The sequence below is a fragment of the Mustela erminea genome, chromosome 5, assembly GCF_009829155.1.
Source record: "Mustela erminea isolate mMusErm1 chromosome 5, mMusErm1.Pri, whole genome shotgun sequence".
NCBI lineage: Eukaryota > Metazoa > Chordata > Mammalia > Carnivora > Mustelidae > Mustela > Mustela erminea.
Genome location: NC_045618.1, coordinates 114,366,047 through 115,511,535, shown reverse-complemented (window position 1 = coordinate 115,511,535; position 1,145,489 = coordinate 114,366,047). Strand labels below are relative to the sequence as shown.

The 1,145,489-nt window shown below is 44.1% G+C and overlaps 4 protein-coding genes, 5 long non-coding RNA genes and 1 pseudogene across 22 annotated transcripts; 8 read left to right on the top strand and 2 right to left on the bottom strand.

Annotated features, from left to right (window-relative positions):
- Positions 1-55,439: 55,439 nt before the first annotated feature.
- ACTN1 (actinin alpha 1) lies at positions 55,440-151,861 on the top strand. 4 transcript variants are annotated; one of them, XM_032344588.1, is made up of 22 exons: positions 55,440-55,944; positions 107,841-107,955; positions 111,966-112,085; positions 119,823-119,909; positions 121,778-121,865; positions 122,360-122,438; positions 125,838-125,919; positions 127,185-127,270; positions 134,623-134,715; positions 136,032-136,262; positions 138,017-138,164; positions 141,299-141,449; positions 141,905-142,013; positions 142,517-142,657; positions 143,734-143,916; positions 144,214-144,348; positions 145,561-145,740; positions 146,375-146,521; positions 147,499-147,579; positions 148,048-148,113; positions 149,332-149,490; positions 150,957-151,861. In XM_032344588.1, exons 1-22 carry the CDS (start codon positions 55,840-55,842, stop codon positions 151,113-151,115), a joined length of 2,745 nt encoding a protein of 914 aa, XP_032200479.1. In that variant the 5' UTR covers positions 55,440-55,839; the 3' UTR covers positions 151,116-151,861. The 4 variants fall into 4 exon arrangements, with proteins under 4 accessions (XP_032200479.1, XP_032200482.1, XP_032200481.1 ...); XM_032344589.1 differs by lacking the exon at positions 55,440-55,944 and adding an exon at positions 89,847-89,945; XM_032344591.1 differs by lacking the exon at positions 147,499-147,579.
- Positions 151,862-181,841: 29,980 nt separating this feature from the next.
- LOC116591571 lies at positions 181,842-195,943 on the bottom strand. Of its 2 annotated transcripts, XR_004286057.1 has the most exons (3): positions 194,493-195,943; positions 193,406-194,160; positions 181,842-185,922 (listed from the first exon to the last, which is right to left on the bottom strand). It is a non-coding gene; the product is annotated as an uncharacterized LOC116591571 (long non-coding RNA). The 2 variants fall into 2 exon arrangements; XR_004286056.1 differs by having other exon boundaries at positions 193,406-195,943.
- A 66-nt stretch (positions 195,944-196,009) lies between these two features.
- Positions 196,010-201,188, top strand: ZFP36L1 (ZFP36 ring finger protein like 1). Of its 3 annotated transcripts, XM_032344582.1 has the most exons (4): positions 196,010-196,110; positions 196,614-196,876; positions 197,886-197,977; positions 199,329-201,188. In XM_032344582.1, exons 1-4 carry the CDS (start codon positions 196,025-196,027, stop codon positions 200,286-200,288), a joined length of 1,401 nt encoding a protein of 466 aa, XP_032200473.1. In that variant the 5' UTR covers positions 196,010-196,024; the 3' UTR covers positions 200,289-201,188. The 3 variants fall into 3 exon arrangements, with proteins under 3 accessions (XP_032200473.1, XP_032200474.1, XP_032200475.1); XM_032344583.1 differs by lacking the exons at positions 196,010-196,110; positions 197,886-197,977 and having other exon boundaries at positions 196,664-196,876; XM_032344584.1 differs by lacking the exons at positions 196,010-196,110; positions 196,614-196,876; positions 197,886-197,977 and adding an exon at positions 197,985-198,818.
- Positions 201,189-233,775: 32,587 nt separating this feature from the next.
- LOC116591569 lies at positions 233,776-270,390 on the top strand. The gene is made up of 4 exons (XR_004286055.1): positions 233,776-233,901; positions 253,074-253,211; positions 267,136-267,247; positions 270,024-270,390. It is a non-coding gene; the product is annotated as an uncharacterized LOC116591569 (long non-coding RNA).
- Positions 270,391-340,960: 70,570 nt separating this feature from the next.
- On the top strand, positions 340,961-346,604 carry LOC116591567. Its single transcript, XR_004286054.1, has 2 exons — positions 340,961-345,073; positions 346,451-346,604. It is a non-coding gene; the product is annotated as an uncharacterized LOC116591567 (long non-coding RNA).
- Positions 346,605-370,762: 24,158 nt separating this feature from the next.
- Positions 370,763-376,365, top strand: LOC116591566. The gene is made up of 3 exons (XR_004286053.1): positions 370,763-372,497; positions 373,526-373,621; positions 374,373-376,365. It is a non-coding gene; the product is annotated as an uncharacterized LOC116591566 (long non-coding RNA).
- A 10,510-nt stretch (positions 376,366-386,875) lies between these two features.
- Positions 386,876-1,065,427, bottom strand: RAD51B (RAD51 paralog B). 6 transcript variants are annotated; one of them, XM_032344579.1, is made up of 11 exons: positions 1,065,344-1,065,427; positions 1,062,032-1,062,163; positions 1,059,889-1,060,002; positions 1,052,279-1,052,395; positions 1,031,694-1,031,830; positions 1,021,748-1,021,867; positions 1,020,302-1,020,485; positions 654,700-654,796; positions 549,473-549,576; positions 506,530-506,608; positions 386,876-387,127 (listed from the first exon to the last, which is right to left on the bottom strand). In XM_032344579.1, exons 2-11 carry the CDS (start codon positions 1,062,113-1,062,115, stop codon positions 387,045-387,047), a joined length of 1,119 nt encoding a protein of 372 aa, XP_032200470.1. In that variant the 5' UTR covers positions 1,062,116-1,062,163; positions 1,065,344-1,065,427; the 3' UTR covers positions 386,876-387,044. The 6 variants fall into 6 exon arrangements, with proteins under 6 accessions (XP_032200470.1, XP_032200472.1, XP_032200469.1 ...); XM_032344581.1 differs by lacking the exon at positions 386,876-387,127 and adding an exon at positions 401,549-401,628; XM_032344578.1 differs by lacking the exon at positions 386,876-387,127 and adding an exon at positions 459,431-459,809.
- Positions 675,698-699,351, top strand: LOC116591565. The gene is made up of 3 exons (XR_004286052.1): positions 675,698-675,787; positions 683,146-683,355; positions 697,559-699,351. It is a non-coding gene; the product is annotated as an uncharacterized LOC116591565 (long non-coding RNA).
- LOC116592078 lies at positions 923,493-923,578 on the top strand (annotated as a pseudogene).
- A 1,746-nt stretch (positions 1,065,428-1,067,173) lies between the features above and the next one.
- Positions 1,067,174-1,132,179, top strand: ZFYVE26 (zinc finger FYVE-type containing 26). Of its 3 annotated transcripts, none has more exons than XM_032344573.1 (42): positions 1,067,174-1,067,251; positions 1,067,741-1,068,017; positions 1,069,465-1,069,543; positions 1,073,785-1,073,874; positions 1,075,472-1,075,982; positions 1,076,369-1,076,499; positions 1,077,092-1,077,256; positions 1,077,402-1,077,490; positions 1,078,411-1,078,574; positions 1,083,044-1,083,247; positions 1,085,392-1,086,003; positions 1,086,222-1,086,308; positions 1,087,148-1,087,216; positions 1,087,926-1,088,077; positions 1,091,016-1,091,217; positions 1,092,152-1,092,415; positions 1,094,576-1,094,695; positions 1,094,787-1,094,951; positions 1,095,475-1,095,693; positions 1,096,726-1,096,828; positions 1,097,684-1,098,429; positions 1,100,301-1,100,497; positions 1,101,408-1,101,512; positions 1,103,126-1,103,248; positions 1,103,652-1,103,828; positions 1,105,833-1,106,079; positions 1,106,813-1,106,908; positions 1,109,287-1,109,450; positions 1,110,490-1,110,626; positions 1,112,503-1,112,534; positions 1,113,181-1,113,317; positions 1,114,427-1,114,647; positions 1,117,871-1,118,018; positions 1,118,276-1,118,485; positions 1,119,181-1,119,399; positions 1,123,121-1,123,318; positions 1,124,022-1,124,221; positions 1,125,223-1,125,364; positions 1,125,656-1,125,715; positions 1,126,895-1,127,077; positions 1,127,660-1,127,704; positions 1,130,134-1,130,337. In XM_032344573.1, exons 2-42 carry the CDS (start codon positions 1,067,824-1,067,826, stop codon positions 1,130,335-1,130,337), a joined length of 7,611 nt encoding a protein of 2,536 aa, XP_032200464.1. In that variant the 5' UTR covers positions 1,067,174-1,067,251; positions 1,067,741-1,067,823. The 3 variants fall into 3 exon arrangements, with proteins under 3 accessions (XP_032200464.1, XP_032200466.1, XP_032200465.1); XM_032344575.1 differs by lacking the exon at positions 1,130,134-1,130,337 and adding an exon at positions 1,127,831-1,128,835; XM_032344574.1 differs by lacking the exon at positions 1,067,174-1,067,251 and having other exon boundaries at positions 1,067,824-1,068,017; positions 1,130,134-1,132,179.
- Positions 1,132,180-1,145,489: the final 13,310 nt, after the last annotated feature.

The following is a 1,145,489-nucleotide window of genomic DNA, read 5'->3' as shown; positions in this document are numbered from 1 at the left end:
GCACATTTATCATAAAAACATTAAATGAAAGATACACATGACGTATAGGAGAACTGTCTCCCGTGGGGGAAGGAAGATGCATGAATAAACCAAGAGAAGAGAGGGCCACACAAAAATGTGTAGATTAATGTTCATAGCAGAATTATGCATAATACCCAGAAAGTGGAAACAACCCAGATGTCCATGAGCTGGTGAGTGGATGCATGTAGGTGGTCTATCCATGTAAGCGGTATTACTTGGCCATAAACAGAAATGAAGTAGGGACACATGCTACAACACAGATGCCCTTTGCAAACATCATGCTGGATGAAAGAAGCTGGTCATGTGGAGCCCCCACATGTTGTATGGTTCCATTTATATGAAATTTCTAGAATGGACAAATCTGGAGAAACAAAGTACGTTAAGGTTACCTAGGGCTGTGGATGATGAAAATGTGTTAGACTGTAGTGACGGTACAGCTCAGTAAATACACTAAAAATCATGGTACACTTTAAATGGGTGAATTTCACGGTATGTGAATTTTATCTCAATGACGATACTACCTTTTCATTTTTTTTTTAAGATTTCATTTTTAAGTAATCTTTCCACCCACCATGGGGCCCGAACTTACAACCCTGAGACTGAGAGTTGCACACTCCACTAACTGAGCCGGCCAGGGACGCCTCAATAAAGATATTTAAAAAGAATAACAGGGTGCCTGGGTGGATCAGTCAGTGAAACTTCCGATTCCTGATTTCAGCTCAGGCCACGATCTCAGGGTTGTGAGATCAAGCCCCATGTTGGGCTCCACACTCAGCTCGGAGTCTGCTTAGCAGTCTCTCTCTCTCTCTCTCTCTGCCCTTCTCCCAGCTTGACCACATGCTCTTTCCCTCTAAAATAAATAAATAAAATCTTAAAAAAAAAAAAAAAAGGAAAGAAAGAAAGAAAAAGAAAAACAAGAACAAGATGGAGAGTATGCTCATGTGGTTTCCCGTGGGTCCTTCCTCTTTGTGCTTCTGGTTTCGTACTGGAATTGGGTGAGCTTCACCTACCTTAACCCTGCCCATGGGCCACTGCCCTCAAATGGTGCACACTTGCCTCTGGCCTTCCGGCTTGGAAACCCAGCACTGGCCTGCAGCGCCCTGGAACGGACTCGGAGCTGATTCCAGAGCAGGACTGACTGGCTCCACACAGCTCCCTTCCTCCAGCCCCTGATGTGGCTCACAGCCAGACTGCAGCCGAGGGTTTTCTCACAATGGAAGTTAGAAAGGACATATTCAGGGCCTATGCGTTCTGTTAACCAACCATAAGTTTATCCTTAGTCGACAGTGTGACACTGAGAAGCCATGTTTTTCCTTCCTGGCTTTGCCAGCATTAGTCGTGAGACTTTTTCATTTTTTGAAAGTTGTTTTTTTTTTTTTTTATTTTTTATAAACATATGTTTTTATCCCCAGGGGTACAGGTCTGTGAAACACCAGGTTTACACACTTCATAGCACTCAGCAAAGCACATACCCTCCCCAATGTCCTTAATCCCACCCCCTTCTGTTTTTTTTTTTAATAAGTAATCTCTATACCCAATATGGAACTTGAAACTACAACCCTGAGATCAAGACTCGTACACTTCACCGACTGAACCAGCCAGGTGCCCCAGTTGTGTGACTCTAAAGTGCTACTTTTGTAAGTCTCAGTTTGTCTCAAGTTTGTACATTCCGTTTGTGGCCAATCTGAGACCACATATTAGTGGTGTTGCCTAGAGTTGGCTGCTTTTGAATCAATAATGGAATAGAGGCCTTAATGGGTAATAAAACCCCATCACCCCATCACTAGGGAGCTTCAAGCCGAGGCTAGATGGCATTCTGGCTATAAAAGGAATGACCACACTGATCTCCAAGAGAGGACGGAAAGCTCTGTTACAGACATTGCATGAGAACAGCGTGGAGACGAGACAGCTAATTCCAGGGTGGGATGGTGGAGATGGGGCCCTGCACCAGGAACAGGTTCACCCTGTCTACTTTCTTAGATTTGCAGCTTCCTGAGAGAGGCTCTGTCTCCCCTTTGCCTCCCCCTCCTCCCTGCCCAATTCCCAGGCCGAGGGGAACAAGCCAGGGCTGGTAATTGTGTTAGCTCAGTTTCCTCCCTAACCCTGCCCTCCTCATAATCTGATTTCCAAGGGACCAGGGAAAGCAGGGCCCAGGCTCAGGAAGAAATGTGTTCCCTCGTGTCCACTGGGCCTGCTAATTTGATAGGACTATTTGCTGAGCTTCCACAGAACCCCCATTAGGAACAAATTTCATCTGGTTTCCACAGCCCTCACCCTGAAGAGCTCCCTGGGTCTCAACTCAGAAGGAAATTCAGCTTCCAATTCAATTTTTGCATGAGGAAATGAAGTCTCTGTTATAATAACAGCAACCAGAGATTGAGCACCTACTGTGAGTCCGCCCCAGCTTTGTGATCATGGTATCTCCCCTGCCAGGTAAGTATTCCGCCCCAGCTTTGTATCTGATGTCTCCCTAGGTGGGCTGTCATCCCCCCCCACCCCGTGAGTTCACAGGTGCTGCAAGCTAGGTCCTTTGGCTGATGATTCCGTTTGTTATGGGATCCTCCCTTCAAATGAATGGATTTGCCCTTGTGTCTGGGGTCTTTGGCCAGCCCCAGTGGGATCCTCAGAGTAGCCGTATTTCTGGGCCAGGATGGCTGCTCACACGTGAAGCAGGCTCTCAGCCAGTCCCCTCTCCTTCCCAAGGCTTCCTGGTGTCTGAGAGGAGCCAACAGCCTCTCAGAACGCCTATCCGAGCTCATCTTCACCGTGACAAACGCCGACAGCTTCAAGCCCCATTTTGAAGCTCAGCCCGCCAGGCGTCCTGGCCAGTGTGCACGAGCATGGAAAGAAAGACACTGGCCGGTGTGCACAAGCATGGAAAGAAAGACACCGGCTACTGGAGAGAAGCACCTTTGCAACCTGTTAGCCGTGGGACCTTGGAGAAATTTCCTAAACTCTAAGCTAGGTCTTCCTCATCTGGGAAATGGCAAAAGTAGAGTAGAGCAGTTGTGAGAAATATGGGAAAAAGGAATGTGCAGCGTAGTCTCCAGTTTCACTGTGTGGGACGAGAACTATGAATCAGCCCCGCTCAAGTGTGTTCCCAGAGCCTGAACCACCTGTATGCTCCGGCATCCGGCCCTCCACTTTGACTTCCTCCCCAGGAATCCCTGGGGACTCACAGGGTTAGGGGGAAGGGAGGGGGCTTGTCAGATTGCTCATAACATGGAAACTGGGGTCTCTTGCTTGTTTTTCGAGGGTCTCTGTCCCCAAGGAGACCATGACACAGACAGATGACAAATAAGGGAATAAATATATAAAGTCCCATGCTGTGACACAAGCTGTGTTCCAGTAGACATCAGGGAGGCTCATGGGTCCCCAGCTAGGGTGCTGGTGTCCTTGCCACCCAGGGAAGTGACAAGTGACTTTCCTTGCCCCGTGCTACCCAGACAATAGGCTCTTGCCCCCTAGGCTGTCAACCGGCTACTAGCATCAGTCTGGGTGCACAGAAGTACAGCAGGCATTACCCCCAGCCCAAAGAAGCCCCTTCCCACAGGCTGTTACTGAGGGGCACACGTGGGCTCAACCCCCAGCTTCTGCTCCCATCACCAGTGTGTGTGCAGATTTCGGGCAGCCTTGGGAGACACTAATTCCCCTCTCAGAGAGGTCCATGCCTGGCTGTCCCCAGCTTGTTTTCCTGCCTTTTTCAAATTTATTCAAATGTCACCTCTCCCTGACCACCTAATGTAAATCAGGCAGCCCCAAGCATGACCCCCATTCCACTCTCCTTCCTGTCCTGCCTGCCCATCTCCCTAGCCAAAACTAACGAGCGACCTTAGCAAGGTCATAGGATACAAAGTCAATATAAAAAACTTGTATTTCTAGGATTCATTTGAGTTAACTTTTGCATATGATGTGGGGTAATGGGTGAGGTTAGCTCTTTTCATATGGATATAAAGTTGTTCAAGCACCATTTGTTGAAAATGTTATTGTTTCTCCAGTAAATAACCTGTGCTTTTGTAAGAACGTTGGCTGACTATAGATGTTTTGGTCTGTTTCTGAGCTCTATAATATTCTGTTGATCTATATGTCTACCATTATATTAATACCACAGTCTTGATTATGTAGCTTTGCATGAAGTTATTTTTTAAAAGATTTTATTTAGGGGTGCCTTGGTGTCTCAGTGGGTTAAGCCACTGCCTTCGGCTCGGGTCATGGTCTCAGGGTCGTGGAATCGAGTCCTGCATCGGCCTCTCTGCTCAGAGGGGAGCCTGCTTCCCCCTCTGTCTCTGCCTGTCTCTGCCTACTTGTGATGTCTGTCAAATAAATAAATAAACAAAAAATCTAAAAAAAAATATTTTAAAAAAAGATTTTATTTATTTGAGATAGAGAAAGAAAGCGTAAGCACACAAGTGAGGGGAGTGGTAGAGGGAGAAGGAGATGCAGACTCCCCACTGAGGAGGGAACTGGACCCTGAGATCATGACCTGAGCCAAAAGCACACGCTTAACCGACTCAGCCACCTGTAATAAGTCTTGAAATCAGATATCATAAGTCCTCTAAATTTCTTCTTTCATAACATTGTTTTGAATATTCTACATACTTTTAATTTCCACATACATTTTAGAGTCACCCTCTCAATTTCTCCGAACAAACAAAGCCAACTGGCATTTTTATTGGAATTGTTTTGAACCAATAGCTTAGTTTGAGAAGAATTGGTATCTTTTTTTTTTTTTTAAGATTTTATTTATTTATTTGACAGAGAGAGATCACAAGTAGGCAGAGAGGCAGGCAGAGAGAGGGGGAAGCAGGCTCCCTGCTGAGCAGAGAGCCCGATGCGGAGCTCGATCCCAGGACCCTGAGATCATGACCTGAGCTGAGGGCAGAGGCTTTAACCCACTGAGCCACCCAGGCGCCCTGAGAATTGATATCTTAACAATATTGAGACTATCAATCCATAAACATGGTGTATCTCTTCCTTTAACTGGGTGTTCATAAAATTTTCAAGGTAAGGGACACCTGGATGTCTCAGCCAAGACAGTTGAGCATCCGACTCTTGGTTTCAGCTCAGCTTGTGATCTCATGGGTCATGGGGTCATGCCCCTGGTTGAGCCCGGCATCCTGGGCTCCACTCTCAGCAGGGTGTCTACTTAAAGATTCTCTCCCTCTGCCCCTCCCCCCACTCGCTCTCTTTCTCTCTCTCTCTCTCAAATAAATAAATCTTCAAAAAATTTAAAAAGTAAAAATTTTCAGCTAACATAATACTTAATGCTGAAAGAATGAATGCTCTTCTCCAAAGATTGGGTAAAGGGTAAAGGGCAAAAATGTCTGATTCACCACTTCTTTTCCACATTTTACTGGAGATGCTGGGGCTCAGTCTCACAGCCATGAGATCATGACCATGAGACCATGACCTGAGCCGAAACCAAAAGTCAGGCGCTTAACCGACTGAGCCACCCAGGCACCCCTAGCTAAAGTTTTTTGTTTTTGTTTTGTTTTAAAGATTTTATTTATTTGTCCGAGAGAGTGAGCACAAGCAGTGGGGAGAGGCAGGGAGGGGGAAAAGGAGGCTCCCCAGTGAGCAAGGAGAAAGGGGCTTGATTCCAGGATCCTGGGATCATGACCTGAGCTGAAGGCAGACACTTAACCTACTGAGCCATCTGGGCCTCCCAAAGTTTTTTAAAAGATGTTCTTTTCAAGGGACCTGGGTGGCCCAGTTGGTTAAGCATCTGACACTTATTCTCAGCTCAGGTCTTAATCTCAGGATTGTGAGTTCAAGCCCTGTATTGGGCTCCACACTGTGGCACCTACCCAAAGGAAGAAAAAAATAAGATGTCCTTATCAAGTTAGGAAGTTCCCTTCTATTACTTGTTTACTGAATGGCTTTTGAATTTTGTCAAAATTTTTATGACTCTAATCAGATGATCATGCAGGCTTTTAAAAAAATTGTTATAGTATGGGGAATTACATTGATTAATTTTTTAATAGTAAATATTTTATTTGTGGGATAAACCTGATTTGGACATGCCTCATTTCCCTTTCTATCTACTGTTAGATTTGATTTGCTAAAATTTTGTTAAGGGTCTTTGTACTTTAGAGATTCATTTCTTCTTAATCTTCTAATCAAATCTTTTGTTTGACCTGGATATCAGGATAGTGTTGGCCTTGAGATATGAACTGGGAAGTGGCCCTTTTTCTTCCATTCTCTGAAGGAGTTTGTGTAGCATTGATCTTATTTCTTCCTTAAATGTTAGGTAGGATTTGCTATTAAAGCCATCTGGACCTGGAGTTTCCTTTGTGGGAAGATTTTTTTTTTTTAAATCAATTTACTTTAAAATAATTTTTATATTGTGATAAATTCCATGTAACATGAAATTCACCATTTTAACTATCATGAAGTATATAATTTGGTGGAATTTCCTACCTTCACAACATTGTGCAACCATCATCATTATCTAATTCTAGAACTTTTTTATTTTCCTAAAAAGAAACCTCATACCTCCCGATTTCCTCTTTCCCCCATTCTCTGTTTAACCACTTCTTCTTTCTGTTTATATGTACTAGCCTATTCTGGATTCTTTATAGAAATGAAATAATATAATACATGGCTTTTTGTGTCTGGTTTCTTTTACGTTGCATAATATTTTCAAGATCCATCCATGGATACCATGTATCAGTACTTCATTCATTTTTATTGCTGGATGATACTCCATTGCATGGATATACCACATTTTGTTTATCCATGTATCAGGATGGACTCGAGTTGTTTCCTGGTTTTGGCTATTACAAATAGTGCCTCTATGAACACTCATGTACAAGTTCATGGGAACATGTATTTTCAATTCTCTTGGGTAGGAGTGGAATTAGTAACTTCTTAACTTCTTGAGGAACTGCCAGACTGTTTTTCAAAATGGCCGGGCCATTTTATACTCCTGATAGCAATATATGAGGTGTCCGAATTCTCCATGTCCTTGTCAACACTTATTATTTTCTATTTTCTTATTATAGTCATACTAGTGCATGTGAAGTTGTATCTCGTTGTGGTTTGGATTTGCATTTCCTTAATGATTAATGACTTAGCCATATTTATATCTTCTTTAGAGAAATGTCTGTTCAAATCTTTTGTCCATTTTTAAATTGGGTTGTTTGTCTTTTTTATTGTTGAGTTGTTTTTTTATGTATTCTAGATATTAGACCTTTATCAGATACATGATTTGCAAATATCACATTCTGTGGGTTGTGATTTCACATTTTTGATAGTGTCCTTTGATGCATAATAATTTAATTTTTTCCTTTTGGTTGCTTGCGTTTTTAGTATCATAATTAAGAAACTACTGAATAGGGGTACCTGGGTGGCTTAGTTGGTTGAGCCTCTGGCTCTTGATTTCAGCTGAGCTCATGATCTCAGGGGCATGGAATCAAGCCCTGTATCAGGCTTCTTGCTCAACAGGGAGTCTGCTTGGGCTTCTCACTCTCCCTCTGCCCCTCCTCCTGCTTGTTCTTTCTCTCAAAATAAATAAATCTTAAAAAAAAAAACTTAACAAAAAAAGAAACTACAACATAATCTAAGATCACAAGCATTTATATCTAAGAGTTTTATCGTTTTACCTATTACATTTTAATCCTTGGTCTAGTTTGAGTTAACTTTTTAATATAGGGTGACATAAGAATTCCATATCATTATTTTGAATGTGAATATCCAGTTATCTCTGCACCATTTGTTATAAAGAGTATTTCTCCCCCATTGAGTGGTTTTGACAACCTTATAGAAAATGAACTGATCATAGAGGTATAAGTTTATTTTTGGATGGTCAGCTCTATTCCATTGATAGACATGTTTATCCTTTGTCCATACCACATTGCTTTAATTATGATAGTTTTGTAGTGAGTTCTGGAATCACGAAATGTTTGTCTTCCAACTTTGTTCTTCCTTTTTCTTTTCTTTCTGGCTTTTTTTTTTTTTTTTTTAAGATTTATTTGCTTGACAGAGAGAGACACAGTGAGAGAGGGAACACAAGCAGGGGAAGTGGGAGAGGGAGAAGCAGGTTTCCCGCCAAGCAGGGAGCCCCAATGCAAGTCTCGATCCCAGGACCCTGGGATCATGACCTGAGCTGAATGCAGATGCTTAATGACTGAGCCACTCAGGCGCCCCTCTTTTTTTTTTCTTTTTAAGACTTATTCATTTGAGAGAGAGAGAGAGAGACAAGACAGAGGGCAGGGGGATGGGTAGAGGGGAAGCAGATTCCCCATTGAGCCACCCAGGCAGACCCTGTTCTTCCTTTTCAAAATCATTTTGGTTATTTCAGTTCCTTGCATTTCCATATGAATTTTAGGATCAGTTTGTTCATTTCTGCAAAAGGGGCCAATAGAATTTTGACAAGGGTTTTACTGAACCTGTAGATCAGTTTGAGGAGTATTGCTAGCTTAACAATATTGACTCTTTCAATCGATGAACATGGAGTAGATTTCAATTTTGTTTAGGTCTTGTTTAATTTTTTCAACATTGTTTTGTGTGTGTTTGTGTGTTTAAGATATTATTTATTTATTTGACAGAAAGAGACACAGCCAGAGAGGGAACACAAGCAAAGAAAGTGGGAAAGGGAAGAAGCAGGCTTCCCGGAACAGGGAGCCATATGCGGGGCTGGATCCCAGGACCCTGAGATCATGAACTGACCTGAAGGCAGATGCTTAATGACTAAGCCACTGGGCACCCCAGTTTTGTGGTTTTCAATATGTAAGTCTCGTACTTCAGCAGGAATGATTGATTGATTGATTGATAAGTTTTTTAAAAAGATTTTATTTATTTATTTGACAGAGAGAGAGCATAGCAGGAGGAGTGGCAGGCAGAGGGAGAAGCAGGCTCCCTGCCAAGCGTGGAGCATGATCTGGGGCTTGATTCCAGGATCCTGGGTTCATGACCTGAGCCAAAGACAAATGCTTAACCAACTGACCACCCAGGCTCCCCTCCTATAGAAATAATTTATGTCTCCTTTCTTTTTTCTGGATCAGGCTATCTAGATGTTTAAGAATTTTATTCATCTTTTCAAAGATCCAGCTTTTGATTTCATCAATTTTCTCTATTGTTTGTTTCATTAATCTGCTTTTTCATTTTCTATTTCATTAATCTCCACATTATCATTGTTTCCTGCTTTTGGGCTAATTTAATTTGCTCTTCCTTTTTTAGTTTCTTAAGGTACAAACTTAGTTTATTGATTTGAGATCCTATAATTTTTTTAATATAAGTGTTTGATGCTATGAGTACTTGTAACTTTTTTTCAGTTTTATTGAGATACAATTGACATATCCAGATCTTTTTTTTCAAGTAAGCTCTATACCCAACGTGGGTCTCAATCTCATGACTTTGAGATCAAGAGTCACATGTACTACTGAGTCAGCCGGGCTCCCCACTATGAGTTTTATTTTAAGCATTGCATTGACTGTGTCCCACAAATTCTGATATGTTATATTTTCACTCAATTCACAGTATGTCCTATGTTCCTTGGATTTTTTGTGGTTTGGGGTATTTTTGACTCTATGTTTCTTTAAAAGTGTTCTTTAAATTTCCAAATATTTGAAAAATTAACCAGAAATCTTTCTCATTGGTATTTAGTTGAAGTCTTTTGTGATCAGAGAATATACTCTGATTCACTTCAATCACTTTACATTTATTTGACTGTTTTATGGCCCAGAATATGTCTGTTTTGTTGACTGTTTCTCACGTGCACTATAAAGGAACTTAAGTAATACTGTCCTTAAGTGTATATTATAAGTATCAATTAGATCAAGTTGTTCTATATTCTTATTTTTTATTTATTCTATTACTGGGAAAAGTATTGAAATCTCTAACTATAATTTTGGATTTTCCAATTTCTCCCTTTTTCTTTTGATATGTTGTAAAGCTCTTTTATTAGGTTTATATACATTTAGGATTATTATGTCTTCTTGATGAATTGATCCTTTATCATTTGAAAGGTCCCTCTTTATCCCTGGTAATATTTGTTATTCTGAAGTGTACTCTGTCTAATATTAAAATAATTGCTAAAAAAAAAAAAATAAAAAAAAATAATTGCTTCGGGGCATCTGATTGCCTCAGTAAAGCATGCAACTCTTTTTTTTTTTTTTTTTTAGGTTTTATTTATTTATTTGACAGACAGAGATCACAAATAGGCAGAGAGGCAGGCAAAGAGAGAGAGGGAAGCAGGCTCCCTGCTGAGCAGAAAGCCTGATGCAGGACTCGATCTCTCGACCCTGCGATCATGACATGAGCCGAAGGCAGAGGCTTTAACCCACTAAGCCACCCAGGCGCCCCGCAACTCTTGATCTTGGAGGGTCATGAGTTCAAGCCCCACGCTGGGTGTAGAGCTTTTTTTTTTTTTTTAGCTTATTTTTTTTAAATGCTTCAGTGTTCATTTTTTTTTTAAGATTTATTTATTTGTTATTTATTTATTTGACAGACAGAGATCACAAGTAGGCAGACAGGCAGGCAGAGAGAGAGGGGAGGAAGCAGGTTCCATGCTGGGCAGAGAGCCCGATGTGGGGCTCGATCCCAGGATCCTGGGATCATGACCTGAGCTGAAGGCAGAGGCTTTAACCCACTGAGCCACCCAGGTGCCCTGTTCATTCTTTTTTAAGTTTTATTTATTTAATTATTTATTTGAGAGGGAGAGAGGGGGTGAGGAGAGGCAGCAGGAGAGAGAGAGAATCTTAAGCAGGTTCCATGCCCAGCACAGAACTCGACGTGGGGCTCAGTCTCTCTACCCTAAGATCATGACCTGAGCCAAAACCAACAGTCAGATGCTTAACTGCCTGAGCCACTCAGGAACCCCAAGTTTTATTTTAATTTAACAGCTTTATTGAGATATAATTGACATGTAATATATTGCACATATTTAGAATATATAATTTGGTTATAAATTTTGATATATGCATACACCCATGAAACCATCTTCACAATCTGGCTCTCTTTTGATTAGTGTTTGTGTGGTATGTCGTTTCCCATTGTTTCACTTCTAATGTATCTGTATCTTAATGTTTAAAGTGGACTTCTGGGTACCTGGCTTGCTCAGTTAGAAGAGCACACAACTTTTGATCTCAGGGTTGTAAGTTTGAGCCCCACATTGGGTGTAGAGATTACTAAAAATAAATAAACAAATAAAATAGAGAAAAAATAAAGTAGATTTCCTTCTCTTTTTCAATAAAATGACAATCTCTGCCTTTCAATTGGAATATTTAGACTATTTTACTTTATGTAAATATCAATATACTTGGGGTTAAATGTATCATCTTACTATATGTCTTCTACTTTTCTTTTTCTTTTTTGAAGTAGTTTCCATGCCCAGCTTGGAGCCCAGTGCAGGGCTTGAACTCAAGATACTGAGACCAAGACCTGAGCTGAGATCAAGAGTCAGACACTTAACCTACTGAGCCACCCAGATGCCACTTCTTTTTATATTTTTTAAAAGATTTTATTTTTAGTTAATCTCTACCCCAGTGTGGGGGTCAAATTTATAAACCGGAGATCAAGATTTTCATGCTCTACCAACTGAATGAGCCAAGCACCCCTGTTTTCTACTTTGTTCATTTTCCTGCTTTCTTTCTGATTGAGTATCTTTATGAATCAATAGTATCTTAACCATTATCTCCATAACTCTATGTTTTTGCTTCATCTTGGGAATTCTCACAGCTCTTAGCTTATCCACATGGTAGAAGTAAAAGAAAAAAAAATCCAATAAGTTGATTACAGTGTATAAATGAGTTTTTGACGAGGTATTGATGACTGATGATATGTTGATGTTGACCTGTCCGGATGACATATTTTCATTTGAGTCATAGTTTCACCCCTTCGGAAGTGAAACACCTACTGAAGTGATCAGTAGGGAAAGTTTTCTGATCCAATAAGCCAAGTTCTTTGGGCTTATTCAACAAGTACATAGCCACTTAACCATGGGTTATGAGAGGTGACAGGACCTTCCTCTCCTGGTTGTCATGAAGATTAAATGAGATAATGCATTAATCCCACATACAGTGATTGAGCACACACTAGAGAGCACTCACTGCTCTTGATAACTAAGGTACATCAAAGAACAACACAGACAAAAATCTCCATCTTCGTAGAGCTTATATGATAGTAAAGGAGGACTTAGAATAAACACACAATCTACGGTGTGTTTCATGATACTCTGTGCTACATTAAAAATAAAAATTAAATTAAATTAAATTAAATTAAAATAAAGCAAGATTTTGAATGTTGGGAAGTTTAATTTCAACCAGAGTGGAAGGCCTCACTGAGAAGATGATGCTTTGGTAAAAATTAAGGAGGTGAGGGAGTGAGTCATACAGGTCTCCGGAGTAAGAGGGCTCCAGCCAGAGGGAACAGCAAGTGTGAAGACCCTGGGGCAGGAGTACTGCTGGTGTTTGGGGAGTAAGGAGGCCCATATGGTTGTTGTTGGGTGAGGGAGGCATAGTGGGAAATGAGGTCGGATTGTTCAGGGTCTTGCAGTCTGTAGGAAGGGTTTTGGCCTTTGCTCTGAGTGAGAGGAAGCCACTAGGGCATTTTGTGCAAAGGAATGACATGATCTGCTTGACGGCTTAGCAGAATCTCCTGTGTAGGCTGCTGCATGGAAAATAAGCAAAGGGGGCAAGGTCTGAAATAGGCAGACCAGCTGGGAGGCTGTGGCAGTAATCCCAGCCAAAGGAGCGTATCAAGTACAAGAGTGAAGTGAATGGCCCAGCAGGTGCCTAAGGCAGGGACTCAGTCAGATTTGGTTGGTTTCCAGGAGCAGAAACACATTCACTCTGTCACAAGTGAAAACAGTCAGGTCCAGGGGCATCTGGTTGGTTCATTCAGTGGAGTCTGCAACTCTTGGTCTTTGGGCTATGGGTTCAAGTCCCAGGTTAGGTGTGGAGATTACTTAAATAAAAAAATCTTGTAAAAAAATGGGGGTGCCTGGGTGGCTCAGGCAGTTAAGCATTGGGCTTTGGATTTCAGCTCAGGTTGTGATCTCAGGGTTGTGAGATCAAGCCCTGGTTCAGGATCTGCACTCAGCATGGAACCTGCTTCAGATTCTCTCCCTCGGGGTGCCTGGGTGGTTTAGTTGGTTGAGGGCCCGATTCTTGGTTTCAGTTCAGGTCATAAGTGATCTTGGAGTTGTGGGATCGAGCTCCCCACTCAGCAGAGTCTGCTTCCCTTTTCCCTCTCCTTCTGCCCCACCCCCTGCTCAGGCGTGCTCTCTCTCAAATAAGTAAATCTTAAAAAAAAAAAAAAGATTCTCTCCCTCTACCTCTTCCACGCCCAACCCCCACTTGTGAGCAAGGATTCCTTCTCTCTCTCTTAAAAAAAAAAAAAAAAAAGGAGAAGTGGGGAAAGGGAGGGTCAAGTCCAGAGGGTGGTTAACAGGACAGAAGGGAATCTGCTAATGAGTTGGTGAACTGCACCCCCCACCATGGGTGTCAGAAGTGACCAGCTAATGAGTTGGTGAACTGCACCCCCTACCATGGGTGTCAGTGGTCAGTTGTCTCTCACCTGCTCTCTCTCTTTCTTTGCTTGATCAGGACGGGGCTGAAGAGGAGCTGTCCTTCTCTCATGTCCAAGGATGTCCCCTCCCCTTTCAACTGGCCCGACTTCCCATTATTGATTACAGTAAAGCAGCTCCTGACAGGTGCAAGTCTCAGCCTCTCACAGAGTCCTCTTTCCAGTTCTATTACTTTAGATTTTTTTTTTTTTTTTTTGACAGACAGAGATCACAAGTAGGCAGAGAGGCAGGCAGAGAGAGAGGAGGAAGCAGGCTCCCTGCTAAGCAGAGAGCCTGATGCAGGGCTCTATCCCAGGGCTCTGGGACCATGACCTGAGCCAAAGGCAGAGGCTTTAACCCACTGAGCCACCGAGGCGCCCCTCCAGTTCTAATTATTAATAATGATAATAATGTTTTTATGTCCATGTTTCCTAGTTTTTAAAACTGGAAAATAACATATTCTAGAAGGGCAGAAAGCATTATGGTTAAGATGTGGGTTCAGGAACCCAACGTTTGGAGTTGGAATCCTAGTTCCACCACTTCTTAGCTCTGTGACCTTGGGAAAATTATGTGACCTCATTTATAAAAGCCATTTCATGTCTGTGCTTGAATTGTTAGTCCCTGCAAAGTATAAAACTCAGAAGGCACAGGGGCGCCTGGGTGGCTCAGTGGGTTGAGCCTCTGCCTTCAGCTCGAGTTGTGATCTCAGGGTCCTGAGATCGAGCCCTGCATCGGGCTCCCTGCTCAGCAGGGAGGCTGCTTCCCTCTCTCTCTCTCTCTCTGCCTGCCTCTCTGCCTACTTGTGATCTCTCTCTGTCAAATAAATAAATAAAATCTTAAAAAAAAAAAAAAAAACTCAAGGCACAAAAGGATATACAGTAACCACAGGTTTCCTCCCACCCTTGCCTCCTGAATCATCGGTCTCCACAATGGAGTTGACTAACCACAGTGATCAGTTTCTTAACCTTCTGGAGCCTCAATTTCCTTTTCTGTGAAAGGGGAACAGTGACACTCGCCAGCCTCCCACCCAGAGCTTTTACAGAGATCAAATGAAATAATACGTGCAGAAGAGCTTCACTGGCAGCTGCCAAGTCTACACCAGTGGAAGGAGCCAGTGACTCCTGAACTCGAGACTGGTTGCAGCAGGTCCTACCTTTCAATAGCCAGAGTCCATCAGACTGTCCTCATGGATCCCAAGTCTAGACTTTGTTGAGATAAAACAAACTGACTCATGGAGTCTCTCATAATTTTTGAATTGTCAAAATCCTACCTGTTTTTCAAATCCCAGCTCAGGTATGCCCTGTTCTGAGAGGTTTTCCCTAGTTCCTTATGCCGACCTCTCACCCCAATTCAGATGTGCTTGCTATCTCTTTGGGACCCACACAATCTCCTTCCAGATCTTTCTCTCCTTTGAGAGGCATTTCCCTTGTTTGCTGACATATTGCTAGGCAGCCCTGTGTGGTGGGTAAGCAAAGCTTGGATCCTGGCGTCACTTCCCGTGGGCTGTGTGACCTCCCTCCACACCTCAGTCCCTTCATCCATGGATTTTGGTTAATAACCACCTCTAAGGCAACACTTCTCAGATGTTTTGGTCTCATGACCCAGGAAGAATTTTTATTTATGCAGGTTATAGCTGAATACTTATTTATCAAAAAATTTACACTCTTGGGGTGCTTGGGTGGCTCAGTGGGTTGGATCCTCTCCCTTTGGCTCAGGTCATGATCCCAGAGTCCTGGGATTGAGCCCCATATCAGGCTCTCTGCTCAGTGGGGAGCCTGCTTCCTCCTCTCTCTCTGCCTGCCTCTCTGCCTACTTGTGATCTCTGTCTGTCAAATAAATAAATAAAATCTTTTTAAAAAATTTACACTTATTTATAGCTATATTTTTGTTTATCCATATGTATCATGTTAAAAATTAAAACTGAGAAATTAAAACACATTTATTTATTCCTTTAAAAAGAACAATAGCCAACCCATTGCACGTTAACAATGTTATTTTTAGTTTTAAAAGTTATTTGTGCTTTCCAAAACAAAAATACTTAGGAGAAGAATGATGTTCTTTTACATTTTTGCAAGTCTTTTCAATGGAAGATAGCCAGATTCTCATTATTTATTCTATATTCGATCTGTTGAGATATGTACTTCTGGTCGAAGTATACGAAGACAATCCAGCCTCATGGAGATATACAGTTGGAAAAGACAGGAGTACTTAGCGTGGTCTTTTTCAAATTATTGTGAATATTCTTTTCGACATTATACCAAAAATCAGCAAGTGGGAATTTCCTAAAGATCAACTGTGATGCGTAACCTGAATCTATCCAAAAATCTTCTCATAGTCTGTCCCATTGAAATCCCTGTCTGTCTTGAGCTTCAAGTGTATCTTGAACCCACGCAGGATCTTGCAATGTCACGCATTTGTCATTTGGAAAATATTGTTTTATTGACTCTGCAAATCTTCTAAACCATTAGATAACATTTGTTATCAACATTAAAAAAAAAAAAACCCATATGGCTAATACCACCAATTTCATCAGAAAAGTCTGTAAGCATCAGGAGGCTGTCAAGTTCACGGTGTCAGATACAAGTTTCCCCAAATTTGCTGTTCTCTTTGAAGCAGCAGGCTCGTTTTGTTTATTTTTGAAGAAATGCCTGCCAAATACCCAAATATGAATATGTGATTGTCTGTCAGGCTGTCTTTCAAGTCAGAATGATGCTCCATGAAAACGGTGGCTGACTTAGGTCCCAACCCAAAAATACAAGTACTTTTCCTCGAGACAGCTACTGTACTGTAGAGGGCAATCGTTGTGTTTTCTGTGTACTTCTCATTCTGTCGCACAGAATAGTCAAAAGATAGGCACTCAGGGGGAGATTTAATAAGACAATAATTCTTACTGCCTCGTCAAGGACATTCCTTGGTGAAACTGGAATCCGCAGATGTGTGGTGGCGAAGAAGGTCTCGGCCCTTAGTAGAGTTGGGTGCCACTGCCTTGACTCCTCCTCCCACATCAGCGTCCTGAGCCCATGATGGCTTTGTACGATTGGTGTTGATGTCCACACAGCGAAGAAGACGGATAACATCTTAGTAGTATCATGCAAATAGTTCTAACCTTGAGGGACCCTTGCAAGGGTCTTGGGAATCCCCAGAGGCCAGCAGACTATACTTTGAGAACTGCCGCTCTAGAGTTGTTGTAAGAATCAGACAGGATGATGTATGCAAAGCAGTTGCCATGGTGCCTGGCACATTCTAAGTGCTTCCTAAATGCAAGTGATTCTATTTATTATTCAGCATGATTTCACATATTTTATTCCACAATGACCTCTCTGTCCCACCCTATCTAGCCCAGTCTGCCCGTGTAGTAGGAGTTCACTGGATAGTATTCATCTAGGAGCTTCTCAAGGACATGTATCTGTAGCCCAGAGGTTTGCCTAGTGTCCAGCTTATTTAAATGAATAAATTAGTGAGTCAAGGTCTATCTATATGCCAATTTCCCATGCTGAGTGTTTGCAATAGACTGACTTTTCAGCCAATCACTGTGCTAATAAGGTCAAGCTGAGGGCGCCTGGGTGGCTCAGTGGGTTGAGCCACTGCCTTTGGCTCAGGTCATGATCCCAGGGTCCTGGGATCGAGCCCGGTACCGGGCTCTCTGCTCAGTGGGAAGCCTGCTTCCCTCTCTCTCTCTCTCTCTCTCTCTCTGCCTGCCTCTCTGTCTATTTTGATCTCTCTCTATCAAATAAATAAATAAAATCTTAAAAAAAAAAAAAAGGTCAAGTTGAGGAGCCGCGGAGAGGGTTAGGCAGCAAAGTAGGGGAGGGGAGCCCACTGAGAGTAAAATGTGGAGGCAAGGCAGGGAAAATCTTCGACTCGTGTAAAGATTATAAACAGTCTTCCCACAGGCCAGGCTTGCCCACTGATGCCTGCACAGTGCTTTACATTTTAAATAGCTCCCAAGAAGAGTGATAAGGGAGTATAAACCAGGAATTTGCAAAAGAGGAATCTGAAGGCTAAAAACCATCTGAAGAGATGTTCAAACTCATGAGTAATCAGAGAAATGCAAATGAGAGGAACAACGAGATCTCCTTTTACACCTTATCCACGGGCAACAGGACAGCTAGTGATGCCTGGCTTCGGTGTGGAGGTGGGTAAAGAGGGACTCCCATGAACTTCTGCTGAGCAGGTGAGCTGCTGTTCTGAAGCTTAACCGGACAGCAGCTAGTCGAATGAGGCCCAGGCTCCCTAGGACACGCTCCGGGTGAGTATCCTAAATGGATTCTCCAGCCAGTGCCTAAGTTGGTAGAAGGCTGCCGGAAACCGTTCCGTGGAGCAGTGTTTATGGGTGGCAGAGAACCAGAGGTATCTATCTGAGGGTCCATCGCGATGGGGTGAAGAGGCAAAGTGTGGTGCATGTCCATCATGGGTTACTGTGTCAGTTGGGTCCCCGCAGGACCCAGATGCAGGCTTGAAAGGGGTGAGTGAGGATAGTTTAGGAAAAGACTGGTTATAAGGTATGGGCATGGCTCAGGGAGACCAACAAGGAATGGTAGAGCCCGAGATCTAACAAGAGGGACGAGTGGCGAGAACAACTGAAATCCACCAGAACTGTCGCTCAAGGGTGGGCCACCTGGCAGAGGCTGCGGCCTTAGGGAGAGGGACTCAGCTAAGGGCTCAGTAAGGAGGGAGGGACACACCCCGACACCTCTCTTCTCTCTCCCTGCCCTCTGATCTCCTGATTGTGTCCCTGACTGGCCACACCCCCTGGGAGTTCGGAGGGCAAGGGAACCCAGGGCATGGAGCAGGAAGGAGACAGGTGGAGAGGAAAGCTCAAGGGGCAAATGCAGACTACTGATCAGAAGAGTGATGCTCTCCGTGCGAATAATGAACTAGATGTGCACGGAGCAACAGGGATGGGTCTGAAAATCTAGGGCTGAGAGTAAAGACTAAGAAGCAGAATGAGATCCACAACACAATGCCATGTATGTCATTTTAAAAATGCATACAAGCTGGGGCGCCTGGCTGGCGCAGTTGGTAGAGCCATGTGACCCTCGATTTTAGGGTCCTGAGTTCGAGCCCTGCACTGGGCACAGAGATTACTTTAAAACATGCATATATATATATATATAAAATTATAATCATATATATATAACTATATGTATCATATGTTAATAGAATTACATATAATGGCATAAAATACCTGGGAATAATTTTTTTTTAAGATTTCATTTATTTATTTGACAGAGATCACAAGTAGGCAGAGAGGCAGGCAGAGAGAGAGGGGGAAGCAGGCTCCCCGCAGAGCAGAGAGCCTGATGCTGGGCTCGATCCCAGGACCCTGGGATCACAACCTGCACCGAAGGCAGAGGCTTTAACCCACTGAGCCACCCAGGCACCCCCTGGGAATAATTTGAATGGAAGATGTGTAAGCGCTGTACGCTGGAAATGAGAGCACATTCCTGAAGGAGACTGAGAAGGAAACAAGCAGAACGATAGGCCCTGTTCACGGATCGAAAGAATCAGTATTGTGAAGACATCAGGGTTCCTCAAATTCAATGCAATAGATTTAATGCGATTCTAAGCAAATTCTAAAACTTATATAAAAATGCAAAGAACCGGGGTGCTCGGTGGCTCAGCTGGTTAAGCGGCTGCCTTCTGCTCAGGTTGTAATCTCTGGGTCCTGGAATCACGCCTGCTCAGTGGGGAGCCTGCCTCTCCCTCCGCCTCTCCCACTGCTTGTGCTGTGCTCTCTCTGTGTCTCAAATAAATAAATAAAATATTTTTTTAAAAATGCAAAAGACTAATAATAGCCAAAATAATCTTTAAAAAGAAGAAAAAAAAATGTAGAACTCCACACTACCTGATTTGAAGACTTGTAATAAGACTGTGATGATCAAGATGATCAAGACAGTGTGGTCGTAGGACAGGCGAGCCTGGAAGCAGATCCATGCAAAATATAGTTCATTGATTTTGAGAAAGACATCAAGGCAGTTCAGTGAGTAAAAGAAAGTTACATCAACAAAGCGTGCTGGAACAACAAGTTACTCATATAGAAAAAAATGAACCTTGACCCATCTCCTACCATACACAAAAGTTAGTTGGAAGGGAGTTGGGGGAAATTGGAGGGGCAGACGAACCATGAGAGACTGTGGACTCTGAGAAACAAACTGAGGGTTTTGGAGGGGCAGGAGGTGGGAGGTTGGGTGAGCCTGGTGGTGGGTATTATGGGGGGCATGCATTGCATGGAGCACTGGGTGCATAAACAATGAATTCTGGATCACTGAAAAGAAATTAAAAAAATAAATATAATTTAAAAAAAAAACCAAAAACTTGGGACGCCTGGGTGGCTCAGTTGGTTAAGCAGCTGCCTTCAGCTCAGGTCATGATCCCAGCGTCCTGGGATCGAGTCCCACATCGGGCTCCTTGCTCGGCGGGGAGCCTACTTCTCCCTCTGCCTCTGCCTGCCATTCTGTCTGCCTGTGCTTGCTCTCTCCCCTCTCTCTCTCTGATAAATAAATAAAATCTTTAAAAAAAACAAAAACAAAAACAAAACAAAACAAAAAAACCAAAAACTTATATTAAAAAAAAAGAAACAAAGAAAAGTTAGTTTTACGTTTAGGCTTTTACCTAAACGTAAAAGCCAAAACTCTAAAGCTTCTGTATGAAAACATAGGAGACCCTCTTCATAAACTTGGAATAGACAAATTATTTTTTAGATGGAACACAGAAAGCAGTAAACCTAAACGAAAGAAATCAATACGTTTCCCTTCCTTTCTAGAGGAGTCCCTGAGTCTCCCTCCATGGCTGGCATGCTTCCTCTGCAGCTTGAGGTCTTAACACTCCCCCACATGTCCCATGCAAAGGCCCCAGCCCTCCACTCCCCCTGCTACTGTGTTTCCCCAAACCGAGGACCTTCTGGGATCATTCATATAACTTTGCCACAATTTACTCAACTTTTTACTTTATATATATATTTTTAAAGATATTTATTTATTTATTTATTTATTTGACAGACCGAGATCACAAGTAGTCAGAGAGGCAGGCAGAGAGAGAGAGGAGGAAGCAGGCTCCCTGCTGAGCAGAGGGCCCGATTTGGGGCTGGATCCCAGGACCCTGGGATCATGACTGGAGCCAAAGGCAAAGGCTTTAACCCTCTGAGCCACCCAGGCGCCTCTCAACTTTTTACTTTAAAGCAACTCACTCCCTTTCACTTAAATCTTGCTCTACCTTCTTTAGCTGTGTCATTTTTTTTTTTAAGATTTAATTTATTTATTTCACGGGGGGCGGTTAACAAGTAGGCAGGCAGAGAGAAGGGGGTAGCAGGCTCCCCGATGAACAGAGAGCCCGATTCGAGACTCGATCCCAGGACTCTGAGATCATGACCTGAGCCGAAGGCAGAGGCTTAACCCACTGAGCCACCCAGGCGCCCCTCTTAGCTGTGTCTTAAACAATCACTGCTGTGAAGTCCCTGGTTTGATAGGCTGGTCATTTTTCTCTATTACATATTAAAATAAATCATTAACTATTAAGGATTTCTGAAAACGTGTGAATAACCTAAAATTATTTTATGTACTGCACTTTTTACATGTTCTTGGGAATGTGTGTATAAGGGTATGTGAGCATGTATGTGTGTGTCTGCAGGTGTGTGTGAGTACGTGTGCATATGTGAGCATCTCTATGTGAGTGTGTGTAAGTGTGAGGGTGTGGGAGGTGAGTGTAGGTGTGTGGGCTGTATATGTGTGTGAGTGTGCATGAATATGCAAGTGTGCATCTGATCGATCTGCTGTGTTCCTGAGTGTGCCTGGAGGTGTAGCGTCTGGGAGTGTGAGGTGGGCTGGGCCTGGAGGAAGACGAGACAATCCACATAATGACGAGTTCTGGAGGGGGGGTGACCACCTCTCCCCCACCCCCCAGCAACGAACCCCACTCACCAGGAACTATACAGGGCAGAGAAAAGGCGTGTGGCCAGCGCCCCTTCAGTCACTTCCCTGCCTGGTATCCACAGGCCCTCCGAGGAGTAGGGAAGTCTGTCCTTGGCCAAGGGAGCACCTGGTTACAGCCAGCATCCTGGTAACGATCACCAGGGACTAAGAGTACTTCTGGGAACAGCAGGAGCCAGCAGGCGGGGGCAGATCCTTGTTGCTATATTTATAGGTCTGCATTTAGCACAGGACCTTGAGACGGGACTGAGCTCCCAAGGTTTCAATATGATCAACCCCCTGGCAATCTTGTGTAAGGGATATTTTTCAGGAGTTCAGAGAGGTTAGGTAAATTGCCTAAGGTCACACAGCTAGGATATTCAGAACCAGAGCAGGACCCAAGTCTTCTGGCTCTAAGGTCAATGGTTTTTCTCTGACAGCACAGGCTGCAGGGGACCCCCAAAAGCCCTGTGCAGCCACTCCCTGGATGTGAGAAACCAGGCAAGAATGCCAAATGTCACCTGATTTCACTCTGGTTGTTATCAAATGGGTCAGCCTCCGTGGTCTTGGCTAAGTAGTTCTTTTGAGCATTCCCAACCGAGTACCGAAAACCCACGCAGGGTGTGGCACTCCACACAGCTCCCAGCACACCAGGGAAGTGAGCAAACAGAACTAATGTAGCTTGAGGGGCTAGGGCACGTCCTGGCTGAAGGTGAGGGTCTCCAGGGAAGGGTAGGGGCCCCCAGAGCGCTGGGGACACTTAAGGTGGGGGTGGGGGGGCGGTGGAGATCAGGACTGGGACTAATTACCAAGCAGAATGGAAGCACTTAAACAATTCTGGCACATTCTGGCTGTGTGTCAGCCTTATGCAAAGATGTTTGTACTTTCACTCTTCTCGGAGGTGGAAGATGAGGCAATTGCTCTGTCCTTCCCTTCTTCTGTCCTCCACTCCCTAGCATCGTGGACTGAGCCCTTGATAGAGAATCCCTTTTTCTGAGACTTCAGCCTTTCCTCTTAAGGCCTTCAATTGATTGGATGAGACCCACCCACCTTGTCGAGGGCTGTCTGCTCTACTTAAAATCTACTGGTTGTAAATGTTAATCATATCTAAAAAAAATACTGTCACAGCAACGGTTAGGCTAGCATTTTACCAAATAGCTGGGTACCGCAGCCTAGTCAAGTGGACATGTAAAATTAATCATCACATTTTCCTTGACCTCTAGGGAAGATGAGCACGCCCTTTCCTCCGTACTCCATACCTACATGCTATTCTTGAACTTGGTACCTCTCCCTCATAGAAACACCACACTATCTAATACTATCTGTTTAGCTTTGCTGTTCTACAGATTTTCCACCCTGTGTCCAAGGTGCAAATTTGTGCTATTTATTTTCTCGGGACTCTGGGTATTTATTCTCTGATGATTGAGGTTTTTTCTTCACTTTTGATCAATTTCCCAGCCATTTTTTTCTTCAAATATTGCCCCTTCTCCATTCACTCTTCATTCTCCTGGATGTGCTGGCTAAGGTGTGCTAGAGCTTGTCATTTCTTTCTCTATATCTCTTGGCCATGGTTGCTCCCATATTTTTCTTCTCTTCACTTTCTCACTGTGTACTAGCAGAGTGATTTTTTTCCCAGAGTTATAACCCAACTTGCTAAGTGTCTTATTCTGCTGTTCAACCTATTAATTTTAATCATTTATTTATTTATAAAGATTTTATCTATTTATCCAACAGAGATTACAAGTAGGCAGAGAGGCAGGTAGAGAGAGGGGGGGAAGGAGGCTCCCCACTGAGCAGAGAGCCCGATGCAGGGATCAATCTCAGGACCCAGAGACCCTGACCTGAGCCAAAGGCAGAAGCTTAAACTACTGAGCCACCCAGATGCCCTAATCAATAATTTATTAAGACTGTATTTTTTCATTTCTAGAACTTCTTTTTGGCTTTTCTTCCATCACTTTTTTTGTATTATCCTTTCTCTATTATTATTTCTTTTCTTTTTTTTTTTTTAATGATTTTATTCTTAAGTAATCTCTATGTCCAGTGTGACACTCAAACCCACAAACCTGAGATCAAGAGTTGCAAGCACTACTGACTAAGCCAGCCAGGCATCCCTTCTTTTAAAAAACTCTTTATAATCACTCAAAATGTTTATTTTGTTTTTAGATTTGTCTATTAGTTCTATTTCTGAGAGGGTGAATTCTTCTGCCTTTTTTCTCGTGTTTTGTTTTGTATTTACTGATTTTCTGTCTCTCTCTTTTCTTCTTTTCTTCTTCTTCTTCTTCTTCTTCTTCTTCTTCTTCTTCTTCTTCTTTTTTACTGATTTCTCTTATTGATAGTTTCTTTCCCTACATGGTTTGTAATTTTGATTGGGAACTCATCTTCACTGGGAGTTGTTTTTGTTAATGGGATATTGTGAGCCCTACATTGTGAAAATGTTCTTACAGAGTACTTTGGGGCTTGCTTCTTTCAGGGTATTAAGTTCTGGGCTAATTTGTATGTTAACTTTTGGTGCAAGAGTCCTGGGGCCAGGGATGGAGTGGGAGGAGTCCACCTCTCTTCCATGGGGGTCAGGCCCAGAACTTCCACCTTTCACAGCAACTTTTCTCTCATCCAAGCCTAGGATGCTGAAAAAGTGTTGTTGCTCCTTATGCAGGCCAGGTTGGTAGAATATTCCCAGCCTCCTTTTTCCCTGACTAGGGCTCTTTTTTAAGGTTCCAAGCCTTAAAAGGATAAGTTCAGGGAGATGAATTCCAGCTCTCCTGCCTCAAACAGCCTAGGGCTATCTCCAGTCTTTGAAAGGAACTTAGAACTCCAGGCTCCAGGCCTGAGAGCCTTTGCCTAGTCAAAACCCCATGAATCTTAGGCGGAGTTCCCATTCCTTACCCTGGATTTGAGTTTGTGCATTATCTCTGGAATCTGAGGATTTTCTTTTCTTTCTTTTGAGCTCAGCTGTGTTGTCTCATGTTCTACGCAGCATATGGTAGCAAGGGAAAAGAAAACTGAAATAGGTCAATCTGACATGTTGCCAAAAGGATTCTGACACATTGATCTATGTATTGTCCAAGTAATATTAGTCTCCCCCACTAGACCCGCCGTAAAGTTGGTGAGGCAGGGACTGTGTTGGCTTTCACTCCCCAAAACAGCTGAGCATATGGGGAGAGCTCAATAAATATTTTTGTAAATGATGGAATGAAGAAACTCTCTCTGGGGAGATTAGCATCTAATTCATAGGATTGCTGGGAGAACTTAGCAAGAGAGGGTATGTCAGATGCTTGGTATCTGGTAGGAGCACAGAGATGGCATCTATTATAATAATCATGTCTCTTAAGGCAGAGGCTCGACCATGGTGGTTTCCCTATAATTCAGCTCCTAACCCTCAGCTCAGACATTAGTTCTGGCCTAGTGGGGCAGACAGGTTTTGTGGGTCCAGCCTCCTGATCCTTCCTCAGAGGACAAAAATCAGCCCTTCCTGCCAGAACAGCATCTTAGTTTTAACCTGAGCGCCAATGCCTGGATATGAATTGGGGAGACTCATATCACCACCACATTTTGATTGATCCTGTCCTATCTAGGGATCCCTGACTGTGCCATTACCAATGACCCCTCCTGTGGCCAGGATTTTTCTCTAGAAATCTTCATTTTTTTTTTTTAAGATTTTACTTATTTATATGACAGACAGAGATCACAAGCAGGCAGAGAGGCAGGCAGAGAGAGAGGAGGAAGCAGGCTCCCTGCTGAGCAGAGAGCTGGATGCTTCCAGGACCCTGGGATCATGACCTGAGCTGAAGGCAGAGGCTTTAACCCACTGAACCACCCAGGCACCCTAGAAATCTTCATTTTTGAGAGGTTTGTGGAGGAAAAATGAATGTAATAGGTAATCATTGATCTATTTTTGCATCTTAATTAATCAAAGGCATTTAACTGCCAGGGCTTCCAATCAGTAAGAGGTGAGATAATTTTAGCCCAAAGCAAGGAAACAACATTTCAATCAGGCTGTGCAGCTTTTTTTTTTTGGGTGAATGCATGGGGCACCGTCCTTCTCCATTCCTAACCCAGAGATTTGAAGACTCCAAATGAGAAAGTCCTGTCCTGCGGGGACCCCCTAGTAATAGCAATGCCTCACACATCAGACCTAAGGAAGACACAAAGAACCTTCTAAGATGGGACCCAGGGGCAACCTTAGAAGCATTAAAATAATCCCAATAGTTGGCAACAGTGTGAGGCGAGAGTGGGACTGACAAACGGCACATTTGGACTCATGCAGTCTCAGGAGGAAGATTTTTTTTTTTTATTATTTCTTTTTAAAGATTTTATTTATTTATTTGACAGACAGAGATCACAAGTAGGCAGAGAGGCAGGCAGAGAGAGAGGAGGAAGCAGGCTCCCCACCGAGCAGAGAGCCCGATGTGGGGCTTGATCCAGGACCCTGGGATCACAACCTGAGCCGAAGGCAGAGGCTTTAATCCTCTGAGCCACCCAGGCGCCCCTCAGGAGGAAGATTTAAATGTATGTGTGGGGAGAGGGTGGGTAACATCTTCTTGAGCGTGTCGGAAGGTGTACTCAATCGATGAGGTTATGAGCTATGGACTATTAATAATAATACATATTAAATTCCTATTACATATCAGGCACCCTATTTAACTTGATGTAATTCCTCAAAACCCACCTGTGAGGTTGGCACTGCCCCCCCCTTTTTAAAGATTTTATTTATTTATTTGACAGAGAGACATAGCTAGAGAGGGAACACAAGCAGGGGTAGTGGGAGAGGGAGAAGCAGGCTTCCTGATGAGCAGGGAGCCCAGTTCCAGGGAGCCTTGATTCTAGGACCCTGGGATTATGACCTGAGCTGAAGGCAGACGCTTAACAACTGAGCCACTCAGGAGCCCCGATACTGCCCGCCATTTTAGAAATGAGGAAGCTGAGTCAGAGAAGCCTTAAGGAACTTGCCCAAGGTCATGTGGCTAGTAGGTCAAGAGCCACTTGTCTGACCCCCAAACCAGCCTCCAGCCACTGGAGACCTGGCTCTCCTGTGCATGAGAAATGAGCATCGAGTACTGGGTCTCCGTTTTGGCTGCCGGTTGGACTCTCTTGGGGAGCTTTAAGATATATTGATGCCTGGGTCCTACAGCTATGGATTTTTCTTTAATGGAGCATGGGGACTTTTAAAGGTTCCCCAGCGGGAGGTGGTTCTAACATGCAGCCAAGGCTGAGTGCCCTTGACTTTGCGGATACGGTGCCTACCACCTGACCACCCCCAGGATTAAGAAACAGGGCAGAGAAGCCCCGGCCAAGCTCAAAATCCAAGGTTGGTAACGAGCTGGCAGGGAGCCAAACTGGGAACTTGACACCAGTAATGATAGCATGATGTCAATAACAGCAACAGACAATACTTTGATCCTGATGTATTGAGCTGTACAGGTGCTCTAGCCACGCTCACAACAAGGTGAGGAGGTAGGTACAACAATAAATTTCTCCAGTTTGTAGCTGAGGATGCTGAGGCACAGACAGCTTAAGTGCAAGGTCACTCAGCTAGGCTGGGTTGGGCTGCTGACCTCTGGCTTCTCTACATCGCCTCTCTAGCTGAAGGCCACTCTCAGCTTTGCAGACCCTGCACCCCCACCCCACCCCTGGCCCAGAAGTCTTGTGCCAAGGACAGCCCTCTGGTGCCTGATTGGCTGGGGGCCTGCTCTGCCCAGGAGAGGTGGGGTGGGGAAGGGGGAATCCTGTCCCCCCACCCCTAATGGGTCTCCCAGTCTGGTAGGGGAGTAAGGGCAGAATCCCTAGGGTCTTAGAGCAGACAGAGCGAGCCAGGATGTTGCATGTTGAGGGCACTTGGACACAGAGGACTTGAGGGGGTTGGGGCTGCTCCCAACTCCCCAGCTGATGGAGGGATCCTAACCCCAAGACGGCAAGCATCCAAGATTCCTCTAACCCTCAGGTTAAACGTCAGAGTCTGGCTCCCTGGGCTCTCTTTATGGCCCCCACAAAGCATCTAGACAGAGACAGAACAGTAGTTAAGACACTTGTTGTACAGGGCCAGACCTTCAACGCTGTGGACACTGCTTCCGCTCCCATAACAGGTCCTCCCCGCAGGTTTGGGGTGGGGGTTGGGGCAGGAAACCATCTGAGCCAGTCTGGCACTGCTAGGAGCCCCTCGCCCACAGCCATTTCCTCCCCCTACCCTGCACTTCATCACCAGAGCCCGGCGAGGCTGTCCAGCCGCTTCCCGAGCTCTGACTGTTCATGGTGAATGGAAACTCTGAGAGGACCATGTCTCCCTGCATTTCCCCAGCAGCCAACAAGGGCCTGGCACAAGGCTTCTTCAGAAACGCTCGCCAGGCAGAATTGTTCTCGGCTGGCGGTGCGGCCCGGTGACTCAGCCCATCCGGAGAGATGCCCTTGGACCTGGGCCTCCAGGCCAGTCAACCCCTGTTAGCCAGCCTGGAGTCAGTGGTTCCCCAGCCCAGGCACCCGGGGAAGGGGGGGTGGTGTCCACGGGGGGCGCCGTGGGGGTGGGAGCCAAGGGCATTCAGGTCCCAAGGCCCAGGGTGCCCCAGACCGTCGAAATCAAGGTCTCGTGGCAGAGGCCCAGGCAGACGTGTGGCTTACACAGTCCCTTCTGGTGTCACCCAAGGGTCTTTGTGTGACAAGACAGGAGTGTTAGCTTACAATACAGCCTCCGGGCGTAGGCCCCAAACCAGATGAATCTATGCCTCTGACCCATCCCTGAGGGATTCCTTTTTTCTTATTTTTTTATGATTTTATTTGCACAGTAAGGTGTAGGAATTTCTGAAGGACGCCAGGGTGAGGAAGAAGCAGGCCTGGCCCCCAGGGCTACCTGGTGGAGGTGGGGGGAGACCCTGGGGGCATGAGGACGCAAGTCTGTGGAGGGGGGCTGGGTGGGGGCTTCTTGCAGGAGGCAGAGCCACATTCCTCTCATTCCCTAAGAATGAATTTCTGGAGCACCTGAGGGGCTCAGCCGCTTGAGTCTAACTCTTGAGCTCAGCTCAGATCTAGATCTCAGGGCTGTGAATTCAAGCACCCTGTTCGGTCCAATGAAGGGTGTGGAACCTACTTTAAAAAAAAAAAAAAGGTTTTTGTTTTTTGTTTTTTGTTTTTTTTTAAAATTTGTTTGAGAAAGCACGCAAGAGAGAGCTAGAGAGAGTGTGGTCAGGGAGGAGAGGGAGAAGCAGACTCCCCACTGAGCAGGGAGCCTGAGGGGGACTCCAATCCTAGGACCCAGGGATCTTGACCTGAGCTGAAGGCAGATGGTTAACTGACGGAGCCACCCAGGCATCCCAAAACAATGAATTTCTAAGAGTAGAATTTCAAGGATGGTAAACAAAGAGGCAGGAGGAGCTTTCACTTACTCCTCCATCCATCCATCCATCCATCCATTCATTTCTTTGCTTCCTCTAATGCGCTCCTGGGGCTAGTCGGCTTGCCCTAGCACAGCCTCCAAGATAGGCTTCTCTAACCTCCCAGCCTGGCTGAAGAGACCCATAGAGAACTCACACCAACCCCCAGGGAAGCTGCATGCCAGACAGAAAAGGCGTGTTGGAGGGCGGGGTGACTTTGAGTCCCAGGAGAGCTCCGAGAACCCCTGCTCCTAGCCCACAGATCTGACCCAGCTGTTCCTGGGCCTGTGGAGCCCCAGGACCAGGAATGAAAGAGATCAGGATCTAAATGGCCCCCAGGGCTGGCTGAGGGATCCCTGGGAGGCTGACCCCAGGGGGCAGCAGCTGTGGCTCCAGTGACCACGGGACCACCCCGGGAACGGACTCTGGCTTCTATTCCAGAAGCGGCTCTGGGGCAGACTTGTGGTCTTTTAGGTGCATTAGCCTGAGCCGAGGCCCCTTTCTCATAGCATGTGTCCAGGCAACACAGGCTCACGCATTCAGTCAACACTTGCTATGAGCCAGGCACCTTGCTTGGTTCTGCAAGTCAGCCCTGAATGACGCCAACAAGGCCGGGCTCCGGTGGAGACGGAGGGGAACAGACACCAAACTGCAAACACGTCAGCACAGAACCTAATCAGGTCAGTGGTATCAGGAAGAAAGATGAAGCGAGATAAGGGGAGAGGGAGTGGTTGGGGTGGAAAGGTGAGCTCTTTTGGCTCCTGGGCGGGGGAAGCCTTGGAAGGCAGTGAGCAGAGGCCTGAGGCAAAGGAATGGAGCCCGCAGATTGGAGGGAAGGGGGGAGGAACCCGTAGGTATGGAGGCTCTGCTCCCAGAAGGAGCTTGAGGCATGACAAGGAGGTCAGCACGGCTACCGTGCAGGGAAGGAGAGTGTGGTGGCAAATGGGGGTGCAGAGGTAGGCAGGGCTGCATCTCTGCGACCCACGGGGCCCCACTTTTTCTGTGTGTCGTGACGGGAGGCCACAGGTTGGCTTGGGAGGAGCGAGGAGCGAGGGATTTGAAAGCTGCCGACTCTCGGGGAAGTTGAGACAGGAGGATTCGATGCTGGGATGGAGGCAGGTGTGAGGAAAACGGAGGAGGCAAGGCAGGATCCTAGGTTTGCCTCCTGAGTTTCCAAGTCCCCAGTGCCGGCGAGGGGAAGTTAAGAATTCTGCTGGGGACCCATGACGCTTGAGGTGTCCAACTGTGGAGACTCTGGCTTGTGGCTGGGGATGGGAGGCTGTGAGGCTGGATCTGGGGTGGGGTCGGGGCTGGCTTCCAGGTGGGGCTGACAGGTGGAGCTGACAGCTCCGGGAGAGATGGGACCCCTGGAGAAACTGAGAAGGGAGAAGCAGCCAAGTGAGCACCGAGCCCCAGGCCTCTACCACGGAGGTCCGCCAGAGGAGGCGGAACCAGCCCAGGAGACCTGACAAGAGGAGCTGGACAAGAAAGATGAAACCAGAGGGCAAGGCGAGGTGACCAAGTGAAGGCACACCGGCAGGAAAGGGGCCGGCTGACCTGCACCCAGACTGCTCACGGGTGAGAACACTTAGACCGGCTTGCTGGAGGCCGCGGGTGACGTGGACAAGAGAGCCTCAGCGGGGTGATGGGGACTGAGGCCTCGGAAGAGCGGGTGCAGGCATGCGTGGGACAGCGGGACACCCAGGGAAGACAAATGCCCCTGAAGGGCGTTTGCTGCGCATGGGAACAGGGAAATGGAGCCAGAGATTAGCCAGTGGGACCTGCAGGGTGAAGAAGGCCGCGGCCCCGATGACCATGGTGAGAGCTTTCAGAGCTGCAGGAGTAGACGCGGACTGTCAGTCGGGAGCCGGCATGTGGTCCCGGAGACTGGAAGGAAAGACATAAGGAAGGAGAAATATGCAGGCAGCTCTGAAGGGGATGGAGGGCCTCTGCCAAGGCTAAAAAGGCTCTGACTTTTAGCAAACAAGGGGAAAGATGCTTAAGTAGCCAAGAGCAGAGCTGAGATGGAGACGGGTGGAGGAGGGCCCCAAGATAAAGGGGGAGCTCTAGTTAGAGCCCTTTTGCCCCAGGCTCCATAGGCCTGGGTGGGTCCTAAGAGCTGGCCAGGCTGGGATCCCGCACGGGATGGGACATCAGCAAACAGCCAGCCTCACAGCCCAGGATTTTCTTACTACTAGATGAGGCATTGGCTTAAGAAGCCATCGGCTCTGCTTGGGGGCCTGGTGACACAAAGGGGCTAATAGACCTCTGTGTCTATTAGCAAGAAGGGAGACCTCTGTGTCTACAGCAAGAAGGGAGAGGCCCTTCTTGCTGTCTCCCCATTCCCAGAGGGCTTCCTCCACCCACACTAGTGAAATAATGAGGATGGATTTTTACCTCTAGAACCTGGATGAACCAGTTAGGATGCCTTAAACCAATGTAACAGTGATGTTCTCAACTCAAAGTATGGTCCCTGAACCCACAGCTTCGACATTAACTGGGGTCTTCCTAAAAATATAGAAGCTCAGACCTACCGAATCAGTCTTAGTTTAATGAATTCCCAGGTGATTTGTAAGCACATAAATACTGGCTTATGCAGCTGGGTCTCAAATTAGCTGTACGTTGGAATCACCAGATTTTTAAAAATATTGGTGCCTGAGTACCACCCCACCTTCCGCAGACCTCCCAGAAATGCTGATTTTACTGGTAGGGGCTGTGGCTTGGGCATCAGGAATCTTAAAAGCTTCCCAGGTGATTCCAACATGCTAACTTAACCACAAACTCTGAAAACCACTAACTGGAACTGTAAAGAAATTTATTTTAGGAGTTAGATCCCAGGGTTCCTCCAGGGTGGGTTCAGCAACCCCCCTGATGTAAATGAGGACAAACCATTATTAGAGAGCTTTTTGATCCTTAGGCTGGCCACCTCATGGTTGCAAAATGGCTGCCATAGCTCCTGGAATCGTTCACCCACGTGACAGGGGTCAAAAGTTGGGAATGAGGTGCAGGGCCCATATGATGAGTTTGGTTTTGGGCTTCTCTCCTCTTGTCAAGCAGGGAAAAAACATTCTTAGATCCTTGTATAGATGTCCCCTTGGTTCTCATCGGCAAAGACAGGTCACGCTTAGCTGCTGGGGAGACTGGGAAAGTGAATTTTGGGGTTTTTCACTGTCCGTAGCAGGAAGCAGAAAATGGAGAAGAGGGCTGGAAAGGCTCCCGGGTTTGCCAGAAAAGGCACATCTGAAATACAAAGGCACAGGTGGCAAGCTTAATGCTTAACACATGAAATAACCGAGTCATTAGTTAACCCCCTCCCCACCCCTAAGCAAGAAGCCACTCCCTGACTCCCCCAAATGGGAATGTTCTCAGAGGCTTCTGGAGACCCCGCCCACTTGGCCCAGTTTATGTTTTGGTGGAAACTCTTAATATTTCCATTGTCTGACTTGAGAGTGTTGAAATTATTCATCTTAATTAAGTGTTGCCTAGGTGTTATTTTGACAGAGACTCTCACCCATTGAATTTTCTTTACCTCTTCTTTGTTTTAGAAGCCAAGAAAGAAAACGTGTTAGTGGGAGGGCAACTTTCCTGCCTGCAGCATCTGTATCTGAAAGATTGCTGGAAGAAATGACAGTCAGGTTGGCCCCAGGCTGGCCTGCCTTCCCACTCAGCTAGTCTTTTAGAGTCTTGAAAGGCAGTGAGAACTCTTTCTTTGCAGAAGTAGCTGCCAGGGTTCCAAGGTAAGTCAAATAACATCCCTCACCTAAGTAGACCAGGGGCTGGTTTCACGAGGGGATCTTTATCCTCTGGACTAAAATGTGCATTCCTAATGTGTACCGGGAGGTTTTTGTGAGGAGAGGGAGCAAACAAGTCTAGACAGGTGACCATGAGCAGCCTCTCAGGGTGGCATTTGACCTGAGACTTTTTTTTTTTTTTTTTTTTTTTAGCTGAGACTTGAATGGACATCCAACCATAAGCCAGTCTGGGTAAACAGAGTCCCAGAGGAAACCACAGGGGAAAAGACTCGTGTGGGAATGAATTTGGCCATTTCTAGGAAAGATGGAAGCCTGGGAGGTCTGTAGTGACAGGACCAAAGGTATAGATATTTTTTTAAAAGATTTTATTTATTTATTTATTTGAGAGAAAGAAAGACAAAGAGCAGGGAGAGGGGCAGAGGGAGACAGAGAGAAGGAATCTTTTTTTTTTTAACTTTTTTAAATTTTTTAATAAACATATAATATATTTTTATCCCCAGGGGGCAGAGAGGAAATCTTAAGCAGATTGCACACATGCCCAGCACAGAGTCCCACGCAGGGCTTGGTCTCATGACCAAGGGGATGCTCAACAGACTGAACTATCTTTGGCTTCCTGTTACAGATGTTTTTAAAATGACTTTTGATACACACACATATGTGTATATGGCTGGCTTGTTTTCCAGAATGAACATATAGAGCTCACGGGTCCAGGTGCTAACAGTTGTTATTCCTGGGGTGTGGGATGTAGAGGTTGACATGATGAGAAAGGGGGCTTTAAAGTTTCCATCTTCTGCATGATTTGAATTTTGGCTAAATATTTTGGTATATATCATTTGTAAAACTTAAAGTGACCTAATGTTTTAAAACATTGGTCATAAGCAAGGTGGTAGATAGAGTGTTTTATTATTCTAAATATTATATATGTGTTATATAAATTCTGTTATTAGTATGAAATATTTCGTACCAAAAACTTGATTTTTATAAAGTGTATTAATTTATACACCACCAGGTAGTTCTGAATATGAAAGTTTCCCTACATACACACAAAGATTGATGATTATTCCTTTTTAATAGTTTTGCTTCTTTATTCAGGTTTAGGCTCTGATTCGCTCTAAGCCACTTTATACTCTTGTAGGTTTCAGTATTTTGTCAAATGGGAAGAAAGATCTGACTAACCTCTCAATTCCCTAATAGAATTGTTCAGGAAATTAAATAAAATGGTAAATGAAAGGCACTCTGTAGATTTTATTTTTAAAAAATATTTATTTATTCATTCATTCATTCATTCAAGGGGGAAGGAGCAGAGGGAGAGGGAAAGAGAGAGAATCTTCTTTGCTTTTTAAGATTTTATTTGAGAGAGAGCATGTGCGTGTGTGCACGCGCATGAAGAGGGGAGGGGCAGAGGGACAAGCAGACTCCCGGTTGAGCAAGGAGCCCAACGCAGGGTTTGATCCCAGGATCCTGAGATCATGACCTGAGACAAAAGCAAGAGTCAGATGCCCAATGACCAAACCATCCAGGCACCTCTATGCAGACTTTTAAGCACAGTAGAATAGAATGGAGGAGGAACGAGAATTAGGAAGGAATTTTCGCTGGGAATGAACTCCCCCTTTAATCACATCTCACCAAAGCCAGCGGCTTCTCAGTGCAGCCTTCCTGGACTCTCCCATTCACCCTGATCTCTCCATTCTCTTAATTCTGTCTGGAATGTTCTTGGCTACACAATGTGACACTTCAGTGGTTTTGTATGCGTTGACAATGACTTCCCCCAGAGAAGGGCCCCACGAAGGCACCAAGTCCTGATGGTGGGATCTGAGGCATTAGGGAGGAGGTAGAGAGGAGATGATTTAAGGGGAAAAGGTGATTTTTTTTTTTTTAAAATATTTTATTTATTTATTTGACAGAGATCTCAAGTAGGCAGAGAGGCAGGCAGAGAGAGAGGAGGAGGAAGCAGGCTCCCTGCTGAGCAGAGAGCCCAACACGGAGCTCCATTCCAGCATCCTGGGATCATGACCTGAGCTGAAGGCAGAGGCTTTAACCCACTGAGCCACCCAGGCTCCCCGAAAAGGTGATCTTTTCCAGAGACTTTTACGTGTTGGGAAGAGCTTCAGATTAGGCTGTGGAAGAACTGAGTTCTAGTCTGAGTATTTCAGGGACGAGCTCTGAGCATGTCAAGTCTTTTCACCTCCCTCGTTTCGGTTTTCTTGAGCTGTGGGGCACTTTACGTTTTCGTTCTGCCATTTACTACCTGTGAGTCATGAAACTCCATGTGCTCTAGGGTCCCCACTCTCTGGGCCTCCTCCTCTCCCAGGAGTGTCAAGATGCAGCTCGCTGGCGGCTGGGTGGGGCCATGGGACTAGATCATTTCCAGGCAGAGTGAACCCCGTGGGCCTGGTTCTCCAGGCTCCCTCCTGCCCTGCCCCGGTGATTGTGGAAGGAGTCCTGGCGTGGACACGGTGTGCAGAAGGGTCAAGGCCACTGAGATCACTGAGTCACTGCACGGAGAGCTGCTATGAAATTGGGAAATGGACTTGAGCTACATAAAACCACTGAGATTCCCGGGACCGTCTGTTACCTCGGCGCAGCCTAGACTGGCCTCATGAACATACAGACTGAGCCTCAGTTTCCCCTCCTCTGGAGTAATGACACTCGGTTTACATGGTTGCGGTGAAGACTGAATGAGAGAGAGAGAATGGGTGTCAGATGTGGTGCTCAGTGTCGGCTCACGGAAAGAGCTCACTACGTGTTTGCTCCTTTCCCTCCCTTAGCAAGATGCTCATTCTTGGCAAAGGCAGGGAGACTACCTGACCGGCCCTTCCTGTGGACCCCTGGGGCGTGACAATGAGGTCAGTAGCTCCCCAGGGAAGGAGGCACATAATCTTATTAAGCAGCAGTTCTTCTGAGTTCCGTCTGTCCACACTTCTGGTGCCTTCCATGTACATCCCGGGCAGGAGTTTGGGGCTGTTGAGCAACTGGGACTGAGGGCTTCTGCCGTCCACCTTCCACTTGAAACAAGCCTTGGCAGCTGCACCTTCTCCCTTCCTTGGCCCCTAGCTGCCTCTGTCCTGTGGGAGGGGACCGTGGGAGTGGGGGAGGGGAGGGAGCCCTCCGCATTTACTGTGAACGGTCCCCTTGGCGCCATGAAACAGGGAAGAAAGATTTGGGACTATGGGCATCCAGTAGTAGGGCCCTCGCGCCTCACTTCATCTATGCCTTGACTCTAGTCACAACAACAAAAGATAAATAAATAAATAAATAAATAAAGTGAAAACAGACCTCTGAGCTGCAAGTGCGTTGTTTTTTTTTTTTTTAAAGAGGAAAGTTTAATGAAATGGTGGTGCATGGAACAGAACATGAGCCTGAGAGTTCAATGGAGAGAACCCCCCACCCCCCCACCCCCCGGGGAAAGCACCCTTCCCTTGTGAATGATGGCAGGGTCTGTGGGAGGCACAGCTCTGTGTGGGGATTCCTGCAACCAGGCCCATACATACATTCAGGTGCCTCAAGACAGCAGTTTCCTGAATCCCACCCACAGGAGGGGACAAGAGAGGTTAAAGTGTTCTCAGGAATTTGAATTAGTTCGATGGCAGAATTTTCCAGAGCCAGTGACTCAGGACCCCTTCCCCACTGAAATCCCCCAGCCCGACAGGTCTAGTTATGGAGGAGAGGATGGGGGCAACTTGGAAATGCTTTTAGACGAAACTTTAAAGACTCCAAAGAAAGTCAAGTCCATTTTCAAAAAGTCTGGGCCTGGCTGTGGGAGGCCCTGGTCCTACTTCAGCTGCTCTCTGAACCCACAGGGTCTGTGGCCGACAAGTAAGGAGCCATCCCAGAGAGTTTAGAAAGATGGATTCCATCTTATGAGAAACAGATGACTCCTTGCTCTGAAATGGCGAGCGCCTCCAGGAATCCATCCATGTCCCTTCCTTGTTCCAAAGCAAACACTTGCCTTGGCTTCTGTTCTCACGCCCAGACGTGCTCTGTGGGAGTGGAGCTCCTGAGCCAAGGACCTGGGACTTGAATTTGAATGGAATTCAACCAGCCTATCCATAAGCTGTGACCACAGAAGGGACTGCCTTCATAACGAACCTTCCAGACTTAAACATCCACCGAAGTGTCATCCCCTACGACACAGTCACCTCAGTGAGCCACACATTTGTATCCCAGGTGATTATAATAGCAAGGGATCAGCATTTTTGGAGCCTTTACCAAGTGTTAGGCTCTGTGCTAGAAACTTCTGGGTATTTCTCATTGGACCCTCATAGTCCCATTACCAGATGAAAAAAACTGGCGTTTAGCGAGATCAAGCCATGGGACCTTTGTGGATGATAAGACTGGGAGTCAAACGCTGGCCCACAGCTCTCCACTCCAAGGTCAGAATGACCTTGAGAACTTCGAATGACTGCTGTCCTTCCAGATCCTCACTGCTGATGTGAGGGTTCACCTTCACTCAGGTTCATACCCGGGAATCAGGAACTTTCACATTCCTTCACTATGTCGTTGAAATCTCCCCCCTGGGAGGCATGTGGACAATCATCCCAGCCCCCAGCCATCTTCAGGACAAGCCAGGGATGCTCAGAGAGGGTAAGGAACTTGCAGGAAGTGGCAGTTCAATAACTCTCGGGAATGGACTTGATTTTTTTTTCTTTTTTAAACAGCCGAAAGCTATTTGGAGCCAAGTCTAGTAATCTAGGTAATACATCCAACTTGGCAAAATTAGGCATGTTCAGTATAAATTTACACAAGACTGATCATCTTGTGGGGTTCATAGTCTGGTCATGAAGGCGATTCCAGAAGAGGCGTTTCAGGAATGGTTAGATATTTCTTTCTGGTCTGAACCAAAATCTGCCTCCTTGTGATTTGCTCCCAGGGCTCTAGTTTGAATCCTGGAGCCACAGACTCGGCTTCATCACCACCATTCTCCACACCACACTCTGTCCTAACAAGCTCGGTTATCTAGGTTAGAAGCAGCAGATGGAAAAGATGAACATGCACATTACGTCTCTAACCTACAATGTCCAGAGAGTCAGCTTTTTCCAACAGCTGGATGGATAAAAGTATCGTTGCTTTTTTCAAGTTTATCAAGTGACTTTAACATAGGGTTGAGAACCACTGTGTTAAGAAGAAAGGACAATTTAAACCCGGAGCAGCTCAGTAACTCCTAGCCCAAGGCGGCCCAGGAACCATGCCCCAGAGCTGGGCTTCAAGTCACCCACCAACTGCCCCTAGCTTCCTCTGGACACGCCCACCCTCCTTGACCCACAAGAGTTCCCTGTGCTTGGGGTCCCAGTAGGGACGGCGAGGGAGAAACAGTCTGCAACGTGCTTATCAGCCCCAGCAATGCTGGATCCCTTGTTTGGAAGGCCTCCGTGTGGGATGTGCTGTCTGGATTGCTGGAATGCAGAAGACAGGCAGTGCTCAAGTGCTCCTGGGTTCTGACTCTGCTCAGCCCCCACATGAGGGTATAGCCCTAGTGACACGGTCGGGGTCCAGAACCAGGAGAGGCCTGTGTTTGCAGACATTCTCTTATCACACGGGATGGTTAGAGGTTGATTCCTCTGGAACTATGAAGTAAGCTCTGTTGTAATAGGGTAAGAAATTCACATTTCCAGTGAGATCTCACCTCCCAGGGATGAAGGCAGGCAGGCACCCCTCGCCACTTCCTCTAGAATTCTGAAGGCCAAAGGAAGCTCCTGTCACTACCTTTCTTCTGATAAGATTTTGAGTCCTTCTCTAATTTAATTTAACCTAGCCTTACAGGGATTAATTGTTGCATCAGTGCCCATAACCTTCAGTTTGGGACATGAGGAAGGGCTGACCTCCTGGCCCTGGACCTGAGCCTGATAGGAATAAAGGGCCTAAAGGAACCAAGGCACGGATGGGTGGGGGTTGCCTCCCCCAAGGCTCCTCTGGGAGCCTGCCCACCCGCCAGGCCTGGCCTCCATGGCCCCTCCCTCTGTAGCCCCTCTATTTCAGCCTCCCCAGTGGTCTTTTTTTCTTAAGCCCAAAGTCTCCCAGGATGTTCTGGTCCCAGCTCTCTGTCAGCTCTCTGCAGCTGAAATGGCCTTTTGGCCATTTCCCTTCCCTGGCTCTCTCTACTCCCTTCCCTCAAGTCAAGGACAACGACAGGAGGGAATTTCAGGCCAAGAGCAAGACACAATTGTAGCAGTTAATCAAATGCCAGCCATCTGTTTACATGACTACAAATGAACTGCTTCCATGGACACAGTGATTTTACGTGCTGTGCCATCCAGATGACCTTGTGTGATAGTTAATGTTATGTGTTTACTTGACTGAACCACTCATGCCCAGATGTTTGGTCAGATATTATGCTGGGTGGTTCTGGAGGAGATTAACATTGAAATCAGTAGATGGAGTGAAGCAGATTGCTCTCCTTAATGTGGGTGGGCCTCAACCAATCAGTTGAAGGTCAGCCTAGAACAAAAAGACTGACTCTGACCTAAGTAAGGAAGAATTCATCCTGTCTGATGGCCTTTGAACTGGTTTGTCAGCCTTCTTCCTGCCTTTGGACTTGGGCTGAACCGAAATACTGGCTTTTTCTGGGTCCTGAGCCTGTGGACCTGAGCACTGGGACTGCAGTATCTGCTCCCCTGCTTCTCAGACATTCAGACTCGACCAGAACTAACCATTTGGCTCTCCCGAGTCTCCAGCTTACCAGCTTATCCTGGGGATGCTGGGACTTGCCCGCCTCTGCTATCAGGTTAGACAATTCCTTATAATAAGTCTCTCTCTCCATATATATCCTATTGGTTCTGTTTCTCCAGTCTTCCCGACCTTGCCTCACAGATATTGCTAATATTCCCATTTTACAGATGGAGAAAAGGGCCGCCCTCCCCAACCCCCACACTCAGGTGTACGCTGCCCTGCCCTCTCCAGCAGCACCAGCTGGATCCCGCTTACTCCAGCTCTGCTCCCCTCCTTCCTTCCTTCGGATCTGCGCCTGCGCATCTGGCGCACCTTGTGTCTGTGGATGCCCCGCCTCCATCCCTCTGCCCACCTGGGCCCGGATGTGCCTGGATCTAGGCTCTGCGATTCTTCCCTGCTTCTTTCAAAGCCAAGTCGATATTCCTGGGGGAGTTAAAACACACTTGCTGGCCTTCATTGGTGCAGTCACTTCCTTTTTTAAACAGTTGGAAATATTTCAGGACCCACATGATTCCATTTGGTTGTCAAGCCACAGCATTGTTTTGGAGAGCAGGCTTGTATTTCCTGGAGACTGTGCCTAATCTCCATGCCTTTCCCCACCTCTTTACACATTCCTTTCTCACTCCAGACAGTCTCCTCCTTCCTGAAGGTTTATTTCCAAAACAACTCAGGGAAAGGTGTTCGGCCATACATTTTGACCCACTGTGTTTTTCCAAAATCTAGGCAGTAGATGAGCTACTTCTTGGCCATAGGTTGGGTAATTTTTGTGCTAGAGCAAATGTATTCTTTTTGATGGTAGAAAGAAAGGAAAGAAAGGAAGAAAAAAGGAGAGGAAAGAAACCAATAGCAACACCCAACAGCCAAATTGATGTGCACATTATGGTAACAATTCTGCAAGAACAGCTTGTATTCGCAGACAACTTAGCCTCTGGCCAGCCAGGAACAGGGGTCACCGACAACCAGCAAGCCATATACCAACCATAAGATTGTATTTGCCCAGGTACTTTCCCTATCTCTAGTCAAAAACACTTCAGCACATCAATTCTTCTTCCTTCTGAACATCCAGGGAAACAGGTCGGTGAAGGGGATGGCTCGGGCTGGCGGACGGAGGTGGGAGAAGATCGGTGAGGTGAGGCCTGGACAGTGTTCTCTGTGAGGCTTCTGCTCAAGGCTGGAACCCGGAAGCGGGGTCATAAACTATGCCACAGTGAAGTTAGGGAAGGTGGAGGAAGGCTTTCCAGAAGGCAGGAGCATGAAAGAGGGTTTGAAGAAAAGGCTTGTGGAGGACCTGCCAAGAGAGCCCTGAAATAATGTTCCCAGAACCCTCCAGCCCTCTGGTTAAAGGACCATTAACCACGAATTATCGTCCAGGCTATTCTTTCTGTCGGCAATCACAGCCATGACAATGGATGCTGCAAAGGTCAACCCCAGAGCTCCCGTTGCCTAATCCATTTAGTGAGGGCTGGAGGCGGAAATGAGCTGATGAAGTTTGTTGTTGATCCAGACACGTTTCAGCTGGCCAGCTGCAAGGTCTGTGAGAAACTCCAGATGGAGTTAATCTCTGCGTCCCGGGCAAGGAGGGTGGCTAAAATGGACCCTGAGCCCATTCAAGGTAAGGCACAAGGAGTGAAAGCTCATCTCCGCTTCTTCCGTGAGGACTCCGGGTGGGGTCCTGATGGGAAGTGGGCACTTGCCCAGTCGGGGGAGAGGCCCACCTGGGGTAGCAGAGCACGCAACTTGCCTGCTGTAGAAGGACCCCGGGCTCCGGCTTCCTGAGCAGCTGCTAGAGCCACAGGAGTCTGGGCTGCCCCTTTTATCTGGAGTCATCTCAAATCCCACCTGGCGTTGCAAAAACCCACCCAAGGTCACCGAGTTAGATAGAGGACGAGCCAGGCCCAGAGCTGAAGTATTTCCACTCCACCTGCCTGTAGCTACCCCGCCCCACCAGAGGCAAATAAACAGCAACCTTGAAGCCTCCAGCTGGAGGTGGTGGGGGATGGGGAGCATGGCGCCATCCCCATCCCCGTCCCACTCGCTCCAGTCAGGCTTTCCAGCAAATACATATTGAGCCCCTGCTGCTTCTTATGCACGGTTCCATGTGGGGGATGAGGACACGGAGGTCGGAGTCAGACCTTGGTCATTTAATTCTTCTGAGCCTTGATTTCCTCATCTGGAAAATGGGCAACATTCATCATTGGGCCTCACACATACAGGAAGGGCTCCAATAAAGGAGGCTACATAAGATGAGGGCCTGGCCCCCAAGAAGTACTTGGTCTCTCAGGGGAGACAGATTCGTTAATAATTGTTCGCAGTATACATGACCACAGTGTTTGGGAGCCGAGGAAGGACTCACTAGCCAACGCGGGCTCTGCCACTTACCCGAGGGACGACTGCCACAAGTTCCTCAACCTCTTGAGAGGGCCTGGATCTGCTTGCTTGCGCATGGGGATGATATAAATAGCACGTATATTCAGGGTCATGGATTTGCGATTTGGACCTCATAAATACGAAGGACCCGATGCTCAGGAGGCATCAGTAAAGTAGTATCAATTCTGAGGTGAAATCAGAGAATCTTTACAGGAGAGGTGACATTTGAACTGGCTTTTGAGCCGAGCTTTACAGGGAGAAGTTGGGCAGAATGGCACGGACCAGGGCATGAAGATGTGGAAATACGGCGTATTCAGAGAAGAGCGAGCAGCGTGACAAGTCTGAAGCAGGGAGCTTGTGGGAGAGCAGGGACAAGGGCTCTGGGAACAAGCCCTGGTGGCCTTGTGCCCCATAGAGAAAACTGACCTTTTGGGCAATGAGGGCGATTGGAGGTTTTTGAGCTTAGGTAGGACAGGGTCAAACTGGCCTTTTTAAGATGTACTTTGTTAGCCCTTCACTGGCTGCTGGTTTTTTGTTTTGCCAAGAGCCATGTTATAACAGCAATAATACAATAGTGATAAACTCCTGAGTAACTGTCAGCACGCTGTTGGTTGCCAGTGAAGGAAAACCGAAATCAGAGTAGGAGCGCTGGTTTTCAGATATGTCCACAAGTTCTTTGATCTTCCTTCTTCCTTTGAGAAGGATGTCCCTCCCCTTGAGGCTTAACGTCACAACTCACTTCTAGTCACAACTCACTTCTAACCGGCAGAGTAAACGGACGTCACCACCTGCACTTGAGAGACCGACTCAAAAGGTACTCCTCATTGCTCCCTTGGACATCTAGGGATGGGGGTGTCAACTGCCATGCTGTGAGGACACTCAGTCAGCCTCTGGAGAGCCCACGGGACAAGGAGCAGAGGGCTCCCACCACTGGCCACACCGGTAGCCCCTGGGAAAGCATATCCTTCAGGCCTGGCCCAGTCAGGCCTTCAGAGTCCTTGGTAATACCCAGACTGAACTCCTTGGAGGGACTCTGAGCCAGAACTGCTCAGCTAAGAGCACCTCCAAATCCCTGACCTATGGGAAGTATGGGATGGGAGATGTCAGTTACCGCATCTTGCCGTAGTTCGTTGGTTTGTGCGGCGTCAGGTAACCCACCAGCGTATGCAACCCAACAGAACAGGCAATTAATCGGCGCACATGAACTGAGAAATTCTGAAGTAGGTACGACTTGATGCACGGGATCAAAATATGTCTCCAGGATGTAGTTTCTTTTAGCCCTTAGATCTGGCTTCCTCTGCATCGGCTTTTTTTCAGGTTCTCCAGTGTTGGCTCCTGAGAGCTCCAGGCGCCGGGTCATCCTTGGGGTTAAGATCTCCAGGGGAAAAGTCTGTGTGTCTCTGTCCCAAGGGTGTGTCTTTCATTCTGATTGGGTCCCATGCTCATTCTAAACCAATTATTGTGCTCTGATTGGCCAGGCCCAGTCATTTGCCATCATTAGGGGTGGGGCCACCCTACCAGCAGGATGGGGCCTGGGGCAAGGGAGGTGCCTCCCTAGAGGAAAATCAGGGTTGAGTTGCCTGGAGGGGAAATGGTTGCTGGGCAGTGAAACAATGGGTATCTATTATACCCACGTTTGCATTGTACTTGTGTGGGCGAGTGTGTGTGTGTGTGTGTGTGTGTGTGTGTGTGTGTGTGTGTGTGTGTGTGTCTGCTCTGTGTTACTCCACAATAGACACCTGATCTCCTGGTTGTTCCTCACATACTTTACCTTCATCCATCTCCTTTAGGTCTTAAATGTTACTCAGTGAAATTTCCCCCGAATACACCATTTTATTTTACTTTATTTTATTATTTTTTTTAGAGGATTTTATTTATTTGACAGGGAGAGACACAGCCAGAGAGGGAATACAAGCAGGAGGAGCAGGGGAGGCAGAAGCAGGCTCCCCGCAGAGCAGGGAGCCCAATGCAGGGCTCGATCCCAGGATCCTGGGATCATGGCCTGAGCTGAAGGCAGATGCTTAATGACTGAGTCATCGAGCCACCCTGAACATGCCACTTTAAAAATGTCACCTCCCTCTACTTCTCCACTGAGATATTGTGACTTTTTTAAGTTTTTTTTTTTTAAGTAATCTTTATACCCAAAGTGGGGCTTGAACTCATGACCCTGAGGTCAAGCATTACATGCTTTTCTGACAGAGCCTGCCAGGTACCCTGATACTGTGATTTATAATAAGAAATATATATTTGGTCTTTGTGTCCATTTCTGGCACAAAGTTCCTAAAACCCTTCAATTTCCTGTGTGATAAGACCAACAAAGTTGCTCTTATTGAATTCCTTTCAATAACACCTGGGTTTATGTAAATGAGGTGATTTTTGGAAAGCACTGAGTGGTGCTGGTTGTGGGGGAGGGGGAGAGGGGGGAAGTAGAGGGAGTGGGAGTAGCCAACCATGTGCTGGAAGGGATAGACCCTTCAGTCTCATCCCCTGACCTTCAGGTAGAGGAGAAGGATCGGAGGTTAGATCAATTGCCAGTGGGCAATGATTTAATCAGTCATGCCTATGTAATGAATCCCCCATAAAACCCCAAAAAAGGATGGGGTTTGGAAAGTCTCTGGGTTGGTGAACATGTGGAGAACCCAGGAGAATGACTCCCTGTCCCCATAGGCATCACTTCCTTCTGGCTGCTTCTGAACAATATCCTTTTATAATAAACCAATCATCAAGTAAGTAAAACGTGTCTGAATTATCTGAACCACTTTGGCAAATTAATCGAACCCATGGAGGGGGCTGTGGGAACCTGGAATCTAGAGCCATTCAGTCCAAAATCGAGGTGACATCCTGGACTTGGGATTAGCATCTGAAATCTTGCAGGTGTGGGAACTTAACCAGTGGGGCCCGATGCTGGCACCAGGTAGGATCGTAAAGGAGTTGAGTTGTTGGACACCTGCTGGTGTCAGGGAATTGCTTGGTGATATCGAAAACCCCACTTATCAGATCCCCATAAGCTGTTCCCTTCCCTGATTGTCTTTTTTTCTTCATACTATCATATTGTTTTCTTCATTTATCTTATTATCAGTCTCCCCTGCTGGAATGTCAGCTCCACAGGGCAGGGATTTTTGTCCATTTTGGTCACTGCTATACCCTGTGTGCCTAGAACATAGTAGGTACTCAATAAATAATGATAGGATGAATGAATGAATGTTCACAGTCATCCTGTGAAGTAGGTAGAATCAAGGTGATTCTCCTTCCCTCTCTTTCTCTCTCTCTTTTTTTAAAGACTTATTTATTTATTTGAGACAGAGAGAGGTTGTGCGTGGCGGGGAGCTGCTACACAGAAGGAAAGAATCTGGAGCAGACTCCCTGGTGAGGTGGAGCCCGAGGTGGGGAGCCATCCATCCAGCCTGGAGATCATGGCCTGAGCTGCAGTCAAGAATCAGACACCTAGGGGCACCTGGGTGGCTCAGTGGGTTAAAGCTTCTGCCTTCGGCTCAGGTCATGATCTCAGGGTCCTAGGATCGAGCTCCGCATCGGACTCTCTGCTTGGTGGGGAGCTTGCTTCCCCCTCTCTCTCTGCCTATTGCTCTGCCTAGTTATGATCTCTGTCAAATAAATAAATAAAATCTTAAAAAAAAAAAAAAAGAATCACACACCTAACCAACTGAGCCACCCGGGTGCCCTGGTGATACTTCTTTTATAGATAAGGATATTGAAACTTTTTTTTTTAAAGATTTTATTTATTTATTTGACAGAGATCACACGCAGGCAGAGGCAGGCTGAGAGAGAGAGGAGGAAGGAAGCAAGCTCCCGGCTGAGCAGAGAGCCCGATGTGGGGCTTGATCCCAGAACCCCGGCCAAAGGCAGAGGCTTTAACCTACTGAGCCACCCAGGCGCCCCCATTGAAACTGTTTTTAGAGTAAAAGAAATTTTTTCCAGGCACCTGTGTGGCTTAGTAGGTTAAGCATCTGCCTTCAGCTCGGGTCTGGGATCGAGCCCTGCATGAGCAGAGATCCTGCTTCCCCCTCTCCCTCTGCTGCTCCCCCTGCTTGTGCTCTGTCTCTCTCTGTCAAATAAATAAAATCTTACATTTTTTTTTCTTTCTAAGTAAATTCTACCCCCCAACGTGGGCTCCAAACTCATGACCCTGAGATCAAGAGCAGCACACTCTGCCGACCAAGGCTGAAAGGCACCCCAAAATTTAAAAAAATTTTCACTGAAACATAGTTTACATATAACCTCATATTAGCTTCAGGTATCTGACATAGCAACTAGACAATTCCCTCCGTTACTGTGTACTCACCATGATAAGTGGAGCTACCATCTGTCACCACACAAAGTTATGACAATATTATTGACTCTATTCCCTACACTGGACTTTTCATCCCTGTGATTTATTTATTTTATAACTGAATGAGTGCACCTCTTCTTCCTCCCCTCCCCCTATCTTGCCCATCCCCCACCCCAGGATACTGAAACTTGAGAGAAGGATCCTGTTGGCAAAAAGATGAAAAAGAACTTAAAAAAAACCCCAAACGCCAAATTCCTTTAATTGTTGCGTGCTAATGAGAACGCGGCAGAGGGGAACTTAACGCATTACAGTGTGTTCCCACCAAGTGAAGGTTAAATGGTGCTCTGATGAGTGGTGGTTCTGATGGAGAACGGAGCGGGAGAACTGAGTCATTGCCCGGCACCTGCTGGATCGCAGTCAGCGCTGGGAGCCCCCAGCTTCCTTTCAGCAAGTAGCAACAGTCACCTTCAAATTAACCTGGCTACTTTGAGTCTTAACTGGCTTAATGGTTTCAGGTGAACAGGGATTTGTAAGCTTGTTTTGATTTTACTTGTAACCTAAAACCTCAAGAAGTTTGTACGGAGGTTCGTCAACATTTGAGAAACATTAAAACAAAAATTAAGTAACTTTGTGAGAATTTGTATCCTTTCTAGAGGGCCGTGCTTATGTTCAAGACTGAGAGAAGCCGGGTTTCAGAAGACTCAGTCCTTCTTGTCATGGGTGGCAGAGAGAAGGAGCCTGAGAAAGATGTTCTTGGGACAGGGCTCAGGGCTTAAGGACCACCAAGCTCTTACTGTGCAGGGCACTAAACCGACCGAGGGAGCACAGGTCCTCAGATCCCAAGGATCTTTCTTTGATGTTATCCTGCCAGCCAGATAAGGATACCTGTCCTCCAGAAGATACTCTTTTTTCTTTTAAATGGTTTTATTTACGTCATCTCTACCCACAACATGGGACTCAAACTCATGACCCCAAGATCAATAGTCGCATGCCCCTGACTGAGCCAGCCAGGTGCCGCCCCCCCCTCCCCCCACCGGGGAGACATTCTTTCACTTCTAGGAAGTGCTCTGGGCAGGCCTCCAGGATTGAGTTTCTGAAGACCAGTGGGATTCAGCTGCTAAGAGGGGGAAGCTGAGGTTAATCGAGTTCCCCTGCAGCAACTCACTCCCCAGCCCCACAGCTGGCCCACCAGGTCCTAAAATGGGGCAGGGGAGTGTCTACTCAGCAGGAGTTTCCCAGCCCTTGACGTGGGGGTTTTGCTCTGGTATTTGCGGGGAAGTTAGAGCTCACTAGGGGAGAGCGCATGGCCCTCCCTGGAGGAGTAAGGTTTGGCAGCCACTGGGCATGACTATCTCTGCACACCGGGGTAGGGATATATGCAAAAAGATGAAAAAGAGGGCAGCAGAGAGGCCAGATGTTCCATCCCCTGACACCCAAGGCCGGAGAACTGGGAGGAACATGGAAACTAAAAAAACTTCTGCCTGCTCTGGGCCAGTCCTTCACCAGAAGCCCTGCAAGAGGGAAACTGACTGTGTTCTCTCCTCCCCTGAGCAGCCTGTGGTGGGAGGGGCAGGAACTGGCCTATAGGCAACCTTTCAGAGATGGCGAAGGCAGAGGCCTGGTGAGGCCTGGGAGCTGAGGGCTGAGGCACATGAGCATGATGGCCACGTCCGTGTCTCCAGCACTGGCTTCCCTGGTGGTCAGAAGACCTAGGAAATGCTTACATGGACTATGTCAAAGGACTGGCCTTCCAGGGCCTCTCACAGCTTGATGAGGGAAACTGAGGCACAGAGCTAGAATGTGCCTAATGCCATTTTTCATTCAGCAAAACTTGAGCTGGACCACCTAGAGTGTTCTAGGCCCTGTGTTAAGCTGTGTGGGAGAAAGAAAAGGGATGAGACCAGACAGGGACAGTAGGAAAGAAAATGTGGACAAAGAACACAAGAAAGCAGAGAAAGTTACCTCAGTCATAGATGGTGTCTAAGGGAGGTCAGGAGAAAATGTGTTCATGAATTAGATCGCTGCTGGGACTGGCAACAAAACTAAGGTCTCTGACCAACTGAGCTAGATCAGTGATCTTCCTTCCCTCCTTTTAGCCTTCTGCAGATACTGCTGTGCCCTTAGCTCTCTTAGGAAGAGCCAAGAAGGACCCTATTACCATTAGTGGGGTAGGGATAGAGATTCAGGACACAATGAAGGAAACACCCAGATCTTTGGGCTGGGAGGTCCACGGTACTTTTAATTTCTAGAATCTTGCAGATCCTACTTTTTCTGTGTTTCCCCATGGGGACTTACATGGCCAGTGACACAGAGTGGGGGAAGAAAAAGGAACTTCTGGCATCTAAGTGGTCTGCTGCCTTCCAGACACAGGGCTGGCCCTCTACATTCTTGATGTCACCTCATGGGGCAGTCCAATTCGTTTCTATTCTCTTGGCCTGTGCCTGTCTGTGAGTATATGTTAGATGATAAATGCTAGGGGAAGAAGTCCATTATTCGGGCCCAGCTAGACCAGAAGGTTTGGGAGGAATAGGGCTCTTTTGTGTGTCTCCTAGCATGCTGCCTAGCACTGAGTGGGTGCCCAGTAAGTACTTCCAGAACTCATAGACAAGAGAATTCCTCCTTCGTTCTAAGGATACTGGGTCATCTACTCCAGAGCAAGCTTCTTTCAATAGCAAAGCACCTATGGCTTTCTGGATGTCTCATTACCCCAGACTGAGGCAGGGACAGCTGCCTGCAGGGCTGGTGGTGAGTGAGGCTAGTCTCAGAGCCTGCTGCTGGCAAGTCAGGAGACCTCCCTTCCTTGAGCAGCTCCGGAGAGGCCTGCGGGGGGCCTGAAGGAGCATGTTGTCTTCCCCACCTTGACTTGAGCAAACTTCTTGGGCCTCCGTTTCTGCCCCCTGACCTGTAGATTGGCAAGAGCTCTGCCCACAGCCTGGTTCCTTTGTGGTTGCCTCCAGAGAAATGCAGAGGATAAATGGAAAAGGGGCAACAGAGGCTGAGCCTCTGGAGAGAAAACGGTCAGGACTGCTTCAAAGATGAATCCTTCCATTTTCTCTCATGACCTTACCTCACTCCATTTTGGCTGTGCCCACATGACCCCAAGGATTTTTTTTTTTTTTTTAAGATTTTATTTATTTATTTGTCAGAGAGAGAGTGAGTGAGAGCGAGCACAGGCAGACAGAGTGGAAGGCAGAGTCAGAGGGAGAAGCAGGCTCCCTGCGGAGCAAGGAGCCTGATGTGGGACTCGATCCCAGCACGCTGGGATCATTACCTGAGCCGAAGGCAGCTGCTTAACCAACTGAGCCACCCAGGCGTCCCAGATTTTGTTTTGTTTTTAAGGGGCTGTTTTCTTCTCAACTTTTAACTGAAAAGTCGTATGAAGTGGACATGCTCGAGCTTCCCACCAAAACAAGCCCAGACAAACAGTTCCAGTGAGGGCTCAAACAACCTCCAAGACCATCATTCACGCCATACTTATTAAGCACCAACTGCCTGTTCTAAGAGGGACATGACCATCTGGCATCTTTATCTGGTGTGGTGCTGGGCATAGAGCAATCACTTGCTAAATATTGAATGAATTAAACTTGGGGAAACCGATATATGCCTGCCGTTGTCCCTTATCTCAAGTCCCAACATGGGGCTTGAACTCAACAGCCTGAGATCAAGACCTGAGGTGAGATCAGAAGTTGTGTGCTTAACTGACTGAGCCATCCAGACGCTGCTCAAGCAGCTAACAATCAGTTGCTATTGGGGCGCCTGGATGGCTCAGTGGGTTAAGCCTCTGCCTTCGGCTCAGGTCATGATCTCAGGGTCCTGGGATGGAGCCTGGGATGGAGGCTGGGATCAAGCCCCGCATAGGGCTCTGCTCAGTAGGGAGTCTGCTTCCCCTCTTCCCCGCACCCACCCCCCACCCTCCACCTCTCTGCCTACTTGTGATCTCTCTCTGTCTGTCAAATAAATGAATAAATACAATCTTTTTTAAAATTGTCAAATATTAAAAAAAAAAGAAAAAAGAAAAAAGAACCAGTTGCCATTAAAATGAATAGCCACAGGAATGGAAGTTAAAAGGTTGACAAGCCTATAGACGATTAAACCCCTAAAAAGAGCCCACTCCTCACCCACTGTAATGGCTGAAATTTTTAAAAAAATTGGTAATACCTGGTAGGAGGATGAGGAGCAAATGGATTTCTCACCCCTGCTGCTGGAGAGCCAATTTTTACCACCCATTTGAAAAAGTGTTTGGCAATATCTACTAAAAGGAGACATAGACCCATCCTATGACCCAATAATTCCATGCCTAGGTACATACCCAAGAGAAACGAATGCATACGTTCACCAAAATGCATGTAAAAATGTTCATGGCAGGGGCACCTGGGTGGCTCAGTCAGTTAAGCATCTGACTCCTGATCTCTACTCAGGTCTTGATCTCAGGGTTGTGAGTTCAAGCCCCAAGTTGGGCTCCATGTTGAGCCTACTTAAACAAAAAACAAAAACAAAAAACAAAACAGTGTTCAAGGCAGCTTTATTCATAGTCGCTCCAAACTGGAAAAAAGGCAAAACCCATCAATAACAAAGTGAATAAATTACTTCGGATATACTTACACAGCGGAATACTACACAGCAAAACCAGAAAAACAGAAACAAATTAACTACTGATGCAAGCCCCCGGATAAAGAACTCTCATAGATATGAAATCGAGTGAAAAATCCAGAAACCAAAGTGTACAGATTGTATGACCCCATTTATATGAAGTTTAGAAACAAGTACGTACAATTATTGGCAGCAGGAAGTCAGAATAATGGTTTCCTATGTTGATTGCAAGTAGTATAGGTTGGGAGGAGGCACGAGAAACCTGAGGTGCTGAAAATGTTTTATCTTAATGTGGGTGGTAGTTTCATGGGGGTAAACCCAGGAGAAATTTCACTGAGCTGTATGCGGAAGATTACACCCTTGGAGAATGTGTTCTACCCCATTTTTTTTTTTTTAAAGATTTTATTTATTTGTCAGAGACAGAGGGAGAGAGAGCAAGCGAGCACAGGCAGACAGAGAGGCAGGCAGAGGCAGAGGGAGAAGCAGGCTCCCTGCCCATCAAGGAGCCCGATGTGGGACTCGATCCCAGGACCCTGCCCTGGGATCATGACCTCAGCCGAAGGCAGCTGTTTAACCAACTGAGCCACCCAGGCGTCCCTGTTCTACCCCATTTTTAAAAAAGATTTTATTTTTTAAAGGCATCTCTATGCCCAGTATAGGGCTCGAAATCACAACCCCTAGATCAAGAATCACATGCTCAACCGACTGAGCCAGTTAAGTGCACCTGTATGTTATACTCCAATTGAAAAAAAAAGAATGGGGGCGCCTGGGTGGTTCAGTGGGTTGAGGCCTCTGCCTTCGGCTTGGGTCGTGATCCCTGGGTCTTGGGATCAAGCCCCGCATCGGGCTTTCTGCTTGGCCTGCTTTCTCCTCTCTCTCTGCCTGCCTCTCTGCCTACTTGTGATCTCTCTCTGTCAAATAAATAAATCTTAAAAAAAAAAAAAAGAATGGATATTATAAATATGCATATACCTTAGTATCCCTAAAAAATTAACATTTTAATAATTCTGTTCTCTCTATAGAACGCGCTATTGTATGGGACTAGTATCACCAGTGTGAAGGCCACTAGTGAGTCCTGGAAGGAAAGACTGGTCAATCCATCACCTTCGGTCCGTCCCTCGGGGCCTCCTCCCTATAGAGAAGACTAAGATCATCAAGTATTGCTTCACTCACTCCCTGACCCTCTTCCCATTCACTGATGGACACCCATGCTCATCCTTGGAACCCTTCCCCCCTCTCAGAGCACCAAGGCCTTTCCTCTTTTTTTTTTTTTTTTTGATTTTGTTTTTAAATAATCTGTCCACCCAACATGGGGCTTGAACTCACAACCCTGAGATCAAGAGTCGCATGCTCTGCTGACTAAGCCACCCCTTTCCTCTTATTGGTCCACCCTTCAGCCTGTGTTCTTGAATCGCCATGGTCCTGTCTCCTCAAGAACTATTCTGTCTCTCACTTTTCTCTTGCTTGCATTTTCAATTTTTTCCTCTCAACTGAATCTTTCCTTTTACACCACAAACAGCTCAAGTTTCTCCTACTAAAAAAAAAAAAAAATTTGCTCTTTTGGACCCCACCAGGAATGCCCTATATATATATATTTTTCCCTTCTATCCCTTCTATATCCTTTCTTCGCTGCCTAGTGTCTCTTAAATTCACAGCTTTGGCCACACTACTAAAATTCCACAGGCAAAGGACACTACTGAATTTTCAATGATCACATGCAAAGAATGCTGTCAGGCCTTATTTTCCTGATACCTCTGATGCTGCTGATTCTCCTCACTTTGAAACTTGATACCTTCGAATTTCATGACACCATGCTGTCCTGCTCTCTGTGTTCCTGCTGACCCCTTCCTCTCCCCCCTCCTTTCTGTCTCCTGGGGGATCTTGTTCTTTAGGGGCCCTTCCAAGTGCTGCTTTTCCCAGCTCCACCCTTGGTCCCCTCCCCAGCCCCACTTAGGCATACTTCATGGGTGGTCTCATGGTTGTCAATACTGTATGTAGACCGTTCACTCCCAGATCTGTTTACTCTGAGTTCAGGGCCCTGTGGCCGACTGATTGCTGGACAACCGAGTCTCAAGGTTCTCAGAGCACTTCAAGTTCAATGTGTTCAAACTCAATCCAGGCTTCTACTCCCCAGTCTGAAATTCTTTATCTCAGTTGGTTGTACTCTGCCACCATTCGCCAGATCATCCCAGCTAAAAACGGGCAGTGAAGGCAGGGGTTCTTGTCTCTAATACTGTTGATATCTTGGGCTGAATCATTCTTTGTTGTGGGGAGACTGTCCTGTCCCACTCATAGATGTTCAGCGGCATCCCTGGCCTCTATCCGCTGTATGCCAGTAGTGACCCACCAATTGTGACAACTAAGAAATGTCTCCAGACACTGCCAAATATTCCCTGGCAGGGAGGGTGTCAAGCTATCCCAGGGCTGAGAAACACTGGGTCCAAAGCACGGGTTAAGGAGTCAGTTATTCGTGTGTAACCTTGCATGAGTTAGCTACCTGCCTGAGCCTTAGCTGTTTTTCTCTGTAAGGTGGAGGTAGTTCTCTTCTCATAGGTAGGGCTTATGTAGATCATACAGGAAGTGCATGGTCTGTCCCCAGTGGGGCACTGGGTGAGAAGAGCAAAAACTCCTCTCTGTCCTCACACTGAAACTCTGAGTCCTCTCGGTTTTATATTCTGAGTGTTTCTACCCACTCTTCTCTGTTTGCAATTGACTGAATGTTCCTGTCCTGCCAACGTTGCTATGTTGCAAAGCCTAACCCCCAGAGTGATGCTGTTAGGAGGGTGAATAGGGCATGAGGGCAGAGTCCCGCCACACGAGGACACAGAAGATGCCTTCTGGCAACCAGGCCACGGGCTCTCACCAGCACCGAATCTAACCTTGGACCTCCCCACCTCCGGAACAGTGAGAAGTAAGTGTTCTTGTTGAAGCCACCCGATCTACAGTATTCTGTGACAGTGGCCCAAATGGACCAAGACACCGTTCCTACCTGGCTGACTGCAGCTGCTCTGCACCTGGCTCTCAGCTTCTGTCCAGGCTTGTTCCCCCTGAGATCTGCACTTCCCATCCTGCCCTGGGCCCTATGGGCTGGCAGCTGCCCACCTCCGTGGCCCTACCTCTTGCCCCTCCTGGCCTTGAATTTCTAGTCTAGCCACGCTGAAATGTTAGGCATTCCTTTTATACCCGTTTCCTGCCCCCGTGTACTCAGACTGATCCTTCTGCCTGGAAGAGCCTCCCACACTTGCATCTTGCCGACTACTTGCTTTGAAGGCCCACTTGGATTTCACCTGCTCCAAAAAGTTACACCCGGAGCCTTCTTTCCCCGGCTGGGCTCAGTGGTCGGAGCTTTCCCCTGTCTGAGCTGCTGTCTCCTTGTGCTGTATTTTTGTTTCTGCGTCTTGTCTCTGCTGGGTTGCATGGGGAAGGCATTGTGTCTTTTCATCTCTGTATACATAACATCTAGCACATTCCTGGACATGCAGATGGGGCTCAGCGAGTATTTATTGAGTGAGCGAACGGCTACAGCACCATATTACCCTCTATGTTAGGTTTAGAGCCATAGTTTAGAAATGGGTATAAAATACTCCATGAATCTACTCTCTCTGGCTCCAAGGCAGGGCTTCCCCAGCCAGGGGCTGTGGCAGGCAGGGCACTGACCGGTAACACTTGCATAAATGTGAGGTTGACTAATGTCGTGGGGAGCCACACCAGATATCTGCTTACAACAGCATCTGCCAGCGGTTCTGAGAGACAGAGGCACAGTCTTCAGCTTTTTCGTCTGTGGCCTTTCGAAGTATCCTAATCCATGGTCCTTTCTGGAGATTCACTCTTCTCTTTAATCCTTCACTGGCCTCTGGATGGAAAAGCTGGAGTATCTCCGGTTGGCTCAGCCAGTCCTCGGGGCAGAAATATAAAAGCACTACTGTGTGCATGATCTATCAGGTATCCCCCAGAGGAGCCCACCAGGAGGTCGAGCCTGCCTCTTCTCAGTATCTGTCACAGCTCGACTCTCCTGACTAGGCCCAGGGAAGGAAGCCCAGGCAGGCACCAAGAAGTTAGAGGTGTTTGGCCAATCTTACCCTCCTTCTTCCTCCAATAACAATTAAGGCTTTGTCTGTCAGGCCTGAGGTTACAGGCTTGGCCTTGGAGTCCTGAAAACGTGCTAAAATCCCCTTTCCAACCCAACCCTTTGAGCCTCAGTTTGCCCATCTGTCAGGGGGTGTGTGCTGGGGGCGGGGCGTGTAGTAGGTAGACCACTCAGGGCCCTCCCTTCCAGTTTTCAGGGTGCTGCGGGCCTAAGAGGGTAGATCTTGCTTGCCCGCCAGCGGGGACCAGCAGGAGATCCCGGGAAGCTGGGCGATGTAGGCGCCACCGGGAAGCCCTTAGGCAGAGCGGTCCTTAGGGCCGGAGGTCGGGCCAGAAAGGACCCTGTAGCGAGGCGGGAAAGTTCTGCGGCCTCCGAACGCCGTTCGCGGGTCAGACCCCGGTCTCTCGGAGCGCAGGGGTCGGCTAGGTCGCGACGGGCGGGGCCGGGCGGGGGCGGGAGGGACGGAGTCAGGAAATTCCCAGGAAATTCCTTTCCATTCAGGCATTCCCTGCCCCCTTTCCTTGGGTGCTGACTTCTCCGGACCCTAGGCAGGACAAATGAAATACTTTCCGGGTTTGCTCGCGTCCCTTCTCCAGCCTCTGGCCGCCTGGGGCTTGGCGCGCGTGGAGGGGGGGGCAAATTCAGGCCGGCTCGCCCGAGTTCGCCGCCTTCCCGCGGACGCGGAGCGGGTCCAGTCCCCGGTGGCGACTGGAGCTCCGGGACGCGCAGCCGCTCGGTCTCACGCTCGGGGAAGCGTCCCCCGGCTTCGGTCCCGTTCGGCTTAAACTGGTGTCACATGAGCGGCGGAGGAGTGGGAACCCGGGGAGTGGGCGGGGGCGTGCGCGCCGGGAGGGGGCCCGCCCAGCCACCTATATGCGCGGCGGCCCGGCTGACGGATGCCAGGAATTCCCAATGAAAGGCGATGGGGGGAAGTTTGGGCAACTCGGCCTGGCCAATGGAGAACCTCGGGAGGGCTCTGCCCCTTTCCCCCGCCTCCGCCCGCCTCGGCTCCCGCAGCGCTAGTGTGTCCGCCTCGCTCACTGTGCGTGGAGATTAGGTCCCAAGGAGGCAGTCCGCGAGCTCCAGCCTCAGCCGCCGCCGCCGCTTCCTCTGGCAGCAGCTATCGCGAGCAGCGCCGCGGCGGAACCGGGCGCAGGGGAGCGAGCCCGGCCCCGCCAGCCCAGCCCAGCCCAGCCCAGCCCGACTCCCTCCCCACGCCGGGGCAGGAGCAGCAGCAGCCGCCGCGGGGAGAGAAGGTGGAGGAAGAAATCCAGCTCGTAGCACGCGCGCACCATCATGGACCATTATGATTCCCAGCAAACCAACGACTACATGCAGCCCGAAGAGGACTGGGATCGGGACCTGCTCCTGGACCCGGCCTGGGAGAAGCAGCAGAGAAAGGTCAGCAGCCTCCCCAGCCCGCCGCAACCCCCCGGCTCAACCAGCTCCACCCGCCGCGCTCCCGGCTCCCGGCTCCGAACGGGCTCCAGGCTCGCACAAGCGGGGGCGGGGGATGCGCGGCCGCTGCGAGGTGGGGTGTTGGGTTACAGGCGCGGGCGGAAGGGGGAGAGCCCCTTTCCCAGAGCCCGCGAACGCAGAGTCCGAGCGCGGGGAGGTGGGGCCGCCGGCGGGCAGGTCGCCTTGGGGTTCGCGATTCAGGCCACCCGGCTGCAGCTGCACGGTCCCCGCGTGGGCAGGGGGTGGGAGGCGGTGCTTGGGAGTCTGGGGCTGAGCCGCTGGCTGCTTGCTCCGGATCGATTTTCCCCCTTCCCTTCCCCGCCCCCTGGCCGCCTCTCCATATGGCGTGCGGTGGCAGCGCGCTTCCTGGGCCGCCCTGGGCTGGGTACCTGCGGGGGGCGAGGATCGCGGGACTCTGCACCTTCCAAGCCTAGCCCGCAGGCCGGGTGGAAAGCGGGCGCCCCGGGGATTGGCAGCCACCTTTGGGTCTGCCTGGAGGTGTGGACCTGCTGGAATGGGGCCGGAGCCGAGAAAACTAGGAGGCAGAAGCCGGTTCCCCAGCTAGCGCTGTGGGGGCGGGGTCAGGACGGCAAACCGTTTTATTGCTTAACTCAGCTGCGGGCCGACACGGGTTTGCGTTTGCGTCCTGCCCCTCCGACACCGCTTATTCCTGGGAGAAGGCGAATTTGGGCAACTTGATCAGAGTTGACAGGCTCCAGGACAAGAGGTTGTTTACTGGGATATTTGGGGTCAGTCATTGGGGAATCCCTGCTTAGCCACCATCTCCAGGCATCCCAGATGAGGTGTGCTGGGTGCGCACGCCGTCACAGGGGCTGGCTCGGAGCTGGCGATGGGACCCGGGCACAGTGGCCGGTGGCAGGAAGAGGTCCGAAACCCCTCTTGTGGAGCGGGAGGGGAGGGCGCCCCAACCCTGCCTCTGCTTCCTGCCTGTGCTGTGAGCTCTTGCCCCAGGCGGCCACGTACCCTGAACACCCTCCTCCCCCTCTCCCTCGCCGCCCCCCCCCCCCCCCCCCCCCGTCCGCTCCCATCCGGTCCCTCCTCGTTTCATCTCCCCCCTCCACCCCCCGCTGATCTGGGAATGGGGGGGGACAGGATGGCGCGTCCCTTTGGATAGTGCGGTTAGGGCTGGGCTTGAGGGAGAACGCTCATGTCCAAAAATGGTAACATTCATTCCCTTTTTTAAACTTAAAAGGGGGGGAGTTTAGGGAGCCGACTGAAGTTTTTTTTTTTCCAGCCAAAGGCATCCTGTATTAGCTCACTCAGGAATCCTAAGCCCTGAATCGGGGCCCTTTTACTCACTTCATCAGACAAGCAGAGGTAATTTAAAACACACGCACAAAGGGCTTCCTCAAAGACTGCGACCTGAGACCCAGGCGTGGGCTTCTGCTGGCCCGGCCCTATAGGGCAACCGCAGAAGGTCTCTGGGTTGGAGCTGACTTACTTGCACTGTGACAGTTGCTTAAACATCCTCCCCCTCTTCCTGTTGCCCCCACCCTCTCAGGGTCTTGGAGGGGGGGTGGATCTGGGGGAGAGGCTGTGACAGCCCCCCACTCACCAGGCTTATTTCTTGGCACAGTTGGGCTGTTGGTGGAGCTGTGAATGGAGTGGGTAATTTGGAGATTCTCATGGGGGCAAGGGTAGGGGCTTTTTAAAATTTCAGGATGAGGCCTTCTTGAGACTAGATTTTAAGTTGGATAGGGGGAGGTGGGATTAGGGCGGTGGATGTCTTGGGATCTTCCATGGGGAGTAGAGGAAACATCCCTGTTTACGGAACACCTACTATATGCCTCGTTGTGGCACAAGTGACAGGACTGTGGAATGAAGTTCCTGGGAGGGCAGAAACTCTTGTCTGCCCAGTGTTGGTCACTGGACCCGTGTATAGTATTGTGTATTATCAAATGAGTGTATTAAATATAATTGGGGAGAAAAATTATATTGTCTCTGTCTCTTTCTCTGTATATACATATATAGACTCATGAAACTCTGACGTGGGTGCTGATGGGTGTGTCTCGGGCCTCTGCGTAGCCAGGTGGAACAGGGTCCTCTGAGAAATTTGGCGATCTAGGGGGTAAACTTGGTGGTTGAAGAGCTGACATTGGTAGATGGTAGCCTGACACACCTGAGGCTGAGGAAATGCACAGAGAGGGTAGTAAGCAGTCCAGAGTCCTAACTGGTGCATGGGGGGAGGGAGCTGGAATGCAGCCATCTTAGGGGCAGGAAGCTTCCCCTCACTTGTCCCTGGGTAGTGAGGAAGGCAAGAAAGTTGAGCTTGGTGTCTAGAGTCTGTGAAGATCTCTGGACCAAGGGAAGCCAACATGTGCTTTGGCAGGCTTGATGGAGGGAGTGGGGGTGTGGGATAGGCTCTGGGCCTGACTTTGAAAATCCAAGGGTTTTTTTCCCCCCTCCGTGAATTCTGTAATCTTGATGTGGGCCTCATTTTCTTGTCTGAAAATTTCACCTAGTTCTCGGTGGGGTGGTGGGGATATAAGGAAGTGGTATTACATGGGAGATCAGACCTAAAGTAACTTGTTGCTTTTTTTTTTTTTTTTTAAGATGTGTTTATTTATTTGAGGGAGAGAATGCCCAAGTGAGAGGGGCAGAGGGCTAGGGTGAGAGCGTGCTCTCAAGCAGACTGAGCTGAGCACTGTGCCTGGGCTCGATCTCATGACCCTGAGATCACGACCTGAGCCAGAACCAAGAGTTGGATGCTTCACCAACTGTGCCACCCCAGGCGCCCCAACCTGGGTGTTTCGACAGCCTCCCTGCTGAGCGTGGGAGGTGAGGGATGAGGGGGATCAGAGCAGACTAGTGGACAGAGGAGGCCGGCTATTCTGGATGGAGGCAGGAGGATGAGAGCGAGCGGGTGGGTGGGAGGCCACAGTGTGGTGGGATACGAAGGCTTCTGGGTGGGAGGCAGAAGGCTCTGCTTTTGGCTGTGGTGCAGTTACAACAGTTGGAGAGACTTCGGGCATAGTTTCTCTGAGCTACTATTCAGCAAATATTTTGGGAGCACCTACCCTGGCAGGCAGTCCCCATTCCAAGTGCTGGGGCTTTTCAGCCCGAGCAAAAGCTCGAAAGCTCCCGACAGGTGCTTCCGATCTGTTTCCTCCTCCGTAAATGGGCCGCATTCCTGTCCCGTCCTGCCCCGCCAAGGCCTCGGGGGCTCTGACAGGCCTCTGATGGAATGATGCGGCAGGAAGTACTTCCCTGGTGACTGGGGAGGCCTAGGCAGAGGCAGGTAGAAGTCTGTGCATCGGTGGGCTGTGGCTTGGCCCGGCTTCAAAGAATGCTTCTGTGCAGAGTTCACGGAGCTGGCCTCCCTGACTCTAGACACAAAATGCATGGCTTAGGGAGTAGGCTGGCCTTCCTCATCTTCCTGACCTTCAAGGCTGAGCTCTGAAGCTGCCTTTTTGAAGGGAGCAGGTCTGAACGCCCCATCTTTGCCAGGTGATGATAGCCCCGGTTTCTTGGCTCATGTGTGTCTTGCACACACCCTCCTATGTGTGTCTGCCGGATACCAGGCCAGCTGGAGACAGCATGGACTCTGAGTAGCACCCTGGCTCTCCACTTGACAGACTTGTGACCTTGGGCGAGTTACTTAACCGCTCAGCCTCCAGTTCCTTATGTATAAAAAGGAGCTAATATCCCCACCTGCTGGGTTGACAAAGATTTGTAAAATGGCAGTTTCCAGCTGTTAAGTTTTATTCGCTCTGCTCTCTTGTCTTTTGAATCCTGGAGGCTCAGGTTTAATGGATATTCCCACAGGTGCCAGTCCTGGGTTTTTTAAAAATTTATTTATTTATTTTATTTTTACATGCAGCTTAGTCAATGTTTGTTGAACTAATGGTGTTGAAATAGGCGTTCACTTGGCAGGTGAATGAAGGCCCACGTCCCGAGTCTGCACCCATTCTGCACCCACATCGTGCCTGGTCTCAGGAAGATGGGCCCCTTGTTTACACTCCCTGCTGGCCTGCAGGACCATTGTACGAGCTGGCCAAGGCCACTGGTCCAGGGGGAGGCCTGCTATGGAGGGGTTTACAGGACATCCGTTTGCCTTGAAGATTAGGGCTGCAAAAACCAGAGTGATGCCCAGTAGAAGTAAAATGTGCAGGAGGAGGGGCGCCTGGGTGGCTCAGTGGGTTAAAGCCTCTGCCTTCGGCTCTGGTCATGATCCCAGGGTCCTGGGATTGAGCCCCGAATCGGGCTCTCTGCTCGGCAGGGAGCCTGCTTCCTCCTCTCGGCAGGGAGCCTCCTTCTCTCCTCTCTCTGCCTTCCTCTCTGCCTACTTGTGATCTCTGTCAAATAAATAAATAAAATCTTAAAAAAAAAAATGTGCAGGAGGAGAGAACTGACTCAATTCAGTCCTCCTGCCCCTCACTGTTCTGCATTCCTGCCTACCTCAGTCGGTGCCTGTGGCCATGGCCGCACGACCCAGCTTCTTGTGTTCTTTGCTGGTCCCTGGTGCCTAATACAGGGCAAGGTGTCGGGAAACATAGTACCAGGCAGGGCTCCCAACTCCGGGATGGGAGGTAGGGCCAGAGATGGGATACTTTACATTCCAGACAAGCAGCCCCATCTTGGGGCTATATCCTGGCTCCAGCCTCTGCAGATAGACGTGCTCTGGGCACTCTGGGTTCACATCTTGGCCCCCCTCCATGGACTTCCTGTGTGACCTTCAGTGAGTCACCTGCCTGCTCTGTGCCTGATGATGCCAGTAGGGAAATGAGGAAATTAATCATTCCTGCCCGATAAGAGTTGAGTGGAGGTTTAAACCAAGTAAGGTGTGTAGGGAATTTAGCATAGCACGTAACAGTGAGTGCTCAGTAAATACATGTTAACTCTTGAGGAGCCAGAGTTTCTGTGGCCTTTCCCACATATTCTTGGAGATAAGGTGTAGCATATAAACCCATCTTAGAAGCAGCCGACTCCTATGGGGCTTGGAGTATGCAAAGCTGTGTCTTTGTTGACCTTGGGCCTTGAAGTGGACTCTGGCTCATTCTGTGTCACTGGACCTTTCTGGTTGCTCTGTCCCTTCACTGTCGAGTGGTATAGAATCTTTGCCTACCCTTGACTTACCTTTTGGGTATCCAGGATGGAGAGATGAATGTGAAGCTCCTGAAAGCTCTGTCAGTTTGTTACAGGACAGGTAAAATGATCCCAAAGCATGAAGTCCTCCGGATACGGCTTGGAGTGTCTTCAGGCCCCACGGTCAAGTAGCTGAGGGCATTCTTGAGGCCCTGCCCACACCTCCGGGCAACCTGCCAGCCATGCTTTGCTCTAGGACTGGTTACAGCCGCTTTCCCTCCCAAACCTGTCTCTTGTGGGTGCTCTGAGAACACGTGCCCCATGGTTTGCCAGTGATCGCCAAAACCCGAAAGAACACTGGACGGGGGCGTGGAGCCTTGGGGCTGCACAGCTGGCTGTGGCTGTCACCTAGGCTTCCCTAGGACGGATGCGAGAAGGCCCGGAGCTCACTGAGAACCACATTGCCCAGTTTTGAGGAGTGATGAGATCCTGGGGGGCTGTTGGTCACTGGAGTCGGGCTTGTAGGAGTGATAGGCCCCCAGGCACCAATTTCCTGAAGCTGACTTCTTGAGGGGGCGCTGCCAAGGCTATGCTCCCTGCAGTGGGGGTGCGGGTGGGGGAGGCCTGGACCCATGGGCCCTTCCTTGCAGGCAATTCTAGGTGTGAGGAGGTCAAACCAAATGGGCATCCTGTAGTTTGCTGGTGGTGGTTGGGATTTGGGCCTCTCCTCTCCTCTAGGAAGGCCCAGAGCTGGGCACCTGGCCAGTGGCTCCAAACTATAAGCCTGGCTTGAGGACTTGTCCCAAGAAGCCTGGTGCCTTCTGTGCTTCTAAAACAGCCTGAGCCTGAGCCCTGAGATCTGCTGCTGTGTGTCTCTAGAGAAGAGCCAGGGGTCTCTCTGCCCCGCTACCTTCTAGTCCCTTCTTAGTGTAAGAACATCAGCGAATTCCCCTGGCGGAATCCGTCAGCAGCGAGCATTGGCTGAATCCGGGTTATGTGTCCTGCGCTCCACCCGCCTGGGGTCGTGCACATCCTGGTTTAGGTGGAGAGGGAAGCAGAAGGCTAGAACCTCACACCAGGCAGCGCCCCAGAGGGCCAGAGGTGTGGTGTTGGCTTGCTGTGGGGCAGGAGCCAGCCCTGCTCCCTGTCTGCGCTGGTGCAGAAGGGGAAGAGCTGGGGCCATTGAGCTGCTTCCTGAAGGACTGGCAGCGTTGGAAGATTCTGCTGGGAAGCCCCACCCCCCTTTTCTTGGCAGTTGGGCTGTGTGTGTGTGTGTGTGTGTGTGTGTGTGTGTGTGTGTGTGTAAACGAGGGCCGGCAGGAGGGAGCCAGGAGAAGTGTGGAAGGACAGACCAGAGGGCAGGCGTGTCTCAGCTGCTTCAGCTCACCGGCCAGCACCTGCTCCCATTGTTCTCCCTCCTCGTTCTTACTCCCGACCTGACCTCTCACCTTTCTGAGAGACCAGGCTCTTGGTACCACTCACCTGTGCAAGCATCATGGGGACCGTTCCAGACAGTTCACCTGACCTGAGCTGCCTCCACATGTAACGCACCGAGGCTTTTCCTACGATGCGGGTGTGCAGCCAAAGGCCTGTGGTCTCAGGGCGCCTTCCCCCCAGCCTTGTTTTAATCCCTACTGAGTACGCTCAGTGGGCACACATCTCTGCCGGGGCCTAGGGACCTGGTCTCGGTTACTCACCAACGACACTGGAGAGGCTTCAGATCCCACTGGCTGGTTTGGACAGATTAGTCCGTGGAGAGGTCATGGCCAAGAGGCTGTAGGCGGAGGAGAACCCTTAGCCTGGTTCCTAAGTCCTGGCCACACTGGGTCAGCCCACTCAGACTCCTGATTCAGCCCCAGGGGGGTCTCACTGCTGAGGTACCAGTGTCCTGCTAAGCACTAATTGCCCAGACCTGGTCCTGCTGGAGGCAAGAGGCCTTGGGAGTGGTGGGGGCAGGAGACCCAGAAAATCGGTGCTCAGAGCCAGCCTGGAAGCCCACCTCCTCTTTTTTTTTTTTTAATAGATTTTTAAGTAATCTCTATACCCAGCATGGGGCTTGAACTCACAACCCCAAGATCAAGAGTCTCATGTTCCACTAACTGAACCAGCGAGGCATCCCCCCACCCCACCTCATCAGGATTTCTCACTGGGTCCCAGGCTAGGTAGGCATCAAGTCCAAACTCCCAGAAATCTTCCTTCTCAGTGGGTAGGGGGTAAATTTTTACAGAGAGGCCTGGTCAGGTGCTTTCGTTGCTGCTTTGTCTGCCCTAACCCCTGCTCCCATGTCCTGCCTGGGATTATCTGGCAGGTTCTCAGCACATTAGGCACCTCAAGAGTCTGGTAGAGTGATGCATCGGCCCCAAAGCCACGTGGGTGACCATGATGACCCCAACATACCCCGCCCCCCAACGTGTGCCCCATTCAGCCCTCCCAGACAAATAAGCAAAAACAGTGGCAGTCCCCAACAGCCTGGGCACAGTCCTCTTCCCAGACCAGAGCTGGGAGTAGAACTGTACTTAAAAAAAAAAAAAAAACCAACCAGCTTTTTTCTTATCATATTTATAGTGGCTCCCCCCACCTGAGTACAGGCCAAGGATCAGGCTCTGTGTTGGGGACCCTGTGTTGAATTAGCACATCTGGTCCCATGAGGCGGGCACTTTATCCCCATGTTACAGATGAGAGAGCTGGCTCAGAGCAGCAGCGTAATTTTCCAAGATCACACAGCCGGTCAGAGGAGGGTCTGGAACCCAGGTTGGACAGTGTGGCTCCCCTGTTTGCCTCCTCACCACTTGGCTGCTTATCAAAGAAATGCTTGTGTTATCTGGGAACATCTGACCAGAGACAGACAGAGATGAAAACATTCTGGAATTAGATAGTGGTGATGGTGGTACAACCTTGTGCATACATGAAAAACCATATACTAAATATACTAAAACTTGCTCAAAATATGTATACACTAAATGTATGTAAATACAGTCTAAATATATATAAATATACTATATAAGCAGAACTTCTAGAACCCGCTCAGATGGGTGACTTGTATGGTATGATTGTGTCTTCATTTAAAAAGCCTGAGAACATGCTAAGTGATACAGAGGAGAAAGTGACAATTGCCTTCTTCCCACCTCCGGAGCTCAGCGGCCTCTCAGGAGTTTCTGGTGCTCTCTGTCTCCTGGCCCCTCTTCCTCCTTTGTGTCTACTTGTTCTCTATTGCTCACTGTTTACTCTGAGGTCAGAGATCCAGGTTCATGGGGACTGAGTGGGAGAGCCACAGAAGAGGAAAATAATCAAGAGGGGCATCTTTCATAAAAAGCTTGATGTGACCCTGTGCTTGGAAACTGCTTAAGAATAGATCACACATAAGCACAGGCAAGTAGAAGGCTGGGGTGGGGAGGGAGGGGTTGGCTCTCCTCATTTCCCCAAGGCCAAGTCCCACCACACCTGCTCTTCTAAACCCTGCTGGCTGGGAGTGCTTCCCACCTTCTGCCATCCCCAGGGTTAATGGGGTGGGGTGGGGTAGGAGTGTCCACGGGGGGCAGCTTTCCCCAGGGCCGGAGTCCTGGGAAGCGGGGGCCAGGGTCCTCCCCCAGGAGGCAGCTGCACGCTCTCAGGGTTGCTTAGCAATAGTGGGAAGAGGTGACTTAGCCCACTACAGAGGCGGGAAGAGAATCAAAAGCAGCCGGGGATGGAAATCGGGAGTAAATGCAGAGGATGCTGTTACCCTGGAAACTGCCTGCTTGGTCCTTGGCTGTAGCTGGCTACTTTGGGGCTGGGGTCTGCTCTTCATTGAGAGGCTGTGGGGTCCTCTCCAGGCCTGCAGGGTGGGGGACACAGAGAAACGCCTCTTGCATGTGGCTTGCATGTTAGACATGTTCTCTCCGTTTAGCATCCACGGCAGCCTTGGAAGGGAGACGTGGGATGATCACTCCTGACAGATGAAAATCCCAAGCCGGGAGAGAGAAAGTAACATGCTCGCCAGCTGCAGAGTGAGAAGGGCCTGGGAAGGAAGGTGCTGATGCCCTTGGTCTTTATTTTTTTTAAAAAATATTTTATTTATTTATGTGACAGACAGAGAGCACAAGTAGGCAGAGAGGCAGGCAGAGAGAGGAGGAAGCAGGCTCCCTGCCAAGCAGAGAGCCTGATGCGGGGCTTGATCCCAGGACCCTGGGATCATGACCTAAGCTGAAGGCAGAGGCTTAACCCACTGAGCCACCCAGGCGCCCTGCCCTTGGTCTTTAAGGGGGAACCTTTTGGTTTAAAGTATTTCCCAAGCCCGAGACCTGGGAGGTTATGTAAACAGTGTCTACCTCCTGGGGAGGGAAGAGAAGATGGGAAAGGGAAGGCTGGAAAGGAGCATTTTCTGCTTCATATGAGCCCACCAGTATTTATTAAGAATATCTTGGTTCTCCAGAAGGGTAAAATGACTGATTGTTACACTATTTGAGGGTTGTATGGTTTGAATTACCTCAATCTGTCAACCCTTGGAGGAAGGTACTGTTATTTTCCTTGTTGCAGACAGGGAAACTGAGGCTCAGAGAGGTTCAGTATCTTTTCCAAGCTCAACCAGCCAGTAAGCCAGGTTATGAATGAGCCCAGGCAGATCGACCTTGGAACTCAATTCTTAACCATAAGTACCGACAAGTACCTTTTGGTATTCTGTAGTTTATGTTTTGAGAGATAAGGCTTGTGTAAATGAGATCGTAAGGAACAGCTAAAGATCGTTTATAATCAAGCACTCATTATAGGATTCATGGTTGGGGCTTTTTTTTTTTTTTTTTTAAAGATTTATTTATTTGAGAGACACAGAGAGAGCGAGCACAGGAGTGGGAGGAGCTGAGAGAGAGGCAGGGAGAGTATCAAGCCGACTCCCCAGTGAGTGTGGAGCCAGACGTGGGGCTTGATTTCATGACCCTGACATCATGACCTGAGCTGAAACCAAGTCAGATGCTTAACTGACTGAGCCACCAGGTGCCCCAGGATTTGTGGGTTTTTTAAAAATTTTTTTAAAGATTTTATTTATTTATGACAGAGAGATTACAAGTAAGCAGAGAAGCAGGTGTAGAGGGTGGGGGCGGGGTGGGGGAAGCAGGTACCCCACTGAGCAGAGAGCTGGATATGGGGCTCGATCCCAGGACCCTGAGATCATGACTGGAGCTGAAGGCACAGACTTAACCCACTAAGCCACCAGGTGCCTCCCTTTTTTTTTTTTTTTTAAAGATTTCATTTATTTATTTGAGACAGAAATCACAAGTAGACAGAGAGGGAGGCAGAGAGAGAGGGGAAGCAGGCTCCCCACTGAGCAGAGAGCCCGATGCGGGGCTCGATCCCATGACCCTCGGATCATGACCTGAGCTGAAGGCAGAGGCTTTAACCCACTGAGCCACCCAGGCGCCCCCCTTTTTTTGTTTTTAAAGTAAACTCTGTCCCCAGTAGGTGGTTCGAATTCATGACCCTGAGAGTTGCACGCTCTACTCACTGAACCAGCCAGGTGCCCCGTGATTCATGATTTTTAACATTTGAGCTTTCACACGTGGTTTTCTCTTCATTAATCATGATGAGCAAACTTGTGAGGTCTTACTCCCTTTCTATACAGAGGGCAAGTAAGGTTCAGAAAGGTTAAATGACTGCCAGGGTCTCTCTTTCAGCTTGAACATGGGCTGAGTTGGTTTTGAATCCAAGTCTTTGACTGAAGGGTGTGAGAGGCTAAGTCAGGTGAGCAGGGCCGACCCGAAGTTATTTTTCTTGATTGAAAAGGTAGGAGAGCATTCTTTTTTTTTTTTCTTTTAAAGATTTTATTTATTTATTTGATAGAGATCACAAGTAGGCAGAGAGGCAGGCAGAGAGAGAGGGGGAAGCAGGATCCCCGCTGAGCAGAGAGCCCAATGTGGGGCTCTATCCCAGGACCCTGAGATTATGACCTGAGCTGAAGGCAGAGGCTTAACCCACTGAGCCACCCAGGTGCCCTAGGAGAGCATTCTGATTCTATTTCTCCACGATTCTGAGTAGAAGGAGTAACTAACAGGAGTAGACTGAGGTCCCCTGAGCCTGAAGGGCCCCCTCTGTCCCCGGTGGCCTCTGTAGAGCTGACCCTGGCTTTTGGGAACTGGCTTCCCTGCTTCAGGACTCAACCCTGTCCCTCCTCTGTTGCTGTGCTTCCCTGAGCCTCACCTGCTCGGTTGTCTTTCCCTTTGTTTGGTCACCAGGGGAACGGGCTTTGAACCAGGGAGCCTAGGCTCACTGTTTATTTTGATTTTAAATGGAACCCAAAGCTGGAGGTTCTTGTTTAAACTGTGAGATTGCTAAGAAAGCTGGGGAGGGAAAGTTAGGGTGCTCAGGCTGGAGTGAGTTCAGGCTTTTCAGTGCTGCAGGCCAGGGCAGGGGACAACCCTGGGGGGCGGGGAGGACAGTGCCCTTCGTGACCTCCACTTTCAGCTCAGGGTGTAAATCAGAGGCCCCAAGTGGTTCAGTGGGTGGTGGAAAAGCGGCCAGGGGGCGTGGGGGAGGGAACCAGTGACAAGCTGTCTCCTCTCTGCCTTGGTTTACCTGTTGCATGCTGGTTGGTACCAGGGGCCCGGTCAGAGCGCAGACACAGGCCAGGGCAGGGCCCACACGGGAGCATTTTTATGGGCCCGAAGATTTATTTTTTTAAAAGCCATCTGTAAAGCTGATTAGAAACGGGCGGGAACAGAATGGAAGGTGCTGAGCTCTATTTTCAAGACCTCTGTAGGTGAAACACCAGGAGGGGTGGGTACATCAGGGTGGGTGGCCTCCTTCGTGCAGGCCTCCGAATGGAACTTGGCTTTCCGTCTTGGAGGGCAAGCCGTGAGCCCTGCGTGTGGGTGGGGGCTTGGTGTCGTCGGATTCTGTCTTCTCTCCTTGTGTTCGATGTGGGACTCTCCACCGTCACAGCTTCGGGTTTGAGGAGGGAGAGAAGTGAGGCTTTCACTTCTTCTCAGTCCCAACGCCAGGAAAACAGGATCCCCACCACCCCCCAGTCTGTGGTCTGCAGTGGGAAGAGGGCACGAGGCCTCCATGTCTGTCTTGGGTGTGCAGGCCGTGCACACGTGTGAATGCAGGTACATGTGTGTGTCTCTCTGGCTCTCAGAAGCCCCTGTGTTGATTTTGGCCGCTGTCTTGACTTTGGCAGAGGAGTGCCTCCCACAGACATCCTCCTGGTCATATATAATGGCAATTTCCAGTGGAGTTCCTGATATTTCGGAAAGGCCTTTCTTTCCAGGAACCTGAAGTACTTTTCCAGACTTGGCTCTGGGAGCCGGGAGATGGAGGCGGCGGCTCTTGAGTCCTGCTTTCCCGGAGCAGGGGAAGCGGGGCCAGACCCCTGGTTTCCTGCCCTTCATCCTGGATCCTGGCTGGGACTGTTTGGAGGCATCTTTGCAGGCATGAAACCCCAAGGCCTTCTTTTAATTTCGACGTTTCCCCAAACTTGAGTCTCTGTGAAAGCTATTGTTTTTGCTTCAGTTAAACAGTACTTAATTTAGAGGTTCATTGTACATAACTAAAAATTAAAAAAAAAAAAATAAGGAATGCTGCACTGGGGTGTCCGTCCACTGGGCCTGTGTGGGCTGCTGCCACAAGCAGGAAGGCTGCAGTGGGGCACAGGGGTGCCAGGCTTGGGGACCTGTCCCTGATTCCCCTTCTGTGCGAGCTGCTGGTTCAGGAGGCCCAGGCCCAGGGAATTGGTCTGGGAACGTGGAGCCAAGCATTACCCCGCCCCGCGTGCACCAGCCCAGTAGGGAGCTGTGGGCCAGGCATGGTCAAGTGTTTCCCAGATAGTAATTCATTTAGTCTTTTTAAAAAGATTTTATTTATTTATTTTTTTACTTACTTATTTATCTATCTGATCAGGGAGCCCAGTTCAGGGCTTCATCCCAGCACCCTGGGATCGTAACCCAAGCCAAAGGTAGACGCTTCACTTATTTGCCAGGCACCCCTCATTGATTTAGAGCGCCCTTATGAGATGACTTAGCTGGAGGTAAAGAAATTTAGAAAGGCCTTGAAAGGCCCAGACAGTTCCAGCTGGTATTTCTAGGTTTTTCTAGGCCGGTGTGCAAAGACCACCTGTGTTACTGGTAGAGGTGAGGTGCTGGGGTGCCCGTCTCCCGTGCTGTTCCCATCCTCCCTGGAAGTACCGCGGTCTGGTGCTCTGTGCTTTCTGTCCTCAGGGTGTGTTGTGTTGTGCAGTCCCTGCCTGTGTAGTCGTCTGTATTTTAAGTGGTGGCACAGCCAACGGCACCGTGTGTGCATGCTGTCCTTTCTGCTCATGCCTTTCCTGTGCCCTGGAGCTGTTGAGATTGGCCTGGCCCGCTACCCTACCCCGTTTCATGGGGGAGACCACGGTGGAGGCCTGGAGGGGCTGAAGGACCCGAGGGACTTGGCCTGGTGGCACGGGGGCTTCCAGTTGGAGGCAAGACCAGAAGCTGGGTTTCCTGCCTCTGCAGGTTGCTCTCGGTATTACACCTGCTGCTCTGCCCCCTGCCCCCCGCCCCCCCCTTCCCGGGTTCAAAGACTCCTGGTATTTGAGGAGGAAGGGCAACTGCGCGCTAGCCTCAGTTTCCTCTTTCCTTTCCTCCCACATGTGTTTGGGCACCCGGCTCCCATTTCCTGGGGGCCATCTGCACCCTTGCCCGCCACCCTCCTTTCCCGGGGCCTCCAAGAGTCAGCTTCTTAGGGACTCGCTGCTTTGCCAGTTTTTCTCCTCCCAGAGTAGCAGTTGTGGTTTTTATGGCTTCTTGATGAAGCAGATGCGCAGTGACAGAAAGCTACTGTGGATCTGGGAGTGCTTCTAAATGAGTTTGCATTTTATGTCTCACACTGGCATCTTGCAGCATTGGGAAGTTAGTTGTCCTCTGCATGTAAGGTTTGGGAAGAGGCCGAGGTGGGGAGCCACATCTGAGCCCTTCTTGGCCGGGCCCCAGGGGTGGCCAGTGGGATTCCAGTTATGTCTCCGTGCCCCTGGCCTGGTTTCCTGGCTCTGGCCTTTTCTTCTCGCTGGCTCTTGGCCCCTCAGCACTTGCCTCGCCCACTTAGCGCCTGGGCAGAGGATGGGCGGGGCGGGGGGGCGGAGCTGGAAGGGACAGGCGTGTTGGCAGCCCTCATCACCCTCGCTTTGGGCATTGTTGTGAAACGCTTGGCTCTGAGGACATTTGGAGAATTCTCGGGAGATCACTGATCTATGAATGACTTGGGGCTCCTTGGATGATTGGACATGGGCCTGGGGGGAAGTCTCAGGAACCCCCCCCCCCCAGGGGGTTTGTCATCTGGGCCTCCTGGAGGCTATGCCTCTGTGATCTAGACAGACTCACGTCACCTCATCCCAGAGCCTGGAAGTGTGGAAGGGTGGCTCCAGAATCACCCAGGAGGCTTGGTAAGATGCAGATGCTGGATGCCATTGTCAGGGTTTGTGTTTTTCTGGGACGGAGCCTGAGAATTTGCATTTTTAACAAGCGAGCAGGCACCTCAAATTTACTAGCAAAGGAGCTAGACACAGGCAGGGGTGAAGAATGGGGCTACTTTTGCAGTCTGCTGTGGAGGTCCTGACAAAGATAGTGACTTTGCTGATACCACCTAGTGCCTCCTCCCCCTCTCCCTAAAATAAGGAGAAGCTGCATTCTTTCTCGATTTGGGTGGCCCAGGCCTGGGGAGGGAGATTCGCTCCTGCACCGTGAGCGGGGTAACTCCTCGGGAGACCCCTGCTGGCACAGGGTAGGTGCTCAGCAAGTATTAGATGTGCTGAGTGGTCACAGTGGGTGCCTTGGGAGGGGGTGTGGCAGGGTGGCAAAAGCCCAGGTCACCAAGGGGCACAGCAGTAGGGGCTGAATCTAGGGCCCAGAGCAGAGCCCTCCTGGCTCCCCAGTATCAGAGGTATGTGGCCTGGAGTCTGGAGAAGGCCAGAGGCCAGGGAAGCATCAGCTGGAGGTGGGGTCTGAGACTAGGATGACTTCAGGCCCTGCTACGCTGCTCTGCACCCCCTCTCAGGGTGTCTGAATGCTGGTCGGCCTGGAATCTGTGCACTCCACCCCCCCGCCCCCCCAGCTCCCTCTTAGGCAGTCCAGCTGTGTGTTTTCCTCCTGTGGCCAGTGGCCAACTTCGGATTCCTCTGCTGAGGTCCTGGCCATGCTGACACATCCCTCTGCTCCCTGCCCTGGTCGCATTTGGCTAGGTCCCCTACTTCAGAAAATCTTAGGGAGTTTCTGGTTTTCTTGTATGGGTTTGGGGGCCTCCAAGGAAGTAAAACCTCCTTCCAGCCCCAGCCCTCAGGGTTCTCTCTCAGGCAGAGGATGTCAGCAGCCTGCTGTCCTTGGCCACAGCAGCCTGGGGGAGGGGGGCGGTAGAACCCGACAGAAGCTTCAGAGCCTCCCGTTCACCAGCATGTGGAGTCCAGCAGGACCTTGGTCCACCTGCCTCCCTTTCTGTGGGGACCCTGGTGGGTGGCGTTTAGGAAAGGAGCAGGTGTGGAAAAGCCATTCTTTTTGGACTGTCGGTTCGGAGAGCTTGGGAGTGCCATGGAGGACCCTGTTCTATGGCCTGGGAACACGGAGAACAGGCGTGCAGGACATACCGGGCCCTGTGTGGTGCTGGACAAGCCACGCGGGAGCCTCACCTGCAACATGAGGGGGCTGGGTTAGAGCACGGTGGGAGGGCCGTGTTGTAGATGGCTTACCTGTGTCATCACATGGAGGAGGTCTGGGCAATGCCAGCATTCCATGTTTCTGCCCTCTTGATGGGGGTTGGTAGAGCCAAGCACTTCTAGAGGTGATCTTGAGGTTGATTCCTGGGCTTCCCAGCCTGGCCCTGAACTGAACTATTCTGCCAACACACAGAGACTCTTATCTTCAGAAGTCTACCGTGTCCTCAGCTTTCAGGAATTTGTTCCCACCCTCTAGGCAGGGTGTGGGTGGGGCCAGGTGAATGAGTTTCCCTTATGGATCCAGTGGTGCTCTGTGTTTTGGGCCCTGCCTGTACTCTTACTCTGGAAATGCCTGCTTGGGTGTGGCCATGTGGGTAGCCTGATGCCTGTGGAGGGGAGGGAGCCTTATTTGGGATTGGTGAAGGGTCCCTTAGCTCAGCTTTCTGGCCTGGGTGCTCCAGGTGCGGTCTGGGGGTGGGAGAGCATCTCTGCCCACTGCAAGGTAGACCTTTCATAATCTGTCTTTTGTGTAGGCTTAGCTGCGTCACGGGACTGGTGCGAGGTGGGAGAAACTCCAGCCTGCACCAGGGAGCAAGGATTTCAGCCTGGAATCCGCCCAAGGGGTGTCAATAGGCGGCCTTGTCCTTCACTTTGTTTACTTCCAGAACCCAGCTCTAGCCCTTCTTTCCCTTGCAGCAGTGGGAAGAAATCGAACCATAGAATGCCAGAGGGGACTGTACTGTCACCTGGTTTCGCCCCCCTCCTCCCCCACCGATGAAGAGACTGAGGTCCATAGTGGTAATCTGACTTACGCAAGGAAGCACTGCCCTGGGTTCATTCCTCATGGGGCTGGTTTTGGTTAAGGACTGTTTATTCAAGCCCCTGTACAGCGTCTTCTGAGGTCATGCTTGTGGGTGGGCTGGAGAACACCTGCAGACAGGCGGGCAGGCAGCCCCAGCTGCTGTTTCCGAAGGCAGAGGGATGGAGCTGTTGCAGTTCTGGTTAGCGTGTGGGTGGTTGAGTTCAGGTGGGTTTCACACATGACGGCAGCTGTGCTCTGCCAGGTTGGAGGTGGTGAAGGACAGGTGAGTCGTTTGTATGACTGTCCTTATACTCAGATGTTCCTGGGACTGCCTCCTGAGATTGCCGTTGAGGAAGGGAGGGAGGAATGAGCCGAAGGGTCAGGGCTGGCGGCGTGGATGGGACTAGTGGTCATGGTCCTGATATTTACAGCTCACATGCCTGCATACCCAGCCCTGTGGCATCACCCAGTGATGAGCTTTAAACCACAAACCCTCAGAACCACACTGTGGAGTAAAGGTACTCTTCCATTTTCATCTCCACTTACACAAGAACTTGAGCTTTAGTGAGATGGAATAATTGTCCCAGCCCACACAGCTCTTGCGTGGTGTTCTAGCCTTAGAACCAGGGCTGCCTGGCGGGAGCCCACAGTCCTCACCACTGCCCTGACTGGGGACTGAGAGCCCCTCATGAGGGACAGACTGGGTCTCCACCCTCCTTGGGCCCCAGATACACACACACTCCTTCACTTACTGCAGAACCTCGGGTTGCCCATGGCTGCTGCATGATGCTGGACAAGCCAACCCTGCACCTCACCTTACAATGTGGGGGACTTAGTGATAGGATGGGGGGTGCTCTGCTGTCAGCGCTGCTGGACACACCCGGGCCCCGCACTGTGTCAGGCAGTGGACATGGGGCCAGCTCAGGGCTAGTTGTGGGCTTCTCTTGGCCTCTTCCCTTCTTCCCCATGTCTTTTCTCTTCCCCTTTTGCTCCATGTGGCACCCCAGGCACTGGCCATCCCCAACACTGGTCTTGGGAATGAGGTTCTACTGGGCCTTGCCTCTGGGGAGAGGCTGAAGTCCCTGCCTTCCTGGGAGCCCAGGGGTGCTGGCTGTGCCTCTCCTGGCTGCCCTGGCACCTCAAGATTTTGGCCATGTCTGGTTGGGCTGACCCCGTGTCTGTGGAGGTGCCCCAGGTTCTCCCTTCCGGCCCAGTTCTGGTGGTTGTAGGCCCTGCGTTTCACATCACGCTCTTGCTTTATCCCCACAACAAGGTACAAGGCATCAAGGCTATTTACAGGTGAGGGGATCAAAACCCCGAGAAGTCAAATGTGCTGGAGACTCAGATTTGCACCTGAGAGTCAACAGGTCTGTGGGGGCTGAATTGCTCATGCCCCCCAAGGCCCAGAGGGAACAGAAATTGTGGCAGCTGGCTCCAAAAGTCAAAAGCCCAAACTGGCAAGGAAACAGTGCTTAGCCTGGCTGCAGCATCCTGGGTCTGGGCAGGCTGGGGAGAAGGAGGCGCTGGCCGGATGGGAAGCTTTACAGGTTCGCGGGCAACATTTACCCATTAGGCTGTGCTGAGGCATCACTCAAGATAGCTCAGGCAGGCCAGGGTGTTGGTGCAAGGACAGCCAGAGCCAGTCTGGGCCTGTCTGGAATCTAGCCTTGCCTCTGGGATTTTGTTCTTTGCCTTTCAAGCTCCATCATCACCGGGGCCTGTTTCTAGGCCAGAGGGGCCTGGTGGGTAACACTCATGCAGGAGTCATTGGAAGTGACTCTTCCAATGCCGAGTGCGAGGCGCCGGGCTTGGCTTTTTACCACGAAGCACCGGGACAAGGGCTTTCCATGCGCTGACCCATAAAATCGCATACCACCACTTCGAGGTGGGCATTAGTATCCCCATTTTACAGATGGGAAAATCGAGGCCCAGAGAAGTTTAGTAATTCACCCTGAGTCCTGCAGCTGGTAGTAGGTGGCAGAACAAGGATTTGAGTCCAAGGGTTTCCACTCAATAGGACCGTGATTCCCTTGAAGTCGGGGACCTCCGTGTGGAATTTTTTTCAATCTCCCAAGCTGGCCTAGCCCCTGATAGTCAGAGGGCTTTAGAAAGGTTGTAATGATAGAATGAAGGGCGTTTGGGTCCTGCTCTTTGAGGGAAAGCTGTCTTTGTTTGGCAGGTATCCTGGCCTGGCTGCCCGTGGGCTTGGGAGATCGGCAGCAGCCCTGCGGCCCACCCTTGGTGTCCCACAGCCATGTACTAAATGGGGGGGGCTGTCCCATTTAGTAAGGAGGCAGGGCTGAGGAGACAAGCCCAGGAGACACGGCACCCAAAAGCCCCTCCTTAGCTCTTCTGCCCTTTGGGGAGATCAGAATTGTCTTCACGTTGCACGTGCCATCAGGTGTTGAATTTTCCAGGAGGGATAAGATAGCAAATAATTTAGGATTTTTTTTTTAAAGATTTTATTTATTTATTTGACAGAGATCACAGGTAGGCAGAGAGGCAGGCACAGAGAGAGGGGGAAACAGGTTCCCTGCTGAGCAGAGAGCCCGATGCGGGGCTCGATCCCAGCACCCTGAGATCATGACCTGAGCCAAAGGCAGAGGCTTAACCCACTGAGTCACCCAGGCGCCCAATAATTTAGAATTTAATCCAGTTTTCAACTCATGGCCAGGGGAGAGGGGGTTGTTTCCTATTTCTCACTTTATCTACAATGCCTGGCAAGTGGTAGGGCACTTAGGGAATGTTAGTTGCATGAATAAGTTAAAAACAAAAAACTTACACTATGGAAGATTCAGATACAGGAGTAGAGGATGGAATAATGAATCCCACTGTACCTATGACCCAGCAGCGAAACTGCCCTGTTACATTTAGCCCTCTGGGCTAGTTTGCTGGGAGATGCGCGTGCTTGCGTGTCGCGCGAACGGCTCTACTCCCGTGTACAAAGGACAAACAGAGGTGAGGTGACCTTACAGCCCTAATGCAAACTCAGCCTCGTGTCACCTCCATTCCGGGCACGGACAGGGCCGTGCTCTGGGCTTGAACTACTTGGTAACTGGCCACATGTCCCGGCTGCAGCCCCAGGGTGGGAAGAAAGTCTCCGAAGGATGAGTTCAGCCAGATATTTGAGGTGGTGAGACATACTGTAGGGCTGAAGGCCTTGTAGCCAATGATCATCTGCACACTCATTTAGTCATTTCACACTGTGGGTCATTTCATTTTTTAAAGGGACGTTTTTAAATCCGAGAAAGAGTATGGAGAATAGTACAGCGAAAACCGATGTGCTGACCACCTAGATTTCACAGGTGTCAAGCACCTGCTCTTTCCAGGTCAGGGTCAGGTACTTGAGAGGCCAGGGGGCGGCAGACCTGTTAACTGGCTCTTCCTTGTCACAGTAAAAGATGTCACATGCAGTTTAGTGAAGGGAGCCTGGGGAAGGTCTCAACCCACCCTGGAGGAGACAGGTAGGAGTTATAAAGTGAGCTAAAAATCAAATCTGGGGAATGTCCGGGTGAGTCAGGCCGGGGGGGTGGTGCAAAGGGCGGGGACGTGAACCAGGCAAAGAGTGTGACCAAAGGCATGAGCGATGAGTACCAGTCTCTGGCCAGGGTGGGGCAGGGAATGAGCGAGAAGGAGTGGGCTGGGAGCAGCCGGAGAGAAAGAAGCCTGGGGGTGGGTGGCAGCGTACCCGGTGAGTCAGCAGAGGGGCGAGTGCGGCCATATTAGGGGGCAGCCGAGGGCTCTGGGCTTGTCCTGAGTCCTGCTCGGCTGTCTGAACTGGACACTGCATGTTGAGAGAGTTGGAGAGCCATGCGGTCTGGTGGGGAGGATGGGAGCCGCCGTGTCAGGAGTTGTGGAAGGATCCTGGCTGGGTAGAGAAGGCTCCAGGCCATGTAGCAAGGCCCAGGGGAGAGAAGTACTCTACTGGTGGGAGTTGTGTGGGGGAGATGGAGTCTAGCTCGAATTTGTCAGACTTTCCAGAGAAGGAATGAACTGCGGGGTCATGAGTTTTCTGGTCTCGGGTGTGTTTGGGTAGACTTGTTGAAGCCCGTGGGGGGTGGGGTGGGGGGAGGAGGGCCCTGCCTTGCCCGGCCCCCAAGGCCCCAGCTCACTCTGGTCTCAGGTTTGAGGCTAGGGAGGGTGGGGTGGGTGACCCCTGGCACAGGTGGAGGAGGTGCTGGCTGGTTGCCATGGGAACCATCTCGGCTGTGGGTTTCTAGTTCTGAGGATGCCCTGGAAGGGAATGAGCTCACTCCACCTGCGAGGTGGTGAGTCAGCCTCCTACTTGCTCTCCAGGGCGAGGCTGTGCCTCAGACCACCAGTACTTCTCTGCCTGATGTGGGCCGTCGTCTCTGGAGTAGAACTGGACACAGTAGAGGTGCGGGTCCCCGGAGCCGCCAGGGAGCTCTGGCTTCTGCTTGCCTCCTTCCTTCACCCACATGGGCTTCTGTTTCCATTCGAGAAGATAAACAACTTCGGGGGGGTGAAAAATGACCATTTAATCTTTTTGCCCAAACACACAATTCATAGTTTCAGAAACCTGTTTTTGTTTTCACCCCCCATACATGCATTATTTTTGATAGTGGTAATCATAGTATATATACAGTTTAGTTCTGCTTTTTTATCTCTCCACATGGGATTTTATCAAAGATTTTTTTTTCCCATACATAGCTGCACAGCCTTTGTGTTCCTTCCCTGGAGAAAATGAGATCCAAGTATAGAGTTTGCTTCATGAATTTTTTTTATTTGTACCTTTTTTTTTTTTGCCTGTCTCCAGAAAGTGTTTGAGAAGAGCACATTAGAAGACTCTTGTATAACAAAGTTTTAAAGTTGCAAGATCTGAGTTTTGTCAGGGTGAGGAGGAGGTAGTTGAGAAAACTGTGTTATAAGAGGTTAGTTTTTGTAAGTTTGCCTTGACCCTAGTTTGGAGCTTCCTGGTAGCCAGAGCAAAAGGGGAAATTTGAATTATCATACGTTTGTTTCTTTTTTTTTTTTTTTAAAGATTTTATTTATTTATTTGACAGAGAGAAACCACAAGTAGATGGAGAGGCAGGCAGAGAGAGAGAGAGGGAAGCAGGCTCCCTGCCGAGCAGAGAGCCCGATGCGGGACTCGATCCCAGGACCCCGAGATCATGACCTGAGCCGAAGGCAGTGGCTTAACCCACTGAGCCACCCAGGCGCCCCATACGTTTGTTTCTAATAAAAGGAAGTATATCAGTTCATGAGAGAGAGACTTTTTTCTAAGTACTGAATACCAGGAACTTTTTCCATTTTAGGAGAGTGGTACGCCGGCCCATGCTGTCAGTAGTAGTTTCATGGAACACAGAGATCTTTTTTGCATAGTGGTTCTTCTCTTTTTTCTTTTCTTTCTTTCTTTAAAGATTATTTATTTATTTATTTGACAGACAGAGATCACAAGTAGGCAGAGAGGCAGGCAGAGAGAGAGGAAGGGAAGCAGGCTCCCGCTGAGCAGAGAGCCTGATGCGGGCCTCGATCCCAGGACCCTGGGATCATGACCTGAGCCGAAGGCAGAGGCTTTAACCCACTGAGCCACCCAAGCGCCCTTTCTTTTTTCTTTTTTTTAAAGATTTTTATTTTTAAGTAATGTCCACACCCAACTTACAACCCTGAGATCAAGAGTCACCTGCCCCACCTGAGCCAGCCAGGTACCCCTGCATATTGGTTCTTAAGTCACACCCCAGGAGACATGATGTTAAGTCACAGTTAGATGAAGGCATTTCTGTGAAAAGACAATAATGAAATGTCATCCTCTGCCTCTAGAGGTTCAGCCTAGGTGAGGCCTTTACAGATGCTTCTTATGGGAGACCCTCACTTGAGGCCGGTTGTCCGGGCCTGGAGAGCCTTCCGTGTGGACTCCTGGCGCTGTATTTGTTCGAGGTTTTCCAAGAGCTTTACAGAGACGAGAACTATTTGCTTTAGGTATGAGGCATGTGAGGACCAAAACTGCTCTTTTGCTAGGAAAACGAGAGAGTGTGGCCCATCTCTCTTTTCAGAAGGAAGGCGGTAGAGGTCAAGGATGTCCTCTAGAAGCTCTTTCGGATTTGCTCCTTGTCTCAGCCAGGCATTTCTGGCCCAGGCTCCTTGCTGCAGAGCAGGGATGAGGCCCTGCGGGGGGGAAATTGGCTTGCCTGTTGAGGCTGTGCCTGGCGTGGCACCTTTACCAGCTGCTTCTCACCGAGGTGACAGTTTTCTCCTCTTCCTTCTCCCAGTGGTGGACATTTCCATGCTTTCCAGTTTTTGGCTATCGTAGTTAATGCCTCTGTAAATACTCTTCATGTGGACACTTCCCTGCATTTTAGGTGAATATTTGGGATCGGAGTTAATTGGAGATGACCATTTTACATATTCATCAGTCGCCTTTGTAAGATGGATTGACTTAATATGCCACCAGCAATATACAACCTATTTTTTGTTTTTGTTTTTTTTTTAGCTAATTAAAAAGGAAAGTAATGCTTATTGTGGAAAATACAGCCAAGTATAAGGAAGAGAAGAGAGATGACCTGGAATTCTACCATGCTGAAGAGTATGGAGGTGTTGGTTTTGGGCACTGCTGGAGTGAACCTGCTGCCCCTTGTCAGGCCGGGGTCGGAGCTGGGACAGTCTCCTCTGAATGGCCGTCCTAGGTGTCTCCTACCTGGCAGGGGCGCCCGATTTTCCCCTGACCCAAAATATCTTAGCCACTAGCCTGCCTGGGTGTGGGCTTACATTTCTAACCTGAAGGCCTTGCTCACATTCTCATCTAATGTTAAATGTGTGGAAGGTGACTCGGAAAACTGTCAGGACTTAAATATTTGGGAGGAAGATGTGAAATATTATCCCCCAGTGACAACTTAGCAGATTCTTCAGGAACACCCCCCCCCCCCCCCCCCCCCCCGCCCCAAGCATGCCAGGGTGAGATCTCAGGGCCAGGGGCACAAGCTGAAGGAGCTTTCAGGGAGAAGTGGAATCCGTGTCTTGGAAGTTTTTGCCCAGACCTGGCTGCTGACCACAGTCTCCAAGTTCCCTGTCTCTCTGTGAGGCTTGTCAGAAGGACCAGGGTGTTTGGTAACATTGGAGGGAAGTGGGTTAAGTTGTAGAAGAGAACTAAAGCTGCCGCCTCTCACTTCTCCCCGTTCACTTCCCTGGCCTGGGCGCCACTCTCGTGTACCCCTATCTGTGGGAGGGAGCCTGGGGGCTGGAGGGCCGGCTTCCTGAGCTGGCCGGGCCCCTGCTGAACTTTTGGCTGGGCCGCTAGGTCTGGGCTGAGGGTGGCCGCACCCCCAACCTGTGGTTTTCCTTCTGTCCCTGGGCAGCTCTGCTCTCACCTGCGCGGTTACGTATCTGACAGAATTTCCCAGATGCTGGGATGGGAAGAGGAAGTTGGACTGTTCATGAAATGACTTGACCTGCGGAGGCCTCAGTCCCTGGGAGCTCTGAGAGCCCGCTGAAGATTTCCTAGGTGGCCTCAAATGCCCACATGGGTGCTGCATTTAGAGCACTCATGCACCAGTGACACCCCTGGATGTTTGCATCATTTTCGAGACGTGAGAGGCGAGGCACAGAAGCTTCCTTTCTCCTGCAGCTCTGGCCCTCCCTGTGGTTCAGCCTCACTGAGCCCTGGATATGTGGAGTTGGGTGTGCTTTGGTCGGGCACCGCATCTGGAGGTCCATGGGTGTTTCTTGGGGGAGGAAGAGGGTGGCCCTAGAGTTCCCCAAGCCTCTGTGCCCACCTGTGGGTGTATCAGAGGTGCACCTAGGGGTGCTAATGCTGAGTGTCCCTAACATTGAGTGTCCTACGACCAGCCCATCTGACATATTGCCCAGCTTTCCGGTGTCCAAGGGCTGTGGATGACCAGACGTTTAGAGCCGTGGGATTCGCCAGAGGGAGTCTTGGCATTGGAACATTTCCTCTGGGGCACTGAAGGGGGAAGCCACTGGAATGTCCCAGCTGCTGTTCGGGTTGTCCGGGTAAAGAGCTTCCTGTCAGGGCCTCATGCTGCCCCAGCTTGCGGCCATGTGCATGGGCCGGGATTGATTTGTTCTGTCTGGCTTGGAGACACGCTACCCTCTTCGCCTCTCCCCACCCAGAAAACCGCAAGGAACTGTCAAGGCTGGTCCAATTAAGACTCCTGGTAATTGGGAAGGAGAGAAGGACTCCTGAGGAAGCCAGCCCGTTTGTGCTTTGCTCTGAGGAGTGAGGCAGAGGACAATGACAGGCCTCCTGCCTACATTTGATTGATTGAGGACCCACTCCAGGTGACCACAATTTCCCTGTAGGTCTAATGGTTCCAGTGGGCATGTCCGCTCTCTGCCACCCCCCGGGGAGAGTTTCACTCCGAGGCCATATTTACTAAAAGGGGAGGGGGTCCCTGGCCCACATAAGGTTCATGTATGAACTGTTGCCTCCTGAGCCTTGCCCAGACCTGCCAAACCAAATGCTCCGGGCTCAGAGCCCAGGAATCTGCATTTCTAGCAAGCACCCTACTTAATTTTTGGATGACACTAGAGACTTCTGTGAAGGATTCCCTGGAGAATCTTGTTGCTTCAGTCTGAATGTAGAAGAATTCCCAGAATGTGAACCAAGTGTCTCTTCTGGGTTCTAAACCCACATCAGTTAGTGGGAAAGTAAGGAAAGGAAGGAAAATCTGTTCTTGCTTTCCTGGCTGTATATTGTTTGGGGCCAGTTGGCTGTCTGCAAGGCTGTTTTATTTTATGTTTAAATTTAATTCAGTTTTTTTTTTTTTAAAGATTTTATTTATTTATTTGACAGACAGAGATCACAAGTCGGCAGAGAGGCAGGCAGAGAGAGAGGAGGAAGCAGGCTCCCTGTGGAGCAGAGAGCCCGATGCGGGGCTCCATCCCAGGACCCTGGGATCATGACCTGAGCCGAAGGCAGAGACTTCAACCCACTGAGCCACCCAGGCACCCCAGTTTTTGTTTTAAGTAGGCTCCATGCCCATTGTGGGGCTTGAACTTATAACCCTGAGATTTAAGAGTTGGCTTGCTCTCCTGACTGAGCCAGCAGGTGCTCCTGCAAGGTGGCTTTAAAGCAGCATTGCAGGGGGCACCTGGGTGGCTCAGTTAGGCACCTGCCTTTGGCTCGGGCTGTGATCCTGGGGTCCTGGGATTGAGCCCCGAGGCAGGCTGCCTCCTCAGTGGGGAGCCTGCTTCTCCCTCTCCTCCTTCTCCTGCTTGTGCATCCCCCTTGCCCCACCTCCCCGGTCAAATAAATAAATAAATAAAACCTTTAAAAAAGAAAAAAGGAATCCTTCAGTGCTCATGGTAGAGGCCATGCTTTTCTCACCCTGGGGTTTTTGAGGGGCCCCCTCTGCCAGGTGACCCTCCCTGCTCCCCCAGCACAAACATCTGTGTCCTCCAGTGACCGTCCAGCTCTGTTGTTTGGTTTCCTGTGGAGAGAGGGCTTTTCAAGTTCTGCATCCTGCCTCGCCCTGCACCCTGCCCTGTCCCACCTTCATGACCTCTGACCCTCTAGTGTCTACGGAGCCAGATGCTGACTGTTGTCTGGCTTATAGCCTTCAGGCAGACGGCGTGACGGTGGGGGTTTGGGTTGGCTCTGGACTGTGGGCGCCTCCTCGTTGTCACGCTCCTGGGTCTGTCCAGCCTGGGCGGCTGCCAGTAGCAGTGTGTTTTGTTGGCACAGACTCAGACTGGCCCCTGGAGGTGGCCCCAGGCAACGGGAAGCCTACAAGGCCTGTGAGACTCCCGTTTACCAGGGTAGTTCGACATCCCCGGGCATCATTTTGGGGGCTCTAGGTCAAGGAGCCCTTGGCTGCCTGTCTCTCTTGGGAGTTTCTCAGGGGGGATGTGGAACTGCGGGGCCCACCGTGTGGAAGGCGATCAGGGATCTCAGATGTGGGGGAGATTGAGTTTGGTAGAGCAGGCCTCAGGGGAGCCCTGACTTGCTCGTGACATCAGAATGGACTAGGGTTAGCAGGGTTAGTATGGAGGAGGAGCAAAGGCATAAGTTAAAGGACCCGTGGCGCCCTTAATTCTGAAGGCCCAGAGATAATGAAATCTTCCAGGCAATACAGTTAACTGAGAAACAGTTTCGCCAAGAAGAAGCGTCCAGTCGGGCAGGGTTCTAGTTGATTCAACAAGTGGGTCCCCGGCTTTCTGAGGGTGCTCGGGATTGGTGTGGCCCGTGGGTCAGTGTCTTGGCTCACTGAGGTGGTGAAAGCTGTGCCAGTGCTCACACCCTTCGGCCAGGTGGTTCTACACCCCCAGCCTCCAGGATTTTGTCTGAAGACAGCTGTCCGGCTGAAATAGAAATGCCTAAGGATATTCTCTGTGCTATCTGGGGAAAAAAGCTCCCAAGCTTCCATGTCTAGGGAACATTAGGGGAGGAATTTCACAAACCTTCTGCTACCTGATAGTGTCGGAACATTTCTTCAGCCTTTGAAACGACATTTATAAAGATCATACAGAAATGAAATACTCAGTGGTCTGCTGATTATTACAGAACACTATACGGTATGTGCCTTGTAATCCATTGCAGCCGTCAAAACTGGTGTAAACAAAAATAAGAAGCAAAATGAAAATGTCTCTTTTGAGGTTGTAGGATGAAATACCTTTTTTTTTTTTTTTTTAATATTTTGTTTATTTGAGAGAGCAAAGACAAGCAGGGGGAGCAGCAGGCAGAGGGAGAGGGAGAAGCAGACTCCGCACTGAGCAAGGAGCCCAACTGGGGCCTTGATCCCAGGACCCTGGGGCCATGACCTGAGCTGAAGGCAGCGGCTTAATCCACTGAGCCACCCAGGTGCCCAGGGATGAAATACTTTTCAAGAAAAAATAGTATTTCAGTTTTATAGCAAGTTAGGTAATTTCTTTTTCTTTTCTTTTCTTTCTTTTTTTTTTTTTTAATTTATTTGACAGATCACAAATAGGCAGAGGAGGCAGGCGGGGGGAGGGGGGAGCAGGCCCCCTGCTGAGCAGAGTGCCCCATGCCGGGCTCAATCCCAGGACCCTGGGCCAAAGGCAGAGGCTTTAACCCACTGAGCCATCCAGGCGCCCCAAGTCAGGTAATTTCTACCTGAAGCACCATCCCTCTCCAAATATTTTTTTGAGGTCACCGGCCCTTTGCTTGAGTAATGGCGGCTCCGTGAGATTTTACCTTGTGTACTGAGCATGCTCAGTGTATGCCGCGTTCTGTGTGGAGTGCACAGAAGGTATACAGAGTGGTTCCCTGGAGCTGAAGGGCAGGACATGTGTCGCCTGGTTGGGGAGATGGGCCTGCTGATTAGTGCTTGGTGCTGAGGCATGGCCCTGGCCCTGATAGGGGGCCTGGGGAGGTGGGCGGAGGATAGGTGGATGGTCTGGGCCTTCAGCTGGGGTGGGAAGGACCTGTAGGACCAGGAGAGCTTTCCAGACAGAGGAGCAACCAGTCTGGCAGCCCAGGGGAGTCCAGTTCTCTTGAGGTGGGCTCTGCCTGGGTCCTCGCAGCCTTGGCGTGAGAGCAGAGAGAAAGAAGACGCCTGTTACTCATCTGTAGAGACTGTCAGCTCTAGGCCTAGAAATGGACTCTTCTAGGAATCTCCAGAGTCCTCGAGGGACAGGTGCTCCCTAGGAGCCGGCCGCCCTGACTTTGCAAGCCCTTTCCGCACTTTCCAGGGGCAAATCCCAGGCGCAGGAACCACCTCTGATAGACTGCCCTTTGGTCCCTCCTGGGCTGGTGGTAGAGGAGCGGCCTTTCTTCTCCAGGGACCTTTGCTTTTAAATCTGTCCCTGGCCTGCCTGGGTGCCAGGCGCTCCTGGGGGGCCGCCCCATCCACACTTACCATTTGGGGACTTTGACATTTTGTTTAAGCAGGGATGTGATTGAGAGCGTGTGAGAGTGAGAACCGGAGGTGCTGGCTCTTTAAGGCTCGGCCTTCAAGTGAGTTTGGCAGAGGAGACACCAAATGTTTAATTTTAGGGCCAGGAGGGGGTGGGGGAAAGTCCCTACCACATCTGGTTTGTGTTAAGCCCTTCCCTTCAGAAAAGGGCTGTGTTTATGGTTCAGATCCGGCAGAGATGGGGCGGGAGGGGCGCCCCTTTCCCCTACTAGGCACTGGGGCACCGAGAATGCACAAAGCTTCCTCCTGGTCCTGTGACCCCATCCCGAGCTGAAAGGTTTCGACTTTGAGAACTCTCCGACATCCATTTTATCCCTGAAGTTCCAGCAGATGTTCGCCTTCAGACGGCCTCTAGCAGCTGGGATCGCAGGGCTGAGCTCTGTCCCTGGTGCCCCAGAACTCCCCGGAGTTGGCCTGCTGTCAGCTCGGCCTGTCTGGAGTTTGCGGGTCCCGGATGGTCAGGGGTCAGCGGTGCTGCTGGGATCCCGGCATCCCAGGAGCGTTCCAGGCTGTCAACTGGAGGGTCCTGCAGACGCCAGCCTCAGATCCCTTTTGACAGATCAGGAAACTGAGGCCCAGAGGGCTGAAGAAGCTAGTCCAAGGTCACACAGAAAATCAGCGGCAGACGTGGGATTCAAACCACACTTTCCTGACTCTCAGCTGACTTGGTGCTCTTTTCGAGGCCCCGTATGGCTTCTCCTTCTGCCTGCTGTTTGTATTACTTTTGCAGGTCCTGCTTGCTCTGAGGGCTGGCATGGGGACAGGGGGTGGGGTGGAGACATCCGGGAGGCTGTGAGTGCCTCGAGGCTGGGCAGCTCACTGGTTTCCCAGCTCCGGCACGGCCCCTGGCACAGGGCGAGAGCTTAGAAAACATGAAGTGAATGAGTGGCGTGGTCTGAGGGTGGGGGTTTTAGTGCTCCTGTTAGAAGCATTGCTTCCTGGGGTGGGGGTGGGGGGCAGGGGGGTACCGGGCATGGGTCCCTGTCTCGAGGCTCTCCTTGTTCCAAGGCCATGTCTTGTCTTCTCCAGCCCTTTCCCAGTTCTGGAATATCAGCCAGCGGGTACGGAAGCCCTTGGTTTCAGAGCCAAAAGGAGCTGCAGCCGTCCTCCTGTGTGCTCGTGGAGGGAATGGAGGGTGGAGAGAGGAAAGGCCCGCCTGTCCTTTGCGCCTTCTCCACCCTGTGTCTTCCTCCATCAGATGAACGTTTTCTCCGTCTCCCTTTTCCTGTGTCCCTGAAGTGGAGGTGGAGGATGGGCGGTGGTTTCCCCAGAGCCCTCCTGTGCAGGGACTGGGCTAAGTCATTCCCTCGTGGCTTCCTAGAAGGGGAACTGGGGCAGACTGGCTCATTTCCTCCCAGAGCTGGAGTCATCTTGGAGTCTGAGCCCAGGGAGGGGCACCCTAGCAGTCCTCGGGCTCTGGCCCTGGGGGCACAGCTCTGCGGCTGTTTTCATAAAGGGTGGGAGGCCCTGGGCATGATCGCTGGCCCCAACCCGAAAGTCCACTTTTCCTGCCTTCAGGGTGGGGCTGTGTTTCTTGGGCAGGCTGGCGCTGGTGGCAAGGGGACAGTCAGGCGATGGCATTGCCCCATTGTGTGGAGTGGGCAGCTCCTTGGTCATGATTTGAATCGTGTCGGGTTGTTAAGTCTTTTTTTTTTTTTTTTTTTTTTTAAAGATTTTATTTATTCATTTGACACAGAGAGATCACAAGTAGGCAGAGAGGCAGGCAGAGAGAGAGAGAGGAGGAAGCAGGCTCCCCGCGGAGCAGAGAACCCGATGCGGGACTCGATCCCAGGACCCTGAGATCATGACCTGAGCTGAAGGCAGCAGCTTAACCCACTGAGCCACCCAGGCGCCCCAAGTCTTTATGTCTGTTTTATTACGAGAGTATAACTTGCTCGTGGTAAAAAAAAAAAAAAAAAAATTCCCCGCAGGTAATATGGTTATTTTTTCTGTGCCACACATAAGGTTTTGTGTTTAATCTTCATCTCTCTGTGTTTTTATATACATAGAAAGTTTATGGTAAAGTATACATAAGATTATCACTTATTATTTTTTAAAAAGCTTTTATTTAGTTAGAGAGAGAGAGATCGCGAGTTGAGGGAGGGGTAGAGGGAGAAGCAAGCTCCCCACTGAGGAAGGAGCCCGACACAAGGCTCGATCCCAGGACCCTGAGATCATGACCTGAGCCAAAGGCAGATGCTTAACCAATTGGCCCACCAATTGGTGCCCCCCATTTTACCATTTTTAAGTGTGCTGTTCAGTGACAGTAAGTGCATTCACTTACTGTGAATGTGTCGTGTGACTAGACCGCCATCCAGGCTCCAGAACACTTGTCATCTGGCAAAACTGAAACTGTCCCCATTAAACACGAACTCCCCATGGCCTGCTCCTCCCGGTCCAGGACAGCCACCCTTCCATCTTCCCTGTGAATTTGACTGCTTTAGGTACCGGGTTGAAGGGCAGTCGTGCACCCTTTGTCCTTTCGGATCTGGCTTACGCGCTTCGCCTCCTGTCCTCCGGGTTCATCTGTGTGGTGGCCTGTGTCAGCACGGCCTTCCTCTTCCTGGCTGACCGGTACTCCCTGGCATGCGTACACCACATGCCGCTGACCCATTCATCTTTCGGCGGACACTCAGATCGCTTCCACCCTTTGGCTGTGGTGTGTGATGCTGCTGTGAACACGGGTTCACAAATATATTTGTATATTCACAAATATACAAATATTTGTTTGAGTCCTTGCTTTCAGTTCTTTTCTGTATCTACCCGGAAGTGCTGTTGCTACATTTTATGGATTGGCTGTTTATTTTGTTTTTTGTATTTTTTTATTATTTTTTTTTTGTATTGACTGTTTATGCTTTTTGGCCACTTTGAGCCCCCACGGCAGGGTTGGTAGGTTAGCGGAGGGCTCTGGACACCTGCCCTTTTTCCTCATTCCTCAGGGCCAGGTCCCTGGTCCATTGGCCTTGCCCCAGTAGCTGCCCGCAGAGGTGGGCAGGCTGGCCAGCTGGGTCACCACGGGGGTACTGTGGCTACTGCTGGTTGTAGCACAGAAGACTGGAGAAGTCTGGGGCGACTGAGCTAATGAGAAGCTCTGGCATCTTCTGCTGAAGAAGGGCCCCTTTTTGGCCCTGGTCCCAGCCTTGCTCCTGCTACAGATCCTGGGAGGGGGACTGCAGCGTCCTGGCCACTCTGGAAAGGAGTGGGGACCCAGAACCTGCGGGCCCCACTCTCCCCGACCCCTTGTCCTGAGCTGATTCTGTGCCAGAGGCTCTCCTGGAGGGTAATTGTGAGATAGATTTTTGACCCGTTACAGAGACTAATATAAAATTTCCTAGCTTCCTTTGGAGAGCAGTTCTCTTTGTTTATTTTTTTTTTAAAGATTTTATTTATTTATTTGACAGAGAGAAACACAGTGAGAAAGGGAACACAAGCAGGAGGAGTGGCAGAGGGAGAAAGAAGCAGGCTTCCCGCTGAGCAGAGAGCCTGATGTGGGGCTCGATCCCAGGACCCTGGGATCATGAGCAGCGCCGAAGGCAGACACTTAACGACTGAGCCACCCAGGAGCCCCTGTCTGTTTCTTGATAACAGAGCAGGAACTCCTCTCCACATCTGCTGCCCCTGCGGCGGACCACTGGTTCAAGCTTGGCCCTCAAATATGGCTCCATCCCAGAGCCGCATGTGGAGTAAACCGGTTTCTGCCTGCTGGCTGGTGTAGACCTCCACCACTAGCCAGGACCCTGGCTCCCTGCAGGGATCTGTGCATCATTCCTTCTTGGGTGCCCCACTTGGCAATGTGTGTAGTGATCTGTCTGCCCCATGTTGGCTCCCTGAGGCTCAGCAAGGGAGGCAGAGGCAGCAGGGGAAGGAACTGTGGAACTGGGTGCTAGGGAACTCCTGGGTTTCGGTTGAGGGCTTGGTCTTTGCCAGCTGGGGTGCTTAACCCTCTGGAGCCTCAGTTTTTCCACTTCTGAAATGGGGGGTCAAAATCTGACTTACAAGGCAGTGGTGAAGAGTCCACGTGATGACCGGTACATAGTGCTTGCTTGGTAAGCAGGTGTCACTGGATGTCAGCTGTGGGCATTGCTGTGTCCTCTTAAGTGGGAGAGGAGCCACCAGCCAGCAGGCCTGGGTCAGGACCCAGTGCAGGAAGGCAAGGTCTGGGGACTACCTGGTGCTTTCCTCTGTTGCCCTGAGCCCCCTGGGAGAGTCTGGATGAGCAGAGGAGGGTGGATCTCCCCCCCACCCCCCAATCACTGTCATGGGGGCAGCTGCATCTTGCTTAGCAGGGATTATGTGTTTTGGAAGAAGAAAAGGGCCGGGGTACCTTGGGCTTCATTCCAATGCCACGTGTTCTTAGATCCCGGCACCCTCTCCTCCCAGACCCTCTTACTCTCTCTAAGCTGGGTCACTGTATGACTGTTTCTTAGGTGGGTCCCCCCTACCTTCCTAGATTGCAGGCTCCAGGACCCCTGTCCTCCTTGTATTTGGGGACTCTAGCAGTCTCCCTCTCCAGGGAGTGGATGCCCCTTTCTCCTGCAGGATAGGATGCTTGGATCCCATCCAGGCTCGGGGGAGGGAGCAGGGGTAGTCCTGCTTGCTGCTGTCTTCTTTTTGTCCTACCCTGCGGGAAAGTCCGTCTTTCAAAGGCTGCAGTGTGCTGAGAGGAGCCCAGCTTTGTGTTGGCAGTTCTGGGGTGAAGGGAAGCTCTGCCATCTTCTTCCTGTGTCCTGCAGTCTGTCCTGCAGGGTCACTGCCAGGATTAACTGAGAGGAGGGACATCGGCCACCCTGGTGTGTGTCCAGGACCTGATGGGCTGCCTAAGCGTGGGCTCCCTGCACACTTGCTATGTGTGCACAGACCCAGGGAGCGCTTTCAGCAAACCCTTCTTTTCCTTCTCTGCACGGGGGAGGTGGTGCAGACTTCCTCTGCGTTTCTAGAGCCTAGAGTTACCCCGGCTTGCTCGATGACAGGATTCACTGGAAGTACTTGTTACTTGTTAAAATGCTGATTCGTGGGTCCCACCCCAGAACTCCTGAACCAGAACGGCGGTTCTTGGGGTGGGATCTGCATCTTCAGCATGTTTTATAATGAGGCCGGTTTTGGAAACTCTTCACATTTGCTACTCTCGGATTCCTGTCCCAGCGGCTGTTATCGTTTGATTTCACGAGAGCCCACTGAGACAGCTGTGAGGCAGGTATGGCCCCCCATAACCTCAAAGACTTTTAAAGATTTTATTTATTTATTTGACAGAGAGAGATCACAAGCAGGCAGAGAGGCAGGCAGAGAGAGGAGGAAGCAGGCTCCCTGCTGAGCAGAGAGCCCAATGCGGGACTCGATCCCAGGACTCCGAGATCATGACCTGAGCCGAAGGCAGCGGCTTAACCCACTGAGCCACCCAGGCGCCACCTCTCAAAGACTTCCTTAGTGAGGAGACCGTGAGGCTCCTGGGACAGACTCAGGCCCCGTGTTCCCTTGTCGTGGAAGCGGAATTAGAACTCGGACCTCGCAGTGCCGTGTGTGCCCATTGTGCCCGCCAGCGTTCTACTGAAGCATGGAAAAGGTGGGGGATGGAGAGAGGTGGGGTGACAGGAAGGAGGTGAGTTTCGTGGCTGTGGTGGTAGCAGGGGGGGGACAGCGGTGACCTGCTGCTGCCGCCCCTTGAGGGAGGCCCTTGCAGACCAGCTACAGTGAGTGGGTGGCAGGGCTGTGGGGCAGGTGGAGCTTCCCCAGGTGTGCCTTCTGAAAGTCGGGCCCCAGCCGAGCATGGGGAGCCGTGGGCTTTGTTCCAGGGCCACTGAGGATCCACAGATGGAAGGAGGGTAGGGAGGCAGGAGGGCCGGGTGAACAGGGCCTGAAACTATTTCAGGGCCTTTGATGGAATCCTGGAAGTCCTGTGGATAGCTAGTGTCTACTTCTCCTGTCCTTCCCCTGTTCTCCTGTTATGATTAGGTCTGGGAAGCCCTCTAGAAGTACAGGCAGGGCGAACCCCCCAGCTCAGACGGTGGAGGGCAGAGTGTGTGGGAAGTGAGGAATGGCCCTTCCAGGGGCAGGAGTCTGCTGCCTCCCCTCCTTCCTTATTCCCAAGGTTGGCTTGGTCCATGGAAGGAAAACCTTTTTAGGTTCTTTGTGTGCCCCCCCCCCCCCCCCATTTCAGTTTCCCTACAAGAAGCTCTTAATGATTTCAGCCTGCTTGTCTCTGGGTTTTGGTGGAAAGTCTCGGAGAGGAGGGTGGGACTCACTGGACTTGTCCATTAGGCTCTTTGCTCTAAGGCTCAGCTTGTCTGTCCCTTCTGTGCAGTAGGATTGCCTTTCCCTAGGATAGCTTCCCTGGGGAGCTTCAGGTGTTCCTGTGCGGCCTCCACACCTGGAGGGTGATCTGCCTGGGTTGGCGGGACATGGGCCAGTGGGCAGTGAGGGGGGACAAGCCTCATGCTGGGCTTGTGCACATCACCTGCTGCTGGGCGCTTGGGAGAGTCAGGAGAGAGGAGGTCCAGGCTGACCGAGCCTGTGCTTAGAAGCATGGGCTCTGCAGCCTGAATTCTGGCTCCCCCATGTGCTGTTTGAGGTGACCTTGAGTGACTTTGTGAGCTCTGTGTGTGCTGTCTCATCTGTAAAATGGGATTGATGATAGTATGTACCTCATAAGGGAGATTGGGAGGATTAATGGTGCCGATGCTGACCGAGTACTTGACAGTGGGCTTGGGAGGGTATCCTGGTCTCTCAGATCCTTTCCCTATTGACTTTCACACTGGATTGTCAGTCTGAGAGCTGCCGAGACCCTCCTTGGTAGTCATGGTGAGCTGCTGGAGGTGTCTGGGTAGGCAGGGGAATTGGTGGAAAGCCGGGTTTCGGTGGATGGCACCTTCATCCATTCATTCCTTCATTTCTTGGCTCAGGTAGGAAATCTGATGGTGACCTATGATCCCTCCCTGACCCCCAGGTGTACTTGCGCCCACCCACTTATCTGTCTTCACCACCATCACCCTGGTCTAAGCCACTTTTCTCTCTCGCCCGGGCCTTTGTGTGGTCCCCTGGCCGTTCTCTGCTGACGTTTCTGTCCACGTCTGATCTGTGCTTCGCACCAAAATTAGGAGTCTCTTTCCAAGATGCAGGTGTAATTGTGGGTCAGCCAGTACCTGATTCCAGCACCCACCTCATCCTCACCCCTCGACCCTCCGCTGAAGTCAGACGTCTTCAGGCGCTTCTGTTGTTCTTAGGAGAAACCATCCTAACCTCCCGCAAAACCTCAAGTCCTGGTGGCTGGCTGACCTCAGCCTCCGCCCCCTGCCTTCCTCCTGCACCATCTCCAGTGGTTTGAGCAAGTGGGTCCTTGTGCCTGAGCACTGGGATCCTTCGCCCCGTCTGCCTAACCACGCCCAGCCCCACACACCTGCATAGGGTGACCCTGTGGCTTGGTTTGCACCTGTTACCCTGATGTAATTATTATTTTTTTAAATTTAAATTTAATTAGTTAACATACAGTGTCTTATTAGTTGCAGAGGCAGAGATCAGTGATTCATCAGTTACATACCATACCAGTACTCATTACGACATCGTGTGCCCTCCTTAATGCCCATTATCCGTTACCCCATTCCCTCAGCCCCACCCCTCCAGCAGCCCGAAGTTTGTTTCCTGTGATTAAGAGTCTCTTACGGTTTGTCACCCTCTTTAATTTTGTCTTGTTTTGTTTTTCCCTCCCTTCCTCTACACTCCTCTGCCCTGTTACTTCAGTTCCACATATGAGTGAGATCATACGATAATTGTGTTTCTCTGGCTTATATCGCTTAGTGTAATACTCTTCAGTACTACCCGTGTCACTGCAAGTGGCAAGATTTCTTTTTGATGGCCGAGTAATATTTCATTGTGTATATGTGTGTGTGTGTGTGTATGTGTGTGTATATATATGTGTGTGTGTGTATATATATATAGATATTATACTTTCTTTATCTGTTCATCAATTGATATCCCCGATGTAATTATTAACAGCATCTCCTTTTATTTTGAAGTGCCCCGGTTTGGATGATAAATTACCTGGTTCCCTTTCACATTCACAGTCTTTTCATCTAATTAAAATTCCTCAGCTTTAAAAATTCATTAAAATTCATTAAAAATGCCCGTTAAATGGCCCACTCTTGGTTTCGGCTCAGGTCATGATCTCAGGCTCAGGTCATGGTCTCCGGGTGTTGAGGTCCAACCCCGTGCTGGGTTCCACGCTCAGGGCCGAGTCACCTTGAGAGTCTCTCCCTCTCCCTCTGCCCCTCCCACTTGCACTCTCTGGCTCTCTAAAATAAATAAGTAAATCTTAAAAAGAAGAATATCCACTGACTTCCTCAAGGCAGCAGTTCACATGGGTGTGAATGCACACTCCTGCACACACATGACCAGGTTAGGGCCCTTTTTTAGCCCCAGATATTCTGGAACTTTCCCCATATGCATTTAATCTCAGCTTGCAAATATACAGTCATTTATATGAGTGATTAACATTTGTCATCCCTAGCAGACTGAAGGCTCCTTGATTTAGGAGCCCAGTGTGTGACCCCAGGGCCCATGTGAATCTGGCTTCCAGCTCCCGGCTCCCAGGCGGGGGATCCTGGAGCCTGGGCGAGTCAGGGCATCTGCAGTGGACTGCTGTGGGGGAGGCTGCTGACATCAGGCCAGTCCAAGCCTAAACAAGCCAGTTGCCCACACTCTGGCATACACACCCCTGACTTGGCTGCCCCTTTAATTATTCCTGATCTCTGTCAATGGGCTTTGTGTTCAGAAAGCCAAAAGAGACCAGAGTTCAAACCCTCTCTCCACCTCCCTAAAGTTGAGACTTGAAGAAAAACCTGCCTGGCCCATTCTGCATCCCCAGGGAGCCACCAGGTCCAGGACCTTCTCTCATGGCTGGATGTGAGCGCTGGAGATGACTCTTAGCCCTGTGTCCTAGGCTGACCTTTAGCTACCCTCCTTGATCCAGGCCCAGGGATGGCCTGAGGACAGCTGCACAGGTGCTCGTGTGGCTCTAGACAGGTGCAGGACTGATGCAGGATGGTGGGTGAAGCTGGGTGGTTGGGGCAGGTGGTGCTGGCTGATTCCTCCTTTATTTCCCAGGCTACGTGAAAATAGAAGGCTTTCTGGGGCTGAGGCTTTGGTGTCCTATGGACCCTGGTTTAGATTTCAGTTCTGTCTCTCACTAGCTGGGTGCCTGGGAAGGTTGTGAGCACCTCTGACCCTTGGTTTCCTCCTCTAGCACAGGATTGTTGAGCAGGTTTGCTGAAGTGTTGGGTGCCTCACAAAGTGGTAAGGATAGCCAACCTCTCTGATCTCATTCCCTCTCTGACCCCCTCCTGGAGGCCAGAGGTCCCCATTGCCTTTAGTGCCCCTTTTGTTGGGGGGCTTGACACTCTGTTTTTCTTTGGACTGGGGGGAGGCTATGTTGCCCTCTGGCTGCCCCTGCTCTCTGCACAGTTTCTGAGGCTAAGCCCAGCGTTGGGGGACAGAGTGCCTGTGGCTCTTCCTGCTTTGGGGGAGGCTGCAATCACACGCCCCCACAGACAGATGCCCCATGTCCTGCCCGGTCCCAGCAGAGTTGGAGGGTCCTGGCCAGACCCACCTGCAACTACACTTCTCCCCCTCCCCACCTGCCCCGCCTAAAATGTGGACGTTTCTGCAGACATATTCCTGTTCTTCAGCCTCCTGCTTCCTGCTGCTGATCCGTTTGCTGCCCTGTCCCTTGAGCTGGGCCGGCCACGTGGCCAGCAGACCCGCCATGCTGGCTGCCAATGCGCCGTACCCCCGTACTCCTGTCTGGTGCGGGCAGTGGTGGCATCAGTCTGGGCCTGGCTGTGCTCTTCCTTGGCTTACAGGTTGTCTTTGGGGCCTTACTGGGGGATTTGGGGGTTTCTGTGTTGCTTTATAATGTGCTGATCTGTGTTTGGGTTTTGAGAGAAGAAACTTTATTTTCCGGGACCTCAGGTGAGGAGAACTGACCTAACTAGGCCCTCAGCTCACAGCCCACTGTCACTGCAGGTCTGTGTCCGGCCACTCTACCCACTGTCTTCCTTACAGTGGACCTGCGAATTGTTCCCAACCGCACCCCTTCCAACACAGCTGATGGGAAGATGAATTTTCTCCCTTGGACCCGGTGATCACCGCAGGAGGAGGTCTCTGGGAGGGCGACTTCCAGCCCAGAGCATTGCTGGGGGGCCGAGCAGGTGTGCCCACCGTCGTTCCCGACCTAGTGCTGGGTTGCTCTCCAGCAGGGCGTACGAGTCCCCGTTTCCCTGGACCCCAACAACATCCTAATTGTTGACCAGTCTCTTAGGTGTAAAGGGACAATTGTGTGACTCAGGAGGTACTCTGTGTGCCCCGCCTCTCGTTCCCTTTCTCCATTCAGGGCTCCAGGAACCAGAAACTTCCTGTTAGGCATGGGGTAATTGCTGTCCCAGAGGAGACTGACGGAGATCTTCTGCAGAAAGCCCCGTTCCCTGGGGGAGTGGCAGTGAGTCTGCTGTTGCTCAGGAAGTTTGCGCCCTACCTGCCAACCCGCTTGTGCTGCTCCCACACTGCCCTTGGACTCTGAGTTGGCACCGCCACCCCTGCTTTCTGCTTGGGGCATCTCTGGGTTCCCCGGAGCTTGGAGCTTTCCCCTGGGAGGCCACATTTCTACCTGTATTTGGTGGGAGGTCACGTGGACTGGGTGGCAGTCCCCTCCAGAGTGCGGTGGGAGCGTCGCGGCGTTGGTGTTGGTGCCGAGGGCCCATCGGTCATGTGTCCTTGGCTGGGTCAAGGAGGCCAGGACCGGAGGTGTTGGGCCATGGGGCCCGCCACAGCGTGCTGACCCAGATTCAGGGACACACGCGCACCGAGGGGACCTCCCGCACTCCCGCGTGGTGCCCGCTGACTGTTTCGCACACAGTGCACATCCTCTTGCAGGCCTGTTTCTGCGGAGTGTGGTCTCCTAGATGGAGGCTTCGAGAGGCAAAGTCAAAGGTCACACCTCAGCAACACAGGGAATTCCAGCTATGGGCAAGTCAGCCAGACCACAGAGCCCCATATTTTATGAATATGAGGCTGGGCCAAATCCTTGTCATCCGGGGAAGCTTTCTGTGGAACCGAGTGGCCCATAGCTGTGAGCGTCAGTGCCAGAAAAACCAAATGACCTCACTTTTGGGTGGCTTTTCCTTCTTTGGAGAAGGAATGTGTGGGCTACTCCTGTGAGCTCCAGCCTCCTGAGGCCTGTATGCCAGCGGACCTGCGGGCCAGGACTGGACTCCAGATGTGGGGGAGGCGTCCCAGGCGAGGCCCGCTCTGGGTCCACGGTGGGGAGCAGGCCGTCGTCACACTGGTCTCTAGAACGAAGTGTTGCTCTGCGGCAGGGGTGGCCAGGAGCAGATGCTGTGGGCTCTGAGCTGCCCCATAGAGTAGCTAGCTGTTCCTTGGGAAGACATCAAGAAGGCCAGTGGTACCTCCTGTACCTCATGATTCAGGCCTGGCCCCACCAAAGATGAGACCCGTCCCTGTCACCTTAGAAACCCCCTTCTAGCTTGCTCTCGGGCCACAGTCAGTAGCTGGCTGGTTCAGTCCATACCCTCACGCCTGGATGCCTGGACAAGGGGAGGGTCCAGGGCATGCCTTTGTGGCTGGTTTCTTGCCAGTGGGACTGACGGGTAAACAACAACAACAACACCTCAGTAAAAGGCTTAGTGGGGTCCTGGAACAGTTTAGTCTACTTTTGTCTTTTTTTTATAACAGCTTTTTTGAGATACAACTTACATACAGTTCACCCATGTCAAGGGTATGGCTGGAAGGCAGCGTACTCACAGCTGTGCAACCCTCCTCACCGTCAGCTTGAGAATATTTTTTTTTCCTGTCAGATTTTATTTATTTATTTGATAGAGTTGGAGGGAGGAGAGCACAAGCAGGGGGAGTGGCAGGTAGAGAGAGAGAGAGGGAGAAGCAGGCTCCCACCTGAGCAGGGAGCCCCAGGTGGGACTCGATCCCAGGACCCAGGAATAATGACCCAAGCTGAAGGAAGATGCTTAATGACTGAGCCACCCAGGCTCCCCTGAAGACATTTTCATCACCTCAGAAAGAAAGCCTGTGCCCCTTCGCTTCACCCCGCTTTCTCCTCTGCTCCCAGTCCTAAGCAACTAGGACTCTCTTTGTGTCTCTGTAGATAGCTTTTCGGTTTTTAACATCCAGCGAGCCCTCAGTCTGCGTCTGGTCGTGGGCTAAGCCCTTTGCATTCGCTCGCGCAACCCTCCCGCCCAACCACCGTGTGGAGCAGATGCTCATATTTGTCTTTGTCTTCTTGATGTGACAACTGAGGCCCGGCGGATCGGGATCACAAAGGCCACCGGGATGGGGATCTTTGGCTGACGGTGGCCGACGGCTGCATCGCCACTCTTTGGTCTCTGGCTGTGGAAGTGGAGATGGCGGAGGTCGCTGACCTTCGTGGGCCAGGAGGTCAGGGGATGGCCTTGGCTTCCTCACAGGGATCACAGGGCCACCAGTCTTTTAAAACCGTTTCCCATTCTCTCAGAAGCTGGCAAGTTCCACCTACACAGGAGGGAAGGTGCTGAGCTGTCCAGGCTCCCCTCTGCTTTCTGAGGGCCTTTTCAGGGAGGCAGTGCGAGCTCTCCCCAACCCGGGTGTGTTCATCAGGTCGGAGGGCTTGCCGGGGTGAGCCAGTCAGGCCCCTGCTCCTTTGTCTCCCAACCTGGGCTGTAGGTGGACATAAACGAGGGAATGGACAGGCCCTTGCTCCCCTGGCTGGCAGGCTGGTTTCGAGGTTTCCTCACCAGTCGGGGGGAAAAAAACAACCACAGGAAAAACAACCACAGAACGGCTTTCTTTCCAGCCTGTAGAGCTCTGTGAATGATTAACCTTGATTAAACAGAAGGGGTTGGGAAGTGAAAGCAGGATGACCCCAGATGTGTATGGGTTCCTGCTCTGTTGTGTTTGCTTCCTTTGGCCTCATTTTGACAGCAACCTGCAAAGTAGGAATAGTATGTGTCCCCATTTGTCAGATGAAGTGATGGAAGCCTAGACAGGTTAATTCAGGTCCCGCAGCCAGTGAGGAACGGAGGCGGGCTGGATTGAGATTTTTTTTTCTTAAGATTTTATTTATTGAATTGACAGACGGAAATCACAAGTAGGCAGAGAGGCAGGCAGAGAGAGAGGAGGATGCAGGCTCCCCGCTGAGCAGAGAACCCTATGTGGGGTTTGATCTTACAACCCTGGGATCACAACCTGAGCTGAAGGCAGAGGCTTTAACCCACTGAGCCACCCTGGCACCCCTGGATTGAGATTTTTTGAGTCTGCTGTCGACATAGCGCCAGGCCATCTTTGATTAAGTACATAAGATCTAATTTGGTCCTTTCTGATGCCATGCCGTGTAGGTCTTGTGGTTTTGTTTGTTTGTTTGGTTTTTGTCAGAAAGAGAACATAAGTTGGGGGGGTGGGGGTGGCAGGGGCGATGGCAGGCAGAGCAGGCCAAGGAAGAAGCAGACTCCCCGCTGAGCAGGGAGCCTGAGATGCAGGACTGATCCCAGGACTCTGGGATCATGACCTGAGCTGAAGGCAGACGGTTGACCTACTGAGCCACCCAGGCATCCTGCTGTGTCTTATTATCCCCATTTTATAGGTAGGCATCCTGAGGCTGAGACCAAGAATCCTGCCCAGAGAGAACTGGTGAAAGGTGTAGACTAGGACCGCAGCCCCAGCTCTGCCCGGTTCTGCAGTCCAGCTCCCTGGGGCGCCCCAGCCACCTGCACCCTGAGTCTCTAGGATGCCAGCATTCATGTGGCCTGGGGGCAAGCTGTGCAAGAGGTACCCTTTCCAAACAGAGGAAGCTGCCTGGTGGTTCTCAACTTTGTCAGCAACCGCTCCCAGCTTGGGGGAAAGTACACAGATCTGGGTGGAGATGTTCTTGAGGACTCTGCTTTTCATCTCCGAGTGAGCCAGCTGACAACTTGCTTTGAAAGGCTGGCAGCGTGCCCTTGATAAGTGAACCAGATACTCCTGTTTATGTTATGAGAGCAGTGGGCATCTGAGATCACTTCTGGGCAGCTCTTGGCCTACACACACCACCCAGTGCCCACACCCTGGCTGGCCTGGCCACGGGTGGGGACCAGAGGGTCTGCAGGGTGGCCGGTGGGAGAGAGAAGGCACCCTGGCAGTGCCCGCGGATGCTGCAGAGAACTCGACCCTGTGCACGTGCTGGCCCAGCCCCCTTGAGGGTCCCGGGCCCGATGCCCACCCACTGTGCCAAACTGGCAGCTGTGGTGGAGCACCCGCGGGGAGGCGGGGCTGCAGAACTGGTTTTGACTCTGGGAGCCTAGACCACGTCCCTGGTTGCTCTGCTCCCGGGATAGAGGGGATGCACTGAGAATGAGCAGCCACATACCACCTTTAAGAGGCTGAGAAACTAGACTGGGGTTTTCTGGAGCCTCTTGGCTAGGGAGTGCTGCCTTTCCTCTCACCCCATGATTAGCAGTTTACCAGCTATTGGGGTGGATGTGTGTGTCATTGCTGGCTTATCCTCCTGTCCCTGCCCCCGATTATGACTTTCCCTGGAATATTCTACATGGATAAGGCACTTTAAAGTTTTTCAGAACCCTTTCTCTGTGTGGTATCTTATTTGATTCTCTTCCTAATTCTTTTAAGTAGATGGGACAGTTTTTTTCCTTTTGATTACTTTTTTTCTTTGGAAACATCTCCCCACGCCCTGATAATACATGAGCACGCATCCCCCCCCCCCAGAATTCCCAGAGCAATGGGAAGTTCCCTGTTTCCCATCCCAGAGGTCTAACTTAGATAAATGCGTATGTTTGCAGACAGACTTTTCTTACATTTGCATAGCTCTTTTTTTTTTTTTTTTTTTTAAATAGGTAATGACTGTATCCAGTATAAAATTCAAAAGAAACAGAAGGGTATTCTGTAAAAAACAAAATGTCCTTCCGTCCCTGTCAGGAGGCCCCAGCTCCCCTCTCTTCCAGGAACATTCCAACATACAGCTTCTCGAGACTGAAACACTGATCATACTTGGAGTTCATGGAGATGAAACTGTCCCTAATGGAATTTATTGGCCTCTTTTGATAAGGAGCAGAGCCTACCAATCGGAATCAGCCCTACAAGGAACAGAAGATTGCCCCTGGTGCTCTTTGTGGTTGTGCCTTTTTTTTTTTTTTTTGATTGTATAGTTGCCACAGCATTCCATTGGTTTTTGGTGTACAGTAGTGATTCTGGATAATTCTATACCTTATGCTATGCTCACCCCAATTGTAGCTCTCATCTGTGCTTCCGTCTTTGAATTAGGCACGTTATGATGGGAAAAGTTGCTGGATTCCAGCCTGCCAGGTGTGAGGGACTTGTTTGGGGTTCCATAGCTGGAAGGGGTCGAGGTCAGTTATCTGGGATCACATGCGCGCACCAGGTCCTCTGAACAATGGCTCCCCTGGAGTGATCCCAGAGGAGTGGGAGGGTGTGCCTGGGAGAGGTGTGGGCCGCACATGAGCCCAAGGCCTGGATGGATGGGCGGCAGGATGAGACGGCGCTGCTGTCTCCCCACCATGGCCAGGCCATCTTATTGGGCTGCAGGTGGGTTATCTTGTTTCCTCTGTCGTGCGACCAATAGAAAAGGCACCTTTGTCAACAGAGGCTTCTCTGGTGAGGTCAGCCAAGAGTGGACGGCCTGGATTGTGTTCTGAGGCAAGTAAACATCCAAAAGGAAAGTGCTAGCAGGGAGAAGAGCGAGGGAAGCAGAGAATGTCGGGCATTCTCTTCCTGAAGCCCTGGCGTCTTCATGTGTGGATGGGTTTTGTTTCAGGTGCTTTTCACGTTCCTGGGATCACTCACTTAGCTTTGACCCTGCTGCTGTACATACGGTTCTGTATCCTGCTTTTTTGTTAATTGTATCTAAGGGTTCTTTCCATAATAATACATAGTTTCAGAACCTCTCATTTTGGCCATGTAATGTTCCATTAAGTGGATGAATCATAATTTACGTTACTGATACTTTATTAGTATAATTGGAGCCATTTCTAATTTTTTCCTCTCAAGTAATGCTGACAAGAACATTTTCTTACTCGTGGCCTTAATTTAGCAGTGTTTGCCCAGAATAGCGCCTAAGCATTGGGCTAGGGCTTGCGTGCACTTCAGTTCCCCTTGGTGGGAAGCTTTCCTCAGGAGACGAAGGGCGTCATCCCGCCCACCGTGACGTCATCCCGCCCGCTGTGACGTCATCCCCGCCTGCTGTGACATCTTGCGGGGCCTTGTCTCGGTACCCACCCTGCCATGGGAATGAACAGAAACTTACTTTTGCCAAGGTAACAAGTGACAGTCGATACCCTTTGTTTCAGTTCACCAAGTATGGCAGCATGAGTGGTACCTTTCACTGTCCTCCCTGGTGACAGGTATCAGTCCTCTATCCAGCCCAAGTGAGGGGAGCCACCGCCTCCCTGACAGGAAGTCCTGTCAGCTTTTGCTGCCAGATCCCTAGGCGGCTGGCACCCCTGCTGTGGTGGCTGCAGGGGTGCCAATGCACACACCATTGCATGCTTAGTACTTGCCGTCAATCCTGTACGTCAACTTGTACGATCCTGTTCCTGTGTGTGCTTTTTTTGTTAGGAGATTTAGGAAGATTTCATGTTCTCCCATTAAGGGGCTAGAGACCCTAGGAGTCTTTTTAAATTTTTTTTTAATATTTTGTTTCTAAGTAATCTCTGTAGGCAACGTAGGGCTCCAACTCAGAACCCCTAGATCAGGAGTCACTTGCTCTGCCAACGGAGCGAGCCAGGCGCCCCAGTCCCGTTTTCCTCACACTTGCCCCTTCTCCTCATTTATTTAACCTCTTTGAGGCTTCGTTTCCTCATCCGTAAAATGAGGACGATAAGAGCACCTGCTTCAGAGTGGTGTCGCGAAGATGTCAGAGTTAAAGAGGGTGAAATACTCAGAAGAGGGTCTAGTCCACAGATGTGCTTAGTAGAGTTAGCTGCTAATATTGTTATTTAGGGCATGTGTTTGTCTCCTCTGGGCTCTCAAGGGATGGTGACCTTTGGTTGTCACCACTTGAAATGGGGAAATGTTAGTGGTATCTCACGGGAGGGCCCAGGGGAGCTCCTGGACATCTGTGATTCACAGGACAGGCCCCCCGACCCCTGACAAGAAACCAGCCCCAAGTACCAATAGTACAGAGGTTGAGAAGCTTTGCCCACACGTTTAAGTGTGACTCTTGGTAACTGAGCTCTTTGAACATATCTCTAAGAGATATGGTCTCTCAGAGAATCAGCATCATGCCGAGGGGTGTATGGATCTCTCTCCAGCACCCTCACCAAGCATATGCTGTTGGCAGGTAGCACACTGGACATTTGGTCTGTTCTCACACTGAGCTCTAGCCTTCCCGGCACTGTCCTCCATCCTAATACTAGTAGCCACTATTCTTTGAACCTAACGCATGGGAGATCGTGCTCAGCGGTTGCCGTGTATTTGCTGCATCCATCCCCTCACCATCCTTGGAGGTGGGTTCTGTTCTTACACCTAGTTTACAGATGGGCAAGCCAGTGAAGTCACTGGCCCACAATCGCTCAGGGGCAGAGCTAGGACTGGGCCTGGTCAGTCTTGCTCTCAAATCTATATTCCTTACTTTGCCTCCTGACTTGTCCAGCAGACTTATTTGCTCATCCACGGGAAGGTCTTTCAAATCTTTGAAGTGAGCTGCTGAGTCCCCTCTTCTGTCCTCTGGTCAGACAGCCCCAGTTCTCAGAGTTCCCCGCAAAGACATGTTTCTGATCTGTTCGCCATCCAGAACGCTTTCCCATGTCTTGGTGACCGCCTGCCTCTTCCTGGCTCTGCTCCCGTCACCTCTCTACCACGCTGCCCCCAGACAGGCTGCCCCTCCCACACCAGCTCTCCTGATGGGCCGTCAGCTCAGACTCTGTGCCACAGCTGACCCGAGTCACCCAGATTCCATCTGGTTGCTGGTGTCATTTCACAGTGACCCATTTTCAACGATACTTCTCGTAAGATTCAGCCCACCGTACCTGCAGCCTGAAATCGGCAGTGTCCTGGTGGAACGGAAAGTGTGTGGCACGGGGAGTCAGGAGGCTGGCTTGCAACCATACCCGACTTGGTGGCCTGCGAAGAGCTACTTGCCTTCTCTGGTCACGTGTCCTCCGTTGTAAAGGGAGGCTTTGACGTGGGTGCTGTTAGCATCGCTTCTGGCTCTAACGTTCTTCAGCAAAATGCGTTGGGCAGCAAGAACTTGTAATAATGGTAGTTCTGATTATTGTGGTAGCAGTGAGAATAGGTAACTATCAGGCAGCCACTCTGTCCCAGGCTCTTCTCGGTGATTTAAATGCCTCATCTTACGGAATCCCCTGGCCCCATGTGTTTTTACCCTCTTCTTATTATCCCCGCTCTACAGGTGAGCACCTTGAGCAAAGCCACACTGAGTCGCTTGCCCACCATTACCACGTGACCCAGAAGTGGTAGGACCCGGCTTTGCGTGATCTTCTTTAAAGTGAATCCTTCCAGACTCCCAAATGCTTGCTGTCCAGAGTGATCCTCTAGTCAAGTGCCCTGACTTTCCGTGTTTTAGCATCTCACGTTTGACCACTCCTTCTCCCACTAAGATGAAGGCTCTGAACGCTGCTTGACTTTAAAGGTTCAGCCTCTGACCCGTGCTTATGGGGTGATCCTCTGTACCCCAGAACCAAGCTGAATATAATAATACAGATACTCTTTCGGAATCTTAAGGTATGGACAATAATGATGATGCTAGTGACTATTTCTTATGCATTTACTGTATTTCAGATGTATATTAATACTATGTTATCATTAGCATAAATTAGCAATATTAAGGTTAATATTCTCTTTTTTCTAAGTTTTTATTGTCTACTTTTATATCTTATTTCATTTTCATCACACTTCTGCTGACTAGATGCTATTGTCTATTCCCATTTTACAGATTTGAAAACAGAGGCTCAAGGAGATCCGTGTGACTCAAGTCACATTCTGGTGTCTCTGAGCTGGGAGTGGGGGACAGCACGTTCTCAAAAGCCACTTGTTTTCTCTGCACATTTTAGGGGAAATACTTACTTGTTAAAGACGTAATGGAAAAGTATTAGAGGATTTTCTGTGACAGCAGGACTTTGAGGCCCGTAGAGAAAGAAGGTAGACAAAGGTGCTTCCCCATGGCTAGCTCCATGGAACTCAGCCTGGGCTCAAGCACCCTCCTTCTTCTCCCCTGTCTCCCCTGTCAGGACGTGTCCATCTGTCCCCCCACCCCCAACTTGGGGCCTGGCCAGGCCTATTGGCAGCCCTGACTTTCAGCCATTAGATAGGGTTAGATATGCAGATTGGAGGTGGGTAGACAAGGTCTGAGAGAGGTTGAACCCAGGTTCTGGTTCTCTGCCAGCCCCTCCCTGTCTCCCAGCACCCTCCGAGGCTGCAGCTGGAGGAGGGTAAAATGGGAAAGGAATGAGCCCTTCCAGCATGGGGCCCCAAGCACATTTCCTGAGATCTCCCAGCACCCCTGAGCCCATTTCTGCTGCAGAGTGCATCCACCAAAGGCCCATCGGCAGCTTCGCTTCTTTTTTTTTTTAAGGTTTTATTTATTTACTTGAGCAAGAGCAAGGAAGCATCCACAAGCAAAGGGAGGGGCAGAAGGAGAGGGAGAAGCAGACTCCCCGCTGAGCAGGGAGCCTGATCCCAGGACCCTAGGATCATGATCTCAGCGGAAGGCAGACGCTTAACTAAGCCACCCAGGTGTCCCCCATCAGCAGCTTCTGTCTCTTTAGACTGATCTGAAGAAGGACCCAATGATGGGGCTTTTGGAGCAATAGGAAGGTCCGATAGGGTGAGGCAAGGTTGGGACTAAGGCCATAAGACAGCCCCCTACCCTTCATTTGAGTGAGGCTGGACCTTACTGGGACTCCTCACCACACTGGGATGCATGGGCTGGAGGCGCTGGGCCCTGGGTCTCTGACTATGGGCATCGCTTGTAGCTGTTGGCTTTTCATCCTTTTTGGAGCTTTGGGGCACTGCCAAGGAGCAGGTGCAGGTGTCGTCCTCTGTGATAATGTTGGAGGGTGAACGTAAAGACCAAGGTCTGTTCGCACATCTTCACCAGCAAGTGGGACATCTCCGTCCTTTGTTCATCTGGTGGAAATGACTGGAACTCTGTGTTTTGAATTTAGTTTAATAAGTCCTTCACTAAGGAGCTCCTGGAGGGCTGCCCTGGCCAGGGAACCATGACTTTTCAGTCCAGACACAACAGCGGGGTTGTACGCTGGAGGCGAGCACATGGCTGTGTGGTGCCCACATTGTCCTCCCCACTCCTTTGCCCCATTGGTTTCTTCTTTGGTGAGGATCCACAGAGCCGCTGTCCAAGTCATGGGCCTCCTGCACCCCACACCACAATGTTAGTCCTTTCCCAGAGCACAGCAGAGTTCTCAGACACACGGGGTGTCATATTGGGAGCTCAGGGCTGCACTTTGGGGTGGTACCCAGACAGAGTTTGGTGGCTGAGGGCAGGGAGGAGACTGCAGGCTGGGGGCACAGAGCAGGTGAGTCCACAGGGAGGGCAGCTGCTTTATCTCCTCCTCCTTATCACCGATGCACGCTTTCAAAGTGACAGGCAATGTACAAGTGTTTTCTAGTTAACCCTCCTGACTTCATAAATCGCCATCACTGTCTGGCTTTTACTGGTCAGGGAACTGAAGTTGAGGGAGGGTAATCTCCGAGTCACACAGCTGGAAAAGAGTTGAACCAGATGTGGTGCACCCCGACATGCCTGGTCTCAGCCAGCAAGTGACCTCCACCCCTTCCGTCCCGTGGCCTGAGCTGCGTGAGAGGTGCTGCTTATTGGTGGAACTTCCTTCAGGCGCCCCTTCAAGGCAGTCACCTGTGGGGCCCGGGATGGGAGACTGAGGGTCTCCCAGTGGCGCGCAGCTCCAGAGGCCTCAGAACCAGGGCTTTGTGTGGGAGCCGTGAGCAAACACAGGTGCATTTCTGTCTCCCTGGCTTCCCCAGGAAATGGGGTCGGCTGCTTTCAACAGCATTTTCCTCTTGCAAAAGCAGTATTATTTTTTTTTTTTTTTCAAAACCAGCCTCTTCTTCCTCTCATCCCCAACTCCGCTCCACAGCTGAGCGATAAACAGATCTCATGGCCCCCAGCTGTGGCCAGTGTGGGTGATTCCCACCAGGACCTTGGCCACATTGGACCCGAAATTGTCCCCTGCGGGGGGGCGGGGGGGGCACTTCCCTTGGAGTCTGTAGGAAACCCCGGGCAGAGGCTGAGTGTGGGCCTGGAAGGGAGGTGAGAGCAAGGCGTGGTGGAAATTCCAGATGGTGGTAGATGAGAAGAAGCTGCCCTCCCCCCGCATACCGATCGTGGTGACACCCGGGGCGGGGAGTATGTGGACAGGTCACAGCTGGGAGAGGATATGGAACCACAGGATAAATTCTCTTCAAGATGAGAAAGTTCCCTAATATGTTTTACAACAAAAAAATTTTAACAAAATGAAAAAGGCTAAGTACCCCCTAGTCTCCTGCCAGTTCGCTGCGCCAACACTAGGGGCAGGGCACCCAATAAACAGACCTCCTCTGAGTGGTCTTATGCTTCTGGAGGGTGGAGGGTCCCTGAGGGCACTGTTTGGCCCAATAGCCCGATGCCCGGATACCTCCCGGCATCATCCACAGGTGCATCTGGGTCTTTTAGAACCATCCCCCCATCCCCCCAGCTTTGCAAGGCTCCTTCACCATGCTCCTTCACCCAGCTGTCCAGTTTTTACATTGTCTGGAATGTCCGCTGCACAGGGGTTTTTTGCTGAGCAGGGGTTTTTGCTCTTTTGGTCACTGCTGTGTCCCTGACCCTGTGCTCTGGAACTCTAGGCAGAGCACTGAGGCCACACTCTCTCCGACAAGTGGCCAGGCAGTGACCGTGCACTGGGATAGGGGCAATCATGGCGTGGGTACAGGGTGCTTTGGTCTCTATGCCCCCAAACCAGGTGTGGCGGTGGGCTGTCAGGAAGGCTTCCGGGAGGAGGTGATCGCTGAGCCTGATCTTGGAAGATGAGTGTGAGCTAGCCAAGCGTGGCATGGAGGACATTCCAGCCTGAGGATCAGAATCTATCTCTGCTCATCCTCATCTGTGTGTCAGTCTTCCCAAAGCTTCTGGATAGCACCCGCAAGCCTCTTCTCCATCGTGGGAGCCGACTGGCAGAGTGGAGTAGCGTTTTAGGGAGATCGAAGTCGCCTCGTGAGGCGTGATTTAAAGACGAGGCTTGGACTTTGGGGTGTTGTCGCGCTGCCTCCTCCTCCCCACCTGCGTGGACTGACACCGTCCCTCCTTCTTGCTCACTGGCTCTGCAGCTCTTGCTCAGAAACCCGAGCAGCCGTTCTTTTCTGCTCACGATCACTGGGGTGCCATTCCTCTCTTCGGCCTGTTCCTTGCCACTTCCCTTTGTTCCCCCCCAGGGCAAGAGGAAGTGGTGGGGGAAGGGGGTCATGAGTCTGGTGACCTTTCTGAGGAGGAGGGGTGGTTCTGGTGTGCCTGCTACTGGTTGAGTAACACACCGCTCACCATTGCAGTTTTGCAGGGCGGGTGGGAGGGTTGCTGACTGGCGCTGCTGGGGGCGGCGGGGGGCTGGACATGGGCCCTTGAGACCCTGTGTTGTTGAAGATGCCGTTTGGTGCATAGAATTCTGGAGTTGCCAAGAAGTAGATTGCATCTGAAGCTGGAGAGCTCTTCTTTCTGGGGAGAGACCCTGCCCCAGTTCTAGGCGGGCTTGGGAAATGGAAGCACCTGCTTCTGTCTGTTCCTGGGGTCAGCCTGTTCCTTGTGTGAGCCACGAGGTGGCGCTGTCTTTGCGGGACTGCTTGGCTCCTCCCGGGCTGCTTCAGTGTTGCTGCTCTCCCCTGCCCCCTGCCCCCGCCGCAACCCCTGCCCGCAGACTGGAAAATCATAATATAGATGGGCTTTCATTTAGTCTCCTCAGAGTCCCTTCTGGAATTCTTCCTCACACCTTTGCAGCTGGAAGTGCCTGACACCCTGACGCCAGCCAGACAGACACATACGTACATGGGCGCATTGGGGTCCTCCCCTTTCTCTCCTTGTCCTGATACCGCCTGTGAACTGTGAACTCAACAAGACTCACTAATTCTTTCCTAAGCCAGCTGCCAAGTGGACAAAGATTTATTCAACTCATTTGCCCTGGTAATTAATTAAGGCTCACTCTGCCTCCCCTGGGGTATTCTGCCTTGTAACTATGAGGATGGAAACTAAGCCTAAGAACCTAAGAGGTCAGTTGCCAGCCCTTCTAACGGCGCATGGAGAGGCCGCAAAGGAGGGTCCGTCCCAGGGTTGCCCGCCCATATCATCCACACAGCGCCCGGAGAGGGCGTGGTCGGCGGGGCCTGGGACCAAGCAAGGCCCCTATGAAGGCCTCAGGGACTCTGGGATGTGTGGGGAGCCTGACCACTTGCTCGTCTTCCCTTTGCCTAGACGTTCACGGCATGGTGCAACTCCCACCTCCGCAAGGCGGGGACGCAGATCGAGAACATCGAGGAGGACTTCCGGGACGGACTAAAGCTCATGCTGCTGCTGGAGGTCATCTCAGGTGAGGGGGGCCACCCCGGCCGAGGGTGAGGTGCTTGCCTGCTGGGTTCAGCCCCGGGGGTGGGGGTGGGGGTGGGGAATGCTGCCTTGACACGTTAGCGTCTACTCTGCCTTTGCTTGTGATGAGCCCTGGGTCTCTTGGAAGAAGCTGGGGGCGCCATGTGTGAATTCAGACTAGGAGACTGGGTTTGGTCCTGGCTCTGCTGCCAACCATCCACGTGTCCTTGGACAAGTCACTGTCTTTCTGCCTCAGCACCCTCATTGGCAAAAAGAAAGAAGGTCCACCATGGCTGACCGTCTCCAAACTTGGCTCTACTAGTACCTCTCCACCTCTATCCAGATGATCCCACTCCCTTATCTGGCCCCCAGTGAAGAATTTGGATGTCCAGAAATCTGGAGAGACAAACTCCCCCTGAATGTAGTCCTCTGCCTTCTTAGGAATACCTTTCCTCCACCATGCCTTCGAGGTTGGTGGTTCCAACATTCACGCCTTGGTTTATACCCTGGGTAATCTTAGCTACTCTCTTCACTTTACTTTCTACTTCAATTATCAGTGATGCTCAGACCTGGTTTCAGTCCAGCCTTTTCCCTCAGGCCCCATCTCCACCCAGATGTCCCTCCAGCATCCCCTCAGTGTGCCCAAGACTATGCAGACTACCCTTGGCCCCGACAGACCTCTTTCCTCCTATATTCTCTGTCTTCTTCTCCCAAACCTAATGTAGAGCTCTGAGACAATGCTTCCTTTGCTTTGCTTTCCAACTTGGCATTCAAGTTCCATTCCTTCTATTTCCTTCTTCTGTTAGCCTTTTTAACCTCTGCTATGTGGTATCAGTGTGGGCCTTGCCAGCTCTCACCTAGATGATCCGCAGAGGCCTTGGACCCCTCCCAGCTTCTTCCCCACCGCAGTCCATCCTCTGCATGGCAGCCCAAGGGGCCGGCTCAGGCCCAAATAAGGTCTCGCTGTCTCTTGCTCAGAGCCCTTCAGTGCCTTCCCAGGGCTCGAAGCCTACAGCCCACATTCCTTCACGTAGCTTGCAGGATCCTTTGTGAACTGGCACCTGTTCATTTTCAGCTAACTTCCCAAAAAGGTATCAGACCTCAGACCCTCTGTCACCCCAAGAGACACGCAGTCCTCACCAGGGACGGGCTCTCTGCCCTCTGTGCCTCTGCACCAGCTCCAGCCAACTCGTTCCCCGGAACTTTTAAATATCCTCCTGCAGGTGAAATTTGTGTGTGGGTGAATGAAGACGGGAAGGGGGGATTGTGTGTGTGCGGTACAACCCACGAAACAGAAAATTGAGTGTTTTGAACATTTTCAATTTCCTGGACTATTTTGTACAGTCCCTTTGTTGTGCAGACACACCAGCATCCATCTGCGACTTCTCCGTCACCCCGCATGGAGACCCCAAGCCCATCAAACACCAGCCCCCCCGCTCCCTTCTCCCTCTGCCCCGGCAGTCACCCTTGTCTTAGTTTCCGTGAGTGTGACTGTTCTCGGCACCTCGTATTAGTGGAATTAGTGGAATGACAATATATGTCTTTCTGTGGCGTATTTCATTATAATGTCTTCCAGGTTCGTCCATGTCTCCCGCTCTCCTTCCTTTTTGAGGCTAACATTGCGCTGTACATACACACCGCGTTCTGTGTACCCATTCATCTTCTGGTGCACACTGGAACTGCTTCTTCCTTTTGGCTCTTGCGACTAGCGCTGCTGTGAACTCGGGTGTACGGATATCTGTTTGAGCCCCTGCTTTCCGTTCTCTGGGGTAAATACCCAGAAATGGAATTGCTGGATCATATGGTAATTCTAGGTTTAATTTTTTAGGATCCACCATACTGTTCTCCTCCAACTGCCTTTCTGAGTGTTCTCCCCTGCCTCCTCTTCTAACATTTCTTAGTTTACACAAACCTGGTGGTGGTCTTTTTCATTCTTCCCGGCTCAGCTCAGGGTTTTCCTCCAGGAAGGCTTTCCCCGGATGAGTGGCTGTCCTCAGGAGTGACAGGAGCTCTGGGCTCCCGTCACACCCCATTAATTCCTCTTGTCATTCCTGTCATGTCCGTTTGCCCACGGTATGATCATTTTTGGCCCATTTGTGCTTTTTCGCATCCCACTCTCAGCTGCTTGGGGCAGGGATGGTCTCATCTCTGTGTCCCAAGGGCTCAGAACGGTGCTTGGCATGTGTGTGATGGCCGGCAAATATTGGAGTGACCGGATGCCCGGCTTTTCAGCAGGACTAGCTGCATATTCCCCACCGAACAGGCGGGCCTGTGCCCAAGGGGACCTGTGCATGTCCGTGAACTGGGGTTCTCTCTTTCCTTGGGGTGGGGGACATTGAGTCACTGAGACATTGCATTTTCTTCCTTGAGCATCGCGAGGGGAGTAGGAGGACAGAAGGAAGGGGCTGGTGCCCCCAGTGGTCCTCTGAGGAGTGTCCCCAGACCACCCCCCCCCCCCCCCGCCAGAATCTGCAGGAGAGCTTATCCACATGCAAAGTCCTAGGCACACCCCAGACCTCCTAATTTCCAAAATTAGGAGGCAGGGGAAGGGGGCTGGGCATTGGAATTGCGAGAACTGCCGGCCTCGCTGCCTTCACTGTCCCGATGGAGAAGTCCTGTTCCAGCCAGGGTACACAGCTGGGGGGCTGGCTGGGGAGCCCAGGCTTGGCAGGACCTAAGGGCTAGGGCTTCAGCAGGAGAGCTTCAGGGCGGGAGGCGGGATGGAGTGCTGCCTCATCCGTCCAATGGGAGGGTGTCCCCGGGGCATTTCGTCTGCCCAGGGGGATTGATGGGGTACCTCGCTTTGGAGGCTGAGCAGGGGCCACAGCCTTGGGAGAGCTGCAAGTGGAAGGTCTTAATTTAATCATTAAACCCCAGCTGTGCTTCCTTGGGAGCTGCCAGGCCTAATCACATCTGTGGCAGGAAGTCTGTTCTCCAGAAGCTGGGGTGGAGGGGGCCTGGGAGGCCCCCTGGAGAAGCGCTGCTACCACATTGTGGCTGTCCAGCTCCTTGAGCTCTCTTGGCCAGGCTGCTAATGTCCTGGGTGTGGCGGGGGGGCGGATTGTGGCTGGGTCGGGCTGGAGACCATGGCAGGTGCAGTGGTCCTGAGTTTTGGGCTCTGGGACAGTACTCAAGCCTCCTGGGATCCCTGGCCTTTTAGAGACTCTAAAGCTATGTGTCCTTCCCTGGTATGGGCATGCATGTTGCACATTTTAATTTTGAGTTTTAGTTTTAAGAGGTCCCTGAATGCCTCTGTTCTGAGCTGAAAGTGCTCTTAATGGGGTCTTTGGAGAACCAGCTCTTTGCCTGCAGCTTCTGACCCTGGAACCTGTGTTGGAGGAGGGGGTGGACTGAGGGTGGGGAGTTGGCTTGGAGCTGAGCCAAGGATGCCCACAGGAGGCAGTGGTTCTCGAGCGAGCGAGGAACACCGTGGGAAGCTTTCTTTGAACACTAGGGGACTTTTTCAGAATATTCTAAAGTGCCCACACATCTTCCCAGACCAAGCAGTATAGAGTAGAAGGGGTTCGGGGCCTTTGCATGTGCTGTTCTTCTGCTTTGATCATCACTGGCTGCTGTCGCAGCGCAGCTGCCCTCCCACTCAGAGGCCTTTCCTGACTATTCCACAACTCCTTCATGCCCTACCTGTCCTCCTCTGCATCCTCTTTTTAGGCATTTATCCTTGTTGGTGTTTGTTTGTTTACACGTATTTGTGTATTTCTCTGTTGAAGCTCTGTCTCCTCCTGGTCCAGAAGTGTGCAAAGGCAGGGAATTGTTCTGTTCACCCCTGTATTCCTAGCACCTGCCAGGTCCCAGACATAGCGGCTTAATACAGATCAGTTGGGTGGGGGCAAGCACTGAGGTCTGAGAAGTGGCAGGAAAGAGGCAGGGTCGACTGCCTGTCACTCCCTGCGAGGGGGCCCCTCGCTGCTCCTGGGCGAGAGTGTCACGAGAGCAGCCATGCTCCCAGGAAGCAGCACTCGACCCTCCCTGCCCTCTCTCTTGATCTGCATGCAGGGGAGCGCTTGGCCAAGCCGGAGAGAGGCAAGATGAGAGTGCACAAGATCTCCAATGTCAACAAGGCCCTGGATTTCATAGCCAGCAAGGGGGTCAAGCTCGTGTCCATTGGAGCCGAAGGTGAGTGAGGCCCGCCGTCTGGCTGCTTGGCAGTGCCTAATTTTCTGCTCCCTGTTCTCTTGGCCTTTTCTGCCCTGACTCCTGGGTTCCCATGCTGCTGGGTGCATTGGGAAGTGGGGGGCAGCCAGCACCTCCATCTGGTCAACCTGCGGATTCTTCATGTAACAGCTGCATTTTCCATCCAATCTCGGCACCCCCCCCACATCGGCTCTGCCCCCTGGAAAACCAAGGGCCTGCTCCCTGGTCCTGACCTAGATCCCTCCCACCCCCAGCCGAATCCTGGTGCCTTGAGATCCTGTGAGAGTGGAGTGCCACCTCCCTCACCCACGGGCCTGCCTGCACTCTGCTGCCTGAGGCAGAGAACTCTGTTGCCTGGAGAGTGTCAGACATGCGCTGGGTGGAGGTCTTCCCAGGGGTCTGTGGGGAAGACTGCTGTCCAGAAGCCTTCAGGAACATTTCCTAATAGCATTTCTCTGCAGATTAGGTTCTTGACTCTTTCCTTTCACTTGAAAACAGTTTTTTTTTAAAGCTCAGTATACATTGTTATTCGTTCTTAATGGTTTAAACGAGGCAGTGCAGTTTGTTTCGGTGTGCACTGTGGTGTTCTGGAAGGATTTGGGGAGGGTGGAGGAGAACGGAACACCGTAGCCAGGCCGTGTCAGCACTGCGCCCCGTGGATTCATCCAGGACTCCTTGGGCACCTGCTGTGCGGCACCAGAAATCTAAAGCTGGGAAGCATTTCCATCCGTTCACTCACCATTTCACATGCGCGCGTGGCTGTGAATGCCGGAGCACTCACGCCCTGGCGGGTTCTGGGCGGGAGACGATCTCACTGATCCCTCACATGGATGGCCTCCCTGATGGCTCTCGTCGTTACCCTCATTGGATGAGAAGAAACCAGATGCCTAACGAGATGAGGTAACTTACTGAAGGTCCCAGTGTCTATAAGTGGCAAAGCCAGAGTTGAGACCAGGTCTTTGTCGGAGAAATCACCCCCCCATCTCCCCCACCCCCCTCTTGAAGAGGGTGGGGGACTCGCTCCAGTAAACGAGATGAGCACATCTCTTCTCTGGTGGGAGGAGTCTAAAGCTCTCCCCGCCCCCACCTTCCTTTCTAGAAATGGAGGGATTTTATATTGCTACATCAAAGGCAAATTTTAGTGCAGTATCGGCAAACCACAGTCCGCGGTCTCAGATCCGGCCGACACGGGTTTTTGTACATGCTGGAACCCAGCCACACCTGTCTGTTTACATTTCTCTTTGTCTGCTCTCCTGCTACTGTTGGCAGAAAAGTTGTGACAGAGACTGTATGGCCTACAGAGCTGAAAATATTTCCTATCAGGCTTTTGCAGAAAATTTCGCCAAGCCCAGGCTTTCTGGGGACTCAGGCTCACGTTTGAGCGGTCGTGGGTGCCACCAAGTGTGTCCCAGCACACCCTCGGCTGTGAAATAAAGTCCGTGTCTTCTGCGTCTGTGTGGCGCGCACAGCAGGTGCTCAGGAGATGTTTGAAGGACTCACACCTAGCGGGGTACTTGTTTTGTGAGTGGAAACGTAGTCTCTGCTTCTTGAAAGAGTAGTTTGCTCTATTAGGGAAGATTAAAGAGTTGGCAGAAAAAGTTTCCATGAAGCAGGGCTGGGAAACCAGAAGACGGCGCTGGGGTGGTCTGGTGTAAGCTTACATGTCCCCTGAGGCAGGGCACTAAAGGATGTGTAACGGAGAGCTGGGGTGATGGTAGGGATGGGTGGGGATTGTGGAGAACTGGGGAAAGCAGGTCCTTCCTTCTAGGCGGGGCACCTGCCAGGCAGGTCTGATTGATTGTTGCTGTGGGGGCAGGGAATATAGGTCCATCATGGCAAGAGCTTTCCCTCTTTTTTCGAAAGAAGCCAGAAATCCAGATTTTTAGAAAGAAAAACAGCTACCTAACAGGTTTTTTTTGTTTGTTTCTGTTTTTGTTTTTTTAAACTCTGAGCAATATTTCTACGCTTTAAAAAAATAAAAAATTAAAATTTAAAATTAAAAAGAACCCACTGAGGTCCGAAGGGGAGCAGGAAAGGGGAAGATGGGAGAGAAGAGCACTTGCTCCCAGCTCTTTGGCTAGACAGGATGCTTTGGCTGGGCTCTCCCTTTCTGCCCGGGAGCAGGCCTGTCGGGTGGGTGTCGTCAGCCACATTGTGTAATCCCGGCAGCTGAGGCTGAGAAGAGTTGCCCGGGTGGAAGCCGGTGGTGTGGCTGAGCACAGGCTGTGGGTAGATTCCTTCCGTGGGGCAGAGCCAGATTGAACCCGGGAGTTCGGGCTCCAGAGCTGAGATCTGAACCTCTTCCCATCGCTGCAGACACGGCGTGTGGGGGCCGAGGGCAGGACTTTACTATGTGCTTGTCCTCAGCTACGGAGGGCTGGGTCCGCTTGGCTGTGCCTGTTCCAGCAGAGGGCGAGGAGCAAAGACAGACCCAGGCATAAACTCTATCCGGTGCCTTTGACCTTCCAGGAAGTCAACCAAGCTGGCTACTATTTCTGATTTGTTTCACATGGGCCTCGCTTCTCTGAAGATTTTGAAAGGCTCCTTTAAAATGAGATAATCCTGACCTCCTCACTGCCCTCGGGATTCCTTGCTGTAGGCCGAGACTTCTACGTTGAAATCACCTCTCCTGTTTCAGACTGAGCTCTAAGATCATGTGCTGGGATGCCTGCCCTGCCGTGCCAGGAAACTGGATGAGGCCACAAATGGGGTTTGTTTATTATAATGAGATGCGGTTTATTGCTGTAGACTAACATAAAACGCAGTGGAGCAGATCCCCGGAGTGAGCACTCATGGGGGTCTGGGTGGGAGAGATGTTGCTGGGTACGCTGAGGGGCATCCTGGGCTGACGGGGGCAGGCCTGGCGTGGGCGAGACCCCAGACCTTTAAAGGATTATCATAGGGTGCAGGACTAGACTCTGGTGAGCCCCTGATGGTCGAACCCAGGCCCAGGTGGCCCTCTGGGAATGGAATGGGTGCTCTGGAGGGGCCTGTGGTCCCAGTCCCCGAAGGTGTTTGCACAGAGGCCGAAAGTAAGGGATTTCCTTATATCCAGGTGGGATTAGAATAGATCCTTGATTTAGAATACACTTGAGGGCGCCTGGGTGGCTCAGTGGGTTAAAGCCTCTGCCTTTGGCTCAGGTCATGATCCCAGGGTCCTGGGATCGAGGCCCGCATCAGGCTCTCTGCTCAGTGGGGAGCCTGCTTCCCTTCCTCTCTCTCTGCCTGCCTCTCTGCCTGCTTGTGATCTCTGTCTGTCAAATAAATAAATTAAAAAAAAATCTTTATAAAAAAAAAGTTTAGAATACACTTGATTTAGAATGTCTAGACTTCATGGACTTGAGACTTGACTTAGGTGAGTGGTTGGTATTTAACCCTGTGAAAGGACCAGAAGGATTTTTTATCTGAAGATCTTCGGGCGGGGAAGGCCTGATGGCTTTGGGTGCCAGGAGCCTGGGCGTGGTCTTGATGATGGGTCACCTGTACTGGGGGTGAAGCATGGGTCTGGGAGCCTGTGACCCCCGGCGGTCTAGTTTCTGTCATGCGGAATGTCTTCATTTTACCATCTGAGTCATGCACGGGGTGACTGCCTCCATAGGGTGGGCCAGGGGGTCAGTGCAGGGTGTGAATGCGTCATGGCAGGCTGTAGACCAGGAACGGCAGAAACATGGCTCCCCTTCTTCCTGTACCCATAGTAGACAGTTTAGTCTGTCATTGTGTTTTGTCCCCATGGCCCAGTGTGGCCTTGGGACCCTCCTTTGAGACCCAGCATTCCTGGCAGTCCCCTGACATAAGGCTTCTGGTGAGATGGGCATCCGTGATCCAGACCCACAGATGCCTGGGAAAAGGATTTGTTCTGGGGACCCTCGGGGTTGGGGGGTGGGCAGGGGCTACGCTCTGGGGGTGGGATAGGGGGGCAGCAGGCCCTGAGGCTGGGGTGCCGTAGGGGATGTCAACCCACTCTTTTTGCCTGTACTTGGCTCTCCTGTGTCCTGCAGGATCTGGTATGAGTGAGACCTCAGTGAGCAGAAATCCCTGGGGGTTTCTAGGGAAGGGAGGGAGGAATAAGTAGGCAAAAAAGAAGCCCCTCTTGTCTCCCTTAGTGCTGGGAGGGCACCGCACTCAAGGCCACAGGAGGCCTAGGTGTTTGGCCTTCACAGGTCAGGTATGGGGGGAGCCATGGGATGGGATAGAGGCAGGGGGCCAGTGCTGCAGCCTCTGCCCTCGGAAAGGTCAAGACCTCGCCACCTGAGCCTCTTCTAGATGTTAAAAAAATAATCCCCTGTGTTGGAAATACTGTCCATGAAATTTCACACTTGCTTTTTCCACTTTCCATATTGTAAAGATTTCTCCAGGTCATTAAAAACTCGTGAAGGCAATTCTTAGTGGCTGTGTTGATGGTTGAGCACAGCGGCGCTCTGTTCCAGACCTGGGTCCTGCTTTGGAGGAGCCCGAGTGCGGTTATGATCTCCCAGCCACGGGCCTGAGTGACCTCTGCCCGTTCACCCGCACGTGGGTTGTGCCCTCCAGTGCTCCCTCATTCATTCATTCATTCATTCATTCATTCATTCTTTCATTCAATAGATGTTGATGGGGGCTTTCTCTGTGCCTGGCACTCCCTCTGCTGGGCTCTAAGCAGTGATGCAGAATGGAAAAATTGTTCCCCTCATGGAGCTTATGGTCTGGAAGGGGAGAGAGAGAAAATAGACACACACACACACACACACACACACACACACACACACACACACACAGAGATACACACACACACACACACACACACACACCAGGTGGAGAAGATTCCAGCAGGAAGTGCAGGTGGGAGGTTTCCAGGAGAAGGTGAAGCGGAGATGGAGGGAGGTGAGGGACAAGTCTCGTGGATATCTGGGGAGGAGAGAGCTGTGGGGAGGCCACGTGACGGGAGAGTTGGGAGGGGTTTGTCAGGGCCCCACTGGTCATGGGCGTGGACTCTGAGGCAGGTGGGAAACCGCGGAGGTCCTGAGCAAATGGGTGATGGGCAGGGAGGGCATTTACTCCATCACACCTTGTACTGCGTGTATTTCTGCTTTCCAACTTCGGGCCACAAGAAATGACCCTACAACAGGCCCTGTCATACAGCAGCCTTACGCAGCGTGTCCGACCATCGGCTAGGCATAGATTTCTAGAGGGAGAGTTCACTGTCCGGAAGTCGAAAAACTTCAGGGTGCTTGATCCTGTTGCCAAATTATTTTCCAGAAAGTGTGTTTTTGTTTTTGTTTTTAAAGATTTATTTATTTGAGGGGCGCCTGGATGGCTCAGTGGGTTAAAGCCTCTGCCTTTGGCTCGGGTCAGGATCCCGGGGTCCTGGGATTGAGCCCTGTGTCAGGCTCTCTGCTCAGCAGGGAGCCTGCTTCCCCCTCTCTCTCTCTGCCTGCCTCTCTGCCTACTTGTGATCTCTGTCTGTCAAATAAATAAATAAAATCTTCAAAAAAAAAGATTATATTTATTTGAGAGAGCGAGCGAGTGAACACTGGAGCATGTGTGGGCGGGAGGGGCAGAGGGAGAGAGAATCTAGAGCAGACTCTGTGCTGAACATGGAGCCTGACACGGGGCTCGATCTCACAACGCAGAGATCACCACCTGAGCTGAAACCACAAGTCGAATGCTAAACTGCGTGTGCCACCCGGGCACCCCAGAAAGTGTTTTTTCACACCAGTTTACACTTGTATCCACAGTGTGGTCGGTAGCCTTTGTTTACCATCAACCCACGTGAAGGTGTGTGTTCCTTGTTTTTTCAAGTGGCTAATTTAATAGCTAGGAAAATGTTAACATCTTTTTTTTTTAAATTTTTATTTATTTATTTGTCAGAGACAGAAGGAGAGAGAGCGAGCCAGCACAGGCAGACAGAGAGGCAGGCAGAGGCAGAGGGAGAAGCAGGCTCCCTGCCCATCAAGGAGCCCGATGTGGGACTTGATCCCAGGACCCAGGGATCATGACCTGAGCCGAAGGCAGCCGCTTAACCACCTGAGCCACCCAGGTGTCCCAAAATGTTATCTTCTTTAATTACAAGAGAGATTGAACATATGTATAAATTGGTTATATTTTGTGTTTTGTGAAATATTTATTCAAGTCTTTCGCTTATTGTGAATTTAGACCTTTTTCCTTATCAATTTATATCAACCCTTTAAACGTTACGAAACCTTTGGAAATCACAAGTGAAAAGGCGTTTTTGAAAAAAAATCTGCGGGCGCCTGGGTGGCTCAGTTTTTAAGCATCTGCCTTTGGCTCAGGTCATGATCTCAGGATCTTGGGATCGAGTCCCGCATTGGGCTCCCCTGCCCGGCAGGGAGTCTGCTTCTCCCTCTCCCACTCCCCCTGCTTATGTTCCTTTTCTTGCTGTTTCTCTGTCAAATAAATAACAAATAAATAATCTTAAACAAACAAACACAAGAACCAAGTGTCGAAGGACTGATTCTTCACTGAGTAACCTTCACCGCGTCTCCCAGCGTGCTCTGCACGGTGCCGGCTGGCTGTTCTACTGCTTAAGGAAGGTGGTTGTGTGCTGCTCAGTTCTCCATCTCTCACCCAGGCAGTCTGACTCTGGTCTGTGGCCCACTGGTGTCTGCGGCTCTGGGAGGGCTGTGTGAGGCCCTCGTGAGCAGGAAGAGTCACAGGCTGTCCACTGCCCGACATGGGCCCTCTTCCTCCTCGGCACCCCGATGGGGGCTCAGCAGAGTTGCCCACCCCCCGACCCGGGTATCGCCGGCAATGCTCTGCCCCTTGCTGAGCCTACAGCAGCGCGCGGTTTTGCCCTCCCTTTTGAGGAAGATGATAAGATCTTAGAATGTAATTTCCTTAGTGGAATTCACTCTTGCTTAAAGGGTCTGCGGGGAAGACCCTAGTGGATGTGGGCTCGGGATATTGGGAGTCCCTGGAACTTAGCCATTCTCCCAGTTTTGTTAGGGTTTTCCTACAGTGAGTTTTTCAGGTTGGAAAAAATAAGATATTTCTTGGATGCCAGATGGTTAGCTGAGTACCTTGCCATGGGGCTGGGTTATTGTCTCCTGGTTTGGAAACAGGTGAGGGTAAGGAGTCTACATTTGATTGGCATCAGTTCAGCTCCCAAGACTATTAAGTGGCTCCATGTCTTAGGCTCCTTAAAGAGAGTTGGTTTTTTTTTTTTTTTTTTTCTCTTTTCTGTTTATATTCCCTGCCTCCGGGCCTGGTAAAGGAAAAAAAATTACTTCATAGAATTTACAGCATTTTTTAAAAGCCTCAAAGTGTTGCTTAGACTGAATTTTTAATGGATTATCTCTTAATTGTGAAGTTTGTTGTTTGATTTTTTAAAAATAACATTAGTGCCCAAGTAATGGCATGGGGTTGATTCCTTTTGATCGATTCCTCTCAGTTATGCCTGCACTTTTGGGTGTGGATGGTTCACAGAGTTGCCAGAACATTTGTGACGATTTAGAAACCTGTCCCTCTTCTCTGTCCGTCTCTCTTGCCTTCTGTGATGCACCCACCGGAATAGATCACACCTATCTCGTGTCCCGGTCACCCCCAAGGAGGCTTCTCTCCTGGCACCTGTGATAACCTGATGGTACTTTGAAAAACAACTTCCTTTCCCTAGAGGTGGAGCTGTGTGGTCTTTGATTTCCTACATGGTTCATGCAGTGATGTGGGCACTCTGGGAGTGTTAATCCTGCCCCAGCTAATAGTGTCCCGATGCTGTTTCTGTAGAAATCGTGGATGGGAACGTGAAAATGACCCTGGGCATGATCTGGACCATTATCCTCCGCTTTGCCATCCAGGACATCTCTGTGGAAGGTGGGTCTCCTGCTTTGCTTTGTTAGTCCCCAAGCCCCCTCTTCTCCCCGACCCTCACCATCACGTCTTCCGCCCTGAGCTCAGCTTGGGGAACCCCTGACCCCCTTCAGTGGGGGCCTAATCATGGGCTGCCTCCTGGGTTTCTTGCCCATTGGTGGCATCTAGTTTCTGTAGAGAAACTAGAACTGTTCAGGTGCTGGTTTCCACTGGCGCATTGGCCCCAGGGAATCCCACTCACTTGGGGACTCCGCAAGGGTGCATGGGGGAAGTATTGGCTCTTGGGTTGTTAAATCCAAAAGGGCAGAGAAATAGCTTAGCAGCCGGGAGGCCATATAGCAGGGCTCCTGGTGTACCCGAGGTCCTCCACTTTGCTCCCATAGCTCCCTCTTGTGGCCACTTCACAGATCTTTAAGAGGCCGCTCTAGGTTGGGGCTGCCATCTCGTTAAACTTGGGGTCCCACACTCTGGCATTTTTTGAGCTTTATATCTGATGTGTGTACATTTATTTTGTAATAAATTATATTGAGATATTGTTATTTGTATCATGAAACACACATACCAAAACAAATTTTAAACAGGTGAGCTGGAGATAATATTTTTAAAGTATTTTTTATTCATGGGACACCTGGCTGGCTCAGTTGGTGGAGTGTGCTGACTCGTGATCTTGGGGTTGTGAGTTCAAGCTCCACACTGGGTGCAGAGATTCCTAAAAAAAAAAAATAAATAAACACATAAACTTTACAAAATATGTTTTTATTCATTTTCATGGCCCAGGAATCGTAGATTTTTATTCAAAGTAATTCTTTTGATGGAAAGAATGTAGAATAAATTGCTTTGTTATGGAAATTTTTGTTTGACATGTGATGCTACAACCATGGGAAGGCCTACGTTTAGGGCTGAAGTAGTTGAAAAGGTGTCCACAGTAGTCACTTCGAACATGGATCTTGTTAGTGATGGTAGCTATAAATCCATTTTCAAATTGCCTTCTTGATGAGCTCAGTTTGATTCTTTGGGGACTGATTCCTTCTCAGCTCTGGTTAAGTTGTCGTTACTTCAGTCTTGTAAAATAGCTGATGAGCTTGAGCTGAGGAGAAGCATTAGCTTTGCTGATTTTTTTTTATTGTTTGTTTGTGCTTGAAATACTATCTTTGCAGAAATCCTTTCATGTCATTTAAAAGTCCATTTTGTGAATTGAAAGGAAATGAGATCACCCATGAACCCTCTCCTCCGGGTACCATTTCTGCAATTCATGGATGCGAGCGCAAGGGGACAGTGTGGTTTGCCGTCTGTGCTCGGAACTCCTGGGGTCCCCTCAGACACCCACCTGCTTTACCTTACAGACACGGGTCTGCTTCACACAGCAGTGATGTCCATCCATGCATTACATATAAGGAAACTTCTTAGATAATTCTAACACTTCTGCCCCACACACGGCTCTGTGCACTCTGCATGGCCGGAATACCCCTCCCCAGAGATCCTGGGACTTTTCGTAGACGGATCAGACATAGACCTGACATAGATTGCTGATTTACTTTGTAATGCTCCATGTCTTTGAATTAAAGGAAATAATGGGGGAGATATTCTGAAAGCTTGGAAGGCCATTATATCAGTATTTAAATGTGTTATGTGGCTAGCTTGTAAAAGCTGCCACACTTGCTTCTCTGTTTCTCAAATAACTTGTCAAACTTCGTTGAGGAAACAGACTTAGTGGCCTAGTAGCCCCAGGGTTGGAATCTAGGGGTCTTTGTATGGACCCCTCGTGAACGAGCATGGACCCTGTGAGCATGGTGGGGTTCCCATGAGCCAACACCCCTGCCTGTGCTGAGCCAGCCCACTGACCTCTGCTCCCGTTGTCCCCCTCCTCACAGAGACTTCTGCAAAAGAAGGGCTGCTCTTGTGGTGTCAGAGAAAGACAGCCCCCTACAAGAACGTCAACATCCAGAACTTCCACATAAGGTCAGTGGCTGGAGGCTGATAGGTTCTTGCAGAACCTGGACTGTTCCCCACCAAGACTCCTCGGTTCCCTTTGGCTGGGGGTAGTCTCGACTCTGGAACAGAGCAGAGGTCTCTGGGGAAGAAGTTACTTTCTGCGGGGCGGGGGGTGAGGGGTGCCACATACCCTCCAATGCCACCTTCCCTCCCTAAGGAGAGTGTCCAGAAAGTTCTGTGGTGGTGGGGGGCAGGGGAACAACAGAAACCTGGGTAAAGAGTAGAGTTGGATGCAGTAGGTGTCTTAGCTTCCCAGGCCCCCCAGAATCTTGACCCCAGGGCCCGGGATTGTGGCAGGAAGAAATATTCCTTCCCATCCTGTTTTAAGTCACTCCTGCTCCGAAGCACTGTGTGTTCATCTCTGGAAAAAAGGTGGGCCCCTCCAGTCCTGGTTTAGAGCTTTCCCCTTGGGTGGTGCCTGGCCTCACTCACCAGCCTGCCCCGCCTTCTCCCTTGGGCAGCTGGAAGGATGGCCTTGGCTTCTGTGCCTTGATCCACCGACACCGACCTGAGCTGATTGACTACGGGAAGCTGCGGAAGGTACGTGAGCCTATCTGACTTCTGCTGGGTCCCTCCTGGGTACTGGCGGGGGGTGGAAGGGCAGGACCGGGGCCCTCTTCTGAGAGCCCATGGCCATGGTCAGGGGTGTCACTCCCCTTAGACTGGCCCCAGAGACAATCTGTAGAAGTAAGAGGAAAGCCTCTTCCCTGTGAGGGCCACTTGCGTGTCCCACGTGCACGGCACCGTGCCCTTGCTGACCTGAACAGCCCATAGCGTATGGGAACCACCGTAGGGTGTTGTTGGGGTCATGGGATCCTCACTGCCATTTTCCCCTTCTATTTTCCGGGGTTTATAAAGTGCATGTAGTTGCTTCCGTAATTGAAGCTGTTGTATGTTAGAGGCGTTTGTTCCTATCCAGGGCCAGGACTTGCTGGGCAGCCCTTGCACGTTCCCTCCAGACTCACTGCTGCAGTTTGGCTGGGGGATTTCCTTTAGCTGCTGCTCAGTTTCACTTACGCTCTTGGCTTGAAGCTGCGGGGGTTTTTCTGAACCTGTGCATGGGTTGAGAGGCAGACTGGGAGGTGGAAGCTGTTCTTAATCTTGAGGTGGTTATGGGGTCTGGGCTGGCCTAGACCTTGGAGAAGTCTGTCCGGGACCACTCTGAACTCACTCACCAGCTTTCCTCTGAGCCCATTCCGGTGCCCAGAGGCTGCCCGTGGAGCCCTCCCCCGACCCCCAGCTGATGATCGGGAGCTCAGGTTGGAATGGTGTCAGTCCCTATGTGACTCTCTTGACAAGACAGCTTCTAGGAATGCCTGTTCTCCACTTGATCTTGACGCTTGGAGAACGCAGTGTTCAATGAAGACCCCCACCTGGCTTGTGGCCTCAGAGGCCAGGCTTGATGTCGCCACTGTGGGAGCTGCCCTGACAACTCCATGATGGTGTCAGGGCCTCCATTTCCAGGGTGTGGCGGAGGAAAGGGGTAGACTCCCGTTTCCTCTGGTCGCTCGAAGCCAGGCCAAAGTCTGAGGCTGGGCCCCGGGCCCACTTCTTCTTCTTTTTTTTTTTTTTCTTTTTTTAAAATGGTTTTATTTATTTAGTAAAGAGTGAGTGACAGAGAAAGAGCAAGCGAGCGAGCACACAAGCAGTGGGGAGGGGCAGAGGGAGAAGCAGACTCCCGGCTGAGCAGGGAGCGTGATGTGGGGCTCGATCCCAAGAACCTAGGAACATGACCTGAGCCAAAGGCAGACACTTAACCAACTGAGCCACCAAGGTGCCCCTTGCCCACGGCCTGGCCCTGCACATGTTTTTGGTCAGTGGTCCAGCTCTTCCCAAGCCACCATCTTAGTGGGTGGAAGGGTCCCTGTGCTCTAGCTCAGCTGCTTTGCGAGGAAGAAAATCAGATTGAGAATCCCCTGACTTACCTGAAAGCTATGTGGCCGAATCAGACAGAGCTGAGGTGGGAAACCCTAGAGGTGATGATTTTTTTTTTTCAAAGGCATCATCACATACCCCCTAACTGTTTGTCTGATGCACCTCGGTCATAGGCATGCATGTGTCTGTCTGTGTGTCTGTGTGCTGAGGGGACAGCCAGTTAGTTAATCCCTAGCTGTTTGTCACCCTGTATAAAGTGGGGCCCTGCTGATAGTGGCTGTCTGGTCCCTTCCCCCATGCCACAGACTACAGGGTCTTAGCCTTCCAGGAGGTGAGAATCTAGGGCTCTTTGTCTGCTGCCTGGTCAGCTGCCCACGCCCATGTGTCTTGTCTTTTCACTGTTTCACTGTGTCTGTCTCTCCTCTTTTTAATTCAGTAGCATTATTAAAATCCAGCCCAGATACTAGCACAGACCTGGTCATACTGAACCGCGGATGCTTTCCAGAAAGTACAGGTTACTGGAGCCAAGCGGTGTTTGGATGCCGGAGAGCTCTGGGACGCTGGCTGGGAAGCTCTTCCTTCCCATTGTGGTGTTAGCTGGGCATGGGACCCTGGCTGTTTGTGGAAATTGAGCATGGCCAGCAGGTGTAGCCTGGTCCCGAGGGCTGCTAAATGTCCTGGATGGAAGTGATTTCCACAGCTTGGCATTGTTTATGTTTTTGTTTTTGTTTTTTTAATCATTCTGGAAGCTATCAGAAACTTTCCCAGGAGGACGCTACCTACTCTTAGTTTGAGCAGTTTCTTCCTGAAAGCATCCGGGTGAATGTATTTATTTCTTTGCAGCTTTGTGATTCTCGTCTTAGCACATGGGGACACTGAGTCCTGGGCTGACAAAACCAGGCTGCTGTAGGTTAGTCTGGGGAACCCAGAAATAGCGTGGGAGGACCAGCAAGGAAATCCCATCACTGTGTGGTGGTTTTATTCCACCTCCCCCCCGCCCGTTAAAAAATTCTTTTAATTATGGTAAACTTACATAACATAAAATGGAATGTATATAGAAACACAAAGCATAGGTGATCTAAACACTTGAGCCGTGCTGAGGTGTTCAGGGCGGGGGCGGGAACGCCCCCTGTGCTCTTGGTCCTGCACAGCTGAGACCCTGCACCCGTGAAACCGTCACGCCCCACTCCCTGTTGCCCTCGGCCCCCGGCAGCCACTGTCCTACTTTGTGACTCTGAACTTGACTGCTGTGAATGCCTCGTGTGAGTGAGTCATACAGTATTTGTGTCTGGCTTCTTTCCCTGAGCAAATGTTTTCAAGTCTGACCCAGGTGGTAGCAGGTGTGACTCCCCTTCCTTCGGAAGGCGGGGACCCATCCATTATAGGGACACCGCCTTGGTTTGCCTGCTCATGTGGCAGCTGGCAGTTGTGTCAATTTTGCCTCGCGGCTTTTGAAAATGATGCTGCCTTGGATATAGGCGGATCGATAGCGATTTGAGTCCCTGCTTTCAGTTCTTGGGGCGGTACCCCCAGAAGTGGGGTTGCGAGTCCTGTGGCGGTCCGAGTCCCCCCACACTGTGTGCCCAGGGGCTCTGCTTTCTCAGTCCCCAATTCGCTTTCTGGAGATGGTAGCACACGTCAGGATAGTCACATTGTGGCTGTTTGAAGGAGCCGCCAAATTTCATGGAAAGGGAGCAGCTCGAGGTCTCCTTGAGCTGCTTGAATAGCAGAGGGGAGGCCGAGGCTGGGCTGCTGAGCGGCATAGCCGAAACCAGAAGTCTGGAGGAGCGGCGCCCAGGTCAGTGATCTGCTTTCGGCGTGTGCTTTTTAGCTGTTTTTTTCTCGGGCTGCAGGCCAATACGCTTCACCTTCTTTCTCTGACAAACTGAGGAGGAAAAATGGCCCTTTAACCACCCACCCAGTAAGCTCTAGAGGGAAGCCAGCCTTGTGCACACCAAGAGCTGGGCCCTGGGGATCAAGGCCAGAGACATCCTGTCTGCACCCCCATCTTTGATCACCCAGACTTCTTGCCACCCCCATGCCTTCATCTTCTTCTTCCTCTAGGATGACCCACTCACAAATCTGAACACAGCCTTTGATGTGGCAGAGAAGTACCTGGACATCCCCAAGATGTTGGATGCTGAAGGTAAAAGGTGTTTCCTTCTGTGCCTTGGCTCTTCCCTCACCGGCCTATAGTGGCCAAGACGGGTGGGGCCCGAGGTGGGAGGGGGGGAGGCCTGGTTCTGCGACCTCATCTGGGGACCCCGGTGGGGATGTGGTGGGACCTGCCTGTGAGGGATTCCTCATTCCCTAGTGGTTTGAAGGGGAGGCTACCTGATCGGCATCTGCTGCCTGAGGATGGTTCTCTGTCTTGGAGCTGGGGTAGTGGGTGCTGGGGTGGAGCAGTGTTCCTCGTTGTAGGGGAGGGAAAAACTCTTTCCCCTACCTCCTTAGGGGCTCCGGGTGGGATCCTGTAAATTAGACTGGCAAAAGACAGATTAACGAGAGAAAAGTAAACAGAAGTGCATTCACAGAGAGCTCTCAGTGATGAGTACTTGGCAGGGGTGGTTAGAGATTTGGGGTCTAAAGCCACACCTGACTTGTAGAGGAAAGGGAGGGGGACAGTCAGCATTTATGGAAAAGCAAGTGACTTTTTAGAAAGCTGCCTGGGCCCTTAGGAGTCTAGGAGGGAGAGGTGATCGTTGGTGACATTATCTGGGACCATTTTCAAATCAGTAAAAACCAGGAAGAACAGTGTATGAACTTCCGTATACCCCTCCTCCCGAAGACACAATTAGATTTTGCCACTTTTCCCGCCTTTGATTTTTCTTAGTTGAAATATTTTAAACCCCAGACATCACAGCATTTCACCACTACATACTTGAGAATACATGCCTTAAAAATAATGGATCTCTTTCTCTGCAGCCATAAAGCAGATTTCATGCCTAGGAAGTTGTGTGACTATAATTCCTTGATGTATCTCTTGCCCAATTCAAAATCAGATTTCCCTGATTATTTTTCTCGAGAGTTGGTTTGTTTTAATCAGGATCCAAATAAGGTCTGCATGTGGCATTTAGTAGTTCTCTGTCTTCTGTCTTTTCCTGTCTGTAGCACACCCCCCACCCCCCCGCCCTGTTCCTTTTTATTCCTGTCATTGAACTTGTTGCAGAAGCAGGGCTGGCTGCTCACGGAATGGTCCTTATTCTGGGTTTGTTGTTTGCTTCCTTGGGACACTGTTTCTCTGCTCCCTCTCCTCCCGTAAGTGGAGGCTGGTGCCAGAAGTGGGTAGGGTTCAGGCTCAGCATTTGGGCATAGAAGACTGAGAGGTTCTGTAAGCTTCTTTCCACGTCACATCACGAAGAGCGTCATGTGTTCGCCAGCTGGCTTTTAACTCCAGATTTTTCTTGCCAGACATCGTCGGAACCGCCCGCCCAGATGAGAAAGCCATCATGACTTACGTGTCCAGCTTCTACCATGCCTTCTCTGGAGCCCAGAAGGTACCCGGGGCCCCCTGCTCCTTCCTCACACAGCACACCTCATGCCAGGCTCCAAACCATGCGCCCCCGCCCTGCCTGCCTCTCCCTGGCAGGGGGTCCTAGAGGGTCTGTCTCTGGTAGAGTTAGCTCGTGGGGCCAGCGTGGCGTGCTGTCCTTGCTCGGCGCCTCCTACCCTGCATCTCTGCTCCTTCTCTCATCTTCCTCTGCTGTCTCTGAGAAGACTGGGCTAGAGCTTGCCTTCTGGGGCCCAGAGGGCTGGCTTGAGCAGGAAGAGCTGCATGTGTGAAATCAGGCTGGGGGTTCTGGATGCCTGGAAGGCGCAGTGGGCAGCAGCCCCTCTGTGCCCACCTTTGTTGAAGCTACAGGCTTTCATGGAGCTATGGGGCGTCCCCTGGGGAGGTATCTCCTGTCCCCACTGACTTATTTTACAACGGTGTCACGAAGCCCCCACCTTTCTCCCATTCACGGGCATGATTTAGCAAATCTATCCACAGCTTTTTTGGACCCTGGTGCCTTTTATATCCTCCTGTATCCTGCCTGGGACCTGCATGTGGGGTCACTCTGCACTCTGTATTCACAGACATAAGCACAAACCCTTGGAGTGGGGTAGGGGAGGAAGGAGGAGGTGGGCAGCCGTGAGCCCCTTCAAATGTCCTGGCTCAGTTTTGCTCAGGGAGACCTGAGTTTAAAGTCCAGTTGTGCATATTCTGCACTGCACAAGGGCACCACAACTAAAGAGCACCATTCATGCCACAGACATTGAAGATTTGAATATTTTCGTTACCAGGCTTAGCTCAGGCAGCAGAGTCCCCTCTCCTAGACCCCTCTCACGGGCCGGACCCTGGAAACACAACATGCAGGTCGACACAACTGCAGACCACAGGCTGGGCCTTCATGGTTTCAGGCCGTGGACCTGTCCCATCACGTGGATGTGCTCAGGCCAATTTCCCACCCTCCGCATGGGGTCCGAGTGACCTGTCTCCATATGCATGATGGGGGTGCTCCCCCCACCTCTGCCCAGCCTCCCCCTCTGCTCTCTTCCCCCCTTCCCTGTCTCAGCCTGTGCTCTGCCCCGCACCCCCCGCCCCTCTCCTCCCACCATCTCATTTCTCCTCTTTCTGCCCCCTCCCTCATTTGCCGTCTCTGCAACCGTTCTGTGTTCTCTCTGTCCACCACGGCTGTTTGGGTTTATTCTGTGCTGCTGCCGCTCCCCTTTCTCCTCTCAACCTCTTCTCCTTCTCTGTGCAGATGTGTAGGCACGCTAAGGCCGGATGGGAAGGCCAGGTGACCTATTGTTTCATGTCACTGCCACGCCTTCTTGGGTGCGCAGAAGGTGAGCTCTCCCTCGGCCTCGCCCGCTCTCCCTGCCGCCCTTCACCCACCTCTTCCGTCCTCCGGGGATGTTCCAGCAGCGGTCAGATGCGGCCGTGGCCCCTGCAGTGACAGGAGGGGCTGGAGAAGGCCCCTTTGCCTCTTGTGCTCTCCTGAACCTTGGCCAGGACACCTGAAGGTGCCGGGGAGCCCCAGCCTCTGGCTGGCCCGCGTGTCTCTGTCCGCACATGCTGGGCTTAGTGGAGGCCCTAGATGGGAAAGGAGCTTGTGATCTCTGCTCCTTCCCTGGACCCCAAGTCGAGGGCCCTTATCCCAGGTGGTGGAGCTCCGGGCTGTGCTTCCTGACTACTCCCTGAAACATTGAGGAACCCCTTCGTTTTCTCTCCTTCCCACTTAAGCAGGACCATCCTCTCAAGTTACCCAGCAGACAGGGCAGGGAGAAATCTGCCCTGCCTTCCCCCGTAGACGTGGTGCAGCTGCACGCGCCACAAGGGAGGCATGGGTGCCCCATAGACCGTGGGGATTTGAATACTTGTTATTGAAGTAATCCTGCAGATGGCAGGAAAAATAGGCTCTAACATACCAGTATGATAGTTTTCCACTGGAAGTGCCTTGGGAAGAGGCACCTTTAAGCCATTCCTCAGAGGCACCGTATGGGCGAGCTGCAGCCCTGTTCCCTGGCTGGGTGGGCACCCGGAACCCTCCTTGCCTTCCTTCCGGCCTCGCCTTCTTGGCACGGAGACAGGAAAGCTATCCTGCTTGGAGGCTTCCTCACAGGTGTCCTGGCCCTCCCAGGATCCCCAGCCCTTTCCAGCCTCTTTTCTGGTCAGCCTCTTGCTTCCGATTTCTCTCGTCCTACCACCGCTGCTGCTCTGTTGCCAACTTCTTCTGGCCCCTCTGACCCCCCACCTTTCAGCCAGGCTGTGAGCAGCATCTGTCTACTTGTTCCACGCGCCCCCCACCCCCGCCCCGCCCTGCCCCCGCCCTGCCCCCGCCCTGATACCCACAGAGGGCCCACTTGCCTACATCCATAGCTAGAGGGCGCTCTGCTGCGGGGTTTCCCTCCTTCTTGCTCGTCCCTCTCTGCGGCTCCTCCGAGGGTTCTGTCCTGGGCTTCATGCCTGCTGACACTGGCCTTCCCTGTGTCCTGGCTGATGATGATGCTCGGATGGGAGTGCGTGCGTGCGAGAACGTGTGTGTGTGTGTGTGTGTACGTGCGTGTGCATGTAGCAGCCTGCTTCCCCCCCGCCCCCACCCCGATCTCATGCCACCTCCCCCATGCCCTCCTCCCTCCCTCTCATCCTTGTTGCAACCATTTCACGCTCCTTTTGTCCACATTCAAGGACAAGGTCACCAGTGTGGGGCGGGGAGTGGGGCAAGGGTGGTGGTGTGCCTCTCAAGGCTGGGGTCGAGAGCCTCTCCCACAGTCAACCCTAAACACTTCCAAGGATTCAGGCACCTGCTTAGAGCCAAGCGGGCCAGGGGAGGGGAAACTTCGCCCTCTCCTACGGAAGAAAGAGGGCTCTTCCAGACCCACACACTCTTCTTGTCTTGACCATTTCCATATCTCGTGCCGGTCCAGGGACAGATCCTGAAACCCATGCCAGTACCCTCTGTCCCCTCCACTGTGTTTCTCTTGTCAAGCCTTGGAGGGTGGAACTAGAAAGGCAGCAGAGTGCCTCATGTGCAGGCTTGTGTCTACACGTGTGTGCATGCACGCGTGTCTAGTGGTCCTCCTGCCCATACAGGTATGTGGCGTGCAAGTACACGTCTACTAGAAATGGGCAATTCTAGGTAGATATTGGAAATTTTTTGATGAAAAAGATCACAGATGACATTTTGGTCCTCCTTGTCGGACGAGGACCAACTTCTGTTTGACGTGATGGTTTGGGTTCTGATTCTTTCTCAGTTTTCTTTTCCTCTCCTCTTCCCCCGTGTCAATTTAGAAGCAACAGAAAGCAACAGCTTCTGTTTATGTAGTTGGTGCTTTAAAGTTCATGGTCTGTTGGGAACGACCGTAAGAAATAGCGATCTACGGCCCAGGCTGGCTCTGCTGTAGGTATTTCTGGGCACTTTGAGGAGTAGATGGTGATGTTTGTATCTGTCTGGCCCTTCGGTTGCTTTTTTTCATGTTGTGAATCTCCTGCGGTAAAGAAACACCATTCCTGCCTTCAAGGGATACATGGTTCCTCTGGGGGAAGCCCTGACACCCAGAAGCCAGCGATGGGTGGCTGTGGTGCAGTCAGTGCCCACTTTGCTGCAGACCTGAGCAGGGGAGAGGCAGGCCGGGGGGGCTGCAGGGCTGCATAACGCGGACGCTTTCTTGAACAGGAGGCCCTTGAGCTTGGGGGTCTTCGGGGTTGGGTAGGGGTCCTCAAGTGAAGATGTGGCAAGGGTGGGGAGGGCAGTCCCAGTATGGGAGACAGTGCAGCCTGCGAGGGGAGGGTGAGCTCGCCCTGCTGGCCAGGTCTCTCCCACTGCCTGGAGCGAGGCCCCCAGGGGAAGCCAGAGATGGCAGCCGGGGAGCGTGCTGAGCCCCTTTGCCTGTGGGCCCTGCTGGTGGGGACACCGGGGTTGGGTGCTGGTTTAGATACAGGGAAGAGCTGAGCTGTGGGAGGAAGGAAATGGGCAATTCTAGGTAGATATGGGAAATTTTTGAAGAAAAAGATCACAGACGACATTTTGGTGGCATTCACGTGAATCCCTGTGGATTGTGGGTGGCAGAGCCATTGTGCGTCATTTGGCCACATTTGGATGACAGACGAGACGCCACCTGAATTCACTACCTGGACCAGCGAATTTGATGTTACTTTGTAGGGCAGCAGTCTGGCCTGGGAGAGCTGCATTTCACGTGGGATAGCTAAGTTGTTAAGTACTCCAAGAGTAATAGTCCCTCACTTAAAAATAAATAAATAAATAAAACACTCATAGGAAACTAAACAGATTGTTCTGCATTAAGCTATATAATATACAACTTAAAGTAAGTCATGAAAAAATAAACCAAGGGAGGGTAAATGCAAATTTCTAGAAGACTTCCTTTGGCATTGACAAGTAGTCCTTTTGCCTAATGTTATAAAATACTTTCTCAGCCCGGTAAAGATATCTGTGCTTATGTCCCTTATCTCTTGCAAATTCTGTTAACATCAGAGAGGCCTGGGTCGTCTGGTTTCTCCTCTCCGTTCCAAAGCAGCCCATCTCCTCCTGCTGGGAGAGCCCAGGAGAGCCTGAGGCCAGCACTCCTCAGGGTGGTAAGCCCCTGATGGGGCTTTGGTTTCTCTTTCTCTCAGTCAATGAATGTTTCCTCCCCTAGAACAAATCTTTCCTCTGAGGTGTCTTTATGACTTGGTGGTCCTCAGTACCTCTCTCCCGAATCCCCCATAGTGACGAAGTTCTTGTAGCCACGGGAGAAATCTTTTCTAGAAAACTAGAAAGTGGGACAACTGAGGTAGGCCTTGGTCCCACCCTCAAGGACCTCACCTGCCTTCACCACAGCGAGTGCGTCTCTCAGGTCTGCCTTCCCTGCGTGGCCTCTGTGGCCTCCTGGGCTGGGGGGTGGTGGATGACTGGATCCTTTTAAGGGACCAGTGTGGTAGCAAGTGTCACCTTGTAGGCTTCTACAGGGGGAGTTATGCAGTGAGTGGAAGAAACGGGCCAGCGAACTTTCTACCTGTCGTCTTTTTTTTTTTCTCCTTAAAATCAAGTCTGGATTCCAGGAGCCTGCTTCTTTCCTAGAGGGAACCGTGGGAGCTGGGAGGAGTTGGCAGATGGGCTGTTGCCATTTCTAAACTCTTGCTCTGTGACGCCTGTGCTTTCTTTCCGAAGGCACATTTCCTGGTTATAATGATCGCTTTTCTCAGTCTCCTCAGGTAAAGCCACCTGGGTGTGAGCAGGCTGAGTTGCAGGCTTGGGAAAGAGGTGGGACTCTCTGAAAAATCCCCAGGTGGCCCACTGGGGAACTGGCTCCCCAGACTTTATCCAAAAGGACCCTCTATTGACCCTGGAGCAGGCAGGCTCCGAAGGAAGGGCAGGCCTCCCAGGGGAGGCTCCCCAGGATCTGTCTCCTATCATGCCATGAACACAGGCCTCATTCAGTCTGTTGGTTTGACAAAGCAGCACACAGGTCAAAGCTTAGGACCACTGAACTCAGAATTTCAAGATGAATCAGGAAGGTAATGAGGCCAGGGAGGGCTTTATCCAGGAAACATGGCAGTGGTAGCTGCTGCCTGCCTGTGGTGCGTGGCCGTCTCTGGTTCTTACCTACCTTGTCAGCACGCTGGACTGACTTACCTGTGTTACTGTGGAGACCACTGCCCCGCCCACCTGGAGGTCTCCCTCCCCAGCCTTCAAGGGAAGTGGCCCTGGTGACTTCAGGTGGATTGCTATCCCCAGCCCTCCTCATGGGACACATCAGCCTGTTTCCTATGACCTTGCTCTTTCTAGGACCCCCGCAATGAAGGAATTTCCTTCCTCGTCACCTTTTGGAATTCTCTGTGGTTACCTGTTTGTTCTTAAGAGGAAGGATGATCCCTCAGGGGTTCCACGTGAGAAGGGGCCACGGCATCTCCAGGGCAGAGTTAGGCTGGAGGGCAGAGGGGTGAGGGTCTAAGAATGTGACTCCCTGCCTTGGTGTCTTGAGACCTGGGATTCAAAGCACCCATCCCGTCTTGGGGGCCTGTGGCCATTCCCACAATTGAACCTGGGGGAGGTCTCCTTGCTCCAACACCTTATCTTGGCGAGTGCAGTCTCTTGACTTGGAGTTCGAAAGGACCTTTATGCTGACCTGCTTACACACACACACACACACACAAGCACGCACGCACACGCATCCCAGCAGCCTCTCGTAGTCACATTCAGTGGGATATGTCCTATTTGAAAAGTTCTGCAAAGAAAAAACACTTGGATCTTAAATATTTCTTTCCGGTTGAAAGCACCTTCATTCTCTGGAAGTTCTTCCTTATGCCTAGCCTCCATTTATCTTGCTGCAATAAAAGCTCATTCTGTGTTATTCATCAGCTGGTTGTGAGGTCCCATCTTTCTGTCCCTTATGCTCTTGCCATCTGCAGGGTCACTGTTCTCTAGGGCCCCAGAATGCATATCTGTTTTTTCATTGGTATTATCTTCTCCTGTCCCTAGGCTTTCTATCCCAGGACCCCAAAAAGGCTCTGCGTTCCCCTTCCCTTGGAGGCGGGTCATGATGCGAAAAGATGAGTTTAAAAATCACCAGAGCAACTGGTAACTTAGGGCCATCTGGCCCTTGCTGGTGTTGGGTCCACAGCACCCTTCATAGACTAAGAAGGCAGTGTCCCCTGGAGTTTCTGGGCTTTTGCCTCTGATTTCCAGTCAGTCCTCTCTCATTCCTCTTGTCACCAGGACCCAAAGGCTAGCAGAAGCCCAGCTCTCACTCAGCGCAAGACCTGTGCTTAGCTTTCCTGCAGGCGCCTGCCTGGCCATTCTTCCCATGCTGGGTTGATCCTTAAGTCTTATCCTTTGTGCTGTAGAGGGTCTCTGAGTCTTCTCTGATATTCTTAGGGCTTTGAGCCAGGAGCAGATTCAATAGAGCGATCTCGAGAGGCCCTGTTGCCTCTCAGTCAGCACCTTATTCCAGACTCCCAGCTGTGAATTTCTGCATCTCCCGAGATCCTGACCGATCTAGCCTGAGAGCCTGAGTTTTGGGAATCCTCCACTTGGGATTCTAGGCTGTGTGTGCTTTTTCTCATCTCTTTACCTGAGTGGAACGTTTTGATTGTATCGGCCATTACTATGTTAGTGTCTTCCCAACATGCAATGGTTGGCCTCAAACTCAGGTCTTTCTCCAGGGATCCCCAGTTCAGCTACGAAGATCTTTCTCTGGGCTCCCTTGACTGTGGGACCCAGCATGGGCTGGTAGAGAGGCTGGCAAGGAGGATGTGGATTCAGAGCCTTGAGAGCTGCCTTCCTGCCACGTGGAGCTGCTGGGGTGGGAGCTCCTGCTACCCTGGGCTGACCGTGCGTATCCCCCCTACCCCCTCTCTTGTTGCCAGGCGGAGACAGCAGCCAATCGAATCTGCAAGGTGTTGGCCGTCAACCAGGAGAATGAGCAGCTCATGGAAGACTATGAGAAGTTGGCCAGCGATGTGGGTACCTCATGGCTTCTCCTGGCCTTGCTCAAGCAAGGCTCTGCTACCCCACCCTGGGGGAAAGAGGGAACCCCCAGAACGTGTCCCCCTCAAACCCGTCCCTGGGGCACAGTCTGAGGCTTGGTCCCAGCACAGCAGATCCAGGGAAGCTTGGGCTCCTCTCCCCTTCTCCCAGGAGGCAGAGGCGGGGTCGGGCTGCAGGCTCCAGAGAGCCGAGTCCCCGGCCTTTTCTCTCAGCGACAAACAGTGAGCCTGGCAAACTCTGCACCTCTCTGGGTCTTGGTTTTTTTCACTTGTCAGGTGAGAGCTAAGCCAAGAGATCTCTTTCTAGTCTGGTATACTGTTGTGCTTTGAGTGGCTTGGCCTAGAAAAGGAGGATGCCTGGTTCAGGGAGGGTGTGAACTGGAGAGGGGCCAGGGCTGGCTCCAGCTAGCTTAGCAGCTGGGCCTACTCAGGGGACAGGAGGAGACAGTGCTGGGTCTGCTGTTCTGCCATTGACTGTATGTGGGTGAAGGCTCCACTTGCCTCTTCCTTAAAAGAACTGAGCCTTCTGAACCCAACCTCTTGGGGGATCTGCCGTCCAGCGTAGTAGGTACCCAGGTGCCGGGCTTCCTCTCTGCTCTGCCGTGCCGGCTTGCTCACCTTGGCAGGTTATGTGACCTCATGGTGCCTCAGTCACCCCACTGCAACCTGGGGGAGGATCACAGCACCTAACCCCATGGGGTTAGGTGATTATACCAAGGAGTTCGTTTAGGGGATAGGCTGACCCCTTCTGGCGCTCATTCTATTTCCTGTGACCGCCAACACTCCCTCCCCAACACCTTCTCCACCATCATCACCTCATCCAGGCCGTCATTCCCTGCCTCTGTCCCAGAAGCCAGCCCCTTCCTTTTTGAGTCAGAGATCCTCATTCTAGAATTCTAGGTGGCCAGGTGACAAGGGCCTTGGGAAACAACGGGGCACCCCCTCCCTGGTCCGGCTGAGGACACGGAGGCCCGACCAGGTGGGAGAGCTGGAGCCTGAGCTCAGGTCTCCTCCTAGTCAAGCTGACCTCCCAGCAGGTCTGGCAGAGCAGGGGCTGGAGTCAGCCTCTTCCCCAGGCAAACAGGAGGCTGGTGGCCAGACTGGGGGGGGGGGGAGTGGCCTGGGACCAGGCCTCGTGGCCGGGGAGTGGGAGTCGGGACAGAGTGTACCGTCAGGAGGGCACACTCCCCCCGGCCCTCCCCGTGTGGGAAGGACCAAAAGGCCACGAGGAGGAGAGGGAAGCAGTCCCTCCGCCGGCTCCCAGCATCCTTACCGCTTCCGCCCTCCAGCTGCTGGAGTGGATCCGCCGCACGATCCCCTGGCTGGAGAACCGGGCGCCAGAGAACACCATGCAGGCCATGCAGCAGAAGCTGGAGGACTTCCGGGACTACCGGCGCCTGCACAAGCCGCCCAAGGTGCAGGAGAAGTGCCAGCTGGAGATCAACTTCAACACGCTGCAGACCAAGCTGCGCCTCAGCAACCGGCCCGCCTTCATGCCCTCCGAGGGCAGGATGGTCTCGGTGAGTGCAGGGGAGCCCGGGGCCCCCCGACGGACCGCCAGCTGCTCCCCCACTTGCCCCTCCCCCTCAGCCCCCTCCTCGCCACTATTCCAGGCCAAACTCGCCCTCCCAGCACCATCTTCTCCCCCACCCCTCAAAAAAACATCTTTGCAAGCAAAATGCCTCTTTACATATTGAGCCAAACAGGGCTCCATCCGTAGCAGTCAGGATAATTTTTTTACTGCTGTGGAATCTTTTCAAACACTTTATTTTACTCCATTTTTTTTTTAAAGGTTTTATTTATTTATTTGTCAGAGAGACCAAGACTGTGAACACAAGCAGGGGGAGCAGCTGGCAGACGGAGAAGCAGGCTCCCTGCTGAGCAAGGAGCCTGATGCGGGATTTGATCCGAGGACCCTGGGATCATGACCTGAGCTGAAGGCAGGCAGTTAACTGACTGAGCCACCCGAAGTGTATTACCATACAAAAAATGTAATGGCTTTTTTTGGGGGGGGGTGGGGTAGGCTATTTCAAAGATAACAAACAGGCAAAAAACAGAAAATAGAAATTACTCATAATCTCAGTTGTCAATATCAACTTTAAGAAAATGTTTTTTAGGGGCACCTGGGTGGCTCAGTCAGTTGCGCATCGAGCTCTCGATCTCAGCTCAGATCTGGATCTCAGGGTCGTGAGTTCAAGCTGGGCATGGAGCCTACTTACGAAAAAAATGTTCTTTGGAAAAAATTCTTTATGTAAATATAATTTTTAAGAAAGTCCTAAAGCATGTTTATTTCATAAGCCTCTTAAAAAAAAAAAAAACTAAAATTATATCATGAATGGTTTTCCAAGTTGTTAAATTCTCTTCCTGTAGGTTACTTAGGTTATTTCTGCTTCCTGCTTATCCTGTTCTCAGACTTGGGAAGGAACATTATGAGCCAGGGAAACAAGCAAAAAAATTTTAAAAGTTCACCAGGATAAGCTTTTGCCCTTTAAAATGACAAGTCCTGAGACAGTGTGGGGATATAAAGCAGGAAGGGCAGGGGATGGGGAAAGCAGGCAAATTGGAAGGAGGCAGGATCCCCGGGGACCCTGGAGGAGAGGAAAGAGTCTCCAATTGCAGTCTTTTTCCAGATTCCAGGCTGAAATAGCAGCTTTTAGATGGCTAGAGCCCCTGCTAACTGGAGGGTGCTGTGTGTGAGTTAGAAGGGCCCCCCTGCCCCCGGGTGGGTGCAGCCTGTTCCTGGGCCCCCAGATGGCATCCAGGCCGGTTCTGCCCCTGTCTGCCCAGCGGGGACCCTGTGCTCATTGTAGGAGCGACCCTGCAGGTTTGAAGGGCTGTGGGTTTGGGCTCAGCAGCTGTCCCTATGCTCAGATGCTTGGCCAGCTCAGCCAGACCAAGGTCCCTGCAGGCTCCAGGTGACTGCCCAGAGCTCATGACACATCCAGAGATGTGGGCATCCTGGGAGGCTCCTATTCCTGCTTCCCTCACTCAGTTGTGGCTCCTTTCCCTGGCTCGCCCTACATCCTGTGATTGTCAGCGTCCTGGGCCTCAGAGGGCCTCGGACTTTTTCCCCACAGGGCTGCACGCCAAAGCCCTATAGCTGGGTGGCCTATATGGACTTGGGCCTAATGTCCTGCCCGGGAGGCCTGGTGCCCCAGAGCCTGGGAAACACCGGTGGGGGGGGGGGGCGCTGGGGGGGCCTGGCTGATGTGGGGAAGGGGCTGGGGTTCTCGGGGGCCAGCAGGGCCTGACCTTGTGCCTCCCATCCCTACAGGACATCAACAATGCCTGGGGCTGCCTAGAGCAGGCGGAGAAGGGCTATGAGGAGTGGCTGCTGAATGAGATCCGGAGGCTGGAGCGGCTCGACCACCTGGCAGAGAAGTTCCGGCAGAAGGCCTCCATCCACGAGGCCTGGACGGACGGTAACGCCAGCCCAGCCTCCTGCCTCCCCAGGGGATGCCAGCTTCCATGCTCCACCGGCCAGACCACCAGCCCCAGCTCCTTTCTGTCTTGCTGCTTGTTTTGCTTTGCTTTGTCTCTTACTGGTTGCTCTTCCTTAGACAAACTCACTGGCCTTTTGGGTGACTCTGCTTCCTCGTCTGTAGAGTGGGGATAATCACAGTGCCAACTTGGTAGGTTTAGGGGAACAGAATGAATGAGCACCTCAGAAGCACCGAGAAGGATTCCTTGCCTAGGACGAGGCTATGTATGTGTGACTCATTGTTGGTTTTGGTCACCGCGATGATGTCTTCTCCCCTGAGGCTGTTAGCTTGGGTTCTCATCATGACTCTGCCACCTAGAAGCAGAGTAAGTTTGGACCAGCAACTTAGCCTCCAGGTCTTGTTCCCTCATCTGTGACATGCAGGGGACCAAGCGCCCTCCCCTGTGTCAGCATCCAGGGCTGCTGGAACCAAGGGCCAGACACTGCCTGGCTTCACACGGCAGAAACGTGCTCCCTCCCAGGTCAGGAGGAGTCCGAAGCAGAAGGGTCAGCAGGGCTGGTTCCTTCTGGAGGCTCTAAGGATGAGGCTGTCTGTGTTGCTTCCTGGCATCTGGTGCTCGATGGTTGTCCTTGGTGTTATTGGCTTTGTTCAGTCACTGCACCATCCCCCATGGCTGCTTCTGTGTTTCTCCTTTTTCTAATAAAGCCTCCAGTCATTGGATTTAGGGCCCTCCCTAGTCTCCTATGACCTCATCTTAACTAATTGCATCTACAAAGACCCTTTTTTCAAATAAGGTCAGATTCTGAAGTTCTGGCTTGACCTGAGTTTCGGGGAACACTATTCAACTCGGTATGCGTTCCCCTAGGGTTGCTGTAGCGGTAAGCATCGTAAGGACATTTTATGCTTAGCTGAGTGCCTGGCAGGTAGAGCACACTCCGTAAATGGTAGCCCTGGGGATTCTTCCTCCACTGCATGCCCTGTTGCTGTTTTCTGGCCTCCAGTGGTAGTGACCTAGAGCCCTTGCCATTTTAACAGAGGTGAAACTTGGAGGCACTTGGGGCCACACTTGGTGTCTCCCTGTTGGCAGCTGAAGTTAACTCCAAAGAAAGAAGAGTCATACCTAGAGTAGACTTTTCCTAGAACTGGGGGCCAGGGCTGGAGAGGGACCCACACTGCCCATCTCCTAGGGTCCAGCCATTTCAGCTGGAACCTCTGGCGTAGCCTCTGTTGGCTAGTGAGGTAGGTTGCAGTGTCTCCATGCTCCCCCATCAGATCTCAGGCTGGAGACGGTGAGGGATGGGCTATACCCTGTGGCGTGGTAGGGGATGGGCACGTGCTTGAGTTGGCCTGAGGGGACCTGGGTTAGCTCCATGTTGCAAGTACACAGTGGTGCAAGCTTGCTATCTGCAAACCCCCCGCCCCTCCACTGCCAGGTGCACCTGGTGCAGAGTGGAAGTAGAAATCACACCAACTCACGTGTGTCAGTCACAGCTTCCCTAGGGCCCGGGCACAGCTCACAGAAAGGTACAGAGCAGGGGCTGGCCCCGTCAGCTGGTCCATTACCAGCAGGGACATGAGAATGGCTGGTGTGAGGGCAGCAAAAGCGGGCACAACCTCTGGGCAAAGCAGTCTCGCTGGGCACGTCCACACCTGGCTGTGGTGCCGCCTGCTGACCCAGGAGTTCTTGAACCTGTCTGAAGCATGAACCCTGAACGCGGGGAAATCACACGTCTAGGGAGATTTGCCGGGAGACCCTCTCTGATAGCACAAGCTGAGGGGTCTGGACGCCCCACAGTAGGGGGACAGGTGGTCACACCAGTGGTGACTCAGCCACCAGAGGGGACACATGTGAAAACTGAAGCCAGGGTAGAGACTCTGAGGATGGGCTGCTGAATGTTTGAAAGCACAGCTTCCATCTCCCTGAGGGTTGTGACACGGCATCCGTATAAGGAAAGATGGAAAAAGAGTAGATACGTAGGCTCATCGTTAATTTTTTTTCCCTGGTAAACTTAACATATTATTATTCTGACTTAAAGAATAAGAAGTAGCAGGTCATCTATCTGGCTCAGTCGGAAAAGCATGTGACTCTTGATCTTGGGGTCGTTAAGTTTGAGCCTCACCTTGCGTGTAGAGATGAGTTAAAAATAAAATCCCTTTTTTTTTTTTTTAAGATTTTATGTTATTTATGACAAAGACAGTGAGAGAGGGAACACAAGCAGGGGGAGCTGGAGAGGGAGAAGCAGGCTCCCTGATGAGCAGGGAGCCCGATGGGGGGCTCAATTCGGGATGCCAAGATCATGACCAAAGCCAGAGACAGACGCTTAATGACTAAGCAGCCCAGGTGCCCCTAAAAATAAAATCTTTAAAAAAAGAAAAAAAGGTAGAGGGGAGGAAAGAAAGGCCACTTTGGGCACGGTCTTCCAGCCTCCACAGCCCGGCCTTCATCTGCTGAGACTGGCTGAGCTTCCCTGACGGGCCCAGATGTGCAGGGTGGGGGCGTGCAGGCCGGGCTGGGTCCCCTGTGCTGGACCAGAAACTTCATGAGACAGCTGGCAGATGTTGCGTAGCAGTAGTCCTGGGGGCTTCATTTCTCATCCTGTTTCCTCCTGGGAAGCAGAAATCCCAGATGTGCCAGCCCGCCCTGTTCCTAAAGAGAGAGCAGCGCCCCTGACAGTCACAGAAGGTTCTGGCCACTGTTGGATTCTGGGTAGAGTGCTGTGGACATGCGGACCACAGCCAGATAATCAAGGGGAGGGGTCCCTGCAGGGCTGCTGGGGGCCTGCAACAGTAGCTGGAGAAAGATGGGGCGCTTGGCTGGTTCTTTCCCGGCTGTACCACGGGGCATAGCCCAGCGTAGCCTTTGGACGTAACAACTCCTCGTGGCCCCATACACGTCCCATGGAAAGTAACACCTTCCCCGACCCGGACTTGTGGCAGATGTTCAGCTGTGTCTTGCTTTCTCAAACTGCCGATGGTTGATCGCTGTATGGTGGGCATCTGGGGACATGCCCTGGAAGTGGGGCTTTTGGAGCCCTGACGGGTGGATGGGCAGGTCCAAGAAGATGGGGCCTCTGGCTTCTGCTCAGCCTTGTATCCCTTTCCCCCGAATGCAGGCAAAGAGGCTATGCTACGGCAGAAGGATTACGAGACCGCCACCCTCTCGGAGATCAAGGCCCTGCTCAAGAAGCACGAGGCCTTTGAGAGTGATCTGGCTGCGCACCAGGACCGCGTGGAGCAGATCGCCGCCATTGCGCAGGAGCTCAAGTAGGCGCGGCCGGGCGAGGGCTGGGGCTGCAGTGGGAAGGGCACGTAGCTGTGCAAAACGAGGAGGGTGGGTACAGCGAGCTCCCGGGCGGGAAGGGCACCCATACAGAAGGCAGTGAGTGTTGCCTCAGGCGGAGCATGAGCCCGTGACCCTGCTGCTGAGGGCATCCGGTCCTTCCCTGTAGTTAGTGCTGGACCAGAGCTATTGCTCGACCTCAGGGGCTCAAGACCACCTCCAGTGAGCTATGGCAGGGGCCCCTGGAGACAACTGGACTTCATTTGTCTCCTGGCCGGTCTTCTGAAAGCCAAGGAGTTGGGAGGTCTTGGGGTCCCTTGAGGTCTTGGGGAGCACGCCTGGCTTCCCTGTACCACTCGCGTGCCCAGCGCTGGGGAGAGGGGAGCAGACCGTGGAGGAAACCCAGGTCATCAGACTCTTACTGTCTCTCCCCTTCCAGCGAGCTAGACTATTACGACTCGCCCAGTGTCAACGCCCGGTGCCAGAAGATCTGTGACCAGTGGGACAACCTGGGAGCCCTAACCCAGAAGCGGAGGGAAGCTCTGGAGGTGTGGCCCCTGAGGGAGACGGGGGCCGGCCCCTAGCAGATCTGGGAGCCTCTTGCTGCTTTGTGATTCCCTTTGCCTTGGGCCAGAAGGCCCCACTGGTTCCCTGGATCCACTGTGGCCTATGTGTTGAAGGTTCACTCTGGCGCTGGTTTGGGCTTTGCCTTGATGGAGATGCGTCCTTTGTGGCCTCCCTGTCTCATGCACTTCACAGCCCAACCCCAGCCATTTGAGCACTTTCCTATTCTGCAGATCAGACTGAGGGTTGGGCTGGGTGAATCCAGTGTGGGAGGGTCTGTAGACCCCACATTAAGAACCAGTGTCCCAGAGAAAGCCTATTCTTTCTGCCTGCCTTAGTCTGGTCTTCCACACCTAGACCCCTTGGGGCAGGACAGCAGGATCTTGGAGGCTTGGGATGGGGGTCGGGGGGCAGAGAGTGGTATTTCTGGATAGGACTCTGCTGAATACCTCCCTGTCTACCCCTTCCTGTCAATTATCACTCCCAGCGGACAGAGAAGCTGCTGGAAACCATTGACCAACTGTACTTGGAGTATGCCAAGCGGGCCGCACCCTTCAACAACTGGATGGAGGGGGCCATGGAGGATCTGCAGGACACCTTCATCGTGCACACCATCGAGGAGATCCAGGTGTGCTGCAGACTCCTCACCCCTGAAGGCTGGCTCCCCCAGGCCCCTGTGCAAACCTCACCCCTTCAGGACTGCTCTTTGGGGCAGCCAAGGATTTTCTTCATTTGAACAAATTGCATTTTATGTATTTTGATTAGGCAGCCTATACAGATGGTATAAAATCTAGAAAATAAAGATGATAGGCCATAAATTCTCCCTCCTACCCTAGAGCCCTCCCCAGAGTGAAGCAGTAGGCCCACGCTATCTCTGCCTATGCAAGCAAAAATATTTATTTATTAAGATTTTATTTATTTATTTGACAGAGATTGCAAGTAGGCAGAGAGGCAGGCGGGGAGGAGGAGGGAGGCAGGCTCCCTGCTGAACAGAGAACCTGATATGGGGCTCGATCCCAGGACCCTGAGATCATGACCTGAGCCGAAGGCAGAAGCTTTAACCCACTGAGCCACCCAGACACCCCAAAATATTAATGTGTTCTTCCCCATATCCCCCCCCTTTTTTTTTTTTAAATTTTTTTATTTTTTATAAACATGTATTTTTATCCCCAGGAGTACAGGTCTGTGAATCAGCACTCACCAAAGCATTCCCCATACCCCTTTTAACACAAAAAGCCATTCTTACTATATACTGTATTTTGAACCCTTATTTTTAACTTAATATTTTGGAGCTCATCGCATAGCAGTAAATAGCTCCCCCATTCTTTTATACAGCTGCAGGGATTGGATTTAAGAGATTTTGCAAAGGAAGCCTGGGTTACGGAAGGTCACCTGGGGGAGCAGACCTTGTCTTTGACCTGACAGTGGGTGGTGTACACTCTAGGGGTGGTCGCTCCTGATTTCACCAGTCCTGAGGACAAAGCTCTTGTTAGATGGCTCTGCCTTCACCTCCTCGTGGCCAGCCCCGCCCACCTGGTTCTCAGCCATGAGCATCCTTGGTTGATGCCTCTGCGTCTCCCTGCTGGTGTGGAGCCAGGCTTTCAGTGGCCCTCCTGCCCCCACCCCCTACTGTGGGACCCGTAGGGCTCCCTTAGTTCATCTTGCCCACACGAGGCACCGTCATTCTACTTCTCTTCCACCCAGGGACTGACCACAGCCCATGAGCAGTTCAAGGCCACCCTCCCTGATGCTGACAAGGAGCGCCTGGCCATCCTGGGTATCCACAACGAGGTGTCCAAGATCGTCCAGACCTACCACGTCAACATGGCGGGCACCAACCCCTACACAACCATCACTCCTCAGGAGATCAATGGCAAATGGGACCACGTGAGTGGAAGGGCTGGGTGGGGCATTGGCTGGGCTGCAGAAGGTTTTATAAGGGCAGGGATTTTGTCCCCTTTTTTGGTTGACTTTTATTGATGTTCATGGATTTTATTTTTTTTCATTATCACACGGTAAGCACTCAGTCTGTCCAGTTAATGAACGATGGAGTTTCTGGAACTGGTCACTCCTGTTCTGTTACTGCCTCACTCCTTCCTTTCATGCCTCCTCCATTTCCTCATTCTGAAGTATGGGACACGCGGCTGGCCCGTTACCCACGTCCTGTGACTGTCCCCACCCCAGGTGCGGCAGTTGGTGCCACGGAGGGACCAGGCCCTGACGGAGGAGCATGCCCGCCAGCAGCACAATGAGAGGCTACGTAAGCAGTTCGCAGCCCAGGCCAATGTCATCGGGCCCTGGATTCAGACCAAGATGGAGGTGGGTCCCCTCACGGGAGGCAGGGATGGCTCCCCTCACGGGAGGCTTCTGCCCCTTCCCAGCACTGTCCCAGCCAGTCAGGCTGCCCTCTCTCCTCCTAGGCAGGATCCCGGGAGGAATGCTGGTCCCAAGCCCACGATGGGTCTGTGGCCCTACAGTGGGTATGGAGCCTGTCAGGGAAGGCCAATGGGTTGATCCCGATCTCTGGTTTGGGCGCAAAGACCCACCCAGGGCTGCCACTAAAGAGCCACACGAGAAAGTGCCACAGATGTATCGTTGCTGAATCGCTGATATATCGTTGACTTATTTGGCTGACCAGGTGTCCCTTCCTCCTGAGCAGAGAGCTTTGTCAAAGAGAAGGATCTTTACAGAGAGAGAACTGGGCCTTGGGCAAGTGTGGAGGTTTTTTGCTGAATTATTGGGCCAGATCCTGGGGTACTGTATGTAGATCAGGAAAGGGGCCCTGTTTGGGTTAGAGCATAGTGTTCCCTTGAGCTCCTTGACGGCAGAGACCATGTCAAGCTCATGGTTGTCTCTTCCTGCACCCCAGCCCCACCTGCTTAACCATGCATTGTGCATAGTAGCTGCTCAGGAAATACTTGCTGGGTCGAATTGAGTGCACAGAAAAGGCTTTTACAAACAAGTTTTGTTTCCATAGATGACGTACAGACAGAAAGGGGGCTGAGGCCCGGCCCGTGGGGCAGGTAGGATTGAGGCAGGCGGAGGCAGGCAGCCTAGGAGCAGAACAGCAGGTGCATGGCCACTGAGGAGACACGTCAAGGGCTCTGAGGCTGTGGGGAAGCTGGCTCTGTGGGCAGAGAGAGTCCCTGAGGTGGGTGATCGTTGGAAACACAGCTTGGGCGGGGAGTTTGAATGGCAAGCAGAGGAGTGAGCATTTAGGTTAGGAACTGACCTAGCCACCCCCTTCTGAGCCTGAGAGGCACCCGAGAGACGGGAGGTATGTCATCTAGTGATAGTGCTTTTCATACCCCTTTACGATGCTGTTTCCATACCAAAGTGTGTCCCTGCTGACTGGATCTTGTTCTTGCTGGACTGATTATCACTGATGGGTTCCCTGATACTGGGGTGGTAGGCGAGGGGAGGCACTAAGGAGAATCATGTGAGGGGCTGACCAATGACCTGGGTGCCCCAGTCCCTACCCCAGGGACAAGAGTGGGGCAGTCTGACAAGGGCTTCCTTCCCGGTGAGCAGGAGATCGGGCGGATCTCCATTGAGATGCACGGGACTCTGGAGGACCAGCTCAGCCACCTGCGACAGTATGAGAAGAGCATTGTCAACTACAAACCCAAGATCGACCAGCTGGAGGGTGACCACCAGCTCATCCAGGAGGCGCTCATCTTCGACAACAAGCACACCAACTACACTATGGAGGTGAGTGGCACTGGTCTTGCTTCTCCAGGGGACTCCCAGGCTGGGGCAGGGGTGCAGTTACCCATCTTCCAGGGAAAGTGCTCACAGTAGGAGGACAAGCTCTCACTTGGGAGTGAGGGCATACTCGCCACTGCTCTCCTCTGGAGCTCTGGGTCTTCGGGCCCTTCTGAATTTCCCAGGGAGCTTGTCGAGAATGCAGACTTCAAGCCTTCGGCTCTAGGATTTGATTCCCTAGGTCTGGGCAAGGGCAGAGGAGTCTGTGTTTTGAACAGGCCCCTGTTATTCAGCTGCAGGTGATCTCCAGACACTGGCTTAGACACCCGCTTTCCAAGCAGTGACTGGTTTGGACCATGAAGGAAAGTGTGTGTGGCTATGGAATGGGATATGCAGGGCCCTCCGTCCTGACCTGACTCAGGCCACCAGTTCTGGTCTCTGCTGCCTCAGGTGGAGGCCACTGCCCTGCTGTGCTTCCCCTTCCATCATCTGGATCCTCTGTCCCAGTGATACTATAAATCTGGCTGGAAGTCTGGATTTGGTGGCTTGGGCCATTTCCACGGTTGGGGGGAGGAGTCGCCGGGAGCAGCCAAGGCCCAGGCCTGGGGCCCCTTCACTGACAGGCCCCTCATCCCCCCAGCACATCCGTGTGGGCTGGGAGCAGCTCCTCACCACCATCGCCAGGACCATCAACGAGGTGGAGAATCAGATCCTCACCCGAGATGCCAAGGGCATCAGCCAGGAGCAGATGAATGAGTTCCGGGCCTCCTTCAACCACTTTGACCGGGTGAGAGCCCCACTGCCCACACTTAGAGCAGTTCCCAGCCCCTGCCCCAGGGCCCTGGAAGGCAGTGTGCCCAGGACGTGGGCAGCCATGCTGGGCCAGTTCCTGGGCAAGGGAGGGAGAGGAGGAGGGAAGCAGGAAGGCAGCTTGCCTTGACTCTGGACCGCACAGCTGGTCTCAGAAAGCCTGTCCTGGTGTGGCTGTGAACTTCCGCACTTTTCTGGACCAAGAGCTCATATAGTGAGTGGAGAGAGGATCACTGGCCCCCGACACTTGTTCTCCTGCCACGAGGAGTCAGTCCTTGGGAGCGAGGCTACCCTAGCCTCAGGGGCTGGCCTGCTGTCCCCTCTCTGTGGGGACTGTAGCTTGCCTCTGCCTCAGGACAGAGGAGCAGAGGCCCCCTCCCCTATTTCACTCCCCAGCAGCCTTTGGGGGACTCTGGGGGCATCAGCATTGTTTGTCCTGGGTTCTCATCCCAGCTCTGGGACAGGCTGAGCTGTACGTGGGCCATCCCTCCCAGTGCCCTGGGGCTTCTGGGTAGCCAGACGGCTGGGAGCTTGGGGTTCGGTGCTGCCCACCACCCCTGCCTGCTTCCCTGTCCTCCAGCCTCCTGGGTGGGTGAAGCCCTCTTGGAAAGCGGCATCAGGGCCTTGGGGCTGGGGTGGGCTGGGCCCTTCTGGGGGAGCTTCTCACCCTCCTGGCTCACCATGGTCCCCTCTGGCCTGCTTCCCGGAGCCGGGCTGCGTGTGCCAGGGAGAGGGCACCCACTGGGCCTCGTCCGTGTGTCTAACTGTGTGCACTTTTTATTTCCCCTCCTCCCCTGCCCCTTCCACCCTCCACCCTCTCCCTCCGCATGCCTTTGTCCCCATGTCTCCCCACACGCACCACCCTCCCCCCTGGGGCATGGCCCACCCCCTCCCCTCACGGCCTCCACCTCCCTGGCACCGCATGGCTCGCTGCCTGGCGCACGGCGGCCCCAGGATCACTCCGGCACGCTGGGTCCCGAGGAGTTCAAAGCCTGCCTCATCAGCTTGGGTTATGATATTGGCAACGACCCCCAGGTACTCGCCTCCTGCATGGAGCACACTCAGGGGTGGCATCCGGGGCGAGAAATAACGTGTTTCTCCTTTCTCTTTTCTCTCTCTGTCTGGATCTCCCTGTCTCCCCTTTCCTGTGGGCCTCGGGGGCTCGTCCTCTCCTGCTGTCCCTGCCTGGCCCGTGTCGGGCTCCTCTTCCAATTGCTCCGACCCCTGACCTCTGCCCTCGGTCGTCTTTTGTGGGAACCTGCCCGGGGCCCATCTTCCTCTCTCCTCGTCACTCTCCATCCTGTGGACGGACTGTTGCCTCTCCCTGTTCTCTCTCCTCCCCATGGATTATCTCCTCCTGTGTTCCTTTTCCCTTCCTAACGCCCCAATCATACATGTTGACCTCCCCTTCTGGCCGTCTGTGCCCTGTCTTTCTGGCCCTGGGCCGGCCTTTCCTCCTCCTGCCTCTGACCCTCCTGTGTCTTGGTGCCACTGGCCCCACAGAAGAAGACAGGCATGATGGACACGGATGATTTCCGCGCCTGCCTTATCTCCATGGGTTACAACATGGTAATGTAAACCCCACCCTCTGTTCTGACGAGGGCCCGCTGTCTGGCCAGGAAAGCCGAGGCCTGGCGAGGGCAGGCTGGAAGCCCTCAGGCTAGGGGCTGCCCTCCCTGGAGGGGCCTCATGATTCTGGTCCATGGGGAAGATGGAGCCCTGCAGGCTGGGCCCAGCCTCGTGGACTCCGTGTGTCCCAGAGGTCTGGCCCTCTCACCTCGGTCTCTGTGCTGGTGTATTTTTTTGGTACTTCCTGTGGTGGTGGGCTTTTCTTCTCCCATGGTGGCTGGTGGGGCTGGCCCCCAAGGCTAGCAAGAAGGACTGGAGGTTTGGACTTCTGGGTAGGGTTTGGCTCGACTTCCTCTTTCAGGAAGCACAGAGATTTCTGCGGCTGCCCTGGGGGTGGCTGCAGCCACGCCCACCACCCCTTGGCCTTTACGGCCTCCTGCATGGTATAACCTCACACTCGGGGGCCTGAGCTGGGCCGCGAGGCAGGTGCCAGGCCTCAGTGCAAAGGGCAGAGCTTGTGGGCTGCCCCAGGCCAGGGCACAGGCTTAGGACGCAGGGAACCCAGGAGTAAACCCCAGCTCTGTCATCACCAGCTTGGGGAGCGGGGTGAGGTGAGGGGACCCCTATGGGACTGCGGCCAGGGTTCACCAAAGGAACTTTGTGAGTGTGGCTCCTGGGTCTGACACACAGGAAGTACAGTGTGGTGGGGGGGGCCGCAGGTTGTGGAGCCAGACCATCCCATGTTGAAATCCCAGCTCTGTTACCTGCTGGCTGTGTGACTCTGAGCAAGTCACCAAGCCTGTCTGGGCCTCTGGTTGCTCATCTGGAAACCTCATGGAAGTAATAAGGACCTGCACCATACAATGGCGCGGGGGGTGGGGGGTGAGAAAAGAGGTGAAAGGCATCCAGCCGTCAGAAGAGTGCGGTTCGCGGTACATGTGGCGACCGGCAGCCGTTACAGCTGTCGTCAGCATTGTCATCATGTGCTCCGATGGGAGCCTGGGGGGTGTGGGAAGCCTGAATGGAGTCTTCGCTCTTGGGTCTGATGTCCCTGTGATGCCCTTAGGACAGCCCCCAGGGGCCGCTGTGTTCCGCCCCCCCACCCCCCCCAGCAGCCTCAGGCAGCTCTGAGCCCCCAGGGGCGTAAGTCCGTATGAGACATTCCCGGCAGCCTGCGGCTGAGAGGCTGACAGGCCTGGGGTTGGTTCTTCTCTCTAGGGAGAGGCAGAATTTGCCCGTATCATGAGCATCGTGGATCCCAACCGCCTGGGTGTAGTGACGTTCCAGGCCTTCATTGACTTTATGTCTCGGGAGACGGCCGACACAGACACAGCAGACCAGGTCATGGCCTCCTTCAAGATCCTGGCTGGGGACAAGGTGGGTCTCCGGTGGCGTGGGTGCTGTCTGTGCAGGGTGCCCCAATCTGGAGGTAGGGGAGTCACTTGCACCCTGCGTCCCCTTCTTCCACTGGGCTTCCCCCTGCTGCCCATCTCCCCCCCATTTCTGTAATGTTTTGGGATCAGCTAAGGTGTTCGGGCACAGCGTGAGTCTAAGGGGGTCTCTTTCCGGGGAGCGGGACCCCTTCACAGTCGGGTGGGAGTGGTGAGTTGTGGAGGCGGGTAGAGTGGGGTGAGGACGTGACCGGGTGATGGAAGGGTCATCTGAGAACTCAGACTTCACCCTGCTATTGCGCTGCATGCCGGCGCGGACCACCATCAGGGGGTGGGAGGGAAGCGTGTGTCTGATTGGTCTACCCTGAGCAGCAGTCAGTTTGGGTTTCCCAATTTCCCAAGTTCCCTGCAGTGCCCTGCCTGGCAGTGGAACAGTGGGAGTGCCAGCAGAAACTGGCAAAGCGGGGATGTCTGGAGGTCAGATTTCCTTTCTGTAAAATTCATAGGATAGGCCTTCTGCCATCCTTCCTTCAGACTGAAAAGATGGAGTTATAAAAAGCCAAAGCCAGTGGGGAGCATCATTTCTGAAATGTCTCAGTCTATAAAAGAGAAAGATTGAGCCAAGAGAAGTTCCTGAAGGTCAGTTCCTAAAGTTTAAGGACACCCTCTTAGAGTCCTGGCACCTGGAGTTGGAATGATCCTTGGAAACCATCTCCTTCAAGTGACTCTGGGTCTCTCAAGTCCAGAAACGGGCCTGGGTTCCTGGCTTTTGGAGTGACCTAGGGGTGACCCCATTCTCCTCAAAGCTGGTTCGTAGGGGGCTTTGGCAGAGGTAGGGCAAGGTGCTGGGGGCCCACCTCGTGGGGCCAAGCCTCCGAGTGAGCTGTTCTGGAGGCTAAACTCCCCAGAGAACCAACTTCCCAGTAGACCTGTCACAGGTGCGCAGAGACCTGGGTTGGGGACCAGGGAGGCGCGGGCAGGCCTGCATCTTGCAAACCTGGTGGAGGTAGCTGTCCCCCCGTGGCGATGTCCCGCTTGGATGCTCACTGTATTTGTGGAAATTCGTCATCTTCAGAGTGCTTGCTTGAGTGGGTGTGCCTCCCTTGTGTTACCAGAGTCCCTACGGGTGGCTCCGGCCTGTGATTGCTGCAGACCAGAGTGATACCTGAAATTACAGGTGCAGTTAGCATTTGCATTAGCTTGGAAACAGGCCAGACTGCTACAGAGATGGCAAACAGGAGATTGAAAATGAACATGTATTTTGTATATGCACACGTGTGTATGTATGCACGTGTATGCATTATAAACACACGCGTTATATATGTATACGGGATACACCTGTGGATCTGTACGTGTGCGCACGTCTCTGTATCCAGAAGCGGGAGTAGGGGACGGGGCGGGGTGCTGTCGCCCATAGTGACATCCGGGTCCCCCTGCCGGCTCTCTCCCCAGAACTACATCACGGTGGACGAGCTGCGCCGAGAGCTGCCGCCCGACCAGGCCGAGTACTGCATCGCGCGGATGGCCCCCTACACCGGCCCCGATGCCGTGCCAGGTGCTTTGGACTACATGTCCTTCTCCACGGCGCTCTACGGCGAGAGCGACCTCTAACCCGCCCGCCCAGGCCAGCGCCCTTGCCTTGCCCGCTGTGCGCCCCTGCCCTGCGCCCCCGCTGCCCCCTCTCCCGCCCGGGTGTGGTCTCTGTGCTCTGCCTTGAACCAGGAGAGCTGGGACCCACGTGGCATCGAGCCTCCCTGCCCGCAAAGTGACAGTTTACAAAATTATTTTCTGCAAAAAAGAAAAAAAAAAGTTACGTTAAAAAAAGTAAAAAAACAAAAAACCAAAAAACCACATATTTTATTATAGAAAAAGTATTTTTTTCTCCACCAGACTTAAATGGAAAAGAGGAAAAATTAACTGTTTGCACCGAAATGTTTTGTTTTATTGTGACATAGGACAATAACCAAGCACAACGTTCTATTCTATACTTTTTATCAATTTTTTTTTCTCTCTGTATCATCTGCTGTATTCATTTCTCCAATCTCATGTCCACCTTGCTGTAGGAGTGGAGGGGTGGGGGTAGGGGGATATCTTGTCAAAAGGCACATTGGTGCATGTGTGTTTGCTAGCTCACTTGTCCATGAAAATATTTTATGATATTAAAAAAAATCTTTTGAAATGGCTGTTTTTTAAGGAAGAGAATTTCTGTGTCTTGTCTTCTCGTTTTTAAGCCCAGAGGTGTGGTTAACACACTTTTTTCCTTTAGTTTTAATATTGCTGATTAAAAATGAAGAAGATTGGAGAGTGTGGACGATTTTGATACAACTTGTCACCGTATTAAAGCAACAGCGCTACCATGACCTCTCTTGGCCTGTTCCTTGCTTACTGTTTTCCAGGAGGGTGTGTGGGGTCAAGGATGATGGGGTCCACCACTACCCAAACTTAATAGGTTTTTGACCCTGGCACATTCCATCCTCCTATATTTCGCTATGTTTATTTAATTTTTTAAAAAAAGTGGTTTCCTCAGAAGCCTCTTAAATGAGTTGAAGATAAGGTCATGGATGTGTAAGGAAGGGACTCTGTAATGATAAGTCCTACCTTTGTTTTCTGTGGCATCAGCTCTGTGATACCTGTGTGCCCCTCCCTATTTTTTCCTATAAGGGAACACACTGAACTGTCTTTTTCTTTTTTTTTTTTTAAAGATTTTATTTATTTATTTGACAGGCAGAGATTACAGGTAGGCAGAGAGAGAGAGAGGAGGAAGCAGGCTCCCCACTGAGCAGAGAGCCCGACGTGGGATCCTGACCCGAGCCGAAGGCAGAGGCTTTAACCCACTGAGCCACCCAGGTGCCCCAACACTGAACTGTCTTAAGAGTCCTCGTGTTTTTCGCTATTCAGAATGTCATCCAGTCAGGGCGCCTGGGTGGCTCAGTCGGTTAAGTGTCTGCCTTTGGCTCGGGTCATGATTCTAGGGTTCTGGGATCAAGCCCCATCTCTGGCTCCCTTGCTCAGCAGGGAGTCTGCTTTTGTGCCCCCCCTCTGCCCCTCCCCAACTTGCACTCATTCTCTCTCTCAAATAAATAAATAAAATCTTAAAAAAAAAAATGCCCTGCAAACAGCAGCCTCCCAGCATCACCTGGGAGCTTGCTGGAAATGCAGTCTTGGGCCTCACCCCAGACTTTCAGAATCTGCATTTTAACAAGCTCCCCAGGACATCTGTGTGCCCCCCTCTAGCTTCTCCAGTTTTTCCTCCTTACCTGTATCTCCTCCCTGAGGCTGTTTCTTATTTACAGGACAGGGAGAGAAGACTATCGGTGGTAATACCAGTGCAATAGACTGCCATTTCCAAAGTGGGGAGACTGTACTGTAGTTCCTTCAGCCATTAAGTGGCAATAACAGTGCTATTGGAAAGCCAGTGCATATCCATAGAGCTCCTAGAATCTTAGAACATTCTAGAATACTCACTGCCCGGGGAAAGAGGCAAGCAGACTGTTTAGAAGGAAGGACATGGGGTAGAGGTTGGCATTTGCTTTGGGGACATTCCTGTCGGATTAACCACTAGCTGGTTAAAAGTCCGGTAAATGCTCACTGTTGGTCTGCCGTGGGTGCAGCCCCATGGGGGAAGAACATGGAACAAGGCCAGAACCTGGCCTCAGAGGCTCAAAGTCCTTTTAAAGAGGCTAATACACAAGATTCCCTGTCTTATTAGCTGTTTACTTGCAAGTCTAACTGAGAGCACAGTGGTAGAGGAGTAGAGGAGGGGGAAATTGTTCCAACCCGGAGGTTTCCTAAACCCAAGGTACAAGCACTTGACTATACCACAGTTTCTAGAGGTACGATCAATCGGCCTTTTCACCACTCAGGTTAGAAAAGAATTGTGTAAGTGTCATTTGGACGAAAGTATGCTTTTACTGAGTTAGTCCACATCCTTTAAAGAAATGCCCTTACTTGATATTCCCAAATATTCAAGTGTGCTTATGTGTGTGCAGATGGCTGTAATTACTTAAAATTTTCAGTCTGTTAAAGAGGTAAACATTCTAAAATCCATTTCTGAAGCTGTTTAGGTCATCACACTCATCTTATATGGATAATGTCATTTTTTTCTATAAGAATAAAAACACTCTTGCTTCTAATCATTCACACATATAACAATTAACCACTCCCCAAACAACCCCGTTTAACTCTCCCAAAATAATTAAGTTCCTGTAAATATTTTAAACATACTTACAGATTTTAATAATTATTCCCGGTACCTCGGGCTCCCCACTGAGACAAATTTAAATTGAGGCCACAAATTCTTGCTCAGCACAAAGCAACTGAAATACTATAAATGGAAATCGAGTCCTCTGGGGCAGCTCAAAGCTGTTTACTGACAGTTCCCTTCTACCTCTAAAATGAAAATCACATCTAATCTCAATTTCACATTCCAGGTAAAAACCCCAAAGTGAATATATGCCAGATTCTCTTAGGACTTCAAGCTCCTTAAATTAATCCACAGGTTTTCATGAGTATAAAACCTCTGAATCTTCATGCCAAGAGTTGGATCTATTTCATCCTTCTATTTCTTTCTACCTAGGAGATCTCAAGTTCCCCTGGCGTTCGTTGCTGGGTTTTCGGGTTACAGGTTGAGAATTGTGACATGTGTCACATGGGGAGTCTGAAGCAGGACACAAGATGAGGCGTTCACCCACTTCCGGGTTTTCCCCAAGGCCCTGGGGATCTCAGGGCATCGATTCTAGAGTCGGGTGTTGTTTGCTGGGTCACCAGGGCCCCTGAGCCCAGGCCCCTCCTCGGGTACTTCTTCTGCAGCCTGTCGCCTTACTCCCTTGATGGTCTTTTGTGTCTCACTGTTGGCCACTTTTCATCATAAACCATTCCAGCTTACTCTGAATGATTGGGTGCATGGAATTTCCTACCCCGACGAAGGTTGATCCTGTGTCGGGGGGATGAACACATTGCATCTTTCCTGCCGAGGTAGGGCATGGATTTCTTCTGTGTTTTTATCTGCCTCTGCCGCATACCTTCGGAGGGATTTTGTTGACAGCCTGATAAAGGCCAGTCTGTAAATACAGCTGCTCTTTCTCTGGCCTGTCAAGCCTTCCATAAAATCCTGCGAACATTCCAAATCCCAGGCCTGTCTCAGGAATCTGCTGTGTCCTGTCACTGGGCCAACTCAGAACAGTCCCCTGGATACAAGACTGATGCCCGAAGGGTACAGTCAGTAGAGTGAACGAGTTACCAGAACTGAGAACAAATAAGGTTTCCTTAGGTTGTAAGGAGCTTAGAGGCTTTGTGGGTTCTTTGGCCTGTGCCAAAGGGTAGGGCTGCTGGGCATGGATGGTGTTGAAAGGTGGGGTGGGGCATGCCTTTGGGTCACCTCCCCTATACCCAGCCCTAGACAGGTCTGCCTTCCTGTCACCAAGGGAAGAAATACAACCTCTTTCGACATCAGTGCCTTTCAGAGGAGACACATGGGCTCGGGTGGGCCCTGCTACTTCCAGCTGGGCGCATAACCTCCCCACATGTGGCTCAGTCATTAAGCATCTGCCTTTGGCTCAGGTCTTGGTCCCAGGGTTCTGGGACTGAGCTGCATCGGGCTCCCTGCTCAGCAGAGAGCCTGTTTCTCCTTCTTCCCCTGCTTACTGCTCCCCCTTTTGGTGTTCCCTCTCGCTGTTTTTTTCTCTCTGTCAAAGAAATAAAATCTTTAACCACCCCCCCACCATGTGGTGTCAACAATGCTGTTTTCTGTTTGAGTTGGCCGGTGGTAGGCATTTAATTGGTGACAGTAAGTATTAACACAGTTTTTTTTTTTTTTTTTAATTATCTCTGCTTTGTTAAGCTATTTTAAATATTCTTAAGGCACAAAGGCCTGGCCCTAGAAAAATCCTAGTAAGGGGAGTCCTCATCCAGTCTTAGAGCTCCGCGGTGGGCTGAATCGTGGCCCTGGTCCCTGGAGCCTGTGATGACATCTTTTGCATGGCAGATGGGACTTTGCAGAGGCAATTAAGGGTCTGGAGATGGGGAGATTATGCTAGATGGTCTGGGTGGGCCTTCAGAAAGAGTAGGCCAGAGTGTCAAAGTCAGAGAAGGAGAAATGATGGAGGCAGAGGCTGGAACGCTGTTGGGCCATAAGCCGAGGCATGTGGACGGCCTGTAGGAGTTAGAACCGGCAGGGGAATGGATTCTCACCTAGAACCTCCTGAGAAATGCAGCCCTGCTACTGACCTTGGCTTTCTGAACTCCAAAACCATGGGCATAAGGCATACCCTGTTCGAGGGCACTTCGCAGATAATGTGTTGCTTACAGGTTGAAGCTTTTTGGCCACCCTGAGCTAAGTCTTGGTGCCATTTTTCCAACATTTGCTCATTATATGTCTCTGTGTCAATAAAGCATTTTAAAATTAAGGCATGTGCGTCGTTTTTTTTGGACATAATGTTATCACACACATACTAGGCCATGGTATAGTGCAAACACCACTTTTTTTGTGCAGTGGGGGACCAGACATTTCAGCTGGCTGGCTTTATTGTGATGTTTGCTCTGTTGTGGTCCGGATCTAGAATGGAACCTGGGGGAGCTCCGAGCTAGACACAGATAATAAATCTGTGTTGTTTTAAGTCACTATGTGTGTGGTAGTTTGTTACAGCAGCAGTAGGAAACTAATTCATGCTCTGTTATCCAGGTCTCTGGGAAGCCTGACTGCCTCCCTGATGTCAGTGGCCTGGGTTAGACGCTTGAGGCTCTGGAGAAACCACTCCAGGCTCAAAGGCCCGAGTTGGCGATGTTGGTGCTTGGGGGCTGGCCACAGCCTTTGGACTAGACCCCCTAACCCTAAACACAGTAGCCCACAGAGGAGGGAGATGGAAGCTACACCCAAAAGGGCCAGAATGGCTGGGCCTAGCAGGAGGTGGGGGAGCTGGATGGTGGCACGGGGCTGAGGGCTGCAAGCAGGACACAGTCTGGACACTAAGTTGTTGGAGAAGATCAGGAGTTGAGGTTTTTGTTTCGTTTTCAGTCGTCTCGGATCAGATCTAATGGAGCTGTCCCCTTGTCCTTCCCAGAATTTTCTGGGAGCCCTCTCAGGCTCTACTCACGGCAAAAATTCTTTTTAGTTCCAAATTTGGGCCCAGTGGGGAAAGCAGCATTTCAGGAAGAGAGGAAGGAGCCATTACAAGGTAAGAGCATGGGGAGTGCCACGGGAGGGGTGAGAGATTTCCAGGGAAGCTTAAATGGACCTCCATGGCGGGCGAACGGTGGGATGAAGGACCAGAATGTGGAATGTTAGTGTGGAATGTGGGGGTCACGGAGTCCAACCTTGCCATTTGACAGAGGAGAAGATTACAGCCAGAGAGCAATGCCTTGCTTGAGGTCACAGAGGTAGGTTGAGGCAGAGCTGCGGGAGTACCCGGATAAAGTCCCCCAGAGGTACGGAACATGGTGGCTTCAGCTAGGGCAATGGGATTTGCTCTCTGGTTTCAGCCTGGCCTGTGTGCTCCCCGGGAGTGGAGGGTGCAGCCCCACTCAGGCCACCTGGACTTGGACTGGGTGTGACAGGACTCTTCCTTGCCAGCGACACACAGCCTCTGCCTCCCCACAAAACTCTCATAAGGAGTGGGCTCTCCAGAGGTGGATGCTGGCCAGCCAACAAACAGGACATGCTCCACGAAAGTGGGAAGGAATGGATTCCCGGCCCTGATGAGGGGCTGCGGCTGGAGGCCAGGGGAATTGGGGCTGGGACGATGGGTGGCCAGCATCCGAGTCAGAGGCAGCTGCTGTCACTGTCCTACTCGTACCCAGTCCACTTTCACCTCGAGCTCTTGCATCTCTATGCCTGGGGACTTTGCTCCCAGAGCCATCAAGCGCCACACTGGCTGAGGACGAGGACAAGGCGGGCTACCAGAAAGAAGCTTCCAGGAAGAAGGCGTACCAACTCCCTCCCCCTCAGATGGCATTATTCCGAGTCTCGGGTTTTGCAGTTTCACAGTGTTATCCCAACAGGAGTCAGTCTAGCTGCCCACTGAGCTTACAGCACAAACAGCCACCGAGAGACTGCTGTGGGGCTAAGCCAAATGAACACACAGCCCATTCTCAGGGACATGTCTGAGAGCAACGTGACCTGAGAGCTTGACCCTTGAGATGCACTCCAAGGGAGTCTCACACTCAGTCCAAACACTCCTAGAACACTGGGACCTGCTGGTTGGAGAACCTATCCCTGCTGCCAGGTTGAGAAGGAAACATCAAGTGTGCAGGGAGGGAGCTGTCTCCTTTCTCTAGGCTGCACCCCGCGTGTTCCTCACGTGAATCTGGTGGCTGGAGGCTGGGGTTGGGGGTGGATAGGGAGCCTGCTGTGGGCTTGCAGAGAAGAGGGGAAATCTGGTGTCAGGATGGTGGGCACTCAGAAAACTGTCCCTGGGCACTTGCCGGAGACCCCAGGTTTAGGAGCAAAATTCCCATTTTATAATTCAAGACAATGGGAAAACAGTTGTTTCTGCAAAACTTTTCTTTATAGGTTATATTTAGGGCACATCTGTCCACTAAGCGCTGCCTGGAGGAGGGTGGGCATTCGGTAAAACAACGTACCCAGAGTCCAGTAAGCCCCCATTAGGGCCTCCACCTTCCCTCTGCACACTACTACCTGAAAATGCCATTTGGGAAAGCGGGTCTTAACATGAGCTGGGTCGATGTTGCCCTCCAGTGGCCAAGTGTGTCCTTACAGCGCATGGCAGGTGGAGAGCAGCAGGGAGGAAAACCAAAGCGCTCACGGGGACATCCTCTCCTGCTTCCATTAGCTCAGCTACCAACTACGGGTCTCGACTGGGTGATTTCTGGGATGGGGAGGGCCCTTGATTTGTGCCACAGAAGGATGGCAGAAGCAATGGTGCACATTTAGCAGGGGAAAAACAATGGCTAACATTTCTTGAGCCCTTAACTTTGCTCAGGCCCAAGTCTTAAGTCATTTACATGCATTTAATCTTCACACAGATTATTATTATCCCTTTAAAAACCAGGACATCGGGGCACCTGGGTGGCTCCATCGGTTGAGCGTCTGCCTTCAGCTCAGGTCATGATCTCAGGGTCCTGGGATTGAGCCCCGCATCGGGCTCCCTGCTCAGCGGGGAGACTGCTTCTCCCTCTCCCTCTGTTCCACCTCCGTGCTTGTGCTCTCTCTCTCTCTCTCCATGTCAAATAAATAAATAAATAAATAAACAGATAAATAAATAAATAAATATGTAAGAAAATAAAGATAAAAACCAGGAAACCAAGTCACAGAAATCTTAGGTTAGTGCAGAACTGGGATATCAGTGCAGGTCCCTCTGATCCCCGAAGTAGATGCGGGGTTTCATTCAACCTGCTAGTGGTTCTTAGACTCTGCTGTGTTCAAGAATTGTTTGGGAAGTTTGTCAAAGATGCAGAGTCCGGGGCTCCCTCTCTTGAGAATATGATTGAGTAGGGCCTGAGAGGGGCAAAGACAACTGGGAATCTGTCCTTAGAATGTTCTGGGTAGAATTCAGTAAGTAAGCCAAGAAGGTTCATGGGGCGCATTTTGGGAAGCACCAAAGGAAAATCCCATCATTGCCAGGAGGATGATTTTGTCTGGACACAAGAAAGAACTTTTTTTTTCCCCCCTAAGATTTTATTTATTTATTTGAGAGAGAGAGAATGAGCGGGGGTGGGGGGCGGCGCTGGGTTGGCAGAAGGAAAGGGAGAAGTAGACTCCTCACTGAGCAAAGAGCCCAATGAGCGGCTTGATCCCAGGACCCTGAGATCATAACCTGAGCTTAAGGAAGATGCTTAAGTGACTGAGCCACCCAGGCGCCCCAAGAAGAAATTTCTAGTCCTATACGCAGATTGAATTCACGTCTGCTTGCCAAGCATTTTGATCGGTGCTCTTATGGACACAGTCTCAGTCCCCCTCCTTGGTAACTCTGGGAGCTCAGTGTCCCCAGTGTGCCGATGACGATGCCTCTGAGAGAGCGACCCCTCCCTTCCCGGCTTTCTTCTACTCGAGGTTCCTTTCGTTCAGCATCCCACTCTGGGTTTGCAGTGGGTCTCCCATGATGCCCTCCGAAATAGGCCACTTCCGCACAGGGATTATTTTGAACTGAAGGTGACTGAGAAGCAGATACAAGAAAGGCTCCCTGTCCTCCTATTGGCCAGAAAGCAGGACCCGCAATTGGGAAAGGGTCCCCTTCTCCCCTCCCTACTGGAAAAGACGGAAGTTGGTCACTAGAGAGAACTCTCTGCCCACAGCGGCCCCAGAGGAGACTACATAACAAATCTTGCTAAAAACTAGCCCCTCCTTACCATTCATTTCCGCATTTGCCTTCCCACAATTTGCTGCCCTAGAAACTCAAAGTCTTTTTTTCTTTGTCTTATTGCTTCCCTAAAAATGTATTGTTCTGTCGAGGTGCTGTTTAAGCTCAAGTTCTAACCACCTTTTTTTTTTTTTTTAAGTTAATACAATTCTTTTTTAAAGATTTATTTAAATCAAGAGAGAAAGAGAGCACAAGCAGGGGGAGCAGCAGAGGGAGAGGCAGAAGCAGGCTCCTCGCTGAGCAGGGACCCCCCCCCCCCCCCCCCCCCCCCGCCACCATGTGGCACTCCATCCCAGGACCCTGGGGTCACGACCTGAGCTGAAGGCAGACGCTTAACCCACTGAGCCACCCAGGCGCCCTCTAACCACCCTTCTAAGTTACCCAGCTCAGCGCTTCTGGCGTATGTGCGAGGAACGTGTTAATAAACTTCTATTTTTCTCTTGTTGATCTTTTTTTCATTCAAACTCCAACCTTTGTCATTTACTTCCTTTGGTACTTCAAAGTGAAGGATAACTTGGTATATTAAAAAGTATATGAAGATTAAAAATTATCTCAATTATCTACCTTTCAAAGCAGTAAGTGAATTCCCTCTGTTTTGAGGTTTTCCTCTAAAGTATAATGATCATTATTTCAGATTTATGATTTTTACAGAGAAATATGGCTTGAATCAATAATCATCCATCTGACTGATGGAAGATCTAGCATTTAAAATAGATGGGGGGGCACCTGGGTGGCTCAGTGGGTTAAGCTTCTGCCTTTGGCTCAGGTCATGATCTCAGGGTCCTAGGATCGAGCCCCACATCGGGCTCTCTGCTCAGAAGGGAGCCTGCTTCCTCCTCTCTCTCTCTCTCTGCCTGCCTCTCTGCTGACTTGTGATCTCTCTCTCTGTCAAATAAATAAATAAATAAAATCTTTAAAAAAATAAAATAAAATAAAATAGACAGGGGTGCTTGGGAGGCTGAAGTCGGTTAACTGTCTGATATCAGCTTAGGTCTTGATCTCAGGGGCGTGAGCTCAAGCCCTGTGTTGGACTCCACACTGGGCATAGAGCCCGCTTAGATAAATAGATAGATAGATAGATAGATAGCTTAGAATGGACGAATAACCTGAGTCATTCCAGAAGACCTATCACTTGTTAACCTTGCTTTTTCAAATTCGTGAAGTATTTGTTCATTTTTTTTTTTTTTTTTTTGAGACTCAGAGTCCAAATACCTATGGAAACAAAACTCAGAGGAAAATTTTTGTTCTAACATTACGTTTGCTATTATAGAAATGCTTCTATAGAAAGTGGAAAATACTTCTGAAATGGGTCTTTTGTTAGTCTAATTTACAGTGCCCCAGTCAATGAACCTGAGATGGGTAGAGGAAAAAAAGGTTTCCTTTCCTTCCCCGGACACCCCCGTGGAAATTAAGCACCTTGAGGTTGCTGGGGACATTTGCATTGTCTGGCAAGGGGCCCAGAGTTAAGTGTAGGTAGTTGTATTGTTGAGCGGAAATGCCCCAGCTGCCGGGAGCAGGCGTGAGGAGGCTTTGCCAGGCCTATGGAGCAGCCGTCCCAGGTGTCGAGGGGTTGAGGGTTGGGCACCAATCCTGGGATCTGGGGGAGTGGGTGGGAGATGTGAGCTGCAACGGGCCATTTGGGAGCCAAGTCCCAGTCATGCTGTTCATGGGAGGCCACAGAGCGCTATCAGAGCGGGACACGCTGCCTGCAAGGGACAGGTCCTGTGCAGGAAGCTGAGGATCCAGAGCAGCCGGCTGGGAGGAGGGAAGCTAGCTGGCTCGCAACTGGGCGTCCCAGCCCTGCGGCTCCTCGTGGTCATCTTCCAAATAACCCACTTGTTCTTAAATCCCTGACCGAGGGTCTGTTTTAGGGAATACTCAAACCAAGCCGGTGCCCCTCCACCCGGGGTCCAGAGCCCCTGGCATGCTGCTGCTTTGTTGACAAGCTAAACCCCGTGGAATATCCAGCAAATAGGAAAAACTCTGGTTTGCAGAGTTTGCTGATTTCTGGGATGTGAGTGCTCCCACCGGGGCTGACTTCCATCCACCAAGTTGATGTCCTGCCCACGAGGTAGAGAGGAGGGGCCTGGGCTCTGCACAGCCCTGTTTCTGGAACACCCGCTGCACGCAGGTGTGTGTGTGTCTGCTCCTCCTCCAGGTGCCTCTGCGGTGGCCTGTCATCTCAGCCCTCAGCAGTGTCCACTCCAACCTGGGTATGAATATTTGTCGAGCTGATGAGAGTAGCAAAGTCACAGTGGTAGGAGAGTTGAGGTCGGCGAAGAAGGTCATGTCTGGGCAGAGGGGAAGGGACCCATGGGCTTGGGAGAGCCACGAGCTGCCTGGAGGTAGTCTTTTGGCTGAGACCTGAGTCCCCGAGCATAAATTTCAAATCCACCAGGCCTGTTAGGGAGAAACTGAACACCCAGCGGTCAGCAAGAATAAAGCCCAATGGAGGGTGGGTAAGGGGCATGTGGCGGAATGTCAAGCCTTTGGGAAGCAGGCCGCTGCAGCCTAGAAGAGGAGAAAGGAGAAGTGTCCCTCAGTCTCTGGAGGACAGCGACCCTGGTTTTATCTGCTACCCCACTGGCCCTCCTTAAGCCCCCAGGCTGGAAGCGAGGCAGGCCCGTCAGTGGCCCCACCAGCTAATTTTGAACCTGGGAGACCCAACTTGGCCATCCTGCTCGTCAGTTCCAGTCTAACAAGAGAAATTGCAATTTGTGTCTTTCCCCAAACTGCCACCTTTGGAAGCTTCTGCAGCCTCTTTCCCCAGGGCCTTCTGGGAGCAAGATGGGTCAGTAAAGACCCAGTGGGCTGGGAAGGCAACAGGGAACCCACAATGAGAGTCTAGGAGGACGGGAGGTAGAGATAGGCCAGAGAGGTCAAGTTCGTTGAACAGCTGCAGCACCAGGTGAGCTAGGAGGCATGAACCAGGCCTTCTAGAAGCTTCTGAGCTTGAAGCTGAATATTAAGGATTCAAATAGAGCAGATGAGAATGATCTACTTATCCTGGAGAATTAGCCAGAGCCTGAGGACAGAAATGACAAACTGGCTTTGATCTTGTCCCCCCTTTATCTAGAAGGCATGAGACTTGGACAACCTACGGGGGAGCATAGGGGCAAGCAAACCTGGGTTTGAATCACTCCTGCTTTGGCTGTTTACTAGCTTGGTGACCCGGGGAAGGCTATTTACCTTGGGTCTCATTCCTCATCTGCGAGCTCAGGCTCCCGGGGTTGTGTAATCATGAATGCTAGCTGACCGACGTGGTGCCAGCAATAATTAGTGTACAATAAATAATACTGGATTTCGTCGACTCTAACCCGTCGTCAATTTTTTATTTCTCAGTTTATGGAGATATTGTTGAATATTTTAAGAGGCATATTTTGGGGGAGAATGCTTTTACCACATGTACTTTTTTTTTTTTTTAAGGTTTTATTTATTTATTTGACAGAGAGAGAGATCACAAGTAGGCAGAGAGGCAGACAGAGAGAGAGGGGGAAGCAAACTACCTGCTGAGCAGAGAGCCCGATGCGACCCTGCGATTATGACCTGAGCTGAAGGCAGAGGCTTTAACCCACTGAGCCACCCAGGCACCCCTTACCATGTGTATCTTGTACACTTTATCTCACCATTTTATTTGTCAGTTCTACCTCATTTAAAAAATAAAATCATCTTTATTTTATGCTCTTGTAAGAAAGAAAACCAAGTGGCCATGTTAACTGATCTGCCGTCAATCGTAAGACCATCCAGATTTCAGAGATAATAAAATGTGAAAATAAGCGCATCTTAGCACTGATGACATGCTGTAGTTTTTCTTTTTTCTTCTCATTTGTGGTTTTTATGCTTCTGGACGTTTCTGCCTCTGGAATATTGTAGAATGTTATAACCCCTCCCTGAGCACCCAGCCCCTGGCTGGGCTGAAGACGTGGTTTCTGAACCTCTTGCCCTCTCTTTCCCTTGCATAGGCTGCTGCCCTCCCACTGCTGGTGCTTGGGGCCTGGGGTATGTGTGTCCTTTCAGTTTCAAGGGAAAGGAAGTCAGGGTCTACAGTGGCTCAGACTATGTCCTGGACTTTCTGTCCTCCAGGGGCTATGAATGTGGGCCCACATGGGTCTCCTATCTTTTGGGAGGCTGACAGGCCTCTCTGATTTCTCCTAGCTAAGGCACACAGAAGTTTAGGACACAGTGAAACATGCACATGCTCCCTTGGTCTGTAGCACTCCAGGGACTGGCTTCTGAGGCTGGTGCCACGCAGGCCCTTGTCCCTTCAGTTCTCTGTCCTATCAAATGTTTTCTTTTAATGCCCAACTCAATGACTTGACTTTCCTTTTGCCACACTTTTAAGGTAAGGCTGATGGCAATGAAGCAAAAATTTGTTTCCAAAAATTTTTTGTTGTTGTTTTGAGATATCTTGGTTAAATCGTTTGTAGTTTTGTCTTATTCTTTTGTATGAAAGTTAAATCTGCACACCAAAACCTACTGACCCATTCACAGAGCTCCTCCTCAGTGACCTCTGAAACCCTAACCCTGAACTCAGTTTACTCTGGGTAGTTGGACACCGAGTAAAGCGGTTTTCTTTGGAAAATGCTTAATAGATTTTTTTTTTTTTAATTTAAGAGAGTGAGTTTTGGGATTAGATCCCACACTTCCTGGTATGTTGCTGTTATTAATGAGGCTACAGAGGGAAACTCCTGAACATTATCTTTGTACCCATGAATGTGGATGTGTCTGTAAGGTTCATTACCAAGAATGGGATTGCTGTATTGAAGAGTATGTGCTTTTATAATCCAATAGGCTGAAAATTACCTCTCATTTGTGTTCCCACCTTAATGTTTAAGAAATCCATTTGTTTGAAGATGAGCTTAAGATTGGATGCCTGGGCGGTTCAGTCAGTTAAGTGTCCTGGGATCAAGACTCAAATGGGGGCCTCTTGCTTAGCGGGGAAGCTGCTTCTCCCTCTGCCTGCTGCTCCCTCTGCTTGTGTTCTCTCTCTCTGACAAAGAAATAAAATCTCAAAATAAACAAACAAACAAACAAACAAATAAATAAATAACCTTAAAGGCCATCTAATAGGTTAAAAGCTGCATAACTAATTTGATAAGCAAAGTGGTAGGGATCATCATCAGTTAGATGTCAGCATATTTGTATGTCTGTGAATGCAAAAACATAATCTCTTCATTGCCAAAGGTTTATAAATTGTGTGCCTGGGACTTTTTAAAAACACTGCTTTACCGAGGTCTGATCGGTAATTAGAAAGCTGTGGATATTTAATGTATACAAGTTGATGCGCTTGTGTCTGGCACTGTTTAAATATCTCCATCCCTGGAAATCACACAATTAACATATACAATTAACATAATAAATTAGACATCACAGTTGTGACGGGACTTTTAAAACGAGGGAAATCAAGTCCGGCTGGGAGAACCTTGCCGCGATCCTGCTTTAGGCCAGCAGGTGGCGCCTGTGCTCCCCAGGGGCCACCCTGCTGTGAAACTGGACTTAATATAGTAACCTGATGTTGCCCTGAACGTATAATTTTCAAACCTCCTATCCCACCACAAGGAAAACCTCGGAGGATTTTCTTCTGGGAAGAGCAATTAGCTTAACCTCTTAGGAGGAGAAATTGCATCCCTGAGCTTGACTGGGAAAGTAAAATATCCTCCCTAAGCGGTCTTAGGGGGTGGAGAGAAACCACCAAAGGCCTTTGGGAGGGAGGGGGTGCTGGAGAGGGCTGGCAACTGCAGGACCAGGGTTAGGGCTTGGGGTGGGAAGTGCCTCGGATCTGAGGACATCAGTCCCCAACCTGTCAGCCTCTGGGTTTTGGTGGGAAGGTGGTAGAGATACTGAGGAGCAGCAAGATTACTTGGGGTGGGGAAGGGGCCTCCCACCTGAGCCCAGCTCAGGCCTATGGGGACCAGGCCAGCACAGGAGACCTCCCTCCCCGCTCCGCTCCCATCTGTAGTGGTCAGATGTCACAGGGAAGCAGCTGTGGCACAGTGGGTCTGGTCCTGTGCTCACAGAGCCTGCAGTTTGGGGTGGGAGCAGAGCAGCCTTTGGTGGGGTCTTCTCCCAGTCAGGGGACCCCGATCAGTTGCCTGAGTCTCTGGACACCCTGAGATTGGAGAGAAGACTGGAGGGAGTGATCTGAACCAGAGAGAATGGCCTAGAAAGGCCCGGACAACTGGAGGAGAGCCAGCTACAACCAACCAATCATTGGGGGAGAGTGGGGAGCTTGGAAGAGGGGGTGGGTGTTGGGGGGTGGGCCACTTGTCACTAGGGCTGTCAGTAATTAGAACCAAAGGAAGCATCCAGAGGGCCAAGACTGTGAGACTTTGGGCAAATACTTAGCCTCTCTATACCTCAGTTTCCTCATCTGTAATATGGGAACAATATTAGGATCAACCTCATAGGGCGATTAAAAGGGTTAAACACAAAATAATGCTTGTAAAGCATGTTACACTGTCCCTAACGCCTAATAAGGTCTCAGATGGTTGTCGTTGCTATCATTTCCCATCATCATCACTATGAGTTATCATCTGCTGGGAGGGGAAGGATGGGAAAAGCCAGGAAACCGATAGGCATAGAGAGGACAAGTCATGGGGCGGGGGTAAGGCAGAGCAAACTGGAAAGTGAGGGAACAGTGGGCAAAGTGAGCGAAGGCCAAGAGGTGAAGTGTCAAATGACAAAGGTAAACAATTTAGTAATGTGTTTGGTGTCTTTTATTTGAGGGAAAACAGCCCATGGATGGGGGAGTACAGAGCCTCACAAACGTGAGGCAGGCTTTCTGACGGACGTGGGGCAATTGGTTTTCATGGAAACACCGTGTGACTGGCTATGAGTCGGGGGATTCCCTTAAAATCAGGCGGGCCCTATTTCCCAGGGTGAGGTCAGCCAGCCACCCCTGACTTGGAGGATTGTGATTGGTGCGTGAGGATTCCTGACAGTGACGCACTTCCGGTGCAGTGCCGCCTGACGGAGGTTTAGACTGGTGACATGGGCCCAGGCCCCGGGGTGGGGAGCGGGGCCCGCGGCCATTTTGTGGGTCCCGATATATGAATTACCTTTGTCCAAAGGGAATAGTCTGAAGTCCTCGCTCCTCTCCGAGCAGCCTGAGGACCGGCCGCGGCAGCGTCTGGAGCTCGTTAGAAAGACACACTCTTGGGCCCCAGCCCAGGCCTTCTGACTCAGAGTGTTCTGTTTATCAGGCCGCGCAGATGGTTGGTTTGCGTGTGGGCATCTGCGAAGCGTCCTCTGGGCCACGACTCCTGGGGGAAACCAGTTTGGTGGGGCAGAGAGAAGACGGGAGAGGCAGGTTGGGACCAATCAGTGCACTTGCCCCTGAACACGTCCACATGCACGTTGTTAATTAGGACTCAGTATTTGTTTACAGCCCGCCCCCCCCGCCCCACTTTGAGGTAAAACTTACACACCAGGAAATGTGTGCATTAACGGCCGCAGGTGCATCTGCGGACCAAACCAGGCTCCAGTCAAGATGTATGACCAGCAACCGGCAAGTTCCCCCAGGCCTCTTCCCAATCAGTCCCTGGCGTTCTGCTTGCTTTCCCACCAGAGGTTATTTTGCCAGTTTTAGGACCCCAAGTAAGTCGAACCCCACGGTAGGTTTTGTTGGCAACACTTCTTTCACTCGTCGTCATGTTTCTGACACATCCGTGGTCCGTGGCATCGCGTGTATCTGTGATCGGTCCCTTTTCCCGGTGCCGCTGTGTTGTCTCGGCACGCCGGCGTCTGTTTGCCCACCAGGTTGTTTCGCATTTGGGGTTCTTAGGAGGAAGGCTGCCAGGAACATTCCTGTACCAGTCTTTTCTTGAACATATGTCTTCATTTCTCTTGGGTAAATACCTAGGAGGTGGAATTGCTAGGTTATAGAGGAGGGGAAGGTTTAGTTTTAAAAGAAACCTCTAGACCTTTTCCAGAGTGGTTGTACCATTTTATGCTTTTACCAACAATGTATGAATGTTCCCTCAACATTCTCACGAGCATTTGGTTTTGTCGTGCTTTTATTATTTTTTTTCTTTTTTTAAAAGATTTTATTTATTTATTTGAGAGAGAGAGAATGTGAGAGGGAGCAGAATAGTGGGGAGGGCAGAGGGAGAGGGAGAAGCAGGCTTCCTGGGATCATGACCTGAGGGGAAGGCAGATGCTTAACCAACTGAGCCATCCAGGAGCCCCCAGTCTTTTCATTTTTTGCCATTTTGATGAGTGTGGAAGGGTATCTTACTGTGGTTTTACTTTGTGCTTCCTAATGATGACTAATAATGATGATTATCTTCTTTTATATGCTTATTGGTCATTTGCATATCTTCTTTTGAAATCTTTTGTTTAAATCTTTTGCCTCTTTAAAAGTGGGGTTATTTGTCTTTTCAGGACAGAGTACTAGGAGTTATTTCTATGTCCTGGATACTAGTCCCTTGTCAGATATGTTTTGCAAATATTTTCTGTGAGCGGATCCTTACAGGAATCTCAGCTATTGGGTTTGGCCCCAGGCTGGGCTTGTGTGGGTGTGGGGCTGGAAGTGGAGTGGACCGCTTTGGGGTTGCTCATTGTATGTGGCCACGGACCCCTCCCTCACAGGGCTGGTGCGAATAGGGAACAGAGAGAACACAGGTGAAAGTCCTTTGTAAAGCATAGCAAGATAAGCGAAGGTTTATCATTGACCCTTTAACCATGACAGGAGGAAGGACCATTTCTCTGCCTTTTCGCCCAAAGTGCAGTGTCTCTTGGGAGCAGGAGAGAAAAAGCTACTCCTTGGCAGGAAATGGCCTCTCTGGTTAAGATCTGAGTGGTTATAGTGGAACGCCTAAAACAGTACAAGTTTGGTATCACATGTGGGCTCAAATCCACATTCTGCCAGATACTATCTGTGTGCTCTTGTGCAAGTCCTCATTTCATCCGGACACTAGAAATAACACCTACCTCGGCCAGGTCGTCGTGAGGATTCAAACAGCTTTTACTGTTGGTGGTATGATTATTTGCAGAATCATATGCTAAGAGGGCAGCAGACACTTGCGCGGTCCTCACAGTGACCCCTTGGTGTGAGTCGTATCACTTTCTGGTTTGGTTTGAGGCAGTTGCTGGTTGCTTAGAAGATGCTCCTGGAGCCACACTGTCGGAGGCTGCCTTGAAGGGGTGCTTCCTGGAGCCCTGTCTGGGGAGCGTGGCTCTGTGTGCCTGTGCCACAGAGGAGCCACCAGAGGGCGCTCGCCGCCTCCTCGGGGCCTGTGCCGAGACTGGGAAGTCCCCGGCCCTGCTACCCACGGCTGTCCTGCTCCGTGTCCAGACTGTTCTCTGTGGAATTTTCGAGGGTGGAGTGTAGTCTCCAGAATGTTCCCGTTTGGGGATAGGGGACTAAGTAGCCCAAGGGACCCTGCCTAGGAAGGCCAGGGAGGGCAGTGTTGGCCTCTGTTCCCCTTGAAAGTTTTCCTTGGGACAGGAGTTCATGCAGGGCCCGAGGGCACAGGGGAGGGAGCCAAGCTGTTGAGCAGCTTTCTGGGTGCCCTCCCCCCACCCTTCACACCCTGTCACCTCTCTGGACCGTGTGTCACATATCCCCCCCGCACACACCATTGGGGGTAGGGATAACAACTCATGGCGGGGCAGGGCTGTGCCTGACCGGGCATGACTCTGGGTCTCCTCTTGGCTTCCTCTGTCTCAAAGCTGAGGAGTATTTGGCACTTTTTCTCCAGAGATCCTTGGGCTCCCACCTGGCCCTTGCTTACTTCAGTCTCCCCCAGAGAGTTGGCTGGGGGTGGCAGTGGGGAGTCCCTCTGTGCACCCTTAAATGCATAGAATAGCCCTTGACTCGGTCCGGTTACTTAACCTTTGTGCTTCAAGGAAGGTGTTGGGGGGTGAGTTCATGGACCCCCGGATGCCCCTCCCTCTAGCTCTAAGATACCCAGCCCCACATCAGAGCAACAGCCTCATCCGCACCCCCTTTCTGGCACATTATCCCTGTTCCTGGCACCATCTAGGCTGTCCCCCCAAGTCCAGAGACCAAGTGGGGCTTACCCCAGAAAGAGGGGCCCTTGGCTCTCCTTGGCTATGGCAGTGAGCCCTTGCTAAGCCTGTTCGACGCCAGCTCAAACCCACCCCTTTAGGCAAACAGGTTGGGGCACTGACCCCAGAGGCCAGGGGCCAGTGGCCAGCAGTGCTGTCCTGGCCAGGCCTACCTGCCTGTACAGGGCAGCGGTGAGGCCTCTTGGCCTCCCACCCCCACTTCCACCTCAGGCAGGGCCAATGGATCTCTTGCTTCGCTTTCCCTCCCAGCAGGGGTGGGCAGGTCGATGCCTCCTGTCCCAGAGTTCTCTTAAGCAATCCAGTTCTCAATGGCCCGTCGATGATTGACCAGGCCAGCCTGTGACTTGGTCATCGAGTGTTCATGTGTCTGGCAGGCAGAACCCCTTGTTCTGGAGACATGCTGTCTAGGGAAGGAGACCTGGGGGGAATTCATGGTGAGCCAGCACGTAATGGGCCACCCAGTTTCTCAGAAGCTACATTCCTTTCTCTCTCCCAGAGGCCATGTGACAGAGCCACAACTGCTTTTCCCTCCAGCTGAGCCATTAACCACCCAACCACTGGTTTACTTATCCGCTTGTGCATGGCTCCCCTCTCCCAACCACTGGCCCCCTTACTCAGCCACCTATCCACTTGCTCACTAACGGGGGGCTGTGGGACGTGTGGGCCCGCTTTTCTACTCACTCTCCCGTCTCCTTGCTTGTGCACTCCCTGCCTCAGCCAGGGACTGTCTGTCTGAACACTTCAGGTGCCGGTCCAGGGCTGGGAAGAGCCAGCAAGGAAGTGCTGAGTAGTAAAGGGCAGAGCCCCCAGGGGTCAGAGGGATCAGATGGGAATCCTGATAGTAGGGTTTCCTGGCCACATGACTATGGGCACATTCTCAAATTTATGAGTACGAGTCTCCTCATCTGTGAAACAGAGACCCCACGCACCTTCATTCTCTTAGGGTGGGTGTGAAGATTGGCTTCAGAATTAATTAAAGTGCTTTCACCAGAGGCCAGGAGCTGTGGTTACTGGGCCTCTCAGTGGCCATGTCCTGGTCGCGGGGACCGCACTTGGCCCATTTCCCTGTGGCTACCCCATCTCATCCCTGCCTCTTAGCCGGGCTGTGTTCCTTGGGCAGGTGGCCCCCACACCCAGCCCTGAAATGGAAGGCGGTAATCACTGCCTTCCCACGCACCCTTCCCTCTGCCTTCTTGCCCACGGGGCACTCTGGGGTTGTATCAGGTCAGCCAACACACCTGGGACATCCAGCTTGCTGCTTCCCTTTTTGCAAACAAGTTCTCCATGATAGCTGTGGGGGCAGGGGGGACAGGCCTCGAGCATCAGGCACCTTGAAGGGTCATTTTCCCTTCTGTCTGAGGTCCATGCCTGGCCAGGACCCGGATAGCTCCCACCCGGTTCCCCTCCTGAGGCCCATGTGGACTGTTCCCTTCAGCCGTTCTGGGGGCTCCTCGAGGGCAGAGGATGCTTCCGGGCTGCAGAAGAATGGGCTGAGCTGGAAGGGTCAGCTGGGGTGGGAGAGGGGAGAGGGCCGGCTGAAGGGGCGCTCTGCGGGTGTCTTCACCACCTCCCCTAGATAGCCTGGCCGGGGTTCTGCACAGCACGTGGGGGGAATGTGGCTTGCTAGCCTCTGCTGGCGGAAAGCTGCAGAACTGCGGGCTGTGGACTTCGGAGTAGGAAAGACAAGAATGCAAATCCTCTCCTGGCCGGTGACACTGAGTAAATCACTGGTAAAAATCTCAGTCGTTCAAGAAATGCCTGCCAGGGGCGCCGGGGTGGCTCAGTTGGTGAAGTGTCCGACTCTTGATTTCAGCCCAGGTCATGATCTTAGGGTTGTGAGATCGAGCCCTGAGGGGGGCTCCTCACTGGGTGTGGAATCTGCTTAAGAATCTCTTTCTCCCTCTGCCCCTCCCCCAGCTCCCTCTCTTGAGTCAGGGGTAGAAAGACAAAGAAATGTCTGTGTTGTGCTGAGCAGAGAATGAGCCTGGCACCCAGGAGGTGCTCTGGCATCAGGGGACGCTGCTGTGAGCACTGGCAACGTTCCAGCCTGGGTGGCCGTGGGCTGTTCGACTCAGCCCAGCGCCCTGACAGCTGCCTCTTGGAGCCTAAGTTGTCCTGTTAGGCCTCGGAGGGATCCTACCCTCTCCTCCGCCAGTCCGCAGGGGCACCTCTAGGGAAGAAGCCTCCTGTATTCTGGATGGGGGTGTCGGGGGGGGGTTGGTGAAGGAGCTGAAGCCCTCCGGCCTATGTTTTCAGACTGATTTACTGAATGGACCAGTCTTGGGCTCAGCTGCGGGACCCACCCAAGCAGATGTGCCCCCACACTTCAGCTGCAGCTGCCCGTGGGGTTGGGGCCCCACCTCTGGACTCCCTGGCCGTGAAGTCAATGTTAGTTTGATTAATTCACTCAATTTTTAGAAAGACTTTATTTATTTAATTAGATTGGGGGAGGGGCAGAGGGAGAGGGAGCTTCTCAAGCAGACTCCGTGCTGAGCATAGAACCCCATGTGGGGGTGGATCCCACGACCGTGAGATCATGACCTGAGCCAAAATCGAGACTCAGTACGCTTCACTGACTGAACCACTCAGGCGTCCCTAGTTCACTCAGTTCTAAGCTTCTAAAGGACAGGGACCTGTGTTTCCTTGTTGCTTAGTCCAGCGACTGACTCAGGCTGAATGAGTGAAATGAATGGCCGTTAGGCAGGCTCAAGATCAGAACGGGGTAAAGGGGCAGTGAATACCATGTCTTGCCTGGGCCCTGCAGGGGCAAGGTGGGCTCCCCAGGTGGGTGTCCCAGAGTCCTGGGCACTGCCCACCCTGGGCCTTCTGCCTATGCTGAGCTGGGAAGCCTGGCATGTGTGAGTGAGGTTAGGGGTTTCCTATGCCCTGTTCTTGCATCCTAACACCCATTTCCTACTTGGGGTTGGCACCCTCTTCAGGACAGGAGTGCTGTGAAGGTGGGGACTGCATGGCACCTGACATACAATAGGCGCCTAATAAACACTTGCCCAGTGAGGCATCTGCTCACTCACTGGACCGACCTGGCAGCTCAGCCCCGGGGACCGCTGGGGCCAACACTCAGGACCTGGCCTGCCCAGCAGGCTAGCCCCAGGGCTGAGGCACCACCCAGCCTCATACCCAGTTGAGAGGGAGGGCTTGAAACCTGGGAGGTCGGCCAGGAGCTGGAATTTCCCTGGAGGAGGTGGCCTCTTTAGCTACCTCTGGTCAGGCCCGGAGCAGGGTGACTGGGAGGCCACCTTGCCCCACGGGGGAGCCAGTGCTAAGAGGCCAGGTGACAGCTGGGGGAGAAAGTGTTTGTCCGCAGCGGCAGCCCACCGCTAGAGCAGCGCTGTCAGGATAGGGCCCTCCAGGGAGCAGGCATGCTCACTTGTCCCGTTTCCACCACGGGGCTCAGGCTGGGATCACATCCTGCTTGGCCACGGACTGGCTGTGACCTCTGGGTGTTGCTTGTTTGCCCCGAGTCTGTGTCCTCATCTGTGAAATGGAGGTGCTTCCATGCAATGGAGCATTATTCAGCCATAAAAAGAAATGGAATACCAAGCCGTGCCCAGATGTGGAGGAACCTTGAAAACGTGCTAAGTGAAAGAAGGCAGATGCGAAAGGTCTGGCTATAGGAAATATCAGAACAGGCAATCCAGACAGACAGAAAGCAGACTGGTGATTTCCAGGGGCGGGTGGGGAGGGGGCATTGGGGAGCAATGGCTTCATGGATGTGAGTCTCTTTTTGGGGTGAAAATGTTTCACAACTGGACAGACATTGGTGGGGTTGCACAATGTTGTGCGTGTGCTAAGTGCCACTGAATTGTTCACTTTAAAAAGGTTCCTTTTCTGTCATGTAAATGTCGCCTCAATAACAATGATGGTGATGGCGTTGCTACTGACCTCACTAGTTGGTTGGGAGCCTCCGGGGAGACAGAGCCTGTGAGGTGCCGGCTGGATGGATGAAAAAAATAGATGCATCTTCCACCCCCACCCCTACCCCCACCCCCCACCAGCAGCTGTGCCAGTTCCCTTCCTGGCTCTGCCCTAAACTCTGGGGTCCAACACAGAGGCCAAGGTGGGGATGAGGGCATAGACCGGCAGATCCCCGCAGCCAGGGGACAAGGGGACTTCGCTGGCTGCTTGGCCAGTTGTGGACCCTGGCTCCAGCTTCCAGTTTGCCAAGGAGCTTTGGGTTGACCCTCCAGTCCCGGCCCATTTCGTAATCTGCACATGCCTGCCTCTGCCTGCCTAAGAGAGTGTACATGACCCCTGCATGCGACACGTCACCCGCGTCACAGCTCTGTGTCCCAACTCCCATCTTCTTCACGGTGCACAACACTACCGGGCAATGTGTCGGGATTCTCTTGGTTCGTGTGTTTATTAAGTGTCTTTCACACAGAAAGCAAGTTCCCAGGCGCCTTGGCCGCTCAATGGGTTAAGCACCCGCCTTCGGCTCAGGTCATGATCCTGGGGTCCTGCTCAGTGGGGCGTCTGCTTCTCCCTCTCCCTTGGCCCCTCCCCCTACTCCTGCTCTCACTCTCTTTCTGAAATAAATAACTTTTTTTTTTTTTTTTTTAAAAGGCAAGTCCCACAGGAGGAGATACTTGATCTGTTTTGTCCATAACTATTTCCAGTACCCATTGCCTGGCACACAGTAGGTGCTGGATATATGTTGACTGAACAAATACACGAGTCCTCCTCTCTACACAGTGGCTGCCTGTCCTGAGTGCTGTCAGCAAACAGCCGTGTGGTCCGGGCTGTCATTATGCCCACGTGGCCGATGAGGGAGCTGAGGCTCTGGGACCCAGGATGGCCACCACGGGGCTGGGATTTCTACCCCGAAGCCTGGCATCAGAATCCTCACCGTGACCCACCCTCCCCTGGGCTGTCTCCTGCCCACAGAGCTCCTGGTCTAGAAGGCAGCCTCGGGCCCAGAGCATCCAGCCTCCCTTGGCCAACCGGCACCTCCCACTCCAGGACCTGGGCGGCCCCACACTTACAGCCCTGGAGCCTTTTTCTCAGGCTCACAACTGCCTCAGCCCAGCTACCTTCCCTGAGAACCTCTGTCATAAAGAAGGCGAGGCCGATCTGGCCTGTCTCTCCACCCCTAGGCCTTCCTCACCCAAGGGAACCTCAGTTATAAATACGGGGTCACGCCTTGCGCTAGTATTCAGCACCTTTCATCTGGGGAGCTCCTGACTGTGGGGAGCCTAATTAGCTGCTCTCTGGGAAGAGTGAGTAAGAGCTGACGTCCCGGCGGGGGCATTGGCTCACTAGGGCTGGGGCTGGCCCTCCCCGGGGAAAAGTGGGCGCACCACCACATGTGTCACTTACCCCTCTGTGTTTCTCTTTGCCGCAGGACCTCTTTGTAAGGGCCCCCTCTCTCTAGCTGAAAACGAAGGCTGCCATTTCCTGAGTGTTTACCATGTTCCAGGGGCTGGCTGAGCCCCTTCCTCAACGGAATGTAGCCACATGCTCCAAGCATGGCGACACGAGGGCCGCAGGACTCCCATTATCAAACCTTCCTCCTTGTGTCACGGTGGCTGGTGCTTCATGCAGGACGTCATGGAATTGTCCAGAAGCCCTTATTAACACAGTGCTTCGCGTGGAATAAACACTTGGCAAATGGCAGCAGGTACTATTCATCTTCAGAACAATCCTATGAGGCAGGTACTGTATGACCTTCATTTCCCAGAAGAGGAAGCCAAGGCCCAGAGAGGTTAAGCCACTGGCTGGAGATCACACAGTGAGCTGGGAGCAGAGCTAGTACTTGAACCAAATTGGTTTGAGGCTAAAGCTGCATGTAGCTTTTCAGGTGCTCCTTCCTCCCTGCCCTCGAAGCTATTACACCAGGGACCTTCCTTGCATCTTTGTAGGGTCACTGAGTAGAGGCGTCTACTCATCCATCCTCCCACAGTGTGCTGGCAGGCAGGGCTTACAACAAGACGTCTGGGGGCTTGCCTCCTGCGGCTCCTCCCCACCCCATTTTTCATATGAGAAAACCGGGGAGAGCAGACTGTGCGGGGGGACAGGCCTGATGGGAAGATGCCACGTCCTCACAGCAGGAGCAGTGAAGAGGCGTGTAGGAGGGCTGCAGGTTATCCCTCCTGCTCCCTTTAGCCTGTTGACAGCAAGTAAAAAGTGTCCTCACAACCGAATGCCGGGCTTCCATTCTGTGGGACCCAGCGTGGCCTCCAAACAAGGAGCTGCCTAAGGGACATGTGGGTGGGATGGGGGTTCATGCTTCAGGCTAGGGACTGAGACTGGGGGTGGGGGATGCCCGGCAAGGTACTTGGAGCAGCAGGACGGTCCAGGGCAGGCCTCCTCCCTCTTGCGGCGTGGCTGACACATCACCAGAGGGGCTTTAGTTCAGACCCACAGTGGGCACTGAAAAATGCTCATTGGAGCAATGGCTGTGTGCTGGACTCACAGTAGGGAGATGAATGTACAGGGCGGGTAGATGAATGTACAGAGGGGTAGATGATACACCATGCCTTCTCCCCATTGCTGGGTGAACCTGGATCCATAGCTGTCCTTTAGGCCTTGGGAAGGGGCCGAAGCAAATCTGGTTCAGGCAGCAACAAGTCGGTGGGCCACAGGCCATTTACTGAGTGTTTCAGCTGCCGTTATCGAGTGTTTATTCCACACGAAGCACTATGCTAATAAGGGCTGAGGTTCCCACAAGTGGGACACCATTCTTGGGTGCTGAGGGGGTGACTAAACACTCACTATCCACCTCCTCTCCTCTGAGCGTTGACTATTCTGAAGAGGCAGAGGGACGGGGCTGTGACCCTCTGCCTGCCCCCCCGGCTCTGCCCCTCCAGTTTCTGCCCCTCCCTTGGCTTCCACAGCTTCTCCGCGCTCTACCTGCCGCCTCGCCCTCCTGTCCTCCCCAGGCTTCTCCCCTCCTCCTTCTGGCCTCAGCTCAAGGGTGTCTTCAGAGAGGCCTTCTCCAACAGCCCATCCCAAACTGAAAGGAGTTTCCCATGTACGTATATGCTCTTCGAGCACCTTAGTCTTTCCCGTCACAGGAACTCAAAAAAGTTTTGAATGGAATCATCTTTATTTGTGAGATTATTTGTCTAAAACGAGTCCATCTCTTCTGTTACAGAAAGCCCCACAAGGCTGCAAACCTGGTCATGGTTGCTTCTTGTCCTTAGTGCCTGCCAGTGCATGATATATTCAAGGGGCGCCGCCAGAATCCCCAGGATAGGATGAACAAACTGAGCCCCTTGTTCGGTAAATGTGGTCCCAGGACCAGTACTGGCAGCAGCCCTCCAACTCTTGTCAGAAATGCAAATTCTCTGCCCTTGAGTGTGTGGCGCAGCAATGGCGGGCTTGAACCAACTGCCCGGAGCATCCCAGTGCGTGGTGAAGTCTGAGAACCACTGGTTAGTCCAGCCCAGGAAGGAAGTCCCCTGCTCTTCCATTGGCGTGCACGTGGCAGGCGGCGGCAGCGGGACCGCCTGTGAGCGGACCGGGGCCACGTGTTCAAAGGCCGCCGAGGGGCAGCCCTTGGAGGAGGAGGCGGGCGGCGGGTGGACGCGGGCCCCGCGCGTCGTTCGGCGGGCTGGCCACTGGAGGGCAGTGCGGCCACGTTCACGGCGCCCCCGCGAAGGCTGCCGATGGGAGCGGGAGCGGCCCTCGGAGCCCAGCCCGGGACCAGCTGGGGCGGCTTCAACCCGGAGCCGGGGAAAGGCGACAGGGGAGCCAGCGGCCTCATTCCCCCTGCCCCCGCCCCGTGTCCTTTCGAGCGAGGGGCGCAGCCGCGCGCCCCCCGACCCCTGTCTCCCCGACGGCCCTCCCTGCCTCGCCGTCCAAGGCTGGCCCGGTGGCCAGTCTGGCTCGCCTTGGAGCTGGAAGGTTCGGCGGGACTGCAGGACGTGCAGGGGAGGAGATACCGTCAGGCCGCCTGGGGCACCGCGCCAGAGAGGGCGGCGGGACCTTGACAGCCTCCCCAAGGCAAAGGGCAGCCTCCCGCGTGACCCCTTCGAAGTGCAAAACAAGTCGGCCATCTTGGCGGCCGCTTAACCCCCTCGTGGCCCGGGGCGGTGGTGGTGGCTCGGCCCCGGGTGGGGGGCGGTGTTCAGGGGTTCGGGGCTGGGCAGGGCGGGGGAGGGGGGTACCGGGGGGCCCAGAGGCCCGCGTGCCAGGGGAAGGGGAAGGGAGACCCTGGCAGCTTCCCCAGGGGTGTTTGGAGTCCCATCCGTTAGCTAGAAGGAAAACCTGAGCTTTTGGAAGTGAACCGGGTTTGTTGCCGGGCACCCCCTTTCTTGCCCCGTGCTCCAAGAGCATAGAGTCAGAGGCTGTAAAGTGGCTCCTCCTGGGCATCGGGCCTTGGTCCGGAGTCAGGATCTGAGACGAGTGTGTATCCAAGTGTGGTATCTTGTTTCTCACAGCATGAAGTGCCACTCCTTCCCAGGCCACACCGGTGTCCAAGCCAAGGGTCAAGGACTGGCAGCCAAGGGCTGCGTCTGAGTGGCAGTTTCCTCTCAGTCCTCTTCACCATGAGGACTTTCAGTGCCATACTGAATGCCACTTGAGGAGCCACAGGCCCGACAGGCCACACCACGCCTGTTGTAGTCTGTCTGACCTGGTCACATATCCATACTGTCTCTCTGTCATTTGGTACTTTCCAGCTTCTAGAATATTCTTATTGCCAGTCCTTCAAGGTCCAGCTTAAATATCACCTCCAGCAGTAAGCCTTCCTCAGTTTCCTTCCCTTTGTTGCCAGCAGACTCTGTCTCTCCCCTCCTCTGCTCACCTATGGTACCACTAGCCTTTGTTAACAGGACTCTCCTGTTTTCCTCCGTGTCTTCCCCCACTGACTCGTGGGCACCCGTGAGGGGAGGGACCATGATATGGTGGTCTTTATTTTCCCATTGGCACCTCACACATGTAGGTCATTCAGGAAAGGGTTGTTGAAAGAGAGTCATGAAATTATCAAATGGGTTTTAGTGTTGGAAACAAAATTCCCAAACATTCTGAACCTTGGGCAAAGGGACAACATATAATGGTGTTTTCTTAAGCCCTATAATGGAATCCTTTTGTATTTCTAATTGCTTTAAGTTATTTTTAGTAGAAACGTCAGGGCGCCATAAGAATGAACGCCATGGGTCCGAGCTTGACCAAGAAGACTAATCACTGAGTCCTGGGATGCTGCTCCCTCTGTGTGGCCTTGGGGTGGGAGCCTGTGATGAGGGATGCCAGTCTGCAGATCAGAGCCTAGGGACCAGCCAAAGAAGGTCTAAGCTGGACTTGAGGTCGTGATTTCAGGCTGAGATCTCCAGAGGAGGCAGAAAAGAAAGTGCCTGGAGAGTCTTGGAGGAGGCTGGAGTCAAAGGAAGAATCCTTTTTCCTTTTAGAAAGAATAAACCAAAGTGCTTCATGAAGGGCTCCAGAAAACTCCTTTCATGCCTCACCCACAGATGATTTGCTGAACGCTCATTAAGGGGAAAACAAAGAGGTGGTTTTGTTTATTTATTTAAGAGGAAAAATGAATGAGCTGTGACAAAACAATTTGAAACCAGGCCCCTCTGAGACCTGGGCTTTCACTTCCTTGATGGGAAGTAAAACAGAGAATCGAATCCCCCTCCAAATAAAAGTGAAGTTAATAATCAGACAGCTCGAGCCCTGGCCACATCCTGTGTCAGCTCCCTCCCTCCCTTGGCTCACTGTTGATAGCAGAGCACCCTCCCGAAGCCCCGAGTTGGTTTAACTCTTTCCTTCCCATCCCAGGGAAGCCCAACCCTCTGGTGCAGGTCTGGCCTTGGCAAGGCTGGCTCTCCCCAGGCCTGTCCATGGGGGCCTGTCCCCCACAGGGCAGCCAGCCTGCCTCTTGGGCTCTGGCTGATCAGTTTAACAATCCCTGCCTCGAGGTGACTGATGTCTTCTGCTTGTCCAGCACGGAAGCCCAAGTGGCCGCAGGAGGGCCGCACCCCCAGGCCGCACCCCCAGGCCGCATTCCTTTCTTCTCTACCCTTCCAGCAGAAGGCTAGGTATCATGTCTACTCCAGCCTCAGGGTCTCTGCTCCCTGCAGCCTCCAGAGTCTGGTGGTCTCCAAGAGGTGCATTCTGATGGAATGAAGCACAGACACTGAGGGCTTCTGACTGGCGTTGAGAACAGTACTCTGTGCATGTCCCGAGCTGCTTTTTATGAAGACTTCAGGCTTTCTTCAAATACCTTCCCACCTCGTAGCACAGTTTTTCTTCCAGGGGACGTGGGGTTGTTAGTAGTACCTCCCCAGCGGGCTGAGGAAGAACCCTCGCTAATATTTACTGAGGATGGTTTCTGTCTGGCCATCATTGTAAGCCCCAGTTCTGCCCTAGAGACCCACTTGTTATCCACATTTCACAGAGAAGACCGAGGCCCGGAGGGCTAAGCACGGTGTCCATTGTTACAGCGCTGGTAAGAAGTGGAGCTGGGATTCCAACTAAGGCATCGTGGCTCCGAAGCCCGTGCTCTCAGCCCTGGCCCTCGAGGTCTCCCAATGGAGATTGCTCTCTTCTCTGGAGCGGGGGCACCCTCAGAGAGCTTAGAATAATCCCGTAAATGCATTTCAAAATTCCCAAAGCCCAACGACCTTTTGAGAGCGTTCAAATTTTGTGTGGAGATGCCTCCCTCTGTTCTGTTCCTTCCTAGGGGAGAAGGGGCAAAGGACATGCAGCCGGTGGACGCCCAGGGGCGTGAAGGAGAGGCGAGGGCGTGGAGCAGGCTGAGATGGGACAAACACTTCCATCGCTTGGCAAGAGGCATAGAGCAAGAATCTAAACACTTGGGGTGTCTGTTTCTGAACCACAGGACTGCCTTCTGCTGTGTCCATGTGCGCCACCGGGCTCTCCTGGGATCCAAGCCTTCGGATGCCATGGCTACTTAGATTTGTTCTTGGGAAGGGGTCAGTGGGTCACTCCCCTTGCCCAGCCATTTAGCACCTCATCCCTGTCCCTCTTCACGTGGGAGTGTGTGTTCTGCTGCCCCCTGGGGTCTGGAGGCCTTCATGACCCCTTGCCTATAACTCAGCTGGAGAAGGCTCCAGAAGCTCCCTGTAGGGGAGTGCTGCTAAGCACAGGGCCTGCTGTCCATCTGTGCACCCTGAACTCCTTGCCCCTGTCTTTGGGAATGAGAGGATCTGTTGAACATCTGCTTTCTTAGGATGCAGTTTGCCATTCGAAGCCCCGGCCCTACTGGAGAGTGCCCTATTCCTCATTTTTCAACTCATTCTTCAACTAGAGAGAAAGTGGGGGCTCCATCCCAAGTGGCCTGTTCTTCCCAGAGCAGGGCGGCCCTTCTGGAGAGGGAGAGGACAGCAGTGGCTTTTGCAACACCCAGGAAGATTCCTGGCCCAAAGAGGTCTCAGAGTATGTGTGCCTTTACTTTGATCTAATTTTGATGTTTACATGAGGCTGCTGCCGTTCACACAGAACACCTAGGATGGGGTGCCTCCACTGTGGCCCCGAGAGGCTAAGGGCTGATGTTTGCCGACAGCCCCTCAACTCAGACGCATCCTTTATCAGCGCTCACTTGTGCTAAGACACTTCATGTACCTTAATCTCATTTAGCCTCACATTCTAGGAAACGGAGCATGTGTGGTAGTACCCATTTTCCATTTGAGGTTAGAGAGGTTGCCCACTCTGCTATAATCTCTCTCTGCTGGAAAAAATAATTCACTTTACTTCAAAATACACTGGAACCAACTTAAGGATCATTTTCACTGAGTTTAAAAGCAGTGCCAAATGAACACCAGTCTCTTCTACTGTTTCTCCCCAGCCTGCGAGGCCCCGGGGGACAGGATGGCAGGCACTCTTGGTTCTCATGTGTGTGGGGGGAGGAGGGTTTGGGGCACTGTCCTGCCCCCTGGGTGGTGGTCTTCCCGCCTCTTCTCCAGCTCTCCCCACTCCTGGCAGGTGTCCCACAGCCTCGTCTCCTGTCCAAGAGCACATGTCCTCAGGAAGTAAATATCATGTTATAAGAACAATAAGACGCAAATCCCCGAGTTAAAAACATTTCAGCTTTTATGAACTTCAGACATTTAATTGTGGAAAATTTCAAACATATACAGGAGGAGACAGAGAAGTACAATGAAGCCCCACATACTCATCCCCAACGTGACTGACTCTTGGCCAAGCTCGTCCACGGACACCACCAACTGCCTCCCCACCTCCCACATCACACTGAAGCAAATCCTGTGTCACAGGCATACCATCTCATCTGCAGCATTTCTTCATGTATCTCTAAAAAAGGGGGGGAGCTTGTTAAATTTAGCCACCCTGTCTTTATTTCACCTAAAAATTAACAATACCCCTTAAATGTTAACAAGATTAAGTGAGTGTTCCCATTTCTGGAACATTTTTGAACTCTTTGCTTTTCTACTTTAAGAAAGAAAATTGGCCCTGAAATGAGAATTTCTCAGCATTTGGTCATATCCTTACACTCCAGCTCCTAAAAGGACAGATCTCTGAACTTGGATGGAAATGCCCGGTTAGGAAGTTTCTGAGGCTCGTGATCCCCGCGTAAGCTTGCTCCCCCTGCCACCCTTGGCCTGGCCGGGGCTGTGCACGTAGTGGGTGCCAGGTAACTACGTGCTGGGGCTCACGGAAGGATGAACACATGCAAGGGTGGGGATGCAGCCGAGTTGAGCTAATGCGGGAGGACTGGAGCGCAGCCCCCTGCGTTCTCCCACCCACGCTGTGAGTGGCTGTCCTTGGCTCTCTGCACAGTGCTCCACCCGCCAGCTGCCTGGGCCTCCTCTGGGACCCTCTCCTCTCTTGCTCAGGATACTTGACTGTGTTCCAGTGACTCCGTGGAACCCCACTTTGTGGGGCCTCCGGCCTTCTTCCTTGGTCTTGCCAATTTGCTGCTGAACATACAGCAACAGTTGACTAGGGGTGCTTGTGGGGAGGGGGAGCTGGTCACATGGGCCAAGCGCCTTGCTCGTCTGTCCTCATGGCCACAGCCCCAGGAGATGGGGGTTGCTGTCACTGCCATTTCCTAGCGGAGGAGACCACAGGAGACAGGTAAGTCCCTTGCTTGCCTAGGCAGTGACAGTGCTGGAATTTGACTGCGGTCAACCTTGAAACATGGGCTACTCTTCGTTGTTTCCCAAGTGTTAAGACTGGTTTGGCAAACTGCTTAGTTGTGTGGCCCAGGACCAGGCGCTTACCCTTTTGAGGGCAGATCTCAACAGGTTGGGACCTTCAACCACCGTGTACCTTTCCCTGCTATGTTCACATCTGCCAGAGATAGAGCCTGACTTCTTACTATACACACCCTTCTCAGGAGATTAGCTCAGTTGAATGGAATAAATTTTAAGTCATTCAGCCTCTAGTTTCCTGGTTTGTCTTTTTTCACGGTTAAATAATAGTTTGAGTCATAGATTGTTTGACTGTGGCAGGTTGGAGGATGAAGAGGGATGAGAAGAAATCGGGTGAGTTTCCAAGGCTATAACCAAGATGTGATCCCTGCTCTATGTGTGGCCACATCCCTCAGTTTTTGATAGAAGAAAAATGTGACTTTTGGAATGTAGAGAAACCGGGGTCAAGTACTTAAGAATTCTTGGGGAGAAGAACCTGAGTGGGCATAGTTTCCTTTGGCCCAGTCAATCAGAGCTCGGCCAGCGTGGTTTCCCCTTGGCTGAATTTTGGGGGAATCAGTTTTAGGAGGCCTGGTGAGCTTGGGGCTCTGTCCACCAGCAGCCCTCCCCATCCACGGCAGACGGCCTGGACATGCCAATGCTGGGCGCTGTACCAAACTCGCGTTTTTACTTCCTTTATTTCTTGATTTTGCCTTGGTTTGCTTCAGTTCACTCCCTGAGGCCTGTGGCCCTAGGGAAATGGACGCGGGGGCAGAGGTAGGTGGGATAAAGGGAAATGAACGGCCTAGGCAGACACAGAGGAGAGACACTGGCTGACTCACAGAGAGAAAGAGGGGCAAGAGAAGGCTGAAAGGCCCAGCAGACAAAGGGAGAGGAACCAGCGTCTTCTGCAAGAGTTCCTGGGATTTATAAGGGGACTATAAGGCACTGAAGGTGAACTTCAAGAAACTAAGCTGTTTGCCACCCTAGCAATGAGAAAACTGTAGCTATCTTTAGGTCCTGTTGGGAATGCCTGGAAACAATTTTAAATCATCTAAGTTGTTTCTAAAAGTTGCATTTGCTGGGACTCCTCTGGCTCTGCACAGAGGCCGGCAAGCCTGCTTCCAGGCACCCCTGCTGTGTCTGAGGGCTGGGTTAGCCCTGGTCCACAGAGAGGTGTCTGGGAAAAGCCCTCCCTAGGAGAGGAAAAGCTCGTGGCACAGCCGCATCACACCCAGTGCTTCTCCGTCACCAGGCTCCTCCTGCTCGGATCCCCCAGAGGGCCCTGCAGAGGGCACCACGATGGAAGCCACCAGACTCGAGCGCGACCTGGAGTGGATTTTGGCCTCACCCTGGGAAGAAGAGCTCTCCCCCTGAAAAAGACCAATGGTGGGGGTGAGCTGGGGAATTGTAGGACAAACAAGAGCCTGCAAGAAAGCTTGCTTTTCTGGGACTGTCCTCTGCTCAGTGTTAGAAGTGTCTGACGTCATAAAATGCACGAAGACTCAGAGCGTTTACCCAGTGCAGTTGGTTGGGGGTCGAAGCAGTTTTAAACTCATTGCTGCCTCTCTTTCCCTCCTGGGTCTCTATTTTATTTTATTTTATTATTATTTATTTTTCTGGTGTTGTTTGCGTTCCCATTCTTCTCTTTTCAGAATATTTATAACTGCCTCCTCTTCTTTTTCCTTCTCAAGTTCCTTCTCCACCCGACTCTGCCTTCTTAGCGTAATTTTTCTTTTTTCTTTTGGCCTCCTTGTTTTACATCTGGATTCCTGGATGGTTTATTTTGTCTGTTTCCCGAGTTCCCCTCCTCTCCTCTTTCTTGTCGCTCTTTCCCCCTTTTCTTTCAGCATCCATGCGTTCCCCTCAAGCTTTCCTTTGGGCCACACAGGTTTAGGCTTTATTCTTGCTCATTTCTTTCAGCCGAGCTGGCAAGAAGGAGGCCACAGCCGGCAGGCAGAGCCACGGCGGCAGAAGATGACCTGAGCATCAGAAGATTCTCCCGCAGCCCTGGTGTCCCTGGGAGAGGAGCCCCCTTCTGGAGGCGGGGCGGGGCTGGGGACAGGGTTCCTCTCCCCGCTGCGAGGGTTCACATGGGCTGCCAGGCTGGAGCTGAAGGTTGGGGCAGATGGTGTTTCCTCCACGGTGTGTGGGCCTGGGCCCCATTGCTCAGGGAGGCCGTGGAATCCGCCCCTCTTGGAGTGGACAGGTGGGGGATTCACCGGGATTCCCCCTAAAGGTGGGCGCTCTGGGGAGGTGCATGGGGAATGCATTTCTAGCAAAGCTCTGTGCTGTGGGTGGGAGGACTTGCAGTATGGGGGGCTGCCTCTTGTGGGAGTCTGGGTGTCCTTTGAGAGTTGCTCTCTGGCTGAAGACCCCCTCCCAACACCCCCAACCCAGCCCAGCCAGGGGGCGTTTTCAGGTTTCCAGGAGAATGGAAGTAGTGGCTGTTCATCTCAAGGTGTCTTAAAGGTGGCTGGTCACTGAGGAGCAACACAGACCCCACCTGTGGGAGGCCCTAAGGCTCAGCCTCAAACTGATAGAAGCAGGTGGCACTTCTCGAAGGGTGTGGTGGCGGAGAAACTCTAGAAGTCGCAGCCGCGCCCCTCCCATGTGGAGTGACAGAGAGGCGCGTCCTTGCTCTGCTCCCCAGCTGTCTGAGGCAGAGCGACTGGAGTCCATCTGGCCGTCCACCACCCTCCCCACCCCCGACCCATGCTTGCCTCCCACCCCGGGCTCTCGGTGCCACTGGGGCCGGGCTGAGCTCTGGGGTGGGCCTGGCTGAGAAGCGACTTTGTCGATGCATACCTGGGATGCTGGGGCCCCAGAGCCCCCACTGGATGTCCATCCGGCTGCACCGTCCTCTCCTGGGCCCCATGGGGATGGTGGCCACGTGCTGCTCCGCGAGTGCCATCGAGGTCTCCCTTGCCTTCTCTACCCCTGGCTCTCCTGCCTGGTCGCCTCCGTGCCTCATCATCCTTATCAATGTCCAACGTTCTGCTACTTTAGACAAATATCACTGATTATATATAGAAGCTGGAGAAAGAGCTTTGCTTATTTTATAGTTTGCTTCTGTTTGCTAAGCCTTCAGCCCTAGAGTCCAACTCTTGGGGTCCAGCATCCTCTCAGACTCCTAGAACCAGAAGGTCCAGGAGCCCACAAGTCCTCACGCCTGGGCCCTGTGGCCCCACTTTGTCTCTGGTTGAAGGCAGAGCCTTCCTCACTGCAGAGAGGCTTATCCTAGTCCGGAGGGATGTCCAGGGGACTTAAGGGAAGGATGGGGAACTTGCTTCTAAGTTTTCCTCTCAACTCTGGCAGGAAGGCCGGGGGCAAAGACCGGACTCGTGGATGTAGGAATTGGGGAGGGGGGCGCTGGGAGGGGAGCTAGGGGCCTAGCAGCCTCTTGCCCTTCCCACCTGAACCCGAAGAGCAGGCCCCCACACCCTGCGGTCTCAGTGCCCCTCGTTCCCGCCACCTCCCTCTGCCTTCCCTCTTCCCACATACCACGTTGTATAAATATTTAAACCCCCAGGCTGGCAGGAATCTTTCTCTAGCCGCTTCCACGGTCTCTGCGAGAGCTTGTTCTCTCCCTGAACAGCTGCAGCAGATCTGGTTGCCTTTGGTCAGACGAGGGCAGGCCCTGGTTTGGGGGCCCGTGGCCCCCGCAGGGTGGAGGGTTTAGTTGGCAGGAGAAATTCAGCTTGGAAGAAGTCACGGGTTGTGGCAGAGATCCATCCTCTCTCCGGCTGCCTATGTGCCGACCCTCCAAGAGTTGTCAGCTCCCTGCTCTGGCTGTGGGGTGGGTCCTGCTTCTCGAGGAACAACTCCCCAGGGTGGGGTTGGTCCCTTTCCGGGCTGGGCTTTGCAGGAGAGGCTGGAGGATAATTCCAAAGCAAAGGGGCTGGGGCTAGGACAAAAGAGAAACTTAGTTTACTTGTGAGCACTTCACAGCTTCTAAGCATGCCTGCTTCCTTTATTCTCCTGAAGCAGCCACCCTAGTGGGGAGCAAGAATTCGCTGGAGAATCTTCCTGTCAGGCCTCTCTGGGCCTCCGCCCACCAGTCCCCGTTCAGTCCTTCTATCCCGGGGGCTGAGGAGTGGAGAGGACGATGCTCCTTTTCCCGTCTTCCCTGGTGACCCGAGAAGCAGGAGTTTGCCCAGGAACAAGACTGGCATTTGCTGGGTTCTCAGGGGCCGAGCACTGTGTGAGGTACTTCGCCATATTCTCATGTAATTATTGGAGTCATAAGCCCAGCAGATTTTTTAGCTTCCTTGTGTGTCTCCTCTTTCTGTCCTCAGAGAGCACCAAGTTCCCAGACACAGGGGCTCTGTCTTTCTCTGGTCCTTTCGGGTTTAGTGGGTACCTCTGAGAGCCAGCCGGTGGACACAGAGCTCACACCCCCTTCCTGTGCCTCAGTTTCTTCCACAGAGAGGCGATTAACCTGTGTTCTATAAAGCATTCCAAATTCAGCACAAGAGCAGGTTTTTAGGAAGCCACATGGTGGTTTCCTTTAAACCCCTTTCCTACATATGGGGGTGTGTGTGACATGAGAGACGGTTCCGGTATTAGGCACAGAGAAGTGTGTGTTTGGTGCTTGGGAGAGGCTGAGGAGAAGGAAGACAGGATTAAAAAGGCCTAGATTTCATATCCAAAAAACCCCCAAATTCAAGCAGTAGAGCCACTGATGATAGGGGTATGGGATGCTCATGGGGCAAGGGACAAAGGCACCCACACTTTGTGCTAGAAGGCAAGCAGCCAGGTTCAATCTCTCACTCTCTCGGGGGGCTCAGACCCCTTCCAGTAGTGGGACAAGAGCAGAGGTCAAAGGTGCCTGGATGAGACTGCTTGGTGTTCAGTGGGTAGAGAGGCCCCCTTAGGGGGGCTGGGTGTGGCCTGCTGGGGAAGACACCAGGAGGAAGGTAGGAGCACACAGCTCAGAAGTCATGCAGCTGCAAGATATTCCTGCTTGCTGCCTGCTTCCCCACCCCCCAAAGGTGAAACAAAACCCAAATAAAAGCCTGACCCGGCAGATATTAATACTCCAGAGCCAGGGCTGGTGTGCAAGCAGCCATCCCCCCCACACCCGCCTTCCCCCTTGTGTTTCTATAAGCGGCTGAAATAAATTTAGCGAAACAACCCCACCCGTCTGAGGGCCCAAGATTTCAGAGCAGTGTGACTCTTTACCCTGAAAGCCCCTGTTTTTCAGAGCTGAGAGCTTTTTGCTTAAATTCCCTTTGGGGATGGAATGCTCTCAATCTGGAATAAGCATGGTCCTGCAATCACCTAGTTCTCATCGATGACCAGGACTTCCCCACACTAGGACTTGCTAAAATGCCAATCTGCACATGGGCTGCAGCTTCAAGTGGTCAAGGCGATGGGGCTGAGACCTCGTTGGATCCACTGGGGCATTTATTATAAGATTATTCTTCATGATGTCTGAATGTTCAGCCAGGTCCCTCTGCTGTCTGTCATAAGGGCAGCGGTTATGGCTGGCTAAGTGATTAAGTAGAGAATCACTTCCAGAGAGCCTACTGTGTGTTTGGTCCTGTTCTAGGCACTGCGGGGTGAGTTGAGAACAGAGAGACTGCTCTCTCAAGGAGCATAATCCTCGTGGGAAGGGAGATGTCCGAAAGGTAAGTAACTATTAAAAAAATAAAAACACCTGCAACTAAGGTTGCACTTAATAGTCAAAGACTGAATGCTTTCCCGTAAGATTGGGATCTGATGAGGGTATCCACTCCCATTATGCCCATCCAATATTATACCGTAAGTTCTGGATGGGGCAATAAGGCAAGAAAAAGAAATGGAATGGATGTGATTGGAGAGGAAGAAATTAAGCTGTTCCTACTTGTGGATAACATAATTGTCTATATTAAAAAAAAGAAACAAACACATAGGGGCACCTGGATGGCTCAGTCGGTTGGGTGTCCGACTCTTGATTTCTGCTCAGTCATGACCTTAAAGCTCTGCGTGGGGTGTGGAGACTGCTTAAGGCTCTCTCTATCCCTCTCCCTCTGCCCCCAGCCAATGTGCATGCTCTTGCTCTCTCTCGCTCTCTCTCTCACAAAACAAACACACACATAAAAAGCAAAACTCAAGGTATCTACAAAAAAAAAAAAAAAAAAAAAAACCACAAAACAACCTTACAACTGAACTGACTTTTCTAAGATCAAAGGATACAGGCCAATACACACAAAACTGTCTTCCTGTAAGCTAGTAATGAAGAATTAGAAACTGAAATTAAGAGAAATATTATAATAGTTTCTCCAAAGGGGGAAATACTAGGTATAAATCTAACTAAACATGTATAGGACTTATATGTTAAAAACTACAGAACACCAATTAAAGAAATCAAAGAGTGCAATAAATAGACATACCATGTATGAGGATTAGAAGACTCTACACAGAAAAGACATCATTTTTTCCTGAATTGATCTATAGATTTAACGCAATTCTGGTAAAATTCCCAGCATGAGTTTTTTTTGTAGATATAGACAAACCAATTCTGAAACTTATATGAAAAGGCATGCAATTAGAATAGGTAAGACAATTTTGAAAAATGCAAATCAACTGGGAGGAATTACATCACCTGATTTTAGGACTTACCATAAAGCTACAATAACCAAGACAGTGTAACACTGGCAAAAGAATGAACACACAGATCAATGGAACAGAATCAAGAGGCCCATATAACCATGGAAAATTGATCTTTGGACAGGCACAAACAATTCAATGGAGAAATGATAGTCTCTTTCATCAATGGTGTTGGGATTGGACATGCAAAGGCAAAAAAAAATGAATCTCAACCTAAATTTCCCATCGTTTATAAAAATGAACTCCAAATAGATCATAGATCTAATATCTAAGTATAAAACATAAAACTATTAAACTTCAGAAGAAGACAGACTCTTAATGATACAGGATCAGGCAATGAGTCTTGGACAGGCCACTAAAAGCATCATCCACAAAAGATAAAACTGAAAAACTAAACTTCATTGAAATGAAAAACTTCTGTTCTCTGAAAGATATTTTTCTCAGAGAATGAAAAAATAAGGTATAGAATGAAGAACATATTTGTAAATTACCTATCCCACAAAGCAATTGGTGTCAGAATATATAAAGAACTCTCAAAACTCAACAATAAGAAAATAAATGACCCAGTTAGAAAATGGACAAATGGATTTGAACAGATACTTTACCAAAGAGGACATACAGATGGCAAATAAACACAGGAAAAGATATTTAACACCTTTAGTCAGGAATGAAATGCAAATTAATACCACTACGCACCTATTGGAATGACTGACACTTAGAAGTGTTGGTGAGGATGCAAAGCAATTGGAAACTGTCATGTCTTGCTGTTGGAGATGCTGTTGGAGTTGGCAATTGTTTATAAACTTCCACATACACTTACCATTTGGCTCAGCAGTCCCACTCCTACTTATTTACCCTAGAGAAATAGGCACTGTGTTCACACAAAACTCTATACACAAATGTTTCCTGCAGCTCTATTCATAATGGCCCCAAACTGGAAATAATCCAGTGTTCTTCGACAGGTGAATGGATAAACAATGGTGTACCCACACAGTGAAACAGTATTCTTCAATAAAATGGAATGAACTCCTGATACATGTGACAACATGGATAAATTTGGAAGGCATCATGTTGGGTGAAATCGAACATACTATGCAATTATACTTACATGGCATTCTGGAAGAGATTAAATGACAGTATAGGGAACAGATCAATAGCTGGGGACTAAAGGATGGGGAAGGGCATGGCTACAAGGGGATAGCATGAGGGAGGTTTTTGGGGATGATAGAGCTGTTCTATTTCCTATCACGGTGGTGTTTTCATGAATCTATTGATGCTATAAGTCTGTACACCAAATATAGGTCAATTTTTCTGAATATTAAATTAAAAAGTAAAAAAAATATGTTATAGGAATGATTATATACTCATAAACTGATACAACTACTCTGAAGGAAATGAACATGGCAATGAGGACATAAGAGAGAAGATACCTTGCCTTGTTGGGGGGAGGCAGATGCCAAGAATGGTTGAGGAAGTGATGATTGAGCTGGATTCTAAAGGATGATTTAGAACTTACTTGGGCCTAAGGAAGGTCAATTCAGATAGAAGAAATAGCAAGTGTCAAGGCCCTGGGGCAGAAGGAAGTATCTTTCATTTTCATCTGAAACTGACCAGAACATGGGGAGTGCCCTGAGGGGTGGGAGAGGCAGTGATGGGGAGGGAGTGGTATGAAAGCCCAGGCTGGAACCACAAGAAGGTCAGATTCTGCTAGACTGAGGGTATAGTTTTATTTTAAAAGGATGGGCAGCCAAGGGTTTTAGCAAAGTGTAACACAAGAACAGATCTAGGTTTTGAAGAAGATCACCAGGGTGCCGTAAGGAGAGGGTTGGAGGGAGAGCAGGGATAGAGCCTAACTAAGTACACAGGAATCTTGGCGTTGAAAAGAACCTCTAAGACTAGCCTTCCCAGTTTGGGTACTATTCACATTTTGGACCAGATACATTTTGTTGGGGGGCTACCGTGTGGATGTTTAGCAGTATATCTGAACTTTACCTTCTAGATGCCTTCCTTCCCCCAACAGTGACAACCAAAAATGTTTCCAGACACTGCCAAATGTTTACTGGGGTGGGTGAAATCATTCCTGGTTGGGAACTACTGTTCTAAAATAAACAAATCCAGTGTTTCTGGCTTCATAATAGAATCATCGGAGGAGCTTCGAAGATACAGATGCTGGGCCTCACCCCACAACAACTTAGTGGAATCTTCGGAGCTGGGGTGCGATGGGGTGGGACAGGGCTTCTGTATAGTTTTAAAAGCTCCCCAGGTAATTCTGCTCAGAGTGATGTTTGAACATCACCTGTCCAGTCCAACGTCCTCCATGTACAGAGAGTAGGGAAGCCCAGAGTAGAGAATAACCTACTGAATGAAGAAAAGGAGCTCCAGAATCTGAGAGTCCTGACTCCTAGATCAGTACTCATTCCATTAGACTCTGTCACCTCTAAACGGCTGCACAGAACATTCCCTGGATGAGCTGCAGAAGCCCAGCCTCCCTGAATGACCAACTCTGGCCTTTGGAGCCTCCCAGTGCTAAGGCTGCCATGTCTGCTTGCGGCGGAGCCCAAGCCCTCCCTTTCTGCCACTGCTGGAACCTCTGCGATCCTTCTTCTACTCTCACTGCCAAATGTCAATAGCAAGGTTCAGTAACGACTGAAAAATGTATTGTGTACCTACTTAGGATCTACTTCTGAGGCCCAGGTAATAGAGCTGCCCTCATCCTCAAGGAGTTTCTAGTCCAGTGGGAATAAATAGATTAATTCCCATAAAATGCAGCTGAAGTCTGAAGTGGCAACACTGGGAGAGAGAGTCACTTTGCCTGCTCAAGGAGCTGCCTGAAGTCCCAGCAGAAGGAACCTCTTGAGCAAAGCCCCAGGGAGGGCTATGCAGCAACCACCAGCAACTGCCCCAGTTGGGAGGACTCGAGGGCAAGGGGCTGTCTGAGCTAAGCCCTGGCTGGGAGGGTGTAGCCTTCGCCACCATCCCAGAGGCTAAGGGACCTGCTCTTGGTTGTGCAACTGGTGACTGGCCAGCATAGTTGGGCTTCCCATCAAAGTTTAGGTGGCTCAGAACTCATGGGCTTGCTTGTGTCCCCAGGCAGGCCCAGGCAAGAGAGCAGGAGGTGAAGCAGTGGTCAAAGGTGTTAGCTGACCATTTCATGGATGTTTATAAGGAAGAATCCTTTTGCAAAGGAAATACTCTCCCAAATGGGTTTTGTGGTGTAGTGAGGCCCCAAGAATGGTTTAGTTTACATACAATGGCTAGGCATAGAAAAAGGGTTTTGGTAGGCCTGAAACTAAGCACTTTATCTGCCAATTTTAGGCAGTATTATTATTCGTATTCTAGAGATGAGAAAACAGAGGATTTGGTCACGGTCTTGAAAAGTCACACAGCTAGAAAATGACAGAGCCAAGATTTGGATCCAGATGGCCCAACTTCAAAGTCTCGGACCACTGATTCTCAAACCTTAACGCCTGAGTCACTAGCAGGAAATCACTAAAAATGCAGATTCCTGACCCCACCCCAGAGCATCTGATTCACTGGGCCCCGGGGCCAAGCCAAGGAATATGCATTCCACAGGTACTACAGGTGAACTCTAAACAGGTAACTCTCAGGCCACACTTGGCCATACTCCCTCTCTCTCTAATCCAGAGACCTTGCAACTGTCCCAGGGTCTCAGGCAGCAGAAGCTGGGGGTGGGGTGGGGCGTGGAGGGCACCCAATCCGATGAATCTGGGGCTTTGTACAAGTGACCTGAAGCCGAAGGGCTCTAGGATGGCAGGTTCTGTGTTGCAACCAGAGCCAGGAGGGGATCCCAGGGAGCGGTGCCTTGAAGGGCAGTGGTGACAGTGACCAAGGCCTGGCCTGCTAGGAGCCCGGTACCCCACTCTCTCACCTGCTGTGGGGAGGGCCCACGGTCCAGACTGGCCCATGAATACGTCCGTCGCGCTTCCCTCATTCCGAGGACTTTCACTTTTCTCCTTGAACGAAACCTAACACCTCCAAGCCAAAAGTACCTGGCTAGGCCTTCCTCGCGAGGATATCGGCTGCGAGGGAGCCAGGAGGGCCCGGAAGTCGGGCCTGAAACGGAGGACCCGGGCGACCGCCTCCCGGTCGGAAGCGGCAGTGCAGGTGAAGGGGCAGCCTCTCCAGACCCGGCGCGAGTTAGGAACCCGAGCGCCTACTGCCTCGCAAAGGAGGCGGGGAGGGCGGCGCACGGCTCTCGCAGGGCTTCCTGCCGCGGTCGGGGCTGGCGGCCATCCTCGCTGCCTTCGGGCACCTGCACAGCACGTCCGGCCGGGGCGGGCCGACTCCGGTCCCCAGACTCCCAGCCCACTTCGGCCCGGCTGGACGCGGCTCCCCGGCCCGCCGGGTCAGCGAAGGGTTAAGGAGGCTCGCTCCCTCCCCGCGGCTCCCTCACCCTTGGAAAGTCCCCGAAATGACGTTTCAACCCGACAATTAAAAAAGAGTTTAATTATAGAGACAGGCTCTGGGAGCTGGAACAAACTCGGTGGGTCGGCGGGGCCGGTAAACAACTCCGGAGCGAGCGGGCCAGGCCGCCGCCCCGCCTAGCCCGCGCCACGGGAGCGGGGGAGGGGATCGGCGGCCGGGAGTTGGAAAAGCGGAGGAAATTCGAGGAATCGGCGATCTCTTTGGGGGTGGGGTGGGGGTGGGGGGAGAAAAAGAAAAAAAAAAAAGAATAAAGACTTTTTCGCTAGCTTGCGGCGCCGGGCAACGTGACGATACTTCTGGCTGGCCCTGCAGCCGCAGGGGGACAGCGGGTGCGGGCCGGGCCTGGGGCCGGGAAGGCGGCCCCACCCGCTCCGGGGCCCCCTTCTCCCTCGCTTCTCCACCCCTCCTCCGTTCCCCCCAGCAGAGCTTCGCGAACCCTCCAGAGTTAAAGACCAATGGGCCTTTTTTGGAGGTGGGAGGGGGAGGGAGATAAAAAGACGAAATAGCTTCACATCAGGACGCAGACTAACCTTGTGGTTTTAACGCGCAGCCTGCTCTGTCCTGAAATCTGGAACTCATTACCTCATCACCAAGAAACTGCTCGACGCCCCCCCCTCCCCGACTTGGAGGGGGAGCATGGGGAAAGGAGCGAGCAAACACTCCTTTAAGAAAGAAACTTACACTTGAATGATTTAAATTAAGGTGGATGGAAGTTATTTCCCTTTCTGGCGCTTGCCAGATTTCAAGAAAAGCTGAAAAATGGGAACGGGGCGTGGTGGTGGTGGGGGGGGGGGGAAGCAACAGGAGGCTGGACAGCAGCAGAAGGCAAGGCGAGGGGCAGCATCCAGGTCAAAAATGGGGGCCGTCATCAGTTTAAGTCAGAGGGGCATATAACAGCAGACCGGGCTAGGATCGCGTAGATTCGTGGCTGCAGCAGTTGTTGTGTGTTTCTGAAAGATGAAAAACAACCGGTTCCTTTCGTTGTGATTTGGAAGGTTTCCCTGGGTCCGCTCGGAGGTTGACGAATACATCAGAAATGTAATAAAAATGCGTGTGTGGGTGGGTGGGTGGGTGGTGGTGGTGAGAGCGCGACTCGAGCGCTCTGCTCCGCCCGCCCTGTCCTTTCCAAAGAAACGTGCTCATAATGGGGTGACCTAATTACATCGCAATGGAACCCGCTCTTAGCCACTCAGCGCTCGGGGTTTCATAACAGACCCGGCGGCCTCGAGTGCTGGGAAGAAACGTGCGAGGGCTGAGGAGGCGGCCGGCACGCGGGGAAATAGGAAAGAAACATAGCCCCGCGATTTCCGCCTGGGTCTTCGCTCCAGCACCGGGGCGGGGGCCGTGGGCGACACTTTAACTTTGTATTTGGGTGGATGGAGAGGCATGCGAACCTAACAGTAAATATATAACAGTCTTAAAAGGAGTAATCCATTGGGGAGGGGGCTTTCGGTTTCGAGGATCTGCTACTACCGTCCTCCCCCCACCCCGCCAAAACAGCGCAGCGTGACAAGCCATATGTTCCGTTCCCGTGGGGGCGGGGGAGAAGCAACAAGAAGTTAAAAGTGTCGCCTCCCCCATTTCTTTACCTTCATTCTTGCCAAAGTAACTTTTTTTCATCATTGTTCAAGTGTCTAGGGGTGTGTGTGTGCCCCCTAGTTCAGAGCGCGCGTGGAAATTGGTGCGTTAATGATTTTTTTTTTTAATTGGGCGGGAGGAGGGCGGACTGGAAAGGGCATTCACGAGGGCTCGGGTTTTCTTTATGAAAAACTTTTAAGGTTGGGTGCGTGAAATAAATCCCACTCCCAGGCCTGTTAAACAAACAACCAATCCTCCCGGGCTTTTCTGCGGCTCCCCCTCCCGCGGTCCTGCTGCAAAGCGCAGGAGAGTGTAGACGCGTGCGGCGCGCGAAATCTTGCTGCGCTCCCCGCGCGGGGCCGGATCCTCCCCGGGGAAAAAGTCTCCCTAGTTTCCCCCACCACTCTACCTCCGCCCCGTCCAGCTGAGGACCAAAAAACCACCACCACCACCAACAACAACACCCCGAAACCCCTAGACCTGAATGCTTTCTGCGTCCCAAACTCCCGATCTCCTGGCCCTGCCCGGTTGGGGAAGACAGCCGAATGAAGACGAGAACTCGGGAAACAAGTAAGTTATGGGGGGCACTTGGAGAAGTTTCGGGGGAGATCTGCTCAAGATGGAAACCGCAGCCCGGGCTCTAAGGACGGCCTTCTGCTCCCGCTTGCAAAAAGAGAAAGTCGAGCCCGCCTTCCTGCCCGACAAAAAAAACAACACAACAACAAGAACCCCGAAGAGGGTGGAATGAGTGATGTCACAGAGCCGCGCTCGCAGCCTGACAAAGGGGGGGCGCGCCCCTCCCCCTCGCGCAGCGCGGCCCCAGAGAGGGGCGCCCCAAGCGCCGGGTAGCCGAGCGAGCGGACTCGAAACTTTTCCTCTTTAAGAAAAAAAAGTTGTGTGCGACTCCCAGTCGGTTTTTTTTTTTTTTTCCCTTCGGCTTCTTTCCTCGTTTCCCCTCCCCCTTCTTCCTTTTGAAAGTTTTTTTTTTTTTTTTCCCCGAGTTTGACCGCATGGCTGATTCAACTTCAGTGTCAATCAACTTTTTTTTCCCTCCTCTTCCTCATTTAAATAAGTTTAAAGCTCCTCCTCCCCCGGCCCACCAAATCTGTACTTTATAAATTGGGCTTCGCGCGCCGCGGCGGGGAGAGTCAGAAAGGCGAGGGGCGCCGGGAGCAGGCGTGTGGGACTCCAGACCGGAGAGCCGGAGGCTGCGCCTTCCCCGCACCGAGACCTTCGCGACACACCAGATCCCGTCCCTGCCCCCGTGCGAGCGCCCAGGATGACCACCACCCTCATGTCCGCCACCATCTTCGACTTGAGCGAAGTTTTATGCAAGGTAGAGTGGGGCGGAGGATTTGCTTCTCAAAGTTTTCTTTTTTCTTTTTTGCTTAAAGAAAGAACCCCTAAAAGTTCAGGTCTTGGTAGGCAGGGAAGAGAGGAGGGGAGGCGCGATGGGTCTTTTTTCTGCCTCGTCCCCCCCCCCCGCGCCCCAGTTTAAAGGAATTTGGCTCGCCTCTTTCCACCCTGAGTTTCATCAGGTCTTCCCGGCGACTGCATAGGAATTTGGAGACCAGAGATTTGGGGGGCGAAGTTGGAGTGGCGGGGTTGCCCGGGGGGCGCGGGGCGTTGGCGGACTGGGGCAGTTTTGGTGGTTCTGTCGTCCCTAATGGGCTGCTTAAACCGGGTTTCGCTGATCTGCTCGGTTCGCGCTCCGGGTCTCGCCGCCGCCGGAAGGGGGTTCGAGTCTCTCCAGCCACACTGTCAAGCCTGTGGGGTCAGCAGGGGCGCCCTTTGGGGGAAGTTGAGTCTCGGGAGGACGTTTTGCTGGGAGATTTCTCCCTCTGATGTGGAAGGGCTGGGAATGTGCGAGGAAAAGGCCAAGAGTTGTGATTCAAAAGGATGTTGCAAAACGGGTTTGCAGTGGGGCTTCAGTTTGCCCCAGCGCAGTCAGGCTTCCTTCTGTGATAGCCTTTGGGGTGCTGAAAACTATGGGGTGAAAATGGGACTGGGGTTGACCCGCTTACCTGTTTTCCAAGGGAGTGGGGGAACTCGACAACAAAATGCCGGCCTGATGTGCTCAAGGGGCTCTGTGAGGAAGGATTTAATGGGGCCTCCTTAAGTGGTATAGCTTGCCAGCCGGTGTGGGGGAAAAAAAAATAGCAGGTTTTAAACACTAAATGTCCCAGGAGTGCGGTTTAAGTGTATATAGCAAAAGCCTATGGATGTTAAATTAATTTTGCCCCCTCTCCCCAATTTGGAAGCAGGGAGCTGCTAGGCTACTTTTAATTGCTAAAGTGTTTTGCCTTCTTTTAAACACGTCGGGTCATGTCGCTCTCTTTTCTCAGCTTGCTTCTCCAGTCGGCCCAGCTGCCAGGGCCCCAGGGCTGCAGGGCTGGGGTGCAGGGACGCCGAGGAGCTGAAGAGCAACATCAAAAAAGTTTGAATTTCAGCTTCCTTCCCTCCTTGCGCTTTCCCAGACTCCAGTTGCCCTGGCGGCTCCCTGAGCTTTCCAGCACTTCCTTCTTTTCCCGGCTTTCTCGCTCTTTGATCTATTTCTTTTTTTTTCTCGCCCTCTGCAACCCCCCCCCCCCCCCGCAGGACTTTTTAAATGAACCTTATTGTTGGGAACCGGCTCTCAACTTGGTTCCTGTAATCCGCTCCGTGGGGTGGTTGCTGTTACAGATTCCCGATCCCCTGCAGCTGATCCTAAGGGACCAACTTTAGAATTTGTACAATGACACCCACATGGGCTGGGAGCCAACTCCCAGATCCCCGGCTTGCACCCTTTCCAAATCTTCGGTACAGATTGGGCAGGTGACCAGGGGCCCATTGGAACAGAAACCTGTTTGTGGTGGCACTGCTTCCCCCCCCCAAATCCACTATTGACTAGGAGGCGGGTGGGGGATGTGGTGCCTTCCTTTTCCTTCCCACCTGCAGCTTTGCGTTAAAGATTAAACACTGGCGCTCTTATCCACGCCTGCCTTTGCAGCCAGAAGACTAACTGCAAAGGCATCTTCCCAGTGGAGGGGGTAGGGTGGGGTGAGCTGAGAATGGTGGGGAGATCATTGTAGAAGACACCCCTTCCCAAGCATGGGGCAGTGAATTTTGTTTTAGGAAACCCATCGTTCTCCTGGCGGGGACCCCCACCCTGACCTAGGATTTTTCCTGCCCGCTTCCACTCCCCCTCCTCTCAGCAAGATAAAGCAAAGGCAGTCTGGAAACCTGTTGCCAAAGGAAGGGAACACTTCTGAAGAAGGAAGTTGAGAGTCTTAGACCAGGTCGTGTGTGTGTGTGTGTGTGTGTGTGGTGTGTAGTGTCTAGTGTCAGTGAAGGAGGGATTGATTAAAAGGGAGGTACTCCTGGTGTCCTGAGGTTTACCTGTTAGGGGGAAGGGGAGTCTAGAGAAGTCTGAGTTGTGTGAGATATTTTGAGCTGAGGAATCTATTGGGGAGGTAAAGAAGTTAGATTTTGTGGATCAGCGTGGTACCTTTGGGGACAGGATACGGAGGCACGTTCCAGGGGTGTGCAGGGAGTAGGGTGCGTGTGTAACAATTTCATAGTGGTGGCGATTTTGTGGTTTCTTCTGTATGGGGCCAAAGTAAAGGTAGGTGGCTGGTCTGTGGGAGGAAGAGTGGGAGGGGCTTGCTAGGACAGAGTTAGCATGGTTCCTTAGAGACACTAGGGGCATTTCTGCTAGTGGAGGGGGATGCCCTTAGTGGTCCCTTTCTCAGCCCTGGTGGATGGCCTTTGTCACTGACCACACTCTCTCTCCCCTCTCTTCCCTCCAGGGTAACAAGATGCTCAACTACAGTACTCCCAGTGCAGGGGGCTGCTTGCTGGACAGGAAGGCGGTGGGCACCCCTGCCGGCGGGGGCTTCCCCCGGAGGCACTCGGTCACTCTGCCCAGCTCCAAGTTCCACCAGAACCAGCTCCTCAGCAGTCTCAAGGGCGAGCCAGCCCCAGCTCTGAGCTCTCGGGACAGCCGTTTCCGAGACCGCTCTTTCTCAGAAGGGGGCGAGCGGCTGCTGCCCACCCAGAAGCAGCCGGGGAGCGGCCAGGTCAACTCCAGCCGCTACAAGACGGAGCTGTGCCGTCCCTTCGAGGAGAACGGTGCCTGTAAGTACGGGGACAAGTGCCAGTTCGCTCATGGCATCCACGAGCTCCGAAGTCTGACCCGTCACCCCAAGTACAAGACGGAGCTGTGCCGCACCTTCCACACCATCGGCTTTTGCCCATATGGGCCCCGCTGCCACTTCATCCACAACGCCGAGGAGCGCCGCGCCCTGGCCGGGGCCCGGGACCTCTCCGCTGACCGTCCCCGCCTCCAGCATAGCTTTAGCTTTGCTGGGTTTCCTAGTGCCGCTGCCACCGCCGCTGCCACGGGGCTGCTGGACAGCCCCACGTCCATCACCCCACCCCCCATCCTGAGCGCCGATGACCTCCTGGGCTCACCCACCCTGCCAGATGGCACCAATAACCCCTTTGCTTTCTCCAGCCAGGAGCTGGCAAGCCTCTTTGCCCCTAGCATGGGGCTGCCTGGGGGTGGCTCCCCAACCACCTTCCTCTTCCGGCCCATGTCCGAGTCCCCTCACATGTTTGACTCTCCCCCCAGCCCTCAGGATTCTCTCTCGGACCAGGAGGGCTATCAGAGCAGCTCCAGCAGCAGCCACAGTGGCTCTGATTCCCCCACCTTGGACAACTCAAGACGCCTGCCCATTTTCAGCAGACTTTCCATCTCAGATGACTAAACCAGGGTAGGGAGGGACCCCCTGCCTACTCGACCCCGCCCATCCTTCTTCCCCTCACCTCCCTACCCATCTGATTCCCTACAACCCCTGCATTAACAAGGTTAAGCTCAACCCCTTCCCCCAGAACCTTGGAATGCCCCCTCCCCCACCCCTAACCCTCCCCCCTAACATAAGGACAAGTCAATTTGTCAGTAGCTTCCTCTGGCTTGAAACCCCCCTCTCCTCGATTTTATAGCCCACTTACCACGCATAACAGACAAGTCCCATATTTGTCAGTAGATGCCTTTTCCCCCCTCGGCTTAAGCCTTAAGTGCCAAATCACAAAAGAAAAAGCAGTAACAGTTTACAGAAGCAATTTAGTGCCTTGTAATCTAACTTTGTCACTGTGACTACATTACCTCTTCAGCGCCAGAGGGCACCCGTGGGCCTCCCGGAGCCTCTGCCCATGGGGAGGGGGAGGGGACCCAGAACCAGCAGCTCCCTCCACTGGCGGCCCAACTGCACCTTCCCTTACTTCAGCCTCCCACACACTTCCTCCTCCCTCTCCCCATGACCCCCACACCCCTTTCGGGAGAGTTGTTGCCAGACTCGGGTTTTTGGGGAAACCTATCTTGACATTCAAAACCTTTTTCTTCCCGACCTGAACCTCTGTTGACTAATCTTGCCTGGGTTCGTGTAGGTCTACAGGAAGGAAGACTGAAAAAGTGGATGAAGATTGTGATATAAGTGGGACTTTGTGATTTAATTTTTTTCTTTTTTATTTTCTTTTTTTTTTTTTTTAAGTGGGGAGGATGGGGAAGCTAGATGGACTATGAGAGACTTGATTTTGGTGCTAAAGTTCCCCAGTTCATATGTGACATCTTTAAACAAAAAAAATAACAAAAAAATGAGAGAAAAGCTAAAAAAACATGTAAGGGGTGAGCAGTTAATGGTATTCATTCCACATACAATATCTGTGTAAAACGATTTCCTGTAGAAGTAGCTTTAATGGTTTTTGCTCTAGAATACCGTAGGTCTATCCTTAGAGCACTCACGCCATGCTTTTTTCCCTGGGTTTTAAACTTCATATAACTTTCAGAAATTGGAGAGCAAAAATTTTGCTTGTCACTGCACATCAATATAAAAAAGCTTATTTAACTTATCAAAACGTATTTATTGCCAAAACTATGCTTTTTTTTTGTTAATTTTGTTCATATTTATCGGGATGACAAATCCATAGAATATATTCTTTTATGTTAAATTATGATCTTCATATTAATCTTAAAATTTTGTGACGTGTCTTTTTCCTTTTTTTTCCACAGTTTTAATATATTATTCTTCAACGACATTTTTTTGTAACTTTACACTTTTTTTGGTTATTTTATTTTAAAAAAATGAAAAATTAATTTAAAAAAATGCAAAAAACTGTTGGATTATTTATTTTAGAAATTTCCCCCCTTTGTGTTGGACTGCAAATTGAGTTTCTTCTTCTTTAGGCCTTTTCACAGCTAGGACTGAGAATGTATGTCAAAGTTCTGTGACAGTACAGAAGGAAAACAACTTTTAGGTATGGCTTCTAAAAGGGAAAAAAAAAAAAAAAAGAAACCCTTTGACTTCCACGTGCCCATCTCAAGACATTCCGACTGCAGATTTGAGGTTCTGGATTCCAGGTTTGGAGTTTCCAAGGTTAATGCAAACAGAACTGGCACACACATTAAGATGAATGTAATTATTATTCCTCTTGCTGGTCACTACCGTCGCTTTCTATTTCTTTCTTTGTGTGAATTTATTTAAAAGAAAAAAAAACTTTTTGTAACGACTATTTGCAGTTTAAAAATCAATAAACCCCGTTTTTTTTCAAGAAACACGAATGGTGAAGCTGGTTTTACTCTGTCTGTAGGTTTGTCCTATGTATGGGATGCAGGTGCTCCGGAGGAGGAGGGCCCCTGGTTGCTTTTTTTCTTCCTCCTCAGCACTCAACCTATGCCTGTTGATGCGGGGAGTTTCAGCAGAGAGGGGATGGGATGGAAATTTATTGCAAAGGAGCCCAGATTTCTCTGTTAGCCTCCTGGTGTATTGGTTCTTGACAGGGACCAGCCTTGGTGGGTTGCTTTGGAGGGCCTCAGAAAAGCTTGAGGCCCACGCTGTGGTCTTCATTCCTTGGGTGGTGCCTGGAGTGCCAAAATGGTGCAGGGGGAACCTAGCACATGGGACTCCAGCCAGTTTGTGTTTGAGTTCTTTTGAGTCCTCTAGGCTCACTTCCACCACATGAAATTGACCTGAAACTCAAGGCTCTCAACACCTATGGGGGTGGGGGGGGGTGGGGGGGGTGGGGGGGCGGGCATGAGGAAGTACTGTGGGCTTGGAGAGGAGCATGTGAGATGGTCGGGGGCCCAAAGCAGAGGCCTGGGGATGGTGGTTCTCCCAGGAGCTGACATGCAATTCTGTATTTGGAGGGGGAAGTGGCTGTTAAACCCATCAATCATAACAGGAAGTCTTCAGGAGTTCCCACCACCTGAGTCTTGCTATACCCCTGATGCTGTACAGAATAGGTGGCTTGTCATCTTGGGGAGAGCAAGGGCTCCTTGGCTAGAAGCACTGCAGCCAAGGCCAGAGGACCACTTTGAAGCGGATGTTTTGCCTGCCAGCTGGGCTGGATCCTAACAAAGACCCTGAGTCTGGTTCTTAAGAGCAGTTCTTTTTGGAGAGGCAGGGATGGATTTTGCTTTTGGAGGCAGCCTTTGGTTCCTTGCACTCAGTAAGTGGTGGGGTTGGGGCAAAGTAAGTGGAATTTCCACTTTGATCCCACCAGGCCTCTCCCAAAGGCAGTTGGGTCTGTTGCAGACATTGGCTGGGCTGTCCTTGAGGCTTGGGATGACCTAACCTACCCTGTCCACTTTTGCTTTCCTGGTGAGCAGGCTCCTGCTGCGGAGCAGATGCATGAGGGAGAAAAAAGGTCAGTTACCTTTCCTAGGGCCCGGGATGCTGGTGGAGGTAGGGGGAAAGCAGCCCTCCTTGGGACTAGAGTGAATCTAGGCTGCTTGTCCCTCAAGGAGGGAATGAGGGGTGTGTGTGTGTGTGTGTGTGTGTGTGTGTGTGTTGGGTGGTGATTTAATTGTTTACCTTGAACTCATTCCAGGGAAGCATAGATGAGCCTATGGCAGACATATTTCTATTTCTTCAGCTCATGATGACACTGGTTGGGTTTCCGGGGGCAAAGAATACCCACCAACCTCCCCAGAATGGCTTCTGTTGGAGTCGGTCCCTTGAGTGATACCAGTGGTAGAAGCATTGACTCCTGGAGAGTAAGGATTGCCTGTACAGGAAAGGGGAGGCTCCCAGGGCCTTGGGAAGCTCCCCATTCCCAAGCCTTGACCCTTTACCCCACCTAAGCGTCTCTGTGGGAAACACACAGTCTGGGATTGCAGCTGCTCAGGCCTATACATGGTTATCACCACAATGTTGGATTTTTTTTGCCATCTAGGTCTTTAAGGGAGAGGAGGAGATAGGGTCAAATCTATGTGGGAAAGGAACTATCAGGAACACTTTGGGCCCTTTCTTCCAGGCTGTTAGAAGATGGAGGGGCCTTGGCAACAAGTCTGTGCTGTAGGCTGGTGGGGGTCCAGGAAGGTGTGAGCCCAAAGCTGGCATGAGACCTCCATCCCTGAGCTCCTCCACAGCGGGGAGGACCGGAGCCAGGTAGGGGTGGCTGGAGGTAAGGCCTTTGCCAAGGGAAGTGGAGCAGGAAAGGCCAGTCTGCCTTTGTCAGCAAAGTTCTTTGAGCACAAGGACTACCTCCCCACCTACCGTCCCCAACTTTGGGGCATTTCTTGTTTGGGGGCCCACATCAGGGCAGGGCCTCCATGGCTGTTGACCTGGCAACCCATGGTCTGATGCTTGGGTACAGGTCTTCCCTTGGAGCAGCAAAAGGCTGCTGAGCAATGACTTACTTCTCTGGGCCAGGAAGCCTCATTTTCAGGGGGGAGGTTGGGGGGTAAACGCAGCTCATCAGCATTCTGGTGAGAGGAGGGCCTTTGAGAGAGCAGGGAGCAGACATGAGAGAGGTTTTACAGCTCATTGGATCATGAAGCCCTGGTTGCCAAGGGGGCAGAGAGAGTCATGGCAGGAGGAAGTTTCCATGGCATGGAGGACCAGAGGAGATGGAGACCTTTAACCTGGGTTTGAATCCAACCTCCCTTGGTGTCAGCTGTGCCTCGGGCGGGTGACTCAACCTTGGATTTCTCATCTGTGCCTCAGAAGTGACTGATGATCAAGTGAACAGGGACAAGTCAGCAGGATCAAGTAGCAGGGACAGCTCTTCATAAATGTCAGGTAGTCTGAGAATTTCATGTGTGTGAGCTCACTAGGTGCTCACAGGACCCCATGGAGGAGGCGCGTCTCTCATTTTCCATATGGAGAAATTGGGGTGCAGAGAAGTTCACCAGTTGGTCACACAACTCGCAGCGTTGGGATCTGAACACAGGCAGGCCAGCTCCCTGCTTGCCTTTCACTATGTCACCGCCCGCCGTTCTGAGTACGTTTGGCACAGTCCCTGGCACATAGTAACTGCAAATCGACCAGTGTCAATTCCCATCTCCCCGGGCCCCTGGAGACTCTGTAGGGGCACAAGAAGCATCCAGTCAGATTAGATGACTCTGCGCACACCCCTTCGGTGTCATGATCTCATGTCGCACGCGGCCTGGGATTGGCATGTTTGGAGGACAATGCCTGGGAGGAGGGGCAGGCCACCCCCTTGGACTTTCCCCTTCTCTGCCTGCCATGGGGTGGCTTCTGTTAATGATCAACAGAGCAAAGGGTGCCCCAGGGCCACCTGGGGAGTTGGCCCTGTGCCCTTCTTCCCCTGGGATCTCACTCCCCTGCACGTAGCCGACCATTTAATCACGTCTGGCTGGACTGCCTGAAACAGCACCTGAATTCAGAAGGGGAGGGGGCAGGGGAGACTACCCAGGCTCCTCACCTCCCTGGCTGCCTTGCGGATGGGCCTTCTCAGGCCAGTTTCTGGTCTGCTGGGCACAAGCAGGGACCCCGAGAGTTGGGAAACAGGACAAAACCTTGGCCTTTTCTTGAGGTCAAGGCAGCACTAGAAGTCCCTGCATTGACCCATGTTTTGGTGGGTAAAGCTTGAATTACAGAAAACCTTCTGGCCTAAGGGCCTACAATGCTTTTGGAGGAGTCACAAAGGGTGACATCTGAGTTACTGTCGTGGGAATCTAGTCTCTGAGCAGCCAGGGCAGGGCTGTCCCCATGCCAGGCCAGGTTCCCTCCTGCCCGTGACAGCCAGCTGCTGGTCAGGGGATGAGGATGCTTCCACCACATTTAGCCTGTTTGCAGTTATTCTGACATGTTGGCGAGGGCCAGGTCTCAAGGGACAGAGCTAGGAGTGACAACCGTACCTGCACCATCAGCTCGAGGCACAGTGAAAATAAATATTGGCAATGGCCAAATCTGAGGCAATTTTCTCACCACCTGGGGCCAGTCATGTAGCTGCCCCCTGACTCCCACTTATACCTCAGGGAGAAGGAGCTCATGACCACATGGGACCGAGTTCAAGTCTACCAACCCCTGTGCTGTAGGGGGACGGGAGGCTCTGCTGCCCACCCCCTCTGTGAGGAGCTGGTTTTGGTGTCAGAGGGCCATGGGTTCAAATCCCTGCTCAGAGTCAACCTCACTCTGTGACCTCTGGTTAAAAACAGAGCAAGCAGCTTAGAGACCCAGCTTCCTCATTTGCAAGATGGGATGAGGACAATGAGATGATGGTAATAACATCCAGTTCAACAGGTGAGCTGCGGTGTAGTCACACAACAGAATACTTTATAGCCGCATAAAAAACAAACCACTCATAAACACAGCAACAAACATGAATGACAAAAACATAAAGTTAAGTTGGGGGGCACCTGGGTAGCTCAGTCAGTTAAGCATCCAACTCTGGGTTTAGGCTCAGGTCACCATCTCAAGGTCTTGGGATCAAGCCCTGTGTCTTAATTGCTTGTCCCCCTCCCTCTGCTTGCGCGCTCTCTCTCTCTCCCCCTCAAAAATAATTAAAGAAAATTTCTTATTAAAAAAAATGTAAAAATCCCATAAGGGTAAGAGAAAGAAGTTAGTCCAAAAGAGGGCATGTGGTGTAAACCCATTTATATGAAGTCATAAGCAGGTGACAGTGATCGACAATGGCGGAGATTCCATTAGAAGGTAGACCGCATGCACACCGGAGTTCAAGGAGCTGTGTGCTGAAGATTGAAGATCTACACACTTCACTGTGTATATGTCACACGTAAATGTAAATACCTATAGCATTGCTGTAAGTGTTCCTACAGATTCAGGAAAAGTGAAATTCACCAAAAAAATGAAAAAAAAAAAAAGAAATGAAATGAACACCTGGCCCATTACAGGCACTCAGTCTGTCACGGCTGGGTTTTGTAATAGCCCCAACCTGAGGACATTAGTCTGGTTCCTGTTTCCTTTTCATAGAAGGAGGGAATGGGTTTTGGAGCAGTTGAGCAACTTGCCTGCGTGAAGTGGGATTTGGACTCGGACACATGGGCTGTTAAGCCCACACACCTGCCTGCTACCCCGGACGCCCCTCAGGGCACAGGTATCCCTTCCTGAGAAAAGCTCGATACACAGTCATCCAGACGCAAGCACGTGAATGAGTAAATTTAAAAAGTTTAATTAGTAAATATAATCATCGGCATTTAAGAATGAGTTTCTCACACCGCATATTCAAAATTAATCTCCTGTGGCTAGCTGGTACCTCCCACACTTTGTGTGAGGAGGAGGGAGGCCAAGTTGGAGCCTGGCTGAGCTCTGTCAGAGGGGCTGGAGAGAGAAGAGCATGGCTGGGCAGGCCGGCCTCCCTGTCCTGGGATTCACCCAGTGGCCTGCTTGTCCAGGCCCATCTCTCCCTAAGGCTGATGGGGGCTGTGAGGCCTCTGAGGGGCCTGCCTGGCCCAGCCGGTCTTCCCTGGCCCTCAGGCTCAAGGGTGCCTGGAAGCCTCACGTGGCCATCAGGGCACCACCTTTGACCTCAGTTCCATTCCACTCTTTGGGGACTTGGTTCCAGTATTAAGGCTTTGGGAGAATGTTCTTGGGTCCTGCTTGAGGGACCTACCCAGCTCGGCCAACAGATCTGTCCCCCTGAACCTCTGGCGGCAGGTTCTCCAAGGGCAGGTTCTCGGTGCTCTGGGAAGGGCCCAAGGCGTGGTGGGCTCAGGCAGCTGGACAGAATGTCAGAAGTTCACTCAGGGTGGTCCAGGTGAGCGCCTCCTTAAAGCTGACACTCCTGGCACCTCACTTGCCTTCCTCTCATCGTAGCCCTGTCCGGCAAGGCCTGAATGTGGAGCCCTGCTCAGGCACATACAAATTGTGTGACCTTGGGCAAGTCACAACCTCTCTGGGACTCATTTTCCTCCTCTAAGCATGGGTCTGGAGACACCCTGCCCACTTTATAGGGCTGTGCTGAGGATCAGATGCGGTGAAGAGGAAGGAGTTTTACGGATGCAAGCCCCTGCACAAAGGCGGCATTGAGAGTGTGGCAGTAGCTTGTGGCCCTCTGGAGGGACAAAGCCCCTCCTCCACATGTGTTTTCGTGTCATAACTGGGTGCACCTTACAGATGGGGCCCACTTTCCAGAGGTTCTGCCTTGAATTCATGTGCGGTATATCTGTTGTAAGTGATTCTTCAAAATGTACACAATAAACATAAGAACACTGCTCAGGATTTGTGGAGACGTACTATGCACCCCAAGTGCTGGTTTCGGCCCTCCCTCACATGGTCTCACTTGACAGTATATATCAGCAAGCACCATTATTAGACCCATTTTCCAGATGGGGAAAGCCGGGCTCAGGAAGATGTCAGCATTCCGTACGTGACTGAGCTGCAACTGGCCTCTACCCCACCACACAAGCTCTCAGCCTCCACACTCCAATGCAGAGATAGACATTAGATATTAGATCTGGGTTCTAATATTCACTCTCCCCTGGGGACCCACAGGCATGGAAGATAATGTCTCCCCTCAGCCTGTCCTTTCTTGAGACGTTGCCCATCTCATGTGGTTACTCTCTCCACAGCCCAGGGAGTCAGGGTGGGGAGCTGAGAGTGGGCTTATTTTCTGCCTCTTTTATAAATGGGGTAACTGAGGTACAATATAGAGGCGGGGAGTGCCCTGGGATCACCCTCAGGTGAAGCAGCTGTCTTGAAAACCAAGTGCCCATGTCGGCAGTGGTGCAGCCTGATGGTGGCGGGGGTGGGGGGTGGCTATTTCACCGCTCAGAGAGGGGGGGTGTCGTCCTGCCTAATGAGTGATGGGGGAATCCTGGCTCCTCCTGGAGCCTCCTCAGGGCTAAGGTGATGACTCTAAGCGGCCTCACTGTCCACCTGAACGTGGGACCTGGGGGTGGGACCTGGGACCTGCCTAGAAGGCAGTGGCTGGTTGCTGGAGTTCCGTTCCATCCTCTGGTGCTTTCTCTTCTGAGAGCTGGTGCCTGTAATCATTTAGTCACAATCCAGCATTCCCCATCCACCCAAGAAAGTCATTTATTCCTGCTAATGCAGGGCTCAGATGGGGAAAACGGTAGGTTCTTGAGCTGCAGCCAGTCCCTGCAGCCGGTGAGGGCAAGGGAAGGAAGCCCTGCTCACCAGCGCCCGCGCCCTCCCGGCAGATTGGGGTGGGGGCCAGGAGGGCAGGGCTCAGGGCTCTTCACGGATTGGCTCCAAAAGGCCTTGTTTCCGCAGGCCGCTTTCTTCCTGTGTTCCTGACCATTTTACCGCCCAGCCTGGAGTGCCCTGAGGCACTGTGGGCAGCCAGGCAGTTGGTTTGGACTCAAGCAAAAGCCAAAATATTTTTGGTTTCTGTGTTGTCCTTGCCTCTGCTTCTTTTCCTTCTCTCCTGCAGCTTTGGGTTTGGTCTAGAGCTGGAGCCGAGTCTCCCTGCACGGTGGATGGGTGGACGGCCCCTCGTGAACTGAATGATGCACATCAAAGCCGAATAGGGGGCCTGGCCTCTCCGGTGCCTCATCAGATGTTCATGAGGATTCCTGGACTGCAGGTCCTTATGCGGAGGGGGTTAGGGAGTTGGGTTTTCTCTTCTTAAACTCAATGTTAAAAATCACCAGAGGATTGGAAGTCCACGCCAGCATGAAAGCGGACCTGGGATTGTGTATTAGTACCACTGCCCAATTGTGCCACGCCCGGCTGGGGGGCTGGAGGGGACAAGTCCCACCCTGGCCATCATTTGCTGATGAACCTGAGTGGCCACTTCTTATTTCCAGCCTTTCATTGCCTTGTCTTTGAAATAAGGGAGTTGGACCATTTGAGTTCTTAGTTTTGTGATTCCGTGAATATCTTAGAAAGCAAAATGCACAGAGCCAAACTTCCTTCGCCATGCCAAGTGATGGGACAATGGAGCCAGCACTGTCGGCCCTTGACCCTCAAAAGCCCCAGAGAGAGTTCTAGACAGAAGGGAGTTGCTGTGGCGTGTGAATGATGTCAGGTGACTCACGTGGACGGGTCTGGCACTCTAGAAGTTGATTGTCTGAACCTCCTTTGAAGTGGTGGTTTGAAGCACTTTTATGAACTGGAGGTTGAATGAGAACATGTAAGTCATCTCCTTGGTATGTTGTATTTTCCCAAACACACCATTTAAAATAAAAACATTGCAACAACTGTCTTATTTTAGGATTCTGCTTTACATTTGAACACGCTGCTGCACATCGTTAGCCGACCAGTTTCCGCCACACTCGGAGAACGAGTGGCTCCTCCCAGGGAGGTAGATTTCAGCTCATTTCAGGAAAGAGCTTTTTAACAAGCCCAGCTGGCCTTTCAAGGTAGGGAATTTCCCAACATTGGTAATGTTCAAACCAACGCTAGGGGCTTACCGGTCTCTCTCCCAGGTTCTCCATGTGCTCCCGCCCACCAGTCAGGGGATGGCAGAGTGATTCCCTGACTCCCTCCCCAAAGTGGCCCCCTCCTCCTTACCCTTTTGCACCATTCTGGTTTACTTTTTAGTACTTATCAGTCTCTGAAAGTGTCACGCTCATCCATTATTTTTTTTTTCTAGGTCACCGTCTTGCCAAACTCCAAGGTCAGAAGCCGGCAGCCGGACCCTTGTTCCCTGTTCTGTCCCCAGTACTCCTTCTCTTGGTACTTAGCAGATGCCCAGCATTCTAGAGTCTGAGGCTCTGAGCCCCTCATCCTCCAGGATTAGGCCCCTCAGGAGTGTGGTTGCAGATGCTGGAAGGAGCTGAGGGAGAGTAGAGCGAGCCCTGGGGATCAGGCAGGCAGAGACGCTCTTGCTCGCCATATTCTTGGGGATGTCACCCAACCATTTTGGGTCTTGGTGGCTTCATCTGTAAAAGGAGAGGGCTGGATTCAGTTGTCTCAAGGCTCTTTCCAGCCGGACCACCTTGTGATTTGTGTGTTTGTACTCACTCCTCTGTTCTCAAACTGTTTGTTCAACTTCCTTTTATTGGGGGTTCTAGGACTATTAAAACAGGAGGAAAAAAAACCCAACCCCAACTAAGTAGCCTTGAAAAGTGAAGGGTAAACACAAGTGAAAATGGATTATTTTATTCCACAGGACAAATTACAAGGACTGCAGGTAGTCCCCAAGGTAACTATTAAATTAAATAATCCCCAGGTTAAATATAGATAGTCCAATCCGGTCACAGATTAACGACTGAGGAAGTTTTCCCTTGATACACTTTAGCCACCTAACAATGCACTCAGCTTCAACACACCTAATAATCTCTGATTTGAAATGTACTTTATAAAGAGGTTTGTACATTCTTCCTTCTCTTTGGTCTCTCTAGGAGATGGTGAGTACACTTGGATGATTCCATTTTACTGGTGAGAAAATTAAAAATAAGCTTTTAAAAATTTTATTTATTTATTTGAGAGAGAGAGACAGAGAGAGATAGCGAAAGAGCATAAGCAGGGAGGAGAGGGAGAAGCAGGCTCCTTGCTGAGCAGGAAGCCCCACACAGGGCTTGATCCCAGGACCCTGAGATCATGACCTGAGCTGAAGACAGACACTTCATCAACTGAGCCACCCAGGCACCCCCAAAATAAGATACTCTTCATGACACCATGAAAGCAGCCCCCTGAGGCTATTTCTGGCTGCTAGCATGTGCTGACAAGCAAGACCGGAGATGGCTAATTTTTTGTTGGTAGATAAATTTGGGTCTGGCCTCTGTATATTCCTCTTTCTTCCCTACATAGTCCTCTTTCTTTGTGTTTCTGGCAGAGCTTTCTTCTGTATCCTGAAGTGTTAGCCCACATGCTACCCACAACAGCCACAAATTCAGAATTACATCTGTGCCAAATTTGTCAACACACAGATAGGTACTGGGTATTAACACAGTGTGAAAGGTGCTCAGGTGCTCTAATGGTTCGAAAAGACAGAAAGTGTGATCTTTGTTCATAAAGAGTTTGCATTTCATTTGGCTCGTGCTACTCTGCAGACTGGGTGGGACATTGAGTGCCAACGAGTCAGAGGAGGGAGAGGCTGGCAAGGACCAGTGTCTGTCTGCACCACACTGGCCTGGCTCTAGGAGTCCTGGAGGGACCCTACAACTTCTCCAAGCCATCCATCTCAAGGAACTGAGTGTGAATGGTGTCCCCTGGAACGATGCCTCATCATGGCCCTGTATGATGAGCAGCTCACACTGCAGAGACATAGTCAAAGGATGGAGAGCTCTCGAGGTCCCTGTCCACGGTTCGAGTCAGCCCTTGGGCCAGGAAAATGTACTGTGCCTTATACAATATTTCTAAATATTTTGAGCCCACATTTAAAAATCAAGAGATTTAAAAAAAATAATGACCCAGTTTTCCAGCATCTCTTGAAACCTTGGTGTTTCGATTGACATGTCGGTCACAGATCTAAGTAGTGTCCTTTAAGACAGGGCCTGTGCTGTCTGGCTTGTCCCTGTCCCCACCCCTCCCCATAAATCCCCAGGACCTCCTACATCTTTTTCTCCAATGGTACAGAAATATTTTTCTGCACTCACATCTCTATTAAGAATAAGAAAAATAAAAGCCCAAGAGGGCTGTGTGGTAAAAAAAAAAAAAAAAAAAAAAGGAATAAGGAAAAGCCCAGTTCTTCATAGAAATGAAGAAACGTGCAAATGGCAGTGCTGTTGGAGGAATTTAGCCCACCGGGCTCACTCTTGTATGTTCCTGCTGGGCCCTGTGCCAGCGGCATTTGTGGGAACCACAGCAGATTGTGTAACAGAAGGTACCGCCTTGAGAATAGCCCTAATAGCTGAGGTTTATTAAGGGCTTATAGGGGTCGAGGGTTACCTCTTTTAACCTTTCCAGCAGCCCTGCGAGATAGGTACTGCCGCTACCCCCGTCTCAGAGTGGGGAAACAGAGAGGTTCACCAACGTGCCCAAGGTCACACAGCTACTTGAGGGTAGAGACAAGATCTGGATACAGGTCCGCCTGACCCCAGACCCATTCCTGCTTCTGCTTCCTCTGTGCTATGGGGCTCTAAGGCAGATACCACCCCGCCCCTGCCCGCCTGCCCCGGGTGATAGAGACCTGGCATGCGCGTGCCTACACGCATGCGCTGTATCTCAGCGCGCTGAGCCGTCTTGGCAGCTAAGAGGTTCTCACTAAATATGTTTGAATGTGTGCGCTGGGCAGACGGCCCCTGAGTACCGGCGACTGGACTTCTTCCTCTGAGTACGACATCCTGCTGGGGGCTCAGCTGGGGCCTTTTGCCAGATCTGGGCAGGGTAAGCCAGGTGGGATAGCCCCGCCTGCTCCACGCCTTTCTGTTCCAAGACTGGCACTTCCTCATCTCTGTCTCCGGGTCTTTCTTCCTCTGCCCACCCTCACCCTGCAGACCACGCGATGAGACAGTTGGTGGCTGGCAGAGTGAAGGGCAGAGCAGCAACTGTTGGCAAAGGCAGCTGGTACAGGAGATGGTTCTTGAAGCCACGAAGGCCCTGTGAGGAGCTGTCCCCGAGTGTGTGCGCACAGGGGCCATGGGGGTGGGGGCGAGGACAGTGTCTATGCAGCTGGCTCCCGGTCTGGAGCGCAGGAAGCAGTGGGAGCAGAGGTAAGAGGCTGAGGGCCCCGGTGAGTCTGTGTGGAAGCCCCAGCTCGGTGCCCACTGGTCTCGGTGGCTTAGTAATAAACCCCAAGATAAGGATCTGAGTGCTGGTATTTAATTTGAGAGGTAATCCCAGGAAGCCCCAATAGGAGAGTGGGGAAGTGAGTCGGAGAAGGCAAGGCAGCTAGTAAAGGGTTTGTTTTCAACTTAGTTATCACCGGGTTGGCTGGACCTTGATCTTGTTGGGTCAGTCTAGGAACCAGTAAAGGACACAAGCCTTACAGAAGCACCCAAGGGGCAAGGGAGATGGGTCTTCATACACCAATCCCTCAGTCACGGGTTGAGGGTCACTTGGGCCTTCTGGCCTGCTGTGAGGGTGGGCCGGTGGAGCGCTCTAGTGGCCAAAGAGAGCCCCCAGGCAGAGATACAGGTGCTATAGTGGGCTGTTGGACAAAGATGCACTGAAATGGGGAGGGTGGGGTGGCAGATGAACCCTCCCCATACCCCTCCTGTCCATGTACGCGGAGCATTATGTCTGGAGCTTGGGATGTTCACAGAGGCTCTGCACCTGTCCCCTATCAATTAGCTTGTGCTACATAACAGACCTCCCCCTAACTCAGTGGCTTAAAATAGTAATCATTTATTCAACTCACAACTGGGTGGGTGGGAAATTTGGGCTGGGCTTAGTGGGGTCATCCTGGTCTCAGCTGTGCTCAGTTTTGTCTCTGTGGCCAGCTGGAGGGTGGGTTGGGGGCTGGCTGGTCCAAGACAGTGTCTCGTCCCATGGCAGGCAAGCTGTGGCTTGCTCTCACGGCTGTGGCATCACTCCAAGAGAATGAGCGTAGGCAGGCCAGGGCTCTGGAAGCCCAGGCTTGGAACGGACATAGCATCATTTCCACCACATTCTGTGGGCCAGAGCAAGTCATCAGGCTTGCCCCGATTCAAGGGATTGATAAAAAGACTCTGCCTCTCGGTGGGAGGAGCTGCAAAGTCACATTGAGGAGGATAGGAACATTTGTAGCCGTTTTTACAAATGATCTATCACATGTCCCATGCCTGTAGGCATCTTGTGGTCTGGTGGACAATCAAAACCAGTGTTTGTTCTATCCTTTTAGACATAGTAGGAGTCAGAAGCTGTCTGGATCAAGCGTGGGAACGTCTCTGTCCTATAATATCTCCTCCACTGATGCTTTCTGTTAAGCGATGTCCTTTCTTTGGTTATCTTTAAGAAAGCAATGATTTCTGAGGGATAGCACATTAAGCCTCTGTTTACGGAGGCAGTGGTGCTGTGTGGGTGAGGTAAGCAGCTGAGTGGCGGTAGAGAACATAAACCACGTTTGCTTCTCTTTTGGCCAGGGTCTGAAGCTTTCCCCATGTTCAGGAGCGCCTACCTTCCTAATCCTACTGGGTGGCAGCAGAGCCCGCCCCTTTAGAAGATGGAGTATGGTGTCTTCCCTATCCCGGGTTCCCTTTGCAGCCAGGCTGTGGGCTAATGACCTGGGCTTTGCCCATCCAACTTGCTTGCCCCTGTGGTCAGCATAGGATCTAGAGATGCGAAGAAGTGGGGGTCAGTAAAGTCTGCCTGGAAATGGTGGGAGTTCCGGGAGCGGCTCTGGCTGTGGGGCTGGGAGCCAGGTCCAGTGCCCATGGCAGCAGTGTCCTCAGTAGACAAGTCCTGGCGTGTGTGTTGGGGGACAGATTCTGACTGTCGAGTCTCCAACTTGGTTCTTTAGCTCTTCCCCATATTATGTGAAGTATGAAGTATCCTTTTAGTGAATTTCTGTTTTGCTGGAATCAGCCAGAACCTATTTCTGTTGCTGGCAGATAAGAAACTCTAACTTATATGGTGGGGGTGGGGAGGGAGGAATACAGAAAGAGCAGGGTTTGCGGGGGGGAGGTTGACGGAAAGAAGAAACGGGTTCTATGTCACAATTTTGCCTGATGAGGCCCCATTGGGAACTGAAAAAGAAAACCAGCTATTTTTGAAAACATATGATAGTTTATTAGTTTAAAAAATTTTTTTGGAAGATAAAAGATTTGCCCCTTTGAGAAGCCCTCTGAGGGGTGGGTGCCTGGGTGGCGCAGTTGGTTAAGCATCTGCCTTCAGCTCAGGTCATGATCCCAGGGTCTTGGGATCAAACCCTGCATCAGGCTCCTTGTTCAGCAGGGAGCCTGCTTCTCCCTCTCCCTCTGTTGCTCCCCCTGCTTGTGCTCGCTCGCTCTCTCTCTCAAACAGATAAATAAAATCTTAAAAAAAAAAAAAAAAAAAGAACATGTATTTTTTAAGGACTGGTACTTGCTTGGCTAATAAGCAAAATGTTTTCCTTAATAGAAGATGCTTTCGTAGAAAAGACATAGGTGAGTGGATCACGTAGGATGTTGCTGTTTCTTTTGGTTTACCAGCCCTTAAGGAAAGTTGCCTTTTGAGCTTGGGGAAATTTGGCAGCTACTTCAAATGTTGGTGACATCATCAGGTGGTATGAATTCCCCTCCCTACGTAAAATGCAGAAGAAATACAGTTCCAAAAAGCAAGTCAAAGAGCATCCGAACAGTGCACAACACAGCTCTGCTGTTTATCTTGAGTGGATGATAGTTCTTGTCCAGGCATGGTGGGGTGGGGGTGCAGAGGACAGGTGCCTAACAGGAGTATTTCTTGGGCTGCCTGGGGTCATACCGTCACCTTTGGGTGCCCACCTCCCCACCATCGCACAAATAAATTGCCTCCCGCAGGCCCCTGGCTGCTTCTCTCCACCACACTGCTCGTCCTAAATTACCTGAGCTGCCATGTAGAACCCTGTTGTGTTCCTGCAGCACCATCTGGATCAGAAGAGAGCAAATTAAGGTGTTGTCCCAAGGGCTGGGTCCACAGAACTGAGTGGGCAGGGGGGAGAGAGACCGCAGGCCAACTCCCCTTGAGAAGGAGACGATCCAGCCTGGAGAGCTAGACTTCTGTGCGAAAAAAGGTTGAGAGGCTCTGACCCATCCCTGTTCACGGGTGGTGGGGGTCTGCTGAAGGGTGTGGAATATCTTCGATATTAAGACATCTGATCTAGGGCACCTGGGTGGCTCAGAGGGTTAAGCTTCTGCCTTCTGCTCAGGTCATGATCTCAGGGTCCTGGGATCGAGCCCCGCATCAGGCCCTCTGCTCAGCAGGGAGCCTGCTTCCCCCTCTCTCTCTCTGCCTGCCTCTCTGCCTACTTGTGATGTCTCTCTGTCAAATAAATAAATAAAATCTAAAAAAAGAAAAAAAAAAAGACATCTGATCTGCAGTAGTTCTAGTGGAAGCCCCTCCTTCTGCCCAGGGAAGCAGGACTGTTCTGACAATATCTCCACGCCGGACCAGCCGGGGGAGCTGGGTGTGATCTGTGTATGCTCAGTTCAAATACTCATGGGTCAGGAGAGTCCGTGAGTGGTTCTCACTTGCAGTTCTCACTGTGCCTCCTGGAAGCCAAAGAAGACCTTCTTCTTGGCCGTTGGTGCCACTGACTGGGGATACTCAGTGAACCAGCCCATAGCCTTCGCGGACAGTTACGGAGAAACTCTCTGTCTTGACGGGCTTTCCTTCCACCTGTTCTTCACCTCAGCCCAAGTTTTACGGAGACTGTAAAACAGGTTTCTAGGGATCAAATGGTTTGCCCAAGTTTGCGAAGGTAGTCAGGAGTGGAAATCAAGTCATTTAATTCCAAATACAATGCTCTTAATACCGCTCTATTAATCTTGAATTTGCACTGAAGAGAAAGGCTTTAGAGTAGAGCTTAGTTAGTAGTCTTCCTTGGGATGTAACACACTTTAGGAATGTTCCAGTCACCTTTTTATGGCATCACCTCTGTGGGGATTAATTTTATGTGTCAGCTTGACTGGGCTAAGAGATGCTCACAGAGCTGGGAAAACATGATTTCTGAGAGTGTCTGTGCGGGTGTTTCTCGAAGAGATGCGTATTTAATTGGTACCCATCATGATATTCAGTGACGGCCTGAATAGAACAAAAGGTGGAGGAAGGGAGAATTTGCTCTTTGAGATGGACTGGCCATCTTCTCTTGCCCTTAGACATCGGCGCTCCTGCTCTCAGGCCTTCAGACTAGCGCTGGGATTTACACTATTGGCTCCCCTGTCCTCAGGCCTTTGGACTCCGATTGAAACCAGAACTTACACTATAAGCTCCCCTGGTTCAGACCTTTGGGTTTGGACTAGAACTAGAACTCCTGGCCTTATGCTTGCAGGTGACAGATGGTGGGACTTCTTAGACTCCATAATCCTGTGAGCCAATCCCTGATAATAAATCCCTTTCTATGTGTCTCCATGTATTCTATTGATTCTTTTTCTCTGGAGACCCTCAACAAACCTCAGTTCCCCTTCCCCACACTCTTGCAAACACACTCTTCTCATTGCTTCCCGCCCACACTGCCTTTCCTTCTCCTGATGGGTACGGCCAGTGTCTCAGTACCTTCCCTCATCCCATCGCTGGCTCTAGGTAGTTGGTACACAGTGGGGTGTCAAAGACCTTGGTAGACCATGGGTCAATAGGCCTGTCTTCCACTGATGTCAACTTTACTGGAAAAGTGTTGGGGGGAGAATAACACTACCACATGTATCTAGCTAGGCAGGAAGAAGTATACTTTGAAGAAGAGCATTTTTTTTAATCATTCTAATTAAGGCAAAGAAATTCTTGCTTGCAGCAACTGTTTCCAGAGGTAGCCCTGGACCTTCTAGAGACAGCTCAGTCTCCTCAGCAGGCCATGGGCGTTATTTGCTGAAATACCACCCTCATTATCCGAAAGCCTTGTTGGATGTGCACCATATGTCCCAGGACGATGTACTGAGTTCTTGTGTTTCTCATGTGTTGTTGGATGACTCTTTCAGTCCACTTTGAAGCTTTTGTAGTAGTAAGAGCGAGTACCTGCTATGTGCAAGAGTAGGGCTGGGACGAGCGAGAGGCGAGCAAGGCACCTAGGACATAAAACTTAAGGGCGCACCTGGTGCCAGCCTTGCATTAGCACAACCCTGAGAGAGAGAGAGAGAGCGAGAGAGCGAGAGTGCCTTGTTGAATTTTGCACCGTACACTCCTCCCCTCTCCTCAGTCCTGCCCTGGTTCTTTAAATCTGTTTTCTCATACGCTTTGTCACAAAAGCCTCATTTAATGGGTGGGGAAAATCCGAAGCCCACGGTGGTTAAGACACTTGCCCGGCATCCCACAGCTGGTCCCAGCACACTCTTGCCTGACGCAGACGTTACCTCCTTTACTCTTCCCACAAGCCCTGAGACGTAATGGGCCCGGATAGTATTGGTTCAAAAGGACCGACTTCTAAATTTCCAGGAATTCTATGAGTCAGCTGTTAAACACAGCCATTATTAAATAACAAAAGAGACAACCGTAAGTAATGAAATAAATTCTATCAGAAGTGAATGTACTAAGTAACCTCAACCCATCACTTTCTAGTTCTGGTTCCTGAGGGTCAGGAGGGACTCCTGCCTCTGTGAAGACGATGAAGTGAGGGGCTCTCTGGAGAGTGGAAGGGGGGGCAGGGGGAATGAGACCCTCGGATTCAAGTCTCAGCTTCATTCCAGCTCTCAGTGTCCGTTTTCTCATCCACAGTTCGGAAGCAACAGACAGATGTCACATTGCAGCCGGTGGCGATGTCTGTGGTGTCTGTCACATGCTGTTGAACACAGCTCTTAAATGCTTTCTGACCACTCGGTATGTGCCAAGCATTGTTCTAAGGCCCTTGCTTATATTTTCTTATTAGTGTTCCAGCAACCCACTGAGATAAGGATTGTTTTTCTCCCGTTTTTAGATGGGGAAATAGCCTCGGCACAATGGAGTACCTTTCCCAAGGTCACACAGCTGGTACGTGGCAAAGGCAGGAGTCCCTCTTGGACAATCCCTGGGACCTAGGAGATGCTCAGTGACCCTCACTGATCAGCTCCCGTGGCCCCCCATCCAGGAGATGTCTTGGGCCCAGGGTCATTTTCCCTGGGATCTTCCAGGCCAAGTGTCAGAAAGCGTAAAGAAAGGCCCATCAACTTTTCAGGTGGTGGGTCCCAAAGCTGGCCCAACCCCCGAGCAGGCAGGGGGCAGAATCCAGCGCTCTGCACCCAAACCCTCCTGTCCTCCCTGTCCAAGGGCACCTCCAAGGCAGCTGCAACTGCTGCTTTGGAGCAAAAAAATCCCTTCTCTGTAGGGCGGGAAGGGGCCGGCTCCTCCCTGAGCCAGCCGGATGCCACTTCTTCCGGTCATTCTCCAGGGCGGATCCATTGTAGGAATCAGCCAGGCTGGCCACAAGGAAGAAAAACACCCGCTTCCCATAGTCCCAGCACCAGTGGTAGAAAGCTCCAGGCTTGAGCTCCCTGAGACCTCTCCCTAGGTCCCAGGAGAAATCATCAGCCCCACTGGGGTGACATGCCTCTGTAGCCCACAGGCCCGGAGCGGCTGACATCAGAGGCTGAGGAGGCCGTGGGCCTCAGTGAAGGAGTGGGGCTCTGTGTACCATTGAATCTCGCCTCTGCCTCTTACAAGCCGGGTGTCCCTGGCTAACTTCTCTGAACTTCAGTTGTTCTTTCCACAAAATGGAAGAATACCCAACTTAGGGCGTCTTACAGAGGTATGGTTTAAAAGTCAAAGGAATGTGTACCGAGTACCTGAGACATGAATGGTAGGAGGGATAGAATAAATGGTAAGTGAGCGAATCCTCACAGCAGTTGTATGCCAGGCACTGTGCTAGGCAAGGAAGGTCCACACAGGGGTGGACACGAGCGCAGGACAGACAGAGAAACCGGGAAAGAAGGTGCCGGGGTGGTGGAGTGGGGGAAGGGCAGGGAACAAGTGGGGCCTAACTTGCCCTGTCCAGGAGCTCCCTAAGTTATTGCCGGGGCCTACTATGTGCCTGGGGGAATCATGGGGAATCCCGCTATGGCTACAACCCAGCCCTTCTCTCCAAGACACAACACTGACATGCACAGAAAATTCAAGGACAATACAGGCGATAAAAGTCTTAGAGACGGGTTCGGCTGGCTCGCTTGGAGGAGTGTGCAGCTCTTGGTCTTGGAGTCGTGAGTTCGAGCCCCACGTTGGGTGTAGATATTACTTATGAAAATTAAATAAATGAGAAAAGCCTAAGAGACCAAGGTGCAAGGAATCATAGAGTGAGAAATGCGGTGCACCTGAGAGGGATGAAGGACCCTTGTTCAGGCTTGCAGAAGAGACCTGCCGGTGAGGGGAGGCCTGAGTTCTTCCCTATCTTGTTTAACAAGGTGCAGGACAGAGGAGGGCCCTGGCCAGAGCTTGCTTTCCTCTGTTCCAGCAGCCCTTCCCCCAGCGCCCCCTCTCTGCCTCCACTGCTTGGGCCCAGGGCTGAAATACCACAGGGCCTGTCTCTATGGGACCTCGAAGCCAAGCTGGGAGCCTGACTTGATAGCTTGTCCCCACTCACATCCTGCAGGAGTGCTGGTGCCACGCAGGGAGAGGGAGTGTGGAGCTCAGGAAACAAAGCCACTTGCAAGTCCCTTGTGGGCTGGGGAGATTGGGATCGGAGCTGGCCCCTCGTCCCAGATCTGTTTCTCCCTCTTTGGCTCCCTCTTGTATGACTTGGTCTCAGCTGAGTCCGGTGGACCTTCCTGGGTTGAAGAGACAGTTCCAGAAAGAGTATGGAGGTCACGCGAGGGAGGCAAGTTGGAAGATGAGGCCCTCCCCAAACTTCCCCGCCGGGCCCCTGCCTGGCCCCAGCAGGCACGGCCTCCTCCCTTCCCTGCAGGCCCGAGTGTGCTCCTGCAGCTCCCTGCCCTCCTTTTGTCGGAGGTGAGTTTTCTCTTACAGCACACTGTCTTTGCGACAGCATGCTGGTGTCTTGGGACACAGCCTCCTAGTACGAGCGTGCCCTTATGTTTTACCAAGAGGCTGCCTTTCTCCCCACCCAGTAACAGTGAACACTTAATAAGCACTAAAGAAGTGTGGTGATAGCCCACTCCGTGCTCCATGCTCACGTGACATTAAAAAGGGATCTGTTTTTAAAATTAGGGGAGCAGATGAAACGCCCAGTCCACTTAATCGTGTGGGGCGCGGGGCTGCCCGGTGTCTGTGCTACCAAGCTCGCACCTGTGTCGGCGGCAGCACTGTCCCGTGACGCCTGCCAGGGTGCGTGTGTTTCCCCCAAGTGCATTTTCGTGTTCCAGATCACATTACTCTCAGGGAAGGTGACTCTTTTTGGAAGAAATAGGCTGTCTCTCTGCTCCTTATGTGGGGAATGGGAAGGGAGGCCATAAGAATCGGTGATTACAAGAGTGGGCTCCCGGGGGTGCCTGGGTGGCTCAGTCGATTCAGAGTCTGCCTTTGGCTCAGGTCATGATCCCGCGGCCCTGGATAGGGTTAGGGAATCTAGCCCCTGCCCAGGGGGGATCCTGCCTCTCCCTCTTCCCCACTTCCTGCTCCTGCTTTCTTTTGCTATCTCAGTCTCTCTCAAATAAATGAAATCTTTCAAAAACAAAACAAACAAACAAAAACCACAAGTGGGCTCAGAAGCCGGAAAGCCAGGAGTTTGGTCCTGACTTTGGTCTCTTGCTCCTTGTGTAACCTTAGGGAAGGCACTTGACCTCTTGGAGCCTCAAAATCCTCATCAGTGCAGAGCCCAAGAGTGAATGCCCTCACAGAGAGCTCGGGTGCATTAGGTGAGGTCCAGTGGGAGCGACCGGGCAGGAGGTCCATGTCGGGGCTTTGGGGCTACTTCTTGCTGTGTGATTCTGGGAAAAGCACCAGCCTCCTGAGGTTTGCTCACGTCTGCAGTGGGGGCTGTGTGTCCAGTTGCCTTGAGTTAGGGGAGGGTCAGATGAGGTCTCTACACCGTGAGGGGCATGTGGTAAGTGCTCAGTAAACAATGGCCTGTGACAGGCTGGCGTGAGGGGCTAGGAAAGGACAGGAAGATGACATCCTTTCCCACTTGGCTCTTTCTGTGTTTCTCTTCGGAAGCCTGGTTCTGGGCCTTGGGGCAGTGAGCAGCCAGCCGCTGCCCAGCAAGGGGGAGGAGCACCCTCCCTGCTCCTTTGCTTGCCCCGGCCTGGCTTTCCGTGGCTCTGGGTAGGTCCACGACCCCGGCCACGACAAGAACCAAGCTCATTTGCAGCGTCCTTACCGTGGAGGCTTAAATGCAATGGCTCTGGGACCGCGGGGCCGCCATCTCCTCCTACGACTGGGCCATGTTTTCATTCCTAACCATCCTCCCTCATCGAGAACACTTGGGATTCTCTTGTCTCCAGCAGAACCCCAAACACCTCCCACCCTCTCACTGGGATAGCGGTTAATTAAGTGTCTGTCAGTCACAGAAACCGGAGGCAGATATCAGATGACTGTTCCCTCAGCCTTTTCCCGAAAGGCCCACGTGGGCTGGTTGCCTCAGCTCAGCAACATCGGCGCTCCTGGACCGCCAGTCTTCTTGACCACTAAGGGCGATGGCCCTGGGGCTGGTGAGCAGCTGTTGTCCATCTCCCGGAGCCAAGCGGGGAGCTTAGCCTGCAGTAGACAGCCGTATCTGGTAGGGCCCGAAAGGAAAACAGCCTGCTGGTTATTGGGCTGCCGTGAAAACTTCAGCCCTGGAGGTCTCTCACAAACAGGATAGAGTTTCATCTCTCTGGAATGTGTTAGGGTAGCAAGGCCTACCCGTCCTCTGCCCAGATGAAATCCATCTTCCATGAAGGACTGGGCCCCACGTCTGAGCTGCACAGAACTATACAGATCTCCACAAATAGAACATAGAGCTCCACTCATGGCCGCCAAGGCCTTGAATGACTATCTTTCTCCAGGTAACATGTTTATTTCTTTAACTCCCTTGAAGGTGAGGATTCCATCCCATGTGATCTCCACGCATCACTTAGCATGGCGCTGGATACTTCTAAGCATCCACTGAGGCCCCGTGTAGTTAGGTGGCTGCCCCGAGAGGGGAGCAGAGCTTAAGAGGATTGGTAGGTTTGGGGGAAGCCAATGAAGGGCTGGAGTTTAGGGAGCTCCCTGAGGAAAGTGGGCTCCACAGGGCAGGGCCGTGGAGATCAGTGCTGGGGACAGCCAGAGAAGGTAGTAACCTGGGGAGAAAGCGCTGGGGCCTAAAAACAAGGAAGACCATTGACGACCTTCAGAGATTTGTTGAGAACCATCCCTGGAATCCCCCACACGGCACCTCTCTTTGTGTCAGCATGGGGTTCGGACCTGACTGCTGACTTCCAGCTGACCTCCAGTTGACCTCCAGCTGACCTCCAGCTGGATGGGAAGAAGTGTGAATGAGATGTGGTTTCCGGAGAAATGGGGGCTTGGGTGGGCAGAACCGAAGGATGAGCCTCTAGGCCAGGAGTGATACAGGGAGGCAAGGACTCAGAATGGCCAGACCACAGGGCTCCCTGCCAGCCTGGGGATGTGGCCTAAGGATACCCTGTGTCCTTAGGGAGGGATGGAGCTCTGGGGTTGACCGACCTGGGCTGACCCTGGGGTAAGAGGGAGAATGACCAAGAATGGTGGCCATGGCCATGTTTCACACGTGTGGGGTTTCACAGTTTACAGAGGGCTTTCGTACCTGTTAGCTCAGGAACAGGGAGAGGGTGGAGACGTTTTGTTGCCTCTACCGCATCTGCTTCCTGGAGGGCCTTAACCCTGACCCTCCCATTTCCCCTCCCTCTTTCCGGCACTGAGCACTTGTGCTGGGCTGTGTGGCCTCCCGCAGATCTAGAGCGGGGTGACAGCAGGGACAGGCTCTGGAAGCGTGCTCCTCTGAGCAGCTCTGCCTCCTCTCCCTTAATCCTGCCTCCCTCCCTCCCAGAAGCGTGGTTCTACACCCAGCTTCCCTGGGTTCCCAGGAAGGCCGGGGAGGCAGAACCCCTCTTTCTGTGTCTCCCAGAAGGGAGGAGCTCTGGGCTAGGAGGAGAGCTGAGCTTCTGGTACCTATTGGAATCACAATAATCTATTTCTTTCCTCACCTGTTCTACCTGCTGGCCACACCCCCCAGCTTTTCCATCTTGCTCTGCCAAGGGCACTGTGGGTCCACCTGCCCCGATGGTCAGAACCTGCTTCCCACACTGAGTCAGATCGCCACCTCCTTCCTGACAAATGGCACATGGGGCAACACCAGCCCTGGCCTTGCTAAATTGCCCTGATGTTCCTCCACCAGCCTGTGAGAATTTTTCCAACTTGGGGATTCTAGCTGCAGAAACTGCACCCAGCCTCTGCAGCCCGCCCTGGGCTGGCCAGGGATATGACAGAGGTGGAGGAGAAGTATGTGGAAGCCCAGAAGACCATGTTTTTGACAAGAAATAGGGGCATGTATCCAAGATCAGGAGCGGCGGGCCACAGGGGAGAACTGCCTCTCGTGGAGAGATGGGACAAAGGGGCCAATAGGGGACATCGTGGACCTCAAGTGTAGGGTGAGGAAGGGGAAAGTCAGCCGGGCCCAGGTGTGTGGATCTGGTCTGGCTACCTGGAAAGCACAATTACGTTTGATGTATGTGATTCTGAACTGATGAGACTGGCAGATCAGGACACAGACGTAGCTTTTGTATGTTGGGTGGCCTCACCTAGAATTTTCAGGCTCGGACATAAAAGTGTGAGTTAGATGGTCCCACCTATTTGAAACAATGTCCCATTACAACCCAGACCCACAAGACATCGTCCCTTAGGAGTCACAGAAAGAAGTATGGGGTCCTGTGAGAGTAACAGTCCAGCATCATGAGAAGTCTGTCTTTAATTAATTAATTAATTAAGAGAGCATGAGGGGGAGAAAGGGTGGAGCGGGAGGGAGACAGAGAATCTTAAGCAGTTTCCATGCTCAGGACGGAGCCTGACATGGAGCCTAATGTGGGGCTCGATGTGGGATAAGGGGGCTCGATTTCATGACCCTGAGATCATGACCTGAGTCAAAATCAAGAGTCAGACGCTTAACTGACCGAGCTCTGTGGGCGCCCCACGCAACATTAGAAGTGTTAGGGGGAGGGCTGCACGGTACAGGAAGAGTGGTAGAAGGTACTGCAGTCTGGAGAATTTGAAGTCATCCCCTGGCATTGGGTGACCGTTTGCCTGGAGAGTCAGTGGGGAACTAGAAGAAAAACATATAGTCAGCTTGGCTGGGGCGCATCTAGGGTGCAGAAACGAAGTCAGGGTAGGTGTGGTGATGCTGTGGTAATAACCACAAAATCTTGGTGGCTCACGATAACAAAGGTTATTTTTCATTTATACCACGTGTCTGTTGTGTGTTGGCTGTAGGTCTGCTCAGCGGTTTTTGCTCCTGGGCTGATGGACAAATGCTGGGACTTTTTGATCTGGGACTCTGACGGTGTCATAGCAGAGGGAAAAAAGACGCCATGACTCACTCACTGATCTTCAGCACTTCTGTCTGGAAGTGACACCTGTCACTTCTGCTCACATTTCATTGGCCAATGCAAGTCCTCTGGCTGAGCCTAAACTCTCCTGGGAGAGCAAAGGATAATTCTCCCCTGATGACCAAAAATAAAGTTTACCACAGAAATGGTCCTAAAAGTCAGTTTCTGCTTTAAGCCATAATCTAGCCATAGCTTGAGAAGTTGGCTTCTCAAGCTATTGCTTTCCCTGGGTGGCGGGTGGGGGGGGGGTCCTTTTTTTTTTTTTTTTAAGATTTTATTTATTTATTTGACAGAGAGAGATCACAAGCAGGCAGAGAGGCAGGCAGAGAGAGAGGAGGAAGCAGGCTCCCCACTGAGCAGACAGCCCGATGCGGGACTCGATCCCAGGACCCCAAGATCATGACCTGAGCCGAAGGCAGCGGCCCAACCCACTGAGCCACCCAGGTGCCCCGGGGGGTGGGGGGGTCCTTTTCAGGACTATGTTTGAGGCATAAATATTTCTCTTATCTCCATAAAATGAAGTGACACAAAATTGTAGTTTTGAAACGTCCTGTTGTCTGGTTGGGGGTGTTTAGGGCTGTGGTTTATTTTTGTCCAGGGAGCAAGTCCATCCCTAAACACCCTGACCTGGCCGGGTTTTGGCTCTCACTGTGCTGTTGTAAATCCCAGGGGCTCCCCTCCATCAGTATCCGCATCTGCCTTGCTTTTGGGGTGTGTACCCACTCTCCCTGTTTGACTTGCTCCAGAGACCCCCGGAATGCCAAGGGGGGGAGCAGAGAAGGGCACATGCCTGCCAGGGGAGGAGGACCTCACCCCTCTCCTCACAGTTCAGTTGGTCTGAGAAGTATAGAAATCTGTTTTCTTTGGGATGTGGCTCAGATATTTTCATTTCATGGAACCTGATGCCTCCAAATCCCAGATTTTTTTTTTTTTTTTTTTTTCTTTCCAGGCTGGAGTGCCTCTAGTATGAGGTGACAGTCTGGAGAGTATTAGCAGCCACCCCTTCTTTCTGGGTCAGGATCAGGCTTATGTAATTAGAAGTCTGAGGAGGAGATGGGGAGACAGTCAGACTCACCCCGGCCAACAACCTTCCCCCGCAGCCTTCTGGCTGGTTGTCACAGAATTCTAGAGCAGGAAGAGACCTTGTACCTAACGACCTCTCCTCCATCTCCTCCCAACTGGACATTTGAACATCATGAGGACCAAAATGCAACCCACTTGTCCTAGGTGTCAAAGGCGGGGCTTCACATGACCCCAAGGGCATCCCATATCCTATCCTTCAACTAACTTCCAGATTGCTTCCCTCCACCCCTCCCCATCTCCTCCAATAAGATAAACACATCTGTGACCCCATCCTGAGGGGACCTGGGGGAAGGAAGGAGGGAGGAGGGATCCTCCCCAGTGCAGACAATCAGGGACTCGGCCTTGACTTGGGTTGTTATGATAGGACTTGCCTCTCTTCTCCAGCTGGTGGGAGTACTGACCCCAGGGAGCTCAAGTCCTGGGGGAGGGAGAAGCTGGCCAGGGAGAAAAGATAAGAGAGAGAAGGGGAGGAGTCTGGCTAGCTCCCACCTCCTGGTTGCTGTTCCAGCCAAGTGGCTGAGCTGGAGAAAGAAAACTGATAACAGATAAGGATGCTTGCTTTCCTGTGGCCTTGTTTACCTAAGCTTGAGTTCTTGCTGGTCCCTGGGGGTGGGGTGAAGGAGCTTTGTGGGTAGAAGGCAGTGTGGGGTTCCTGGACTGAAACTTGCTTTCAGTCCCCTGAGGTCTGAATGGCTCAAGGATCTTCTCTTACCTTTCAGCACCCCCTCTGCCTAGACTTCCTGTGCGAAGCCAGCTAGACAATGGCTCAAGTTGAAATACGAGGCTTTCCACGCTTGGAGTAGGGCCTTTCACCCCAAAAGCAGTGGGCTTGGTGACTCTGCCTCTCACCTGGCCTCCTGGGTGTCTGGGCCCCAGGGTAAAGATCTCTAGCCCCAACAAGCCTTATGGTAACCTCCTTGAGCTAATCTAAATATTCTCTGCCTTGCTTTTTCTGCACGGCATTCCTCAGCCTCCCTGAAAGAAATGGAGTCTGAACTATTATCTGAGGAGCTGAAAACCATCAAAGGGCAGTCCTTATGTGCTGGGGAACAGGCACAGAGTAATGAAAAAAAACAGACCCAGCCCATGCCGCATGGAGATTCAAAACATTTAAATGATTCTGTGAAACATGGGCCAAGGCAGGATGTGCTGTGGAAGCACCTAGAAGACACCTCACCTTCCTGATGGTTGGGAAAGACTTTCTGAAGGATGAGCAGGATTGTCTCGACAGCTGAGAGAGAGACAGGGAAAGAGGATCCCAGGCAGATAGAAGCACAGGGGAGGAGAAAGAAAGTGGGGTATATGGGGGTAGGGGGAAGAAAGTAGTGGTGTTTTGTGAGACCCAGAGTGGGAAGGAAGCAGTACTGAGAGATGAGGCTGCAGAGGCAGGCAAGGGTCAGTAATGGCAGGCAGAGAGAAGGAAGAAGGGGGCCAGGGGGGAGGAGAAGAATGGGAGTCATGGCAGACTGGTTGGGGTGGGAGATGGAAAGACTCTAGGAGACTTTCCTCTACAGAGCAATGATAACCACAGCCATTTCTGAGATACTCTTAGCTGATAACTCTTGGGGCAGAGCCCTTGCCAGGCTCAGCTGGTGGCCTTCCAGCGTCAATGCTCCCCAAACACTTGTGGGTTTGGGGCTGCCTCCCGTGGATTCGTCTTGGCCTCAGCCTCACTGTGGTAGGCATCTTTCTGGTCCCTCAGCCCAGCCCTGGGTGGTGTGACTTGACACCAGACTGGTGATGTTTTCCTGAGTGGTCAGCATCCCTGAAGCAGCTCACCCAGGTAGGGACCAATTCCTCTGAAGCTGTCTGCATCCGCCCACCATCCCCATCTTGCCCTCATAGGGCAGCAGTTAGAAGGATCCAGAATACCTTTCTAACTGAGCGGAAATACGAGGCTTGAGTCACCCCCAAGACCCAACAGCAACTCATTCATTTGCCCCCTACTCATGCCTTCCTCCCTTCCCTTCCCTTCGATGGTTATTGAGGGCTTATCGACTCTCTGGAACTAGCACACACTAGGTACCTTCATTGGCTCGAGCTCTATTTTTAATCCAGGAAGTCCCAGAGCTGGTAACACTAAGTTTAGTGGGTCAGGGTACAGGTTCTGACATCACATCATGGGGGTTCAAATTTTCTAACCACCTCAGTGACCTGGAGGAAATCTCTTTTACACCTCAGTTTCCTGATCTGTAAAACAGGTAACAATAGGACCTATTGTGGAGGCTTTTGGTGGATTAAAGGAGAGATTCCTGTATAAGGTTTTGTGTACAGTAAGTCACTGAATATTAGTTACTACTGTTTATATACGTCAGCTGCTTACTTTGGAACAGGAAGTTGTTAGGAGGAAATCTTTTTAGAGTTTTTTACTGAGATGGTAATACAACAAAGTTAAGGCTATCTGTGCTAACAGCAACTATTTTTGTATTCACTTCCACTATTTATTATGATGATCATGATAATAAAAATCCAGAAGTGCATAGAACTTTAGGCTTTCTTTTCATCTGCTCCAGCAAACCTGCTATATATAGATTCAGGAAATGACCGTGGTATATGCAATCCTCGCCCATATCCACGCCGAGATGTTTACATTCTGTTCCATCCCTTCCATCTTGTGTGATTGTGGATAACATCTTGGAAGCCGTTTCTCCTCATCTGTTTAATGGAAATGATAATATCCTTTCTGGGTTATGGAAAGTAGCCCTAATATGGGCAAATACCCAATACATAACAGAGAATTAGTAAATGCTAATTCCTGTCCCTCCCGGATGTAGTGTGGGGTTCGGAAAATGGGAGGTACCAAGGGTTTTTTTTGTCACCAGGCTGGCCCAAGTCCTTTCCAGCCTTCCCATAGGAAGCCCCCAACCTACCTGAGAGGACCAGAAACTCTGCTTTAAAGAAGTAGAAAGGGTCAGCCACCCTCTTGTTCTCTCTCTGAGGCCAGTGTAGGGAGAGGTCGGGGGCCATGTCAGCTTCCCCAGCTGGCCCAGTGGAAGGGACCAGGGAGTGGGCAAAAGCAAGGAGGAAACACTGTCCTGGGAGCCCTCTTGGGGGCTCTGTCCTCTGTGGTCAGTGTGGTCTGACAGCAGCTGGGGAGAAGAACTGTGGCACGGGGTGGTGGGTACGCTGGGGATCTCGGTGCTCCCGAAGAGCCAATGGAACAAACCAGACACAATGAGAGAGAAGCTTCAATGACTGGGATTTTGCGGCTCATTAGATCAGGCTGATTGGAGCAACCTGGCTGAGTTGCCTAAATCCCCCTTCACTTCCCCCACAAAAGGACTTTCTTAGACAATAGGAGAATATTATATTAATAATGAATGACTTTATGGGATGCCAGGGTGACTCGGTTGGTTAAGTGTACGACTCTTGATTTTGGTTTTGGTCACGATCTCAGGGTTGTAAGATCGAGCCCCTGTTGGGCTCCATTTCCATGATGCGTGTGGAGCTTGCTTAAGATTCTCTCTCTCCCTCTGCCCTTGCTCTCCTCAAAAAAAAAAAAAAAGAATAATTTTTTGTTTGTACAACATTTTAGAAATTACAGCATTCTGTTATATTTGTTTTCTAATTTCTTTTTTTTTTTTTTTAAGATTTTATTTATTTAAGAGAGCGAGAGCGAGAGACTGAGAGAGAGCATGAGAGGGGAGAAGGTCAGAGGGAAAAGCAGACTCTGGGATTGTGACCTGAGCCGAAGGCTGTTGCTTAACCAGCTGAGCCACCTAGGCACTCTGTTTTCTTTCTATTTTTTTTTTTTTAATTTTATTTATTTATTTGACAGAGAGAGAGAGAGTTCAAAAGCAGGCAGAGAGGCAGGCAGAGAGAGAGGAGGAAGCAGGCTCCCCGCTGAGCAGGGAGCCTGATGTGGGGCTCGATCCCAGAACCCTGGGATCATGACCTGAACCGAAGGCAGAGGCTTAACCCACTGAGCCACCCAGGCAGAGGCTTAACCCACTGAGCCACCCAGCCACCCTGGGTGGGCACCCTGTTTTCTAATTTCAATCTCACAAAGAGGCAGAAAGCAAAGTAATATTCCTATTTGACAGGTGAGAAAATTGAGATTCAAGGGGGCTAAGCCGCCTGACCAAGAGCACACAGTTCCTGAGCTGGGATGGCAAGCCAGGCCTTCTAGTGCCAACATGCTCACAACTGAACAATGAGCAAGTAACTAGTGATTGGCCACTCAAATGATGCAGAACGTTCTTCATTAAAATTTTTAAAAGATGGAAGTGCTATCTGGCTCTTAGTCCTTTTCAGATTCATCGACTTCTTCTGGGCTTGGGAACTTCGTGCCCATGGGAAACGCTCTCGGGGACGGAGAGACATACAGCACTGCACAGCTGGCGGGATTTGTGGCAGCTCGCCCTGTTGAGGGATTTTCAGAGCTGCTTGTTAATAGGTGACTAATTGAGGTTACAAAATCATGCTGTCTGGACATCAGCTGTCACCAACAGGATTAGGAGCCTCTCATCCATTTAGTCTGTCTCTAAGAGATGACACAAACAGTGTGAATGTGGGACCTTGGGAAGCCCCATTTTCCTCTCTGGGCCTCAGTGTCCCCATCTGTAAATGGCTAAACCTTGTTCTCCACTCACCCCTCCCCCCACCTGCCATCCCAATTACCTTAATTTGATTTTCTGTGTGCAGGTTGGTGGAACAAACATTTCTGGAATTCCTGGAAACCAGTCTGGCTCTGCTATTACCAAAAGGTGGCTCTGGACCCGTCACTTAGCCTCTCTGGGGGTCACGGTTTCCACATACAGGAAAGACCAATGGTGGCTCTTTGGGGTCCTTCCAGTTCTAGTGATCTCTACGGAAGCCAACCACCAGGGGTGGGCTGGGAAGCCCAAGAGGAAAGTGAGGTCTCAGGGTTGCCTGGATGGGCCCGAATGAGAGGCCTGAGTGGCTGGGCAGGGGCTCATAGAAGCCAGTGGAGGGAAAGGGGGCCAGGGAGCGGGCCTGGAAGGGCAGAGTTAGGAGCTGGGGCTGGGAAAAGGGGCTCAGAATACCTGGCTACCTCCTCAGGCCTCGCTCGTCCTGCCAGCCTATCTCAAAGGAGATTCCAAGGCCCAGACACAGGCTGGGGAGATGCTGTAAGAAGGCTGGAGCCAGTTACAGTGAGACAGGCCTCTCTGCCTCTGCAGGCCTGTCTGCCCGGCTGAGCCGGTCTGTCTGAGGCAGGCAAGGGGCAGAGAAATCCCGCAGCTGGAGCTTGCTGCGAAGGCCTGCACCGCCAGGCAAGCACAGGGTTAAAACCAGGCTCTCAAAGAAACAGAATCTTTGCTATCTGGTGTTTGGATTCCAGCATGGAGGAAAGGCAGAGTCCATAGGACTCACCCCCCCCCTTCCCCCGCCCATCCCCCCGCCCCCCCAGCTGTTATCTGGAGGCAGGGCAGTTAAGAGAGAGCAGGGAGGCAGGAGGGCTTACAGGATCGTGGCCTAGTGGTTCCCTGCAGATCTCTGGCCTCTTTCCCATGAGGGCCACTGCCCTTCTTTTAAAAAGGGCCCTGGAACCACGTCGAATCCAGCTGGTTTGAGAGACCTAGAAACTCAATCAGGGCACAGAGCAGAGTGGTTGGGGGGCTATATTCTCTCCCAGCTAATGGGACCTGAGTTTCGGCTCTCCCCACTCCCTGCTAGCAAACTCCATCTCCCCTCTGTGCCATCATCTTTTTTAAAGAAGGAGAAAAGCATCTCTCTGGCCACCGCTCTCCCTCCGGCTCATATCATGGGACTACAGGAGGTCCTGTGGGTCCTTCGTGAGGCCCTAGGGAACTATGGAGGTTTGAGGCTCAAGAAGAGTGTTATCAGGTGTTATCTGATGGTGTTATCAGAACTCCTTGGGTCCTGGTCACCAAGCTGGTCCCAGGTGGGACGTGGTTAGCCGGGCTCAGGCTGAGCAGGAAGCCAAGTCCACTTCCTTTTCCTCTTAGTACAACTTCAGAAACCTGGGGCCCTCAGTGCTTGGAGTCAGCTGATTCTCCTTGCCCAGCAGCTGGGGGAGAGTGAGGGTCTTGGTTTCCGCACGGGAGCCCCCGAGTCTTCTTAGAAGATGACACATGTCTAAAGCAGCCTTGTAGACCGTGAGCAGCTGAAAGAATGTGACTGCAGGGCCATTGGCCCTGAGAGGTCAGCACCCTCTGTGATGAGAGGGGAAAAGTTAGGGGGCTTGTGTAAGATGTCTCCTATGAGCTGGAAATAGGTGTCCCAACCCCGGGGTCTGAAGGCTGATCCCAGGGGGCTGCACCCCAGCCATGTGACCTTTGTCACACAAAAGCTCTCTGCCTCAGGTTTCACATCTGTAAAATCAGCACTATAGTAATAGTATGTGCCTTGCAGGATTGTTGCAAGACCTAAACACGATCTAGAATGTTAGTGGTCCCGGTGGAAGCTTTAGCAAGTTGAAATAGCTCGATCACTGTTGGAGAAGAGAGAGAAGACAGAGCGGAGGGCAAGAGGGGTGGGCAGATGAACTTTCCTAACCTTGAGATGATGTGAACTTAGGTAGAAGTCCGGGTGAGACCCAAAGACACTAGTTTTGGGGTGCAGGTCTGGCCCAGGCCGCAGCATTCTTTGGGTAAAGTTGTTTGGATTAAAGGGACGGAGGTTGTAGAACAAGTAGGCTCTCTCAGGCATCTACCCTCCTTCCCTCAGCTTGCGAACAGCTCATCACCGAAAGGCTCAGAGCCCAAAGGCCTTTGGAGGCAAGTACGGAGAGAGAGGCCGGGTTTTGTGGTCAGAGCCTAACACTGAGCACAGGGACTTCTGTTCTCCTGGAAGCTGCTTGTTACATTAACTGGAACAAATTTCTTAACCAGTCATCCCTGGGCAAAGGGTGAGGCAAATAGGTCTTGCTGCTTCTGAGTTGGGTGATCTTGAGCATGTCATTTGACCTCTCAGCCAGGGTTGCTCCTCTGTGACAAGGATCATAATCAAGCCTCCTGAGGAATGCTGGTGAGGACGGAAATGAGATCACCGTTTGCTCTGGTCCTGCGTGGTGACTGGAAGGAGTGGTCGCGAGCGACAGCCTCCATTCGCTCATGTCAAGGGGCAGGCCTGGCCACCACCTGGAGTGAGCAGAGGGAGATTCTAGGATCTTCTCCATCTCAAACATGGCCACTGCGGAGCCTCAGTTCAAGGTACGCAGGGCCACCAGTTTAGAGGGCAAGGCTGAACAACAGGGAGGAATGTTCTCCGTCCAAGTGTCCGATAACTTCGTGGTGCCACCTTAAGAGAAATCGGTTTGGAGCCTCAGTTCTGTAAACGGTGCAAATCCTACCCCCTTCCTAACAGAAGGAACAAATGAGAATTAATTAGTAAACGTGGCTGTCAAACGTGGTCGTTGTTGTTATTAACTTAATGTGTTTGTTTAAAAGGGGAGCGGGCCTGCCCCTGCCTGGGTATGGGAGCTGCCAGCCAGCCAGGTTTGATGGGAAACCCTGTAGATTGTTTCCACATGCGACTTTCAGCACAGATAATTAGTTGCAGCGGTGGAAGGCCTTGGAGGCAAGGACCCAGGGGCTCGGGTGATGGATTTTGCAGTCCTTCATATAAAGCACAGAGGCAGTCCCTCAGGGAATTTTGGTACCAGGGAGAGGGTGCCCCAGGCTGGGCACCACTGTCTGGGCCAGCAAGCAGGGTGACGGAAGGTGTGGGGTGGGTGGGAGTAGGAGAAGATGATGCTGAAAGGCTTGTTTGTAATGAACAACCTGAGTTTTCTAGAATGGGTTGGCGTGTGAGGGTCGGCAGAAGGCATCTCTGTTCGGAACGCTGCTTTAGTTGACTCTGGCTTTCTTTACTGCTCCTTCTTTCTGGGTGCTGGGCTCCCGAGTATCTTGGTCCTGTCTCCCAAGGCAGAATGGAGTAGTGGCAGAAAGAAACGGCTCTGGAATCAGACTGCTTGGATTTAAATCCTGGCTCCATGACTTCCTAGCTGTGTGACTTAGGGCAAGTTACGTAACCTCTCTGTGTCTCGGTTTCTTTCATCTGCAGAGTGGGTGTGATGATATTTTATAGACTTGATTGCAGGGATTGAATAAGTTAACATTTGTAGAGCTTTTAGACGGATGCCTCCCTAGCACATGGTAAATGCTACGTAAAGGCTGGTTAAACGAATGAACAGGTTCTCATTGCCCCGATCTAGCGGCAGAGTGGGCTGTTTGGGTTGCCCAGGTATTTATACAATTTCCTCTCCCCCACACCATTTCAACACACCGTCTAAAAACAGTATGTTTTCCGTATGCTTTTGACATTTCATTGCATGGCTCTGACCCCTTGGCAGCTTGCAAGCTACCTACCCTGAGCCCATCATGACTCTGTGCACCGAGGTCTTCCTTGGGATCCCCAGATCTTGCCAGCTGCTGTGTGCTTTGTTCTTTTTTTTTTTTTTTTAAAGATTTTATTTATTTATTTGACAGAGAGAGATCACAAGTAGGCAGGAGAGAGAGAGGAGGAAGCAGGCTCCCCGCTGAGCAGAGAGCCCGATGCGGGACTCGATCCCAGGACCCTGAGATCATGCATGACCTGAGCCGAAGGCAGCGGCTTAACCCACTGAGCCACCCAGGCGTCCCTGCTTTGTTCTTTTCAGGGAGGGTGAACCGGGCCTCTCTCTACACCACCTCCACTGTGCATCTGCCTTGAGTGTTGGCCATTGCCTGGACCCCAGCAGAGCACTGTTCTTGGGACGTGTGAGCCACAGGTGTGCTGGGGAGTTGAGGTGTCTGTTTGGGGTATGGTCAGTGCCTGGAATCCTTAGAGTGCCACGGATATCTGCTATAATGGTTTGCCATGGGGCCAAGCCAGAGTCTTGTATGCCTTCATGAAGGGTATTTTAGGGATCATCTGCTCAGTTTTTGCCTACTTTGGTGTGACCTAACTCAATATTTTCAATAGCAAAGATGGAACGCTATTGAAAAGAGAGCTGGAAAATAAAAGCCATTGTAAACCACAAATATAGATATTTCACCCGGAAACCTGGGCAGACCGTGTGGTTGGTTAAAGGTGTGTACAGGCATGTTCTGTGTCTATCAAGAATCTTTAAAATGTTCATGTCTTGGGCACCTGGGTGGTTCATTTGTTTGAGTGACAGCCTTCGGCTCAGGTCATGATCCCGGAATTCCGGGATTGAGTCCCGCATCGGGCTCCAGCTTCCTGGCGAGTCGGCTTCTCCCTCTGACCTTCTCTCCTCTCATGCTCTCTCACTCTTTCTCTCTCAAATAAATAAATAAAATCTTTAAACAAAATGTTCACATCTTTCAAAATAATATCACCTCTGGGAAGCCATCCTCAGGAAACACTATGAAATTTACAAAATGCTTTCTGCACAAAGATGTTCTTCGTGTAGCTATTTATAAAATTGCAAATAACCAAAACATCCAGCATTTGGGGTAAGGTGATGGAAAACTATGGCTACACCAGTTCCAGTGGTTTTCAAATTTTTGTAGCTTTGAGTTGCTTGAGAAACCTACTAGAGTGAGGATTCCCAGCTTCCACCCCTGGAGGTTGATTGAATGGGTCTGGGATAAGATCCAGGAATCTGCATTTTGAACATACCCCGTATAATTCCAATGAGATGTTCTGCAGTTCACATTTGAGAAAAGTGATCGACGTAATGGGATATTTTGCAGTTATTTAAAATGATGTTTATAGAGAGATTGTAATAACACGGAGGAATGTTTTAAAATAAAAAAAGTATGTAAGATTGTATATATAACTCTGCATCCAATTATGAAATAACACTATGTAAAACAAAGCAAAAATGTATAAAAACGTAAACAGAGGCAGAACCTCAGGGTGGCTGGGTTATGGCAATGTTCTTTTTTTGTTGTTTTTTTATATTTTCCAAAATTTCTGAAGCTGAGTATTATTTTTATGATAAACACCATAAACGTATATGTTTAAAGCAGAAATTGTTCTTTTCACAACAAATTAAGAGGCTCCCTGTTTTGGGGAACTCATACTCTTGAGGGGTTTCATTTTGTCCGTAAACAGACTAGGACCCTGAGGCAAAGCAATGCTGGGTTCTTCATCTTCTGGGGGGCCCGGATCCTTCTTGGAAGCACTCGCCACCGGGCTTCCCCTACAGTTAATAAACTTCTAGAGTTATCCAACACACAGTTGTCCCCTCCCCCTACCCCAGTCATTGTTAAGAGCTTCCGCCTAAAGAATTCTTAGCATGGGTTGGGATGGTGGGTTATTTTGTGGAGCTGGACCATTTCAATGCAGGTCTCTTGAGAATATTTTCACTGAGATTACAATTCATGCAGGATGGCGAAGTCCTTTCTCAGGGAGTTGGAGATGGAGGGAGCATGGCTGTTTTCTGAGAGACTCGTGCGTGAGCGTGCTAGGGGCGCCCGCCGTAAGAAGCACCACCGACCACGTAGCTGAAACCATAGAAATTTCTTGTCTCTGTCCTGGAGGTTGGAAGTCTGAGACTGAGGGTCAGTAGAGTTGCTTCCTTCTGAGGGGTCCGAGGCGAGGGTCTATTCTGGGCCTTTCTCCTGGGCTCATAGACATCTTCTTCCTCGCCCGTCTTCACATCATCTTTCTTCTGTCCAGGTTTGTGTTCAAATTCCCTCTTCTTAGAAGGACACCAATCATATTGTATTAGAATCCACTCTCATGACCTCATTTTAACGTAATCAACCTCTTTAAAGATCCTATTTCCAAATGGGATCACATTCTGAGGTGAGGGGAGGTGGGTCAGAACTTCAGTATATGAGTTTGGGGTTGGGGAGACACACAGTTCAGCTCAGAGGAAAGCTTTACTGGGCAGAAGATGGTAGAAGGTAGCAGGAGTCCAATGGGTCCCCGACAAGTCAGATTGAACTGTTGGAATGTGTCCGGTAGCTTGAAAATGGAAGGTTCGAGGCAACATGAGCTGTTTTTCACGGAGCCCAGGCCAGAGAGAGCGTGCTCAGACCTGGATTGCTACATGTCTGGGTGCTGCTGGTAGGTATGTGCCCCTGCCATGGAGACAGAGCCTCAGCTTAACCCGCTTCTCTCCCCGCCGGGTTGTTGGACTTTCTAATCACATGACCGGGGTTGGGGGGTGTTGGGGCAGGAACCTGTCTAAGCCTCCCCTGCAGAAACGGGAATAAAAATTCCTGTCCTGTCTATCTCACAGGCTGTTGGAGATAAGGTAAGGAAGGTGCTGTGTCAACTCCAGAGCTCTTTCTGTCCCCACCAGTTAGGCAGTGCAGGGAACATCCTGTCTCACTGGGAGCCGGTGGGCATGAGCCTCTGAAGGCTTTCGGTTCACTCCTGCTCAGAAACCGCTTCAAGAAGGTAAGGCAGCTTGGCCTCTGATCGTGCCATATGTTTGTTGATAAAGCACCATCATAAGGCCCCTTGCCAAAGGCCTCCGGACATTGTTAAAAAAAATAATAATAAAACCACCTTATTGTGAAAGTCACCTATATTCCTTATATGAACATTTATAAATGGGATATTAAAAAAAAAAAACAAATAAAAATTCCCCATTCCCTACCCTTCTACCTTTTTCCTACCATCTGTAGACACCTCCTCGGCCCCTGCCCTCATGACTTAGTATCTTCCTGTGTTTCCTATGCTTATTAAAATCTGTATGTACATACTTTAAAAAGATGATAATTTGTTTCATACTGTTTGAAAACTTGTGTTTTTAACCTAATGAGTACCTGTAGCTTTTTCTACATCATTTCATGTAGATGGATCTTGAACCTTATTTTTTTAAGTGCTGTATAGTATTCCATAAAAACAGATATACTAATGTGTTATTTAACCGTTCCTTCTCTAATGGACTTTTAAGTTATTTCCAGTTTTTAAAAACACGATGAAAATGACTGTGGTGAATATCTGTGAGCACTTTGGTGGATGGTCCTCTGTAGGATGAAACTCTAGACTTGAAGTAAGTGACTCGAAGGGGATATTGACACATTTAAAATGTCCATAGGTTTTGTAAATTGCTCTCCAAAAAAAAAAAAAAAAAGATTGTATCAATTTACACTTTCTCCAACAGTTTTTGAGAATCTGTCTTTCCCGATATCCTTGTCAGCAATGGACGTTATGCTCTTTTTTTGCCATGCATTCTCTAGAATGTCAAGGCTGCCTATTTTTTTGAGATTATGTTCTTTCAGTATCGTCCCAGAGGTACTCAAAATTATGATCACAAGGCCTATTGGAGAGAAGCAGCAGGGTCTAAGACCACAAGGACTTGTCAACAATTTATTTCTCAAGGAGTCCTTTGAGCACTGGGAGCTCATCCAAGGGGGACCGGAATTTTCAGCCTGAACTGGGTTATTGCACGGACCCACAGAGAAGCTCCTGTCTATCTTTCTTTTCCTGTGAGAGAGGAAAAAAGAAATGAAGGCGAGTTTGGGCATCTAACCAGACCCACTGACCTTGAAACAGTTCTCTAGTTATCTGTCTCTCATCTGATTGGTTTTTCTGCTTCTCTAAATAGTGCTTATAAGGGGGGGGGGTGCCCCTATGAAATGCTTAGAGTCAATCAACTCCTTATCAGCAGGGAAGGCTGGCCTTGCCTAAGCTCATTCACCCCTGATGGTGTGAGGACACAGCGGACACTGGCGGCTGCCCAACTCAGGGGGGGCAGGCCAAATGCCTCGTTAGGATACCAGTCATCCTGGGGCCCCAAAGCAATGAGGAAAAAACGTGCAGTTCTGGTAAAGTTATCCAGAATATTGTGTTTGGAAACACATAGAAAGAAGCAGTTTTTGTAACTGAATAGATGCAGGTTTTTCATAGTGTTTTTCTCTTGAATCCCACCACAGATGGTGCCATATGTCTGGGGCTTAGGATTCAGTCTGAATCGGCTCCTCTGGTATTTTCTCCCAGCCCCAAGTCATGGCAGATTAAGTGTACTCTGAGGCTCTGGGATTTTCCAGTCTTTCATGGAGGCCCTGCCCGCTGGGATCCTTGAAATGGGGCTTCGTTGTTTCAGTGATTGGTTCAGAATAACTACATCACAGGGTGGTGGTGGGGATTTCACTGAAAAGCATGTGAAGGCACCTGACAGTGTCGGTACTCAGGCAATGTTAATTTCCTCCCCTCTTAGAAGCTTGTTCCATCTGAATCATGGGATTGACAGGGCAGGACTTTGAAGACTTTCAGAAGTCCTTTATTGCTTTAGATGCAAAGTTCTAGAAAAACAAAAAGGGGGAGGTGTGAAATCGGCATTTTACTACCTTCCCTTGAGGCCGTAGCCTGTACGGTGCCCACCACAGGGTCCTCATAAGCACTTTTTCTTTGAGTTGAGCTGAATCGAATCAAATCACGCTTGTCTTCACTCTGTCCAAGGTGAAATATATGTGATTCATGGGGCAAAAGCTCCTTCCTGGAGCTTCTGAACTTCTGCATTTTCACAACCTTTGGAAACTTGCATTCCATGTTGGAGGGAGGAAAGTCAAACTGTGCATCTCCACAATGGGCTAAGCTCGGGGCTGCATGTTATCTTCCCAACAGCACTAGGAGTATGTTACTTTCTGATCCGAGAGCCAGAGTTCCAAGCATTTCTTCCCAGGGCCACACAGGTGATCGGGGCAGAGCCGGGACTCAGTGGCAGGTCTGACCACCTCCCTGGCCTCGGGCTGGCCGGAGGGAGTCCATGTCAGGAACAGCAGCTGATTTTTGAGTTTAGGTCCAAGTAGACAGAGAACCCCCAGCTCCCACACCTTCCTGGTTAGCTAGAATGTCAGGCAGCTCAGAAGCACCACTGCTGTGGGATAAAGCTGTGTCATCCCGGGCCCAGGAGTTGGACAGTGAGGGACAGAGAGGGCTCTGTAGGGGTCCCAGTGAGGTGAGTTTGCAGCCTCCTCCATCGCCCAGGCCTTTCCGTGTGTCCTGATCAAGACCCTTCCATAGCAACTTTCTTAGGAGAGGCCCACCCTTTACTCAGCCCCAAGGGACCACAGTGGCCACTTTAGAACACATCCATTCATGGGTTCTGTCATTCATTCCTTCACCTAGTGGCTGTTCATTGGAGCCCCGCGTGTGGGCCTCCCCCCATCACTCTGGGTGCTGGGGATAAAGCAGTAACAAAGGAAGACACTGTCCTTGCTCTCCAGAGGCTAGCTGGGCAGCAGAGAGATAGCTAAAGTCAACAGTCACAGAGGAAAGGCACAGATCACACTTTCTTAAGTGTGACAAGGAGAAGAAGGTGCCCAGAAATCTAGAAATAACATTTACACTGAGACCTAAAGGGCGAGCTGAATTTGGCCAGGCAGAGAGGTAGACAGAGCATTTACATAACCCCACCAGGCTTGTTTTAGTGTATTACAAGTACTAACTCACTTAATCCTCCTAACAACCCTATGAATAGGCGCTATTATCATCCCCATTTTACAGATGAAGAGCCTCAGGCTCAGAGAGGTTCAATGACTTGCCCAAGGTCACCTACCTAGGGACCCATCAGAGCCAGGATGGACCCTCATCAGCATATGGGTGGGGGTCAGGATGGGGTCTCCTGGGTGTGAGCACAGCCCTAGAGCAACAGAACCCTTAGATGGAACCTGGAGTTAAGGAAGACCTGGCCCAGCGGACTGAAAACAGTAGTCAGGAGGGTGGAATCAGAGGCAGGCGGGGAGGGGGGCATGGAAGGAAGTATTTCTAGAAGGAAGGAGCTTCACCTGGCCAAACGCTGCTGACAGGTCGGGGGTGAATGAGGCCTGAGAAGTAACCGGTAGGTACCCTTGTAACCCTTGGCAAGAGGCGAATGGTGAGAGCAAAGCCCAGTGGTAAAGAGTTCGAGAAAAAAAAGGGGAGGAGAGGAATTTTACTCTGAAAGGAGCAAGATAAATATGGTGGTGTCTGAAGAGTGACCTAGTCCCAAAATACTTTTTTTTTTCTTTTTCCAAGATGGAGGTAGTACAACATGCGTGCACATGGGGCAGGGCTAGCGCACCCAGCACCCAGCGACACCCCTGGAGAACATGAGGGGTTGGAGTCCAGGGGGAGCGCGCAGCTGGCCTTGGGCCGGGCTGCTTCGCAGGGGTCTCTGCAGGTGGGCTGATGGCCCCTGGCCCCTGCAGCCTTCCCGAGAGTCTAGATAGCGGAAGCCCTCGGAGCAGCAGGATTCCCTCCCCGGGTGTCACCAGCCTTTTGCTGATGGTGCAGGCTGAGGGGAGAGGAGCTGACAGTGGGGGTGGGGTTCAGCCTCGGCTGCATCCCTGCGGAGCTGCGAGCTGAGTGAGTCGGAGAGGGTTAGCTGCACCAACCAAAGGGAGTTTTCTAGACTTGGGCAGCCCTTGCTTTTCAGGGGTGCTGGGAATCCCTGCTGTCACGTAATAGACTTGGGAGCCACATAGCATCAGCTCATTGGCCCAACAAGATAGCCGTGAACGCTATCCCGCAAGTTTACTTAAACTTACAGTAGAGTTTGTAATGCATGAAATTGGCCAGTCGGTGCCCGGGGGTGATGGACTCCTCTTCAGGGTCTGAACGGACGAAAATGCCCAGTCCACAGGAAGCGCTGCAGGTTCCAGCCCAGCACCCCCCCCCCCCCATGGGTACCTTCTTAGCCTGGCTGCGTCTGACAGAGAAATACACAACACAAAGAGAGGGGAGGAACTACATTGGGAGAGCTTTGAATGCAAAATCAGGGGATTCCCCATTAGGGAAAAATTCCTCTGGTTAAAAAAAAAAAAAAGAATTGGGTAAATGAGGCAGAAACGCGGCGCTGTAAGACACCCGGCACACCACAGGCCTGCTCACTTCATTAACCACTTTCTCATGTGAAAAAAAAAGAAAAAGTCTCAAAAATAATACATAGGTAGATAGCCCCCACCCTCCACCCAGGAGAACGTGTGTCGATTTCTCTTTGCCCCAATTTATTGTAGGTTGTATTGTAAGTCGTCTTCCTACAAAGTAATAAAATGTAAATGTGGGTTTTAGGTATGCTAATGTTTCCGGCTGGCTGAGCTTGAATTCCCAGCCGGTTACGGGGCGAGGGGCCTACGAGGAAGCGGTGGGAACCGAGTTGGGGGTGGGTAGTAGAAGGGAAAACAGAAGTTCCCCATTGTTTCAGTTTGAGAAAACCGGGATTTGGGAAACCGCGTGATTTGATGTGAGCAGGAGACCTCAGAAGGGAATGTATCCATTAACTGTCCAGAGGCAAGTGGGCTTTCAAAGAGCTGAGAGCAGTGAGCAGCGCCTTCGGATGGTCTGTCCAGCCACACAGTAGGAGAAGAGGAAAGATCTGCTTCACCTCCAGGCAGGGGCTGGTGCTCTGCCTCTGGGAGGCTGAGCTTGATTCCTCTTGAAGCACCTCCGGCCCCAGAAATGGAGCCCAAAAGGGGCCCTCCAGGTCACTGGGAGAAGGTCCCATGGTTGTCCCAGCAGAAGGCTGGGAGGTCTTCTGTGAGCTCATTTATTTCCTTCCTTCCTTCCTTTATTTCTTTTTCTTTTTTTAAGTTTCCTTTTTAATTCCAGTTAACATCCAGGGTTCTGTGAGTTTCAGGTGTACACTGGAGTGATCGTGAGCTCATGTTTTCTCAAATTAGTCTTCCAGTTTATAATGGAAATGGGTGGCGAGGGAGGATTCATGTATAGAAATTGGTTAAATTCAAGTTGATTTGGTAAAATAGGAAGTCCGTGTCACTCCAGAGTGGAATCCATCTGGAAAGAAGTCACAAAAGCACATGACTTGGGTTTCTCATTTCTGGATGGAAAATCCAACGTTTGCTATACTTTGAGGGCAGGCTGGGCCCCACAGGGACACTCCAAGGCAGCTGGGGAGACCCCAGGGAGGGCCAACGAGGGGAGTGTGAGGGTGCCTGGGTGTGCTTAGGGGGCCAGACGGTAAATAGAGGCTGGAAATCTACGATGGGTGAGTTGAAGTTTAATAACAGCTGTGAGCTTCCAAGAGCTTCAGGGAAAGTGATTTGATTCAAAGAGGTCTTGAGGCAGATAGAGAGGATGGAGCAGGGGAGGTCTGAGAAGGAGCTTTGAACTCTGTTTCAGAGATGATGGGCAAGGGGGACCCGTGCTGGGGAAGGGTCATCCAGTTGGTGGAGAGCCGAAGAGGGGACCAGAAGGGGTTACCAGGTGAGGAGAATTAAATGCAGGTATAGGCTGGGTGGCAACATGTGCATTTGTAACTGTTGCCAGTCCCTGGGCACCTACTATGTGCTGCCAGACCGTGGCCTCCCTGTGTATTGCTGGAACCTAGCACGGTGCCTGCACCTAAATGACACTCTTCCGTTGTGTGTCTGATGAATGAATGGATGAAGAAATATAATAACTAAATGTCTTGAAGCCACTGTAGAAAACAGAGTGGTGGTTCTTCAAAAAAATTAAACATATGGTCCAGCAATTCCACCCCTGGGTCTGTACCCCGAAGACTTGAAATGGGGATTTGAGCAGATCTTGATATCCTTACACCACATCCTCTCTTCTGGTGCCAAGACAAGACCAGAAGGAGAATCCGAGTAATCAGCAGAGTTCATGCAGGTACATGTATTAAGCACCAGCTGTATACTCAACTCTGTACTCATTACTAAGAAGATCAGATAAGTAGAAACACTATTCCTGCCCTCAAAGAGATGACTTAGTTATGTGGGACTATGCAGCAGATATTGATCTCAAAGGATCTCGGACTGGACAGGAGCAACCCCGTGGGCTATGAGATACAGAGGGAGCAACTCAGGGTCGGGGTGAGATAGTGAAAGACTTCTGGAGCCAGGGTTTCCTGGGAAGGAGTCGTCCGCACATATTACATTATGACAGAAAAATCCAAACGTGTAAATATAAACAATATTTGTATAAAGTCACAATCCCTAAACTGCAAGGCTGAGATTCAAAGATCTCAAAGAAAAAAGTTGGGCTTTTTTTAAAAGATTTTATTTATTTATTTGAGAGAGAAGGCGCACATGCGAGGCTCACGCAAGCTCGGGTTGGGGGAGGGGCAGAGGGAGAGGGAGAAGCAGACTCCTCTGCGAGCCGGGCTCCATCCCAGGACCACTGACTGAATCATGATGTGAGCCAAAGGCAGATGCTTAATGGACTGAGCCACCCAGCCACCCCCACCCCCAAAAGTTTTACTTTGTTTTTTTGCTGTTATTATTTTGGGCCAAATCTTATCTGGCAGCAGAACTTGGCCTGAACTGGAGAGGCTCTTTACTGTTCTTACTTAAGCCCCTCCAAGTGAATATTGGTGGGTTCACTACAGAATACTGAGTGCATCCTGATGGTGTGGCACTGTCCCGGGGCCCACCGAGGGTGGTATGTTAAAGATGGTTATGAATCATGACTTCCTAAAATAAGAAAAAAATAAGTGAGGGGCACCTGGGTAGCTCAGTCATTGGCTCAGGTCATGATCCCAGTGTCCTGGGACCGAGCCCCGCATTGGGCTCTCTGCTTGGCAGGAAGCCTGCTTCTCCCTCTCCCACTACCTCTGCTTGTGTTCCCTCTCTCACTGTCTCTCTCTCTCTCTGTCAAATAAATAAATAAAATCTTAAAAAAAAAAAAGTGAGCTAAGTGAGACAAGGAAAGACAAATACTGTATGATCTTACTTACACGTGGAATCTAAAAAACCAAACACAGAAAAACCAACCAAATTCATAGATACAGAGAGGAGACTTGTGGTTGCCAGAGGTACGGGCTCAGGCAGAATGGGGGAAGGTGGTCAAAAGATACAAACTTCCAGTTATAAGATAAACAAATCCTGGGGCTATAAGGCACAGCAAGGCAACTATAGTTAACGATAACATTCGAACGTTGCCAAGGGGCACCTGGGTGGCTAAGAGGGTTAAGCCTCTGTCTTCTGCTCAGGTCATGACCTCAGGGTCCTGGAATGGAGCCCTGCATCAGGCTTTTTTTTTTTTTTAATTAATTAATTTATTTGACAGACAGAGATCACAAGTAGGCAGAGAAGCAGGCAGAGAGAGAAGGAGGGGAAGCAGGCTCCCTGCTGAGCAGAGTCCGATGTGGGGCTTGATCCCAGGACCCTGGGATCATGACCTGAGCTGAAGGCAGAGGCTTTTAACCCACTGAGCCACCGAGGCGCCCCTGCATCAGGCTTTTTGCTCAGTGGAGAGCCTGCTTTCCCCTCTCCCTCTCCCTGCCTCTCTGCCTACTTGTGATCTCTGTCAAAAAAAAAAAAAAAAAAAGTTGCCAAGAGAGCAGATCTTAAAAGCTCTCAACACAAGAAAAAAAAGTTGTAATTATGTGTGGAGATGGATGTTCACTGAACTTTACTGTAGCAATCATTTCACAATATATACATCTATCAAAATGATGCATTTGTATACCTGAAACTAATACTATGTTATATGTCAATTATATTTTAACAACAACAAAAAAAATCTTTGGACCAAGAGTTTGGATGATGGATTGATAACCTACATTCATCACAGGTCAGATCATGTGACCCAGGCGGTTTGCCAAATGCTTTTCCCACATTCCCTCACTTCATCCTTATAGCAGCCTTACGAGACAGGTCCTATTACTATTGCCATTTTGCAGATGAGAAAACTGAAACCAGAGAAAGTAAATAGCTTGCTCAAGGTCACAGATTTGTAAGTGATGGGTCCTGGTTGGAAGCGAAGATTGTTAGTTTCCAGTAGCCTCTCAGTATGGCCTTGGTGGGAAGAGTTTCAGAGTCAAAGGGAAGATGGACCAGATTACGGAGGCCCAAGGAGGAAAAAGCTGGAGGGGAAAGGGAACCCCAGATCTGGGCTATCCATCTGGGTGTGATAAGGAGGGGAGTACAGGTGAGGGTCTGAAGTGACCCCCAGATCAGGTAGGGCAGGGTTTGGGGTGTTAGAATAGCTGGACCTCTTAGGGGAGTCTGGGCTCCCTGTGGCTAAGGCTGCCATTTGGAAAGCACAGGACCTCAGAAAGCCTGGGTCCCCAACCTTGGCTTTAACTCCCAGACATAAAGGACCCCCCCTTAGGCCTGCAGCCATTCCACTTTCTGTTGAAAGAGGAAGCAGCCCTAGAAGATCCCCTTTACCCACTCTCAGTGGTGTGAAGAAGAGGAACCTGGATCTGATTTGGATTTTTTGAAGAAATCTTGCTTTAATGTGGACCAATCCAACTTCTTCATTTGCTGTCCCAATAAGGACCGTGGTAGCTGTGCCTCCTCAGGGACTGGCCAAGGGGACTCTCTCAGCCAGGGACCCCTGAGGGTGGAGTTTCCCAGCCCTGGCTCTGTGACTCCTTGGGATGCCTCTAGTTATCTCTGGGGCTACTGGAAGATTCTTAAGGCAAAACTAAATATTGAAATAAATTGACTGCAAAAATAGACCTATGATAAGAAATAAGCCTATTCCAACCAGTATTTCCTTGAAGAGGAAAGGGGAGAGAGACTTGTAATATTTTTTAAAAGATGCCAGTATTCCAGGGATGCGTGGCTGGCTCAGTCAGTGGAGCCTACAACTCTTGATCTCAGAGTTGTGAGTTCGAGCCCCACATTGGGCATGGAGCCTACTTTAAAGAAAAAAAAAAAAAAAGAAGATGCCAGTATTCTAAAAACGGTCATTCATCCATTCTTCTTCTTTTTCTTTTTAAAAAAATTTTATTTATTTATGTGTTTGAAAGAGAGGGAGTGAGAGAGCTCACAGGTGCAGGGAGGGAGGAGCAGAGGAGGAGGGGAAAGAATCTCGTGCAGACTCCGTGGTGGGCTCAGAGCCTCAGGCAGGTCTCCATCTTGCTGCAACCCTGAGATCATGACCTGAGCCGAAACAAAGAGTCGGATGCTTCACAGACTGAGCCACCCAGGCACAGCCAAAACTATCATTTGTTTGAAAAAATGGCTCCAACAGTTTCCTCCCTGTATGACTTTGGCCATGTCTCTTAAAGTCCTAATGAGGTTGGGCTAAAGATGGTCCTGCCAAGGTTGCTGGGAGGATTAAGTGAGATGGGGTTCATGAATGTCCTTTGTAAATTATAAGGCATTACACAAAGGCGAGAGATGAATGCCGCTGGGTCATCCCCCAGAGCAGAAAATCCTACCATCTTACCTGTACTGATTCTCCTTTCCCGATGGAGGAGGGATCTGATAGGTATCATTTGGAGTTATTCAATCCATACTTCCTTTCTCTAGTCCTCAATTTCCATATTAGGGTAAGCCAGGCCATGCGGCCGTGATAAAGAAACATCCACGTTTCAATGTCTTACCACAATCAAACTTTATTTCTTGCTTGGATGAGCATGGGTAGGACCTCTTCCATCTTGTCCCCATGCTGGCAGAGCCTATGGGCTGTAAGTTCACAATAGCAGGGAGAGAGAAGGATGGGGGAGAACCTCATCTCTTAACTGTTTGGATTCAGAAGGGACACATGTCACATACAGACTGTTGGCTATAATGAATCACACGATGCCTACCTCCCTGCGAGGAAGACAGAACTGCAGGGGAGCACATGGATAGTCAGTGAACGCAAATGGGCTTTGTGATGGTTTCCTCAGCATTCAAGTGGGAGGCTTGGACCACAGGACCTCAGAGCAGCCATCACCCAGCTCTGGCCTTCTGGGATTATGGGAGCCAGACCCCTAGATGACCTATGGTGAGTGTTGGTGTCCCAGGCTACTGCACACGAGCTTCCACCGGAAGAACTATAGACCACCCTCCAAAAAGTCAGTTTTGCTTTCCTCACTGTCTCCCAGACCCATCTCTGCTGCGCCTCCATGCAGCCCCAGGTTCTCCAGCCTGTGCGGTAAGAAGGCCTCCAAGTGGCTCCACACCAGGGCATGCGTTTTGCTTTCTGAAAAATGGGGACCCGCCTTGAAGCAGGACATTGATGAAGAGCTGACTGCCAGGCTGCTGGCTGGTCAGGACCCTCTGGAAGCCCCGGGCCCTGGAATCCACTTTCTCTCCAAGGTCTCTAGAGGAACTTAGCCATAACTCTAAAGACCTCCTCCATTTGCTTCCTCCTAGTTCCCTCTTGATCTGTGTCCTTCCCACTCCTCTTCCCTCCCAGTCTGGTGGGATCTGAACTGTTCTTAGCAGAGATTAAAAATGGTCTATGTGCATTTAAAGGGCGTGGTGAGGGGGCCCCTGGCTGACTCAGTCTGTGAAGATTGTGACTCTTGATCTTGGGGTTGTGAGTTCGAGCCCCACACTGGGTGCAGAGATTAGTTTTAAAAAAATCTTTAAAAGGCATGATAATCACTAGGATCCTGCATGGGTTGACCAGGAACAAACTTCGGCTCCCTTCCTTTCTTTTATGCAATGTCTGGATTGAATAAAGATCAGGAATGGGCAATAGATATATTTTTAAGTTTCAGCACAGACAGGCCATAAACTCCCATGCACTCTCAGGAGAGGAACTGAAGGTGCTCAGCTGAACCCATGTGATAGCATCATGTCACATGCTGTTGGTCTGACTCTGTGCACGTCCCAGCTGTGATAACTGGGATTCTCCCTTTTCCAGGAGACTCAGTATCCATCTTGGATCTCTGCTTTATTATAGGGTTCTTATCATGGTAGTCTTGCCTATGTTCCTCTCGGCAGGAATGTCAGAGGTCTTAGAATATTGCTTTTCCTGGATCACTTATCACCATTGAGTAGCCTGCTGGCTAGAATGTGGGCCCTGACTTGGCGAGAGAGTACTGACTCTAAGTACTTCTGCAGCTGGGTGTAGACTTCCAGTACTGCAATGTCTGTGCTAAAGTTCTTTGACATTGCTTCCATCCAGAGGTGGGATCTGTGTTCCTCCCCTTGAATCTGATAGTCTTGTGAGGGCTTTGATCAGTAGAGTATGGAGAAAGTGATACTCTGTGACTTCCAAGGCTAGTTCATAAAAGGTCCTACAGCTTCAGCTTCTCTTAGAATACTTGTTCTTGGAGATCAGCTGCCATGCTATGAGACACCCCAGCCACATGGAGAAGCCACATGGAGATCTACATGAGCCGAGCCTGTGGGTCATCCCAACACTGGTACAAGACATAAGACACCTGCCTTTGTTCCTTGGTATACAGATCACTTTGATTTTTTTACTGATACTCTGTTTATTGTAATTTGTTAAAAACATTAAGAAATTTTTATATTAATTTTTTAAAAAGATTTCATTTATTTAATTGACAGAGATAGAGAGCACAAGAAAGCAGAGTGGTAGGCAGAAGGAGAGAGAGAAGCAGGCTCTCCGCTGAGCAGGGAGCCCGAAGTGGGGCTCCATCCCAGGGCCCCGGAATCATGACCTGAGCCGAAGGCAGCCGCTCAACCAGCTGAGCCACCCAGGCACCCCAAACATTAAAAAATTTAATCTAAGTATCATTGACATATGATATATTAGTTTCAGGTGTACAATATAGTGATTTGACCATTATATACATTATGAAATGCTCGCCATGATAAGTGTAGCTACCATACAAAGTTATGATATTACTGACTATATTCTCTATGCTGTACTTTCTTTCACGTGACTTACTTGTTTTATAACTAGTTTATACCTTTTAATTCCTTTCACCTGTTTCACTTACCCTCCTATTCTCCCAAAGAAGCCTTTAGATAACTCCAGCCTCGACTCTTCGGGTCCTTCTGCCTCCCCCTGTAGCCGAGTTTTCCAGCTGGAGCCCTCAACATGGAGCAGAGAAAAGCCATCTCTGGGGGGCGCCTGGGTGGCTCAGTGGGTTAAAGCCTCTGCCTTCAGCTCAGGTCATCATCCCAGGGTCCTGGGATCGAGCCCCACATCGGGCTCTCTGCTCGGCAGGGAGCCTGCTTCCCCTTCTCTCTCTCTGCCTGCCTCTCTGCCAACTTGTGATCTCTGTCTGTCAAACAAATAAAATCTTAAAAAAAAAAAAAAAAAAAGCCATCTCTGATACGTTCTGTCCAAATTCCTGACTCACAGGATTTGTGAGCCTGATAAAACGGATGGTGTTTTATATCACCGAGTTTGAGGTGGTTTGCTCCATAGCAAACAGGAAAACCTCCATGTCCCTCTGCCCTTAACATGAAGATGAGCAGATCACTGTCAGCTTCTAAGAGGGAAGTCTCTAGCAGCGGGCTGCAGAACCCCTTCCTATCCAATCTCTTTAATGATGACTTATAGGGAGTCCCCACAGCATCCGTGGTAAAAACAATGGAAGGATCATTTGAAACTTGTGGGCATCATGCATTGTGGTATTTAGGCAGGACTCTGTGGGCTGGGGTCTGCATCCTGAAAGATCTCCACTGGCTATAATGAACCTGAACCCTGCACTTAGGTTTTAAAATCCAGATGTATTTGTATAGCGTGGATTAGAGGTTAGCCAGGTGAAGGGAGGGTTGATGATCCTGGGTAAGACGGACCCCTGGAGCAGTTGAGCGGGACCTGTGTGTAGAGCACAGGAAGGAGTGACTCGAGATGACACTGGTAAGCATGTAGGGTCATGTCAGAGAAGGTCTCAAGGGCCCTGGTAGGAAAGTTATGAAAGGTGCTGGACCCCGGGGTGGGTTTACGCTGCACCTTTGCCCTTGGGAGCTCAGGCATCTAATGGATCTGACCAGTTACCCCCTGGCATTGCCAATCTTCCTTTCAGATCCTAAAATGGTACACGATTGGTTAAGCTAACTTTTAAATATACAAGCAGGAACCCAAGGACAGAAAGGGCTGGGCTTTACAAGAATTTATTCTGTTTGATTCTCTGGGGTCCCTCTGACCATCACAGCACTGGACACATAGCATGCTGGCGTAACCCTGTGGGGAGACGGCTAGACCGGGGGTCCTCCTGACTCCTTCCCTTGGCAAGCCCTGGCAGTGCTCATCCAGTGGTTTGTGGTGGGTCCCCATCTCACTTCCAGATGTTGCTGGAAGGTTGGGGTAGGGTGGACCCCAGAAGGGGATGAGTTCCTGGGACCACTGTGTCTAAGCGTGGTGGGTTATGAGCCCTGTGGCACATCTTTTTATGCAGACCCTGGTCTGGGTGCAGGGCCTGGGCAGGGTGAGGACCCTGCCAGCATATGAGCTCTGGGTGGTTCAGTGGAGGAGGGATGGCACGGGGGCCGGTGGGGCATGGCCTCTGGCTCCCCGTTTATTAAGAGGCTATGTCATAGTCAGGCCTGCGTGTCAGGGCTGTGGAAAAAACTAGGTGGCCGTGTATGGAAGGAGAGGCCCCCCCCAAACTGCCTTCCGAGTCTTGTGGGTTCGGACAGTGAACATGCCTTTGGAGACTCCCAGCAAGGAGCAGAAGGGCCTTTCCTGTTCCTTGAAATTTAGGATGGAGAGGCCCATCCTGAGATGGCCAGCTTGCATGGCCACCTGATGCTCTCCTTCACCTGCAGCTGTCACCGTGTGAGGTTCTTCAAAGCCAGCCTGTGCCCACGGCCGGGGGCTTTCCTCTCACCAGTGTTTGGGGGCTGGGCTCTGCGGAGCAGGCAGAAGAGAGGTGACTGTGACCGCTCTCTGAGCAGGTGAATGTGGCAGACTGACTTTTCATAGAACCACCCTTGTTTAGTTCTCCCTTGTTTAATTCAGTGATCCTTTGAAACAGGTATTATTCCCATTTTATAGACAAGGAAGCTCAAACCCTAAGAGGTTAACGGGCAGGACATATTGTTCATTAGGGGTGGAGCCAGGACGCAAACTCACGGCCCATCCACCTGACCCTGAACCCAGGGCTCATAGCCACCTTTGAAAGGTCACCTTTCAAAATGTTGTTTCAAGGAGAGTCATGGACCAGCAGGTGGAGACCCCCTGGGAACAGGAAGCAGTTGAGAGGTGGTCCTGAGGAGTATGGGCCTGGGAATAACCACATGGGAGACATGAGCTGCTGCATGATGGCCCAGCAGAGTTCTCCCTTGCCTTTCCTACTTCCCACCCTGACCCTACTGAGGGGCACAGGCTCTGTGGACACCATCTGACCAGCTCTCAGGCCTCACCTGATTGGGACTGGGCAGAGAGGTGCCTCTGGATCCCCGAGACTATATCCTCTGGGCTCAGCTTCCAGGCTGGCCAGGCCTGGAGGAGGGCAGGCTCTTGGTCTGGGATGTCAGGCATGGGAAGAGGATAGTCGGGTCTGACAGGACTGAGGTGGGCCCTGAGGAAACACTGAGGTAGAGGGACAGCCTGGGGGGTTTCCTCATGATAAGCGTGGCCCTGGGCACCGGCTTTTGTGGGACAGAGCCCCACAGTGAGGGGCCGCCTGAAACTTGCGTCTGGCAGAGGAAGGTGCCATCCTGGTGGCCAAGGTCCCAGGGTTCTCTGGGACATGGAGGCCTGACAGTTCTCTCTTCGCAACATCATTTTCTTCTCTGTCAAACAGACTTCCAAGTTTTATAGGAAGCTTGCTGGATATGGTGCCTGAGTGCAAAACTCAGGGGGTGGACAGATGGGTTGAGGGACACTTGAGGCAGGCGGAGGATTTCGAAATAACTCTGGATTTGGGTGAAAATTCTAGGTATGGACTTGGATGGGAGAGAAACATGGAAGCTGGCTGGGAAGAAACTCTGAGGCATTCCAGTCAGAAGCACCTCAGGGCTCTCGCTCTCTCTCCCTGTGCAGAAAGGCATCAGAAAACTCTCTACCTACTGACAGGGTAAGAATTCTGGAATACTTTGTTGGGTGTAAAAGCCTGGGGCACAATATCGTGTATATATGTTATGTTATGCTGTTACGCTACCTGAATGGGGGAAAAAAAAGAATGTAAAGGGCAATGATCTGTGATCATATTTGCTTGTAACTACACAAGTGAAATATGTAAGAAATGAATAAAGATGGGGATATGGGCTTAAGAACTAGACAGATGGGCAACAAGATAGGAATGAGGCATGACCTATCACCTTCTGTGCTTTCACTTCTTTTTTTCTTTTCTTTTCTTTTTCTAGAGAGGGAGAGAGAGTGGGGGAGAAAAGGCAGAGGGAGAGGGAGAGAGAGAATCTCAAGCAGGCACCACACCCAATGCAGAGCCTGCCGTGAGGCTCCATCTCATGACCCTGAGATCATGACCTGAGCCAAAATCAAGAGCCAGGAGCTTAATCGACTGAGACACCCAGGTGACCCTCTATGTTTTTATTTCTTTTCTTTTCTTTTTTTTAAAAAATATTTTATTTATTTATTTGACAGAGAGAGAGATCACAAGTAGGACCCTGGGATCCTGACCTAAGCTGAAGGCAGAAGCTTTAACCCACTGAGTCCACTGAGTCACCCAGGTGCCCCTATGTTTTTATTTCTGACCATGTGATTATATTACCTATCTGGAAAATAAAATAAAATGTCCTTTTAAAATTTTAACCAAAAAACAAAACAAACAACAACAACAACAACAACAACAAAAAACCCAAAAAACCAAAAAACCCTGACCAACCAAAACCCCCAAATCAACCACCAAACAAACCCTGTAACTCTTAGGTGCTCTCTGGGTCGTTGCCTGCCATCTCCTCCACCTCCTCCCCGCTCCAGTTTTGTAAAGTTCTCACTGCCTCCTTTCCCTGATTTTTTAATTTGAGTGCAATTCCAGGCCTCCTGCTTTAAAGTAGAGCAAAGCTTTCCAAGCCTAAAATCTCTGTGGGGTTGTCCTTGACTAGATGTAAACGTTGATGGTAGTTGGTCCCCTTCAACCCATCAAGACTCAGCCTCTGAAATCCGATTGTCCGACTCTCCAGAGAAGGTGAGGCAGTCAACTCTCCAGGAGAAGGTGAGGCGGTCCCTGGCCTTGGTAACCTGCCCCACACTCCAGTCATCTCCAGTATGTTCTTGAACATTCCACGTGGACACTCCTGTCTGGGCCCGTGCACCTGCGCTCAGGAATGCACCTCTGCCATTGCCTGTCAGACGACTTGGGCTGGCCAACGTTATACTTCTCCAGTAATCTCTTGGTTCTTTCCTTGCCAGGCTAAATAAGCTCGATCCCCATAACTAATCTTACCACCCAGTCGTCACGCTTCTTTTGAAATCACTCTGAGCATCTCTCAGTTTCTTGAGCCTCTGTTATATAACAGGAGGCTAAGCCCTAAGTACACGGAGAACAGTGAGAAGAGCGCCATGTGGCTTTTCTGCCTCCTTGCTCGGATCCCTGTTGGACACTCAGGCAAGTCTCTTAGACGTTATTTTTTGCAGTTTATGGAGCACTGCTAGCCCCTCGACCTCAGTCTATCAGGTCTCCTTACTGTCTTACTATTTCCACTAATTCAGGGTAAGCTTGGCCCACTGTGGTCTTTATTTAGATCATCTCTATTATACCTGTGGGTAGATCTTATAAGCAGGCCTTGGCACGGCTTTATTTGTGGGTTTCCTTTTAAAAGGTCGCTGTGAAACAGGAAGTGTGACTAAGAAAATCTTCTTCTTCCATGAAACCCTCTTCATTAACTGGAAAAAGGCACCCGTCCCCTCTCCCCCAGTACTTACTCATGGCCCAAACAGACACGGTTCAAAAGAACACATAGTTCCCAAAACACTGAAAAGTGCACTGTAAGGCTCACGTGTGAGGCGGGTGGTTCTTTGTCAGGTTGCTGCTGTCTGGGGCCATCCTTGCGCCGACACGTGCTGCCTGTCACTGTTCTTCCTAGCGTCTGAGGGCAGGTGGGAGCCTCGGAGGGCTGGGAGGACGGGTGTGCAGCTTAAGAGCTAGAAGGGAGGGGGGTACTCCTATGGATAAAGGCTGAGGCGGATGGGACCCCAGGTCTCCTGGCTCCCCAGCCACATTTGTCTGGTTAAACCACACACCCATCTCCTTCAGCTTCTGGAGGGGCCCCATACATCTTTCTTCCTGTAGAGAAGCCTGGTGACAGGTGCAGCAGAGACACAGGCTTGCTGGGAGGGACCTGGGCACATAGCTCAGGCTTCCTGGTGGGGCTTTCTTGAGGAGGCAGTAGCGGCTATACTTGGGATCACCTGCTTTACAAACTTGCTTTGCTCTCCTCAGTCACACAATAGGAAAACAATAATATAGGTTATAATATAGGGTTATAGAGATGAAAATCAGTTAAAACACAGAAAGCATCCAGGACAGTCTTGGTGTGCCACCCCTCTGTACATGTTAGTTATGATTATTCTGATGTGTTGGTTAGCTTTCCTCCTTTCTATTCAATTCGAGAATTTGGCACCAACCGTGGGCTTTGTTGCGAAAATGGCGGCATTGAGGTTTTATCTTTGGTCAGCCCCTCAATGGCCAGTAGTTTGCCTGTTTTTTTTTTCTTAAAGATTTTATTTATTCATTTGACAGAAAGAAACACAGCAAGAGAGGGAACACAAGCAGGGGGAGTGGGAGGGAGAGAAGCAGGCTTCCCCCTGAGTGGGGAGCCCTATGCGGGGCTAGATCCCAGGACCCTGGGATCATGATCTGAGCCAGAGACAGATGCCCAACGAACGAGCCACCCAGGTGCTTAAGAAGAGATGAAAAAAAATATATAGATGGTCCAAATGCATAGTCAGTACTGCTGGGGTCTAGGGGGCCTTTCCAGACAGGCTGTCTGAGATGGTCTTGTTCAGGCTTATGAGCAGTGCCCGCCCCTCAGAAACATTGAGTGAGGGGTGTAGTGGGCTCTGTGGCTATGGATATTGTTATGGAGAATACAGATGAGGGTGCAGAATCTCCGGGGCTCGGGCTCTGTGTAAGCGAGCCTGACGAAGACAGGGACTATGGAAGGATGTGAGGGGAATCTCAGCCAGGCTTAGGGGCACAGGGTCTCCGCTTGACTCACCCCTTCAACTGCTGCTCTCACTCCCAAGGCCTTTGTCTGGATGCTGGGAACTTCCTGGGGGATGGTTAAGCCCCACCTCTATCAGGCACGACACTCTCTTCCTGAGCTGGGAGTTGCTTCATTCTGCATTCCTAAAATGTGGTCTTGCTACACCGGAGGAAGGCTGGGTCATGCACAGTGTGGGACCCTGAGTCAGCAGGACTGAACGGGGGAAGCCAGAGCCACAGCTGCCATGTGTGAAGTTAACGAGACCCAAGTTTTCATAAAATTGTTATTTCTGGGGTATGTGTCTGTGCATGAGGCACTGATCTGCATTCCTCCCACATCAGCACCGACCTTTCGGCTCCATCCGCTTCCCTGGCTGCAGACACAGCGGGGTCAGGGTCGCTCTGCCGCGGAGTGAAGCAGGTTTGCTCAGGTACAGGGACACTCTTCGCCGGCCTCTCCACTGCGTCTGGCCAACACTTAGGCCTGGCTTGTGTTGGGCTTGCAACCACAGCATTTTCTTTTCTCAGCTACTTTTGGTGGTTGGAGGAGCTGTGCCTGCTGGAATGTATGGGGATGGGTCATAGTTGGCTTGCTGTGAGTGGAGGGGGTGGAGGGTTTCTTAGAAATTTGTTCTGATGTCAGTTATATCTCAATAAAATGGCCCCCACCTCCTGTGGCACAAAGCTGGTATTCAACAAATACAAACAATTATGACCCCGCCCCCAAGAAAAAGAAAAAAAGAAAGTGCTCTATTTCTCAAGGGAATCAAGATAAGCCTTAAATTTTTTTATGGATCCCTCCTTGGGATCCATTCCATATTAACAGAAAATGACAATGGGCCAAATTTTCATTGATTTGGATTTGCCATGAAACTAAATTCCTGAGTGAAAAGAATTTTTGGTAAACTTCAAAGTGGGACTGCTAGGTGTTCCCCATTGATGAACCTAGGATTTAAAAGCATCGTGTCCTGATTTTCCTTTTTTTTCTGCTTTCTCCAGGGTCTCTCACTTTCCTTTCTGAAGTTTCTTATGCCAATCTGGGGAGAGACAGCAGAGAGAAAAGTGGGAGTTGGTTTGGGGGTTTGAAATGGGAATGAGTAGACATTTTCAGTTCCCAATACCCCTCTATCCTGAACGTCTTCTGTGTTCAAAAACAAGGCTCTTGGCTGCTTCCAAGGCCTTGAAGTGGGGCTTGCTTCTGCCCTAGCCCCTAGGCCTGGGTCGCGGCACCCCCTCTCCCAGCCTCCAGGGCATGGGCTGGGGGGACCATGTGCGTGCAGGGGTGGGAGCCTCACACCCTAATGGGGCTGAGCTGGCTATAATGCCTGTCTCTCCCAATTAGTTCCCCAAAGGGAACAAAGCCTTATTTCTTTCCTCTCTCAGTTCCCAGGCGCTGACTGGGGAAAAACAATCCTTGGCAGCTCAGGGGTTAAAAATAAAACACAGCAAGGGGGAAAACAAGCCGGGCAGCTGCAGCGGCTCCTCAGAGCCCACTCCAGGCTAAACAGAGGCCCCAGCAACTCCTTGGAGACTTGAACCCTGGGCGATGGAATTTTCCCTTGCATGGAGGCTATTGTCCTCTGGAAAGGGCCAGGGCCAGAGGAGGGCCTTGGGAGCACTGATCTCCCCCGAGCTCACAGCCAGGAAGCTCCTGAGAGCCCAAGGGCTCTGTCCCACCCAGCTGGGGTTGGGTGAAAAGGCACTGGGGGTGCAGTCCATCCCTCCCCCCTTGAGAAAAAAAGGGGTCCACTGGGGGGCTTCCAAAGACCTGGGCACCGGTTGTTACCTCACTCCTCAGCCTCAACCAGCCAGCCACTGGGATGGAATAAAAGGCTTGGTTCCCCTGGCAACGGCAGGGTCTTTGGTCTTTCACAGAGTACAAGATGGGCTTGGGGGAGGGGGTTGGGGTGGCAGCCTGGGAGGAGGTGAGGGGAAGGGGGGGATGGGCAGCCTGTTTACTAACGTTGTTTGAGGGAGGCTTTTGTAGGTTCTGGCCTGGGAAATGCGGGAAACCCTAAGTGTGGGGGATGCTCTTAACTGCTTCCCAGTTTCAAGCCACAGTTGGTGGTCCGTGGTGGGAACAGGACTGTGTAGGCCTCACGTTGACTTCCTGGATGGCTCAGGAGAGTCAAGCAGAGCCTACCTTTATAGGTACCAAGGCCTGGCCCTGTTTTATGACTGGAGACCCCTGGAAGTGTTGATAGATGCTTGAGCCCATAGAGAGCTATTTGTGAAGCCGAGATTAGAATAGCAGGCGCCTGTCTCCTGGGTCTGATCTTGATGGACCAGACAAAGCTATTTTTAATATCAAGCAAGAGAGTTGCTGAAATAATGACAAAGTGCAGAGCCTGGGCTGACTTTGTCTCAAGCACTAGACTTTGTGAAAGGAGTTAAAAAATCTCTTCACATACCAAACAGATGCGTTTAGCGTCCATGAAAACAAGTGATAAGGGACCGGAGACCTTGACCCAGGGTTTTGGGATTAAAGGTCCCAGCGTGTTGTCACTAGCACAGAGGTGTAAGGGACTCTGGGGGGTTTTAGATGGTGAGGGCTTCAAACCTGGCATTGACAGAGAAAGCACCTTTTGTGATGCCTTTCAAAGGGGGGGGGGGTGCGTAAAGCAATCAGAACAAGAGAATTGGCAAGTTGATATGGTGGCTTAAGAAGAGAGATGACCAGTGTAGATCAGCACACTCTTCAGCACTCTTTTAAAATGATTTTCTTTTAAAAAATGAAAAATGAAACAACAACAAAAAAAATCCCACCCAGATTCCTATCTGGTGTAGCCAGGCAGGTCTTAGAGACAATGAAAACTAGGTTAATGGTTGCTTCTAGTAGACGTCTTGCTGAATTCTTTAGCTGCTGCCTGAGGATTTGGGGGTGAGGAGGAGTCAGGGAAGAGGTGACCGAGTTTCCCACAAAGTGGCCAAGGCCATCATCGGTGAAGTACTTCCTCACGCACTGTCAGTTCCTTCAAAGCTCAGCTCTGATGGGTGGGTCTTCTAAGAAAGACACAATTTAAGGAAATCTAGAGGGTGGGTCCTGAGATGAGGAAACACCTGGGTGGCAGGTTCTTGATAAGGAAACAACCCTGAGATACCACTGTGACTGCTTTGCTTGCAGGACCTGTGGCCAATCAGACAGCTGCCTGCTTTAATCATCATCATCAAAATGATAATAATAATAAAAAGGGAATCACTTATCACCTAATTAATTTACTTACCAGCTGGTGGCTTGGAAGAGAATAAGTCTGAGCAATGCAGAATAATAACCCATTTAGAAAATATGCAGAGAATGGGAACCCAAAGAAGACAAACTAGCATGAGCTCACCCCATCTGTGGGGTCGTTTGGGTACGTATGGTCATTTCAGCTTAAGGACAATTCAGTGAAGTTGGTGTGATTATTATTCCCATTTTGTAGATGAGAAGTCTGAGGCCTGGGTAGGTTCATTCACTTGAGCAAGATCCCTAGCTGCAGGTAGAGAGAACTGGGTTTTGAATCCTATCTGAAGATCTTAGATCCACATAACAGCCACTTTCAGATACGAAATCTCACTTGAAACCTCTTATTAAGGCGGGAGATTATTTCTGTTTATAGCCTCAGAAGCTGAAGGTCATGGAGTTTAAGTGACTTGACCTAATCACAAGACCAGTATGTGGTAAAGCTGTGACTGCTCTGGGGCTTTTCCCACGGCGGCATGTGGCCTGGTCTCAAGTTCCATTCTTCATGCGTCTAAGAAGATTTCAACGTCTGCTATTTGCTTGTTCATTGATTCATGCAGTCGTTCAGCTAGTATCTGCTAAGCACCTGTCACAGACAAGGCATCGAAGGGAGCAGAGAACGAATTAGATTTTTAAAAACTCCCTGGGAGTAAACGGATTCTGTGACCTTGCCATCCTATGTCTGTAGTTGTGGCTGTCGGTGGAAATCTTCCCACATCAATGAACTAACTGGTGTGTCTCATTCAATAAGCTGATAAATTTACAATGGGAGAACAAAAACAGTAGGAATTCCTGAATCACAAACAACTGGGGACACCTTGCTCCTTCAGATGGAACAGTTATTCAGCAAGCTTTGGCGGGACTCACGGTAACACAGAGTGGAGGTAGAGGGAAATGAATTGTGGCCAAGTCTCCTGGGGGCCCCACGTTTGCACAGGTCCCCCAGCCTCAGGAGCATTCCTGTCTCCCTGGGTCCCTGCATGCCATGGTGAGGGGTCCCTCCCAGGGACAAATTTCCTCCCCCATCCAATTTCACAGGCCAGCTCCCTCCTGGACAGAGAATCGGCCTGAGTCAGGCTGTATTCTGGACATGTTCCCTACTCATCCATTGGCCCAGGATTCCTTTTTAAAGATGATTTCTTCCATGTGACTACCACGGGGAAAACCCCTCTCCCCAAGTGACCGAAGTCACCACAATATGTCACGAGAGATCAGAAGCTCTTAAAGGCAAGCAGTTAATGGTTGTTGCTTTTGAAGAGTATACAGTTTTAGGTGGGCCTGTGAACAAAATTTCATCCTGTCCCCGTGGCCCAACATTTATTCATTTATCTGGGTCAAGGTGCAGGTCTAATTAGAGCACGAGGTAGAGGGAAGTGAAGGTGATTTTACAAGGAAGACAGACACCTAAAGCAATGAGAGTGGAGGGGAGAATGGGCCTTTGAAGAGAATGAGTTGATTTAGGTACTCCTTCAACAACTTACATATATCCAGTGCTTTCCCTGGGTCCTGGTCCTGCTCATGTTTACCTCGTACCCCGTGCTTAGTAGGATCTTGTGAATTGAGGGCAGGACCAGGTTGTACAGGCACCCTCAGAATTAGGGGTTGACCTCTGAGAAGGTAGAGACGGGTAGGGGGCGGGGAGGAACATGAACACCAGTGTTCCAATGCTGACCTCCACCTCCATCTGCGAGGCCTGGGTTTTCTTGCTGAAAAGTCCTCTGGGAGACTCTGATGGGGAGACACAATTGCCCTTCATGACAGGAAATAGTCTAAATTTTAGAGGCTCGATTGGGACACCCTTCTCATTCTTTTGGTAAACATTGATAGCTCTGCTATTCATAACGGAGACCCAAACTTTTTTTTTTTTTTAAATCTTTCACATTTTGCTATCACTTTACTTAATTTTATTGCTCAGAACCTCTGCCTCTTTTTCCTTCTGCCTAGCTTTCCCTTTTCAAATAGGACTGCTGGAATTAGCAAATCAAAATATAGGATACCCAGTTAAGTTGTAATTTCAGATAAGCCACAAATACATTTTTAGTGTAAGTATATCCCAAAGAATGCATGGGATATACTTACACTAAATAACTATTCGTGGTTTATCTGACATTAAAATCTAACTTAGGTGGCTTGTATTTTATCAGATGACACCGCCACTGGCCTTCCATGCTTGAACCTCTTTGGATTTATATTTGGATTTTTATCACCTGTCAGCATTTAGCCCATCTCAGGGCAAAGAGTTTCCAGGTTTGTTATCTTCTGTGTGAAGCAGTGTCAGGAGAGGTCGTCACCTTTTTTCACTAACTATCCTCTTCCCTGATATTTCAGAAAAATGGTGTATTTCTGTGGAGTTTATTTTCCTTTAATTCTGTCAGGGTCCACGTTCATATTTGGCTTTCCAAATAGAAAAGTACTAGGCACATCCGATGTTTTCCCATGACCGACTTATATATTCCTCCCATTTGGGGGGGTCACCCTTCCTCGGGTGTTTGGTAGAGAATGAATGGATAACATTTAATGGTACCATGAATCCAGATGTGAAGACCCAAGGGGGTTAAATATCAGCAGGGAGAGAGTTAAGATTCTCTGAAGTCTCTCCAGGTTCCTTCCTCATAATATCCACCACATTCGCCAAAAACCAGATGTTCCTTGAGCACATTGAAGGTTGATAAGGGCTCTAAAGCAGTGTAGGTTCATTTGATAGAATCCTTGAAGTCTATACATTTTGCCTTTTTCTGCTGTGTATGTTGTATGTGTTATATGTGTCTGTGTATTGTGTGTGCGTATGAGTCTGATTACAACCCAGTAAAACAGCAGAGAGTGTGGAGAAGGAAATAGAGGTAAGAAAGCTGATACTGTGGTCCCGACAGTGCTTTCAACACAAGAGACTCCACAATAGAGATGGTGACGGTGTTCAGAGGCTTAAATTATGAATCTTCTTCTCTCTCTTCCGCTTTCCAAACCATGCAATATAGTTCTCTAATTTTTTTTTTTTAAGATTTTATTTTTGGGGCTCCTGGGTGGCTCATTTGGTTGAGAGCTGACTCTTGGATTCAGCTCAAGCCATGATCTCAGGGTTGGGGGAATCGAGCCCCATGTTGGGCTCTGCACTCATCCGGGAGTCTGCTTCAGATTCTCTCATTCCCTCTCCCTCTGCCCCTCCCCACTTCCTGCTCACATTCTCCCCCTCTCTCAGATACTTAAGTAAATAAATACATAAATAAGATTTTATTTTTAAGTAATTTCCACACACAACATGAGGCTTGAACTCACCAACCTGAGATCAAGAACCATGTGCCCTACTGACTGAATCAACCAGGTGCCCCTATAGTTCTCCAATTAAAAAAAAACAAAACTGGACACCTGGACGGCTCAGTTAGCGGAGCATGCGACTTTTGATCTTAGGGTTGTGAGTTCAGGCCCCATGTTGGGTGTAGAGAGTATTTAGAAAAATAAAGTCTTTTAAAAAATAAAAATAAAACCCCAAATTTGAAACTGCTTCTATTATCTATTTTTTTTTAAGCGCAAGATCTTGCTATTAAAATACCATTGACTAGAGGCGCCTGGGTGGCTCACTGGGTTAAGACCTCTGCCTTTGGCTTCGGTCATGATCCCAGGGTCCTGGGATCGAGCCCCGCATCGGGCCCTCTGCTCCATGGGTAGCCTGCTTCCTCCTCTCTCTCTCTGCCTGCCTCTCTACGTACTTGTGATCTCTGTCTGTCAAGTAAATAAATAAAATCTTTAAAATACCATTGACTATCAAAAGAAAACATGGCATTATAAAACTGTCAAAACATGTAAATGCTTTATCAACTTTACATATCATTTTCTGAGTAACTTTTGCATGATCCCATGATGACAGAGCAGTGCTGCTGTAACTGCAGACTTGGGTCTGCCTGGCTGAAAACCGAGGCCTTTCTGTTGTTTTGTAGTAGAGACGTACTAGCTGGACCTTGCAGGAGAATGTCTGTTCAGAATCTCAGGGGTAAATCGCTGATAAAATAGACATAGCTAAAAAAAAAAAAAAAAAAAAAATTAATCTTAGGGGTAAAAATCAGATGGATTTCCTCACTTTATTACTAAACTATTTTTCTATCACCTGAAAGCTTACAGCCTCCCTATACAATAATTGATTTTCATTATTGATTCTCCTGCACAAAATTCATAGAGCTTATGAATGAGTCAGCCATGAAAAGGCAATTACAATAATAATGACTCCTGTTTCCTGGATGCCAGGTACCAGGTGCTGCAATGACATTTTAATTTCACTGATTTAATCCTTGCCATCATTCGGAGGTCAGTCTAGCCCCATTTTATAGGTGAGGAAATGGACTTTCAGAGAGTAAGATCCGACAGCAGTCATTCTAGAGGCTGAGATTCAGAGTGAAGAGCCTGGTTAGGTGCAGTAGGATTTCACTATATGCTAATCCTTTAAAAATTCCATCACCCCTACGGAGGGTAGTGACTGTATGAATCAGTTCCCACCCTCCTTCTCTAAGCGGTGGGTAAACAGTTCCCATCTTAATAAGATCCTTAGAGGAAGAGAATGAGAGAGAACAGCTCAGACGGAATCACAGTTCACCCAGGCGACTTAACCCTTCGGATGCCTGTGAGTTAAGTTCAGGCACTCACTTGCTGAAGGAGCCACAACTCTGATGCGCCCTGTTAAACGGTCCCTTCCCTTGGAGTTTGTGTTGTAAGGGTTGCGGAGTAAATCTGTGTCTTCATTTCTTCCCAGGCCGTGGGGAGGCTCATCTTCCATATTAAACAAAGCATCAGGCATTCCTGAGAACGCCTCTCCCACTGACTTGTTTTGACAACCAGGAGAGAAGATGGGAGGCGGGTAGAATGGGCTGCTGAGGACCCGAGAGGATCTAGGAGAGCCCTTTCCAAAACACTGGCTGATTATTTCCAGCTCCCTGTCAAGCTGGGCTTCTCAGAGAACAGCGTTTATCAAAGGGGAGACTCCAGGTTCTCTAATTACCCACCCCCCAGAGGGTGTTCTGAGCCTTTATCACCCTGATGGTGACCTTGTTCATGTCCATGATTCTGGCCAAAGGTTTGTTTGGTTTCCCTGAATAGGTTGAGCATTTATCAACCATTATTGGTATTTCATAACTCTTCCTCATGGTGTTGTAATTAGAATTCTTTTGCATTCTCGAATTTTGACATATGATTGTTTTTGTATGGGATACTTTGGTTTCAAAACCACAGTTTTCCCCTTGAGTGCTTGTATGGGCATGCAAAAAGGAGCTCAGGAGACAGGATTCTCCTAGGACTTTCAATTACAGTGCTTTCTTTCCAGAAAGCCCCATTTGGCACTATTTTGGTAAAGGATTTTATCATTCAGTTATGGGTTTCCCTGCCTTTATATTTCCGTGGCGGGTATTACTTCCCATTTTATACAGGCAAGGAGAGATTATTGCCTAAAATCTTAGTGATTTCGCTTCCTCCCAGAATAGCACTTTTATCATTATGTAGCAAGAATATCTACACAGATTTATTTGGTAAAGATTCTATTCAAAGGTCTAGGTACTGATTAACACTGCTTGGCCCACTGAACAATGGGTGTAACCTGGGTTTGATAAACCAAGTAAGACCTTTGTTTTGTTTTGCTGGCTGGCAAAATTGCCTGTACCATAAAATCCTTCAGCCTCCAAGGAGAAGCCAGGATTCTTCTGTTATGACCTGGTTTTTATTTCCTGTCCCTGATGGGCTGCTGAATCAAGGGAGGCACGTGCTGAAAGGAACGGCCTTGAAGATGTGTGTGTGTGTGTGTGTGTGTGTGCACTTGTGGATGTAGGTGTCTATAACACACTTGCACACATGCTCACAAACATATCACCAGCTGGGGTTCTGGTTGTGGGGGATGGGATGGTGAAGCAGCCAGTTGAACATGGAACGTTGTTTGTATCCAACTCTTGCTCCAAAGTGTCCACATCCTTTTCCTCACCTGCACTGGTCTGGGTCACTTTGCTCAGGTGGATGAAACAAAGGACTAAGGAAATTCCAGCTCCAGTAGTTTCCTGAAAGGGCTCTTCTGGTATCCTCTTTGATGTCTGGAGGATAGCGAGTTTGAGTATGAGACTGGACTAGTACGAATCCACGCCTCTCTTGGGAAAACTGCTTGAGCTTGTTCCAGAATGGGTCAATAGTGTCACACATTTCCTAAAAATAGCCCAACTTGCTAAAAACTTAAAAAAAAAAAAAAAAAGGAATCCTACTATACCGCAATGTAAGTCTCACAGCTCTCAGAATCCTCCCTGTACCTTTGGGTGAATCCCCAAAAGTGGGTTCCTTGCCCCATTTCTTGACATGGATCTGGTGGTCTTCAAGATGAGAGAAAGAAACATTAGGAAAGCCCCACTCCAGTGGATTTGATGCCTGTCCATGGCTATGTTTTAGAATGCATTATTTGGAGGAACAGAGGATGCTTAACCTGGAGGTGGGAAGTACTCTCAAAGGAGATGAGGCTTATAGCTTTAAAATAGACTTATTTAAGGGTGGAAGGGTGGAAGTTTCTGGAAGGAGTAGTTTGGTTCTGTGTAAGAACAATTGTCTAACAGTTATCCAGCAAGGAATGGAAAGCTTCCTTGAAGGTGCAGAGAAAGGGCCCAGTCTCAGGACCCTGCATGCAGAGGACAGCAGGGATGTTGTAATGTGAATTCCAGAAGTACTCAAGTTCAACTGATGACCTCCAACGTTCCTGCCAGCTCTAAGATTATATGATTCTATATCTGTAATTTTCCATTTCCCTATTAAGAAGAAATTTTCCACATTCAAATTTGTTTTAATATTTGATAAAGGTTGTAGGATGACTTTGGCTCTCTTGGCTCTAACATGTGGCTTACCCCTTTGCCCCATGGCTTAACACATCACATCGCAAAACAACATCACAACACAAAAACATCAGTGCTCTTTGCTGGACAGAGGAGATGGGAGTTTACTGACTGCTTGGTAGGAATGTGCTGGTTACATGGGACCTGGAGTGGAGAAGTTGGGAACTCTGTATCTTGCCTCCTACCCAGTCTCTGAAATTCTTCCACCCAAAAGAGATCTTACCTCAGTCTTGGGTGGTGGACACAGCAGAAGTGGTCTGGAGCCTGACTGCTCCTTATACCTACTACCTCGGGAGTTCCTCCAGCATTCTTCCAATCCCCCCCACAATTCCATATCCTTCTCATGGACCCTGTATAATACAGATATTCTCAGGAATCCTCAGAAACTCTAAGCTAAGACAGAGTGAACGTACCTTGAAAACTAACTCTCTTTCAAGTGCTCCCTCCATTGAGCTATTGGACAGAATAAAAGCCTTCTATTAAAAAAACAAAACCAAAAACCAAAGAGAAACACTAGCCTAAACACCCATTAAAGACTAGATTATAACTTTAACTTTTAAGTAGAATGTTCTTTTGTTTAAACAACGTTAAATCCTTGCCTTGAAGCAAAGATTGGTTGATTTTTTTTTCTTTCAGTTACTTTAAGAACTGAAAGTGGTCTTTTTCTCTCTCTCTTGGGTTAAGTTTATGTTGCAAGGAGAGTTCTAGGAGTTGAAAGTAAAATCTGATAATTCGAAAATGAATAAACACATACTAACTGATTTTATATCAGTGTTCACTTCAAATAGCAGAGTGTGTCAAGGATCTGAGATATGAAGACCTCACCCTGGATGGAATCACTGGGGGACCCAATGTTCAGCAATTCCAGCAATCAGCAAGGAGAGGTAAGCATTAGCTTTCAGATTCCTTTAGCTAAATTTCAGACTAAAGGCCATGAACAAAGGTGTTCAAAGCTGTTAGAAGGGGTTCAATTAGTCACAAGAGGGGTATGAATTTAAGAGACCCTGAGATACCATTACGCATCTATCAAAATGGCTAAAACTTACAAAGAATGAGATATTCAAGTGCTGGGGAAGACGTGGGGCAACTCGCAAACTCTCACGCACTGCTGGTGAGAGTGTAAATTGGTACGACCTGTTGGGAGACCGCTTGGCCATATCTGGTAAAGCTAGAGTGCCCAGGGTCCAGCAATCCCACTCCTAGGTATACACCTAAGAGAAAGGAGTTCATGTGTTTTCCAAAAGAAGTGTGTACAAGCCTGCTTTTGCAGTTATATTCCTAGCCACCCCCCCAAAATGAAACCCACCACAAATGTCCACCAACAGGAGAGTGGAGAAAGAGATTGCCATGGAATCCAACACTGAAATAAAAGCAAACTGAAATGACTGATACCACAACATCTTTCGAATGAAAGAAACCAGACCGCAGGGTATTTCATGTCAAGAAAGTTCAAGAATAGGAAAACGATTCTATGATGATGCAGAACTCTGCGGACTGTGGCAGTGGGTGGGAAAGGGGAGATGGGACGAAGGAGATGTTCTGGAGCTCAGTTTGGGTGGTGATTTCATAGGCATATGTGTTTGCAAAAATCCATCAGGCTGATAATTTAAGATGAGTGCAGTTCAAGAGATACCACTTCATGCACTACCACGAGGAGAACAAAAAGATAGTAACAAGTGTTTTGTTGACGGATGAATGGATAAATAAAATGAGAATGAGAAAATCTCATTCTCAGAGCATTTCTGGCACAGTGAAATATTCTCCAGCAATGAAGAGGAATGAAGTACTGAGACCTGCTCCAACATGGATGAACCCTGGAAACGTGCGACAGGCAAGAGGCTGGTCACCAAGGACCATGTATGTTGAATGATTCCGTTCCCGTGAGATCCCCGAGCTGGTAGACAGGAGGAAGGTTAATGGTTGCTAGGCACTTGGAGAGGATGCAAGGAGGAACTGCTAATGGGTCCAGGGGTTCTTTCTGGGGGAATGAAAATGTGCTTACATAGTGGTGATGGTTGCACAGTTCTGTGAATATGGTAGAGACCACTGAACCGAACACATTAGAAGGGTGGCCAGTCGGTTGGGCATCTGATTCTTGGTTTCACCTCTGGTCATGATCTAGGGGTCCTGAGATGGAGCCTGTGTCAGGCTATCAGGCTCTGCACTCAGTGGGGAGCCTGCTGAAGGTTCTCTCTCTCACCCTCTCCATATGCCCCTCCCCCTGCTCGCTCACACTCTCTCATTCTCAAATGAATAAATAAATCCTTGAAGAAAAGGGTGAATTTGATGGTATGTGAATTATACGTCAATAAAGCTGTTTTCTTTTTTTAAGATTTTATATATTTATTTGACAGAGAGAGAGAGAGATCACAAGTAGGCAGAGAGGCAGGCAGAGAGAGGGGGAAGCAGACTCACTGCTGAGCAGAGCGCCTCATGCAGGGCTCGATCCCAGGACCCTGGCTCTCAGGACCCGAGCTGAAGGCAGAGGCTTTAACCCACTGAGCCACCCAGGCGCCCCAATAAAGCTGTTTTTTAAAAAATGTTTAGTGTGCTTTGTGTGTATTTACACTTGGGAGAGAGAGAGAGAAGAGTGAAGATGAATTCTTCAACTGAAAACAACCACCACAGGGAAAGAAATGTGAGTTAAGGAAAGAGAGAAGAGACTGATTTGCTTGAACATCTCCCCAAAGTGTCAAGTACTTTAAAAATGGCATTTCATTTAGTTGTCACAGGAGTCCTGTTACACAGGCGTTTCCACATGAAAGGTGAGGAATTGTCTTCTTCAGTAACTTGCTAAGGTTTCCAAAGCCAGGAGTTGGGGTCCATGGCTGTTTCTCTTCCCCTCCTCTGCCCCTCAGGTGCCTCCCTCCAAGGACTAGCGTTGGCCTGGGAGCTGATTTTGTCTGGAATACTCCTGTGGCCAAAGAGGACCCTGAGATTAGGCACATGATGTGGCTTGTACGAGATCACACACCAGACTGAGTTACACCCTGAGGTACCCATGTAGGATTCTGGTACCTGGCAGAGCTGAGTTAAACCCTGAGGTACCCATGTAGGATTCTTTTGTTAATAGTCAATAAAATTAGTAGCACTATACTAAGCCCCTCATTAATTAGCTCTGTTTGGTCCAGTCATCTCAGAGAGCACTCTGGAAGGGCTCAGTGCAGCGAAGATGTGTCTGCCTGGAGCCTAGAACACCCTCCTGGGATTCTCACTCAGAGCATTTCTGGCACAGGGAATCTGACCATTTGCTTCTACCTTGTTTGTGACAAGTTAGTGGTCCATCCCCAAGGGAATAGATAAGTTAACTGTGGTGGACAAATACTATGGACTATTTCCAGCTCTTAGAAGCAGGGAACTACAGGCACATTCCAGAATATGACAAATTTTCTTACAGCTGGGGGGAAAAAAAAAAAAGCAGGCAACTGAAGTTCTTTAGCACATACTGTTCATAAATTAAAAACACAACTTCCCACAAAATAAAACTATATATTTAATGAGGATATATACATAACAAAGACCATCTAGAAACATATTTGTGTAGTGACCTCTGGGGTGAGGCAATGCAGTGGGCATGGTGTCGCCATGAGCAGAACAGCATGATTAAATCAATTCTTTATCCCCTGAGGCCTCTGAATTCTTTTTTTTTTTCTTTTTCAGCAGCATCAGATATTTTATGGAGACAGAAATTTGTCTCCTTTATTTAAATGACAGAAGCTTGAGTTCACCTGAAAGTGTCTAAATCAAAATCTACAAACAAAGTAAGGAGAAATTCCTGTGAGAGAGTGTTCCCTGGCTGGGTATGTTCTTCTGCCCATGCTGCTGGCCTTTCAGGCACAGCTCTTCGAGGGGCTCTTTCCTCCTTTCCACTCTGACATTCATGACACAGATCTTCTTGAAGGCAGACAACTATGCTGCTTGCCTCAGAAAGCCCACTGGCCTGGAAATGGATTCCGGGTGAGGAAAATTAAGGCACAGGTTGGGAACACGATTTGGCTAAGACGGGTATTAGGGGGCTGAGTTATATCCATATGTAGAAGTCTTAATCTCTCCGTACCTCAGAATGTGACTGTATTTGGAGACAGGGCCTTGAAAAATGTAATTAAGTTAAAACGAGGCCATTAGGGAGGGCCCTAATCCAATCTGACTGGTGTCTTTATAGGAAGAGGAAATTTGGACCCACAGACCCAGGGCGTGGAGGTGGGGGACAGGTATAGAGAAAAGGGCTTGTGAGGACAGAGTGAGAAGATGACCATTTGCAAGCCAAAGAGACAGTGCTCCGAAGAGATAAAACCTACCACACCTTGACCTTGGACTTCTAGCTCCCAAACTGTGAGACAATAAATTTCCATTGTTTAAGCCACTCACATCATTGTCAACTGCCAATAATTTTTTTAGAAGTGCCACAGGCTTGAGTAAATATGTAAATGTGTTTAATTCTGTGAGATTTTATAGCAGCTCTAGCCAATGAATACAGTAGGAATCGACAGAGCTGAGATGTAATCTCAAGAGGTTAAAAACAAGGGGTGCCTTGATGGCTCAGTGGGTTAAGCCTCTGCCTTCGGCTGGCTCAGGTCTGGGATCAAGCCGACGATGACATCGGGCTCTCTGCTCAGCAGGGAGCCTGCTTCCCTTCCTCTCTCTCTGCCCGCCTCTCTGCCTACTTACGATCTCTGTCTGTCAAATAAATAAATAAAATCTTTAAAAAAAAAAAAAAAGAGGTTAAAAACAAGTCTTGGTCCATTAGGTAAGTTGTCCTGTAGGTCTTGTCTTAGTGAGCAAAACTCTGGGGAAATCTTCCTAATAAAGACATCCCCGAAGATGTGTCTACCTGGAGCCCAGAACCCCCTCCTGGAATTCTCACTGAGCCTGGGTGCCTCAGTTGGTTAAGCATCTGACTCTTGATCTCAGGGTTGTGAGTTCAAGCCCCACGTTGGGCTGAATGCTGGGCGTAGAGCCTACTTTATCTAAACATTATAAAAGCCCATCTCTTGGTTGGAAGAGCTGACCAAGGTGGGTCTCTGGGAAGAACAAGAGGAATTCAATGAACTCACCCAGTCCCAGCACCCTACAGTTAGAGAAGCCCTGAGCAGTTGGCTGACTGACAGGACACCTGGCAGTTATGGAGCCCTAGGTGAGGGGGAGTCACCATACTTGGGGAGAGACATTCAGCTGGCAGTGCCTCTCAACTGCCAATAATTCCTTTACAAGTGCCACGGGCCTGAGTAAATATGTACTTCTCGTGAGCTTTTTTTAAAGACTGCTCACTCAAACAGTCCATTGTAGGTTTTTAAAAAACCCATGTTCCTTCTGATAGCAGACCAGAGATTATTGTTCCTATATTAAAGGACCAACGAAGGTTAACAAAGTTCATGAATGGCGGGGCTGAGTCTGGGTCCATCCACAAGGCTGAGGAGGTATGCCAGCATAGGAAGATGTCCCAGCAGGGAGTGGAGAATAAAGGTTACTTCCTGTACTCTTGAGTTTTGGTGAAGTCGAAGCAAAGCGCCACCCATTGTTCTTGGTAGAATTCATGGTGCCCATGTCTGGCTTGTGTCAGTGTCACTGGGCTTCTAGGAGTCCAGGAGTTTTACTGGTAAAGGACAGATTAGACACTATATGTCTGCATATTTGGGGAGGGGGACCTTGTAGCGGTGATTTGGGGTAGGGATATAGTGGGAAGGCCGGGATAAAAATAGGCAGAAAAAAGGGGAGGAGGGACAGGTCAAGTTCCACTGGCTCCCCGGAAAGGTTTGAGAACCTCTGAAAACTTGGGCTATTTTTTAACCAACAGCGGGCAACCTTGGGGTCTGCCTTAGAACCTTGTTAATGCTCATAGGCAACACCGTTCCCACGCTATTATGCTATTGGTCCATGGTAGACCAAGCCAAGTCCTATAGGATTTAAGGCAGCCCAAGCTCGTCTGGGCCATATGAACTTGTTTGCTTGGCTGGTCTGGTTGAAATACCTGTTGAAGAAGGTATCTCAGTTTATCTTGGCTCAAGGCGGTTGCCAACTTCTCATGCCCATATTTAAGTTATTGTGGTTCCCAGTGGAACCCAGCTCGATAGTCCTGGGGACTTTACATTCTACACCTATCACTGACATGGCAGGAGACCTTGGCAAGCTACATAATACATGAGCCTCAGTTAGCCCAGCCATAAAATGGGAGAATCATTTTGACTCCATAGGGTTGCTGAGAGGAATAAGTGCACTTGATCTTTGCCAAAAGGCTGAGAAGCAATGCTGAGAGGAGTAAGTGAAATAAAAATATAAAATGCTCCTGGCACAGGGTGGGCATTTAAAAATATTAATTTCCTTCCTTTCACTCAAAGGAAGTTTGTGCCATTCATTCATTCATTCATTCAACAAAATCTTATTTATTTAAAAATAAATAATAATAATAAATAAAAATTAATAATAATACGTAGGCTCCACACCCAACATGAGGCGCCAACTCACAACCCTGAAATCAAGAGTCACACGCTCTACCAACCGAGCCAGTCAGCACCCCCGTTCAACAAATTTTATGGAGTGCCAAGTAGAAGCTAACAAACGATGCCCCCTGTGCTTCTGCAACACAGTGACCCAGATATCTCAGCCCTTATGAAACATTTAGTCTAGTGGGTAAAAAGGAATCAGGTGTCAGGGAAATCGTGGCGTCACGTTTTCTCAGCCTTGTTCTTTGATATCTTGTCACTTGGCCATGGGGCTAGACATGAACATGATGCTCAAGGGGAATTCTGTGAACCAACCTTGAGAACAAGACAGCGGTGACTCAAAACAGGTTAGTTTCCGTCAGCAGCAAAAGAAGGGCTGGGGACGAGGTCAGGGAGCCCAGCAGCTGTCACAACAATCACCACCATCTCCTACTTATGTGGGACTCTTCTCCCTGTGCAAGCTAAGTGCTTTCCGGGCATTACTCAGTGAATTCTCACAGCCTCCTCAGGTGGCAGGAGGGGTGGAGATTATTAGAGATGAAGCATGCACGGCAAGAAAATAAGTGCTTTGCCTGCAGTCACACAGCCGGCAGAGGCGCCTGATCCAGAATTGGGTTGCCCAACTTGGAGCCCATTGGCTCACATTCTGACCTTCAGGGCCGTGAGGTCAGGATGCTGTGTCAGGCTGTGGGAGGCGGGGCCGATGGTGGTGGGCGGGGCCGATGGTGGCAGGACAGCCTTTCTGCTTGTTCCTACAGTCTTGAAATAAGGGTTCTAATTCTGCGCTGTATTCTGTTCAGGTAGCCCTGAGAGTTCCATTTGTGGATACCCCAGTGTCTGTCTCTTCCTTGTCCCTTGATACTGTCCATAGGATGTTAATGCCATGGGACCCTAGAGGCAACCTAGCCCAATCCCTTTGTGTTACATATGAGGAAACTGAGGCCCAGAGAGATGAGAGGACTTACCCACGGCTGCACAGAGGGGAGGTGGCTGATTGAGGTCTGGAGCTCAGCTCCCAGCCACCACAGCTGCCCTCCCCGCTGCATCACCGGGAAGACTCCCAACAGTGGTCTGGGTTTATAATCCCAGCCCTCCCTGTTCTCATCTGCCACTCCTGACATCCCACCTTGGAGTTTCTCCCGGCAGAGTGCCTCTCTGGGATTTCTCCTGGAGCCCTGCCTGCCGTGAGTGCTGTCGTGGGCACTGGCCGCAGAATAGATGCCCGGAACTCCCGCGGCGTCTTGGAGCGTCCAAGCAGGGGAGCCACAGCGGCCGCCATCCTTGCTCTTGTCCGCAGCACCTGCTCTTCTGAATCCCCTTTCTCGCTTGAGTGCCGAGTGCACTTAGCACATGTGGGAATATTTTCCGATGACAGTAACTTCTTCTCCACCAGAGATAACATCTGTGTTAGTAAACTCTTTTACCTACCAAGCTTGCCACTTTCTTCCACCGCACGCTCACACACCTCCGGGGCCTCCAGTGCTTTGGTCAGGGGTCGCCGTCTTGGACAAGGCTATCTGCGGCCTATGTCCGCTGACCATCCCGCCTCTCGCATCTTTTACCTTCGGGAGCCTGGTGGGCTAGCCGGAAATTGCACTCTGCCTCTCCCTGTGGGGTCCCCACGCTTGAAGCCTTCTGGTACAAATGTGGGTAGATGGCCGTAGGTGGGGATGATCTACTTTTTATGCTTGTATTTTGATGTCAGCTTAGCACTTCTTGGGTTTTTAGATCTTCTCTCTCTCAGGGTCCTGGGAGCAGGGAGGCTTAAGCTTTGTAGATTCCCATGGCCTTTTTCCTGGGAACATTCCCGAGGACCTCACAGACACTGCTGCCGCTGGGATGCTGCTGCTGAAGACTGCTGCAGATGGACCTCTCCGCCTGCCCATTCCCCCCCAGCACAGGTGGCCTGGTCCGTGCGGTCCCATAGGAGCTTGCTGTGGGGGCCCCAGGGCTTTGGTTCACAGGAAGGGAGAGAGGAAAGGTCCAGGTGCAGTGAGGGTGAGAGATCACTGCTTCTGCTATGAAATGGGTCCCCTGTGGCCCAAAGGTGACGCTGTCTAGGGACATAGCTCTAGGATTCTACAAGCACTGATGGGAGGCCTTCCCATGGAGCTGTGGTTTAGCTGTCGGGTGGTGGGACAGTATCAGCACTGGGAGCATCAGAGAGTGGATGTGCTCAGCCTGTCCTTTTCGGTCGAAAGAAATCTGCTTTGGGTGCCTGCCGCGTGGACAACCTGCCCCCGTGGAGCTACCTAGCGCCTCTCTTGCCGATGCTGCAAGCATTGTGCCTCTGTTTCATCCATCTGCACGCTCTGAGAAGTGGTACTATTACCGCCATCTCGCAGATGGGGAAACTGGGGCGCAGAGCAGGCCTGGCGCGTGAATGGAGTGAGGCTGAGAACGCGCGTCTGACCCCAGTGGGCAGGTCATACTGCATCCTGTCCTGTCGACATTCACACCTAAACCCAAACGGAAGGAAAAAATGGCTTCAGAAGGAAAATAGTGTTAGTCATTTCTCTGATGGTCAACATAATATATGTCGATTGTAAAAAAAAATTCCGATGGTAATTCCGAGGCAGAGTGCAAATTTGGGACGTAGATTCCTCAGATGGGGAAGAAGGGGGAAGGTGAGTGGCTTCAGTTGTAATAGCAAGGCCTTCTGGTTTGGGTTTTTTTTTTGGCTTGGTGAGTGCGTGGATGTTCTATTTTTCTTGATTGCCTTCCTGTATATCGTAAATATTGCACACTAAACTCAAATCACTCAATCTCCAGAGCTCAAGATTATTGAAGATTATTGAAAATGAAGGAATTTAAACTATTATTTCTAATACCTGGGGCATTAAGGACTGGAGGACTGTTTAAAGAGCCAGAAAGGGGAGCACTTCCCGTGAGAATGCAGGAAAGCGCTTGGGCAGAGAAACAATCATGGAATTCGTTATTATAAAATCAAAAATTATATCAGGCATTCTGCAGATAGTTAATGGGGGTCTATATGTGTCAAACACTGGATTAGGCCCTAAAAAATAAACACACTCCTGTTCTGGAGTTTTCGTTCTAATGAGAAACAAAGGTAAACATAGGCCAGTAGTCAGCAAAATCATTGTACAAACTGGGCTGACGGCAGTAAGAAGGGTGTTTTTTTTGTTTGTTTGTTTGTTTTTAAGATTTTATTTATTTATTTGTCAGAGAGAGAGAGAGAGCGTGCACAAGCAGGGGAAGTGGCAGGGAGAGGCAGAGGGAGAAGCAGGCTCCCCGCTGAGCAACGAGCCCTATGTGGGACGCGAGCCCAGGACGCTGGGATCATGACCCAAGCTGAAGGCAGCGGCTTAACCCACTGAGCCACCCAGGCTCCCAAGAAGGGGTGTAAGTAGAGCTAACATCCCAAGAGAGAAGGTCCCTTGGAAGGGAGGAGACTCCAGTGGACTCATCTCTTGGTCCCAAATGTTTCCTCTGTCATTTCCCACTGCAGATTTGGGGAGCAGCACAGCAAACTCGGGGAAGGAGGCGAGGGAAGAGACAGAGCCAGTCTGAGGCACGCCAAGGAGGCCTAGAAGCCCCAAACGCCACCAGTCTGGGGCTGGTTCCACCCTGGGTGTGCCCAGAGCCTATGCATTATACTCTAATGAGGGGTTGGGCCAATGGTGGTGTGTTTCTTTCTTTTTTTTTTAATGAGGTGCTGCTTTGCATAGATAAATACTATGATTGTGATGTGGGAACTAAATGGCAGATCATTATGCAAAGAGCACTGGCAGAGGTGAGATTATGAAACCAGTTCTGCTTGAGGCCTGCTGCCTGAGCGTGGGAACTAGGAGGTGCCTGACTGTCTGTGCCTCCACCTGGGCCAACTGGCTGGAGGCTGCTGGTCCTGGACAGGAAACACTCCTCTTCACTGTGTATCCCAGACTCAGAATCCCAGGAGAGGGGAACAGAAAGGGGAAGGCAGGTGGCTCCTCCACCCACTGTCGTGCCTGCTCTTGCAGTTGGTGGGACCCAAACTCTGCCTTTAACGGATTCCTGATTGTGGTCAGACAAGAGTGGGGGCTTCGGGTGTCCCGCAGGAGACTCCAAGAAATCCTAGGCTTGGGGGGAGGCAAGAGAACAGGGAAAGGAAGAATGACCTTGGTTCTCCGTGTCCAAGCTGGTTTCGCAGCGGGGACAGCTGGGTCTCAGGGAGATGCAGGGCAGTCAGAGAAGAAAACTCCAGCAGCCTGGAGAGAGGCAGAGAAGACGGCCGAGGAGGGAGTCTGGGGCTCCAGCATCCAGGCCGTGGGTGCTCCCATGATGCCTCATGAAAGGGGGACTCAGAGCTGCTGGAGTAGTCAACCAGCTACGAAAGGCAGCACACACAGTTTGTGCTTTGATGCGCCCACCCATCTGCCTTTCGTCAGGCTCAGAAAACCTGCTGAGGGTGAGCATTGTTGACAGCTTCCAAGAGGTCAGATCCAGGAGATATATAAAGCCAAGGTCAGCACTGCCAGGGAGGAAGACCCAGGAGCCTGCATCCCAGGTGTTTGGTGCCCTGAAGGCTGCAGTGAGAGCGCCCCCTACAGAGCACATCAAGGAGAGGCAGCCTGGGGAACAGGAAGCTGGAGAGTTTATCAGGCAGGGCAAAAGCCATCAATTCTTTTACTCAACCAACTATTTGTTGGGCAACTCATTTTTTCGTGGAAGTGAAATCAGAACAACCTCCTTATGTTACACATCTGGAGAACAACCAGAGTTTTCCTCCTGGTTTTCCTTGGTTCCTCAGCACACTGTTACAACATCAGCTCAAAAGAGGAAGTGAGACTGGCTAATGGTCTTCATTACGTCCAGACCTCCCTTCCTACTTCTACTGGCAGGGCAGCTGGAGAGAGGCAGCATGGGAATTGGGGGAGGTGGTTCCACCTTTCCCAAGCTCTTGGGACTCAGTGGGACGTCTCTGGATATTCCCTAGACATGTTGGGTGATGTGGCAAGGAGTGTTAATGATGCAATTCAATTACGCCAGGCTGTTAATGAGCTAAGTGCTGTATCTTCATTATGCATCAAATACTGGAAGACATTAAATGCTTACAGTGTCCCAGGCCTTCCCGATACAGAGCATCATGATTCTGTAAGAAGCTCGGAATCCCTACTTGTCCAGCTTCTTCAATGACCTGATCTTAAACTGATCCGTAAAACTAACTGTGACTCTTACTCCTAGGGCTCTAAGAGAGCGAATTCATGGATGATTACAATATTCATGTTTCATGCCATCCTGGGAATGGTCTTTGGACCTTGTTCTACTCTGTTCTCATTGTCAGTGCCCACCACAGCACTGATTCCAGTCCTGGAAATGAGTGCTAAGGAAATTACTCAACAGAAGCAAAAAACTGCATGTTCCAAGATGCTTGCTGCTGTTAAAAATGGGAAACAACTTAGCACAGAGGAGATACGAAATGTTAGAAAGCTAGTTGAGAAGATGATAGCAAATTTGTACATGGTATCTTATACAACCACTAGAAATGGGAATAATAATGCCTTTGCAGAATGGTGTAATATATTTCTTATTTGGCAGCAAATGGAAAAGGTAGAATACAAACAAGTATATATATTTTGGCAACCTGTAAGGTATGCATTGATTTTAAGGCTTGTTTGCACAATAGATCATTGTATTAGAATGGTGGAATGCTGGGCATTTTATTATTTTACAAAATTAGTGTTAATGTTAAATATAATTTAAAAGCACTCTAAAAAGAAGAAAAAATGCTACTTTAAAATATCATAGAAACCCTTCATGATTAGCTGTTTTCCCTCTGACCCTGAACTTGATTCTCAAAGTGAGGCGTTGTAGGGTGACCTTGACATTATTTTCAACATGCTGATTTAGTCCTGCCTCACCTGGGACCAGAACCTCCTATGACAGTAATCCAAGAATCAGAAGTTCAGCCAGGCTGTGAAATTATTCTAACACACATTCATGATTGAGAACCACTGTTTCAGAAGTTCTCAGAATCAAACTGTAAGCAAATGACAAGAGGGAGAAATTGACTTTCTCTCCTGAGAAGCAGACCGATTCTCTGAAAACTAGTATGTTCAGGAATCAGTTCATCAATCTTTGAATTTACCAAAGATTTCAATTTAGCAAACTTATCTTAAACTTGTGTTAAACAATAATCTTCCAAAAATATTCAATGAATATATTCTCCACGAACATCTGATTGCATTCTGCCTGAATATGTTGGTAACTATCCATTAAGAATATGTTCCTATATGATTCAATATATTCCTCAGGAATATATTTCTTGCAAAATATTTTCATTAAATAACATACTTAAAAGAAAATATATTCATAAGTATATACTTATATGAAAATAAAGTCATTCTATGTCTCTGAGTTTTTGACAAGTGGAAAATTCCTTCAATCGCTGTTAAGAAAAAGAATTCATTGAGAATATTTAAGAAGTTTTTGTGAAATTAGTGAATTTAGTGAATTCAGAGTTGTCGTTCAACAAACTGATCCTTTGAGGGATTCAACTTTTGTTGAATTGACCTAGAGTCCTCTCAAAAAGCCCAAGGGACTCTGGGCTATGCTGAGGTTCAGGAGCAAGTGAAGGTCCAGGGGACTAAGGTCAGGTCAGCAGGCTGAGTAAGGATCTGGGTGTGGGAGGTGTCTCCTAAGAAGAGGTTCCGATACTCACCCTGAGAATCCTGAGGAGGCCAGTGGTGGCTATTCCTCTTTCCACATCCAGTGGGGGCTAAAGCCTGCCAACTGTTTCATCACAGGGGAGAAAGCAGCCTTTACCAGTTAGAGATGTTAAGACCCATTCTATGGAGTTTGGAAAAGGGAGGTAATGGTTTGCAACAGACCTGGAGAAGTGGGGACAGACTGCACTGTTAGAGGGAGCCACCTAATGTCTTACACTCCTTACCTAAGGGGGTACTTCCCCAACGAAATCTCCTTTCTCCCCTGCGTGACCTTCCTCTGTGACTCTGCCATAGCTCTGTTGCTTACGCAAATTCGCACATGACCGCCATTTTGGGCTTCACCCTGACAGTTTGGCAGCTACTGAAAGAGCCCTCAGAAGGAGACTGTGTTGGTGCCAATGCCCACAGAGAGTCTTAGATAATCCCTGACAACCTCAGGTCACATCTACTGAGTGTTTTCCATATTCGAGTCAGTGTCTTGCCAGCTTCCATGCATGGTCTCACTTAAACCTCACTACACTGAGACCTAGAGATGCCAACTCATTGCTCCAGGCCTCATAGCCCCCTGTGCAGTTGACCTGAACTTTGACACCAGGTAGGTCGGCTCCAGAGCTTCTGCCTCCTTTGTTTAGAGAGAAACTCTCAGTTTTATCAACCGAAACCCATCTATCTGCTGCCAGTGTAGTCTTGAGGACAGATATTTAAAGAGAAAATCAGGAAGTGAAGGAAGACATATTCTCATAGCTGGCCTGCTGTGAGCTTGCTACAGATTTTCAGACTGGGCCAAATGGACTCTGGTTTTTGGGACCAACAGTAGATGAAAGCTGGGTGACTCCTTATTCAATATAAAAGGAATCAATCAGCAATACAGGTCCTGAGGAACTCCTCTGAGTGTCATATCCCAGGGGAGATGCAAACCAACTGACTTAAGCTTGTTTTTGTTGGGTTGCTTGAGAACACACAAGATGTCCAGTTAAATTTGGATTTCAGATACACAACAAATAAATTTTTAGTGTAAGTATGTTCCAAATACTACGGGGGATATACTTATACTAGCAAATTTTGTTGTTTATTTAAAATTCAAACTTCACTGGGAATTTTGTATTTCTATTTGCTAAATCTGGCAACCCAATGTCTTTGGGGAGATAGCTCACAACTCAGGCAGTGTGTTAATAAAGACAGAGCGAGAGGTACAGATAATGGGGCCTTTGGAGAAGGGAGAGTTCTGGATATAAATCCAAGGAGGTAACATGGTCTCTGGGTAACAGACTCAGTGGAAGGAGCTTTGTGATGGGAAGGGTGCTTGGCAGAGCTGGTTCCTAAGGATAGGAGGGAAGGATCCAGAGGGGTAGAGAGGAGGGAAGCCTCCAAGACAATGTAGGGACAAGGAAATGTCTAAAGGGGCTTTGTGTTGGGGAGGACCAGAAGTGAATGATGGGTTTGTGGAGGATCTTGAGTGTCCTGCTAGGGATTCTGGACAATGTATTTTGGAGAAGGATGGGTGGCTAGTTGAAGTAGGATTTTAGGTTTGGAAGATTAATCTGGTGATGGCACAGAGGACTGGTGGGAATGGTGAGTGGGACTGGGAGCTGAGCACGAGGTGGTGAGGGTCTGTGGGTGAAGGTGACCAAAAGGATACTCCAAAGCAATGGCCTCAACTTACAGGTACAATATCCAGGTGCCCATCAGGAAGATCGGTAGCCCAATGTGACTGTCTTCTATCAAGTGGGAGATCTGGGCCCTGCTGGGTACAGAGGAGGAGAAAGCAGCCATGGTTGCAGAATCTCACAGGGAAGATACTCATGTCCTTGGCGCCCTCTGAAGTCTCTCACCACAGAAGATGAAGGCAGAGTGAGTGTTATATCTTGTTCTCTTTTATCCACTCTCCCTACCACACACACACACACACACACACACACACACACAAACACACGCGCTTGTGCACACACACCCTACTGTTGCTTATTCAGTTTATTAGGTTTCCACAGAAAGCGAACTCCTTTCTAATCTCACATAATATTTATTCGGGATGCAATTTCAGCCTTGCATTCTATTGTTTTGCCTCCCTTGGAGCCAGTCTTTCAAAGATCTATTCTCCTGCCAAAGCTGACCCTTCTTCTGTGGGTCCTCCTGCAGCTAAGACAACCCCTATTGCTTGTCAAGGGTTTTGAGATGCTCTAAGGAAAAGTACTTCGGCGGCATATAGGATTACAGCTACACGGCCAGCTCATCCCTTGCTCTGGCCCTGGCAGCATGCCAATCCTGAAAAGCCCACTCAGCTGTTCTAGGTTTTCCCAGAAGAGCTACCTGGGCAAGAAAGGAGAGGCCCAGACATGTTGGAGATGGCAACTGTTCCAGCCCTTTCCCGGGACTGGGTGGGACAGGGCAGATCCACAGGGGCAGGGCGGGAGGGAGGAGGCTGCTCCAGCAGGGGCAGAGCCCTGGGTACTCTGGCTCTATCTGATCTTCTCCCTACCCTGGGGTGATTGTGGGCTGGGCTTACAGCACCCGTGACTTTCCAGAATGGCCTGGAGGACAGGTGTGGCCCCTGTGAAGAGGGAGAACATTAACCCCCCCAGCCCCCCAGCATGTGATCAGTATTCAGTGAAGGAAAGGTGTTCAAACCCTAACTCAAACACCTCATTTCCTGCCTGCTGCTGGCAGGTCTTAGGCTGGGTGACTGCTACTTTTTCCTCCCACTGAGCAGAGTGGGTGTGTGTCTGTCTTGGTGTCTTCCCTGTGTAACTGACCAAGGCCAAGGTGTGCTTGGGCTTATGTCTCTTGCAGGAACACGGCTAGCTTGCTCATGCGAGGACAGCTTGGCCTTGGCATCAAGGTGACCCAAACTTCAGGGGTGAGAATGGGGTGGGGGGAGGCAATGTGCAAACTGCCCATTCATCCTCACCATGCCAGCCACTTTCCCATGGGGAAGACTCACAGGCTCACCTTAGCTGCACACACCATTGCCCAAAAGCTAAACCATGCAGCCCATTGGGGTCCTACCCCAGCCCCACAGACCTGCAGCCTTTCCTGTTCTTTCGGCAGCCCTGGCTTATGCATGGACGGTGTACCTTTTCCCTGAGTGTCCTTCTTCCATCAACTTCTCTGCTTGGGGAACTCCTTAGGGGACAAAACTTGCCCCAAAGTCATCTCTCCCATGAAGCCTGCCAGTTTCCTCCTTTGACGCCTTCTTCTTAGGGCTCTCTTCTGTCCCTTTGCTGGAGACCGCACTTAGAAAAACTGTTGCTCTGGAGGCTTTGTGTCCCCAGCTTTCAGCCCTGTGCAAGTCTCCGTGATTGCTTCTTGACCCAGCCTGGGTCCACTGAATGTTTGGGGTCTAGCCTGGCTGGACTTGGAGGTTCTGTGGGAGATGATGCCTACAACCTAGGCTTTGACTTCCCTTTCCACTTCCAATGGCCTCCCCAGAGTGGGCTGCTGACCCAGCAGGAAGTCCCCAGGTCAGTGTCCATGCACACCACCTGTGGCTTGTCTCAGCCTCACACCCGCCTTCTCTGGCTCATTTCTGAGGCACCGGGTTCCTCCTCTATCCCCCAGACTCCTCCACTGACCGCTCCCTGGCCTTTCTTGCTGAGTCAGCCGTCCGCTAATTGCCACCAGCTGGCCAGGCTGCCTTCCCGAGATGCAGCGGGCTGCCTGTGCAGGGAGGCCGACCCTGGGTAGCTCTCGTGCTGGGGGAATTGGCACTGCTTTCTCTGGAGAATGTTGGGGGAGCTATCCTAGCCACGCCCGGTATGGGGTGAGGTGGGGAGAAAGACCCAGGAGAATGTAGGGAGATGGGGAGTGGGCCTGGGGGAGACCAAGGGTCCCCCTTCAACTGTTCACAGACTTTCTTTACAGCAGTGGTTCTCAAAGAGGCAGGGTGATTCCCTTTTCCAACCCTCACCTGCCTGGGGCATTTGGCAACGTCTGGAGGTGTTTTTGGTTGTCACAACTGGGAGGGGGAGGGGAGAGCTGCTGGCATTCAGTATGTAGAGGTTGGGGATGCTGCTAAGTGTTCCGCAATGCATAGGACAGCCCCACGACAAAGTCTTACTTGACCCACAGTGTCCACAGTGCCAAAGTTGAAAACCTTCCTTTAGAGAAAAGAGGCTGGGGCTGGCTGGGATAGGGGCCTCAGGGCTTAGGGGAGGGCTGGAGCAGGTTTTCATTTGTCTGGGGACTGCCCCTCGGGTCCCTACAGGGAGCCACCAGCATCTCCCTGCACTCGCCCTGCTCCTCACTGCCCTCCCCCATCCCCACCCCACAATTCAGGTCGGGGAGGAGGCGCCCATTTCTGCAGCCAGCAGGCATTAGATGTGGAGAAAACCTCTTACCTTCCTTTATTTCGCTCCATATCAGACCACGGTTTAAGAAGGGCAAGGAAGCAAGGACTTTCTTCCCATTTTTCCAAAAACGCTATATAGGAAGGAACATTTTTTTTTCTTTCATCCCCTATATGATAATATTATTCACCACCATGCACTGATTGCTTGCTTTGTCCCTGGAACTTTCACACACACACGATGTGATATCATTATCACAACAACAACGCTCTGAAATAGCTACCGTTATTCCTTGAAAAAAACCCCAGCTGAGGTCCACACTAGTTGTGGACCTTGACCAAATCACAGAGGTAGAAGGGGTGTTGCTGAGATTGGCACCAAGCCCTTCCTCCCAACCGGTGAATGGAACCCCCCCAGAGATTTCTCCTGTAGGAAGTCAGTGTCATAGAGACACTTTTCTTTCTTCCTCTCTTTTCTTTTAAACACTCTACGAAACCAATAGAACTTTCTAAGTGAAAAGGACCACAGGGGCTCTCATGTCTTCCAGAACCATATGGGTATGAGCAAGGGGGGACCAGGAGAGAGGCTTCGGGCCACCAGGCAAGAGGAGGCTGCCCGTGGACGTGACTGATTCCCGGCAAGGGTGACTAATGCTGCCATGAGTCAGCCTGGGCCCCGGAAAGGTCCTCTTCCTCCTCCAGGCCCCATGTTCCCCAGCCCTGGGGGTGATCAGGTGCCTGGAAGGAAGGACCAGGTGCCCCTCCCAGAGAGCATGGTCTGGTCGTCTTCTGCTCAGGCGTCCATCCGTCCATCTGTCCATCCGGGGAGCTCTTGCTGGGCTGCGGAGGGCCTCTGGAGCTTCGAGGCTGCAGGAGGCAGGCAGTAAACAGGAAATGGTTAAGTAAGAGCAGGTGGGGCATGCCGGGTGCTGGAGCAGGGCAGGAAATAGCTAAGCGGCTGAATGGACTCAAAAGAATGTTCTGCCCTCCTCCCCGAGGCTTTGGCCAAGGGCTGTCCACCCACCCCTCCCTGCCCTGCACTGAGAGGCACCCAGCCCAGCAGCCGGCTGACCCCCTGCTGCCCTCCTCGGTTCTGCTGGGGCTGGGAGGTGCCGGGAGGAGAGGGCCCAGAGTACCAGGAAGCCCAGCCAGGAGCGATGGGGCAAGAGGAGGGGGTTCCTTCCCTCCAGGGCTGTGAACCAGGCCCATCTCCAGTGGCCCAGGAGTGAGGGGTTGGGGGGCGGGGTGTGAGCAGCCTCTCCAGGCCCCAGAGGTTGTTTTCCTCCTCCTGGCTCTTTGTTCCCTAGAGGGCCCTTTGTGTTGACTGAGGCTCCTACCCTGGGCTAAGCCCAGGGCTGGAACAGTGGCCTGGGATCTGGACAGAAAAGGCCGGAAGACGCAGGGGTCTCCCCTGCTTTCCCCTTTGCTCCTCACAGCAGCAGGTGTCCCGGCAGAGGGGTGGCACTCTCTTATAAGGTGAGATGAGGAGCCCGAGGTTAGGGAAGTGGCGTGGCTCACACGAGGAAAGGGCGCTGGGGCTCGAACCACCCCCCGCTTTTGCCTTCCTGCCCTTCTGCTGCTGTACCTCTGCTCCTTGGTGCCTCTCCTGTGCAGAGAATTTTCTTCGCTCTACCCCGGAGTAAAATTAGTGGTGCTCTGGGTGCTCTCCTGACACCATTCTCAGGGGACCCACCCTTGTGGGCAAGCAGGGCTCTGCTTCCCAGGGTCCTCTTGCAAGTGGGCTGCTTCTCTGCTGAGCAAAGGGTCCCATAGCTCCGGTCTTGCAATGTCACTGACACATTACTGTCTGGGGACTCTGGGGCAGTCAGGTATGAATACCCAGCCCAGGCCTCAGCAGGCATGATTCCCCGGGTGCCTGAGGGGCCCACGGGGACACTGAGGCAGGCATAGCCTGTTCCTGGTGCTGGTTGTTTCTTGTTCCCCAGCACATGGCTCCTGGGTGCGGCAGTCTTGCAAGGGGGAGTTGAAGGCCTTAGCCCCTGAGTAGGGGGAGAAGCTGTGCTCAGGTGTTTTCCCGATAGCAGTGGACATAAAGGGTATCTCAGCCCCCAAAGAATGAGAACAACCAAGTTGATTGGGTATTATGTTCTGTTTGTTTATAGTAAGTATATATTTAAGTATGTGCATGTATGGATTTACATGCATATTGGTGCACAGCAACCCAAAGAAGAGGTACTAGGATTATTCCCATTTTCCAGATGAGGCCTAGAGAAGGGAACTGACCTGCAGTGGTGGGTCAGGTATTCTGACTTCAGCCCCAGGAGGCTGGCTCTGGCCCACACTCTGGCAGGTTTGCCTGGGTGGGAGCCTTTGAGGAGGCCCCATTTGTTCTCCTCGAGGTCTCTCGTAAGATCCCTGTTCTGTAGGAAAATTTCCTTGTCTCTGAGGAGCCAGAATTTCCTGGGCATACACCAATATATCCGAGGCTCTCGGGGTCTCTGATTGAGAATGCCAGAAAAGAGGAGGAGAAAACAACTGGAGGACTTGTCAGTTCTCCAGGCTGGGCCATGGGCATGGCGTCTTCACGGTGCCACTGTTATGGGGCCCTGGGGAAATTCTGCCATCAATTCTGTTCATTCAAGAGCCGTGGGTTGGCACCAACTTTGTGCCAGTCCCTGGGCTGGGCGCTGGGAGGAGCCAGCTAGAGCAGACCCGTCCCGTGTGCCCTGGGGTGTTGGTGGAAGCAGAGGAGTATTTTTGTGCATCTTTTGATTCAGCGTGGTGGATGCTCCGAGGGGAGTGTGTGGGTGGGGAGCGTGGAAGCAGGGACTTGGTACTCAGCAGAGCCTGGGAAGTCAGAGGAGGTGTCCTGAAGGTGAGCGGGATTGGCTGAGCCTTGAAGGAGGACCCCACTCAACCAGGAGGAAGAAAAGGGGTGGGCATGGGGAGCAGAGGGGACAGTGCAGGCAAAGGCTTGGAGGCCTGCCGTGCTAGTGAAAGCAGAGCACAGAAGCACCTCAGCATTGCTAGAGGCCGCAGGCCAGAGAGGACCTGGCAGGGTTGGCATCACAGGGCCAAGGAGGCCATGTCGTGGTCAGGGCCCTGGAGCTTTCTCAGCCTCCTTGTCCTGGCCTGAAAGACCCTCTGCAGAGAGAAGGGCCTTGGGGGAGGACAACGCAAGAGGTGGACCCCCCCGGCCCCCCCGCACCCTGCTTCAAGAGTTGCGATGACGCTATAGTGACAGACAGTAGAAGGACAGAAGGATGGATGTTTATGATCATGGACATGGTAAACAGTGCGCGAGATCCGCCCCTCACCCCTCATGCGCAAGTGCATTTTGAAAAGTGCAAAGGGAATTCAATGGGGGAAAAATAATCTTTTTAAACAAGAAATGGTGCTGAAAAATTTGGACACCCATAATGAAAAAAAAAAAAAAAAAGCCTTGGCTTCTAACTCAAATAATATCAAAGACAAAAACACAAGAGAAGGAATGAAAAGAAAAAACCCTAAAAGTATGAAAGAAGAAAACACGGGAGAAGAGCTCTGTGACTTGAGTAGGCCAAGTGTCTTATTAAGATACCAGAAGCGGGATCCATGGAGGAAAGATGGACAAGGTGGACGGACCAAAATTAAAAACTTCTGGTTTTCAAAACACACCTAAGAAAATGAAAAGAAAAACCACAGGCTAGGGAAGAAAATGTTTGTAGAATCTGTATCTGACTGAGAGGACTTAAATTTAGACTATATTTAAAAATTCCCTAAAGTCAGTAATAAGAAAACAAACAATTTGGTTTTTAAAATGGGCAAAATATTTGAACACACACTTCATAGCAGAAGAGAGACAGATGGCAAATAAACCCATGAAAAGATGTTCAACATCATTAATTACTAAATTAAAAATCATAATGAGAATCTACTCTATCTAAAAGTAGTTAAGATTTAAAAAAAAAAAAAAATGTAACCCTCCAAAGCTGACCATACCAAGTACTGGGGAGGAGGAGGAGAAAATGAGAGTCTCCTTTGCTGCTGGTGGGAATGCAAAATGGCGCAGTCCCTGTGGAAGTTGGTCTAGCGGTTTAGGGTACAGTTCAGCATCCGCTCACCCTATGACCCCCTAATCCCACCATTAGGTACTTACCAAGAAAGATGAAAACTTACATCCACAAAAACATGTATGCAAATATTTATAATGTCATCTTTCACGGTGGCTGGAAACAAGGTACAACCAGTGCAACAGAAATACCCTTCCATTAAGGAAAAAATGAAACAAGATGGGATCAGGAGGGAGACAAACCCTAAGAGACTCTTAATCTCACAAAACAAACTGAGGGTTGTTGGGGAAAGGGGGATTGCAGGGGAGGGGGTAGGGTTATGGACATTGGGGAAGGTATGTGCTATGGTGAGTGCTGTGAAATGTGTAAATCTGGCGATTCACAGACCTGTACCCCTGGGGATAAAAATACATTATATGTTAATAAAAATTAAAAAAAAAAAAGAAATATCCTTCCATTGTATACCTTGCATACATCCTTCCCTTGCATACATGCATTGAATGGATAGACACACTGTTATGCCACCCACTGAATGGGACACGGCTCAGAGGTGAAAACAAACTGCTGGTTCAAGCCATACCATGCACGAATCTCAAGTGCACCGGGCTACATGGGAGGAGCTGGACTCTGTGTGCAAACCCTGTGTACGAACTCTGCATACAAACCCTGTGTACAAACTCTGTGTACAAACCCTGTGGCTTTGTACCGCAGGATTCCATCAGCAGGCACACCTTGGAGCTATCTCGGGTTTGGGTCCGGACCCCTGCAAGAATGTGACTATCTCCGTAAAGGGAGTCAGGTGAATTTTTTGGTTTCCCAGTGCATACGAAGTTACATTTGCGTGGTACAGTAGGCTATTACGTGTGCGATAGCATTATGTCTACAAAACCAATATAGCCCTTCATTAAACATGCGACCATCATCTGAGCTTTCAGTGAGTTGTAATCTCAGATCATGGATCACCGTACCAAATACAACAGTAATGAAAATGTTTGAAATGCAGGGGTGCCTGGGTGGCTCAGTGGGTTAAAGCCTCTGCCTTCGGCTGAGGTCATGGTCTCAGGGTCCTGGGATCGAGCCCCGCATCAGGCTCTCTGCTCGGCAGGGAGCCTGCTTCCTCCTCTCTCTCTGCCTGCTTCTCTGCCTACTTGTGATCTCTGTCTCTCAAATAAATAAATAAAATCTTTAAAAAAAAAAAAAAGGTTTGAAATGCAGTGAGGATTTCCAAAATGTGACCCAGACACACTGTCGGGAAAGCGGAGCCAAAGGACCTCCCCATGTACAGTGGCCACAAACCTCCAAGTTGTGGAAAAAAGAAACACAATATCTAAGAAGTTCAGTAACGTGAAGGGCCGTAAAGGGGGTATGCTTGTACACGACATTTTGGAAAAGGCAAAACTACAGGAACAAAAAAACCTAGTAGTTTTCCCAGCTAGGGCCAGGGGCAGGGGTGGAGCGGGAACACTGGAGAGTATAGCGGGTAATAGAAACTATTCATACCTTCATCGCAATGGTTACATGACTGCACGCATTTGTCAAAATTCCAAGAATTGGATTTTAAAATGGATGAATTTTACCATATGTAAATTATATCTCAATAAACTTGACTTTAAAAAAACACAGTGCGCTAGGTTATACAACCTCATGTTGTAACTAGACTCTAGGCCTGGGAGTTGGGAAGACTCACTTCTCTAGTTCCTGATGGCCATTCTGCCCCTGGGGACCCCCACCCACCCACCAACGGAAGCCTTGCTCTTTGTGATGCCAGGGGACCGGAAGGGGAACCATTCATGAGCCCCTCCTCTGGGGTGTTGTGGTCCCTGTTTTTATTAAATGCAAGTGCCCCTGGGAGGGCGAGTCACTTAAGTTGAGGGAGGCTCTGGCAGAATGAGAGAGGGGGATGGAAGGCAGGGAAGGGAAACAGTTTCTGTGAGGCTGGAGAAGGGTGGGGGTCGTGCGCGAGGTATGCCTTCAGTTTGGTTGGGGGTACTGGGCTGTACCAGTGCACTGTGAGTGTGTTAGGGGGCGTGGGATTAGGAGCAACATGGAGGGCGAGCCCCCTCATTGCTTTGGCTTAGTATGTAATATCCTCTTTCCCCACCGGGCAACCATAGCCCCTGCTTGGGCTTCCTTCCCCAGCACCTTCCTCCTCCGACCCCAATTATCCAATCCCAATTATGGGTTGCCCAGACAGATTTTTTTTTGTTGTTGTTGTTTTCATCTGTATTTTTATTTTTATTTTTTTTTACATTTATTTTTTTAATTTTTTATTTTTTATAAACATATTTTTATCCCCAGGAGATTTTTAAGGATTTTTATGTATTTATTTGTCAGAGAGAGAGTACAAGCAGGGGGAGCAGCAGGCAGAGAGAGAAGAAGGCTCCCTGCTGAGCAAGAAGCCCGATGTGGGACTCGATCCCAGGACCTGAGATCATGACCTGAGCCTAAGGCAGACACTTAACCAACTGAGCTACCCAGGCACCCCTATTATTCCCATCTTCTAAGTGCGGGCACTGAGCGAGGCTTGCTGAGTTGGTACAGGGCAGGGCTGGGACTGAGTCCAGGCCTCCGGATGGCCAAAGTCATGTTTATGACCACAGCATCATCCCACCTTCTGCCCCACGTGGAGGAATCCCGCCATCCAATTCCAGCTCCAACCTGGCAGGTCTTCAAGTTTATCTGCCGTAGAAGGACTGAGAAACAGAGAGGACACTGGTGTCTCCCACGGGATGCGGGCTGGAACTGGAGATGCCTAAGACTGGGCAAAGGGGGCTGGGCAGGGATGCAGCACCTTCCCTGCAGGACCCTTCCCTCTCACTGCATTCACCGGGGATATTTTCCAAGGTGTGAAACACAGGACTGCCTGCTCAGCGGGCCCAGAGGCTTCGGGAAGGTACCCTGAGGATGAGCCTCCCTGACCCCATGCCCTCACGCTCCGTATTTTGGACAGAAGAAAGGCACGCACTTAATGTTGAGTCCACGGCAGACCAGTAAGTCAGAGTCCCGGTTGGGCTCTGCTGTCTAGTAAAGCAAAGACGATCATTCATGAATTATGTGGGCGTGATATTGTGGAACAGGGCTGGTGGATGGGCTGGTGGGGGGGTGGTGTGACTCATTTCTGGAGGCCTTGAATCAGACCATTGTTATTTCCTTTGGCTTCCAGTGGACCTAACCCAGGCTCCCCTAATCACCTACCTGCCTCAGTCCCTGAATCAGAGATATGGGCTCTGGTAGGCCTTAATGCAGGCTGTAGCTCCTTAGAGAAAGAGGCTTCCAGGAGGAGGTGATGTTCTAGGCTTTACAGAAGGGCTGTGGGACAAAGCGGGAATAGGGGGCTTGGTCGAGGAGAGGTGATATTAAGACCACAGAGAGAGGGGAGTGCAGTATTTTCCTTGAAGCCGAGAAAGCTCGCAGGGAAAAGAGACAAAGTCTGATCCTTGAGAAAGATTAGACCTTCTTTTCTCACCCTCTCTACCCTGTCTTGAGAGCTGGAGAGAGGAGAGGCAGAACTAGGAAGAGTCTGCTGATAAAAGCAGGCTTTGGCACGGCCGTGGCTTGGTGCCTGTATTGCAGCTGTCTCGAAAATATCCCTGAGGGAGAGGCTAGAGCTCGGACTGCCTGTGTGGGGCCATCAGGCAACCAGCAAGCGGGGACTCCCATGGCCCCAGGGCTTCTGGACACCCCCAGAGGAGCAAAGCAGGGAGACCCTCCTCCTGGGGTAGCTCCCTGAAGGCAGGGTGGAGTCTTCTCAAGTGCCCTGCCCCCTTCCCCCCTCTTTCTCCCTCCTCCTTCCTCCGTCCCCTTCTCCTCCCTCCCTCCTTACCATGGATGCATCCAGAACTTTGGACAAGGTGAGCAAAAGCTCATCAAGGAAAAGAGGCCCAGAGAGGGTGTGCAGGAAGATACTGGGAGGTGATTCTGGGGCAGTCACCGTGGGCAGTCGTGCCGGTGCCCGTGGATCCAAGAGAGGGGGCAGGCCAATGGGGACATTTGACAAACTGTTCAGGTCCAAGTGGGAGGTGACGGGCCACACTGAGTCAGGGCTCGCCTTCTGGTTCGGAATGGTGCCCGGCTTTCGGCAGACCCAAGATACATGGCAATTATCCAAATTATCTTCGTCGCGTGAAAAACACAGTACACAGATCGATCCCCTCCTGAGACATCTAAAATTATTACTTGAATTGCACCATTTTAGCCCCTAGACAGATTTGGGGAATATATCCATTGCACGAAGCCTTTTGTTTTCATGGGGAATGTGCGAATGGCAGGTTATTGAACTCCTGGGTCTTTGATTTGTTACTCTTCTCTTCTGTAACCTCAGAAGCCCCGTGGCCAGGCCAGTTTGCTTCACAGATAGTCCAGACTCCTTCTAGATGATGACATGGGCAGCAGAAATAGGGGATGTGCTGATTAGGGTTTGCTGGGCAGACGAGGCCCGGGGCTTGCAGGTCTACAAGCCTCTACAAGAGGAAGCTGAAACACGGGCAGGGTGGGCTTCCTTGCTTTGGGGCACCAGCCCAGGCGCCACCAGATGTGAGCTCTGCAAGAGGCTCAGAGACCCTAGTCCCACCCCGTCCTTCCTGGGAGTTCTTCCTAGAAGATTCCAAAGGTTGCTTGCTCTGTGTGGGCACAGATAGCATGGTCACTCATGCTGTTCCCACTCCTGCCCACCCCTGTCTGCGTACGTTGCCAGGCCCTGTGTACTCTGTCCCAGACTTTACTGTGTCTCTCACCTCTCTCCTGGGAGAGAGACGGTTCCACACCTGGGTTGCTCACGATGCTGAGCTAATCCAAGGGGTTTGGAGCCATGGGCATGCTCTGAGCGAGGCTTCTGGGAGAAAAGCCTATATGACTCAGTGCTTCCGGCAAGTGGGGTGAACAAAGGCACGGTCTGAGCATGAGGTGCCATACAAAGAAGCTCGTGGTGAGGGTTAACAGGAAGCCGTGGGCTAGAACACAGCGTTCTACTCACTTTCCCTGTCTTCTTCTCTACCTTCCTCAGCACCCCTTGCCACGCGTCCTCTGAAACTCAGCCATGAACTCCCAGGCTCCTTGGCAAGTGTGGCATTTACAACCTCGCCCCGCGACCTCCCAGCCCCCTCCCCCCCATTTCCCTCCCCATTCTCACATCTCACATGCTGGCCACACTCATCCTCTGAACATGGGGGCTTCTGGGCCTTTGCACCTGCTGTTCCCTAGGCCTAAAACACGCTTGATTCTCATCTTTCAAACCCAAATCAAAATCTCCCTGCCTGGAAGCTTCCCTGGGTCCCCACAGAGACTAGGGCCAGTCAGGGAGAGTTGCCAGTCTCACTCAGGGAGGGTTGACCTTGGCGTACTGTAATTAATCCTTGGCCCTCCTATCTGATTCCCCTGCCCAAGTGACCCCCTCAGGGGCTCCTGCGGCACCCCGCAGTGGTACGCACTCAATAAACGGTCACGTGAGTGAATAAATGAAAGAACGCACAAGCGGCTGCTTGAGAAAAGGAAACGGAGATGCATCCTTCATGGGGAAACCGGCCTCTGACACCTTATTTGGGGTGTCCTCTCCTGAAGTCGGCTTCAGGTGCTGCTTCTCCCTCTCCTGCCCTCAGGGCCAAGAGTTCCTCCAGAGGCTGGACGACCTGCCTGGCCTCCTGGGGGATTTCTTCCTTGATGCTCTCTTGTGGCTTTTCTGGTCCATCCAAGTGCAGGTCTTGCACATGTGTTGGGGACTCATTGCCTGAGAAAGCCCAGGGATCTGGTGTGGGTTAAATCGGAGGAAGTACTTACTCTGGGCAGAGAGACTAGAGAGAATGCCCAAGGGCTGCAGCAAGAACTGACAGGAAGGTGAGCCCCCCGCCCCCCCCCCCCCAGGTTTAGGGAGGATTCCTTTTTGGGGCAGGGAAATCACAGGAACAATTGGTTGAGTTGAGCTTGAGCAGGAGGGGGGCTTGGGGTCCCCGAGGCAGGGATGGAGAGGGAGGGGGCGAATGTATGGGGGTTGGTGGTGGGAGGGAAGGGGTGGGCGAGGTTTCCCTGGGAGGAAAGAGGGGAACGGGAATGTGGGGGGCTCAGAGGTCCAGCTCAGCCGCAGCTGAATCTTCAGTCCCTGCAAGGATTTGCAAGGAGAGCTGGGAAAAGAAGATGAATCAGGAAGGGCAGGGGCCAGGATCTTGGTGGAGGGCAGAGCAGCTTGGAAGGGCTAACTGGCCTGGAGGTTGCTGGGAACACAGGCGGAGAAGCAGGAAATGGACTTTAGGACAGGGCCCACGCCAGGAATGGTTCTGGACATTCCCTCTCTTCCTCACAATCAGCCTTTGGGGAACCCGAGGGATCTGGGGCCCAGGCTAGGTCCCTGAGGGACCCTGGTCCCACACAACTAGACACTTTCCCCCACCAGCCCGCACCCCCGCCCCTGGCAGTTTGGACACTAATAGCCCACGGCACCCCAGGAGGGGGTGAATGGGGATCCATTTGTTTTTCCAGAGTTTGACCTCTGGGTAAAACTCTTCCCCCAAAATGTGCCGATTTAAGTGAAAGCGATAAATCAGCCCCTTTGAAATGCAGAAGTAGCGTGGGGAAGCCCGCTTTGATATGCAGCTTGGAAACGGGGCACTTAAAACCTGGGTTAATTCTCCGTCCGGCTTTATTGGAGGCCGAGAAAGGAAAGAGGAGGAAACCCAGGGCCACTCATTAAGTCTGGGGCACTTGAAAGGCCTGGGGCCAGGGCCGAGCGGCCTCTAAGAGATCACGAAGGCACGGCGGCCCTGGGAAAAGCATCCCTGTCCCCGACCAACTCTAATCCCGGTTCCCACCCAGACAGATGAGACGCGGGGGGTGGGGGCGGTGGAGCGGGGTTGGTGGGGGGAGGGAGTGGCCGGGGAGAGGCTCCTGAGGATGGGGAGGCGGTTGCTGTGGAAACGGAGTCGGGGCGCCACAGAGGAGAAAGCCAAGGGCCAACCACGCAATTTCCTGAAAGAAGCTGAGAATTCAAGAGACCGTGGGTCTCCCTCCCTGGGTAGCTCCTGCTCTCAGAGACCTGGGGCTGCAGCCCTTCCATGGGAGCCCGGTGGGGTGGCTTGCCTGCGGTGGCCGCCGGGGCCCTGGTCTGGGCCTCTCATTAGAAACATCTGCTCTTCATGGCCCTCTGTGTCACAGGGCGGGCTGAGGGCTCCGTGCAATTTTCAGGCAGGGCGTGGGGCTCTGGGGATATGCACCTTCCACCATCCCATTCCAGAAGGGAGGAAAGGCTGAGTACGGTGACACAAGGCCCTGAGGTCACTTGGTGCCGCGGAGGTGACCCTGAGTCCTGGATTTCAGGATGGTTCCCACGGCTCTCCCCACAGGTGACAAGTCTGTGTCTTGGTCTGATGGGTCAGGCAGAAGGCTCCGATCTGAAGCTGGGACAAGCCGCCGGGTAACTCTACAGTGGGATTCCCTAGCACTTCTGGAGCCTAGCACCCACAGCCGATGGCCAGTCCTGCCTCCTCCAAGGGGCCGCTGGCCCTGGGCTGTGGGTGGGGACGCGCAGGAGACTGCTTGGTTGCTGCCTTCCCAGCCCTGCTCCGCCTGCTCTGTTTTCTCTTGCGTGTTGTTTTGGCGCCGGGAGGTAGGCGGTTGGTGGAGGATGGGAGCCGAGAAATGAAGAACCTGACCCTTTAGAGCTTGGTGCCCCCATTTCAGACAGGCCAGGATGGACAACAGCTGACAGGCTCTTGTCACCCTCTTTCCCCCTCTGACCTTGGGGTGCTGAATTCTGGGGAGCGCATTCATCGTGCAGCTGGACGGACCATTGCCCCATGCAGATCCTGCCTCAGTGGGCTGGGCGGGGGTTTGCCTGCAGAGATGCTCAGGGTGAGTTTAGCAGCCAGTGACAGAGGCCTTTTTGGAGCCCTCAGCCCACCTCAACCCAGTCCCTCCCTCATCACGGGAATGGAGAACCCATGTCCATTTGGAGGAATCTCACCTCCCAATCAGGCGCCAGCCCACCTGGGGCCATGCAGGGCCTCCGAGGGTGGCCAGGATCTCCCAAAGCCTTTCCCTGTGTTAGAACAACATGCTTACAATTGCAGATCTACGCTAGGTCTCAGACAAGGAGTCAACGAAATAAATCACAGAAATGACTCACTTTAAGCTCTTTGAACTCAGGGCAAGCTGAAAGCCCCTGGAAGGCAGGAGCAAAGCGGGGATTTTTCTCTCTGCCACTCCCTACCCCTGAGAGTTAGGAGGGAGGAGGGGCGAAGGACCAGGCCCAGCTCCCAGGGAGCTTCTGCCCACCTCCAAGTTCCTGTCCTGCCCTTGCGGGTGGCCAAGAGGAGGGAGTCTTCCCTGTGCTGCTTTGTCATGCCTCTCTCTGCAGTAATCACCTTTAGTCTCCGGATTAAAAGAAATGAAATGACTGGAGCATTTCAGCAGGGCTGAAGCAGCAGGAGCCGGAATACCCGAGCTAGCGAGCTAGCGAGCTTCCATGGTCTTCTAGAAGCCCAGGGCGGAGGCGCTGTGTTGTTCTTGCCTCCTTCCCAGCCGCAGGGAAGGAGGGGCTTGGGAAAGGGGGCGGGGGTGGGGAGTCGGGCTCACGAAATGCCTGCCTGGAAGCAGAGCCAAGGGGGATTAAGAAATTCGGGCAAGCCAACTGGAGATACAGTCCACTGAAGACCCCACAGACAAAGGGAAAGATGAGGGAAAAAGAGGGGGTAGGTGGGTCCGAAGAGAGGAGGGCAGGTGAGAAAAGGCTGACCACAGGGGCTGGGGGAAATGTCAGAACGATTCCCTGGTCAAAGGCCAAATTTGTGTTGTCTGAGGTGTTGCTGGGAGAAAGATCTGTGGTGGCAGCGGTGATGGTGGGTGGATGAGTGTGCCTGCCTTTGTGTGTGCAGGAGGCAGGAGCCTGTGTACTTACACACACACACACACACACACACACACACACACACACACACACACACACACAGCTATTGGGTAGGCCTGTGCCAGAAACTGCTGCATTCCACCTAACCCCAAAGTCAGCCCCCTTTCCAAAATGCTTTCTCATTATTCGCAGGCACATTTTTCTCCACCACACTCGGCTCTTGTTTCTGTATTTCTACATGCTCGCTGCCGTGGATACCCTTCCCTGCTCTGTACGGCCACTGTGAAAACACCTGCATTTTATTAATGCTGCCTGGAGCCGGGCTGGGCCGGGCCCCTCCGCGCTCGGCCCCTGCTCTCCTGCTCCACCATGCTCAACGAAGCGCGGCACTCGCATTAACCCTGTGTGGCTGGGTCTCTGTCCCGGAGCCCTGGGTCCCCTGAGGGATGCAGACCCTGCCAAGGAGCTGGAGATGCCCTACGTCGACGAGGCAGGAGCTCCGGGGACCTGCCCTGGCTCTACCCTTTCCTTGCCCTGGATTATTGATCCTTTTCTCTTATCACTGCTCCTCAGTTTCTCTCTCCAGAATGTGAGAACACCATTTTGTCTTGAAAGGAATCCTGGCAAACTTCTAAGACAAACTCCTTAAGGAGCCTGGCCCTTTAAGTATCTACTCCGTCCTGCCTCCAGGAGCCATTGGGACGAAACCATTACAGAAAAATAACTGCTTTCCTCTTTAAAATATTTTAAATAAGGAAAGCATAAAGAGGAAAAACACCCCATAATCCTATCACCCTGAGAGTCGTGTTAACATTTCTTTTAATGCAATACATGCATATGACTTTAAAAAAAAAAAAAAAAAAAAGCAGGGATGGTATCACATGAAACTTCAGTTTTTCTTCCCTCAAACCGCAGTTGTTCCTCCCGAAGGTAATAATTCTTAACAGTTTGTGTATCCTTCCAGGGGAAGAATTTGGGTATACACTGACATCTTTTTTTTTTTTTTTTTTTTTTTTAATTTAAAAGTAAGTCTGGAGTTCTTGCAGTATCAGCACAAGGAGACCCCCTTCGGTCTTTTTAATGGTTGCATATTCATTTGTGGTATGGCTGAACCACGGTTTATTTAACCAGCTCCTCATAATGGGCTCGGGGCTGCTTCCAGTTTAGAATCTTACAAACACTGCTGTAGCGAGGGTCTTTGGATATCTTCCTTGGGTGGACATGTACGAAGATATCTGCCAGGAAATTCCAAGGAGTGAAGTTGCTGGATCAAAGTACATGTTCATTTAGCATCTGTCTACTGTTTTTTAAAATCTTTTATTTTTTTAAAAGATTTTATTTATTTTTTTGACAGAGAGAGAGGTCACAAGTAGGCAGACAGAGATAGAGAGGGGAAGCAGGCTCCCTGCTGAGCAGAGAGCCCGATGTGTCCTCAATCCCAGGACCCTGAGATCATGACCTGAGCTGAAGGCAAGGCTTAACCCACTGAGCCACTCAGGCACCCTTATCTACTCTTTTTAAAAAAAGAGTTGTGTTTTCCCCCTTATCCTTCTCCACTTTTTTCTATCAGCCAAACTCCTAACCACCTATCAGAATCCAGCTCAAATTTCATCTCCTCTGTGAAGCCTTCCCTGATTGGTCCAGGAGCCTGCTGGCTTCCCTTCCATGCTTCTTTAGCCCTCTTACTTAAGACTTAGGGTAGTTCAATTGTTTTTTTTTTTTTTTTTTTTTTAAGATTTTTTATTTATTTGACAGAGAGAGAAGTCACAAGTAGGCAGAGAGGCAGGCAGAGAGAGAGAGGGGTAAGCAGGCTCCCTGCTGGGCAGAGAGCCTGTAGCAGGGCTCCATTCTAGGACCCAGAGACCATGAACTGAGCTGAAGGCAGAGGGTCAACCGACTGAGCCACCCAGATGCCCCCAATTTATTAAAGTGTCTGTTCTCCATACAGGATTGCAATATGAGCACACTGACATCTCTCTTGAGGCACAACGCTTTTGTCCTTTTTAAAAAGATCTTATTTATTTGAGATAGAGAGAGGGCACAAACAGGGTGGGGGTGGGGAGCAGCAGAGAGAGAGGGAAAAGCAGGCTCTCCACTTAGCTGGGAGCCCAATGTGGGGCTCTAGCCCAGGACCCTGGGATCGTGATCTGAGCTGAAGGTAGACACTTAACCGACTGAGCCACCCGGGCGCCCTTTTTAAAAATTTTCTCTGTGCAATTCCACTCCTGGGCATATGCCCAGGAGAACTGAAAGCAGGGACTGGAGCAGACATTTGCACTTCCATGTTCAGAGTAGCATTATCCACAATAGCCAGAAAGTAGAGACAACCCAAATGTCCATGACAGGGGAACAGATCAAAGGCAGTACAGTAGTCTCTGTTACCTGCTGTTTTGTTTTCCCCAGCTCCAGTGATCTGTGGTCCATTGTCCGGGAACACCTGGCCCTCCCGAGGGAGCTTCAGAAGGTCAGTAGGAGCCCAGCACTACATCACAGTGCCTGTGTCATTCCCCTCACTTCATCTCATTCCATAGGCATTTTATCATCTCCCATCATCACAGGAAGGGTGAATAGAGTGGAGTGAGATCTTTTGAGAGAGAGACCAGAGTCACATAAGTTTTATTATGGTATATTGTTGTAATTGTTCTATTTTAATTTTAGCTGTTGTTAATGAACCTTTTACTATCCCTAATTTATAAATTAAACTTTATCACAGGCATGTAAGTATAGGGAAGAACATACTATATATTGAGCTCAGTACTATCCGTGGTTTCATGCATCCACTGGGGGTCTTAGAATGTATCTCCTGTGGATGGATATATACATACAATGTATATATCTATGACAGGAACCCTTAAAGGGATGAAATTAGGACACAGGCAGCCACTTGGATGAACCTCGAAGGTATTACGCTCAGTGAAATAAGCCAGTCGCCCCAAAAAGACAAATATTGGGTGATTCTACTAATATGAGGTACATAGGCCAGTCAAATTGACAGAGACAGGAAGTGGAATGGGGGCTGCTGGAAGTTGGGGAGAGAGAGAATGGGAGGGTTGGCGTTTAAGGCAGAGCTTCCGTTTCAGAAGACGAAAGTTGTGCAGATGGACGGTGATGATGGCTTCTTTGCCTGTACTTCATGCCATGGACCTGCCACTTAAACATGGAGGACGGTAAATATCACGTTACGCAGATTTTACCACCATGAAAAAATCGTACTACTTCATAGACTCAGAGTTTTTTGCAAGGTCTCTCCATAGGTCGACGTTACCATCCCCTTACTTCAAGGCAATCCTGACCTATCCGGGATGGGAGAGTACTTATCCTATTTTCAGATATTTCCAGGGAAGGGAGCCCATTACATTATTAGGCAATCTTTTCCAGTGTCTCAAAACCCCAGACATTCTTGGTACTAGACCTTTCCTGCTGCACCTGAAGTTAATTTTTTCTTGGTCAGTAAGTGCTTTGTCAGGCCACTGACTCTTCACACACTCAGAGGCTCTGGTTACACGCTGCACCCCCCACCCCCAACCCGTGTCTGAGCCAAGGGCACCAAGTAACAGGCTTGTGGGTGGACTTTGAGGGCCTCGTGAGACTCTCTCCTGGAGCTTGCATCTCACCAGCATGATGGGTGGAAGGAGCCCACCCATCTGTCACCTCATTTGTGATGCAGTTTGTGGGGTTCTAGAGCTTTTCTCTCTCTCGGCTCTTACCTCTTCACCCTTCTGTTGAAGGCCTTTTGCTGACAGGGTGGAACCCCCCCCAACTCTCACCCCCCAAAGGACAGGGGCAGAACTAGTGACTCATTTCAGTAAGTCCCTTAGACTCTCCTCTGACCAGAGACTGCCTGGTCCCTTAATGAGCTGACTGGAAGGTGTACTTGGTTGGCGTGTTCTCCATGGCCTGGAAGATGTGGACCTCATCAATGTAGAGAACACTGAACGCTAAATGAGGGAAGAACAGGGGCTGAGAAAGACACCACCTCTGGGTGCCTGTTGACGGCAGGCTTGCAAGGCCTGACACAGCTGAGAAATGTCAGGAGCTTGGAGGAAGTGGGGCCTTCTCTGTTGTGAGGACCCACCCCTAACCCCCTTCACAGGGCACAGGAGCCACCCTTGGTGGCTCAGATGTCACTGCTACCACAAAGGAAAATCCGTGTGGGCGTGGGCACTTCCAGAGACCTCATTCGTCTGCAATTCAGGGGATCATAACATCACCCCTGTGCTCCTGTGCCAGGCCTGTCCGCCTCGGAACATTGTCACTGGGCTTGGGTTGGGGCTGACGTTTCTGATTTCAGCTCATGGTTTATATAAAGGGCCTGGCCTTAAGAAGAGGCTGAGCCCCAAGGAAGACAGTAGCCCTCGTAGGTCCTTCAGCTAGAGTGGAGATAAGGAAGGAGAGTCCCCGGGGTCAGTCCGGTGCCGGGAGTCTCATACGAACGAGACGATGGGCACTGATATTCATGGGGTCTGTGCGTCATAAGCTGGTCTTGGTCCTTTACGTTTCCCAGTAAGTTGGCACGTGGAACAGAGGGAATTTCAGATGCTCTGATAGAATTTTCTTTATATTCAGGTGGCTCAAGGGCTGTCTTCTACAAGCATTTTGGAAACGCGAGTACTCACGTTTGATTGTTTTTGTCTCTTTCTTTAAAGTCACAGTGTGTGTGTTTATTTGTTGTATATATTCCTATCACACCCTCCCGCCCCCAGACCGCCCACCCGAGGAGCTGGTTTCAGGAATCACAGTCATGTGCTGTTGGAAGGTTTGGGAAAGGCTGCTGGGTCTCACATAAAGAAAAGGATTATATCTGTGTTATTCACCGCTGGCTTCCCAGGACCTTGCACACTGCGGGGAGATAGAGGTTCTGATTCATAGCTCATAAATCTTATAGACAGGAGACAGTTCACTTGAGTTGCCTGATATTCCACAGCACATCAGCAGCGAAACCAGGAGGAGAGTCTCCTCTTCCAGCTTCCTGTTCTCGGCAGGAAGCCATGCTCGTCACTTTATAAGCGTCCTGGGGATGGCTTTAGGTGTCAAGTAGCTCTCCCGGGGGAAGCAGTGGACAGGGCTGAGTCTTGAAGCCCAGGACTGTGCCTCTGATAGGATGGGTGGGGCTCAAGGGTCTTGAAGGCCCATCCTGTGGTAGTCAGCAAGGAGATTGGCTTGGTCCTTGGACTGGAGTTTCCTTGGCCTAGAATTGCCTAGAATAGCCAGGCACTTAGCCTGGACTTGCCATATAGCTGAATGTTAGACCTTGATCACTGGAGGTGATCCCGGAAAGGGTCTTCTCGCAGCCTGGTCCTTGGAGCTGAGGCTGGGCTGGGCCCTCTCCTCTACGACAGGCTCCGGAGAGCCCAGAGAGAAAGGGATAGTGCTTCGGCCTTGTTCCTCCCTTTAGGGTTCTGTTCTGTTTCTTCAGGAGAAGTCTCCTTCCCCATGTACAACTCTGACTAGACCAGAGTGGGAGCAAGAGGGAAATTGTCTTTCCAAGAGTGTTCTGTGCTTGAATTGACCATCTTTGTGTCCTGGGGCTGAGAGCAGAGGCCAGAGGCGGAAGCTGAGTGACGCTTTGTGTGCTGGGCCTCACTTCTGGAAAACCAGCCAAGACCACTCCTGAGACCGTAGGCTGCTCTGGTCCTTCCTTTAGCTCCCGTTCTTTGGACTTCCCCAGGGTCAGATGTTCTTCCACATAAACTCTTGTTGTTCAGTCTGTGGCCCAAACAGCCCGAGGCCTGAGACAACGGTGGTTTTGCTGAGGCCATCAGAATGCTCAGTCGCTGGCCGGGCCCATGTCACCTCACAGAATTGGTGTGGCTGCCGCAGGCTCCCTATGGGACAATCAGCTCACCCACTTAAAGTCCATCAAAGGACTGGGTCAAATTCTGGTCCCCTTTCTGCTCATTTGCCCTGTTGTCATCCCCCTCTCCCATTGCCGTGCTCCCAGCCCTCGCCCCCTCTCGGCACCATGGCCCGCAGGGACCCTGACACCTGGGACACCTCGCACAGCCAGCTTTTCTCAAGCCGGACTCCATTGCTGTGAGGAGTCTGAAGGCGTTTTCTTTGAAGGATAAGTCGGGAGAGGGTCAGAGAGTGCTGAGAAGTTACGCCTGTTTCTTCTTTCTTTTCCTTTCCCCCTCTGGGGCTGACAGACCAGATTTTTTTCTTTTTTACAGTACATTTTGGCAAGCCCCATTTTTTTCTGACAGGAAAAAAAAAATAACAGGCATATTTTGGGCGATTACTCAACTGGGGTCCTTTGTGACAGGATATGCAGCTGCGTGACTAATGGAGCTGGCTTTCTCCTGGCTTCCTTCCCCTTTCAGAGCTCTTGTTTACTGCTCTATACTGAAAAAAAAAAAAAAAAAAAAAGCCATAAGCTACAGATTTTATGTAAAAAAAATGCCTTGTGAGATACTCAAAGGCAATAAATCCTTTGGATATTCCATTTCTACGGCTGCAAACTCCCCACCCTCTCCCACTTTTTCTTTTCAAATGCTTAAGCTCTTGACTCACGACATGTGAATCTTCTTCTCCCACTCCCATGTCCCTGCTTTCTTGTGAACATATGTCCAGCAGATCGTGTGTGAGTGTGTGTGTGTATGTTTGTTGGAGGGGGGAGCAAGATGGGAACCATATTTTTGGTGCTTAACTCAGCAATTGCTAAAGGAAGGAATAATGACTTCCAGGGGCCTCGGGACCTTTTTCTTTCTTTCTTTTTTTTTTTCCCCAAGGCCTGTGTGTTTCCATAATCTATGACAATTTTGTGGTGTAAGCAAAAGTTATTACAAAACACAGAACTAGCCTAACGAGGAAGGGTATGTTCTAAACAGGGAGAGACTGTCTCTTTTTAGAGGAAATCCAAATTTCGTCTGGCTTTGGAATTGAGAATCCTCTGGCTTCCCATAGAATGTTTGGAAGAAACTCTCCATCCAACGTACAGTGTTCGACAACTGGAACTGGCCTTTTAATTTTTCTCGAGATCAAATAGCTTTGTATTGCAAAAAGCGTCTGGCTTGTGGATGGGAAAAATGAACTAGCTGGTCAAGTTTGATAGAGATGGGCTGGGGTAGGAGAGGTCCATGACTTGTGGCCACATGATGGGTTCGAGCCTCAGCTGGGATCTGGAGTAGGTCATTTAACATCTCTAGGTCTCTTTTGCTCTCCCATGAAAATTAGGATAGTATCCCCTCTGCCTAGGTGGCTGGCAGGAAAAGTGAGGTGACAGACTCCAAGGTGCCAGAAGGAACCATAAAGAAGAATTCAGTGATGCGTCATCCAAATGGCTGCTCCGGCTTTAAGCAGGGGAGAGAGGTTTGTTCCACAAGAACTCACGATGAACGGAACAGAGGCTATTTATACAGCGGCCCCGGGTTGCAACCTATGGGGGTGTTTCTGAGGCTGGTATTGCCTCCAAGTTTGCCAAGTGCCTAGTCCTCTTCCATGTGGGTATCCTAACGTCCCACATCAGAATCCTAACTTTGATCCCGTTACTTTCCTACTCAGGAAACTCTCATCAAAACCGGACAAAAGCACCACTAACCCCCTCTCCTTTTCTCCACCTACCTTTCCTCTGACTAGCTTATCCTTTGCCCACGCGCTGCCCCAGAGATGTGAACACTGAACGCAATTTACTCTAACCCCCTACCTAACAATTCCCCCGATGAGTTGCTTGGGGGACCCTTCCTTCTAGTCCTCTTCCTGCTGCTTTCTGATAAACCTTGCTCATTTGTCATTTCTTATAGGTAAGGTCACCTAAAACTTAGCTTTTCCCAGAGTCTACACCAATTAAGGGCTCCTGGAGGGGATACCCCAAACTCTTTAGCAAACCCTAACAACTATCTTTCTTACTTTCTAGAGCTTAAGTCTAATGTCCTTAGCGAAGGCAGTTGACTTGATTGCACCATAGGGTAAACTGAGGCACCAGCGAGGGAACCAGCTGGCCAGGGATCACATACCAAGTCCCTGACACAGACAGGAATAGAAACCCCACATCCTGATTCCAGTTAGCCTAGAGTTTAAAGAGGCACCTTAGTTTGGATATCCCAGAATAGTTTCTCCCAGGCTGACCAGCTGTGAAGTGATATGTTGCAAGGGTTATTTTTTGCCTTGGCTTAACTCTTAAAAAAACACCCCAAACTTCCTAAAATCGGCCTAAGAAAATCCATTTCTCACAAAGCCGTCTGCTTGCCAAGTATAAACCTAGTGTATTACATCACGGACGCCTTTGGGCCTCACTCTCGGCTTACAACGACACTCAGGTATCTGAATTAAATTCAGAAATCACAGTTTATTGAAGGAAACAGATCATTAAGTCACTCCACTGGACTGAAGCCGTCGACATTGCTTATTTGGAGAAGCTGAATGTTGAATAATGTTCTCTTGATTTAGGTGGACCTGGCCGAGCTGGGGTTATTCAGCAAAGGGTGGGGCCAGCCCGTGGCACGAGGCCTGTGGGGGCTGCTAGGAAGAGCGGAAGGGACAGCGGTGTACTGGGGCCGCCTTGCATTGGCTGATTTTTAAATTTTCAGGAATTTTGTGAGCCAGTTCAACACAGCCATCATGAAAATGAAATTATATAAACCTACAGTTGGATACATTATATTAAAAACAACAGTAATAAATACTAAAAACAGATTACATCCTCATTATTTGGCTTCAATTTACTATTCTGAATGCTTTTGTTACACCTCTCTTATGTCCCTATGGTGGGGATATCATACTTGTGTGTGGCTGTTCGTCTCTTCCCAGCGCCACGTTCAGTAATCTCCCATGGGGTGGTTTGAAGTCACTTATGGGGAGAATAGTTAAGCCACGGAAATGGGCAAACTCTACAAATCGGGGCTTGATTTATGATGTGAGTCGTACCCTTGGAAAGCTGATTGTTATACATTACCACGCCCTCCTGGAAAGGTGAGTCCGTGGACTGCTCTCTTGGGGTCCCAGAGGGGGGACCGCTGCTGCAGGAAGGAACATGGCTGAGGAACAGCTGTGGATGAGGAAGAACTTACTCTGGGAAGAGACCAACAGAGGGGATCCAGGGGAAGAGCCAGCAGTCACAGAAGAACCGATCAGAACAGGAAGAGGGAACATGTACTAGACTGGCTAAGTCGTAATGTACTACCGGATAAGGTTAGATAGGAGAAGAGCCATAATGACTTCTACGTTCAAGGTGAGGGTTAACGCTGTATAACCACAGTGCTTTAAAGTTTTCGAGACCGGGGGGAGTGGGTGGCTGAGTGGGTTAAAGCCTCTGCCTTCGGCTTAGGTCATGATCCCAGGGTCATAGATGGAGCCTCGCATTGGGCTCTCTGCTCAGCAGGGAGACTGCTTTCTTCTCTCTCTCTGCCTGCCTCTCTGCCTACTTGTGATCTGCTTATCAATTAAATAAATAAAATCTTAAAAAAAAAGTTCTCAAGACTTTTTATTCATGAGCTCTTGCGATCACTGGAACAGAACCATGAGGTAGATGGGTAAGTTAGCTATCAGCCTCATACCCATTTTACAGATGGGAAACAGAGGCAATGGGTGGCTAAGTAGTTTATCCGCTAAGCTGGTGCTTGATGGAGAAACAGATATGGCACAGACTCTGGGTCCGACATATCTGGGTTAAAAAGCCAACCTTGTCATTTATGTAACTTTGATAAAGTTACTTTCCCTTAAAAATTTTTTTTAAGCTGACAAAATGGGGACAACAATGCTTAGCTGTCACACGTTTGCAGGGAAGTTTGGTTTAAATGAGATAGTAGGTGTAGGGGGACTTAGGATGCTATCAATAACGAACGGTTCATTTCCTCTTCCCTCTTATCATGATGTTTTAAAAGTATTTATATTTGATTTTGAAATGCAGTATATGACTCTTTTGACTAACATATTTATTTTTCTAATTAAAATCTTTAGGTTTTAGTAAAATTATTCTGAGTAGTTTTGGCGGAAACTAAATAGAGGAGGAGGGGGCGGAGGCAGGGAGGAGAGGGGGGCGGTTCTGGAGAGAGCTAGCCCAGGGTTCAGAGTTCATAAAGGGCATCTTCACTCATGGTTCATGGGAGAGAATTCAACCACACCGTCATGTTCAGCAAGGCCTTTTTTAAAAAAAAGATTTTACTTATTTAGAGCAGAGAGCCCGATGCAGGGCTCAATCCCAGGACCCTGGGATCATGACCTGAGCTGAAGGCAGAGGCTATAACCCACTGAGCCACCCAGGCACCCCCAGCAAGGCCTTTCTGTACACCAGGACCTAGAGCTCCAGATGGCCTTCCTTTTCCTGGACCTAGGCTTCTGTGTCACCACTGGCAGAAGTGGGAGGGCCTAGCCTCTTAGTCCCCTCTGTCCCCTGAAACACTCACAGCCTCACCACCATGCTTTGTCCTGGGGCAAGACCAACTGCACAGGAAGCAGAGGCCTCAGGCCATTTCTCATCTGGGCGGAGAGGCAGCCTGCACACCCACCAGGACTCCTGCCCTTTCTGCCCAGATCTATCTTTCTTTTAGGACTTGTCTCTCTATGCCATGCTATGTAATTTATAAAACTGTATACTTCGTGAGGACGGGACTTTCTGTTGATTTCATTTGGGACCTAGAACAGGAACAGGGAACATGGAAAGCTCTTGCTTAAATAGTTACCCAAAGAAAAGAGTAAAATGGGTCATCACCCCACTCCCCAGTTTTTTTCTATTTCAAACAACAGTCCATTCTTTGACGGAGTTCAGTGGACTCAGATTTGGCTCAGGCCTCATGAGCATATGTAGTGGTGGTGGAGGGTGGGGTCAGAGATCTGAGACGGAACATCAGGAAGAGATGGGCAGCACTGGGGATGCTCTGCTGACTGTCCCACCGGGACTGAATGAGGCAATGAAGCTCTGTGGTTAAGAGCGTGTTGGTTAAAATCTGGCCACTACCACTTGTTAGCTATGTACTCTGGGGCAAGTTATTTTCTCTCTCTGAGTCTCATTTTTCTTATCTGTAAAATATGGATAAAAATATCCATAAGGTTATGACTTGGATTCATGAGACAAAACATGGTGCGTGCTTAGCACAGAGCCAGGCATGGAGAAAGGGGGCTGATATCCCTCATGTTGCAAAGGAGGTGGAAGAGGGGGTTTGTGCACGGTAGATGAGCACGTCTGGGCGGGGATGCTGGAAGAAACCAGACATGCTCAAAGCCTCAGCTTCTGCAGACACAGCCCAAGCCCAACCAGCCTGGCATGGGGCACTGCAAAGGGGCTTTGGAACAATGACACGGACTCAGGAGGACCTGGCTGAGGCTGTGGAGCTGTCACGATCACAGCTAGCTGGACCCAGAGGCTGCAGGCATGACCCGAGTGACTTTGTGTATGTATGTCGTCTAACAGAGCTTTCTCTTCTTGGGCAAAATAAGCACAAATGCACCTCAGACCGTGGGAGAGTATATAACGGGGCAGCGGGGGCAGACACCAAGGCTGAAGACATGCCTATGAGTACAGGACACAGGGATTCATACAAAGCACAGAGTTGAGGACAACGGGGTTCAGAGCAGTAAGGAGAAGAGCTAGGGTAAATGGGGGAGGGCAGCCTCATTTTTCTTGTACGAGGCAGTCAGTGGTTTCATTCCGAAAGGGGGCATTAGGGCAGGGGGCTTGGTGAAAGGGCAGGAGAAGACACATCAAGGACAAGAAAGTGACATCTATGAAGGAGTCAAGTTCATGTGAACAGGACTGGGCAGCGGGGAGCAGGGCAAGCTCGAAGTCTATGCAGCATCTAGGCAGGCCCAGATACATGCCCATCGCTTGGCAAACAGTCTGTCGCCCAATGGACTCCCTGGGGCCAGCCTGACTGAGTCCTGAAAGTCCCTCTTCTGGGGACTAGAAAACGAAATGTCCTTTTCTAGCTTCGACCTTGAGCCTCTGCTTCCTCCTCTGGGACACAAGGAGGACCATCCCTGGCTTCTCCACCTGGTCCTCACCAGGCACTGGAGCACTGAGAGTACACAGTCCGTCTCCCAGGCCTCTCTGTTAGGAACCCCTGGGGTCTTTGGTGCCGGGTGCCCCCCAGACCATACCCTTCAGCAAGCTGATGGGGTCCCATGAAAAGTGCAGAACGGCCGTGGTTGGTTCTGACCTTCCTCTGGCCTGCCTGCAAGGGGAGAAAATGTCCCTGGAGGCTGTGTGGAGGGGCTTGTCCATCAGTCAGTGCTGCTCAGGCACTAAGCACATGAAGGGACGAGCACAGAGCCCTCTGGGCTCTTTGTTGGAAAGCCACCAGAGTGAGACAAAGGATGCTCTCCCTCTCAACATTCTTCAGTGAAGGTCCCCCTGCACCTGCCCCACCCTATAAGCGCCTGTGCAGGTGTAGACGTGTACACTCTCCTGGACGCTGGCTCTACCCCCGACAGTGTGTGAAGCAGGTGCGCATTCCTCTCCCTGGCCCCTACCTCTGCAACTGTGGGCATGCCACCTTCCCCTAATCTCCCGGGGTCTCAGTTTCCAGAGCTACAGACTAGGAGCCAGAGATACTCTCAACCTCCTGCCCGCTGACAAACCTTCCAGAAGCGATTATGGAAGTTTTATTTTTTATTTATTTTTTTAAAAGATTTTATTTATTTGACAGAGATCACAAGTAGGCAGAAAGGCAGGCAGAGAGAGAGGAGGAGAGAGCAGAGAGCCCCATGCAGGGCTCATTCCCAGGACCCTGGGATCACAACCTGAGCCGAAGGTAGAGGCTTTAGCCCACTAAGCCACCCAGGCACCACTATTATGGAAGTTTTAGATTCTCTGAAACCTCTATGGGCCAACCTGTGTTCCCATGCCAGATGCGGCCACTTCCCAGGTTCAAGTTCAGGGCCTTTGGTGTCCCCGGCGATGAGGGTCTAAAGCCAGCCTGCTGAGATGGGACCTTAGGTTCTCCTTACTAGCTGGGTGACCCGGGGAAATCACTTTAACCTTCTCGTGCTGGTTCTCTCATCTCTACGAGGAAGAATCACGGTGGCATTTGCCTCAGAGGCCGTTACAGCTGTAGCATGAGCTCATCCATTGGAGTTATGAGTTAAGGCAGGAGTTAACACAAATGTATGAGTTCACACTGTAAATGTGAGGTGCTTAAACCAGCGCCTGGCATTAGTAAGCCTAATTATATAAGTGAGACCCGATAAGAACAATTACCGGTCTCCATTTTCCACCCCAGTTATAATTCTGGTCCCATTTTCCCGACTTGCTCACGATAGCCTAAGGGCCTGGCCCTATTTACCCTTGGCTTGCTACTACCACAGACACCCCGAGACTTGTGGGAGCAGTGGGTGGAAGAGAGGTCGCATAAAGCAGGATGGGCTAAGGACTGAGAAGAGAATGCGCTGTGCTCAAGAGAGGGCCGAGGACAGGAGAAAGGCCTAGAAAACAGCACGAGGGAATAATGCCCGGCTAACCTCTCAGGCCTGATAGCGCGAGGCAGTGGAAGAGCGTCCGTGGAAGTGTCCTCGCAGCTGGGGTGCCCCAGCACCTACATTTCAGCTGAGTGAAGCTTCATCTTTGTGTTCCTTGCATGGGGTGGGAACTCTTCCTTTGAACCACATGTGAAAATTAATGTAGTACCTGTGGCTTCTGGGTCCCAACCCCAGGCCTTTTCTTAGCACTTCTGTTACTGAGCTGGCCCGGTAGGGAATCAGGAATTCCCTAGATACCCGAGCAAGCTGGGAGAATGGGGTGCTGTCTCATGCCCACTTACCTAGGCTCTGTGTTTCTTCCCTCTGTCCTTCCTTCCTTTGTTCCTTCCTGATTTATTTATTTATTTTGGGGGGAGGGGCAGAGGGAGAGAAAGAGGAAATCTTCCAGCAGACTCCACACTGAGTGCAAAGCCCCATGTGGGGCTTCATCCCATGACCCTGAGATCATGATCTGAGCTGAAACCAAGAACCGGAAGCTTAACTGACTGCACCCCCTGGGCACACCGTCCCCCCCCCCCCACCCCATCATTTGTAATGCATCCCATGGCACCATGTTAGGTTTGTGCCAGATAAACCCGCAAAGACTTGAATTTCCTCAAACTGTATCTCAGAAAAGCAGGGCCCCAACTCAGATGTTTTTAGATCCCCCTCAAACTCCCTCTAGATGTTGATAATACCCCAGTACTGAAGATATGATCTTAAGGAAGGGGGCAGGAGAGTCCTGCCTTATTTATCTGCTGCTTCTCTTCCTCTCTCTCCTCTGCTTTTCCTCCTGACCAGGAAGAGCTTTCTGTGTTTCTTCCCACCTAGGGGAAACTTCCTTGGGTTACCTGCTGTCTTTTCTGCACTATGATAAAGTCCCATTATGGGATTTCCTGACTTTGTGCTTGTTATTTAAAAGGGAGATTTTAGAATTGAGGAACTCTCTTTCCAGAAAGCCTCTAGCAACTCAAGAAAAGTCGGCTTGGACCTTCCAGGCTGAGCAGTTGCCCATCATCCCAGATAGCATGCCCTTGGCAAGAAGAAGCCATCGTGAGAGATGATTCACAAAGGAGAGGAAAATACAGTGGTGTAAGGTGTTCACTGGTATTATCCCAGCACCTTGAGGAAAGAAAACGTATCATGATGCTATTTCCATACAATTTGGCGTATCATTTTGTGCTTACAAAATAAATAGAAATTTAAAGTATTTAAAATATTTAAAACAAATATTTAAAATAAATGAGAGGGGCTTATGGTCTTCCCCGCATGGTGGCAATCGACATGATTTTCACCTCTTTCTTTTGGCTTAAGCATTTTTTCTACAATTCACAGGTTACCTTAGAGTAAAAATTACAAAAGACAAAATGGATGATTTCTGACATTTGATGTGAAATTTTTTATGAAACACAAATATATATATTTCATAAATAAATATATGAGTATCTGTAAATGAATGAATGCTTTATATGTAAAGAATTCTATATACCACTTGATTTATATAATGAAATATTATGTAACATATAGTACATATAATATACAATATAATATATTTTATCCATTGGTTTATAGGTGACTATGCATAGTGAAATACTGGAAGGAAATACAGCAAAAACTTTCAATAGTTTTCCAGTATTTCCCAATTTTTAAAAAAACTTAAAATTATTATTATTATTTATTTATTTTTTGCACGGAGCATTGATTACTTTTGTAATCTGAATGAAAAAAAAATGTGTGTGTGTGTGTGTGTGTGTGTTTCACTTTGGTGAAAATAGAAATTGTCAAATTACTTTCAAATCATTATTTCTGTGTGTGCTGGTAGGGCTATCTGCTTTTCTCAGCATGAAAACAGGCACAACTTTTTCCCTGTTCGGCAGCTTCTAAAAGTCCGGCTCAGCCCCTGAAGTTACCACAGGATTTGACGTTTCCATTTGGACAGACATGGCTTGGTCATGGAACTGGTCCGCATGGTCAGGTGGACTGTGGGTTAGCATCTAGATTTGCTTACAAACAGCAAAAAACCCACCTGGTAGAGAATGTTCTGGACTTAATTTCCATGCACGAGGAGCTCTGTTTTGTAGGTGTGGCCTGTCTGGAGGGGCTGGACGGGAGATTAATCAGAAACATCGTTCACAGGCCAAAGCAAGCGAAAGGTGGAAGACAGTCTCAAGGGGGATGGCGAGACTGCAGGGTGGCTGTCCAGGCCCCTGGGGAGAGCACCATGACCATCTCATGGTTATTTTCCATCCCTGATGACCTATGGGAATTCCCTGATGCCTGTGTAGCTATTTGCAATTTGTCCTTTGGCTAGAGCTTTCTAGATTGCTGGGAGAGAAAACCCTGATTTCTCCATTTGTATTCTGGGGTGCGTAAATAGCAAAGTTTTAGGGTCCCACCCTCTGGGTAGGGAGTGGCCCCAGGAACTTTTACCTAATATGTAAATGAGCTCCAGAGAACGAGCGGTCTGACTGAGATAGGTAGATCTAGACTGTCTGGAACTTCTGGGCCCAAATGGGTCCATCTGCAAACAAGGACTTAGTGTATCTCCTCCCAGCCCCGTTGTCCTTGGAGTTCTCTGAGGGAGCTTCCTCTCTGCCTAGAATTTTGAAATTCTCTGATGGAAGCTTGGTGTAATGGCAAATGTACTTTGGAGGCCTCAGAATGTTTTCCACTCTTCACCAATCAACCTTCCACAAAGTAGTTTTTAAATCCTTCCCTAGCACTAATAAGGATTGAGAAACAATAGAGGTTTCATGCTCTTGTCCAAATTGCATGGAAAGTTCCAGGGGCAATGGGAGGGAAGGATGGGGAGGAGAATAAAAACAGAACATCACGGTCTCAGGATGTCCAGCTTAAAATATTAGCCTCTGAAACTCACAGCTCCAAACATGTCACCAAGTCTGTAAATACCGTTCGCCTCACCTGGGGTTGTAAAGCTAACATTGTTTTGCTCCCTGGCTTTGCATGCACGGTCTTGTTTGACTGCAGGACACTGTTCACCCAACCACCGCCTTCCACGGGCCTCTCTGGGATTCCAGGACCACCAGGGACTGCCTAGGAAGGGAAATTCGTTATGCCACTGCTCCCAAGAAGGGACCACCTGGGCCCATACTCACAGCTCATGAAACTTTTCTGTAGTTCTTCCAGGTTATACCACTTTCTGATCACTTCATTATCTTTTTGGAAAAGCAATCACATCTGTAAATGTTGCCTAAGCCCCCCCACAGTGCTCAGAGCTTTGAGGAAGCATTCTTGGGGCACATGTTCTGGGATAAGGTTGGGGGACACACAGACTCAGGGAGACAGAGTGGCCTCTGTCTGAAATAGAGAACATGTGCAATCGTCTTCAGGAAGGAGGTCAACTTTATTTGTGTGTGCAGCAGACAAAAAGAGCCATGAGTTAAGAAGGAGAGGACTTGGGGGTTCCAAGCTACCCAGAAGTGTGGCTGAGGGTTGGGGGAGAGAGCAGAGGGCAAGGCTGGAGCTGGACTGCAGAAGGTGGGCAGAGCCTCGATAGATATTGTAAGCCAAGGGAGCGGAAGGAGCAGGATAGGGGGTGGGTTTGTAGGTCAGTCCCAGGTGGAGTTCATCAGGGAAGGCATGGTAGAGCAGAGTGGAGCGGCGGCAGCATGGGGCTCCATCGTGGAGGTCTTGCAACGTTTCTTTTCACTGTAAGTTCTGGTGTGCTCTTTTCCAAATAAAGGCATATTGCCAGCAAAAACATCCAAAAACCTGACATTTGCTCCAGACCTCTTCTTCCTGTCTCCTCCCTTGTACCCACTAGTAAGCCCCCAAGCATGGACCAACCCCAGACAGGTGGTTTGCCCAGTTATCATGGGTGCCTCGTGGACAGTCCAGGCAGCTTTCCCTCTGCGGGGAGCTTCATTCTGCCAAGGGAGCTGGACTGGGAAGAGCCTGGATCAAGGGTTTGAGCTGTGTCTCTACAGGCTACCATGTTGGGAGGGCCGGTGGCAGACGCCAGGAGCTGGCTGGCGTCAGAGAACAATCTGGTAACCACTGAAAAGACCCCCATCCTCAGAGGGTAGATGAGCCCACAGACACTGGCTTGGCTTGGCTCACCTTGGCTGGGAGCATTTCCGGGAGAGAAGAGCGGGAAAGGGAGGGGTGGTGAGCGGAGGAAAGGGTCTTCGGAGTTGAAATGAGATAATTGTGAGCCCCTAGCTGCAAGCAGACAAGTGCTGGCCTTGGACCACGTTGCTGGCAGGTGTGACTCCGGGGTCACTATGGCCTGAAGGACTCCAGTGGGAGATGAGCGTGGAATGGACCTGCCAGGGCAGCAATGCAGGCAAAGGGGAAGACTAAAAGACCCAATGGCTAGGAAGGCGAGGTGGACGTGTAATGAGACAGAAGATGTGAGGGCTCTGGATGGGAGAAGGAAAGCTGTTGCTGGGGATTGCTGGGGATGGGCCACTCCCAGAGGTAGGAGCTATGCTAGCGGTTCTTGGACACTTTCCATGACCACCTTCTTCATGGATTCACGAGACCAAGAAGCGAAAGTAAGGCAAGAAGGGCTTCTGAGCAGAAATGCCCCATAAACAAAGACTGATTGCCACCAGCAGAGCTCGAGGAGGGGAGGGGGGCACACTTGCCACTCCTCCCTGCCTCAGAATGAGGACTTTCTCACTCAACGCCTGTCCATCTGTCCATCCATCCCGCCAAGCCCCAGAGCCCCATGCTGATTTCCTTTGGAAGAGCCCCAGCTCCTGGAGTGGCCGCAGGAACAGCAGGGCCCACGGACGGCTCCAATCCCCAACTTCCCATCACAGGCGAGGGTCGGCCTGGTCCGTGGAAGTTAAAATAACACACTAGCTGTTTATGAGCAAGAGCCTTCAATAAAGTCATCGGTTGGTTCTCTAGGCAGCGTGTCTAATCTTCTCTGGCTGCCTTTCTAGCCGGCGGCTCCTGATCTATTTTGGTCTTTCTCTTCTTTGACTCATTCTGGGACTTCCGTGCCATAAATCTGGGCCCCCTCCAGTGCCTGGTCCCACCAGCAGGCAGACAATTCAGAATTAGCTGTGGTCATGGTTGTCCAAACTGACAGGCAGGGAAACTGAGGCACAGCAGGCTCCAGGACCTTGTCTTGTCTCCCACGGTGACCCAGGAACACAGCTGCCAGGAAGGCCCAGGGTTCTGGCTGGGACTGTCACGCCGGGGTTTGTAGGGAAGGCTGAGGGCCATGTGAACTGCTGTAAAGCTCTTACTGGGCCATACTCAGTACAAATCCCAGAGCCCTGGAGGTAAATGAGACTGCAGTGTGTGTGTGTGTGTGTGTGTGTGTGTGTGTGTGCCTCTCAGGGTTGATGGTGGTGTTTGAAATCATCCCCATTCCTGGAATTTGACAAGCACAGTCTAGAGAAGGATCAGAAAACCCAAAATAGTGGGGATGAAAGAGAACAAAGAGCCTTCCCAAAGCCATGGTTCAAGCTGTGGGCAAAATGTCTTCCTGTTTCTCATGCCAAGCCCCTGCCGCTGGGCCCAAGGGGCTGGATGGGCTGGCTTGGCCAGTCCAAGGTCAAGGCTGAACTCCCGACTCCAATCCCTCCGGCTGCCCCAGGCCTCTCTGGGTGCAGGCTGACGTGTTCTGGAGAGGGGAGTGGGGGTCCGGGGAGGCAGGCAGGCTGTTAGGGTTTCAGACACTTTCTAGGTGCCTCGGGGGACCTACATATTTCCTATGTAAAGTTCAGTCTGTTTGCAATTAGGCCTCTCTTCTTTGCTTATTTCCGGAGAGATTAAAAATAGCGAAATCAGCTTAATCTGGACTCTCTGAGATCAACAAGGCCACTGTTTCCAACAGCATGAAAATACCAAGTGGTCCCACCCATGTTCATGGGTCACACCGCATGGCAGGCCTGGTGGGCTTTCTGTAATGAAGGAACTTTAAGTTGCATGAGTTCTCAACAGATAAGACTCTGTTTTTTGACCCCAGCAAGGATATTTTCAACTAAAATGGAAGGGATTCCACACTGCTTCGGGTCTGAAATCCTCTCTTTTCCTTCTAAATGAGCTCAAAGCTCTGAACGCCTTGTCTAAAAAGCCCACCTTCGTTCAATTACTTCACCGGTTTTAGCCTCTCCTTAGGGATTCAGCCACAGAGCACATCCTGGGCAGCTTCAGATACAAGGACACTGCCCCCAGCCTCTCACTGTGCTCTGTGCTCTGGGAGGCCGGGAGCCTTGTCACTGCCTTCAGCAGTTCTGGGGAGGAACAGCTCCCATCTGGGAGCTGGCTCTTCAGGCCAAGGAGGGCCACAGGTTGGAGGAATGCTCCCTTTCATGTGCTGCATTAGTCAGAATGGGAGCACTCTGCTGCCATAACAAAAAGCCCCATGTGTCATTGGTTACACCACCTGGGACTATGATGTCGGACTGCTGTAGTCATGGGGGACAGGATGGATGCTTGCTGAGATGCTTTTAAGGGCCAGCCCTTTAAGTGTCTGACGTCACTTTTATCCACATTCCTTTGGGCAAAAGCTAGTCACATGCAAGGGAGGCTGGGAAACGTGGGATTTGGGTGAGCGGGCATCATTGGAGGCTTTGGCCAGCCATCACTAGCCATAAGGGCACTGAAGCTTAAGGAGCAGCATCAGAGAAACCTCTCAAGGCTGCTGGCAGAGCAGTACTATGAACTGATGGGGCCTGTCTCCCCTCCACCCACCCCCCAACTGTTTCCTCTTGGCCTAGATGTCCGCAGGAGTGTGGCTGCCTTAGGGAGGCAACCTGGAACCTAGCCCCAGGCTGGATGCCAAGACGAAGCAAGTCGTAGGTAACTGGGGTGACTAAGATGAAGCACCTGAGTTATTTGTGACCATCAGAAGGCAGGGTGAGACCCTTTGGTTGGCAACACAGGGATCTGTAATAGCTTGTCCTTATTGGGGCCACAAGTCAGGTTTCCTAGCAGACGCACCAGGTGAAAGGTCTTCATGTGTGCTTTCAATGAGGTTCTCCTACAGGAAGCACCTGGGGGTGGGCACTCCCTCCTGTGTGCCTTAGTGGGCACCCAAGAGTGGTCTGCTCTCAGCTAGGACACTGGGGCATATGTCTTTAGTCACTGGGGACCTTGGGACAGGGCTAAGGGCTTTTCTGGGATGGTGTTGGGAGAGAAATTCTGCAAATAGTGAAAAGTCAACCAACGGAGATTTAATAAATAAGGGCTGATTCACATATTTTAACGTCAACAGAATTAATAAAGCATTTCCTCCCAACGGAATTAAATGATTATCATGGATTTTCTTCTCTGCTGAGAAGAAATCCTTTGTCAAAGGGATTCTCTTTGTAGTGTCCATCTTGGCCTTGTCTTGAGAATTTAAAGCTGAACCCTCACTAATATGTAGACAAGCAGGTGGGCATATTGGTTCACACTGGGTGCGACAGTTCATTTTATGTGTCGACTTAGCTAGGCTGTGGTGGCAGTGGTCTGTTCAAACACTAGCCCAGATGTTTCTGTGAAGGTATATTTTAGATGTGAATCACATCTACAATTACTTTAAGTAAAGCAAATGATCTTCCACAATGTTGGTGGGCCTCATTAAATCAGTTGAAGGACTGAATTGCGAAGGCGGAGAATTCCCAAAGAAGGAATTCTGCCTCCAGATGGCAGCGCAGAAAATCTATCTGAGTTTCCAGCCTTCAGACTCAAGATCGAGACATCATCTGTGACCCGAATCCAGCCTACCTGTTCCCCTGCAAGAACCCAAGAGACAATTCCTTTAACTCTCTCTCAATCTGTCTCATTCTATCTGTATCTATATCTATATCTATATCTGTATCATATCTATCTATATATCTCCTATTGGTTCTGTTTTTTCTAGAGGACTCTAACTCTGTACAACTAGGAGGAAAGCCGATTAAATTAGAAGTCATTTCATGTTTAGCAGACATTTATATTAATTCATAGGGAAAGGGAGTAAACTAAAGGGAACTACAAGTCATGATGTATAAATAAGAGGTTTCACTATAGCAGTAATATTTGTTATTATATTAAATGTACAACATGGGATGTAACAAAGGCTAAACTCGATGGAAATGGCTTTGGTGTTTTAGTAATTTCAATTCCAAGGAGGTGGTGTTTGCTGGGGTAACTTCTTGTCTGGAGCTCAACCTCTTCCTTCCCCTCCGGGTGCTTCTCTCCTCACATCAGAAGCCTGCGTGTGTGCATCTGAGCCACAGCCTGCGCTTGCAAATCCTGTGCCTGTGGCTGGCCCTGCCTCCTTTCTTTTCTTTCCATTCAGCTACGTATGTACCTTGAAACAACTGGCGACTAGGGCTCTTTGGTTGCCAGAGAATTTGTCTTAAAGTGCTTTAACCACAGAGAAATCTAATGGTCCATGTAACTAAAAGGTCCAGAATTAGGGTCAGCATCAGACACAACTGGATTCAGGGTTAATCCTTAGGACTTGATCACCCTTCATCGCTCAGTTCAGTTCTCCGCTGTGTTAGATTAAAGCTCAGTCCTCACGTGACCAGAAGCAGCAGTTCCCAGGCCTGTACCTATCAAATTTGAGGTTCAAGGGAAAAGAGGGTGTCTTTTTCCCAGAAGCCCTAAGGAGAACCTCGAGACATTTTATTGGCTCTGATTGATCGGATGCCTCTTCCTACACCAATCACTGTGCCCAGGAGGACGGGCTGCATTGATTGGCTGAAACCTGGGCCAAGGGCTTCCTCCTGAGCCAGCAGTGGTGCTGGCTGAGCTGGGACTTTCATGAAGGAAGGAGAGAGGACAGGGTAGGATTCGCCAGGAAGGAAGTAGAGCATGGGTACCAGAAGAGAGTGGATGAATGCTGGATAGATAAAAGGGCAAATGAGAATGCTTAAATATTCTTAATATTTTTATTTATAGAAAAGCAGCTCTGGGGGCAGGGTCTATGTGAAATTGGTTCACTTTTTTTTTTCTTTTTTTTCTGATGTCCCCTGGATCCCTTTCCATATGTGCTGTGCAATTGTGACTGCCAGGGTGATGTAAGTTCCAGCAGGAACGTGTTCTTCCCTTAAGTCCCTTTCCCAACAACCCTGCTCTATTTCCAGAACCTGATACAGACTCAGTTGGGGAGGAGGTAGGGGGACTATATTTCTGACAAAGCAATGTTTCCATTTCACACATATGACTAATAAGGAACTTGGCCAGGAATAGGTCTTTTGCAGTTTTGGAAACCCTGGCCTAGACCATAAATCACCGAATGAGGCTCTAGCCACATCCCTTAACTTAAACTCAGTTTCTATCTGCTGAGGGTCCTGCTTGAGCGGTGAAGCAACAGAAGAACTGACCTTGAGTGTCTAATGGTGTCATCCCATTGGGACAGAGCCCCAGGCCTGTGGGGAGGTCACCTTCCCATGGCATGGCCCTCAGCAGTGATCTGGGGTCAGGCAGAAACTCTGAGCTTGGCCCCTCACTCCCTTCTCCTGCGGCCTTGCCAATACAAGCCTTAAAAGTCATGGAAACATCTCTAGTTTTCAAACTCAAGGGATTCCAGCAACAGAGGTCAGAGAATGGAAGGTCACATGGGAATATGTGGAAGGGCAGATATCTCTGGGCAGAAAGATGCTTGCCCTTGGAGCATCTGTGTGAGTAAGGGAGAAAGGGGATGAAAGCACAGAAGGAGCATGGCTTGGGCCTCTCAGGAAAGAGAAATCAGGAGTTGAGGGGCATTGGCAGGGAAAAGAAGCATGTCTAGGCTGAGAATCCAGGATACTTCATCAGGTATTTCCATTAGGACAGACATCCCGAAAACCTCAAAGCTTCTGACTTAGAGGATAACATGACATGAGATGGCCCACAGAATGAGTGGGCATGTTGATAGTTCGATAGGAATGGTTCAGTAGTAAAGATTGGGTTGGAATGGCAAAAAGCAGACCAATTCAAGGTGATCAAATTTAAGGAGGACACAGTAGGTAGAAGATTTAGTGGCACTGAGTAGATATCTTGGGGCAATAAAAGAGGGCATTGTGCTCTCCTAATGGCGAGAGCTGTGTTCCTCCATCTTGGCAGAATCTCCAACTTTCACAGAGCCCAGATCTTGGGGGAACCTTGTTTCTCCCTTTACCAGCTAAAAATAGTGGGGTGAAATGTGACTGACCAGAGAACCTTTGACCTCTTTTGGGTTTAGCTTTTGGACAGAGTTAAGAGACTCTTCTTCTGAGTCTTATTTTGGTAAGAACATCATTTGGGGGCGGATGGGTTGGGAAGAAGCTCTGTAAGGGGCTAAAGGGCACCTCATTTCTTTAGCTTAAACACGTAGGAATCATACTTTATGATTGGGGAACTTTAAGGTCATGCCAAAAAGGGACAAGAAAGGAGTATCAGATAGAATGTAAAAAGTAGCCTCCTAGATGATTCTTTGTTTAAAATTTCTCTTGAAAATAAGTAGTAGGACTGGGAGCTTCTCTAGCTACTAACACAACAACAACAACAATGGTGCTTTCATTTTCTTTCTCCTGTAGTATGTGGGCAGATTACCGAAGTTCAAGTTCCCCGGTAGCCATAAAGAGTAAAATCTTGCAGCACATTGCTAGCTTAGCCTAGCAATACCCTCAGAGGTGAGATTTTCTCTTAATAACAAACTGTGATAACTCTCCTTTCTTAAGTGCTCTCAATTTGTCATAGTGGTGGTCCTCAAGGTCAGCCTCCTGGAGCACAGAGCAGGGGGAGCTGGATGGAGAGGGGTCCTGGAGGAGTAAATGGATATGCTCAGCATAATGAGTCAGGAAGTGGGGCTGTTTGAGGGAAACTTCTGCTTTGGCGTTCAGGGATCATCTCTTTCATGTAGAGGCAAAGGGAAGGCTTCTGAAGACTTCAGAAAGAAAATACTGACCATTAGGAATCAGCATGGATTCACCAAGAAAAGAAATGGTCTACCAGTTGTACTTTTACTGTTGGGGGGGGGGGGCATGGGATTCCTAAGTTTGCTCATGGCATTGCAGTAGGCAGCAGAGCAGGAAACTTATGGCGCTCTTGAGGACAGTGAGGGCTGGAAGACAGTGTACACGTAGTGGCTGGGGATGTGCTGATGGAATAATAAGCAGACAAATGCACCGCCCCTCCCCCTCAAGCCCTTGCACTTCAACGGTCGGTCTCACTAGAGACTAGGAAGAACTTTCTCCTTCTCCTCCTCCTCCTTCTTCTCCTTCTCCTCTTCCTCTTCCTCCTTGTCCTCCTCCTTCTTCAATTTTATTTATTTGACAAAGAGAGACAACAGGAGAGGGAATACAAGCGAGGGAGAGTGGGAGAGAGAGAAGCAGGCGTCCCGCTATACAGGGAGCCCGATGCAGGACTCAATCCCAGGACCCTGGGATCATGACCTGAGCCAAAGGCAGCTGCTTAATGACTGAGCCACCAGGCGCCACTGGAAGACTTTTCAGAGGGCAAGCTCACCCACTCACAGCTGGAAGGAGTAGCTCATACCTTGGGTAAGAGAATCAGAATCCCCAAAGATGACAATAGTTTGGATTGATTCTGGTGACATGTAACAGATGAAATATAGTAGGGCTAAGTGTACCTCTGGGATCTTGGTGGGGGAGACAAAAGGAACTGTACACATCCAGGATGGGGGAGATGTGAAAAACGTAGGGGCTTGGTGTTGATGGTAAACTTGACATGAGTCAACATGCACGATTCCCAAGAATACTGGTGTGATCTTAGGTGACATTAAGTGAAGAAGGGCTTTGAGGATTGAGGAAGCCTTTCTCCTGTGGACTCCTTACTGTCTATCCCATCTGGAATGCCACAGCAGGGCTCACTTTTAAAAGAGAAGCCCAAGGAAACTGTACTGCATTTGGGGAGAGGCATGGGGAAGGGGGAGGGGCCCTGACAGCGTGTTGCAGGGGGACCGCGTGGCAGAAAAGCAGAGGAGACAAATAAGAGGAAGGGCTAACTAGAGAGAGGTCTTCAAGGTGGTCAGGCCGGAGAGCGGTGTCCGTGTCATGCAGAAAGCAAGCACCATGGCCAGTGGGTGAAGACTAAAGGAAGCGGATCGAAGCTCTAGCTGCTGCCAGTCAGAGTGGGGTCTGAGGTCGTGAGTCTGCTCCCCCTAGAGGTGTTCTGGCCGAGGGCTGAGGGAGAGCACACCCAGGCACTGCATGAAAAGGATTGTTTCAAAGGAGCTCTGCTGACTCTGCTGACTCTGAATGCCTGGTCACGTGAGTTATGTTTGCACACTGCACTTCCTTCACTTCCGTCCATCAGCCGTGGTGACCGTTGATAAGCACGCCCTGTAACTATTTGAGAATATTTGTGAAGGTAGGTTTCCTTCCAGTGTAATGGAGAAGCGCTGGGCTTTGGTGTTGGGCAGACCGGGGTTTGAGTCTCGTCTTGGCCACTTCTGGCTATGAGACTTCGGACAAGTCCCTCCGTGTGCAGCACCCTGAGCGTCCAGGTGCTGGCCCTGTGTGGGGAGCAGCAAACGGATGACATGTCTATCCTGGGGAGCTTGCTGCCCTGTGTCTGTCACTGCCACTGCAAAATGGGACAGATTGCTGCTGCTTTCTGGCGTATGGTGAGGGAGGGGAAACAAATGTGCAAGGACCCTGGGCTCAACCAGAATTGGTTTCCTTTCATTCGCTCCCTTGCAAGTAACTCAAAGCTGTGGACATTGGCAGGAAATTGTGGGTGCCCAGAAATGCTCGTGGGCACTCGTATGAGATCTGTCCCCCTCTGTCTTTCCGAAGGTTGCTGAGTTTCAGGACTGCCCACATAGCTCACTCCCCCACGGAGGCCCTTCCTCCGCAGCCGTACTCCATTCATGCTCCCCCAGCCCCCAACTTGTCCTTGGAGATCCTACCCACAATTTGGTGGCAGTGTGTGTGTGGAGGGAACAGGTGGAGTTGGGAGGTTGGTGGCCATTTAGGGTGGTTACCCTTTCTTAGCAGGTGGAGGCTGCCTGGTCCCGTGGTCCTGGGTCCCGACAGCAGTGTTCTTAGTGTCCTGGATGGGGCAAGATGCTTCCAGGGTCAGGAGTCTCCCTCGGCCTAAACAAGTCAGGGTTCCATCCATTTTTCAAGGTTTGGCGCAAACACTACTTCCTCTGAGAAGCATTGGTTGGTTTCTCCCCCTCCTCAAATATTTTCTACCCCATAACCATGCACTGTCAAGGACTGGTCACTGTCTCCCAGCCACAGTGTGAACCTTCAAGGGCTGGGACCAGGTGTTCTGATTTTCTGAACTCATTACGATGTTTAGCTCCATGAAGACATCTGGGCTCCCGATAAATCTTGCTGTTTGATTCTTTTTCAACCTTCCTCTCACAGATCCCTTTGTTAAGTTGAGAGCAGGAGGAGTAAACAGTAAGTTAGCATTCACTTATCCAACCAACATTTTACAAAGGTCTCAAACCCATGAGTCTCAAACTAAAACCTGCCCACAGGCACACCTCATGCAGCGGACATTGTTTGTTTGTTTGTTTTGAAATTATTATTGTTTTTTAATTTTTTAAAAAGATTTTATTTGCTTATTTGACAGAGAGAGACAACAAGAGAGGGAAAACAAGCCAGGGGGAGTGGGAGAGGGAGAAGCAGGCTTCCCGCTGAGCAGGGAGCCTGATGCAGGGCTCGATCCCAAGACCCTGGAATCATGACCCAAGCTGAAGGCAGAGGCTTGATGACTGAACCACCCAGGCGCCCCTGTTTGTTTTTAAATTACTGTCAATGTTCAAACCAAACCAAACCAAACCAAACCCTGGAGATCTGATACAGAACTTGAGTTTTTAGGCTCTTTCATATATTCAGCTGAGACTGAGTCGTGGCTTTTCCCTGTAGATCGGCCATCTCTGGGTCATGGCAGTCCCCAGCCAGCTTTGCTCCTCTGGCTTACTGCCAGTCCCCACAGGCATCTGAGTTTAGTTTGAGAGCTACTGACATCAAGAGGAATCGTACGAAATTTCGAGCTTAGCAACATCTGACATCCTGGGTTTATTTCCTGACCCACTGTAGGATGTGCTCCTCCAGCCCAATCCAGGTCAAGATTCTTTCTCCCCTGATGCAACCAAATCCTAATCCCCTTGTGGTTGCCGACACCTCCCGTTGCTCTTGCTGCCAGCTCTGCTGGCCCGGGATGCTGCAGAGCTTTTGGGGAGTGCTAGGTGGGCAGGTGTGTGCCCCAGCAGGGCACGGCTCCAGGTGGAGCCCAGAGGGCCCCAGCAGCTGCTGTGCATGTGTCAGTTCCCAGGCAGAGGAAGGCCGTTTGGGGAGACCACCCACTCAAAGGCTGGGCCACCTCTCTAGAACCTCCTTTCAAAGGCACGCCTGGAAGTGACCCTCCGCTTGGCCCAGTGCAGTGACCTGAGGTTGCCCACACTCTCGGGGCAGGAGGGACCCTGCTGAGGTCTCGTTTCCTGCCCTCTGCAGGCCCAGATTTCAAAGGTGGCCATTTACTCTTCCTTCTCCTCCTGCCTGCCTCCCACCCTCTTCTCCCCAACATTCTTTTGCTTCTTGTTTATATTGCAGAAAACATCTGTGAGAGTAAATGGCTGAGACGAAAGATCTTGGCAGAGGGCTATTTTTCTTTGCTTGGCTTAAAGGGGACAGATGAAGACTTCAGCCTCACCCTCCCCTTCCTCAGCGCGACTCCCTCCCCCACCTCCCGGAGAGGAGAGAAATGGGATCTGAATGAAGACAGACCAGAAGGTGGCCCAGCCGGCCCCAAGTCCCCAGGCAGGGGAGATTGTTTTTCCAGTAGAACAGGCTGGCCCGGAGGAAAAGGCTACGGAGGGCGGGCGGAGGGGAAGAAGATGCTCGGGCTTCATCTTCTACAGCTGGCTTGGCCCTGTTTGCCCCACCGGCTCTGCCTTCCCTGCCTGTAGTCCAGGCCACACAGCCACCTGCCTCGGCCTGCAGCAGGCCCCTCGTTCCTGGCACCTGGGCAGGCTGCGAAGGAGAGACCCCCCCCTCCCCAGTGACCCCTGCCCCCCTGCTCTTCTCCCGAGTGGCTGAGCCGTTTTGCAGGGAGGGACCGCCTGGGTATCGTGTCCTCTCTCTCACCTCAAAGGAGTTGGTTTTGGAGAAGTTGGCAACTTCTTTGATGCTCAGTTTCTTCGTCAGCTCTCCTGCCTAGTCACTGTCATGAGTTGGGGGGAGGTCAGTGGCCTCTCTCATCGGGATGAACCCCTGGCGTGGGTACCCTGTCGTGGGTACCCCGACAGGCCTGTTGCAGCTGGCTGGGGCCCCCGATTCTCTGTTCTGGTAGTCCCTATGTCATGACTCGGTGGCCCCAGGGTTTCCAGGATGGATTAGGGGATCCCACAGCAAAAGGCAAAGGATGTGGCAGCTTCCAGAGAGTGCTCGGGGGAGCTTGTCCCACCCCATCTCACCTGCCTCTTTCCTGCGTGGCTCCTCTTGGAGTCCTGCAGTGACTCCCAGGTTCTTGGGAAGGGCAGGGCCAGAGCTTCGGAGGACATCAGCATGGCAAGGCAGTTGTCACTGGGGAGAATGATGAGCAGGTTCTTACAAGAATGGGACATGGAGCAGGTAAGATTTGACATAGGTATAGGAGGAAGAAAATTTGCGACGGGGGCCTGGCTTAGGAAGAAAGCAGCTGGTGTTTGAGGACAAGGGCAGGGAACTTTTTCCTGGCCACAGCATTGTCCAGCCTGGATCTACTAGGGTCCCTAGTGGAATTCAGGGACATTTGTTGATGGAGGATGAAGCCAGTGGACACAGAGCAGAAGGCCCAAGTCTGGAGACCCGTCCTGAGGCTCCCGGGCATGTCTTCCATGTCTTCATAGGTCTCCGTTACTTCCATGGAGACGTAACCTTTTCCTGTGCCCAGGCCTCCCTCTGTGGAGAAGTGAACACCTAGGAAGGGGAAGTCTGGGTCTGCCTCTTCTGTCAAAGTCAGAAGCAGGAAACCCCTGGTTTGGTCTCTGCTGGGGGGAGGTGAGGGGATGCACCTTGGCCACTAGCTCATGTCTGCTCCTAGGAGCTGGATGCCTAGCCCTTGCGACCAGGGATAAAGAGCCTGGCTTCCATTGGGCTCACTTAGTAATGTTAATCAACCATGTATTTAAAAATGGGTAAACTGAGGGCGGGGCGCCTGGGTGGCTCAGTCGGTTAAGCATCCGACTCTTGATTTTGGCTCAGGTCATGATCTTGGGTGGTGAGATCGAGCCTCGTGTCCGGCTTCACGCTCAGCAGGCAGTCTGCTTGCGACAGGGTCTCTCCCTCTCCCTCTGCCCGTCCCACTCTCTCTCATATGCACGCATGCTCTCTCTTTCTAAAATAAATGAAGAAAATCTTTAAAAAAATGGGGAAACTGAGTTCTGAGAAGTCAAGCCACCCAGCATCACACCATGGTTAAGTGTATGTCACAGCCAACATGGGAGCCTGGATCATCGCCCCTCTCTGGTCGACCAGCAGTATGCTACTGGAATATCAGCTAGCATCTACAGGTGCTTTAAGGAACATTCTGAAGTGAAAAGTGCAGTTTCTTGGTCACACCAGCAACACTTCAGTGCTTACGAGCCCCCCGTAGCTAGTGACTGTCATGTGGACAGTGCAGATATGGAAATTTCCATCTTCGAAGTCAGTTCTCTTACCATGGTGACTAGAGTGAACTGATTTTCTATCCTTTTTTCAGCCACACAGTTTAAACTATTTAATTCAGATATAAATTCCTCTGTTCTCGTGACACCTATGCCCCCTTCCCCTCCTGAGTCTGCCCCCAAGGAGAGGGTAATTACAATCCCCTCTGGGGGTGACTGGGAGCACGACAGAACAGAGAGGCTCCACGGGGGCAAGGGCCAGGCACTCGGCTCTGTCCTCTCTGCCACTCTGAACCATCTTTGCTGTGTCTGTGCAGAGCCAGGGCGTGCGGCTGGTCCCCTTTGGACTGGAGGGCCGCGAGGCCTGACTTCTTCACCCACTGGGGCAGTCCCAAAGGTCACACTGCCGGCATGCCGTCGCCCTTTCAATCACCCAGCCCTCTGAATGGGACCCTGTCAGTGAGCTTTGTGCGAACACAGGAGAAAGGGGCTCTGTCTGGTAGCTGCTTGGAGCCCCGCACAGAGGCCAGCCCTGTGCAGGGCCACCCTGAGAGGTCCAGCCTGGGACAGGCGGAGACCTCCAGCATCACGCGCGAGCCTCCCTGTTCCCATACTCGCTGTGTGTGCTGGACCAAATCCTCAGTCACCCTATGGGGAGAAGGGGCTGAAAGAATGTTTGAATCAGGCAAAGCTTCTATCCCCGGCCGAAGGGTTTGGGCACAGTCTCACTGGAGGCCCCAGCAGCCCTGGGAGGTAGGCGGGGCCCCTTCCATCCTTCCCTTTGGCATATTGAGATGACTGAGGCACACAGGAAAACGCAACCCAGGTCACCCAGCTAGATGGTGGCCCAGGAGGAGGTGCCTGGAGCCAAGCGAGCCGGTCCCCGGGTCTCTCTGAGAAACAGGGAGGGGGGATCAGATCTGGATTGGCTTGAGCCCATTTCACTTGTGCTGTATATAAATGGGTCAATCCGTTTGGCTTCTCCATTAGCTGGGGGCTCCCAGAAGGCAGGGCCCTTGTTCTGGTCCTTGCTAAGAGCCAGTGCCTGGACCGTGCCAGACCCTCAGAAGACCCTGAAGAGACATCAGGCGGAAATGGCTGGGGCTGAATGCAAGTGAGTGAGCAGGCCAGCAGCGGTCCCCTGGCTCACATCTGCTGGGAGACGGTTACCTGCCTCCGAGAAAAAGTGGGAGCCAGAGCCTGGAAATGTCCTCTCTATTACGTCCTTAACAAGACACCAGGACAGAGAGAAGAGACACCAGGAATTTTCGAAGCCAGGCCTTCTGGAACATTTGGTGCTCCCCCAGACCCCCAGATCCTAGGCAGAGCCTCTAGTTCCTCTCCTGTCCCTTGGCCCTGAGTGTTGGAAGCCTGAAGCTCACCCCAGGGCTGGCTTTTCTGCTCGCTCCCTGCCAGGCCGGGCTGGGCGGAGAGTGTAAGCAAGCAGGAGCCGCGTGGCAGAGGGGCCCAGGCTGCACCAGGAAGCCTCAGCCAGGATGAAATCAATCTGCCCATCTCCCCCAACTCGCCTGCCCTCTCCCCCGACCTGCCCAGGTCTGCAATTCATCCGCCGTCCTCAGATGCTGTTCCTGCTATCAGATGATGAAAATGGAGATTCATCTTGAAGAAAGAAAGAAGTAGCTCGCTCTCCCCCCACACCCCCCGTTCTGAGTCTATTTGAGCCCCTTTCCTCCCCCCTCACCATGTGTTCCCGAAACCTGGGGCTGTTCCAAGTCCTAAATGTGCTGGAAAGTATATCCCTGAGCAGCTGCGAACCTGCTCAGGCTGCAGTGGCCCGGGGTGAATCAGAAACCGGGAGACAGGCCGGCTAACAATGCAGCCCCTTGTTCCTGCGTGGAGAGAGATCACCATCAGCGCCGGGGCTCCTGGGAGCGAGGGGCGGTGAGCTCACACACACACACACACACACACACACTCTCACACCCACCATTTACCTCTGGACACCATCCACCCCACCTTGGCCCCCAAAGAAAGGCTGGGGAGAGGGTCCATAGCAGGCGGGAGACCATCGTGAGCGGCCAGCTGGGCTAACTTCCGTCTGCGCTGCTTCTAACTCAGCCTCCTGCTCTATCCTTTCCCTCTAATGTAATTGGGAAAGCAGGGTGGGGACCTGGAGGGGAGGGTTTGCACAAAATCAAGCAGGATTACCTCAAGGTCTTCCACTGAGTTGGGGGAGCACAGAGGACAGTGGGATTCACAAGCCAAAGGGGCTTCTTGGAACTCGAGAAGTTTTGGGGAAGCGTCTTTGCAGGAACCAGACACCCTGAAAAAAAGAATTTGCAAGCAAGTCTCAAAACCCGGTCAGAGAGTTGGCAGCCGCTCAAGGCCGCGGTGGAGTCAGGGGGCCTCTCCATCAGGCCTGATTACAACCACTCACGGTCCTGGCCAACTGCAGGCATGAAGTGCCAAGTACCCACGGGGGTCTGAACCACCCACAGAAACTGCGCTATTCATACTCACCACATCCTGGAGAGGTGGGGGTGTTCTCTGGTCACAAACGGACAAACTGAGGCTCAGGGCCACCTCACTGCCAGCCTGGTGGTGACAAAATTAGATGCTCCGTTCCTTGACCCAATCCCTAGTGGTTGGATTCTTGCCTCCGGACGCCTCCCACAAGTCTAGTGTAAAGGCCGGTGAGGAACAAGGACTGATACCCGCACTCCCCAGTGTAAATGTACCCCCAGAGCCCCATCTTCCTGTGAGAGGCAGGCGCAGTACACGTGTGCCGGGAGTGATTCCAGGACAGAAAGAGGCCTCAGCTCCACGATGGATACCGAAAGGTTCCCTCCACTCTGGAGCATTGGGGTCACCTCCCATTTTCGTCCTTCTCTGTTCCTTAGCCACTGCGTCTGAGCCCTGCACTTTTTGTATCAGAATGAGTTCTCAGATCTGCTCTTCCTTCCCTTCCCAGTCACCATGGCTTTAACCCAAGCTCACCTCACCTCCTCCTGAGTTCCCATTGTAGCTTCTCCCCTCATCATCCCATTATGCATCTGTTATCATGCTCCCCAGCTTAAGAATCTCCATGTTTTCCCTTTTCCTCAGCACCAAGTGCCAGCATCTGTCACACAAGGCCCTTTATAAATAGGGGTCAGCCCCAGTTTGTCCTCATCTTTTGTTTTTCCTCCCCAGCCACCCGCCATGTCAGGCACATTGAACTGCTCAGTGGTGCCCCTGTACCTTTGCACAAGCTCTTCCATCCACCTACAGTATTCTTTCTCTAGCATCTGCCCAGAAAACTTGTGTCCATCCTCAGAGTACAGCTCAAATGCCCTCTAACTCCAGGCACAGCCCTGCATTCACACCTGTGTTACAGGCCTTCTTTGAATCGTAACCATCATTTATCTATTTGTCTAACCCATTAGACCAGTGGTTCTCAACCTTGGGGTCACTTTGCCTCCAGGGAACACCTGGTCATGTCTGAAGACATATTCGTTGTCACAGCTTCGCAGAGGAGTGCTATTGGTATCTAATGGGTAGAGGCCAGGGGCACTGCTAAGCATTCTGCAATGCACAAAACAGTCTCCACAACCAAGTCTTATCTGCCCCAAATGTTAATAGGTTGCAACATTGTGCACTAGAATGTGTGTCTCTGGTGGTGACTTCTTACTTGTATCTTTTAGTCTCCAGTGCTTGGCCTAAAAAGGTGTCCAATGACTGTTTTGAGAATAAATAAGCAAACAGACTGACCGATTATTTCATATACTCTCTATCAGTAGCATGAGACTCACTTTAGAACCACTAACTTAGAACTCAAGAAAGCTGACTAATCGTGAGCGAGCATATAGAAAAGGATGGAATGACGTGTACTTGAATAAAAATTTGCTTCCAGGGCAGAAAAGGACTGATGTGATCCGTCGGAGTGGATCTCAAGTTAGGTCAGGATGTGTGTCTTCACTGCAGTGCTGTGGTTTTCATGAGCCAGGAGCCTGGGATTGAGAAGGGTTAGGCAAATTCCTCCAATACGCTCACCCGGCAGGAGTTAAACCTTATTGAGGCAGAGAACTCAAGACCCGGCTCCACATCGTACATGGGTTAGGGCCAACTTGGAGACAGTACAGAAAAAATCCATGAAAAGGATGAAAGTTCTGGACACCTAGGCTTGAAGAAGAAAGGCCAAAGAAATCGATATTATTTAACCTCAAAAAAGTGATGGCTAAGGGAGTAGGTATTTTCCAATAACGCAGGAGGTTGCTAAATGGAGAGAGTGACCACCCCCAACTCTTGGGCACCCAGGGCACAAGGAGAAGAAGCCAGTGGGAGGTGGATGGGAGTGGGAGGGAGATTCAGTGGCTCCTGGACAAAGTGAAGGGATGGCAGGAATTCATGGAGTCTCATCGCTGAGAGTCCTGGAGGACTCTGTGTTTCTTATCTGTTCCCTAGATGCTATCCTTATTCCACCACCAGTACTGACCGAGAGCTGGGAGGAGGGCTGTCCGGGCTTTGGATCTTGCTTCTAGAATTTTCCTTTGAACTGGGAAGGCGGGAAAGACAAGAGGAGCCTGGGAGGCAGAAGGAGGAATCTTGGGGAGGGGGAAAAAAAAAAAAAGGTGAGAAAGCAGGAGAAAGGAAAGAAAGCAAGAGCAAAGGGGCAGATGGAGAGACATCGGGAAAATGTCGAGGCCTCCGCATCTGGAAAACAGACCGGGGTCTATATTTAGACTGCCATGACTTGCAATAATTTGTGTGAGGGGGGGAAAGGAAAATGTGAAGTTGGCGTCGTTTTGGGGAGGAATGAGTTATAAGAAAAGGATGGCTTGATAGGGGAGAGGCTCAGCCCTTGGCCCTTAGGAAAGGGCGTCTGAAGAGTGCAGGCTATCAAGGGTGAGCGATGGTGTTTGCCGAGACTCGCTCAGCTCATGTCCCTGTCCCCAGCCGAGACTTCCCGGGCATTCCTGGGTGTCCCAGGTGTCTGGCCACAGCACCAAGATGTGTCCGTGATGATGCAGGGTGCTTTCTGGAGAAGGAAGGGCCGAGGCAGAGGCTCTGCAAGGGGCCTCAGGAATATGTGAGCAGCACTCTGTAAATCCTAGGAATTTGTATATATTGCTGAGGCCTTTCTCCAGCTGGATTATAAATAGAGGATTAGTTCAAAGGCAGACAGCCTTTTAAAGAGATGGTGCCAAGCAAAGCCTGCAAACCAAATACAGTAAAACCTCCATAAGCCCCTATTGGTTTATTCCAAATAGCATCGAAGTCAAAGTAACAGCATTTCCTGGGCTGACTAAGGGCCCCAGTGTCTTTTCAGGGAAAGTCTGGAGGGTTCCAGCAGATCTGTCGTGAAACCTCTGTTAACCAAAGAGAAAACTGTCATTGTGGAGAGTGAACCTTGCTAGCACCCTATACGTTTGCCTTTTGAAACATCACATTTTAAAAAATGCAATCATTCCGGGTGGAAATCTTTCTTTAAGAGAAGTCACGTACTTCCCAGTTTTTAAGATAGGATCTATGGATTTAATTTATTTATTTATTTATTTATATTTATTTATTTATTTATTTATTTATTATTTATTTATTTTTTTAAAGATTTTATTTATTCATTTGACACAGAGAGATCACAAGTAGGCAGAGAGGCAGGCAGAGAGAGAGAGAGGAGGAAGCAGGCTCCCCGCGGAGCAGAGAACCCGATGCGGGACTCGATCCCAGGACCCTGAGATCATGACCTGAGCCGAAGGCAGCGGCTTAACCCACTGAGCCACCCAGGCGCCCGGATCTATGGATTTTAATTTAACATTTTTGTTCTTCCCAGGATCATTTTGATCAGCTTTTGTCACTGTGCTGTTATTCCAGCAGGGTCCAAATCTTTGAGATACGTGTGGTCATTTGTTTCTAGTCCAAGTGGGTTCATGTTGCATTCTTTTGGGGTTCCTCGGTCTACTTTTTTTTATCATGGAACATGCCATTTCATGCCTTTGGTGACCTCATGACCCAGCTTCTTTTAGTCTGCTCTGGGTTGAGAAACCAGATAGGGAAACTCGTTAAAATTCTATGCAAAGAAAAAGTAAGTAGATTATGAGTGAAGAACTTAGCCTTTTCTCTTCCACTTGGATTCATCCAGTCTTTCGTAGAGGGTAATAGTTCATCTAGCTCCCTGGGGACAGTTGCTTTGAATTATATGCTACTTTAAATAAACCAATATGAGCCCATGAAGATAATTTTGGCTGCTTAGACGTCACTTGGCTTCTCTCCAGGTTCTGGGCTGATTTTAGAGAGTGAGGTGTTTGGGGAATTGTGTTCTGGGTAGATGAAGTCTTACCCCGTTTGCAGTCTACATTCCCAAGGCCCTTGCATTTGAGGTAAGTGGGTTTTTTGCTTACCTATATTTGAGGTTGGTAGAGTGATTAAACCCAGTGTAAGAAAGAGATTGTAAACCATCACCCTGGCCACTTGTTCATTAATGGCTCATTTTCTATCTCCTGGAAGTTGATGGGGACTTCTGAGCAGGATGCTGAGCAAAAGGGGCACATTAAAGTACAGAAGGAGGGTGCCTGGGTGGCTCAGTCAGTTGGGCATCTGCCTTCAGGTCAGGTCATGATCCTGGAGTGCAGGGATCAAGCCCCGAATCCAGCTCCCTGCTCGGCAGAGAGTCTGCTTCTCCCTCTGACACTCACCACTCTCAGGCTCTCTCTCTCTTTCTCAGATAAGTAAAAAGAATGAAAAAAAAAAAAAGTACAGGAAGATAAGGGCACCTGAGTAGGTTAAGTCTCCAATTCTTGATTTCAGCTTAGGTCATGATCTCAAGGTTATGAGACTGAGCTCCTGGTCAGGCTTTGAGTCTGCTCAAGATTCTCTCCTTCTTTCTCTCTGCTCCCCCAACTCTCTGCTCACATGCACTCTCTTTCTCTCAAATAAATAAATAAATAAATAAAATCTTAGAGGGGGAAAAAAGAGTGGGAGGATAGTGACTCCAAGGTATTGGGTTATATTGTTCAGGGAAGCAAGAAGAAACTGGATATTCAAAATGGCTGAAAACAGGCCAAGCCAGCCTGGGAGGGCCCAAAGGTCCTTGAGTTGTTTTTGGCATCTTCTGATTAAGCAGTGAAACTCTTTCTGTGGTTAATTAGATTTGATGCTTTGTAAAGTCCTCAAACAGCTGATTTCCCATCAGCAAAGACTAGACATTCCTGAGAGACATTAGGCTCCATGAGGGAAAGTGACTTTATATTCTCATAGGCCAATAGGCCAAGAGGTGACTCTCAGAGGCCCTGCAGCCAGGCTGTCCCCTCAAGGCAGCCCTGTCAGCAAATCTCACAATCTTTCAGCAGTGTCCTGAGAAGTGTTCTTCCTGACTCCTTCATGGGAGCTCGGGGTCAGGCTTATTCTGCTCTCATATCGGGATCAGATTAAAAGACAGTTGGTCTTTTTGCTGAAGGTGTTCCTCATGGGCAGTCTTTCCCACATGCAGATCTGAGGAAATCTGTCCTCAGCAGCCATGTTCTACAGCCCATGCCTCATCTTCCCTCTTAATGTGATTGGACCAGGGGTAGGCATCTGACCCAAGGATGACCACTAATTGGTAACTCACCAATGATGACCAGTGACTGGGGTGGCCTGGCTCACAAAGATGAGCTGAGGTAAAGAAATCCTTTCAGAGGAATCTAGGATCAAAAATGGAAAGACCGGGCCAACTGGCAATGGACACTGGGGTGAAAATGTAGCTGTGGAGTGGGGACCCTGATGTTTGTCTGGAAGCTGACCATACTTTGGTGAAGGGGAAAGAGGGCGTGTTTCCTGAGAACAAGAAGAATGCAAAACCAGGGAGAGAGGTGTGTAGGTTCCTCACAGCCCAGCTGTTCTCATGAGTCTGCTTAAGCTTGTGTTTCTGTCTGGGGATTTCTAAGAGCTACGGCCTCTGCAACAAAAAGGGCTTCGTCTAAGACTCCTGCTATCTCTTTAAAACACTTTCTTGCATGCCCGGAGCTTGAGGCTGGACCCATCTTAATGTGTGCTTCTCAAACCTGAGGACTTCCATGTCTGACTTTTCCCCGGAGGACCCATTTTCCAAGGCTTTAGTCCTTAAGTTGTCTTTTTCTCATCCCTCCTAAAGATTTCCAAATCCTTCATGTTCCACTGCTTTGACTAGTATAATGGTTGCCCCTGGGGATGGCCAGTATTTGTTTCCATGCACATTGTGCTCCTGGCCATCTGTCCTAGAACTGCACTCTGCTTGATTTCCTAATGACAGAGTTGTCCTCTGGGCTGACTCGCAGCTCTGCTTCTCCCTCCCCCAGTACCTTCCCCAGGGTCATCGCTGTTACAAGATGTCAGGGCAGGAAGGGACTTAGCAGTCATCTAGACCAACCCTGTCATTTTAGTAATGAGGAAACTGAGTCCCACAGAGACTACATAACTTGCCCAAGGTCAGGCAAAGTTGAATAACTTGATTTTCTCTCACTGTGTACGTGCGCGCCGCACATGAGAGTTTTTGCCAACTTTGAGCTTCATGTCAATAGTTTAAAAATTCTTCTTCAAGCTTCAGAGGGCGTTTTGAAGTGTGCATATTCAAATTCAAATACATTATTTGTAATCCTTGGTGACTGATCGAGATGAATGTGAAGATGTTCCGCAGAACCCTGAAAATGCCTACGGTAAAATGAACCCACAAATATCCTACCAATACCCATCTTTTATATGGCTGATCTCTGAAGTAGGATATGTGCAAGCTCATTTATTGGGGTAAGTGAAAACGATTAGGATGTCTATTAAAATTTTTTTTTACTATAATACATACAGTATAAACACAACATACACATATATATGTTCAAGTCTACAATTTTTTTGTAATAAGCATGTGCAATCGACCTTAATGCACAGTTCAAGGTCACAGTTGCTGTTCACAAAAAGACTATTTAACATGAGGGAGATTGTGTAAATTCACCCTAACTCTGCTTTATGCAATCCCACTGGAAGAGGAGGAGTATTTGTACTTCACAACTGGAAACTCAACAAGAAGAAAATGATACAATATTCATTTTTTTCCTAAAGATTTTATTTTTTTTTAAGTCATCTCTACACTCAGTGTGGGGCTCAAACCTACAATCCTGAGCTCAAGAGAGCCAGGCACCCCTACAAAATACTTTCAATAAAAATTAATTTGGCACTCTTAACTTTTCCTTTTTATTTTTTAAACTTCTAAGGAAAATAAGAGACAATTACTTTGTTACCATGAAAATACTTTTTTGTATCTTAAATAAAAAACCAAAGCTATACTTAATGGCACAACATTAGATGAATTCTTGTTAAATGCAAGGATAAAATAAGGATGCTAGCTACCACTTTACTATGCAGTTTTATTCTGTAACAATAATTTTGAAGTTTCCTCCCATGTAGTAACATACAATATGGCAATAGGAGGTAAAACTCTTGGAAAGGAGAGAAACAAAATTAAGCTACAGTAAAACTGATTAATGTAAGCTACAAGAGTAACTACCAACAAGAAAAACAAATCATGTCAACATCCTCCAATGATCTGAGAATACACAGATAGAAGTTCCTTTATATTTAGAATGTTAATGTTGGAAGAAATCTTCAAAATACATCTGACCTACAGAAGATGCACAATAAATACTTGTTGAATGCATGAACGATTAAATGACATAAATAAGGTCACTTTAAGAAAAATGGATTTAGAAGCTCATTGCACATTGTTTCCAAATAAACTCCATATGGTTTAGAGAGTTAAATGCAAAAAAACAATCAAAAGAATCTGTACAGATATCTAGAAGGAAATATAGGTGTATAGATACATTTAATCTCTAGATGAGGAGGGACTATAGGCCATGGCAAGAAAGATTCATGAAAGAACTGGAAATCTGATTAGGTGTAATGTTTTACATGTGTTTACTTTGGAAAATAGTAGACAATTAAAAAAGCAAACAACGAACTGGGAGAAATATTTGTAGCAAAATGGGAAACACATAAGGTATTATCTTGGAAGAGTCCCTGTAGATTGACAAGAAAAACAAAAATATAAGCCAAGTCAGGAGCATGGAGTTAACATAAAAAGACCAGCCTTGGGAAACGAAGGGTCAGTGTTAATGACTATCAAAACTTTTTGAATGATCATTTTTTATCAGAGAAGCAAAATTTTGTTTCTTTATTCTTTTATCAAAAAAATTTACTTTATTATATATTATTTAATTTTTAAACTTAAATTCAAGTTAGTTAACATATAGTGCAGTATTGGTTTCAGGAGTAGAATTTAGTGATGTAACACCGAGTGCTCATCGTATCACGTGCCCTCCTTAATGCCCATCACCCAGTTACCCCATCCCCCTGCTCACCTCCCCTCCAGCAACCCTCAGTTTGTTCTCTATAGTTAAGAGTCTCTTATGGTATCCCCCCCTCTGTTTTTATTTTATTTTTCCTTTCCTTCCCCTATGTTCATCTGTTTGGTTTCTTAAATTCCACATATGACCAAAATCATATGATATTTGCCTTTCTCTGACTGACTTATTTCGCTTAGTCTAATACCCTCTAGTTCCATCCACATTGTTGAAATAACTCAAAGCTGTCACCTTTGTAAAGAAACAGGCATTTTCATTCACTCTTGGGGGAGAGGAAGCTGGCCTTGTTTTACTGAAATGACCTTTGGCCATAGGCATCCAGAGCCTTGAAAACACTCATCAATTTTTTTCCATTAATCCCACTCCTGGGAATTCTACCTTTGGTAAATTTGCTAGATTTAGCAAATAAAAATATATAGGATAATCAGTTAAATTTGAATTTCAGGCATATAATGAGTACTCTTTAAGGATAAGTTTGTTTCTGACAATAGTTTGGGCAATTTACACTATAAAATTACCCATTGTTAATCTGAAATTCAAATTTAACTGGGGATTCTGCACTTCGCCTGTCGATCCCTGCTTATGGAAATAATCTAAACTGCAGCAAAGATTTATGCACAAAACAAAGATTGTGTTTGCAATTTTATTTATAACAGCAAAAATACTCAGAGAAAAAAATTCCTAAACTTCCAGCAATAGGAGAATGAGAGAGGGGTCTGTGTCCGAAGTTGGTTTCTTAAAAAAATATTTATTTATTTTTAAGATTTTATTTATTTATTTGAGAGATCACAAAGAGGCAGCAGAGAGAGAGAGAGAGAGAGAGAGAAAGGAGGAAGCAGGCTCCCTGCTGAGCAGAGAGCCCGATGTGGGACTTGATCCCAGGACCCTGAGATCATGACCTGAGCTGAAAGAAGAGGCTTCACCCACTGAGCCACCCAGGCGCCCCTGTGTCCAAAGTTTTTAATGCCAATACTTAAAAAAGAAAGTAAACTTTAAAAACCAGCAGGGGCCCCACACCCATTAGGATGCGACTATCAAAAAACCCCAGAAAAGAACAAGCATTGGGAAGGACGTGGAGAAATTAGAACCGTGGGTTGGCTGGTGGGAATGCCAATCTATACAGCCCATGTATGAGAAGGTATAAAACATTAAAAATAGAAGTATCATGTGATCCTGCGACTTCACTTCTGGGTATATCCCCAAAAGAAGTGAAAGCAAGGTCTCCAGGAGATGATGTGCCCACCCGTGTTTATAGCAGTATTACTCACAAGAGCTAAAGCAGGAAGACAGCCCACGTGCTTATTGGCGGGGGCATGGATAAGCGGAATATGGCATCTGCCTGCAGTGGAATGCTGTTCCGATGTAAAAAGGAAGGCAGTGCTGAGATGGGCTACAACACGGATGACCCTTGAGGACACGACGCTGGGTGACCCAAGTCTGTCACAAAAACAGGTACTGTATGATTCCACGTTCAGGAGATGCTGGGAGTAGTCAGAATCCTAGAGACAGACGGTAGAAGGGCGCCTGCCAGGAGTCGGGGAGGAGGAACGGGGAACTGGGGTTCGAAGGGGACAGTTTCAGTTCTGCCAGATGATAAAGAGTTCTGGAGATGGACGGCAGTGATGGTCGCAGGACACTGTGCATGCACTTAGTGTCCCCCAACTGCATACTTAAAAATGGTTTAGATGGTAACTTTTAGCATATTTTACCACAGTAAAAAATTTTTTTAAAAACAGAAGGGGGGGCCAGAGCTATGAGCCCGAGTGCATAAAACAATACACTCAGGAGAGAAACACAAAATGTCAACAAGGGCCCTCCTGAAGCAGTGACACGAGGGGTTATTTTTATTCTCTTCTTGGTACAGTTCTGTTTTGACTAATTCTCCAGCATGAGCACACAAAACCTTTTTTGGGGGTGGAGGGGGTGGTCAGTAAAACCAATTAAGAAAAAGAAAATAAAACAAAACTGACTCAGGGTCTGATGGAAACCTGCGTTGCCAAGTTTGATGCCACAGCTAGGAGGGTGGGAAGGGCCGATCCCCAAGGGGAGCCGGGAAATGTCCTGGAGGCAATACTTCAAGCTTTCTCTCCTCTTCAGGGTGTGATTCTGGAAGGAGGACAACCCTTAGAGTGGTCTGTGAGCTTCAGAAGGTATTAGGGAAACCTGTTTCCAGATGGAGCCCCAGGAGGGCCTCCACGCCTCAGAGGTTTGCTGCCCATGGCCCTTAGATGGTCTCACAGAGAAGGGTTCCTGGGGGGTGGTTTTAATGGGGCCGGCGGTGGGGTGGGAGGTATGGGAAGAGAAGTGGCAGAAAGAGGTAGGTCCTATAGCCACGTGACCTGGAACAGGCCCTACAGCAAGGGTCCTGGGCCATGGTCAGGCACTGGAAGGGGGGAGCAGACACATGACCCTGCATGGCCCTCCCCCACCCCCAAAGACTGTAGGGACAGACTTCAAGTCTGAGTATCCAGTAGGTGCTCACTGCATGACTTACGATGAATAAGTAAATGCTTATTGCATGAATGAGGATGCCATGATGACCAGGGTAAGCCTAAAACAAGGCCCAGGAAGAGGAAGGGAGAAGGGGAAGTCTTGGGACAGAAGAGGAGGGAACAGACGGAGGCAGACAGTGGCAGAGTGCCCCCATAACAAAGAATAGGCAGCTCTGGAGAAAGGCTGGCAACCCACCTTGGGAGAGTCCAAGTCCAAAATGGAAGCTGAGAGATGGCGACTTTCTGATTCTAGACCTTCTCTCATGCAGAGAGGCCCTGCCCCCTTTCCCATCTCAGTTTTTCTACCCTGGGAACCTGTGTCTCTGCAGGGAGTGGGATGGCTGGGACCCAATGCTGTTGGGCTTGAGGCGTGGCCTTCGAGGAGGGGTGGGTGACCCTCCCAGACCTTCCAGAGAAGGGAAGTTGGAGGACTGGGCTGGTTTCTTTCCTGGCACGTGTTTAGCGTCAATGGTATTTTCCGTGAGTTATGTGTTCTGAACACGTGTGCCCCTTCCGCAGAGGACCAGGATAAAAGGAAGTGATACAGGCAGACCTCATCCTAGTGCACTTCACTTTATTGTGCTTTGCAGATACTGTGATTTTTACAGACTGAAGTTTCAAGACTGCCGTGGAGGAAGTAACTGCAGATGTGGTGGAAAAGCTCAGGAAATAGAATGAGAAGTGGAGCCTGGAGATGGGACGGAATTGTGGCGATCTCGTGATCAAACTTGGACAGATGGCGGGAGGGACGGAGTGGCTTCCTGCAGATGAGCCAGGAAAGTGGTTTCTTGAGGTGGGATGGTCTTCTGGGGATGGTGCTGCCAAGACTATTGAACTGACCACCAAGGATTTATTTAATTAGTTAATTAATTAATTTTTAAAAATATTTATTTATTTGAGAGAGAGACAGAGAGAGAGAGAGAGAGCATGAGAAGGGAGAAAGTTGGAGGGAGACGCAGACTCCCCCCTGGAGCTGGGAGCCAGATGCAGGACTTGATCCTGGAAGTCTGGGATCATGACCCGAGCCGAAGGCAGTTGCTTAACCAACTGAGCCCAGGTGCCCAACCACGAAGGATTTGGAATATGACATAAATGCATTTGATAAAGCAGCCGCAGGGTTTGAGAGGATGGACTCCAATTTTGGAAGAAGTAAAGTGCCCTCGAACAGCGTGGCATGCTACAGAGAAATCGTTCGCAGGAGGAAGAGTCAGCTGACATCGTGAGCTCTGTTGCTGTCTTATTTTAAGAAACTGTCACAACCACCTAACAGCCAGCAGCCATCGGCATCAAGGGGAAACTTTCCATGGGCAAAAAGATTACGACTCACTGAAAGCTCAGTTGATGGTTAGCACTTTTTAGCTATGAAGTTTTTTTTTTTTTTTTTAAGATTTTATTTTTATTTATTTGACAGAGAGAGAGAGAGAGATCACAAGTAGGCAGAGAGAGGGGGAAGCAGGCTCTCCACTGAGCAGGGAGCTCAATGTGGGATTCGATCCCAGGACCCTGGGATCATGACCTGAGCGGAAGGCAGAGGCTTAACCCACTGAGCCACCCAGGTGCCCCGTATTTTTTTTTTTTTAAAGATTTTATTTATGTATTTGACAGAGAGCACAAGCAGGGGGAACAGCAGGCAGAGGGAGAGGGAGAAGCAGGCTCCCCAGGACCCTGGGATCATGACCTGATCAGACACTTAGCCGACTGAGCCACCCAAGTGCCCCAGCCACGAAGTATTTTTTAATTAAGGTATATGCATTTTTTTAAAGACGTGATACTACTGCACATCTAAGAGACTACAGGAGAGTGTAAACATAACTTCTATATGCTCTGGGAAACCAAAACATCTGGCAGGTTTTACTTCAGTGACCTGGGACCGAACTGGCGGCATCTCCGAGGTGTGCCTGTGAAGGGCAGGGAAGGAGAGAGATTCTACTGTCCACCTATGACCACTTCTTCACTTCCCTCTTCCAATAAGGACATAGGATGGCCCAACTAAAGTACTTACTTATTTTATAGGCATCTGGTTTAATCTTTATTCCTTTGCTGCTGCCATGCTCCTCTGGGCTCCCCTTCTCCTTGTAGCACCCAAAGCAGAGTTGACAATGATGTTCGTAGCTGTGGTGGCCACATAGATCCCGCCGACTTCTTCCGGACGCTTCTATCAGGTGCCCTTCCAGGAGCCTCAGACCCACCATTTCCTGAACAGAACTCCTTGTCTTCCCCCCAGACCGGCACTGCTCTGGCCTCAGTGGCCGGAGGAGGCACCCCCTTCCCAGATGAGGGAGGCAGGAATCACCATCCTCTCGATATTTCTGAATTGGCAAAATGGTCAGGGCCTCTGGCTTTGTGTTAAAGTCCTGGCTCTGCCTCTCACTAGGTGTGTGGTCTTGTGGCTGTTTCCTCACCTTTCTTAGTCTCGGTTCTTGCATTTATTAAATGGGTATAAAGAATAAAGACAAAGCCCTTTGTAAAGCCCTTAGCAAGTGGCCGGCACATAGGGCACCTGTGTGGTAAGAGATGTTGTCATTACTACTAACACTGTCCTCTACAGACCTTCATCGTCTTGTGTCTGAGCTGGGTCTTGGGCTTGCTTGCCTCTAGCCTCCTCTCTTGAAGCCTCCCTCCCAAGTAGCAACCAGGATGAGCTCAGCATTGTACACAGAAGACCATTATCAGTCTCCTGCTTAAAGCTCTGTGGTCTGCTGCCACACGGGCTAGTCCCCACGCTCAGCGTCCTGCGGACACCTCCCGTCGTATCGCCCACCCGTTCTGCTTCAATTTCATGGTCAGAGACACTAAACTCTGAGACTCCTGCCTCATCTGCGTCCCAGCACCAGCTCCAACACACACACGGTGCTGCTGCTCATCACGGCTCCTCTGCTCCTAGGAGTACCTCGGTCCCTGCATTTGCCATACTGTAGTTTAGGACCTGCTGGTATGTCTGTCACCTGTCAGAGACGAAGCTTCTTGGGGGTAGGAATTTTGTTTGGATCCTTTAGATATTCAAAACCCAGTGAAGTCCCTGGTCCTCAGTGGGTGCACAGTAAATGTTTGCTGCATGACTTACCGAGTATCAACACCAAGTGAAAGTCTTTACAGAACAGGTTACTGCTGACCCTTACGACAAACTTGGAGAGTAAGTACCAGTATGCCCATTTCACTGATGGGGAAACTGAAGCTCAGAGAGGTTACGTTTGATCAAGGTTAAGGTGGCTACGTCTGGATTCAAACCCAGATCTTCTGACTCCTAACCCATATTCCTACTGCTGCACCACAGCGTGTTGTTAAGCAAAAATAAAGCCTTCCCGGGGGCTCATGGAAGGTGCTTGGGAATCACTGTTGGCTGCTTTCCAAAGCCTTGAGAGCTGGCTCAGCCCCACCGCTGTGGGGCTGTGGGACTCCAACTGAAGAGCTCTTTTTCAGTCCCCTTCCTTAAAGTCTGCAGTAGTGATGGAGTCTATTTCCCAAGCTGCCTCCTTCTGCTTTCCTTCTTTGGCTCCTCCCCCTACCTACAAAATGTGGACACTCTCGCTGCTTCCCCGTTTGCATTTCTGTTGCCTACACCCTCCTTCTGATCTCAGTCCCTGTCCCTGTCCTGTGGCAGAGATGACCACCAGATTGCTATGCCCCGCCCCCCAAGCGACATATGGCCAGCGGGGGACTCCCCGTCCAGGTCCCCTGCATGTGGGTGGGGTCAAGAGGCTGAGGTCCGGCCGATGCAATATCTGGCTCCGGAAAACCACCTCTGAGATCCTCCATGTTCTGTGGTAGATGGTTGTCTACTGAAGGGTGAGCCTCACAGCTTCCCTCAGTCAGGATCCTTGCATTACCACAGGATCAGAGCCCCACAGGTTGGCGTTCTGTGAGCAAGAAATGAACTTCTGGTGTGTATCTCAGGCTGGGGAGGCTGTTGCAGTAGCCAGGAGGCCTCCACTAAGACCCCTAACTGACCTTCGTGTTCCTGGGCTCTCCCTACCCCAGAAGCCTCCTCATTCCCCTCTCCCCTATATCCCATTGCTAACCCAGTCTTCCTTCAGTCCATCTGGGGCGTGTCCCTGTCTTGCCCCCAAGTCTTCAGCGACCTCCTTCTCATCTACAGACACAAGGACAAGCTTCTGGAAGAGGCATGGAGACCTCAAGCCCCTGGCTTTTTCTCATGTGAAATCAGAATACTCAGAGTTGCCCAAATGTATCCTGCCCATGCTCATGTTTTCTGTCTTCGTCAAAATCCCTCATTTAGAATCCCTCCTTCTCTGACTTTTCGGGTCATCCGGCCATACCAACTGAGGAGCGCCTACCGTCCTCTGCCTGTGTGTCACCCAGGGCCCTCCCTGTCTGTCCCACCCTGCAGGTGTGTGTGCTCACTCCTACTGGACTGTTGGCGCCCCGAGCACAAGCCCAGGCCCCCACCGTCACCCCTGGGCCAGCCAGAGCCCCCTCCCTGCCCACCCCCCCAGGCAAGCCTCCATCTTTCTTTCTCGAGGGTGAGGCCGGGGATTGTGGAGTATACACAACCAGCTCATCCATCTTCCTCCTCCCAACACACTCACAGGGCTGGCTGGGTGACCTTTTGCATCTGTGGATTCCCCTCACGTTCTCTCTCTCTTTTTTTTCTTTTCCAACACGGGGTCTTGGAGCTTGCTCTGAGGCCTGGCCGGGCTGGGAAGAAGTTGTCTGCTCTGTTATATTTAGGCTAGCAGAGCCATCAATCCAAGCCTTGTTTCAGCTGGATCCCCCAGCACGTCCCCACCCACTCCTAACGAGAGGCCGATCGCCTCCTCCGGGTCGCAGGCTCCATTTCCGACCTTCACGTGGCCCACACATGTGTGAGCGTGTGGTAGATGTCGGTGAACGCTCGCCCTCCCCGGCCACGTTCAAAGGAGGGTCTCTCTCCTCTTCAGGCCTTCCTTCGCTGGGACTTTTCTCTCCTTCTGTCCTGAGGATCTTGTGACCTTCTTCAAGCCCTCTTCCCTCCCAGATTAGCCAGCAGCAAACCTCGTTGATGGGGAAAACACGGCCTCCTCCAGAGCTTCTCGGTCCTGTCTTTCTCCTTGCCCACAGGGCGGCTGCCCTGGCGGTCATGGGGGAGAAGCAGGCAGAAGACAAAGACCAGACACTGAAGCAGAAAGCAGGGTTGGCAGTCAGCTAGAACGTGGGAGGAAGGGCCCGCGCATGAACACGCCTCGTGAGCCGCTTGTGCGTGTCTGCGGGTGTGCACACGCGTGTGGAGCGCACCCAGGGGGCACGAGAGGCCGCGCACGGGAACACTGGGGCCGACCCTTCCTACTCCTTGACTTGGCGACTGCAGCCCTGGTTCGTTTCCATCCCCACTGATGAAACGCTTCTTTATGTCTTATTCACATCCTGTCTTGACTACCACAATTGTCTCCTTGCCGGGCCCACATGTCTCTCATCACCAATGGGATCCAAATGTTGCTGACAAAATAATCTCGCTGCCTTTGGGCTGCAGTCACATTCCTCCCCTTTTCCAAAGTTTTCTCCGTCTCCCATCCCTGGGCGAATCGCGCACACGGACCACCGCCTCTCTCTGCGTCTCCGTTTCCCCCTCGGCTCCCGCTCCCGGTCCTCTCTCTGTTTTTTCTATGGGCTCCTTTCCCTCCTCTGGCTATTCCTGGGCTCCCGGCTCAGGCGGGCCTGTGCCGGTTTCCTGGCACGAGCTCCCTGCACTGTGTGCTCTGTCAGCCAATGTTTATGGAGAGTGACAGGCACTCTTCTAGGCACTGGAGTGAAGCAAGATACAAAACTGAGGACAGCGGTCAGCAAAGAAAAACAGAATGGCCTGTCGAGGACTGTAAGTACCACGAAGGAAATGAAAGCAGAGAAGGCCAGAGAGCAGCTCTGTCTGGTACAGGGTGGTTGGGAGGTCCTCCCCCAGGACACCGGGAATCTGCTCCCCACCTTTCCTCCATGCGGGGCTCAGGACTGGCCTAACATTCTCCTGCTTTGCCAGAGGCCTCCTCTCCCACCCTTCTCTTTGTTTGGATCATGTTGACCTTGACCTTGAGATCAGGGAAGGCACTGGGCATAGCAGGAGACCTGTGCATTATTGATTCATGGAAGATTCACTGGGCAGAAGGAACCAAGCGTGCACACATGACTCCCCAAACATAGGCCTAGGCCTCTTGTGTTGCCTTGCCCAGAACATCTGAATGATGCGTGGGAGCTCTGCTTGAGTGCCCCATCAATGTCCGAATTGTGTCTCCCCTTTCCTGGAATCAGGGAGCATCCATTGGCATTGGTGATCTGACTCTATCTGCTTGGGCCAGGCCTCCCCCTGTTCCAAAGACCATAGAGCCCACCGCATGGCTGCTTGATGCCCAGTGGTGCCATCTTCAACTTTTTTTTTTTTTAAATGATTTTATTTTTTTACTTGACAGATCACAAGTAGGCAGAGAGGCAGGCAGAGAGAGAGAGAGAAGGGGAAGCAGGCTCCCTGCTGAGCAGAAAGCCCAATGCGGGGCTCTATCCCAGGACCTTGAGATCATGACCTGAGCCAAAGGCAGAGGCTTAACCCACTGAGCCCCCCAGGCGCCCCATCTTCAGCTTTGAACAGCCTAGAGGAGAAGCGTCAATGAACAATTTTATTAGCAAATGAAACGACAAACATTAAATTAATATCAATCACAATTACAACCCGGTTTTTAACAAAATTGTCATCTCTGGCTGTTTTCCTTCCTGGGAGGGGAAAGTCTAGGAGGAGTCGGAAGATGAGGTCTGGCTTTCCGTTTAGATTGGGACCAAAGTTATGGATTGCTCATCTTTTCATAGAGACTCTCGTGCAGCCAGCTCACTAGGGATAGCCATGTTGCCCATAACAATTGTCCTTGGCTCGGGTCTCCTAACACAGTCTAGCTGGATCCTCCCCCCATCATTCGTCAGCCACCAGCCTCCGCAGGCTACCCGCAACCAGGATGTGGCCGTCTGAATCCATGCACGTTGCAAGTATAATACACCCACCAGATTTTGAAGGCCAAGTACAAAAAAGCAAACACGAAACACCTCACAGATTATTTTTATATTGATTACACGTTGAAATGATATTTTTGGGCTCAATAAAAGGTATCGTTGTATGATAGTAGATAAACATTGTATATGTAATAATACTTATAAATGAAATGTATTTTTAAAATTAATTTCATCTGTTCATTTTTACCTTTTCCTTTTCCAGGATTGTATTTTGAAGTCGTCTCTACACCCAGCATGGGCCTCACACCTCCAGCCCCAAGATGAAGAGCCGTACCGTATGCTCCCCTGACGGAGCCAGCTAGGCACCCCCATTTTTATCTTATTAATGTGGCTATTACAAAATATAAAATTGCATATGGGGTTGTCTTTGTGGCTGCATTATCTTTGTATCTGGGGTCAGACCTTTGCCTTCTAGAACACCGCTTAGGGCAGTTACGGTTTGGTCAACAACAATCGTACGCAGAATTCCACTGTGGAAAGCAACTGACAGTGGGGCTGCTCCGGTGAAAGAGGCGGGTATTTGTAGGGAGAGGAGGTTGGGGTGTCAGGGAGTGGGGGTGGCTGAGACTGGGGTAGGAGCCCTATCCATTCTCAGAACCCGGCCTGGCTCATTTATTATTGGATTGGGTCATCCATTCATTTGAAATGGGGTGTGGGGGCACTGCTTGTAGAAGGGGGCCCCCATTCAATCACCCTAAGTGGAATCTGATCGTTATCTTGGGATAAACATTCCAAATGGAAGGTGAGTGCTGGGAGATTAGGAAGATAAGGAAACCATATGGCCCTGTCAGGAGGCTCCCAGGCCCTTATTCTTAAAAGGATTAATGAATCCAAAGGTGGGGGGGGGGGGGTCATCTTGGTGCTGTTTTTTCAGGAGGAAGAAATCCCAAATCTCCAAATAGGGATGTGCACTGTCTGGAGAAGAAGGACTGGAACTCAGGACTCTTTCTTGCCTTCCCTGGCTTCTCTGCCCCTCAGTAGTCTGTGCGCCCCCTTCACAACAAAGCCTTTCTAAACTGCATTTAGGAGGCTGGCTTTTGGGATCTGGATTCCTACCCCTGCTTGTCCAGCAAAATTTCCAGAAATTTTATCTCTGTCCCTCTAGCTCCCAGTCACATATGGGGGAGACATACACAGGGAGAGGGGCTCTCTGGGCAGGGCTGGGGGTTGCTGGGACTGGGGCCACACGTGGGGCAGAGGATCGCCAGCTGTGGGGGAGGGCAGGTAACATGAGCCCTGGAGAGAGGGATCTGGGGCTGCGGGGAGGGGGAGCTGGAGGCTACGGGCTTTTGAGCACGTTCTCTCCTCCCCTATGTCATGAGGCACTTCATCCTTCATTCCTCTGGCACTGCTTGTCTTACACAGCTGTTCTCAGACCCACAACTAGAGACTGTCAGAGGTATTTGGTTTAGGTACAAAACTGGGTACTCATGGCAGAGAGGGTGGCTTCAGGACGGTATGATAGAGGTCCCTGGTGAGTAAGAATAATGTAAGAAATGACCCGTATTTACTGAGGGCTCATTTTGTGCCAGTGTCTACTTGGATTCCCTTGTTAAATTCACAATGGCTTGACAAGGTAGGTGTCATTTTACCGAGAAGGAAACTGATGCTCAGAGAGGCTGAGTCACTTGGTCAAGGTTGCACAGCTATGTAGAACTAGGGCGGGGAGTCAAACCCAAGAGGCTGGACCGTAGGGCCCAAGTTCTTGATGTAGACGGTGGCCTAGCGCTCAATTATTCCCATCAGACCGCATCTGGGAGGAGCATTTGGGAGACAACTGCCTGCTTGGGTTGTGGACAGCCACAAGGTAACGAGCAAGGCTGGTGGTGTCTGTGTGCCCACCAACTGAGTCTGGGTGGTCACACCTTGCCTATGGGAGGGAACCCAAGTCACTGTTGTCCAAATAGCCCTGGCCAGGAAGGGGTCACCCTGTCACCTCCTCCCCTGGGCACGGTCACATCTTAGGGAGAGGTGGGAACAACGGGGACAGCGGGGGTCCCATAGAGTTCCAGCCCTAGGCTTCCTTGCTTCAGGCTGGCCCTGGCCAGTGGCCTGATTTGGGGGCTTTTCTGTGCTCTCAGCTCATCTAAACATTTGGAGCAAAACAAGAAAGCCAACAATAGACGTTTGTGGGTTAGAGGACAGGGCTGACTTCCCCCTGGGACTCAGCACTGTTCATAAACCATCCCAGCTGCACTCTCACGCTGGGGATGTCACTGGAGCCTCCTTGAATCACAGCCTTGTCCTCGCTGGGGGCCGGCCACTGGCTCCTTTTATATATCGTTGGGGGATGCGAGCGCCGGCAGGGCAGCCGGCTGCTCAGGGGGAAGGCATGTTTTCCTGCCTGAATTTTGGGAAATCACATAGAAAAGATGCATCCGAGCCTGGCATTGTAGCTCTGCCAAGTCCTCCCCTGACAGACGTGTTCTGATCAGAGCTGTTTGCCCCACAGGAAAAGAATCAGCTTTCTATCAAGTGGACTCTGGGCATTGCCCCAGAGACAGCTCCAGCTTCCAAGGACCTGGAGAGTACGTGGAGGGCACTACCTCTGGGAGCAGGCTGGCTGGCCCGCGATGGTGGGGGTGCCTCAGAAAGGGGCCCGTGGGGCATCGTGCTGGGTGGGGTGGGAGGCAGGCCAGGGGTGGGCTTCTCTGAACTGAGCCCCCTCAGGCTGTTTAGACCATGGCTTCCCATGGTCACAGTCAAGGGCAGCCAGGCAGGGTGTTAGTCACAGAAACATTCTGTGGGTGGAGGGGTGCAAACCGGAGCTTGGACCCCCTTCTTCTTCACAGCTGACCCAGGGATGCCTGCCCGAAGCCCAGTCAGGTAAATCCTCCGACCCAGTACTCCTGCATCTACCCCCAGACAACTGAGAGGGGCTGACGTGGAGTGTCCCCGCCTGGATGGCATCCCTGGAAAAGGCTGGAGTGTTTCTAAAGAGCCTGTTCAGACATCACATCACAGTCCCAGATGGCCGAGAGGTTCTTGCACTCACTTGGCTGCCCTCCCTGGGAAATGCTTTGGATCAGACAGCACTTCTGGGTTGTTTCTGCCTGAGGAAAGTGGTAAGAATTCAGCAAGAATCCCATGGCTGGAGGAAAAGTCAGTGGATTTACTTAGCAAAAGTATTCACAGAGAACCGTTCAGGAGGTGAACAGGGTGGCACAGCAGTCCCGGGACTGAAGACACCGGTGTGGGCAAGACAGCCTCCAGATGGGGGCACCTTGGGAGCAGACCGAGAGCAACCTAGAGACGAATGGCTTGGCTTCTGGAGAATGAAGAAAGGGCTTTTCTTTAGTGCCTAAGAGGTTCAAAATGGCCATGCCAGGTCATACCCGCAAGCCCTGACAGATAGTCTTGGGCTACAGAGCTCTTCCAGAGGGCCTCCCGCGCCCTAGGTCGCTTGGTCACATAGCAGATGCTTCCCGAGGGCTGCCGAGCACGTGTGCTGAGGATGTGAAAACGCACAGGAAACCTCCTTGGCCTCAAAGCTCCTGCAGGCCAGCAGGCATGGTTCCACCAAGCGGAAGGTGGGCAGAGGGTGCTCGGGGACAGTGCGGAAGCATGAGGCAGGGGATGGAGACCCTGGAGCCGAGTCCTCAACAACCAGCCAGGAGTTGGCCGCACAGCCAGAGAGGAAGGGCAGCTGATCCAGGCAGAGGGCACAGACTGTGCAATGGCCGAGGGGGAGACCATGCCTCCTCCCCACCTCTAGAGACAGCTGGAGTGATGGCTATGACGGGAGTGTGCCCCCAAAGAACAGAAAGGCCAGCCCTGCATTCTTTGCTTTGACTCTCATGGTTTTCTGTCAGCCGGGCACAGGCGGGCTGTGAACACTTCCTGGCACGAGGGCCCCTGTTGAGTTCCATCCCGTCTGGCGCATTGATTAAAGGCCCGATCCCTGGCTCTGGTGCTGGGGGGCCCCCACAGAGAACGTGCCCAGAGGACACTCTCACCTTTCCTACCTAAGGCTTTCCTGAAAATTCGCTGGGCGACGTGGAGGCAAGAGGCAAAGAGCCCGCTTCAAAGCTGTAAGGGAGGCTTCGGTTCCCAGGGGGCTGAACATTACTACTGTATGTTCTTGATTTCTTATCTTGTCTTCATTTCTTGATTTCCAGTCTCCCAGCAACACCCTCACCCTTGCTCTGAAAAACTGTCATTAAATCAATGCAGCTTTAGGACGGAGGGAACATGGGAAATCCCCAATCACACCTTTCGATACAATCTTTGTCCGTGTTAGGTCCAGAATGTCCTATACGCTCTCGAATTTATTCTTCTCCTTTGCAACTGAGCACACAGGAGACTGGCCGAAATCCAGGGAGCATCTGATGGAGGCCGCGCATTCCCCCACTGGCTGCACGCCTAATGATTTCCATCTTTGTCTCAATTATATGAAGTTTAGGAGACCTGCCCTTCTTATCACTAGCATCAGCACTTCATTTTTCCATTTTCCACTCATTCTTAAAAAATAACAAGGTCAAAATGCAAGAACATATTCAGATACTTGCACATATACCGCAGAACAGTCAAAAGGTGATGCCGCTGAAACCAAACGCTTGGCCACGAGGCAGCGTTCCCACGTGATGGCTCGAAACGTGATTTTGTCTGCCAACTCGGGAGAGCTTCAGATCAGTGGTTGCTGGCACAGGACGCCGGGGCGATGGTGTAGGTCAATGTAGAATATATGAAAAGGAAGGGTCGGCCAGAGTGAAAAGTGCGAGCGGAAGGTCATCTACAGGGATCCCACCCTCTGCGGCTCAGTGGGGTAGAAATCCTGCCACCTCCTGCCCGGATACACAGGTACCGTCATGCAACGGGGCTGCTGATGACGGCTCTTCTCCAAGCAGACTGTACTGTATCTTCCCCAAGCAGACTGACTGTTCTGAAGGTGCCCTAGGACACCTTCCAACATCTCTGAGTCTGCAGGTATGTGCATGAGGGACCACCAACCTATTTTCCTATTTTGCACACTCATCGCAGAGAGAAGCCAATTCTAGGTAACACTTTCCCAAGCAACTCAGCTGTGAGCTGATCTGCAGGCAGAGGGGCTGGGGGCTGTTATCATCCCCAGAGATAGGGGGCTTACTGGCCAACAGAGTGGTGAAAGGACACTTAGTGTTGCTTGAAGAAATTCCTAAGAAGACTGAAGGGTGCCTGGAAACAGGCAGCCAGAATTTCTCTGCCACTTAGCAACCCCAGCAGCCGAACGTAACTTAGGTCTCTAAGCTTGTAGTGAGTGTGGTCCTAGCACACTCAGCAATTCTGAGGGATAGGCCGAGAAGAGACTTTTCATCTCTCCGCAGAGCTGTGTGAATACCAGGAGCCTTTCCTCAAAGCTTCTGACTCTTGAATCAGAATCCTTTATGTGGGAAGGATTTGTAAGGAAGCGGTAAGTGAAAACCTGGTCTTTATTCCATGCCTAACTAGCCCATTAGAAGGGAACGAATCCAATCATGGACATAGGAGATCTGGCCTCCAGGTCCCCCTCAGCCCCGTCTTTCTGAGGGGTTCTGGATAGGTTCCCTCATTTGCAGAAGAAAGAGGTTGGTCTGTTTGAGCTCTCTCAGCTTGAATACTCACAGTCTTGGTGAGCTGAGACAACACGTGAAATGTGGATCAAAGAGTGATTTAAAAAAAATACATCTCAGGATTCACTTACGGCCTTTGCAACTAGAAATGTGACCAAGGCAATGTAAGTCAACCCTCTGATTTATAACAAACCATGAAGGAGTATTTTGGGGCCTCCCCATCAGGCCTAGAACAACCACAACAAAATGACCAAGTCCTTTGCTTCTGAACCAAATCCTCCCAAGCCAGTTCCTCCTCCTTCACCTGCCCTGGGTAGAAGGTTTACAATTTCCCTTCAAGATTCTGAGGGGTATGGAGGCTTTGGTCACAGGCAAAAAGAAGAAAACCTCCTTTTGATTAAACTGAGGCCCAAACACTTCCCAGAGTGGCTAAGGCCCACATTTTGTGTTTTGCTTGAAGTCTCGGAGACCTTGTCTGAAAGGCAGTGTTCCCTTACCCTTAAAGAAGAAAATGGGACGGAGAGGTGGGGTTTGTGACTTTTAGGTCGCAAACCTTCCCAGCGCAAGAACACCGCCTCCTCCTCTCCGCCTCCTCCTCCTTGGAGGGCAGGTAAACAAACACCTGAGCTGGGAAGGAAAACTACCTGGGAGTCTGCAGGGAGCCCGCAGGACCGGGGGGAGGGAGGGCGTGGGGGCAGAGCCAGCGCTCCAGCGAGCTGAAAGCCTACTTTTGTTTGAACTTCATCCCAGTCCTCACCTACCTACTCTTGAGAGGGAGGAACCAACCAGGGAAGGTGTGACTTCCCCGAGGGCCCATTCCTAAAACCTGGCAACAAGAGGGCCAGAAAGCTGTGGGTGCAGAAAGCCCGGGGTGATGTCCTTTTTGCAGCGCCCCTTGGGGCCCCAAACTTGTGGAAGGAAGGATTCCACACCCCACCCCCACCTCCCTCCGTTCGGGTAGGTTTGCGCTGGGGTGCCACACTTTTCAAGGTGACCGAGGGATAGGTTACTTTCTAAATGCACAGCGAGGGACTGAAACCAAGCGTCTGACTTCCCGGGGTTCGCACCCCCCGGGGCGGTCCCGGGACTGGTGCTCCGCTGAAGCCTCAGTACCTCCTTCCAGGCGGGCTTTGGAAATGCTTCTGTTCACCCTCAGGGTCCCCATTTTCTGATTCTTACTGTTGGGGACCCCCCCAGCCTCTGCATGCACCCCCAAGACGCAGCCCGGGCAACTGAAATGGCTGAGTCAACTTGGTGAAACAAGAGCGTCCCCAATGGGCTGGCTGCCCCCAGCCCCCTTCGCCCCTCGTTCGGCCCCACAATGCGCCCTTGTGCAGCGCCTGCAGCCAGGCCCGGGGATTTGGCGCAGGGATGGGGTGGGGTGTGGGGGGGAAACAGTCTTCAGATATTTAAAACAGAGCCGAGGGAACAAAGCAGGCCTTTGTGCACCGAAGCAGCCGGGAGCGGGGAGCGGGCCGGCAACGCGAGGGGTGCTCAGCGCATGCGCGCGGCCCGGCCGTGCTCGGGTTACCCAGAGTTTTCCACCCGGGTCCGCCGGGCCTGCGTTAACCCCTTGCCGGCCGCTCCCCGGAGGGCAGGCGGACGGAGACACCGCCTTTCATCTGCGGGCCAAGACATGTTTAATTGAAAAAAGAAATAGTCATTTTCCGTGTTTCTATAGGAAGCACAGATCATTAAAATAAAATGATATACCAATTGGGAACCCAGATTTCAAATGAGCAGGATTTAATGGGACACTTGGGCCGTGTGAAAATCAAGGCATTTCGAAAAGACGGCTTCTTCGGACTCCAGTGAAACCTTTTCAAGTACTAGCTAGCTTCTTCTGTCTTGGGTATGCTGGGTGACTGGCTGCTTCGTTTTCCTGTTTCCAGTCACTTGGGAGTTAGATCTGTTGGTTATTGTCAAGGTTCTGACTTTTTTGTTTCGAGTGGTGGCCTGGATGGTGTTTATTTATTTTTTAAAAAATAACTAAATAGAGGTAGAGTGTGCATGGTACAAAGATGAGGTTGGGTCATGAACTAAGGAATATAATTAATCTCATCTATGTGCTGGAGTTTCTTGAGAAAGACAGAGGGAGGGAGAGAGGAAAGAGAGAAGGAAGGTGGGAGGGAAGGGAGCAGGGAGTATTAAGCACATTTTGTTGTGCTGGGGGAGGAGATTGAAGAGGTCTCTCTAGTAGCAGAGACTAGGATGTCCAAAGTACTCCATCCTGCTTTTTACTGGCAATGATCACCTCCCCTGGTGTGTAATGAGGAGTGACAGGCAGAGGCTAGGGAAGTTAACTGCGGATTTGGAAGTGAGTTATTATGCTTGAATTATCCAGATGAATGGGAAAGGCAGTCTCAAACCTCCAGGTGATTCTCAGCCTTCCAAACAAAGCTCCTGGGCCCAAGCCTGCAAGGTTGGATGGACAGCCCCAACAAAGCAAGTCATGGGGAGTGGAAGGAATCAAAGGGACATCACATGACATGTATGCTAGGACTCTGTATCAGCTTACTCTGCTCTGCCTGTGTCCATACACCAGAGGAATTTATGGCTCTTTCTCTTTGCTACAGAGCTTCATAACCAGGTGGTCCTAAGAAAGCAGAAATTTTGATGAGAGGTCATCTTGGCAAGAAGCTCCCTTACCATCCTTGACTTCCAGGTCTCCAGGACAACCACTGTTGGGGTGTCATGGGCACCAGAGCGTGTCCCTTAAAGTCCACACTGGGCAGATAAGCAGTTTTTTGGCAACTGTCATGTAGCAAATTCATTCTCAAATGAGAATGATGTATGTGTTTTTTTTTCCACTCACTTCCACATTCTGGGCCAGAATTCTGGGCCTAGGACATAGTCTAAGAATGTCCTTTGGGATGTGAGTTAAGAGAATAGGAAGGACTTGGAGAAAGAAGTACTTCTAATCTGAAACTAATGCTGTACTGCATGTTGGCTAATTGAATTTAAATTTAAAAAAATTTTTTTTTTAAGTACCTTTTTCTAGACAGAAGGACAAAGTAGTTTTCCTTTTGGCTTCCCCAGCCCATAGCTCATTTCCTCTCCCTCTCCAACCTCAGTAAAGGAAGTTGTGGTAGACCGTCTCCAAATTGGTAGTCCCCAGTCTTTCCCTCCTGATGTTTGGATGCTGCTTCTCACCTCTCCAATCTGGGAGAGCCATAGTGACTGGCTTGACCAACAGAATACAGTAGGGTACATTCTGGAACTTCCAAGGCTTGGTTATAAAAAGCTTTGTGATCTATCTGGGTCTTTTAGAAGCTTTAGTCCTGGGACAATTGCTCTAAAAACCAGCTAGCATCCAGTAAGAAGTCCAAGCTACACAGAAAGGCTGTCATCAAGAACCCCAACTGGGGAGCACCTGGGTGGCTCAGTCATTAAGCATCTGCCTTCGGTTCAGGTCATGATCCTGGGGTCCTGGGATCGAGCCCCACGTTGGGCTCCCTGCTCAGCAGGGAGCCTGCTTCTTCCTCTCCCACTCCCCCTTCTTGTGTTCCCTCTCTTGCTGTGTCTCTCTGTCAAGTAAATAAATAAAATCTTAAAAAAGAAAATGGAAAAAGTTTGGACCTGCCATTCTTTAAAAAAAAAAAAAAAAAGAACCCCAGCTGAGCTCTCAGCCAAGAATCACATCACTGTCAGTCTTGTGAATGAATGGCATCTACTTGCCTGTGCAGCTCAGTAGAATCCTGGGGGGACTCCAGCCCTGGCAACCATGTGACTGTAACTGCAAGAGATCCCAACTGAGATCCATCTCCTTGGGCCTGGTCGGCACAGGTGTGAGAGAGAATAGCGAGTTGTTTTAAGGCACTATGTTTTAGGGCGTCTGTTACGTAGCAACAGGTAATTGAACAGGAATGCAGTGCTGGGTGGGAGTGAAAAGAGGAGAGAACTCCTGACAGCACAGTCACTTTGAGGGGCTCTATTTCTCTTTCTGTGCCCCTTGGCACCGCCAACACCCCCTGTTCTTTCTGAGCCGTGCCTGACCCACAGCACAAAAATCTTGTCCTGCTGAGGACTGTCACGCGTGTACTCCCCTCCTCCGTGGGGCGGCGGACACCCTGAAGGTAGGGCCCTGTCTTATGTGATTCCTACCCTCCATGGTACTGATTGGTCAGACTGCTCTAGGGGCTTCTAATGTGGAGACTAAGGGCTGGAACAGCATCTCTCAAGGTGCTGAAGTGACTTGGGTTCTGATCTTTGATACTGAATACCTGAAGTCTTATGTCCCTGCTGCTGGGTCCACCTAGGGGGAGTCTGAACCCCACCATGGGGGAGTCTGAACCCCACCAATACTCTGGCCACTTAAGGTAACGAGATCAGGGCCAAGGAGGCAGTTGCAAATCTCCTGATTGGATTTGTCCCCTCTGGAGGCTTTCGAACCAGAGAGAGGACGTGCATGACAGCTCTGGGAAGCAGAGGGGGTTTGTAACTGAGTGGATGGGAGGAGACCCCACGAGAGTGCAAGTCCCCAGGACTCATTAGTGGCACCCCCGGGAACAGCTGAGAGCCCCTGGTGTGAAGGACATTTTCACATGTTCAAGGCCTCCCCCAGCTGTCCATCACTGGACGTGTGTGTTTAAGCCACGCCGGGGTCAGTGGCAGAGATGCAGGTCCACATGTGTAGAACCCGGTGCCTACTCAGAGGCCCTGCTAAACCCAGTACACTCTCCCAGCTTGTGAGAGAGGGAGGAGAAAGGCAGGGCAAGGGCAGCTCAGGAGAAGTTTCTTTATCCCTTTAATAAACATTCACCTGTGAGCCAAGCTTGGCTCCAGGCACTGGGCATGCAGGGGAAGGCAGTCCCCACTTCCAGGTGAAAAATCTTCTCGGGGGAGATGCAGCTCAGATGCACATCACCTGTGTCAGCAGAGCTTGGCTGCCAGTGAAGATCATGAGAAATGTGTCTTCCCTTCTCATTACAGCTTAGCCTTCTGACTTCAATTAAAGACCCGGAAATACCCGTGCTGTGAAATGGTAATGGGTGTGGGCACTAAAGCCACATGATCTGGGTTCAAGTCCTGACTTCACCAGGACTCGCTGGCTGTGTGATCTTGGGAAAGTTGCTTAACCTCTCTGAACCCCTGCCCCATCAGGAGTAAAAATAAGTGCTTCATCTCAGGATTGAATGGGGATTTGATGAGACCCTGCTGGCAAAGCAAGCACTTAGCTCCAGGCCCATAGCTTCTTTTCTGAGCTTCGGGAAGACTGAGAAGATGGGCAGATGTCACACGATATCATTCTGGGGAAGCATTTCTGAGACACAGCAGCTGCCTCTGCCCACAGGTATGAGTTACTGTTGTGACATGTCCCTGTGATGTGAAGAAATCAGTGAGTGACCGCAGCCCATTCTCCTGTACCAACCAAGTTTTTGCTTGAACCCCAGTCCTTTTCCCAAGCAGCACACCTGTGTTCTGCCACCATTCAGACGGTGTTGTCAGCTAATCATTCCGAGTGTGGAATACGTTCTCTGGTGAGAAGCCGGGCCCTCCATGGGGAGGGTCGTTTTTCTGAGAAAATGCCCACTTTACTTCATCTTTCGGGGCCTACTTCCTGACCAACAGGCTCCAAGTAAGTGAAGCTAGAGCCCAGTGTCTGGGAAAGATTCCAAAGCCCTGGTGTTTCCAACACAGAGGGGATATACTTACTGTAAATCTTTACTCTCCTTAAAGTAGTTTAACAGAAATAAGGGATTTGATCCTTCCTTAGTACATCTCAATAGTTCAATTTTCACTGTCATCTGAACTCAGGACATAGAAAAGTAAAATGTGAAGCCTTACTGGGCCTCCTGGTTTATCCATCATATTCTATTACCTTCTAAGAAGTCTGTCCAATTAGCATATCTGATCACTTGAGGAACACCTGGCTGGACTATTTGGGTGGTGGCAAGGGAAGGATTGGCTTATTTTCCTCTCCAGATGTAATTCTTTGGGCTCTCCACCCAGGGTCACTGCTAGCTCACATGGCATCTATGTGCAAATAAGGAAAAGTTACCCCTTCCTCCCTGTGGATGCAGCCACGGCAGGGGTTGGGGGGGGGGGCAGTGTGGCAAGCAGAGTGAGGGCTGGATTTCAGTCCCCACTCACTCTCTTGTGCCGTGAACAGCCTACATGGCTCCACATGGCGGCCTGTCTCTACCCACATCAGCAGGGTCACTAGCTGCAGTTTCTCTTCTTGGAGATGTATCTGCTGGAGGGGTTTGGGAGGGGTTACTCACTGCTACATGTTAGAGACGGGTTTCCCGAGGCCCAAGAGCAACACCTTAATGGGGCTATATTTTGAGGTCTGGGAGGCTTTCAAGGCATTTGTAGGAGGGGCACTTTTTCAGGGACAGAGAACCCGGTCTTTGAAGTTAAGACAATTCTGGGGGATAGAACAGCTGGTCAGTCTGCCCACAATCCTGCTGGGAAACCTGACAGCAAACGACCTTGGATTTGCTCATTTGGATGCTTTATGGTAATTTCCAAGAATGCTTTACCCTCTTCTGAGAAAGAGAGGGTAGGCTCATGCATTAGTCTCCCCTTGTCTTCTTTTGAGCTTTGGTCTGTGGTCGGACATCTGGGCACAGGAGTTTAACCCATCTCTGCTTTCATATCTAAATCCAATCACCTGTCAAGAGGCTAGCCTTCCCTGCTTTAATGAGTCCATTTATGGAGTTCTCCATGGTGCGATCTGTAGGGGGAGGGGGGGTCCGGAAGACTCCCTGTGGGATCTCAGGGGTATCATCTTCCCTAGTTGTGACCCAGCAAACTCACCTCTAAAATGGAATGAACAGTACACAGCCCATCCACGCCATGAATAGGTTCATGAGGACTTAGGACTTCAAGTTTAGTTAGATTTTTTGGTAAGTAGGTACATTAACAAACCCAGCACCAAAACCTGCTAGTAAGCAAGGGCTCTCAGGACATGTGGAGATATTTGTTCTTTTCCTAGTTTATTCGTTCAGCAAACTTTTACTGCATACCTCCATGTGCCAGCTCTGTACAAGGCTCTGGGTGAAAAGGCAAATGAGAAAAATACTCTCTTGCTTTCTGTTTAAATGCCATTTCTTTGGGAAGGCTTCCTTGACTATACCCTCTCAAGGCTTGGGACCCCTGTGTATATTCTCTTTTGGTAAACAGCCCTGCTTTAATTACTTGATCCATTTCTATTTTTACCACTAGACAGCTTCAAGAGTGACCACATCAGGTTGGCACTAAATTCTAGAGCCATGTGCCCCCCCAAATATGGATTGAATGAATCCATTTGTTCCCCATCTCATATACCAGATCAGAGTCCTCCTGTGATACTCCTGTGTATAGGGCGTCCGGCTCCTGTGGAGGATTGAATCTCAGGCAGGGATTCATCTGTTCCCTAGAGGGTCAGGACCAATCTAGATGATTGCCAAGGACCCTCCAGCTTAAAGCCCACAGTTCTAGGACAGATGCAGCTCTAGAGGCCTGGACAGTAAGCAGGGAACCGGAGAATGGGGGTGTGGGCCAGGTGAGACGCATGCTTGCAGGAATATTCCATGTGCCTAGACTCCAGACTTAGTCCCTTCTTTAGGAAAGAAATAAAGATGTGAACTGGGAATGCAGCTCTGAAGAGGAGCCGCCTGTGGGCTTGATGCTGACCATTCTCCACTCGTAGCACCTGTGTTTCAGTTGGGGGAGACTGACCTCCAATGGGTCTGCCAGAGGCAAGAGGAGAGAGGGGAGTGGTGCTGTGGCTATTGGCCTGCCTCCTACACCTGAGAGCTCCGTGTCTGGTTACACTCATTGTCACTGTGCACAGAGCCGAGGTCACTCCTGGAAGGAGATTAGCTGGGCCCTGGTTGTTGGCAGCACTGTTTTAGTCTTCCCTGGCCATTAAATCCTGGCTTTGTTGTTCTGTTGTCAATAGCAACAGGAGGCAAGGCAGTTTTCTCCATGATGCAAGCTTATTTTTCTCTCCTGTTAGATGAGCTATAACCGGCCCAAGGGCACTTGCATGCAGGCTGGGTGCCCTGGGCTCCCCATCCAGGCCTTAAAATCTATACCCTGGTGGCTGGGGTGGAAAAGGACAGGTTGACTCTGCCCAGGCACACTGGGAGTGGAGGATGAAGGGGGACCTGTGAGTGGGGAGTTACTGGTTCTTCTAAGATTGGGCTCAGTTGTCCCTCTTCAGTTTTAATGGCTATAAAATATCCATGGTGGCTGCCTTGGGTATGCTTAAAGCATAGGAGTAGAGGAAGGAGAAGGAGAGGAAAAAAAGAGGAAAAACAGAAAAGAAATTTAAGAGAAGAAGAGAAAGAGATGAGGAGGGAATGATAAGAGGCGAAAGTTTTCTGGAGAAGTGTGGAACCCCAACAGCAGCCTCTGGCATCACTTGGGATTTGAAGCCAAAGTAGGGTGACCACACAGGCCTGGGATGAAAAAAAAAAATAGGGATTCTCTCTGGATGAGGCTTTTGCTTCCCATTGGGAAGGTGCTGCCTCATGGATAAGCAGACGGATGGGTGGATGTTTGGGTGGATGGATGGATCCCATGGATCCCATGGACAAAGACCCGTGGGATAGGATTTGCCAGGGATTGAATGAGTGAAAGGGGAAGAAACAGAGTGAAAACTGAGAAAATCCAGTGATGGGGTGAACCATTTTATAGAGGGACTATCAAGTATGATATTGGTGCCAAGCACTGGCTGGGTGGGGGAGCCTCTCTCTGCCCCATCGTTGTCTTAAGTAAACATATGACCTAAGAGAAAAATAGTGTTTACTATACAAATAGTCTGAACAAAAATCCCCTAGCCTTTGTATTACCCAATTTTCCATCTCTAGGCCCTCCTTTACAGGAACCCCAGAACTGTCACTGGTCAAGGCATTGTGTCTATTTTAACTAAATCCCTTCCAAGACCAAGTGAATTTAGCTTGGATAGATAGGCAAGGGCCTGACACACAATTAGAGGAGGTGAGGAAGATAAGCTTCAGATTAGTTTGAGGTTAGAAAGAGTAAAAGAGCCTCAAAACTGTCAGTCGCTCCTACTCAGGGATTTAGAGTATTAATTACTCTAACAATAGCAAATCATTGAGTAGATTGTCTCTTTTCTCCCTTCAGTAAAAAATGTTAAGTAAAGACCTATTCCCAGGGAAGGCCCAGTGGGAATTAGGGTCAGGGTCAAGGGTTAGGGGTCCTGTTCTCTAAGCTTGGAACCAATACTGTGGGTGGCTGGCAGAGAGGTGAGCAAAGCTTCTTTCAGGAAGGTCCCTACCAGAAATCAGACTGCACAGAGGATACTGTGAGTGAAGTTTTAACAGCTAGTGGTGGTAGGAGCAGATCTGAAGGGGCATCAAGTAGAGGCTGTAGGGTAATGTGCCATTCTTTGGGCCCTGCTACTCTAGGGCTCTGCTGACTTACTTGGGAATCCCTGAACTCCTGGGTAGATCTAGTCCAACAAACTGCCTGGGTGCATTCTCAGGTAGGTCTGGGTTGCCTTCAATACCAACAAAATAATAGGTCAACACTGGCCTTTTCTCTAAATAAGATGCAATGTCATGTTCCAACCTCTGTAAGAGTTGAAGAATGAGAAGGTCTGGTTCCCAGAGAGGTGTAAACCTTAACTGAAATCTTGGAAGTAGCCCTCTAGAGAGAGAGGAAAAAAGAGGGGCTGACTCAGGAGTAGTGGCCTGGGAGACTTTGGCATTGAGTTCCAACGTGGGCAGGGGAAGGGTACATTATATTAAGGGCAAGGGTCAAGTGAAACTCTAGGAAAAACATCAGCCCTGGAGAGTGAATAGGCTTGTCATGTTAGAAGCCTCTAAGGGAACTTAAGTGTTCCTTTGATCAAGGGGAAGACACAAAAGGTGCACTATGCAGAAATAACCTCCCCAGGAAAGCAAGTAGGTTTAATGGGTTTTCACAGAAGGGTAGAAGACCATTTCATCTTCCCTCTTTCAGGACAGGGAGATGAGGATGCTGGACCCAAAGGTTATGTGTTCACTTTTATGGTCTTCACTGTGGTCTAGTGTCTATCAGAATAGACAGCCACTAACTCTTTGGTTCTTTTTGCTTATGGATTCCTTCCACTATTCCTCTGGCTCCTGTTTCTAAATTTACTTTAGCCTGGGGGAAGTTGTAGTGACCAGCCCTGTCTAACTTGCTTTCTTGACCTCAGGAATACTTTTGTATAAAACTAACTTTTTAGAACTCATGTTTTTTCCCTCTCTAATATTTAAATTCCTGATTTTTAAAAACATTTTTCTTTATTTGTGTCTTTCTAGTTAAAAAATAAAAATGCCTTCTCCAAGGTGCATATATCAGGAGGGGAAAATTTCTTCCTCAGGTGTTGAACCCTATTGGCCAGGGCCAAATACTGAGTAACTTTTTTGAACATGACCTTGATCCTAAAATGATGGCCATCCCCATGTAAGTGATTTTCATTTGGTCTGATGTTTTCTTAGGCTTCAGCAAGTTTTATCTGTTGCTGAGATCCGGATGGAAGGACTTGGATTATTCTATGAAGCAGAGCAGCTAAACCAGGAATTCCAGTGTGGGAGTAGGAGACAATAAAGAAAAGGTAAGGTGTGGGTAGGGAGCCCTAACTTCCCTAGGGCTGCTGCTGTGGGGTAGTCTGATGGAATGGAGTTTTGGATTTATAAGGCCCTAAACAGTCAAGGCTAGGCTAAGGGCAAACTAAGGAGAGAGTCAGAAAGTGATCTGCTTAAGGTCATACAATTAGTGGGCAGTACATTGTTCAGTTAGGGACAACATCAATAATTCTATAGTATCAGGGTCCCACTGGGAAGAAGATAGAGAAGAATTTAATGAAAGGATTATTTAGCAAGGTTTGATCAGGGTTTAAGGGGACTAACAAAAGTGGTGTGATACTCAAGGTTTAATAACACTGAGAAGGCATTACCATCCCTAAGTCCAAAGGGTCATGAGAAAGGAAGATTTACTAGAACCTAGAGAGAGATCCTGACAGGCCTGTGACTTATGACCTCTGCCAAATCCATAATGATTTGGCAGAGAAGGAATTAGGGGAATAAATGATCTTTCTGCCTTCCAGTTTCCTTCTTGTACCTCTCTTTGCCTGAGCACAACTAGAAACCAGAAATCAAAGGAGCCCTACTGATGCAGTGTAGACAGATTAATCCTCTAAGGTACAGGGCAGGGTGAAGGGTGGAGAGTAGATCTGGAGAAGCAAATGGAAGCTATCGAGCCACTTGGGAATACAAGTGAGATTTGTTTTTATAGCCTCCATATTTTTTTCTTTTCTCCATTGTCCTACTTGTTCCTGCTAGCCTGTAGATGCTAGGGTCTTCCTACTGCCTCTGTACACCTTGGGATCCCCAGTAAGTCATTAATATCTAACTTTTGGGCATGTCTTCCCTTACCATTATTTCTTTATCAGAATCAATTCTTAAGATTTCTGCTTCTGGCCATGACAGAGCAACAGGATCTAGATTCACTTTCTCACCATGAACAACTAGTAAATTAAACAAAGTAGATACACTGATGGCATTTGATACTGCACAACAGGCAGTACGAGACTGTGACACCAGAGATAAAGGAAATAAATGAGATGATTCCAATGATCACCTCAGTTTCTGATTGGAGACACATTTGGGTATAGAGAAAGAGAAGGAATCCCAAGCTGTCTGGTGGTCTTGCTGAGTTAAAAGACAGAACTTGAAGGCCAATGAAACTTTGGATGGAATTTGTGGGACAGAGTTCTAGAAAAGCAGAGGCCTATATAGAAAAAGCCTCAGAAATCTGTATAAAGTCCTCTTGAGTATTTGCTTAATATGAAGATGTATACGGAGTGAAACTCCATAAGGCTGGGGAAAGAATGATCAAGAACTATCAGCTGAATAATTCAGAGTTCACATGGGATTGATAAATGTGCAAATATCAACCAGCTGGATCTCTCAGGGCATTTAATAGAGACTCTGTAAGGATCATGCCAACTAGTAAATTTAAACTGTTCCTAGAGAAACTTTAGACCCACCCTAAAAACCTTAAAACATTCCTCTAAAGGAATGAGCTTATCCATAAATAACCTAACTGCCTTCCAGATAAAAGCTCAACCTTTTTAAAAGAAAGATAACAAAACAAGACAATCAATAATATAACTTAAAGTATCTAACATCCAATCAAAAGTCACTAGACTCATCAGGTAACAGGAAAATGTGACCCATAACTAAGAAAAAAAAATCAGTTAACAGAAACAGACTTTAAAATGACAGAATTGGTAGAATGAGCAGACAAGAACATTAAAACAGCTATAATTAATATGTAAAATATGCTTAAGGATTTAAAATCATGAATAGAATGAAGAAAGAATGAAAGATCTACCTATCTATCTATTCAGATACTGAAATGAAAAGTCAGTGGATAGAATTCAAAGCTAACTGGACACTACAGAAGAAAAATAAATGAAATGAAAAGGGAGCAATAGAAACTATCCAGAATGAGGTGCAGAGAGGAAAAACGAGACAAAACAAAACAGAAAAAAAAGATGAGTCTCAGTAACCTTTGGGTCAATATCTTGTGGTCTAACACAAGTAATTCAAAAGAGAGAAGTGAGAAATTTTTGATAAAACAATCACCAAAAATCTTTCAAATTTGATAAAAAACTATAAGCACGTAGAGACCCAGGAATCACAATGAAGCCCAAGCAGGATAAACAAAGAAAATCAAATTGCTAAAAAATCAGTGATAAAGAGAAAATCTTGGGGCACCTGGGTGGCTCAGTTGTTAAGGGTTTTTGCCTTGGGTCATGATCCCAGGATCCTGGGATTGAGCCCCGTTTTGGGCACCCTGCTCAGTGCTTGCCTGCTTCTCCCTCTCCCACGCCCCCTGTCTGCGTTCCCTCTCTCACTGTCTCTGTCAAATAAATAAATAAATAATATCTTTTTTTAAAAAAGGAGAGAAAATCTTAAAAATTTTTTTTTTTTATTTTTTATAAACATATAATATATTTTTATCCCCATGGGGTACAGGTCTGTGAATCGCCAGGTTTACACACTTCACAGCACTCACCATAGCACATACCCTCCCTAATGTCCATAACCCCACCTTCTTCTCCCAAGCCCCCTCCCCCCAGCAACCCTCAGTTTGTTTTGTGAGATTAAGAGTCACAAATGATTTGTCTCCCTCTCAATCCCATCTTGTTTCATTCAAGGAGAGCAAATCTTTAAAGCAGCCTGATGTAGATATATTTTATGGAGGCACAAAGATAACTGCAGACTTCTGATCCAAGCTATGCAAGCCAGAAGGCAATGGGTTGATATCTTTAATGTGCTCAAAGAAAAACTGATCAACCTGGAATTCTGTTTCCAGCAAAAATATCCTTTAAAAATGAAGGCAAAATACTTTTTGAGATACATAAAATCTTAGAGAAATATTAAAGGAAGTTCTTTAGGCAGAAGGAAAATAATACTTGGATTAACATAAAAGAATGAAGAATGCCAGAAATGGTAAATAAGAGAGTAAATATAAAACACCTGTTTTCCATTTTAAAAATTTAAAATATTAAAGCAGGGGCGCCACTCCTCTGGGTGGTTCAGTTGTTAAGCATCTGCCTTCAGCTCAGGTCATGATCCTGGGGTCCTGGGATCGAGCCCTGCATTGGGCTCCCTGATCTGTGGGGAGCCTGCTTCTCCTTCTCCCACTCCCCCGGCTTGTGTTCCTTCTCTTGCTGTCTCTCTCTCTCTGTCAAATAAAGAAATAAAATCTTTTAAAGATTATTAAAGCAAAAATGATAACAAAGTACTATGGAATTTATAACATGTAGAAATAAAATGTTTAACAACAATAGCATATAGGATGTGAGAATATAGTTAATAAGTCAATATAGATGAAATGAAATCATAAAGAACCCTCAATCCAAAAGAAGACAGTGAAAGATGAAAAAGAGAACAAAGAACAGATGGAACAAAGAGAAAACAAATAGTACCTACACAGAACAGATTTTTTTTTCTTTACCTACACCAAACAGATCATAAGTACATTGTACGTACTTGTAATTAAATGCAAATGGCCCAAATTAAAAGTCAGAGATCATTAAACCGGATTAAAAAAACATTTTAAATGAGATCTATTTTGACTGTGAAAACATAAATAGTTTAAAAGAAAAAGAATGAGAAAAGATACACCCTGCAACCCTTATCATGAGGATGAACTCTATCAACAGAGAAAGAAGACTTGAGGACAAGGAATACTATCAGAGATGAAGATGGGTAATTTCATAATGATAAAAAGAAAATTTTTTTTTTTTAAGAAGATGTAACAATCCTAAATATGTGTTCACCCACAACAGAGTTTCATAATATATGAAACAAAAACTGACCAGACTGACAGGAGAAATAGACAAGTCCACAATTATACTCTGATATTTCATCGCTCCTCTTTCAGGAACTGATGGAACAAATAGGCAGGAAAAAAGAGAAGATTTGAACACTACAATTCACCATCCCGAACGGACAGTTTTAGAACACGCTGCTCCACTCAACAACAGCAGAATACATATTTCTTTGCAAGTCCCATGGAATACTCAGCAAGATAGACTACAATTGGGGACACACACACACACACACACACACACACACATGCCTAAACTAATTTTTAAAATGTAAAAATTTATTATAAAATAATGAAATTAGAAGGAAAACCAGGAAGATGTTTGGAAAATGTTCACATATTTAGAAGTTAAATATCACATTTTAAATAGCCCATGGGGGCGCCTGGGTGGCTCAGTGGGTTAAGGCCTCTGCCTTCGGCTCAGGTCATGATCCCAGGGTTCTGGGATCGAGCCCCGCGTCGGGCTCTCTGCTCTGCAGGGAACCTGTTTTCTCCCCTCTCTCTCTCTGCCTGCCTCTCTGCCTACTTGTGATTTCTCTCTCTCTGTCAAATAAATAAAATCTTAAAAAAAAAAAAATAGCCCATGGGTCAAAGAAGGCAAACCAAGGATAATTTAAAACGATTTTAAATTGAGTAAAAACAAAGGCATAACATACCAAAATTTATAGGATTCACCTAAAGCAGAGTTTGAATGAAGTTTAAAAAAAATTATTAAAAACTTATTTATTTAAAAAAAACCTCATTTATTGAAATGCAATTTCCATAGCATAAAATTCACCTGTTTTAAGAGTACAACTCAATGATTTTAAGTGAATTTACAGGGTCATGCAACCATTACCATAATTTGGATTATCTTCTTCTGGTCCCTCAAAAACTACTGTTAAGGGGCGCCTGGGTGGCTCAGTGGGTTAAAGCCTCTGCCTTCGGCTCAGGTCATGATCTCAGGGTCCTGGGATCAAGCCCCGCATTGGGCTCTCTGCTCAGCCAGGAGCCTGCTTCCCTTCCTCTCTCTCTGCCTGCTTCTCTGCCTGCTTGTGATCTCTGTCTGTAAAAACAAACAAACAAACAACAACAACAAAAAAAACTGCTGTTAAATTGCAATTGCAATAAGGTAATAGTTGTTAACTTTTCTTTTTACCCGTGCAGCCAGCTTAACATTTTAAAATTGAGATACAATTCAGATAACACAAATTCATCATTTTAAAGTGTGCAAGTCAGTGGTTATTTTTTTTTTTTACTATATTCACTATGCATTACATTAACAATAATCATTATCTTATTTCAGATTATTCCTATTACCCCAAAAAGAAACCTCATACCTATTAGCAGTCAGTTCTAACCTCCTTCCTTGGAAATCATTAATCAACATTCTGTTCTTTATTTTTTTTTTAAGATTTTATTTATTTATTTGACAGAGATCACAAGTAGGCAGAGAGGCAGGCAGAGAGAGAGAGAGAGAGAGGGAAGCAGGCTTCCTGCTGAGCAGAGAGCCTGATGTGGGACTCGATCTCAGGATCCTGAGATCATGACCTAAGCTGAAGGCAGGTTTAACCCTCTGAGCCACCCGGGTGTCCAACATTCTGTTTCTATGGATATGCCTATTCTGGATATTTTACTTATTTACTTACTTATTTATTTATTTATTTAAAAAAAAAGATTTTATTTATTTATTTGAGAAAGAGAGAGAGCATGAGAGGAGAGAGGTCAGCGGGAGAAGCAGACTCCCTGCCGATCAGGGAGCCTGATGTGGGCCTCGATGCTATGACTCCAGGATCATGACCTGAGCCGAAGGCAGCTGCTTAACCAACTGAGCCACCTAGGCACCCTGATTCTGGATATTTTATATAAGTGACTCTTACACTATGTGGCCTTTTGTGTCTGGTTCCTTTCACTTAGCATTTGGATGGAATTTTAAAGCTTTAAATGCTTATATTAGAAAAAAAGAAAGATCCACTTTTGACATAGTTATCAAGACAGTTCAATAGGAATAGTCTTTTTAGTTTAAAGGGCTGAGACAAATGGATATTTGTATGCAAAAATAGAAAGTTGTATCCCTACGTCACACCGATATAAAAATTAACTCAAAGGAGCAAAGAGCTAAATATATAAAATTCTTGAAAGAAAGAATAACATGAATCTTTGTGACCTTGGATTAGGAAATGATTTCTTGTCTGTGACATGAAAAACATGAGAAACAAAAAAAAGTAAACTGGATTTCATAAAAATGAAAAACATTTGTACAAAAAGATCTTATCAAGAAAGTGAAAAGACAACCCACGGAATGGGAAGAATACTTACAAATCACATATATGATAAGAAATTTGTATCTAGAATATATTAAAAACTCTTACAATGCAACAATAAAAAGACAAACATTCGAAATTTTAAAAAGAGGCAAAGGATTTGAATAGACATATCTCCAAAGAAGATATACAAACGGCCCATATGCACAAGAAGAGATGCACAGTATTTTTAGTCATTAGGAAAATGCAAATCAAAATCACAATGAGATGCAACTTCATACCCACTCGTATGGTTGTAATAAAAAAGAGATAATAACAAGTGTTGTAAGAATGTGAAGAGATTGAAACCCTCCTATATCACTGGTGGGAAAGTAAAATGGTACAGCTGCTTGGGAAAACAATTGGACAGCTCCTCAACAAGTTAGACATAGAGTTACCATATGACTCAGCAATTCCACTCTTGGATATGTACCCAAGAGAATGGAAAATACATGTTTACTATACTTATAAGCATTATTCACACTAAACAAAAAGTAGAAACAATAAAAATGAGCAACCAATGAATGCAAAAATTAACAGTGGCATATTTGTGTTATGGAATATTATTCAATCATAAAAAAAGAAATTCCGATTCATGCGACAACATGGATGAATCTTGGAAAGATGCTACGTGAAAGAAGCTAGACACAAAAGGTCACATACTGAATAATTCCATTGATACAAAATGGCCAAAATATGCAAATCCATAGAGACAGACAATAGATTAGTTGGCTTGGGGCTGGGAGATGAGAGAAATGAGGAGTGACTGTTAACGGGATTTCTTTCTGGGGTGATGAAAATATTCTGAATTAGATTGTAATTGATGGTTACACGATCTTGTGAATATACTAAAAACAAACAAACAAACAAACAAACAAAAAACCAAACCCCTGAATTAGGAGCTTTAAATGTGAATTTTATGGTATGTGAATTAAAACAAAACAAAACAAAACAAAAAAAAGGAGCTGGGGCACCTAGGTGGCTCAGTCAGCTAAGCATCCAACACTTGGTTTTGGCTCAGGTCATGATCTCAGGATCATGAGATTGAGCCCTGTGTGGGGCTTTACACCCAGGGGGGAGTCTGGCTTGGGATTCTCTCTCTCCCTCTCTCTCTGTCCCTCACTGCCCCACCCCCCCAATAAATAAATAAATCTTTAAAAATAAGAATCTGATAGAAATGACTTTATTCCTCAGTATTGATAACTGATAAAGGCTTAATGTGCCACTCTTTTTGTTTTAACCTGGGCCAACCCCTCCTGCCAAAGTCTACAGAATTTATTTTCTCAGAAAGTCCGGCTCCTAGGACTTGTGATTTTATTCTCAGCTGTGATTGCTACTGGGCTGCCTCCAAAGCCTGAAGAATCCTATAACAGGTCATGGAGTTTGAATTTGTTATTTTAGGATTTATGCTAACTTTCCTGCCATATGAATTCTTTAAAACCCGTTGTTATCTTGTTCCCATAGTCAGGTTCAGTTGGAAGGATGAGAGTGAGGCCCTTTACAGTTGCAGAAAGTATTTTCAGATTCACCACTCTTTTGATGTTAGACATTTAAATGTAAACGCGCATTATGACTGGCCCCACAGCGGTAGGCCCTGAACTCTAGCCCCGGTTTCTGACTCCAAAAATCTTAGTCTTTCTTAGAACAAGCCAAATGGGTTTGTGAACAGGTCATGGAGAAAAGGCCTCCCGTTCAGCCCTCCAAGGATATTACACAGGCTCTTTGGCATTTAAACAACAGCTTCCGCTGAGAATCGTCCATTGGTCTGCATTATACAGAATGACCCCCAAATCAGTCTTGGGAAACTTCCAGAGATTGAATGGCTTCCTCCAGTATGCTCACCTCCTTCACCGTGCCGTTTAGGGACCCATTTTCCCTCCTGCAGCATCACAGACACCCCCCCCCCCAGCACACTTGGGTACCTGCACTGTGTGCACGTGTGTGCGTGCACACACACACACACACATGCACACAGACCTCTCTTTAGGGCTGAGAACTGAGTCACCTGGCTGCCTTCTCCTAGGAGTACTGTGATCTGGGCTGAGTCCCCTCTTGTATGTTTTTTCCCCTTTTTTTATTATGGTAAAACACACATAACACAAAAAGTACCATTTTAATCAGTTTCAAGTGTACAGTTCTGTGACATTGTTCCCCATTTGTCTCCAGAACTCTTTCATCTTCCCAAATTGAAACGCTGTATCCGTTAAACACAAACTCCCTGTTTTCCCCTCCTCCCCATCCCTGGCAACCACGCTCTACTCTCTACTATACTTTCTGTGTCTGTGATTTGACCACTCCTATAAGCAGAATCCTATACTGTGTCACCTTCTGCCACTTGTATTTCTCGATGGCAAAGATCTCCTGATTCCAGAGCTGGCCCCTGGGACTGGGTGTCTGATGGCGTGACCAGCCCAGGAAGAGGGACAGCAGAGCCCGGAGAGCACAGGAACAGCCCTGGTCAGCATCGGGGGGGGGGGGGCTCTTTCACCCCGACGACAGCTGGAAATTCTTTCTGCTCTGCTGCAAGCTGAGTGTGACAAACCGGAGACTTTTCAAACCCAGTCCCAAACACAGGCATTCTCCCCTCGTCAGTCTGTCTCCTGGGCCTCCGCGGGACCGCTGTACTTCCCACGCAAAGCAAAAACATTCGACTGTGGGAGTCCTTTCCTGGGTCAGCTTGCTCCTGCTTATCCTTGAAAGGGAACATGAGCGCCTCCTGAGAACTGTTTTTCTGCTCCAGGTTGTATGGAATGTGGTATAGAGGACTCTCGAAAGGTCCCTTGCCGTTCCCAGCAGCGATGGCACCATCCGCGCCATCCCCAGGGTGGCAGGCCGTTGTGTTTCCTCAGCCAGGTCTTTGAAATTTACCAAAAGGATTTGAGTCTCAGGCATGATCCTTCCACTGGCTTTTGTGAAGGTAAACGAACCCATTCCTTCTGAAACTGAAAAACAGTATCCTTCGCTGGCTTTGAGGTAAGGCCACCGCTAGACTGGCAGCAAGGAGAACTGGAAATGAGTCTAACAGGCACTGGGATGCCCCAGGCTGAATCCGGTGGTGGAGCTGAGGGTGTTCTGTGTGGTGGAGGCCCCAGCACAAAGACACACAAGCCCTTGCTGAATGAAAAAGCTTGGCTGTCTCCAAATTCCCACAAAGTGATCTATGTGACTACCGGTGTGGACGGTCATACAGAGGGGTGGTGTCCTATTTGACTTTTAGAAAAACACACTGATTTGTTTATTTTTATATGGTGCATGTCCTTAGAGGAGCTTCAAGCCTTAACAAGCTTCAGAAATCTTCCTGCTATGAAGACGGTGCCGTGGGGAGTGCAGGAAATGCTCTGCCCACCCCTGCAGAAGACCTAGCTGGGGGAAAGCTTTATCGTGGGTGTTGAGGGTTAGAGGGGTGGGAGATTTAGAGGAGAACAAAGAGGGAGATTTTTTCTCTGGAGACGCTGGGGATGATGGCATCCTTTGCTAAAAAAGGTGAGCAAGTAATTTCCCTAGAGGTTCAGAAAATAGGGCTGTACTCCCTGTTGGCTGTTCAGTGTAGGCTTGGGGGTGGTGGCGGGAAAAGGGGCCGGGTGACCCCTGGCTCCTTATCCAAGGTCTCTCTGTTCTGATTCCATTCCACCCAGTGTGTGGGAGGAAGAGAAGAGTTGAGGACAGTTGGAGGGCATGGGCCATCGGATGATGGGTACCTTGTCTCTCTAGAACGGCACTAGGAACCAGGAGGCCAGTGCTGGGATGTGATGCTACCATCAACTGGCACCAAAGACCTGGGGCCACTCTGACCGCAGTTTTATCGTCTGTGAGATGAAGGGAAAGGATGTGCAGTTTCAGGTTGGCCTGTAGGACCACACAGCCAGGGGGACAACACACACACACACACACACTGGGATGCAGTTGTAATAGGAAACAAATACTACTTTAAGGGCAAATGGGGAACTGGAGAGATGGATTCTACCTTTGGGATCTTACAGGTCTCTTGGAGCAGTGGGTTATGGATGAGGCCTTCAGTATGGTTGGACGAGGTGCTGACAGGCATGGGAGCAAAGAAGAGGAGGTGTCTCTGACTGATAAGACAAGTGAACAAAGAGAGGAGCCAGAAAACTGGGTGAGTGCAAGATAGCAAGTTCTGGGAGGGGAAAATTGGGGGTTATGATCCGGGAACACCTCACATGGCGGGTCCTCAGTCAGTATCTTCAAGTGATGATGGCCGTGACAAGGACCGGGCTGGAAGGTCAGGAGGGTGTCTCCTTGGCTGGGGACCCAGGAGCAGCACCAAGTCCACATGGGTTTCTGAGAAGGAGACCGGCCACTCTGATGAGCATGGGTGCCCAAGGGCAGATGGACACAGAAGGGGAGACCCAGTGGCCGAGGGGAAAGGTCCAAGGGAGAGATGACAAGAGTTTGAATTTAGATAACAACATCAGGATGGGGAAGGATATACCAAAGAAGGTTCTGCAGGCTTCTGGAGGCTGACCAGATATGCAAGGAGAGGAAGGAGCAGAGGAAGACAGTTCTGAGGATTTTGAGCCTGGGCAATGGGAGGGGTGGAGATTCATGAACAGAGACAAGCAAGCTCAAGAAGAGCGATGGGTCAAGAGGGGGAGGTGATCAGGGTAATAGGAGAGTCTCTGGGGTGTCTACCTGGGGTGTGTATCGAGAAGGCCATTAGGATGTTTCAGTGGCTACTTGGGCTCATGGCAGGAAGGGTTGAAGATGTGGGTGTAGGTAAGATGGACAGGCTGGGCAAAGGGGCAGGGAAAGAGCACCTGCATGGAGAGGAGAACGGAAGCCTGGGAGGAGGGGGCCCGGAGAGCCCGAGGAGGAAATCTGGTGGCCGGGGGAGCCTGAGCCATGCGAGAAGGAGGTCCTGGAGGTGGCTCCTGGGCCACTGTGGGAGGAAGGCCTCTGAAAATGGCCCCAAGCAGCAGCCAGCTGCCAAAACCTGAAGAGAGGAAATAGAAGCAGAAGGTGTAAGGGCCCCTAAAAAGAACTTTGCGATAAATGGAACGAGAGCAAAACAATGGCGAGTTGAAAGGAAGCGGGGCCAAGGGAGGAGGCCATTTGAGGGTAAGGAAGACGCGGCCGCTCTTCCGCCCCCGACTTCTCAAATGTGAATGCGTGTTTGCACCACAGGGAATCCCATTAAATGCAGCTTCTGATCCGGGAATGAGGGCAGGGGACGACATAGCACAAAGGGACAGGAGCCGATGATGTCCCACCTTGGGCCGGGTGAGTAAGTTTGTTTTGGAGAGCATGGCGGTTGGTGGGGAGGGTGGTCACGTGCCCTCAGACCGAGAAGGAGAAGATGGACGTGTGTGGTGAAGGAGCCGTGGGGTGGGGAAAGAGGCATGGGGAAGCCCCTCCAGAGACACCTGGACCCTCGGGGTCCTGCAGATGGAAGGTGGAGGTGGGCTCTTGGTGGGGGGTGACCCAGGAGGGTGGAAGCCTCAGGGACCATGGTCTGGCTGACTTGCCGGCCAGACAGGAGAGCAGGGCCTTGGGTAAGTTGTGTGGCTCGTGTGGCCACAGAGGGAAAGGGTGGTCGACCCACGAGGGTTCCTCAGCCCAAGGGGGCACATGAGAGCTTGGAGGAAGAAAAAGCTCCTGATGGGACATGGGGTGAGGGCGGTGAGCACAAGAGAGGTGGGAGAGAAAGGAGGAGAAAGGAAGCGGTGAGAGGGGAAGCCGATGTTCCGGAGCCCTTAGGGCTGAGGTTTGCGGGGGAGCATTGGAGGTGGCTCAGGGGACAAGCAGCTGAGACACAGCAGGCCGGAGGCTGTGCAGGCCAGGGGCTGAGGCATGAAGAGAGGGAGGCTGTGGAAGATCCTTCCATTTGTTAGCCACAGCTCCTGTTTGGGAGCCATCGTGGCAGAGGGGGCCTGCCCTGTTCTTGGTCACTCAACCCCCGCTTCCCGATGCTCCTTGAGCGTGGCTGTGGGGGGCGGGGTGCAGAGGCTTGAGTCTCTTGCCTTTGGACCAGGATGCGGAGGGAGGCTGTGAAAAGTGACTCACTCTGTGAGGACTCATGGGCACCTGCTCGAGGACACACCGTGGTCACCCCAGCGACCTGCAGTTGCTACCCCGGGCCAGGGAAGGTGGCAACCCCACTCTGAGGTCAAGCCATTCGACCTTGAGATTCCAGCAGTTTCCCTTTCCCAGCCCCTGGGAACCCCCCTCACCTCTCCCACAAGGCCATGTCTGGAAGCCGGGGAGCGCTCCTGGCATAGCCCTGAGTAGGGGGAGCTCTGCTGGGGACGGAGGACAGGCCACCGGCACTTCCTGCCCTGGGACGACAAGCCAACCACCCGGCTGGACACCCCACTCTCAGCTTGTTTGCTCAGTTTGATTCTCTTTCTCCCCCTGGCGAGCTTCAGCGTGGAGCTGTTTGCGGTTCATCAGCAGTTTATGGAAACTGTGGCGTCTGGGGAGGAAAGAGGAGTGAGTTCTCAGATGCCGTGTCCTGGGCCTTCCTAGTAGGTCTCCCCAGGCCTGAGGCGGGCCTCCCTGGGCCAGACCCTCAGCTCTTGTCAGAGCCCCTCATGGTGTACTTTTTTAGGCCCCTTGGGACATGGACCAATGCCTGCCAGAAACGGCGTGGGCTCCTTCCCTCCAAATCAGAACTTCCTTTCTTTCTTCCCTCTGCAAAGACCTGGGGGTTTCTTTGCCTTTCAGCCCCCGACTCTTCCTCACTTTGCAAGAAGGACGCAGGAGGTGGGGCGTCTGGCCTTCCTATGGCCTTGTCCTCCCCGGTGATCTACGACTGCTCCCGCATTGCCAGACCCCCTCTGTCCCCTGCACCACAGCGGGAGGGGGATGGGTGGGGGGTGGGGGACGCAGCCTCCAGCCCTTCCTGGCCTTGCCTCCTCCACATCTATCCGTCCCGTCATTCTATCCACCCATCCCTGTGTTCCTTGTCCCTGCCCCGTGCCCCTGGTGATTTGTCCACATTGGAGGAGGGAAGCTCTGAAGGATTTGTGCAGAGACCCTGGACAGAGGAAGATAAATGGAATTTGCAATAAATCTAGGAGCAAAGTTGTAACTTGACTTAAAAACAAACAAAAGGGCCAGAACTGCACTTAAGCTCAGCAGAAGCTCATCTCCCAGTGTAAACAGAAAAGGGCGGACGTGGGCCAAAGAGCCTCGCTCTGGCCTGGGACAGCCAGGGAGGGGTCTGGAGCAGGCTGGCGGCCGCCCACTTCCTCTGGAAGGGACTGGTGGAGAGGTCTCTGCAGCCTCGTGAATAGAGAAAGAAGATGCTGGTCCTGTGGCTATTTGCCTCTCGTTTTTCCATGACTTACCCTTTTGAAATGACACTCTCAGGATCAGGCTGAGAAGGCTGGTGGGCGGAAATGCCTTCTCAGCCTGTGACTGTGGCGAGGGTCGGTGGAAAAAAGCTTGGAGCTGTAGAGCACAAACCCAAGTGATGGGCATGTGCTCCCAAGGCCTCAGTCTTCCCCAGACTGGAACAGTAGGGAGTTCACTTAGACCTCTCCACTAGCTCCAAGAGGCAGAGCTCATCACATTGGTCTCCCCGCAGACAGCGGCCTGCTCAGCATGACCTTGGAGGGGTCACTCAGGTGGGAATCGCCATGCCTCGCCTAGAGGCAACTACCACAGTTACAACATTTTGCCTTTACATAGAATTTTGAAGTGCTGCACAGATCTTCTGTGTGGAACAGATACCGGCCATGTTTTACAGGTAGGAAAACTGACACAGAGAGGGAAAAATACCGATCCAAGGTCACACAGCTTATCAGCAGTTGACCTCGGTCCGTGCAGTGGAAAAGTCGGGTCTTGAAATACAGTCAGCTGAAGATGAACTGTGTGACCTTGGGTGAGTTATTTAATCTCTCTTGGTGCAGGCTTTCCTCTATAAGAAGCGACTCACTCCGAAGTTTAAGCAGATCGGCTGACCCCCCCTAATAAGCCCAGACTGCTCTGTGCCTGGGCTTATTAACCTCTGAGGAACTGAACGGTGTGTCGAAGAATATACAAAGCCACACTTTAAACATGGCACTTCTTTCTTGAGCTTCATTGCTATACTTGGGTATTTCCGGGCTTCACATTGGAATCACCTGATGAGCTTCTGACAGATACCCTCGTCAGGTCCCACTCTGAGCAAGCAAAGCAGCATCCTGGGAAAATGGTTAGTGCTCTGCATGTTTGAAGAGCTGCCCGGGTGAGCCTTGTATGCAGCGTGGGCTGGGTACGCTGATTCACAGTTCCGAGTCGGCAGCTCAGGAAGCCCCAGAGGTTCATGCCCATGGAGAGAAGCAGTGACAGACAGACAGTTCCCTACCCTCCATCTCTCAACTACTGCTCAGACTGGTGTGCAGATGAGACCGAATTCCAGAAGACTGCGCCCCCAACAAGAGGAAAGGGAGTGAGCTTGGACAGAGGTGGAGAAGTTTGTTGGAGTGGAGGCAGGAAGGCTGTTCTAGGTTCTCTAGTTTCCCCCTAAAATTCATGTCCCTCCAGGACTCTCAGAATGTGTTCTTATTTCTTACTAAAATAGGGTCATGGCGGACATGATTCACTAAGGTGAGGTGGAATAGGGTAAGCCCTTAATTCCTTGTGAAGTTTAAGCAGGAGAATGACACAGAGAGGTAAAGACACCTACCCAAGTTCACACAGCAAATAGGCAGTTGGCGTAGATCAATGCAGTGGTTAAAGGCAGGTCCTGGGATACATTTCCTTACAAGAAGAGGAGAGACATGCAGAGAGAACACCGCGTCAAGATGGAGACAGGGAATGGGCTGCGGCGCACCCACATGTCAGGGAACTCCCAGGAGAGTGGGCAACCATCAGAAGCTGGAGAGAGGCCTGGAACAGATGTTTTCTGAGGCCCTCAGCAGGAGCCAACCTTGTGGACACCTTGATTTCAGACTTCTAGCCTCCAGAACGATGGGGGAATTTCTGTTGTAAGCCCAGCTTTACCAAGGTTGTGGTCCTCTGTTACAGCAGCCCTGGGAAATGAATAGAGGCTGACGTTAGTCCTCCTCCTGGGGCACTCACACAGGGGCTGTGGCAGGCTTGGGGCTGAGGATTCTGGGAGCTGGGAAGGGAACAGCAGTGGGCTCATTCCACTGAACAGCTGAGGGCACAGAGTAAAGTGTGATCTGTCCAAAATGTGCGTCTGTGCAGGTAAGACGAGAACAACGGGCTCAGTGCGTTCATGCATTCCCGCACTCATTCACCTCCCACTTGGGGAGCCCTACTATGTGCCAGGCTCTGGAAACACAAAGATACAGAGACCAGAGCCAGCCCTGACCTGCCCTGCAGCTGAGGGGTGTCTATAGCTCCTCGGCGAGGAGACTGGGTCAATGAATATTAAGATTTCTTCCAGTTCTGACAACTGGTGGCTGAAAAGGGAGCTAGGGGGGCAGCCTGGTGAGACTGGGCTGCCACCTGGGCATTTTGGGGGGCCATGGCTATCTCTCTGCCTGCAGGGGACACGTGCCTGTGAGGACATGGAGCTGGATCCCTGCTTTCCTCTGTAGGCACAGATGGGGAAGCATGCCTGACTGGAGGGCCACGGTGGTCAGGAACAAAAGCCGGGCCTGGCCTGCCCATTGCAACCACTGGCGGGACACTGAAGGCGGTGAGACAGGCCTCAGCAGCCACCACTAATTGTACAAAACTGAAACATCTAGAGAATATTTTCAGCCCATTTGCACTTATCAAATATCTCACTGGAAACCCCAGAAATGTGTGTAGGATCCTTTCCAGAACGAAGGGGATTTCACAAATCTGGCCCGGTGCAGGGTGAGTTTCTTGGAATTTCACCCTTGGAGTGGGCCCGATCTCCCTGCTCTGGTTCACCCTGCCTGGGTCCCCAGGGCTCCAGCCCCTCCCCAGCCCACCTGCCACATGCCCAGGTGGCTCTCGAGACCCACCCTCTAGCCACAAGCTTGTCTGTGCTCCTCTGGCTCTTTGGCTTCCCCTTCCCAGCTCTGGGAGGCCCGTGGCACTCAGCAGCTGGGGATTCTGGCAGTCTAAGAACTCCAGAGTTCAGGGCCCGAGATCGCTGTGGCCTCTGCTGTGGTTTTTCTGAAGCTCCATTTCATCGGGGCCAGAGGTGAACACTAGCCTCCGGAGACCCCAGCAGGCGGGGTCTGAAGCAAAGTTCAAGGAACAGTCGCTTCCAGCGTGGCTGGGGTGCTGGGCGTCTGGGTCAGATGCAGCCTGCCAGCCCTTGGACAGGAGGCCACAGGACCGGGGGGACTGGAGAAGTGGCCCAAGGCAAAACGCCGTGTACCCAGCTTCCCGGCTCGGGCTTCCCACCAGTTTAACTACAGCCGTCATCATTAGCTCCCTGAATGCTTTTATTAAAAGTTCCATGTTACCCAACACTTGAACATAATTAAAACAGAACAACCGTTTGCAGTTAACTTTACCTTTTATGACCTCGCAGATTTTTACAAGGATGTCCCAGAACGCCTTCTTTTCAAAGGAAAGCCAAGAGGTATGCCAAGGGCCCCAAGAAAGTGCAGAGAGCGGAACCCTGAAACTCCTCATACTCATAAATGAAAAGATGAAAGAAAAAAACATGTACTTTGTTTTTATGGTCATAAAAGTAACACATGGTCACAGAGGACAGTTTGGAAGACACAGAAAAGTGTAAAAAAAAGTCAAATAGAAGCCACCCACAATCCCACCCCTAGAGACTACTGTCAGTGGTCTGGGGTATATATACCCTTCCTCCTGAGTATGAAAATAATCTCTGAACATCTGCCCCTTTTGAAGAAAGGTAGAAACAGGCTGGGGTGCTACAATTCATGCTTTCATCAATGAGGCTCTAAAATGTGTCCTATTTCAGGTAAATCTGATATAGGGATCAGTAAAAAAGTGCCAAAAGAATTAATCCATAGGTAGGCAAGGGCCTGCTTTGTCTAAAGGACTCCGTGATGCCCTGTGGGGCAGATTAGAGGTACCCGCAGCAAGGCTCCTGGCCCCCGAGAAGGCAGAGGGAGAGGACAAGCCATGTGGAAAGTGGCTTTTGACATTTGCTTCCTCGCTTCCTCCCTCCTGGCCGAGCTCATGGCTGTGCCCTCAGCATGGTTTTCTGCAGTGAGCGGCATGGAGCCCAGCACAAAGGCTGGGCACTGTGTTCGGCTTGTTCATTGACCGAACAAATATTGATCTCGTGCCTACTCTGAGTCTGGGGTTTGGGGGCGGGGGGGGAGGATGCTCAGGGTTTGGTGCAGGGAACCATTGTGATAAGGGCAGTGTTTTATGAGAATGACGGGAGCACTGGCTTGCCGGCTGCTGGGCCGGTGGTTAACTTTCTGCGTCCACTCCACTAGGCCACGGTGCCCAGATCCTTGGTGAAACAACAAGCTAGATGTTGCTCTGAAGCTTTCTTCCAGATAAGAGTAACTTTTAAATCAGCAGGTTTGGCGTAGAGCGGCTGATGTGCTGTGATGTGGGTGGCCTGTATCCATTCCGATGAAGACCTTGAGAGAAAAGATTGGAGTCCCCTGAGGAAAACAGAATTTTGTGGCCAGACTGCCTGTGGACTCAAGCTGCAGTTTCAGACTTGCCAGCCAATCGCATGAGCCAATTTGTCAAATCTGTATGTGTGTGTGTGTGTGTGTGTGTGTGTGTGTGTGTGTGTGTGTGTGTATGTACCTGTATCTATTTTCTCGTATCTATTTGCACATCTGTATACATCAGTGCGTGCTCGTGTCTATGCGAGTGTTCACGTGTGTCTATTTGTGTGGGTCCACTGGGGGCTGTAGGCAGGGTGAGACGGTCACAGAGCCCCTAGAAGAGGACTTTGGTTGATAGATTTTCAGTCAATTCAGACAGCTTGCTGGGGGCGGCAGGGCACACTGGTCTGGGAAGCAGGCAGGAAGGGGGCCAAGTGGGAAAGCAGGTCCTGTGGTGTCTGGAATGGGAACAGCCCACAGGAAAGGAGCAGGAGACTCAGGTGGGTTTGGGAAAAAGACAGCCAGAGGCCAAAGTGGTACAGAGGCCTTGGAGATAGATCAGGGACACACATGTGTCAGCGCCGCCTTAGATCACTGCCCAGGGATGGGATTTTGCCAGGACTGAGCAGGTTAGGACACTAGGGGTGAGCACTGGGGGTTGTCCACGGGGAGCAAGGTCTCCAGGTCAGGGCAGGGAATTGATTTGAGGACACTGGTGACTTCAGTTTGAAACTGTTGGGCTGCAGGAAGTCACAGAATAAGACTTTCAAGGGTGAGGAAGGGGTCGCGACCAGTGTTATGCTCCAGAAAGGACGAGGAGAACGAGGAATAGGAAGAGCCTTTGAGCTTAACAATTAGGTGGCCTTGGTCACCTCAGTGGAAGTGACAAAAGCTGGTGGGAAGGAAGGGAGCCAGTGGGTAAGCGTGGTAGGGGAGCAGCTGTTGTACTATGATATATGGAAATGAGAACGGAAAACAGGATAATAACACGAGTGGACAGCAGAGTTGAGTGATGGGAGCCCCATGCATATTTGAATTAGGAATGAAACTCAATCATCAAGATATTTAGCCCTGATCCCATTAAGTACTTCCTCTGAGAGTTAGCAAACCGATATCCTTTAATCATGCCTCATATTTATAAAGGCCTTGCTCCAAAGAACTCCAGGTGCTCAATAAACATTAATTAATTCACTCTTGTAGCCTCCTTTAGGAAAAAGGTGGTGGCAGGTATCATCCTTATGTTTACGGGCACAGATACTGTGGCAGAGATGAGAAGCAAGTCCACGCAACTGGTCAGGTGGGAGGCGTCATGCCTGGCTCTCCCCCTTCTGCTCTTAGGCCATTCCTAAGTCACCCACATCTTTCCAGGACCCCTACGTCAGTGCCGAGACTTGGCTATGAGACAGATCAACTATGGGGTTCAAGTTTTAGAGGGTAGACTCAGGGTAATCCCAGGGCTCCGGGAATGAAGCTATTGTCTGCTCCATCCTGGGCCATATGGGGGCCTGAGCAGCTTACTCTGTCTGCTGGGTCCTTAAGGGTCACAGACAAATGCTCGGTCTAAGCAACCACAACATTGTCAAACTCAAGGAGGTACACGGTGGTTCTGTTTGTGTTTCCTGGGCACCCTCACATGGGAAATTCTCCAGTGCCTTCTAGTAGCGAAACACCCCCAGTCTTTATACTTTGTGCCGTGCAAGACCAACCAGATGATCTCTAAAGGCCAATAATAATCAAGGACACTAAGATGATTGAGTCGCCTCTGGCAGTGAGCTTGGGCTTTATCGGGCCAGCAAGTGAAGGGGATCCCCAAGATCCCAACGGTGAAGTTGGTCTGCAAAGCCCCCCAGCCATGGCAGGTAGAGGGACAACTGAAACCTAAAGTCAGGCTGTCCTTCCAGGACTGGGCCTGCCGACACCTGTTGAGCTGTGTGAGCCGGCCATACTAGGAGCCCTAGCTAATGAGCCCTGGCTCTTACGGGATCAGCTAAGTGGTTCACATTCCTAGTCCGGTGTTTATGCCACTTGGGTGGACCTGGGAAAATCAAGGGGCCACCGGCATGTTGGCCCACAGCCAGGGTTTAATTAAGCCCTAAATCTTCAGTGATTCCACCAGGGGCCTGATCCTCGTGAGGCCAGCCAGAGGGAGAAGCATCCCAGGGAGCACTGGTTCGGCTTCTTTTGAGTCTTCCCCTCAACCCATTGTTTGCGGAGGCCTTGCTTGTTAGTGCAAATAATCCCCTCAAAGTCACAGAGCAGCGTGCAGAAAACCCAAGGACCAGCCCTGCGCCCGAGCAGCCTAATTATGGCGTCTCTCCCGCCACAAGCAAGTTGTTTCCCACACCCGTCTGCTGCCTTCGGTGGTACGTGGATATCCGTGAGCAAAGAGAGGATAGATGAGCGCGGTAACCCTGTCCTCCGGGGGGTTTCTGTTGAAGGATTCTTGGTGTTTGATCATAAATCACCAAACATAAATCTTGTTCAGGAAATAGAATGATTAGGGATGACTATTTGAATTAGAAGGCCCAGAAGGTCCTACCTCCCTGCAGGGCGGAGGTCTGGGATCCACAGCCGAGACCTAATCTCTGGGGGACCAGCAGACTCCTGGGAAGGAAGAGAGTGGGAGGAAGTCCTTCTAATGGGGGGAGGGACCTGGGACTTTCAGGGGATTTTTATCTTGTCTTTCCTGTCCCCATCCCTCTTTCATTGTTTTGGAGCAGAGAAATCCCAGCCTTTTACAATTAAGGGGAAGAGGACCAATGCCGGGATGGGCAGTCGTGGGGCAGACCCACCTCGTGTCTGGGTGGCCAAAGGTGAGAATATTTTCAAAGAACCGTTGGATGAAGGACATGGCTGTGAGTGAACCGCAGGTGGGGCTGGTCAGAAGGAAGAGTGTGGGAAGAGAACTGGAGCGTATCCTCTTTCTCTAGCTTATTTATCCTTTCATTTGAAGACTGTAAGGGTCTTGGGGTCAGGTGGTCTCAGTTTCCACTCTGGAAAATGCCACCTGGAAACCTGGCCCCACCCCACTTGGGAGCCCACCAGCGCCACACTTCCTATACCTACAGGAAGCCAGTGGATCTCCCAGGCAGGGCGGGGCCGGATTTCTGCCCCTTGGCATCTCCCTTCCGCAGCCGCTGGGGAGGTAGCACGCTCGCTAGCCTCCTGGATAGTTCTGAAATGAGTTGTGATCTGTAATGTTAGGATGGCATCTGGCGCTTAGTAAGTTTTTTACGTTGGTACCACCATCTTCCTCCTCCTGAGCCTCGAGCTGGTTGAATATGGAGATTTGCCCATGCAGCCATAGCTCCTGGCAGCCTCCCTGGGTGCAGAGAGTGTGGGAACAGGGCACTGGCCTGTGTCTGATGGCTCACACTGCAGTGGGTCACAAAGCAGCAGCAAAGGGAGCGGCCTGCTCAGATAGGGCGCGGGAGATGAAAGCCACGGTGTTTGCCTTTCCAAAGTGCCGCTGTGTTCCCGAAGGCCTGCAGCTTCCTCTGCCCTGCTGGTTTTTTTTTTTTTTTTTTCCTTCCCAGTTCCTCTCAGTGATATCTTAAGAGGCAAACTTCCAGCACTAACAGGAGGTCTTTTGTTCTCCTTTTCTCCAAGTGGACTTTAACCCAGTTACGACAGATGAGTCACTGTAAAAACAAACAAATAATAATACTCCATTTTCTTAAAGGCTCTTCCATGCCTGCTGACAGAAAAGGGGGAACCTGACACTGCACTGGGCCTTTGGGGCTGCTCCCTGCCCCTACCTTATGGAGGCACAGTTCTGAAGAACCTTCCAGAACACACCAGAGCCCAGCACTGTGGAACCGTTTGGCAAGGCTCTGGCTGTTTTAGAATTGCATCTGATTTGGGGTGGCCCTGGGGGGCTGCAAGGAATTTTGGTCTCCACACAGTCCTGGTTGAGATTTACAGTCCTGGATTTGAGTAAATTCTGGACTTGCCTCTTTTCACACATTATTTATATGTGAAACAGAGTTATTAGACACTTGATTCTATCAGGGAGGAATTTGCGGTAGAATATCTTCTGCTCTGTTAGGTGACATATGAGTACGGCCTGCGTCGATTCCATAAAAGTTCACCGGGCACTTGGGCATTGGGATCACAGAGATGAGAAAGACCCACTTCCTGCTCTCAGGTAGTTAGACACGTAAGTAAGTGAATATGGTGACTTCTGATACACGTGAGATGCAACATCTGTCGAGATGGGGTGAGAAAGGGGATGACCTCTCGATCCAGAAAGATTGGGAATGTCTTCGTAGAGAAGATGGCATTTGAGCTAAGTCTTGAACCATGAGTAGATATTCATCAGAGGGTCTGGGAGACATGGGGCAGATATGGCAGGAAGAAGGAGCAAGGGGGCATACCAAAGGACAGAAACCCATGGCAGGTTGGGGCCCACCCTGTGCAAACCCCCTCCAATCCCTGTCCAGGCATTTTTGCCTAAATGCTTGAGTAGAGCTGGACCCTCAATTTCCTAAGAAGTTACCGTCTCTGGATGAACATTCTCGGGACTCAGGTCTAAGGTGTCTTTGGGCTGCATCAACCATTAAGGCCTGTGTGGGGCCACTAGCCCCCAGGTTCATTGCTAAAGAGTACAGCCATGGCTCCCGAGGGGTGATGGGATACATGTTCTATGGGAGGCTGTCAGCCACTGTGTCCTGACTTTGTGGAGCTCAGATGCATAGATCAGTACGCTCATGTTCCCAGTGAGAATATCAGTCTAATTGCCTGGAAAACTCCTACTCATTTTTCACCCCAACTTACAAGTCCTTTTTACTGTGAAGAGCTTCTAGAAGCTGTGGGTAGAATTAACAACATTCTTCTTTGTGCACCTGTGGCTTTTTCTTTTGACCTTGCTTTAGGCTTTAACTATAACCTGTTAAAATCTCTCAGTTTCCCTTATGCCCTTCTTCTGGGTTGTGAACTCCTAGAGAGGATGGTTGGTAAGGCAGAGTCCTCGGTTCATGTACGTACAAGGTGTTTAGTTGATGTTTGTTAAATGGACACGTGAATGAACGGATGAGGTTTGAGTTGGTGTGTTTTGCGCAGTCTGACAATGATACCAACAGAAAGTTTCACCTTCATCATCACTGATAATAAAACAATAGGGCCCAAGGATTTCCTACTGAAAGCATCACTTTGTACATAGGTAGATTGCTCACCCCAAAGGTATTTTCACTTGAGAATTTAGATTTAAAATCAGAGTGAGCCCCCTCCCCACCGTGGGGTTCTAGGACCAAGGGAACCCTAGTCTGTTTTTCCAATCTGACTTCCCTAGTATGGCTAATCCTGGGAACTGAAGGAGTGAGGATCTTTAGTTTAATCTGTTGAGTTTTCATCCCATAAAATACAATTCTTCATTTCTGTGTTATCACCTGAAAAGTGAACATCTCCCCAGCTTGTGATAGGGCAAGGATAGAGTAGGGTAGACTTCTTTCCAGCAGGGTCAGTCTATTTGTTCCTTCCTCCCTCCCTCCCTTATTCTTTTTTTCCTTTCTTTCTCCCTCCCTCTCTCTATCTTTCTCTTGTGAAGAGTTTTATCAAGGGCCAGGATGGTGGGAGGCTTATTCTAAGAGTAAGTGCTTCTCAGCTGGCCCTTACTCACCCATTCTTTATTTCCCCATCCCCAGGCGATCATGAGTAGAGGGCACGAAATGACATCAGCAGTAGGGCTGGGGCAATCATAGCTGCTGGGGTGGACCAGCCTCTGATTCTTTGTCTGCCTTGGGAGACTGCTGGGACCTGCTTCAGGCCTCATCTTCTGGGGCTGGATTATGGCTTTAAATGGATGAATTAAAAAATTCCAGGAACAAGCTTGGTCTCAGAAAGGAGCTGGTTAATTCCTTCTGCGAAAATGGAAACCTTGGTCTCCTGATATGTGCAATGACAGGCACCAGAGGAATCTTCCAGTACAAGAGAGGAATGAGTTTTCCAAGGACAGGCTGACTGAGAAAAGCCACCATCTGACCATGCACCAGAATTAGGTAACGCGGCCCCCTGGGATGGCAGAGATGACCAGCTGGAATGGCGGACTGGGAGGACAGTGTCGCTCCCAGCTACCTTCTAGGTGTATCGCTAAGATCTGCCACTGATGGGAATGGTGACTTTGGGACAGCTGGCACACCCGTAATGCCATTTCCAGTGAGGAGAAGGGGACGATCTTGACCATTCTGCTTTGGAAGGAGGTGCTGAAAGTAAGAGCTGAAACTAGATGGGTTTTTAGAAATCTGAGACAGAAATGATGTGCTCCAAGGCCTGTCTCTATTCAGCAGCAGATTTTACAGTGGTTTCCTTCCATGAAATCAGTTATCACTCCCTTTGTCCACTCTCAGGTCCCCCTCTATGTGGGACGCTGTCTGTGAACCAGGCAAACAAAACCCAAATGTGTCAGATCCTTAGCTGTGTTTTTACCAGTTCCCTTCCTTGTCCTTCCATGAGTCTCCTAGTCCTACCGCTGCTCGCTTTGACAGCAGATTTTCACAACTCTAAGGGATAAGGCGCAACAAAAAGGCTCAGGAGAAGGGATGAATCACCCTCATGTTTGAAAACCCACGGAGCAGCTGTTGGGGTTTATGATTGTCCTCTGTGAGCTCCTATCTACTCATTTAAGATCCGTGGTGAAGTTTGTTTCTGGTTAGAAGAAAAATTGGTTTTGGTACCATTGATTCCCAGTGTCAGGTGGGAAGGAAACCTTTCCAAAGCTGTTACTCCCAGTGACTAATTCATCTTGGTGATGTTGCTTAGGACATCAGCTGCTCTGTGCCTCTTGCTTCTTAATTATCTGTTGTGGGAAGGGCTGAGAAATTTGAATTTCCAAAATAAAATGGAGAATAGACATGGGATAAGAAACAGGAAACCCATTTTCTGGCCTTTAAGACAATTAAAAAAAAAAAAGATTTTATTTATTTACTTAACAGAGAGACACAGCGCGAGAACACAAGCAGGGGGAGTGGGAGAGGGAGAAGCAGACTCCCGCTGAACAGGGAGCCCAAAGTATCCCAGGACCTCAGGATGACCTGAGGCGAAGGCAGATGCTTAAAGACTGAGTCACCCAGGTGTCCCTTTTTTTTTTTTTTTAAATAATTTTCCCCCCAGTTTTTGAAATAATATACGTTTATGGAAGAAAGTTTGAAAAACTAGAGACCAGGTCGCCTGGGTAGCTCAGTTGGCTGGGCCTCCGACTCTTGATTTCAGTTGAGGTCATGATCTCAGGGTGATGAGATCAGGCTCCGAGTCAAGCTCCTTGATGGGTGTGGAGCCTGCTTGAGATTCTCTCTTGGCCCTTCCCTCCCTGCAAAAAACAAAAAATAGAGACCAAAATTAGAAAAAGTCAAGCCAAATCTTATTACTCAAGAGATAGCACAGTTAACATCTTTATACATATTTTTCCAGTTAAAAAATATAGACAAAACTTTTTTCTTACAAGACTGCTATGTTCTGTCCAAACTGCTTATAATTTGCTTTTTCCTTTTGATGATATGTTGTGAATGTTTTCCCATGAGATTAAGCCTTCTTCTAGCACATAATTTTAATAATGGCCCACTATTCCATTATACAGATGTTTGTGTAACTAATACCCTATAGGTGACATTTAGGTTGTGTCTATTTTTTGCTATTTTAAGTAACATAATGTACATGCTGGGACATTAACTCAGGCTGTTTCATTATCCTGATCACAAGTCACGTAGTCCTTCCTCAAGAGCCATTGGTCATTCTATAGGCCAGAGAAACTACATCACAGGTGATTTCATAACGCTTTCTCAGAACACAAGGACAAATTTGATCTACTCAAACAGATTAAGACTTGCAGGTTCTCTTTATTGCACAGGAACACCCACCAATGTAAAATGATAGTTGTGTTTAACTCATTTATTCATAAATGCACTATTTCAGACAAAACACATTCCCTTGTTTGGTTTCCCTTTGACTCTGGTCGCCTTTTGATAGGGAAAGTGAGCTTATTGTAATAGCAGCAGAAGCTTGTAATGAAGAAGGTAAAGCAGGAGAGGCACCTGGAAACATGCATTCTGGGGTGAATCACACACCATTCTAATTCGTACTCTGTGTTTAGTACTTCCGGTGTCACTGTTCTGCTTGGTTGGAGAAGAAGGTCGAGAGGGGAATAGCAGAAAGGCTCAAGGCTCCCAGCAAGCCAAAGGATTAAGAAGTCTTGGCCACTGAGCAAACTCCCAGCTGAGTATTTGGGGCAGAATCTAGGCCACTGGTTCCTGGTTTGAGAAACTCAAGTAGCCCCCTGGGGGAGTGCCTTACGTGCCTCCTGTTTCCATACGGCTGGCACTTTAGACTCGCAGGAAGGCCCAGAGGAAACAGGCTGCCAGCTGAAGGGGCAGGTGCTTCATGCCTGGGAGCTTGGTCTGGGTGGGGAAGATCAGCAGAGTCACCCCTATGCCATCACCCCTTCTCATCCCAGTGGCCCCATACACATCTTCAACAGTCATTGGAGGACAGGATCGCTGAGGTAAACATTCTCACTTTAAGGCAAAGTCTAGACCCTCTTGCCATCTCTGAGGACTGAGGTTTCCAGAAGACTGGTAGAGGGAGAGAAGGAATTCAAGGGGGATGGCATAGGAACACACATGATGGCTGAAATACGCAAAGTGTGAGAAAATAAAAATTGGCAGGGGTTGAATGGCGGCACACGTGCTCACATCCACTCACCCACTCACCCACTCACCCACTCACCCACTCACAGTTGAATGGGGTTTCTGGGAGGGGAAATTGTGATCTTCAATGTCTATAAAAAGCCCTGGAGTGAGCTCTCAAAAGAGAGTGAGGGTGGGGAGATGGGGGATCCCAAGATTCCCGTCAGGCAAACACGTTTGTCTGTCCTCCCTTCTCAGCTGCTCTGATATGTCACCAGACACCCTTGCCCAGTCTGACAGTCCCATGGCCACACACAGCACCCAAATGAGCCATTCCTTTCCGCGCTGCTCCAGACCTGGCTGATGAGCTCAGTCCTCTCCTCTTCTAGGAAAGTAGGCCGAGCTTCTAGGAAAGATTTACTACAACAGAACATAGCCACCTTCCACCACCTCCCTCAGCTACCCTGGTCTTTCTTTAAGGCTGGAGATGGATGTGTGGGAAGTTTATGCAGAGGATGATGGGAATAGATCCATATTCCTGCCCTGGGTGACCAAGGAGCTGGGCAAAGGCAATAGGAGCCTCTCTTCATGCCCACGACTGAACATCATGGTGCCAAATAAATGCCAGCCCAGAGAATTCCCTACCTCCAACCTGAATCTTGGCCTCTGTTCATTAAGAAGAAACAGCCCCATGCTCACTTGCCAACCTTTTATACAGAGGATGTGAATTCTCTCTCTGTCCCATCAGATTTCAACTCTCCCTCTCCTGGAAGCCTACGGGGACAGGTCCTCACTGGTTCCTTCCACAGTTTTCTTTTCCCTACCAATGGGACAACTTGGCCCCTACCTGCAGCCTCAAGGATCTCATGTGATCACAGGCTGATGAGAGCTTAAAAGTCAACCCAGAGAGCTTGCCATGGGGAGGCCCAACTCTAAGGGCATGTCGAAATAATTCTGTGGGATGGACACTGTTATCCCCATTTTCCAGGTGATGATACTTAGCCCAGAAAGGTTCATTACTTTTCCCGAGGTCACACACATCGTGAGTGGCAGAGTGAGGATTTGAACCTGGCAGCTTGGCTCTGGAGTCCTGCTCTTAAGGCCATATTGCAGATGGAAATAAATTAGCACTGTTTCTACCTGTCCTACTGCTGTCCCAGATCTGACCTTGGGCCCTGGTCTGACAATAGGGTTCTCTCTTCCTCCTGTGCTTGGGCTCTTACTTTAGTGACTTCCTGGTATGCTCATCTCTATAGGATATCTTAGGATACCCTATTTTTACTGTCCCTCATTTCAAGTTCTGAAATCCCACCCTAAGCCCATGCTGATGACCTTGCTGACAGATCGCAGACAACAAGATAGAAGTCTTTCTTAACTGTGGGTCCCACACAGAGCTCTTAGCACAGTGCCTAACCCACAAGAGGTGTTCCATTTATATTTGCCGAGGGAAATCAGTGTCAAATGATCGGTGCCTCAGTTTCCTCATCTGTTCAATTAGAGCATCATAGAGTTTTGTGAGAATGAATTAAGTGAATCTATGTAAAGCTCTTGGAACAGTGTCTGGCATGTGGCAAGTACTCTATAAGACTAGGCAGTGCTATTTTTTTTTTTTTTTTTTTTTGTATATACAGGTGGAAGGTCATTCTGGTGAAGACTTTGGGCTCTGGGTCAGAAGCCGGGATTCGAATCCTATCTCTGCCACTTCTCAGAGTTACGATCTTCAGCATTTGACTTAAACGTTTCCATGCTTGTTAGCCTGTTTAAAAATTGCATAACAATACTTGTACCTCCCAGGGTTTTTTGAGAATTAAGTGAGATAATATTTACTAAGTGCCTGGCACAGAGAAGGATATCACTACATGATAGCCAAAAATGCTTAATTATACTATTGTGAGTATTTTACAACTGAGATACATATGTTCAAAGCATTTTGGGGTCACTCAGTCTTCTCCTCATGACAGATTCCTACCTTTTTTTTTTTAAATATAATGATTCCACAATTCTATACATCATTCAGTGCTCGTCAGGACAAGTGTATTCTCAATTCTCTTCACCCATCTCACCCATTCCCCCATCTACCTCCTCTCTGGTAACCACCATTTTGTTCTCTGTGGTTATGAGTCAATTTTTTGTCTCTCTCTCTGTCTCTTTTTTCACATGTTTTGTTTCTTAAGTTCCACATATGGGGAAATCCCACAGTATTTGTTTTTGACTGACTTATTTCACTTAGCATTATACCCTCTAGCTCCACTCAGCTGGCTGCAAACAGCAAGATCTCATTCTTTTTTATGTCAGAGTAATATTCCGGTGTGTATATAGACCACATCTTTGTTATCCATTCATTTGTTGGTGGACTGCTTCCACAGTTTGGCTATTATAAATAATGCTGCAGTAAACAGAATGGGACATGTGTCTTTTCAAATTAATGTTTTCATGTTCTTTGGGTAAATATCCAATAGTGGAATTACAGGATCATACGATAGTTCTGTTTTTAATTTTTTGAGACGCCTCCATACTGTTTTCAATAGAGGTTGTCCCAGTTTGCATTCCCACCACCAGCGCATGAGGGTTCCTTTTACTCCACATTTTCACCAACACTTGTTGTTTCTTGTTTTTTTTTTTTAAATTTTAGTCATTCTGACAGGTGTGATGTGATGCCACATTGCAGTTTTGAGTTGCATTTAATTTTGTTTATTATTTCTTTCACTGTGCAGAAGCTTTTTATTTTGATGTAGTCCCAATAGGTGTTTTGCTTTTCTTCCCCTTGCCTCAGGAGACTTTGTATCTACAAAGAAGTTGCTACAGTTGAAGTCAGAGACATTACTGCCTGTGCTTTCTTTCAGGAGGTTTTTTTGTGTTTTTTTTTTGTTGTTGTTGTTTTAAATTTCAGGTCTCACATTTAGGTCTTTAATGAATTTTGAAGTGTATTTTGAATACATTTTGTGTATGGGGTAAAAATGTGGTCCTGTTTCATTCTTTTTTTTTTTTAAGATTTTATTCATTTATTTGACAGAGACACAGGTAGGCAGAGGCAAGCAGAGAAAGGAGGAAGCAGGCTCCCTGCCGAGCAGAGAGCCCGATGTGGGACTCGATCCCAGGACTCCGGGATCATGACCTGAACCGAAGGCAGAGGCTTTAACCCACCCAGGCGCCCCTGTTTCATTCTTTTGCATATAGCTATCCCAACGCTATTTGTTTCCCAACATTATTTATTGAAGAGACTGGCCTGAGTCCCAGGTGCCTTTGACAGGGACAGGCCCTCAGATGACGACTTGAGGTCTCCGGGCTTTCTTTGCTGTGGGAACCAGACTCTGAGAGACACGTGACCCCCAAACCCTGCAGGGCAGGCGAGTGTGAATACGCAGAGATGCAGGCAAGCTGGGTGGGATTGTAGGTGTTGATGTGACGAGTGCCCAGACTGGTTTCAAACTCGTGACCTCCCCACCAAAGACTGGTTTCATCTGGTAACAACTGTCAACTTGGCCCCACCTGAGCCTCTGTGGACTGGCCGGCTGGGGGAGTTTGGAGAGATACAGAGCCTTAGGAGCCTCCCCCCTCTCACTCCCATCCCTCAGCCCAAACCTTCCCCGACAAACAGAGCCTGACACACAGCGAGGCTCCTCAGGTAACGGGCCAGAGACTGAGGCCAGCAGGAACTTTCGGAATCAGCATCTGGGAGGACACACCGATCGGCTGTCCCGGGGTGACCTGTGTGGGGACAGGCAGGGGATGAATGTAGAGGTGAGGGTGGAGGCAGAGACAGGGACAGAGGCTTCGAGTGGGGCTAAGTCTTACGTGAAGTGTCAGTGCCATTAACAGATACACACCACGAACCCAGATCTGAATGCGTCTGGAGTGTGCGTGTGTGTGTGTGTGTGTGAGAGAGAGAGAGAGAGAGATTTGAAGAGCTAAGGAAAAAGGGGGAAAAAATGAAAAAGAAAAAAAATAAATAAAAGTCCTTTCTTTCCCTGTAACCATTAGAAAGAAAATGAAGTCCAAATTGCGTTCAGGGCTGTTGGGACAGAGGAAGAGAAGCAAGAATGGAAAAAACAGGCCATAAAGATGCCAGGGCTGCTTAAGCAGAAACATCTGTTGAAGTCATAAGACTCGGGCCTGGTCAGGCTTCTAACAAACCCAGGAAGAGGAGAGTGTGTGCTGGCTCAGGGCGATCCTCGTCCGCCCCGTGCAGGGCCCCTGGGACCCGCATACGTGCAGAGCAGATACCTTCTCCGGGGCTCTGCCTGGCCCCGGGCTTCCAGCGGGAGAGGAGGCGGGGCGGGGGGGAGAGGCGTTCCCAGGTCAGGAGCCGTTTGGAGCATGTATTTATTTCAAGCTTTAAATTCACTGGGACAGCCTGGGGAGCCACATGTGTCAACCCCTGCCGCTAAAGAAAGAAAAAAAATGAAGGAGGGGGGGAGGAGAGGGTTGGTTGCTGACCTGCAGGAGTGGGGAGGCTGTGAATGCTATTTGCAAATGGGGACGCCACTTTCTTGTTTCCGATTTTCCACCTCAGCCAACGGCTGAAGGCTCTGAAGGCTCGGGGCTGAAGGCTCTGAAGTCTCGGGTCTTCGAATAGCTACACGGACCTCAGCTAACGCGGAGTGACCACACTGCACTCTCCGGGCTGTGCTCCTTCCAGGCATCCCCTCATTTAATCTTCCAGCTCCCTGTGGTCTCCGGGTCCCCACAGTGGGTAGAGGCTTGCATGGCATCTTCCGAATTGCCCTCCTAGGAGGAAACCGAGGCTTAGCCAGGTTAGACGAGTCGCCCCGGCTGGCCCGGGGAACCAGCCGGCACACTTCAAGGCACACCCGGGAGCTGTCCCTCTCTCTGTCTCCCAGAATGAATTAGAAAAGCAGCGTCAGCCAAGGGCCACTGGTGGGAAAGCAGCTGGGAAAATGAGCCCAGCGGCCATGTGCTCACGGCCCCAGCGGGCCTCTGCGGCTTGTGTGTCACTGTGCTCTGTCACCCCAGCCCGGGCAAGAAGAGGGAGCTATGGCTGGAAGAACAGGCCATCACAGAACAAAGGGAAGTCAGTCAATGCTCCCCCCAACCCCCAGGGATGGAACGCTATCGTCTCTCAAGGAAATGCAGAGAGGGTAAAAGAAACAAAATCCAGAGTCTATATTACTAGCTTGTGGGAAATGGTCAAAGTGCCATTTAGAAGGCTCCATTCCCAAAGTCAGATGCTGTGTGCATCTCCTCTTCCTAGAAGTCCCTCCTCGCGACCTGGCCTTGCCTGTCGGTTCAGTCATCTCCTTCTCCTACCTCCATCCTACCACAAGGGCACCTCTCCACCCTCGCCTCACATGGGGGAACGGGGGGAACTGGATAGGAAAGGCTACAACTGTTGGCTTGGGGGTTCATGGTCAGGGGGCTATGAATCCTTTCAGAAAATACAGAAGTGAGACAGCAAGACTTGGCCAGCGGAAGAAGCCAATGATAATACCATTCCCTGAGCCACCAACTCCTTGCTGCTAACCTTTACTCGGCCGGAGCCTCCTGGTGCCAGGCCTGTGCCTTGTGTCACCCCTTTAGGATAGGTAATATCACCTCTGCTTTCCAGGTGAGGAAGCCAGAGCTCAGAGAGGATGTTTCTGTGCCTAAAGTCACACTGTTACCGAGTGACAGAGCTGGGATTAAAATCCATGCAGTCAGAGATGGAAGCATTTGTATGTTCTCTCTTATGCTCCAGAAAACTCCAATGTGCCTCCAAACACCCGGCTGTCTGGTTAAAACATTATTTCTTGATTAAGGAGCCGTCTTAGACCTGCATCTGCAAGGCGATGGCCCTGCTCGGGTCCGGGACCAGACTTTGAGAAGCGAGGATACACACCCCGAGGGCTTTCTCCAGCCACGCTATCTGTGCTGTGGGGGCTGGCGCTTCTCTGACTCCCCAGTAGCTCTGCCACCAGAGCAGACGGAAAAACCACCCGTGCAGCCCAGTCAGCGACGACGATGCCCTGGTTATTGCTTGGTGTTTCTTGCCCTCGCCACACCCCCCACCAAAGCAAGCAGAGTAGAAAAAACCCCACCCAGGTTTAGGTAGGAGAGGCTGGCAGGCCCAGAAGCGGATGTCGGATCTTCCCCTCCACCCCCACCAGGGGCTGGGATAAGACTTTGATATGATTCTGTATCTCGGGGGGGGGGGGGGGGGACCTATGTGATGAAATCTCCCCCAGTTGGCCTCTCCCACGAGCTGACAGGAATTTCCTGTTCAAACCAGCAGAGGAACTCGGGTTTGCTTCTCCAGAGCTGATCTTGGTGGGAAAAGGCACAAAAGAGCAAGAACGCAGAAGCTGCTTTTTTCCTGAGCCCAGATGCCTTGGGGTCCCCGTTCTGCTCCATTGGCAGCTGGGGGAGGGGTCTTCTGTGGCTTCTCAGTTGCAGCCCCTGGGGCTGGCTCCAGGGCTCTGAGCACAGATCTCTCAGGAAGGCTGGAGTGACCTGCATTCCACAGAAAGGAGGGGCCGGGAGAGGCTCTGGCTCAGGTTTGCCCAGGAGCACAAATACAGGCTAGAAAGACAACCCAGGAACCCGGCCCCTGCAACCAGCCCCCTGACAGCACTCCTTCTTTCCTGTCTTTCAGCAGACCCCTCCGAGGGCCTCCTAGCACAGGTGCCCAGCTAGCTCTGCTCGCAGCAGAGGCCGGGATTCCCTGGCTGTGGCCCCGTGGAGATCGGAGTCAGGGGATTTGATTTTTAAACAGATCTCTGGAGTTCCATGGAGTCTGTGCCAAGAAGGGGCAGTGTCTGCATTGCAGGGGTGTGGGGTGGGGGAATGGTTACCGGCTCTGGGCCCATAGCGCCTCCCTGGTGGCCCAATCATGCCTCACAGACATGGGTCTCCCTGTCACCTCTGGTCAGCTGCCTCCTCCCCGACACTGCCCTTTCAGGATCCACTGTACATGTGGGGGTGGGGTTGAGGGGGGAACCAAAGACCCACACGGGCTTGTGCACCGGTGGGCATCTGGAACGTATCAGCATGACGACTGGTGAGGTCGTTCCTTGGAAACTCTGCAAATGTTTGCCTTGGTCAAGAATAAAGGTGTGTGTGGAGGGGAAAGGTCAGGTCAGCCAGGGAAACAGAGGAAGGGCTGGAAGCGGATGCTGCTACGGTCTGGTTACCAGGGGTTTCTTAGCACCAAAACCCCAACAGTCCTGCGCCAATGGCAGCCTTTGGAATGGGACAACGGTGGCTCTGTCCCTCCTCCAGCCTTAGAGAGTCCGGATCGCAGCTTTTCTCCTCCTTAATGATCTGCCATTCCCCAGGCTAGGAGGTGATGGGGTGCAGGGGTGGGGGTTTGGTGGGGGAATGATTGCAGCAGATTCACTATTAAAGGAAAAGCCTAAGGTGGCGGGATGGGGTCTGCTGCGGATGAGCGGTTGCCTTGGTGACGCTAATGAAAAGCAGGCCTGGGCGAGGTCCCAGAACCCCCATGGGCTGAGTTATCTACCCCCTCTGCCGCTCCCCGCGCCTCCCCACCACCAGCCTCAGATCAAACTCCCCGAATATTTATAAAATCTCAACCAGAAACAGAGAAAGTCAGCCGCCCAGCCAGGCGTCTGCCCACGTCCTTCCGGAGCTGCTCGGGTGACAGTCTCCAACGTGCCTCATTATTCTAGTTTTCTTCCTTGCAGGGAGCAGGGTAGCCAGAGCAGGAGGGGGAAAAGAAAAAATGTTTGCTCTGCCCTATTCTGGCTGGTTTTTGAGTTGGGGAATTTACTTGGAGTTTAGGGGCCTTATTTTGGGCAGGTCCCTGGGCCACTACCTGCTCTTCTGCCCCCAGTCTGTTTCTTGCATGCTCCAGCCGAGACCCTCCACTTTGTTACTGCTTGGCTGCTTACTCAGCCCCTTCCTGCTGTGGCCCACCGGCTTCTTGTCAGTCCCTGGGAATGTCAGAAGCGACACTTGTGAAGATGAGAATCAGGGCTTCCAAAGTGAAAATGCAAGGGATTATGGGGATAGGTAGCAGGAGGAGCCGGCCCCCTGGCCACGGCAGAGCAGGAATTGGGCTTGTTCTCTCTGGAGAAAAAGGGAGACAGGAGGGAATTTGGGCTGGCCTGAGAAAATCCGGGTGATCTCTGATAATCACTCCTTTCTGGGTGGTTATTAAAGCGGAGAGCAAAGAACTTGAAAAAACAGAAGGTATACAGAAGTGGGCTGCAGCTCTGACTCTGTCCTGCCAGTCAACAGGGAGGCACCGTTTCCCATTCCATGAGTGTATCACGTGATCGTCTTTCATGACTACCCCATCCTTTGAGTGACAGAGACTTCCGTGTGGAGAGGCAGCGGGGGTTCGTGGGGAAGTGCCAGATTGGGTCAAGAGGGCTGAATGTAATTCTTGCAGGTTCAGCCTGGCTATGTTATAAAACCTTTCTCTCTCTTGGTTTTACCTTTAAAAAAAAAAGAGGCTTGGACTGGGTGGTCTTTAAGACCTCTTCCAGTCCCGTGATCTTTATATAACAAGCAAAGAATAATAATGTCGTATGTTGGGGCGCCTGGGTGGCTCAGTGGGTTAAAGCCTCTGCCTTCGGCTCAGGTCACGATCCCAAGGTCCTGGGATCGAGCCCAGCATTGGGCTCTCTGCTCAGCAGGGAGCCTGCTTCCCTCTCTCTTTGCCTGCCTCTCTGCCTACTTGTGATCTCTGTCTGTCAAATAAATAAATAAAATCTTAAAAAAAAAAAAAAAACTTTGAAAAGAAAAAAAAATGTCATATGTCATCAAAGACTACCATGAACATAATTCATGTGACCAAGCGTGGGGTCCAGGTGGTAAAAAATACAGATGAGAAAGCTGGGGGAAGGATTAACGGAAGGTACTGGGAAGCTTTCATGCGGGGGGGAGCTTCAAGTGTCTCTTGAAGGATGAAAGGGATTGGGACAGAAATAAGGAGCAAGTTGAGCAGATTTTGGGAGCAGGGGGAGGAGCTTGGGGGAGGAGGTGCGGTAGGTGGAGTCAAGGTAGGTGTTGGGAAACACGGGAAGGTAACGGTCAGTAAGAGGACTGGCCCTCGCCATGGGGGAGGATTGTGAGTGTAGGAGAGACAGAGGCTCTCCTGGTTCTCTGGAGATCAGTGGACCTGCCTTGAGTGACTCCCATCAACATGCAGCAAGGAGAGGTAAGAGGAAACCAGGTTGGTAAGTAGAGGTCAGAGCCCTAGGCCACTGGCTCCTGTGGCCTCAAGGAGGCTTCAGGGTCTGGCTGAGGGATCTGACTCCTCAGAGAGAGTTTTTTTGTCACCTTTCTGCCAAGGAGGCCAGCCAAGTGGCACAGGCGGGCAGGGATTAAAGTCAGCGAGTGTGAGAGGAGGGAAACAAACTCCCTACTGTGTCAGGAGTGCAAGACCATGATACCTGAATGACCCCGAGGCACGAGGTGTTGGGCAAGAGGCCCAGCCTGGGACAGGGAGATGCTGGGCATCCTGAGGACTCTTCTAGGAAACCTATGGGGCTCTTCCTTCTAGTATTCACCGGCTTCTCTCACTCTCACTAGGCCCTGGCCTCAGCCTAGTGATGAGAGTGGCCCACACATCAGGGAGTGGCTCTGGCCCTCCTCCAGCTATGGCCCAGCAGCCATGGGCCAAGTGTTCACACATGTTCATGGGTTAGAGGGCCATTTTCCCAAGAGTCACCCATGTTCTGCTGCTGGACCTTGCTTCAGGTACGGCGATCCTCGTGTCCCCTTCCCTGTTCCCCAAGCTTAATCCTAATGCCAGGGTGGGACTCAAATCTAAGTCTGTTCTGCCAGCCAGAGCAGACCGCCACTGGTGTGCACACCTGTGGACCTCAGTGGGATGACCAAGGGGTGGCTTTGGGGTGGGTGTGGATGTGGAGCTGGGATAGATGGGCTGGGTGTCACGTGTGTATGCTCAAGGTGCATCCTAGCGCCAGTGGAGTCAAGGAATGAAGCCAGCCCAGGGCTGGTTCTCCTTAGGCCACTGTGCTCCAGTATGAAACTCCAAGGACTCCACCAACTAAATTCAAATTTCACCTTCAGAATGCCATGAAGGTATACTTGTCAACTTATGAGAAGGCAACATATTCTATTTAATAGTTTATTAGCTTTATTTACAACTTTCATATACTTAGACATACAGAAGCTGGCTTCCACTGTATTCTTACCTGGACCTCCAAAGTGAGGGGAGTCTACATTTCCTAACCTAACCCATTTTACAGCCTTTCCTCTGACTTATATGATGCTAATAGTCACCTAGTCTCTGAAGAGCTCATGCCCTTCTGATAAGCCTGCAGGTGCCTCAGGCACACATGATGGGCAAACCCAGTGGACCCAAGACCTTAGCAAATGACCCCACCCTGCAAGTGGTTCCAGCAACATGGCAGCCCAGAGTCCAGGCCTGCAGAGGGCCCTATACGCTCCCAAATGTGTTTCTTTGGCTTTGATCAGCCCATGAAGCTAGGGGTCCAGTGTGGGCAGGCAGGGCTTGCTCACAGGAAGGCAGGGTGGGCTCCTGTGTGATTCTGAGGGAATCTGCAAGATCTCCTTGGCTTGCCAAAATACCTGCTCTCAACCCACTTTTTCTGCCTCTACCAGTGAAGCCTAAAGTTTCTTTATAGGTGCCAAAGCCTTTCAGTCACTTCCAGGTCTCAATTCCATGCCTTTGCCCCAACTCTTATACTCTGAAAACCTTCCCCACCCCATCCTAGAGGCAGACTACTTGACAAAGAAGGTCCTGGTCAGAAGTGACCCATCCCCTCTCCTTCAAAACCACACTGTCATTGCAACTACTCTTCTAGAAGTAATTCATGCTCATGGCAAAGATCACACATCTTCCAGAAGGGTAGAAGCTTCTGAGCCCAGTTGCCCTTTTCCAGAGATGACCATGGAGACACAGTTGCTTGTTTCCCTTGTAGGAATAGTCTGAGCATACCCAAGGCTAGATCTTCTTGACATTCCCATCCGTGACTTGAGATCTCCAAGGGAAATGAAATGGAGATGAGAACAGAGTCATGCTCAGAAAGAACCTTGAGGAAATGGGCCTGATTGGAAGGGATCGAGAGAGCCAAATGACAATGAGATGGAAGCAGAGATGTCAAAGAGGGAGGGAAGGAAGGTGGAAGAGCAAAGCATCGTGGAAACCGTGAGGGAAGGCACGGCCTCACAGACGCCATGACAGAAGACGGTGGAAGGTGTGTGTCAGGGACAGCAGAGGGCTCAAGAGGATGAGAACTAAGAACAAAGTCACTGGGGTGATTGAGGGAGTTGTTCAGTGGAGCTACAGGGGCAGAACACCACCCACATTGTTAACAGTGTCTTCTCTACACTGGTCACGGTTCTAAGTGCTTCCCACACATCAACTCACTGCATCCTGACAAGAATTCTCATCTGCAGATGAGCGAACTGCGGGGCAGAGTGCTAAGTATTCCAAGGTCACATGGATAGAACAAGGCAGAGATGGGGTTGGAAGCCTCTGAGACAAATGTAGTGTAGGTCAGTACACTCTACCCAGATCATAGCTGGTCTATGAGCAGGATGTGAAGATGTGGTGCCAAGTGGTGGGGCCTCCCTGACATGGCTTCTGCCATGTCCAGAATTGCCCATAAAGTGTCCATGTCCACCATCTTCCAGAAGACTGAGACTAAGGAAGAAGAGGAGGTAAATTGAAAAGGGAAATGAAATGAGAGGTTCCTGGAGACCGGGCCCCACTGTGTCCTGGGATAGAGGTAGCCAGCAGAGGCCTCTGAAAGGGTAGCTCAAATGACTGCTCTACAGGAAATCAGTGCCTCCTGAGATGGCACCTTTCTTTCAAAAGCTTCCCCTCAAGGCTCCACGCTTGCCCTGTTGAACATTTTCCCTCTCCCCAGTCTCCAGTCCCTGCCGCCACCCACTCCCAGTTCTCTTCCACCTCCTCTTCCTGGGGAGATGGTCTTGAAAAGGCCCTTTGTGGATCCCTGGGCCCTTGCCAGTGGGGGTATGGGCCACATTTAGCAGCCAGGAGCATTTGCTCCCTTGCATTTTCTCTCCTGGTTGGCCAGCCCGATCAGAAAGGATGTCTGCAGGGAACAGTAGTCGGGGTCAGAAGTTGTGTGACACACAGCAAGCCCAGTTCTATCTAGGCTGATTTGGGAGTTACTGGTGTGTTGAGATATCATGCAAATAGATTGCCAGATAAGATACAGAAAACCTAGTGCAATTGGGATTTCGGACAAACAAGGAATAATTTCTGAGCGTAAGTATGTCCCAAATATTTTATGGACCATATTTACACTAAATATATACATGTATTTAGTATATGTATACACACACACACACACACATATCACTGTTTATCTGAAATTCAAACTGAAACGATGTTCTCTATTTTTATTTGCAAAATCCGGCAATGCTACCCTCAAACACAAAGCTATAGTCTGGCTCCCAGGACTCTGTCAAAGAGAAGGCCGGGCAGTGCTATGCCTTTGATCTAGTGGACCTGCTTAAGTCCTTGTACTCCAGGAATAAAAGAAATCTCTGAGCTGCCTTGGTTCTTTGTCTGAGAAGCTCAAGTGCCAAGTTAAGAGGTCCCTCCCCCCGCCCCCTCTGCCTACATCTCCGTGGGTGGTAACCACAGAGGGGCAAAGAGGGGAGCTTGGTGATTTGGAAGCAGCTGGACAAAGGTCTTGAAACAGAAGGCCGGGGCTCGTTCCTCACATGGGAGGCTCTGAAGTGACTTGATCTTAGACTTGAATTCTCAAGGTTGAGGAAGGCTACTCATGCAAAGGGAAATTGGTGGTGGTCTCGCCGGAGGGAAACCAAGCCTACGACCCAGATCACTGAATACCTCACTACGTCCAAAAGCTGGGGAGGACCGAACACAAACCCACTAGATATCTCTCAAGTACACGCTCCTCTCCTCCTGTCTCTTGTCACCCCTGAATCTGGGACGGCACATGGATTGTGACACAGTGCGTAAATCCAGACCACTTTCCTGAACACCTTTGTGAATTTTGGTTTTCACAATCCTGTGACCTACTCTTCCCAACTTGGTCTTGGAAGAAGACACTTCAAGGTCTTTTCCCTACGAAGTAATATATTTTTTTGAGGAAAGAGATTATCAAAAAACATTCAGGACCTGGGACTTGAATATGAAGCTCTGTTTGTTTATTTTCAACAAACTGTGTAGCACGTCTTGCATGAGGTGAGCCAGTAGGTTACGAAAATCTCTGTGAAGGCTGCCATGTCACACCATCTGCGGAGGGAAATTACTTTACTCATTTTTTGCTTAAGTTGCTTTCACCACAATTAACAATGAGATCTAACAGCTATAGCCACATTCTGCCCTGTGGGCAGCAACATGTTTGATGCCAAACACACATCACAGAATCAGGAAGGTCAGTGTGTTTTTCAGGAGTTTGCCTGATGGAAATGAGCCAGCTTGAAGTCCTACAAAGCAGCAGGCACACCCAACCTTCCCTCTGAGTTACAATAATCCAGGGAAGAGATGATGGTAACTTTGACCAATGAAGCAGCAGTCAAGGTGGTAAGAGGTTGTTGGCTTCTGGACTTATTTAGAAGAAACTGCCAACAGGATTTGTTAATGGGTTAGGTGTGGGGTGTGAAATCCCCAGAGAAGGCAAGGATGATTTTGAGACTTTTGGCCTGAGCAGGGGAAGGATGGAATTACCCTTTACAGATATGGGGAGGTTGAGAGAGGGGCTTGTTGGGGGAAGTGAATCAGGAGTTTGATTCTGGGTCCGCTCGTCTGAACATGCCCAGTAGCTATCCCAGTGGTGGTGTCAAGTGGGCATTTGACTCTGCTGCTGGAATTTAGGGGAGAGGTGCAGGCCAGAGATTCAGTTTGCAAGCTGTCAGCAGGTAGATGTCATATCAAGCTGTGAGAGGATGAAATCATGAGGAGCGAATGAAGACAGAAAGGGGGAGGGGTCTGAGGGTGGAGCCCTGAGCTCCTTCTCTGCAATTTACCAACAATGCTGAAGAGCCATGCTCAGCGTTCTGTGGCCATTCGGGTCACCCACGTCAACGGCTGGTTCTTTTCTGGGTTCAGGTTTTCCAACTCAAGAATAGGCTTAGGAGTGAGTGATGGTTATAAGGTGGGTTGCAGGCCTGTTCTGTTGGACCCAGAAGAGGTATTCAGGGAGACGGGCAGAACTCGGTTCCCCTACAACCAAGTTTCTACCTAGCGAAGCAGGCCAGGAGACTGGAGACGTGCACAGTGGGAGCCGCTATGAGAGCATGGAAGCCGGGCTACATAGATGGGAGATTTTGGTTGGAGACGGTGGTGTGCTGGGGCTCTGTGAACCAGAGCGGTGGGCCAGACAATGCCCCATAAAGTGGGTTCCAAGAGGCTGGCTATACTTGAGCAGGTGGGTGCTACAGGGCAGGGTCTAGGTAGATGAGATGGGAGAAGGCAGACAAGAACCTCTCAGAGCAGTGCCTCAGAGAGTGGGCTCTGCAGACAGGCTGATGTGGGCTCAACTTGGGCAAGCTACTAAACCATGCTATCCGTAAGGAATTGAGTGGGACACCTGGGTGGCTCAGTCGGTTAAGCATCTGCCTTCAGCTCAGGTCACAATCCCAGGGTCCTAGGATCAAGTCCCACATGGGGCTCCTTGCTCAGTGGGGAGTCTGCTTCTCCCTCTGCCTCTGCCTGCTGCTCCCCTTCTTGTGCTCTCTCTATCACAAACAAATAAATAAAGCCTTGGAAAAAAATAAGGAGCTGAGCACGCTATCAATATGGAGCTCAATCAATGCCCAGTGATCTAGAAACGTAGCTGTTAGTATTTTAACGCTCACTCGTGATTTTAGGACACTGTGTCTATATCCAGGCCTATTCAGACAGAGACGGGAGGATACATTTCACAAAAAGCAGAGACAGCACACTGACCCTGTAAGACATGAATCCAGTTTTTAGAAAGACCTCTACTGAAGTTTTACCTTCAAGGTAGGACATTTATTTTTATGACGTGGGGAGCAACTCCCTTACTGAGAGAAACATACCTTGGAAGAACGTGACTTTCAGTAAGAACATGTTCTTATCCCCAAGTGTGACAAGAAAGGGAGGAAGGCAAAGCAGCAGAGTTCAAAGCCCAGTCCCGGGAAGGTGGGGCGGATGGACTGCCCTGGTCACTGTAGTAGCAAATAGGCTGACCTCAGCTGTGAGACACTAGGGAGGTACCATCCAACCCATTCTTTTTAGGGAGAGGACTGGAAAGACACCCTGGGACCAGCCTCACCCTTTCATTTTGAGAAGAAACGGAGGCTTAGAGCAGGGAAGAATCACCACAGGTTGACTGGCTGGTGGCTAGAAGGCTAAGACCAGGTCTGGGAAGGCAGAGCCTGCAGAGTGGGATCCGGGTGAGGCATGAGGAAGCTGTGAGGGTAAAAGGTAGGAATCCTGGCTTATGGTCTGGGATGCAGAACCCCATGGCAATGACCAGCCCAGGATTAGATTGTTTTTTCATTTTCAGTAAAACCCAGAGGAACGATGAGTACAGTCATTAGAATAATACTTCTACATTTCGCTGTGGAAGCCTCTAGATAAAAAAGAGTGAAGATTTGTTCTTGGTTATCCCTTTTTGAGGCTGGGCCTTCGTTTTTAAAATGATTAAAATCATGGGTGAATGGGATTAAGGAGGGCACTTGCTGTGATGAGCCCTGGGTGTTGGGTATGAGTGATGAGTTATTGAATTCTATACCTGAAGCTAACATTACACTGTATGTTAACTAACCGGAATTTAAATAAAATCTTGAAAAAGAAAAAAAAATACATGCACAAGGCCATAGGACAAGAAAGGCCCAGTGGCTTGGCTCTAGTGATCCTGTGGAGGGGCAGCTATTTCCTTCTGTTCCCATACAAACCTGGCATTGTCTCCCTCTCTCCCTGCCCTGTGGTGCCTCCTCTTGAGTTACGGTCATCATGGAGATCACGTCGGTTCTCTGGGTTTTAAGCAAAAGGTCAAGGCCTGAGAAGACTTGGAAGCAAACTGGAAAATCGGCTTCCCTTTCCAGAACTCCCTGTCAGCTTTTAAGCTCCTTCTGGTTATACAAGTTTTTGGAGAGGGCATTGGTCTCTTGTGTTCTGATATAGGTATTGTTCTCTTAAGCTTGCTTTCCACTAAATCTCAGCAGACCACAAACAGAATGGTCCTGTTTACTCCTCCTTTATCTGAACTTTTTCTAAATAAAAGAAAATTAAGGGGATGCCTGGGTGGCTCAGTGGGTTAAAGCCTCTGCCTTCTGCTCAGGTCATAATCTCAGGGTCCTGGGATCGAGCCCCACATCGGGCTCTCTGCTCAGCAGGGAGCCTGCTTCCTCCTCTCTCTCTGCCTGCCTCTCTGCCTACTTGTGATCTCTGTCTGTCAAATAAATAAATAAAATCTTGAAAAGAAAGAAAGAAAGAAAATTAAATGCTTTCTCTTGCTTTTGAAATATACACACGCTGAGATCTGTTGAACCAAGGCAGTGGTCGGCTTAGCAAGGAGCGTGGATTCTGAGTCAAGAGTTAGCTAACCCAGCCCCGGCCCACCTCTGACCCTTACCGGCCTTCCATCATGCCCACGCCTCAAAGCAAGGTCCTGATCTCACCTCCAACACAGTCAATCCAACAACAGAGTTGAGGGGAGTAATACTGATCTAATTGTTAAGAGGCAATGAGACCTCCTACCCAGAAGCTCTAAAGTACTGAGGCCTAATCCCTTCTCCAAGAATGTCCCCTGCATCTCAGCACTAGTCATGCTCGCTGCTTTAGTGTCTCTATCTAGATAGTAAGACTCATTCCTCATTGCCTGACACCATGGAAATGATGCCAAAAGAACAAGGGCTTTAAGCTTCATGCATCCTCAGCCTTCCTGCAAAGTTCCTGATATCTCATTCTCCAAAGCCTGGTGATATAGGTATTGATGAAATTTGCTGCCTGGTGGGCAAACAACCCAGTTGTAGGGTGGCTGGTTGTTTCTAGAATGAACAGGGCAGAGGGCTCTGGCAGTTGCGTAGCCTTCCTCTTTGGGATAGTCCCAGCTCAACAAGGGTGTGTGTATGTGTGTAGTGGGGGAGGTCATAGGAAAAGGGACATAATGTGTTCTGGAATCGAGTAGGCAAGATTTGGTGTTCAATTTCAACTTACTAAGTGTGGTCCCAAACACGAAGAAGCACCCACTGAGTTCATTTCATTCCAAATCTGCTGGACCCCAAACCTTTGTAGATTTTCAGTCTGGGGGAAAAATGCAGTCCAGGGACCTCCAGAGAGACATCAGAGAGAGCTCATTGTATAAGTTTTGGAGTCAGACAGACCTAAGTTCGGATTCTGGCCTCATTATTTAGAAGCTATATGAACTTGGGCAAGTCAAGTACTTCTCAGAGTCTCAATTCCTTAATTTTCCAATTGGGGACAAATGAACACACCCTCATAGAGTTCCTGATTCAGTAATTTTGATAAAATATTCCTGGCTAAGCAGTAAGGCAAGACATTGGAAGAGTGTGCCCCAATTTCTGGCTCAAAGGAGATGCTCAATAAATGGTATCACTTGTTCTCTAAGCCCATTCTCATGGTCTCCTATTAAGGAAATAGTCATTCTTGAGAAGCTTCTTGGAAGCTAATGTCTTTTTAGTTAAAGACTTTTTTTTTTTTTTTTTTTTTTTTTAAAATAGGCTCCATGTCCAGTGTGGAGCCCAACGTGAGATTTGAACTCATGATCCCGAGACTGAGACCTGAGCTGAAATCAAGAGTTAGACACTTAACTGACTGAGCCACCCAAGTGCCTTTAGTTAACAGCTTATTAAGACAATGAGAAAATCAATCAAAGACACACATTCCTGTTATCTAACCTCAGAGTGGGTTTGAATAAGACTTCCCTCACCCTAAGGTCCCTTTAACCCCTTGGCCTATTTTCCTAGTCCCCCCATACTCGGCAGCTTGAGATGAAAACCCTGGCTAAAATGTCAGGCTTTCACCCCTCTTTGAGGACCTCTGGAATTGACTAATGAGGTCACCATAGGTGCAGCCTTGCCCTTAGCCATGAAAAATAAATAAATAAATAAATAAATAAATAAATAAATAAATAAATAAATTTGGAGAACAGTAATAGGAGAACTATGTCCAGAACCTGGTACTGTGGGGATCTCAAACCACAGTGCTGTTTCAGTAACACATTTCTGTTTCACCAGTCCAAGGTCCACTGACCATTAGGCAGGTCTGGTGGTTTCGACATGGGGGACCGGGTGCTCCTGTTTCACTCTGGAAGCCCTCAGAGCATATCTCCACATGCTGCTGAAGTACTGGATGGCAGGATAGGAGCCATCTTTTAGGAGAAATCAACAATGGTTTCTCAGTTCTATTACTTTAAATAATGTTCAGTATGTCAGACATGGTTTTGAGGGCCAAGCATTCAACCCAGGTGGCCAGCAGTGTTGTTAGTGTTGTTAGTGAAGAGGTAGTTGCTGGCATCCCTGGCTTGCTAGAGTCAGGGGGAGAGTGGAGAGAAAAGATTTGGATTCCCTTTAACAGGTAAGTGAGCATAAATAAATAAATAGAGAGATAGCTAGATAGATGGTAGAAAGATAGATCCCTGAAATATGTGCTGCATGTTCTTGTTTGCCAGGATTCATGGAAGGAACTGGGCACCAGGGCAAAGCTGTCTTCATCTGCCAGCTGAATGCAAGGTCTTCCACCTGGTGGCCCCAGAACAGGCATAGGTTGAGACCTGGGATCTGGACAGTGTCTGGAGGCTCCTTAGAACATTAGGTTTCTGGGGCCCCTGCATGGCTCAGTCGGTTGTGTCTGCTTTCGGCTCAGGTCATGATCCCAGGGTCCTGAGATAGAGCCCTGCATTGAGCTCCCTGCCCAGCAGAGAGCCTGCTTCTCCCTCTTCCTCTGCTGCTCCTCCTGCTTGTGTGCTCTTTCTCTCTCCATCTCTCTTTGTCAAATAAGTGAATAAAATCTTAAAAAAAAAAATCAGGTTTTTGAGGGGAGTTTGGGGGATTCATATATCCATTCAACAAGTACATGCTGCAGCTTTGGTCCCAGGGGGAATGACAGGTAATAATGACAGGTAATAAACAAAAGAGACATAGCTCATGGATTATTTGGTGATAATTTCATGGAGAAAAATCAGTCAGGTAAGGGGGATAGGGAATCTTTAGGTAGAAGTTCCAGCAAAGTTAGGGTGTTTTGTGTCTTTATGTAGAATGTCAGTAAAGACCTCCTTGAGAAGGGAACAAGCCAAGATTCAGGGTTGGGGGGGTGTAATCAGGGAGAAGGACTAGCAGGTACACAGGCACTTGAGTCAGGCAGGAACCTGACTTTCCTGAGGAACATCAAGGAGTCCAGTGTGGCTGGAGAGGCGGAGAGAAAGATGGAGAGACAGAGGAGGTAAGGGTTGAGAAGGGACAGGGCTCAGTCATGTGGGCCTCTAGGCCACTGGGAGCCTCTGGCTTTTACTAAATAAGATGGGAGCCACTGGAGGATTCTGAGCAGAGGGGGACATGAGCTGATGTCCTCAGATTACCCTAGCTGCTGGTACCCCATAGATAGATTTGAATCCTGACTCCACATATGACCTATAAGTGAATGAGCTACTTAATCTCTGTGCTTCTGTCTCTTCACCTGTAGAATGGATTAGTAGTACTCATTCTTCATAGGGTCCTTCCTAGGGTTGCTGTAAGGGTGAAATGAAATAATGCATACACAGTGCCTGGCATGTAGTAAGAGCTCAAACATTAGACATTATTACACTGCTGCTGATGCTGTTGGTGGAACATGGGCAGTTTGGACATAAGAGGGCAGGTTCTACAGGGACAAAGGGGTATTGAGATTGAAGTCACCAACAGGAAAGTCAGTCATGGAACCCAGGACTCACTGGGAGGTCAGGAGAAGCAGCAGTCAAGAAGGGGTGGACAGCCCATCTCGAGAGTCCCGGTGCTAGTCTGTAGGTGGGCAGTTGGGGGGAGGGGTACCCCAGGAGTTATCTGAGTGGCTAACTGGAATCAGGAGCACCAGGTCAAGAAACCAGGAAACAAGGAGCTGGGTCTCAGACAGAGCGTAAAGAAGGGACTCTCCAAAGGTCCAACTGAAGGACTGCCCAGTTGCAGGGACAGCTCAGGAGCCAGGGACCAATGCCTACATCTTATTTCAAGAGTCCTGATGAACTTCGGGAAGAGCGAGCTGTAGCTTCTAACAAGATAGAAAGCAAGGCAGCTGCTGACCCCGTCTAGCTCACAAGATGAGAAGCGGAGAGATAGTTGGGCAGGTTCCATGGGGCAGGTTGGTACTGATGTGTGGGAGAGGAAATTAAACCCATTATAGGATTGGGAGACTCCAGGGGACTACCAGACGTTTTGCAGAACCCACTAGTATATTTGGGTTAGAGATAATATCTTGAAAGTTTGACCAGACATTTAAAAATGGATTACAAACATCCCTGATTCTCAGCCAAAAGCTTAGACACAGGACATGGGACAAAAACCAAGGTCTTGAGGCCATGTTTCTGTACAGACTTTAAACTAGCTATGAACTGGGGTCTGAGAGGCTATGTGGGCCAACAAACTACTCCAGAATGTCTTATTTTCTAGTTCTTGGGATTGTGCTTTATAGGTTTATTCTGCTAGGCAGTGAGATAAAATCAGTGTTCACTTCCTGTGTCGGCCTCCAGCAGCCCCGTCTTCCCATTAGGGACTCTTATTTTGCTCTTCTTCTAACAGTCTTGATTATCTGGCTCTTGACTGAGGACCTGAGCTGGGGTGTCTTTCAAAACCAGTGAGCCAATAACCAACCAAAAAAACAATTATTAACTGACCAACAATGAACCTACTAACCAAACCTGGTAGGCAGAACAATGGCCCCTTCAGGATGTTCACGTCCTAATTCCTGGAAACCTTGTGTATGTTACCTTATGAGGCAAAGACAAATTGACGTTGCTAATTGGCTGGCTTTAAAATAGCCATATTGTCCTGGATTGTCTGTGAGGGTCCAATGTAATCACAAGGGTCCTTAAAAATAGAGGGAAGCAGAAGAGGAAATCAGGGTGATGACAGGTGCGGAGGACTCAACCCAGGACTGCTGGTTTTGTGGATGGAGGAAGGGGCCATGAGCCAAGGAATGTGGGCGGCCTCTAAAAGGAGGAAAAGGCAAGGGAAGTGGGTTCTCCCCTAGGGCCTCCAGAGAGGAATGCCAGCCTGCCAGTGCCCTAATCTCAGCCCGGTGACACCATATCAGACTCCTGACCTCTGGCACAGTAAGGTAACGAATTTGTGTTATTTAAGCCATTAAGTCTGTGGCAATGTGTTCCAGCAGCAATAGGGAGGGAGCCCAGTGACCACACAAACTCTCTGTCGACTCAGGCCCTCAGCCTGGTTCTCTAGCCTTAGGGCATGATGTCACCTGTCTTGTGCTTACCATTCCTTGACTCTCCCTACCTCTTGCCTCTGCCAGTGTTCAAGATTCCTTGAGAAAGAGAGAACGCACAGGTGGTAGGAGGGGCAGAGGGAGAAGCAGGCTCCCTGCTGCGTGGGGAGCAGGACATGGGGCTTGATCCCAGGACTCTGGGATCATGACCCGAACTGAAGGTAGACACTTAACTGTCTGAGCCACCCAGGCACTCACAAGGCTCCTCCTGAAAGCGTTCTTATGTCTTCTATTTGCACAGAGCTTTCAGGCTTACAAAGTACTTTCGGTGGTTGGTGTGAAGTTGAGAAAAAACAACATACACGTGAGTGCTTTGCAAACTGGAAAGCAAACACAAGCAAAAAGTCGTGAGAGATTTTGTGTGTGTGACTCTCCAGGCATTTGGAGCAAGGCTTCTGAAAGCCCACAGGGCTTCTTCCCTCGGGGCACTGGCCACAGTGTCTTGAATGAGAGTTCCCTGTAGACAAAAGTTACCCTCTCACTAGGTCTGAAGCTTCTTTGAGGGCAGGGCTCAGGACTTACATATTGATCTTGGCAACCTTCATAGGGAGAAGCTTAGCTGTGGTACAAATGGCCATGGGGGTGAAAACAAGAGTCAAAAGATCACAGGAGGTTGCCAGGGGCACTGGCCACCTCCCTGCTTAGGCACAGACCCCAGACTCAGACTCCCTGATGACAGGTCCATGCTTTCTCTCAATACCCTGCCTTGGTTTCTTTTAGGTCCTACCATGAATTCTTCCAGATGTCTCTGGCCCTTGCCTGATCCCAGACCTTCTTCTTCTTTTTTTTTTTTTTTTAAATTAATTAATTAATTTGCAAGAGAGAGAGAGAAAGAGAAAGAGAGGACACACCCAGGGAGGAGGGGTTGTGGGGAGGGACAGGGAGAGGGAGAGAGAATTTCAAGCAGACCCCATGCTGAGCAGACCCCATGCTGAGTGCAGAGCCCCAGCTCAGGGCTTGATCTCATGACCCTGAAATCATGACCTGAGCTGAAACCAAGACTCGGACACTGAATTGACCGTGCCGCCCAGGTGCCCCTGATCCCGGATCTTCTTACATACAGTCACAGAGCCCCATGAAGAGAGTCTTGATTCTGGGCCCTCTCCTAATCTCAAGCTCCCTCACGGGTCCTGCCCTGGGCTCTGCTCCAGGCAGGACAGCGCTCTGGCTACTCCCTGTTTCCGCAGGGTGGGAGAATGGATGCAAAACAAGGAGCCACAGGGCAGAGGAACCTGGGTATGGGGACTCAGGGGCCACCAGGGCAAGCTCACTCTTCCCGCTCTCTGGCACAGCTTGTCCTGTTACTCTGGGCCACTTTAGGTAAACGGGGGAAAAAAACAATGTCTGTCAGCTACAAAATGAACCCATCAGGAAAGGACTGTTATTGCCAAGTGTTCTCAGAGGCCATTACAAACAAAGAAGGTGAAAACCTGTCTTTAACATCAGGCTCCAGTTCCTGACTGTGGCCCCTGGTGGCCTTCTGTGCACAGAGGTCTGGGGGCCTTTAAAAGAGAGCCCTTGTCTACCTGCCCTCTTTCCTTTCCCAGGCTTCCCTGGCCTGTTGCCCCAGCTCCTGGGGGAGAGGCTCCCAAATGAACAGCCCATGGGTCGCAGAGGCTGCTGGGATTCAGGCTGCTGTCCTGCCAGGCTCTGTGGCAAACCTGAGAGCCCACGGCAGTGTCTGCTGTTGGCTGTGCCCTTTCTCTAGTGGCATTTCCATCTCCAAGGAGGCAGCCACATCAACACAGGACAGCGTCTTGCCCTCTGGGCGGGCAGGGGTGTCCCCTAGCAACTGGAGCTCTGATCTGCATATGCATCTATTCAGGACTTTCTTTCCCTGCTTCCTTTGAAACAAGCTTGCCCTATACCCAAGTTCCCTGTGAACCCCATACAATGAAAACAGCAGTTGACAGGTTCCCTGTAACTCGTGAAATCTGAGTGCATCCAAGGGGAGAAAGAGAGTGCTCATTACTGAAACACAAAACGAGCCCCTTTCAAGGCACAGCTCGTCTGGCCCTTCAGTTTGCTGCCGCTGACCCCACTGCCCTTCTGAGCACAATAAGCCGAGGGAGGAGAGGGAGAGAGAGGTCTTCACTCCTTAAGTTGCCGATTGATCATCCTCCTAACCCCTATGGGGGCTTCTTGGTCCAAACAATTCAGGTGACAGAGGTCAGGGCTCCAGCCCATTCCTTGGGGAGATCTTAGCTCTCCCTGCAGGGACTTTCCCAGGTGAAACAAAGACAACCTCGAGAAGCCTTCAGAAATTGCTGCTGAGGATGCAGAGCAGAAACAGAGAAAGGGGAAATCAGAGGTGCCCAGAATCACAACACTGGGCCTCAGCCCTTTCATCCAGCCAGACCTCAACCCCCTTTTCACACTCCGGGACTGGGCCGTGCATTGTGGAAGTCCAGTCGTGTCCACACTCCAACATGGCGGCTAACGGCAACCACCTGGGAACACGGCTGGGGAGAGAAGCCAGACAGATGGTGGAAATGGCTCTATTTCTGCCCACACTGGCTTTTAGCTGATCAACCAAACTTCTAGCATGCAAAATATCAGAAAAGGAGAAAGAAGAGGCAGAGAAAGGAGAAGGAAGAAGGAGGAAGAGGAGGAGGAGGACTGGGACAAGGACAAGGAGGAGGAGGAGAAAGAAGAAAGAAGAAAGGCTTTCCAAGGAAGCCTGTAGAGATCTGCTGCCCATTCCTGAGGCTGTCCCGTGAGGGCTCTGGAGGATCCAACTCCATGGTTTGAATGGTAGACCCCATTGTGCACAAAGCAACACAGGCTAGTGTAAGTGAAAAAATGCACTGGGGCTTTTGGGCTTATCCTATCCAGTCCTTAGAAGATCAAGAGATGGCTAAGCAGGATAGGGCTTTGTTCTTTTACTCCTGTTTCCAGAAGCAGTGACTGAGAGTGAGCGTGCAGACGTGCTGTGCCAATAATCTCTTTGGGTTTACCTGGGGACCACAGGTAGCCATCTCACCACCAGGCTTCTGAGTTTATCATCAAGAAATGCACCGTACCACTTGCAAGTCTCTAAATATGCCTTGGACTTTGATTTTTCCAATACTGTCCCTTCATGCTGAGTGCTGTCCTTGCACTCCCCTACCTGGAAAATTCCTGCAGTCTTCAAACTACGTTATCGAGGGCTGTGTTCTTTACATACATTCATTTCTTAGCAGTGTTCACATTGGGATCTCTTTACTTACTCTGTCCTAAGACTATCATTCCTCTGAGTGCAGGATCACTGCTTGTTTGTTTTTTCCATTTCAGTATCGGTGGTTAGTGCATAGTAGCTACTCCATAACCTAAAGAAGGGAACTAAATCATGATAAGGATCATTGTTTCTTGTTCAGTTTCTAGATTGGGTTTTATCCAATCACCAAGGACTTGTGAACAGGGCTCTGGCATTGCATAACCCCAGGGATCCCATTCACATAAAATATAATGTGAATAGGGCCCCCGAGTCTATGAAATACGGTGGCTTTGCTTATGACACTCCCACCATAGGCCAGGCTAAGAGGGGAATGGAAGTAACAACCTACACTCTAGTTATAGAGACAGAGCGAATATGGAAAGATGCAATAAAGACATAGTCCAGAGTGGCCCCGTCTATGGGTGCAGCTGGAGACCTGGGAAAGGAGAGGTCAGTGTGGATGATAGTCATTGGGAAAGGCTTTGTGAAGAAATTGCACTGTCCATGATGAATGTGGTAGAAAATATAATGATAAAAAAAAAAAAAGCATGCAAAGCACAGAGTATTTTTAGGGCAGTGAAACTATTTTTCTATGATATTATAATGGTGGATACATGTCATCGAACATCTGTCCCAACTCATAGCATGTACAAGACTGAATCCTAAGGTAAGCTGTGGACTTAGGGTGCTAATGATGTGCCACTGTAGGTTCATTGACTAAGAAATGCACCACTTTGGCAGGGGCTGTAGATAGTGGAGGAGACTGTGCCTGTGTAGTAGGGACAGGGGGTATATAGGAAATCTCTTTATTTTCTGTCAATTATGCTGTGAACATAAATCTTCTCTAAAAAATAATGTCTGTTTAGTAATCTGAAAAGAATGAGTCTATTTGGGATATTAACAAAGAACAAGTATATTGAAAAAGATTAAGCAAAGCCCATTGGAAGATAACAAACAACATGGCCTGACCATAGGTGGTGGGAGGGAGTATGGATTGAAGAGTAATGAGAAATTAGGCTGGAGCCGTAGGGTGGGGCAGACAATGAAGTCTTGAAAACCAAGCAGAGAAGTTGGGACTTGATTTTGGAGAACATTGACCTTATAGGTTTCCGGGAAGTGACAGAACGAAAATAGTAGATACAGAAGTGGAGTTTGAGGAGTGTTTAGAGCAAAGAGAGACTAGAACATTCTCCTAGTTATCAAGGCACCAGGAGTTTCTCCAAGCTCTGGAGGTGTATGCTGTGATCTCATGACTGTCCACGGACAGAGCTGCAGAAGAGGGCAGTTGATCTGACAGCAGATCCTCCAGTGCTCCATGAGCATGACCTTTCTACAAATGGATCAAGGTCAATGATGAGTGGAGCTGGCATGACAGCATGTGAGACAAGGAATGCTCAAGCTTGAGGGGCTGGCCTGGCTTTGCTGCTTACTTACTTTGCTGCTGTTCAAAATCTGACTTTGATGTTGTTTTCCTAATATCTAATAAGAATGATAAATAAGACAGTTCTGTGGACAATGGGCTTTCTTGTTTATTGTTCACCTTTTTTATGCTCTGGATTTTTAGTACAGAATGTAAGAGATGAAAATGTGGTTTTCTGTATCTTAAGAACCAGACAGTCATTCAACAAAGAGCTATCAACTCTGAGGACAGAGTGGCAAAAGAAAGAGACAAAATCCCCTGCCTTTCCAGGGCTAAACTATTCTCGTAAGAAGCATGTAACTTAGTTTCTCATCAGTTGGAGGGTCAGGGGAGATCTGGAAATGTGCAGCCTGCAGCAGCCAGGAGAGAAGGGTGACAAAACCCAGAGAAATATGGGAGGTAGGGGTTGGCACCAAGAAAAGAGAGTAAGCTTACTTTGTTCTAGAAAAGTGGTCCTTAAATTTTCTAGCCAGCATACCCAAGGGAGGCAAGTAGGTATAGCCTCCCTCAACAAGAGTGACTTGTGGCCAAAGTGGTACTGGGGAAGGATGGGAGTAGCAAACACCCTGAGAAAGAAGAGATCGCGGTTACACTCCTTAGCTGTGTGGGGATAACCTGATGGAGGCACACAGGGGATCAGTTGCTTCCTTTCCACACATTCTCCTAAAAAAGCATCCTTTTAGCAATGTCTTAAAAGATGTTACTGATAGGAAGATGTTAAGCCCATCACGAAAACACGCTGGGGAGAAAGCAAGAGTCAGTCTGTCCAGGATGTTGTCCAGATACTAATGATCAGGCATGAGATGTAGAGAGAAGTGGGGGTCAAGGGCAGAAGAGGTGAGCCTTCTTTATATGTCTGGATATGGGAATCTGGTGAAGCTGCTGGCCGGCTCTGGAGAATTATTGTAAAACTGGGCAATGGATCAAAGTCACAGGGTGGTAGATTCCATCTAATATAAGAAAGAACTTCCTGAGGATGGAAACTTTCCAACAGTGGCTGAGATGTCTTTCCCAAAGTTGTGTGGGTCCCATCCTGGAAGAATTCAAACCCCATGATGGCCATCTGTCAGAGAACCCTGTGTTGGGATGACCAAGCAAAGCCTCTAATGGTTCAAATCGCAGATTCTGCTAACAGATGGTAGAGGCCTGAAGAGTAGGCTGAATTTGAGGGCAAGTCTTACCCAGAACCCAGAGAAAAACCTTCCAGCAACAATCATAGGGGCCCCTGAAACTGGTTCTTAAAACTGAATGCCAACAGAATCCATTCCCTACCAGCTCTTCATCACCGAGGTCTTGGCAGTCATTCCTGCGTCATTACTTGATGCTTGGAGACATTTTTAAGATGGCCGAAATGGAGACGTGAGAAGGTGAAGGGCGTCGTTCAAAGGAGAGACTTATCTAGGACTAGAACACAGAGAGGTTGCTCTCAGGCGTGCTGGCTCTGACAGAGTCAGTTCTCCTCTGCCCTGGGCCCTCCTTGGTCTCTTTGGAATGGTTCAACAGACGGCTCTAAATCACCTTTGGCGGGAGGAAGCCTCGTTCTCACGGGAGGACCTGAAATGGGCCCCCGATAAGGCAGCATGTCCTGTCTGGCTCCCTATCCACACCTTCCCAGCTGGGCCCGCTGTGGATGCGGCAGAGTTCAAAGGCACTGCTTCCCTTGGACTCACATCAAGGACTGGAATGAGAAAAGGGTCCCCTGACCTTCCCATAGAGAAGGATGGGACCACCTTTGTGTTGCCTGTGTTGAGAGGGGGAGTAGATTTTTCCTGTCACTATTGTGTTTTCAGGCACTGGACGTAGACTATCTGAAAACAATCATCGGAAATAGTCTTTCACCTATGGCCACAGGCTGGAGCCTGGCCCAGTGTGGGGAGAGGCTGTGTCCTCCCAGTGGGAACCTGGTGGCCTGTGTTAAGGACACTCACTAGGGGGCACGGCTGGGCTTTCCTAGTCTCTGCCCTAAACACGAGTGCTCTGCGAGTCCCTTCTGGCGAGGCCACGGGCTCTCTCAACGGGAGACAACCACCTGGAGGAAAACCCCATCCTAAGTCCCATAATCCATTGCAATCTCAACATTTCCCACTTCCCCCTCAACCCGGTTTGAAAATCAAGACCATTTCAAGCCTAAAGTTCGGCCCCCTCCTGGGCTCTTGGGAAGGTGCCATGCGGTGGTGGTGAGGCATGTGGGGAGACAGTCGGATTTCCACCCATCCTGAGGTTAAGGTTGCTGGGTGCTGGCAGTGGGAAGCTGACGAACTCTGTGGCTGGAAATAAAGGGTGGGAAGCTCCTCCAACCAGAGCTCCCCCACTCAGGCCTGGACTGGCCTCCTTGACCATGCCACATTCTTTCTCCCACGCTGGGATAGATCCCCAAGTTCCAGAGGCCTCCTCTTATCAGACAGGGCCGCAACAGTGCTAAAAGGGGCCGTCCAGACCTCTGCGGCGTGACCGCTCCTGAAAGGAGCCCAGACAAGCCATGGGCCAACACCCACAGGCTGAAAGGGAGACGGGGTACATTAAGGAGGGGAAAAAATGAGAAGCATGAAGATTTGCACCAGACGGGTGCCGGCCCCAGCACGCCTCTCTGCAGGCTTTTCCCACCATTCTCTGCCGGCCCTGAGGTTTCAAGGACACAGTGGAGAAAAATCAAGCCCCAAACTGATTAGGACCCAAATTCCCCCCAAAATGTAGATCATCCCATTTTTTGCTCCCAACACCCGGTGGACCAAACACTATGAATAACCCCAGCCCCTTCCCAGTCCTCTCAGGGTATGCAGGGCCAGAGCCTGCTTCTCGAACACGGGCAGCTGTTCTGAAACAGGTTTGGGAAAGTGATCTTTGGCACATAATGAAAAGGGTGTGTATGTGTGTGTGTGGGGGGGGGGCGGGTACCCAAGAACTCTCTATCAGGGCCAATAATATTTTTAATTGCCGAGAATCGGCCCGTGGCTGTTGCTCAAGGCTGGCCAGGGATCGGAAACTCATTTCAGAGGAGCTAAGAGAGCACGTCCCAAGGACTATTCATGACCAAGCTGTCATTTCTGATGGAAAATCAGGTGACGCCTCAGCGTTGATACAATCCTCTCCCCACCACCTCTCCCTTCTTCATTCCCATCTAGAAAGGGAGCAGTGAACTTGAGCAATCTGGGAATGTTGGGCTCGGCCCTCCCCCGAAGCATGACCGATGGCCTCTTTTTCGAGCCAAATCTCCCCCCTTGCAGGCAGCTGTCAGGAAACCACAGAAGGTGCTTTTGCTTGTGCAAGGGCACAAGAAATGGCTGGTTCTAATCTGGAGAAGAAAATGAATTAACAAGGCAGCTACTTATGGAAGAATGTTTTCTTTCCTTCAGCCTCAGCCTGCATATTTTCACAACATGTGTACTCTGTTACCTTGTCACTTCCCTGTTTTCTTTGGGTAAATAACTGGGCTCTGGACTTAGGGGGGGAAAAAAAGCCAGCCAGCCAGCCAGCCAGCCAGCTCGGGAGTATCACCGGGAAGGCTCGCCCAGCTGAGCTGGAAAGGAAGAAGAAGCACGCTCTGGGCATGAAAGGGGTGCATTGCGAACCCAGCCTGGCCCGTTCTGGCTGGGGCTTTTCACTGACCTCTGCAAGTCATGGTGTGGGAGTCAGAGAAGGGAGGGCAAACCTGCTCCCGCAGCCTTGGAGCCGGCAGGCCTGTGGCTGGGGGAAATAAAGAACTTTTCTCCTTTGCCAAGTCAAATGGAAAGCCCTCTCTGAACTTGACAGAGTCAACAAGGCCCACCGTGGCTCTGCTCCCAGCCTCTGCCTTCCCACCGGCCAGGTTGCTGCCAGGGTGAGGGAGGTCGCTCTCCCGGCCCCCTCACTGTGCCCCACTGTGAACCTTGGCAGGACCCAAGTCATTCCGTGGACTAGCAGGAGTAGGGCCTTTCTTTGTGGAGAGCCGTGACCAGTGTTTGCATGTGTAGGCAACATTCTCCGTCTGGAAGATGCCTGAAGGTTCTTGAGTCTCTGTCTTGCAGAGGTTTTGCTCGGTCCTTCTTCACTTCTTTGGACGAGGAGCACTCGCCTTGGGTTGTCTGTGCCATACACCCGATGCGTGTACAAAACCACACCGGTTTCACCAACATGATACCTTTTAGATATGCACGGGTGATGAGGGTGCAAGGGAATGACTAGTTTGTGAGGAATGATGAGTTACTCTGCTAAATTCAGGTTTTTATTCATAAACTATAGCAACAATTATCGCTTAGGTCTTCACAGCGAGTCATTAGAACAGAGAGCCAACACTGGCATTGCTCTGAATATTGCACAGCACGTAGAAGGAGTTAGCTTACTATGCTGTGTTTACAACACACCTGTGGGTGTTGGCTCCAACCTGCAGGGGGAAACCGAGGTAGGGAGCGCTCAGAGGCTGAGACCGGCACAAAAGCCCCCCCAGGCAGCAGGGCAAAGGCACAGGGGGATTAATTGGGTGCTATGCGGGCTTCTGCATATGTGCATTTCCTTTCTCCATCTGTTTAGGACCCTTTGATTCCAACCTTGAACTCCCTATCTCACTTTGTAGATCACACAGCCTTCGTCAGGCAGAGGTTTGGAATTCAAGACCAGAGGTTTTGGTTGCAAAGGTCTGGCCCCCATCTGTGGAGCGGTTCCTTCAGGAGGACTGGAAGGGGCTGCGAATGTCCCTCAAGATGCAGCCACTGGGATAGGAAGGGAGACACCACTGCCACCTGTTCCCAAAGACGACTTGCAGGGCGCCAGGGGCTTTTAGCAGGAGGAAAAGGGAGACCTCAAAGCTTTCTGGGCACAGAAAGACAAGGACACTCACCGAGAATAGAAACAGCAACCTGCCTTCCTCCAGCCTTGGCTGCTCCCAGGACCGCTGAGTGCTTGGCCCGTGTGACCTCATCTACTCTCCACTAACCCCCTGAGGTGGGAAGTGTTGTCCTCCTCTCCCTGAGAAGGTACAGAGAGAGGACGCAGTTCACCCTGAGACAGCAGACAGGTGACAATCACCCAGGCAGGGTTCCAAAGCCAGGATTTTCTCTCACCGTGCTGTGCTGCCTCCTCAGAATTATGGTGTTCAGGAGCTGTTCCTCTGTCTGGCTTGCTGATGGCACCCCCAGATCCAGGAGAAGTTTCTACCAGCACCGACCCCGGTGGCCGAAGATTGGAACGTCTCTTCTCTCATGGGGCTAGCAGTGTTTCCCCGTGGAACCCTATCGTGCTGGTCCCTGAGCTGGTCACACTTGGGACTGCACCGCTGCTACCCAGCTCCCCAGGTGCCAACCTACACTTCCCCGGTTTATACTTCAGTCGTGCTCTTGCATTTCTGTCTTTACTTCTTCCTAGTCACCCCTGCTGAGTGTCCTGAGCATGCTTTGGGGTGCTGAGGCCCCTGTGAGGGTGCCTGGCCAAGCACTAATCCACGTTTCTCCAAGGGTGGCCCCTTGCCACCAGCACCAGAGTCTCCCAGGCGCTTCAAGAACGCACATTCTCTGGCTCTGCCGGAGACCTCAGTAAGATTTTCAGCATCGAGACTGGAAATCGGCATCCTTCACAAGCTCCCCAAGGGCTTCTGGTGCTCCCCGAAGTCTAAGGCCCACCACAGAGGCTTTCTCTGAATTGGGTTGTGTTGAACATGAGCCAGATGTGGCCAAGCAGAAAGTGGGCAGTGCTGTGCTGCACTCTGCCTCTCGTCCTTCCGAGGCTCTGGGGTGGGCACCACGTGAGGAGCTCACAGTGTGCTTGGGTATAGGCATGGGTGTCCTCAGATGGGGAGACTGGGGTGAAAGGAAGTGGGGGGTGGCAGAGGAAGGTGTAGGAGGCTGTGCGCCGTCTCTGCCCGTCTATTTAGAAGTCCTAGATGGGCAAAGGCCCCAGCAAAAAGTCTCCAGCCAAAGTTCCAAGCAGAATGCCTCCAAAACCCCATTTAGAAAGGCATTCCTGAATCTGGCCCGTTTCCTGCTGGAGGATCCCAGCAGGCAGGATGGCGTGAATCAGACCCTCGGGCTTTCAGAAGGAAGTTAGGCAGCCTTGCAAAGAGGAGAAAGCAGGGTGGAGCCCCAGGTAGACCACCCGGTACAGGGGAGGCAGGGGAGTGTGGGAGGGCCACACTCTGAAGGCCACTTTGAGAGAGGCCTAGGAGAGAGGTAGCTCCCAAGGGACCCCGAGCCCCAGGCTCGTTAGTGGCATCCCCGGCAGGTTACTGTGTCCAGAAAATGAGATGAAGCTTTTAGTCAAGTCAGTTTGGAGTTTGGGGAAAAAAGAAAAAAAAAAAAAAAAAAAAACAAAAGAAAAAAAAAAAATTTCTTTTTAAAGTCCTTCAAAAAATTGAAAATGGAACGAGTTTCCCTCCCCCACCTCACCAACAACCCCAGAACAACTGAACACAAAGGACTTGAAACTTGGCGTGTAATAAGACCTCCATGAAAATAATTTCCCAGCTCATTTGCAGGGAAAACAGTGCTCTTTTTGTGACTACCTATAACATCTGGGCATGCTCTGTGGAAGTAACGCAAGTGAAAAATCTATTAGTTGGGAAAGCGGGGCACAGAGGAGATGGAGAAGGAAGTGGAGTGAGTCGGGGAGCCTCTGCGTGTGTGCAGACACGACTTCTAGTGTCCACCGATTTGTGTCCCCGTGGAACTGGGCAAGCCATGTCACGTGTCCGGGTGTGGGTCTTCTCCTCTGAAACAAGGTAGGGGAGAATGCTGCTTGGCTGGCAGAGCTCCTGCCCTGTGGCCCTGGGACACCCGGGCGGCCACATGGTGCCTCTGTCTAGCCGGCATGCTCCTGTCCTCATCAGAAAGACAGACCTTTCCCATCATCTCGCTGGTGGGAAAACCACAGGAAACAGATGAAGAGCGGCTCTGTGGTCTTTAGATTAACAAAATTAGGGCATTACTCAGAATTGCTCTTATGATTGGTATTTATATAGTGTCATATATGTATTTATTAGTGTCATATATTCTATTATGTCATACATCACATATACAAATCACATATACCTGCCGTCTGTATTTATATAATGTCATATGCAGTGTCATATGTATTTATATAGTATCATATATATGGTATCATAATATATATGATCATGTATATATGATACATTATAAATATTTGTATACATATTACAAATAACCCATTATATGATAGTTATATATAGGTAACTATATATATATGACATTATATAAATACTAATCACAGATACACACACACACTGGCTTCTCAGTGAGGCCATGGACAATAAACTTTTGACTCCTGTTGTGGGTTGAATTGCATCCCAAGAAGGCATATTGAAATCCTTATCTGTGAATATGACCTTATTTGGAACTAGGGTCTTTGCAGAACACTAAATTGGAAGTTGAGAGAAGGTCATGCCAGAGTAGAGTGGGCCCTTGTGCCAATGACTCGCATCTTTATAGGAAGGGTCACAGACTTAGACATCCACAGGGAGATGCCGCAGACCCAGGGGGACGACCGCCGCAGGAAGATGGAGGCGGAAATGGGCGTGATACGTTTACAAGCCCCAAAGATCAGCATGGCTGCCCGGAACCACCGGAAGCTGGAAGAGGCAAGGAAGGAGACTCCCCTAGGGCCTTCTGGGAGCGGGGCCCTGCTGATAACTCGATGCAGACTTCCAGCCTCCCGGGCTGTGAGAGAGCACGTGGCTGTCACTTTAAGCCACCCAGTTAAGCACCGGAGTGTGGTACCTTGTTGGAGCCGCCCCAGGAAACCAGCATGGCTCCCACAGCAGAGTGGTGGGGAAGCACTGGTCAGGCTTTCGCATCTGCTGAGCCCTCCCTGTCGCCACCATCACCCTCCACGCCCCCCACACCCCGTCTTGGCTGCTTTCCCTGGCGCTCTCTCTCCTGGGGAAGGGGTGGGGTGGAGATATTTAAGTGTTTCCAACTGAAACCAACACTTGAAAGGTTGTGAAGGCCCCCGCAGCCCCTGCTCCTCTGTGGTGATGGCTGATGGCTCAGGCCACACCTCTACCCCCCTCAGCCCAAGCTGGATCATCTGGAAATGGGGAGCGAGGAAGACACTTCACAGCCTGACTCTCCCGGCACCAGCACCAGTGGCTTTGAGCCCTCAGAAGGTGGTGGGAATTTATGGTAGTCTGCCTCTGGATCAGGGTTCCTGCTGGGAGAGGTTCTCTTTTTTCACTTTAATGGTACACAGGAATTCTCCCCACGCCCCCTCAAAACAGCCTCACATCTTTTTAAAATTTGCACCTTTTTTTCAGGCTGGTTTCCTATGGTGAAGGAGAGGCTAGGAAATGCCCAATAAATCATCCGTCTGTCCTCACTCAATTGAAAGGCAGGAAATGCCGAGAACAGTCCTTTACCTTTTCCACTTTGCATATAACAAGAGCTATTGGGACCTTTCGGAGGGCAGCCCCTCTGACAGCAATATTAATTCTTCAAGGCCACTGGAGTTGTTTCCAGGGACTAGACCCAAGGGGAAAGGCACATTTGGGATGTTGATGGCCTTCACTACCAGCACTTACCACGGGCAAACTTTCCAGGACTTTCCCTGGGAAGGTGGGCCAAAGAGTTTGCCATCTCGATGGTACAACGGCTAACCCGTGTCCGAGAAGATAATGACCGCCTATGAGGGAATTGATGGAGAATGTCCAAGGAGAGGCTGAGGGTGTGTGGGGAGGAACAAAGGATGCTTTCTAGTAGCCAGCAAAGATTTCTTGGAAGAGGTGAAGAAAGTTCTGGGCGGAGGTGTGAAGACTCACAAGGCTTGGGAACATAGGAAGAAGGGATGAGACTGTTGGAGAGGCTGGGGATTCCTGAGAACAGCCTGGAATGGGGGTGAGAGAGGCTGAAAAGCATGGCTTACCCAGGGAAGAGTGGAACCCCATGGTGCGTGGAAAAGCTCAGGTGGGGTGGCAGGGAACAAGGCTGGAAAGGTAAGCAGAGGTGCTTCTCCGAGAGGCCTTGAGAGCCCGGCTGAGGATTGAGAACCTGGAGAGAGCGGGACTGGAATTGTGCTTGTGACTGACTCGCAGTCAGAGAAACACAGAAACTCCTAAGGCTTCAGATTTAATGGAATCCCCACCAGGCATGCAAGGTGGCCATCTTCTCCAGAAGCCATGCAAGGGGTCCCCACACACTACATACACACCACACCCTCCCCAAACCTCCAGTGATATTTCCCCTCTAGGTCCCCCCACTCAGATTACCCCTCAATCTCTTCTTTTCTCTCTTTCTCTCTCTAGCCACCTCCCCTTTGTCTGCTCCACCACCATCCTCCCTGGGGGTCCCCCCACCACTGTGGGCTCCTCCTCTTCTGACCTGCCATCCCCCCTCAACTCTGGCATCTGCCTTTCAGGACAGGTGAGCCTCTCCTTTGGGAATTAGAGGCATCTTCTGCTGTGCCCACTTTTCCCCCCGTGACTAGCCCTCTGGCGAGCCTGGGACTACAATCTTCTATCTGGCTGTGGCTTCTGGAACAATCTGGGGAGTGGTGGGAAAGCAGGCCTGCACTGCAAGGAGGGAGGGTGCAGACAGGAGAGCAGGGAGGAGGCCCCTGCTTCCTGGGGCGGACCTGAGCAGGGCACTGAGAAGAAAAGACCCCAAAGGGAGACAGGAACGTCTGACCAAAAGGTGACCCTGGGTCCGGACAGACTTTCAAGTTTGAAGTCTGTCCCCCTTACAGACGTGGGAGCCATGAGCCTGAGTCTGTTCTGTTTACTCAGCTTCTTTGGTGAAAGTTCGGTACATACGTACTGAATAAATGAATGTGGGCAACTCAGTGAGTAACCCAGCGGTGCCCCAACCGAAGAGAAGGGACCCTCTGCAACCCCGTGGCAGGTGATGGGGTTCAGAACACACTACCCCAAAACACGGCACCTTGGTGTATCTGGTATTTTCAGCTGAAGGAGTCTGAGAAGATGGCAGGAGCAGGAGTGTCACTCTGCCCTCCCCCTTCCCCACCCTGCTGCTCGCCAACACGGCTCCCCTGAAACAGGTCACAAAACCCTCGCGTGAGGGGTGCCCTTCCCATACCCGGAGGTATGGCTTATCCCCAAAGAAAAAGAGACAACGAGAGGAGTCCTAGCAGACAGACTTTGCTAAGCTTCCCCCTGTGGACTCGTAAGCAGCGCATTCCTCCACTACTGCCCTCCCCTCAGCAAACCTTGCATCACAATACTCAGATCCAGCTGTTCCTTCAGGCCTCCTTTTCCTTGTGGAGGGTCCCGTACACCACACAAATAAGGACGCTTTCCTCCTGCTACACTCTCACTGTCAGTTTAATTCTCAGATCCAGCCAGGGACCCCAAGAGGGGCAAGGAAAACTTTTTCCTTCTGTATACAGGTCAAGGAACAGATGTGCCAGGATTCACCTGCCCAGCTGTCCGGGAAGGTGGCAATCCCTACAGGTAAGAGAGAGGGAGCCTCCCTCCACCAAGGTCCCACTTGCCTGTCTCCTGTCTGCCCTGCACTCATTCACACATGGCTGGAATCACAGACGGTATGGGACCTGCCTGCAGAGACCTCGAGTCCCCCTCCCACCAGATGGACCACGAGAGCCTGGCTGGTCCAGGGTGTGACCTGATGTAGAGTCCACTTCCCTTGATGTAGAGTTTTTCCCTGCAGTATCTGCTTCGTGGATCAATGTCAAGTCTTAATGTGTTATCCCTTCCAGAAATATTGTGATCGTAAAAGATGTCCGTGCTGAGCAGGTAGCACTTAACCACAGGAGAAGGGGAGGAGGGAAAGGGAACAACTATGTGTGGATTCCGAATCATGAGCTAGTCACTGTGCTAATGTTTTTAAGGATTTTTCATTTATTTTAATACCTCGGCTACTAGTCATTCAACAATTACTTTTTGAACGCCTAATATGGTCTGCGCTTGTTTTAGGCATGGGAATAGAGCAGGGAACAAAACAGACAGAAATCCTGTCCTCATCACACATTCTAGCAGAGAAACAAGAAAATGAATAGAATGCGTAACCTATTAGAAAGTGGTCGGTGCTGTGGAGAAAAATAAAGCAGGGTAGGAAGACAGGAAGTGCTAGCCATGGGTGTGGGTGGTGGAAGGGGTGCAATTAAAGTAAGGTGGTCCGGGAAGTCACCACCGAGGACATTTAAGCAAAGACTCCGAGAGGGTGGGGGCATGAGCTGTGGCCACATCTGGAGAAGATTGTAGGTATAGGAAGCACCTGCATAGGGAATGGTCCTGTGGTCTGTTCCAGGCACAGCAAGACCAGTCTGGTAGGTAAAACACTAAGCCCACTCTCTAAATATGGAAAGAACTGGCTCTTCCTGGTAGCTCACCAGGTTAAGTCATCCTGCTAAGGAGGTCAAGGTCCCAGGCAGAGGATATACTCATTTTCCAACAAAAGTTACCTTGCAAGGACAGAGGACTTGGTCACAAGAGAACATGTTCATTATTCTGACTCTGTCCTTCACGCTGGTCTGGAGCCCAATTTCGCTGCTGTTTGCACTGAGAGGTCATGCTACCTGAGCCTGTTTTCTCTTCTGTAAAATGGGGGATAACATTGAATAACACCTATCCCAAGAGATGAAACTAATATATTGCATAAAGCACTTTGTAAATGGTGACGTGCTGTAGAAATTGTTCATTGTGGTTATTATTAGAGCACAAGAGCAACTCAGGGTCTACGTCCAACTCAGGTTGGGTCTGTAAAGCCATTTGCAGGGGCAAAGAGAACTACTTAGTTCTCCTTGCTAGGTTGCAAAACTATTTTTACTTAGGTGTGACAGTCACCTTCCTATTTGGGGTGGGAAAATATTTCGTGAGGCTCTCACCAGCCCCTCTGAACTTTGGTTGGATCGGTCTGACCATTTCCCAAACCCGAGTTAATCCCCTCCCCACCCTTACCCTCACCCCATCTCAGCTTCTGCCTCCCAGCTTTGCAGAGAGACTTGGGTGTCTGTACCAACAGTGTCTATCACTAAGTCCTACAGGGTGACCGCAACTGGGTTCTCAGCAGTGCCAAACAATTTTCATCCTTTGGTTAAGTCCTTGTTTTCTTCTTGTGGTGAGAACTCGGCATCCTAGTCTCCAGCCCCACAGCCCTTCCCCTCACTCTGGGCACATGGCCGGGCTGCAGCTGCACTAGGAAGTACAAGTTCAACCACATGGGCTCCTCCCTGCCTGGACATTCCTTACCAGACCTCAGTCTCCCCTTTACTCCACCCTTCTGCTCTAGATCCAGAGCCAATACCATCTCCCTACAGAGGGTATGATCTCTTCCTGTGCCAATGGCCAATACCACACTTCCTATAGAAGTAATCAGAGTGATCCCACAGAACCTAGGAATAAGGAAGCTGATTGTTACATTGTTTATATTAAAAACTGAGAAGCAGCTCTATGTCCAATGAAAGGGGATTGATTAAACAGATGATGGGTGTAGCCATGAGAGGTCTAGGCAAACTTTATAAACAGCATGTCCCAATCTTGCTAAAAGCCAATAAAACTGGCAACAGCACATGCCAACATATGCATATGGGGGGAAGAAAGACTGGAAGGAAACATACAAAGATATCCACCACGATTATCTCCAGGCGATGAGATTATGCATGATTTTTACTTTTGGTGTTAGCTATATTCTGAAATGTCTCCTGTAAGCAGGCAGTATTTTTTATGATTAGAATAAACAGCAAAAATATGACTAACACTTCTCTGTAAAAGCTGCATGCTCTTCTAGTTCTTTTTGTCCCTTTCAATGCAGCCTTTCCCCGGTGGGGTCTGGGTGACGGCTGGACAGTAGCTCTCATTACGTGGAAGGCCCAGAAGAAAACCATACCCAAGTAACATTACCGTGGGAGCTGAGGCATGCAGAATGGAAACGCCTCCATGGCAACATGTTATTACTAATTTTTTCTTTTTCCCCATCGTGGGACAGGTGTTTAGAAGAATGTGGTAAATCTGCTTCAGATAATTTATTTTTTGAATACTATGGTTATTTCATTTGCTGCCTCTGTTTACATGAGAACCTTTACTATGGGGAAGTGTTTAGGGCGGATACTTTGTTCTAAGCCCGTTTGACCTTTTTACCTGAGGCCTACTGTGTGCTGGTGACCTGCTGCTGGTGTTTCTTCCCAGGGGCTTTGGAAATGTTTGGGGATGATTCTGATTGTCCATTCGACTGAAGGAAAGTGCCACCGATTTAGTGGGTGAGGGCCAGGGTTGCTAAGCATTCTACACTATCGGGGACAGTCCTGCGTAACCAAGAATTGAGGTCCCTCTCAGGCCACCACCCTGAGGGAGAAACTGTCAACTGGACCGTGGTGGCAAACAAGGTCTGTAAGGGCCAGAGAGAAAGGAGGGCACGGCGGCTTCTCAGCCTTATGCTAGGATTGAGGGTCACCGGATCTCCCCCGTTTGCCAGGGAGCCAGAAATGTAGATGATGTAAAATTCCCCGATTTTTAAAAAATACTGCCTGAGTCAAACAAAACACATCTGTGGGTCAGATTTGGCTCTCAGGTGGCCAATCGGCAACCCTGTCCTAGGGAAAGACATCGTCCCTGTCTTCATGAGAGGAGTATGGTGGAGCCTGAGGTGTTCGAGTTCAGGTTCTAGACTGGACCAACCTGGGTTCAAATCCCAGCTCTGTCATTCACTACCTACGATTGCAAACAAGGGAACACCCTCTGATCCTCCCTTTCCTCCTCCCTAAAATGGAATTAGTGGGAACACTCACTGGTTCTATTACATAGATGAATCCAGGTGGGTAAGTCCCCAGTGAGGTGTGCGTGGGAAGGGCTTCATGAAGTAGATCGCAGTCTAGAAGCAGTCTTTTCTGCAGACAGTCCACTGTGCTCGGGGTTGAGAGCTTATACCTAAGTGTAAGAGAAAACCCTGACCCGGAGGTATTTTCATTCTGGAAAGGGAGATAAGCTCCAGACATAAATATTGTTAGCCGGTCAGATATACCAATGAGACTGACATCAGACAGTTTCAGGAGACCAGAGGCCGGTACCTCTCATGAAGGTGGTGGAGGCGGGGGTCGGGGCATTTAGCCGGAGAGAGAAGGACAGAAGGAGTGGCCTAAGCCAAGGACAAGATTATAAAATCAGAGTAACAACTGAACGCTTACCACATGCCGGGCACTTCCGGGCACTCCACGGGGTGGCAAATAGGCGACCTCATCCATGGGAGGGATAAGGCACGAGTCAGGAAAGGTCCCCTGCAGCCGGGGCATGGGGCTGCGGACTGCCAGGCCAGAGCATGGTGGGCTAGTCAGCGGGCAGGGGAGTGGAAGCACGGAAGGGAGAGGCAGGAGCAGTACTCTGGGGTGGGACACAGGACAGGGCCACTGCGGAGGCCTGGAGACTAGGCAGGGGACTTGTGCAGAGGCCAGGGGATGGGGGGTGGGGAGCCCCGCGGAGGGTTTTCTTTACCAGGTCTTTGTACAGACTCAGTTTGGGGTGGGGGGTGGGGGGTGCTGTCAAAACTGATTACCTAGGGGACGACAGAATTTTACAGAGGGAAAACAATGTTAAACTCCTGTCTTGCACCACCTCCCTGCTCTCCTGCCTCTCTTTCCTCACCCTCCGCTTGCATGTCCCTGTTCTCCACTGACCAGGCCTCATGGTTATCAGTCCCTTAACTATTTTTGAACATTTTGGAAGCAACCCTTTCTCTCACTCATCGACTGTTTTTTTCAAATCTCTCCAGAAGGCCTGTACACCTCCCCCCCTCTAGAACACAGAGCGCTGTGGGGATGGACGGACTGGGTACAGCACAGTTTCCAGACTCCCGGCCCATCAGAGCTCGCTGAGGTAAAAACCCCATACTGTGCGTGAAGGAAGAGTGTGCTTCTCGAGTTCTGTGGAACATTTTTTGTTGTTTTTGTTTTTGTTTTTGTTTTGTTTTGTTTTGTTTTCCAGGGGAAAATTGTTAATCCACTGGAAGAACAAAGCGTTTCCAAGTACTCTGACCCATTTGCATGCTTGCAAATGCTGTTTGCAAAATGCTGTTTACACAGGAGGCCCATCTTTTTCTCCAAGTAGACCAGGCCACACCTCTCCTAGGGAAGACTGTGGTTAGCTGGGATTCTGACTTATTCTATAGGACTATAGGATGGGCAGCAATAAGACCATTTTGCTGGGGACGTTTGATGCCTGAGCTTCTCTAGACCCAAACCTGAGTTAGTCCTGATCCACGCAGCTTCCCTGTAAGGCCTCTTCAGCATCAACAGCTCGCAGCTGTCCAGAACTCTTACCTGAGTCAGAGTGGACCAGGGTTTTCATAGGCTGCCTTACAGACGGCAAGTTTCCTGTCACCAGAGGGGTCTAGACGTCATGTGCTAGCACTAGGATCCTGCCGTGGCTTCCCCCAGGAATTGGCAACAAAGAAACACCTATCAGACCTTTTTTCTTTTTTCTAGAGCCTTCTATAAAAATGTGTCCAGGGCAGGGACTGAGCACCAGACGTGGGCAAACAACCCTGTGGTTATCTGGCCCCATGATTGGGCTCAAGTCACTTCTCTTCGGGTTGGACTCAAGCATTCTATGACTTACAGACAGAGGCTCAAAAACGAAGACCTTTCCAAGTCCAGCTCAGAGCCTTGGAATTGGGATTGTCTTGCTCAGGAGCTCGGACAGACAGCTGAAAGTCTATCTGGTGGCTTCTGAAGGACTTGACATGGCCCTGGGCTCAAAACTCTGAGCTCCTACTCTGATTCCCTGTGCCTGAAAACACCAGCCCAGAAGTCTCTCCCAGAGGTGATTTGAATCTCGACCCTGCTCAGGGGTCCTGTAATCAAATGCAAATTACGCCTCTAAGCACCAAAGGGGTGGGAGGAGCGATTAGCTGACAACCCTGGGAGCTGCCGCCTCTGGCCCTTGGGAGTGACAGCCCCCCACAGGGGGAGGTCAGGAAAGAAAGAACAGAAAAGGGAGAGAGCTCAGGAGGGGTCAGAGGCCTCTGGCAGCCCCTACTTCATCCCTAGTATGCCCTGAATACAGCCCTGGGTGGGGGTCTTAATCCCCCCACCCCATGTGGTACTGGATGTACTCCGGCCGGTTTGCCCCCGTGCTCTCCAGGCGAACCAGCAATTCTCCAGGCCAAGGGCCCAGACACATCCGATCTGTCCTTCTCATTCCTCCCCAGGTTCCAAGAAGTCAGGCCTGAACACAAAAAGGGGTGGGGGGGCCCTGATGGGGCCACCGCTTGGTGAAGAGGGCGCACGGAGGATGGCTGCGCCAGCTGGGCCCAGCTCCCGGAGAGTAAACCAGACTGTTCTCCTCCGTTCCCCCAAGCCCTCTCCAATCAGGGAGTCTAAAATTACCATATTTACAGCATCTGCTGCCAAGCCCGGCACCAAGCAAGATGAATAGCGGTGACGCACAAGCGGGGCAGAAGAATGCGGCAGGGCTGGGCCGGGCTGGGCCCCAGCGTGTGCGCCCCACGCCAGAGAGCCCCGCGGCCCCCGGCAGGGGGGCTGACACGGTTCACCCAGCACCCAGCCCAAAGGGAGGTGGGAGACCGAGATGTCCTCCCTCTGCCTCCCTGCTCCAGAGAACCACTGAGGCCCTGGAGGCAGGATCGCTGAGCCTGAGCCGGGCAGCTCTGGTAGAGACCAAGGCGGGGATGGTGGCAGCAGGGGGTGGGGGTGGGAGGGTGTGGAGAGCACATTCTGGGTTGGGGTATCCACCTCTCTGCATCAGCCTGGATTCTTCTTTCTCTGGGAGGGAAAAGGCCCAGGAAAAGCATGACTCATGACCAGCAGACACTCTCTCAGAGAAGTTCAGAGCCAGGAACGACCTCAATACGACAGAGACTGGGGGAAGGGATGGGGGCTAAAGACTAGGCCCGTAGACTCTGAGGCCAGTGCAGGTTGTTCTGGCTCAGAGGCTCACAGCAGACCCCCTGGAGTGCTAGGACTCTGAGGGACAGGAGTGCTAGACGAGTCTGTTCCTCCCTTTAGCTAGAGAATCTCCTCTTTGGTTTCTTTTGGGTCCTGGACTTCTCTTTAAGTTCTCATTTCATTCCTGCAGTATTCAGTTCCTAAAATAAGGCACTGGTTTGTTCTAGAGGGCAGGAAAGTAGTACACGAGTGCCAAGAAGGAAGGCAGAACCAGGGTTGATTGGGGCAGGGAATGCTGAGGAAAAGAGGTTAGTATTGAGGGAAGGTGAAGATGGGCACTACCTCATGAACCAGCTCCCCGAGAAAAACCTCTTCCTAGATAGAAATGGAAACAGCCGCCATTTGCAATAACCCTGCTGGCACCTGAACCCAGACCCCAAAGTGGGGGTCACTGGTCAAGCAACTGCTTAATCCACATGAGCCATTTTTGGTAGGAGGTGATAAGAGGCAGGATTTGCTGGTGTTTGTTTTGTAGCTGCCCACTCAAAAAATGTTTCCAAGCTGAGAACCCCCACAAATACGTACCCTTCAGCCCAAAACTAAATCTGGCCCCACCCCCTGGGTCTGTTAGAAGGGGAGAGTCCTGATAAACGAAACAGCTGTGTTTCTGTTCTTCTCTGTGACCCAGAATTGCTAAGAGCCTCCCTTTACCACTAACAGGGTAAGCAAAGGGCAGTATCAGTCAGCCAAGATGGCAGCTTCTGTTCTCACTGCTCTCTCCTAGGTGGGGCTCAGATTTCTAGATGGTGGCCAGGAGTCCCCATCTCTTCTCCTCCTACTTCTTGGACTGCCCCTTCTGGCTTTCCATTGCTCCTCTTTCCTACTCTCTCATTAAACGTTGTATCTCCCAGGTTCAGGCTTCTGTTGTTTCTTCAAACTCTATTCTCCTTGAGCAGCCATACTCTCTGTTGGCTTCATTTATCACCAAAAATCTGTGACCGCAGTCCCAGCCATCTCCTGGATTGCCCACATATATTTCCAACTGTCTGCTGAACATCTCCAGTCGGGCATTCTACAGTTGTCTCAAATCACACATGTCCAAAACTGATCTCATTATCTACGCTCTCCTGCTTCCCACGACAAGTCCCTCCTCGGGTTCCTCCCCACTCCTTTCTCTCTCAGTGATATCACCAGCCACTCAGACAGCCCAATGGGAACCTTAGAGTCACCTCTGACCCCTCCCTCTCCCTCATCAAGGTCTGTCAGCGTTACCTTGGATGAGTCCTTTAAATATGTCCCCCTCCTCCTGTGCCACCATTGCCCAGATTAGGCTCCCAGCATCTCTCGGCTACTATAGTCCTTCTTATGGGATCACCCACCCTCATGCCCTCAGATACCCTCCACTCTACAAACAGGAGACAATTCTCTGAACACAGATCTGATTTGGTAAATATTGCTAAGGGCCCACTTCTGCCCAGGACTGGGCATACAACAGTGAGTTGGACGAGGTGCGGTCCCTGTCCCTATGGGTCTTGCATCCCAGCTGGGGATTCAGACAGGAAACAAGCACAGAGCAGACAAGTGAATAAAATACTTCCATGCTGTAGTAAGTTCTAGGAAAGAAACAAATCAGGGGCTGAGGTCGGAAATAATGGGGTGGGGTGGAAACCTGCACTACCACCCACATAAAGACCTCCAAAGTCTCCTCATTATGCCCAGAACAAGGTTCAGACTCAGCTTGGCAGGCAAGGCTCTTGCCAGTCTGGCCCGATCTGTTTCTCAGCTCATCTTTCACCACCTCCTCCCCTCCCCCTCCCTCCTAACCCTGTGCTCCACGTCCCATTCTTCTTTGAATTCCCAGGCCCATGTTTCCTGGAAAACTACAAGCAGGTAATAAATGTTTGGGTGATCAATATGTGGAAGAATGAGTGATGGACAGAGCTCCCTTTAGAGTCAGGCCCTTTCCCGTTTTTCATGTCTGCTTTCTGCTGGAAGCTCCTTCCACTGAGTCTCCATAGTGCTTCTCCCACTATTTCTGCCCCAGGTACTAACAGTACCTGACTGTCTCTCCTGGTAGGCTGCTAGGGCAAGGACAGTCTTGTTCCATTCTGAAGAAAACGCCTGGCACAGAGCAGGCGCCTGAAACATGCCAGTTGAGTTGATGGGAAGAGCATGAAGCAAAGGGAAGTGATTGGTATTCTTTTTAGACTGTGTTGTGTTAAAACAACTCCAGTGGCCAAAATGGTTGGGTGGAAAGAAGCAGTGTGAAGACTCATTGCCAAGTGGACAGCCAGAGGCACACACCTCCTCTCGCTCCAGGAACAGCCTCAAAGAGCCCAACTTTGTCACCATGCCTTTACTTTGAAAATATTTTTGCACAATCAAAGCAGGGAACAGTGAAGCAAATACATGCCCCTGGAAACTGGTACTCAAAGATCTGCCTGTATCCATGAGAACGGGAACTCCTCTGGGTTGGGAGTTTGTTCTAGGGCTCAGCGTATCCTTTCACAGGATCTATGAAGAACCGGCTCCTTTCCCATCTGAGCAGCCTAGGGTACTTTCTTCTTTCCAAGGACCTTAAATGAAACCTAACTTCTCCGCTATTCCCACATTCCGTTCTTGGAACTCCTTAATCATTATTCCCTGAGGCCAGAATAATTGAACACAGGGGTCTGTTGGTCTTTGGCAAATACACTTGGCAGGGAGGGGGGAAAAGTGGACAGGGAACCAACCATAAAAAATTTTCAATAAAAAAATCTGATTAAAGGTAAGAATAAAAATGAGAGGTAGATTTTGTGAATTATTTTAGGCTTAGTGCTTTCTCTCAGAAAGTACTGGGCAGGTGCCAATCTGCCTGGCTTTCTCAAATCACTGTTGATTCGTTTGGATTTCACACATGGTCACCTTGTCCTCCTTTCTTTTTTGAATCTCTCCAGAAAGCACCCCGCTCCTGACCTGAGCATTTCATTACTCCTATCTCCTTGGAGACCATTTCAGATTTTTCTTGACAGCCTTATTTTATTCTTTCTGGCTCGATGTCACCAACCGAACTGTCCTCAGCCAAGCCTCCAAAGGAAATATGACCCACTTGCTGCGTCAGATCATTTGGAAATAGATACGATTGGCTTGGAGTCACTCTATGCGGGGCTATAAAATTGCTCTCTCTCTTTCTGAGTGGGTTGGGTCAAAGCCCAAACTGAGGCAAGAGGTTTCCAAGGAATACAGAGCAGAGGGCTATAGTAAGTGGTGGTGATTCAGTCAGTGGTCCTCTTGCTTCTGAGTCACTATTAACCTTCCACTGGCTGCAAGTATGCATAGACTACCTTCACAGTCAAACAAAATAGTAAAGTCTTCAATACTGGGGCTCGTGAAACATTTCACAGGAGTAGCAGGGTTGCAGGGTTGGCATGAATCTCTTCATTTAAGCCAATTTCTAGTCTAAATTTTTGTGTTTCCAAGAGAAATGAAAGTTAGTTAAATTGATTTTGAGATTTACATATCTTGTGTAAGTTTGGCAAGGTATCTATATTTCTATTGGGCCAACTCTGAAAAACTACCCTTGAAATTTTCACATATGTGGTCCCAAGATCTCTTTGGAATTTCACATGGTATCAGTTTCTTCTTTGAGCTAATTTTGCACTGTGTCCTTTTATTCTAACCGCTTGAGAGGCTTCGTGGTCTAGCGAAAGAGCCTAGGTTGGAATCAGAATACCAGGGTCAAAGTCCCAGCTCTCTCATTCTTTGTGCAAGGTATTTAACACACCTCAGTTGCCTCATCTATAAAATGGGAATTGTGCTACTTGTTTTGCAAACCATAAAGCAACATATAAACATAGGAGAGTTTTGGCTTTAGCGGTGGCTGTGTGGTTGAAAATGAAGTGATTCTCCCGATGCTACTGTAGCTGAAGGCCAAAGCAATGCAATGAGAGCATGAATGTGGATGGTCAGGTGAGCAGGACAGCTGATTGCCCTGATAAAAAGCCTAGTTTTAACTCAAGCCAATTCCTCTAATCTCATTCATTAGGATTTTTTATATGATCTTTTGCTTAAGAGAAGTCTTAGAAGTAAGCCATTTAATCTTGTACTCAGTGGAAGAATTTTCCTCCATTTTTTTCACCAAGAATATCTTCACAATGCTTGATAATCAATAATATGCCTTTACTGAATGGGTTATAGGTCCCAGACTTCTATCTTCTAGGGAATAGGAATAAGTCTTTGACTTCAAGGGATTTATTCCTTTGAGGAAGAGGCCAACAGACCGCTAGAACAGATAGTCAAGGAGAAAAAGCTAGAAAGGGGACAAGCTGTCTACGGCAGGGGTTGGCAAACTAGAACCCTAGGGCCAAATCTGGCCCACCACCTATTTTTATAATGACAGTTTGGTTGGAACACAGCCATGCTCTTTTGTTTCCATGCATATTATCTATGACTGCTTTGACACTACAATAGCAGAATTGAGGAGTTGTGACAGAAACAGTATAGCCTGCAACACTTGAAATATTTACTATCTGGCCCATTATAGAAAAAGCTTGCTGACCTCTGGTCTAAGGGAATCAGGTCTTTTAAAGACTTAACCTGGGTCCTCAAAGTTGAGGAAGAGTTAGCCAAGTGGAGAACAGGAGAAAGGCATTCTGCTTCCGTCCAACAGTGAGTACAAAGAAATGGAGTTGTTAAAGGGTATTTCCAGTTTAAGAAGCAGTGAGAAGTCTCAGTGGTATGTGACAGAGAACAGTGGGAGATGAGGCTGGCAAGGTGGACTGAGGTTAGACAGAAGGACCCTTTAGGTCAATGCTAATGTGTTTGAAATTAATCCTGTAGGCCTTTGATTTCCAAATGGGATGGACATCCCAGAGTTCCATAAAAGGATCCATCAGGATTCAGGCAGAAATTATTAGAATTTTAACTTCATTTTTATCTAAGAAATAAGAAATTGGGCATTATAAAATTTAATATACACATTGACACTCCATTCATGGCTGTGGCCATGGGTCACAGACCATTCCTGAGATAAAGCATCCTGTGGCAAGATTTGGCTCTGCACGGGCTCACTGTTGTCCTCAGTCCTCAGTCCTCACTCTTTGCCAGGCTTTGAACCAAAGATAAGTCACTATATTTACGTGTTTTTGGTTTGCTGCGTTATGGATATTATCTAGTTCAACCTCACATATACAAAATGGACCAGGGGACTAAAATTATTCCTGCAGAGAAACCACGGATCAAAGACTGTATCAGTAGTGTAAGCATAGGTAAATACGAAGACGAGCATTTATACTTCTCTTGGAATGATTTCTCTTCAGTCATATTCTAGCTAAAAGGACGTACCAAATTTTCAGATGTGACAAGAAGGAGAGCCAACCACAATTAGAAAATTCCAAGAGCACCCTCAGACATAGGGATTCACATCCTCTCTCGCTTATGATGAGCTCGGCCTGAGGCATTTATTGTGCTTTGAGATAGCAGGTAATGGCACAGCAGAGCCATCGTGATTAGTAAGATATTTTAAGCTATCGCTTAGGTCAACTTGATTCAGCTTTCTAAAAACTTTAATCTTGTGTATGCTTTCTAGTGTACAGACATCATGTGTTAGTAAAGAAATACACGTGTATAATGTAAAAATATATTTATATATATAATGGGAGTAGATATTCAAAAATTATTTAATTTTAGAGGGTTCTATCAAAAACAATGGTCTCAAACAAAAGGCGTAAATACTAAGACCTGTTATTACAAGTTCTGCTCTGCCAGTTCTCCTTTCTAAAATGAATGGTGTTAGGCCCAAGCACACAGAGGTTTGTGCTGACAAAATAGCTCCGTGACGAGCAAAGTGAGTTGGGTGACATAAAAGCACAGGAGTAGGTTCCAGAGATAAGAAAATATACCCCAGGAATATGGCATGCCACCCAGACCCAGCTTTCACCTCTGACCTACACGGGTTTCCAAGACAAAGGATTCTTCAATCCTGAGGGATGTAGCCACTGTTTCAGCCAGAGAGGCCATTGCCGGTGATGGCTGGCATGATGAATTGATTCCAGTGGGCAGATACATTCTATCAAGACTGTGCCTGGAGGATGTGGCTTCTGGGAAGGACTGTGGCATTTCTCCCGGGAAACGGGCCAGAGAGGCTATTAACCTATTCCAACCAGTTCTCCCCAGGCATCTATTGCTTGCTACAATGCACCTAGTTGCCAGATTTGAAAAACTTAACTTAAATCCTTTCCAAGTCTTCAAGAACACAGGAAGCTAGAAGGACTTCGTTGGGGTGAGGGCCTGTGGCATTCCCTGGAAGATACGGCCGGGGCAGTCCCTGGGAAGGAACCAGCATGGGTCTTGAACCTAAACCCAAAGCCCTGAAACATCAAAGGGAGTTTCCTTCTCTGTGCGCCATGAAGGAGGCCATGCCCTCTTCCTTGCCTTCTCTTTAAAGTGCTGCGCTGGGGGGTAGGGATAAAAATAAAAACCAAATGAAAGCAACAGCAACCACTTTTTATGGACCAAGTTGGACTTAGAAAGGGAAACAAAAAGCCCGCTCCGGCTTTCACGCCTCTGTGACATCTGGCCCTACTCTTCAGGTGGATTCTTCTTTCCAGCCACGTTTCCTTTTCTCAAACACACCGTCCAATTCCACCCTTTGCTTCTGGCTGAAATTCTACTCAAACTTGGAGCCCTTGTAAGCCTCCATCGGCTTCATCTATCTTCCCTCGTTGCTCCAAAACCCACCCTCTCCTTCTTTTCCTGGTAGCCAGTTTCGAATTCAATTAGGGCCCCCTTGGGGTTTCCCCAATCGTTTTAGGTCTCCCCAGCTGACTTTCGGGGGCTGGGGTGTCATTATATTGTTTCCACAGGACCTGCTCGATCTTGAGCTTCAAAACCAGTGCTGGGAACGGAGAATTCTTTGCCCATGTTTGACCTGAACAGATTGTTTTAATTCACTAGCTCTTATGTTTAAAACCAAACAAAAGAAGGAACAAGATGGGATTCACTCATGACCTGGAAGCACTTGGAAGGGGCCGAGAACAGGCAGATCTGTCCAGGGGATTCTCTCTGTCCTTGTGAGCTCGGCCCAGCTGCTGGGGACGGATGCCAGCACAGACAAGCTCTTCGGAGGCCACAGCCTGCCAGGATCACAGGGCCTAAAGGAAATACCGCCACAGAACACGAGCCTCACACTCTTTCCTATTGCATCCGTCAAAAACAGCAAACGCAGGAAGGCTTAGCGGACAGCAGCCTGGAGGACGTGGGGCCCTGCTAGAGGCCACAGTTTAGCATCCTTTCACCCAGATGAGGGAAAAAGTCCTTTCTTTTCTCACCCCTTCCCCAAAATTAAAACAATGAAAATCAGTTCTCGTTATCCCAATAATTAAGTCCCATTCAGCCAGCTGACAGCAGCCAAAGAATGATTTTTCTGTGCTGCGCTGTGTGGCTGCCCTCCATGGCCCCATTCATGGGCCACTGTGTGCATTTAATCACCCCGAGCGGGCTGAGCTAATGAAATGCTGGGGCCTTGCCCTGCCCTGACCCTGCTGCTATTTCTATCTGAGCTCAGCATGTCCTTCGCTTGACAGTTGCAACAGAACAAGCAGATTTCTCTCTCCCATCTATGGAGTGTAAAGAGCCTATTTTGGCAGCCTGTGGGGCTGGGGACCCCGCTGGAAAACCAGTGAATGCCCCCGGAGGTTAACTTGCAAAGCTGTTTTCCAGACTGAGAGGCGGGGTGGAGGAGAGGCTGAGCACCGGAGACCCCAAGGCAGGGAGGTCCGTGGCCCGTACGCCTGGGAGAGGCAAGGCGCAGGCTCCTCGCCGGCAGGGAGGGAGGATGAGCCTGGAAAAAGTAAGGGGCCACGCCATGGGGCGAGCTGATTTATCCGATGCAAACCTGAACAAAAGCTCTTTGTCGGTTATCAAAAAATCTCCCTCCCTCTCCAGGGTCAAAGTGAGAAAATCCATTCCGTTTGGTTTCCAGTTCGCAGGGTGCGGTGAATCGGGGATCCCTGCCGAGAGATTGCTCTCTTGACATTCCTAGCTGTTGTTTTAATGACTCCTTAAGATTCAGAAGTTAGGGAATAGGATGCCAAAGTTACATGCATGTATCTATATGGAAATGTACGGAATTACACTTAGCTAATGAAAACAACAACAACAACCCAGTTTTCTCTGAGGAAGTTGGAGAGAGGAGGCAAAAATGTATTAAATGTGTCAGCATGGCGGCTTTATAGAGAAAAGACATACCTAATGAAGACTTAAATCAGAGGGGACAACTCAAATGCCCCCAGGGGCCAGAGAGGACACCAGGATGACGGAAGAGAGGCAGGCGGGGACCAGGGCACACTGGAAAGGCTGCCTCACCTAGAGAACACCATTGCTACACGGCTTGGACTCCTTTCTGCCATATAGGCAGGTGGGCCTGGAATGACAGGATTGTCCCTGTTTTGTTTAAAAGAGAAACCAAACATCTCTATTCTTATATGAAATCTCCTAATCGTTAATGCTGGAAACGAATTCAAGATGTTAAAAGAAAAAAAAAAAAGAAGAGAAAACCCAGCATGCCAGCCAAACTAAATATGTTGGCACACATCAAGCCCATGGCTCACATTTGTGAAGCCTGGGGCAAGAGGAGAAATGGAGGCCACGTCTCATATGTCTAAATATTGAGAAGGTATAAATCAAGCTCACTAACTGTTAAACAAAATATGCTCTGTCTGCCTACAGTGAAGAAAATAGGCTTTTCTAACGACGTGGTAGCCAGGTGTGAGTTCAGAATTCTTGGGATGGAAGAGAGGCAGCAGGCGGGGGTGAGCTGGCTCCTGGCCCCAAGTTCTTCTTTTCCCACCCCCCACTCCATCCTGCATTACCAGGGGTCTTGTGTACTCATGTGGACACTCCAGGCCACAAGACCGAGCTCTGGCTAGGCCCTTACACCTCACATGGTCACGCCCTGGATGCTACTCAGGCCTCGTGGTGCCTTCATCCACTGTAAAGTCTACCCTTGGGAAGGCAGACCCAAATGAACTTGGAGACATTTGATGGTGAACTGCAGGGTTTGGAGATTCAGGATGTGGTCCAGGGGTAGGAGCATCATCTCTGAGAGGTCACACCTCTTTGGTCCATGTGATTAGACAACGGCCAGTGTGAGGCCCTTTAAAGAGTGACACGTAAGGCCCCATGTCAAGTTTAGATCCCTGGCTTAAATAATCACATGCCCAGAAATGAAGACATCCTGATTTGGGGCCTGATTTTATCACTAACTAGCTATGTGACTTGGGTAGATCTCAATCTTCTGATGAATCAGTTTCTACATGAATCAAATGGGGACAAAACCAACTCACTTGAGAAATAAAATGAGACTATTTAGTGAAAAGACTTTAAAGATAGTAACTAGAGAAATTTTTTAGAAGATCAAGAAAATAATAATGCTATATACACAAGTTTTATCAAAGAGAACATATATCTGAAGGTCTCACTCAAACGGTATCATTAAAAATCTATTTTATCCCAAAATATGGTCTGAGTCTAGAAGAATTGAAATGATAGTACTTTTCATTGAGAGTCTTTTCTCTTTTCCAACAATCCCTCAAAATGGGTCTCCTATCACACTGATCTTAAAGGATGTTGCTGAGGTAAACAAAGCAAAGCAAAAACAAAATAAATTTGCAGTGATTCATGACTCCTTTCCAAAAACAGAGCAGCCCCTTTTAATCCACAGTAGAGCAGGATTTCTCTTTAGAAACACATGTGCTGTTACTGTGCTAGCCATTCCAGAAATGTCAGGTCCCATTTCTTTCTTTCTTTCTTTCTTTCTTTCTTTCTTTCTTTCTTTCTTTCTTTCTTTCTTTCTTTCTTTTCTTTTCTTTTTTTTTTTAATAAAGATTTATTTATTTGACAGATACAGATCACAAGTAGGCAGAGAGGCAGGCAGAGAGAGAGGGGGGGTGGGGAGCAGGCTCCTGCTGAGCAGAGAGCTCAATGTGGGGCTTGATCCCAGGACCCTGGAATCATGGCCAGAGCCAAAGGCAGAGGGTTTAACCCACTGAGCCACCCAAGTGCCCCTCAGGACCCATTTCTTAATGAAAGAAAACCCATGGGAAAAGTGGCAAAGGGAAAAGAGGAAAAAAAGACGAAAAATCTCTGTAATGATCTAAATCACAAACAGGTAAGACTTTTATTTTTAAAGACAAGAAAAAATAACTTCAAACCACAGAGGGAGCCAAATTGTACCTAAGTAACTTGGTATACCTGGAAACATCCATGTGACAGTAAACTGAAGAGTTCCTTCCAAAGAAATACTGTTTGATGTTGATAATCAAGTCAAAGCATGTGTGGTTTGGTCCTAAAAGAGATCTTTCTCCTCAGACCAAGTCAGGACTGACCCCGAAAGTACAGCCAGAGAAGCACTAAGGGGTTTTGTGACTTCTCAAATATCCAGGGAGGAACTGGGAATTGTGAGCATTTGTTTTGTTAGAATGCCTAGCACTCATTTCCTCTTCTTAACACCACCCTGTTTTCCTTTTGGGAGGTAATCTCTTTCCCTTAGGATGAGTCTGTGGGTAGAACTGGATAGGAGGTTTGGGACCTCCTATCCAGTTAGGCCAATCAGTTGCTCCCCTGTGGAATGTGAGTTTTGAGCAGAGGGACAAAGAGAATGGAAACTTTAGGAAAGTCATTGCATCCAGATCTAGTATCCTGACCAGACTTTGCGGACCCTTGTTGAGGTTCTTGCCTCCTAGCTTCTGAAGCTTGATTGCCTCTTGCCCTTTTCTGAGACTGATTCTCCACTCTTTCCTTAATCCTGTAGGCCCCCTATATCCTCCTTTTAAACTCCTTTTGGTTTATATCAGCCAGAGGTGCTTCCGTTGCATGAGACCAAAGAACTTTAATGGATACAATAGCCCCAGTGCACTGTGGGAATTGACCCTCAGTCCCATTTACCAAGTACTTCTGGAGATCTTAGGAGTGTCCTGACCTCAGGGAGCGTATGTCTCACCGCGGGGCATGAGCCAGAGGCCTAACGCACAAACAAATTTCCTCTACCCAGTTACACATGACCGTTTTCTTTCTTGGTTTTCCTGAAATGTTGGAAGGTTCATTTAGTTTTTCCCTTCAGAGTGTGGGCTGTTCATAAAATGGCCTGCAGAATCTTAGCACTTCAAAGGGTGCTTCCAGAATGAGTACGTAGTTGGAATCGGGATGACAGTGAGTCAGCCTGGTGATCCTCAGGCCTGTGGGGAGATCGATGTGTCAATATCACATGCTCAGAGCCTAGCTTCCAATGTGCCTGACTGTCCTTGAAAAGAGTTAGTGGAAAAGGCTGAGGGTTTGCCAGGTGAAACTAAAAATAACAAAGAAGGGAGATAGTGTGGCGGGTAAAGATATGGAAGAAAGAACTGGAAACTGACAGCAGAAAGTGCCGGGTTCATAGTGAGAGATGAACAAGAGTATATGACATCCGGGGGAGCAAATGCCCTTTACTAGCTTTGAGCCTAGCTTTTGAAATCAGCAGTAATATTTGTTGTTTTATTTTTAACCTCTTTGCTCTTTGGTCATTTACCATCATCTGGGCTCTTAGCTTGTTATTGCTCTGTATGGTCCCCAACCATAGGGAGATGGGGTAATTTGGAGGTTCAGAATATAAGGGCTCCAGAGCCAAACTCCCAACTAGAGTGTGTTTGGACTTCAGCTTTACCACTTGCTAGCTCCACAGCCTTAGGTGAGTTGTTTAGCCTCTTCGTGCCTCAATGCTCTTATCTATAAAATGGGGCAATACTACATGTAAAAACACTTAGCTGTACCCCTGGCACAGTAAATAGTAGCTACCGTTATTTATTCAACAGATATTTACTGAGTATCTAGGATCTCCAGGCACTCTACTAGTCCTTGAGATACATCAGTCAACAAAATAGACAAAGATTGCTACCCTCGCAAAGTTTATATGCTAGTGGGGGAGAGACAATAAACAATGCTGGTGCTGTTAATAATATCTGACCCAATTATTATCTGACCTTCTCCCCCAAACTTTCTGGAACTCCTTTAAGTCCTTATCCTCTTCTTTAAACATTCTGTTCATTTTGGCGCCTTCACTGAGATCTGGTTGGCCCCAGTATATATGGTTTTCCCCATTGCACTCAGAAATAGGGTCTGCTTTTCCTCTTATTGTCCATGTATCCCAAAGAAAGTTGGCTTCCTTTGCTTTCCACTGCTCCTTCCATGCCTTTCCTCCAACTTATCCTATAAAAACCAGAGCTCTTTGGATGGTCATTTCTTCAGACCATCTAACCCCTCTCCATTTTTTTGCTGCCATCAACCATGTCTCCATTAGTCATCTGTTTATTCAATACTGGAGAACCCAGCTCACCCTCCTCCCACTCACCCCTATTTGTCATCATTCTTGGTGACTTGAACATCCCTGGTCTCTGAGTTCCTTGACCTCCTCACTTCCACTGATCTGTTCTTCCACCTTGCTCAGCTACTTTAAAATGGTGGTCATAGCCTCGACCTGGTCAGCACCCCTTCCAAGTCTAGATTTTAATTGTTTTGTCTTATGATCCAACCACCAGTTTCATCTTTCCAGCCACTTTCTCTAGTGTTCCTACTCCCATCATATAAGCTCACCTGCTTTTTTATGTGCATTTTGTTTTATTTCGCTCCATTTTGTTCTATCTAGGTCAAACTTGCCTAGAACACACCCAGGCTGGTCAAACCCAACTACTGGCTTAGGCTGAAATGTCAGTGAGGCAGTTTAAGATGAATGGGGAAAATGGCACGCTAAGTTGACTGATCCCGCGTTAAGTCCAGGGCTACTATAGTTCTCAAATGAGTACTCAATACTTCCCAGAAATTTTGCATTATTTCTCTAGCAAGTTCATTTTAATTTTTACAAGATTACTATCTGTATCTCTTCTCCCCGTCAAACCTCTAATCATCACCCCCTCTCAGCTGATGATTTCAACTCACGTCTCATTGAGAAGCAGAAATAATCAGACTGAAACTCTCATTTCCCTGTAGTACTGGCATAGTATCTGTGTCCCTCTTCTTGTTAAAGCCAAACCCTTCTACTTGTGTTTTGGGCCCCATCTTCTCTGGATGTCTCAAGGACTTCGTTTCTAACATCAGCCCCATCTCCCTTCTGCACAATCAGCCCCTTCTACTTAACCAGTTACTCTAACAGCATCAGCAACAGAATGCCCAGCTATCTCTTATCTTTAAAAACCCTCCTTCATACCACATTCTTCTCCAGCTACCATCCTATTCTCTGTCTCCCTTCAAATTAGTTTTATGCAGTATATAGGGAATGCTGTTGACTATTTTAAAGAAGACTTTATTTCTTTAAGAGTAGTTTTAGGTTCACAGCAGAATTGATCAGAAGTTACAGTCAGTCCCCTGCCCCACCCAACAGCTTCTCCCATTATCAACAGCTCCCACCAGAGTGATTCATTGTTATAATTGATGAACCCGCAGTGATGCATTACCAAAGTCCATAGTTTGCACTGTAGTTTGCTCTTAGTCCTGTGCATTCTACGGGTTTGGATAAATATATAATGACATGTATGGATATTCTCTGTGCTCTGCCTATCCATCCTTCCTCCCTGCCCCCATCCTTTCGTAATTTCTATACTGATGTTATTTTCGGGGAACCGTCTCACTCCCTTTGTATTTATAATGCTTTTCCTATAGTATGGATTATCTTATTATCTTTAAAGGAAGCTCACTTGTCTTTTCTCTTTCCAATTCTTATATCTGATTTCACTTTCTTTCCTCATTGCTTTGGCAGCACAGATAATAGGTATCATCTCCTTTTCCCCCTGATTTTAACACGAATATAGCTGAGGTTTTACCACTGAGTGATGTTTACAAAGGTATTTGTTATATGCTTTTTACCAAGTTAAAGATATTCCCTCCTATTCTTAGTTTGCTGTTTTTATAGTGGAGAAACTTCGGATTCCATCAAATGACTTTTCTGCATCTATAAGATAATCATGGACCTTATCTCTTTTCATCTGTTACAAGTGGTGTCTTACATTAGCAGCTTCTGATGCTGGGTCATCCTTGCATTTCTTAGATAATTTCCACTAGGAGATTTTTTAAAAAAATACATGCGTACACCCTATCATCATCATCTCTGGTAATATTTTATTTAGGAATTTTTCATATATGATTGTAACAACCAGTCTACAATTGTATAGTCTTGGGTTTTATATCAAGTTTATACAAGCCTCATAAATCGGGAAATTGTCCTTCTTTTTCTATACTCTAGGAGAGTCTGTATAACATAGAGGTTGGCTGTTCCTGATGCGTTGGTAAAACATTCCTGCAAAACCAACTAGGTTCAACGTCATTTGAATGAAAGATTTTGAACAGTGATTCAGCTCCTTCATGGGTTATTGGTTGATTTAAAGTACCTTGATTCAATTTTGAAAATTAATTTTTCTAAAAATTATCAATTTAATCTATTGCCATTAAGTCATTCATAGAATTGTTCACAAAATTGCTAATCCCACTTTATTGTGTTTTTTTTTATCCCTAGTGTATCTGTAGTTATGAGTCATGGTTTCTTTTTTATTCTTAATATTATTTACTGTTTTTTTTCCCGTTTCTTGAGCAGTCTTTAGAGCTTCATGTATTTTACCAATCATTTTCAACAATAACTTTAACTTCTAGATTTGTTGATTCCATGTTTTGTTGTTGTTGTTTTTCTTTTCCATTAAGTTCCAATCTTTATTATTTTGTTATCGTTCTCTTTGGACTTAATCTGTTTTTTTCCTTGCTTCTAGACTGAAATTTTTATCTTCTTATATTTATTCTTTTATCAGCAAATTTCAAGTTTATGAGTTTCTCTCTTAAGTACTTTGGTTATGTCTTCAAGCTTTCATGTATAACAGCATTTTTCCTTTTTCAACACAAGTTACTTATGAGATTAGTTTTTCTTATTTAATTTCATTGTGGTCAGAGAATATGGCATCAAATCTTAAAAATTTGTTGAGACCCCTTTTGTAGACAGTTATGTCAATTCATATAAATGTTCAATGTGTTCTTAGGAAAGAATATGTGTCCCTTATTGTTGGATTTTGAGTAAAGTGTGTAGCAGTTTGTGGTTTTATCTTTTAAGTTCTTAAAAAGTGTTTTTGTAAAAACGAGTTTCAATCTCCTACTATGATTGTATATTTGTAATTTCCTCAGTTTTTATTTTATATATTGAGGTTTCAAGTTTGTGTTTTTAGAGGCATATAGAGTCATGATTTTTATGTCTTCTTGATGGAGAGTTCCTTCTATTATTATGTGATTCTCTTTATCCCTATTAATATAAATTGCTCTAAATTCTATTTGTCTGTTATTTATACTCTGACACCATCATTCTTTGGGTATTTCCTAGTATGGCTTACCGTCTCTTTATTCTTAAGGTTCAGTGTGGGTTGGCCTAGGTCTGTGTTTTGAAAACAGCCTATAGCTGGATACTTTAAAAAAATTTCTAATCTGATCATCTCTGGTTTCTAGTGGGTATATTTGATCCACTTATACTTACTGTGCTTACTATTATATTTTACTTAATTCTTCCATTTTACTTAGAGTTTGCTATTTATCTTCTTTCTTAGTTTCTTCATTTTTTTCCTTCCATTTTGCCTACCATTAAGTTGATAAGGTGTTCTGTGTTCTCTATTTTTCTCTTTGTTGGGTTGGAAGCTACAGATTGAAGTTCATCTCAGCTCATGATTACTCTAAAGTTTTATCACACACATTTAATTGTAAATGTTTCAAGGTATAAAGACTTTTAGTATCTATTCTCTTGACTGGGAAGGAGTCTTAGCACATTTTAACTGTCTAATAACTGTCCCTCTCCCATCAGGTTGTCTTAATTAATATTTTGATTTAACCTTTATTTTAAACTCCAGATTCACTTATTTTTATAATCAGTTGAAGTGCACTTTAATCAATTTACTTCTTTACCCACTATAGTTTGTGATTCAGATACTTTACCCAAGACTTAGTCTTTTTCTCATTATAATACATCCTCTAAAGGAACTTGTAGTGATGATTCAAGACTAACAAACTTCATTCGTTTTACTTCTAAAATTTTCTTTATTTTAACTCTCTTTTAAGTGCCACTTTAGCTAGATATAAAACTTTGGATTAACAGTTTTTTCCCCTCAGATCTTTGAAGATACCACTCCATTATTTTCTGGAATCTCTTGTTGCTATTGACATGTCTATTATCAATGCAATTGTTATTCCTATATAAGTAACCTCTCTTGCCTTTCTGGTAATTTTCAATATTGCCCCCTTCCCCCCTTTTTTTTTTAAATCCTTGAAGGTCTATAGTTTCACTACAAAATATTTAAATGTGGATTTATTTTTTTTATCCTCCTCAGTATTCAAAGTGCTATTTCAGTTAATAGTTTTACAAATGTTGTTTCTTCAGTATCTCCTCAATGCTTTTCTTCCAGAACTGCTACTAGACATAAATTGGAGTTTTTAATCTACCTTCTATGCTCATAACTTTGACTCTGGGATGCATTTTGAGTGATTTCTTCCTAACTACCTTCCCATTCACTGATCCCCTGTTCATCAGTGTCTTGTCTAAAGTTTATCTTATCTACAGATTTTATCTTTTTAATTGGTTCTTTTTCATATTTACTAATTCTTATTTTACTTATGCATGCTTTGTTTCACAATTTCCTTTTTTTAAAACTCTATTTAATCTGCTTCTTATTTAATTTAATTTATTTTTAAAAAATTATTTTTATTAACATATAATGTATCATTTGCCCCAGGGGTACAGGTCTGTGAATCATCAGACTTACACATTTCACAGCACTCACCATAGCACATATCCTCCCCAATGTCCATAATCCAACCACCCTCTCCCTACTCCCCCACCACTCAGCAACCCTCAGTTTGTCTTGTGAGATTAAGATTCTATTATGGTCTGTCTCCCTCCTGATCCCATTTTGTCCCAATTTCCTTTTAAGAATCGGTATTATTCCTCTTTATTTAAACACACTTAATTTAAAAGCTTTGCCAGATTATTCTCTTAATTTCTTTTGGATGAAATTCATCTAACAGATGTTAATTTTGTTGACAGTTTCTCTTAGTGGATATCTTTATTTGGATGCCAGTTGGAGTGTGTGTGTTGGGAGTGGGTGGTCCTTTTTCTTTTCTTTTCTTTTAACCTATTCTGTCCTAGAAATTTTATAGAGATCTCTGGCTCAGAACCAAGTGATGGTTTGAGATCTTACATAGCCATGGTAGTAATGATGATTCCCCTAGTAGTTGAAGCATCATGGTTTCTGTTCCTGGGCTATGACTACTTCCTCCTGCCTCCAAAGGCCTACAGTTTCACAGAAGCAGTCCTAGATAGTGACATCAGCATCTTTTTCAACCTCCTTTCTCAAGTGAGAAAGTTCCACCTCAGTGTTTCATTTCTAACAGTGAGTCTAACTTTAGTCGTCCACAATGCTTGGGGCAATTTAGTCCCTGTTACTCCAAGGGACTCTCTTGTCCAGCTCTTGGATTTGGAACTCAGCCAACTGTGGTTTCAGCCTGTTCACTGTCTCAACATTAATCCACCCCAAAAAAGAACAGCAACTGCATTTCCTGAAGCATAATGGGTTGGGAATTATGTAGACTTGAACAGAACAGGGTGTCAACCACAGACTCATCACTTACTAGCTGGGATGTTGGGGGGAATTTATCTAACTTGTTTGAGCCTCAGTTTTCTCATTGGCCAATTAGAAATGATAAGACCTTCACACAGTGAAGTTTAAAACAGTGTCTAGCACCCAGCAGGTGCTCACAGCAAATATTAGAATAATTATTAAACAATCATTTTAAAAGGTAAATATTTTGTTTCAAACAAATCCATATTTGCAGTCAGAATTTTTTTCTTACTAAATATGGGCCTTTGACTCAGAGACTTTCTCCTTCACTCTCTTCATACCTCCTTCCTGGAACTTATTGGTCAAGATGTTTAGAAATATGAATTTTAATGGACTAATCATGGGTTATTACAAGAGAATAGGTAAAATTTCATTTTTTAATACTTTATGATTTATATCCAACTTCTAAAGTATTCTTAAGGTAGTTTATAAGAAAAGAATTGTGTACAATAAGTTGGATGAATATGAGAAAGATAAATTTAAACCATAGAGGAGGAAGAGAAAATAATTATGCCAAAAAACCTGATCTAACCGTTACTGTAATTGAGCATTAAATTTGTTCAAGGCTTCTTGGCAGCTAAAAGCAAAAAAGAGGAAATGTGATGGGTGACATAATTCTCGGTGGCTAAAGTTTTTCTCTTAAGGAGTTTAGCGAGGTTATGGTGGTGTAGCAACCATTTGGGAGTTAAGCTCCATTGGGGCTGCATGATGTGGAAAAGAAAGTGTTCTTTACAGGGGATGGTAGAGTCTATCCCTATGGCTTTAGCAACAGATTGGATGACTTTGGCTTTGGATGGCTTTAGAGCAAATCTGACCAGAGCCAGGAAACTGAGATTGATGACTTTTTAAACAATAATATTTTTGAAATTTCAGATAATAAAAATACATATTTATTATCTAAGATTTGGAAATACAAGAGTATAAAGAAACAAAAATACCTTCATAATCCTATCACTTAGAAACAATCATTATTAAAACTAATGAACTTCCTTCCAAACTTTTTTCTATGTGTACTTATATTAGCTGACTTCTTGCAGTTTTCTTCTGGTTAGATGACTCTCTAAATTAGATGGCCTTTGGACCAAGTGGTGTTATATTTAATAGTAAAAATAGCTACTGCTTGTCTATTGAATGTTTAATGTGCTCCAGACCCCTGTACTGGTATTTCCAGTCCTTCTAATACCAACAGATCAAGGCAGTTTTTCTAATTTGCAGAGAAGTTATGTAACTTGTCTACATCATACAGGGAAAGGAGAGCAAAAACACAGATTCTGGAGTATTTGACGGTGCAGCTTATTCTCCTTCTTCTACCAGGTGCTGCTTCCCTGTGACATAGGCCTCTTCCTGGAACCTGCTGCTTACCTGGGACTCCTGGGAGTGGGGGATGCCTGGGTCTGACATCATCTTGGCTGACTCATGGGCCCCAAACAGCCAGCACAAAAAGCAGAAGAAGCTCATTCTTTCCCTACCCTCTCTCCTCTTTCCTCCCCTTCCCCTATATGCTAGAAGTCAAGAGGCTAAATTGCTTAGGTTCCCAGTTAGCCCAGGCAGCTGTTATGATGGTTTTGGCTTCTATAAAATTCTCAAATACAAACCTCTTTTACAGAAATAAAGTTAAGAGAAAGCTGAGAATGTCAATTCTGTTCTTTTCAGTCCTAACGATACTGAAGAGCGTGGAGAATTTTTGTTTGTCATTGTTATTACTATGGTTTGTAATTGAAGCTTTGTGCAGATGTGATTTTCTTCTCTCCTGAGCCCCTGTATCTGCCCAGAAATTTCTTTGACGAGCAAGTCATAGATCAGAGGGTCCTGCAGCAGCCTCCAAGTAGCCAGTAAGAGCCTGCTCCCTCAACATGGACCAGGTCACGTGGTTGCCAGCATAGGCTGGCTGCCACACCCAGAAAGGCAGCCTTTTGTGAGTGGCCTCTGGCCAACACAAGCAGTGTCCTGGGCTCTAGGGGTGCCTCCTGCCTGAAAACTGGCCAGTCTTCCCCCATCTCTGTCACCACTTCTGGGGACCTATGAGCTAAGTCTCGAAGAACCAAGAGGCCTAAATGTCAGGACTCCTGGTTGGCCACACAGTGAGCTGAGCTAACTGAGAACAGAGCTCTGAACACTGGGTGCGGGCTGGGCTGCCAGTGGGAGTGAGTCAGCCACTGCGATGTTCTCTCTCCACTACACTTGCGTGGCTCTAAGCACAGGCCTTGGTCTTCCCCTACAATCACTCATCTGACCCTGGCACAGCAGGGCCTGTTTCCCAAAGGAGATGTTTGGGTGGGGGGGAGCTTTAAAAGAGGATGTCGCACACCTGAGCTTCAACACCGTGCAGTGGTAGTTCATGTCCATTGCCGGAAGCATAATACACGGCAGACTGTGAAGAAGCTGATTTTTCTGATGTGCCAAGTGACTTGCCCCTGAGATTTAGGACCCATGTAATTATAATAACATCAGAACAATAGCAGTACTAACAACAACTAACGCTTACACAGCACTGAACACGTGCCAAGAGGTTCTTGAGGTCCTTTATGTTGTATTTCCCCCTGTTTACAGATAACACTGAAACACAACAAATTTAAATAACTTGCTTGATGCCACACAGCTAGTAAGAGACTGAGCCTGAACCCCGGGAACGCTAGTTTCTCAACCCAGCTCAAGAGTTTGGCTTGGATGTTCATGTGAGGGGAACGGCAGAAGATTGGAGAAAATCACATTTTCCAATACACAACTTTTTAAACCCAAGGGTGGCTCAGGTTGTCCCCTTGTGGTTCTGTCATGCTGATTCCATATTCAGAGATCACAGAAGTCATGTCTGGCTATCTGGAAGAGGAGGAAAATCTCCCAAACCTTGTGCTGGCTGAAAGGATCTGGCCATTTTCATTGGTATGATTGCTGGACCACACCAGCAATAGTGCCCAGAAGTGAAACATCCCTAGCTGAGAAGAGGCCCCATCCTTGGAGAACTCTGATGGCTAGAGTGTGCACACGCAGACAGTGTTTGGCCAGGAGGGCAGGGAGTTTTTAGATGGTCATTGGGAAAATGCCAAGGTGACCATTGTGATTTTCCACCCCCAGATCGTGGGACGTGGGGATGTTGTTGTCTTTTGCACTGCAGTTGTCTACCAGGCCCTGAATTTATTTCCTATTGTTGCTATTAAATTACCACAGATACAATGTTTTAGAGCAAATAGAAGTGTCTTATCTTAGAATTTGGGAAATCCAAATTCTAACACAGGTCTCACTATGGTAAAGTCAAGGTGTTGAATGGGCTGTGTTCCTTTCTAGAGACTCTAGGGGGAAAGTACATTTTCTTGCTTTTCCAGCTCCTGGAGGCTGCCCACATTTCTTGGCTCCTGGCCCCTTTACATCTTCAAAGCCAGCCGTGGGCCACATTGGATCACTCTGGTGCTGACTCTTCTGCCGCCCTCTTCCCCATCCCAAGACCCTGTGATTGCATTGGGCTTACCTGTGCAAGCCAGGATAATATTCTTATTTTCAAGTCAACTGATCAGCAACTTTTATTCCATCTATTACCTTACTGCTTCCTTTTCATAAAATACAACACCTTCACAGGTTCTATAGATTAGGACACAGACATCTTTGGGAGGTCATTATTCTGCTGATCACAGGCCCCAAATGTAAAATCTGAGCCTCCCTATCATGGATGTTTATAGCCCAGTTGAGAGCCTGCTTAGCAGCTGGTAGTATCTACTGCATGCTAGAGAAGAATCATGGGGGACCTGCTTCAGAGAAAAGGCTAGGCAGTCCATATATGGTGTTCAAAAAGCTACAGATGCGTCCACATTCTCCACACACAAAAAATCTCGAGTTTCAATGCTTTTGCTCGGCATCAGAACCTAGATAAAGAATCCATCCCATGGGGTCAAATCAATGACAGAGGCAGCTGGGAATCCTCTGTAATGACTGCAAGGGACAGTTTATAGGAGAATGTGAGCCTTCTCCCACAGTTAACTTATCCCTAAAATCTGAAAAGCATGTCTCCAGAACATTTTTAAATCATGTGTTCTAGATCTGTTAGGCACACTTTACATAAAACCAGTTTGAGCCTGTAGACATACTTAGCCTATCTGTCTACTCAGGAAGTTAAGCATAGTACTTGTAATGTGCTTATATTTCTTGATCTCAAAACATCTCCTTCCGGAGTGTTTCTCATGCCAACACTCTAGTCGGTTACCCAGTCAGAGTATCCACACACTATCTATGTCCATACATTTTTAGTCTGTCCAGCCTAAAAAGGTTGGATTTTTACATTTTAAGTGTCTTATTATATATGTTTCAAACTTTTCAGTGCTTCTAAACCACTCTGGGATCGTGACAGGAGCTCTCTCTGTTGGTCCATTATGAGCAGTGCTGATTCTGGTTACATTCTTGGGCAGGTCATGTGACCCCTCCTTCTCTCACTTTCCTTATATGCAACATGAGGATAATAATAGTACCTCCCCTACAGGGCTGGAGTCAGGAGTAAATGAGTGAACCATGCAAAGCCTTTAGAACAGTGCGTGATACTTGGTGAAGCTGTGCTACATCTTGGCTCTTATAATTATTTAAAAGACCTAATAACACATGAACCTTTTCTCTTACAGTCACAGAATCTGCCATTTTGTTGTCTCCAGACATTGACATTCACGCCATCTTGAGGGCAGCAAATACATTCCCAATCAAAGTGCCTTTATTGCTTTGCTCTATAGGAATACTATTCCCGTAAAGACTGTTGCTTATAGTTTAGGCAAGACATCAAGACCCACTGTCAAGTCTGTGGAGTCAGTCAGATGGAAGGCTGAGTACTTGTGCCTTGGCCAATAGAAAGCTCCTCCTCTCAGCTTGGGGTAGGGGAATCTAGCAGAGTGGGTTCTCTTGGGGCTCTTTGGTGCCACATTTTACCCTAATCCAAACTCAAAAGGGAGCAGCCTCCTCAGACAGTGTGACATTGCCCTAACAGTCAATCCAGTCCTATGAATTCAAAAGGCCACCATGAAGATCCCTTGGCCGAGACAATTCTAGTGTGGCTTCAACCTCCATAGCCCAGCTCCACTTCCATTTCTATACTTTGGGGCACAGTGCTGAATGTCACAGAACTGCCCTGCAGAGAAGCACCAGCCCTAAGGTTTCTGCTCCACCCCAGGGCCGCTAGCTGACCTTTGACCTCTTACTCCATATTCTGCTTCCGGCTCTTACAGCAGCGGTTACCCAGGCTGACTCCAAATGGTCAGATTCCACCAACTAAGCCCAGAGGACTTTCTGGGCCGGAGAACCTTAACTTCAGATAGCACGCAGGCCACATAAATTCCTCAAATATGCACCCCAAAACAAGAGTCCCCGGGGATTCAGTTTATCTCACCAAGTTTCAGCTGAGGGGAAAACATTCTAATGGCATGTAAGGAAAGCTGTCAGAGAACTGTTTTTGCTCAACATCAAATGCATTCCAGGCCTTATCTAATCAGGGAGTCTTCTTCACAGCTGATGCAGAGGCGGTTCCTGGGCCAGGAGAGAGGCCTTGATTTTAAATACAAAACGATGGTTCTTTTGGCACAGGCAAACCTGGTTGGCAGCTGGAGGTTCGAAGTGACCCCTGACCCTCTCCCACAGTTCCTCCCGAGTCCTGCTGCACAAAACTAAGCCATGCTCAAATCCCAGGCTCTAATTGGCTCTGGTTTGTTTTGCTTTTCTATTCTATCCAGACCTTCAAAAGGCGTTTCCATAATTGTTGGAGGCATGAAAAAGGCAGGTTTCAGCTTTCCTAACTGGAATTGGAGGTAATTACTGTCTTGCACACACGAGCCGGTACATGCTTCAAATCAGATGGCTCTGGGTTGTTTTATAGTGTAGCTGGGCCTCTGAGCCAGGAGAGGGAGGATTATGGAAGCTTCCAAAGGCTCTGTTTCAGAGAAAGAAAAATTCGGACATCTCAGAAACCGTGAGGGAAGCGTCCATATTCTTCTGTGGTCACCTGAAGCTCTGCCCAAGAGATATGGCCCGAAAAAATTGTGTCCTCAACCCCAACTTTTCTAGAATGAGGACGCTTTTCTTTGGTCCTATCTTTCAAGAGACAGAAGCGGACACTCCACATAACTCCCATCTTGCTTGTAATCCGCCTCTGTGGGCTTGGCTTGGGCTGTCCACCTGTGAAACCTCTGAAGGGGGCAAACTGAGTCAGGCATGGTAAGAGCCACCTCTGAGAACCAGATCAGGGATTCACTTCCGGATTCTCAGGACAGCAATCACAAACATGGGCAGTCTCTGGCTTCCGGCGCACACACACCACCCAGAGTGTGGACTGGGAAGCAAGATGCTGTTTCAAATCTCAGTCTGCTAGCGGTGTGTCCATAGGCAGCTGATTCACATTACTACTCCCCCACGGCCTCACCTCCAGAACGAGAATGGTGACTGGCCCAGCCTCACAGGTTGCTCTGACATCTCAGTGAGGTCAACCTGTGTCGAATGTTTGGCCTAGTATGTGCATATGGCACATACCCAATAACGGCTATTATTAATAAACATAATTGTCACAGGTACAGCCATGAGGGCCAAAGGGACCACCCTGAAAATGGCGGAGGTTTTTAAGACTCTAGAGATTCAGAAATAGTGGAAGAAAAGTGGCTGCAGGAACAATAGGAAGGAAGGAAGGGGAAGCGTTGGGACAGCCCCCACCTCAAAGTGTCTTCCCTCTCTAGGGCATCACCTTAAACACATTAGGTGGTCCGATATTCCACAGATGAGAGATTTAGTTCTGCCTTTCTTCAACAATATATCTCAATGAGAACTAGATGGTTAAACAGCATTCGCCCATCAGTGTAAACTGTTTTATTTGGTTTCTTTCTAATACCTACACACTTAGCAGCTTGTGGGTTAAGGAGCTTGGGACTGGGGAAGGAAGAGATAGTACTAAGTCAGTGTCATAAAGCACTGCCTGGGACAAGGCCAGTCCAAATTCCTAGAGCTCCAGTTCAATTCACTCACTGGCCCACAGACAGCCTGTCTGGCTCATGGGACAAGAGGAGCTGGGAGTCAGATGTATGCTGGGGGCCCTGAATTGCTTTTTTCATTGTTTTGTACTCGCATATGGACATCCCTTAAACAGCCTCTTCCAATGGCTTCCAGAACTGTCTCCTCTCTGCAAGCACCTCCTTCTCTGCCAGAGAGAGGTCACATATGGCAGCCCAGGACACGGGGCTCAGACCTTGCTTCTCCTTCTGCACATCACCCCTAAATTCTATCTTAGGAGGGCTCGAGCCTGTCTCTGTGTTGCTCACTCCCAAACCAACTTCTCTCTTGATGTGGATATTTAGTTGCCTACTGGACATCTCCCTTTTGTGTCCCAAACTCTGGCACAACCCCTGATGCCACCAAAAACGATAAAAATGAAACAGCGCATTACCAAGGTCTCATGTAAATGTCGTCATTGCAGATGATCTTGCAAATCTGTTGACTTTCCTCTTTGTACCGCGTGCTCATCTTTCACAGCACGTACGGCAATGTATAATCACATATTTACTTTCATATTTATTTGTGTAACATCTGTCTCCCAGTAGACCCTAAGCTTCATCCTCATGAAGATGGTCAAGATGAGGTCTATCTGCCGCCTGTTCTTCCCGACACCTAGACCAGTGTCTGACATAGACTAAAGTCCTCACTATATATTTGCTGAATGAATGAATAATTTCAAAGCGGACGCGGGTCCCTGGAACAGGAAGAGAGCTTCTATGTACAAAAAAAGGCTGGCAAAAAGTACTTGAGATCACATCTCATTTTCCCAAAATGGGCCATTTGGCCACTTCTCCTCCCATTTGGTGAAGTTTCATGTTGAATAAAAGCCCTGAACAGTTGGAGCAAACACATAGGGCTTGATGACGAATTTGAGGAACGGCAGCAAGACTAAATGACCAATATGCGGAATGCCTAAATTAATTCATAAACATGGCCGGCTCTCAATTATCCATTCCAGTGGATAATCTAATAGCCAGTAATCTAATAGTTTGTAATTCAATAGCTTATAATCTTGAAAGTTTTACATGTGGCTTTTGTGAATTTGCATCAGTACATACAAGTTCTGATGGTTTAGGAATTCACAATACTCGGAGCTCAGATGTTCAAGGTCACCATCCCCAGTCGCCTATTAGGGACTTCTCTGGGCTCCAACCCCATGTGGAGAAAATACTGCATTGTGTTTGGGAGGAAAGCACATTCGGTTTCTTTTGTTTGTTTCTTTTGTTTTTTTTTCTGGTTTTGGTCATAAGAATCGGGGTCCAAACTCCAGCTGTGGCACTTACCTGCTCTGTTTACATGTTACCTGGCTGGGCCTTTCTTTTTCTCATCAATGCCTACCTCCCAGGACTGCAATGAAATTTTTCAGGAAAAATGAATGGGAACCACTCACTCTGGTAGTGCAAAACAAATCAAAAGTGGGGATGGGATATCCAAACTCTCTGTTTCCTAGCTGAGGAAATAAAGATACTTCTTTTCATCTTTTCTTTTCTTTTTCTTTCTGCCTCAAAGGGATGTCTCTTCCAGGCTTGGTGGGCTAAAGTAAATAGGATCCTTGCTTTGCAAATCACATTTGGTTGTGAAAGCTTCTGCTAATGCCTGTACAAATCTGAAAGAAAAATGCTGTCTTGAGCAATCTAACATGAAAAACGGGCCGCGGGTCCTCCCTGGGCTCCACCAGCCCTCTCAACAATACAAGTGATGGTGCATTCGTCTGGGCATTTGCCCATGTCATCTTGGGTCCAAGTCTCAGAGTTAGAAAGTAGAGACATCCTAAGATCCAAGGCTGATCCAATTTTCTGTTGGGGGGGGGGGGGTGTCGGCTAGAACCCCAGAGTTCCCACCTCCTTTTCCTGCCATGAAGTTTATATCTCGAGGGAAAACAGCTGTCCATTCTCAGGCCAACTGGGACTGAAGCCAGCTGTTGCTTCCAGATGCCAAGAGCCAGATGTACACCCACTCTTCTCTCCCACTCCTTGAGCCTGAAGTCTTAAACTTTACTGAATTTATTAATAACCTTCTCAACATGCTAAAAATGCATTTCTTCGGGCTCCCCCTCCAAAGAATCAGATCCAGTTAGCTCAGGTTGGCCCAGAAATCTATATTTTAAACAATAACACTACCAGCCTCATCTTTTCTTTTCCCTAGGAAATTCAAATGTCACTGATCTGAGAATCATCCTTTGAATGAAAAATCTCTATAGTGAAGGCAGTGAGTGGCATGCTGGTAAACGTTTAACTAGTTTGGGAGTGGAGAAAGCCTGGTTTGCAGCTTGCTGGTTTCCGGGATGTAAATGTTCCCACCATGGTCCGTTCCAGCTACCAACATGACATCATGATTTTGAAGTCGGGAAGAGGAGTGTGCAATCAATCCTTACAAGCTCATAGGAACTGCTTCCAGCACGCCACTGGGTAGAAACCTCTAGACGCCTCCAAATGGTGTTTCCTGGGCTTTGGCATAGAAGGGCCACTGTTCAGCCCACGATGTCCCATCCCTGAGTATTTTTTTCCCCTCAGTCCTTAGCTCTTTGAAGGGTTTGTTTTGGTGACTGGTTCCCAGAGACCTCTAGGGGTTCCAAACCAGAAAGAGGAAAGAGAGAAAGAGTTCCAGGAAAGAAAAGGCAATTAGCGTGGGATGCTGGCCTCAGCCACACTGTCAACCTTGTTCGACCCAGCTTTCAACAAGGAGGATGCAAACACCTGCTTCTGCCTTCATTTGATAAGCTTTCTGGCCAACTCCCATAAACCTGATCCTGCTGACCTGGAGAATGATGAAAAGGCTGAGTGTTGGGGACCTGAGGGGATGAAAGGGGATGGGGGAGGACCACGGGGTGGTCATATGACCCGGGGTCGACAGCGGCTTAAGGCTTCCCCTTTGTCTCCCTGCTCTGGCCCCGTGTTGGAAGGTTCTGGTGATTTCCTCCCGCCCCCAACCAGGCCAACAGATGTGGAAAGGTCTCCGGTTCCCAGGGATCGGGACACAACCACTTGTTGTTTCCCTGCTTGCAGACGGGGCCTGTGATCACAGACAGAACAGCTACACGATCACTCACCAAAGAGCTGAGCCCAGTCAGGTGCGAGGTTCCAACCTACTCTGCATTTCTGCAGCAAGAAAACCGTGTGAGCAAAACTGGACGGGAGTGAAAAAGAACCACGCCTCTCCCTGTGTTCTCTAAGAGGTCTCTAAGTCGGCTTCATAGGAAGGCTGAGGACTCTGGGAGAGATCGTGTCTTTAGCTCTTCCACGGTGAAAAAATCCTCATGGATGCCATAACTGCTTGAGCACACACCACCTTTTGGGTCTGCTGCTTTATCTCGTGGATGAGAGTAAGGATCCCTGCCCGTGTTAAGCCTGGAGTTTGAAGGACACTGCTCCTCCAATCAGGATGTCTTCTGCAGTCCACTGAGCTTTCACTGAGCATTGGATGGAAAGGAGAGAAGAAAAGATAACAAAGGAAAGGGTGAAGGTATAAGCCTCCTCATTTACCTTAATTATTCAACACAGATGGTCTGAGAAATTTCTTGCTGCTTAATTTCCTCTTGCCATGCACATACCTTTTATGAGTGGGACAAACAGAAGCATGAAAACATACTAACTTCCCTTTAATAAGGAGCTTGTCTCACATCAAGTCCATCCTCGAGAATAAGCTGATGCTTAATGATACATTTTCTAGCTTATGCAACAAAGGATGGCCATTCCAATTGGACACAAAGACCCGGTACATGTATGTCTCAGGATATAGTACATTCACCCATAAATGCTGTGAGTGATAGAAGGGCACCCTTCTTTCTAAAGCAATTATTCTCAGAATAAGATCTGTGGAACCCTGGGGTTCCCTGAGACCCTATGACTGTGTCTGCAAGTTCAAAATCATTTTTATTGTAATACCAAGTTATCATTTGCCTTCTTCACGGTGTTGACATTTGGGTGAAATGCTGGTCTCAGACATTGAACTGGGGTCATGGTGTCTTCAATGCCAAAATGTCACAGGACCAAAAAAAAAAAAAAAAAAAAGGAAACCAGTTTTGACTTGAGCGTCTTCGATGAAGCAGTCAAAATTAATGTTCTGAAATCTTGCCCCAAGTGGAAGTCTTTTGACTATTCTGTGTGGCGAACTGGAAAGTAAGCATTCTGAAGCACAAAGGTGGTTTTCAGGAAAGCCATTCGTGAGAGGAGGAAGTTATGAGCTGAACTAGCCCTTCCATGAAACACCATGTTTGCACAAAAGGACCCAATAACCTTGGCTATTCAGACTTAGTTCCTGGACAGACACTTTCTCTCAAATGAACAAACAGAGCTTGTCACTTCAAGAAAGATAACTGACAGTAGCTGCTGTCAAAACAAAAGCTTTCAAGCAAAAATTAGAATTTTGGAAAACTTGGATCTGCAGCTTAACACCTTCCCAATACGCGAGGAAGTTTCTGATGAGACCAGTGCTGTCTTAGCAAATGTGAATTTCTAGTTTTCATCATGAAATATATCCAATTTGGAAGATCTGCATAACTTAGTAAAGCAGTGTTTTCCAAATGACCCACACAGAGGATCATGGGATCACATGAGGGCAGAAAAGCCATGCAGAGCGCGAGACAGACCAAATGGATTCTAATGTAACTGAGCATGAAAAGTTCATTTTGGTACCATTTCAGGTGTTAAATTGCAACTAACATTTCATGAACTACCACTTGTTGAATTTTGTTAGAGCATCACAGAAGAATTATAGGCCACCCCCACTACCCAAAAGTAGAGCACTCCTATGAAATCTTTTGTAAGCTGAAAAGGCATTAAAGAGGCAATCTCACCTTTAATTTCTGTGGAAAAAAATCTTTTGAGGGTCCTCAAACTCCAAAATGCTTCTCATAGGCTTTTTTCATACCTTAGGACACATCTTGCTAACGAATGCACCTCAGAGACACAGTTCAAAGGTCTAGTGGCTGGACGCTGGGATGCGGAGTGTGGTTCCCGGGGAAGGGGCTGGGCAGGGCTGCTCTCACTGGCCGGGGTACGCGCCGCCTCTATCAGGGCTCCCCACAAAACAAATGCTGGATAAACAGTATTTTCGGGTTTCTTGTTTTTGTTTTTGTTTTTGCTTTTTTCATAAAAGCGAGAAATGCTCTTAGGATTTCTTTTGGTTAATGAAAACAGGCACTCATGTGGGTCTTTCATAGAAGCAAAATGGTATAAAACAGACTTTTGAAAAGTGGGGGTACCTGTAGCCACAATTATCTGAAAAAGCTGTTAAAATAGCCCTCCCTTTTCCAGCTACCTATCTATGTGAGGCTGGGTTTCCTTCAGATACTTCAATCAAAACAACATTCAACATTCACAGCTGATTGAATGCAGAAGTAGATATGAGAATCCAGCTGTCTTCTATTAGGCTGGACATGAAAGAGATTTGCAAAAATGTAAAACACTGTCACTCTCCTCACTAAATTTTGTTCTTTTTGTTGTGGAAAACACAATTATTTTTACAAGACGCTTGTGTTAATTTTAACTTTTTAACAAATAAAAAATTATGAATTTAAATGAAGTAATAGATACGACTATTCCTATAAATGAATATTAGATGGTTTAACAAATAAATATTAAATATTCTTTTAAATATTCTTCTGTTTTAATTCTTAATATGGTAGGTGATTTAATTGTCACCTATTTAATTATCACCTAATTAATTATAGCAAAATACTCCACAACCAAGTGGCTTAAAACCACTATCATCATTTGTTACCCTCATGGTTGCGGTGGATTTGGAATTCAGAAGTGGCTGAATGTGATAGTTATCTAAAGGCTTGACTGGGCTGGAGGATGAGCTCTCAAAGCCTCTTACTCACAAACTTGGCCATTTGCTGCTGGCTCTTGAGAGGGGGGCCTTGGTTCTGCCTCATGAAGGTCTCTCCCAGGATATGCAAAACATGGCGGTGGGCTTTCTCCAGAGCCAACAGAAGAGACCAGGCAGAAACGTTGAATCTCTCTTGGGATCCAGCCTCTGAAGGCACACGCCCTGTCTTCTGCCACTCCCTACTGGTCACTTAGACCAGACCTGATTCATGGTGGGAAGAGAATACCCAGGGCAGGAATGCTAGGAGATGCGGATCACTGGGGATACCCCCAGGATTCGTCAGTAGATACTGCCCACAGAAACAAAGGCTTTTTGGGGTTTTCAACACATTTTGGTGTAAGGGAGTCCTTAAGACCAGAACATTTGAGAGCTGCTAGCCTAAAGGAGTTGATTCGTATCTTAAAAGGGTCTTTGCCTCTTTTCCTCCTTCTTTTCCTTCTAGTTTTTTTCTCTTGTTGCTTATAGTTATACCAGCACTTAGTTTCTTGCTCCATGAACTTGGAGGACACTGCCTTCTAGCTTTGTTTCTTCTGAATTGCAATTTATTGGGGACTCCCTGTAACCCTAGCTCGTTGGGTTTTTTGCTTGGCAATGCTTGGGGACTGCTTCAGTTCTATTCACCCTCTGATCAGGCTCCATGAACAGTCACTGCCTCCAAGAGGGGGTCACCAGCAGGCAAACTTGCGTCACTAGTGGGCAAGACGACCAGCTCTGCACAAACGGCCTAAAGGCAGTGGAGAGAGCTGTGAGCGAAACGGAACAGGATCCCAGCCCTCATCTCTGCTGTTCTTGGAGTTTTCTGTAAACCCTTGCGGCACTCACTCCCCTGGGGGTGTCAGGCAAGCCTCCGTAGGAGCAGAGGTTCTGAATCCTTGTACAGACCTTCTCCTACCTGTGTTGTAGAAGACAGTAAAGAGAACCATGCACTGTGTGCAATTTTATTTAAAAGAGTGCCAGAATGTTCTTGAGCTTCTCAGTCTGGTTTTTTTTTCCCCCTTTGTGTTTCTTATCGGAAATGAAAGAAAACAGCCAGGGGAGATAGGATCTCAGGTCAAGAAATCCTAGCAGGTAATTTGCAAGTTGAAAACAAATCTCCCTTGAAATGAATTAAGCAGGTGAAGGGGATTCCGCTTCAACTCTTAAACCACACCTTATCCTGGCCTGGCAAATGACTTCCTTCCAGCCGCAGGCAAATCCCAACTCCCACCCACTAAATGCCTGCAGTTAATAAATGTTAAACAGCAACAAAACCCCGAAGTGGAAAAAGGAAGACTGATGGAAGGCCAAGATACCAGAAGGACCGCTTGAGAACCTTCCTTGGGAACTGCATCCAGAGAAGGAAATTTCAAGCAAGGAAGCAGGGCCTGGGCTGGGGGTGTGTGTGTGTTGGTGGGGAGTGGGGTGTGCCCAAGACATGACTGTTTTCAGAACATCAGAGCCAGGTAAATAGCTGACTTGACTTAAAATGACTGTTTTTCTTGATCAGACCTGCCCCCTTGATACCATGAACCGTGTTCAAAGCCTTCAAGTTGCCTGAAATCTCCAGAATCTGGTACTGAGCCCTGAAACGAGTCATGCCTCCTGCTAAGGATGCCAGGACTGGAAAATCCCAAACTCAGGTCCAGATAAGTCCACTGAGGGTTGGCGAGGAGGTCATCTTATAGGTCCGGGGAGAACCTCGAAAAAGAAGCATCAAGTTATGCTCCAAGGAATTCACGCAGCATCACTTTTTATTCCCACTTTACAAAACAGAAGACTGAGCAGCCCCACGAGCTAGTCAGCAGCAGAGCGGGGAGAGAGACTCGTGGGATAAATCGTAAGAACTGTCATCTGCTTAGGACATTTGATGAGAGAGGCGAAATACCTTGTGCTCTGTGCATGTTAACTTTTTCATTTCTCCAGGGTTACTTCCTTTCTAAAGAAGTGAAACTGTCTAATTGAACTTCCTGCTATGTTGGAAATGCTCTGTATGTGTACTGTCCGGTCCCATCAGAGTCACCAGCCCCGTATGACTATTGAGCACTTGAAGTGTGCCAAGTGGGACTAAGAAACTGAATTTTTTATTTTATTTCATTTTAATTGATTTAAATTTAAATAGCACACGGCTGGTGACAACTGCATTGAACAATGTAGCTCTAGGAGGTTCAGAGTAGCTTTTTTTTTTTTTTTTTTAAGATTTTATTTATTTATTTGACAGATCACAAGTAGGCAGAGAGGCAGGCAGAGAGAGAGAGGAGGAGGCAGGTTCCTTGTTGAGCAGAGAGCCCAATGCAGGGCTCGATCCCAGGACCCTGGGATCATGACCTGAGCCGAAGACAGAGGCTTTAACCCACTGGGCACCCCAGTTCAGTAGCTTTTTAAAAAAGCTTGCGAAAAGGGGTCGCCTGGGTGGCTCTGTCAGCTAAGCTTCTACCTTTGGCTGAGGTCACGATCCCAGGGTCCCAGGATTGGGCCCTGCATCAGGCTCCCTGCTCAGTGGGCAGTCCGTTTTTCCCTCTGCCTCCCCCCCGCCCCATTCATGTTCACTCTTTCTCTCTCTCAAGTAACAAATAATATCTTAAAATAAAAAAATAAAATAAAAAGCTTTCAAAAACTTGGTAAGTAGAAAGGCAAAGGTTGCATCCCAGGCTGACAGAACCCAGAGCCCATGAGTTTTTCTTCTTCCTTCTACTCCCCAGTGAGGTAGCCTGCATTTTGCAAAATGAGAGGCCCTGGGAAGGAAACTGCTGAGACAGTATACAGTCAGCCAAAAATACAGCCAGGCCCCCTAAAGGCCAGGTCTGTACTTGAGTCTGATTTTTCTGACTGTGTCTAGAGGCCCCCACAGAGGTGCCAACAAGTGGCCCAACACCCCAGCTATGATCGAGACCCCGCACCAGCCGCTTTCCAGAGCTTACCAATAGTGGCCCAGTTAATGGAAGGTTCTATGACTCATGGGTCCCAACCCTGCTATTTAAACATCAGCATTTCCTTTTTTTGGGCTTAAGACTAATTGGTATAGAGGTGGTGAGTTCCCAGGCCCAGCCCCACCCTACCGAAACACGGAGCCCTCAAAGGTAGAGCTACCATCCACCATGTGTCTGAGTGCAAACGTTTAACCCGAGCCGGCCCGTCATGCTGTCGTCAGCTTCCCTCCAGCCTCCCGGTATGCATCCCTGACATGTCACTCCCCTGCTCCAAAGCCTCCAGAGACACCCCAGGTTGCCCAGAACAAACGCCAAAGCCTTCCTTCCCTGAGCTGGCCCCACCCACTTCTCTGACCTCCTGTCCCAGGTCGTGCCTCCCAGTCCCAGATCTCCAAGCCGTTCTTCAACACTTGTCACCCTTGTCCTCGTCCCAGGCCTGGAATGTTCTTTCTCAGACTTGAATGTGGCTCACTCTCTCTTCATTCAGCCTCTACCCAAATGTCACCTCTTCAGAAAGGCCTTCCTGACTCCACTGTGTGCAACAGAGTGCACCCCCACCTCGACCTCTCTACCCCGCTGTATTTTTTTTCCAGGTACCTATCACTAGTTGATACATGTATATATCTACATACACATATGCATATTTGTTGTTGGTGCTGGTTGATTGGTTTGCCTCCTGTCTGTCACCCCCACTAAGATGTAAACAGGGTAGGGACAGACATTGCCTTTTTTCACTCCATATCTCCAGTGTCTAGAATAGAGTCTGGCATGTAGGTGCTCACTGAATACTTGTTGAAGGAATCAATGAATAAATGAATGCACGTGTGACTTCTTACTCTGAGCGTAAGGGGTTGCAGAGGGGTGGGGAGGCTCAGGCTTGGCTCACTCTACACAGATCAGGGCTTCCATGGCTTGGATACTGAACCATGAGAAACTAAGAGATCTGTTGGTTTAATTTCTTTTGCCCTGAGAAAGTTAAAGATCACAGATAATTCAAAACTCAGTGCCAAGTTCTCTATTTATAATCAAGGAATTCTTCACACAGAGGTAAACAAGAGCAAAGGACTGACAAGTGAACTGTGGGAGGAGAATGATGGGAAACAGATTGAGGAACCTGCGTGCCTTCAACAGGCCTGGGTTCCCACCAGCACCCACTCAACCTTAGATCCAGAGAACCCTTAACAATTTTCAGTCCCAGGGTCATTTGGGCCAGGCCACCCAGGTAAGGGCTGTTGGGAGCAAGGTGGGGATTATAAGCAGACACCAGCGAGTAAGTCCCATCTCTTTGTGACAATGATATCATTCGGCCATCTGAAAGGTACACCCAGGACAGCAGGTGTTTCTCCAGAATGCCCAGGCTCATGAAGTTTTCCTAATACCTTCTTTAAGGTATTCCACAGAATTGTATCTCTTTCATTTCATCTCAAAACTTCAAAGAAACAAAATAAGCAGTGTCTAGAAGTGTCTGACGCACAGGAGGTAATCAGTAAGTACTGAATGAGTGAATGACAACGTCAAGGCAAAGTGAAGAATGATAGAGTTTAGCAAACCCTGATCGCTGGGAACCATGGGCTGGAACCTCTACTCCAGCTCCAACGCCTCAGTTTCCCTATCTGTAACACTGGCCTGGATGAGCTAGACTTGAATTTCCCTCCCAGTTCTGACACTCTCTCAACTTCTGAAAAATTGTATTATGGCTTTATTGTGAATTAGATCTATCTAGCTGGTGTCCTACTGAAAGCAAGCCTTGCTGCTCTGGAGACCGTCCATTGTTTTTAAGCACCAGAGGTTATTAAATAGCAACTCTCCCAAAATATTTTTCATGTCCTTCATGAAAGAACGTTCTGGAAGGTAGCCATCATCAAAATAGGAAGTAAAGCCAGGCTGGTGTTCCATTTAGCAGATAACACAGATTTGAAGTTCCTGTCACCCCATATGGTGATTCTGGGAGCTTGACCAGATTTCAGAGGTTTTATATTCAGAGCGGTAAGAAATCATCTCTGCAGCTTGTGGGATTTAGTACCTATTTCCCTTCTTTCCACAGCTTGGGGCTCTGGGTGCCAAGATAGGCTCCAGCGACTCTTCTCTCAGGGCCTCGGTGCAGCTGGTCTAGTGTTTGAGGAGAACTTGCCCCACTGGCATGGCCAGGACGCCCAGTGCTGGCTCAGGCATCTCCCCTGTCCACTGCAGCCTTTTATTTTAAGCTACATGGAAGCCTGTCACTTCCCTCTACTCTTAGAAGTGTCCTAAAGCATGGGTCCAGTAGAATTCAGACTCTTTCTCTACCTTTCTGACTCTGTTCACTGCGTTGATGCACCAGGAAGAGAAAGGACACCCCTGGTCGAGAGTCTGAGAAAAGAGACGGGACCGGCTTCTGCTGGGGAATCACCCTCGGCCTCAGTTTCCTCAGATGTGAGGTCAGAACGGAGTGCTGGCGGGTTGCCCTGCCTCTTCCAGCCTCGGGATCCACCCTGCCCCCTACTCCCAGCCCAGAGGCAGCGCCAGCCCCTTCCCATGAGGGAGTCACAGGGGGCATGTTATGTAACTTCCATCAAGGCGGGACTCCTCTTTTTCTTTTCTTTTTAATGTTTTTAGGTACTCTAGGAAGAGAGAAACATTTTTATGATCCCAGTAACCAACAACATAATGAAAATCATGGCAACCATCGGCCTCATAAAACCCATGGCAAAAGCCTCCCCGTTCTCAAATAAGACCCTGGGAATTCCACGCTCTCTGAAGCCCTAAGTGGTCAGGACCTTGCTGAAGGCCCTGGGACGCCGGCTGATGGTTGATGAAAGGATTTTAACGCGCCACTGAAATTCTCTTTTCCAAAATAACCACTTTGAAACCTGTTAATTACAGACACACAACCAGCCCCAGCCCCCCCAACAGGACCCGGGGCTTTCACCAGGGAGAGCCCAGCTCCGGGGCCGGCTGCTTCCATGACGCTACACATGCTTTGTGTTGGGTGAATTAGCTTCAGGAAGAGAATCCAAATTAATTAAAACCACATGGCCCCTCCCCTCATCCCCAGGCTCCTACCCCACCTCCCTCCCCTGGAGACAGAGGCCAGTTCAGTCTAATTTGGTCCAGTGTTTTTGTTTCCTAAAATCTGTCTTGGGCTCTGGGCCATTAATAGGTTGCAGCTGATTTTAATCTACATGAATCAGAGACCTCGCTTCTTTGGTTTTAAGGAGATTACAAATTGTGTGTCCCACAAACGGGATGGAGGGGAAAGGTCCTGGGGAGGGCGGGGGAAGGGGACAGATCCTGGAAGTCACAAAAACTCTGCTCTCCATTAAGTGGGTGGGTTTGAATGAGTCTGTGATCGCTCAAAGCCGGGGGAGGGGACTGAAGTGGAGGCGAGGGTCTTGCGGCAGTGACCCCATGGTAGGAACACAGAACCCAGGCCTTGTGAGCAGAATTAAAATCAAGGGTCCGGAGGAGCGGAGAGGTCTCTACTCACCTATCTTCAACACATCCATTTTCCCAAGTGTTTCCTGAGCACCTATCCTGAGCTAGAACAGGGCTCTGTAAACCATGGCCTGTGGGCCAAATCGGGCACACAGCCTGATTTCATAAATAAACGTTTTGTCGCAACACAGCCATGCCCATTTGTTATGGATTGTCTATGGCTGCTTTAGTACTGTGGCAGAGACCTGATGGTCCACAGAGCTGAAAATATTTACTACGTGCCCCTTGTCAGTAAATGTTTGTTGACCCTCAGCAAGAGAAGCACCCGATAGCTGTTGCACTTCTGTGATGATAAAGGACAGACGTAGGACCCACTCGGTTCCCACATCGTACCAAGATCTAGTTCCTTCTAAACATCATTCTTCAGTGTCTTCATGTCATTTAACCGATGGCAGTAAAAAACGATGTCAACAGTTATGCCACTCAGTTAAGGGTTTAAAGTACTCGCCCCGAACAGCCCTACCCTTCCGCTTCACAGATGAAGGAACAGAGTTGCTAAAATAAAGCAACTCGCCGAAGGTCCCATGGGAAACAGCACCGTTAGGAAGAGCCAGGCCTCCGTCCGTCAGATGATGGTGATGAAAGGAGCTGGGGGCTTTAACATGAGACTACTTCTTACATGTGTTGTACTGGCCATTTGCAAAGTTTTCATGTATGGGTCTATAAATAATCCAGTGAGAGGGTCAGAAAAATATCCCTCCATTTTTTAGGTAAAGGTGTGTAGCACTGAATCTCAGTGGATGGGGATAAGAATCAGGCCAGACCCCTTGAAAAGTGCCACCAAGGCCCAGTGGCTGGTGAGTGTTGGGGATACTCAGTGTAGGCCCTTGATGACTTTCACCCAGTCAGGACCCCAGGCTGCCCCACATGCTCCGGTGTGCCTATAAGATGGCCCTTGGCCTTCAGAGACCTCCAGGCTAGCAGAGGAAGATGCAAGGAAGGGGTGTATTATGATTCCATGACACGTACAGTGATGGAGGGTACATGGGATTCTTGGGGAGGACAGAGGAGAGGAACCCCACCCTTCCCTGAAAGCAAATCCCTCTATAAGGAAACCTGATGCCAAAGTTACTGGCTGGAAATGCAACCAGGCCCCCTTCCAAGGATGTTGGGGCAAAGCAATTGTTGGGGTTATTGTGGGGCCGGGCAGGGAAGCCTAAAAAATCAGCATCCTCCCAGGGCCTAGTCTTGGCAGCAAATGGATGTTGCCCAGGAAGCTGCCGCCTTGGAGCAGGAGGGGCAAGTGCAAGTCTCTTCCTATAGGAGCCCATTTCCTCCAGGGCTAGGCCTGGCTCCAGGGGAAGACCCTTCCAGCCAAGGAAGGACAAGTCCCACAACAATCACAGTTGCCTGGAGCACTCTGGGAGGTGGTTCTGTTGGCGCTTGAACAGAATCACAGGTCAACAGAGGTCTACACTAGCCTGCATAGAAGGTTAACTCTATGTAAGGGTCCCCAGCAAACAGGAGCTAAGAGGTCCTACGAAAGATAACGATCTATACCTCATTGTCTCCTATTCCACTGCTGTCTCAAGGTCTTTTTTCCTTGGCAAGCTTCTTCCTTAACTTTAGGCATTGTTTCAAAGGAGTTTCAGAATTCACTGAGGAGTCCTGGGTCCTAGACTTTCTAGTGATGAGATTTTGTGTGAATTGCTTAAGGGCGATGGAGGAAGGCTCACCGAGCAGGGACGAAATACAAAACAAACTCCACAAAGCAAAAGCCTGGGAAGTGATCCCACTGGCATCTTTGGGTCCCACCACCATAGGAGCCCCACGCTCAGAAATAGCCTGAAGCAGGGCTTAGACCTTGGCGCGTTAGAGGATAAGGTATGGCTCCTCTCGCTTCTACCTCCCAGGGAGCCTCCTAACACACTTTCTGACTGGTACTCTTTCCTTCCACCAGCACCAAAGGTTGTGGGTGTGATCCTCAGAGCTGTGTTGTGTCTAGACTTGGTTTCCTGATAGGTTTGGGCTCTCTTTCATGGAACCTGACAGCCAGGAGATTGTGCTATTCCTTCCTTGAGTGTAGACTACAGGAAGAACAAAGGCGCATGACCCTCACAAAGGTGCACCAGGAACCCATGTGTGTTCAGGGCAACTGATCTAGCGAGGTACTATACCATGCTGAAGAACAACAGTGGCTCCGTTGACTCTGATTCGATTGGAAGAGAATGCGACGTGGTTAATTAGCAGCTGCTCAGCATTTATTATGATCTGGGAGTCACATGGATGAATATAATGGTGAGATAGATGCTGAGGAGGTCGCATGCCAAGGAGGTTGTTTAAAGAGTGTGGTTTCTCCCCGTACTGAAGTGTTCAGGAATGTCTGCTCACAGGCACATCATGGTGGCATTGGGTCAAAGTCCCCAACGTCACTGGCGCTGCTCTCATACAAGAGCAGAGTGCTTAAGTCAAGCTCTCCCCTTCCGTGCCACCACACAAAAGTGAGTCAGAAGAAAGCGGAGTGAAAAAGCTCATAAACACTTCCTGGGCCCCGGCTTACGAATGAAAGCTCCGAGTGGAACAACAAGCTTAAAAACACATACACGTGCGGGAATGTCCAGCTGCTATTGGAGGAGCAGATCGTGCACTAAAGTGGCTTTGGAGTGATGAAGGATGGAATTTTGCAATTAGATCTCTACCTTCTCTGGTCCTTTAAAAGACACAGGGCAGTGGCTCCCCTGCATCTGCTCCCCCACCCTCTCAAAGTACTCTGTCCCTCAACTCACCTCTGATGCCTGGAGTTTTTGCAAAATTATATTTTGTGTCCTGTATAAACAGGGGTTGGTAATTAGTACAGGAAATGAACTTCACAAGCATCGAATGAATGTGCACCAACCTGTGGCATGGGGAGTTGCCAAGTTACTCTTCTGAAGATTTTTCATAGACTCTTGAAACTTTCTTTCAGCTTCCCCTTCGCACACTTGAACGTGTGCACACCCGTCATATGTGTGCAACTACCCAGACACAGAATTTCCCCTGTTGCCTCCAACACACACGGACAGAGGTCTGTGCACATGTACACACACTCCCGTTCTCTAAACTTCCCATAGGTCCCCACTACCTTCACGTATAAATTCAAGTATCCAGGCTTTTTGCCCCCTCAGCCTACGCCCAGCACACAAGAACTCGGAGCCAGAGTTACAGCCTGAAGGGCGCACACGTGCATGCGTGTACACACACACACACGCACTCACACACACACACACGGAACCACATTCCAACTGGTTCAGTCATAGCTGTGACAGGTCTGGGTCTGCTTTGCTATTGTTTTTCCATTGCCTCTAACGGGGTATTTGTGTCAAAGAGATGAACCTCTTTAGCATTTGCCCCAAGTCGGAGTGTTGGGAAGGCAGCTTTTCTTTTTTTTTTTTTAAGATTTTATTTATTTATTTGACAGAGAGACAGAGAGATACAGAGAGACAGAGAGATCACAAGTAGGCAGAGAGGCTGGCAGAGAGAAAGGAGGAAGCAGGCTCCCTGCCAAGCAGAGAGCCTGATGTGGGGCTTGATCCCAGGACCCTGAGATCATGACCTGGGCTGAAGGCAGAGGCTTCAACCACTGAGCCATCCAGGCGCCCCAGGAAGGTGGCTTTTAAAAGTATGTGTGGATGGCAGAGTGAAAAGCAGGGATAGAGGCATCCCCCTGGGTCTCCTGCCTTGGTCTCACACACTAATGAGCACTGTTCTGGGTTGTTTAGGGCGTTTCTTTCTTTGCTATTCCATCAGCAAGTCCTCTCTCAGGGCCCTGCTTTCCTCCTCTTACGGCTCCCGGTGTCCTAGGCCCACCCAAGCCACCTGAGCACAAGGCCTGGGTGGGAGGCCGCGGCCACATGAGCGAACACTAATCTGGGTAGAAGTTCAAGGAGATGAAAAGAGGCCCCGAGGGACCACTCCCCTGTGGAAACTCTGAGGAATAAGAAGAGCTGGTATGTAGAGGACTCTCGTCCCCTCCCTGGACAGTGGGAAGTGTCGCACTGCATGGACAGAGGGGACACTGTCTGCATCGACAACAGGAACGGCTACTGCACGACTTCATCTTGTCCGTCCTAGAGCCAGACGGACGTCACGCATCTAAGAAGCGAACCAGCCTGGAGCTGTCTCGGCGGGTTGGGACAGGGGGCATGCCGTCCCTCGCACCCTTTAGACACCGCCGTTCACTTGTTGGTAGGCACGTGCAGGGCTGCGACCGCTTTCACACTCCTCCACTCTGCTGTCTAGAAGTCTGTGTACTTTGTCCTTGGCCACTGCCTGTAACTTACCAGAAGTCCCGGTGTGCAGAAGTGAAAAAAGCAGATGCTATGGTTACAAGGGGAGGGGATGAGTTTGTTGTGTGTGTGTGTGTGCACGGCGTGCTGGGGCTGGAGGGTGGTCCCTTCTACCCTGGCTCCATCCTGATCCTTCCTCCAGCTCTACTTCAGGGACTCTGGCGGGGGGTGGGGGCGGGGGTTCCATGGACCCCAGTTTGAAAACCATTACCATAAAGCAAACCCCTTCCTGTGAGAGTTGTTGAACTTTAGTACCCAAGGACACACACAATGACAAAGAGCGGCTAGGCATTTGACAAACCTTTCAAGTTAGCCTTTTACATGCTGTTGATTTGGGTTGTGGCCCATACTTGGTGCGGTGTACAGAGTTACAGACCCCTTGCTAAAACTCTACACCCCTGAGCACAGGTCTGCAGCTCACAAATTGGGAATCACTGCACAGAAGCTAGAAGAACGGCAAGAAGTAAGACCGAGGTCCCAGATGGAGTCATACTATGAAAGGGCTTCAGGGTCTAGTGAAGGAATTTGTGCCTGATGCTATTCGGCAGTGGAGAGCCATTAAAAAGCCATGTGCAATTATTATTATTATATTATTAAAGCCCAGAAATGACATGATTGGACATGAACCAGAAAAAAAAATTACTCCTTTGCAATTAAGTCCCCTTACCCACCTCCAGTTGTCTGAGCCTCAACATCCACTGTACCCACCAGGAACAATTTTCCCCCCCAGAGCTTCTGGGTGCGTGTCAGTCCCGACATCACCTCCCTGTCTCCATCATCAGAGGGGCTGTCTGGCACGTTAGCGCCCACTGACGTACACAGTGAACACGCGCCTGAACGAAGGAATGTGCATGCCGGTAAACAGAGGGGGATTTATACTGTGTGCAGGCCGAGGTGAGGTAGAAGCCCTCAGTTTTTGCCTCCCTCATTCCTAAACCTTCTCACTCCCACCCCCAAACCCCCGAACCCCTCAGAGAACTTGGTTTTATTTGCCCAGCCGGGAAACGCAGCTGGAGGTGGCACCCAATACAGGTTTGGGGAATGAGGTCACGTTCCCTTTACCTTGCGGAGAACTGCAAGAGCTTTCAGTCCCCCAACCCATCCGCGCCTAAAATGAGGGGCCCTGTGAGCATGCGCCTACCGACTTCCGAGAGGGCCGTGGGGATGAAGATGTAATTAGAGCCTGTGAATGCTTTGTGCTTCCTGGATGAAAGACAACACTCTTAAGTTTTATTATCTACCTACTCTGCTTTTTTATTGTTCCAGTTCCCTTCTGTTTTTCCTTTTGGGGGTCTGTGTAAACTTTATTAGGTATTAATTTCAAAAAAGACCTCCTTGCACCTCAGAGAAGGATTTTATTTGGTGCCTCAGAGAATTTCTTTCCATAGCCTGGACCCTCAAAGGATTCCTCTCAGTCAGGGTGAAAGCGGCCTGCGTGTATTCAGCTGCTCAGTTCAGTTCAATTTAACAAATATTTACGAAGCATCTACTAATATATGCCGAGCCCCGAGAGGCAGGGCAGGCCTGGGAAGAGGGGGAAGGTTGTGGACTTTGGAGCCAGGCCTCCTGAGGACTGAGCTCCAGCTTGGCAGCTCTGTGTGGTCCTTGGAGAGCCTTGGTCACTTCTTGGAATCTCTGTTTCATCACCTGTAAAATGGAGATAATCCCGTCCATCTCTTTGGGCAAAGTAATAAAAAGATCTAAATCTCACAGCGAGTAGTGGGTGGCAGGTCAGTAATTTCCAGCCGCCCACCCTCTCTTGGTCTCTGAAGTAGTGGGAGAGGAAATGCCTCTACCTTCATTTCTGTCTAGTCTACCCTGAGGCCCTTCGTCTAGTCCCTGTTCATCCATTTTGGAAAGAATGCCAGCTGGTTAAACCAGCAGTTCTGGAAAGTTCTCATCTCAGTTCTCCCCAGCCCTGCTGGGCAACCCATTTCCTCGACACATTCCCCCTCTACCAAAATACCTCCCAGGCCTCCTCATTAGTATCCCCCTCCACCCTCCCTTCAAACCCATTCCCAGGAAGAAGAAGAAAAGAACTTTCCCATCCCTTTGAGAAGGAGAGCACAGTGGAAATGGCTTTGCTCTGCTGCACCCACTTCACGGTTTCCTGGGAAGGTGAGCTGCAGGCGGGGGGAGGGGCACGAGGCCATCAGGGTGGGCTGAGGTTGTCCAGTCCAGGCAGCACCAACACAGCACTCAAGGCAGGGTCTTTTCACAGATTCCTTCACTCCCCGGAAACAGCATGGAGGATGACCCTAGAATGTTCCCTGGCAGATACCACCGTACAGTCTGAGAGAAGTGCACTAAGCTGTCCACACGGGACCCTGTTGTGCCCTGAATGAGGCTTCTTGCTGTTTCTCAGGTTGCCAGGGAGGAGAGTGGACACAAGGAAGCCCCGAATAGGCACTGAGAGGCCAACATGTAGGAACTTCAGCTTCCGAGGGGCTGGGCGTCCCCCAGACTGCAGGGGGCACAGAGTTTGGAGGTGGCCTGTTCAGTCTGTTTGCTCTTTCAGAAGTGTGCTAGGGAAGCCAGGAGTTATTGTTTCCCCGAAAGGTAGGCACTCATCAGGTGGGTGGTCCTAGCATTTGCCCTGGGCTTTGATTCCCTCCCTGTTCTTTTCAGGACGACTGGGGGGGTTAGTTTCCCCGGCCCAGCAGCACTGGGGGGCTGGCCGCACCGTGCCCCCGTGCTGGGTTTTCCCACAGGCCCCCGCAAGGGCAGCCTGCTTGCCTCCAGAAAGCCCTGGGCGACCCGTGGGTGGGGGGGGAGCAGGGCTGCAGCTGTGTGCCCCCCACCCCCCGCCCACCGCCTGCAGCAGGCTTTGATCAGTTCTCCTGGGGGCTGTGTGCAGCCTGACCTCCCATCTCCAGTGCCTCTCAGGTGGAAAGTTCTGTTCAGCCTGTCTGTGTCTTCAAAGGCTCTCCCTCCTTCAGGCTGGGACGAGACTGATAATGGTTCTCAGTTTGCTGTCCTGTGATCTCCCAGCAGCCCCCATCCTTCCATTGACAGGCTTCTGCTTGTTTGCTTGGGCTGCTTTGGCCGAACTCAAACCACCTTTCTGGTTGAGGAAGCACATTGACATCCTCCCCCATTGAGGCGCCTTTGATGGCTCAGACGTGGCCTCCAGCCCAGACAAAGGTGACCGGGCCACCGCAGCTGGGCACCTGGTGAATCAGACTCTGGGCGTCGGGCAGGGCAGCCGTTGGAGAGAGGCAAAGGACTCCCTCAGCCCGCACCGTTCGGGAGGAACGCTCAGCTCCGCCCTTCCCGCCCCTAGGCCCCTGTAGCTTTCTGCCCCAGCTCCCTGCAGGAATCCAGCTGTGGGGACTGAGATGTGCGCCACCTGCGCCCATGTCTGGACCTGGCTCCGTGTCGGAGAGGCCTCGAGGCCCGCAGACGCCAGCTTCCCAAGAACCCGAGCTATTCGCTGTCTTGAGCCACAGGCACCAGGCCAGCCAAATTCGGGAAGTTCCTTTTAGGGCCTATTATTTCCAATGGCTGTGGCCTTCTGGCCTTGGTTCTCAGCCCAAGGGGTAAACAACAGCTGAGCAGCCACTCCGGGGCCCACTTCCAGCACGCTTCTCACCCCCGCGCTGACCCTGAGCCTGGGCCTCCCAGCCCCCTGCCCAGGGTGAAAGGACAAGGCCTGTGGGACCCAGGTGGCTGTCAGCGAGTCTGGGCAGGATTGCCACCTCACCAGAGGTCCAGGGGGCCTCAGAGCGGCGCGCTGAGCCTCCCTGTGTGAGGGGTTAGGCTGCATGCTGCCCTTCGGTTTCCTCATATTTAAAATGAGGGCGGCCAAGGGCAACAGGAGCGGTCAGGAGAGCATCCTTCTTCCCCAGCCTGATAGCACAGTGCTCTTCCTTCCTTTTGATCATACTCAAAACAACTGCGGCCCTAGAACAATGAGGCCGGGAGGAGGCCGGAGGGGATTTATTATGCTGTTGTCCTGTGGCACAGCCTCGCCTGACTTTATCTTGCACTGAGGTCTGCGTGGGAGGAAATCTGGCAGGCCCCTCGGTCACCTCCCTGCTCCTGCACTGCCTCCAACTCAGGACGCTGGAAGGCCCGGGAAGAAGCTGTCCCGCTAGCCCCGCCCCAGCCGAAGCAGCAGCCACAGGGAGATCAGTGCAGATCTCTCCCAAACTCCAGGACTCCGGGAAAGGCACAAGACTCCAGGTGTCAGGCCTGCCTGAGCCCATCCTGCCGGAGACGGGGCCCCAGACAGTGTCCGTCCTGGGCAGACAGATGGGTTTGAGCAGAGCCTTGCTCTCCAACCAGCTTCCTCTCTCTTCTCCTGGTGGTGGTGGTGGGCGGGGGAGTTAGCTGGATGGGCTGTTTGTGGACTGTCCAGCGTCTCACACGGGTCACACGGGAGAGGCCCGTTGAGTAGGGGTTTCATTCTGCCGCCCCCCACCCCGGGCCCATGGCCGAGGTGGGAGAAAGGCTGGGAGCCTGGGGGCTGAGAGGATCTTGATCAGTATCAGTTGGGACTAGATTTTCCTGGAATGTGAATGTTTTGCTGTCCATCTGCTATTAGCAGGATCTAACCAGATCCTCACCCAAACTGTACTGTCAATGGCGCTAATATTTAGAAAATAAACAAACCGTTCTCATTAGCCAGCTGGGCACGGAGGGGCACCCGAACAACCGTCTTCGTGAGTCTGGAATCTTCTGTAATGCTGTGGATTCAGCACAGGTCTGGTATCGCCATCGTTCCCCGGATGACCTTGAATAGGCTACGTGACCTCTCAGAGCCTCAGATTACTCATCTGTAAGATGCGGATGAGAATACCAAACTCGTCGAATTGTTTTGAGAATCAAATGAGATAATAATGTATGTAAATCACATAGTCGGTATTAAACGTTCTATAGAATATGGTCACTACTATTAACCACCATTTCAAATAGTGTGAGGCTCTCACCTGACCTCCTCAGATCCTGAGTAGCATCCTCAAGTGAGCTGTGGGTCTCGCTCTCAGCCATGAGCCATGTGAATCCACAAGGATCTCAGGAGGAAACAGACCTGTAGCCCAGAGCTGACAAAGTTTTCCTCAGACTCCAGCAGCAAATCTGGGCACTGGGCATGGTTTTCTAGATTCTCTCTCTTTCCTGTCACATCATCTCTTCCTGAAGCCCCATCGTATTAGTTTCCTAAAGTGGCCGCAACAAATTGTCACCAACCCGGTGTTGGAAAACAACAGAAATTTATTCCACCACAGCTTTGGAAGCCAGAAGTCCAAAACCAAGATGTTGGCAGGGCCATGCTCCCCTCAAAGGCTCTCGAGGAGAACATGTCCCTGCTTCTTCTGTCTGGTGGCTCCAACCATTCCTCAGCTTGGGGCTGCATGATTCCAGTCTCCACCTCTGTGCTCAAATGGCCTCTTTTTCCTGTGTCTCTCCCTTTGCGTGTCTCTTATAAGGACACTTGTCATTGGAGTTAGAGCCCACCTGAGTAATCCAGGATGATCTTATCTCAAGATCTTTAACTTAATTATATCTGTAAAGACCCTAGTCCAAAGACAGTCAAATTCACAAGTTTCAAGGGTTGGGATGTAGACATGTCTTCTGGGGCTGCCATTTAGCCCACCACATCCATCTGCTCTGCAAAATGTCCCATCGGATTATGACTCAAGGGTCAAGACAAAAGCTTTCACTTGTAGCTGGTGACAAGGCTCACTCATGTCCATGTTGACATGACTGGCTCTCCACTTGGTCCCAAGAAAGAGGTGTGGTCCATCTTCGAAAGGTAATCTGGCTGTTGGTTCTTTGTTTCCTGGAGGGGAGTGAAGACAAGTTCCTCTTGGCCTGTGAAAAACTGAGAAGTATCTGTGTTCTAGGGCAGCATTTAAATCAGAACTGTGTAGCGGGGCTTCTTGCTCTTAGCCAGATACAGTGGGGTTGCAAAGTCTGCTATGCCTCTAAAGGCTTATGAGGGAGCTGTGAAGACCTACTTTGAACAGTGTGTGTTGAGTCTCCTTCCTGCCAAGCCCACTGGAAGCATTAATTCTCCCAGTGTTCATATCTTTCCCCTTCTTCCCTTCTTCTTGCCATCCTCCTGAGGCCTTATACTCAGAGAACACACCCAGGAGACCTTACCCCTCTCTTTTCTTAAAAGCCTCCTCTGGCCATCCTCCCTTCTCAGGGCCATGCTCTGAGAGCTGCCCCCTGCTCTATTTCCTTCTTTAGCCCATGTTTGGCCATAAAGATCCATGTCTAACAGAAAGGACACTGTCCCAGGGCTTCCAAGCCTCTCTTTCAGGAAGGTCCTTCTTTCCAAATTGCCAATGCTTCAGCTATCAGACTGTGAGAGAAGAAAGATTATCATACAGCAGTATTTTTTATTCTTCCAATCAAATGATATTTATATATAGATTTAACACAGGCCTTGACTCCTTCCAAGTGGTTTCAGGAAAGAAACCAGCTCTATGCCTGTTTCTTCTACCAGTCCAGTTCAGTGAGGGTCTGCGGATGGCCTGGCCTTTCTCCTCCACAGTTACTATGAATAACTTTGCTTTTGTTGCTTTCTCTGTAAAGGTGTTCCTCCTCTTTCTGATTCACTGATGGTAATGGGTCCATGTGTAGAGTTCAGCCTTCATAAATATGGAAGCTCCAAACACTGGATCACGTACTAATAGAATTTCAGCTCAAGGTGGAGAGTCATTATGATCCAACAGTCTTTTGAGAATGGGGCAGTTGTGACTCCCATAAGGACAAAATCTGACCTGTGCTTCTACATTGCTGGTGGCATGTAAAATCGTTCAGCCATTGAGGAAAATAGTATGACAGCTCTTCAAAGAGTTAAATATAGATTTACTCTATGACCCTGCCAGTCTACTCTTGCGTATATCCCCAAAGAATTGAAAAGAGTTCCTCAAATAGATACACGTGCATGCAAGCTCATAGCAGCACTATTCAGATAGCCAAAAGGAACAACAGCCCAAATATCCACCAGTGGATGAATGGATGAGCAAAATGTGGTATGTCCATACAGTGGAATATTAGTCAGTCAAGAAAGAAGTGTAGTACTGAACTATGCTACAAGATGGACGAACCTTAGAAATATTTGAGTGAAAGAAGCCAGACCCAAAAGGTCACATACTGTATGTTTTAATTTACTAGAACTCTCCAGAATAGGTAAATCCATAGAGACAGAGTGGTGATTGGTAGTTTCTAGGAGTTGAGAGGAGGTGCAGGGGGTGGGGATTGGGGAGCATTGATTGATGCCCATGGGGTTTCCTTTCGGGGTGATAAAATGTTAGATACTGGTGGTGATTGCTTAACATTGTGAAGGTACTACTTGACCCTGAATTGTTTATACTTGAACATGTTTTGTGTTAGGTGAATTTCACCTTGATAAGGAGTTCAAATGTTAAAAAAAAAAAAAAAAAAAAAGCCGAGTAAAAGAAAAATCTGACTTTTGTGCTCTACGCACACAATACCAGCCCCTGGTCTCACACTCACTTCACATGTCCTCCCTTCCTGGGCACACCTGTGGGCCCGTTCTCAGCGCCGGAACACCAGATAGGCTTCTGGTGCAGATTGCTGTCAAGTTTGATCCTCCTTCTGAGGCACATACTCTGAAATTCTATGGCTAGAGCTGAGTCTACACAGCAGCAACCAAATGTCTGAGCAGAGAACAATGGGTGTGGGTGAGAACACCTTAACCGCCAAACTGCTATTTCCCAATATTTTGTTTCTGTGGTGGCAACGTGGATTTTCTAAGCAAGAGTAAGAGGTTTGTATATTTCCCTGTCTTTAAGAATTTCTACAGGCTAGGAAGGCGAAGAACCCAAGCGACAAGATACCTAGAAAAAGAGAGTCAAGGCCTGCCTGAAGCGCACCCAGGGTTCTCTTAGAAACTATTGTTTGTTGAAGTTAATGGGGGAAGAAAGTTCATGCTCCCATTGTATTTGTTCCAACCTCATTTAAGGAATAGGAAAGGACCTTTTCATTTCGTATTTCCAGAACAGAGAAGATTTGGGACTTTAAGGAGAAAAACGCCTATCAAAGGAACTGGGGCCATGGGGTCTTCCCCATATTAAGGGATAGAACGTTGGAATTCTGATAACTGAGCTGTCATTCATCTGGGCCACTGGCTGGAGTACTCAGAGTGCCTGTCCTGACAGCATTGGCAGCCCCGTGTGGAAGTGGGGTGCCCGCACTGCGGGTATGTGGCCATAATGCGCATGCTCAGTCCTGAGCCCCCGGAATCAGTGCCCAAGGTGACAGGGAACGCCCCCCCGGGGTTGGTAACATCTGAGCCCAGAATCGTAGGAAGATTGAGACAGGGGACCCGCCTACAGGCAAGGAAGCACGGCAGCTGCTTGGCGTATCTGGGGAAGTTGGTGTGTGATTCCCAGGAAGAGGGCCGCACGCATCTCTGGAACATATAGGAAAGGCTGGGAGTGACTGAGAGGTTGTCGTTGGAGAGGTGGGGAAGAGGGTGGGTTCCGGGAGGACCCCAGAGGCTTTAACTGGATTGGGGACCTTTCATTTCTTAAGCTGGGTGTTGGTGCAGGGAAACTCCTTATGCCTTTTTGTACGGATGAAATTGTCTCGACTTTCGATCTCTGTGGGAAAGCCCGTGGCCCGCTGCGGCTCAGGAGCCCTTGCAAGCTTTGAGCTTCGGAGCTTCCCACTGCGGGGGCACGAAAGCTGCTATTTTGTTACTCCCTTTGCCAAGGTCTGTCTCCCAGGCAACACCTCCACAGAAAAAAGCAGGACAGAGAGCTTGACCCTCCCAGCCCTGGGGCGTGCAGTTCCTGGAACTGACTGTTTCCCATCTAGGGAAGTGGGAAGAGAGAGGAACAAGTCTAAGCCCCATTTTGTGTCCTCAGGGACAGCTTATATGCCCCTCAATGGACACTGCCCCAAGTTCTTTTTCAAGTGAATTTCCCTTCAGCTACACTGTTTGCTTTTCCTGCCAGCGCATCCTGCCCCCTCCGGAGTGGTCCCGAGGAGGAGACCCAGCCCCTGCCTTCCTGGTGTGCAGAGCTTAGAACAAGAGCCCTCTGCCCATCGGACATCCTTACCATTTCCAGCTATTGAGTGTAATCAGGTGTGCCAGGATCTGATTTCAAAGCCCAGATCCAAGGGGCTCGGAGGAATCCTTTCTCCCTGTTGCTCCAGCGGGAGACAAAGGGGACTGAACAAACAGGATATGCTGAAGCCGCACAGAGCATGGCCTTAGCAAGACCGCCGGCCGGCCAGGCGGGAGGCAGGGCTGGACCGGACAGCCTTAGAGCTGGGGTCTTGGCATGCGCAGTTGATCATGTCCCAGAGAGAGAGAAGTAAGGAGGAGCAGACCCTCGGATCCCTCTGACAGCCTCTCTGGAGAATGTTTCCTTAGGGATAGTCATGCTCTTACAGGGTCTGGGGAGTTACCGAGTCCCTGCCTACTGGAAAATCCTGACTTGGACCATTCACCTGGCAGAAGCTTGTTAGCATTTCTAGAAATTGTGGGGTGGGAGAAAAGCGAAACTCAGGGACCTACAAACAAGTCAGAACTGATGGGGGGTATAATTGTGGGGGAAAACACATCGGTCACAGCCCCATATTTGGGTCCTGGTGATTCCCTGTGTCTCTGTCCTTATTTCTGTCTCTTTTACCCCAGACTCTGATTGCTGGACTTGCGAACTTATATCTGGTGAACTCTCTCAGTCATGAACTTGACAAAAGAGTCCAAAGTCATCCTGGAGAACAGAACCCTTCTTAGGAGGGTAGTTCCTCTTCTCCCTCCTACTGCCCAGTTTTATATGGGAGAAATCAGAGTTTAAAATAATATTCATCGGGCACCTGCATGGCTCAGCTGGTTAAGCCTTTGCCTTTAGCTCAGGTCATGATCCCAGGGGCCTGGGATTAAGCCCCACATCAGGATCCCTACTCAGTGGAGAGTCTGCTTTTCCTTCTCCCTCTGCTACTCCCCCTATTTCTGCTCTCTCTGTCAAATAAATAAAATCTTTAAAAAATAAAATAATATGTATCAAGACCAGATTTGAAAGCAAACAAAGGTCATTGAAGGCAACAAGAGTAGGAAGCCACTTATGCTGGAAGGGGAGAAGCTTCTGGGTTAGGCTCACCACCCCCGACCAACGGCAGAACTTAATGTTACTGCCCCCAGTTCACCATCTTTCAAAGATACAGTCACTGGCGCTTTCAATCAGGGGTAGTTGGAATATTGCTACAGGTACTCCTGGTTCTTCCAGGCCCTGGGGGACACACGTCACATTCTGTGGATGAGGCAGGAAGGACAAATGTCCTCCAGGACACAGGGTGGTCCCACACAACTGGAGAACTATGCCAGCCTTTTACTAATAGAGCAACACTGGTGGAATTGGTTATTTCCAACACTCAACTCAACCCTGAGCCTGTCCGACCTAGAGTCTTTGAACATAAACCTTACAGAAAGAGTATCTGAGAAGGAGTAGCAGATTCTAAAGGTCATTGTTGGCTCTAGATGAAATAAAAAGCCTCCAGAAAATGAAAACCTGCATAACATCTATAGCTCATCGTTGTCTCTAAAGCAGCTCTGAAATAAACTCAAAAGTTTCCAAGAGACATTTTAATCTGGCATAAAACATCAGATTTATGAAGATGCATCGGTTTATGGAGGAGCTGATATTCTGGGACCTGGAGATTCAAAGACTGCCTCTCAGATAAAATAGGTCTGGCCATATACTAAGTTGCTTTGCCCTGTGTGGTATAAATAGTTGGCATTTGCCAAGAAGGGCTAAGAAAGAAAATCACAGCTTGGAGTGGGCATATGGAAGGCACAATGGATATGCCGGTTAGAAATGATTTCTGTTTATGTGGAGACAACATGATCAGAGCTTTTCCTTAGTTAGGTGGCCAGAGTGAAAACTGAGTGTGGGGGGGAGGTTCCTCAGGGGGAATTCTAGCTACATTAAATGAACTAACGGGGGCCTGTTTGGGAGGGGGCAGGGGGAAACCAGCAGACACATCCAGATATTTCTTAAAGGGAGAGACTTGAGGAATCCATCACTCCACTCATCAGCAAACGACCTTCCTGAAGAATTTGAATTCTAGAGAGACCTCGAGCACAAAATTGCAATGTCTTTCAGAACTTGATTTGTGATTCAAGATGAACTGCTGCTAACTCTGGGGTTACTCAGGTGGGGAGGGTGGGAACGACAAGGTTCATTCATCAAAAGGTGGCAGGAGAGCCCTCGGGTGGTGACTGAACGAAGGGAGAAGGTGAGCCCAGGTGGAGAAGAGAAAGCCAGGAAGAAAAGAAACACCCTTTCTCTCATCTCTTGGCGTGGCCAGGAGATAGATCTGCTTGAGGGAAGTGCAGGGGTCTGGTCTAACCCGAATTCTCGCTCAGAACCAGAGGGACTGGAGCTTGTTCGAATAGAACTGAAATCCTTCTTCTGCCACTCACTAGTTGACTGACATTAAACAAGCTACCTAACCTGAACTTTGGCCCCTCACTTGTAGGATGGGGTTAATGGTACCTGCCTCAGAGGGCTGTTAGGGAAACAAGTGAGTATTTATTGAGCACCTTATATGTGCCAGGTCTGGTGTCAGATACTGGAGAGACCATGGTGAAAGGGCTGACAGATTCATGAGATCACTTGAGTAGTGAACTGGGTGCAGACCCTGCCTAACATATAGTAGCTGATCAACAAAGTCTTTATCAGTGTTTTCCAGCCTAAGATGATTACAGTCATTTTGTATGAAGAGAAGGCAGACAGGCAAGACTTTGCTCAGTAGTGATGGTGGGGCTGAGACTTGAATGACAGCAAGGATCTAGTCCTGGGATCTTCTCCCCCTCCCCCCAGACCTTTTCCAATCTACCATCTGGGCATCTGCTGTGTGCAAATGGTTTTGCCAGGCCCTTGGGACTGACATAACACAGCACTTTGTAGCTTCAAACTGGCTTTCCATGTCAGAACAAATGTCAGCAGTTTTCAAATTTTTCCTTGGAGCAAGTTATTCCATGGAGATCCTGTAGGGATGGTGGGAGAGATTTTGAATTCATATTCCCTACGACTAGAGCAGTCCTTCTTCGATTGGTTTTATAGCCTGGACCCCTAAGAAAAAGCCATCTATTTACTGAGTGTCATTGATGTGCGTGACCCTGGTCTGCTGCTTTAGGGTACTCAGTGAGCAAGTCCGTGATGTCTGGCCTCCAGAGCTTATACTGTAGCAGGGAAGACACACAGGGATGGGTAAACATACTGGGTTATTTATTACGTTGCATGGTGATGCATGGGAGAGGAAACGTAGAACAAGATGGGGTAAGGGGTGTAGGCTGTAATTTAAACAAGGGAGGTCTCATGGAGAGGTGACATTTTGGCAAAAAGTTAAAGGTAAGGGAGTCATGCCGCTATCTGGGATTGGAGGTGAGGGCGTCAGCTATGGGACTGTCTTGGGGGAACAGGATCCCCCAAGGAGTTTGAAGTATAAAGTCCATTAGGGGAAGCCTGTTTGATGATGAGAGGAAAAGCAAAGAGAACGGGTGACCATAGCTGGTGAATAAGGGGGAGTGACAGGAGATGGGATGGCAGGTGCTGGTGGGCACATTGGGTTCTAAGGGACAGTGGAGAAACTCTGTTTTCAGTCTGAGTAAAAGGGAGCCACTTCAGAGATTTGAGCAGAGGAATAGCATGATCTAATTTAAGTCTTACAACTACGGCATGGGTCACTGCATTAACCCAGGTTCAGGCCACCAGTGAAGGTTGAAAAACCACCCATTTATCTACATGGTCATCCCTATGGCCCCTTGGAGCAAAGACTGGGCAGATTACATCTATGCCCATTTTACACATTGTGAAAGTATGACTCAGGGGGGTCACGGGGGTCCTCTGAGGGCACACAGCTGGAATGTGGTGGGCTGGGGATTGAAGGCCTGCGGCCTCTCATGACTTGGTCTTGGATGGGTTGCAGTCATTCCACTGTCCTCCTGTCTCTCGTGTCCTTGAGAACTGCCTCAGTGCAGACAGAAGACCACCCACGTTTTACTTGGTTTTTCAAAATTGGTATTTTATTTACTAAAGATACACATTAAAAAACTCAGTTGTCCCTTAGGGTTTAAAGTTCACCTTTACAAATCTTATTTTACTCTAGTTATAAATCACAGATGCTCAAGAAGAGTTTGTGACGTCCTTACATTTCAAAAGCCCCTTTCCTGCCTTATGCTTTAACAATGAACCCAATACACTCCACCTAGTACATCGCACAACATGTATCCCACGGTAAATCATGCCAGAAAGGAAGAGAGAGCCCTGTTGGAGGTCTGGGCCAGACGTGACCGTGACCCCAGGCCTTGGTTGGGGGGGGGCAGACTTCTTGCCAGGCACCCTGTTGCTGGCCAGGGTACCATGACAGAAGATTCAAGAGGCACCTGGATAAAGGAAGAAAAGGAAAGCCTTTCTCTTCCTCTATTCCTTGTCTCCCTTTTTACCCTTACTCTAGAGAAGCTTTGTGAGGGCAAAGTCGCAGGATGATAAGCAGAGGCTCAAGGGGCAGCTTCCCAGCATAGACTCTCCAAGCCCCTCTCCCCTTCTGTCCACTGTCTACACCCCTCACCCCGCCCTCAGTGCATTGCGGCTCTTCTAACTCCTCTGCCCTCCCTCTGCCTCCCATGACTCCAGTCTTTCCCGGTCACCCTCCCTCCTGCTGCCCTCCTCCCCTCCCCTCAGTTCTTCGGGCCTTGTGAGCTCTCCGCCCTCCCCCTCCCTGCGTGTCCTTCCAAACCCACACTCTTTGTTGCTGAATTCAAGGTTCTCAATACAATAAAGCTTTGATGATTAGCCCCGATTGAGAAGGAATGTCAGCTTAAATTAATGAAGGGTCTGAATAATAGAATTTTAAAGCAAAGTTTAGTTGCTTTCACATTTGTAAGACATCCTTTCCACAGGGAGAAGCCTTCTCATTCAAATGCAGTAAAAGCTAATGCTGAGAAATGGGGCAATATGTCTTAGAGACTCTTTTAAATGCTTTAACAGAAAGGGCCCCCTATAATTGGCATATACTTTCTTTGAATCTGAGTGTTTCTGCTCCTAAAACCTTTCGTTTTTAGCAGGCAACATTTCTTTTTATCACTGATTTCACTAGGCTTCTCTCAGATCTCCCACAGTTTCAACTCCTGAATTCTTTATGACAGAGACATTTCCACATGGAAGGCCTCTAAACATTTTAAATTTTCAACTTCATAACCAATACATGAACACGTTCTTGTTTGAAAAAAATTGAAACCTTAGAAATAACAATAAGTGATAGCCTTATAAATCATACAAGATTTCATGTCCCAGTTTATATTACCTTAAGGTGGTAACAATGTATGATCCTGCACAAAAATCCCTTTTCAGGGGTCCCATCCAAAGGGGAACCACCTACATCTGACTGGGTCTTGATTTCTTGTAAAAATAAGGCATGAGGTAGGTAAAGCCCCACGCTTTTCCATGTCTACCATTCAGTACCACTGGTGCCTCGATCCATTCCCATTTCCATACTCCCGAAAGGAACACTCACCAAGATGAAATGAATAAGGCAAATGGCAACCATGAATAAGTCTAGATAAGGGTACTTGGGTGTTCAGTATGCTATTTTCGCTACTTTCCTGAATGCTTTAACTTTTCATCATAATAAAAGAAAGACTAATAGCAAAACAGCCAAATCATTCTTGGAAGAGAAAGAAACTGGTTCTGGTTAATGCTATCCTCCTCTTCATAGGGATTCCTAGCCTAGCACTGGGCAAGGCTGAGCCTTACTTACAGGTACAGTAACAGAAGAAGTGCATGGTGTACTTCTTGGCAATGTGTCCACATCTGTAAGCCCTTTCATATATTTTCTTCTTTTTCTCTGGGGGATAGGTAAGGCAAGTGTTGTTCCCATTTTCCAGATGAGGAAACAAAAGATTTGGTGACACTAGCTAATAATACTGGCTCTGCAATTGTGGGGTCATAGGGAAGCTCTATTTTTAATTTCTTGAGGAATCTCCACACTGTTCTCTGAAGTGGCTGCACCAACTTGCATTCCCACCAACAGTGTAAGAGAGTTCCCCTTTTTCCACATCTTCTCCAACACATGTTATTTCCTGTCTTGCTAATTTTGGCCATTCTAACTGGTGTAAGGTGGTTTCTCAATGTGGTTTTAATTTGAATCTCCCTGATGGCTAGTGATGATGAACATTTTTTCATGTGTCTGATAGCCATTTGTTTGTCTTCATTGGAGAAGTGTCTGTTCATATCTTCTGCCCATTTTTTGTTACGGTTATCTGTTTTGTGTGTGTTGAGTTTGAGGAGTTCTTTATAGATCCTGGATATCAACCTTTTGTCTGTACTGTCATTTGCAAATATCTTCTCCCATTCTGTGGGTCACCTCTTTGTTTTGTTGACTGTTTCCTTTGCTGTGCAGAAGCTTTTGATCTTGATGAAGTCCCAAAAGTTCATTTTCGCTTTTGTTTCCTTTGCCTTTGCAATTGCACTACTGGGTATTTACCCCCAAAATACAGATGTAGTGAAAAGAATGGCCATGTGTACCTCAATGTTTATAGCAGCAATGGCCACGGTCGCCAAACTGTGGAAAGAACCAATATGCCTTTCAATGAACAAATGGATACGGAAGATTTGGTCCATATACACTATGGAGTATTATGCCTCCATCAGAAAGGATGAATACCCAACTTTTGTAGCAACATGGATGGGACTGTTAGAGATTATGCTGAGTGAAATAAGTCAAGAAGAGAGAGTAAATTATCATATGGTTTCACTTCTTTGTGGAGCATAACAAATAACATGGAGGACATGGAGAGATGGAGAGGAGAGGGAGTTGAGGGAAATTGGAGGGGGCGGTGAACCATGAGAGACTATGGACTCTGAAAAACAACCTGAGGGTTTTGAAGGGGCAGAGGGTGGGAGGTTGGGGGAAACAGGTGGTGGGTATTAGGGAGGGCACGTATTGCATGGAGCACTGGGTGTGGTGCAAAAACAATGAATACTGTTTCGCTGAAAAGAAATTAAAAAAAAAAATGCTGGCTCTGTTGCTGTTTTCTTACTGGGGCAGCAGCCACTGTTCTAGGCACCTGACACTGTTCTAGGCATCCACAGGTATTAACTAATTTTATCATTACAACAACTCGGAGTCCCATGTGTAAGCTGCTCAAGATTGCAAAACTAAGTAGTGGGCTGGAATACGAGCCCAGGCAGCGTACTCATGAGCTAGAACTCTTAAACGCCTCCATTCTCACGTGATGGCATGACAGATGTCTTTCTAGTGGTCCACAAGTGGAAATCTGACAGCCTCCAGGCTTCACTCAGACTGGAAATGTGCTGATTTGGTCCATCGAGTATTTTACAATGTTTGAATTAATTGCTATAATTTAAAAATGTATTTAAAGAAAGATTTCATCAGAAAATCCAGATTTCTTGCTCTCTTGAAAAATCAGACATACTGACAACATTAGGCTGGCATCCCATAACATGGTAATTGGCTGGAACTAAGTATACATGGCCCCTGTAGGCAGGGCATGCTCTTTCCAATTTGCCCATTCCCCACTATTCCCTATTATTGCACCTGGCCACTTCTTGCAACTCTGTTACCTAATGTGAGCATTTGAGGCTGCAATCCCTGCACTGTAAAAATCTACACCCCCAAAGAAGTAGATTGTAATGTACATCCTGGTGGCAACAACACACTGCCTAATTCATAGATTCATCCATCTGTCTATCCATCCAACCATCTCTTCATGTATCCAAACGCCATCTTTTTGCTCTGCCTACCTCAGCTACCCTCCCTACCTAGCTCAGCCATTCTCAAACTGACTGTACAGAGTCCCACCTGCCATTTCCTGACCAGTGTCTACTATTCTCCTGCCCAGAAGGGCAGTGTCAGAGGATGGGAGATGATCTGTTGAGGAAAAGTTATGGCAGCTCTTATGGACTGAACAGTGTCACCCCCCACTACCATCACCAAATTCATATGTTGACGTTTTAACCCCCAATAGACTGTGCTTGGAGATGGGCCTTTAAAGGGAGACAATTAGGATTAAATGAAGTCATAAGAGCAGGATCTTAATCCAAGAAGACTGGTGTCATAAGAAGAGGAAGAGACACTTAGAGCCCACACATGTGAGGAACCATGGGAGGACACTGTGGGGAGAGAGGACTCAGGAGAAACCAAACTCACTGGCACCTTGATCTTAGACTTCCAGTCTCCAGAAGTGTGATAAAATAAATTTCTGTTCTTTAAGCTATTTTGTGTGGTATTCTGTAATGGCAGCCTTAGCAGACTAATAGAGCAGGAAACCATTTTTCATGTGTCCCCCACCTTCCCTTCCACCTCCTCAGCCCTTAGTCCTTTTCCCCTGCACAGACTAATCACCTGACACCCAAAGCCATTTGGACTAGTTACTAAGAGAAGTCATCAGCAATCCCAGTTAAGAAGGTCTGCTATTTCTCCAGCGGTGTAAACACAACCACTGGGATGGGCTGAGAGGCTGGGGAGAGTGTGGGAAGATGTCACTAAAGAATTCTGTCCGTGAGATGCACTCAGGACATTTCACTAAACCCTGTGTACCTGAAATAGGGAGAAGCTGCCCGAGTGCACAGCACAAGGGGACTCTGGAGCTGAGATGTGGATATGGAAAGTATTAGTAAAACCTAGGATGCCTTAAGGAACATTGAGAGGCACAAGTCCGTCCAGCTAGTTGGCTGGTTTTAACAAGTTGGTTTTTTTCCTGGACAATCTGAGTCCAGCTTAGACAGTGATGGTCAGAATAATTACTGCAAAATTGGCTTCATCCTAAGGCTTCCTATGGGTTTCCTCCAGGTGTTCTCGTTAGAGAGGCTTAGGTTATTAACACAAAGATAGGTGGTTGCTGATTAACCCCAGAAGGGCCTCAAGGACTGGGAGAAAGCCAAACTGGCTTCTGCTCCATCTCTCCAACAGCTTTCAAGCTGTTAGAGTGGTAATGACTGTGGAGTTGGATGGTGGTATTGGAGAGAGAGGCTGGACAAACCCCAGATGGGTTTTCAGATCCCAGGGGACAGACAACGGCAATAGATTTCAACCTCAGATCCTAAATGGAATGAGCAGAGATCTGGATGTCATCCAGAGGAACTGGCTCTAGAATCCCAGAGCAGCAGGTTTAGAAACGCCATTGGAGTGACCTTCCCCACCATCATAGGCTCCTAGGGAAACTGCACTTTTGGTCGGTAGATAAAAGCTGGAACAAGGTTTGACGAATGATTTAATCAACACTGACATACCCAGAGCTCAGGAAAGGGCAGGGAAATCCAGGGCTGTTTAGACTTGCCTCTAATTCACTTCTAGCCTCACAGCCACTGAAAAGAATACAGAGATGCTGACATTTGAATGTAGGTGTCTGGGGTTGGCCTTTTAACCAACTGATATGGTATAAAGGCGATGGTCTCTACTGAGTAAAAGGCTAAGCCCAGTGTCGTAATTCAATTCTCTCCCAGTCCTCTCCTTGATGTGTGAATTCACACAATGCATCATTTCTCTGACTCAGATGAAACAGGGCAATGCCACGCACAACCAGTCCTCTAAAATTATCAGGGAGATTTGTGAAAACTGCCAGTGAAGAGCTTTGGGCATACTGGGAGAACACGACTGGCAAAGACCTTATCTACTCAGACTCCTTCACTTGTGTTCTAAACCATATTTTGAAAGTAAATTGCTTGGGACTGGATATTCGAGACTCTGGGACCAGGGCTCCATGAGGCCTGAGGTTGGGGGCCTGGGGAAATGCAGAAGTCTTAGACAGGAACTAGGGATCCTTGCAGGGGTCAGAAAAAGCTCTGGGGAATTAGCAGAGCCAGACTATCTTCCTGCTCTGCTCCATCTGGGTCCCTTGATGGAAGTTTCTCATGCTTCTGCTGATGTTTGATTTTTGGGGAAAGGGAAACTATTCCAAAGATCAAGAGAAAGAGGAAAGGTACCTGAGTCCTATGGTGGGAATGGGAATTTTTTTGGCTGAGAAAGGATTTTATTTCCATCCCTCCTTCCATGCCTTTCTCCAATCTTCCTTATATTCTCAAATACATTTTAAGAGCTCTTCCTCCCCACTTGCTAGTCCTATACCTCTGTGATCGCACACTTCAACAGGGTGAGAGGCAGGATGCTGGATCAGGAGTTGGTGGGTGAGCAGTGATAGGAGCCCGGGCTGTGCCTGGAGAGCAGGCCTACAGTGATGAGATGGGGGGACGAAGAAGCAAGAGAGAATGAGTATCTGCAGCGATCCCATTAAGGGTTCAAAGAGCCCACTAAGGCCCATCACATCTTCAGCCCCTCACAGACCCTCTGAAGGAAGCTGCCTTGCCCCACCTTCTGCAACTTGGGCAGACAGGCTTGCAGCTCATCCCTCAGCCCACAGCTGACTGGCTGGCTAGTGACCAATGATGTTCTCTGAGACAGAACAATAAGATGAGCTTGAGCCAATGAGATTGTCTCTTAGGAATTTTAACTAAGAATACCAAGGAAAGAAGCCAATGGGAACTGAAGTTGAAAGGCTGAGGTAGATAAGGAGGAGCTCAAGACCCCAGGATGGGCCACATGCAAGCTGAAGTTTTGAGTAGGCAGGATCTGCTGTCTATAGGGCATGTCTGCTGGGACATGAGTGCTTCAGGTAGAAATGCAGAGGGAAGCAGAGACTCAGAGCCTCCGAGGTAATAAATCCCCAGGGCTGCCTCTTCTCCTAAAGGCTTTCCAATTCCAGGCTACTTATACCCTTAAAAATACCTGTTCCTTTTTACCTGAAGTAACTGAGACTCTTCTCAATGAAGAGAGCCCAACTATAACTAATAATTTGTAGCAGTTCCGTGAAGGTAAGCTGACATGGAATTATCTGAAGACATTTGCTTTGGGGAGAATGAGCAGGCTGATTCCCTTAGCAAACATGGCTACTGCCACTGCTTACTTGGAAGCATCTTGTGTATTTGAGATCAGATTTTAGACAGGAAATAGTGTGTCCTAAATTCTCCCTTTGTTCTTATGGTATCAGGGTAGGCCAAGACTATGTTTGAATCCTGAAGAAAGGAGGTCTTGGCATCTACAAAAAGTGGGCTGGTCTGAGAAAGCTAAGTCCTTTTTAAGTTACTAAGATCCAGGTCTACAAATCTCTGAGAGGAAAGCTTTGAAACCATGACTTTTTACCTAGTTAAAAAGAGAAAGAGGTGTGGCAGCCATGTTGGTTCACCAGTGGGATCTCATGAATCATTTCTCATCTCCAATTTCAGGGCTTAGGAGGGCTAAACTGGAAGGAAAACTGAGAGCAGCTCTTGTCAATATGAGACCTCATCTATTATGTCCACAGCCTGTTGGAAATGTCCCCCGGCAAGGCTGCCATCAGCACTTGACTGAAAACACATGGAAACAGCCCACTCAGAGCAGGAATTCATTATTGGAAGAATAATAAGGGAAAGTTTTTTTTCCCCCCTCATCTCCTCTCTCTCTCTCTCTCTCTCTGCTGGGAGAGCTGCTTTCTGGAAAAGTCACAGGGCTTAGAGGGAATTTGAATCATGTCTGGTAATAAGGGGAGGAATGGAGGAGAAAGGGCATGTTTCCAGAAGCCCTTTCATACAAAGCATGATGGTTATGGGCAACTCAAAATTAGTTGTTCCATCTTAGATGTATTACTGAAATCAGGCCATGGCTCCCTTTAACCCCTTATCCTTTCTTAAGGTTACTAGTGTCTGATAGATCCAAGGGAAAAGTACCCAGAGTTAACTGGTTTTCTGTGGATACTCCTCTCTTTCAAAATGGTTGCCTATAGACTAAAAATGGGCTAAAAAATACTATTTGGTCTTCTTTCCCCAACACTAGCCCATAAGTCTTCGGTGTATACTGGGTGATCCAAGGAAAGGTATGTGCAAGGGATGAGTGTGAAAGAAGGAGATAATGTGCCAGCTCACTGGCTACAGCATTATGTGGCAGACATTACAAGTGCTCACTAATATCTAGTTCTCCTTCCCTTCCAAATACAGGGGAGGTTTGGGGCACCTGGGTGGCTCAGTGGGTTAAGCCTCTGCCTTCTGCTCAGGTCACGATCTCAGGGTTCTGGAATCGAGCCCCGCATTGGGCTCTCTGCTCAGCAGGGAGCCTGCTTCCTCCTCTCTCTGTGCCTGCCTCTCTACCTACTTGTGATCTCTGTCAAATAAATAAATAAAAATTAAAAAACAAACAAACAAATACAGGGGAGGTTTGTGTTTCCCACCTCCTTGGAGCTGCGTGTAGATGTATGTGTCAATTCTTGGGGAAAGCACTTAATTGCCAGTGTACAGTCTTTCTCTCTCTTCCCCTACTGTGGCAATTGTAGAAGTACATGATCATACTGAAATGGAATACCGAGTTGTCATATGGAGGACAGCATCCTGGAATACCGAGTTGTCATATGGAGGACAGCATCTCAGACACACAGACTTTAAGTCACCAAGATTTTGGGAGTTGTTTGTTTAGGCAGCAAAACCAAGTCCATCCTGACTTATGCCCACTATTGATTGGTCTAGTCTCTTCCCAGATCTCTTTGTAGTTTCTGGAGAATTTGGGCTCCATCTGAACACTGTGGTTACTAGAATTCAGAGAGGTCAACAATGTGCTTTCACTCACAATTAGGATATTTTTTTGAGGATTGTGATGGGCTCACTCCTTCCATTTGAGCAAAAGAGGCCTCTGATGAATTCTGTAGTAGAATAAAGAAAATACGTTCATAGCCATAGGACAAAAGTGATGGTGACAATATTGAAACCAAAGCTCAAAAAAAAAAAAAAAAAAAAAAAAAAAATACACTCCCAAGGGGATCTAAAATCACACTTTTAAGGTCAGAATCTGATATTTTGTACTTATTCTTGCCTTTATTCCCCATTTCCTCCTTACCTAATCCTCATTCTCCATCTCCAGAGTTCTCACTTGGCTCTCCCAGTTTTGTCAGGTCATCTTTTAAATCCTGTCCCTGAGCAGTAACCTTGCTTACAACATACAAGACCCAATGCATAGGAGTCAGCACTTCTGCGTTAGTCCAGAAATGTTTACTCTGAGGGCTGACAGGGACCACTTCTGAATCCTCACTAGGATTGCTGCACATCGACAGAGTAGCTCAGAGTTCAGCACAATTAGGGAAACAAAGTTGGACTTTGACATGTAAATGTATACGTACACACACAGATAGAAAAAAAAAAAAAATCCGTGAGTAGCATCCAAGGTCAACACAAGATACCTCACTACCTCTCATGGGAGGTACCAGATTGGCCGCTTCTCAGCTCATGAAAACCACCTGTGTCTTCTTTCTTGTGAACGTTTCCTGGGGCAACTTTCCTGAGCACGTCTCCTAATCCTTAATCATGGTGGAAAGGGAAGGAGATAGTAATGGGTCTCTACTAAATTCTCAGCATGCTGAGCAGGCTTTCTGCAGCCTCTCCTCCCAGGGGAAGTTCAAACCACTGGTGTTCCTGTTGGTGATTCTTCGGAAAATACTCACGGAGTTCCTATTCCATGCACAGTACGGCACTGAGTACTTTAGTGAACTGAAGATGACAAGAAGTTGTCACAGATGTGAACAGAAGTACTACGTGGGTGAGGGGTGAGAGAGGAAGAAGCATGACTGAGTGGGTTCGAATCCACCTTCTGTCACTTTCTAGCAAGAGAGTGAACTTTTGTCTCATTCCTCATCTGCGCAGGAGGAATGATGTGAGGTCCTACTTTGTGAGACTGTTAGGATCAGGTAAGCTTATGCGTATATAGTGCGTGTCAGACATGCAGCAACACTTAATAAATACTGGCAAGATGCAAAAACGGCACGTAGGTCCTGTCCTGGCAGCGTGGTGTGTGGTGAAAAGCCCTGTTGAAACTTGGAGCGGGAGAGTGTGGGGCTGATTCGTCAGTCATTGGGTGTATGTAGAGTACCATCTTAGGGTTTCCTGGGGTCAAAAAAAAAGGCTCAAGGAGGAAGACATCTAATCCTTGCCAGTTGTGGGGAGACGACTTCCTTGTACCTCTCTCAGACACTGCTGGGGGCCCTGTTTTAATGTGTGAACCGTTGAGCTTTTCTTTCCCAGTGGGCAGCGAAAGCGGAGAGAGACTGAATTAAGAGTTACAGAGAATAAAACATCTTTCGCAACTTCTCAAATAGTCCCTTGATGTTTGAAATTAGTCAGTTCATGTAGTAAGAACTCATAGGAAATGTACATTTAATCAGCCGCAAAAACTCGGCTTGGTTTTCACAAATGTTCTATTGAAGACCACAAGTTCCCAAAATGCATCTCGCTTCAAGGGAGACAAATGACCACAGTCTGGAAAATCTGCCTCCCCGACCTCTTCCAGGTCTACCAAAACCCTCCCTGCCTTCCAATGCCCAGCACATGGTTTGCTCTCCAGGAATACCTTCCCTGATTCGCTCCAGCTGGATAAAATGTTCCCAGTCTTTCCCTTGCAGCGTGCGGCTTGGATGAACATCTATCATATCATTTTATTTTACTCTGTTTTACATTATAGTTAGTGGTATACGGTCTTTTCCATTTCTCACAATATAGTTCTTGAGGACGGGACACATATCCCATTCTTGCGAGCTGCACCGCAGCGTCTGGTGAGGGCTCAATAAATACTGAGTTGTTAAAACACTGAGTCATTCACTCACTCTTCACTAATCCGTACCTACTTTGTGCACAGCGTTCTGCGGGGCACTGACGGGAAACACGAGCTAGGGTAAGACCTGACAGTAGCCTCCCAAGCATTTAAAAACCTCTGGAGGGGGAGCAGCTCCAAAGTGATTCTAGAGAGGACAGCTTGGGGGACACTAACAACTTGGGTTAGAGAGGTTCCCCATACCAAAGGCCGGGAAGATCTGATGTCTGACTTTGAAGGAGCTGAAGCCTCCAGGCCTTGCACTGAACCCAGTCTTGAGGCTTTGGCTGGAAGCTTCATGGCAGTCGGAGGGCGTGGGCTGGGTGTTCTGCTGGAAACAACTAAATTACCCTATGGGTCACCAGTTGGTTTATTTGCTAATTGACTGGCCCAGCTTTGGGCTTTAAATCTAAAGAAATCATTTCATCCTTTATTAAATACTGCATGAATCTCACTCTTTGTCCTGCAGGGGCTGTACACAATATACTAGTGAAACTTGAATTTACACCACAATAGTCATGCTACTAATGACCTTCCAAATGCCACTAATACCAGACATGTCCCGCTTCTCAGTTGGATCCGAACCTGTCAGTGAATTCTGAGCCCATCGACCTCCCTCTGACACAAGAGCAGACCCCCACACCCATGCCCGCCCCCAGCCTCCCCATCTTTCCATGATTTAATTTCTGAATCAGTAACTCTTTGGAGACCCCAATTCCTTTACACCCACTCTCTTTATATGGTGGACAATACTTTATTCGGAAATGTTCCCTCCTGTAATTACAAATCCTGTTAGTCATCCTCCTCCTCTCCCCAGGGGGATTGTGGGCTTTAATTAATTAACGTGGCTGAACTGCTTTGAGGTGCCTGGTTGAAAGGTGCTATGTAAGTGCAAATTATTATTATTATGGCTGTTGACATCCCATGGCGGCAAAGCCTTCAGCCCCACGCATCTACAGACCTGAACAAAGGCTTCTTCATCCTCACCTTCCCTGCTAGGTCTGAGATGGCTGGCTCAATGGTATGGAGGCAAATCTGTTACCATCTCAACATCAATCAACTAATTAATCCCCATTATGTTGGCTTCCGTTTCCTTCTTCCAAGCAGCACCATCCTGTTTCATTTCACAAATCGTGTGCCCAGCAGCTCTAGACAACGGTCATAGTGTGTCCCTGTGGCCTCTGTTGGCCTAAAGGAGTTTAAAAAAAAAGGGGGGGGGGAGAAAATACGTTTGGAAAAAAGAAGTGTTACCAAGAAATACACTAACTTCTCACTAATAGTCTAAATAAAACTTTCCTTCCAGCTGAAGTCCCCTTACATACATGCATATCTTCCTGTTACCTAGGGAGCCAGCAGCCTCAGAAAGCAGAGACCCCCAGAAACACAGCATAGGTGTGGGGTAAGTCTCACAGTCATGGCTTGACTGCTGAGAGCTGCAGACAAAAGCCCTTTCCGGGCTGGGTGGGAAGAGGTCATCCAGAGAAGTGGGAGCCCCTCTTTGGCTTCCTCCACTAGCTCCAGGTTTCCCCTGAGAAAGCCAGCTGCCATCTGTAGCCAGGAAGTCCTCACAAAGACAGGGGACCATGATTTAGATGTTTTGTGCTGCACCTAGCAAACCTCGGCCCTTAACAAATGCCCAGTACTTCCACTGTGATGGTAGCCATTGAAAGCAGCCCTGTGGGGGAGACGTGGCCTCTTGAAGGGACGCTGCTGACCAAAATGCTCCTTACAAGGTTGTGCCTCAGACCCTTTGTTAGCATGGACGTGGGCGAGCCTCAGGGGGTCATGTCTTCATCTGCCTCCATTTATCCTCCCTATTGAAGGGCTCCTTCAGGACATCGGTCAGTCTCTGTGGGAAGTGATTTGGAGGGCAACAAAAGAACTTGGGCCCTTTGGGGGGCCTTCAGAATTCAGTAAACATCTGGACACGGAAGGCCAGGTTCTCAAGCAGTCTAGCTGGGGACATGTCAAAAGAGAGAAAAAGCTGTGTGTGTACTGCAAGCTCTCAGTTCTGTGGTGACATTTGTGGGAGAAAAACATAGCCACCCCAGTAGGTAGATAGGAAGATTTTTCAAAAGCTCCTCTATTTGTCAGTTTTTGTGAGGGCAGAGTACTGTTTGTCAGCTCTTGGGGCATGTGCGAGGAAGTAGAAGTTTCGCATGGCTGGGGAGCAGCACGTGATGGATGTTCCGATTCTCAGTGCACGATGAATAACCCGCGGTTGCACAAGCCTATCCTGGGAGTTGTTGTTAAGCATTTCTGTTATCCCTGAGGTTTGGAAAACACTTTCTAGTCAAGGTGACTTGTTACATTCTCATCAAGAGCATATTTTAATTGACCAAAATATGAAGTACTGAGGCTAAGGGATTTACATTTCATCACATGGTGAAATTCAGGATCTGAACTCTTGACTCTCAACATTCCCTTTATTATTGAATCAATCCATTAGAACACATTAGTCAGCATGATTCAACATTAGTCACATGGCACTAATCAGCCTTCCCCAAGGTTCCCAAATCTATCCTCAAGCAGGGAAAGAAACTGGCCTCTATCAAGAGACAATGGAATGCCATTTTCATCTGTATTCAGGGGCTTACGTCCAATTTAATCCCCCCTGCCCCCACCCCCTACTCTCAGGAATCTTCCTCAGTCATCCATTTGGATTGATTCTATTTCCTTTATCCATATAACATTATTTGAATCTCAATAATAGGTGTTATAGTTTGCCTTTTATTAAACTTATTTTGTTTTTGAGCTAGATTTTGAGTTACTAAGAGAGAAGGACCATTTTCCCCCCAAGGCTTACATCCCTTGAGCACTGTGGTTTACGAACAATAGATACCTCAACAAATATCCACTGAACTGAACTCACTGAAATGGAGCTTAAGTCATATTCCAGAAAGAACACCAAGTCCTCTTGGAAGAAGTTATCAAAGAAAATCAACAACCTGAATTGATTTAACATCTTTTAGTATTATTACCTGGGCATTTTCACAAATGCAAATTGTTAGCTCTGCAAAGATAGCCAAATGGCTTCCAGGTGCTAAAAGAGTGTGGACCCAGTCTAACTATAGTCCAGGCCTTGGAATAAAGTTTTTTTCTATAACCTTATTCCAACTGACATTTTGTTCCACGTGTAAAAAAAATGTGGAGACAGGAAAAAACATTTTTTGGGGAAAATGTGTTTAGTCTACGACTTTGGACCCAAATTCATACCCTGCTTTGTGCTATAAGCACAAGTAGCTCTTGTTCAAGCATCTTTCTTGTGTAGTATATAATAGCAAAACACATACTAAAGTTTCTGCTTGTGAGACATTCTGTTATGGGTGCGGGACCAAGATTTTTGGTGTTGATCCTTGGTGGCATTACTGATTGTGATACCCTACTTCTCTGCTCTGGATTCTCCAAAGAGGGTCCTGATAGCATTTTTAACATACAATATTTACAACACAATATTTATGGTGCATTTCAACATTATGCTATAAGCCCAACCCTAGGGTCTGTACTATTGCACCCTGGGGTCTACTCTCTGCAGCTGGGCTCCTCTGAAAAGGATGTATCCCTGAATGTTCATCCCCCCTTCTCTCACATGGTAAAAGAACTCCCAAAATTTAACTGGGAATATGGACACCCAAATAAACAACTACATTTCTCAGTCTTTCTTCCCAAACATCTATAGATTGGCCAACATGATATAAGCAGAAATAATGTGTGTAACTTCCAATTAATATCCCTAAAAGAAGGAGGATGCCCTTTCCTCTCACCATCATTCTCTACTCCATACAAATTCTGCTACATATTCTGGATGGAGGTCATGATGCTGAGCCATTGTGGACCATGATAACAAGGGCAACATCCTAGGTGTGATGGGGCAACAAGCTAAGAGCCTGCATCCTTAGACAAACATGTGGGATGCGCTGCTGTTTCTAACTCTGGACTGTATTCCTCTGCAATGCTACGTGAGAAAGCAATAAACCTCTACTCTGTATTCCACTGTTAACTCAGATTGTGATTCCGTCCAGCTGAACTTACAACCCAACTCAAGAACTTCCTTGAGGGACTGCTTACATTAGTGTGACTGATCCATCTTAGCTTAGGATCCAGGACAGGACTAGGATATTCCTAACAGAGGCTCATCAAATCTGAGAGGTAAGTTACCAGAGGGGCTTCTGTGATGGAAGATGAGAGGCCCAAACCCATTTCTGCTTTAGTAAAATCTTGGGAGTTCTAAGTACCTAAAAACGGCTACAAACATAATTTGGAGGCAGTGAACACAACTTTGCCTTTCTGGAACTCAGACTGCTGACCTGAAAATAAGGGTGACGGAAAAAACTAAAATCTCTCATTCTTAGAAGTGTATATAGCTAACTTTGGGAGGAATTAAGGTAATTTTTCTCAACCAATCATCTAAGTATATGCATAAAGCACATGTGTTGTGCAGAAGATCCCTCTAGAGACTATGGAAGGATTATACCCCAATGGCAGAGATAAGAGTCATCCATAAAGAATACAAAGAAGACTGACCATGGAAACATGACAACAAACTCAGAATTACACACAGCTGTGTAGAAATGGTCCACTACAACCAGAGGAAGTTTAAATTGGTAAACATCCTTGGAAAGCAACTTGGGAATATATGGAAAGATTAGAACATGCATCCCTCTGACCAGTCGTTCCACTTTTTCTATATACCAGAAAAATACTCACACCAGCCCACCAAGTAGCATGTGCAACAGAATTCACTTAAGTTAACAAATGATTGAAATTTCCATCAATGGGGGAATGGATAATGTGGTACATTCATACAATGAACATGGTTGCCTCATTAAAGTGAAAGAACCATCATCTGTGTGTATCAGAGTGGATAAATTGCAAAAACACAACGTGAAGTGACAAAAGCGAGTTGTGGAATGATGTGTACAATACACCATTTATGCAAACTTGGAATGCACTCAAAACAAATCATTATATTATATGTGGATTCACATACATGTAGAAAAGTTCTTCAGCATGAGGAGAAGGATGTATATCAAATCCAGGAGAGTTTTTATTTTTGTGGAAGAGTGCAAGGCAGGGAAGGGATGGACTGGGAGTTTTTTGTTTTGTCAAATTTCAGTCCTATAATAAAAAAAATAATCTGAAGCAAATGTAACAAAATTTGAACATTTGCTAATTCTGGGTGTTCAAGTCATGGGTTTTATCAGTTTCTGTCCTGTTCTGTATTTAATTTTTTTTTCCACACTGAAAACAAAATCTCTCTTTGAAACTGATAGCCAGAGTAAAAGAAGTAAACAAAGCAGAGGGCTGGTGTGAGGAGATGTCATGGAGAGAGGGAATGTGAAGTAAATGTCCAAAAAGGGGGAAGAACTGGCAGAGGGGCATCCTTCCTCATCTTCCCTGGGAATCTCCTCCCTGAGAGGCAGGCAGAGCCACAGAGGACAATGCCTTGGCCTGCCCCAGCTTTCTGAGGCTGCAGGGGCACCTGGCAGCCGAGGGACAACGTGACAGACCTGCTCTGCCCTCTTCTCTGTGACCTCTGGGAGAGGAGCTCACTTTCTGTGCTCCACTGAATCCCAGGGCTCTCTGCCCAGGCTCCCACAGGAATGTCAGGCTATGCCAGGTGTGTGGGTTGTATTGATCAAGCAGACCTCCATCCCTGGATGGAAATGGATCGAGAACCTTCTGGGTCACTTTGAGTCCACCAGGCAGAAAACATTTAGATGGGTTACTAATTCCAACTGAAATCTGATGAAATTAGATGGTGGTATTTGGGGGCAAAGAATTTCTCAATAAATCATCCAGTTGGCTCAGTGACTCAGAAAATGGGGTGGAAGAATTTAACCCAACTTTGTGACAAACAAATAGAGGAGATTGATGCCTCTCCCAATGAGCTTCAAAAGGTGCTCAAACAACCATTCTTGATTTTACAAGAAAGATGAGGTTGATAGTTTTCCAGCTCTTAAGAACGATCATTGTTTCCTCGTTTTCTGGTTTCTTCCGAGTCCCTATGTTAGGTGATTGAAAAAACAGGAAACTAGCTTCATTTGCAGGGCCTTCTCTGGACACTTCTCAGGGTGCCCTGGGCTCCCCTGAGCTGCCCCAGCCCCGTCCCAAGGTTTACGCTGCTCATTTAGCCTTGAACTAGCAAAGGACAGCACCAAAATCCAAATGCATCCTGTCATACCTAATTTTAATTTTTTTAAAAAACAACATTAAAAACCACCACTCTACCCTACCAAGAAACTAAGCCATTATCTTCTGTCCTTAACAACCTGGCTTTTGTTCTTCAAATGCTGCCTAGATACCCAGGGCCATTCAGAGAGTAGGGGAAAGGAAGGTGATTGAGGAGGAGCATCTGCTGACTCTCCCTGGCCAGCCCGGCTTCCTCACCAAGTCAACCAGCCTCCACTGCCATGAGGCCAGGACGAAGGCTAGGCCTGCTCTGGGAGAGCCTGGCCTCGGGTTTTCCGGAGGCCTCCCACAGACAGCATCAGCAACACGGCCTGGCTGTTTTCAATTACACAATCTTAATCTTTATTTCTGGCCTGACACAGAGGTCCAGAGGTCCCAGCTGTATTCTGCCGGGCACAACATTTGGGGCTTGTTGGGGGAAACAAAGAACGCGACCAGAGCAGAATGTGGGTCAAGTTGGAGTTCACTATAAATGCTCCCTTCCTTTCTGCTGCCATGAGGTTTTGCGGGCCCACCCCATTAAGGCCGATTCCCAAAGCCAGCTCTGCTTTTCCCTCTCCCCTAGGTTTCTGCACCCCTTAGCCTCACTCTGAGCCGCCCAAACTCTCAGCTTTTCTACCCCGTGGGCACTGAGTCTTTCATGGGGGGAACTCTGGGGACAAAAGGAGCAAAGGATTTATGGGAGGCACCCCTACACCCTCACATTTCCCACCTCAGTTGCACAAAAGGGCTGTCTCCCTCTGCCAGGACCTGGCCCCTCTCAGAGTCTGAACCATCAGGAAGCTGGTGGCTTCCACTCCTTTGGGGCCAAATATTTCCAGCGTGTTGAGCCCAACCACCAGCCAGGACCTCAACAAGTGCAGGACAGACAAAGACGCAAAGAGTACATCATTACCATGGAAATGGCCTGAGCTGGCGGCTGCTGAAAATGCCGGGAGGGTGGGTTTTCTTTTACTTTTTCTTTTCTTTCTTTCTCTTTCTTTTCTTTCTTTTCTTTTTTTTTTTTTTCTTTTAGCAAAGGGAGAATAGTTCCGCTTTCTATTTTACGACAACAATAGCACGGACCGGCTCCTTCAAGTATTTCAAAAACCAGCCTGAGAAATCTCTAACCAGGCCCCTCCGTCTCTCTGGCCTGCCGATGTATTGTTCCTCCCATCCCAGGGAACAAAGGGGCAGGAAGGGTCTAAGGCCCCCAGTTGCTGGCTCTTCTTAGCATCCTAATCCTTGAGAACTGGTGAGGGGAATGGCCTGTGGAGCCGGGAAATCGAATTTTGGCCTCACCTTTTATTTCCACCCTCTGCTTATACACACGGGAGCACTTCAGGTATTATAACCTCCTGGTCAGCAGGCCCACAGGAGTCTTGGACTTGCTCAGGGGATAAAAGGCACCTTGGGGTCATTCCCACATTCACTAACCCCCGAAAAAAGGGAAGCCTGTAGGAATTGTTTCTTCCCACCACTCCAGGCTGGCTCCATTACAAAGACTGACTATCCAGCCCCAAGGGGCTGGGCTGGCAGTCTCTTTGTTTATTGGTATCGAAGGAGCTGCCCTCACCCTTCCAGCCCTTCTCCTCTCTGTCTCTCTGCCCCTCAGACAGGGATTGCATTGCCTGCCCCCCTCCCCCAATTCCCCAGCACTACGTACCAACCAACCTCCATACCAACTTGGGGCTATGGTGCCAGAGCAACCCCTTACACAAGGAAAGCCTCTTGGCCTTGGCTGCTTGTTTGTTATCTTTCCAAGGTTACCACCCAGGAATCAAAGGTTTCTTTGCATTACACCTGGGGAATTCGTGAAGGTGAGTTTTTTGTTTGTTTGTTTGTTTTGTTTTGCTTTGTTTTTTTTAAGCTTAGTCATCTGGTAGACTCGAGTGGAGGGTGGAATAAGCTTTTCTGTTCTGGTGTGTGGAGATCTCTAGGTACAACTCTACTGAGCTAAGCGATGAGAAGTATGCCATCTCCTAGGAGAATCAGATAAGCTGAAGGGTTAACGCCTTTAGAGGTCACCTACAGTCCAAGTAAGAACACTTTGCACTGCATATACACAAACTCATAATGCACACACACAGTCACACAAGGGACATTTCATGGAATAGTGCAATACGTGTGACGTCATCTGTTATTTTCTATTGTCTTCTATTTCATTTTTTAAAATTCTGGTTGTGACTCATGAATTTCATTTCATGACCCACCAATGGGTTGCAAAACAGTTTGCAAAGTGCTGAATCAAGGCTGACCTTGTCGTTTTCATGCTGACAAAACTAGGGGGACAGAGATTTTTCTCAAGATCACACCAGAGCTTGGAACAGAAATCCACAGGGGCTCTCCACTAAAGGAGGGATCTCCATTTCTCTCAGGCTCAGAGGTCCTTTTTGTTTTCCCAGAATCTTGGGAGCACAAGGCTATTGGGGAGGGAGAGCCCAGAGGTCCGTATTTGTGGCATTCCTGCTAGAGGCTGAAAGGTTCCGCTGCCTCAGAAAACCTTACAGTGGGAAGGGTAGCTGGAGCAGTGCGGTTGAGAAAAAGCTTCCAGGTGAGGCACTGTGGCCTCCCAGACATTTTTTTATATCCTGCTTGGGGTTCCTGCATCATCAGACATTTCCTGAATTTCTTGTCCCTGGACACACAGCTATAGGGCAACCTCCTTTAGTAATCCACCTTCTTTGTTTTCTGGCTTTTTCTGATAGTCTTTGCAGGTATTTAACCTCTACCAATTCATTTTATTTCTAGCCTCCACTTTCTCACCGTAATTCCTATTTCCTGTCCAAATCACGATCTTACCAATGAGTGTCAGAGAGGCAACTCTGTGAAATTTGTGCTCACAAATACTATCCGAAAAGTTATCCAGATTAGATCAGGCTTAGAAATGCTATTTACCCAAAGGCCCAGTGATCAAGATAGAGGCAGTGTATCAAGGCTCTCAGTACAAGCCATCTGGGCAGAACTGCTTCTTTGCCTCTGAAATTGCCTTGTAATCTTCCGTAGAATTTCTTAAAATCTCTATCTAAATTTGCTACTTAGTCGATTGCTAATCTTTTAGAAAAGCCTCTGAAAATGAAGAGCCAAAAGCCACAGTGTGTCCTGGGTAAATAAAGTTCAGCTTTCTGATGGCTTATTAGTTATACACCCTTAGAGAGTATGTAACAAAGGGGCCTGCTGTTTGCTTTGCTTAATCTGGTCTTAAAATCTCTGCTTCTTTGTCAGAAAACAATATTTGCAATTGTAAAAAAAATATTTACCAAGGAACTTGGATAGCATAAGTCAAAGGCTAAGAGCCAAAGGTCAGTAGTTCTTACCCCAAGTTTCCCTGGACCTGAGTCCCTGCTGTGGGGCTCAGCTGCACCAAACAAACAAGCTGCTTTCCGGGTTCATTAAGAAGCGGAGGTTTTAGAAGGGGAAGGAAAGGGAAGGCTGCAGCCTGCTCCTCAGCCCAAAGCATGAACCCTCTAGCCTGCCCCACAAAATTCCTGCTACATCTTTGCAGTGCAATGTGTCTCCCTGGGAATACTGTAAGGACTCGCCCTGTTTCAAAAACCTGGGGAAAGTACTCAACTTACAAAATCCTAAAGGGCAGCTATTCCTCCCATCGACAGCAATGCCAGCATGCTCCCCTGGGGTTCGGGCCAGATGTTCACAGTGCATTCTGTGGGGAGGGCCTCTTGCCTGACAGTGGGGGACAGATGTGCATCCGAGCCCTTTGGTGTGGACTGTTTTCAACCTAGAAAGCAGCTTTGGACATCTGGCCCTGTGCGCTCAGTTTGGTGGTGTCATGTCATTATTTTCTGCAATTGCCAGAAGATCCAGTATCGAGAACCACCCCATAGATCGGAGAGTTCCAGGTTGTGGCCGGGGGGGGCACTCTGCCATGAGTCAGAACTCTACTTCTTCTGAGTCCCAGGCCCATGCCACCAGAGCAGGTCAGCAGGGCCTGGCCCCCAGTTGAGACTAGCTAAAGAGACCAGAAATGGAGTAACCAGACAGAGGCTGAGGAAGAAGTGCTCATGGAGCCATGACTAAGAGCCCCACAGGCAGCCAGACCCGATGGTTTTGCAGGTCCTCCACACTGGTGTTAGAGGACTACCGCCCGCTTCCTTACTCCATAGGATCTGCGAAGAGGTCTCGGGGTTGGCAGCTCCTAGATGGGTGCTTTAACCCTCTCATTCTTTGTCGCACTCGGTCAGGAAATTCTGCAGTTCTCCCCCAGGCCTACCTCCACCCGCTGTTCAGTTCTTGCTACAATTGCCAATCTCTTTTATCTCGTTAGGATAAATATCATTGGCAAATTCATCTTGGCCTTTGATTCTGTCCTGAAGTAGTTTCTATCAGGAGCATAGTAATTATCACCAGCGATAGGCAGTCCTGAGCATAATCAGCTTAAAGAAATGGCTTAATTCAAGGATTTTACCTTGAAGAACCAGGCCTTCCTTCTCGATGGTGTAGGCAAATGAGGTGAAGGGAGCCAGAGGGGACTTGGCGATGAGAATCTGCACATAAAGCATATATTCCCAGGGTTAGTCAAAGGGGATATCAGAGATAAACCTCTATTCCCTCCCCTTCCCATCTTCAGACGAGGTGGGAACATGTGACTACAAGCCATAAAGTTTATTTCAAAAAATAAATAATTTTTTGAATTATTGAACCAAATGAGTGTTATTCCTTCAATTAGTTGGTCATTTTGGAAAGCTATACATTGATCCCAACTATTCTGCCACTGAACGTCGTATTCTTGAGCCGGTTCTTCTAGAAATGTCTCATTATTTTTAAGTCACATACTTAAACGGCTACCTTTCTGCCCAAAGATAAACCTAGATGATTTGCAAATCTTATTTATAAATTTAGGTATTTTGCTAAAAAGAAATTCAAAGCTACCCTCAAAGATTAGCCCTCATTATAAATATTCAAAACAACTCCATAAAAGCAAAGCTATGATAATTTGCTTTGTTGGCCCCAACTCTTCACCAAGTCTGTATTTATACTGTTTGCCACGTGACCACATTTCCTCTTACTTAAGGTGTAGCTGTTTCTCATGGTCCTGGACCATGGTTTTAGCCATGTAACTGGCTCTCCTAATAGGTTCTTTGTCTCGGCTTCAAGAAACCTCCCATATCTTCACTTGCTCATATGCTTCCGCTGCCAGAGAAAAACCTATCCATGTCAACCTGCTCTCTCAGAAGGAGGCTGAGAGACACCTGGAGCAATGCCGGCCAGCCAGCCCCAGTCTAAAGAGCTGACCTCCAGAAGACCCACATAACCATTAGTTAAATGCTTATTACTGTATGCCTCTGAGACTTTGGTGTGGTTGTCATGAACCATCATTGCAGGGATAGTTGACTGATACACCAGCCAACACAAAATACCAAAAAATATTTTGAGCAGTGGCATTCTCCTAACAAAATACCTATTTTAAAAGGGATAGTCGGGCACCTGGGTGGCTCAATTGGTTGGGCAACTGCCTTTGGCTCAGGTCATGATCCCGGAATCCCGGGATCGAGTCCCACATGCGGCTCCCAGCTCCATAGGGAGTCTGTTTCTCCCTCTGACCTTCTCTCCTCTCATGCTCTCTCTTACTGTCTCTCTCTCACATAAATAAATAAAATCTTTAAAAAAAAAAAAAAAGAAAAGAAAGGGGATAGTCATTTGGTCATTAAAAAATGATTACCATTAACAACTAACATTAACAAGGATTACAATCCTTCATATGGTTCCACAGAACCACAGAACTGGCGGCTTATTTTATTATAACAGTTCTCTTGAAGGAGGAGGAAAATCAGTTTCCTGCTTTACAAAGTAACATCATCAAAGATAGTGACAGTTTAGCACACAGCCACTTAGGTAATCGGGGGGCAAGAGAGAAGGAAGAAGTACTTTCAAATAACCAAAAGGCTTACATGTAATATCTCAATTTATCTCAGTTCAACAAACATTTACTGACTATCAACTATGAGAAATGGTGGTATAATGTGGTGGAAAGATCATGGGTTGTAGTCATAGAGTTTGAATCTTGGCTCTTCCACTAATCAGCTCGGTACCTATGGCAAGGCCCTCATAGCCACTCTCCCTTCTTCTTTTTAGTTAATTAACTCCCCAGGTTTCAATATTTCTTTGCCTCTTTTGCAACTGGGTGTGGCCATGTGATCACGCTTTAACTAACAGACCATGAGTATAAGTGACAGGTAGCACTTCCAATATTTTGAAAACTTATGCTTTCATTAAATAATTATGTGCTCTCCACTTTCCCTCTTCCCAAGGGCAGGGAGGGACCAGCTTCCACCCCATGGAGGTGGACATCCTGGGAGATGATGAACCACATGGGAGAAGCATCTGTGCTTCCCACCTGTGGTCACCTGCCCATCTCAAGATAGAGTCACTTGTCTGAATCGCTGAATTCCCAATGTTTTTGCTACTATGGTATACATAGCCTGAATTCTAACCGATACTGTGGCTCTGCACAACCTAATCTTTTGGATTCTCCATTTTCTCTCATGTACAATGGGGATGAAAACACCTACCTAAATGGGATTATGGTGAGGATTAAATCAAATACATAAAACTCCTGTCATGGGGTCAGACTAACAAAAACATTTCCAAACAACTCATTGCAGATGCTTCCCAAGTGCTTCCCTTGATTTTCACTCAACAAAAACAAAAATACTCTACTTTAACCAGAAGGATTCAATTCAAGTTAAATCTCAATAATTTTTACTATTGTTCCAAAGTTCTCTAGATAAACTTGCTCGTCATCCTCAGAACCAGTGAGTAGATGGTATAGGTGGGCATTTGCATCTTCATGTCAAAAACATCTCCCCTGAAAATTAGACGGAACCTTTCTGACAGAGATAGTTTAGGGATGGTTCAATGTGAAGTTTACAGATGCCCCCTTGGTAGGAGAATGGCATAACAGAAGAGAGGCTAGTGCTTCTTGAACTTCAGTGTGAGTGTGAATCACCTACAGGTCCTGTTGACATGCAGTATCTCATTCAGTAGGTTTTGAGTGGTGCCTGAGAATATGCATTTCTAGCAAGCTCCTGGAAGATGCTGATGTTGTGCTCCATAGACACATTTTGAGCAGCTGGGTTCCAGGAAATTAGTCTGACTGAAGAATCTAAGATGAAGAAGCCAGAGACAGGAGTCCTGGAGCCAATTAGAAAGCTACTGTGATAACTCAGGGATGAGATGACAAGGGCCTCAACCACAGCTGTGTCACAAAAAATGGGAAAAAAGGAAATGGAGAAAAGAAATATAAATCCTTTAGATCAAAGAGCAATAGAAATAAGCTAAACATATCCAAAACCTCAGATCTTTACTGTCTGCATGAAGCAACTGGACATGAAACCAAAAGGCTATAAATATATCATAATCAATAAAGTAGCATACTATATTTTTGAAAATTATATTACCATTTTTATTGGATAGACTGCAAAATCCAGGACTCAGGAAAACAGAGGATGTGATATTCCAGTGCAACACAACAAACGGGATCTAAGCCTAAGCCTCCAGCTCGGTGGTGCTACCTCCATCATTTGAATGCTTTTGCTCTCAGCGAGCACATGCTCACCTGAAGGGACCTCACACAGGGAAGGAGCTCCCTTCCAGGGAATCACAGGATTTGGGCAGGTCATTGATTAATGTCCTGTTTATCCCGGGCAAGGTTTAAAATGGATAATCAAAAGGATGATTTATGGGACACCTGGTTGGCTCAGTTGGTTAAGCAGCTGCCTTCGGCTCGGGTCATGATCCCGGTGTCCTGGGATCGAGTCCCACATCAGGCTCCTTGCTCGGCAGGAACCCTGCTTCTCCCTCTGCCTCTGCCTGCCACTCTGTCTGCCTGTGCTCACTCTCTCTCCCTCTGACAAATAAATAAATAAAAATCTAAAAAAAAAAAAAAAAAGGATGATTTATATGCAGTTAGAAAGAGGAAGTGATTAGTTACGTCAGATGAATCCCACTTCCTTGCTTTGGAAAGAACTTCCAGATTAATGGAGGAGAGAGCTACCACCAACATGTAGTACCTAATTTTCAGCAAAAAAATGTAACAAATTCTTAATATCCTTCTGGATAAAGTGAAGACGGTTGGGCTGGATGCTAATATCATTAAGAGGATTTGTAAGTGACAATAAGATCGAGAGCAACCTCTCGTAGAATGTACTGGATTCTAGCCTTGGTCTTGTCAATGTTCAACATTCTTACTGACCCGAATAAGGACACTAATGTATTCAACCACATCCATACAACAAACATGGGATCCACCAGGGAACAGAACTGACAAAAATAGCCACTATAATGCAGCTTATAGCCTAAAGGAAGGAAAAGGTAATAAACAAAATGAATAGATAGAATATGTGGCATATTAGATCATTATACATGCTGTGGCATGGAAAAAAAAAAAGCAGAGAAAGAATATAGAAAGTATATTAGGTCAGAGAAAAGGGTCAATTTTAAATAGAGTACTAAGAGAAGACTTTACTTAAAAAGATGGCATTTGGACTTGTAGATCATGTAATTAAACCCATTGATGGGATGCTGAATATGGTAACAGAAGACAGAAAGTTTAGGGGTGCCTGGGTGGCCCAGTGGGTTAAGCATCTGCCTTTGGCTCAGGTCCTGATTCTAGTGTCTGGGATAGAGGCCTGTGTATTGACTGCTCTCCCTCTCCCTCTGTCTCACCTCACCCACTGCCCCCACTCATGCTTGTATGCTCTCTCTCTCTCTCTCTCAAGTAAATAAATTAAGTAAAAAAAAAAAAAAAGTTGTTATATTGGATTTGTTTTGAACAAATGTCACTTTAGTTAAAAGGTTGGAACAAATATTTAAGAATGAAATTTTATCAAAACATATGTAAGGCCTTGTCCTTGAGGACAGAAGGCCCACTACTGGTTGCAGAATGGGGGACATGAGATTCAGCATTCAGAAAATGGATTAGGAATGCTAGTTAACTATAGTTCAGTGTGAGCTGGTTGTGGGATGTGGTTCACAAAAATCTAGTGCGGTCTCAGGTTGTATCATCCGGAACAAGAGAAGTGGTGGTCCTTTTCTTCTCATTCAGCAAACCATACTGGGGGCAATATGTTTGGACTAGAGCCTAAATTCCAAAGGGGAAACCAACAAATAAGAGAACAACTGGAGGAGAACTATCAAGTGGTTAAACACGCAAAGCAAGCCATGACCACAAATACTTCAATGCAAATATGATGTTAAGAGGTCTGGAGTGAAGGTGTATATTGCTTTTATTTATGGGCTTTCTTTCTTTTTTTCATATGAGTTTTCTGATCTGAAGATTCTGTAGTGTTACATAGTAGAAAGGGGGAGTGTAAATCGCTTTCTAGCCTAACAGATTTCAGAGAAAAAGTGATGCTTGCCAAAAGTGAGTCTTCCCTTTTGAAGACTTGAATGAATATCCCATGCCCTTGTGCCTCTCTGCTTTTTCAAACTACAAATTATCCTTTTCTAAAGCAAACTACCCTCCATGGTAGATAATTTGGCCTGTTCTATTTCAGATGTTCAGTCAGCCCATAAATCTGGGATGTTCTAATCATTGTCTGACTTGTGCTGTTGTCAAGTATCATCCCACCTTCTTCAATAATGACCTATGGGGAGGGTCTGGCTGCTTCATAAAACTCTAGGGCCCTAGTGAAAAATTTTTATCATACTCAACCCTGTATGCAATGTGTGAAGTTGGTTTTAGAATCCTCTGAGGGTTCACAGAAATATGTAGTTGGGCAAGAATGAGTACAGACCTTGGGGATCAGAAAGCCCAGGGCCCCAACAAGGCAGGTGTGTGATACTGTGAGCTATTATCCCCCCTGCAAATAGCCAGATTGTTTTTTCTTGAATGTTTCCTTCATATCAGACTAGTACGGCTTTACACTCTAAATGAATATATTTTCTCCTCTCTTCACCTATTCTTGCAAGGAAAGTGTTCATCAGTACTTTAAAATTCTTTAGAGGAACATTTAAAGTTCCTCCAAAGTCCCAAGTCCCACTACTATCTGGATGTAATTTCCATTACTCACACCATCCACCCATCTATACATGTACTTATTCAACCCACAAACATTTACTGGGCACTTTCCTTTGTGCTTGGCACTGTTCTAGAGGCAGGGGATATAGCAGGGGTTGGGACAGACAAGGTCCTTGTTTTCATGGAGCTGACATTCTGATGGCAGAACATAGACAATCTAGAGAAGCCTTTAGGCCTTTGGGCTTTTTCTCCCTGTTGATATTCTTCTATGAGTTCCTCATTCCTGAGCACTCATTCATTCATTCATTCAATCTATTCATCAGTAAACATTTATTGTTGGGCCAAGCAGATTCAATTTGCAATGTGTGAATTTTCATTTTTTAAAGGACTGCTATCTATTTTGACCTCAATTTATTTCTTAGGTATATGTTCTGAATTCTCGATGGAATTGCAAAGATCAGGAGCATGTTCTTTGATCCCACAGCCATCCCTTTTATAGGGCCCAATCCAGTGCTATGTACAAAATGGACAAATGATTGATGGGTATCTTCCTCACAGTTCTTTATCTGTGTGCTATATGTGTGAAATTTACAATTTACAAGTGAAAACACAAAGACCTAGATATTCCAAATAAAACGTGGAAGGGGAAGTCAGCCCTTGGAGCTCACTAGCTTTCCCTTATAGATTCTATTCTCCTTCTTTTATGTCTTGTCAGGTGCCTATTTGGCTCTGAACAAATAAATTGTCAACTGATTCTCTTTAGCTCTAAGGTGACAGCTGATTTAAACCTTCCAGTGTTACCCTTTCTGGTGTTTGCATCTTAATATAAGACTCTTGAAGGAGCTGAAAGATCCATTACTCAATGGATCTAAAGTGGTAGAAAATCCTACAGGATTGGGGTGGGTGAGGGAGCCTTCTGGGGTTCCCACAGAATGATGTTGGTGATGAGGTGATGGTGATGTTGATAAGAAAGCAACAACCCTTTGAGGTTGTTGGCTTATAAGTGCTGAAGTCAAGATTCCAGCCCAAGCCAGCTGGTTCTATAGTGCATACTTTTTTTAAAAAAAATATTTTATTTATTTATTTGAGAGAGAGACAGTGAGAGAGAGCATGAGCGAGGAGAAGGTCAGAGAGAAAAGCAGACTCCCCATGGAGCTGGGAGCCCGATGCGGGACTCCATCCTGGGAATCCAGGATCATGACCTGAGCCGAAGGCAGTCGTCCAACCAACTGAGCCACCCAGGCATCCCTATAGTGCATACTTTTAACTACCATGATAGTTAACTACCATGATAATCTGTCATGCATAGATCAATCTACTTCTCTGGGATAATACATCAAATGAGGTAGAATATATAACAGCAAATAAGGGCACTGTTCCCCTGCAGCATGGATATTTTACAATTGAAGACAAAGAAGGGAACTGGATAGGGCATCCATGCAAGTTGCCTTGGATGTTTGCAAGCTTCCACACTGGCAGTCTTGTTTCTGCCCTTCATTTCTGAATATTCAGATCCTACCTATTCCTTGAACCCCATACAAATGCCACCTCTCCCAGAAAGCTTATGCCAATTTCTCCAGCCTGAGGTAATCTGTCTCTAATCCCATCACACTTCATCTACACCTCTCTAATAGTGCTTACTGCCTTCTCCATAGTTTCACAGTTAATGTCACCTGGACTCAATGCTATGTATTTGAAGGTAGAGAACATCAACATCATGGCTGCTTCTCCTAGTCCCACCAATCCCTAGTATGGTGCCAAATACATAATAGAAGCTCAGTTATAAAACCCAACAATGGAGGAGTGAATAAATGCACAAACTGGTGACCCTCAGAAGCTCTGACTCACACACACTTTGAGAACATAGCAGGCACCTCTCTTCAGAGTTGGGAGACTTAGAAGATGCCACAGAAAGAGCAGCTTGCCCAGTCAATCGCTGCCAAGATTCTCAGCTTGGGCAGGTCCAAAGTCAAGTCTTTGGTTTCAGCTTGCTATAGCATCACATGTTTTTCCTGGCCTGATCCCACTTCTAAGAGGCTCAGAAAGTGGAAAAGGAGCCATAAAACAGAAAGTGCTGGCCATAGGAACCTCAAGCCTCCCCCAGTATGGTGACACCTTCTAGGGATAGTGCCTATGTCTTTCTGAAGTGTAGGTGTGATCATCCCTGCATCTGGAGCAACCCAGTTCTGGCCTTCTCCTTCATGGGTGGTCAGGAAGGCTAGCGTGGAGCAGATGGCACAAAGATGTCAGAAACCTTGGGTATAGACCATCCTGGAGGCTGGCTTTTATAGAGTTCTCGTGCTGGCAGTTTACCTGAGTTCCTGCAATACAGCCCCAACTTTAGGAAAAAGTGAGTTTTGCCTTTATGGCCTAGGGAAGTAGACATGAATAAGCAGACATGTGCTGAGGATAATCTGGCACCAATTCTTCCACTTTCTCTTCTCTAATTCTTGTGCCAGGCAGGCTTCCTTGAACACTGCTAATGAATCCTTCCTCTCTTCTATTTCCTTCCCCTTCCCACACACTACCCCAAATCTCATACTGGTTGGGGGTGAAGGATAGAGTAAAACCAGCTGGCAGAGGAAAAGAATAAGCAGAAGAAATTCTTCCTGTAGGAGCAGGTGGTAGGTCTGGTTTTCTTTCTAACCCTGCTCTCTGCTATAAAATTTAGAGCCCAAAGACAATGTAATATGTTGAGCCAAGACAACTGGGCTGAAAAGCAATTGAGATAGGTGAGAAATATGACTTTACATCCATCCGCAATTTCCTATTTTGGTACTTATTTAACCCTGCCTCAGTCTCCTCTGTGATCAGCAAGATGATGTGGTTGTTGATGAATTCAGCAGTGATGTCCTTGTTGAATGCATCTGATACTTTTGTCTGTATGCAAGGCTCCTTCTGAGAAGCAAGGGAGGAAACCTACTGACTCTGAAATGTCCTTCAACAGGGACCCTATTATCTCACTTCAACTGGATGCCTGGGCTAGTAAAACCCATTGCTAAGCTAAACAAACCTTTCCTCTAGCTGCGCCAAGTGTCTGCGACAGAAATCCTTCATGCCAGGGATTTTCCTTCTTGTCCAAGACTTAGAAAAAGGTTGTTTTCTCAGCTGCTTTGAAGCCCAGGAAGACAGCCAGGGAGGCAAACAAGCCAGTCAGTCTTGCCTCAGATAATTCAGCAGGCTTTTGATAACCTCAAGTCTTCTGTCTCTTCCCCAGGTTGAGCTGAACTCTCCAAGCCTAGGGACAGAAGGGCCGGAAATGCTCCAGACAGGAAGATCTCTGTGGTTGGAAGAAGGCCACAGGGCCAGGGGGGCTTGAAGTATACCCAGAGATCCTCAAAGGAATTCCCTAGTCATTGTGTTAAGAGAGCTGAAGGGAAAGGTGGCAGAGGTCCAGCTCCCAGTCCGCATCTGGATCGTATACTGATTAGAATCTGCTTCATCACTTGGAAAATCACTCTCCATGGAATGCTTAAGTGTTAGTACCAACAGCTTTGCAAGATTATGAGGAGAGAGTAGAGAATAAGTTTCATGGCATCTAAAACGCCTTCTCAAAATAGGGACGTAAGATCTGTAGAAGTAATATAGTACTGGAAAATGACAGGATGGAAAAATGAACCATATTTGAGCAGGCATGAACTTTGTAATTGATCTACATGTGGCCTGTTTCACTACTTTCCCCACAGAAATTTGGGACAGAAATTAAGTTGATCTGAATTGCTAATGAAATATAATTCTAGACTCAGAAGATTCTCCTAGAAATTTTGGCCCTGAGGCTATGAGATCTTATTCCCCTATAGAGTATTACCATACTCTTTTATAACATCTCTCTGGCGATTATTAAAAAATGTTTATCTATAATATATCAGGTCCCCAACGTATATAAACTAAAAGAGCTAGCTCCCTAAAGAAAACATTAATTTCCTCAGACCAATAGGATATTAACTTAGTAAATTATGATAATATTTCTTCAGGGTCAGAGTGGCATTTTGAGTTTATTACTTTTTCCCAGCATTTTATTATGAAAATTTTCAAACATACAGAAAAGTTGAAAGAATTTTAGAGTGGCTATCCATAAACCTATCAAGTAGATTCTACCAATAAAATTTTATTATACTTGTTTTTAGCACTTATCTATCCATCCATCCATCTATCAGCCCATGTTTTATTTTTGTTGTTGTTGCATTTCAAAGTCAATTACAAATATCAATGCACTTTCCCCTAAATACTTTGGCACGCATATAGTTAACTATAAGCTTAATATTTGTTCATATATTTTTAAAGTCAGGTTCGTTTTTTTTCCAGTGAATTTCACATAAGATTTGAAAGGGTTAGTGATTTTTCCCAAATTATACTAACATCAGAGAGAATTTAGTGATTACACATACATAGATAGCATACATAATCAAAGATTATGGGTCATTATTTCTATATTAAATATCAATTTTACTGAGGTATTATTTATATGCACTAAAATTCTTTTTTAATATAGATACTTAAACTATAAATTTCTCTTTATTTTATTTTTAGAAATTTTTTTGTTTATTTATTTGACAGACAGAGATTACAAGTAGGCAGAGAGGCAGGCAGAGAAAGAGAGGGGGAAGCAGGCTCCTCGCCGAGCAGAGAGCCCGATGTGGGACTTGATCCCAGGACCCCGGGATCCTGACCTGAGCCGAAGGCAGAGGCTTTAACCCACTGAGCCACCCAGGTGCCCCTATAAATTTCTCTTTAAGCACTGATTTAGCTGTATCACATAAGTTTTGGTGTGTTGTATTTTTGTTTTCACTTTCTCAAAGCATTTCCTAATTTCCCTTATTGTGTTTTCTTTGACTTATTGCTTCTTTAAGAGTGTGTGTGAATATGCATTTAACTTGCACGCATTTGATAATTCCCCACATTTCTTCTATTATTGATTACTAATTTTATTCCACTGTGACTAAAGACATTTTCATGGTTTCCTTTAGGCTCAGTTTGTGGTGTGTTATATGGTATATCAAGGAGAATGTTCCATGTACACTTGAGAAGAATGTGTATCTGCCATTATTGAGTAGAATGTTCTACAAATGTCTATCAGGTCTAGGTGGTTTATAATGTTGCTCAGATCTTCATTTTCCTTATTGACCTTCTGCGTAGTTCTGTTATTGAAAGTGGGTAATAAATCTCCAGGTATTATTGTTGAATTGTCTACTACTCCCCTTCAATTCTGTCAGTTTTTACTTCATGTATTTTGGTGTTCAGTTGTTAGATGCATATATGTTTACTATTGTTATGTCTTCCTGATTTATTCACTTTTTTATTCTTTTAAAATGTCCTTTTTTTGTGGCACCTGGGTGGCACAGTTGGTTAAGTGTCTGACTCTTGATTTTGGCTCAGGTCATGATCTCAGGGTCATGGGGTTAAGCCCTGTGTCAGGCTCCACTCTTACATGGAGTCTACTGGAGATTCTCTCTCTCCCTCAGCCTCTCTCCCATCAGCACTCTCTAAATCAATCAATCAATCAATCAAAAAATCTTTTTTAAAAAGAGAGTCCTTTTTTGCTTTGAGTAATAATTTTTTAAAAGATTTTATTTATTTATTTGAGAGAGAGAGAGAGCATGAGCAGAGAGAGCAGCAGAGGGAGAGAAGCAGACTCTCCACTTAGCAGGGAGCCCAGATGTGGGGCTTGATCTGAGGACCCTGAGATCACAACCTGAGCTGAAGGCAGACTCTTAACTGACTGAGTCACCCAGATGCCCCTCCAGTAATAGTTTTTTCTTAAAGTCTATTTTGTCTGATGTTGGTAACCAGCTCTCTTTTGGTTACTGTTTGTAAAAGAGTTCCTGAAGCCAGTTTCAATGTACGTGTATGTTGAGACTTCCCCACACCCAGAAGCTATTCTCAGACACCAATAGGCTATTCAAGAATTCAATGCTGACACTATCTACCTGGAGACAGAATCAGATTCCACAGGTAAAGGACTTAGTCCTAAAAGACTGTCCTCCACTTCAGATACCAGTCACAAGCTCATGTTACCTGTGCTTCTGACAAACTGGCCATATTTCAGAGGTTCCATTGACTCCCTCCAACTTTGGATGCCAATCACAAGTTCAGGTTATTACCCATACTTCTGACTGACTGGCTACAAGTCAGGAGTTCCCATGACTTTGTCTTTGGGTTCAATTAATTTGCTAGAATGACTCACAGAAATCAGAAAAACACATTTACTTACTAATCACTGATTATAAAGTATATTAAAGGATACTAATTAACACCTAGATGAAAAGATGTATAAGGTAAGGTCCTGAACAGAGGACCTCTGTCTTCATGGAACTTGGGGCCTGGCATGGTGGCATGTGAAAGCATTCTAGATCCCCAATGTGGAAGCTGTCTAAACCACCTCCCTTTGGATTTTGTAGAAGCATCATTATGTAGGTATGATTAACTTACTGCCCACTGGTGATTGATTCAACCTATAGCCCCTATCCCCTCTCTAGTAATCAGTATGTGAAAGTGTAAGCTCAGAACCCCTATTTATGGTTGGCTTTCCAGGCAACCAGACAGCATCCTTAGGTGGTTTGCAAAAGTCACCTTCATTAACATAAACCCATTTGTGGTGGAAGGGATTGTCAAGAATAACAAGACAACTATTTCACCTTTATGGCTCTGAAGCATTTTCAGGAACTAAAGACAAAAGACTAAGTATTATAACACAAGCTGCTCCATTGCTCTTATCGATACCTTAGGAAATGCCAAAAGTTTTGGGATCTGTGAGCAAGGAGAAATATATTTGGGTCATCTAAATCACAGTATTGCCATTTGCATGGTATGTATTTGTTCATCCTTCCAACTAATTTGTGCCTTTGACTCAAAAGTGTGTCTCTTCTAGACAGGATTTGGTTGGATCATATACATACACATACATATATTGTATATATATATTTATCACTGTCTGCTTTTGATTGGAATATTTAGATCATTTACTTTTAATATAATTATTGATGAGGTAGGATATGTCTGCCCTTTTGCTATTTTTCTGTAAATCTTATGGTTTTTTGTTCCTCAAATTCTTCCATTACTGACTTCTTTGTGTTAGATATTTTTCTAGTATACCATTTTAATTCTCTTATTTCTTTTACTATATACTTTTGAGTTATTTTCTTATCGGTTGCTCTGGGAATTGCTATTAAAATTTTAACTTTAAACAATTTAGTTCAGATTTGGTAACACTTTAATTTCAATTATTTACAAAAGCTTTGCTTCAATATAGCTCCATTATCCTCCTTTCCTTTGTACTATCGTTATACAAATTATATCTTAATGCATGTTATCAACATAGTTTGGTATTTATTGCTTTATGCAGTTGTCTTTCAAATCAGATAGGGAAAGAAAGGAACTGCAAAAAAATACACTCATATTGTCTCTTAGATTTACCTATGTATTTACTTTTACTGAAGCTATTTGTTTTTTCATGTGGATCTGACTTAACCTCATATCTTTTCATTTCAGCCTAAAGAGCTCTTTTAAATACTTCTTGTAGGTCAGTCATACTAGTGACAAATTCTCAGATTTTGTACTTCTGAGAGTATCTTACTTTATCCTCATTTTTGAAGGATAGTTTTGCTAGATATACCATCCTTGGTTGACAGTCTTTCCTTTAGCAAATTAAATGTCATTCTACTGCCTTCTGGCCTCTATGGTTTCTGATAAGAAGTCAGCCAACTAATTTTACTGAGGATCCTTGGTAGGTGAAATCACCTAGTGACTAATAATTGAATAGCTAATGATTAAAAAGATTCCCTAAATGCCTTGGACCAGTAAGTTTCTCCACCTTTGCCAAGGGTCTCTCTTGTCTGTTGAGGTATGACTTCAACACTCCAGCAAGCAGTTTCAAACCCTTAACCTTTACTTCTTGCTTATACAGAGCCTTAAATTCAGCCAGAAGTGAGAACATAAGGTCTTCTTAGGTCCTTCTTGGGCATGAGCAAAGCCCTGTGCATTTGTGTAGTCTTCCAGGTTCCCTGATGTATGTAGGACATTTACAAAGCCCCCTGTGGACATCTCAGTCCCCAATAATTTTCTTAAATTTTTTTTCTTTTTCTTGTCAGCCTCTTGTTAGCCCTACCTAGTAATGGGAACTTAAACAGTCATGATGGCAAGTAATTGTCACTGATCATTTTTAACAAATTCCCTGTGGGCAGAGCTGTTCAAACAGACCAAGCTCTGAGGCAGGTCAAAAAGGTCAAGCCCTGAGAATGGAGCTTTCAATGAGCTATCAGGTCAAATGGTGACAAATCTCTTGGCTAGGGCTTTTGGGGAGCTGGAAACCTGTTCTGCCTCTCCCAGTGACTGTTAGGCTGCTGGCTCACAAAGTTATCATAGTTGAAAGATGGTTGGCTTTCAAGATTACTGTAGAACTGGGGAGGAGGAGGATAGGATTAGGGAAAGTTAAAATGACACAAATGTTGTTGTTCTTATAAGGATTCTTCTGCTTTTCTTGAACAAATATTCCTCAGATTGTTGTAAGATACAGTTAATTTCCAGAGTTCTAAAAAAGTTGATTTTGACAGCTTTTGTCAATGTACTTCTTGCTTTGTGGATGTGCAGACATTTGGAGTGTCATACTCTGCCATTCTATACATTGACTCTCTCAAGGCAAATTTTTAAACATCCTGATTCCATATTCATCTGTTATCATCCCCTATTCTTTTTCTGTTTTAAATATTTTCACAGTTTTAGATGACTGGTTGGTTTTTAATTGAGAGAGAGCATGTGAGTGGGGTAGGCATGGAGGGAGAGGGAGAGAGAATCCTCAAGCAGACTTCCTGCTGAGCACTGAGCCAGATGAGGGACAGATCCCAGGACTCTGAGATCATGACCTGGGCCGAAATCTAGAGTCAGATGCTTAAACGACTAAGCCACCCAAGCACCCTTGTTTTATTTTTAATGAACTTAATGCTTATACACACTTTGAAATAGCAAATAATACCATTTGGTATTATTTTCCACCCCTTTAACTGAATTTATGTTGGCTATCATATTTTTAATTTCCAGGATTTCTTTCTTGTCCTCTATTTCTAATTGAACACATCCTAATCTTGCTAATTCTTTAATTCTCTGAGATTAAATATGTAGTTTATGGGAGTTTTTTTCTTCTAAATTTTGCATTCGCTCTAATTCCTCATGGAATTTTTTTTCTTTTTTTTTATGTTTGTTTTATTCTCTCTTTGATGTAGGAGGCATTTCCAAATTATCCTAGGTTGTTCATTCATATTTAAATTATATATGAAATACATTTTATTCTAAAAATAAAACTAGAACTACTATGTATATGGACATTTGTGGGATCCACTATAGAGTGATCAATGTTAATACACAGAGATGCCTTCTCAGAGGTGGACTGGTATTTTAAAAAAGAGTTCTCCAATCTCTTGTCTAGTTTCCACATTCTAGAAGCAGGGCAGAGATAGATTCACCATTTGGCAGGTGTAATCCCCTGTTTTAACCACATGCCTCCCCAAATCCTCTGCTTTGTTTGGAGTCCCAAGCCTGAAATTTCTCAAATTCATTTTCTCTTAAGATAAATTTTGGCCTTCAACATGGGTCAGAGAGATTTATCACCTGGTTGTCCAGGGTGACAAAGGGGGTCCAACTATTTTATATATAATTTCCAACCAGTCTGTTGTCATCTTCTCTACTTCTGTGATACCTGGTACTTCCAAGTCCTGAGAAAACCTCTTGTGATTGATTGTTACACTACATTGAAGGCACTTTGATTTGCTGTTTCCTCTGTTTTACCTTGTCAATATTCTATCACTTCCTGTCTTCCAATACTTCTTTGAAATCTGCTGATATCTCAAAATAATTCTCAATGTCTTTGCCCTTTTGGATTAATATCTTTTATTATTATTAAACTGAAATAATTTCAGATGGATCATGAGAAAGAGTAGAAATAAACATAAGGGGTTAAACCTCCACATTAAAGAGGAAGCTGTCTTTGAAAGCTTTAGTTCTATCTCCAATCAGGTAGTGATTTGGTGGCATCATCATAATATTAGATTTGAGGGTCAGTTAAAAACACACACACACACACACACACATACACACCATGCATATAAGTACAATATATATGAAAGAGCTCCTCTCAAGGGTGCACAATATAATTTTTAACTATCCTCAAATCATACTCCTGGGAGGCTAAAAAATATGTGTTGGGGCTAAGTATGATCATCATTACAAAATGTAAAGTGCTTTGAATTTAGTCCGTCAGGCCTTCACATATTGGCTGTATAACTTTGGGTACCCCAACTTCTCCAAGCTTCACTTCCTTCATCTCTAAATTGAGCACACTACAACCACCATCAATGAGCTTATTGCAGAGATTAATGAGATGAAGGAAAAGAATGAAAAATGTGGTACTTCATAAGTACCCAAGAAATGTTAGCTTTTCTTGGCCATGGTAGGGTGGGAGGAAGAACTCAGGAAAAGAATGCAGGAAAGTTAGTGACTTGCCCTCTCTTGAAGGACAGTCAGCTCAATGATCTATTGGTCTTTGCTGTCCACGTGAGAGTGTTTGTGTGTCTAAGGCTCATGTATCATTTCACCCACAGGCTGTAGCACTGTAAATTGAGACTTCAAATGATTCAAATTCAAATAATTATTAATATTATCTTTTGGTGTTGCTACAGAAAGAAGTAAGAACTGGATGGATCCCTAGTAAGTTCATGGCCATCAAATATCATACTTAAACATTGTTTTCAACTTAAAAAAAATCAAGCTAATGGAAGTATTGTTGATTTTAACTTTCAAATAAGTATGAGCTGGTTTCACTGTTACCTAAATTTGGAAATTTCAGTCTAGCTCTGACCAAAGCAACCAAACACTGTTACACACAATTTCAAGTGATAAAGACCTATTCCCTTTCTCTGTCATAAATTAGGAGTATAAAAACGACCGGGGGGGTGGGGAGAAGACGCATGGGAGGGCTGTCCTGATATAAACACTAAGCTCTCTGAACATGCAGTGAGGCAGGCCTGGCTTCCCAGCACCATCCACAGGCCTGTAGGAAGCAGAGAAGGATCTTCTTGTCCAGGCCTGCTCAGAAAGACAGCCAAGGTAAGGCAGCTCTGGTCTACAAAGGTCACAGAAATAAGGTTCTGGGTGTGTGATTATTATGGTAAAAAGATGCCAGGAACTCCGAGGGTGTGTCTTGAATTCTGAAGCACACATCCCTGTTACATCATGCTTGGGCCACACGGGATTTTCTTTCGTCTCGCAGGAATTGATTCGAGGAAGGCAACATGTTTCTATGTAAAGAGGCTGAACTCTGGGCTTGACATATCCAAAAACAGCTGGTCAAGTGGGACTGGTTTGTGTAATGTACCATATCCCTGGCTCTGTTCTGATGGGTGGAGAAACTATTGCTAGTGGGAAATCAGCACACTCTTTCCTCAGAGAATGGTCAAATTAATTCCCTCTGTTAATGCAGCATTCTTACTATTTCCCTAAAGCTCTCCCCCAGTTTAAAAAAAAAAAAAAAAAAGGCAGAAGACAGGGAAGAAACACGAGACAGGATTGCCAATGAGTTTAAGAGTGTAACAGAGAGACAGTAGAATATCATTCCCATCCTTTCCTTTAGGGCCTCAACTAAATCTAGTTTGAACTAGTCTTTGCAATAAGCTTAGTAAGATGGAAGAGAGCTGGAACTCTATAGTAACTCTCTTTGGTGTTGTCAGCATGTAACTGGGGACCTGTCAGTTTAATAATTGTATTTGTAATATTTTTACAGTGAGTGTGTCTAAATTTTACACTAGATATAAATATACAGTAACTCATTTTTCAAGTATTGTTGAAGAATTAAGGTATGTTGAGTCCAAAGAAACAGGCCCATAGACTGAAAAAATTCGAGAAATGGGGATCTGCAGGAGAAGGACTTTAGAAAGAACTTGGTAAGAATAGCTTGATAGAAACCAGATTGTTTGTTAAGTGGAGTAAAAAGCTGTCCTATTTCTATGGGAACCCACCAGGTTTCCATTTGGGGGTTACTTCAAACATCAGGACTCTTGGTGGACTTGGGGTAATAATAGTGATAGGAGCTAACATTTATTAATTAAGCTCTTACAATGTGCTGGGCACTGCTGTAAGACATGCAATCCTCCTATCAACCTTATGAGGTAAATACTATTACTATTCCCATTTAACCAATGAGGAAACTGAGGTACAGGTCAAGCAAGTTTATTGATAAATATAGGGGAGTGTCTGGCTTCCCATGCCTAGAACTTTTATTTATAGAAGCCCAAGAACAAGGGAGCTTATGGGGTCTGATTTGAGGCGTGACGGAAGGTCCCTAGTCACAATCTTCCTCCTCTCATTGACTTGTTTTGGTCTGAAAATCTCAGCAGAACCATTATTTCAACCAAATCTGTGTCTTCAGGCAGCCTCTGTGGTTAACACAAAATGTACCATCAGGCAGAGCATATTCTCCAGAAAGAATCAGTAGGTAGGGGCACCTGGGTGGCCCAGTGGGTTAAAGCCTCTGCCTTTGGCTCAGGTCATCATCCCAGGGTCCTGGGATCGAGACCCACATCGGGCTTTCTGCTCTGCAGGGAGCCTGCTTCCCCATCTCTCTCTCTCTGCCTGCCTCTCAGCCTACTTGTGGTCTCTGTCTGTCAAATAAATAAATAAAATCTTAGAAAAAAAAAAGAGTCAGTAGGTAATCTTACCTGAAAGGCTGTACCCTGAAGCTGGGAATACAGATGAATACTGACCATGAAAAAGCTCAGAAAACTGACCAACATAAGATGTTCCCTGGGATGAGAAGTCTGGATGGGGCCCTTTGTGGGGTACAGCATGCTTGGCACTGAACCCCCAAAGGAAGGAGGTGTGGGGGTATGAAATTCTTCCCTTTTTGTCACCATGCTAAGGATTAGCCCTGCTAGGAATTTTTAGGGGCCTTTTAAAGTATCTTACCCCACTAGCACTTTTTATTCTTAATGTTGACCTGAGTGCACTATGGGACCATTTGCCAGTCCCACTAAACAATTGACTTTCTCTTTTTTTAGCCATCCCCACACTATGAATATAGTTTTATGTTCTTCTGATTATATAAATAACACATGTTCACTATAAATAATTCAAGCAATATAGAGTTAAGTAGAATAAAGCAAACCGGCCCCTTTCCAGCAATTCTGGGTGAGGGAAACTCTTTATGTCAGGAACTAAAGAGCACAGGGTGGGGGTCTAAGCTCTCTCCTCTCCCCTGGGGCCCTCTGGAGGAAGAAGAGAAGGCAAGTCCAGAAGATCTGGCCTTCAAAAGTCCTGAACTCTGGTCCCACGCCTTCCAATGTCAGCTTCAATCTGTCACCCTCTGCTCCTGTCCTCCCACCAGGCAGGGAACTGCTTTCTGGAATGACACACAGGAACCCTGGCTTGGCCCAATTAGGAGGCACAACAATGTGAAAAGCCTCTCCTTTGTTCCCTCAGGGTACCCATCTTAAATAACAGTCCTCCACTTTCCCCCCTCCTTCCCAAGGATTTAATCATGTTTTAGAAGTAAACTAGAGCTCTGCCTAATGACTACAGGACAAAAGCTTTTTTCACAGAGACAAGAGCCCACACACTGAAGAGTTTTCTCAGTGCTCAGGCAGAGTTCTAACCCAGAAGGAGGAATGAATTAGAGGTAACCGCCCTAATGACGCCTTAGATCCCTGGCTACCCAGGCAGGCAGTGGTTCACCCCTTGGGTAGCCAGCCATGACTCTGTAAAAACTGAGATACCAAAGAGGGAGAAAGGTGACAAAAGAAAATGGAAGCAAAAAACAAAAACAAAAGCCAGGTTTAGCAACTCAAGAGTCAAGCAGGGAGACCTCAGTCCTGTGGGCACTAGAATCCCAGACTCAGAAGTCACATGATGAGGGAGCATGATCTTGGGGTGGGGGGCGGGGATGAAAGGGGAGGAATGAAAGAGGGGGTGAGCCTAAAGGAATCTCATGGTTCTAAGCTTGGATTATTTGGTGAGACCTGAGCCATTTTCTAAGCCATCTCCCCCTTTGAAATCAGGATCAAGAGAGGGCACCAATTAAGGTGGGCCTTATTAAAAGACATTTAAAAACAACTACATTTAAAGATCCACTAACCCAAACTAGTACAGAACAACTTTTACGGAGTATTTGTATCATGTTCGCTATGCAATTGGGGGTTCCCAGGTAGCAGGGCTTAGTTAGATAAGGTTAACAATGAAGCAAAGCATCCCTACTAGAATAACAGACTTAAATCAGCTATTTCTGAAGTGAAACTAAAGACTGCTGCTTCTCTAGTGTGGCTCAGAGTTATTTGTTTCTTTAATTAAAACCAAAAATACCTAAAGTATTTTAAGTTTAAGAAACACAATATTTCATTCATTTTCATGTCATCACCCTCTTGACCACATTTCTGTTATAGCCACACCACAGAACACTATGCTGCTATGAAAAAAAGATTAGTAACTATATTTACACGGCAAGATTCTCCAAAATGTAAAGATGATTCAGAAAGCAGGTTACAGAACATTAGATGTCGTGAGCACACACATATTTTCATATACAAATAGAAAAAGTCTAGAAGACTATATACTTTCGGGGGATTTTCCCTCCTACTCTGTATTACTCTACATTGGTTGATTATTCCGCCACAAGTATGCATTACTTTTATGTTTCCCATCACAGAACAAATAAACAGAAGCATCCTGTCTCTTGTACAGGTAGGAAAAGTCAAGTTAAAGAGAGGGTGTGTGTTCTCAGGCAGCAATCTACCCAGGATGTGCAATTCATTGCTACCAGAAGTTTTCTCTTGAGCAGGCAGAGGCTCTAGCTGAATGCTACTGAAAGCAGATCATGCCAGAATGAAAATACAGGACCTAAAAAGGGCAGACACACTTTGTAATTATATAAGGCCATTATATTTACAATAAGTATAAGCAGTGGTTACTTAGGGCTGAATGACTTATTTAATGTTATACTAATTCAACAAATATTTACTGAGAACCTCCTATGTCCCAGGTACTGGGCTAGACATTAGGGAAAACAAAGATGGATATGGTGAGGTGCTTGCTCATAAGAAGCTAAATGGCCAGCTTTGAAGTAACCCAGAAGGCCTCAGGAATCTGGAAGATGACACACGCTGAAAAATACTCGCTTCCCAGCTCCTTGCTTCAGGACGAACAATGGTCTGAGGCTTTGGGGGCTTAAATGCCTGTTCTTCTTGCTTTTCCAGATTAGAGGTCTCCTGGTAGAGTATATGGTTCATACAGCTACACAACCTTAATGTGAGTTTTCTCTCTCCATCAGACAAGCGAGACTCCTGCATATAACCCAACGGTCCTTACCCCCAGACTACCACATTCGTAGCCTCTTGAAAGCCATGCCTGGCTCCCTAGTGTCTTCTTTTCAAAACTCTTCTGTGGGTCCTTCCCAACCTGGGCCAACTCATTGCTCCAGTCTCTCCTCTTCTCTCTCCCTCCTGATCGCTCAACCTGATTCTGCCGATTGAACATGTCAGGCACACCTTTACTCTACAGGGGCTGTTCTCTCTCCCCTGAATGAACTATGGTAAAACTCCACCTAAAAGTCACCTCCTCTGTGTAAAGTCACCCCTCTCTTTGCCTCCATTATGAGGCCTCGATTAGAAATGACTCCCAGGCTTACTCAGTCCATTCCAGTTGTCAAAAATACTAAAATAATGCCGTGTCATTTGGCAGAATGTTGCTTTTCATACAGTCCTCAAGGACCCCATTGCTTCACTGGCCCAGGACCCTCCTACATGACCCAGAAATTAAGGCACAGTGCGGGGGGTGGCTCCACAACCCACTTCTCCCAAACCCTGGCATCCGTTGCACCGGGGCCTTTTCTTTCTTTTCTTTTCTTTCCTTTCTTTCTTTCTTTCTTTCTTTCTTTCTTTCTTTCTTTCTTTCTTTCCTTCTTTCTCTTTTTTAAGATTATATTTACTTGATAGAGATCACAAGTAGGCAGAGAGGCAGGCAGAGAGAGAGAGGAAGGGAAGCAGGCTCCCTGCTGAGCAGAGAGCATGATGTGGGGCTCGATCCCAGGACACTGAGATCACGACCTGAGCCGAAGGCAGAGGCTTTAACCCACTGAGCCACCCAGGCGCCCCCTGGGTCCTTTCTTGTGTAGAACTAGTTGTGAAATGTTTTTACTATCATCCTGCTCATCACACTACATTGTGGTCAGTGGTTCCTAGGCTTGCCAATCCAGCTAGATTTTGAAACTGTATTTTATTCTCCCAGCTTTTTCCAGAGCCTAGTCCAGCACATGGGACATGTTCAGTAAATGCCAGCTTGCCAAATGACCACATTTCCCAAATTATTACTAATGTCATCTCAGTTACTTATTTGATGCCACTTTTGAACTGGAAAGAATATTTTACAGCCCATCACTAATGATTAAGTGAGACTAAACCAGAAAAGGTTGTATTTTTGCCATGGAAGAAATGACAACAAGGACTTTCATAAAGCTTAATATGTGGCAAAGAAGGCACAGCTAACTAAAACCCTGAAGTGATTTTTTTAATTGCTTTTAAGTGATTATTTTTAACTTACTCTTTATCTGAACCTTTTCAAAGAACCTTATAAACCAGGAAAGCTGTTTCATAAAAATTTCATGCTTTTTTCTCTCTATAGTTGTGGAGGTGAATAATGAAAAGAAGAAAAGAAAATCAAGGAAGGAAAGAGCAAACATAAAAGGAGGAAGAGAAAAAGTGAGGAATGGAATCATCTAGAAAGGTGGAAGGTGAACATGAGTAATCATAACTTGCCTTTACCTAACAGGAGGATATAAACACCAATTTAATAATAAAGTTTCTCATTAGAATTTTTCTGCCATCACATTTGTACATAACTATGAGTGGCCTGTGTGTATATTATTCTGTACTCTTTCTGTTATAATCACAGAGATGCAACTGAGACTAAACGAGAAAGGAAACTTACTGGCTTATGTAACTGGAATGTTCGGGGGTAACTGACCTGAGGCACAGTTGGACCCAGGGCCTTAAATGATGACCTCAGGACTTCTTCTTCCCCGCGAAACATTCTCTCAATCTCTTGGTTTTGTCTCCCTTTAGGTTGACTTCATTGTCATTCTCAAGTGGGTTCCCTCTACACAGTGTCCAAGATGGCCACCGAGAGCTCCAGGCTTACATTCTACCAATTTAGCAACTCCAATTGTTCCAGCAAAGTCCTGGGTTTACTCTAATCGGCTTAGCTTGGGTTAACTGATTACTGCAAACCAATCTCTATAAAAATGGTATGTGATTCTTCCTTCGTCAGACCTCTAGACAGCGGGTACAATCAGCCCTACCTAGATAATCCAGGCTGAAACTTGAAGAGGGGCATTTCCTTATAAGAAAATCAGGGTGCAGGATTGAAAAGAAGGGGTAAGAGATCAAGGGAAAGCAAAAACACCAGATGTGTACATGCCCTTTAGGAAGCAAAACAATCTAGTGGCTAAAATCACTTTAGAGTTAGACCTGAGCTTGGCTCTTTTTTCTACTGTTTACTGAATGTTGTTAAGCTTTAAAACATTTTTAAAAAAATAGATTTCATTTATTTATTTGACAGACAGAGATTACAAGTAGGCAGAGAGGCAGGCAGAAAGAGGAGGAAGCAGGCTCCCTGCTGAGCAGAGAGCCTAATGTGGGGCTTGGTCCCAGAACCCTGGGACCAGAGCCTGAGCCAAAGGCAGAGGCTTTAACCCACTGAGCCACCCAGGCGCCCAAGCTTTAAGACATTTTTTAACCTCTCTGAGCTGATTTCCCTATCTGGAAGATCAGGGTAATCATACCCACTTCATGGTGTTGTTGTAAAAACCAACCTCATAGTATACTGTAAAGAAAATGTTTGTATAGGTCTTTTCACGTGCTGGTCACAAAAATGGCAGCTGTTAATATTACCAGCATTGCCTGGGGTGGCTGTAGAAAGCACAAAAGCTCTTTCCTACAGAAATGGGTAGGAAAGAAGGTGCATAGGCATAGCCTAGATGCAAGCCACAGTGCTCAGCCTCATCTTCAGGCCCTCTGAAGTCCATTGGTTTGATCTTGGTGGAATCTCTGCCTCCAACTTCCTACATGCCTCTCAGCCCAACACCATTTTGCTTTCCCTCTCCTGTGCAGATTTAGTAGGATGGGCAATCTCACTCGTTCTTTGAATTGATCACTTTTTATATACCTGTTCATGACTTTGGAAAAGTCCTAATTATAGATTTACCAGCATAAGAACAATATAACTTGAAAATGCCCAATGCCTAGTTATATTTAAGTCTACACTTAAGAATGAGAAGTATACTACATCCAGTAGTGTTTCAATCTGTGGCCCTGTGAGACAGACTGAGGAGGCAGGGATTCAGGAAAGCGCGTTGATTTTAAGATATATCTGCAGAGTTGTACCTTAATTTAGTGGACGATAATTAAGAACAACAACAATTAACAATGACTTAACCTCTCTGTGCCTTAGTTTCCTCACCTGTGAAATGGGGATATTAGTAGCTATGGTACAAAGCTGTGATAATTAAACAGCTAATTACATGCATAATGGTAAATGGTTAAGCCCTTGGTAGATGTGCTCAGTGCTGGGTGAAGCTCAGAGCCCTGTGAGGCTGGGAAGAGAAGCCAGTGGTCTCCTTTCCTAGCTTGTCCCTTTCTTGTAAGCCTGTGGGCCAGCTATTTAGCCTACCAGCAAAGTGTGAATGTGGGAGGACATCCTGTAGTTCTAGTTTGCTGTTGGCTTTGGGCTCCATAATGAGGGTCTCTGCCTACCTCTGGACCTCATAAACACAGACTTGAGAAGAAAAATTTGCCAAAGTTCAATTGCATATCAAAGGAAACCACAGAGCCAGAGAGCTCCCTGAGGACCCACACAGCCGCTTTGTCTACTGCCAAGCCATGGCCCCAATGCATGGATACGCCTGCAAGCCAAGAGCCAAAGCCACAAAGTTCCACCAGTTCATTTAGCCTTGGCATTCAACGTACTGAGGGATCTGTTATTTGGGTTGTTGTCTCATTGTTAAGGGGTAAAAACAGAAACATCCCCGTCATCGGAAAACTGGTTTACTAAATTCACCACCACTACCCCAACCCCACCCCAAACCCTACCGTGAGAATAGCTCCACTGCCCTGTGTGATGAAATGGAGCAAATGCCAGCTTCTCCCCACTGGTGAACCCTGATCTCCTTGTGGTGATTCTTTCCCACGAGCTGACTTGGATGGGCCAGTGGCCGCATCCCAGGGTAGGTACAGCCCTGCAGCCAGTGTTTGGGCTGGGGTCCACCCTGTCTCAATCCTGGCCCCCTTGAAATGAAGCACCCTTGATGGTTTAGTTTCTATCCCAATAGCTTTTCAAATCTTCCCCAACATCTGCCCTCAGCTAAAACATACAAACAAACAAACAAACAAACAAAAGTCTTAAGTCCTTCCACGCTTGGGATTTACTATTTATTGACATAGTGCCCCCCAAATCCAGTGACTACAGCTTCTCTCCCTGGATGCCATGATGCTTTGAGTTCCAAAAATGTCCCCAGATGGAAAGCTACATAGAGGACTTAGACCAGAGAATTCTGAAGTTACAAATAGTAGCTTGTCTTGGAGACGTTTATTTCCTTTAAGTCAACAAATACATGTGGGGCATGTGCTCTCTGCTGGGACTTTGAAGAGTGAGTCAACCCTGCCTTCCAATTTAGCTGAACACCTAACGTGGCAGGGAAATGGTAGCAGGTAATTGCATTTACAACCATGTGCAAAGGAAATGAAGAGAGCCATTCCTTTATGCTGGTTGAGAAGGATATTGAAAAAAAAAAAGATATCATCAAGGCCAGGCCACAAAGAAAAAGTAGGATTTTTTCAAGTGAAGGACGTTCCGGGCAGGTAAAACACAAACAAAGGAAATCGGGCTGGAAAGTTCTAGGCATTACCACACACTCCAAAGTCTTACTGGAAACATCTCAATTATGAGATTATGAGTAAATACTACATTATGAGTAAAGGAAAGGTACCTAGGGCTAGCAATACTTATCTGTGAATTCTGTTTGAATGCTCAAAATTCATCTTTTACTAGAAGAGCTTTTACTATTTGAAGCACACAGCTGTTTTGTTTTGTTTTGTTTTAAACAAGTTTATGTTTTTAGACAGGAAAATGCGTTCTTAAGAAGAGACTTATGCAAGGCTGGGCAAAAGTTGGTGTCTTACACTCTGCCGGCGGCCAGGCTGTAGGCCAACCTCAGAATTCCCATTTCCTACATCACCCCCAGACCACCCCGCCATCTAATCAAACCAACCCCACGTCTTGGTTTTGAACATTTAAAGATGGAAAGAAATGTGACAGGTCAAAATCTCAGATTCCTCGGCTTTCTGATTACTTGCAAATCCACACAAGGCTCACGTATCACTCTCCTCTCATTTTGTCAGCATCTGAATTTGTTTGGTTGTTGCGTGAGTGATGAAAATTTAAAAGCTATGTTGATATGTACAGCATGTGGAAAACCACTCCCAGGTTCTCTGCTCTGAGAACACCAGAGGTACGTGTACGCATTCTTATACACCCAGACTATCAGTCCACTTGTGCACACACTCAACATCACTAGACACTCGCTTAAAAAATGCAGTGTACTGTGCACTGACTTGATGGGAAGCCACAGGCTAAGTTCTCAGACACCGGCCAAGAAGAGATGGGATCCAACCCATCTCCAGACCACAGGAAAAATACTTTCAACCACAGAGCTGGCTGCAAAATATTCTTTTTGTAGGAAACAAAATGTTTCCAGCCCTGGGATTTTTTTTTTTTTTTTTTTGGTCCTTTCACTGTTATTGAGTAGGAAAGGCAAATGCTTAAGCAAGAGGCCAAGTAAACATCTAAGGAAACCAAAACCAGGCTCCTCTGCTGGGAGAGTGGAACATAGGGTGAATGAGCTGCATGCTGGACAAGCCCCAGGCCTTTAGAAGCTTGGGGGGGTGCAAAGGAACCCAGGCAATTCTTCATGTATTTATGGCCCCAGCTTAATCCCACTGTATTGCAGCTCCGTTTATTAACTAAGTAGTCTCAGACAAGTGACTTGACTTTTTCAAGCCTCAGTTCTTTAAGTGTCAAGCATGAATGACCATATGGATTATCATAGGTTACTGTAAAGAATAAATGAAGCACATGTACAAGTCAAACAAGGCCCAGCACAGAACAGTCACTCAAGAAACAGTATTTGTTAAGGTAGGTGCAATGACTCTTACAGGTTACTACAGAACTATTTTCATGGACTGTTAGAACCCAAGAATTCTAGCCCCCGTACTTTATAAATAAGTAAACAGTCCTAGATAGATGAAAGGTGTGACCAAATCAGCCAGTAGTAGGCTCAGAGCTAAGACCCAGGCGGCAAACTGGACGCAGAGGGCAAAGGGAGCTATAGGACATCCCATCAGAGAGTACGCAAGTGCTATTGGTTGGCAGTGGAGCTCAGATTCTAGTGTGCCTAGAGTCACCTGGAGAGTGTATAAAAATGCAGGTTTCTAGGCCCACCCCTGGCACTATGATTTAGCCTGAGAAGGCCCAGTAATCTGAATTTTTAACAAGCTCTGCAAGTGAATTCCAAGAAGTTTTCCTCTGATCTCTGGTCAAGAAGCATTACAGGAGGAAGCCATTGGCCAAATAAATAGTTAAACTGAATGCTAGAGTTGTATCCTATGGTGTAGCACAAACAAATGATGTGGCAAGCCCTACCATGAACATTGTACAAAATAATAAATGAGGTATAGCATGACATCGCTTCTTCTTCTGGATCATTAACTGTTTCATAGAAGAGGAACCTAAGACTCACAGTTGTTTGCCCAAGATAAGGTATCTAATTAGAGACAAAGCTAGAATTTAATTCTAAAATAGCACTATCTTTTTCACAATGGAGATTCTCTTCTTTCTAGGTACCTGGAGGTGAAGACTAGGCTTATGTAATTATGTTTTATGTCAGAATCCATGCATTAATTTTAATCTCTGACGTAATAAACAAAATCATCCTCACTTTTTGGGGTGTTCTGATGGAAAAATCCTCTCATATTATTTCTGGGGCTCTAATTCACTCCACTGGCTCTGTTTTAGACTAATGGAAAAATTTAGGAGGAAGAGTAACAATGCCATACAATGCTGGGCATTTCAGGAACACCCGAACTACTTGCATTGGTGTACACCACCTGCTTCCTTTTCATTAAATTCCTTCTCCTTCTAATATAAAATCTATACCTGACCCCAAGTTCTATAAAGTTCTGTGCATCATCAAATAACCACCCAAGTATCCTAGTTAGCGGGTACTATGCCAAAAAAAAATTGGGGGAACTTCCTTCACATCCCAAATAAATCAATATGTGATTACGTTCAGAGTCATTCTTCAAAGGATGGAGTTTCAGCTATTCTGTGTAGTGATATAGTGATATAAGAGTCTCTTAGGAATTTCTGGGGTTTTGCCCTCACAGACTAGCAATGATGGTTACTTTTTACTGTTTGGTCCAATACTGAAGGATCTGATAAAGTACCTAATTCTAGCTCCTCAACTTCTACTTTTCTCTGATGAATGCATTAAGACAATAATAATCTTCATCCCCCAAGAGACCTTTCTGAAAGTTGCTCTGAAATGTGGGTGATATAGCAAAGTGAAAGCCATGACCTGGTTGAGGAAACCAGTAATGGACTCTGCTGTTTGATGATGCCTATCCTCACAAGAATCTCATAATGTTCCAGTTCATTAAATTAGTAATACTGGCCTTAGAAAATATTTTTTATGATTTAGACAATCTTAACAATGATTATTGGCCAAAGAAGGAGAATATGGAATTCTCCTTATAGAATCTGAAGTGGAATCTGAATTAGAATCCAAATACTAACCACTTAACTATCCTTTCCCTCCTGCAGAGAATTCAAGCCTTTAGAGCTACTCTGTTCCACGTCATCATTGCATTCAGAAGTTGCCAACTTCTCTTCCACAACATGAACCCATTAGGATGGGAGTCTACCATGTTTTCAACAAGGGAGGACCAGGGTCTTGCATGTATACAGACCCTGGAACATTTCAACACACCTCTTATAGAAGAGGTTCTGTTGGTTTCAAACCATCAACCCCTTCCCCCCAACACATATTTCCAGACATTAAAATGTTTCCTGAGCTTAGATACAACTGGAAAATTTTGGAAAATCCCACAGGAAGGAGAGTGGGCCAAGAGAGCTCCTTTTCTCATGCCATTCAGGAAGCACTAAACAAAATGTTTGCCTTCCAAGACAGCTCAACCTAAGAACCTGACACTTAGGGCTGGAGAATCACAGTAGGCAGAGGAGTTCTTTGGGGGAACTGGAGCAATGGAAAGTATTTGGGGTCTTATGTTAACCAAGTGCCAATCAGAGAGCTTATATAGAGTATGTCTGTCAAGGTCCATCATGAAAACAGGACTCATCCCACATAATTTAAGGGAGAGAATTTAATGTTGGGAACTAGTTACAAGTGTGTTGGAAGAGCTGAAAGGAAAACAGGGGCAGTGAGGCAACCCAGACACTAGCAGCAGTAGGAAGCCATCACCATCCTTGGGGCTGGAGGAGCAAGGGAAGAGGTTGTTACTAGACCCAGCAAATGGAGTTGCCCAACTCTAGCTCTTTGTGGAGCTGAGACCACACAAAGGTCATGGAGAAGGACTAGTGTTACCACCATCTGAGACACCACTGGAAGCAGAAAGAGGGAGGCTGAAATACACGACTTCTCCCATACTTCTGCCCTTCACCCTCCTTTCAGGACTCCAAACTAAGCAGAATCATGGAAAGGGAGCCTGAGAAATGTAGATTGTAGGATCGGTTCTGTGTGTTACCAAGCAGAGCAGGGTAAAGGCAGAGGGGATCTGAGCAAAGAAGCAATCAATTTGCATAACCCTCTAAGGCATGGATTCTTGATTCCCAATTTGTAAATGGGGATCTTTTAGAAAACCTTGAAGCCTAAACTAGTAGTAAATTAGGTAATGATTCCACATCCCTGGACTTTAATGTGCCAGAATTCACTGGAGAGGAAGACACAGTTATCCATAGGGCCCTCTCCTCTCTGAGCTCAGGGGCTTGCATGCAAATAGTTTGCACCTTTCCCTTTCCCTTGCAGGTGTTTCCAAACTTCATTTTCCATACATTGTGATGACCATTGTCTTTTTTAGAACTCAGGGTTCTAAAAGAAAGAAACAGTACCAAGGGTAGAAAAGAGAATATGGGTGGCTGGAAGCAACAGTGCGGTGTATACAGGGAAAGAGAAATTTTTGACTCAAGATTCTGCACAATGATAAGAAATCCCTTCTGATCTCCAAGCTAATCACTGAAAGCAGTCATTGAGGTCTGGGAGGAAGAATGGAAGCAGCCAAACCATCACATAAAGCAGGGCCAGCTCTTCTTTCCCTCCCAGACCTGCTTGTCCTCCTGAACTAGCCCATTCAATGAGTGATGACCTCATCGACTCACTTCCATCAGAAACAAGCCCTCCTTCCAGATGCTCTCTCTGTGTGCTTAAATGCTGTTGCTCCTCCCTCCTGACCATCTCATATCTCTTCCTTCTTCTCCATCTCAATGGCCACTGCTTTGGTTCTGGCCCTCATTTCTTTCCATCCTATTTCAAACCCATATGGCAAACGTCTGCCTGAGAGAACCTTATAAGTACCAATCTGATGTCATAGCCCAGCTGAGAGCTCTCAGTGGGGCTTCTGAGAGCTTTCAGGGTCAAGTCTGATTTGCCCTGCCTTTCTTTGCTTTGCCTTTATATACAGATTCCATTTTCCCTGCCCCCACCCATTGCACAGACCCACACTTACCCTCCCCCACAGCACTGAAGAAGTGCCACTTCTTTGCAGTTCCCACCCTAGAGCCTTTGTTCATTTTGCTTCCTCAGCCTCCTTCCCCATCTACCTGGCAAGCCCTGATACACCATTCAAGACTTCTCTCAAACACCATAACCTCCTCTGAATCCTTCCCTGATCAGGTCTTCCATGCTGAGAGTTCTGACCATCCTAATATTGACACCACACTGTACTCTGTCACAGTTCTTTCAATACCTACTTGTATGTAGTTACATGGCCATCTCTCTCAACTAAGTATTCTCCCTCCCCTATGGTTCTTCAGGGCAGGAAATTAGACTTTATTTGACTTCACATTCCCAAAATTTGACACACATATCTACACAGAAAAGATCTGAAGGTAGAAAAAGAGGAGGGAGGGATGGAAGGAAAAGGAAGTTTCCAATACAACGAAAACTTAATGGTCTTGTCTAGATAAAAATACAAGAGTTATAAGAGGATCCACGTCTATGGCTAGAGCACATGCAAAGGACTATTATTACAACTGCAGTCTTTAGAAGATTTATTGCTAAAGATTTTAAGTTGTAACATATACCATTTCTTAATTGAGGAAAAATATTAGGATTTTTCAGAAATGGAAAAAAAGACTTCACAGATGCTGTGGCAGTCACTTAGCCAACTTGTTTCAGTGAGTTTTCTTTGAAAATATTTAGCCTTTGGACATTACACGACATGTCATGAGACCCATACGCACTAGGGTCCTAGACACAAATGAAGCCTTTGGTAGAAAAGCCTGCTGTACACTTTGAACTGAGATTATAGGCTGGTTCTTAGACTGGCCTTCTCAGGTCAATGGGATGAAGTGCTAACATACTCTTAGCAGAGCCAATTATAGGGATCTTGAAGTGAGGTCTAAATCAGAAAAGGGAAGAGGGAGGCATAAAAAGGTAAGGCTAGTGCTAGAATGGAGTCACAGGTAGCAAACAGAGATCAGTCACAAAGAAGAGCCCAATGTTCCTGTGCATGGGCAGTATAGGAGAGTATGTGTGGACAGAATGCTGCATAAATAGCTACAAATCAGGGATACCAGTCTGGTATAAGGGAGGTTATTGAAAGGTTAGAAACTTCACTGGATCTCCTGAACCTCTGTACTCTAAGGATGGACCTGTAAGAGAACACAGAACGCCAGAGTTTTCCCATTCCAGTAGACATTCACTCAATCTCCATTAGGGTGCTGGCATAATAGATTCAAAGAAGGAATCTTTCCTCTTACTCAGAGGAAATTTAAATGTAAATGATGAAATTGATTACTCTGTGGGGATAGTGACTTTGCAAGGACAGAATAAATGGCTGAATATCATTGATATGTCATTCTGTATTATCCATGGGGGAAGAGGTTCTCTCCCTAGGGTGCACCATGGTACCTCCTTGGTCCTGCAGGTTCTCACTTGAGGAGACCAGGAATGGGTAAGTACAGGTCTGTCCCCACTGTGGGCAAGATGCTACAGAACCTTTCTCCTTCTGCTTTGACATTGTAAATATCAGACATTGAAGTCAAACCCAAAACATGGAAAAGATGCTGGCTAGAAAGGTTCCAGAACTTGGAATCTGAGAGAGAAAGAGCCAGGACTTCCCGTGACTGAATGGGGAGAGGTCCCATGGAGCTGATTCTTCCTCAAGAGTCTTCTGTTGCCACATAGAACCACACTGTTTTAAGAAATAACCGATGATTATTTAACAGAGATAGAAAAAGCTCCCTCAAGGTAATGACTCATTCCACTCTTCGAGGGGAGCGTTCTACCTAATACAACCATTGAGGGTGGCCACACCACAGTGGTTGAATGGAGAGATTTCCTGCAAGCAATTCCAAGCAGCAGGCATGAATAATCTTACTTTAACAGGGGAGTCAGTAGAGGATAATGGTTAAGAACCCAGGAATGTAGGAGGGGGATTGTATGTATGTGCGTGGGGGATGAGGGATCCTTAGAAGTCATGGGAGTTAGAGCAATTTTTAGAAGTTCTATAAACTTCAATGTACTTCAGTGTAAAGGCTGGAAGTCTACCCAGTAATATCTATCTCATAGGGTAGTTGTGAGGTTTGAACAAGAGAAGGCCCACAGAGCACGTAGCAGAGTAATTGGTACAAAAGAAACACTTAATAAATGGTTGGGTAGGCAGAGCAAAGAAGTCTGAAAATGAGGGCTGGAGGGGTTTTGGGTGATTTGTTCTCAATCCCTACCGGATATACCAGGTGCCTCTGTTCTAACTTTTTAAGGTTTATAACAATGAACCTCATTCCAAAGTTTTGACACTCAGAATTTTGTTACTTAGAGTCCTGAATCACAATCCCAGCTTAATCTCTCATTGCCAATTCTGAGTTGAGGACTGAGAAAGTAGGCAGTGGGGTATAGCCACTGTAGCTTGGCTCTCGAAAGGTGTTCTCAAAATCATAGTCCCTTTGGTAACAATAAAACAAGGGTCCAAGACTTAAGCACACATGCTCTTTGTCCTAGATGCCAGAATTCTTAAGCTCTGCCAAACCAAGAAGGGAAACTTTCAGAAAGATACCCTCTGTGGAAAATCTCTGCTTCAAACATTTGAACTCTAAGGCAGTTGCCAGGAGCCATTGATTTAAAAGTCCAGGAGAGGTTATGGGGGTGGGAGGAGCAGGGAGAAAGTGTGCAGAGAGGGGCAACAGGGTAAGAGGAAGGTTGAGGGAAGGAAAGAGTGCATATGTCAACTCTCGGGTAACTGAAAATTCCAAATTATTTAGAGCAGCAGAAATTAGAAAAGCTCAATGACTTATAATGCAGTTGACAACCAATCATGCATTAGATAATGTTTAGCATATCATAAACTGTTATGGTAATAGCATCAGATATTACCTAATTCCAACTGAATCCTAGAGACATATTTGATTTGTTTTTCCCTATACCTCCATCATGTAAATCCTCTCTCTGTTTCCCATCCCCCTACACCTAATTTCATAAGCTGTAAAGATTTTAGAAGGGTCTGAAGCCCTACTTCACACTCTGCTCCAATTAGGTTGAAATACAAACCAGCATCATACCATGTTGTGACCCTCTCAGCTACAGTAGATCTCGGGGAGAAGCAGAGACCATGGGCCCAGGCAGTGCACTACTTGGGCAGGCATACTCCCCTGGCAACAGCAACCAGATGACGAATTCTCCAAGCTGGCTCCGCTTCAGCCACATGTGTGACAAGCTGTGCTATTCAAATCACACACACAGACAGGGCAAGGAGCATTACTGAATCACAGTCACATGCCAGGAGTAGTTCTCAGCCAAATAACGGCAAGAGCAAGAGGAAAAAAGCAAGAAGCAGCTCATCATCTCCTTCTTAAAGTCCCTGGCCCCAGAGTGGGAGGTGGTGTTCTAATATGTAATTTAGTAAGCTTTGGAGGTAAGCTAAATGACATTCTAGATCCAGTCATCCTTGGGGAAAAATCAGAGAGAAAGATAATAAGGACCATTCACTGCAAGCCAAAAGACTCATCACTAAGGCAAGGCCTCATTTTCCAACACCTCATTTGATTCCTAAAGTTAAAAAAAAAAAAAAAAAGGGCACCTACATCTCAGAGGACATGGCAAATTTGGTCTCAAACTACTACTGAATACAAGTTATTAACTCGTTTCTCTAGCTCAGTTTCTCTGTTTGTAAAAAGGAGACGAAAAGTTCTCCCTTGAAGGCTTGTTCTGGGGGTCAGTGGAAATAACGCATGTGAAAGGATCAAACCTGATGCCTGCAACCAAAAGTACTCAATGAAGATTAACCCCCTTCCCTCCTGACACAATAAAGAGGACTTGAAATTAGTGTTGCCTGGAGCATCAGAAGCCAGCAAGGTTTCACTACCAAACTGTAGGATCCTGAGACAGCAGGAAATGGGTCTCCACACAGGCGGTCTCCTTACCCCTGTTCCACTCTGACTTTCTCAAATAAAGATGCAAAGACGCAAAAATATGAGAATGGCAAAGCTTCTCCCATTCTGAGAAGACCACGCAAACAAAAGACCAGAAAACTCAAAGGTTCCCAAACCATCCCATACCTTTAGCCTATGAAGCTAGGCAACAGGAAGCTCAAGATGAAGGGTGGCTCTCCATGAGCACACGTGACCGTTTGTGGAAGGGGGCAGGGAAGACAGCCTTGCTTGCAGGATGTTGTGTATTAAGAGAGTCGTTTGGTTGGGAGGTCCATGCTCACTGTGAAGTTCAACTTAGAAAAAGTTATGTATTCACCAAGAATTTAAAATGCTGACTTTCTTCCTTTCTTTCTTTTTTCTTAAGATTTATCTATTTACTTGAAAGAGAGAGAGCATGAACGGGAGAGGTGCAGAGAGAGGGAGAGAGAGACTCTCAAGCAGATTCCGCACAGAGCATGGAGCCCCATGGGAGGCTCGATCTCATGACTCTGATATCGCGACTTGAGCCAAAAACCAAGAGTTAGTCGCTTAACCGTCTGCGTCACCCAGGTACCCCTAAAATGCTTTCATCTGGTGATTCACCGCAATGTGGGGTGGGATGGTACTTTTAAAAAATATATACTTTTTCACAGAGTTCTGTAGAAACTTTTTACAAGCCACTAAGAGTCATAGAGGATATAAATATCACTTTGCCTACAAACCCAGTCAGCTGATTGGGCTAGGGCACTTTTTTACCCAGAGTTTTCCTATTAAAAGTCAGCATAGTAGAGTGAAAATAGCAAAAGATTAGAAATGAGCAGACTTTAATTCCACTTCCATTTCAGCTGCTTATTAGTTGTGTGACCCTACCTAAGTCACTGAACCTCAGTTGCTTACCCCTATCTGTAAAATGAAATGGCTAGAATACAGTGTGGTTCTGAGGCCCACGCTGGTGAGAATGACCGGAAGTGCTTGCTCTCACTGAATGGTCACTGGGGCCGGGCCTAGGAGTCAGCATTAGCAAACACCTGTGAATCTTAAGGTCCCTGTAGTAGAGAATCCCTGGATAAGATCATCTCTAGGAGGCATCTCAGATGGGACACTGTCATATCCTAAAGGCCTTTAAAGGTTCTAGTGAAAGAGCACTGGTTCTTTTGTAAATCAGTTCATAGTTTATGTAGCTATTGCTTTTCCTAACCAAGGATGTTGCCCCATTTTCTTCTCAGTCATAGCTAACCAAAGCCAAAATACAACATCCTGTCCAACCTTCATTCTCAAATGAGCCAAATACATTTAAGTGTCCTTGACTCTCAGGTCACTGCCTTGTCCAAGAGATCTCATAGCTGTTTCCTATGTTGTTTCCCAACTGAAAACACTTCTCTTCCCTAGCTGACAACAAGGTCTTCAGTTTGGTTCCAAAGCCCTGTGTCTCTTCCATTTCCTGCAACAGCTGAGATTTCTCTGGAAATCTCTCATTCACATATTTGCCCTGGTTTACTTAGCAAGTTAGAGCTGGGAAGGTCACTGCATAAGGGGATTTGGTACCAGACAGCGTGTGAAAATAAAACTAGTCAGGGCTGGCGGAGAATGACAGAGCTGATAAAATACTGGGAAGGTGAATGGCTCAGTAAAGGGGAAGTCACCTAAACACTGTGTGAGTGGACCAGTCACTCAGCCTCTCATATCATAGATCATAATCTTCAAAGACAGAAACACGGACATGTACTAAGTCTTTCATAAAAACAAATGTATTTGATTTATAATGGTATTCTTTATTCATAGATAATGTCTTCTCTATTTTTTGGTGTTCAAGTACCTTTTCCTCTTTGGAATGGTGCTAAAACTTACTTTTACAACTCTACTTTTTAAGGACATTTAAAACCCTGTGATGGTTTCTAACCCCCTGCCCCACCCTTATTTTGTTTTGATTTTGATTTGAATTTTTCTTGACTCCCTGTGGCTCAAAATCTTCTAGGAAAGACTGATGCTTCCCCTCAGCAAAGATACATTGTCTATCATGGCCAAGGCACCGAAAAGAAGACCCCCATCAGAAGCATGGAGGCAACTGTACTAATGAATTTTTAACTAGGGATTTCCAATGGAGCCCCTTCTAGGGAAAGTTTTCTCTACTTGACCCCATCAAGAACTAGGGATTTTTTCCCCCTAGAGGGACTCCAATGGAGTTTGGGTTTTTTGTTTTGTTTTGTTTTGTTTTGTTTTTTTGGTAGGCAGTGTGGAAGGCATTGCTATTCCTATCTCAGATGCAGAGACAGAAACAGGAAGTGCCCATGGGGGTGTCTATGTTGTCCTTTCTCAATGGAGCCTGTCTCTAAGCTCTGAGTCTTAACTCACTGCATTCCTTTGCTGTTACTGCACAACTTCAGGTAGGATTTCCTCAGATTTTAATACATTTGCCTGCTGGCCTAAAAAAAAAATGTGTGTGGGAGAGTCCTTTTAAAAGTCACCATTCAGATGGGATCGGGAGGGAGACAAACCATAAGAGACTCTTAATCTCACAAAACAAACTGAGGATTGCCAGGGGGAGGGGGTCAGGAGAGGGTGGTGGGGTTAAGGACATTGGGGACGGTATGTGCTATGGTGACTGCTGTGAAGTGTGTAAGCCTGGAGACTCACAGACGTGTACCCCTGGGGCTAATAATACAATTTATGTTTATTAAAAAAAATTTTATAAAAAAAAATGAAAGTCACCATTCTGGGCTCCTCTTTTACACATTTTCCCAATCAGCTCAATACCTGTTCGAGCACTTCTGAGGGAAGAGTGTGGGCAGGGGGTTAGATTTCACACTCGAGCAGCTCTGAAAAGGCATGGAACATTTATACCCAAGGCAATGTGCTTGGCTGAGATTCTATGTTCCCTTTGCTATTTCTGCAGACATTTATGCTTAGAAAGAAATTTCTCCCACCCCCAAAGCCAGAGTTTTCCTCTGGCTGGATACACACACATACACACCAGTCTCCCTGCCTAAAAGCAGCAGACGGGCTGAGGTAGAAAGACACAGAATAAACACAATGATCTGGAACCATTTAACAAAGGGAGAGGGGTTCATTTTTGAGGGAGGGCCACTAACCCTGAGTTCGTCCCTGGGGGATTCTGCAAACAGCCAGACATAAAACTATGACTTCCATGAGGTAAAACATCCTCTTCAATGTCTTTCTTTGGGTGAATATGATTGTGTGCCTGACATTCTTGCCCCAAACCTACCCTTCAGCTTATCTGGGAGAACAGATTTCTCATCTTTCCTTCAGTTAGTCAGTCCTCCATTAAGCCTATCCAAGCACAGACAGCAGAACTCATGACTGTTGGAAGATGGCAACAAAGATTTCTTATGCTTCCCCTCAGCTAAAGTCCGCAAGCTGCCTTTTCCTTGGAAGCAGCTGTGGGACCCCTCTCCCTCACTTTGCTTGGGTTTAGGGCTCTGGTTTGCTTACACAGAGGAATTCCAACTACGATTTCAAGGAAAGCCTGACTCTCACTCTCCCATAGCCCCCAGTAGGCTAGTTCTGCAGAAAGACATTCCTGTATTTGTTAGTCGTACAGCACTTCATTATAAGGATCTGCTGGTAATTGTCAAGGTCTGATGCCAACCTTTTTAACTGACAATTACTAATACTTTAAAGGAACTATTAAGCTGTGTAACCCAATTCCTATGGGGAAGAGTGATTCCAAATAAGCAGTATGGCCTTCTTTCTCAGGACTGGGTTCACGTAAGGATATGAGGAGTTTCTCTCTCTCTCTCTCTTTCAAAATATATGAACTGAATGTGTAAATGTCAAGCACTGTTCTGCTTCTGAGGGTATACAAATAAGATTCAGTCACAGCCTTCAAGGGGCTCACAATCAAGGTTTCACTCATGCAAGAACTGAGGAAAGTACTAGGTGCATCTGTGGGCAAAACTGAGGGAAACAGGGCTGATTAAACTCGGTGTCAGGAAGGCTCCACAGTGACAGTGTTTTAAGTTTTTAAAGATTTTATTTATTAATCTGACAGAGAGAGACACAGAGAGAGAGAGAGAGGGAACACAAGCAGGGGTAGTGGGAGAGGGAAAAGCAGGTTTCCCGCTGAGCAGGGAGCCTGACATGGGGCTCGATCCCAAAACCCTAAGATCATGACCTGAACTGAAGGCAGACGCTTATCGACTGAGCCACCCAGGTGCCCCTTAAGTCTTTTAAAACACAAAATGCATACTGAGAGAAGAATTATATCACCAGAAAGGAGACACTAAATACTTCCCAGATGCAAAACAACCTGGGAGAAAAACAACCTTGAGAAAAGCCTAAGGATTCCAGTAAGGACCAGGAGTTTGAGAAACATTATGGGTCTTGTCAACAATTTACTGGGTACTTTAGGCTCTTTCCCTCAAGTGTTCTTTAACTTCCGGGTGACTTCTAAATAGCAGATGAAAATATTATTATAAAATCCATTTAAATAAACCTACTATATGAAAAAGTTCTCTCTTCCCAGTTTGTTGAAATGAGAGAGTCATAATATTTATTTCATCAAGAGGGTGTGAAGCTTAGTTGGGATTAATTTCCTTCATTACTCCTTCCAGAGTACTGAAAAATTTATATAATCCCATATGTGGTTCATAGGAACGGACTTCACGATGACTTGATGAGAAATAGTATGAATATTTCATCAAGTTTTTCCATCATTCTTTCAAGTATAACCGCCCTCACTCCACCTTTTCCAGCCCCTCAGGATGGCGCACCAGGTCACTGCCAGCGCCTCCTGAAGGAAGGCTTCAGCCAATCCATTACATGTGCTGCTGCCTCATCAAACACCCCAGAACCTTCGTTTGCAGTGGGGCCCGCCCTCCCCTCCACTCTCACTAGACCCACCACGCGTGTGCTGCAGGGACGGTCCACACATTCCCCTCTTTCCCCAGGTCAATTGTGAACGTACGTCTTCAGGGCATCGACTTACTCATATTTTTAATCCCTGGCACCTTACATGGTGACTAGCAGAGAAGAGCTGAGCAAATAAAGCCTTGTCAAGTGACTGAGGGAGCAAACCCTCTGCTCTGGTGACAAGGCCAGAACCAAGCTGTCTTCTGAACTTGGGACCTGCCCTCCCATTTGTCTTCTTTTCCCGTTCCTCCTCACCCTGAATTTTCCCTTTCCTCTCTCAGTAATATACATTTATCTACGTAGGGCAGTGGTTTTCCGCCTTGGCTCCCGGCGGGGAGCTTTACAAATAAACACAGGTGCCCGGCCCACCAACACACATTTTGATTTAATTGGGCGGGGTGGGGCTCTGGTGTTGGTATTTTGCAAATGCCCCTGTGATGAGTCTAAAAAGCAGCCAGGCTTGAGAGACACTGATTTAAAGTGATAACTCAAGCCTTGTCTTTTAAAAAGGCTAATGGGCCTCTGGTGAGTTTACCTTGCTCTGGTTTCAAAGCAGGTACCGTCTCAACCAGTTATTAGGTAACAAATCCAACACCGCACTTGACTAGTAGTTTGTTCTTTGACTTGTGCACTTCATTTTGATTATTTATGAGTGTAAACACACATGTACCATCTCTCACACTCGACCAGAAGAGCCTCGAAGGCAGGAACTCTGTCTTCTACTACTTTGCATTCCCAAGCCATGTACAGGGTGGACCAAAAACATATTTTTGATTACAAAAAAAAAAAAAAAAAAATCCAAAATACTGAAAGAGGAGGAAAAAAAACCCCTAGTAGAGGCCATTTTAATTCCACTTTAAGGACACATCTTTGGTAAGAATAAAAATGTTGCACAAAGGGTGGGGCAGGATTGAAGCAGACTAGAGAAAGAGTAAATAAAAGTCAAATGGAAAAAAAACTAAATTAGTCCAAAAGAAAATGTTTCCCAGCTTCTTAAGAGGGTTTTTGCAAACACTGAAGCAGAATAAACAAGAGCATTAACTTGGCTTGTGCCCTGATAAGGAGATTTCTTTCCTGATTATATAATTTTACAAAGTTTCCAGGGTGTAAAGAAAATAATCAGCCACCGAGGACTCCTTCCCTTGGACTATACAATTCAGCTCTTGGTTTAATCGGCTCGCAGAGCTGCTCAGCTTGACCTGACCTCCTTCCAGCCCTGTGATCTCAGACTAAGCCTCATATTCAAGAGCCCTGGCGTAGAGCTCAATGTCATAGAAACGGGATAAAACATAATCCTCATTCCATGTCCTTGATCCCTTGGTGTAGTGGCCTCTGTGCACTGGTGGGGGTGGGGAGAGCTATACCTGATATCTTTTCCTGGCAGTTGGTGTTCCAGAGATCTGGTGATACTAGAATGATGTAGGCATGTTTTCCTTCTAAGTAGTACTATAAGGAAGTATTGCTTGGAACAACTACCTTAAAGACTAGCTTAAGGTACTTTTTTGTGCACATATCCTAGAAAAGGTTTATCTTCATATGGCTTCTCTGCTTTGTCAAGAAGTAAGACCACAGGAAAAGCTCAGTGAATCACGATGCATGTCCTCTGCCAAAGCGAGATAAGTTCATCAGATAGAGACATGTTTTCTACATCAAATTTCATCCTAGTTATTAGGCCACAAATTGAAACACTGGTCCCAAAAGGCACAGATAGTTCTATAGATTAATTAAGTGTAAGTTCTTCTGCTTGGGTTGGCCATTTTAGCACTGGTCATATTTTACTTTGCTACAGCGTTTTATTATACTTTACTATTTTATTTACATATTTTACTAATTAGTGTTTGAAAACATGATTCAAAAGCATTTAACTCTGCTCTTGATTGATTAGCAATGATAGTAACATGTTGTCCTTTGTAGGTTAAGATAACATCACTGACTCATTTGATAGGATATGAGTTGATAAACTGTCACTGATCTATCCATGCTGTGCTCCTCATTCCTCTTGTGACTAGTGGCCTGTGTTTGACCCTGTGAGCCAAGAACCAAGAGCCACCAGAATCCTGCAGTTACCAAAGAGACATAAAATAATAGCGTTTGTCCTACCAGCTATTTCCTCTGAATGTCTAAAAAATGGAAATGACCGGCTAATTTATTAAAACAAAAGGAAAAGAAAAATATGGCACTAACTTCTTTATATACTAACAAATGCTAGCTGGAATTGGTAAAATAAGGATCTGGGAGTCTGGAGTCTATGCTACCATATATAACAGTCTCTATCACAAAATCAGTGTGCACCATCTGAAACCTAAAACAGAGATAAACTACCCATTTTCAAGGAACGGGATTGAAGATCCATGAAAATGAATGGATCCACGCTGATTCACAAGGAATTTTGCTTCCTCAAATAAGAGTTTAGGTAGTAGTGCCTGACTGCTGCAAACTGGGTTTATTTAACATAATTTATAACCTCAGGTATAAAACAAAGGTCATTAGGTTCTACAGGAACATCTCTGGCTCTGAAAAGAGAAGTAATGGATTCAGAACCCAGGATACTTGAATCATCGGGGAAAAGGTATCACTGAGGTAATGAGCACGCCAGGGCCTGAAAACTTAAGAATGTTCCCCTAAACGAAAACAAGCAGCTCCATCTTCTCAGAACATGGCTGACTCAATCATCAAGCTGGAATGTTATTTACACAGTCCCAAGCAAACCAAGAAGAATCCTCTGGTCTGTAACCAAGGGCACTCGGAAAGTTATGTCTGGAACAGGCAAAAGCTCATGTCTGTTTCTGATGATTCCTGACTCCTTGGAAGACAGCCAATTTACCTAATTCAGGTGAAGGGCAACAGCTCCCCGCCACCTCCCCCAGAAAGGACCACCAGCATGATATTTCATGCCTCTTTAGTGAATAACCTGGACTGTAACACATTTAGCAAGATGGGCAAATCTGGATTCTGAATTCTGCCCCATCCAACAAATCAGAACAATCACCCTATCATCTTCCTCCTCCTGCTTGTGGGAGAGGTTATGATGGAACCTGGTCCACACAACAGAATAAAGTTGAGGTTAGGCATTGGGGAAAATAAATTCTCTAATTATGAAACACTTTACCAAAGGTGTCAGACTGTGGTGTTCCTTTCTTTGAATGAAAGAAAGGGTTGTAGAAAGTTACACCTTCTGGATGGAACGTGGAGGGGTGGGGATACAGTTCTCATTTGAGGCCAGGATAGAAACCATCAACAAGGAGCTCTTGAAAGAGCTGTCATCCTTTTGGGGGTCTCTCCAGCAAACTCCAGTACTTGAACCTACTGGCTTATGAGTTAGTGCACAAGTACCCATGGTCTGGGGAATAGTTTATCACATGGCAGGATCTGTCTGGCCTATGGTTTTCAAAGCATATTAACCTCCAGAAAAAGCATTGTCACTATTTAATTTGTCCACGAATTATCTAGTCCTCAACAAATACCAGCTAAGTGAAATTATCATTCGCCCTTTAGAGATGGAGAGTTTGAGATCCCTCGAGGGTGGACCTTGGTCATTTCCAAACCATTGGCAAATATCAGGAGGCATGCTAACTCCATGGGCTCTATTCTTACACATTTTTTCCTGTGAGCGGCTGATTTCCCACTTCATTATAACTGCTACTGGGGCGGGCAGGGATGCTCATTTCTTTACCTGCCCCAATGGTGTTGGCCCAGGACAGAAAACGTGGCCAGTGCTTTCAGGAGATGAACACTCAGATTGCTAAGTACATCTTGTTCTCTAAACTCAACAGTCAGAAAACATTGTCAAAGAACTCACCTGTCTTCTGTCTGAACCAAGGGACTGGAGAATCAGACGGGTATTCACACTGTGACTCCAGGTGTTTCCTAGGGCAGCTGTCACACAGCTGGATCCAGAAGTGCCTGAAATGAAACAGGGCAAAACCACGACTATGAATGCCCATTTCTTGTAATGGTGTTTCCCATAAGCAAAAGTCCAGTCACTGCTCATTGCTTAGAGACTCCTGGGGACTCAGTTCATTACCACAAAAGTTGACAAATTAGAGAAGAAGGACAGGGGTTAAGAACATGAGACTAAAAATAAAAACCAGCATGAGTTTCCTTTAGCCTCAGTGTAAGGGACCACCACTAGGCTAAAAGATAACAGAGTTATATATCAATAAGAGCTTGCATGCAAGGCAGCTTAGAGCCATTGCTAATAAAAAATTGAGCCACTCAACATCCACGGCGGAAAGGCATAATGGTACTCCACAGAATGAGAGCCAGTTATGAAACAGTCTTAGTTTAATAGAGTTGTAAGGCTTGTTTAGCTTGATAAGAGTCTTAACTCCATTTTCCTAATCAATATAGAAAAGGTAGCATATATATATATATATAAAATTCCTTTACCCTTCCAATCCTTGCATACACACACCCAGAAGAGGAATATGAAAGATCTAACCATTTCATATCTAATCTGTATTGGACAGCCTTATCCCCAGAGAAACATTCTTTCACCTTCTAAGACTTTCCTGTAAGGGGAGGGATCTGAAGGATCCATCCGAATTTCCAGTCTACTCCAAGTTGTGCTTCATCTACTACCTTCCATCTCCAGAGCCTCGCTGATCCCTCTTGACATCACCATGAGGAAACTATTCCTGCTCTCCTCCTCTTCTTCCTCCTTAGAGGCAGGCTCACTAGTCCCACCACTTAGAAGCCTGCCCACCCTCCCTCCCCTCATATCTGGCCCATTCTGAGGACTCCTCTGAATTCCTGTGCCTACTTTGGCCCTGAGAGGAATCCTAGCCCTATAGGGAGCACAGTAGGACATTCATTGTGCTTTGTAACCTCAAGATGCTGTCTCTTTGCAGTGAGAAGACTAAATACAGAGAGGCTGAAGCCCACCAGATTAGTAGATGAAACAAAATGAGGCCTTGAGCTTCTCATTCATTGCCTGCTTACTGTATCCTCTGATTCTCACCCCTCAGTCCAGAGTATTGGTCTTCTTTTCTTTTCTGGACCTGTCATCTTTCAGGGTGGTCTACCAACTCTGCCTGGCCTTTGCAATGGCTGTACACTCCTGGGCCCAAATATTACAGCAGATGAGTGTGGGTCAGCGGTTCTAGGCTGAAGGTGATTTGTTGGCAATGTCTAAGTGGGAGGGCTACTGGCATTTAGAAAGTTGGGGACGGAAATGCTGCTGAACACCCATGCACAGGACAGGCTCTCAACAAGGAATTATCCAGCCCCAAACACAAGAGTGCTGAGGTTGAATGCCCCTGGGTTAGACAACACCAACCATACATTTTCTCCGGTTCAACAACTGGGACCACAACAAGCCTGGGGAGTTCTGAATGAAGAAGAATTTAGCATTGGAAAGAATAAAATTTAGGGTGACTGTAGTGTATCATGCACATCACTCAAAACACATACAAATTGGGCGCCTGGGTGGCTCAGTGGGTTAAGCCGCTGCCTTCGGCTCAGGTCATGATCCCAGGGTCCTGGGATCGAGTCCCGCATCGGGCTCTCTGCTCAGCAGGGAGCCTGCTTCCCTCTCTCTCTCTCTGCCTGCCTCTCTGTCTACTTGTAATCTCTGTCTGTCAAATAAACAAATAAAATCTTAAAAACACACACACACACACACACACACACACACACACACACACAAATTAATCTGAAAACAAATTATCTAGACCATGCTCATAGGATCACACCACTCCCTTGCTCAAACTCCTCCAGCAGCCCTCCGTGCTGAGGACAAATACTAACTCCCGAACAATGCATCTGGGGCACTTTTTCATCTGCTCCCCAGTCTCTCTCCGGCCCCACTGCTCTAAGCTTTCTTACTGGATGGTCTCCTGTAACCCCCTGACTTCTCTGTCCCCATTCTCCTTGACCTCTTGGCAGCAGCTGATAAAGCTTCCCCCTCTTTTGGCATCTAAGATATGCTTCTTCTGCTTCTTCTGGATCTTGATGAGTGTTCTTTTCCTTCTCTGCTTTTCTTCTCCTTCTCTTCCTAGTTACGGGTGGACTGTAGGGGGCTGACAGTGACTGATTTTTCTCCTATCACCCAAGTGCCTTCAGTGCCTAGGAAGGTAATGTGCATTTAGTAAAGAGGCCAGGTGTTTGCATCTTAAAATGCAGGAATCCTTTATTGCTGCAAAGAGATATACTTTCTTCCATTCTTCTTAAAATACACTCCCCTCTTGTCTTCCATCTTCCCCTTTTTGATAGAGACATATTAATAAAGAAATATTTTCTGTTATAAGAAAACCAACCCTGGAAAGGCAATAGCAACCGATTTTTCTTCTCTTTTCTTTTTTCGTTTTCGCATTTTTATAAAACAGCTTTTTTGAGATAATTCACACATAATACAATCCACCCAAAGTGTACACTCCAATGGTTTTTACTATATTCAGAGTTGTTCAAGCATTACCACAATTGGCTTTAGAACACTTCATCGCCTCAAAAAGAAACTCCATGTGCGTTAGCCATATAAGCCTCAAGCCCCTCTCTCTGCCCCCCAGCCCTAGGCAACCATTACTCTACTTTGTGTTTAATATGAACTGTTAGGAGATGGACGGAGAGTAGTGGAGACTGCGGAGAATGAGCGCATCTATCCATGATCACGAGGGGCAGACCCTGGCTGCTCCGGCTAGTGCTGTCGTGTGACAAAATGAGTTCAGAGTCAACCACATCTTTTGACTTTGAAAAAAGAGAAGCCAGAAGGAAGTCAATGTTTGAGTACAATCCTCTTGACTTAATTTAACAATTTCTAAAAATGCACAAATGAACATACTTAGGAGCCGTCTATCACTCATTCCCACAAAGCTTGCAACGTCTGCTCCATATGGCATGTCCTCACTGTTGACAAGGACAACACCCTGACATGGGTGATTTTGAAGCCTTGTCTCAACCTACAACCCGCCTTAGCACTTGTCCTCCATTTTCAAGAACAAGAACTACGAGTCTGACCTAATGAATTTCAGCACCATAACCTGAATATCTTCAAATCAAGCTTATGTCTTCCCCTATAACTCACTCTTCCTTCATTGTCCCTTTCTTTGGCCTTCTAGTTAATCTGGTTCAGAACCTCAGTTCCACTTTTAAATTTCTCCTTCTCCCATGCTTCTCAGTTCCAATATATTGTGACGTTCTATTGACTGAACTATAAAATCTCACCTATATCTTTTTCCCTACCCTCTGTTCCTCCTACCCCAACCTTAGATCAGACCCCCATTAGCTTTCACCTGGGGATGAAAGCTGCTAGAACTTCCTACCTGATGTCCATGCTGCTGTCAGTTCCTAAAGTCCATTCTCTCTTCTGCCTGATTAACCTCCCCAACCACACATTTAAGCACACTCCCCTGTCACTTCTGACCAAGCGTGCTCGAAAACTTTCAGCAACTCCCAAGTGCATCCAAAGAGCTCTAAATTCCTCAGACTGGCATTCAGAGCTCTTCTAGTCTGTGCCCAACCTGCCTTTCCACTCAGCTCCCTCCATTCCACTTCATACAGACTTTGCTCCAACATAATCACTTCTTCACCATGTCCCTTCCCCACCTGAGATGCCTCTAGGTCCACACATTATCTTCGATACCACCTCCTCTGTGGCACTTTCTTGGTCCTCACAGACATACTTTCTTCCTCCTCTAAATTCCCATAATGCTTTATTTCCCTCTCTCACATTACACCATTTTCTCTCCTGTGGTATATTCCCTGTGTGTGCTTTCCTTAACACCCCTAATACATATCTTAAGAGAGTCAAATCCATCTCTGATTTATGCTAGGCCAAATCACTTAATTTATGCCTCAATCATTCTGTGTCACTGACACACAGAAGATACTTAATAAATCCTGATTAAATAGTTACTAAGTTATTCCTACTAAACTTTGAACTATGTTACATATATTTGTTTTAGCAGCAGATTTACATTCTTAATTCTATCTTGTTTAATCTAAAATTAACACCATGTTCACATTTTTTTAAAAAGATTTTATTTATTTATTTGACAGACAGAGATCACAAGTAGGCAGAGAGGCAGGCAGAGAGAGAGGGGGAAGCAGGCTCCTTGCTGAGCAGAGAGCCCGATGCGGGGCTCAATCCCAGGACCCTGGGATCATGACCTGAGCCGAAGGCAGAGGCGTTAACCCACTGAGCCACCCAGGCACCCCCTCATGTTCACAATTTTCAAACAAACTTGCTAGAAGCTTGTTTCTTAGGTGCCTGCTAAGTGATAGGATGAAGTAAGGCTGAGCTTTCAAGTTTGCCACAAAAAACGATATGTAGACTAATTAGGAGTTAATTAGTCAAGCACTCAGAAAATATACATATTTTTAAAAATAATAAAATTATAGGCACTTCTCAGGTCTGGAAGATGTTTTCAGGAGTCAAAGCCATATGGCCAGTAGTGTCTATTTAAAGAATGCCATGTCCCTAAAGCAATGAAAACAGTATAACAATGAACCCATGTACCTGGCTGCTTTCCGGGCAGGTAAGCTCAGGGCCTGACGAAAGGCCAGTGAATGCAAATGACCACGGGAAAGCTTCTAATGGGAACCCTGAGTGAGCAGCTTGTGGAGGAGTGCTTACAAACATGACGCCGCCACAAGAGCAGTAACAGAGGACCTTGAAAGCTAATGATAAGAAAAGACAATATTTTTAAAGTACTACAAGGAGGCCCTAGGTGAGCCTTTTTTATATGAGGAGGGCTTACGTCTTGTTTGAGCTTCATCTGTTAGTTATATCTTTTTTTGATCCTCACGGAGGTAGGGAATATCTTCACCCCTATTGACAAACTAAAGCTGTGAGGGATTAAGGTCATTCTCCCACGGGCGCATGGTTGGTTAATGACAGGGCCGGGACTCAAAGTGGGCCGACTGTCTTCACCGCTACTCCAGTCAGCCTTCTCCAGGCTCCTTATGTCAAACAGCCCACAGCCGTGTCAGCTCAGTTGACAGGGGGCTTCAGGAAGGGCCTGAAGAGAGAGCCTGAAGGCCCGTCTCTGAGACGACACTGATGGAGGCACAGTGCGAGCATCTCATCACTCATCTGAATCTGTGTGTCACTCTGGCTCCACAACCAGCTTCCTCTGTTCTGATATATGCTGATAACTCAGGGCCAGGGGTTTCCAGAAAGATCAGTGCATGCCCTGGCTTGGCAAGTTATTTAACCTCGCTCAACTGGCCCAGCAGCTGATCTGTGTAAATCAGGTGGCCTGGAACTGACCCTCTCTGGTGGAAGCCCTAAAAATCTGGCCAGAATTGAAAAGTTATTTCACTTGATAGGACCCTAAGAGTGGCTATAGGTGGTGGGATTACTTGAGAGAGAAGTGGGAGAGAAGAAGGTGGGAAAACTGTCAGTTAATATAAATTTAATAACTTTTTAGAAGATTTTATTTATTTGTTTGAGAGAGAGAGAGAGCACAAGCACACAAGTGTGTGTTGGGGGGGATGGCAGAGGGAAAGGGAGAAGCAGACTCCCTGCTGAGCAGGAAGCCCAACATGGGGCATGATCCCTGAGATCATGACCTGAGCTAAAGGCAGACACTTAACCCACTGAGCCACCCCAGTGCCCCTGTAACTTTATTTGCAGCTAGAAAATATGTCTCCTGTCTTTTGACTTTCAAACATTTCTGGCATAAATAGTCATTAATGCTGTTTATGGGAAATTAAAGGTAGAAGGAATCTACTTGCTGGCCTTTCAGAAAGGTGTTTTCCTGCCCAATGACCTAATTGGTCAGGAAAGAGATAAGTGAGTCTTCTCTACGCTCATTTTAACCGGAAGTTCTAAAAATTAGGGCACTCTCTGCCTTTCTCTTTTTTGATGACTCCGATATTTAGACCTGCCAAGGCAGAATGACTTCATTTTACTGGAATTTGGTTCATTTCAATACAGATAGAAAAATCAAATAAGTGAACTCGGTTTTGAAAACATTTTCATTATTGGGGATTTTTCATCACCACAGGATTGAGCTTGTGGAAGTATTTGAGTAAGCTACATGGAGAAAATCTAATTTGTTTACACTGAAGTCAAGTTTCTCTAAAACAGACGGTGGGGACATGCGTTCTCCACTCTCTGAGATTCTCTTAGGTAAGTCAGAGCATGTTTTCTTTCTGTGATTGCTTACCCATCTGCGTAAAATGTGAATAATAATTCCTGCCTCTAGGCAACCAAAGGTTTGTGGTGACTCACAGATGGAGATATTTGATATGTATAAATGACAGAAACAATGCTGATTAAAGACTGAAAATGAAATTCTAGGGAGAAAGAGAGTTGAATTATCATCTTCTACATTTTTTTTATTCTATTAATAATGAGGCAAGCTAGAAAAACTCAGTCATAAAGTGGTTAAAACAACAGGACTTGGATTCTGGAATAGCTTTCATGACCGCTATCTTTTGGATCCAATTCCCCATGCTTGTGGAGTGGGAGTTGGTTATGAAGACACATTGCTCACAAGGCAAGGGGCTCGCTCCCTGTTCTGCATGCAGGGTGTAGTCCTTGTGTAATCAGACTGGAGGAGGATAATCAGGTTGCTATGTAGCCTTGATTTCCAAAAAGGTAATGGGCTTCTGGTACCAACTCGTGTCAGTATCTAGAAGAGGCCTGTTGGGGCGCCTTCAATGCGGAAGTTCCTTCTTTGAAAACATTTCAATTTATGACTCCTGTGCTAAGCATTTCTGGGAGGTTAAACGGAATCTCTAGTCCACAATATAAAAGTGTCTGCCCTATAGCACAAGGATCAACTTTAAAAGGATAGACTTTTCCATGTTAAAAATAAGGCAAGTATAAACAAAGCACTGACTCCCAGGATAGAGGGGAGGGGAGGAAGGAAAAATTCACAGCCCAGGAGAGCTGGATATCCTGGACAGCGGCCCCTCCTGTCCCTTTAGATGAAAGGCAACTTATTGAGATTAGAACGAAGAAAGAAAGAGAGAGAGATGGTGGGAGGGGAAGGAAGGAAGGAAAGAAGAAGGGAAGGAAGGGAGGACGAACAGAAGGGAGGGAGAAAAAAAATAACCTATAAATCTTTTCAAGACTGCAATAAGTCCGGGAAGGAGATGGCATGTTACCATCTCTTTCTTATCTTTCTTATCTTTGTCCTCACATTCTAAAGCATGTTCTGTGTAATGCATGGCAGCATACGGTCAGCTGCTGGCTACACGACAGGACCCTGGAGTTCTATTTCTGACTTAGCTGTGGGCTTTTAACGAGAACGGGTGGGAGGAGAGAGATGTAGCAGAGAACATCAGGGCAGGCCTTGCTAACGACCAGTTACTTCGCCTCTTTGAGCCTCAGTTTCCTCGTCCATGACAAGGGCTGGTTGAAAATGGCCTCAGAAGTTCCTGCCTCTACTAAAAACTTTGAATCTATGGCATTTTGATGACAAGAAATTAGCTCTTCATTCTGGGCCTCACTTTTTCCAGAAGGTTGAGAAAGTTCTACTTTGTGTGCTATCTTTGAATGGCTGTACCCTACCTACCACCCATGTAAGTTTGAAGAGAGGGCAGACAGGTGGTCCTTTTCCTAAGAGTAGATTTCCCTCCAGACTAGGAATTTTCTTAGTCTTCTCCTACCTAAAAACCTTATGATGGGTAAACATGTGATGGCCGGTCGCCAAGTCCCAGCAAACACGGCTTCATAACAACAGAGCTTAACGGTGGGAGTCTGAGTGAGAGAGTAAGAATCAGAAGGGGATTACCATCCATTAAATTCAGTTTCTCAGCACAGATTTTTGTTGGATCATTCATTTGAACTGGGGGAGTGACAGAGAATCTTGGTTAGCCCTAGTGGAAAGATTAAGTAGGGAAATATGTAGATCTGCTTTTCCCTAAGTTTCTCAGAGTAGCCCAAACTACCTCTGTTAGTAGATTATCAGGTCTTGCTTTTTTTGACAAGGAGGCCAGAATTTCAGCAAGAAATGCTGAAGAGGATGAATGGGGTGTAAAAGGGAAGAGGACTACCTAGGACTGGCTATTTCTAGAATAAGGAATTCAAGATGACCTACAAGTTCCATGAGGCCATGGTGCAAAGGTACCACATAAAAAGAGGTTTGGACAGGCTCACACATCTATCCTCCAGCAAAATTAATTTCCTTGGGGGTTTGTGGTTCATTAACTGAACCTGTGAACCAGCTGTCTTCGGTGTGCACTCTACTTCCTCAGGCCTTTAAAACTGACAATGGTCTGTAGGTCAAGTTCCAACGGAAGTGATATTTCTGACCTAGCTCTATAAATAGAGCACTGGAAAAAACCCATCAGCTGCAAATGGCCCAGGAAACACACGCTATCTATTAAGTAAGTAACCGCAGTATCTGCACTGCCATTTTAGATGAGAAAAAAATATCTTTTGTTATTTATAATCTTCGGAGCTTTGAGATTCTCAAAATACTTTAAAGCTATTAGTCTTCTTTCAGATTTACAAATAAAGGATCCGAGGCATAAAACCACTCAATAACTGCCTCAATATCATCTGCATCCCCGAGGAAGGCATTTGGCCCAGTAAAGGTGAAGGCTGCTTCACTTTGGTAAAGCAGCAAATTTCATCCCAACATCTCTGCTAGATGTGAAAGATCTGAATTCAGGCCAGAGCCTTGACTTGCACAACACACCTAGGATCCACGTTCCAACAAAACTCGTTAGTGAGGAAGGTTAGAAACGTGAAGAAGACAAGACAAGGTGAGGCAATCAGAACTTTTGGAATGCAAGAGTTAGGGATGGGTTAATCCTCTACAGCAGAAGGAAGAAACAGGGTTAGCTAATCACTAGGATGAAGACTGGTATGCGCTAGCACAAACCACTCAAACAGCTCCATTGGCTTTGTGTGGGGAGAACATACTTGGAGTTTTCCGGAGTCTTAGTATGGTTATGTAAGTCATCAGCCAAACAGGACACTTTTGAAAATAAAATGGGGACATTTTAATAACTATATTGGGATAACAGAGATGAATCAGGACTGTTCTGGGCAAACCAGGATGCTTGTGGGAAGTCTCTAGAACAGGAAGAGGGTGCTTAACTAGAATGCATCTAATTTACCAATCAAAAGTTCTGTAGGGGACACCGCACAGAACTGCTCTGGTGTTTGCAGTGACAATCATGAACGTCCTCAAAAATAGCTATGAAAACAGTAACAGGCATGGGAAGAATAGAACTCCATGTCTGAAGAGAGAGAATTAATCTTCTCCCACCGAGCTCCACTTCCTACTTTCCCCAAGAGGCCTTGCACCTGAAACCTTTCTCCAATATGGCTTTCTCCACGTACCTTCTATTTAAGAGGGGGAGAAAGTCCTGACTGGTGACCTGTGGCCAGGTCTCCTAACCCTTTGAAAAGAACTCTTTAATTAAAAATAAACTCACTCATTAGAGAAAACATATACTATTCTTAAGTGAATACTAGCAAAGAAAACAAAAGCCCAAAGATTTCAGGAAATCTGAGGCATTATCTTTCTGAATTTAGGCTTAATTCAACATCAGCCAGGAAGATGCTTATGTGAAATGTGTTCTAGATGCTCACCGGAAGTAAGTGAATTCCTCAAATCATGCCAATCAGCAATCTTGGTATGAGCTTTGCTTTTCTGCTCTCATTGTAGAATCTGAGGCAACAGGAGGATACCAGCTGGATTTTACTAAATCCTGGTATTATATGTGGTTATCTCATTTTTTGACTGCCTGATACTTTTTTCAGGTGACTCTTTTTTTCTGGCTGAAGCAGAAGAAATACAGTCACCTAATCTGATTTCAGATTATCTACAGCCCTGGCTGCTGTGGGGGGAAAAAAAGAAAATCCCCCTCAGAAGTATGCATTCAGCCAACTGCCTCCAGAGAAAGCTAGGAAGGAGAAAACAGGGCATATCCTTTATCAGTTACTGCTCCTGGGGAGATTTAAACTAGAGTGAAGTTGTGTTTGGGAGCTTTACATGTCCAGGGAACTTGTCTGGACAATGGTAGCCTACCTGACTGCAGAGCAAAGGGACACACTAATAGTGATGAGGAACAAGCTCGCTAGGCAAACCCAGGACCAGGAGAGAGGGTCCCTTCCCAAAGCCTCAGGTGGGGCTGAACTGGGCCCAGGTTAAGTCTGCTGTTGCTCAGGCTGGCACTGCATCCCTGGCTCTTCACAGGTAATAAGGATGGGGGTGGGGGGGTGGGGGAATGCTGTCGTTTATCAGGAAATGTGTTCTTGAACAAAAATCATTTGCGCAAAAAGACATTTCAACTACATACAATGTCTAACCCTGGAGTGGATCTTCAATCAGAAAAAAAAAGAAGTTGCCATAAAGGACACAATTGGGACACCTGACAAAGTTTGACTTTGACTGGCATATTAGATAATAGTATTATATCAGCGCTAATTTCCTGGATGAGATCATTGTATCGTGGTTATTATGTAAGAGAAGTTCTTGTTTTTCCGAGATAAATGCTGAAGTATTTGGAGATGAAGGGTCATGATAGCTACAGCTTACACCCTCAGATGGTCTCATAAAGATAAAAATAATAAATTTGTATTATAAAAAATAAGTTGATAATAATATGAGGGAGATTTTAAAAATGTGGCAAAATGTTAGAAGTCTAGGTGAAGCATGTGTGGGAGTGCATTGTACTTTCCCTGGAAATTTTCTGTAGATTTGAATTCTTTTACTTAAAACAAACAAACAAACAGAATCAACCTAGAGTAGGTTGGCCTACTCTAAGAGCTGACTTGGTCACTGCCAGAAAATCAGAACATAAGACTGGATCTCTGGAGAAATTACTAGGGCATTGTTTCATTTGCACGTTTATGCATCAGAATCCTCTAAACCAGGTAAACCACTTTTTACAATGTAGACCGCTTGTCCCCATCCCAAACCGAAGGCATCAGCATCTCTGAGGGGTGATGCCCAGGAGTCTACATTTTCAAAAGCCTCTCCCAGATGATTAAAAAAGCCTCTCCCCTCTCCCTATATGCATTAAAGTCTGGAAAAAACCACATACCAGGCACTTGCAGTTATAAACTTCTCAGGCCTCACGGACAGCCCAAGTCCTGTTATGGAGGCACTTGAGTTTAAATAAAAAACTCCAGCTCCTATCTTGTCATGTAGCTCTGCATTCTTTTCATCAGTGGGAGACACCAGGCTGGTGAATGCCCTTTGGCCCAGTTTTTAAGACTCCTATCTGCTGACTTTATCCCCCACCCTACTTCCCAAGAGGAGTAGGGAAGCGATGTAAACTGTTTAGAAACGCCATAACTCATCTGCTGTTGTTGTCAGAGGAGCAACCCCAAACCCTAAGTCAGAGAGTGGAGGCGGGGCAGCTGATGGCCCGAGGCATGGGACAAGATGGGGCTGGTAAGGAGGCCCAGGTTCCCCCCTCGCAGAGACCCTCATTAAGGGCCCTGGTCAGTCAGGCTCCTTGACCTGCTTTTCTTCCGGATACCAAACACAGCTCAGTTTTCAGAACTCGGGCTTCCCTGTGTTTCTTCAGTGAGAACAACAGGGCGCCAGTGAGGGTGAAACAGAATCGGGTGGGGCAGGAGCTAAGAACCTGGAGGTGTTCTGAACATTCCAGAGAACACAAGTGCATCTGATTAATTCAACTTAAAGGCACTTGGTCCCACCCATCAGTGTAATCATTATTCCCATTTCACAGACTAAGAAGCGACTTGACTGAAACCCACCTTGTGTGAGGCAGAGCTGGGGCCCCGACACAGGCACGCTAGCACTTTCTGCTGACCAGCTGCCTCCCTTTTGGCCTCAGAGAGCACATCGCTGTGGAGAATGCTTTTAATTATCACCTTGCCCCGAGTGTGCAAAGATTTATTGTTACGCTTTCTTCCCGCCCCATTTCAAGCACCCCTTTGGGAAGCAGCAAGATCGTGATAGGAATCAGGATATTTTCATGCATGGGAGGGAATGGAATGCTGGCATCACACGTGGTTGTTGCCCCTGAAGGCTGCAAGAAGGAGGATGGGAGTTAAGGAACAGAACGGTGAATAGTTCGGTGAGGCGATCCCTGGGTTCTCGACACCCTGAGTTTTAGACAAGAACCCCAGGGTACTTGGGGTATCATTTCCCACACTGGGGAGCTCAGCTGGGTTGCCGGGTTCCTGAAGTTCAGCTTTTGTTCCCTTGACATCTGGAGCTGGGCTTCCTGAGTCAAGGCAAGGAGAAGCTGCTGCACTTCTCCCTTTTTGGGGTGTGCACCCGGATACAGCCCCTCCCCACGGTTGTCATGCCAACATAAGGCTATAACCAAGTGGGGCTACAGAAGAGGGGGGAAACTCCATTCATGACCAGACTTCACAGTGGCCCCTGGATCACAAGTTGCCATGTGCGCATTGCCCAGGTGTGGGGGATCTGGGGCAATGGAGATGACCTTCCTTTAACTTCCTCCAGTGTTCCCTCACAAGACTGCCCTGATCCCTGGCGGTATAGTCAAGTATTTTTAGGCAGGCGCCTCATGGCAGGAGAGGGAACTGATGAACAAAATGTGCTGATGCTCACAAGACTATTTTAATTGGGGGGAACTGGTTTTGGTGACAGCAGGCGGTCAGTACACATCTGTGAAATATGAGTTCTTGAGCAAAGCAATTTCCTTCTTCCCTGAAGGCCACTGTTTATCTAGAAAAAGGACAGAACTATGGATTTACTGAAAATGACCAGATTCAACAAAGTGATCAAGACCACCCACTTGGTATAACTTGTCCCATAGCTCAGACATCACTTGGTATAAGACATTACAGTAAAGAATCATGAGGTAACGTTTTGGAATAATTAGTATGTTCCAGACCCTAGGCTCAATACCTAACACACATGATCTCGATGAAGGAGAGGCCATTATCACACCAGTTTTCTAAGGAAAGAGGTTAAGCTACAGAGGGAGTAAGTTATTGCCCAAGGTCACCATGCAAATGTCACAGCAAGGCTTTGAACCCAGCAGTCCGACTCGTCACTTCTTTCATTATTTCTTTCAGCTATTTAGAAAATATTTAAAGAATGACCATTCATCTCTCTCTCTCTCTCTCTCTGGGAGAGAAGACTCACCCCATTTTCTAGATACTACACTCACGCTCCTTTCCTCATTAAGTTGTAATATTCAATTTCTTATGCAGAGTCATCTCTGCCTGTCTAGAAAAGCATATTTTAATAATGTTCTTTCCCTATTGTTGGGAAACTCTTAGTCATACGATACCTTTCTAGAAACTGATACCAAAGAAAAATAAGTCTCCAGGTTCTGTAGATTTCCAACTGAAAGTATGTAAAATAACCTTAGTTGCCAAAATCGTGATTGGCTTTCCTTCCACGAATATAATCTCCACATCTGGTTCACCTCCTTTGCCAGAAGGATATGATTATATATCTTTTTTTTATACCTTAGAATGTTTCTATTTTATGACATTTCTAAGTGGAATTGCTATGTCAATCATCATTGCAATCCTATTGATAATTACTTCTTTTATCAATGTTAACTCTACAATGAAAAATAAAGCAGCAGAAGGTAAATGTGAGAGAGTCAGAAAAGCCCCACAGGAAGCCAGTTAGCCCTTATTCTCATCTGTAATATGGTGGTGGGATAGGAAGGGGGTCCATAATCATGGTTAACATTCACATGCATCCATAATAGGCCAGAAAGCAGTGCCAAGTGATACAAATCTTTTAGTCGTCCCAATAACACCATGAAGTTGGATACTATTATTACCCTTATTTTAGAGATGACAAAAATTTATCTACATTTATGGAGCTAGTAAGTGGCGGACGGAGGATTCACTGACAGACCCCTGAGCCTGTGTTTCAGCCTTGCCCATGACTCCAACAAGCAGTGAGGGCTCGGAGTCCTTGTTCTCCCTGACTTCCCACAACCGCAGCTGAGTCTGACCCCAGCAGCGGATTATTATAGCATCCTTAGCCAAGGATGGCCCATAAAGGTTTCATGACATTATCACAGACTCATCTTGTTTATGAAACAGAGTAATGGTACACGCAGAAAAATCACGTATTAAACATTTTTTTAGGAACAGATTTTATCATCATTGTTTTAGGGAAAGTGACATGCCTAAGGTCACACATGGAGTCAGGGGGTCAGTGCTGGTACAAACGCCCCTTCCTGGACACTCCTCAGACGTCAGGATGTGTTGCTTCACTCAGAAGATATGGCCTCCCCGCCTGATCAGGCACTTCCATAACTGCGTACAGCTCTGCGTAAGACCAAAACGGTCATGTACCCACTTCCCAGCAGCCCCAGCTCTAAATTAAAAACAGCACAACAGCAATGACATGGTAGCAACAACAAAATTATAATAAAATACATGGTGGAAAGACCTTTGGGGTGTAAAAATGTCCTTAAACTGATCATCTAGGGAAGAAAAGGGAGGGTTCCTTCTTTTAAGAGGCAAGTGACCACCAGCAGGAACAGAAAACTCATTATTATTCTGGATTTTCTTTTTGCATGACTGAAAAGCTTTTCTATGCTCCTCCCTCCCATCCTTATCAAAAGAATTCCCCCAAGACAATCACAAACTTTAAAAGTAGCAACGTGTCCCTTCAAAAAAACTTAAAAATCAAAAATCAAAAAACCCACAGAGGTTGCAAAACAGCTTTGTGTGGAAGAAGGGCAAGTTTCCTCTTAAGAGAGGCTAATTTCATAGGGTTGGGAAAGAGAGAGGGGAAAGGGTGGGAGCAGAGAAGAAGGGGAGGCGGGAGAGGAGGGGATAAAGGAGGAAGAATCGCTGCCTTTAAAAAGCAACATTGTCCAGAGAGGTGAAAGGGAACAGATGGCCGTGGAGAATGTGGCCCTCAAAGCCCAGAAGAAAGGGGCAATGCTGACAGATCTTGCTGTTTCCCATTGACGCCTGAATGTTCTAGTGTGGGGAGCCGAGGCCAGTGCAGGGGACAGACCTCTGTTCCCAGCGGCTCACTGGGGCACTGGCGCTGAGGCTCACTGAGAAAAAGAGCAGGGGAGGGGTTTGGGGAGGGCAAGCAGCTGTGGCCACAGAGGGAGGGACAGTGGGGGGCGTGCGGGCTTCCACAGCCTTCTCTTCTGGCCTGCCCGGGAAGGTCAGCCCAGCGCTGGTCTGGGCCCTGGCAGAGGTGAAGGAAAGGGCAGCAGCTGGGGCCCAAAGTCTCGGCGTCCTTCCCTGAAACACACTGGGGGAGGCATGTCTGGGACAAAATAGATACCTTGAGAGAGGGAAATGAAGAAAATATTCCAAATGCTTTTGGAGGATTGAGACATTCAAACTACAATAAACAAGAAACTTGGGTCTTTGAAGGAGGTCAGAGATTCCTGCCAAGTAAATCCCATATTATTTCATGGAGTCTCAGGGCAGAGAAGGGATTTGGAGAGGAAACACGAAAGTGAGTTGGTGGCTGACCCAGGACGGAAGGAATCCAGGCGTCGGTTTAGAGGTCTGAGTTGGCCCCCAAAGAGGTGCAGGACTCACAGTGGAGCGTCACAGGACCCAGCGGGGTGACGGGAGAGGCAGAGGGAGCCCCTGCGGCCAGGCGTGTTCACGTGTGTTCACGTGTGTGAGTGGGACAGGAATCTGGGGGCATGGCTTGCGGGCCGTTGCCTGTGGTTGTACCACAGCGGAGGACGTTACTGGAAACTCACAGGTCCCCCCAAGAGCGATGTGAGTGCAGGCACCTCTCGCCTTCCATGAGGGAAAAGCTGGACAGGCAACCCCTACAGGAGGAGGTCTGGAGAATGGGTGTGAGGGAGGGGGGTTCGTGGGAGCGGCCATTAGGGAGAGGCCCACAGACTTCAGGGGACAAAGACACAATTGGTGCATGTTCCTTAATATAACTTTGATCAGGAAAATTACAGTTCCAAATGACATCTTGTGCTCTCCCTACCCTCCAGAAAACGATGATCAAATCTGGCCCTACTCCTTCCCACTAAGAAGAGAGCCCCATCCTTCCTGGTTCATTGTCCTGCTGGCCCACGAGAGCTGCACGAACTCAAAACATGTCTCCGGCTTTGATTTTCTTTTCCTGTCTTCCTGACCCTGAAAGTGAGAGAGAGACCTGAACTCAGGATGGAGGGTCTTCAAACAGTGGGGTATGAGTGTGGAACAACAGTTCCTTCCTCAGAATAACCATTCGAAAACATTCTCACATGTCTCAGGTGCCCAGAAACAACGCTCGCTCATCGACCCCTTGGTGGGGAAGGGGACATTAAAAGGTGGCTCTAAATGTATTTAGTGACCTGGCAAGTTCACGTTCACTTGGGCTACATCCCTGTTTTCACACGCAAGAGAATGACACGGTGGCCATTAGGCCCCGTGTTTTGCGCCGTCCGTACATTTGAGTTCCCGAGAAAATCCCCACAGAGCGGGATAGTAAAAAAAGATCAACCATGATGAAGACCTTGCCTTTTATTTCTCCACATCACCCACATTGCTCCCCGGGCACTTTTAGATTTAGAAGCTCCACTAATCAACCTTATAAACGGCAGCCCAGCCGCTGCATAGAAATTACTTTGTATAGCTTCTCAGTGAAATTACCCCAGGGGATAGAAGATGCCCAGGGCTTTAACAATCATAACACAGCCTCGGTATGAGAATAGAAGACAAGTACACTTTGACATCCCAATTGAAACTCCAGGCTGAATCCGACACAGAAGAATGTCATTACCTTTCCCAGTCTGACGGCACACTAAAGAAACTGGAGAAGGGGAATACCTATTAGGTCCCTGCTAATCCTCCTCCTCAATTCAAAGCAGGGCTAGTCCCTGGAATTCATTTCTGAGTATCCTTACTCTCCACTATTGTTAAACAGCTCCATTGATAAGTGCTTGCAGCTAATAATGCTCTCTACTGAACTCACCCCTCCTCATTCCCAGAGGCTCAAAGCACTTCACAAATATCACCTGATTATTCTTTATAACACTCAAGTGAGCCCGATAGGTGGAAAGGTTCATTATCTTCTCCTTAGCAATCGGGCAAATAGACAAAGGAAGAAGTGACTCGTTTAAGCCAACAAAGCAGAGGCAGAACCGGAACGGGAAACCCGGCCACCCTCCTGACCAAACGCGCACATGGCCTATGTCAGCTTGCAGAGACGTTCTGCTGACAAGGCAGGATTCCCAGGCTGGGGGCTGTGTTGGAATCAACAGGGTTGCAGAACTTGCAGCACTGGCTGGAGGGGAAAGGGCAGGAGATGAGATGGAGAAGCCCCCCTTGAATGGTCTTCACTAGTTCGGGCAAGTCACTTCACCTTTGAGGCTCAGTGTCCTCCTTAGGAAAATGAGGGCCTTTGATTAGAGGATCTTGAAGGTCCCTTTCAGCTCGCAGATAACTAGTGAAGTACGAGTTTCAAAAGAGGGGTTCAAGTTTTCACCAGCCCCTTGTGGTGTCTGGGCTCCATTTGTCTTGTAAGCCTGAAATAGCATTCTTGTCTCCTTAGAGAGTGCTCTCTGTCATCCACTGTTCACACAAATGATAGTGGGGATCAGATCAGTCAGTGCAAGGGGGGGAATGAAAGAGGCAGTCCTAGGGTGTCAAGGCCAAGGGCTAAAGAGAGATGGGGACAGGCAGGGAGCGGGATGACGGAAGACTAGAATGGTAATAAAAATAAGAATCGGCATACTTTTTGAGTTGCACCGGGGTCCTACCTGGGGGCACTCCCTACATTCCAGGGAACACAGGACAAGTCCTCCAAAGCTAAGAAGGCCCCAGAGAAACAAGGTTTACTTAGCTTTTTCTAAGTACACGATTCGCTTGCCAACACCCAAGCCCCAGTGAACAATGCCCCAATGTACCTTGTCTTGGTGGTTTTCCACTGCAATACAATTTCATTTTAGCAAAAAACACCAACATGCCTTCAAGTTAATTAAAACTGGATTTTACAGGTGGCTTCATAGTTTATAATTTATGTGACTTGAGCCAGTTATGCCAGAGCCTTTAGAAGATCTGCAGGATTTTTTCTCTGATCTTTTAAACTTTCTTTCCCTAAATGATGCTTTGATACTCTTCACTTGCCACAGAGAAAGTTGGGGAGAGAGGACACTTAGTAAAACCAACATCTGTTTGCAGGAGAAGCAGCCCCCCACAACTGGGATAATGACCCTGGAAAGAGTTTGGGTGATGAGTCGATTATAGTGACTGGATATGAAGGACCGACTGCGCCGCTGCCAGAAAGAAACACATTTTGTAATTTCTCAGTTGTTTCCATTGGCCTGGCTTTCCTTGCATTCACCATGGGAACTGAGTCAACACATTTTCTTGCTTTTCTTTCGGTGACTGCAGTGCCTCCTCCCTGCACACACAGGGAAAAAGCAGCAAGAACGGATAGCCCCTGAGAAGCAAAGGCTTGATGATCCACAAAAATGGGTATGACTTTATTTATCTCCAGGTCCAGCTGCAGAAGTGACTAGTTGCAAGCTTTATTCCATCTGCTCTCTCTGAGGACCTCAGCCTGACCTTGTGGAGCCTTCTTTCTGGGAAGTTAAGGAATTTCCAGGATTAGCTCAAGTCCTGAGGCTGCCAACTGTGACAATCTACAAAGCTCTCTTAGGTAATGATTCAGACCCCACTTCTGCTCAAGGCCAAGACAGTCCCCAAGGAGTTGGAAATATTCTCTTTGCCTGGACCCAGACAAATAAGGCCAGTTGACCCCGGAAGAATTTCAGAAGGGCAAGCTCAGCATCTCTGCATACTCAAGACTCGACAACTGATACATCTATGACAACAGTAATGTAATTGAACTTGAAAAGTGAGGATTAAGAGGTTGGATCAGAAACAAGTTTAAAAAAGAATACCACTAGAAAAGGAAGGAAGGAAAGGGAAGGAAGAAATGGAAAGGGAAAGAAGGAAAGAAAGGGAAGGAAGGAAGGAAAGGAAAGAAGGAAGAAAGCCTCATAAATTTAATAACAGTTGACATCTACCACCTGATTCTGGAGAAAGGTATCTTCTGAACATCTCCTGAACTAAACTTTTGAATTCTCCAGCAGAAGGCCAAGTTTCTAATGCCAATCAGATAGAATGCCAAGTTCCTCTCACCATCACATCTCTAGATGAGGAAAGAGGAAAGATGAATCAATACTCTCTCTGTGGGGGTGACCTGGAGAAGAGGAAGGTTTTAGATGCTACCAGAGACGGCACTAGTTTAATGCAGCCTAGATCACCCTAATCACTCCTCAGACATTGCCTCCTAAAGAGTACAGACATCTGGCTGAGTGATGGAACATCAAACTTCTAAGTCCATTCTGTGAACTCCTTAAGCCTTAGTTTCCCCATTTGAAAAATGAGGGAGCAGGACTAGAGGCCTCTAACACCCCTCCCATCTCCAAGACCCCCTACTACTATTGTATCTCTGCATACATTGGCTCCAGCATTTTCTCCACCATAGTACACTTTCTTTAAGCTTCATCCAGTGCTGGTCCCAAGGGGTCCCTGACAGTGTCTGAAGAGTATCATGTGAAGAATTTGTACTGGCTAACAGGGATACTTACTTCTCTTTACTCCTACAGGGGAAAGTTAACGTCAGAATACTAGTGTTCCAGCTGACCTCACTCAGGAAAACCCATTGGCATATGCCAATATAGATACAATCCAAAATGGGGAAGGATAAAGACCCAAGCGGGAAGATTTAGTGTGGAAACCAAAACTATAACAGGCTAACCTCTTAGTATTAAAATCTAGGAAATAAATGGGTAGCTTTTTAAATAAATGACTGGAACCTCAAGGTTTACATGTTTCCACTACTCAAGACTTGTAGTCTAGTTATGACCCCGCTCAGCAATGATATGCATGACAATGGATTTCCACAATGTTAGTTGAGGAAATTTTAAGAACAGTCAGCAACTTAACAGAACACTTCATTTACGGACTCCAAAATGTTACATAAGTATTATTTCTTATGATCCCAAACAGATGTGGTGATGAGACTGTCCATTTAAGAAATAAGGAACATATTACAGACTTATCTCAAGTTAAAGAATAAGTTAGGACTTGAACAGAGACTCCAACAAGCCACTCAGAAAATTACCCACATTCCTAACGTGTTACATATTATCAGAATACCTGGATTTAAAACAGTAGGGAGAAATTTAGAAGATTCATTGAGAAACAAGAGGCCCAACTCAGTCTCCAGTATCTCAGTGGTCAACCTGGCCACTCAGTGGTCCATTTACTTACCACATTATTCAGAAGTCTCCTGGAAGCCCAGCCAAGGTGGGCCACATCTAGATCTAACAAAATGATGAATACAGATTCTAATATGTATTCTTAATTTAAAAAAATAAGTTTCCACTTTTTAAAAAATGTTTTTCTATTTTATTTTTAAAGATTTTATTTTTAAGTAATCTCTACACCCAACGTGGGGCTCAAACTTACAACCCCAAGATCAAGAGTTGCATGCTCTACCCACTAAGCCAGCCAGGCACCCTAAATTCCACCTTTTAAGTTATCTTTCAGCTCAATTCATACTGCAACTTCCTTAAGAGAGACCACCATTTAAGATAATTTCGCAGACCTAATATATTAAACAAAAGAGCAAATCACAAAGTATTATGTGTACTACGGTCTAATTTTTGAAAAAAAATTTATGAAAGTATTTGTATTGCATAGAGAGGTGCCTAGAATTATAAACACTGATATTTTATATTATCTTACAATAGCAGGATTATAACTTTTATTTTTTGGCTATCTATACTTTCTGTTGGTACAGGCAACAACATGGATAAATTCTGTAAAAATAATGTTGAACAAAAGAAATGGTACCAAAGAAAATGTACTATATGATTCCATTTACATAAAGTTCAAAAATAAGCAAAGCTAATCTGTGGTTGTAGAAATTCAGATGGTGGCTACCTTTGGGAGATATGGGTAGTGACAGGAAGAGGGAGCCCCTGGGTACCATTAATGTTTTGTTTCTTCATCTGGGTGCTGGTTATACATGCGTGTTCACTGAGAAAGTTCATGGTGTTGCACACTTGTGATGTACCAGGGTTGTTGGGTTTTTTTGCTATATTATACCTAATTTTAAAAGCTACTTAAATCAAAAGAAAACCTGAATCCCAAGGCTTCCATACGCATTCTGTTGGGAAGTCGAGAAACAACTGTCTTTTGGGTGGGGAAAAATATCTCAAATTGCACTTCCAATTGCACAATTCTCTCCTTTTTGTGGTGGTGATGACAAAGACAACATGACTGTATCTCCCTAGTGTCATCCCTGAGAAAGGGGCTCTGGAACCTGGCTCAACAAAAGCAGGACAAGAAGCACAGACCCATGTCATGGATAGATCCTGACTCATTACTGTCAGCATCAGACAACACTGCATTAACGGTGACTCTGGAAATCCAAGTTCTCGTCTCACTCAGGCTCACTCACAGTGTTGATCGGGCCGCATCAGATGCAGCCGCACTGGGATGTCCGTTCCTGCACTGAGCTTTCACTCACAAAAGCAAACAAAACATGGCTAAACCCGTAGAAGAGATACTCAGGGAAGGCTGAGGACTTTTCTCCCCCAGTGCCTAATCAACACCTAGCACAGAAGAGGGGCTCGATAAGTACTTTTCAGGTGAGTATATACATGAAATGGAAGAAACTGTTACAGCTCAAGTAGGAGTCACCACGACTGGTAAAGGGAAGGGAAAAGGATGGAGTAAGGTGACGTGTTTGACTGGTGTATGGGTTTCCCCCTGCTATCTAAAAGCAGACCAGGCCTCTGAAACTTTTGTAAACTGAAATGGCGTACTATGAAAAGAATTCTGAGTGTCCCCAGATTCAAAAAAATCACCTCTTGCAGGCTTAATGGATACCTTAGGACACATCTTGCTAATGGATGCAAAAAAGAAGTGGAGAGAAAACACAAGTGCTCACACAGTCCAGAGCTCTGGTGGCTTTAACCTGACATGCTACAGAGTGTGGCTCCAGGGGAAGGAGCCAGGCCCCGTCCTGCCTCTATGAGGTCTCAATGCAGAACCAATGCTACATGAAGCCTCTTTTTGCTCTTTCTGTAAAAATGAAAATCCTTTAGATTTCTCTCATTAATAAGAACAGCTATCGATGTAGCTCTTTCCTAAAAACAAAGTGGCATAAAACAAACTTTCGAAAGGTGGAGGATACCCATATGTCTCTGAATGTCTTTTTTTTAGTGACCCTCAAGCACACTAACGCAGGGTAAGGCACGGAGAGATTTGTGTTGCTCTAGATATTTGGTAAAACCATATAGAACAGCATGGTCCATTAGAAATATAATGCAGCCCACAAATGTAATTTAAAATTTTCTAGTAGCCACATGAAACAAAAGAAGAAGAAAAAGGTGAAATACATGTTAATTATATATTGCCTTCAGTGCAACATATCTAAAATATTATCCTTCAACATGTAATCAGTATGAAAATCAAGATATTTTGCATTATTTTTCCAGATACTGTATTTTGGCAGGGGAGGGGCAGAGGGTGAGGAAGAGAGAGAATCTTAAGCAGGTTTCATGCCCAGCACGGAGCCTGACACAGGGCTCGATCTCACAAACCTGAGATCAGCAGCAGAGCTGAGATTAAAGAGTCCGACATTGAACCCACTGTGCCACCCAGTCTGTGCTCACTTAGGGCACATTTCAGTGTTGAACAGCCATGTGTATCTAGTGGCTATTCATCATTTAGGAGATCCATCTAGTGACAGTTCTTTCAGAAAAGATGAACGGGTTGTGAATGTGTGTGTGCACATGCATGAGGGTGTGTAAGAGAGCTTGAGAGAGAGAACGAGCGAGAGACTAGCTTGATGGTACTTAACACCAGTCTCATCTGTTCCTGAAGTCAGCTGCGTTCCAACCCTTAGCTCCTGCAGATACACCTGTATCCCTGCAAAAATTTGCACTTTTGCTTACTTTGAGGATGCTTTCTGTTGCATGCAATAGAGTCCTACCTAAAAGAGATGACTGTAGAGAAACCAAGCCCTCTAGGTGTGTCCTGCTTTAGAGGCACAATGCCTGTCCAGTAGTCGACATTATGGAATTTATAAATCAAGAAATAAAGTTCTTAACAGAAATTCTACTCTGAAGGCTTTCCCGTTACTTGCTGGAGGTTGCACAATCAATTTGTATATCATTTTTGAGAACAAATGAACCAGAGTCTAGTTCCAACTTGAAATATTCCAGGTGCATTTTCGCTGTAAATTGTGAATCCAACAGGAGTTTAATAAGGTGCAGGCACTACAAGTTACCTGGATGCTATCCATCTGAGGCCGCTGCCATGGAGCAGAAATGAAAATGACAACCTTTCTATCAGCCAGCATACCTCCTGCTTCATCTCAGGGCTTGTCTTCCTGCCAACACGCATTTATTTCTGTGCGTCTTCAGTTAAACATGGAACTGGCCTTTGTGGGGAATGGGTCCGTGGTTTAATTGTGCTAAGGAAAAAAAGGAGCAAGCGATGGCTGCCGATACCATGGACCAGATGGTTTTGTTACTGAAAGGCCATCAATAAGTTCAGCATTTCAGTATTGCTTTTCATTCTGCTCTGTTAGGTCCAGACCTGCACGGGAGAGGTGACTGGACACACAGGTTCAGCTTGCTTCAGATTTTCCTGTGTCGTAAAGCAGACTCCGGCTGACCCAAGTTGTATATGCTTTCCCTGTTCCCCGGATAACATGACAAACGGTCTTCCAGTGAGCTGGAAAGGTAGCAGTAAATGAGAGGCAGAAGCAATCCCCTTCCTGCTGCTCCATGAGAAACCCCTCTGGAGACAGACAAGAGAGAGAATTCTGTAAAGAGGAGTTCTGGATCAGCTTTCAAAACCAAAATGCTAATGGCACATGCCATTCCGGGAGATGGGAGGAAATAGGAAGAGTCAGTGGGGTACTAGGCAGCATCACAGCAAAGAGAGTCAGAAAAAAACCAAAAAAGCAAGCTCTCCATCATCTCCTGCTATTAAAATCCCTGGATGAGCCCTGCCTGGACTGAATGTGGGAGGAAATTTGCAGAATTAGCTGCGACCCCTGCCATCCAGGGAGGTGTAAGATATTTAGTGGCTGTTTTACAGCAAGGAGAGAAATAGGAAACAGTATGTTATTGCAACATTTGTATGAGTCCTAGGCTTGTAAATGCTTTATATCCTGCATAGATCATTCAAAGTTTGAGTTGGGAACGTAACTCAATTGTCCATGGAGCTGTTCCTGATTTGCTCTGGTTGCAAGGGTTAAGCAGGTCAAAGAATATTTAACCTCCAATATTTGAATTTTCTGCCCATCATAATTACGAGTGGGAGAGACACTTAACAGATGGAGCCCCCAGCAGGAAAGCGGGATTCCTGGGTCCTGCCAATAGCTTGTGTGTGGCCTTATGTATAAGTCCCTGCTTTTTTCCTCAGAATTTCTATTTGTACAAAGGGGGCAGCAATTACTTCCAAAGGAGAAGTTGGCCTCAATATGGATGAGATTGCATCTAAATAACCTGCAAACTTTGGAAATCATGCTGAGGGAAAAGAGCAGATGGAGTGTTTAAAGGACCACCTTAAGTGACTACAGTAAGTGGCTAAAAGTACAAACTCTAAAGTTTGTAGGTGGCTAAAGGAGCCAACCTCTGGATTTCAGTTCTGGTTTTGTAACTTATCGGCTGTTTCCTTGGGACACACTGCTTAACCTCTCAGTGCCTCAGTTTCCTCATCTATAAATCAGAGCTAATAATAATACCTACTGCAGGCAAACTCAAAGGATTTCAAATATGTGAAATGCCTAGAGTTGTGTCTGGCATATATGTAAATAATAGCAAATTTTGCTATTAATAAGCACAGCATACTTCCTTTTTATAGCTGGAAAAGATTTCATAAAATATCTTAGCCCTTCTCAGAAAACACCCTTTCACAGATGAGAAAACCAAGGGTCAGAGAAGTCAAAATAAGTCAACAGAAATGATTTCCATATCTTAGCCAGCACACCAGCAGAGACAATGACATTTCTGAACTATTCTCAGAAAGTTCCCTGAGTGTCACTGTTGAATGCTCTTAATGCTAGACTAGGACTAGAAGAAAGACATGTCTTTTTGGTTATAGTTCTGGGGGACACCTTAGGCTTTGCTTTCCTAGCTGCCCAATGGGCTCTCCTGTGAGACCCAGAAAGCAGAGAAGAGCGTTTGGTTGGTGGTACAGTGCCATCCAGCTTCTAAGATGGTCAGCCTCAAGTTGCCAGTTGCCTTGAGGGAGTGCTAGGAGGGAGGGGGTGCTAGGGGTGAAAGAACCAAGCCTATTACGTTGGCTAGCAGAGTCTTTGGAAGAGTGAGCTAAGTCTGGAGGCTTACGTTTCTATCATAGGGGCCAGGAAGCCTCGGCTCAATGTCATGCAGCAGTGAGGGGTGGCAGACCTGGCAGGCTGCCCGATGCAGAGAGGCTGTGGCCCAGCTGACGGGAGAGTCGGGCCGAGCAGTCCCGCTGTTCCCTGGAGATCTGGAGCCAGCTCATAGCCAGGGGAAGTGAGGATTAACACAATGTGGTGTCCGAGCTAATGAGTTAGCAAAACAGAGACAGATGGCCATTGTAGTAACTTAAGTCGCCCATCTCTGTTGGCAGCGCACTCCCACACGCTTCTCCTCCATCTTCTCCGTCCATCCTGGAAGGCCACGGGGACGGGGAAATCAGCCCACGTCAAGAGGGGTTGTTGCACTTGGGGTGTAGTGGCGAAAAGGAGCTCTTTCAGACAGCTTACTGACCTCTGGGTCTAGAGGAAATGCGAAGTTATTTTTAATGAATTCTTATTTGAGGCTTGTGATAGAATTCCTCGTAACAATTGCTTAAAAGGTGACCAGTTGCGTATCAGAATGCTAAAAAGGGGGTATAATTTGCAACCCAAGGATGAAAACAAGAAAAGGGAACTTTTATTCTGACCCCAAAACAACTTTCTTTTAGTCAAATCAGTAGACTGGGGAATGGTTTCCTTCACAGGAGTTTACCACAAGTGATAAATGATGTTAGCACACACTGAGACCCGTCATGTCAACCTGGCTATGCCGGGAGGCAAACAACTCCTTTACAAGTTATTTATCACCCTTCTCCTCTTTTAAGACCCCCCCCCCCCAACAACTTCTTTCCCGGGGCTTATTGTTTCCAGGTGTCATTAGTGTGCCAGCTGCTTGGAGACTCACCTGGTACCAAGACCAGGCAGGAGAGAGCCATATTGGGCAATCCTGCCTCACACTTTTGAGAACTGGTTCATTTCTCCACTAATCTCTTTTGACAGAGGGAGACAGGGAGAGAGCACAAGCAGGAGAGGGAGAGAGAGAAGCAGGCTCCCTGCTCAGCAGGGAGCCCAATGCTGGGCTCCATCCCAGGACCCTGGGATCATGACCTAAGTCAAAGGCGGACACTCAACTGACTGAGCCACCCAGGCACCCCTACTAATTTCTTTAATAATAAAATTCTACCATGTAAACAACGAAGACTTAAAGGAAGAAAAATAATTTTAAAAATCCTTAATTTATGCATTTTGGTAAAAATCTTTCCTCCCTATTCTTAGTTCCTCCATTCAATAAGGTAAGAAACTTAAAAAAAAAAAAAAAAGCGAAACTTCATCGATACAAATGGGTGTTGCTTTTTCAAAGTGAAAAGCTGACTCATGAGAAGAAATTTAAGTGGTCACTGAATTATTCAACAGACCATATACCTAAATAGGGATATTGAAGGAGAAGCTTGTAAGCAGAAAGTACTCACAACCCCAAATGTCCCACTCAGCGAACCTCTCAGGGGCTACCTACTCACCTCTGTCTTCTTAGAAGAGGCCTTGGGACTTACAGAGTACAAGTGATCAGTTTTAAGAAGCTGCAGCTGGTAGGGTCAACTTAAGACCAAATGATGTCTGGGCAAATATTTATATTCTGCCTCTTATCATATGCCTGATAACGAGGGGCAGCGAAGTATGCTGGTGGAGACCTTGAGCGGTGGGTGCAGAGAGTAACACTCTGAGGAAACCAAACACAACCTTCTCGGAAGTGGAACTTCATTGTGGAACACACTTTCCAACCCTGAGGATCCGCTGTCTTCCATGGGAAGTAACTAGGCACAGCCTCGTGGCTGTGGAGGATATCCTGAAGAAGTGAAAGTGATAAACGATGAGCATCTAGTTCAGTTACATTTGCTCTGTGCATGTCCATGTCATACACTAGAGGGTTTTCTCAGCCTCAGCACTGTTGACATTTTGGGCCGGGTAAGTCTTGATTGTGGGAATTGTCTTGTGCACTGTAGGATGTTATGCAGTATCCCCGGGTAGACCCCGGTAGGATTCCTCTCAGTTGTGACAGCCAAAATGACTTCAGATGTTGCCAGATGTCCCCTGGGGGGCAATATCACCCTGGGTTGTGAACAACTCGTATATTAGTATACGTGGTTAGGTTAAAAATCTTGAAAAAGCTTGACTGAGAGCAGTTATAATCTTATGGTTGATACTTTGAAAAATTAAATAATTAGCTTGTAAAATGTGGTTTTATCTTGTTTAATAGGACTCCAACTCACAAGTACCCAGAGACATTAAAAATATGGAAGGGGAATTAGTACCAAATGACGAGAGGCATTGGTTGCTTCCAGAAAAGGGAAACTTAAGAGCAAATTAAAAATGGATTGATTTTCTCCAGTTGTGGTTTCTTATCTAAGAAGAAGAATCAGAGTAAATTAAAAGAATATAATAACTATAAACAAAGCCATCTGGTATCAGAAAGTATAGTGGTGTGATCTAAAGACCAAGAGAGCTGGGCCCAGTTGGGTCAAAAAGAGCCACGTGACACTATGTTAGGGAAGGCTTATTTTTTTTTTTCCACTTGTTCCCAGGAGTCCTTTCAGCTTTAATCATGCCACCTTCCTAAACCCAGGAAGCTATCAGCACACCATGAGCAGAACATGTCTTTGAAGTGTGTGTGTGTTTTAATTAAAGTGTGTTTGACACACAATGCTGCGTGAATTTCAGGTGTACAACACTGGGATTCAACAGCTCTAGGCCAACCCTACATTTTGTGTTCGGCTCACTACAAATATGGCTCCCATCTGTCACCATACTATGCTATTATGATACCAATGATAATACCATATCCCCTATGCTATACCTTTCATCACCGAGACCTGTTCATTCCATAACTAGAAGCCTGTGCCTCCCACTCCTCTTCACCCATTTTGCCTATCCTGCCAACACCCGGTCCTCTAGCAACTATCAGTTTATTCTCTGTATTTTTAAGTGTGTGTCTGCTTTTTTTGGTCATTTGTGGTTTTTTGTTTGTTTGTTTAGATTTTACATATAAGTGATATCATATGGTATTTGTCTTTCTCTGACTTATTTCCCTTGGCATAGTACCCTCTAGGTCCACGTTGTCACAGATGGTAAGCTCTCATTCTTTTATATAATATTCCATTGTAAGTATACACCACATCTTCTTTATCCATTCATCCACCAATGGACACTTGGGTTGCTTCCATATCTCGGCTATTATAAATAATGCTGCAGTAAACATAGGGGTGCATGTATCCTTTTGAATTAGCATTTTCATTTTCTTTGGGTAAACGCCCAGGAGTGGAATTGCTGGATTGTATGGTATTTCAATTTTTAATTTTTTGAGGAAACCTAGTGGTTTTCAGAGTAACCAGGATATATTTGTGCTGGTCCAATCAGTGAGATGGCTGGGCCAAGTTAAAGTCAGATGAGGGAATATAACCTCAAAATCTTAATTTCATGAGCATTTGGTGAGCAATAGATTATACTGAGTAGAATTTGAAGAGTGTTAAGTTCTGCATCTTTGTGGGAAGACTCTGTGTTTTTATCTAGAATTAGCAGGTACCTGACACAGTGCCCTCTGCCATAGCTATTCTCTCAATGAATGAATGAAGAAATGGTTTTAGAACCTAATTACAGGAAACTTCTACTGCATGGCTTCTAAACAGAAACATATCAGATCAATTTAGGGGACTTAGGAAGGAAATCAGTATTGCTTTAAATGAAGTTCACATTAGTAAAATTAGTAATATTCTCCTAAGAAACGGGTAAAAATATATTTCCCAAAGGTGACCACTGGGTAAAGTGGAAAGACTAGAATTCTGGTGACCCAGATCCTAACTTGCTAACTAGCTGTGTGATTCTGAAAAGCCACTTCCTGTCAGTGCAACTTGGTTTCCTGAACCCAAATAAGAGATCGATTCCAGCAGCTAAATTTGGCAATTGACAGGGCAAAGAAAACAGAGTATATAGGGAAATTGGAAAAAGTGAGGAATTCAGAATAAACAAGACAAAGATTTCACGGTTTAGACTTCGTGCTTTTAATTTAGAAGCCTATCAACATATGCCAATTAAACTCACCCTACAGATGAGATCTAACTTAAAGTGACTGAGGTGCCCATCTCATTTATTTATTTATTTCCTAAGATTTTATTTATTCACTTGACAGAGAGAGAGATCACAAGTAGGTGGAGAGGCAGGCAGAGAGAGAGGAGGAAGCAGGCCTCCTGCTGAGCAGAGAGCCCGACGTGGAGCTCGATCCCAGGACCCTGGGATCATGACCTGAGCCGAGGGAGAGGCTTTAACCCACTGAGCAATCCAGGCGGCCCCCCACCTCATTTATTTTTACGAGCCTGGAGACATGACTCCTTCAAATGGGAGGTTGACTTCTGTGGGTCTACACAAAGCACAGCCTCGATGGACGTAGAATTAGAATGGTTTCCTTCCTGCAATTTAAGCATTCTGACTTAATGCCGAGAACCCTGAGAGCGCAACAAAAGATTTGGGATAATATTTTCACTGAAATGACACTGGAGGGGGGTGCCAGGTCGACTCCTGACTGAGTTATGGCACAGACACGGCCAAAGAGACTTGGCTTTTCTCTATGGCCTTTTCAACTGATGACTCCCCCCAAGACTGTAAAAGCCAATGATCCCTCCTCCATCCCCTGCCCCATCCCTCTGCGGGGAATTACAATATGATTAAATACTCTTAATTATACACACACACTGACATCCTGAGGAAACTGATGAAAACTACCTGGCAGAAAGCACAGGTGTGTATTAGCTCCAACCATCTGGGGCCTGTGGGGGCACTAACCACAGTCCTTGACTTTTACTCCCCAAGCAAGATGTCATTCTGAGACCACTTGTGTGGTCAGCTAAGCATGTGTGTTTCAGTTTGGCTGACTGGATATGATCTGCAGTTCCATTCTGGTCACCTCCCAGTCTTAGCTTTTCGAGATGACCAAAAACCCCTGTCAGAAAGGAATAGCTGGGAGGGAAAGAAGCCTCCTCCCTGGCCCACTAGAGCCAGAAAATGCTACATGGTTTTCAGGAGCTGCTTAGAAGCCCACCTGAAGCACAAGAACATCTCCAGAACCCTGGGGCTTTGAGAAATAGGCAATTTAAGAGAATGACAGTAAAATAAAAGCCTGGAACTTCAGGAAGTGGTTCCAGGGACAATGAGTATATACAAATAATGTGGGATCACTTTTTCCAGGCCATCCTCTGCCACAGACAATGCAGTCAGATGACGATAAGTAGCATTTATGAGTATGTGAGCGCACACGCTATGTTTATAAATACCACAGCAGCGACCAACAGTGGAAGAGGGTGAGTGGATCCCTTTGTGACCTGCAGCCTGTCTCTTCCCTGTGGCAGCTTCACCACACCCACGGGAGCCGAGCTCACCAACCAGCCCAGCAAGAGCTGCCTTGATCAAAATCTGATGTCCCTGGTCACTGATAGTTCTCTTGGGATGTAAAAGGAAAGGAGTCAAACCACACTACAGGAGAAGCAGACGAAACATCTCTTCCCTTCCCATTCAGACAGATCCTCACCACAGAAATCGTCTTCCCACCAACTCTTCTGCTCTCCATTCTAACCTTCCGACTTGCTTCCATGTATCTGCCTTGCTACTTACACTTCCAATTCCTCCAGCACTTCCCATCTCTCCCTATGGTAGGGCTGAGTATTTCGGTTAACTCCGGGCAGACCAAGTGACATCATTTCCCATATCCACTCTGAGGCCTAGGAAATGGATCAGAGACAGGAAAGGAGATAATCCCAGAAAGGGGATTTTCTCTGACGGTCTTCCAGTATACCTCTCTCTCAGTAGTTCCCTGTTCTTTTTTTTTTAAAGCACTTAGCAGTCAGGGAGCAAATCCTGTCGACTTCGAGCTTGAAAAAATGTTGGCAAAACTCTGTATAGCAAAAATCATCTCTGATCTATGAATTTTTATCAGAAGGATGATAGAATTTTTTAAAGATGTATTTATTCAGCCAGTTATCTTCCAATAAATATTTACTGAGTAATTTTCATGTACCAGGAACTGGGCTGGGTGAGACCGGCTATGGGTCTTTGGTAAATAATGGCATGTGACTTCTGTCAGGCTGAGTAAGCCCGGCAATGTCAGTCTATCCTTGAGTGAGAAGCTCCACTTAATGATTTCCTAGAACAAATAACAGCGGAACAACACAATATGGCAAACAGCTACCCAATATATCTTTGTTGCTATTATGGGATGAAGATGCATTGTTGGCAAGAACACATAAACTGAGATCCCACAAGACACCTCTCTGAGTCTGAGCATCCTCATCTGTGAAATGAGCGTCAAGCTACTGGCTTCATTGATCCCCCAAGCCAAGTGAGAAGCAAAAGAGATAATGTCTGTAAGAGTGGAATGCAGACATAAACTACTGTCATGATTGCTCAGTCTTGAGGTCACTAACAAGAGTAGCTCAACTCTTCACTTCAACCAACACAGAAGCTCTTCTAGAGGGAGGTGGGCTCAATGAGATCAGTCACCAGTAAACTAAATCAGTCCTAAAGGGAACGAGAAATAGCTACTGGCAGAAACATGCTCGGTATAAATTAATACCCAGTGAGTGAAAACAGGGAATATTTCAGTTATGAAAACAAAAAGAAGCCATGTGCTAATAGACTTCAACATAGTGGGGTGGTCCCCAACTAATTAGGCCTGGTAGGATGAGGATAAGAGAGTTAAAGCTAATATTTTGTCCCACTTCTATATCCGGTTTATGAGCCTACGGAAACAGTCCAGTGCTTCTCAAACCAGAGTGATATATGGACTCCTTCGGAAGGGAAAAAATTATTCGAGACATCCAAAACACATTTAAGAACCTCCAGGAGAACTTAGCACCTAGGCAACCTTAGACCAGGTTTCAGGAATCAACTTAAGAAACTTAAGATTTACTTTTGAAAAATGTCTTAATTGCTAAGGATTGCCTTTATGATATCTTTCAAGCAAGCACAGAAAGAATGTAAAATCCCAAAGAATAGGCAGACCCCAAATCCCCGCAGCATCCAGTCTGAGAAGTACTGACTTCTGTCTCACCCTTTCTTTTTTATGGATGAAGGAACTTGGGGCCTGTGAAGACAATGTGACTCTCCGAAGCCACACACATGGCTCTTAGCAAAAGTGAGTCATTAGCCCAGCTCGTCTACTTTCTACAGCAGGGCACTCTCCATCTTTCGACAAGGCCTCCTCTGTTTGCAGCTGAGCTGGCTCCAGACAGATACTGGTATTGTATTAGCCCAGAGACAGAGAAGCAGATGGAGGCGAGGAGGTTTGAAGGGGAGGTGATGTGGATGTGGCCAAGGCAGGACATCACTGCAGCGCTGCTCGGAGAGCGAGTTTGTTAAGAAACCCATTTCCAAGGCCAGATTCTTTTGCTCACCGTTGAAACAAAGAAACTCTGGGTGGAAAGCTCAAGCAGTCTGAATAGTGGTAGAATTTCTGCTTAACAAGTTTGGGCAGAAAAGTAGGAAGAATACCATCTCAGGCTAAAAACTGGAGAGGAACTGCAGAAGGCATGAGGTTATAATTCAGGGTGGCCAATTTAATCAGCTCATATTCATTAAACACCCACATCCACATGATGCTTTACAACAAACCCTTTCCTCACTCTGAAGCATCCATGGGCCTCTTTGAAACGGGCCACCCTGTACATGTTGGGAATCTGGCCAAGGTGTTAAGGCAACTGCCTCCCTTCCTAAGAAAAATAGGGTAGATTTTTAGACAACCACAAGTAAAGGTTAAAGCCTCTAGTTTTACATCCTATCTGAAAGCTGGGAAAGACTTGGGGAATCTGTTTTCCAGGAGTCTGTTCTTAGAGCTCAGTAACATATTAAACCCTTCCATTTTGGACCAGAAATATCTGTACTATCTACCTTCTCAGACTTTACCCTGCAATTTCCCTGGACACGTTCTCCCTCCTAATTAGAGCTGAACTCAAGTACTTTATTAATATTCCCACATAATGACCTTTATGAAGCTTTATGGCCCTTGAGTTATGTCTAATTAGCCAATCAGCGATTTTGGTCACTTCTGGCCTTTGGATAATGAACTCATTGAAACTACAGAAAGCATACTTTCCTCTGCCTATTGAAACTGCCAAAAATATCTTCAGCTTTACTGATTTATCAAGCAACTTTTGATTGCAATCTGATGAGGGGGCTGACTGGGCCCACTCCATTGACAATCCCCTGGAGCTGGGCTTAGCGAGCTTTGGTATCAGGTGGTCTCCGAACACCACGGAGCAATGCAACACAAATGATTCCTGTGTTGGCAGGTACTGTGACTATTCCAAGATATCCCTGATACTTCCAAAGGCGGTGATCCACACAGGAGCATAGCAGGTCATGAGGAAAGACTAAAAATTTGCCCTGACATCAGGCCATTCTCTGATAAATTTCTCCTTCCTACATGAAGATATCCACTAGAAGTCCCCAGGAAGCTCAACACCTTCTAATTATAGGTTTTAACACAAAGCACACAGTAGGTGTTCAACTAGTCATTGCTGAGTGATTGGTTGTTTTGTTTTTAATTTGGATTAGTTTCAACAGGTGGTTTAGGAAAGTGAGATGGGTTCAAGAAGTAGTAGATACAAAAGGAGAGGCAGTCTAGCTTGTTTGCAGTGACTCTGTGTGTCTTCAAAGACATGAACAAGGAAAAATAGGTATTTGTCAAGGCAGTTAGGCATATAGCCATAAGAGCTATAACATAATAGGGCCACTTTAATAACACCATCACTTTTTATAAAGTCCTTAGCTGGTCCTTTGGCCTTTGTCTTGGGCATGCATGGGATAAATAGCAGGTGTTGTATCTGGCAATGTCCCTCTAGTTCCAGGAGTAAGTGTGGGACCCCTGGATCCATAGGAATCCTCTAGCGTAAGAAACAGAACGTTACCAATATTCTGAAAGCCTTTTATATAATCCTTCCCCACTGGCATTATCTTTTCTCCCAACAAGAGTTAACCTTCATTCTAAACTTGGTGATTTTCATTCCAGCTCTTGTCAACAGTTCAAAAACCCTGTCAAATTTATACAGGATAAGCCTTCTCAAGCCAATGCAAGGAAGAAATTTCTTTTATTTTTCACTGGAATCAAATCAGCTAATTCATTAATTTATTCAACAAAGGTTTCCCAAGTACCTACTGCATGTCAAGCAAAGACTTGGGCACTAGGGAAATAGCCGTGTAAAAGGCATGGTCCGAACCAGACAAGTGTGGTCCCTGTCCTCACAGAGTTCAAGGGTCCTCTGGGAGGTGTGTCTGGTGCAGTCACCTGGTAGGGAAGGGCATCCCTGAGAAAACACCATAGGTGGAGATCAGAGGCAGAAGACCCAGCACCAGGTGTCAACAAAGTAAGGGAATCCTTATTTGACCTTCATAGTTTGTTTACTAGGCCCAAACCTTCAAAATGCAGGGTCTATAAAGAGAAATAGAGTAAACAGTGAAAAGTTTGGAAGCCATCGCTCCAGGGTGACCCACTAGCCACAGAAGCTGGGATGGAAGAAAGAGTGCATTAGGCAAATTCAGCTTTACCATCACACACAAAAAGATGAAGAAAACCCCTTGCACCCTCGTTCCTTACTGCCATTGCCCAAGATCAAGCCACAGAGCGGCTCCAGGTCTAAATAGGGTGGTGCCGTTCTCGTTGTGGAAGCAGTTCCTTCTCCACTAACCTTTACAAACCATGACTGTGTCAATTTTTCCAGGCAGGAGAAATGGGTGGAAAGCCAGGCCACATCTTAATAGGGCCCGGGTGAGCTAATGGCTGTGATTATTTCATTGTCTCGGATTCACGCCAGCCCAGGCTCATCAGATACAGGCACGATCCAGGAGAAACATGACCTCACTTTCGACATGGGACTGCACAGTCAGATGCCAATAGGAATTTAGCGATCCCTTAACGCAGGTAAAACTGAGCTCTTTACGGTTCCAGCTAATGAGAAGCATACCAAAGTTACCTAAAACAGTAAAGCTAATATTGACATTAACATACTAGATACTGTTAGGGTAGGGGAAGCCAGGAAAAACTTCTGAGACCATCTGTGCTAAGTGTGTCACATCCATAATAAGGTACGTATTTAAGATAAATTGCCATCTCTTTAAATGATTAAGTACCAGATTTATAGAAAGCTATAACCCCACTGGGACTGCAGGGTTGTTAAGTAGTTAGGGCTATAAAGGTGAGAATCTCAAGATTTCAGTTGTGTCACTAATTGTCCACTGACTCGCAAAACTCTTTGCCAAGGTAACTTTGGTGTTTCAGTTTTCCCAACAAGAGAAAATTTCCCAGCAGTTCCATCACTGAGACTGCACAGCTGTGAGAAGAGCAGGGGTTCTGCAATAAGAAACGTACATGCATTCATGGATTCGTTTTCAGAACCTTCTACTATACCAGGCCAACATCTACTAGAAGACCCTGGAAAGCACAACACAAGGCTTGATGCATTTTAATTGCAGCTTACAGCATGTTCAATCATTAGTCATGCAATACACTTCTCTTGTGCCCCTACTATGTGCCACAGAAAGACCCTATTCCAGACACTAGGGACGTAACAGTGATTTAAAAGACTCTCTCCCTGCTCCAATAGAGCTTAGATTTTGCTAAGGGAAGCACCAGAATTGACTCTTAATTCCTTTGTGAGCTGCGGCACTGGGCAACTCACTTAATCTCTCTGTTAAGTCTCATTTCCTCATGTGTATAATGAAGACAATATAAACTTTCTGTTATGTGAACATGCCTAAAATTATATCTGACACATATGATGTGTCTAAGAAATGTTGGTTCTTTCCTTCCTTTCTCCTAATCACAAAGAAGATAATAATATTTACATAGTTTCAATAAAAGATGTTTTACAGATACAAATAACCAAGACATTATTATCACCGACTATATGATAGGCAATGTGGTATAGTGGAAAGCTGTCCAGCTTTGGAAACAGAGAGACCAGAGTTAAATTCTTGACTCTCCCAGACTGGATATGTGGCTTTGGGCTATTTAAACCTCTCTGGGCCTCCATGTCCTCATTTGTGAAATGGCAATGAGAGAGCAGTTCTGAGGATTGAATAAGATGATAAATACTATGTACCTAGGGTAATCAGTAAGCAGTTGCAAGTAACTAGGTGATTTGCCAGTAACGAGGGAACGTGCACACAGAGCCCATTTCAAAGAAATTGGTTTGATTTAATTACCATAGTACTATTTGTACATACTTTTTTCTATTTACTTCATTTATTCACAGAAACACAAAAATATATATCAAAAGAAAATACCAGTGCCCTAAGAATGGCATACATCACAGCAGGTTTCCTGGGGAGAAGTCCTCAAAGGGGCCATGAAAAGGTAATGCATTACCTTAAAGAGGGAAGTTCTGCTTGATTCTCAGGTTGCTATTCTTTCAGGGACCTCAAAAGAGAAAGAGGTATCTCCTTTAATTCCACTATTTTTTCTTAATCATCTTAATCATTATTCCTTCTTAATCGAGTCCAGCTTTTTTACTTTCTAGTGAGCAGAACACCAAGCAAGGATCTTAGAATATCAGAAATCTAATTAACTGCTGTATACACAAAGAATTTGAGCAGAATTCAAATACCTTCTGGAAAGCACAATAGATAAATACTAGCTGGGAAGTCCTCTAGTCAATATTCTCCTTCCCTAAGCACCCACTGTTGGGTCTGTAGTATATGCAGGTATGAGATTCAAGAGCTCTTTCACAAATATGAAAGAAGCATAATGTGGATGTAGAATGATGATTTAATTAGTTTGTTCAGTAAATGCCTCTTAAGTACCTTAGTGAGGGACAAAATGAGTTGAGTCAGCCCTGGACAGCTGAGAAATATGCCTCAAGTACTATGACTTGATCCAAGTGGGGAATCATGGAAAGAGGCAAAGGCTCTGAGAGCCTCACCCTCCACACACCCTACTGGTGCAGGGGAGTCCTCAGAGGGGGTTCACTTGACACAGCCACCAACATTTTATCCCTTCTTCATAGAGATCACTTCCACTAGCTCACAGAGTTGGAACCCACTTAGGGAGTCCTATCCTTTTTCAGAACTCTCTCTCTCTATGCTGAGTAAATTACCAAATCTAGACTTAGCATCTATTTTCTCATGAAACCATGAAGGAATCCAAGGTAGTCGTGGCAAAATATAAAGACTGTCTGGCTATTCTATCAAATCTTCTCCAGTTTCCAATATTTCCCTCTCCGTTCTTCACTCTCCACTGACCATCTCATGTCTTATTTCACTAAGAAAAGTGAGGCTATCAGAAGAAAAAAACATCATCCTCGTATCACCAAATCTATTAGCCTGCTTTGCAATTATACTCAAGTAGTCTTCCTTCTTTTCTGTTCCAATGGATAGCCAGTCTTGCTTCAACCTAAGTTCTGCTTCAACCTGCTTTAACCTAATCAGTGTGGACTTGTACCCAACCCTTCCTACATTCTCTAGGTCCTTGCACTAGTGGCATCTTATTTTCTCCCCAACATTATCATATTTTCCCTTTCTACTAATTATGTTCATCACTATAAAAATTAAAATAAAAAATCTTTGACTACTCCATTTCCTTGTTTCTAGTCATAGCAAAACAGGTTTAAAAAGTTGTCATCGCCCTCTGTTTTTACTTCCTTGTCTCTGACTCTTTCTTCAACCTAGTCAGGCTTATATCCCTAACACTTCCCTAAAAAACATTTTTTCAAGGTCACCTTGACTGTATCCTGCCTAATCCATGGGTCAACTCTCTGTCCACACCTCACTTGATTTCTCAGGAGCATTAGGTCTGGCTCCTTTCTTCTTGAATGACTTTCTTCATTTGGCTTCCAGAAAAGTCCCATGCTCATGGATTTCCTCTGACCTCACCATCCCTTCCCTCCCAGGCTCCTTAAAGATCTCCCCTCTTCTCGGCTTCTAAGTGTTGTTATACCTGCAAGATCAGTCTTTTCCCTATCTTCACTTGAGCCCACTCTCCTGGCCTCCAGACTCATATAGTCAGTTGTCTACCTGACATCTCCAGTTGCCTGTCTAACAGACATTTCAAACTCAACTTTTCAAGGACAGAAATCCCTCCCTGTTCTCCTCCATCCAATCTGTTCCTCTCCTCAACAAGGTTAGATTTTTTTGGCCTCAATATTAACTCCATGGAACTTCATAGGAAAAAAATAAAACCATTTCCAGAGTCATCTAGGTCCCAAAATATAGAGACAAGTCTTGATTTTAATATTCACACTTCATAATTCTATCTATCTGCAGGTCTTGTAAGCAGTTTCTTCAAAATTTATTGTCAATCTAACCACTTCTCACTCCCTCCACCACAACCACCTGGCCCAAGCCACCATCTCTCATGTATTAGTGTTATGTTTCCTAGCCCCTAACTAGCCCCTAACTTCCACTCTGCCCCCCTATATAGTCCATATTCCATTCAGCAAGCTGAATGATCTTTCTAAAATGTACATCATGTCATGTCCATCCCTGGCTTAAAACTTTATGTCATGATTAGAATAAAATCTAAACTCCTTCCTTTCTTTATATTTCCTAGTCCATGCTTACCTCTCCATCCAACTCACCAGCTTCCTCAAGTCATTGTGAATATAAAACTAGATATACAAAGGAACTTTAAAATTATTAGGTACCATCAGTAGATGATGTTGTTGTTACAGTTCTATTGGATCGGTTGCCCTCTGGGAAAGAATTTAAATATATCTTCTAAACATAAACTGTAATTCCTGCCAATAGCTGTATATTATTACAAACAGATTGTGTAACAGGCAAATTCTTTCATTCTCATTAATGGGTTCAGTCATTACCCTTTTGCTATATATTTAACTTTGTCTTTTTCCCCTTCTGGATGTGGGATGTCCCTTGCAGGAAACAGCAGCTGTGTCACTAACCCTGGACATGGTCCAAGGCCATTTCCATATCCTGTGGGAGAAGCATTCCCTCAAAGTTTGTTTTTGCAGCACAAAGTAAAAGAAAGACCATTTTTAAAAATATACATTGTGTATAGCAGTTTTTGTCCAGAAGTGATTTCTGTATGACCCGGAAAGATGACTAGGTCTCCAATTTTGCAACTTGTACTGAGCTAGTCATTACAATTATTCCATCCATTACTTGGATGCAGTAGGCTCCGTAATGGAATCTAGCAGCCAGAAATAATGTATAATGGCTTAGGAGGGAAAATGAAGGATGTGGCACCCATTTTAAAGAACAGGAGTTTATAGAAGAGGAAAGTCATTGACTGAATTGCCCCAAAATTCCAAAGCCAAGCAGCTAACATTTTTTTCCCTTCAAAAGGGCAGGATGCCAGTTTCACATTTTACCCAAGAAGGAACAACAGTATGACCAGAAGAGAATCTTAGAAAACACAGCAATATGTTATGGATCACCAATACTACTTCCTGACTTCCAATTTTCTTAGGGAGGTTTTCCGTAATTCAACTCAGTGACCCCAATCTGCGCAAGAGCTGGTGTGCAGAGGTGCAACATGCTAAACCTGATCCAATGCCAAGAAAATCCTGATGGTGGTTTCCTAAACGAGTTTCTGACTTTCACAAATAGCCAAAACCATTGGCACTAAGCTATTTGCCTTAAGTGACTTTTATTTTTAGATGAAAAGTCAACAAACACACGAACAATCTGGGGATTCAAGCAATGAGCCCAATGGGTGATATCAATAGGGAGTCATGTCTCAGGTCCCAAGAGGGGATGAATCACCAGCCTCCTCAGGACAAGCCAGAGCTGACTGCAGGGAGGAGAGCTGGGTACTGGCTAAACTAGAAAGCCAAAGAATGCAGGAGGCTGTTGCATTTCATGGTCACCATCTCATTGCACACAGAGGGGGCAAAAATACAATAAAACTAAAAAAAAAAAAAAAACAAACAGAGAAGAAGAGAACAGATTCCACAGGTACCCTGAAGATAAGCCACAAAATCCTAATGTGATTTTTGCAGTCACCCTTCAGATGTTTGCAATCTATTTCGTTTAGCCTCCCTCAGGCTTTCCCTTCTAATTCTTAGACTGTACATCTCTCTTACAAATTCACTGCTCTTTTCCCCTTCTTTATGTTCCCTACTTTTGGAAATAGGCATGGCTTTCTTGTCTTAGGACTTCAAATTATTTATCTCATTCACCACTTCGGGGGTGAAGTAAAGACACGAGAGCAGCTTTGGTAACAGATAAGCAGCACACATACTGCCACTCCCCCTGCATGGAGCCCAAGGTTGCTGCTACTGGACAGTTATAATACAGCAGCCCAAACCACCACTATTGACCATTTGGAGTAGAATGGAAGATGGAACCTATCTGCCATTTCCAGCTAGAAGCATCCAGGTAGGATGGTGGAGAAGGAGCCAGGGGAGGAGGAGGAGGAAGAAACACATCTTCTCTATAGGAAGAAAAACATGATCAATGACAAACCCAAAACAAATACAAGAGAATTCAAATGTCTGCCTTTGCTCTTATAGGTGGACAAAAGTCTGAAGATTTAGCTCTTGTGGGAAAGAGTATGCCTACAAGGGAGGACATGGGCTTTGTCTCGTACTGGCTGCCCTGGGATTCTGAGGAATTTATTTCTCTTCTCTGAGGCTGTTTACTCACTTGTGACTATGCAGGTAAAATAGCTGCTTTACAGGTTTCAGTAAAAATTACAAGAGAAAAATGAAAATAAATACTTGGGTCATGATTAAAGATAACTCCTATTCTGATTAGCCATCTGGAGTTTTAGTTCTTAGAAGCAACTCTACCCAGCTTTAGTAATATTTCCTTAGTGAAAAAACACCACCTTTAAATTCAATCAGCAATAAATAAATAGTAGAATTCTGCAAACTCTTTCTGGCATCCAGATAGATCAATAGCTATTAAGATAAGAATCAATTCTAGAATGTTCCCCCATGAGCTCTTATTTTCTATGTGGTTGCCAGAGATCTCAGAATTTCATACTCTTAAAGATACATTTCAAAACAATGCATTTTTCAAAAGTTTTCCTTTGCTTCCCCTTTTCTACCCAAGTTGTGAATCCAACAGTTGCCTCCATCACACACAAAAAAAATCCCATTTCTTCAGGACCCAACAGAACCACCTCTTGATCCCTCTCCTCCAAGAGAAGATGATGATTTTGGCCTGCATCTTTTATCTGGATCATACTGATCACAAACTTTAGCCTTTCTGAATAATGTTTTCCAGTCCCGAATCCTCTGCCTAAAACACTCTCCTACATTTTTCTGCCTCATGGATTCACCTCTTGTCACCTCCATTAGCCTTCTCTGAACTTTCCCATTCCTAAGAAATAATGGCGTCCTTCTCATGCATTCCTTCAATCCTTATAAGCCTGAATTTCAAATATCTCTTCATGGGTCTTACTCTAATTTATGTTTTCTTTATATTTTCAAGTCTGGTATATAGTTATTATTAAATAAATTTTGAATAAGCAAATTAATGAATGAACTAAGTACTCAGCTTTTCAAATGGCTCCTTACAATTCACACACAAGGGTATAGGTCTGTGCTAAGTCTTGGAGTCCTCCAAATCAACTGTAAAAATAGGATAGTAAGCTTTCCATTTCATAGATACCATCTAATTTAGTCTAGATAATAAAACTATTACCAAGGAAATGAATATCAAGCACAATTTGAAAAATATTACTGGCATCATCTTTTAGTTCCAACTATACATCTCATGAATGGTTTTATGAAGTGGCCATTTTCTAAAGGCTTTTAGGTTGCTCGTCAAACTGGACCAGACACAATTACAAGGATTCCACAGCAGTCTGCAGTCCCTTCCTGCATTTTATAAAGAGCACTTCAAAATGCTCTGGAAAAATCTGTTTTTACATCCCAAAGCTCCTGAGAGTGAAATGTTACAGTTGGAAGCTGCCTGAAGCTCATTTATACACTGAAGTTATTAATCCCCTTCTTATATGTTTGATATAAGCCCTAGGGCACTTGGGAGAATGATCCAATTACCCAATTCAGAGAATTGCCCTTTTCTTTCAACCAAGTTCAGGGCTCTGAAATTTTGTCCCACCAATGACTTTTTGTTTCAGTCAAACAAGGTCACAGAAGAGGCCAATATCTGCCAAGGCCAACAGGGGTTTCATTTACATGCCCACTAATGCGAGCAACATAAGAACCTCTTGAGAGCATTCAACTAGGGTGTGGGACAACAGCCTGTTATTTACTTACCAGCTCCCAAAGCTACCACAGGCAGTTTCTTGCTGTTCAACATTTTTGGCTACCATTTTGGACTTAATCAAACTCATCTTCCATGCATCTGGAAGATGTAGTGGAATTTGCCAGTAGGCAAGGAACCTCTAGGGATACGTTTGGATGAGCCCTGAGGGAAGGTGGCTCTACCAGGCACAATCTGCATTTCCTTAGAGTCGAATATTTCCAAAGATGGCCCCTTCATGACAGTAGATCAGCAGTTTTCTTTTACGGTTCATCATCTGGCACAGACCTATATTAGTTATTTTTATTTGCTTATATTTGTTGTTTCCTTTATAATAAATATTAAAATATGAGTTGGTCTACTTTAGCTAAGACTGGAACACTTCCAACATGGCCAGAGAGAAGATGGTCTGGCCAGTGTCCTGTCACTGTCAGAGATACAGGCTATCTGTTGGGGTGGACTGTGGTGTGTTTGTTGTTTGAAGCTAATGAACAATTGAGAATAAGCAGTTAGCAGATGGTCCAGAGAAATAAGGCAAGATGTCAATCTATTTACCAAGATTTCCAGGACTCCACTTTAGAATTTGTGAACAAATCAAATGACACTAAGGTTAAGAGAAAAGCTCATCTTAGGAATGTTTATTAAATTCAAGCATAACTAGTTATAAAAAAAAAAAAATGTTTTTTCAATTTACCAAATAGTGATACCAGTCTTTGAACTGTTCTGTGTTTGCAATACAGCAATCAACAGAAACATCTGGAAAACTCTCCTTCCTGCCTGAGTATTTCACAAATGTATTAAAATTATCACTGGAAAAAAGTCAGGAAATGAAAAGGAAAGGGAAAAAATATTATATTCTTCCAGTGGCCCAATCATAAAGGCAATAGTTTTTGCATCTGATATGTCAAAGAGGTGACAAAATTTTATAAACAGTTGGAGATAAGACTGATAAAAAGCAAAGGAAGAAAAGATAGCTTAAAATAGAATTTAGAGAGTCATACAGTTTCTGAAACATACCGCTCAGATGAGAGAGTATCTTGTTTTGGGAACAAGAGGAAAGAATTAATAGGCCCTACTTATTAATGATCTGGTCAGTGAAAGGCCCAGGATTTTAATCTCAAGCCTTGAAATTCATCATGTGGTCTGCAAAAGGCTTACTCTGAAGCCACCTAGCCTCAGTTTCTCCAGATGAAATACGTACGTTGTCTGAGACAGCATGAGTCACCAAACAGAACAACTTTGAAAATAATACTGCTGGGACATGCAGACTCTGAGGTTCAACTGCTTTCAGCAGTCCAGAGACCTAAAACCCAGGACAGCCTAAGACAAAGAGGAGAGTTGCGTGCTTTCTAGCAGGGCGATCAAGATGTGGGTAGACATCATCTCACATCTTTCCTTGTTAACCAGCTAGACTGAGCACAGAACCTGACTCTACTAGTCCATAATTCATGCGCAGGTCTCTGCCTTCCTTCGTAGTCCCCGGAAGCTCTGGCATTAAAGCCACTGGTCTGTTCTGAGGCAACCCACAAAGTACTCTTCCCTCCCACCTCACTTCCACTTGGCTGTGAATTCCAGCCCCGGGGTATCCAGTCCCAAGCACGTTCTTCGGGCCCAGGATAGGATGAGAAATGCGTCGGCTCACTAAATCCCTGGTGTACTCACCCCAGAGCGGCCTCCCCACAGCTGAGGGAAGTCAGATGCCAACATGGAGACACAGGCATCTCTCTGCCCCAACACCTGCCAATTCCTGCCTGAAACTATCCAAAGAACGCCGGGGTCTAGGGAACAGGAGTGGGAAAAGGGTAACTGGCAGGAGGGAAAACACGATCCCGGTCTCAAAACAGCAATAAAAATAAAATTAAACCCTCCCCCACACACATAAGATTCTTTATGTCCTCAATTGAAGCTGCCTGAGTACTTCACACTGGAACTACGTGCGAAGGGATTTTCTGCACAAACAAACCACACACACAACAGACCTTACTGCTCCCTTGAAGGGGCTTATTTAAGGCCAAACAAGGCCTCCCATCATTCCTGGGAGAGATCATTGTCCCCCTTGTTGCCACAGCGCCCTGTGAGGCTGTGGGAAACAAATGACCTCAGAGGCACTGCAGTGTGTGTCACTGCAAAAGAAAAGAGAAGCGAGGGGGCCGGGGGAAGGAGGGGGGCTGCTGGCGAGCGGGGCCCTCCGTGGTGCAGCCGCCCTCCAATGGTATCCCTCCAGGCACAGCAGGAAGGAGGCGCGCGGGGCCCCAGGAGTCTCCAGCCAGCCAGTAACGGGATTAAGCTCCCATTCCCCAGAAGCAAAGCATCTTTCTGGATGTCCTGCTGCTCGTCCTGATCAATCTGGCCTCTAATTGGCCCTCCTCACAAAGTGCCCACTGACTGCTAGTGTCTCACTTTGTTTAATGGGTGTCTTGAGTCAAGACGGGGCCCTCCTGAGGCCCAGGAGGGGCGAGTGGTGGCAGAGGGAGGGGAGAGGGGAGAGCCAGGCGGGGGAGGGGGCTATCCGGGGAGGGGGCAAGGGACAAACAAACGGGCAACAGTCCAGAGAGACGGCAGCCCGAGGCCAGGCAGGGGGAGGAGGAACACAGGATGGGGAAACAGAGCTGGTGTCAGCACAGAGCAGACTTCTCCCGGGGCAGCAGACTTGGGCTTGGGCACTGGGGACAGAAGTCCATGCAGCCTTCCTCTTGCTCAGGGCGCGGGCCTCCAAACAGGCCGGCAGTGTGGCCTGAGCTGGCTTTTCTGTAGCAGCTCTCACCCTAACACATCATTGATCTTACCTCTACTTTAAGGAGCTTTGTCAATCCAGCGATTTCCATCTTACGTGTGGGCACACAGAAGCATGACAATGAAGGGCAGTCTCTGAGTCTTTGTAAGTGACACCTTTACCTTCAGCACACACAGAGACATCTCACACACACACACACACACACACACACACACACACACACACACACACACATACACACACCAGTCTCCGTTTCCGGGGCTCCCTGGTAGATTACAAGGCTTCTAGAAACATCGAGATGGAGCATCACCTTTACCATTCCGAGATGAGACCCGCTCTGGCCCTCTGCTCCTAGCCCTCCTGCCTGAACCACAGAGCTACATGGACCTCAGGGTGCCCAGCAAAACTGTGGGAGGAGGACAAGAGCAGGAGCAGGGGAGCAGAGCAGGGAACGAGGGAGCGGGGAGGCCTGCCTGAGTCGGAGCCTGTGCCCCTGAAGGGGGTCCATCTCCACACTGGGGAGCAGGTAGAAAACACAGAGAAGCAGAAAGAATTGAAATAAAATATTATAGTCATATATATATATAACTACATCATAAAGTTTCTGTATGAAGTTCCTTTTATAGATGTGTGCATTATCTATGCAAATATGGAATGCATGGCTATATACATTTCTTTTTACTGACTGTTTAATCACCGATGTTCATTTGCCAAATATTTACTCAGTGCATAGTACCCATTTTTGGAAAAGAGCTGCAAATACTGAGTTTATCTCTAAGCTTTGTTTTGGCCTTTATAAAGAGGAAGGCGTGGTGTTTTGCGTCTCAAGGGTAACCGAGACCAGTAAGGGCAGCTGAATATGAAAAACAATTTTGTACTAAAAACCTTTCCTCACAAAATAGCCTCAACTGTGCTAATTCAGGTTTCTGCGGCAGCCTGGTAACTGGGAAATACTGGTTTGGAGAAGCTGGGTTTGGTGCACAGAGATCCTGCCCACTTTGAGTTGTTTCCCAGGAATGTGGGACACCTCTGGGTTGACCTCCTTTCTCCTGGCAGTGCCTGGGGACGTGCGAGAGCACCAGAAGCTTCCACAGATACACTCAATTCCCTGAAGATATAAATGACAGATAAGAATGAGAAGGATTTGGTATAGTACTTCTTCTATGAGGTTTGTTAGGCCCTAGGCTTAGTATTTTTCAGATTATGAAAGAGCATAGGCTCCAGGACCAGAAGCGGGGACCCAAGCTCCCCAAATTAACCTGTCTGTTGTCTCTACCACCCTTTCTGGGAAATTAGGCTGGTGATGGTACCCACATCATCAGGCTATTGTAGGAATTATAATTATGCTATAAAAATATGAGTCAAGGGGCACCTGGGTGGCCCAGTCAGTTAAGTGTCTGACTCTTGATTTCAGTTGTGAGATCAAGCCCTGTGCAGGGCTCCACGCTGAATGTGGAGCTTGCTTAAGATTCTCTCTCTCTCCCCTACTCTGCTCTTCCCTCCTTCCCTCTAAAAAAAAGTAATATGAGTCAATACATGGAAAATTCTTATAATAGTGCTTGGCACATAGTTATTAGATATTAGTTATAGCAATTATTAATCTTAATGTATTTCCCTAGTCTCACCCCCTTTTAGGAATTTTAGTACCCCATTTAAGGATTAATAAACATGACAAGAGCTAACATTTACATTTTTTAGGAACTCACTACATACCAGGCACTAGGGGTCATTTATATGTATTATATGTATTTAATTCTTATTCCATGAGGGAGGTCTGCAGGCATCATCTTAAGACCTCTGACAGAGGCTCTGTAATAGCTTGACCCATATGATATGGCTGATCTTCAACTGTTCTGGTTCTATAAAAACAATGACTTCATTAATTTAGCCTAATTTCTTTCAAGTGACTAAAAAGAGATCAGGGAAATAAAGGCTAGTTCAAGGAAAGTAGATAACTGAGACAAGAAGGCTACCCTTTGCTCCATCCCCAGCCCTGAAGCTAAAACATGATGAGAAGGTACGGTTTCTAAAGGGAAACCAGAAGACAGGATGGTATCAGGTATAAAAGGAGAGCAACTAAGGGTCCAGGGAACCCAGTTAAAGGACCAAGCGTTAAAGGCATCAGAACAATATCCCCAGGCTCAGAAAACAATTTCGGGGCCATTCATTCAATCAACAGATACTTCCTGAGCATCTAATGGGGGGCCACGACCTAGAGTGGAAATGAGTAAGATCTGCCTTCCAACTTTGGTACGGTCATTTGCTAGTTATGATGATGGCTGGGTTCTTAACTCTGAAGCCTCGATGTCCTCATCTTCAAACTGGAGATGGTGCCCCCTATGATATAGGTAACCGGGAGGATTAGGGATAACACCTGAGAGACACACATGGGACAGTGCCTAGCATGTGGCCTGTGCCCAGTAGAGCACATTACTATTACTGTTACTACTGCTGTCCTTGTTGGCACTGCTGCCACAGGCACTGGGTTACACACCCAAGGTTGCTCCTTGCTCTCACAGATGGCAGCCATGGAAGGAAGGCTCAGTGCATTTAGGGCAGCCTTTTATGGCCAGAGGACTTCAGCAGGGAAGGGTGGAAAGAAAGCATTCCAGGAGAGGGAGTGGTACCTGCAAAGTGGAGAAGCCCAACAGGCCGACCCTGAACTTGGAGCTGGGAAGCTGCTGAGGTTAAGAGTGTGTTTGGGAGGGGAGGGACAAGGAAGGAGACAAGGCTCCCAGAAGGTGGCTGGGCCGCCGGATGGAGAAGAACAAGTAAGAGCATATTCTCCTCTACCTTCACCAGGAATTCAAGGATGAGGAAGATTAGACAAATTTTAGGAGATTCTTCTTTAAACTGCTGCAGAATTTGGGGTGGGGGGGGGATTGTTTGAGTGTTTGTTGTTCCAGACCAAGAAGCCTCATCCAGGCTGCCCAGGGTTCCCCTGCAGCCTGTGAACACAGAGAAAGGTCAAAAGTAAACAAGTAAAAAGTACCCAGGCCAAAGGCAAAACAAGGGTTGTTGTTGTTGTTGTTTCTTTCTCCTTCTTCCAGTCTCTGAAAGGACCCATCTCTAAAGTCTCTATTTCAAACAAAAAGAACAGACCGTTCCAGCTTCTAAATATTGGCAGAGATGAACAGCCACTCTTTTTAGAGAAATAAAAAACACACCACCCACCACCCACAACTTTCAGCAACATTTTTGCCAGCAGTGTTCAAAATGATTCCCTTAAGTTAGCCCAGAGGAACCCTCAAAAGGTGAAAAAACTCGCAGATATGCATGGCTTCTGCAGGAGGTCATTGCCAGGCCCCGCTGCAAGGCTCCTGCCCAGCCCCCCTGGTGCTTCCTGGCAGCAGCTGTTGGTGTTCACCACTCAGCGCCTAGAACCAAGAAGAGAGGGGGGGTTTCGGCTTCATTCTCCCCAGAGATGGCCATCCGTCCCCGCCCCCCACCTGCAGAGCCCTCTCCCAAAACAACAAAACATACTGCCTTTCCACAAGCTAAAAGGAATCCAGTCACCCAGAAAGGGAGACTTTATGAGCTTTCTGGGGGCTCTGGGCGGATGGAAGGGATTAAAGTGAGGTGTGCTTTATGTCTTTCGTAGTTGACTCTCCCGCTGCCCCATGGCGTAGCCAATTCCCCACCCTCAGACAGGTCTGCTTATTTCTGTGGGTGAGTTCTCTTTTTCCTTTCTGCTCCTCATGGTTTTTCGTGAGTTGGAGAGAGGATGCAGTAAAACTTCCATTTCAGATGCATCATAAAACTCAGAGGGGCTGGCTGATGGTGGCTTTAAGCAGGTGGGGCACTCTTGGCTGTCCTGGCAGCTCCCCTGCTGAGAGGTTGCCAAGAATTCGGTTACTACTTCCTAGGACTGAAGCAGAGGGGCCGGCCCAGGTAGACCTTCTCTTAGCATTGGCATCTCCAATTAGCACTGTGAATGTCTTCTTTTGTTAAGGATACTCAAATATCACGGGTATAGTAAGTCATAGAATATTCTTAAAATATCTTTCTAGTGGCTTAAAAATTTTTCCTTTACGATAGGCTTTCATATCTTGCAATCTAGCTTACAAATAATTTATAGTCCAGACCTCGCATTCCATGGACCAACCAGACCAGAACACTCCCAGAGTTTTCAGACTGCACTAAGCAATTAAGTCACAATAGGAAAAATACAAACAGGCAATAGACACACAAAAGATGCTCGATCTCTCTAGCAATCAAACAAAAGCAAACATAATCAACTATAAGATATCATTTTCCCATAAGAGGTTCACAAAGATTGAAAACAAATGTAACCCCCAGTATCGCTATGCAAATTGATACCTTCCCGACAGGTAGCTGCCAGTACATACAAAAAACAGAAATTTGCCCAACAATATCATTTCAGGAATGTATCCTAAGGAGATAGACAAGTCTGGAAATCTGTGTGTAAAAGGATGGCCACTACAATTTTTTTAATGATAGTAAAAAATAGAAAAAAAATTTCAATAATCAACAATTGGGAAATGCAAAGCTATTTAATGGACTATCATATGTGCCATTCTAATTAATAATGTCATTGTTTATACAAACATTCAGCTGACTCTGGGGATATTACTCAATAAGATTTGTATTAATGTTTTCTTTACACATTACAAAGAGTTAAAAAAAAATTTTGTCTCCAAAACCAAGGCAAAATAAGAAGTGGGATGTAACAACATATTTGTACTAGGATCACCAAAACAGGAACGCCAGCTTTACTACTCCTAAGCAGGGTCCCTTGGGCAGCAGCCTACACCCCTCCAGTGATGAGACAAAGTCCTCTTTCTCGTGCATCACAGTCCCCCCTACTCCCCAGCACCAGAGAGCTCACAGCCTTACTGGAATTTTTCCTAAATGCTGAAAGGTACTCAGATAATACTCTCATACTGGGGTTACCTTCTCCTTTTACAGAAAGGGAAACTGAGTCACTCTGAGACCAACAGGCTTTCACAAAGGCATTTTGGACCTCAGAACCTGAAATGAGACTCCAAATTCAAAATTCAGTCTTGAGTTCACCACTGAGTTGTCTTTTTCTCACTCGAATCCTGGGTGATTCCAGAGGCTAGACTGCAAGGTCCCAAGTGTCGACCTGATTTACCTTCCCCACCAGACAGCAGAAGGTTTTGAGGCTTTTAAACTTCTGAGGGCCCAGTTAACCCATTATTAGAATATGCACAAGTTCGTACAGCAGGCACACTACGTCTCTTGCACCACAAACAGTAGTGACTAGGGCTCCTTTTTCTACATTCTTCACTACTTTACAAGTCATCTCTTTGTCAAGAAAACATTATCATTATAGTCAACACTTGCAAATAGTTTCTTGTTTCATAGAACCGTGATGAGAAAGGATCACACACTTGTTTTTTTGTTTAACATCACAGGTGGTTCTTATATTGTGTACATGTGATTTGAGTATCTCCCTTAGAGACCCGTGGGCTTCGGTTTCCCCACATGGTTATAACAGTTGGGTGGCCTGAGCTTCCCAGAAACCTATTTTTAGAAGCATAGCTATGTGGACACAGGGAAAGTCTTCCTGAACCATTCCCCCAAAGTGGCAGCTTTTCAGAAAAATTTTAAGTGAAATGTTGACAGTTCTGTGCTCTGTTACTCCTGCTCCAACAACCAGACAACAGTGGCCCAGGACCATGCCCCGTAACACCACACTCTCTGTTCTGCTATAACCTAGCTCTACCTCTGCTTCCAAATTTTTATCCTCTCTGCTGTTGACCCAATGGCTGCCTGGAACCCACCTTTCTTGACCCTAGTCTTTGATCTCATCTTGCCCAAGGGCCAAGGAAGCTATTCAGGTTCATATGATTTCACTAGAATACAGTGATTTCAATCCTTTATGAACCTACCAATACCAACAATGCATCCCTTTATCTTCCTCTATGGGGTTATATAGGGTTACCATAATTTATCTCCTATATTTTTCAAAGGTAAAATGGTACTACCAGCAATTATGCCAAAGACACTAGGCATAGACCAGAACAGGCCTCAGCGTTGGGATGTATACTCATCCTAGGTCTCAGGAAAACAACACAAAATAAGGAGAGGTTAGGGGAGAGGCCAGAAAGAGTGGTTTTGTTCTTAAACTGCTTTCTGACATTGCTAGTAATAAAAACCCTTAGAAGCTTCCAAAGAGTTGAGCGCTTGCTTTAGGAACTAGAAAGATGAGAAAAGTTTATGATCATACTTTGTAGGCTATGTATGGGGAAAGAAATAGCATCATCCCCACCCTCCCCATTATATCCTTCTTCCTTACCCCATCAGATTCCTACCTGCTGATAGCTAAAGCAAAGGACACAGGCAGGCCAATCCTTGGGGTCCTCAGAAAGGATAAAAAGGAGTGAATGGGTTCAGGTGCAGACCTAGAAGAGCCTCAGAGAGCTTGTATTGCTAGGGTCCAAGAAACCCCTGAAGCCCCTCTTCTGAAACCAGTAAGCCCCTTCCAATTGCAACAAGGTAGGCAGTCCTGTGTCTCAGTGCCTGGTGAGGGGGGATGGGAAGAGAGTGGAGAGGAGTCCCTAGGACCATGCACAGGGCAGCTGTGAGAGAAAGCTGTTCTGGTAATCCAATGTTCTTTTGAACTTAAAGTCCCTTAGAAAGGGCCCTGGTCAATTAGGATCAGCTGGGATCTCTGGTGGCATCAGCCTAGGAACGAGGTGCCTCTTTGGAGAGGAGTGTTCTACAATCCAAACAACCATCTTGTATGTGAATTCTTAGAGCTCACCTCTGCAAGTTGGAAGGTTTTAGGAGAGGTATCTCCATGTGGGGAAAAGGGTGGCCTGGTCACTTTCCAGGTACTTGTTAGCTTTCAGAACGTGTCCATATGAGGCATGAGGAATAGCCAAAGGACAAATAATTTGCTTTGGCATCCTTCCAAGTGATAACGAATAGTCACAGAAATACAGCATCACACAGCTGTTTAGGCCCTCTTCTTATTCTATGTTCTCTCCTCACCCAATCTCATCCCCTGACTCATTCTGTTGTTCATTCATTCAACTAACATTTCTTCATCCACTCAGGGTTCAATTATCATCTATGGGGAGATGACTCTCAAATGTGTATCTCCATCCCAGACCCCTATATCTTCTTGTTATATCTTCTCAGTGTCTTAATGGCACCTCAAACTCAACGTCTCCAAGACCAAGCTCATATTCAGCCCTCGAATTCATTCCCTTCACTTCCTCCCCACCACCATTACCCCAGTGCAAACAACAAGAATATGCCACCTGGAAAATCTCACCTGCTTCCCACCTGGACTTTCTGCCCTCCCATCCCATTCCATGCCTCTAATTCTTTACCCTGCAGCCAGAGCGACCTTTCCAAAAAAGCAAATCTCACATTTCAATCCATTCTTTGCTTGAAACAAGTCAATGGTTTCTCTTTACTCATAGAGTAAGGACCAATTCCCTATCCTGGTGTGCTTCCTAACTCTTCAGGCAGCTGTACCTAAGAAAGCACATATCTTCACTTTCAGGGTGTCTCACATGGCCAGTGGGCACTCTGACCTGTTTTCATGCAATGCTGTCCCTTAACCAACACCTACTCACCCTGCTAGTTGCAGGACATCTCCCTGGCAGAGTCCTGAAAAGTACATAAAATTCTCCTGTAATGCTTTCTCTTAGCCAATGCACATTCTCCTTTGAGGTAAGATCACAGCTGTAATCTGTCATTTACTTTGAGCTTCTTTGATTCATGCCTGTCTCCTCCTTCAGACTGGAAGATTTGTGTGGACAGTGGCCGTGTCTGTGTGGTTTACCACAGGCGTTCATTTAATAATTATTGAATAAAAAAAGAAGGAAGAAGGCAAGGAGAGGGTATATTCCCATGCTCCCCGGACACATTCTGAACTTCCCTACTTTTGGAGTTTTGTTTATGCTGTTCTCTCGGTCTAACAGATTTTTCTTCCTTCTGCTAGTCAAATCCCTCATTCCCACCCAAAGCCCAGTTTCTATGTCTCCCTTCTGTATTTGCCCTTCATTTCTGGCATTTTTTTGAATCTGGACTGGATTAGGGTGATTCACATGCACAGTCACCTTTTGAGAGGGTCCACATTTCATTTGTCTCTCTCTCCCACCCTCACACTACTCCCATGGCAATCAACCTCTAGATTTAGGATAGTGCCTTTCACAGGTTTACAGGAAAGAACTGAATTCAGTTAGGCACCGTTAATAAGGTTGGAGCCATGACAAGAAGATTTCTTTATTCCAGAGTTAGGGGTTGTCATGGTGTATGGTCACACTGCTACCTGATACCATCCTACCCAAGAACTTCATGGAAGCTATGCTGCCAGTTCTGCTAGAGTTAGAACAAAACATTTTTTTTTTTTTTAACTAGGCTTTCTATCCAGTATGGAGCCCAACGCGGGGTTTGAACTCATGACCCTGAGATCAAGACCTGAGCTGAGATCAAGAGTTGGACATTTGACCAACTGAGCCACCCAGGCCCCCCTCTGCTAGATTTTTTTTTTTAAAGAAGCCAAACAGATGTGATTTCTATCTTCTAATATCCCACTATCGAAAATAGAGGTTCAGAATAAGCAAATACTTAAGTGTCAGCATTCGGGTAAGTGTGTTTAGTGGGTTTGATGAATGGAGGTGGAGGGAGTTAGCTACCCTGGGGCAACCATCACCTCCCCTTCACTCCATCAGGGAAACTCTCTTCACTTAATTCTATTTACTTAACATGAGCCTAAAGAAAACTTGTTTTACTTTATCCATCTGTCTCATGGTTGCCACAATATAATTTCCAAATGAAATTTCTAAATGCGGACCACACACGCTATTTCAGTGGACCAAACCCTGATTTATGCTAAGACTGGGGGAAGGGAGATACTCTGCAGGAAGATGCTTAGCCAGCAGTTTTTGGACAGCCAGCCGTTGCTTGCCCTGCACGCAGATGTCGTATAGTGTCTCAATTACTTCTGGATTTGGCCCATTCAAGAGTTTTATCATCTATGCTCTAGCAAGTAGGCATGAAAGTCCAAACTGTGATTCCAAAGACAACCATGGTGATAGAATATAAATTAAAAGGCCCTTGCTTGCTTAGCCTTCATCTGAAAACATCAGAATGCAATTTGTTGGACAGATTCTATAATCTGCAGATGAAGGCAGTTATAGGGCTCAAGTTTATCCAGCGTTAACAAGCCCTAATAGTCTAGTTCAGCTCAGACATAACAAACGGAAATGGCTTTAAATTATCCTTCCCTAGAGACATGATTTCATAAGAGAACAAACTCTATATGCGCACAGAGAGATTTCCAATGTAAACATGTGGTGGAAGCTAAAAGCTGCAGCAGGGTTTCAAGCCTGGATATGCCAATGGGAGGGTATTTGATTTCAAAGACACCGATTTCCTCCCAGTGCAATAGCATGCATGCTTTTTTTGCTGACTACACTTTGAACTGCAGAATACACACAAGCTTGCATATATGTGTAATTTTATAGTTTTCTTTCCAGCTAGGATATTAATAGATTTTTGCCTTTTCCATGCACAAGTATGGCTGGGATACAGATGCTTAGGGATAGAGTTCCTCATGGAAAATACAAGGTTCACTCATCACCTGGACTGTCTGAAATGTAGACTGGCCTCCAAGGCTTTGGGAAACGCAAGGTGAGCACTTCCACATTCAAGCAGGGCATTAACCCAGCCCCCTCTGAATATGAAAACGTGAGGAAGGGAGAATTCCCTTGCACTATGCAGAGGGGAGAACACCCTAGCTTGTTCCTTTTGGGCTAGTCGGGTCTAAACAGTCAAAGACCAAGACTTGACAATGACAATCATCTAATGTCCATTCAGCCTAGATGCCAAATGAAGTCTGCCTCCTGTTTTTTGAACAGCCCATCAGCTAAGAAGTTTTTGTATTTTTAAATAATAGAGAAAAATGGCAAAAAAAAAACCCACCCCATGCACATTTGTGACATGAAAATCATATGAAATTCAAATTTCAGTGTTCATAAAGTTCTACTGGAACACAGCCATGCCCCTTTACTCATGTATTGTCTATGGTGCTTTCACACTCAGGGGCAGAGCAGCTGCAACAAACAACAAATGACACTACAGACAAAGTGCTGATATCCAAGATCTATATAGAACTCCTCAAACTCAACACATACCAAACAGATAATCATGTCAAAAAATGGGCAGAAGACATGAACAGGCACTTCTCCAAAGAAGACATACAAATGGCTAACAGACACATGAAAAAATGTTCATCATCACTAGCCATCAGGGAGATTCAAATCAAAACTACATTGAGATACCACCTTACACCAGTAAGAATGGCCAAAATCAACAAGACAGTAAACAACAAGTGTTGGAGAGGATATGGAGAAAAAGGAACCCTCTTACACTGTTGGTGGGAATGCAAGTTGGTGCAGCCACTTTGGGAAACAGTGTGGAGATTCCTCGAGAAATTAAAAATAGAGCTACCCTATGACGCTGCAATTGCACTACTGGGTATTTACTCCAAAGATACAGGTGCAGTGAAAAGAAGGGCCACCTATATACCAATGTTCATAGCAGCAAGGGCCATAGTCACCAAACTGTGGAAAGAACCAAGATGCCCTTCAACAGATGAATGGATAAAGAAGATGTGGTCCATACATACAATGGAGTATTATACCTCCATCAGAAAGGATGAATACACAACTTTTGAATAAACATGGACAGGACTGTTAGAGATTATGCTGAGTGAAATAAGTCAAGCAGAGAGAGTCAATTATCATACGGTTTCACTTACTTATGGAGCATAAGGAATAACATGTAGGACTTTGGAGATGGACAGAAGTGAGTTGGGGGAAATTGGAAGGAGAGACAAACCATGAGAGACTGTGGACTCTGAGAAACAAACTGAGGGTTTTGGAAGGGAGGGGGTGCGGGATTGGGTGAGCCTGGTGGGGGTATTATGGAGGGCACATATTGCATGGAGCATTGGGTGTGGTGCATAAACAATGAATTTTGCAACACTGAAAAAAGAAATAAAATTTAAAACAAAAAAACAAAACAAAACAAAAAACACCATATAACCTGCAATGCAAAACCGAAAATATTCATGATCCGTCCCTTTACAGAAAATGTTTGTGGATCCCAGGTCTAAACACCTAAACTATGAAACAAAGGCAATATGGATCTTCCATTCTGGGGGGTTTGTTTTTAAATAAACCTATGCACTATGGCTAGGAACTCGCAAGGGAGTTAAATATACTTTGTGTTTATATGAGAAAGCACTTATCCAAAGTTGAAAGCCTTTATACAGTTCTTCCAAAAACCACTAAGTCATGTGTGAATCATTTAGACTGAGATCACAAAGTCAAATAGATTTAGAAGCCAGGCAGAAACCACAAGCAAGAAATCTTAATTTTTATTAAAAATTTCCTGAATTTGAAAGTGTTATAGGATTCTGGCCCAGTGGGCACCAAGCTGCAATCTCTGATTTAGACCACGAATATACCCCAGACTCTTCATTTTTCAGCTGCTTTAAACTGTAAGAAAATTGTGTTTTGCCAAGTATTTTCTATTTCTATATAATCAAAAAATAAAAGTCATCTACATTTATCATCAGAACCCAATACATAAGGTCTATTCGTTTTAGTGACTTTAATTACTTTGGACTGTAAACTCTTGGGAGGACCGATCATCCTTCTTGCTTAACTCATCAGTGCCTTCCATAGCACGGGCCACGCAGTGGTCACTTGGTAAATACTGGCTGACTCGGCCAGCAGTCTTCACTTCTTAACTTCTCTCTCGCCCTGTTGGTTTCTGAAGCCTGGGTGGAACACTGGGCAAATGCATTTATTTCATCTCTGCCTGGGGAAATGAGTAGTTAAACTACTCCAGAAAGAAGACCCTCTCTAAAGCTTCAAAGTCCTGTCTCAGTCCACACAGATATCCTCTACTTGGGCTCCCATGCGATCCTCCTGTGTGGGTGTTTATAAGATCAAGGCCCAGAGTGATCAACAGCCCTCTCAACCCTGCAAGGAAGAGAGGCTGCTAACATCAGTAGCTGACGTTACTGTAAAGCAGAGCGTGCTCCTGTTCACAAGCCTGCTTCTTACGGCCAAATCTTTGCAATACAGAGCCTCCTACCCATTTTGTGGGAGAAGCTAATTCTACATCCTCAAAGGTGTAGGAAGGAGAGGAATACCACTAACAACAATGCCGACACTGCTGTTTGTTCACACATATAAACACGCATTCAGTCAACAAACATCTCTGGGATGGTTCTCAAGTGTCACGTACCACGTTATGTGTCAGAGACAACGGAAGGAATAGGACTTGGACTTTGTGCCCAGGACCTCTCGGTCTACCAGAGGCAAACAGTGTTGCAAATAGTTCATTAAGAACAGAAAGAAAGAAAGAAGATATGTGTTGAGGACAACAAGGCACAGAAGTGGACACAAAGAAGAGACAGCTTGCTTCTTCCCAAAGGTGAGTTGTCAAAAAGGCTTCAGACAGGAGGGATGCTCTGGTTGAGTCTTGACAGCTAGGCCAGTTTTGGGAGAGGCTAGAAGGCGCAACACAACCCCACAATGTGAAATAGACTAGCCCCGAAGAGGTACTCGGAGTTCTTCACAATGGCTCTAGTGTATGTGCTTTGCCAGGGAGGGGGCTGATGGAGAAATGAGGCCGAGAGAGAGACCATTCAAGGAGATATGGCTGGGGCACTCGGCAGCTGCCAGACCCTTGAGGTCCTTGCATGTATGCTAAGGAGCTTGGACTTAATCCTAGAGGCAGTAAAATGACCCTGAGGGATTTCAAATACAACAGTAACACAATCATGCTGTTGCACTGGAAAGAACACTTTGGCCATGGTACAGAAGAGGGAATAAGAACTACAGAGTGGGGGGCGCTGGGCCAGACCAGGCAAAAGAAAGTTCAAGGTGTGAACTTAGACACTGAATGTATGGCTGGATATGAGAGGTACTGAGGAGAGAAATCTTTTTTTTTTTTTTTTTTTTTTAGGAGAGAAATCTTGATCATGGAATAGATGATGGGGGGAAGGGGCAGCAGAGAAGAAAGGAATCTACGTTGATTCTGAGGTGATGGGGTAATTGGTAAAGCCAGTATCATGAGAAAGGATAGAGGATGAGGAATAAGATCCTTTTTTGCTTAAAAACAACAATAAAAGGAGTCAGTGACTTTCTGATTATAATCTAGGCTAGGAAACCATATCAAATGAAGTTGTGCTTTAGGGTGTCTTGGAAAATTCTTTTTCTGTCCTTGTGGCTTTTGAATGTCATGGATTAGATTACCATGCTGAAGATGAAGCCATCTTAAATCTGTTTTGGAAAAAGATAGGATATAAATAAATAACACAAAACATGCCAAAATATTTAGTTTTTAAATCCATTCTCTACACACATTCAAAGACAAATATATGATCTTTCTGAACATTTTTGGGAGGATTGAGGGGACCATTAAATTATATACATTTCCCACCTGAATTCTGAGCCCATCAAAAGAAACAGAGGGAGCAGAAGATATGGCTTGGGCGCATAGCAACAGAGGGCTTCCCCCGACACGCCAAACTAAATTAGGCCCCGATGCCTCTGTGGCGCTGATACCTTCCTTAGACTCAGCAGTCAGATGAGCCATTCCACTTCCCCTGAGAAGGAGTGATGAAGAAGCGGAGCAGCCAAGAGCTTCTTAAGGAAAATCCTTCTTCACAGAGAATAAGGGCTTTCCCCTAATGCCCTTTCCTAGTTTACTTTTAAAAATTATTCTTTTCCTAACATAAGCAGTGCATATATTCAATAAACATCAAGAGGCTTCTGGGTCCCAGGCACTGGATGAGGGGCGGGAGATAAAGGAAGAGAAAGTTCTGTCTTCAAATGTTCACACCCTATTTCAGGAAGCTGGATCTGTAGAAGGAAGATAACCAAGTGAGAGTAGAGAAGCAAGCAAAATATTTGGAAGCAAGGAGGAAGTAACAGTTGGTTTTAACTCTGGGGACTAGAGAGAATATTAAAAAGTATTTCAAATTTTTTTCTTTCACTACTTACAGTATTTGAAACTGTCTTTTCATTTTCATTAGTGAAGGCTTTTTTCTCCTTTTCTTTTCTTTCTTTCTTTCTTTTTTTTTTTTTTTTTTTTTGCCAAGGATGTGAAAGTGTCTGACATGCAGTTGTGTAATGTATGGGTGGACAGCTGTTCTTTCTGCCTACTCAACACCCCATCCCCCTTTTCTGGGAACAAAAGCCTTCCTTTCCTTTGGAGAACTGCCCCAGCCCCACCTTTGGGGCCCCCCGTCTTTCTGCCACAGGGGTAGACAAGTAATCCAGTGGGTCAGATGGACTCTTTGAGGGTACTGACTTGAAGGCAAAAAAAAAAAAAAAAAGGACCCCACGTCTTTTGAGATCCTAAGTGATGAGGACCAGGGAAGCCACTTTGTCACCATGTGGCAGAAATTGCTGAGATTAAAACCAACAGGACAGCAGAGCAGAGAGATGGAAACAGCACTAGAAACAATAATATACTGTTGGAAACCCAGTTAGATTCACCCCTTAGACTTCTCAATTACCCTAACCAATAAATTCCATTGGATTGGTTACCTGCACTGAAGACCCTAGATAATACAGTATTTGTCATAAGCTTACAAATTACTTGAAAACATTACTTACAGATTGCTTCTATTATACCTTTGACATAAAATATTCAAGTTGAAACTTCCACAAAACTTTATGAAGACCCTTAATACTTTAAGATATGTCCTAGAAATTGACAATTAATTCTGTAAATGCTAATGCCATTTAATGATGAAGCTACTCTGATATGGTATCATTTATCAGCTATCACTTTTTATCCGTTTTTATTTTTCCAATGGTATCATGCTTATAGCTCAACCTTCACTAATACATGTTTTTACGATTTATTTTAATCCATCATACCTTTCTTTTGCATTATAGTTTACTGAAATACAGTCACTTTGGTTCTTGTTGTCCTTTTAAAGAGACAAAATTCATTTTCAGTTCTAACTTAGTCATTAACGGTGTGCTTTATCTTAACATTCTATCTGCCCAATCCATCTTAGCAGCATCTGCAAGATTAAGACATCATCCATAAGTGGAAATTGTCGTTTTCACCTTCCCTGAAGCTGAAAATACCAGCAAAATTAAAATTCTAAATAGCAGGAATGACTGACCCTCTGTTTACACAGCAGTAAAATAAAGACAGTGAACCCTGTTGTCTTCTTCTTGCCCTATAAGAATGAAACGGGACAAATTAGAACATGTAGAGATCTCTGAACACCAAAGGTGGAAGTGTTACTCATCGCTTTTGTATTTTATTTTCTACCAAATTCTAATCTCTTGTAGAGTCAACTATCATGAATGTCTTTGGCCATCCCAGATAATGTAAGATGGTGGCAAGATGATAGAAGAAAGAATGAAAGCTTTTCTACTCTCCTTGGTAACTCATTCCAATGTTTCAAAACACCTGGAAGTTATTTCTAATAAATACTTCTAAGTAAACACTATTGGTGAAATACTACTGAATATGAGCCTTGTGCCAATTACTGCTATATTCCTCCTAAGGCATTTCCTCCTTTATTTTAACCCTTTTGTAGACAAAAATAAGGCAGAAGACTTTTCTATAAAAGATCATTATAAAGTCACATCTCAGCATTGCCTGTGATAAACCACCTCAATTCCTTTAAACATTATCTTGGTGATTAAAAGTATATGCATCATAGAAAATGACTATGTCATTAGACTATTATCTTACTCAACTACTTCTCAATTTTTACTACTTGGGAGAAGCAGATTTGCCAAGGCTCTAATTTTTTCAACACTTAAACTGATGCGTATTTATAAAAGGGAGAACTAAACACAGAGAAGAGTATATTCAATGTTTGGCTTAGTGGCTTCTGTAAGGTTAAATCATCCTAAAACATGGAAATTGTTGCTTCTCGTTTTCCGTAAACGTGAAAATTTTGGCAATGAGGCTGAAATCAGAAATAAAGTTATTTGGTATAGATGCCAGGGTAGGATGGAGAATAAGAATACAGAAAGTATAGAGAAATACTTTGAGATATCTGAACAGCCTCCAGTCTGAACTCACACACAGGGGCCCTTGGCAGCCATGTTGGAACAGTGCTATCTGACTGGAGTCAGGGCACATCCAATCACCTATGCTAGGCCAACTATATGTTCCTGCAGAAACTTAGACTGAGAGGTGCTAGTTAGTCTGGACTGGTCCACTGAACTGAGGATCTGTAAACTTGGGTACCAAAAAAGGTACCATGTTTGGCCAAGTGCTTGCTGAGTGGTGAAAGTGGTCAGCAGAGAAAGAGAAAAAGAAGGAAGCTGATTATTGGAGAGAAGCAGAGCAGCTGCCTGGGTCCTGCTCCATTTCCAGGTTTGGATCTCTTATGAAGCCCAGATGGGTCTTATGCTCTTAGGTTTTGCTAAAGTCTCCTGCTTCCTCCTGGTAAATTTCTCTTTTTTGTTATGACAATTTCAGTGGGTTTCAATTATTCACAAACGAAAGATTTCTAACCTAGGCAGTAAGAGGGTGGTTCTCAATTTTGGCTGAATGCCTCCCAAAGAGGTTTTCAAAAGCACAAATACCCCTGTCTTGCCTTTAGGGATTCTGACTCAGCAGGTCTGGGACAGAGCCCAGACAGGTTAAATTCTTAAAAACTCAACCTGAGATCTCATGGAATGACAACTATGGAATAGCTGCCGAAAGCTAGGCATCAAAGGAAAAAGGACATTTTTGGACCAAGACAACAATGGCCAAAAGGGAAAAAAATAACCATAAGGATGGAAGAGTGCACTCCACTTCCACAAAGCCGGATACTGTAAATGACTAATCTCAGCATTTACTTCCACACTGAACAAACTGTGGTCCATTTCAGTCATCCGTCATGAAAGAGGCTTCAAAGTATTTAAGGTTTGATTTACATATCAACAAACTATCCCCTGCAACTTTAAATCGAAGTAATTTTGGTACCTGGAAGCATCAAATCTTCAAAAGAAAAAATTCTCATTGAGCTGGACAATTATAGGTTGCAATGAGCTAGGCTAGTCACAAATGAAAATAAGATGTGGGTGTGTACAAAAGAGGCAATTAAGTGGGAATTTGCTATAGAAATTCTTTCCTGAACAGGAAGAAATTGAGTCCAAAAGTTGATTGTATTCATCTGACAGCAAGATTAACACCCAAATTATGGAATAAATTAGTAAGTAAGACTGCAAGTGAAATCACCCTCTTATTACTTTGACAAAGGAATTTATCTCAGGTTTAGAGAATGGATCTTTTCTAGAGTAGATGAGAAAGTTTACTGTAATATTTATAAAAAATAAGTTTTTTTTCCACAACCATGTAAAGGAAATTGATAATATCCTACCCTATAGAAATCCATCTTTTAGAACTGCATTATTGGGGAAGGAGGCACTGGGAACAAATGAAGATATAGTTACCTCACTTGCAAAACCTGAGAATGAATTCTCTACTAGTGAATGGGCTGATGTCTGGAAGTCACATTGGAATTCATATACAACAGCAGAAGTTTCCATAAACTGATACAGGAAAAGAGAATCTAATTTATGAGGTACAAATCTCCATATAATAGGTACAAATTTGGCAGCAAGTGGAAATATGTGATCATCTTATGTTAAAGTTCAAGGCATCTGTCAAAATGACTACAGGAGTTTGGGGGTATTTCCTTCTTGAAAAATGTTAAGAACTTGCTGGTGATTGATTGGAGAGCATCATGATGGCAATCTGAGTATTAGACAGTAAGACCTCCAACAGAAAGAGCTGTCTCCTATGGTCAATGTCACAGCTGAGCGGCCCTCTGTGTGGCCCCACGTGTACCAAAAGGGAAAAATAAGTGTTGGATGAAATATAATGAAAAGAAAACACAACCAGCATCACACATTTACAACATTGTTCTGGACCACAAAATACCTTACTTTTTAAAATTCTGCTTTCTTAAATGCAAAACTGAGACTCACCCGCGTCAAATAAGAAGGAAGATACTAATGACAGCTTTGAGAGATAGGTATGTGGTTTATGGCAAAAGAAGGCAGAACCATAATTAAAGATTCAGTTTCCTCAATAGTTTGTTCTAGGAGTGATGTAATAATAATAGCCAGCATTTGTCAAGCACGTATACCAGGAACCATTCTTACACAGTACATCGTTAACTCTTTAACTCTCATTACGGCCCCTGAAATAGGTGATCTTATTATTCTCACTTTTACAGTGGCACAGAGAGGTTAAATACCAGCCAAGGTGAAACAGCTGGGAAGTGGAAGAGCCAGGATACACACCCAGGAAAGTGTGACTTCTGATAAACCTCTTCACCTCTGTTACACTGCTTCCCGGAATGCAGTGACCACGTAGACTTCTCACTTCTCTCCTTGTCTCTTCAAGTATGGCTGCCCTCATGGCTAGTTCCACAAGACAAACCTGGGGTGGGGAGCCTGGTTGTCCACAGTGAAGGCTCAGGAAGTAGAATTTCCATTTATTCCCACATTCCAGAGCTTTTGTTACTGGAAAATCAAGAGTCACAGATTCTGGTACCTATGCTGGTTAGCAGGTGAATTTGAACAAGCCTCTCCAGACCACAGTTTCCTTGTTTAGACAAAATAATTATATTAGGCAATTTTCCAGCCCTCTGAAAAGCTGGGGGGGGTGGGAAGGGAAAGATTCTAGGCCTCTCATATAATTCTCTACATTGTCGGGTCTTACCTGCACCGCCCTCCCTGAGTTTATCAGCAGCTGCAGGCAGGTAAGTCAGTCGTGGTGAAACACGTAGGTGGCAGAAAGGAAAGCCCCTGTGCCTGGGGGCCTGGAAATATGCAAGTCATAAAATGGCGGCAGGACTAAAGTGTGCTGACTGCACAGATGTGTATAGAACGATCTTCTTTCCTAATTCTGCAAACATTTTACATTCAGAAGATACAGAGAAAATGATAACAGACCCTGTTTGTACATTTTCTTCAGTCTTTAAATAATCCTTGGTCTTGTACATTAAAAAATGTATCAAGCCAAAGCACCGCCATTGTATTTCCTTCTCCTGGTGACAACCATGATCAAGAATTTGGTATTCATTCTTCCAGTCTTTTTTAATAAATACAAATATAGAGGTGTGGGTACGTAATCTTACCTGTGGGGCACAGAATACCTCTCAGGCACACATCTAGAGCAGTAGTTATTGGACTGCAGTGTGTGTGTGCATTCCTGTCTAACTAGATGCTACCAGATTATTCTTTAAAGTGACTGTGCCAATTTACTCTTTCATTAGCAATGTGAGTTCTTGTTTTCTCACAGGCTCACCCACATTGAGGAGTTTTTTTATTTGGTTCTGGTTCAGGTTTTGGTAGGGTGTTTGTTTCTTTTGGCGACATTGATGGGTAAGAGTGGTAGCTCATTTTGTATTTATTATTATTTCCTTAAAGACTTGTTTTGTTTTGTTTTGTTTTTTTCCTTAAAGATTTGTAAAGTCGAAGACTCAAGTTTCGTCTTCTACAATCTACCATTTTATAGCCTTTGCCCAATTTTCTATTTCTATTCTTATTTACTCACAGAATATGAATATGCCTAATTTCCTAAGACTAGAGGGTCAGAGGTTACAGACTAATTTGGGAGCCCCTGGTTGGCCCCAAATGGGTCAAGGAGCTACATGTTTGGCTGGCAGGCTTGTAACAGAACGAGCATTCAACAGGAGAAAGAGTGAGGTGATTCTAGTCAGGAAACAACTAACTAACTAGTTAATCACTGGGCAGACAGGTTGTGGACAGGGCTCCTGGGGTCTTTTTCATTTGCCCAGCTATTGTCTGATCACTCTGCTATGCTGTACCTCTATGTCCTACTCATTTGGAAGGAAAAATATATGCCAGCCTTGCCATCATCTCTCATGGGGGATGAGGATCTCCTGGGCTTTCCAAAGAAAGGTTTCACATAGATGAGATGAACTGAAGATGTTTCTTCTTAGCTTACAAAACATTCCAGAAAAAAGAAGATGAAACGAACTGCGGTGGAATTGGAGAAAGGTTTATAGCTGTATTTCTCCACACTTGAGTTTTTCTTCGGAGAAGTGGGGGGAAATCATTTTTGTTTTCTTTGCCCTGAGGCTAACTACAGACAGCCTAGAGTTGGGAACGCAACCGATGTAAAATCTTCTCTTTCTGTGAGGTGAGGGGATATGTGGCATGAACTATTCCCCCAAGAGAACTTGGGTCTTTTCACATGTAGGCCACGAGGCTGCTCCATGGCACTGTCCCTAACTTTCTCAGTGGAGAAGAGCCATGCACCCTACAGAGGTTTAGAAAGAAAACAATACTATGAAAGGGATCTTAGTCTCTCCGGGTTTTCTTGAAATAATGATCTTGTGTCAAGCTCTGACTGTTAAAATGAATTGTATTTTGATTAATGACCTTTATTCTGCTAAAAAAATAATTGACCAAAGTGTGTGTTTATATATGCAGAGATGTATATTATACATATGTGTGTGTGTGTATCTCCTTTGTGTCCCTGTGTGTGTATACCAGGAGTGAAAGAGCCAGCTGTTCTAGCCATTTATGTTGGGGGGTGGGGGGGTGGGGGGGTAATACAGTAAGTTCTGTTGAAAGGAAATTATGGGCAAGAATCTGATACCCTGAATCTTTCAACGAGATGAAGGTCAGGGAGCAAGTGTAGAAATAAACCTAGAAACTAGCTTCTTATTTCTATATCAGTTTTTAAAAAGCAAACATATAACGTGCACTCTTTTTAGACGTTGGATTCTTATTGTTTAGAGGTGTCTGGTTTGTTTGCTTGTTGGGTTGTGTTTCTCAGTCGATTTTTCTTACATAATTCAACTGGGACATGAGTTTGGGTGGGGTATTGTCAGGTCCCTTTGTATCAAAACCACCACACTCAGCAAACCCTTCCCCCAATACATTCAATGACTCTCAGACCTGCTATTCTTCCCTCTCCCCAGTTACTCCCTGTAACTTGAAACTAAGATCTAGAAATTATCAGTTGAATTTATTTAGAATAACTGGTTGAGAAGTCAGTCAACCTCTGCTTATTAGCAGATTCACTTAAACGTTGGAAAGCTTCCTGGATAAATTACTTTTAAGTGACCATGTGGGCTCCATGGAGGAAATGACTGCTGGTGTGTAATACATGGAAACGGCAGTGTCTCAGCAATGTGGCCAAGGAAACTGCAGAACCCAGTCGTGGAGCTAATTAGCACATGCGTGGGCGCAGGAAAACTACAGCCTGGGGAGCTCGTGCTTGTACAAAGCATCCTGTGTTGCCACACAGAACTTGAGACAATGGCCCAAGTCGCAGAGAAGAAAGTGGAGCAACCTGTGGCCCTGAAATGTTTTTCTTAACCTTAACTTTTAAATAGGTTTGGGTCCATCAAAGTACTAATAATGCCAACACTACTGCTCTTTAGAATAGGCTTTCCATGTATAAAACTAGAATTATTTCCCTAGGTGAAATCCATTTTCCTGAGTCTTGGTTTGAAGTCTCTGGATGTCAATGAGTCTGGTCAAGTTACAGTAAGCAATAAGCCAGATCCTTCCCCAGCGTCAACATTAAATGCTCCAGACTCAGTGGAACCCATACACTTAATTCTAGCGCTCCAAATGATACCAATGCTGAACAATCACATTATGGGTTTCATTTCTATAGTTAATGCAGAAATGAATTATAATGTTCTGTCCAACAGCAGCAAATGAAGGAGTAGAAAATAGAGTCCTCAGCTTTATCATTACATTTTTTGTTTCCGTTCTTTATCTGTCTGATACTGTTTGTCCATACACGATATTTGCTTCTTTACAGGCACATTATGGGTGTTGGAAGTATCCTCTGGACAGAAGCCACACCTTAACCAAGCCAGCCAGTGTTTGTTCATCTTACAGTTTAAGATACGCAGCAGGTGGTTTCAAAATTCTTTTGGAAAGCAAACCCACGATCTGGTAATCAGAATCTCAGTGAAGAGGAATCTGAAAGGTCATCTAGTCCAACCTTCACCCACTAGAAGAATCCTATGTGCCTGAAAAAAATCCTTCCTCTGTACAAATGAAATGTCTAAGGCCATTTTTTTTCTTAATATACTCAGGGGAGGAGGCCAGCATCTGCCATCTTGTTCTTTATAAGAACTTTTCCTATACTTAAGTACCATTTATTTTCTCCCTTCAATCTTCTTTTCTTTAGGTTAAATACCCCGCTTTCATCGTTTTTCAGAGATCTGATTTTCCATGCTTTTAATCATTTCAATTGCTTTCCACATCCTCTCAAAATGTACCGGCTCAAGCCAGGCACACTGGCTGAATGAGAGCTTTGCTACTAATGTTTCATTAATACGGACTATGGTGACTCGGTTTTTCATGCCAGGTTCCTGTTAACACAGCTACCATCATGTTAGATTTTAAAGTTGAAAAATACACACATAAACACACACACACATTCACAATGGATTCTCTGACCTCTTTCACTATGGTATCAAAAAAATATATATTTTTAACATTAACTTGTTTAAATGTGAAAACCCCTAAATCGTTTAGAATGCTTTTTGCCCCCTAAGGTAAAACCCAGACTTCACGGGGCTTTAACATTTAATCACAGATGTCACATGCAGCTGGTGATACACCTTGTTATCAGTCCCAAGTCTCCTCCTGGAATTCCCAAATTCCATATGCGTGTCATCCTGCTTTCTAGTGCCAAAGACAAGGAAAAAACACTCTCATTCTCTGGGACTTGCAGCTTAAGCTGACTATACTATCTTCTTAGTAGCTTGTGGTCTCCACGGGGCTGCAGGTTCCTGAAAGGGTTGAATTCTCAGATGTGTGGATATATTACTTAAGAGTCTGGGTTATAAGTGACAGAGTGCCAACTTAAGTTGTCATGATGGACAAAACAAAAGGTAGAGCTGCTAATGGGCCACACTTTCAAGGTAGGTGGACCAAGTGCTTGAGTGCTGATGGAATATCTTCCCCACAGTTCACCTCTGCTTTCAGAGTGCTGGCGGTCTTCAGCAGGATTCCCCTACATGCTGGCTATGGGCTGACATTCTACCAGTTTAGTGACCCCAGCAGAAAGAGGGGGCCCCTCTTTCCCCGTAGTTCCAGCCAAACTCTTGTGGTGGGTTCTCCTACCCTTAGCTTGACTCATATATTTATTCTTAAACCAATCACTGAAACTCTGCTTGGTCTGATCCAGGTTCAGAGCTAACCTCTAGAGCTGAAGGGTAACATCAACCTCATATGAACCATACAGACAGAGATCCAGATGGGAAAACAGAGGTACTGTTTCAAAAAAAAAAAAAAAAAAGGAGGAAGGAAAGCTTGTCAGGGGAGGCACAGCATGACTCTACTGCTAGGCCTTCAGTCTCTCCTCATGCCTTTCAGGGAATCCACAGTGGCCTGGTCTGTGACACACAGTATGGGGTCAGTAAAGAGTGAATGAATGAATCCACTGGCTAGAGGCCTAGCCCATCACCAGCATAAGACCTCAAACACTTAAGGATAACAGTAGCATTGCCTTGCAATGCACAGAAGAAAATGTTTGCTGTGTTGGGATGGGGTACAGGGCAAAGGGAAAAGGGCTGAGAAGATACAGTTCTTGCTACAGAATTTCAGAAAGGGCAACCCAAGATTTAGAGAAATCTCTCCTATGGATCTAAAAAAAAAAGCATATAGTTGAAGTCAATAATGAGAATTCCCTTAGCATTTCTTAGATCCCCAATTCAGTGAAGTTCTGATCAGAATTTTGCAGTGACTTTAGGGCAGTGTAGTAAAATAGGATGACCACAGATATAAGGCTGGATAAAGATGTACAAGGTATATGAAAAGGAGAAGGGGTCAAAGGGCTGCATAGAGAAGTGGGGCACTTCTATGGGGCACTGAATAGCGGTAGGATAGCTGTTCCAGGAAATGACCTACCTTTTGAAAGTGACTTAAGGGGTTTATGCTGACTGTCACAGTAAGATGAATGAACACTGGTGAGTAACTCAAAGAGTCCACACTGTGACTTCCAGACACTGTGTTGAAATGGGCCATAATCATGTTTCCTATGGCACAGTGATTAACTTTTAAATTCTAGTTTATTTAGCCTTTTTGGAGTCACAGATGTTCCTTGGCAATTATGACTCGATATTTAATTTGACTATCTTATTGTATTTTAATAATAATACCATCTCAAAGATTACTATCCACTCATATTGGTTAGAACTTGAAATAATTAGAGTCTGTTTACCTTTGGTTCCTTCTTGAGTCTTAAGCTAATTATAAAAATATTTGTAAGCAATAAAAATAGCCTTGTTGGGTAATACGGGTCTTGGTATTCAAAGCAAAAGGGAACCAGGAAGTTTAGTTGGGTTCCCAAAGGAGTTTTTGGCTGAGAAAGGTTTGGGAAACATCATGCTAGAAGTCTCCAAATGTAATATATTCTTGGCCTAAGCACAGTAGGAGAAAGCAGTGAAGAGGAGGGGAAATGAAGCAACTCTCTTTGTAAAAAGAATCTCCGAAGAATAGCATTTTTATTCTCTGTGCACTCTGCACGAAAACAAGCTAATTTATACACAATTCTCCCCAACCCCCCAATGGGCTAAACTAATAAGACACTGAGAAAAATAACTGAGATCATCAAACTGATGAGGTAGTAACTATGGCAGAAATACTTCGAAACCTATTAAAAATGTAGCTTGCCAAAACAGATAAAATTGAAATACACACTCCCACCTCTAAAATCAAACATGCAAACATGTCTTCCGGGTATATTCCTGTGGGTCACTCCGGATTTAGTCTCCATCCTTCTTCACCCTGCTGTCTGCTTTGGAATCTGACCTGGGTGGACCACATCAACAGGACTCTTTCTTGGGCCTGGCCACTGGGGGGCGCTAGCTGGGGACTGGAGGGGGTATAATGGCTGTAGGCTGTGGGTTGCCCAGGCCTTTTGACAGAAAGTCTCAGATCCTGCCCATAGCCTCCCTGTCTCCTGTTTCCAAAATCCAGCCCATCTTCTTGCCCTTTCAGTCTAGGGGTACTGATGGAGACAATGATTATTGGCCCCAGAATACTGCACAAGTCCTGTGGTCTCCCTGCACCTCTGTCCACTCCATTACAAGGGCTTTTTTTTTTAGTATTCAGGTTTTCTGAATGATCCTAATTAAAGTGCCATCCTGATGGGATCCTGGCTGATACAATATGTAATGTACTCAGTTGTAGAAAAAGTTCTAGTAAGTAACCTGTGCCTCCTTTTATTTCTAGTCCTAACATTTACTGCTATTTTTATTAGAGTTGAATGCAGGCCAAGCCTAGGCATAAGGAGGTTTATGACAAAAACTGCCTGTAGTCCTCTCCTAACGATCTAGACACAGATACGGAGTGCATTGGAACGAGGACTGCTTGGCTTTCATCACATTGACACAAGCCTGCTGCTTCCTCCCCACTGTCTTCAAAAACCCTGACCTCATCCTTACAACCTGGCACCCTTTGCTTCTATTGGGTAGTGCTGGGACAAAGAGCACTGTTTGTGAGAGTGTCCAGGGCAGTACTAACACACAGTAAGAACAACTGGGGAGATAAGTCTTACTTATTAATGAGCAATAAAATTATTCAGTTAGTGTTTCATAAAAGATAAAAAGAATTTGATCTAACCCTGAGCACCTCCGTGGCAGGAACCATGTCTCAGTCATGGTTCCAGTCCCAGACCTAGCTCAGTGCCTGGCACTTAGTAGACGCCCCTGAAAACACTCAGACGTGTCAATGTTATGTTCTAAGGGGTGGTAGGATGGTAACTGCTGTGGAGAGCCCCACTTGTGTGTCCTGGGTGTACATTTCTGCTGTGTACACAGTTCCTCTCACTCTTCGTCACAGAAATATCATCAATGGCTCCCTCTGTGATGGCTAACCAATCTGGGTCATGGACATCCCGCTTTGAGAATCTGACACACCAACAGATAAACAGAGGTCAAGGACAAAAAGTAAAACAAAACAATATCTTAGTTAAGATGCTCTCCACAGTCTTGAAGCAGACATGCCCCCTGTGTAGAAAAAGGGCAGGGCACAAGGTACTCCATGAGGAATCCAAGAAGACGCATTCCAGTCCAGACTTCACAAGACTACAACCCAAAGGAACTTAACTTTCTTTAGCCGGACTCCAACTTCTGATACAGGATACCTACGGCTGGTGGTGGTGATGGCGATGACAGCTGTCCCTATGGGCCCAGGTGCTGTGCTAAGCCTCACAGCATCTTTATTATGTAGGCACTAATATTATCCTCATTGTAAAGATGAAGAAGTTGAGACACAGGGAAGTTTAGCAGATGATTCCAAGTCATAAAAGTCCCTCATGAGGATCTCAGGATTAGAATCCAGGTAGTTTCAGGGCACCTGGGTGTCTCAGTCCATTAAGCATCTGCCTTTCAGCTCAGGTCATGATCCTGGGGTCCTGGGATCATGTCCCCCATTGGGCTCTCTGCTCAGCAGGGAGTCTGCTTCTCCCTCTCCCTCTGCTGCTCCCCCCACCCCTGCTCATGCTCTCTCTCGCTTATTCACTCTCTCTCTCAAATAAATAAATAAAATCTTTAAAAAAAAAAAAAAGAATCCAGGTAGTCCCACAAAATGCTTAAGCATTTGCTCACATCTGCTATTGCTCCTTAATGAGCCAATACCTGCTACTAATTACTTCAACTCACTAATGGGACCTCATGAGCACAAGTTTGTCGAGCATCTACTGGCGTGTAAGGCAGTGCTAACTGCACTGGGAGAGGCAAAGATGTAGGAACCAGTTTCACCTGAAGACAACAGAAATGCTAGGAGAGGAGGTAGGTTCGGTGCCTCATTTGCAATAAGAACACGGTATGGCAGAGCTGTGAGGAGGAACTGTGGCAGGGCACAAGGATGAGGGAGGTAAAGCAGTGAGTAACGGGTCTAAAGTAGCCAGTAAAGTGATATAAACTTCAAGGGAAAAGGAAACTGGACCATCTGAAAAAAATTATTGTAGGAATGAAAATATGAAGTAACCAGTAAAAAGAATAGTCACACTCTAGGAGGAAAAAGTACGTTCAACATTAATCTACACCATGAAACACAAAAGTCTGTATCTCAAATATATTATTCACGTGATATAAGGAAAATAAGCTATGAAGAATCTTTTCTATCATTAGAAGATGCCACTTGAAAGCAGGGAGGTACAGAAGGAAGCATGTGTCAAGTGAGCCCAGGGTCAGCTTGGGTGGGAGACCCGCATCTCCAAAATGGACAGTCCTGATTCTGGGGCTCACCGTGTGCCAGGCCCTGTGCCAGGCGCTGGAGATGACCAGGATAGGATGTCTACCCTAAAAAAGCACATAATATACCAGGAAAGACAAACTGCTTTGCAATTCATGATAAAGACTTCGTGATGCCCACGATTACAGGGGATAGACAAAGAGTCTAGAAGGCGAGGCCTGGAAATTTCATCAAGAGTATGCCCTGCCCACCAATGTCAACTGGTTGCAGACAGACAACTGTTCAGTCTACCCGAACAGTTGATGGTCCAGCCTAATACTGTCTGAGTAGACTTTAGAACATAGAACAAGGGTGCCTGGGTGGCTCAATCGGTTAAGCATCCAACTCTGGATCCAGGCTCAGGTCATGATCTCGGGGTTGTGAGATCAAGCCCCATGCTGGACTCCGAACTCAGTGCGGAGTCTGCTTGTTCCTCTCCCTCCCCCTTGCTCATGCGCGCTCTCTCTCTCAAAAATAAATAAGTAAATAAATAAAACCTATAAAAAAAGAAAAAACATAAAATAAGAGATTACTTGAGATCGACCCAAACCGCACTGTAGGTAAACTACATGTAATTTGCTGCTCTCTCGGGCACTTGAAAGTGAGTGACAATGTATACAACTACGGGGGCGGTTTTACTCCTGCTCCTCTAGGAGGTTAGTAAACTCTCCCGGCCGCTGGTGACTGCAGGTGCCCGCGCTAGCTCCTTCTCTCGCTTCTTTTCCTGCCGCTCCTGGCTGGCTTCAACGGCACATCCCGGTCAGCAGGGTCTCTAAACTCCCGCATGTTCTCTTAGTAAATGAACGTCACGGTCAAAGGTCAAGCTCGGCCTCTCAGAAGATTGTCTCTGCTCCCACTTTCGCTCTCTGGAGGCAGAGCATTGGGACATCACTTCCTCAGCCTCGGGGCTCAGTTTCTCCAGGGCTATTTTGTTTGCACTGAGCCTCCTATCTGGAAGGCCTCCCAGTTCTCTAAGGAACACCACCCTTCACGGCCAAGGCCTTGGACTCAAGGCCCAGTGAGGTCACAAGTCGAGGCTCAGCCCAGGATCTGGCACATAATAAGGGCTCAGTAAAAGTCTGCAGCAGAAGGAAGACATAAGTGAACGAATGCCCACATCTCTGGGCCTCTAAGAGGTCTTGCCCTCGGCTGCACAGGCAGCCAGGCTCAACTGCCATAGGCTGACTGTGTATTCCTGTCTACGGTCAGGAAAGCCTAGTCATCTTGTCCCTGGGCTCTCCTGGAAGGAGGAACAGCTTCTGCGCAGAGGGCTGCTGGGAAGACAAGCCCCGAGAAACAATAGATGGTTCTCCTCTCTGTATTCTTGCTTCCCGTTTTGAAATTCTCACATTGCCACATCTACTGGTCAAGGCTACTAAAACCATACATCTCCAACATCAAGCACTACCCACAAATGGGAAAAAAAACATGTAGTATTTTTTTTTATTCTTCCGCTGTCTTTACCAATTGTACCTCTAACGCATGAGGGCTCATGGTCATGGGGGTCCATGTAAATAGATCTCTAAAAGTGTGGACATACGTACTACTGTGCTGAAGGGCTAGAATTTACTCACAGAAAACAGTTTTTCCCATGTAATTTTATATTTCCACCCACCAAAACTTGCCCAGGATATGCATGACAACACTCCACTGCCTCACTTTAGAGAGTGCCCCCGAGTGATATGCTGATTTCTCCGTCTTGCACCTTTCAGCCACCTGGCTGTGCTTTTCCCAGCTCTGTGTTTAGTCCTTCACCCACTAGGCCTGCAAAGCTGGGACATTTTCAGAGGCAGCACTTTGCATAATAAAAATGTGTATTTTAACTGTCCCTTTTTAACCCTTTCACAAGATTCCTGGTAGTCATGGCAAGCCAATGCCTGCAGCCTTCTGCTTACAGGCCTACCTCCTTTCAGCCCCCATTAGAATCCCAGCACAGGACCAACCCCTGTTGGCCCCTGCACACACTTCACGATGGCTTTGTTCCCCTGGCCTGTCCTGGGGGTTCCCAAACTAACACAAAACAGGGAGATAATGGACTTTCAACAGAACACATCGATGAGGCCTAGAGGCAAGATTCTACTAGGTGCCACTTGACTCTAGGCCAACAATTTCCTAGTCTGCAAAAGCTCAAATGAGCCAATCAAAACATACTGATGGAGAGCCATTTATGCACAGGGCATGAAGAATGATACATAATCATCAGAAATGTGGCCCTCATTCCCCCAAAGAAGCTTATGATCTAGAAGAGGAAAAAGGCTTTGCCCTTAAATCGATGTCCAGTAACACTTGGGCCACACGGGCTGACAGCCAGTATGCAGTAAGGGCAGCAAGGGCAGGTGGATACAGGGGAGGGGAGGGAGGAAGGGCTTCTGAATGAATTGGAAAGGGAAATAATCAGTCTGGCCAAATACAGGTATACTAAGACCAGACTGTCAAAGTCCTTGAGTGAAATTATGGAATGTGTTATTGTGCAATCCTTGCAAAATGCCACTTGGACTTATTTTGGATCATGAAGGTGTCAGACAGGATGTTATGGTTTTTTTGTTTGTTTGTTTGTTTGTTTGTTTTGGGGTTTTTTTTTGGCTTTATTATATTTACTTATCTAATACCATGCTTACTATATGCTAAGCGCTGTTCTAAGTGAGTTATGAATGTCAACTCACTGAATCCTCACAACAAATATTACAAAGTCAGGATGATTTTTTTACCCTTCTTACAGACGGGGAAACAAGAATACAGGATTTACTCTCTTGCTCCCAAGGAAGAGCAGATTATAGGCCAAATGCTTCTGTTTTCTGAGCGCCTCAGAGACAATGAAATGCCAAGGGCACAGACTAATCAATAATGTCTTTCCAGAGCTTCTTCTGAAATCGTCTTCTTTTTTTTTTAAGATTTTATTTATTTATTTGACAGACAGAAATTATAAGTAGGCAGAGAGGCAGTCAGAGAGAGGAGGAAGCAGGCTCCCTGCTGAGCAGAGAGCCTGATGTGGGGCTCAATCCCAGGACCCTGGGATCATGACCTGAGCTGAAGGCAGAGGCTTTAACCCACTGAGACACCCAGGCGCCCCTTCTGAAATCTTCCAAGACTATCACTTACTTAATTGTTCCGGAAACCTCTGTTGGCAGCAGCATTCCATCACCCAAAAGGAAGGAGATTAAAAATGTCCAGGTTTACCACGTGTATGAATTGACGAAGCTAGATGTGCAGTGGGCAGAGGTGTTCCAAAAGGGCAGAGGAATGTGAGGAGTGGGGAATGGCCGGGGCTGCCCTCCTCTCAGAGAAGAGAACAAGATGATTTTTCTCAGACATGCAGGGCTGAGGAAGATTCTAACAGTATACCCCTTTCAGTTTGATCTGCTGTTTTCCTCGTTTACCTTTTTTTTGTTTTCAATTTCCTTTTAGAATTAGAATGACTTGATTTTGGAAACTTTGAGGAGTGCGTGGTGAAAGGAAACAAGAAGCAGGAGAAATGTAGTGCGACGGGGATGTGGAGCCAGATGAAGAGAGAGGCGAGGGGAAGAAAGGAGACCCAGACACGACGACCAGGGGGTAGGAAGATGAGAGGCGTGTTAGAAGTCAGAGGAGAGAGGGTGCGATAACGTCACCAGAGGCAGTGTTCCAGTGTGACCCTAGGAAAGACATTCTTCCAGACCCTTGGGTCCATCACACACGGTTTGAAAAATGCCATTGGGATGTTTGGTAGACCACACCCATAGAGATATTTTACACTTAACAACTGTGGCCACAGCAGATGATGGGAATGGAATGGATAAATTCATGAACTTTCCCAGCTGGAACAAGTAAAGCTTTACTTGACGAGCTCAAAATGCTGACAAATCATTTTGTATAAGAAGTGAACCAGGGGGAGCAAGCATTGGTTCAAAAAGAAAATGGTGAGGGGCTGTATATCTTTGCCACTTCTTTACCAAGTGGAAAGCTGTGAGGGGGGAACCTGTGGCAAAGAGAGGTCTCTGTCTTTGTCACAACAGTTGGCTAAGCACTACGGCAGCCCTGTGGAACATAGACAAATGGCCATTTCGGAGCAATCATGTGATTCCTATGTAAGCCCATCTTGGAGCTGTTAGCTATTTACAGTCTAATGCTTAAAAGTCTCTTCAGGCTCTTTAAAGATATTAAAATGATGACACATTTTAAAATGTGGTAATAAAGTGCCTGGGCTCTTTTCCCCCATTGGTTTAATCATTTTCATATAAAATAGGAAACATCCAAAGTTAACATCTTCCCTTGCCCAAATTTCTGTGTCTATTGCAATGCCGCACGACATGAACAAAGATTACTTAGGGCCAATTTCAGACAGAAAAGTGCTCTATCAACTCCAGCCGTGAGGAACAAGGAGATAAAGGGATGATTCCAATGTCAAGTCACACTGGGGGCCTGGGAGGCAGTGGAAGAGTGGGGATCTAAGGGTACCACATGTGGTAGCACAGAGATTAAACAAAGGGGTTTTGGAGTCAGAGGGAACTGAATGCTAATCCCAGGTCTGCCTTTCCATGGCTCTGGGAACTGCAGCATGGCACTCAATCTCTCTGGGCCTTCATTTCTTCATTTGTAACAGAAGAATAACAAATCTGTCCCATAGGTTGCTGGGCAGCATGAACTCATGTAGGTAATGAAGGTAAAGGTGTGGTACCTTGAGGCACTCGGTACATGATGGCTTTTCTTATTCTCAGACACATGCCTAAGCAGAGCCCACTTCACTAGGCCAGACAGGAATGTTATAGAAGCAAGAATTCAAGAGGGTCCAAAGTTACCCTGTGGAGGCCAAGGACTTCTGACCTCATCATCTGAACTAGAGCCAGAACAAAGAAGTCATCCAGGTGGTTTACAAAGTATGACTTTGAGCTCCACTAGAGCTACGAGGGTCACTCCCAACAGAAAGGGATCCTGGCACTAGCCACACAAAGATAAAGAAATGGGAAAGGACGACGCCTTCCACCTTTGTATGACTAATCTGATTCTATTTCCAGTTTGATCTCCTAGATTGTTCTGTCTGGATTCAAAACTGATAGTGACCTTCAATAATCATAAAAACTCCCAGGCTTCTTGGGCAGCCTTTTTTATTATAGAAGTAAGTTAGGGTCACCAGATTTAGCAACTAAAATGACAAGATGCTCAATTAAGCTTAAATTTCTGATAAAGAATGAATCATTTTTACTATAACTGTGTCCCAGTGGAATATGCGTAATGAACTCATACTAAAAAATTATTTGTCGTTTATTAAAAATGCAAATTTAACCTAGCATCCTGGTACCTTTTATAACCCGGAGAGCAGCAAAGCAAAGTCACCTCCCATCCATAATTAGTAATGCACTGGAAAATACCAAAAGAGAAAAAAAAAAGTCCCACAGTTTCTAAATTTACTGACTTAAAAAAAATAATAATAATATCATTTCCCTACTCAGGGATTTTTTTTTTTTTAAATATCTCAGTCTAGAGCAAAAAAATAACAATGGGAGGGGACTTCCCCTCAGATGGCATGTAAGTGATTATTGGTAGACAGACGTTTGAGACGTGATGCTTGTAAGAGCACTGACCTCTGGCTGTTTTAGCTTGTCTAACAAGGCCAGCAAGCTAAGTTATGTTCTTCCAAAAATCTATCCTCTTTTTTCCTCATGAAAAAAAAAAAAAAAAACCCCACATACAGAAATTTTATTTCCCTAAATGAAGCAGCATTTTCTTTGGCAGTTTCAATGCCACAAAAGACTATGAAATTAACCTCTGGGGCCTATGGGGCAAGGCCCAGCAGTGCTGGCCATTGTCTCTAGCTACAGCTACAGCCTGGCGGTTCACACTGATCTCAGAGAGAGAGGTGGGCCATGTTGCAAACATGGCCACACAGTAGGTGGACCGCTCATGCAAACAAACAAATGCAAAACTCCCTCTTCTTTGGTTATATCAAAACCAACTGAGTTCTTTCCTTCCTGACTGAATGCCAACAATATTCCTTACTTTTCAAAATATCCCCAAGCAACCCCAGGTTCAAGGTCCTTGGCAACCTAAATTTAGAGGTAGGTTTACCCTGCGGAGTCCTGGGGATTTTAAGCAAATGCTACCACTCTTCTTCTTCTTCTGTTTCTTCTCAAACCTCTAATCCACTCCCTGAGTCTACTTAGGTACAGCAATTACCCCTTCAAAGGTTAGCAGCCAAAGTTTCAAGGAGCTGTTTTTTTAATCATCTTACAAGTATTACATTAAACTTCTGGGCTGGGATACAAGAGGCCAATGGCCAGGTTGAACTGGACAAACAAATGGAACAGGTTCCAGCTCACCAACCTGGCCCCAGAATGTGCTGGTCCAAGAAGTGCTTTTAAATCATGGGGAACCACTGGTGAAAATCCACTGGTGCTTTGATGGTGGCCCAGGAGGTGGTGGCTTCATGGTGAATCATAAAAGAAGAAACTGAAGAAGGAAACTAATCATCATATCATCTTGGCATAAAGCCTACATAAGGGGATAAACTGCCTCTCTAGGAAGCCTTCTTTGATTCAGCCAAGGGAAGCGACAGTGTGTGATTTACTTAATTTCCCTGTTTCTGACATAGATATATACAAATAGTGTAGACTGTATGACACGTGTGTCAACCCATCTTGGATGATTCACTGTTTTCAGAACATAGCTCTCCCACTTCTTTTTTTTTTTTTTTTTTTAAGATTTTATTTATTTATTTGACAGACAGAGATCACAGGTAAGTAGAGAGGCTGGCAGAGAGAGAGAGAGAGAGAGAGAGAGAGAAGCAGACTCCCCGCCCAGCAGAGAGCCCGACGCGGGACTCGATCCCAGGACCCTGAGATCATGACCTGAGCCGAAGGCAGCGGCTTAACCCACTGAGCCACCCAGGCGCCCCCAGCTCTCCCACTTCTTAGCCTCTACTCACACCTTCCTTCTGAACCTTTTCCCAAAGCTTGCCCATGCCTGCTGAAATCCCACTTTTTATCAAATTTCCACTTTTGAGCTTTTTGAGCTTTTGAAATAGCCCATGGGCTACTTCTTCTAAAAAGACTTCTTGAGATAGTTTCTCTTTTGCTTCTAAATTCCTGGTATATTTTGCTTTTTCCACCCATACGTAGTTACCACATGTAATTGGAAGTAACAGTAGACTTGTTTCCCCCACCAATTACAAAAGCCCCTTGGAGGCAGGGACCAGATCTCACAGAGCCTTGTTCAAATGGAGCAAGAACAGCTGTTCAATTCATGTCAGCAGGATTGATGCAATTATTAAATATGTCTTTGATTTCTTAGTAACATCTTCTCTAGGAAATTGTTGCTTTGATGACCTTTCTGATACAACGTAGCACTTGTCTCTATCACAGAACTTATGACATCATAGTGAAACTATCATATTACCTCTGAGCCAACAGACTAAATTTGCAAGGTAGGGACCTTGTTTCAGTCATCTGTGTGTCTGCACTGCCTAACATAGTATCTGAAAATGAGATGGCATGTAAACAAGTCTTTGATGAGATGTTAATGCGGGCTATGAGTTTTTTGAGGGAAGGAGATACACATTCTCATCTTCTGCACCTTCTCTTTATAATCAAGAAACAGTCACTGATGTTGATATATGAGGTAGGTTCTAGAGCAAATGGTTTCTCAGTTCTTTCAAGTTGTACTATCTGATGAGCAAAAATATGGAAAAGTGGGGGCACCTGGGTGGCTCAGTGGGTTAAGCCTCTGCCTTCAGCTCAGGTCATGATCTCAGGGTGCTGGGATCGAGCCCTGCATTGGGCTCTCTGCTCAGCGGAGAGCCTGTTTCCCCTCTCTCTGCCTGCCTCTCTGCCTACTTGTGATCTTTCTCTTTCTGTCAAATAAATAAATAAAATCTTTTAAAAAAAAACTTGGAAAAGTCTTCTGAAATACAAATGCTAATCTCAAAGTGTCACATACTTTGAGAAACTCGAGACTTAGTTGTCTCCAGTGACTTGTTGGGTGGCCTTCCCTAGCCCAAGAGCACCTCAAAAATTTGTTTTGCACTTCAACAGCACCCGCATTCCAATTATGATTATTTGGTATTTTCAAAATAACTCCAGCTAAAGTTGTAGAACTAGATTGTGGTGATGGTGATATAATTCTCCAAATTTACTAAAAGTCATTGAATTATATACTTACAATGAGTGAATTTATATTATGTAAATTACACCTCAATAAATCTGTAAAAAAAATTAGACTATTCAACAACAGGGATGACATCTTATTTTTCATTTTGCCGTCCAGGGTCTACCATCCTAACAGATAGCATGACTGTTTGGCTGTTCCTTGTTAGCCAGGAGGTGCGTCCAGGCCGGCAGAAGTGCTCAGTCAGGTCACCAAATGTAAACAGCTCTGCAGAGGTCACCACAAAGGCACTGTTGTTCTATCTCATAGCCAAGAAGGAAAGGAGAGTCGCCATGGAATATCTACTCTCTCTTGCATCCCTAATTAGAAACATGTGGAAGAGGGCCCACCCACGGGTCAAATCAGCCAGAAAGGCCTCCTTTCTTCTGCCTAATGTTGCATGTTGGCTGAAGAAAGAGCTCTCCCTGGGCCTGCCATAGGAAAGGTTTCAAATTATAAAAGTATCTATGAAGGCCACCGTCAAAGCACCAGTGGATTTTCACCAGTGCCCCCCCTCCCATGTTTTAAAAAACACTTCCTCGACTGGTACAAAATTAGTGCCAGGTTGGTGCATATGACATATGGTAGCTTGTCCAGTTCAGCCTGACCGTGGGCCTGTTGCACCCTGGCCCAAATCATATACTGCTCAAAACACTCACGGGTAGGTGAAATGCAGAAGTCACAAATACATAAGCTATAGGCAGTGCCTTGGCAATTCCCATCACACATATGTCTGAACTTTTTTTTTTTTTAATTATTTATTTATTTGACAGAAAGAGACACAGTTAGAGAGGGAACACAAGCAGGGGGAGTGGGAAAGGGGGAAGCAGGCTTCCTGCTGAGCAAGGAGCCTGACTCAGGGCTTGATCCCAGGACCCCGGGATCATGACCTGAGCCAAAGGCAGACGCTTAATGGACTGAGTCACCCAGGTGCCCCAGATTTCTGCATTCTTTCTTGTGATTCATTCATATCAAACTTAATACTTTGGTTCTTTTCATTTTACGGCAGCACCAGTATCTAATCTGTCTCAGTGAGATACAAAGAAAGTGGATGAGAAATTATATAAACTGTTTGTTAATGTCCTAAAGAAAATGCCATATTAGTCGAAGATGCTATTTATTGTAATTCTTCCCAAAAGCAATAATCTGTTCTCATTCAGAAAAGCCCAGTAAATATTCACCTTTCTTCAAACTCCAGGAGATAGTGACTTGTCTTAGTAGTAGTAAATTGATATAAAGTCAGCACAGATAAAATTAAAGTTTTCCTTTGAATCTAAAGCACTATAAAAGCTGGCAGACCAAATTATTTAAACACACCAAAATGGTCTTTTTTTTTTTTTTTTTTTAAACACAAGGAGTAATCCATGCTAAGACTGTTGTGCTGGCCCAACATGGGGCCTTTTGCAAAGATCAGATAGTCCAAGAGGCTCTCTTTGATCTGACCAAAGATGGCTATTTAATCTCCTATGCAGAAGAAAGCTATAGTTTTTAGATTAATTGCCTGACCACAGATCTGCTGCCAAGCTGCTCCAAGTTTCCCCTCCTAATGTGAAATAAAATGGCCATTTACTTTAAACCATGTAGTAGAGCCAGCTCGTGCCAGAGAATATACATTCCTTCTGCACTCATTTACCAATTAGCTAAAAGGTCAGTGCATCATTCACGTGCATCAGGAACAACAACCAGTCTGTACTCCACTGTCTCTTCTAAGTTTGCCAGACAGAGGACTGGAGGCTGACATTGGGTGATTCGTGGAAACTAAAAAACAGAGAGTTCATTTTGCATAGGAAGAGTTATCTTCTTGGTGGAGATGCTCATCTCAAATGAGACAAAGATTGAAAGGCCTTCTGGGGGAACCCACACAAAGCACCCACTACAGAAAACTGAGTGGGTTCCAGCAACTAGATGGTGGTATTAGTAGGTGGCGAGAGGGAGTCATATTTAGAACCCATGGTTCCAGTGACAGTGGTTGTATGCGCTACAGGAAAGTGACCACCACTGCCTGTCACGAAGACCAAAGGATCAAAACTTGGTCTCACTGGCTGATCCTGAATGAATTTCCAACCCTGCCTGTGTCTGCTGCCTCAACCATTAAAACATAAATAAATACACCCACCCACTTTGGTGTGAAATGAGGTTGCATCACATTTTTGGCTCCATAATCAAGATGTGTCTTGTTAATATTACACTGCTCTGTAGAATGAAGCATGTGGAAGCTTTGGGTTTCCAATATATGAATGAATGCCAGTAACCATGTGGTCAACAGCCAAATATGAAATCAGATTCTCTGAAAAGAGGCAAGCATTTTAGGTCTGCCTTTCAAGAAGCTGCAGCCCCACCCAACTACTAAGGTCTAAACGGAAGTGAGTTAACACCATTTGGCTGCATTTCCTTTGGCTGGCCAGTGTCTCAGTGACCACCTCCAAGAGAAATCTGCACAGGGCAAGCAACCTGAATGAGTACACAGGGGTCAGAAGGCTGGGGGTAGGGACAAGAGAGGACATGGTGGAGGGGGAGTAAACTGGGCAGTGAATTGGCCTTTGAGCAAATGCTTCTTTGTCTCCAGGCAGAATGATTATAGGGAACTTGCTGTCAGCACTCTTGGACTAATCTTTCCAGATACTTCTCTGAAGAGTGAATGACTCTGATCAAACCCAAATCAGCAGTTGAGGAGGTAGAAGAGGAATTTTAGAAGCTGGTGATTCACTCCTCTGGCACACTGCACTTGGTAGCCCCTAAGCTTAGGCAGCCAGGCCTTGAGAGGCTACAGCAGTCAGAGGCCACAGGGGTCTTTTATGCTCCTTGCTCCCTGACTTCAAAATAGCCAACAGAAAAAGGAGGAAATCTGTAGCTAGGAAACCTGGTCCTGAACACTCCTAGCCATCGTCACACCATTCTGTAGGCCTTCTATCAGCAAAACCATTGATATCACTCCAGACCAATCCTAACCCACAATCTCCTCGACTGTCACTCAACCTATGATGGTTCCAGGGGAACTACAGGCCCAAAGTGAAGGACTCCTTTGTTCCCATCTCTGTGATAGGACAACATGTGGTCCTGAGTGCCAAGGTACTAAGATAAGAGGGGTGCTCAAAATGCCCAGATGGCTGGAGAACAAAAACCCTGAGAACAGAGCCAAATTTGCACAGCAGACAAGGGCCACTGTGGCCAGGGCTGGAAGCACAGTGCTTGTAGTCCACAGGCAGCAGCGGAACTAAAGGGAAGCCATCCCCCAACTCAGCTGGTGGGAGTTGGGCAATTTCCCAGCTGGAAGGAGCTCTCAAACACATCCCTGTAAGCTACCCACGAAAGACAGAGATGCCGTTAAAAACAACAAACAAAAGGAGCCGCTAATCAAGAGGAACTTTAGATTTAAGAATGGGATTCAGTCATCCTTCCAGAAAGATGCATGTCTGGACCAAGGCCCAAAAGCATGACATTCAGCTGCCATACCCCTCTCTGGGGCCCAAGTTTGGAGGCGCTAAAAGAAGAAGAGATTCACAAAGGAGGCAGATGGGAAGGCTCCCATCCACATGCAGTGTGGTTCCAATACAGAAGATTAGAATTCACCAGGTATAAGCAATCGCAATTGTAATCGGCTGCTTGGACCTGAAGTCACGTTTTGAATAAGAAACCAGCAAAGACCTCAAAACTCCTATCATTCCCTCTCCCTCTGCACTTTGAAATAGTTCTAGACATTTGGCGGTTGACACACAGTGCTGGAAAACAGCGACCACTGAGCTTGGAATCACCCCAGGTTCTGACTCCTCAAGACACCGCAAGCAAGGGCTTTTTCTATGGTTAGTAAAACAAAGGCATTTTGCATAGATAACCCCAATGACTTAATTTTCTGTTCCAAGCTTAATACTTATAACTAGGCTATTCTGTTAATAATGGCCCTGCCCTCCATTTCTTTCCTAATATTTTCAGTACTATCCAAATTGCTCCTAGCAATATTTTATCTTCCATTAATTCTTCAGCCAGAAAGGCTATGACATTGCCAAGCGAATCAAACAGAACAAGGCAGTGAAAAAGAGAAAGCGTAACAGCTTCATGATAGGGCTGGCAAAATCCATATGCTGTGGAAGGAACTGATAACCAGACATCCTAGTTTAATTGGGCCTCGAGAAGTATTTAAGTGGTTTCTACGTTTTTGGGTTTTTTTTTTTTTTTTTCCTCCTGAATGTCCAACCAACTGCCTTAGCTCAAGGGGAAAGAGAGGTACACCTGTTGACCGAGCCACTGTCAGACAGCAGCAGGTTTAAGACTGAAGGATCTTGGCTTTCCCACCAACTTTGCTTTGATGGCTAGACAGAACAAAGGCGAAGCAACAGAGTCTTCTTCCCTTAGACTTTAGTTTACGACATGTTTTCAGCTGGAAGACAACAGGAAAACAGAATGGTGGATTGGTTCTACTTTGGCTACGAAGCAACTGAGAGGCTCCAGGGAACCCAATTTTGCTCTTCCTACCCCCTACTGTCTGGGTAGTGTCAGTGCCGACCAAGTGACTCAGTCTTCCTCATCAGAAGCAGCTGCTCCGTGTCTAACTTACCCGTGGGTGCAACGCCTTTTGTCAGCATTTGTTTTCTTAAAACACATTTCTCCTTCACGGCATTGCTATTCTATATGGACTGGGGCCTTTGTGGATGAACAGCACTCAGTTAACCCCACAAATGACAAAATACTATTTGATTTCTACAGCATGAGTTGAAATCACAGAGCTGAGTGTCAATGGGTCGCTTTGCTGAATTATAATATGTTTGGGGCCAATATCCACTTTGTTTTTTCATCCAGCCCTTGTCTCGGCCACCCCTCCCCCTGCCCCCAGCCATGACATCAACATCTATGTGTAGAGTCTTCTAAACACCACTGGTGCTATTTTAAGTATGACAACAGAGGGGGGAAAGATGATCTTGAGCTGAGATAGCACAAGGATTGCAATAGGAACAGGATACCCTTTGAAAAGAGAATGCAAGCTCTTCATAAGAGCAAGAATTCAGGATGTCCTAGGTCACTGTTGGTGTCATTGTCATTTATCACTGGCTGCAGAACACAGAGGCCAGATTTCCTGGGAATAAAAAAAGGCTTTTTTCCCCTGAATTTTCTCTTGACATAAACCATTATGTATTTGCAAGAGATGAGGGAATAAAGGGCATAGATATATGCTAGAACTTCGAGCCTTTAAAACAGTAATCGTCTGCTTCCCAAATGGCCTACTTAAGTCTCCTTTTTTAAAAAAATAATAATTTCCTCTTCAGACAAAGCTGCCTAGAGGTGGTCTGTTAAAATTGATTTTGTTGGTCTTGTCTTTTTTTCCCTACTAGATTGCATATTGGGCTGCAGTTAATAAAGTGGACATGGCACCAACACCCTAGTCTGCATTCCTCCATGCATAGAACCTTCCTGGAGGGAATGAGTTTCATGTATACATAGATGAGGTGTCCAGGGCTGGACAAATGGGAGGTGAGGAGGTACAAGGTAACGGAAGAAAGGCCACTCTATCTAAATGGGTACATCTCCAACACACTGACAGAGACAGGAGCTCCCAGCTGGGGGAACAACTTACTCCAACTTACTCCACAGAAGAGGCTATGCCATGACTGTAATGTCTTGAAAAAGTCTGTGAGAGAGGAAGTGAAATGGCTCACAAAGGAGTTAAGAGGGAAAAAGCTAAAGAAAAGGCTAGAACCAGGTTCGAAAAAGCAAGGCTGCTCACCACTCTATAGTTTCTTTTGTTTTAGACAAACCAGCCTTCCTCAGGGAGAAAGGCCATCTGCTTTTTAAAAAGACTGCCCTCTTCCCCCTCACCTTCAGCCTGACTGGTCCTCCCTCAGGCACTCAGACCTGTATTGTCCTGACATCAGCGTGGAGTTGTCCACTATGTTGGGTTCAGAGACTTTGGGTGGCTCACAGGCTTCGTGGCTTCCTACAGAGCACAAGCAGGAAGGATGAAAATATAGAACATTTAAAAATTCATCAGGTGATAGGAAATCAGGCTTGGGTGCCTGAGGGGCAAACAGCCCACAGAGTTTTGATGGGATCCATTCCACCCTGGAGTGAACACGGTGTCTGATCTTATTTGTGCCCAGGCTCTGCCAGAGGACAAAGAGATTTACACAGAACAGACAGGGCAACCTCGTGAGGTTTACAAGTCTCCCCAGGAGCCTCTACAGGGCCACCGGCTGATTCAAAACTTATTAATTTTTAAAGCCTCAAATTACAGAAAACAGGAATCTAAATGAAAGATATCCATGCCTGATCATGGTCTCAAACTAACACAAAATATAGCAGAATAAAATAAAATTACAAAAAGAATCATATTAATCAGTTATATTTCTCATGATAGACAGCAAGTTGATTTACATATACTGTCTTGGTGTGTCTAAGAATAGTCCTTATGTAATGTGTTCACACTCTCTTGAATTTCCCGAAGCATCACAGCTAGAAGTATTCATTTCTTTTGGTTAGAGGAACTAGTTAGTGGCCAACACCAGAGGCTCTGTGCCCATTCCCTCCCAAGCTCTCAGGCAGAGAGCCTGACTCTCCTAGAAGTTGCAGTGTTTTACAATGAAAACACTGCATTTAAAAATGCTTCTTTAGGGAGATGTAATAAAAGGAACTGTAGTCTTTATTATTGTTGTTGTTAGGAAAATACTGTGGAAGCTTCCAAGCACAGACAGAGACCTCCACACCTCTTGCATGGAACAGCCTGGAAGAACTACTCGCCAGAACCTTCATCCACCCCTTGATTTTCATCTCCAGATAAAATGAAAGCTAAATTCAGCAGGAACCGTTTGGCTCTCTGCTCTTGGAAGATGCAGTGTTGTTTCCTGTATGGCTGGATTCGTCTTTGCTTTTCACATCTCTCTATCTCTCTGTGAGTCTCCTTTCTTCCTACATAAAGATAAATGCTCTTTATTTACCCTTGAGCCTGCCATTTTCTGATGCACGGCCCTCTGAATCATGAGGCTGGTGATGAGTGATGACCTTGCTCGATTCCTTTCACAGACCGTGCCAGTGGCACTGATGTTGGCTTCTACTTCAGCAACTGGGAAGTACGCCGCAGAAATCCACAGGTAACGGGGCTACTCTGTCTCCAACATGCTCCATCAGACAGATGACACAGAGTTGCCTTCCTAGGTGAGGTCCATGCGCTATCTTGTGTGCTCTCTTGGTTAATGAAGGGTCTCGCTGTAAGAATAGCCTTCCCAGTCCATTAGAAAGATAATTTGCTAAAGGATCTGTGAACATTTCTAAGAACTAAATATGGAGCACCGATTTTCAAGTGGCAGGAACAAAATAATATAGAGCTGCATCTGAGGGCTGGCAGAGAGATCGCTGGTGTGTCACACAACAGCAAGGATGTCCCCTCTGTTTTATGAGTACCCTCCCGCTCAGTACTCCCCATGAGCTCAGATCAATGGCAGCTTTTCCAATAGAAAGTACATTTGGTTTCAATTCACTTTCGTAACAACAGAAACTAATGCTTAGCAAGATGGAGAACACTAAACGCTATTGTTCCAGCTGAGGAATGACTGGCTTGGGTGGCAGGAAGCAGAATAGTCTCTTCCCTGGAGAAGAAAATGCCTGTGGGTAACAATCCTCATTCCCAAACAGCTTTCTTCTTCTTCTTTTTTTTTTTAAGTGACAGTGAAAGAAAATCAAAGAATCATCTCAAATCATAGAAGTGGAAGGGATCTCAAAAAAAAAAAATTGTCATGTGACTCAGCCTCTTCTAGAAGGTTTTTGTTTCTTAAATAATTATATAAACCCCAAGGCTTTGTGATTTAATAAGGTATAAGGGCACAGCAAAGTATTTTATAAATTATTTTCCTAAGCCCCTTGTGAAGCCTTTTATTATCTTAAATAATGAGAAAATGAGTAAGATTCTTTAAGATTTACTGCTTTCGGATTCTAGAGGTTGTTAAGTGGAAAAGGCAGGCATAGGATCCAAGTTGTACTCTTTTGGCAAAAGAAAATGTCCGTGCCATTGGTTCATGTCTCAGACAACCAGAAACTCCCTCTCCATCACTGTAATTATTCAGAAATACTCTGCCAGTTACATTCCCTTTTCTCTCACTGATGGAAAGGAAGGTGCATTAGATAAGCTAATACAATGGAATTGTACAAGATGTCCTAATGAAGGGTCCTTCAGGGAACCCCCCCCCCCCAAAAATCCAACAACCACCCAAATAGGGAATTATGTAATTCCATCTTTGTATTATTTAGAACATGGCAAGGGGAATAACACTGTCCACCGTACATTCCTTGAGAACCTCCAATCAAGGGCGCTCGGCATTTGAAAACATGTTTCCTGGCTTCAGACTGGCTATAAATATATTTAATAAGGATGAAAAAAAAATCACTGCATCATTTACAGTTCTCCCTCAACTCCAGCTGACAAAAATCCAGTCCAGATGTTTGTTTTGCAAGAATAACAGCAAGAGGGTGAACTTCAATTGTGAGCATGAAAGCCCCAGGAGGAGGGGGTGTGTTTGCAGAGAAAGGGACAGTGAAGTTGACAGAGAGGGTGTGGACAGACCTGATTTGATACTGATTTAACAGAAACACAGTAATTAATTTATTTTGTGTGTAAGAAATCCAGTTTACTAGCCTTGCCCCAGTCTCATTGCCCCTTTCAAAGCCACAGGGCCTTGGCTGGTGAAGCCTGAAATGGTTGTTTCATAACCTTTGCTTTTAAATTAAACAAATGACCTCAGATTTTTGGAGCAGTTGTTGACTCAGGGGAAAGTATGCCATTAAAAGTGTGCCAGAATCAGATTTAATTGGTACAAGTCCCAAAAAGTGCTCGAAAGAGAACAGGCTTCCCGCATATAGATTTCAGGGAAATTACTCAAAGGCCGCACAGCTTTGTCAGAATTCGAGATGTGAAACAAGGCAGCTGAAAGACTCCATATCAAAAGGGTAAATTCAATTCAGGAGATATTAATCTGATTACCTAAGTGAGGCCGCGAATCGGATATGCTCCATTGTGCACCCTGTTCAACCTGGACAGCTGGAGGAGCCAATGGCTTCCTTTTCCCCGACATATAATTAAGTTTTAAGAGATGATCGAGTTACGGATACAAAGTTTTAAGAAATATTTCATTCAGGAGTGGCATTTACAGTGCTCGCCTGTTGCAAGAGACATTGTTCACTTTATTTCCTTGAGCCATGCTAGAGAGTGTGTGGATCGGGGCCTAGGGGCTCCGTGTTTGTGTTTCAAGCTACAATAAACGCCCTCTGTGCACCTGCCTGGAGGAAAAACCAGTCCAGCCGCCTCCCTAGACAAAAGGGCCCTGTATTAAGTGCTGAAAACCCAGACGTGAACTGACCCTGTCAAATTCCAGATAGAAAAAACAAAAAAGAATCAATATTTTTGTCCAATCCAAAAAAGAAGCTGTCATGTAGGTTTCTGGCTTTCCTTTCTCATCCTTACTGAGTCAGAACAACAGTGACCTGTCAAGAGAAGTCACCTTCTTTCTCACGAGTCTCCTCACCTTTCTAGATTCCTTTCCTGATGGCACAGTCCATGGCCTGGTGCTCTCTAAGCTGTCCTCCAGTGATTAACATATACTCCTAGCTCCTTCTCCACCAGGCCCTTGCCCTGGAACCCTGGAATCTCATTTCAGTCTCTAAGGCCGTACATCTTCCCATAGAGATTGCATTACTAACTTACATGTTTTCAAAGATCTCACCAATACATGCTTATCACAAATTCCACCTGCACTTAGAATTGCAAGAATGTTTATCTGTAGGGCAAAATATCAAGATCCTAGTTCTTCCATGCCCGCCATGGTTCCTGATGCTAGTTGGGCAAAGGTCAGGCTGGTCATGTGTACCCATCTCGATGACTCCTTCAGAGTGCTGTTCAGCTCCGGCTGCTTCTAGAATCAGTCATGCTAGTCTCAGCTGACCTGTGCATCCTTGTGAAGGAAAGTGATTTCTCACAAAATTTGAAATCCAACTAAATGAAGTTTTCTTTGTGAATTTCACCAAGGCATGGGCAACTTTACCCCAGTTCACTGATGAATAAATGAAGACTTGTGAGGTGACTAGCTCAACCTAAGAGTGCAGCTTGGTTACAAAACCAGAAAAGGATCCATCAGTTGCAATCTTCAACTTCTCTAAGCCAGCCCAGAATAGATGGTAAAATTAATGAAAGCATGATTTTGGTAATTATTGAAAACTGCCACACATGGTAAGGCTTTGGCTGCAAACCATTTTCAAATATATCTGGTGAACAGCTAAACCCCTTTTAAGGGTTAACAGCTCAACCAGGTACTCAAGGTTGCCTCAACCACTTCTCCAAACTCTGACCCTGAGGGGCAGGAAAACTAGATGATCAGCACAGGAAAGCCAGGTTCCCTAACATGACTGTTCCAGCAGGATGTGCTTAATTGTTTGTGTCTGGAGTGAGCATAGGAACCAAGCACAGTTTATCTGATTTGGTGCTCATGAAATAGCTGGCCAAGAAAAACAGTCCCCCACCACAGGTGCTAAGCTACACAGAGCTACCTTGGCCAGCCTGGTGAGTTCTCAGCGAAATACATGGCCGATGTGCCGCCTGTACCTTTATGAGCAATGGAGGCTGTCCGCGGGCTGATACACAGGGCCCTACATACACTGTGATTCAGGACAGACAGGTCAGGGAGTCCATCTTCCTTGTGTCCTACTCTCCTAAGATGGTGGCCCACACCACCGAAAGATCGTGATGGTCTCTCCTTTCCACGAGTGCCCCAGACATTTAAAATCTGCCACCTGGGGGTACCTGGGTGGCTCAGTGGGTTAAGCCACTGCCTTTGGCTCAGGTCATGATCTCAGGGTCCTGGGATCAAGTCCCGCATCAGGCTCTCTGCTTAGCAGAGGGCCTGCTTCCCTCTCTCTCTCTGCCTGCCTCTCTGTCTACTTGTGATCTCTCTCTGTAAAATAAATAAATAAAATCTTTTAAAAAAATAAAATAAAATAAAATCTGCCGCCCTCATCCTGGCAATTCATTAAGTGCCACGGTCAGTGGGACTTTCACTGTCTAGTGTGTATGGACCTCACATGCTGGCCTTTCTTTCTTTTCTTATCTTTTCCCGTCCTATCCATTGTAGTGCAACACGTACAACCCATTTAGATGTAGGTTTGGCTTCATTACAGTATGCAGGAATTCTAGGATTCTGAGATAAGGCTGACAAAAATTAGAATTAGCCTTTGGGTTCTGGAGGGCAGAGGCCAAGACTGATACTGTTCTTGTGGCCCTTGAGCTCCTGGCAAGCTTTTTACATAATAGATGCTTCATCCGTGAATGAACGAACAATTGAAAGAATGGAGGCGATGCTCAAGTTTTGGGCTCAGTCTCCTTCTTTTTGGGACAGTAGAGAGCTTTGCAATGAAAACAAGGAAGGGAGAAATTTGAACTGTCCCCGTGACATCAGTGGCAGGCATACCTATGATGACTCACCGCGATGTGGGATGAAAGTATTAGAATCTATTTCATTTTTTTAAAAACCTCTATTTCTGGTGTGTTTTATATAACCTAATGGCATAGTAGTTCTATATTTTACAGAGCAGTTTTTCATATTTTGGGCAGTGTGCTTAAAGACGATTGGTTTGTGGATTCAAAAAAATGTGAAGATTGCTGCTCTACATAACCAGTGTAATAATAACAGTGACGAAGGGATGTGCCAAAATGTACACAGAGGGTTTAGTCCAGCCTAGGGTTTTGCTTTGTTCATCTTTAAAGAAGAAACAGAGAAGCTTGTCTGAAACTTGAAAAAGAAAGTATCAGTTACCCTTTGAAGAAGCCAGCTTTGCAAGACATCAACCACTGCTACATCCTACACATCCGGGTGAGGGAGCCCAGGCCCAGAGGAGTTAAGTGACTTGCTCAAAGTAACACAGATGGTTTGTGGCAGAGCTGGCCCTTGAACACAGGTCTCCTCATTCCGAAGGCAGGGGCTTGTCTGCTGTTTAAAAACACCTCTTCTCTCATGTCTGTCTGTAAAGAGACTTCGGGGTGCCTACAAAGAAATGGCCACAATTATCATATCACTTAGCATGGGACCCTCTCTACTCTGGCAATGGCAGGCAGAAATCCGTGACCAGAAGCTCAGTGAGGCAGCGGTATGATCATCTTGTAGAATTGAGTATGATGTGAGACACCTGGGTGGCTCAGTCGGTTAAGCCTCTGCCTTCAGCTCAGGTCATGATCTCAGGGCTCTGGGATGGAGTCCTGAATCCGGCTCCTTGCTCAGCAGGGAGCTTGCTTCTGCCTCTGCCTGCTGTTCCCCCTGCTTTACTACTCTCTCTCTGTCTCTGACAAATAAATAAATAAAATCTTTGAAAGAAGAAGAAGAAGAAGAAGAAGAAGAAGAAGAAGGAGAAGAAGGAGAAGAAGAAGAAGAACTGAGTATAATGTACTGATCAAGGGCACAGACCCCAAATCAGACTCTCTGAGTTTGAATTCCAGCTAATCACTAGTTAGCTGGCCATCAGCAGCTTATGTAAATGTTCCATGTTTCAGTTTCTTTGTTTCTGAAGTGGAGGTAACAAATGAACCCCACAAAGCTGTTGGGAATTTTCATGCTCAGTACAATGTCTGACACATAATGGATGCTCCTTACTCTTGCTAGCAAAAAGGAACACAAAACAGATAACTAATTTCCATAGGGCCATTTAAACCATTGGCTATTTTCTCTCACCACCTAGCAAAACATGACAGATAAGCGTGTCTACCTATAAGGTGCCATAGAGGGAGAGCTCACCTGATGCTACTCAGGCGCCCGAGTGCACCAAGAAATCCCCCCCCCCCCCCGGCTGATGACTGGGAAACCAAAGCCACACCTGGCCACCCAGACTTCAAAACAGTTAATTAAAGCTTATTATAAAGTTCCCACTACCTTGAGAAATCTAAAGCTATTCCCACCCAAAAGTAATTCCCCTCAAAGAGATCAAAATCCTATTTCTCTAGTTTCACCCCCATTTCCTCTAACCTGTACATCACTCCCTGCGAAATCTCTTGGAACCACAAAATCTTCCTGTCTTTGGCCTGTTTCAGTGGCTCCCCGCCCCCCAATAAAGTGTTCAAAGTGGCCAATATGATGAGAAGCACCTTTCACAACCCACCCCTGCCTATCTTGACAGACGGACCTCTTGCCTGCCAGCCACAGCACCCCTCCCACAGGGCTCCTGTGGCAGCTTAGAGTATGCCACACTCTAGCCCTTTACATGGGCTTTTCTCAAGGCCAGGAGCACTTTCCCATCCTCTTTCTTCTCTTGGAATCCGTTATGGATCCTTCAAGATACAGCTCAAGGATCTCCTCGCTGGAAAGCCTTCCTGGAGAACTCTCATTCCCAAACCAGGACCCCCGCCCGTGTGCCACCCAGCAGTATCCCCCACCCACGGCCATCAGAGCACACTTCGTTTACTCGTCCATCACACTTCCTCCCACCTGACTGCGAGCTTCAGAAAAAGCAGGGACTGTAGCTTCTGCTTCTGTACCCTTAGCACCTGCTGAGCACAGGACCCAGTAGATAGTAAGCCCCTCAGAAATATCCATACTGTGTATCAGACTCAACGGCTTCCATTACCACACTGCTGTAAATGGGAGAGAGTTCGCCTTCAAAGGCAGAGTTATTGGGCTCCAGTTCTTTCCCTTCTGACACTTTCCCTGCACTGCCCAATGTTATTTATCATGCACACGCAGTGCAGGTACACAGTTAAAGCTGACTGCACTTTGGAGGAATTTTAGAGCATATATGATTATGTCCGGTGAGAAAAATCACAATAGTGGTTTCATGCTTCTTTAAGTTAAATACATATCTAAAGCTTTAAGTAATTCTTTGATTGCTCTCACTTTGCAGCTGTAGGCGCCTCATTCAGTCATCAAGTATTTATTGAGTAACTACTATACCAGGCATTACTGTAGGCTCTGATGATCCAGTAGTGAACAAAAGAGACAAAGGCTCTTATCCTGGGGCAGTTTACCTTCTAATGAACACAAGATAACACAAGCTATTTTCCTTGGTTCCAGGCTGGTCCCTTTAGGAGTCAGGAGGATCTTTCTGGTTGGGCATTGGATTTACCCCTTCAGCTCTAGCAGCCACTTATTCATTGACCTTTATTTCCTGGGCTCTACCTTTAAAGATTTCAATAACTGATTCTGTCTCTGGCCTATAGCTTTCGTGGGGGTATGTTCTCTTTGTCACTTAACTTAGAAGCAACTTATTTTGCTTCTGGCCTCATTTATCCATATATTGTATTTAAAAACAGAAGTTTGTCTCCTTATTCTCAGCCCACTGGGGTACCATCCGTCCTCTATGACTAGAAGTAATACTCTCTTAGCTGCTTGTGTGGGTCTATTAGTTTAGAAACATGGTTAAGAAAATCAATATCAGAACCCAAAAAGACCTCACTGTCCTCTGTTAAAACACAGAAACCCCTCCCCCCCCCCACACACTTGCATTTAACCCATAAAACTCAGACCCCCTCCTGAAGTAATTCTGTTCCAGCATATCATAAATGGTGGAAAGGATGTTTCACTGAACATTCTTCTATTACCCAGCTGCCATCTTGGTTTCTCTGGCTTATCTTGTCTTAAGCAGTGTGGTTAAATGATGGCCAAGCACAGGATATAGTCTGCACTAATGTGCTGGTCACATGTTCCTGAATAGGAGATGACTTGTACACAGGCAAGATTAGGCCTCATGTCTCATCAGATAATATTATTTCAAATAGGCAGTAGATTCCAGTAGATTCTCATCCCTGAAAAAAAAAAATTCTAGGGTTGACTGTAGATATAAAGAAAATTAAGGAGGAATCAGATGGTTATCTGGGACTGGAAAAACATATTTTCAAAAAAATGTTATTTTTTTTGTTTGTTTTTTGGGTGGTTTTTTTTTTGTTTTGTTTTGGTTTTTTTGGTGTGTGTGTGTGTTTAGGCTGTGTATTAGCACAAAGGCATAGACAAGCAATAGGTAAGTAATACCAAAAGTTGATCAAGAAGGAAAGGATTCTGAAAATGGATGTGACTGATGGGATTGACAGAGGTACACACACCCCTGGGTTTATAAGCAACTGCTTAGTTGGACAAAGTTCTTTAACTCGATGTTATGTTGGGGTGGGGAAATCTGCCCTTCATCCATAACCTGTTGTAAGAGAAGGGTGCCTCTTATCCATACACTCACTGAAAAGACAGGTGTACTCGCCACATTCATATGACTTCTTGGCCATGGGTGACAGGACCAAAGGACCACTCATCCGCAGAATTACCAGGTGTAAAAAGGTAAACTGGACCAATCAGATCATAAGGTCATGGGCCAGTGCATTGGAAGCCTGAGGCAGAGATGAGAAAAATGAAGAGAACTACCTGTTTCCAATTCCTGTGTAATCAGGCCATATTTAGTTCCTATTTGCATGTAGCCGTGTATCCTTGGGGATACAAGCCATGTATCCTTAAAAATATAAGTTCTTGAGCCAGACTTCTGAGTTGGAATCCTGGCTCTGTCAGTAATTGTGTTGCTTTCTAAGCCTCAGTTTATCTATAAAATAGGATAATGATTACCATCCACCTCAACGGGTTGCTGTAAGGGTTAAATGCAACAATGGATGCACAAGCCAGACATACAATATGTGGTACATACTGTTAGCTACTGTTATTAAAAGTCCTAACTTTTTGTAAGCAAACTTGACTGGGTTTCTGTTTCTTGCTACCAAAAGGGCCCTGAATAGTCTAGTAACTACACAGTCACAGACCTGAGACAAAGCCTGGTGACCCAATAAAGGCATATGGCTACCATGAGTCCTTCCAACATGCCTAATCTCCAGTCTTAAGATAGTCTCCTTAAGAGCTCAGATGGAGATACTTTAATCTTGATATTCTTGGTGCTTTACACAGATAAGAGATTTACTGAATGAAGAGTGGTTCTCCAAGTATGATCCCTAGACCAGCGGTAACAACAACTCCAGAGAATCTGTTAGAAATGCAAATTATCTGGCCCCTCCCACAACTGAATGAAACTCTTAGAGAGGGAGCCCCACAATCTATAGGTTAATACCCACCCCTTCCACCCCCCATCCCCACCTGTGGTTCTGATGAATGCTGAAGTTTCAGAACCACTGGAATAAAGGTTCTAGTGTGGAAACACAACCACTCCATATCCTTGACTAAAGAACAGCCCTTTTCTATCTAGGGAGATCATCCATCTTCTTTGACTGAGCATGTGGCTTTGGAAGGGATGCACATGGAACTGTAAGGGAGGAAAGAAACATTCCTCACCAGTCAAATAAGCCTCATCAATCATGTTGATCAAGGAAATGACGTGTTGCCAATGGATTATCCTCACATTCTTCTCACAGGGGCTTTGGGAAAAATCATAAACTCCCTAATGTGGCATGCCAGATGTCCACGATCCACTCTGCGTATTTCTCAAGTCTCATCACTTGCATTTCTCTAACATCACCCCTGCACTCCGAGCCATAGGAATTACTGCAGTTCTTCAAATGACCATGCTTTTCCCATCATATCTTTGATAATGATATATCCTCTATCTAGAATGTCATTCTTCCATCTCTGTATTCTTAGCACTAAGTACAGTTCCTGGTACATACTGAGTGCCCCCATTTCCCTATATGAATGAGTTCATTGTCTCCCTACTTCCAATCTCCCTATCTCTAAACCATCCTACACATCTCATCTAGATAGTATTGAGAGCATATAGTTACGATCATTTCAGCATAAAATCTAAATTCATTCTGGCATTCCAAGTCTGGTCCCAATCTACTTCTAGGTTTATTGTAAGTGACCGCCCCAGGCAAATTAGCCTCCTTTGCCCTCTTCCCAGCATATCCTGCATTTTCCTACAGCACAGATTCCATATTTATCGGGTACTCTCCAGAAACTACAGAACACAAGAGTGATCTAGACGTAGTCCCTGCCTTTGAGGAAATTATATGAAAGCAAAGGAGGCAGAGAGTGAATGCACAGACAAATTTATAATATGAGGTCAGGTAGTGATAAGGGCAATGAAGAAAAATAAAGCATGCTTGGGGGTAGAAGAGGATGGGATGGGGGTAGGGGCCCCATCTTAGATAGAGAGGTGAAGGAAGACGCCTCTGAGATGACACTTGAGCAAGACTGAACACAGTGAGGGAGGAGCCCAAGGAGAGATCTGGACAAGAGCTCCAGTCAGTAGGAATAACAAATGGAAAAGCCCAGAGGCAGAAACACTTTGGTGAATTTGAAAAACAGGAGAGTGGGCTTTGAGGCTAGAACAGATGGTGGGGGGAGGAGGACAAAAGATAAGGGCGGGACATGGCCCATTTTGAACTTACTGCCTTAGTTCACAGCATTTCCTGATCACCACTCTTCTTTGCCTGTTGAAATCCTACCTATCCCTCAAGGGCTGTCCCTTACATTTTCCTCCCAGGACCCTTCATTTTCCCCTCTGCTGAAAGAGATGTGCTCCCTCCTCTTCCTAAATCCTGGAATCTCTGGTGCATACTTTCTCGTCTGAAAGCACCACCCATATTCTACCTAATAATACTCGCCTTTAAACTTTTCTCAATCTACACTGTAAATATCTTGTGGGCAAGGACCATATCTTGCTCATTTCTGGATTTCCTGTAACATTAACATAGTGCATATAGTAGGGGCTCCACAACTCATAAAATCATCGGCTGGAAGGCACTTGAAAGTCTCTTCATCTAGCCAAAAAGTTTTTTTTGGAGGGGCCATAGCTCTAAAACTATGCTAATATATGCAGGAATGCAGCTATTGCATAGGAAATGTCAGTATGACTGAATGAAATGCAGCTTAATCCAACTAGAATTTATTTAGTGGCTTATCAGAAAAATGAGGAAAAGCAAAGCCCTCAGAGAGATCTGAGCCTAGGTCAGAGCTCAGCGGGACTGTCCTTGGGCTAGACCACCTTGCCAGACCTTCTTATAATCCTCCCCAAATCCTAGTAAACATTACAAATGCATTCTGAAAGTTTTTCATGCTACATTACAATGCAAACCAAGTTATTCTCTGGGCACCACTCCTAGAAACCAGCTATTCATCCCTCCTCTATGATCTCTGACCTAGAGGCCTCTCATATTTGGTACTGAATTCTCTTTGATGATGGTAAACACGGATCTTGTCTCAGAAAATCCTTCCAACTTGAAGCCCTGTGGGATCACACCCCCTCTTGGCATCCCATTCTTGGGCTTCTGGCCCCGTCATCTCTGTAGTTGAGACAATTGACAAAACTGGCTTTGGTGTTCTCGTCCCTTCTGCCTTCATGACACTGAAATGTTAATGGGAACATGTGCAGATCTGGGAAATTAGCCAGCAAATCCTAAGTAGTGAAGAAGTCTGAGGGTAAGAGGAAAATACTTTCAAAACATCTAGTCCAGCCCTCCCACGAACCACCTCAAAGACTGCACCCCAAGAAAACTCTCTCTCATCTCATTTGATCGTAATGTACCTCATGCTTCAAATGTGTCTCTCTTTGGCAGACTACTGCTAGCAAAACAGAGCTCCTGACCAAGAAATACTTCCTGGTGGCTGACTTCAATGTTCCCTTTCTCCTGTTGGTCCCTCTGTCTTGATCCTGTTACCCCCTGGTCTCCCTGCTGGACATGTTCAACAAGTTCCTCTCCCTTTTGAGATTTACAGCTTGTCAGAACTTTGTAGGCTCTGTCCACCCTCTCTCAACTCTAGCTGCCCCAACCTCACATAATAGTAAGTAGACTTTCTTTAGCTAAAAACACAGGGTTTGGGTGCTTTTAATCCTTCTCTATAAATTAGGCCTTCCATGGCATCTGAAGAGTTGCTGGAAGTAAAATACACCCAGCTAAGTGCCATGGATTCTTGAATACTAGGGAGGGTGGAGTATGGGTAGGTGTGTGTCCCTTGTGAAAGGAAGGATGTGAGGGTGTGTGTTGGTATATGTCTGTGACTTTGGAATCAGAAATCGAAAGGTCACCAGGACACTTAAACATTTTTATCCAAAACTCCCAAGAGGCAGCTGTAGCCAAATCTAGGAATTTTCAGGAGGGACTCTAACTTCTGTTCCTGGCACCACTTCTCACTTATTGTGTGGCCTTTGAGCAGTCCCCTTCTCTCCTTCATGCTTCATTTGCTTGAGGAGGTTTAAGTGATTTGTCATTTTAGGACATTTCAAAAGACTATAAAAATGTTAAGGTCGGCAATGCTGATCATAGTCATTAACATTAACCTCATTGTCACGTGGTGACATTTTATGTTTTCAAAGCAGTAATTAGAGCCAACCTGTACCATACCCCTGAGAGGTCGATTTTTAAGGCTGCCCCACCCATACTCATTTGTACATGGTCCTACCCAAACCGAGGCCCATTTTTAGTTTAGAATTGGGCTGTGGAAGGGCCTCGGAGCTAAAGTGTGGAGAGAGCTCTGCTAACTTGACCAACCCACCCCAAAGTCTGTGGTTAATGGATTACAAATTTGGGTAATGCTGGACAATAAATTACAACTATAATAATAAAGCTGAAAGTACACACAATTTAAGCAGAAACACCAGTGTTTTTTATCGGAAATGAAAGAAACCATTGATCATAGCAACTGTCTGAGATTAGCAGGGAGCCACATTTTCAAACATCCTGCAGTAAATCCAGAGCAGATCCAGCTGGAAAGCAAGAGTGGAAATAAAACTTGAAAATTCATACCATGCTTTGAAGTCTGCTTCTTTCACAACCATGAGTCCCTGATTCGCCCCAACCATTCCGAGCTGCTCTTGCTTGTTGAATTTATTTTAGAAGAGACACAAGCCATGCACTGGCATATAATCTTTCAAATGGACTCCAGCTTTTTGCAGGGATGGTTTGTTAAGGAGTATGAATCCCAAAATACTTTCCCTTGCACATGAAATCAGCCATCAATTCAACTGGAACAGAAAGGCTTCTACTACTAAAACTAGAAAGCACTCTTGGTTCTAATGAGTACTGCTTTTTCTCTTGTGTTCTTTCCTTTACCCATCCACGCACTTTCAAGTTTTAGTTTTTGAGTGCTATTATCTATCAAAAACTATTAATGCAGATAAAAGGATACTAACATGCCAGATGCTGGAAATGCCAGGATGGCAGCCTAACAATGTCTTCCTTTCCATGAAGCCATCTGGGGCTCCTGAAACGGGCCACGTCACCACACTGAAGTGACTGCTATCCCATTAAATCATCAGAGGAGAGAAAGCCGATGGTGTGGGTTGAGCAGAGCTTCAATCTTGCACAGGGCCACTGTCGCCATACGTCAACCTCACCTACCAACTGTGCTTGTGTGGACAGGAGCCCAGCCAGTCCTTCTGCCCAAATCCCAGGTGACTTCAGAACAGGGTATGGAGTTGTAGGCCAGCTGGACTGTTAGATCCTTTCTCTACTGATCATTGTGGGGAACAGAGATACTCCCTAGGAGAGAGATCCAGTCATCCTTAGTATTTTTGATGACTACCAGGAAGAATTGGCAAGGGCATCTAAGAAACATGTCCTTGGCCACAGAACAGTCACAGTAACCTAGTCAATAATCAGTCACTCAACTTTGTAATAATCTAGTTGCCTGAGTTTCTGTCAACAAAACAAAAAACTAAAGAAGAAAATACTTTGATTCACAGTGCCTGGTCAAGAACAATGTAGATTCTAAAACCAGAAATCTGGATTTCTGCCCTTAGGTTCACAGGGCAGTGAATTTTGGTCAGTTTGCATAAGTCTTGAAGGTTCCATTCTCCCCCACTGAATGAAATAATGTTTGTGAGAGGCAGGCTGAAAACTGACAAGCACACTGCACCTAAGGGAAGTTATTTCAGTTAAATAGAAAAAATTCAATTTGCCCTCATTCTTTCTCTGGGCACAAAACTACAGGGCAGGAATGATGTGGAGAAAGTCCTTGACCTCTGGGGTCCACTCTTCTCTTCTTTGGCTCTCCTACCTGGGAGTTGGATAACCCAACAGAGGAATGAAACTCCAATGAAGGGAATCATACCATGGACCCAAGCAGTGAACATGGTCTACATCATCCAAGCAACAACCCAACTGTAAGCTTAATAAGGGAGGGGGGGGACCCAAAAAACTAGCAACACAAAAGAACTCTCAACTTTACAGACACTGGGAGGGCAACAGCTGGTCAGCCGAGATTAAAGGAGCGTGAGAGAGCACCTCCCCATCTCCTGACTTCTCCTCCCCCATAGAGGTTCCTGCAGCCAGCCAGGGCTCGGCTTTTACAGCTCTGTGAAGATGACCTTGTTCCAGCTAAGATAGGGGCTCTTTTGATCTCAGCAGGGGGATGCTCTGGGCCTGCAGCTGGCAGATATTAATAGTACAGGATCCGCTGGGGTGGAAGAGATCTCTCCGCTGGGCCAGGTCACTTATATTCCCAACTCAGCATCAGAGCAGAAGGGACTTCATCTCCCTGAATTGGCCCCTGCTGGGTATTTCCCTTAGGTCAACTCAGATCATTTTATTGCTGGCTGCTCTTGGCTGCTTGTTCTCACCCCACAACTGTTTTCAAGGGAGCACTGCTGAAGCCATGCCCTCTGCTCTACGGCTGAACTCTATTACACAACAGGGTGGACCTGGAGCTCACCTCTCCCGTGTTTCTCACTCTCACTGGTTTGCGCATGCGTCTTCTTGTGTACACGTCCATGCGGGAGACAGCAGAGAGCGCAAGACACAGACCGACAGGACCAGAATGGTTTGCAGAGTGAGGAGATGGTAATGTGGGGGGAGGAGGCTCTTCTAGGGATGCTGAAGTATCAGTGCTAAGATTCCTGTAGACCCTTTCTATCAGGCGTAGTCTAGGAAATACAAGGCCATTCTGCCCACTCCATAAGTCAGAATTTTAAGACCCGGTCAACAAATGAATGCTCCTGATCTTCAGATGGGAGAGCTAGAAAAGACTTCGGCAATTTTGTATTTCCATCTTGAGGCCCAAAGCCACGGAAAGACCTGCCCAAGGTCACAGGGCTAATAACACAAAAGCAAAGTTGGTACAATGGATCCCGGAAACAACAAAGTAACTGATACCTATTAACCACAGTGGTATTAACAACCATTGCAATGTATTTGGATAGGTATAAATGCTTTAAGAAAATTGTCCATTTTAGTTCACTGGTAAGGAACTTCATTATAGACTTCAGGAAAAATATTTCTGTAGCCTCTTTACCTGCTCAGCTATGTAAAGGAAAGATCTAGAAAAATCAATTGTTTCCATTCTCCCTAGGATTTCATAATTTTAAAAAGTTGTCTAAAGATGAGCTGGTAAGTCTCCCCTTGTCATGAGAACACCTTTACCATTTTCTGGAAGCGGTCACACAGAGCCCCCAAACAATTACCTCTGTATCTGTCCTGTTCCCCTTCTTTGCTTGAGATAAACCAGGAAGCCAAGACAAAACAAAATTCTGCTACTTCTTGGTTTTTAAATAAGGAAACTAGATATTTTTTTCCTCCTCAAACCTGAATAAATGTGTGTGTATGTGTGTGTGAAATAATTACAACAATTTTTAATGAGGTGCTTTATGTGAATCTCATGGTTCCTATTTACATGGTACCCATTTAGCATTTATTTACTGCCTATTACGTGCCTAGAACTTAGCTAGTCACTCAGGATACAAAAAGAATCCAAGATAGCCCATGCGCTTAAAAAATCTCCCAATCTAGTCAGGAAACCATGAAAAGCTAAATTAATTTTCCTGGACCTTTTCTCTATAAAGCAGAGCAGGTAAAAGGACCACAGAGGAGGAAGAGGGAGCCAGACCAGTGCAGACTAGAACAAACAAGGAGGTTTTGTGGGAAGAGGTGGTCTTTAAATAAACTTTGACTGAGTCGGAGGATTTGGGAAGAGAGGAAGCGGTAGAAGTAAAAAAGGGAAATGCTATTCTAGATAGGACAAGCTGTCCCTGCAGTGGCTAGGGGCAGGAATGGGGAGGGGCAGGCAGAAAGTCAGCGTGCTTGATGTGGGAGCTTCCTGGAAGGCACTGGCAAGACCCAAGGGGAATGGGAAGGACAGGGCAGACTGTGAGAGTGAGGAAGCACCACATCTAGTGGTGTTTGGGAAACTAATCCACACAAAAGAAAAGAAAGCGAAAACACAAAAATCCTGATTTTTAGCATGTGCAGATTCCCATGGTGTAAATACTTCTACCCTGGCTGATTTCAGGCTGACAAACCACAAATTCCTGAATATTTTAAAATTGAGTCTAGCCCATTCTCAGAAAATGGGCAGATACAGTTTCCAGACTTCTGGGTAGGAAAGTGACACGTACAACTAAGCCAGATTAGGAGAGTTTCATTTGTAGTGGCAGAATGGAGATGGTAGAGGCTGGAGTTGGGAGGGCCATTTTGGAATTTATTTAAATAATCCAATTGTGAGTTGAATAAGTCAGCTGATCACAATACAAATCACAAAGAAGAGGTACCTGGCTGGCTCTGTTGGTGGAGCAGGCCACTCTTGATCTCAGAGTCATGAGTTCAAGCCCTACACTGGGCACGGAGCCTATTTTAAAAAAATTTGTATTATCCATAGACTTTTTTTTTTTTTTTAAATTATAAAGAAGAGGGGGCAGAGGAAGAATACATTTGGAAAGAAGAACCAAGAAGACTAGAGGAGAGGAATTCAGGGAGGGAGGAAGAGTAAATGATTTGGGTTTTTAGTCCAGGTGATGATAGGGAGGGATCATATAACACTAAATGTGGAAATAGAGGACACAGAGCATTTTACAGTTTTTATAAATAAGTAGTTTCTCACTCTGAAAAACACCCCCAAGAAGCAGGGCTGTGGCCCTTCCAATTTTTGAGTCCACAGACTGCAGCCAATCCACAGAAGACCACCTGGGCGGTCAGGAGCCTTACAAGCTTATAAAATGCCATCTGCTCCCTCATGGACGCTTCTCAGAAAATGGAAGTGCAGAGGGTTCTGTCACAGCTATGCACGTGTATCCAACCCACAGCCAGCAGAACTCAGAAATGTCACATAAGAACTTTCAATAAAGCTAGAAACCACCCACTGGCTCAGTGGTGTAATTCCCCTAGCTACGTAAACCATAGCCAGCCTGACCTTTGCTAGCATGGGAGGGTGGAGAAAATTTTGCTGATTTACCAACGTAGAGAGTTTCCCTTAACCCTTCTGTAACGCTGGTCAGGAACGTCACATCTCTAGCACATGACAATGGTGTACATTTTTAGCCAGTCTAAAAGCACTCAGCACAGACAAAAGGCTGAACTCCTATGCGAACACCAGTAAAGCAACCTGTGAGCATCTCTCAAAAATCAAGTCACTTAGCAGCTGTCCTTATACTAAGGACCCAAAGTCAACGTATGGAGGTGTGACAGTCTTCAAGGCGGAGGTTACGGATGTCTGTGAGGGTGACGCACTCCGATGAAAAAGGAAGCTGGCCTATAGAGACAGGGCATGAGCCTCTCCAAATGCAGGGAATCAGATGCCAGGGAAGTTGGCTAAGCCAGAATCACCAGGCTCTAGCTGGGTTCACTGGCGAGGGCCCCTCAGCCCAGTCTCCCAGTGCCACAGGGGGCAGAAAGGCAGAGAGGAGAGGCAGTGGGGCTATATGTCAGTGTCAAGTTTCTGCCCCTCTAGGACAGATCCCTTACCTTCAGACAGGGACAAATCATCAGCTGGAGACACCAGGTCTGCCTGAGAAGCTAGAGCTCCGCTTAGATGCGTAGTAATTTGATTCGTCAAGATAACCTGTGAACAGACAGGGAGAAGGTGGGGGAAGGGAGAAGAAAGAGACCAAATTAATTATTAGAACTCTAGAAAGAACAGACTGTGGTTCGGGGAGGACTGATAAGCACAGGTAGGAAAACCCCAGTTTTGACTTTCATCAGTTTCATCTGCGGGGCAAAATATCTGGCAAAACCTACAGGTCATTCAAAACACAGAAAAGAGGAAACAGGCTTCTTTTGGAACTTAAACCACTAATTGGTTCCTTCTAAGTGCTGAGTAAATTGGGTCTGAGAGGTGTTAGCTAAATAATGGAAGGCTAACCAGAGAATTAAGATGCATCTGAACGTATTTGATCAAGCTTCAATTATTAGGATTATATCCACAGCCTAAGATATTGCTAGTGCTAAATAAAACCAGAAATAATCTGAAACTGGGATGCCTGTGGCTTCTTCCATATTAACTCCAAGTCAGAGTTCTATTTCCAAATTTGTGGAAGTGTAATAAGATTCATCTGTAAAGGAACAACCCTCTTCTTACAGATTCGTTGAACTCCAACAAAAACATTCCAATCTCATTATGCATTTAAAACACAAATTAATATAATCCTACCTATTCAAAATATGGTTCATAACACCGAAAATTCCTATGATTCACTGCCACACTGTGATATCTGATTCAGTCAAGAAACTATTCTTTCCCTTAAAAATCTTCATATAAAATTTACTATATTGTTTAGAAGCCTGAAGGAAGAATAAAATACAGATTCTGTCCTGGAACATTACACCGACTAACACCACAATTGTTTCCCAAGGTTTGGTGGGGGTTCCCATCGCGCAGAAAAACTGTGGGCATCTTGGTCACTCGGAGGAAATGTCCCTTCTGAAAACAGTACTAGGCACTTAGTATCTGGAATAAGCATCTAGTTGGACCATCTTAGTCTGTCCCGAGGGTCAGCTATGGTTTTGCTGCCCCCGAATTTGAAGAGAAATGGAAACGATCTCTATTCTTCATTGTCCAGCTTTTCAGCCACACCTCTGTCATTGTCTCTTGAACAAACCAGGGACACGTTATAAATCCTCTACCAATGGCAGCTTAATTGGGGGCTGAGCGGGGAGCATGATGGCAAGGTCAGGCAAAGAAATGAAGTATTCTATTAGCAAAGACAACCTTTGCAAGGTCCGTGTGTGTGACCGAGGCTTATGAGTGTCCAGCTGCTCTGAAGCGACAGTCAGACCCTGCAGCGTTCTGCCAAGTACACACTCATCTCCTCTGCATTCTTCTGCTTCCCTGCTTTTCCTCTGGACTGGTAAGAATCACACACGACGTGTCTGCATTACAATGGCTTTACAGAGTGGAATAACAGCCTGCTCTTCCAAGAACAAATGTGCATTTGTAGGAGTATGAATACAAATTATGTTCATTTCTCTCTTTATAATATAGGGCATGGGCTTTGGAGTTGTATTAAACTGGGCTCAAATCTTGACTCTGACACCATGCACACTGGGAAAGTCACTTCAACGTTTGAGTTAAGTAACTTTATTTGTTCATAGGTAAAATCTACCCATCTTACAGAACTGTTACAAGAATTAAGTGAGATAAACAATGTGAAGCATTTAACATAACGTCTAGCACGTAGTAAATAATCAATAAATGGGAGCCATGTTATTGGTGTTGTTTTCTTCAGAAATGATGCTATATAGTTAAATATCTATTTAATATATAGTAAATGCCATGTGCTTCAGAGAATTAGATCTAATAGAACTCTAAACCACAATTTTCTACACTAGGATACACTTTAGGATCTGATCACTCCTCCCAATCTTAGCCCTTATTTTTTTTCAAAGATTTCATTTATTTATTTGACAGACAGAGATCACAAGTCAGCAGAGAGGCAGGCAGAAAGAGGAAGGGAAGCAGGCTCTCTGCTGAGCAGACAGCCCAATGTGGGGCTCGATCCCAGGACACTGGGATCATGACCTGAACCGAAGGCAGAGGCTTTAACCCACTGAGCCACCTAGGCGCCCCAACCCTTCTTAAGTTTTATTCAATGATCTCAGTAAGAAAAAGCAATCATTTAAAGGCAGGTCCATAAGGTACTGGTATTACTCTGAAAATACTATTTATTTATTTATTTATTTATTTATTATGAAATACTATTTATTTATTTATGCTTTATTTACCAAACTACAAAACAATTTATCTGTTTGTCCTAGTTTTTAAAAATGTGAAGCTTCTGAGAGATTAAAATAGGAAAGCTCTACTTTTTTAGAGGATTCTTCTGAAAGATGGCTTGGTAAAAATGAACGAACTTTAATGATATGGCAATAATAATACAAAAAAAAAAGTACTGAATACCTCCCATGCAAGGCCTGTCACAATATTCACAGGGGGAAATAAAGAGTAAAGGCTCTGTATGTCTTCTCTAGAAACTTGTAAGTTAAGAGATGAGCCACCTACTCATCTCTTAATTCAGATCATTTTTCCCCCTCGATTTTAATATTTCACTGGTCCTTCATGGAAACCTGTCCTGAGATGGTTTTATTATACAGAACTAATAAAGTTATGTCCAGCAGAACCTCAAACCAAACTCCAGATGTCCCTCAGAAGGTACTCAGCCCCATTTCCACATCCAACGAAAGACGAGGTAGAGAAGAAGACATTTCACTTTCCAAGGGCAAAAGTGGTTTTGCTAATAATCCTTTCCTTTTGCATTACGCACCCGAAAGCCAAATCACTGAAGGACACATAGGAACCAAACTCAGGGCTTTGCTAATCACACCATCGTACTAAATTGTTGTGGTTTTCTAAATCCGTGTTCAGCAAAATGATAGAATGGAAACATTTTCAAGTAGCATCGCTGACAAATAACACCAGCTTGGGCAGAAGCCTATAGATGGGTTGTCCCCTGGAGACCGGAAAACTACACCCTTAAAATAACCTATAAAATACTATTACATGTTATAAACAGAGTCTTAACACTACCTGTTTCTGAAAATTTGTTCCGACTGACACTTCAAAAGGGCTTCCTTGCCACTTTACTCCACTGGATAGATCAGGGCTTCTGATGCTTAGCACTCTATTTGTGGGCGAGAAGTCTGCACAGTAGTTAGGGTGAGGGCTTGGGAGTCAGACAGACCGGAGTTAAGATCTTGGGCTCTAGCACTTTCTAGCTGTATGACATTGGGCAAGTCCCATACCTCTCTGGCATGGTAATGCTGAACTCACAGGGTTTCATGCCACTAGATAATGCATATAAGATCCCTAGCATTAGTGCCTGACCAGTGGTAAACGCCAAAATGTTACTACTTGTCACTGTCTTTAGCTATCCTTTGCTGTCTGATACCTTCCTTTTTAGGTAGAGAACATACCTGATTCCCTTTTCTATGTCATATAGCCCACTGCTGACAAAGAACAAACACTGATATGTTCAAAAAGCCATGACAATTTAAATGAAATCACATCAACTATTTTTGCCATTTCTCTGAAAGTATGGCTTATTGAAAACCACCACCCTCCCAGCCCTACCCCCATGAACTACAGATCAAAGGCCAGAATGGGACTCTTGGGCTAAGGGGAAGATATGCTGAGTTTTTGTTTGTTTGTTTGTTTTAATGGTCATGATCACATCTGAAGCCAGGAGACGAAGTCTAGCTTCAAGTTTATTCTTCAGGAAGGAGAATACCATCTGCCTACTGGGAAGAGGAGGCTTTGTAAATCGGATAAAGTAACTGTTGTCTCCACTCAACTCTGTATGTAGAGAGACCACTCATTCCCAGGGCTTCTCCATACTGCCCTCTGGGTTGCAGGAAGCTTCGGGTACACTTGGCTTGCAAATGGCCCTCTCATGCCACAGAGGCCTTGAGTCTCATTTATAGTGCTCCTCTCCCAAGGCAACACTGGGGTGAGACTTCTGTCTCTAAAGACCATGTCCCTGGGTTCCAAGTTTTCTCTGGCATTATCTGATTTCTCTAAGTGCACCTACTCAGTCCTTCTATGTACAACGTTTATGCTCAGTTTAAGGGTACAATAAAGCTCTTTTAAAAAGAAGAAGCTTTAGGGTACATATTCATAAATAACCCAGTAAGTCCTGCTTTCACGGTGAATAGGACTTAGAGAAAAAATGTGGAGAGACAGGAAATAGTTAAGGCTCAGGTAAACTAATAAGGCAGATGGGTATGAAGGAGTATCATTGTGGTCAGAAGACAGGGTCTTATGGATGAAAAAGCCTAACTAACACACAAACAAAAATATGACTCATTTACATTAAGTATTAAAAACAAACAGCTTAAGAGAGCAAATAACTGGAGATAAGAAGGTAGGAGCAGAATAAACTGATCAGAGCCATCAGCCCCAAGGTTCAGGGGGTTGGGGAGGTGCAGTCCAGTGGGCAATTGGCCTGCCTCTCCATGAGTCTCTGTGTCCAGTGCACACCTCTTGCCTTCAGTGGACCCATCCTTCCTTGGCTATGCTATGGCCAGGCTCTACCTATGCTGTACCCACGCCCCATATCCTACTCACACTTCCTGGTCCAGAATATATTCTACCTTAGGGGCCACTTTATGTCTGGTCTGATCTACCCTCCAGTGAAGTATTAGAAGTATTTCTGCTGGGGCCTCCAGGAGCAGCCCATGGGAATACTGGAAAATGAGGCACAGAAGAGAAGGTGGGACAGTCCTGAAGAAATCAGGGTGGAGAACTGTCAGATCTAAAGGCACAGCCTTTGGCAGAAGAAGCTCCTTTTTATTGGACTCTTGGAAGGTGGCAGAGAAGAAGGACTTCATGGTAAGCCTGGGACAGAATAGGTTGGAATAGAGTATCTGGCCCTCTTTGGTCAGCAAAAGAAATATTCATGGTCAGCAAATCTATAACTCAATATTTACAAGTCGGATTTTTTTTTAAGGAGCTAAATATATGGCACATGCCCTCATTCAACTTTCTGTTGGGGCAAGCGAGAGGCAAAATCTGCAAGGCTCACTTTCCACAAGGTGAACTGGAGTTACCTGCCTGAGGCCAGCAGCTCAGATAAGACGAGGGATGCACAGGCTTCCCTGCCCGTCCTTAAGGCAGCAGTGGGCAGAGGAGAGGAGAGAGGAGCTCTCAGCTCAGACCTCAGGATGGGTGACTTCTTCAGGCCTGCATGTCCCGGTCTAGAGAATCTGATCTATAGATTTCTTTGTTCATTATTTTTAATGTCTAGAAATGAGAAGATTATCGAAGTGCTGCATTGTAACAAACCCGATCTTGTGGCAAGAGAAGATTATCGAAGTGCTGCATTGTAACAAGCCCAATCTTGTGACAAACCCAGTGCTACAAAATAACCATAATTCAAGTCGGTAAGTAGGGGCAGCTTCTACAAAGGAGCCAAGCGTTTGAGGTGGTCTGAGTCGAACTCTGCCTATCATTTGGGCAGTGTTCAATGGCCCTGGATGCATGTGGCACATCATTTCCAAGGCCCACAGAAGGCCTGGGATCTAAAGCTCTTCATGGAACTCATGTCTCTGTATAAGAGTTTAGTGGGGAGGCTGGGCTAGAGGAATCATGAGGCCCCTCCAGGTCATTTCTATGCCCATAAAAACACCCACTTCCTCCTCCCACCCACTCTCTGTCAGAAACCTGCTACAATCTAACACAGAGAATCAGACAAGTTCTAAAATAGCTTTAATTGGGCCTGTAGTGCTAGGTGCCTCAGGTGGTCCTGATCCTCCTGGTTACTCAGGAAAACAGGCAGAGAAAGGGCATCGCCCACGCGATGGAGAGAAGGGCTGGGGGGTGACTCCGCTCAAACTGCCTGCCCGAAAACCAGTGGAGCACTCTCAAAACGACAGGCTCTGCTTTTCATAGGTTCTGAAGTCATAGTTCATTTTTCCTTCTTTTTGTACTAAAAATGGTCTATCTTTCGAAGGTATGCTTTTTTAAACTGTTATTCTTGGTATCTAAAATGATCCTAATTGCCAGATAAGTGGGCGATCGAGCCTTTCTATCTAAACATAGGCCTTGGTTGGATAAGTCAGAAATTCTGGGTTTTAATCCTGGCTCTGTTAAGGGTTGCTGAATGTCCTGCTTATAAGAAGACAGAGGCCGGAATTTTCCTGTGAGAAATTGTTAAGGTTCATTGAGTCCTTTCATCACCGAGGCTTGAGAGAAAGGCCCTGGAGTGGTTTTCACCATACTCTCCTCTTGATTCCCAACCATGACGGTGTCTGCCCAACCCATTCTGCTGTACAGGAGCTGGGAGTGACAGGGAAAGGAGGAGGGCCCCCCCCTCCTCCTCAAGAAAGTGGGGGAGCGCACGAGGGGTGGGGAGGGCAGCTCCAAGTGCAGTACAGGAACGGGGGAGTGCCCAAGAGAGGCCTAGAGGCCCACACTCACAGACACATGCCTCTTCCCTGACTCTCCCCATCCCAACACTTTCCTGTCACTTCCAGCTTTGAAAAGAGATATCCAGTATTTGTTGTGAAGTAAAGTCAGACTAAATATTTTGGCGTTTGAGCGTCACAGTTCTGGTTTTACTGTTCACTGGCTTAATTTTGCCAAGGTCTGGAAAATTATAAATCATTCCATTATGAAAAAATAATCATTCTTCTTTAGTGTCAGCCCAGAGAATATCAACTGTCGGTTCTAAAAGAAAGAACTGATAAGGTTTTAGTATTCCAGCCTGCTTGAAGGTTTGTAGGACAATTGTTTTCTGGGAAAATCTGAAAGGCCATGGGGGATTTTCCTTTCAAAATATTTGTGGTAAAAGGACCAAACTTCAATTTGGCCTGAAGAAAACACTGTTGTGGGAGTCAGGCATCCTGCCTCGTATTTCTGGCTCTGTCACTAGTCTGCTGTGCAATTCTGGAAAATGCTCCTAACTTCTCTGAATCTAAAAAGTGTTGATTCCATTAAAGACATAAAGAAAAGGAGTCTATTACGGCTATAAATGTAGCAGGCTGCTATGAAAAATGTTACACATTTCAATTTGCATCGTGATGAGTGTTATACTTAAAATTTCATCTCATCATTGATTCTCATCATCCCTACCCTCGAGAAATCCATTTTACACAAAACCAATTGGCAGTAGTAGAGGAAGAGAGAAGGAAAAGAAAAGAACAAAGACCACAACTTCAAATAATTTGGTATTTATTGTGAGAATACTTTCAAAGCTTGATAAAAATTCACATCTCTTACTATGAATCCAGGGAGAAAAAAATCTCTCTCGGAGGACTCACTGTGGAAATTCACAGGCGATGCTCAAGAGACACTGCTTAGGAGGACAGTCCCTAGAGCAGGAGAGTCCTGATAGAAGACACAGGCTCAGGATGAGGCCACAGAGATGGAGGAAGAGAAGTGAGTCTTCACAGCTTCGCACAAACACACACTCAGTCGCACAGAGACCGATGACACTGCTGCTTCTATGTCAGCCGTTATCTAGACCACGGAGTTCAGAGGCAGCGAACGCAAGTAAAACCATGTCTGCCATTTGGTCAAAATAAAGATACAAGAAAACTGCAGCATGGTAGGGTGGCTTTCTCTTTGGCCCACTTCTGCAGGGGTGCACATGCAAGGGGGTGCAGTGGAAACCCCGGGGGGGGGGCAGCTGCTATGTGGGCGTGAACGCTCTGGTTCCACTCTCACTGTGCTGCTCCCCGGCTCCAGTGGGGCTGAGGTTAACACATGCCAGTTCCGGGTCTCAAATGGGGTGACAGTTGTTGTGAGGCCACAAACAGCAGCCCGGTATGCTGTTTCCACCTGCAGCCCAACCTGGGCGACATCCTGTCAGTGATCTCAGGCTCGTTGCAGGAAATAACACGCAGCATTGGTGAACTGCGACAGTGGGCGCACAGCAGCTTCAAACAGCGCCTTCCCCAACCGTGGGCCATTTTGCCCTTAGCTTGGGATCCGAGAGGTCTGTGGCCAGCTGGGGCTTGGAAGCGAACAAGGCCAAGCGCTGGATGACTCTGAGGCTCACGGATGTGGAAGGAACCTTCCTACCAGCCTTCACCACACTGTACATTTCTTGCGGCGGAGTCGCTTTGGTGGTTTGTTTGGTTGTCCTCGCCCACTCCCTTACTGCCCACTGAGCCCCACAGAAAGGCAGGGGAGGTGAATTTCCAACAGCCCCCTGAGTTTCTGCTGACCTTTTTAGGTGTTTTTGTTAATTGATGGTGCTTTCTATTCACGTGTTTGCCTGGGTTCTGGGGATTCCCCTCCTTTTGATTTGCAAGGAGGGTTAGAAAGACACAGCTTCTTGATCAGTCCGTCGCAGGCAGCTACTATTGACTGATTTCCCCTCCTTAGACTCATTTGAGACCAAGAAAAGAGTACTGTTGAGTCACTTGCTCCCCAAGGGTCTGAAAGTATGGCTCTTGGGGGAGTCCAGCCTGATAAACACCGACTTTGCTGTTCTCCAGCCCCAGTCAAAGTTCTAGTGGCCTATCACAGGGAGGAGCTGAAGCCCAGAGGGGCCTCTGATCTCACCCGGCCTCTGAAAAACCTCCAAAGAACAAGCCGGCACTAATCTGACTTCTGTATCAGTATGCCACTCAGGCAAATGGCATTCCAAGGGCTCTCTGAACTCAGAAACTGGGTGCGTGCATTCAATTCTATCTCCAAAGTCAATCTGTAGCATAAAATGAGAGCAAAGATCGTTCACAACCTGTTCAAAAGGAGGTCAGAACATCTGCCTAGGAACAAATTTCCAAGACAGCAGCCTAATCAGAGAAGTCTTTGAACAAAAACTATGTATTTGATATTCTCAAAGAAGGGATACTGTGTAAAGTATTGCTTGTTTTTTTTTTTTTTAAAGAAGTGGGGGAGTTGGGAGTTGAAGCTATCTGTCTGTGTCCATACTTAAATAAATGACATCAACATCCACAAACAATAATAACCTATAATTAAACAAAGTCAACATAAAAAAGACAGAAGAGGAATAGGCCCAAAACAAATACATTAAAATGGCTAAATATTTACATGGCAAGTGAGGATGGGAAATGCCCTTCCATGGCAATGTCCTTGGAGTGGAGATCTATGATTGTGGCCACTAACGAGCCAATCCCATCATGTGCTACAGGCCCATAAAACCATGTCCTAGCCAAAGGCAGATCACACTCAAGGCACGAGCCCCAGTGCCAGATGTCAGGTAGGTTTTCAGTCTCCAGTATCTCTACTGGTGGCTTGGGAATGGCCACTGGGAGCTCTGTCCCAAGAGAAAGTATGAGGTTGCGTCGGGCCCCCATGGCTGCTGGAGGGGACGGTGAGGGACAGGAGCTGCTAACCGGAAGTGCATGAGAGCGCTATCCTGTCATGTTTCCCCCATCATTTCCATTTGCCTGCCCTTTCACCTCTCACCTCACGTCATTAACAGGAATAGCGACCGCACTTGGTGTGTGCATGGTGCTTTACACTTTTCGGAGGATGCTCACAGAGGGGTCTTAGCCGCTCCTCACTGCCTCACGAGGGAAACGGCTCTTGTGTGTTAGGAGGGTGGGCTCTGGGGTCAGACCTCCTGGGTTTCTGCCTCAGCTCTACAACCACCCAGCTGTAGAATTCCAGGTAGATGATGTAATCTCTCTGTGCCTCATTTTCTTCAGCTGTATAATGAGAGAACGATTATACCAGTTTTGAGGATAAATGAGTTGACAGAGAAAGCCCTCAAGACAGAGCCTAATAACTAGCAGGTGCCTAACAACTATCTGCTTTTTACTTATTATTCTACCCACTTCCATTTTTTTCCAGTGGGAACACTGAAGCTTGTGACATTTTCAGTCTTCTCTGGGTTTCTCCTGGTTCACTCACTCTGGCTCTCATCCCCACGCCAAGTGTCCGATGCCAAAGCTGAAATGTCATCCTTCACTCTTCTTCCAGCTTCCATCTCTCAGGACCAATTCAAATCCCACCTCTTCCAAGAAGTCTTTCCTCACCATGCCAGCTGCAACAGACTCATCTCTCGGTTCCTAATGCTCCCACTCGCCAACCGGTCCCAAGGAATTTAGTACGAGGATTTTTTTCTCTGTGTCATGGATGTGATTCTTACCTCTCTACCCACAGTGTAAATGTTCTGAATTTCCATGTGTCTCTGCCTCCCTGTCCCCATTCTAAAGGCGGGAAGGGAGAAGAGGACTAATGTCTATTTCCTGCGCATCCAAGCCTGTACCAGTTGCTTTACATACATGAGTTCATTTCATCCTCACACCTCAGTGAGACAAAGGTCACTCCCCTGGTTTTGAAGATGAGAAAACAGAGGCTCAGAGGAGTTGAGCCATTTTCGGAGACGGACAGCTAGCGCATGGCAGAGCCTAGTTCAAACCAGGTCTGTCTACACTTCTAGTGTGTGCTGGCTCTACCATGTAAAAGCTCCTTGACATGAACACTCACGTCCTCCTGGATATTTGTGGATTAGTTTCCTCAGAGCATGGCATTTGCTGAGATCGGACAGACCAAGAGTCATGTGATTTAATGCAAAATCACATGTAAAGGAAAACTGAACAAGATGTTGAAGACTTAAACCAACTTTTAGGAGCAAGAAGAAACCAGTCGACTGTTAGAATGCTGTTTGGTCGCACTGGAAACACTGAGTCTTCAGCGCGGGGAGGAACCATGCTCCAGCAGGTATGGCGAGAGAAAAGACACCGACTCCTGGATTCTATTTCTGTCTTGGCCACTAACCTCTCTGCTAATATTTTCACTTCTGCTAACATGTGATGACAAGAGTTTCAGAAGAAAGGCTGCCGTATGAGCGCAGAAGAGGACGGGCAGTTAGCTGGTTAGATGTGGTAGGGCCACAAACGGCACTGGGATCTGGAGAAGGAGCTCGTAGTCCGGACGAATCCCATGGGGGCCTTTATCTTTCCAGCTCCACTTCAACTCACAGGGGATAGCCCTGGGCAGCTGCCCTCCTTAAATATAAATACCCTAAAGGGACTGTCTTCAGTTTAGTTAGGATCCACGTGAGCCATTCAAAAAGTTTGTTCTTGTTTCCTGACTTGAAATGATGTTTGCATGCATTTTCTGACTGGTTACAACATACACTGGTGGTGCTAAATAAGAAAAAAAAAAAAAAATCAGTCGATTCTTCATGTTTGGTAATTGATCCATGAGGTATATTAGTGCCGGTGTTTGTGACGGAAGCCCTGGTCTGTCTATTGTGGAGATAGAGCTGGGATGGACCTGGTAGGATCAGAGCTTTGTTCTTGGTCCTTGGTCCTAGACATCATCCAGCCAAGAGGCCGGGCCTGAAAGCATTGGTAACCCAGGCAGGTTTGTGGTCATGGTGGCAAAGATTTAAGGGGCACGAAGAGCCCTTTGAAAACAAGAAACATGGGAGCTGTGGATGGTGGCTTCCCATTTCCACATATCTGAAGTCCCAGTGACTTCAGAATCCTGAGGTTGTGGGCAAGTCTTGTGGATGATTTCCTGCTCAGATCGAGGCCTAGAAAGGGATCACGGCTGAAAAGGAACAGCCAGCTGCTTTGGAATGGGAGGACAAGGAAGCTCTTTTCTGTCTGGTTATTTACAACACAGTGTTCAGGCTCATGGACTCCTCCTGCCCTCCCCAGGACCACACTGAAATGACTAAATCTGCCTGTTACTCCAGTGAATCCAGTCAAATAAATAAGTCAATTCTCTTTAAGTTTGTGGTCTCAACTCCTTGTTGGTTTATTGCAAAATTAAAGGGCACACAGAGTAAAACCATCAATCAGTAACCAGCAGAGGAATAAGCTCTTTGTGGAATGTACTGAGAAGCAGGAAAGAAGAAGGGAAAAAAAATGAAAAGAAACCTCATGAAATGGTCATTTGTTAGGAGAACAGAGGGGGGGAAATCCACATTTCACATGCAGCATCATTTAGGAAAAGCCTTATTAAAGGTTTCCCATCTCGCCAGGAGAGCAAGCACAGGAACGCAAACAAAAATCCCTCAAAACGATCTACCATTTATCAGTGTTGGTTTCTTGTGGTCTCTGTTGTGTTCCATAGACACAGCCAGAGATCATGGGCCATGGGGCTGGAACAGTGACTCAGCAGGCTCAGGACCAGGGCAAGGAGACGAGATACCACTAATACCACTGCGGTTTATACAAGGCAAACATAACTGGCCCCCTCCATGCTTCTTGTCAATCTGACAGTCCCTTAGTACCCCGTTATTAAAGCGCCTCCAAGGGGCACCTGGGTGGCTCAGTCGGTTAGGCAGCTGCCTTCAGCTCAGGTCATGATCCTGAGGTTCTAGGATCGAGCCCCACATCGGGCTCCCTGCTCAGCAGGCAGTCTACTTCTCCCTCTCTCTGCCCCCATGACTGCTTGTGCTCTTGCTCTCTCAAATAAATAAAAATCTAAAAAAAAAAAAAGCACCTCTTTAGTACCATGCCTTATTCAGAATGTATAGTAAATGTGATTTAATGAGGATAAAAACAGAAGAGCATATATATAGTCTAGAGGAAAAAATCTAACCCTCATTGAGTGCCCATTGGGTGCCAAACAGTATGCTCAGTGGCTTATTAACATAACTTGCTTTAACCCTCACTGCAGCCATATGTGGTAGGTCACACTGCTCCTCCACCTTGAGGATAAATGTATTCTGTAACTGGCATAGCTTGCAGCAAGCAGCCACATCTATGTGACTCCAGAATCACTTCTTTCAGCCAGAATCACCACGCTCAAGCACGGCACTAGGAAATCTACTGCAGATTTTCAATTCTGCTGCAAGAAATGAAGTAGGTAGAATTGGAAAGAGCAGAATGGAAACTCACCAGTCCTATGTCTACCTTGCACATTTTCTGTTTCAAATAACTTCCTTCTCTGGACAACTGATACTCTTTCCTCCCCACCTGCTCTTTTTTTTCTTATTAACATATAATGCCTTATTTGTTTCAGGGGTACAGATCTGTGATCCATCACTCTTACACAGTACACAGAGCTCAGCATAGCACATACCCTCCCCAGTGTCCATCACCCAGCCACCCTATCCCTATCCCCCCACTCCCCAGCAAACCTCAGTTTGTTTCCTGAGATTAAGAGTCTCTTATGGATCGTCTCCCTCTCTGGTTCCATCTTGTTTCATTTTTTCCCCTCTTCCCTTATGATCCTCTGCCTTGTAGACAAATGATATTCTTGACCATTTCACAAGAGAAGAAAACAAGGTGCCAAGAAGTGGAGGGAACTGCTCACGCTAGTAAGCAGACGAGCCATTAGACCACAACGTGGTTCTGATTCTTGCCCACGACAAGATGTACCTTTTGAAACAACGGTAATAGGGAAGAATTCTTTATGTTGCTTTAGAAAAGATAAAGGGGCGCTATACACACACATACACAAATACAGAATCTCCTTATCATCTAGTGGTTAAGGTCGGTATTACATCTCTTTCCACATCAGAGAGGAAAAGTGAGTAGCCTAAAGTTTTCAGCATATATATGGATCCAAACCTAGGTCCACTGACTCCTATGCTCTTCGCACTCCTTGCCCCTGAAGGGGAGAGTGCCTCCCAGAGAGAGGCAGATTGATGGTGAAGGAGTAGCTCTCATGAGAAAGCTGGTCTCAGTGTCTTTTTGAAACAAGGAGCTGCGTATGAAGTTGTGATGCCCAATGCAAAGGGATCTTGGTTTTATTTCCTCTCCCTTCAGAGGTGTCTATCCATAGTGCTGCAGCCTTTATGCTCTCTTGGAAGGTGGTCCTCTGTTACTAATGTGAGGCTCAGTTAAGTGCTGGTTATGGTTTATTAGAAGTGGCCTGATTCATGAATTCAGCAGAGGAGTTCCTACGAGAGAACAGCAGAAGCAAGAAGTGAAAGAAAGCTGTATCTGGGACTAGGTAGCTCTGGGGCAAGATTGCAAGGAGTTAAAGAGTAAAGTGTATTTCACGGCTTCCTTCCCCAACCCCACCATCTTCTTTCTGCTGTGATCCCCATGGGCTTTGTATGCTCATCCTGTGCCACACAGCTAGAGCGGACTCCTCCTAGACGTCCTTCCCCAGCCAGCACCACCTTGCAGTGCTTTGAAAGCCCAAGACTCCATTCCTGTACCAACCACTACTACTCATAAATCCACACAGTCTCTTCTCCTCTTCTCTCTTTCTAATGAGCTAAATCTTAAGTCTTAAGTGATGTTTGCTACATCTCTTTCTGCTACCAGGGAGGGTGCCCAATGATGTACCAATTACTCTAATGCACTGACTCTGAAGTGATTGAGGTGGGGGTTGAATCTAATCTTCTGACTCCAAATTCCATGTTAATTCCTCTACACATTCTTTCCTCCCCCTTCTGAGATAGAATATTTTGCTCCACATCTGACTGTACTGAAGCATAACTTAGGAATCAGCTGACTATCTAACAAAATAAAACTACCCAAGTCTCTTTATTTATCACAATCTGAAATGCAGATAAAATAGTTGTTAAATACTAACTAGGTCAAAACAAAGCGAAGATACGACTGCTGTTTTTCTGGCAAAGGGAGGAGTAGTATTAGTATTACTCTACAAACTATAATGAAAGGGAGCAAATAATCCTTGTCATCCGGAAGGTGAAGAGAGCCACTGGGGTCTAGAAGATGGGAAGAGATGGCTTCTCACTGGGGGAGTCAGGGAAGGTGTATTTGATCTAGGCCTTGAAAGAAGGGTGCGATTTTGTCATTGAGAGTTATGTGGAAGGTTCTTATAAATGGCAGAAGAGGCCCTAATATTATAAGAATTTGAACTACAGAGTATTTTAGAGGAGGACCTTAAACTCTGGAATACAGGCAGGCACTAAAAAGGTAATCAGTCTGTGTCAGAATAGACCAGGCAGCTATTCTAAGAATTCCTTTTAATCCAAAGAGGTCTTTGAAAAGCATGGAAAAAGGCCCCCTTGGCCAAGAGACACTAGAGAGACCAACCTTGCAGGAAGGAGATGCAAGGTGCCTTCATGGTTTCATCCTGCCACTGAAGTTGGCTTCTACAGGGCAGGTTCTCACAGTAAAATAACAATACTAATAATATGGCAATTGAGAAAATCTCAAGTGTTGTGTGCATGTGTGTGTGTCTCAAATTGTATGTAGAAGCTAAATTCTGCTAAAACACATCCAGGGTACCAGTCCCCATTACAGAGGAAAGGAAAAGCCCTAATCATATGTAAACAGGGCTTAGGAAAAATCTTTATGAAAGACCTCTTAGCAACTAGGGAACTAAAATACAACAGCAACCAAAAAGTCCTCACACAACTATGTGTCCTGTGTCTGTTCTAGTAGCTTCCCCCAATCCCCTCACAGGCAGAAGAGATTCCAGCAGACTGCAGAGCTTTCCTGCCCTGGAGAAAGAAGGCATTAGAAACTAAAGCAGACTCTTCTTAAAAATCTATTTTTTTTCCTGCTAGTTACTTTTCAACATGACTGACAAGAAAGCTTTCCAGTTTTCTGTTTATGTTTTCTAAGCCAATAGCAAACCTCAACTAGATGTTCAAATAAAAACATTAATCAACACAATATAGGAGCATATTACTTCCAGGTAAATTCAACCAGCTATCTGGTAGGACTTGGAGTCAAACTAGGTTCACAGTACTTACTGTGAATGACACAATGAAAGGCAGAATATGTGACTCATAACACAAAGGATCTAGGTAATGATCATCAATAGATTAGGTGATAAGCCAATAGGGAATTTGGCAATGGAATGGCCAGCTGCCATCATCTGAACCCACTGATCAATTTAATCAGTATTAAAGGTGGCATGACAAGACATTATTGTCTTATGGCCTGATAAAATAGGCAGTAAACAGCACCACCTATAGAATATTTTTGCTTAAAAAAATCTAAATCCTAATCCAATAGGATATAGAAGAACAAGTTAAATGACACCGAGGGGGGTGCCTGGGTGGCTCAGTGGGTTAAAGCCTCTGCCTTTGGCTCAGGTCATGATCCCAGGGTCCTGGGATTGAACCCCGTATTGGGCTCTCTGCTCAGCGGGGAGCCTGCTTCCCTTCCTCTCTCTGCCTGCCTCTTTGTCTACTTGTGATCTCTGTCAAATAAATAAATAAAATCTTTAAAAAATAAAATAAAATAAATGACACTGAGGAAACCACCCACCAAATCAAGAATGTGAGATATTCTATATCCAACTTCTCCAACAAATCTATGTCAAATGAAAGAGGGGTGGAGGTGTGCTACTACAGAATAAAAGAAAGGGAATATAACAACCAAATACAATTTGTGGGCCTTATTTAGGTGCTTATTCTAATTAACCAAGTATAAAAGGACATCTTTGAGACAATCAGGGTAATCTGAACGTAGGCTAGGTGTTGGATGATATCCATGACTTGTTACTTCTGCTAGATGTGGTTTCAAATGCCCTTTTAAATTTAAAAATGGAGAGCAGGTGGAGAAATATGTTCTGAAGAGAAATTTAAAAATACAAGGAAGGGAGAAAAGGAGGGAAAGGTAAGGAGGGAAGGAGGGAGGGAAACACAATCATAGCATCTTTAGCAGCTCTCTGTGAGTTCTTCCATTGGCACAATAACGTAAGTACTAAATACGGTTTTATTTATTTATTTTTTAAAGATTTTATTTATTTATTTGACAGAGAGAAATCACAAGTAGATGGAGAGGCAGGCAGAGAGAGAGAGAGGGAAGCAGGCTCCCTGCTGAGCAGAGAGCCCGATGCGGGCCTCGATCCCAGGACCCTGAGATCATGACCTGAGCCGAAGGCAGCGGCTTAACCCACTGAGCCACCCAGGCGCCCCTAAATACAGTTTTAAATAAATGTTAAGATGAGACCACATTGGGAAGAAGGGAAGAGTGAAACTGATGGGGAGAATGGTGACTCAGTGGTCATCTTTCACAGAAACCTCTTCAACAGAAACATCAAGAAATAGCAATTCAAGCATATCATTTAGAAATAGGGAGGTAACTAGCAAAATCAACAATTCAACGGTTTGAAGTTGCTCCTCCCAGAGAGTAAGAAACAAAGGGGAGAAGCAGACTTAGGGCCGGGAAATGCTGTTTTCAGTTTAAGTATTATGATTATTAGATTTCTAAAATAATATCTACGTCTTACTTTGACGAGAACTAAAATTTAAATTGAAGAAAATGCACAAGAAGTATGTGAGGAGGAAGTTAGTCAGCCAAAAAATTAACAGAGAGGATAGCCAGAGAGGCAAATGATGGCACTGCAGACTTGAACCCCAGCTAGGGCTGCCAGGGGCCCTGTGGGACCCAGGTGAGCATATGGATCACATGGCAGGTAGATCTGGGCTGCGGAGACAGATGCAGCAGGATACCGGCCACCCACCAGAAACATCTGAATCACGGAGCTCCCTTATTGTCAACTCCATACTTAAACTTACAGTAACTTCCCAATAACCTGATTTCATATTTAACTTGCTTTGAAGGGGAAATGCGCTGTTAGAACAGCCTGCCTGTCCAGTGCACAGAACAGCTGTCTTTTTCACTGTAAAATTAACAATCTGGCATTCTGCTTTTATACCTCAGTCTGGCCTGAGAGCCTTGGGACCATAAACAGGACCAGGTCCACCTGAGTGTGATAAGCTCTAGGTCAAAATTTGGGCCGAGGCCCGATCACCAGGTAAAACCCCTCTTGTGAGACCTTCCTGATTGGGCCAGCAGCTTCCTCTCTGAGGGCTGCCCTGACCTCAGGGTCTTCCCCACATTGCCCTGAGCTCCCCCATAATGACTCTGTTGGTGCCTATCATTTCCCTACATTACACTGAGTAACTGAGAGGCAACTACATCCAGATCGCTTCTCGGAAGACACTGTGGACATCTGTGGCTCTTCTCAAGCAAAGATACCCTTCACCACATGCTTTCAGGATCCCACAGGACACTATGGGCAGAAGCTGCAGTTCCCGGACTTTTAAAATATAGAAAGTGTTCCTAAACTTAAAATACAGTACTAGATTACTTCAATTTTTTAGTAAAGGACATAATAATGAATATTATTGAGTACTTTTAGAGTACTCTTTACATGTAACAGCTCATTCAATCCTCACAAAACCCTTTGGAATGGTGTAGGACCATCCCATTTTTTATTTCTGTCTGTTTTCTGTCTATCTGTCTATAGAGAAGGTACAGTGAAGTTGTCTACTTTCACACAGCAAGACAGACCACAGATCCACCCCTGGGCTGTACAGTGATGGGGGGGTCTGGTTGAGGTGAAGTGTCTTGCCAAGACTCACACAGCGCATGAGCAGAGCTTAAAAGAGGCATCTCTCTTCTTACAAAAGGAAGTGGAAGCCAATCAAACCCCCGAGGTATTACCATCTCCCCAAATCTGTGTCATTGCCTTTGAACAAGCTAGCCAAAACCTAAGTTATATAGTTCTCCCAGTGATCACCTGGTGGGGCAGAGTCCCTGTGGCGACTCAGTCCTCCAAAATTCAAAAATAACCCGAGATCATAATGGAACTGTCTCATTAAAGAACAAAGAAAGGAGTATGGCACATAAAAATTGCTCACCATTCCATTTTCAATCTGAAACAAAAAACTCACAGACATAGCAGCTATTTGCTTTACTTCCCCTGGAGAAGACAGAATTGGAGGAAAACAGTGTCATTAATTCAGGAGGCTCCCAGAGTCCTAGTATTATTCTTTTCTCAAACCTACCATTTATTGGAATAAATGAAACAAGATGGGATCGGGAGGAAGACAAACCATTAAAGACTCTTAATCTCACAAAACAAACTGAGGGTTGCCGGGAGGGAAGGGGTTAGGGAGAGGGTGGTTGGGTTATGAACATTGGGGAAGATAAGTGCTATGGTGAGTGCTGTGAAGTGTGTAAACCTGGCGATTCACAGACCTGTACCCCTGGGGCTAATAATATATGTTAATAAAAAAATAAAAAGAAAAAAAAAAACCCTACCATTTACTGAGCAGTTTACTCTCTATGAGCAATGAGGCTGACTTCCAACACCATCATCACTGTTCTCACAAGAACTCAGGGTAATGGATCCTTTCCTGTGAGCTGGTCAGTCTGGTAAACCCTGCTCGTGGATCTCTTTAATCCTGACCACTGTCCTATTTATCAGGCCATAGTATTATATCCATTTTACAGGTAAAGAAAGTGAGTTCACAGAGTTCATAAACATCGCAAAAGGTCATAGGAGAGCTGGAACTTGAAGCTAAAGCCCAGATCCCAGATTTACTGGAATGCAAAGTCTTCTTAGCCACCATGCTATACTATCTCTTTTGATCTTTACAACACACCTTCAAGGCCAGTGCTATACTCCTTATTTTACAAATGAGAAAACTGAGGCTCAGAGAAATTTAATCACTTTCTGAAGACACACAGCTGCTAAGGGGCAAAGCTGGGATTCAAGTCGAGGATCCTGCGACTCCAGAGCCCAGGCTCTTTATCAGTACATGGTATCAGCTCTCCTTTCTCTGGGACGTTAGCTCATTCATTCCGGGCATATTTACCAAGGGCTTAACTATGCACCAGGCACTGTTCTAGGCACTTAGGTGTACCATGTGAACAAAAGAGCAAGAAATCCTTGCCCGTGGAGTCTGTATTCTACCAGTGGGAGGCAAACAATCAACATAAGAAGTGTTAAGCTAGGGGTGAAGAAGTGACTATTTCCAGGGGAAACAAATTAAGAGTAAAAAGATTTGGTATAATGTGTGAGAACAGGTTGCAATTTTAAACAGAATGGGCAAGAGGGGCTTCAGGAACGGAGAAGTATGAATACAGACTTGAAGCTGAGGGCAGCAGGCAAGTGGCTATCAGTCAGTCTTTATCCCCTCCTGAGAAATCTTTAAAGAGAAATCCTTTAACCTCTTAATATCCTATCCCATGTGGAAATACCAAGGAAGCAGAAAAGTTAAAAAACTAAGGGCCTTTGCTTGCCCAAACTGCATACTGCGAGGTGCTAAGAAAATATGCACCTGGCTCACCCACCATTACAGATGCGAACTGTCAGGGTTGAGCAACTGTGCCCAGGCAAGGACGGGAAAAGTGCGACATATTTTACTCATCAAGAATTAGCTCCCAAGGTACAAGATCTCTTCCGGCAGTCCAGCTCTTGGTCTACAGATGTAAACATTATACAACTATTCCCATAAAATGGCTCTGCGTGACAGAGACTGGCTGAAGCCCTGTAACCCAAATGTGCTGTCTCTAGAAAAACCAACAAGGCGAGCTATGTTGCACTCTCCATGAGTACACAGGGCCCAGGCCATCCCCCTGCGAGAGTCGTCACACTGCAGGGGTCATCCAGGAGTTCAGCCTGTGACTGTGTGAAGTTACAGAGATAATCTCTCAAAATCCAAATAAAAATGGAATTCCTCTCTCAGGAAAATCCTGAGAACTCATCCTTCTAGTCCAGACTTTCTGATAAAAAAGAGCTAAAGCTAGGCACTCAGCTTTGGTACTTGGCCTCCTCTATAAATGGTCCCTGGGTGAGCCATCTTCCTCTTTCTCTTCCCAGGCACATTTCTCTGGCCCCATCAGAAGACCCAGCAATCTATATATCTTACAGGGCCTCTCTCGTATTGGGCTAGGTCACAGGGCATCTCACAAATAAAGGAACTAAAGAAGAAGTTCAGTAATGGAAATTACAGTTGAAAGGTGTTATCAGAGTGAATGTTAGCAAAGTATTAAGGATTATTTGAAATTTCTTTGTGGTATGGATTTAGTTATTGACCAAAAGCAACAGAGTGGTTCTATAATAGTTGTTTCCAATTGTGCAAGCCCAGAAGCTTCAGATCAAGTGAACAGGGATGCCCAGGGCTCTGGGGGCAAGTCCTGTGGTCCAGCATCAGATCCCTCTGCTTTCCCTGATGCAGGTTCTGCACAATAAACAAGAGAGAAACAGAAAGAGAAAGAGGGAGAAGGAAAAGCCGAGAGAGGTAAATAACGAAGGATTCCCTCCCTCACCTGTTCTACAAGTTATATGTTTATTGAGCAGACACTGGGTGACAGGCACTGTTCTAAGTTCTAGAATAACAAAGAACAGTAACACTAGTAACAACTGGGTGCCTTAAGAAGTGAGTGTACACACTAGCCAGAGTCCAGCGGTATATAAGGAGACCAAGAGATGGGCCAGTCAATTTCAGATATGGTGAGTAACATGAAGAAATAAAAAACAATGTGTGGGCTACTGACAGGACAGTCAGGGAAGTCCTGTCTGAGAAAGGATGTCTGGGCTGAGATCTGAGCCCCAGATCTGGGGTGCCATGGACTTCAGGGCACAGACTGAGGTAGAAGAGTCAAACATCAAGGTTCTGAGGCAGAAACAAGATTTGCCGTGCTCTAAGGACCCAAAGAAGACCAACCTGGCCGGAGGCAAGTGAGTGAGGAGAGGAATCAGGGAGGTGGGCGAGGCTAAGTGAGGCAGTGACTGGGACGCCCCCGGACAGAGGCTTCAGGTTTGGTTCCATGCATAGTGGGAGGCCCCTGGCAGGTTTCAAACAGGAGACTGATGTGATCTGGTTTGTTTCAAAATCTGCTTATTCTGAGGAATTAAAACTCCAATATTTAATCCCCCTTGTGAAGGTACAGATTTTGTGTTCGGTGAAACCCACTTAAAATATTCATGAGGGTTTGGTGAGTGCTGTGAAGTGTGTAAACCTGGCGATTCATAGACCTGTACCCCTGGGGATAAAAATATATGTTTATAAAAAAAAATTAAAAAATATATTCATGAGGGTTCAATCCCTCTTGGCCAAAGAAAGGGATGAAGAAAGAAGGGGAGTAAAAAACAGAGGGAAGGAGAGAGAGAGAAAGGGAGGGAGAGACAGAGAGAAAGGGGCAGAGAGAGAAAGAGAAAGGAAGAGAGGGAAAAAGAAAGAAAGGGAGAAGGAGGGAAAGAGGGAATGTCCAATGAGGTTCTACTGCTTCAGGCTGCTAAGAGTTGGGAGCAGGGTAAACAGGGAAACACAAGGCCCCAGAAAGCACAGTAGGAACGACCCAGTAAGGGCTTAGGCTGAAGCCAGGGAGTGTGTTCACAGCCCTGTTTTCTGGGTGACCAGCGACCCAGAGGAAGAAGGTATGTGATCCCAATGCACCAGCTGAATCTTAACAGTGGCGATGGCACAGAAGAAAAGTATTTCTAGCTGGAAACACTTTCAAATAGGATTCCAGTTCACCCAAGGCAGGATGTGGTCCCACTGCGTCCGTCAGCAAGTACTTATTACATCTCTACCAAATGCAGTGTAGGAACAGAAAAAGATGACAAAGCGAATATCGTGTAAATTACAGATGCAGTGTGCCTTTGAGGACTTGCGAGTCTCGGAGGGAAGCTGGGAGAGAAGGGGGAAATTCTCTGTAGTGGTAGTCAGAGCTATCTTCACATAAATGTGGGTATTCAGAGGTAAAGCTCCAACCCAGGTCTTTGGATTCCGGGTTCAACAATGTCAAACGTGGACGGACTCACAAAGCCCATGGTTTATGATTCGAACTGTAATGGGATGTGATCAGACACTCCACCAGCTACTTCCCCCAAGAAGACAAAGGTCATCCATAAACAGCCATTTGACTGAATCCACTTCAGCAAATTCAATCTCTTCCAAACCACCATCAGTTTCGTTTCCCTCTGGGGAAGCTACAAAATGTACATGGAGGAAGTGAGAGTAACCGGCTGGTGATCATTTGTCTTTTTTGAAAATGCGCCATCTACACATGACACGTATGCGTACGCAGAGACAAACAGCAGCTTCGGGGTGGGTGGGTGGGTGTGTATGCGTGCGCGCATGCGTGCATGCACACACGTGTATGTGCATATATATGCATTCTAACAGCTCGTCCAGGAAAAATAAGCATGACCTGAATATGTCAGGTGTGTCTACAGAGAATCTAAAGTGGTACCTCCCAGAGCGAGGATAAAATTGGCCTGGTTTTTCTGACTAGCAAGAAACGCAATTCTCTCCTCGCTGCCCAGAGAGAAATGCTAGCTCCATCAGAGGGTTTGTTTTTACGTTAGTCTCTGCCTTCCACTCAAACTACTTACAGTAAACGTGGCATTTAGTTCACCTGTTTAAGACAACAGTGATTTATAACAGTAGCTGATACACCACGTGGAACCCTCTGGCATATTCCATGACATCTGAAAACTTCGGTTTCTATCCATGTAAAACGGGAACCGTGAGATTCGAGTGGCTTCGAGTCAGGACGGCAGGAGCTTCAGCATGGAATCGACTGTGTGAGGTATTAGGAGAAAGCCTTGTGAACATCTTTTATGCTATATTCATACCCAAAGTGATATGTATGATTAATCTGATGTAGCTCAGAACTATGAGCTGGAGAGGCACGAGGCTCACTTGAGGGCCGGTAAGCCAACCATTCCAAAGAGAACTTCCTCTACAACCATGGGAGGACTCTCCTTCAGAGGCTCTCCAGGCACCAAGAAAGCTCTGGCACAGAATTCCTCTGTGAAATGGCTCATATCTACAAGGGCCTTCCTTTTGATCGACATTAATATTTGCTAAACGACGTATCAAGTCCTAAACACCTACTTTTCATCTACCTACAGAAGGTTATAGCAACCTTCTGAGGTGTATAGGAAAGTCATTATTGTCCTCATTAATATGATTAAACCGAGGCTCAGAGAAGTTATTGGAATTGCATTTTCTAGAGGAGGCAGGATTCTAATCTTAAATTTTGATGATGTCCGGCTATCATTATTTCTGTTAAGCAGTAAATTAAAATTAAACTTTAGCAAAACCATAGCAAATCAGAAAGCAAATCAGTGTTTGCCTGGAGCTGGGAAAGAGAGGGAACTGATCGCAAGGGAACACTCTGGATATTTGGGGGGTGATGGAAATATGGTTATCAGGTACGCCTATTTGCCAAGTCTCATCAAACTATGTACTTCACGTAAATTAAAATTTTAAAAATTGGATGTTAATGTAGCCTCCCAATTTTGTTTCACATAAACAAGAGAAATGATTGATTATCATGACTCCTTCTACTGCCTTTGTCCAGAAGATTCATCATCAAGATTCATTTGAAATCTTCTTATGGTAAATATATCCTCTGTTGTCATCTCTTTGATGTTAAATGCGATGACATTAAATTTTTCATATAATACCATATGTATTTACCTTGTCTTGGTTGCTTAGATTGAGATATGTTTTTAATATTTGTGGTTGTCACAGTGTTTCTATTATTAGGGTTACTCTGGGGATCAGAATCAGCTGAATTGTTCACATGGAGAGCTCAAAACCAAAATAGTAAACATTTCTAAAGAGTAAAAAATGTAATGTCCTTCCTGAAAGCACAATATTCTCCCCCTTTTCAAATTTCCTTTTACCCAGCAGAAGAGCATACCAGGTCCACAGAGGCGGTGAGGTAGACCAGCAAGTCTACTTTTCAGGGTGAGTCCCTAGTGAGGACTCAAGGCTTTGTTCTACCACTTTGGAGCTGATACAGAATCCTGATTCTATATTCCTAGAACCCAGACCTATATCTCTGTGGCTCTGCGTAGTACATAGAACTACATTAAAAAAATGGTTTGCTGATGTTTTTGATAAAATAATAAAATTTAGGGGTGCCTGGGTGGCTCAGTGGGTTGGGCCTCGCCTTCAGCTCAAGTCATGATCTCAGGGTCCTGGGATAGAGCCCCACATCGGGCTCTCTGCTCAGCAGGGAGCCTGCTCCACCCCGGCCCCCCGCCTGCCTTTCTGCCTACTTGTGATCTCTCTCTGTCAAATAAATAAAAATCCAAAAAATCTAAAAAAAATATTGAAAATCATAATAGTAATAACATTTACATCTTTTCACAACCCTTTACACAGTGCTTTCACATTTGTTACTGCACTTGAAGTGACAATCTTGGAGATTGGTACTATTATTAATCCTATTTCATAGAGGTATCAAAGTCATCATGAATATATGTAACTTGTCAAAAGACACTCAGCTTTTAGGTGCTAGAGTAAGAATTTTGTCTTACAGCCTGTCCTCCACTCTTTCATACCACTCACTCGAATAACTCCATGTAGATCAAAACTCCACCCTCCTTCCAGAGAAGGAAGTATCTAGAGTCTATTTTCAAGAGCGCAAACACTGATCATTTTGCTAGGCAAGGACTTCCTTATAAGCAGGGAAAGAAAGAAGGAACAAATATGATGAGATCATCCATCTACCACTTATAAGCCCCAAATGTACACTTCATCCAGTCTGGTGGTCCTACATCTTACTAACTGTGCGTAACCAACAATATGTAAAATTCATATTTTCCCAGGGCGCCTGGGGGGTTCAGTTAGTTAAGTGGCTACCTTCGACTCAGGTCCACATCAGGGTCCCTGCTCAGCGGGGAGTCTGCTTCTCTTTCTGCCCCTCACCCTACTCTTGTGAGCACGCTCTCTTTCTCTCACTCATTCAAATAAATAAATAAAATTTTAAAAAATAAATTAATTAGATAAAATCCACCTTTTCTTGAACATAATATTCATCCCTCAAAATACTAGCCATCCACTCTGTCCTCTATTAGATCTTGTGTGTTCTTTCAGAGCAAACTGTTTTCTTCCTCTGTGCTACTTGAGTCACACCAATAAAATAGCACTTACTATCTTATATAGCATAGTTAATTATTTTCATACCAGTATGTCCCACTGATCTGGGAGTACCTTATAAACAAGGTTTAGTGGGTGGAGCATGTGACTCTTGATCTTGGGGTTGTGAGTCCAACGCCCATGTTGGGTGCAGAGCTTAAATAAATAAACAAATAAATATTTCAAAAAACGAAACTAAACAAAAAACAAGGTCCATGTGTCATTCAGCTTGTCATTGGCACAGCACCTGATACATAGCAGATCCCAAGGAAATTATTGCTGAAAACTCACTATGGAACCTAACACGTGTGACATTCTTAGCCATAAATAACTGATCCATTTTAAGAGACCACGCTTTATTAAGGCCTAACCACTGTCCCAAAGACATAGAAATTCTACTATTATAATCCTATCTCCAAATCTAGTTTAAGAACTCTATTTTAACCACTGATGAAAATTATCACAGATCTCTAGATCATAAGGGTCCATTCACTCCACACATCAGGGTAATAGGAAATCCTATCAGTTAAGTGAACCACATATAGGACATGATGCTGAAATCCAAGACTATCCCACTCATTCCAAGGCATCCAGTCACTTGGCCAGTATTCCACCTAATCCACTGACCTAGATTATCCCATTTATTTCTGATCAGACTTTGTGGTATGCATTATATGCTAATGCAGAGATACAGTTCAGAGAGATGAAGATCTTTCCATGATCTTCATCATGTTTTTCATGATTTTCCATGTTTTTCCCACTATACCATGCAGCCTCCATACACATACTTCCAATTTGAGATTAGTAATATCCAGACAAGGCAGATGAGGGGTGGTAAAGGAGGTTAAAACACAGTTCGAACCCCTGTCTCTCACTTCCTGCCATCCATTGTCCTTGGGTCTTGAAAGCTTCTGGCATCTTATTCAGTACTCTGTAATCCCCCCAAACCGGATTCTACTAAACTCTTTTCTGATTGAACTAATTCCCAGCCTCAACCTCTTGCCTCATAACTATGTCAAGGCTCCATGCAAGTTCCAAAAACCAGCTTGAATCCACTCTTCCTTTCTTCTCTTTTCTAGCCTCTAAACGGTAAATATCCTATAAAATGCCTCCTGCATCTCTGGCATTTCCCACAAATTGGTAAGTTCTCTGATACCCTATAGTACTACTTACTGGTTCATCTAAAACATTCTCATGAATCCTTGGCCATCCAAAATACTATCTACTCAGAAAACTTTCTCTTCTTTTCTGCTCTGGTAAATTCTACCACAAAGCTTATAAACCTCAGATAATATAACAGAAATCTTGTTTAAGTAAGTTATTCCAAGTAAGTTATTCCAAGTCGCAGAATTCCTAGAAAACTAAGAACTTTAAAGGCATTCAGACTTCCCTGAAGATGGCCCCAAATGGACTAGGCATGTTGACCAATATGACAACCCTACCCCTGACTACCAGAAGACAGGGTGTCAAAATAGTCCTACTAATTTAGAAGCCATCATCCTAGAGTCAAACACAAGCCCTACCCTAAGCTATATACTCTAAGCTCTACCCATTGTTTTTAGTGAATTCTGATGGTGGGCATGAGAGATCATGAAACAGAGGGTACATCTGCAGAGCCATCTCAAAGGTTTGGCAAAATTGGACAAGCACCCACCCCTCTGTTTTGGAGGCCTTGGCTGTTGCCAGAAGAGAAGTATAAGCCAGTTAGAAGAAAGCACCCAGAAGGTGAAATTTACATATGAAGTAAATTTGCCACTGACTTCTCTTTGGGCTTTGCTTTTTGACAATCCTTTTCCCTACTATATATGTTGTTTATGATTTTTGCATTCTCCCTTCTGATGATCAAGGCTGCCATTAGTGCTCATTGAAACCAGATGTTTTCCACAAGAAAATGTCAGATGAGGGGAAGGGCTAGACCTGTTATGAAAGAATGTAGGCCTTACAACTTTCCTCCTCCACAAGACTTTGCAGATTTGACTCAGGTTTCCGAACTGAAAGCCTGACACATTCTGTTTTGCTTACAGTAAAATGTAGTTTCGTGTGTTCAAATAGGACCTAGTGTCAGAAGAAAAAAAAGCACTGTGAAATATACTACTCTTTACTGTACATGTAACCGATATTAAATAAATCTACAAGGTAAAATTAGCATCAAGTATTCATAATGAATGTTAATATAAAATAAGGTGGAAGTTCAGAAACCTTACTTAAATTTGGCTGAAAATATGTCATTACCACCACTGACACTATCTGCCCCATGAGTCCCCATTCAGTCCCAACCCATCTGTATGGCTCTTTGTATTCTTGCTTCCTTTTCACTTCTTAGGTCTTCCCTGGCTTCTGTGAAACCAGAAATTTGGCTTTTTCTAGAAGCTGGTTAGGTGTGGGTTATCACTTGCAACAAAGAATCTTGACTAAAATGTCATGCTATGCATTAGAATTTTGTGTTCAAACTCCTGGGTGAGCAGTTTGTTTTATAAGCAATCTGCAAACATTAGGAAAAGTGCCTGCAGATTTCCTGTTACCTACAATCCTTACAACACACCAGTGAGGTAGGAACCATCTTCTCCATGCCCCTGAGAAAGCTGAGACTCAGACGCTAGCTCAAGAAACGAATGGCTGACACACTGGGGAGGAGTCCACCTTGGCGGAGGAGACTCAGAATTCCATGGACCTCCTCAAGAAGTTGGGTGAGGGGGCAGGTGAATATCAGTTCCAACTACTCTTAGTAAAAAACCTGACTGGTGTGCTCGGTAGGTTGTTCCCTTCCTCGCTTACCAGATCTACAAGTTTTCTGCATGGGATTAGACAGACTGGGCTGGGGATGGGGCTGGGGTGGAAAGCGGGTAGAGGGAGTGGTGCTCCAGGGCAGCTGGCGAGGGGGGCAGGCAGGTGCACACAAGTTTGACTTTTACTCTGCTTCACCCCACAGTGTCTCAGGTCCCACTCCAGCCACCTTTGGCCCATCTCATCCGGCCACAGACACAGAATAAAAGGAAGACCGGTTCCTCCAACTGCTGACGGACGGAAAAGTCCTCACGCCTCCCTGGCTCTTCTTTCCTGCGCTGCAGCTTTTCCCTCCTTCTCTGGCTACAATGTCACAAACACACAGGCGGCAGCATTCGCATGGAACAATGCACAAGTAAGCGTTATTACAAGGTGAAGGGACTCTAGGGAAAAGAGCAGGGGTTACCCACCCTGGCTAGGATGGCTGGAGCCCTGCACTCACTGGAGGAAACCTTCTCACCCTGAAACTATCCATCAGCCCCCTAACCTTCCTGACTTCAGAACCCGGCCTTGGATTCCCTTGTTTCTCTCTCTTTTCTGTCGAATCTCACAAGTTCCTTCAGCCTCATCCTTTTTCCACGTATAAAGCCCAATACCAACCCTATACCTGTTATTGGTGTTGGGGGTGAGGGTGAGTTTGGCTCTCAGTGATGCCCATTCCTGTGCTCTAGGATCATCCATGACTTAAAAAATATTTAATATAGAGAGTCATATTTTACATCAGGATTGCATTCTAAAGTTGGCGTGTAAGGCAAAATTTACGTAGTCAAAATTACCCTGGAAAATCCCTTAAGCCTCCCAGTAAAAAATGTACGATTCTGTAGTTACAAACCGCACAGTAATATGTGTAGACAGTAATATGCATAGCATATAACTAAAAAAACGAGTGCGAAATACAATTCTGCAATATTTTTAATTATCAACAAGAAAGTGCATAGCTGAACTCGAATAAATTCGGCGGGATGCTAAGGCTACTTCTCCGTGTCTTTCCCCAACCCCCACAGGCTCTCTACGCACTCCTCTAAGTAGGCTTAAGGGCTCCATTTACATGAAAAGACAGACAGCTCCGGGAACCTTTGAGGCCTTCTCTTAAGATACACAATCACCACAAAAGGAAAAGGGAGAGCATTCTTTCACACAGATCTCTTTTCCTGTTTTTGCCTTGTGGCAGGAACAAAAGACGATTTCTGAAAGAGAAAGCCCGCAAGAAGTGCAGGCAATCATGGCTGTTCTGGGCTGTGAACGATGCCCAGTTTTAGGCTTTCTTTAGCTGTGACATCCTGGGGATGCAGGAGTCCGCCTGACCCATTGGCCGAAGGTCTCTGAAGGATGTGCCCGCCTTTAGAGGAAATCACTTCTAAGGAACCAAGCAGAATTGAATTAGAAACATGCACCCTAGCTGAAGCCTGGGGTAGAACAAAGCTTATGTTAAGCACTTAAGGATTAATGGAAGATTAATAATTTTTGCAAATATGCTCACAGTCCTTAAAGAACTCATTCTCCAAGTATATCTTGAAATATGTTATCAATGACTATTTATGTCACTGGTTGAATGTTCTCTTAAATGTGAGAAAAACAGCTTTTATCACTAGCCTCACTGTCTTCCTCTCCTGCCCATTTCCCCCCTCCCCACATACAAATACACAAACAAGGTCTCATTCACACTGGCCACCTTTTTGTTGAATTCTCCAAGCTTGGTCCTACCCCAGGGCCTTGACATCAACTATTTCCATCTATCTTGAATGTTTTCCTCAGTTTTCTCATCATTTAGGTCTCAGCTCAAACTTTCTGCTCAGAGAGGCCTTCTCTAACTACCCATTCCATAGCAGCCCGTCTCTCCACCACTGCCCACCCACCTCCCTGCTGTCACCTGCCTTGTTTTTATTTCCCTTGACACATTTATCACTATTTAAAAATACTTCAAATATTTGGGGTATTTGTTGTTGTTGTCTTTTTTGCTTTTGTCTGAGTTCGTCCACTAGAGCTCCTGCGAGGACAGAATCTCTGTCTTGTTTACCATTCCCTCCTCATAGTCTGGTTCGTGCCTGGCTCAGAGTAGGTGGGCAATAAATGTCTGATGAGAGAATAAATAATTTTCAAGCTAAACAGACATAAAGCTGTGGGCCATATAGCCTTAGCCCTCCTGCCTGGACCACAGCATGAGGCCCAGGCCGCCATGCCTATCCTGTCCCTCGTACTTTATGCACCAGGGAGAGGTCAAGAAAGAAAATGAAGCTTGAAGAGGTCAACTTGCAAGTGTAAAGTTATAGAGAGCCAAGAATTATTGTAGAATTGATAGGTCTGAGATTTCTCTATATACCATTTTCCCTCTCTGACTACTGAAAAAAGGGGAGAGATGTCAGAGATGTGGAACCATCACCCACCAGGAATATCGGGTCCATCACTGTCTGAAATCCCCAACAGAACTTAGTTGCCATGCTATTAATGAAGACCTAGGCTCCTACTAACTGGCCAAGCCAGACTCAGTAAGAACATAGGGTTCTAATCTAGGATATTATGGGGGAAGCAAGCATGGTTATGACATAACCACTAGATCCATGATGCTTTCTTATTTCACTAAAAGAATATACCACCTCCTTTTACAGTCCCTGTTGAAATCAACTCAACAGAACTTACTAAGTACCTTGCAGACCAGACACTATGCAGAGTGCTACAGAGGACACTGAGATGAGAATCAGTGGGCTCAGTATCAACAACTTGACTGTGGGAGGCATAAGACAAACATAAATGTATAAGGTTAAGAGAAGTACCAGAAGAGGCCCAGAGAGTGCTCAGTTATTACTATAATGAATAATCTACTCAGAAGGTAATATACAGAAGGCTGATGGACCCAATAATAAATTTATGTGTCCCTGTAATCTGAGCTGTGGAAAGCACCGGAATAGCCAGCTACAGAATAAAGGATACAGCAGTATGATAGTAAAAAACCATGATGAACAGGGGACAAACAAATATTTGTCCCCTTCCAATGTGACAGACATCATCCTTGTTACCTCTACAAGGATTATTTAAATTTTATAATAACCATGTAAGGTAAAAATTCTATTTTTATCCTGTGTTACACATGAGAAATGTGGAGCTCAGAGAGCTGTGATAAAGGACATGAATGGGGACACATCAGCATTGGGCCCAATCTTGACTCAGCACCCAGTCTCCTTGTCATTCCCCAAAACCATTTCCTTGCTCAAAATGTCATATAACCCACCTGTGTGAGACAGAAAACCCACACATCGAATAATTCTCCAAATCCAGCTTTTTTTAGTGATAATTACACAAACTTGCGAATTAAAGACAAACAAACAAAAATATGGATGTAAGGAAACCTACAGAACCCAGAAGGTGATTTCTTTTCCAGATGGCACAGAAATAATGTTACCAATTTTCAGCTATATGATTTATTTTTCAGAAATTTCTGGTACAAATATCCACTGGAAAATATCTAACTACAAAGCAAACAAACAAACAAAGAGACTAAAATAAATGTAATCACTGACTGCTTACCAAAATTTTCTAGGATGACTAAGAGAATTTAATTTTATAAAATGTGTTGCCAGCTTCTTTGACTTGACCTGAATGCTAATGTAAACATATACACTGGTGCCCTGTGCACGTACCTCCCACAGACCTGTGCTCATCCTCAGGTCTACACTTCATTGTACTTGGAATCATATGAAAACAGAGCCATTTATAACCATATTGTCAAATAACAACTGGCATTCTTGACCTTGTCCAATTCTCCAGTCCCTAAAAAAAGGCAAGTGTCTTCTTACTAAATCACATGTGATGAACCCAGCAAAGGCCTTTTAAGAATTCTGTCTGTGCTCTGAGTTTTGAAACCATCCTCCTTTTCTTTGCATTTTGTTCAGTGTTTTCAAACGAGAAAGCAAGCAAACAGGCTGGATGGAAGAAAGATTGAGTGAGGAAAGACCAACATCCACAACTTCCTAAAATCCTCCAGCTTCCTCTAAATGTGATTTCCAACATTGAAAAATTCATTCACATGCATCTAAAAGTTACATTTAGGGGCTCCTGGGTAGCTCAACTGCTTAAGCAGCTGCCTTTGGTTTTCGTCATGATCTCAGCCAGAGTCATGACCCCTGATGTGAGCCTGATGCGGGGCTCAATCCCAGGACCCTGAGATCATGACCTGAGCTGAAGGCAAATGCTCAACTGACTGAGCCACCCGGGGCACACCTTATTACTTTTTTTAAAGGAGTTTTTCTTTTTTCTTGACCCTATCACCCATTTCTCTTCCCTTCTCACCGCCACACCCCCAACCTCTGGCAATCACTAAATTTGTTCTCTGGCTCTAAGAGTTTGTTGTGCTTATCATTGTTGTTGTTTAATTCCACATATAAGAGAGATCATATGGTATTTGTCTTTGTCTGTTTCATTTCACTTAGCATAATGCCATCAAGGTCCACCCATGTTGTTGCAAACAGCAAGATTTCATTCTTTTTTATGAATCAGTAATATTCCATCACATGAATATATACCACATCTTCTTCATCTGTTTACCCATAGGTGGAGACTTGGATTATTTCCATGTCTTGCCAATTGCAAATAATGCTGCAGTGAACATGGGGGCGCAGGTGTCTCTTTGAGACTGTGATTTCATTTCCTCTGGATAAATATCCAGAAGTGGATTTGCTAGATCATGCAGTAGTTCTATTTTTAATTTTTTGAGGAACCACCATACTGTTCTCCATAGTGGCAATTTACTCTTTCTACACAGCAATTTACTTTTTTAAAAACATGAAGTATAAAAGAAACAAAAGACAGACTCTACTTCTACAGTGCTTATAATTAAGTTAGGAGGCCAAAAATCATCACAGAGAACATGTTAAAATCTTACTATATCTGTAGATATAAAATTTAGGGTTTTATAGTATCTATAATGGGAATCTTTCCCAAAAAATTACCAATCCCATAACCTTAACAAATGTTTTCATTTATCCATATTCCCCTCTCATCTTGATTCATATATACACAACTGTATAATTTTGCATTCTGTTTTTATTGCTTACCACTCTACAAAAATTCTAATCAATGCATAATCTTTAAAAATCATTTAATTTGAAATTATTATCAATAAATGCACGGTGTGTTAAGTTTGTATACTATAGTTGAACTAGATATTATTCCATTGTTAGACACTGGGACATCTTTCCTTTTGTACTGAATATTGCAATTAGTTGGACTGGTGCATTGATCATTTTGTAATTTTTTTTTCAGTTTCAGATTTTCTTGCTTTTCCCTTAGATCCTATATCCCTAGCAATAAAACGTTACATATGAACTTCATTCTTAGAAATATCAATTACTTTTAATTTCTTTAATATATCTTACGTGAATAGAACCAGATTCTATGTTGATAACTTTAGTACTTAATGGAACTCTATTAGGCTGCTTCCTGTGCCAAAGCTTATCTTTTTGTACAAACTGTCAGATCTGTAGAAGTGTAGTGGCAAGAGAGTCTGGTGAAGAATTAAGACAATAGGTGGTGGGATTTGACCCAGGCCTTGGAAATACACCAGGATGGTGAACTGACTGCAGAGAAAAAGGACACTAAAGAGAAGGAAAAGGGCTTGGGAGGAAAATCAAGTCATTATAACCAAAGTAAAATGACTGAGCAGTGTGCTTTCCAGGCCCATTTCCCTGAGAACAGAAGAGGTATCGCTGGGGAACAGCTGTGACCAGAAGGAGAAGGGACACACTATGGAAAGGACTGAGAGCCAGACACAAGCACTGAGACCTTCCCAACTAAAAGTAATCCAGAGTCACAGTCATCAAATCAGATGAAACATTTAGTGGACTACCTGATACGTCAAAAAGGGGACTTCAGGTACCCAAATCTTTCTGGCAGAATGAAGAGGAGCCTCTTATCCTCTCCATAGAGAACATCTGCAGCATCAAATGTCGAGGGGCCTGTCAGAAATGGCCAGGGAAATGGCCACCAACATTGGCCAGGATAGGTTACAAGGGTGGTGTAACTTCAGTTATGAGGGCTATACATCCAGGAACCAGCCCACAAATTCCATGCCAAAATAGGGTAAATCTAGAGGCATTTGTCAAATTCAGTGTGTCATCTGACCCAGTCTAGTCAGAGGTAAGGTGCACCACATATATAGGTTGACCACAGTATAATGTCCTGGATCCAGATGAACTTTCTTTGCACAGTATTTATTATTCTAATAAACTAAATGGAATGTTTAGAGATGACTGGAGCAATCTGATTGGCAAACTTACAGGGCATTAATTCTTCCAAGGTGACTGGTGCATAAAAAGTGAAACTATAGCACTCATATAAACAATCCACCTGCCTCGTTTCCCTCCCCCAGGCACCTCTAATTTTCAGCTTATGTTAGCTGTAAGACGAGCTAATGTTTTTAGTGTAGAGAAATGGCATTATTCCAGACATAGAACTTACTTTAAGAAAAAGAGGACAAATTGTATAGCCATACAGACTGTATCAATAGGTATCCATGACCAGGGACTACGATGAACTGCTACTACATTTCAGCAGAGAGGTGAGACCATGGCACGAGCATTTCAGAAACTAAATCCTGACTTATTCAGGCATCAGCTGTTCCACTTTAGGTGGAAAAACTATGTGATAACTTTTGCCTGTAAATATGTGTACTTTTGAACTCATCTCAATGAAATGACCACAACTCAACAATACAGTTGAATGGTCTCACTCTTTTAGGTCCTTCCCTGTGGGTACTGTGAAAAAGAAGAGCGAATGATTGTCTTATGGGGCAAGAAGGTTATAAAAGGAGCTAGACAAGTCAGATATGAAAGCAGGCTTTGAAACTATGGGGCCAGACAAGCCCCAGAGAGAGGTACACATCCTCTTTCCTGGGTCTAGACAAGCAATGAGGTAAGTGCCCTCTAAGGTCAATTCTTTCTTTTCTTTTTCTTTTTCCTTTTTTTTTTTTTAACCTAAGGTCAATTCTTAATTATCTCCAGTTAACTGTCTTACACTTACCTTTACTGTTATTCTCCACCTCTCACTGATATTATTAATATTAACCCTTTCTATCAACCTTTTTGTTTACCTCCATTTCTAAGTTTATTCTTAGACTCCAAAGAGGAAACATTTTTGGAAAATACTTTGAAACACAAACCTTGAGATATTAATGTTTTCAGAGTGGACAGCGAGAGAGGAAAAGGAAAAGAAAGAAAAGGAACAAGAGCACAGTGAAAGAGGAAGAGGACGAGAAAGACACGAGGAAGAGAGAGAGTGGGAAGAGAGGTACTCAGTGGAAAAGGGGGAGTATTTCTTAAGGAATCTCCACACTGTTCTCCAAAGTGGCTGCACCAACTTGCCTTCCCACCAACAGTGTAAGAGGGTTCCCCTTCCTCCATATCCTCTCCAACACTTGTTGTTTCCTGTCTTGTTAATTTTGGCCATTCTACCTGGTGTAAGGTAGTATCTCAGTGTGGTTTTGATTTGAATCTCCCTGATGGCTAATGATGACAAACATTTTTTCATGGGTCTGTTAGCCATTTGTATGTCTTCTTCGGAGAAGTGTCTTCATGTCTTCTGCCCATTTTTTGATGTTGATTATCTGTTTTGTGTGTGTTGAGTTTGAGGAGTTCTTTATAGATCTTGGATATCAGCCCTTCGTCTGTACTGTCATTTGCAAGTATCTTCTCCCATTCCCTGGGTTGCCTCTTTATTTTGTTGACTGTTTCCTTTGCTGTGCAGAAGCTTTTGATCTTGAAGAAGTCCCAAAAATTCATTTTCGCTTTTGTTTCCTTTGTCTTTGGAGACATATCTTGAAAGAAGTTGCTGTGGCCTATGTCGAAGAGGTTACTGCCTATGTTCTCCACCAGGATTCTGATGGATTCCTGCCTCACGTAGAGGTCTTTTATCCATTTTGAGTTTATCTTTGTGTATGGTGTAAGAGAATGGTCAAATTTCATTCTTCTACACATAGCTGTCCAATTTTCCCAGCACCATTTATTGAAGAGACTGTCTTTTTTCCACTGTATATTTTTTCCTGCTTTGTCAAAGATTAGTTGACCATATAGTTGAGGGTCCACATCTGGGCTCTCTACTCTGTTCCATTGGTCTATGTATCTGTTTTTGTGCCAGTACCATACTGTCTTGGTGATCACAGCTTTGTAGTAAAGCTTAAAATCAGGCAACATGATGCCCCCAGTTTTGTTTTTCTTTTTCAACATTTCCTTAGCAATTCAGGGTCTCTTCGGGAGATTTCTTAAGAAATTAAAAATAGAGCTTCCCTATGACCCTGCAATTGCACTATTGGGTATCTACCCCAAAGATACAGATGTAGTGAAAAGAAGGGCCATCTATACCCCAATGTTCATAGCAGCAATGGCCACAGTCGCCAAACTGTGGAAAGAACCACGATGCCCTTCAATGGACAAATGGATAAAAAAGATATGGTCCATATATACTATGGAGTATTATGCCTCCACCAGAAAGGTGAATACCCAACTTTTGTATCAACATGGATAGGACTGGAAGAGATTATGCTGAGTGAAATAAATCAAGCAGAGACAGCCAATTATCATATGGTTTTGCTTACTTGTGGAGCATAAGGAATAACACGGAGGACATGGGGAGATGGAGAAGAGAAGGGAGTTGGGGGAAATTGGAGGGGAGATGAACCATGAGAGGCTGCGGACTCTGAGAAACAAACTGAGGGGTTTGGAGGGGAAGGGAGTGGGGGGCTGGGTGAGCCTGGTGGTGGGTATGATGGAGGGCATGGATTGCATGGAGCACTGAGTGTGGTGCATAAACACTGAATTCTGGAACACTGAAAAGAAATAGAATAGAAAAAAAAGAAAGAAAGAAAAGAAAAGGGAGGGTATGAAAGGGGGAGGAGAGGGAAGAGAATAAGCAACTCTAGTTGGAATCATAAGGAGTACTTTTCCAGAAGTGAAGGGATCAAGCAACAGAGAGGGATATGCTGGACTGTTTTTTAGCCCTTCCCAAATCACCTCTTAATCACTCAGCACCTAATGAGTATTGCTAAAGCCCAATGGTACACCTTGCATTCAAATAGATAGAGGCTCTTCATAATGTTTATGCCATGGACCCCCTGGTGGTTTGATGAAGCCTATGGACCCCCTCCCAAAAATAGTGTTTCTAAGTGCATAAAATACATAGGATTACATAGAAAACCAATTTTATAGAAACCTAGTTTCTAAAATAATTTTTAAATATGTGAAATATTAGTAAATATGCTTCTGAATCCATTACACAGCAAAATCCAGTAGTGGGTCTCATATGAATATATGATGTTAAAGTAATGATGAGTATAAAAATATTTCAAGAGACCTAAAACAACTAAAATGTAATATTGAATATCTGTAGTTTAAAATCACGGGTACTGCTAATATTACTGTGGTTTGTTGCCTACATTCAGAATTGAAGGAAATGTCCATTTCAGTGATAAAGATTAGTGAAAATGGAGACGTAATTCCTTTCTCATCCAATTTCGGAATTCAGAAGTGGGGAAGAGCAGGTCCATTTGACACTAAAATAAGAAACGCTTATTCTATTCTCATATAAAGAATAAAAACAACTGGAAAAGTTAGTCTCTCTTGTTTTATGAACCTTTTAATTTAAGGGCAGCATCAGAGTCCACAAAATTATGCAGACTAAAGTTGCTGAGAAAACCAAGAACTCCGAAGAAACGTGACTGAAAAAACAACGAACATGAAGTGGCACTAATTATAAAGGCTCTTAGGAAAGGCAAGTCCTTTCCAAAGTCCTAAAAAAGTACTAACATATTGGTGGCATTGACTAATTGAAAAAATTAAATTTGAGCCCCACCTCATATGACACATCAAGGTGAGAGCCAGACAAATAAGAATGAAATATAATTAAGACTACTCAAAACACTAGGGAAAAAATGGGTATTTTTCTTCTTTGTTTTTAGTGATTTTGAGACAGAGTAGGATTTAATACAGTACTTGAGGCTTAACAAATATACTAGTAAAACATATGGCAAAATAATGAAGTGGGGAAGAGTGTGGGCTCACAGATCAGACTGCCTGGGTTTACACCACTTCTATTTATATAGAAATGTATATATATATATACCCTCTGCCTTAGTTTCTTCATCAGTGAAACAGAGATAACAGAACCTACTTTACAGGTTTGTTATATAGAGTAAAAATATATAAATTTATGTATATACAACAGTTGACATGGCAGCTAAGTGCTAAAAAATGTTTTATTTTTATTATATAAATATGTGTTATTATTATTGTCATTATTATAGCTTCTTTTAAGGTCGTTTTAAGCCTAAAAAAAAAGAGGTGATAAAGGAAAATACTAATACAGTTGATTATATAAAAATTTAAGACTTGTATAATCTGTTATGGTTATCTGCTATGGTTCTATAAACAAAATTAAAGGACAAATGAAAAACTAAGGAAAATAATTGAAATAAATATGAAAGACAACAGGTATAGCCATACCATATAAAGAGTTCTTATAAATCCATATAAAAACACACATTAACATTCCAGTAGAAAAATGAATAAAGGACATAAACAGAAAACTCACAGTAGACAAAATACAACATGTAGACAATTTGTTCAAAAAAAGATTTCAGGATGCAAGAAAATAGCTAAAGTAAATGTTAAATAGAAAAATACTGGGGGGCGCCTGGGTGGTTCAGTAGGTTAAAGCCTCTGCCTTTGGCTCGGGTCATGATCCCAGGGTCCTGGGATTGAGCCCCACATCGGGCTCTCTGCTTAGCAGGGAGCCTACTTCCTCCTCTCTTTCTGCCTGCTTCTCTGCCTACTTATAATCTCTGTCAAATAAATAAATAAACAAAATCTTTAAAAAAAAGAAAAGAAAAGAAAAATATTGAGCCAAAACTACACACAGTGTGTTAGTTTTGTAAATACTTGCACAAATACATTGAAAACTTCATAGAAGTAAATACACGAAAATGTTAAATCCTAGTTAGAGGATTATGAGTAAGTGATTTTTATTTTCTTCTTCATATTTTTCTGCCTTTGTGAGTGGAGAACTTGGCCAAATTTACAATGAGGAACATTCCTTTTTGATTAAAACACATACACATACACACACATAGAGCATTGCTTGAAAAAGTGAAAAATTAGGAGCCATCCAACTGTCCATCAATAACAAATGGGTTAAAAATACACATAATCTGTATGCATGTATTTAATATAAATAGGCGACTGTTAAAAAAGAATACAGCATATTTCTTTCTGCAGTGTTTTCACATAAAAAGAAACAACTTGCAAAACAGTTTATGTAAGCATGACCCCATTTAAAATACTGTGTCTATTTCTCCATTATTTGGCAAAAATATGTGTGTGTGCATGCACTCGCACGCACGGCATGCCTGGAAGGAGGGGTGGTGAAGGAGAAGTAGGAAAATAGATTAAGGCCTGGGGGAGTGTACGGAATTTCCAGAATCGACAGGACCATGTTCACATTCACATGTAAATTCAAAAATACATATCCACGCTGGATTTACATAATTTAGATGGCTCCTATTTCTCCATTCACATAATTTCTCAAGACCTACACAGACTATTTCCAGGAAAACCAGAACCTAATCGTGCTCTAAAGCCCAAAATGTCCACAGCTAAAATACAAGTTAAGTGTGGTGTATGTGTGTGTGTGTGTGTGTGTGTGTGTGTGTTACATTGTATTTTGCTGTTTTCAAGTTTTAGCTGCCTGGTTATAGGTATACTTAATTCCTTCAGGCTGTAGGATTAAAAAAGGAATTTGGGTTCTTTCTCTTCTGTAGAAGCTACAAAAGACCCTTTAGAAATAAGGGACTTAAAAAGAAAGTCTTCTGGCTCTGAAAGACACTTCTTTTAAATTCTCAATAAAAATCAGTTCCTTCCTGCACCTTACAGGTTACAAAGCCTTCCCCAAATGGCAGACAGGTCCATCTTTATGTGCATGGCTGAGTGAGAACTGTGTTCAGTCATAACAGACCCTGGTGTTTTTCCTATAACATCGGAAAATGGAGAATTTCTACATAAATGTGTTAGCATAACATCTTTAAACAACATTTATTCCTTCTCATTATTGAAAACAACAGTATTTCACATTTTTATAAGGGTTGAGCTGGAAAAGCACAGCACTAACGTCTCAAAAAAATCTTCAGAGCAATGAGCCAAGACTCTGGGCCCCGCAGACATGGAGGCAACTTCAGGTGGCTTGTGAACACGGGGAGACAGTGGTGTGTTTGCAGGGCACTTCAGAGAACAGAAGCCCATCATGGGAAAGTCTTTTTCTTAAAATTATTTCCTTTATTCTGTTCTCCTAAACATTAGAGTCAAGTGATAACTCCTCCACATTCCTTCAAAAGTTTCAACAGGTTTTAAGCTATTTACCAGCATTTAAAAGAGAAAAAGACTCTTCCTTTCTGTAGCTACATTCCCCTCTGAAAACACAACACATGCTTGGCTCTTTCACCTCATGCTTTTAAGAAGGAATTTTAATGGGATGGAGCTCCTCGAGGTGCACAAACTTAGGGGGGAGGAGCACAATAGTAAATTATACAAAAAGACTGAGCCCACTGGCCACTGCCAGTGATGTAAAGTCCATAAACAAAATGTGTCTTAAAGAAAAAAAAAATTCCTCCTTGAAAGGTGCAACAGAAGAAGATGAATCGCTGCTTTTTCTCTGTGTCTGTCATAGAAGAGCCAAGGACTTGTCAATGACTCCAAACAGCAGGGCCTTGACAACTGGTCAAAGACAACGTTGTTTTGTCCAGCGTCTCTCTGCTCTCTGGAAGCATTTTCCTCCCAATTAATGTAAGTTATGAGGCTGCACTGAGGAGCTCAATAAATGGAGACTCGAGAAGATTCGCTGGCTCTTTCATGCTGAAAACCACGGTAAACTGATAGCTACAGCTTGTGTCCACGAGGGTGCAGGTGCCGGAACTTCTGGTCACCCTCTGCTCACAACTGTGAGCCCCCAGCTCTCCTCTGTCATCCTGTTTAGCCAATATTCTCTCCTCTGCTATGAATGCCCCTACGCCAACACACTATGCCTCAACTCTACATTCCTGTTTTCTTGTGGCTAGACCCCAGCTCCTCAAGTCTCTGGTTTTGAGATGTCGTTCGGATGTAGGTGTCAGGCCCTCAGTGAATTAAGGCTGTGAGCAGGGGCTGGGCAACACCCAAACGGCCTGTTCCCAGAGAATTTGGCCTATTCTGAAAGTGGGTTTCTTTTTCCCCCATGGATAAAAATAATAAAACCACTACCCTTGTGTTGTTCACTTTGGAAATACAAATCCAAAGAATTCTGCCAAGATACGAAACCATCTAATTAAAGAAATTGTTTAAATTTGGGTTATTTCCCTTAAAAGTAAACTACACAGCTCTATACCTTGAACATTATAATGAGAAAATTAAGCTGCTTGACTCAGAAACAAATATAGAAGCAAGCCGTGACTCATTTTTACCATTGTTCTATTCCAGAAACTTAAAAGCATGGCCTGCATAGCGAAGATCCACATAAAAATGCACAGACACATTTGCTGTAGTCCGAAGAGCAGAAGATATCAATTAATTGGAGGGTGTGAAAATAAAGACAGAACAAATGGTGGGGTGGGGTGGGGTGGGGTGGGGGGAATAAGGAGGGAGGAGTGACAAACAACAGCAAAAATATAAATAATTCAGAATGGATGCTACATACAAAAGTGGGAGCAAAGCCAGGCTATAGTTCAGAGACTGGATGTAGGGTTATTTTGTGCAACACATTGATTCACTAAAGCACCAAAGCAGCTATTAGAGGAAACAATAAAGAGGTCCCCTCCCCCTGGAAATTTGAACCCTGCTTTGGAATTTTTATGACATTTCATTCTTAACAAACAAGAAAGTCTCACAGTCCCCTTGTAGCTTCAAAGCAGCACTGGGGTGGTGGCCTGCGATAGATACCCTTGGTCTGATTTATAGATGTTGCTTCAGGTATGCTCAAAAGTCATAGGGTTTATTCTTTATGAAAGAGAAGCAGCTCTGGCAGGCAGACCGATAAAGCCCCCCAACCTACGGGCTTATCCGGATGACTGCCGCTCACCTGGGTCACTTCTACAGGCCCTCAATTTGCCAGTGCCTTCCCTGTAAAAGTAGGGTCATACCAGCAGCCCCAGCTCCAAACTACAAATGTCCTGAGATTCCCAGGTAGAAAGTAGTGGACGGTGTGGTGGGAGTCCCTGTGTAAAACTACACACCAGTTACTCTTCGTTTTATGCAACAAGTGGGCTCCTGAAAAGTCAAGCTTTAAATACTTCTTTTTTCGTGTTTGTAAATGGAATCATTTACAATTCACATCAGGAACTTGCTATTTAATGAAATCCGATTGTGGTTCCAGCTGTAAAGCACAGAATCCTTCCGTAATTAAAATAAAATCTTTTTTTGGATCCATTTTAGACATTCAGACTTGGTTTCACTAGAGTTCCTTTAGAGTAAGGAACTTACTGAGTGTCTACTTAGAGTGTTATCCCTAGTCATATGTATTTTGTTTGGTTTTAATGCTACTCTTTTCTTTTTCAGCAAAAACTCCAAGAAGTATTTGTGGACCCCAAATTCCCACTCTTCACAGCTTGGAAGGACACACCTGGTGCTGCTGCTTTCCTTAGCCTGGTGAGAGAAGCCCAGGGGAAACAGACACTTGGAGAGTGTGGAGACACCAGCAAATCATTAGGGGGGAAAAAAAAAACCCCAAAACAAAAAAACAACTGGAGACAGTGTTGCCCCCACCATGCAGCAAGATTTCTAAGCTAAAGAACTGAACCACCATCCAGCTGCACTTTAAAAACACAAGCCTGTTTTGTATACCTGAGTCGGTGAGGCCAGCATCTTCCGGCTGACCCAGGTCTGCCACGGCTGCCACAGCTGCCACAGCCACAGACACGACCGACTCAGGGCAAGGACTTGGGCGCCTTTGCCCCGGACCCTCGATGAGCTGCTGGCGCTCAGGGCAAAAGTGCCAGTGCCACTGGGGGCGTCTACTCCGATCTGCCATTTCAAAGCAGCTGCCTGCAGGCCCTGTCTGCCCTCTGCTAGGGGAATGCAATGGAGCAGAAAAAATAAAATGCTGGGGAGCTGGGAGGTGGGGACAAAAAGAAAGAAAGAAAGAGGGAAACCTTAAAGGCACTATCTTGCAAGCATATGTTTTAGAATCACTGCAGCCAGTTCCCTGTCAAGAAAATATTGGCCAGGTTGTCTGGTCCGATCTCCTGCAGCCCAGGATGGCTTCTGCCTCCCAGCTCAGGTCTCTCAACCAAGAGCAGCAAGAAACAAAGGAGACCGCACTTTGTGGTGTAGTCATTCTGCCACCTAGTGTTACATATCAAAACAAACCAATGACCACTTGATGCGTTAGAAGAGGAAAAAGAGAATGGAGAACACTGCTCGTGGCATTTGTTTTTTCCTTTCTAGAAAAGAACATCCTTTCCTTATCCTGGAAGCCTGGGAAGGCATCACCAACTTTTACAACAGTCATTTTCTCCTTTGAATTGAAAGCCAGAAAGCATTAATAGGTCTGCAGTTTTGGATGTGAAGGAGAAAGGAGTTAACGTCAAAACACATCTTAATGATTTCTTAAAAGACCAATGCTTCCCGGAAGGAGGAATATAAGGTCAGGGCAATACCTCCATGTAAAATAAATATCACAGATACGATAATACAAACCAGGAAGCAAAACCACATAGGACTGGGTGGGGACGGCATACCCCTGCACTTTCTGCCCTAGAGAAGAGAAGAAAAAGCAAGCAGAAAAAAACCACGGATTTCTACTTAAGACATCATCGCTTCTATAGCTAACTCACGGGGAGGTCATGAATAGGCTGTAGCCTACTGGAGAGAAAGTCTTGGGTTTGAGTCCCAATTCATAGCTTCCTGGCTGGGCTGGATGAACTGTTCAGGATCACTGAGCTGTGATCTGCTTTACTAGAAAACAACTGTACTTATGTCTATTCTTCCTTCATTCACAAAACTGTCCGAGAGGATCCATTAGGTAATGTGCGTGAAGGCATTCTGTCAACTATTGAGCACCATGAAGACCATTTCCCCACGCTATTATTTCTTTCTCAGGTTTACCGTTTACGTGGCCCCTGGTGGAAAGAGTTTGGGTAACCAACCTGTCCTAGAGTGCTAGTGTTTACCCTCAAATAAAGTGATTTTATGGCTAAAAGAAATATTAAGTAAGAAATATTCAAATATTCACGTAACATATGAAAACACCCCCCCACTAGACTAATGAAAAATTATCACTATAGTTTTAAAATCCAGTTACTCCAAATGTTTCTCCTTAAAATTACGTTCCCTTGAGAATGATAAGGTTATCTGATTAGCTGTTTCTACTAAGATTGATACAGTTGTTCAAGTTCTTAAAGTGACAGAGAGCCTGAACTGAACTTCTCTCATGGGCATGGCCTGCCTGGTGATGATCAACCAAGCATCAGGAACTCTAGCTTTTCATTTCTGTTCCCACAATAACCAAGTGGGGCAACTGCAGGCAAGTCACCTAACTGCTCTCAATTTCGGTTTCCAAATGTGCACAAAGTAAAGGGTAGAATTTAAAAAAAAAAAAAAAATGCTCCTTCCAGTTCTAGAATGAAAAGTTGTTCTTCCACTTTCGAGAGTGAAATTCAAAGCTCAGGGTAGACCAGCTACACTGTAATTCTTGAGAAAAGTCCTAAGAGTTACGTAAATTTCCAGTCCCTGGACAGGAGGGATAGCCTCAGGAGAGATGGCCACTGCAGAGAGGTATTTGTGTGTTTTCTATCAGCATCTCTTAAAGCTGCTCAGAAACTACTGTGGGCTAAAACCAACAGATTTCGAGAAAGTGCTTACCCAGCCACCTACCTAGGCTTTCAAAATTCCAAAAGAAGATTTTGCTTCCATTTAGCTCTGAAAACACTTTTTGCTCTTTTTAGTAATATTTTTAACAATGCCAAGAAAAGAGTTCTGTTTATCCAGATTTCCTCCCTCCCTACAAATGTCAACATGACTTGGGAGTATAGCACAAACAGCCTGGAGTTTTCATGATGTGAACATCAGACCAAAGTCACATTGCAGAGGGATCAAACTCGGAACATGATTGCCAATAAAGGATACCACTCGTGCCTAGAAAAAGCCAGCTCTTGATTTCTCTTTCAGAAATCATAACCGCAGTGGTTTTACAAGCTCTTCTTGCCATATGAAAGCCACCTTATTTTAAATGTCCCAGATACCCTCTCCCTTGGGGTGATGCCTGTGCCTAGTCTTGTAAACAATGCTCATCTTTGCTCAGTCCCACTGGTGGCTGCTAGGTCTGTATATGTCGTGGATACATTTGGGCCAGGAAGATTTAGTCCTTTACCTTCCCCCAACTACTGGAACTCCCATCACCCATATCAAAAGGATTTTTTCAGGCCTTGCCAATAATCTGCTGGAGGCCATGGAAACAAACTTAATCAGGGTTCTCATCAATCTTTCTCCGCTGGCCAAACAGAACCAGGAGGCTAAAAGGAAAGGTGGTGGTGGACTCCTTTTTTTTTTTTCCTCCCTCAAGACACACTTCAGTCCACAGAGTTGGGCCCACTCTGGATTCCTGGGAGCTAACTTTTTTTTTTTTTTTTTTTTTGAGGAAAGTTCTGGGATTTCACATTTGCCTCAAACTAAATACACATGAAACTTTGAGTCTAAATTCCACAGCGCCTTTTAAAAGGAGGGGCCTTGCCCCCCCTTGGTTTACAAAAACCCTGAAGGCTTGTTGTAGCTCATTCATTTTGGCAGTTTTCCAGGACAGCTGACAAACTGAAAATAAGCACACTGCTGTCCCCCCTCCCTTACACCGTATACCACCTTCCCCCAATCTCTGACAACCAGCACTCCTCACTTACACACACACACACACACACACACACACACACAGAGTCACAGACTCTCAAAAAAACGTGTAGGTGAACACCACCTCTGCCTCATGGCTCAGAGTTTAGTAGAGATCTTGAATGTTCCTGGTTTGAGATTACAAATGTGAGTCATCACTGGTTTAAATCAGGTTATAGGATTAGAGCCGTCCTCAGTATGTGAGAGCAGAAATTCACCTTTTGGGGGATATGTGTCTAAGGTCAAAAATCTCCCTGGAGACAGGCCTGCCTCTACTCCCAAACTGCCTCTGCGTTTCTGTCCTTTTTGATAAGCAACAGGCAAAGATAGATAGGATAACGTTTGTTGCACAATTTGAAACAACTATTTGACTCCATCCTCTGGAACCCCTGTTGCAAAGCTGATTTGGGAGATAGACATAAGCAGCATCACACACGAGCAAATACCACCAGTGCTATAAAACCAAATGATGGGCTCCAAGTAGACAACTGGTCCCCCATGAAAGGCACCACAGCCATGTGCCATTGATATATTACAAATCTGACAAACAATAGCTGGAAGTCTGCTCGACTCAAACTTAGCAGTAGGTCCAGTTCCCCAAACTGGGGAGGAGAAATAGGCACCTAATTTGTAAAGCTTTCCAGAAAGAACCACTTCCTCTGAAGTATTAAATTTATAGCCACCTCAGTTGCTGGACCTCACCCTGCCTGGGGCTCTTCTAGATCACAATATGAGTGGAATTAAGATCCCTAGGATCAGGACAAAGCCTGATGGCCTAGAGAAGATGGAGGAAACAATGAGGACATAGGCCACAGTTCTACCTAGGTGTTTTTACCTTGGAGTCAATCAACACATCTCAGCTCTTTCGTGTTAGGATATTCTCCAACAACTCCTTCGAAAAGAAAGATGATAAGCTTTTCATACAGCCCTCACTCAACTACCAAAATGTTAGGAGATTTTCTTTATGAAGTATGCTGATTAATTGCCAAGGCAACACCTGTGCATCCCCCTTTTTTTTTGCTATGGGAAGCATTCTAGGAAATTCATGTACAAGACTGCCCAGAGATCACCCACCCATTGGCTTGGAATGCAGTGTGACCAAAGGCATTTCCAGAGAGCTCACAGGGCACAATGGCTATGCATGGGTGGATTTGCTGGATGGATTAGACAAACCAACCGCAACCTTTCCATCTTTTGTTTCGATTCCTTCCAGTAGATTGGCCTTGTTACCAATACTGATGCCAAGACTAGCAATTGCTTGCAACAAAGAATTGTTGTTAACCCCTACCCCCTGCTTCATTCACCCTAATTATTCTCCAACAATACAATGGCTTCAAAAAGCCTCCAACTGTCCAGCAGACACTATGGGCCAGAGGAATCACTGAACACAAGCAGCCTATCAGTAAAAGACAATACTGAAGCAGCTTCTGTCTGGGTATTTGCCCCATCTTCCCTGAGACAATGAGAGAGAGAGCTCAGGGAATAAAAAGGAAGTCCTACCCTACAGACCTTTTGTTTGTCTGCCAATGCTATATCTGTTCCAAGTTCTTGGGCGTATCCTTTACCACTCCCAAATACAGGAAAAAGCCTCAATTTCCTAGGAAATGCAGCTTCTATGTTTTTGATGAATTCTTATTGCAGCCAAATCAGACTTCAATGAGGATTCCGGTTCGGATTTTTTTTTTTCTTAAGGTCAAGTACATCTTATATACCAGAGATTTGTGGGCCACTGAGACAATTCACAGCAAGTAATAACAACATAAATAGTTCTTTCCGTAACATTTCAGATGACAGCATGGAGCCCGCCAACACATCAGCACCTTTGCTTTGTGTTTGGCTCTTTTAAACAAATAACATGCGTTGACAAAGTAAATGAACAGATAAATAATAGGCTGGAAGCAGGCCAACATGAAAGGGAACTTGTTTAAGAAATTGAAATTGATACAATAATCCTGAAGGTTTCCAAGCAAGGAGAAAATTAAATGAGAGGAAGCTTCTGTTGATTACAAATCAACACGTAATTAGATTGGGAAGCACCCACGGTGATGAAATGCCAGCAGAAGTAAAAGGTCAGTTGTTTCCAATACTCAGTACTGTCAAGGCCCATGTTTAAGGAGAACAGACCAACACAGTGAGCCAGAATCCCAAAGATATCCCGGAATAAAGGGGATTCATTATAGTCTATTTGAGTCATCAAGTAGTGTATGTCCATATGTAAATGGAACATGGGACCTGGAATGTGTATAGTATGTCAGTTACTGTAGAGCAATTGAAGCAATAAAAACCGAGCCTCCAAACCATGCCCACAGCAGAGCTATAAATAAATGAACAAAGGGAAACTCAATTCCCCAAGGAAGGAAAAGGCTGGATCAAAAAAAATCAGCAAGCTCTAGACCTTAGAAAATACAAATAACACCAAGCGTGACAACTTCACCATTATGTTGCTCATTAATTCTCACATGCCAGTAACCTAACCAAAAAGAGAAACTATTAAAAATATGAAATCATCCATAAAGTTGCTTTTCACATAAAGATTTGTATAAGAAATTTACCATAGGAAGAAATTCGAACAATACCTTATAGAAGGAAAAAAAAAAAAAGAAACTTCAGTTTACTGGAACTTGCAAAGGCTAAGAAATGTAATCATCTTGAAGATATGTCACTAACTAGAAAACAGGCATGATAATTCCAGGCAAGTTCGGGGTGTGTTTTCAAAAATTATAATACCAAAAATTGTGGCCACAAAAAAGGGGAAAGAAATGTCATCAATTATCATATGTGAATCAAGGCAGTGAGTGATTTGAAAAAAACCAGTACCAATTTACTTTAAAATCTCTCATAGATAGACCCAGCTTTTAGATATAAATTAATTCTGAAGATCATGTCTTAAATTAATAACAGTGATAATAATGCATAAGGCACACACTATTTATGGTGTCATTAGATGGTTGATATTCAAGTGCACTGTCCAGAGGCCCCTTCAAGGAAGGACTTATATAATCATGGGGTCTATGATCAGCAGACGGCCTCTGACATCAGCTCCTTTAGAGTCAGCCTTAGTTTTAGAGGGCCCCTTTCCTGAGGTCATGCCCTTGTAGGAGTAAATCACATCCTTTAACTAAGAGGCACAGTGGGGGAGGGGATGGGTATAAAGGCCACAGCACGTTCTAGAGTGAACCTCATTTTAAACCTTAAGGATGGTTGTTTTTTAGTGTAGTGCGGGAACTTTTTAAATGGAACTTGTTGCAGGATTGGCAAAAGCTCTGTTGTGTCTGTATCACAGCTCAGTTCCTCCCTCTGCTCAGTCCCACTCCTTTCCTTTCCTTTCACAAGCGTTGATCCCTGCAACGTCTTGTATCCAAAGTCTATCCAGTATCTGCTTTTGCAGAACGCAACCTGAAGCAGTTAACAGCTCCAAACTTCATTCATTCATTTTTTTTAAAGATTTTATTTATTTATTTGACAGACAGAGAGAGATCACAAGTAGGCAGAGAGGCAGGCAGAGAGAGAGGGGCAAGTAGGCTCCCTGCTGAGCAGAGAGCTCAATGTGGGGCTCGATCCCAGGACCTTGAGATCATGACCTGAGCCAAAGGCAGAGGCTTAACTCACTGAGCCACCCAGGTGCCTCTCATTCATTCATTCAACATATTTGTTTGTTTGCTTTTCAAGTAGACTCCATGCCCAGTGTGGAGCCCAACACGGGGCTTGAACTCACAACCCTGAGATCAAGACCTGAGCTGAGACCAAGAGTCAGACACTTAAATGACTGAGCCTCACAGGTACCCCATCAACATATAACTTACTAAACACCTATTATGTACAAGGCTCTGTTCTGGATCCTGAGGGTGAGTGCTGAGTAAATCCCTGTTGCTGCTGCCTTCAATTCCAGCAGGGAACAGACAGTACATATATAAGCAAGTAAATGTGATCAATTCACACAGTGATAAATGGCCAGAAGAAAATAAAACAGGGTAATCAGGGTAGAGAATGTACAGAAGAGGTGTGAAAGAGGAGTGCTACATTAGCTGGGAAATGCAGGGAAATCTCTAAAAGATGACTTTCTAGCCAAGATGATGAGACATGCAGCTGTGAAGATCAGGTTTGAAAGCATTCCAGGTAGGAATGGACTACTGCAGGTGCAAGAGACCTGAGGCAGGGACAAGTCTGGAAGGCTAAAGGGACAGTTGGAAGGCCAGGTGGTTGAAGGTCAGTGTTAGGAGATGAAGTCAGAGAAGAAGGTATGGACCAGCCCACGTATCTTTGCTACTGGACACTCAATAACTCAATGGAACTGTATCTTATTTATCTGGTTAAGAGCACAGGTTAAGGGGTAGACAACCTGGGTTTAAATCCCAGCCCCACCAACAACAAGAGCTGGGTGAACGTGAACAAGTTACAAACTTCTCTAAACTATAGTTTACATGACAATACACTGATATCTTCCTCATAAGTTTGTTATGAGTATTAAGTAGGAAATTATGGCAAGTATTTACTTAACATAGTGTCTAATCCCTACAAGGGCTCAGTAAATTGTAGCTATAGTTCTTATCTTTAACTCCAGCAATCAGCATAGTTTCTAACATTTAGTAGGGACTCAAAAGGTGTGTGTTGATGAAGGAAAGCAGAATCCTGATTGCCATATATTCTATCTTCCTCTTTGTGGACATTAGAGGAAACGATCAAATTTATACCGAGAAGACAAAATTGTGACAAGACAGCTTTATTATTTATCTGTTCAATATTTATTAAGTACTGACATGTATGAAAAAGTAGACTGCCTACTTTCTCGGGGCTCACCACCTAGAAGGGGAAATGAGATCTGCTATTATTTTCATTTTCCAGGAAATCTGCTATACCCAGGAGTTCAGAGACTGGAGGTCACCTCTGCTCCCTAGCTACAGCAGCTAGGGAGGGTACCTTGAAGGGTGATGGGATTTTTGACAGGCAAAGATGAGAAAAGAAACTCACCTGGGCCAAACAGGATGGACTAAGCCAAGTGTTATGTATAGAAGGCAAATGCATCTTTAGGGAATGATGACTAGCTCAGGCTGGCTGGTGGACAGGAGTTTGTGGTGGGAAGTAGGGAGAGACAGGTCTGGAAAGGATGGTGCGGACTAGCCTGGATGGACCTCAGAGCCAAAGCACAGGAGATAAGAGCCAGAGGAGCATGAGAGGCAAGGTGTGGCCAGGCTGAGACAAACTGATCTGTCAGCTGTGTAGAGCACTGACCCCAGTAGGGGCCATCTGGAGACAGGGTGGACACTACAGGTCACTTAATCCTTATATTAACCCAATGAGTATCTTTTGATAGGGAAACTGAGGCAGTGCATGTCCAAGGTCACACAGCTCAGAAGTGATGGGGTTGGAGTATGAATTCTGACTCCAGAATTCATGAAGAGAAAGACACGATGGGGCAAGGGAACCATGTGATGGTCTTTTGAGTGGTGGGGAAATACACATGGGCTGAGCTGCCTGGAGTACAGTGGAGAGAAAGTGGGCAGAAACAAGTTTTTAAAAAATAAAATCTGGGATGCCTGGGTGGCTCAATTAGTTGAGTCTCCAACTCTTGTTTTGGCTCAGGTCATGATCTCAGGGTCGTGGGATCGAGCCCCACATTGGGCTCTGCACCCAGCATGGAGCCTGCTTGTCTCTCTCTCTCTCCCTCCCTCTGCTTCTCCTTCTCGTCGTCTTCTCTTTCTCTCTCTTTTTCTCAAATAAATAAATAATAAAATCTGAGACCCCAAAGAACTTAAATTTAAACGGAAGCAGTATTTATTAGACTTTGCCAAAATGATGAAACCAAATACTTTTTCATTACGTTACGAGTGACAATTTTAAAAGAGCATTAATATGTTTTTCTCATAATAAAGGAGAAAGAATACAAAGAGAGAGGAAGAAATGGAGAGAGAAAAAGAAAGTCATTCAATGCTGAGTCCCAATGCTGACTAGCAGCTTACTAGACAGAACGTACAATGCACCAGAACCCCACTGAAAGGGAAAGACGACAAGATGCTATAGAACAGGCTCCGGGGAGCCTCGGCATTTAAGGCCGTGATAACACACAGCTACTGGCTAACAGAACAAACGATAAACATGCAAAGACAGCAAGCTCCCTGGAACTACTTTTCTCAGTAGACACATCACCCAAGAATGGGGTTTTATTTTAGTTTAATGAGATAATCTATATAAAGTGACCAACACAGGGCCTGAGGTGATACAAATGCTAGTTCCTTTGCTTTTCCTTCTCGGCTTCTTCCCATTCTAAATTACACAAAGGTAAGTTAGATAACTTTTCTCTGATACCTTCAGTGGAGGCGAGAAGAAACAACAGTCCTATAAATCTACAGAAAGAAAAACATCAAGGCAAGCTTTCCATGGGTTCAAGTTCTTGAGTTCTGGCATCGTTTAAGAGTGAGTTGGGATGGGTATGAGAAGTAAATGAAGGCAGGGATATGAGCAAATATTAGGCCACGTGAAAACAAAAGTCCTTTTGTACTCTGGACACTTTATTCTATTAATGACTCACCATAAAGAGCCAGTTGCTGTGTTAGGTGAAACCTCTAACTTCTTTAGAAAAATAATCATCCTTTCTTACCATTTTACCTCCTAGTATTTGATGAGTAAAGCCCTTCTAATGAGGTATCTCATTATGCATATGGGTCGAAGCAGCACACAGGATAGGCTTGTAGAGTCCTAGTCGTCTCTGCTGCTGGGGCACTCCGTCCTCTCTTTCTGTCCATTTTCCCTGAGCAGACAGTCACCAGAAGTTCCTGTTTATGGTCTGTCCATCCTCAAGCGGTTGGGTAAGCAGCATGAAGTTGAGGCTGTTAAAGGATTCCAGATCCTGGGGTGAAAGGTGCTGTTTTAAGTCATCCTACTCATTAAGGCCAGAATAGGCACAGGCTGTGGCTCTGACCATATACAACGAGGCCTGTTCTGAGGTGAAGGAAACCCAAGATCCAAGGCGGTCTTTAAGATTGCAGATGTAACACCCAGGGTAATAAGGGGTGCCCTATAAAAACCACTGCCGCTGATAAAGAGGGGCTGGGGGTTCCTGCACAATTTCAGTGTGACACTTAGCAAAAAAGGTCTCCCTGCTCCAGATGGCCATGTGGGTGCTCTCGTGGTTAGGCTCTGGCCTGGCAGACCATGTGAAAATAAGAGAGGTAGCGGGCTGGAAACACGAGGCTGACGTAGCTTTTACACATCCAACCTGAGACCTTCCATTGTTTTATTCATGTATTGAATTATACTCTAGGGAAGCCAAATTTGCTCAACTACAAACCTTGTCAGTAAAGTATATTTAAGGGGAAAACGGAACAGAATATTTGAAAGGGGATTGTTGAAACATCTGATGATTATAACAGACTCTGCTGAACAACGCAGCCTCGTGTGGTTCTTCTGGCTGGAAATGATTACAAAGGAGGCTTCAGAGTCTTAGGACTGGGTCAGTGACCCTGGACAGGACTGCCAGAATGGGTGGGTGGAAGTGAGAAAGAGTGAAAGAAGAGAGCGGTGAGATGAAGAACATATATCAAAGTTGGGTACTAGAGTGGGGTAATAGGGCTCAATGAGAGAGAGAAAAAAATGGGCTCTGGAGAAGTACAACTTCCTGGGCAGAAGTAGAACCTGAGTCTGGAGCAGGACCAGTACCCTGCTGGTACTTGGTCAGTGTCTTGGTCTGCTGGGGTTGCTCCAACAAACTACAGTTCACTGGATGGCTCATGAACAACAGAAATTTATTTCTCACAGTTCTGGAGGCTGGGATGTCCAGCCTCCAGACTGGAGGGATGTCCTGTGCTACCAGGGTCGGGTTCTGGTTCTTTTCCACACTGTAGACTGCTTACTTCTCATTGTAGCCTCACATGGCAGAAAGAGCAACAGAGTTCCCTGGGGGTTCCCTTATAAGGTCACTAATTCCATTTCTGAGGGCCCTGCAGACCACAGCCTGGGATAACACAGCAGTACTTGATGTGGTCCGGACATAAGAGCTGAGATCAAGCTGAGAGTTCCAAGGATGAGTGAGCGTGAGCATAATCGATCAGTAATATTCCCTTATAAAAAGTAACAAATCCATTTTGTAAAATATATATACACATTTAAATCAAATCCACACTGAAATGCCAATTCAAAACAACTAGCATGGCTATAAGACAGACAATAAAAAGTCCTGGTGAGGATGTAGAGAAATCGGAACCCTCATACACTGATGGTGGAAATGTAAAATGGTACAGCCACTCTGGAAAGCAATTTGGCAGTTCCTCAAAATGCTAAAACATAGAGTTAACATAAGACCCACCCCACCCCACCCAGGAACCCCAACCACCATCTGACAAAGACCCAACATTGCCACTCCTCGGTATACTTCCAAGGGAAATGAAAACATATCTTTGCAAAAACTTGTGTACAATTGTTCATGGAAGCATTATTTGTAATAGCTAAAAAGTGGAAACAACTGAACTCCATGGGAATGGAAAGTAGGTTAGTGGTTGGCTAGTGGTGGGATAGAGGGTGGGGGGGGTGTAGGAATAGGAAGTAACTGCTGATGCGTACAGGATTTCTTTTGGGGCTGGAAATTTGTTTTAATTCAATAGTGGTAATATCAGAACTCTGGATAAACCAAAAAAACTGAATTTTCCACTTCACCTGTGTGACTTTTCTGGTATGCAAATTATTATCTCAGTTATATGTCAATAAAGACTCAATACATTTTAAAACATCATATAACTTTGAAGGATTCTAAATAATTTTACTAGTAGAGCCTACATTCCAGTGAGCTGGGTCAAGTATAAGAAAAGGAGGAAGGGGTGGAGACTTTGGCAAATGGGGGAGGCATGCCCAGTCTAAAGGGGGCAGAGTTATGCAGGTCTAATCAGTTGTCAACCTGTAAGAATGCAGCCCAATGTTGTAGATCTTCCAATTTTTAGCGGAAGTCAAAAACCTGGATTTTTACATAAGTCTCAATTTTTTAATATTGACGCTGAATTCATATTTTCTTAAAGGCATCATTGAGACATCAGAGTGAAGTACGTCTGTGGGCCAGTGGATCCCATGACCACCAACTTGTGACCCTGAGTCAATACATGTACCTTTCCTTCGCCGTTAGCAAAGTTGATTGCATTCAAGGAGCTCAGAGGCCTCCATATGCTAACCACTGGGAAAATCTAACCAGGTAACAAATATTCATCAGAGGCCTCTCAGGTATAAGGCACTAGAAGTTAGGGACAATGTGAAACAAGAGAAAAAAAAAAATCATGGTTAAGTCAATTAGCATTGCAAATGGAAATTATGGCTTTGAGGGAGGGGGCTCCAGCAGCCTCTGCATAAGACAGTTCCATATATGGCCTTACAACCAGGCTCATAAATTCCAGCCCACTGCTGGGCCCCATCCTGTGATACTTAAGATGGGCTCTGGACTATCTGAATTCGTTTATTTTTCATTGCTGCAGTGAACAGCAGGAGGAAATAGATTCAGAGTTTCTAAATATGCTTAAGAGCTTCAGTTCAAGATGCAGCTCCTTCTTCCCAAGTCAAGAGGGAACAGACACTTGAATCCAGGTGCTCTATAGGCTGGAAGAAATTTAAACCCCAGAGTTGGCTCAAAAGCAGAAATATTTTTTTCAATCATTCTCTCCTGCAGAAATTTCCCAGGACAGGGAGTTTTTGCGGCAGATACATCACTGCTCACATAATTGAAATAGCAGGTGAATTAAGGGGGGAGGGGTCAACTGATTTGATGAAGGGTCATACAGGTGTCCTTGAAAATGAACACGCACTGGAGAAGCAATTTGTGTGCTTTCTCAGAGACTCGGGAACAGACTGTTACAATTAGTTAAGGGGCTGCATACAAATGACACTCCTTTTGTGTGAAGGCCTGCAAATCTCTATAGGGCCGCCAGTCTTTGGAATCCAGGTCAGCCGGGGAAAGCTGAGTGGGAACATGTGTCTCTGTGGCTCTGAGAACGATTCTCCAGCTCCTCCTAAAAACAACACACACAGATAACCGCCGACCGGGGGAGGGGGGGCGCGGTCAGTGTCCTGCTAGCCTTTGACTGAGGCTTCTAACCTCATTATGAAATTTATTAGTCATGTGCAGAAAAATAACAGAATCCCAAGTATGTCTTGCATTGAAATGACAAACACGGTTGTGAAACAGCCAATTAGTGAGTCCTAAAACTCTCGACACAGCACAAATAGATTTCTGATCTACAGTCTGAACAGAATATACTCTCCACTGGCCCCCTTTTTCTTCTGTGTCATTGATCTAATCAGCTTCAAGTCCTTCAGGGACTGCTCAGCTGTTCTCTTTCTTGACCTATGCTCTGATCACCTGCTGGACTTCTCAACCCCAATGTCTCACCTCATTAGCACCTTAATCTCAACTCAACATGTCACAAAGTGACCTCATCACCTGCAAGGTTACCTTCCCTCCGGATTTCTCATTGAAAGCATCATGAACCACCCAGAGACCCAAGTCCCTACCCTGGGTTGTCTAAACCTCAAGCCCTGTATCTAACCAGTCAATACAGTCTGCCCACTTGACTTCTGAGACGTGTCTCCCATCTGTCCCCTTACCTTTTTGCCCCCAGGCCCCATGGCCACTTCTAGACTAGGCAACAGCTTTCTAACTGGTCCCTTGTTTACCCTCTTCTCCCATTCCACACTATTATCAAGAATATTCCTCCTGAAAACACAATCAAATGAAGTTACTCTTTCTTTAAAACATCCATGAGCTTACAGGTTAATGGCTTAATGTACTATACAAGGTCCATCACAAGCTTACCCCAGCTTACTCCATTTTGTCTCATTTTTTGGCCACAGCCCCATTTTTAAAAATGCCTTACTCTACCCTGAACATGCTATGCTCTTTCAGACCTCTTTGTATTTACACATGCTGTTCCCTCTGTTAAGGATGTTCTTTCCCCCTCTATCAGTGAGGACACTTTCTATATATTCTTGAAGTTCCAACTCAAGTGTTTCCTTTGCAGAAATATGTGCTGTTTCCCCTGTGCTTTTTAAAGTATTTCGCTCATTCCAATAGCACAGCACTACCACAACATGTAACTTCACGTCGGGGTGATGTCTCCATGACCAGTACACTCAGGTCCTTAATAAATGTCTGTGAATTGAACGAATAAACCAGGAGATTAAAACATTACAGGGATGCTTGGGTGGCTCAGTGGGTTACAGCCTCTGCCTTCGGCTCGGGTCATAATCTCATGGTTCTGGGATTGAGCCCCAAATCGGGCTCTCTGTTCAGTGGGAGCATGCTTCCCCCTCTTTCTCTGCCTGCCTCTCTGTCTACTTGTGATCTCTGTCTCTCAAATAAATAAATAAAATCTTTTAAAAAATAAAATAAAACATTACAAAAGCAAGAGAAGCAGACTTTCCAGTATAACTTAAAAATATAATCATGAATCTAAAAATAAATATTTCTTCTAAAATAAATTTCATGATGAGGAATATTGCCCAGAAGAAATAATGTAATCGATATATATGATCTTGGCTTAGACACCCAGAACTAATATTTTGGTCCTGCAAGTAAGAGTCTCTTAGGGAAAAAAACGAGTATAGTGCCTGACAAATAATAAGCAATATATGTGTGTTTGCTCTTATTATTATTAGGGGGTTATGATCTGACCCATAGTCCATCTAAAGAGATATAAATCTACTCTGTCATGATGGAATTTTACTGGCTAAGCGGCCTACAATACTAAACCTTACATTAAGGAACTAAAATACCCACACATATCTAGGTTTCCTAACACACAAGCAACTATCCTACTTCAAACAAATGAATGAGCCAACAGCCTCCAGCCATAGCCCATATACCAGCATCTGAGGACAGTATGCTTAAATGTTTCGGCAATATCTTCTAGGTTTTTCTATAGACCGACAAACCAATTTATCTGACCTCCTTGATCTAAACAGCCTATCCAGTACCTACAGCTATGTTCTAGAGACCTGAATGAGTCAGAAGATGAAAATGATTAATCAACTTGGAGAGATTTGAAACCTGGAAGAGAGCCATCCTGTGAGTAAAACTTCGGAGCTATGGGATTGCAGCCATTGGAAAGTTAGGGGATTTCCATGGTTGAAAACATTTGGCCGGCGTGCTGTAGCCCTCTGACCTTGCAATAAAGACAAAACAATCTGAGCTGGGTGATTTACCTTTGACAATATCCTATGTCTGCTGCCTTTGGCTTTTCACTCTGACTTGACAAAACTGAAGTTATTCCCCCTCAGTGTTATGACTTTGGAACTGGCTCAGAAAATTCCCTCCGCTTTTTCCTCCCAGCGGATATCACTCTGGGCCCTTGGCTTCACTTTTATGTGTAGTGAGGCTTAAATCAGAAGTATACGTAAGGCACCTAGCTGAGGACTTGGCAAACAGCAGGTGTGTCTGTTTTTAGGCCAGGCTGATCCCCTGACACGCAAGGTATACAGGACCATCTTGATTTTCGTTTTTGACAACTGTTAAACTGGTAGTACCATCTAAAATTGCTCTTCCTGCCCAAGATCTGTATCACTTACTACTGTTCCTCACTTCACCTATTTGAATTCTTCTAATTCCTTTGATCAAGCACTTGATTTTTAAAAAATAAAAAATTTTTTAAAGATACTACTGTAACACTGTCTGGCTATTATTTTTCTAAAATACTACAGACACTGCATCTGAGCAATATAATTGCATATTCCCTGTTTGTGGTTTAACATGTGATGCTTTATTAATGCAAGGACAGCTTCTAAAATTTCTGATCTATTTGTTTCCACCGTGATATCTTGGCTTTCATCTTCTTGCTCTTTCACATACATACGCTGACCTATTTCTACTTTCTTTCATTTAAAAATATGAATCACTTGGATTTTATTACCATTTATTGCCATCTCTTTCCTGGTTCGGCTTTCTGTTCTCTCACTGCATCTGTAATACATTCTTTGTGTCCACTATCAGTAATGGGTCAGCAGGATATGCTAATGCCTAATGGTTTATTGGTCTCTTGTCCCTGTTTCTCTCTTTAATATAATCTATTTTCCTTATGTAACTTCTTAGGATCTTGTTAACTTAATAAATAAATGAATTTAGGAAAAGCTTTCAACTTAACTCTTCCCTACCAGAAAAAAAAAAAAATCCAAACATCCCTTCGTTGAATAAACTAGTTGCTTGAGCATGGTTACACATCTCTATATACATATAAACATATCTATGTGAAGTTTCACTGGCAGGGTTCTTACCCACTGAATCATGGGTCACAAGGCACTTGGTGAGCAATGATAGATAGCTGCTGCTTTGCACAGCACTTGCATGGAGAGAGGCCCCTTGGGGATTGTGCCTTCTGGGCCACAGGTCAGTAAAAACACATTGGGGATTAGCAGTGAGGAGAAAAAAGCTTGGGAGTGAGGCACTAGGATGCTGATCTGGAAGAGGAGAAAGAAAGGGAATTTCAGGAAAAGGCACAGAAGTTATGGACTATAAGACCAAATAAGGAAAAGAAAGGGAGAGATGAAATAGGGTTAGAGAAAGAAGCGTTTACAGAGAAAACACAAGAGTAGATTAGAGTAGAGTGGTTCAGGAAAAGAAAGAAATCAGGAACAGAGGCAAAGAGAGAATAAAAGGTGGCAGCAGCTGGTCCTCCACTTGAGAAAGAACGCATGAAGGAATATATTTAGGAATAAGTAAATACAGATGAGAAAACATTCCAAACCAATGTGTCATCCTCATTTTAAAATCCCCTTTGTTATTATAATCTACTATCCACAATATGGCTTCTTGTTATAAATCCCTCAGCCTATAGAAGCAGAAATATCTGTCTTGCTGATTTGTTTGAAGTCAGTCACTCTCATCAAAGCCAAGGGGTAGGTTTATAACCCAAGCAGCCAATCAGACACTCTCTTGGGAATTTGAATATTTAGCTGAACAGTAAAGACTAGAAAATGTCTGAAGTGGATTTCATCCCAGAAGTGGTACTATGATGTGAACTGTCTATCCATTTCTGTTTCTTGTATTCCAGAGCTGTCCTGGTCTGGAAATCTGTTTGTCTGTTCGCTTTACTTTTCTTTAAGTTCTATGACCTACTTCACATCCATTCAAATGTTGCTCTTTTTTTTTTTCCTTTAAGTTAGCCCAAGTTAGTTTGTGTTGTTTGTAATAAAAAAGTCTGTTAATACAATCCACATTCTGTTGAATCAAAAAGTCACTGTGTAAGATGGTCCTACAATCTGATGCCTTTCATACATGTCTCAACTGGTCACAGGCCCATTCTCCATGCCTTCTCAGCCCTAGATCTCCAGTTGAAAATGTTTTATTCTGAAGGGCAGGAGTAAAATGCAATGATGTGCTAGAAATGAAAGGAGTTATTTCAACCTCGTCAAAGTTGAAATATTAGTGTGAGATGAGGATATAGCTAGGTCTCTGATGGCCCCGGAAAGTGGCCACAACTATTCTGTCAAATCCTAAGCCATTAATCTAGAGGGGAGGCAAATATAAAGAGTGGGCTGGAGTGCGCAGATAGAACTGATGGGCCACACAGCTCTGATCCTGGCCCCAGACTGAAGGCTTGTTTCCTGCACTGGAGCTGGGATACTAGCCTTGTGGGTTACAGTTTTCAGGGGCAGCCTCTCTGTCTGGAGACAAAGTGACTGACCAACTGAAGAGGAAACACTGTTCAGCATATGCCTAGGGCCTTACAGGAATGTAGCCAAGCCTAGGACTGGAGACTGGGGCCCGGTTATTCCCAACATCCCAGACAGTACTCTCTTCTGAAACTGGCTGTGAGATTAACCCAGATTTTACTGTAGATTTCTACTCCATGGGGCCATTTCTTTCTCACCCTGCACATATGAGACCTTGAAAATGACAGTTCCTGTCATCATGTAGATGAGTAAGCCAGGAGGGTCACCTTATATAATGCCACATTCTTACCTAGACTGAGAAATATCCAGAAGTCTCAAACATTATTTCATCACCTTGGTTCTTATCATATACTATTCTAAAATGCAATGTGTTGCTCATCTTATCCACAAAAGTCCCTCCCAGATAGTTTTTTTTTTTTTTATAAATTTTTTATTTTTTTATAAGCATGTATTTTTATCCCCAGGGGTACAGGTCTGTGAATCGCCAGGTTTACACACTTCACAGCACTCACCAAAGCACATACCCTCCCCAATGTCCATAACCCCACCCCCCCTTCTCCCAACCCCCCTTCCCCCAGCAACCCTCAGTTTGTTTTGTAAGATTAAGAGTCATTTATGGTTTGTCTCCCTCCCAATCCCATCTTGTTTCATTGATTCTTCTCCTACCCACTTAAGCCCCCATGTTGCATCACCACTTCCTCATATCACCTCCCAGATAGTTTTATAAGAATTCCTAACTGCCAAGAATTCCAAAGCCAACTATACAGTTAAGCCAACTGTGACTAGGTTCTCCAGCTTCTGCTCATTAAAACATGTTAGCTTGACCAGCATGATAACTGTAAGTCAATATAAAAAGATTGAAATGCAACAACTTAGTGTAAGAAAGAGCAATTACTTCTCAGCTGTCTATAGTTGGTTGTTTACAAGTACACTTTCAATTTATGTATTTTCAAAATTATAAAGCTATGTCTCTGTCAACTTAGCCCACCAGCAAAAGATGGTATTAGCTGTTGCATGAATAGTATCTTTTTGGACTTAGAAACAAGTAGACTTTTGGAACCTATCTATTTATAAGTTAAGAACTTCTATAGTGGGACGCCTGGGTGGCTCAGTGGGTTAAGCCGCTGCCTTCGGCTCAGGTCATGATCTCAGGGTCCTGGGATCGAGTCCCGCATCGGGCTCTCTGCTCAGCAGGGAGCCTGCTTCCCTATCTCTCTCTCTCTCTCTGGCTGCCTCTCCGTCTACCTGTGATTTCTCTCTGTCAAATTAATAAATGGAAGCTTTAAAAAAAAAAAAAAAAAAAAAAAAAAGAACTTCTATAGTAATTTCAGAGAACATTGGGTTTTCTTCCCAAATTTGCAAATTTCTAGGGTTACAGATGAGTCACTGAGATAATCATACTTTATTCCACATTCATAGCCTATAGAAAACTACAAAAGCTGAGGCCTGGAAAGGAACTTAGCAATCATCTAGATTAAATTCCATCATTTTGCAAAATCAAACTCCATGTGAGGGCCATTCAAGAAGTAGTTACTTGACATAAGCCACACAGTGTCAGGCTAAATCTAGGCACAGGTGATCTAACTCACCTTCAGAACTTGTTTTACTATATCAAGTGCTTTTAAAACAAAGCTACTAAAATCTTATTCATTCATTATTCCATTCTACACAAATTTATGATATGTTATGGTATTATATATATCATATTATACATGGTATACATGGTATTATAAAATGCTGATCTTCCAGGAACTACTATAGGTAGACACAAAATGATAAAGAGAAATAAGTTCCTTTAAAAAAAAAATCAAAGTTGGTTCTAAAAATAATGTCTCTCAGTGTTTTAACACATTTTCACTTAAAGCAAGGGAATTGAGACAAAGATGAAGAAAGGTTGTACATTCCTACTAACAATAACGGTTCAATATCAGTTAAAACAGTATGTGATTTTTTTTTTTTTTTTTTTTTTTTTTTTTAACAATAGGAGACATTTTCACTAAGCTTAGATGTAAGGCCTAGAAACCATTTCCAGTAAGGCCAAGAAGCCATTATGACCTAGCTTATTCCTGGCCCAGAGGTTAAGACCTCTAGTCTTAGATAGAATGGCAAAAAGTGAGCTATGGTTAAAAAAAAAAAAAAAAAAAAATCATGGGCATTGAGTTTTTGAGTTAGAGAGACCTGCATTTAAACTTTGGCTCTGCCATTTACTAGCTCATGATCATGGACAAGTTACTTCCCCTCTCTTGGTCCCCATTCTTTCATCTCTAAAATGGTGATGAGGGCGCCTGGGTGGCTCAGTGGGTTAAGCCGCTGCCTTCGGCTCAGGTCATGATCTCAGGGTCCTGGGATCGAGTCCCGCATCGGGCTCTCTGCTCAGCAGGGAGCCTGCTTCCTCCTCTCTCTCTGCCTGCCTCTCTGCCTACTTGTGATGTCTCTCTGTCAAATAAATAAATAAAATCTTTAAAAAAAAAAAATAAAATAAAATAAAATGGTGATGAGACCACTTACTTTTTTTTTTTTTTTAAGATTTTATTTATTTATTTGCCAGAGACAGAGGGAGAGAGAGCAAGCGAGCCCAGGCAGACAAAGAGGCAGGCAGAGGCAGAGGGAGAAGCAGGCTCCCTGCCGAGCAAGGAGCCCGATGTGGGACTTGATCCCAGGACCCTGGGATCATGACCTGAGCCAAAGGCAGCTGCTTAACCTACTGAGCCACTCAGGCGTCCCAAGACCACTTACTTTAAAATGTTATTGTAAAGATTAGATATAATACATGCAAATCACTAGCTCAGTTCTGGCACAGAGTGGACCCTTCAAACATAGAATCTACCATGATTGTCACCGATAATAATTAATGGCCTAATAATACAACTGTAGAACAATTCTATATGAACAAAATAAATACATGAATTCCCAGCTGACACTAACTTCACATAGGTATACCCACCATACTAAAAGTTTTTTCCAATGAAATATTAGAGTAGAGATTCGAATTTAGGTTGGTCAGACTATTGAACCTGAAGGTATCTATGTGCATAACCAATCTGTATACTATCTCTAAACAGATATATACCCTAGTAGACTAGTAATCTTTAGGAAGAAAGCACAGGTTTAGTGACAGGACCTGGTAAGGGTCTGGCCTCCTCAGGACTAGGCTGAAGAAGAGACCATTGCAGAGAAGGGGACAGTAGGGTTGTTATCTGGGAACTCAAAACTGCTAAAACTTACTGAGTTCTAATACTCATTGCATTCTTAGTAATAAAGATAGTCTCACTGGTATTGTTTCATTTAATCCTTACAACATCCTCTGACATAGATATCAGTATTATTGCCCCCATTTCACATATGTCTTAAGTAACTTATCTGAGCTCAGCAGTTGCTGAGTGGCAGAATAGGGATTTAAACCCAAGAACCTTCAGTCTAAATGACTGGCCATAGCCTTGGGCCCCAGTGCAGGGGAGGGGAGGGGTGCAGTCCTGGGGCTCCAGAACGTGGACCTGGGGGTTAGGGAAGTACCACCTAGCTCTAGGGCATGAAGAGGTCCCTATCAGAGGGTCTGGGAGAAGAGAGAAAAAGGAGAAGAGGCTCTTTGAAGAAAGGCAGGAGAAATTTATGAAGCCTTAGAAGATATCTATCTCTACTTCTTGTTAGTCTGCCTCTGACCACAGACTTGGGACAAGGAGGCATTATTAAACCATTAAGGGTATCTATGTGCCTGGAAAAATCCAAAAGCCTCTTTTACTATCTAAAACACTTTTCCTTTGAATTAAAAATCCTTGAAGTCTCCATCAAAGTTCCATTCTGACGACAAGCACTTAGAACAGTGCCCACCATATTAATAGGGCACAATAAACATTTCTGGAAGGAAGAAAAGGAAAGTGAAGGGTTTTTTTGTTTAGCTTTGTTTTTTAAGATTTTTATTTGTTTAACTGAGAGAGAGACAGCGAGAGAGAGAACACAAGGAGTGGGAGAGGGAGAAGCAGGCGTCCCGCAGAGCAGGGAGCCTGCTGCGGGGCTCAATCCCAGGATCCTGGGATCATGACCCAAGCTAAAGGCAGACACTTAACAACTGAGCCACCCAGGCGCCCCAAGGGAAGTGAAGGTTAAAAAAAAGAGTAGAAATGATTCTCAAATACTATACAGAGCATAGTTATCCAAGGCCTAGCTCAGTGAAAGAATATTGACCTGGCAGTCAGGAGATTTGGGGTCTACCCAGCTCTGACTATGGCCATATGAACTGGAATGTCATTTAGTCTTTCTGGCCTTCTGTTGGCTCATCTATAAAATGGGTTGGACAAGATGATCTATAAGTGAGATAATTTGTAAAGGGGTTTTGGTCAACGGCTGGCCTAGAGAAGGCTTTTAATCTATATATACTAAATATGATGTTTCCTATTTTTTAAACTCCACTCTAAGTCATTTTGCTGGGCCCCCTCAGTTTACAGATGAGAAAAGTAAGGCAGAGAGGAGTTACGTGATATGTACAAGATCACCCAATTAATTACTGTACACCCAAGACAATAATCAAACTCCCTCAACTCTCAGCCTGGTGCCCTTTCTTCTACATCACAGTGCTTCCTGACTTGATTGGTCTGCTTGCTTTTCTCCTGCTACCCTGGAAGGAGCTTTTAAAAATAAAACCACCACATGATTGATGGGATTCCAGGAAACCCTCAAATCCATGCTACTGTCATTTAAGCAAGACCCATCTCAAAACACCCAAAGAGAATATATAATTTTTAATCCTCAGAGATAGAAATTCTACCATGTTTCTCAGTAGTCTACTCTAGTTTTACTTGTTACTAGATACTTCCTTATGTTCCAAATCCTCATGCTATAGTTTAAAGCTCTTGCGTTGTCCTCAGGTGAGATGGAAAACACTATGTTGTGTTGAGTCTTTTCATAGGCAAAGGTGGCTATTAAATTGCCCTTTATCCTTCTTTCTTCCCAAACTGACTAATCCCAGTTTCTTTAAATTCCTTCCCACTTCTTCATTCCCAATGCTTTAATCACCTTTGTGGCTAAACTCTCAGCCACCTCTGGACTCAACCCCTCCTTGTTGATTACAAATCACAGAACTGGGAATGATTTCCAACTACGGTTCTGAATGTTGACCAGCGAACTGATTGTGTCATGGTTCCAATAGGATAGTTCCCTCAATTAGCATTCCACGACCATGCTTTGGTTTGTAAAACTAGAAGCCACCCTGTCCGGGCTGAACATAGATGATTTGCAGCTTCTCTGCAGCAAACTTAAATGTGAACCGGCTATCTCCTAACTCCTAGCCTATTTCTAACTCATTCTCCTCCAAGCAATCAGGGAGAACTAACTTTAATAAGAACCCAAATTCGTTGAACAGGAATTCTAAAATGTGTATTAAATATGAATATAAGTAGGTTTGGGTTTTGTTTATCACTGTTCCTGCATTTGTACACATAATGCATGGTTTCTAAGAAGAAATGAGTTGCCAAAGCACAGTTTACTTATCATGTATCATCCCTATAGTGTTTTCTGTTTATTTTTTACAATCCTTCTAAATTTACAATACTTCAGAAAAAGAAAGTTTTTCTAAATTACATAATAGTGTGTTTAAATCTTCTTCTATAACAAATATATCTTTCTCCTCTGTTTTCTACATATGCTGTTGAGGCTTTAAAAAAAAAAACCAACTTTTTAAAATGTTTCTGTTGTTTCCATTTAAAAAAAAAATACAAGATCATGGTAGTATAAAGTTAGCAATCTCCTGAGCCATACATATATTAACATGGACTTAATGAATATTTATCAGACACCTACTAGGCACACAACTAGGTACTTGAGGACAGGATGGAATGTGAGAGCAAAGCACAGTTTGAACCTGAAAAGCTTTTCAGAGGAGGTGACATTTAAGTTGGACATTGAGGAATGAGTAGGATTCCTGGCTGACACCCAAACTGCAGGAACATAAACCAGGCAGAAGTAACAACGAGCCAAGAAAGGCAGAACAGCATCAATTATACGGCTAACGAGACATTGGCCTAGGAAGTGATTGGGAAAGAACAAAATTGGATTCTGGAGAGATGCTATTTTTACAATAGTTTTTCCAGCTAAAAGCGGTCCTTGAGAAGTCATCTAAGTACTGTTAACAGAGTCACGCCATTTCAGTCCACTCTCAGTTTGAGAAAACAGCTAATTAACATTAACAGGCTTCATGCCGGATGGAGACTGCGTAAAAGGAGGCACCTTAAAGGCTGAGCAATCCAGGGAAACAAAGTCATTTGCTTTTTATGGCTTAAATAATTTCACCCGCTACGGTTTCATAATTTTTCTTGGTTCCACAAAAGGATTGTTTGGTCCCACTTGGCAAACATGGGACTTCTTTGCCTACGCATGTGTGTTTCTCAGCAAAAAGAACAACAACAAAAAAATGTGGCTGAGGCTGATTTGTAATTTTTCACTGTGGCTTTGAGTCATGTATGGTATCAGCACAGCTACAGAAATTGGGTTTGTCAGCTCAGCTTCCCTCCCTGCCAGCCAAGCAGCAGAGCATGAAACAGAAACCATCAAGAAACAATAGCAGGACTTGGGGGTTATTTACTGTTGTTCTCCAAATACATCCTAGTGACAGAATGGAAAACGGTCAACTGGGAATCCAAACTATATTCTCATCGAGGCCAGGATAATTTCTTAGGATAGGATTTTTCTTTTCTCTCTTTTATTATTATTATTATTATTTATTTTTTTTTTAAATTTGTTAACAAAGGAGAAGGCAAATGGTTGAGCAATGTCTGAGAATGGTTTGGCAGCATGGAGCATGTGGCTCAACTGGCCAGAAGGTATTCTGAGGTATCATGGCAGAATTCTCAACCCACTTCCCAGTAACAATGACACATGCCCGTAGGCCTGCATAGCATGAGACTGTCCCCAGTCAACTGAGGGAGTTAAAGGACTGGGCGAGAGTTGGTGAACCTGGAGGACTTGGATGAACACTATGTGTACGTGCTTATAGACACACACACACACACACATTTGTGAGTGTGTCTCCTTTCAATAGAAAATGAAAAGCTATAGAAAAAATACCTACTCGCTAGACATTTATTAAAAATATGAGTATCTCTGATCAGGCCTTGGGCTGGGCAGGGATAATAAGTAACGAGCAAGGAACCCTGTCTTGGAGGGGATCCAGAACCAGAGGAGAAAAAGAAATGTAAACATCTTTGATCGGTGTGGGTAGGAAGGGGGAAGGGGAGTTCCTCTGGACCCTAACTGTGATGTGGGCAACTCTGTAGATAGTGACTTTTCCCACTAAGCAAGACAGGAAAAATGTAAGAGACAGTCATTTTGCGGGTGCCTGGGTGGCTCAGTGGGTTAAAGCCTCTGCCTTAGGTTTGGGTCATGATCCCAGGGTCCTGGGATGGAGCCCCGCATTGGGCTCTCTGCTCTTACGGGGAGCCTGCTTCCCCCTCTCTCTCTGCCTGCCTCTCTGCCTACTTGTGATCTCTCTCTCTGTCAAATATGTAAATAAAATTTTTTTTAAAAAAAGAGAGAGAGAGAGAGACAGTCATTTTGGAGAGAAAGACAGACAGCTGAGACTCGAGCATCAGAGCTGCAGGTACAGCATAGCCTGGAGCTAGCAGGACACCTGTGGGGAACGCTTGGACACGTTGGCCTGGAGCTTAGAATAGGAATCTGGGTCTGAGGCAGAGACGTGAGGCTCATCAGAGTTAGGGTGGATCCCACATACACAAATAAGAGACCACCCGGAGAGAATGGACAGCGAGAAGAGAACCAAGGTATCTAGAATGCTGTAATGGGCGACATTTCAGCAAACACCTCATGGGAAATCACTCTGTGTCGTCATTTTATGAGGTACTTCCAGACATAGAGAGGTGCGAGGAATGGTGTTCCAGCCCTCACAGAAATGACTACTCCTTATGGGTATTTGAGTAAAACAAACATTTCTTTCCTGGTATCAGTGGTACTTCTCCTAAACGTACACCCCAAATTTACTAAAATGACACAGAAAATATTATTTCATAATTTTTAGCCTTCTCAGCACATCTTACTACATTTTTTATTTTGTTCTTAAATTCAGATTATCCATTTGTCTGTTACGTCTCTGCCGTTAGAATACTAAGCTCCTTGAGGTCAAAGGCCACTATAACATTTATTTCTCTTTTTTAATTTTCAAGACTCTACATGAGAATATTAACTATCACTTAGTGAGCACATAACATATGCCAGGCATTATTTGTGAGTGCTGTACGGAAGCTATTTCACTTGAACACCACGACAAGCTTATGAGGTTGGGATTACTCCTCCATTTCACAGAGGCAACAATCAGGGTACAACATGATTAGCAAATGGCAAAGCCAACACACAGACCCAAATCTGTCTCATGATCACAGGAGCAAATCATGCTCTTTTTTTTTTTTTAAGATTTTATTTATTTGTCAGAGAGAGAGAGCGAGCACAGGCAGACAGAATGGCAGGCAGAGGCAGAGGGAGAAGCAGGCTCCCTGCCAAGCAAGGAGCCCGATGTGGGACTCGATCCCAGGATGCTGGGATCATGACCTGAGCCGAAGGCAGCTGCTTAACCAGGGACTGGTTAACCCAGGCGTCCCAATCATGCTCTTTTTAAATATCCACGTGCCATATCTGTGTGTCCACTCCTTGTGAAGAGGAAACAAATGATCACCATCAGTGATCAGGAGGGAGGTTTTGTAATAACTGAGAACCTGCCATCAAGCACCTTTGTCCACGTCTACCAACTTTGGGGACTACTTTAGAAAACCAATTAGCATGCTTTGAGCAGCACTCCTCTTTAAGACTATTTGGCAAGTGTCCAAACTTTGGAGGCATAAAAACGTGATGATTGAAAGGGGGTTGTTATATTCCCTACATAATGAAGCATACCTATTTAAAAAGTGGAACCGGTTACATTTGAGGCAGATTTGCAAGGTTGGCCTTGGATCTTTTCTTCTGTGTGTAAATAATACTGCATTGGGCAACAAAATTGGGGGCTCAAAGGGATCTTATTAAATTAAAGAATTAAAAAATCAAAAAGCTAAATGAGATTCAAAAGCACAAATTTGACAGAATGTCCCTGGAGGAGGAACAGAGTAGATTATTTGGCCCTTAATATACCGCATTTAGCAAGCAAGCAAGAATAAACAAAACATGGTGTGTCCATACAATGGAATATTATTCAGCCATAAAAAGGAATGAAGTCCCAACTTGTACTACAACCTGAATGAACCTTGGAAACACTTAAAGAACTTCTAAAGAAGCCAGACACACAAGACAACATACACTGCCTAATTCCATTTATATGACATGTCCAGAATTTGCAAGTCCATAGACACAGAAAACAGACTAGTGGTTGCCAGCAACTGGGGGGAGGAGGGAATGAGGAGCGGCTGCCGACAGGTACTGGGTTTCCTTTCTGGGGCAATGAAATTGTTCAAGAATTAGATAGTTCCAAAGGTTATATACCTAGTGAATATACTAAAACAACAACAACAACAAAAACAGTGAATTACACACTTTAAATGGGTATGTGCCTCACAGCTTAATTAAAAATTACAAGTTAAAAAATCAAGCAAGACAGTGAGATTCATGAGAAAAAGTACTTAGGAATCACAAAACAATCTTCTCTTTATTAAGTAATTGGTTAGACCTTATGGACTACGGCATCATGTTCTGGGATCCAGATGGTTTCTAGGAGAGGGTCAAAGCTGATTAGACTTGGAAAATAAGACAAATGGAATACTAAAGAAATGGAAATGATTCTATCTAAAAACCCAAAGTAAGAGGGGGATGATTTAATCAGTTTCTTTGAGTATATAGGGATTCTTAAGCAAAGAAGAGTCACCAGGTGCTTTCTATCTCTTGTGAAGATAGAGCAGAAAGAAGCCGCTCCAAAGATAATACAAGGGATTTAGGACAGACACAAAAAAAGTGTATCTTTACAGTCAGAGTTTAACAAAGGGCAAGGTTACTCAAGGAGGCTGTGGGCTCTCCACCACCTCTGAAGATCTACAAAATAAGAACAGAGGCATCAGGACTTCCGGGAACGTTTTCAAAGCCCCATTTGTGAATGGGTCCTCATGCTACTCCAGAGGACACCCTTTGTACAGTAAGGTGACTGAGTGGGATAAAGGGAAAGACATCCTATGGACTAGAAGAAGTCCAACTGGGTTTGTGTTAAACTAAATTTCTTTAGAAAAATTTCAATTTCCTGTTATTTTCCTTCCTAACACATCTCCATGGGAGGAAAAAAAGAAATTATCAAATTCTCCTGCTTCCCAATGAGCTTACAAGATCTGAGACACAAGGTTTGGGTGTCCTGTCACAATACCACTCCTCCTGTGCCAGGCATTTTAGCTGCTCAGAAATTCCCTTTCTCCCTATCAACATTTTAAGAATTTTGTCATTTTTCTCTAATTCTGAAAGTATCTCTGCTGTCAGCCTTGCACCCACCTACCTAGTCTGTCACAATGCAGGGATTTTCCCCTCGCCCTGTCAACAGAGAGTGTGCGACTGTTCTCCTGCTGCTGTCCATAACCTCTGCATCATCCGCCATGTCCAGCGGTGCCCAGTGGGAACACTGCTAATACCCACACACCCTATTGTCTAACACATTGTCTCTTCATACTGAGAATGCTACAAATTTGGACTTTTAGATTATGCTGTCATCTATGTTAGTTGCCTGCTTTTTCAATAGAGAAGCATGAATTTTCTGATATAAATACAGTCATTTTTCACAGTTCTTATGTGTTTTTCATCTCTAAGGAAAGATCAACATAATGATGTCTAATTATACACTTGAAATTTCTATCTCTTGATTAAATAGATATAAGTCATTGTCAGTGCCATGTCACAGCACTCGCATTCTGAGAATGGCAAATTTAAGTCATCACAAACTGGCATGCTTTCTAATAAGCACATATTTGTAGAGTACCCGTTTGAGAGTATCACAAATATTACCGACAACCATATAAACTGCCGTGAAATGTACCGCCAGCTGCCAATACTACTTAACAAAAAGTAGGCATCTCACCTTACTGAAGCCAGAATCAAAGTTAGACCAGAAATGAATCAGGCAAAATTACAATCTTTTTCCTAACCCTCAAACTAACTTGGAAGTGAGATGGGGGTGGAGGCACAACATCAAATAACCTTTACAAGTCAGAACAGAACAGGTCTTAAAATTGTTTTTGGCTCCGCTGCCCCTAGGTCAGCTCCTGAAACAGAAGTCAAGCTGTGACTTATAGGCTTATGTTAATTTTCCTTATGCTGCTTAATTTTAGTAGCATAGTTTCCACATACTCTAATTTCTTGTTTTGGGTGTTGTATGACATGTCTTGTAAATAGTGTGAAGTTGGTTTAACTATACAACATTAAAGTTATATCCCCATTAGGTCTATAATCTAAAGACCTGCTACTTCTAGATAAGGAACAGTTCTGACCTCTGGGAACTGCTGAGAATTATGGAGAAATCCAACAAGGCCCTCTTACTTGCTTGAGACTAACCTTAAACAAGAAGGCATTGCGAATGTATACAAAGTTGTCCTTTCAAAACCAAGTAGACAAATACTTTCTACTCCAGTCCCGGAGTCTTCCATGACTTGCACTGTTTTAGAAAAACAACCTTCCATAAAGGTGTCCAACTCTCTGTACCACACTGCACAGGTCCCACTCAGCCACAGACTAGGAAAATGAGGCTGATATCATATATTAGCTTGGCCCATAGCCACAGAGTTCCATCAAGTAAAAAATCTTGTGACTACCACTCGAGGGTAGGGATTGCGTATTTCCCATGTTCGGAACACATCCTTGGAGCATGCTTCAGACAGGGTGTCCACCCAGTAATACAGCAGCCCTTGCACTCTGACAGGATTAAGGTCCCAACTGCCAGTAGCCTGACGGAAGAACCCACTTCCCCTATCCTGCACATCCTCCTCAAAGAACACTGACCCACTGAAACAGCAGTTACATTCCTGATCAAGGGATCTTTACAAAGGATCCCTCCTTTTAAAAGAGCCTCAGCCTCCATATTAATCAACCACAAATGACACATCTTTACATTGTGCAGGATTAAGCTCTCTGACATCTCTGTATTGCTGGTAACATGAGATTCAAAGTTGGGGGGTGGTGCTTGGGAAGAAGGGATGAAGAATGATCTGGAAGCAGCACTGAGGAAAAGGATGATACCCAACCAGCATCCAGGTCTGGTGGCAGGAGACAGTAAAAAACAAAACTGCCACCCCTAAGAGGACAACATGTTCAGAAGAGAGACATATTTCTGTTAGAGTCAGATGGTGAAAGGAATGTTCTGAGAAGGGGTTGGGAATATAGGAGATTTTGCTAATGCTGGATTCTGAATTGTAGGGGACACAGGACTTGGGGAGAAGTGGAAAAGGAGTAGAAGAGAAAAATTTGAGTTTGGGAGGTAAAGGGTTTCATACAAGTTGGGCTTCTTGTGGTGATATCTAAAAAGTGGTTCAGGCATAATGAGATAAGAGCTGCATTACTAGGGACAGATACTGGGGACAAGGCTGAGAGTGGGATTAGAGAGGGATGACCATCCAGTTCCTTTTGACCCCTTCTTGATGAAGGGAGGAAGTCCAGGGAAGTGGGATCTTATCCTTCTCTTTATCCCTGATGATGGAGGAGGTGATACATCCACAGAGGAATATCACATACCTTTAAAGTATTTCTATGTGATTCTAGTTTAATTTTATGACAAGTAAAAAGGTGAAGGAACAGCTGGAATAATGGAACTTAGATGGGATTCTTTAAGAAGACTTTGACAGCCTTATCTGGGAAAATGTAAGGGAAAGTTAGGGATATTTCATTGCTCCTGGGAAACTGAAATAGGTATATTTGATCTGATGCCCTCTTAAACATTTACAAGATACTAAAGTGGAGTTTACATTGGGAAAGTTATAAAATCTTGAGTTTCAGTTTCCTTATCTGTCAAGTGGTTAGAAGTGGGATAATACCTAATAATACCTATCTCCTAAGGCTTTCATGAGGATTAATGCTATAATTAGTTATGTAAATGCAACCACAGCATCCAGCATATGGTATAGGCCCAATAAATGTATTTTTTATTTGAGTATAGTCGACATGCAATGTTTCATTAGTTTTAGGAGTACCCAAAGCAATTAACAGATTGAATGCAATCCCTACCAAAATACCAAAAGTATTTTTCATAAAAAACAGACAAATAATCCTAAAATTTGTATGGAACCACAAAAGACCCTGAATAGCCACAGCAATCTTGAGAAAGAAAAAGAAAGCTGGATGTACCACAATTCCAGATTTCATGATATACGACAAAACTATAGTAATCAGAATACTATGGCACTGGCACAGAAACAGACACATAGATCAACAGAATGGGATAGAGAGCGTGGAAATAAACCCATGATTATACTGTCAATTAGTTTACAGCAAAGGAGGCAAAATTATACAATGGGGAAGACAGTCTCTTCAATAAATGGTGCTGAAAAACTGAACAACTACATGTAAAAGAATGAAACCAGACTACCTTTTAACACCATACACAAAAATAAACTCAAAATGGATTAAAGACCTAACTATGATACCTGAAATCATAAAAATCCTAGAAGAGCACAGGCAGTAATTTCTCTGACATTAGCTATAGCAACATTTTCCCAGATATGTCTTCTAACAAAAGCAAGCATAAACTATTGGGATTACATCAAAATAAAATGTTTTTTCACAGCAAAGGAAACCAATAACAAAACAAAAAGACAACCTATTGAGTGGGAGAAGATATTTGCAAATGATATATCCAACAAGGGATTAATATCCAAAATATATAAAGAACGTATACAACACAATAGTGTAAAAAAAATCTGATTAAAAAAATAGGCAGAGGATCTGAATAGACATTTTCCCAAACAATATATACAGATGGCCCAAAGACATATGAAAAGATGCTCAACATCACTAAACATCAGGGAAATGCAATTAAAAAACACAATGAGATATCACCTTACACCTGTTAGAATAGCTAAAAACTAATAAACATTAAATTACCCTTTTCATTTGTTCCTCATAACAAATGTATGAATCAAATGTTATCTCCATTTTAAAATGCAGAATAGATTTTTACTGAGATTCAGTAACATATTTAAGATGCCTCCTTTACTAAGAGTCTGAGCTGGGATTTTTGACTCTGCTCAAACTGATGCCCAAGGTTGGTCTGAGCTCTTTCTGCTAAACCTCATTGTCTCATCTGTGAGATTTTCTGCTACAGTTAATATCAGAACTGACTTCCCCCAAACCAAGAAACATACTGCTCTGTAATGCCAAACATAGTAAAACAGGTGTACCTGGCACAGGCCCACATGTGAATCACTCTCAGACAAGAACCACCTGCATTCACTGACCGCAGTGGTGGTAAAGAATAAACAGAGCATGAAGAGAAGGGGTGCCTGGGTGGCTCAGTGGGTTAAAGCCTCTGCCTTCGGCTCAGGTCATGGTCCCAGGGTTCTGGGATCGAGCCCCGCATCAGGCTCTCTGCTCAGAGGGGATCCTGCTTCCTCCTCTCTCTCTGCCTGCCTCTCTGCCTACTTGTGATTTCTTACTGTCAAATAAATAAATAAAAATCTTAAAAAAAAAAAAAAGTATATGAAGAGAACATTAGGCACTTAAAAATCTCATAATAGGGTGCCTGGGTGGCTCAGTGGGTTAAGCCTCTGTCTTCTGCTCAGGTCATGATCTCAGGACCTTGGGATCGAGTCCCACATTGGGCTCTCTGCTTGGCAGGGAGCCTGCTTCCTCCTCTCTCTCTCTCTCTCTGCCTGCCTCTCTGCCTCTTGTGATCTCTGTCAAAGAAATAAATAAAATCATTAAAAAAAAATCTCATAATAGCCCGAGATTCCTTATGATTCTAAGTGAGTTCCTTTATGTCATAAGGGTATAGTTTGGCTCAGTTTTCATTTGTTTCCTCTTTATGTATTGAAAAGAACCAATTGTTAATGAAAACCAGTGAAGCAGCTGCAGAGTACAGTAGAAAATGTGCTAAACAGTGTAAAGACATAGATCCTGACCCTGCCTAGCCACTGGGCACCCAGATGGTCCTGGCAGGTTCATAACCTCTCTGGTAGTAATAATCTATTGATTGAGAACATGGGTTTCAAAATCAAAAAATCTGGGTTTGGTTCTAGTTCTTCTACTTACTACTGTGTGACTTTGGACAAGTTATGCTCTTGAGCCACAGCTTCTCCATACTCAAATGGAGAAATTAATACCCAACTCAGAGAACTATTATTACAAGGATTAAACAACCTACTGCAGATAGTTGGCACAGAGTCGGTGTTCAAAAAACATCTGTTATAATTGTTACCACCACCACTCTCTGAGTTTCATGTTCTCTGTCTCTGAAATGGGACAATAATACCTGTCTAGTCTCCTCTGTTCTACCTTCCAAACAGGATTATTTGAGATGACTATTGCGTGTAAAATAGCATTTTATAAAAATATAAAAGACCATATAGGAATAAGGAATTATTATAATGGTAAGTCAGGAGAGAATTGAATACATTATTGCTGCCAAGTGACAGGAATGATTACTCTCGAAATTTTGGGGAAATGATAACAAGTCTTAAAGGTCCTAAATATCCAGCTGAGAAAAACAAAATGTTCTTCAGGTTCTCAGAACTCCAAGTTCTTTTTTCCATAATATAATTGGAAGCCCTAAGGGTCCATTTAATTCACAATATAAACGTAAAACAACAACAACAAAGTTGAAATAAAGGGAAAGATGGTTTCACAGATTGCCCACAAAACTGGGAAATTGTTTACTACAGCACAATGCAATAAAGAGACTTACAAATTGAGTCCTGGGGGAAGGACACAAGCTATATTTGTTGCATGTGGATATCAGAGGCCAGAAGTTGGCTTCTTCTATTCTGTGAAGTGCCATGTGCGTAAATTTGTAGACTGTCATTCCCTTTAACTCAAAACACTGGTGAACAAACAGTTGGAGCAAAGCCACCTCCAGAACATGACCAGCCATAGCTCTCAGAACATTGACCATCTCTCATTGCTCAAACAAACTCAGCCCCTAAATCACTGCCTTGCTTAACTCAGAGTTGTTGTTGTTCACCAATGTGAATCTTCACTGATCCCTGAGAATCTTACGGGGGGGCGGGGCGGGGTGCAGAAGTCATCTGGGCCCACCAAGCCTCCCAGAGCTCTCACAGCTAGAAGTGTCTTTTTCACACAATTCCCTACAGAGGCAGGACATTTCAGAAACAAGAGTGCTCCACTGGCTTGGTGGCCCCTGCTGGAGTTAGAGTTGACAAGTACCAGGGCTAACACAATTCCCCTGCCCTAAGGCTTCCATGAAGGGCCTCCTGCTACAGTACATTCTAGTCTCTTTTGCAGCTCTCTCCAAGGATTCCAGGAAGAACTTCTATGCAGACATGAACTAAGCTCCTTCTCTCTCAATCAGAATACAGAAGTCATTGTTGCCTTCTTTTTCTTTAAGATTTTATTTATTTGACAGACAAAGATCACAAGTAGGCAGAGAGGCAGGGAGAGAGAGAGGAAGGGAAGCAGGCTCCCTGATGAGCAGAGAGTCCAATATGAGGCTCGATCCCAGGACCCTGGGATCATGACATGAGCCAAAGGCAGGGACTTTAACCCACTGAGCCACCCAGGTGCCCCATCATTGTTGATTTCTTCAAGCAAGTACATGACAATATTGACTCACTGTATTTCCCATCAACAAACAACCCTAAAACTCTTCCTCGTTACTTGCTAGCAAACCAAACTCCCACCTTCCTATTTTGGACTTAATGTAGTATCTTGATAACCTAAGTGTAGGACTCTACATTGACTTCTGTAAAATTCTGATTCACTGGCTCTGGTAGCATAGTATAGTGGTTAAGAACATGGGCTTTGATGTTAAACAACTAGTTTCTGTGCCAGCTGTGTCTCTTATTAACTGTGGAACTTGAGTAAATAACTTTACATCTCTGTGCCTCTATGTATCTACTATCAATTAGAATATTAATAGTATAGACGTCAGAGGGTCATTTGAGGATATAGGAGGGAATATACATAACACATCTGACATTCTACCTGGCACATAGTAAGTCCTCAGTAAGTATTATATGTGGTTGTTATTAGCAAACTCATCCCATTAACCTACACAGATCTTTCTAAATCCTTGTTCCTCCTATTTGCGATGTTAGCCATTCCTTCTAACTTTGAGTGAACCATACATTACACAACCACATCTTTTATGCTTTCATCAAAATTTTTAAATGAGTAAGCTGGACAGAACAGCATCAGCAAATGGATTCCAGAGTCCTTCCAGACGGACATCAATCTATCACTCAGCTCAAAACTAGGTTGTCACACTTGTTGAACCAGCTATGAATCTACTGAATTAATCCCAACTAGACAATAAGAATATAATAAAAATCACTGCCAAATTCCTCCCAGAAAGAAAAATGCACTCTATGACATTCCTATAACCAATCAGATGATGGTAGAAGAATAAAAGGATTGTAGAAATAAGAATGTGTTGTTTTTTGTGAGCTCATATTGGCTCTCAGTAATCATCACAAGATGTCATTTGCCTTGGTCGTGGTGGTGATGTGTCCTTCCCCTAGGACATTTAGAGGCCTGAAGCATAACCCTACTTGCTTGACTTTTCTTTGGAGCTAAATATTTCCTAGGGCTTATGAGAAGGATGCGGAAAGATGACAGAACAACATATGCTATGCATCTTTTCTAGACTATGGTTCCTGAGATTGAGCCAGAATACCTTGGCTCCTTAAAAGTCTGCTACAGAAGGGTTCACTGCCATGTTACAACTCTCACTTATAGAAGGAAGCAGGTAGCCAGACACTAATAAGGGCACCAAACCACAGTACACAGAAAGGGGAGCCCTGTGCATAGGCAGCCAGGCCCTTGACCTAGAAGTGGAAGCAGCCCTACACACAAACAAATCAGAGCCAGTAGGCAGTGGGTGGGGAGGGCAGGGGAAAGGTTCCTAGAGAACACTTTGGGCTAGGCCCCTTGTTGATTTTCGACATTCCTACCTAGGAAACGCACCATGAGCAACGCTCTCATTCTGACCACAGTGCATTAGTCAGATAAACAGACTTCTCAAAGAAAAGATGAAGGAAGACAATGCAAATTTTTAAGTGTGGGAATGTCTCTGACACTGAACCGAAGCTTGAGAACTTGAAAGTGAAAGTGACAGGAAATGAAGTGAAACCGGTTTGCTGGTCAAGAATGGAATGTGAAAATGAACCGAACATCTTAAACGGAGTGCACATCTCATGACCCCTCACTTTACTCCATGACTCAGACAGGGAATTTCTGCAGTACAAACAGAATTCTGTTCGGTAGAGTGACCTACCGACTCTCTTCTGACGACCTTATCCCATCTGGGGAATAACTCATGCCCCGTCATCATGATAACAATCACAAGCATATTTCCCTGCTCTCACAGAGTGCTACATAGATTATGAAGCACTTTCCCGAATAGTTTCTCATCTGGCCCTTACACAAACTGTGAGGCTGACATTTTTGTCCGTTTGTTACAGGTAAGGACAGTGCTTTAAGTTCAAGGATTTTTTTCCCATGATAACACAGTTGTCAACTGTCACAGTTGCGGGGGCCGCAACTGGAGTCCACCGGACTTCCCTGCGGGCAACCCAAACACACACAAGGTCATTCTACCACCCTTAATCAGCCCGAAGCCTCATCGCCCAAACAAACAGACCTGGTTTCTGAAGGGATCTGTGCGCACATATATAACACACCTTTACCAGCCCTAACATCTTTAAAATAAAACACACATGGACAAGCCTGTTTTTTAGGTAATCCTACATATGGAGCCCTGGTATATTTGAATACAGGAACAGAAATACTACCTGCATTTACTTGCTTTAGGCCTGGCATACAAAACCTGGTTCCATTGTTACCTGGTCTCAAATTCTCCAACTACAGAACTATTCTAAAGATATTCCTAGAGCGTGTTTCACTCAGATTCACACAGCCTGATGAAATTTCAGTGCCAAATAAGGAAAAAGATGGTGTGTAGCATTCCCTGGAGGTATATTATAGCCTGGCAAGCAGCTTCCTGCAAGACCCATTTAAAAAGATTAGCAGGAGGAAGAAATCCAAGGCTACAATAAAAGAATTATCACTAAAAGTTCTCAGTATAATTCCTTTCTTTGAAGCCTAAACACAGTGTCTTCTAACATGATGGTAACTGAGGCCTGTGTATCCAAAGGGCAGTAGATCCCTGAGGGTATAGAATATTTTAAAATCGCCTTCTGAAAAGTAGATTTAAAGAGGACTTTTCCATTTTTCAGGCCTAAATATCCTTTCTCTTTGTCCTCACTTGAGCTCTTTCAAATGCTGAAGACGACTGAAGTGAAAAAAACAACAAAGAAAATTTTAAAATTCTCTCGGAAAACCTCATCTTTTTGAAGGGAATCTTAGTGGGAGGGATGACTTCTCCTGAGGAAGACTCAGTGAAGCTGTGAAAACACAAGGCTCTGGGAGCCAGAGAGGTCACCCACCAAAGGCGGCAGCAGGGATGGTCAGCAAGGGTTGCCGTGCACACTGTTCGGCCCCTGAACTTAAGGAGGACGGCGGTTCTCAGACGCCCTTGTTATTCCTAGCATGGTGACTGGCTCACCCAGCGTTCTATAAATACTTGCTGACTGAAAGCAGATGAAATAGAAACAGCCTCCCATATGTCCCAAAATGGTAGATACCAGCGTGCTTGAGAGGAAGTGTTCTCCATGGGCAGAAAAGGGAAAGACATACGATTTTGAATCTAATGTCTTAAAGTCTTGCAATGTGAAGGGTGAGAAAATCGGTCTCCACACTGGATCACCTACCCTGAAAAAAAAAGAGTGCTTCCCTGAGGTGCTACAACCTACGGCATGTCTCCAACCCCTGAACACAACAGAACTTCACCTCAGGACGAGCCTGTCACAGATCTCCACAGATCCCATTCAACTTAGAAAATATTTTACGTTCAAGTTAGCCACAGGGATGCCTTGTGGGTGCTGGCTACCCAGCTGCCTCTTAACACAGCACAACTCTGTGCTGGCACAGACTTGGTACACGTCTAGAGTATAATGTGTCATCCCAAAGAGGTGTTGCTGTCAAAGGGGAGATGCTGTCATGTATGACAGACAGCTACAGACCTAGGTGCAGGGTTGGCCGGCCTGTGTTCAAGCTCCACATGACTGTAGGGACAGGAACACATCATTTCACCTGTCTGAGTCTTGGTGTTTTCGTCCGCATTGTGAGAGGCTGAAAGTGGGTCCCTTCAAAGATCCTTTCTAGTTTCTAGCACTTCGAATACTCCATGACTCTGGGAAGAAAAGCAACTAAACTCAAACCCCTTGTTGCTCACATGCTGCAGAGAAAACAGGTTGATGCAGCAACAGGTCACAAAGACATGGATCCTATTAGCAAAAGCTCAGCCCCTTCTGTGGCTGAGAGGAATGGGAAGAATATTTTGGCTTTCAAAGCGGGCAAAGATTTGGTTTGGACCTCTCTCTAAAGAGACAGCATGTCTCAGCAGTTAGAAATGGTGCCAGTAGCCACAGGCTGGGTCACTGCTTTTAGTGAGGGAGGCCCAGCGTGCACAACACAAATTTCTTAATTACCATTACTATAACCTTTACCACACCTTGTTTTTCTTGGGGGCTCTCCTGGTCAGGTAATCTGAGTTAGATTCAACCCAATTTATAAAATTTGAAACTTTTCCCACTGTAGGTAAGATTACATGCTATTTTAAGAAACCTCTGGGGGGATGAGGAAATATGTTGTTTTTCTTTTAAATATTATACTGTATATCGATTCCAAATGCTAACCGAGCTTTTAAAGAAAAACATGAGTTCCCTAAAAATAGCCTGTCTACAATGCCTCTTAGATTTGGACACTTTATACACAAAGCATAACTTGCTTAGCATGTAATTAGAAACAAAATAATATTTGGTGAACATATCTAAAAGGTTAAAAAAAAACACTAAATATAAGTGTCAATTTTTTTTAAGGTTTTATTTATTTATTTGTCAGAGAGAGAGAACAACCAGGGGAGCAGCAGACAGGGCTAGAAGCAGGATCCCTGCCGAGCAAGGAGCCCAGTGCTGGACTTGATCCCAAGACCCTGGAATCATGACCTGAGCATGACCTGGTTAAGGTAGATGCTTAACCAACTGAGCTATCTAGGTGTCCCTGTAAATGTCAAATATAATTAATGTGAGATGCATTGCTACTTTAAAGTTGTACCTTCAAAAAAATCTCAAATGACCTCCGAAATCCATTTTTTAAAATATTTGGTGACCAAATGTCAAATCCAAAGGTCTAGTTTTGGTCTTCAGTTTTCCCTGACCACCCGCGGATTTGCTGGAAACCTTTCTGGTCTTGACCTTCATGACTCTACACAGGACTGGCTCTCTTTTTCTCCATCCCCTTCCTGGGCTATTCTTATTTGTCTCCTCTGTGTTCTACCACAACATCTTCATGGATCTCAAAGTTCAGTGACCATCCTATCGCCTTTCTCTTTTAGCATGTTTCGCATACAGCCTCAACTTTGGATTTGGCAAACTCTAATTGACACCCTAACCTTAGGGTGTCAAACTTTGGCAAACTCTAATGACACCCTAACCTTAATCACTAAATCTTACCCTCTTACGTGTGTTTCAATTTTCCATCTCCCTGACTGCATGCTGGACATCTTTACCATTTTGCCTTATCATTATTTCAGACTTGGAAGCTATACAAAACTGAGTTGAGCAAGAACGAACCTTGTGGGGATGGACTAAAACTGAAGGTATCAGAGTGATTTCACAATTTTTAAGATACACACATATTTTAGAAATTGTGAAATCACTCTGACTTCACATATAGATACATACACCTACATATATATACATATACATATACATACATGTAGTATATACATTTATTTATTTTTGTATTTCCCAGCTCTGTCAGCTGAAAGGACCAAGAAGCACAGAACATACCTATTCCCAGAACCTGATCCCTACTACATTTCCACTAAAAAAAAAACTGGGGAGTCTTGGAGAAATGGGTGATTTAGGGGCTGGGGAAGGATAGGTACAAAATGAGCCTGGAATTTGCTTTAAAAAAAAAAAAAAAAAGGAAAAATATGGTGCTGATATGACACAAGAACACAGTGACTAAATCTGGGACAATTTGAGTCTCAAAATAATTCAGTACAGTACTAAAAAGAATAGGAATGCATGAGTTCAAACTAGTAAGAGATGGATGTATAGATAGGTAGATGGTTGGCTGAGATAAAGGGAGAGCTCTCTTGCTTAAAGAAAAATGTCTAGTGATGACTGGTAAATGTGGAGGGAATGTTAGATTTGGAAAATCATGATTTTGTAGCTGTCTTATTGAGCTTGGACTATACAAGAACTAACAATGAATACTAAATGTGGGTAGATGATGAAAAGCAAGAAATCTACTTCTCACTGACTGCTTAGTGCCTGCAAGGGAAAAACAGTAACTATAGAGGAAAATTAGATAATACCTTGACCTAGTGGTTGCAATTTACATCACAATGAGGGGCAGATGGACATTACTTTATACCTTCAGATATGATAACCTGAGAAGGACAAAACATCATCTGGCTGGCAAGGCATCACCTGAATCTAACTATAACGAAACAGCAGACAAAAAAAAAAAAAAAAAAAAAGGCGTGTAAGGGAGGAACAGGAATCTTTCAAAAATGTCCAAGTCATAAAAAATAAAGGCTATGAATATGCTCCAGATTAAAAGAGACTAAAGAGACATAACAACTAATTGTAATACCTAAATCTAGACTGAATCCTGTGCTAGACGTAGGGAAAATGCCATAAAGGACACCACTGCACCACTAGGTTAACTGACAAAACAGTATGAATCATAGATTAGATGAAAATATTTAATCAAATTTACTGAAGTTGATAATTAGCTAAAGTTTATATAAGAGAATATCCTGTTTCTTGGAAATACATACTTAAGTATTTTGGGGGTAAAGAATTAAGATGAATATAATTTACTCCCCAAATCAGAAAAATATTATGTATATGTACATGTACATGTACATTTAGATGATACCTACATAGTAGGTGGGTGGTAGGTAGGTAGACGGAGTACAACATTATAAAGCAAAAGTAAGGTGTGCCTGGGGATTCAGTCACTTAGCATCCGATTCTTGATTTCAGCTTGGGTCATGACCTCAGATCATGAGATTGAGCCCCACATCAGGCTCCACGCTAAATGTGAAGCCTGCTTAAAAGTCTCTCTCTCAAGTGCCTGTGTGACTCAGTTGGTTAAGTGTCTGCCTTTGGCTCGGGTCAGGACCCCAGGGTCCTAGGATCAAGTCCCACATCAGGCTCACTGCTCAGCAGGGAGTCTGCTTCTCCACCTGCCCCTCCCTCTGTCCTTTCCCCCATGCTCATGAGCAGGTATTCCCACTCTATAAATAAATAAATAAATAAATAAATAAATGTGTTTGTTTGTTTGTTTATTTATTTTAAAAATGTAAAATACTAGCAACAGATGACTCCTGGTAAAGATATTTTGGTGTCCTTTTTTTTTTCTTTATTTTTTTTGTTTGCTCTCACTTTTTTTTTTTTTTTTAATTTGAGTATAGTTGACACACAATGTTACATTAGTTTCAAGTGTACAGCTTAGTAATTTGGCAAGTTTATAACTTATACTATGTTCACTGCCAAGGGTAGCCATGATCTATCCTGTGATATGGTTGTTGCACTATCACTGACCGTATTCCTTGGACTGTACCTTGTCAGTGTGCTATTTTTATTCTTACAATTTTTCATTCTTCCAAATAAAAAAGTTAAAAAAAAAAAAAAAAAAAGCCCAGTTAGGAGAAGAACCAATGAAACAAGATGGGATTGGGAGGGAGACAAACCAAAAGTGATTCTTAATCTCACAAAACAAACTGAGGGTTGCTGGGGGGAGGGAGGTTGGGAGAAGGGGGGGTGGGGTTATGGACATTGGGGAGGGTATGTGCTTTGGTGACTGCTGTGAAGTGTGTAAACCTGGCGATTCACAGACCTGTACCCCTGGGGATAAAAATATATGTTTATAAAAAATAAAAAATTTAAAAAAAAAAAAGGCGCAGTAAACAAACAAATTTGGATTGAAATGATTGATCCTAGCTTCCACTCAAGCTATCTCTACCACAATTTACTATTCTCCCAGGAAATCTTGAAATATTATAATTGTCCTTGGGACTCTTCCTTCTCTCACCTCTCTGAGACATTCCACTGAATATCGCCTATTCACCCTTCATAATGTTTTACATCTAGCTTTTGGTTTGAATTCCTACAATCACCACACTATTTCAAGCATCTATTATTTTATTGTATTTTGTTTATTTGCTTCTTTATTTTGAGAGAGAGAGAACATGGAGGGGGCAGGAGGGGTAGAGGGAGAGGGAGAGACAGAATCTTAAGCAGGATTCACACCCAGCATGGAGCCTGAATCTTAGAACCCTGAGATTATGACCTGAGCCCACATTAAGAGTCAGTCAATAGTCAGAACAGCTAAAATTAACAAATCAGAAAATGACAGACGTTGGCGAGGATGCAGAGAAAGGGGTAACCCCTTATACTGTTGGTGAGAATGCAAGCTAGTACAGCCAGCCACTCTGGAAAACAGTACAGAGGTTCCTCAAAAAGTTGAAAATAGAGTTACCCTATGACCCAACAATTTCACTACTAGGTATTATCCCCCAAAAAACAAACGTAGTGATCCAAAGGGGGCACCTGCACCCCAATGTTTATAGCAGCAATGTCCACGACAGCCAAACTATGGAAAATGCCCAGATGTTCATCAACAAATGAAGGATAAAGAAGATGTGGTATATATATCTCAGCCATCAAAAATGAAATCTTGCTATTTGCAGTTATATGGATAGAACCAGAGGGTATTATGCTAAACAAAATAAGTCAATCAGAGAAAGACATTATCATATGATTTCACTCATATGTGGGATTTAAGAAACAAAGCAGAGGATCATAGGAGTAAGAGAGAAAAAAATAAAACAAAATCAGAGAGGGAGATAAACCATAAGAGACTCTTAATCATAGGAAACAAACTGAGGGTTGATGGAGGCGAGAGGGAAGAGGGTGGGAAATGGGGTAACTGGGTGGTGGACATGAAGGAGGGTATGTCATATAATGAGTACGGGCGTTATATAAGACTGATGAGTCACTGATCTCTACATCCGAAACTAATAATACACTATATGCTATATGCTAATTAATTGAATTTAAATAAATTAAAGACATTTTTTAAGTTGGTCAAAAGTCCATCATTTTACAACAAAGTATTGCTACAATCTGCAGATTCATCACTCCAACACGAGGCTCTCTCTACTCTAAAACATCTTACACTCCTCTACGTATATGTCTTGCAACAGTATTATTTTCAGTCTATCACTTACTTGTTCAGACTTTCGCACTGGACTCTGTATTATCTAAAACAAATGAATAGGTCAACCGACAAATAAGTGCCTAACTTCTTATCTTCATGTAAAAAAAGTTAATTGGAAAATAGCACATTTTCACGGCAGAAGAAAACAATTTTAATGGGAAACACTTTATTTAAAAAGTCATGACACAGCACTGTGCGTTGCCCTCTCCAAGATGGACAGGTTCCATCTTGTCAAAGGGAGTTTGGAAGGGGCAGCTAATATTGCTGTAGTAATCCCCAAATCAAAGCCTCCATGCGGATGGCCTATGTTCTCAGGCTCCCTCATGCTGGACACTGAGATTGGTTTCAGGGACAAGGAAGGTGCCACAAAAGAAATGATTAAAAACAACTAGAGGACGATTACTCCTTTGTGACTCCCACTTGAGAGCCTGAAATCTGAGCAGAATTCATCTCAGTTTCTCTAATGAATTCCTCTGCTGCTGTCATGCGGTTAATTCTCCACATTTTCTACTACTCTGATTATTAAAAAAAGAAGTAAAAAGGAAAAGGAGCCAGCCAATATAAACATCAAAGGGTACTCCCACTTCTGTGGCCTTCAGATATTTTCCAGAGCTGGATTGTGGGGACAAAAGAGACTGGGGTGGGGGGGTGGAGGGAGAGGCTTGATTTCTGTTTCCTCTGGGAGACATTGGGAAAATCGGCCCCACAAGGCAGCAGTGCAAGTAGGTGGCGTGTTTCGTATCACTAGGCAGCAAAGGATTTCTCAGGGAAGCTAGATGTTCCCTTGGCTTAGCCAGGCAGACCCCAGCTACTACTGAATGGTGGCATGGGGAAGACGAGAGCTGGGCTCTCCCTAAAGATGGGCTAGCGGCAGACACCCTCCACGGGGCCTCAGACCAAAACACTGAAGGGAGCTGGGGGCTGAGGTGGAGGAGGGAGGCGGGAGGCAACTTGAGAAACTTAAAACCAGCATAACTTTTCATTTCCTGAACTTAAAGCAAATAACTGTTGTGGTATTCACTGGAGTTTGAGTTTTTTTCTTCTGCCAAGCCTGCAGACTCCACCACCGTCGGTCTGAAGTTAACAAGAGGAGACTGAATGGGAATAAATGTAAAAACCTATTACAGGGATATAAGAAAGTTAGGGATAGGAGAGTGACCGGGCTGAACAAGAGTTCAAGTGAAAAAGATCTAGGGTTTTAGTGGACTGTGCACTGTGCATGAGCCAACAGTGTGACCTGGCTGCTGAAGAATCCAATGCAATTCATTTAAGGTCTGATTAGCAAAAGTATTGGCGTTCAGAATAAGGGGGGAAATGGCCCCCTCATGCTCCACACTGGTCCAGACACAGTTGGAATGCTGCTTCCACTCCAGGTGCCAAGTGTTACAGAATACAGAAAACTGGAGCATGTGAAGGGTGTCACAGGAAGAAAACGGGAATGGAAATCATGTCACACGAAGAATAACTGGAGAAACCAGGACTGCTTCAACTGTAAAAACAGAACTTCTTGTGGGGGGGGGGGGTGGTAAATATCTGCAAACAGCCAAGGAGTCCTTGTGTGGGAGACAGAGCAAACTTAACTCCCTATCTCCAAAGGGCAGACAAATGGGCAGAAGAGTAACCCAAATTAATAACACAACTTCTAACAATTCAAATTGTTTCAAAATGGGATAGACTGTTCTATGTAATAGTTGCTTCTCCAGCAGTAGAAGTGCTCAAAGCCTAAACCTGCCAGGGAGGTTATGAATATTCTAGCATTAGGTGGAAGATGGGGCTTGATGGCTCATTAGATTCAGAACCTGAGAATTATGATGAGACAGAAATAACATTAAAAAATAAAAGGCACCCACCATTTGCTTAAATCCATCTATATATCAGTGGGAAATTTATTCAGTCATTCAACAATACCACCATGGTTCTTTCCGTTTGTATTAAGAGGCAATAAGGAAAGCCTTTCTCCTGTTAGGGTCTTAAACTAAAGAAAGCATTGTTTGTAGGAACGACAGCATTCTAACACCCTTTCTACTATGTTTATTAACCTGTATTGCCTTTTAGATTATCTTATTGTCAGAAACTCCAAATGCCAAAAGAGCTGAACTCCTTGAGAGCAGGGTCTATGTCTTATATTCCTTTGTACTCCCAGTTCCAAGCAGAGATCTTGACACAAAGTAGGTGCTCACAAAGATTTGTTAACTGTGCTAGGACTGTGCTAGGTTATGGGAATATAGCACAAAACAAAACAGACCCGGCTTTAGCTATCAAGGAACTTGCAGTCTAGTGGGTGCCACCCGTATGCAACAAAAAGTCATGAAAAGAAATACATGGGGCTTCTGGGTGGCTCAGTCAGTTTAGTGCCTGCCTTTGGCTCTGGTCGTGATCTCAGGGGAGTGATCCTGGGATCCAGCCCCACGGGCTCTCTACTTAGCAGGGTAGCTGCTTCTCCCTCTCCCACTCCCGCTCCCCCTGCTTGTGCTCTCTCCCTGTCTGTCCTCAAATACATAAAATCTTAAAAAGTGCATAATTCTAAAATTATAATAAATACAAAGAATAAAACGTAAAGAGAAGAATGAGGGTTATAAGGAAAATCTAACTTTGTTAAGGGAATCATCTTTACAGAGTCAAGAAAGAGAATGGGAGTTAACCAGGTGAAGGCTAGAGAAAGGAAGACTATTCTGTGGAGAAGAAAGAACCTGTCTAAAGGTGTTGAGAGGGAGAAAAGAGTGAATAGGAAGCAGAGGTAGGACCTCAGGGGCCAAGCTAACATTTCCAGTTTAATCCTAAATGCAACCAGAGGCCAAAGAAAGACTTTAAGCAGGGAAGTGATAGAAACCATCCCCCAACAGTGCTGGCAGGGATATAGAGAAAAAGGAAACCTTGTGCACTGTTGGTAGGAATGCATACCGTCATAGCCACTGTGCAAAACAGTATGGAGGTTCCTCAAAAGATTAAAATTAGAATTGTCATATGATCCAGTAGTTCCATTGCTGAATATTTTCCCAAAGAATACAAAAACACTAATTCAAAAAGTTACATACACCCTTATGTTTATTGCAGCATTATTTACAATAGTCAAGATATGGAAGCAACTCAAGGGTTTATCAGTAGATGAATGGATAAAGAAGATGATATGCAATATTACTTGCCATAAAAAATAATGAAACCTTGCCCTTTGCAACAACTTTGGGTGCATCCAGAGGGTATAATGGAGTGAAATAAGTCAGTCCAAGAAAGACAAATACCATATGATCAAACTCATATCTGGAATTTAAGAAATAAAACAAACAAACGAAGAGGCAATCAAACAAACAAACAAAAACCAGACTCTCAGCTAGAGAGAACAAACCAGTGGTTGCCAGAGGGGAATCAGATGGGAGGTGGGGAGGATGGAGGAAATAGGTGAAGGGGATTAAAAGCATGCTCATCATGATGACACTAAGTCAGATACAGAATTGTTGAATCACTATATTGTAAACCTGCAACTAATATAACACCGTTTGTTAACTATATTGGAATGAATGAAAAAAATGGAAGGAAGAAAGGAAGAAAGGACAGAAGGAAGGACCTGATGGACAGAAGGAAGGAAAGAAGGAAGGAAGGAAGAGACGGAGGGAAGGAAAGAAGGAAGGAAGGAAGGAGAAGGAAGACAGAAAGGACTAGAACGGTGTATTTTAATGCATTAGTGGGTCACAAAATGAATTCAGTTGGTCCATGCCTAGGATGAAAAAAAAAAAAAGTTTCTAAAAACATCAAACTGCAACCTACAAAGTAAAGGCAAGTATTACTTTATGAATCTTTTGTTTCAGATTTACTTAAAGATACACAGCACACTCACATATGTATGTGTACTGGGGGTATCATGAATATATTTTTTATTGTAAGTCACAGTCAAAAAGGTTTGAAAGCCACTAATTAGAGGGAATCAGAGTGAAAACTGGGAAACCAATTAAGAGGCGAATAGAATAGTGAAGATATAAGTATGTTGGGAAGTGGACAGATCCAGTGGATACCTGGAGACAGGCACTGGGAAGGACTTGGTGAATATTTCGAGGATGACTCAGGTTTCTGGCACCCATTAACTAGAAGACTGAGTGAACGGGTGAGTGAACAAAGGAGTAAATGATGATGGCCCAGTAAACCTAGCTAAAGTTATAATTTTCTTCATATTTAACCATAAAAACTCTATCCTATTTAAAACTGATTTTCCCTCCTTGGTTTCCACAGTCTTCTCATGAGCTTTACAGATAGGGCCCACGTCTACTTCAACCTCACAGTCCCAAGGCCCATCACAGGAACTGCTCTGTGGAACATGCTCAGTAATTACGGGCTGAATGGGTTAATGAATGGAGTGAAATAAAAGTGGTAAAGTCGGGGCACCTGGGTGGTGCAGTCGGTTGAGTGTCTGAGGCTTGGTTTTGCCTCAGGTCATGATCTCAGGGTCATAAGACGGAGCCCCATGTCGGCCCCACATGCAATGCAGAGTTGGCTGATGTTTCTCTCTCCCTCTGCTCCCCCTCACGCCCTGCTCTCGCTCTCTCTCAAATAAATTAATCATGAAAAAGTAGTCAGTCTTAACAAGAAAATGAAATGTCCTATATCTTTAAAGTCAAGGAAGAGCAAATCAACTTGGGATAGGTTATTATAAATCTCCCCTTATTAATTAAAAGTCACGTTTTATAAAACCAAAGGAAAACAGTCTTTAATTACAATCATACTATAAAGGCACTCTCACTCCTTTATTGCAGAGGACTAATAAATCTTCAAAAGTCCTCTTCTACCATGCTGTCCCATCTCATTCACACTCTGTGTTTTCAGATTTGCAAGAGATTCAAAAGTTCTAAATTCACAGTCTAAACATTACTCAGATTATTCCCATGAACTTGGTAGAGGGCAGGTATAATCCTCAGTTTCAAAGAAAATAAATGAGTTATGGAAAATGTCCAAGAAATCTCAAGCCACCTAGCAGCAGAAGCCACAGTAATCCACTCCTTGCCTTCTGGTTTGTAGTCAGCCCTGTGGCATTCTGCTGACACTCTGCCTAACACCATTCTTTGTTGATCCTGGTACATTCGAGCCGTCTATTAAACTTCCACTCCCTCGGGGGCAGACACTGTGTCTTCTACTCTTACTGTACTGTCCATGATGCTTAGCAGTCCTGAACACACTAGACACTTAATATTTCTTGACTGGACTACCATGAAGAATAAAATGGAGATCTGCTGATTAAGAAGCTGTTGAACTGACTCCGTTCCCTTCACCAAGCCATGCTGGTCTTGCATGCAAGTTTTATCTCCAGCTGACCCAGTCTTCCATTACAGAATAGCAATTGCCTCTTTCCAAAATGAAAAACATTTTCCATTGTAAATTATACTTGCAGCTGTGATGTTGAAATGTTCCTCAAGCAAAGATTTTTATCTGTGCTGCAAAGGGGAAAGTGTAGCTCATAAGCTTAATTCTTTAAACAAATCCAGTAACTCTGTTCCTTTGGTCCCAGACAGCCTTCTTAGCTTGTTTGTTTGTTTTCATGCCCCCCACCGTCCCACGCCCCCAAGAGGTTCCTGTTAGTAAATTACCCACCGCCTGCGATCACACCAGGACAACTATTGCTGGTGTGGGGAGTATGATCTCTATGATCTCTTACAGCTAACTTGCCATCCCACACAAAAAGAACAGTGAAAGGATAGGTACAAGCAGAGAGGAAGCCCAGGTTAAGAACCTTGAAAGAGGTCTAAACAAATATGTTCAGTCAGAAAAACTCATTCCCCAGCACTCTTGCCTGACTTGGTGAAAACAGACTGAAGGTAGACATCACCTTTTATTCAGGTCAACTGCCTCTCTTAAGATTTAGGTATCAGAAAAGTGCTAATTATACGTTAGGTCACACATCAGTCACTGAAAACTTGAAGCACTCATTTCATGAGGACAGTACTGACTATTTTAAAGAGAATTTTGAGTTTGACCAAGTGTTTTACTCTAAGTCTCTGAGCTCTTCCTCATAACCGTTCTGAGAAATCTGAATATCACTGTTTCTCCATATATTTCTGAGAGAACAACATATGCATGCAGCTTTGCACTCAGCCGATCATTTGGATACTGCTTAAAGACAGGGTCCTGGTTCTCAAAGTCTTCCTCTCATAAAGGAGGAAAATGTGTGCAGAAATCAATTAAAACACAACGGAGAGTGAACCAAGTGCTCCAGGTCAAAGAGAGTGGTGCAAAGAGTGGCATTTAAGTCCAACTGGAAAGCAGTGGGCAGAATTCAATGATGGAAGGAGCCATCTAAGCTCTGCTTTGAGAGATGTCAAGTACGCAGGAGATGAAAGAGGAATACCAATCTGGAGTAAGAGCAGAAGTCAAGTCACAGAGGTGTGTAAATGCAGGCCGTATGCAGGGAACCACGTAAAACCTATGTTAGAGGTTAGAGCACAGGTCTCACAAGTGATCATCAAGCGAAGAGTAAAAGTTCACATGAGTGAAATCCACAAAAAAGCTATCAGCAAAAAGTAAAGGTGATTTTAAAGTCTGGAGACACTTTGAGTGCCTCAAGAAAAAGCATCTGTACTGGCTTTAGTGTTACAAACCCAATAGGATAAAGCTGACAAATCAACCAGCCTGAAAATACAATGTACTGCTATATTTTTAGATTTAAAAAAAATCCATTTGTATAAGCAATTGATTCCAAAATTTATTCATAAAATGATTCTATCCAAATTCCTGGATCTGACACCCCATTTCAACAAGGGTAACTCACAAGATGAATTCTCACAAAATAAGGTAAGGGTATAAAGGTTAAAAAAAAAAAAAAGAGAGAGAGAGAGAGAGAAAGAAAGAGAACTGACATTTAAGGTTGCATCCATCAGGCTGGGGGACAGGAAAAAGAGCTGTCTGGTGAGACCTAGTCTGTTTACATTAACATCAGTGGGAACATATGGTTAAAAACAGATACTCTGAATTCTGGATAGCAAAATCTGTTTTCAGAGAGACAATATATAACATTTGGTGGCTGACATTTAAGAACTAATCTAGTTTGGGGCCAACTGAAAGAAATTGTCTGGAGAGCACTGGCCTAATGTTTCTATTGTCATTAGCTGAAACTTAAAGATTACAGTTTGATCATTTCAAATTGGAATAGAAAACTGTTTTCAGAAAGGCCAATATATAATATTCGGTAACGTCTGCAAGTCAACATGGAGTCCTCTTCTTCTCACAATGAAAGGGGGAGACCATCCAAAAGGAAGACTTCATGAAAGGCTCCTTTCAAACAGTGGCCCTTGCTGTGTCCTCTTAATTAAGGGTTCATAAATAAAAGGACACAACAGCTGCAACTTATGATTAACCACGGTATAGTATTTCAAACTGTGAATAACATTATAGTTATTGCAACTAACAGAACTCCTTACATCGGTTCAACACATGACCTTGGTTTTGTCTGGCCTGTAGGTGACCTGAATTGAAGAGAGATGTCTGGGTTGAAATTTAACTCGGTGTCTGAAAAGCTATGTCACATGGCTGGAAAGTCAGTAATGTTGCAATTTTGGGAACCCCTGCTCCTCTCAATGTGATTGGATGGTGTAAAGGTAAATCTAAGAAGAGCAGTGTAAAATAAAGCTAATTGGTCACTCTAGGACAACCCTTGAATAATGTCCAAACATTTGCAAACTGTCTGAGTAAACCACTCAGGTTATTCTTAAACAACGAAGGTAACTTTACTGCCTGCCATGGGCAAGTGCCCTTTAGATTAACGTGGTAAACAATTCTTGAGTGATTAATGACATACACTCCTTCTCTGCCCTCTACTGAGGGCAGAACTCTCTTAAGGAGAGCAGGAAAAGGCTTTACCTCTTGATTTATAGGCTAAGACCAAAGCAATCTGAGTTTTCTCTGAGAGTAAGAGTCTATTCCTGAGGAAGATTATGGGCTCTCAAAACAGGGACCACAGAAGACAAGGGAGAAAGGATCTTCTGTTATCTCTTTTCTCCATTAACTATGCTTGGAGAAGCTGCCAGTGTCCCTCCAGTCTTATTTAATTAAATGGGTTCAGGACCTAATTCTAAGAACTATTTTCCCCATGACCATTAATAGATAAAAACTAAAGGGAGAGCCTGACTTTTCTTATTTCAATTGGTAAGTAATCATATCACTTAGTACTTAGTTTCTTATCATAGAAACTCCAATACCTTTTATTGGGTTGTCTTTAAGTGGCCTGATCATGTATAGTTTTAAACTGTTATAGAGGGGCGCCTGGGTGGCTCAGTAGGTTAAGCCTCTGCCTTCAGCTCAGGTCATGATCTCAGGGTCCTGGCATCGAGCCCCGCGTTGGGGCTCTCTGCAGTTGTTGTCTCTGTGGGCTTGTGATCTCTCTCTGTCAAATAAATAAATAAAATCTTAAAAAAAAACAAAAACAAAAACTGTTACACAGAAACTCACCCTTCCATAAAAGCAGATCTATGGTCTCTATAAAATCATGACCAAGGCACATATGATTAATATGTGTCAGTTTATCACTAGTTCCATCTTAACTCAAGGTAAGATTTAAGCAATCGCATTTCTACTCCCAAACTCTGCCAACAAACCACTCAATTCTTCTGAAAATGAACAATAACATTTAACATAAATGCATTCTTTTTTAATTTACAATAGCCCTTTGAAAAAGGATATTGTTTCTTTAAAAGCCCTGCAGTGATATACCATTAACTAAAAGTAGTTGGACTGTTGGTATTGGGAACTAGGAAAATACATGTTTCCCAAGAAAGAGGAGTTTGCTTGGATCTTCCATTTCATTATTACTAACAAAATGCACAACAATAACTGTGTGAAGAACTGAAAATTCACTACTTCTTATTTAAATCAACTGGATAAATTGCTAGCTTCTAGAGAGATTTTGATTATGATCTTGAACTACTGTGAGCACAGAACAGATCCTAAGTGGACATTCATTAACTTGAGCCGATTAACCACAGGAAGGAAAAAATAATTTTTTTAAATTTATTATTTTTTTATTAACATATAATGTATTATTAGCTCAGGGGTATAGGTCTGTGAATCGCCAGGTTTACACACTTCATAGCACATACCTTCCCCAATGAAAAATAATTTTGTAAGAACAGAGAGCTGAGATAAAATTTTAATCTGAACTTGTTATCTTGGTACCCCCTGAGTATAGAATAAAAGGCATCAACAACGACTGATTATGTGAATAAATGAGCTGATTAATTAATTAATGGGAGAAGGGCAGTTCTAAGACAAGCTAAGAAGAGATCAAGCCATCTAAGTCACTAAGAATAGAAGAAAAAGAATGTCCACGTGGTGCTATTATTTACCTATTTCTATATATACCTTTCAAAAAGGAGAGTTTAAAAACTGAATTAGTGCAAAATAATGATATTTCAGCCTGGATATTCCCAGCACAGAGAAGGCAACTAGACCAGCCTCATTTCAAATAGAGAAGTTTCTTTATTTCCTTGGAGGGTCTAATATAAATTAAGGGGATTGATTTCAGGATCATCTTTCAAGGAAGACTACCAAACCCTTTTGTTAAGTCAAGTTACCCTAAGTAAGTTTTCTGATACCTAGCTTAAAAAATGCATAAATACCATTTCCTTTGATATGTCAGCAACTCTTAATGGGAGAAGTAATTTTGAAATTAAATGTCATTCCACTTCTTAAGCAATTTAAACTTAGATTAAGGAATTTAAGGGAAAGATCTGTTGCTTTTTTCTACTAGGAATAAATTGTAAGAAAAAGGAAGTCTGATCTTAACTATCTTTCTTTTCTGCCTAATACCTCAGGTATTAAGATTTACAGTTTCTTTTTTAAAGATTATCATTTTTAGTAAAAATTTATCAAGTGGGTAGAAAAATGGATGAAATTTGTTTTTGTTCATGGATCCATCATTGCCACTGAGGAAATCAATAATATAGGCTGTATCTCTCTTGAGGCTAATAGGAAGGGAGTGAACAAATATTACTTGGTGTCACGGTCCCCAAAAAATACCCTTTAATGTCCCTTTCCATAAGGAAATCAACATCAGATGGAATAAGGAAATTATAGTGGTCACTCATTCATTTAAGCACTACTAAGTATCTCTGGAGCTATAAGAATGAATAAAATATGGTTCCTAATTCTGAAGGTTCACAATATAGGTACAAATTCAGACATGACAAATTCATCAACTGTATATTTAAGATTTGTGTACTTTATTGTCTGTAAATTATACCACAATAAAAAAAAATTAAAAGGGTGAAGGCGCATTGAGGTAAGTTATACTCTAGGATCAGAATCACCATAATAGAAGTAGAGAAGAGGAAAAAGGAATTATTTTCTCTAGCCAGGGAGTCTAGCAAAGCATGACCAAGGAGATAATGAACATGTGAGCTTCACCTAGCAAAAAGCATCCTAGCAGAGGGTAAGTCAATGCAAAAACACAAAGGTGAGAAATAGCAAGAAATACAATGTAGCTGAAATGCATGTACCTGGGATAGGATGCTGAGACAGGGGGAACCCCCCCAAAAATCTGATGTACCAAGCCAATTAATTTAAGTTCTACCCTACAGAGCAGTCAAGAAAGGTTTTTAAATAGGAGAGTGACTAGATCAGATTTGTTTCTAAGTGAATAACTCATTTCTTCTTTCCAGAGAAGATCAGGCTCTCTGCTCATCAGGAAGCCTGCTTGCTTCTCCCTCACCCACTCCCCCTGCTTGTGTTCCCTCTCTTGATGTCTCTCTCTCTCTCTCTCTTTCTCTCTCTCTCTCTTTCACATAAATAAATAAAATCTTAAATTACAAAAAGGAAAATGAATAGTAAATATGTTCATATATGTGTTGAAAAAGTTTGAAGAAATATCAAAAACTTGCTTTCAGCAATTAAGTTTAAGATTATGGGAGACTTTTTCTTTTTCTCCATAACATATTTCTTAAAGGTCTGAATTTTATAACTATGTATTATTTTTACAGAGAGAAAAACACATGAAAGATCAATTTAATTTAAATAAAACATTTCAGTGGTGGCCTGTAATCAGAAAGGTTGCTGGAAGCCAGATAAGTGAACTAAGAGCTTCCATGAGAGACTCACCACTAATAAGCAGGTTCATCACATTTCTATGAGGTCAACATGACATACCAACAGGAGAGCTTTCAGATTAGCCGGCAAACCTCATCTATCTGCCTCCTACTCTCTCTCCCTAATTTACACAAGAACATGGTGTAATTCCTTGCTAAGATAATTTTTTTCCCTGTGGACTTTAAAATGATGATTTGAATGCTGATTAATTTATGGTCATTCTATACCAGCCACAAATAGTCTTCAGTTTTCAGAACAAATATGCATTTGGGGCCTGTGGAATTTCCTCTTCTTGGAGAAGCAACAAAACCCAAATGGTGAATTCAAGAGATTCAAGATTTCTCTATGCATTCCTACACAGAAACTCTGAAATTTTTTTTATTAAAGATTTTTATTTATTTATTTAACAGAGAAAGAGAGATCACAAGTAGGCAGAGAGGCAGGCAGAGAAAGGGAGGCAGGCTCCCTGCGGAGCAGAGAGCCTGATGCGGGCTCGATCACAGGACCCTGAGACCATGACCTGAGGTGAAAGCAGAGGCTTTAACCCACTGAGCCACCCAGGAGCCCCGAAACTCTGAATTTTTAAGGCTAAATCTAACCTCCTGGCAATAACCGGCCAGCATTACCTTATATAGTTAATTTTCATTTTTCAAAGTATACTCTTATACATTGTTTCATGTGATTCTCATAATAACTCTGGAAAGAAATTGGAGCTAGAAATTATCTCCATCTTTTTGTTCTTTATGAGTTTTATATCTTAAGAGATACTGGGCTTAGGAGGGGGAAGTAAATACAAAAGGAACATATACTCATAAAATTTTGAGGGAAAAAAATAAAAACAGTAAAAAAAAAAAAACCAAAAAACAAAACCAAACAAAAAACATTTCATAATCTCACCACCAGACATAACATTATTACTCTTTGATTGTGTAGGTTTCCCAATATTTCTACTCTGTATTCCATTAAGCCCATTAGAAGATGAGCAAATTTTCACATGGCTAATGGATGTCACACCCAGAGCTAACACCCATGAACAGTATCTATCATACCAGGAAATTCCTTCCTTCTTACTAACCTGTTCCTTTTTCAAAATGTCCATACATTACAAAGAAGAAAGCTTAGAAACACAGATTTTGGTATATTCACATTTTGTTTCGATGCACTAAGTAAACTTACCAATGGTCTTAAGACATTAGTACCTCTAGTATAAAAACAGTTGTCAAGCTCAGTAATCTCTAAAATGCTCTTTAACTCTGTAGTAATTCTAATCTCCTCTGAATGAAAAATGGCCAGAAGAGAGGGTCGAGATTCTGAGTCAAAAGGATATCAGACATGGGCAAGTTAAGTAAATCAAAATCTCATAAAGAAAGGAGTTAGCCAAACTAGAATCAAAATCACAAATCAATATGTCATACATCGGAACAAGGGTCAATCAAGGAAAGAAAAGAAATATAAATCTGGAAGGACGAGGCTGAACCAACAAATACATTTGTGAGAGACCACTGGTTCAACACAAAACCTATTTCCTCTTCTTGGACACAAAAACCACATCACATTTCCTTGTTGTCCTTGCAGTTCAGTATGGCCATGTAAGTCCTAGCCAACAGAACATGGGTGAAAATGATCTGAGAACACTTCCAGGCTTGGCCCCTAAAAACCTCGCAATTTGTCATCCTTCATGCTCTCTTCTTACAGGGTGACTCTGGAAGTTATCTGTTGAATATGGTAGAGCCACAAGATAGAATGAACCACACAATGGAAGATAATCCTGCTTGATGAGCCTCCCATCAAGCAAGAACATCTAGTAAAACCTGATGCGAGCAAGATAAAATTTGTATTTATTATGTCTTTGAAATTTGGGGGTTTGTGTATTACAACAACTAGTTTGCGTATCACCCTGGCAGGTGATGCATAAGCCAGGCCATGTGGACAAGGCCAGACACGGACATAGTCATGGATTCCCCGTTTTACTCAGTCTAGGGCCACACCTGCTGACCAGGTTTTGTAGGCAAATTCAGCATGCTGATTCACTTTTTGTCAGTGAACTCCTATTCTGAATCTCACATAAGCTAAGAAAATCAAATGACAGATGAAATCATTCTCTTGTTATAGGCAAATCATGAAAAGATTCAACAAAATCCAAAAGTCCACTCAAGTTTTAAGAAGACTTTTACAGTATTTTACGGGGAGAAAACTGCAAAGTAAATTAGAGCATATAGATTTTCCAAATCAGAAATGCAAAAGGAAGAGAGGAGCTTACGAATTAAATGTTTCTGTCACCCCCCCCCCATTAATATGTTGAAACCCTAATTCCCAACATAATGGTATTCCAAGGGCCTTTGCAATGTGGGTCATGAGGATGGAGGCCTCATAATTCAACTAGTACCCTTATCGCAGGAGACACAAAAGAGCTTCCTTCTTTCTCTGCTCTTAGCCATGTGAGGCTACAATGAGAAGGTGGTGAAGACAGAGGGAAAGTAAAACTAATATTTTTTCAAAGTCTATATCCTAGAAACTTCCACATATGTATTCTCAGTTAATCCTCACAACAAATCCGTGTGATAGTTATTACTATCCTTATTTTTTTTTTCAAAAGAGAAAACTGAGGGTCATAGCAATTAAGTAATCAATCGAAGTTTTGACATCTAGAAAGTGGTGGAGCCAACAATAAGCTCTACTTTTTCCTCCTGCAAAGCTCACGTTCTTTTCACTACAGTCTTGTTCTCTTGATATTTGTACACGTTTCAAAAGATTTGCAAGTTTCCTTGACCCTAATATACTTCTTGGATGGCCGCAAAGTTGATTGCCTTATGTCTCATCTCTTTAAGTACATAGAGTCAATGTCTCTTAATTCTTTAAGAAATGAAGAGACAAATGCCTCAAATTTTTTTCCCAGCATGCTTTGGGAAGGTGCCTTAGAACTCATCTCTGCAGTGGACGTTTGTTCCAGCATCTGGTGGGTGATGGCAAGATTACCATCTCTGGCTCTTTCTCACTGTATGAACACCAGGTGCACATGCACGTACACACACACACACACACACACACACACACACTTTAACTGGCTGCATTTCAGGTCACTTGACCTTCAAGTGAGGTTACCCATAATCAGACACTGGTATATATCAAGAGGACATATGAAAAAGAATCCAAATTGAAGGGGATATTAAAACATTTACAGAACTTACATATTTCCTATTCAAGCAAATTCTGCTGCCCTCAACTCTGCAAACACATTAGTCTATATTACATTAAATCATTAAGATAAAACCAGCATGCTAAAAAAAAAAAACAAAAAACCAAAACCATGCTGATCTGAACTAGTGGGTGACAGACTAAAATGCTTATAGCAGTCAAAACTGGAAAAGAGTAAATCACAGACTTACCCCATACACCTCACAGCTGTTAATTTAGCTTTGGAAAAATCTCGCTTGAAGCAGAACTTTTAAATGGAAGCCACAAGATGGCCTGAATAATGGCAGTGGTTTTTAAGGGAGGCAGATACCCCTTGGAAGCATAGGGACCACACAATAGACACGAGATGGCTTCTCAAATACCTTTTTGCTGCTCCCACTATATCATCAGGGCAAAATACCTCATAATGCTCTAGGTCTTGAAAATCTTAATCTATAATACACATATAATTATATTCTTTAGGATGGTACTGGATCTAAATAATAAAAAAAAAATAAATGTTCTGTTTAAAGCCAATTGTACTTATTAGCTATGTAAGACTGGAGAACAGGATGCCTGACTTTTACTCAGAGTTTTTCCAGTGACTCACTGTGTAATTCTGAGGACATAGCGCTTTGATCTTTAGTTCCTTAGTCTATAACCAGAGAGTTTTAAATTGTGCCCCCCCAATCTTTTTCACAGGGTACCCTCTCTAGCTTCTTTTGCCCTCAGATGAAAGGATCTATAGACGTGGAAAATTGTCGTTTAGTGATTTCCTATATCCCCCTTTCTAGTATTTCAGCCATTCTCCTTTTACATCTGAGGGACACTGCAGAGAAATCACTGCTGTGCACAATCGAAGCCACAGGCTTAAAATTTCACTGTTGGAGGGGCAGGCTGAGAAGGAACAAGTCTGGCTTTAACACCACAAATATCTCCAATTACCAAATGTGGGCAGAAAGAATACAAAAAACAAGGAAAGACAGAAAGACCCTTGGTATTCTTCAAAGCTTCCCTTTTGGGATGAAAGTTCTATTTTGAGCTTCCAAGGCAGAAAGCCTGGGCAGCCGGCACACCTGGAGTGCATTAGTGGGCCCTGGACTCAAGGTGAAACAGGCTGAATTTCATCTAGATGCTTCCCACAATCCATTCTCATAAAAGCTCACAGTAATTTACCAGCTTAGGAACACGGCATGGTATTCATGGAGCGCTGAACCCTGGGATTACCTTCCAGAGTCACTGGATAAATCCCACTGCTCATCTATGTAAACACACTTTCATCTTGATTACCTTTAGCTCAAGAAGAGTTTCATTTTGTTTGCTGTGGCACAGGGTCAAGACCAAAACCCACCCTGAAATCACTCTCATAGCACTTCCAAAGAACACCCAAATGGTGATGTAACTAATGAGTGAGTTTTCGTGTTATGCTATGTATTCATCTAAATACAAAACACCAATGCCTCTACAGTTTGTTTCCCTTTCCTCACCCGCCTCAAGAAGGTGATACCAGCTTGTCTTCCAGTTCCCCATTTAGTGCCCCCAACTGTACACTTGGTGCCATAGTCACCAAGCAGGCTCCAACCTTGCCAAGGCAAACAGTATGGCTGCTCCCACCCAGAAAAACCCCTGGTCTTCACCCCATCTCTTTTCTGTATGTCTTCAGGTATAACTCAGAATAGGGCCCACCAGGACACTATGACAACTGTATTCCATGTCTCTGTTCCCTAAGGAACCTCTCCCCACCCCCACTTACTTAGGGAAGAGGTAAAGCAAGGCTACAGGCTCTGGAGCCAGACATACTGGTTTTGCACTCCGGCTCTGCGATGTATTATCCATATGACCTTGGAAAGGTTATTGAGCCTCCCTTTGCCTCAGTTTCTTTATTTGAAAAATGGGGATAAGGGGGGTGGCCACCTCATAGAGTTGTTGTAAGGATTAAATATAGTGTCTTAGAATAGTGTCTGAAATGTTGTAAAGCATTCAACAGCAGGATGATGATCGTGCTGATACCTTCAATATCAAGGTCAAGTACTTTCTCTAAAAAGGCTACTCCTCTGGCTGGCCTTCATAGTACAATCCCCTCATGCTGTAGGATAAAGGACTTTGGGCAAAAGACTACAAAGGGCACAATAAAGATGAATGACATGGAGCTCTCAAAGCATGCTGCACTCGTCAAACTAAATGCTCTAAAAATTTAGCCTGTGGCTCCGAATCTACCTGAAGTTGGGGTATTTTAAGGTGGCGAAACATCTCTCCTTGACTGTTAGAATGACTACTTGAGTTAGACAATGCTCTGGCCTACAGATGTTCCTCAGGATTGAGAAATTGTTGTTGCCAGAGGCCAAACTCTAGTCACAGGGTGCCAGGTAGGAAGAAAGGGTAGAGTATGAAATACACCCCACTCTCAACATACACACACATGTGTACCTTCTACTGTTAGTACAAGAACTAGTGTTTTGAAATACTCTAAGACATGAACTGGCTGGAGTCCTGTGTTTCTGGCTCCCAAGCCATTTGTATCTCCAGCATCATGTTAGGCCTGATACTCCCACAGCGTGAAGGCTGTATTTGTCTGTTTACTAGCACTGACTGAATAGTAGTCTAATACACGAGCTCTGTGGCAGCATTACTCCCAATACATACAATAATAATGCAGCATAACATTTTTCAAGACCTACATCTTCCTGAATTATATTATTACTAGAGATATTCCTTGAAAAGAAATATTCCACGTGCCATATAAATATTATCAATTTCTATGTTTACTATGACATAAGAAAAACTATAAAGCATTGCTCTAGACAACTATCAGAAAGAAACTTAATGGGTCCCAACCATTTCCTGAGAAACCAGTAAGTATAAATCTTGTGACACCATGCCCTTAATAATCTGTACTTTGATTTCTTATCTGTAGGTCAGCAAGAAATACATTTATCTCAGAGGATTGACTGGAGGGCAGTACTGGCCATACGGGCTTTGAACTTTTTAGGTAGAGAAAAAAAATTAAATATTTATTTTAAATTTGCTGCATGAAATGTGTCTTATCCCCAAACAGATTCTTGCCAAAAAAGAAAAAAGAAAAGATAACAGAGCCTCATCCTAAAAACAAAGCCTGAAATCCAGGGCTTATATATGAGGAATATCTACCACATTCTAGTGTAACAAGGAAATCATATACCACTAAACAGTAATTTAACTGTAGAAGGAATGCTAACACCTACTAGCAGCAGCTCCTTTATCTTCAAAGGAAAAATATTAATGAAGGAAGAAGGGGTTTTAGAGGACTTTGCAGAAAGGTGGCATTGATCTCACCTGCCTATGTGTCAAAATGCCAATATAGAAACATACTCCCACACTCCCACGTCTACAACCAAAGCATTTGGCATTCTCTGTGACTCAGACCATAGCAACACTTTTCTCTCTCTCAAGAATCTCCTTCCAAGTGTTTCTTATTTTACCTTCTTCAATACCACCAAATACTTTGCTTTAGTTCTGACCTCAAAGAATCCTATCTAGAATCTGCCTTAAAAAACTGGGGCAAAACGATTTTTTTTAATAACATGAACATCCTCAGTCTCCAGCCATACAAAACAGGGGCAATGAAATGGATGTGCTAATGTGGGGGTGGGGCAGGATTTTTGTGGTGCTTTACTGAGAACCCCCTCCTCTCTTGACTGTACATTCTGCCAATTTCCCATACGTTAGCTATGAGCCAGAACTAGGAGGAAGTTGCAACACTCCAGATGCACCCTAAAAACTCCTTTGTTGACTTAAAAGAATAAGATAAAATCAAAAGGCCTGACCTTCAAACTTTCAACAAGAAGGATTTGGAAAGGAATGGGATTGAACAGGCCCAGTTACTTGGATGATGGATCTCTTAATCCACTCTCTACTACCAATTCCTTGTGTGTGGTTACAGTCAAAGAGTTCACCCCATTTCTTCATTCATAAGATCAGAGGGTAGAGGCAGGGGGACAGTGACAGAAAAAAGAAAATCTGCTCAGTTCAGCACACAGCAAAATGGCAACTGGTATACAACTAAAATGATAAGGCATATAAAACAGTAACAGCCTTTCTCCTACGGCTTCAGAAAAAAATATTTCAACTAATTGGGTTCCCAGGAAACAAATTCATATAGAATTTTGATACAGGGGTCCAAAGGTTTAAAAAGCTATTTATCAATGAATTCATTCCAGATTTTTGTTCGGTAAAGAGGTACGGGTTTCAGTTGATACTCGCTGCTGTTGTCAAAACAGCCTCAGTGCAGGAAGGAGGGTGAGAAAGAAAGGAGACCCCGATGATTGCCAAATAAAGAAGGCAGCATCGTCACCAGCTCCTTGCTGGAAAAATAACATTATGAATGAAAACGCTCCGGAGATGACCTAGTATTCTACCTGCTTGGATGAGCTTCTTCCTCTCCGGAAACGCGAAGGTCACATACACTGAGCTGTTAGAAATACCTGGGTAGGAAAATATTTTCCAGCAAGCTGACCTTCTTTAAAGTGTGCTCAGCACCTGGTCATCTGTGAAGAAGGTTGATTTTTCTGAAGTGTCAAACCCCAAACAGAAGCAGCAATAACACATTCAATGCACTCTTCTGCCATCATTATTCTTTTATATAGTGCTTGCCAATGATCAATAGACAAGACTGAGTAAAAGCGGAGTCAAAGGTCAGAATGTCTGAACCCCTTGGCTGGAGTTAAATTCTTTTAACCCTAGTAAAGCTTTCTTAAAACCAATTTATTTATATATGTTGCCAGGGCTTCAGCAGACTTTTTGTTTTTTTAACTTGATTGTTTTTTATATGCATTTCTTCGTGCCTTTCTCTTCTTCCCTCTCCCGCTCTCATTCCCTCCTCTTCCCCGCCCTCCACCCCTTCCTCTCTCTCTCTCAAGTCAATTTAGAATTGCTTGGAGAAGTTTCAATGATAATGCCAAAATGAAAACATTTTTCATATATTTCCCCTTTATGAATGGAACTGACTTTTATCCTAGTGAGAGAAAAGATAACCATAGTGATTGTTTGTTTTTAAAAGAAAAGTCCATTGAAAAAATTGAGTTAAACTTGAAAAATGGATTTCGGTAAATGGAAATCGGTAGAGCATGTGTAATTAGATCACTCTGGCACTGGCCAGCAACAGGGGTCATTCTAAAACAAAAGCAAAAACAACAAACCCTTCAGTTGCCTTGATGTGCCTGTGCCCACCCACGTGCCGGGGCGGCGGCTGCTAGGCTGAGAGTCTTTCTGGCACCCCGGAATAGGTGGTACTTGCAAAAGTTCCCAGGAGAAACACCACTGTGTCTGTTTGTGTACAGAACGGCGTGCTGTTTGCCCATGGGAGTAGATGTGGCAATGTACACAATCGGTAGTACTCCGGAGTCTGGAAGAAAAGCCTTTCACAAAAACAAGTCTTAGTCCTCAATATTATCTTTCTTGGCTTATTCTGGGAGTTGTACTCTGGGCAAAACTCCTCTGCTCATTTTGCAACGTGCCTCGTTTGTGGATGGCACACTTGATGACAATATTATGAACAAAGTGATTCAGAACAGAGCTCTAGTAAAAAACAGAGCTGGATCCTGGCATCATGCAGTTGATTAATATGCCCTGGGCCCATGAAATACATGCTCTCGCTGCTAATTGAAACAATCCAGAAGCCTTCTCTGGGAGTTACCTAGGTGATATTGTTCCATTACTCTATCCTCTTTTGGCACTGCTAGAACTATTTTAAGATTGGTTACCATTTCATTCCCAGAATCAGGATAGTCATGGTCCAAAGTTTACCTTTTTGTATTTAAAATGAACATGCCTCACAAGTCTTCAATATGAAATATTAACACTAGAAATTCATGCAATGTTCATCCTCTCTGGAGACTAGAGGGCTTTACTAATGCTATTTTCTTTTACTTTTTAATGCTTATTCTATTCCTGAGCAACAGACACCCTGATCCTCATTTCCTGCGTGGAGGAATCATCCGAGGATGATTGAGGTACCCGAGGTGAAGTGAGTGAAACTCAGAATTGAAATCTGAATTTCCTGAGTCATGGCTGTGCCCTAGATTTTAGTATCTTCTTTGAGGTATGATAAAAGATTTGAGAGCTAATTCTTTGAGAACGGCATTTCAAGAATACAGGCTTTGAATTATTTGGACCTGACATTGAATCCCAGTTCCACTACTCACTGTTATGGATCTTGAATAAGTGACTGAACCTCTTGTGCCTCACTTTCCATTCATCCATGCTAAGGCCCAGAAAAGTAGATAGGTGTAGAAAGGTGTGAGGTGGTATGTTTTCCAAGATGCATACCTAACAGAGAAAGGCAGCCTCCTCCTCATCTCCTAAAGATGTTTTAAGGATTATATGATTGGCAAAACAGCTCATAGTTGGAGAGCCCAGCTAATAGAACACAGCCCCCAGAGGGAGTCCAGGCTCAGCAAGAGGAGCCAGTCCATAGAACACACACCTGGAGATGTTCTAACGCTTGCAGGAAGCAGGCTGCTCTCTCAGCTACCATGATGCAAGAGCAAAGGTAGGGGAACAGGAAGCACTTGGAGGGCAGATACTGCAAATTCTTGCAACTACTTTAAAAACTAAACATGTGGGGCGCCTGGGTGGCTCAGTGGTTTAAGCCGCTGCCTTCGGCTCAGGTCATGATCTCAGGGTCCTGGGATCGGGTCCCACATCGGGCTCTCTGCTCAGCGGAGAGCCTGCTTCCCTCTCTCTCTCTCTCTGCCTGTCTCTCCATCTACTTGTGATTTCTCTCTGTCAAATAAATAAATAAAATCTTTAAAAAAATAAAATAAAATAAAATAAAAATAAAAACTAAACATGTAGTTAAACAATGGGAAGTCATTGTCTTGGAACTGTCAAGAGTTTACAAATGAAGAAGTCGAGGTCCAGAGAGGTTCCCCCAACAGAATTGCTACAGTAAGAGGTAGTAGAAAGATCTGAATCCCAGGTCAGACTGATTCACACATTTTCTACCAGTACTCTCAATTACTAGAAGATAACAATTCAGTGTATAAATGTTAACTGATAATTTATCTCTGCCACCTGGGATTTAAATAGACACCAACACCCGAATCGGGTTTGGGAATCATAAAAGAACCCTTGTCCTTCTGGTGAGATACTGCACAGTTAGTATCACATCCCAGCACTGATTTAGACAGAAAAGAATCACAGACTGAGTCAGTAATAGGTCATCCTTTACAACCCCAAATAGGTGTTTCTGAGTTATTTTCCATGTAAAGACTATCTCCCATCATAAAGACAATCTCCACATAAAGACTAGCTCCTGTCCTATGTGAGGTTATGATGAGCTCATCCTGAACACAGGTGGGAGGGCCATGGGCAAGTGTCCCCACCAAGTCTTTATAAGTCATGCCTACAATGAATAAAGTGGAAATAATCAGTCTGACGCATGTGATACTTAAATTAATCCTGCATGACTGATGAAACTCAGATCCTGTGCCTCTTTGGTATGCTTTATTTCTATTATAAACACGCCAATGATCTTTAAGTTCAGCAAATGCACCATGAATTCCTTCCCTCATCACTGACACCAAAAAGATAGGAAAAGGAGCCTGAAGTTGCAAACATCCATTGAGAAAAGAAAAAAGAATGAAAGAAAGAAAAATACTATGGGGAAGAAACAAATGGAACAACAAAATGTGCTTCATCAGTATAAACAAAGATCACGTATTCCAACTTTATCAGCATCGTTTTATTTAATTTTTATTCTTTCAGGGTAACCCTGATCACCAGGATTCAAAGTATAGCTGGAAAAAGGAGAACATTCTGTTCCTTTCTCATGGTCAAATATTATTAATATCTACAGTAACTGAATACCATTATTTGCAAGAAGAATTAAAATAAAAACCAAGATGGGGATCACACCACTGAGCTCATCATCTAGTGCATCATATTTTCTTGTGTTACTCAGGATTCAACAACAATGGGGTTGCAATGAACTCACTCAAATCACTGCAAGTTTAAATAGTTGGGTCAGAGTAGGTCTCGTGGAGAGGATGACATTTAAGCAAAGACTTGAAGGGAATGAGGAAGTTAGTTATGGATGTACTGGGGAGAGGAGCATTTTAGTTCAACCCAATAGGGAGAGTCTTACCACATACTCTTGGATTTACTCCAGCACTGTTCTGTATCTTCAATGTATCTTGTCTTATTCCCATTGCTTTATTTTAAAATAGCTTGTGTTAAAGGGCTTAAAACACTAAGTCTAAGTTGCTCTTGTCTTAGCCTGGGGTCACAGAGGCCCATCAAGATTACATCCTTGTCTTAGTCAAAATGATGTTTTTTCTCTTTCTTCTTCTTGTTCTTTATTCCTTGACTAACCTTGACTCTAAAATCTACCAGTAAGTGGAACTTACCAGGGCCTCCATTAGAGTCGAAAGTGCAGAGTAAAAACTAGTATTATGTGCAGAGTTAAGAGCTGATAGCAGCATATGTAAGGGTCATTAGAAAGATAAAGGGGAGGGAGTAGGAATTAATAGGCGGCTGCTAATCACTTCTATAGCCAATGCTACACTGGAAACATCATGACGAAATAATCTAAGACTTGGACTAGTCAGTACCATAATTACAAAGCTGCCCTAAAGAGTAAGTTTCTAGTGGTTAAGGTTTCCGTGGCTAGAACTTTCCCCTTCATGGACCAATATGTGGCCACAGATGTCCATATAATGACCTATGTAGGAGGATTTTGTGGATCTTACCCATCTTAAGACTTCACTCTTTCAATGGTAAGCATTATTCCTTGAGTAAATATTTATCTATGCAGTCCAGTGGTTACAGCCCAAAGAAAGAAACCAGGAAACATGGATTCTATCCCATACTCTGCCTTTACTCTTCAATATGACAGCTCAAAAATCATTTCTCCTCTAAGTTCCCACTACAACTGAGATAGCCTATGCCCCGGATCCAAGTCCTGGAGACCTTTACACAAAATCACTCCTATTCCACATGATTCTTATTTCATGGATGGTGTCCAGACCTTGGAAACTAAATCAATGAGTAATCACTCTATTCTTGTCACCTCTGAGATTGTGATTAGGACTTCAGTCCACATAAGAAAAATCTGCAGCCCAAAGGTGATGCCCCAGTTAGATCTCACTATACCTGATGACTGCTGTGTTGGAGAATAAAGTCTTGTTTCTGAGATCAGGTTTCCCCAGTTCTTCTCAGAGAATATTATTCTGATAAGTTTAACCCAGGCTTCAGTGGCAACAGATCAAACATAAAAATTTATTAACTACAAGTGACTCAAACCAGCCCTACCTGGTTTTATAAATAAGAAACAAAAATGAGTTAGACACTGAGCTAAGCATATAAGAGCATACACCCATTTGAATTCTGCCACTGCCTTGTGGTGGAACTTCTGGCAAGCCAAAACTTCCCTGAGTCCAGCAGCCTCATCCGTTAAAAAAAATAAAAAATAAAAAATAAAAATAATGATATTTTACTAACTAGGTTTTCACAAGCAATAAACTTAAAAATGCCTTTGAAAAATGCAAATGCCTGGAGCTGTATAATCAGTCACATCATCTTCAGAGTAAAACAAAAGCCCAACTCCCTGTGATCCAGGTGTCCCTACACTCAATAATAAGAGACCTTGGAGATTTGGCTCAGAAATGAGTAAACAGACTACAATACAGGAAGGGCAAGCTACTGGGAAGGGAGGCCAATGCAGGTTAATGATTCACAGGATTAAGTGTCTTATTTCTCTTTCATAACAGAGGCTTGACTAGCATACCCAGCCAAGCACAAAAAGCCATCAGTGGTTAAAAGGAAATAATTGAATGGGAAAGGAACCATGGTTCAGGTCACATCATTTTAATTCTCTTAAGTTCTTCCCTTTTAAGGGTCTTTTTTCACCTGAAATTTGGAAGATACCAGTTCAACCTGGATACATGGATATTTAATTATTTTTCTTACCCAGGCAACCACTTACGTATTGTAAAAATGAGTCTCCCAAAGCTTATGAGTTCTTTTGGAAGAGCCTGGCAAGTGTTCCGAATCCTGTTCTTAGCTTTTTGCTCTGTGACTTAGAAAAGTCTCTTAATCTAACTAAACTTCTTTTTCCTCCAAGTTAGAAAACAGAAATTAGGAACTGGGCCCATTAGTGCCTGGCTCTCCCTTCCTTAAGTAATATGCTTATACTTTGCAATATGACCAGAGGTCAAGTCAGTAAAGCCAGCACAAGTGTACATGTAAGAGGTTAAAAATATAATGACAGGAAAACAAATATACGGTATCCACAGCCTCCTCTGGGCAACTGAGGAAGCATGTCCTTAACCCTTCTAAATGAGAACTAAACAATATAAAGGAGAAGGGAAGGTATAAATTGAGATTGGGGGAAGATACTGTTTAACTGAAGACCAAACAGACCGTAATGGAAAGAAGTATATTAAAATTGGCTGCTGGATATGCAAATTTAAATGGGGCTATGATACAGAGGGGTTAGAGTTTCAAACATTTTCATCAATCTCAACTAAGAATATGATATATGATGAATAAGATGAAAGATAATCACTGCCTAAAACTCTGCATTTAATTTTTTTCTTTAAAAAATGATAAATAGGGGCGCCTGGGTGGCTCAGTGGGTTAAAGCCTCTGCCTTCAGCTCAGGTCGTGATCCCAGGGTCCTGGGATTGAGCCCTGCATCGGGCTCTCTGCTCAGCAGGGAACCTGCTTCCTCCTCTCTCTCTGCCTGCTGCTCTGCCTACTTGTGATCTCTGCCTGCCAAATAAATAAATAAAATCTTTTAAAAAAATAAATGAAATAAAATAAAATAAAAAATGATAAATATTTTCAGTGAAAAGACTGTAGTTTTTATTCCCTTACTCCAGAAATGATTCTTCAAGAAAAAGAGAACCTCTTATACAAATACAGGAACTCAGTCAGGCTGCGAATCTGTCCAGCTGTTCACACAGATGAGTGAGAGACCGCTGCACTAGCTGGGGTGTGGAGGTGGAGCTAACCCAGATGTTGACCCAAAAACTTTCCCTGGGCAGGTGGGTCTCGCCCTGTTGAAAATTTACTTTGCTCAACCAAAGGCTAAAACCAAGACACAAAGCTTTTATTTTGGGGAACTCTGGTCTCAAACTCAAAGGCATTACTCTCTGCACATTTTTTTCTTCTTTCACATAAACCTTTTATGCTCAAAAATGACAATAAAAGGTCTCACGTCCTTTCCAAAATGCAACTTGCTCTTTACAATTGTGAAAAATAAACACAACCTATGTGTTCAACACTAGAAGGACGGCTATGGAAATTATGTTACAATCATGGGATAAATTATTATGTTGCCATTAGAACTGTATTTATAAAAATGTTTTTAATAGGATGGGAAAATGGTCATGATAAAATGGTAAGTGAAAAATATTATGTAAAAACCATGCATAAAATATGAGCTATACTATGTGAACATTTTAAATGTATATAAAATAAGACTAGAAGAAATATAGGAAATATAACAAAATGTTATTAAGCGGTAGACATTTCAGGATTGTAACTGGGTAAATAGCTTTTTTTAATCTCAGCCTTCCTGAGATATAATTCACATACCATACAAATTCACCCATTAAAAAATATCAGTGGTTTTTAATCTATCCACCAAACTGTACAGCCATTACCACAGTCAATTTCAGAACATTTCTATCACTTCCAAAAGAATCCTGTACCCTTTAGCTATTTATTATCCATAAGGTCCACCACTAATCTAATTTCTGTCTCTATTTCTGGACATTTTATATGAATGAAATCATGCAATGTGCAGTCTTTTGTGAATGGCTTCTTTCAATGAGCATAATGTTTCCAAGATCCATCCACATTGTAAAATGTATCAGTGGTTCATTTCTTTTTATTGCTGAATAATATTCCATTGTATGGACTTGCCACATTTTGTTTATTCATGCATCCATTGATGAGTATCTGTTTCTACTTTTTGGATATTATGAATAATGATACTGTGAAGATTCCTGTATAACCTCTTTTTAGTTATCTAGAAATAAGCATACACCCAGGAACAGCTGGGTGATGTTCAAAACATCATCATGCTCCCAAATTTTCCACGAGGTATATATGATACTCTTGTTATTTAAGAAAAAAAGTAACCAAAAAAAAAAAAAATCCTTTTGATTTTCATTTTCTTGCGTGCCAGTGCTTCCCCTGCCCAATCTCTCATTCTCTCCTAAACCCAAGCCAGATGTTTTGTCGTTAATTAACTAAAATGTTTTTAATGAACGCTTGCTCTGAACTGGACCCTGTACTAGGCAAATTAGAGGATATGAAATAGGAAATGAGGGCTTTGCTTTCAAGAAAGAGATGCAGCTTAACTCTAGAGAAAATGCTTGGGAGGGGAAACCACCAACATTAACCTAGGAATTAGAGGAATCTAGCATACTCAAGCGGGGTGGGTTCTATCCTGCAGTTAAGAGTGAACCATTCCACTGTTCAACATAAAACCAAAGACTTCTCTCATACGCCTATGCTCTCACCAAGAAGTCAGAAGAGTGAACTTCACAATCATTACAGCCTTCTGGAGAAAAGGCATTTTCCTAATGAAGAATCAAAGACTGGGAGATGGTTATAAGGTTCTTTCGACCACAGCTAAGAGCCCACGGAATAGTATGATCTGTTATTTTCTGTGTGCATGCACGCATACATGCAAACAAGACTTGTATCCATTTAGAAAAGGCGGTGATATCAGGGCAGTATAAGAAAGTGGGGGAAATGGCACTGCTGTAAGGCAAACTAGGAGACCTCCAGGTCAGAATGAGACTCTCAGTTCAATGCACGCATCATGACTAACTTGCAAGAACAACCTGGCCTCCCGTGAAAGCATCCCACTAACTGCCTCTCAGACCAGCGAGGCCACAGGACAATTCAAGAGTTGTTTGTGATCCAAGATATCCCGCTGACGGGGGGAATTAACTGTTTAAAATGTAACTTACTATTTAAAACATACTTAAATGTTCTGAAGAATAATATAATACCCAGGTACTCAACTTATGACATAAAATATCAACGAGGTATAGTGTAAGGAACAGATAAATGGGAAAATCAAATGATGCGAAGTTAGTGAACAATAATAGATATGAAAGGTTATAATCATCAGCAAGAGGTCTAAGACTAGGACAAAATGCTTTGGGAATAGAAAGTCTGAATCAGGCACTAAACAAACAAACAAAAAGAATGAAACCCGGCTGCTTTAGGATAATGCAAGTTGTTCCAAACAGGACTCTTGCCTGGGCACTCCCTTGCCTTCCTACACTGCAGCCTCCTTTGAAACAGTGCTTTTCCCAGGGTACCAGATGAATCATCTGATAGAAAAATGAAGAAAACAGCCTCACTTTGAAAAGAACAGAGACTAAAATTCATTAAGGTCCCTATGCATGCCGAAGTCTTCAGGGAACAAGATCTACATAAACTGCTGTTACAGCGATTAGGAAAACAACAACAGCTAAAATAATCCCACCCCAACCACCCCCGCCGTGCTGAAAACTGAAATAGGAGAGTGCCAAGAGTGAAATGCTTTAATGGAGGTATGCCCAGGTCCTAGCACTGGAATAAAAGCGAGTTTTAAAGGGCAAGTCTGAAATGTACTTGCTGAACATGACCTGCCTTGCTAAGCCTGGTTCTTGTCATGGCTATTATGCCCTCAATTTCATGAACATCATGTTCACTTGGAAAGAAAAAAAAAACTTGCTTTAGTAGTAATTGCACATCAATATGAGAGTCCTATTATTTCTATTAAGTTAATTAACCTATTTTTGAAAAGTATACAAAATAGGTCACTTAAGTGGGTGTGACCTTACTCAATGAACTATGCTTTTAAACTGTCTCCAACTATTAAGATTTATAGATGCCTTTATCAACATCTTAGTTTGAAAAGACTGGCTGAGTGAAAGGCATACAGCACCAGGCAAAAACAGCTTTGGTCCCTATCAATCAGCCTATTATAACTTAATGATATTTAGATGATGTGATTAGATTTTCAAATTGAATGCTGCTTAATCTAAATTCCAGAGTGCTTGTGTAATCGTGCCATATTTTAAGGCTTGGGCAAACAGTCTGAAGGAAGGAACTTGTGTCCTGGGGTCTATAATAAGAAATGTTCTTCCTAGGTTGCTGAGGAAGAAAACTGTCTTACTATAGTACACGTATATGGGCAAGAACTGCTTATAAATGATCATTACCGTCATCACAGAGGCATAAAAGGCCTTTGCAGAACTGAGCATGGTGCTAGGAAACAGACAAACATTTTGTCTCAGGTTTTGCTTCTGATCAGATGGCATAAAAATCCTAAAGTCCGCGGCACCTGGGTGGCTCAGTGAGTTAAGCCTCTGCCTTCAGCTCAGGTCATGATCACGGGGTCCTGGGATCAAGCCCAGCAGGGAGCTTGCTTCCTCCTCTCTGACTGCCTCTCTGCCTACCTATGATCTCTCTCTCTGTCAAATAAATAAAAAGTAAAAAAAATTTTTTTAAATCCTAAAGTCTGTTTCTATTACCTTTAATAAAATTGCATTTAGAAAGTAATAATGTCCTTTCAACTCTCTTCTCACCAGAGGTCTCTGGTTCCATGACCATGATGTGGCCCAGCCCAAGGAGTGCTGTAACCGATAACGTAGCTGACAGGAGACGTTTGCAAGCTCTCACATTCTAACAAAATGGTTTCACTATCAGAGAGGTACAGGTCACAAAAAGGAACATCAAATCTCCCAAACGTGATCACCTTCTTAAGATCTGTGAGCTCCAACACTATGCATATGAAATGTTTCCCATGTTGAGACCTCAACTAAAAAATAGTGAATTGTGTCAAAGCCACAGAGCAGTACCCCAATTTAATTCATTTTAAACCCCTGCTAGTAATCTACAAGGCACTCAGAAGCTGTCTTAATAATTTATGAACTAGTATATGGAAGCTGGCTCCTTGACACCTCCAGAAGAAAGTCCAGGCTTCCTAGTCTTGTCTTTGAAGCTTCAGTCTCTATTCCCACCATTATTTTGCTTCTAACACAGCTCTTCATGGATGCTTCCCTCTAGGGAAGGTGACAGACTTGTTATTTCCCCTTCACTGTGGTTTTCCTCCAACTTCATGGCTTTGCTTGTGTTATTCCTTATGCAAAAAGGTTTCCTCACCCCGCTGTGTTCAAATCCTACCTACACTTTTTGTTTGGCTGCGACATTCTGTACATACTTCAGAGGTTTATCCCTTGGAGAAATGGATCTGAAGGGATTCTGGACTCAAAGATGGAAAGTGGGGCTGGGGAGTACTAAACAGAACTGAACTGGGCTGGGAGGTTGACAAAAGTCTGTATAGGGAAAGACAAGATCCCTACCCATAGCCTCTTTCCTTTCCTCAGCTCCCTAAACCCTGACAACCATCTGTTTCACCCTCAAAAAGAAAACTGGAAGTTTCCTCTCTACACAAAAAGATGAGCTAAAGAGAAAAGACATACAATTATAGTATTTGGAGCTCCACCCAGAAAATACTGGGATCCATGCCTACAACCGTCTAATGAAGACACCAATCAACATAACTGCCCATGTACCTAGAGCTACCAGTGTGCGTGTGTCTGCACGTGCACGTACCTCTTGCTCTCCAATATGGAGGGGTTGCCAAGGATCAGCAGACTTCTGAAGAAAGTCTCCCATGTGAAAAACAAAGAGCAAATCTTAATCCCACGAGCGCTGTGTCATAAAAATAGCTGGTGTTTCCCAAGAAACAATTACATTTAAAGATTTTAAAGAATGCTATTGGGAATATCAAGTGTATAATTTTCAATATTCAGCATCTTGTATTTGATATTATATTGATAATCATCAATATAATATAATGATGATAGAAACTTCATATGCATCTTTTATTAAGATTAAGTTAAAATGTAGCTTTAACAAAGAAGTAGTAAATGAAGAAATATAAAGTTGATGTATTTATATTACGATAGTGTCCATTCTAGGGGCACCAGTTGCACCAGTCGGTTAAGCGTCCGACTCTTGGTTTCAGCTCAGGTGGTGATCTGAGGGTGCTGAGATCCAGACCCGCATGGGGCTCTGCGCTCAGGATGGAGTCTGCTTGGGACTTATTTTCCTCCGCTCCTCCCCCCAGCTCACTCTCTCTTTCTCAAATAAATAAATAAATCTTTAAAAAAAAAAAAAAAGATAGTGTCCATCCTAGGGCCACCATCTAACCAAAGTCTAACTTCCCTGGGCTTGTCCCAAGCCCCCACAATGATCCTCTATCTTCTTTCTCTGTACTATTTCTCTTTTTCTTTTTCTTTTTTTTTTTTTAAGATTTTATTTATTTATTTGACAGACAGAGATCACAAGTAGGCAGAGAGGCAGGCAGAGAGGGAGAGGAGGAAGCAGGCTCCCTGCAGAGCAGAGAGCCCGATATGGGGCTCGATCCCAGGACCCTGGGATCATGACTTGAGCCGAAGGCAGAGGCTTTAACCGACTGAGCCACTCAGGCGCCCCTATTTCTCTTTTTCAATACAGAAATTACAACTCTCATTTCCTCAGAATTCTCCTCTTGGTGAGCTGGCATGAAGAAATGGATCTGCCTGACTAAAATACACTGAAGTATTTAACTGCTAATACGTGTGTGTCTCCTTCTAAGGCGAGGGCCCAACGAAAGAGGATGCTGGAATGAGTGAACCTAGGTTCAAGCCCTAGCTCTACCATGTCAATGGAATGACCTTAACACGGTGAATTGCTATGAAGTTATATTTCTTTATCTCTAAAACATATGTGATAAAAATCTCTCTCATAAGGTTGTTTTCAAAATTAAATGAGATAATGTTTACAGAAGGACTTTGTAATTATAAAGTTCTAAGAGGGCAAGGTGTGCAAGTGGAATATCAGAACCTTAACAAATGAGCTTCATGGTGAAATTTCAGACTATCTATGAAACCTTTGGGCAGGTGGAAGGGCTAAAGGGACGTTCTTGTTGGCCATTCAATCATACCATTAGTAAGTAAAGACCAAGTACATCCATCAAATCTTAATCTGGGTACTTTTTAAGGCTATTTCCACTCAATACTAAAAGGGAGTGGGATTTGAACAGGTAGATAGGGTCATAGGACTTTACTTCACCCATCCACCCAATCAATCAATGAAGATACCTCTGTGCCAACCACTGAGTCGGACGTGGAAGTACAAACATGAACAAGATACAATCCCTCAATTAATCAACTTAGGAAGAGAAGGACAAAATAAGTGCCATAAGTTCCACAGGAACTACGTAAGAAGTATGCACAGGGTATGATGGGATACCGGGGGGAATCAATTCCATTTGAGTCACAAGGGATATCATGCTTGAATTGGGATTTAAAAACAAATAGGTATTAAAAAATAATAATAATAAATAAATAGGTATTTGCCAGTCAAAGAAGTGGATGGAGAGAGTGCAGAGAGTTCAACAACAAGGATATCTAGGAATCCATAACCTTTAAATGTTGCTGGAGCAAGGGTCACAAGAGGATCCAAAGCCAGAAACAAGGTAAAGATCACTAAGATCTCAATAATCAATATAAGGAGTTTAAATCTTATCCCGTAGGACAGAAGAGGCCATTAACAATTTTTTTCTGGTGAGAAAGTAACACTTTATGATATGCATTTGGGTAAGATTAGTCTGGAAATGGTATTGAGAATAGTCCGCTGTCGGGTAAGCCCGGTTGCAGGAAGGCAATTTCAGCCACTCAGCAACAGAGAGCAAGAATTTCAATTAAGGTAGTAACAGAGGGAGGAAGAGAAGGGGCATAAAACCCTGACAGTCAAATCCACAGAGTTTGAGAGGAAGTGGTGAGATCCTTCTGACTTGAGAGAGGGTGTTTCCATTCAGAGAGAGGAAATTCGGGAATATTATATTAACGTTAAGTTTTGTTCATATTGAGCTAGAAATTATCAGAGACCAGCCAGGTAGAGAGGTTGTCTACTTACTTGAAAATTTATGGGTCTAGAACTTTTTCTTGTTCTGGAAAAAGACCTAAGGTAGAAACATAGACCTGAGAATCATTAATAGATTGGGGCTAATTGGAATTATGAATTCAGCAATACCTTCCTAAACACTTCCTTTGCTGCTACTTTACTTAAGCCTATGTCACCAGGTAAGTAGTCTCACTCAGATCATTTAAAATCAAGGACACTTTGAAGATGTGACTTGGTTTACAGCTAAAAAACAGTAATTAATTAAAGTGTTGGTACAGATAACAAAATAACTCCTTCTGAAAGTCATCCCATGGATCTTACTATACTCTGGGTCCAATTAAAAAAGAAAAAAAATTAAATATGGCAAATGAAATGGAAAATATTTACTCCTAAGTCTTACTCTTCTGAACTATATAAATATTTTCTACCCATTGGGTATAGCACCTTTTATCCTCTTAGACTATAAAAACTTTATACTTTCTCTTCTTAGTTTTAACAACATGCCTGCCAGGTAGGCAAATGGACTAAAACTTGTATCTTCATGGCATAGCTAAAGAAACTAAAACATAAGCAGTAGAAATAACTTGCCTCTGCTTTCCCAGCAGGTCATTAAAGTGAAGCTGGAAACTAAATACAGATTTCCAAACTTCTGGTTTTCACTCTACACTGCCACCATCATCAATAATGTTTAGGATGGTACTGCTAGGTACTGGGCATTATATTCATGGCCCCATATCAGATCATTCTTTTACACAGAATAAGTTACTAATGCAGGGACGCCTGGGTGGCTCAGTGGGTTAAGCCTCTGCCTTTGACTCAGGTCATGATCTCAGAGTCCTGGGATCAAGCCCCACATCGGGCTCTCTGCTCAGCAGGGAGCCTGCTTCCTCCTCTCTCTCTGCCTGCCTCTCTGCTTGCTTGTGATCTCTCTGTCAAATAAATAAATAAAATGTTTTTTAAAAAAAGGTACTAATGCAGAGATCATTGGAGGAGTGGGAGTAGAGGTGTGAGTAGGAAATTTTCTCTAAAGCCTTTCAGTGATTTCTTTATGTACCATGTTCACTGATTTAAGTGGATTATTACAGAGTATACCAAACTAAAAAGAATTTTATAAAGTACTTGCAACCTCAAGTGTAAAGCCAATGCAAAAGATCATCTATCTTGGTAAAGAAAGTTGTTCTATTACTAAAAAAGAAAGTTTAATGAGGCAGACAAGATGATACAGACGGGGGTGCCTGAGTGGCTCAGTGGATTGAGCCTCTGCCTTTGGCTCAAGTCATGATCCCAGAGTCTTGGGATGGAGCCCCACATCGGGCTCTCTGCTCAGCAGGGAGCCTTCTTCCCCGCCCCCCACCCCCACGGCCTGCCTCTCTGCCTACTTGTGATCTCTGTCTGTCAAATAAATAAATAAAATCTTTAATAATAAAAAAAAAATGATATAGAGAGCTGGTATGAGACTTAGAAATTTATACCACCAGATCACCAGTTCAAATCTAGTGGAGGCTTGGTGTAACTGGAAGATACTTTGATATAACAGTGTTTTGTCAGCTAGTGTGAAATAACTGATCAGTTTCATGCCACTACTCACAAGTCAATAATCTACATCACAAGATCAATAGTACTTCTGACCATATTAGGACTCTTTGCCCAAGAGAAAAAGTCTGTATGAATAAAGTCTGAATTTCTACCTTCATACCCCACTCTCCTCCATAAAAGCTTACCCCTTTCTCACTGCTCCATCCAAATCAATAACCTTTAGATGGTTGTTATCTCTGTCTGGCAAAGCTTGCATGCCACTGTGCAATCTTACTTTCCTTCTGAGATGAACCGCAGAAGTTACCAGGTTTATATGCAATGTTAACTGGTGCAAAGTTCCCAACATGTTACTAATGGGACAAAAGAAATTTCATTTTAGAGCGATTTTCAAATCTCCCTACAGAAGGACATCTGAAAGTACTTAAGAAACACACTATATTTCTAATGGTTGAAAGGGGGAGAAAAAAAAAAAAAACCTCTGTCTTGCTCCATAAAGGTTATTGAAAATACCATGCGATTAATGCTATTTATATGGCGTTGAGCTAAACTCGAAAGGTAACACTTAACCACTCTGTTTACCAAGTTAATCTACCAGATTTGTTTACTTTGTCTGATTTACGAAGACAAATACGTTGAGTGTCTGAAATGTTTTATCTGGCCCTGGGAAAGGAAAACTAAAGGAGTGTTGTGCTTTTATTAATAGATAAGTGCAAACAGGCCCTATCCTATCAAATGAACAGCTAGGACCTTTGGCCACTGTTTACTGAAAATAAAATTAGCCTTGGCTGGCAGGTACTTATCAGATCTGAGAATAATTAACTACTCACATCTGGTACATGTTACTGAAAATGCTAGTGGGAGCCATTAACTTTGGTAAGGGTTATTTTTCCTGAACAGCTAACACCCCCCTAACATTCCATTGGAATGTACTCTTTCTTCCCAAACACACTCATGGCAGCACCAAAAGCAGCTCCATGAGCTATTTCTCCACTTCAACTCAACAGGAAAACAGTTCTATTAAAAAAAAAAAACAAAAACAACAACAACAACAACAACTACTGAGACATGGTTGGTTCCTAGCACACCACTCAGTGCTCCCCAGTGGGATCGCCTGCCCAGCAAGCACTAGAAGCTTTGCAAAAGAAACCATGGTCATTTTAAATTAATCAGTAATAACATTTTGCACTTTAATTGTTTTTTTTTTTTCCTCAAAGAACTTCAAGGAACATCACCAACACAGAATAAAATGAGTGCAGTTTTCACAGTTCAAAAGGAGAGCTAAGGAACCAACATCCCCCATTACCAGTCAGTTCAGAAGGTGGTAATCAAATTCAGGTACATTGCGCCTAGTTCATTTCTTTTCTATCCTCACAATTCTTTTACTAGGTAATAGTTTTCATGATTTTATTAAAGGAAAGGAAATGCTCCAAGGCATTCATATAAACAAGCAATGCAAAATAAATCATTTTATATTTATGTCATGGGAGCTAAGAGACAGGAAACTCAAGGGTTCTGCAATTAGCTTGCTGTGAAATTCTAAACAGGTCAAATGACTTGTTTAGTCAAGTGACTTCTCATCTCTCTGCTCTATAAAACTGGAAATACCGACTTACATAACAAAGCTGTGGGGAGGAGTAAACTTCTGACAGCACCAGGAAAATGCTGGTAAACAGAAAGATAAGAAATTCCAAATCTCCAAGAACATTTCTTCTCAAGAAAAATAGTAGGCTTATATAATAATAAATTATAACATTTTACCCAGCACCATTTATCAAGACAAATTTAGCAAATATTACTACCTATTGTAATGTGACAAAAGCACTTGTATTTTAGTGATTAAGACCTTGGGTGGTTTGAAAATCAGAAGTGGCCTTATTTCCAAGGAAACTGCAAATTGTATTCTATTAACAATGAACAGGTGGCCTACCTGTACACACATCCCTCACTAAAATATGCTTGGTGGGTAGACATCAGACACTCTTGTAGATGAGGTCATGAACTAAGAAACAGAGAAGGCTCAGGGTATGGAGCCAGTAAATAAAGTTTGGGCAACAGAAGAAAGTAGGAGTACTATGTGAGAAACAAAGATAACACAGGGGAGGGAAGAGAGGGCCCCAAAATGGAAAGAAACACAGAAGAAATAGAAAAACCAAGGAGTGTTTTCTGGATTAGGGAGTAGGGTCACGTGAAGGAATGAAGCCACGCTGGTGGGGATGACAAGCGTGAGCTGTGAGGAATCACAAGTGATCAAGAGAGACGTGAGGAAGGTTTTCCATGTGAGATATCAAAGCAAATAGGAATTATCTGGTGAAATCAGAGCAAATGTTAATCTCAGTTGAGTCTAATGAGGTTGAAAAGAACCAGAGAGAGGAATGATTTCTATGCATGTAGTCATGAGGCATCTGGAACATAATACTGAAGATTTATTTGTGTAAAACTGCCAAAATTAGAAAATGCTAAGCCCCAAATCTTCCAATTCCAGTAATAAATTTGATTTGCTGGATCATGAAAGATTTCTTTCGTGACTGCGATTTGTAGTATCCCCCTAATCATTTGATTATTCTACTGGAACACTACTTAGAGTTAACTATAGAAACAGCTTTCCTATGATGATTCAGATTTGCATACTTTAGAACTCACCTGCAGTATCAAGAGAGGAGACGGTCCAATCTCTTTTATTTTTTTTTTTAAGATTTTATTTATTTATTTGACAGACAGAGATCACAAGTAGGCAGAGAGGCAGGCAGAGAGAGAGAGAGAGAGAGAGAAGGAAGCAGGCTCCCCGCTGAGCAGAAAGCCCGATGCAGGGCTCAATCCCAAGACCTTGAGATCATGACCTGAGCCGAAGGCAGAGGTTTTAACCCACTGACCTACCCAAGTGCCCCGGTTCAATCTATTTTAATGTCATTAAATAAGAAGGTTGATTTTTCTGAAGTGTCAAACCCCAAACAAAGCCAGCAGCAATAACAGATTCAATGCACTCTTCTGCCATCATTATTCTTTTATATAGCACATATATTATATCTCTTATCAAATCTCTTATTATCATCAGAATTTAAAAAAATACTTTGGCTGAAAGTTTTAAAGATATTCCCCCGGTATAGAATCTTCTATTTGAAATGTTTACAAGGCTTCCAAGATAAACTTATATATTTGTTTTTAAAGTATTCAGTATTTGATTTAAAATATCCCTAGATCTACATTTTAAGGAAAATTTATATGGCCTTGGAATGAAAAAGTTATGCCTGGGAAGTTAGCTAAAGCCTGCATAAAATAATTTTTGTAAAGGAACATATGTGCTATTTCAATTTACCCATTAAATAAGAGAATGCAGTATTCAAAAATCAGCTGCTATGACAATAAAAGTTTAAATAAAGTTAAAATAAATTAAAATAATTGAGAAGTTACTTAATTGTACCTAGATATTTGAATCATTTCAGTCTTGCTCTTTATTACATCGTTCTTTCAAAATTTACGTTAATACTAAGAACCTGGAAATGGAACCCATAAAGCAGAGTGTCTCAACTCCAGCTCTGTTGACATTTGGCGCTGGGTAACTCTGGCTCTCCTGGGACTTCAGGATGGTCTCTCTTCATAGCCCCCCACCAACCACCCCGCACTGTTCTGACAACCAGAAATGTCACCAGATGTTGTCAAATTTCCTCCAGAGGCAAAATCACCCTGTTGGAAAAGTACCATAGAGAAATGGCAGCCATGATAGTTTCATGGAGAAACTTGAGAAGGAGCATGGTATACCAGGGAGACAAAAGGTGTGGGAAAAAGAGCACAGAAATTAGAGTTAAGCAGATTTGGGTCAAAATTCGGATTTAAGCACTCATTAGCTGTGTAGCCTTGGGGAAATTAAGTTAACTAAGTCTCAACTTTCTCATTAATGAAATGAGAATGACAGTCCAATAGACATTTGTCTTTGCCATTCAGCATCCCTTCTGGGGGGGAAGCAGTTAAGAAGTCCCCCTTCTTTTAGGGAAAAGGGCTTTCCTACCCTCAGGCTAGCGCTGTTCTCGGACTGAGCGTTGAATCACACTTAGCCAATGAAAGAACTACCTCCTCCAGGCCTTAATTAATGGTGCAGGGATGGGCATGTGACCCATGCGAGGCAGATTATAACCAATTTTGAGGCCTCCATTGGAGCAATCAGGAAAAATATATTCCCTTTCTGAAGTTTCTAACCACTAGAGCATAAGCCCAAGGCTCCTGTGTGGGAAAAGCCAACTGCAAAAAACAGATTCAAGGGCACCTACGTGGCTCAGTTGGTTAAGCGACTGCCTTCAGCTCAGGTCATGATCCTGGAGTCCCAGGACAGAGTCCCGCATTCGGCTCCCTGCTCGGCAGGGAGTCTGCTTCTCCTGCTGACCCCTCTCCTCTCCTGCTCTCTCTCTCTCTCTCTCAAATAAATAAAATCTTAAGAAAAGAAAAAATAGAAGGAAAACAGATTGAAAAGATGTAGATCTCAAGGCCTAGTGAAATGTATTAATATGTGAAGTCAGATCTACCCATTAGAATTTCAGTTGTTGGCTAACATATTTCCTTTTACTTTATCTTAAGTCAAAAAACCTCAACAAACCCCAAGCATAAAAAACATGAAAAAAATTACATGGAGGTACATGATGATTAAACTACTCAAAACCAATAGAAAGAGAAAAATGTAAAAGGAACATGAGAAAGTCTTGTATTATCTGGAACCAAAAGAGTCCTATCTAATAAGTTAGCTATCTAAAATAGTTGTTGACAGCACCAAATTAAAACAATGAACACAACAAGCCTATAAAGAGAGTCCTTCCCTGATTTATAGAAATAAAAACAAGCACAATTACATAAGAGGTTAAAACACAATACAGTCAAGGATCAGAAAATAGAATCCATGACTTAGCTTTGAGCTCTTTTCAGTAAACTGGTAGACATTCTAAGTAATCTTAAATTCACAGGGCCAAAAATTACTATGCTTTGAGTTACCTACAAGCAAGTCAACGAATAGGACATACAGATTCGGATTTTTCTTTGTTACCATCACTTTTAGGTGACTAACAGACTAACAGAAAGGGCTTGCTTTGAGTATAGTTTCCACGGCTAGATTTTTTTTTTCAATTTTATTTAGTTTTTTTGTTTTGTTTTGTTTTGTTTTGTTTTTAACTGCCAGAAAGCTGAAAGAAGGGATTTATAGAGTTAGGGGTTAAATAAAAATAGCAGGGCTGGGGCTAGGGTGAAGCAATGGAGGCACCAACCTCAGATGCAAAATCTCAGACGCTGCCAAAAACCCAGAAATCAAGATAAAATAGTATTTTAATGCAATTTTTTAGAAATCAAAATTAATGCCAAAAATCCATAATGAAGGAAATACCAGAATTTTAAACAAAGACAGGATCAGTATCACTGTATTTTCATTTTGCCTCAGGCTTCAATATGGCTCAGCATGGCATTGCAAAGTAGAGTAAAATTTCTAAGCTATAAGAAGCATAGACATTTCTACTGTTCACAAATAACACCAAGGACCTAAATCACATGAGAGGCAACCTAAGAACTCTGAACTGAAAGCCAAGGGACTCAAGTTCAAGTTCCAGTTCTGCCAACTCGAAGGTATGGAACTGCAAGTTATTTGACCTTTTCTAATCTTTAATTCTTTCAAACATAAACCGGAAGGACTACATCAGGTAATTATTTAGATCTTTCTTAACTGGAAAGTTCGATGATTACATTCTAAATCTGATTTCCTTTGATGCCTAAAAACAAACGATACAGAATATGTTGTCCTTCCAATTCAGCATCTGTTATCTAGGAGCTTATGGAATGACAGGCTTTAACCATTCAAGTCTTCCTTGTGGAAGGAACCCAAGTGTAGGGTGATTTTGTTTGTTTGTTCAATATGAGTGCTTTCACATGTTTCAAATGCTATTCGATTAAAAGATCCTACAAAGGGGAGGTCAGCAGTTTTCTGTCATGAGTATAGGGTAGCATGGTTGCTCTGGGTCTCCAGAACCTGAAATAATTCACAGGCCATCCACTGACAAGCCCATTGGAGCATAAAGGAATCGAGTTAATAAGTGACTACTCATAATTCCCAACAATTTCCAGGAATAGCAAAATGAACATCTGAAATCAATGGTGACAAAGAGAAGGTAACAAGTGTCTAGAAGAGGCATAAGAGAAAAAAAGTAATCTCTTAACTTTTTTAAAATAGCATATTGGGGCGCCTGGGTGGCTCAGTGGGCTAAAGCCTCTGCCTTCGGCTCAGGTCATGATCCCAGGGTCCTGGGATTGAGCCCCATATCAGGCTCACTGCTCAGCAGTGAGCCTGCTTCTCCCTCTCCCTCTCTCTCTGCCTGCTTGTGACCTCTTGCCTGTCAAATAAATAATTTAAAAAATAAAATAAAATAGCATATTAAATTAAAAGTTCCAAGGCAGCAAATGGTTTAGAAAGCTCTGGAAATAGAATATAAAAGTTGAATATGAAAAACTAAAATGTCTCTGCTCATAGGTTCATGCATTTAAGATTTTTTTCAATTTTTTTGGTGAACCCTAAGAAATAAAGTGTTCTTCAAGCCTGAGAGATAAAGGACTCAACAGCTTTTTAAAGGCCTTCATAGATAAAAACAGGTGCTATTATTTTTTTTAAACTTTTTATTATGTAAAATTTCTAACAGACACACAGTATACAGGATAATATTATCCCCCATATACTCATTAACTGTTTCAGTAATCATCAACTCATGGCCAATCTTACTACGTCTATAGTCCCACTGATTTCCCTCAATTCTCATAAAGAGGTTTTCACTTTAAGCCCAAAAATAAACAAATCTTTTGGGGCTTCAATTTCCCTGTTTGTAAAACACAGGTAACTATAATCTCCTCCCCTACAAATAAAGTTATGAAAAATAGCCAAACCCTTCAATCATCTTCTAACACTTACTGTGGTATTTGAACATAAGAAACAACTAATAGCAAATGGAATCCACTTGTATTTTTAAAAAGTCTTTCTTTTAAGCAGTTCAAAGTGCTTTGGAGAATTTATCTTTCATTCTCCCAGCACCTCTATGTGGCGAATCCAAGTATTTTATTCACCTTTCGCAGATACAAAAATTTTTTAAAAAGGAAATGATTCAAGCCAGATCATATGAAAAATTATTAGTAGGTACAAAAATAAGTGCACATTTTGTGGGGTGCCTGGGTGGCTCAGGGGGTTAAAGCCTCTGCCTTTGACTCAGGTCATGATCTCAGAGCCCTGGGATCAAGCCCTGCATTGGGCTCTCTGCTCCCCGCCCCCGCCACCGCCTATCTGCCTACTTGTGATCTCTGTCTGTCAAATAAATAAATAAAATCTTAAAAAAAAAATAAGTGCACATTTTGTGACTCCCCATGTTCTATCATTATAATATGCCACTTCTATCAGCATATGTGGGTAAAAATGGTTATTTTCCCTAAATAAAATGGATGTACATAAGGAGTCTGTGCTTTAAAAAGAGCAGTGCTATATAATATGTAGGCCTTTGAATATACCAACTGACTTTAAAGCTCACCTTGTAGATTCACACAAGAGCACAATCTTAATTTAGTTGGTTCAACCTACCTAAAAAAAAGACAGTGAGAAGTAAAGAAAGGAAATTAAATACACCTGTGCTTCACTGGAATTGAACAATTATAGCTTGCCATTTCATAGGTTTGAAATTTAAACTATTTACTTGGCAGATGCAAAAATTACTTCAGCATTACCCTGGAGAATTACACCGTTTGGGCCCAGTCCATAGTGCCACAGGCATGGGTGATGCAATTTCTAACTCAGTTGCAGAATATTTTTATAGCACTTACCAAGTCATTATAACTTCATATATTTAAGACACTTTCCTTCCGATTCATACAATGGTCCCTGTTCATTGCATTTAGTCAAGGCAAGTTGGGATGGTGTGGAGGAAGAAAATGAAAAAGGCCATGAAAAAAGTGTGGTGAGAACAGTCTGCATGAATGAGGCCTCCCAAAATGTTGCCTATTATTCATTTCATGGGATACATCAGGGCAAAGGCTCTTTCTCTTTCTATGGTCTCAAAGATAGTAAGCTGTGACTTGAGCAATGTTCTAGATCATAGCAGAGATGACATCTCTGTCATAGCAGAGATGACAATTACCTAAACATTCAAATGAATAGCTTAAAAGCTTACATAAGGGGATTCTTCAATTACTTTTCTCCCGTTTTGAAAATAACATCAGAGGCCATGACCTATCTAACACCTGGCTCCCTAAGGCTTCTTGACAAGCCAGATAGAAACCAACAACCAGCCAACAGGTTTAAATTATATTTTTAAACATAATAGTGTGTTACTGCTAGTATTATTGTTTATATTGAGGGTGCAGAGGTCCTGTGAATTACTGCTTCTAAAATAGGCAGAAAACAGAATTAGGATACAGGAGAAAGGATAGTGAACTGGGAGTTATGCCACCTAGGTTCTCTTCTTTTACCTGCACTAACTGGTTCTATGGGCAAGGCTAACATGCATCAGGACAGCATTTTTCACAACTGCCACATGGAATACATCGTCCGTAGTGATTTCTAAAATTACTTTTAGTTCTAAAATTCTTAGGCTACTTAATTCCTTACCTTTTATTCTATTACTCTTTTTAGTGTCCTCATTTTTCATAATGTCACCCCTTTGATATGTGCTTAAAATAATCAAATTTTAAAAGCATCAAATTTGATTTACATCAAGTAGATGTTAATCATTTATTGATTAGCTTATTGAAAACGTTTAAGGTGGGGAAAGAAAAAGAAGCACTCCTATTAAATGAGCTTTTAATCGCACTCTTTTATAGGTGCAAGTTAAAATAATAAGATTTTCTAGTTCTTATCTAAATCCCACCTAATCATAACGGCCATTTTCTGAGATTGAGAAATGGCAGTTTATAAAAGGATAACATACAGATGTCTGGCCTAGCATCTGACACATGATAGAAGCTAGATAAATATTTGGGTACCTCACCTTCTGCCCCAGTTCCCACCTTCCCAACACCACCATTTCCACCTATCACAAGTCCTTTATAAACTGCAATACCTTCTCTCATTCTTTTTTAAAGATTTTATTTATTTATTTGAGACAGAGAGAGAGCATGAGTTGTGGGGATGGTCAGAGGGAAAGGGAAATAGAGACTTCCTGCTGAGAAAGACACCCTATGTGGGGCTCAACCCCAGGACCCTGAGATCGTGATCTGAGCCAAAGGCAGATGTTTAACTGACTGAGCCACTCAGGCACCCTGCAATATCATTTTTTCAATCAGAGACGCATGCAGCCAGGTTGAGGACTCAATTCCGGCAGGGGAGAATTCGACCACTGAACCACCCATGCTGAGAACTCAATTCTGAATGAAAGTTTATACTTTATGTAAAAGAGTTCAAAATCTCACCAGGAAAAAAAAAAAAGTATCAAAGTTTCTGTTTTCAAACTGTCAAAAATATGGTGTGCTTGGGTGGCTCAGTTGTTAAATGTCTGCCTTCTGCTCGGTTCATGATCCCAGGGTCCTGCGATTGAGCCCTGCATCATGCTTCCTGCTCAGTGGGGATTCTGCTTCTCCCTTTCCTACTGCTACTCCCCTTGCTTGTGTTCCCTCTCTCAATCTCTGTCTATCAAATAAATAAATAAAATCTTAAAAAAAAAAAAAACTGTCAAAAACAGCCTTGGGTGAATTACTAATAATAGGAAATTTGTTAATAAGTGTAAATCATCATAATTCATTATTGCTCAAATATATTTTATATTTTCCCAAATACTTCCTGAATAAATGTCACTTGGTATGTAATGACCTTATGATAGTGAAATTAAATAAGAATAAACATAGAACATATAATAATAATAATTTTAAAAATACCTAAGCCTTCTTGGTATATGACACATACAACTTACCAAACTAAGACCTAAGCAGAGTGAGATACTCTATTGCAAGTTTCAAGAATGCCAAGAGAAATCATTTTTCTAAAGTCCTCTTGTGACTGAAAAGAGGGATTCGCCTAAAAGCTCATCATTAGATAAAGGAGTGACCAGTCTTCCTCCACAATACGGCATTAAAAAAACTAAGACTAGCAATGTAATAGAAAACTATTCTGGAATTTCAAAACTTGAAATATAAAAGCCCTTCCCTGTGGAGATGAACTCCCTCCATTTTCCAAGGGCTCTGTCAACATCACCAACCTCAAACACTTGGCTCACAAAAAAAATGTGATGACGCAGGAAATTGTCTGGAAACAAACAAATAAACAAAAAAGTATTCTCTCTTTCTGGAACCAGAGCTGTCCCGACAGAGCAGGCAAGCAGCCAGTTTGTCAGGGCTTCATTTTAAAGTTGGTTTTAATTGTTCCATTCCAATTCAATAGTCCAAGCCCCTCTTCCCAGAAGTACAAAAGAAGGGGGAAAAAAAAGATCTTACAAGATATTATCTAGCTCTTTCTTCACTAGCCCCAAATGAAGAAACTCTAAGTGCTAATTAGCTACATATACTGGGCAGATGAACTCCAAGTCTTTGTGTCTTTCTCGTCAAACTTAGAAGGGTCTCTATCTGCTCTGAGGGCCTAGTCAATCTGAAACTCACCCTAGATTTCACAGTTGCATTCTAATCATTGCTGTTTATTCATGAACTTTTCTATTTTTCAAACTATCTAAAAAGGAGATAGGAGTTGCAGTAACTACGTTATCACATTCCACTTGGAGTTTTGAAAACATTTATTGACTTGGCTGACATTATAGGGACTGTAAGAACTGGAAGGAGATAATCTACATTTCTTTAGCTTTTTGATATTTTTTTCCTGCCACTTTTCTTGCCAAAGATCACTGCAGCTTCTCAGTAAGGTGGAAGGAAGGAAGGAGAAAAATAAGCAAAAACAAAAATCTCACAGCTATAAAGAAATTAAAATAAGGGGCACCTGGGTGGCTCAGTGGGTTAAAGTCTATGCCTTCGGCTCAGGTCATGATCTCAGGTCCTGGTATTGAGCCCCTCATCGGACTCTCTGCTCAGCAGGGAGCCAGCTTCCTCCTCTCTCTTTGCCTGCCTCTCTGCCTGCTTGTGATCTCTCTCTCTCTGTCAAATAAATAATTAAAATCTTTTAAAAATAAAAAAAGAAATTAAAATAATACCATAGTATGACACCAAATTGGTTCCCCTTGAATCATTTCCTTTTTACAGAATGGATTCAATGAAACTTACAATTTTGGTGGCTTCTCTATGTCATTTCTCCCCAAATTCAATAACCTACCCATTGATATGATAGATAATTTATACAAGGAATTTCATTAGGCAGATATTTGTGAAAGATCTGAATAGAACAAAGAATAGATAATAGTAATTCTGAGTTAATTCTTTTTCCATACTCTCAGTCATCATGGATATTTCACTTAGACACTCCTGTTTCACTATTGGTCATTTCTAAAACCATGTTTAGAAACTTAAAAGAAGCTCTTTTGCTTCTGACCAAGATGGAGTAAGAGGCACCAGATTTACCCTATCACCTCAAATAACCAAAAGGTCTTTTAAAAGACAAAACACATGAGACACTAAATATCAAGGGGCACCTGTGTGGCTCAGTCATTAAGCATCTGCCTTCAGCTCAGGTTATGATCCCACAGTCCTGGGATCGAGCCCCAATCAGGCTCCCTGCTCGGCAGGAAGACTGCTTCTCCCTCTAACACTCCCCCTGCTTGTGTTCCCTCTCTTGCTGTGTCTCTTTCTCTGTCAAATAAATAAATAAAATCTTTAAAAAAAAAATAGACACTAAACATCAAGCACTAAGGATGGTGATCCCTTAGAAATGGAAAACAAACAAGGAGAGCTTTATAACTGCCCCAACTTACTGCCTTGAAACAATTTCCAGGCCATGGTGCAGGGAGAGGGAACCCAGGTAGAGTTCAGACTCACTGAGTTAAGGAGATGGAGCTAAGGATCTGGAAAGAACAAGGTGCTAGTGTTCATAAGTGATATCTGTGGAGAGTCCTCTCAAATCTTCAGCAGAGTGCTGATTAGTGCAGACATGTGAGGAAACTACATGAGGCTAGAGAGAGAGTGATCTGAAAGAAGTATAGAGAAGAGTACCTGGAACTCAGATAGGGCTCTTCCTAGGAACCAGATTAGAAAATTATATAATTCATAGAGCACTGGGAAGAGAACTCAGAAGAGTCTTGCCTTAATAGTGAAGAATAGTTAGCTTTAAATTAAATGGTTCTTGTCTTGCAAAACAAATATTAAAAAGCAAGATCCAAAAAGATCCAACTGTTTCCAAATGATTTAACTGCATCTCAAAACAAAGCTCAGGATATGTAGGAAGACCAAAATATACAGTACCTAAGAAGGTAATATTCGCAATGTCTAGCATCCAATCAAAGATAACCAGACACGCAAAGAAGCAGGAAAGTGAGACCCCTATGAAGAGAAAAGTCCATAGAAATGGACTCAGAACTGACATTGATGCTAGAATGAGCAGACAAGGACATTAAAATAATTATTATGACTATATTCCATATGTTCTAAAACTCAAGTAGAAATACTAAAAAGAAAAATCAAATTTCTAGAGTCAAAAAATACAATATATGAAACAACAAATACACTGGATGGAACTAATGGGAGACTATACAATGAAGAAGTAGGAGATACAGTAGAAACTAATAACAATAGAAATAGACAATAACATGGGTGCCTGGGTGGCTCAGTGGGTTAAAGCCTCTGCCTTCAGCTCAGGTAATGGTCCCAGGGTCCTGGGATCGAGTCCCACGTTGGGCTCTCTGCTCTGCAGGGAGCCTGCTTCCTCCTCTGTCTCTCTCTGCCTACTGCCTACTTGTGATATCTCTCTCTCTCTCAAATAAATAAATAAATAAATAAATAAATAAATCCTAAAAAAAAAAAAAAGAAATAGACAATAACAATTAGTGAATTTGAAAGAATAACAGTAGAAACTATCCAAAATGAAACACAGAAAAAAATTTTACCAAATATGAAAAGAGCATCAGTGAGCTGTAGGACAGCTTCAAGTGGGTTCATATATGTGTAAGAGAAGTACCTAAAGAAGAGGTAAAGAGAGAAAAAAAATTTTTTGAAAAAATAATGGCCAGGATTTTTCCAGATTTGATGAAAACCGCAAATCCACATATTAAAAAAGTTCAACAAATCCCAAGCATAAAAAACGTTTTAAAAATTACATGGAGGTACATGATAATTAAACTGCCCAAAACCAATGAAAAGAGAAAAACTTAGAAGGAACATGAGAAAAAAGACATGTTATATACAGAGAAACAAAAAAGATAAAGAGGAGTGCAGTTTCTCCTTGGAAACAATGAGAGTAAAATTTAGTGGAACAACAACTTAAAAAACTGAAAGAAAAAACTGCCAACTAGAGTTCTGTTCTCAGCAAAACTATCTTTCAAAAACAAAGATAAGGGACTCCTGGGTGGCTCAGTTGGTTAAGTGGCTGCCTTCGGCTCAGGTCATGATCCCAGTGTCCTGGGATCGAGTCCCATATCAGACTCCTTGCTCAGCAGGGAGCCTGCTTCTCCCTCTGCCTCTGCCTGCCTCTCTGTCTGCTTGTGCTCACTCTCTTTCCCTCTCTCTCTCTGACAAATAAATAAATAAAATCTAAAAAAAAAAAAAAGACAAAATAAAGACCTCTTCAGACATGCAAAAGCTGAAATAATTCATCACCAGCTCATGTTAACCACAACAAATGATATAATAAGTCCTTCAGGTGAAAGGTAAATAACACCCGGTGGAAATTAGGATTTATCCAAAGGAATAAAGAACAATGGAAATGGTAGTTACTGGTAAATACATAAGATATTTTTATTACTTAAATATATTTTAAAGATAATTGCTTAAATAAAACTGTACTATAGGATTTATAACTTATGTGTAACTTATCTGTAGGTAAAATATGTGACAACTACTGCAAGGCCACTGTAAGTTTCTTTTATTTATATGTAAAGTGGTGTAATACCACAAAGATAGATTGTGGTAAGTTAACAATGTATACTATAAATCCTAAAGAAACTACAATAACTAAACAAAGAGTTATAGCTACTGAGACAACAAAGAAAGTAAAATGAAATTGTGAAAAAATAGTCCAAAAGAAGATAGGATGCAGGTTAATGTACAAAAAAGTCAACTGTTTTCTTATATACCAGTGATGAACAATTGGAATTTGAAATCTAAAACACAACACTTTACACTAGCATTTAAAAAAGAGAAAGACAGACACTTAGGTAATAAAGTATGTACAGAGTTTATATGAGGAAACTATAAAACTTTGATAAAACAAATCAAAAGAGATCTAAATAAATGGAGAGATATTTCATGTTCACAGATATGAAGACTCACTATTGTTAAGATGTTGATTCTTCATTGTTTCTTCACAACTCAATCTATAAATCCAATGCAATCTTTTTTTTTTTTAAGATTTTATTTATTTATTTGACAGACAGAGATCACAAGTAGGCAGAGAGGCAGGCAGAGAGAGAGGAGGAAGCAGGCTCCCTGCCGAACAGAAAGCCCGATGCAGGGCTTGATCCCAGGACCCTGGGATCATGACCTGAGCCGAAGGCAGAGGCTTTAACCCACTGAACCACCCAGGTACCCCTCCAATGCAATCCTAATCAAAATCCCAGCAAGTTACTTTATGAATATGGACAAACTGATTCTAAAGTTTCTATCAAAAGGCAAAAGACTCATAATAGCCAACACAATATTGAATATGAAAAACAAAATTGGAGGACTATAACTATCAGACTTCAAAACAGTATAAAACTACAGTAATCTGACAGTGTGGTATCAATGACAAAATAGATAACTTGATCAATAGAACAGAATAGAACCCAGAAATAGACTCACATAAATATATTAGCTGAATTTTGACAAGGGAGTGAAAGCAATTCCATGTAGAATACTCTTTTCATGAAATGATGCTAGAACAGCTAGACATTGACATGAAAAAAAAAATGAATCTAGACACTGACTTTACACCCTTCACAATATTAACTCAAGGTGAAATATAGAACTAAATATAAAAACACAAAACTAGGGTGCCTGGGTGGCTCAGTCTGTTAAGCAGCTGCCTTCAGTACAGGTCATGATCTTGAGGTCCTGGTATTCAGCCCTGTGTCAGTCTCCCTGCTCAGAAAGAAGTCTACTTCTCCCTCTCCCACTGCTCCTCGCACCTCTTGCACACACTCTCTCTCTCAAATAAACAAATAAATTTTTTTTAAAAAAACGCACACATATAAAACTAGGGGCCCCTGAGTAGCTCAGTCAGTTAAGCAGCCAACTCTTGATTTTGGCTTAGGTCATGATCTCAGGGTCCTGGAATCCAGTCCCACAGCAATCTCCATACTCAGTGGGGAGTCTGCTTGAGGACTCTCTCTCTCCCTCTCCTTCTGCCCTTACACTGCCTGCTCTTTCTCTCTCCCTCTCGCTTTCTAAAATAAATAAATCTTTTACACACACATACACACACACACACACACACACAGCTATAAAACTTCTAGAATATAACACAGGACAAGATCTAAGTGACTTTGGGCCTGGCAATGAGTTTTTTGATATAACACCAAAAGCATTATCCATGAAAGAAAACATTGTTAACTTGAATTTAATTTAACTTAAAAACTTCTGGGGCACCAGGGTGGCTCAGTTCATTGCATGTCCACCTCTGGCCCAGTTCATGATCCTAGGACTCCTGCTTAGCAGGGAGCCTGCTTCTGCCTCTGCCCCTCTCACTGGCTCATGCGTGCTTTCTCTCTCTCTCTCGCTTTCTCTCATTCTCTCAAATAAATAAATAATCTTCTTAAAAAAGTTAAAAACTTCTGCCTTGCAAAAGACACTTATTAAAAGAATGAAAATAGACACCATAGACTGGGAGAGAATATTTGCAAAACACATATTTGATAAAGGACTTGTATCCAAAATAGTCAATTGACTTTAGAACTCAACAATAAGAAAACAAACACTCTCATCTAAAAATAGGTTGAGGAATAGGAGACCTAAATTTCGTCTGACCCCAGGAATTGAGCTAGATATTAAACAAAGCATTCTGAACACCTACAAACTCAACAGGAGATCAAAGAAAAGAGCAGCAATTCTATGAACAGAAAAGCAACCTCTTCCTGGAAGGTAGGACATACGGAGAAGTGAATCCAAGTTAACTTACAGGAAGATAGACCGCAGTGGGGTAGGGAGTCTCTGTCGGATGGCTACTGGCAAGTGAGAGAACAGCAGAGCACTAAATCACAACTTTTAGATGTCAGCTTTGCTAAAGGATGTCACTCCAGTGTGGTCACAGGACCCACAGGGTCACAGAAAGACTGGGGATGCCTAAGTTGGCAGAGCTCCCAGGTATTGAAGTAGGGAAGCCAACTGCAGAGACAGAGCCAAGGAGTAGGTTCTCAGATCAGAGTTGCCATAAATGGTGATCCAAAGCACAGCTTGGCCACTACTCTTTGAGCAGGACCCATAAGTGGCAAATCAGGGAGACCCCTCTTCCTCCACTGAAAGTCGCAGCGTGGGAGTGCACTACAGTAATCTGATGGGTTTGGAAACTCTAAATGGAGCCATGTGCCAGACATAGAAACACTTGGTCACAGGCCAGGTGAGCACAGAGTGTGTGGCCAGAGACCAGGGAGACAGGAGTGATTGACTACTTTTCTCTGAGGGCATACTGAGGAGTGGGGCCAAGCTCTTGGCTCCAATGGGGCAGGAGATTGGGAGGCTGCCATTTTAATTCCCATCCTCCAAAGCTGCATGGAAAACTTTCAGGGAACAAAAGCTACCAAGAGCAAACTGTAATCAAAAGACAGAGGGTTAAAAAAAAAAAAAAAAAAAAGACACAGGGTATCAGAATGGATAAAAAACAAAACCCATCAATATGCTGTCTACAAGAAACTCATTTTAGACCTAAAGACACCTCCAGATTTAAAGTGAGGGGGTGGAAAACAATTTACCATGCTAATGGACATCAAAAGAAAGCTGGGTGGCAATCCTTATATCACATAAATTAGATTTTAAGCCAAAGACTATAATAAGAGATGAGGAAGGACACTATATCATATTCAAAGGGCCTGTCCAACAAGAAGATCTAACAATTTTAAATAACTATGCCCCTAACATGGAAGCAGCCAATTACATAAACCAATTAATAACACAATCAAAGAAACATATCGACAATAATACTATAATAGTAGGGGACTTTAACATCCTCTCACTGAAATGGACAGATATCTAAGCAAAAGATCAACAAGGAAGTAAAGGCTTTAAGTGACACACTGGACCAGATGGACATCACAGATGTATTTAGAACATTCCATCCCAAAGCAACAGAATACACATTCTTCTCTAGAGCCCATGAAACATTCTCCAGAATAGATCACATCCTGGATGACAAAAGGTCTCAAGTGGTAACAAAGATTAGAATTAATAAAATCATGAATGAAAGAGGAGAGATCACAACCAACACCAAAGAAATACAAACAATTACAAGAACATATTATGAGCAGCTCTACGCCAGCAACTTAGACAATCTGGAAGAAATGGATACATTCCTAGAGACTATAAACTACCAAAACTGAACCAGGAAGAAATAGAACACCTGAACAGATCCATAACCAATAAGAAAATTGAAGCAGTAATCAAAAATCTCCCAACAAACAAGAGCCCAGGGCCAGATGGCTTCCCAGTGGAATTCTACCAAACATTTAAAGAAGAATTAATACCTATTCTCCTGAAACTGTTCCAAAAAATAGAAAGGGAAGAAAACTTACAAACTCATAAAATGAAGCCAGCATTACCTTGATCCTAACCAGACAAAGACCCCATCGAAAAGGAGAATTACAGACCAATATCTCTGATGAACATGGATGCAAAAATTCTCACCAAAATACTAGCCAATAAGATCCAACAGTACATTAAAAGGATTTTTCACCACGACCAAGTGGGATTTATTCCCGGGCTACAAGGTTGGTTCAGCATCCACAAATCAATCAATGTGATACAATACATTAATAAAAGAAAGAGCAAGAACCATATGATACTCTCAACAGATGCAGAGAAAGCATTTGACAAAGTACAGCAACTTTTCTTGATCAAAACTCTTCAAAGTGTAGGTAATAGAGGGCATTTATGAGGATTTATGATACCTCAATATCATAAAAATTATCTACGAAAAACCCACAGTGAGAATCATTCTGAATGGGGAAAAACTGAGAGCTTTTCCCCTAAGGTCAGAACACGGCAGGGATGACCACTATCACCACTGCTGTTCAACATAGTACTAGAAGTCCTAGCCTTAGCAATCAGACAATAAAAAGAAATAAAAGGCATCCAAATCAGCAAAGAAGAAGTCAAACTCTTACTCTTTGCAGATGATATGATACTTTATGTGGAAAAACCAAAAGACTCCACTCCAAAACTACCAGAATTCATTTAGGAATTCACTAAAGTGTCAGGATATAAAATCAATCAGTTGCATTTTTATACACCAACAACAAGACAGAAAAAAGAAAAATTAAGGAGGTGATCTCATTTACAATTGCACCCAAAACCCTAAGATACCTAGGAATAAATCTTACCAAAGAGGCAAAGAATCTGTACTCAGAAAACTATAAAGTACTCATGAAAGAAATGAGGAAGACACAAAGAAATGGAAAAACATTCTATGCTCATGTAATAGAAGAACAAATATAGTGAAAATGTCTATGCTGCCTAGAGCAATCTACACATTTCATTCAATCCCTATCAAAATATCATCAACTTTTTCCAAAGAAATGGAACAAATAATCCTAAAATTTATATGAAACCAGAAAAGACCCCAAATAGCCAGAGAAATGTTGAAAAAGAAAACCAAAGCTGGTGGCATCACAATTCCAGACTTCAAGCTCTAGTACAAAGCTGTCATCAAGACAGTATGGTACTGGCACAAAAACAGACACATAGATCAATGGAACAGAATAGAGAGTCCAGAAAGGGACCCTCAACTCTACAGTCAACTAATCTTTGACAGAGCAGGAAAGAATATCCAATGGATAAAAGACAGCCTCTTCAACAAATGGTGTTGGGAAAACTGGACAGTCATATGCAGAATAATGAAACTGGACAATTGTCTTGTACCACACACACAAAAAGAGATTCCAAATGGATGAAAGACCTCAATGTGAGACAGGAATCCATCAAAACCCTTGAGGAGAACACAGGCAGCAACCTCTTCGACCTCAGCCACAGCAACTTCTTCCTAGAAACATCACCAAAGGCAAGGGAAGCAAGGGCAAAAATGAACTACGGGACTTCATCAAGATCAAAACCTTTTGCAAAACAAAGGAAACAGTCAACAAAACCAAAAGAACCGACAGAATGTGAGAAGATATTTGCAAATCACATATCAGATAAAGGGCTAGTATCCAAAATCTATGAATTTATCAACTCAACACCCAAAGAACAAATAATCCAATCATGAAATGGGTAGAAGACATGAACAGATATTTCCGCAAAGAAGACATCCAAATGCCCAATAGACACATGAAAAAGTACTCAACATCATCCAGCATCAGGAAAATACAAATCAAAACCACAGTGAGATACCATCTCACACCAGTCAGAATGACTAAAATTAACAAGTCAGAAAAAGACAGGTATTGGCGAGGATGTGGAGAAAGGGGAACCCTCCTACACTGTTGTGGGAATGCAAGCTGGAGCAGCCATTCTGAAAAACAGCATGGAGCTCCCTCAAAAAGTTGACAATAGAACTACTCTATGACCCACCAATTGCACTACTGGGTATTTAGCCTAAAGATACAAATATAGTGATCTGAAGGGGCACATGCACCCCAATGTTTATAGCAGTAATGTCCACAATAGTATGGAAAGAGTCTAGAGAGTCCATCAACAGATGAATGGATAAAGATATGGTACACACACACACACACACACACACACACACACACACACACACAGAGGAACATTATGCAGCCATCAAAAAACCAAAATCTTGCCATTTGCAACAACATGGATGGAACTAGAGGCTTTTAGGCTAAGCAAAATAAGTCAATTAGAGAAAGATAATTATCATAAGATTTCAATGATACGAGGAATTTGAGAAACAAGACAGAGGATCATAAGAGAAGGGAAGGAAAAATGAAACAAGACAAAACCGGAGAGGGAGACAAACTGACGGTTGCTGGCGGGGGTGGGTGGGTGATGGATACAGGGGAAGGTATGTGCTATGGTGAGTGCTGTGAATTGTGTAAGACCGATGAATCACAGACCTGTACCCCTGAAACAAATAATACAGCAGATATACAGAGAACAAATAAATATATGGAAAGATGTTTAACCTCATGTCATTAGGGAATTGTAAATTAAAACAATGAGATACCACTATACACTTATAGCTAAAATCATCAAACCCTGGTGAAGCAACAAGATCTCTATCTAGTTCATTGCTGGTGGAAATGAAAAATAGTACAGTCACTTTGGAAGACATTTTGGCAGTCTTACAAAGCTAAATACACACTATCCTATGTTCCAGCCATTCTACTCATGAGAAAAGAAAGCAGGAAAGAAGGTATTTACTCATGAGAAAAGAAAGCATACCTATAGTCAATGACTTAAGGGCCAAATGTTCATTTTGGAAAGAACCCAAAATACCTATCAATAGGTGAGCAGGTAATCAAACTGTGGTAAATGCATACAATGGAATACTATTGAACAATAAAAAGGAATGCGGTATTGGTACATATAACATGAGGATAAATCTCAAAATAATTAAACTGAGTTGAAAAGTCAGACCAAAAAGAGTTTATGCCATATGGTTTCATTTATGTAAGACTCTAGAAAATGCAAACAAATCTTTAGTGAAAAAACAGATCCGTGGTTTGAGTGAGGAGGTTAAGATGGAGAAGGATGGGAAAGAAGGATTAACAGCCATGCGGAAACTTGTGGGGATGAAGGATATGTTCATTATCTTGATTGTGGTGATGATTTCCTGTGTGTATACATATGTTAAAACTTATCAAATTGTGCTAAAGATCTGCTATTTACTGGATGTCAATTATGACTCAATAAAGCTGTTAAAAAAGTTTTTTTTACTCTCCCAATTTTGGTCTTATGTTTCACTCTTTAGTCACATTTCCTTCCTGCTGGGTTGTCAGTCTCTGTCCACAATAGTCAGTTGTTTAAAATATAAAGAACTACTTCTTCATTCACATTAAACAGAAAATATTTAATAAAAACCTAATGTATATAAGTTGGTAGACTGAGCACTTGAAAGGGATACAACTGGATAAAATAGGGATAGATGTCAGAATACAAGGAACAAGTACTATTGAGGATGATCTAGTGTGGTGGCAGGTGTAGTTTACTTCGATAGAGTATAAAAAGACTCAGAAAATGATTAAACAGGAAGGCAAATTTTAGGTCATGGAGATCCCTTGCCAGAAAGCTTTTAAAAAATGACAGGGTTAATATGTCAGAATTTTAAGAACACAAAAGAGGCCAAACACAAGTTCTTAAAGTAAAATTCTTTTATAATCTTTTCATTTATTAAATGGTAGTATATTAAACCCTGATGGGAGGACATTAGATTAGGGAAGAGCTTATTTGGAAGACACATTTACTCATAGTATTTTTTTTCTTTATGAAAACTATGGGAATATGTAGTCCCAGTATCATCTAATTGAAATATGTCTCCTGAATTTATAGACTTTAGTTGATTGTTCTAAAATTTATCAACTTTGGCACTCCTCCCTCAAGGGCCAGGAATCTCTGGCTGTTATACCTCAAGTGCAATAAGACTCCTAGAGAAATTCTTTTGCTACCACAACTATTTCAGTGCGGTTAAGTGGTGAGCACCAATGCTTGCCAAAATTCCTCTGGTTCGATCCCATCTGGATGAACCCAAAATATAGCAAAATAGCACCTTCTACTTCCTGGCCATACTTGATTGTCCAATATTCTTCCAAAATCATGCATAATTTTTATCTATAAGAAACAACTGGCCCAAGGCTTTTAATCTAATATGAGACACTGGGTACAAACAGGCACAAGGAACAACCATTTAATTCTTAATCACTGCTACATTTTCTTTCCCTTTCATCTTACTAAAAAAGTAATCAAGAAAACCCTAAGAGTGTTTACACCTTTTACGTGTCTAATCATAGCTATGGATCAAATTATACGAGCTTGAAAGTCCCTTGGCAATTAAGAGTTCCATAAGGAGGACCCCACCAAAGCACAAAGCATCTCTCTTTAGTTCTCTTGATGTCTGTATAAAATCTAAGCCAAAGCTCCTTCTCCCGAGCGCTCTATTGCAGAAGTAAAATTCTTTCTGTCTAGTTACTCAAAGTCCTTCCATCCACTTCAAGCTTAAGTGAATTCCAGTCAACCGACATCTATGCAATCCGAGAGGCCCTCGACAGAAATTCCCCTGAATCATTAATTCTGAAGCTTCTAAACCTTCTTTTGCTCTTCTGGACTTTGTTAATTCAAACTTAGCTTTTGTTTTTTAACTCATTCCTTCTCTCCATACTACTGGGTCAGACAAGGTAATTCTGCTTCCTTTTAACAGAACAATCCTAGCCCCCCCTTTGTGTTGAACATAAGATAACTTATTTATTTTTTTAAGTAGGCTCCACACCCAGCATGGGGCCCAACATGGGGCTTGAACTCATGAACCTGAGATCAAGACCTGAGCTGAGACCAAGAGTCAGACGCTTAATCAAGTGAGCCACCCAGATGCCCTCGTAATATAACTTCTACCTCTACTCCAAACAGGTACATACAATTTTAGACTAAAGCCATTTACTACACTGTTCAATGAGTTTCAGCATAACACTAAAGATCTCAAACTTCTCAAAAATAGGAACATAACATTCTATATGGATTATATTTTAGATTTATATCCTAGTGTTTAGCTTTAAAAAAAAAAAAAAGCAGGGGGTAAAACCAAGTACACTCCAGATGTCTTCTTTGGGTGAGTTCAACTTGCAGAAAATTTTTGGACAAGATACACTGCAGCTAAGTACAGATGAAAGCCATAAAGAAAAGGGAAATGCATGAATCACAGTCATGGTATAAATAACTTGCAGGAATTCATTTCCAGACAACTCACTTCATTCATACTTCAATGCTGAGTTTAGGAGAATACTATTGAATAAGAGAGGGTCAGAACAGCCATTTATAAAATACCTATCTTAAATTATTATTTGCGCATATTAACATTTCCCTATGATCAGATTTTTGTAATAATAATAATTTATTGAATGTATGTATAACAGGTACTCTATACAGATTATACAATCCAATAGTCACAATAACCTTAACATATTATTGTTATTATTCCCATATTAAAGAGGAAGAAAGAGTCCCCAAAAGTTTTAGTTACTGGCCCAATTTACCCTGCCAGTAGTGGGTAGAACAAGATACTCAAAGCCAAACGTGGCTCCAAAACCTGTGCCCTTTCCAGTAGGATGCACTCACTTGCTGTTGAAGTACTTATTACTAGACTAATGCTTTGGAAAATTCCTGACATGTGCAGCCTGGCGTAGTATAGCAGAAAAACATGAGCCCGGGCAGTATCAGGTATGTGACCTTGGCCAAATCATATCCCTTTTGTAGACTTTCTTTTTGTCATTTATAAAGTGAAGAGTTTGGACAGTTAACATCTAAGGGAACTTCCAGCCACAATGCAAAAAAACATGTACTGGGGGGGAAAGGATGAGTGACAGAAGGTTACTTGGGTATTAGGAACACTATAGCCAAACACGCAGAAGACTAAGGAAAACAGACAGGCAGAAATGAAAGGATAATGTAGTAATATTGCATTCCCATTATGAATAAAAAGACTTTCTATAGTATATAAAGTTAAGCAAGATCCTATCACCAAAAAATTTGACCAGACTCATGGTTTGAATTTAACATCAATTAACATTTAAATTATATGAAATAAAATACAAAATACATACAGACAAGAGAAACTACCAGACAAACCCACATACAGATACACGTTGTTTTGTTTTTGTTTTTGTTTTTGTTTTTCACAAGGTTCTGGAGACTATGTAGGCTTCCTCTTATATAAAAAAAGGTATGAACTGGTGAGCTCGCATGGGGTTTAAGAGAGTTGATGGAGTTTCTAGAAAGAGTGACAGAAAAGAACAACCCCTTGTGTCTAAAAGAACTCTATTCATGAACAAAAGAGAAATGCTGTACTACAAAAGACAATGACTGTATAGGATTTTTGTTTGTTTTTCTTCTAACATTCATGCCAGCAAAGTCAGTCTGTGCATTGTGGAACAATTTAAAACCTTCATAATACATGGCTTCTCCTTATACTCAGCCAAGATTCTTCAATAAGATCTCTTGATTCTTCCCTGGTTTTCTAAAATGATGAGAACCAAGTGCCTCTTTGCTCAGCTGCCATTACTAAGAGCCAATACAAGATGTATGTAGACAAGATCCGTGGGAAAGCAGCACAGGCCAGAGGTGAAAGGCCACTAGCGCTAGCTCTCTACCAGCTGGGGCCTGACAGAGAACGGATGGCCAAGAACTCTCTGGGCCTTCAGAGCCCTAATGGTTTGGGATATACTGTCAGAGATGAGAAGGGGTCAAATTTCTAGGCTTGAGAGAGAGTACAGAGGCTCCGGTTATCCATCTTCAGCTCTCTCAATAGATAAATATGTTTTATGTGGAAAAAGAAAAAAATAAATAAAAGACAATGAGCAGCCTGGCAAAGGAACCTAAGGCAAACCAAATCTTCCACAGAATGTTTGCAGACCAAAAGGCTGAGGAATGTAGAAGGGGGATAAACCTCTCCAAAGAGGAAGGGAGAGGAAAAAAAAAAATTAAAGCCATCAGGTCTGACACTTGCCAAGGAAGGAGAGTGAAAACACTGTTCAAACTGTCTATAAACCAGGTAAAAGTGACTCGGTTCTGACTGAGTCTACACACCCTGACAACACCCCACCACCAAGGCCGCCACCCCTGTGCCTCCCCTGAAGATTGCAGCTGCTTCCCAAAGCCCCGGAGAGCAACAGGCGGAATATAGTGACAGCTGGAAGGAAGGGGATTAGGCGAGGACTTGGCATACATAGAAGTATAGCCAAAAGGCACAAATATGAAGAGAGAGAGACGATTTTCCTGTGCGGTTTGTGTGTGTTGTATGGGGGGAAGCTCAGAATACGAGCTAGCCAAAGTTCTGGTCTTGATTGCCTGAAGGATTTGGCAGGCTCGGCCTTTCTCATGGCAGGCGGGCCAGGAAATGAAGCTTTTAGCTGTCTGCTTCAATGTTTTCCTCACTGTCACCATTTTCACGTTTGGCCCCTGGCTCATTTGTATTTTCTTCTTCTTTGGGGATTAGCACGTAAGTGTGGACAAAATCCATTTTGGTTATTCAAGACTGTGTCATTTCCTTCCACACCATATTTGTCAACTAGGGACTTCAAGAACATGAAATTGTGACAGAGTACAAAACAAACCATAGAATTAGATGATCTGAAAGGGACTTTGGAGGCCATCTAATCCATCCTCATTTTACAGATGGGGAAACTAATAGCTAAGAGAAGTAAGGTGATCTGCTGAAATCACTCTGCTATTTAGAGAGTAGAAAAGTTGGAACAAGCATCTAGCTCTCCCTTTCCCATCCAGCCAGCGCCCTGTTCACAGAAAGCTGTGCTCCTTTAGGATCCATCTCAGACAACAAGCTATTCTCCCTGCACGGATCCCTTTTTAAATGAGGACTTAATAAAAATCGTGATGTTTTTCCCTCCCCCTCCGCTCTCCCCTTCTGCTTTCTGACAAAAAATTCATACACAGGTTTGGTAAGTAATTATCCAAAATGTTAGGTCTCAAGAAAAAGAGATTTGGCAATTTATATAACTAATAGTACTCTGAAAAGATGCTACCTACAACTGAGCAGAATGCATGCCACTAAAAACAGACTTCTTCAACTTAGATGTTGACTTTCATGTGTCATGTGTAATTGCAACTATTATTAAATCATGAAGATAGTGCTGTTACCCAAATAAACTATGGCTTCAGTGTAGCCTGCCATGTTGATTTATCAGGTAGCAGATTAATTTCAGGTCTTAGAGATAAATTAAGCAAGTATTTTAATTTATTTTATTTTATTTAAAGATTTTATTGATTTGAGAGAGAGAGAGAGAGCACAAGTAGGGGAGAGGGGAGGGAGAGAGAGAGAAGCAGAGTCCCCATTGAGCAGGGAGGGAGCCCAACACAGGGCTAGATGATAGGACCCCGGCATCATGATCTGAGCAGAAGGGGGACTTAAGCAGGTATTTTAAAAAGTAGTATTTCTAGCTCAAGGAACAAATATTAAGATCAGAAGATAATATTTTCACTTGAAAGAAAAAAAACTATAAAAAATTGAACTTGTATACAAGAATTATTTCACAGTTCTTCCCCTTTTGCCAATGGAAACAATTTCTGACATTAAGAGAAAATAGGTGAAATTCTCTAGTTTTTTAATTTTAATTTTTAAATTCCAGTATAGTTAACAGTGTTATGGTAGTTTCAGGTATACAATATAGTAATTCAACAATTCTGTACATTACTCAGTGCTCATCTTGATAAGTGTACTCTTAATCCCCTTCAAGAAACAGGTGACTTTTAAAGGCTTAAAAGATTTGGACTCTGTGAAGTTTTTAAGTGTGAAGGGAAAGTGGATATACATTGGTTTACACGTAAGGTCATAACTAAGAAATCAATCCAGTTTTATCAAATCATGGCTTGTTCTGACTAAAAATATTTTTCAGTACTATAGAAACCATTTTATATGACATTTTTTTTTAAACGTCGCCTCTCTTCGGCACCTCTACTGCAAGAATGGAGACCATTTCTCAACAATCAGACTGTGGACATTCCAGAAAATGGCAACGTGATTCTGAAAAGACACAGAGGTATTACATAGAGGCCCCAAGAAAGTCTATGGAGGAACTGCAGTTGCAGCAGTAGAGAACTCCATCTCCTTGGCAAGAAAAACACCTGCAGGGAAGGTATCTCAAGTCCAGAGAGATGAGTGAAATTTTTTTTTTTTAAGATTTTATTTATTTATTTGACAGAGAGAGATCACAAGTAGGCAGAGAGGCAGGCAGAGAGAGAGAGGAGGAAGCAGGCTCCCTGCTGAGCAGAGAGCCCGATGAGGGACTCAATCCCAGGACCTGAGATCATGACCTGAGCTGAAGGCAGCGGCTTAACCCACTGAGCCACCCAGGTGCCCCAGATGAGCGAAATTCTTGAAGGAAACAACGCTGAACTTGTGTCAAATTCAGCTGCTTTGACACAGTAAGCCACAATAGTTAAAAAAGAGTATCAGAAAATTGGGGGATGGTAGTGACATCTTTGAAAAAGAAATAGGGGCACCGGGTGGCTTAGTCGGTTAAGTGTCTGCCTTTGGCTCAGGTCATGATCCCAGGGTCACGGGATGGAGCCTCCTAAGGAAACCTGCTTTTCCCTCTCCCTGCTACTCCCCTGCTTGTGCTTGCTCTCTCTCTGTCTCTCAAATAGATAAATAAAATCTATTTTCCTTTTTTTAAAGAAAGAAAAAAAAAGAAATAGTTCAATGCGCTGATGAATAAGGTCTAAAAGCTGCATGGCTAGAGAAACAAGATGCTGGGTGATTCCTAAGGAAAAATGACATCATTGTTGTGTCAAAGTATTACTTAATAAAGAGTACTTGAACACATTATATAGCAAAAGACAAAGACTTAAAACAAAACAAATAATACTGTCACGGTAATACCCAAACCTAAGAGAACGTGGTAACTTTCAGAGTTGTCACAGGAGCTTTGTCTCCCTATCTTATTTCTTTATTATTTAAAAAAAAAACTTTTAAAAAAGATTTTATTCCTTTATTTGACACAGAGAGAGATCATAAGCGGGGTAGGGGAGTGCACAGAGGGAGAGGGAAAAGCAGGCTTCTCTCTGAGCAGAGAGCCCAACGTGGGGCTCAATTCCAGGACCCTGAGATCATGACCTGAGCTGAAGGCAGAGCTTAACTGAGCCACCCAGGCTTCTGTCTCCCCATGTTTATACAGAGTGCTACCTGAACACAAGGCATTTTGCTAGTTGCTGTAGTAGATGCAACCATGAATAAACTGGTCTCACCCATCAGGGAATTTATCATCTCACGTTACCTCATGTTCCTTCCAGGGAACGAGAAAGGTCTAGGGCAGCAGTTCTCAAATCTTTTGGTTTGGGGATCCATTTCTACTCTTAATTACTACTAAGAACTCAAGAGTTTTTATTTTGAGGGATATGTTTACCATATTAGAAAAGAAAACTGAAGAATTTCTAAAGCACTTACTTGTTAATTCATTTGAAAATAACATGAATAAACCCATAACATCTTAATATAAATAACATTTTTGTGAAAAATAACTATTTTCTAAAACAGAATAATTTGGTGAGAAGAATGATATTGTTTTACACTTTTACAAATCTCTTTAATGTCTGGCTTAATAGATGACACCTAGATTCTGGTACATGGTTCTTCACTCAAGGTGTTATATCATGCTTCACAGGTCCCCTAGAAAGCTCCACTATATACTTGTGAGAAAATGAGAGTGAAAGGCAAACAGAATGTCTTAATATTACAATGAAACTACTTAGACCCCAAACATCTTGAAAAAAATCTCCTGCCCTCCCCTCAAACCCGGATCTCAGACTTCATTCTGAGAACCAGTGGTCAATAGCAATAAAATAATGTTCAAAATTGGGTAAATTCAGAGTGTGAATTCAAGCTTACTTTACTTGAGGTTTTAACTTAGGGACATTTTATTGTATCAGAGTTCATTACTTAGACTACTAATTCTAAGGCGAGACTTGTTTTCTTGTGAGACAATCCTGGTTGTACGATGGGTCTGATGTCTTGATGGCTTCCTCAAAAGGCTTGGGCTCTTTGGGGGGTTGACACAATGATGAAGGGACCTGCATGTCCCCCTTCAGCTGGGGCAGTCCTGATTTCGTCCTACTGTCCCAGAGTCCTCATTAATAGAATCCCTTCACTTGGAAAAGCAGGTAAATTCTATGGTCACCTTGACCATGCCTTGCAAAAGCAGTGCTAGCATTCTGCTTCTTCCCACTGTGTGGACAGGTCTAAAAGCAGCCACACGGGGTCTGACGCACGGTAATATTCCACGTGCCACTTCTCCCAAAAGACAGCCAATCAAGGGAGAAAATTCCTCATGCTCTCTTGGTTCTGTGTCTTCTCTTGCTTTCTTATATTGTTGACAGCAACCATTCTCGACAGTCCTCTATGACAGCATGTGCTATTAGTTATTTTGCTACACGCCTAGTTCGTAGTTTGAACTACAGGGTGTGACTCTTGCCCAACTGCTTCAAATTGGTTGAAATATGACCTATAGATTGAGGGCTACAAATTAACCAGACTGGGTTAACCATGAGGCTAATAAAACACTGAGCAAAACCTAGTGCATAGATTCACCCCCTAACCAGTGAGGCTAATAAAACACTGAGCAAAATCTAGTGCATAGATTCACCCCCTAACCGGAAATCGAGGCAACTTGATCAGACAAGAGACTTCTTTGACAAAGTATTAAATCTACCAGGCCTAACTCGGTGAGCATGGTAGGGGGGATGAAGAGGACTGGAAAAGAAGTGCTATAAATTTCGATTAGGGAACCTTGAAACTGACACGAATTTGGCTTTGCATCCCCAAGTGGCAGAGAAACCTCAGCGGCCATCCGGTGCTTTTAGAGAGTAGGGTAAAATTATAAGAACATTTTTATGAGTTGTGGCTGGCAAGCCCTGGCCTGTTAAAACTCTTTAAAAACCAATGCCTTGGTGGAGGTAACATTTACTGTTTACTGTAGCTCTGGTTGTTAGGGGTTATGGCTAAGGTCCCCATTTTCCATGACATCAGCAGCATTCCAAGGGAAGTGTGTGTCAGTGACTTTCAGTAATGACTCCTTTTTCCAAATGTTCAAAGCTTCTGCCAAGCTGCCCTACACCTGCACACCAGCTGAGTTAGAGGAAAAGGAAAAGCACGATGGATTAAGTGGGATTTTTGTCTGGGTTCCTTAATGAGACTAAAGGCTTTTCTTTCTTCAGTGTTTGGTTTTGTGTAATAAATTGATGCCAATCCCTTCAGGAGTGACATGACTCATCCTTAACATTTCATAAACCAATTTGACTATCTGTCATGACCTCTTGCCGTCATATTCTAGACTAGCATTTCAAGAGTTTTCTTCGGCAAGGAAAGTTTAGGGCTTAGCAAGATGGCATGCCAAACACTGGAAAAGGGTTTTGAGGGAGGCATCTCTTGCTCCCCAAATTAGCAGGAAACAGAAGCATTGAGGAGATGTTACTGTGTAGTTGTTTTAAGCATCACCTAGCTGTCAACATTTCATACCAGGTGTAAACTGTGAAGGCAGTAGCAGACCGACTCCAGAGCCCATCCTCACCGAAACAAGGACCTGGTTAACTTATTCAAGAAGTGTGTCAGTGGTAGTGTCACCAATACGAACGGGGTGTTTACATAAGACCTTTCTTTTTTTCTGATTTTTTTTATATTTACTTTATTTTTCTAAGACTTTTTTAGCAAACTGTGACGTGGAAATACCGATGTTTCCAATGAGGAAATGTTGGTGAGCTGCACAGATAAATTTGACAGGTAACTTAAAGTTATACAGCGTTCTTCTAGGTAAGGGCAGTGAGTTCTCCCATTTCCTACTGGAGGATTTATTTAAATAAGATATGCTCATTAAATACTCCTCCAAGATGGTTTCCTTCGTAATCTGGGCATTTTGTTCAAAAAGGGATAATATTGTATTCTTGTGTGAAATGTAAAAAAGCAAGTGATGCTTAATGATAATGCCACATTTGTGTATTTTTGTTCAGCTAAGAGGTAGAAAACAAAAGTCTTTGCTTGCCTATAAATTCTGACATGAGTTCCCACCAAAGTAAGAATAAGTAAAAATAAAATCTGAATTTTTGCACTAAAAAAAAAAAAAAAAGACCTTTATTCCAAAAGGTTACAAGCATTTTATCAACATTAAAACTCATCTGTATTCCTGACAATGCTCTAAGAGGTGACAAATACTAGTTCAGGATGGTAGAAACTGGGAAATCACATTAAGGAGAATTAAGTCCTCTTCCAAAAGTGAGGCAGGAGAGCTCACGGAACCCCACCCCACAGCTTCACCTCTTAGGTAACTGACCCCTTTCCACTTCTGCCCAGGCTTGACGAAAATGCTCTCCTGTCCCAGTCACAGGATTGGGAAAAACAAGCCCTGTTGTTAATGAAGCAAAGTGTGAAGCTGTCAAAGGAAAACAAGAACAATTTTATGTAAAGGTACAGAGGAATGCCCTCTTAACGATTTTCATAAGAATGATTTATGCATTTAGTATCTGCGTCTAGGAAAGGTATAAGGCAAAAGAGTCCATCTTTTTGTACCTTAGTTTCTTCACCTATAAGAGCTAAAAAAAAAAAAAAAAAAAAATTGTTGTAGTATCTCCAAGAGATGTTTTGAAATTTTAAGTTTTTGAATTGCATAGAGAACTTTGAGAGAGGATCTCTGAAGAGCTAAAAAGTATCCTCTTTTATGGTAGATGACACAGTTTTAAAGGAAATTCCTTTAATTTAGGAAACAGGAATAAATTCATGTGCTTTCCAGTGATTTTTTAAAATAAAAAAGCCTCTATAATTACAGAAAACAAGAATCATCTTCATCTTGAAGAAACAACAAAGGATTTTTCTTTTTAAAGTTCACAGAAGCGATATCATTTGTGATTTATGGCAGCCACACATACAGACTAACAAAAATGGCGACGGTTCCCAATTTCTCTTAGACTTCATTAAAAAGGATTCAAACATGAAAAAATACTAAAGGAACCATTCTCAATCAACCATAGATTGCTTATGAAGACTTAAAAAAAACTAAACAAACAAACAAACAAAAACCTGTTGAGTTCAGTTCCTGATTTAAACTATGAAAGTCTTAACTACAAAAGTATAATCTCACATTAAATCTCAAGCCTCAGTTTCCCTGAATACTTTTTAAAGGGGAAATTTTACAATTATGGCTTAACAGCAAGATTGAGCTACTACCAACTATAAAGCAAGATCTCAATGAAATTTCCAGTAAATTGAATAAACAAAGTTATCTGAGACTAAATTCCACCAATCATCTTCATAAATAAATAAATACATAAATTAGGAAGGAGGGGGTGGGGAGTATTTTCATCCAAGATGCTTAAGTCCTAAGAAAAAAGAAGAAAAAAAATTCTTTTCTTCTCGAAGATAAAAGATTTAATGAGTTACTAATCCCCTCAGTAAAGTTCCTTTGGTAATTGCCCCTATTCTAAGCCACAGTGATTTTGCTAGGAGCTTTTGCTGTTAAAAGATGTTGTTTTATTATGTTAAACTAGACACAAAAGCAATGTAACAAAACAGCAAAATATGCTTCTGATTTTGTTATGCTACCAACCTATACTTATCCAGAAATTTTAACTGCCAAGTGTCTTTTATCTAACACAGACTTCATCTCTCACCACCCACCCTTCACCACATGAAGTAACAACGTCATTAGGAGTGGAAAACTCTGTGGGAATAAAAACCTGAGCCCTGGAAAAAAATACTAAATGGGAATCTGCCTCCAGCTCTGCAGATTTTCAAGCTTATCCTGGCCTCTTGGGTCTGGAAGCTAGACTTTTGTACCCAGAATAAGGCTGGAGGAGGAAGGCAGTCTCAAATCACACCCCGAGGGCAAGGAATAGAACACACAGCCTACAGTCCTCTAAGGAGGTTTGAGGGCTCCCTAGCGAGGATCCTTTCTCATTGGCCCTTGGTGATGTCATGCCCATGTCTCCAGGGCCCAGGAAATGCACCATGACTAATGGAGTGCCTCATTTGTGAATACACATTCCATCTCAGAGAAGCAGCAACAGGCAGAGTTTCAAGGCACTGGAGGCCCAGAGAATGCCAGTCAGCCATGCACAGAGGGCCCTCAGTAGTCTTGAAATAGACTGCTCTTGTTCACCTCCTCAGAACACCCTTCCGCAACTGCCTCTGTGCCTGTGGCCTGGACCACTGCAGGACAGTAACCCCAACTGGTTCAACATTAGTCTCTTTAATGAAAGAAAAGTGGTCATTGTAATGGGGCACACATCCTTCCAAATTTCTAATGTTTTAAGGCAAGGGTTGGCAAACTTTTTTTAGGTGAAGGACAGGATAATACAAACTTGAGGCTTTGCGAGCCATAGGGTCTCGTACTAAAACTACTCACTTCTGCCTTGCAGTGCAAAAGCAGCCAGAGACAAGACCTGAATGAGTAAGCAGGGCTGCATTACAGCACTTGATTTTACAAAAACGGGCAGCAGGCTGGCTTTGGCCCATGGGCTGGAGTTTGCTGACTTCTGTATTAAAGGGTGAATCACCCCTTCCCCTGCCACATAGCCAGGCCAAAGGACTCTCAAATAAGAGTGCAGTGACGGGAAAGGATGTGAAGAAGTTGTCAGGACAGACCTGTAATGGTTATCCCATGTACATAGTTTACAGAAGTGGTCTGACCCACGGTTTCAGACTGGGGGGCTTTGAAGTCAAATGGCTGGGTACGAATTTTGACTGCCACTGTTAGGTCCCCCAATAATGGGTCCATGGTCAAAGGAGCGAGACTGATACAAAGCGAAGGTCAAGCAAAGCTTTATTTCGCCAAGCATCAAGAATCAAACCGACCATCAAACAGACCCGTCGGGGCCGCCCCTTACAGAGAGAGCGACCTCTCTCTTCTTTACAGACTAGCTTTTAAGGGCAAAGGCCATGTAGTTGGGCCTGGCTACGCACAGGTGACCAATGAGATTGTAACACAGAAAAAGCTGCACAGTCCTGCTAGGTCACATATATGTGACCAATTAAATTACTATAGGGTAACTATAGTAGGTATTTGAACTAGCCTATCACCTTGGTCAGAACTGGTGCCCAAAGGGCACCCAAAGGGCAGGGACCATACTCCTTGGTAGCTAAGATAGTATGCGCCCCCACTGATTGAATACCTCCACCTGGTATTTGACCCACACTTGTATTTGGGCTTTGTTATCTGGGACTGGTTTCCCCGACTGGTTTTTAAGTAAGTTCCGGGAGTGGGAGGTAGAGGGGGGCCTGGGTCAAGATGGAGCTGCTCTGGCTAAATAGGCCCTTACACCACCTCGGAATTTAAGGATTTGGACAAGTTACTTTATTCCTCTGAGCCTTGGTTTCTTCATTTGGAAAAGGAGGTCCCAAATTATTCTTACTTGGGTTAATATGAAACTTCAACGAGATAATATCTGAACAAAGCTTATTAGCATAGCGTGACATGCTCAATCATTATCTGCCATTATTGCTAGATTTAAAATTAAAAAGTGACCATAACTGCAACCCCAAAGTGAAGAGGCACAGATCACCACAAATGTATGACATGGTGAATATCTTTCCAACTCTATTACTATCTATTAATGCTATCATCATCTTTGGTAGCTGCATAGAATTCCACATGGAATACAATACACTTCCTATTGTTTAACACTTGCTTAATATCTTTAGCCATTATAAACACTAGTATGATAAACATCCTTAAACATATACCTTTGGATACCTATTTAATTTTGTTCCTTGGGCCAAACAAGTATGCACATTTTAAAGAAATTGTCACCTATTCTACCAATTGGCTCTCCAGAAAGGTTGCACCAAATTCTATTTCAACCAGCACTGAAAGGATCTGTTCCCTTACATTCCTGACAATACTACAAATATTTTGTTTTAACACTGGAAGAACTAAGACCCAGAGAGGTTAAATCACTTGCAGAGTTTTAATAAGAAATGCTTACTGTTTCCTGTGGTCTACAACTATATATAAAACATTTAATAAAAATTTTGATAATGTCCAATCGTTCCAGAACCCATATGATTGGCAATTATTATTATTAATAATTTCACTTTATGTTTCAGAAAGCTAGAGCCCAGAAGTTTACTTAAGATAGCCAAAGTTCTCCAGATAAGGCAAAGAGTAGACAGCAACATGATCAAGCTAGAAAATAAGCTTCACCCTATTATAGGGCCATGCAAGACTCACAATAATTCTTCAGGCAAAATTTAATTTTCAAACAGCAGAGAAATATACTGCCTTCTCAGGAACTGATTTAATTTTTCTTTCTTTTGGCAATTAGCTAATCCAAACAGAACTGTTTTATTGTATTTATTTATTTATTTATTTATTTATTTATATTTTGCTGTGAAACTAAATAAGCCCATAAACCAAATGTCCTCTTCCCAGAGGAAAAAAGTTAAAACCCTAAGCTTTTGACAACAAAGTCACAGAACTAGGCATTTGTTGAAACTCACTTCATTCAATCTATCTTAGTCTCTTGCTTTATTTTTTTTTTCTCAACACTTACCATAGTTTGAAAGGTATTATTTATTTCTTTGTAACAATGAAGTTCCATGAGGACAGGAACTCCCTTAGTTTTCTGTATTTTCTTTTCAGTACCTAGAACATACCTGGCACAGAGCAAGTGGTTTGTAAATGTTTATTAAATGGATAGATCCTCCCAGAAGCCATCTATGCATTTTCCTAGCTACAACCTCCAAGACAGATAGACTTTGGCATGTAATCTCTATTAATAAGAGTTGCTATTTCCTACTTAGGACATTGCAAAACCAATAGCTTCCTGATGGTGAAGAGAAGCCTGTTTCTCACCATCAGAGTTCCTAGTCAATTACACCAAATCAAACCTCCATTATAAGCTGAACCACACCGTATGCTGGCACGTGCCGGCAGACCCAGATTTCCCACCGTAACCTTCAATGAGGATATTCTGCCACTATCTGTCCTTGTAAGTATGTGTACTGGTTTTGCTTTATGTATTTGGTTTGTTTGACTCCAAAAGAATCTCCCCAGTGGATCTGTAATTAGATTGAAGTTTCTTATAAAGAGAAATATAAGACATGTTTTATAAAAGATGTCTTATTAAAGATGTACTAAACATGGTAGTTGGTCAATTACTTAGGATCCATTCTGTCCCAAATGACTGATCTGGTTCTATGTGGCCAAATATGGTATCCACTAGCCATATGTGATCATTTAAATTTAAATTAATTCCAAAAACTCAGCTCCTCAGTTGCACTAGCCGTGTTTCAAGTGCTCAACAATGGCCACACGTGGCTAGCAGCTACTACATGGAAGCATGGATACAGAATATTCCTGTCACTGAAGAACATTTTCCTGGACAATATGGGATCCAGCCAAACGTGATAATCCCATTCACTTTGCCCACAATTGGTTTTTAAATGGGCACGTGACAGAACGCTGGTCAATAAAACATGGGAAAGTCTTGACAAGTGGCTTGAGAAAGGTTTCCATGTGCTTAAAAAGAAGAAAAAAGCTTTCCAAGAGATGGTCTTTCTTCTGCCTTTGCATAATATTGGTTTAGAACGTGATGGAAATGCTGCGGTCCTCTTGTAAACCTGAAGGGAGCCAGTCTAAAAGCAAAGTCAACCCACAAAAGATGGAAGAATAGAGCAATGAAAGGAATAAGACTTCTTTTTCTTTTTTTTTTTCAGATTTTATTTATTTGAGAGAGAGAGAGAGAATGTGTGTGTGTGTGTGTGTGTGTGTGTGTGTGTGTGTGTGTGAACAGAGAGAGGAGAGAGAGAAACCCAAGCAGACTCTGCACTGACTGTCATGTTATCTTACACAGCAAAAGGGATTTTGCATATATGTTTAAATTAAGGATTTTGAGATGGGAAGATTATCTGGGATTATCCAGTGAGCCCTCTGTAGTTACAAAGGACTTGCAAAGAGAGAAGCAAGAGGGTAAAAGAAAGGAAAAAGAGATACAATAATGGAACCAGAGACTGGAGTGATGTACTTTGAAGGTACTAGAAGGGGCCACAAGCCAATAAATGAAGGTGACTTCCAGAAGATGGAAAAGGGAAAGAAATGGATTCTCCCTTGAAGCTTCCAGAAGGGAAGACAGCCCTATCAATACCTTGACTTTAAACTTCTCACCTCCAAAAATGTAAGAGAATAAGTGGTGTTTTATGCCACTGAATTTGTGGTAATTTCTTATAGTAGCAATAGGAAATATGGTTAGTTAACTCCCCAAAGTTAGCCAGCTTGGACTGGCAATGCCAGAACTCAAACCTTCTAAGTCCAGTTTTCCTGTTACCAAAAACTTCTATGTATTACTTCCTTTTCCATGCTGCTTCCCCAAATACGGGAAAATCTCACTTCAATGCCTTTATAGTATTATATGGAAAAACACCTGATTAACCATAATATGGGGTCACTGTGTATGTGGTTAAGAGCAGAGCCTCTAGAGCCAGATGGACTGACTTCGAATCCCGCCTAGCTCTGCTGCCTATCAACTAACTTAGGGACTTTGGGGCATAATAGCCATTTTGTGCCTCAGGTCCACCACCTATACAAAGGGGCTAATAATGTTATCTATTTTATAGATTTATTATAATTTAATTAGCTAATATTTGTGAAGAACATAAGCCATGCCCAGTACAGAGTAAACTGTATGTGTTTGTTAGAATACTATAAACCTTTAGAAATCTGGCTGATCTGCAAACTGTCACATGTGAACCTGCTCACCACCACAAAAACAAAATTAAAGGCTAATAGATAACAAAGAATTAACTCCAAATTAAAATTTCAACTTAGGATGTTTCTGTTAACTAACTTTGATTTCTAAGTAACACAGCTTAGAACTCTTTTAGGATTTTCTATATGTTTGGGCAAATTACATTTAAGCCAGACTACAAATAGGTCAGCCAGTTTACAGGTAGGAAAAGTGTCTCATTTATACCATAAAAACAACAGGGAATCAGTTTTTATAAATAATAGAAGACCAGGATTTTTTAAAAACTTGGGCTATGCAAATGGTATTTCATTAACTAGTCCATTCAAATGACTGGGCTTCATTTTATAGAATAAGGTGAATGGAAGCCTTTGAGATCTCATATTTAGAATCTTCAATCACTCTTAAGGTAACTTAAGGCTCTGCCAAAAATTTCCCCAATTGGCAAGAAAGTAGCTAAATATGAGGATTTTTCTCCTCATAACATATTCTCATGTGCGTGCTTGTAAGTATTACTTGTTTGGCTTGGTTTTCATCTTAATGGAATGCAGCCACTCCCAAAGCATTAAAACCATTCACTGAGATTTGGACGTGCTACATTTTGGACAAACTAGAAGATTCTTTAACAAGAGATGGGAAATAAGGATATTTAATTGAATCAGTGAAATATTCACAGACAGCACAAGTCTATAATGGTAAGAAATAAGAATGAAAATATAAACTCCATGAGGTCAGCACCTATGCCTATCCCATCCCTATTATAACTCTGAACTCAGCACAAACCTGACACACTGGTAGGTGTGCAGTATTTGTGGAACGAACAAACGGACTGCCAAAAGGAGAGGCCAAAGGCTAAATGTGTACAAACAAAGCAACATGGAATGTTGTTGTTACCTTCTGGTATGTTCAGGATTGTGTAGAGAGGAAAATATTAGTAAGGTGAGGTGTCTTTATTTGCAAAGTCAGTGGTACAAGTTGAACCTATAATGAAATCTTGCTGAATCTTATAGTGAAGCTACCTTCTTAAAAGAGCTGAATTTTTCTTCATTAACTGAAACACCACTAAAGAGAAAACCTGGTACTAGAATAGAGCCAAGCACACACGCATTTCACTATACTTAAACATGGTATACTGAATGATTTTATTCATCTTAAATTTAACCATGTCAGAGATGAGAAAGAAGGTAAAGTAGGTAATTTGGCAATTTAAAATTCTGTAGATTAATCACAAATATATAATAAGAGCGCCATCTTCATCAAAATTTAAAACTTGTGCTCTGCCAAGAACCATGTTAAGGGGATTTTAAAAACCAATTTACAGTTTGGGAGAAAATATTTGTAAACCACATATCTAACAAAGGACTCCTGTACAGGCTATGAAGAAAACTCTCAAAACTCAACATTTAAAAAACAAAGAATCCACTTAGAAAATGAACACAAAGATAGGCATGGACATTTCACGGAAGAAGACACGCAGATGTCAAGCAAGCACATGAAAAGATGTTTGGTATCATTAGCCATTAGAAAAATGTAAATTAAAATGGCAATGAAATATCACTACATAACTGTCAAAAGGTCTAAAATAAAAATTAGTGATAACACCAAATGCTGAAGAGGATGCAAAAATTAGATCACTCATGGGGCAGCATGAGTGATCTAGGTAGCTCAGTGGGTTAAGCTTCTGCCTTTGACTCAGGTCATGATCTCAGGGTCCTGGGATCAAGCCCTGCATTGGGCTCTCTGCTCAGCAGGGAGCCTGCTTCCCCCTCTCTCTCTACCTACCTCTCTGCCTACCTGTGATCTCTGTCTCTCTGTCAAATAAATAAATAAAATCTTTAAAAAAAAATTAGATCACTCATACGTTGCTGATGAGAATGTAAAATGGAACTCTGAAAATAGTTTGACAGTACCTTTTTTTTTTTCTTTTAAGATTGTATTTATTTATTTGAGAGAGAGAGAGTGAGAGAGAGCATGAGAGTGGGGAAGGTCAGAGGGAGAAGCAGACTCCCTGTGGAGCTGGGAGCCCAAGGCAGGACTTGATCCTGGGACTCCGGGATCATGACCTGAGCCAAAGGCAGTTGCTTAACCAACTGAGCCACCCAGGCGCCCTTGACAGTACCTTTTTAAAAGCAAAATTCAATTTATCACACAAGCCAGAATTGTACTCTTAGGCACATATCCCAGAGAAATGAAAATTTACTTTCATTTAGAGACTTGTACAGGAATGTTCATAGAAGCTTTATTCATAATAGCTTCAAACTGGAAACAATCCAAATACCCTTACAAGGGTGTGTACCTCCATACCACAGAATAATATTCAGCAATAAAAAGGAATGAATTATATACCCACAGAATAATTTGGACAAACCATAAGGAAATTATGCTGAATAATTTGAATAATGCTCCCTGGACATTTCTTTGCACCTTCCTGTGAATCTATAATTATTTCAAAGTAGAAGTTTTTTTAAAGTCCTCTCACAATAAATCATTCAGATTTAAGAGTGTTCTATTCTTCTGAAGGTAATCTATGTGATTTTAAGTACCTAGGCTCCATTTTTTTTTAAGTATAAATGATTTCCCCATACTGAACATTCATTGTTAAATAATAAAATACTTCCCTCCATTCTCAAACTCAAAAATATATATGGGTAAATATTCTCTGGTTTCCAACCAGAGTAATTCTTGAGTTAAAATACACAGGAAAAAGAAAATTGCAGCTATAACCTAAAAACCAGTATGTGCCTACTTTACGTATAAAGCAGGTAGAATATTCGCATCTCTAAGTTAGGAAGATAATAGGTCTTATAATAACAGGTCTTCCAGTTCAAATTCCCACCAACATAAAAATCCTTTCTGTAACATCTTTGATTGATCTTTATTTGAACAGATATAGTGATAAAGTAATAGACATTGTTTTACACACCCACCACATTCCCTCTGACAAAAGCATCCTTCTTTCTTCTGTGAACTGCTTTTCTGAACTGCAGTTCTACCAAGAGCTAACTTTTCCCCACGCCCTAGTTCAGTTCAGAGAAGGCACCTGAATCACATGGTGTGTCCTGACACTTAGCAGGGGTTGATTTGTCCAAAGTTGGACACCTGAGCCAAAGTGGACCAGAGTCATCCCCCTCCCAAGATTTTTCTCACTAAATGTGATAGTTTCTCTGATGCATTGTGAGATATGAAATGCAGGCACTCTTAGCAGCCATGTTTCATATGATGTACACAAAAGAGTCTGCAGAGAAAGAAAATAAAGCCAATATCCAGAAGAGGAGATGACAGAAAGAGAAATAAGGCCAGCAGCATTTAGGTCTCTGGTTCTAATTGTATCTGAGGCCCAGTAGGATGTCTGCCCTTCCCACAGTTTGGCTGGTCAATGCTTTGTTCACATGAAATATTCCTAGTATTTTTCTAATAATTTTCTTCTTTTACCAAGCTAGTACAAGTCAAATTTCTACCACATGCAACCAAAATAATCCTAATAAAAATGGGAGGTCCATAACCTCACAACGCAGCCTGTTCACAGCTCTAATTGTTAGAATGTTCTTCCTCAAGTTGAAACACAGTAAACTCCCCTGGACATTCCACCCATTGCCATACATCTGTATCAAGTCTCACTTCTTTTCCAAATATGCAAAGATCATGATTACATAACCTGATGTGAACATCCACTACTTTTTGACTGTACAGCATACATTTCCCTACTATTTTAATAAAAGCACCATAGTTCTTTGGGGAAAATTACCTCTACCCTACTGAATGTAGCCCAGTGGGGCTGTGAGTCAAGTGTCCTGCTCTCCTTTAGCCAGAGTGAGCATATGGCCTAAGCTAGACTCCCTAGCCTCCAATCTTGACAAAAATACTAAAAGTTGCTGGAGCATGAACACTCTGGCTATGAAGCATGAAGAATCTGGCCACCAGGGCTGCAGAGACCTCTTAAGTTGCTCTGGCCCCTATACGTTCTAAGCTTGATTCTTCAACCCTTTCTTATAAGCTGCTTATAAGCTCTTCCAATCAGGTATGCTATTGTTTAAGTTAACTACTTAATGTAATCAAAGGGTCCCAGCTTAAACTTACCCCCAAAGTTCTTTTTTAGAATAAGTAATGCCAGTTTGTTGAACTGTACTAATTCATGTGACTTGGCTACCAATCTCTAATCTGATTGATCCCTCCCAAGTAAATTCATTTGTCAAAATCTTTCTGAAACAATAGGTAGTCTGCCCAGACTAGAGATAAGAATAATAGGTCCATCTTTGATCTGTACATGTGCTTATGTTAATGCAGCTACAAAACCCATGACACAATGAATGAAACTGAGGGTGCATATTTAGTTTATAGGCAACTATTATTCAAAGCCTTCTTCATGTTAACTTCTATAAAATTAAATATTTCCTGCCCTAAAAGATATAGTTGACTTTTTAAAACCTAAGTAACATTTCAGTGTGTTGGATTTATGCTGTTCATTTCAGTTCAGTCTACAAAGGTTTACTACATAACCAATGTTCTGATATGGCTATTACTGACTTTAGGTATGAACTCAAATAGAGACTGAGTTTTATTCTCTGACAGATAGTCTGATTTGACAAACAGATAGTCTGATTTGACAAAGGAATGAACTTAAGAATAATCCCGATTACCAATCTTTACTAAAGGAATTTAAGAATTCTATATTTGCATATTTGAGTTATATAAAGGAATCAGCTAACTAAATTTGTATAAAAGGACCTCCAGTCCATTGATACGCAAACAAATAAAGCTACACTTTTCTTAACGGATGAAGAAACAAGATTAGGAAAATAGAAGTGTAACACACACATACACAATCAGGCATACAGACCAGGTACTGAAAACCAGTAGATCACAAAGCCTTATTTGTTAAGTCTCAACCATTTGCAACTGCAATGCACTCCTCCCTGACGGTTGCAGGAATTCCCTTGGGAAGAGAGTGAAGCTGCCACTGTTTCACCACTTCTCATTTTATTTTCAAGATCCCACTTCAGGTCAGAAACTCCATCTCAAGGCTTTAGTAAGAGAATCAATTCCCACACAAAGAGCGTTTGGAGAGACTGGCTAAAGAAAAATCACTGGACATTTTGTTTGAATTTCTAAGAACTTTTCCATTTTAATTCTAATCATGGTTTCAATCTAGGGTATGTTATGTAATGGGAAGTTTGAGGAACAAGAACTGCTGTAAAGCAATGGAGGGGGATGATGATGCCTAGGAGGGCAGGCTGGCTGCCCAGTCTGTCCCCAACAGGGGTTTTCATTTTGGTGAGTTTTTCTTCATCCACAATCTGAATCACAGCTAATCAGTCTCAAAACCCAATCTATTAAACACAGCAAGACTGGGACCATATACTAAGAGGAGGTCCACATTAAACAAGTTCACAGCACCTGAGGTATATAATCAGAATACAGACCTATTAATCTCCTGAGAGAAGTTCAATTACTGCATAGACCAGGAACACTGGAGTCAGCCAAACTAGCCTATTTTTTTTCCTTCAAGGCAGCCTCTGTGGACCTGAGAGTGACCTCCAGGAGCTGAGAACAGTCCCCAACTCTTGCTAGCACTGACAGCAAGAAAACAGGACTTCAGTCCTATAGCTGTGAGGGAGTGAATTCTGCCAATAACCTGAATGAGCTTGAAAAAAGACCCAGAGCTCCAGATGAGAATATTGCCAGCCAACACCTTGATTTCACCTTGAACAGAGAACCCAGCCAGGCTGTCCTGGATTTCTGGCCTACAGAACTGTGAGCTAATAGATAGGTGTTGTTTTAAGCTGCCAAACTTGCTACATTTCATTAATTTGTTACATAGCAATAGAAAACAAATATACCTATAGACCAAATGTAGTTCCCCAACCATCATCAGTATTATCCAGGAACTTAGAAATGTAAATTCTTGGGACCTAAGAATATGGAGGGTGGGGTCTAGCAACCTATATTTTAATAAGCCCTCCAGTTACCTTGGAAGTGCACTAAAGTTTGAGAATCACTGAAGTACAGAATGTTCATACAGACACAGGTAACCTTTTACCTTGTGATTTGACCTCGCTTAGGCTTCAACAGCTGACCAACATATTTTCTGACTATTACACTCTTTCTCTGAGATGTGAATGTGCACTCGTGAGTTCTCTAGTCGTCTTTCTTACTTTGGCAACATACTCTAAGACAACTGTGTAAATATCTACTGTGATCCAATACTTATTGAATCCTAGTTTAACACTAAGGAAAAACCTTCGTCATTAAATGAGACATTTCACTGTTGTTCCCTGTGGTATCTACATGGTACCTAATGGCTATCTCTCTAGGTAAAGAATAATGTATTAGAGCCTTTACATAGTTGGCTGTGTGTTGCCACCCAAAACACTCAATTTATACAACTCTGATTGTCACTTACAGCCTGGAAGTGAGCATCTTGCCTCACTAGATAAAGAAAATCCATAAGACATAGTAGAAAGTGTCTTGGACAAGCTGTGAAAAGACTGAGGTTCCAGTTTAGGCTCTACCATGGACTAGCTACATAAACTTACACAAGTCAGTTAAAATCTCAAAGCCTCTTTCCTTCTCTGTAAAATGAAGAGCTCAAAATGGACAGATGATCTCTAAAGTCTCCAGCAGCTAAATCATTGTGTGGCCATTACATTCATAGTGCACTCCTTTAGAAGCGAGACTAGTGCCCTGGATAACAAAAGAAAGACATAAAGTAGTAGATGATATTGCAAGCGGTTTAGTTTATATATTAACTCACAAGAAGTGGAAAAGACTAGCTACCTTTCCATCTCTAGAAAGTTATTCTTGGAATTAAAGAAAAATTAGATATATTAATTTTCAAAATTACAGGGTTACCAAAACGGAGTTGAGAGTTTAAAATTATTCAATGCCACTTTAAGAATAAGGGAATAACTTACTAAGAGCTCTATGCTTAATAATATATATTTTTAAGATTTTATTTATTTATTTATTTATTTATTTATTTATGAGAGAGTGTATATGTGTGAACAGGGAGAGGAGAGAGAGAGAAACCCAAGCAGACTCCACAGAGTGCAGAGCCCGATGCGGGGTTCTATCTCACAACCCCAAGATCATGAACTGAGCTGAAACCAAGTTGGACACTTAACTCACTGAGCTACCGAGGTGCCCTATAAGAGCTGTATATTTAATATCAAGTTCAATTCATGTGAGAATAGAGATATAGAGCAGGATCTATAAGCTCTTTATTAATGAAATTTGTACTTCTATTAGAGTCCATCTGAAAATTACAGAAAATTTGATTGCTGAAAAACTACTCTTGTGATCTAATTGATTTCTCCTCACATTACTTTTTCTAGAAGTTTATTTGTCTAGTAAGAATCTAAGACAGAGACAGAGAAACAAATAGGGTTAAGCTTCTAAAGGAATTAAGTTTAATATTCTAAAAGAAGAATCGGGGAACAACCAACACCAGACCCATATTCTGACTTGCAAATACCACCATTTTTGCAAGGTTTCAACATTTCTCTTAATAGTCATTTGGTCCCAGTGATTCTACCAGTAGCAAAAAGAACTTTCACTTTGAAGTTAAGATAAAGAATTTGTGTAGGTTTTTCTAACTGGGTCATACATTCATTCTTACATTCAATTCAATAGATATGTATTGATCATCTATCATACTTTCTAGGCTCTATGCTATGAACCTGGGGTTAAGAGGCATGGTACCTCTTGGAAATCAGGGAGCTTATAACTCCGGGACAGCCAGACTAATTAACAGGTAATTCTATCAACAGATATAATGAAAACTCAAAAATTCAAATCTGAATCTGATTACAGATCAGAGAAAAGGACAACAATAAATTCTATTCAACCCTCTAACAGATGATAGATGACCATCTCTATGCTTTAAAGTAATAGTTAAAAGCAACATATGCTTCTTATCATGATGATATGACCATATGCAGAATACTTATTGGTACATATGGTTCTCCAGGGATAAAAAGCACTAACACATGCATATACATTGTAATGTACAATTGTCATTTATGCCTATTATTATTATGCAGTGCAACTAACCTTAGAAAATGGACCTTTTTTCCCCCTCATTCCTGTAACTCAAGGCCATTGTTCACAGAGTAAGTCCAATATTCATTAAGTAGAAATGTAATGAGTACTCTTTGTGTCCCAGCATTATGCTAAGCCGTGAAAAAATACAGATGGAGGGCGTAGTTGTGTCTCCATGGAATTTGCAGTCTAATAGAAGAAACAACTACATAAACAAGTCATTGGAATAGTGTGTGAATCATGCTCCGAGAGCACATAATCTAAAAACAAATAAACAACAAAAAAAGGAGCACATAATCTAGCAGAGATGAGAGCATGAACAGACCTTTTTAGTAGAGCAAAACAGGTGAATTGAGGTGTGTGCTTGATCTATGGTTACATTCAAGGGACTGGGTATAGCTGTTGGGGGAATATAGAGATGAGTAAGACAAAATTTCTACCTTGATTTCAGTGGTACATGGGGGAAAGAATGAAAAAAATATTTCAGAGGTGGTCTGAGATATGAGTTAAGTGTTTTTTTTGGAAGTGGAAAGTGCTTTGGAAAAGCAGAGCAAGGAAGACTCTCTTTGTCAAGGCATTGAAGAAGGCTTCACAAAGTGGGGGAGGTATTTGAGGTGGCACGTTGGCTTATACTCTGGAAGGTTCTATTTATACCAGCAGACAGAAAAGATTTCAGTTCTGAAGAGGTGCTTTTAGACCTTCTCTTGACAGAGAAACTGCAATAAGCAAGGATATTTTCTGCAGAAAGAATCCAGCCAAACACCTTGACTTTCTCATTCCACATATTTCACACATGGTATCTTTTATGTCTGGGAAAGTAGACTAGGAAATGGTTCAAATACCCAAGGGCCTCAAAACATATACGTTGGAAAGTGTACCTAATTTCCAAAAAAGGTCAGATTGCAAAAGAATCCATTTTGATTGGAAAACAAGCTGTTCACTTGTGGGTCTGGAACAGCTGCTGCAGTTTAGGCACAAAGGAAGTGAAAGGCACCTCTGCTGTCAGGAAAGTCCTTGTACAGCCTCTTCTTCAGACCAGCAGCAATCTCATACTGACCAGAATGTCACATGAAAAACCCATTTGGGGGGACAGGGAGGTAGGCAGAGTTTGATACAGCTGTTCAAAGGAGTGGAACCCTTCTGACTGCTGCTTCTGATCTTTGCTGACAGTGATTTAGCATTGGAAGACTCGAATACAGAATAATCCATAAAGAAGGAAAGTAATTTTGCAACTGCTGAGTGTGAGTTGTTTTCTGGCACACACAGGAGTTAAATGGCTGGCCCAGAAAAATAATATGCACAATAATAAGACCAAAGGAATGAAAGTGATCAAGAAATTAGGCCACACTAACTAAAAGCTAAGAATGAGTATTTAAAAACTGATAAAAGGAATGATTATTTTTTTGGCTACTACAGAGGGAAAAAAACAACATTACCATCAGGCCAAAGAAACTTCATGGCTCAAAGACATAGATGTATATAATTCAATCTCCATTCCCATACAGTTACGCAGCCAAGTCATTCATGTCAGAGCTAGCACCTGAGAAGCCACAGGGCAACACCGGGTTGAATGAGAGCACCCATCAACATAAATACTGATAGTCATTGCAAAGGCCCGCTGCGGGGATGTCTTGCTTTGACTTCACAGGTATCATTTCAGTAACTGTTTTTATAGACTCTTTTTATGTGATCCTATGTATCATGGTGCCTTCTAATATTTACTATTCTTCAAAATGACACCAAAGAATGGGCTTTGATGGAACTGCAGTTCTAAGAACAGAGACTACCATCAAATTTCATGGCAGATTACATGATATTTAAGATCAACTGTCTCATCCATCATCCAAAAAGGGGTTTACCTTTTTATTTTATTTTATTTATTTATTTGACAGAGAGAGAGGATAAGCAGGAGAAATGGGAGAGGGAGAAGCAGCCTCCCCTCCTATTGAGCAGGGTGCCCGATTCGGGGCTCGATCCCAGGAACCTAGGACCCTGACCTGAGCTGAAGACCGGATGTTTAACCAACTGGGCCACAGGTGCCCCAGAGAAAGGGGTTTACCTTTTAAAAATAAATCTCTTGAATAAGTAAATAAATGAAAAAATAAATATATATATATATATATATAAAGCTCTTCAATATCTAAATGGTCCCAATATCCCCAGAAATGAGGCATTTTTCTACTTTCCCCAAGCATATCCAGTCCTCTTGGCAACCAAAGTGAGCAAAGCCAAACTGTATCAATTATCCGCACAAACCTGGGTGTGTGACACGCTAACCAGAGGGCTCTGCCACTGTGCACACTAAGGCTCAGCCTGCCTGTCCTGTAATTTGTGTTTATGAAGCCCCAGATCTAAGAGTGATCAGACTCCGTGCCCATTCAGAAGAACACAGGGCACCAAGAATGACACAGCCGGCCACGAACACACGCCAGCGTGTGCTTTTTCCATTGCATCGTTTCTTCCAGCTCTCATGGAAACAAGCACCACCACAGCCCCTTGACGAACCAGCACCGCCCAGTCATCTGGCAGCCACGACTGGTCTCTGGCATCTGAGAAGAACATCAGCGAAAGAAAATGAGAGGATAAAAAAAGAAAGGAACACAGACCATTTGTTTCTTGCCCTCTTAAATTCTGCAATTCTACTTGCCTGACTCAATTAATTTTGCCTTGAATGCTGTAGAAACTCATGGGAGAGCCCTACCCAGTTTTCAGACCTCTTTGCTATATGCCTTTTACAGGGCTCAGTAACGTTACCGCTGGCTTGCGTGCTCCATAGAGCTTACGACTCACTGACGTAATCTTTTAAATAAGGATCTACTTCTCATCCAAAATGACATTATGTGGGAAAATGTAGTTCTGTCACCAGAGCTTCAGAAACTTCCATAATCTCTTTCAAGTGTACCTTTATCTCATTAAAATAAGAGCAAGAAAGCCTATCTTTATTAACAGACCTGTGAGGTCTGTTGATTTTTCAAAATGAGCAAAAACTATTGCAAACTAAGTGACATGAGGGAGCTGGTTTACTGTTTTACTCTTATAAGGCCTCAGAGAACAGAGACGTCACAGTTGTGTGATTTCTGAGTTCTCTGCTAGTTATCTCAATGACCTTATGGAAATGTATTTGGTGTTCCTATTAAGCAAGATGTTAGCCTCTCAAATGAGATATATACATACATATATATGCATGAGAAAAGTAAGCTTACATGAAAGACAATATAGTGTAGTTGTTAAAAGCACAGATTGGAACTAAATTCTTCTACATATAAACTGTGTGGTCTTGAGTAAGTAAGTTGCTTAGCCTCCTTGCTTTGGAAAACAGTATGATTGCTTCATAAGGTTTTTGGAAGAATTTTATGAGTTAGAACTCATAAAAAGCTTAGAACAGTGCCTAGAATGTAGTAAGCATTCACATCACAGATGCTTGTGAACCCTACCAATCCAGGGACATTATCAAATCAATACTTCTTCACATCAAATTAATCAACAAGTTTTAGGGCATATAAACCGTTCAAATTTCCAGCCCTAAGCCCACAAGTTTTGTATAGAAGTTCTCACAGTGGGGGCTTCTGGGTGGCTCAGTGGGTTATAAGCCTCTGCCTTCGGTTCAGGTCATGATCTCAGGGTCCTGGGATCGAGCCCCATATGGGGTTCCCTGCTCAGCAGGGAGCCTGCTTCCCCCTTTCTCTCTGCCTACTTGTGACCTCTCTCTCTGTCAAATAAAGAAAGTCTTTAAAAAATACAAAAAAGAAAGTTCTCACAATGCCCAGTGTCTAGAATAGTGCCTAGTATAGAACAGGCACTTAATAAAAAAGTATTTGTTGAATGAATGAATGAATAAATGAATGAGTGACAGATTTCCAGCCCCCACCATACACGCACCACCCACCCCCCCGCCCACCCCGGATCCATTCAGAGCCACAGCTGAGAGGAGCAGGTCTCCTACTTCAGGGGCAGCTTTTCATATTTTGCCTACTGAGGTTATTCCCCTTTGGAGTCTCAGCTATAAGCAGGAGGCTCCTGTTTAGCCTCTTACCCCGCTCAGACCCCAGCTTTGTCTCCTATCCCTTCAACTCTGAGTGTGTCATGTGCCCATGAAAACCAAGACTCTAGTTCACCAAGGACTGACAGCTGCTCCTTGGGGAAAATCCTCCCCAATTTTTTTCTTCTGAGAAATGTTCTTTTTTTCAGTTATTTATAGTCAACACTTACTTTTCTTACTTTATCTCCAGATGAACCATGCTTTAAAAAGACAGATTTTACATTTTAACCATAAATTTTAGGTGTAATGTATTCATCTTCTATCGTATTGTTAGATGTAGAATTCTCTACAACCATTTCTTTGAAATGGTAAGAGTTGGTTATTAGAAAGACAAGGTCTCTGAGTTTTGACATTATATCTTAACTCTTTGGATATCAGAGATTTTTTTCTTTTGTGTGTTCCAGATTAGAACACATTTATTATTATCTCATATAGGAATAATACTAGCTAGCTAGCACTTCTCGGCCTTTTGGCTAAGATCAAGTGTAGGAGTAACACTAGCTATAACTTACTGAGTACTACGGTGCACCAGGCATTTTACATATATTATCTCTAATCACTACAGTAACTTTACAAGCATTCTTTATTAGCCTTATTTTAGGTTAACTGAAAACCAGAGCATTTATGAAACTTTTCTAATGTTTCAAGGTAGTAAGAAGTTGTAGCAGACATGTATTATGTCATCTGCCTACCCACATTCCTCTAAGGGGTATTATTTTACCCTGTTCAGGGGTAGTAGTCATTCTTTATACTATATGATCCTACCCCTCTGTCTCTGCCAAGTAAATGAAAGGTACTATATTGACCTAAGAACCCACAATTTATATGTTAGTCAATGCTCTATGACTAACCTAAATGTTGATGTGAACCAATCAGGTTCTCTCTCCTTTTTCATATGAACTTTGCCAGTGGTGGGTTATCTCTAACAGTCACCATTTCCTTTAACCAGTTAAGTGTTGGGAAAAACAAAAAGCCAAGAAGTTCTAAACGGTCAGATTCTTGAGAACAAGTGACAAAGGACTATAGTTTTCAGTCCTCTGCCCCATTTCTTTGTAAATGCACCATTTCTTATTTAAGTAAGAAAAAGAGCCTAATTGGAAGTGCTGTAAGTAAGGAACAAAACAATAACTTCTATAAAATTTTTCTACATCTTTATTAGATCTCAAATATTTATGAGACCAGAGGAAACAGGAAAAAGAGCCACTATTTGTTTAAAATATCCCTGCTTGGAATTGGTTAACTTTAAAGGATTTAAACAGTTTCGACAGTCCCTTATCTTACTAGAAGGAGCTCAAGTCAACAGAAGCCCTGAACAAAAATGCGTTCATTTCCTTTAATTATACTAATGTAGTCATTTATTCAATGAATATTTGGTGAAATAGATATTTAAAGGAAGCATCTGTTTGTTTGTTTGTTCATTTGACCCTTTTCCACTACTGGGTATTTACCCAAAGAAAGCAATAAGACAAATTCAAAAAAGATATACACACCTCTATGGTTATTGCAGCATTATTTACAACAGCCAGATATGGAAATGGCCCAAGCATCAATCAACAGGTGAATGGATAAAAAAGATGTGGTATATACATACAATGCAATATTACTCAGCCTTAAAAAAGAACGAGATCTTGCCATTTGTAACAACATGGATGATAGTAAAAAGTCAAATGCTAAGCAAAGTAAGTCAGAAAAAGACAAATACCTTCTGATTTCACTTACATGTGGAATCTAAAAACAACAACAATAATAAAACAAATGAACAAACAAACAAACAAGCAAACAGACTCTTTAGTACAGAGAACTGGTGGTTGCCAGATGGGAAGAGGGAGGGTGGCGTGGGCCAAACAGATAAATGAAATTAAGAGGTACAAACTTCCAGTTATCAAATAAATAAGTCATTGAGGTAAAAAGTACAGCATAGGGAAATATAATCAATAATATTTTAATACTGTTGTATGGTGACATGTGGTGATTCCACATCTGGGTGAGCACTGGGTAGTGTACAGAATTGTTGAATCATTATGTTGAATACCTAAAACTGATAAAATATTCTATGTTAATTATACTTTAAAACTCAAATACAAAAGAAAAACCCTCAAATACATAGACAAGTAATTTGAACAAACTGGTGTTCTGTCAACTATTCCACTCTATTACAAACTATAAAATAAAATTAGGGAAAAAAATATGCAAGACAGTGACAGTGACAGAGGTACTTTTGGAATCACATTCAGAGTTTATTCCTGTTCTTTTTTTTTGCAAGGGTTGGGAGAGAGGTGATGCTTTCCTTTAAATATCCTCATGGAACTGTCACAAGGACAGACACATGACAGCAAGATGAAGTAGTGTGGGATCCTGGACTGGATCCTGAAGCAGAAAAAGAATATTAGTGGGGAAAACTAGAGAAATTTATATAATGTCTATAGATTAACAAATAGTATTTTATTGATGTTCATTTCCTGATTTTGAAAACTGTACTGGGCTTAAGTTATATGTTCACATTAAGGGAAGCTGGGTAAAGGATATACAGGAACTGTCTGTACTATTTTATAACATTTTAAAGTCTAAATTATTTCAAAATAAAAAAGTTAAAACAATAAATACTTTTATTGACAGCAAATCTTTATTTTTTAAAAGTATAGAACTATCGACAACAGAAGAGAAAAAAATTAGTGCAGAACAAAGGCTGGTGAAAAGGTCAGTAATCTGGGTAATAAGTTTCTGGCAAGGGGAAGGGTTGATTAAAAAAAACATGGTATGACTTTAAGTAAATATGAGACTGTTTTCCCTTACAGTTCATAAATGGCTTCTAAAGGCAATTCAAAAGGACGAGTTCTAAAAATATTTTTTGCAATGACAGCATTGTTGGATTTGTGTAAAGAATGGCTACATTGAAGAATAGCAGTCATTTAAACAGTGTACTTACAGTATATTTATTTTCAAAAAAAATCACTCTTCATTACCTTCTGGTCACACCTCAGGGTGTTAAAGCCGTTTCTGTGCACTCAGTAAGTAAAAGAAAAGTTCACTGAATGCAATAATTTATCATGTCTCCTCCTGCTTTCTAATGTAGGGGACCAAGTCAGTTTTTAGACTTCTCTTCTGTTATGGACGATCTTGTTTTACCTCTCTGAGCTTGTGAGCAAATTATTACTCTTTAGCAGAAATTTGCTATTCTTTGGTGGGGGGGTGTAGTGGCAGGGGGAAGGAAAATACAAAGAGAAACAGAGTGACAGAGAGCAGCCACAGGCAGTGTGGTCAACAAGGTCAGTTCTCCCGGCCATGCCTCTGTCGGTCTCACAATGTATTCTCTCTAGATCAACACTGAGCGTCGACTGGACACATTCACCTATCAGTTGGTCATGACATCTGCAGCGTTTTATGGAGAAGTTGTAACTCAGAACCTTATCCATGAGCTAATAAGCTCAGATATTCATTCATTAGAATTTGTGTGAGAAGGCCTTTGAGCCACATAGCCAAAAAATAAAAGAAAATAATATATAAAATTATATAAATATTCAAAAACAATTATATAAATATTCATTATCCAAATAGGTACTATGCCCATGTCATAACAAAACAGAAGCATTTTATTTATTTATTTCCCTAATGAAGGAACGTCGTATAGGATATAGGCCTACACCTTAGAATCAATGTTCTAATTTTTGCCACTCTTCTTTTTGCCACTTCATTTGCCCACATTTTGCCCCTCTTGCTTATAAAACACATGTAATAACACTGTTACCTTCCAGGGGACTTATGTAAATTAATGAATATGGCTGTAAAACATTTTGCAAACATGAAGTGTTACATAATTACTTATTCCTTGACTGTGCTCATTATATTACCCACTTTGAACCTTAATATTTGCTTATAACTCTACACTTCAGATTTCCCCAAGGAAGAAATTCCAACTTTACTTGCCTGTGGCTTTATAGACATTTCTTTATATAAGCAAAGTCCCAATTCAATAGGACGCAGAACCACGAACAAACAGTACTAACTAAAAACCAAGCACTATTCACAGATGCTCTCAGCCTGTGAATGTACAAAATGCACCCTAGTCACAGTTAGGCACATTCACTCAGCATTCCCAGTTGGGGACTATAACAGAAATATAATGACTCAGAGTTAGAGAGTAAAAATTAAAAGTTCACAATATAATCTAGTGACTCTCAAACTCTCTGCTTAAACAGAAGACCATATTTTCTCATTATCCAAAGGACAGAATCCTATGTGGGCTAAAAAAAAAAAAAATTTTATATCTGAACAATATTTGGGTAATTTAGCCTGTTGCTCTAGCTTTACACATTTTATCAATGAACCACTTTGAACTACTGGTACCCATGCTCTATCTTAGCCCACCTGAAACTATCACCAATCTGAAAACACAGTGTCATACTAAAAATTACTAAGATAATTAAATGAGACAGTACATGAAATATTCTGCACAGTATCTGTTATATGCAGTAAACACTCAATAAACAGTACTTGCAAGAAATGACAATTAATAATTAATTCTGACAAATCAGTTGATGTCCAATGAAAATGATATTATGGAAAACTTAGAGAAATAACAGTATTTTTACTTGCACATTAAACCCATGACAAAGAGAGGCACCTGGGTGGCTCAGTGGGTTAAGCCTCTGCCTTCAGCTGAGGTCATGATCTCAAGGTCCTGAGATCGAGCCCCGTATTGGGCTTTCTGCTAAGCAGGGAGTCTGCTTCCCCCTCTCTCTCTGCCTACTTGTGATCTCTCTGTCTCTGTCAAATAAATAAATAAAATATTAAAAAAAAAAAAAAGAAAGAAGAAACCCATGACAAAGAAACACAGTTTGATAAATATTTAGCCCATATTTGGATAATAAAAAATTCATCACAAAATGAAAGATGGTAGCTACATTTGCAGTGAGCTACACTTGTGGTGAATCACTATGTTCTCCTCATGAAATTAATACAACATTGTGTACCAACTATGCTCAAAAATTTTTTTAAACCTCATCACAATGAGAGTAACAAGATTAAGAAAACAAATACTTTTGATGTAACAATTTTATATGTCAATATATTATAAAATATAACACAGAAACCATCCCATTTTACTGTAAAAATTTAATGGCAAAATGCTATGCATCGCCCTCAAAAGCTTCCAGTGAAAGAGTGACTAACACACTAGGATGGTAAATAAGAAAACTCTCCTTTGATTGGATTACACTCAGATTACATAAAGGAAGGATGAATATTATGGTAAATCAGTAAGCAATCTATAGAAATGGGTCAGTTTGAAACAAATGGTTTGTTTTCTAATACTGTAACTTGGAACAATTTCTGTGATTAAAAGAAAATAGTCCAACTCCACTATAATAGATTCAGATCTAAAACAACAAAAAAATATGATTGAGTGCAAAGCATATTGTTCAATGAGGCTGAGGGGTTTGCTATGACTCAGGACTGGAGAGCTGTCACCATAACAATCACAAGTATGTAGGATAAAATAGTAGAACAACTATAAGTGCCACAACTCCTAGGGCATCAGCGAGTTCACACAAGAGAAAAACTATACATGTACTGAATGTGGAAAACACTCAAAAAGATTAAGACTGCTTGCATACCCAAAACTTCATGCTGGAGAGAAACTATGTCTGTACTGAATGTTGGCAGGCCTTCAGACAGAAGTTGGAGTTGATTACTCATCAGAAGATTCATACTGCAGAGAAACCTCATGGAAATAGTATCTGTGGGAAATCTTTCGCTAGGGAAATCACATCCTCAAGTGCATCAGTTAATTTATACAGCAGAAAAACCTCTATATGAACTAATTTATGGGAAGGCCTTCACTCACTGCCATGACTAACATGTGCAGAAACCTCCGATGCTCAGACTTAGTTTCTCCATGTAGTGACCATGCTAAGGGCTCCGTCTCGTGACCCCGACAGCCAGATATCAGGCCTCGTGTCACCAGAATATTCATACATGAGAGAAAAAACATTTGTTGTTTGAAAGTGATAAAGCTTTCTCACAAGAATCAGATCTAATTATAAAATCCATGCTGCAGAGATCCGTATGAATGTGTTATATGTGAGAAAGCCTTCAACAAGAAGTTTCTCATTCGTACAAAAGACAGCTCCTTCCTGAGAGGACCTCCAACAATGCCCAGCAAAAGGAACCTTTCCTTGTTTATACCAGTGTTCCTGAGCATCAATCACACCTTTCTACTGACAGCTGAACACATTGGGAAAAGCCTTCCTAGAGAATGTACTAAAATTTGCATTTCTTTAAATATTATCAAGCTTATCACTGGCAAATTATAGTTCTTCATCTAGGAACTACTTGTTCCAAACTCTTACCTTTTTCTCAAGGATTTTCTTGAATTGATTTGTACAATTATTAACACATAATAGATACTAACCACTTACTTGTTATGCATTACAAAAATTTTTTTCCAGCTTTCATTATATTATCATTTACAATAAGGATGATATTGACTCAGCAAAGTTAGAAATAACAGACTTCCTCCAAGAAAGTTAAAAATACCTAATATGCCGGGGCACCTAGGTGTCCTAAGCAACCTAGTTCTGGTCCCTAAGCAACCAACTCTTGGTTTCAGCTCAGGTTGTGATCTCAGGGTTGTGGGATCAAGAACCGCCTTGGGGTTGGGGCTCAGTACAGAGTCTGCTTGGGATTCTCTCTCTCTCCCTCTCCCTCTGCCCCTCCCCGCTGCTTTGCATGCATGTGTTCTCTCTATAAAATAAATAAAATCTTTTTTTAAAAAAAGGTAGCTAATGCAAATTCTAGTGAAATTAATAAAAATAAGTATATATTTTAAACTTAAGTATGCTGTCCTACCCAATAGAATCTATAACATATTTTCAGGCAAAAAAATTAGATAGATACCATAGATCAAAAATCCTATGAGAGTTCAGAGAACCTTAAGCAACCAAATTTAAAAGCATGTCTTTGTCATGTAGGGGAAATACTGCCTAATTATATGAGGTAAATATTCTTTCTGTGTAGTGAGTTTATTGAATTTGTAAAGAGGAAAATGGTGATGACATACCCACTAAATGTGAGCTATATTCTTAATATAGCTTAATATATTCTTTTTACTGAAGTCTCGCTTCCTGAGTGTTAATTGAACTGGCTTCAAAAGCATCTGGCAGGTATCGCCTCAGATGACCAAAGAAGACCATCTCCTGGAGTGGGGAAGCCTGGGGAGCTGCCACCACTTTTCGCTCTGAATACAGCTCCACAGAGCCAGCCGGGACACAGCTGCAGCCCAGCTGTCGGCTTGGATTTCCTATGGCTACACTAAAAACAATCACCCCACCCCAGCTTGATCACATGATAATTAAATTTGAATTACTATAGCTAAGACTCACAATGTTTTAAAATTTGTCAAGAATTGAGAAAGACTATCTAAAGAAAGAATTATATTTGAGGTTGTGTCATCATGTACCCCAACGTACATTTTGTAATCTCGTCTGAGATCAGGTCGACAAAGGGCTGATCAGATTTTGTGGAGAAGATAAATGTTACGCTGGCCAATTGAAGAAGGAGAGAAATCTATTATTAAGGCCTATTATTGACATAAATGCCATTAACAGAGCGATCATCATACTGACACTCAGAAAAACGTACAGCTCACCAGACCATAAGATCTCAAGAGCAGGGAACAAGAGATGACTAGTTTTTCTAACATCAGCCCAAGCACATGTGGAACACGTAACAGGTACTCAATAAATGTGTTCTGAATGAATGAGAAAGGATGCTGGCAGGATAAGTTGCATAATAGTTAAATCTAACTAGGTGACAATAGTGATGATGGCCTGATGATTTAATTCTTTTTGGGATACAGAGAAAATAAGAAGTAGAATGTTCCTAATTTCCCTAGACTCTGTCCTTTCTGGCCATGACTCTCAGAATGAGTGCTCAGCAACTTCCTGATTATAAAGAGGAACAGTGCTGATATCTGCTCTGGAACACAATCAGGAGGAAAAGGCAGAAAGCATTCAGATTTAACCAGAAGCACCTCTTTGAGGACGAGGAAGCAAATACTACCCCCAACAAAAATCTCCAGCAGGTTCAGGCTTACTTTCAATAGTGATGTGTCCTTCAGTATATGTATTTTTAAAGATGGGGAACCTTGCTGGAAGCCTCTGATCTGGTGCCGGATACCCCACTTACTTTGTCGAAGCTGTACTGAGTACAGGAGTTGTAACATAATCACTGGAAGGCCAGACACTCATTTATGTAAATTATATCAGAGAAGGAGGGGACATAATCAAAACACACTTATTTTACTAGCACTTTTCTCCTGGTCAGAGAAAATTCTGGGTCTACCCTATGGGAGCACTGGCATTATAACCTTTCATTATTATTCCCCAATGTGGCCTTATAAATGGGGAACTATGGGATCCCCAGGACACTCTTGTGATTCAGTTTGAAATTGTGTCCATGTGCATGGCTGGAGATGGTGCCATGTGCTAGGCTCTTGGGAGACATGGAAACAGAACGGATACTCCAAGATGGTGATAGGGTCTACCCTGTGATTAAGATGGGTGGACAGGGAGCATGGGCTATAGACAGACACACTGAATCATGGGATTCCTTAATCTCAGCCAAGGGAGAGGATGTGGACGTGTACTGTGCATCAGAAAAAAGAAAGAAGGAACTGAGAAGATAGCAAGCAAGATCTCCGAAGAAGGCAGTTGAGATTGGGACTTAATGAATTACGGAAGACTGCTGTTAAGTGGGGTTGAAAATGTAAAAATGCAATGGAAAGAGAGGCTTCCGAGACTACGATTTAATGAGTACAATGTTATCCTAGGATTTCTAACTGCAAATGCTCACTGTATTTCCTGTATGAGGTTATGCTGTGGATAGGTTACCCTTCAAGAATCAACCCCCCAGGGTGCCTGGGTGGCTCAGTAGGTTAAAGCCTCTGCCTTCGGCTCAGGTCATGATCTCAGGGTCCTGGGATCGAGGCCCGCATCGGGCTCTCTGCTCAGCGAGGAGCCTGCTTCCCCCGCTCTCTCTATCTGCTTCTCTGCCTACTTGTGATTTCTGTCTGTCAACTAAATAAATAAATAATCTTTAAAAAAAAAAAAAAAAGAATCAGCCCCCCAAAGGCTCAGATAACTATTCCTTAAAAGGCAGTCCCACGTGCAGCGCTGTATCAGCCGCTGGAGCCCAGCACAGAACCTACTATGTGCAGGCAGGAAGGGGGAAGATAGCCTAGTGAGGCCAGCTATTTAGCCGTAGTGGGGCTTGAGGGTAACCTATAAAAACACATGCCCAAACAATGAGCAACGGGGCCTCAGAGACAGGGAGGAGGATCACACAGGTAACCTAACTTGAGGGCCTGGAAGGTACACAATAAGTCACAAATCAAAGGCTTAATAAGGTCATTAATACTTATCACCCCAGGTGACCATCTGCTTTCAGTCTGTAGTGGGATGTAATTACTCCCTTCTTGCTAGCAGCCATTTCAGGAGACCCCAGGGGCACCTCTGGCCACCTGCCCAAGGTGGTCCTTCCCCTTTTGTCTTTTGGCTGGAACGGAGAGGCACACTGGGGTAAAGGAAATGGTTTGGTGAACATGACTGGATTTGCAGTTTAACCAAAACCAAAGTACTTAGAAGAATGGCATTGTAGTGGGGCTGTGCTGTATTTACTTCTCAGAAAAGAATGAACTGCTGCACATTTGATATGGGAAGAGAAGCCTTGTAAGCAGACACCTACGCACCAAGAGCAAATAACAGTTTAAGATGGATGAACTAAAAAGACACGCAACAGCACAACCACATGAGAGTTTTGTGTATGTAAATTTGCTTGCTTTTTAAACCACTGATATCCTGTTTCTGAAAATTTATTCCTACCCCCTATTCTCCTCTAATAGAACCCAATCAGTTTCTGACAGCTCTTTCCCAAACAGCTGTCTTTCATTTAATTTCATTTAGTGTGCAAACCGTTTCAAGTTGCATGCACAAGCACACTGTGAAGAATTCATTTTCTCTAGTTTCCTGGCGACGATAAAAGAATTTAATAATAAAAAAAAAAGTTGAACTTTGGCCTGAAATGTTGCTGTCCTGCCGAAATGGTGAATTATACAAGTGGAAGTGATCCAAAGGTTATTTGGTCCACCCCCTACCATGCAAAAAGAGCCTAAACAGATCCTTTCGTGTAATTATCTTACTTGTCCTTTTAAAATCTTGTAAGAAAAATTCTACATTCTCACTAAATAAATTTGGTCCAGACCTTGATAATTTGAAGAATGAACTTCCCTAGGGATCAGTGCAAGGGGGAAAGAAAGGATATAGGACTCACAAACTGGAACGAGTCAGAATATAGAGTTTAAAAAGCAAGTATGATCCTAGAGTACTTTTACAGGAAAGTATCAGGGAAGAAATTTGTTTAAAAAGCTGAGTTCTTGGAAGAGAGAAACAAATAGTGCCCAACAGTTTAGAGCACAGACTATAGAGTTTTATGCCCATGGATTCAAATTCTACCAATGCTATTCTAAGACATGGTTCTCTTGTCTCCAAAACAGAGGTTAACCACAATATTTATTGAGCTCATACCACCTTTTGGGCAGTATTGTGAGTGTTTTACACGTATTAATTTATAGAAAAATGCTATCATAGTGTTGTATAGATTAAATAAAACAATATAAAGCAATTGGTACAATCGTTGTGTTCAGTAAGTAGGAATAATCATTATTTCAGCTTTCGTTCATGAAAATCTAAACTGATCATCAATAAGACTTTGGCACCCAAAGACCTAAAAAAAAGAACTAAAACAAGTTAACACCACTTTGCTTCCCCCTTCCACTCCGCCCACCCGTCTACTTCCCCTCTATATCCGGTACAGGAAACAACCTCGAGACAGGCATGAGAAAGGAAGGAAATAGAGCTTTGTCCTTTCGCCTGAGTAATAATGGTAAGAAAAAGGGATTGTGGATAGTATGAACACTTTCCGACTTCTTCCAACCAGTTAAGAATCTCCTCATCCTCTACTTTGCACTCCAGTCATGCTCCTTGAAACATTCTCTGAGTTTCTAACCCACCAGGATCTTGAATGCCTCAAGGGTACTTCAAAGAAGCGGTCTGCTGTCCCTTGTACAGTTTTGCCCCTATCTTTTCAACTTCAACCTGACAGAGAAGATATGCTAAGCTTAACCTTCCCAGTTTCTCAGGGGTTCCTGAATGTGACAGTCTTTGGAAATGGCAAATGTCTAGTTACGAACTTTAGCAGAATTGGGGAATCTATTAATAATACTTCAGTCTTAGCATCTCTCCAGGCACTAAAATCAGATTTCTCTGTTCAGTTCAAGCACAACTTGAACTCAAGGGTGACTATGAAGTCACTTGTCCAAGAGATTTTTCCCTATTTGGGGGAGAAATATTTAGTGCAGAGAAGAAGGGTTTGTCTCAGATTGAGAGCAAATATAATATCTAACTAATAGGGGAAAATAAATGAGAAAACTGATTATTCCTTGCTAAATGAAATAATTTGAAAATTTTAAAGCATAATTTCCCTGAGAGCAAAAACTGGCAAACTTTGGTATGAGTTATTTAAGAAGTTTATAAAATTACTTAATTATTATTTTCTGAAGATTTTTTTTTTCTGATTTTAGTTTTTTTTTTTTAATTTTTTATTTTTTATAAACATATATTTTTATCCCCAGGGGTACAGGTCTGTGAATCACCACGTTTACACACTTCACAGCACTCACCAAAGCACATACCCTTTTCTGAAGATTTTTTATCTAAAGCATTGTGTTAGAAGAAGAGGATGGATGATATCTCAAGATTTTATTTAACTCCAAGATGCTGTGATAATTCAAATGTTTTTCTAGCATAAAACTTTTTTTTTTAGAAATTCAAGTGAACAAATGGACATTATTTAACGTACCCACTCCTACTACTTTTAAAGCCTGAATAATCTATTATAGTTTAAGTAAAATAGATCACCGATTTATTCAGGGTTCATACTGCTTTGAGACTGGAAAAGAAAATTTTTTAAAAATATGCCATCTCGCCAGGGAGCTGCTGAAAGCAACAACCATAAGGTTAGGCAGGGATTCAAAGGAGCTAAATTTAGAGCTTGCTATCACTTGAACTGGGCACAAAGACTAAGAGGCAGAGGGAAAGTTGCTGGTGAGTAGGAGCAATGCATACAAGAGTTGATTAAGATGAACAGTTTAAATGTGGCTGAAACTGAAGCCTTGGTACAGAATTCTCTCCATGTATGCCAATACTTGGCAGGCAATGACTACAGGGACATTCAATTTGACAAGAGGTTAAAACATAATCTTTTTTAAAAGAGAAGACCAGCAAAGACATTGGTGATGCCACTGTCCTGTGTTATCAAGTACTACTACCCGCTCTTTTCCGTCCAGCCCATATTGCCATCACTAGCAAGTACGCCAGAGCCAGACACCACATTCAGAACCATGGCTCCTTGCTGTCTATACTCGAGGCCCCAAATAACTGGTTTCTTTATCCAATCACCCTGAATTGTCTAGCAACTATAGCAAAGGATCCCTGGGCACTCCCTGGGGAAATGCATTGGGAATTTCAGTGGAAAGGAACTGTCCACCAGCAAAGAGTTTACCTTCTCATTCTCCCAAGCCCAATATTTCTCTCAGGAAACTTTGCTTCCTATTACATAATGCTTTGAGTAGGACACTCATACTTCTCACTAGCACCATGCCAGAACATTCAAGAAAGAAAACCTACTTCAATTCCATGTTTATAAAAAAAAAACAGAGGATATGTATGAATTCGTACCATAAGCTGGGCTCACAGACACATTATAAAAGTCATATTCAACCTGTCTGCATTTTATCAAACCATGAATCATTTCTACACTGACCCCCCCAAGATTCTTGTGCTCTGGCCAAGGAGCATTTTAAGTGTGTGGCCATCAAGTGCCATGAATAACAAAGAATGCAGGAAAAGCAGTTTTTAAATCAAATCCGTACTCTTGAAAATAAACACATTTTCAAATGATGTAATTGTAACAATATGCCAGTCTTGGATTGAAAATTAATATAACATTAAAGTTTTGGGTTTTTTTTTAAGAGCAAGAAGGAAGTGTAAACAAAAATGACATCATATTACTCTATCATTTTTTTTTTTGTCTGTATGTAATAATACTAGCTGGTGGAAAGTAAAGCAATAAATAGATATACTAAAATAAAGATTAAAGGTCTTCATGGATAAAGCCTAGATTACATTATACTCAAATAGAAATAACCCAAACACAGAAAATCCAAAACCGAAGTAATAGATCTTTAAATACATGTAACAGTTTTATTGAGATATAACTCACCATAAAACTTACCCCTTAAAGAATTCACTATTATCTAGCATACTCACAGAATTGTATAACCATCATCAGTACCTAAATCCAGAATATTTTTACTACCCCCAAAAGAAACTTTGTAAACTCATTAGCAGTCACTCCCCATTCTTTTGCTCCAGACCCTGACCACCACCAATCTATTTTTTGTCTCTATAGATTTGCTTATTCTGGACACTTCACATAAATGGTACCAGAGGGTATGTAGCTGTTGTGCCTCTTTCACTTAACATAATGTTCATCTATGTTACTGCATCTATCAGTACCTTATTCTTTTTCATTGCCAAATACTATTCCATTGTATGGATATACCTCATTTATTTACACATTCACCAGCTGAGAGACAACACCAGTTGATAAGATATTTGAGCTGTTTCCATCTTTTGGTTATTATGAATAAGGCTACTATGGATATTCATGTGCAAGTTTTTATGTGAACGTATTTTCTATTATCATGGCCGTACAACTAGGTGTAGAATTGCTGGGTCATTTGAGGAATGCTATACTGTTTTCCAAAGTGGTTACAGTATTTTACATTCCCACTAACATGGTATGAAGGTTTCCATGCCCTTACACCTCATCAACACTTGTTATTGTCTCTCTTTCACAATGTCCTAGTGGTGTGAAGTGGTATCTCATCCTTGTTTTGATGTGTTTTTCACAAATGGCTGTTGAGTATCTTTTCATGTGCTTACTGATCATCAGTATAACTTCTTTGGAAAGATGTCTATTCAAATCTTTCATCTGTTTTTAATTGGGTTATTTATATTTTTATCATTGTGTTTCAAGTGTTAATGTTTTCTGGAACATTAGACCTTTATCAGATATAAGATTTGCAACTATATTCTTCTATTCTGTGGGTTGTCATTTTACTTTCTTGATGGTATACTCTGAAGCACAAAAATTTTTTTATTTTGATGAAACTCAGTTTATTTTTACTTTGGTTTTTGGTGCTTTTGGTGTCATACCTAAGAAACCAGTGCCTAATCCAAGGTTACGAATATTTACACCTGTTTTCTTTTAAGTCGTATAGCTTTATAGCTTACATCTAGGTATCTGATCCACTTGATATATGGTATGTAATAGGGGGCTAATTTTATTCTTTTGCATGTGGATGTCCAGTTGCCCCAGAGCTATTTATTGAAGAGACTAATTGTTCCTCCATTGGAAAAATTGTTCTCCATCTGGCACTCTGTTTTCCAGCCTTTCACATATGCAAAAATAGTAAGTAAACAAAAAAGTTTATTTAAAGGTGATCTGCCACATTGGCATTGTTGAAGTTTTCCTTTGTTGTTATCAGATTTGCATTGCCTCTGGCTAAATATATTTATTATTATATCATTTATAATAATATAATATTAATAAATATATTTATTATATATTAGAATGCTTGTCAAAATTCAATTGCTCATAAATGAAAGAGTTTACTTCTATATTCTCAATTTTAATTCACAGATCTATATTTCTGTCCTACACCAGCACCACACTAGCTAGATTACTATAGCCTTGTAGTTAAGTTTTGAAATTAGAAAGCCCGAGTCCCTCCAACTTTGTTGTTCTTTTGAAGATTGTTTTGGCTGTCTGGGTCCCGGTGAACTTCAGGGTCAGCTGGGTTTTGACAGGGATTGTGTTGAAACTGTAGATCAATTTGGGGAGTATTCCCATCTTAACAATATTAAGTCTTCTGATCCGTACTCATGAGATATCTTCCCATTTACTTGGGCTTCTTTAATTTCTTTCAACAATGTTTTATAGTTTTCAGTGTATAAATCCTACCTTTTTTTGGTTAAACTATTCCTAAATATTGTATTCTTTTTGACGCTCAAAGCATTAGGCTTTAGTGTCTCTTCTAACTTTCTTGAATCATCAAGGTAAAAAACAATTCTATCCAGAGTCAAGCATGTTCAGACCAATCCTGGATGTTATAAACATGGGGAAGGAGATAGTATGGATCTATCATGAGGCAGTAGAAGGGAACAGAATGCAGACTGGAATCAAGTAAGATAGGTTCAAACTAAACCTTCATCACTTAAAAACTACAGATCGCTGGGAAATTTGTTTTTCTTCTCTAGCCTCAACTTTCCCTTTTATAAAATTAAGAAAATATCTACCTTGTACATTTTATATAGATTAGAAACAATATACCAGACATAAACTTCTTAAGGGCTTTGTCTCATTCACTGACCATATATCTTTAGAGCCTAGATCAATGTCTGAGGCATAGAAAGTACTCAAATATTTGCAAACCAAATTTTAAAAATGTCGGACATGGCATCTAGCAAAAATAAGAACTTAATAAATGACAGCAATAGTTATTATCATCAGTATTATCAACATTAGTATAAACAACCTAATGCTCCAATGAAGTGAGTAAACCAAATTATGCCAGTACCACAGCCTGAAGAAAGTAGAAGAACAAATATATTTAGCCAGAGGTAATGCAAATCTGACAACAACAAAGGAAAACTTCAACAATGCCAATGTAGCAGATCAGATCACCTTTAAATTAACTTTTTTGCTTACTTTCTATTTTTGCATAAGGAAAACACAGTGCCAGATGGGGGAAATACACCAGAATAGCTGAAAAAAAAAAAAGACCTACCATGTCTATATTATACCAGTTATAATTATAAAAGTACATTAACAGAGCTAAGGCGGCACTCTGATTTTTCAAAAATAAAATGGAATGTTCCTTAGATCCTCATTTTCTATAAAGTTCATTGTTTCAAAAAGAGTGAAAGAAAAGTAGAAAAGATGAAAAGACAAAGAACCCTACAAATATGCCAAGCTAGAAACCTCAGTTTGGGGGTTCTTAGAGTTTTTCAAAACTACATAGGAACATCTGTAAAAATAGGACAAAAGGACAAAAACTAATGTTTAAACCAAAATTCAAGTCCAGTTGCCATGTGCAGATTCTAAAAATGCCTTCTGATGTTTCAACAGACTGTGCTTTTTCATTTCCTGTAGTTCTATCTCCTAAGAAGAGGGAGCCACTGTTTTGCATTTAAGACATGGCATTCAGAAAGATTCTACACTCTGACCTTGGTGCTCCTCATTACTAATTAATTGGTTTGAAAACCAATTTTTTCCATTTCTATTTCATTCTCATAGCTGCAAATCAAAGGAAGATGATTCTACAAACTGTCACAGATAGACTAAAGAAATAATAAGATCTTTTAGAGTGTCAAATAAATAAAAACTATATAATCCTATCATTAACATTGCTAACCCCTACTCCTATGCTTTTAAAAAGCTGCTTATTTCATCAAACAAAAGTAGCTGCTCTCACTGATAGGGAGGATTTAAAAGACTTTTCTTACTATAAGAACAACAAATCCACTTATAATTATAAATAGTATGTTAAGGCTACATAAAGTATTTGGAATCTGAAATTAAATTCCAAATATTGTTATCCTGGTATGCATTCTGTAATTATTTCAAAGTCTTCCTTTTGTCCTTTCAAAATTAATATTAAGGTCAATTTTTTTTTCATTTTTAAACAATGCATGGACTTAGTAAAAAAAAATTAACAAATTATAGTTTAAATGAATGTAAAATTCTCCCTCTCTACAGACCCATTGTCCTACTTCCCCAAAGAAACCACTGTTAACTGTTTCTTATTAACAACCTGAAATTTTCCATGCATAGGCAAGTATACTCAATCGTACATACACAAAAAAAATTTCGATTCTACTGACAACTACAAACCATCTCCTTTAATATAAAATAAAACTATACATGTATCTAAATATTTTATTATCAGTATATCACTATAATATAGTAATCAGAGAATTTAGGTGCTTGAAACAACCCTGGGAAGCATTCATCAATCTCGTTTTATAGTTCAGGAAACTGAAACTCGGTTAATTAAAAGTAACTTGTCCAAAGTTAGTTTTAACCAGAGCTATTCCTAATTGACCGCTTGAAAGTTCTGGTATCTTGCTCACTGCATAAATTTAAAGATATTATTATCCCCTAATAGACCTTAGAACATCCTTCTTGACTGGGAAAAAAAAAAAAAATTCTGAAGTGTTTAAAGTGAAGAAGATACACACTGTTAGTCTCTCCCACAGTTTTAACCTTTCACTGTACTAGAGGGGTATTTCATTTAGTTTCATCCAAAACAACACTTCTGCCTCCTGGGCAGACTCAACAGCCCTATTCACATCCGTAGTCTTAAGTAAACAAGTTAAAATAAAGTGCAAACCTTACAAATTTAGCTAACTCCCATGCAAGCTTAGTAAAATGATGGATTTGGCTTTCCTTGAACACCAAAGAATTCAGAGAACAGACAGGCCCCAGCCTTTGTCATGCGTAATAAATGAATAAAGATATCTCATTAGGAAGCTCAAGAGAGCAAGTTCTTGGTTACAGGAGTGAAAGAGATATATGGTGGATTCCTTGTAATCCACTTAGAAAAATCACATGGGGCAGTATACACCCAATCGGTATGTGAGCAGAGACAAGACGTCAACAGCCTAAAGAAAACCTTGTTCCAAAAGCCCCTGTGTTTAGAGCAAGACTCAGCCATGATGAAAAGTCCTTTACTGAATGAATGCTGGTTGAATATGCAGTGAAGTGGGTAGATTAGATAATCCTGTTTTGGCTACACTATGTGACCACAAGCCTATCTTCTAAATGCTTTGTTTCTCAGTTTACCTGCTTTGCTCATTGTACAGAATACAAAAGTATTTAGTACTGGTTTGGGAAGAGGCATGGGTTTCAGAGACTTTGGACAAACAAGTCTTGTTCAATGAACCATAGAACTTACTCTGCTTTTCGACTTCTTTTAATTTAAAAAAAACAAAAAACAAAAAACAAAGAGCCTAGAACCAGTTGTGCGCCTTCCCTCATGTCTATGCAAGGTTCTATAGAAGCCAGAATCTCTGTCCTCTATTATATAATCTTGTCGTTGACTTTTAAACCCTTCAGAATCACACAGAAATAGAAAATGCCCCTTAAGCCTGACCTGGCACTAAATACTAAAACTTCTGTAGATTGTTAGCAGTAAAAATGCCAAATAAAAATCTCTCGGATACACTCTCTCACCCTGTGTATGTTGTTACCTTGAGTTTCTGGGATTTGTCTCCAACATAAACAGTCCTATTGTCACACTGAAGGAGGTTACCTCAGCCCTTATGAAAACTGGGACTGCGTGAGTTCTAGTTTCTAAAACAAAGACAAAAAGAGGATGGGCCCGACAAGCGACAACTAGTACCTACCACTAGCACCAACAACTAGTACTGACAACCAATACCAACAAATGCAAACTCCTGCTTGTGAGGGGGTACAAAATATACTGAACTTGCAAAACTCCCTGTATTTTTAGTTGTAATTAATTGTATTTTTCAACCACAAAGCATCTTTCTTTTGAGAAGTTATTTGATAATAATGCCTTTAATTAACTTCTTTCTAAAAATTTGTTTGCTCCTTATCTGAAGTTATTTGTCAGAAGTCAGTAATATATTTTCTTCTCCTTTACCCTAGTTGGGGCAAGGACCCTTCCTTCAGCCTGTCCTCTAAGGATCTAGAAAAGCTTCCCTTCCTCAATTGGTACTAAAAATTTTAAATCAACCATGCACCACGTACCTTGGAGAAAATAAAATGAAGAGTTACTACAGGTTGAGGATGAAGACATAAAACATTGTAAAATAGCAGTCCTAGAAACCCACACTGTATTCATAGGAGGAATCGTTTAGAATCTCAGTGATTGGCATCTGATAACCAAGTATCTTTTCTTGCTTTTGTTCTTCACCTCCTGGTTGCCTAACTCGGGGCTACTTGTATTTTTTTAATCACCATATTCTCCATGGCAGGAAGAAAAACTCAACAGATTGAAACCCAATGTGGTCATTTACATCCTAGTTGCTCTCCTAAAAAGTTTGCTGGAAATAGAGATTGACACTATTAGGTTGATTCACACGAGGTTCTGAATTATACAAGGAATTCATTTAATTGTTTTATGAATTATTCTTTATAAGTCAATAAAATAAGATGCTATAGTTCTCTCCCCTGAGTGTAACACTGAACCCTAAACAGCTCAAAAGATATGCATCAATATAAGAAAAAAAGAGTTCTGATGGGGGTCTGGATCTGAGCAGAGTCCCTGCATATCTCTTTGCTAGCTGAATGCCCTAAGGAAGCCACTGACCCTTTCTGGGCTCAGTTCACTCTTTGCAAAGTGGTAGGCATGGGTCAAATGATCTCTAAAGCTCTAGAAGTTTATGAAAAATAATGAATTATTTTTAGCTAATTAAATATCCATAGACCCTTTGACGCAGGTCATCTCACATTAAAATTATTCATAAATACTAGGAAAAAACAAGTAAGGCACAATGGAGGGATGAGAGCCCAGTGCCTAAACTGAGTAAATAGAGGAACTAAGTACCACAGTAGTTTACCAGCCTTGGAACAGGAGCCATAAATCTTTAGACTTTCAGAATTAAACTTCGTACAACAGGCCAGAGTTTCACATGTTCCATAGGCAAATAAGTGTCCAATATGATTTATAAAATAGTTTGAAAAGCCATTTTTTTTTCCAATAAAGACATTTGTATCTGATCATTCTCCTCTACAGTTGAGGTCGTTGCAAAACACTTCTATCTCCTTCCTTTCCTATCAAACTCACATATGTTTACAAGGGCCAGCTCTAATCCAAGCATGAACGAGGTCATGAGACAAGAGCCTGATCAGGGAAGAAAGTCAGCAAGAACTTCCCCCACCCTTTGAAATTTTAACTCCTGTCCAGGCACTCCCTCTCACCCCATACTCCCCTCATAAAATGTGGTATTTATTTATCTTTGATTCTCCTCAAAGGTGCCTGAAGAAGCCTGTCGAGTGAGCTGCCACCTTCCAGATTTAATCGGTTTCCCTGAGTTGCTGGGCAGCTCTAAAGGCAGAAACCAAAAACTCTTCCGCCCGATTGGGTTTTCTCAATACAAGAGCTGGCATGGTCTCATACAAACTTCATTTAAGCGGAACAATAACAATATTAAGTTCCCTCCTACAACAATGGCTCTAGTGTTATTTGGTTGGGTTGTCACTCCACCTGTCAGCTGCCACAAGAGGACAACGAATTTGCAAATTGACACAGTTTTCTTAAGAATGTTCTTTCTTGTTTTTCTCTTTGGACTCAACATTTCTGTAGCTCCTGTTCTTCAAGGGCATGGGGCTTACTTAAACACAGATTTTTACAACTTAACTGGAAGGGTGCCCTGCTTGCATATGGGGTAACTGCCACAGAGCAGACTTAATTTATGTACTAAGCAGGTGACAGAGCAAGAACAGCAGTCACAATTATGATTTCTTGTCTTACTCAGGCGAAAGGGTTTAAGCAGGTTTATCCAGAGTTGCAGACTAGATTGGGGGTCTTGTGAAAGGAAATGGTAGTATCTCTACCCAGTTACAATAACGGAATTTTATATACATCCACAACCTGGATCAACTCAAAGACATAAAGACCTAAGATGCTTTCACACATCTTTGACCACCACAATTAAATACGGAGAGATTGGAGAATCTGTCCTCTAAATCAGTCAGTATCCTACTGAGTTAGGAGACTCTGAACAATAAAAATCTATGAGTTGTCCTCCCAGAAAAATGATAAAGAAGTGACAAGCCATTGAGGAGAACAAGGGGACTTTCCCATGTTGGGATTTTTCAGTTTCGGAAAACCAAACCATTAAAAGTATTATACAAATTATCGAAAGATAACAGACTACATAATTAAACAATAAACAATGCTGATGTTTAACAGTCTTTTCACTGCCGTCTCCAAGGTCTCTAGAACAGGCCTGGTACCTAACAGATGTTCAGAAATGTCATCCTCTCTGCCCAGAAGCACCCGCCCTGTCCTCAGTAACAACACCACGGCCCCAAGGCTCCTCTCTCGCTTCATTCAGGTCTCTGCTCAAAGGTTTCCTCTTTAAACATGCCTTGCTTGACTCTGTATTCTAGGACCTCCTTATTCTTCTTTGTTTCCCTTACTACAAACACCATGTATCTATGTGCTTGCTTTTTAATTGTCTGGTAGGTACTGTTTTTGTTCACTGTAAGATCCCCAGCCTCTCAAACAATATCTGGCACATAGTAAGTACTCAATAAATAGTTACCGAATGAACAAACAATTAGACTGGATTACAACCTACAGACTTACTCTATTCCATATTCAGTCAGCCCGCCAATAATTACTGGCTATTCACTAAATGCTGGACACTGGCTAGGAGTAAAGAACCTGTGTTAAGATTAGGCCCCTCTATAAGAAAGTCATGATAACCATTTAATAGGGGATGTGTCATGACACTGTGTATAAGGGATATGTGAGCAAGGAAAAAAGGCATCTAACTCAGACAGCAGAGTTGTCATGCTCTCCCAGTGATGCTACAGTTAGGTTCTGCAAGTAAATGGCACGTGGGAGGACACAGAGCACATAGCTTTAAGATGAAACCACATGGTCAGCAGAGAGAAAAGGCAGGAGGTAAGACCAGCACGATGCAGGGGCTTACTTAGCATGAAGGGCCAAAACTAAAGTTAATCCTGAAAGGTGGAAGGAGCCACTGAAGGTTCCAAGCCAAGGTATGACAGGATCGGACTTACATCTTAGGAATAGCCCACTGACAACATCAGGAGACAGAAGTGAAGCAGGAAGTCCAGAGAGAAGCAGTGAAACTAAGACAACCCATCCCAACATTCATTCATTCATTTCTTCAAGAATTTCTTCAGGAATCTGAGTGCCTGCTTAGGCAAGGCTAGGTGCAAGGCTCTCAGAACAGGAAAGAGTAATGGGAATGGAAAAGGGCCAGCTTCAATGCTGTGGAGTAAGTAAAACATAAAGAACAGGGCGATTGATAGGGACGTCTAATGACAGCCACGTGTGTGGTTCAGGTAACTAGGGGGGCAGAGCAGTGCCACTCATCAAAATAAGAAGTGGAGTGGGAAACGGGGTAGGAAAAGTGTGGTGGTAACTTTATTTGGGGGGAAAGTTATATGGGAAGTTTCAGATGATTTGAAGTACTAGTTGAACATTGAATTAGAGGTGGCCTTGAGGCAACTGGATATTCATTACCTTCATGAGAACATGAAGGATTCTGATCTTCATGAGGAGGCTGAAAAAAGCCTTCTGTTCTATGTAACTATGTAAACTCTCAAAAACTTTTATAATGGCACCCCCCTGAAATTCCAAATTTCCCTCTTCTTATCCTCAGGAAAGCAATCAGATTAGTTAAATGTCTTTATGTTTTCATAAAAATTAAATGTATATCTTTACTAAAAGTTGAACTTGGAGAAATATACATTAAAAGACTAATTTTTCAGAAAAATAACTCTTGACGTTCATACTCAACAATGGAAAGCATGCTACTAATATGTTTACCAAGAGAGAATGGAAATATCCAACAATGGAAAGCATTCTACTAATATGTTTATCAAGAGAGAAATCCATAATAAATGATGGAAAATTCGAAGGAGATGAAAGAAAGGACGAAAACCAATGAGGAAAATGAACATGTGTCCTTGACATTCGTAGCAGCAAGGTGATTTAACTATCAGGTCAGGAAAGCTTCAGCTGATCTTAGATGCGCTATTTGTACATTTATATTCATCATCAGCAAAGAGATATGCCACAGTTTGTACAAATACATTCAAAGCAAAAAATTTAAAGATTAAGAAACATAAGATCAAAGAAGAACATATAGAAAGGAAAATAATGCTAGGAATAAGACCAGTGCACAAATGTATACTGCTTATTCCTCCACAGCCATTAGAGATGCTCTGCAAATTTGGCCCTCACCTTCCTAGTAACTAAAGTAAAGAAGAAAGTACAAACAAGTGTAAGATTCATAAGAGCCACATGATTTTTAAGAAAAATGAGTCAGTGCTTCCAAACTCTGAGATCTGAGAAGAATATCATCTCCAGATCATCTCAGAGATGATGCCACGTGGTATAGTAAGTGGCCTTCTCATTAAAAACTCACAGACAGTAGAGCGAACTTCATGTAGCTATTTGCTGTAACATCCATCATTAAAGGCCAGTAACTTAACACTGCTATTCTAGAAATATCATTTCTCAGAAGTAGGTTTTTGAGCAACTGGACAACAGAATTTAAAATTCTAATCTCAGGGTGCCTGGGTGGCTCCGTCAGTTATGAGTCTGCCTTTGGCTCAGGTCATGATCCCAGGGTCCTCAGATGGAGCCTGGCATCAGGTTCCCTGCTCAGCAGGGAGCCTGCTTCTCCCTCTCCCTCTGCCCCCTGCCCACGCTCACTCTCTCTATCTCTCTCTCGATCTCAAATAAATAAAAATAAAATCTTAATTTTTTTTAAAAAAATTCTAATCTCTAAAAGAAACCTAAACACAGAATTTTTTTTGTGGTGTAACTTAAAAGCACCACATCCTTTAGCAATAGCTGTAACAGAGGGTAGGGTTAAAGTCCTCTTAAAAAATTAAGGAGTCTGGGGCACCTGGGTGGCTCAGTGGGTTAAAGCCTCTGCCTTCAGCTCCGGTCATGATCCCAGGGTCCTGGGATTGAGCCCCACATTGGGCTCTCTGCTCCACGGGGAGCCTGCTTCCTCCTCTCTCTCTGCCTGCCTCTCTGCCTACTTGTGATCTCTGTCTGCCAAATAAATAAATAAAATCTTAAAAAAAAAAATTAAGAAATCTAATGAAGACATCACATTCTATGCAAATATGGACTTTTTAGAAGATACGCCATGAAAAATACAGTGTAGTCAGGAAGGACAAAAATAAGCTTTGGAGTTATGTTTGGCTTCAAAACCTGATTCTGTTACTTACAGCTGTACAGCCCAAGAATAATCACTAAACCTTTCAGAGTCTGTTTCCTTTATCTATAATATGCAGGTTGTAATGAGGAATAAATGAGATTATAAATATAAAGTGTTAGTATAGTGTTGAATAAGTGGACATAAGATAAATGAGGGGGCGTGGAGCAAAATACCAAGAGAACTAAGTACAGCAAAAAAACAGTACATGTGATAGTGAGGGGAAGGAAATACAGAATCTGTATCGGGCAGGGAAAGACTCCTTCATACTGTAACTAACTGAGTTTGGTGCCAAAAGAGTGCCATTTCTACTAATGGGAGTATATCATGTTCTCCAAGAGTGTTGGTTGAAAATAAGTTGAGAACACAGTTCTAGACCACGATCTTCTTTGCTCCCTTCAGTTGCATACAGTTAGTCAACATTCAATGTTCATTATGAATAAGAAGAACCTACACATCAAATGACAAAGGCCAATAAAATAACTCACCCATCTACTTTATAAGTAATAAGCACCCACATATCACCTCTGTGTATCATCAAATTTAAGATACAGCCCAAAGCATACAAGATAAATGACTTAATTACAAACCTATACTTGCCAGGGAAAGAGTTTTAATTTAACAAGCAACATAAAAGACAACCAGAGCCTGTTCTCAGTAGTAGCCACTCATTTTGTCTTGTGGCAGGTGTACACATGCATTTGAAAAGTAACATCTGCTTTCCTTATTATAGATATTGTCACCTCAGGAAAAAAAGAGACGTTCCTGTTTCTCCCACAAAAACTTTAAAAACCAAAACAGCGCAACCAGGCGTAGTTACCTAGAGGAATTTTTCTTCCTTACAGGCATCTTGCTTATGAATCACAACACTTAAAATATTTTATTTCTGTTTTCCTTCAATTAACCATTTTTGCCTAACCTATTTTCCCATCACCTCTTCTAAATCGTATTCACCTATCCCCGGACTACTGGTTAATCATTCCTCTCAGCCCAGAGTACACTATGACTATCAGCGTGTGGAAGGCCCCTCTCTTGGTTTATTTATTCAAGTGGTTTTTTTTTTTCCTCTTTATCTCCAATCCCCATTCTCTCCTCCTTCTACCTAAGAATTACTTAATTGTCTGGCATCTGTCTTTGGATATGGAAAGTTTATTTGAAAGATGTAAAGTGTCGTTTTGTGTGTTAAATTTTTCATCAGTGGCAACGTGCTATGCATAGCCTTCTCTCCTTTCTCATTAAATCCTCTTTTCAAACTGTACCCATGATGCAGCATGGTCTTTTAGTCCGTACTAATCTGTTGCATCGTATTACAAATAACGAATCTGTTACCTCAAACAATGCTAATATATCTAAATGTAACATCTAGATAAACTGAAACTTAAATGTAAAGGTGGCTAACAGTGGGGCACCTGGGTGGCTCAGTCGATTAAGTGTCAGACTCTTGTTTTTTGGCTCACGTCCTGATCTCAGGGTCATGAGATCGAGCTCTGTGTCAGCTCCATGCTCAGCCAGAGTCTGCTTGGATATTCTCTCCTTCTGCCTCTTCCCCCACTCATGTTCTCTCTCTCAAATAAATAAACATAATCTTAAAAAAAAAAAAAAATAGGTGGCTAACAAAAAAATGTCAGATCAGAGAGTAACCCCACAGCCCTGGAATCTAAAAGCATAACTCCAAGGTTAAAAAAAAAAAAAAAAAAAAGTTGGAGAAGAGATATATCTGATGAATTCAAAATTAAGGTCTACATCAACACAAAGTCTTAACTCACAATAGCACAAAGTCAAATAACTAGTATATAGAGACTAAACTTCACAGATAATTGAAGAAGTGCAAATTAAAATGAAGTATCTCTTTATATCCATCGGTTTAGAAAAATGAAAAGTCTAAATATATAAATGTCAGCAAAGATGTGGGAGAAACAGGAGCATTCAATTACTGCTGGTGGGACATGGAGACCGCAGGCTTTTCAGGAAGCATTCTGGCAGGACTTGGTGACTTTCAGAATGTGTGCTCTTTTAAAGATTTTTATTTGTTTATTTTAGAGAGACAGAGCACAAGCAGGGGGGAGGGACAAAGGGAGGGAAAAAGAGAGAATCCCAAGCAGACTCCACACTGATGCAGAACCTAATGTGGGACTCAATCCCAGGACCCTGAGTTCATGACTTGAGCCAAAATCAAGAGTCAGATGCTTAACCGAATGAGTCACCCAGGCAACCCCAGGATGTGTGTTTTTGATGACCCTGCAATCCTACTCCTGAGTACATACCCAAGAGTACAAAAGGTTCCTTCATACCAGTGTTTATGGTAGCAGGAAGAGAGAATTCACTTATTTTATGCAATACAAAATTGTGTAGACCCAGAAATGAAAATATATATGTATTAGCTCTATAACATTTTTTTAAAAGATTTTATTTGTCAGAGAGAGGGAGTGTGCACAAGCAGGGAGAGCAGCAGGCAGAGGGAGAAGTAGGCTCCCACTGAGCAAGGAGCCTGATGTGGAACCTGAACCCAAGACCCCAGGATCATGACATGAGCCAAAGGCAGACGCTTAACTGACTAAGCTATCTAGGCGTCCCTCTATAACTTTTATAAAGCAAAGATTCTATCATAAATTTTCTGTAAAGAAAAAAAGTTAAAACATGATAGCAAACTTGAAGCACAAAACGAAAATAACAACTCACATTTGCACAGAGTGTATTATTTTCCTATAGAATTAAAGGAATCTTGCCTAAATAACTAAATACTCTATCTACAAAGGTCCTAAATATGTCATACAATCTGAACATTATTTAAATACAATAGCAATGTACTTGGAGACTTTTAAAATTTTTGGACAATTTATTAGAACTACAAACCTTACTCTGTTATTGTAGCTACAGTGTGATAGCAAATCAAAGGATGAGAGTTGCATTTTCTCCCCATTCTTTCTCTGTCAAATAAATAAATAATCTTTTAAAAACTAAAAAAAAAAAAAAAAGAGTTGAGTTTTATTGGTCATTGAATGACAAAAGTGCCCTGCTGCCATAAAATAAGTAGAGTAACCAGTTCTCAAGAATTATGGCATATAAACTCTTAAGTTTCACAAAACACAATGCTATCGGTATTCCATGTGCTTTAAAGAAGGGTTTGATGGGAGCACCTGGGTGGGTCAGTCGTTAAACATCTGCCTTTGGTTCAGGTCATGGTCCTGGGATCAAGCCGCACATCAGGCTCCCTGCTCAGTGAAGATTCTGCTTCTCCCTCTCCCTGCTCTGCCTACTTGTGCTCGCTCTCTGTCAAATAAATAAATAAAATCTTTTTTTTTTTTTTTTTTTAAAAGAGAGGTTTGATGGACACTGGTCATGTTAGTGTCGCACTCAATTACTGAGTTCATGCACACACGTGGTTCTGGAGTCAGACATTTCTCCAGGTGACTGGGCTTTAAATAAGACAGTAATTTGGTCACTTGGGAAAATTAGGAAAAATTTGAAATATAAATATGCATCTCTACTTCTTTTATAGCAGTCTTTTATAGCATCTCTACTTTTCATGTACTTTCCCAAATATTAGACATAAACCTGAAATGATATATCACCTGGGGCATAAAAACCCATAAAAAATTGCTGCCTCTCAAGAGAAACCACTGCCCTGAAGTGTGCTTTAAATTCAGTGGTCCTTGGGATGCCTGGGTGGCTCAGTCAGTTGAGCATCTACCTTCGGCTTAGGTCCTGATCCCAGAGTCCTGGGATCAAGTCCCACATCAGGCTCCTTGCTCAGCAGGGAGCCTGCTTCTCACTGCCTGCTGCTCTCCCTAGTTGTGCTTGCTCTCGCTCTCTCTGGCTCTCTGATGAATAAATAAAATATTTTATAAATAAATAAATACAGTGGTACTTGCCCAGAGCCTGCTTTTTCACACACACAGAGAAACACTGACCTGAGACAGAAGCTACCAAAAGTACTACATTCACAGGAGGGAAAAGAGCAGGGAGTGAGACGGAGACCGGTTCTTGGCAAGGGCAGGAATCCGAGAGGCCCAAGCAGGCTTGGAACGGATGGCTTTGTTCCATCCAAAGGTCATTTGAAGTCCAGTATTTTTACGGTAGGGTATTGAGTTCTGAGATCTCTGATACACCCCCAGGGAACCACCAAAAGCTACTCTCCACGCTGTGCCAGCCCCCTGCCAGCTCACTAATGAAGGTGAAGAATTGTGAGTGCACCCAAATAAAACACAGGAAAAGGCGAAAAAGGACTCCAAGCTGGTTCCACTCCTTTTATTCCAGGAGCAACCTTTTCTGCACTTAGGGACTAATGAGTCATGAACAAGAGGTGGAAACAAATCCCACGGTGCGTTACCAGGAGGGACAACACCATCGGCCTTTGTGCTCAGTGGCCGGTTCAGTTTTCAGAGCATTTCCCAGCAAGGACCAAAAGCAACTAGAACAAAGGAAAAGGAGCAGATACTTGAACTGTCTCCATTAATACTCCGGGGACCTGGGTGCTTCAGTGTGGAAATGATGGTGCTGCTGGGGAGGAATATATAGGTAAAGGAGCCAAGGGAATCAAATAGAGATGACTTATCTGAAAGGTTCATAAAAACTTTTCTTTCTCCTGAGTTGTTATGTTGAACAAACTTAACTTTTCTAAGGGACATGAGCTCTGATCCCTCAGCAGACCTTTAAAAGGAAAACAGAAATAAAGCTTGAGGTATTTTATTTTTCCATCCTTACCACTTAATTAAGAAGGGCCTTCACACTGTTCAAGGTTTTAATTGCCTTCTCCCCCTCCCCAGCCTCCTCCTCTAGTAAGGTCCATAGTGTACCTAAGCCAGAACCAAACACACCCAAAGCTTCTCTCAAGGAAAGAAAAACACCAACACAAATATCCTAGACACCATCTCTCCCTTCCTCCTCTGCCCCGACTCTCTCCCCTCTCTTCCCCTCTCAACAAGCACACAATCTACAGCATCTACTTCCTGGTATAAAGCAGCTTTCCTGGCATGACTGAAAGCAACAAATGCTGCAACGGCAGAAAGTTCCCAATAACCTGCAGAAAAGGAAGAAGGGGGAAACGAAGTTATTAAAGAGAAGAAAGAAAAAAAAAAAAGACTGGAGAGAAGCTAAATCTGTAAAAAAAAAAAGTAGTATCTTCTAACTAATCTACATTTATGGAAAATAACAGGGATCTAGTAAAATTTGATTTGCTTCCCTATGCCTTAAAAATCTAGAATTTTACCTCTTTTCTCATTAACTACTATAATGACATGTAGGCCAACAAAAGATGTTTTTAACTGGCCCAGAATTATCCCAAGACTTTGGTGACTACCAAAATTTATACCATGGACATCACCATTAATCTCTCTTAGACCCATGGAGAAAAAAAAATCCTCAATTTTGATTTGGTATTCTAAAATTAATTCAAAGTAAGTGCACTAAGGGTCTTACAATAGTAAATAATAAATTATTTTTATGTAATTAACAATAATATCTGCTCCTATTTATTAATATCAATAATGTGTGGCATATAAGCATGACCTCTAATCTTTATAACCATAATGCAAGTTAGATATTATCAAGTATCCCCATGAGGATATTAAACACTAAATGATATGCTCAAGGCCACATGAGCTTACTGAGTGATGGAGCCAGGATTTGAATCTCGTTTTTTTCTGGCTCCAAAGACTATCCTCTATTAAGCCATAGATGAATGTGAACTATCATCAGCCCTTTAATATTTGAACAGTAAAATTTAAGCTTAATACTAGGATAACACTGAGTTTTCTACAATCAACGATCATCATATAGATCAGTAATAAAGAAGAGTTCTAATGAGAATGGCATAGTTGCAAATTAAAATAGATTGACTATAGGTGACCTTTAGGTTGTACTTCAACACCTGCATAAATTTCCAGAGTGTCTCAGAACACCCTGATACTCTGATTGTTTAGATTAAAATTGGACGCCAAACCCTAACCCAACCCATAGGTTCAGAGTTCAATTCCAGCATATACCTACTACCCACGATAAAGACAATCATCAAATGAAGGCAGCCTTTAGGGATCAATAGCCCTTCGGGAATTCAGAAATGGGGGTCAGAGGTCTCTTGGTGTCTCTGTCACTCTGAACCTTCGGGAAGCCCCAGAAGTAGAATTCCTTGAAAGACTTCTCTATCACTAACAATAACCCTTCAGTTTGAAGGGTACCGCTATCTAAGATCAGTCTTTCTCCCTGGACTCATCCCATCTGAAGTGTTCCCATCCCCAGGTTCTCCTCTCCTCCATGTCTCCACCAACCTCCATGTCTCCACTGTCTCCTTCCTATCCACATTTAAACATGCCCATGCCCTCGTGACTTTCCCCAGCCCATACGTCCTTCACATACTATCTTCAGTCTATTCTCTTCCTTATAGCCAAAATACACCAAAGCATGACCTGCATTTGTTGATTCCATTCACTCATCTCCCACTTAATCAAATTTATTGAACTCCCGCCACCATCAATCTACCAAAAAAGGCTCTCAAGAAGTCAACAATGCTTTTCAGTTGCAAAATCCAATGTCATCTTATGAGTCTTCATCTTCCTTGACCTTTTAGTTGAATTCAAAACCATCAAATACTCCATTCTTTTTCAAAATTCTCTCTTTCCTTTGTTATATGTTATATGTTATATGTTCCATATAACATACACTCCTGATTTTCCTCAAATTTCACAGCCTCTCCTCCTCAGTTTCCTGAAAACACCTCCCAGTATGTTGCTATGCTAGGCCCTCTTCTCGCTATAGGGATTCTCCCTAGATAATTTCATCTGCTTCCCTGGTTTCAATCAAACCAACTATTTCCTGAAGAATACCAAATCTATATATCCAGTCTAAACTGGCCTCTATCCCTAGAAATGTAGACACCATGTGAAGAACAGGATACAATAAGGAATAAAACAGATATGATCCCTGTAATTCCCAAGTTTATTGTCTAGCTCATCTTCTTGGATATCTTAAAGGCACCTCCAAAGGAAAAAATCAAAAACTGAAATCAGTACCTGCCCTCCCCCCCCAAAAAAAGGCCCATTCGTCCCACTCTACTCATCTTCATGAATCCTACCAGTCTTCACTCTTTTAACTAAGCCAGAAACCTGGGAATTATTTTTGACTCTTCCTTTGCTCCAATCAATTACCAAATCCTAATGTTTCTACCTTCTAAATGTCTATAAAATCTCTTATCACGTCCTACTGTCACTGTCTAAATCCAGGCAACCACCATTTTTCATTTGTATTACACCCAAATGATTCTTCACTGATCTACCTGCAGGCTTATTTCCTGCCAATTCACTACATACAGACAAAAAAACAACATAACAACACATGTCACCGACACTGAGACTGGCCTATAGCAGGAACTTAAAATATTTTGTTAAGTGAATGAATCAATCAACTGATCGATCAACCAACCAATTCAGAGCTCAAAGGCTAGCTTTAATGATTCTTAAGGAATTTCCCCAAAATTGAGTGGTGGCCTTAAAAAAATATATTGCCCCCAAATGTGTGCCTTTGTGTTGCTTTGCTGCTCCAGATCACAAAAACTGGGGAAGTGCCTAAGACTACTGAATATTGTTGGGATCCATATTTAAACCTGCTCTGTAGGATCACTGTGTATGCCTGCGTTACTGACTCTCAGTTGAGGACATTTTTGTCCCCCTAGGGGTATTGGTACCAGCTTCTAGTGGATAGAAGTCAAGGATACTGTATGGAAGATACTCATAAAGTTAAAAATAGACCTACCCTATGATCTAGTAATTATACTACTAGGTGTTTACTCAAAGAATACAAAAATACTAATTCTAAGGGATACATGCACCTTGATGTTTATAGCAGCATTACCTACAATAGCCAAATTAAGGGAAAAGCCCAAATGTCTATCAGTTGATGAACAAATAAAGAAGATGTGGTGTGTGTATATATACATAATGAATATTACTCAGCCATTACAGTGGAATACATACACACACACACACACACACACACACACACACACACACAGGAATATTACTAAGCCATAAAAAAGAATGAAATCACATCATTTGCAACAACATGGCTGGAGCTTGACAGTATTATGCTAAGCAAAATAAGTCAGTCAGAGAAAGACAAATACTGTATGATTTCACTCATGTGTGGAATTTACAAAACAAAACAAAACAAACAAATATGAGGAGGGGGAGGAAAACCAAGAAATAGACTCTTAACTAAAAGAACAAACTGTTGGCTACCAGAGGGAAGATGGGTGGGGGGATGGGCTAAATAGGTGATAAGGATTGAGGAGGGCATTTGTTATGATGAGCACTGGGTGTTGTATATATATATAATTGAATTACTAATGTCATACTATATGTTAGTTAACTGGAATTTAAATAAAAAATTTTTTAAAAAACATGTATTCATTTCTTTAAGAGTCCTTTATCTACTCAGAATAAAAGCGACCAGAATAGAATAACAAAACACCCCCTATGCACATAATGTTTTATTATTCCTTTCCATAGCTCTGAGAAACAAGATTGTTTCTCTCTCACTACCACCTCTAACTTCTCCACTCTATTCAACTAACCATAACATGGTTGGAAAGTAACTCATCTTTTTTAAAAGATTTTATCTATTTATCTGACGAGAGAGAGAGAGCAGCATCAGAGGGAGAAGGAGAAGCAGATGCCCGACTGAGTGGTGAGCCTTATGTGGGGCTCTGTCCCTGGACCAGGACCCTGGGATCATGACCTGAGCCGAAGCAGATGTTTAACTGACTAAGCCACCCAGGCACCCTGGGAAATATGTTTTATTGTCCATTGTATTAGTTGATTTGCTTCCTCTTCCTAAGATAAAAAAATAAGTAGACATCTTCATATTTCTTTTAGAGAACAAAGATAAAAACAAAAAATCTGAATCAAGATGCTTTATTTGCATGAATGGAAACATTTTTTGACAATCAAGAAATAAATAGTCTCCATTTCTACTTAACCAAATAGCCATTAAAACAATGGCAATATAGAACAATTCTAATGGCTTTTTTTCTACTTACTGTCCTTCACAGATATCACACTTTTAAGCAATGGTGTTTGCTGCAGAAAATCAGAGTAAGCTCAGAGACCAGCAGTTATAATTCATTGAGTGAAAAACTTGGGGAAAATAAATACTACAGTGATCAAATATGAAAACCTCCTTTGTTTGCTATGATAACATTCTTTTTTTGTGCTTCATATGACTCAGTGAAAATTTAGCATAACCTACTATATATGTCAACAAACATGCTCAATGATTTTGTTGTGTAATTACTGTATCTGATTACGACTTTAGGAGTTCTTGATCATCAAATGTACCAGCTGTGGCTTGAAGAGAGTGACATGATGTAGGCTGAAATTGTTTTGATTATCTATACTCATCTCACCCTAAGAGCTTACTTAGATGGTTCCCATTTTCTTAACACTACTTTACCAATGATGCATTTTTCATTAACATGACTTCAGTGTCACCAAATAATGACTGTCTCATCTAACTGAAACACTGTATATGTCATAATAGTAAAAATCACAGGTTAGTAATTGCAACTCTTTAGTTTGCCAACAGAAGCTATGACCCAGCACTAGAACGACATAAGGATCCCAACCAATAGCTTTTACTTTAGGTGAGTACCTTGGGAAAAGAGACTAGAACTAGATAGTTTAGTAGTGTGTACATGTACCCAGAAGTCTATACACAAACACCGAAGATGTGTCAGAATAGATAGATCTCCATTAGTCCCAATATCCAGGTCCTGACTAAAGCAGGAAATGAATTTGAAAATGAAAGATAAACATAAAGTAACATTAATCATTGTTAATGAAAATAAAAGATTGGCAACAACCTATGTGTCCATTAGTAAGGGTCTAGTTAAAAGAAATTGTGATCACCATATGACCCAAACAATACATACCATGAGACCACAACAATAAGGAAGTTTTTTATGTACCAACACAGAATGATTTAAAAGTTATATTATTAAATGAAAATAAAACATACAATAGTAATAAGTAGTAGTAACCATTTGTGTAAGACGGAAAATTATTTTGTTTATGTATGTATATATTATATATACACATATATACATATACATATATATCATACACATACACATCTATAAACATACACTCAATAACTCTCTTCAAATCAGTATAGGACTTGCAATGACAAAGAGGCAGCATTAAGGTTTAATTAATGACTCTTCAAAAAACTTTTTTCCTTAATTGTGCATAAAATATTTATGGAAACAGAAGCTAGTAGCAGGAACTGGGTTTCAAGGAAGCTAATGTGGTTTGGGAAAAAGAATGAGTGAAAGACTTCTTCCTATATACTGCTCTGTACCCATAGATTTTGAACTAAGTGAATGTTTCCTATTGCAAAATAAATAAAACTGAAATTTAAAAACATCTTACTTGCGGGGTGCCTGGGTGGCTCAGTTGTTAATCTGCCTTCGGCTCAGGTTGGGATTGAGACCTGCGTTGGGCTCCCTGCTCTGCCGGAAGCCCGCTTTTCCCTCTCCCATTCCCCCTGCTTTGTTCTCTCTCTCTGTCAAATAAATATATAAAATCTTTAAAAATAATTAAGTAAACAAATAAAAGTTTTTAAAAAATCTTATTTGCCAAAACATTCCATAATCATTCATTAGGGGGGGAAATTACTTATCATTCCCTAAGTCAGTGGCTTCTGTTAATGAGTAGATCACAATGTGTGTCCCAACATTCCACTAACATGGCAGTGGTAAGAGCTCCTAACAAAACAATAATTATCTTTAAAAAAAAAAAAAAAATCCTCTATGGCAACTTTTTCCTCAATAACTTTCTCTTCAAACCAGTATAGGACTTGCAATGAAAAGAGGAAGCATTAAGGTTTAATTAATGACTCCTGATCAAACTTATTTTCCTTAATTCAGAATAAGGGGAAAAAGTAGATTTTTTTGTTTAATTTATTTGTCTGTCATTAGGAAATACATATAAATACAGAAGTAAGTTTTGACACAGGTGGTTCCAACTTTAAATGCCAGAAAATAAGATTCTGTGCTAGCTCCTCTCTTTCTAAACAACACCTGTATCATTTAATGATATGACTGTGTGACCTGGACACATGTCCCAAGGCCATAGCTAAGAGAAAGTTGAGCATTGCTCTTCCAAGCTAGGACCATAGCTCTGCCCACACATTCTAGGAGCAGACTTGAGAAGCATTTGACTCTTTGGCCACCTTCTGACCGAAGAGAAAAAATAAAATTAAATTAAAAAACACCCCCAGTATCAAATATGCCAACTCAAACCCTTTGATCTCTGAACACTCTCTTTAGTACTCAAACAGCACTAAACAATTACATCCTTTATTTTCTTTTTATTTTTTTACTTTTTTTTAACAGTTACATCCTTTAGGCATCTCATTATAGGACAAAAATTTTTAAGTTCTGTTTAAGAGCCATATTAAAGTAACAGAGACTTTAACTGTTAACTCCTGACTTTAAAAGCTATCAGGACAAGGTAATTTTTTTAAGGTCATGTTAGTGCTAAAGACCTTTGGGCTTCAACTAAGTGCTTGTTCTCACTGGACTTCATAAATCATACCAGGGCCAGGTTTCCTGCACAGCCTTATAAATAGTTAGGCATTACTTTGGCTCTGAACTTCTGCAAAATTCTATCAATGAATAGTTTGTGTCCAAGTTTCGATGTCCTCCTTTTTTTCTCTTATGTTGACATTTAAATATTACTAGTTTATCTAGAATTAATGGTGACACCAGATATTGACTACTAAACTATTTTTCTTTTCTCAATCAGTATCAGGCAGACTACACACAAATATATATATATATATATATATATATATATATATATATATATATATATATGTTAAGTATTGTGGTAAACACCTGTTCTTCAGCTGAAAAATTGGATTTTTTTAATCCTCTTAAAGAGACCACCAAATTCAATTCTCAGTGATGACATTATTTCATAAATGATCATTTAGGTTAAAAGAAAAGAAGGAATTTGAGCAGACCAGAGAGAGGTTTTCAAAAAAAGGCTGAAACACTGACCTTGAGCTATCTGCACTTCAGACTGGGAACACCCCTTTTTGGTACCCTCTTCAGTAGTCTGGAGCCTAGGTTTTGATGGACACTCAAAACAAATGCAGCTATTCAAACATTTGCCCATATCTGAAAAGTATCTTGAGTATTCAAGTGCATTATGGAATGTGATTAACATGCTTTGATTTTGAAAAATCCCAGGAAAGGAAAAGAATGTAAATAAAAGAATAGAAAATCTACACACACACACACACACACACACACACACAATTGGACATTATGGAATCAGAAGTATGGAGAGAAAATATACAAATGAGATTAAGTTTATACATACAATAAACACTAGCCCATTCTTAAATTCTCCATGAAGTAAATGGGAAACAACTGCTTCTATTCTCATTTTGCAATAGGAAAATCAAGACATGAAACAGAAGAGTAACAATGTGGGGGGGAAGTTTACAGGTCTACCAAAGTAATGACTGAGTAAGAACACTAAGCTAGTCTCTTGATGTCATAATCTTCTGTTCTAATCTTACCTTATCATATTAGGACCTCATTTGTTCTTCCTATATGTTCTTCAGGAAATTTTTGAACTATCTAGTAACTACCAGTATATATAATTATCATTTTCACATATACAGAATATAATTTTAGGCAGGTGTGAAACATGGGGGAGAAAGGAGAAAAGACATGGTCTTCAATTTCCAAGAGTTACATGTGAGTGCACGCACATGTTTGCGGGGGCAGAAGAGGCGTGAGGGAGGGAACATACTGGAAATCTTTTTGGAAACAAAGAGGAATGCAAAAAATTTGTTTTAAAATAGGTGGCTTAGATGCAGCCCGATATCATATAGAGTGAGAAAAAATATACACTTTAAAAATATTTTGTCTTTTGTCTTTCAATTATTTTTAATTTACAAGACACTGAGTGCAGCAGCAATGAAAATTCAACTAAAATCTATAGATTTCCTTGAGACAGGCAGGCTCATTCTAATTCTAAAATATTAGTTTATACTGCCAGTGATATGCGCTACAACTAATAATGAAGGGAAAGGTACTACGACGGTATCCTCGGCTTGCTCAAACATATCAGAGTTTGGGCAGAAGTAAATGCTAAATATTGTTCTCAAGTAAAGTTTAAGATCTCTGAGAGGTGATGTACATTTTTTAAAAGGCCACAAATATTATGAAAATCAATTGAACCATAAGCTTCTAAGCAGAATATGACTACAATTTAAGCATAATGGTAAAGATCACATGAAACTTTAAAAGTAGAGTAAGGAATAATTTGCCTACAGAAGTTTTGATTGGACATATACCCTAGGTGCTCCTTTCCTGAAATCAGACTGGCAGAGTGACACGTTATCATGTGAACAATGGAAAACAAATGAATTAAAATGGATACTAGACTCTAAAAAAGAAAATGATTATTTGGAAAAAATGGGCTCTGAGAAATATCCATGGCAAAGGTGGTTAGATCCTAAGACCATAAAGATTCCAAAAGCAAGGTTATGTTCACTCCTTTCTGGCATGAAAATTTGGATAGCCATTTAAAATAAATTCAGGATTTTAAATAAAACAAGTCATAGTTAAATATACCAATGACCTACTCAAGTAGAAATCAAATATCTCTGTATTACAGGTAAAGTTGATCTCTTAGAAAACATCCAAACAATTTGCTAAGTCAGCTACTAATTATCTTCATAAGGTTTTAAATATGATATTCCACTGAGACAACCTTGTTCATCTTTATTTTGGGTAAAAAAATACTAAAGGCTTAGAACCTGACATATACATCATATTATTTTTACTTTATCATGTTTTGTTGATAAACTCTTCCTTTGGTAGAAAGAGTAAGAGCTTAATATAAACCAAAAATGACACCCTTCAAACACTGCAACCTAAATGCAGCTTAAATACAGACAACCTGTCTTTATACTATATATTTATATTATAATAAAATATTCTTAGTCATTCAATTAAAAATATACATATATCATTTGAATAATGAAAGATTAAAATAAGCAAAATGCTTCTTTAATATCTGTACATCATATCTAGCATACTGGGTAGCTCACAGACACTTAAAACACTGGTTATCTTCCACCTTATGTACATGTAAAATGTGATATATTTTAACGTGATATATTCCTAGCAGTATAAGACATACAGCTCATATATTTGGGGGAAAAGGATTGGGCGTTTTGCTTGTTTTTGCAATTTGAGTTTAAGATAGTCTTTCAGCATTGGTCTATACAAATAGTACATGTGTAGACACTTAGAAAAATATACAACTTGAAACATTTCAAGTTTATATAGAGCTTCTACATAATCAGTCGGTTAGTCCCCCAGAGTGAAACCTAAACAAGATAACCTATTAAATAATGAACAGTCTAGTGGACAGAGTGTTTACAAGTACCCTGAGGCCAGGAACCATGTCTTGTATTCTACATTCTGCCCATCACCCAGCATGGCGCTTTGCATGTGATAGTTACGTAATAAATACCAGTTGCCCAAAACAGATTCAAACAGCCCAAATTCTGGCTTTACTTCTACCACTGACATTTCTGAAAATGAAATAAATATTTCAGGGAATGTCTAGCCCATGACTTCCTCCGTCTCCCTTCTTAGAGTTACTGACCACAGTACAGAGAAGAAAGCCTGGGCCTGCCACTATTTTAATCTCATTTCTATTACATATGACCTTTACTCCTTGTCTATAGCTGATTGGATCAAGGGTAAACTCATGATTCAAACAAAGGCAATGAGAGCATCTCATATGAAAATTTGAAATTAGAGGCACAAAAACTGGTATTTGGAATCTAAACAAGTCAGTGGGGCAGAGTATTAAAACAAAGGTTCAGCTGAGTTTCTCCCAGCTAACTTAGTTCTTTCTTTCTGAGGCTAGCTGCACAATTATTCCTTGAATTCTGAGAGGTCCCTTATATTCTTAAAGAAAAAATACACTTTTGAGTTGTAAGTAATAGAAATGAACTAAAATTGGTTTAAGCAAGAATCTAGGGCAAGTCACTTCTTTTCATAGGTATTACAACATATGAAAAATATGAGATGTAGTCTTTACAAAAGCAGGATCCTTAGGTAAGTTAGTTCAAACTTCCTCTCAATCAGGAATTCTTTTGACAGCCCACTAAGAAGTAACTCATGCTAACTACTTTTGAACAGAAGAAGCCAGCTCTAGCTACCAGGTCCCTTTCTAGAAAGAGCTAAAAATCCACCTTTCTGTAACTTTGATCCAGTGGTCTTAATACTGTCTTCAACAGAAATTTATATAAATGTATTCTGCTTTCTATATGCCAATCTTCTAGCTTTTTGAAGAGAGATGCCCTATTAATCCCTTATATTCATTCTCCTCCAGGCTAAACTTCTCCAGTTCATTCAGTTCTTACCCATATTTGATAAGACACTTGATAAAATACTTATCAAGATAAGATATTTGATTTCTGGGTGCCTGGGTGGCTCAGGGGGTTAAGCTTCTGCCTTCGGCTCAGGTCATGATCTCAGGGCCTGAGTGGGCCTCTCTGCTCTGCGGGGAACCTGCTTCCCCCCTCTCTCTGCCTGCCTCTCTGCCTACTTGTGATCTCTGTCTGTCAAATAAATAAATAAAATCTTCAAAAAAAAAAAAAAAGATATTTGATTTCTGTCCCTGGCTACTGAGATGTCACCACTAAAGGAACTCTGCATTCAGCAACCCCATCTGGGAAGAACAAAAAAGTGCCTCTATGCCCAGAAAACATTTGTCTAATGGACCAGTAATACTCTCCCAGTTAGAGCCAAGGGAACTGATAGCAACCCAATTTCAAACAAGCAATAACAAGACTCGATATTCTCTTCGACATTTGCTTCCACATCCACAGGTCCACCCACTGTGTCATGCTGCCATGTTTTCCCCACATAATTACTTCCACCAGTTGGTAGAAAGTAGGCCTAAATGCACTGAGGCATTTGTATGTCCTCCTTCAGTTTCTAAGGCATAGACAGCTCTGATCAAGGCGTATCAGGTAGTACCTCTCTGCTCAGAAGCATATTTTTTTAAGGCACACTAGCATCTGGTACCAAGTCATCTCATGGCACAGAAACAAACAGAGTATTCAGGAGAAGCAATTTCAGAATGGCAGTGCAACGATCTTTAAAAAGATCTTAGGAAAAATTTTGTTGCCCATTCATAAAAGCAACAAGAATGCTGGCAATTGTCAAAATCAACTCTTTCAGAACTTTGGGAATTACCCAAAGGCTTGCAACAAACAAGAATTTACTAGATGATCCAGCTATTCCCACTGAGGTATAAACCTAAGAGAACTGAAAACATGTCCATATAAAACTTACACATATTCATAGCACCCTTGTTCAGAATAGCTAAGAAGTGGAAACAACCCAAATGCCTTATCAACGGATAAATGAATAAATAAAATGTGGTATAGCCATACAGTATATTTGGTAATGAGAAAAAATAAAGTACTGATATATACCAAAAAATGGATGAACCTCATTCTAAGTGAAAAAGGCTACTCACAAATGGTCACATACTGTATGATTCCACTTATATGAAATGTTCAGAAAAAGCAAATCTATAGAGACAGAAAATAGATTAGTGGTTGCCAGGGTCTGGAGAGTAGGAGAAATGGTGTATGACTACCAAAGAGTGTAGAGTTGCTTTTTACGGTGATGAAAATGTCCTAAAATGTTCCAAAATTAGGGGCACCTGGGTGGCTCAGTTGGTTAAGTGTCCAACTTCTGATTTCAGCTCAGGTCATGATCTTGGGGTTGTAAGATCAAGCCCCACATTGGGCTTCGCCTGCTTAAGATTCTATCTATCTCTTTCCCTCTGCCCCTTCTCTCTCTCTCTCTTTCTCTTCCTCCTTCTCAGAAATAAAATTAAATATTCCAAAATTAGATTATTGGTGATGGTTTTGCAACTCTGTAAATATACTGAGAGCACTAAATTATAAATTTGAAGTGTTACAAAAAGTCATTATTTTAAAAAGAGTTTTCACTGATCTAGAAACTGTTTACATGTTTTCTCACCTTTGTTTCTTTGACTGTGTCTTTTCCTCTGCCTGGATCACATTCCCTTTTACTTTTAACTACTGTAATCAGACCCATTCTCTAAGAGCCCATCCAAATGCCACCCTTTCCACAAAATCTTTTCTGATCCTCCCAGAGTGACTTTTTCCTTTGGACCTCCAGAATACTTTCTCATGCTTTAGCTCACCTTAAACATGTTAGCTTTAATAATTCTTTGTGAACATCTTTTATCTTCCCTACTAGATCCCAAGATCCCTGGGGTCAAGGATCATGCCTTCTTTGTGTAGATATACTCTTAACCTAGAAGGTCTTCTCAAAATGTTTGGTGAATGAGTATGTTTGCCATATGAGTAAACAAAATACATTTAATCATCTTTCTACAACAGTCTAATACTTTCTATTTTTTCCCATCTTGTTTCTTTCTAGGAACATACCATATTTTTAAAAAAAGATTTTATTTATGTATTTGACACAGAGAGAGATCACAAGTAGGCAGAGAAAGAGGGAGAAGCAGGCTTCCCACTGAGCAGAGAGCCAGATGTGGGGCTCGATCCCAGGACTCTGAGACCATAACCTGAACCGAAGGCAGAGGCTTAACCAACTGACCCATCCAGGCACACCAGGAACATACCATATATTGCTTGAAGAATTAATCACCTGAAATTTTTCACGTCATGTTTCACATCAAATGTGGTCTTTATTATAAGTCTGTTTTTTCAATGCTTTTCCCTAATTAAAACACTATATATATATTTATATAGACACATATGTATATGTATATATACATATATATGTTTATATGTACGTGTGTGTGTGTGTGTGTGTGTCTGTATCTTCCAGAAAAGTGGAAAAGCAAGAAAAGTGAAAAGTTCTAGAATTATTTATATTACCTATCCGGCAGAAAGACTAACATTTTTCTCTATTTCCTTACATACATTTTTCAATACATCATTAACAGTTTGAGATCCCAAATGTATGCACAATTTTATAAATTTTTCCCTTAATTATGTTTCATCAAGCCATTACAAATTCTTTGAAAACATGAAATTCTTTCCTATAACTGAGCCACATTCTTCTTAATTCTCATAATATTAGGTAGCTTTTAAAATTTCACTATTATGTATATGATAACAAATTACTTAGTGAATAATCTTTCTGTATGTTTTATTATACTTTTGGAACATACAGCAAGTCAATAGATTGATGTGACCAGGTCCAAAGGAAGAAACATTCTTTACAAAATAATATCCATTAGCTTTTCTTTTTCTTTTTTTAAATTTAAGTATAATATACAATGTTATATTAGTTTCATGTTTATAACATACTGACTCAACAATTCTATACATTACTCAGTGCTCCGCATAAGTGTAGTCCCCGTCTGTGACCATACATTATTGGAGTATTACTGACTGTAATACTGTATGCTGTACATCTCACCTCCATGACTTACTTATTTTATAACCAGAAATGTATACCTCTCAATCCCCTTCATCTATTTCACTTATCCCCCGCCTGTCTCCCCTCTGGCACCCACCAGTTTGTTCTCTGTATCTGGGAGTCTGTGGAGTTGGTGGGTTTTGTTTTTTGTTTGTTAGTTTGTTTAGCTTCTTTGTTTCTAGCTTTTCTTTATCAAAAAACTTCTGTACAATCCCGAAAGAAAAAAAAATTTTAAATACATAAAGTATATAAGAAAAATCACTCACAACTGGTGTATGTGTTTCGAGTCTTCCCTGTCAAATACATGAGATCATGTTTTATGCAGGTTATTTTTCTGTCTTAATTACCACTGTAACATTAGTGTTTTATTTTTTTAAGATTTTTTAAAGTTATTTATTTGACTGAGAGAGAGGTTGAGAGAGAGAGTGCACAAGCAGGGTGACTGGCAGGCAGAGGAAGAGAGAAAAGCAGACTCTCTGCTGAGCAGGGAGCCTCAGGTTGGACTCGATCCCAGGACCCAGAGACCAAGACCTGAGTCGAAGGCAGTCGCTTAACCACCTAAGCCACCCAGGCGCCCATAACATAAATATTTTAAAACTTAATTAAAAGTTTTTGTAGGGGCACCTGGGTGGCTCAGTCAGTTAAGCAGCTGCCTTTGGCTCAGGTCATAATCCCAGTGTCTTGGGATTGAGCCCCACATTGGGGCGGGGGAGGGGGGCGGGCGTGGCAGGTCACTGTTCAGCTTCTCCCTCTCCCTCTGCCTGCCACTCCCCCTGTTTGTGCTCTCTCTCTCCCTCAAATAAATAAATAAAATCTTTTTTAAAAAAAGTTTTTGCCAATATTTTAATGACTTCATAATACTATACTATATAAATATACAATTACATACTTAATCACTGAGGAATATTTGGGTTATTTTCTATTTTTATTGTAAATAATACTGCAGTAAATATCTTTGCTTATAAATATTTATATACATGTATGATTATTTCTTTAAGATAGACTTTCTATTAACAGACTCCTGAGGTCAAAAATAAGGTTGTAGGCAATTTCAATACCCCTGATATTATGACATGAAGTTACATTCCAGGAAAGTTATAATATTTCATACTCCCAGAGGTTTATAAATGTGACCATATCATACACAGCATCAGGCATTATCTTTAAACAAAACAAAACCAAAGAATTAAAATTTAAGAGTGCCTTTTAAATCTATGATTTTATTATTTTTGTATTTAAATATATTACATATATTAACATATTAACATATAAATCTATTAATATTTTATTTTTTCCATTGCCCTTAGGATTAGAAAGTTTTTCTCTACTGAGATTCACATCAATGCTTCCTGATACTTTCTCCTATCTTTTTTTTAAGTGCTGTAAGTATTACTTGGGAAATATCCAATGGAAATACAATATCTACTTCATTTTTTTTGTTTTGTTTAAATTCCAGTTAGTTAACATACAGTGTATATTAGTTACTGGTGTACAATACTGTGGATTCAGCACTTCCACACACCACCCTGTGCTCATCACCGCAAGTACACTCCTTAATTCCCACCACTCCGCCCCCATCCCTATTCTCCTACTGCCTTCCCTTCTGGTAAACAACAGTTTGTTCTCTATGGTAAAGAGTGTTTTTCCTGGTTTGCCTCCCTTTCTGTTTTTTTCCCCTTTGCTCATTTGTTTCGTTTCCTAATTTAAGAAACACATATGAGTAAAATCATACGGTAGTTGTCTTTCTCTGACTGACTTATTTTGCTTAGCATAATACCCTCTAGCTCCATCCACATCATTGTATATGGCAAGACTTCATTCTTTTTAATGAATGACTAAAACTTCATTGTGTGTGTGTGTGTGTGTGTGTGTGTGTGTGTGTGTCTATACATATATCTCACATCCTCCTTATCCATTCATCAGTTGACGCACACTTAGGCTGTCTCCATAAGCTGGCTATTGCAGATAATGCTGCTATAAACATCAGGGTGAATGTAACTCTTTGAACTAGCATTTTAGTATTCTTTGGGTAAATACCTACTAGTGTAATTGCTGGATCATATAGTAGTTCTATTTTTAACTTTTTGAGCAATATCCATACTGTTTTCCAGAGTGGCTACACCACTTTGCATTCCCACCAACAGTATAAAAGGATTTCCCCTTCTCCACATCCTCACTAACACCTGTTGTTTTCTGTGTTGTTGATTTTAGCCACTCCAACTGGTGTGAAGTGAAATCTCTTGGTAGTTTTGATTCATATCTCCCTGACGATCAATGATGTTGAACATCTTTTCATGTGTCTGTTCGCCATCTGTAGGTCCTCTTTGGAAAAATATCTATTCATATCTTCTGCCCATTTTTAATTGGATTATTTGGATTTTGGGTGTTGAGTTTTATAAGAAAAAGAAAGAAATACTATCTGTTTCAAAAAATGTATGTGCTCAAAACTAACAAAACTGGAGTCAAAGTTAGAAAGAAGTTTGAAGGAATCTCAGATGCTTCTGCTGCTGTCATATCAAACTAAAGCAAAATCAAGTGTCACTTTACTTGCAATACTATAGACAAAGGGAAATTTCATTGAAGAGGGAAAATGTAAACTCTGAAGAGAAAAATAGAGAAATGAAAGGAGAAAAGAAAGTGGACTAAAGGAGAAGCTTTTATAATGTTAAAATGTTCAAGATAATTGAAATTACCTTCATTTTCAACAAACTCGAAATATAAACTTCCAACTTTATAAAATAGATAAAGGAAACTAATTTTTAAGAAGTATTTGAGGTCTGGAATGTAAGATATATAAAATACAATATTCTGGTTGTTAAAAGGAACTCATATCAGATAGTGTCATCTACTGGCAAAGTATAATACTGTAACCCAATTCTAGTAGATATTATAAATATTCAGAAAGTATCTATGTGATATTTTACCTTATACTTTTATAATGATATAAAGATCTTATTTGGGGGTGCCTGGGTGGCTCAGTGGGTTAGGCCTCTGCCTTCAGCTCAGCTCATGGTCCCAGGGTCCTGGAATCGAGCCCCACGTCGGGCTCTCTGTTCAGCGGGGAGCCTGCTTCCCCCTCTCTCTGCCTGCCTCTCTGCCTACTTGTGATTTCTGTCTGTCAAATAAATAAATAAAATCTTTTTAAAAAAAGAAAAGATCTTATTTTTTTAAATACTCAGCAAGATTTCTACATCTAGCATTGCTTATTGATCCTTTGTGCCATTATCACATGATTGCTCTCTATCTCACATGGTAGGATTTACCAGTGAAGTCATCTGATCTTGGACTTTGGTTGTTGGGAGACTTCTGATTATGGAATCAATATCCTTACTAGTAATTGATCTGTTCAGATTGTCTAATTTTTTGTGATTTAGTCTTGGTAGGTTGTGTGTTTCTCGGAATTAATCCATTTCTTCTAGGTTCTAATACATTGGCGTTTTAATCTTTTTTTCAGAACAATTATTAGGAAATAATTTTTGCCTTTGAGATGCTGACTTCTCTTAATATACATAGTAAAAAATATAAACTAATACTATTTATCTGCAGAGCGTCAGAGTTCCTAGATACTTATATCATATAAAAATATGTTAGAATATCAATAACCATTCATCCCCCAAGGGACTTAATAAGGGGGTGAGGAGGATCACTTCCAAAGTCACCTGATGAGACTAGCCCTACCATGATACTAAAACAAGAGAAGGACACTATAAGAAAATAACATTGCAGGTTAATATTCCTAATGAACTAGATACAAAAATCCTCAACAAAATATTACATAAACAAATTAAACAATACATTAAAAGGATCATATGCAGTAATTAAGTGGGATTAACTCTAGGAATGTAAGGATGATTCAACATCTGCATATCAATCAATGCAATACACTAGATGAACAAAATGCAGGATAAAAATCATATGATCCCATCTCAGTTCTAGGATGCAGAAAAAGCATTTGAGAAAACTCAACATCCATTCATGATAAAAACTCTCAACAAGATGGATATCAAGGGAATGTACCTCTACATAATAAAGGCCATGCAGGACAAGCCCACAGCTAATATACTCAATGGTAAAAAACTGATCTTCCTCTCCTGATCTTCCTCTAAGATCAGGAACAATACAAGGATGCTCATCTTCACCAGGTTTATTCAATATAGTGCTGAAAGTCCTAGCCAAAGCAATTAGGCAAGAAAATGGAATAAAAGGCATCCAAATTAGAAGGAAAGGAGTAAAAATTGTCTCTATTTGCAGATGACCTGATATATACAGAAAACCTTAAAGACTCCACCAAAATAAAACTGTTAGAATTAATAAATAAATTCAGTAAAGTTGAAGAGGACAAAGTTGATATACAAAAATCTGTTGCATTTCTATATACCAATAATGAACTATCAGAAAGAGAATGAAGAAACAATCTCATCTACAATTACATTAAAAAGATAAAATACTTAGGAATAAATTTAACCAAAGATGTAAAAGACCTGTATGCTGAAAACTATAAGACATTGATGAAAGAATTCGAAGAAGACACAAATAACTATAAAAATATTCCATGCTCTTGGGTTAGAAACATTCATATTCTTTATATGTCTGTTCCACCCAAAACAAGCTAAGATTCAACACAATCCCCATCAAAATTCCAATGGCATCATTCAAAGGAATATAGCAATCATAAAAATTGTTTTATAACAACAAAAATAATAATAATTTTTTTTAAATCCACAAAAGACCCTGAATAACCAAAGCTATCTTAAGAAAGAAGAACAAAACAGGAGGTGTCACACTCCCTGATTTCAAACTATATTACAAAGCAACAGTAATCAAAACAGTATGATACTGGCTTAAAAACAGACACATACCTCAGAAGAAAAGAACAGAGAGTCCAGAAATAAATCCACACATATATGGTCAATTAATTTAGAAAAGGAACTAAGAACATACAATGAAAAAGGTCAGTCTCCTCAATACATGGTGCTGGGAACACTAGACAGCCATATGCAAAAAAAAAAAATTAAAAAAAACAAAAGGAACTTGACCACTTTCTTATACCATATACATAGAAATTAACTAAAAATGGATTAAAGACTTGAACATATGACCTAAAACCATAAAAATCCTGGGAGAAAAACATAGGGGGTAAGCTCTTTAATATCAGTCTTGGCAATGATTTTTTAGATTGACCCAAAAAGCAAAAGCAATAAAAGGGGGAAAAAAAACCCCACAAAACCTTGTGATTTGTTCAAGATGTAAACAATGTTAGACATCATCTAGACTAACGCCTTCATTTTTATAGATATGGAAACTAAGACTCAAAATCATTATATATGTAGATAAGTACTTTTCACTTGTTAGTTATTACTAAACTGTGGAGTTTGGGGAGATTATTACAATACATGATCACCAATAACTGGCTATCCAAACTGATTATAACTTAAAGAGAAAAAAGTATGTTCCTTATAATTAAAGATTGGCTCAAAATGTCATCTTATGATATACTAGTACTGAGTACTATGCAGTTGAAAAAAAGAATGGGGAAAATTTTATGAAATGATACAGAATGATTTAGGGATATATTAATAAGAAAAAGTACAGAAGAATATCTATAGTATGCTACTTTTGTTTAAGAAAGAAGAAATTTAAAAAAGGGAACAACATAGAAGGAAAGGGAGGTGACTCTTCTCTGAGTATACTTTTTGTACAGCTCTTTTAGAAACTTTGCATGCGGGGGCGCCTGGTTGGCTCAGTGGGTTAAAGCCTCTGCCTTCCGCTCAGGTCATGACCCCAGGGTCCTAGGATCAAGCCCCACATTGGCTTTCTGCTCAGCAGGGAGCCTGCTTCCTCCTCTCTCTCTCTGCCTGCCTCTCTGTCTACTTGTGATCTCTGTCAAATAAATAAATAATATCTTTTTAAAAAAAAAAAAAGAAATTTTGCAAGTTTTACACAAACACATACACATTCAATTAGAATGGAAGAAAACTCTAAAATGAAATATAAACAGAAACAAAGGAAGCAAACATATTTCAAATGAGTAACACAACTACATTTGGTAAAGGGCTACAAGAGGACAGAGAATGGAAACCAACCCAAGTTAAACACAGTATTTGTAATATCATAAATACAACCATATTTATTAGGCTAAAAGCAAAATAACATTCTAAACAAATATTGAATGCTACTTTGTAGGGTTTGTTTTTACATATGTATGGGTTGACAATTCTCAAACTGCTTTCTTTGTACCTTGGGTTTGAATAAATAAGTAAGTGTATTGAGTATGATGGAGCTGGCTTCTCACTGTCAAAGATAGGAGCTAAAAATACAGACAGGAAGCATGATAGAATGAACGCTATTGTGCTGAACTGGAATTGAAGTTATCAGCAGAAATGCATGGCTTCTCATAAGAATAAAGACAAAATATCACTTTTGTGGTATTACTGCTCAAAATGTATAACTTGAATCTAATTTTAAGGAATCATTAGACAAACCCAGGATGAAGTTCTTTTTATAAAACAGGCCTGTACTCCTCAAATACATCAGTGTTATAAAAGACAAAGAATGACCAGTAAACTGTTCCAGAGTAAAGGAGAGTAAGAGGCATGGCAACTGAATGCAACATATAACAGGGATTTAAATTTGCTATAAAGGCTGGCATTAAAACAACTAGAAGAATCTAAATAAGGTCTATAGACTAGATAACAGTATTATATTAATGTTAATTTCTTGATTTTAATAACTGTTATCATGGCTAATAAGAGATTGTCCTTGTTTTTAGGAAACACACATGGAAGCATTTAAGGATAAAAAGACATCATGTCTCCAATTCCAAAATGGCTTAGGAGAGAAAAGTGTGTGCATACATGCATGTGTATCTATGTAAAGCAACTGTGGTAAAAATTAACATCTGGAGAATTTAAGTGAAGGAAATTATACTAGAACTCTTTGTATTATTTTTCTAACTTCACTGTAATATATCAAAATGAAAGGTTTAAAAGCTAGTCTTGTTCACTGCTGCAGCCTCAATGCTAGAAGCTGGCAGAACGCTGGTATTCAATTAATATTTGCTCAACAGATGAAACCTCACTATTAAGTTATAAACACTAAATTCAAGTTAGAAAGAAGAAACAGAGATTGAAACCTCATGAGGAATCAAATATCTGCCTCCTTTCCCCATGACTGCAAACACATCAGATACCCAGACAGACAACTGAAAGAAGGGAACTACAGTTTCTACTCTATTGAAAAATATTTTTTTTCTCACCTTTGTTATATGTATTTGTGAATAATCTATCAGCCTAAATGCTATTATTACCCACTGCATACATACATAAGCCTGATGTCAGAGTAAAGTGAGATCAACACTTACCAAGAAAATTATATTAGGGTATTTGTCAGAGATAGTGAACTTTTGAAGGAGACTAAGCATTTAAAATAACCTAAGAGATCTAAGGACCCTAATTAGAGCTAGTCAAGAAACACATCCAGGTACTTATAGGAAAATTAGGAATAAAAGGTGCCTTATGAAATATCCAAAAGTTTCTTTCTTCTTGACCAGAGCATCTGACTTCAATATCAAAGGACTACTGATGGTATGGCCATCAGTTAAATAATCTTTAGTTGGAGGGGAGCAATCACTTCTCGAAAAACCATTTTATCTTCCTATTCTCTATAATTCATTCATTTCATTATTTACCCAGGCAATTTATATTTATTGAACACTTACTACATGCTAGGTCCTATGCTAGCATTCTGGTGACCCAAAACCCTAGAAGTCAATGATGCATGTAAGAGATACCTCAAAAAGACAGGTTTTGCTTGATTCACTCATACTTTCATTCCAAAGAATAAAGCAAAAACAGGTAGACAGCTTATTCACATCAAAGATTGGCATAGACATTCCTAATAAATAGTTCCATACTTTTAAGTTTCCAAAACAAATTTCAAGAGCCCAACACAACTTTTCAGAACTATTCAGGGGCAGGCAAATAGCCTTTTTTCCCTAAAACTATACTCTGAAGATCTAAAGTAAAAGCATTCCTCCAGCTTCCCAATTCTGAAAGGATCGTTCTAGTAGAGAATTAATCAGTATTTAAGTGGCAGAGCCCACAGCTCAATTAAACATTAAGGTATAGAAACATTCTTTCCAACTGAATGGGCAGTGGGTCTATTCCCTTTTTCTATGGATGAAGGTCAAGCCTACGTAGGCTAAATGTAAATATGGCTACCTATAAAACTAATGGGAATTAAGACAGAACAAAAAGGGCAGAAAATGGCATATTTTGGTGTCCATATGACAGGGACACATGAAGTGAGACAGGGAAGTGAGACAGATAAAAGGAAGACCCCAAAATAGTTAAAGAAAAAGGGATCCAGAAATGACTAGAGATGATGAAGCAAGAGTTAGGAATAAAGAAAGAAAAGGCTGAATGGAAGGAGGGTTTAAAGTTAGTAGCAATGAAGCCAACTGCAGGAGTCTGTCCTCTCATTCAAAGGCAAGTTAGTTCATTATACCTAAGGGTAAGTTTATCAGTAAAAAGAAAAAAAAAAAACTACTTAAATTCCATCTCAGATACAATGCGCAGTGCACTCGGCACATAGTACATGTTGGATACATTAAATGTTAATTATCACTGTTATTGTTAATTAATTAATAGCAGCAGCTGAAGAAATAAACCTTGATGATGTTACCCAAGCTGGACTTAAGAAGAAAATCAACACATTTCTGGCATACAACTCCTTGGATGTCACAGTGCTTCTTTTAAATTATTTCCTCAACAGGATAGGTAATGTCCTAATTGCCCTAGAGGCTGAAACAGAGTAAAATGCAGAGAAACCCAATATTTCTGTCCTGTTCAATGGAGTTTGGAGCATGTAGTTTTGTTATTATAATTTGCCTACCTGTTTGTGTACCATTTACAATTCACCATTCAAAATGTCTTAAACCTCAAGAGTTTCCTTCTTAATTTTGAAAGCTAGTGAGTTAAACCCATCATGTTCCTAAAAACTGAGTTATTGAAAAAGAAAAAAATATGTCAAATAAATGTGAAAAAAAATGTTCAGTCTTTTTAGTAAACAAAGATTCCCCTGGAAATTAGATTAGTAAAGTTCATTGTTAAGAGCAACAAAGGCCTTAAAAATGGGAAAATTCATCTAGAGACGTCACTTCTGGGTTTTTATTTTATAGAAACAACCAAGGTTGTACATGAGAATTTATCCATAAGGATGTTTCCTACAGCATATTTATAACAGCAAAGAAAATATTGGAAAAAAAGGAACAATTGATATTTCAAAGAATAGGCCAGTTAAGACTATACAGCCATTAAAATCATGATCTAGAACTTAGTAGCATAGAAAACACATTTGATATATATTTTTATTTAAAATTTAAAAAGTAGTTCATCTTTTTTATAAACTTACTTGTTATTTTCAAACACTAGCTTTTCTATATAAGCTTGAATGTTATTTTATCCAGTTTTTGTTTTTTTTTTAAATCAGGATTCTAGCAATCTGGTAATTTTTGTTTTAATTTATCCTTAAAGATTTTAAAGATTGTTGACACTGCTGTAAATGGAACAATTACTCTTTTTTTTTTTATTCTAGTTACTTAATGGTACAGAGAAAAGCTATATATACCTATATATATCTCTAATATCTGGTCACCTAATCAGATTTTTTCCCCTTATTAATTCAAATCATTTGTTAATATTTCTTTCAGAGTTGAATGTAAAACAATTAATTCGCTTGGAAGGAGTTTCTTACTGTACAGTTAAGAGAAAAAGATTCAAATAACTGTATATAATATGATCCCATTTTGCAACACATACAAATATGTCTTAATATATTTGTACATGACAAAATAAGCTTGGTAAATGCTTAGACACACAGCTTGTTCAACATGGATGTCTACAGAGATGATGAGAAAGAGGGTTAAAGGAGGAAAGTAAACTTTTTTCTATAAAAAATTCAGTGTTTTAAAAAGATAATCACGGAAAGCAACATGACAGATATCAGTGTGTTTATGAACAGAGATGCCTAAAAAGACAGTCATCAAAATGTACATAACTTCTTATGGTGATAGGATTTCAGGTACTTTTTATTTCTTTATATTTTTATGTAGGAAAATGTTTTATATGAAAATACATTACATAATATTAAAAATAAGTTCTTTTCAATATGTGTATCAAAAAATGGTACACACTTGAGCATGCTGTAGATTGATAAGGCTTTCAAAAGGAAAAGAAGAGGAATTTGTTGGAAGGAAGTGAAGTAATAGTCCAGTGACTTTAACTATCACGAAGTAATGGGGACAATGCTGGAGAAGGAAAAAGAAAATGAAATAAGCTTTTGAAGGGTACCTGCTTTATGATGATAATGAAGAAAAAGAAGGAGACAACACCCACTCAATCTTTATCATGGTTTCACTAATGAAAAAGGTTATAGTCTACTTGGGGAAAAATAACTTCCATAATGACATGATTTCATCTATCTAATATGGTGTGTAAGAGGAGTAGAGAGAAAGGAAAGATCTAGGTGGACTGAATTAGGAAACACCTCATGTAAGAAACAGGAACTTGCGGATTTGAATAATACATTAAACAGTGAAGTGAGGATTTTTTAGTTCTGTGAAAGAATAAGATCAAAGGTAAGGTATACTGGCTGAAATGCATACCAGTGGACTGCAAGGGTAGCTTCATGTGGGAAGCAGGAAATAAAAGTATGCAGGTGGGGGTGGCCAGGTCAGAGAGAGCCTTAAAGGACAAGCTGAGACATTTAGCCTTGATGGTCAAGGCATTCTTGAGCAGAGGAATGACAGGAGAGGAATGTTCTAGAAAGATAAACCTGGAGGTGGTATGTAAAGGGGTGAGCAGTGAGAAAAGAAGGAAAAGGGCAAAGTAGGAGGCTGTTGGGAGCAGTGAAGACCTGGATTCCTATCTTGGTTGTGGTGATAGATACACAGGGTCAAATACAAGAGATACCTTGAAGGACTATTTGGAAACTCCTGCTATAAAATCTCAAAGTCTTAATAATCATTTCAAGGAGACCTTGAGCTCTAGGAGGCACAGATCATCAGCACCTGGGAAATGTGGAGTTGTTTGTAATCTAGAAGGTGAAGGAAAGGGCAAGGAATGACTCTGTGAAGGGAAAATGGAAAGACCTCAGGTATTAGCAGAGGAGCAGGGACACTGAGTTGGCTAGGTTTTCTGGGGCAAGCGTGAGTGCCACCTCTGTGCTCCAGTGAGTCCTGGTACCTTACAGGATGTACTGGCCTGGCCCAGGCTCTAAGTAGCATCTCTAACAGCTAACAAAATGTCCAAACTACAGATCCTTGATTCAGTTCTATCCTATAAGCTCTACCTAGGCTGATCTTAGCCTCCTAGTAAATGAGTAAAGAATGTTTTGATTACTCACTATGTAGCAATCTAAATATTGTAAAAGTCAGTTACTCCCTTGTATATTTTATCTAGGTGTTAGAGGAGTGAACGCCCAACAAATATGTCCATATCATTTTCAAAGCAGCCTTTCTTCTGATAAGACTTCTTCACCATTTAGAACTTGTTGACATACTAAATGCTGCAGATAAGATTTCGGTTAAAAATTTTTCATTTTTTAAAGAGGACAGGTTCCTTTTCCTTCCCTCTAAAATAAAACCTCAAAGAGCCAGTGAGTGGGAGAGCAAGCAAGAGAAAGAGTGAAAGAGAGAAAGACAGAGAGAGAAAAAGAGAAAGTAAAAGAAAAAGATAAAGAAGAGGAAAGAGAAAACGAAAAAGACTGAAAGAGCAAAAGAAAAAAAAGCACAGTATTAAAAATGTCTAGCTTTCTTTCCTGTTGTCTGCATTTTCTCTATACAGTGGAGCCCACGTAAAGGAGCCAACTCATTTATTAGACATTCCCTGAATCACAAACTCAAAGCACAATAATATCTGTCCTCATGGTATCAGTAAGAGGAGATAATATTTGTAAAATGCTTAACAGAGTGCCTGGCACATTGCAATTACTCAGAATGAGAATACAAAATAATGATCAACAGAAACATTAGCATGCCAAGACAGTGTTCATACAGCATGATTTCAATTCTATTAAATGACATGAAAAAAAAATCAGAAATATCCTAAAATGTTAAGAGTCCTCAGCAAAAGGAATGATCAACAAAATGAAAATGAACCCACCAAATTGGGAGAGAATATTTGCAAACCACAGAGCTGATAAGGGGTTAAATATCCAAAATATATAAAGAATTTCTACAACTCAATAGCAAAAAACCAAGTAATACAATTAAAAATGACCTGCATAGACACTTTTCCAAAGAAGATATTCAAATGGTCAACAGCTACAAGAAAAGTTTTTAGTGTACAAAAGGCAAACAAAAACTGACTCTAAAGAAGCTTACTTCTAAGCAGAAATCCCACTTATGTAGATACATGACATACTATAATAAAAGTCTCCTGTGGTGAACATATGCTGTGATGTGACCTCTTAATATGGTAGAAAAATTGGAAATGTTTTAGCTTAAAAAACCTTCCAGAATCCTATTATCCTATTTTAACTTTTTAAAAATTGCACATATTATAAACACTATACTAGAAAGGAAGATCTTTCGTCCAATGAGCTGAAACTGGACCACAGCATAATTCTGATTTGTAGAGAAATATCAATGATTATTTCAGTGATTAACCCCATTTAATACTGGGGAAAAAAAAGTGTGTAGATGGCTCTAAATTTTTTAGAAGCAATGTTCCAAAAGTCTACAAGATGAACAAGCTATTCCACAGAACCTTTTTCTCTACAGTGAGATATGGTATTCTGCAATTTCCAGAGGAAAAAGCCAGGGCTTCTGCTGGTGCTGCTATTTAATCTAAGGAGGAAAAAACTGACAAGAATTGAAGATAGCCTCTGTGTCCAGACTTGAAGAAAGAATTCAAATATTTCTATTTCTAACATCTAATAATTGTCATCCTTTGAATCTAGAAGGCTTTTCTTTTTAAGCAGTTTAAATCCTCATCCATAATGGCGTGCCCATCTTGCTATAATGTGCTGAATGTATCCCCCCCAAATTCACAAATTATACCCCTAAACCCCGGTGTGATGGTATATAGAGGTGAGGCCTCTGGGAAGTAATTAGTTATGGATTAGGTCACAAAGGTGAGACCCTCGTGATGGGATTAGTACCTTTATTAAGAAGAGGAACACAGAGTTCTTGCTTTCTCTAGGCATGCACACATGCACCAAGGCAATGAATGTGAGTACACAAGAAAAACAGTGTGTCTACAAGGAGGCAGAGAGCCCTCACCAAAAACTGAAGCTGCAGGTACCTGGATCATAGATGTCCCAGCCTCCAGAAATACGAGAAATAAGTATCTGTTGTTCAATCCACACAGTCTATGGTCTTTTGTTATAGCAGGCTGAGCTAACTAAGGCATTCTCTCTTCTCCTATCCCATTTTACACCTGCCTTGTCCCCCAGTCACAAATACCTGCTATAGGACAGTGATAAATAGAGAGCTAAGTTATTTTTACATTATTGTTTCACTTACTTATCGTGAGAATGCTTTGCTCCTTGATGTTAATTTCAACTGCAGAACATTTTATACTTCTCAAAAAAAAAAAAAAACTTATAAAAACTAAATTAAATTACTTTTTATTATATGATCCCCATTTGTTTTTGTTTCCTGTAAGACAAACGGAATTGGGGCAGAAAATACTGTTCATCATTCCCAGATTACATATTAAGATACAGAATTAAATATCTTCCCTCATACTCAAAAATTAACTGGATTAGAATCAGTAATAATTTTTTATTCTGCTTCTGCTGTGTAAAAGCACTGTGGGAGATAAAAAATATGAAACAAGAGCTTCCCTCAAAGTATTTACCTATATTTATTATTATCCAAGGTATGCCCTCAACAATGCAACAAATCATTTTAACTTTCTAAAAAGTAATACCATCACACTCATGGGATCCATCTTTTCCTGCCAACTTCACACAAATCATCCTGCTGGAAGAGACTACAGTTGGGCAAAAAGTAAAATGTCACAATGTTCCCACCAGTCACTGATAAGCACTCACTAACTGGATTATTACCAGTAAGAAAGGGAAGTGCAGAGGGACAAAAAAAAAGAAGGGTAGAGAAAGAGAAAGAAAAAAAAAAGATGATGTTTACCAAGTTGTCTGTTTTAAGATTACCAGGACCAAGTTTTTCTTTTTTTTAAGATTTTATTTATTTGAGACAGAGCGAGTGAATGAGAGGGGGAAGGGCAGAGGGAGAAGCAGACCTCCCACTGAGCAGGGAGCCCCCACATGAGGCTCTATCCCCGGAACTCCAGGATCATAACCTGAGCTGAAGGCAGTCGGTCAACCAACTGAGTCACCCAGGTGCCTCCTTCAGGACCAAATTTTAAGAAGAAAAACGCAACTTTATTCTGATTCTGAAGGGAACATTGAGAATTATTTAAAGAAATATATGGAAAATTAACCCAAATAAACCACTTTAGTATGCATCTCTAATAGTGACCTAATACTCTCACCAGCTAAGCCAGTGCCAGGATAAAGTCAAGGACTCAGAATAGCCCTTTTGCTTCTTTGGCATTTTAAACAGTTTAAAGAATACATGGATTAAGGGGAGGATAAAAACCATCAGTATACCCTCCTGTACCCCACCATTTGAAACAAAGAAGAGTCTACCTCATTCTGTCCTTCTCCTTACATTGGTTTGTAGAATTTGAAACTAGAATTTCCCAGTACTTCCTACCAGTTGGTTTCAAAATAATTTGAACATGAAAACATCCATATCAATTTGTTTAAAATGCTTCTTCCTTCTGCTGGATGCTTAACTGCACTGTTGTTTTCTCGAGGAGACAGTGAGCAGTCATTCAAGATGCTGGCATTTTCTGGGCCAGTTACAAAAGATAAGAAGCAGACAGCAGACAAGAAGAAACCTGCTTTTATCTTCATGCTGTGTTGCAACCTGTTGGGCAAGAAGAAGTTCAGTGCCATATTTAGCCATATCCTTCCCCTGTTCTGTAAAAAGTTTATGGTGTAGACCTCATTTGTAAAGTCTCAGCATGCTTCCTTCTTTTATAACCTTTTCTACAAACTGTAATGGAAAAGCTATCTCGCAGTACCTTACATAACATAAGTTCTCTCAGGATTTTGCCATCCCTGGTCATTTGGCTTTCGAACCAAAAATCTGCCCTGTCTTATTCTCCTTGGGTCATTGGTGGTGGTGGGGTGTGTGTGTGTGTGTGTGTGTGTGTGTGTGTCTTTATTCCAACTTATTTATTCAGAAGAGGGCTGTTCTCTCTACCTGCTTGTTGAAAACCTTTTTTCTAACATTAATTTTCAAATTGTGTTGGCCCAAGATTGCAGATCAGCTCTGCAACTTTTCTAAAGATTTGCAGATCAAGCCAGAGAAGTTGGGTCTGGTTTGCTTTTGTGGAAAAAGTGATACGGACAAAATTGGAAACTACTACTTAAAAATTCCAAGTTCCAAATCTGACTGAAAATATTTGGGGCTTGAATTCCATTTGTATCCCCATCTAAGAAAATGATGGTACTAAAAACCTGATTGTAAAGTTCCTAATATTTCTCAGTCAACAAATATCTTTTCCAAAACAGCCTTCTGATCAGTATAATGCAAATGAATCACCAATAAAGCAATTAAATTCCACCCAAAATATTCCTGTACTGAAATTCAAAGGAAAGTGCTTGGCAAAATGCATCTTAGGATCTGCCAAACCCCAAACATTTGAAAATAAATAACTCCAGGATGCTTTTCCAAGCCCCAAAAAGCAAATGGCCACTGCTCTTTGAGAATGCAAGTTTCTGAACCTCTCTTCTCCTTGACTGCATAGCCTAAGCCCTTCAGCGTCAAAGGTCAAGAACCACCAACCAAAGAATTAATACGACTGAAGCTCTGGGTAAATAAACTTAAAACTCCAAAGCTCTGACAGATAGATTCTCACACAGTTCATCTGTTAAGAGATTTTTTTTTTCTTTTTTTTCTTTTCCCCCATTCAAGGAGCATTTTAGCCTTAGGATTACCTTTCATTCAGCAAGGATCACCTACATTCTCACTTTGGTGGTTATTACAGCAAATCATGGGGTGTTGAGAACTTGGCTTCCTCCACCTTAATAAAACAGTTCAAGTCCTAGAGGCAGTTAATCCTTGGAAGGCTTTGTGATCCCATCCCCTGACATGTTTGATAAATATGGAAATTGTAAAATGTTCTGACTTGTTAAAATTTTTTCAGCCTGCTTACCGTGCTCTTTGGCCTTAACATGCACAGAGTGCTGACTTGGCATGCCCAGGGGCCTCCATCACCCTCTCTATTGTGTACACACTGACAACCCCTGAAGCATAAATAAGTCACACTTCACAAAGAAATGTTTATTCTACACTCTAAGAGGGACTCTCCTTTTCTCAAGGAAACAAAAGTATGGCAAAGGGGAGGGAAGAAGGGTGTGTACAAAAAAATGCGGCAGAAAGTGGGGGGTAACCTCAATTCTAAATGACTGCAAAGCTGGAGACCATTAAAAAGTCTGGGTTGGGGCAGGTGTGTCTACAGTTGGCTGAAAGACTCTAAACAAATCTTTCTTTCAGAGTCCGAAATTACTATAGTAAGAAACAAGTATTCCTCTTTGGTTAATGAATAATATAGTTTTCTTTCAGTACCTCTTATACTTCCAGTGGGTCAACTCCCCCTTTAACACCCTTCAAAGTCAAGAAAATGAAATGCTATGATCATCTGTATATCTGGCCATCCGTGAGCAAGAAAAGAGGATCCAGTGTCATGAGTAGACCCAACTTCTACTCATCACAAATAACTAGTCATCTTGGAGATTGAATAAACAACTACAAAAATACCAGAAAGAGGGCCTGTAACTATACAAACTGGGTGTGGTGTCTAGAAACCCTCCAGACTCCTCCGGGCACAGTATTCACAGGGAAATTCTATGAAGAAACCACAGAGACAATACGCTGATGAAATGATGATGACGCACTGGAATTCTTAAAAATTTATAGCCAGCTGCACTCGTCAGTCACAGCCATTCCTGATATTCCCAGATCCAACTGCGGAATTCCCAACACTCTGACCATTTCCGGAAGATTATCTTTATGGTATCCCCTGAGGCTGCTGCTTCCATCAAACTTAGAAATGTGAGAGCAATAGCAAGAGATGCACAGGGGGAAAGAAATGGAGGTCTCACAGACCTTTCTTTTCTTAGTGAAAAGAAAAACGAGCAGTAAAATAGCTGAATGGCACAGAACTGGAGGGAGAAGTAAAGAAGTCAAGAGTCAGGATGGTATACATACTATTAAAACCATCTAAAAATAATTAGAAGTTAGCTGGAGCTCTGCAGATGGTTCAGGTGGTTCTCAGGACCTAGGGAGGTTAGGGTAGGCAGGAAAGGGGCCACCAGATGATTCCAAAGGACAAGAACTTGGTCTGTGGATGCTGGGGAAGGAAAAAAGAGTGAAAGTATTGACCTTTCAGCCTAGTCTTTGGACAAAAGATGACTTTAGGAGAGAAAATAATCAAAATGATGGAGAATATTCTCTCCTGCCTTCCCATCAACACCAAGTTTCTTAAAAGGAGCTGTAGCTAAATCAGCAGAACATGAAGAAAATAACACTGCAGAGAGAAAAGGAGACCAGCCAAATCAATGACAAAGCCATCCATCTTCTGACAGGCAGAATACTCTGGAGCCCAGGTCAAGCCTTTTCAAACCTCAATGTGCATGAGAATCACCTGGAACTTGTTAAAATGTAGATTTTGACTAATTAGTTCTAAAGTGGGGCCAGAGTTTTTGCATTTCAAACAGGCTCCCAGATAATGCTAACACAGCAGGTCCACAAACCTAGCTGTGCTTAGCAAAGGTTAGTATGGATCTTAGGTAAATTCTGGCTTGCCCCATGACCCTGGAGAAGTTACTTCTCTAATTTCTCAGTTTCCTCATTTATTAAATGGAGAGAGCAATACCTACCTCATAAAGCTGACATGAGGAATAAATAAAACTATTTAGCCTAATGCCTCCCCATTACCACTACTAATACGGTATTTTCCAAAGTGCAATACACAAACCATTGGCGTTACAAGGACAAACTTAAAAGCTGTAATTTATAGGCAATATTTTCATAGTTATTAGAAAGAAAATTACTGTTACCTTAAACTCAAGATTTCATGGGTATTATCACTTAAGAAAAGACCGAGTTTTGTTTTTGTTTTTTTAATTTATTTATTTGACAGACTGAAATCACAAGTAGGCAGAGGCAGGCAGAGAGAGAGAGGGAGGCAGGTTCCCTGCTGAGCAGAGAGCCCGATGCGGGGCTCGATCCCAGGACCCTGAGATCATGACCTGAGCCGAAGGCGGAGGCTTTAACCCACTGAGCCACCCAGGCACCCAAGAAAAGACCGAGTTTAAAGGAAAAAGTCAATCTAAAAAACTACTAACGTAAAGAAATATACAAGAGGTACATGGATATGACAAAAATGATGGGGATGATACTCAACTGATAAAACTTTGGGAAACATCAATTAATACAGGTTATTAAATTTCTGAAGGGAGAGGCTTGACCCAATCATCCCATTATGCAGAGTAGGTGTGTGACAGAGTCCTGAATGTATTTCGAAACCTTCTGGTCACTCAAGGTTTAGAAACCACACTTTAACCAAGTATATTCTGACCCACATTGACTTGTATATATTGCATACCTACACTATCATAAATCATCAAACTATTCATAAGGCTAAGGAAAACAATTCCGTGGAATGAAGCCATTTCCCCCTTTGATAGGTAAATTAACCAATCTAAACTACCTCTCATAACTGAACTAAATAATAGAATTATGCCTCCAAGGAAGGAAAGCTATGATTTCATAAAGCCAGTATTATAATGTTTCCTCTTTTCCCACAAACATTTTGTAACACCATTCTAAGGTAATTTGTGGTCAAAGAGATGGATGTGGATGACTGAACACTTTACAAACGAATTTGTCATACTCTTTAACAGCAACCTGTAGAGCTAAGACAGGAAGTCTGAAGTCATACATGAGCTGGGAAAAGAGGCAGCATGTTTGTGAGTAGCATGGTTTTCGAAAGAGAGCTATAAAAGGATTCCTGAGGTATTTTGCATCTGATGTCTGGTATACTTGGAGCAATTTATCATTCTTACAATTCTGCTGTAGCTGGCCGATGGTTCTATTCAACCTAATGAGCAAATACGAAAGTGAACACAGACATATGTCAGAACTTCACTCATTCATTTGCCCATGATGTGAACCATTTCTTTGCTGAATTGGATAATAGTTTCGAATACTGGAAGAATATTTTCTAAGTTTTTTGTGCTATGCCTAAAATACTGGCTGAAGACATGACATACTTCAAGTTTAATCTGCATTATTTTTCCATTTTCTCCATCACTTTCTCAAGTCTAGACAATTAACAAAACAATAAATCAAGTCCTGATTTGGGTTTGCCAATTTCCACAGTGTTAATGCTTCTCCTATGGCTGATTTCAAGTTGCCAACATGACCTCAGTGAACATGGAGTTGGAAGATATGTGCATGGTAAACACCATTACATAGTATTTTCAATACAGATGCAATAGATACAAATGATTTCAGAAGCATAGATAGTAATAAAATGTGTAAAAAGAGTTATGAGGTAATGAGTTTTGAGGATTTTTTCAATATAATTTTTTAATTATAAGTTTATATAATTTAATTTGTAATGATAACCAACTTACACAATTTCTAAAAATTTAATAATTGTCTCTTAGAAGCTTGTAGGGGCTGGCTTTAGCACACCACTTGCCAAGAACTACATCCTACACATTGTTGCTAATCCCACCAGATTTACACATCAATTTTGAGTTTTCCTAGTTAAAAATCTCTTACAGAAATATGGCAAACCTTGTGTACTAGAGACAACAGCAATAAAAATAAACTGACAGATATTACAATCAGAGTTTTTATATAGCCAAGTTTGTGGTTAACTACAGAAAATAGGAACAATAGAAATAGGCCACAAAGCCTTAAGGAAAGCAACTGACAAAAGCACCTCTGCATCTTGGGAGAAAGAAATGTAGGCAATAGATATTTGTTTGGGTAAAAAAGGACATCAGGTAAGAATAAAGATATTTGCATCAATTTTCTCAAATAAAACTAATCAGAAAGACTTGATTTCCTAAGCAAACCAAAAATAAAAGAAATAACTGCAGGGAAACAGAAATATTCTTTCTATAGACAACCACCAAATATAAATACTTTACATACCATCATTACATGCCAATACCAACTTTCTAATTTGTAAAAGATAAAAGAGGAAATTATAAGGGAAACCAAAGCTATTTCACTCATCCTATAGCCAAAATAAATTGCTCAGGGAATGAGAGAACTTATTCCACAAAATTTATGATGTTAACTAGCACTTTTAAAGACTTTCAAAAACAGGTCTGCATTGCTCTGGTAAGTCTTTGAAAAACCAAAAGCAGTTAAGTTGTTCTCAGTCCCTTGGAAAAGTTCGATTAACCAGTCAATGTTAAAAAGGGTGAAATTTCAGCTACCTTCCCTTTCACGGAGGACAGGCTTATATGAATTACTTTCCAAAGCGGACTATAATATTCTTTGGAATTGTTTCCTTCAAAAGTAAGTCTTCAAAACTGAAGGAAACGTACAGCACACACATTGTTTATCTCTACAAGATGAACATATGGAAAAATTTATAACTGTCAAGTGTCATTACACTGCAAAACAAACATGTGGACGTATACAACAGGGATAAATAGAGTGAGATTCATTCACAAATTGGAGATGCTGAAAGCACGTGGAAGAGTTTACAAAAATTGCAAAGTTTAAGAGATCAGGAGGACAGTGGTACTAAACTGGCTTCACAAAAAGATTGCATGCAATAGATTCCACTGTTCCTTCCAAATGATAACACAGGTTTGGGCATGCAGGTTAACTTGAGAAGCAGCCCTTAAAGAAAAGGAAAGAAGAAAACAACCCCTGGCTTGTGTTAAAAATTCTAAATAAACATTAGGGATACTAAAAAAACAAAACAAAACAAAAGGAGTAAAACTATTTAAAATCATAAATTAAATAACAAGTGAGTTATAAATATTGTAAAGAAAACAGAGTTGAAAAATTATTTTAACAAAATAGTATAAAACATTTTATTTTAAAACATTTTATTATAAAACATTTAGTTTTCTTAAGAACCTTAATGAATAGCAGTATAAATTGCTGAATTCGGCAATTTTAAAATATAAGCCATTTCTGCAGTAACTTTCAAGTAAAAAAGAAAAAAGGGGGGGAAAGGCACTAAATGTATATTTTAAAATGGAGAATTCTGCAGTTTTCTCCCCAAAATCCTCCTTCCATGTGGACTAATATTAGAATATGCAGTATTCCCAAAAGTCTGATTTTCAGGGGCGTCTGGGTGGTTCAGTGGGTTAAAGCCTCTGCCTTAGGCTCAGGTCATGGTCCCAGGGTCCTGGGATCGAGTCCCGCATCAGGCTCTCTGCTCAGCGGGGAGCCTGCTTCCTCCTCTCTCTCTCTTCCTGCCCCTCTGCCTACTTGTGATCTCTGTCAAAAAAATAAATAAAATCTTTAAAAAAAAAAAAAAAAGGTCCGATTTTCATGTACAGAGCTTTAATGAAAAAAGAAATATCCCCCAAATTTCTCAATATCAGCAGTGCCCTGAAAAACAAACAAACAAACAAACAAACAACAACAAAACCCTTCCTAAGTGGAGTGTAATGACAGAGAAGTACTCCCAAGGAAATAAAAGTATTCTCTGTCTGAAGCACACGGGCACTAAGTGCCGAGGCAGAAATAAGGCTCGGATGTTCTATTTTCTTCAGTCCTCAAGTCATTACTTTAACAGGCAAAGAATAACTAAACAGCAAAACTTTGACGGAAGCACATACTTTCCACACTAAGTGTCACAGGCCTGTTTAGAGAAAGACCAAACAATCTATGGCGTCTTAGTCAGAAGGGCCAGAATTAGATGTTTCTGACTAAGGAGACTATTTCTGCCTCTACCATGGCCTCATTTTGTACTGTCAGTGAAGAGATTTATCTGTTCCTTGCTTGGCTTTAAAAATAAAGATTGAGCCACATAACCTCTACTTAGCTTCCTAGAATATTGTGGCACGACAATAAATAATGCCCATAAAAGTTTTGATCTCTTCAGGGAGAATAAAATGAATTCCGACAGAGGCAAGAGAGGTTTTAGAGGTTCCTGAGAGATCAATGCTAGGTCAAGGTGGAACACAAGGAACAGATAAACCACCAATCACTGGAAAATGCCTGTTAACCCTCCTTATTTACTTTCCAGATAAAAATGGTCTTTGAAACTAAGCCCATAAACTGTCATCTAGATCATATCCAATTTCTATTTCTATTGTATCCACTTAGGCCATCACTACAAATTATAACATAAGAGCAGGTAAGAGAAAACTGGAGTAAATAGAGTAAATTGGAAAACCTGAGGAAAATTTAGGGTTCTTGACTTCTAGGCCTGGCTTCTCCTAACATTAAAAAAATATGAGGAATTAGAAAGTTAGATTAAAAAAAAAAAATAGATCTCAGGCCTCTTTACGGTCCCATCTGTTTCTCTCATGAGAAGTCATCAATATGGCTGCCAAGATTTCTTGGTGGGAAAATTAATTTTGTAAGATAAAACAACTGCACTTAATTGAACCTTAGTTGTTGGATATGTGACAGAATTTGCATTTAAGTTATTAAGGACTGGGGCACAATGGTTTCAATTGAATCTTCTCTCTGAAGGCTCTCATGTCTGCTAGGCATATACTTTATATATTTTCAACTATTGTACATATAATGATGGCAACAGTTTACTTCTTTTTTCCCCTAGAAGTTTGATTCACAATAGCCACATATTTCAAATACCAGATACTTACTACTTACTAACATACTGTATGACAAAAGAGCAGCATTCAGAGATTTATAATGTCATGTGAAATCACACAGAGTAAAAAAGGAGAAAATAATGGCATATATAAACAATCTGACCAAAATTTCTACATCTTGACATAGTCTGTGTTTGTTCCATTGACTACGATCTTAATCCTTAGGGTTTGAAATCTACCATATAACTAATCTTGAATCATTATCATCTTCTAAGAAAGAATGATAGGTCACTTAGAATTTTTAGCTTTAATCCTTTTTTTTAAGATTTTATTTTTATTTACAAAAGAGAGAGAGCAGAGAAAGGGGGGTGGGAGGGTGGAACAAGCAGTCTCTAAGCTGAGCTGGCAGCCTGACATGAGGCTTGATCTCACCACCCTGAGATCATGTACTGAGCCGAAATCAAGAATTGGATGTTTAGGGACGCTTGGGTGGCTCAGTTGGTTAAGCGGCTGCCTTCGGCTCAGGTCATGATCCCAGCAGCATGGGATCAAGTCCCACATCGGGCTCCTTGCTCGGCAAGGAGACTGCTTCTCCCTCTGCCTCTGCCTGCCACTCTGTCTGCCATTGCTCGCTCTCTCTCACTCCCTCTTTCTCTCTGACAAATAAATAAATAAAATCTTAAAAAAAAAAAAAAAGAATTGGATGTTTAACCAACTGAGCCATCCAGGTGCTCCAAACTAATTCTGGTATTTTATCTCTTTTACAAAGATACCTGAATGTGGTGGTGTTCTCTTGGCCTATGTCATTAATAAATTGGTATCAAGATAATAACAAGAAGGCAATAATACTAAGAGACCTTTGAAGACTGTGACCACCTTTACATGCTCTATAATGGTAGGCACAGCTCTACCAGATGGATGAGATGATGAATATAAATCACCACTTTCTTTTAATTCTCACTTTCAAATTCATTTAATCTCTCTGAGCTTAAGAAAGGGTGGTTTGCTGAAGACTAAACACCAAGTAAATTGCAGAATAGGGATTTGAGCCCAAGTCCGCCTTGCTTCAAATGTCTGTGTTCCTTCCACTGTGCCTTGGGGCCTCCCATCGGGGTACAATATTTTCTGCTTCTAGTAGGGGAAGATAAGGCCCTCTCAGTATCCAGAATATCAGGGGCAGCTCCTGCTGTCCCAACTGTTCCTAATACGATCAAGCTAAAAGGAAGTGTGAGGGATGAGGAAGCCGTGCTGATTGTTGTTCCCTATCTAATTCTAGAAATATTTTTCCCATAGAAATAGAGTTAATTTCTTCAATGGCAACTAAAATCCACCTTCGGAAATGCTGAAGTTCTAAAATAGTAAGGAGGTAAGTTTTCCTGACATATTAGTTCTCAAGATGAACGCTATATTTTCTTATTTACATATCCCACTCAAGAATAGAACTCAGAATCTGTCTGTGAGAAAGTAATTCTTCACTTTTTAGAGATGTATACTAATTTTCCTTGTATTACTTCCATGTTTTTTTTTTTTTTAAAGATTTTATTTATTTATTTGACAGAGAGAAATCACAAGTAGTTGGAGAGGCAGGCAGAGAGAGAGAGAGGGAAGCAGGCTCTCTGCCGAGCAGAGAGCCCGATGCGGGACCCGATCCCAGGACCCCGAGATCATGACCTGAGCCGAAGGCAGCGGCTTAAACCACTGAGCCACCCAGGCGCCCCTTACTTCCATGTTTTCACAGAACATCTGAGCATGTGTATAAAACAAAAAAGCTCACTTTGAACACTTTAAAACTGACATCCTGCCAATCTTCTTAATAAATACCTTAAGTTATTTTTTAAAAGATAAAGAAAAAAGAAAAAAAAAGTCAGGCCCTGGAAGTAAGAGATAAAAGGATGAAATCCATGAATATAAACTCCTAGGCAGTTTAATTTATATAAGAGGAAAAGGTAAATTAAATTATTAGAATCCAAAAGAATCAGAGATCTTACTGCAACTAGAAAGCAAACCTACCCCACCACAGATTTAGGATGTATTTAACCCTGGAAGCCCAAATTCCTTTCAGTCACATCCTCTTCTTGTTTCTGCATGAAATCCAAGGTGCATGATGGTAAAATATCTAATTTGCAACGTTAGGAATACGAAACTCCTCAAATAAGTTCCCTAAGTTCTCTGGGTAAATTGCCAGGAAAAAATTGTTGAAAAAAAAAATTATATGGCTTACTCTTTCTGCCCAAAGAACTTTTTTTGTAACTGTCTAGCATAGCCTTTCTTCTGGGGGACTTGAAAACAACAGATTTACCTTTTTCCTAAAAGTGGTATATGGGTCGGCCTGAAAATGTGCAAAAGGGACATCCATTACTTAATTAACTCTAGCTGATGATAATTTTCTATTAAATGTAATTATATAGATAAACTATCATCCTAACATTCTTGTTACAGACTTAAGAAGGAAAATAATTTTTAAAACCAAAGTTTAATCTGTTCTAGGTCAGAAGAGTTCTGAAAATTCTATCTTCCAGTGGTATGAAAGCTTCTGTAATTGCAAGTTTACGAATCTTTCCCTGCAAAATTTTTCTAATTATGTTTCTGACCCAAGAAAGATATACTAGAAAAATGAACAAAAGCTCCCTCAAACTACATTATCAAATAGTGAAAACAGTGTTCATGTCAGTAAGGCAAGGAAAACCAATGTATACTGATCCGTTTGCATCTCTGATTTAAAAAAAAAACAAAACAAAACAAAACAGACTTCTTGGGACGCCTGGGTGGCTCAGTCAGTAAAGCTGCTGCCTTGGGCTCAGGTCATGATCCCGGGGTCCTGGGATTGAGCCCTACATCAGGCTCCTTGCTCAGCGGGGAGCCTATTCTCTCTCTGCCTCTGCCTGCTTGTGCTCTCTCTCTCTGACAAATAAGTAAATAAAATCTTTAAAAAAAAAAAAAAAAGACTTCTTTCTTAGGAATAATGCAATCAAACACAATCATTATTGATTACCTTCTATACTGAAGTTTTCAAAAATAAACCTAATGAAAATGTTTCTTAGCTAGCAGGTTATATTCAGCCAGAATATGAATGCTTTCCAGAGCATTCATTTTTCCCTTTTAAGGATGATTCAGCTCCAGTGCTACTTCAGCCCAGTGGTGACTGAAAAAGAGAGGATCATTAATCCATCAACAGGTTCCCCCGAAGAGTCTCCCTGTGTGCAACTGCCTGTGGGAGGGGTCTGAAGGGGCTAAAAATGTCTAAGCTATAATCCTCTGTCCTCTTGGTGCTTTCTATTTGGCCTGGAGAACAAGACAACTCACGGGCCTTTATTATCTTTTAGGATACACCACAGTGAAGACTGCATGATTTAAACACAGCTTCCAGTTGAGAAACTTCACAAAATTATCCATGGAAATGTCATCCAAATAAAGCTGGAAGACTGAATGAAAGTTGGCAGAAGTGCTGATGTTAAGTGGCATTTTACACTCAAAAGCATCCAAATGGGGGGGAAAATGTGGTGTTTGTAGTACAGAATGAAAACAAACATTAAAAGATTTTAAAATAAGGAAATGTGTGAGGACAGAAAAATAGGAGCATGTGTTGAAAAGCAGTCTTACTATTTCTACAGTTACTTATGTTTAAAGAAATATTCGAAGCTAAATACAGGAATACCATATGCTGCTCTAAACCCTAACAAATGTTGTGATATAGGATGGTTTTTCTCCTCCTATTGCTAATTAACAAATTTAACAAAGTTTTACTAAGCGTCTACTATAGGCCAGGCACTATTCTAGGGAATACAGTGATGAACAAAAAGACATGAATCGTGCCTTCAGGGATCTTGAGAAGAGACATGGAACGATAACATGGAACAAACACTATGAGGACAGGGTAATACGGAACAGACCACAGAGATACCAAGCATACAGGAAGGCCCAATTGAGGAAGTGTAGATTGAGACCAGAAGACTAAGCAGGAATTAGACAAAGAGGGATGATGAGGGGTGCCTGGGTGGCTCAGTGGGTTAAGCCTCTGCCTTCAGCTCAGGTCATGATCTCAGGGTCCTAGGATCGAGCTCTCTGCTCAGTAGGGGGCCTGCTTCCCTCTCTCTCTCTCCCTGCCTCTCTGCCTACTTGTGATCCCTCTCTCTCTGTGTCAAGTAATTAAATAAAATCTTTAAAAAAAAAAAAAAAAAGAGGGATGATGAAAGAAGGAGAGAAAGAGTATGTGAAATAGCTCAGAGGCAAAAGGGAGCAAAACAATATGAAAAGAAATTAAATTCAATCAGAAGAGGGAATAGACAAGGAGAACAATGGTATAAGATAAAGCTAAAGATACACAAGCAAGTTCTGATCAAGAAGCCTCTGTCCTAAGGAAAATAAGAAGTGACTAGAGGGGCGCCTGGGTGGCTCAGGGCTCAGGGGGTTAAGCCGCTGCCTTCGGCTCAGGCCATGATCTCAGGGTCCTGGGATCGAGTCCCACATCGGGATCTCTGCTCAGCAGGGAGCCTGCTTCCTCCTCTCTCTCTCTCTCTCTGCCTGCCTCTCTGCCTCCTTGTGATCTCTGCCTGTCAAATAAATAAATAAATAAAATCTTTAAAAAAAAAAAAAAAAGAAGTGACTAGAATGTTTAGAAAGAGCAATAACATTATCACCTTTGATAATGTTATCTCTTAGAAGATCATTCAGTGTGGATATGGAACAGTGTGGTGAGGGGTAAATGGTACAAGGATATTGTTACAATCTTGTGTGAGATGATAGCTCCTTGGACTGGAATTGTGACATCCAAAAAAAAAAAGAGAGAGAGAGAGAAAGATTTGGAAAACCTGAGGCAATATTTAGAAGGTAGCATTGTCAGAATTCTATTTACATGATCAGAAAATGTAGACAGTAAGGAAGAAGGAAACAAGGGTATCTTCCAAGTTTCTGACTTGAACCATTGAAAAATGAAATCACTGAAGGCAGATCAGGTGTGAAAGGAATGATATGAGTATTAGGAATAAAATTTAAAATGTTTGGAAAGCCCAGGAACTAATGTGGGTTCCAAAATGAGTAGAAGGTAAAAAGCTGAGAATGTGATGGGGAAGAGATAGATACAATGCTAAATGGGTAGCTGAAGTAGAGCAGTTTTTAAAGACGAATTTAATAAACTTAGGAGCAAGTAGAAAGGAAGGTCATAATAATACAAAGACATTTTTTCAGAGTTTTTAACTTGGTACCAACCACAGAGCTTAGCACTTTGAAGATATTCTCTTTTAATCTTCACAATAACCCTAAGACATAGGTATTATTATTCCCAACTAACAGAAGAGGAAACCAAGGCTGAAAGTGGCATATAATTTGCCCAAGATTTCATAACAGCAGACCTCAAACTGGAACCCAAGTAAGTCTGATTACAAAGCCCATGTTCATCATCACTAGGCTACGAGCAGAATTTGGAATTCAAGAAAAATCAAGATCCCTTTGAGATGGAAAAGGATGGAATCCAGACTGTCAGGAATGAAGGAAAACCTTCTTTCCAAACAGAATGGACAGAGGAAAATAATCACCTAAAACGGTTTATACCTTAGATAGCATATGAGAAAGGTGTTTTCCAGAATTGGAAGTAGTCATTTGCTGAGTATCAAGACAGAATTAGGAAGATGTTTGAGAATAGCAGAAAATAACTGAAATTGTCCTTCATTCATTGAATGAAATGTTTTGAGTGCCCACCTGAACTGGGTACTATTCTAGGCACGGGAGTTACAGTAGCAAGAAAAAGAAAGATAAGGTTCCCTGTTCACGTGATCTTTATGTTCTTGGGGGGGAACACATCAAAGAAACCAGTAAATAAACATGGTCATTTCATATTGGGCTACCATAATGGAGGAAGTAATGCAGGGTAAACTGAGAGTGTTTAGGGAAAGCTGTTTACCTGAGATGCTGGGGGAAGGTCTGTGTGAGGCAGTGGACAGAAGCTGACAAGGAGAAGCCCCAGGTGAAGCATGTTTTACTGGCAAATGGAGAGTTATTTAGGGAATAAAATAAGATCGCTGGGTAATGCTGAAAGGACAAATGAGGTGGGTGCCCACGTATTTGCAGTGACATTAGTCTGCCTTACTCTATATTCTTCTCTAAATAAACTCGGCAGCTCAGGAAAAATTGCAGAAAAAGCTGCTGAGTCACCCATGTTTGGGAATTTACCAGGCCAATACAACTGATGATGGGGCACAGGAGTTTAGTAAGTTGACAGGAGAAAAGTTAGATTTAAGGTCCATGGAAGCTAAACCAAAGAGCAAGGATAGAGAGTTAATTGTCCCATATAATCCCAAATCCCCATGAGGCTGAAGATTTGGTGATAAGATGGGAAGATAAAGAAACTATGGCCAGAGGGAAAAACATCTGAATTTTAGAAAAGTGGTAAAAAGTGGGCAGAAAAGAGGCATGGAAGAAAAGGGCATCAAAGATGTAGTTTTTAAAGAAATGGAGAGAAAGTGATGTTTGAAGAAGAATAATGGGAGACATGGCAGCACACATACACAGAAGATGGAAAGTGAAGTGGAGGCGGGGGGTGGGAGGGGAGGCAATGACAGCTCAACCAACTGTTACTTCTTTCTTGTGCTAAGTAGCTAAAGCATCCTCAATGAAGCAGAGTATTTTACAGCAGGTAAAGAAATAAATGGTGGCCTACCGGTTGCAAGGGGGAATTAAAAGGACAATGGCCCTGCAACAGTGAAGGTGTGGGAAAATGCGAGCAACCTCTCAGAGAGCTGTAGCTCTCTCACGGGGGGGGGGGGGGGGGGGGGGGGGGGGGGGGGGGGGGGGAGTTGGACAGTGAGTCAAAAGACCTTCCTAAGAGCCAATTCTGAAATCTCAGACATGCCGGCCATCACTGGCATCTGATCCTTGTGTGAAGGAACCATTTCACAGGGTGTGATGCTCTCCATCCACAATTCTCTTTTACCTCGATTCCTCTAATATGACATTAACATAGTAAAGGAAGACATCCAAGAGAACCACTAGTCTGGAATAAACATCCTTTTAGACAAATTAAAAAAAAAAAAAATTGTGCTTTGGAAAAAAAAAAAAAAAGAACCAAAGCTGCCATGTTGACATCAGAACAGTAAGGCAGTTTATTTAGAGAGTCATTTGAACAAGGCAGACACAGTTTAAGGACCCAGGGGGGTTTTCAGTTTCCACCATCTGGTTATTTCTCCTAGTCCTCTGCCATGCATCACAAAGCTCCCTGTGAATCCACTTAAAAAGGAAAAGAGCTAACATTCCTCTTTATTTGCTTTAACACTGCCCTCAATAAAAAGTGGTACATCCAAAGGATAAAGTAAATATTCAGCTACAAAAATCACATTGCAAAAATATATTTCTTTATGTGGAAAGGTGTTCTCTTTTTATTGTTAAGTATTAAAAGTAGGTTATAAATTAAGATGTTGAATATGATCTCATTTTTGCAAGACATATTATGTTTTTTATCGTGATAAAATAAACAGAACAAAATTCACCATTTTAACCAAAATATACATAACAAAATTAACCATTTTAACCATTTTCAAGTATTCAGTTCGGTGGTATTAAATGCATGCACACTGTTATACAACGATCACCACCACCCCTCTTCAGAAATTTTTCATCTTCTCAAACTTAAACTCTGTACCAATGTACAAAAACAATGAATGTTTACATAAGAACACAGAAAAAGTCTGAACAAATGCATATCAAAAATGTTAATGGTGGATAATGCAATTATAGGTGGTTTTTCTTTTCTACCTTTTAGTTCTCCCTATTTTCTGATTTTTTTTTCCTAAAGGAACTGCATTTCTGGTGTAATTTTTTAAAGTAAATTTAAGTGATTTTTAAGAAAGACATTGATACTTCAAAAGGAGAGAGAAACAAGATTAGGGACCATGCTCATGACTTTCTATAGATATTAACTAGTTACTAAAATATATTCTATGAGGGATCTAAAGCAACTCAAATTTTCTATGTATTTTTTAGAAGGGAAATAAAAGCCAATTATCAATTGCCTAATAAATATTACAATACTCAAAAATTAAAATGATTATAGCACCATAGATACCTATATGTCCCCCATTGCCCATTTTCCCCTTCTTCCTAGTAATAAGAACCCCAGCTCTGAGCTGGGTACACTGATGCCCAACCAAAAGAGAATTATTTCCTGGTTATCCCTCTTGTAATTAGTTGTGGCCACGTGACTAAATTTTGGCCAAAGAGGAAGTACTATTCTTCTCTCCTCACTGGCTGTAATACTGACTGAAGGGTTCAAGCTCTAGGAGTTATCTTGGACTGTGAAGCACTGGCATGAGGAAGCACTAAGCCAGACATCTCTATTTTCATTATATGTAGTCAACCTAATGGAAACTGAAACAATTACCTTCTAAATTGTTTTCCCTCCAATTTATCTTACATCTAGTCCTATACCTTTATCAATCATTATCATGAAAAGAATACTGGTAAATAATAAAGCTGACCAAATACAAAGATAACTAATTTTTAATCTTCTTCCTACTTGAATTTTATATACAATCTGCCACTGTCAACCAGGCCAACTTTCTGAAACTTTTCCTTGAAACAACTCTTTGTAGATTTTGTTTCCATCTTGTTATTTGTTCCTTTTCAGCTTCCTTACAAGGTTCCTTTACAATCTGGTGGTCAATTTCTCTAAACTGTTTCGACTGTGATTAATTTTGTATGTATGTGTGTGTTTAATCGCTGTTTCAATAATCAAAATTTCCCTGAAGCAGTCAGCTATGGAGGGCCTTAATCATGTTCTTTCAAAACTAGTATGTTGAAGCCCTAAACCTCAATGTAATGGTATTTGGAGACAGGGCTTTTGAGAGGTAATGAGATTTAGTGAAGTCATGGGCGTGGGGCCCTCCTGAAGAAATTAGTGCTTATATGAGAAGAAACACCCAAGAACTTGTGCTTCTCTTTCTCTCTCCGCAGCCCTGTGAGGGAGGACACAGTGAAAAGGTACCCACATACAAGCCAGGAAAAGGAACTGAGTTGACTGGCACTTCATCGTGGACTTCCGAGCCCCTAAAACTGTGGGAAGGTAAATTTTACCAGTTCCTTGGTATTTAATTACAGCAGCCTAAGCAAACCAATATAGTTATTCACTCAATTACTTAAGACCTAATAACTAATCACTTACTGAATGCTTACTATATGCCAAGAACATGACATATTTTATCTCTAATGCTCTCAGTAACCCTGAAAGCTAGAGATCATTATATTCATTTCAGAAATAGGAGGCCTGAGGCCCAAAGAACATTACCAAAGTTCCCATACCTGGTAAAAGCAGAAGAGTGAGACTTCAAAGCAGGCTTACTTACTCTAAAGTTCACCAGCCATTATACCCCATGGCACACACAAGTTTCTGCCTCAAGGATTTTATGGCATTTTAAAGAGGCAATCTAGACAAATAAGAAGCTGAATAATTCAAAAGGCTAATAACAGTAATGACAAAAACACAGAAATAGTAAGAAATACTAGGAGTTCATAGGAGGGAGAGATCACTGAGAGATTACTGTTAAACCAAAACCTTGTTGAAGCCCATCCAAACCAAGTTAATAAAGTGATAAGAGACATTTCAACCTTGGAATAAAGGTAAAACCTTAATAGAATTTGCTTTGATATTTAAATTAGTACCTTTAAAAAGTCACCAAAAAAGCACTTTCCTTCTACAAGGTGATTTGTTTCAACACATCTTAATCTTCACAAGAAAAAATTACAAAGAAGCTTAGCTTTTCTAAACTGTCTACTAAAATTAAACAGTTATTACTAAAAAGGAACAGAAAAAGTAGTTAAAACTATTTTCTGGAAGGTCATGAAACTATATTGCATGCTTGTTTTTGAAGATACAGGTATCTCCTGCTTTCCGAAAGTTCCCATTAGTACACTACTTGAGTTTTGCAAAAGACCCTCATTAGTACAGTTTTCCCTAAACAAGAAAAAAAAAAAAAAAAAAAGCTGAAGAGACTTTTCACTTTTAAGAAAAAAAGAAAGCAAAAACAGCATTTAGCATTTGTTTTGCAGCAAGACCTTTCAGAGGCAGCCCGCCCCCAAACAGCGAGAGCAGCCCACCCTGCTCCTTCCCCTGGAACAACACTCAGCAGCATCTCAGCATCAAGCTGTCAGAGCTTTGAACTGTGTCTGCTGAACATCTGTGCTTTATCTCAATTTATTTTGTGTATCCGTTAGCAAGATGTGTCCTAAGGTATCAGAAAAGCCTACAGGAGGTTTATTTGGGGGCCTGGGAATCCTCAAAAATTTTTCCTTACAAATTAATGATTGTTGCTTCTTCACTTTATGCCTTTTCTTTTCTTTTTTTTTTTTTTCACTTTATGCCTTTTCTGCCTACAAAAGTTTTCATAGGAATGTCCTACTTTTGGATAGTGGGGGAAACCTGTAATTTTCAAATGTCCGAGAAATTCCTTTATTAAAGTAAGGAGAGCTATAAATCGTCAAATAAAATTTTATTTTTTTATATATTCATTTTTTTTTTAACTTATTTGACAGAGAGAGAGAAATCACAAGTAGGCAGAAATAGGCAGAGGCAGGCAGAGAGAGAAGGAGAAGCAGGCTCCCCACTGAGCAGAGAGTCTGACTTGGGGCTCGATCCCAGGACCCCGGGGTCATGACCCAAGCCGAAGGCAGAGGCTTAACCCACCGAGCCACCCAGGCACACCTCAAATAAAATTTTAACAACTCAGGTTAGACAGAAATGTAGGATACACAGGACCTAACCTCAATTCTGGAACAATATATCTTCAATTTTCTTATGGTGATGGCTAGCTAGCTACATTAACTACCAAGTAGTTTTTAAATAGATAATTCTGGAGTTAAGTGAAAATGTTAATGTGGGATAGTTTTATAAAAATTTGAAATCTCCCATGGAAATCTATGATAGTCTGCAAATAAAATCTAGGAGAAAAAAACAAATCCAGTATTGATCCATAAAAAGCAAAATCAGTTTCTACGTTCTATTGGTTGTGAGAAGAAATTAAAATTTCTCAACAGGAAAGATCTATTTGGATAGTGCCTTTTAATTCAAAAAAAATTAGAGCTATCAATTAGAATTGGTTTTGTGACAAAAATGATACTATTTTTCATTATAAAGATACAATATACTCCTGACTGGAGATTTGGTATATGAAGACAAGGATAAAGAGCACAGGATGTCCTTATAATCTCCAAACACTAAAATTTCCTTCTACTTAGCATACTTTTATATCTCTTGAAAATTTTGACCATTCAATGTAAATTAAATAGCATTCTTTCTTGCTTGCTTTTTTATTTCACTTAAATATATGATATTTTCCTATACTGTTACAAAACCTTCAGAGAAGTCACTTTTAACTCCAGGAAACATTCCAAAGAGTTTATTTAACTACAATTCACTTTAAACAATTAGGTTGCTTTTTGTTATGTTAATAATGTGGTGCTGAATTTCTGCTTTTTCCAACTTACAGATAATTTCCTTAGCACAGAATCTAGCAGTCAAATTACCAACCAGAATCACAATCACTAATACCCAGGTCTTGGGTAAAGAGACATGGTAGAGTCAGCCTGTACTGGTTCATGAATGCTGCTTGTTAAATTTTCAGAAATTTTCTAAGTCAGCTGTTAAATATACATAGCATTAAAAATTAAACTTTGTAAATGTACAGTTAAATAGATTTTATTAAAACAAAGATGACAAATACTCAAAACTCACCATTTATTAATTCCGTTACTAGAGTTCACCATTATCTTTGCTGGGAGTTTCTTTTCTCTACTGTACCTATATGGTGACAATACTACCATATCATGCTGTCTGTCCCACTGTGCATCTCTTCCAACTGCCACATTCAGTGATGGCATAGTTGGCAGCATGAATTTGGCCACAGTAGGAATATTCCTATCATGGGAACTGGAGAATGCTGCAAATGAGGGCCTTTTACTCCCCTAAGAATCCAGATAATTAACCTGATTATTCAGATGCTGAGCTATCCATGTATCTTGTTTATTTCACCCTGAAACTGCCTATTTTTCTATCTATCTACGCTTTAAAGAACCCTCAAAAAGGTGGAAGCAGACACTGACATCTGAGTATGTTATTGTTTTCCTACTTGAGCCACTCAGTAAATACTTATAAAGTCTTTCTGAAGACTACTGTGTTAAGTGGCTGTCAGTGATACAGAAATGTTAAAGTCTTCAAGTAAAGAAGATAAGATCTGCACCATAATGATTTAATAAGATAAAAAATGAGAAATACCACAAGATAAAATGATAGAGGGATGCAAAGAAAGGAGGCATTATGTTCCGCTGAAGAATTTTAAAAGGTCCACTAAAGATACAGCATTTTTAGACAATATCAGAGAAAAGTGAAATGGTTGTTTAAGGCTACTGAAACCTCTAACCTCTTCCTTTCATAGCATTTTTACAGCTGCTTTGTAACATATCACTCCCCCATCTGATGTTGTAATGACTATTGCTATTGATACTTCTGCCCCACTACGCTACTCTACCTTCCAGAGCAGACCTTTATCTTTGTATTCCCATCATAACAAATGTTCAATAAATGTATCTTTGATGAATGAGGACCTTGCCACTCTCCATCAAAAAGTGGCGTCTAGGGCGCCTGGGTGGCTCAGTGGGTTAAGCCGCTGCCTTCGGCTCAGGTCATGATCTCAGGGTCCTGGGATCGAGTCCCGCATCGGGCTCTCTGCTCAGCAGGGAGCCTGCTTCCTCCTCTCTCTCTCTCTGCCTGCCTCTCTGTCTACTGTGATCTCTCTCTGTCAAATAAATAAATAAAATCTTTAAAAAAAAAAAAAAAGTGGCGTCTATTTTTCTCCCCTTGAACTAGGATGGACTTGTGACTGTTCTGACCAACAGAGCAGGATAGAAATGATGTTCTGTAATTTCCAAGGTCATCTCATAGAAAGGATACAGCTTCTACATGGCTCTCCCTTTTTGGAATGCATGCTCTGGGGAACCCAGAAAGCCCACTTAAGGAAGCCCAAACTAGGTCATTTGGAGAAATACGTGTGGAGAGGAACTGAAATCTCCTAGCCAACAGCCAGCAACAACTGCCAGATACATGAATGAACGAGCCTTCAAATGATTCTAGTTCCCACCCTTTCAGTTTTCCAGCTTTAGACACTGTGGAACAAAAAGAAGCCATGCCTGCTGTGTCCTGTCCAGATTTCTGATCCACGGAATCTGTGAGCATAATAACAGATTGTTCTATGTCACTAAATTTGGGGTAATTTGTTACACCACATTGGGAATAGGAACAATACAACTACCATACTTAAGATTTGCATTTCAACTAAAATCAAAAAGATTTTAAACTGGTTTACAAAATTAAATATAATGCAAATAGGGCACAGATAAAACACATAGAAACTCATAAAACAAAGTAGAAACAAATGTCAGGCAAAGAACATATTATTATAACAACAACAGTCACTAATAGCTAATGCCTCCATGTGTAAGGCACTAAAAAGAGCATTGATTTAACCCTAACAGGCCTATAAGGATACTGGTGTTATCTCTATTTTATGTATTACATACAAATCAGAAATAAAATACCTTAAGACTAAAACTATGAAAAACATATTTTTATCTTGCTTTGTTGCTTCAGATGGCAATTTGGGGATTCTCGTAATGGGTCGTCATCATAACTATTGCTAATATAGACCAGCGGTTGGTAAATATTTTCTTAAAGGGCCAGATAGCCAACATTTTAGTCTTTGAAGGCTATGTATAGTCTTCATTGCACATTCTTCTTTGTGTTCTATTTGTTTGTTTCCTTGCTTATTACAACCCTTTAAAAATGTAAAACCATTATGAGCTTGTAGGCTCTACAAGAACATGTTGTGGGCTGGACTCTGGGTCACAGTCTGCCCAACAGACCACTATAGGGAAAGGCTGAATAATACCAGCTGAATAAGCCCACTTTTATTATAATATTTACAATAGCATCTACAGTTATACTAAATTAAGAAAGCATCGTTTCTGGCTTCAGCCTATTATTACCCACTAAAGCCACAAGCCTCCCTGAACTGTTGATAAGTGAAAATGTAGACCCAAACAGCCATAATTTCCATTACAATAAATGTCTATTCATAATTGACATCACCTACTTTGAAAAGGTCTGGAAGACTGTGTGAAAGAAATTATCTGTCTAGGCTCTAACTGCTTTTCTAGGCATCTACATAGATATCTCTATGTTTGTTTATTAAGATTCATGACACCCCAGTGTAACTGATAAAACACTGAACACTTCTAACCTTTAGTGTTGCTCCTTTGCAAGAAAATGTTTATTATTCTTGGCAAGAAATGATGGAAACTGGTAAGAAATAGCCAGACTACCTTCATATGTAAGTGAATTGGAATTTTTAGGGAACAGTTCCCCCTAGTAAATTTGTCTACACACTGCTTAATCAACCAAATTTACAGCTGTTAACAGGTTGTGCCTCTGTATTTCCGAACATACAAATAAACTTCTTAATCAGAACCAAAACAGCTTTGGAGTCCAGTTGTTTAAACTGGATTTGGTACAGCCAGTACCTAACTGTAGTTAAAGTGACTCTCAAGGAGAATCACAATCTTAGGAGAAAAGTTATTTTCCAATTTCCTCAAAGCTACAAAGATGGAGCTCAGCAAATACTTCTGTGACCATCTAAAACTGAAATTGCATGATCTCATTTAAAACATGATGCCCAATCTAATGCCAAATCAAACACACAAGTTTTCAAATTGAAGTTCAAAATTAGGAAGAAGATAATTACTTACATTCAATTGGAAGAGGAAAGATTTTTGAGAACCTGTTAATCAGAAGGCCCTTAGAAATTGGAATTTGGGGGTGCCCGGGTGGCCTAGTGGGTTAAGCCTCTGCCTTCGGCTCAGGTCATGATCTCAGGGTCCTGGGATCAAGCCCCACATCAGACTCTCTGCTCAGCGGAGAGCCTGCTTCCCCCTCTCTCTCTGCCTGCCTCTCTGACTACTTGTGATCTCTGTCAAATAAATAATAAAATCTTAAAAAAAAAAATCAGAATTTGGAAATTGGGAGTACTGGAGTGAGGAAATGAATGCATAAATATAAAAAATGTTACTCGTTTTGCTTAGTAATGCAGAAGTAAATAAAGTTTAAGAAAGAAAAAACAATAATATGTTTCCAGACAGCCCTCTTTACAGACTAAGAATAGATATGAGCTGAAAACTAGTAGCTAAGGTGTTGGCCATGTCATGTTAATAGAAATGAACTGCCTTGCTAAATTAATTAATTAAAATAGTCATCGAGAAAAAGAACCAATCCAGTCACCAAAAAGGCGCAGATGGCCAATTTACATGCTCGATTTGCTTAAATTGCTGAAAAATCAGAAGTATTATTACAAGGCATCAGAAATTTTTACTATTGTGTATGAGTCTTCACATTTCTATCATCTAAAAGATCATCTAAAAGACAAAGAAATAGGGGCACCTGGGTGGCCCAGTGGGTTAAGCCTCTGCCTTCAGCCCAGGTCAGGGTCTCAGGGTCCTGGGATCGAGCCCCGCATCAGGCTCTCTGCTCAGCAGGGAGCCTGCTTCCTCCTCTCTCTCTGCCTGCCTCTCTGCTTCCTTGTGATCTCTCTCTCTGTGTCAAGTAAATAAATAAAATCTTTAAAAAAATAAAAATTTTTAAAAAAGACAAAAATAAAAATGTATTTATGATAAGTACAGAATAGAGCAGCTAACTATATAAAAGAATCTATCACCATAAAAATAGCACTTTGTAACCTATATTACTATATAACTGACAAAATCTATTTATCATAAGTTGAGCTTAAACAAAGCCATACCCCATGTGAAACTTAACTTTTACGATATTCAAATGCTGTACTATCTGCCAAATTCTCCTTTCCTCAAATTATTCCAGCATGACTTCGACCCAAGTGTCCACAGTAAAAGCTGATCTGAAGAAACAGCTCAGGTATATATATTTTCTAAGTACTGGGAAGGGATCCAATACCATTTAAAATAATGACATTTAAGCAAGCGTATCTATTTATAAGCATCTAAATTCTTCTGACGGGAAAATATTTTTATACTGACAAAACAGAGCCTATTACTCTAAAACTTATATATTTGTAGTAGGAAGGCAGGGAAAGATTTGGGCTGAAAAAATAAAATGAATAAATGATACAGAACACCAAATGACTGTCAGCTTCTTCAATGAAGCTCTATGTCCAATGATTCAAGGTTTCAGTGTTTTCTTCTCTGAACTTCTACAGAATTTATGGACTAGTCAATCACATGGTCAAGCAGTTGATTATATATTTGTATTGTTTTTTAAGTGCTTTCTTATGTTACTCTATGTCTTAAAAATTTTTGACTCTCATAGCCAGCTAAACACCCTCTCCCTCTGTCTGCCGCTCCCCCTGCTTATACTCTCTCTGTCAAATAAATAAATAAAATCTTTAAAAAAAAACATCTAGTAAGGCAGACAGACAATACCCTCAAAAATAATGAAGTTTGACAATAGTACATATTACAATATAGGCGAAAATAAAATGTTACCGTAGTCCAGAGGAATCCCGCAATCAATCCTGAGTAGAACTGGGAAGACGAATGTTTTGGGGTTTTTTGTTGTTGTTGGTTTGGGTTTTTTTTAAGATTTTATTTATTTATTTGACAGACAGAGATCACAAGTAGGCAGAGAGGCAGGCAGAGAGATAGGGCAGAAGCAGGCTACCTGCTGAGCAGAGAGCCTGATGTGGGGCTCGATCCCAGGACCCTGAGATCATGATCTGAGCCAAAGGCAGAGGCTTTAACCCACTGAGCCACCCAGGCGCCCGGGTTTTGTTTTTTTAAAGATCATATTTATTTGTCAGAAAAAGACAGAGAGCGCACAAGTATGGGGAGTAGCAGGCAAAAGGAGAAGCAGGTTCCCTGCTGAGCAAGGAGCCCAATCAGGACTTGATCCCAGGAATCTGGGATCATGATCTGAGCTAAAGGCAGACACTTAAATGACTGAGCCACCCAGGCATCCCTGGGAAGACCAATATGTTAAGCCTGAATGACTGTTAGAATAATGGTATTCTTGTCAAATAATGTGTATTCTTTCTTCAAAATGTATCTTTTTTTTTTTTTTTTAAGATTTTATTTATTTATTTGTAAGAGACAGAGGGAGAGAGAGCAAGCGAGCACAGGCAGACAAAGAGGCAGGCAGAGGCAGAGGAAGAAGCAGGCTCCCCGCCGAGCAAGGAGCCCGATGTGGGACTCGATCCCAGGACCCTGGGATCATGACCTGAGCCAAAGGCAGCTGCTTAACCAACTGAGCCACCCAGGCGTCCCTTCAAAATGTATCTTAATCCACCTCCCTTAAATCCCTTTCTACTAACAAAGTCTAAGCACAGATCCTAAGTAGAGCAAATCAAGTTAATTAAGAAAGTGTTAGCCAACTGCTTTCAACATGCCACTACTCTCTTATGACTCTAAGGAAGAGGAGAGAACTTTGGTGACTTCTAATGAGTTTGAGGATCAACCTGTTGCTCCCAAAAAGATCATTTCTCTAAGCCTCTCATTCCACCTTCCTTCTGAGCTCTTCTCATTTTACATTCCTTTTTAAAGAGACATACTCATTGTAAATGTGATTTGAGAAGCACTTGACTTATGAGTCAGAAACTCTGAGACTGCACACTGGCTCTGCTATCTCCCGGTTGTGTGATATTCGGCAAGTTGGCTGCACTCTATTTCTGTATCTGAAGAAATAAAGTCAATCTTGTGGATACATTTTGAAGATTTATGTAAACTTTTTATAAGGTGAGAAGTCAGGATACAAACTATAAATATGAAGATGAGTAAAGATCCCTATCAGCTAAATTCAGTTCTTTGCCTAAGGAGTAACCACTCTACATAGTTCAGGGCCTAGATCTAGGACTGGCCATCCCAAGTTTCTGAGTCCATTTGTTTTGGCATGTCAGGCTAATGGGGGTGGTTTTTAATCTATATCCTTAGAGTAATTTCCCAAGACTCCTGAAGCTTTTGGCTTTGTATCCCTATCCAAGTCAAATAGACTGAAGTTTTCATCTACAAAGAAAAACAAAAGCCTAACTGGTCTTTTTAAAAAACATAATTAGATTAGAATTTCCAATAACTGCTCTGACTCCTTTTTTTTTTTTAAGATTTTATTTATTTATTTGGCAAAGAGAGAGAGAGATCACAAGTAGGCAGAGAGGCAGGCAGAGAGGGGAGGGAAGCAGTCTCCCTGCTAAGCAGAGAGCCCTATGCAGGGCTCGATCCCAGGACCCCGAGATCATGACTTGAGCTGAAGGCAGAGGTTTTAACCCACTGAGCCACCCAGGTGCCCCTGACTCCATTTTTTAAAAGCATTTGTAGTTTGGGAAATTTAAAACTCTTTTATTCACTCTTCTCCTCTTCTATGGAAATGTTTTGCTAAAGGCTTATATCTAGTCATGTGTTAACTGTCTAAAACAACACTGTCCAACAGAATTTTCTGCAGTGATGGTTATGTTACAGATCAGTGCTGTCTAGCATGGCACCACTGACCACTTCCGGCTATTGAGCACTTATGATGCAGTTGGTGCACCTAAAGAACTAATTTTTAACTTTTATCTTAACTTAATTTAAATGGCCACTGGTATCTACTGGCTACTATTTTGGACAGCTCATGTCTAGTCCATGTCTAGCAGAGACAGGCCCATTAAGACTTATAAAATCTACTGAGAAGACTGGCAGCTAGATTGCCCATACCTCCTCAGTTATAAAGATGAGCTCATGCTCTTCAAAGTTGGGAGCTAGCCTGCACAAGTGCACCTGCACAACCATCACTCATTCATTGGTCATAGTGTTCCCTCTTCTTTAAATGCCCTCCCCCCATACTGGCTTCAAATGCCCTTCACCCCTACTGTGTGCCAAGTAAACTCCTATTTATCTTTCAAGGTCAATTCAAATGTCATCCTGCCCATCAGCCTCCTTTGATTTTTTTAAAGCAACACAGTAGAGTGAAAAGAGCTATACTTAAGAAAAAGGCAGATTAAATTTTGGATCCTTGAGGCGCCTGGGTGGCTCAGTGGGTTAAGTCTCTGCCTTCAGCTCAGGTCATGATCTCAGGGTCCTGGGATCGAGCCCCACATCGGGCTCTCTGCTCAGAAGGGAGCCTGCTTCCCCCTCTCTCTCTGCCTGCCTCTCGGCCTACTTGTGATCTTCTCTCTGTCAAGTAAATAAATAAAATCTTTTAAAAAAAATTCTGGATCCTGGAAATAGTCCTTACTAGCCAGAACTTACTAAACTTTGAAGAACTCTTGAGCCTCAATTTTCTCATTTACAAAATCACAGTTAAGGGCGCCTGGGTGGCTCAGTGGGTTAAGCCTCTGCCTTCAGCTCAGGTCATGATCTCAGGGTCCTGGGATCAAGTCCCGCATCAGGCTCTCTGCTTAGCAGGGAGCCGGCTTCCTCCTCTCTCTCTGCCTGCCTCTCTGCCTACTTGTGATCTCTCTGTCAAATAATTAAATAAAATCTTTTTTAAAAATCACAGTTAAAATATCAATTTTGCATATTTGTTGTAAGATTAAAAATTCTGAGCAATATCATATTAAGACTAACATTTATTAAGTGTCTACTTGCAGCAGTCATTGTAGAAGTACACCACCATTTACTTTTGTTCATTTCATTTTCACAGCAACCTAAACAGTAATATTCCTTTATCTATACATCCATATATTCAACAATTTCCTTCAAGAGACATCTGAGAGCTTAATGTGCCTAGTGAGAAACTGAGGATAAAAGAATGAACAAACTCTAAGCAATAACAGGTCTTACATCCCAGTGAAAAAAGACAGGCAGTAAGCAAGAAAACATATACATAATATATGAGTACTATTAAGTGTTATGGAGAAAAATAAAGCAGGATAAAATAGAGAAAAATGGAGGATGCTAATTTATACAAAAGGTTGTGCAGCAAGCCCTCTCTATTGAGATGAAAATTAAACAGTGAACTAAATAAAGCATGAAGAGTTATGTACAGATATGGGGGAAGACTGTTCCCAGCAGGAGGAACACATTGGGAATGATTATGTAGCAGACCCTATGCTAGATGCTAGACATATGAGTAAACCAGACAAAGTGATTGTCCTCCAGGATTTCACATTATTGTGAATAAAGGAACAAAACAATGAAGTCTCAGGAGTAAAAAGTTCAATGATGAAAAGAGAAAAATACAAGGAAATAGAGAATGACAGAAGAAAGTACTATTATTTCTACTTGACAGATGAGAATACTGAGAAGTTAAAAAACAAGTAAATTATAGAGTAGCTCATTCTTTTAATTACTATGCCATCCTCTTCGCCCTTCCCCTCCTAACTCATATTATATGAGTATTATAAAATAAAATCTCCACTGGGAACCAAAGAATGGCAAGGAACACAATCTATTCTTTGCTACATCCCTACTATCAGTGCAATGGCACACAGGAGATGTAAAATGAGGTTCAATTAACTAAAATTTCCACTCTAGATATAACATAAAAACTCCATTACAATTAAAGAGACCATGATCCTAAGACCAGGAAGATGGTTCTGCTCATTAAGGAAATCCCATTTAAAAATTCAAACCAAGAGGGGCACCTGGGTGGTTCAGTCGGTTAAGTGTCTGCCTTCATCTCAGGTCATGGGATGGAGTCCCACATTGGACTCCCTACTCAGCAGGAAGCCTGCTTCTCTCTCTCCTCCCTACTCATGCGCTCTCTCTGCTATCTCTCTCTCTCTCTCTTTCAAATAAATAAAATCTTTTTAAAAAATTCAAAACAAGAAGGGGTGCCTGGGTGGCTCAGTAGGTTAAAGCCTCTGCCTTCGGCTCCGGTCGTGATCTCAGGGTCCTGGGATGGAGACCCGCATCGTGCTCTCTGCTCAGCAGGGAGCCTGCTTTCTCCTCTCTCTCTGCCTGCCTCTGCCTACTTGTGATCTCTGCCTGTCAAATAAATAAATAAAATCTTTAAAATAAAAATTCAAAACAAGAAATAAAATATAGCATTTAAAGGGAAAAGTGATAGGATTTGGAAAGGGGTTGGAGTGAGAGTAGCTACTCAAATGGCCCTAGTGGTTATTACTGCAACACTGAACTACTTACATGGGTTTGGTGAAAGGTGGGGTGGGAGACTAATAAAAGGAGGAGGAATAACAAAGTTATCATTACACAGACATTAACCCAACTGGTGACAAGTTAGCAATACATATCAGGACTTATTGACATTATTTGCCAAAGTATTTTCTTCACTGTAAATCCTTAGGATTTAAAATACCTAAAGTTTCAAAGCTGCTTCCTATCACTTAGCAAACTAGTTCACAACTGTCAGCACTCACAAACCAAAGGAAGAAAATCCCAGGGCCATATGGAAAAAATTCTCACCATGCCATAATAATCTATTTAATCTGTGTGAAAACATCTTATTCATAAATATTGCATTTTTTTCCTAATTAAAAAAGAAATACATATTTATTTGTGGAAATATAGAAAATCCAGAACTATATAAAGGAGAAAATATCAACTTTAATTTTATCACCCAAAGACAGTCACTGTCAATATGATGAGGTATTTCTTTTTCATATGTATATGTGTGTGCATGTTTGATGGTCGTTATGTAAATGATGGCTGTTTTTTTATACAGCTGCTATCATACTTTTTATATAGCTTTGTGTCTTGCAATTTTTCACTTAACATTAATATTATATGAGAACAAACTGTCCACATTTTAAAATGTGAATTTTAATAATGGTAAAATATTCTACTGTGTGCAATTAACCATCTCTGGACTGCTGATACCAAATTTATGCCATTGAACATGCTGAGATGAATATAATCATACTTAATCCATATTAAAAACAATTATTTTTTCAGAATAAATTCCAAGAAGTAAAACTACTTATTTAAATTATAAATATAACAATTTTGTAAGTGCTATCAAATGTAATGTCAGTTTATTTTTCACTATTGAGTTATCTGAGAGTTTCACTCCATACTCATCCATAAAAAGCACCATATTTTTCTAAAATATGCAAGGCAAAAAATAACATATGATTTTAATTAGCATTTATTTCATTAATGAAGCTAAATACTTTTCTTTCCTCTATTAGCCACTTGTACTTCTTCTGTGAATTCTTATTTTAATATATTATTTGGCCATTTTTCTATTATAGGTTATCATTTTCCCCTTCTCATTGATTTAAAAGAATACTTCATACAGAAAGATAATGTCCTCTACCAACATACACTTAAGAATACTTCTACCTCTTTATTGTTGGCCTTTAAAGTTTTTCTAATGTAAAGATGTTTAAATTTTTCATGTAGCCATATTTATCTGCACTTTGTTATTAATTTGTACCATTGCATTTATACCTTTGCTTAATACCTTTCTCTTATAATTGGGTTTAAGCTACCAAAACTGTTTACACCTAGAAAATCTACTAGTGAATTTCCAGTAAAATGGGGAAATGATATAACCTAGAACTCCCCAACCATACACACATACACAGTTACTCTCTCTTCTCTCTAAACATATAGACATGTTAAATAATATATATGTAGATTTTTGTTTTATAAACATAGATGAGCTTCAAATTAATAAAGGAAAATCCCCAAATGCCAGGGATGAAAAATGAAAGTCAAAAAAGAACAATATTACACTTCTTTTTTTTTTAAATATTATACTTCTTAAGCAAAATTTATTCCTAAGTATTTTATGTTTTCTTTCTATTGTAAATGGAATTATTTTTTTAATTTCATTTTCACATTTTCATTGCTGGTATATAAAAATACAACTAATTTGGTTTATTCATCTTGAATCTTTTTTTTTTTTTTAAGATCTTTTATTTATTTATTTGACAGAGAGAGATCACAAGTAGAGAGAGAGGCAGGCAGAGAGAGAGAGAGGGGGAAGCAGGCTCCCTGCTGAGCAGAGAGCCCGATGCAGGACTCAATCCCAGGACCCCGAGATCATGACCTGAGCTGAAGGCAGCGGCTTAACCCACTGAGCCACCCAGGCACCCCTATTCATCTTGAATCTTGCAACCTTGCAAAACTCATCTATTTTCTCTAATTGTTTTTTTTCTTTTGGGAAATTCTTTTGGGATTTCTATATATAAAAGATCATGTAATCAGCAAACAGAGCTGGTTTTACTTCTTCCTTTCCAAACCGATTGCCTTTTATTTCTTTTTCTTACCTAAATGCTCCAGCTAGAATCTCCAGCACAATGTTCAATAAAAGTGGCAAGAGCCATTATTAAAAAAATTTTTTAAAGACTTAAAAAAAAAAAAGACATCCCACATTCATTGATCATGGATTTGAATACTTAATACTGTTTAAATGGCAATACTCCCCATTTGAACTAAGATTCAGTATAGATTCTTCTCAGAATTCCAGCTGCCTTTTTTTTTTTTTTACAGAAATGGACAAGCTAATCCTAAAAACCACATGAAAATGCAAAAGAGTCAGAACACCCAAAACAATTTTAAAAAGAATAAAAGTAGAAGACTCACTTTCCTATTTCAAAACTTACTAAAAAATTACAATTATCAAGACAGTATGGTAATGACATAAGGACAGGTAAATAAATCACCGGAATAGATTTATGAGTCCAGAGATAAACCCATACATCTAAGGTCAAACTGATTTTCAACAAGGGTACCAAGATTATCTGATGGGGAAAAATAATCTTTTCAACAAATAATTCTGAGACAACTGGATATCCACAAGCAAAAGAATGAAACTAGACCCCTACCTGACACTATTTGCAAAAATTTCCTCAAAATGGACCAAAGACCTAAAGGTAAAAGCTGCAACTATAGAGTAAATCTTTTTAACCTCAGATTTTGGCAGTAAACTCTTAAATATGACACCAGAAACAACACAAGGAAAAATAATTTAGAATTCATTAAAATTTTTAAAATTTTGTTTCAAAAGACACTAGCAAGAAAATGAAAAGACAACCCACAAAATAGAAGAAAGTAATCAAATCATGTATCTGATAGAGGTCTAATAATCAGAAAATATAAAGAACTCTTACAACTAAGCAATAAAAAGATAAATTACATAATTTTTAAAAATGTGCAAAGGATCTGAATAGACCTTTGACTAAAGATACACAAATAGCTAATAAGCACATGAAAAGGTGTTCAATATCACTAGTCACTGGGAAAATTCAAATCAAAACCATGAGATACATCTTCACAGTAATTTCAGACAGAAGCCATAATATTGTTTTTTAAAAATGAAATAACAAGTGTTAACAAAGCTGTGGAGAAATTGGAACCCTTACATATTGCTGATAGGAATGTAAAATGGTGCAGCTGATAACAGTTTGACAGTTCCTCAAATAGTTAAACATATAGTTACTATATCACCCTGAAATTCTACTCCTCAGTACAGACTGGAGAGAATTGAAAGCATATGTCCACACAAAAATCTGTGCACAAATATTCATAGGAGCATTATTCGTAATAGCCAATAAGTAGAAACAGGCCAAATATCTATCAACTGAAATATGGTATACCCACACAATGGAATATTATTTGGCCATAAAAGGAATTAAGCACAAATATATGGTATAATATGGATGAAACTTTAAAAACATTTTATGAAGTAAAAGAAGCCAGACCACATTTTATATAATTTCATTTACATGAAATATCCAGAGTAGGCAAATACAGAAACACAAAGTAGATTCATGGTTGCTAGGGGCCAGGGGAAGGCAGGAGACTGCTAACAGGTACTGTGTTTTGTTAAGGGGATGATGAAAATGTTCTGGAATTAGATAGTGGTAATGGTTGTACAACTCTGAATATAGAAAAAAACCCTGAACTGAACGCCTTATAATGGTGAATTTTATTGTACATAAATTATATCTCATTTTTAAAAAGATTTTAAAAATTAAAAACAGAACAATAAACATAAAAGCTAATACTATATGAGACCAGAAATTTCCCCTTTATGAATTTATCATCATTGTAGCTGTGCTTGTTATAGCAAAAGACTGAAAATGATTTAAATGTCAACTAACAGGGGACTTTCTAAATATAATATCACATAACATTACTAAATACTTGAAGTTATTTTTCAAAATCAGAAGCTCTCTATATATTGAAGAGCAAGAATTTCCTAGAAATACTGTTGTGAAGAAAACAAGGTTCAAAACAGTATATAAAGAAACCTACCATTTATATTAAAAATACCCTTACTCGTATATGGTTTTATATACAATATTTAAAGAGATAGTGACTAATAATTTTCTAGAATAAGTGAAACTTTATATCCATAGACTTAAAAACAGATAAATCAATAACCTGATAGAAAAGTTATTAAAATGATCTCAAAAGGAAACAGAAAACTTGAATAACTATTAGAAAATTTTTAAAAATTCATTTTAAAACTACCCAAAAAAGAAACTATTTGCAGTACATATCTCCAACAAGGGATGCATTATCTGTAATATATAAAGAACTTCCATAAGTCAATAAGAAAAAGGGAGACAATCCAAATGAACAAAAACTTGAATAGGCACTTCACCAAAATGACTAAAACAAATGATCAATAAGCATATGAAAAAGATGCTTAATGTAACTAATCATCAAGGAAAAGCAAGGTAACAGCATAATGTGATAGTCAATATACCAACTAGAATGGCTAAAATAAAATAAATACCAAGCCCCAATAAGAATGTGGAATAATCAGAATTCAAAACACATGGGGCGCCTGGGTGGCTCAGTGGGTTAAGCCGCTGCCTTCGGCTCAGGTCATGATCTCAGGGTCCTGGGATTGAGTTCCGCATCAGGCTCTCTGCTCAGCAGGGAGCCTGCTTCCTCCTCTCTCTCTCTCTCTGCCTGCCTCTCTGCCTACTTGTGATCTCTCTCTGTCAAATAAATAAATAAAATCTTTAAAAAAAAAAAAAAAGAATTCAAAACACTGCTGGTAAAAATGTAAATTAGTTATACAACTTAAATTAATTAAACACTGAACCACTAAAGCTGAACAAAGGCAAAGCCAATGACCATATGTAGGTTAAAGGGGTATGTAAATATCTTCACCAAAAAACATATGTAAGAATGTTCAGGGGCGCCTGGGTGGCTCAGTGGGTTAGGCCTCTGCCTTCAGCTCGGGTCATGATCTCGGGGTCCTGGGATCGAGCCCCGCATCGGGCTCTCTGCTGAAAGAGGAGCCTGCTTCTCCCCATCTCTCTGCCTGCCTCTCTGCCTACTTGTGATCTCTGTCAAATAAATAAAATCTTAAAAAAATATTTTTTAAAAAAAGAATGTTCATAAAGGCCTTATTCATATTAGCCAGAAATTGGAAAGTACCCCCAAAGCCATTAATAGAATAAAGGGTAAATAAATGTAGTATATTCTACTGTATGATTATTCAGGCAATAGAATACTACATAGCAAATAAAATCAATGGGCTACAATTATACACAACACAAAAAGAATCGCACAAATACATTGTTGAGTAAAGAACCATATGCAAAAGAATTCATCCTGTATTATTCCACTTATATATAATTCAAAACCAACCAAACAAACAAACAAAAAAAACCCCAATCTACAGTTTAGAAACTGGAGCAGTGGTCACCCTGGGGAGGGGCAGTGGCTGAAAGGGTATGCAATAAAAACTTCTAGGGTACTAGTAATTTTTAGTTTCTTGATCTGAATTACTGTTATATGGATTTATTCAGTTTGTGAGAATTCACTGAACTATACATCTATGATTAGTACACTTTTCCATATGTATGTTATACTTCAGCTATTTCAATCTACAAAAACAAACAGGACATCTGAGTGGCTCGGTCAGTTAAGCCCTGCCATAGGCTCAGGTCCTGATCCCAGTTACATACTCAGCAGGGAGCCTGCCTCTCCCTCGCCCTCTGCCACCCCCCCTTCCCCTGCTTGTGCTCTCTCTCTCTCACACTGTCTCTCAAATAAATAAAATATTTTTTTTTTAGTTTTATTTATTTATTTGACAGAGAGAGATCACAAGTAGGCAGAGAGGCAGGCAGAGAGAGAGGAAGGGAAGCAGGCTCCTGCTGAGCAGAGAGCCCGATGCGAGACTCGATCCCAGGACCCTGAGATCATGACCCGAGCCGAAGGCAGTAGCCTAACCCACCGAGCCACCCAGGAGCCCTCAAATAAATAAAATCTTTTAAAAGGCAAACAAACAAACACACACACAAAAAAACCTCCCTCCCACCTAAAAACTTCACCAGGCACAAAGGATACAGAATAAGTTTTACCATACCTTCAGGGAATAAATCCTATGTTACACAAATTTTTCCAGATATTAGAAAATTAGGAAAAGCCTTCAAGCTTATTCTATGATCAAAAAGGTGTAATACTCAAAAGAAAAGTCACAGGGCATTCCTAAACAAAATGTCAACAAAGGAAATCTAGCAATATATTATTTTCAAGTAACTAACTAGAGTTTGCCTGGGAATACAAGAATTGTTCAAAACTAGAAAGCCCTTAACATATTTTATTACATTAACAGGATAAAAAAAGAAAATCCACGTGATTTTCTCAGTAGGTATAGAAAAAAAAACTTAAAATTCTATATTAGATTCACTACCTTAAAAAATGCTCACCAATCCAGCAACAAAGGGAAACTTTCTAACATGAAAAATGATATTAGGAGTCTCTTGAAGTCAGGAACAAAAAGCAAGGTCTCACTATCACCACCTATATTCAAGTATAAGTAGTATGATGGGCGCCTGGGTGGCTCAGCTGGTTAAGTGTCTGCCTTAGGCTGGGGTCAGGATCCTAGGGTCATGTAATCAAACCCCAAGTCGTGAGCTCCCTGCTCAGTGGAGATCCTGCTTCTCCCTCTCCCTCTGATGCTCCTTCTCTCTCCCTCTCTCTCTGTCAAATAAATAAATAAAGTTAAAAAAAAAATAAAAGTAGTATCAGATTTGAAAGGAAAAGAAAAATTGCCACTGCATATGATCTGATTCTTTCCCTGGAAAATCTAAGAAAATATACAAGCCATTTTAAGAAACAAGTAAAGCAAATTTGCTGACCTCAAAATCTATACATAAATTCAATTTTCTGAGGCAACAACCAATCTGTATAACAAAAAATAACTCTCATATTTGAAGACTATTAAAAATTCATTAATAAATCTAATAAATAAATATAAGATCTTTGGGGATAAAACTCTAAAATTACTGGAGAAGGCCTAAATAAATAGAGAAATAACCATTTTCACGAATGAGAAGACTCAATATTGGAAATGTGTAAATTCTCCTCAATTTTACTTATGAACTCAATGTAATTCTCATACAAATGCAAGAGGACTTTTTTGTGAGACATATCACAGAGAAAAAAAAGGACAGACTTATAAATGATTCATATTAGAGAGAGGCAAAGGACTTTTTAAAACTTGAAATCCAGATTTCAAGGGTGCTATTTGAATTTTGTTTTGTCCATTTCTTGTCTTACCGTTTTCAGGAATAACAGCTCTCTCCATTAGCCTTATTTTTTCTAAAATATTCCAGAGCTTCAGAAATCAAAGAAAACAATAACTGAATAAACACCTAAAGGCCAGATAAAAGTTACGCACTAGAGAAATGAAGCAAACCCAATCCAGGAAGCCATCTGATTCTTAATAAATAGTGCAAAAAAAAAAATAATTAAAAAAAAAAACCAAAACCTTATTACAACCAATCTTAACCTCAATGAACTAAAATGCGTAAGTTTAGAATCCTCCACCAAAAGAAATGCAGAATTATATTATTTATATATTTTTCTAAATCCTTGACAGTAATTCTACTAAATGTGAACACAGAAAGACATACCAGAGTCTAGGAAATGTCCTTCCAGTATTTTCACATTATCAATCACTTAGAAAACCCAGGGAATCAAGTTTTACTAGACGAGAAAGATAAAAATGGAAGTAACCCCCAAGGAAGCAGGTAACAAAGAAAAACAATTCAGCAAACTCTTGGAAACTTGGGAACATGCTCTAGAGTTTAATATTAATGAAATGATCAGCTTAGAATATCAACTTAAAGTAGTTTTGAATAGTGGTTAGGAAAATATCAGCCCACAGGAATTTTCCACAGGCCTTCCCAGATTTATTAGTCATGGCAGTAAATAGGAATGGCCTAAGGAAGTATACTTTTACTATGGGTTATATTTTCTGTTTGCTCTTTTTTTTTCTTTATTTTTACTTTCCTACTAGAATTCTTCTTTTTTTCTTTTTTTTTTTTTTTTAAGACCCACAATGCTTCTCTTAAGGCTCTCGACTATGCTAACTTCCATAAGTGTATTTGCAGACTTCCCCACCTTTTACACCTTTGAGCTCTTGCTCATTTAGGTCCTTTAAAGTAGAATGTCCTTGGAACCCATCTAACATGTATCAAAATCCTATTCTGCCTTCAAGACACAATTTAAATGTCATTTCCTCCCAGAAGAATTCTGCAGTAATAATTAACTGCTCCTCTGTCCTACATTAATTCTAAGGAGAAAGAAACAAACACTTAATCAGCCTCTACTACATGCCAAGTATCCTATAAAATAATTTCATTTCCATCCTCACAACAGTCCTACAAGTATTTTCTCCATTCTGCAGAATGAGAAAATAAAGCTATGAGAGGTTACATAGCACAATAATAAATCACAGAGTTTAGATTCAAATGAGCCTATCTTATTTCAAAGTCCATGATCTTCATATAATTTCATGTTGCTCTATTATAGCCTTTATCATAAGCTGACATAATGAGTTATTTATATGTCAGCCTTCTCTCATAGGTTATGAGATCTTTGAAGGCAAAGACCCTAGCTATGAAGGTTTGAATCCTCTTATCCTAGCAGAGTGACTAATATGCAGAACATAAAGCACTCTACTAAGTGCCAGAAATAATATGAAGAAATTAATACAATGTCCATTTTCCTCATAGAATTAGCTCTCATGTGATCTCATGACCATAAAAAATAAGTACCTGGCTTCCAGCCCTAACAGACTAACTGTGACCAGAGCTATCCTCCTGCTATAAACAGTGAGAACATTAACCCAAATACATAAAAGAATTACTGTCACACATTGGACAAAAGTCAGTGGAGGACCACGATCCCTAACTGCAGGGAAATGAACAGTCAGTCCCCAAAATGTCTCAAAAATATCTGTCTGGAAGTACTTTCTGGAGTGCAACAGAGGGAATGCTAACCTAAGCAGAGTATAGATGTCTTATTGAATTGGGGTGACAGAACTCAGAAATTAAAGAGGAGGAAAGGGATGGAATCTGTAGAACAGAGTACTAAAAAGGAGAGCACTATGCAGACAAAAGTTCAAGAAGTCACAGAGGTCTTCTTGAGACTATGGGTGAAAATTAAGCTGCACAAGTACATAGTAAATGCCACATAGCCAAGCAAAGTATCATGAGTGGTAATCAGAATGATATTCAGAACTCATAGAACACTATGTGGCATTTTACCAGGTAAAGGAGAGATCTGAATAAATATCTGGAGCATTTAATAGACTCCAGAAGGGCACACACACTAGTAGCAGACCTAAACTAGCTCTAGAGTAGTGATTCTTAAAAGTTAGAGTGCATCAGAATAACCTGGAGGGTTTGTTAAAACACAGACTGCTAAACACAGTTTTTGATTCAGTGATCTGGAGGAAAACTCTAGAATTTACATTTGCAACAAGTTCCTAGATAATAATGATGCTGTTGGTCCAGGTACCATACTTTTAGGATCACTGCTCTAGCAGAAAGACAACTCTAGACACACCAAAAGAAACTTCAAAAGAATTGAACTGATCCACAATTAACTCACTACTTATTAAAATCAAGCCTAACAGTCTTTACAGAAAGATAATAAAATTCTGCATTCAGCAACAGAACATTCATAATATCCAGCATCAAATCTAAAATTATCAGACGTGGGGCGCCTGGGTGGCTCAGTGGGTTAAGCCGCTGCCTTCGGCTCAGGTCATGATCTCAGGGTCCTGGGATCGAGTCCCGCATCGGGGTCTCTGCTCAGCAGGGAGCCTGCTTCCTCCTCTCTCTCTCTCTGCCTGCCTCTCTGCCTACTTGTGATCTCTCTCTGTCCAAAAAAAATAAATAAATAAATAAATAAAATAAAATTATCAGACGTGCAAAGAATCAAGAAAATGAGACCCAGATACAGGAGAAACATTAGAAAATAAAACAACATGTAAATGACAAGATCTAGAAATAGCAGATAGAGACTGTAAAAGAACTAAATTTATGCTCATGGATATAAAGGAAAACACACACAAAAAAGAAATAAAAGATTAGCAAAACAAAAAACAAAACAAAACAAAGACACAGAGCTTCTAGAAAAGAAAAACACAATATATGAAGCGAAAAAGTCATTCATCACAGATTAGTCACAAGAAAAGATCACTGAACTTGAAGCACAACAATAGAAATTATCCAAACTGAGACACAGAGAGAAAAAAGACAAAACCAGACTCACTATCTGTGGAACAATATCAAATGGGTTTAACGTGTTGAAAGGTAAAAACACAGCACATTGTCAACCTAGAATTCTATATCTAGCAAAAATGTCCTTTAAAAATAAAGGTAAAATTAGGGGCACCTGGGTGGCTCAGCTGGTTAAGCTTCTGCCTTTAGCTCAGGTCATGATTTCAGGCTTCTTGGATCGAGCCCCGCATGGGGCTCCCTGTTCAGCAAGGAGCCTTCTTTTCCTTCTCCTGCTTCCCCTGCTTGTGTTCTCTCTCTTACTCTCTCTCTTTATCAAATAAATAAGTAAGTAATCTTAAAAAAAAAAAAAAAAGTACTGGCTCAACTAATATCTTTAAAAAATAAATAAAGGTAAAATTAAAAAACGTTTCAGGAAAACAAAGACTCAGAGAATTTATTATAGCATGTTTGCAGTATAAGAAGTGTTAAAAAAAATAGTCTTCAGGATGAAATTAAACATGGCCAGAAGAAAACCTGGATCTATGCAAATAATGAAGAATATCAGAAATGGTAAATATGTGGCATTCAATATTAATATTTAGTTTTAATATTTGTTAGTAAGTTTAAATAATTATCTGTAATTATATTTATTTAAGTTTAATAGTATTTTAAATACTATTTATAAAATAAGTCTTAATTTAATTCAATAAACTTATAAAATAAATTTTAATTTTAATATTTAATATTAAAGTAAGTATACAGAAGAGTTCCTTCTCATTTACTTAATTCCTTCAAATTAACTATTTAAAGCAAAAAAATCACTTTTAACAAGCATTTGTTTGCATCACATGTTATGTATATGTAAGAATCTGGGGATAGAGAGATAAATTGGGAATAATTTTTGCTTATGAGGGAGACAGAAAATAAATAACAGCAATAATGTGGTACTAAGTATCTTAAGAAGAGTATGTTACTGGCTAAAGTTGGGACAAGGAAAGAAATTATCACTTCTGTTTGGACTTGAGTGCAATAGAAAACCCTTTACCCAAAGGTAATGCCTGAGTTAAGATTTGAAAGATATATAAGTTTTTGAAAAGTGAATTTGGGAATGAGGGTAAGAAAAGACAATGTATTCCAGAAAGAGAGAAGAGGAATGAGATAGTGTAAGTCAGAAAGGGAAGAGAGATGAGGCTAAAGAAAGAGAGATGGCAGATCATAAAAATCTGTTATCATGAAAAGGAGTGTAGATTTCATAAACTAGGAGTACCTGATAAAATTTTAATTATAGAGTAACATTTCCTTTTGTGTTTATGCACCCTTGTGGTTTTGTTCATTTGTTTTAAAGAACACTTTGCTAAAAGACAAAGCAGAGAAAGGATAGGGCATATGGAAGGATATGAGAACAGAGTAAGAGAGAGTATACAGTATAACTTAAGAAATGACTATAAAGATCTAAACTAAGGCAATGAGGAATCACTCTCTCTGTGATTGATACGTGTCCTTCATTTGCCTTCCAGGGCACCATAACTTTTTCTCCCTTAACTCACCAGTTCCTTCTTCTCAGTCTCTTTGGTCAATTTCTTTTCTTCCCCCACCCTGACCCAACCTAGGTATCTTTCTGTTGAAGTGCTCTGAGCTCAGTTCTTGTCCATTTTCTCTACCTACTCATTCTAGATTTCATCTAGTCTTTGGCTTTAAATACCGTATATTTTTACATGACTCCCAAACTTATTTCCACTGGAATTCTTAACTCATATATCTGTCTACTCCATACCTCCATTTGGATATGAAATTGACTCCTCAAGTTAACAAGTGCAAAAATTCAACACCTTCCCTCTAAACTTGTTCTACCCTCAGCATTCCCATCTCAGTTGATAGGAAATAAAGTTACTTGGCATAAAAAAAACTTAGACTGACTCTCTTATACCTAATGTCTAATCTATTAGAAACTCCTACTGACTCTGTCTTCAAAATATACCAAATCTAACCTCATCCTCACCACCTCAATCGACCACCACTACCAACCACTCCACTGAGGATACTTCCATTTCTTGACTGAAATATTCCAACAACCTTCTATCTAGTCTCTCTGTTTCAACTCTTGCTCATACAATCAACTCTCAACCCCGCAGCCAAAATGACTCATTTAAAATATAAATCAGGAAGCTTTGCGCAGTGGCAGTATCGTAGCCAATGAGGTTTATCCGAGGCGCGATTATTGCTAATTAAAATATAAATCAGGTATTTCTCCACTATTCAACACATCCATTATCCAAATGCCGCACAAAGACCCTACATGGGCTGACCACTGTTACGTCTCTACCTCATTTTCCATGACTCTTCCCTTTGCTCTCTCTACTCCAGATGTACTGGCTTCCTTGGTCTTCTGTGAACTCACCAGGGATGCTCTTATCTTACAGCCTTTATGCTGGCTATTCCCCCTGTCTGGAAAACTTTTCCCCAGATATAATCATGGCTCATTCCCTTACTTCCTTCAGGTTATTGTTCAAATTTCATCTTCTCAATGAGGTCTATACAGACCACCATTTTTTAAATTGCAACTGTCTTCCACCACACATGCACACACACTCCCAAATCCCCTTTCCTATCCTTTTTCTTTTTTCATAGCGTTAACACCTTCTAAAATAATATATAATTTATTTGATGCTTAGATATATTCTTTATTGTCTGTCTTTCCTGCAAGTTGCATGGGGGCAGGAACATTTTTTCATTCATTGCTATAGCCCAATCTATCAGAACCAAGTCTGGCACCTTGTAGCTGCTAACAAATACTCCTTGAATGAATAAATTGTACCACTGATGCAGAGAAAGCAGATAAGAGAAACATGAAAAATATATTATAAGCAGGACTTGACCATCACTAGTATCTGGAGGATAAAGGGGGGAAAAAATAAAAAGACATGTGGGTTGACATGCATATGTCTAACTTATGACAGAGGAAGCAAAAACAAACCTGTAAGGAAAAGATCCCAAGTTCAGTTTTGGACATGCAGAGTAAATGACTAAGCTATGTCCTTTACTGAGTTTGTCTTACAGCCCAAATCCTGAAGGTCAAAGCCAAGAACCTTTCACCTGGTAACTAGTCAGTTTTGAAAGAGGGCTATTTTTTTTTTGTTTTTGTTTTTGTTATTTTTCATTTCTCTGCAATCTTTTAAAATTTTTAATGTAAATGGAATGTTTTTATTTAGCTAACCTTTTGAAATATTTTTGAAAGTTCTTTTTTAAATTGTGGTAAAATACATATTACATAAAATTTACCATCTTCATCATTTATAACTATGAAATTCAGTAGTTTAGGTGTATTCACGTTATTGTGGAACCAATCTCCAGAACTTTTTCATCTTGCAGAACTGAAACTCTATACTCACTAAACAACTTCTAATTTCCACCTTCCCCTACCCCTACCAACTACTATTCTACTTTCTGTCTCTATGAATTTGACTATTCTGGATCCTTCATATAAGTGGAGTCATAAACTATTTGTCTTTTTGTGACTTGATTATTTCACTCAGCATAATGGCCCTCAAGGTTCACACATGTGATAGCTTATGTCAAAATTTTCTTCCTTTTTAAGACTGAATAATATTCCACTGTATGTATATACTACATTTTGTTTATCCATTCATCCTCTGAAGGACATTTGAGTTGATTCACCTTTGACTACTGTGGATATTGCTGCTAAGAACATGAACATACAAACACCTCTCCCATTTCTCTACAATCTTGAGATGACTATGGGAAATGTCAGAGATCCTAAGTTGGAGATATAAAGACTAATGGGAAAGAACTAACATTTTGCCAGAGAACCCTAGAAAATTTCAGAGAAAGATAATCTGGCAGAAGCAACAGCCTTAGACATTATAGATGACTTGTAGATCAATCAGAGGGGACCCCCCCCCCCCCGCCTTAAATCTTGGTTCCTATAGTCACACAGAGGAGCACCGGCTTCTCATTTTACATTTCTAATTGTAAAACTAGATACTACTACTCTCCCCGACCTTGGTGTGATAATGATTTATAAGCTAATATTAGTAGGTATACTTTTAAGATGAAAGACAGAGAGTAACCTTCTTAAATTAAAATAAATTAAAGATAAAACTTGGCAGCGTAACCAGTGAATATATTCAACTATTAACTTATCCTTCAGGCAATGCCTTTGTTGGCTTCAAATTTCAAAAGCTTTCTCTTTTCAAGATCATTCTTGTCTGCTTAGCAATAATACACATTAAAATTAAAACTGGATAGAAACATTTAGCCAAGAGAGCAAGAAAGGCATTTTTCTTCAACAAAAAAAAAAAAAAAGTGGTTAGCATGTATTTTAAAAACTCCTTTACATAATATTTTATTTTTCCTTTCAAAGAAAAACATGGAAACTAATAGTCCAAAAAAGAAAAAGAAAAAAATACACAAAACTCTGACACTATAAAAGAAAACTCTGAAAACCAAGTTCTGTCTCAGAATTCAGTTTCAAAGCAATATTAATACTGATGATATACATAAAAGTGTGATCTTGTATGATTATACATAATAGTTAACATAAAGTTAAACTCAGCATTTTCCAGCAGTTCTTTTATACTTTTCCTTATAGTTTACATCCCAAAAAATAAGTAATACCTGTTTATTATTTTAAATAATAATATAAGTTATTATATTATTACATTATAAGATAGAGTCTATTAACAGATTTTTCATCAGAGAAATTATAGTATATATCAATTTCCCAACACCTAACGATGCCCAGCTCTTATCAGGTTAGCCAAAAATATTTATAAATGATATGAGCAAAAGAACAAATGAGTGAACAAAACCAGTGAACTTGGATTTGGTTTTATATATCATCTTTTCATAGCTGTCACATAATCATCTTGGTTTTGGTGCTAATCAAAATGTGTCAAATTATAAACTAAAATTGTTTCCTGATAGCAATACTATTTTCCCTTATAAACTCCCATGTTAAGTCCTTTTAATTTCAGGAAGATATTTTAGGAGTGAGTAGACAAGAATAAAGCTTCTTGCAGAAGCAACACGCATGTTTTGATAATAACATAAACAGATGACTCCTGCTTCTCAATTTATGGTCAAAGACATTTTCTGCTTCTTAGTCAAATGACAGGGAGTAAGATTGGTTGTAAATAGATAGAGAACACACCACCCAAAGAAGTCAGAGTGCATCTTAGAAATCAACTAGTTGTAGTCCCTGTGTGATGAACAAATTTCTTCTATTGCCAGAGGCCCAGAAGGTAATTTGGCAGCACCCTGGAAAATTCACTGCTTAATTATCAATGCAATCCATTCCACTTTTCTGTATACCTCAAAGGACCAGAGAACCCTTCTTTATATGGAGCCAAAAATCTATCTCCACATAACAGCTAACCATGGGTTGTTGTCCTGCATTCTGGAGCCTGAGTCTCCTTCTTACCACTCTTCTAAGGGGTTGCCCCAAATATTAGGAGATGCCTTTATGACCCCTTAAAGGCTAAGAACCTGTCTTTCTTTAGTTTGCTTACATGAAAAATCCCCTTATCGTCTTAGTTATTTTCTTCTGGATGTGTTTGAAGTTTGTTACTCTTAAAGTGTAATAATCTAATAAGGAACAGTCTGATGCACATGGAATAAAGCAGGACTATCACCAAACCTATTCTGTCCTATTAATGTACGCTAAGATCATACTGTGTTTTTTCAAAAGGAACATAAAGTTGTTCATTCTAAGTTATAACTTAAAGATGTTAAATCTTTTTTTTCCTACCCCTACATCGAAGCCACTTCTTCTCCACTCCATAATACATAGTATTGTATATTATATTAGAAACTTGTTCTCAGTAAATGTTATCTTCTTCTTTTTTTTTTTTAAAGAGTTATTTATTTATTTGACAGATAGAGGTCACAAGTAACCAGAGAGGCAGGCAGAGAGAGAAGGGAAGCAGGCTCCCTGCTGAGGATGCGGGGCTCAATCCCAGGACCCTGGGATCATGACCTGAGCCGAAGGCAGAGGCTTTAACCCACTGAGCCACCCAGGCGCCCCCGTTATCTTCTTTTTTTAAAAAAAGATGTATTTATTTTAAAGAGCGAGAGAACAGGAAAGAAGGGTGGAAGGAGTGGGAAAGAAAGAGAAAATCCTCAAGCAGACTCTCTGCTGAGCACAGAACCCAGCACCGGGCTCCATTCCAGGACTCTGAGACCATGACCTGAACCGAAGTCAAGAGTCAGTCACTTAATGGACTCAGCCACCCAGGCACCTCGGTAAATTTTATCTTCATGACCAAGCCCATCATCCCACTATGTCTGAACCTTTTTAGACCTGTCTCTATCACCTAATAATTTTAGTCATCCTCCCCCTACAAATCTGATCAGTGTGCCAACTATCTTTTCCTTTAACATTTTGTTTATATATTATATAACATGAAGCTGAAGAGAGATTCCTATAGTATCCCAGAGGCTTCCTTCTAGGTTAACATTTTTTCTATTAAATAACTCTCTCTCAGATGGTTCTTCAACCGGTTACATATCAATATGATTGTGTTATCACATCATATTATTCTCACCCATCTTGTCCACAATGATATCAAGATGGGCCATGTCAAAAAGCTGCAGGGGCATCTGTCTTCAGCTCAGGTCATGATCCTGGGGTCCTGAGATCTCGGAGCTTTGCGTTGGGCTCCCTGCTCAGTGGTGAGCCTGCTTCTCACTCTCCCTCTGTCCCTCCCCCGACCCCCACAGAGGTTTGTGCTCTCTCTCGCTCTGTCTTTCCGTGTCAAATAAATAAAATCTTTTTAAAGAAAGCTGCAGAAAAATTCAGACACTGGTATCTTGTGATTAATAGTCTAATAACCCTTCCAGAGAAGAATGAAATTAGGTTAATCTACCATAACATTTTTTATAAACTCAGGCTGGCTCCTAGAGATCAACATCTTCCCTCTGAGTACTCAGCAACCATCTGCTAAATCATCTAACCTAGAATTTTACCGAGGAGTCCCTCCAGATTCACCAGCTGTAGGGATCAAGAAAGAGAGAGAACCTACAGATGATACTGCCTTAGGCTCAGTGATTTGTTCCCTCTCTTCCACCCCCTACCCCTTCCAAAGTTTCATCTCCAGGGATTCTGACCAAGCTGCATACAGAAGCACAGGGGAAAAGGAAACCAACAAGGGCTTTTCCAGATTTAAGTGTCCTGTTCCCAGCTCCTGTTCCCAGCAGCCTTTCCCATGTTCTTTATATCAATAAAGAGAAGCAATCACTATCTACTATTTTTGACTTATCTGTACTACTTTTCTTCTCCGTTAGTATATGGTATAGAGTTAACTATCTTGGAATGGTTATTATTAAGGCTTCACTTTCCACCCTCTCTGAAAAGAAACAAATGCTAAAATTGTAACACAGCTAGTCTGTGAGCAAGGAGGAGAGTAGCTTGAGATGCAGCTACATGATCATTGACATTATACATATTTATAGGCTTTTAGCTTAAAAATATCCCAAAGTACTTAGCAGTAAAACATACTATACCATTCTTCAGTTAAAAAACTCAAAGAATCAGTGCTTATTTCTTAAGCAGTAATCATGCCCAGTAATTGTGTGTGACAGATCAGAATTTAAAGTTAGAAATTTCATAGTCAATTAAAAATGAAGAAAAAAATAAAATACATTTTTCCTACAAAGATAGTTCTAGCATTTGTTAAGAAGTTTCATAACTTTAAGCATTAATTCAGTCTTTTAAATCTTTCAGGTTAATATTTGGGAAATATTTCTGAAATTGCAATTCACTTAAATATTTACTGAGTTTTTACCATGGCCCTATACTACACATGTTTCTAGAGGGTCCTGTCATTAACAACAGGTTTCCGACCATAGAGGACATCTTAGCAAGTAAAGAACTGGTCATATGACAAAGAGAAGCCAAATTCAGAATAAAAGTGCATGAAATGCTATGGTTCCTAATGATATCCTCAAAATGGCCACTGGACTTGAAAGATTTTGTTTGCTTATTCATTTTTGCTTTTGCTTTTTGCCTGACTGTCCCATTAGGAACAGTGACAAAATTAATTAAATGGTGTTAAAAGTCTAATCACTACACCTGGCTACTATTTCAAAAGAAAGAATCATTTTGTAATTTCCTCTGGAAAATTAGAATCAGGTTCAAACTTAAGAATGTTTCATAGGTGAGGCATATAACAACCTACACTGGGAAAAATTCAGGGTTAGGCATGTAAATGCAAGCAGAGCAGGCAATTTCAAAGAAAGATATTTTATCCTCAAGGCTAAGGCAATGGCATAATACAGGAAATTCCAAAGGAAAGTTCTCCCTGCAATTGTGGCCTTATAATAGGGTTGCCCATCAACCCACACTACCTTCTACCCTAGTAAGAATTAAAAGTCACATAGTTGTCATTGTTGTTGTTTTAAGTATCTCATTTCCATTTCAAAATGCAAGGTCAAAAGCCATTAATTCATGTATTATTTTAAAAACACCTTTCTTTTAGAAAATGTGTCAGGAATTTCTATTGTAGTCTACATTACATCATAGACACCTTAGCAAAGTAGAATCATAGAATTTCAGAGTTGAAACCCAGGATACCACCTAGTATAAGGCTTTCATTTTTCAAAGGTCCTAAAGTGATCTGCCTAAAGTCAAGCAGCCAGTTAGTGGATAGATGAGGAAATAATAATCACACATAATTTTGTTATTTGGTCACTGCTGGACACAGGACCCAACAGACCACACTGATAATCCTTATTTTTTCTTAATAGGAATCATACTTTGCCTGACAGCCAAATATTTTACATGTTAAGTGTCTGCTAATTCAGAAATCTAATAGTTTTCATTTAAATGAAACTAAAACATTTCAAAGAAAACATAACTACGGAAAAATGGGTAAAGTTACTGTACATTTTACAAACCACATTATAATAGTCTAAGTTTGTAACAGTCAAACAACATCACATATAATTAAAGATATATTCAACATTGTCAAAACAGAAGATCAAAGCACTTTTAATACAGCAGGGTCCATCATTTTCAGTGGCTAGTTCCTTGATTATTCACACAATTAGTTATTAATTCACACAATTCAGTGAATCATAGTGCCTCTTCTTGCTGTAGTAGAAATATGCCTCAAAAAAACTTTATTTTCGGGGGCACCTGGGTGGCTCAGTGGGTTAAGCCTCTGCCTTCGGCTCAGGTCATGATCTCAGGATCCTGGGATCGAGCCCCACCTTGGGCTCTCTGCTCAGCGGGGAGCCTGCTTCCCTTCCTCTCTCTCTGCCAGCCTCTCTGCCTACTTGTGATCTCTCTCTCTGCCAAATATATAAATAAAATCTTAAAAAAAAAAACCCTCTATTTTTTACAAAAATAGAGTGAACATATTCTCAAGTCATGTCTATGAAAAGATTAGTGCATGATCAGTTTTCTATTAAACCTGACCCTGGAAAAAATACTTGAGATGTTGTTTTTCATTCTTAAATCAGATTCTGATCCAAGTATACAATTTTAAGTTACAAGGAATAGTTCTTCCATTTATACTGTGGCAAGAGTATATCATCTGAGTAGATCATCTGAGTAGATCACCCTTTATACTGTGGCAAGAGTAGATCATCTGAATTACCTGATGTTTCCTGTTTGTTGGGGTTTTTTTTGTTTGTTTGCTTTGTACTATTTTGTGTTCAATACCTTCCAAGGCAATGAAACACTACTTACTACCTGAGTGATTCAGTAAAAAGGAACTGAGGATAGTATCACTTGACTTGATACAAAAAACTCCCATTTCGGTTATTTCACTCCTCTAAACTTTGGCTGAACCACACTGACTGTTAACTTCGCTGGGGAAGCGATTGCCAAGTTATCCACAGGCATATACACACAGACAAACCACAATATGGAAAATGTCAGCCGTTACTCCTCTAAGAATATCTCCACTAAAGTATGTGCTGAGTAACGAGGAGTGATTCAGTAAGTTCAGATAAATGCAGTTAGAGTAAGCCTTCAGAGATAAAGAATCCGCTGAGATAATAATTGGCCCAGACAAGAGTTAAGAAAGTCAATACTAAGGATAATACATGTTCTTCATCAAAACTGGAGAAAATAATGTTCTGGGAGTTCCTTAAAGCCTACTGATTTAAAAATCCTAAATAATCCTGAGTAATAAATTCAAGCTTACTATGGACCTTTATAAAGAAGTGATGGGATCTGGGGAAATCAGAACCTCTAAAAGGCTATAATGCATCTTTTCAGATTCTGTTTTCAAAATGGAAAACTTTTAATTTGTGCTTGCTCTTAAAACTTGGGATGAGCCAATTTCTTATAACTCGGCTTAGTTGATAATGAGAGGATAATTAAGGACAATAAAAGGGTTTTTTTCTTGACAACCTGAGACATTTTCAATCTTGAGAAACATAATTTTAAAAAAGTCTAAGATCGGGACACCTGGGTGGCTCAGTGGGTTAAAGCTTCTGCCTTCAGCTCAGGTCATGATCCCAGGGTCCTGGGATCGAGCCCCACATCGGGCTCTCTGCTCAGTGGGGAGCCTGCTTCCTCCTCTCTCTCTGCCTGCCTCTCTGCCTACTTGTGATCTCTGTCAAATAAATAAATAAAATCTTTAAAAAAAAAAAAAAAGTCCAAGATCTTTCATGCTAATTTCTCTGCCCACTGAAATACCAGGTCAGATGCAAATGCTATTTTGGAAATCTGTATATGGAAAAGAGGTCAAATATTATTGCGAAGGTTTTCCTCAGAGGAATGATGAAAAGAAATAACACACGTCAATTAGTACAGGATTCACAGTGCATGCCCCATATTATATTACACTCTGTAGTAGCCAATTTCCTTCAAGATTCAATAAAATAAAATAATACTTCCATTGTTACCATGGCATTCTTTGACCTCCTTAATTACTGAGAGTTCATTAATCTGATATATCCTTCTCTATACGTTTGAAAGCATCCTTTTAAATCTATATAACATGTAAGAACTTCTGACCTATGATATATTTAATTTTTATTATAGGCCAAGTATTATACATCCTTGGAAGTGTACAGAACAAATCTGTCTCCATAGAATTTACAATGTAATTTGGGGACAAGGACTCACAAATGAGCACACAGCACATGTGTATGCACAGAGAGAGAATTAAACTACAGCAAAGAAAAAAGTCAAAGTATAGTAGAAACAGTTGTGCAAACCCAAATTTCTACAAAATTAAGGACCTGTACTCTTCAAAAATGTCAATGCCATGAAAGACAAAAGCTAAAAAAAATTGCTCGAGTAAAGAGACATGACAAAAAAAACCTTCTTATCCCCTAATCCTCAGATTAGGGGGAAAATAGCTATAAAATTTATACTAGAAAATCGGCAAAATTTGAATATGGACCCTATATTAATAATAATAGAGTACTAAGTTTGATTAATATACTATAGTTATGTAAAAGAGTGCTTTTGTTCTTAATAGGCACACACTAATATATTGAGGGTGAATGGTCACAACCTTAGTAACTTACTAGCAAATGGTTCTGAACAAAATTACAATGTTATATATGTATATATGTATTTAAGAGAGAAAGAGCAAATGTGGCACAATATTAACAGTGGATAAAACTAAGGGGATGGCAAGTTTTCCATACGCTTGAAATTTTTTCAAAATAAATTTTTTACCTGGGTGGCTCAGTCAGTTAAGTGTCTGGCTTCAGCTCAGGTCATGATCCCAGGGCCCTGCGGTCAAGTCTTGCATTGGGGAAATCCTTGCTCAGCAGGGAGCCTGCTTGCCTCTGCCTACTATTCCTTCTGCTTGTATGCTCACTCTCATCCTCTCTCTAACAAATAAATAAATCTTAATAAATAAGTAAATAAATACTTTTTTGGTTCAATGAATACTTAACCCACTAAGACCTTAGAAATTATCTGATTCAATCCTAGACCTCACTTCACAAATGAAGAAACAGACCTGACAATTTGGAATATATGGCTAATAGCATAGATCGGTGGTCTCCTAACTTTTTACTTGCCTCATCAGGAAAACATTTTAGGCATGTACATTATTTTATGTCTTCTGTTTGGGTACTAATTGATTTTGTACATTATAAAACTCTGCAAATATTTTTATCTCATCCTAGTTAATTTTTATTTTTTATGTGAATTTCTAATATTTTCATTCTGCACACAGAGGAGCGCCTTGACATCCTGTCCCGTTATCCCTACCCTGGTGACCACTAAGCACAAATGAGGCATATATAATATGAATAGACTGTCACAAAAGGTCTGACTAAAGTGGCAATTGAAGTATTTCAGGACTTAGATAGGTAAATAAAGAGGAGACAAGGGCAGAGGGGCCAGACTGAACAAAGACACACAAAAGGCAAATAAGTAAAATAAACCCTGGAAATTTTGGCAATTCGTACAGAGGAGTAGTGACACAAAGGGTTAAAAGACAGACTGGTGATGGACTGTTAAAGGAGAAATGACAAACACAGGTAATGAGAAACTTTTGAAAGCTTAGAGTAAGAAAGTGTCTTGAAACCAAGAATTAACTGTTTACAACAATTAATACCTGGCAGTGTCTTGCAAAATTAGTTCAGAAGTTACATAAGTTATTACTAGATTATTCACCAGGAATTGCCATAACTTCTTAGAACCTAACTAAATGTTTAATAAAGCTTCCATTCTGCCTAATTTTTGTACTTGCCTAAATTATAGCTAACCCTGAAATAATACAAGTTTGAACTGCATGGGTCCCGTTACATGCAGACTTTTTCCAATAAATACAATACAGTACTATAAATGTATTTTCTCTTCCTCATGATGTTCTTAATAACATTTTCTTTATCTTACTTTATTCTAAGAATATAGTATATAATACATGCAATATATAAAACACATGTTAATTGACTTTATGTTATCTGTAAGGCTTACGGTCTTTGTGTTATGACTTTATGTTATCTGTAAGGCTTATAGGCAAGCTATTAGTAGTTAAGTTTTGGGGGAGTCAAAAGTAATGTGCAGAGTTTTGACGGGGGGGGGTCAGTGCCCCTAAACCCCACATTGTTCAAGGGTCATCTGTGTATCACTATAGACCTATCCATGTTACATGTGCCAATAATTAATACCTTTCATTGTTACATATTCCCTTGTATGGATACACTACAGTCTGTTTATCCATTCACTTGTTAAAGGGAAACTTGGATTATTTTCAGTTTGAAACTAGTACAAATAAGACTGCTGTGATATTCATGTACAAGTCTTGTATGGAAATATGCTTTTAATTCTCTTAGGTAAAAATTTAAGTAGAGTGGCTGGACCATATGATGGGTATATGTTTAACATTTAAGAAACTGCCAGAGGGGTTCCTGGATGGCCCAATCAGTTAAGCATCTGCCTTTGATTCAGGTCATGAATCCAGGGTCCTAGGATCAAGCCCCACATCAGGCTCCTTGCTCAATGGGGAGTCTGCTTTCCTTTTCCCTCTGTCCCTACCCCCTCACTCACACACTCTCTCTCTCTCTCTCTCTATCTCAAATAAATAAATAAATAAATAGGAAATCACCAGAGAGTAGAGTGGTAGTTACCAGGGACAGGGGGTGGGGAAAATGGGGAAATATTAGTCAAAAGGTACAAACTTCAGGTTAAAAGGTTAACAAGTTCTGGGAATTTAATATATAGCTGGTGGTAACAGCTAATAATACTATATTATATATTTAATACTTGCTAAGAGAGTAGACCTCAAAAGTTCTCACCACAAAAAAGAAATGTAAATATGTGATGTGATGTACGTGTTAGTTAATGCTATGGTGGCAATCATTTTGCAATATATAAATGTATCAAACCAATACTTTGTATGCCTTACATTTATATAACATTATATGTCAACTATATCTCAATAAAGCTGAAGAAAAGAAAAATAACTGCCAAACTGTTTTTCAAAGTGGTTGTACTATTTTATGTTCCCACATATATATTCCCACATATAAAATATATTCTGCATGAGAGTTCTAGACCCTCCACATCCTTGCTTACACTTGGTATGGTCAATCTTTTTTTTTTTTTTGTGGCCAATCTTTTTAATTTTAGCCATATCAATAAGTATGATATCTCACTTTAATTTGCATTTCCCTAATAATTACTGATGTTAAGCTTCTTTTCATGCACTTATTTGTCATCTATATATCTTCTTTGGTAAAATATCTGTTCAAATTTGTCTATTTTTTGTTGGGTTGTTTATTTTCTTATAATTAAGTTTTGAGAGTTCTTTATATATTCTGAGTATAAGTCCTTTATCATATATATGTCTTGCAAATATTAACTCATAGTCTGTGGCTTATCTTTTCATTACTTTTTAGAGTTTTATTTAAGTAATTTCTTTACCCAATGTGGGGCTTGAACCCATGACCCTGAGATCAAGAGCTGCATGCTCTTCTGCCTGAGCCAGCCAGGCGTCCCTTCACTACCTTTTAAAAGTAGAAATTTCTAACTTTGAGGAAGTCCAATTTATAATTTCTTCTTTTACAGATAATGCTTTTGGAAATATATGTAGGAAACATTTGCCTAATCCAAGAGAACAAATAATTTTCTCTCTATGTTTTCCTATAGGAGTTTCAGATTTGGGGTTTTACATGTAAATTTATGATCCATTTTGAGTTAATTTTTATATAGTTTGATATAAATTATTTTTTTTTAAATATGACTATCCAATTGCTTTAGCATCATCCTTTAACAAGACTGGCCTTCTCCAGTCAATTGCCTTTATACTTCTGTCAAAACTCAGCTGCTCACTTATATGTGGATTTGTTTCTGGACTCTCCACTCCTTTAATTGATTTTTTTTTTAATCTTTATGCCAAAATCACACTGTCTTGATTGTCCTAGGTTTATAAGTCCTGAAGTCAGGCAGTGTTGGGCCTCTAACTTTATCTTCTTTTTCAAAGTTGTTCTTTAAAATATTTTTTGGCGCACAATTCCAGTGATAAAAGTAAGAAAATGGAAGTTCTATTTATAAACACATGAACCCCAAAACTTTTTCTCTATTTAAAAGATAAAACCATCAGGGCACCTGGGTGGCTCAGTGGGTTAAAGCCTCTGCCTTCAGCTCAGGTCATAATCCCAGGGTCCTGGGATCCAGCCCCGCATCGGGCTCTCTGCTCAGCAGGGAGCCTGTGTCCTCCTCTCTCTCTGCCTGCTTGTGATCTCTGTCAACTAAATAAATAAAACCTTTTAATTAGAAAAAAAAAAAGATAAAACCATCAGTTCTAAAAGCCAAGCAATATATCTTTAAAGAAGACAAAGTACAGATTTCAGTAGGATTTATTATATAGTCTCCAGTATATATATAGCATTGTGCAGGAACCATCACTCAGCTCTTTCATTTAGTAATTTATGTAATTTAAACAAAGCCACATGGGGCGCCTGGGTGGCTCAATGGGTTAAAGCCCCTGCTTTTGGCTCAGGTCATGATCCCAGGGTCCTGGGATCAAGCTACACATCGAGCCCCGCATCAGGCTCTCTGCTCTGCATGGAGCCTGCTTCCTCCCCTCTCTCTCTCTCTCTGCCTGCCTCTCTGCCTACTTGTGATTTCTCTCTCTCTGTCAAATAAATAAAATCTTAATTAAAAAATAAAAAATAATCAAAGTCACAATTTTTAATTTAATAACCTGCAATAACAGAATATATGTTTAATATCCATTATTTGCTCAGAAGTATATTGGACTCCAGCTAAAAGAAATAGTAGATCGTGTTTCTATCACACTGATATCCACTTGGAAAGGAAAGAACATACAAAAAAAAATTTTTTTCAATAAAATCAGCATAAATATAATAGAGTAGGAGCTTGATTGAAAAGTACCGTGGAAAAACAGGGCCAGATGAGATTTTATCATGAAGACCCCTTCAAGGAAATTATAAGTCAGGTTTTGAGAGAAATATTGGTGAGATTATGATAAATGAGATCAGTCAACAGGAAAAGGCATAATGTTATTTAAGAAAGATTATCCTATAGCACCAGGTAGGACAGGTTAAAAAGGAGAATGACGAATGCTAGGGAGATTAGGAAGAAGGCTTTTGCTATAATCCAGACATGAGGTATCAGGGCCCAGCCAGAGCAGTGGCTGTTGGAATAAATGCCTTGAGATACACAAAAAAATCTGAAAGCAGAAGTACTTAGTTACTTAAAAATGTTCAAATCTGTTACATATCAGAGTTTAGTAATATATTTTCACTGCATGTAAATATTTGGAACCATATACAAATCACAATTGCATTTGTAACAATTTACTTTTGTGGGGCAGAAACTCATCTTGAACAGTAGTGAGGCTCAGAACTGCAGAGCTGTTTACAGTGAACACTGAGGGACCACAACTACCAAACCTGCCCACATCGTAGCCTCATGTTTTTATGACAGCAAGTCAGTAAAGTACAGTTTTTCCTTTCTTTCCTTTAGCAAAATGAGTAGACTAGCTTTTAGCATATGGAAGCACTTTCATATTGCAAGTTCTGGTAGGTGGGGAGAGGGATAATTTGTAAATGCCATCAAATGAAATGTGCACTTTCAAATGAGGCTGATTAGACAAGGTTTCATGTGGCAAAAGTTGCATCCAGTAAGTCTTTTCCTTTCTTCATGAAGGGAATGTTCAATATTTTTGTATAAAATGCAGTGGTGATCAAGAAAGATGGAGACTAAGCAAAAACTGTGACATTTGGTCTTAAGAACATCTTGGGAGATTTTCAGGAAAGCACTTGTATTTGAGTACTGAGGATTGAAATTCAAATGAATTTAATTTTTATTTTAAACTCCTTTAGGAAGATTAAAGTGGTGGCAGAGGAACATGGCAGAATAGGGCAGAGGTTGGTTAGAAAAAGCAGTCCAGTCTTTGGAGGACTACACTCAAACTCTTCCTGATACGGTTTCACGCCTGTCTCTGTCCCTTCCTCACTTCCCCTCCCACTTCTCCACCTCTTTTAACTTGAAACACAGCGGAGGTTGCCCACTGGGTAGGGAAATGTGGAGAAGTACGGGATATGTCAAGAAGAAAACTAAAAGGTGTGATGGCCAGAGCTAATATCGCTCAGCTGGCTTTCATAAGAAGGCCCTGATGGGTCCAGGAGGGCTGGAGGAAGGAATGCAAAGGCAGGATGTAGGAACTGAGGTAGCCTTTATCTTCTCCAGGAAACATATCCAAAAGTTATTAGCTATGAGGACAAAAGACAGGAATCAAGAGCTTTAACCTTTTCAACTTCCTTAATTTCTCTAATTCAAATATTCCAAGGCTAAAGACAGGAATCGTGGCTGAAACACCTACATGAACAAAAAAACAAAAGGAAAAAAAAAAAACCTTTTTGTATAAATATCAGTAATTTAGCCACAGGGAAAACAAAAATGTGCAAATACTAGCCTAAATCACAGAGTTGACATAGATAAGTCTAAAATACAGACCTAAAGAGAAAGTGAGACTGCTGTAACAAAAATCTCTCCTCTTCTATTCTAACCATGACCAAATCTTACCTATAGCTTTAGAGGGAAAATAATGAAGAGGAACATAATGGTAGAGAAAGAAGGAGAGCAAATAACAACAATAATAATAATAACAGGAATAATAACAGGATACCAAGGAATATTGGTAGAAACTAAAAACGTAAATAGAATTCTATCTCAGCAAAAGCACAGAATTAAAGTTACCCAAAGAACTGAGGTTTTACTTCCCAGTCACTGTCACTGTCAGACCTCATTCTCCAAGGTTGATACAAAATTATACCATGAATATTATGGAACACGATTAGCCCTGACATTATTTTCAGTGTGTTTGTATACTTTTATTTTGATTAATATTATTACCTGACTTTAGCTTTTCTAGGTGTATGAGAAGGTACTGACACAAAATTTCAATGATTGCCCTTTCTTTGTGAATCAAACCCATGAAACTTGGTGGGGGTGGGGGAGATAAAAGTAAATTCCTTGTTCTACTTATCTATGCCAAAGAGCATGGCCAGGCCCATAGCCCAAGCAGGCCATGGATCAGAGACCTTGAATTGCTTGCTACTTATTACCTGTTCTGCTCCAGGCAACTCTAAAATGTTTGCTTTGATAGTTCAAGGCTAAAAGCCAGTTCTGATAGTTGGCCACAGGGAACATTTTTTTTTTTAATTAATCACTTCATACAGCAATGCTTCTTCAGGAAAATGATGAAATAGTTCCAAACTGTCCTCAAGTCTCAGCTCATCTTCATTTCCGGCTCTGGGAGTTCAAATTCACTCAGCAACATCATGAAGAGTTTTGTTTTTTTTTTTTTCTTTTACGGCTAAGTTCAAGTTTCCTAATCGTTAATCAACCAACATGTACTTAGAAGAGAACAATTCAACAGAGATGCAAGAAGTGAAAGGATTTTGCTCTTACAGAACTGGAATTCTAGCTGGGAAGGGAAATTACCTCAGCCGAATAAAGATAAATATACTGTTTGGTATAGAGCATTAATATAACAGGAATTCAAAAAACACTAGAGCGCACCAGGAAAGTCTAAAGTGACTTGATGAAAAAGATAGAAGGAAGGTACATACTGAGATCTGAGTTAAGAAAGAATCAGTAAAGCATGAAAAACTAAGGAGACTAAGCATGACAGATAAGGGAGATAATAAGAGGAAGACCAAAAAAAAAAAAAAAAAAGTAAAACTGAATAGAATATTAGCAATGGGGTGGGGGTTGAGTATGAGGTATAAATTACCAGTTTAATTAAAGTAGGTGTTTGTTAAGAAACACGGCTGAATAAACAGGTTGAGGCAGTATATGGAATACTCTGCATGCCAAGAAGACTAATACAAACTTAAAGATTTGGCCTTAAAAATCTTAAAGATCAGAAGTGGTTATTAATCACAGAAGCAGCAGCATGAGTATCTTCAGAAAAGGCAGTTTAACAGCAGCATGAAGGTAAAGATTAGAAGCCAGCACAGAAGTTGGTAGAGTCAGTTAGGTGTGCAGTGATAAGAACCTCAACTGGCGTAACAGCTTCCATCTATGAAGATTCAACAGTATTTATCGAATGCCTGAATGTTTATCATATGCATGTGGTATTATCTCAAGTCATGATCCCAGCCAGGGTCCCTGGCCCAAGCTCCATACTGGGCTCCTTGCTGGGCGGGGAACTTACTTCTCCCGCTCCCACTCCCCTTACTTGTGATCTCTCTCTCTCTCTCTCTCTAACTATCTCAAATAAATAAATAAAACATTTTTTTTAAATGTTCATTGTTTTAAGCCACTAAATTTTAGGGTAGTTTTTCTAAAGTAACCTCCAAACCCAATGTGGAGCTCAAACTCAATCAGGAGCCACGTGATCCAGGACTGAGCCAGCCAGGGGCCCCAGGGCAATCTGTTGTAACAATAAATAACTAATGCAGAAGTGAAGCCAGCCAAGGGGACACGAAGGAAGGTTAGAAAGGCAAGAGGGGAACCAAAAAACATACTGCACTGAAAGATGGGCAAAAATGTTTCAAGTAGGGGTGCCTGGGTGTCTCAGTGGGTAAAGCCTCTGCCTTCAGCTCAGGTCATGATCTCAGGATCCTGGGATCGAGCCCTGCATCAGGCTCTCTGCTGAGTGGGGAGCCTGCTTCCCCTCCCCCCCGCCTGCCTCTCTGCCTACTTGTGATCTCTCTCTCTCTGTCAAATAAATAAATGAAATCTTTAAAAAAAAAATGTTTCAAGCAGAAGATAGAAATAAAAGAGAAATACAGGATGAAGAAAGCCTACAAAAAGGTTATTGAACTTGGTATAGTTCACAACTAATTAAAATGAGATAATGTACAAGGAAGCGCTTAGAAGAAATGGTGATCAAATTGTTGTTGTTTTTTTTTAATTTTTAAAAAATTTTTTTATTTGAGAGAGAGAGCACAAGGGAGCATGGAGGGGGCAGAGGGTGAGAGAGAAGCAGACTCCCTGCTGAGCCGGGAGCCCAATGCAGGACTCAATCCCAAGACTCCGAGATCATGACCTGAGCCGAAGTCAAATGCTTAACTGACTGAGCCACTAAGGTGCCACTTCCCATAACAAAATAAGAAGATTTTAATTTATTCGAACCTCTGTCACAGTACCTACCACATGGTGTTATAAATTATTTATATGTTTGCTATCCCTACTACCTGTAAGTTCCTCCAAAGCAGGGATCTATAGCTTATCCATCTTTGAAGTCTGAGTACCTAGAACAACAGCTAATGCACTGCAGATATTCAGTTGTTAATTGAAAATTACTAAATGTCAGGGCACCTGGGTGGCTCAGTCAGTTAAGCATCTGCCTTCAGCTCAGGTCATGATCTCATGGTCCTGGGATCGAGTTCCACATTGGGCTCCCTGGTCAGCAGGGAGTGTACTTATCATTTTTCCTCATGCATGCTCTTCCCCAACTCATGCATGCTCTCTCACTCTCTTTCACACACGCACACACACAGACAAACATACATAAAATCTTTTTAAAAATTTTAAGAAAATAAAATTACTAAATGGAGTAAAAAAAACAAAAAAAAAAGTCTTTCCAAACATATTCCTAGATCATAGATTAGTTTTGAGGACTTAAGATTTTTTCTTCCATATCTGTCTCTGTTGAATAGTATCTCTTCACCACAATTCCCTACTTAACATTGTCCCATTTGCCCACCTTAGAAAACTAGCTGAGGTCCTTCTATCATGTATGTTTTCTTCTGCGTTCTTCCACTGGTTCTGCAGATTTCACCTCTGATGTTAAAAAGACATTTGAGTGTCTTTTTCCTATCCAAGGAATGGATACTCAGTGAATTAAACTGAGTATGTTTCTCAAAAGATAATAGGATAGTAAGAATTAAAGTCAGAAAGATGAGTGGACAAGTTATCATCAATTGTTAGACACCATTCATGTAAGTGGTTCTTGCATCACCTTTCACATGAGTCTCTTGAGTTTCGATGTCTTCATTTCTGTAAATTCAACTGCATTTCAGACTCAGTTCTAACTCAATTCTAACAAAATTTCCATTTCAGTTATACTGAACAGAACAATCCTGAATCCATATTCTTTCATGTCTGTCTTTCCAGATCATTCCAAATTTTGGGTTAGAATGTTAAAATATTTATTTGGGTATACAGAATATAAAATTCTGTATTCTCTTCCCCTCAGATTGATAATTGTCTGAATGAATTAAGTAATGAAGTAATTAAGAGGCTATTCTTAGGAGAAACTTAAGTAGAAGCATAAGAAATAAGAAAATGAGGTGAAGTTATATAAAAATAAACATTTAAGAAAACATCAGATGCTCAACTTTTTAAAGGTCTATTTAAAAAACAAACCAATTACATTGTTAATTTTTAAAGTGATCCTGATACACCAAATTAATAGATTAACTTCACTCCTTAAAATAGAAATAGGCTACTATCAATCTTAAGGAGTTATAATCCAGACAAATCTTACACTGAACATGTTTATGGGCATTTACACAGAACAGCTGCCACCCAGGATGACTAAAATAACACAAATTAGATGTAATTGAGTTAAAGGACCACACCAGGTTTGTAATTCAATTTGTCCTATGTGGTTTGGGTTTGATTTTTTTTTTTTTTTTTTTTTTTGCCCCTCCAGCAAACCACAGTTTGAAAACTTCATCAAATGGGAAGTACAAAGGAATACAAATATATAATGAAAATATTTAGCATGAACAATTTACATAAAATTTACTTTAACGGTTTAGACAATTTTTAAGGTCTGAGCTCAACAATCACTTATTTAATACAGCTTCCTTTGAGGGTCCTATTCACTAAAACTTCTCACTGCCAGTTTCTCACTCTATCATAATTTATCCTAGCTGTAGGGTAAAATTTATTTATCTAGTTTTAATCAAAAAATTTTTTTGCTCTAGTTTCCTAACCTAGAAGTATATAACAGAATCCAGGTTAGATTCAAGGCCATTTATAGAGTTCAGTCCAAAATCTTAGGGTCATTAATGAGAGTCAAAAGGAGAGCCAGAATTTTTACCACAGTGGACCTTTCAGCAGCCTTAGATATGGTTGATTATACTTTGCTGATAGATGTGGCTAATTACATTGTCATCACCGTGTTGATAATTTTGATATTTATAGGTCTAGCCAGCATAGACCTGTCCCTAGAAGAATGTTTAAATAAGATGTCCTAAAACCAACCAATCCCAAACCTTGGTTGGGATCTGCTCATACAGAGCAATTTGATTACTGAGAGATTTTTCAGGAAAAGAGTTATGTTTAGAAATCTAGCATTGCCTCTCACTGTGCTCTTTCCAAATGAAGCTATGGATTTGAAGCAAAATTTGAGGTAAAGAATTTCCGAATGAATATGTTGAGTAATCATCTCTCAGTTCATGCCACGACAGTAGTTCCACATAAAGCCAAAGAGGCCGATGTAACAGGCTTCATTTCAGAACATTCTGCTTAACGAGATTTCTCTGATAATTACAGTTTAAACAGAACATAGCAATAGGAGTGTGTATTAACTTGACAACCAATCAGAAAACAAATTCACCTTTTTTTTATATTGATTACCTATAAAGTAGTCTGAATTCCTGCATGTATTAAAAAGTCATTTTGCCCTGGAAAGAGAATGTATTTTTACTGAGACACTCTTGCCGCTTTGGTTTTTGGCTCTGGCAAATACAGATATGAAAGGCAGCTGGCCTAAATAATTCTTCCTTGCAAAACACTCCAGAACACACCACAAATGATCCCCTCTAAAGCCTAGGTTCTTCCAGCTTACCTAAGACTACAAAACCACACTCAAGAAGCTTACACTTCTTAGGTTGTTCAAACAATAAAGTTATTAAATCATGTCAATAATAAGAGAAAATGACTTTTTAATCATATTTTAATAATATTGGTATGGGGGAAACAACGTTTTTAAATTAGGAGAGCCAGCTATTCAGTCTTCTGCTGGCTATCTGACACCACCTGAAGTATACTATAAATCTTTGTGAAAGATAAGGCCAAGAAGTACTACTGGCTAATTATAGGGGTCTCGTGTATAGACCAGATGCTGAATACAAGATGACTAAGAATATTGCCAGCCAGAACATGCATATGGCACTCAAACTATCTTGAGAGCCTAATCGTTATTTTTAAGCCCACAACCCAACCCCCAAAAAGTGTGGTTCCATTCTTAAAGGGAGAAGAATGCACTAACGTGGCAAGGCTATCTTCTACAGTAAATGAATTCACAATGAAAAGTCATCTCTATATCTTTAAAATGTTTGCCTCCACTGAATTAAATAAACTTTGAATTATGTAGCCATATGTATGTATAACATACTAGTCATACAGAACACAAACTCTCCAGGAGGCAGTCTGGAATATATTAAGAACCATGCATTCTTCAAGACTCAGTTCAAATCCTATCTATTACAGTTCATTCCCCTCTCTCCATTTTCCAAATTTTCTATGCTATCAAACTGCCTTTATTCTAATAACAAGTTTTCTCTCTTTTTTTTTCTTTCTTTCTTTCTTTTTTTTCGGGGGGGGGCACAGAGGGAGAGAGAGAATCTTTTTTTTTTTTTTAAAGATTTTATTTATTTATTTGACAGAGAGAAATCACAAGTAGACAGAGAGGCAGGCAGAGAGAGAGAGGGAAGCAGGCTCCCTGCTGAGCAGAGAGCCCAATGCGGGACTCGATCCCAGGACCCTGAGATCATGACCGAAGCCGAAGGCAGTGGCTTAACCCACTGAGCCACTCAGGCGCCCCGGGAGACAGAGAATCTTAAAGTAGGTTCCAGGCCTAGCACAGACCAGGGTCTCCATCTCAGGACCCCGAGATCATGACCTGAACCGAAATCAAGAGTCAGGCACTTAACCGAATGAGCCACCCAGGTGCCCCAATAACAATCTTTTGAGTACATAGCTACAATTCAGCTGAAGTTTGCAGGCAAAGAAAGGAAAAACAACAGAGATGCAAAGCATGTCAACGGTATCCTCTCTAATTGCTATGCTTGGTCACTCGACTGATTGGATTACAAACTTCAAGAGGAATCTAAAAGTAACCTTGTTTTACCTGCAAAGCTATACCCGGAGACCAATTCTACTAAATTTACAGATAGAAAGAAAACATGATCTGCTGGCATAAGAGGTAAACAAACTTAAATTTGGAACTAACCAAACACCAACCATCTTTCAAAAATCATATGAAACTGCTGAATAAGAAAACAGATCCATTTTTACAACATCAGTTCACAATGTCTTGCTTCCAACTGAGACTGGTTTGAAGCATTCCAGAGTAGTTTACCTACTGAGGTATAAACATATTCATTCCATTTCAGCATAGGTTATACAAGTTTCATACATGTTTATAAATACTTTGATTGTGAAATATATACTTTAAAAATTATAATCTTAATTTTTCACATCATAACAGAATAGTCTCCAGATGCAGAAAACATAGCAAACACTGCTGGACTTCATGCAATCAATTGTCAGTTTTGCTCACCAGTTGGACATTAAGCTTTGAAAGAATTCTCACATCCCCCTGGGGTGACATCAGTTTGGAAAGAAGTACAATGAGAAAGAATGCATTTCTTTAAACTCTTCCTCAAATATCTCCTTTCATCTACAATTTTTTTTTTTAAGAGAGTTTACTGGTGTTTTGCATCAAAAAAAAAAAAAAAAAGAAAGAAAGAAAAGAAAACCAAAACCAAAACCAAAAAAAAAAACCAAGCAACAAGCATTTTTCAGGAAAGTTAAGAGTCTCTTACCTGTTTTTGCAACAAAAAGCCATTAATCACAACGTGAAAAGTGGAACTCAGAAAGAGAACTTGACACAATAGCTCCACAGAAAGTTAAAATTCAAGCAAAATGGCAAATTTTAAAATATGGCTTTCTATTCCAAGTTTACCTAAATGACAGAACTCATGGAAACTATTTGAACAACATAAAAATACAAATATCCTCCGCCCCCTCCCCACAAAAAACAAACAAACAAATAAACTTGAAAGGTGGGTCACTAACTTTAGTAAAAAGCAGCCTTTTTTGTGACTGGAAACATTAGAGTTGGAAAGAGCTATGTGAAAACATTATGGATTTACTCCTACAATGTTATAGACCTTTCCTTTTCTATTAGTTTTCAGCTTTGTACTACCTAACAGAGCATGCTTTGTTGGCCTAAGAGAAATGATAGACAAAAACTTCAGATGACCTATTCAGAGAATTCTGCTCACTTTCAAAAACTTTCTTAAACAGTGCAATAACCACCCTACTGCTGCCATTAATTTATATAGAATCTCTACCAAGCAGCACAAAATAACCAGCAGTGGTTATCTTTATTATTTCAGAAAACATCCCTTTGTAAGTTAAGAGTCAGAAATAATCTACTACATCCTACAGATGGGGAAATTTAAGAGCAGGGAGTGACCTGCCATCACAAAGTGAGTCAGTGATGGGCTGAGACTGATTCCCCAATTCCTGACTCTTAACCCTTTGCTCTTGGTGTATGATAGGACCTCTTAAATCTTTAAACACTCAAAAACACATAAGTGCAAACATCTCACAAGTACTTTCTCAGAACCTCCCCTTCACATTGACTCAGTCCTACATTTTGGTGGTAATAATAATGCTTGATAGTTATGAAGTCCTTTGACAGGCTTACTTTTAACATTAAAGGAAACATTCCAGAAGAGTGACAAAGAAGTAGCACAAGCTTCATCTATTTCAATGTTACTAAATCATCTATAATCATAATTAAACACAACCTAAATCAAGCACACAAAAAAAGTCAGTTTATCAGAATGTATTCTCCAAAATAAAACTGTCTGTAATTTAAAAGAATCCTAGAGCTGTAAAATCCCGAAAAGATCATCTAACACCCTCATTTTACAGATACCAAATTTCCTTCTTGAATTAATTTGGGAATTTAAATTAAGTGCTAAACAGAAGCAATTGAGGAAGGAAGACTTAAGCATATGGAAAAGGGAAAACCAGATGTATATATACCACCAAAGAGCCCTGGTTACATTTAATTTCCAGCAATGCCAGTAATTAGGGGGTCGGGGAAGGGAAAAGGAGAGGGGAGGGTGTTAATGTCAGTGATGTCCTTTGAACTGGGTCCAATAGTGCTTCTAAGACAGTCTAATTTTTAAGGAAAACATTCCTCCCCCACCAGCAATTGCAAGCTTCTTTCTTATTTAATTGGCAGCAGGATCAATACTTGCTTATTGAACTTTTTTCTCTATTACCTTCTAATTGCCCATATGAGATTACCAAGAGAAGAGGAAAAGGACAAACTGGCCCTAGAGATGATACTAGATGGTAGAACTTGAAAAAAAATGTGAGAAATCATCTGTACTAATATGAAAAGATCTCCAAGATATACTGTAAAATCTAAAAAGCAAGTTTACCAAATAAGAGGCAGTATGATACCACTTTTGTGGGGAAAGCAGACACACACACACACAAAACAGTACTATACATCTTTCATAAACCTACTTATCTACCCATACGTGTACCTCTAAGTCAATGCAAGAAAAAGATCTGAAGGATAAACCCAAAAAAGATAATAGTTGTCATCTTCTGATGTCTGTGGGAAGATGATTGGGATTGGGATGATGGTGGTGAGGAGAAGGTCCAAGTAGCCTTCACTGATACTCTGAATGTTCTGAACATGTTAATATATTACTTACCTAAAAAAAATAATTTTAAAAAAGATTTAGACATGTGAAAAATGGAGAAAAGTTAATCAAGAACATGCAAAGGTTAGGTAAAAGCATGCCTAGGCACAAACAGGAGAAAGCCTCTACTTCCCAGGTAAAAGGCTGCTGTTTTCCTTCATTCAGTTTATTCTGTAAACCCATCATCTCTGGCTCCATCCTGTTGACTCTTAATGCACCAGTGTAAAGGCTCTTAGTGGGTTCCTTTTTCCAAAAAAATTATTTTATTTATTTGAGAGACAGAGAAAGAGCAAGAGAGCACAAGCAGGGGGAGCAACAGAGGGAAAGGGAGAAGCAGGCTCCCCCCGATGCGGGGCTTGATCCCAGGACCCCGAGACCATGACCCAAGCCGTGACTGAGCTACCCAGGTAATCCTTTTAGTGGGTTCTTATCCACTCTTTACTCCCTTGGAAAGTGAAATAAGGCAGGACTAGTAGGTAGCTAAGGGTAATGAGTTTTCTCTTCATTCTTGAACTATAACAGAAATCTACTAAGGCTCTTTTCTTCTATCCTCCACCTATAAAAACAGGAGCTGGCTCTTGACTATGTGGACTAATAGGAAGGAAGCATTCCTTTAATACTGTTACAAACCAGCTCATCACTGCTCTGGCTCCACTACCTTATGGAATTGGGTCCTTCCTCTTGGCTGGCCTCATGCAGAAGTAGTCTGCAGCTCCTAATCCGACCTCTGCTCTAACGGTTATCCCTAACGCCTGGTTCTGTGCATATGGCTCGTTTCTTTTGTCCTATTGTGTCAAAAATATTCTTTGTCAAATCTCCAGTTTCCTCAGTTGTTTCATACAATTTATCAAAGAAGAGTATTCTGTGAATAGGGAAAAAGGAACAGTATGATCAAAAGCACAAGGAGAGGGGCAAGCTCAGGGGACTGTAAGGAAACTGGTGGGACAGAGTAGATGAGCATGTGTGCTTGGCGGCAGAGAGTGGGGGTGGGGGGCGGGAACTGTGTCAGGAAATAAGGTGAGAATAAGTAGATTGGGGCCAGACTATGAAAGACTTGCATGACAAGCTAAGGAGGTTAGACTTTATCCCTTCAACGTAATAGGGACCCCATCAAGGGTTTTTAAGTCAGAGAATGATATGGTTAGATCCGTCTTTAAAGAAATTTGACAGCACTACGGAGGATGGATTGGAAAAGGAAAGCCTGAAAGTAGATAAGCAGCTCTCCCCAGAACTGGAATGAAAGGTGAAAAAGGCCTAGGCAGGGCAATCGCTATGAGAAGGGAGAAAAGGAAACAAACATATTCAAAAGCAATTTTGGAGACAGAAATGATAGGACTTGTTGATAGATTGGTTGTAGAGACTAAGAAAACCTAAGGACTCAAGATGAATGTGAGGTTTCCAGCTGAGAGGATGGGGAGGCCATTAAACAAGACAGAGAATAGAGGGAGGGAGAGGTGGTTTAGAGAGTGTGTGGAACTTGGAGTTTGGAATTTGTCGAACTATATGCTAGCATATCCACTCTCAGTAAGTTCCAAATGGATAAGGATCTTGTTTGCTAATTTTCTCTGTGCTGCACCTAGGTACAAAGCCACGTGCGTTCAATTCACGTTTGTGAGGACAGTGATAATAATGCTAACTTATCCCAGGATAATTGAGACTTGACAATATTGAAGGTATCTCTTCAAGGTCCCTGTGTGGAAAGGAAATATGAGACAAGGAGGCTTGTTTTACTTTTCTGTCAAATTTCTTCTTTAGTAGTTTCCAAAATAAATTTCCAATAATAATAGGGCTTTCAAAAAGAAGGCCCATTACTAAGAGCAGCCTGCGGCAGACCAGAATACCTCTCGCAACGTTACATTCTACACATTCCAATAATCAAGTCACATCACCTTTAATTCTCTTTCTTGTTCAGGAACCTGTACTACCACTTAAGATTCTAAAACCTGCCACTCCCAATAGTCAAACATAATCAGAGCCATTTAAACAATTTGAAAACAAAAAAACAAAAAAACACTGCTGTGTTTTATTTGAAAAATCCTGAGAGGGGGACCTGGGGGGGAGAAAAGCACCATTTGTTCTGCTTGGTGTTGTTGTGCAACGTTTTCTGGGGTTTGCCTTGTAGACATGTTGAAATCATAACTAAATAAATCAGCTTCGGCAACACAAAGAAACAATATTCCCTCCCCCCTTGGACGCCTGAAGGAAAAACGGCATCTTCTCCATGATGTGCACACACTTTGGAGCTGCTTTGTTTTTAATCCTCTGCCAAGTCAAGTTTTAGTTTTATTTTAATCTCAGTAACCACAGTCAATCCCAAATCTTTGACAAGTAAATGCTGTCTTCCTTGCCAGAATCCCACTCACTTTCCTTTCTCTTAGAACTTAAGAGTTCAATAATGCCTGCGCTGCTGATCTCTTTTCATAAGCAAGAAAATAAACACACTATAAATTAAGTATATTTCCTGATATTTACAAGTTTGTCTACATGTGAAATAGGTTAAGATAAAGTTATATCATTCCTGCCCATCATTTTAAAAATATATATATTCACATGTACTATAGGGGAAGAAACAGATAAGAAGCCAGGAGATCTGGGCCAAAGCCTCATTCATTTTAGTTGACTGAATAATGTTAGTCAAATAACTTATATTTGGTTTCCTTATACGAAAAAGTTAGGGAGGGATGCCTGGATGGCTTAGTTAAGCGTCTGCCTTTGGCTCAGGTTATGATCCCAGGATCCTGCACCAGGCTCCCTGCTCAGTGGGGAGCCTGCTTCTCCCTCTCCCTCTGCCTGCTGCTCCCCCTGCTAGTGCTCTCTGTCAAATACATAAATAAAATCTTAAAAAAAAAAAAAAAAAAGGTTAGAGAAATAGGCTGACTGGTTTTTAAAGGCCCTTCTCTTTCATTTTAAAATTCTGATTCTTAAGATCATAGCTATTACCTGATTTTTTTTTTTAATACATGGAAAGCAGTCATTCAAAAACATAGTCAAGAAAAAAAAAACTAGTTTTTGTGGTAAAATGGAATAAACCTCAGAAATTACCTAACCCATACAGCTTTGAAACTATATTCCAAGAGCTATATATTATTTTGTTTATTGGAAAGATGCTATAGTTTAAAGAAAAAGATTGCAAACTACTAATCTAACCCAACTCTGTCATTATAGATGAAAAAACTGAGATCAGTATTGGAAAAAGAAATGTAACAAATCCTGATGGCAAGAGATAAAAGGTCATGATAAATTTAAAGAGAAGTGAGGGTATTAAACTATGTATTTTATTTTTTAAAAAAAAGTATATAAACATAAACCTATTTTTCAGGGTAATGTATTCATTATATTACTTTCACCAAAACATTTTTTAAAAGATTTATTTATTTATTTTAGAGAGAGAGCATGTGTGCACAGAGGAAGGAGCAGAGGGAGAGGGAGAGAGAATCTCGAGCTGACTCCATGCTGAACATAAACCCCATTGTGGGGCTCCATCCCATGACCCTGAACTCGTGACCCTGAGATTACGACAACAGCTGAAACGAAGAGTCGGATGCTCAAATGACTGCACTACCCCAGGTGCCCCTCACTAAAACATTTTTACTATCAATATTCAAAAAAACACAAAATATACAATGAAAAATGCAACAAACGCTCCAAAACCTCAAAATTGAGAAATATTGGATATTAACATTTAGTGATTATCACCCCAGACAGCTATTCACATATACAGATGGATAGATGGATGAACAGGAGCAAATTTATCATTTCTGAGATGAGAACATACTAACTTTTTTTTTAAAGATTTTATTTATTTATTTATTTGACAGACAGAGACCACAAGTAGGCAGAGAGGCAGGCAGAGAGCAAGGAGGAAGCAGGCTCCCTGCTGAGCAGAGAGCCCGAACCCGCTGAGCCACCCAGGTGCCCCCATACTAACTTTTGAAAATAAAAAATACTAATTTTGCTTTTACTTGAAATTTACAAAAGCTAAAATAAAACTGAAGAAATTTTAAACCTTAGATAACTGCTTCTTCACTCAGAAAGCAGTAACTGTGGAAAAGGTCGTCTAAGTTTTAGAAAAGTGATTTAAAAAAACATAAATAATAGATAAATAGTACTTTATACCTATTTTAAATTTTAGACATTATTGGTAGAATTATTGCTATGAAAGATAAGGAGTTTAATTTCCATTTCTCTCCCACCTACCTCTAACCTTTGTTATACTTTGACATGATGTATATAATGCTTACACTCTGTTCTGTTACCACAGTTTCCATAGTTCCTAAATCTTAGATTTATATATAACTTTTTTTTTTTTTAAGTGGGATCCACACCCAGCATGGAGCCCAATGCAGGGCTTAAACTCTTGACCTTGAGATCAAGACCTGAGCTGAGATCAAGAGTCTGGAGATAACCTGAGTCACCCAGGTTCTCCAAAAAAAAAAATATATATATATATATACACACACACACACACACACACACATATATATGTATATTTTATGTATATATATATATATATATATATATATATATATATTTTTTTTTTTTTTTAAGATTTTACCTATCTACCTGACAGACAGAGATTACAAGTAGGCAGAGAGGCAGGCAAAGAGAGAGGAGGAAGCAGGGTCCCCACTGAGCAGAGAGCCCAACGTGGGGCCTGATCCCAGGACCCTGGGATCATGACCCAAGCTGAAGGCAGAGGCTTTAACCCACTGAGCCATCCAGGCGCCCCCCTCTAAATATATTTAATATTCACAACTCATTGTTGTTTTGAACCATCTCTTGATTGACTCAATTTTAACAAGTAATGGGGCACCTAGGTGGCTTAGCTGATTTAGCATCTGCCTTCAGCTTAGTTCGTGGTCCCAGCGTCCTGGAATCAAGTCCCATATCGGGCTCCCTGCTCAGTGGGGAGCCTGCTTCTCCCTCTGCCTGCAGCTCCCCCTGCTTGTGCTCTTTCTCTCTGTCAAATAAATAAATAAAATCTTTAAAAATTTTTAATAAGTAGGTTTTTCAGAAATTTCTCATAGATGCTATATTTTCTAGGTTCTTTCGTATTTGGGGACTTATATGCCTATTGCCAGTATTCTTCAGCAACAAGTTGGCTAGATATAATGCTCTTGGGTCATACTTTGGATCTTACTTCCTTTTTATCAGTATTTTGTTGCTACTGCTCCTCCAGTGTTGCACTTGGCTGTGGAGAAATCTGAGAACGGTCTAATTTTCTCCTTGCAGATGACATTTGCTTTTGTGTGAATGAGTGAAGGAGTACTTCTTCAGTAACAATAAGAATATGAGTTGGAAAACAAAAAAAAGAATATGAGTTGATACTGAATCTCTACCAGTTTCAGGATTCAATGTAACTTTTTGATCTGCAGATTCAGTTTTTCACTTCAGTGGCTTTTGCTCTATCAATTATCTAAATACTTTCTAGTCCTATTTGTGGGGTCCTCTTCCTCACAGACACCAGCAATCTTTTTTCTTGACTTCTCTTTGTATCTATCTCATTTATCAATGTTAACTAGTTTGCTTTAAACTATCTTTTACCCCTGTGTTTACTGTGATTATTTTAAGCTTTTGCTCCAAACTATTAAATTTTCAGCCACATCTCTTCTATTCCCCACTGGTGCTGTATCACTTATCAGTTTGTCAACAGTGTTGTCCTAAGCCTTAATTTGTTTCCTTAGTTCTACAACGTCATTCTTTATCAATATGAATTTCTTAAAATTTATTTATTATTTCTATTTGCATATTGGAGGGTGAGTCTATGTGTGTGTGTATAATGTGCATGAACTACAAAAGTCCAAAAGACTACACACCAAAATTTTAATAGCTTTCTGTAATAGTCAGTGATTTTTTTTCCTTTTCACCTATCTAGACTTCCAAAATTTTTTCACAGTGAACATATATCTACTACTTGTACATTGATACTGATAAACAAATACATATATGATATATATATCATATATTTAATTTTAGGGGAAAAAATTATATTTCTGAAAAAATATTGAGAACAGGAGAGATGAAATAATTTGTCTAAAGAAGTTATTGGTAGGATTGTAGCCTTTAGCTCTACTATGCTATTTCCAAGATGTTGTCTTCTGACAGCATAGCTTTAAGTTTTAAAAGAACTGAAGAATCCAGTCAAGGACTGACTATCTTTATGTCAATGATCCAAAATGCATAACTTTCCAAGAATAATATTCTTGCTCAAGTTATGTGTGGTTGCAGTCTATGTAAGCGGTCAGATGACCAGCATACAATCTGTATCATAGACAGAGATACACGGTAGATGTGAGTGAAAACCACTCCTACTTTCCTTCTGACTGATTTTGTCAACCTATTTCAGAGGTTAAGCAAGTATAGACCTCAGATGGTTTTTTCCATGAAAACTGTATCTAGAAAAGGAAATTCCTCTCAGAATCTGGCAAATGGCTGGTTAATATGTCTAAGCTCTATACAATGTTTTTGAAAATATATTTCTCTTAAATTTATTTCCTCCTAGATATATCATGGGTATATTGCTATACTTATATTCACTCTGAAAGCGATTTTTTTTTAATGTACTTATTTAAAAGAGAGAGCGGGCATGCATGTACACGGGGTTGGGGGGACAGAGGGAGACGGAGAGAATCTCAGACTCCCAACTGAGATTACGACTGGAGCTGAAATTGAGAGTCTGACACTTAACTGACAGAGCCACCAGGTGCTCCAGAAATTTTTTTTAAATGAAAGATAAAGATGATAGGCTCTTCTGAAATTATAAGCTGGAAAAAACAAGAACCTTCAGTGATGGTTACGAAAACAAATGTAATCTATAAAAAAAATCATAACAATCTGAAATTTTCGAAACAGATGAAATGATATCATAGAAAGATCAAGTGACATGGTATCAAACTATTCCCAAATTCGAGTCTCAGCTCCTACCAAGCTGTGTGACTTCCAACAAACCTTTTAACTTCTCTGAACTTGATTCTTCATGAACAGTATTTATTTCTATCAAGTAATATATTTATATACTTATTACAGAATATTAACTTTATACTTGCATTTTTATATAAAATTCATAAAGTGATTTTACAAGGGTGGTCTCATTCTTGGTAGGAATGGACAAATATAATATTGATTTTAAAAGTTAGTTGTCTAAAGGGACACCCGGGTGGCTCAGTCAGTTAAGCATCTGCCTTCAGTTCAGGTCATAATCTCAGGGTCCTGGGATCAAGCCCCACATTGAGATCCCTGCTCAGTGGGGAGTCTGCTTCTCCCTCTCCCTCTGCCGCTGCCCCCTTGTGCTCACTCACTCTCTCTCATATAAATAAATAAATACTTTTTAAAAATATGCAATTCCTTAAAAAAAATTAGTTGCCTACACACACACACAAACACACTAGAAAGAAGACATAGAATGATAATTTTTAACTGCTTTGTAAACTAATCATTAACCATCTGATGACACTTAGAGGTACCTCAAGATATTTATCCCTGAGATATCTTTTATTTTTCAATGCTAACATTAAAAAAAAAAAGTACTGACCAAAGGAACCAAGGAGAATCAAACAGGAATACCGTGAAAGTTGAAAAATAATAATCTAAATTTGAGAACTGATAACATTGGCAATTGATTCCTACTTTACACATGTAAACGTTAGTAGGTTATAGAATAAAACATAAAAGTGAATCTAGAAATCAAGTAATACAAGACATGCCATTTATAATAGTTTAATATAATAAAAGTTATTTGAAAAAGTGACTAAAGCAAAAGATGTGGCAGGTAACCTCTGAAGCTTCCTTGAAATATAATAGAGAAAGTCAGGATAATTCTAGAGAAAGGGCAGAAAAGTCAAGGTAAGGGGGGGAAGGAATGATTTTCAAAGAAATATTAAAAAGCTATTTTATCAGTCTAGGAAGTTTCTTTTTAATGTCTGGAATATTCTAACAAAGAAAACTAAATTTAATAGTTGTGTCCATGTAATGACTTTGGGTGCCCAGTTTTATAATTTACTGATGCAAGTTAAAATAGACGGACTCTTTGAAGGAGGATCTATTAATAAAATTTGTTTTTACTCAAATAAGAGCTGGAGCATCTTCAAAAAGTATTGAGACCTTATTCACTTTGCTCCAGCTCTGTTTCATCAAATTTGCATTCAGTCCCCCAACCCTATTCCAGAAGTCTGTCCCAAATAAGAATAGGGATAAAAATAAAAAGGAATATTTGTTCACTATAGCTTTTATCCAAATTTCCTGTTTACTGTATTCAGTCTTGATTTCATATGAAGTTTATTTGACAAGCACTTGGTGGTAAAACTAGACACCAAATTTTTCCTTCATGAAAACCAACGTGGGTGGCTTCTTTGTATTTTTCATCTTTTTACAAGAGGGTACCTCTTTGTGGTGGCATGAAACCTCATATAGCTGTGTGAGATATTCTGCTGCCCAGACTGACTAGGCATTGTTAATTCCACCTCTCTGTATTTACTGGACGAATAGTTATCAGAAAGTTTGGCCAATCTAAAGACAGAAAAGGGAAGAAATGCATAAAGAAAATCATCATCATCAAATAAAAATAAAGTTTAATGTACAGAGCTCTTTGTTAAGCATTATGCAAAATAAGTATATATTATCCCTGCCTTTCAGAAGCCTCTGTGCTAGAGCAGATGATGTCGACCCAGACATATAAACAGACTTTCACAATGTAGAACAGAGACTTGATGACTGCCAGTAGAGCAGAAATAAATCAACAACAGCTAAATATTTACAAAATGTGAGAGATTTATTGTGTGCAATGTATTTTGTATAATACATAAAATAATCTCTGGAATTGGTGACGGTTAAGTAAAGATACATTTCCTTTGTGTCCTGATGCTACTCTCTCTGATACCTCACGTAACTCTTAGGTTTTAAACTACAGTGACTATTTGTTGTTGCCTATAAAAATGAATTAATAGCATTTAAATTTCTTCCAGGTTGCATATACTATAAATGCATAAGCTCAGGAAAATACAGCAGAGAAAATTATATTATTGTATTATTATTATATTACTGTCATTTCTAATCAATTGAATCAGGGCAGAAAATCAATTTTTAAATACCTTATAAAAATATTCTCACATGATATACTTAATGATTCCAACTTAGACATTTGGGAACAAGAACTTTTGAAATAGCTGATCTAATATTTTGAGTAGAGACAGGGAATCTGAGGGTGATATAAATGGTATTGGTCATTTCCAATCAAATGTTACTTGTTTTATTTCTCTGAAATTTCCTCTGGCCATCTTCATTTCTTTTTTCCTTTCTCCAATTTCCTTTCTTCTCACCTTTTCTTCTCCACCTCTAACTGTGGGATCTACAAATACAAGCTCCCCAAATAGTGGGAAGAACCAGGGACCTTTTTCCCTTGATTCAAAATAGGAGGGAGACTGTTTTTTAAATATTTTAAATACATCATAAAAAGACTCCGAATTGGAAGACCTTACAAATTATCTGGGCTCCAGTCACAATGAACAACTTTCAGTCCCTGAAATGTGTCCTGTTCTTTTACACCCAAGTGTTTTTACACTGCTTGGATCATCCTTCCACTCACACTCTCCAGCTTTAACCAAACCACTATCTACTCAGCTTTCCCCAGAAGTAAACCTTGAGTCTTGCTTCTGTACTTTTCCCCATACATGTTCACAGCCTCCTGGGTTTGTTTCTCCTCCTATTGTGGCACTTACCACATCCTATTTTATTCACCTAGTATTAACTTAGATCTATCCTTTACAAAACTGAAAGGTCCATGTAGGCAGGAACTAGGACTTCTTGTTAACATCTGGCACATGGTAGACATTCAATGAAGGTTTGCTGAAGAAATGAAATGACTGGGGAACCTGGGTGGCTCAGTCAGTCAAGCGTCCAACTCTTGATTTTGGCTCAGGTCATGATCTTGGCGTTCTGAGCCTGAGCCCCACATCAAGCTCTACGCTCACCGGAGAGTCTGCTTGAGATTCTTGCTCTCTCTCCACCTGCCCACCCCCAGCATGCACACGTACTCTCTCCTTCTCTCTAATATAAAATAAATAAATCTTTAAAAAAAAAAAAAAAGAAAGAAATGAAATGACCAAGGAAATCACATAACCTCCAGAGCAGCACCACCCAACAGAGCTTTCTGCAGTAATAAAAATATTCAAATAGCTATGCTGTCCAGGATGATAGCCATTGGTGTGGCTACTAAGAAACTTAAATGTAGCTAGTGTAGCTAAATTTTTAATTGTATTTAATTTTCATTCATTTTAATAGCCACTTGTGGCTATCACTAACATATTACAGTATTGCTCTAGAATCACACTATGAATATAAAATATTATGCATGACTTGGTTTGCTTATATTTTTTAACAAATTGAACTTTTAGTTAAAATTAGTTTGCTCAAATAATTAAAATTTCCAAAGTAAAATTTCTCTTAACAGAGTATATACTTTTTGAGGTCAGGAATTTTACCTTATTTGTCATCTTCTTATATATAGTAGATATTTAAAAATAATTTTGTGTTTAACTGAATGATACCAGTTGCTCAAGTTTAAAGACTTTGGTGTATCTTTTATTTTTTTCCAGTTGAAAACTAAAAAACAGACAACTCCCATAAGGTAAAACAGAACAAAAGGGTGTTGTGTTATCTGGACTGACTGTCCTCTACAGTATTAAGACCTGAAGTCTTTACTTTCAGAAAAAGAATTAAGGAAATTACCTTCCTAAATATGTACCACATCTCCTACCTCTGCTCCAACTTTGCTTACACTATTTTCTTTGCCAAAAGCTGAACTCTCACCCCAATGCCGTCATAATCTGCCCAAAGTCTACAATGTCTAGCTCACATGCCCCTCCTTCATGAAGCATTGACCTTGACAAAAAAGAATGGGATCTCTTCTTATCTAGACAGTCCTCTTAGATGGTTCAATTCCACTTTGCTCCATAGATGTTTGTCAGGTTCATTAAATACAATCTGTGTTAGCCACACAGAATTTAATGCCTCACTTTTCTAAACTATAAGCAATATCTATATGTAATGTTTCATATTTATCATAACAAATTCTGAAAATTAAATGTCTTCCTGGATTGAGTCAAACATCTTTTACATATTAGCCTGTTTCTTGATTTGGTGTATTTCCAAACCTAGAAAAGTATCTTTCCTATGAAACAGATGAAATCAGAAACAAGAGGAGGCAGACACTGTGTCATGAAAAACAAGCCACTGAGTGACAGAAAAGATATGCTTGGCTAAATCACAAGCTACATTCCTAGAACAAATTCTCAGTCCCTGAAGAGATTCTGTTTCCTTATACTACTTGAAAGTACCTTCAAGTCTTAAGTGTATATTCCTTTTTGGTGATCCAGCCATACACAGTAACAGTACCATCATCATTTATATTTCTGGATCCAAGATATGAGCATCAGCATGAATTAGCTGACAACAAAATTCTTTACATTTCTGAGAGAGACTTTAATGGAACTTTCTTCTGTCCTTTGAAGCAAAAAAAAAAAAAAAAAAAAAAAGAGGATTTTACTAGAGAAAGGCAAGAAACTAAATTAACTCTCTACCCTCAATTATGTCCTCACTGAAACTCCACAACTCATCTCATTTTAACTACCTCTTACACAGCTACTCCACATCTTTTCTCCTCTCCTTTCTCCTCATTCCCTAACAAATGGCCTTACTTTTTTTCTCCTCCTGCATTTGTCCTCTCTACCAAGAAGCTCCCCTGTACCTTCACCCATCTTTTGTATTCTTTCTCTTCTTTTTTTTTTAAAGATTTTATTTATGTATTTGACAGAGAGAGAGATCACAAGTAGGCAGAGAGGCAGGCAGAGAGAGAGGGAGAAGCAGGCTCCCCGCTGAGCAAAGAGCCCAATGTGGGGCTCGATCTCAGGACCCTGAGATCATGACCCACGCTGAAGGCAGAGGCTTAACCCACTGAGCCACTCAGGTGTCCCTCTTTCTCTTCTTATCTCTAAATATTCTTCCCAGTATCAATACCTTAACCCATATATCTGATCTCCTCCTTTGAGACTCCAAGATCTGTCAGTAATCACGCCCTATTTCCCAGGACCTTCTCTCTCCTTTTCCAAAGATTCCTTTCCCTATGCCTACAAATATGTTCATTTTTCCCACTTAAAAAAAAAAAAAGTGAAGAAGAGAACAAGCCTTCCTTTTAGCTTAATCCTTCTACAGCTAGTTTATAAGAATTAAGTTCATTTTTTATAAGGTACTTCATTGTTTAACTTTCTGAAGCTTTCCACCCATACCATTATAGTAAAACTATCTTCCTAACGGCCATCTGTGACCTCAAAACCACCAAATTTAAGGGTCTTTTCTTAATCCTCAGTTATTTCCTCCTCTGTGGAGCATATGACACTAGAGACACTAGACACTAGAGCATACGACACTAGAAAAAATTCTTGTTTCCAAGTCAAATGCTGGTCTAGAAAGCAAACATGACATCCAGTATCTATACCTACAAAATGCCTACCATCATTTGGCTCACTCATTAGACACAGGAAAAGAAGCAACAGTCCCCAATGGGAAAAAAGCCCACAGAATCTCACCTATCGGGTGAGCTCAGGAATGATAATATAACCTTGGCACTGAGACTGTAAGCCTCTGATTGTTCATACTGTTCTGTTGATTAGCAGTCCTAAGAGCTTCTGTGATGTTTAAATGGCCAGAACAACGGAGTTAACTCAAGTTAGAGGGCAACTGTAATTGATTTCCCAAAAATTCGGGATGGCGGGGAGGCACACTTCTTTGACAAAAAGGCCATTCCCTGCAAAGTTTCTGGGGGAGTACACAGTAGAGACCGCAGCAACCTCAGCAACACAGGGTCACGCAGCCTAAGAGGGGCCTCTTAACAGACTTCTTCCTCCTCTTTGATCCCTCTTACTAACTTCTTTTCCTCTATTCAATCCCCAAAAGATAGGTATTTCTTAAGGTTTCATCTTCAGTCTTTTCTTCCCGTTTCTTTCTCCTCTTTACCATTTTTTGTGCCCCTGCTACACATTCATCTCAAGTACTTATAATCTTTTTAACTCCCTAAGCCAGCTCCTCCTCATATTCCTGTTTCTGTTACTAGCACCATCACTGCCCCAGCAACCCAAACGAAATCTTCCTCGAGTTCTGTCTTTTCCTTTGCTCTCCACATACAGTCATGGCTCAGTTCTGCTGATTCTGCCTACCAGTTGTTTCCTCCTTTCTTTTCCATTCCCACTGCCACATCTTCGTCAGGCCCTCGTTATACTGCACCTGGGCCTCCGCAATGTCCCCTAAATTCACATCTTAGTTCCAGTTTCTCCCTCCTCCATTGCTTCCTTCCAGTTAATCATCCTAAAGCACAGCTACTGGGTCCTCTGCTGTTGCTGCACTGTAGAGAAAATAAAGTTCAAAATCTTCAGTTAACTTTTAAAACCTTTCATGACCTGGATCCAGCCTTCACTTCCCATTTTCTCTCCCACCACTGTCTTCCCATAAAAGCTATCCTTCAACTTACCTCACCTACTCCCTGTTCCTAAGTATCTCCACATCCCCATCTCTGCTCCATCTTTGCTCACACTTTTGTCCTTGCCAAAAGCCTAACTCTCACCCCAATCCTGTCTTCATCTGTCCAAATTCTGCATGTACTACAATGTCAGATCCACATGCCTCTATCACGAAGCGTTCATCTTGACAAAAGGATAAGATCTGGCTTGTCCACTGAGTCCTCTCAGACAGTTGATTCTGCTTTTTCTCAAGATGTTTGTATATTTCTGCTCTCTACCTATCTAAAGAGTAAATTCTCTGAGGACAAAAACAATACCTTAGTAGATGGGACTAGAATATGTGCTGAATAAATGAAGTCTCACAAAACAGCTAATGTACTTACAGACACTCAGTTCAAAATGCCAAAAAACATCTTATGCAGAAATACTTTTGTACTTAAAAATAATAAAAAGGGGTTTTGTTTTGGTTTTGGTTTTGGTTTTTGGTTTTTTGGGGGGGTTTTGGTTTTTTTTGCTTTTAGAATCCTCAGAGAGCTCTGAAGTTGCACTCTTCCAAAATTCTCACCGTATACAGTGTTCCTGAAAACCTTCAAAAGTCTGGACAACACTTTTTAACTTCCAGTTATCATTTTCTTTATGAATGAAGAATTTTCTACTTTTGGTCTGGGCAATATCTGATTATCCAAGGAGATGATCTTTTGTGATGATACTGGTACAACAGTATCAACAAAACTTATAGTATCAAAAAAATTGAAGAAATTCTGGAATCAAAACAGTAGAAAGAGTGACTAATACTTTATTTGGCCTGGTCTTCATCTATTCCAATGAAGAACTAAAAATTTAAATACCTGTGTATTAGTTTGACCATTCTAATAGCATTTGGAAATATCTATTGCTTTTATCAGCATTTGTAAATCACATGGGGTTATTTGCTCAAAAGAACATGAGGTGCAGAAATGTTTCCATATGCTAAAAAAATGGTTTCATCATTTTAATGAGATGGGGGAAAATGTGGTTTTGCAAATAAACACTAAGCTATAGAAGGTGTCCTTACAAGAATTAGTTTTTTAGGGCTAGCCATAAACAACTTTGCTACAGAAGGTCTCCTTATAAGTTTTTTTAGGGCTAGCCATAAACAACTTGGCAGCCACAAGAGATCACCTCACAAATGAACAGGAAAGATTAAAATCAATTATGATTTACATAAATTTAAAAATGCTACTATGGTTAAAATATTATTTAATAACTAAATTCAAATAAACTTGAACTCTTGCCTTGATAAAAAGGCCCATTCTTTTGGGACACTCGTGATCATATAATCAAGATGAGACAGGTTCCAACTTTCTGATTTCAAAACCTTTAGTCATTTTTACTCCACTCTGTCAAAACCTTTTAAACTAAGAGGACAATAAACTTTAGGGAAAAAAATGATTATTACCTTAAAGGCTAAGGTAATTGCTTTATTTTAGTTAACAAATAACTAAATTTTCCATTTCTTTTTTTCTGAAAATACTCACAAAAATTTCTTTTAATAGCACACTACCAGAGAATAAAGAAAACCAAAAGCCCTTTGACAACCAGATGATACCATTATTACAGACCTCATCCAACTCTAGACCAAATGAGTAACAGTATGTTCAATGGGCACCAAACCACAGGCTAGCAACTACATATACTATAAGCAAATTTGTCACAAAAACGAAAACAAAAAAACTGTAACACTACATGTTGAGGAGCATCTATCTTTAGACCCTAATTCCTAGTGCAAGAGATATATACTATATCCACTCTGTTCCAGAAGATGTCCTAAGATCACTGTCCATTTGTAGGAAATAAGGAGATAACATTTCTATGACTAAGGGAGTTCAAAATGTTCCCTAATCTAAATTCAATTTAGGATGATTCTAGAACCAAGCCTCCTGAAGTCCATTTTTCAAAAAGGGTCATATCTATAATGTTCCTGTAGACTATAATAAGTAATTATGTATATCTGGACTCTGGTATGCTATAGGAATACTAACCTATATGTCCAGTTAAGTACTTAATCTAAATATAACTCCAGAGGTGCCTGGGTGGCTCAGTTGGTTAAGCGGCTGCCTGAGGCTCAGGTCATGATTCCAGGGTCCTGGGTCAAGCCCCGCATCGGGCTCCATGCTCGGCAGAGAGCCTGCTTCTTTCTCTCCCTCTGCCCACAGCTCTGCTTACTTGTGCTCTCTCTCTATCTCTCTGTCAGATAAATAAATAAAATCTTTTTTTTTTAAGTAAATAAATAAATAAATCTGCAAAAGAGAATTTTCCTTAACAGATGGAACAATTATTTATGAAACTTTGTCATAGTGGCCATACTTCATTATGATCAGTACTCATTTCTAAAAGATATCATGTTTCCTGTAGTTGTAAATGTTTTGCTGGACTATGTAAAGTTCTCTAAAACAAGAGAGTAAACAGTGTTTCTTAAATATCTTATTGAAGATATTGCTTTTTTAGGCAGATTTTTCCACTATTATAAATACACCAGTACACAAGGTAATTTAAGTGTTAAACATTAGTGACTGCCTGATAAACACACAAATGAAGATAAAGTTTTTTGTTTTAAGACCAAATATTTGCCTTTCTACAAAAAACATCTTAAAACTGAATGTTCTTAAGTTGAATCAAGTCTTGTTTCCCAAGTGATTTGTTTCAAACAAAACAGACCTGTTCCAAAAGAGATCTGTATTTTAATCAATAATTCTGAAAGAGTCACATTACTGATGTGACTCTCTCATAAGAAATTCTTCATATGAAAACAGCAACTATTTCTGGAAACTAAAGGAAAAACAGAAAAGAAAACATAGACAGATGAAGACAAATATTTAACAGAACAGGATGCCTGGGTAGCTCAGTCGGTTAAGTATCTGCCTTTGGCTCAGGTCATGATCCCAACCAAGGTCCTGGGATCAGGTCCACATTGGGCTCCTTACTCAAAGGGGCGCCTGCTTCTCCCTCTGCCCCTCCCCCTGCTTGTGCACATGTGTGCACTCTCTCTCTGACAAATAAATAAAATCTTAAAAAAAATATATTTAACAGAACATCAACCATGGGTCAGACACTAAAATGAGAGCTAAGAATAAAGGTAAATAAAACACAGTCCTGGCCCTCATTAAGTTTAAAATCAATTTGATGACATATCTATATTTTTCAAAAGAGCCATCCAAATTGCTATTAATCTACAAGTGAAAGCTAATCATGTCTTGAAGAAAACTCTTTTCTAACCCACGGAATAATCTGCTCCTCTAAACAAATCCACCTGACCTTCCCATTCCTCTGTGTCTTTGGATGATTTTACTATCTATTCCTTATGCTGTATATTCAGTCATCAGGGTATCTAACACATGTTATTAACTATGATGATGATGATAATAATGATAGCAATAGCTAATATTTATTAAGCATTTATTAAATTCCAGATATTGCACTAAACACCACATTTAATATTCAGTCTAATCCTCACAATATCCTATTTGGTAGTTACTACTGTTATGTTTGACAGAAATAATATTAAAAGTTCACTGTATAATTAAAAAATATTAGATCAAAATAAGGTACTTGAATGTATCAAATTAAGGAATCTAATTTTACCTCTTGATTCTTCTATCTAGAACCATAGGTAATAGCTTAACCAGAAATATATAACTATAACTTTAAGTTATAACTACCTACTTCTCAGCAAAGTATATGCAAAGGTTAGGACAAGACAGGCAATAGGGAAGAGAAAAGTATATGCATCCCCCCATTCCTTAAACCTGTGTCCAAAAAAAAGAAGAAGAAACAAAAAAGTATAAAATCAATTTGTATTATCAAATGACTTACACCAATGATTTTTGTCTAATCTAAAGGAACTCTTTTAACCTGTGATGAAATTTAAGATTTAGGAATTAATTTCTTCAGTTCTTTACTGGGAAGATCTAACAACTTTTTGTCCTCTCTATTCCATTTTCTAAAATAACCTTTTATCTGACTAAAAGGTTGAACTGATAAGAAGTATTTTCAAGTTCCCCAAAAGGTATCCCTCAATTCAAATCAGTACAATCTACAAAGAGTTGAGAATTCCAAAACCCCGTGGTTAAACACACACCTTCAAGGCCCAAATTCACTCAGAATCTCTGAACTGCAGTCCCTAAGAGGAACCAAGGAGGAACCCTTCCTTCTCCAAGATACCAGTTTGGGAAGATACCTCTCTTTTCATGACCCTGAACTGGAGAGAAAGTAGCAGACCCCTTTAGGTAAAGTCCTAATTATAATCCTTAACTTTTTAAGGATCATAAAATTCTTTGAGAATCTTAAAAGGGCAATGGACTTTCTTCCCAGAGGAAAGTTCTCCAAAAATGAACACATAAAATTTTACACCATTTCAGGAGTTCTATGAACTTAAGTAAAAACTCCTGGTCTGTGTTGCCTTATCAATTACATATCTTTCTATAACACCAGGACTTAGGATCATATTTGGGAAAATAACAGAGTGAAACTTTTTGAAGAAAAATCAATTCACAGAAAAATGTTACATGTCCCAAGAAGAAAGGGGTAGTAATTGGCCATTTGGGGTTATCCCTAGCCTGGTTATACACCAAAAGATCTTACCAAATGACACAAGTGAAGCCATCTAGAAGTTACCATGGTCTTACTATGTACAAACTATATTATTTTCTCAGACTCACATTACTGATTGGCACTTTCTTGCTTAGATATTTTAATATCATTTAATCAGTGGAAAATTTTGACATTCATATATTCATGTTTTCCTTACTCTTCCTGATTCTTATCTGGAAAACAGTTCAGCTCGTGTTGCTTTTTTAGTGTTGATTTTATGATTTAACTGTTAAGAGTTAGAGAGGGAAGTCATGCTTCATCCTTGGCTTCTATGAGTTTACCTAAATAAATATTTTAATATAGCAGTACATTCAAGCTAGGTATGATTCTATCTTTCTCTTTGGTTAAAAAGGCTCCCTGGTCTATCCAATAACCACCGTGACTCTGAAATATATCTCTGCATCTTTATGATCTACTTCTAATCTTGTAGATTTCAAAGAGACTCCATCAAGTAACTTACAATCTGCAAGATTTGTAAGGACAGGGCCTGGTCAGTTTTGGTCACTATACTATGTCTAGTGCTTAGCATGACTAGCACATACCAAATGGTCAAAAATATAGCTTTAATGCATTGATGAAATTCTTGAAGCAGTTACTTGTTCACCCACTAAGTATGTGTGTGAGCTTGGCAAGTTACTAAACATCACTGAAACAGTTCATTTATTTAGAAAATGGAATAATAACCCTCACAGAGTTATTCCTGAGATTAAATAATTTTTAATTATTAAATATACAGTGTAGTAGTAACGAAAGTACTATAATTATCCCTTAATGTACACCTATATTTTAAGGCCTATTAGAATAAATATAACTGAATTTTTAAATATGACAACACAATAAATGGATATGATTCAAATTAATTTTACAAGTACATTTTTAAAATAAGTAATAATAATAAAGGGGCTAGGAAAAAAAACTAGGAGCAGAAATATTAAATACAGGGACAAAGAAGGAAAAAAATTATCATAAATAAGGCAATCTTTTGAAAGAAAATAAGTTCCTTATATATTTGTGGCTTAAAACACAACTAATACTTTCCAAGTGACAAACCTGGCAGAACATAGCAACTGGGAGATTTATTTTTGCTAAAATTATTATCCAGCTCTGTCACACACACACAAAAAAATCCTTACTTCTTAGAGGCACGTACTCTAACATGAAATTGTCTTGGTGGTGTTAAAAAAAAAATAGAAAATAAAAAAGCCCATTAAAATGTGCTTTAGCTTTCTTTTTCTCTCTAGTACTCAGCTCTTTTAAAAACTAAGTCTAAAGCGCCATCTACTGTGTCTGCTAGGATCACAACAGTTTTGTTGGTTTTATGAGTGCTGAAGAAATGTAAACTAGCAAATTAAGAATCTGGGGTTTTTTTTTTTAATATTTTATTTATTCATTTGTCAGAGAGCGTGCACAAGCAGGGGGAGCAGCAGGCAGAGGGAGAAGCAGGATTCCTGCTGAGCAAGGAGCCTGATGAAGGGCTCTGTCGCAGAACCCTGGGATCATGACCTGAGCTGAAACAAACACTTTAACCGACGGAGCTACCCAGGCATCCCTAGAATCTGTTACTTTAAAATCCTATCGCAAAGAAACAAAAGGGGGTGTGCTTTTTTCCCCATTATATATTTTAATACAATATACTTCACTGTAACTTAGACACACACATTGTTTTGTCTCAGCAATCATTTTTCCTGCTTTCTTTACACTTTCTTCTTATGCAGGTCTGAACCCATAAGAAAAACATCACAACAGGGAGCAAAATGCTTTAGACAAACGTTTAATAATAACAGCAGAGTTTTACTGAGAGCTTACTGTGTGCCAGATAGTGTTTTAAGTGGTTTTTACTCAGTATCTCATCTAATCCTCACAAAACCCCACTGAGACAAGTGCCATTAGTGCCATTAGTATCACCTCCATTATACAGATGGGAAATTTCCTCAAGGAAATTGAGGCACAGGAACACTTAGCCCAAGGAAACACAGCCAGTAAGTAACCAAAGTATGATTCGGACCCAGACATTCTGGCACCAAAACCCACTTCTTAACCATGATACCATGCTTTCTATTACCATCAGTGGGTTTAAACAATTATTAACCACATTTCTGTCATCAGAACTGCATAGGACAGGGATGCCTGGCTGGCCCGTCAGCTGCACCTTTTGATCTCGGGCTTGTTTGAGCCCCATGGTGGGCATAGAGGTTATATAAAAATAAAATCCTTAAAAAGAGAGAAAGAGAGCTGCATAGGACAAATGCTACATCATGCTTTATTTCAACATATTCTAACCTCATTCTATCTTTTGACTTTTTTTGTATATATCTATTTTTAGGAAGTATCATTTTATATAGAGAACTTGTTAAAATACCTAGGCCCTACTATGGAGATTCTGATTTGATATGTCTGAGCTAGAATTTGAAAGCATTGTTTGTTTTTTTTTTAATAAACTTTTTTTTAAAAGATTTTATTTATTTATTTGACAGAGAGAGATCACAAGTAGGCAGAGAGGCAGGCAGAGAGAGAGAGAGAGAGAGAGAGAGAGAGAGGGAAGCAGGCTCCCCGCTGAGCAGAGAGCCCGACGCGGGACTCGATCCCAGGACCCTGAGATCATGACCTGAGCCGAAGGCAGCGGCTTAACCCACTGAGCCACCCAGGCGCCCCGAAAGCATCGTTTGTAACAAGTTCCCCCCAATGACTCTGACATACCAGTCTGGAGCCCTGCATTTAGAATCATGGAGCTTTAAGACATATTTTATTCTTGAGCTATCCATCTGCTCTTTAATTATAAGTTCTACTGACCTTTCTCTTATTTTAAGAGTTTAAATACAGAGAACTATGAAGGCAAACTGTCATAAATTCAAATATGTGGGCAATTTTGTATTTATATTGACTTTCAAAATAGGGAAGCAATGGGTTGGTAAACAGAAATTTTAAATTTTGTTTTAATAGTCACAGAAGAGTAAAGAAGAAATGAAGTAAACCTCCCTAACTGCTTCATGTGCAGTCTTTCCTGACTCTCCAGAGAATATATTCTCTGTACCGGGGTTTTCAGAAGTTATTCCAAGGATTCCCATTGAGGGGGAGAAAAGAAGACAAGGATTCAGTACCATCCCTATCCCACCCTCACCTAATCAAAATGAAATTTCCATAGGCAATGTTTGAGATCATTGAGTTCTCCACTTATGCTGGTGCAATTAACTGCTGTTTGTTTCACATGTATACACCACCCAGCAAATAAAACCAAGCATTTTAAAGTAAGGAGCTGTGACTCATTGTTCTTTTGAAGTAAATCAATGGATGGATGGATGGATGGATGGATGGATGAGTGGATGGATGGATGGATGGATGGGTGGGTGGATGGATGGATGGGTGAGTGAGTGGGTGGACGGATGGGTGGATGGATAAATGGACGGGTGGATATGGACGGATGGATGGGTGGGTGGGCGGATGGATGGAGATGGTCCGCCCAAAGCTCCTGTGACAGTTGCTATCTTATATATTTACCCAAAGAGCCTTTTTTCATTAAAGAGATGTAGGCTTTGCTAATAAAATATAAATGCATTTTTTAAAAATCTCCAGTTACTACACGATCTCCTGTTTCCCCTCTAAGAGTATATCTGGGGTCACAGATCTCTAAAATTGTAAAAACAGAAGGTCGCTTATTAACATGATATATTTAAAATGTAATGAAATGGATGTTTTAAGAAGCATCTAAATGACATGTAAGTTATACATAAAAGATATACATATGATATATGTTATACATACAATGATAGTAAGTTAAATGACATTTGTGAAATCAATCAAGCAAGAACTTATTCTAAAGGAAATCCTTCCATTTGCAACAACAAAACCAGGGGGATATTACATTAAGTGAAATAAGCCAGACAGAGAAATGCAAATACTGTATGATCTCGCTTATATATAGAATCTAAAAAAGTCAAACTCACAGAAAAAGAAAGTAGAATGCAGTTAGCAGGGGCTGGGATGGGGAAAATGGAGAAATACTAGTCAGAGGGTACAAACCTTCAGTTATGAGTGAGTTCTAGGGATCTAATGTACAGCGTGATGACTATATTTAACAGTACTGTACTTGTTACATGAAATTTACTAAGAACAAATCTTGAACATTTTCAATACACACACAAAAATAGTAACTATGTGAGATGATGAGTGTTACTTGACTGGGGTAATCATTTCACAATGTATACATATACCAAATTGCTACATTCAATATCTTAAATTCATATAACTCTGTCAATTATACCTCCATAAACCTGGGGGGAAAAACAAAGCAGTGCATCTAAAGATTTTTAAAAAAAGGTTATTCAAATACTATTACACAAATATTTTTTGCAATTTCTCATCGGTAATTTACTTCAGAAATTGTTGAAGTAATATAAAGAAATCAGTTTTTGTACTTTATATTTAAAATTTACTTCATCTGATCATTCCCCTTATTCATCACATTGGATTCTAAATGACAACTGGCTATATCAAAAATCAAAAATAATCCCCAAAATGAAGACGTGCTACCACAGAAAATAGTTAGAAGAATGTACTAGAAGCTTCCCCCCACAAAAAGAAAGAAACATGCAGAAACATGCAGAAAATGAGTATATAATCTTCTGTGACCATTTTAAGGGAAACAGCTTGTCATTAAAAAAAGAAAAAGAAACTCAGACATTATATTTTTATATCACTATACTTTAAAATTACAACTACTGCTATGGAGGTTTTTATTTTTTTTACATATCAAAGTGTCTTTTGTCCTAAGTCTTCCTTTCACAAGAGAAATCAAACCAAATCCTTTATTGGGATTTCATAGTCTTCCTCTTGGAAAACTTGGCAGGCCTTGGGACTTCAGTATACCTACTTCACGTAAACCTTCACTTCAAGTTTGGTGTGTCTGACAGCACATTGCCCAATTCTTCCACTATTCCAAATACTCTGAAGAAGTTTCCCAGAAATCCCTGTTTGGATCAGCAAAAGCAATTTGGTGTCATCAGCAGATTTCACCATTTCCTTCTGGAGTGATTAAAACATTAAACAAGCATGATCTTGATATCAACCCTTGGAGTTCCTACTATTAACCTCTCTCCAGCTGAAGTCAAGCCATTCTTTGCTATGTTGTGATTCCCATCATAAAACCAGAATGTGTTTATTTGCTAAAAGTTTAAGCTTTGATGGATATTTTTTTAACTAAAAGTTGCAAAATGCATTACGAAAGTAAAGAGAAAAAAATTCCCAAAGGAAAGGCCAAATAACCCAGCAATGAGAAATAGTCCCTACTTGAGTTGTCTTATCCCAGTGCTCAAACCACCTCATATTCAACTGATTCTAAAACCTCAACAGACTGTTGACCTTTGCCCTCCAATTATTTACTTCTTTTATAATTATATGAGAAACCTTATTAAGCACATTTAAAAATTCTATATGAATTATAACCGGCAAGTTCTAACCACTTTATTAGCTACCCCTCTTCTTTATTACATTTGAAGGGGAAAAAGCAAACAGTCCTTACTCAGAAAGTGAAAAAGCAAATAGCTTTCTCCTCAAACTGGTCTGTACTCTGAACAAGAGAAATCACTCTTTCTTTTATTCAAGTGCAAATCTGTTTGAAGCTTTCAGTCTGCTTTCCCAGCCTGCTCTCTGCAGCTGCATAAAAGATGAGACGTGGGAATGAAAGAAAACTAGATTGGGGCCAAAAAGCAATACTGTCCATATGCAAACTCAATCAAAGGGCAGCAAAGCTTCCATACATCCCTTCCCACATTTTCCAGCCTAACAGACCCCCAGCCAAAAGGAGGAGGTGCTGTGCTAGCCCATGTCCAATCGTGTTTAAAACAACAACTTCTTATATGTAATTAGGGGAAAGATAAGGTTACTAGACACCCTCTCCCCATCCTCCCTGGTCCTCACAAGGGCTGAGGTGGTCTCGGACCAACCTTTTAGTTCTAAGTTAGATGGAATGAGGCAGTCAGGAAGCCAATGGAAAAGACTCTCACAGATCTCTTAAGCTGCTTGTGGAGCAAGAGACTGGCAGAGGCACGGCGACAAGAGCAGGAATGATTCTACCTATGTTACCCATGCAAAACCAAGGCACAATCTTCCCCCCGGAAAGCTAGATCTGCTATAGACTTTCAGAAAGTCTGGCAGCCCTTTAGCCTACATGCAAAGGTGTTAGCTAACCTTGTAATTCCAGCAATCTACTCAAGCCAAACAGTGAACCACACAATTGAGAAAGTTCACCATCAAAATCAAACTCTGCTGGGATCAGAAGAGTATTCTCAAGGGTTTTTACTCAGATGTCATTATAACTCTATGTTATTTTTAATACTGTTCTTTGGATTTTGCCCCACACAGAATTCCCAAGTTACAGAAGGACCAGAACAATGTCCAGATGTATAAAAAGCAAAAATACTTCCCTCCTACTTGTGGATTCCAAGATAAACACCACAAGAAGCACGTGTGACTAAACTCAGAGCTCATTCCAAATTAAATAGTGCATCATGTGCACAGTGTAGGGCTTAAAAAACAAAACTGCACAAATATTCTACACGGTTCATAAGCCAGACTTGGGTGACCACATGACCATGTTATAAGAAGGAAACATGAATTGGAGAGTAGGGTTACGGGGTGAGAAAAGTCTTAGTCATGACCTTTCCCAGAAAATTGGTGCTATTTTCAGAGAACATTTGTATAATATGGGACATAGATGAAAGACGAAATAGTATTTTTCTTTGTTTTTTTTCTTACTGATGACCCTCAATTCAAAACCACCCAGCAAATAGAAAACCCTACAAAAATTTCAAAATCCCTAGCTAAGCCATGCACAAACATCATTAAACACACACACACACATACACAGAGGTAATGAATACTTCAATGTCTGGCTGGCCAGCCCAGACCAAATCCTTTTGACCTATAAAACAGGTTCTAGACAAAGTATATGGAACTTTAGGGGGGCAGGGAAATAGGACATTCAGGTCATGGGAAAAGACTTCTATATTATTTTTATCATGTTTCAAAAACTGAAGTATAAAATGGATAATAGGATGGATAGATGAATAGACAGTAGATAGAGAAGTAGTTTGGTTGAGTTTGATTTTTCTCCCATAACTTATCCTAAGTAAAGCTTTTAATAAATTAAGACTTGGAAATGTTTGCTTAAATATCTTGATTTTTAAAAAATTATGTAATACTATAGATACAAAAGAATATATATACTATTTAAGTTATGATGCATAATGAAAAAATATATACCTATGAACCCATCACCCAGTTTATGAATTAGAATATTCCTAGTCCCAATCAAATTACACATGGGCCCTTCCTGAATTCCCATATTCCTGCTTCCCTTGAATTGGTCATCACTATCCTGAATTCTGCAATTATTTTATTCTTGAGTTTTATAAAAATAGTTTTTACTACAGCTTATATAGTTTTCAAATGTATTTGGTAATCCACCCCCCCCCTTTTGTATGCTTCCATAATGGGGAGAAAAAAAGAATAAAGTCCTTACCTCAATGAATGAAAAAAGGATCTGTCTATATATCTTCCTCCATATGAAAGTACTTCAAGATCAGGAATTGTGTCTTATTTACTCTAACTTCACAGTACCTAGCAGAGTAATAGGTATAGAATCTGTCAAATAATTATTTTTCAACTACTCTTTGAAATTAGAGCCCGAATGTCTTAATGTTTCACTGTCAGAGCTGGTCAACAATGAATACTGCTCTGTGGATTATTATCTTTCTTTAGTGATAGACTTCCTGTCCCCAGGCCCTAGGGACCAAGTTTATCAATTATCTCCCTAGACTACAAATCAATATAACAGTCACTACCTCACCTCACCACAATCTAGATACACATCTTAGATGGCACTGAAATTGTCAAATGCTTGACAATTTCAGTCTGGAAAAACACATTATCACATGGAAGTTTAATTCACTAGTATTTGAGCTATACTTAACCACAGACACCAATCAGACACGGAGGCATCAGTTGTTGTCTACTGAAGGACAGCATCATCTACAAAGCAAATTATACACAAAATGAGTGAGATTCTCCTGCTATTTGATAGCAAAGAGTTTCACAACCATATTAAAATATCTTTACATTATGTACTGAACACAAGTCTCTCTCAGGGGCAGTGTTCTAAAGGATAAGCCTACACCCTCAATTATGTCATCATTATGCAATATACTCAGGATTACAAATTTGTCCTTCAGCCTGGAAGAGCAAACAGTTAATGTGGCTTCAGATTCAGACTACGTTGTGAGACCTCCCCAAACGTATTAGTGTTAGAAAATTTCTCTGACTCATCATTCTGATCAAAGCACAAGATTAAGATTAAAATTAAGAAGATCCAAAAGATCTTTCTGGGTGTGGAGAGGAGTCAGGAGAGAATGTTCCTGAAGGACTTCAAGCCAGTCAGAAGACACCAATCTAAAAGATCTTTCTTAAGAGACAATTGCAGTGTTACTCCAAAAGGTTTAATAGTTATATTTTAGGAAGCAAATTTAGGGAACTATTACCATAAGTAAGTGCTATCTGATGTCTAGAATTAGCTCACATATTATAAAAAATGAAAATTCAAAAAATTTTAAAGCACTGTAACACATACTAGTCTACTTTACAAAACCCACATCTTTTCACATACTAATGAGAAGTCTTAGGAATCCATGTTGATTTTGATAGGCAATTCCAGGGGAAAACCTTGAAAAGGTGATCATCCTTCTCAGAAGACTTTTAGTGCTCTATTTCAAACACGTAATGCAAAAAAGAAAAAAAAAATCACTCATCTGTGCCCATGATTTACCAGATATAACCATCTCTTCTTTTGTGTGTGTGTGCAGAAAGCATCTTTAGGTTTTTTTAATTTAAATTCAAGATAGTTAACATAGAGTGTACTATTAGTTTCAGGGGTAGAATTTAGTGATTCTTGAGTTGCATATAACACCCAGTGCTCGTTATATCATGTGCCTTCCTTAATGCTCATCACCCAGTTATCCCATTCCCCACCTACCTCCGCTCCAGCAACCCTACTGTCAAGAGTCTCTTGTGGTTTGCCTCTCTTGTTATTATCTTATTTATTTTTCCTTCCTTTCCTCTATGTTCATCAGTTTAGTTTCTTAAATTCCATACAAGTGAATTCATATGGTATTTATCTTCCTCTGACTGACTTGTTTCACTTAGCGTAATACCTTCTCATTCCATCCACATCATTGCAAATGGCAAGATTCCATTCTTTTTGATAGCTGAGTAATATTCCACTGCAAATATACCACATCTTCTGTATCCATTCATCCATCAATGGACATATGGGCTCTTTCCACAGTTTGGCTATTGTGGACATTGCTGCTGTAAACATGCGGGTCCATGTGCCCCTTCGAATCAATATTTTTGTATCCTTTGATAAATACCTGCTAGTGTAATTGCTGGGTCATAAGGCAGTTCTAATTTTAACTTTTTGAGGAACCTCCATACTGTTTTCCAGAGTGGCTGCACCAGTTTGCATTCCTACCAACAGTGTATGAGGGTTGCCCTTTCTTCTCATCCTCGCCAATGTCTGTCATTTCCTGAGTTGCTAAAATTTCTTCACTATCCATCTGAAGATGTGATAAGGGGACTAAGAATGCTCTTGAATGGACTACTTGGAGAGACTGATCAAAAATATGGGCAAGTGACAGCAGCCAACTCAGTGTGCCATTCCATATTCATCAAAGCAGTCTATCTGCTCAGTTACTATGGGGCAACCTCTCCACTCAGACTGTGACAAAGACACACTCCATTTTCTCTACCTATCTCCCACTCCCCTCCATCTAAACATGAGTTTTATAGTGAAAAGGTTACTCTCACTATACCTAAAGTCAAAGAAAAACAACAGCTTGTAGCACTATGATGTCAATCAATTGGGAGGGCATTTCTTTGAAGGTGATTTGACAAAAGTAGAGCCACTGTCATCCTTGCTGGAACCAGTTGGTCCATTATTGGTTTTTTCTTTATATTTTGTTATATCTCAAGATCGTATCTTGCCTGAGCCAAAAAAAGAAGAAAACAACTACCATTTCTCATCATCCCAACTCCTACCATTTCTCTACTGATTTGTAACTAAGATAATACAAAGACAATAGGAGGAAGGTGTGACACATGCTAAAGGACATTATGCTTTGCTCTTTGCAGTTTGTTCTTTTTTGGCTTCCTAAAATTACTTTCCATACTGACTGAGGGAATAGCTTTGAATATTACTGAAAGACAATTGTCAATGTCCTTGTTCATCCCCTTAAATGACAAGTTACCTGATATAATGAAGCACACATAACACAATAAATCTAAACCACCTTATTTCATCATATTATAATTATTGCATTTATATGTATATAAATATATTTGTGCTTCAAAGAAGCAAGAAAGTGAAAAGACACAATGGGAGAAAATACTTGAAAAATCAAATATCTGATAAGGGACTTGAGTCAGAATATATAATAAGCCTTAACAATTCAATAATAAAAAGACAAACAGAGGCACCTAGGTAGCTTAGTCCCTTGAGTGTCTAACTCTTGGTTATTGCTCAGGTGTGATCTCATGGGTTATCAGATTGAGTCCCACCTTGGCCTCTGTGATCATCAGGGAGTCTGCTTGAAGATTCTCTTCCTCTGCCCCTCCCCCACTCAAGTGTGTGTAGGCTGTCTAGGGTAAATAAATCTTTAAAAAAAAAAAAAAAGACAATCCAATTTACAAATTATGGGTTTTTTAAAAAGGCTTTATTTATTTTTTTTTTAAATTTTATTTATTTATTTATTTATTTATTTGACATAGAGAGAGAGGTCACAATTAGACAGAGAGGCTAAGCAGAGAGCCTGATGTAGGGCTCAATCCCAGAACCCTGACCTGATATCATGACCTGAGCCAAAGGCAGAGGCTTAACCCACTGAGCCACCCAGGTGCCCCCAAATAATCCAATTTAAAAAGAAAAAGAGGGACGCCTGGGTGGCTCAGTTGGTTAAGCAGCTGCCTTCGGCTCAGGTGATGATCCCAGCGTCCTGGGATCGAGTCCCACATCGGGCTCCTTGCTCATCAGGGAGCCTGCTTCTCCCTCTGCCTCCAGCCTGCCACTCTGTCTGCCTGTGCTTGCGCTCTGTATCTCTCTCTCTCTCTCTCTAACAAATAAATAAAAAATCTTAAAAAAAAAAATAAAATAAAATAAAAATAAAAAAAAGAAAAAGAAAAAGAAATGTGCAAAGGATTTCAATAGACATTTCTCCAAAGAAGATATACGAATGGTCACTGGGCACATGAAAAGATTCTCAACATCTTTATTCATTAGCGAAATGCAAAGCAAAAACCACAAGGAGATACCACTTCATACCTATTATTAGAATGGTTATAACTAAAATTTTAAAATGGTTATAACTAAAATGAGAGAAAAAAAAAAAAAAGACAAGTGTTGGCAAGGGCCTGGAAAAATTAGAACTCTCATTCACTGGTGATGGGATTGTAAAATGGTGAAGCCACTTTGGAAACAGCTTGGCAGCTCCTCAAAACGTTAAACACAGAGCTACCATATGACCCAGCAATTCTACTCCTAAGTATATAACCAATAGAAATGAAAATACATTTTGGTACTAGATACTGGTAAGAGTTGCACAAATCTATGAATATGCTTTTTAAAAAACCAACTGAATTGAAATTGTATGGCATGTGAATTATATCTCAATAAAGCTGTTTGAAAATACATTTCTGTTATTTGAGGCCTTTTTGTTCTTTATAAAATAGCAAGCATTATGAGGTCTATAATGATTTATCCATTTTCTAATACATATTCTTGAATATGAAAGTTCCCTGGCATTCAATAAATAGATGTTGATCTACTGACACTCACCTTGGTATAGAACTCACCTGAAGTGAAATCCCTCTCTTCTCATCTTTTCCTCCTCTACTCAACCTTGACTTAATTCTAACACTCATCATTATAAAATGAAGTCTTCAGCAAGTCCTATTGCCTAAGTAGTAAATAATGGGTGCCATCAGTCCCTATTATTTTTGAAATAAGAAATAAGAAAACTATGGCTTGGCTATTTATCCAAGGCAAAGCAAAGCAACAGAATCCACATTTTAATTTAGGAGTTGTATTTACAGAATTGGTATTATGCTCTATCTTATGACTGGTGTATCTTCTGGTTATCTTAATGAGAGTCAGGGAATTAGGATACCATAGTGAACAAGATCTTCTTCCCACCCTGAGAGTTCATAGGTAAAGGGAGTCCATTCATCTCTATCTTATGACTGGTGTATCTTCTGGTTATCTTTGAAAGTGCACTATATCTTAAACTTCAAAGTAATTGTTAAGGGAAGATCTTTCTGGCATATCCAAAAACTCTCTAAGAAAGATTCCAGTATAAACTTACCTTATACTAAGTACACTACAACTATGATTTATTCATTCTTTCACCAAAATTTTTTGAGCACTCACACCTACCAAACACTGGACTGCATAAATGAATTAAAGTAGACACAGATGCTACCATAAAACAATTCACCAGTGTGGAGAAACACAGAATGTCCTGTAAACAGGCAATGAAAATGATGTGCTACAGTAGAGGCAGGTAAATGCTGCTGTCAGGAAAGTCTTCAAAGTCAGAAACCTGAATTCTACAAAAGGAAGGAAGTCTGTAAATTCTAATCAGAAGACAGCTTGGTGAGGTCCCCATCTGATCCTAGCATTCATAAAACACATTTAAAAACCGCCCCCCCAGCCATTAATAAAGACAAGTAACAGACTGTATGCTCTATATGCCTGAATTACTAGCCCTTGAGGAGCTAATTTTCAAATACATTAATAAGGATACTTCTTTTTAATTCCAGAAAAGGTTTACTCTGATAGGAGAAATTGATGATATGAAAGAAACAAAACTAAAAAAATACTCGTTTCCATATTATTTAACATATATTCTACAAAGAAGGGGTCAAGATTTTACATTGAGATATTTTAAGTTCTCTTTATCTATAAAGGGACCTGGCTGGCTTACTAAGTAGAGAACATGCAACTTTTGTTCTCAGGGTCATGACTTTAAGACCCATGACTTCAATCGGTCATGTTGGGCATAGAGCTTACTTAAACAACAACAACAACAAAAAAAAAAGAGTCTAAACTCCCTTTACCTATGAACTCTCTGGGTGGGAAGAAGATCTTGTTCACTATGGTATCCTAATTCCCTGACTCTCGTTAAATATATGTCAAATAAATGAAGTATCAAAAAAATCAATCAGCACCAAATGTCATTTTACTACTTCCTTCACAGTGTACCTGTTTCTTTTTCCCTTTTCTCTTCTCTTTTCTTGCTCTCCTACTTCTTTTATCTTTATCTCTTCTTTTCTTCCTTTCTCTCTTATTTTAAACCCAGGCCTTCCAACTGCCACCAGTTGCTCTCACTGGCCATTGTTTTTGCTAGATTGATCCCTCTGGCAGCAATAGAACACTTGCATTTTCTAATTATAAAGCTCCACCTAGTGGTCTAAGCTCCCTTTATCTAGAAGGTACCAGATAATAAAACTGGAAACCCTGAAAGTTAACTAAGACTGAGATACATCAGTGACTTTCAGTTCCTCTGTTGTGACGGATTGGTCTTCTAATGGCATCAGATACACTGAACCCAGGTCTTTTCCTATCCACAACCAAGCTGTCAGAAATTACCAATGTTGATCCTCTACAAAGATGCACTGTCATATTTATTTTATTTCTTACCCTAAAACAGATAAATTATGTTACTTCAATTCTGGAAGAATTAGCAAAGGTACAATCCACTGAGATATTTTATTTAAATTATACTTTAAACACTATAAAACACAAACCTAATTATATTTTCCTCTATCTGGGATAAATGTTTCCGAAACTTATCTGATCATAGTTTACAAAATGTTAAGTGACATTGTCCTACTCTTCCAGAATCAGTGACAAGGGCCTTCAGATTAGCCTAAGAGGCAGTAAATGCCTGATATGAGAGAAAGCACCAAAAATTATGTCCAGATAGCTCCCTGTGAGGTTTGCTAAGAGGTAACAAAACTGGCAGGTGCATTCAATCAACACTCCAAGGACAGAACTAAGGCAAAGCAGGGAAGAACCTGGAAGTGTGGCTTCTTGGGAGCTGGATTATTAATAAATGGGCACTTCAAGAGAATGGTGGTGTGGATTGGGAGGTGAAGATGTCTGAAAGAAGGAGAATGTGTCAGCACGGTCCCAAGTTGGCTGCTTGCTGAGCCGCAGGACCTATAAGCACCTACACATAGAGATACACTGTCTGGAGGTTTCTGGAAGAGAGTTAGCTAGATCAGTTCATGTCCAAAGTCAAAACCCCAAAAGAGGACAGTAGAATATGCAGCTTGCCTGCTAACCAAAAAACTGGACCTCTTGGAGGACACATAAGAGGGTCTCATCAATTCCAATGTTCCCAAGTACAGAAGCATAAAGTAAAAGAAAGTTGGGGAAGAAGGTGCCCAGGAGCGTGGCTCAATTGGTTAGGCATCCAACTCTTGTTTCTGCTCAGGTCATGATCTTGGGTCATGGGATCAAGCCCTGCATCAGGCTCCCAGCTCACCCAGGAGTCTGCTTGAGAGTCCCTCTTGCTCACATGTTCTCTTTCTCTCTAAAATGAATGAGTAAAATCTTGGAAGGAAGGAAGGAAGAAAGGAGAGGCAAAACTAGAAGATTTAGAACATTACTCTCTGCCAACCACTCTGAAGACCTCTAATTCCCCTTTTCCCATACTCTGTGGCCAACGTAGAGGGTGTGGCTCTTGAGAAGGGAGAATGAACACTATCTCTGAGCTAGACCACAAGCAGCCTGAGTCACAGCTCTAGACTGCATTGAGAGACTATACTTCCCAAAGTTTTATGCTGACCTAGACTATTTTAATAACAATAAAATATATATCCATATACACATATATACACACACCTATACACACACACACACTCGGAACTTGTGAAATGTGCTCCTGAAGTCTCACATAGAAAAGAAAATTTGGGAAACAATACTTGCTTAAGTCCTAATAAACTGAACTTACTCAATAAATTGGTTATAATAAGAATTACCACAGCACTTGTTAAAAACACAAACCCCCATCCCTCCTCTGGACTCAGATTTTCCAGGTCTAGAGTAAAGTTTAGGAATTTATTTTTTGTTTGTTTGATACTCAACACTTGTGTGATACTTAGGATCATACAAATCTGAGACACCGTGTTCTAGGAGGAATCAATTAAACTCCTACATGTAGGACACCTATTCTGTGAAAGAGCTCTCACACTTTCTCAGTCCTTCCTCTTACTCTATGCTACAATCAGAAATATTTGCTGTTCCACAAGTAGTATTACAACTCCATGTCTGGGGGCGCCTGGGTGGCTCAGTGGGTTACCGCTGCCTTTGGCTCAGGTCATGATCTCAGGGTCCTGGGATCGAGTCCCACATCGGGCTCTCTGCTCAGCAGGGAGCCTGCTTCCTCCTCTCTCTCTCTGCCTGCCTCTCTTCCTACCTGTGATCTCTCTCTGTCAAATAAATAAATAAAATCTTTAAAAAAAAAAAAAAAACTCCATGTCTGTTCTTAATACCTTCTTTTCTTGAGACGAACTTTTCTCCATATTCATGTGGCTAAATATCATCTAGAGCACTTTAAACCTTCTACTTTACTACATTTACTTATTTATATGTCAAATTCCTTTTTTGGGGACTAAGAATTGTTAGAGGGCTAGAGTGACATCCTAACTTGTCCTGTATTCCCAGGACATAGCACAGAGCCTAACATTTGGCAGGTGCCAATGTTTATTGAGTGAATTAATTAATGTACCCAGGAGGTTAGACACCATGTATTATAGAAGCTCAGCCACCATAAAATCTTACATAATACTAAAACTTTAAATTAATAATCTTCATTTAGATATTATCTTTTTCTCCCACTGCAGTTTTTCCTTCATATACTCACTTATCTATTAACTGACCAAATGAAAAAGCAGATGACACATAAACACGGTTCTATATTTATAGGAGAGAAATACTAATGTGACACAAAACTGCCATATTTTACATTAGAGCCAAAACATACAAAAGAAAAATTGTAGGCCTAGATCAAATAGATTTATAATTAATTAGGCCATCTTCTTTAAACAATAAAATTTGAATTTGCTTTTAATCAATCCCCAACTACAAAATAACTGCATAGTAAAGAATCCCACAAGAAAAAAAGCGTTGGGATAACATTACTTTACTGGCATAAGTCAGTGGGATATACGTCATCTTGGGAAGGTAAAAGAAATTATATTAAAAATTCAGTTGCTTCCATGTTTAAAATTAATAACTGAAAGTCTTTTTCTTCACACTACTACATAGCCGTGTTAAAAACAAGATATTCTTATAAACACGACAGTACCATACATACAAAATAAAAACAGAAAAATGCTGATGATAAATGTATATATGAACTTTAAATTCTTTCAACTCGTAATAGACAGTGGTTTTCCCACCCCACCCCCCCATCCTCTGCAAAAGGAAAGGGAGAAACAGAAGAAGCTTTGTCTTCTAGAGTGTCACAGGGACTATTCTTTGGCCAACCCAACTGTCAGCCCTAAGCTGTTGGTTTGCCAGTTCAATTACAGACACCCGAGGAGCTAAATACTAGACGTTTAAGCCTTCATTCTAACTATGAGTGGTCTAGGAGTAGAGTAACAAACTTTATAAACCTTCACAGAATACTGTAATTGCCTGTTTGCTTGTGTGGACTCCCTACTACAGTGTAAGCTCCCTTAAGAAGAGCATTCTCTAAATCTCTGAAAGAACTACAAAACTCTTTCAGAATAGTCAACATGTCGTGTGTCAGTTCAGTTGGTTTCTTAGAGCCATCTTCCCTGGATCTTACCTCCCTCTCCCCCCAATCTGTACTGACCATCTCTAAACCAGCTATCAACTGTCATCGTGGACAATCTTTGACCATCATCCCAGGAATTTATTTATCTCTCTGCAGCATTGTATCTCTGTTTTTCTTGGATTTCTTGTCTTCTTTTTCCCTTCATGTGTCTTTCAAGTCTTCCCTCTCTTTTTGATCTTTCAATTACTTCCTAAGAAACAATGTATAGGAGATAAATTTTTTGAGACCTTGCATGTTGGAAGATATCTTTACTCTATCCTCATAATTAGTGTATGTTGGTGGTATAGTGGTGAGCATAGCCTCATAATTGTTTGGACAGAGAAATACATGTTTGTGGTAATTTTCCCTCAGAACTTTGAAGGCATTACTCCACTGTTCACTAGCTTCCAGTGTTAGTTTTTGAAAAGTCTGACACTATGCTAATCCCTAATCCTTTCTTTCTGACTGGTTTTTACTCTCTGAAATGTCCTAGTAACTCCTCCCACCCCCTTCATAGTGCTGATGACTTTCTATCTATAAATTCATGTCCATAATTTCTGGAAAATTTTCTTGTAGCATTTCACAGATAATTTCCTCCCTCCCATTTTCTTTAGTCTGTCTCTCTGAATGCCCTATTAGGAAAAAGTTAGACATCCTACATGGATTTGCTATTATTATTAACATATCTCTGATATATTTGCCTCTCTTTGATTTTTATTTTCTGGGAGATTTCCTCCATCTCCCAGATTTTTTTAAGTTCTTCTGTTATATTCTATGAGCTCCTTTTCTCTGAATATCCCTTTTGCAACCTGTTACTCTTGATTCATGTAACAATATATTCTCCAACTCACTAACTCTCTAATTACATCAGGTACTGTGCTAAATGATTTACATTTACTATCTCAAATTCGATATATTTGGGACTGAACTCCTATCTTCCCCCAAAACATGCTCTACCCACAGTCGTCTTCTTGTCAGTTAATAACAATTCCACATATCCAGTTCCTCGGATCAAAAGTATAGGCTCCTCTTTTTGTTTCAAACAAAAAACGTATCCCAAACTATCAGAAAATCCTGTTGGCTGAACTTCCAAAATGAATAAGGAATTCAACCATTCCTTATCATCTTCAGTGCTACCGCACTAATTAAGCCACAATCACCTCTCACCTGGGCTACTATGAAAGCCTCCAAACAGTTTTCTTGCTTTCATCCTTAGCCCCCCCCACCCAGTCTGTTCTCAAGATGGCAACCAAGGGCCTTTTAAAACCTAAGTCAAATCTTCCCTCAAATGTCACTTTTCAGTGACGCCAACCCTGACAACCCTAATTCTGCAACTGTTCTCTTCCCTAATCCATTTCTCCCAGTCCCCTGCTCTACTTGTTCTTTTCTTTTTCTTTTTTTTTTAAAGATTTTATTTATTTATTTGACAGAGAGAGATCACAGTAGACAGAGAGGCAGGTAGAGAGAGAGAGAGGGAAGCAGGCTCCCTGCTGAGCAGAGAACCCGATGCGGGACTCGATCCCAGGACCCTGAGATCATGACCTGGGCCAAAGGCAGCGGCTTAATCCACTGAGCCACCCAGGCGCCCTCTACTTGTTCTTTTCTAATAGCAATTACTATTTTTAACATACAATGTCTGGTTATCGCTTCTCCCCCTCCCCCACTAGACCGTAAGCTGAACAAAGGAAGAGATCATCATTGTTTTGTTCACTGATGTTTCCCCAACACATAGAAAAGTGACTAATAACAAATATCTGTTGAATGAACAAACGAGTAACTTTCATATATAAGAATAGTGAGGCCTACATAGATTAATTTATCTAAGAAGACATAGCCAAAGGGGCGCCTGGGTGGCTCACTGGGTTAAAACCTCTGCCTTCGGCACAGGTCATGATCCCATGATCCTGGGATCCAGCCCCGCACCGGGCTCTCTGCTTAGTGGGGAGCCTGCTTCCTCTTCTCTCTCTGTCTGCCTCTGCCTACTTGTGATCTCTGTCTGTGAAATAAATAAATAAAATCTTAAAAAAAAAAAAAAAAGACATAGCCAAAACATGAAAAACATGGTTAGAACCCATGTTGGCCTGTTACCAAAGTCTACATGTTTAAATTAGATTACCCCTTGACATGTTCATGATTAAAATGAGGTAAATCCTCTACAGACTTCCAAGTTCGGAGGTTTTTTTTTTTCTTATATTTCTAACAAAGGGAAAAATACATTCCTATGTATAAATTCAGAGGGAAAATGTTTATGCAAATGTGTCAGGCTGCAGAATGTGATGGCATTTAACTCAATACAAAGGCCAGCAGAGTAAGCTAGACTGGAAATTTCTTTGAAATTTCCAACTAGCTGGATGAGAACAAGATTGCCAAAGAAATTTCTAAGAATCACTGACCCCCTGGTAGGTAGGATATGTATTCCTCCCACTTTTACTTAGTAAGCCATGCCTTTGAGATATACAGTATATTTATTTTTTCCAGGATTTTCCAATCTTTCTTCTAAAGACTTAAACACATGCTATTACGTATTTTAACTGTACTATTGAAAAGTTTTTGGCTACTTCCTCTATTCCTATTCAGATGTCTAAATTACATATTCTCCTTAAATAAGGGCTAGAGAGGAAAAAAGCTTCAGGCTCCAAAAGGAAATACTACTTTTTTGCATTGGCAAGCTTAGAAAGTAAGGATAGAGACTTTATATGTTGTAACTTTAGACAATACTAACAAAGAGAATCAAACTCCTGTGGTACAAATATATAATTTGATAAATATTTTATGTGTTATGTAAGAATGACACATTTTACCCCCTAAAGTCAAGAGGAAAGTTGGGGCGAGGGCTTTTATATGTTTTTGGCAATAAGTCTGGTAGGCAGGCCCTACGCTGCAGGAAAATAGGACCCTTATGCTTATTTTCCTTCACACTGCTTGCCTGATGTCATTTCCCTCCAGCAAGGATGACAGAAGCCAATAAAACTAGAGGAATCAGGTCTGGAAAAAATAGTAAGCTACTACTAACATAGGAAAGAAAGCAAGTAGTAGTAAGGAGTCTATTCAAAGAATTTATTCAGGCCATTTTCTTTCTCCAAAGTATGACAATTTTTTCATTCACTATTAAACTCAAATCTATCCAATAAACTTCACCCAGATATTGCAGCAAACAGTTATGGCTTTTTCCTGACTGGCACCTAATCCATACATCTTCTAATAAATATACCCCATTTCTTTTGGAAAACCCCAGATTCTTAGACCATGAGTTTGGGAAGGGTTACATCCCCAACAGCAGGGGCAGAGTGTGCCATCCACGGCCAGTAGAGGCACCAAATCCCCCCAGCCATAGAGGGCATAAGACCAGGCAAGTCTGACCAAAATAAACCCCAACAACTTGCACAGGAGCTACAAAGAGGAGACAAAATGGGTTGAAAGCTGTTTTGCCAAAAGCAGAACCTTAGAATGAGGGGAATACTGAAGAAAGCAGAAAAGAAAGATTAAGAGAAAGAAGACTGAATCCTGATGAAATCATTTGAGTTTTCTAGATTAAATCTCACTTGAACCTATACTACTTCCAGACTAGTAAGAAGGAACATGTGTGTGTGTGTGTGTGTACACACTTTAATATGAGGCATTCACCAGTAGTTCTTTTTTTTTTTTAAAGATTTTATTTATTTATTTGACAGAGATCACAAGTAGGCAGAGAGAGAAAGGGGGAAGCAGTCTCCCCACCGAGCAGAGAGCCCAACGTGGGGCTCAATCCCAAGACCCTGAGATCATGCCTGAGCTGAAGGCAGAGGCTTTACCCACTGAGCCACCCAGGTGCCCCACCAGTAATTCTAATGTAAGGCATTCCAGAAACACTATTGTTGTAGAAAGCAGTGCAAATTATACTTGATTTCTGGAAAACTAGAATTGCATAAATGAGACAAAGACCAATTTTCAGGGTTCAAACAATGTAAGCAAGTATTTTATTCACTCAGGCTGTTAGCAAAGTCCAGGAAGACAGTAGAGGCGGAGTTGGTACAGTACTTCTAGAATTATTTCTACTAGCTTACTCTGCAAATGTTCAGTCTTAGATAAACCAAGTGAATAATGAAATGTGGTATCATTAAGAAGAGCATCCTGTTCCCCACTGAACAGTTTTTTTCTGATTATTCCAAAGCCTTTTCCTTTCTTTCTTGTTTCCTACATCTGTCCCTTTCAACTCCATTTTCTCTCTCTAGTTAGACACCATGATCTTGCCAGCACCAAGTTAGAAATGACTCTCTCAATCTTATTATATCAAAATTAAAGTGCCATTCACTAATTTGATCAAAAACAATATACACCTTAGTCCTAAAGCCAGCATCTTAGTTAGCAAAGAAACACTAGGGATGTACCCACTAAATTAGATGCAAGGTAAGGATGTCCACTTTCTCCACTACTATTCAACACTGAACTGGAAGTATTAGCTAGTGAAATAGGCAAGAGCCTTATGAATTGGAAAAGAAAACAAGGTCTATTTTCAGGTGACGTAATAGGGTTACATCAAAAACCCTTGAGAATCATAATATAAACTAACTGAAAGCAATAAAAGAATTCAATGACATAGGAAGTTATAAAATTAAAACACAGGGGACGCCTGGGTGGCTCAGTTGGTTAGGCAGCTGCCTTCAGCTCAGGTCATGATCACAGGGTCCTGGGATCGAGTCCCACATCGGGCTCCTTGCTCAGCAGGGAGCCTGCTTCTCCCTCTGCCTCTGCCTGCCTCTTTATCTGCCTGTACTTGCTCGCTCTCTCCCCCTCTGTCTCTGACAAATAAATAAATAAAATCTTTTAATAAATAAATAAATAAATAAAAATAAAAAATAAAATTAAAACACAAAAAACAATAGCCTTCATATGCAAGCATATTAAACAGTTAAAGGATAAAGAGAAAGAGCAAATTCTACTAAATATAATAAATAAGATAGGGTTCTTAGGAATAAATTAACAAGAAATGTGTAAAACTTATATGAGGGAAACTTTAAGACATTCTTGAAAAGTACAAAAGTGGACCTGAACAGATGAAAAGATATCTGGGGTTCTTCGCGAGGATGATTCAACATCATAAAATTACTGGTTCACCTTGAATTAACTTAGAAGTTTAATGCAATTCTATTAAAAATACCAATAACCTTTTTGGGGAGAACTGGACAGCTTGATACTAAAATTCATATGGAAAAATAAACATGCAATAACCAGGAAAGCACTGAAAGAGAAAAGCTATGAGAGGGAACTACCCTACTGACCATTAGAACATAGTAAAAACCTCTATAATTAAGACATGCAGTATTAGCACATGAATAGACAGACCATTAAGTAAAAATAGTCCAAAGCTGGACGCAAATGCATATAAAACTTAGTAAAATACAGGTGGCATCTCAAATCACTGGAGCAAAGATGGATTTTTTTTTTTTTTAAGATTTATTTATTTATTTTGGAGAGACAGAGAGAATGAGAGGGGGAACAGGAGAGAGAATCTTCAAGCAGACTCCCCACTAAGCACAGAGCCCCACAGAGGGCTCAATCCCACAACCCATGAGATCATGACCTGAGCTGAACCCAAGAGTAAGACACCCAACCTACTGAGCCACCCAAGTGCCCCAAAGATGGATTTCTTAAATAAGTAAAAAATGGTGATGGGACAACTATTTAGCCATTTGGAAAAACATAAAACTAGATGTATACATCAAATCATACACACAAATAAATCCCAAAAGGATCAGAGATCAAAATGTGAAATATGAAACTAGAGTTGATTTTGTCATTCACAGCAGTTATTTTCTACAAAGTCCCCACAAACACTAAATTAGCAAATACTGAATCCTTACTCCTAGGGGAAATATAGGATTAGGTTCCCGAAGACTCTGCTAGTAATATTTTCATCAATTGACCAATATATAACTTGTTTTACGTGTGCTTCTGTTTAAAGACATCTTATTTAACATATATTGTTGATTAACACTGAACTCGCTGCCAGCAGCACTGGGTAACTCATGCCTAAATGAAGCTTATCTCTGCACTCTGTGGGGCCCATCACAACCTCCTCATGCTTAGGAACACCAGAGAGCAGAGCACAGGGCCCGTTTTAAACAGCAAAATTACCAACAAAAAGCACAGAAATATGAAAACGACACTTGCTTACAGTATACAAGCTGAGAGAAAAAGGCAGAGCATCACATTATTCAACCTCAGTGGGGACCGTGAGAGCTGGATGAGTTACATTTTTCACCACTCTGCATGTATCTGCAAGTGACTGTGACAGCACCAAGATTATTAATTAGGGAGTTACAAATAAATTTTAGTGAAGAGCCAAACTCACAAATACAGAATCCACAAACAATATAGGTGAATTATATGTGCATACTCAAAGAAAACATAAGTGGTTTCCTCTTTAACCTCAGTATGAGGAAAGGCTTTCTAACTATAATTCACATTCCAGATTTACTTAGAAGAAAATATAGATATATTTGACTAATAAAAAATTTATGTATGGCAAAAAAATTACAAAAGTCAAAAGAAAATAACAGAAAATACGTATAAAATACATCACAGATAAATGGCTAACACTACTAATGAATTTTTAAACTCTTACAAATTAAAGGAAAGAAAACCAATAACTCAGAAAGATAAATTTGGGGCTCCTGGGTGGTTCAGTGGGTTGGGCCTCTGCCTTCGGCTCAGGTCATGATCTCAGGGTCCTGAGATCGAGTCCCGCATCGGGCTCTCTGCTCAGTGGGGAGCCTGCTTCCTCCTCTCTCTCTGCCTGCCCCTCCGCCTACTTGTGATTTCTCTCTCTGCCAGATAAATAAATAAAATCTTTTTTAAAAATTAAAAAAAAATGTTTAAAAAATTCACAATTTACACAGAAAGATATAAAAATAGCCTTTATACATAATAAAAGATATTCACTCTTCTCACAATAAGAGAAATTCACTAAGATACGATTTCTTAGCCATCAGATCAGCAAAATTAACAAGTACAACAACACACTATGTTGGCACTCTTATACATTGCTAGTAGGAATGCAAATTGGCACAACTGTCGAGGAAAATTTGGCAATTAATAACAAAACTACATGTGAGTTTACCTTTTGACTGAGCAATCCCACTTCTAGAAATTTACCATGACGATATACTTTCAGCAATACTGACATACATATGCACGAGGCCCTTTGTTACAGCATTGCTTACAACTGCCCCATACTAGAAAATAACCTAAGTGTCCACATAGAGGAAAATGGTTGAATAAAGAAATAAACTATAGTGTAACCCACAACACAAGAGACTTTGACACAGCTATAAAAAAGAATGAGAAAGATGTCTATTGACTGATAGATTTATTTGCAGGTTCCACGTGTAAATGGAATCATGTACACAAAATTTCCAAAATAAGTAAATCCACAGAGATAGATCACAAATTTATTATCTAACAGATAATAAATTGCCAGACAGTAGGAGGAGGGGGAAGTAGAGAACGACTGCTAGTGGGTATGGAGTTTCTTTTTGGGGTGATGAAAATGTCCTAGATTTAGACAGTGGTAATGGTTGCAAAAAGGTAACTATTATTGCATGTTAATTATATCTCAATAAAACTCTTTAAAAAAAAGATTATCTATCTTATGCTGCCTCATGTATAAGAAATGAAGGGAAATAACATCTGCATGTGTATGCTTTTGTACAAAAACATACGAGTTTGGTTATCTACTGGAGGTAGGTAGAACAGAATGGAATGATGAACAGGTAGAAACAGGATAGAAGAATCGGGGGGAAGGAGTGACTTTTCTTTCAGTATATCTTTTTGTATACTTTTAACTTTAAGAGCTATGGTAAAATTATATCTATAAATAAAACCAATTAGGATAGGAAAGGAATTCTAAAATTATATACTAAGAGTACTATATTTCAAATGTATAACATGGTCACACTAGGGTAGGAGTGGGGGTTAAGGAAGAAACCAAACTAACTTTTGAGCACAGTATTTGAATTCTATTCTCTCAGACTAAAGATTTTTTTCAATTCCAGGTGAATTATGAACTCTAAATAGTAGGAGGTTCCCCCCAGAGGCTGAGGTCATGATTTCTTAAAACTACTTTCCATGTATTGTATAATTTAGTAAATAAGTAAATATACTATGAACAGTGGGACATATACTATGAACACTGGAGAAGAGAATTACAAATGTGGAATGGGTAAGAAGAGAATGAATCCTGTGATATTGGATTAGAATTAGTATCAGTATGAATTCATGATTTTATATAGATAGAAATAGAGACAGGTAAAGCTATAGACATAAATGGAGAAATACATACATATGTATATGTACACACACATACACACACAAACACACATATTTTTCCCCCTGGATCTATCTGCTAAGAGGACCTAGAATTGATGAGCACACCATATCCCTACACTTCGGGTACAAGGTCTATTTTGTCCCACAAGGACTACTTCTATAGGAAGGATTGGGAAAGCACAAGATGAGTATAAAACACGGTTTTATGTTAGTACCCAAAAAAAGGTACCCAAAAAATGATGAGTGTATGTCAAAACAACATAGAAGCCAGCTTGAAGGGGTTCCCATTGGCCTAATCTGGGATAATTTCAGGAACAAAATAAATAATGATAGTAATGGTTTACAGCCCACTGAGTAAAAAAAGATCCATAAGTTCAAACTTCAATAATAAATAAATGGATAAAAAGGAAACTTATTCCTTATGCTAGAAATCCAATTAATAAATGCAGATAAAGTGATAGTATTAGAAAATCATCATTTGCCAACCATCATAGTAATAACTGATTCAGGCAAGAAGCCTCAGTAAGTGCTAAAAATACAGTGAAAGTTTGAAGAGTAACAGGATATATACCAAGTCTCAAAGTAGCTTTTCACAAGATACTTATTAATTCCAAAAAGGAAAACAGTAATTCGACAGTGGAAAAGCTTGGCAGGCACATCCCAAGTAAAGTGATTAAAGTTAGTATCATCAGTAATGGGACAAATCAATATCATGTATCTTCTGCTATGCTACACTGAAAAGACCACACATCACTTTTGTGGTATTCCTGTCAAAAAAAGCACACCCTACAACCAAGCGTACGAAAACTCAAATTGAAGGACATTCTACTATTTAGGTGCATATTTAGATAAAGGGGCACGAAGATTCATGTAAAGGAACAAAACACTCATAATCATATTTAACCTTCCATTCAACACACATCCATTGATGATTATTGCCTAAATAAATAGTTTTTCATAAGAGGTACAAAATGATAATCTTCTATTTCTATCATTCCTTCCATATTTATCAGCCAAAACTCTTCCATAAAGGGTTCCTTGATTTCCCTACAGTATAGTTAATACAGAAAACAGAGTAAATGATGAATTATTTCCTTTAAATTCCCAATTTTCACACTAAGGAATTAGTGCTCTAGATTCTTCAGTGGTTTCCTGTTAGATGTTGGGTATTTTTCTTCTTATCATAATTATATATATGATATTTATGCATTAAATGTATTTCAATCAATTGTGTGCTCTTTTTTTTCTATTTGTTTTTGAGCCTGGTATTTTCTCATTGGCCGACAGAAGTCACTCATGCCCTCTGAAGTTCAGTTTTAGACATAATGAATTTGAAGAGCCTGTGGGACTTACAAGAAGACAGACCTAGCAGGCAATTGAATAGGGTTCTGAAGAAAGAGAAAATTCTTGATGTTCCTTGGTTTGTTGTTGCATCGCTCCAATCTCTGCCTCTGTCTTCACATGGCCTTTGTCCCTATGTGTAATTCTCTGTGTTTCTACATCCAAATCTTCTTCTTTCTCTTATAAAGATACCAGTAATTGGATTCAGAGCCTACCCTAACCTACTATGACCTCATCTTAACTTGACTACATTTGCCAAGATCCTATCTCCAAATAAGGTCACAAGCCCAGGGACCAGGGATTAAGACTTGAACATAACTTTTGGGGGAACACTCAACCCACTACAAACCTCTTCACACTCTTAAAAAGTACTGAGGTTCCCAAAGAGCTTTCTTATATGTGGGCTACATTCACCGATATTTACTATATTAGAAATTAAAATTAATTTAGCATTTAAGTACTTATATATTCAGTTTACTTCAAAATAACAATAAGCTCATTGCATGTTAACTTAAACAACACATTTTTATGAAAAATAACTCTATTTTCCCCAAAGAAAACTGATGAAAAGAGAGAGTGGCACTGTTTTATATGTCTGCAATTCACCATAGGAGATAGCTGGATTCTCATATCTACTTCTGCAATCTATTGCAATGTAGGGTTTTAGGTGAAGTATCTGAGGATAATCTGGCCTCACATAGATATGTAGTTGGAAAAAAAATGAAGTGTTTCAATGGCTTTTTCAGATAACTACAGACATTATTCCTTGATGCTACACCAAAACTTAGCATCATTTTTTTAAAGTTTTGTTTCAACATGGACTCTGAAACTGTATCAGTTAACTTTTTGTGCTATTATATTAAAACCCATTTCTTTACTTTGCACTTCAAATGGATCTTTACCCATGCATGATTCTGTAATACCAAGAATTGGTCATATGGAATATGCTGGTTATGCAGATCTACCCAAACTTAACACATTTCAAATACCATCAATCTCATCAGTAAAGTCTTTCAGTATTGGGAAATTTTCCACATTCTTATTTTCGCTTGAAAGCTTAGATTTTGTCACTGGCAATGATAAAACTCTATTCATTTTTGAGAAAATTTCTGCCAAATATCAAAGTCTGAACAACTACATAGTTTGTCTACATAGTTTATCTTTTTCAAGTAAAAATAGTGTCCCACAGCAGTGGGGTGGGAGGGTGGCAGGAGGGAAACAGCTAGTTTAGCTCACAACTCAAACATCTGCAAAAGTACTATTCATGAAGGCAATCATAAAACTTCAGAATGCAGAAGTGCTTTGTGAGTATTTACCACATTGTTGATTAGAATAATGAAAAGTACTCAAGGGGCAAGACTTAATGAAATTAATAATTTTTACTGACTTGTTCTTAAGCAAAACTAGATCTTGTTTCACAAGTGTGTGGCAGTGAAGAATCCATTACTAATTAATGATTACTAATAAAATTTGGTACCAAGGCTTTAATTTGTGTTATGGCAACTATAAGTCTACCCATCATTGTGTTTTCACCTTCACTACAAAAGGCAAATAATGACTTAGTATAAATATGAAAATAATGACTTGGCACAGTCCTGAAAGAGTCTCAGAGACCACCCTCCAAGGAGTCTCCAGATCAAATTTTGAGGACCACAGCTATACATAAGTGTTCTTCAACTTTGATGTGCATCACAATCACCTGTGACCCCAAACTAATGAACCAAATATCTTCATATATTGACAAAGCACCACTACAGGAATTTTAGGGGCACCAAAGTTTGAAAATTGCCTGCCTAGATGGTAAATGATAGATAGAACTCAGATTATAGCAGTGGGAATAAACAACAGGAGATAGTTAGCAAGAAACCCTATTTAAAACCAAGTCTTTAAGATTGTTGAAATGTAAAAATACGAAGAAAATCAAAAACATTAAAGGTTTTGAGTCTTGATTACTGAAAAAATGGTAATACCATTAAGAGAATGAGAAAAGTCCCGAGGAGCCTATGAAGGAAATAGAGAAATAAGAGTGTAAATGAATTATTTGTTCCTAATCTTCCTGGCCAGAATTAATCCCTCCTTCTTTTATGCTCTCACCAAATGTTGTTTTTATCTCTATTTTTAAATTTACTTCACTTAAAATTTTGCTTCATCCTGCATTATATTACAGTGAACTGTTTTTATGTCGATCTCCCACTAAGTAGAAATTAAACTCCTTGAATGCCTGAATGAGCTTGGGAGTATCAGTCCTGGACACTAACTGTATGCTCTTAGAAGTGCTATCTAATCTCTCTAGACTCAATTATATCAAGTCTAAAATAGGGATAAAATGACCTACTTTTGAGGGTACCTGTAAGGGTCAGAGATAAATTTTCCTAGTAATTAGCATAATACCTAGTACTAGGTAAAACTCAAGTAACAATAATATATAATCAATCAGCATAGTTGTGGTTCCCTTAAAAGTATTCCTTTACAGCTAAGACCTTTCTGAGTGAATACAGACCTTTGGTAATTCTCACTGTAAAGCATACCACAGAAAGTTTATTCTCAATTAATTATAGAAATGATCATTTAATTTGTGAATGGAATCATCCAATTTATGCTACAACAGGCTTATTAAGACCTCTAGAAAAATGGACAAAGAAGAAGTACAAGTTTATAGTATGTTTTGCCATTTTGGAATGTTGTATCTAATTCTGCATAAAAGGTAGAAGAAAAAAAATCTCAAAATTCCTAGATTGCTAGTGGATTCAATTTACTCATGCAAACCTTAATGCTCATATATACAGATAATTTATAATTTATGGCAGAGCAATGAAATTCTTTTCTCTATCCATGTTACTAAAATACACATCCAGTCGAAAAGACAGCAGCTTTCAGGAGTCACTTCACAGGGGTTAACAGAAGTGCAGTACAAAACATCATTTAAATGAAGTAGAAAGAAAGCTGAGGAGAGAATGGGAAGGGGTAATCCTAAGGGAGGTGAAATGCAACTCTTAAAGCTGACTTTCAGCCAGCATGGCTAAGCTTGTATCTCCTGACTTGCCAAAAATAACATTAGTGCCTTTTTGACCACAAGCAGTTAGGACTATAGCTTTTGGTTTCATCTAACTATTTAAAAAAAAACAAAAACAAAACAAAAAAAAACCTCTCCCCAAATACATCGGTCAAAGTGTGATGAGAATTTTTAAAACTCTATATCATGATCCAATAAATGCTATTTCTATTACAATCAGAAACGGTGTGCACTCCCCCATTTCTTCTATATGACATGGATGGACAAGGTTCTAACTCTTTAGAGAAACAAAATCTAGAGCATTATATTAGGATGATTTCGGTTACAAGTAAATAAAAACCCAATTCAAAGCAAAGTAACACTTCTCCAGCTTTTGTGCACATAAGAAGCATCTAGGGATCCTACTAAAATGGAGATTCTGATTCAGTAGTACTAGGGAAGGGAGTGAAATTCTTCAATTCCAAGCTCACAGGTGATGCTGATGCTGCCAGTCCATGGACCACAACTTCAATACCAAGTACTTAAACCATAACAAAATACATAGATTAACACATCTGGAAACCCAGAGATAAGACTGTTCAATAATGTCACCAAGGACCCAAGGCTTTTCTATCTTTCTGCTCTACCACCCAAAATGCCAGCTTCATTCTAAGGTTGAATATTTTCCTCCCTTATCCTACCAATGCCATCATTTGATTCTGAATCAACTTTCCTTGCTTTTAGAAATCCTGTTATATTGGGACATCTATAAAAACCGCATTCTGAAAAATAGCTTCCTAAGCTCCCTCAACTATTAGAATTCATATTAGAGTATAACCATAAAAATAATTTCAAAATATCTTATCAACATAAACTAACAAATTAGTTTATTATTTCAGAATATATAAAAATTGTAGCATTATAAGAATAATAATAGCAACAGGGTATATAGTAGTCTAATAGTAAAGCAAGAAATAAATTCGTATTGTGGGATATACAAATGAATAAATGAATGGATGAAGAAATATGGCCTTTGTCTTGAATCTATTAATATTTTCAAGGAAGCAGAATTTGTCCCAGGTCAATTTCATGGTACAAAAATTATACTGAACAAAACCATTAAAAAAAACTAAACTAAACTAAACAAACAAAAAACCTACCCTCTAATAATACAGAGCAACAACTTGTGGAGAAAAAGTCTAAAAATGATGCAGCCACATGTCACAAATTCCAAACATCTATTGTTCAGTTTAAACAAAAATCAGAACATTTAAACAAAAATGCAGAAAGCGATACCGAAATGCAGGCTGCCTGGTCTGATCCTTAATGTTGCTCTATTTCACAGAACTCCTAGATACAGGAAATGTAGTGTTCTTTGTAAGATGAACTCTTTGCTAATAAACAGAAAGCAAAGGCTGGAGTCAACTAAATGGCTTCAACACTTGCACAAAGTTGTTCCTAAGAAAAACTTGGTAGGTGTCTGGGTGGCTCAGTGGGTTAAAGCCTCTGCCTTTGGCTCAGGTCGTGATCTCAGGGTCCTGGGATCGAGCCCCACATTGGACTCTCTGCACAGTGGGGAGCCTGCTTCCCCCTCTGTCTCTGCCTGCCTCTCTGCCTACTTATGATCTCTGTCTGTCAAATAAATAAAATCTTAAGAACAATTTGGCAAACACCTTAGTCATAATTCACCAACAGATGAGACATTTTTAAAAACCATTACTACTAAAGAAATTTGATCATTTTACAGATTGGGCTCACTAATTCATAATGATCTCATCTTTTTTTCAGCATTAACATTGTGAAGAACTATTTCAAAATCGGATCTACAGTACACAATATAAATCATTATACAAGACTCTCTCCAGATTTAGGTCTATGCTTTTCAATTTAATTCCCAATTGGTAGCTAATCCAAGTTACTGCATAAATCTAGCACTATACAAATCTAGTGAAATCTAAAAAAATTAAACAGTACTATTCTTCTCAATAGCCAAGATACAGAAACAAACTAAGAGTCTGTCAACTGATGGATGGATAAAGAAGACATGGGGTGTGTGAATAGTATTCAGCCATGAGAAAGAAGGAAATTCTGCCATTTGTGACAGCATGGATGAACCTGGAGGACATTGTGCTAAGTGAAATAAGTCAGACAGAGAAAGGCAAATACTTTATGATCTTACTTATTCGTGAAATATTTAAAAAAAAAAAAAGGATGGATTCATAGAAATTGAGAGTAGAAGAGTGGTTAGCAGAAGCTAGAGTGGAGAAATGGGGAAATGTTGGTCAAGAGCACAAGTCTTCAATTATAAGATAAGTAAATTCTAGGGATCTAACTTCCTACAAAAGGAAAAAGAAGTATCTCTAGTCTACAAGGATCTGCTTAATCTGATTACTACTTGCCCTTCCACCTAAGAGGTATTTATTTGTCTCACAGAAGAGAAAGTCTGGAAGCAGAGTGTCCATGGCTGACATCTAATGGTATCAACATCCTTAGCACTTCAGTTCAGTACATCATGGGCATGATATAGTTGCTGCTCCTTCAAGGAAAAAAGGGATAAGCATTGAAGAACCATACCGGAATATCATTTCCCTTTTATCTGTTAAGTAAAAGCTTTCCTAAAAGCTTCCTTCTCCCCACTAAGAAGCCTTCCCTTAAATGTAGCAAACTGTATTTCTGAAATAGCCCACTCCAATATATTTATCCCATCCTGTGTGTTCTTTTCAGGGTGTGATAGAGATCTCTAAGTGAGAGGTCATGTCTCTCCCTTTGCATCTGGGTGGGGACTTGTGATGGTGTCAACCAACACAGTACAGCAGTACAGCAGAAGTGATGCTATGTGACTTCTGAGGCAGGGTCATAAAAAGAGTGCAGCTTCCATCTGGGGCTCTCTTCCTCAGGAAACTCTCAGAAACTAGTAAACATGTTGAGACCAAGTATAAACGTTGCAGCTGGGTCCCTCGCAGACACAAGCATTAAATGCCAAACAGCATGTTCCTATGATTCCAGCCCCCAGTCTCAGAGTCTTCTAGGTGAGGCCTCAGACCTCATGCAGTAGAAATAAGCTGCCACCATTGGCCCTATCTGAATTCCTGACCCATACGAAAAATAATGAAAGATAATCATTGTTTTAAGTCACTATATTTTGGAATAACTTAATAAGCAGCAATAAAGAACTAAAAAGGTTATCACTGGCCAGCACTGGGTTACATGTCTACCTTCTGCTGTCTAATTACCTGGGAAATCAGGGAACATGACTGCCAAGAACTCTTAGCTAAGATGGGCACACACTGCCACTGAAACACAACCAGGATTCTAGTAACAAGTGGAAGATGGAAATGAGTACTGGGTAGGCCACTAATAGTACCTGCCACAACCACTTAGTTAAAACTTATTATTTCCTATCTTATATCATGTTGATCTTTTCTTAACTATATGTTTTTTATCCACTAACAGAATATAAGAGTCTTGAAAGCAAAGACTATTTATTACAAAATGCTTTCAGTGATAGTTACTCTAAAAATATTAGCTATTTAATTTCTGAAGGAAAATGTTTAAACTTTAGAAAGAACTTGAGGTCCTAGAAACTATGAGGTTCTGTGCATTTATTTCAAAGGGCGCAGAAAAAAAATTTGTAATTTTTTTTCTGGAGTTTTTTTTTTTTCTTCAGAATAATCTCTCTGGGAAAGTGCTGGAGCAACTGAACAAATGAGTACGCTTTGAAGACCGCTTTTGGTATACAGACAAATAGCAACGTACTCCAGAATTAGAATGAGTCAAGCAATGTTACCTAGAAATTCTGCCCAAAGCTGACCAATAAAGACACTCACCCAACCCTTTATGTAGAGATAAACATTGGTATGGGCTATTTTAAAATTGCAGGGTACTTTGTAAACATAAAGTGTTAAATATTTATTTTTAAATAATTTCATTGATTTATCACTAAATGATAATTTATTCTTAGTAGAGCAGGAACCTCACTATAACTCCCAAAATGACACTAGCCCTTAAGTACTCCAGTTCACTCATGATTTCTACTGAGTCACTGACTCTATTTCTTTAAGTAATAAAAATAATAATACAGAAACCAAACTTAATTGCAATTTAATTTTAAAATAAGGAAACCTTAACACTAATCATTTTAAAATAAACCTTAACACTAGAAGATATTCTAAAATTTCTATTTTAGCTAACCTAAAGTTAAGTGCATTATCTAAATTTCAAAAGCCCTGCTTCAGCATTCAAATAACTGAAGCTGAACACAGACACTAATTCAGGTTCAGCTGGCTATGAAAATATCAACTAATATTCACATAGAGCTTCAGAATTTTTAGTCCTTTCATAGATATATAAATATATATTCCTGTATAATTATTATATATGAAAGTGCTTTGTAATCTCTAAAAACCTCTATAAAGGTTAGTAATCTAGCAATATATGTTTACTATTATTCATTTACTAACATTATTAGTAATAATAATATTAAGCCTTATAAGCAGGAACTTTTATCCCCTTTCTACAGATAAGGATACTAAGCCTCAGAAATGAGAGCTGACTAATCCACAATCGCATAGCTAGTGAGAATGTATTTGGTTCTGAAAAATCACATTTTCTGACTTGAAATTCTAGGTACTTTCCACTGCATCATACTATTTCTACAGAATGTTTACTTTTCAAAGCATGGTTCCCAGAGACTAGAAGAGAGAGGTAAGAGGTAAGAGGAGAGGGGAGCCTGAGTGGCTCAGTGGGTTAGGACTCTGCCTTCGGCTTGGGTCGTTCTCAGGGTCTTGAGATCAAGCCCTGGATCGGGCTCTCTGCTCAGTGGGGAGCCTGTTTCCCCCTCTCTCCACCTGCCTCTCTGCCTACTTGTGATTTCTCTCTCTGTCAAATGAGTAGAGAAATAAAATCTTTTTTAAAAAAGCAGAGGGCGGATAAGAAGAGAGGTCTATTGTTGGACAGAGAATCGACATTTCCAGGCCCAACCCATGTTATAGGACAATCCCATAAACTAAGATTACAAAGTAAAACAAAAAAGGAGATTCATTCAATACAGTCTAAAAAATGAAATCAATTTTAGCAACTTTGAGCCAAGAGCATTAAAAAAAATTTTTTACATTATAACATTTTCAGTATTTCTTTAAAATACTGCACTTTGGTCCTTATAACTACAAGCATTGCTTTATTCCAGTCCAGGTCAGGCTGTCCCTCCCTCAAACATATACACTAAAGGTCCTTTGAGTCATGATGCTTATAAAAACTACCTTAACTTGTAAGTTTGTAGGAACTTTTAATTAAATTCATGAACAGCCAATTTTACTAGACACATCTGGCCATGAAACTAAAATGTCTCCTGTCTAGTCACAGCACGTATCGAGTTTTCATTAAATCTCAAAGCAGAATCTTAGGAGGTTGTCTGTACTTCAGATGTTCCCCAAGAGAGGTCCAAAATACAATTATTTGGGAATTATTTTCCTAAAACAGCATACATATCCCAGGACTTAAGCTACAGGGTTGCCAATTTCAGAATACAGAGACCCAACAAGTCTTTAGCACATTCACTGGCAGATAAAAAGCATTAATTATATTCCTAGCATACATGTATGATTTATACGTAGGTAAAAAAGCAATTAAAACTGAAAAAGCTTGCTTGAAATAGTGGTATCACTGACGGAGAGGTACTTCCACACAGCAATCAAAGCATTAAGCAAAGTGTGAGACTTTCGAAAGAAAAACGGCTTGGAAGAAAGAATTCTGAGCACCAAATAGCTTTTAGTATAAGAATAAAAAGCAAGGGGGCAGAATAATTTTGACTACTGTATCTTAAGAAGCAGTGTTCCATTATGAATAAGAATACGTGCATTGGAATCAGATTTGAGTTCAAACCCTACCCCCTCCACTTACTAGCCATGTGATGCTAGGAAAGTTATAAGCCCCAATTTCAACTATAAAACAGGAATAATATAATCTATCTCACAAAACTACTTAAAATATTAAATGAAAAATGTTTGAAATGTACTCACTATGAAACCTGAAACAAAAGTAAATCCTCAATAAGATATAGTTATTAACAGCCATTTAAGCCTGTAGACTATTTACATAAACTAGAACAATTTCAACAACTACTTACTTTTGCCAGTAAACTAATTAACACAAACGCTGAGACACTAAATAAGGTCCTTGATCTTAAAAGGGACTTCAAAACCCAAACATTTATGATCAAAATTTAATTTAAAAATTTAAGTTTAAAACTAAATTAAAGAAATTTCAAACTATTAATGTTAAGAACAAGAGCCTTTGTTCTCTTTCTAACCCTATACATTTTTCTCCCCTATTGACCATAAAAATAATCTTAGGATTAAAGAGCTATCATTTGATTCAAATGTTTTACTTTTAATAAGACATTTCCCAGCAAAGAGTGAACCAACATTAAGAGAATAGAAACAAATAGGAAAATGTGAAATTGCTAAGATTATATTTTGTTCAATATTAAGAATAAACAAAAGGCAAAAAAATACACAGGAAACAAACTATTCAAATGAGAATATCTAATTTTTATCTTCTATTTTAAATTATCTTATTTGTATTAATAGGCAAAACCTTTAAACTATACTTGTTACATATTTACATAAACTCTTAAATGTATAGACAAAAATTTTAAATCTTATAAAGTTAATTAAGTGCGTACTTCAATTCTTATACTCAATAACGGAAAACATCCCAATTGGGGTAAAGTTTTCGGTTTTAAAACTAAAAGTTAAAACTAATACTTCAAACTCTATTAAAATTATGAACTATCAGAGGAATAAATTTATTAACTTAATAAACTTGTAACAGGGAAAAACAGCGTGTGTGACTCCATATTGCTTCTACTTCCTTTGCTGCTGTGACCTATAACTCAGGAACTTCTAATTAGCCCTGTTATATAAGCACGTTAATCATCGAAGGAATTTTGCTCACGGCTGAGATTTGCAAAAGCTGCTTTTTTACCCAAAACCTATCTCACTTTAGGAGATAAGGAAGTATGTACAGAAATGACTATGCTATGCTTAAGATTTATAGGAACACATGACCAGATTCCTATACTGAAAGATCAAATGACCAAGGACAAAGAAGTTACATGACCGTCCTCCAATGTCTACAGTCACCTTTTGACTCCAATCCCCAATGTTTCTGAGCAGAGAAGGATGTGATATACTTTGAGAAAACTATGTGGCAGTGGTATGTACCTTTACAAAAAATAGATAAGCAGACCAATTAAGACATTGCAGTAATAATCCCAAAAAGAAGTAGCAAGTTATATTATTTAGTTATGCAAATGCTTTCTTAAGGAGTCTTAGACAAATCATCTTATTTGTCTGCATCCTTTTTCTCACATGAAAATTGAAGTCTGCTCCTCAGCCACCTTAAGGTCTAGAGCTGGAAAATCCTACAAACACATCAAGGCATATTAAAATAACATTAAAGACTATGACCTACAACTTGTTTTCATTTCTAACTTCTTAGCAACATAACTTTGGAATTATGCTTGTGCTTAATCAGTTTAACCACTATTTATCTTTCTCCAAAAAAGCACTCTCTTTCTGAATAAGAATGTACAATAGGGATCAAGGTGAGATATGACAGAGGCTCGCTGGGCTGGCTGAGACAATAGAGCATGTGACTCTTGATCTTGGAGTTGTGAGTTTGAGTCTCACACTGGGTGTAGATATTACTTAAAAATAAAATCTTAAAAGAAAAAAAGATTAGACATGATAGAGTTTAATAAAGCCTATGAAGATCTCGCTACCTGGCTTTATTTCTCTGTGTGCAATCTATAGTCCCAAGTAAAGGACAGAGAAGGGCTACAAAGCTACTTACATAACTACTATAAAGAGAAAAACAACAGTAGACAAGATACAAGTTTCCCCCATTATTCAAAAGTATAACATTCCTATGAAAAATTTCATAACCCAAAAAGCCATAAAGTGAAGAAACAATTACCATTAATTTATATGGAAAAAGTTTTGAGCATTCCCAGACCCAAAAAATCATCTCTCTTAGGCTTTTCTGATACCTTAGGACACATCTTGCTAACAGATGCACAAAATAAATTGAGATAAAGCACAGATGCTCACAGACACAGTTCAAAGCTCTGGCAGCTTGATGCTGAGATGCTGAGTGTAGTTTGGGGAGAAGGAGCTGGGTAGGGCTGTTCTCCCTGCTCAGGTGTGCGCTGCTTCTATAATGGTTCACGGTAAAACAAATGCTGAATGCTATTTTCACTTTTCATCTTTCTTCATAAAAGTGAAAATATTTCTTTCAGTTAGCAAAAATATGGACTTACAAAATGTGGAGGATAGCTGTACTTATTTCATTCTACATTATACCAGAAAGCTATCCGTCTCCCACAATATACTTATTTATAGAAGACTAATAACAATGTTTTATCTTTATGACCTCAGAGTGCCTCGCACAGAGTTCTATACACAACTGATGAAGATGGAATTAAAAAGAAAAAGAAGAGAGTCAGAGATCCAAAGAATAAGTGTGTTAACCAGGCAGTATGAGGGTCGCGCAGTAATAGCATCCCTCAAAAAAACAGAATACAATACAATGGTAAGACACGATTTTTCTGTCTGAGAAACTTAAAGCGTTGTGAAAAAGAATATTTAGAGGAAAGGTAAAATATACCAAACATCTGGAATGAGGTAACTACTCAAATTAATAACTAATGGCTACCTTTTACTCATTGTGTCAAACATTGTGCAAAGAACACTACAGACATTATCTCATTTAATCCTCACACCCCCGTGAGTCAGATATTATTATCCCTGTTTTTCAAATGGGAAACTAAGAGCTGGAGCTAGGATAAATAACTTACTCAGGGTCATAAAATCAACAAATAGTGAGGCTATGATTCAAACCAAAATCTAACTCCAAAGCTGCTCTTAACCACCAGGAACCCGGATGATGGCACTGAAGGTGATGGAAAGTAATCAGGTACTGAACATATTTTGAAAATGTAGCCAGCTAGATTTGCTGAAAGACAATGAGCAGTGTGAGGTAATATCTATAGGACCAGATAACTGAATCAGTGAGATCCAATGCCTTAGCAAAAGTAAATCCCCTTCTGGCCACTACTCTCCTTTTCTAGATACAACCAATGGCATCTTTTCATGAGCTGCCAGAGCCAATTTATGCATATAAAAGCATCCCAAACCACTCTCTTTTTTAAACTTTTTATTTTGAAATAACCTTAGACCCACCAAGCAAGTTGCAAAAAAGAGATTTCCTATATGCCTTTCAACCAGCTTCTTCTAATGTTAATATCTTATACACCATAGTACAATTAACAAAACCAGTAAGACTAATGCAATACTGGTGACTAATTTTGCCAGTTTTGAGCAATTACAAACAAAGCTTCCATAACTATTCTTGCACATATCCACTGATGCCCTGTGTCTCAGGGGTCCCCGGGACTACTCTCTGGGAGAAGATTCACTGAAAGGACTCACAGGTTTCAGAAAAGCTGTTACATTCAGTGATGGCTTATTACAGCAAAAGGATACAGACTAAAATAAGTAAAGAGAAAAGAAGAATGAGCAAAGTCCAGCAGAAACAAGGCACAAGCTTCCTTGTTTTCAAGCTTTTCTTGAGTTGCATGGACGAGCTGAATTCTCCCAGCAACAATGTATGACAACACATGGGAGGTGATGTCAACCAGGAAAGCTTGCCCAAGCCCTGGTGCCCAGAGGTTTTACTGGGGGTCAGTCACAAGTCATCCAGGACCTGCATGACTAACCACAGCTTTCAGATTGCAGTCCCCAGAGCAAAATAGGTGTTCACCATAAATCAAATTGTTTGCATTAACTATCCAATTCAACTGGTACTTTGTAGTCCAAGGCCTCAGGCATACAAAAACACTCTTTTTAGAAAGAATATTCCAAAAGCTCAGAATTTGTCTCCCAGGAGCAAGCCAAGAGCCAATCTTGAAGACAGACCTTTTTCAGGAATGTGCTGGGTTTGGGCAACCCACACCAGCTGAGTTAATCCTTTCCTACACAAGCTGTGAGTGCATTTCTAGGCTCTCATTCATTTTAACAATGGCACAGTATTGTACTATCTGGATGCACCAGTACTAATTTAGCCAATTACCTACTAACTAACCTTCAAGATATTTCTAGCTCTTGGCTCCTCTCAACAATAAAAACAAAGTTTTATAAAGAGCTACACAAAAAGAAAATATAATTTTCTGGAATTATTGTCGCTGACTGATAAATAAAGGTTTTGTCTAGAGTGTGAGTTTCAGTCACCTGAATGAATAAAGAGTAGCTTTAAGAATAACCTGATTTCAATGTGAGTGAGCAAACAGAAGTCATTTATAGGAAAGAAAAAAGTTGTAAAGGACTTATCTCATAGAAGTCCTATGGTGTTTGCTTTCAGCAGTTAATAGGAAAGTAATCAAAGTAAACCAAAAACTATGTGATTTCTAAAAAAGCATACAATAACATTACACAATAGCAAAATATAACTCTAGAGTTTTGATAACTTTTTTTTTAAGATTTTATTTATTTATTTGACAGACAGAGATCACAAGTAGGCAGAGCAGCAGGCAGAAAGAGAGGAAGGGAAGCAGGCTCCCCGCTGAGCAGAGGGGCCGATGTAGGGCTCGATCCCACGACCCTGGGATAATGACCTGAGCTGAAGGCAGAGGCTTTAACCTACTGAGACACCCAGGCACCCCTGAGTTTTGATAACTTTTTTATATACATCTAGAGTCTAGGATTCCTATTCTACAATCAGAGTAACTTCATCAGGCTTTCACCATAAATGCAAATACTGAATTTTTATGTTAATGATAAAAATAAATTTTGAAATTAGAGATACATATACTCTCCTCTAACCTACAAGTCATAAACATAATATTCCAATTTTGTAAAATAAAACCTCAATTACTTTAAATGTACTGGCTTAGTTTCCCATTAATTTATTGAAGCTTTTATTTACATTCGTTAGTTAATATACTGTGTAATATTAGTTTCAGATCTACATTTTAGTGATTCAATACTTCCATATAACATTTTTTTAATTTTTAATATTTATTAATATCTAAGATGAGGTACAATCCAACAAAAGTAAGCTTACTTTGCACAATGAGACAGTTAAAGGTAAAAAGAAAGAAGTCCTGGTCCATATGAAGTTTACCATTAAACTGAGAGAAAAAAACAAACAAGAGTATACGTTCACACTTTTGTCAAATAGTAAGTTTAACCTTATATGTGCCTCACTTAAAACAATAACAGAAACAAATAATTTCCACTAGTTAATGGTTTTAAGCATTTACGTCTTTAAAATAAGAAAACGAGGCAAGTGGGTGGCTCAGTGAGTTAAGCCTCTGCCTTCCTCACGTCATGAACTCAGGGTCCTGGAATCTAGCCCACATCAGTTCCTTACTCAGCAGGGAGCCTGCTTCTCCCTCTGCCTTCTGTCCCTCCCCCCTGCTCACACAAGCATGGGCTCTCTCTCACCCTCTCAAATTAAATCTTTAAAAAAATAAAACAAAATAAGAAAATAATAAATACACATATTTTCATTCATTCTTCTGTAAACTGCTTTAAACATTCAATTAGGGGCACCCGGGTGGCTCAGTAGGTTAAGCCTCTGCCTTCAGCTCAGGTCGTGGTCTCAGGGTCCTGGGATCGGGCCCCGCATTGGGCTTTCTGCTCAGCGAGGAGCCTGCTTCCCCCACTTCTCTCTGCCTGCCTCTCTGCCTGCTTGTGATCTCTCTGTTAAATAAATAAATAAAATTTTTAAAAAAACATTTAATTAAACATTTAACTTAATGAACTACAATATTTCAAAAGAAACCTTGCTATGCAATAAATTAGAGCAACACATATTCTCAAAATGTATATGTGTTCTGGTGACAACAGAAAAATTTTATAAGCACATCTCGGTGAAATAATTTGGATTTTAACAACTTTCAATGAAAATAAGACTTTTCCTTCTTTGATTATTCAAAGAGTATAGCCAATTTTTTCTTGATATACCACTTTTCTAAATACATTAACTGGTACTAGTTCCCATATACCAGAAAATATTTATATGATATCAAAAGATGAAAATATTTATATGATATCCCCAAGATAGAGGGGAAAGAGACAAAAATCTTGAATGCAACTCATATACCAACAACTGAAATTAACTGATTGAATTCTCTGAAACAGTAAAAATTTAGACCTTAACATTTTGTGGGGGTTTTTTGTTTTGTTTTGTTTTTTGCATCTGAGTTGGCTTGTTCAAAAATACAAATCTGAAGCATTTTTGAGGCAGCATCATGAGAGCTAAAGTACTTTTATCTAAGCAATGTATTTTTATTCTCCTTTATTCAAATAGCTTATAAAACTCTAAGATGGAAAACAAAGCAAATTAACAAAAGAACACAGCTAACATAGCATACTATAAAGGCCAATATAAAAAACAGGGAAAGAATGTCAGCCGTAAGCATAAAAATCAAATTATGTTTAAAAAGATAAAGAAAAATTTTCAAATGGATATAAATAGCATACATATGTAGTAAGTATATTTTCATAAGCCTTAATTATAATTTTCTTTTAACTTTTCAGGTCCCTTCATGAGACCTTTAAAATTAGGTCCCTTTTACTCAGGCAACAAGGTACATGTTCTAGTAATCCATACCACTACTTATCATCATTCAACCAACTTCCTTATCCAGCTCAAGACAGAAAACTTTAATTTCAGTCCCTCTTTATATATGTTGAAGTTAATATACAACTCTGTGTTATTATTTCAGAGTTACGTATAAGCTTTTTTAAAAACTGAGATATATCTGACATCATATTAGTTTCAAGTGTATAAAATATGATTCAGTAATTATAATTTTATTAGCTGTTACTTCCTAAAGATTATTTGTCTGCAGTATGAGACCCTGGAAATTAGAGAAATAGAAGACACAATCCTGTCTTTAACAGGTTTACAGTTCATTATCTTCTGTAGGTCTCAGGAAAAAAAAAGACAATCCTGTAATAGAAAAAAATCCCAGAACTGGCATCCAAAAAGATCTTGCATTCTATCCACTATCTGTCTTCTCCTATGCTAAGTCTCCTTGAACAAGTCCGATCATTATTCAGCTTCAGTGTCATCTGTAAAATGAAAGGGCAGATCTAAGTGATCTTTAAGGCCTTTCTTTTTTGGCAAGAAATCCTATTATTTTAATCTAATACATAATTACAATAACTATTCTGCCTCTGGTAATTAGAAGTCACTGATAAACAGACAACATAAAGAACTATAACTGCAATTTATTTTGTGTAAGCAATATTTTAATTCTTTTATGTTATTTTCCACTAGTATCTATAAACACTTTTAGGGCCTTCTGTTTTTTCCCAATACTAGCATGGGCACACTTTAAAAAGACAAAGATTCTCCATCATACATCCTAATAGCAGAACGTCTCTTATACCTCCCCAATAAACTTCAGGAAATAGACTCTCCAAGACTTACACAACTGCATCTCTCTAACTGTAGTCTATAAATATGTTCAATGGTCTGCAAATTCTGAGAATTTTTAATTTTTATGTTTTCATTTTAGTGATGACCTGTAAATATTAGTATAGATGCTTTATAATTGAAAACTGCCACATGATGTCAGTGTCTGTTTTCAATCAAGTGGTGCCAAGTAATATTACTTTAATTGTCAGGGACTAATGAGAAAAGAGCAATGGCAAACTTTAAATGTATATGCATTCCACACCCCGGTGAGGGCCAAATGATGTCACCCTTTCTAAGCAGAAAAACGTTCTGTGGTAGCTCAAATAGAGAAGAGAAGTGGGAAATTTGAGTCATCACATGAACTACACTAGTATATATACATATATATTCCAAAAGAACATGTCCATAAGTTAACTTAGTTCTATTGCATGCAATAATTTGAGTTAGCAAATCATCATCTATAAGAGTAATTAATTTGAATAGTACTGTGTTGTTTGTAAGTGCAACCCACTTTTACGGTTTCCTAGCATGATCTGAAATGAAAAGTTATTAACTAGTTTTATAATTCTATTTTTGTGATACTAAAATAAAACTGAAGCCAATAATGGGGGTTCATGAGACTATTATTTGCATTTAAAATTGGGTCAACGCCTTAAACTAGTTTGAGGAAGCATTGCTTTTAGGAACAGACTGCTCTATTTCCTTCTTCCTAATCCCATAAACTTCTGGACTTTGGTAGCACCAGCCCTGGGTGCTTAAGCCTAGGGAGGAGGGTCCAGATCAGGGGTTGACAAACTATGACCGATGGATCAAATACGGCCCTCCATCTGTTTTTGTAATCAAAGTTTTATTGAACCACAACCATCCCATTTGTGTGCAGATGGTTTATGGCTATTTTCAAGCTATAATGGGAGAGTTGGGTAGTTGTCACAGAGACAGCACAGCCCACAAATGCCTAAAATATTACTATCTGGTCCTTTACAGAAAAAATATGCTGACCAGTGCCCCACATGAGCTAACAGGGCAAAATGAGAATGGACCCACTGGTGTTTGAAAGTCCTGGAGCAAGCAAGTGGGAAACAAAGTATTACTGTCCCTGGAAGAGAGATAGTAAGATTCTCTCAGCTGTAAAATGAAGGTGTTAAATATCAAGTTATAAGCTTACAGCGTTTTTCAACTGATCATTTGTTAAGCTATATGTGAGGCTCTGTGCTAAGTATTTAATTTCATTCAAAAGAACAAGTTTCTACCATCAGGAGAAAAAAAAAAATTTGTAAGTATCATCCTCTAAGTTCTGGGGTTCTTTTTTAAGCTTATTTATTTAAGTGATCTCTATCTTTAACATGAGGCTCACACTCATAATCCTGAGTCTCATGCTCCTCTGACTGAGTCAGCCAAGTGCCCCATACTCTAACTTTTCTAAGAATCTATCGAAGACTATCACTATACCACTATTTTAAAGTTGGGCAAGGGGCGCCTGCCTCCGGCTCAGGTCATGATCTCAGGGTTCTGTGATCGAGACCCGCATCAGGCTCTCTGCTCATCAGGTAGTCTGCTTTTTCCCTCTCTCTCTCTGCCTGCCTCTCTGCCTACTTGTGATTTCTGTCAAATAAATAAATAAAATCTTAAAAAAAAAAAAGTTGGGCAAGTCCCACTTTATACATTAGGAAACAAAGATATAAAAGTTAAGTTACAGTTATACAGGTAGTAAATGGAGGAGTCTGAACTCTAATCTGGTCCATTTAACTCCAAACACTATGCTAAAAACTACTGTAAACTATAATTCTTTGAATACTGTAAAAGTTTGTGAGAAGAAAAATTCTCACCCAAAACCCTCTAGCAAATAATAACTATCTTTGTGGTAAGTTTTGGCATAATTTGATTTTTCAGAGACAGCCTCCACAGACATTAAAAAAAAAAAAAGGGCATTAAAAGCTCTGTGTGTGTGTGTGTCCTCTCTACTTGCTTACCTGAAATTCCATGAACCAGAGCAGTGGCTGCCACTAGTGACCATGCATCAAACAAAATTTACCCCTCATGTGTCTTTATTAAGGCATATAGAACTCTACTATCCTAATGCTTTATATACATTTAAAAACATATATAAAATAAAAGTTTTAGAGATAAAAAGTAAATATGGATGTTTCCAGTGTTTTATTACAATACCTCAATGTATCATCTTAAGTCCACCATATGAAAACACCACTTTGGGTATCAGTGAAAAAGACAGCGCTTTCCCTTCAGCAAGTAGAGATAAGACTTGAAATGTAAATGAACCAGAGACATAAGATGAAATAAATGAACATAAATTTGCTGAAATGGTGTTAATGAGCTGTTTCTTGTTAGAGGAAAAGGGCTAGAATATAGGACTGCACCACAGTGAGGTGGTTGTTGGCATTTGCAGCAGTGTAATTGGCAGCAAAAATCCAACTTGGTGTTTCCATCAGAATTGTCTCTACTGCATATTCTCTGAGCAATTGTTTATGTCTCTTATAACAATATCAATAAATTAGATACACCAGGCTTATGGACACTACGTGTTTTTTTAATACTGGTTTTCCTAGGTTGGCCATATTATGAAATAAATGCTTCCTAATTTGACTACACTTAGCATAGTACAAGTTTACCACTTTTCAAGGCTCTAAGTCCACCCGCATTGAAGCAACTAGTCTTCTTATGTAGACAATGAAATAAATGGATCTAGTCAAATACATCTAACATGTGCACAGGATTAAGGCATCCCAGTAATAGCAAGGGGATGAATGTGAGTGTTATTCTCTATTACCTAAACTTTTAGAGGAATCATGAAGTCTATGAAATGCCAAGAAATTAAATAATTATGGAAACATTTCAATTAAGTAGTAAAAATAGACCATGTGTCTATTGAAAACTTGTATCTGCTACCATTTTGTTTTAAGACAGGAACATGAGGGGCACCTGGATGGCTCAGTTGGTTAAAGCCTCTGCCTTCGGCTCAGGTCATGATCTCAGGGTCCTGGGATCAAGTCCCACATCTGGCTCTCTGCTCAGCAGGAAGCCTGCTTCCTTCTCTCTCTCTCTCTGCTTGCCTCTCTGCCTACTTGTGATCTCTCTCTGTCAAATAAATAAAATCTTTAAAAAAAAAAAAAAAAAGACAGGAACATGAGGGGCACCTGGGTGGCTCAGCCAGTTAAGCATCAGACTCTTGATTTTGGCTCAGGTCATTATCTCAGGGTTGTGAGATCCAGCCATGAGACTCCTTGCTGGGTATGGAGCCTGGTTTTAGGATTGTCTCTCTCCCTGTTCTTCTGCCCCTCCCACCCTCTCCTTCTCTTAAAAAATAAATAAACAAACAAAAAATAAGACAAGAACATGAACTAAAGCTTAAAATATAATGATATACTTTATTAGTGTCCCAAATATGTGAAATCAATCAAATATTTCACAAACAGCATAAAAGAGAAAGCTAAGTCCTTAGTGTGATCAGTCGTAAGAAGCTTTAAAAACACATTAGTATAACAAAATGTCAGAGAGTAAATGGCCCTGCCTTGGTCTTCTGTAGCCCACACATGCTCTGTATATTCTCCTAAGTTACCACCTGAACATCTCAAAACTTTGAAAGAGGACCAAGTCTCCAACGCCACCAAATGTCAGAGCTTCAACATCCTTGGGGGCCTTAAAAGTCCCTAAAATTTAGAATTTTACAGCTATATACAGTATCTTCTTCATCCCATTAAAAAAGAAAAAAGTTAGTAAAGAGTATATTCTATATATAGTATATGGAGTATATTCTACTCCAGAGAGCTTCTTTTTGTGACTTTCCACAAAACTAATAAAGTATCTAGATCTAACTCTCAATTGGGATCATAAGATCTTGTTATACAACACAAATGAAGAAAGAACAAAAGAAGCCCTTGAGAGATCAGTTTTTCTTCAACCCTGAGGGAGGATGTTTCTCCTTAACATGCTTATAAGTAAATAAACAATCTCCAGAAAGAAGTCATGATTTTAAATTACAAGTTACTGATTTAATTTTTGAGGTTAAAACTATCTCAACTCAAATTGAGACATTTCAGCTTTTTAGAAATTTGCCTCCGTATTTCCATTAAGGATTACTATATTTCCGGCAGTCGTTTAATGTGCTGGCAGTATTCACAAACTGTCCAAATATGATTAACTTTATAGACAAAGATAATACTTGAAAAAAAAAAAAAAAAGGAAGACATGTTTCAGAAAGAAGAATTAGCAGAGACTAAGGATCGGTTGGATTATGTTTCTTACCTATAAGACTTCAGCAACTTGCTCCTATAAGTCAACTGGAAAAAAATCTACAAAACTGATTTTGAAGCTAGAATAATAAAACATGAAATAAAACTTCAACAACTTGATATTGTCCCTTAAATGTTGAAGACAACAGCAATTTTTTTTTTAAAAAGAAGGCTGTTAGGCCAAAGCTTGAACTACTGAAATAAACTTTAAATAAATAAATAAATAAATAAATGAAATAAACTTTTAAAAAAGTGATTAAACACACTTAGTAATTAATTCTCTTTTCCTTGAGGTAACAGAAACTTAGTATCAGAGAAGCAAGTTCTGAATCATAAGAAATTCTCTGGCATAAATGCTTCATTTGCTTTTTGTTTCTGTTCCTTGAGGAAAAATTAACACGTAACTTTAAAAACACGCCCTGTTTGGGTGTACAGTTCTGAGTTTCAACAAACTTAATTCATATAGCCACACCACAATCAAGATATTGACCATTCCTGGGTGGCTCAGTGGGTTAAAGCCTCTGCCTTCGGCTCAGGTCATGATCCCAGGGTCCTGGGATTGAGCCCCGAGCCCCTGCATTGGGCTCTCTTCTCAGCAGGGAGCCTGCTTCCTCCTCTCTCTCTGCCTGCCTCTCTGCCTATTTGTGATCTCTATCAAATAAATAAATAAAATCTTTAAAAAAAAAAAAAAGATACTGACCATTCCCATCATGCCAAAAAGTTTCCTCATACCCACTCATAATCAATCTCACCTTCCCATTCAGAGTCCCTGAAACCACAAACCTGATGATTCTCACTTCCATAGCTTTGTCCTTCGCAGAATGTCATAAAACAAATCACATAAAATGTACCCATTTGAGTCTGGCTTCTTTCCTTTAATACAGTGCTTTTGAGACTCATCCTTTTTGTTTATATTAGCAGTCCGTTCGTTTTTATTGCTAAGTGGTATTCTGCTATATGAATATTCCATTACTTGAATATGAATTTATCCATTCGCCAGCTGATAAATATTTGTTGTTTGTAGTCTTTGACTATAGTGAATAAAGGTACTAAAAACGTTTCCATGAAGATTTTTGCAGGAACATAATTTCTTTGCATTAAAAAAAAAAAAAAAAAAGAAGACCTAGGAAAAAGACTGCTGGGTCCCATAATTAAAATGTTTAACTTTTTAAAAACTGCCAAAGTGCCTTCCAAACTGGCTACACCATTTAGCGTTTCCATCAGCATGGATGAGAGTCAGAGATGCTCCCCACCCTCGTTAGCATCCAGCAAAGTCAGGGTTTTAGATTTGGTTTTTGAACCATTCTAATAGGTGTGTAGCAGTATTTCATTATGACTTTAATTTGTATTTCCCTAAGAACTAATGATTAAGCATCTTTCCATGTGCTTATGTGCCATTTGTATATCTTCTTTGAAGTGTTTATTCACATCTTTTGCCCAAGGGATATAGCTCAGTGGTTGAGCATTGGACTGCTCATCTTTTGCCCATTTAAAAAATTAGACTATTACTGAGTTTTCATAGTTCTTTGTATTTCTAGCTACCAGTCCTTTAACATATAAGTTATACAAATATTCACTTGCCAGTCTGTGGCTTGTCTCTTCATTTTCTTAAGAATATCTGCAGAGGCGGCACCTGGGTGGCTCAGTGAGTTAAGCCTCTGCCTTTGGCTCAGGTTATGATCCCAGGGTCCTGGGATCGAGTCCCACATTGGGCTCTCTGCTTGGCCGGGAGCCTGCTTCCCCCTCTCTCTCTGCCTACTTGTGATCTCTGTCAAATAAGTAAATAAAATCTTTAAAAAAAAAAAAAAAAAGAATATCTGCAGAGGGTAGAAGTGTTCATATACTTTACAGTTCATGTTTTTTTAATCACTAAGAAATCTTTGCCTTGCTCAAAGTGACAAAGATTTTTCTCCTGTGTCTTCTTCTACAAGTTTTATAGTTTTAGGTTTTATGTTACAGTGGATGATCCATTTGGAATTAGGTTTATGTAATGGTGTGAAGAATTAGTCAAGTTTTGTTTTTTTACAAACAGATATCCAATTGTTCCAGCACCGCTTGTTGAAAAACTATCCCTTTTTCATTATTACCTTACCTTCTTTGTTCAAAATTAACAGACTATAATCTACTTATTTTCTGGACTCTCTATTCTTTTCCACTGATCTAGGAATCTACCCTATCACCAATATAACACTGTCTTATTTACTGTGGCTTTATAATAAGTCTTGAATTCAGAGAGTGGAAGTCCTCTATATTCCTCTTTTTATAAATTGTTTTGGCTATTCTCAATCTTCTGCTCTTCCACATAAATTTCAGTCTACTTGTTGATTTCTACCAGAAAGCCTATTGGGATTTTGATTGGGATGTGTGTTAAATACAGTCATTTGGAAAGAAATGACATCTTGACAGTATTGAATCTTCAATCCATAAGCATGATATGTTTTCATTTATCTAGGTCTTCTTTGATTTCTCTCCTGAATGTTCTTTACTTTTCAGTATTAAAATATTACATATATTTTGTCATATTTATCACTAAGGATTTCATGTTCTTGGTGCTCTTATAAAAAGTTACAGGTTTTCAATTTCCATTTCCAATTGTTCATTACTAGCATATAGAAAAACAAGTGATTTCTGTATAACCTATATCCCGCAAAATCACTTGTTAGATCCAGTAGCTTTCTTTTTTTGTGTAGAATCTTTGGGTTTTCTACTAAAATTATATGATCTATGAATAAGACAGTCTTATTTCTTCTTTCCTAATCTGAATGTACTTCAATTATTTTTCTTGCCATATTGTGCTGGCTAGTATCTACAGCACACTGCTGATTAGAAATGGTAAGACTGGGCTATCTTATCCTTGTTCCCAATCTTGAGAAGAAGGATAATATTTTACCACTAACTATAAGTTAAGTATGATGTTAGTTGAAGGTTTTTGTAAATGCCCTTTATCAAGTGGAGAAAGTTCTCTTCTACTCCTGCTTTGTTGAGAGTTTTCATCATGAACAGCTGATGAATTTTGTTGACTGGTTTTCTTTCCTGCATCTACTGAGATGGTTTTTTTATTAATATGTTGATGTGATGGATTTTATATTTTAATGTTGCATTCAAAATCTACCTTGCATTCCTGAAATAAGCTCCACTCAGTCTTCTTATTTATTGCTGGATTTAATTTGCTAATATTTGTTAAGGATGTCTGTGTTCATTTTTATAATGGACATTGGTCTGTAGTTTTCTTGTAAATTTTCTGAGAGGCTTGTATGGAATTGGTATTTCTCCTTTAAATGTTTGGTGGATATTACCAGTAAAACCATTTGGACCTAGGGTTTTCTTTGTGAGATTTTTAACTACAAATTCAATTTTTTAACAGATATAGGATGATTTAATTTATCTATTTCTTTCTTAGTAAGTATTCTGTGTCTCTCAAAGCATTTGTTCATTTCATCTCAGCTATCAAACTTAATGGAATAAAGCTATAACACTTTCTTAATACCACTTAATGTCTATAGGATCTATAAGGATATCCCCCCCTTTCATTCCTGATATTACTAATTTGTTTCTTCTTTTTCTCCTGGTCAGTTTGAGTAAAGTTTTATTAATTTTATTGGTCTTCTCAAAGAACTAACATTTTACTTCACTGATTTTTGTTCTCCATTGTTTTTGTTTTCAATTACATTGATTTCTGCTCTTTATGATTTCCTTCCTTCCATTTATGTTGGGTTTAATTTGTTCTTTTTCTAGTTCTTACAAGCTTAGATCATTGATTTGTAATCTTTCTTTCTCACATAAGCATTTAACTGTATAAATTTCCCTGTAAGTACTGACTTAGCCGTATTTCACAAATTCTGTTATATTGTATTTCCATTTTGATTTACTTGAAAATATTTTCTAAGTTCTCTTGTGATTTGCTCTTCAACACATAGGTTATTTAGAAGTGTTTTGCTTAATTACCAAATATTTGGGGATTTTTACAGACATGTATTACTGATTTCTAATTTAATTCTTTCTGTGGGTCAAAAAACATACATTGTTTCATCTCAACCTTTTAAATCTATTGAGTTTTATTTTATGGCCCAGAATACTGTCTATCTTGGTGAATATCTCATGTGTACTTGAAAGAAATGCATTTTCTGCAATAAGTGAGTGGAACATTTTGTAAATGTCAATTATATCAAGCTAGCTACGTTTTTCAGGTCTTCTGACTTTCTGGATTTAATTTGCTAACAGTTTGTCTATTTAATCAATCACAAAGAGAGAATATTGAAATCTTCATGCATGCAGGCATCCTTGCATAAAAACATATACAAGCATATGTAATGTGGCAATCAAAATTAAGTATAGATTACACTTTTAAGCTTTTCCCCATTACTAAAAGTATTGCATGTTTACTGAAAAGGAATTTTAAAATTCAGTTAAGTACTCATCCCATCACCTAAGGTGATTTTACTCTTTGGTCTTATTTGAATGAAATGATATCCGGAGTGTCAAAGTCCCAGGCATGGTCCTGACCCAGTCCACTATCTCAGATTCACAGCCAGAGGGCAGACTAGAATGCTTGGCTTCCTGCCTACTCCTCAGAGGCCATCAGACATTGATCTACCATAGTTCTACTAAACTGAAGTAGAATCTTGTCTACTTCCTGGCTTTCTGACACTATATAGATCTCTAAAGACGTTCCCAAGCTTAAGAATCTTAAGAACTCTTTTTCTTCCTGTAAGATGCCAGTGTCATCTGAGTACAGCTCCTATATGATAAGACATTCTGCTACCTAATATTGTATATTATTACTATTAGAAATAATAAACAATATTAAAGATAGGATCAAAATAAAGCTAAGAGCAAATATTAAAAACTTAAGTACAGTGCCAATATATAGAAGACTAACTCAGGTCCAAGGAAAAAAGCAGTATCTGCAATTCATACATTTGAAAATATTTACTGAGTACCTACTCTGTGTTAAGTACTGTTTCTGCTGCTGAGAATAAAGTAGTGAAGAAAGTAGACAGTCCTTGTGACCACTCTGTGGGGTGGAGGAGACAATCAACATAAATATATAACATGCTAGAGGGTGAAAGTGCAATGAAGAAACAAAGCATACAGGGAGATGGGGAGGCAGGGAATGTGGTTAATACTTACATGGTCAGGAAATTCCTCATTAATAAGATGACAGGAAAGAAGAAATCATATGGATATTTAGAGGGGAAATATTTCAGACTGAGAAATAACACTTTTGAAGCGGGAAAGTTTGTTGGAATGTTTGAGAAACTATAAAGAGGCACATGGTCTGCAATTTTGAAAGGGATAATAAATTACATAGCGACATATTATTTTCAGCTAGTTAGTCCATGTCTAGTCACCTATTCAAAGCACAGCTTAAAAACTTAGAAGTTCATGATTTTTCATTTAAATGTGGTAATTAGGCTACAAAATTCCCACACTTCCCAAAGGAATTATTTTTCAAAATCCTTCTAAAACTAATACTAATTTTCACAAAAACCACTACTATCTTGTGTTACAGAAGTGCATATTACATCTTTACTTTTATCTCTAAAAAGAAAAACAAAGGCAAAAACAGAGAGATATGGAAATAAGTACCTAATCTTTCAGAGGGCACTAATAAAAACAAAGAAAAGCAGAGCCCTTTTCTCACTTAGGAAAATAAATTACCTCAGAAAAAACTGAAAAATATTAGCCTACAACTACTATTTAAAAGCAAACAAATACAACTTTTAAAAAGTGAATTTTTACATTTTACATAGGATTAAGTCAACAACCAGCATGAATTAATAAAATAAGTATACATACTTAAATTTTCCAAACAATCAAGTGACCCTACAAAATATTTTTCTAATTCCCTTGGCCAGGGAAAACATGGATTTGGATTTATCATTTTAACCAACTACAATAAAATTTAAAAGATGAACGTCATCGGGGATAAACTTTACAGCCCTTGACTTCACCAGGAATTACATCATATAATCCAAAATATGAATTAAGAAGCCATTAAGAAATGTAGAACTTTTTATATGCCACATTTTCCTCCTTGACTTCTTGCTTGGGCTTATAAATCACAAAGGCTGTGTGGTAGTTTACCATCTTGGTACACATTACAAAGATCCAATCTTTTAATTTTCCAAAACACGAATCTAAAAATTATAAAATCATAACTAAATCTTATCTCAGTTTAAGGAATTTTCTTGTCTTCTGTTGAGATGATGTCTGGCTGAAATTGAAAAGCCTGATAATACAAAATGCTGTTGAGGCTGCAGAATAAGCAGAACTCTCCTACACACTGCTACTGGGAAAGCCATCAGTCTGCACTTAAACCTTGTAGCTTACCCACTACAAACATTTGCAAGATACCTGCATCTTCAGATTTACTCATCACAGTCCCCACTATGGAAAGTGGGGTCAACAGTCATCGTCCAAGATCCCCTTACTGACACTTCCATTACTATCACCCCCAATATAACATGTGATAGTCAACCTCTGGCCATTTGGAGCAAACCAAATCCTACAAAGTACAAGACAGTACCGACCATAATAGCATAATATCTAAATCAAAAATATTTATAAAACTGACAAATACTGCCATAAAAGAAACTACAGAAATAGACATAGGCAATTTCATGTAGTTTTAATGTTAATATTTACCTCGATGCGACAAAAGTAATTCAAAATGTACATAAAGAATCAACAATGAGATGGAGAAAAGGACTGACTGGCTATACAGGAACTTTTACAAACAACATTTAATTCTGCTTCGGACTCCAACTGTGAAAAATATAATCTCAACAGATGAATGAATTTAAGAAGATGGTGATGTTTACTATAGCAATTAGACCATGCTACCTTTAACACATCATCTGTTTTACATTTTCTTCTATTTATATTAGCTGATAATATAAGTCAGTGAACTTAACATAAAAGAAAACAAAGAACAAGGGAAAAAGAGAGAAAAAGAAAAAACTTACCGGGATTGAAAATTCCTCAGCCAAATACTTCAAGGAGGATGCTTCTCTTGCCAAGAACTTGTTTCTTTCTCTCAGGTTGCCGTGAAGTTGTGTATCAAACTCCTTTCTTACCACAGAAGCAACAGAGTCAATAATTACAAGTTTAACTCCCTTTGAAATAATTTCTTCTTCCAAAGATTCAATCCTATAAAAGCAGAATTTGCAAAACAGTAGATAAATTTAAGATATAATATAAAACAAGGTATTGCAAAGATTAACCAACTTAAAAACAATGATAACAAATTGTTCTTCCCTAAGTTACAGTAATGATTGCTAGTATTCAATAATCATAACTTACGTCCTGCCCTTCTATACATACAGCACTCTTTTTGAAAATGCACCAAAATGTTTTCATTTAATTTCATTCTCTGGTTCTCCTATGATACTGCTAATTTTAGGATGAAACTGCTTTCCCTAGCCCATCTCCAAAATGGTCCCCATTTACTCCCACCTTGTACTGACAGCCTTGTGCAGCCCCCTCCCACATTTACCAGGGTTGGTCTATATAACCAACAGTATATGACAAAATGATGGTATGTCACTTCTAAGAGTAAGTTACCAAAGACTACGCCTGCCATCTTGGGCTCTCTCTCACTTGCCCCCTCTCTCAGATCACTCTGTCTCAGGGAGACAGGTTGCCATGCTATTAACAGCCTGATGCAGAGGCCCACATGGTGAAGAACATAGGACTCTGGCCAACAGCCAGCAAGGAAGGGAGGCCTTCCAGCCAACTACACAAGTGACCCTAGAATTCTCCAAGATTCTGCAGCCCCGTTTGAGGCTTGAGATGACCACAGCCCTGACCAACAGCTTGACTGCAACCTCTTCTGCAACCCCAAGCCAGAAACACTCAACTAAACCACTCCCAGATACCTAAGCCTCTGCTACTATCTAAGATAATACATGTTTGCTGTTTTAAGCTGTTGAATTTGGGGGGTAACCTGTTAATGGAAAATAGATAATAATACACCCCTTAAATAATTCAATCTAGGGGCGCCTGGGTGGCTCAGTTGGTTAAGCGACTGCCTTCAGCTCAGGTCATGATCTTGGAGTCCCAGGATCGAGTCCTGCATCAGGCTCCCTGCTTGGTGGGAGTCTGCTTCTCCCTCTGACCCTCCCCCTTCTCATGCTCTCTCTCTCTCTCTCATTCTCTCTCTCCCTCAAATAAATAAATAAAATCTTTTTTAAAAAAATAATTAAATTTAAAACATTTCACTCATTCAGTATGTTTTCATTTTTAAAAACAAATTTCATCCAATAGGCTGTAGCAAATAAAGAACTCTGAAATAATTATTTCCCATAACCCTAATACCTATGTAGAAACTTTTTTCACTCAGCTGAAAACATAAAAAACAAAAAATAAATCTTCAAAGTATTACTAAAATACCAAAATCTAAAGCAGCATACCTTTGTAGAACTTCATCACAGCTGAGTTCCCGATAAAGATGAACCTTACTGCTTGTCAAAAGCAATTTTTCTTCAGTGTCAAAATATCTGGGGAAACGAGATTCTGCTATCTCAACCAGTCTGTAGGGGAAAAAAAATAACACAAGTGAAAATAACTAATGATATTTAAGGCCATAATGCTGAACTTCTAATGAATTTTACTTAGGAAACTCATAAGCTGTAACACTGGAACAAAAATAGAGCAGGTATAAGCAAAATAAACCTTCCTTTATAAGCACTAAAAGAGGTCAGCAGCCAGAGCATGAGACCAGCAAGGGCTCTCAGATCTCATTTAAGGTCAAGTAAGCAACAATGTATCTGAGGGTTATCTTTCTAGGAATAGATATGCTTTTTAATAAATGATAATTTGACTAGCAGCTGTAAGATATGTTTAGTAAATAAGAAAGTTATTTCATCCTGAATGAAAGAAATATATTTGAACAAATATATAATATTATCATTCTAACTATCAAAGATCATTAAGTCTCCATGTCTCAGAGCAGAAAAACGTGCTTTCTAAATTAAAATGTAATATATAAAAAACAAATGCTATCTAATAACTTCTTTGTAAACAGGACATTATTTTCCATTCATAGAATTGCTGCTATTCTTTTCCTCAATCTCCTGTTGAGTTTGTAGGTGCTCAGAATGGTTTGATAACTCCCTAGCTGAATTCCTGGGACTAGATGATCTTTAGGTCCCTACTCCTCCACCATCTGTTACCTCACCCCTCCCCAGGGAATTATCTTCTAAACAAATAAACGTTGTCTAATATTTCTTTAGTGGAGAAAAAGGATTTTCTACATTCTGAACTCAAAGCCAGCTCTAATGCATGGGGTAGGCCAAGTGTAGGAGAGTGACAAGGCCAAACAGATGCAAGTATCATCATTAACAGCTTAAGACATGGAGCTCAGTACTAGAAACTTCAAATGTTTCTGTTAAAAATATAAAAAAGTGTAAATCTTTGAGTATAACTGCCTCCTATTTAAAATGATACTTTATCCAGCCTGATACTTAACCATCTAAGGATGACTGGGAGGAAGGCCTATAAACACAAAAATCACCCTATACTTTATGTTCCATTTAAAGACGCAAAAGTACAGGGGCACCTGGGTGGCTCAGTAGGTTAAAGCCTCTGCCTTTGGCTCAGGTCATGATCCCAGGGTCCTGGGATTGAGCGCCACATCGGGCTCTCTGCTTGGCAGGGAGCCTGCTTCCTTCTCATTCTCTGCCTGCCTCTCTGCCTACTTGTGATCTCTGTCTGTCAAATAAATAAATAAAACCTTTTTAAAAAAATAATAAATAAATAAAGACACAAAAGTACAAAGAATAGTGTTTTCATTTCTAGATAGTTAATAAGTCCCAAGAAGAGGCTGAGAACGCTAAAGAGATTAACAAAATAGATTCCTCACATATATTATAATCAGAAATGAAAAAGAAAAATCTAAAATAGAAAGAGAAAACTGGTCAATAATATTTTTAAAGTATATTTTGAACAATTGGGGGTGGGGAAAGGCATCAATAGGTTGAACAGGAAAAGGAAAAATTACCAAAAAATGTGTAAAGACTGAGAACAAAATGGATCAAGTGAGCATTCAGAGGAAGTGCATGAGAGAGAGACACAGGGTGGAATAACAGAGGAAATGAGGTAAGCGATGAAAGCAGGAAAAAATGAGATGACACTGGCATGGGCAGGACAGGCACATTTTAAGCATTGGAGGAAAATGTGTAAATTTCTTGATTAGGACAACTATTTGCTGAGTTTGGAGCTGGTCAGGGAAGTCAGCTAAAAACTCTGATGCTTGGGACCCACTGATTTTTAATAAGATAGGTGTGGCAACATCTGCCAGAAACAAGAAAGTTTTTCAAAATTGGATGCCCGGTTGATTAGGTACTGAGTACTTACCTCAATCAGTGAGTACCTAACTCACTGGCAACAACAACTGAACAAATGACAGACAATAATAATTTTCTGCCTTCAACACTAGGCTGAATTTCCACTGGTGCCTTGAGTGGTAAAAAGCTCTGGAACTTATTACGGCTCTCTCATTCCATTAAGTCCCCTCAGAAGGAAGGTGGTCAATGTATGAACACAAAGTGACTTTATTCACAGTTGCCAGGCAAAATAACTGTATCAAATGGTTATTTATATACCAATATGCTTTCTATAATAAGTTTCTCCAAGTATTTTGTTTTAGAAAAAACATCTAAAAATATATATAAATCATAAACCAAATACACATGTAGTATCTATATGCCTCACACTAATTATAGCAATTTCTTGTGACAATCTTCATCACAAAGATCTTTCCTGGCTGGAGTAACAACAGAAGAGAGCCTCACTTTTACATAAAGTTTGAAAGCAGTGCCATCTAGTGGACATCTTTTTCATAAAAAGTATTCTTTTCAAGTATGCACTGAAGATTTATTCATTCAAAACATATTTATTGAGGGACGCCTGGGTGGGTCAGTTGGTTAGGCATCCAACTCTTGGTTATGATCTCCCAGTTGTGGGATCAAGCCCCACATCAGGCTCTGTGCTCAATGTGGCGTCTACTTCAGCTTCTCTCTCCCTCCCCCTCTCACTAACTCTCTCTCTCAAATAAATATTTTTTTTAATACATATTTATCGAGGACCCACTCTATGCCAGGCACCATTCTAGGTGCTAAGGATGTGACAAAGGACAAGAACAACAAAAACAACAAAAAACTTCCCTCAGGGAACTTTTACAGTCTACTGAGAGAGACAAACAAATATACTTTATACATCAGGTACTAAGTGCTCTAAAGAAAAATGAATCAGAATGAGGAAATAGATTGTGAAAGATGCAAGCAAGTGCTATTTTATGTAAAGTGGCCTCGGAAAGCCTCTTCAATGAGGTGAATTTGAGCAATGGTTTAAAAGAGATGAGAAAATGAACCATTTGATATCCAGTGGAAGAGACAATAGGAAAAGAGAATTATATATAAGAAGTGCCTGGGGTAATCAAGGAATAACAAACAAGGAGGCTAATGTAGCTGGAACGTAGGAAACAAAAGGAAATAAAGTCAGGATGCCTGGGTGGCTCAGTGGGTTAAGCCTCTGCCAGGGTACTGGGATCGAGTCCCACATAGGGCTCCCTGCTCAGCTGGGAGCCTGTTTCTCCCTCTGCATTGCCCCTCCCCACTGCATGTGCTTCTTCTAGCTCTCTCTCAAATAATAAATAAAAATCTTTCTAAAAAATTAATTAATTAAAAAGGAAATAAAGTCAGAGTGTTAGCCAGGGGCCAGGATCACGTAAGATCCTTAGGACTGTGGTATTTTGTTTAAGTATTACTTAGTGAACTAAGAAACCTGGAAGCAGAACTGACACAATCTGACTTTTTTTTTCTTTCCAAAATCACTCTATCAGATGGAAAAGGGGCTGTACATGGGGCACAGGTGAAAACAAGACCAGTTAGTACAGTAATCCAGATAAGAAAGATGATAGTGACTTGACCTGGGGAAGAGCTCAGCTGATTAGAAAGACCTGAACTTAATGTATAGTTCAAAAGCTGAAGGAATTTCTTGACTAATTGGATGAGCATCTGGAGGAATGGAATTACCATTCACTGAAGTGGAGAAGACTGGATTCGTTCCAGGTTTTTGTTATTAGTTCCCCCTGTTACTTCACAGCTCTTGTATAAAAGGAAATTTAAATGCTTTACATTAGCGACTACATGACAACTTGAAATAAAACACATGCTTAATGTAAAAAAAAAAAAAAAGTTTTCCAAAATTCTAGTTGAAATATAGCATCATACATGTGCTGAAATAGAAGTTTATGGTTTCTCAAAGCTTCTTATACATATGTAATATTTTCCTGTTCATTAATTCAGTATGTATTTGTTCAACAGTGTGATATAAATATAACAATGTGAATCTATTAGTCCTTTACAGATTCCAGATAATTCCAAAGTTTTTTTTAAAGTACTTATGAATTCCACTTCTTAGAACCTCTTCAAGATCTTCCCACTAATTCGCCTAGATTCACAAATGATAAGGCAGCTAAAATTAGACCAAGGTGAAACCTACCCAGACTCATGAAACCATCCTAAAAAACATCTCTCTCTCTCTCTCTATTGTTTGCTTCACATCAAAGATCCTGGATTCATGCCAACAAGCAAATAGGTAAATGGTCCTAAGACCACACTGGCAATTAACCTTTCTAATAACCCAAAGTCATGGCTAGCCACTAACACTACATGCCTCCCTTCTGATACACTGATTCAGAAAGACTGACACCTTATGAAAAGTTGGCTAGGGATTGGAGGGCACTGGCTGTGGGGTACCTGGTACCTTCAAAGGTGACAGGCAGCTCCTCAGATCCAAACTTGGCCACTGTTTCCACACAGAAAAGAACAACATACATCTCTCCTTTGTACACAGAGCTCTAATAGCTACAATTTTTCATGTTTGTGATTATTTAATGTCTTCCTCCCCTGTGGAACTACATATTTCTTCCTAGTTTTCAGAGCTTTTCTGATTTCATGAAAACTCAGGACTGTCCACTTCTACCTCCTAAATTCCCAATCCTATATCCCACCTCCCAAGCCCTCACCTTCCAGAGTCCAGGGCCCCATCTCTTGTTTCAGTCCCTCAATTTGCCTCACACACATACTCACTTGCAGTTCGAAGACCCACTTTATCATCCTTTATCCATTTTTTCTCCCAAAATTATATATTGAAAACCTCTATTACTATTTACCATCCTTCTTTATTCTTAACTCTAGTTCCATCTTTTCCTAATTACCTCCAACAGGGATAAGACAGTAGTCCCTCAATTCTCATATACTAGAATTCTCATGGTCGCCAAAATTTTTGTACAAGTCACTAGATTAATCTCTTTACCCATATTCTCAAGGTATATATAAGCACAGAGTGTCTAAGACCATATCAGATCTTAAGCATAAGTCCAATAGGTTAAACAAATATAGACTCTTCTGAATCAATCAGAAAGGCAGACCCAGAACTCTTCTTGCTTAACATTCCCCTCTCCACAAGGCAGTCCTTGAATACCTGAGGGTTAGTACCAGACTCTACTATTATGTAATTACTAATTAGTTTGGAGATAAAATTTTAGTCTAAGGTGAACAAGCATATTTAACATACTATTTTAGATTATCTTCTCAAAGATATGTAAAAATGCACTAGTGTATTGCTTTAAAAAAACAAAACTAATCGGGGTGCCTTGGTGGCACAGTTGGTTGAGTGACCAATGCTCAGGCTTGGGTCATGATCTCAGGATCATGAAATCGAGCCCCACCAAGACAGGCTCTGGAGCCGAGTCTGCTTAGGACTCTCTCTCCCTCTCCCTCTGCCCTTCCCCACTGTGCATGCACATGCTCTCTCTATACCACTCTATCTAAAATAAATAATCTTTAAAAGCATATATATATATATATATATATATATATAACTAAAATATATATAAATAAATATATAAGTAACTTTTTATATATATAAATAAATATGTAATTTCATATATAAAAACTATATATATATATATAACTAATCTTTCCAAAGTGTTTTTAAATACATCACCCGCAAGGTTCTCTTTTTCTTTTAATGCATTTTAAACTTACACAGTTTTATTTACTCCTCCTGTTTTTTTCCCTCCTTCTTGATAAAAAAGGTAACTTGCAAATTATTATTAAAATTAAAAATTATAATTACTTTCCACTTTTTATCACTTACCCTAAATTCTCTATAAGCAAATTGAGTTTTTTGTTTTGTTTTCTTTTCTTAAGAGCAAGAGGGAGAGGGATGGGGGACAGGGAAGGTTATAGGGAGAGAGAGATAATCTTAATCCATGCTGAGCATGGAGCTTGATGTGAGTCTCAATATCATGACCCTGAGATCATGACCTGAGCCAAAATCAAGGGCTGGACACTTAAACAACCAACTGAGCCACTCAGGCACCCCTTTACACAAATCCTTTAACCTTCCTCAGAATAATCCTTCAACTCACATTCTCATTTGTGCCAATAAGACAGCTTGCTTGTAAGCACAAAATGAAGACACTGCTACATACAGAGGCATACAAAAAGCTAAAACACATTCTTCGTTGAGTCTCATTTTCCATGCTGTTACCTCTTCTCTAAGTCCAGAAATGATCCCAGTGGTGACAGACACTACTAATTACCTACCAATATCTATTCCCACTTCTTTACTATGAGAACCCCAATTTTACTCAGGCAGCAATGTTAACCAGCCCCAGGAAACTTATCATGCTTATTACGACAATCTTTTCCCCTTCCTTTCCCCACCCTCCCTTGCATATAGGGGTGTCTCAGTGAGAAATCTGCATGACAATTCCAGAGGATGAAAAAAAAATCAACAGAGGGAAAGAGACAGCTATTCTGAAAAACATATTTTCCTGATAAAACAGATAGCTGGCATTTCCCTTCCCACTGACTGGGAATGCCTCAGCCCTATTAGGTCTCCCTGTCATCACTGCTCGGCCCGATCAGTGCCCACAACCACCTACTCATTGCTCTGTGGGTATTGCAGCAGAAAGCTTTCCTAACTGATTAATGAACCTTCCCCCAATAAATCTAAATAGGGGTCAAGCTGTAATAGCACAAATGAAATAGGACCAGGCAGTACGGAGCCATCTCCAGTCTCTGACCTCCCGTGACGAACTCTCCAGAAGGAGAAGGAGCTACTCCAGAAGGAGGACTGGCACTTTTGATTCCACCTGACCCTATCACCACACCTCAGAATGCAATCCATGTGGCAGCCAGATGACCATACTCTTCCAGCCTGTGCAGAACAGACTAGAAAAGTAAAAACAATGTAAATTTCAACCCCTATCCTCCAATGACCTTCATTAAGGTTCCCTGTAAATTATGAAACATAATTCCACGGGCACTGGCTACCTCAGTCAGTAGAGCAACCAACCCTAGATCTTGGGGTTTTGAGTTTGAGCCCCACACTGGGTGTAGAGATTACTCAAAAATAAAATCTTAAAAAAAAAAAGGAATAAATATAATTCCAATAAAGGGACTAAAATTTTACCTCATTTCCAACTTTCCTTTAGCTTGTTGAAGGTTAGTCACTGGCATTTTAAACAGTACATTTCATTTGGACAACCTGAGTGAAACAATGTCTTGATTATCAGTGTTAGCATCAAATGTATTTCAGTGTTCAGATTTCCAGTGGTCTCATATACTTATGCTTTTGTTCTTTTTTACCATTTATTTAAGATCCAAATAAGTCCATTACATTGGAACTGACCGATACGTCTTTTTTCCCCAGCTTTATTGAGATATAACTGGCATATAACATTGTGTAGGTTTAAGGTATACAATGTGATGAGAGCAATATACCTATCAAATCCCTTTTAATCCAAAGGTTCCTCCTCCAACTCTAACTCCAAGAATCATTTGTTCTGTCATTTGCCACAGTTCGGATTTTGTTGACTGCAACTCTCTGGTATTGTTTAACATGTTCCTCTCTTCTCTATATATGTTGTAAACTAGTAGTTGGATCTGAAAGCTTGATCACACTCAGGCTTGACTAGTCTTCCATCAGGAGGTACCACAATGACTAGTTTTCTTTTTGTGATATTAAGCCTTTATGTTTATGAGCTATTGTCACTCATGATACTTCTGACATCGAATATTTGGGTTTTCCATAACCAAGCAATTTTTTAATTCCCTATCGACACCAACTGGGTATCAGACACTTAACTATCAGGAGTTAGCTCAGACTCCACAGGTTAAGGGCTCAGACCAACAAGACTGCCCGCCCCCCCACATCAAGGCCTGAATCGCAAGTCCTAGACCTCTGGGACTATTAATACTACTACTACTTCTGATCCACTGAGCAACTACAAAATAGGAGTTCCCACACACCCCTCCGCAAGTTCAATAATTTTGCTAGAATGGTGCAAAGAACTCAGGAAGGCATTTTACTTACTATTACCAAATTATTACAAGAATAAAAGATAGAACAAAAGAAAAGATTGGAGAGGGCTCCATGGCACACCACCCTCCCAGCACCTTGTGTTCACCAACCCAAAGCTCTCCAAACCCTATCATTTGGAGATTTTTGTAGAGATCCCATTACATAGGCATTACTGATTAAAGCACTGGCCTTTGGCAATTAACCAGTTACCAGCCTCTTTCCCTTCCTCAGAGGTTGGGGGGAATGGGTAGAGCTGAAAGTTCCCACTCTATAATCACATGATTGGCCACCAGCTCCCATCTGAAGCTTTCCAGGGCCCCACCAAAAATAATCACATTAGCATAAGCTCAGGTATGTTTGAAAGGGGCTGATTATGAATAACAAATGATACGCCTGGCGCTTCTATTAACTCGGGAAATTCCAAAGGTTTTAGAAGCTCTTTGGCCAAGAATCAGGACAAAGACAAAATACGGATTTCTTCTTATATCACAGTATTCAATGCCTAGGTCCATTAGATTGCTGGGGTTTTTAATTTGATGATATTCTATCAGTCCTTCTTCATTTATTATTGCTGGAATACTCCTGTAAAAAGACCTATTTGTTACTCAGTAATATAGTTCATATAGAAAAAGAATAGATGTTTGATTTCCCTTTTTTTTCAACTCATTTTCAAACTAATGAGTTGCTTCTCTAAGTTTTCCTATACTGCCAATTAGCTGCTTTTCATTTCTGTGTATTACAGACTTATGACTTTAAATATAGTTCACAGGTTTTAATCTACTGTCATTATTATCTTATTGGTGGTCAGTGTGTCTCATCTTTGGAAAGTGGGAACCTGTTCAGGTTGACTCCTGAGTCCTAAGTGGTCTTTGATAACTTCCTTGTCATCTGATATGTTTCAGACTCGACTTAAAAATTTCCTGCACCAGTGCTAGAAGCAGCCATTTCCCCAAAAACCCTAATTCCTTTTAGAAGGAAATGGTGTCTGGTTTTCACAATTTGAGAGTAATGCCTGTCCATTCATTTATCAAACATTTTCTGTGCACTTAATATGTGTCAGTCACTAGATTTGGCTTTGAAGATATAAAGATATAACACAAACTCACAAAGCTGACAAACTTATGGCATATACTGAAAATACATACCAAGCAATAGAGAAGAACAAAGAAAATAAATTCCAGGCAAAATAATCTATTTGGAACTTATCTGCTTACAGAATACACTTTGATCTAACTAATATCCTTAGAGAGAAATAAGGGAGAGACTTTAACACAATTAAAGACAGACTCAAAGGACTATACCTATACTACGCCTTGACTAAAAGAACAGAATTGAATCAGTCTCCAGACCTATAAGTACTCTTGCTCATGAAGGTTAATGAGAGCAGGGGAGGAGGAGGACCAAACTTATTTTCAGATGTACAGAATTACCCAAATAACCAAATGCCTCCCATAGAATGTTAAAGGTCCCTTCCAAATAAGGAAATCTTTCCTTTCCAAGCACAGATACACTTACTATCAGTGTGTTTATGTTGAATAACATACTGTTGCAAAGATTAAAGTGAAATACTTCTCAATCAAAATGTATTTTGAAATGTGCAACTTTTCCATTCACTAATATTTTACTCTCAACTAGAAATGAGTTACAAAGCACCTTAGCTTTTGCTTTTTTTAATTAAATTTCCCTCTTCCCCATTTCTACTTACATCCTTCCCTCTGTTTCTTAAACTTCTTTTTTCCTGACTTTCTGCAAAACAGCCTATCCAGGAATCTCACTTAAGCCAATGACAAAAGGATAGAAAAGACAAAAAGAAACCGCTTCCTGTGTTAATCTTAAAAGGAAAATTCATTTAAAACAGCATCTAACATTCTGCATTCTCACAAAGAAAAGGTAAATGTTAACCTGTTTGAAAATGTTACATGCTATAAATAAGTTATAAAATAGGACATTACAATGGAAAAAAATTAAATCTCCCACCTTTCAGCACTAAATGCTGACTCTGTGTCGACGTACACAACAGCTCCTTCTAATCCTCCCATGTTGGTGGGTAACGTGGCCAAAATGCTCATCATTATACAAAACTGAGTTTTTCCACAACCTGGTGGGCCTGTAATCTAAAAAAAAAAAAAAAAAATAGTTACATAAATATCACAAATAGTCCAAGCAAAATCCTTTTAAGAATTTGACACTTGCACAGTCCCACTAACCTGGGTTCCTGGAGTTCTTTAATAAATCTTAACATTCCTTAGAATGTTCCTTAAATATTCTAATAAATCCATTGTAAGGAATTAAGTCCTTCCCTGTATGTCCTAATTGATACTAGTTAGATACCATCTTGGGGAAAAATGAGAAAATAGTCATTCAAATCATGCTCTGTGTTCTGTAGTTCAAATGAAAAGCTTTGGTTAAGAGAGGCTAGAGGGTGCATATACACATTTAGAACTGGGAGTTATGTATCTTTTTCTCATTAAGACATTTATAAAAGGAACTTGAAAATATTTAAGAGGCTTTAATAATTGGTTTAGCATTTCTTATATGTTGGCCTTTTAGAATAATTTTGTACTAGTCCCTTAAAAAGCTACTTTGATCTTTATTGTGAACAGTAAAGAATTCAGGAATGAAGAGTACTAATGTATACAATTTATTTTCAAATGCTTCAGCAAAAAAAAGTGTGTGTGTGTGTGTGTGTGTGTACACAGAGAAAGATTAAGCAACTGTTAACAAAATTCAACAATGGTTGACTCTAGGTGATTCATACTTTGAAGTGTGTTTTGAAATTTTAGTTGGTGAAAGCTATTCTAAGATTAAAAATTTGAAATCAAGAGGATAGAGATGGAAAAAAATAGGAAATTCTCAAGTACAACTAGAAGTAATGAATAAAAATTAATTTGAGGGGCGCCTGGGTGGCTCAATGTGTTAAGCATCTGCCTTCGGTTCAGGTCATGATTTCAGGGTCCTGGGATGGAGCCCTGCATCGGGTTCTCTGCTCGGTAGGGAGCCTGCTTCCCCCTCTTTCTCTGCCTGCCTCTGCCTACTTGTGATCTCTGTCAAATAAATAAATAAAATCTTTTTAAAAATTTTAATTTGAAAGTTAAAAAAAAATCCCCTTTAGGGGTGCCTGGGTGGCTCAGTCGTTAAGCATCTGCCTTCAGCTTAGGTCACAATCCCAGGGTCCTGGGATGGAGCCCCAAATGGGGCTCCAAATGAGAGAAGACTGCTTCTCCCTCTCCCGCTCCCCCTGCTTGTATTCCCTCGTTCACTTTCTCTCTCTCTCTCTCTCTCTCTGTCAAATAAATAAATAAATGGTCTTTTAAAAAAAAAATATATATATATATATATATGTATGTGTATATATATACCCTTTAAACATATGCTATTTGTCACACTGGCTGCCGCATCCAAATATTAAGAACCGAAACACTATCCCTTTTGTAAAAGTAACACTAATAATTGTAACACAATTTTTCACAAAGGAAGGGAAAGAACAAGAGGGAAGGAAGAGAGAAAAAAAATCTCAGAGACAAAAAAGTCTGAGCTAAGACTTAGACTATAAGTATTTGAATAAACTGTCTTACATACATCATGAAGTAGGGAGAAATAAGCAGGGATGACCCATGAGTCTACATCACTTGTGCCAGTGGTTCTCAAACAAGTGAGCACTGGACTTGCCTGCCAAGCTTATTAACTGGCATCTCTGGTTCACTAGGTCTGGGATGTGGCCTGAGAATCTACATTTCTAATAAATTCCCAGATGATGTTTATGCTGTTGTATACTTTTGAGAACCATAGTCTAAAAATTTAAACTTAAGCTAACCTTCATTTATCAAGGCTCAACATTAAAAAACAAAAGCTCACAAGTTAGAAACCATGTGCTGATTTATTATAATCTCTAAACAGTGATTTAGACTTTCAGAATAAATTGTTGATACCAATAACAGTTTGCCAGATCATGAGTCATCAGTGGAAAGGGGTCTCCAAACTTTTTTGATTACACAGTCTGACCAACCAAAAACAAACAAAATTTATTATGGTCTTCCAACGTACACATATTTATTATATACATAGTATTTTACTAATACATTCTATACAATATAAAGCATACATAAAGTAGGGATTAAGACATTTAAAATAGTTCATATCCTTTTTTTTAAAGGTTTATCTTTATTTTTATTTGTTTATCTGACAGAGAGCGGATACAAGCAGCGGGAATGGGAGCGAGAAAAGCAGGCTTCCCACTGAGCAGGGAGCCCAATTCAGGGCTTGATCCCAGGACCCCAGGATCATGACTTGAGCTGAGGGCAGATGCTTAACAACTAAGCCACCCAGGCACCCCTATTTTGTTTAAAAATTTTATTTATTTATTTGAGAGAAAGCATGTGCACAAGCACACATGAACAGGGCGGGGGACGTGAAGGGGGGGACAGTGGCTGAGGGAGAGGGAGAAGCAGACTCCCAGCTGAGCAGAGAGCCCCACGTGAGGCTCCATCCCAGGACCTCGAGATCATGACCTGAGGCAAAGGCAGACATTTAACTGACTGAGCCACCCAGGTGCCCCTCATATCTTATTAGTTGCACATATTTTTTTTAAGATTTTATTCATTCATTTGAGAAAGAGATACAGAGAAAGAGACATAGACAGCATGAGCAGGGGGAGAGGCAAAGGGAGAGGGAGAAGAGGATTCCCTGCTGAGCAAGGAGCCTGACATGGGGCTCAATGCCAAGACCCGGAGATCATGACTGAGCCAAAGGCAGATACTTAACTGGCTGAGCCACTCAGGTATCCCCAGGTCTTTTTTTTTTTTTTTTTTTTTAAATACAGATTTATTTGAGAGAGAGCCTGAGCCGGGGCAAGGGGGAGGGGCAGAAGAAGAGAGAGACTCTCAAACAGATTCCCCACCGAGCAGGGAGCCCAAAGCAGGGCTCAATCCCACTACCCTGAGATCATGACCTGAGCCAAAATCAAGAGTCCGACACTTAACTGTCTGAACTACCCAAGTGTCCCCAGATCTTTTCATTTTCATAAAAACCTAACACTTTTAGTGAAACAATTTTAATAATGAAAATAACAAATGAAATAATATTATTATTTAAGAATTTGTCATTCAGTAATTGAAATGTCAGGTCCTAAGTTCCAAATATTTCAGTATTTACATGCAATGGCAGTTTAGTTAAGAAAGGGATAATTGCAAAAACGTAAGAACTGAAATTTTTAAAATATATCACTCATTCTTACTATTTTCATTTTTCAATAACTTCCATCAATTAGCAAAAGTTTTTGTTGAAATTTGGCTAATAATTTTCCATCTTTCCTCATGTCAATCAATTGTTCTTACAACATAATCAAAAGATACTGCATTTTAAGATTTTTTTTTTTTAAGATTTTATTTATTTACTTGACAGAGAGAAATCACAAGTAGTCAGAGAGGCAGGCAGAGAGAGAGGGAAGCAGGCTCCCCGCTGAGCAGAGAGCCCGATGCGGGACTCGATCCCAGGACCCTGAGATCATGACCTGAGCCGAAGGCAGCTACTTATCCCACTGAGCCACCCAGGCACCCACATTTTAAGATTTTTAACAATTGGTTTAAAAATAATAACTCTTTATTTAGAAGATTTTTCAACAGTATAGCAAATACTGCTACAGGTTTTTTAAGTGTGCAGATAACAAAGTTTTCACAAAACACAGTTACCTTTGACAACAAAAATAACATTATAAAAGAAACATTTTCAAGCAATGATTCTTAAAAACACCCTGGGGGCGCCTGGGTGGCTCAGTGGGCTAAAGCCTCTGCCTTCGGCTCAGGTCATAATCCCAGGGTCCTGGGATCGAGCCCCAAATCGGGCTCTCTGCTCAGTGGGGAGCCTGCTTCCTCCTCTCTCTCTGCCTGCTGCTCTGCCTATTTGTGATCTCTGTCAGATAAATAAAATTTTAAAAAAACACACTCCGTATTTTAATCTGTCTTCAAAAAGGCACTGACTTTCTCACTCATTATTAAAACATTACCTTTACTTTAGATTTTTTTTTTTAATTTGACAGAGAGAGAGAGAGAGAGAGATCAGGAATAGACAGAGAGAGAGGAGGAAGCAGGCTCCCCGCTGTATAGACAGCCTGATGCGGGGCTCGATCCCAAGACCCTGAGATCACAACCTGAGCCAAAGGCAGAGGCTTAACCCACTGAGCCACCCAGGCACCCCAAAACATTACCTTTACTTTAAAGGGATGTTGTCAGAGTATACCACTGATTTGGGTGGTTGGTTAATTTTAATGTCCTATGAAGTATATTATATAGCCACTTCTCATATAAAAAAGGTCAGCAAATCTGACATATCTTTTCATTTAAAAACACATTTCACCTATCCTCAGTGGGTAGAATTCAACAGCTCTTTTCTTTGCTGTGAGATCACCAAAGAAGCCCTTGGGATTCAAATGATCTTCATGGCCAGTCCCCATCTCACTACAGAGTGCTGGAGAGATTCCACACTTCACTAACCAGGTTTTTATAAAAATTAACAATGCTGATACCATCCTGAAGCACTCTCCACACATCTGATATCAACTTCTGTGTTGCTACAGATAGCCTAAGGATAATGCAACAGAAAAGTTCAAAAACTCTTGAGAGAGAACGTCTGTCCATATACCTACAACTTACCTACCATTTTTACTACTACTATGACTAGACTACCCTAATCTATCCAACAACCCATCCCTCTATCCATTCATCAATCTATCCCAGGTTTGGTTTGGTTTTTTAAAGAATTTATTTTTAAGTAATCTCTATACCCAGTGTGGGGCTCAAACTTAGAACCCCAAGATCAAGAACAGCACATTCCACCCACTGAGCCAGTCTCAGTGTCCGGTTTTTTTAATGCATTTTAAAGTAAGTCAGAGACCTCAGCATGCTTTCCCTTAATAATTCAGCTTGTGTATCATTAATATGAATTTAACATGTTTGATTCTTTCCTTTTATAAGGTAAATTTTACATACAGTAAGATGCATAATCTTAAGTTTACCATTTGATGAGTTCCAACAAATGTATACACACATGTAATCTAAACCCCTATGAGTCAGAACATTACCATCACCCCAGGCAATTCCCTCATAAACACTGCTTTATGTTCAAGAAATTGTTCATATTCAAGAAGTCATATAAACATTGTATTATATTCGGGAAACTTATTGGGAGAATATATCTTCCCTGACCCATCTTTAGTTTAATGGCACACACAAAAAATTTAGTTCTTCCTGTATTTCGTTACTGAAACAAAATCAAGCTAAAATGATCATCTGGGTCATGATAGAAACTTCCGTAGTTTATATAGCATCTTTCTACATTGAATAATGTTTTAATTCTTAATGCTTCAAATAATCTCTAATTATTTCTATATAACTTCTGACAGTATCTGTCCACAAAAGAATCCATTTAAGTTGCTGCCGTATTGTTTTCTATGCTTTATTTCATTCATTTTATTGTAATGGGAAGAATAAGTATGTCCCTAATATTATTAATAATATATTACATTTGGCCTTTTACTATTAAGAAAACTCAAAAGAGGCTTTTAAATATCTATCATTAATTTTAGTGATATTTTTCTACATATTGAATTTGTATCACTTGACTTTAAATGTCACTAAAAACTTATGGAAGTTTGTCTTCCTATCCCATGTGGTTTTTTGGTTTTTTTTTTAAGATTTTATTTATTTATTTGAAAGAAAGAGAATGAGTGAGCGAAAGGATGAGAGTAAGGCAGGAGCAGAGACAGAAGGATAAGCAGACTCCATGCTGAGCACAGAGACTGACAGGGAGCTTGATCCACAACCCCAAGATCATGAGCTGAGCTCAAATTGAGTCAGATGCTCAGCTGACTGAGCCACTTGTGCACCCTATCCTGTGTGTTTCTTAATTATGATGGCTTCCTATTATTACTCAGTATTTTAAGGGACAAAAAAACAACAAAAGTTTCAATATAAAGGGTAATAGATATAATCCCTTATATCAAATTGTCCTTAGAATTTCAAAAAATTTAAAAAAAAATTTTTTTCAAAAAATTTTGGATGTCTTCTCAGATGGAATTAGATTGTCAGGGATTGACTTCACTAGTCAAGGGAGATTCATCAGCTGACTTGTCTATGCACGTGGTTCACTCCTAGCACATTATTAGTATGGACTCCAGTATACAGTTTCTTCTCAGGAATCCTTTTGCCATTTGTTTGTTTTATGAGATTTGGTTTAGTCAAATCCAAAATCCACCTAAGTAGGTATGTAGAACTACAATTCATCCCATTACGCTGAAAATAAAGGTACTGCAAGGTGCCTCTGTCAACCTTCTGTAATACTTCCTCATGGACTATACCTGACGTAAGACAGTCTGACACACAGATCAAGTGAAGATGCCAGTGTCACTCCATACATTAAACACTCATTAAGAGGGGCGCCTGGGTGGCTCAGTGGGTTAAAACCTCTGCCTTCGGCTCAGGTCATGATCCCAGGGTCCTGGGATAGAGCCCCACATCGGGCTCTCTGCTCAGCAGGGAGCCTGCTTCCTCCTCTCTCTCTCTCTCTCTCTCTCTCTCTGCCTGCCTCTCTGCCTGCATGTGATCTCTGTCTGTCAAATAAATAAATAAAATCTTTTTTAAAAAATACTCATTAAGGTTTATTTCATTTTCTAGGTTGAAATACCAATAGAAGTTAGAAGGTTTTTTTCCCACAAACTAATGGACCATACTTACATACCTACATACTTTGGAAACTGCTAGTTTTAAAGAGCCCCAAACACTCTTTTATCATTATCAAAGATGGTATGGATCAAATTAATTATCAGAAATCAGAGGACAAGTAATTTTTGTCAGTAAAAGTTGTAAGTGGATCTAGAAAATGAAAAACAGTTACTCTTCAGAGTGCTAACTAATGAGAGGAACAGAGGACTACCTTTCTATACATACTATCTACACACCAGTGGGATTTTTTTTTAAGATTTTATTTATTTATTTGACAAAGAGAGAGAGAGATCACAAGTAGGCAGAGAGGCAGGCAGAGAGAGTGGGGGAAGCAGGCTCCCCACTGAGCAGAGAGCCCATTGCGGGGCTCGATCCCAGGACCCTGGATCATGACCTGAGATTGTGACCTGAGCCGAAGGCAGAGGCTTAACCCACTGAGCCACCCAGGTACCCCTACACCCCTAAAGGGTTTAATGAGCTTAAACCCCTTAAATCCTTTGCGATTTTTAGTGGAAAGGTAAAACAAGCCACTATTTTAATTAAAATGATACACATGAAAACATTCAGTAATATATCAAGTCTCATGAAAATGTAAGGTATTCTCATTTTTCCACCTTTAAAGAAAACATGTAAAAAAAATCTGAAAACTTAAACAAGTAGAACTGGCATTTTTTCTACTTCATTATTTTCACGTACTATTCAGCATAGTCTGGGAAAAACAGAACATTATGTGAATAACATTATAAGATTTCTGGGGTTTGTTTTGTTTTGACTTTGCATTTGAAGTTGGATAATTACATTAATTTAAGCTAAAATAGCTAATTTCTATAGCAATCTCAGATCGTCTTCATACATTTTTCACTCTCTTTCTAGACTCAAAAAAATTTATGCTGCATGCAATTCTGATGGGCTGACTGGAGTTAAATTTCATTATTTTTTCAGGTTTACTTAGTGGGTTAAAACATTTCAACATTAATAATTTTTAGCTTCAGATAGTTTAGCTCTGAATTCTCCCAGCCAAACCACAAAGTTTCAAGTTGTGTTCAGTTCCCAGGTTCAGCTCCAATGGTGGTTAGAGAGAGAGAACATGCCAAACCAGAATAGTCTCGGTTAGTTGTTTCTTGGAAACTCTAGAGTGAATACAACATTCACTCAACACAGAAAACACCAGTAAAATACAATCAGCTTCATATAGTTTAGATTCTGGGCTTCAACCCTGCCTGAGAAATAAAAGAACTGAACGAAAATAACCAGTGGTGAGGATCATTCAAATATCAACAGGAAAGCAAATATTAATAATTACTTTAAAGGAGAAAGAGAATTATTCCTAAGCAAAGAAAGTCTAGTTGTACTGAAGTAAAAATGAAGCCTAGTCATTCTAATCTTTAGAGAGACTGAATGGTTGAGATGAATGTGAAACCTGGACCTGATAGGACCTAAAACCAAGTTAACTCTCCTCTCACTGAAGATAGGGGCAACAGGATGGACCATCTGCCAAACCACTACTTCACGTGAGAAAATTTAAGGACTGTCTGGTTCTGATCTGAGAAAAGAGCTTTGGAAACTTCCTATCATTTTTTTAAACGATGCTCCTCACCCATCTTTTGTCTCCATTTGCTCTACAATCATGTAGAAACATGATTAGGCCTTCGATCTACAGAATTCATTTGAAAAATAACTAACTCTCAAAATCCTAAAACAAACAACAAACAAAATCTCAATCTCAGAAAGGCCAGGTACTACTTTGCCTTGTGAAAAAAACCTTGATCTTAAATTACATCAACATGTGGAAGATTTTATATCTTGGATTTTCTCCACTACTCCTTCTTACTTCATATTAACAACTGCTATCTTTCAAGTACATGGGAAGGGACAAAAAAGAAGGGAGGGGAACTGAGCAGAAAAACACAGGAGGACATGGAAATGACAAGTACCCCAAGCTTCACAGTTAAAAAAAAAAAAAAAATCAACAGTATCAAGGGACATCATCATCCATTTAACAATCATATAACATGTGCTATATAAAAGATTCTATGAAATCTTTATGGAGAAAGACATTTATTTCTAAACCAGGAAGTGAGCGAAGAATTAGGAGCAATGATCCAATCAACCACACCTGCTAAGATCCTGTATTAGGACAAGGGCCTGACTATCTTGCCTTTCAAAACACTGGGCAGGATAAACAAACCAGCGGATTATGGTCAAGGAATGCGAACTGAAGTTTCTCGCTAGCAATCCTACTGCTGTTGTCACACATGGAGCACACCTACCCTGGCTGTATTCTGAAGGAGATGAGACCCATTTTGTCCAACCTACACACCCATGAGCAAGAAAAATAAATGTTTGCTGCTGTTGTAAGCAGTGTAAGCAGCCAAAATTGACTAATCAAAAATTCATGTCTTGTACTTCACTGTTTATGCACTCCTATCACATGCCTGGTCCTTGAAGGCACTTAAGTTTACGATCCTGCCTTATTAGCTCCAGTGATCTTGCAGGCCACAGCTAACCTTGCCAATAAGAAAGAAAAAGAACTGCATATTTAACTGTTCTGAGGAAAAATCAGGATGCCAAAATAGGACTCTGGCATCCTGCTCCTACCTTTTTGGGATAGTAGAATAGTCACTTCCAAAGCAAAACTGACCTGCTCAAGGACAACTGGTCTACTTAAATCATGAACAAAGCATAGAAATGCGTCAGGAAATACAAATAGTAAAAACGTGCTACATCCTTTCTCAGTATTTAGAGCAAGGATCTGGGTATAATCGTCCCTCTCAAATGTTGTAAAGATTTGGCAGGCTTAACAGGTTTACACTTCCAGAGGTACCCTTGAACAAAGATATGCAGATCTTATATCCCTGTCTGTTGACATGAGTTTGGACCAGTTCTCTAGTCCAGTAACCTCAGGATTGCAGTATGAAAACACTTTTTTTGGCGATCCCTTTAAGTACAACCTTAATTTTACCAAGTCATATTAGCATCTTTATTCTACATTCTTAGCAGGGGTGATCTTGACCCCAAGGATGAAACCTGCTTTTGGCGTGGGGGGGTTTAGATTTTATTCTTTTTCAACCTAAAACACAGATACACAGACAGTACATAAACAGGTATATAGTGTATCTGTGGCATTAAAATTCCATGGGGAAGGAAGCTTCATTAGAAAAAAAAATGTCTAAAAAGCTCATAAGAGGAAAAAATGAAAACACGATTGAAAAACACTGATTTAATGTACATGATCCCCTATGAGAAGGCTACCATGTGGTTTGACCTCCACGTTATATAAACTTTTAAACTTTAAATTTCAAACATATCTTTACTACCCATCGTTAGTAATAGCAGATGTCGAATTATCTGCTTAGATATTCCTCGAGTAAGGAATGTGATGTTCCCAGGGAATGGGACAAAGCCCCGCAGTTCAGTTTCATCTGTGATTCCGCAGAGGCAGTTTCTCTTTGATTTCTCCTCTGCTGCTTCTGCTTTCAGCTCGAGGAGTGCTTCTCTACTTCCACTTTTGATCTTGGTGCTGTAACTGCACCTATACAGATTCAGCGACGTCCACATCAATCAAAACTGGGCATCAGGAAGGAGCAGCTATAAAAACACTAGCAAAATGTTTCCAGACTTATTCTTACTCCCTCTGTCGTCTCCAGGCCTCATCAAAGTTTATCCTACCAGTTGCCTTACCTCTCTCACCAGATGTGACATCTACCTCGTATCTGGGACTCTAGGTTTGACCTTTTAACCAGAAACAAAGATCATGCAAGGCAATTAATTAGAGGCAATTAATTAATATGGTATCACCTCTAGTGATACCATATTAGTTCTCTATAGCTCTGTAACAAATTACCACAAACTTAACAGCCTAACACAACACACGTTTCTTATCTCACACTTCTGTAGATTCTCACGCTTCCGTAGGTTAGCAGTCAGTCCGGATGGGCTTGACAGGGCTCTCCACTCAGTCTCACTGGGCCAAGACCAAGATGCCAGCGCGGCAAAACCCCCTGCTCTGCAGCTGCGGATCTGAGCTCTTTCTTCTCTGGCCATCCTCCGAGGGCTGCTCACCGCATTGAGAGGCCACTTACCTACATTCCTTCTCACAATCTTTCTGATTTCTCCTTCTTTAGCCAGAGAAAGTTCAGTTTTCAAGGGCCCATGGAAGCAGATCAGTAGATCTCCCTGTCTTAAAGTCAACTGTGCCACAGAACATGCCATAATAACGGGAATGCTAGCTTATCACCTCCGCAGGTTCCAGGCATTGTGGCACAGCATCTCTGGGAGGCCATTTCAGAATTCTATCACAAAGTCTCTGGGAACGGAGAAGTAATAAAGTTTTTTAAGACTTAACACACACACACACACACACACACACGCACGCATGCATACATATATCAACACATATATACAGTGATAGCCAGGCTCTAAGAAGGACCCACTCTGTGATCTCACTCTGGTATTCATACCCTTCTGTACTCCCCTCCCACACTGTAACAGGTGTGTCTGTGTAATAGACTACGGCGGAAGTAATGCTATGTAATTTCCAAAGCCAAGCCATAGAAGACAATGCCATTTCTGCCTTGTTCTCTAAGATCACTTACTCTAGGTGAAGTCAACTGCCACATCAGGAAGACAGGTAAGCAGTCCTGTGGAGAGGTCCAGGTGGCCAATAACTGAAACTTCCTGCCAACAAGAGCCAGAACCAACTTCCCAGCCACATAAGTGAGCCATCTTGGAAGCATCTCCACCACCTCCAGTCAGGTTCTCAGATGACTGCAGCCTCACCAATACCTTGACTGTAATCTCATGAGAGACCTTAACCAGAAAACCAGCTAAGATGCTCTGAATTCCTGACTCACAGAAACTGTGAGGTAATAAATCTTTCTTGTTGTTTTTAGCCACTAAACTTCGGAATGATTTGTTAAACAGCAATATTTAACAGATCTATAAATATGCAGCTAAGATACACAGATATTAGAGATATTTAAGAAAAGAACTCCTAAAATGAAAGAATCACTGATGTTCGATAATAAAAGATCAGTTAAGTAGAAAACTCATATTCCTTAGGGGTACTATTGTGATCATTTTTTGTTTTTAAAGATTTTATTTATTTATTTGACAGAAGAGATCACAAGTAGGCAGAGAGGCAGGCAGAGAGAGAGGAGGAAGCAGGCTCTCCACAGAGCAAAGAGCCCCATGTGGGGCTTGATCCCAGGATCCTGAGATCATGACCTGGTCCGAAGGCAGAGGTTTAACCCACTGAGCCACCCAAGCGCCCCTATTGTGATCATTTTTAATGGTATACAAATCAAAATAAATATAACATTAAAAATTACTAAAGTTTGGCTTATTTCAAGATCCAAGGAGAGAATATGAAAGACATAGCAATAACCAAAGCATTACAGTAAACAAGCACTACGTAAGTGTTTAAATACAAACTCATTCTCTCAAGTAATACTTATTAAGTACCTCCTACATATGCTAATCCTGTGAATCTAACTATAAGGACACAATCCCTGCCCACTTGGAATTTATTCTCCAGTGAGGAAGACATGCACTAATTAAGCATTCAAACGCTACAGTTGTAACCGTGACAAGTGCTATAGAAGAACCAAGTACATGGTTCAGTTCTCTAAAAACATAGGACAATTCTAAATGTGTTAAGTCAAAACACAATAAAATAGGCTCAAAATACATTAAGTAAAAAATAATAGAACTACAAGTAAATTTGTCAATTCAACAACATTTTAACCTTTCTAAATTACTATTAGGTTGGGCTGAGAAAAAAAAGTTGGTAAAGATAAAGATTTGAACAACCCAAATAACAAGCTGAATTTAATGGTCATATATGCAGAGCATTTAAATATTAGAGAATAATCATTCTTCTCAATTGCACTTAGAGTATTTTTATAAAAGTTGACCACATATTACACCTTAAAACAAGTTTCAGAAATTTTCAGAAAGTCAGTATCACATAAAGTTCTCTGACCAATGAATTTAGGTTAACAATCTAATTTTTAAAAGATAATTTTTTTTTTATTTAAGATTTTTTATTTATTTATTTGACAGAGAGAAATCACAAGTAGATGGAGAGGCAGGCAGAGAGAGAGAGAGGGAAGCAGGCTCCCTGCTGAGCAGAAAGCCCGATGCGGGACTCGATCCCAGGACCCCGAGATCATGACCCGAGCCGAAGGCAGCGGCTTAACCCACTGAGCCACCCAGGCGCCCCAAAAGATAAATTTTTTAATTAAGTAATTTAGATTTTCAAAAATTCCAAATAACTCATGAATTGGAGAAGCAATCATAATGGAAATTTTAAAATACCATTAAAACTAAATAAAAATGAAACTGCTATAATTTTCATTTTATATAAATAAATTTTATATAAAATAAATTTCATTTTATATTTTAAAAATGAAGCAATGGATATTCATAGCCTACAAGTGCAGAGTAAAAAAAAAAAAAAGAATGAAAAACTGAAAATTAATAGATTAAATGTAACTTTTTGGGGGTAGAAATAATCTCACAAAACATGCTATTACATAGAAGGAGATAATAAAATATATCATTGAAGTAGAAGAAAAGATAGAGAGGACCAAAAAAGAACAACAAAAAGCACAGTCCTTTGAAAAGACTATAATAGGGACACCTGAGTGGCTCAGTTGATTGTCTACCTGAGGCTCGGGTCATGATCCCAGGGTTCTGGGATGGAGTCCTGAATCCCACCTCACACTCCTTGCTCAGCAGGGAGCCTGCTTCTCCCTCTGCCTGCCCCTCACCCTGCTTTCTCTCTCTCTCTCTCTTTCTCTCTCTGACAAATAAATCATAAAATCTTAAAAAAAAAAAGGCAAAGAATAATAATATTAAACTCTCACCAGACTTTTTTTAAAGATTTTTATTTATTTATTTGACCGAGATCACAAGTAGGCAGAGAGACAGGCGGAAAGAGAGGAAGGGAAGCAGGCTACACGCTGAGCAGAGAGCCCCGAACGGGGCTCGAGCCCGGGACCCTGGGATCATGACCTGAGCCGAAGGCAAAGGCTTTAACCCACTGAGCCACCCAGGTGCCCCAGACTTTTTAAAAAGGAAGAGAAAAAGAAAACTAGGTAATGTTAGGAATGAAAAGGGGAATAAGCTCACATATTAAACCAGATTTAAATTTTTCAATTTTTTAAAATCAGATTTAAAAATGAGGAGAATTCAGTGAATAACTTTATGACAATAAATTTGAAAAATTAAAGACAATGGGCATATTCATAAAAACATCATTCACCAAAACTACTCAGTAAGAAACAGAAAACTGGAATAGTCCCATAAAGCATTAAAGGAATTTATTTCATTTTTTAAATCTTCCCACAAGGAAAACACCAAGATCAGACAATTTTTCAGAAAATTTTTATCAACTATTCAAGAAACAAATAATTCTAATTTATACAAACTATCATAAAATACTAAAAAAGAGACAGTATGCAATTAACTCAATTAGCTCACAATAGATCACACAAAAATTAACTCAAAATAGATTATAAACAGGGGCACCTGGAGGCTCAATGGTTAAGGCCTCTGCCTTCGGCTCCCGTGGTGATCCCAGGGTTCTGGGATCGAGCCCCAGGTCAGGCCCTCTGCTCAGCAGGGAGCCTGCTTCCCTTCCTCTCCCTCTGCCTGCCTCTTTGCCTACTTGTGATCTCTTCTCTCTGTCAAATAAATAAATAATCTTTAAAAAAATAGATCAAAAACAAAATGTAAAACCTAAAACTATGAAACTTTAGAAGAAAACATGGCAAAAATCACTGTGTCTTTGGCTGGACAAAGAATTTGTAGAGATGACCAAAAGCACCATCAATAAAAGAAAAAAAACTGACAGACTGGACTCCAAAAGCTGCCGTAAACAAACCAATGAACAGACATGCCACAGATTGGAAGAAAACAATTGCAAATCCTATATCTGATGAAGGACTTGTATCCAGAATATATAAAGAATGCTTACAACTCAGTAACAAGAAAACAACCAATTAAAAAATAGGCGAAAGATCTGACTAGACACTTCACTTAAGAGCCCTTCACTTGGGACGCCTGGGTGGCTCAGTTGGTTGGACGACTGCCTTCGGCTCAGGTCATGATCCTGGAGTCCCGGGATCGAGTCCCACATTGAGTCCCACATTGCGCTCCCAGCTCCATGGGGAGTCTGCTTCTCTCTCTGACCTTCTCCTCGCTCATGCTCTCTCTCACTGTCTCTCTCTCAAATAAATAAATAAAAATCTTTAAAAAAAAAAAAAAAAGTACTTTAAAAAAAAAAAAAAGAGCCCTTCACTTAGGGCTCTTCACTTAAGAAAAAGGGAGTGCCTGGGTGGTTCAGTCAGTTAAGCGTCTGACCCTTGATTTTGGCTCAGGTCATGAGGTCAGGGCTGTAGGATGGAGCTGCCTGGGGCTCCACACTCAGCAGGGAGTCAGCCTGAGGATTTTCTCTCCCTGTCCCTCTGCCCCTCCCCCTGCTCACGCGCAGGCATTCTCTCTTTCTAAAATAAATAAATAAATCTTTTTTAAAAAGAGAGAAAATACACAGATGGCCAGTAAGCACATGAATAGGTGTTCAATATCATTAGTCATTAGAGAAGTGTAATTAAAACTACAATGAAATTGGCAATTCCACAGCAAGTCTGGCTGTGAGCGTGCGGATGGGGCGCCTATCGTCCCCCAGTGGTGCAAGGGGGAGAAAAAACAACAACAACAATGAAATACCACTCACACCCACTGGAATAGCTAAAATCAAAAAGATAAACAATACTAAATGTTAGTGAGGATGCGGAGAAACAAGCCGTCACACTTTGCCAGTGAGAATGTGAAATGGTACAGCCACTTTGGAAAGCGGTCTTGGGGTTTCTTAAAAAGTTCAGTGTAGGGGCGCCTGGGTGGCTCAGTGGGTTAAGCCGCTGCCTTCGGCTCAGGTCATGATCTCAGGGTCCTGGGATCAAGTCTCGAATCGGGCTCTCTGCTCAGCAGGGAGCCTGCTTCCCCCCCCACCCTCTGCCTGCCTCTCTGTCTAGTTGTGATCTCTCTCTCTGTGTCTGTCAAATAAATAAATAAATAAATCTTAAAAAAAAAAAAAAAAGTTCAGTGTATCCATTCCTAGTAATCTCCCAAGAGAAACAAAAACCTATGTCCATACAAAGACCTATCCATGAATTCATAGCAGCATTATTCCTGCTGGATGAAAACTGGAAATAATCTAAGTGCCCATCAACTGAGGAATGGATAAACAAAATGTGCTGCAGCCATACAAAGGGATACAAATCCACAATTAAAAGGAACAAACTACTACTACATGCTACAACACGGGTGAACCTCAAAAACATTGTACTATGTGAAAGAAACCAAACACAAAGACTACATATTAGATGATCCCACTTATATGAAATGTTTAGAAAAGGCAAATATATAGCTAGAAGCAGAAAAACAGATGAGTGGGTACCAGAGGCTGAGGATGGAGGCAAGGATTACCTATAAATATGCATGAGGGAAATTTTTAAGGTGATGGAACTGTTCTAAACCTGGACTATGGTGATGACTTACTAGAAAATTACTTGAATTATCAATTAATAATCATTGAGGTTTTACAGTGGTTAAATTGTACCTTAATAAAACTGCTATTGAAATATCCAAATGATTTGTGAAAAAAATTTTCAAGCTCATTAGAAATCAGGAAAATGAAAACTGAGATCATAGATGCCAAAGATGGGCATAAGTTAAGAAATCTGATAATACCAAGGAATGAAGACATGGACCAAGAAGAATTCCTGCACATCACTGGTAGAAATTCATACAGGTACAACCGCTCTGGAAAACAATCTGTCCTGATTCTGCAAAGTTGCATTATGCACATATCCTATAACCAGGAAATCACTCCAAGGTAGATACCCTAGACAGGATCCAGATAGTAAATATTTTAGGCTCTACAGACCATGAGATCTTTACCACAACTAACTCAACTCTGCCTTCTATCATATAAACAGCAGCAGACAAAACATAAACAAATCAGCATAGTTGTGTTATAATAAAACTTTGTTTACAAAAACAGACACCAAGCTAGATTTGATCATGGGGCAGAAATTTACCAATCCCTGTCCCAGCGAAATACCTGTACATGTGATGCAGGGACATGTACAATTTTCATAGGATTTGTTTATCTTAGCAGCAATCTAGAAACAACCCAAATGTTCACTCACAGGAAAAAAGATAAATAAATCATGGCATATTTTCAAAATGGAATATGATACAGCAAGAAAAGGGAATTATACCCCTGTCACCTGAAACAACATGGTTAAATCTTAGAAGACATTATTAAGTGAAAAAAAAAATAATTCACAGAAGAAATATGATATGAATTAATCACAGAAATGATTTAATAAAGCTCAAAACAAAGCAAAACTAAATAAATGTCATAGCACCTATTTAGGTCATAGACAGTAAAAGAAAACTAAAGGGGATAAATTTTAGGAATGGTAAAAATTCAGGACAAAAATTATATCTCAGTGAAGGGTAAAAATAGGATCAGGGAGAAGCCCACGGTTAGTTTCAATGGTTCTGGTATTGTTCTGGTTCTTATTAAGTCATAGGGTCATAAGACTTCATAACTTACACATGCAGACTATATTTAATCTTATATATATAATATACATTAAAATTTTGTAAATTTTAATAAAAGGTAAATAGAAATACTCCCTATAGTCAACTGAAAAAAAATCCCGAAACAACTGAAGAGGCTACCTGTACCTAAAACAGGAAGTACAGAACTGGCCACTAAAAAGCAGTCAGAGCATCTGTGCTCCAAGTCCACCAAGCAGATCATGACAAAACACCAACATGGCTGGTAACTAACACTTGGATTCAGAAAGAATTGACAAATGTCAAGTGAAAAAGTATTGAAAAGTATTCTAAAACTTAAACATTTTTTTTAATTAGTTGTTAGTTAATCTTAAATTCAGTTTTTGTTATTTAAGTAACTTTGTAACTGTGGAACACTGCCGTTACAAACTCACTTGAAGACGTCCCGCTAGAGTGCAAAAAGATTACACAGAGTAAGATTCTGGCACCATCTGGTGGCAGTACCCTGCAACAGCAGGGGGTTTTGTTTCTTTTAAAGATTCGCTCACTCATTTATCAACTATCTAATAGTCATCCTCCAAGCTAGCACACACATATTTTTAAACCTTTCCTAGAAGACAGGACATAAAATAAGGTATAGTATCTAAAACAGAATGCCCATTTTCAAGAAAAAAAAACTACACTGGAATCCATGACTATGAGAAAGTCAGAGTTTGCTCTTACTTGCTTAAAATATCTATGCCCCTAGAAGTCTCAGGCAAGAAGTTCTTCAGGAGTATCCTGGTAAGTGCGTAAGTTATCACACTGGACCAGTAAGCATGCCAATGCAGCATGCGGGAAAGAACTGTGGTAGTTTCTAAATATCTTCAATCTCACTATGCAAAACAATATAGAGGTTCCTCAAAACAATTAAAAATAGATCTACATACAACTCAGAAATTCCACTTCCGGATATATACCCAAAGGAAGTAAAAACTATTTCATCAAGATACCTGCATTCCAAGATTATCATAGTAGTATTCTCAATAGCCAAGATATGTTAACAACCTAAATGTCCATCACAGGTGAATGGATTTAAAAATGCAGCATTTAAAAAAAAATGCAGCATTTAAGCAATGTCCACAAGAGCCAAATTATGGAAAGAAACTAGATGCCCATTGACAGACGAACTGATAAAAGAAGATGTGGTATAGATACACAATGGAATACTATGCAGCCATCAAAAATGAAATCTTGCCATTTGCAACAACGCGGCTGGAACTAGAGGGTATTATGCTAAGCGAAATAAGTCAATCAGAGAAAGACAATTATTATATGATCTCAGTGATATGAGGAATTTGAGAAACAAGACAGAGTATCATAGGTGAAGAGAGGGAAAAATGAAGATGAAACCAGAAAGGGAGACAAACCATAAGATACTCTTAATCTCAGGAAACAAACTGAGGGTTGCTGGAGGGGAGGGGGTTGGAGGGATGGGGCGGCTAAGTGATGGAAACTGGGGAAGGGTATGTGCTATGGTGAGTGCTGTGAAGTATGTAATACTGATGATTCACAGACCTGTACCCCTGAAACAAATAACATTATTTGTAACATTAATAACATTAACATTACGTTAATAAAAATAATACTAATAAATGGGGCATATATACACAATGGAAAGTTACTCAGCCATGAGGAAGATAACCTCCCATGAGCAACAACATGAACAGACCCTAAGCACATTACACTATGCGACGTAAGTCAGAGAAAGAAACGTACTATACAGTATCAGTTACATGTGGAACCTAAAAAGTTAAATCTGTAAAATTAAAAAGGCGGTTAAAAAGGCATGGGGTGGGGAGATAAGAGTGATGGTGTTTGGGGCACCCAGGTGGCTCAGTTGGTTAAGCAACAGACTCTTGATCTCAGCTCAAGTCACGATCTCAGGGTCTTGGAGACTGAGCCGTGCATCAGGGTCCACCCTCAGCACGGCCTCTACTTGAGATTCTTTCCCTCTGCCCCTCATCCCCCTCCCAGCTCACCTGTGCCCTCTCTCTTGTTCTAAAATAAAAATAATTTTTTTTTAAAAAAGTGATGGTGTTTAACAGTACAAACTTGTAATGAAAAGTAAATAAGCCATAGAGCTCTAATGCAGTCTAATGAATATAGACAGTAATATTGTACTATAATTATGTGGTAAATATTGCTACATGAGCAATCATATTACAATATACAAATGTATTAAAGTAACATCTGTTGAGTGTCCAACTCTTGATTTTTGGCTCAGGCATGATCTCAGGGCTGTGAGATCAAGCCCCACATGGATCCTGCTTGAGATTCTCTCTCCTCTTCTCCCTCTGCCCCTCCCCCCTTCCCCTCTCTAAAAAAAAAGAAAGGAATGTCCTTGAATTCTTGATACTTCTTTCAAAAAGTAAAGCCAATTTTCTCTTTCCTTGAATGTGAGCTGTACTTAATGACATGCTTTTTAAGAAGACAATGTGGCAGAAGTTAATGGTGTGTAACTTCAACAACTAAATCATCAAAGGCTTTGCCAATTCCATCTTGCCTTCTTTTGGATTACTCACCCAGGGGGAAGTCTACCACCATGTCCTGAGGAACTCAAGCAGCCTGTGGAGAGCCTACTCGGAGAGGAACTGTGACCGCCTACCAAGAACCAGCATCAACATCCCAGTTACATAAGTGAGCCCTCTTGGAAATATCCTCCAGCCCCACACGCCTTCAAGATACTGACTCCTTCACAGACATCTCTGAGCTAAGCCACTCCCAAAGAAACAGAAATAGTAAGTATCAATTGTCATTTTAAGTCACTCCATTTTGAAGTAATTTGTTGTGCAACAACACATAACTAACACAGCCTATCACATCCTAGAACCAAATTTTATCTACAAAAGAAACTAAAAATAGCTCACTTCAGTTTAATACCATGATTTGCCCACATGTTAATAAAATTTCAAATTTTCCTTCCTCATACACTAAGTACTGTTCCTTTTTTAATTCCCCCAAATCGCTTCATGCTATTCCATAATATTCATCAGTTTCTAAGTTAATTTTAAGAAACAGCAACCAAAGCAGACTTCATGGTCAGGAAGGACTGTTCTGAATAACTTTATTTTTTGAAAAGCAACTATACTAGGTCCTGAGTGGAGAACCATGCCCTTGAGGTATGAAATAATCTATGTTTCTCAACTCAACTTTTTCCCCTAGCTCTGAAGGTTACAGGCCAGTGGGAGATTTGGAAAGTTTCTCCTTTACCTCTGTGAGGGATCCACAAGCCACACCACCATGCAGGGCTTCATCCAATGCAGAAAGGGTTGTGGCTAAGAACGCTGGGGAGAGAGAAGCAGATGTCTGCATCTTCATCCCATAAGCCTGAACAAGAAAAAGAAAACGTTCTTTTCAATCTCCATTTCTATTAAAAACCAGAAACCCACTCCAAACCTTAGTTTCTAGCAGCTGGAATCCCAATCCATCTCTCTTTTCCTCAAACATTTATTTGTTAAATGAATATTTAGTCCATGCCAGAGACTATGCCAGAATATGGGGATATGACAGGAGACAGAGGCCCCGCCCTCACAGTACCTATGGTCACCCAACAGTTGAAATTAGGACTGGAAACCAGGCAATTACAATACAGTTATCAGAGACACCCTGACAGGGAAAGTGGACTCACAGAGACAGTATATACCTCATCTATGAATTCTGTGATCCAGGAAGAATTCAGGAGGAGCTGGATGTCTGAGCTATAATGTGAAATAGCTGTTAAGCAAAGAAAATACACATATTCCTGCCAAAGAGACAGAACACATAAAGAAAAGGAGAAAATGGAAACTAATTAAAAACTACAAACAATAAAAAGTTAGAATGGTTTTTCTGGGGCGCCTGGGTGGCTCAGTGGGTTAAGCCGCTGCCTTTGGCTCAGGTCATGATCTCAGGGTCCTGGGATCGAGGCCTGCATCGGACTTTCTGCTCAGCAGGGAGCCTGCTTCCTCCTCTCTCTCTGCCTGCCTCTCTGCCTGCTTGTGATCTCTCTCTGTCAAATAAATAAAATCTTAAAAAAAAAAAATCTTTAATTAAAAAAAAAAAGTTAGAATGGTTGAAAGATGGAGTGTGGTCACAGTGGGGCCAATGATGGGGCTGGAGAAAAAAGCAGGGGCCAAATCACGAAAGAGCCTTGTTGAAGTCTGGGGTCAATGTGGACAGCAAGAAGGAATGGCATGCTCAAGTTATCTTTTCAAACCAAGGTTGGTCTGTGAAGAATAGCTTGAAGGTAGGTATGGTAGCCTGAGAAATGGACCCCCAAGAAATGTCTGCATCAAATCCTTGGAACCTGTGAATGTTACCTTCTTCTGAAAAGGGGCCTTTAAAATGTGATTAATGTGATTACATACCTAGCAATGTTTAAGAATGCTTACCTCTATAATTTCTAACAATAAAAATTACTATTTCATTAAAAATTACTATTTTATTAAATTGCCCAAATAAACTGAGATCAAGCCATAGAACAGTAACTATTCCTTCCTTCCTTCCTTCATTTTCAACAAATACTGAGTACTTAATGCATGCCATATACTATGATAAACTCTGGGAACAGAAACAGACACAGTTTCTAACCACTTCCAGTTTACAACTTAATAAATCTATATATCAAATCCAAGGTCCTTCTGTTTCTGTGAAGAAGTAGGAAAACTAGCATATTAATATTTGTAAGCCACAAATGTCCCCACTTCTGTCCAATCTCACCTATTAAATTCTTAGATCATTTAAACCATGGATTATCACATTTTTCTAAGGCTATACTCAGGTACATAAAAGAAAAGAAAAACTACAGAAAAAGTCATCTGGTATGCATCTGATTTAGAAATGCCTGAATATTGTCTACAATATATCATCAGGCTGTTGCCTGGTAGATAGGCTTGGAGACATTTTATCAAACATATAAGGCTGCCTAATCTGTCAACATTAAAGTACTTCCTTGCCGCTATAAGAGCACTAATCACTAGAATAATAGAATTAGTGACACATATAAAAAAGACTAAAATGAAGGAACAGGGTAAGATATGATAGTATGTATACAATATCAGAAATGATGGTATGTATATAAATGAAACAAAAAGGAATATTTTGGTATGCCACTCCATCAGTTTTTCTTCTATGGTGGTGGCTGCTGCTTCTCAGACGCATCATTATTTAATCTGATTTTAAAGTGTTGGCTTCACTCAGGACTTGGTCTTGGATATGCTTATCTCATTGTCTTATTTACACTGATGACTCCCAAACGCATACTGCTACAACAGTATGTATGCGTTGTATAGCAGATCCATGTATTGAACTGCCTGCTTTGTATCTCCACTCAATGTTTCATAAGCCCCTTACATTCAGCAAGTACCAAATTAAATGCATGATCTGCCTCCATCAAGTCTGATCCTTTTTCCAGCATTCCTTATCCCAGGAAGTGGCACTACCCAGTTTCCCAAAGCAAAAAATCAAGGACTCATCTGTCACTTTCCTGTATTTCACCACTACCCACTGGCAAACAATCACCAATGCTACTCATTCTGCCTCCTAAATATCTCTCAGAACAACTCACATAATGCCATCTGCACTGACACCACACGAAAAACGCTTGTCACAACCACTTTCTGTCTGGAATATAGGAGTAGATACCTAAGTGGTCTTCACCAATATTTTCCTGCTCCTTTCCAATCACTTATCTGTGTTCAAGACTGAGTTGTGGGGGGTTTTTTCTCATTAAATTTTTGTCTTAATGGGTCTCAAAATTCTATAACAGATTTTTGGTCACATTTTCATTAAAAAGTACTGATTTTTAAAAATTAATAACTTAAAACAGCCTCACACAAAAAAACACTTATGGTCCACAAAACATTCTCCTTTCCTTCTGAAGGTTTTATGATGCACTCTTATCAATAACTAGTCTTTTACTATTAATTGGCCAATTGACACAAACAGTTTCGAGACCATTCTTCCACCACTGATTAAGACTGGACTGGCAGGTACTGGGGATAATACTCATTTAGCCTTCTGAGCTTTCTGGGCAGAGCTGGTGACCTTGTCAGCTCCAGCTGCCTTCTTGTCCACTGCTCTGATGACACCCATAGCAACCGTCTGTCTTACGTCACCAATAGTAAAATGGTCCAGAGGAGGATGACGGAAGTTCTTAACACGCACAGGCTTGCCAGGAACCATATCAACGATGGCAGCATCACCAGATTTCAAGAACTTGGAACCATCTTCCAGCTTTTTTCCATAATGAGCAAAGGTGACCACCATGCCAGGTTTAAGAACACCAGTCTCTACTCGGCCCACAAGGACAGTACCAATACCACCAATTTTATAGATATCCTGGAGAGGCAAACACAAGGGCTTTGTGGTTCCAGAAATGCAATCCAGAGCTTCAGGCAATGTGGTTCCACTGGCACTCCCATCTTTTTTTTTTTTTTTTAGTTCAATTTCTTTTTTTTTTTTTAATTTTTTATTTTTTTATAAACATATACTGTATTTTTATCCCCAGGAGTACAGGTCTATGAATTGCCAGGTTTACACACTTCACAGCACTCACCATAGCACATACCCTCCCCAATGCCCATAACCCCATCCCCCTCTCCCAACCCCCCCTCCTCCCAGTGACCCTCAGTTTGTTTTGTGAGATTAAGAGTCACTTATGGGGGGCGCCTGGGTGGCTCAGTGGGTTAAGCCACTGCCTTCGGCTCAGGTCATGATCTCAGGGTCCTGGGATCGAGTCCCGCATCGGGCTCTCTGCTCAGCAGGGAGCCTGCTTCCTTCTCTCTCTCTCTCTGCCTGCCTCTCAGTGTACTTGTAATTTCTCTCGTCAAATAAATAAATAAAATCTTTAAAAAAAAAAAAAAAGAGTCACTTATGGTTTGTCTCCCTCCTGGTCCCATCTTGTTTCATTTATTCTTCTCCTACCCCCCAACCCCCCACGTTGCATCTCAAATTCCTCATATCAGGGAGATCATATGATAGTTGTCTTTCTCCGATTGACTTATTTCACTAAGCATGATACCCTCTAGTTCTATCCACGTCGTCGCAAATGGCAAGATTTCATTTCTTTTGATAGCTGCATAGTATTCATATATATATATACCACATCTTCTTTATCCATTCATCTGTTGATGGATATCTAGGTTCTTTCCATGGTTTGGCTATTGCAGACATTGCTGCTATAAACATTCGGGTGCACGTGCCCCTTCAGATCACTGTGTTTGTATCTTTAGGGTAAATACCCAGTAATGCAATTGCTGGGTCATAGGGTAGTTCTATTTTCAACTTTTTGAGGAACTTCCATGCTGTTTTCCAGAGTGATTGCACCAACAGTGCATTCCCACCAACAGTGTAGGAAGGTTCCCCTTTCTCTGCATCCTTGCCAGCATCTGTCATTTCCTGACTTGTTAATTTTAGCCATTTTGACTGGTATGAGGTGGTTATCTCGTTGTGGTTTTGATTTGTATTTCCCTGATGCCGAGTGATGTAGGGCACTTTTTCATGTGTTTGTTGGCCATCTGAATGTCTTCTGCCCATTTCTTGATTGGATTACTTGTTCTTTGGATGTTGAGTTTGCTAAGTTCTTTATAGATTTTGGACACTAGCCCTTTATCTGATATGTCATTTGCAAATATCTTCTCCTATTCTGTCAGTTATCTTTTGGTTTTGTTAACTGTTTCCTTTGCTGTGCAAAAGCTTTTGATCTTGATGAAATCCCAATAGTTCATTTTTGCCTTTGCTTCCCTTGCCTTTGGCGATGTTCCTAGGAAGATGTTGCTGCGGCTGAGGTCGTAGAGGTTGATGCCTGTATTCTCCTCAAGGATTTTGATGGATTCTTTTCTCACATTGAGGTTCTTCATCCATTTTGAGTCTATTTTCGTGTGTGGTGTAAGGAAATGATCCAATTTCATTTTTCTGCATGGCATTCCCATCTTTAGGGTGAACTTCCGTCCTTTGAACCGAGGCATGTCGGCACTTGGCTCCAGCATATTGTTACCATTCCAACAAGAAATAGCCACAAATGCTACTATGTCGGGGTTGTAGCCAATTTTCTTAATGTAGGTGCTGACTTCCCCAACGATTTCCTCATATCTCTTCTGGCTGTAGGGTGGCTTACTGGAATCCATTTTGTTAACCAACAATTAGTTGTTTTACACCCAATGTGTAAGCTAGAAGGGCTTGCTCATGGATCTGCCCACTCTTGGAAACACCTGCTTCAAATTCACCAACAACCGGGCGCCTGGGTGGCTCAGTTGGTTGATCAACTGTCTTCAACTCAGGTCATGATTCTGGAGTCCTGGGATTGAGTACTGCATCGGGCTCCCCGCTCAGTGGGGGATCTGCTTCTCCCTCTCTAACCTTCCCCCTCTCACACTCACTCTCTCTCATTCTCTCTCTCTCAAATAAATAAATAAAATCTTCTAAAAAAAAATTTACCAACAGTAGCAGCAACAATCAGGACAGCACAGTCAACCTGAGATGTGCAGGAATCTTGTTTTTTTATAAAGTCTCTGTGTAAGACTGAGCTTTTAAAAACACAGATCATAGGACTTTTTATTGCTCTCAGAATAAAGTTCAAAATCCTTTACATGTCTGCAGGCCCCATGATCTGACTGCTGCTTGCTTCTCTGACTTCATCTCTGAGGTCAATCTGCTCCTCGCCGCTTTGTTCATCACATCACCCTGATGTTACTGCCGGGAAGTGCCATCCTCCCTCTCTCACAGGGCCTTTACACATCCTGGTCCCCCAGCCTACAGACTCCTCCGTGCTCACCTTCTTCCTGACTTTGCCTATCTCTCCCCTATCCATCATCCTTCAGGTTTTAGCTAAAGTGTCACTTCCTAGTGGGAGCCCTTCCTAACCCTGGAACTAAGTAACGAACCCTGTTAATAAGTTTCAGAGTTTTTCATACTTTTCCTTGGTAGGACTTATCATTACTACAAATAACTGTTTATGTACTTATATGTGTAATGTCTGACTTCTCCCGCTGTATGCTGCATGAGGGCAGAATGTTACCACATTCACTACAAGATCCCCAGGACCTAACAAGAGTACCTGCTACATGGCTGGCTCTCAATAAATATCAGTTAAAGGAATATATCAATGAACAAAAATATATTCCCTAGAAAAATGTACTGAAGCTAAGCCAATGTTTACAGCAAGACTCAAATCTAGAGACTGCTACAGAAGTGAACATACAACAAAGGAGAAAGACGGTTTCTAGAGAAGGCATCTGGAATGGTACTGATACCTTGGCTGAAATGGTAGCAGAAGTGGAGACGAAAGGTGAATTTCCTGCCCATGCTCTCTTTAATTCTCTAACTAGAAATACGCCATATATGTTGACCAAACAGAATGACACATGCCAAACTGAAACACTTTCTTGGTGCTTTACAGCTTCAAAATAGTAACAAGTTAATTGAACCTAGTCATAGCATCATCACTTACTATTTTAGCTCTCCTCCTTCTCCCATAAAACAAAGTGAGCTGTTCAAGGCTTAGAGGTCAATGACAAAGCTAAGAAAGTGCCAATACCTGTCTCCAATTCTAATTCTTCTGACTACTCTGCCTATGAGGTATTTTCTTAGATCACAAGCTAAATCCGAACAAAAGAAAATACTTCATCTATTCATTAATTTCACAAATTTCAAATGACACTAACATCCTTTCCTTCGTACTTCATAGAATTGAACTCCACTTTTTTGTTCAGTGGTCAACAAATTTCAATATAAGATGCAAGGTAAGTAATCTATAATTCACCTAAATAAATACATTTATAAAGCACTAAGCAGACTTCCAGGCACTCTTATTCTGGGAAAACAAGATCTTTTCTACCATGCACTAAATCTACATGTTGAAAAACTGAAGTTATGAGACAGAAAGTATAAAATAATTGTACCACTTGACAAGGATTTGTTATAAAAGACTTTAACTCTTCTCAAGGGTGAGCGAAGTTTTTGGGTGTCTAGGTGGCTCAGTTGGTTAAGCAGCTGCCTTCAACTCAGGTCATGATCTCAGAGTCCTGGGATGGAGCCCCACTCAGGCTCTGTATTCCACAATGAGTCTGCTTCTGCCTCTCCCTCTGTCCTTCTCCCCAGCTCATGCTTGTTCTCCCTCTCTCTGTCTCTTCTCTCTCTCTCTCTCAAATAAATAAAATCTTTAAAAAAAAAAAAAAAAGAGTGAGCAAAGTTTTTAAGTATTATCTAATCAATAATCAAGTAGAAACCCCATATGTGTACTTTATGATGTAGAGTGATGATTATAAAAGTTAGTATTTACAGAGATAGGAACATTCTAAAATTAGGAGCATATTATAGTTTAACCATGAGGTCCACAAATTCTACCCAAACAAAAGACACAGATGTCCTTTTGAAATATCACTATTAGCTACAGGGGGGAAAAAAACTTCCTGTTGCTTCCTCGTTCCCATAATTAGGAACTGTCTCCCATGAGTTTATAAACTACATAAATTTTTCACATATTCTCATTAAAGGACTAACTTAATGGTGTGAGTCCATATTTTTGAGTTGTTCATCTCTATTTTTACATTTGCCTGATCCCAAATAGAAATGTATTTTTTTTAAGATTTATTTATTTGAGAGAGGCAGATGGAGTGAGAGGCTCAAGCAGACTCCACACTGAGAGTGGAGCCCAACACAGTGGCTCAGTCTCATGACCCTGAGCTCATGACCTGAGCCAAAACCAAGACTTGGTTGCTTAACCAACTGTGTCCCCCAAGCAGTCCCCAAAAAAGATTTCCAATGAGATTAAGAATTGTCTCAAAAATCATAACCAAATCATAAAAAAATACATATATATATATATATATATATATATATACCGTTTGCATCTGTGGGGCACAGGCCCTGCTGACCATACATAGAAGTTCATGGACACCTCTATAACTAAGGCCGGTCATCTTCATAAGCTCCAGTGGGGAAAGACATAAAAAGTCCTAAAGAGACATAAAATGACTATTAAAACATGTATGTGCAACAAAGATACTGGAATTAAAAAGAAACTTTTAATGGACACTATCCACGTATAGATAAAGCATAATTTGTGGTAGATCACAGGTTTATATGTTTCTTATAGTATTGCCCCCTATATACCTTAACTGAAAGATATGATGCCATAAACTTACCTTCTAATCCTCCAATTTAGTTAGCATATATCAGAGGACACATCAAGTGACATCACATAGCAGCAGCCTCCAACCCAGGTATATAAGAACACTGCCCTGTGCTGGAGTTTGGGCACAGACACCAGAAAGTGCAGGTTGAAACAGATTTCTTACTAAGCTATGAGATCCTTCAGAGGAAGTATTTAATCATTGAGACAATAAAACTGACTATGGAAAAAAAACAAACAAACAAACAAAAAAACTGACTATGGAATGAAATATTAAGTCTCATACTTTTAAGAGTGTTTTCAAGTATGAACATGAGGATTATTAAATATATAAGAGGAACCAAAAACACCATTAACACACAAAGCAATTTTTTTTAAATTGTAGCATACTCTGAAAATCTGTCTTATTAAGAATTAAATCTTAGGGCGCCAGGGTGGCTCAGTGGGTTAGGCCGCTGCCTTCGGCTCAGGTCATGATCTCAGGATCCTGGGATCGAGTCCCACATCAGGCTCTCTGCTCAGCAGGGAGCCTGCTTCCCTCTCTCTCTCTCTGCCTGCCTCTCTGCCTACTGTAATCTCGCTCTGTCAAATAAATAAATAAAATCTTTAAAAAAAAAAAAAAAGAATTAAATCTTAACATAAAACCTTATTTAACCCAAGAGGGATCTGCTTCACTACTGTGCTTAAAAATGCAACATCTGGGGTGCCTGAGTGGCTCAGTGGGTTAAGTCTCTGCCTTCAGCTCCAGTCACGATCTCGGGGTCCTGGGATCAAGCCTTGTATCAGGCTCTCTGCTCAGCGGGGAGCCTGCTTCCCCCTCTTTCTCTTTCTGCCTATTGTGATCTCTCTCTCTCTCTCTCTGTTAAATAATAAATAAAATCTTTATTAAAAAAATGCAACATCTGCTCTATCCATTTCTCTCATTCAGTGATAGGAAAATTATCCTCTTGCTTGCAAGAGACATTATCCATTTTTAATACCATCTCCTCATCTAAGTCCTATTTATTACGTCACTGCAAAGTTTCTCTCAAGTGGATGAAACTTCTCTAGAATCCCAAATAAATGGCATGAGTATACTTAACAGTATGCTATAAGCATTCTCCCCTGACCCAAAATGAAAACATAGTGGAATCTGGATAAATGAAATCACATTTGAAAATACAATGTTAGTGGCCTTTTACTTTATATTATTATTTTTTTAAGATTTTATTTATTTATTTGACAGAGAGAGACACAGCATGATGTAAAGTGATGATTATAAAAGTTAGTATTACAGAGACAGGAACATTCTAAAATTAGGAGCATATTATAATTTAACCATGAGAGGGAACTCAAGCAAGGGGAGTGTGAGAGGGAGAAGTAGGCTCCCCGCGGAGCAGGGAGCCCAATGTGGGCCTCAATCCCAGGACCCTGGGATCATGACCTGAGTCGAAGGCAGACGCCCAACATCTGAGCCACCCAGGCATCCCGTAGCCTGTTATTTTTTTTTTTTTTTAAAGATTTTATTTATTTGACACAGAGAAAGAGATCACAAGTAGGCAGAGAGGCAAGCAGAGAGAGAAAGGGGGAAGCAGGCTCCCCGCTGAGCAGAGAGCCCGATGCGGGGCTTGATCCCAGGACCCTGAGACCACGACCCGAGCCGAAGGCAGAGGCTTAACCCACTGAGCCACCCAGGCACCCCCCGTAGCCTGTTATTTTAAGTTAGCCTCTGGGGAAGTACTGCCATTTATCTTTTTTTTTTTTTTTAGAAAGTTAGATTTTCATATTTCAGGCTTATTTTGGAGTTATTAACATATATCTATAATTAATTTGTACTTAAAGTTTCTCCAAGAGAAAAAGTACATAAATTTTACCTGACAGGTAACAATCTGATATCTGTTCAGACGGTCACACAGCTCTTGTGGTAATCCCACTCGTCTGAGTTTCTTGCTACCCATGCCTAAGGACCTGATGCAGATGCAGCAGGAAAAGGACCCTGAAAAGAACTGGAAAAGGGCATAATCAATATTAGATAGTCTATACAAAACACACTACAAAATAAAAAACTCTTCAAGCTTTTCCAGATGCGAAATGAAATGTATAGTACTTAAAATATTACTGATAAGATAAAGAATGGCTATAGAATCTTTCTAAAGGTCTACCAAACATCCACACAGAGAAACAAAACAACATAAAAATGTGCATCTCACACAATTCTTTGGTATTTCTTACATTAATATAAGGACACCACTTCTCATTTGTTTAGCATCTTAAGATTTTCAGTGCATTTATAAATTTTATTTGGATACGTAATTAATCCTCAAGGAGTATTTCCAAGCACTCCTTAGAAAGCCTTTACTTTCACTGCACTGTAACAACAATAAATTTACTGTGCACCTACTAGGTACCAGATACTGTTCCAGAGCTTTACATAAACTATCACGTTTAATCTTCTCAACAGCCCTATAAGAAAGTCTGATTAATTATCCAGTTTTTACATACGAGAACATCAAAGATTAGAAATGTTAGCTATTCCATTGTCATCAGAAAAAGTTAATGGTGGGTCCAAAATTTCAACTCAGGAAGTCTGACTCTAAGATGACTCTAACTCATCTTAACCATTTCACCCTACTACAAGCCCATAATCATATTTAACTTCTTTTTCTATAAGGCAGAGCGAACCTCTGATTCAAATGAGATTTTATTATTTCAGGTCTTATTTACAAACTGAAATTGTCTTTATTGTATGAGCTGCTCACATTTTCACAGGCAATTAAATTTCACTCTTGTTGTTGAATCTCACTGGGGCTAAATGAGACTCGTGAAATATTTGCCTTCAAAGAACTAGAACACAATCACTGCGATTCCTTTCATAATGCATACAAAGGAGAGGCTGTGTTATCTCACTGAGATGGCAAGATGTCCTTTGAGTAGAAAGAGAAACTCTTCATCGTGCCAGGCAATAAAGCAATATAGTTATCAGAAAAGGAGTAACAGTCTGGAACAAAATCACATAGTACTGATAATGTAGATACCAGTTTATTTCCAGTATCATGGCCCAAATTTCTACAAAACATCTAAACTCTCTGAATCACATGAACTCTCTCCCTTTCTCTCCCTCTTCTTCCTGCCTTTGTCTGTCTGTCTCTCTCTCTCTCTCTCTCTCTCACACACACACACCTCCCAAACACAAAATACATTCCTCTCATTCTCCAGTGGGAGTTTGTCAGTATTGAGTTGTTTCCCAAATAGTTTATCAAGTGATATCTGCTGTATCATTTCCTAGTGTCTTTACAGATCAGATAGTTCTGGGCAATAACACCATTTAGACCGATAAATTCAATCAAAAAGGAGAACCCAAACTTCCTGGCCTTTTACAATAACCAACTCTGCTATCTCAGTCTCATAAGGGCCACGCCCATCATCATATCCATACTGCCTCCGGTTAGTCCTTGACTATCAAAAAACAAAACAAAACAAAACAAAAACCATTCATTTGCTCCTTCTACAGATAATTCTTAATCACACACTCTGTGAGTCCTGGTGTACAAGAATCATCTAAGCATATCCCCTACCCTTTGGGAACACGTGGAAAAAGATAAAGAGATGTATACACAAATAATTACAATCGTGCAGTAAGTATTGTCATTGATTTTTAAATGTGCTATGGAAGCTGACAGAAGAAGCACCAAACTGGTCTGCAAGGGTCAGGTCAGTACCACCCTCCTGCCAGAAGTAGCTACCTGAAAATTTGCTCCAATCCTGTCACTGTCCACCTTTAAAACTACCCATGAGGGGCGACTGGGTGGCTCAGTGGGTTGAAGCCTCTGCCTTCCGCTCAGGTCATGATCCCAGGGTTCTGGGATCAAGTCCCACACCCGGCTCTCTGCTCAGCAGGGAGCCTGCTTTCTCCTCTCTCTCTCTCTGCCTGCCTCTCAGCCTACTTGTGATCTCTGTCTGTCAAATAAATAAATAAAATATTTAAAAAAAAAAAAACAACTACCCATGAGACCATTAGACCCTGGGATAAATTCCACACTTCTTAAGATCGCATAAAGACCCTTCATCAACTGGTCTCTCACTTCCCTCTCATTCATGTATCTGATTGTAAGGGCCAGATCCTCGCTTTCCTGGCAGCTACTTCATCTCCTGGTGTCTGTGCTTCTTCATCTGTGAAACAAAGGTAATTCGAATATCTACCTCATAAGAATGTAGTGGAAGGTTAAGGGATTTGGTGCCTGACACCCAGAGCTATCAATCCAGGCAGCAAAACATCATTTGCCGCCTCACTTATCGGCTCTCCAGCCACGAGAGATTGGTAGGTTGCACAAAAGTCAGTTAGCCCTGACTCCTTGTCTTTCCTCCACAAAGCCTGCCCCCAACTCACTCTCTTCCTCTCCAATGTTCTCATCATATTTTGTACATATTTGTTGGATAATCCTATTAACGTATTATTACAGCTTGCGTGCTTGTTTCTTCCACCAGACTTAAATTCCTGCTCTGTGTACGTGCGTTGCCTGCACCTATTAACAGGAGTGAGGGAAGCAATTCCATCCTGAAGGCTGAAACCCTCCCTCCCAACAAAGTAAAAATCCTCACGTAAGATGTTCAATGAAAACTGTTACGTGATGCTAATAGCTCATATTTATTGAGCCCTTATTACGTGCCAAGTACTGTTCCAAGAGCTTCGGTCTGATGTTTTCCCTCACTTTTCAGACTAAGGATACTGAGGTATTGAGTTGAAAAATTTGTGTAAAGTCTATCGGCGGGCAAATGGTTGAGTCCGCATTCCAAACCAGAGACCGAACTCCTCGCTTTTAACTACATCTTCTTCAACACCACCAGAAGGCGAGCAGACCCTAAACTTCGCTTAATGATGGACTCCCCTGCCGAGACCCCAAACAGCATTAAGAGGCGAAAATGTCACCCGAATTCCCTAAAAATAACTTTTGCCAACAAGGAGCAGTTTCCCAGCATCTCCCACAAAAGAAAGCCAGAAGCCCCCAGATCAGCGGCGGGGTTCCTGTTAAGATACCTATAGGCCTAGGGGGAGTGTACTGGACCAAAGAGAGATTCACCCCTACCCCGAAATCAGCAACACAGAGAGGGGCCCAGAGAAGGAGCAGAAAATATTGAGCGCACCCCATTTCCCCACAAACGCCCCCCCGCATGAAACTTTTCAGTACCGGGTCTGTAGCATCCAACTTTCAAAGTTTCCCCACCCCTCACAGTTCCCCGCGGAAAGCGCCGCAAAGCAACAACGCAAATGCTGACTGGGTCATCGCTCTGGCGAAATATCCAATCAGAGGTAGGAAGAGAGCCCCAGGTTGGCTCCCCTGCTTGCTGGGAATTGTAGTTCTCACGACAATCAATCAATGAGTTCCAGTCCGTTTCTCGTTACACTGGTTATCAACCTTGCTTGGAATTGTCTATTTTCTTTGTTTTGTCACTACATTTATAAAATGTGTAATGGACCAGAGAGACATGTTAGTTTTCAAGGAAAAAGAACCCATCTAGCCTAGAAGAGGTTTTGAAAGAGAGCTTGGGTTTGTTTGGGTTTGCTTTTTTCTTTTCTTTTCTTTTTAAGATTTTATTTATTTGAGGGGTACCTGGGTGGCTCAGTGGGTTAAAGCCTCTGCCTTCAGCTCACGTCATGATCCCAGGGTCCTGGGGTTGAGCCCCACATCCGGCTCTGGAGCCTGGTTCCCCCTCTCTGCCTGCCTCTCTGCCTACATGTGATCTCTGTCAAATCAGAGATTTATTTGAGAGAGAACGTGCATATAAGCCAGAAGAGGGGCAGAGGGAGAGGGAGAAGCAGACTCCCCACTGAGCCTTACTGGGGCTTCATCCCAGGACTCTGGATCATGACCTGAGCAGAAAGCAGAAGCTTAACTGGGGTAGCCACCCAGGTGCACCTGCTTTGCTATTTTCACCACACTTTGGTGGTGAAATAGTTTGGGAAATTCTGTGTGAAATTGCTTAAACTGAAAACACTTAATGGAGAAACATGAGTTTGTAGTTTAAGAAGACCATAAGAAACCAGACAAGTTTCTGTGTAAAAGCAGCTGTGATAAAGAAGCTTAGTAAACTGTTGCTTTAATACTCAGTTTCAGATTGCAGTATTATATTTGAAAAAAAGCTTTTGCTCATTCTTTGGTCTCATCTCTCAGTGCACACTTTGTCTTATAATTTAAACTATTGTATCCTAATTACTGGCATGCACTACTCACTGGACTCTGAACTCTTTGAGGACAGGGTCCACAACTTAGCCTGTAAAATAGGGACTCATACCCCGTTCAATTAACGGTTGTCAGGTAAATGAGCAAATAAATTAATGGAATTAGGCAGAAAATGGGTATTCAGGATGTAAGATTCTGGGATTATAACAGAGCCCAGTTGGATATTATAACAATAGAGAAGGATCCAGGTTTCCCTGCTCTCGGTATTCCTAAGGCCTGGCAAAACACTGTCACAGGTTAGCACTTATTAAAAGCTGATTTCAGGGCGCCTGGGTGACTCAGTGGGTTAAGCCTCTGTCTTCGGCTCAGGTCATAATCTCAGGGTCCTGGGATGGAGCCCGACATCAGGCTCTCTGCTCAGCAGGGAGCCTGCTTCCCCCCTCTCTCTTACCTGCCTCTCTGCCTACTTCTGACCTCTCTCTCTCTCTCTGTCAAATAAATAAAATCTTTTTTAAAAATTTTTAAAAATAAAAGCTGACTTCAAATGCTAGGAAGTAAAAGAAGAAAAAAAAATCAAGGGACACTGATATTCCTGCCATCTGCTCCGGCGAACGCAAAACAGAAGGTGTTGAGCTGAGGAGTGGTAAAAACTGAGATGAACGGTCCTCATTAGCTAGGTAGCTGATTTACTCTTTCGTCGTCCTGGCTTTCTCTAGTCCGAAGAGCTGGCGACACGTGACCCAAACAAATATGGCGCCTTATTTGCATCGTCCCTCCACTGACCAATAGGAGTAGCTGCTCTCAGTCGTCCCACCCCACCCCGCCATCGGGCAACCTCCCGAATGGGATCTATCACCTGACTCGGTTCAAACATGGCTGCGCTGGAATCTCTATTGCTTTGGGCACCGGGAGCGGGTAAGTGTTAGACACCCCAAAGAAAGCGGGGGCGCTCCCCACGACCCCTGTAGGGAGCATCCCTCAGCCCCAATCCCCAAGGGGCTTCAGCTTTGACACAGACTCTTCTCCAAATCTTCCCTCATCTGCCATAAGAGAGAGCTCCAAGGAGGGAGGTTCCTCCTGAATTTCTCATCCTTAAGGAGGCGACCACCTGGGGATTTGGAGTCGGAATGGGCGTAAAGTAAAGTGGGGAATATGAAAGTACGGTTATGGGTCTGCACCCTGAGCTAATACGATCATTGAGATTAATTAAATACTGGATTCATGTAGAGAGATGGGATCCACCCCTCGGGGAAAGGTGGAACTTCTCAAAAAGAGTAACACGTCAAATCAAACTTAAAACAATAATTAGGGAAGTAAGTCCCGCTTTTCCCAGCCGGGCTAGCAGTTACTAGTTTGGCTATAGTTCCTTCCGTTTCTCCTCACTGTGGTGTGTATTGTTTCTAGGAGGTGCTCCACGAATGAGAAAATTGACAATGTGGTCTGCATAATTTATTTCTTCTTATCTCCCTGCACTCTGTGCTGGGAAAATGCATCATCCATTTGGAAAAGAGGAAACTGCTTCTCAGAAGCAACTTTTTGGGTTTTTCTGTGAGTGCCTTCGCAGAGGAGAATGGGAGCTAGCTCAGGCATGTGTACCTCAGCTACACGAGGCACAAGGGGATATCCCAAAAAAGGTGGAACATATACTTCAGGCGCTGGTGGTGTGTCCAGATCAGCTGAGGTAAGGATCTCTCTTTATTCCAGGCAGTCAGAGGGCAGGAGACACAAGGTCACTGTTTGGGTTCTGGTCAACATGCCTTTCTCACCTATCCTCTGAGGAATTATCAGAGGCAGAATGTATTTCTCTTGCTCTGAAAATTTACCTCTCTACTATGTGTTTAGTACTTAATCAGTATTGGCTTTTAGTTATCCTCTTAAACAGCATGTAAGCCTGGCCAGCAAAGTATGCCTGAAACCACCATTTCTTGATTATTATCATTAAAGTAAATGGTGGAACTGCATTGAAAAGCATTTTCTTTGCCTCCAGAAAGGCTCTCTTCTTGCTTATGTAATTGAAGGTATTGTAGCTTTAACAAAAGACTGGAAGTCAATTCACTTAAAGTTTTTATTTTGAAATAATTATATTAATATTATATTTAAAAAGTTACATAAATAAGTTTTACATTCACAAGAAGTGCAAAAAAAAAAAAAGAAAGAAAGAAAGAAAATACAAAGAGTACCTTTTCCACAGCTTCCCCAATTGTGGAATCTCATATACCTATGATACAATATCAAAATCCAGAAATTGACATTGATACATTTCTGTTAACTAGACTCCAGAACTTATTAAGTCTTCACCATTTTTTTAATGTGGATTTGTTTTTATGTATGTAGTTCTGTGCAGTTTTATTCAGGTACAGACTCATGTAACTACCACTAAAATCAAGATACAGAACTCTTCCATCACCATAAAAGAATTCCCTCACTCCCTGGGAATACCTCTTTGTATTTTGACCCCTCTTTGTACCCTGGCAATCACTGTTCTCTATCTAAATTTTTAGTGAGGCTCTTCCTGGCAGTGATATTAACAGCTGGTAGTGTAACAATTAAATGTGCTGTCTAATCTCTCCCCTCACTTTTCCTTTTGACAGCTGTGTTGTACTGTACTACCACATACAGAGTAGAGACTTAGGTGATTCATTTTTCCCCTTTTTTTTCATTTGGGTACTAGCCAGTTTCTGTCTAAATTACTAACTTCAAAGAAAGCCTTATGAATTCCTACATCCCTGTTTTTAGCATAGAGTTAAAAATAAATTTTTATGAATTTCCTTTTTTTCTTTAAGGCTACTTGATTCAGTTTCTATTTTCAAGAATATACTGTAGGGAGACTTGCTTTTATGGTTTTCTATGAATGTTATTTTGTTTAAAAATAATAAAGACTAGATAGTGAGTTGGAGGTAGGGGTAAGAATTTTTTTCCTTTTTTTTTTTAATGAAAGCTGCTGGCTCTTTTCTGGTTCTAGTTTTATTGATCTATTATATAATTGAAAATTTCTCATTAGGACAATGTCTTCTTGCCTGGTTAGGTTTAAAATAGACTAAGCAGTGAAATCCAAATCTTGGGTCACAAAAGAGTAAAGATCACTAGAAACTCTTTGTTTAGAAATTCTTTCTTTTCACATTTTTCAGATGTGGACAGGACATGAACCCTCAAAGGTTAGCCTGGGTCTGGTTTCTTGTACTGGAAAAATGGTTCTCCCAGGAAAAGGTAAGAAGGTTTATATTTCAGATTTTTTCCTGAAGCCAAGGCTGAGAACTTTGAAGTGGCTAAAGATTTCCTTTTCATCTCTTACTTCCTTTATTATGAGGTTTGTCATATACCCTTCTCAGTGTTGACAGTGAAAATGGCTTAAATTTTTATTGCTTTCTCTCTACCTAAATACATTCATTTCCTTACTAACATATATTGGAATGTAATACCATTTAAGGTGATATCATTTTGTTAAATACCATTGTGAGTCTTGTGCCTGAATAGAGTTTTGCAAAACCAAGTGAAAGTGACAAGATAGCAAATAAATTATGAATTTCATAATACACAGTAATGGAGAGTGGGCTGAGCTGAAACCTGGTTTTTCTTCTAAAAATCTCATTTTAATTAGTCCAATGCAGTGAATACTTATAGACACCAACCTCATTGATTAATAATTTAGTAATCCACATGAATTAAACTAAAAGTTAGCAAGTATAAAAACAGGATGAGCAAATTAATAGTAGAAGAAAACTAGTAACAAAGTGCTTTTTAAAAAAAAGTTTGCCTTTAGAAGGCTTTTTGAAAGTATATGATAATTATCAGAAGTTGATATCTATTAGAGGAATTTCTCTGACACAATTCTGTATTAAGCCTCAGATTTTAAGATTTAGGTGAGGGGGGCACCTGGGTGACTCAGTGGGTTAAGCCGCTGCCTTCGGCTCAGGTCATGATCTCAGGGTCCTGGGATCGAGTCCCGCATCGGGCTCTCTGCTCAGCAGGGGCCTGCTTCCTTCCCTTCCCCTCTCTCTGCCTGCCTCTCTGCCTACTGTGATCTCTCTCTGTCAAATAAATAAATAAAATCTTTAAAAAAAAAAAAAGATTTAGGTGAGGAACCTCTGACCCAGAAGAGAAATGATGACTGGCCCAGGGACACACCGTAAAGTTAGTGGGAAGAACTAAGGCTGAAACCAAGGTCTTCTCTCTTTGAGTCCTTAGTTTACTAGGTTTTTCCCCCTCAACATTATTAAAGAAACCATAAATTCTGTTCTGTAAATGTCTATAATTCAGCCTGATTTTCTTCTTTACGCCCCCTCTGTCATCAGAATTAATTTTGCCTCCAGTTCCAGTTTTGCCTGACACTTCTTCACATAGCTGTTAAAAAATAACAGAAATTCCTAATCTAAAGGTACCTTATATCCAAGTTTCTGTCAGTGCCTTAAAAAAAAAAAAAAAATTTACAAAAAGTCTAGCAGGAGAAGGCAGAAAGAGAAGTCAGATTTAAAAATAACCCCAGGATGATTGAGTTGGCTCTAGTTTCAGATCTAAGAGGGAAAACTTGAATTAAAATCTTCAAAGAGGAAAAGAAAAAATATCTATTGTTATTGACTAAAAATCTTTCTAGTCAAAGCATGGAATTTGTCAAACCTTTCCCCTCACTGAAGGATATTTGCCTACTTCATGGCTGCCATTTTTTTTTTTTAAGATTTATTTACATATTTTAGAGACAGCAGTGGGGTTGCAGGGGTGGGCAGAGACAGGGAGAAAGAATCCTAAGGAGGCTCCACATGAAGGCCCTGAGGTCATGACCTGTGCCGAAATCAAGAGTTGGATGCTTAATCGAGTGAGCCACCCAGGTCCCCAGTCATGACTGCTTTGTTGCTTATTTTCTGTACAGAGGCTCAACCAGACCAGGTGACTGATTTCACTTCCTTGGCTCCTTCGCACAAACCAAGAGTTGTTCTTGTTTTTCCCAACATCAAAGACCACTTAATCTTAAGGCTTCAGTGCCTCAGTTATTTAAACAGTTGTGGGAGTGTTTTAAACATTAAGCAAGGACCTCAGAGACTTAACTCTTAGAAGGACTAAGGTTGCAACTCTTTCAAGGACTTAGAATAGTTCCACAAGGCCGGTCACTAACCCAGAGTGGCCTTCATCTTTTAGGGGACTTGCTAGCTGCCTCTCTTTTTCCAGTCTCCCACCTTCTGCCAAAAACTTCCTTTTCAATTAGTTGAAACAGTGATTCCAGTTTCCCTTTTCTTCATCCTCTTTCGCCCTCTGCCTTTTTATCTTGCAGTGATTTATCTCCACATGTGGAAGCATGTGTGCAGAGATTTACCTGCAGAGATGTTTACTGCCATGTTGCTTCTAATAAAGGAAAACTGGAAACAGCTCCCATGTCCACAGTATAGGACTCGCTAATCTATTTTTAAAATACCATACCACTACTAAAATTATGTGGTAAATGAACTTTCAGTGACGTGGGGGTTGTTCATACTCTGCTACATGAAAAAACACTTTAGAGAACTACGCATTTGGGATGCATGAATAGAAATTATCTGGATGCCCTCAGACCACAGTGTTAATAGAAGCTCTCTTTTAGTAGCAAGATTTGGGGGTTGTATGTGTGTGTTTTCACTGCCTATTTCTGGGTTCTAATCTTTCTGCATTGAACATTCCTTGCTTTGATAGTAAGATCTGTGCTTAGAAACAGAACAAATTCTTCCCTGCTTTAGAAATGTTAGTCATTTATGACCCTGCACGTGCATAAAGCAATTTCACCAGTAACATAATTACAAACTAAGGAGTCTTTAGCATTCTAGAGTAAAGTCCTAATATCTTAACCAGATTTTGTTCTTTATCAGGGGCCTACTGTCTGGACATCTTATCTATTCCTTCCTCTTAGTCCTCAATTGAAGCACTTAACTTTTAGCTTCCCAGCATGAATTTTCTCCACCAACTTCTAATCACTAGCATTATATAAGCATTGAGATGGCATAGGTGCATTAGGGAAGGATGTGGTAAGAAGAAATAGGATTTTGCACCGAGAACCATACTAGATCGTCTTAGCCTCTGATATGGTAAGTGGCACAGAACTTTTAGTGAGCCATGTGATTTATGGTGTCTTTAATTTAAAACAGTGTTGGGGTGCCTGGATGCCTCAATCAGTTAAGCATTGGACTTTGATCTCAACTCAGGTCGTGATCTCAGGGTCATGAGTTCAAGCCTCGCACTGAGCTCCATACTTAAAAAAATAAAGAAATTAAAAAAAATAAAGCAGTGTTTGTTAGGATTAGTCCTAGATTTTACTCTTATTTGTATTTGTGTCGGGAGATGGGGAAACTATAACTTTAGTTTTAAAAACCCAGTAAAGGCAAGTTATTTTGAAACAAGCCCGTCCAGGAATAGCCAGGGGCTCACTCTTTCCTTTTTTCAGTCTTCTCTGATGCCATATCTCATTAAATATTTGATGAGGTCACTTTTTCTTTTTCATGCTTGAAATAATTCAAAAATACTTCCTGGGGTGCCTGGGTGGCTCAGTGAGTTAAGCTTCTGCCTTCGGCTCAGGTCGTTGTCTCAAAGTCCTGAGATTGAGCCCTGCATCGGGCTCTCTTCTCAGCAGGGAGCCTGCTTCCCTCTCTCTCTCTGCCTGCCTCTCTGCCTACTTGTGATCTCTCTCTCTGCCAAATAAATACATAAAATATTTTAAAAAAATACTTCCTAACCATTTCATCTTCAGGAAAATATATGCTCAAGTGACAGGTTTGTTTGATTTAGAAATAAATGAAATTTTCTTAAATGTGTAAAAATATGACATATAGTATCTAGCACATAATAACTATTAGATTCCTTCCTCTTTTGTTTTCCAACTTATAATGACTACCAAAAGCCAGGGTTTGGACCAAAAGAGGATGAAGTGGGCCATATCCTTCCAGGCTTACTCATAGCTAGGTGTTTGGAGAATGCAGGGGAGATTCTTAGAAAAAGACTTCGTGTGACAGAGGAGTCACATGATGTGAGCAAACCTTGGAGTTTGAGGCTGCTCAGCATGAGATTTAAAAGTCAGTATTTAAGAGGGATATGCATCCAAGTTTAGCTGTTTTTAATTATATAAAAAAGTATCTCAGGGATCCTGGGTGACACAGTCAGCTCAGCATCTGCAACTCTTGGTTTCAGCTCAGGTCACGATCTCATGGGTCATGAGATCGAGCCCCATATTAGGTTGTGAGCTCAGCAGGGAGTCTGAAGATTCTCTCCCTCTGGCCCTCCTTCCCCTTGCATGCACTCTGTCTTTCTCAAATAAATAAATCCTTAAAAAAAAGAAGAAAATATCTCAAACATACCCAGAAATTTAGTGGTTAAAAGTACTTTATTTTAGAGAAACAGCAGAAATGAAACTAACTGGAGAGAAATATTTTCTTACTATTTGTTAACTAAAACATATGTCTAATCACTTTGCTTCCTTCTTATGATCCTTCTAGAAATTACTCCCAAGTGTTTTCCGGAGAAAGCTTGAGTTTCTGTTATTATCAGAAAATCTCCAACGTGACATTCCAGAGAACATCCTCAAGGTGAGAGAGGGCTTGGAAGCCATCTACCCCAGAGTTACAGTAACTCAACTAGCTCAACTTGTCCCCATGATGTTGGCTATGTTCTCAGACAAGACCAGGCTAGGTAGAGGTCCCTCTGAGGAGAGTTCAGAATTATAAGGAACTTACCTGATTTTAGAATTCTTTTTTTTTTTTTTAAAGATTTTATTTATTTATTTGACAGAGAGAAATCACAAGTAGATGGAGAGGCAGGCAGAGAGAGAGAGAGGGAAGCAGGCTCCCTGCTGAGCAGAGAGCCCGATGCGGGCCTCGATCCCAGGACCCTGAGATCATGACCTGAGCCGAAGGCAGCGGCTTAACCCACTGAGCCACCCAGGCGCCCTGATTTTAGAATTCTTTAGAGTTGGATTGTCTAGAAGTACTAAGTATAAGGGGATTAAAGGGTTTTTTTCATTCCACATAAAAGGAAGATCTAACTTAGATTTAAGCTTGGTGTTTGAATTTTTCACCACTATATTATAGAGAATATAAAGGGAGGAAGGAAATGCTATTTGTTGAATACCTCTTCTCTTAACAGGTGCATTAATAATCCTCACATCTGGGGGCACCTGGGTGGCTCAGCGGGTTAAGCCTCTGCCTTTGGCTCAGGTCATGATCTCAGGGTCCTGGGATCAAGCCCCACATCGGGCTCTCTGCTCAGCAGGGAGCCTGCTTCCCACTATCCCCCCGCCTGCCTCTCTGCCGCCTTCTGATCTCTCTCTCTCTCTCTCTCTCTCTCTCTAGGCCACCAGCTAATTAAAGGCACACTAACAATAGGATTTAAATAGGGATTTTTCGTTTACTAGGCCGAGGACTCGGGGCCCTGTGACCATCTTAGAGGCAGTTAATGAGGAAGCACCCCGAGCGCTGTCCATAGGCATGATGCTAAAGCGTGGAAAAGCACCTACTAACCCATCCTCTGTTCTCTACAAATTATAGAGGTTCTTGCCTTCAAAGGTTTGCCATCTAGTCAGGGAGAAAAGACCAGTACACACACACCACAATTATGGATTAAACCAGATGGTACTAATTTTGAGTACTTTCAAAGTCCAATAAAGAGGGAGAGTCCTGTGGGTTGGAGGTATTGGGAAGGTTTTAAAGGGTGAGGAATAGGCTATATCTCAAAGGATGGCTAGGATTTGAAGCAGAGGTTAAAAACTGGTGTGTAATATTCTCTTACAAGTTGAATTTAAATGACATGGGAGTGGGCATCATGTCTTATGTCCATTTGTTATTTGCTTGGTCTATGAATTTACAGCCCCGATTTAGATCCACAGTGCACATTTTGGAGGTGGCAAGAAGGGCCTAGCTTGAGAATGAAGCCCTTCGGCAGTTGAGTTCTCTCTTTGCCTCCATCTCTCCATTTGTAAAATGAGGATAATAGTAGTGTCTTCCTCTTAAGGTTAATTTGATTTTTCTGTGTAAAGGGCTTGGCACGAAGTAACTACTATAATGTGTTTGCTACTGCTGCTGTTACAGACACACTATATTTATACTGAAAAAAGGAAAACATCAAGCATATAAGTGATAACATTCTAGACATGCTCACCACGGACCCTTTGCTTTGTCATCTACTCAGGAGTTCTACGAAGCCTTAGCACAAGATACAGGAGGCCCTGTGCTTGATGGAAATCAGAGGCGGGAGAGCTGGAGCCCTCGCCTCAGCTCAGAAGCTATCTCTGTGCTCTGGGATCTTCTGAGGCAGGCTCCTCAGGCAGCCCAGGCCCTGCTGGAGCTCCTGCTTCATGAGGACGATGGCACTGGCACTCTGCAGAAGGCACTGGTGGACCTCATTCGAAGGGCACTTGGAGCTGTGCAGGGCCCCACCGCTGGGCCCGGTGGCATAGTAGATGCCATCTATGGAGCCCTGCGGAGTCTGCGTTGCCCCGCAGAGCCGCTCGGGGTTGAGCTGCGTCTCCTGTGTGAGGAACTACTGGAGGCCTGCAGGGCTGGAGGGAGTCCCCTGCGGGAGGAGCATGTGCTCAATTGCCTGCTACACAAGGCTGGACGGAGCCTGGTCTCCTTATATGGCCATATCTATGCAGAGAAGGCCACAGAAAAGCCAGTGAAGGCCGTACCCTCGGGAAAAGGTGTGTTCCCTCTGCCGCTTCTCCTTGCATGCTTGTAACTCCACTGTATCCAACCTCTGAAGTTCCTCTAGGCTGTGGCCTTCCAAGTTGCTCAGGAAATCTAGGGGAGAGGCTAAGCATAAATGGTAAGGTGTTCTTTCATGGAATACAGATTTTGTAGTCCAGGATGGAATGATGGAAAAAAATAATAATGTAATAGCAATAGCTGGAAAGAACTTTTCAGAAGCTATCGAGAGAAGTAAAAGTGCCTTTAACATAAAAGTGTAGAAAACCTGGTTTAACTTTTTAAAAGAATGAACTCTCACATCTATTGGTTTTTTGAATGGGCTTTAGCTTAGGAAATATCTTCCTATTCCCCAGTAACCTTGTCTGGTTTGATTTTGTAGTCTCCCCCGATCATCTAGATCCTGAGCAGGCAATGCTGGCACTGTTCTTCAATCCTGACCCAGCCCAAGCTTGGAAATCAGCCTATTTCTACTGCCTGAACAAAAGCAAGCATTTCCTCGAGCAGATCCTGGTAAATCAAACTTACTCGTTCCCCATCACAGAAGTACCAGGGATTTTCCTATAGGCTTTTTCATTTCTCATTTCTCTCTGGCTCATTTATCCAACACAAAGCAGTCTAATTAGCAGTGAATCATTTGGTGTGTCCATCCCACAGTCCCAGAAGAAAGGCTGTGAGATCCAGTATCATTCGTAATTAGAACTGCAGTCATTTTATATACGCCCTTGGACAAGATCTAAGATGTTAGATACGTTTAAGCTTTCTGGACAGTGTGAGAAAGAAAAGACAGTGGCAGCAATATGTTGCCGAGCCAACAGGGGACTTGACTCTGACCTCCATCCAAACCACAACTGAGCCTTAGTTTAATTCGACAGATGTTTCTTAACCTCATCCTGTTGCCATGTACTGTACTCAGAGCTGGGGTTACAACAGAAGTCAGTCCCTGCCTTTGGAAAACTTACAGTCTAGACTTTATGTGGACATTTTGTACTCATCTGGAGACTCCTGTCCTTGTCCGACATCTCCCTGTTTTACTAAGAAGTTCCCTACCCTAACAAGCAGCAAGGCCACATAACTGTCTGCAGCAACCTCCATTGGCTTGCAGGTGACGGCGCTAGCGCTGCTGAAAGAGGAAGACTTCCCAAGTCTTGGCCGCCTACTAGACAGAGAATTCAGGCCTCTCAGTCGACTGCTCGTGCTCCTGGGCTGGACGCACTGCCAGAGCCTAGCATCAGCAAAGAGGCTGCTCCAGACACTCCACAGGGCCCAGGTAACTCTCCCTCTGCAGCGCGAGCTGCTCTGGAAGTGACGGCTGTGGGGTCTCGAAGGAGGCAGAATGCAGGGTCCTGAAGTCAGTCACTGTCTGACACCAGGTGCCTCAGTCTGCATGTCTTTCTTCTCCCATACCAACACAGGACCAGGGCTGTGACAAGCTCCTCAGGGATGCCTGTGATGGTCTGTGGGCTCACCTGGAGGTCCTGGAGTGGTGTGTACAGCAGAGCAGGTACAGTCCTATGCAGCCAGCTGCCTTCCCACCACTAGGCACACTAGACCCCATGCTCCATGCGTGTACCATTTCAGGACGCCTTCCACATAGATGTTTGAGTCGACAGCACTGACCTGCAACTAATAATCATCCCAGCTATTAAACCAGGAGAGGAATATAAATAATGATTATCTTTACCATAGCTATAAAGTTATAACTGGAGGATAATTTGAGGATGACAGTGATAAATGGAATAAAAGCTCACATTTCCTGAACAACTTTCTGTATGCCAGACATCGCTCTGAGCTCTTTCAGTGGGTAATTTCACTTTAGCCTCACAGTGATTCTGTGAGATAGATGCCAATATTGTCCTCATTGTAAAGGTGGGACAACTTAAGCCCAGAGGAGTCAAATCACATGCCTAAAGTGACACAGCTAATAAGTGTGGCCCCTGTTCTTAGGCGTGTGTTATCCTGGACCATAGGTTTATGCAACACCTGCCTCCTGCCTATATATAAGGCTGTGCTTCCCCAATAACTTAGCCTGAGGTCTTCCCCAGATCCGGGTTCGTGTTTTGTTCTTCACCCACTTCATCAGCACTTCCTGAAGTACAGTGGGCAAAGGGGGAGTGGGGTGGGTTACTCAAAGCAATCAGAGAACCTTAAGTCAGCTGTTAGCCAGGAAGAGCATGGAAATTGGAAAGCCTAATCTGTGGGCCCTTTCTAGGTCCTTTCTAGACAAGTAGAGCTGACTTGATGTACTTTCCTAATGGTAAATGAATGCTCTGCTCCATCCCAAACCAACTAGAAGTTAGTGTTGAGGGAAGTGAAACCTGTGGTGTCATGGGCCACAGAGAAAGAACAAGAGGGAACTAAGATGGGTTTCTCAGAGTTAGATATAAACTGACTTTCTTCCAACCTCTCAATTTTGCCTTTCAGCAACCCCATACCAAAGAGAGATCTCTTGAGTCATTTATATGGTGGAGACAGCCACTCTGTGCTCTATTCTCTCCATCATCTTACCAACCTTCCAGCCCTCAGGGAGGAGGATGTTCTCAAGCTCTTACAGAAGGTGCCAGCCAAGGACCCCCAGCAAGAACATGGTGAGTTGGTGAGGAGTGACTTGGGCAGGCTTCCCTTTTAGGACAGTCCTGCACCAGTTTCTTTCAGCACAAGATTTATGTAAATTTGATCTGTCAAGGTGGGTGGTCCAGCAGGTGCCCACTAGTTTGGCACTATTTGTCCCAATCAGATTATGGGTTGTGGGGACACTGCTCTCCTTTCTTGGTGAGGTATGGGGAATCCTATGAGAACAGGACCATAGGAACCTTTATCCTCCTGGAATTTTCTTAGGAACCACTCACGTACCTTTATCCCAATGAAGCAGAATTAGGACCTGCCCTCTAAATTTGCAGCATTGTCATGGGCAGTATTTATGAAAGTTCTTGGTGAGTCTTTCCATGCTTCATAAGCTTCTTCCTGGCAAATTCTGTGCTTTCTTTTCCTCCCATCTCTCCTTCATAATCTGTTAAACAGATAAAGACGTTTAGAAGACTTGCCTAAAACAACAAAGCATTTTAACCTCTGATCTCTGCTTAAAACTCAGCTCCTCATTAACAAGCTCTTTTTGCTCTCAACCTAGATACTGTTTTGATTTATGTTTTAAAAGAATCTACTACTAATTGGAAAACCGTTATTACTATGTTTTATATTTTTTTCTGGAGAAGTAGGCAGTTTGTTTACCAGATCTCCTAAAGGAACTAGAACTCTCTGTTTTCTACATACAAGTACAAAAGGCTTCCAGAAAAGTATTTTAAATCAGATCCCTGATGACTCACCAGGACACACATGGAACTTGAACTTGGGAAAGACAGAAGAAGAGCAATAATAGTGGTGGGATTAAGGTAACGCAAGAGAGGCATCTGGGGTACAAAATTTAAGGAGTCACTCACTCTCGAGGTCATGCATGTCCTACTCTGCAGGGGCCGAGACATAGAACAGTATTGGTCTAGTTTTTCATATTACCTTAACCTTGGTAAATCTGAGGTTACTTTCTAAAATTAATCATGAGGAAGTTCATACATAAACAAGTTTATTGCAACTTCATAGTAGCAAAGCATCCCTAACTACTGCATGCCCTGCCCGAAAGGAATCCCTAGGGAAGGGATTCATTCAGTAGAACTGTATGCAGCCATCAGAAATTTAGTCCATGAAGAAATATAATTAAATGCTTGTACTGTAAAAAATACTTAAGAAATAGGCAAATTAAATAGTATATAAAATGTCATTACACTCAACTTAAGTATGTACTTACATGCCAGACTATCAGAGACATTAAACCAGAATGTAACAGTGATTGTATTTAGCTGGCAGGATCATGGATAATATTTCTTTTCTTCTTTTTTGCTTTGTTACACTTAGTGCTTTTTTCTTTTTTTAAGCAAGTTGTCCTAACCCCCCCCACCAGATTTTATTTATTTATTTGACAGAGAGGCACAGTGAGAGAGGGAACACAAGCAGGGGGAGTGGGAGAGGGAGAAGCAGGCTTCCCGCTGAGCAAGGAGTCCAATGCGGGGCTTGATGCCAGGACCCTGGAATCATGACCTGAGCCAAAGGCCAAAGGCAGACACTTAACAACTGAGCCACCCAAGCGCCCCAATTGTCCTTTTTTTTTTTAGCCCAGCAGATTTCTGTATATTAATTTTGTATCATGCAACTTTACTGAATTATTTATTGGGTCTAGTAGTTTTTTGGTGGAATCTTTACGGTTTTCTATATATAGTATCACGTCATCTGCAGATGGTGAAAGTTTTACTTTTTCCTTACCAACTTGGATACCTTTTTTTTTTCCTTGTATGATTGCTACGGCTCAGACTTCCAGTACTATGTTGAATAAAAGTGGTGAGAGGAGACATCTTTGTCTTGTTCCTGATCTTAGAGTAACAGCTTTCAGGTTTCCTCCATTGAGTATGATGTTAGCTGTGGATTTTTCATATATGGACTTTATTAGGTTGAGGTATGCTCTCTCTAAACTTCGTTGAGTTTTTATCGTAAGTGGATCTTTTACTTTGTCAAATGCTTTTTTACATCTGTTGAGATGATAATATGGTTTTTATCCTTTCTCTTGTTAATGTGCTGTATCACATTGATTGATTTGTGAGTATTGAATCACCCTTGCATCCCTGGAATAAATCCCTCTTGATCATGCTGAATACATTTTTTAATGTATTATTTTATACAGTTGCTATTTTTTTTAAGATTTTATTTATTTATTTAAGACAGAAAAAGAGAGAGCAGAGGGAGAGTGAGAGGCAGAAGCAGACGCCCCACTGAGCAGAGAGCCCAGTGTGGGGCTCTTTCCCAGGACCCTGAGATCGTGACCTGAGCTGAAGGCAGACACTTAACAGACTGAGCCACTCGGGCGCCCCTCAGTTTGCTATTTTCTTGAGGATTTTTGCATCTGTGTTCAGCAGAGATCCTGGCCTATAATTTTCTTTTTTGTGGTATCTTTATCTGGTTTTGGTACCAGGGTAATGCTGGCCTCATAGAATGAATTTGGAGGCTTTCCTTCATTTTCTATTTTTTGGAATAGCTTGAGAAGAAATCAGTATTATTAACCCTTCTTTAAATGTTTGGCAGAATTCACCTAGGAAGCCCTCTGGTCCTGGACTTTTGTTTTATGATTACCAGTTCAATTCTATTGCTAGTAGGGATTCTGTTCAAATTTTCTGTTTCTCCCTGATTTAGCTTTGGAAAATTGTATGTTTCTCGGAATTTATCCATTTCTTCTAGGTTTTCCAGTTTGTTAGCATATAATTTTTCATATTATTCTCTCATAATTCTTTGTATTTCTGTAGTGTCAGTTATTCTCTTTCATTTCTGGTTTTATTATTTGAATTCTCTCTCTCTCTCTCTCTATGAGTCCGGCTAAAGTTTTATCAATTTTGTTGATCTTTTCAAAGCACCAGCTCCTGGTTTCATTGATCTGTTCTATTGTTTTTGGTAAGTCTCTGTTTCATTTATTTCTGCTTTAATCTTTAGTATAATTTTCTTCCTTCTACTGGCTTTGGGCTTTGTTCTTTTTTTCTAACTCCTTTAAGTATAAGGTTGTTTATTTGAGATCTTTCTTGTTTCTTGAGATAGGCCTGTATTAGTGTAATCTTCCCTCTTAAAACAGGATTTTCTGCATCCCAAAGGTTTTGGACTATTGTGTTTTCATTTTCATTTGTCTCCATATATTATTTCCTCTTTAGTTTCTTGGTTGACTTCTTGGTTGCTTAGTAGAATGTTACTTACCCTCCATGTATTTGTGTTCTTTCCAGACTTTCTCTTGTAATTGATTTCTGGTTTCATACAATTGTGGTCAGAAAAGAGGCATGATGTGATTTCAGTATTTTTTGATTTATTGAAACTTGTTTGGTGGCATAACGTGTAATTTATTCTGGAGAATTTTCCATGTGTACTTGAAAAGAGTATGTATTCTACTGCTTTGGGATGAATGTTCTGAATATATCTGTTAGATCCATCTGCTCCAATGTGTCCATTCTGATCCATGGTTGCCTTGTTTGTGTCCAGTGATCTATGCATTGACAAAAGTGAGGTGTTAAAATTCCCTACTATTATTGTATTATTGTCAATTTCTTCCTTTATGTCTGTTAATAGTTGCATTTAGGCCTTCCTGTTTTGGGTGCATAAATATTTACAATTACCATATTCTATTGTTGGGTTGTTCCCTGTATCATTATGCAGTGACCTTCTTTGTCTATTACAGTCTTTGTTTTAAAGTCTATTTCATTGGATATAAATATCGCTACCCCAGCTTTCTTTCCACTTTTATTTGGAAGGTAAATGTTTTTCCGTCTCTTCATTTTCAATCTGCAGTTGTCTTTAGGTCTGAAGTGAGTCTCTTATAGGCAGCATATAGAGGGCTTAAGCAGGTTATATTTTCCTATGGAAGGAATTAGGGTCAGATTAAAATGTTAGAGACCCTTTAAAAATTATGGTGCCCCCCCTTTCTCCTGATAATGAAAAACAAATTTTTTAATGAAAAATTATTAAACAAGTACAGGGCATTTCAACTGAGTTTGTGTTTTTTACCTTGATGTCTGCTTCAGTGCTTTCTTAAACATTAAATATTTGTTCCTAACAAATATTTCTAACAAAGGCAACTTTTTGTTGCCTTTGCTCTCATTATTCAGTCTAAATGCATTTTAAACCTTGTCTCCTACATAATGTGGCACTAGGTGGACTAAATATTAACTAGACATTTTAATTTTCTTAAAAAAGGAAAACGGGTATTTTAAGAAATATGAGGCAGAGACTTGTTAAATAGCCATGAGGGCCGTAAGTGAACAGCCATGTAGAACGGAGGCAGGTGGGAAAAAGAAACAGAGGGGCTGCACGTTGATGTTGAGTGGAAGAAAGGGTCCAGATGGGGCGCAGGTCAAACTGACAGCAAGGAGAAAGGGTGAGAAGTCTGAGCCAGAAGAGCAGCGTGTCTTTGCCTCAGCCGTCCTGCACCCCTGCCTGAGAGACCCAACTCTGAAGTTCTGCCCATGTCTCTACCATTCAGATTCAGCTGGAGCCCCAGTTCCTGAGCACCTGAGCCGGTGTCCGAACCTGACGCTCTACCAGAGCTTCTGTGCCATGAAGTATGCCATCTATGCCCTCTGTGTGAACTCACACCAGCACTCCCAGTGCCGGGAATGCAGAGAGAGTCCTTCAGAGGACCCAGCCATGGCTGCGGAGCCAGAAAATGATTCTCTGTCCTCCCCAGGTACAGATTTCTCCCTGCCTTCCCATCCCGGACATAAGCCGGCAACAGCCTTTCCCAGAGAGTTCTTCATGGGATTGGGAGGTGGCCTTGGGTTTTTTATGTCCAGGAGTAATTTCATCCATTTGTCAGTCTCCATGAATCAGAAGGACGTGGAGGAGACACTACCTAAGTTCTAACAGGAGTCTGATCACTTAGTGCAGTATTTTCCAAATGCGTTTTTTTTTTTTTTTTTTAATTACAACCCACAGTGAAAATAACATTTCACATCACACTCCTGTTTACACTTAGGTATATAATTTGTGAGATATATATGTTTGTGTAAGAGATATACAAACTAAGTTTTAAGAAACAATACTTACCTTTCCAAATGGAGCACCCTCTCAATTATTTTTCTGTTCTTTTTTTTTTTTTTTTTTAAGGTGGGTCTGTAAGTCAGTGTTCTGGGTTACAACCTGCATTATGAAAGAACCTCATGTTTTATCCTCTTTCTTTGTTCTTTTTTTTTTTTTTTTAAGATTTTATTTATTTATTTGAGAGAGAGAGAACACACAAGCAGGCAGAGCGGCAGGCAGAGGGAGAGAGAAGCAGGCTCTCCTCTGAGCAGAGAGCCAATGTGGGGCTCGATCTCAGGACCTCAGGATCATGACCTGAGATGAAGGCAGACATTTAACTGACTGAGCCACCCAGGTGCCCCCTCTTCCTTTTTTCTGAATAGTTTGTAATTCCTTAACTTGCCATCTGTGGCCGGAGTCAGTTATCTTCTATGTGGCTTTGGAATAGACCTTCACCAGTGAGCATGGTAATTTCTGCCTAGTGAATATTTCTTGAAAGATCTAGGTAGCTCATGATCCCCTTTAGTGTAACAGTGAATGAAAATAGAATTGAGGAATAAGGCATCTCTGTGCTGCCTTCATTCTAGGAACTGAAATACGAAGTGCTTGTCAGAGATGAGGAATAATATTTTCTTTGCTGATTAGTCTTTTAAACATTTTTTTAAAATTTTTCCTCTTTTTTTTTTATTTAAATTCAGTTGACATATAATGTATTAGTTTCAGAATAATTCCTCAGTCTTATAGAGCACCCAGTGCTCATTACCTCACGTGCCCTCCGTAATGTCCATCACCCAGTTAGCCCGTCCCTCTCCAGCAGCCCTGTTTGTTCACTATGATTAAGAGTCTCCGGGACGCCTGGGTGGCTCAGTTGGTTAAGCAGCTGCCTTCGGCTCAGTTCATGATCCCAGCGTTCTGGGATCGAGTCCCACATCGGGCTCCTTGCTCGGCAGGGAGCCTGCTTCTGCCTCTGCCTCTAGCCTGCCACTCTGTCTGCCTGTGCTTGCGCTCTGTATCTCTCTCTCTAACAAATAAATAAAATCTTTTAAAAAAAAAAAAAAAAAAAGAGTCTCAGAGCACCTGGGTGGCTCAGTGGGCTGGGGCCTCTGCCTTCAGCTTGGGTCATGGTCCCAGGGTCCTGGGATCAAGCCCCACATCGGGCTCTCTGCTCTGTGGGGAGCCTGCTTCCCCACCCCCCTCTCCGCCTGCCTTTCTGCCTACTTGTGATCTCCATCAAATAAATAAATAAAATCTTTAAAAAAAAAAAAAGAGTCTCTTACAGTTTGTCTCCCTCTCTGATTTTTCTTGTTTTATTTTTTTTTCCTCTTCCCCTATGATGATGAGGAATAATATTTAAAAGCAGAAACAAAATAATGAGTGTTCAGTAAGCTGTACCCTTGATTAAGGTAGCAAAATCTGCAAATCATGCAAAGATATGGCTGAATAGTCTCTTATTCTTCTCCCTATAACTGCTTCTCGTAGTCATTAAAAAATAAATGACTTAAAAAGTTGTGAGAATATTTGATGGCCCAAGTAGTATTTCTTTTTTTTTTTTTAAGATTTTATTTATTTATTTGACAGAGAAAGATCACAAGTAGGCAGAGAGGCAGGCAGAGAGAGGGAGAAGCAGGCTCCCTGCCGAGCAGAGAGCCCAATGCGGGGCTCAATCCCAGGACCCTGGGATCACAACCCGATTTGAAGGCAGGGGCTCCAACCCACTGAGCCGCCCAGGCGCCCCTGCCAAGTAGTATTTCTAATGTTTACATTTTCTCTCTTCTCTTTCTCTGGCCTCTTCTCTTATACGTGCTTCTCTAGGTGCTTCAGATCTCTTCTCAACATACCTAGCCAGATGTCAACAGTATCTGTGCAGTATTCCCGATCCCTTGTGCCTGGAACTTCTAGAAAACATCTTCTCATTGCTTCTCATCACCTCTGCCGAGCTTCACCCAGAGCCTCACCTACCCGAGGACTATGCTGAGGATGATGACATTGAGGGGAAGGGTCTGTTGGATTTGAGGTCACCATCAGAGAGCCCTCAGCACACAGCACAACCCGAGAGGAAGTCAGAACGGGGTTGCCAGGGAGTTCCCAGGAGCCTTGCTAATACAATCCCAAGCTGTCCAAAGACAGAGCCTAAAGACAGTTCCCCAGGGCCCCATGGGCACAGCTTTTTGGACCTAAAGCACTTTACTAGTGGTATCAGCGGGTTCCTGGCTGATGAATTTTCAATAGGGGCCTTCCTCAGGCTTCTGCAGGAGCAGCTGGATAAACTCAACAGCCACAGTCCCCCTGAGAAGCCCAAGCTGCTAGAAGGCCAGAGCTGCTCGGGAAGCAGAGATGGCCTGCAGAGCCGCCTGCAGCGGTTTTCCAAAGTTCTCTCGGAGGCCCAATGGAGATACAAGGTGGTAACAAGCAACCAGAGCTCAGGTGAGAGGAGACAAGAGAACCGGTGGGTCCCAGTAAAGTGGGAGAGAGTGAGTTGATATATGGGAGTCACACCTTAACTCAGGGCATTATCACCATAGCAACCAGTGTCAGAAACCCATCTCCTGGAGCCAATCCAGATCTCCCCCTACCTGTCCTCCCAGGAGATGGGTCAAATCAAAACTGAACACTCCCATATGACCCAGAGTTTGCCGTTTCAGAGGAGCAGCCTTCCCGAAGATACCGGCCCATGGCCACGGGACATCCAAGTCTCCGCCGGGGGCGTCGGACCAGAAGGAGCCGGCCAGGTAACCTTCTAAAGAGTTCTCCCCAGTCCTCATTCCAGTGTGCCAGGCCAAGTGGTGTGCTGCCACTTATCTAGGATTCTTTAAAATAAAACACATGGTCCAAACAAAGAATAAGGGATCTAAGATTATCCCAGTCCCACTCCCCTAAGGTTACCTTGCTAATAGTTTTTTCCAGAAATTTTCGTGACATATATCCGTTATGTCGGATTTTATGCTTACAGATGCATTGAACTATATTTACTGTATGTGCTGGAAACTGTGCTTTTCTTTTTTCACTTATATTCTTTTATATATACAACAGATGTGTGATGCTACGTATTGAGAACTTACTTTTTTCTCCTTGTAATTTAAGGCCTGCTTCGTATTTCACTGCTGTATATACTCTTTTGTGCACATTTAAATTGTTTCTGTTTTTTACTATTAGTAACAAGGCTATAGTAAACAACCTTGTACATATATGTCTGTATACATACATACCTACTTACATACATATGTGTCTGTGTGAATATAGCTACAGAATAAGTTCCTCGCAGTAGAATAGCAAGGTCAAAGATACATGGATATTACCAAATTGCCTTTAAAAAGAGGTGGACAGGATGCCTGGGTGGCTCAGTCAGTTAAGCATCTGACTTTTGATTTCAGCTCAGGTCATGATGTCAGGGTCCTGAGGTGGAGCCCCAAGTCAAGCTCTGTGCTTGACCTGGAGCCTGCTTCAGATTCTCTCTCTCCCTCTCCCTCTGCCACTACCTCTTCAGCACCACCACTACCTCTTCCCTCCCCAGCTTGTACACTGTAAGGAGTTGAGGGTTGATTCTCTCTTTTCTTCCTAATACCTTTAGATGGTCGGGACAGAAGTTCCAATCCATCCCTGGAAAGTACAAGTAGTGAGCTGAGCACAAGTACTTCAGGTATGGGGCTCCCAAACATTAGCCAACGTCAAGCAGCTTTTCCCTGATAGAGAGTTGCCCTACATCACAGTATAAAATCCTGGACTGAGCAGTTTATGCCTATATTCAAGAAGATTGGTTCTAAGAGATATAAACTTCCGGTTATAAATAAGTCCTGGGGCTATAATACACAGTGTGGTAACTACAGTTAACATGACTCTATTGAATATTTGAAAGTGGCTAAGAGAATAGATCTTAAAAATTATCACAAGGAAAAAAAGTTTGTAACTAGGTGTGATGAATGATGGATGTTAACTTAATGGGTTGACCATTTCATAATATATACATAAATAATTTTGTTGTTCACCTAAAACTATTATAATGTTATATGCCAATTATATCTTAATTTGAAAAAAAAAAAAGAAGAAGAAGGTTGGTTCTGTAGATGGCCAAGCAGATTTCAGCAAGGAAAGGGGGAAGGGGTGTCTCACCATCATGGAGTCACCCATCAGCAGAGAGAAACAGCTGACTAACCCCAAAATGGTACTTAAGTCTTGTATTCAAAGATACTAGCATAGGTTTGCTCTTCAACTGAGGAAGAATTAAGCCCCACTTACAGAACTTTTAGAGAAGGACCTTAAAGATAAGAGTTTAGTGGGAGGTGCCAACAGTCAAGTTTTTCCTCAGTTTCTGTTGCTTCCCTGGCCCCCACATTCTTGTGTGCCAACAGAGGGAAGTCTGAGCGCTGTGTCTGGAAGGAATGAGCTGGATGGCCGGTTGCAGCCCCAGTCACAAAGTTCATTCATCCCCATGATGTTCTCCCCACCCGAGTCACTGCTGGCATCCTGCATCCTCCGGGGGAACTTTGCCGAAGCCCACCAGGTAAGGGGAGCACCTGTGTAGCGGGTGTTAGCTGCCCAGCCCATACCTTGTCCTAGGAAGGAAAACAGCCCATGGCTGTCCAGGCCCCACTGGGCCTCAAGTAAAGCTAGATGCATGTGCAACCAGAGCCTCAGGAGCACCTGATGGACCAAATCCAACAGGAGCAACGGGGGAGTTTCCATGTTCAAGGCCCAGTCCTTAGCACTGTGGATTTCAAGATTAATCCTGGAGATTTAAGCTATTGAATCATTTCTTAACAGAAACAGTGTTTCAACAAGATAAAATATTTAGCCACAATTTTATCACTTCAAAATAGTGAAATATTTTTGTGTCTTTCCTTGCACTCCTTCTGGGAACACATAGGTGATTTTATATAGTTAAAAATAATGATGCTGGGTGCCTGGGTGGCTCAGTGGGTTGAGCCGCTGCCTTCGGCTCAGGTCATGATCTCAGGGTCTGGGGATCGAGTCCCGCATCGGGCTCTCTGCTCAGCGGGGAGCCTGCTTCCTCCTCTCTCTCTCTGCCTGCCTCTCTGCCTACTTGTGATCTCTCTCTGTCAAATGAATAAATAAAATCTTTAAAAAAAAAAAAAATAAATAATGATGCTATTTTTTTTAAAGATTTTATTTATTTATTTGAAAAGAAAGACACAGCAAGAGAGGGAACACCAGCAGGGGTAAAGGCAGAGAAAGAAGCAGGCTTTCCGTTGAGCAGGGAAGCCAATACAGGACTGGATCCCAGGACCCTGGTATCATAACCTGAGCCAAAGGCAGACACTTAACAACTGAGCCACCGAGGCTCAGATGCAGACAATTTTTAATAATAACTAAAATGCTAATTCTATATAAGTATAGGAGACTACCAAACTAGAATGTTCATCATGTTCTATAGGAAAAAGCACAAGGAATAAATGTCAGAAAGACTCTTACACTCTCAGAAATTGCATATCCTTATTTGAAAATTGGAGTTAAGTGTAATATCTGCTTGTCCTCATGGAAATGTTAAGAGGTTTATGTACAAGCTGTAAGAGATACAAGAATCCTCTACTAAAAATTACTTAAATTTAATGGCATAAAAACCTACTCTTCTGGTTTTTAAAATTCTCTTGATATTTTTATTACACTTGTGCTGATCCCTTAACAAATAGGTCAGAATTTTTCTTTAATTCGCGTTCAGTTGTTGAGAAATAAATGGAGAAATCTAGGTGGTAGAAGAATCTTTCTTCAACTTCCTCTAATCATTTTAGATCCTAGACTTAAATGATAATAATTCTGAACCTCTGTGGGAGAACAGGACCCTTGCCAACCTTTTTACACCCAAATTCAGAGAGGAATTCAGCTGGGACCCTCCTCCCCCACAACCTTACCCGCTCCAAGGCTTTATTCCTAAAAGTCCTCGCCTCCTCTTCCTTTCCTGGGACCTTGATCTTTTTTTTTTTTTTTTTTTTAAATAAAAATCCCTGTTTTCTTAACCTGGTTATATAATAAGTCATGCATTAACAAGTATTAACCCTGTTATCCAGAACAACCGATATTAAAGGTAAAGTATATTTTTGCCAATACTTTTCCAAGTTATGAATGACTTTTATATAACCAAAATTATGTTGAATCTATAACTTTATTTTTTTTTTTTAAGATTTTATTTATTCATTAGACACAGAGAGATCACAAGTAGGCAGAGAGGTAGGCAGAGAGAGAGAGAGAGGAGGGAGCAGGCTCCCCGCGGAGCAGAGAACCCGATGCGGGACTCGATCCCAGGACCCCGAGATCATGACCTGAGCCGAAGGCAGCGGCTTAACCCACTGAGCCACCCAGGCGCCCGAATCTATAACTTTATTTAGGACCTTTTTTGCATTTGCCTTGTCATTGGGTTTAGTGACCTCACGGTAGTCTGATCAGGTAGGTGCATTTGACCATTTCCCTGCTAGTCAACATTCAGTTCTTTTCAAACTTGTAGATTATCACCTTCAAGCATTAAGTCTTTTGAATTATTTCCTTAAGAGAGTTTCTCATAAAAATTACTAAGTCAAAGAATAAAAACATTTTTTAAGCTTTGTAGATTGTCAAATTGCTTTTCAAAAAAAGATTGTAACAGTTCATCCTACCAGCACTCCATGATGGTTTATTTTTTTTTTAAAGATTTTATTTATTTATTTGTCAGAGAGAGAGAGCGAGAGCGAGCACAGGCAGACAGAGTGGCAGGCAGAGTCAGAGGGAGAAGCAGGCTCCCTGCGGAGCAAGGAGCCCGATGTGGGACTCCATCCCAGGACGCTGGGATCATGACCTGAGCTGAAGGCAGCTGCTTAACCAACTGAGCCACCCAGGCATTCCCCAAGATGGTTTATTTTTACTTTGTCATTGTGATAGATGCAGAATGGTATTACAGATTCTTTTTTTTTTTTTTTTTTAAGATTTTATTATTTATTTGACAGACAGAGGTCACAAGTAGGCAGAGAAGCAGGCAGAGAGAGAGGAAGGGAAGCAGGCTTCGCTGTGGAGCAGAGAGCCCGATGTGGGGCTTGATCCCAGGACCCTGGGATCATGACCTGAGCTGAAGGCAGAGGCTTTAACCCACTGAGCCACCCAGGCGCCCCATAGATGCAGAACGGTATTAATGTTAACTTAAATTTCCTGGATTACTAGTAAGGGAAAACATTTTTCATCTATGTATTAGTCATATGTAATTAGTCATATGCATTTTTTCTTGGAAACTATTCACGTCTTTTGCCTATTTTCTGTGGGGGCCATAGAGGCTTTCTTGCCAAGTTTTATGAATAATTTCTGTATTTGATCTATTCTTCTAATATTAGGTACTCTCACAAGCCTCCAAAGCATATGTCTCAGAGCCATACTCCAATGCTAGGCAAGATCTCCTATCTCTAGATTCCCTAACTCAGCGGACCCAACACAACCCCCCACTCCTCCTCTTCCTGTGACAGGTGGTGTTCATGTTCAACCTGAAGTCCTCACCCAGCTCAGGGGAGTTGATGTTCATGGAGCGCTACCAGGAGGTGATCCAGGAGCTGTCCCGGGTAGAGCACAAGATTGAAAACCAGAATTCCGATGGTGGTAGCAGCACCATTCGAAGAACAGGCAGCGGCCGCTCCACACTACAGGCCATTGGCAATGCTGCAGCAGCAGGTGCAGGGGAGGTTGGGGGGTGAAGGAACAGCCATGCAAATCATGGGTTCCTCATGAGGGTAGGCATAGCACCTGAAAAATAGCAATGCTGACACACGCAGAGTCCATTTCTAGGTGTGGCCCAACTTCCCTGACCCTGGTGGTCCCATCCCTGCCACTTGAGCTGCTCCATTCAGCTTGTCCTATGGAGTTTAAACTGGAGGGTGTGAATGCTGTTTCCCCCATGTGTTCTGATGGCCACTGGCTTGGGCCTTGGGAAATGGTTGGGAGTTTATTTCCTTCCTATGTAGTTATTCCAGGATAAAACATATCACTTCACTTTTCTTCAAAGTGAAGTTGTGTATAACATTGATGGCATAGGATTCACAGGCGTTAGTGCCCAACGTGGACGGCACTGCAAAAGCCCATCCTTTCATGATTTCTTGAAAGTGGAATCCTGCCCCACATTTCCACATCTCTTAGTCATCCAGGCTCCACACATCAAGCACCATCACAGATTGCTCCTTCTGCGTTCTCCCAGATATTCACCATACCTCTTCAAAAGAATATCTGCATATCTTTTTTGTTCGTAATATAAATGCGTTCTTAACAGTAAGTCCCATTTTTCTACCTGGTTTTTTTTAGCAGTGTGTTTTAGAGATTGTTTCTGATTAGCACACACAAATACACCTCATTCTTTCTCAACCTACCTTTAGATCCCATTAGGAAGAAGCCCCAAGTCATCTTGACCACTTTGAGTTTCTCTGGGTCTGCCTTTTCATAACGTTGTTTTGAGGCCATAAGAGCAGGCTGTAATGATGGTGCTAATATACAGAAGATAATCTTGTGCGGAAGGATCTCAAACTTTTTTTTTTTTTAGGTAACTATTTTTCAGAATGAAAGTAGTGAGAATCATGTTAACCTCTTGCTTTTTATTCCACCTCTGGGTGTCCAGGGATGGTATTTTACTCCATCTCTGATGTGACTGACAAGTTACTCAGCACGTCTGGAGAACCCATCCCCACGCTCCAGGAGGACTTCTGGATAAGCAATTCCCTGGTGGAGCCCACTGCTCCCCTGAGAGAAGTTCTGGAAGACCTCAGTCCCCCTGCCATGGCTGCATTTGATCTTGCTTGCTCTCAGTGCCAGCTCTGGAAAACCTGTAAGCAGCTCTTGGAAACAGCTGAACGACGTCTGAACATTAGCCTTGAGAGCCGGGGTGAGTGTGCTTCTTCAGCTTTATTCCTAATTCTCCAATGAGGGGATGGGTTTCTGAGATGCTTGATAAACTGCATAAGAAGAAAATACTGACTGGGGACAGGGAGAAAGGAGTATTAGTTAACTTCCTCATGTCTAGGCTGGTGGTTTAAATATAGTCGGAGACACTTACTTTTTAATAGACTTGGCAATCTGCACTCATTTAGGGAAATTATAGGTAAATTCAAAGACGAAATATATATTCAAAAATTGTATAAATGGTGGAGCACCTGGGTAGCTCAGTGGGTTGGGCCTCTGCCTTTGGCTCAGATCCTGATCTCGGGGTCCTGGGGTTGAGCCCCACATCGGGCTCTCTGCTCAGCGGGGAGTCTGCTTCTCCCTCCCTCTCAGTCTACTTGTGATCTCTCTCTCTCTCTCTGTCAAATAAATAAATAAAATCTTTTTTTAGAAATTGTATAAATGGATGGGGTGCCTGGGTGGCTCAGTGGGTTAGGCCGCTGCCTTTGGCTCGGGTCGTGATCTCAGGGTCCTGGGATCGAGTCCCACATCGGGCTCTCTGCTCGGCAGGGAGCCTGCTTCCTCCTCTCTCTCTCTCTCTACCTGCCTCTCTGCCTACTTGTGATCTCTCTCTCTGTCAAATAAATAAATAAATCTTTTAAGAAAAAAGAAAAAGAAAAAGAAATTTTATAAATGGAAATTGTGCCTTTAGACTGCCAGAATGAATGCCAGAATGAACCCCATGTAACCTAAAACCCAGAACAGTCTTGAATTTGTAAATGCGGCATAAGGGAATCGTTCATGGATCACAGCTAGAGGGAGGATTATATCTTGAGGTTAATAATGTCCCAGAATGTGTATATGGAATTCTTGGAGGAATCTAGTATATGAAGGTAGAAGAATATGAAGAAAGGATTAGGCAAAGTTCCATTCTACGCATCCTTGATACACTCACCAAACATTGGAAACAGCACCCCTGTATCAGTAATATGAAGAGAAGAATGGTGAATAGGTCATGACCAGGATAGCCAGTCCTAGGCTCAGTGATTCATTAGAAGTTATAGAACTCAGCATATAGTCATACTCATGGCTGAAATTTATTTCAGCAAAAAGATATGCAGCAAAATCAGCAAAGGGAAAAGGCTCATGGGATAAAGTCTGAAGGAAACCAGGCACAGCTTGCTAGAGTCTTCTCCCTGTGGAGTCACACAGGCTGTGCTTAATTCCTCCAGCGGTAGTTGTGACAAGTGTGTACGAGGGTGCTCATTAGAGACTCAACGCCCAAGGCTTTTATGGGGCGCCATCTCTGCCCCACATGTACCAAAATTCTAGACTCTCAAAAGGAAAGCAGATGTTCTTTGGCTCATTTTATAGCCATGTCAGAAACCATTTACCAGTCAACATTTGCAGCTGCCAACCAACAGCAAGTTTGCAAGCAAGACTTTCAAAGGATAGTGATCATAGGCCTGCTGTGGTACCTCTTTTCTGCACACCCCTGCAAATCACTTCTGAGCTGTTGGTTAAAATGTCCTTTAATGTTCACATCATCTTTCTAAGAAAGTCTGCTGTGGCATGTGCAATGCTGTTTTTATCACACAATTTCCCTCCCTCTCACCTAGTACTCCTACTTGAAAATGAAAGGAGGTATTACTCGGAATGTTAATAGCTGAGATGGTTTCATGTCAATCAGTTAGGAATTAATTTAGTACCTACTATATTTCCAGATTATCTGAAGTGTAGAGGGTACAAGAGAGATATAAGGAATAATCTTTATCCATAGAGTTGTTCAGTCTAGTCAGGGTGTCAAGATGCCACTTTAAGCAAAGAGAGAAGACAGATACGATCCCAGCTCCGGTTCTCAGCTGAAGGCATGACCAAGGCAAATTCACAAGAAGTGATTGGCCTGGGACAGCAGTTCCAACGGAGTGCCTTAGGTGCTGGGTCTGCTGCTGCTGACAGTGGAGGCATCATGCTGAAGGTCACTCTGGAACCTCAGGCATGGAATAAGCCAGGTAAACTGGTTTTCACCCAGAACGACACAGCATATATTTCCTCCCTAACCCTGGAGAAGATAAAATTTTGTAAGTAAATACAGGACTGAGTATCAATCTTTGAAAGTGCCTGACTTTGTCCTGCATTCCCTCTTCCTTTGATCCGTTTCCAGGTCGACGGCTAGACCACGTGGTTCTCAATGCTGATGGCATTCGAGGTTTTCCAGTCATTCTTCAGCAAATCAGTAAGATCCTCAATTACCCACTTACATCAACCGGACAAACTAAACCGGGTGAGCTGCATTTCTCCCCTTTTCTCTTGATTCCTAGGTGTGGAACATTAGGTCCGCATCAGAGTTCACTCTTCTCATTTCCTTCCCACAGAGAGCATAGAAGAAAAAGGAGCGGGCCCTCCGCGGTGCAGCGTGGCTGAGCTGCTTCAGCTGTGCTGGCCCAGCCTCACCGAGGACTGTGTGGCCAGCTGTGCCACCCTCTCGCAGCAGCTGGATCAGGTCCTCCAGTCCCTGAGAGAGGCACTACAGCTGCCAGGTATGGGCCCAACTGCGTGACAGCAGATGAGGGCTGACTAAGGGAGAGGAAAGAGCCAGGAGTGAAGGAGCACTTTAGAGCAGAGGCTGAGCACTCCGGGACTGGGCTCTTGTGGCCCCCTCGTTCGTCAGGGCGAGCCTCTGACATGTTAACTCCACCTGATTCTCCCCTGCTCAAGTGAAGGGATGCTTCATGCTCCATTAGCTAATACATCTTCCTGACTTTTAATGAGGAATACACCCAGTAGGTACTTAGTAAATAATGATCAACCTTCGCTAAAAGATGACCATGTTCTCCACAGAGCCATTCCACCCCAAAGACACTGGGGTGAAAACAGGACTCTCCACCCCGATTTTTCTATACTCAAAGGTTTCCTGGCTAAGAATCACTCATACAGGCAACCAGTATAGGATTTTATAGCTACCTTGTAAGTGTAGCACTTAAGCTAACGAAGGCCCTGTTGATCAGAGCCGGAAGCAGAGACTAATGCTTCCATCCCTTCTCCTGTCATAACTCCTTCCAGAGCCCAGGAGTACTCCACTGTCCTCGCTGGTGGAGCAGGCAGCCCAGAAAGCTCCAGAGGCTGAGGCCCACCCTGTGCACATCCAGACTCAGCTCCTCCAGAAGAACTTGGACAAGCACACCCCAGCAGGCAGCAGACAGACCAACTACATGGGCACCTTTTTCAGTTACTGCAGCACCATGGCTGCGGTTCTCCTTCGGAGCTTGAGCTCTGAGCCTGGTGAGTCGCAAGGAAGAGGAGATGGAGTCATGACTGGCCCAATGTTTAGAGCAGGGAAGAGGAAGGGTGCACAACAAAAGAGGTTCTGGGTACTGGGGCGCCTGTGTGACTCGGTTGTTTGGGTGTCCAGCTCTTGGTTTCGGCTCAGGTCACGATCTGAGCATTGTGAGTTCGAGCCCCACACTGGGCTTCACGTTGGGCTTCACACTGGGCTTCACACTGGGCATGGATCCTGCCGAGATTCTCTCTCTCCCTCTGCTCACCCCTGACCCTTCTCTTAAATAAAGAGAGAAAGAGAGGTTGTGGGTACAGCAGTAGCCACAAACACTAGATTTATAGAGTCTACTCTTCCTTATCTGTGTGTTTTAGTCATCCTTGTCTCCCCACTGCCCGGTACAGCTGTATAGCACATGGGAGTACTCAGTAAATTCTGATTGCATTAATGACAAAAAATACCTCTCTCAGACCGTCGTGGATTTCAGGACCCGGAGAGGATCAAGCTGTAATACGAGGGCCAGGTTCTTATCTCAGTCCACAGAGCAAGTGTTGCCTGTACTTTAGTCATGGTGAAGAGAGCAGGATGAGCTATTTGTGGCTAGACCTACCCACTGAAGTCTGTGCTGTGGTTGGAAGTCTTTAGAGCATAACAAGTTGTAAACTTGCAATCAGGGTCCTCTCAAGAATACCCTTTACGTAGAAAATATCAACAGAAGGGCTCTCAATGTACTCTTTTTTTTTTCCTGAGGTTTTTGTTTGTTTGTTTTAATTTGAGAGAGAGCAGAGTGAGAGAGAGAGCATGAGCAGGGATGGCAGGGAGAGGGAGAAGGAAGCTCCCCGCCTAGTCTCAGGGCTCCATTCCAGGACCCTGAGATCATGACCTGAGCCAAGGCACACATTTAACCAACTGAGCCACTCAGGTACCCCTCAGTGTAGTCTTCATTTTGACATTACCCTTTTTTTATTAATTCTGGGGAACAGGGCTCTGAGCTGTTCTGGTCAGTGGTAAAAACAAAAGTCACTTTATCTTTGCAGATCACGTGGAGGGCAAGGTGGGAAATCCATTTGTTCTTCTGCAGCAGAGCTCTTCCCAACTTGTGTCACACCTCCTACTTGAGCGACAAGTTCCACCAGACAGGTAGGAGCTACTCTGTGGGACTTAAGCACGGATGGGCCTTCTTAAAACTGTTTTCGTTTCATTAAGGAATGCCAGGTCTCAGTGGGGTTGTGCCTGAGTTCAGTACAGAGAGTATGGATTTCTTTCAGACTTTTCCCTTAATTTTTGTTTACTCTTGTTACATTAAAATTCAATTTCAGTCTGCCTCATTTCTTTCTGTTTCACCACCTCTACCAACATTTATATTACAAGCATAAAATTTAAGGGATGAATCTTCACTTAGGAATAAGCAAAAATCCAAAAATTGGATAACTCATTAGTTGGCACACTATATAAAAACAAGCCTTCTCAAAGACTGCTGGTGAGGTATAAATTGGTACAACCACTGTGGGAAGACAGATTGTCCATATTTATTTAAAAAAACAAATTTGTATACCCTTTGACTTAGCAATCCACATGGGGGAATGTACCCTGTGGCTTTCCTGACCCGTGAAAAAATTATATATATACAAAGTCATTTTGTTCCAGTCTTATATGTAGTAGAAACAGGTAAGAAATATCCACTGTTCAGTAAGAAAGACTAGTTAAATTATGGCTCAACACATAATGGAGTACTATGTAGATGTAAACATGAATGAGGGGGTGTCTCTGTAGAGGGATGTGGACAGATCTCCCAGATAGAATACCAAGTGAGAAATCGAGAGCAGAGCAGGGTGTCTGATAGGCTGCCATTCATGTGGGGAGAAAAGAGAGAGAGTTAAGAGTAGCAATTAAAGAGTCTACATTTACATTTGATTGTATAAACAAACGAATTCCGAGCTTGGGTTATATGCCTGTGCGCTCAGGTTTGTGCCTCCTTTGCTTCTCTCCCTCCAGGCTAGCAGCCCTTCTGGCCCGAGAGGGGCTCAGCCTGAGTGTGCCGAAAGTCATCGTGAACTGCTGCTGTGAGCCTCTTGCCCTTTGCTCTTCCCGGCAAAGCCAGCAGACATCATCCCTTCTGACCCACCTGGGCGTCCTGGTCCAGCTCCATACCTCCCAGTGCCTGGAAGACCTCCCACTTTCTACACTGGGCTCACCAAAGCCAACTGGGAATTCCACAGTGGAGAGAAAGCCCCGTTCCTCCCCAAGGGAGTCATCACTCCCAGCCCTTACGTCCTCTGCCTTGGCCTTCCTTAAGTCCCGTTCAAAGCTGCTAGCCCTAGTGGCCTGTCTGGGGGCTTCCCAGGGGCCAAAGCTCACCAAGCCCAGCTTGTCGTGGAAGGAGTTTCGTGGCCGCAGGGAGGTGCCTCTGAGTGCAGAGCAGGTAGCTCAGGAGTGTGAGCGCCTCCTAGAACAGTTCCCTGTGCTCAAGGCCTCCCTCCTGGCTGCCTGGGAGCCACTACGACGGTCCACCGAGCAAGGGCAGAGCCTGGCAGCGAGTCTCTGTGGCCGGGCCAGTCTCTCTACTGTCCTCCTGGGCCTACACTCTCCCACTGCCCTACAAGTGCTCACAGAGGCCTTCGAGGAAGCCCTGGTAGCCAGAGATTGGACCCGAGCCCTTCAGCTCACAGAAGCATATGGGCGAGACGTGGACGACTTGAGCAACATAAAAGATGCAGTCCTGAGCTGTGCTGCGGCCTGTGGTGAGCAGAAGGCTGTGCCTCCCCCTTCCCTGGTGCTAATAATGTTGAGCTTTCAATGAGTGTGTCATTGCATTTGATCCCAATAACTCTAGAAAAAGCTGCCACCGTAATCTTATCATATTAAAAGGAAACTGAGGCTCAGAGAATAGGAAACTTGCCCAGGATAGTAAGTGCTGGAGCAGAGCTTAGAACCCCACTCCATCTAACTTTATTTATTTGTTTGTTTGTTTGAGAGAGCACACACATGCGAGAGAGAGAGCAGGAGTAGTGGGGAGGGGCAGAGGCAGAGAGAGAGGGAGAAGCAGACTCCTGTCAAAGTGGGGAGCCCGATGTGGGACTCGATCCTGAGCAAAAGGCAGCTGTTTAACTGACTGAGCCATCCAGGCACCCTCCATCTAACTTCAGGACAGGCACTCATAGCCGGTATCCTCAACACTGCATACCAGAATCATTGGAAAATTCCATTAAAGTACAGATATCTGAGCCTAACCCCCAGAAGCCCAAGCTGGAATTCAGGCAAATGTTGACTTTAAAACGGGAGCCAACAAACTCTTTCTAAAGGGCTTTGGAGATGATACAATCTCGGTTGCAACTACTCAACTCTGCCATTAGAACATGAAAGCAGGGACGCCTGGGTGGCTCAGTTGGTTAAGCAGCTGCCTTCGGCTCAGGTCATGATCCCAGCGTCCTGGGATCGAGTCCCACATCAGGCTCCTTGCTCAGCAGGGAGCCTGCTTCTCCCTCTGCCTCTGCCTGCCATTCTGTCTGCCTGCGCTCGCTCTCTCCCTCTCTCTCTCTCTGATAAATAAATAAAATCTTTAAAAAAAAAAAAAAAAAAAGAACATGAAAGCAGCCAGAGATAATAAATAAACAAATGAGTGTGGATGTATTCTAACACAACTTTATACATAAAAACAGACTGGGGGCTCCTGGTTGGCTCCCTCAGTGGAGCATGCAACTCTTGACCTCGGGGTTGTAAGTTTAAACCCCATGTTGGGTATAGAGATTACTTAAAAATAAAATCTTAAAAAAAAAAAAAGAGAGAGAGAGAGAGACTGTGGGCCTGTTTGACTACCCCTATTTTAAAAGCTCCCAATGAGACATCTCTTTCTGCTGCCAGGCCCTGTCCCCATGCTTTAATAAAACCACCTTTTTGCACTGAAAAAAAATAAATGAAAGCTCCCAAAGAGCTTTTAAGGGAGTTGAGAGCAATGACCTGTAACACTCCACTGAGCGGGGACAAGAGTTGGGCATGCCATAGGAAATGGCTTCTCAAGCAGGGGCTTAACTGCCCTGCAGAAAGGAGAAAATCCCTCCAGGAGAAGATGGAGAAATCCAGTGACTGGCTGTGCAGTCTTAACTGTTTTGAGTCAGATCTGTGAAATGGGTGTAGGAGAGAAAGATCTACTGAGTAATTATGACAGAGGGCATGGAGGGGGTCATACTGGTTTACCTGAAATAATTGAAGAGTTCTGTATGACACAGGGCAGAAACTGCAGGGAACACCCAAAGTTCTAACTACAGTCTGAGTCTGACCCAGTGCTATCACAAAACGTGGAGAGCTTCATCTGTTCTTCCGTCTCTTCTTCCTTCATTCCTTCCTTCTCCCTTTCTTCCTTTTTCTTCCTCTCCTGTCTCCTTTTCTCTCTTTTCAGAAAGTCTCATGCAAAAAGAAACATGAGGGCATATAGCATTTCTCCTTTTCATATAATGGTTCTAAGTATAAAAATGAATTAAGGTCAGAAGGATCTTAAGGTTCCAAGCTCCTGTTTTATGAAATTGAACAAAGCCCTTCTCTTAAGGAGTAGCCTGGACTTTTGAGCTCTTCTTGTGCCAAGCTTGCTACCTCTGGACATCTTTTTGTCTTGTAGACAAAGAAGGTTGGCAGTTCCTGTTCCCTGTGAAGGACGCATCTCTGCGAAGTCGGTTAACCCTACAGCTTGTGGACAGGTGGCCCCTGGAGTGGTGCTTGGAGATCTTGGCATACTGCATCTCGGATACAACTGTCCAAGACGGACTGAAGTGTGAGCTACAGAGAAAGCTGGCAGAGCTGCGGGTGTATCAGAAGGTATGGTTTCCATTGGGACGCCTGGGTGGCTCAGTTGGTTAAGCAGCTGCCTTCGGCTCAGGTCATGATCCCAGCGTCCTGGGATCGAGTCCCACATCGGGCTCCTTGCTCCGCAGGGAGCCTGTTTCTCCCTCTGCCTCTGCCTTCCACTCTGTCTGCCTGTGCTTGCTCTCACTCTCTCTCTCTGACAAATAAATAAATAAAATCTTTAAAAAAAAAAAAAAAAAAAAAGAAGGTATGGTTTCCAGCATCAAGAAGAAGGGAATAGGCTTCCCACCATATTACCAACTCCAGCCTCTTCTCATGTGATGCTGGACTTTAAGAAACAGATGATCTGGGCCTGGCTTTTGTCCTGCATCTGGCTTCTGTTCTTGGGTGAACAATGAAAAGAGACCTTACCTCTATTTCCTGTTATTTTCCTTTTGTAATTTTAAATATGTGTGCATCAAACAAGGATAGTAGTAACAGTCCGCAAAGCCTGTTTCACATGTGTACTTGAGTTTTGTGCATGTTTTATGTCTGTTACGTGTTCCTTGTTTTTCAAGAGTTCTTACAGATCTTAATCTTTATTGTGTCATTTTTAAAGATTGTTTTAAATGTCAAGATCCATTTTGAAAGGCTGCATAGACATGACAGTTTGAAAATGAAAGATTATTTCAGGATGTGTGTTATATTCAAGATAAGAGACCCAGGGAGATAGATTTCGGTGGTATGGCTGCATAGCAAGTATAAAAATTTATGCTGATTTTTCCATTTGCTTTAATTCTTCCTCTCTCCTGGCAAGTTTTGACAGCTTGACATTGGGACAGAAACTTAGGGGTGGTCCATCCCTGAAAACTCCGATGAGTTTGAATGTTCATAGAGGGGGAAGCTGAAGTGTAGTTTAATAGCTCTTCCTATCTTTCCTTAGATTCTGGGTTTGCAGTCTACCCCAGTGTGGTGTGACTGGCAGAGCCTGAGGAACTGTTGCATTGAGGACCCATCAACTGTCATGAACATGATTCTGGAAGCAAAGGTACTATTTTCCTGAGTGGTATTCCCCCTTGTTTCCCTTTCTCAAGAGTTGCAACTCCCTACCTGACTGTAGACCCCTTTCCGTGTATCAGTGTCCACATTTTTTGTAATTACATCACATTCTTTTTTCTTTTTGTGTGTGTAAAATTTACTAACAGAGGGAGAAGTGTAGAGAGTAATGCAATGGATGCATTTGTACTATCACCCTACGCTCCGTACGCTGATAAGACTGTAGATCTACTGGTGGAATTGTGGAATCACTGGGCGTGAGCATCCTCACCTTTACTGAGACATGACAAATTGCTCTTAAGCTCAGTAGACCACTTGCAGTTCCTCTTACCAAATGCCATAAGGATATGGTATTGTCCAACTTTGCCCTCTGTGCCAGTAGAATGGTATCTCATGCTCGAATTTACATTCCCATGATTACTAATGACCTTGATTATGACATATGAAAATGTCTTTTCATATGTTTATTGAACATTTGAATGCCAAACATTTTATTTATTCTTTAACGAGCTCATATACCACAGTTCAAAATGTGGATGTACTCATTCAGATGTTCATGCATCGAAGAAACCTTTATTGACCATCTCTTATTTGCCACTGTAGTAGATGGTGGTGAAAAAAGATAACTAAACTTAGTCCTCGACCTTGTACAGCTCACATTTTGGGAAGAGGGGTGATGTGACATACATCCCTAGACGATTGCGATATACCAGCTGACAGGAGTAAACCCAGACTGTCGTGGGAGCACAGGCAGGGCACCTGATGTAGCTTGAGAAACAAAGAAACATCTTAAACAAGGTGGCCCCAGTCAGAGTTGTGGGGAGAGCATTCCAGGAGACACCATATTAAAATACTTGGGCAAAGCCTTGGGAATTCCATTCTCTAAAACTTTAATCCAAGGTTTACAGATTGGGGGTGGGGAGTAGCAAACAGGGACATGGACAGAATCCAATGCCCAGCATGTATGTTTGACCCATGCAGTTTTGGTCTGCCACATTTTTATTTTTTCATGTTAACTTCATTGCCAACATTTTAAAATAGGAAAGGTTTTGATTTAAAAAAAAAATTTATTGTTTTTTTTTTTTTTTTGATGTTTGGCAACCCTGGGCTTGCACATTCACATGACAACAATAAGAGCTGAGTGCGCACTCTCTCCTTTGTGTTTTGTTCTTTAATTCTAGTATAATTGACATTTAGTGATATAGTAGTTTCATTGTACTATATACTGATTGAACAATTCTATCCATTACTCAGCACTTTCTCCTTTGGACAGTCTTAGTCCTCCCAACTTTCTTAATATCTCCCCAGGACTAACACAAGGTGTCAGTCACTTCATGTCATCTGTATCTTTTTTGTGTTAGATCTCAGAGAAAATTGATACCATTAATCAGCAACCTACTTTGATCATTTATATAACTCCGTTGCCACTCTAGTCCTTTGAGTTTACAAGCCCACTTTAATTCCAGAGCGAAGTTCCCATCAGCACTTAACCAAACTTTCCTGGGGCTTCAGCAGACTCAAGACTGCTGAGAGCAATCAGTCAAAAGCTGGATGTGACAAAGTCAGTGATTCAAAGGGATTGAAGCCGTGTGTATTTGCTTCCAGGAATATGGACTGTGTGAGGAGTGGGGCGGCCTCTACCCTATTCCAAGAGAGCATTTAGTCAGCCTACATCAAAAGCATCTTCTCCACCTTCTAGAAAGAGGAGATCATGAAAAGGCTCTGCAAGTAAGCGTCCATCTCTTGCCATTTTTCTTTTGGAATAAGACAAAAAGGTTAGTCAAATCAGAAGGCTTTGTTTATGCTAAATACCACGCAAAGCATTTGCGATCTCAGATCTGCCACTTTGTGTCCTTCGGGAGTCCTTCTTAGCCTCAAGAAGATCATAGTCATCTTCAGTGGAAGGTGCCCAGCCCTGTCTTTCATGCGAGATGGTCAGCCATGTTCAGGATTCTGCTGAACTCTGGTCACAGTCTTCATTTGTGAAGCTGCAGGGGTGGTGAAAGAGAGAGTGCAGAGAAGGGATTAGTCCAAGATTAATAAACCTAAATGTTCCATTCCCAAATAAAATAAGGCTGGACTGAGTTCTTTATGAGCCTTACCTTTCTCCTCTACCCTTCTCCTACAACAGCTCCTGCGAAGAATTCCTGATCCCACAATGTGCCTTGAGGTCACAGAGCAATCCCTCGACCAGCATCCTAGCTTGGCCGCTTCTCACTTCCTGGCCAACTACCTCACCACACATTTCTACGGAGAACTGACTGCTGTCCGACGCCGTGAAATCCAGGCCCTGTACATGGGATCCAAGGTCAGGAAGGAAAGGGGGAGTTGGGAAGGCATGCCTTGGGGAGAGACCGCTGGCCCAGCTCCTGCTTCAGAACTTAACCTTTCAGTGGCTCTTCTCCTAGACACTTGCCATTCTTGACCTATGCTATATAAAACCTTTATCCAGGAGCCCACTCCTGCGTCCCTTAGGAGTTGTCATTCTCTTACTACCTTGTCTCCAAAGTGAGGTCTAAGTGGCCCTTTTAAGTTCCCTTTGTGGTTTCCCTGGTATCTGCGAGATCGTTGTTCTTAATGCAGACTGCAGAGTAGAATCACCTGGACTTTAAAAAAAATCGTTAACCTTTACCCCAGATCAATTAAAACTGAAACTCTCATCACAGGAAACAAACAAACAAAGGGTTGCTGAAGGGGAAGGAGGTGGGGGCGATGGGGTGGCTGGGTGATGGACATGGTAAGTACTGTGAATTGTGTAAGATTGATGAATCACAGAACTGTACCCCTGAAACAAATAATACATTATATGTTAATTTAAAAAAAAAAAAACTGAATCTCTTGGGACAGGGCCTAGCTATCTTCCAAAGAGATTCTGAGGAAGGATATCAAACTACTGCTTAATAACCTTGTCTTGCTAAAGAAAAGAGTTAATTCTCTAGGTAATGAGGTTCTTACCTTTGATGTGTAACCTTGGAGACACTAACAGAAGAAATTACAAGCTAGAAGAAGTAATCTGGAAAAGAGGGGGGTTGGGGAGAATTAGGGCCCTCGGACACTGTTCTGATGATTCTGATTGGCAGTCATGTCTTTTCACTCAATAAGTATGGAACTTGCCCCATGAATAGAATGAGTGCTGGGAGAACCGTCAATATGAGTACCGGCCCACTTGTTAAGAGTTCTACTACATAAAATATTCCTAAAGAAAATGCCCTTTTTTTGTTTTTTGATGCACTATAACTAAATAGGGGGAATCCTTGAAAATTGGCAATGAGCAGAACCAGTGAACATATTTCAAGCCTAGTGATAACAGTCTCTAGGAGTATAGAGACATCATTTACCTGTAGGACACTGGAGGTGCTAGGTTCAGGCACCCTACTAATACTACTTTATGTTGCTCATTCTAATAAGCCTCAGATGGTTAAAGTAGTGGCTTTAAGATCAGGTAGACTTGGGGCGCCTGGGTGGCTCAGTGGGTTAAGCCGCTGCCTTCGGCTCAGGTCATGATCTCAGGGTCCTGGGATCGAGTCCTGCATTGGGCTCTCTGCTCAGCAGGGAGCCTGCTTCCCTCTCTCTCTCTCTCTGCCTGCCTCTCCATCTACTTGTGATTTCTCTCTGTCAAATAAACAAATAAAATCTTTAAAAAAAAAAAAAAAAAAAGATCAGGTAGAGTTCAGCTATACTTGGAGGTGCCACCTGTGGGCCAAATCCAGTCCTCAGCCTGCTTTTGTGAATCGGATTTTTTTTTTAAGATTTTATTTATTTATTTGATAGACAGAGATCACAAGTAGGCAGAGAAGCAGGCAGAGAGAGAGGAGGAAGCAGGCTCCCCACTGAGCAGAGAGCCCGATGCAGGGCTCGATCCCAGGACCCTGGGATCACGACCCGAGCTGAAGGCAGAGGCTTTAACCCACTGAGCCACTGAGGCACCCCCAGATAGTTTTTAATATAAGTTTGTGCACTCGTTTACTTTCATATGGCCTATGGCTACTTTCACACCACACTGGCAGAGCTGAGTAGTTGCCACAGAGACTTCATGGCCCATAAAGCCTAAAATACGAATTATCTGACCCCTTACAGAGGAAGTTAGCCAACCTTTCATCTAGGTAAAATGTACCTGAAGTACTTTTTGCTTGCCTCCTGGAAGATTGAAATAGGACTTCAGCCTTGCTTCCTGAAAGCCTGCTCCCCAGCCCTGGTAGCTGGTCATCTACCTTTGGTCCCTGATCCCCTTCTCCCTCCCAGTAAGAACCTTGGATTTCTTCTGAAATGTGTGTACTGTTTTCTTTAATCTATGGGTCTACCCTCCAAACAGGTTCTGCTGACCCTACCTGAGCCACACCGGGCCAGCTACTCCCACTTGTCCTCTAACCCCCTCCTCATGCTGGAGCAGCTACTCATGAACATGAAAGTGGATTGGGCCACTGTGGCTGTGCAGACATTGCACCAGCTGCTGGCTGGGCAGGAGATTGGCTTCACCATGGATGACGTTGACTCACTGCTCTCCAGATATGCAGGAAAAGCCTTGGACTTCCCATACTCTCTGAGAGAGAAACGATCAGGTAACTGCCAACATCCTAATGGGGCCTCCAGCTAGAGGAGAAAACATCATACTGCATCCTTAGTTATAATTTGTCTTCTCTTATTATTTTGAGTTGATCAAGAGTAAAAGGAATACCCTTCCAGAGAGATAGCTCTTTGCTATGCAGGAGACCTCTTGGCCCTCGAGGAAGTGGCAGGGTAACCAAAATTAAAGTATGGTAGTTTACCACTGTGCAAACGTAAAGATTTGGGAAACCAAGCATGCTGAGCGTGGTCTCTGTCTGGCTTTGGCACAGTGGACTCTTACCTACTATCATTCTGTACTGAGGGAATGTGCTCTTCCGGGAGCACATCAGATCCCCCTACTATGTGAGTCAAGCCTCTTCCAGAATGAAGAAAATGAAATAAATGTAGGCTGATGTTCCCAGACAGCTTTTTGTTTTTCTTACTCTCTACCCTCCAGGGCCATCATTTCAATGTCTTCTACTTCCCTTTGGGCATTTTTAGCTTTATTTTGTGAAAACCTAACAGCTACTTCATTATTTCATGCGTCTAAACATAGTTTGCTTTTTGAGAAGTTGAAGAAGCATGCTTTCTGTTACCTTGGAAGTACCTCTGCCATGCTTTGTACACTTGGTACAATCATGGAATGACAATCAGCAGAGCAACAGGGCTTTAAATTAAAGGCCTAGCAGAATGAGTAAAGATGCTTATGGTAGGATGGTATTTTGTCAACATTTTCCCTCTTTCCAGATTCTGTGACTCACCTCCCAGAAGTCGGTCAGGCTTCAGACCTCGAGACCTTGTCTAGATCCCCATCAGCAGAGTTCTCTGCCGCTGCGGCTCCTGGTAAGAACAGGTTCTGAGACTTAATCTGTAGTTTAGTTCAAACTTGCCTGATTTTGACTTTCTTTTGCCTCTTTTTTCACTTCTAGTTACGATACTCTTACTGTTTTTCTTGGTTCATTCCAGCTTTTTATATCCAAGAAAATTTAACAATCGATTCTCATCATTTGTAGTCCTATTTCTGTAAAATCTCTGCAAACCCTGTATTAGCAAATACTGAACCATTACTCATAGGGAAAATGTGTTGTATGTCTTTCTGTCTGTCACTTAGATTGAAATTGAAATTGAAAACAATTCATCCTAGTAGATTTTATTTTATTTTACCAAAGAGAAAAAGGGGTTTAGAAATGTTAAAGTGACTTGCCTGAGGCAAGCCCATTAATGAGTGCCTCATGAGTGTTAGGGATTCAGCCCCTGTCCAGCTCGCCCGAGAGCCGGGACTTCTTGCACCACCCCATGCTGTCCTCTACCATCTCCATTCTCTGCTCACCTCTGTATGAGAGCTGAAAGAAGAAAGCAGAACATCACCTTGTTCGTCCTCAGAGGAGAACCTGCATGTCAAGCAACTCAAATTATTCAATCTGCCCATGTCTACAAAGTCCCTACAGATACTGATTTTGAGGTTACAAGTAAATTTTGGTGGGCAAATGCACAAATACAGACTCTGCAACTAGGGAGAATAGAGTATCCTCAGTGCTTATGAATATTCCGGCACTCTGCTGCAAGTCCATTATTTATGTCTGTCACCTGCACAGGGTATAGGCTCCTTAAAGTGTCTTGATCACCCCTTTCCACCACCACTCTTCTCCCCCAATCCCTGGCCCCTTGCACAATGGCCTGCAGTCCTCAGAGGAAACTTCAGCAAGTGTTTGTTTTGCCAGCAGGAGGAGGAGTGGGATTCGGGGCGGGGGGTAGAGGGGCGGCAGATCTATGGGTGCTGCAAAGAGTCAGTGTGTTTTTCAGTTCTCTTTTTCCATGACCTGCCAGTCTTGCTCTGCTAGATGACAAGAAACTTCCTTAGATACCATTAAGCAGAGACTGGTATTTCATGGCCATACTTTGAAAATTAGCTATGCTTTGCAGTCCCCGGCGGACCTGAGGGAAGGGCTTAGACGTAGAGGTATATGAACACCTAAGCACCTTTGGTGTACTCTATTTTTTTTTTTTTTTTAGCTTCTCTTTTTTAAGATTTTATTTATTTATTTGACAGAGAGAGATAACAAGTAGGCAGAGAGAGGGGGGGAACCAGGCTCCCAGCTGAGCAGAGAGCCCGAACCAGGGTTGGATCCCAGGACCCTGAGATCATGACCTGAGTCAAAGGCAGAGGCTTAACCCACTGAGACACCCACATGGCCCTTTTTTAGCTTTTATTGTGGACATTTTCCAATATACAAAAGTAGAATAGTGTACTGAAGCCTTACGTATCTACAGCCCAACTACAATAATTATCATCTCACAGTGGCCATTCTTGTTCCATTATACCCTTGTGCTGCTTCTGGGTTATTTTGAGGCAGATCCTGGGTATCATATGATTTTGTTTATAAATGTATCAGTATAGGGGCACAGGGTGGCTCAGAGGTTTAAGCCTCTGCCTTCAGCTCAGGTCATGGTCTCAAGGTCCTGGAATCAAGCCCTGCATCAGGCTCTCTGCTCAACAGGCTCTCTGCTTCCCCCTCTCTCTCTGCCTGCCTCTCTGCCAACTTGTGATCTCTGTCAAATAAATAAATAAAATCTTAAAAAAAAAATGTATCAGTATATATCTCTAGAAGATAAGGATATATACAAAACAAAACCATAATATCATCATCACACCTAAAAAAAAAAACGAATGATTTTTTATTATTACCAGTTATCTAGTCAGTGTTCACATTTCCCCAGTTTTCTCATTAATATATTTCTAGAATTGGTTTTTCTAGAATCAAAATCTAAATGATGTCCACATGTGGCTTTTAGCTGAAATATCTCTCAGGTCTCTTTTAATCAATAGGTTCTACTACCTCTTTTTCACCTACAGAGGAAACTAGCTCATTTGTCCTATAGAACTTCCCACATGCTAGATTCCACTGATGGCCACCCAGCAGTCTGGGTCTCAGTCCTCTTTATATCCAGTACACTGGTTGATAGATCTAGAACGTTGATATGATTCAGGCTTAATATTTTTGGTAAGTGTATTTGATAAGTGCTTATGTGCCTTCCATCAGGAGGCACATGGTGTCCAGGTGTCCCTCTCATGATGCAGTCAGCCATTAATGACCGTTAGCTGGATATATTATTGCAGTTGGGTTTTGAAACAGGGTGAAATTCTGATTTCCTCATTCCTTCCTCATTTATTAGCTGGACTATTGATCACCTTTTCCTCTCACTTTGGATCTGACTCCCAGGTGTCTCCGCTATACATTCCCCCAGTCCAAGGGAGAGGAGCTTCCCAGAGAGTCAGCCCCCACCGGAGTTTGTCCCTCCAGCAGCACCCCCCGGCAGGCATCAGTGGGTGCCCGACGAGAGTGAGAGCATCTGTATGGTCTGCTGCAGGGAACACTTCACCATGGTGAGCAACATTGGTCTCCAGCTTTGCCTGCAGGGGAGGTAAAAGGAAACTGGCAGTCATGAGCCCAGAGTTCATAGTCACCTCCTGTCCCCAAGAGGATATGGGTATTTTCACAAGAACTACCAAATCCAAGACTTTGGGTTGAACTTTGGCCAAACCAGATGTATTTTCTGGGTTGAGACAGATGGTAGACACCCTCAGGTAGCCTTAAATTTGAAAATCTTCACTATTCTCAAATGACTAAATAGAGGCAGAGTGATATAGCAGGAGGAGTCACCGACACCAGAAGATCTTGTTTCTAGCTCCCCTCTCGTTGTAAGACAGGTAGCCTGGTAGTGGATTTTAGTACTGGTTCTGGAGACAGAGGACTTGGGTTCTAATCCCAGTTCTGCCTCTTATTAGCAGTGTGACTTTTTCAGTCTCAGATGCTCTAGGGATGATACATTTTTTTGGCCTGTGGAGCTCTAAGGCCCAACTGTGGTTACAGATGTTACCATACTTACCACCCTGCTGACTGGCATACTAGCTCAGGGCTAATGAGAACAACGATGATGTAATTGCTCTGTGTCTCATCTGAGAAAGAAGTATAATGTCTGTCAACCTCTTATAGTGAGATGAGGCAGTACTCATGAAAGCATTTTGAAAAAAGGACACTTTCTCCTCATTGATGCCATGAAAATGTGATTTGCACCGTCTGAGAAAGTCACTTCTTCCCTACTATTTTTGCTGTGTCTTCACACATTGCCTCCACAGACAGGTAGAACTTGTCAGGAACTATTAACAAAACTTGGATACCTTTGCCCACCATCTAAGACTTACTTCTAAATGTCAGCTTCGTAAAGGCAAGGACTAGGTGTTCTTTCTCAATAGAAACCCAAAGAGCTTAGTAAGTAAGTAAGTAAGACTACTTAGTAAGTATTCTTAGTAAGTCACAGGTGGCTGATGCTAAAGATAGTGGGTTGACAGGTAGACCCACAGTTCCTGCAATCTCACCTGCTCTTCCTCCCTTTTCTTTTCTTTTCCCCATGACACTCCTCAGTTCAATAGGCGTCATCATTGTCGCCGCTGTGGCCGGCTAGTGTGCAGTGCCTGCTCCACTAAGAAGATGGCGGTGGAAGGCTGCAGAGAGAGCCCTACCCGCGTGTGTGACCAGTGCTATAGTTACTACAACAAAGAGTGAGTGTCCTATAGTGGGCCCGCTACTTCCATGACCTCTACACACCCACCCTCCCCCAAAGTCGGGGGTCTTGGAGTCTCATTGTGGAAAGCATCTCAAATCTGGAACAATGGCAGCAAGTTTTAATTTAACATCCACACTGAAATGCCAGTAACTCTACAGCAATACATTTGACCTTGGTCACAGAAACTTCTAAGAGAGGAAGGAAGCAGAGCTCAAGGCTCTGACATAATGTTCTCCCTGAGGTCAGGACACTTGATTCCTGATGGAGGCCATTAATCTTAGTTTGCCAGCAACCTCACCAGTTGTTCAGCCACTCCTGTCTCCATTGGTCTCAGCTGGATTCAAAGGGACATGTTCACACCTCCTGACTGCTCGAGCATCACTTGCCTCAGTTCTAATCTAGCTAGTCATCCTGGCTTGTTATCCACAACTAGAAGAGCCCCCACACCTTCCCATGCACAGTTTACCTAGTAACAAATTTCAGAAACCACTTCTACCTCTGGCAAGACAGATTAAGACTGTTTGCTGGCTTAATGTTGCTCAATTTTTCTCACTACGTCTAGCAGCAAAGGAGGGTGAAACTAAGGCTCCTAGGCCATCTGGGAATATGAGCCAAAGCAACTCCTCAAAAGCTAATTATTTTGAATTCTTCATGTTTTGCTTACAGACTTAAATTGATTTTATGTTCTGTCCCGTGGCCTTATTGAGTTTGTTTTAATATGAACATTTTTTGCCAACATTTACCGTGATGATTACTGATCTCCAGGAAGAAAGATATGCCATGCTTATATTGCCTCCTTGGGGTAAGGGATAAGGGACAGAAGAAATACCCATATGCCATATTGCTGAGATTGGAAATGAACAGTTGGTTTTGATGGGGATCCTTTTGTTCAACGATTACTCAGCAATAATCACTTCTTCCTTATGGACCTCCCATTTTAGTGGGGAGACCATTAACAAACAGACCACAGAATCATTGGCTGAGTGCAGTGGTAAGCCACACAGCAGTCTGATGGTGAGAAGGTTTCTTAGAGGTGTGGCATCTTTTCTGAGCATTAGGGTATGAGAAGTTAGAAGGGGATGCCCAGAAGTGGGAGTGACAGCTACAGAAGTCGGGGCAGGAGAATATGTGGGTCCTTTGAGGAAGTGTAAATATGGGGTTCTGGCTTGCATGCCTTGGACTTAGAAACCTGACAGCTGAGCCAGGAGGACTTGGGCCCAAAGGCTTGGAGCTTGCTCTTTGGCCACATGGGCTAGGACTGACCAGCAGGCTTCTCATACAGGTGCTAGACTTGACCTCTGACTTGTGGCATCAGGACTTAATGCTTGGTGGTGCCAACTGAAGTTGACCAAAACCAGTGGCAGAGTGGGGAGGACTTCAGTGAGTTGAGCACAGGTCATGGGTGGCAGGAGTTGCTCTCAAGAGATAAGCAGGCTAGGTCGTAAGGGCTTTGTCTGCAGAAACTGCAAACTTGGAACACTTTTACCCTGAGAAGCTATGGAACAGTTTTAAGCAGAAGCATAACATGACCAGATTTGGATTTTTAAAAGCTTGCTCTAGCTGCAGAGTAGGGAGTAGGTTGACAGAGTCAAGGACACCAATTGGGAAGCCATTGCAGAGGCTTTATCTATAAATAATAAGGGCCTTCTCTGAGGCAGCGATGGAGAGAGAGTTGGGGACATTTAAGGAGGTATTGAAGAGATGGACAGAAAATGGTCAGTGACTGGCTGTGACAGGTGAGGGACAGAAACGAGTTTGGTTCCCTGATTCTTCTTACTTGGGTAACAATGTCAATGGTGCTCTATACCAACTTCAAAACAAAGAGGAGGAGAAGGGATTTGGGCATTTCATTTTTCTTCCTCTGTTTCCAGTGTGCCAGAAGAGAATCCAGGACAACCAGAAGGTAAGGCTGAATCATATTCCTCTGTCTCTTTGTTTTATGTTCAAGTTGGCTCTTTCCTCACTGTTTTAGCTGCAGCTGATACCCTTAATAGCAACTTAGTCTGACTGAGGCCAAGGAAAAAGAAAATTCTTGGCATTTTATTAAGCTGTTTCCCTTTAAGTTTATTATCCTATTAACCTACCGTAGTGGTCCATTAGCTTCCAGCATTCAGAAGGCCAGCTACCAAAGAATTTGGTTCCTAATTTTGAGCAGGTAATTTCTTTTTTTTATTTTTCTCCTAGGTTCCCTTTCACCACCATCCTACCTCCAAATGCTCCCTCCTTCCCCCTAGGCGATCACTATTAATAGTTTGGTTTATATCCTTCCACTGAGGTTAGTTTTTAGGATAGCCGATGATTCAGCCCTCCATCTGAGAAAGGTGTACATTTCAGAGTTTTCTTGTTTGAAGCAATGGGATTGTATGACACTGTAATCCCGGATCTTTCCTGCAGAAGAAAGTTTGAGGTACCTAATGAGATCTAAAATAAAGGGGACCAAGGAGAGATAACAGGCAGGTGTCTGCATGCAGCTCACTCCAGTTTTCTGGCGGGGGCTACACTGGACTGCTGGTCAGCGACCGCCACATGAGTGACACTTCTCTTCTCAGCACCAGACAGCTCCAAGAGTGAAAGTCCTCCATACTCAGCCGTGGTGAGAGTCCCCAAAGCAGCTGAGGTAGAATGGATTTTGGATCTGAATGAGGAGGAAAACGAGCTGGTGCGGAGTGAATTTTACTATGAGCAGGTAATAGCAATAAAACTTGATGGCCACTTGAGTTTTCTTATGATGTGTAGTTACGGCAAAAAACGCAGAGATAGGTGAACACAGCCTGGCCTTCATGAGCTTACAGTGCAGTAATATAGGAGCTAAGACAAATGAGCTAAACCAAATGAGGCAGAAAGATAAAGAGCATCTTGGAAATGTGTGAGAGCAGATCAAGAAAGGCTTCATGGGGGCACCTGGGTGGCTCAGTCAGTCAAGCATCCAACTCCTGGTTTTGGCTCAGGTGATGATCTCAGGGTTGTGAGATCCAGGCCTAGCGTGGAGCCTGCTTAAGATTTTCGCTCTCCCTTTCTCCCTGCCTCTCCCCTAAAATAAATAAATACATAAATAATAAAAATAAAATTTAAAATAAAAGGAAAGGCTTCACGGAAGAAGTGGCACTTAAGATAATAGAAAAGTGGTAGGAGTGTGACAAGCAGAAATGGGGCAGGGAAGGAGTGTAAGGAGAGTGAGGGCAGGAGGATGAAATTACCAAACTGGAACATCTGAGCAAAGGCACGCTGTCAAAAATTGCAGGGCATGGTTAGGGGACTGGAAATGGTTTAATTTGAAGGAACGTAGAGTGTTCATAGAGCGGTAGTAAAAGGTAAGATTGAAATGGGCGATTTATGGACAGGGCCTTGAATTCTGCAGTAGGGAAAGTTTACTTGCTTAGCATCAGGCACCATGAAAGGATTTGGAGTGTGCTTTGGAATATTAATCCAGCAGCAGTGTATCCAGGCTTGAAGCACAGACTTCTCCAGCAAGGGAGCTGTCACAGTCCAAGCCAGCAATGAGGAGGACCTGCACTAGTGGGAAAAAGGAGGGAACATGTGGACATTGCCAAGAAGTAGGTAATGCATGAACACAGCTGCCTTCTTCCCAGTGTGGTGACAGAAGCTAGCAGTGCCACTTAGAACATCTGAAAATTGTTTAGTTTCACTCTTGCTTTGCTGTGGAAGTTTCACCCCCACCTCCAGTGTATTTCAAGCCTGGTGAGCTAAGAAGAATAACTCCTGCCATCCAGTGACATTTGAAGAATGCTCTGGTCTCTGAGCTCACTGTGTGTGTCTCTCTTCCACCCTGGCCAGTCCCCCAGCGCATCCCTGTGCATTGCCATCCTGAACCTGCACCGGGACAGCATTGCCTGTGGCCACCAGCTGATCGAGCACTGCTGCAGGCTGTCCCAGGGCCTCACCAACCCTGAGGTGGACGCAGGGCTGCTCACAGATATCATGAAGCAGCTGCTCTTCAGTGCCAAGATGATGTTCGTCAAGGCTGGCCGGAGCCAGGACCTTGCTCTTTGTGACAGGTGAATGGGAGTGGCTCGCTCTTCTTATACTCAGTTATCATTTCTGTCTGGCTTCTCCTGCCCCCACGATGAGTTCCCACATCACCATCCTCTCTCGGTAAATGCACTGAAAATGTTTGACATCTCAGTTTGATGACGGCAAAATGCCACCAGATCACAAGTGGTCTTCCTTACCCTACCTTGATAGCCTGTGTCCTCTTTCCCTGGGTAGGTCCTCAAAGCAGAGTGTTCTCTAGCTCTACCCAGTCAGAAAGAAAGTCAAAACTTTGCTTAATTTGTAATTAAAATCAATTTAGGGGAGCACCTTTAGTCTCTGTGGAGCTTTCTGGCTTTTGGAGAAAAATGTGTCCTCCTGAAATGTCCAGTGCTTAGCCTTGGCTGGAACTCTACCCCGGTCTTGACCAAATCCAGACTGCGGCCTCAGAAGTTCTGGGTAACAGATCTGTGAAGCACACTGGGGGTTGGTCTGTCCCAGTGTCACAGATAGGAATCTGAGTCATAAAGTACAAGTATCTGGAAAAGGTATGATTAGGCCCCCAAGCCCTGTATAACCTGCTCTGCCTCCATTCATTAACTTGAAGGTTGAAACTGCCAGTTCCCAGCTTATCCACCCAGAGGCGTGACTCATGTTGTATGTTCTCAATGCTCAGTCCTAGCCAGATTTAGAGCAGAGAGCATAATTTTCTTTGACGTGTAAGTGCCTCAGGCACTTGTTCAGAGTGTTTGCCTACAGACTCTCCAGACAGCAGAACAAGCGCAGTGAATCTCATCTGTACTACTTCCTAGCTCTGTAACCTTAGACAAGTCTGTTAACTGCCCTGGGCCTCAGTTTCCTTCTCTGTAAAATGGGAATGTTAGTAATACTTATCTCATAGGGCACTTAGGAGGATAAAATGAGAGTATCCCTATAAAGGGCTAAGAATTGAGTCTTTATACTCCAGAAATGCTAGTTAGTTTTATTATTTTCATTAACAAAACTGGAAGATTGAGAAAGGCAGGGGGAGGTGGAACAGGAAATGGAAGGAAGTATAAGGCAGTGAATTTCACTCTTTCATATGAAGAGAGTAGATTCTGCATCATTTTTCAAGTTAATAATTGAAGAAATGGGTATATGTTAAAGTTTTTCACTTTTTAAATTTTTTTAAAAGATTTTATTTATTTACTTGAGGGCGAGAGAGAAATTGAGGGCACACAGAGGGAGAGGGAGAAGCAGTGCCAGTAAGCAGAGAGCCCAACCTGGGGCCACCACATCCCAGGACCCTGGGATCATGACCTGAGCCGAAGGCATATACTTAACCAACTGAGGCTCCTGGGGCCCCAAATAAGGTTTTTTAAAAGAACCAAAGAACCAAAAATCGACCAATTTACCAGAAATGGAGAAGAGGGGAAAAGAACAAAAACCACTCCAGGGGCGCCTGGGTGGCTCAGTGGGTTAAAGCTTCTGCTTTCAGCTCAGGTCATGATCTCAGGGTCCTGGGATCGAGCCCTGCATCAGGCTTTCTGCTCAGCAGGGAGCTTGCTTCTTCCCTCTCTCTCTGCCTGCCTCTCTGCCTACTTGTGATCTCTCTCTAACAAATAAATAAATAAAATATTAAAAAAAAAAACCCACTCCAAATAGCAAAAAGTAGAATGTAAGACAAAAATTAAAATATATCTAGATATATCTCAAATACCAGTTATGTAAATGAGTTAAAATCTTAAAAGAAAAAAGTATTCAGATGGGGGATAAAACAAATTTAACATCAAGTCCTGTACTTCCTTCAAAATCAAATATAAGTGGACGAAATACCCACTCTAGGCTGTGGACAACAGAAATTCAGAAAGTGCTTACTTTGGTAGGATCCTCACCCCCAGATGCTGTGCACTTCTCTTGACAGTGTACAGCAGTGGTTTCGAATTACACATTCTTTTTCCCCAATTCTGGATTCACACACCCATTCTAGAGGATTACTTCCTTCATGCAGGTTTGCTAACGGTGGTGGATTCATTGCTGATGTGATTTGCAGAGTATTTTTTCATTATTTTTAACTCCTACTTCCTTCCAGTAGACATATAAATAAATAAATGTTTAAAAACAGAACTCACATTACCTGCTAAAAACATATAATACATTATGATACCAAATTTGTTTTTATAACACATACTCTCCCTTACCCCATTTGCACTAAGTTGAAAATGTCTCATATACTGAATTCCTTTCCAGGGATATTGGTGGATAAGTCAGAATCCACAGGTTCTTTGACTAGATTATAACTTATGTTGCATAATATATTTACTGTGTAATATATATTGTATAATATATACAGTTATATTCATTGAGTGTAGGACTGTTTCAGGCAGCACTGGACAGAATGAACCAGTTTTCTGGGTTCTCTGTTGCTATAAGATTTTTGCAATCACCAGGTGTCAGGAGTAAGATCAAAGGTGGCAGTGCTAATGGGCTGTAGCAAGAACCCATTCTTAGCACAGGAAGACAGTGTCCAGTCCAGGAGACTAGAATCCAAGTGATTGCCCAGCAGCACCTCCAGTACTGATGTGACCTCTATACTGACTAGGTGTGCAGGCCATGGAGGTAGTCTCTGTGCTCTCTCCCAAGCAGACAGGGTTCTAAAGAACCAAAAAGCCAGTGGATAATTGCGAGCATCACTACTTAGGGTATTAATATGTAATATTTAATGAGTACCTCCAAAATTCTAGACTTAATCCTAAGCCCTTTTACTTGAACTGTTTCATTTTATCCTTAAAATTCTCTCTTATGGTATCCATTTTACAGATGAGTAAATTGAGGCAGAGAAGTTAACTAACTTGCCTAGGGTCATAGGGCTGCTGAGTGATGGAGTTGAACTCAGAGTCTGACTCCAGAGCCTTCTCTCTCTGTTCATGTACCCCTCAATTCTCCTTTTCACATTGGAATTGAAATAGAAAACTTGTAAGCATGGGTGTCTGGGTGGCTCAGGTTTGAAACGACTGCCTTCAGCTCAGGTCATGATCCCAGGGTCTTGGGATCGAGCCCTGCATCAGGCTCCTTGCTCAGTGGGAAACCTTTTCCTTCTCCCTCTGCCTGCTGCTCTCCCTGCTTGTGCTCTTTCTCACGCTCTCTCTCTTTCTCTCTATCTGTCAAATAAATAAATTAAATATAAAAAAAAAAGAAAACTTGTAAACAGCACCTATTTTTAGTAAGACTCTGTGGAGCCTCATTGCCTCGCCTCTTCCCTCCCTGTAGCTACATCAGCAAGGTGGATGTGCTGAATATCTTAGTTGCTGCTTCCTATCGCCACGTGCCTCCTCTGGACCAGATCCTGCAGCCAGCTGCAGTAACCAGACTAAGGAACCAGCTTTTGGAAGCTGAGTACTACCAACTAGGTGTTGAGGTGAGACAAAGCTTACGTCTACCCAACTATAATGAGCTGCCTTTTCCTAGCCTTGCAAGAGGGTATCGTCATCATCTCCCAGTTGCCCTTGGCCGTGGGGAAGTATCTAGGGCATTACAAGTTTGCCATTCGGCAGTAATGGCAAGTGGGATGATGGGAAAGGAAGATGATTGGCAACAATGGGAAAGAATAGGTCTTTGGGACTTTCAGGTCTGGATTTAGGTACTTCTTACTAAAAAGAACAGTTTTTCTTCCAGATATCCACAAAGACTGGCCTCGATCCCACTGGAGCATGGCATGCTTGGGGCATGGCCTGCCTCAAAGCTGGGAACCTCACTGCTGCACGGGAGAAGTTCAGTCGCTGTCTGAAGCCTCCCTTTGACCTCAATCAGCTGAGTCATGGCTCAAGACTGGTACAGGATGTGGTTGAGTACCTGGAGTCCACAGTGAGGCCACTCCTATCCTTGGTAAGAACATAGCAGGGGAGGGTCAGTTCAGGGAGGAAGAAGGCCCAGGAGCAGTAATGACCTGGGAAAAGGATCAGCTTCCACTCAGCTTCTAGTGGCAGTCCTGGCTCAGAGCTGCTAGGTTTAGATTTTGTTCTTTCCATTATGCATAATTAGATAGTAACTATATATAGTTAGATAAGTAATACAAAGTCAATTTTTTAAAAAAGTGAACTACAGGAAAGTATTTTTAAAAATGATAAAAATGGGGCGCCTGGGTGGCTCAGTGGGTTAAGCCGCTGCCTTCGGCTCAGGTCATGATCTCAGGGTCCTGGGATCGAGTCCCGCATTGGGCTCTCTGCTCAGTAGGGAGCCTGCTTCCTCCTCTCTCTCTCTGCCTGCCTCTCTGCCTACTTGTGATCTCTCTCTGTCAAATAAATAAATAAAATCTTTAAAAAAAAAAAAAAGATAAAAATGACATTTAATTGCATACAACAGATGCAAATAATGTTTAGATTTTGGTGAATTCTCTATGTTTTTGAATGAAACATGGTATTATAATATGGAGAATTTTGTATCCTGCCTGTTTTTCTGCCCTTCAAACTGTATTGTAAGGCTACTTCCATGTTCCTAAATATTCTTTGAAAGCAATATTTTCAGAGCTGCTGAGAATTTACTGAGTTTTATTTTTCTTTTGCACTCTCCTTTCCTGTCAGCAAGATGATGATTACTTTGCCACCTTGAAAGAACTGGAAGTTACCCTTCGGACCCAGAGCCTCTCTCTGGAGGTGATTCCTGAAGGGAAGATCATGAACAACACTTACTACCAAGAATGCCTCTTCTACCTGCATAACTACAGCACCAACCTGGCCATCATCAGCTTCTACATGAGGCACAACTGCCTGCGGGAAGCCTTGCTCCACCTCCTCAACAAGGTGGGACACACAAACCTACCTCTCAAAGTGCAAGACCTACTTTGCCCATCTGGATTGGCCCACTTAGCTCTAAGGGCGGTGGTTGGGGAGGTGGGTCGATAAACCAACCCCCTGAAACGTAACACAGTGTTGAGCTATGAGACTACCTCTGGCAAAGTCAGGTCAAAATGGAAAATTCTGTCCACCCAAATTACGATTTGCTATATGGGCAGTAAGTCTTAACCTGGATCCAGTTTGCTCTTCTGATTGGCAGTGAGAGATTTTATCCCTTCTCCCAAAACATACAGCAGAATCAGATAGTAGTTGAGAGCATGGTCTCTGGAATGAGATGGTTGGTATAAGTGGTGTGACCTTGACCAAACTGCTTTACCTCTCTGTTTTTATACACTTCCCACCTGCCCTGGGACTGTCCCACTGCTGACTTAGCTGCTGATCCTCTCAGAGTTGTTACACCCATGATCCTCTATTTGGGCCCCAAATATCTAATGGAAGGAGAGTATGCTGTCCTTTTTTCTCTCTGACATCCTCTGCCCTTCCACAGGAGACAAAGGCACCTCTGAAGTGCATTATTTCTTTGTAGTTATTGTTAAGCAAAGTCAGGATTCTGTTTCACCATCACATTTTGGTGTTCATTTTTTATCAGAATGTTCCATGAATACTTTCTGAGGAATTGGCTGATCTTTACCAAATTTCATAGGAAATTAGAAGAATTCAATACTTTAATTTTAATCTGCTCCCCCAATTCAAAATGGCAGCCAATGAAAGTTTACAAATGGACATATCTTCTAGGATTGCTCCAAGTGAAGTCAACTATTCACAGTCATGGTAACCATACCATGGTAACCATACCAGGGTAACTACTAACTAAGTTTTAAGAATAAAGTATGAGTTATTTTACTTAGAGTTTAACTGCTAATTTTTTCCTTTTCCTCAGTTTCTAAATGAGTTTTGGGGTAAAGCTGCTTCTCCCAAGCACAGACTGAGAGTGGAAATAACCAATTCTGTTTCTTCAGACTGTCGAGTAGTCCAGAGAGTTAAGCGGCTTACTTACTTATCTTGGTCGAAGCTGACAACAGCATTACCCTGCTTTACATTTGTCAGAGCAGAGGGAAAGAAGCCTTCTTTTTATCACCTATAATCACTGTTACCCTTGAAGTGAAATATCTTAGTTCTCAAGCAGGTGGGGAACAACGGAAAAGCACATTGTGAAAACTATAGCTGAATGGCTAGAGCCTGGAAGGTGTTCTTTTGCAAGCCTCAGTTCACCCCTTTCCCCGTCACACTGCCCCAGAGGGAGCTTTCTGAACAATAACACGTGTTATTTACATTCTTCGTAATTCGTGTTATTCTCCTCTCTGAAAGACCCTCAGGAGATTCCCATGGCCACAAGATGAAGTCCAAATTCCTTAGCATGCATACGGGACCCACCAGGATCAGGCCCCCTTATTTCTCCTGTTTATTTTCACCACAAGTCCTATATATGCGCTACATTCCAGACTTACCAAATTATTTAAATTTTCCTGATTGTACCTTACCCTTTCTGACCTCCATGAACCTGCTTGTGCTGTACCCCCTAACCTAGAATACCCTGGCCCTCTTTGTTTCCTTGGAAAACTCCCGTTTATTCTTTCAAACCGTTTCTGTTGAGCATTCATAGACCACACGAGCAACATTAGGTACCTCTTCCTCTATACCACCACTGTATTGAGCGTACGGATCTGTTACTGCGTTTATTACGCATTGCAACTGTTTGTTTACAACTGTGTCATCCTTTCTGGGTCAAGAAAGCTTATATTTTACTTCTCTGTGTCTTCCAGTGCCAGACCCAGAGCAAGTTAGGAATGAGTAAGTAAGTAGATAAATAGATGAAATGGAAGTTTTTAACATACTGCTCTTCTGAGAAATTTCACCTTCTCTATGGAGCTGATTCACCTGCCTTTTAAAGTCTGTTCTAAAAGTTTTAGATTAGGTCTGGGTTTCTGAGTTAGAAACAGCCAGAATCTGTGAAAACTCAGAATTCTTCCAGTTCTAAGCAGCTTGTACCCAGTGCTACAAGGCCAGCCTGGTTATAGTAACATGAGTTTATGGCCGTTCTTTACCCTCCATTTGTTATTCATAGTCTAAAGTCTGAATGCCCAGATGATTTTTTTTTCTACAGCTGTGGAATTTGGGTTACAATACAGGGTCTCTGAACCACGGATGTGCTTCAGAAGGGAGGGGAATAGTATGCGTGCACCTTCCTGAGGAGTCGGTCTCTAATGTTTATTGCTTACTCGTTTATCCGAGAAATACTTACTAAAAGCCAAGGATTACTGTGGGCACTGTAAAAAAAAAAAAAAAAAAAAAGACAAAAATATTTGCTCTCATAAACTTACATTATAGCAGGGAGACAGACAGTAAACAAGGTAAATAATATTTCTAGTATAAGTTCTAAGTAATAAAAAAAATAAAGCAGGGGAGAGGGCAGAGATGGATTGGGCAGTTTTAGAAAGGGGAAGGGGACACTCAGTAAAGGCCTAAAGGAGGTGGCATATAGGGCCTTGTGAACATTGTGAGGGTTTGGACTTTATGCTGAGTGAGGAAAACCACTGGAAATTTTTGAGGAGAGGAATAACTTTATATGACTTAACGTTTTACCAGAATCACACGGGTTGATCGGTTGGCATTAGACAAAAAAGAGGCAGGACAGAAGGTAGGAGACAAGATAGGAGGCTACTGCAATAATCCAGGCAAGTGGCTACTGCAATAATCCAGGCAGTTGACCAGGGTGGTACATTGAGGTGGCCATTGAGAAGTGGCCAGATAGATGCAGATTCTGTGTGTATGTTGATGGAACAGCCAGTAGAACTTGCTCATGAATTTGATATTGGGTGCAGAGGCAGGGGGGACAGATTTGACTTGAGTTTTTAACCTGAACGACTAGAAAAACAAAATTGCCATCTGAGAAAGGAAAGACTACAGAAAGAAGAGATTGGGAAGAAACAACCAAGAGTGTAGTTTTAGGTGTATTAAGTGTACTAGAGGACATTTTAAGTAGGCAGTTGGATAGAAGTTGGATACCTACTTCTAGAATTCAGGAAGAATGAACAGGGTGGAAATAGGGATCTAGGCATAATCAGCAAGTAGATTTAAAGCCATGAGATTATGTTAAATCACCAAAAGAATGAGTATAGAAAGAAAAGAGAACAGATTCCTTCTAACCCCTGAAGAAATTAGAAGGAAACAGCAAAGAAGATTGAGAATGAGTAGTTGGAGAAGCAGAAGGAAAATCTGGAAAGGGTGGTATCCTAGAAGCCAAATAAAGAAAATTTTTCAAGGGGGAGGAAGCCATCAGCTGTAGCAAAAGCTCTTGATAGTTCTGGTGGAAAACAAGACATATTTTAGATTTAACAATTTAGAAGTCATTGGGGATGGAAGAGGCAGTTTCAGTGGAGTGGTGGGTGTAAAAGCTAGATAAGAATCGGTTTAAGAGACAATCACAGAAGAGAAATCAAAGACAGGGAGTGTAGATGACTTTGTGAAGGGGACTCTACTCAGCAAGGAAGAGAGTGGAGCAGTCACTAGAGTGGGATTCTCAAAGGTGTCTCTGACACTTAAAAAGTTATGAAGCACCACTATAGAAGGAAGCCTAAGGTGTGTCAGTGGAAGGAAATCCAGGGTAGGTCCCAGACTGTGCCAGAAGCAGACTCAAGACTTGACTTTTTGCCTTGCCCTGTTCTAGGAGAGTCCTCCAGAAGTCTTTATAGAAGGTATTTTCCAGCCAAGCTATAAAAGTGGGAAGCTACACACTTTGGAGAACTTGCTAGAGTCCATTGATCCAACCTTAGAGAGCTGGGGAAAGTACTTGATAGCTGCCTGTCAACACTTACAGAAGAAGAACCACTACCACATTCTGTATGAGCTGCAGCAGTTTATGAAGGTAATAGCCCCTTCCTGCCCTCTACCTCTGTTTATGACATCCTGCCATGCAGGGAGACTGTGCAAGATGAAGGATCAAGTCCCTGGTCCCTCAGTCCCTGGCCTCACTCTTGAACCAACCCTAGAGCAAACCCATGTGGCTCTCTAGCATTGTTGAATAATATTGGGATTTCTATCCCCATCCCAAAGAGGCAAACCTTAACCTTGTCGGTAATAGTGCTCTTCAGAATTCAAGGAACGTGAAAGTGAAAAAGAGATCTGTGACAATTTTAAGATAAGCATGAGGCATGAATACAGAATTCATAAGGGATGATGAAGAGTGCTTTTAGAGAAGATGTATGAAGGGAGAGGGAACAAGTTTCTCCCAATCTGTCTGAGGGCTACAAACACTAAATCACAGAGAAATTGAATCATTCAAAGCCAAAGTGAGAGCGAAACCAAGCTGAATGGGGAATCAGAAGTATCCTTTTGAAGATCTCTCCTGTGGTGGAATAAAGGCCTTCCTGGGAGCTCAGCCAGTCAGTTTGCTTTAGGATCCCTTGGGCTTAGGAGTAACTCTTACACAATAGTTCTGCGGCTGGTGATGGAAGTGGGTGCTGGCCTCCAGGTTTCATGAGTGGAAATCAGGTCAGAATTCTCCTCACATCCATACCCTCTAATATCCCTGATCTCATTTGACCTGAACGTTCATTTTCCTCTTCTAGGATCAAGTCCGGGCCGCCATGACCTGTATCCGGTTCTTCAGTCACAAAGCAAAAACTTACACAGAACTGGGAGAGAAGCTCTCGTGGCTGCTTAAGGCCAAGGACCACCTGAAGATCTACCTCCAAGATACCTCCCGCAGCACCAGAAGGAAGAAGATCACCTTCTTCCAAAAGAAGATGACGGCGGCTGATGTGTCAAGGTAGCCTGAGGCTCAGGGAACAGTTGGAGTGGGCAGAAGGGCTGGAAAGAGTTTCTGCTGGTGATAACGCTGCTCTCGTCCTTTCCTGAACCCTTGAAGAGAATCACACATCTAAAGGGAATCATTCCTGGGGCGCCTGGGTGGCTCAGTCAGTTAAGCAACTCTGCCTTCAGCTCAGGTCATGATCTCAGGGTCCTGGGATTGAGCCCCATATGGGGCTTCCTGCTTAGCAGGGAGTCTGCTTCTCCTTCTCCCTCTCTCTGTGTTTGCACTCTCTCTCTCTCTCAAACAAGTAAGTAAAATCTTTAAAAATAAATAATGGGAATCATTCCTGAGTGACAGTGGCCAGTACAAGCCTGGAGAGGCTAGAGAGGAGCTCATAGAAGAAGAGAGGGGGTACGTATTAGGATCAGACCCCTTCCAGTAAGCAGGTGAAAGAGGTCCTGTGAGATGTTGGCCTGCCTCCCTCTCCATCTTCCTCTCTGCTCCTCCCTTCTCCCTCACTGAGCAACATCTCACTGGCCGCCTGGGGGCTCCTCCACACACCAGGCCCTGCCCTCCTCTCGGTCTTTATGCTGGCTTACCCGTTCACTCCCTCTGCTTACAACACCACATCTAAAGTAAACACTGCGCCCCGCCTTCGTCGCCTTCGCAGGCCCAGTCGCTAAATATTTAATGCGTTGGTTCATTATTCATCTCTCCTCTAGCCATGAACTCTGTGAGGGCAGGGTTCGTGTCCCTCTTGACCTCTGTTGCCTGCAGCTCGTAGGTGCTTCATTAATACTTACTGATTCAGGGACCGGACTCTCTCCAGTTCCACGGAGCAGCCTGCCTCTCCGAGACCCCTCTGTACAGGGCCCCTGACCACACTTGTCTTCTCCCTCCGTCCCCTCTCTTCCGCCCTTTTCCAATGCCATCTTCTCATGACGTCTCAGCCACCCTGCCCTAGTCCCTCCTGAAGCCACTTATGAGGCTCGACTATGTGTCTTCTGTCACCGTAGGCATATGAACACACTCCAGCTGCAGATGGAAGTGACCAGGTTCTTACATCGCTGTGAAAGCGCTGGGACCTCTCAGATTACTACCTTGCCTCTGCCAACTCTATTTGGAAATAACCACATGAAAATGGATGTTGCCTGCAAGGTACAGACGAATGTTTCAGACATCTGGCAGACTGTTCTTATCTTTCAGAAGCTTATCACAGTTGTTATCATCCAGTTAGTATTTCAGTTGTTCATTTGAAAGTGGCCTTCCCACTAGAATGTGAGCCACAGAAGGCTGGATATCAAGTCCATTTTGACTACTCTTTTATCCCTAGTGCCTGGCACTTAGTAGAGTCTCAACAAATATTTGTTGTAAATGGGAGCCCTCTTTGTTGATAGAGGGGCTACTCTGTAATTATTGCCTCTTTAAGCACATTTTCCTCCTTTTCAGGTCATGTTAGGAGGGAAGAATGTGGAAGATGGTTTTGGAATTGCATTCCGTGTTCTGCAGGTATGACTTGAATCCCTCAAGAGGGATGGAACTGGCCGCAGCTCCATGAGAGCTTATTCTTCAGAAAACTTCTATCCCAAAGGAAGCAGATACACATACATATCATGAATGAAGTCAAGGTGGCTCTTACAGAACCGTGTCTGATTCAGGATTCTAGGACACTTTGCCAGAAGCCAAGTAGCCAGTGACAAATCCATCAAGAGCTATCAAATAAATACCTGAAACCGAGTCTAGGACTATTCTGCACAGCCTCTGCTTGCCCTCTGAGGGGAGCATGACTGGAGGATGTGGCAAGGGGCTGGCGGGGGTGCTGTGCGGTAGGAGGGGCCATCAGCATCAAGGACTGCCCATCCATCCATCTGCTTAGGATGTGCAAGGAGTGCCTTTTCTGTGCCTGTGGTCAGAGGACACAGGTATGACTGTGGCCCTGGAGCAGAGTCTGGAGAGGGCACTGAAACTGCAAGGGCCAGAGTTTCTCCAGGCCACTCTCCCACCGCACCCCACCCCCTGCCGAGCAGTTCCACAAAGATACCCTAAGGACCCTCACTCTCTGGGCAGGTGGGATCTGGAACGCCTTGTGCTTCAAAGACCAGTGGCTTCATGAATGATCAGACTGATTCCTTTCTTTTCCACCTATTTCAGTGTTGGAGACAGCTCTCCACCTCCAGATAGCCCTGGTGGACAGGCCGAGCCACAGTTCCTCTCAGACTTTGTCGAGGATTATCGTAGATCAGGCTTAAAGTGTTTATCTGGTAGTTTCCAGCAAATCAGTCTTTTGGTGAATTGGTCTGTTTCCAGATAGATACTAAGGCATCTCTTGGCAGACACCAAGTATCCACAGCAGCAAATATCAACCCCCAGTACCCTTTTCCTAAGACAAAGGTGGCTCCTTAGAAGAAGAACGAACTGGCCTCGGGAATTTGATGAGAATATTTCAGAAAGTGGCACGGCAATGAGTGAGGTAGACCGTGTTAGATAGGGTGACAATATTTATGGTCACTTCCTAAAATGTCAGCCTCATTCCTAAGAGGAACTTTTTGTGTAGTTTTGTTTGTGTGTCATATAAGTAATTTCTACGGTGAATGTAGTCAATATGGCTTATCTACACCAAACCGAGTGGGGGCTCCTACTGCTGGTGTCCCCTGCCCCCCCACCCCCTCATTCTGTGTTCTCCTCTAGGACTTCCAGCTGGACGCCGCTGCCACCTACTGCAGAGCGGCCCGGCAGCTGGTGGAGAGGGAGAAATACGGCGAAATCCAGCAGTTGCTCAAATGTGTCAGTGAGTCAGGCATGGCAGCCAGAAGTGACGGGGACACCATCCTCCTCAACTGCTTGGAAGCCTTCAAGAGAATTCCGCCCCAGGTACGCTCCCTCTGTACCTTTTGGCTCCTCCATCTATTTCGTTGTCTTCACATCCCCCTTTTGGTTTTTCTGTTCCCCACAATATACTCATAATGTACTGAAACTCTGCAAGATCCCTTTATTTTTCTGACTCCTGTGTAATAATGGCCTCACCCGAATCAGCCCTTCCCTGGAAAGAAAATTTGTGCTTATAACCTCTATACCCGGAAAGTGTCCCTCAATTTCCATAGTCTAACATGGCACCTGTGGACAGACCAATTGGAGCTTCTCCCTGTGATTGTAGAGGAGGTCAGGGTGAGTCTGCAGCTGGCCTTTGAGTATGTTGCCCATGAAACTGTCCCCCTGTGGCTTCTTCATGGGGTAAACAGAGCCACATCCACCTGTGAAGGCCAAGAACAGTCCTCTCGGGAGCTTTTCTTCTCGAATTCCCAAACCTAGTGTTAATCATTAGATTTGCTTTGGTGCTCTTATAGCAGAAGTTGAGTTTAAAAAGTAACAAGCGATCTGAGGCTGGTGGGGCCTCAGCTCCCATGCTGGGAACTCTTCTTTCTCCTCTCACGACTACTGTTTCTGTTCTGACAGGAGCTGGAGAGCCTGATCCAGGCAATACACAGCGATGACAACAAGGTGAGCAGAATCGTCTCCAAACCCTGATCATATCATGATCAGCACCTTGGGCTTCCTTTTCGCCTTTATCCCTTGCTCCCCACAACAGTTCCATTCAACCTGTATCTGTACTTCTTTGTTATCCAGAAGCGGAGCTGGGACCCAGGCAGGTGCAGAGGGAGAAAATCAGTGGAACACACACAAACAGTGACTTCATGATCCTTTGTCTTCCCCCCTTTTTCCTTTCCATTTTCATGCAGAGCTTTCCTCAGAGACCCCTAGGAAATCCTTCATTTCCATCTTCAGGTTGACTGACTGACTGTGGTTCTCAGAGTAGGTAGGCATTTCCTTATCCTGGAAGGAGAACAGTACCCTGTACAGGAAGGGAAAAACTCCACCTGGCCCTTGAGCACCAGATGCCCATTCGTATCTCACTCTCCGAGCAGGCTACTTGCCTGGGCTCAGTGAACTCTTCCCTGTTGAGTAGAAAATCAGTGCTTCTGCAAAGAGTGCTGGCGAGAAAAGAAGTACTCCCCACTGCTCCTACTTGTGCCTAGCCATAGGCTGATGGACCCACCATCCGGAGGAAGGCCCACAGGCCAGCAGAGGTATAGGAAAACCAAGCCAGACTGCCCCAGCCCCTAGCAGCGGGAAGATCTGGCAGCTGAGGCCCTCGTGAAGAAAACTAATGTCAGGCACATGGCTTTAGACATAGCCACAGAGCTGCTCCCCGACCAAATTCCCTGGTCTGAATTTGCCAGGCCTTCTTCAGTCGAGGGCTTGGGGAGAATGTGTTCTGAGCATTTCTTCAGTTCTGCGTGCAGCATCCAGATGACCTCATGTGGAAAGGATGGAATTCTAATGTTCTGAATTGTAGAGAAATACTTTTTCAGAATCGTAGTGAGAATCCAGCAACCAGGCCAGACACCCCCGTTCCCTGAGTCCCAAACTGCAGTCCTTTTCCAAGCCTTCAGTGAGCCTCCCCATCAAGAGGATGGAGGCTGTGTCCCAGGGGAGGACATGCATTGAAATCTCAACAGTTCTTACTTTTTCAGGTCCTTTTCTCTCAATAGCTGTCCTCATGCTCTTACGTGATCTCAGGCCATATGGTCTTGCCAAAAACCAGCCTTACTCAGTTCCTATTCCAGACTTTCTGGCAAAACGCCCTCCTTCTCTAGGTAGGAATTTTGCCTGCCAACTTGTGATACTATGTTTAACGCACATTGGTATTAAGTAGAGCTGAAGGGCTGGGTGAGAGCAAACATCCTGGGGCAACAGGTAGATACCCAGGCAGCAGGACATGGTCACTTAGTAAGCTTAGAGAATATCCAGCTTCTTCTCGCTTTAGCAGCGTATCTGTAGTTGAACTTAGGATAGAAAAACTTCAGCAACCAAGACAAAAAAGATGGAAGGCTGAAACATGAAGAGAGAGGAGTCCCTTCCAACCACCAGAAGGGACTGTCAGAGCAGAAAGGCAGCTGCTGGTGGAAGCTCTGAAGCACGTTCTGAGGGCCTTGCTGTTGGCTGACTAGAACACTAGTGCTGACTAGAACACTGGCAAACCAGTGACGTGCTGGTGGGATCGGGGCCAGGGAAGACATGGACTCTGGTTTCCACTAAGCTGGGGGTTTATAAGATGGAGGGCCTCCAGAGTACAAGAGAGATACCCCTCATACCAAAACTGAGACACCTGTGATCCAAACAGCAAAAGTCAAGTCAACATGGGATTAGACCTTAATTAGACCTTTTCTAATTGTGTGTGTGCCTGTTCATACCTGAATTTCCAGTTACAAGATTTTAAATTCAGGTCAAAAGAGAAAAATAGTGAAAGGGGAACCTGTGTGCTCATAGTAAGGGAGAGATACAATAGTTCATTCATTCATTCATTCATTCATTCATTCATTCACTGCATATTTATTCAATTTCTGCCACATGTCAGGCCAGGCACTAGGCACTGCAAGTACAAGAAGTAGAAAAAGCAGACACCATTCCTGTCCTCAAGGAGCTTAAGATCTAGTCAAGGAAACAGACATCAATCAAATCATCATCCAAACAACTATAAAATCCTAACTCATGGGCAGTGACAGTGCTGACTGAAGTGAGGAGGAGGAGGCTGGAGAGCCCAGGATGGGCAGGAGGAGGGTCTCAGAAGCAGTAGACAGAGGCCAGACTCCAACCACCTGCCTGCTTGCTTCATTTTGAAATTCTTGGGTTATTTGTAATCATTATAAATAATCATATAAAATAATCATATAAAAAACACAGTGTAATAGCTTAATGTCCAGAATATTTAAAGCATTGCTACAGTATACTGAAAGACAAGAACCCAGTCATTAATTCAGGAGGTGAGAAGGGATCCTCCATCTGCCGAGCACTGGGCCACTGCTCTGTTTGTTGCTTCATCATCCATGATGGTTTCTTTCTGGCTGTCTCTTCTGCCCTGCTGCCAGGTTCAGGCCTACCTGACATGTTGCAAACTGCGATCTGCCTACCTGATTGCCGTGAAGCAAGAACACTCACGCGCCACAGCCCTCGTCCAACAGGTGCAGCAGGCTGCCAAGAGCAGCGGGGACGCAGTCGTGCAAGACATCTGTGCCCAGTGGCTTCTGACGAGCCACACCCGGGCTGCCCACGGCTCAGGCTCCAGAAAGTGACCGTGGGCAGCAGGGCCTGAATCCTGTGGAACGGGAGAGACCTAGGTGATCTCTGCCTCCTTCCTCCCATGCAGTGGGACTCTCCTGGCTCTGCCCCAGGTCGGAAAGAGCTGGATCGGACCCTACTTGCCATCTTGGGCAAGGATAGGACCTTTCACGCCACGCAAGTGCCATGTTTCTGTAAAATTGTGGAATCTGTGTGTTTGTCTGGAGATGGCCAGTTCTTTCTACCTCAGAGTGAGTGAGTGTGCATGCACGCTCTTGTGCACTCGTGTTTACGCTGAAGCATTTCTGAACAAACAAAACTCTCCCCCACCAAAAAGAGGCACTTTAGACTTCTGCCAGTCTGAAAACCTTCCCTGCGTTTTGGTTCTTAACCCGGGTCATCCTGTTTGTACACTGTTCCCTCCGTGTGGAGATGCTCAATAGGTCTTCATAACTAGAAGCATTTTACAGAGAATTCTAGAGCAACACCAAAAGGATTGCCTCTTATTTCTTCCTCCCCCTCCCTCCCCAAATTCAGAGACGGCCTTGGGGCAAGTGCTGCCTGTGGATTAAAACTGGTCCACGGATGTCCTGTCACAAGCACAAGGAGTTACCGGGAATCTTTGGAAGATAGTCTGAAAAGAAGGATCCTCAGGTGCAGGCGTCTGAAAGCTGTGGGTGCACACAGTGAGGGGGTCGGAGCCTGACACACGACAGGCAGAGCACTGTCGCGTCCATCCCGCAGGGAAAGATGAACCTCTCCAAACAAGGTGGCAGAGAGGTTGCTGACAAGCACAGAGCTGGCTTCTGTGAACATCCCTGCCGCAAAGAGAGATCACGGTTCCCTCTTTGAGACTGGAGAGAGAAATGGTAGCCAAGATCCTAGGACTAAAAGCTAGACTGCCTATCTGAGTTACAGTCCTGTTTGTGCTCCTTTAAAATGGTTAGGAAACTGCTTTCTCTTCTCTCCTGCTTTTCCACAGTCTCCACAGGACCACAAGATAAAGATGCAGAGGCTTGAGGGTCGTTGAGAGGGCAGTGCACTTTTTTGTCTTCATGGAGGGAGTCAAGGGTTGGGCCTGTAGATGAGTTAGAATGAGGGGATGATGAGTAGGTCCCGTCCAGTTGATGGAAAATCAGGTAAAGTACTCATTTCGCATGCTATGGCTTGTGTTCCCACACCAGAACTGATTTAGAAAGGGGCTGTCATCCTCAGACGTGGATTTGCACACGAGGGCCCTAAGGAAAGCTCTGCAGCTCTGAGCATCCCACCACCCGGAGCTCAGTCTGTTGATCTCACATTTGCTGCTGAGACAGACAGTAACTGGAAGCCACAGTCAGTATCTCTGGTGCTTAGACCCTATGGATTTCTCTCTGAATCAGGTTTTTTGATAGTAAAAAAACAACCACTGTGGGCATCTATCACATTCAGAGCTTTGGTTCTATAGAGGGGAGAAAGACTGCAAAGAAAATATTAGACCTCTTCTGCAGGAAGTTTAAAACTTGGTTTTTCCTTCTTTGAGTCATAGAATCGTCTGTCTTCCAGGAAATGTCATTCCGTGGCATCTGCTTGCCCTTCTAAGTCTGCCTGCCCTCTGCACTGAACATAAGCACTTTATATGAATGGGTTGCAAATCTCACAGCTCTTAACTTGGGATGCTAAGACCAGATTTTTCTGACTTCTTCCTCTAACTAGTTGAACTATAAATAAAATAGGTAACCACTGACTGGACTGATAATAAGTTGAAGCTAAAGGCCTTTGAGCATCACGCTGTGGTCTCCAGGGGAAAAAAAGTACGTGTTGAAGGTTTGAATGTTTTACTGCAAGCAAGTCACAATAAAATGTCTGTCCTACCAGTTTCTTGGCTTCATGAGTGTTTTGTGATGTCTTGTTCTTACCCTTCCCTTCCTTTTTACCTTGTGTTCTGTGTGAAGAGAAACCATGGGTGGGGGAGCTCAGATGGTCTTCGATTCTTGAACTTTCTTGAAATGATTCCCATTATAACTAATGACTCTTTGGTTAGGGTTTATCCAGATCTTCTGTGTGTTCAAAACTATTAGTGTACTCCCTACCACCAGAAGACTTTTTTGCTTCAGTTGTGGTTGTAGGAGGAAGCATGTTACACATTCATCAGGTAAAAGAAAGTAAGTGAAAAAAGTCCCTCCCATCCCTGTTCCCTCAACCCAGTGCCCTCCAAGAGACCACTAGTGTTACCAGTTTCTACTGTATAGTTTCAGAGCTATTTTATTATGTGAACTAAACAGCAGTGACTAAAATATTCCATGGTGAAAGATATGCCATAATTATTTAACCAGTCTCTTGGATATTTTAGGTCACTGCTATTTTTTACCACTACAGATTGTGCTGCAGTGAATTATCCTGTCCAGAATCCCCTGGGTCAGAGGATATGTGCATCTGGTAGATATTGCCAATTGCCTTCCAAAGAGGTCATAGCCATGAACTCCACCGGCAGTATAGGACAGAGCCTGCTTTCTCACATCCTTTCCATTGAACTTGGTAGCTCTTTGCCAGTCTAATCCACCCAAAATGGTACTCACATTTTTTTAAAGCTGCTCATCATTCTTAAAAATCTATATGTCTTGGGGTGCCTGGGTGGCTCAGTGGGTTGAGCCTCTGCCTTCGGCTCAGGTCATGATCTCAGGGTCCTGGGATCAAGCCCCGCATCGGGCACTCTGCTCAGTGGGGAGCCTGCTTCCCCCTCTCTACCTGCTGCTCTGCCTACTTGAGATCTCACTCTCTGTGTCAAATAAATAAATAAAATCTTTAAAAAAAGTAAAAATAATCTACATGTCTTTTTAATATCAACCAAATTGTAAACTTCAAAACCAAGTGCATGGTCTTTGGGGAAAGTAGAACTCAAACTTGGCTTAAATTGTTTTCTTGCCACCCTCTTAGAGCATGTGTTTGCAGTATAATACTTGAGCCATGGACTGTAGCTGCCATTATCTCCTTTCCCCGGAAATAGGACCTCCTCTAATTTCTCATTTAAAAAAAAAAAAAAAAAGTTCAGAAACAGAAGTTGTGATAAAAGTAGAACTGAAAATCACCTAGTATGGACATGGCACAAAGATGTGTCACAACACAGATATTTAGAACACCCAGTCTAACTCTGACTACAGACTCTAGACTATATTTAGAAACCTGAGACCCTCCAAAGTTACTGGATATTCTTGACTTGGAGCTTAAACGAAGTAGGTCAAATGCTGTTAGGCTTTCTTCATACCCAAGTAACCGAATATCAATAGTCATAACCCAAAGTTTATGGCCTTTTCTTGGTCATCATCTTCTCTTCCAAAGTAGTAATGTTGACTGACCCATCCTTAAAGCTTCCAATTCCTCTACAACAAATTCATTGCATATCTGGTTAGTGAATGGATTTCTTCGGTGGAGTACTTTCCTGCTCTGTTTCTTCGTGTTGTTATTTCTGCTTGGAACCCTTCCTTCACAACCTCCCAGTCTCTACCCCACCCTCCAGTCTACCGTTGTCAAAACCCTTTCTCCAGGCTCATTTTAAGTCCCATTTCCTCAGCAAAGTATTTGCTTCTCTGGCAATACTTCCTCTTCATCCCCCTTAAAGGCTGAAATTCTTCCAAGGTTCTGTCCATTCTCTTTTGACCCTTATACTCTCCCATACAATGCCATTATTTCAGGAATCATCTTGGTTTGCTGAGTTCTAAACCAGAGCTGTCCCTTTTAATTTCTGTCCACATCTTTCAATTGTTTCCTGGAAGTCACCCACATGGCTAAGCACAAGGCTAATATTACAGAAGTATTAGCAAGTCCAAAATTGAATACATCCTCTTCTACCCACAAACCCTATCTTCCTCCTTCAGTGATTTGTATTACTATATTATCACTGTTACGCTTGCTGCTTGGGTCAGAAACCTCAAGGTTTCTCTATATTGACTATTTCTTCCTCTTCCTTATTCAAACTTTCAGGTGCCTACCATGACCCAAGCATATATCCAGTTGGAAGTCAAATGCTATTATCATCCTATCCTTACAGTCAGAAGAACCTCAATTTAATGGAGACAGGATTTCAAACAATGGAAATTTGGCTCCTGCTATCTTTTTAAAAGTAACTTGTTAAACTGATATGTCACCTGCATGAGATAGCACCTACAAAGAACCATAGTTGTTTTTTTTTTTAGAGATAGAAGTGACCATAGAATACATTACTGCATCTCTTACTTTTTTCATTCAATCATTAATTCAACAAAACTTGATTACAGTTATATAGTGAGCTGCATGCTAAAGATATAAAGATGATCAAAGTAGACAAAGTTCGTGGCATTTACAGAGTCCTCGCAGATGCCCATTCGCTTGCCACACTCACACGTTAAATGTTTGAGCAGAAGTCTTGGGTGTAAATGAGATCTCACAGGAGGAGCACTGGATATGGGCTTGAGGGAGATCAGTGAAGCCTTCCCAGCAAATGTAATGCCCAGAATATAAGTATGGGGTGGGGGGAGTTTCCCGGCAGAATGAATAGCTTATCTGAGGGTCCAGAGACAACAGAGCATCTGACTGAATGAAACTACAGAAGTCACATCAAGTCAAGTTGGAGCCCAGTCAAGGTGCTGTGACAAGGTCACCTGAGGTCTTGTAAGCTTGTTAAGGAGTTTGGGATTTAACCTATTGGACAATAGACACCAGAACATTACAAGCAAGAGAATAACATGATGTGACTTAAATTTTAAGATCCTTTGGCTGCAGAATGGAGCCCAGGTCAGTCAAGGGAAAGAGTAGAAGCAGAGATGCTAGCAAACAGTGGGCAGTACTGAGGCTTCCTGAGACCCTTAGAATAAAGTACAAATTCTTAACAGGGTTCACAAAGACCTGCTTTATCAGATCCTTTCCTACCTCTCTTGTCTGACCTCCCACCCCCGCTCCCCTCTTTCGGTTCCCAGATGTGGCATATTCTTTGTGCCCTCTGATCCTGCTGCCTGGACCAGTTTTCCCCCTTCAGCTGGTGATTCATCCTTCAAATCTTGCTTAACCGTATGCCAGTTGGTTCAGAAAGTCTTATCTGACCTCTTCCCCTCACCCCAGATTAGGACAGGCACTTCTGCCATGTGTCCTTGAAGTGAGGGCGGGAATAAGAGCTCTCTTGCCCACTTCATATTCCCCATGCTTGCAATAATCCTAAAGCATAGGTAGTGGCATTGGTGGTGGTTAATAAATGAATGATCTGATGGGGGCCTGAGGAAATCTGATATAAGGGGCAGGCAGAGGAAAGGAACCTGGCAGGGGCTCTTACAGGGAGGAAGAGAACCAGGAAACAGGAGGTCACAGAAGCCAGGGAAGTAAGTTGACTTCCAGTTCCACATGGCTCTTTTTATTCTTGAACACCACCCCCAAAGAGCCAAGGAGGAACAGACTCTTAACAGAAATGAATGATATGAAGATTTTTTAATGGAGGGAGTGACACCTCTTCCACTGTGGAAGGTGGAAAGGAAGAAAATATGAGGGGGATATAGGTAAGTTTACTGATTTGGTAGCAGAAGAAGGACCATGTTCTCTATGAAATCAGAGAAGTCACCTATTAACAGCTCAAGTTTGCTGATGGGTTGAGTGACTTGAGAAGATGGAGAAGACATGAATTGCATGTTGTAAGCTGACAGGCAGTGAACTGTGAAGCTTTGCATCTGTGAGTAAAGGAGTCACTGAGAACTGCATTCAGGTATTGGGGGCAGAGGGACAGGTTGCTGTAAGCATTTTTATGCAAGCACTGCTGGTAAATTGCCTAAAGAGATCTCAGGACACCTTAAATTCCCATAGCTCCACTTCCTAATTTTTTTGTTTTGTTTTTTCTCATTCTAAAGCAACATGTACTTTTGTACCTAGTTTTGTATCTGTAATTTTGTATTTTTTTCTTTTTCTTTTTTTTTTAATATTTTTACTTATTCATTTATTTGGCAGGCAGAGATCACAAGTAGGCAGAGAGGCAGGCAGAGAAAGAGGAGGAAGCAGGCTCCCTGCCGAGCAGAGAGCCCGATGCGGGGCTCAATCCCAGGACCCTGAGATCATGACCTGAGCCGAAGGCAGAGGCTTAACCCACTGAGCCACCCAGGTGCCCCTCTTTTTCTTGTTTTTTAAGGGAGAGAGAGAGAGAGAGAGCATGTGCATGCAGGGGCAGGGGGAGGGGCAGGGGGAGCATGGGAGAGAGAATTTTAAGCAGGCTCCATGCCCAGCATAGAGCCCAATGCAGGGCTCCATCTCATGGCTCTGAGATGACCTGAGCTGAAATCAAGAGTTGGTTGTTTAGGGACGCCTGGGTGGCTCAGTTGGTTAAACAGCTGCCTTCGGCTCGGGTCGTGATCCCAGCATCCTGGGATCAAGTCCCGCATCGGGCTCCTTGCTCCGCAGGGAGCTTGCTTCTCCCTCTGACTCTGCCTGCCACTCTGTCTGCCTGTGCTCGCTCTTGCTCTCTCTCTCTGACAAATAAATAAAATCTTAAAAAAAAAAAAAAAAGAGTTGGTTGTTTAACCAACTGAGCCATCCATGAGCCCCTCCATTCTCTTCTTAAAGGTAGTCCCACGAATTGCCTAAGAGTTCCTGGATCCATCCTTGACTGTGGGAAACAAGTGATCAGGCAGCACTGAAGCCAGCTCACACTGGTGACCAGCGGTTGATAGTGGTTCTAGACTGCCAGGTTGAATGATTTCCTCCCGTAGCATATAGAAATCAGGGATCTGGATTCTTAGAGGCTTGGCTTTTGCTAGACAGGTGTGATAATAGGACAAGGGAGCTGGAGGAGAAGGAAGTTGTGGTAAGAGTGGGATGTTGGTAACATATCTCAGGAGCCGCAAGTTCACGTGATGACAAGGTGTCCAGATTGTGGCCCTTGTCATGTGAATGGGAAACCTCAGGAGTGAAGGAGCAGGTCAGTGCTGAGGAGATCAAGGAACTGAGTTTGAGTGGACATACAGCACACTTTCAAACACTAGTGCTTTGGGCAACCCATATGTACCCATGGTTATCACCCTCCTACAGTACTATGATGGTATTTGAGTTAAGATACTTACTGTCTAATCATAAGGCAAAATTCTCATATGTTCAGTAAACATACTTTCATACCAGATTGACAGTAAACCTCTGTGGTAGACATGGGCCCTGGCACAGAAAACTGACCTCTTTCCCAGGAATTCCTAGAGCTGTCCCACCAGTGCCCATGTCAGGACTATGTGAGCAGTAATGCCCTCAGACCCAGGCAAGAAGGGCTCCTTCCCTCAGTTATGCACTTTAAAAAAATAACCCTACATTTCACAAAAATGCACTTGAAAGTAGTAAATTTAAGAATGTGTGGACATCTCTGCTACTTGCGCTGTGGGGTTCAGTTCTGACATAACACAACCTGATGCCCTACACATCTGTTCTCATGCCTAAACTGTTAACCCCTCAGGGAAACTCGTCATGACTGCATCCAAATGCCTTGAAGGTGTTGTAGATGGTGCTGCTGCTCCTGAGTACAGCGAGGAATTGAACCGAGGAACCAACTGGGGAGAAGAATAGGCCAATTAGGCACATTCTTTCTCAGGATGAGGATCACAGACACTTACATTAAAATGGGTTCATTTTCGGGGCGCCTGGGTGGCTCAGTAGGTTAAAGTCTCTGCCTTTGGCTCAGGTCATGATCGCAGGGTCCCGGGATTGAGCCCCGAATCAGGCTCTCTGTTTGGCGGGAAGCCTGCTTCCCCGCTCTCTCTCTGCCTGCCTTTCTGCCTACTTGTGATCTCTGTCTGTCAAATAAATAAATAAAATCTTTAAAAAAATAAATAAAATAAAATGGGTTCATTTTCAGTAGTGCTGTGGCTATTTTTTCTTGTCTCTTCTTTTTCCAGTGTGTGTGTGTTTGCAACACGTCTATCTGGAGGCTAAATAATAAATAATTCATTTTACCTTTAAATGGATAGACAAGTAGGTGCAAGAAAACATGAATGAAATATAATATCCATAGTTTACACTGGCAACTAAATGGACATTGAATATTGGAATCATGAATAGTTTTGTTTTTACAAAAATTCCTAGAATTAAATTTTCAAAAGATAAAAAATTTAGCTTTATTTAAATAAATTGTATTTAAAATGTTGTTATTCCGAGTGCCTGGGTGGTTCAATCGATGAAGCACCTGCCTTCAGCTCAGGTCATGATCCCAGGGTCCTGGGACTGAGCCCCACATCAGACTCCTTGCTAAGCAGGGAGTCTGCTTCTCCTTCTCCCACTCCCCCTGCTTGTGTTCTCTGTGTGTGTGTGTGTCAAATAAATAAATAAAATCTTTTTAAAAATAAAATAAAATGTTAATATTCATAGCTATACTGTATTTTGCCTTTTAATTTGAGTAAACAATTATTCTAGAAGAAAACCTTAGACATTTAAGATAATTTTTACTTTTGTATTTCCTTAATTTACATGTTTATGAAAACATTTATTTATTTAGTTAGTTTTAAAGATTTTATTTATTTATTTGACAGACAGAGACCACAAGTAGGCAGAGAGGCAGGCAGAGAGAGAGAGGAGGAAGCAGGCTCCCTGCCAAGCGGAGAGCCCAATGCGGGACTCGATCCCAGGACCCTGAGATCATGACCCGATCCTAAGGCAGAGACTTTAACCCCCTGAGCCACCCAGGCACCCCTATGAAAACATTTAAATTGTGTTTATTTTAAATATGATTATATCTTGTATTTTTAAAGTTATTTAGGTAATGCTGCCACTAAAACACAAAATACTGGATGATCTTAACAACATACTGATTTTGAAATCAGTATCTCATACTGATCTCATACTGAGATGAAAGCCATATGGAGCACAGCTACCCTCCCACATTCACCCCGTTGGACTACAAAGTGAGCAAGAAATTAGATTATATTGTATTAAGATTGTAAAATTTAGCATTGTTACAGCAGTTAATCTACTTCTATCAGAATAAGTTGTACTTCATGTTCTATGATCTCAGTTGATTGGTCTAAGAGGTATCATATATCCATGTGTAGAAAAAAACAGATTATACACATAGATTAAAATTTGGATAAACAGCTATGCAAGTATTATAACCAGGACTAGTAAGGCTGCGTACTAGGATGTTAGATTAGTTATACCTGTGGAGGTTGAAATTAATGGAAGATGACAGATATTTGGAGTGGAGAAAAATACAATCAAACCAGAGTCAAAATGTCATGTTGCAGATGAGGAAATTGGAGGTGATGAAAGCAGGTCAAGAAGACATCTGCCTTAAATCAGGAGGAATGGTAGGGGAATGTACATTTTAAAAAATGGTAGGTGGGGACCCTGAGTCAGTTAAGTGTCCAATTCTTGGTTTTGGCTTAGGTCATGATCTCAGGGTGCTGAGATTGGGCCCCATATAAGGCTCTGCACTGAGCATGGAGCCTGCTTTAGATTCTCTCTCTCTCCTTCTGTCCTTTTCCCCATAGCCAAAATAAATAAGTAGATAAATTTTTAAAATAATAGAACATCAGCATTCAATATATGGCTCAATATATTGGCTCAACATAATACTATTGCATCAGGACATAGCTTCAATAATAAAGACCGTCTATTGTGTCATGTAACAATAAGTCTCAAGGGAGAACAGCTCCAGTCTTGGTTAATTCAGTGACTCACTAATTTATCATCAGCACCCCAGAACTTTCCATCTTCTCCTCTACCAACCCCAGCATATGAGCTTGGTCTTTTGGCCATCTCAGCTCCATTCATGACTCAAAATAATTGTGAAAGATTCAAATGTCATATTCAGCCATGACAGCATCCAACAGAAGACAAAACATTCCTTGTGCCTCACTCTTTAGTCAACATGGAAGCCTCTCTCAGAAGTTACCAACAAGTATCCTTCCATATCCCATGATTGAGGCACCTGCCTTTTCCATAACCAATCACTTGCAAGGGAAGTGTGATCTCCATGATTACCTTGGACCAGCAGTTCACAGACTTAGTTGCACATTAGAATGACCCAGGACTCTCCAAAACCTTTGCTCAAGAATACAACTGTTATGTATGAATCTCTGAGGTAAGACCTAGGCATTGGCATTTAATGTTTTAAAGTACACCTAGGTTTAAGAACCTACAGTCAGGGGCGCCTGGGTGGCTCAGTGGGTTAAGCCACTGCCTTCGGCTCGGGTCATGATTTCAGGGTCCTGGGATCGAGTCCCGCATCGGGCTCTCTGCTCAGCAGGGAGCCTGCTTCCTCCTCTCTCTGCCTGCCTCTCTGCCTACTTGTGATCTCTCTCTGTCAAATAAATAAATAAAATCTTAAAAAAAAAAAAAAAAACTAAGCCATCTTTAAAAAAAAAAAAAAAAAAACCCCTACAATCAGTTAATCAGCCACAGACAGTGACATTGGCAGTCCACAGTGTCTACTGAAAGTATTAATTTTTATTTATTGAAGTATAGTTGACACACAATATATTAGTTTCAAGTGTTCAACATAGTGAACCAATAATTATATACATTAAGAAGTAGTCACCAGGGGCGCCTGGGTGGCTCAGTGGTTTAAGCCACTGCCTTCGGCTCAGGTCATGATCTCAGGGTCCTGGGATCGGGTCCCGCATCGGGCTCTCTGCTCGGCAGAGAGCCTGCTTCCCTCTCTCTCTCTCTGCCTGCCTCTCCATCTACTTGTGATTTCTCTCTGTCAAATAAATAAATAAAATCTTTAAAAAAAAAAGAAGTAGTCACCATAGGAGTGCCTGGTTGGCTCATTCAGTTAAGCATCTGACTCGATTTCAGTTCAGGTCATGAGTTCAGCCCTTAAAAAAAAGAAAAAAAAAAAAAAGAATTTGAAGTGGTCACCATAATAAGCATAGCTACCATCTGTCACCATACAAAGTTGTTACGTATTGACTATATTCTCTATGCTGTGCACTAAATCCCCATTATTTATTTATTTTATAGCTGGAAGTTTGTATCTTTTTATCTCCTTGACCTATTTCACCCATCTCCCCCCCACCTCACCTATGGTGCCTACTGGATCTCTGTATCTGGGCCTATTTCTGTTTGTTCATTTGTTTTTAAGTTCCACATATAAGTGAAATCACATGGTATTTATCTTTCTCTGTCTGACTTATTTTACTTAGCATAATATCCTCTAGGTCCACCATGTTGTTGCAAATGATAATATTTCATTCTTTTTTATGGCTGGGTAATATTTCATTGTGTGTGTATACATGTATACATGCATGTATATACATGTATATGTGTATACATATACTATACATGTGTATACATCTGTTCGTGTATTTATACCTATACATATATGTATATATAGATGAATGGCTAAAGAAGATGTGATATACATACATATAATAGTATGCTATATGCATATATACTATTTATGTGTATATATGTGTATATATGTATATATACATAATATGTATATGTGTGTGTATATACATATATTATGTATATGTATATGTATATGTATATGTATATATGTATATATGTGTGTATATATACATATTATGTATATATATGTATATACATATACACATATATGTGCATATACACTATATATACACTATATGTATATATGTATATATATGTATATATACACTATAGTGTATATATACATATATGTGTATATGCATATAGTATATATACTATATGTGTGTGCATGTGTGCATGTTATATGTACATACTATAATACATATATGTATACAGATACAGATACTATAGAATATATGTATATAATATATGTATGCATATATATGTGTGTGTATATATGTTTTGTATGTGTGTATATGTACAAATGTACATATGTATATATGTGTGTGTATATATAGATAGATGAATGGATAAAGATATGTATATATCACATTTTTTTTTAAGATTTTTATTTATTTATTCGACAGACAGAGATCACAAGTAGGCAGAGAGGCAGGCAGAGAGAGAGAGAGAGGAGGAAGCCTGCTCCCTGCTAAGCAGAGAGCCCAATGCGGGGCTCGTTCCCAGGACTCTGGGATCATGACCTGAGCCAAAGGCAGAGGCTTTAACTCACTGAGCCACCAGGTGCCCCTATCACATCTTCTTGATCCATTCATCTGTCAGTGGACACTTGGGTTGCTTCTATATCTTGGCTATTATAAATAATGCTGCAATGCACATAGGGGTTCATATATCTTTTCAAATGAGTATTTTTGTTTTCTTCAGGTAAATATCCAAGTAGAATTGCTGGATCATATAGCATTTCTTTTTTGAGAAGTAGTTCTATTTTTAACTTTTTGAGGAACTCTGTACTGTTTTTCATAGTGATTGCACTAATTTGCATTCTCACCAGCAGGAAATCATTCATTTTAATTTCCAATGAAAATGTGAAAATACTGTTTTTTTTAAAAATGAAATTTATTTCCTATCAATTCCTCCTGGGGCAACCTCTTTTGTGTTTTCATTGTATATGATTTTAGACCTTTTTCTGTGGTTTTACAAACTTAGATATGTAACCACAGAAAATATCTGGTATCATGTCATATGTGTGTAGTCTTTAAATATAAATCTACACAGTCATCATTCTGCATTTCATCAATTTCTCCAATAATGTATGTGTATCTTCATATATGTATGTACATACTTTTTAATATAATTATTATTGGAGTAACTACCTCCAAAGCAAGTATACTAGTACTCTATTGTATGATTATATCAAAGATTAGTTTTCCCCAATTGGACATTTAGGTTGTATCCATATTTTTGCTAGTACAAAAGTGCCTCCTTGTGCATATATCCTAATGTTACTGCAAATATTAAGCAGAATTGTGGAATTGAAGTGGCTTCACCATTTCTTCCACTCACACCAGTAGTATATAATATTATCCACTTCCTAGATTTTGCCAACATTTTTTTAAAGATTTTACTTATTTACTTGACAGAGAGACAAGCACAAATGGGGAGCGGAGGCAGAGAGAGAGAAACAGTCTCCCCATAGAGCTGGAAGCCTGAGTGGCGCTCGATCCCAGGACTCTGGGATCATAACCTGAGCTGAAGGCAGAGGCTTTAACCCACTGAGCCACCCAAACACCCATGTCTTATTCTTATTACGAACTAAAAGCTGTAGGGGCACCTGTGTTGTTCAGTCATTTAAGCACCCAACACTTGATTTCAGCTCAGGTCATGATCTCAGTGTTGTGAGATGGAGCCCTGTGTTGGGCTCATGCTAGGTATGGAGCCTGCTTGAGATTCTCTTTCTCCCTCTCTCTGCCCCTCCTCTCCTTCTCTCCCTCTTAAAACAAAACAAAACAAAACAAAACAAAAACATAGTAAAAGTTCTTTATATAATATATAACATAATATATGTAGTTATATATAATATAAAGTTCCTCATATACTATAATACTACCTCTTTGTCTGACATACATCTCTCACTGCAACAGATGTCATAGCAAGCTAACCAGATTCCCCATTTGAGTAATAAATACCTATACCCCAGATGCTGGGAGTGTTGGCAGCTGACAGCTCTCAGCTGAGTGTCTCTCTCTAGAACTTGTCCTCATCAAAAAGAGCCACCTTGCCCAGGTCATGCCCTTTCCCGGGCTCCCTGGAAGCTGCCCACATCCAGTGACTGGGCAATGTGGATCTCCAGAGAGAGAGAGAGCAGCGGGGAGAGGTAGAGGGTGAGGGACAAGCAGACTCCATACTGAGAACGGAGCCCAAGGCGGGACTCGATTTCAGGACCCAAGATCATGACCCGAGCCAAAACCAAGCATCAAATGCTAGACTGAGGAACCAAATGAGTTACTCAGGTACCCTCAGACAAGTTTTATTTTTAAGAAATTTAGGCCAGTCTCAGTTGAGTCAAAGGGAAAAATTTTCCTCACCTGGGCTAGTCTAGGGTTTCAGAGCATAACAAAAGCCAGGAATCATCAGACAGTGGGCCGGGGGCAGCCAGAGAGGCACCTAGGAGCAGAGAAGTCTGGGACCACTATGATCCCTGAGTCCTTCTCATCAGGAACTTGTCTCCTGTATCCTGAGGGGCACTCTGCCAGGCGGGAAGCCATACCCATGGCATGAGTAGGTGGAAAGAAAAATGACCTCTGTGTCATGGGAGATTCTAATGAGAAGCAGAGGTTGAATGGTAACTAGGTCATCAGCTTCCTAATGTTGCTTGTGCTGGGCCAAGGCCAGGAAAGGTTGCTTGGTTGTTAACTTGGGACAAGTCTCTTCTGGAAACATGACAAGAAGCCAGGACTGGCATTTGTTCCTCACCCAGGCTGAGCAGACTAGACAATGCTTTTGGTGATGAAGCCCGAACACACAGTGGTTCCAGGGGGTTGGTGCTGAGGGAGACTGCATGTCATGGAAGTGCCCGAAGGCCACAGGAGATGGTAGAGTCTGGATCCGAACAGGGGAACAACCATTGTTCTATATTATGAAAATACCAACAACATGTAAATCAATACCCACACCTAATTTTTTTCCTCATTTTTAATGTTCTTTGCTGCTCAGCTCTCATATATTTGTTGTCACTCCTGTCAGGTACAAACGCATCCAATAATTTAAAATAGGATAGGAAGGGGCGCCTGGATGGCTCAGTGGGTTAAGCCTCTGCCTTCAGCTCGGGTCATGATCCCAGGGTCCTGGGATCGAGCCCCGAATCAGGCTCTCTGCTCAGCGGGGAGCCTGCTTCCCCTTCTCTCTCTGCCTGCCTCTCTGCCTACTTGTGATCTCTGTCTGTCAAATAAATAAATAAAATCTTAAAAAAATAATAATAAAATAAAATAGGATAGGAAACTTCAGGTTTAAAATATATTCCCTGGCCATGGGCACCTGAGTGACTGAGTCCATTAAGCCTCTGCCTTCCGCTCATGCCGTGATCTCTGGGTCCTGGAATGGAGCTTCCCACCTCAAGTCTGCTTCAACCTCTGTCTCTCCCCACCCCCAACCCCATGCTCTCTCTCACGTGCTCTCACTCTCAAAAATACACATAAAATTTTAAAAAATAATAAGTATAGATGAATGAATATATATAATATATATTCATATTAATGAATATGTTGGATATATATTCATTAATATATATCTATATATACACATATATACACACATATATATACACATATATATATACACATATATAGATATATTCATTCCCTGGCCAAAAAACATTTCACAGACTTCTTTAAGTGAGAGGTAGTATAGCATC

Bases quoted from the DNA above. Each gene is read 5' to 3' on its own strand.
- ACTN1 (XM_032344588.1), top strand. From the start codon at position 55,840: ATGGACCATTATGATTCCCAGCAAACCAACGACTACATGCAGCCCGAA. The intron at 138,165-141,298 runs GTAACGCCAGCC...CCCCGAATGCAG, and splicing joins CCACGAGGCCTGGACGGACG to GCAAAGAGGCTATGCTACGG. The intron at 141,450-141,904 runs GTAGGCGCGGCC...CTCCCCTTCCAG, and splicing joins GCCATTGCGCAGGAGCTCAA to CGAGCTAGACTATTACGACT.
- ZFP36L1 (XM_032344582.1), top strand. From the start codon at position 196,025: ATGCTTTCTGCGTCCCAAACTCCCGATCTCCTGGCCCTGCCCGGTTGG. The intron at 196,111-196,613 runs GTAAGTTATGGG...CATTTAAATAAG, and splicing joins GACGAGAACTCGGGAAACAA to TTTAAAGCTCCTCCTCCCCC. The intron at 197,978-199,328 runs GTTTGAATTTCA...TCTTCCCTCCAG, and splicing joins TGAAGAGCAACATCAAAAAA to GGTAACAAGATGCTCAACTA.
- RAD51B (XM_032344576.1), bottom strand. From the start codon at position 1,062,115: ATGGGTAGCAAGAAACTCAGACGAGTGGGATTACCACAAGAGCTGTGT. The intron at 1,031,831-1,052,278 runs GTAAAGGAGAAA...TTTTTTTTTTAG, and splicing joins CTTGTGGATCCCTCACAGAG to ATTACAGGCCCACCAGGTTG. The intron at 549,577-654,699 runs GTAAGGGATCTG...GTTTCATTTCAG, and splicing joins TGATTTGTCCCTGTCTGAAG to GCACTTCTGGATCCAGCTGT.
- ZFYVE26 (XM_032344574.1), top strand. From the start codon at position 1,067,824: ATGCATCATCCATTTGGAAAAGAGGAAACTGCTTCTCAGAAGCAACTT. The intron at 1,088,078-1,091,015 runs GTAAGGGGAGCA...TTCCTGTGACAG, and splicing joins ACTTTGCCGAAGCCCACCAG to GTGGTGTTCATGTTCAACCT. The intron at 1,094,696-1,094,786 runs GTGAGCTGCATT...TCCTTCCCACAG, and splicing joins AACCGGACAAACTAAACCGG to AGAGCATAGAAGAAAAAGGA.